Here is a 1,108,795-nt window from a genome sequence, read left to right on the forward strand (position 1 = left end):
CTGGAGCTGTTTGCTCCGTTAGAAGCCGATTTCTCCCAGCGCCGCCTCCCCTGCGGAGACTCCGTGTTTTCCCAGCTCAGGCGCAGGCAAGTTCATTTCATCCTTAGCTCTGTCGTTTCCCCACCCCTCCTGCTCCTTGTCATCCCGTCTTTCCGTTTGACCCCCTGTAAATCATTGGAAATAGGAGTGGGCAAATCCATTCAGCCCCTCAAACCTTTCCCACCATTCACTGAGAATGGGGAGTTTATTATCATGGGAGCGATATCATCACTGAATTCCTACATGCAGAAAGAGGCCATTCAGCCCATCGAGTCTGCACTGACTCTTTGACAGAGCATCCCACCCAGGCCCCACGGATTTACCTCACTAATCCCCCTAACCCACACGTCCTGAGACACTGAGGGAAAATTTAGCATGGCCAATCCATCTAACATGCTTATCTTCGGACTGTGGGAGGAAACCGGAGCACCCCAGAGGAAACCCACGCAGACATGGGGAGAATGTGCAAACTCAGCACAGGCAGTGACCCAAGACCAGAATTGAACTCAGGTCCTTGGCGCTGTGAGGCAGCAGTGCTAACCACTGCGCCACCGTGTCGCCCACTGAACTATTAATCCAGAAACTTGGCTAATGTTCCAGACCCATACTCAAATCCCACCACGGCAGAATTCAATTAAAAAAATCTGGAATTAAGAATCTTCTGATAACCATGAAACCATTGTCGATTGTCAGAAAAACCTACCTGGTTCACTAATGTTCTTTAGGGAAGGAAATCTGCCGTCCTTACCCGGTCTGGCCTACATGTGACCCCAGAGCCACAGCAATGTGTTTGTCTCTCACCTGCCCCTCAGGCAACTCGGGATGGGCAATAAATGCTAAATCAGTTAAGATTGTATTCACTGGAGTTTGGAAGAGTGAGAGAGGGTCTCATAGAAACTTATAAAATTCTAACAGGATTAGACAGGGTAGATTCAGAAAGAATGTTCCCAATAAGAACATAAGAACATAAGAAATAGGAGCAGGAGTAGGCCATCTAGCCCTTCGAGCCTGCCCCGCCATTCAATAAGATCATGGCTGATCTGTTGTGGCTCAGTTCCACTTTCCCGCCCTCTCCCCATAACCCTTAATCCCCTCTCTTATCAAAAACCCATCAACCCGCTTCTTAAAAATATTTAGCGAGGCAGCCTCCACCACTTCAACGGGCAGAGAATTCCAGAGATTCACCACCCTTTGAGTGAAGAAGTTCCTCCTCAACTCCGTTCTAAACCGCCTCCCCTTTACCTTGAGGCTGTGCCCCCTAGTCCTACTGTCTTTTTTGAGCGGGAAGAGTCTCTCCACCTCTATCCTATCCATCCCGTTCATCATCTTATACGTCTCAATGAGATCTCCCCTCATTCTTCTAAACTCTAACGAGTACAAGCCTAGTTTATTCAGCCTCTCCTCATAGCTCAACCCCCTCAACTCCGGTATCAGCCTAATAAACCTCCTCTGCACTCCCTCCAGGGCCAAAATATCCTTGCGCAGGTGCGGCGCCCAAAACTGCACACAGTACTCCAGCTGCGGCCTCACCAATGCCCTATACAGCTGCAGCAAGACCTCCCTACTTTTATATTCAATCCCCCTCGCTATGAAGGCCAGCATCCCATTCGCCTTCCTGACCACCTGCTGCACCTACAAGCTGGGTTTTTGCGACTCATGCACAAGGACCCCGAGGTCCCTCTGCACCGTCGCCTGCTGCAGTTTTTCGCCACGTAAGTAATAGTCCTTCCTACCATTCTTCCTACCAAAGTGGACCACCTCACACTTGCCAACATTAAATTCCATTTGCCATTTCCTGGCCCATTCGCCCAGCCTATCTAGATCCTTCTGCAGACTCTCCACACCCTCCGCACAATTTGCCTTTCCCCCAATCTTGGTGTCATCAGCAAATTTCGACACCCTACACTCGGTTCCCTCCTCCAGATCATCTATATAAATGGTAAATAGCTGAGGCCCCAGCACCGACCCCTGGGGGGGGAGTCCAGAACTAGGGGTCACAGTTTGAAGATAAGGGGTAAAGCTTTTAGGACTGAGGTGAGGAGAAATTTCTTCACCCAGAGAGTGGTGAATGTGTGGAATTCACTCCCACAGAAAGTAGTTGAGGCCAAAATGTTGTGTGATTTCAAGAAGGAATTAGATATAGCTGTTGGGCTAAAGGGATCAACGGATTGCGGGGGGGGGAAGGAGGGGATCAGGATATTCAATGATCAGCCGTGATCAAGACGTATAGCAGAGTAGGCTCCAAGGGCCGAATGGCCTACTCCTGTTTCTAGTTTCTATGTTAACATTAGCCTTGGGATTTCTACTGGAGCAACATTGGCAGTGAGCCACCATCACCCCTCATTCCTCCTCTTCCCAGTCTTGAATAGCTGGGCCCATGTCCTGTCCCTGATTTCTGAAGATCCCAGTCAGGGGAGACAGTCTCCCAGCATTTAAAACAAAAAACCCCCACCGGCTTGTGTTCCGATAAGGTCGGAGAGACGTTGGGCGGGGTTTTGCGGCGTGGCTTGGGCGAGACTGGAAACTCCTGTCCGCGGTCACTGGAGATTTCCGCTGTGGGACCCGGGCCAGGTGGGAGAGTTCCAGCCTAAGAAATGGTGATTGGTGTTTCACAAAGCAGTAAATTGTAGAGGAGGAGGAGAGTGACAGAATCCCACTGTTTCTAAATGCTTCGGAAAACTGAGAGATGGAATGTGATGTGAGGACGTGATTGACTTTGACATGCAGTACACTCTTGGGGCTGTTGTAGCGTGGGAGTTGCACAGTGAAGACTTTGCATTACTCCAACAGAATGCCTCCCTTTTATACCCAATGTCAGGATTGAAAATTCCTCGGGATACAGAGTTAACCTCCCCCCTGTGCCGTCATCAACGTCAGAACAATAATGTACCTTTTTGCAAACCTGACCTCTCTCAGACTGAAATAGCTTCCTCCCCTGTGTCTCACTATAGAGACTTGAGCACATAATCCATTGCCGCACTCTCTCTGTAACTCCTTGAGATTTCTCACACTCGATTTGGATAGAGTAGCGAGAGAGAATTCATCGGATGCCAACCCTGACAGCTGTGTCTCAGTGGGTCGCTCTCCCATCTCGAAGCCGGGAGGATGAACATTCACAACTTTGTTCCTCCAAAGGTTTAAGCAGTGAATCTATCCGGATGCTTCCGGAACAGAGAGAGCGCTGCACCCTGGGCAATGTCACCTTCCCCAGATCTTCACCTGCCATCTCTGCTGCTTCTGCAGGGCAGCTGGAAAAGATCCTGCAGGCGGCAAATAGAAGCATCAAGATTCAGGCGAGAGAGAGAGAACCCTCACCCCCAACCCTCACCCCCAAACCTCACCCTCAACCCTCACCCCCAACCCTCACCTCAACCCTCACCCCCAAACCTCACCTCAACCCTCACCCCCAACCCTCACATCAACCCTCACCCCCAACCCTCACATCAACCCTCACCCCCAACCCTCACCTCAACCCTCACCCCCAACCCTCACCCCCAACCCTCACCCCCAACCCTCACCCCCAACCCTCACATCAACCCTCACCCTCAACCCTCACCCCGACCCTCGCCCCCAACCCTCACCCCCAACCCTCACATCAACCCTCACCCTCAACCCTCACCCCAACCCTCACCCCCAACCCTCACCCCCAACCCTCACCCCCAACCCTCACCTCAACCCTCACCTCAACCATCACCCCCAACCCTCACCCCCAACCCTCACCCCGACCCTCACCCCCAACCCTAACCCCCAACCCTCACATCAACCCTCACCTCAACCCTCACCCCCAACCCTCACCCCCAACCCTCACCTCAACCCTCACCCCCAACCCTCACCCCCAACCCTCACCTCAACCCTCACATCAACCCTCACCTCAACCCTCACCCCGACCCTCACATCAACCCTCACCCCCAACCCTCACCTCAACCCTCACCCCCAACCCTCACCTCAACCCTCACCTCAACCCTCACCCCCAACCCTCACCCCCAACCCTCACCCCCAACCCTCACCCCGACCCTCACCTCAACCCTCACCCCGAACCCTCACATCAACCCTCACCTCAACCCTCACCCCCAACCCTCACCCCCAACCCTCACCCCCAACCCTCACCCCCAACCCTCACCTCAACCCTCACCCGCAACCCTCACCCCCAACCCTCACATCAACCCTCACCACCAACCCTCACCCCCAACCCTCACATCAACCCTCACCCCCAACCCTCACATCAACCCTCACCTCAACCCTCACCCCCAACCCTCACCCCCAACCCTCACCCCCAACCCTCACCTCAACCCTCACCCCCAACCCTCACCTCAACCCTCACCCCGACCCTCACCTCAACCCTCACCTCAACCCTCACCCCCAACCCTCACCCCTAACCCTCACCCCCAACCCTCACCCCGACCCTCACCCCCAACCCTCACATCAACCCTCACCCCCAACCCTCACCCCGACCCTCACCCCCAACCCTCACATCAACCCTCACCCCCAACCCTCACCCCTAACCCTCACATCAACCCTCACCCCCAACCCTCACCTCAACCCTCACCCCCAACCCTCACCCCCAACCCTCACCCCCAACCCTCACCCCCAACCCTCACCTCAACCCTCACCCCCAACCCTCACCCCCAACCCTCACATCAACCCTCACCACCAACCCTCACCCCCAACCCTCACATCAACCCTCACCCCCAACCCTCACATCAACCCTCACCTCAACCCTCACCCCCAACCCTCACCCCCAACCCTCACCCCCAACCCTCACCTCAACCCTCACCTCAACCCTCACCCCCAACCCTCACCTCAACCCTCACCCCGACCCTCACCCCCGACCCTCACATCAACCCTCACCCCGACCCTCACCTCAACCCTCACCTCAACCCTCACCCCCAACCCTCACCCCTAACCCTCACCCCCAACCCTCACCCCGACCCTCACGCCCAACCCTCACATCAACCCTCACCCCCAACCCTCACCCCGACCCTCACCCCCAACCCTCACATCAACCCTCACCCCCAACCCTCACCCCTAACCCTCACATCAACCCTCACCCCCAACCCTCACCTCAACCCTCACCCCCAACCCTCACCCCCAACCCTCACATCAACCCTCACCCCCAACCCTCACCTCAACCCTCACCCCGACCCTCACATCAACCCTCACCTCAACCCTCACCTCAACCCTCACCCCCAACCCTCACATCAACCCTCACATCAACCCTCACCCCCAACCCTCACCTCAACCCTCACCCCGACCCTCACATCAACCCTCACATCAACCCTCACCTCAACCCTCACCTCAACCCTCACCCCCAACCCACACCTCAACCCTCACCTCAACCCTCACCCCCCGACCCTCACCTCAACCCTCACCCCCGACCCTCACCTCAACCCTCACCCCCAACCCTCACCTCAACCCTCACCCCCAACCCTCACCTCAACCCTCACCCCCGACCCTCACCTCAACCCTCACCCCCAACCCTCACCTCAACCCTCACCCCCGACCCTCACCTCAACCCTCACCCGCAACCCTCACCTCAACCCTCACCCCCAACCCTCACCTCAACCCTCACCCCTGACCCTCACCTCAATCCTCACCCCGACCCTCACCTCAACCCTCACCCCCAACCCTCACCCCTAACCCTCACCCCCAACCCTCACCCCGACCCTCACCCCCAACCCTCACATCAACCCTCACCCCCAACCCTCACCCCTAACCCTCACATCAACCCTCACCCCCAACCCTCACCTCAACCCTCACCCCCAACCCTCACCCCTAACCCTCACATCAACCCTCACCCCCAACCCTCACATCAACCCTCACCCCCAACCCTCACCTCAACCCTCACCCCCAACCCTCACCCCCAACCCTCACATCAACCCTCACCCCCAACCCTCACCTCAACCCTCACCCCGACCCTCACATCAACCCTCACCTCAACCCTCACCTCAACCCTCACCCCCAACCCTCACATCAACCCTCACATCAACCCTCACCCCCAACCCTCACCTCAACCCTCACCCCGACCCTCACATCAACCCTCACATCAACCCTCACCTCAACCCTCACCTCAACCCTCACCCCCAACCCACACCTCAACCCTCACCTCAACCCTCACCCCCGACCCTCACCTCAACCCTCACCCCCGACCCTCACCTCAACCCTCACCTACAACCCTCACCTCAACCCTCACCCCCAACCCTCACCTCAACCCTCACCCCCGACCCTCACCTCAACCCTCACCCCCAACCCTCACCTCAACCCTCACCCCCGACCCTCACCTCAACCCTCACCTGCAACCCTCACCTCAACCCTCACCCCCAACCCTCACCTCAACCCTCACCCCTGACCCTCACCTCAATCCTCACCCCTGACCCTCACCTCAACCCTCACCCCCGACCCTCACCTCAATCCTCACCCCCGACCCTCACCTCAACCCTCACCCCCAACACTCACCTCAACCCTCACCCCCAACCCTCACCCCCAACCCTCACCTCAACCCTCACCCCCAACCCTCACCTCAACCCTCACCCCGACCCTCACATCAACCCTCACCCCCAATCCTCACCTCAACCCTCACCCCCGACCCTCACCTCAACCCTCACCCCGACCCTCACCCCAACCCTCACCTCAACCCTCACCTCAACCCTCACCCCCAACCCACACCTCAACCCTCACCTCAACCCTCACCCCCGACCCTCACCTCAACCCTCACCCTCAACCCTCACCTCAACCCTCACCCCCAACCCTCACATCAACCCTCACATCAACCCTCACCCCCAACCCTCACCTCAACCCTCACCCCGACCCTCACATCAACCCTCACATCAACCCTCACCTCAACCCTCACCTCAACCCTCACCCCCAACCCACACCTCAACCCTCACCTCAACCCTCACCCCCGACCCTCACCTCAACCCTCACCCCCGACCCTCACCTCAACCCTCACCTACAACCCTCACCTCAACCCTCACCCCCAACCCTCACCTCAACCCTCACCCCCGACCCTCACCTCAACCCTCACCCCCAACCCTCACCTCAACCCTCACCCCCGACCCTCACCTCAACCCTCACCTGCAACCCTCACCTCAACCCTCACCCCCAACCCTCACCTCAACCCTCACCCCTGACCCTCACCTCAATCCTCACCCCTGACCCTCACCTCAACCCTCACCCCCGACCCTCACCTCAATCCTCACCCCCGACCCTCACCTCAACCCTCACCCCCAACACTCACCTCAACCCTCACCCCCAACCCTCACCCCCAACCCTCACCTCAACCCTCACCCCCGACCCTCACCTCAACCCTCACCCCGACCCTCACCCCAACCCTCACCTCAACCCTCACCTCAACCCTCACCCCCAACCCACACCTCAACCCTCACCTCAACCCTCACCCCCGACCCTCACCTCAACCCTCACCCTCAACCCTCACCTCAACCCTCACCCCCGACCCTCACCTCAACCCTCACCCCAACCCTCACCTCAACCCTCACCCCCAACCCTCACCTCAACCCTCACCCCCAACCCTCACCCCCAACCCTCACCTCAACCCTCACCCCCAACCCTCACCCCCGACCCTCACCTCAACCCTCACCCCCGACCCTCACCTCAACCCTCACCCCAACCCTCACCTCAACCCTCACCCCCAACCCTCACCTCAACCCTCACCCCCGACCCTCACCTCAACCCTCACCCTCAACCCTCACCTCAACCCTCACCCCCGACCCTCACCTCAACCCTCACCCCAACCCTCACCCCCAACCCTCACCCCCAACCCTCACCCCAAACCCTCACCTCAACCCACACCTCAACCCTCACCCCAAACCCTCACCTCAACCCACACCTCAACCCTCACACCAACCCATACCTCAACCCTCACCTCAACCCTCACCCTCAACCCTCACCTCAACCCTCACCCCCGACCCTCACCTCAACCCTCACCCCCAATCCTCACCTCAACCCTCACCCCCGACCCTCACCTCAACCCTCACCCCCGACCCTCACCTCAACCCTCACCCCCAACCCTCACCTCAACCCTCACCCCAAACCCTCACCTCAACCCTCACCCCCAACCCTCACCTCAACCCTCACCCCAAACCCTCACCTCAACCGACACCTCAACCCTCACCCCAAACCCTCACCTCAACCCTCACCCTCAACCCACACCTCAACCCTCACACCAACCCTCACCTCAACCCTCACCCCAACCCTCACCTCAACCCTCACCCCCAACCCTCACCTCAACCCTCACCCCAAACCCTCACCTCAACCGACACCTCAACCCTCACCCCAAACCCTCACCTCAACCCTCACCCTCAACCCTCACCTCAACCCTCACCCCAACCCACACCTCAACCCTCACCTCAACCCTCACCCTCAACCCACACCTCAACCCTCACCTCAACCCTCACCCCCAACCCACACCTCAACCCTCACCCCAACCCACACCTCAACCCTCACCTCAACCCTCACACCAACCCTCACCTCATTTCCTAGCCTAAACCCCAAGCCGCACCCCCCAACTCATACCCTATCTTCCAGCCCGCACCCCAATTACAGCCACTTAATATCGGGAGTGATACACTTATCCCATGAACAAATAAAAAACAAAACGCAACCCCTTCACTCGCAACCCCTTCACTCCCAACCCCTTCACTCGCAACCCCTTCACTCCCAACCCCTTCACGCGCAACCCCTTCACTCCCAACCCCTTCACTCCCAACCCCTTCACTCCCACCCCCTTTACTCGCAACCCCTTCACTCCCAACCCCTTCACTCCCAACCCCTTCACTCCCAACCCCTTCACTCGCAACCCCTTCACTCCCACCCCCTTCACTCCCACCCCCTTCACTCCCAACCCCTTCACTTGCAACCCCTTCACTCGCAACCCCTTCACTCCCACCCGCTTCACTCCCAACCCCTTCACTCGCAACCCCTTCACTTGCAACGCCTTCACTCCCACCCCCTTCACTCCCAACCCCTTCACTCCCAACCCCTTCACTCCCAACCCCTTCACTCCCACCCCCTTCACTCGCAACCCCTTCACTCCCACCCCCTTCACTCCCAACCCCTTCACTCCCAACCCCTTCACTCCCACCCCCTTCACTCCCAACCCCTTCACTCCCAACCCCTTCACTCCCAACCCCTTCACTCGCAACCTCTTCACTCCCAACCCCTTCACTCGCAACCCCTTCACTCGCAACCCCTTCACTCGCAACCCCTTCACTCCCAACCCCTTCACTCCCAACCCCTTCACTCCCAACCCCTTCACTCCCAATCCCTTCACTCCCAACCCCTTCACTCCCAACCCCTTCACTCCCAACCCCTTCACTCGCAACCTCTTCACTCGCAACCTCTTCACTCGCAACCCCTTCACTCGCAACCCCTTCACTCGCAACCCCTTCACTCACAACCTCTTCACTCGCAACCCCTTCACTCGCAACCCCTTCACTCGCAACCCCTTCACTCCCAATCCCTTCACTCCCAACCCCTTCACTCCCAACCCCTTCACTCCCACCCCCTTCACTTGCAACCTCTTCACTCGCAACCCCTTCACTCGCAACCCCTTCACTCCCAACCCCTTCACTCCCAACCCCTTCACTCGCAACCCCTTCACTCCCAATCCCTTCACTCCCAACCCCTTCACTCCCAATCCCTTCACTCCCAACCCCTTCACTCCCAACCCCTTCACTCCCACCCTCTTCACTCGCAACCCCTTCACTCGCAACCTCTTCACTCGCAACCCCTTCACTCGCAACCCCTTCACTCGCAACCCCTTCACTCGCAACCCCTTCACTCGCAACCCCTTCACTCCCAACCCCTTCACTCCCAACCCCTTCACTCGCAACCCCTTCACTCGCAACCCCTTCACTCGCAACCCCTTCACTCCCAACCCCTTCACTCCCAACCCCTTCACTCGCAACCCCTTCACTTGCAACCTCTTCACTCCCAACCCCTTCACTCGCAACCCCTTCACTCGCAACCCCTTCACTCGCAACCCCTTCACTCGCAACCCCTTCACTCGCAACCCCTTCACTCGCAACCCCTTCACTCCCAACCTCTTCACTCCCAACCCCTTCACTCGCAACCCCTTCACTCGCACCCCCTTCATTCGCAACCCCTTCACTCCCAACCCCTTCACTCCCAATCCCTTCACTCCCAACCCCTTCACTCGCAACCCCTTCACTTGGAACCTCTTCACTCCCAACCGCTTCACTCGCAACCTCTTCACTCCCAACCCCTTCACTCCCAACCCCTTCACTCGCAACCCCTTCACTTGCAACCCCTTCACTCGCAACCTCAACATTAATCCCAAACCCACTTCTTAAACTCTAAAATCAAATCAAAATCCATCCCCAGCTCAATCCCTTCGTCCCAACTTAACCTGAGGGCCTCACCCCAGTCCAAACATTAACCCCTAACCACCCTGAACACCCCCTCTTCCCCATAACCCTGAACCCGAACCCACCTGTTGCCCGCCTAGATTAAGACATTATCGATCTGGGAAATGTGTATGTTTTTAAAAACTGCTGCTTGAAATCTGAATTGGGATTTTTCTCTAAGGAACACATTCCCATTTCTGGTTAATAACTTTGTGTATTATCATTCTAGTGTTTGATATGACGGTTTGGTGACTGTGTGTGTGTCAGACAGGAGGGTTCACAGGTTTGTGTCTGGGAGTAGTGGGGGGGGTGGGTTTCTCTGACTCACTGGCTTGTGTAGCTGATTAGCATACATATTGCAAATGTTCCTGTGTGGGTGGAATATTCACTGATGAAGACGCTCCGTGACAAATGTGATGTGTCACACTCAGCGATGGCCTGTGTCAGCGTGGGCCTTTCACACTGAACTCTCTGACTAGTGAAAGTGCCAGGCTGCAACTGAAATGCACAAGATCTCCAAACAGAGTCATGATGTGGACTGGGGTAAGCACAGTGAGAAGTCTCTCCACACCAGGTTAGAGTCCAACAGGTTTATTTGGAATAAACCTGTGATTCCAAATAAAGCTTTGAGTTTAACCTGGGATTGTGAGACTTCTCACTGTTCCAAAGAGAGAACTTTCCTCTCACCTGCCCAGAGTCCGATACCCGGTCTTGTGTTGGTGTGCCTTTCCCGCGGGATTCTCCCTTGGGGCACTGCCAGGGTGGATCGGGAAGCCTGCTGGAGACCAGTGCATCCGTTAATGGGATGCAGGTGAAGGCCCAGCCAGAATGCACCCCCCTGCAGTACCAAAAGGGGGTCTAGAACATTCTGGAACAATTGTTCCAGAGTCTGAGGTTGCCCCTGGAGTTCAGGATGGCGTCTGACGATCCAGCCTGTAAACCTCTATCAGGTCGCCCTCAGCCTCCATCATTCCACTGAGAACAAACCGAGTTTACCAACTTCTCCTCATAACTAAAACCCTCAAGACCAGACCACATCCTGGTAAACCTTCTCTCCAAAGCATCAACATCCTTCTGGTAATATGGCGACCAGAACTGGAGGGGAGGCTGGAGATTTTGGCTGGGCTTCATCTGCAGGAGGGCACGGGGTCAAGGGGAGAGGTGGTAGGTTTAGGGTAGACCTGTGGGTAAAGTTTTTCACACAGAAGGCGGTGGCTGCCAGTGGAGGTGGTGGAAGCAGGCACATTAGCAACGTCCATGGTGTATCTTGATAAACACATGAGCGGGAGGTGAACAGGAACTCTGTATGGGCAGCGAGTAGTGGGTGTAAAGGATTAGGAATTAGCACAGGCTGGGTGGGCAGAAGGGCCCGTTCCTCTGCTGTATCGTTCTTTGTTCCAATCACTGACTCTTCTCATTAACCTCACCCAATCCCTGACTCCTAATGACTTCTTGGGATCTACATAAGAACTAGGAGCAGGAGTCGGCTATCCGGCCCCTCGAGCATTCTCCGACATTCAATAAGGAACTATGAGGAGAGGCTGAATAAACTGGGCTTGTACTCGTTAGAGTTTAGAAGAATGAGGGGAGATCTCATTGAGACGTATAAGATGATGAATGGGATGGATAGGATAGAGGTGGAGAGACTCTTCCCGCTCAAAAAAGACAGTAGGACTAGGGGGCACAGCCTCAAGATAAAAGGGGGGCGGTTTAGAACGGAGTTGAGGAGGAACTTCTTCACTCAAAGGGTGGTGAATCTCTGGAATTCTCTGCCCGTTGAAGTGGTGGAGGCTGCCTCGCTAAATATTTTTAAGAAGCGGGTTGATGGGTTTTTGATAAGAGAGGGGATTAAGGGTTATGGGGAGAGGGCGGGAATGTGGAACTGAGCCACGACAGATCAGCCATGATCTTATTGAATGGCGGGGCAGGCTCGAAGGGCTAGATGGCCTACTCCTGCTCCTATTTCTTATGTTCTTATTAAGGTCACGGCTGATCTTTTCATGGACTCAGCTCCACTTACCCACCCACTCACCATAACCCTTAATTCCTTTACTGTTCAAAAATCTATCTATCCTTGCCTTAAAAACATTCAGTGAGGTATCCTCAACTGTTTCACTGGGAATTCCACAGATTCACAGCCCTTTATGTAAAGACGGTCCTCCTCCGATCTAAGCCCCAACAAATCCTGCTCCCTCAAACCTGAAATGCTTACGGTCTCCCGGAATCGAAGCTTAGATTCCTGATCGTCTACAACTCAAGGCAGCCCTTCCTGGTGGTCTCCATTTTCCTGTGAGATTTCGTACAGGAGGATGTAGGAGATTACGTTATAACGAGTGGCCGTGGATAACGGAAGGATGGATAAACAGGATGATCGTAAACATCTCAGCCTCAGTAATACCCAGGAAGTGAAGCTACCGACAGGTTAGTGCAGCGTTTCACTGGGGTAGAAGCAGATCTCTTTGTTAATTACTCTGCTGTACTCTGGAGTGTTAAGAAATTAGTTTGAACCTCTCAATTCCCCAAGTTCCTGATCACAGTCAAATAATTACTGCACCAAAAAAGACTCATTTTGAATAAAGCTGGATTGGAAATTCTCTGCAATCCCTGCTGGATTTGTTACTTTCCCACCAACATGCTCCAGTGATTCCGCATGGACAGGAGCCTGAACCTCCGGAATGGGAGCCAGAATAGGCCATTCGGCCCCTCAAGCCTATCCTCCATTCATTAAGAGAATTCCAAACACTAAGGCCCCTCAGACAGAAGGAATTCCTCCACACCGCCATTTTAAAGGGGGAACCATTATTTTGAATTGGTTCCCCCTGATTTTAGACTCCTCCATGAGGGGGAACATCTTGTCAGTATCCACCCTGTCATATCCACCCTGTCATATCCACCCTCATATCCACCCTGTCATATCTACCCTCATATCCACCCTGTCATATCCACCCTCATATCCACCCTGTCATATCCACCCTCATATCCACCCTGTCATATCCACCCTGTCATATCCACCCTCATATCCACCCTGTCATATCTACCCTCATATCCACCCTGTCATATCCACCCTGTCATATCCACCCTCATATCCACCCTGTCATATCTACCCTCATATCCACCCTGTCATATCCACCCTGTCATATCCACCCTGTCATATCTACCCTCATATCCACCCTGTCATATCCACCCTGTCATATCCACCCTGTCATATCCACCCTGTCACATCCACCCTGTCATATCCACCCTGTCACATCCACCCTGTCATATCCACCCTGTCATATCCACCCTCATATCCACCCTGTCATATCTACCCTCATATCCACCCTGTCATATCCACCCTGTCACATCCACCCTGTCATATCCACCCTGTCATATCCACCCTGTCATATCCACCCTCATATCCACCCTGTCATATCCACCCTGTCATATCCACCCTCATATCCACCCTGTCATATCTACCCTCATATCCACCCTGTCATATCCACCCTGCCATATCCACCCTGTCACAACACCTGGCCTTTTGATGTCTTATGAGGAGAGGTTGGGCAGTTTAGGCCTACACTGGCTGGAGTTTAGAAGATGGACAGGAGGTCTTATTGAGGTGTGTTAGAGGAATGACAGGGTAGGTACAGAGCGGATGTTTCCTCTTGTTTGACATTCTAGAATGAGAGGCTGTAGGGAGAGGGGGTGGCAGATTTAAATCAGAAATAAGGAGAAATTGCTTCACTCAGAAGGTTGTGAATCAGTGGAATTCTCTACCTCAGAGTGCAGTGGACATTGGAACAGGAGACACATTGAAGGAGGGGATAGAATCCATACAGAGCAAAAGGAGGCCATTCGGCCCATTGAGTCTGCACTGACCATAATCCCAGCTGGCTCCTATCCCCATAACCCTATGTATTTACCCTAGCTAGTCCCCCTGACACTAGGATCAATTTAGCACGGCCAATCCACCTAACCTGCACATCTTCGGACTGTGGGAGGAAACCGGAGCACCCAGAGGAAACCCACACAGGTACAGAGAGAAGGTGCAAACTCCACACTGACAGTGACCCGAGCTGGGAATCGAACCCAGGTCCCTGGCGCTGTGAGGCAGCAGCGCTAACCACGGTGTCACCCATAGATAGGTTTTTAATTAGCAGTGGGGTGAAGGGTTATGGGGAGCAGGCAGGAAGGTGGAGAGGAGATCAGCCATGATCATATTGAATGGTAGAGTTGGTTCTAGGGCTGAATTGTCAGCTCCTGTTCCTCATTCTTATGTTATCGCCCGTCATTCTTCTAAACTCCAGTAAGTATAAGGCCAATCTGCACAATCTTTCCTCAGAAGACAAACCCCTTCATCTCAGGAATCAGCTGAGTTAAAGTTTATTTATTTGTCACAAGTAAGGCTTATATTAACACTGCAATGAAGTTACTGTGAAACTCCCCTAGTCACAAAACTCTGGTGCCTGTTCGGGTACGATGAAGTAGAATTTAGTACGGCCAATCCACCCAACCAGCACATCGTTCAGACTGTGGGAGGAAATCAGAGCACCCGGAGGAAACCCACGCAGACACGGGGAGAATGTGCAAACTCCACACTGACAGTGACCCGAGCTGGGAATTGAACCCAGGTCCCTGGCGCTGTGAGTTGCAGTCTAACCATTGTGCCACCATGCCACCCCTCTGAACCTTCTCTGAGTATATCCAATATGAGTATAACTGTACACGATACAGTGGGTGCGACCTCGCCAGTGCCCAGTCTGGACTCCACAGGAACCAGATTATGCTTCACTGCTTCTGAAAGGCATAGCTGGAGAATGAATGTTGGGATTTACTCACCGTCACCAGTTTCCCTCAAACCTGTGAAAGGTCCCGTTTGGAGGACAGTTACAAGCCAAGCCCAGGCTGACACGGAATCACGTGCTGTCCTTCTTGAGTAAGGAAGACAAGTTCTCCTTGGTTAAGGACGGTTGTCAGTTTCAGTGGGGTCACTGCCACTCCTGACTTTATTGTTTGATGTTTGGAAATGTTTAATATTGAATTCAGGATGACAGACTGCCATAGGAGGGACTTGAACTTGTATCCCAGGATTACTGTTAATTATCCACTGAAATCTCACAGCATGTCACTGCTGTACAAAACCGCTCCCAAAGGTCACGACAGACACACATGAGCAGTAAGTGGAGGCTTTACCACCGACGCCTACAATCCGAGAACAAATTAATACAAGACTACACAGCCGGTGATTTAAACTTTCAAAGTGTGGCCACTAGATCTCATAGAATCTCTACAGAGCAGAAGGAGGTCATTCAGCCCATTGAGTCTGCACTGACCCTTTGGCAGAGCATCCCATCCAGGCCCACCTTTCCCCATAACCCCAGGTATTTACCCCGCTAATCCCCCTAGCCTACACATCTTGGGTTTAGTAACTTAGTACGGCCAATCCAACCAACTCGCTCATCTTTGGACTGTGGGGAGAAACTGGAGCACCCGGAGGAAACCCACGCAGACATGGGGGGAATGTGCAAACTCCATACAGACAGTGACCCAAGCTGAGAATCGAACCCAGGTCCCTGGCACTGGGAGGCAGTAGTGCTAACCACCGTGCCACCCTATTGTGCGGGTAAACACAGCAGGAATACGGTGCACTGCTACATCCCATACACGGCAGTAAGGTAAGTGATTGGCAGGGTTGTTTTGGGGCTGGAAAGTTGCCCTGGGCACCGGGAAGACTCACTTACCCTGCAAAACTTTGAGATGAGTTGAAGTTTTCTGGTGAGAGTTTCCGAACCAGGGCAGGTAGGTGGAGTTGAGTTTAAAGATTTTTAAAGTTTATTTATTGGTGTCATAAGTAGACTTACATTAACACTGCAAGGAAGTTACTGTGAAGATTCCCTATGGCGCTTGTTCGGGTACACTGTGGGAGAATTTAGCATGGCCAATGCATCCTAACCGGCACATCTTTCAGCCTGTGGGAGGGAACCGGAGCACAGACCAGCTACGCTCTCACTGAATGACAGAAGAATGTACCATTCAGCCCCTCAAACTTGTTCTGTCATCCAGTGAGTTCCTGTCCCTGTGTCCCAGGTATTTGAGGAAGGGTCGGGAAATTCTGGAGAGGTTTTGTGCCACACTGGCGCCGTCTCTCAGCCAGGGGTCCTGGGTTCCAGTCCCGTTCTAGGCCGCGGAAGGTTAATTCAAAATGTGGCCAATAGAGTTGCCTATCAGCCTGTGAGTCCTTCCAGCGGCAGGCAGTGTGAGGGGTAAGAGATTGCTGATCCATATGATGGAGAGTCACAACTTCTATCATCCAGACCGCAACATGGATATAACGGTGCATGGTCCACAGCAACCTCCACACTCCCTGCTGGGACAGGCCCTTTGGCTGGAGGGCTGGTGTGTGGATTTGTGCCAACAGTGCCTCTTGTAGGGGGGGGTTTGGTAGCCTCGTCATGGTGATGAGACCCAAAGAAGAAGGGGACCAACCTCAACCTACAACCAGAATAACCGGCCACATAACCTGTTTGTGGGGTCTTAGAAACTAGAAGCAGGAGCAGGCCATTCAGCCCGTCAAACCTGCTCCTCCATTCATTATAATCATAGCTGATCATCGAATTCAATATCCTGATCCCACCTTCCTCACATATCCCCCGATCCCTTTACCTCCAAGAGCGATATCTAATTTCTCCTTGAAATCACACAATATTTTGGCCTGAAGTATTTTCTGTGTAGTGAATTCCACACATTCACCATTCTCTGGGTGAAGAAATGTCTTTGTGAATCTACCCTGCCAACCCTGTTCGAATTTTATTAGTTTCTATGAGATTCCCTCTCTTGCTGTGGAACTCTTTGCCGCAGAAGGCAGTGGGGGCCGGGTCATTGAGTGTCTTGAACACAGAGATCGATAGGTTCCTGATTAATAAGGGGATCAGGGGTTATGGGGAAAAGGCAGGAGAATGAGAGAAATATCATTGAATGGGGGAGCAAACTCGATGGGTTGAGTGGCCTCATTCTACTCCTTATAGTCTTATGGTGTTGTGTTCCCTACATTGCTTCATCACTCTCTGACTGTGAAGAGTATTGGGCTGCCCTGTACTTGAGAAAGGTGCTACACAAATGCACACTGTCTCCCGCACGGTGCGAGGCAACGATTGGAGCGCAGTAACTCTCGGAATGGCACTGGGATATACCCGGGTTTAAACATCCTGCCCACTGGATTGTTCAAGGTGAGGGTTGCTCCCGGACACCGAGCAGAAGCTTGTCCCACGCCAGCGATGAAGGCGGAGCATTGAGAATGGCGTGGGAGGGAGGGGAGGGGAGGGAGAGAGCTGTCTTTACACATCTCCATTACCATGACAACAGCAACGCTGCTAAGATACCAGCCTCAGCTTCAGAACATCGTAACATGTTTCCAGGATTCCTGCACAACTGCAGGAATGGAAATGCCCGGAACTGACTGGTTATCACCCCACCCCACCTCCCACCCAGTGTTATCCGTCTGCTCGGAGTAACATCACCCTCTCCCCATCGGAAAATGCTTTCCTTCCTCCTCGTTGGGATCAGAATCTCAAATAGCAAACCAATGTCTGGAAGATTTGGGTTGGGTGCAGGGGGTGGGGTGGGGGGACCCTCTTGTCCACCCAATGCCCACCGACCGTGCCAGCTAGTTGGGGTATTTGGTTTATTCTTTAAAGAGGGATCCTGTCGCCCAGCCCGGAACTTCGGAGCACTGAGCCGGACTTACGGGAAGATAGACCACTTTGGTTTAGATGGTCACACCAAACCAGGAGGTCCTGAAGGAATGCCGCACTGCTGGAGATACCACCAAACGCAACCTACTCTCTACTGGTATTTTTGGGGTGGCACGGTGGCACTGCGGTTAGTGCTGCTGCCTCACAGTGCCAGGGACCCAGGTTCAATTCCCAGCTTGGGTCACTGTCTGTGCGGAGTCTGCACATTCTCCCCATGTCTGCATGGGTTTCCTCCGGGTGCTCCGGTTTCCTCCCACAGTCTGAAAGATGTGTGGGTTAGGTTGATAGGCCGTGTTAAATTGCCCCTTAGTGTCAGGGGGATTAGCTTGGGTAGGTATTTGGAGTTACAAGGATAGGGCCTGGGTAGGGTTGTGGTCGGTGCAGACTCGATGGGCTGAATGGCCTCTCTCTGCCCTGTATGATCTTCCACAGAAGGCCCATTCTGATGGATGTGATTGAAGTGGATGAAACCTGATTGGAAGGAGAGCAGGGAGAGGTCCTTCTGCTCCGAGTTATGGGGTCTTGTGTTCAGACTGGCCGCTGCTCTGATCTACGAGACGGTGCGCACATTTCAGAAGCCGCTCAGGGGCGGGTGCTGGGGACGTTCGGAGGGAGTGAGGGGATGGTGTAAAGTAGAACAGTGGCCAACAGTGAATTGCCCCTCTGCTGCTTAACATTGCAGACAGCAGAACAGGGCGTGTTTGACATGGGAATTACGTGGCATTGGCAGCACAGGGTCCACAACCCTCCTCCATCTCACACCATCGATATATCCTCCTGATCCTGTCTTCACCCAGCCTCCCCTATTCACCCCCAGCGAGGGTCCACATTCCCACACTGTCCGGGCAGGGTCTCTCCTGTATACGTTTACTTGATACATTTTTGGTCCCAAACGTGGAAGTATCTTTTGCTTCGTTCTGTCTCTGGGAATTAGGCTGGATCTTTGCCACACTGGTTGTACATATGGCTTTACTCTCTCTGTGCCAGTCACATTGTCCATGACCCTGGGAGGCAGTGAGATTGGAGCTTTCCGTCCCAGTTGCCGGGAAGTGATTATAACTTGATCGGCGTCTCGCCGTGTTGTCGATCGGCGTCTCGCCGTGTTGTCGATCGGCGTCTCGCCGTGTTGTCGATCGGCGTCTCGCCGTGTTGTCGATCGGCGTCTCGCCGTGTTGTCGATCCGCGTCTCGCCGTGTTGTCGATCCGCGTCTCGCCGTGTTGTCGATCCGCGTCTCGCCGTCTTGTCGATCCGCGTCTCGCCGTGTTGTCGATCGGCGTCTCGCCGTGTTGTTGATCCGCGTCTCGCCGTCTTGTCGATCGGCGTCTCGCCGTGTTGTCGAACCGCGTCTCGCCGTGTTGTCGATCGGCGTCTCGCCGTGTTGTCGATCGGCGTCTCGCCGTGTTGTCGATCGGCGTCTCGCCGTGTTGTCGATCGGCGTCTCGCCGTGTTGTCGATCCGCGTCTCGCCGTGTTGTCGATCGGCGTCTCGCCGTGTTGTCGATCGGCGTCTCGCCGTGTTGTCGATCCGCGTCTCGCCGTGTTGTCGATCAGCGTCTCGCCGTGTTGTCGATCCGCGTCTCGCCGTGTTGTCGATCGGCGTCTCGCCGTGTTGTCGATCGGCGTCTCGCCGTGTTGTCGATCGGCGTCTCGCCGTGTTGTCGATCCGCGTCTCGCCGTGTTGTCGATCCGCGTCTCGCCGTGTTGTCGATCCGCGTCTCGCCGTGTTGTCGATCCGCGTCTCGCCGTGTTGTCGATCCGCGTCTCGCCGTGTTGTCGATCGGCGTCTCGCCGTCTTGTCGATCGGCGTCTCGCCGTGTTGTCGATCGGCGTCTCGCCGTGTTGTCGATCGGCGTCTCGCCGTGTTGTCGATCCGCGTCTCGCCGTGTTGTCGATCCGCGTCTCGCCGTGTTGTCGATCCGCGTCTCGCCGTGTTGTCGATCAGCGTCTCGCCGTGTTGTCGATCCGCGTCTCGCCGTGTTGTCGATCGGCGTCTCGCCGTGTTGTCGATCGGCGTCTCGCCGTGTTGTCGATCGGCGTCTCGCCGTGTTGTCGATCCGCGTCTCGCCGTGTTGTCGATCCGCGTCTCGCCGTGTTGTCGATCCGCGTCTCGCCGTGTTGTCGATCCGCGTCTCGCCGTGTTGTCGATCCGCGTCTCGCCGTGTTGTCGATCGGCGTCTCGCCGTCTTGTCGATCGGCGTCTCGCCGTGTTGTCGATCGGCGTCTCGCCGTGTTGTCGATCGGCGTCTCGCCGTGTTGTCGATCCGCGTCTCGCCGTGTTGTCGATCCGCGTCTCGCCGTGTTGTCGATCGGCGTCTCGCCGTGTTGTCGATCCGCGTCTCGCCGTGTTGTCGATCCGCGTCTCGCCGTGTTGTCGATCCGCGTCTCGCCGTGTTGTCGATCCGCGTCTCGCCGTGTTGTCGATCCGCGTCTCGCCGTGTTGTCGATCCGCGTCTCGCCGTGTTGTCGATCCGCGTCTCGCCGTGTTGTCGATCCGCGTCTCGCCGTCTTGTCGATCCGCGTCTCGCCGTGTTGTCGATCGGCGTCTCGCCGTGTTGTCGATCCGCGTCTCGCCGTGTTGTCGATCCGCGTCTCGCCGTCTTGTCGATCCGCGTCTCGCCGTCTTGTCGATCCGCGTCTCGCCGTCTTGTCGATCGGCGTCTCGCCGTGTTGTCGATCGGCGTCTCGCCGTGTTGTCGATCCGCGTCTCGCCGTGTTGTCGATCCGCGTCTCGCCGTGTTGTCGATCCGCGTCTCGCCGTGTTGTCGATCCGCGTCTCGCCGTGTTGTCGATCGGCGTCTCGCCGTCTTGTCGATCGGCGTCTCGCCGTGTTGTCGATCGGCGTCTCGCCGTGTTGTCGATCGGCGTCTCGCCGTGTTGTCGATCCGCGTCTCGCCGTGTTGTCGATCCGCGTCTCGCCGTGTTGTCGATCGGCGTCTCGCCGTGTTGTCGATCCGCGTCTCGCCGTGTTGTCGATCCGCGTCTCGCCGTGTTGTCGATCCGCGTCTCGCCGTGTTGTCGATCCGCGTCTCGCCGTGTTGTCGATCCGCGTCTCGCCGTGTTGTCGATCCGCGTCTCGCCGTGTTGTCGATCCGCGTCTCGCCGTGTTGTCGATCCGCGTCTCGCCGTCTTGTCGATCCGCGTCTCGCCGTGTTGTCGATCGGCGTCTCGCCGTGTTGTCGATCCGCGTCTCGCCGTGTTGTCGATCCGCGTCTCGCCGTCTTGTCGATCCGCGTCTCGCCGTCTTGTCGATCCGCGTCTCGCCGTCTTGTCGATCGGCGTCTCGCCGTGTTGTCGATCGGCGTCTCGCCGTGTTGTCGATCCGCGTCTCGCCGTGTTGTCGATCCGCGTCTCGCCGTCTTGTCGATCGGCGTCTCGCCGTGTTGTCGATCCGCGTCTCGCCGTCTTGTCGATCCGCGTCTCGCCGTGTTGTCGATCGGCGTCTCGCCGTGTTGTCGATCCGCGTCTCGCCGTGTTGTCGATCCGCGTCTCGCCGTGTTGTCGATCGGCGTCTCGCCGTGTTGTCGATCGGCGTCTCGCCGTGTTGTCGATCGGCGTCTCGCCGTGTTGTCGATCGGCGTCTCGCCGTGTTGTCGATCCGCGTCTCGCCGTGTTGTCGATCGGCGTCTCGCCGTGTTGTCGATCCGCGTCTCGCCGTGTTGTCGATCGGCGTCTCGCCGTGTTGTCGATCCGCGTCTCGCCGTGTTGTCGATCCGCGTCTCGCCGTGTTGTCGATCGGCGTCTCGCCGTGTTGTCGATCGGCGTCTCGCCGTGTTGTCGATCGGCGTCTCGCCGTGTTGTCGATCGGCGTCTCGCCGTGTTGTCGATCGGCGTCTCGCCGTGTTGTCGATCGGCGTCTCGCCGTGTTGTCGATCCGCGTCTCGCCGTCTTGTCGATCGGCGTCTCGCCGTGTTGTCGATCCGCGTCTCGCCGTCTTGTCGATCCGCGTCTCGCCGTGTTGTCGATCGGCGTCTCGCCGTGTTGTCGATCCGCGTCTCGCCGTGTTGTCGATCCGCGTCTCGCCGTGTTGTCGATCGGCGTCTCGCCGTGTTGTCGATCGGCGTCTCGCCGTGTTGTCGATCGGCGTCTCGCCGTGTTGTCGATCGGCGTCTCGCCGTGTTGTCGATCCGCGTCTCGCCGTGTTGTCGATCCGCGTCTCGCCGTGTTGTCGATCCGCGTCTCGCCGTGTTGTCGATCCGCGTCTCGCCGTGTTGTCGATCGGCGTCTCGCCGTCTTGTCGATCGGCGTCTCGCCGTGTTGTCGATCCGCGTCTCGCCGTGTTGTCGATCCGCGTCTCGCCGTGTTGTCGATCGGCGTCTCGCCGTGTTGTCGATCGGCGTCTCGCCGTGTTGTCGATCGGCGTCTCGCCGTGTTGTCGATCCGCGTCTCGCCGTGTTGTCGATCCGCGTCTCGCCATCTTGTCGATCCGCGTCTCGCCGTGTTGTCGATCGGCGTCTCGCCGTGTTGTCGATCGGCGTCTCGCCGTGTTGTCGATCGGCGTCTCGCCGTGTTGTCGATCCGCGTCTCACCGTGTTGTCGATCCGCGTCTCGCCGTCTTGTCGATCCGCGTCTCGCCGTCTTGTCGATCCGCGTCTCGCCGTCTTGTCGATCGGCGTCTCGCCGTGTTGTCGATCGTCCTTCCGTGTTGTCGATCCGCGTCTCACCGTGTTGTCGATCGGCGTCTCGCTGTATTATCAATCTCAGTTACGGTGCTTGTGATTAATCCTGAATCCAGCCCCAGAAACTCTCCACTGTTCCAGAAACTCAACAGAGCCCCAACATGTAAACCACACAGACTGATCTCTGTGAGCCTTAATATGAGAGCGGATCCCAGTCATGGGGAGATGTTGAGGAGAGAGAGAGAGAGAGTGAGAATGTGAGAGAGAGAGAGAGAGGGAGGGGGAGGGGGAGGGGGGAGAGAGAGGGAAAAGGAGGGAGAAAGAGGAGGGAGGGAGAGATAAAGGAGAGAGCGGGGGAGAGGGTGTGTGAGGGAGAAAGAGAGCAAGGGAGAGGAAGAGTGAGAGAGAGAGTGAGGGAGTGAGAGAGATGGCAAGTGAGGGGTGGGAGAGAGAAAGGGAGCGTCAGAGAGAGAGAGAGCGTGAGAGGGAGAGAGAGTGAGGGAGAGAGAGGGTGAGAGAAAGAGAGAGCAAGGGAGGGAGAGAAGGAGAGGGGGAGAGAGGAACAGAGAGAGAGAGAGCAAAGGGTGGGGAAAATGGGGAGGAGGGTGGTGTCCTGATGCCCCGTGGGGGGGGGGTGCAGGAAGCAGGGGGTCTCTGGCACTCTGAGATTGGGGCACCTTTTGACACGGTGCCCGTTCCCTTTGCAGCCAGGTTCACCCGCGTGCTCGGGCCCCATTCCTGCCAAACCAGCGCGTAACTCACCGCTCTCCCAAAATATCCCGTTTGGGGCGATTGTTGTCCGGACTGTGCTGGACAGAACGGCACGGATTATTCCGGTATTCTCACCGGCACTTTGTCATTTTTTGGGAAAATCACGGCCAGCGGGCCATCCGTTTCGGACAGGGAAGAGGGGAGAATATTCCTCTCACAGGGTTGTGGGTCTTTGGAATTCTCTTCCTGTAAAGGCAATGGAAGCGGGAATTCTCAGAGTAAGAGAGATACCTGATACACCGGGAGGTTATCCAGGCTGGGAACGTGACGTTCAGGTTAATGTTAGAACAGCCGGGATCGGATAGAATGGTGCAGCAGACCCAAGGGGCCGAGTGGCCTCATCTGTGAATTTTTTTTTGGAGTTTAGGCGGAATCAGGTTAAATATGGAGGCATTCGTATTAACCACCCCCCCATCGGAATAGGGGAGATGGGGGTTGAAGGGGGGAGTTGGGGATGAAAGAGAGTTGGGGGTAAAGGGGGGAGTTGGAGGGAGTTGGTGGATGAGGGGGGAGTTGGGGGGGGTGAAGGGGGAGTTGAGGGGGTGAAGGGGGAAATTGGGGTAAAGGGGGGAGTTGGAGGGAGTTGGTGAGAGGGGGCAGTCGGGGTGATTGAGGGGCTGAGGGGGATTTGGAGGCTTGAAAGGGATGTTGGGGTAAAGGGGCAGTTGGGAGGTGGGGGAGAGCTGTGGGGTAGTGAGGCATGAGGGGGGAGTTAGGAGGGGAGTTGGAGTGAGGGGGAGGAGTTGGGTGAAGGGGGGAGTTAGGGGTTATGGAGGTGAGGGGGAGTTTGGGGATGTGGTGGGGAGTTGGGGGGTGAGTTAGGGGGAGTTGGGGGAGACTTGGGGGTGAGTTGGGGGTGAGTTGGGGGGGTAGTTAGCGGTGAGTTGGGGGTGAGTTGGGGGGGAGTTGAGGGGTGAGTTGGGGGGGTAGTTAGGGGGGAGTTTGTGGGTGAGTTGGGGGTGAGTTGGGGGGGTAGTTAGCGGTGAGTTGGGGGTGAGTTGGGGGGGAGTTGAGGAGTGAGTTGGGGGGGTAGTTAGGGGGAGTTTGTGGGTGAGTTGGGGGTGAGTTGGGGGGGTAGTTGGGGGGATTTGGGGGGGAGTTTGTGGGTGAGTTGGGGTGATAGTTAGGGGTGAGTTGGGGGGAGAGTTTGTGGGTGAGTTGGGGGTGAGTTGGGGGAGAGTTGGGGGAGAGTTGGGGGTGAGTTGGGGGAGAGTTGGGGGGGTAGTTAGGGGTGAGTTGGGGGGGAGTTTGTGGGTGAGTTGGGGGTGAGTTGGGGGAGAGTTGGGGGGGTAGTTAGGGGGGAGTTTGTGGGTGAGTTGGGGGGGTAGTTGGGGGGATTTGGGGGGGAGTTTGTGGGTGAGTTGGGGTGATAGTTAGGGGTGAGTTGGGGGGAGAGTTTGTGGGTGAGTTGGGGGTGAGTTGGGGGAGAGTTGGGGGTGAGTTGGGGGAGAGTTGGGGGTGAGTTGGGGGAGAGTTGGGGGGGTAGTTAGGGGTGAGTTGGGGGGAGTTTGTGGGTGAGTTGGGGGTGAGTTGGGGGAGAGTTGGGGGGTAGTAGGGGTGAGTTGGGGGGGAGTTTGTGGGTGAGTTGGGGGGGAGTTTGTGGGTGAGTTGGGGGGGTAGTTAGGGGGGAGTTTGGGGGGTAGTTAGGGGAGTTTGGGGGGAGTTGGGGGGTGAGTTGGGGGTGAGTTGGGGGGGTAGTTAGGGGGGAGTTTGTGGGTGAGTTGGGGGGGTAGTTGGGGGATTTGGGGGGGAGTTTGTGGGTGAGTTGGGGGTGAGTTGGGGGGGTAGTTAGGGGTGAGTTGGGGGGAGTTTGTGGGTGAGTTGGGGGGGAGTTTGTGGGTGAGTTGGGGGGGAGTTTGTGGGTGAGTTGGGGGTAGTTAGGGGGGAGTTTGTGGGTGAGTTGGGGTAGTTAGGGGGGGAGTTTGTGGGTGAGTTGGGGGTGAGTTGGGGGGAGTTGGGGGTAGTTAGGGGGAGTTGTGGTGAGTTGGGGGGTAATTAGGGGAGTTTGTGGGTGAGTTGGGGGGAGTTGGGGGGGAGATGGGGGGGTAGTTAGGGGGGAGTTGCAGCCAGAGACCTAGTTCTAGCCTCTGGACTTGCCCTTTCTGGGAATCGCTGCTGGATCGGAATGAGTGATCCACAGATTGTTGGAATATTTGAAAGGTTGAGAGAAGTCGATGAAATCCACAGGAAGGGAGAATGTGGAGAATTTATTTGCTGAACTCCTGATCTTGGAACTGCTTGTTATTCCCATTCAGATCACAGAACCACCTCACTCCCCTCACTGGTTTTTGTTTGGATCCAAACTCCCCAACATCCGTCTGTGCTGCGGACAGGTTGAGATGAGGATGTAGAGAGAGGCTCAGTTCTGATTCTCTCTGTCTCAGCTGTTACATTGGCCCAGTTATCACTCTGTATCAGATTGCCGCTCGGAGCTATTGTAGACTCTCTGATACGGGAGACCGTGGTTAACCAGACTGAAAACCAAATGGGAAGAAAATAAACTGTTCGTTCACATAAACATCAGCCAGACCGACTCGCGAACATCTGCACAAAATCAACACAGACACTCCAGCGCTGAGGGAGTGCAGCACTGTTGGAGGTGCAGACATTAAACCGAGACCCCATTTGTCCTCTCGGATTAGATATGAAGGATTCTGGGTGGAATTTTACTGGCACGTCTGCCCAAGATTCGTACGATCCCACCCGAGCTAACGGAGAATGCCGTTCTCCGAACCTCGCTCGCTCCCGGGATTGGTGCAGGCGTGTTGGTAAAATTCCTGCCTCTGTGTCACTATTTTGAGAAGTGTAAAGTTCTCCCCGTCACCCTGGCCAATATTTAACCTTCCTCCAATGCAGATTATCTGATCATTATCACTTTGATTATTGTGGGAGCTTGCTGTGTCTAAACTGGTTGCCATGTTTCCTGTGTGTAAAAAAAGTACTTCATACTTGGTGATTTTCTGAGTTTGCGATAGATCTATATAAATGCAAGTCTAAAGGACCACCAGTGACCACAAATGAGAATTGTTCTTGGTTTTTACTGGGTTAAAGTAAAAAATTTATTTATTAGTGTCACAAGTAAGGTTTACATTAACACTGCAATGAAGTTACTGTGAAAATCCCAGAGTTGCCACATTCTGGTGCCTGTACGGGTCAATGTACCTAACCAGGAGAGTGGGAATAGGGAAAGACAGAGATTGAAAAACCCTCAAACTGATCCAACTGAATGTGGTGAACTTGAGAATTATCTTAGTTTCTGAGGAAGTTACACTGTTATAAGTCCATAAGACATAGGAGCAGAATTAGGCCATTCGGTCCATCGAGTCTGCTCCGCTATTCAACCATGGCTGATATTTTTCTCATCCCCATTCTCCTGCCTTTTCTCCATAACCCCTGATCCCCTTATTATTCAAGAACCTATCTATGTCTGTCTTAAAGACAGTCAATGACCCGGCCTCCACAGCCTTCTGCGGCAAAGAGTTCCACAGATTCCCCACTCTCTGGCTGAAGAAATCCCTCCTCTATCTCTGTTTTAAAGGATCGTCCCTTTAGCTTGAGGTTGTGCCCTCTGGTTCTAGATTTTCCTACTAGTGGAAACATCCTCTCCACGTCCACTCTATCCAGGCCTCGTAGTATCCTGTAAGTTATGGACTCAAACAACTGGCAGGAAAAAACTAGATGCCCAACATCTAATCTTGGCAGCACCACGATGAGATCCCACCCCCCCACTCCCACCCCGGCCCCACTCAGCCCAGGACTGACAAAGGGAAAATGCATCTTGCTCAATTCTCTCTGACTTCCCTCAGATAAATGAAACCAGCCCTGGAAGATCACCCTGAATCTGTGCGTGTGGACTTCCAAATCAAACACATCCACTTGCCTCTCGTAGGCTGCTTCTGTTAAGTTGTGTTTGTATTTTTACAGCAGGCGAACACACTAACCCTTTCCCTCGTCTGGACCTTCTCCAGATGCTGGTTGGCTCTGGATGTTTCCTCCTGGCAGCAGGCTGGCGACAGACGTTACCTCCCATCATCATCATCATCTTTCTGTCTTTTCTCTTCCAGTAACGCCCCTTTCTCATTGGCTGCGGCATTGGCGAGGGCGACAACAAATGAAATCCTTCAGAGTGACCTCTCCGTTCTCCACTACGTGCCGAAGCTCCTGGATGGGACTGACGGGATCACCCGTAAGTTTTTCCTATTTGTTCCTGGGATGTGAGTGTCATTGGCCAGGCCAGGATTTACTACCCATTCCCAACTGCCCTTGGGAAGGTGCTGGTGAGCTGCCTTCTTGAATCGCTGCAGTCCCTGGGGTGTAGGTACACCCATAGTGCTGTCAGGGAGGAAGTTCCAGGATTTTGACCTGGTGACGGTGAAGGAACGGCCGATATATTTCCAAGTCAGGATGGTGAGTGGCTTGGAGGGGAACTTGCAGTGGTGGTGTTCCCGTGTATCTGCTGCCTTTGTCCTTCAAGATGGTAGTCTAGATGGAGTCTAAAGCTAGAGGACATAGGTTTAAGGAGAGGGGAAAGATACAAAAGCGTCCAGAGGGACAATGTTTTCACTCAGAGGGTGGTGAGTGTCTGGAATGAGCTGCCAGAGGTAGTAGTAGAGGCAGGTACAATTTTGTCTTTTAAAAAGCATTCAGACAGTTATATGGATAAAATGTATAGAGGGATATGAGCCAAACTTGGGCAATTGGGACTATTTTAGGGGCTTAAAAAAAGGGAGGTATGGACAAATTGGGCTGAAGGGCCTGTTTCCAAGCTGTTAACCTCTGTGACTAGTGTCACAGGTTTGGAAGATGCTGCCTAAGGAACATTGGTGAGTTAACGCAGTGTATCTTGTGGATGGTACAGACTGTGTGTCAGTGATGGAGGGGTGAATGTTTGTGGATGAGGTGCCAATCAAACAGTTCCTGTGTCCTGGATTGTGTTGAGCTTCCTGAGTGTTATTGGAGCTGCACCCATCCAGGCAAGGATGTTAGAGATGGTGAAAATACAGCAGCTGTGGGGAGGAGATGTGAAGAATAGAATTGCATCACTAAACCTCTCCCCCTCTTCCTCTTTGAAGACACTGCCTGAAACTTACTCCTTTGGGCAGGTTTTCTGGTCCCTGACCTCATGTTTCTTTATGTAGCCCAGTGTTAAATTGTGCTGATGATGTTTCTTTGTAGACCCGTGGGACATCACAATTCATTGAGGGTGCCATATAAATTCAAGTTGTTGTTGAAAGCGTGGATTGGAAGAGAGGGGTCTCGAGGACAGCATCCATTTAGAGTGACTGGTTACTTGGAACAAGGCACAAAAGCAGGCCATTCGGCCCAAACCAGTCCATGCTGGTGCTTATGCTCCACTGGAACCTCCTCCCATTTCTCCTCATTGGAATTGCTACTTCCCTAATGTCCCCTTGATGTCCCGATACCATTCACCTCAACCACGCCTGGTAGCCCAGAGTTCCACCTTCTCATCAACCTCTGGGTAAAGAACGTTCTCCTGAATCTCCGATTACCTTATACTGATGGCTTTTGTACTTGGGAACATTTTCCGGAGATTAAGACCGACTGCATTTTGCTATCGTGTCACTGAGACTACTCAACAGTTAACACCACCCCCTTCAAAAGGAACCGGCAGCTCAGCAGCACCACCAGTGGCCAGTGTTACAGCTGCACCTGGAGGGTGTATCGATGGATGGGTGTATCAGGTAAGCAGGGTCTGGGTGCATTTATTGCCCATCCCGAAATGCCCTTGAACTGAGTGTCTCACTCAGCCTTTTCAAAGGCTGTTCATTGCTGTGATTCTGGAGTCACATGGAGGCCAGACTGGGTAAGAATGGCAGATTTCCTTTCCTAAAGGACATTAGTGAACCAGTTGGGTTTTCACAACAATTGATGGTTTCACGGTCACTGTTACTGAGACCAGTTTTCGATTCCACATTTAATTAATCGGCCTTCTGTCTCTGGTCTACTTTCAAGATGGCAGCGTCTGGGAATTGATTTGTCTTTTGATTTGATTTGATTTATCATTGTCACATGTATTAACATACAGTGAAAATTATTGTGTCTTGTGCACTATACAGACAAAACACACAAGAAGGAAATGAAAGAGTGCAGAATGTTACAGGCATAGCTAGGGTGTAGAGAAAGATTAATATTATGTGAGGTAAGTCCATTCAAAAATCTGACAGCAGCAGGGAAGAAGCTGTTCTTCAGTCGGTTGGTTCGTGACCTCAGACATCTTTTTCCCTGCAGAAGGAGGTGGAAAAGAGAATGTCCGGGGTGTGTGGGGTCCTTGATTATGCTGGCTGCTTTGCCGAGGCAGTGGGAAGTGTAGACAGAGTCAGTGGGAGGCTGGTTTGCCTGATGGATTGGGTAGTCCATTTGAGGCCAATTTGTGGTCACTCTTCACAAACGGTCCTGGTTTCCCAAGGCTCCACCCATATGCCTGCAATCTCTAATTTGATTGGTAATACCTCCTGGTTGGAAGCGGGGAGGGGGGTGCGGTGGCGGGGGTGGTGTCAGAGAAACATCCGCCAAAACAAGCTAGCCTGGATCCAGTGGGATAAGGGTCACGGCTAGAGTTAGAAACATAGGCCATTCAGCCCTTCGAGCTTGATCTGCCATTTGTTATGATCACAGCTGATCAAAGAACAAAGAAAATTCCAGCACAGGAACCGGTCTGTCGGCCTGCACCGACCATGCTGCCTGACTGAACTAAAACCCCAACCCTTCCGGGACCATATCCCTTTATTCCCATCCTATTCATGTACTTGTCAAGACGCCCATTAAAAGTCACTCATATCTGCTTCCACTACCTCCCCCGGCAGCGAGTTCCAGGCACCCACCACCCTCTGTGTAAAAAAACCTTGCCTCGTACATCTCCTTTAAACCTACACCCCCTCGTAATTAACTCTTCCAAACCCAATAGCCTAATCCTGCTTTCTCTCCATAATCTTTAATCCCATTCGCCCCCAAGTGTGCGATATCCAGCTGCTTCTTGAATACATTCATTATTTTGGTGTCAACTACTTCCTGTGGTAATGAATTCCACAGGCTCACTTGGTGATGAAATGTCTCCTCACCTCCGTCCTAAATGGTCTCCCCCGAATCCTCAGACTGTGACCCCCTGGTTCTGGACTCCCCCACCATCGGGAACATCCTCCCTGCATCTAACCCTGACTAATCCTGTTAGAATTTTATAAGTCTCTATGAGATCGCCCCCCCCCTTCATTGTCTGAACTCCAGTGAAAACAATCCTAACCGAGTCAATCTCTCCTCAAACCTGGGTCCCACCTCTGACACTCCCAGGTTCCCAGCCTGGAGATCAGCCTGGCATTGGGATCGGGAAGCCTGGATCAAACCCTTAATCCATGCTGATTATAAAATCTAATGAGGCAGTGTGTGACAGTAACTCTCCTCGGTCTCTCTGAGTTTAAGTGAGCTATAATTTACTATATGATTGGAATTGAGTGAGTGCCAAGCACACAGCTGGGGTGGCTTTCAATTAATTCAGCCGCATTTTCTTTGAAGAGTTTATTAAGCCGTGTGTATGGATTTCCCCTCAGAACCTCTCAATCAAAGTTTAAAAAAAGAATTTTATTGAGACAAGCGAGCTGCCTGGGTGGTTTAGTACGTGAGAGGCTGTCTAAGCTCGTCCCAACTTACAGCCTTAGCCAGTGTCCTCAGGCACTCAGGCCAAGTTTCCTCCCTCTCAACCCCCCTCCCTCTCCTTCACTCACTCATTTCCTCCTCCTCACTCACACCCTCCCTCCCTCCTTCACTCCCTCATTCACACTTCTCCCCTCCTCTGCCTCCCCCTCCTCTCCCTCCCTCTGACACACTCCCTCCCTCCCTCTGATTCTCTCCCTCCCCTCCTCTCCATCTCCCTCTCTCCCCTCCTCTCCTCCTCCCTCTCTCCCCTCCCTCCCTCCCCTCCTCTCCCTCTCTCCCCTCCTCTCCCTCACTCACTCCCTCCCTCACTCCCGACTCTCCCTCCCCCATCCCTTTCCCCCTCTCTCCCTCCCCCTCCCCCCCCACTGGCCTCTCTCTCCCTCCCTCACTCCACCATCTCTCTCTCCCTCCCTCGGCCTTGCCACACTCTGCCTGAGTGGCAGTAACCAGCTGAAGGGAGAGTTCATTCCCTTGTTATCGATTTCTCAGCAATCGGCCATTCCCATTTATTCAGTGAAGCATTGATCAGTTCCAACAGTAAATAGTTCATCGTGACCTGCACATTCTGAGTGACCCTTTCAAACAGCCCCAGAAACAGCCTCCTGTTCCTCTCCCCCCACCCCACCTCTTACAGATGGTATTGTGCAGGGGGGAGGTTTGGTGCAGGGGGTAGAATCATCTCAATTAGATAACTCTTTTAACTTCTAAACTGTGCTCAAGTACAAGCCCAGTCTGTACAGCCTTGCCTCAAACTCTAACTCTGGGGTAACGCAGCGGCACAGAGGTTAGCACTGCTGCCTCACAACGCCAGGGACCTGGGTTCGAATCCCGGCCCGGGTCACTGACTGTGCAAGTTCTCCCCGTGTCTGCGTGGGTTTCCTCCGGGTGCTCCGATTTCCTTCCACAGTCCGGTTAAGTGCATTGGCGGTGCTAAATTCTCCCTCAGTGTACCCGAACAGGTGCCGGAGTGTGGCGACTAGGGAATTTTCACAGTAACTTCATTGTGGTGTTAATGGAAGTCTTACTTGTGACGCTGATAAAATAAATGAATAACCCTGTCCAGCTCAGGTGGGTCTGCACTGCACTCCCATCAAGGCCAATGGAACTTTCCGGAAATGTCCAGAACTGTACACGACATTCTGAATGCGAAGTCTGACCAGGATGTATAGCTGTGTGCGCTCCTTCCCATATGGAACTCAGTGCCACACTAGGGGAAGCTCAGTAAATACACACAGGGAAAAGAATGGGAAGTTACACTGCCAGTCAGAGGGAACAACATGGAAGGAGGCTTGTGTGGAGCATGGGCAACACACGGATCGGAGGAGGAATGGTTGAGGACTCCGGGTCTGTACTTGTTGGAGTTTAGAAAGATGAAGGAGGATCTTATTGAAACTTACAGGATACTGCGAGGCCTGGACAGAGTGGACGTGGAGAGGATGTTTCCGCTAGTAGGAAAAACTAGAACCAGAGGGCACAACCTCAGGCTAAAGGGACGATCCTTTAAAACAGAGGTGAGGAATTTCTTCAGTCAGAGAGTGGGGAATCTGTGAAACTCTTTGCCACAGAAGGCTGTGGAGGCCAGGTCATTGAGTGTCTTTTAAGACAGATATAGATCGGCTCCTGATTAATAAGGGGATCAGGGGTTATGGGGAAAAGGCAGGAGAATGGGGATGAGAAAAATATCAGCCATGATTGAATGGCAGAGCAGACTCGATGGGCCGAGTGGCCTAATTCTGCTCCTATATCTTATGGTCTTATCAGATGGGCTGAATGGCCTGTGTCTGTGCTGTAACTTCAGCATCATTCTCTGCAGCAATACACAAAATGCAATCAATATTTCATAAGGACAAAATGCTGACAAGGTGATTTTAAAATGGGAATTCTCTGCCCGTTGAAGTGGTGGAGGCTGCCTCGCTAAATATTTTTAAGACGTGGGTTGATGGGTTTTTGATGAGAGAGGGGATTAAGGGTTATGGGGAGAGGGCGGGAAAGTGGAACTGAGCAGCAACAGATCAGCCTTGATCTTATTGAATGGCGGGGCAGGCTCAAAGGGCTGGATGGCCTACTCCTGCTCCTATTTCTTATGTTCTTAAGTGTTTAAGACAATGAAAGGTCAGGCAGAGGTAAGCGTTTCCTTTGATTAGGGAAGTGCACAGGAGGGAGCCTTAAGACTGAAGCCCGGCCACTCACGGCAGGTCAGGAACTTCCAACAAAGACAGCTAGAAATCTGGAACTCTCACCCCAGAAAAACTGCGGAGCGTGGAAGTGAGCAGAAAATTCCAAACTGAGCTTGGTAGTTGTCAAGCAAGGAGGATTATGGGTTTACAGAACCAAAGAGGGTAGACAACAGCCTGATAGAGATCAGCAGTGATCTCACTGAATGGCAGAATGGGCTCGAGGGGCCGAAAGGCCTCTTCCGTTCTGTATGTGGATCCATCTAATCTCACATGTTGGGGAGATTAGGGGATTCATGGTCTTAGCTTCCTCTGAACAAGACAAGGGGAGATTGATTGAAGTGAGTGAGGGGTGTGTGTGTGTGTGTGTGCGTGCGTGGGGGGGGTGTGTGAGTGTGAATGTATGTGCCATGTGTGTGTGTGTGTGTGTGTGTGAATGTGAATGTATGTGTGTGTGGGGGGGGTGTGTGTGAATGTATGTGCCGTGTGTGTGTGCGTGTGTGTGTGAGTGTGAATGTATGTGTGTGGGGGGGGGTGAGTGTGAATGTATGTGCCGTGTGTGTGTGCGTGTGTGTGTGTGTGCGCGTGTGTGTGTGTGTGTGAATGTGAATGTATGTGCCGTGTGTGTGTGTGTGTGTGAATGTGAATGTATGTGCCGTGTGTGTGTGTGTGTGAGTGTGAATGTATGTGTGTGTGGGGGCGGTGTGTGTGAATGTATGTGCCGTGTGTGTGTGCGTGTGTGTGTGAGTGTGAATGTATGTGTGTGGGGGGGGTGTGTGTGAATGTATGTGCCGCGTGTGTGTGTGTGTGTGTGAATGTGAATGTATGTGCCGTGTGTGTGTGTGTGTGAGTGTGAATGTATGTGTGTGGGGGGGGGTGAGTGTGAATGTATGTGCCGTGTGTGTGTGCGTGTGTGTGTGTGTGTGTGAATGTATGTGTGTGGGGGGGGTGTGTGTGAATGTATGTGCCGTGTGTGTGTGTCAGTGAGCGGTGAACGTGTGCATGCATGTGTGTGGTGTGTGAGTGCACGTGTATGTGAGTGTGCAGTGTGTTTGCACACTTGTGTACATGTTGTTAGTCAGATGCCACATTCTCTGATAGATGCAGCGCCATTTCCTGTACTGACCAGTATTTGGGTGGCATTTAATCACCAACAGTGTTAGTGTTTGGATCTAATCAACACTTTGGCAGCTCAGGTAGGAAGGTGAGACTGACCCTGTGACTGAGGTCAGGCGGGGGGGCGTTCACAGAGAACCGTGAGCTGTCTCAAGGACAAGTTCCCAGGTCAAACAGCCCGTGCCTTGTTGCCTGGTAACCGGTTGTCCGTTCACAATGCGGATTGTATGAGGTAAGATGAAAAACGCTCCTTGTAGCTCTGATGCCAATTGTATTTCCTTCTCAAGGGCAAAGCCGTGATTCAGGAGCCGGGAATGACTCAGTGCCTGCAATAAATGTGGTTAAAATGGAAAGGCAGATTTGAAAGGAGGCAAAATGACAACAAAACACTGCAGTCCAGATGATGTCCTTTATTACAGAGAGGATGAGTCTGGGGGGGCGACTGGGAAAGGAGACAGTGACAGATGACTGTATTCCTACTGAGGTCGATCTCGCAGTCTCCTGCAGAGCCAGAGTGTCCTCATTACAGCTACAGAAGCCCTTGAGCTTCTTTTTGTGCAGTTCCATTTAAAATTCGGAGTAGACATCCAGCATTAGCACATTCAACATGGGAGAAACCTGGGTGACTGGTCAGGAGAGAGGGTGGGGGTGATGAAGGAGGCCCACTTTATCCCCTGCTCAGTGGGGGTAAAGCATTGTCATAAAGTGGTAGAGGTTTGCAGTGTGGAAACAGGCCCCTCGGTCCAAATTGTCCATGCCGCTCTTTTATTTAAACCCCTGTATTAGTCCCAATTGTGCACATTTGGCCCACATCCCTCTATAGCCATCTTACCCATGTACATAAGAACATAAGAAATAGGAGCAGGAGTAGGCCATCTAGTCCTTCGAGCCTGCCCCGCCATTCAATAAGATCATGGCTGATCTGTCGTGACTCAGTGCCAAATTCCCGCCCTCTCCCCATAACCCTTAATCCCCTCTCTTATCAAAAACCCATCAACCCGCGTCTTAAAAATATTTAGCGAGGCAGCCTCCACCAATCAACGGGCAGAGAATTCCAGAGATTCACCACCCTTTGAGTGAAGAAGTTCCTCCTCAACTCCGTTCTAAACCGCCCCCCCCCCCTTTATCTTGAGGCTGTGCCCCCTAGTCCTACTATCCTTTCTGAGCGGGAAGAGTCTCTCCACCTCTATCCTATCCATCCCATTCATTGTCTTACACGTCTCCTCTAGATCTCCCCTCATTCTTCTAAACTCTAATGAGTACAAGCCTAATTTATTCAGCCTCTCCTCATAGCTCAACCTCCTCAACTCCGGCATCAGCCTAGTAAACCTCCTCTGCACTCCCTCCAAGGCCAAAATATCCTTGCGTAAGTACGGCGCCCAAAACTGCACACAGTACTCTAGCTGCGGCCTCACCAATGCCCTATACAGCCGCAGCAAGACCTCCCTACTTTTATATTCAATCCCCCTCGCGATGAAGGCCAGCATCCCATTTGCCTTCCTGACCACCTGCTGCACCTGCAAGCTGGGTTTTTGCGACTCATGCACAAGGACCCCGAGGTCCCTCTGCACCGTCGCCTGCTGCAGTTTTTCTCCACGTAAGTAATAATCCTTCCTACCATTATTCCTACCAAAGTGGACCACCTCGCACTTGCCAACATTAAATTCCATTTGCCATTTCCTGGCCTATTCGCCCAGCCTATCTAGATCCTTCTGTAGACTCTCCCCACCCTCCGCACAATTTGCCTTTCCACCAATTTTGGTGTCATCAGCAAATTTCGACACCCTGCACTCGGTTCCCTCCTCCAGATCATCTATATAAATGGTAAATAGCTGAGGCCCCAGCACCGACCCCTGGGGCACTCCACTAGTCACCATCCGCCAATCCGAATAGCACCCATTGACCCCCACTCTCTGCCTCCTATTTGACAACCAGTCCTCTATCCACGCTAACACCCTACCCCCAACTCCATGCCCCCTGACCTTCTGCAATAACCTCTTGTGAGGTACCTTGTCAAACGCCTTCTGAAAATCAAGAAAGACCACTAACTGTCTAAATGCTTTTTAAAAGACAAAATTGTATCCGCCTCTACTGCTGCCTCTGGCAACTTGTTCCAGACACTCACCACCCTCTGTGAAAAAACTGCCCCTCTGGACCCATTTGTATCTCTCCCCTCGCACCTTAAACCTCTGCCCTCTAGTTTTAGACTCCCCTACCTTTGGGAAAAGATATTGACTATCTAGCTGATCTGTGCCCCTCATTATTTTATAGACCTCTATATGATTACCCCTCAGCCTCCTACACTCCAGAGAAAAAAAGTCCCAGTCTATTCAGCCTCTCCTTATAACTTAAACCATCAAGTCCTGGTAGCATCCTAGTACATTTTTTCTGCACTCTTTCTAGTTTAACAGTATCCTTTCTATAGAAGGGTGGTCAGAACTGTACACAGTGTTCCAAGTGTGGCCTTACCAAAGTCTTCAACAAGACATCCCAACTCCTATATTTAATGTTCTAACCAATGAAACCAAGCATGCTGAATACCTTCTTCACCACTCTGTCCACCGGTGACTCCACTTTCAAGGAGCTATGAACCTGTACCCCTAGTTCACTTTGCTCTGTAATTCTCCCCAATGCCGTACCATTAACTGAGTAAGTCCTGCCCTAGTTTAATCTACCAAAATGCTCAGAAAAATGAAAGAAGTACATTTTTAGGATCTAGAAAAGGCCATTTGGCCCCTCAAGCCTGTACCAGCATTCAACAAGATCAAAGCTGATCAATTAGCTCAGCATGGTCCCCTATCTCTCAATCCCCACCGAGCACAAAATTGAGCTCATCCCAGCCTTGTAGATACTGAACTGAGCGTCCACACCTCACTGGAGAATTCACAACACTTCTCATTCCTGTACTAAAAGGCCAGCCCATTATTATGAAATTACATTAACACTGCAATGAAGTCACTGTGAAAATCCCCTAGTCACCACACACCAGCACTTGGTCGGGTACATCGAGGGAGAATTTATCATGGCCAATGCTCCTAACCAACACATCTTTCAGACTGTGGGAGGAAACCGGAGGAAACCCACACAGGCTTGAGGAGAATGTGCACATTTCGCACCAATAGTGATCCAAGCCGGGAATTGAATCCCTGTTACTATGAGGCAGCAGTGCTAGGCGCTATGAAGCAGCAATGCTAACCACTGTGCCAAAGAGGTGACTTGATCATATCTTAACCATCCTGAGGTGTATTGACCAGGTGGATATAGAGAGGATGTTTTGTCTTGTAGGAGAATCTAGAACTGGTGGAGGGTCACTCATTTAAGACAGGGATGAGGACAGTTTTGTTCTCAGAAGGGGGGTGAGTCTCTGGAACTCTCTTCCCCAAAAGGCAGGGGATGCAGAGTCGTTGAATATTTTAAATGCAGAGCGAGATAGTTTCTCAATTAACGAGGGGAGTGAAAGGTAATTGGGGGTCAGTGGGACTGTGGGGTTAAGGTTACAATCAGATCAGTTGTGATCTTATTGAATGGCAGAACAGGATTGAGGGGCCGAGTGGCCTCCTTCTGCTCCTAATGCGTATGTTGGTACGTAATCCTTGGAATTTGCTCACAGGGAATGAGAGCAGAGTTCAGAAGGAGCTATCCATTCAGCACCACAGGTGCTGATCTGATGAGTGGGTAACAGCCAGCCTAACTCTCTAATTCAGATAGCATTCAGCTTGTTTAGTTCAATCAACCTGGATGAGGTTCATTCACGGGATGTGGGCGTCACTGGCTAGACCAGCATTTGTTGCCCGTCCCTATTTGCTCTTGCTAAGATGGTGATGAGCTGCCTCCTTGAATGGTTGCAGTCTGTGTGGTGTGGCTACACCGACAGTGCCACTACAGTGACAGTGAAGGAATGTCATCATAGTTCCAAGTCAAGTCAGGACGGTGTGGGGCTTGCAGGCGGTGGCGTTCCTCATGTATCTGCTGCCCTTGTCCTTCTAGGTGGTGGAGGTTGTGGGTTTGGAAGGTGCTGTCGAAGGAGGCTTGGTGAGTTGCTGCAGTGCGTTTTGTGGATGGTGCACACGGCTGCTGTGGGGAGGGAGTAAAAGTTTAAGGTGCTGGATGGAGCACCAATCAAGTAGGCTGCTTTGTCGATCATCTTGGCAGACGAGTGGCAAGTAAGATTCACGCCACACAAATGCCAGGCAATGACCAATAAAAGACAATCTAACATCGCCTCTTGGCATTCAATGGTGTTACCATCACTGAGTCTCCCACTGTCAACATCCTTCGGGTTACCATTGACCAGAAACTCAGCTGGATTCGCCACATTAACACAGTGACTACAAGAGCAGGTCAGAAGCTAGGAATCCTGCGACAAGTAACTCACCTCCTGACTCCCCAGAGCCGATCCACCATCTACAAGGCACAAGTCAGGAGTGTGATGGAATACTCTCCACTTGCCCGGACGGGTGCAGCTCCAACAACACTCAAGAAACTCAACACCATCCAGGACAAAGCAGCCCACTTGATTGGCACCACACCCACAAACAACCTCTCCCTCCCCACTGACTCTCAGTAGCAGCAGTGTGTACTATCTACAAGATACACTGCAGAAACTCACCAAAGATCCTTAGACAGCACCTTCCAAACACACAACCACTTCCATCTAGAAGGACAAGGGCAGCAGATACATGGGAACACCACCTCCTGCAAGTTCCCCTCCAAGCCACTCTCCATCCTGGCTTGGAAATATATCACCGTTCCTTCACAGTCGCTGGGTCAAAATCCTGGAATTCCCGCCCTAACAGCATTGTGGGTCAACCCACAGCACGTGGACTGCAGCGATTCAAGGCAGCTCAGCACCACCTTCTCAAGGGCAACTAGGGATTGGCAGTAAATGCTGGCCAGCCAGCAATGCCCATGTCCCACAAATTAATAAATAAAAATCTTAAATGTTGTTGGAGTTGTATTTGTACAGGCAGATGGAGGCTTACCCTTCACACTGCTGACGTACCTTGTGTTCAACAGTCAGCTGAATAAATTCAAGTTTAAATGTAATGCCTGACACATATTTTATTGTCATTTAACCAATATTTGAAAGGGGGAGAAGCTCTACAAATAGTGATATCTTGCTGAATTGGAGAGAGGTGAAGTGCTGGATACTGCTATCCACTGAAGTATTGAACTGGGATAAAGAGGCTCTGAAGATGCTGTGATCGGAGAGAAACACGATACCTGTCGTTCTCAGTGACTGATATGACACAGCTGCTGACGAGAGAGCAGCTTAGGTTTCTGCACGATCGTTCCACGCTGCTTACTGACTCAGCTGTGTGTGCGCTCAGGGCCCCCTCCACTTTCCCGCTATGAATGATTGATGTATAATACAGCACTCTGCAGACTGGGTGAGACTGAGGGATCTTTTCCACTCCACCCTTCAGTAATTATTTATCCTGTGTGGAAATTGTATTGAGCAGTGAAGGGGGGGAGGAAACACTCCAGTTCAAATGTCCATTAACCCTTCCTGCGCTGCTGAGGAAAGCTCAGATAACCTTACCTCATAGTCGTGTGATGAATCAGGGCCAGCATTTATATAAAACTTTTGATGACCTCAGGACATTCCAAAGCACAATGAAATACCTTTTTGAAGCGTGCAGTTGTATTGCAGCAACAGTGGTGGTAAATTTGTGCACAGCAAGCTCCCACAACCAGCGATGTGTTAATGACTGGATAGTCCGCATTGTGTGAGGGATATTGACCAGGGAGAATGTGCCTGTTGTCCTGTGCAATAGGGGCCATGGATTCTCTTACACCCACATGTAGGGGCACAAAGGGCCTCAGTTTGATATCTTACCCCCCGCAACAGTGTGACATTCCCTCTGGGAACGTCAGCCTGGCTTTTGTGCTCCGGTCTCTGGAGCGGGATTTGAACCCACACCCCTTTGGGTCAGAGGTGAGAGTGCTGCTCACTGAGCCACAGCCGACCCCTGGATTGTGAGCTGCACGATTGACGTCTGCAGGTTCCTCGCTCAGTTTCTTTCCATCCAAGTACAGGTCAAACCTTGTTCAGGTCCCTCCTGCTTCTTGACTGATGTTAGACCAAAGAACAGGAACAAGGAACAGTATGGCACAGGAACAGGCCTTTTGGCCCTCCAAGCCCATGCCAATCATGATGCCCTAACTAAACGGTTAGTGGGGCTGCACAGTGGTTAGCTTCACAGCGCCAGGGACCCGGGTTCGATTCCTGGCTCGAGTCGCTGTCTGTGTGGAGTTTGCACGTTCTCCCCATGTCTGTGTGGGTTTCCTCCGGCGTTCCGGTTTCCTCCCACAGTCTGAAAGACATGCTGGTTAGCTGCATTGGAACTCTTTGCCGCAGAAGGCTGTGGAGGCCAGATCATTCAGTGTCTTTAAGACAGAGATAGATCGGTTCTTGATTGAAAAGGGGATCAGGGTTGTGGGGAAAAGGCAGAGGAATGGGGATGAGAAAAGTATCAGTCATGATTGAATGGCGAAGCAGACTCGATGGGCAGCGTGGCCTAATTCTGCTCCTATGTCTTATGGTCTTATGCATTGGTCATACAAAATTCTCCCTCAGTGTACCTGAACAGGCACCAGAATGTGGCAACTAAGGGATTTTCACAGTAACTTCATTGCAGTGTTAATGTGAGCCTACTTGTGGCTCTAATAAATAAAGTTTTAAAACTTTTTATACTAAAAAAACCTGCTGCCCTTACTCGATCCGCATCTCCCGATTCATGGACCCAGCCAGATTCCTCTTCAATATAATTTTCTGTTCCCTGACCTTTTCTCTCAACATTTCAGCTGGTTCAGGTCAAAGTGATGGAGACCATTGCCCAAACATTTCTCACATATGTTCCCCCTTGGGGGAACTCGTGTTGGATGGTAATGATGTGTGGATTATTTTCACTTTGTCTTTAAGAGAATCTTTAATATGATTAAACAGTTGTGTAAAGGTGTGTGCATGTTTAGCACAGTGACGCTCGTGTGAATGGTTAGGATGGGAGTCTGATCTTTGACTGTGTTTAGCTTAGACTGGATTGGGGGGAATTGGGAGGATCGAAGGGTTAGCAGGCAGAGCAAAGAAACGGGGCTCTGAAACCCTCGGCTGCTCCCCCGGCACCTGTTCAGAAGGTGACCCTGGGCAGCTCTCTGTCCCCAGTCCAAACGCTGGGTAGGGTAGGAAGGGGAGTGTGAGAGGAAGGTGGGACATGGAGAGGGTTAATACGAGAAGGGATCATGATCGCCTTATCCAATAACTGAACTATTTGTGTGTGAACACTTCAATGGTGACTGCGTATCTGCAGCTATTCAACTGTGACCGCCCTCACAGCTCGGCCCAATTTTGTCCTCATTTGCAATGCCATCTCTGGTTGGACGGATTCCAGCCAATGTGGTCACATGACCTCCTGTCTCCAGGCGCCCTGTCCCTATGCTCCACGCCATTGGTTGCCTAACACATCCATCCTTATGATGCCCCATCCCTTTTCACAGCCAATTAGAAAACACTTGAAACTTCATCACCTGATTGGATGATCCTTGACGGTCAAGCGAACGGTTTTTTCGCCCCTCCGGGCCTGTTTCGAATTCCTTGACAGTTTTACTCCTGGAGTTTGCTCATTTCAGCTGTTTTGGAAATGGATAAGAGTGTAAGAAATAGGAGCAGGAGAAGGCCATTCGACCCCTCAAGCCTGCCCTCCCATTCAATAACCATGGCTGATCTGATCTTGGCCTTACCCCCGTTTTGCTGCCTGTTACCCCCCCAGACTCACCAAAACTCTATCTCAGTTTGAATAAATTCAATGAAACAGTCTCCACTGCTGCCCTCAGGAGAGAATTCCAAACGCTAACAAGCCTCTGAGAGAATAAATTCCTCCTCGTCTCCGTCTTAAACCCTTTTATCTGAAACTGTGCTCCCTAGTTCTGGATTCTCCCACTTGATAAAATATCCACCCTGTTAAGACCTGCTCGGAATCTTACATGTTTCACCGAGGTCAGCCCTCCATTGAGCTAAACTCCACTGAGCACAATGGCAGCCTTCCTTCCAAAGACATCCTCTTCACCCCAGGAATCGGCCTAGTGCACCTTCCCTGAACTGCCTCCAATATAAATATCTCCCTCCTCAAGTAAGGTGACTGAACCTGTGCACATCCCACCCACCACAGGAATCGTAGCAGGCAGGGCCTTTCATCTCGGCTGGGATTTTCCGGTTTTGGGGCGAGCTGGAAAATTCCGCTGTAGATGTTCCTAAAATTCTTGCGCAGGATTCTTGGGCATCACTGACTGGGCCAACATTTATTACCCATCCCTAATTGTCCTCAGGAGGGTGGTGGTGAGCTGTCTCACTCATGCTGTGTACATCGGAGTAAGACTTCTAAACTCAATCCCTCTTGTCACAAAAGCCAACGTTCCATTTGCCTTCCTAATTACTGCTGTACCTGCACGCCAACCTTTTGCAATTCATGCGTGAGGACACCCGATCCCTCTGTACTGCTGCACCCTGCAAACTCGCTCCATCGGAATCCTTCATCCCTGGGGACTTGAGGATAATCTAAAATACTGGGAATGTGCCATCCCAACTAAATGTCTGTTCTACCTGGTGAAAGATAACTTTATTGATGGAAGCAGATTCAGTAATGACTTTCCAGAAAGGGAATTGGATTGAATCTTGAAGATGATTGCTGTGCAGAATGAGCAGGGAAATGGGTCCTAATTGGAGTGCTCTTTCAATGGGCCAGCATAAGCAGGATGGGGCTGAATGGCCTCTGGCTGTACTCTAGCAATCTAACATTCTATGATTAATAGCAGGGGATTGACTTTTGCAGAGAATGATCAGCATTCGGAATTGACTTTGAGAAGGCGGTGGGCATGGTGGCATGGTTAGCACTGTCTGCTGCCTTACAACACCAGGGACCCGGGTTCAATTCCGGGCTTGGGTCACTGTCTGTATGGAGATTGCATGTTCTCCCCATGTCTGTGTGGGTTTCCTCTGGATGCTCCAGTTTCTTTCCACAGTCTGAAAGATGTGCTGATTCGGTGGATTGACCATGGTAAATGGGTGGGGTAATGCGGACAGAACTCAGTGGTGGCCTAGAAAGAGCATTGGTGTAGACTTGATGGACTGAATGATTTCCTTCTGCACTGTGGGGATTCTATAAATAGTGGAATCTCATCATTTAAGCGCCTCTGGATGAATAAGTTAAAATGGGCCGAATGGCCCTCCCATCAATAGCGACCTTGTGATATCCTAAAGCAGGCAGCAATTCAGTCAACGTCTAACTGTTACCAGGGAAAGCACAGATTGCTATTGAGCATCAGAGCACACAAGTCTGTTTTTGATTGTGATGCTAACTTTCCCCACGTTGAGTGTGGAAGGGGTTTGAATGGATTGGCCTTTGTGTTCTTACAGAGTTTGACTCGACAAGATTGTCTCGAATGGTGTTCACCAAACTCCACGAGGTCTGCTGCAGCTGGGTGAAAGATCTGCCACTCACTCGAAGGACACACCCCTATTTCGAAACGTCCATCCACGCCATCAAAAACATGCGCAGGAAGATGGAGGACAAACATGTTTGTCTGCCAGATTTCAACACTCTCTTCAATCTGGAGGTAAGTGACAGCTACAGGTCTCAATGTACACTGTGGACTCCAAGCTGAGCATCCCGTAGGATCCCTACAGTGCAGAAGGGGCATCCCACCCTATCCCTGTAACCCCATCTATTTCCCCACTAATGATGGCACGGTGGCACAGTGGTTAGCACTGTTGTCTCACAGTGCCAGGGACCCAGATTCGAGTCCTGGCTTGGGTCACTGTCTGTGTGGAGTTTGCACACTCTTCCCATGTCTGTGTGGGTTTCCTCTGGGTGCTCCGGTTTCTCCCACAGTCTGAAAGATGAGCTGGTTAGGTGCATTGGTTGTGCTAAATTCTCCCTTAGTGCATCCAAACAAGCACTGGAGTGTGGCGACTAGGGGATTTTAACAGTAACTTCTTTGCAGTATTAATGTAAGCCTACTTGTGACACTTACAAATAAACCTAATCCCCCTCAATTACACATCTTGGGAGACTGAGGGGCAATTTAGCACAGCCTAGCCTGCACATCTTTCAGACTGTGGGAGGAAACTGGAGCACCTGGAAGAAACCCACGCAGACATGGGGAGAATGTGCAGACTCCACATAGACAGTGACCCAAGTCAGAAATCAAACCCGGGTCCCTGGCACTGTGAGGCAGCAGTGCTAACCCACTGTGCTATCGTACCACTCCAATGTAGTCCTCTACACAGCATCCATGACCCCAGTTGAGCATCTTCAGCTCTGTTGGAGTAGCCTAGGCCTCACCTGAACACCTTCAGCCTCAGTCAATCCTTATAGAATCCTTATTATTCTTTACTTCCCATTATTCTGGAAACTTAAGATAAATGGCAAAACAGAGATGCTTTATGTGGAACTCCGTTGCCCGTGTCTGCATGGGTTTCCTCCGGGTGCTCCGGATTCCTCCCATAGCCCAAAGATGTGTGGGTTAGGTGGATTGGCCGTGCAAAATTGCCCCTTAGTGTCAGGGGGACTAGCTAGGGTAAATACATGGGGTTATAGGGATAGGGTCTGGTGGGATTGTGGTTGGTACAGTATTGATGGGCCGAATGGCCTCCTGCACTGTAGGATTCTATGATTTTACGGAACTCACAGCCAGAGAGCTAACACTGATCCACTGCCCCTCTCAGTTACCCCTTTATTCAGACAGTAATTCAGAACAGAACGTGACCCAGATACGAGGCAGGGAACTCTGCTGACTCACACTTTGTGAAGATCTTACACTAACAGCTGTCACCAGCAGAATGTCTCATTGCAAAAACCCCCTCCTTCATCAATCTCTCCGTCTAAACCAAAGCTATTGCCAACTGCCAGGCTGAGTGGGGCCATGGGGAGTAGAGAGGTCACTCATTAGCCAATTATTTTAATTGTATGACTTAATTTGATTTATTATTGTCAAGTGTATTAGTTTACAATGAAATCTATTGTTCTTTGCTTACTACACAAAGAATACCGTTCATAGAGAAGGAAATGAGAGAGTGCAGAATGTAGTATTGCAGTCATAGCTAGAGTGTAGCGAAAGATCAACTAAATGCAAAATAAGTCCATTCAAAAGTCTGACAGCAGCAGGGAAGAAACTGTTCTTGAGTCAGTTGGTACGTGACCTCAGACTTTTGCATCTTTTTCTTGACAGAAGAACGTGGAAGAGAGAATTCCAGGGGTGCGTGGGGTCCTTAATTATGTTGGCTGTTTTCCCGAGGCAGCGGGGAGTGTAGACAGAGTCAACTGATAGGAAGCTGGTTTTTGATTTGATTTGATTTATTATCGTCACATGTATTAGTATACAATGAAAAATATTATTTCTTGCATGCTCTGCAGACAAAACATATTGTTCATAGAGATGGAGAGAGTACAGAATGTAGTGTTACAGTCATAGCTAGGATGTACAGAAATTGCATTAAAGCATTGCTGGAGAGTTTAAAAGAGTTAGAATGAAGTTTTAGAAGCACAGAACAAGAGTAAAAGGTAGAATTAGAAAGTATGCTGGGTGCAGCTTGCAAGAAGTTGCCTCGCTCCGGTGCCCTCTTGGGGTGAATGGTTTGTGTGATGGTCTGGGCTGATTGAATGTATTGCTGTTTGTGGGATCTTTCTCTGCACACTGAGATATCCCCTAAAGGGACCAGACTTGGGAAAAGATAAAGCACTCATTGGCTGTCAGTTGTTTTGTGAAATACAAGAAGCTTGTCTGCCTCTCTGGAACTTTCCTCTCTTTCTCTCGCCAGGATCAGGAGGAGCAGTCGTTTTTCGCTGTGTTTGATGGGCACGGAGGGGTAGACGCCGCGATCTACGCCTCCATCCACCTCCACGTGAACCTGGTGCGACAGGAAATCTTCCAACACGATCCGGCTGAGGCACTGTGCCGCGCTTTCCGCCTCACGGATGAACGATTTGTCCAGAAAGCCGCCAGAGAGGTTCGTCCCCGACTCCCGGCCAAGTGCCAACTTCCGAAACCGCCCCCACCTTCTCCTGGGAATACCCTCGGCCAACTCCCGGGAAAACCCTCTGCCAACAACCCCCCCCCACCCCAACTGTGTCCCGGGAAAACCCTCAGCTGACTCCCAGGAAACTCCCTGCCGAAACTCCCCCTTTTGAGCCCTGATTCCCAGGAAAGAACCTCCACCGACTCCCGGGTAAACCCTTGGCCGAGTCCCAAAAACTGAGCGCCAACTCCTGGGAAACCCCTACCTAATGGGAGGGGCTCAGCTCCGAGACTGAGGGGCCCCAGACATTCATTCCCTGACCCTGCCAACCCCCCCCAATACAAAATCCCCCACACATTTTCCTCCAACACCCCCCACATACCCTCTTCCCCCATGCAACCCCACCCCCCTGCTCTCACCCCCCCCTCCCCCACACATCCCTCACATACTCCCCCAACACACTCCTCCCAGCCCACCCACAGATTTCTCCACATACTCCTCCCCCAAACCCAACCCCCCCCTCCAAACACTGCCCCCCTCCCCCCCCCCCCCCACCTACCTCCCACTCTTCCTGTTGCTCCAGTTGGGATCAGTAATGTGCACACTGTGAGGGAACTGGGTCTGGACTTGAACTCTTGTACCTTGGGCAATGAGTCAATGCGACATTAGCTCAATCTGTCAACTGATGTAGCACCCAGGAAATTCTGGGCTACAGTGAAATGTAGCCGAGAGGGTGACCATTCATCCTGTCACGTCTGTTCTAGCTTTTTTGAATGTGCAGCACCACCTAGTCCCAGAGCCCCAGCTTCTCCCCATTACCCTGTAAGCCAATCCTTTTTATCCTACATTTTCCAATCCTGTTTCTGTGGAATCCCTGTCAGAGATGCGCTCCTGATCTTCACTCTCTTCAGTGAAGAGCTTCTGCGTTTCTTTCTTCTCCAATTCTTCTGCCAATTATTTGAAGTCTCTGGTTGGTGACCTGTAACTGAAATATTTCTCCCTACCTTCTTGATATCCCTGTTTCATTTTGAATCCCTCTCTGTCTTTCCCAGAACTGTCTCTGCTGTGAGGAGAGCAGTTCCTCCAATCTCTGGACATAACTGAGGTCCCTCCAGTTTTCTCTGTCCACTCATTCCAGTGAAAACTATTGTTGCAATTAGAAACTTGAGGGTTCTTTCTATCATAGAATCCTACAGTGCAGGAGGCCATTCAGCCCATTGAGTCTGCACCAACCATAATCCCACCCAGGCCCTATCTCCGTAACCCCATGCATTTACCCTGCAAATTTCCCTGACACTAAGGGGTAATTTAGCACGGCTGATGCACCTAACCAGCATGTCTTTCGTACTGTAGGAGAAAACCCACGCAGACACTGGGAGAATGTGCAAACTCCACACAGACTGTGATCCAAGCTGGGAATCTGGCACTGTGGGGCAACGGTGCTAACCACTGTGCCACCCTATCCACCAATTCGTAAAGGGGGAAATTTCGCCTCTCTCCCCTTGCTCCAACCTGATTTCCTCCCCCCACCTCCCTCAGTCTGTTTCATTCCGCTGGCATTATCCTATACAGAGCACCGTGAGACAATGGGAAGTTCAGAGATTTGGAGGGAGTGAAGGACAGTCTGAAATTACTGCATTTCTGTGGAGGTTAGGGAGAAATTTCTTCCCACGTGAAGTTTTAATAAAGCACAGACAGATATGTCTTCTTCTCATTGTTCTTAGAACCTGCGATGTGGAACAACGGGTGTTGTGACTTTCATGCGAGGGAACATGCTTCACGTGGCCTGGCTGGGCGACTCTCAGGTGATGTTGGTACGAAAAGGCCAGGCAGTGGAACTGATGAAACCTCACAAACCAGACAGAGAGGTGAGTGCTCAACACTGTCACAGTGTCAGTCATTTCACTTTTGTACAGGTGTGAATCCTAGAATCCCTGCTGCACAGAAAGAGGCCATTCAGCCCATCGAGTCTGCACTGACAACAATTCCACCCAGGCCCTATCCCTGTAACCCTCCATACTTACCCTTATAATCCCTCTGACACTAAGGGCAATTTAGCACGGCCAATTAACCTAAGCTACACATCTTTGGACTGTGGGAGGAAATTGGAGCACCCTGAGGAAACTTGCGTAGACCCGGGGAGAATGTGCACACTCCGGACAGACTGTGACCCCAAATCAGGAATTGAACCCGGGTCCTGATGCTGTGAGGCTAACCACTGTGCTTTGAGTTGAGAGGTGCTGGGTTTCCCCACTCAGAGAGACTTGAGTCCATAATCCTTGCCATCACGTCAGTGCAGTATGCACGGGGTGCCACATTGCTGGAGAAGCTGTTTTTCAGATGAGATTTTAAAGCAAGGCCCAGTCTGCTCTCCCAGGTGAATGGAACAGATCCTGTGGTCATTGCTTTGAAGAAGAGGTTTCATCCCCAGTGTCCTCACCAACAGAAACCACAAACCCTGTTATCCTGAATGGGGGCTGGACTCCATGGATGGATGGATGTTACTGCAGCTTACGATCCTATTGGGAGACTCTGACTCTTTCAGAAGAGGACAGCAGTAATAGGAATTCCTGCCATGTACAGTCATGGAGCAGGAGTAGGCCATTCAGTCCCTCGAGCCTCCTGCACTCCACCATTCAGAAAGATCTTGGCTGATCTGGCTGTGGCTTGAACAACACTTTCCTACCTGCCCCATGGCCATTGACTCATTTGTCAATCAAAAATCAAACTCAGTTCTGCATTTATGCAATGACCCAGCCCCCCACCACTCTCTGGAGAGAGAAGAAATTCCTCCTCATCTCTTTTTAAATGAGAAACTCATTTCAAAACCGTGCCCCCACACCACCCACCCCCCCGCCCCTCCATCGGAGTCCTCGGCATCCATCCTGTCAAGATCCCTTCAGAATCTTGTTTTAATAAGATCATCTCTTCTTCTTTAGGGGTGGCACACGGCACAGTGATTAGCACTGCTGCCTCACAGCGTTAGGGACGCGGGTTCAATTCTGGCCTCAGGTCTGTCTGTGTGGAGTTTGCATGTTCTTCCCATGTCAGTGTGGGTTTCCTCTGGGTGTTCTGGTTTTCTCCCGCACTCCAAAGATGTGAGGGTTAAGATGACTTTGATGCTAAATTGCTCTTTAGTGTCAGTGGGATTAGCAGGGTAAATATGTGGGTGTATGGGGGGTGGGACCTGGGTGGGATTGTATTTGGTGCTGGTTCGATGGCCTGAATAGTCTCCTTCTGCACTGTTGATTCTATGACTCTTCTAGACTCTAATGAGTAAAGGCCCAACCTGCTTCAGCTCTCCACGTAAGATAACCCTTTCGTCCCAAAAATTAGTCTGCACCCTCTTTGAATTGCTTCCAAAGGAAGTATATCCCTCCGGAAAGCAAGGAGACCAAGTCTAACCGATATGTTCCGTACATTTGCCTTGCTTGCCCCTCCCAACCATCTTCAAGCAGTTTAACATGTTTTTATTGAAGCTGGTTTATTCCAATTTGAGTTACCAAGGAGGTTTCAATTATATGGTCTAGTTTTTGGCTCTGGAAATTTCTAGAACATGGAGTCTTGAGGGTTAACATGCCGGGAATTGGATCAGGACACTAAGATATAATTTGCTTCTTATCCAAAGTTATATTTCTTGTCTTGACTTTAAAATCTGTTATAAATCCCTATTTGGTTATTTATAATGGTCATTCCCTATGTATACGTGTCACACTGTAATGATACCCTCCGACCAGTGGCGGAGCTGCTGGTAGGAGGGTGTAACAACAGCTCATCATACTTAGATGACAGATCTCGTTATAAGTGAAGAGATAGGCGTTATATCAGGAAGTGTGTGGTTCAACAGGATTTTAAAAAATACCTCAAGATGATTAAAAACAGGACACAGAAAAATCTTTTAAAAGTTGGCCTGTTTTCTCTTATTTCTTGTTCTGGCATTCTGGAATTTTCCAACACCCAGAAAGATATGATGGGGTGAATCCCTTAGCACATTCTCTAATTTTCACCCAGGTGTTAACGCAGTGATGGAACATCCAGATAGGAACAACTCCATTTGAAAGGCAAATGCCCATCAAAACTTCCCATCGTGACTGGATCAAAGAGCTTAACCACATCTCAACCCAGCTGCTCAGTTTTTGCTGACTTGTTCTTCCCTTTTCTCTCCCTCAGGATGAAAAGCAGCGGATTGAGGCACTTGGAGGCTGTGTGGTGTGGTTCGGGGCTTGGAGAGTCAATGGAAGCCTTTCTGTCTCCAGAGCCATCGGTGAGGTTTTTGCAGGAACCTGGCTCTCTGTCCACATGTCACAAAGACACAGCATCTGGACCCTCATTACATTCAATTCACAGCAAGAATTCAGCCATTCAGCCCATCTGGTCCATGTCAGTGTTTATACTCCACACATACCTTCTCTCACCCAACTTCATTTCCTCCCATCAACATTATCTTTCTGGTCCTTTCTCCCTCATGTATTTCTCTGGCTTCCCCTTGAGTGTATCTGTATTACAGGTCTCAGCCACTCCCTGTGGGAGCAAGTTTCACTCTCTCCCCACTCCCTGGGTAAAGAGGTTTCTTCTGAATTCCCCATTGGATTTATTGGATCTTATGTTGATGGCTCCTGATTCTGGTCTTGCCCACGTGGAAACATGCAGCATTCTGCCAAATTCCTTTATAATCTCAGAATCTTAAAGATCTCTATCAGATCTCTCTGCAGCTTTCCTGATCAGATCAACCACTTAGAAATTATATAATCCATGTAAATCTTTGCACCTGCTTCAACACAGTAACTTCATTGCAGTGTGAATATAAGCTTACTTGTGACAATAATAAACTTTAAATTTGTGCTTCATTGTCACATTCCTGTGTGTGGGAATTTGCAATGCACAACTTGGCTGCTGCTTTTCCCCTTATTACAAGTTCAAAAAAAGTACATAATTGCTGAGAATGTCAAAGGCAAAGAAATCTACAGTGTAGAGAAGGCCCTTCAGCCCATCACATCTGTGCTGGTTCAAAACAACCTGTGCTCAGTTCTGGTCACCTATTATAAGAATATAAGAACATAAGAAATAGGAGTAGGAGTAGGCCATCTAGCCCTTCGAGCCTGCCCCGTCATTCAATAAGATCATGGCTGATCTGAAATGGATCAGTTCCACTTTCCCGCTTTCTCCCCGTAACCCTTAATTCCCTTGTCTATCAGAAACCTATCTACCCGCGTCTTAAATATATTTAGCGAGGTAGCCTCCACCACTTCAACAGGCAGAGAATTCCAGAGATTCACCACCCTTTGAGTGAAGAAGTTCCTCCTCAACTCCATTCTAAACTGCCCCCACCCCCCCTTATCTTGAGGCTGTGCCCCCTAGTCCTGCTATCCTTTCTAAGCGGGAAAAATCTCTCTACCTCTACCCTATCCATCCCCTTCATTATCTTATACATCTCTATAAGATCCCCCCTCATCCTTCTAAACTCCAACGCGTACAGACCCAGTCTATATAGTCTCTCTTCATAATCCAACCCCCTCATCTCCGGTATCAGCCTAGTGAACCTCCTCTGCACTCCCTCCAAGGCCAATATATCCTTGCGCAAGTGCGGCGACCAAAACTGCACACAGTACTCCAGCTGCGGCCTCATCAGTGCCCTGTACAGTTGCAGCAAGACCTCCCTACTTTATATTCTATCCCCCTCGCTATAAAGGCCAGCATTCCATTCGCCTCCTTGATCACCTGCTACATCTGCAGACTGGGTTTTTGCAACTCATGCACAAGGACCCCCAGGTCCCTCTGCACCGTAGCATGCTGCAGCTTTTCACCCTTTAAATAATAATCCCTCCTACTATTATTTCTACCAAAGTGGATAACCTCACACTTGCTAATATTATACTCCATCTGCCAGGTCCTTGCCCGCTCGCTCAGCCTATCCAGATCTCTCTGCAGACTTTCCACACCCCCCACGCAATTTGCTTTACCACTCATCTTCGTGTCATCAGCAAATTTCGTCACCCTACACTCAGCCCCCTCCTCCAGATCATCTATATAAATGGTAAATAGCTGAGGCCCCAGCACCGATCCCTGCGGCACTCCACTAGTCACCAACCGCCAATCAGAGTAACACCCATTGATACCAACTCTCTGCTTCCTATTAGACAACCAATCCTCTATCCACGCTGACACCTTACCCTCAACTCCATGCACCCTAACCTTCTGTAGCAACTTTTATGAGGCACCTTATCAAACGCCTTTTGAAAATCTAAAAACACCACATCTACCGGTTCCCCTCTGTCTACCGCACTAGTCACATCCTCATAGAAATCCAATAAGTTCGTCAAACTTATGGAAAGGATCTTATTAATCTAGAAAGGGTGCAGAAAAGATTGACTAGGATACTACCGGGACTTGGTTTGATTTATAAGGAGGCTGGATAGACTAGGACTTTTTTCCCTGGGGGCTTAGGGGTGATCTTATAGAGGTCCATAAAATAACAAGGGGCACGGATCAGCTCAATAGTCAATATCTTTTCCCAAAGGAAGGGGAGTCTAAAACTAGAGGGCATAGGTTTACAGTGAGAAGGGAAAGATACAAAAGAGGAGCAAATTTTCACACACAGGGTGGTGAGTGAATGGAACAAGCTGCCAGAGGTAGTAGGAGAGGCGGGTACAATTTTGTTTTTTAAAAAGTATTTAGACAGTTACATGGGTAAGATGGGTGTAGAGGAATATGGGCCAAACAACTGTGACTAGCTTAGTGGTTAAATATAAAGGGCGGCATGGACAAGTTGGGCTGAATGGCCTGTTTCTATGCTGTAAACTCATGACTCTAATGACCCATTTCTCCTGTCATTGCAAGGGAAAGGGTCAGAAATGTAAGCTCTTTCTTCCTGGTTCCTGTACATTTAACCATGTCGTACTCTGATTATCCCAGGTGATGCCGAACACAAGCCGTATATCTGCGGTGAGGCTGACAGTGACTCCACGGTGCTGGATGGAACCGAGGACTACCTCATCCTGGCTTGCGATGGCTTCTATGACACCATGGAGCCTGAGGAGGCGATCAAGGTGGTAGCTGATCATCTGAAGGAGAACAATGGTGACAGCAGCATGGTGGCCCACAAGCTGGTGGCCTCTGCCCGTGACGCCGGCTCCAGTGACAACATCACGGTAATCGTGGTCTTCTTGCGTGACCTCAGTGCTGCTGCAGAAGACGAGGAAGAGGCCAACGGCGACTCTAAGTGGACGGGCAACTCATTCGACGGTGCCCAGGGAGATGGTGGGGACGATAAGGAGAATCGTGGGGACTACCATGGCCCCCGATCTCTGCCCCAATATGGAACCGCCTCAGAGCTGGCTCAAGATACGCGAGAAGACTCGCTCACTGACAGAACTAGCCTCACTTTGGGCCCCCAAGTTGTTGTCCTCCCGCCGGTGGCCAGTGCCAAGGAATTACCTCTGACACAGTGCAGACCAAAGAGGCCTGAGGTATCCCATGTGGGACCAGCACGTTCCACCCTGCGGGAACGCCGGGACTTTGCGCCAGACGAGGCCCGGCATCGGAATCCTCCCCCTGTGGGTCGGATAAGAAAGCAAGGCCGAGTGGAAAGACAGACCCCCCGCTATTTCGGAAGCCAGCAAGACCCCTGGGGTGCCAGCAAGGCCTCCTGCAAGGAGAGGCAGCAAGGACAGCGGTCAGCCAGGCAGCCAGAGCACCGCACACAACTCCTCACGCGAAGGGCTGGAGGCAAAACCACAAGGAATCGCAAAGGGTCGACACACCAGCCACTTTGGCAGAGAGAAGTTGGTGGTATATGCCACTTAGGGGGCATAGCTCCTAACAGTTGGCATGGGAGAATGCCAATGAGTTTACATGGCTTCTGTCTACTTCAACAGTAACACTTTCACATAGCGTTCCCCCCTGTTATTAGACTGGAGTTTTCAACACAAAGCTCCCCTCTTCCTAGACAATCCTCACCTCACTAGCTTACAAATAAATCAATTAAATAGTCTTTATGTCATCTTATATTGCGGCCTAGGCAAAGTAGCTGAAGCCTATAACAGTAAGCCATGCCGCCCAGGAAAGATGATATCTTAACTGGTTTCTGTAGACTGAGCTGTCTTCACTCTGGCATTTGCCTCCAAGGATACCGCTCAACTATACTGAATCCCCAAAGCTCTCCGGTAGGACTGACTGGATAGCCAGGTTGGGGAGGGGGTGGAGGTTGAGGGACACGGGGAAGGGAAGATTTGTGTAGTATCTTAATCTACCCGTCCAACCCAACCTAAACACATATTGGAGTATCTGACTGGCCCTCATGGCCAAGAGCTCCCTTTGACACCATCTCATTTTAAATCAAATTCACGTGCATCGCTGGCAACGCTGGTCCCTCATCACGACCAGTAGATGGAGGTGAGACCTCTTCAACTGCCGGTAATGCCTTTGAGGCAACAACCACTCATGAGCCATCCTCACTGGAATTGGACTGGAGTCACTTACAGGGTAAGGATGGCAGATTTGCATCCTCAATGGCCAGTTCAGCGGCTGCATGGGCAAGCTGGTTTTTTATTCCCTGAATTGAATTCATATTCCCGATGGCACAGTTTGAACTCACTATCTCAATTTAGAGTCTATAACTCTGGGTTACTGGTATCAACCATTACACCAGCATACTTTTGAGAGTGTGCTCCTCTGGTCTGATATATCAACCTCCCCCCACCCCACCCCGGGCCAGGCCTCCCAACCCTTGACTATCCTCTCCATGGTTGGGTCTCCTATTCTAGGTTGTCCCCAGCAGGTCTGGTGGACGACTCTTACATCCTCCTCATCTCAGTCCCATAACAATCGCCCTAATTTCCCCATCTCAGACCTGAGTTGTGGCCTTGGTATGACGGCCTCAGGAGATTCACCCATCCCACCTCCGCCCCCCCCCCCCCCCCCCCCAGTCGTCCCATGGCAAAGTGCCTGACCTGCGCTCAGATTTACCCTCTGTCAAAGAAGGTGGGGGAAGGGTTCAGAGCTGGGTTCGACCAAGGGAAGCAAGCCCCCAGGAGTGGGAAGACACAGTGTGTGAAAGTGACTATCTCAGTTTACAGAATTCATTAAACTGCAGTAACTGTGATTTCACTGATAATCAATAGGTTAAACGTATTTGTGACTTTGGCTGTAGAATTTATTCAAAGCAAATCAAATCCGTGTGGCTAAGGCTCTGAACCTAATTATTCCTATACCTGTAATAGGCTCTCCTTAAACTAAAAGCACTTGTAATAGTTACATATTGAATAGTAGTCCTGGCATTATAAACACCACATAAATTAGTACACTCATCAGGGACCCCCCCACTAAATACTGACAGTAGCAACCCATGGTAGCTAGATACAATTTATAAAATATCTCCTTGTCAAACTAAAGGTAGTTCTGTAAGACATGTATGATGCGTTAGTAGTTTTTTGGTCTGATTATATACCTGTACTGGTACCCATGCAAGTCTGATTATGAAACTGGGCTGGTCCACTATACAGCTGGAACCTGTGCCACTGCTGATAGGGGTCTGACTGTATCAGCTCACCTGTACTGGTCACCTGTAGCAATCCAGCCATTCACCTGGCTGATGCTGGTGTGTTTGTACATCTATTTGGGTTTCTGGTCTTACTGGAACCCAAGAGTGCTTCCAGCATCATGATGATATACCTGTACAGGTGCCTGTGATGGTATGACACTACCTGCCGGGATGTGTACCCTGTGCTGCTGCTGAGCAGTCTGATTGTATAAGTATCTGCACACATACCAATTGTACACCTTCAGCAGTTTGGCAATACTGTTCCAATTGTGCACCTGTACTGCTCCCTGTAGTTGTACAGATACTTCCTACTACTGTAGCAGTTTGATTGTACAGCTGTACTGGTGCCTGTAATTGTATGGATATTGACAACTGTAGCAGTTTGACTGTACAACTGAACTGGCGCTTGTAGTTGTATAGATACTAACTACTATTGTAGCAGTTTCACTGTAAACTTGAACTGGTACCTGTGGTTGTATAGATACTGCCTACAACTGTGGCAGTTTGACTGTACACCCGAACTGGTGCCTGTGGTTGTATAGATACTGACTACAACTGTGGCAGTTTCACTGTAAACTTGAACTGGTACCTGTGGTTGTATGGATACTGCCTACAACTGTGGCAGTTTGACTGTACACCCGAACTGGTGCCTGTAGTTGTATAGATACTGACTACGACTGTAGCAGTTTGACTGTGCTGGTTTCACACTTTAGAACAATTCTTGCTTTGTGACACGCGGTGTTTAGCTGGTTGCAGCTGGTGGTAGCAAGTAGTCCTTAACTTGATTTGAATTCTGTACCCTTATTTGCTTATTGTTCAAGTAATAATGAACTTCCCCTCCCCTAAACCAGTACTGGTATTTACATGTTCAGTATCTTGTAATTTTTAATCATGGTATTTCTGGTGATTATAATGTAAAAAAATTATATATATTATATATATAAAGGTCTTTAAGAAAACTTGAACACAAAAAGGTGACTACACTATTGTAATTATGACTTGTTTCAATGCTGTTTAGTCTGTGTACATTTTATGTTCTATGTAATATCTGTTGTGTATTGGAAGTGGTGGAGCCCTTTGTATTATTATAAGCAAAAGATGACAAGCCTTTAACTAATGATTAAAGGGACTGGACCAGTTTGGTGGGCTCTTATTTACTCGTTGGGCTTTCCGGTTGTAGGGCAGGGGAGACTGATTTCTGGTGATGTGCTGAAGTTATGATAACATACAGCAAGCGCACCTCTGGCAGCCGTTCCTTCATCACCGCTGGGTCCAAACCCTGCAACTCCCCATCTAAAAAGACCAGGAGAGCACCTTCATCATGCAGATAGCAACAGTTCAAGATAGTGGCTCACCCTCACTTTCCCAATGGACAATAAATACCAACCATGGCAGTGACACCCATAGCTAGGGAATCAACTTTAAGAATAACACCACTTTTTCCTCTTCAGCATCTTCCTTGTACCCAGTCCCCTCACTCATTTCTTGTAGGAGATTCTCATGAGACCAATCTGATATGGAAGCCATCATAGCTGGCTGGCTTAGGTACCACTGTGAGGTTTGCTTGTGGTGGGGGGTGAAATACACAAGTTCACCTGTCACAAGGTTGGCAGCACTAGCAATGCTCTCTCAGCATATAAAATAACCATCACTGGAGCCAAGTGGCAGCTAAACCCTGCTGGATGTTATAGAACCATTAGGATTGACTTGAAACATGTAATGATTTAAAATAAGTATGTGTGACATGCTGCATAATCCAGTTCGTTAACATACAACGTTGGGTTTGTAATCTTGACCGGAAGGTGCACAGATCCCAGGACTGGAAATAGAATCATAGAAGCCTGACAGTGCAGAAGGATCACAATCCCACCCCGGCCCTATCTCCATAATCCCCTAGCTAGTCTCCCTGACATGAACGAGGTAATTTAGCACAGCCAATCCACCTAACCTGCAGATCTTTGGTGGTGTTTCCTCTTTTGGGTGGATTCAAGAAATTACATCTACAAGGTGCTGGAAATTGCACTGATCGGATTAAATGTTCACTTACCTGCTAAAAACCATTTCCAAAATCACAGATTATACAAGCTGCCACAAAACAGCACTATTTAAAAAAAAACAATGTATTGGAGATTGAGATGATGCAGTTTTATTAACAGCTGAGAAAAAGCATCAAAGACTTCCAGACTTGCACCTGTGGGTAATCCAAAAATGACCCAAAATGAAACTGTATTTAATAGCTTCATTACTGTACTGTAATCAGTTTCTTACTAAATGTCATTTATTGAGGGAGGGAAGACTTTGATAATGTCACTGGACAAGTAATTTAGAGGCTCCGGGTAATGCTCTGGGGATATGGGTTCAAATCCTGTGAATTTAAATTCAATTAGTTTTTTTAAAAATCTGGAATTGAAAGCTGGTCTCAGTAATACGACTCGAAACTATCATTACTTGTTGCAAAAACCCATCTGGTTCAATAATGTTCTTTAGGAAAAGAAATCTGCTGTCCTCGCCTGGACTGGCCTACATGCAATGCAACATATTCTCAACCGTTCTCTGAAATAGCCAAGTTTTTCCGATCAAGGAAAATTTGGGAAGAGCAACATCCATAGCATCCTGATAGTGCAGGAGGCAGCCATTTGGCCCATTGAATCTGCACCGAGTCAGACCCTTGCCACCACCCTATCCCCGTACATTTATCAAGGTTCATTCACCTATCTTCCACATCTTTGGACACTAAGGAGCAATTTTGCATGGCCAATCTACCTAACCTGCATATCTTTGGAAACCCACACAGACACAGGGAGAACATGCAAACTCTGCACAGAAGGTCACCCCAGGCTGGAATTGGACCTGGGTTCCTGGCACTGTGAGGCAGGTAGTGCTAACCACCACACCATCCTTTGGTGCCAAAGCCCACAGTCACATGAAAAAAATCTCTTATTTGGGAAAAGACTTTCAAAAACATGCTGCTTGTGGGCTTAGAAAGTACAGCATTTTGAAGTGCCTTGTTGGTATTTAAATATAGCTGCCAGTACTCACTGTCCACCCTCTCTCACGAGAAAGCAAAGTCTGCTGGTGCCAGTGGAACTGTGCATGATTCACCCACCTCAATTAAAATAAAAATCGTCAGGAAGATGAGAGACTGAATCAGCTGGCCATCTGTTCCTGATGCAAACGCACATGAACCCACACTCAAAATTTAAAACGGGAAGCGAACAAAAGGGGAAAAAAAAGAATACAAGGTAATGATTAGGGATAACTTTCATTGGCTTTTAAATGGAACATATCTGTCCCATACATGGTTACTTTCAATCTTAACTGTCAGGTAGGAGACCGACGCTACATAATTTCACCCCATTAAATTATATATAATGACATTCAATAGCTCTTCTGCTTTGAATTCCTGTGAGTCATCATAGGAAGGTGACTCACACCAGGCTTTGGAGGCAGATTCCAGGCTGCAGCATTAGATTTTTTAGAAAAATATATAGCTGGTATCAATTTCTTGGAAATAATTATTTGAGCAGTTTGATAGTGTCAGCAGTTGGTACTCTGCAGAGGATAGTTACCCTTCATGGGGATGGGCAGAAAACAGGGAAAGCAAGCATCAAGGCACTGCCTAATTGAACTGCGATGGATTAACATCTATTAGCATGCAAAATGCTTTCATCTGCTGGCTTATTGAAGGCAAAGGTTTTATTTATGGTAAAAGTCACAAAGGAATTTCATACAAATAGATTCGACCCCTCCCCACCGTGCAAGCCCCATGTTTTAATGATTCGTTCACAATGGGACTTTTGAGTTAGAGGTATTTGAATCTCAAAAGTGTCATTCTTTATTATTTATTGAACAGGTTCGACAATTTGTGCTGTTGTGCACTGAAGCTCAGTGAGGGCAATAGGAACGATGCTGAGCGAGACAAAACGAGCAGATAGGGTAAAAAAAGAGAATGGTCAGGTTAGAGAAACAGCTAGATAGGCCAGCAGAAAGATGGAGACAGAAAGATAGACAAAGAAACCAACAAGATGGCAGCATGTTTTGTGGCCCAGTGGCTGACACTGCTGCCTCAGTGCCAGGGTCCCGGGTTCAATTCTAGCCTTGGGTGAGTGTGTGGAATTTGCACATTCTCTCCGTGTCTGTGTGAGTTTCCTCCCCCAAAGATGTGCAGATTGTGTTGATTAGGCATTAATGTCAGGGGAAATTAGAGGGTAAATACATGGGGTTACAGGATGGGCTGAATGGCCTCCTTCTGCACCGTAGGGATTCTATGATATAGGTACTTAATGTGGAAAGCAATTGAGACAAAGTAAGATCATAGAATCATAGAACCCTACAGTGCAGAAACAGGCTCTTCGGCCCATCGAGTCTGCACCGAACACAATCCCACCCAGGCCCTATCCCCATATCTTTTTCATACATCATACCCACTAATCCCTCTAACTTCCGCTACCCTGGACACTAAAGGGGCAATTTCTTAGCATGGCCAATCAACCTAACCCGCACATCTTTGGACTGTGGGAGGAAACTGGAGTACCCGGAGGAAACCCATGCAGACACGAGGAAAATGTGCAAACTCCACACCGACAGTGACCCGAGCCAAGAATCGAACCCAGGACCCTGGAGCTGTGAAGCAACAGTGCTAACCACTGTGCTACCGTGCCGCCCCACATGCTAAGAGATGGAGATAGACGTACAGATCAACAGATAGTGATACAGCCAGAGAAACAGGTGGGTAGACAGAGAGAAAGCTAATAAATATGACTCACTAAAAGTTAGTAAAAAGCTTGCTTGCGAGTATATTATCAAATAAATAGGTTGGACTAAAACCTGGTGTTGTCAGACTTTTTACTGTGTTTACGCCAGTCCAACGCCGGCATACCCACATCATGATCACTAAAAGTTATACAGAAACATATTTTAACAAAGAACTAGCCCCAGCAAACAGCCATGAATTGATACTTTAAATACTGCCAGTATTAAAGCAACAGAATAACATCAAGTGTGACAAAAAGGTACAATTAATGCAATATTTTAAAAACAGTAGTTGGTGCAACTCCCCCTTGAACTAGTTCTACTCTAGATATCCATCAAAATCCTGCAAACAGGAGCAGCTGAACTTACTTACTGGTGAAAACGGAGCACAGATTCCACTGACCCAAGCTCATGATGGAGCACCAGTATTCCTAATTTATGTATCCTGTTGCCAAAAGGTTTACTCTTGGAATGAGAAAGACCTCCCTGCCAGCGGGGTCGTGGTGGCAGTTACAACCTGCAAGTAGCAGACTGGACAGTCGCAATAAATCAGTCTCCGACTTAGAAGTTTTTCCACATTATTAGATACAAATCCTTACTTGAATATAGACAGCTGTTGTAATATTACAGAAACGGTCTTGCTGAAGTGTCATGGCCCAAGGCTGTAGTTAATATTAAAGAAAGAACTGGTCTTTAAACAGTATTGTTCATCAAGTTAGGATACCTCCAAAGTGCTTTTGAATGAAGTGCTTTGAAGCATATTGCTGTAATGTAGGGAGTCCAGCAAGCAATCGGAGCACAACAAGGCTGCACAAACAGCTGTGAGATAATGACCAGACAATACTTTTTCAAAATTGAGGGATAACTTGTGGCTCAGGACAAAAGGGAGAATTACTCTGCTCATCTTCAAAAAAGCACCTTTTCAATCCACTTGAGGGGGCAGTCAGAGTCTGTTCAAAATTTCATTCAAAAGACAGCACTACTGACAGTGCAGGTCTCCCTCAGTACTGACAAGGGAGTTTTAGAGCAGGTTTTATACTTCTGTCTCTGGAGGGGAACTTCAGCCTCCTGGCTCCTTAAGCCATGCTTGGCACACTGGACTTCTGTCAGCATGCCTGGGTGGCATAAACCAAATCATACAAACCCAGGGACAAAGTGAAAGAGGCAGTCCCTTAGTGGGATACATACCTAAGGCAGAAAATATTGGCTCGCTACTTCAGCTGTTAGCAAGCATCAGTTGAACTCTACCCTGTCCATAATTTCCAGGTTGCACTTGATACAGATAGCTCCTTCCGCTCAACCCAGAAGCACCATTTGTGACCACCCTACTGCTGCCATGAGAGCAGCTGAACAGGTCCTAGATTTGAATGGCTTTGTTACACATTGGGTAGTGCACTCCTTAGTGAGGAAAGTAGGAAAACAGAAACAGGAGGCTATTGAGTGAAATCGTGGCAGATCTGTGACCCAACTTCACTTACCTGACCTTGATAATTGGATTAACAAATCTATCAGAAAATTTCACCCATAGCAACATTACATATTATATATTGTACATTATAGCCTTAAAGAAGGACCAAGTATCTGACCTTATTTGGAGTTAAGGCATTGAGATGAAAAGTAAACTGTTCAAAGTTTAACCAACTTTAAAAAGAAATGCAGATGAGAATGCTCCATAGCACATCATTATAGAATCCCTACAATGCAAGAGGAGGCCATTTGGCCCTCCCCGTCTGCACCGACTCTGACAGAACATCTTACCCAGGCCCATCCTCCTGTCCTATTCTCGTAATTCCACATATTTATCCTGCTGATCCCCCTTACCTACACATCTTGGGACACTTAAACGTCAATTTAGCATGGCAATCCACCTAACTTGCACATCTTTGGGCTGTGGGAGGAAACTGGAGCATCCCAAAGAAACCCATGCAGACACAGTGAGAACGTGCAAACTCCACACAGACAGTCACCTGAGGCTGGAATCGAACCTGAATCATGCACTGAGAGGCAGCAAAGCTATCCACTGTGGCACCCATACTTTTCAACTCAATCTGCCAGGTACTGTGGTGGGATTTGAATCCCATCTTCAGGGCACTAGCCTGAGCTACCAAGTTATTAGTCCAGTGACATTAACCATCTTACGGAGATGATGGGTGGTAATGTGCAGCTGTATGCTGCAGCCTCCTTTTCATGCATCATCATTCTTAATAGACCACTGCCAAAAATCTTCCCTCAAATACTTTTATGTATCTAGTATTGTTTAATGACACACAGTTAGCAATAGCAAGCAGTAAGAAATCGTTCCAGTGTTGATAATTCTATCTTCTCCAGAATTTCAGATTGGTTCCTTCTCAAAGTACGTAACGGAACCTACAAGGGACCGAGTTATCTTCAATCTGGTACTGTGTAATGAGGCAGGTAGAATTAGGGATCTTCTTATGAGGGATCCTCTTGGGACAAGTGATCACAATATGGTTGAATTTCTGATGCAGATGGAGGGTGAGAAAGGAGGGTCCCAAACCAGTGTCCTCTGCTTGAGCAGAGGGGAGTATAATAAGATGAGGGTGGAATTGGCTAATGTAGATTAGGGGCGCAGATTGGTTGGTAGGACAGCTGAGGAACAGTGGAGGATTTTTAAGGAGATCTTTTTCAGTACTCAGCAGAAATATATTCCAATGGTGAAGGAGAACTGTAAGGAAAGGGATAACCAGCCATGGATATCGAAGGAAATAAAGGAGAGTATTAAATTAAAAACTGATATGTACAGAGCGGCTAAAAATAGTGGGGAAGAAGATTGGGAAAGATTTAAAAAACTAAGAATGACTAAGAAAGCAATAAAGAAAGGAAAGATAGAGTATGAAGCTAAACCAGTTCTAAATATAAAAAGTGATAGTAAAAGTTTTTACAAATATACAAAGAGGAGGAGACTGGCTACAGTGAATGTTGGACCTTTGGAGGACGAGGGGGGGATTTAACGGTGGGTAATGAGGAAATGGCTGAGACTTTAAATAAGTTTTTTGCGTCGGTCTTTACAGAGGAGGACACAAATAGCTTAGCAAATATTAAAGATAAAGGGTTGGTAGGAGATGAGGTCCTTAATACAATTACTGTTACTAGAGAGGTAGTGCTTGGTAGACTAACAGGACTGAAGGTAGACAAATCCCTGGGACCAGATGGAATGCATCCCAGGGTTCTGAAAGAAATGGCAGAAGTAATAGCAGATGCCTTAGTAATTTTTATCAAAATTCACTGGACTCTGGGGAAGTGCCGGCGGATTGGAAAACAGCTAACGTTACGCTGCTGTTTAAAAAAGGTAGCAGACAAAAGGCAGGGAACTACAGGCCGGTTAGCTTAATGTCCATAGTTGGAAAAATGCTAGAATCCATCAAAGAAATAGCAGGACACCTAGAAAAGAACAGTTTGATCAAACAGATGCAGCACAGATTCGTGAAGGGGAAGTCGTGTTTAACAAATTTACTGGATTTTTATGAAGATGTGACTAGTGCGGTAGACAGAGGGGAACCGGTGGATGCGGTGTTTTTAGATTTCCAGAAGGCGTTCGATAAGGTGCCTCACAAAAGGTTGCTGCAGAAGGTTAGGGTACATGGAGTTGGGGGTAAAGTGTCAGTGTGGACTGAGGATTGGTCATTTAACCGGAAGCAGAGAGTTGGAATCAATGGGTGCTTTTCTGGTTGGCAGTTGGTGACTAGTGGAGTGCCGCAGGGATCGGTGCTGGGGCTTCAACTGTTTACCACATACATAGACGATCTGGAGGAGGGGGCTGAGTGTAGGGTAACAAAATTTGCTGATGACACGAAGATGAGTGGAAAAGCGAATTGCGTGGAAGGCGCAGAAAGTCTGCAGAGAGATCCGGATAGGCTGAGTGTGTGGGTGAGGACCTGGCAGATGAAGTATAACATTAGCAAATGTGAGGTTATCCACTGTGGTAGAAATAATAGTAGGAAGGAATATTATTTAAAAGGGTGAAAAGCTGCAGCATGCTATTGTGCAGAGGGACCTGTGGGTACTTGTGAACGAATTGCAAAAACTCAGTCTGCAGGTGCAGCAGGTGATCAAGGAGGCAAATGAAATGTTGGCCTTTAAAGCGAGGGGGATAGAATATAAAAGTAGGGAGGTCTTGCTGCAACTGTACAGGGCACTGGTGAGGCCACAGCTGGAGTACTGTGTGCAGTTTTGGTCCCCTTATTTGAGTAAGGATATATTGATCCCCTTATTTGAGTAAGGGCAAAGAACATAGAACAACACAGCACAGGAAACAGGCCCTTCGGCCCAACGAGCCCGCGCCACCATCTTAACAATGTGATTTTCTTCCTCCACCCTTGACCCATGTCTATGTTTATAGTACCCCCATTGGAAACCAGATTAAGGGGAGAATATTTTAGGGACAATTTGTTACACCAATCAGCCTAAGAGCACATCTTTGGAGTGTGGGAGGAAACCGAAGCACCCGGAGGAAACCCACGCAAACTCCCACAGACACTGGCCCAAATCCATGTATCTGCACAGCAAACAGTGATAGTCACTGAGCTGTTGTGGTGCCCATCTGCTGGTCCAGTTTTAAGCATAGACAAATGATGCGAAGTACTAGGCTACTCTCAAACTTTCAAGAGCAGCCCACGCACAACCCACCGTGTGCATGCCCCTCGTTAGACAATAAAGGTGGACCGACGCACCTGCGGAGTAAAAGAAAAAAAAATCAACACATGTAATAGTTGATTTCCAGGAACGTCCCGAGGCTCTGATCCTTATTTTAAAACAGTCTCCTATAACCCTCCATCCCTATTTCGCTCATGTGTCTAAGTAAACCTTAAACAAGTCCAGCGTGCCTGCCTCCACCACCTTACTTGGCAGTGCATTCCATACCTCTACGACCCTCTGTGTGAAAAACCTCCTTCTAGCATCCAAATTATACCTCTCCCAGGCCGTGGCCCCTCGTGATACTTGTCTCCAATCTAGGAAAAAGCCTGCCACTGTTTATCTATACCCTTCATTATTTCATACACCTCTATTAGATCCCCCCTCAATCTCCGTCTTTCTAAGGAAAGCAGCCCCAATTTACCCAATCTTTCCTCATAACCCAGTCCTTCCATACCAGGCAGCATCCTGGTAAACCTCCTCTGCACTCTCTCCAGGGTCTCCACGTCCTTCCGGTAGTAAGCTAGCTGATAGAAGACAGAGGGTGGTGGTTGATGGGAAATATTCAACCTGGAGTGCAGTTACAAGTGGTGTACCTCAAGGATCTGTTTTGGGGCCACTGCTGTTTGTCATTTTTATAAATGACCTAGATGAGGGTGTAGAAGGATGGATTAGTAAATTTGCTGACAACACCAAAATTGGAGGAGTTGTGGACAGTGAGGATGGATGTTACAGTTTGCAGAGGGACATAGATAAGCTGCAGAGCTCGGCCGTGAGGTGGCAGATGGAGTTTAATACGGAAAAGTGTGAGGTGATTCACTTTGGTAAGAGTAACAGGGGTACAGAATATAGGGCTAATGGAAGGACTCTTAGTAGTGTTGACGAGCACAGAGATCTCAGGGTACATGTGCATAGCTCCCTGAAAGTTGGCACCCAAGTTGATAAGGTTGTTAAGAAGGCACACGATGAGTTAGCTTTTATTGGTAGAGGGATTGAATTTCAGAGCCATGAGGTCATGTTACAACTGTACAAAACTCTGGTGCGGCTGCACTTGGAGTATTGTGTACAGTTCTGGTCGCCGCATTATAAGAAAGATGTGGAGGCATTGGAAAGCGTTCAGAGGAGGTTTACCAGGATGTTGCCTGGAATGGTGGGAAGGTCTTATGAGGAAAGGCTGAGGGACTTGAGGTTATTTTCATTGGCGAGAAGAAGGTTACAAGGTGACCCGATTGATCATCTTGTATGCCTCAAAGGATTGGATAGGGTGGACAGTGAGAGCCTTTTACCTCGGATGGTGATGGCTAACACAAGGGGACACAGCTTTAAATTAAGGGGTGGTAATTGTAGGACAGATGTCAGAGGTAGGTTCTTTACTCAGAGGGTGGCAAGGTCGTGGAATGCCCTGCCTGCAGCAGTTGTGGACTTGCCAACTTTAAGGGCATTCAAATGGTCAGTGGATAGGCATATGGATAACATTGGAATAGTTTAGGTTAGAGGGTTATTAGGTTATTAGATTGGTTCCACTGGTCGGCACTGTGCTGTAATGTTCTATGTTCTAAGGTGACCAGAACTGGACGCAGTACTCCAAATGCGGTCTAACCAACGTTCTGTACAACTGTAGCATTAGACGCCAGCTCTTGTACTCTATACCCCTTCCTATAAAGGCTAGCATTCCATAAGCTTTCTTTGCAATCTTCTCCACCTGTGTTGCCACCTTCAAAGGCTTGTGCACTTGCACTCCCAGGTCCCTCTGCATTTCTATACTCTTAATAGGTTTACCCTTTATCATGTAACTCCCCTCTACATTATTAGTTCCAAAATGCATCACCTCACATTTATCAGGATTAAATTCCATCTGCCATTTATCTGCCCAATATACCAGCCTGTCTATATCCTGCTGTGTCGCCTGACAGTCCTCCTCGCTGTCTGCCAATCCTGCCATCTTTGTGTCATCTGCAAACTTGCTGATCACACCACGTATGCCCTCTACCAAGTCATTTATATATATTACGAATAGAAGAGGTCCCAGTTACTAAGCCCTGTGGCACACCACTGGTGACAGACCTCCAGCTAGAAAAAGACCCTTTCACTACTACTGTCTCCTGTTACCTAGCCAGTTTTCAATCCATTTGGATACTTGTCCCTGTATCCCATGAGCCTTAACCTTTTCAACCAACCTACCATGAGGGACTTTGTCAAACGCCTTACTGAAATCCAAATAGATGACATCAACGGCTCGTCCTTCATCAACTGTTTTTGTCACCTCAAAAAATTCTACCAGATTCGTAAGGCAAGACCTCCCTTTAACAAAGCTATGCTGCGATCTGATTAGGGATACACAACGCTCCAAATGCGTATACATCCTATCCCTAAGAATTTTTTCCAACAACTTTCCTATCACTGATGTCAAACTCACTGGCTTATACTTACCAGGGTTATCCCTACTGCCCTTTTTAAACAGTGGTACCACATTAGCTACCCTCCAGTCCTCTGGGGCCTCACCTGTGTCCAAAGAGACAAAGATTTGCATCAGAGGCCCAGCAATTTCATCTCACCTCCCTAAGCAGCCTAGGATAAATGCCATCAGGCCCCGGAGCTTTATCAGTTTTTATGCTGCCTAAAAACCCTAACACTTACTCCCTCGTAATGGATATTTCTTTCAACTGGTCTACAGCTCCCTCCAAGACAGTACAAGACGACACCAAGCCCCTCTCTTTCGTGAATACCGACGCAAAGTATTCATTCAGGATCTCCCCCATTCCCTCAGACTCTAAGCACAGTTCCCCTCCTCTGTCGCTAAGATGACCAATTTTCCCTCTAACCACCCTTTTGTTCCTAATAAGAGTAAAATGCCTTTGGATTTTCCTTAATCCTATCCACCAAAGCCATTTCATGCCCCCTTTTCGTCCTTCTAACTCCCCCCTACTCTCTCTATATTCCTCCAGTGCGCTCTCTGTTCCCAGTTGCTTAGACCCAACATATGCCTCTCTCTTCTTCCTGACCAAGTCCTCAATATCCCCTGTAATCCACGGCTCTCTAATCCTACCTTTCCCATCCTTCCTCTTAACCGGCACGTCTTTCCTGCAACCTTTTCAGTTTTCCCTTGAAAGCCTCCCACTTGCAGACTGTGGACTTACCCGCAAACAACCTCTCCCAATTATCCCAAAGGATATATTGGCCTTGGAGGGAGTACAGAGAAAGTTCACCAGGCTGATACCGGAGATGAGGGGGTTAGCTTTGAGGAGAGATTAAATAGACTGGGCTTGTACTCGGAGTTTAGAAGGCTGAGGGGGGGGGAATCTTATAGAGACTTACAAGATAATGAAGGGGCTAGATAGGGTAGAGCGATTCTTTCCGGAGTTGAGGAGGAACTTCTTCACTCAGAGGGTGGTGACTCTCTGGAATTCTCTGCCCATTGAAGTGGTGGAGGCTACCTCACTGAATATATTTAAGTCACAGGTAGATAGATTTCTGATAGACAAGGGAAGTAAAGGTATCCACTTCAGATCAGCCATGATCTTATTGAATGACGGGGCAGGCTCGAAGGGCTAGATGGCCTACTCCTGCTCCTATTTCTTATGTTCTTATGTTCTGTTCAAAGTGCTTCAAGTGGCACCATGCAGTGCTGCCATGCAAGGTTAATGATAATAACCTAGATGTTGCCAGAAAAGGGGATCTCATATTGTGCCAAAGTTGATGGATTGTTGTTTCTTTTAATTCCTTCACAGGATGTGGATATCACCAGCTAGACCAACATTTATTACTTACTCCCAACAGACCTTGAGATTCCTCCCCCTCCACCCTAGGCTTGTTCCTTCTCCACTACCCGCTACCAGATTTGTCCACCTCTTGCATCCTCAAACAGGCTTTCACATAAAACAAAACCTCTTTGGGTCAGGTTTCTGTTCAGGAATTGTGTTTAACAGCTCAGAGGAGATACTGCATTGTAAACAGAGCCACTTCAGCATTTCATTCAAGCCCTGTTTGTCTGTTGTCGTCTGCGGATGTTAAAAATTCTGTGGCAGTGTCTCAAAGCCTATGACCTTAGCCAACATTCCTTCCATGAGCAATGCTGCTTGCTTACTTCATTGCTGTTTGTGGGATCTCCCTGTGCAATGTGGCAGCTTCATTTACAAATATACTCAAGATGTAGAATGCATCATCAGACGGAGAAATTCTCAAGTTGCAAGGCAGTAAATGTAATTTGTCCTTTGCTAAGAACATCTATCCATTTTTTGCAGATTGTAAAATAATTTAAGCTATCGCACTCTAAAAACCCTACTCCATTAAAACCATCATCTGTCCTGAGGAAACAAACCCTGCACAATAAAGTTAACATCTTTCAGTTTTATTAACAAAAAAAGTGCAGAAATGTGATGATGTAAACAAGAGAGACAGTATTTAAAAAGCAAACACTGAATACACATTACAAATAAACCACAGCTTTCTAAACAGTGCTTCACAGTACAAGGTACATCACATTCAGATAGAACGTCACCATGCATCGCAGAGACAAGAGTTCAGGACTGTACAGTTTCTTACTACATGGATTAGACTGTCAGCAATGATTTACAAAAGGTAGTGTTGTTCAAGCTGTATGTGTTGTCAATGGGAGAAGCTCCCCCAAAGCACAGCACTGAAGATGATTTTGTCAGAAACTACAGTCTCAAAACATGTTTAAAAAACTGAACTTAAAAGATTAGACACAGTTAAAAGCACAATATAGGATTTTTTTTTGCTGGGGTGGGGGGAGCGGGGAGGAGGAGGTGTGCAGAATGACAGCAAGAGGCTGCATCCAGAGCAAATCGTCAGCCACAACGCATCAGTATTCAATGAGAAAACTTGTGAACACAGGAAATATTTTTCATAAAAAGTCAGCCAATACCCAAGCAGGTCAGGTGAAGAGAGATAAGTGGGGTCAAGGATCCCCACACAGATCTAAGTCTTTTGTTCTCGCATACTGCCTGACCCAGATAGAAAATGCTGGAAATACTTGCTTACTCCAGCAGCCATTAGTTCATTCTTAGTGATATGCAATACTTCACTTTGGTACAATTAAAAATAATGATACACAATGGGAAAATAAAATCCTTTAGGTTCCAAGCTCTTCAAGAACAAATTGATAACGCAATTCATTTGTAAGTGCGGCTATTAAGAAAGTATTGGGAGTAGGGGAGACATCTAAAACATGCAGATCTCAATTAATGTAACAATTTCTCCCAATAGAAAGGCGCCAGTTCTTTAACCAGCAGCTTTGAAAATTTAGCTACAAATCTCTGGAGAATTCCCAGAGGAAGACAGTGGTTTGCATTGCTGAGGTACATCTACGTAACAAAAAGGAACACCACAAAATGATTACTGACGTAAGGAAAGCATTCGACAGGAAAGTGTACATTCGTGGGTCGTACAAAGTAGCTGTTCCAAAGCAGGAGACAAATAAATAAACACAGTATTTAGGTGGAAAATAAATTAATGTGAAGTAATTTTGTTGGAATCTTAGCTCCATCCTTTAACCATAAATCTCTAAGTCAGCAAATGGGGAGGGGATGCAACGGTAAGGCATTCTCAACTTTGATACAGTATACTCCATTTTAGGTGCAAAAACACCTGGAGTTATTGCTCCTATATTACTCCTAACCGCCTGGCCAGGTGGTGTTGGGCAATCTGACCCCGGATACAATGGTGTCAGATTGCAGGAGAATTGCTCCTCGGAAATATTTTACACACAGTATCACCATGCATCAGAGCCACAATTTGATGATCATAACCATGTCAATGACAAGGAGAATAGTAACTGCTGCTTACTAAGATCAGAGTTACAGCATGACTTAGCAATGCAGGCAGTCAGTGGGAATGGCCTGTTCAAACACAGGCACCTAACAGTAATTAAGCACAATGGGATTACAGTGTTCAGGTAATTTTCCTCAAATACACATTAGGTCAAAAGACAAAGCCGAAAGCTTGGACATGCATAATTCAAATTTACTATGTTGAGCAAAGTACTATTTGTTTAGCCTATCATTCCATGTTCACTGCACAAGAGATAGGGAAACATAACCCTTCACTATGAATGTCCCTCATTATGAATCTAATGTGGTCACAGCATGCATGAATTAGAGTCGTCTTCTATTAACCAGTAATATCCACCTATTTCTTTATTAGTTAGGTTTATTAGTCACTTAGTCCATTCGCACAGGATATTTTACAACACTAAACCAACAGCAGACAGACATGTAGCGGTTGGAGGCCCATATAAAAGACATTCCCAAGAGGCACTGTTCAGTTAGGGCAATGCATCCATACTTCTCACATGGCAACATCCCAATTTCAGCCGTTTGTTGAGGGCTAGCATTAGGCTGCCTGCTTGCTACTGAGTCCAAACAATGGGAGTTAGAGGCAGAAAGGAATTGCTTTCCCAAGAACATTGACCCACACACATCTACCTGCAAAATACAACTTATCCTACCAAGAGTTGAACAAATAGACATTTTATGAAAGAAGTCAAGCAGATTGCTTGAGAAAGGTGTTGTGCCTTGCTTGAGATAGAATACTTGGAATGGACAGCTCTCCAATTAATCAGGTGAGAACACCAATAAGCCAATGTTCAGAATGTTAATGCCACGACTGGTCTATTGGCTGCACCAACACGAGTTTACAGTTTGTGGCATTTAACATGTAACCAGCCAGCTGCTGGTGTCGTGTGTGCTTGGAAAGTGGCCTCAAGTAGATGACTCACCCTCTCCCACTACGCTTTGGTGAACATACTCACGTGGATTGTTGCAATGCACACTCATTGTCTATTGCTAAACCGTTTGAGTGAGTGAATTTGTTCAGATGATGCAGCTCAAATCCTGAAAACACATTCTGGAAGGGCTGTTTTATGAAAGGTTTGTGGTCGGTTGTAGCCTTGGCCATCCTTGAAGGGAACGTCCAGCCACGGGTGGATTTAGACTGCACCAGAATAGCTGAGACCCACTCTGATCATTGACGATGGGAGAAAATAAAAATTCAGTGCTAAAGTTTACTGGGATCTTGCTGCATCTACATACAGCCAGCGTAGCGCATGAGTAACAGACAAGTGTGAATGTCACATGGGATGTTACAGGTTATTTCCTTTATCCTACTTATTAAAAGATGGACAAATTCCTTCAGCATTCTCTTTCATGCTTTCACTGAAATTTGGATAAAAAATATCTTCAAGTCCCACAGGATCTGTGGAGAAAAAAAAATCAATGGCAAATGATTAACTGTTCAAAATTTCCTTCCAGTCTGTTGAAGTGGCATCATTGCAGTCCTCCAACAAGATGCAACTGCAAAAATTCAACCTTAGATTTCCTCCTCTCTGCAAAGGAGCAACCCCGTACTCCCCCCAAACTGAGTGCTGCACCAAGAGTGGAGAGAGGATATCCAGCACAATGGACAACTCTTCCAGCAGACATCTTTGATCTTAGTAAAATGCATGCTGGGATCTATATATTCAATGTATTTTAGGGGAGTGTGTGTGTGTGTGTGAACGTATTTCCTTCACACATATTATATAAATAGATTTATAAATTAGATACATTTATAAACTAGATAAATAGATGTATTTTAGAAGGAAATACCATTTTGCCAGGTAAGTTTGTCTAAGTTTACACGCATAAAAAATACAGCAAAGACAATGGAGAAATTCAAAAACAAGGATGGAAAGAGATGCTGTTAGAGCAGGAGACAATGCAGGTCAGCAAGCACACAGGCAATGGATGAACAGAACTTGGTATGAGTTACGATACCTTGAATGAGCTCAAACGCGTGGAGCGTGGCAGATAGGAGGCTCCTAGAGAGCAATAAAAGCAGTATTTCAGCATCAGATGGAATAAGGCAGTGGGGATGATGGGTGTTAATATAGAGCAAGTCAAGGGCTGGTGATAGAGGGGATATTGGGTTGGAAGCTCAGCACATGGTCAAAAAGGGCAAAGATAGGGAACGGGCCAGTTCAATGCCATCAGGAACTTGCGAATGGAGTTCATAACAAGGGCAGAAATTTAGGTTAATCTTGAACTGAGTGAAAGATAAGCCAGACAGTGCATAGTGGCGGAGTTGATAGATATGATGAGGCTGGCTTGCATGCAGAGTGTTTTTTTTTGACTGGAGTCATCAAGGGGCAGCATGTAGATGAGAAATAGGCAGGGGTAAAGGATTGATCCTTGGGGGACTCTGGAGGTGAGAACACATTGTAGAACATTCACTGGGTGTGACTGACAAAGGGTGGAACTTGGCAGGAATTAAGATATTAGTAGTGGTATTTTGAATGTAAAAGATGGAGATCAGCAGGAGAGCCATGTCAAATCTGGAGGGAACAAATGCATTGTGTGAGCAGTCCCACTGAGCTGAACGTGGAGTGAGACATGTGGAGGTCAGTGTGATCCACTGTGCAAACGATTCCAGATAGAATGAGAACGAGGAGCTGGGATACTGCCTTATGGTAACTTTGATCACATACAAATTAGGAGCAGGGGTAGGCATTTTAGCCTTTCAAGCCTACAGTATCATTCTAGTCTCTCCCACAACTGGAAACATCCTTTCAGCATCCACCCTGTCAAGCGTAGGGTTGACAGGATTAAGGAAGTGAATGGGAAAGTTAAGGAGAGGGTACAGGTAAGGGAAGAGGCCGAGGATGTCCCAATAATAGAGGGAGTAGGGGGCGTGAGTATGGTTGGTGGCGTTATGGCAAATAGGGTCCAGGTGAAGGCTGGGATGAAAGCGCTTTATCTGAATGCACGAAGCATTCGGAATAAAGTGGATGAGCTGGTGGCGCAGATCGACACAAATGGATACGATCTGGTGGCCATTACAGAGACGTGGCTGCAGGGTGACAGGGACTGGGAGCTGAATGTACAGGGCTATCAAGTGTTTAGGAAGGATAGGCAGGAGGGAAAAGGGGGGGGCGTAGCTCTGCTGATTAAGGATAGCATCACGGTGGTAGCAAGGGATGATATTGGAGCCAAGGAGCAGAGGGTGGAATCGTTGTGGGAGGAGATTAGGAACAGCAAAGGGAGGAAGACGCTGGTGGGTGTCGTCTATAGGCCCCCGAATAATGATCTGGGAGGTGGGGCGGGCTGTTAACGCGCAAATAAGTGCGGCGTGCAGGATGGGACGGCCGTAGTTATGGGGGATTTCAATCTGCATATTGATTGGTCGACGCATGTTGGACGCAGGGGGCTCGAGGAAGAGTTCTTGGAATGCTGCCAGGATAGTTTCCTTGAACAGTGTGTGTTGGAGCCGACGAGGGAGCGAGCTATCTTGGATCTGGTGCTATGTAATGAGGCGGCTAGAATTAGGGACCTTGTGGTGAAGGATCCTCTTGGGGAGAGTGATCATTGTATGGTGGAGTTTCTGGTGCAGATGGAGGAGGAGAAAGTGGGTTCCCGGACACGTGTCCTTTGTTTGAATAGAGGGGAGTACGGTAGGATGAAAGAAGAATTGGCGAATGTGGACTGGGGGAGCGCGTTGGAGGGAGGGTCTGTTGAGGAGCAGTGGAGGATCTTTAAGGAGATCTTTCTTGGTGCTCAGCGGAAATTTATTCCGATGGTCAAAAAGGATAGTAGGAGGAGAGGTAATAAGCCTTGGATAACGAAGGAGGTGAAGGAAAATGTTAAATTAAAAGCGGAGGAATTTAGAGTAGCTAAGAGTAGTGGGCGAGAAGAGGATTGGGAGAGGTTTAAATGTCAACAAAGATTGACAAAGAAGTTGATAAAGAAGGGTAGGAGAAACTATGAAGCTGGGCTAGCGCTTAATATAAAAAAGGATAGCAAGAGTTTTTATAAATATATAAAAAGGAAGAGGCTGGCTAGGGTGAACGTTGGTCCTTTAGAGGATGAGAAAGGGGACCTAGTAGTAGGGGATGGGGATATGGCTAAGGTATTGAATAACTTTTTTGTTTCTGTCTTCACGGAGGAGGACGTGAATAATTTGCCGGGTGTTAGCGATGGAAAGGTGGTAGGACTGGAGGGTCTTAATGACATTACTGTTACTAGAGAGGTGGTGCTCAACAGACTGGAGGGGCTGATTGTGGACAAGTCCCCAGGACCGGATGGAATGCATCCGAGGGTTCTGAAAGAAATGGCGGAAGTGATAGTGGATGCCTTGGTGGTTATTTTCCAGACGTCGCTGGATTCCGGGGAAGTGGCGGATGATTGGAAAACGGCTAATGTTACGCCGTTGTTTAAGAAGGGTGCTAGGCAAAAGGCGGGGAATTATAGGCTGGTTAGTTTAACGTCTGTGGTAGGTAAAATGTTAGAATCTGTCATTAAGGAGGAAATTGCGAGGCGTCTTGAAGGGAATTGCTTGATAGAGCAGACGCAGCACGGTTTCATTAAAGGGAAGTCGTGTCTGACAAATTTGCTGGAGTTCTATGAGGATGTGTCTAGGGCGGTGGATAGAGGAGAGCCGGTGGATGTGGTCTTTCTAGATTTTCAGAAGGCGTTTGACAAAGTACCTCACAAGAGGTTATTGCAGAAGGTCGAGGGACATGGAGTTGGGGGTGGGGTGTTAGCGTGGATAGAGGATTGGTTGTCAAATAGGAGGCAGAGAGTGGGGGGGGTCAACGGGTGCTATTCGGATTGGCGGATGGTGACTAGTGGAGTGCCCCAGGGGTCGGTGCTGGGGCCTCAGCTTTTTACCATTTATATAGATGATCTGGAGGAGGGAACCGAGTGTAGGGTGTCGAAATTTGCTGATGACACCAAGATTGGGGGAACGGCAAATTGTGCGGAGGGTGTGGAGAGTCTGCAGAAGGATCTAGATAGGCTGGGCAAATGGGCCAGGAAATGGCAAATGGAATTTAATGTTGGCAAGTGTGAGGTGGTCCACTTTGGTAGGAAGAATGGTAGGAAGGACTATTACTTACGGGGCGAAAAACTGCAGCAGGCGGCGGTGCAGAGGGACCTCGGGGTCCTTGTGCATGAGTCACAAAAACCCAGCTTGCAGGTGCAGCAGGTGGTCAGGAAGGCGACTGGGATGCTGGCCTTCATAGCGAGGGGGATTGAATATAAAAGTAGGGAGGTCTTGCTGCAGCTGTATAGGGCATTGGTGAGGCCGCAGCTGGAGTACTGTGTGCAGTTTTGGGCGCCGCACCTGCGCAAAGATATTTTGGCCTTGGAGGGAGTGCAGAGGAGGTTTACTAGGCTGATGCCGGAGTTGAGGGGGTTGAGCTATGAGGAGAGGCTGAATAAACTAGGCTTGTACTCGTTAGAGTTTAGAAGAATGAGGGGAGATCTCATTGAGACGTATAAGATGATGAATGGGATTGATAGGATAGAGGTGGAGAGACTCTTCCCGCTCAAAAAAGACAGTAGGACTAGGGGGCACAGCCTCAAGATAAAAGGGGGGCGGTTTAGAACGGAGTTGAGGAGGAACTTCTTCACTCAAAGGGTGGTGAATCTCTGGAATTCTCTGCCCGTTGAAGTGGTGGAGGCTGCCTCGCTAAATATTTTTAAGACGCGGGTTGATGGGTTTTTGATAAGAGAGGGGATTAAGGGTTATGGGGAGAGGGCAGGAAAGTGGAACTGAGCCACGACAGATCAGCCATGATCTTATTGAATGGCGGGGCAGGCTCGAAGGGCTGGATGGCCTACTCCTGCTCCTATTTCTTATGTTCTTAAGTCCCATCAGGATCTTGTATCTTTCAATGAGATCACTTCTCATTCTTCTAAACTTCAATGCAGACAGACCCAGCCTATCCAACTCTTCCCCATAAGATAACATCCCCATCCCAGGTATCAAGTAGGTGAATCTTCTCTGAACGGCTTCTGATGCATTTATATCCTTTCTTAAACAAAAAGACCAAAACTGTACACAGTACTCCAGACGTGGACTCACCAACACCTTGTACAGCTGTAGCAAAACATCCCTATAGGCAATCAACTTTACAACATTCAACAAATGGCACATAATATTTTTTTATAAGTTGATACTCTTTAAATTTATGATTTTCTAACTTCACACCAGCCATCTTTCATGTTTTTATGTAACACACAGTATCTTTATACCCTTAAATGCAGCCTCGTCTGAAACAGAGTCACTCTTCACTCACCAAGCCTTAACTGCAGACCAGAAAGTTGAATCAACGTGCAGTTACTGGCTGGTTGTGGGGTTCAGTCAGCTTTGAAGAACAGCTGCTGTGGCCCACTAGCACCATGCTGTCCGGCTGAGCTCAAAAGTGGAGAATGGTTTTTAGTGAATAATTTTGGTGTGACAAAACTTGGGGCTTTTCTGCACCAGAGGGTGCTAGCCAGGCTGGAGCCAAAACCAAAGTAGGCTACAACTTGAGGGGGCTTCAGGCAGAGGTCTGAATGCGTTGGGATAACTGTCTAAAAACCTCAGGTAATCAGATTGTAATTTTCCAGTAAAAATGCTGCCTTGCCTAATTGATAGAGCCAATTCCCCATTTTTACATGCATTTATCCTGCTAACCCCTGACAAGGGGGCAATTTAGCACGGACAATCTACCTAACCTGCACATCTTTGGATTGTGGGAGGGAGCTGGAACACCCAGAGGAAACCCACACGGGGAGGACTTGCAAACTCCACACAGTCGTCCAACTGGAATTGAAGCCAAGTCCTTAATGCCCTGGGGGTTACGATTGACCAGAAACTGAGCTGGACTAACCATATAATTACTGTGGTTACCATATAATTACTGTGGTTACAAGAGCAGTTCAGAGGCCTGTAATTTTGAGATGAATAACTTGTCCCTCAATTTCCCAAAGCTTGCTCATCACCCAAAAGGCACAAGTCAGGACTGTGATGGAATACTCTCCACTTGCTTGGATGGGTGCAGCTCCAACAATAAGTAGTTCACATCCATCCAGGACAAAGCAGCCTGCTTGAGGCAACCCCATCCACAAACATTCACTCCCTCCACTACCAACACACAGTGGCAGCAGCATGTACATCTACAAGATGCACTGCAGGAACTCAAGGCTCCTTAGACAGCACCTTCCAAACCCACCACTTCTACCATCTAGAAAGACAAGGACAGCAGATGCACGGGAACACCACTACCTACAAGTTCCCCTCCAAGTCACCCACCATCCCAATAAAACAACACCAGTAAGGCAAAGAGGAGAGCTCACCAATCAGCAAAGGCAGAGCTTCAAAGATAAGGCAGCAAGAGAAGGCCGGGAAAAGAAGCCCGAGAAAGGAATCTCGAATCCAAGGACTGAATACACCTCCTTGAAACACCTACCAAGTGTGTAAATCAAAGATGTGGCTCTGACACTTGGCTCATCAGCCACACAAGGACCCACAGAACCCATGACCAGTGACAGTTTCTTAGGGTGGACATTCATACTCTTCAGCGAGTGATCACTGAAAAAGAGGCCGATTATGAATTCTCCTGTTTCAGACTAAAGACCTCCATTTATCTGCACTATATATAGAAGTTTTTACAGCTGCTTTTTTATTACTCACATGTTTGCTCACATACTCTACTTTCCCCTCAATCAATCTTTGTCCTCCCTTGCAGAATTCTGAACTGAACCCAATCCTCAGGCTTGCTACTTTTTCTAGCAACTTTATACGACTCCCCTTTGCATCTAATACTATCCTTAATTTATTTTGTAAGCCACGGTTGGACTGCTTTTCTTGTATCTTTTCATTCCAGAAAGGGATGCAGAAGAATTAGAGGGGACACGAAGAAAAACTGTTTTACACAGAGGATGATGGGTGTCTGGAATTTGTTACCTGAGCTGGTGGTGGAGACAGAGATCCTAAATCCATTTAAAAAGTAGCTGGATCTGCACCTTCAATGCTGCAAGTTGCAGGGCTACGGGCCATGTGCAGGAAGATGGTATTAGAAATGGCACCTGGGTGTCTTTGAGTCACATGACAAGATGGGCTAAATAGCCCCCTCTGTGTGGTATAATTTCTCTAGCGTAACTGCTGCAATGCGTACATTTGTTTCTTAAATAATAGCAATTGTTTATCCACCATCCTGCCTTTTAATGAAGTTCCCCAATCTATCTTAGCAACTCATGTTTTTGTCGTTTCCTTTGTTTAGATTTAAAGCTCTGGTTTCAGATCGGATTCCTTCATTTTCCATCCCAATAAGAATTCTATCACGTCACTGCTTCCTAAGGACAGTGCACAATTATTAATTAACTGCTTCTCATTGAATAGTATGTTCCCTCGTTGGTCCTTTAACAGACTGGTCTAAAAAACCCATCTTGAATGCACTCTAGAAATGCATCTGCTAATTGTTGCTAAATTTGATTTACCCAATCTATTTGTAGTTTAAAGGCACCCTTGTTACACACATTGAATTTCCTGTTTAATACCATCCCCTACATTACCAGTAATGTTTGGAGGTCTATAGAATATTTTCCACCCCTTATTGCTTCTTAGCAATGGACTCTACATCTAGATTTTGAGCCAATATTTTCTCAGTACTGTAGCAATTTCGTCCTTAAACACAACCACCCCACCTTATTTCCCTTTTAGTCTGCCCTTTCTAAATATTGAATACACTTGGGTATTGTGACAGTGCTGTGCCTTTAGCAATGTATTTTAACCATGTTTCTCTACAGGATGTTTTAGCAGTCCCTGGGATTTTGCCGGCACCATGTTGTCTGCAGCCAGTGTCCTTTATTGTTACTAAAGCAGTTTAATTGACATGGTTTTAATCTGAACTAATGTAGTGTTGTTTCAGTGTTCCCCTGGGATGGTGGAGTAGAGTTTGAATGGGGGTGATTGACAGGGTATGTCACTTGACTGGGGACAGCAATGCTTCAAAGAGAAGCTCAGTTTTAGTTTTTTTTCCAGAAGCTGTGAAAGGCAGCAGTATTCTTTCCTTCTCTGGTGATGGCGATTTTGTTGTCTTGGTGGTTGATTTTGGAAGCTGCCAGAGACTGGATTTATCTTGAGGTTTTGCTGTTTGGAGAATATATCCTTTTCTGAAAACCGCTGCTGGGTTCATTGTCTAGAAGTGTTTTTGTCAACATACTTGTTTTTGTGCTAACTAATGCTGAAGGACGACGTCTGTGGGATGTTGTTTTAATTTGGAACAACAGGTAGTTAACTGTTGAGTTATACTGTGTCATGTCTTAAGTCTAGTAATTGGTAAAAGTTATGCTAATTCTTTTTGTTATATGCTAACTGCACGCTTGGAGTATGAAAAGCTGGGAATGGAATTAAAAAGTAGAACCGACAAGGTGGTTATCTCTGGATTACTACCTGAACCGAGTGCAGACGGGCGTAGGGTTGATAGGATTAAGGAAGTGAATGGGTGGCTCAGGGATTGGTGTGGGAGGAATGGGTTTGAATTTATGGGGCATTGGCATCAGTATTGGGGTAGGTGGGACCTGTTCGGGCGGGATGGGGTTGGTCTGAACCGTGCTGGGACCAGAGTCCTGGCGAATCGTGTAAAGAGGACTGTAGACAGGGCTTTAAACTAATTAGGGGGGGGGAGGGTGCAAGGGTAGGTGACATTACGAGGCCTAAAATTAAGGAGAGAGTACAGATAAGGGTAGAGGCCGAGGATGTCCCAATAATAAAGGGAGGAGGGGGCGTGAGTATGGTTGGTGGCGTTCCGGCAAATAGGGTCCAGGTGAAGGCTGGGATGAAGGCACTTTATCTGAATGCACGAAGCATTCGGAATAAAGTGCATGAGCTGGTGGCGCAGATCAGTACAAATGGATATGATCTGGTGGCCATTACAGAGACGTGGCTGCAAGGTGACAGGGACTGGGAGCTGAATGTCCAGGGGTATCAAGTGTTTAGGAAGGATAGGCAGGAGGAAAAAGGGGGGGGGGCGTAGCTCTGCTGATTAAGGATAGCATCAGGGTGGTAGCAAGGGATGATATTGGAGCCAAAGAGCAGAAAGTGGAATCGTTGTCGGTAGAGATTAGGAACAGCAAAGGGAGGAAGACGCTGGTGGGTGTCGTCTATAGGCCCCCGAATAATCATCTGGAGGTGGGGCGGGCTGTTAACGCGCAAATAAGTGCGGCGTGCAGGAATGGGACGGCCGTAATTATGGGGGATTTCAATCTACATATTGATTGGTCGACCCATGTTGGACGCGGTGGACTTGAGGAGTAGTTCTTGGAATGCTGCCGGGAAAGTTTCCTTGAACAGTGTGTGTTGGAGCTGACGAGGGAGCGAGCTATCTTGGATCTGGTGTTATGTAATGAGGCGGGTAGAATTAGGGACCTTGCGGTGAAGGATCCTCTTGGGGAGAGCGATCATTGTATGGTGGAGTTTCTGGTGCAGATGGAGGAGGAGAAAGTGGACTCCCGGACACGCGTCCTTTGTTTGAACAGAGGGGAGTATGGTAGGATAAGAGAAGAATTGGCGAATGTGGACTGGGGGAGCGCGTTGGAAGGTAGGTCTGCTGAGGAGCAGTGGAGGATCTTCAAGGAGATCTTTCTTGGTGCTCAGCAGAAATTTATTCCGATGGTCAAAGAGGACCGTAGGAGGAGAAGTAATAAGCCGTGGATAACGAAGGAGGTGAAGGAAAGTGTTAAATTAAAAGCGGAGGCGTTTAGAGTAGCTAAGAGTAGTGGGCGAGAAGAGGATTGGAAGAGGTTTAAATGTCAACAAAGATTGACAAAGAAGTTGATAAAGAAGGGTAGGAGAAACTATGAAGCTGGGCTAGCGCTTAATATAAAAAAGGATAGCAAGAGTTTTTATAAATATATAAAAAGGAAGAGGCTGGCTAGGGTGAACGTTGGACCCTTAGAGGATGAGAAGGGGGACTTAGTGGTAGGGGATGGGGAAATGGCTGAGGTCTTGAATAACATTTTTGTTTCGGTCTTCACGGAGGAGGACGTGAATAATTTCCGGGTGTTAGAGATGGAAAGGTGGTAGGACTGGAGGGTCTCAATGACATTATTGTTACTAGAGAGGCGGTGCTCGACAGACTGGAGGGGCTGATTGTGGACAAGTCCCCAGGACCGGACGGAATGCATCCGAGGGTTCTGAAAGAAATGGCAGAGGTGATATTGGATGCCTTGGTGGTTATTTTCCAAACGTCGCTGGATTCTGGGGAAGTGCCGGAAGATTGGAAAAAGGCTAATGTTACGCCGTTGTTTAAGAAGGGTGCCAGGCAAAAGGCAGGGAATTATAGGCCGGTTAGTTTAACGTCCATTGTAGGTAAAATGTTAGAATCCGTCATCAAGGAGGAAATAGCGAGGCATCTTGAGGGGAATTGCTTGATAGAGCAGATGCAGCACGGTTTCGTTAAGGGGAAGTCGTGTCTGACAAATTTATTGGAGTTCTATGAGGATGTGTCTAGGGCGGTGGATAGAGGAGAGCCAGTGGATGTGGTCTTTCTTGATTTTCAGAAGGCGTTTGACAAGGTACCTCACAAGAGGTTATTGCAGAAGGTCAGGGGACATGGAGTTGGGGGTAGGGTGTTAGCGTGGATAGAGGATTGGTTGTCAAATAGGAGGCAGAGAGTGGGGGTCAATGGGTGCTATTCGGATTGGCGGTTGGTGACTAGTGGAGTGCCCCAGGGGTTGGTGCTGGGGCCTCAGCTATTTACCATTTATATAGATGATCTGGAGGAGGGAACCGAGTGTAAGGTGTCGAAATTTGCTGATGACACCAAGATTGGTGGAACGGCAAATTGCGCGGAGGGTGTGGAGAGTCTACAGAAGGATCTAGATAGGCTGGGCGAATGGGCCAGGAACTGGCAAATGGAATTTAATGTTGGCAAGTGTGAGGTGGTCCACTTTGGTAGGAATAATGGTAGGAAGGATTACTACTTACGTGGCGAAAAACTGCAGCAGGCGACGGTGCAGAGGGACCTCGGGGTCCTTGTGCATGAGTTGCAAAAACCCAGCTTGCAGGTGCAGCAGGTGGTCAGGAAGGCTAATGGAATGCTGGCGTTCATAGCGAGGGGGATTGAATATAAAAGTAGGGAGGTCTTGCTGCGGCCATATAAGGCATCGGTGAGGCCGCAGCTGGAGTACTGTGTGCAGTTTTGGGCGCCGCACTTACGCAAGGATATTTTGGCCTTGGAGGGAGTGCAGAGGAGGTTTACTAGGCTGATGCCGGAGTTGAGGGGGTTGAGCTATGAGGAGAGGCTGAATAAACTAGGCTTGTACTCGTTAGAGTTTAGAAGAATGAGGGGAGATCTCATTGAGACATATATGATGAATGGGATGGATAGGATAGAGGTGGGGAGACTCTTCCCGCTCAAAAAAGACAGTAGGACTAGGGGGCACAGCCTCAAGATAAAGGGGGGGGGCAGTTTAGAACGGAGTTGAGGAGGAACTTCTTCACTCAAAGGGTGGTGAATCTCTGGAATTCTCTGCCCGTTGAAGTGGTGGAGGCTACCTCGCTAAATATTTTTAAGATGCGGGTTGATGGGTTTTTGATAAGAGAGGGGATTAAGGGTTATGGGGAGAGGGCAGGAATGTGGAACTGAGCCACGACAGATCAGCCATGATCTTATTGAATGGCGGGGCAGGCTCGAAGGGCTAGATGGCCTACTCCTGCTCCTATTTTTTATGTTCTTAAATAAACTGTTCGATAAAAGCTTTCTAGTGGGTCACTTGAATCATACGTGGAGTGAAACATCTTATCCTCCCCAATGCTAAAATCAAATGTAAAACTTAAGTTCTAGGCTAACTTCACAAAATATCTTGGAGTGAAAATATTCAGTTTCCAGCCATTGGTTATCCTGCTAGCATATCATTTGTGTATACCAATTTGCGCTTACCATTTTACACTTCTGTACTATGGTCCTATTTGCTGCTCGACTGTTTCCTCTGCCTTCCATTTTTGCTTTCTGCTTCATTTTTCACTTCTATCTTTGTTTTTCTCTCGTGTCCTCTTGCTCAGGTTCCCTCCCTAAGAATCTTTGAAGGCCTGTTTTTTAAAAGTTTACTTCCTACTTCCCTATATTCGGCTTTCAGGACCTCATCCCTTATTACCCATGTTTGTACCAATACGGACCACAACCTCTAGCTGTTCACCCTTCTCTTTCAGGATGTCTTCCAGCTGCTTTGAGGCACCAGGAAGACAACATGCCATTCAAGTGTGTTGTCCCACAGTCATAAGAACATAAGAAATAGGAGCAGGAGTAGGCCATCTAGCCCTTCGAGCCTGCCCTGCCATTCAATAAGATCATGGCTGATCTGTCGTGGCTCAGTTCCACATTCCCGCCCTCTCCCCATAACCCTTAATCCCCTCTCTTATCAAAACTCCATCAACCCGTGTCTTAAAAATATTTAGCGAGGCAGCCTCCACCACTTCAACGGGCAGAGAATTCCAGAGATTCACCACCCTTTGAGTGAACAAGTTCCTCCTCAACTCCGTTCTAAACCGCCCCCCCTTTATCTTGAGGCTGTGCCCCCTAGTCCTACTGTCCTTTCTGAGCGGGAAGAGTCTCCCCACCTCTATCCTATCCATCCCATTCATCATCTTATATGTCTCAATGAGATCTCCCCTCATTCTTCTAAACTCTAACGAGTACAAGCCTAGTTTATTCAGCCTCTCCTCATAGCTCAACCCCCTCGACTTCGGTATCAGCCTAGTAAATCTCCTCTGCACTCCCTCCAAGGCCAAAACATCCTTGCGTAAGTGTGGCGACCAAAACTGCACACAGTACTCCAGCTGCGGCCTCACCAATGCCCTATACAGCTCAGAGAAACTTGCATCTGTTTCCCCCTTATGATAGAACCCAACCCACCCCCCCCAATGCAGTCGAGCCACATGTGGCTCCTCCATTCCCCTGGTGCAGCTGTGCCACATGTAGTGCCATGGACCTGGCTCTTGCTGTATTCCCCCAACAAACCACCTCTCCCAGTAATCCAAAATGGAAAAACTGTTAGAGTGGGAGATGGACTCTGGATTCCTGCACTACCTGTCTAGTGCTTTTGCTATCTGAAATCATTCTTTTCTCCTGTGTGCTCTTTACTGTGTGCAGTGACCATGTCACTGCACGTGCTAACCACAAAAATCTCATCCTTGTCAGCACTAAAATTAAAGTCTATTTATTAGTCTTAAGTAAGGCTTACATTAATGCTGCAATAAAGTTAGTGAAATTCCCCTAGTCACCACACTCCGACGCCTGTTCGGGTCAATACATCTAACCAGCACGTCTTTCAGACTGTGGGAGCAAACCAGAGCACCTGGAGGAAACCCACATAAACACAGGAGTATATGCAAACACTACATAATGACCCAAGCCAGGAATTGAACCTGGGTCCCTGGCGCTGTGAGGCAGCAGTGCTAACCACTGTGCCACCGTGCTGCCCACGGTGTGACTCCAGTCATAACTCCAGCTCCGAAACACGAATTTCAAACAGCCATAGCTGGAGAAACCTCCTGCGCACATGGTCACCTTAGATACTAAAATGTCTTTGATTTCCCACATTGCACAGGAGAATTCCTAGTGGCCCAGCTGCCCTGTCATGACTAGCCCTTAAAACAATTCCCATTACTTCCTCTAGTTTAGAGTATGTTATGGACAGCAAATCCTACTTACCAAGGCTGCTGCAGCTTTTTGGGGCAAGTAGAAAAGGAAAGGATCACCTGGCTTCCTTCTCACCAAACTCCCCTGGTCGTCAAACTGTCATACTCCAGTGCAAACCAAGCTGCACTTTAAAAATGTCTACTTTTATATTCATCTAGTCTCTGGAAACCTGCTTAAGCCAGTTATCTGATTAACTAGCTGCAGCAGAGCCTGAAATCAGTGGGGATAGTGGGGAAAAGGGAGTAATTTTAAAGCTATAACTAACTCACCTTCATCCAACCCAAAGAGCAACTTTTAGTGAATTGCTAAATTATAGAAGGACTGACATTTGATAGAAATTAACTCTTAAATTACCTCATTCATCAAGCACTTAGTGCAGACAATGGCATGGAGAATCAGAAAGGCACTTCAAACATCATCTCACATGGTGGGGCAGGATGAAAAATGGAGTGGTCACCAATTTAGCAGATAAGGGAAAGAATGTAGCAGAACGGATGGTCTCAACACAGTGACAAAGAAGCACTCCTGCTGCTGGTGATGAAAATGCAGGGGAGAGAGCTTAAAGCTATTGATAGTGGGGAAAAGGGAGTAATTTTTAGATTCCAGAAAGATCTTGGGAGTAGCGAGCAGGAAGCAGCTTTGGTATTTGAGAATAGGATCCAATAGTGTTTGGAGACCCAGCCAACTGTGTGTTAAATGTTCAATTTTGTGTACCTTAAACTTGAACAATAGGATCTCAGCAAGTGGAACAACCAGAGTGAATTAGTAAGGGTTTTACAGGAGACAAGGGCACCAAAAAAGGTGTGGGTGTGACTGAGAAGTACTTTGCATAGTGAACAGTGTTCAAAGCCTTGGCAGTCATTATAAAATGTGCTGGATGGGGCGCAGGGTAGTGGTGGCTTCACTTTGAAATCTTTAAAACATGAAATATCAGTGCCGGTTTTTTCTTCAGTATATTGGATTCTATTGGGTATGACATATGGAGGTCAAAATGAACCCAGAAGGTTTCTGTTCACTTACCATTCTTTTGTTTCTTCATTGATAAAATTGGTGCTTCCAGAATTGCCCAAATCACCTGCTTAAAAATAAAACATACACTGCATAGATTTTGATCTTCCTCTTTTGTAGGCATCAAATTAATCATTTATGAGGCTAGCAATGAGGGAAATGGGTCATCGGTTCTCCTGTGGTTTGCACACGGCTGTTAAATTGACTGGTTGGAGGCACATCCCTTGGGCAGCGATCCAAGGTCACTACCAAAGACTCTAGTTACTCAATCAATAGCTGCAAAGATGTTAACCCTTACATTGCAACATTCACACAAAGTGCTGAAATTGCTAGGAATTAAGTGTCCTTTCTCTCTCCGTCCCAGGCCAGCTATACTCCCGCTCCCATCAGTACGCTATAGCTCTCAATAGCAGCTGCTCTCAATCATAGTGGAGCAAATTGACATGGAAGTTCCCTCTTTTCATACTACCCTGCCTGATAAACAGCATTGTAGACAGTAGTCCAAGGGACTGTTGCACACATTTAATATAATTCTCCTTTTGTTGCCTTAGCTTCACAATTTTTATTTTCTTCCCTTTCAGCCCATGAAGGTGTTAAATGTTCTACAGCTATCAAGTGTCATTTTAACTTTGTCCAAGTGGCTGTTAATCATTTGTGAAGCTTCATGGTGAATATCACCTAGCCATTTGAGTGCTAGGGGTGCTACAAAATAAGCCCAATCCTGTCCTCACCCACATTCATTCATACTTCTCAACAGGGGCAACTGAATCAATATCCTGGAGCATGAACCATGGTCTGGAATATAAAGAGCAACTGGTAGAACCCCTATTAACAACTCCTGCCCTCCCCAACTGAAATCATCTCACACAGCATGACCCAAGATCCAATGGTAGACCTCCAGGACTCTGCAGTGTCACTGGATAAAGCAGCCAGGCAATTCTATTGAAGGTGGATTTACTGAGTAGTGAATGTCACTGGCACTTGGATATTGCAAAAGCAGCTGTGACATCTATGAACATATTGAAATGTTTTCACAAATGCGATTAAAGTTTTCAGGAAAGGTGGCTAGGAAAGACAGCTGGGGTAAGGAAAGACCAAAGGAAAATGTCCAAAACAATCCAGTGGATCATTATCACTACAAAGCGTGGAGTGTTAGTACAAGTGTGAAACATTAATATGAGTGGTGAGAATTTGTGAAAGTCAATTCATTCAAGTCTAATGAAAGGATGTCCAAATATTTTAGGCTTTGCTGACTGCAAAGTCTGTCTGTAAACCTTTTTGTCATGGGAGACTTGGGAGTCATACAAGAATTTAATTTAATGTTCCAATAATTCATTTACATCAGATCTGCACAGTAATTTAGGATTCATCTGAGGCAAACACCAAAAAGAAAATACTTTCCAAACCTCCAACACAAAAAATTCAAACAGGAGAAAGTAACGAGCAAGAAAGATAGCTCAAATTGGACCACGCTATGGGGACATGATGGCTGAGTGGCAAGGTCACTGAACTAATAATCTTGAGGTCCAGGCTAGTGCTCTGGGGACGTGGGCTCAAATCCCACACCACAGCAGCTGCTGGGATTTATCTTCACAATTTTTATTTTCTCCCCTTTCTGCCCAAGTGTTAAGTGTTCTACAGGTATCAAGTGTCATTTTAACTTTGTCCAAGTCAGTTAATAAAATCTGGAGTATAAACCCAGTGTTAGTAACAGATACAGCATACTGATGTTGTGGGGCGCAACAACAACATGGAGATGTCATGTGAAGGTTGGAATAGAAATAGCAATCAGGTTTATTGTAGAGACATTCACTGTACAAGGTTATGATCTCTACGATCCACAAACCTTCGGAAAACCCAATGTCATGGAGTGACCGCATGATTATTGTCTTAAAGGGACCCTGCCACAACACACACTATCCTGAATATATAACACCCTTTTATTTCAATACCACAATGACAAATGATTAGTGTTTATACATGACTTCAAAAGTATTCTCTATGTTAGGCTATGCAACATTATAAACAATAAAAATCAATTGGAAAAGCAACCTGGAGGATGTTGATTCCTCGCTAGTTGTACATGCCATCCTGGTGGTGGAGAAGTCGATGGAATCAATCACTGAGGAGATGACTGAGAATTTGGAAAGACAAAGCTCAATCTACCATTGTCAGCATGGTTTTACGAAGGGCAAGTGTGCTTGACAAACTTGAGTTCTTTGAGGGCATAACCAGCAAGGTGGATAATGAGGAACCTGTGGATGTGGTATATCTAGACTTTCAAAGGCGTTTTACAAGGTGCCACATAAAAAACAGATCCAGAACATGAGATCATAGGGGATTGAGGGTAGCAAACTAGTTTGGATTGACAATTGGCTGACTGACAAAAAGCAAGGAGTCAGGATAAATGGGTTCCTTCTCTGGCTGGCAAAATATAACTAGTGGGGTGCCACAGGGGTCAGTCTTCAGGCCTCAACTGTTTACAATCTATATAAATGATCTGCAAGCAGGGAGAGAGTGTAACACAGCAAAATATATTGGAGGGTCAGTCACAAGGGGACATAGGTTCAAAGCGAGGGGCAAGAGGTTTGGCGGATTGAGGAAAAACATTTTTACTCAAAGGGTGGTGACAGTCTGAAACGCGCTGCACTGCCTGGGAGAGTGGTAGAGGCGGGTTGCCTCACATCCTTTAAAAAGCATCAGGATGAGCACTTGGTACATCATAACATTCAAGGCTATGGGCCAAGTGCCAGTAGATGGGATTAGATAGGAGTTCACGTGTTTCTAATGTATTGGCACAGACTTGATAGGCCAAAGGGCCTTTTCTGAGCGGTATGATTCAATGAACATTTGCAGATGATACTAAAATAGGTGAGAAAGCAGGCTGATATAAAGATTTTACAGACAGATATAGATAGGCTAGGAGAATGGGCCATAATATGGCAGAGAGTTTAATGTAGATAAGTGTGAGGTTATCCATTTTGGCAGAAAAAAATAGAAGGCAAATTACTACCTAAATGAAAAGCAGATTCAAAAATGTGTCTGGGCAGAGGGATCTGGGTGACTGTGTTCATGAATCACAGGAAGTCGGTATGCAGGTGCAGCATGTAATAAAGGCAAATCGGATATTGCAAAAAGATTGGAGTATAAAAGAGGAAGAGTGTTGTTGCAATTATATAGGGTGTTGGTGAGACCACATCTGCAGTAGTGTGTCTAGTTTCGGTCTCCTTATTTCAGGAAGGATGTGGCGTTATTGGAGGCAGTTCAGAGGAGACTGACTCCAGGGATGAAAGGGTTGACGAATGAGGAGAGATTAAACAGTGTGGGCTTATACTCGGAATTCAGAAGGATGAGAGGGGATCTGATTGAGGTATAAAAAAATTATAAAAAGGAGGGATGGATAGAGAAATGTAGACCAAATGTTTTCTCTTATGGGGCAATCTTGAACGAGAGATCACAGGTATAGGTTGAGAAGCAGTAGATTTAAAACTCAGAGTAACTACTCGCAGAGGATGGGGAATTTGCGGAACTTGCTGCCCCATTCTGCAGTGGAGTCTAAATTGTTGAATGATTTCAAAAAAAAAAAACATTTCTTTTTAAAAGGGATAAAGGGATTTGGGGAAACAGATGGGGAGGTGGACTGGAGACCAGGGAGAAAACAGCTGTGATTGGATTGAATGGCAGAGCAGGCTCGAAGAGTTGAATTTACCTACTTCTGTTCCTAATTCCTATGTTCCCGTGTAAGGAATTTAGCTGTGGCCCATCCTAGATGTGGTCAGGGGCTTCTGTAGATATCCCTCATCTTGGAGGGGTCTCAGTATCACTCACAATGGGGGAACCAACAACAGCAACAGGACCACCAGTTATTTTGGGCTCATCTGTGGTTACAGGTCCAAATCAGGGGCTAGAGATGGAGGTTCATCTTGAGGCAATTCTTTCAAACCACTACATGACTCTAGCTACTGATCGGCTTGGTACCTCCAAACCAGTTCATCTTTGGTTTGAACTGTTTGAGCTGGGACCAGTTCTTGTCAAGACAATTACCAGTATCCACTTTTTACTCATTCTCCTTGGTGAAACATGCATCGCTTAGCATCCACTTGTCTCCTGGCAATTCACTCCACTATCGCCAATGTTACTTGGGGCATTAAAAGACTAAAACACTGTTTCCAGCTTCCTCTTCTTGAATAAGAACGTGGGGAGCTTGGTGTTGTCGCATGGGGAGTATTTCTGTAGGATGCCAAAAGGCTATTAAGAATTTGGGTTAACAATCCTTGGTCTCAAGATGTTTTCATTGAGTGTTTCAGGGATTGTACAAATCTTTTAGCTAACCCATTAGAAGGTGAATAAGGGGGTGCTGATTTGATATGTTGAATACAACTCACTGAGGTAATCTTCAATTTCTTGTGAAGTAAACTGTGAATCATTGTCAGTGACAATTTGTTCTGGTTCATCAAACCTTGAAGATCAGAGATTCTCAATGGTTTGCTTAGTGATGCGTGGATTTTATCCTGACAACTTCTGGCCACTTGAGAACAAATGTTAATTATGACCAAGCACAAGTAACCCTCAAATGGACCAGTGAATTCAATATGTAAGCTTTCCCATGGTACTTTAAACTATTCCCACTGTGACAACAGTGGTGAATTCCTCACACGAGCACATAACTGGCACTGTCCAGCTTTTTTCCTCTGTCTGGGGATCAAGTCCTGGCCAAAAGTAACTTTGAGCAAGTTCCTTCATGCAGACTGTGCCAGGGTGCCCTTCATGCAGTTACTCCAACAATTTTTGCCACAAGGAGGAACAATTATTGATTCTCCACAAGCATCCACCCTGGACTGTCAACTCAAGCTTCCCTGACACACATGCTTTTAGATTAGGATGCGTTCCAGTTATCCTTCCCTTCATATCCATCACCACCCCCATGATAGGATCATTGCTGGTATACCTTTGGACTTGCGATGATATCACAGGTACATTACCTATTTGGGAAAATGTTGGGAACACCGCTTAGTGGTACATAACCAGCAAGCAAAGGCAAACATGACAATACATCTGTATTAGCGCAGCTCTCTGACTGTTGTTACTTTGTCATACAAATGTGCTGACAAGATCAGACCATCACTGCAATCTATTCACACTGAATGAAGGCATACCTTTATATGGCCCAAAAATGGTTAATGGTCTGTTAATAAGGCGAAACGTGACCATACAGGACTCTCCTGAAGGTTAAACGTGAAGAACGACTGCCCCTAGAGTGAAGTGTCAGAAGTTGTAATGGCAATTATGGATTAAAATGAACTTCTACAAAGCGTCCTTAACTGCCTTGTATGCTTCCTCGAATTCATGTGTCCAACGCCAAACTGTTTACATAAGAACATAAGAACTAGGAGCTGTGTGTTAGCATTGCTTCTAGATTCTTGCAATGTTCCTGTTTACTTGCACCGGCAATCAGAATATTGTCGAGCTAACATTGTAGCCCGGGTAAACCATTTGATCCATTGACAGTTGAAATAAAGCAGGTGCCAACGTTATAGCAAAAAGGTAATCTTTGGTAGCTGAAAAGGCCTGTAAGGTTGCAATTCAGCTGCAACCTTCATTTGTAAATAAGGCTGTGATAGGCATTCCAAGATTGACCTACAGTGCAGAAAGAGGCCCTTCGGCCCATCAAGCCTGTACCAACCATAATCCCAACCAGGCCCTACCCCTATGCATTTACCCGGCTGGTCCTACTGTCACTTGGGGGGCAATTTAGCACGGCCAATCAATCTAACCTGCACATCTTTGGAATCTTGCTAAACTTCTGCCCACCTGATAGCCCTGCAAACAAATCCTCAACCAAAGGATATGGCAACTGGTCTCCACATAACATCGGATTGATTATTTTAAAATCACCACAGATGCAAACTGTACCATGTTGTTTCATGACAGGCACTATGGGTGTGGCCCAGTCACTTGCAGTAACAGGTTCTAACACAAGTGTTAACAAGTTGCAGCAACTCAGGTTCAACCTTTGGACAAATTGCATATGGCACTGCCCTTGCCTCAAGATTGTTTGGTTGGCTATTTGGCTTGATGAGTTTTACTTGAACTTCTTCCCTTGAGCTGTGCGTGACTTTGAATACACATCTGTCCAGGGTGTGCTGTAGGGTACCGTAGGTCTGTCATTGTATCAACCAATCTATTTGCAGCGCTCCAATCAAGCTCAATCTTCTCCAGCCAAGGTTGACCAAAGAAAGCTGGGAAATTTCCTTGGGCCATATGGAGAGGCAACTCTACCATTGGTCCATTCAACTTACCAGGATGCTGCCTGGTTTGGAGGGTAGGTATTATGAGGAAAGGTTGAGGGAGCTGGGGCTTTTCTCTTTAGAGTGGAGGAGGATGAGAGGCAACTTAGAGGTTTATAAGATGAAAAGGGGGATAGATAGAGTGGACGCTTAGAGACTATTTCCTCGGGTGGATGTAGCTGTTACTAGGGGACATAACTATAAGGTTCATGGTGGGAGATATAGGAGGGATGTCCGAGGTAGATTCTTCACTCAGAGTGATCGGGGTGTGGAATACACTGCCTGCTGTGATAGTGGAGTCAGACACTTTAGGAAGCGGTTATTGGATAGGCACATGGAGCACACCAGAATGACAGGGAGTGAGATAGCTTGATCTTGGGTTTGGACATAGCTCGACACAACATTGAGGGCCAAAGGGCCTGTACTGCGCTATGTTTCTATGTTTTCTATGTAACTCTATTTTAACGATGATGTAACCTTTCAATGGCACAACTTCTTCTGTATATGTCTTCAAGATTACATTTGCTGGCTTTAAAAGGAAGATGCTTTAATTTCTGACGTGCTGTTTTGGAAATAAAGATAAGGCAGCGCCTTCCATTTTGACAGGTTGTCCATTCAGCATAGGGATTACCCAGATTCAGATTCACCTCGAATTGACAATAGTTTCAACCTTAGCTCGTCAGTGTCAATAAGGTGAAATGATCTAGCTGGTCTGAGGAATTGCACGATCTCCTGTGGGACTGCTTTGATGTCGAGATACTGGCGTTGAACTGGGGTAAAACACAGTAAGTAGTCTCACAACACCAGATTAAAGTCCAACAGGTTTATTTGATGGTAAATGCCACAAGCTTTCGGAACACACTGTTCCTTCGTCAGGTCAGTGGAGAGTTCTGTTCAGAAACAGGGCATATAAAAGGCACACACAGTTTACAGAATACTGATTAGAATGCGAGTCTTTACAGCTAATCTGCTATTCAAGTCTTAAAAGTGCAGATAATGTGAGTGGAGATAGCATTAAGCATAGGTTAAAGAGATGTGTATTGTCTCCAGACAGCACAGTAAATGAGATGTTGCAAGTCCAGGCAAGTCATGGGGGTTACAGATAGTGTGACATGAACCCAAGATCCCAGTTAAGGCCATCCTCATGTGTGTGGAACTTGGCTCTCAGTTTCTGCTCAGTATGTGACGTGTACCTGGTTCTCATGTGAGATGATCCGGCATGTCTTGCAGAGGTTGCTGTAGCAAGGTTGTGTGATGTTGGTAGTTTGCTGCAGACTACCCAGCCTTCAGGAGGACAGTGACCACAGTACCACACAATCCTGCCACAGCAACCTCTGCAAGACATGCCAGATCATCGACATGGATGCCATCATCTCACGCGAGAACACCATCCACCAGGTGCGCACACATACTCTTGCAACTTGGCCAACGTTGTCTAGTTAATACGCTGCAGGAAAGGATGTCCTGAAGCATGGTACATTGAGGAGACCGTGCAGATGCTACGACAACGGATGAATGAACACCGCTCGACAATCACCAGGCAAGACTGTTCCCTTCTTGTTGGCGAACACTTCAGCGGTCACGGGCATTCAGCCTCTGATCTTCGGGTAAACATTCTCCAAGGCAGCCTTCACGACATACGACAGCGCAGAGTCGCTGAGCAGAAACTGATAGCCAAGTTCCGCACACGAGGATGGCCTTAACCGGGATCTTGGGTTCATGTCACACTATCTGTAACCCCCATGACTTGCCTGAACTTGCAACATCTCATTTACTGTGCTGTCTGGAGACAATACACATCTCTTTAACCTATGCTTAATGCTATCGCCACTCACATTGTCTGCACCTTTAAGACTCGAACAGCAGATTAGCTGTAAAGACTCGCATTCTAATCCGTATTCTGTAAACTGTCTGTGCCTTTATATGCCGTTTCTGAACAGAACTCTCCACACACCTGATGAAGGAACAGCATGTTCCGAAAGCTTGCGGCGTTTACTATCAAATAAACCTGTTGGACTTTAATCTGGTGTTGGGACACTTCGGACTGCTTCGAGTCATGAACTGGTAAATATTTAAAAACTCTGCAACCAGCCTGAATGAGTACGCCACTACAATAACTGACTTCATTAGGAAATGTTTAGAAGACCGTGTGCCAAAGAAGCAAATCCATGTTTCCCCCAACCATGGATGGGTAGGGATATGCACTGCTTGCTAAGATCCAGGTCTGAAGCATTCAAGTCAGGTGCCGCTGATCTATATAAGACAGACAGATAAGATCTACGGAGATCCAAAGATACCAAAAGGCAATACCAGACCAAGTTAGAGTCCCAGGTTAGCCATATGGACTCTCACTATGGCAAGGTCTGCAAGGCTACAAGATAAAGGCATGTAGAATTGCCGGCACCAATGCATCCCTCCAAGGCTTGCCTACTGTTGCAACTGGTTCACAGCAGACCCATCTCCTGGCTCCACATTCAACCCCTGGAACACCTAGATAAAAAAGACACCTATGTCAGCCTCCTATTTATTAACTAACGCTCAGCCTTCAACACCATTATTCCTACTCACATGAAGAGGCAACATTCTGAAAACTGGTATTATTTCTACAAAACTCATTTCCAAATGCTGGGGTCCAGGGCTCGGCTCCTCCTTCTGCAACTGGATCCTAGACTTCCTAACTCTCAGACACCATCAGTAAGGACAGACAACACCACCTCCTCCGTGATCACCCTCAGCACTGGTGTCCCATAAGGCTACGCCCTCAGCCCTTACTGTACACCCTCAGCCCCTTATTGTACTCCTGACACACCTATGGCAATGAGTCCAAATTCCCCTCCAACTCTACTTTCAAGTATGCCGGTGACACCACTGTATGATGAGACGGAGTACAGAAAAGAGATAGAAAATCTGGTGAACTGGTGCAATGACAATAATCTCTCTCAATGGCAGCTAAGCCAAGGAGATAGTCATTGATTTCAGGAAGTGTAGCAGAGAACATGTTCCTGTCCACATCAACGGGGATGAAGTGGAAGTCATCAAGAGCTTCAAGTTTCTAGGTGTTCAACCTGTCCTGATCCCTCCATGCCAACACTATAGTTAAAGTCCACCAATGCGCCTCTACTTTCTCAGAAAATTGAGGAAATTTGGCATGTCCGCTACAACTCTCACCAATTTTTACAATTGCACCAGAGAAAGCATCCTTTCTGGTTGTATCACAGTTTGATATGGCTGCTGATCTGTCCGAAACCACAAGAAACTACAAAGGGTCGTGAATTAAGCCCAATCCATCACACAAACCAGCCTCCCATCCATCGACACTGCCTATACTTCGCACTGCCTCAGAAAAGCAGCCAGCGTAAAGGAGGGCCTAAGCATCCCGGACATACTCCCTTTCACCACCTTCAGTCTGAGGTCACGCACCAGCTGACTCAAGAACAGCTTCTTCCCTGCTGCTGTCAGATTTTTGAATGTACTTACTTCGTATTAAGTTGATCTTTCTCTATACCCTAGCTATGATTGTAACACTACATTCTGCATTCTCTCCTTTCCTTCTCTATGGATGGAATGCTTTGTCTGTAGAGTGCGCAAGAAACAATGCTTTCACTGTAGACTAATACACGTGACAATACTAAATTAAATCAAAAAGAGACTTCTGACTGTTGATCGTCGTTATCTTGTTAGCCACATTGTATTCTTTTCACTGAATTTGTCTTTTTTTTTAAAATGGGTCCAGGTTCTTTTTCTCAACACACTTTAGGGAAACCTGGTTTTCTGCAACAAGCTCTTGCAATGTGGCCCACCTTGTTACAATTCTTGCATTCATTCTTGCTCCAGCACTCAGCTGGTGAATGGCCCATTCTTGCACATCAATGATAAGCCTATTGCTAGACAGGCCCCCTCTGAGTGGCACATACCAGAGACTTTTGTGCCTGTTCCCAAATGTGAAGCTTCTCTAGCTGTGAGTTCCATTGAGCTTTCAATCTTCTGAGCTGTTTTTAAGCCTAAAATGTATTTAGTGAGCAAGGATCGCTGGGTTGCCTCATTTGAAAACCCACAGACCAATCAATCTTGAAGTGTGTCATCCAATGATGCAACAAACTCAATATTCTGCAACAATTTTAAGGTTGCTACAAACTGTTAAATATTCTTGTCCTGATTTCTTCACTGAAACCTGAACTACTCCGTGATCATCCGTGGCTTCTGTGAATGATGTTCTTTGAGGATTTTGGCACCAGGCTTCTCTAGTTGGACCAAACAATGCAGCAAGTTAAAGGCTTAACTTCCAATAGGACAGAGAAATTGGGTCCATGAGTTCCTCTGAAATTTAAATTGACTGTATACAATACTGCAACATCTCTGTATAGAATCTCCAACGTTCAATATCTTGGTCAAAAAGCTTACATCACCGAACTGATCCGCTATTTTTTCCCCATCAGTACTATGTAGTGCTCTTTTCAAGAGGCTTCCCTTCATTCAGTTAAAACGACTTGGAAAATTAACCCGATTACACATCAGACAAACTCTCGATTTAAATACAATGCAGAAATTACCGCGCAGACTTTTCCTTTTTTGGTGCATTGTGGCCTCTTTTACCCAATCACATGCACAGATACTGCCAACTGAAGTCTATCAATTACGTCTCTGGTAAGAATCTCAATGGTTTTTTTTTCTGGTACCTTACCAGCACTCTCGATGTTGCAATGTTTCAACCTGCTGATCCTACTCGACCTCCGAGTCAGAGGTCCAGCCCCAACTGAATTTTTTCCTCTTTTGGTGTTTTTCCAATTCTGACTTGTCGCCAGTTTATTTGTTATGGCGCACTGAAGCTGCGGTGTGTGATAATTAACGGAGGTGCCAGGTGGGGGGGGTGGAACAGAAAATGGGTTTATTGTAGAGATGTTCACTGTACAGGGTTAGGATCTAGACTGTCCACACGTCTCTGGAAGGCTCAAATGATGTAACAATTGTGATTGTTGTTTTAAAAAGGGACCATGCCACAACACTTGTAACCACCTTAAATCACAGAAATGCTCATCAATTCTGACGAGAACTAGAGATGGACAATAAATGCTGATCTAGCCAGTGACACCCACTTTCTGTAAATAAATTTTAAAAAGCCCATTTGGTTCACCAGTGCCCTGGGCAGGTCTACATGTGACTCTAGATCCACAGCAACATGATTGATTCTGAACAGTCCTCTGGAATGGCCCAGCAAGTCCCTCAGTTCAAGATCAGTTAGGGGTGGGCAACAATTGATTCCCTCCCTCCAACCCCGGTACTTTACTCCTCATCAAAAGCGCCAATTAATGAACTCCAAAGTTCCCACAAGGAACAAATCAGATCCAAGCTGACAAGAAAATACATCCCATCTTGGGTTCGATCAAACAAGATTCAAGCTGACAGGATGAGGCTTCCAGGCTTGATCCGAGCTTCATCTTAGCCAAAGGCTGACATAGCTTTGAAAAATTGCATCAGGTCAAGCCTCGGTTTAACCTCATTGTCTATCCTGATTGCTTATTCTACCCTAGCAGAGGCAAACCATGATCGCAAGCATCAGCGCACCCCAAGTGGGCAACAACTGACGGCCTTGCCAGCGACACCCATAATCCATGAACAAATGGAAGAAGTTACCTGGTCTTTGCAGTTCACCAGGGCTGAAATTATTTCTGGGTTTCTATCCTACATCAGATGCAGATCCAATGAACGGCACATGTCCATAGCCTGCCGTTGTTTCTTTTTACTAACTGATCTACTTTACACTTCCAACATTGTGTTTTCAGTTCAGCATTAATTCAGCTTACTTCTAAATTTGTATGCAAATCTTCCAATAATTCTTTCAATTACATCAATGTTTAAAAAAAGTTTACCAATGATAGACAAAATACTGACAGGACTTAGCCAGGAATGAAAATCTTGATTCATACCTTCTCCGGGGCTCTGAGTAGCAAAGTTGCGATTCACATGCTCTGTAGACACATTCCCTTCTTGTTCCTCAATCTCAGTTTCGCATTCGCTCTCACTGTCACTACTCATTCCAGGCAGCAAATGAAGGACCTTTTTCTGAAGGGATGCAACTGCAAAAAGAACCTCAGGTTAAGCTGCAAGTGTTGACAGACACTTTCCACCTGTACAAAAGCAAGTATTGTTTATATACAGGCTTAAGGCAAAACAAGCAGGAGTAGTTCGTATGGCGACTAGTAGAAATTACAAGGTTACTTATTAAAGCTCTCTTAAATATTACCATTTTATATAATTGTTACACTGATGCTCTTCCAACTGGGCTATCTGGGTTAAGGACAATGAGAAATTAAAGGGCATGCAGTCACGTTGTGGTATTGTTGCTAGACTAGTAATCCAGAGACCCATGATGATGCTCTGAGATAAAAGCTAATGCTGGAACCAAAAAAAACCAAAAATGCTGGAAAATCTCAGCAGGTCTGATGGCATCTTTGGAGTGAGAACAGAGCTAATGTTGAGTCTGGATGACCCTTCGTCAGTGCTCTGGAGACATGGGTTCAAATCCCACCATAACAGATGGTAAAATTGGAATTCAATAAAATTCTGGAATTAGAAGTCTAATGATAACCATGAAACCAGTGCTGACTGCTGTAATAACCCATCTGGGTTCACTAATGTTCTTTAGTGAAGGAAACCTTCCACCCTCATCTGATCTGGACTATGTGTAACTCCAGATCCATAGCAACGCGTTTGGCTCTTAAATGCCCTCTGATTGTCAATAAATGCTGGCCCAGTCAGCCATGCTCACATCCCATGAACAAATCAAAAAAAAAATTTTCTTTTTCATCCACAGATCTCTGGGTAGAGAATTTTCCAGATTCACTGCCCTCAGGGTGATGAGATTTCTCCATATCTCTGTCCTAAAAGATTGATTTATCCTGAGACTATGCCTGTGTGTTCCGGATTCCCTAGCCAGTGGGAGCAATCTCCCAGTGTCCACCTTGCCAAGCCTTCAGAATCTTACAATTGAGGAATGGAAAAGAAATAGAAATGGATTGTTTCCATTGATCAAATGGTGATGTAATGACAGGATTAAATGCTGTGAGAAAAGCCTTTATTTACCAAAAGGATTGCTAAACTGTGGAATGAATGACTGCAGTTAGTGATTCAAGCACAGACAATGTCAAATATTTAAAAGTAGGTGATTGAAGAAACAAGGATATGGAACAGGGACGACAAAAAATTAGGGCCACTGTTCACAAGGAGGATAAAAATAAGACATTTTCTGACTGAGTCAAATTACAGCCATGTTGTAACGTCCTTGCCCAATTACATTTTGGGTGTTTCTACACCGTATGGACTGCACCTCATCATCACCACCTTCTCAACGGCAATTAAGAATGGGCAATAAGTTCATGTCTCAGGGATCAGTGCTGGGTCCACTGTTATTTGCATTTATATTAATGATTTGGATGAGAATACAGGAGGCATGGTTAGTGAGTTTGCAGATGACACCAAGATTGGTGGCATAGTGGGCAGTGAAGAAAGTTATCTCTGATTGCAATGGGATCTTGATCAATTGGGCCAGATAAATGCAAAGTGATGCATTTTGGTAGAATGAACCAGGGCAGAACATAGTTAACGTTAACGTTGGAGAGTTACAGAACAGAGATCTAGGGGTACATGTTCATAGCTCCTTGAAAGTGGAGTCACAGATGGACAGAGTGACGAAGAAGACATTCAGCATGCTTCGTTTGATTGGTCAGAACATTGACTACAGGAGTTGGGATGTCTTGAAGTTGTACAAGACATTGGTAAGGCCATACTTGAATACTGTGTGCAGCTCTGGTCACCCTATTATAGAAAAGGATATTATTAACCTAGAAAGCATGCAGAAAAGATTTACTAGGATGCTACCAGGACTTGCTGGTTTGAGTTATAAGGACAGGATGGATAGACTGGGACTTTTTTCTCTGGAGCATAGGAGGCTGAGGGTGATCTTTTAGAAGTTTATAAAGTAATGAGGGGCACAAGTCAGCTAGATAGTCAATATATTTTCCCTAAGGTAGGGGAGTCTAAAATTAGAGGGCATAGTTTTAAATTAAGTTGAGAGGAGAGAAATACAAAAGTGTCCAGAGGGGCAATTTTTTCACAGAGGGTGGTGAGTGTCTGGAACAAGCTGCCAGAGGTAGAAGTAGAGGTGGGTACAATTTTGTCTTTTAAGAAGTATTTAGACAGTTATATGGGTAAGATGTATATAGAGGGATATGGGCCAAAATACAGGCAATTGGGATTAGCTTAGGGATTTTAAAAAAGGATGACAGACAAGTTGGGCCGCAAGGCCTATTTCCATGCTGTAAACCCCTATGACTTTAAGTGCTGGCCAAGTCAGCAACACCTACACCTCAAATGAACACATTTTTAAAAACTGATGTAGTTCTATGTATGATGCATCTACTGTTCACCAGCATGAAGGGTAGACTCATGTCACAGCATGAATGTAGGGCAACTTTCATGGCTGATGCCCTTCAGTGCTGGATATCCAATTGGAGCTGGTCTCGATGGAATAGGCATCGCTTTGAGTTGGTGCCCCTACAAATAGAACTATCTTTGCCACCGCACTTAGAGTACTGCACCAAAACAGAACAAAGTGTTTTTGAAACCAATTACCCTGGCACATACATGCTTACAATCTAGTGCAAGTAGCAGCTTTGAGTTTATACGGTAGCTAATATCCCAGAGTGGAACTTGCACTAGAAGTGAAACTATCCTAGCACATGCTTCCTACTGGGTTGTGTAGTGAATGAAACAGCAAGTTATATTACACAGTGGCTAGGCTGAACAACACACACTTCCGCAGCATTTAATATTAATAAGCTCACTGAGGCACAGTAATCAAGATGTAACTTTACCTTCTTCTGGCCTGCCTGATGTACCCTCAAGAGGCAAAGCACATGGTCCTGTAGTGCCTGCATTGTCGGAGTCGGAATGCTGCTGGTTATCAATGAAACAGCATGAGGCCACTGACCTGGAGCAAGTGCAGAGGTTAATAAAGATCCTCAAATTGAACACAAGCAATTTCACACAAATGCTATTCTTGTTAACTCAATTTGTTTAAAACCATTATTTTAATAGGTTGGCAGTCAGATAAAGAGATACTTATTCAGCTTGATGGTGCATATTTGGAATTAAGCAGCATTAACTTGAGAAACAATCAGCCTTTAATCTTTATTTGACTTCTGAAATCAAACTATTTCACCAAAACCCCCTTTTTACTGAATGGCAAAATGTCATTGTCACGTTGCAGACCCAACACCTATCAATAGGGACTGAAAATGGTAAGGAGCAGAAGGCATTAAATACAGAATGCGGTGTTAGCTTGTTTCAGTTAGTGGCACTATTGCTACTAGGTCAAAAGGTAGAGTTTAAACTCCAGTCTAGAGCTTAAGTAATCTAGGCCAACAGTGTTGATGAATTAACAAACCTTCATTCTTGGGATGTCACTGTTACTAGCTAGGCCAGCATTTGTTGCCCAACCCCAATTGTCCGAGAAGGTGCTACATTGTCAGAACGAAAGAAACAAAATGCAGTAGTTTGCATGGATGTTGTGGGCAGCATTTCCCCCATTATTACAGTTAAAAGCAAATTATCCAGTCAATTGTGTCACTTGCTGCTTTTGGGATCTTTGTGTATATACTGGCTCCAGTGTGTCTGCATTACAGCAGCAGCTACAATTCAAAAATAATGGAGTTATAACAAACAATAATAAATTTAAACTGTGCTTTCACAAAGAACAACTCTTCTCCCACTGGGTTGTGTGGGCAGAGTATGCCATACAGGAAAAGTTTAGATTCGGGGTATGGGTCAAAGCCAATTATTTCCTCTATTTTGGGTAGAATACTCAAACAAGTAACTCAACAACAGTGTTGGGAAGGACGCACACAAGATTGCTTGCAACTGTCATGTGTAGTGAGACACAAGATAAAGATTTAAATACACACTTACCCTAAAGTGGCAGCTTTCCGTGTCATTTCCAGTGACGACAATCCATTCAGAGCAGAGTTACTGAATTGGTCAGACGCAATGACAGCAAAAGCTCGGTCCTCGGCCTTACAGACTGATGGGGCCTCAGCGTCATTCGGCTTGGTTACAGCATGTGGTGATCCTTGTCTATTGCTGGGCTTTGATAATCCTATGTTAAAAATTGTAATTGGCAATGTTTTAAGAAAATCTTTTTGTGTGTTCGAGAATAGATTTTGTCAACGATATCCTATTAATTGCTTACTTGGGTTTTTTGACAAAAATAAGGTGAACTACATCAGATGTTGTGTACATATCTGCAGAGTTACTTTGTCAGACAGTAACAGAAGGATAACAGTGAGAGCCAGAAGTGGAATGCATCAGGGAATATGGAACATTAAGCTGGCTATCAATTTATACTGGTAGGCATCTGAACAAGCATGGGCATAAAGCCTAGTTCCAAGGTTAGGTAGAGGAAGCATAGAACACATTATGGGGAGAACAAGCTATTTGTTGTTGCTAATCATTTTTACCTACATTTAAAAGGATTTCTGGTGCAAATCCTGCATTCTTCAAACCACAAATCATGCTTCATGCTACATTTAGTAAGTGGGGAAATTAATGGAGTGTCACTATGCTAAATCAGCTGCTCTAATTATTTCAAGGTTAGGTTTCTGGATGTATTCAGCCTCCTTATGTGACTGCAAGCTAGATTATTATTTAATACTATATATGGTAAATAAACCAGAGGAATTAAACCAATTACCAGCAGTTACCTGCTGTGCTGGGTTGACAATTCTCCTGATAGTGCAGATCCTTATCCCCACATTCCAGTGCTCTGCGGAGAGAGAAACTGGTCCCTGATGAACCTGAACGACTGTGTTTTGGAGACCCACATTTCTTTGCGGATGCTGAAGGCAATAATCAGAGAGGGAAATTTTACAAGTTAACAGCTTGTAACATTTTGTTGAACCTCTCAAACTCAATTGCTATTAACTGACAGCCCCCACATGTGCTTTAAAAAGATGCCAGAAATATTCTAGGTGAAAAAGCAGGACTGTTACTTGACAGATGATCAATTTATTTATTTTTTTTTAAAATGCAGATGCTGGAAATGTAGAGTTGAAATAAATCTTTAAGAATTTGAAGACAGTAAAAAGACAGGTTTACATCTCTTTTCTCTTCACAGAAGCCATGGGGCCTGTTAATATAGATCAATTTTGCTTCTTGTCTAAGCTTGATATGGATTCCCATAAACAACACTGCTCACTCAAATATTTTTGTTCCCCCTTCCTCCAAATGTCCTCTTCAGAAAGGCTTTCCTTATGCTCACCAAATCAAATGCATGCTCACAGGACATTTACTGTTCTGACGTCAGAAAGAACAGACTAAGGGTGACCAGAATGTACTCTCAGGCAGATCAGTCCTGTTTCCAAGGCAACTCCAACCCGATTGCTCAGCATTAGTGAAATGTTCTAAAGTGCTGGAATCTAAGTGTTTAAAGCTTTATTTTCATTGAGATTCTTTGACTGCCTGCAGCAAATCAAAGCCGATTTCTTTTCCGGGATTGGGGGTGGGGGGGGGAAAGAGAGAAAAATCTCTCATCAGGCACTCAGCGCAAAGAGCTTTACTATCGTATTGCTCTACACACAGCTACATACAGACTGAACAGAATTCATTTTTAACTTTTAAAGACAAGTGTGGTCAATTCCTAATGGGTCAGGGGTTACACACAGGCTTGATTCCTGACCTGTGCCATCGGCTAAACTCCAGCATTTCTGGGTTAGGAAAGACTAGAAAGAGCAGCAAGCTAAAAATGCCACTGTTTTAGCTTTGGCTTATTATCCAGTGCCCTCTGCTGGAAATGTTCATGTGGCTGTTGTTTGAGAGCTGCACCAGACTTGACTGCGATGCCTCTACATGGCTCACACACATTTAGAAAAGTCATTTGGATTAAATATTAGAGGAGTCTCGACACACGGGTGACAGTGTAATGCGCTTATAGCCAGTTCCTCCACAACAGGAAAAGGGAGAAAAATGAAAAGTGCGATCTCTACCTGATCTTCTGCTCTTGCTATCTGTGTAAGGTGGTAATTGGAAATATGAGGAATCTACAGCATCAAGCGCTAGGCATCATTGGCAGTTTTTAAATCAGTTTTACTAGCTTTGCAATGGATCAGGCCATCCTGTGCCTAGGTGTTATATTTGGGTTGGGTTGCAGTGTAGATGGTGGCATGGTTGTCCTACATTCTGAGCACCACACAGCAAATCCCTACAAGCACTCATTTTCAGTCATGAGTTTTAAAGGCCCTTTGAATGGAATTACCTTTGAGGAAAAGGAACATCTGTTTAATGTCCACCACCAGCTGCTATAGATCAGGACCTGCCTACCAAATTTCATCTACACCTAATGATTCCAATAGTCACCATGAAGCTTGCTTAAGAGGAAGGGAGGGGAGAAAGAAAGGGAAGAATGTGACTGTTACACTTGACAGTATTCAATGATCTCATCCAGTTGGGCAGCATAGTGACACAGTGGTTAGTACTACTGACTCATAGCTCCAAAAATCAGTTTGATTCTGGTCTCTGGCGAATATTTGCACATTCTCCCTGTGTCTGCGTGGTTTTCCTCCCACAGTTCAATTACGTGCAGGTTAGGTGAATTGGCCATGTAAACGTTTGGGGTTCCGGGGAGAGGAGACAGCCTGGGTAAGGTACTCCGTCAGAGTTGATGTAGACTCGATGGGCACACTAGCCACTTTATGAACTGTAGGGATTTTAAGAAAGCTGGGACAGTCAATCATAAAAGGGTAAGTAAAAACTAAAGTACTGAAAAAACAAAGCATGCTTGTCAGCACCTACGAGAGAAGGGTTCTCATTTCAGGTGAAGACCTTTTGTCAGTATCTCGTACATAAAGCTGTCACCTGAACAGTTAACCTATCTTTTCTCTACACAAATAATACTGGATCTGTCAGTTTTAGGCAGCTTCTCTTTTTAGTGCCTTATGTTTACTTGGGTATTAGTTAGTCCAGAATTGGATTCCATGAAACACAAGCAGCTGTCAACCATTTAACAGTCTGCACCCCAGCAGCCTGATGAGACTGAAAGAAATACGAAAGGTAAGAAATGAGAAACAAAATGTGCTTGTAACACACAGCAGCTCAAACTGGAGTTTGTAAAGAAAATAGACAAACTGACACTTTGTCTTCTAGCCGATTATTTGGAGTGGTCCAGTCAAGAGATCCAGCAAGGGTTTTGTAGCTGCATCATTATTCTCTTTAAAATAAATATAAACTCCACATATTGAAGAAAACACAGTTCACACTGACAAACTAGCACTTGTAACAAAGCAAACCTGCAGGCTTGTTAGTGCATAATAAATATAATTTTCATCCAAATATTCAACAGACTTGCATTTTTAGCTGTTTTAACAGCATGCTTATATCTGTGTTACACCTGATGATGGCACCATGGAAATGATACTAAAACACATCGAATGCCATTTGAACAGGAAATAGAGATCTTGCTGAACGTGATAACTGAACTTTACATATCCGATTAAAGCTTCAAATCCCAGCTGCACTGCATGACATGTCTCACTCTCATTTGTGTCAATAGTATCAACTTGGCAAGGCAATCAAATTAATGGTTACAGCCTTCTTCAATGAGAGGAACAGTTGGAGAGGGGAAAAGGGAGGGGGAGGGAGAGGGAGAGGGGAAAAGGGAGGGGGAGGGAGAGGGAGAGGGGAAAAGGGAGGGGGAGGGAGAGGGAGAGGGGAAAAGGGAGGGGGAGGGAGAGGGAGAGGGGAAAAGGGAGGGGGAGGGAGAGGGAGAGGGGGAGGGGAAAAGGGAGGGGGAGGGAGAGGGAGAGGGGAAAAGGGAGAGGGGAAAAGGGAGAGGGAGAGGGGAAAAGGGAGAGGGGAAAAGGGAGGGGGAGAGGGGAAAAGGGAGAGGGGAAAAGGGAGGGGGAGGGAGAGGGGAAAAGGGAGGGGGAGGGAGAGGGAGAGGGGAAAAGGGAGGGGGAGGGAGAGGGAGAGGGGAAAAGGGAGGGAGAGGGAGAGGGGAAAAGGGAGGGGGAGGGAGAGGGAGAGGGGAAAAGGGAGAGGGGAAAAGGGAGGGGGAGAGGGGAAAAGGGAGAGGGGAAAAGGGAGAGGGGAGAGGGGAAAAGGGAGAGGGGAAAAGGGAGGGGGAGGGAGAGGGGAAAAGGGAGGGGGAGGGAGAGGGAGAGGGGAAAAGGGAGGGGGAGGGAGAGGGAGAGGGGAAAAGGGAGGGAGAGGGAGAGGGGAAAAGGGAGGGGGAGGGAGAGGGAGAGGGGAAAAGGGAGGGGGAGGGAGAGGGAGAGGGGAAAAGGGAGGGGGAGGGAGAGGGAGAGGGGAAAAGGGAGGGGGAGGGAGAGGGAGAGGGGAAAAGGGAGGGGGAGGGAGAGGGAGAGGGGAAAAGGGAGGGGGAGGGAGAGGGAGAGGGGAAAAGGGAGGGGGAGGGAGAGGGGAAAAGGGAGGGAGAGGGGAAAAGGGAGAGGGAGGGAGGAAGGGAAAAGGGAGGGAGAGGGAGAGGGGAAGGGGAAAAGGGAGGGAGAGGGAGAGGGGAAAAGGGAGGGAGAGGGAGAGGGAAAAGGGAGGGGGAGGGAGAGGGGAAAAAGGGAGGGAGATAAAAAGAGGAAAAGACAGGGAGAGGGGAAAAGAGGGAGAGAAAAAGAGGAAAAGAGAGGGAGAGTGGAAAAGAGGGAGAGAAAAAAAAGGAAAAAAGAGGGAGTGAGAGAGAGAGGAAAAGAGAAAGACAATGAGAGAATCAGCCACACCATGACTACGACCAAACTAAAGTTTCTTCTAATTCTGACAGGACTTTGTCTCGTTTACATTTTTGACTTTCATTCGTCAAGTTTGGCCAGCACAGAAATAAATGTTTTTTTTAAAAGAAGGATTTAATTTTAATCCTTGGTCTTGAACCTCTGCTGAACTGTTTCCCATATCAGACAGTAATATTTTTCATCCTCCACTTATACCTCACAATACATAATTACTGCATTGTGATTATACAACAGCTGTTTCAACACTGCTACCAAGCTTTGTCTTTACTTGGCGGCCAGTTAATAATGTTGGCTGGAACCCAAATTGTGTGGCTGGGCTGGCTGTTGGTTAGATCAGTTGGCCACACATTAGCAAAGTACACATTTTAAGTAGTGACCAGGCCAGGATGTACTTTTTAGCTTCCTATGCTCAGTATTAATATACTAGCAAAAGTTTGTCAAATAAACAGCGTTCTAAAAATTGTTCAGACAGCACTGACTGGAGATTTCTGTACTCAGCAGAAGAATTGGGAAATGTTGGCCATATGTGAGGAGACGGTGGCATCGTAGTAACTTCACTGAATTAGTAACCCATAGGCCCAGATGAATTCTCTGGGGACATGGGTTCAATTTCACCAGGGTAGCTGGTGGAATTTGAATTCTATTAATAAATCTAGAATACAAAATTACTTAAAGATGGCGACCACGACAGCCATCAATTGTTGCAAAAACCTACCTATTTCACCAACGTCTTTTAGGGAAGAAATCTGCCACCCTCACCTGGTCTGGCCTACCTGTGACTCCTTTCTGCATCTATCCTACCCAGCCCTGTAAGAACTGCATATCACAAAGGAGATCACCCCTCATTCTTCTGAACTCTAGAGAATACAGGCCCAGTCTCTTCAAGAGACAACTTCATCATCTCAGGGATTAGTCTGGTGAACCTCTGCTGCACTCCCCTAGTGACAAGTATACCCTTCCTTAGGTAAGTTATCCAGATCCGGTCTAACCAAGGTTTTATACAATTGCAGCAAGACATCTTTAGCGCAAGAGGATTTGAGTCCAGATGTAAAGACAAAGATACTATTTGCCTTCCTAATTACTTGCTACATGCACACGTTAGCTTTCAGTGACACAAGGACACCAGGTCCTTCTGGACATCAACACTTCCCAGTCTCTCACCATTCAGAAAATCTCTGATAGGAGGAATGGAGGTGCAAAGCTAATCTCACACTTACCTGCCTAATATTGCATCTGCAATGTTCTTGCTACTCACTAACCCTGTCCAAATCCCCTTGAAGTTTCTCTACATCCTCCTTGGGACTCATTCCCACCCAATTGTGTTACCCACAAACTTGGAAATATTACATTTGGTCCCCACCATCCAAATCATTAATATGAACAGTGAACAGCTGGGGTGCAAGTCCTGATCCTGGCAATATCTCAGTAACCACAGCCTTCCCGAGAACAATCCTTTCATTCTGACTGTTCTGTCCATTAACCAAACCATGCCAGTACCCATCAAATTTATCCCACGTGTTCATCATTCACTAACCTGTGTGGCACTTTATCAAAAGCCTTCTGAAAATCTCAATACATCTCACCCACTGATGCTTCCTCACAAACGTCCTCAAAAGACTCCAGTGCAAATTTCACAAATCCAGACTCTGCCCAGATTATTTTCCTAGTGTTCAGTTGAGATTTTAATATTTTCATTCCTGCTGAAGTCAGATTTTTTCTGAATTTAAGCATTTCCTCTCATTCAACTCAAAATCAACTTTAACATGTAATAACTGAGTTTACATTCTTCCAGTCACATGCAGTGTTAATCCTCTGTCCACTCACCAAATGTTATATAATTGGAAAGGAGGTCCAGTCCAGATTCATTTCTCCGGAAGCTGTCAATTCCACTGGGCCCCGATGGTCCCTGTTCTCCAGTGTGAGTGATACAATTTGCCCCCAGATCAGCACACAACACCGTGCCACTTCTTGCCTCAGACATCTGGCTTTTCACTTCAGACATTTTGCTCCTAACTTCAGCCATTTGGGCCTTCAACCTCTTCAGAACCCCAGAATTGGGAGGTGATCGCCGCACAGCTTGCTGCCTCCGCTGGTCACGATCTTTACGACATTGAGCTAATACGCCAAGAAGGAAAAATCATCTTAGAAACATTGGTCAAGTCCATTAAGAATGCTTCTTAAACTGAGATCCAGAGTGTTTCTAGGGGTTTCATGAAATAGTCAATTTTTATGCAAATGGTGAAGGTGGGCTAGGGTGCAAGGTGGGAGCAAAGTGCAGCTGTCACATATACAATGTAGACTAGCCTGACCATTTTACCTTGGAGGGAGTGCACTAGGGAACACAGAGCAACAGAATGATGGCTAAGTAGATCCATAGTTAGTAAGGCTGGTGGTAATTGCCAGGCGAATTCAGGCTTATTCAGAAGAGTATTTTTTTCCAGACATGCACGCAAAAGCTTCCAGAATATAAATTCATTAGCTTTTAGGAGCATTTCCACAAAATTTGAACAGGCAGTGCCTCTTTTCTCCAAGAGAAGGCTGAGGAATGATCTAATGAATTTAGATTATGAAAGGGTTTGATAGTAATAGATGGAGATGCTTTTGCCAAAAAGAGTCCAGAAGTAGGGATCATTAACAGGATTGTCAATAACAAATCCGATAGGGATTTCAAGATCTACTGAAATGTGGAGCGTGCTGCTACAATAATTGAAATGAACAATGGCTTTTTAAAGGGAAAAAAAATGGGCGAGTACATGAGGAAGAAATGTTAAATGCTGTGGAGTCGAGACGAGTACCTGGTAAATTTTCAGAATAGAGTTCAGGATGGAAAATCCAAGCGTTTTCAGGAGCACTTGTAAAATGTTTCTTTACTGGCTCAGTACACACAGCTGTGTGCTGCTGAAAGGAAGGTACAGACAACGTTCCCAGGCATGAAGGAACATTGTTCTATGGTGCAGTCTGCCACCCAATCTCTCCCCGCACAAAATGAAGGCCATAATAGAACAGTGAGAATTTTACTAATCAACGACAAATTTACAGCAAATTTAAATTGCACCAATGATGCATTTCCTACATCACAACTGCATGACTACACTTTCAAAATAAAAAAATTGCAGTTAATTGCTTTGGGAAATTTGGCTTAATGTCAAATATTACAGCTTCTGTTAACAAATCCAGGTGTAGAAATTAAAGCAATTTTTTTTTAAAACCCTTCCTAGGGGATTGAGGGAAAGTTCTCAATACAAACCGTAGGAAGCAAATTCTTCATTATCTGGACTCCCAGTGATACCAAGTTTTCGAATTATGTAGAATTACTCAAAGTTTACAGCACAGATAGAAACAATATTTTTCATTGTATAGTAATACACTTGACAATAATAAATCAAGTCAGATACAGCCCACTCGGCCCAACAAGTTCCTGATGGTGTTTACGCTCCATTCAAGCTTCCTACCACCCACCTGCATCTAATCCTGTCAGTGTAACCTTCCATTCCTTTCTCCCTCATGTAGTTATCTAGCTTCACCATTAGTATACCTTTGCTAGGGGATTTTCAGTAACTTCATTACAGTATGAATGTAAGACTACTTGTGACGAATAAATAAACTTTAAACTACTCTGCGTTGTTCTAATTTTAAACACCTTCTGGGCAAAGTAATTCCTGTTGAATTTCCCAATTGGATTGATTGCTGACCATCTTATATTAATATGTTTTGAAGTTTTAACCAAGAAGTATTTGAATGAATTGCACACAAGCATTTACATTAGAAATTATAGGCTGAGCAGGTTACCTGCAGAGTGCAGCAGAGAAGCTGGTGGCCGAGGCTGCAAGCCCCACAGGTTTTCCATGCTACTCCGGTCCTTCAGGTCCAATAACTGTATGAGAATGACTGGGTCGATGTCGAGCAGACTACTGCTGGCAGCGGATGTCAGACTGCCCGTTCCTCGCCTCGAAGACCGACTGCGGTTGCTTAGCCCTCCTGAGGGTGGAACATAAACGTGACAAAAATACACAAGGGGCAAAAAGAATAAACGTCTACTGGGAAAAACAGAAATCTGATTTTCTGAAAGGAAACAAACATGACTTGGTGCTTCAAACTGCCAAAGAGGACAAACTCAAGCTGTCAAAATTATTCCAAGCGACATGACAAGTTAACCACAACACCATGAATTCCTGACACATTGATAATGTTTCACTACCCAACAACTAATAACTACTTGTGTGGACAGGCAGATGATGCAGCCTCAACAGGAAAAGGAAGAGGAAAACCCATTTGGGCATTCCACCAATTATTGCTTCCTCCCTGCACCCACTTATCCAGCCATGTTCTTTTTGGGTTTATCTACCTTCCAGAGCCCAATTTTCTGAACGGATCTACACACCAAAACAGAGTGCAAACACTTCTTGCATTTCCACCATGTGCAGTTCCTTTTTTCTAAAAAATAATTTATGGGATGTAGGCCTCACCAGCAAGACCAGCATTCATTGTCCACCCCCAATTGCCCTTGTGATGGCAAGCTGTCTTCCTGAAGCACTACAATCCACATGTTAGAGGGAGAATTCTAAGATGTTGACCCAGTGTTGTGTTATCATTAGCAAATATCCCCACATGACCTCATGCCTGAGATGAAACAGCTGAAGATGGTTGGGCCAGAGTTAATGATGACTATGTAGTTACACCTTTGGTAGATTGACTAAACTCTACCAAAGCAAAGAGTATAATTCAGTCTCTTATCTGCCACCTTCCATTTTCTCTAGCGAGACACCCAAAGACTAACCTGCACCTCCTATGCCAAGTGGCAATGAACTGTATAAATCTTTCACTTGACTATTATCAAAAACCATTTGGTGACACTCATGCCCCAGTTCAAAATCATTACAACAGCTCCCAGTTACATAGCATGGGAAAGGTCAAAATGACAAACATGGACATGAACGAAAAGTAACTTGAGAAAGAGGATTTCCTTCCTTTTGACTCTCTCAGCCATCACAATTGAATTGAAGATAGATATGGATCAGGTCATATTGAGTGAAGTACATAAGTGAAATTGCATGTCAAAACTAATTTAAAAACAAATTGAAGAAATGCTTGTCCTTTATTTGGCCTCTAACCCAAACTGATTTGATTAGGAATTAGCGATCTAGAAGTGGGCTCTGATCCTTGTCAGCAAACAAAAGAAATGGCAGGCTTGTTAAATGAGTACCATGTCTTCACAATTGAGGAAGAGGATGAAATACTAGGGGCACAAGAGAAACTAAAACTGGGTCAAGGTGAGGAAAGCATTGGATTTAAATGCATTGCATTGGAACTTTGGCAAAACCAAATCCTTTAGGAGCTGATGGCTTCCACCCACGAGTTTTAAAATGAATGTGAGAAAATTGTAGATGATTTAGTCATAATTTTCTAAGCTCTCAATTTGAAAGCTATGCCATTGTATTGAAAAATTGCAAATATCAGTCTATTATTGAAAAAGAGAGGGGGAAAGCAGGTAGCAACAGATTTGCCAGTTAACTGGAGACATCTATTGTGGTAAATTTACAGGAATCAATCATCAGGGCCAGAGCGACTGAGCACTTGGACAAATTGATCAGAGCCAGTAAGGCAATTTGTAAAGGTTAATGCATGTTGACTTATATCAGTTGATTTGTTCTTTTTTTTTTGAGGTCACTAAAATAGTGTATAATGGAGTATCCTACAGATAATCTTTTTGGACTTCCAGAGAGGATTTAAGAGATTAAAAAATGAGAGTACATAGTTTGGAAAGGATATGGTGCAGTGATATTAATCACTGTAATCCAGAGACACAGGGCCTTGCTCTGGGGACCCAGGTTCAAATCCCACTATGACAGATGGTCAAATTTGAATGCAAAAAGATCTGGAATTAAAAATCTAATGACCAAAAAAAAACAAACATTCTCAATGGCCATAAATGTCCTACTGGGAAGGAAATCTGCCATCTGTATCTGTTCTAGCCTACGTGTGACTCCAGGTCGATCACTGCAGATACAAAAATCTTAGGTCATGTACAAACTGACTCAAGAGCAGCTTCTTCCCTGCTGCCATCAGATTTTTAATTGGACCTATTTCATATTAATAGGATTTTTCTCTACACCCTACTTATGACTGTAACACTACATTCTGCACTCTCTTCTTTCTTTTCTATGAATGGTATGCTTGTCTTATAGTGCTCAAGAAACAATACTTTTCACTGTATATTAAATCAAAACAGCCATGTGGTTGACACAAACTTCCTCTGAAATGGCTGAAGATGCACGGGAACACTTCCACCTGCAAGTTCTCCCCCAAGCCACTCACCATCCCGATATGGAAATATATTGTTGTTTGTTTAGTCGCTGGGTCAAAATCCTGGAATTCCTTCCCTAACAGCATTGTGGATCAATCCACAGCATGTGGACTGCAGCGCTTCAAGGCAGCAGCTCACCACCACCTTCTCAAGGACAACTAGGGATAGGCAAATGCTAGTCAGCCAGAGAAAGTTATGCCCCACAACTGAATAAAAAAGCCACTCAGTTCAAAAGCAATTAGGGATGTGTAATAAATGCTGGCCTTGCCAGCGACGTCCGCATCTGAAGAATAAAGAAAAAAATAAACCAGAATGAAAGTTGGAAGGTGGAGATACACAGTAGGGATAAAAAAAGATATACTGACTGGCAAGATGTGACAAATGTCATTCCCCAGGGATTTCTTCTGGGACCTCAGCATTTCACTAAATACATCAATGATGAAGGAACGCAGAGTGGTGTATCAAAGTTTGCAGAAGACACAAAGTTAGCAGAGCCAAGTTGCTCAAGATGGGCAAGGAGTTAAAAAGGTACACAGTTAGATTAAATGAACGGGTTAAACCAGGGCTGCTAAAGCTCCATGTGATCAAGTCCAAGGTCTTCCAGTTTGGATACAAACAGAATATTTCATTTGTGGAAGCCATGCAGGAGCAAAGATTGGATATACACACAGCACTGGAAGATAGCACATAGGTAACAAAAGGTGATCAAAAAGGCAATGGAATAATGGGCCTTTTAATTCAGGAGTACTGAAGGACAAGAGAGGAGGTTCCACAGGCTCTTGGTCAGATTCTTTCTGGAGTACTGTGTTTGGTTCTAGGCAAAACATAACAGGAACGAAAAATCTGCCTGAGGTGGTGGCTACAGTGCAAGTTCACAGATGGCACAATCATCAGCACTGCTGCCTAACAGCACCAGAACCTGGGTTCAATTCCGGCCTTGGGTCACCGTCTGTGTGGAGTTTGCATGTTCTCCGTGTCTGCGTAGATTTCCTCCAGGTGTTCTGGTTTCCTCCCGCAGTCCAAAGATGTTCGGCTTAGGTTGATTGGCCATGCTAAATTAACGTGGTTTTAAGGGATTAGCAAAGTGGGGTTACAGGAGTAGGACCTGAGTGGGATTGAGGTCAGTGCAGACTCCATGGGCCAAATGGCCTCCCTCTACGTTGTAGGGGTTCTGTGATTCACCAGTATAAAACATAAGAACATAAGAACATAAGAACATAAGAAATAGGAGCAGGAGTAGGCCATCTAGCCCTTCGAGCCTGCCCCGCCATTCAATAAGATCATGGCTGATCTGTTGTGGCTCAGTTCCACTTTCCCGCCCTCTCCCCATAACCCTTAATCCCCTCTCTTATCAAGAACCCATCAACCCGCTTCTTAAAAATATTTAGCGAGGCAGCCTCCACCACTTCAACGGGCAGAGAATTCCAGAGAAAACAGATGCTTAAAGGGCTAAATTAGGGGGAGAGATTGGATACACTTAAACTTGTATTCCCTGGAATCCAGAAGGTTGAGGGTTGATCTAAAACCAGTTTGCTTAAAATGATTTTGTAGGGTAAAGGTGGATAAGAGTTCTTCCCTAGCCTAGAATAAAGGGCCACAATCTTAAAATTAGAGGCAAGCATTTCAAAACTAAATCAAAGCACATTTTTCATTAAGCAGCTTTAATATTTTACTTTTAAAAAGATCAGCACTTAAAAGCTTTCTTCTGTTTCAGGCCCTGCCTCAGGTGATTAGAAGCTGCAGATACTAGTTTTATCCACTAATAACAAAGATGGAATCTGTACTTGATTTCTAGGAACCAGTCACGCAGACAATTTTCAGCAGGAACCCAGAGTCTGACAAGAGGAAGTCACTTATGAAATGCAAGAATCAACGAAGCATTGTTATTGTTCTCCTGTTGGTGAGAATAACTATTCACAAATGGATAGATGTAAAGAACCATAACACAAATCTCTCTTCTCTCATTGCTCCTGCATCTAGTCTGATGCAATGAGAAATGCAGGAAATGATACTAGGACTAAAAGCACCAAACTTGGACGCTTGCATTCCCAAGTTTAGATGATTAAAGGATGACCTAATTGAGGTGTTTAAAATGATTGGGGGTTAATATGGTCACTAGAGAAATTATCTCCTTTGTTGGAGAGTTCAGAACAGGGGAAAAATAGCCTTAAAATTAGAGTTAGCCAATTCAAGGGTGAAGTCAGGAAACATTTTTCACTTTAGTGCAGTGGAAATCTGGAACATACTGCAAAAATGCAGTATGTTCCGAGACTGAAGGTCAATAAAGGTTACGGAACTTGATGAATGTCAGCCATGATCTAAATGAATGGCTGAACAGGCTTGAGGAACTGAAAGGAATGGAATAGACCAGGTTTCTGTACATCTAACCTAGGACTTGGTGGTGACACTGAATGGAAAGGAAAAAGCTGATCTTTCATTCCTGATAAAGCTTGAACAGAAGTTGAAATATCGAAGCTGGGAATGGTACGGAGTGAAGCATAAGAACATAAGGAATAGGAGGAGTAGGCCATCTAGCCCCTCGAGCCTGCCCCGCCATTCAATAAGATCATGGCTGATCTGTCATGGCTCAGTTCCACATTCCCGCCCTCTCCCCATAACCCTTAATCCCCTCTCTCATCAAAAACCCATCAACCCGCGTCTTAAAAATATTTAGCGAGGCAGCCTCCACCACTTCAACGGGCAGAGAATTCCAGAGATTCACCACCCTTTGAGTGAACAAGTTCCTCAACTCCATTCTAAACCACCCCCCCTTTATCTTGAGGCTGTGCCCTCTAGTCCTACTGTCCTTTCTGAGCGGGAAGAGTCTCTCCACCTCTATCCTATCCATCCCATTCATCATCTTATATGTCTCAATGAGATCTCCCCTCATTCTTCTAAACTCTAACAAGTACAAGCCTAGTTTATTCAGCCTCTCCTCATAGCTCAACCCCCTCAACTCCGGCATCAGCCTAGTAAACCTCCTCTGCACTCCCTCCAAGGCCAAAATATCCTTGCGTAAGTGCGGCGACCAAAACTGCACACAGTACTCCAGCTGCGGCCTCACCAATGCCCTATACAGCTGCAGCAAGACCTCCCTACTTTTATATTCAATCCCCCTCGCTATGAAGGCCAGCATCCCACTCGCCTTCCTGACCACCTGCTGCACCTGCAGGCTGGGTTTTTGCGACTCATGCACAAGGACCCCGAGGTCCCTCTGCACTGTCACCTGCTGCAGTTTTTCGCCACATAAGTAATAGTCCTTCCTACCATTATTCCTACCAAAGTGGACTACCTCGCACTTGCCAACACTAAATTCCATTTGCCAGTTCCTGGCCCATTCACCCAGCCTATCTAGATCCTTCTGCAGACTCTCCACACCCTCCGCGCAATTTGCCGTTCCACCAATCCTGGTGTCATCAGCAAATTTTGACACCATACACTCGGTTCCCTCCTCCAGATCATCTATATAAATGGTAAATAGCTGAGGCCCCAGCACCAACCCCTGGGGCACTCCACTAGTCACCAACCGCCAATCCGAATAGCACCCGTTGACCCCCACTCTCTGCCTCCTATTAGACAGCCAATCCTCTATCCACGCTAATACTCTACCCCCAACTCCATGCCCCCTTACCTTCTGCAATAACCTCTTGTGAGGTACCTTGTCAAACGCCTTCTGAAAATCAAGAAAGACCACATCCACCGGCTCTCCTCTATCCACCGCCCTAGACTCATCCTTATAGAACTCCAATAAATTTGTCAGACATACTTCCCCTTAACAAAACTGTGCTGCGACTGCTCTATCAAGCAATTCCCCTCAAGATGCCTCGCTATTTCCTCCTTGATGACGGATTCTAACATTTTACCTACAACAGACATTAAACTAACCAGCCTATAATTCCCCACCTTTTGCCTGGCACCCTTCTTAAACAACGGCGTAACATTAGCCGTTTTCCAATCTTCCGGCACTTCCCCGGAATCCAGCGACATCTGGAAAATAACCACCAAGGCATCCACTATCACCTCCACCATTTCTTTCAGAACCCTCGGATGCATTCCATCCAGTCCTGGGGACTTGTCCACAATCAGTCCCTCCAGTCTGCCGAGCACCGCCTCTAGTAACAATAATGTCATTCAGGCCCTCCAGTCCTACCACCTTTCCATCGCTAACACCTGGCAAATTATTCACGTCCTCCTCCGTGAAGACCGAAACAAAAAAGTTATTCAAGACCTCAGCCATTTCCCCATCCCCTGCCACTAAGTCCCCCCTCTCATCCTCTAAGGGTCCAACGTTCACCCTAGCCAGCCTCTTCCTTTTTATATATTTATAAAAACTCTTGCTATCCTTTTTTATATTAAGCACTAGCCCAGCTTCATAGTTTCTCCTACCCTTCTTTATCAACTTCTTTGTCAATCTTTGTTGACATTTAAACCTCTCCCAATCCTCTTCTCGCCCACTACTCTTAGCTACTCTAAACACCTCCGCTTTTAATTTAACACTTTCCTTCACCCCCTTCGTTATCCACGGCTTATTACCTCTCCTCCTACGGTCCTTTTTAACCATCGGAATAAATTTCTGCTGAGCACCAAGAAAGATCTCCTTAAAGATCCTCCACTGCTCCTCAGCAGACCTACCTTCCAGCACGCTCCCCCAGTCAACATTCGCCAATTCTTCTCTCATCCTACCGTACTCCCCTCTGTTCAAACAAAGGACGCGTGTCCAGGAACCCACTTTCTCCTCCTCCATCTGCACCAGAAACTCCACCATACAATGATCACTCTCCCCAAGAGGATCCTTCACCGCAAGGTCCCTAATTCTTCCTGCCTCATTTACATAACACCAGATCCAAGATAGCTCGCTCCCTCGTCGGCTCCAACACACACTGTTCAAGGAAACTATCCCGGCAGCATTCCAAGAACTCCTCCTCGAGCCCACCGTGTCCAACATGGGTCGACCAATCAATATGTAGATTGAAATCCCCCATAATTATCGCTGTTCCATTCCTGCACGCCGCACTTATTTGCGCGTTAACAGCCCGCCCCACCTCCAGATCATTATTCTGGGGCCTATGGACGGCACCCACCAGCATCTTCCTCCCTTTGCTGTTCCTAATCTCCACCCACAACGATTCCACTTTCTGCTCTTTGGCTCCAATATCATCCCTTGCTACCACCCTGATGCTATCCTTAATCAGCAGAGCTACGCCCCCCCCTTTTCCCTCCTGCCTATCCTTCCTAAACACTTGATACCCCTGGACATTCAGCTCCCAGTCCCTGTCACCTTGCAGCCACGTCTCTGTAAAGGCCACCAGATCATATCCATTTGTACTGATCTGCGCCACCAGCTCATCCACTTTATTCCGAATGCTTCGTGCATTCAGATAAAGTGCCTTCATCCCAGCCTTCACCTGGACCCTATTTGCCAGAACGCCACCAACCATACTCACGTCCCCTCCTCCCTTTATTATTCGGACATCCTCGGCCTCTTCCCTTACCTGTACCCTCTCCTTAACTTTAGCCCCCGTAATGTCACCTACCCTCGTACCCTCCCCCCCAAATTAGTTTAAAGCCTATTTACACGATTCGCCAGGACTAAGAATATAAGAAATAGGAGCAGGAGTAGGCCGTCTAGCCCTTCGAGCCTGCCCCGCCATTCAATAAGATCATGGCTGATCTGTCGTGTCTCAGTTCCACATTCCCGCCCTCTCCCCATAACCCTTAATCCCCTCTCTTATCAAAAACCCACCAACCCGTGTCTTAAAAATATTTAGCGAGGTAGCCTCCACCACTTCAACGGGCAGAGAATTCCAGAGATTCACCACCCTTTGAGTGAAGAAGTTCCTCCTCAACTCCGTTGAGGACTCTGGTCCCAGTACGGTTCAGACCAACCCCATCCCACCCGAACAGGTCCCACCTACCCCAATACTGATGCCAATGCCCCATAAATTCAAACCCATTCCTCCCACACCAATCCCTGAGCCCCCATTCACTTCCTTAATCTTATCAACCTTACGCCCGTCTGCACTCGGTTCAGGCAGTAGCCCAGAGATAACCACCTTGTCGGTTCTACTTTTTAATTCCATTCCCAGCTTTTCATACTCATGCCACTCATTTGCGAAGACAACTGCTTCCCAACCCTGGCCAAAAGACAATTTTATTTCCAATATATCCCAACTCAGGTTTACCGGAAGCTCCTGCTGAATCATCCAACTCGCCTTCTTCCAGATCCATGTTGTTGCTGTATTCAACATCATTCTCACCAGACCTGGAAAGGTAAAGCTTGAAAAGTTACTTCAAAATAACAAGGAAATCAAAACTCAAGCCAGTTATTATTTGAGCTAATTCAATACATGGAAGTGGACCGATTCACATATGGGATTAATCTAATTCACAGAATCCCTACAGTGCAGAAAGAGGCCATTTGACCCATCAAACCTGCAACAACAATAATCCCATCCAAGTCCCTAGCTCCTTGACCCCTCATTTACTCTAATTCCCCTAACTCTCACATTTTGGGACTGTGGGAGAAAACAGAAATACCCAGAGGAAACGCACACAGACACAGGGAGAACACGCAAACTCCACACAGACAGTGGCCCAAGTCAGGAATTGAACCTGGGTCCCTGGCGCTGTGAGGCAGTGATGCTAATCACTGTATAGCCTCAATATATGGAAGCAGACTAAGACATATATGGGATCAATCCAGGTTTTTCAGGAATAATCTTTGCACAATCTCAAGTTCATGTCATAAAGAAATGCCTGGATAAGTGAGCACCAAGTGTTCCAATACTTAAGAGGTGCTGTAGTCATGAGCAAAACCCTCTTCCCCAATTCTTAAATAAAAAGCTTTTTTTTTTATAAATTAGAGTAATTCCTATTCTTACTAAAAGGAAAGATTGCTATCTGAACTCTTCTTGCTACGTTAAAGTTAGTTTCTAGGGCAATTCTCTTATTTATTTTCCTTTGAAACGTGCCCACCTCAAATTAGGAATGGAGTGGTGATTTACACAAATACATTCAAAGAAAATTCTCTCCTCATCCTCTCAAAGGGCTGCTTCAAGCTTGCTATGGATTCAAGAGCCCCGGCAGCCCTCAGGCATCTTATCCAAGTGGCAATTCTTTCCAAGAGCCAAGTTGGTGCATGCACTGGTAGGGAATTCGTAAAGGGGCAGAGGAGAGTCAAAACGTCTCCAGTCAAGCTACTGGATATTAAATTAGGAGCAAGACATCTGGCCAATATCTAGTTATGCTAAACTCAAAACACTAGTTCAACTTTAGTTGGAACACTTCTAAAAGGTATCGCACTCTGGGACAGACAAACAGAAAAGGATTATACTATCATAGAATCGCTACAGTGCGGAAGGCAGCCATTCGGCCCATCGGGTCTATACCGAACACTATCCCACCCAGGCTCTATTCCCATAATCCCTCATTTACCCTGCTAATCCCCCTAATATGAGGGAGATTTTAGCATGGCCAATCAACCTAACCCGAATTTGGACCTTAGTTACTAGAATAGTTCTGGGTATAAACGATCATCATAACTTAGATACGAAAGACACTGGGATCGTCTACCTTGCTCTACAGAGAGCAAAGAGGAGATCTGACAAAATCTTGATGGGTTTAGATAGTAAATGAATAACTGTTTCCAACAGCTGAAGGACTGATGACCAGAATAAACATACTTAAAGCGATTGTCAAAGGAACCAGAGGCAACATGAGAAAAGCCAATTCTCCCTGTCCCTCAACTACTTGGTGAGTGGTTAGGACTTGGATTGCATTAACAGGGTGGTGGAAATGAGTTCCACAGCAGGCTTCAAAAAGGGAATTGGATAAAAACTTGGGGAAAAAAGTACACGGATGTGCGAAGAGTGGAGAATGAAAACAATTCAACTGTTTTTCAAAACAGCCAGTGCAGATTTGATTAGTTGAATGATCTTTTTCAGTAGGGATGGCACAGTGGTTAGCACTGCTGCCTCAGTGCCAGGGACTCCAGCTCGATTCCCTGCTTGGATCACTGTGAGGTGTCTGCACTCTCCCCCTGTGCCTATGTGGGTTTCCTCCCAAAGTCCGAAAGATGTGCTGGTTAGGTGCATTGGCTTTGCTAAATTCTCTTTCAGTGTACCCTAACGGGCGGCAAAGTGTGGCAACTAGGGGATTTTCATTAGTGTTAATGTAAGCCTACATGTGACAATAACAAACGGATAAATTTTTTTTTGAAAGAATAGCAAACATAGCAATAGACATGAAACAGATTACATGGCAATACTAACATGGTCTCCTCATCAATGTCATTTTCCTCAGTATTACTGGTTGCTGTGGAACTAGCAGAGGAGCTGCTGCCATCAAGTTGGATCAATTCATCGTCCACGGTGAGGCATTCTATGTCCAGGTCACCATCAGACAGATCATGCTAAACCAATAAGAGAAATTTTTACATCAATTAAAAGCATCTTGATTTTTAAAAAATATTTTATCTACCTTAATGTTTAATAACTGAAAGGAAACTTCTAATTGAAATGTGCACACTAAGAAAAGGGTATTAATAATCAGTTAGATGTAGAATTTCAGAACAAATATTACACAAGAGTGAATTCCGTTCTCAGGTGGACTGTCAAAGCAAGACATTTCCCCTGACAAAAGGGTTCCTTTAGTAGCCATGAACAGTGTGCAGCTTGTGATAACAGAACAATGAACTTTTGCACTGGTTCAGTTAATCATTTGCAACATGTTGATACTCCTGTTGATATCTAATTCTTTTGATGCCTACTGCCCTGAATGCAAATCAACCAATGTGTTGTTGTAACTTTGATAACCATACATCTCAGCATATCCCAGAAGCATACAAGAAAATGGGCCTTTCACTAAACACCCGGAAAACCATGGTCCTCTTCCAACCTGGTCCTTTTTCTGACCCTAAGGGGCAATTTAACATGGCCAATCCACCTAACCTGCACATCTTTAGATTGTAGGAGGAATCCAGAGCCCCTGCAGGAAACCCAGGCACGTGGAGAACGCCCAAACTCCACACAGTCACCCAAAATCTGAATCTAACCTGGGTCCCTGGAGCTGTGAGACAGCAATGCTAACCACTGTGCCGTCATGACATCCCTAATCACCAAGATCATGGCTTAATCCTGGAAAAAGTGGACTATCTTCCCTATCTTGGGAGCCTCTGCTGGAGCAAGGTAGACAGGTGACAAAATTCATTACTATCTTTAGCCAAGTGTGTACCTGAGGACTAGGCTCTCAAACCCATGGCCAAATGGTTACCAGGCTGCAGTGATCCCCAAGCTCTTATATGGAGGTTTGGACAACTTACAGCAGGTATCTCAAAGCACTGAGGAAGTATCATCAGAATAGCCTTTATAAGGTCCTCCCAATGCAGTGGCAAGAAATGCAGTCCAATAGTGGTGTCTCTCCCAAGCAAACATGTCCAGAATGAAACAATAATCATGCAAAGCCAGCTCAGCTGGGTGGGACATGTTTGTGTAAGTTTTTAATTCTTTCATGGGATATGGGCGCTGCCATCGAGGCTAGCATTTATTGCTCATCCAAACTAGCTGCTCTACTTAGAGCTTGGTCATGGCAGGAGACTCCCACAAGGATTGTGGAAGCGCATTACGGATGCCCTTGAACATCCTGCTCACTCATGGGAATTTGTCATGCAACTGACCAAAATGGAGAAGGTTCTTTTAGGAAAGCACAAAATCCATCATTAAAACTTTATTGGGAGAATGCAGGAGTAAAGTCAAAACAGAGCAAACAAACCTTTATACACCTGCTCACCTACCCTCCAAGTACCACCTGTCCTGAATGAGACCAAGTTTAAGGATGGCACATTGGGCCCTCTACCATCTCAGAAACTACTGGCCTGGACAGGAAGTGATTCAGTCTCAATTCAGCAGGACTGCTAATGAAAAAAAGGAGATACCTCTTCTACATGTGTTCTGGCTTTTTCAGAGTGCATCCTCATTACAACATAAAAGGGGATGCAGAGAAATTCATGGCCATATGTCAAGGCCCTGAAACGTGGAATCATTTTTGCAGCACTGTTAACCAAGCCAGATCATACTGATTTTTCTGGAAACGAGGATTATAAAGAGGTCATGGGTCCATTTTTCTGAAATCCTGTTTGAAGTTTCACAAAAATTAGAATGGAAGGTCTTATACAAAAAGGGTTTTCAAAACTAAATCGAGTCTGTAGCTGTAACTAAGCTAATTACATTTGAGTCATCCTGCGCAGCCTTGTCCTCTTCGTCGTCCTCTTTGACCAGGCTGATGGTCAATACTGAGCATGCTCCCTCTGCTGGCACATCTTCATTATGAACTAGCTTTTTCATCCTCATGTCTGAGCAATCGCTGTTTTGTGGGCTCAAGTGTGTATCAGGTGGCGACAAGTTTTGAGATGCCCTGTTACGAGAAAGTTCAATGGCCAATCTCTGCAGAATTTGGGAAAGGGAGAAAGGTACAAACAGAAGAGATTTTTTTAAAAGGTATTTTACAAAGTACAGAATGAATTAACAGGTGCATTTCTTTAGCAACTAAATGCACAATTGTCATCTTGCTGCTTGTTTCTCCTCAAAATGTTAATACTATTTGTTTTACAGATAGCTGCACTATGTCTATAGAATACTACAAGGAGCATGTGGATTCATGTACTCGGTTAGCTTGGTTAGAAGTCATACTTTCTAATGAGGCCATGTCATTTCTCATTGATATCCTAGGAGGAAATAGGTCAACTATATCACCATAATAAAATAAAAGCCATTACTTTATGATAAACAAGAGGATTTGACATTCAAACGCACCTGGATTCTACTAATTCAAGTGTTTTATTGATTTTATTAAACAGATGAATAGGGTGTCCCTACTTCCAGATCTATAATCACCAATCAAATAGGATTATGTCACGAAGGAAGTCTCCCTCCAAAAGCTAAATGATATGAATTTGTATCGACAAGATTCTGTCCTCTGCTGCAGAGAAAAGCACAAGTAGTTGGAAATAATTCTTGTAGCACAGATTATTGCAGGCCCCAGTAGCATGGAAGGCCAAAATTACGAAGCTTTGGCATTTTAAAAAATTCTAAACATTCATCCAACATGCAATATTTTATAAAAGGGAGTTTTTTTTGTTTAACGAGGTTACTTGCAAAAGACCAAGTTTAAAGAAAACAGGAGAAAGAAGCACAATCTGGCTCAGTATAGTGCAGTGACAATAGCCCCCTTCAACCAGGACAATGACTAAACCAGAAAGGGCTTCCTGCAGAAAATGGCTGGAGTTTAATCATCATTTCAAGGCTACACGATAGATTAGAGTTATGTACGATGAGCAACTATATTTGGATAAAGAGGCACGGATATCCTTTATGATGATCCACGCTCCACATTTAGGGCCAAGGAAATGATAAGCATCATCTTTTAAGTATTCTCAAACACCATTCAGGTTTAGAACCAAAAAAGTACTTCCAAGTTAGATGGGTTACAAAGCCAAAAGTAGATTTGCAACAGTACTAATCTTGATGCATTTTTGATCTCAGGTTATTCAAACTAGGAGATATTGATAGGAAGGGAAAAAAATTAGTACAGTATGGACAAATCATCCCAAGTTACACTCAGCCATGGACAAGAGGGCACATAGTTGGAGGGGGAGAATGAACAATAGCGGCAGCTTGTGAAGCATACCAGTGTGCATGCATATTCAGGGCCATTTTTTCCTGAGCATTTCTAAGTCACTTTCAGCATTATCATCTGACGCAAGGACATTTTACCTCAGTTGCTATTAATTACCTTTTTCTTTTAAAAAGGTACATCTTGCCACAGCCAGTTCCATAAAATAGTTTTAAGTGATTTAAAGTGACAGCAACCACAATCCACACTGATCTAAGCTTATGTCAATTACTGGCAATATCCACAACAATGTGGCACCCTAGTCACACGCATCTCCAGTAGACAGCATTCTCCAGTCTTGCCCCGGCAGGACTAATTGCTAACGAGAACAGAAAATGTGATCAAGCTGAAACTCCATTCACTCAGTGCACTGGAAATCCCAGCTGTGAACGAGGATGGCCCTTGTCAGTGTGTTATCGGCCTATGTTTAAAATTATGGCAATGTTTCATCATCTAAAGTGACTCTCAAAGTCAAAGAAAACATCATTGTTACTGAATTATTCAAATGTGGGTATGGATTTACATTTTGCACTGGACGAATTGTCAGGGAATAAAGAAGAGACGTCATGAAAATGTTGGAAATCAGAAATATGAAACAGAAAATGCAGAGTGCTTGATGGAGAAAGGTTGGTTAATTGCTCAGGTGGATTCTAAGTATTCAAAGCATTCTTGCACTTTTCTTTTTCAGGGACCACTGATGTATTTTAACGTTTTAGTTTTATCTTCAGTTTTTAGAGGTACTCTGCTTAGAAAACTAAAAGTAAATTCTTTGGTCCAAACTTTCTTACTGAAGTTAAGGGAAGCTAAAGGTGCTTGCTGCTATTTATTTCTGAATGGCACTGCAACTTCAAATGGGAGGCAGACATATGATTAAACTCAAGGATCCAAAAGTTTCTGCTGGAGTTACTCTGGTCCACTTTTAGTTTTAGTAAAAACAGCATATTGATGTCTTTGATCACTGAATAGTTAGGTCCTCTCCATTCCAATAAAAGTATCTATTAATGATGCAATAAGTATTAATTACTTCCAAACTTCCTCCCTGGCATTGCAAACAATTTTACAATCATGGAGGAGATGTTAAAATTTCTTCATGGAAATGTTAAAATTTGTAATTTTTAAAAAAATTTAAATTACATTTTCCAAATATAATATCTTCAAGTTTGTACTTCATGGAAGTCTAATTTTCCTGGTATAACATGAACGTACACTTTTGCAATACAGGTATACCTCAGACTTAGGGCACAAATGGTTCCTGCAAACAGCTTTAAGCTGAAACGTTGCAAGTCAGAACCAATTTCACCATAGGTACAATATTAAAAATGAGTGAATGGTTCATGACCACGTTAACGTCCTGTCCTTCAGGATTGTGCGTCTCTTGTCGGTGGTGGTAAGCTATTGGTCTGAAGCCATTTGTCAGCCAACAAGTCACTGTAGGAGATTAAACCACATGGATACAGGAGGAGATGAACCCAGTAAAAAAATGCCAGCATTGAACTATGTTCTCATGCAGTGCAAGTGCCTGTCTAAACTAGACGCATAAAGCCAAGACAGATAGCATTGCCTCTCCCACTCCACTGCTCCCTAGCCATCTATTATCCTGTCTGTCCCCGTACCTCTGTACTGCAAGGCCACATTTTTACCAGAGGGAATTTTCTTCAGTTGCATGGATTCATCTGGAGTTATTGACCCAGAAATATGAAAGACGGATGGTGCAGAATGTCATAACGTCAAAACTGGTGTTTGTAGAGCCAAAACAGTGTGCAAATGTAAAATGCTGTTCGTTGTAACTTGAACATCAAAGAGCTGCCTGTACTGTGGTCAAATTGATCAGTTATTGACAAAAGTGCTAAGCAAACCTGACTAAGCTAAAAGGTCCATTCCCACCTTAGCTTGCAGAGCAGCTAGCTGCCACCTTTGTGCAAAATGTGAGACATTCAGATGAAATGCAGCTTTTGACACATACATTTCTCAGGACAGCAATAAATCATCTGGCACGTCCCTCAGGGCTTGTTGATAGATAAATTATTTGCACAGGCTAAGTCGGAGTCGTGAGATACATATGCAAGGAGATCATAAACCTCCCATTCATGTTGGCTTGAAATTGAAGTTGATCAGTTTCTTTCCAAGAACAGACATGGTAACCTGCAAAGCGTGGTGTCTATCAAACCAATTGGTCCAGCTCAGTTGCTCCCTAATTGGTTACTTTCATCACCAGAGCAATTCCCTGTAATGGGCCACCTTGTACAAGGTAAGGTTTTTCATACTAACTTTGGGAGTCAAAAATTTTAACCATTAACATGGCAGAGGAAGAGCACATTACATGGCAACCTTCAAAATGAATGTGACAGAAGTTGCTGAAAACCAAGGTAACAGAGCTGTAGCGAGGGGAGTGCCATGTCAGACTTAAGAACATAAGAACACAAGAAATAGGAGCAGGAGTAGGCCATCTAGCCCTTCGAGCCTGCCCCGCCATTCAATAAGATCATGGCTGATCTGTCTTGGCTCAGTTCCACATTCCCGCCCTCTCCCCATAACCCTTAATCCCCTCGCTTATCAAAAACCCATCAACCCGCGTCTTAAAAATATTTAGCGAGGCAGCCTCCACCACCTCAACGGGCAGAGAATTCCAGAGATTCACCACCCTTTGAGTGAAGAAGTTCCTCCTCAACTCCGTTCTAAACCGCAACCCCCCCCTTTATCTTGAGGCTGTGCCCCCTAGTCCTACTGTCCTTTCTGAGCGGGAAGAGTCTCTCCACCTCTATCTTATCCATCCCATTCATCATCTTACACGTCTCAATGAGATCTCCCCTCATTCTTCTAAACTCTAACGAGTAAAAGCCTAGTTTATTCAGCCTCTCCTCATAGCTCAAGCCCCTCAACTCCGGTATCAGCCTAGTAAACCTCCTCTGCACTCCCTCCAAGGCCAAAATATCCTTGCGTAAGTGCAGCGACCAAAATCCTCATAGAGATCCAATAAATTCATTAAACACAACTTCCCCTTAACTAATCCATGCTGCGTCTGCTTGATCAAACCGTTCTTTTCTAGGTACCTCGCTATTTCTTCTTTGATGACAGATTCTAGCATTTTTCCAACTACAGACGTTAAACTAACCGGCCTATAATTCCCTGCCTTTTGTCTGCTACCGTTTTTAAACAGTGGCGTAACATTAGCAGTTTTCCAATCTTCCGGCACTTCCCCGGAGTCTGCACTGAACGCGAAATAAATAAATACCCCAACTTTCAGATACACCAAGGGGCAAAATACATATTCTGAAAATTACAGTATTTCTCTTCTCACTCTTAATTCAAATCGGGCGGCACGGTGGCACAGTGGTTAGCACTGCTGCCTCACAGCACCAAGGATCCAGATTCAATTCCCTGCTTGGGTCACTGTATGTAGTTTGCACATTCTCCCAGTGTCTGTGTGGGTTTCCTCCAGATGCTCCAGTTTTCTCCCACAGTCCAAGGATGTGTGGGTTACGTGGATTGGCCATGCTAAGTTGCCCATTAGTGTCAGGAGGTCTCACTAGGATAAATGCATGGGGTTATCGGATAGGGCCTGGGTGGGATTGTGGTCTGTGCAGACTCGATGGGCCAAATGGCCTCCTCCTGCACTGTAGGATTCAATAATCTCTATTTATACCTAATCTGGCTTCACTTTCATCCAGTATAATTCAGTTTCTTCCCTGCTGCCAGACTTTTGAATGGACTTCTCATTAAGCTAATCTTTACATCCTAGTTATGACTGTAACTTTCATTCTGCACTGCTTTCCTTCTCAATGCATGGTATGTTTTGTCTGTATAGCACACAAGAAACAATACTCTTCACTATATTAATACATGCGACAATAATAAATCAAATCAAACATTTTCTTCCCACTGCTTTGACTGTTAATTTCATAATTTAAAAATCAGATTGGTCAGGGAGATGCACCACTGCTTGCCCTTATTCATTCCAGAGCTGGGCTATTCTTAATTTGCACTGCATGATCTGCTGTGCAAAATAATCTTAGAATCCAACTGACAGCAGATGCCATTAGATTCCTTCCTACAGTATAATATGGCCCATTCTTTTGTAAGAAAAATAATCGACCAACGGCACTTTTTCCTTCCAGGTTGGGAAAACACAGCTGGTGCAAAATGTCACACGAAATTGAAATACAAGTAAAACACATTAGAAACAACAAAAGGGTCGTTTAACATCCTCAAAACCACATTTGAACTCATTTTTCTTCAAACAGGCTATTACATTAAACCTTTTGTAACATTTTTGCAAACAATTGCCACAATTTCAAAAGAAACAAAGCACAGAAGAGGACACCTGATAGCAACACAAAGGCATTCTGTGCTGCAGCCAATGACTCAGGCAGTTGGCTATTATTTGAATTATTCGGAGGGCTGTGAAAGCAACTAAATCAGGAAGACCACAATATATTCAGAAAAAAAAGTCAGAGGTTTGGTATTATCAAAATGTCAATCTGCGCTGTTTAAATTCCTATTTGACAGCATGAAGACAGATTACAGGCACTGACCTCCTTGAGATTGTTAACTTGCTGAATGTAACCTGTCTGGGCCACCTCGAGTTGGCTGATGTACCAATTTTGGTCACGACACTTCTGGAAGAACGTAGGAGCACGTACCTGATACCTGTGGGCATTGAGATGGATAACAATGATGGACGTGGGGAGTCTAGCATTATTTTGAAAATAAAATATTGATCAATACAATTTTAGACAATCGAGAAATCTAAAAATAAAAACAATCCAAATGCTCAACATTAACATAATGCAAATTGACCTTCAGTGCTGGCAAAACTAATGAAACTGAGGCACAAACATTCATGGTTAGCTCAAAAATGAGCAATGGGAAATTGATGGAAATTTTGAACTACATCAAAGATTCAATGACACTTGTGGGCAATTTTACCAAAGTAGCTGATCAAATAAATTACATTTTACAATATTAAAAAGCATCCAAAAGAAAATAATTTTCAGTTATATGGCACTACTTACATTAAGGTGTTCCAACATGATCCACACAATCATCGGTGGCTGTGATTTGTGGTATGGGCAAATACAACAACCAATTTGCACAAAGTAATATTCCAGTAGCACAGTTTCAGTCAATGGGGAGGAAACAGATAGTTTTCAAATCAGGTCTGGAGTCAGACAGGGCTGCCCTCTCTCCTCCGTCCTTTTTGTGTGTTGCATTGAAGCCCTTGCCGAGGCCCTCAGAAGCGACCCAGGCATCAAAGGGGTGACAATCCCAGGCAGCGGAGGCACGCAGGTCAAAGCCTCCCTGTACATGGATGATGTGGCTGTCTTCTGCTCGGACCCCCCGTCTGTCCGCAGGCTCCTCCAGGCCTGTGAACAGTTCGAGTTGGCCTCGGGAGCCAAAGTCAACCAGGGTAAGAGCGAGGCCATGTTCTTTGGGAACTGGGCCGACAAATCCTTTGTCCCCTTCACCGTCAGGGCAGATTACCTGAAGGTGCTGGGGATATGGTTTGGAGCGGCAGGGGCTTGCGTCAAAAACTGGGAGGAGCGCATCGCGAAAGCCAGGCAGAAACTGGGCTTGTGGGAGCAACGCTCCCTCTCCATGACAGGAAAAAACCTGGTGATCCGGTGCGAGATGCTGTCCAGGTTATTGTACGTGGCGCAGGTGTGGCCTATCCCCAAATCCTGCGCTGCAGCAGTGACGCGGGCCATCTTCAAGTTTATCTGGAGATCAAAGATGGATCGCGTCCGGAGGGAAGCGATGTACAAATCTCCAGAGAACGGAGGGAAAAACGTTCCCAACGCCGCCCTCACCCTGATGGCTACCTTTGTGTGCGGCCGCATCAAGCTGTGCGTAGATCCTCGGCACACTAACAGCAAGTGCCACTTTGTTTTGAGGTTCTACCTGTCCCCAGTGTTGCGAAGGATGGGTCTGGCCACACTGCCGCGGAACGCTCTGAGTAGTTGGACCATACCACAGCACCTGTCCTTCGTGGAGGAATTTTTCCAGAAACACTCCTTTGACCACACGGCGATTAAGCAGTGGTCAGCGCGTGACGTCCTTGGGGCCCTGAGAGAAAAGGAGACGGCGGATCCTGTCGGAAGGTTCCCTGAGCGGACTGTCAGTGTCATCTGGCAGAATGCCTCATCACCAGAACTGACAAACAAGCACCAAGATCTGGCTTGGCTGGTGGTGAGAAGGGCACTCCCTGTCAGATCCTTTATGCACGCTCGAGGTCTCAACATCACTGCACGCTGCCCTCGAAGCGGCTGTGGGGTGGACGAGACGGTCGCACACCTCCTTATGGAATGTGCCTTTGCAAAGAAGGTCTGGGGTGAGATGCAGTGGTATTTGTCGAGGTTCGTCCCCAACAGCTCGGTGACGCAGGACTCCGTGCTCTACGGGCTGTTTCCGGGGACGCATACCGAGACAAATATCAACTGCTGCTGGAAGGTCATCAACTCGGTGAAGGACGCACTTTGGTCCGCCCGAATCTTGCTGACCTTCCAGCAGAAAGAACTGTCCTCGACCGAGTGTTGCACACTGGCACATTCCAAGGTCCAGGACTACGTGCTGAGGGACGGGCTGAAGCTTGGGGCAGCTGCCGCAAAGGCACAGTGGGGAAAGGCCACACTGTAAGGCCTTTTAACGGAGGCAGACCGAGGGCCCAGGAACTGCAGAATACCCTCGACCTGCGGAGCTGTGTGCCAATCTGAGCACTAACGGCACACAGTAATTTATTGAGGCATGTAGAAAGGTTTAGGTATTGAAATGTAATCATTGTAATCAGAACAAATCTGTAAATATTGAGGCATGGATATAGTTTTTTAAGTTTTGAAATGCAGTCATTGTAGTTTGTACAGATCCGTAAAAGTGTTTTAATTCCACGTTGTGTTTGCTGTTCAAAGCCCTGTATATTTGAAATAGATTAATCGAGTTTTTTTTTATGAATAAAGTATATTTTTGGTAAAAAAAATTCCACACAGATCTATCAGATTGTTTTGAGGTTCTACCTGTCCCCAGTGTTGTGGAGGATGGGTCTGGCCATACTGCCGCGGAACGCTCCGAGTAGTTGGACCGTACCGCAGTACCTGTCCTTCGTAGAGGAATTTTTCCGCAAACACACCTTTGACCACACGGCGATTAAGCAGTGGTCAGCGCATAACGTCCTTGAGGCCCTGAGAGAAAAGGAGACGGCAGATCCTGTCGGAAGGTTCCCTGAGCAGACTGTCAGTGTCATCTGGCAGAATGCCTCATCACCAGAACTGACAAACAAGCACCAAGATCTGGCTTGGCCGGTGGTGAGAAGGGCACTCCCCGTCAGATCCTTTATGCACACTCGAGGTCTCAGCAGCACTGCACGCTGCCCTCGAAGCGGTTGCGGGGCTGACGAGACGGTCGCACACCTCCTTCTGGAATGTGCCTTTGCAAAGAAGGTCTGGAGCGAGATGCCGTGGTATTTGTTGAGGTTCGTCCCGAGCAGCTCGGTGACGCAGGTCTCTGTGCTCTACGGGCTGTTTCCGGGGACGCACACCGAGACAAATATCAACTGCTGCTGGAAGGTCATCAACTCGGTGAAGGAGGCACTTTGGTCCGCCCGAAACTTGCTGATCTTCCAGCGGAAAGAACCGTCCTCGACCGAGTGTTGCAGACTGGCACATTCCAAGGTCCAGGACTACGTGCTGAGGGACAGGCTGAAGCTTGGGGCAGCCGCCGCAAAGACGCAATGGGGAAAGGCCACACTGTAAGGCCTTTTAACAGAGGCAGACCGAGGGCCCGGGAACTGCAGAATACCCTCGACCTGCGGAGCTGTGCGCCAATCTGAGCACTAACGGCACACAGTAATTTATTGAGGCACGTAGATAGTTTTAAGTATTGAAATGTAATCATTGTAATTCGCACAAATCTGTAAATATTGAGGCATGGATATAGTTTTTTAAGTTTTGAAATGTAGCCATTGTAATTTGTACAGATCAGTAAAAATGGCTTGATTCCACATTGTTTTGCTATTCAAAGCCCTGTACATTTGCAATAGATTAATTGAGATTTTTATAAATAAAGTATATTTTTAGAGAAAAAAAATCAGATTAACTGGTTAATCTGATTTTCTCAAATTCTTTCACTGGATGTGGGCATTTCTGGCTATGTCAGCATTTTTATTGGCAAAGAACAAAATCAGCCCGGGAAACAGGCCCTTCGGTCCGCGCCGCCATCTCAACACCACCAGTCCACCTCTCTACCCACGACCCCTAATTGCCCGAGTAGGTGGTGGTGAGCGGCCTTTGTGAACCACTGCAGTCCCTGTGGCGTAGGTGCACTCAGTGCTGTTAGGGAAAATTCCAGGAATTTGACCCAGTGATCGTGAAGGAACAGCATTATAATTCTAGCCACTGATGGTGTGGGGCTCAGGAGGGGAACTTGTAGCTGGGATGTGGTAGAGGCCTCTGATCTTCAGGTCAGCATCCTCCAAGGCAGCCTTCACGACACACGACAGCGCAGAGTCGCTGAGCAGAGACTGAGCCAAGTTCCGCACACGAGGACGGCCTCAACCAAGATCTTGGGTTCGCGTCATACTATCTGTAACCCCCATGACTTGTCTGGCTTTGCAAAATCTCTAACTGTGGAGACAATACACATCTCTTTAACCTATGTTCAATGCTCTCTCCACTCACATTGTCTGTACCTTTGAGACTTGATTAGCTGTAAAGACTCGCATTCCAATCATTATTCTGTAAATTGAGTCTGTGTCTTTATACGCCCTATTTGTGATTAAAACTCCCACTCGCCTGACAAAGGGGCAGCCAGCCCTCTGAAAGCTAGTGGCTTTTGCTACCAAATAAACCTGTTGGATTTTAACCTGGCATCGAGAGACTTTTTACTATGTTTACCCCAGTCCAACACCAGCATCTCCACATCATGACTTCCTCAAAAAAGTAGCCAGCATAATCAAGGACCCCATGCACCCCAGACATACTCGGTTCCACCTTCTTCCATTGGGAAAAAGATGCAAAAGTCTGAGATCACATACCAACCAACTCAAGAACAGCTTCTTCCCTGCTGCCACCAGTTTTGAATGAATCTACCTTATATTAAATTCATCTTTCTCGACACTCTAGCTATGACTGTTATGCTACATTCTGCAGCCTCTTTTTCCCTTCTCCCCTATGTACTCTACGAATGGTATGCTTTGTCCACACAGCACACTGGAAACAATATGACAATAAATCAAATCTATGCATTGGTGGAGGGAGTGGATTTTGAGACTGGTGCCAAATCATAGAATCCCTACAGTGCAGAAAGAGGCCATTTGGCCCATCAAGTCTGCACTGACCTCAATCCCACTGAGGCTCCCCCCCGCCCCACCATATTTACCCACTAATCCCTCTAACCTACATATCTCAGGACACTAAGGGGCAACTTTAGCATAGCCATCAACGAACCTGACCAGCCTATCTTTGGCCTGTGGGAGGAAACCAGAGCACCAGGAGGAAACCCACACAGACACGAGGAGAATGTGCAAACTCCACACAGTGACCCAAGCCAGGAATCAAACCCAGGTCCCTGGAGCTGTGGAGCAACTGTGCTAACCACTATGCTACCGTGCCACCCCAAGAGCTTCCTCTTGTTGGAGATGGTCATTACTCACCACCCGTGTGATACTTTAGCCTAAGCCTGAATGCTGTCCAGATCTTCCTGCATTCTGGTACTGACTGCTTCATTTATACATCGTTCTTTGATAGCGGCCATTAAGAAGTCAAAGAAAACAGCATAGGAACAAGCCCTTCAACTCTGAGCCTGTGCCGATCATTATACCCAAATAAAAAAAAAAATCTTTGGCCCTTAGTCAGTCTGTATCTCTCTATTCCTTCCCTATTCACGTACTCATCCAGATACCTCTTAAATGCTGCTAATGTGCCTGCTTCCACCACTTGGTGAGTGAATAACTTCCAACTGTACATCTCCCTTAAACTTCCCACCCCTCACCTTGATCTTATGCCCCTTGTAATTGACACTTCCATGCTTGGAAAAAGCCTTTGACTATCCACCTCGTCAATGTCTCAATTTTGTAGACCTCTAACAGGTCTCCCCTCAGCTTCCATCTTTCCAGTGAAAACAATCCTAGATTATTCAAACTCTCCTCATAGTCAACACCGAGACCAAGCAACATTCTGATGAACCTTTGTGCTCTCTCCAAAGTTTCCACGTCCTAAGAACATAAGAAATAGGAGCAGGAGTAGGCCATCTAGCCCTTCTAGCCTGCCCCGCCATTCAATAAGATCATGGCTGATCTGTCATGGCTCAGTTCCACTTTCCCGCCCTCTCCCCATAACCCTTAATCCCCTCTCTCATCAAAAACCCATCAACCCGCGTCTTAAAAATATTTAGCGAAGCAGCCTCCACCACTTCAACAGGCAGAGAATTCCAGAGATTCACCACCCTTTGGAGTGAAGAAGTTCCTCCTCAACTCCGTTCTAAACCGCACCCCCTTTATCTTGAGGCTGTGCCCCCTAGTCCTACTGTCTTTTTTGAGCGGGAAGAGTCTCTCCACCTCTATCCTATCCATCCCATTCATCATCTTATACGTCTCAATGAGATCTCCCCTCATTCTTCTAAACTCTAACGAGTACAAGCCCAGTTTATTCAGCCTCTCCTCATAGCTCAACCCCCTCAACTCCGGTATCAGCCTAGTAAACCTCCTCTGCACTCCCTCCAAGGCCAAAATATCTTTGCGCAGGTGCAGCGCCCAAAACTGCACACACTACTCCAGCTGCGGCCTCACCAATGCCCTATACAGCTGCAGCAAGACCTCCCTACTTTTATATTCAATCCCCCTTGCTATGAAGGCCAGCATCCCATTCGCCTTCCTGACCACCTGCTGCACCTGCAAGCTGGGTTTTTGCGACTCATGCACAAGGACCCCGAGGTCCCTCTGCACCGTCGCCTGCTGCAGTTTTTCGCCCCGTAAGTAATAGTCCTTCCTACCATTCTTCCTACCAAAGTGGACCACCTCACACTTGCCAACATTAAATTCCATTTGCCATTTCCTGGCCCATTCGCCCAGCCTATCTAGATCCTTCTGCAGACTCTCCACACCCTCCGCACAATTTGCCGTTCCCCCAATCTTGGTGTCATCAGCAAATTTCGACACCCTACACTCGGTTCCCTCCTCCAGATCATCTATATAAATGGTAAATAGCTGAGGCCCCAGCACCGACCCCTGGGGCACTCCACTAGTCACCATCCGCCAATCCGAATAGCACCCGTTGACCCCCACTCTCTGCCTCCTATTTGACAACCAATCCTCTATCCACACTAACACCCCACCCCCAACTCCATGTCCCTCGACCTTCTGCAATAACCTCTTGAGGTACTTTGTCAAACGCCTTCTGAAAATCCAGAAAGACCACTTCCACCGGCTCTCCTCTATCCACCGCCCTAGACACATCCTCATAGAACTCCAGTAAATTTGTCAGACACGACTTCCCTTTAATGAAACCGTGCTGCGTCTGCTCTATCAAGCAGTTCCCTTCAAGATGCCTCGCAATTTCCTCCTCAATGACGGATTCTAACATTTTACCTACCACAGACGTTAAACTAACCGGCCTATAATTCCCCGCCTTTTGCCTGGCACCCTTCTTAAACAACGGCGTAACATTAGCCATTTTCCAATCCTCCGGCACTTCCCCGGAATCCAGCAACGTCTGGAAAATAACCACCAAGGCATCCACTATCACCTCCGCCATTTCTTTCAGAACACTCGGATGCATTCCATCCGGTCCTGGGGACTTGTCCACAATCAGCCCCTCCAGTCTGTCCTTCTGGTAGTGTGGTGACTAGAACTGCATACAAATGCATCTGACCAAGGTTTTGTACAGCTGCAACTTGATTTGCCATTCCTGTACTCAATGCCCCAGCCGATGAAGGCAAGCATGCCATATGCTTTCTTCACCACCTTGGCCATCTGTGTTCTCAGCTAAAGTCACCATCATTTACATTTCATATGCCTTTTGGCTATGACATCTTTGTCAATCTCTCCTCTACCCTCCACCACCCCCCCGCTATAAATATCATCCTACTTATTGTCTTCATCTCTAATGAAATTTCATCCAGACTCAAAACATTGGCTCTATTCCCCCTTCACAGGTGCTGTCAGATATGCTGAGATTTTCCAGCATTTTCTGTTTTTGTTTCAGATTCCTGCATCTAGAATTTATTTTATTAGATTTCTCTTCTTGTTGGTTCCCTTGCTACCTAGCACAGGCTCCATCTTGCAGCTGCCATTTAGGACTTGGCTAGCTTGATCAGTAATGATCCTACCACGTGACTCTTGGTGATGGACATCAAGTCCCCCACACAGTATATCCTACAGCCTTAGTGCTTTCTTTATATGGTTAAACGTGGAATAGTAGTGATTCATCAGTTGTGTGTGACCATGTGAGGTGGTTACTTGACTAGTCTGTGGTACAGCTCTTCGAAATGTGGCACAAGTCCCTAGATGTTGAGGAGGACTTTGCAGGCTCGATATAGTTGGGTTTGCCATCATCATTTCCAGTGCCTAGGTCAATACCAGTTACTCAGTCTGGTTTCATTCCTTTATGTAGGCCGTGTAGCTGTTTGATACGCAACCAAGTGGCTTGCTAGACCATCAGAGAGGATTGAGAGCCAATCATATTGCCGTGGTCTGGAATCACCTGGTTATCGGACCAGGTAAGGACAGCAGATTTGTTTCCCTAAAGGAAGAAATGAGTGAACCATGTGGGTTTTTACAATAATTGATCATGGTTACTATTGACAAAACGAGCATTTTCATTCCAAAATTTATCAACAGAATTTAAATTCCAGCAGCTGTGGTGGGATTCAAATTTGGTGTCTTTAGGACATTAGCCAGAGCCTCTAGATTACTAGTCTGGTGACATTCGCACTATGTCACTATGAAGATAAACGGAGGCCTGAAGACAAGAAAATGCTCTGTTGTCAAAATAATTATAGGATATTTTAATGTCCATCTGAACAGACAGATAAGGACACTGCTCAATGTTTCATTCAGCAAAGCAGTACTCCCTTGTCAGGCTCTTTTCTCTCAATTCTTAAGTGGCCAAGCTTCCAGAGATGACAAAGAAAATACTTCAAAGACAAGCACCCAACACTCGCCTTGAAGTATGGCAGATCTGACCTTAATTAATCGGAGGAGCTTGTTACCAAGGCAATAACTTATCCATTAAGCTGCATCTTGCTTCTAGTTTCAATCCTTTAACGATGAGGCAGCATGACAACAGAAAAGAAAGAAAACCCAGCACTCCGGACCCCATGCCACAGCTGCCCTAAGGTATGCAGGTTGAAAAATTGGCCTGCTCAGACTCATGAAGACAGAAACTCTCAACTTAGAGCAGGTGTCATTCTTGAATCAAGGGCAGCCAATGACAAGTCCATCAGTAATGTACTGAAAGACTAGATTATTCACTTAAATCCAGGAATAGGGCACAATAGCTTTCTGATAACTGACTCAGAAGCCAGTTTGTTAGCACCAAGTATGATGAAGAATTTACCAGGGCATGCAGGGAACACAGCTTTGCAGACCAACATCTTTATAGAAATTCATACTAGCACAAACTCCTGAAAGTCACTTGTTCGATTGCACATCTTTGCAGCAATTCCATGACATTACAATGCTTCTGTTCGAAAACCAAACCTTACAAATGACTTGGAACATTTGAAAAGTAACATTTCAAAATCTGCTTTGATTTCAAACTTGGAGGTGTGGCTAACAGGAAGGATGATTTCTCCACCTCCTCCCCAAGGATCAAAACTATTCTGGCTGCTGAGCATACTTAATGCTGCTATATCACTGCATTCTTGAAGGTCAACCCGTGAAAAGCGACTGGCCTGGATAGGGCACCCAGATGAGCACTCAGGTTCTGTGCGGATCAGCTGGAATGCATCCCAGGATTCTGAAAGAAATGGCAGAGGTGATAGTTGATGCCTTAGTAATTATTTACCAAAGTTTGCTGGACTCCGGGGAAGTGCCGGAAGATTGGAAAACGGCTAATGCTACGCCGATGTTTAAAAAAGGTAACAGGCAAAAGGCAGGGAATTATAGGCCGGTTAGTTTTATAATACCCCTCCAATTCAATTTAAGTTTGCTGATGACATCACGATAGTGGATCAGATCTCAAGCAATGACAAGACAGAGTACAGGAATGAGATAGAGGATCTGGTGAACTGATGCAGCAACAATAATCTTTCCCTCAATGTCAACAAAATGAAAGAAATTGTTGTTGATTTCAGGAAGTGTAGTGGAGAACATACCCTTTTCTGGGACTGTAGAAGGGATAACCAGCCATGGTTATCGAAGGAAATACTGGAAAGTATTAAGTTAAAAGCTGATGCGTTCAGAATGGCTAAAAATAGTGGGCGATTAGAAGGTTGTTGATTTTTAAATCTTTCCCAAAGAATGACTAAGAAGGTGATTAAGAAAGGAAAGATAGAGTATGCAGCTAAACTAGCACTAAATATAAAAAATGACAGTAAAAGTTTTTACAAATATATAAAGAGGAGGCAGCTGGCTAGAGTGAATGTTGGACCCTTGGAGGACGAGAGGGGGGATTTAGCAGTGGACAACGAAGAAATGGCTGAGGCTTTAAATAAGTTTTTTGCCTCGGTCTTCACAGAGGAGGACATGAATAGTTTGCTGGATATTAAAGATAGAAGGATGGTAGGAGTTGATTAGTCACTAGAGAGGTCCTGCTTGATAGACTAATGGGACTGAAGGTGGACAAGTCCCCAGGACGGGATGGAATGCATCCCAGGATTCTGAAAGAAATGGCAGAGGTGATAGTTGATGCCTTAGTAATTATTTACCAAAATTTGCTGGACTCCGGGGAAGTGCCAGAAGATTGGAAAACGGCTAATGCTACACCGATGTTTAAAAAAGGTAACAGGCAAAAGGCAGGGAATTATAGGCCGGTTAGTTTAATGTCTGTAGTTGGAAAAATACTAGAATCTGTCAAAGAAGAAATAGCAAGGCACCTAGAAAAGAACAGTTTGATCGAACAGACGCAGCATGGATTCGTTAAGGGGAAGTCAGGTTTGATGAATTTATTGGATTTCTATGAGGATGTGACTAGTGCGGTAGACAGAGGGGAACCGGTGGATGTGGTGTTTTTAGATTTCCAGAAGGCGTTTGATAAGGTGCCCCACAAAACATTGCTGCAAGAAGTTAGGGTGCACGGAGTTGGGGGTAAGATATCAGCGTGGATAGAGGATTGGTTGTCTAATAGGAAGCAATGGGTGCTATTCTGGTTGGCAGTTGGTGACTAGTGGAGTGCCGCAGGGATCGGTGCTGGGGCCTCAACTGTTTACCATTTATATAGATGATCTGGAGGAGGGGGCTGAGTGTAGGGTGACGAAATTTGCTGATGACACAAAGATGAGTGGAAAAGCAAATTGCGTAGAGGGTGTGGAAAGTCTGCAGAGGGATCTGGATAGGCTGAGTGAGTGGGCGAGGACCTGGCAGATGGAGTATAATGTTAGCAAGTGTGAGGTTATTCACTTTGGCAGAAATAATAGTAGGAGGGAGTACTATTTAAAAGGCAAAAAGCTGCAGCATGCTACTGTGCAGAGGGACCTGGGGGTCCTTGTGTAGGAGTCGCAAAAACCCAGTCTGCAGATGCAGCAGGTGATCAAGGCGGCGAATGGAATGTTGGCCTTTATAGCGAGGGGGATAGAATATAAAAGTAGGAGGTCTTGCTGCAACTGTACAGGGTACTGGTGAGGCCTCAGCTGGAGTACTGTGTGCAGTTTTGGTCGCCGCACTTGAAGGATATATTGGCCTTGGAAGGAGTGCAGAGAAGGTTCACTAGACTGATACTGGAGATGAGGGGGTTGGACGATGAAGAGACAAAATAGACTGGGTCTGTACTCGTTGAAGTTTTGAAGGATGAGGGGGAAATCTTAGAGACGTAGAAGATAATGAAGGGGATGGATAGAGTAGAGGTAGAGAGATTCTTCCTGCTTAGAAAGGATAGCAGGACTAGAGGGTACAGCCTCAAGATAAGTGGGGGGCGGGGGGGGGGAGGCGCAGTTTAGATCAGAGTTGAGGAGTAACTTCTTTACTCAAAGGGTGGTGAATCTCTGGAATTCTCTGCCCGTTGAAGTGGTGGAGGCTACCTCACTGAATATATTTATGTCACGGGTAGATAGGTTTCTGATGGACAGAGGAATTAAGGGTTATGGGGAGAAAGCGGGAAAGTGGAACTGATCCACTTCAGATCAGCCATGATCTTATTGAATGGCAGGGCAGGCTCGAAGGGCTAGATGGCCTACTCCTGCTCCTATTTCTTATGTTTTCTACAACAACAGGGACGAAGTAGAAATGATCGAGAGCTTCAAAGTTTTAGTGTCCAGATCACTAACCACTGTCCTGGTCCCCCTATGCCAACACTATAGTTAGGAAAGCCCATCAACACTTCTATTTTCTCAGAAGACTAAGGAAATTTGGCATGCCAACTACAACCCTCACCAACTTTTAAAGATGCACCATAGAAAGCATTCTTTCTGGTTGTATCACAGCTTGGTATGGCTCCTGCTCTGCCCAAGACCCCAAGAAACTACATAAGATCATGAATGTAGCCCAATCCATCACGCAAACCAGCCTCCCATCCATTGACTACATTTCCCACTGCCCCAGCAAAGCAGCCAGCATAATTAAGGACCCCACGCCCCCAGACGTTCTTCCACCTTCTTCTGTCAGGAAAAAGATACAAAACTCCAAGATCACGCACCAACCAACTCAAGAGCAGCTTCTTCCCTGATGCCATCAGACTTTTTAATGGACCTACCTCACATTAAGTTGATCTTTCTCTACATCCTACCTATGACTGTAACACTACATTCTGCCCTCTCATTTCCTATGAATGGTATGCTTTGTTTGTACAGTGCACAAGAAACAATACTTTTCACTGCATATTAATACATGTGACAAAGTAAATCAAATCACTGGATGATCACAGTAGGAGGATGTTTTGTGAATTTAAGCACGATGATTCCATGCTACTAGGCTTCTACCAGACACCCGTTTCCAGTTTAGTCATATGGAAACTGGCAAAGTTTATCTAACTGAGCAGAGTAACCTAGAGGCTTTACCCTTGTCCCTAATGGTCTCAAAATTAAAGCCAGTTGGGGACCGACCATTAATTAGCCACCAAGAGTCTAGATTGGGGCTGAGGCAAGTGCAAGTGGGTCTCTCTAGGTGATGCCTGCCACTTTGGCAGAGCTTAAAATTGCAGACTGGTTAAGAGTTGGTGGTGGGGAAGGCCATCCAGGTAAATATACAGCAACTTCTGGTGGGGATCATTTCAATTTGGCCCATGTCTCCATGTGATACTTCCCCAATGGAGACATGATAGTTGGTTTGCAATCAGGGAAGGGAATAAAATAGCAGACACTTTGCCAGTGAATTTGAACAACAATTTCAAACTCCAGAATTCTCACGGCACAGTAGTTGGCACTGCAGCCAACACCAAGGACCTGGGTTCAATTCCAACATTGGGTCACTGTGCGCACATTCTTCATGTGTCTGCATGGGTTTCCTCCAGGTACTTCGTTTTCCTCCCACAGTCCAAAGCCGTACGAGTTAGGTGGATTGGCCATGATAAATTGTCCCTCAGTGTCCCAAGATGAAAGGTTAGGGAAATTAGCAGGGTAAATATATGGGGTTAAGGCCTGGGTAAGATGATCTGTTGAAGAGTCATTGCAGATTTAATGGGCCAAATAGCTTTTATGATCTTACAAATACTCGAGCAGCAGTTTAGAAGATTCTCCATCACCTTGTAAACCTAAATCGCCACAAGATAATTTACCATATTTATATCTTAGAGCAGAATTCAAGTACCTTTTGCAAATACATGATGAAATTTTAAGTAGACAATGTTGTTGCAATAAGCTTTACTAAGGAATTGTCCAGGCTTTCCTTATGCACTTATTACCAGCATACAATCTGGATTTTTAATCTTTGTTCAACTTGTAACACAAGTGGCAAAGTGAAGAACTGTTTTACACCCATCTCAATGGCAGAAGACTTTGAAAATTTCACAAATATATTTGAAAACGAAGTAGCAAAAGTGAAAGCAATCAGCATCACGAGGGAATAGGTACTGGGGAACTATAATGACCAATGCCCTGGACTTGATATCCTGCATCCTAAAGTCTTAAAAGTGGCTGCAGAGTAGAGGCATTGGTTAAAATCTTCTGAATTCCCTAGAATCTCAGAAGATTCCAGCAAATTGGAAAATTTAGAAATATAATATCTTTACTCAAGAAAAATGGGAGACAGTAAACAGGAAACAATTGGCCAGTTAGCCAAATGTCTGTCGTTGGGAAAATGCTTGAATCCATTATTAAGATGGTTACAGCATAATACTTAAGGTCATAATGGGATCAGGTAGAACCAACATGGTTTTCAGAAAAAGAAAGTGTTTAATTAATTAGACCTTCAAGAAAGTAACAAGCAAAATGGATGAAGGGGAAACCTGCAGATGTGGTGTACTTGGATTTCCAAAACGCATTTGATAAGGTCCCACAGCACATGCTGTGGGGGAATAACATATTAGCATGGACAAAGGATTGGTTAGCTAACAGGAAGTAGAAAAATACAAAAAAGGGGATAAATGGGCCATTTTCAAGTTGACAAGCTAACTAGTGAAGTGCCACAGGAATCAGTGTTGGGATCACAACAACTTTTATCAATGACTTGGGTCAGCATTCCCTAAACTGGGTTTGCAGTAGGTCCGGCCATTTTCAATTTGAAAAACGCTGTCCTTCCAGCTTCTCCGATCGAAGGCTGGTTTCACATTGTATTGGTTATTGACAGGGGCAATAGTCAGCCCATCAGCCAATGCAGTGAGAAGCCAGTCTCTGATTGGATGAGCTGGAAATAGCAGCAGAGTCAATAGTGAAAGTCAGCGGTGACTGGACAGCACTGAGGGGAAGAGCGCAGCACAGAATAGGCATGCATGGCTTTGGGTTTGTGTGTGCATACTATGTGTTCATTATGAGAATCCAACTCTCCAGCATCACTCCCAATACTAAACGGCAGAGGTGATAGTGGATGCCTTGATGATTATTTTCCAAACCTCGCTGGATTCCGGGGAAGTGCCGGAAGATTGGAAAATGGCTAATGTTACGCCGTTGTTTAAGAAGGGTAGCAGGCAAAAGGCAGGGAATTATAGGCGGTTAGTTTAACGTCTGTTGTAGGTAAATTGCTTGAATCTGTAATCAAGGAGAAAATAGCGAGGCATCTCGAGGAGAATTGTTTGATAGAGCAGATGCAGCATGGTTTCGTTAAGGGGGAGTCGTGTCTGACGAATTTATTGGAGTTCTACGAGGATGTGTCTAGTGCGATGGATAGAGGAGAACCGGTGGATGTGGTGTTTCTCGATTTTCAAAAAGCGTTTGATAAGGTGCCGCACAAGAGGTTGTTTCAGAAGGTTGGGGGCATGGAGTTGGGGGTAGGGTGTTAGCGTGGATAGGCTGTCAAATAGGAGGCAGAGAGTGGGGGTCAATGGGTGCCATTTGGATTGGCGGTTGGTGACTAGTGGAGTGCCCCAGGGATCGGTGCTGGGGCCTCAGCTATTCACCATTTATACAGATGATCTGGAGGAGGGAACCGAGTGTAAGGTGTCGAAATTTGCTGATGACACCAAGATTGGTGGAACGGCAAATTGTGCGGAGGGTGTGAAAAGTCTGCAGAGGGATCTAGATAGGCTGGGCGAATGGGCCAGGAACTGGCAAATGGAATTTAATGTTGGCAAGTGTGAAGTTGTCCACTTTGGTAAGAATAATGGTAGGAAGGACTACTACTTACAGGGCAAAAAACTGCAGCATGCTACGGTGCAGCGGGACCTCGGGGTCCTTGTGCAGGAGTCGCAAAAACCCAGCCTGCAGGTGCAGCAGGTGGTCAGGAAGGCTAATGGGATGCTGGCCTTCATAGCGAGGGGGATTGAACATAAAAAGTAGGGAGGTCTTGCTGCAACTGTACAGGGCACTGGTGAGGCCGCAGCTGGAGTACTGTGTGCAGTTTTGGTCGCCGCACTTACACAAGGATATTTTGGCCTTGGAGGGAGTGCAGAGGAGGTTTACTAGGCTGATACTGGAGTTGAGGGGGTTGAGCTATGAGGAGAGGCTGAATAAACTAGGCTTGTACTCGTTAAGAGTTTAGAAGAATGAGGGGAGATCTCATTGAGACGTATAAGATGAATGGGATGGATAGGATAGAGGTGGAGAGGCTCTTCCCACTCAAAGGACAGTAGGACTAGAGGGCACAGCCTCAAGATGGTGGTGGGGGGGGGGGGGGGGGGGAGCAGTTTAGAACGGAGTTGAGGAGGAACTTCTTCACTCAAAGGGTGGTGAATCTCTGGAATTCTCTGCCCGTTGAAGTGGTGGAAGCTGCCTCGCTAAATATATTTAAGACGTGGGTAGATAGGTTTTTGATAGGCAAGGGGATTAAGGGTTACGGGGAGAGGGCGGGAAAGTGGAACTGAGCAGCGACAGATCAGCCATGATCTTATTGAATGGCGGGGCAGGCTCGAAGGGCTGGATGGCCTACTCCTGCTCCTATTTCTTATGTTCTTATGCATACACAAACAGAAAATACTTCTATAATTTTTTGTATATTTGTACCTATTGTGCAAAAACAGTAATTTTGTGGTTTTAACTTCAATGTAAGAAGTTTTTTTTAATAAGGGGTTCAGTCAATGCTCTTGGAAGTCACAAGGGTTTTGTGGCTGGAAATGTTTGGGAAACCCTGATTCAGATGAACTGAACAGAACATACAGCAGCTAAATTTGCCAATGACAAAGATAAGTAGGAAATTAAGCTGTAAAGAGGAAGAGTCTACAGGCAGACTAAATCAGTGGACAAATGGAGCACAACATAGGAAATGTGAACTTGTCCATTTTGCCAATAGAAACAGTATACTATTTAAAAACGACTGCAGGTGATGTTACAGATGTTTGATTACTCCGATAAAGAATTTCAATAGTTAATATGCAGGTACAGCAATGATTAAGGCAAATGAAATTTTGGCACTCATTACAATGGGAACAGAATTTAAGAGTCAGGAAATTTTAATGCAGCTGTAGAGGGCCTTAGCAGCACCACATCTGGAGCACGGTGCATAGTTTTGCTCTCCATTTGAAATGGTATATAATTGCTTTGTAAACAGTTCAGAGAAGGTTCACTCTATTGTGAAGAAAGGTTGAACAGTTTGGGTTGATATCCATTGGAGTTTAGAAGAATGAGAGGTGATCTTACTAAACACAGGAGATTCTGATGACTTCAGACTGGGCAGACATTTCTTTTTGTGGCAGGGGAAGATCAGGAACAAAATTCTCCCGCGGCCATTGATCTGTAGAATTCTCTTCCATTGAGAGCAGGAGGGGCTTGGTCATTCCACTTGTTCGAGGTTGAGTTAGTTGGATAGATGTTTCATAGATGTGGGCAGGCAGCAGACAGGACAGGGAGTTCAGACCACAATCAACCAACCACAATCTTTAAGCGAATGGTGCGGTGGCCACAATGGGTCGATGGGCTTTTACTCCTGTCCCAAGCCCCATGTTCCTTGCACAATTAGTTTCTGCATCAACATTATGCTTGGACCTGGAATTTCAGCCAGTGTTCATGAAAAGCAAGATCTCCCTCTTGGCTCAAACCAGGCTATTACTGCAAAGAGAAACTGCTTTTAAAAAAAATCAATTTTAAGATAAAATTGAACTAGGTATATGCTGCCACCTTCTGCTGAAAACTGGCAACAGAACAGAAAACAGCTAAAAAACTAAAAAAAGAGAAATATTTAGATCCACATTTAGAAAGTGCTAGAAATTCTAGAAAAACATTAACCAATATTTTCTTTTCTATACTGCTGACAGACGTGTTGTGGTCATGCTGACATTTTCTGTTTGTTTTGTTCCAGTCAAAACCAGCTGGCTGGCTGACAACCTTTGCCTTGATCAGGGATAGCATGCAATCAAAAATGAATCCACACTGAAAGATTGGATTTACTAGAGAATACAATATTCCTCACCAGCTCAAATTTGTAATAAGGTGGAATGTAGTGGTTGAGTGAAGGAGGAACAACACACGTTGATTACCTGAGCACCAAGGTATCACTCTGCATATTCAGGTAACCCTCACTGGCAAGAAGATCCAGTCGGAAGAAACGATTGTAACCCCAGCATTCACCAACCTCAAAATCAGAGGCAAATTCCCGGATAATGTTTTTAGTTGGATCATTGGAGGCTTGATGAACCATCTCCACGCGGTATTCGTACCTAGAAACAGGGAGAACATGGAGCACTTAAACTCACATATCAACAAAGATTTTGCAGCCTGATGGGAAAATTCTGACAAGGTTGAGGATTTCAAAAAAAAAACCCGTAGAATCCCTACAATGTACATGTGTTGTGGTCGTGCTGACATCGATTCTGCACCAACTCTGAGCATCTTACCCAGGCCCTCCCACCCCCCATGCAATCCAACAACCTGCATATCCCTGGCTAACTTTTAAAATTAAAACTAGATAAAGATTCTCATCTTCAGAATTTTACAAGCATTTTCACAAAACAGAAAAACTGCTCAACTTTAATCATCTTGACTTTGAAATATATCACCATTCCTTCAGTGTCAGTGAGTCAAAACCCTGGAACTCACTCCCTAACTACTGCAGGTGCGTACCTAAACCACTGCACCTCGTGTGGTGTAAGGCAGGTTAAGGCAGCAGCGCACCACCACCTTTTCAAGAGCAATTAGGGACGGGCAATATATGCTGGCCCAGCCAGTGACACCCACATCCCATGGAGATAAACAAAAAACTTATTTCCTGTGCTCACCTAGAGGGGACAAATGTGTGGAATTCACTAGCACAGAAAGTAGCTGAGGCCAAAATATTGTGAGATTACACTAAATTAGATACAACTCTTGGGGCTAAAGAGATCAAGGGATGTGAGGTGGAGGGCGGGGGAGTGACGACAGGATCAGGATATTCAATATGATCAGCCATGATCACAATGAATGGTGGCGCAGGCTCAAAGGACTGAATGGCCTATTCCTGCTTATAACAGTTTCTATGTAGCACAAGAAAAAAAACTAATGCAAATATTTTAAGAAATTGTTTATATGGGGTTACATAAGGGAACATGAAATCTCAGTCACTGGTGGTTATGGTAAATGATATTGGCTTCAAAAAGCTGATTTTAAAAGCAAACCAAGTACTTTGCATTCTCCTTTCTCCAAATATTTTATTATCATGCTTTGTGTCCTCGCAATACAACCTGCATTTACACTGTACCTTTAATGTAATATAGAGTCCTAAGGCACTCAGTGACATTATAAAATAAAACATGCCATTGATATACTCCGGCAGATGATTAAGAGTGTGGTCAAAAGAGGCAGACCATAAGGAGTCTTAAAGGAAGAAACAATGTAGTAAGATGCAGGGAGCAGAGCTTAGGGCTCAGACATTCGAAGACACAGCTATCAACAGTGGAGCAATTAAAGCAGCATAGGTATTTCAGATGGTTGAAGGGCTGGAGGAGATTACAAAGATTAGGAAGGGGGCAAAGACATTGAAGAATGAGACAATGAAAATCAAGGCAATGTTAACTGGATTCCAGTGTACAGCAGCAGAGTGAAGAGTAGTTGGTGCAAGTTACGACGTGGGCAAGAGTTTTAGACGACCTCAGGTTTACGATGAGTAGAATGTGGGAGGCCAGCCAGGAGTGCTGTGGAATAATCAAGTCAGGAGGTCACCAAGACATAAAATGAGGATTTCACCAGAAAAGGGGAGGTGGGGCAAGACATTTGGTGTGATGGGGGTAGAAGAGTTTTTCTGAATGCCTTCTGCCACTCATCTGTGCAGCAACTGCCTTTCTGAATACCTAGTGCCACTCATCTGTGCAGCAATTGTGTGCAAAAGGTGATAGTTTGGCTGGTGTTTTTCACTCTTTCCAGCAACATTAATTTTCCAATGGAAATGGTGAACCATCACGTCGCAGGCATATCATCTTGCGTTACCAACATTAATGTTTAAAATCAATACTGCGATTCATTTATGGAGAAGAGTACATTTACTGTATAGCTAAAGCAGAACAGAATCCAATCCAGGCTTGTATTAGAATAAGGACCGGAACAAGTCCAGTTCATAACCAACAGCATTGCAGACATTGTATTCAAATTAGGTAGAGTTTTGCCTGCAGTCAGTTCGCATATGGAGTTATAACTGTCTGAATGCACATCAATAATTAAAACTATCCTGAAGTTGTTAATGTATTGCAGGAGAACCTCCAGGTTAGCAGTATACAAAGTCAAATCTCCTTTAATATTTGATTCTTTGGAAGAGGGCTAGAAGAACTGCAAAATCTAAAGCTGTAGTTATAATCTGCAAATGGATCGAAACAAGAGCTCAAAGAATATTGAGGCTCCTTCAACATTAACAGGTCACTTTTTGGAAAAATAACCTGAATAACTTTGAGATTCTGAGTAGGAATTTAGATATTTTTATTTAACGGATGGCTGACCGCAGACTTGTTGGGCTCCAACGGAAAGAATAACCCACACAAAATGCTGAAAATTTACAGCCAGCTAGTCAGTGTCCAAGATCTGCTTCACTTTCAAGATTTGCAGCATTTGGTCTTTTCTATTTATCTTAGACCGCAGTTATGTCCTGACAGCACTTGGAGTTAGCAGAGGGTAACATTCAATTTATAGCTAGCAGTATCTCACAAACATGCCCTGAGCATTCCATGCTTGGTAACATGACCTTGCCCCCTCAGTGAGTAGGGCAAAGGAAAGTTCATTTCTGGCTCTTGTAATCTCTTTCCTTGCACCTTGCAGGAGACAAGTCAAATTTCAAGTACATCAAACATGGGCAGAGACATTAACCTTGCTGCAAGTTTGAGAATGAGAAACGATTAGATCAGTAGACAACACTCTGAATCCTGCTTGCGATGGTAACTCCCCAGTGACTTGGGCAACGTGATGTGATACTCAAACGGAATATTCACGTTTGACGAGCACCATGACTAATTTACAACACAGGACGCCACCAAGTGGCACAATCGTGTTCATCAACTCGTTCCAGCAATAAAAACTCCACTTGACATCGTTGTTCCCAATGAACATTACTTGTTTTAAATTTTGATGTCATCATTCGTAAACAGACGCATCTGTCTCTCACTCAACCACTTACTGTAAAATATTCCAAAAACCCTCTAGGAAATATAGATCAGCTGAGGTTTAACTACAAGAGGAGGAAAAAAGAGAAAAATGGGCAGAACTGCAACCCACCCCCCCCTCCCCCGGCCCCAAGTTCACCTTGGGGGATATCACACATGGCAAGGCAGAAGTTGAACATTCGGCGGACACTCGCTAAGCAAACCTGGCAGGTTATGCGGCCGCTTTAGAAAGATCAGAGGCTTCAAACACCTGTGGAACTGGACCACAGCAGGGAGCTTGAGAGCCTGAGGCACAAGAGCGTGCGATGAGAACAAACTGGACAAAATACATATGGAAATCACAATGTGCTGCAAAATCCAACAGCTGAAGATGGAGTGGAAAGAAACAGGCCAACTCACTAAAATCAGGAGGAAGCAAATTGGACAGGGATTCGCTTATTGCACAAAATAACTTTAAATTCTGCGTACTTTGATGTTTCAGGGAGTCCTGCAGAGAGTTCCAGAAACACTGACAGGTAATTTCCTCGCACAACGCCATTCCCATCCTAGGATAGAACACACAACTTAATGTTTGCAAATTTTAATGCATAAACTGAGGTTTTTCACATCTACCCAAAAATAAATTCAAGAAAAACACACCATGATTAAAATTAATCCATCCTGTATTAGGACGAGAAACAAATAGATGGAGTTATTTCAAGTCTTCTTCCCTAGTTCCATATTAATCAAGTTTTAACAAATTTATTTTCAATAGAATTAATTGCAAAAGCCATTTTTACTCTAGCGTCAGGTTACAGTTTATCCAGGCTCCTAATCTGTACATTTTTTGGAAGCTAGTTTGCTTATGGACCAACTAATGGGACTATTGTTTACTTTGCAGCTCAACTTTTAATTCAGTGGGAGACTCAGCCATGTGGTACAAATCACATAGCCAGGGGGAATTAGGGGATTCAGCCAAAAGGCCTCAAAGTTTCAGTGCTGGAGGTGATAATTGTAGGTGTTGCTAATACTGCTGGAAGAGTACTTGCTTTTGCATGCCTGCTGGAGAACGGGAGCTGAATGAAAGTGCCTGTGAGAAAGAGATTAACATTGCCAGGTACATATGTGAAGAATGGCACTCAGTTAGGCACTGGAGCAGACTCTGATACTCCATGATGCTGTACTGCTGCAAGAACACAGTAAAAAGTCTGACAACACCAGGTTTTAGTCCAACCGATTTATTTGATAATACTCAAGCTTTCGAGGGGACTGCCCCTGACGAAGAGGCAGTCCCCTTGAAAGCTTGTGAGTATTATCAAATAAATCGGTTGGACTAAAACCTGGTGTTGTCAGACTTTTTACTGTGTTTACGCCAGTCCAATGCCGGCATTCCCACATCATGACTGCTGCAAGAAGTCAAGCCTTCAGAATAGGAATGCAAACAATGTAATGGAAAGCATGCATGCAGTGTTTCCAGTATCTATTGGAGATTCTTAGTACGTTGTATCATGGACCCAACTTTGATTCAGCTCCCAGTTTTGTCTGCAAGCATCATTTGAGCATCAACTTAAAGTTGCCAGTATTTGTGAGCTCTCCTTGTACACAATTTTCAAATCATTGCAGGTTAAACTCAAGTACTATTCTGCACTACTCATTCCTTTCCTTAACATTCATTTCAATGCATACATCTTGTGTAATGCAAAAAGATTCTGCATTGTCATTGCTCTACATTGTACTTAAAAAAAAATAATAAAACATGGCCTTAAATTCACGTGAACAAAGGCTCACGTTCCTGCGTTTTCTGATGACCACAAACCCAGGCTTTTGAACTCACCGGGTAAACTTTCAGTCTCCAGCAGAGTCCAGATACCTGCAAAGGGGGGCTGTATACAGGGTCAGCACGCTGACGCAAGGTGCTATTGAAAAAACAAACAAAAATAGGCGTTCACAAGATAATCATTCCGAGACCAAGTTAAGTTGCTACAGACCCAGATGACCAGCTGCTCTTCCTTTTGAGGAGGAGAACTGCCTGGCAATGATTTGGGACTATGGCAAGTTTACCTTTATTTAGTTACTAGCATGTAAAATGCTCAAGTTTCAGGAAACTTCAAAAAATACTTTGAAATAATGACCATCCTTAAATAGAAAATAAAGTTTTAACACTGATTCAGTATCATCACTTATACAGTACATTCCCTCATTTAGCATTGCAAATGTTTTCCTGAAAACAGCAATAATTAAAACTGGTCACAAAAATCATTTTCCCATAAGAATCTACATCATAAATGGGTGGATTACTTTTCCAAAGTACAATTTTTACATTACAACCTATTGACAACTTAACTGACCCACAAATCCTCTTAACACTCTCGCTCTTCTGCACTCCCCCTCAGCCCCTTCCCATTTGCCATTCCTGACCCACGTTGTGATGCGGATATTGTGATTCTGCAATGGGATATAGATTGGGTGACTGGGTGAAAATCTGGCTGAATTTAATGTGGTCATGCACTTTGGTAGGAGAAAACAAAAGGCAGATTATCTAAATGGAGAGAGACTGCAGGTGAGTGACAGAGGGATCTGGGTGTTCTAGAGCAAAAACTAATAAGCAGGTACAAGTAGTTATGAAGACTGATACCATTTTGGCCTTTATCGCAAAGGGGTTGGAGCTCAAAAATAAAGATTTTTGCAATTGTACGGGGTGGTCAGGCCTCACCTGGAATTGGCCTCTACCTAAAATAGGACATAGTAACAGTAGAGGTAGTCCAAAGGAGATTCACCAGGCTATTTCTTGGGATGAGAGGGTCATCCTCTCAAGAGAGCCTAAATATTCAGGATCTGTATTTGTTGGCATTTAGCAGAGTGAGGGGGGACCTTATTCAAGCATACAAGATCCTGAAAAGATAGGGTAGATGGTGAAATGTTTTCACTCATATGCAAGCTGTCTCAAAAAAGGGTGGCATTTAAAACTAAGAATGGTTTGACAGAGCAGACACGGCACGGATTCGTTAAGGGGAACTCGTGTTTGATAAATTTATTGGATTTCTATGAGGATGTGACTAGTTTGGTAGACAGAGGGGAACCGATGGATGTGGTGTTTTTAGATTTTCAAAAGGCGTTTGATAAGGTGCCTCTTAAAAGGTTGCTACAGAAGGTTAGGGTGCATGGAGTTGAGGGTAAGGTGTTAGCGTGGATAGAAGATTGGTTGTCTAATAGGAAGCAGAGAGTTGGTATCAATGGGTGTTACTCTGATTGGTGGTTGGTGACAAGTGGAGTGCCCCAGGGATCGGTGCTGGGGCCTCAGCTATTTACCATTTATATAGATGATCTGGAGGAGGGGGCTGAGTGTAGGGTGACGAAATTTGCTGATGACACAAAGATGAGTGGAAAAGCAAATTGCATGGATGGTGTGGAAAGTCTGCAGAGGGATCTGGATAGGCTGAGCAAGTGGGCGAGGACCTGGCAGATGGAGTATAATGTTAGCAAGTGTGAGATTATCCACTTTGGCAGAAATAATAGTAGGAGGGAGTACTATTTAAAAAGGGAGAAAAGCTGCAACATGCTACTGTGCAGAGGGACCTGGGGGTCCTTGTGCAGGAGTCGCAAAAACCCAGTCTGCAGATGTAGCAGGTGATCAAGAAGGCGAATGGAATGCTAGCCTTTATAGCGAGGGGGATAGAATATAAAAACAGGGAGGTGTTGCTGCAACTGTACAGGGTACTGGTGAGGCCACAGCTGGAGTACTGTGTGCAGTTTTGGTCGCCGCACTTGTGCAAGGATATTTTGGCCTTGGAGGGAGCGCAGAGGAGGTTCACTAGGCTGATACTGGAGATGAGGGGGTTGGACTATGAAGAGACACTATATAGACTGGGTCCGTACTCAGGAGTTTCGACGAAGACAAAGCAGTTTAGATCGGAGTTGAGGAGGAACTTCTTCACTCAAAGGGTGATGAATCTCTGCCCGTTGGAAGTGATGGAGGCTACCTCGCTAAATATATTTAAGTCACGGGCAGATAAGTTTTTGACAGACAAGGGAATCAAGGGTTAGGGGAGAAAGCGGGAAAGTGGAACTGATCCACTTCAGATCAGCCATGATCTTATTGAATGGCAGGGCAGGCTCGAAGGGCTAGATGGCCTACTCCTGCTCCTATTTCTTATGTTCTTATCAACTTAATATGAGGTAGGTCCGTTCAAAAGTCAGATGGCAGCAGGGAATAAGCCGTTCTTGAGTCAGTTGGTACGTATTCTCAGATTTTGTATCTTTTTCCCAACAGAAGGCAGCGGAAGAGAGAGTGTGCAGGATCCTTGATTATGCTGGCTATCTTTCCGAGGCAACTGCAAGCGTAGACAGAGTCAATGGATGAGAGACTGGTTTGCATGTTGGATTGGGCTACGTTCACGACCCTCTGTAGTTTCTTGAAGTCTTGGACATAGCAGAAAACATCAAGCTGTAACACAACCAGAAAGAATGCTTTCTATGGTGCATCTGTACAAGTTGGAGACAGTCATGGAGAACATGCCATTTTCTTAGCTTCCTGAGGGGCACTGGTGGGCCTTCTTAACCATAGCATCAGTGTGGAGGGACCAGGACAAGTTGGTGATCTGGACACCTAGAAATCTGAAGCTCTTGGCCATTTGCATTTTGTTCCTGTTGATGTAGACAGGGACATGTTCTTCCACCATGCTTCCTGAAGAGATAATTGTCATCCCATCAGTTCACCAGATTCTCTTTCCTGTACTCTGCCTCATCATACAGTGGTGTCATCAGCAAACTTGAAAATCAAGTTAGAGGGGAACGTGGCCACACAGTCATCAGGGGCTGAGGACACAAACTTGTGGGGCACTGGTGTTGAGAATGATCGTGGAGGAGGTGCTGTTGGAGATAGTGGATTGGCCACAGGGTTATGGGGATGGGCCGAGAGATTTGGCCCTGGTAGAGTGTTCTTTCCGGAGAGTTAGTGCAGAGTCTATGGGCCGAATGGCTCTTCTGCACTGTAGGGATTCTATGAACCTCCACCTCAAAAGAATTCTGGTAACTACAATTTCTTAACACTCGGGAACAGAGACAATGAATTCAAGAATCAGAGAGCAAAAATAGGATAGTGTGTGATAATGCTCACTCCCAAACGATAATATCATCCTCTGTTGCCTTTTCATCTCTACATTGCCTTCTTTTAAAAGGTGCATTCATAATGTGGCCAAACAGGTTAATCAGCAGCCTGTAAATCCTTCCAATATGCCTATGGCAGGATGCAAAAGCAGGAGAGTTTCTTGGTGAGGCACCTGCAGACAGCAATAGCCAATCACTGCCAACATAACATGGAACCAGCACAGACATCCATGGTGTCCAGAGTCGCAGAAGCCAATTCAATGATCATATGTCATGGGATGAGACACAGGCAGTGGGCTGGAAGTGTCACAATTAAAAGGAAGGGTGAACAAATTAAATGATCAACAGTAATTTGACATTTTTAAAAGGGAACAAGATGGCAGCACACAAAGATGGAGGGGGAGAAATGCTCTGGGAACATGGCTTCAAATCCGACCATAGCTCACACCTGGAATCTCAGTCTCAGTAATGGTGACCATAAAACTGCCGATTGTCATAAAAAGCCAATCCTCTTAGAATCCCATCTAGTTCACTCGTGCGCTTCGTACGCTGTCTGGCCTAATATTACTCCAGACCCCTAGCAATGTGGTTGACTCTTAACTGTCCTCTGAAATGGCCAAGTGAGACACTCAGTTCAAGGGCGATAAGGAATGGGTGACAAATGCCATGATTGCCAGTGACACATTTTTTTTTGAAAAGAAAGGAGTTTAATACCACAATGACTATCTTGCAACAAAATACTTTTTCCTCAAATTTGCTGCTGGTTCTAATCCGAATCAATGACATTGTAGTGTGGTGTCAAGGTCTATAAAACCGCTCTCTGCATTACCCTGCGCCTCTTCTCAGAACTGCAAAATGTCCACTTTGAAGTTAATTTTATAGATTAAAAGGAAATCAATTAGTGCTAGGATCAAGACAGGAGGGGGACTGGAATTACCAATTAAGTACATCAAAATATAATCCAACTACTGTCGGTTTTAAAAATAGTGCAAACACAAATGAACAAGTACAATAATCGAGTTACATCAGATCAGAGGCGCAGGCAGTAACATCTCTCAGTACTGTGGTTGAATGGAAAACCATCTAGGATTTATGTTTATATTCTCTCCTTTGTGGTTGAGAATTAGTCAGCTTCTGCACAAACTCTTCAAACTCCTGAAATATTAAGTTAAAATCTTCTGATGCTCAAAGTTCAGTTTATCACTTCCATTTCTGCTTTGTTGACAGAGCGAAGCTCAAGCCTGTACAGACAGAATTTCTTTAAAAAACAAAATCAGTTTTAAATCAGTAAACCAAAGGCTGATTTTTCAGCCATCATTCAAACGAGTGTGACTAGGCCTGCAACAGTATTTTCATCATAACCACTGCTCCATGGCAGTGCTAAATAAGTGATAATAAATGGAACTGGAGGCAGTTCATACTCTTTTCTCCATCACAATCACCAAAAAACATTTCAATCAAGTCATTATTTTGAAAAGTATAGTTAACAATAATGGTCCAAATTTTACACCAAGCCCATCAGACTCACTAAATCAGACAGCAATTTCCACCAATCACATGTTTAGTTCATTGCCGAAATCAGAAGTTGCTGTCCAAATTCCTCTACTCAAGCTTTGCTATAACAGCATCCCTCCAAAACTCTCAGCATTAGAACACACAAAAGGGCTCAAGTTGCAATACAAGTAACAGAAACTCAAGAAAAAGTGTCCAGGCCTGTTCATTCCAGTAAGTGTTTTAAACAGCGTGATGCATGTTAATTAATGCCATGCCTCTTCAGCGCCAAAGCTTTCACAAACATGGAGAATCCCACCTGATTCCTGCGAGGAGTGCCCAGCATGCACTGCGAGTTTCCACACTGACATGGATCAAAGAGTGGATGGTGCATGAGAAATCCAGGGACAAGCGCCTAAGGCGCCTGTGTGGGAAGGGAAGTGCAGACATACCAGTCAAAGGACCCAGAAGTAGGGCACCATAACAGAGCATCACAAGACAGGGGGCAGAGGGAGGTCCCCAAAAGGGAATCCAGGAGAAAGGAGCAACCAGATGACTAACGGCAAGAAGAGCAAAGGCTCCAAGCAGTGGAAGTATGAACAACCTAGCAAGGGCTTGCTGTAAGACCTGAAAAGACAGCAGAAAGTTGGTGACTCCATGCCGTGGGCTGTTGGGCAAAATTAACTGTTGGGAACATTCCAGCTTGGAATGGCTGAAGAGCTGAAGTTGTGCCTGCAAGTTAGTACTGGAATGCAGATTTGGGAATCGAGAAGTCGTCATCTCAGGACCTTGGAAAGTGATTGAGGCAGACCAAGTCACAGTGACTAAGGGAATTCGGAGGTCACAGCCTTGAAAGGTAGTGTGAAGATTTGCAATCTCTCATGAGGGAAGCAAGAGTTTTAAATGAGATTCGTTGACTCTCAATATCTACTGATATCTGGGTAGGCCACTGAGAAATTATGGGATTTGGTCACATCAGCCAATTGACCACTTTGGGGTGTTCAACCAGTTTGCTTGCTAATTTAAATTTACTGCATATTAATCTTGGAAGTTAAGAGTAAAAAGGCAGATATTGTAAGTTGTTTTATCTTTGACTTTGTAAAGTGAAGTTTGTTTAAAAAATGGGAATCTTGTGACATCTTTCTCTTAGCAATACCTTGGGTCTCAAATGTCTGCTTTAAACAAAAAGTTACAATTCCCAACTGGATCAGACCAAAAATCTGGGATAACAAGCTTTATTCCTTCAGATTTTAATATTGAACATTTTAAATGTACATTTTCACCTTTGCTGTGTCTCCTTACCCCTAATTAATCTTCCTTTCACACTTTGTTTCCTGCACGATTTCATATTAGATATTCTAATTTATCCATCTTGCTACAGACTGTGGGCCTCAGGAAGGATTCTTCACTGACTGGTTAAGGAGACATGCATTTGCATTCCCTGTTCACAGTGGTCTCTGATCCCCTGCAGAAGATGCTGTTTGCCAAATGGCTTCTAACCATGGCAGGTTCCAATGCAAATGTCCAGAGGGAGTCTCCGAGCAAGAATAAGTGTGTTCACTGGTTGCTGTCTGCAAAATGCTGCTCAGTTGAAAAATAAGCTAGTGGTGTCAAGCTGTTGCAAGCTATTCTTAAAAGGAAATAAATCATTACCTGAAATTTGACAGGACAAACGTACTGAAATCATAAGCAGGAACCAGCTCACTAGAAGGAAAGGAACAATGAAATTTAAAAATAGCATTACTGTTATTCAGTTTGCTGACTTGACAGCAAGTGTACACATTTCACCTGCACTTAGTTTGTATAGAGGCAGAACCCAAAAATAGTGTCCTCACATATTCCAACAGGCATTGATATATACTTCAGATAATTACTTCACTTGACCCTCAGATATTTTGGATTATTAAACAAAACTTTTGTGCGTCAGATCCTGACAAAAAAGTGTTGTTATTGCATGCTGAGACAAATTCTTGAGCCCTTGGGACTACCAAGTTGAGATGAAAACCAATACCAAAGGATCATACTTGAGACAACGTACATTTTAAATTAGGCTTAATCTATCAAGAATAGAATTCTTTTTAAAATCATTTACTCAGCAGCATTGCATTTGCACGTGTTTGAAACATCTGCTGTTGAACAAAAAGCTGGAAAAACATAACCCATTTTTCCAATACAAGCATGGTTTAGTCCCAAATGGTCGGAAGCTGTTGTACACAATCTCAAATTAAAACGTACTGTCTGCAGGCAGAATTGCCCCCTGCACCGAGATTAGTCACACTCCGAGTCCGCCCACCAAGATTAGTTTATGAGCATAACCCCAAGTGCAGATTTGGATTTAGGCTGGAAGTGGACCATGGGGCAAAAGCACTTCCAAGGCTGAAGGAGGCATGCAGGGCATCGCAGAGCTCAACTAAAGTTTCTAATAAATTATTTAATATTTAAATGCTGCTCCTGTGTATTTCAGTTAGATGTTTCATTCATTCATCAGCTGCAGAAAATTACAGCACAATGGAAAGGGAATACAGATCTCTCTGCCTGTTTTTTGAAATAGGATTATCTCATCTGCACGTGTAAATCAACAATCCTGATTGTAACTGTGTTTTTGTGCTTGTACCACTTGAAGTAGTCACTAGATGGGGCACTTGACCATCCCAGATTTGCACAGTCATGAAAGAATAGCAACCACTTCACATATGACAGCAGAGATCAAAGAGCTCACGCATGGTGCGTCACCCTGGTAAGCTGTGTATTGCATCTCCAACAGAATCCCACAGTTAGCATAGCAGAAAGCACAATACGAGCCAGAACAAATAGCTATTTCTCAAAGTTGTAGAACAACTTTATTAACAACACTATACTCCCAGCTATAAATGAGGAAACAATCTAACGCAACATGTTAATAGCGTTTCAGCAATGGCATTTTCTTTCTCCTCACAACTCCTCTATAATAGCCTCAAATACCAAACCCCAACCATGCTGCAGACCAAAATTATGAAACCGGTGAGAATTAAATACACAAAAAACTGCTGAAAATACACACTAGGATCCATGTTCCCAGTGTTAGAACTGAAGACAGACAGGAATTTGAGCAAGATCGAGAGGGAGAATCAAATTATACACCAATCGTGTTGAGGGAGCAGATTAAGTTGCCTGCAAACTGTGTAATAGAAAAAATATACCTGCTGTGTACTGTCAGCATTTCTGTTCACACCCAAAGTATCATCTGTCTTTTCTTGCTCGAGATGGCTATTGACCAGTTATGTATTGTCAGCATTTTGTTTGTTGTCAGCTTTTCAGCTTTCCTGTTTTTGTTTAATAATACCTGGTGAAGTCTGGTGGGACAGGTGTTGTGACAAACGAAGCCATGGGTTTACGATGTACTTGTTGGAACATTAGCAGGATTTCTTGACTTTTCAGAATTAACTCACTTTTACTACAGGATCGCAGCTGCAGGGGAAAAAAAAACATCTGCCAGACTTCATTTCAAAAATAGATTTACAAATACCAATTTAAACTGAAGGAATGTACTGTTTAGAATCTGTATTACTCAGTGAGCTTTGCCCTCTAAGATGTGGGAAATCATACCCATTTGGTACTAGCTGTCCTGGTGGTCAGGAAGGCGAATGGGATGCTGGCCTTCATAGTGAGGGGGATTGAATATAAAAGTAGGGAGGTCTTGCTGCGGCTGTATAGGGCACTGGTGAGGCCGCAGCTGGAGTACTGTGTGCCGTTTTGGTCGCCGCACTTACGCAAGGATATTTTGGCCTTGGAGGGAGTGCAGAGGAGGTTTACTAGGCTGATACCGGAGATGAGGGGGTTGAGCTATGAGAGGCTGAATAAACTAGGCTTGTACTCATTAGAGTTTAGAAGAATGAGGGGAGATCTCATTGAGACGTATAAGATGATGAATGGGATGGATAGGTTAGAGGTGGAGAGACTCTTCCTGCTCAGAAAGGACAGTAGGACTAGGGGGCACAGCCTCAAGATAAAGGGGGGGGGAGGGGGTTTAAGAACGGAGTTGAGGAGGAACTTCTTCACTCAAAGGGTGGTGAATCTCTGGAATTCTCTGCCCGTTGAAGTGGTGGAGGCTGCCTCGCTAAATATTTTTAAGACGCGGGTTGATGGGTTTTTGATAAGCGAGGGGATTAAGGGCTATGGGGAGAGGGCGGGAATGTGGAACTGAGCCACGACAGATCAGCCATGATCTTATTGAATGGCAGGGCAGGCTCGAAGGGCTAGATGGCCTACTCCTGCTCCTATTTCTTATGTTCCTCACTCAGGCGTCCATTTATTTTTTAAGGTGAGAATCAGCAGCTTAAGTCATCATAATGGCAGCTGCAGCTGAACACAATGCTGTCTTTAACCAATGTATTCTCCATTAAATTTAATAGCAATTTGGAGGGAGGACGAACTGGCTGATTTTTCATCTCCATTGCCAAAGCCAACTGTGGCATCATTAATACTACCCAAGACGGACCAAGATCAGGATCTCAAGCATTAATAATCTGCACAGTTCAGTACCAGGTTTCTCAATGCCTAGCTATCGCAGGAAGTTATAATTTCATTAGATCTGACTGAGAGGGTTCAATCTAGCATAGGTTATGAGGAAATAAAGCTGGCAACTTCACTAATTGTGAATCCAAACAGCTCGTTTTTCCATTTTGGTTACCTGATGTTCAACTTCCTGTAACAACGACTCGAGCAGTTCTGTTTCTTGAGTCAGTGATGTCTTCTGACCTAGAGAGACAAAATATTTTGAAGCACTATTACTGAATGCAATATAGTTATATAAAGCACCAAATTATGAGGAAATGTACATTCTCTCTCCCAGGGTATAGTTTTCAGTGTGCTCATACTGCAATTCACGTGCTTATTCTTTTACCAAACTTGGGTGTCACTGGCTAGCCACTATTTTAATGGCTCATCCTCAATTGAAACGCTGCAGTCCACGTGGTGTGGGTACACCCACAGCGCAGTAAGGAAGGTATGTCAGGGTTTTTAACCCAGAAATAGCAAAGAAATGGTAAAATTGCTCCAAGATAGGCTGGTGAGGGGTTTGGAAGAAATTTGCAGGTTGTGGTGCTCCTATGCATCTGCTCCCTTTGTCCTTCTTGGTGGTAGAGGTTGCAGTTTAGAAGGTACTGCTGTGAGTTTAGTACATTTTGTAGATGGTACACACAGCTGCTGCTGCGCATCAGCAGTGGTGGTGGTGGTGCGCGGGGGGGAAAGAGAGAGAGAGAGAGAATGTTGAAGTTAGTAAATTGAGTGCCAATCAAGTGGGCTGCTTTGTCCTGGGTGGTGTTGAGCTTCTTGAGTAACTGCACCCATTCAGGCAAGTGGAGTATTCTGGCACACACCGGACTTGTGCCTTTAAATAGTGAACAGGTTTTGGGGTACCACAAGGTGAATTACTTGCCACAGAATTCCTACTTTCTGACTCACTCTTGTAACCACAGTATTAATGTGGTTGGTCCAGTTCAGTTTCTGGTCAATTGTAACCACCATGACAATACCATTGTTTGGGGGAGTTCAATGACAGGGCATGGATTACCTCTATCCAATCAGTGGATAATATCAAGAAAATCTCAGTTGTCTCTAGCTGCAAGGGCTGCCTCATGTGGTGCAATAAGTGGGTCTGAAGTTGACTCACTGGAAGGTATTATATACCTTATGGTGTTCTGTCTGCTTCGTGTACACGTCTTATTTGTTCCTCAGAGTTGAAGTGGGTTGCACCAAATCAAGGGAATGTATTTCAAAAATATTAAATCTCAAATTCCAGGTATATCACAAAGATGTATACTGTACCCATTAAAGTTATAAGCTTGTTTTTCAGATGTGTGTCTAGTCTTGCGATCATCATTTCCACAGCATTCCTAATCTCTCTGACACGCTCATCCTTTGCACTACGTACTGCTTCCACGTTTCTTTCCTGGATACAAAAAAGATTTCTGTATGGTCATAAGCTAAATTTTTAAGAAACTTTGGAAAAACTGTGATAATCATCACTTACGGTGCAGAAGTGATCTGCAAAACTCCTGACCTCACATTTTTAAAAATGAGCTTGAATAATTAATTATATTCTTGTCACTGTACAATAACTAGAAAAGCTAGCAATTAATTATGTGCTTAACTTTAAATCAAATTTAAGTGAAAGCTAAATTTTACAAAGAATTTATGATATCCTGTACTAGATGTGTCTCTAACTGTGCATAGTATCTAGATATTTTGCTTGGTCTGCAAGACCTAGCCAAGACTGAATCCTTAATGAAAAATGCCAGAATAAAAATCAACACTATCCTTAGATTTTTTTCTTTAAAAATTAAAATCATCAGTTCTTTCAGACCATCAAGAGTCAAAAGATTTGAATATAGCCTGCACTGACAGCACAAGTTATCTGCAAAAACTTGGTGGTTGTCAGCCATTCTCTTAGTAGCAACACTCCTGTGATGCTTGTTTGTTCAATTTCCACTTGAGACTTAAGCACCAGTTGTCCAGGATCTGAAGTTAAATTGGAGCTGCCTGCCCCAACGATTCCACAACTCTATTCAAAAGTAGCAGAGATTTTCGGGTGCCATGATCAACATTTCTCCCCCAGTTGAGAACCAAATACAGCTTAACTGATGATTTATCAGAATGTGGTTTTGAAACCTTGTCTACAAATGTAGACAAGACTGCATTTGTCTACAATACAGTGAACACTTCAAGTACGTTTGATCGTGAAGTCCAAGGACATGAAAGACGCTGTGTAAATAAGTTATTTTGGTTTCTTTTAGCCTTTTGGAGCTATTGTGAGATTATATACAATCAAACTATATCCAAGTTTCATTGATAAACACGCTGAACCGTTTCGTCCTGCACTCAGAACATTCGCAAGTATACCAAATGTAAAGGACACAACTAAAATATACTTAATGAGGAGAGTACTGATTGATTGAAAGTAGTGTTGCCATGGAGAATGCACCAGTTAACACGACTACAGTTAAGTGCTAAGCAAAGTTTTGTACATCCTAGCATGTTGTACACAAAAGGTTGGCGGTCTCCAATCACAAAAAGAATGCCTCTGTCCCCTTGTACACAAAGAAAGAACCTATGTTGTTTGGAAGCTTTACTCAGCTACTGAAACCTCACCAACCCGGAGAACTATCAAATGCTGATTCCGTATGTTAAATAAATCTATAGCAGCCAGTTATGGACTTCATTATAGCCTGTAACAAGCCGATTTCACAGAAATTCAAAAGAGCACAATTTGATATATTGTCACATATATTAGTATGCAGTGAAAAGTATTGTTTCTTAAGAATGAAAATGAACTTGCGTTTATATAGCTTCTATAAGTCCCAAGGTACTTCAGAAGCAAGAAAGGAAAACAGGCACTAAGCCAAAAACAAAGAATGATTAAAAGGGACAAGCAAAACCACTTCAAAGACAGTAATAAAAAGGAAAAAAAACCAAAAGATACAGGGGTTTAAGAGAGGGAATTTCAGACTGGAACTTTGCAATTGTTGGACAAAAGGATTCAAGAGAGGCTGGGGGATTTGCTGTGTGGCAGGATGAGGTGGAGAGGAAACAGAGCTTCACAGGTCACAAAGATAGGGAGGGACTGAAGACAAGGATCGCAAGTTACGTTGCATCTCAGATTTGAGAAAGCCTAATAAAATAAACTTAATCCAATGATGTAACTTTAGAAATACATGCTTCTGAACGGTTCCAATAGGTTGCATCTTGCAATTTAAAAAGACTGAAATTACTCATCTAAAAATCAATTGGATAGAAATCTAGAAAGAAAGGGACCAAAAAGACCACTGTAGGTTATATGGTCAATCCCACCATCACCTTACCACTTCCTGCACCAAGCTGATCAGTTCCATCAGTCGGCGACGCAGCTTTGCCACCTCATCATTCACTTTGGTAACGTGTTGTTCGTAAATCTCAGCTAATGGTTTGAATGTGTGGCCCCCATGCTGCAACGTAAACAATACCTCAGTGTAAAACTCTCAAATCCTACCCGCCAGTGAACTAATGACTTCAGTTACGCAATGGCTGAAGCGACAACAAACAAAAAGGTGGAGGATAAAGTAGGAGACTCAATGGCACCAGTCTTGCAGGCTGAGCAAAAGTAAATTAAATGGTTAAATTGTTAGTTGCTGCCTTGCCATTGAGAACACAAAAAAACCCAGAAACTTGGGCATCTGCCCTCAAAAAGATACAATACATAAAGTTAAACTTTATTAGTCACAAGTAAGGCTTAAATTAACACTGCGATGAAGTTACTGTGAAACTCCCCTAGAATCGCATACATTTTCAAGCATATTGGTGAATACAGCCAAAGTGCAGAATCATTTTACAAAAATGGCATTCAAGGTTGATGCTCCAGTAGACATCCCACACCAAAAACTGTTCTACTGGAAGATATCAGTATGTATAATGTACAATTCACTGCAAGTTTTTAAATCAGATTTTTACAATTTAATGCTGCACACTAATGAAAACAACAATCCTACTTTCCCATGATGGTCGACATAATCCATTGGAATTTACGAAGAGGATTCCAAGGAATTATTTGTGGCAGGTTCCTGTGTATATTTATATAAAAAATGATTTGACAGCTCATGGCTCTTGATAATTTCACACCAGGTTACAGGTGCATTGCCTGTCCTTTAAAGACTTTTAAATCAAACAGATTCATCAATGGTCTTGGTTCTTACCATTCCCCCCCAAAGTGCACATTGGTGGCAGATACATTTTTTGCAGGTCCAACAGAATACACTCAGTTTCTCATGGTGACTGTCACACCTGAAATAAAATGTTAAATTATTGAAAACATTTTTAAACCTCTAGAATTAAATTTCAAAATAATCTTCTTGCTCTAATATTACAACTTGCAAACTGAATTACATTTTTTTCTTTAATTTGCTTCTACATTAACAAGAGAGCCTAGGGAAGAATGGAATGATGGGATTGAAAGTTCTCTCTCTCACTGCAGTGCTACAATTGCCCATTAGCACAAATTGGCAACTTCAGACTTCCCATAATTCAGTGTAATTGCTAATTCTCTTCGAGATGCTTCAAGAATGACTGTTGTGGGAAATTTGGAAAATAACTCAATAGCATGGAATTCACATTTTCAAACACAAAGAGCTTAAGAATGGATTCACAGTCTAATTATAGCTCTGCACAGACACTACGGATATAATGCTGCAGATCTGAAGTCAGGACCTGGTTGGCTCCAGATTTCAAAACGGTTTAGCATTCTAGTTAGTCTCTGTTTACTGCTCATCTGGGGTGAAGCCTCTCTTGGTAATCTTCAGCAGCATCAATAGGTCTTACTTTAGAGGCTGTTCAGCCATCAGAAGCTGAGTACGAGAACCTTTAGGTTCATAAAAATCACAAACAAGCATGTTTGATATCAGTGGATTTCCTGCCTATATCACCTTCTAATCAAACTGTCACAAGAATTAAGTTGCTGGAAATAAGGTAACTTGTGTTTGAATAATCCTAACTGACTGCATGGACACTGAATCATGAACTAGACTGAAACTGCAGTGAATGCATTTCTGCTTATTTCAAGAGAAGTTACTTTAGTACTCTTAATAAGACAGACCATGATACAGCAACATACTTACTTGTCTTTGTCATTCTCCTCATGCTTACTGAGATTACACAGCTGAAGTGTATCCAGTTGTTGTGTGACTTCCTCTGCCCAGCGACAGTTCACAAGCTCTCGCAGCTGAAGAGGTGCCCTACAAAAGTCAGTTGTTGGTGTCACCATTATGTGTATCAAACAGTCCAGATAATTAAGGAAGAGTATGATACATTTTCACTCAAACAATGTTTGTAACAAGGGACAGACTGTTTCAAGTCACGTTGGCACTAAGTACTCCCAGGGCAGATACCAAATAGCCAGACAGAACCCTCATTTACTCAGATTCAAAAGATCCAGAATCATTTAACGCATTACCTCAAAAACTAGGGAGTTGCCCAAGCTATATTCAAAGATCAGATTGGAGCAACCAGTTAATTAAAACTTTTTTTCTCCAAATCGACGAGATAGATGCTTGGGTGCCAATTGCAAGGACTCTGCCAATAGTGGAGAATTGCCTGCTGATTACCTTTCCTCCCGACAGTAAAACCCCTATGCTGCATATTTACCCTGAAAACCAAATTGAGAGACTCAAGAGCAGCAATTCACAGCACAAATCACCTTGTATCCTTGTAGAACAAGGCATCAATACCTCACATGCTGCATTAGTACACTATAGGTAACTTATGTGCATTGAATAACATAGAACAGGATGAAAAAGAAGCAAACAGGATAAAAATGTCAGGATTTTTGCTTCACCTCTAGCTCTTGCCCTGTTCTGTATCTGAATTCTTATTACATCAGATATTTTCAGCTCCTGTGCTTAGCTATCTCATAGATGAGCCTAAAAAAGATCTCTCTCAATATCTTTGAGAATGTTTTCATATGCCCATACAAATTTAGGTAGAATCTGCAGCATGCCTGGGTTAATGAACAAAGACCACATTTTTTAAAAAAAATATAGATTCCTTCAGTTACTGCTTATATCCTGTCTGCCTATGAAGGCTAGATCTTGTTACAGGCTATAATTGCCACCAATTTCAAACATTGACAGAACAAGTGAATAACAAAGAATGTTTCCAGTGACTGTTACACCACCTTGAATTGTAAAAGATAAAAATGACTCCCCCTAGTCACAAATAGTTTTTTTTAAAATTCCTTTCCTCATTAATTAAAGATGCTGTCCTGAGGTTTCTGCTAAACAATGTCTCTTTAAGGTTGCAGATCAAGTTCATTCACTTCAAAAATGCAGCCCAATAAAAATTGCCTCAAGATTATAATGAAGTCTCAAAGTAACTTAAGTAATTTCTAAAATTTAAAAATGTCCAGGACACTTCTCTGACCAAATGAGACAGCAGATGTACTCAATGACTTGTTTCTGCTCTGGAGCAAACTCCCAGGCAAACTGTAACTCTTAATATTGTGTCAAATTAATTTAGGACATAAAAAATTAGCTTATCTCCCACTTAGTTCACAACAAAAAAGATTAAGGAATACAAATGCACAGTTTTTCCATATATCAACTAAAGCTTCTGCATCTTAATACTGTTCAAAAATAGCTTATTTCAGCTCTAGATAAACAATGTAACTTAATTAGGTAGAATTTTGCTTTTTATACTTATTTTTAAATATAAAATAGAATTTGGAAATTAGGAGTATTACTATTACAATGCTTTGTGGTGAAAGCAAAAGCATTTATAATTCAAAGCTACACAGATAACTTTCAACATCAAGATTACTCAAGCATTGCTACTTATGTTCACAATTTTACTTTCCACATTAGTCAAACACTATTGATTCTTGATTGGTGCCAGACAGTTTCACATCATCAGGCAACTATTTCATAAAAGCTGCAAATTAGGAGAAAAGTTAAAATAATTTCCAGCTTTGTGTAAAGCCTGGCTCTAACTAGGAGTAGGTGTGCCCTTACCTGCAATGTGGGCACTGGGCTCTCTGCTCTGTTAACCAGCGCTGTGGAAACAAGAAGCATTTTTTTAAAAAGGCTAAGCTAATAGTTCTTGGGTTCTGATCCTTCCTTTGTTAATGAAAACTCAGCAAAATTCTGATTATTTCCAGGGCTCCACTTTACATTGAGAAATTTCCCAATAATGTGAAACCCAACAAGCAGCAACCCAATTACACAGGAATTCAATGCCTTGACAGATGGAAGTCCAAACATTGAATAGGTTGATGAGTTTAAAAGGAGAGGGGACAGGAGAAAAGATGACAAACAACCTCTTAGTAACTGGTGAACCCTGAGAAGAGATTACGCATCCTCACAGCTGGCAATGACCTATTTACTGACCTGGGCAATGACAGCATTAAGTCTGGAAAAAAAAGCAATGGGGCCCACCCTTGCCAAATCAAACAGGCTGAAGCAATTAAAACCTTAACGTCTTTAAAAATTGCACAGTTACATATGAAATGTCCAAAATATTCATGAAGAGCAAGCAAATACATCTTAATAACAAGGTAATGCTTGTGTGACTGTACAGTTAGACCAATCATGATGGGTTTGCTGAATGCGGATTACAGCACCACAGCTGAGCACAAACAGGATATTATTTTAAAAAATAAAATCAGCCAAAGCATTCACATCAGATATGAATGCTCTTGAATTTAATCATGTCAGACAGATTAGATCTTTCCTGCACATTCCCATACGCTCGGAATTAAAACAATTGTTCTAAAAACAGCACAGCTTTCATGGTATTGTAACACAGCTATAGAAAATGCACATAGAATATCAACAACCTTGTGACATTGGAAGATTTCCAGCACCATTCAGGACAGCAGCTGCCTTTCACTCAATAACTTTTATTCTAATCCTTCTTTTCCCAATAACAGTTCTCTAATCTTTCACTGCATAGGTCAAGACTTGAGAGAACTCCACTGCATGATAAAGCAGGTCCTATATCTGGCTGCACGTAGCATAGAAATGAAAGTGACTGTTTGAACTAAAGGTTGCAATGTAGCAAGCTCCAATTTGCACACAGCCATTGGGGCAAGGTAAAGTCACTTCACCTTATCTTCCTCTTTCACAACTCATGTTCTCTCCCTGACTGTTAGGGCTTTTGCCTTATTTGCAACTGAAAAGGTAGAGCAGGCAGGTGGTTTTCCCTAAAAACATGCAAGCTGGTCACTCAGGACTGTCAAATCATTTCACAGTTGCTAGCTCAATTCGGGACTAGATTTTCCCCTAGAAACCTGTATAACCCGAGGCTGGTTGGGAGAGGTGGGAGGGGAAATAGGTATGCTGAATGGTTATATTTACAGATTGTGGCCCATCCAGACACATTGCCTCAATCATTCACTTCCTTTCCTGCATACAAATATAATATACATATAAGAAAGATAACAGCAACTCCCAACTCACCCTTATGCAACTGAAGCAACAAAGCTTTGAGCAGTGTGGACAGAGCCGGGCATCGCGCAACTTCTCCATACAAATGAAACACCTGAACACCTCCGCAATGCTCTGGTGAAAAAAAATAGGAAAAAGATTATTTAAATGGCTTGCAGTAATTGCACCAGCTACTGCTCAAATCAAAAATCTTTGCTTGCGATAATTATTTCTAAACTTCCACATCATGCGCATCAAAGCAGCATTTTGGAGGGATGTCCTCAGCAACTGTACAATATGCTGGCAGCAATAAAAAGGAGCTGGGAAAAAGGAAAATAATGACTGTTAGCATGGAATTAAACAGGTTTGTAAGCTGAAAATTTCCACTGGATAAACCAAACACCAAAGCTTGCAAAATTACAATGATACATTGATGTTTTAGTCTCCAACATGATCAATGAATCTGCCTTTTACTTTTGAAGTGTCCCATTATTGAAACATTCAAAACGCCTGCCATTTTAGCCTGGAAAGGAACCAACACTAGGTCATTCTTTTAAATGACCAATGAATTTCTGCCAACACAGCAGAATTATTTAAATGCCTGAATGACGAGTAACTACTGCTTACCATGTCTAAACTGCTAGGCTCAGCAGCATCGCCTACGTTACACTATACTCTAAGTTGCATGTCTAATTCAGGCCTTTTAATGTCACTGCTCTTTCCAACACAGGACATTTCCCAGGATAAAGATCCAATGTAATCTGATGCACATTACTTTCACTACTTATTGACAGCATGGAGTATGAAAAGTTTGAAGTTAAAAAACACAATATTTGTGGTTTCTTCAAACTGCTTGAAATATCAATCTGCAGCACTCTGATGGGCAGACGGGTGATGTGTGATACAGAAAACCATGTTTGCGTTGTCTGTTTCCCATATCATTTTGTTAACAACCACTCCGTTTTAGATGCAGCAGAAATTGGGTGTTTCAGTGCCACTTCTCATTTCCCCACAAACATCTTTTAGTAAGTTTTCAGTCACCTGACAATATAAATTTCTCTTCAGCAGAATCCAGAAACGCAAGGAAAAATACATCTCAGTAGGGCTTGGCAATTCTACCAATGATTTGCCAATTTGAGATCAGAGACTAGTATAGGTAGGCTGGTGTACCTGATGGTATGTCAATCAAATGATGTGCATTTTTATTCATTTGTTAGTATTGCAGATTTTACATAGAACACTACAGCACAAACAGGCCCTTCAGCCCACAAGTTGCGCCAATCATATCCCTACCTACCAGGGATATCTATAACCCTCAATCCCGTTAAATTCCACATACTCATCCAGAAGTCTCTTAAAATACCGCAACGAGTTCGCCTCCACTATCGCCGATAGCAACCAATTCCACTCACTCACCCCCTCTGAGTGAAAAAACTTACCCCTGACATCTCCTCTGTACCTACTCCCCAGCACGTTAAACCTGTGTCCTCTTGTAGCGACCATTTCAGCCCTGGGAAATAGTCTCCAAGAATCCACCCTACCTATACCTCTCAACATCTTATAAACCTCTATCAGGTTGCCTCTCAACCTTCTCCAGGGAGAGAAGACCTAGCTCCCTCAACCTATCCTCAAGGCATGCCACCCAATCCAGGCAACATCCTTGTAAATCTCCTCTGCACCCTCTCAATAGCTTCCACATCCTTCTTGTAGTGGGGCGACCAGAACTGCACACAGTACTCCTAGTGGGGCCTGACAAGAGTCTTATAAAGTTACAGCATTATCTCCTCCCTCGATTAACGAAGGCTTGTACACCATACGCCTTCTTGACCACATCCTCCACCTGAGACACCGATTTTAGAGTCCTATGGACCCGGACCCCAAGGTCCTTCTGCTCCTCTACACTGCTAAGAGTCCTACTCTTGATATTATACTCCTTCATCCCATTGGACCTGCCAAAATGGACCACTACACATTTATCCATGTTGAAGTCCATCTGCCACTTCTCCACCCAGTCTTGCATCCTATGTCTCGCTGCAACCTCTGACATCCCTCCAGACTATCCACAACACCAACCTTCGTGTCCCCACTCCACTTCCTCAAGCAGATCATTTATGAAAATGAGAAACAGCAAGGGTCCCAGAACAGATCCCTGGGGCACTCCACTGGCAACCAACCTCCATGCAGAAAAAGACCCATCCACAACCACTCTGTCTTCCGCAGGCAAGCCAGTTCTGGATCCACAAAGCAGCAACGCCTTGGATCCCATGCCCTCTCACTTTTTCAAGAAGTCTTGCATGGGGGATCTTATCAAACGTCTAAGTCCATGTAAACCACATCCGCCGCTCTTCCTTCGTCAATGTGTTCAGTCACATTTTCAAAGAACTGAACTAGGCTCATAAGGCACGACCTGCCCTTGACAAAGCTGTGCTGACTACTTCTGATCATACTAAACTTCTCTAAATGTTCATAAATCCTGTCCCTCAGTATCTTCATCAACTTACCAACCACTGGAGGTCAGACTCACCGGTCAGTAGTTTCCTAGGCTATCCCTGTTCCCTTTCTTGAAAATAGGAACCACGAAGCACACAGAAGCATATTATTGTTCATGGAAATACAGGTTCACTTACACACACACGGCCAAGCTCAAACTTGTCCACACTTCATTTGTATTTATGCGACTTCTCACAGCACAAGGAATATTGATTATAAATTGACACACAAGACCAACTGCAGCATCTCAACAGTTGCCCTTGTTGAGCTTGGCTAACTTAGCATTGACTAGGATTTGAATCGGAAATATTCTGACCTATGTGACTTAAGACCACACTATGAGCTATGAAAAATGTTATCAATTAATATGGCATTACACTGTGTAAGGTACCACAGTAAGCACAGGCAACTGATATCTGACAGTTGCTAGGTCAGCTTTTCTCAGAACAAGTGCAGGCATCTAATCACACAGCAATGGAAATGTTCCACAGTGCAAAACCCACTGTGTTGGAGATGAACAGTAACAAAGTTGCTAAAGAAACAGGAGCCATTTACAACTACAGATATATAAATAGCACCTTTAATGCAATAAAATGTCCCAGCTGCTATGAAACCATTATAAAGCAGAATTATACACTGAAGGAGGAGATTGTGGCTGATAGCAAAGATCTTAGGACCTTGACAGCCAAAAGGTAGAGCAATTAAAATCAGGATGCTCAAGAGGCCAGAATCTGAAGGGCACAATTATCTTGGAGGGCTGTGGGGCTGGATTATACCAAGACAAAGGAGGGATCTGAAAACAAAGGCTGAGAATTTTAAAACTTGAGTTTGTTGCTTAATTGGGAGCCAGTGTAGCTTAGTGTGCACAAGGTTGAAGAGTGAACAGAACTCGGTGGGAGTAAGGCAGCTGAGTTTTGTATGTCCTCCAGCTTACACAAGGTAGACTAGGAGATGGTGCTCAGGAGGTCGTCAGAATAGTGAAACTGAAAAAGGTAACAAGAAGCATGGATGACGGGTCTCTGCAGCAATTGAGTGAAGGCTGGGGTCAAATGGAGCTGTGTCTCAGAGGTGGAAAAAGGCTGCGTGCTTTTAGGTAAAGACAGGAGCTTTAATGTCACAGTATCCAACGATTTTGAATCAAATAATCACAAATAGTTTCCTTACTTCGACGCTTTGCTCATCCATTTTTGTTCTGTGCAGTAGGCTGCAGGCCTTACAGGAATGTCCTGGGACTGAAGGAGGAATCCGTTATCCCTGCACAACTGAAAAATGACAATGTCAGTTCTCTAGAGATTTTACAAGACAAACATCATTCTAAACATCATGATTCCACTGCCTATTAGTCAAAAGTTTCTATATTTTAATATATACTTTATGAAATCAGTATTGGAGCTGCACAGTTGCTATGTGGCTAGAAAGACTGCTTTACATGCTGGGTTCAAGCTACAGGACTTCCCTACCTGCAGGTCAAACCCATTTTTCCAGACAGCATGGAAAAAACAAGGCCAAATAAATGAGAAAACAGATAATCTAATACTCCAAACTTGAGAATTTATTTCTTAAAAATGCTTTCACTTATGCAGTAGTACCTTCTGCACTTTTAACTAAAACTTGCATTTTAGGTTTTCAGCACTCAAAGTCAAAATAGCCAGGATGCTCTTTACAGCATCGTGACACGGATAGCTTGAGAAACGCATTCCTTTGCAATTTTGTAATAAACCCCCTCACAGCCGTTGCAAGTGTCCAGTATTGTAAAGTCCTGCATTTTAAGTAACTGCGTACAATACTCTCTTTGATCACACTACAGCTACTATTGGTCATTTATTAAATACTGTACAGTGTGAACTTATAACCTTCAGATATGGTAATGCACTGCCGACACAATCGTTGTTTCACACAACAGTCCAAAATACTAAAGATTATAGAAAAAACAACAATTGGCACAGAGAATAGAAAGATGCATCATGAATTTCAATGAAGGCTGCTTAGTTAAATGCAAACACTTACAATGGGTTTATCCATGAATCTTTTGCAGAGCGGATGAGGAGGCATCTGAGTCAAGTGGTACTGCATAGTTAGCAAGATACAAACTAAGAAGTGGCTTTTCCCAAAGAAATAACATAAGGATTCACCATTTATAATCAGAGGGCATCACAGCAATAGTTCAAAAGGTTACAATGCAATGGTGACAAAAGCAGTGAGTTTTGCCCTGAGACACGCACATGTTGGATTCCACTGCCTGACTGTAAAGACCTGAGGCAGCTCAAAAGGTGCTGTGTCTGTTAAGAGCAGTAAGAAGTCTCACAACACCAGGTTGAAGTTCAACAGGCTTATTTGGCAGCACTAGCTTTCAGAGTCTCAAGCTCCTTCATCAGGTGTTAAGAGCACACAGAGCTTTATTTGAGTGAAGAAATTTATTGCCTAACCCTAATTGCCCTTGAGAAGCCTGCCTTCTGGAACTGCTGCAATCCATGTGATGTAGGTACATACAATACTGTTAGGCTGGGAGTTCCAGGATTTTGATCCAGCAATAGTAAGGGCTGACAATATAGTTCCAATTCACGCTGATGTGTGGCTTAGAGGGGAACTCCCAGGTGGTGGTGCTCGTGTGTCTGTTACCTCTGCCCTTTTAGATGGGTTTGGAAGGTGCTGTCTAAGAAACCTTGACAAGTTCCTCCAGTGCATCTTGCAGATGGTACATTCTGATGCCAGTGTGTTGATGCAGGGAGTGAATGAGTTGCCAAGTGGATGAGCTGGATTGCTGCGTTCTGGATGGTGTTGAGTTTTGAGTGTTATTAGAGCTGCACTCATCCAGGCAAGTCAAGAGTATTCCATTGCACTCTTGACTTGTTTAGTAGATGGTTGCTAAGCAAATAGAGATCCAGTTTAATTGTTGGCAGCATTAGAGTAGGAGAGCATTGCTGATGTCTATGAAATCCAAACCAAACAATGAAATTAACTTGAGAAATAAAGAAAAAAAAAATAGTATTAGCCAGATAATTTCTCCAATTCCTGTTGGCACTAAATGGGAAAAGCACAGTATTGCTCCTGTAGTAACTTGGCCATAAAAAGACAGTCAAATGCATTGTGATATGCATGCTAAAGATATTGAAATACGATACAGCATGGACTCAGAACTGGAGGCAGCTAGTTATACAGGTCCCTCATGGCAAGACTAAACCTGCTAAGGCCCACGCTACCAATGATACCACATGCACATACCTATAAATACAATATATGCAATGAACTAGGAATATATGTTTACAATAACACTCCTCAGCCCTCAAGGACAGGAACCTAGATGATACTTATGTTTCAACCATACTAAAAGGTGTCACGAAAAAGCAATGGCCAGCAGGATGAGGAGAGGGTTGGTCCACTCAAGGACAAGGGAGGGAGTGTGTGTGTGTGGAGCCAGAGGAAGTGGGCGAAGCATTAAATGAGTACTTTGCATCAGTATTCACCAAAAAGAGGACTTGGTGGATGATGAATCTGAAAAAGGATGCATACTTGGTGGATGATGAATCTGAGAAAGGATGCATAGATCGAGTCATGTTGAGATTGAAAAGGTGGTGGTATTGGGGTTTTTGAGAAACATTAAGAACATAAGAAATAGGAGCAGGAGTAGGCCATCTAGCCCTTCGAGCCTGCCCCGCCATTCAATAAGATCATGGCTGATCTGTCGCTGCTCAGTTCCACTTTCCCGCTTTCTCCCCATAACCCTTAATCCCCTCTCTTATTAAGGTAGACAAGTCCCCAGGACCTGATGGGATATATCCCAAATACTGAGCGGGGCAAGAGAGGAAATTGCTAGGGTCTTGAGAAAGCTTTGTATCCTCACTGGCTACAGGGGAGGTCCCAGAGGATTGGTGAATAGCCATTGTTGTTCTTTTGTTTAAGGAGGATAGCAAGAATAATCCAGGTAAATTACAGACTGGTGAGCCTCAGTGGTAGGGAAATTATTAGAGAGGATTCTTCGAGACAGGATTTATTCCCACTTAGAAATAAGTGGATGTATTAATGAGAGACAACATGGTTTTGAGAAGGGGAGGTTGTGTCTCACTAACTTGATCGAATTTTTCAAGGAAGTGACAAAGAAGGTTGATGAGGGTAGGGCAGTAGATGTTGTCTACATGGGCTTCAGTAAGGCTTTTGACAAGGTCCCTCATGGCAGATTGGTGCAGAAGGTGAAGTCACATGGGATCAGAGGTGAGTTAGCAAAGTGGATACAAAACTGGCTCGGTCAAAGACAGGGTAACAATGGGAGAGTGCATTTCTAAATGGAGGGCTGTGACAAGTGGTATACCTCAGATCAGTGCTGGGACCTTTGCTGTTTGTAATATATAAATGATCTGGAGGAAAACGTAATGGTTTGATTGGTACGTTTGCAGATTATACAAAGGTTGGTGGATTTGTGGGTAGTGATGAGGATCATCAGAGGATAGAACAGGATACAGATCAGTTGGAGACTTGGGCAGAGAGATGGCAGATAGAGCTTAATCTGGACAAATGCGAAGTAATGCATTTTGGAAGGTCGAATACAGGTAGGAAATATACAGTAAATGTCAGAACCCTTAAGAATATTGATAGGCAAAGGGATTTGGGTGTACAGGTACACAGGTCACTGAAAGTGGCAATGCAGGTGGTGAAGGTAGTCAAGAAGGCATACAGCATGCTTGCCTTTATCGGCCAGGGCATTGAGTTTAAAAATTGGCAAGTCATGTTGCACCTTTATAGAACCTTAGTTTGACCACAATTGAATACTATATTCCAAGTGCGGCCTCCACACTACTTGATGGATGTGGAGGCTTTGAAGAGGGTACAGAAAAGATTTACCAGGATGTTGCCTGTTTTGGAGGGCATTAGCTATGAGGAAAGGTTGGAGAAACTTGGTTTGTTCTCACTGGAATGATGGAGTTGAGGGGAGACCTGATAGAAGTCTATAAGATTATGAGAGGCATGGACAGAGTGGATAGTCAGAAGCTTTTTCCAAGGGTTGAACAGTCAATTACTAGGAGGCACAGGTTTAAGGTGCGAGGGGCAAGGTTTAAAGGAGATGTATGAGGCAGTTTTTTTTGCAGTGGATGCCTGGAACCCGTTGCTAGGGGAGGTAGCGGAAGCAGATACGGTAGTGACTTTTAAGGGGCGTCTTGGCAAACACATTAATAGGACGGGAATACAGAGACATGAACCCCAGAAGGGTGGGGTTTTAGTAAGTTGGGCAGCATAGTCAGTGCAAGCTTGGAGGGCCGAAGGGCCTGTTGCTGTGCTGTAATTTTCTTTGTTCTCACACAGTCTTTCAGGAGCTTTGCATTACCGTTGACCAGAAACTCAACTGGACTCTCAGCATAAACACAGTAGCTACACGAGCAGATCAGAGGCTAGGAATACTGTGATGAGTAACTTACCTCCTGACTCCCTAGAGCCTATCCACCACGTACAAGGCACAAGTCAGGAGTGTGATGGAATACGCTCTCCTTGCTGGATGGATGCAGCTCCAACAAAACTCAAGAAGCTTGACACCATCCAGGATAAAGCAGCTGCTTGATTGCCACCACATCTACAAACATTCAATCCCTCCACCACCAACCCTCAGTAGCAGCAGTGTGTACTATCTACAAGATGCACTGCAGCAATTCACCAAAGATCCTTAGACAGTACCTTCCAAACCCACAACCACTTTCATCTAGAAAGACAATGTCAGCAGAAAATTAGGAACACCATCACCTGCAAGTTCCCCTCCATGCCACTCTCCATCCTGACTTGGAAATATATCACCATTCCTCCACAGTCGCTGGGTCAAAATCTTGGAATTCCCTCCTGAACAGCATTGTGGGTCAACCCACATGGACTGCAGCGATTCAAGGCAGCTCAGCACCACCTTCTCAAGGGCAACTAGGGATGGGCAATAAATGCTGGCCAGCTAGTGATGCCCATGTCCCTCGAATGAATTTTAAAAAACCAGCATAACCTGTGCAGTAGCACAGATGACTCTATAGGCACTGATGAGTTTTGTCACAGTTAAACTGGACTTGTTGGCCCCTCCTGGTGCAGAGTGCACTGGAATTCCTTATACAAAGGGAACCACTTCCTGGGGAACGTCCAAAGCAACATTTCCTTCTGCCGTGTTAGCTAGAACTTTTGCCGTCTGAGTCACGGCGCAGACAAGTGATCCCAGTGTCTGCAAATAACTCTTCCATTGGTCAGTTTCACTACTAAAGAATTTGGACCACTTTGGTTGAGGATAACTCCAGGCAGCCAATGTTGGTTACTTCCAGAATTCTTTTCATAAACACAACCCTTTGATTTCAAATGTCTCTCCTTGGCACAGACCTGTCTCCTTCCCACTCTTGCTTTGATAGTTGGATGCAGCAGATCCAGGTAAGACTTGGGCTCGCAATCCAACAGTAATTCAACTGGTGAGAATTCTGCTGTTGTTTGCGATGTGGTACTGTACCAGGACAAAATTGATGAAAGTTTGGTTCTTAAAATATCACCTGCCATTCTCCTCACTTCTTCCTTCAGTGCCCAAGTAGATTGCTGTGTTAAATCATTCAAAGCTAGATGAAAAGGCATAGTACACACATAGGGTATTCCATTCCTTTGCTTTAACTCAGAACAAATCATCTGTTACCAGAAAAACAGAGAATCTTGTAAAACAAAAGTTGCAAAAACTTGATGTAGGTTAAATGTTGCTTCTGGTGTACTTTTAACCCATCGTCCATCAAGTGAGGGAGTGCTGACCCAACAACATTGGGCGAGGCATGGTGGCAGTGGTTAGCACTACTGCTTCACAGGCAGGGACTCAGGCTTGATTTCCAGCATGTTCTCCCAATGTCTGAGGGGGTCTTCCTTCAGGTGTTCCAATTTCCTCCCAGTCTGAGAGACATGCTTATTAGGTGCGTTGGCCATGCTAAATTCTCCTTCAGTGTACTTAAACTGGTGTCAGTGTGGCGACTAGGGAATTTTCACAATAACTTCACTGCAGTGTTAATGCAATCTACTTGTGATACTAATAAATAAATTTAAGAAAGCACCCCCCCCCCCACCTCTACTTTCTCAGGAAAGTGAGGAAGTTCAGCATGTCTGCTACAACTCCCAATTTTTTACAGGTGCAGCATAGAAAACAGATGTATCACAGCTTGGTATAGCTGCTGCTCTAAGCAAGACTGTAAAACCTACAAAGGTAGTCCAGTCCATCACACAAATCAGCCTCCCATCCACTGACTCTTTACACTTTCCACTGGTGCAGAAAAGCAGCCAGCATAATCAAGGACCCCACGCACACTCCCTTCTGCCTTCCTCCATGAGAAAAAAAAGATACAAAAGACTGAGGTCACGTGCCAACTGACTTCTTCCCTGCTGCTAGACTTTTGAATGGACCCACTTTAAGGAGTCAGATCTTTCTCTACACCCTAGCTATGACTGTAACACCATATTCTGCACCTCTCCTTTCTTTCTCTCCCATGTACTCTATGAACTGTATGCTTTGTCTGTATAGTATGCAAGAAACAGTATTTTTCACTGTATACTAATATGTGCAATAAATCAAAACAATTTTCCACATATTTAGTCGAGTGCCTGTTCTCTTCCACAAACTCAATCCCGAACATCATCATGTGTTGCTAACCTGTTTTTCATCAGTAAACTCTCAAACCTGGTGATCGGAGTCCTTGACTGCCACTCACATTGCAAACTATCAATGCACTGTGCACATCTTCAGAGCACCACGCTGAACCCTGAATTTTTATTTTCTTTCCGTTTTGCTGTTTCCTCCTTGTTGTCAAAAAGAAAGATGGCCACAAAAAGGTAGTCAAACATGTTGTGATATTCACTTCTTTTTAATTAACATGTACTCAGAACTAGAGGCAGCTAGTTACACAGGTCCTTCATGGTAAGGCTAAACCTGCAAAAGCCTGTGCTACTAATAATGCCATCCGCTCATGCTGACATCCACTAAAGACATCAGTATATATATTTAAATAGGAAGATGTTTACTAACAGTCTATGGCAGGCACCAGAGGGAAGTAAAGTGGGAACAGAAACAAAAGGCAGCAAGTGAAAAAGTGGAAGGCAGAGAAACTAAAGACTTCACATAATGCTCAGAAGGCAATAAATGTCAATAAAACAAACCTGAAGGTTTTATATCTCAATGCAAGGAGAATTTGTAATAAGGTGGATGTCTGCACAGTTATTTCAGTCATTAAACGATAGTGTAATTGGGATCACGGAGACCTGACTTCAGGGTGACTGAGGATGGGAACTCAATATTCAGGAAAGATAGATGGAAAGGAAATGTGGGTGGGGTAGCGCTGCTGGTTAAAAAGGAGATTAACGCAATAGTAAGGAAGGACATTAGCCTGGACAATGTGGAATCTGTTTAGGTGGAGCTGCAGGACACAAAAGAACAAAAAAAACAACACTTAGTGGGAGTTGTGTGCAGGCCACCAAACATTAGTAATAAGATTGGGGATGGCATCAAGCAGGAAATTAGAGATTCATGCAGTAAGGATACAGCAGTTATTATGGGTGACTTCAATCTGCATATTAGTTGGGCTCACCAAACCTGCAGCAACACGATGGGAAAGAGGATTTCCTGTAATGTATAAGGGAAGGTTTTCTCACGCAATATGTTGAGGAACCAATTTGAGAGAAGGTGATCCAAGACTGGGTATTGTGTATGAGAGGATTAATTAGCAACCTTGTGGTGCAACATCTTTTGGGGAGAGTGATCATAATATGGTAGAGTTCTTCATTAAGATGGAGATTGACAGAGTTAAGTCCAAGACTAGGGTCCTGAACTTAAGAAAAGCTAACTTTGATGGTATGAGATATGCATTGGCTGACATAAGCTGACAAAGGATACCCAAAGGGTTGACAGTGGATAGGAATGGCAAACATTTAAAGATCACATGGATGAACTTCAACAACTGTACATCCGTCTAGTATAGAATCATATAATCCCTACAGTGTAGGAGGCGGCTATTCGGTCCATTGAGCCTCCACTGACCACAATTCCACCCAGGCCCTATTCCTGTAATCCCACATAATTACCCTGCTAATCTCCTTGACACTAAGGGTCAATTTAGAATGGCCAATCAACCTAACCCATACATCTTTGGAGTGTGGGAGGAAACCCACACATACATAGGAAGAATGTGCAAACTCCACACAGACAGTGACCCGAGACTGGAACTGAACCTGGTTATAAGTACTAACCACTGTGCCACGTAAGTGTAAGAGCAAAATTGGGAAGGTGGCTCAACTAATGGCAACAAGGGAAATCTGGGAATAGTGTGAAAACCAGAGAGGAAATACATAAACTGGCCAGAAAAAGCAGCAAACCAAGGGCTGGGAGAAATTTAAAATTCAGCAGAGGAAGACAAAGGGCTTAATTCAGAAGGGGAAAATAATATCAGTAAGCTTGTAGAAAACAAAAATTGACTGCAGAAGTTTCTATAGGTATGTGAAGGGAAAGAGACTAGTGAAAACAAACGTAGGTCCCTTATTGTTAGAATCAGGTGAATTCATAATGTGCAAAGAGATGGCAGACCAGCTAAGCAAATACTTTGGATTTGTGTTCATGAAGGAGGGTACAAATAATCTTCTAGAAATACTAGGGGATAGTTTCTAGTATGAAGGAGGAACTGAAGGAAATTGTATTGGGGAAATTGCTGGGATTAAAACCCAGTACCTTCCCAGAGTCTGATGCTCTGCACCCCAGGATACATAAGGAAATGGCCCTCGAAATAGTGAGCGCATTGGTGATCGTTTTCCAGCATTCTATGTATATTGGAAGAGTTCCAATTGATTGGACGGTAGCTAAAGTAATCCCACTTTTTGGAAAAAAAGGAGAAAACAGGGAATTATACACCAGTTGGCCTGATATCGGTGGTGGGGAAAATGCTGAAGTCAATTATTAGGGATGGAATAATCGAGCATTTGGACAGCAGTGACAGCATTGGTCCAAGTCAGCATGGATTCACTAAAGGGAAATCGTGCTTGACAAATCTTCCAGAATGCGACTGGAGTGGACAAGGGTGAACCAGTGGATGTTGTGTATTTGGACTTTTAAAAGGCCTTTCACAAGATCCCATACAAGAATTAGTGAGCAAAATTAAAGCTCATGGTATTGGGGGGTAATGTAGAATCATGGATAGAAAACTGGTTAGCAGCGAATGGAAATAAACGGGTCCTTTTCAGAGTGGCAGACAGTGACTAGTGGGGCATCGCAGGGTTCAGTGCTGGAACCCCAGCTATTCACAATATACATTAATAATTTGGAGGAAACAATTGAATGCCATCTCTCCAAATCTGTAGACAACACGAAGCTGGGTGGTAGTGTGTGCTGTGAGGAGGATGCTAAGAGGCTGCAGGGTAACAGTGTGCAAATACAATATAACGTAGACAAGTATGAGGTTATCCACTTTGATGGCAAGAACAGGAAGGAAGATCTGAATGGTAGCAGTTTAGGAAAAAGGGTAAGTGCAACGTGACCTGATGTCAATGAAACAGTAGTTCATGCAGCTACAGCACCTGTTTAGGAAAGCTAATGATATGCTCGCCTTCAAAGCAAGAGATTGAGTATAGGAGTAAGAATGTCTTGCTGCAATTACACAGGACCTTGAGTATTGTGTGCAGTTTTGGTCTCCTAGCCCGAGGAAGGACATTCTTGCTATTGAGGGAGTCCAGCAAATGCTCACCAGACTGATTCCCAGAATGGCAGGACTAATAAGAACGACGAACTGGATCGACTGGACTTGTACTCACTGGCATTTAGAAGAACGAGGGGGATTCTCATAGAAACAAAATCCTGATGGGACAGGACAGGCTGGATGCAGGAAGAATGTTTCTGATGTTGAGGAAGTCCAGAGCCCAGGGTCAAAGTCTAAGAATAAAGGGGTAAGCCATTCAGGACAGAGGAAGAACTTCTTCACTCAGTTGTGAACCTGTGGAATACTCAACCAGAGAAAGCTGCTGCGGCCAGTTAGTATGTTCGAAAGGGAGCTGGATGTGGCCTTTGTGGCTGAAGGGATTAAGGGGTATGGAGAGAAAGTGGGAGTGGGATACTGAAAGTGCATGATCATATTGAATGGTGGTGCAAACTTGAAGTGCTGAATGACCTACTCCTGCACCTATTTTCTATGCTTCTATAGCAGCTTTATCAGAAGAACACTGAAGTTATTTTGCCAGTAATCCTTGAAGAACTTCAGACTTTTTTTTTGAAAAAGCCAATCAAGCTTGTAGCGCAAGTTCAACTAATGCAACGTGTGGTGGCTGGCTGACATTGTTCTCTCAATAAATAAACCATGTGACTAGTAGCTTAGACTAAACTTCAATTTTGTAGTGAACAACAGAAACATGGCAAAAATTACAGTTCCGAACAAGGTCAACCAGCAAGGTCTTAAAATTAAGCAATTAGCCAGGTAATTCTGCACTGGTTTGCCTGAAATGGAAACAACGAACTTCAGGACTTGGGAAGATTGCAAAAGTTTAAGCATGTACTATAGCGCAGAGCCTGGGGTAGGAGCATTGGTCAAAATGACGTGAGAATGAATTGTACATTAACAGTCAAATCTCTTGCAGACTAGATAGCTAGAAACAAATTTTCTTTGATTGGTGACAGGCAGCAACATAATCCACACTCCTTGCACACAGAAGTAGGGCATAGGCTTTGGAACCTCTGCAACATGAGTTACTGACCTGACCACACATGCTGAGTAGAATCCAGGCACTACTCCACAAGAAACAGAGAATGCTCAAGTCCAGGCAACCCAGGCCACTATTGGCCACTTCATAGTTGCATTACAAGAAACATTTTGGTCCTGATGCAAGAAACAAGGCAACTACTACTGGAAAATGTCAAAGTTATAGAGTCACAGAAGTTTACAACATGGAAAAAGGCCCTTTGGCCCAACTTGTTCACACCACCCTGTTTTTAACCACTAAGCTAGTCCCAATTGCCCACATTTGGCCCATATCCCTCTATACCAATCTTACCCATGTAACTGTCTAGATAATTAAGTTACGGGAACAAAAAATAAAACTTTGTGCAGGGTAAAGTACAGAAGTGTTATATTACAATAAGAGATTCTGGCTGCCATGTATAAAATGTATTTGAATCGTGCTGCAAGTGACTGAAAAGCAGAAATTGTAAAAGTTATAGCACATTTAGCGCCTTCAGTTGAAACCAGCGAAGCTACATTCTCATGGTTATTTCTAGCTTTAAATGCTGTAGTATACTGCAAATCTCAATTTTAATTGAGTTTTGGCCAATAATTGTTCATGACAGATAGACAGCCTCTCTAAAGTTTGATACCAAGTCCTTGGAAGGAGATTTAATATAATAGCACAAAGAAAGTGGAATTTTTTCTTACAGAAAGAGACTAAAGAGGTTGGGTAAAGAATGCTCAAATAGAAGGGTTATTACAGATAAAAATCAGAGGACACTGATTTAAGATTATTGGCAAAAGAGCGAGAAGGAATTTCTCTGAAATACAGCACGTTTCATTTTATTCACTAATGGCTTCTGGACATTGCTCATTCCTGTCTATCCTAAAGTGGTGAGACATCTTTTTGAACCACTGCAGTCACTGCGGTGTAGGTACAGCCACAGTAATTAGACATACCTGAGCCTGTGGGCCATTAAGTCAACCACATTGCTGTGGGCCTGGAGTCACATGCAGAAGCATGGAAAAAAAAAATCTATAAAAGGAGGCTATTAAGTTCATTGTGTCTGTGATGTGCCAAGCCAGGTAACAACACAGATTTCCCTTAAAAACAAAACGGCAGATAATCTGATCATCATTATTCTAGGTTTATTAAATAATTAAATTCCCTGGCTGCCACGATGGCATTTGAACTTGTACCTCTGGATAATTAGTCCTGGTCTCAGCATTATTACTCCAATAACATAACTACATGCTGCTATAATAATGTCTCAAAGACTGATGGAAAGAGATACAAAAGCAACCTCAAATGAAATTGGTTATATACTTGAAAAGGAAAGGTTTAGCATTACAGCATGGGCATGCAATAACAGAGTATCTTCGTCTGGAATCCTTGGAGCCAACTGCATTTCACATTTCAGACAATTTTGGTTTTTGTAAACCAAATATTGGTCTACTTGCATTACAATGACTGAAACCTAGACTACCTATTGTCTAAAGTGAAGTAAATGGCTAGAAAAGGAAGATGTGCATTGGGTAATAAAGAATATGATCAGGTCACAGGCATTCTACACTAAAGGTGATGAGATTTTTGATTAAAAAAGCTGTTTTTGAAGTGCAGTTTTTTGGATTTGGAATACTCAAACTGTAATAAGATCTCTCTCAAATAAAGCTACATGGGCGTAATGGACTGAGTGGCCTCTTGTGTGGGGGTAATTCTATAATCACAGTCTTCATTTCCACGTGGATGTATGATGACACCCATATTGAAAGTTGCAATCAACCAACTACAATTCTGAGTAATAACCATCAATAAACAATATATTCATTTGGATTTTACAATTAACTACACAGAGGGTAGAGGATTCTTGAAAATTATGGCAAAGTAGATATCGTGAAGTATTTAATAAGTTGCAAATCCAAGACAAAATTTAGCAAAATATTAGCCAATATAGACAGAAGATGCTAAAAACACTAAGTCAGGCAACATCTATGAGTGTAACAAAGAGCAAATGTTTCAGGGCGATGACCTTTCCTGTCACCATCTGAAACCTGCAACTGGATTATAGACTTCTTGAGTCCACCAACTGCTCAAGAGACCAATGAATTTCCTGTTGTTGTATAAGATAGTCTTTTGATTCCTGAATCATATCAAGTTATCCAATCTTTATCGACATGGCAGGGTTAACTTCAGCATCACTTGGCTAAGCAGTGAGAAGTTCCTACTGACTGTCTAGTAACCACTGCAAGAGCGTGGCCATTAAACAAGGATAGATCAAGTTCAGCTCTGAAGTCTCAAGCCCTTGTCTACAGGCTGGCTGTGATGCTCCTTAGAGTGAAATGGTTTGTTAACAATAATCTGAACTCACATTGAGGATGACCACCTAACCTGCCAGCATCCATTAAATTGTCAGTCATGATTTGCAGTCTTCAGGACAGGAAAAGAAAAACTTAGTTTCAGATTTACTCAAAAGGTACTGCTGATTTCCAGAAAGTACACAGCATAATCGGACAATGCAGTGATTTAACTAACGTACAATAGTAAAGGCTGGGATAGGCAGATTTTCAGTCTGAGAATCATGGAATACAGGGGGCAAGTCGACCTTGCTGAGTGCTGGAGAAATTCAATGGTCTACTCCTATTCCTACTTCATGCGTTTTACAAAATGGTGAAATATTACCCAGTTCCTGCTCCCTGCCAAATTCCGATCTCAGCTGAACCTTTCAATGGATGGCGGAAGAGAAATCCTAACAGCAGAGGCAGAACATTGAAGAGAAAAGCCCGGACACAATTGAACTTGATCGGCCTGCCTACAGGGTATAGCAATGTGGAAATTTGGTAAGGTACCTAGTTAAAGGAAACTACACTACGTGTCAAGATTGCTTGCACCTTATCTAAGGTTGACAGCCAGTATAATCCAAGTTGTTGATATGCAGAACATTTGCAGTGAGGGACTAAAATATAGAAAAATAGCTTCATTAATCCAAAAATCATTAAGTCCAATATGAACGATGCAGCTGAGCTAAACTCACTCAGTAGAGCCTGGGGATTGAACATGCGATATTCCTGGGTTGTTTGGCTCAATGTCTTCACTAACTAAGCTATCTAGTGTTATTTTGAAACACTTATGGTCACACTCAAACCCTGGTAGCATCTGCCATATTGCAAAATTGTAGACAGGCCACTGATTAGCAAAATAGAAGCTGAAGGAATCAAGGGAGTGCAGTAGCAATAATACAAAGTTGATTTAAAGATACAGTAATGGCAGTTGTTTTTCAGATTGAACACAGTAAGAAGTCTCACAACATCAGGTTAAAGTCAAGCAGGTTTATTTGGAATCACAAGCTTTGAGTGCTGCTTCTTCATCAGACTCACCTGATGAAGGAGCAGCGTTCCAAAAGCTCATGATTCCAAATAAACCTGGTGTTGAGAGACTTCTTACTATGCCTCCCCAGTGCAATGCCGGCCATTAGTCCCGTAGTTCTTTTTGATAAATATAAATGGCATGGACTTGAGTTTTGGGGACAAAACTTTTGAAGTTTATAGATGACAAAAACTTGGAAATGTAGTAAATAATGAGGAAAATGCAGACTTCAGGAAGATGCAGACTCACTGGCAAAGTGGGCAGACAAAATTTAATACAGGGTAGTGTGAAGTGATGTATTTTGAAAGGATGAATGAGGTGATGCAATGTAAACAAAATTATACATTTTTATAAAGGGGTTCAAGAACAGAAATTTGGTTTGTTCACAGAGACTTCTGTAGAGATGCAGGACAAGTAGCTAACGCTGTTAAGTTCGTACAGAGTTCTTGGCTTTACAAAAAGGTACAGCATATAAAAATAAAAAAGGTTATGCTAATGTTTTATTAATCAGCAGTTAGGCCTCAGCTGAAGTATACTGCATCACCACAGGACGTAGGATGTCAAGTACTTGGGAGGATACAGGGGAGATTAGAATAGAGCCAACAATAATAGACTTCAATTATGCAGAGACACCAGAAAAGCTGGGTTGTTCTCATTACAGCAGAGGGGTTGAGGAGAGATTTGATAGAAATTTTCAAAATTGAGAACTTTTAACAGTTTCATCTCATTTACCCATCCAGCAAATTGGTTACTGAGGAGAGGACACATGGTTAAGATAATTGGCAAAAGAACCAAAGGAGAGGCAAGAAACATTAACCCAGCAGGTTATATAGATCTGGAATGTGATGCCAGGGGGCGTGCGCAGATTCAGCAACAGCTTTCAAAAATAAATGGTTTACATACTTAAAAAAATGAGAAAATTGCAGAGCTTCAAGGGGTGGATCAGAGTGGCACATTTTGACAATTCCATGCTTACCCAAGTATCTACAGACTAATCCATATCATAGAATCCTTACAATGCAGGAGGCTGCCATTTGGCCCATTGAGTCTGTACCAACCTCAATCCTACCCAGGCCCTATTCCCCTTACTCCACATATTTACCCTGCTAATCCCCCTGACACTAGGGTCAATTTAGCATGGTCAATTAACCTCTTTGTATATCCTTAGCACATCACACCATACTGGCTCCACCAGTGAGATTATTGACCCTTGAAACCTTACGCAGGCAGTCTGGATTGACTGGGTGGGCAAAGCAGAAAGTTTATTCGTTAATGTGACAAGTAGGCTCACATTAACACAGCAATGAACTTACCATGAAAATCCCCTAGTTGCCATACCCAGGTCCTATTCCCCTTACCCCACATATTTACCCTGTAAATCCCTCTGACACCAAGGGAGAATTCAGCACAGCCAATCCACCTAATATACACATCTTTAGACTATGGGAGGAAACTGGTGCACCTTAGGAAACCCACACAGTCACAGGGAGAATGTACAAACACCACACAGACAGTGACCCAAGCTGGGAAAGGGTGTCTGGCACTGAGATGCAGTAGTGCTAACCATTGTGCCACAAATGCACCTAACCAGCACATCTTTCCGACGATGAAAGGAAACGGGAGCAAACCCATGCAGTGATCCAAACTGGAATCAAATCCAAGTCCCTGGCACTGAGGCACAACAGTGCTAACCACTGTACCACCACTCATTTATTAATGTCACAGGAAGGCTTACACTAACACTGCAATGAAGTTACGGTGAAAATCCCCTAGGATTTGGATGAACCGACCGAGCAAAGCACAGCTGGAAAAATGCGTGGGTCCACCAGTGGAATAATTGATCGCTGAATTAAATGCAAATCCTGATGTAGAACTGGGTGAGCAAAGCACAATACACAACTTAACAGAATACCTATTGTTTTCTTGGCAGTACACAACCCTTCCTGAACATGAATGTAACATCCCAGCACAAACATTCAAAACTAAATGCAATGACCTTACATTAAAATCCAAAGCTTTAAGACATGGAAGTTCTCAAATCTCAGTCAGTTTATAAAAAAAGTGTATATAAAATAAATTACAGCAAGCAATGAGATAAAACATCCTGAACTCACAAGCTTGTCGCCCAGGCCAAGGTAAAGCTCAGTAATGATGCTGCTGCAGCACCATAAGCAGAGTCGCTTGCGGCTTATTGTTGTCCGTGGCCTCCTCAGCAGCAGCTCCCACCCCAGAGTCAGCTGTAAAGGGGAGGGACGCCTGCGGCCTACAGCGGCTGCAGAGGAAAACCCCCCCCCTCCCTCCCTCCCTCCCCCAGCCGGCGGATCCGACCGATCCCCGAAACCCACTTCACACAGGTAAGCGGCTTATTTTCCCGCTCCCCTCACATTATTCTCCAGGCCCAGGGATGGAGCTCACTCACCGAGTGGAGCCGCTGTCGGGGGCGGGGGGGGGGGGGTTGTAAAATGGGGCTTATTCACCGAGCGGAGCCGCTGGAGGGGGGAATGGGACTCAGTCACTCACCGACCGGAGCCGCTCTGGGGGGGAGGGGGAAATGAGGCTCAGTCACTCACCGAGCAGAGCCGCTCTGAGGGGGAAAGGGAAATGAGGCTCAGTCACTCACCGAGCAGAGCCTCCCTGAGCGGGTTTCTCGCTTCCTCGGGGGAAAAACTCCCCGGGCTTCAAATCGGCAGCGACCGTTTGTTACCCGGGGAGACAGCCAATCAGAAAGCCCCGCCCCTCCCGCCGACACCCACGTGGGGGCGGACAGCCAAGACCAATCAGGTACGGGCTGCGCTCTTCCGATTGACCAATAGTGATGAGAGTGCGCGCGCAGATTATCGTATTTCCCTTCCCTCCCGTCCTGACGCAGACGCTCTGGTAGAGGAGTTGTCGCGATAACTGGCGGCCAGCCTGCCCATCCGCCGGCCCTAGCAACCGTCTCCAGGTGGAGAGGTATCAGCTAACCTTGGACAACGTACCCATGGACAACGCGGCCAACCTTGGCCAACCTACTCATGGAAAACCCACTCATCCATGAGTAATCCAACCAGTCTTCGAAAATCCACCCATGGACAACCCAGCCAACTTGGATACCCCAGCCAGCAGCCAGGATGGCAGAACATACCAGTTAGCGTGGAAAAGAGCCAAACTGACTGGAAACATTGATTGATATGATTGATTATTATTGGCACATGTATTAGAATCATGGAAACAGGCCCTTCGGCCCAATCCATCAATGCCAGCCAGGCTTCCTAAATTGAGTTAGTCCCATTTGCCTGCGTTTGGCCAATATCCCTCTAAATCTTTCCCATCCATGTACTTGTTCAAATGTCTTTTAAATGTTGTAACTGAATCTGCTTCTACCACCCCCCCTGTGGCAGCTCATTCCATATACACACCATGCTCTGTGTGGAAAAGCTGCCCCTCAGGTCCCTTTTGAATCTTTCCCTTCTGACTGCATCGGGATCCAGTGAAAAGCATTGTTTCATGGGCTATACAGACAAAACATATCTTTCTTAGAGTACATAGGGGAGAAGGAAAGGAGAGGATGCAAAATGTAGTATTACCGTCATAGCTGGGGTGTACAGAAAGATCAACTTATAAAGTAGGTCCACTGAAAAATCTGATGGCAGCAGGGAAGAAGCTGTTCTTGAATCGGTTGGTATGTGTTTTCAGACTTTTGTACCTTTTTCCCAATGGAAGAAGGTGGAATAAAGAATGTATGGGTGTGTGGGGTCCTTGATTATGCTGGCAGTTCTTCTGAGGTGGGGGGAAATGTAGTTGGAGTCAATGGATGGGAGGCTGGTTTACATGATGGACTGGGCTACGTTCGAAACGTTTTGTAGTGGTCTAGGTCAGAGCAGGAGCCAAACCAAGCTACGATACATCCAGAAAGGGTACTTTCTATGGTGCATCTGTAAAGGTTGATGAGAGTTGTCATGCACATGCTGAATTTCCTTAGCCTTGTGAGAAAGTAGAAGTGTTGGTGGGCTTTCTTAACTATAGCATCTGCATGGAGGGACCAGTTGGTGATCTGAACACCTAGAAACTTGAAGTTCTTGACTATCTCCACTTTATCACCTTTGATGTAGACAAGGGCATGCCCTCCACTACACTTCCTGAAGTCGAGGACTCTCTTTCCTTCCCCCTGCAGATACTACCTGAGTGCTGAGCTTTTCCAGCATTCTCTGCTCTTGAAAAGAATTATCAGTCAGCCACTCAGCTCCTCAAGCCTGCGCCACCATTCAATAAGATCAGAGTCATAGAGGCAAAGAATTTAACAGCACATAAAGAGCCCCTTCAGTCCATCGTGTCTGTGCCAGCCATCAAATACCTATCTAATCTCATTTTCCAGCACTTGGTCCGTAGCCTTGTATGCTATGGTGTTTCAAGTGCTCATCTAAATACTTCCAAGCGCTCATCTAAATACTACCCAATTCTTCACTCACCTGATGAAGGAACAGCATTCCGAAAGCTCGTGATACCAAGTAAACCTATTGGACTTTAACCTGTTGTGAGACTTCTTACTGTGCCCACCCCAGTCTAACACCGACATCTCCACATCATTCTTAAATGTGAAGGTTCCCACTTCTACCACCTTTTCAGGCAGTGAGTTCCAGATTCTCACCACCCACTGGGTGAAATAGTTGTTTCTCTAATCTCTAAATCGCCTGCTCCTTACCTTAAATCTATGCCCCTTTTTTATTGAGCCTTCTACTAAGGGGAAAAGTTTCTTCCTATTTACCCTATCTATGTTCCTCATAATTTTGTATACCTCAATAAAGACCCCCCATCAGCCTTTTGCACTCTAAAGAAAACAATCCCAGTGTATCCAGCCTCTCTTCATAACTGAAACATAACAGCCCAGGCAACATCCTGATGAATCTCCTCTGCACCCTTTCTTGTGTAATCCCATATTTCCTATAGTGTGGCGACCAGAGCTGTACACAGTACTCTAGCTGTGACCTTATCTACCCGTCCTGCCCCATGGTCCCCCGGTCCTCTGTACTTCCTAGCATCATTGTGCATTCCCTTGCACAATTCCTAGCACATTCCCTTGCCATGTTAGTCTTCCCAAAATGCATCACCTTGCACACTTCAGGATTAAGTTCTATTTGCCACTGTTCTGCCTGTCAATAACATTCTGTAATCTAACGCTTTTCTCCTCGCTATTTACCACACCACCAATTTTTTTGTGTGACCTGATTGTAACCTTAACAACACATTTCTGTCTACCAAAGATAACTCTTCATCCCCCTTGTTAATCAAGAATCTATCTAGCTCTGCATTAAGAATATTCAAAGGCTTTGCTTCCACCGCCTCTTTAGTTTCTAAGACTCACAACCTCCGAGAGAAAAATACTCTTCTTAAATGGGTGATTCCTTATTTTTAAACAGGGATCTTAGCTCTAGATTCTCTCACAAGTTGAAACATCCTCTCCATATCCAGACCCCTCAGGGTCTTAAAGGTGTCAATCAAGTTGCTTCTTACTCTTAAAAACTGCAGTGGATTCAAGCCTAGCCTGTCTAACCTTAACTCAGGAGACAATCCTCTACCTCCTGAACTGCTTCAACACATTTACATCTTTCCCTAAAAAAGAAGACAATAGGCCAGATGTGGTCTCACCAGTGCCCTGTTCGGTTGAAGTTTAATCTCCCTACTTTTGTGATCAATTCGCCTCACAATAAACAATAACATTCTATCAGCTTTTCTAATTACTTGCTGCATCTGCATGTGAGCCCTCTATGATTCATGCAAGAGGACATACAGATCCCTCAATCTCAGAGCTCTGCTGTCTCTCGCTGTTTAGATAATGGGTGCAATTGCACCACCTCACTGCATTCAGCAATCAGCGTGGCAAACTGTGAAAATAGCATGTGATTTGCACCCAACATGAAACAATTTGTTATCTTCCTGGCCCCCATTTTACTGACATAAATGCTTTGTGCCCAGAAAGGGTGCAAAGCTCATTAGCGTCAGATGGACTGGATTTCAGTATCATTAAGGAGTTTGGCACGCAGGCTCCCCCCTCCCCTCCTGGATGATCCCATGTCTCCAGCGAGACATCACGCTAGCGCGAGTCACTACTGATCTGCATTAGCAGAGGCATGGCGAGCTGGTTACATCATGGTGCTCAAAGGCCGTTGAAGTCCCTGGGTGGTCAGGGGTATGGCCAGGCAGTGCCCACCTGCCAGTGCCTACCAGACACCCAGCAGCTGACGTCAGGCACCAAAGTATATGTTCAATTTTTCTGCCTTTTTTTGCTCCCCATTATAATTTCCCTGGTTTCTGACTAAGGAACCTACATTTGTCTTTATTAATGTTTTTCTCTTCATATATTTATAGAATTGTTTGTCAGTTTCTATGTTCTAGGTTCAATTCTGGCCTTGGCTGACTGTGTGGAGTTTGCACATTCTCCCTGTGTCTGCGTGGGTTTCCTCCGGATGCTCCGGTTTCCTCCCACAGTCTAAAGATGTGCAGGTTAGGTGGAGTTGCCATGCTAAATTGTTCCTTAGTGTTTCAGGATGTGTAGGTTAAGGGGGTTAGTGGGGTAAATTTGTGGGGTTATGGGATAGGGCCAGGGGTGTGGGGGCAAGATGCTCTTTCAGAGAATCTGTACTGTAGGGATTCTATAATACCATTGCTGATCTGGTTTGTCCAATCCATGTGTAAAGTCATCCATGATCTCAGTTGCATGTCAGTAAGCATCCCTGATTTCTTGTTTAATACCTTATATCTTCACTACTGTTTGGGGGCCTATATACAACGCTCAGCAATGTTTCCCGCCCCTTGGTGTTTCTTATCTCCACATTCTATATTATGATTTTCTGAGTCAATACCCTTTCTCATTATAGCATTGATTTCTTCTTTTATTAAGAATGCTACCCTGCCTCCTTTCCCTTTGTGCCTGTCCTTCTTAAATAATAAATACTCCTGGATATTCCATTGCCGTCCTTGGAAACCCTGTAGTTATATCTCTATAATTACAACTATATCATAACTGTTTATATTTATTTATGCTGGTAATTCATCTACCTTATTATGGTTCCTATCTGCTTCAAGTAAAATTTATTTATTAGTGTCACAAGTAAGCTTACATTCACACTGCAATGAAGTTACTGTGAAAATCCCCTAGTCCCCACACTCCAGTGCCTGTTCGGGTACACTGAAGGAGAAATTAGTATGGCCAGTGCACCTAACCAGCGTGCTTTTGGACTGTGGGAGGGAACCCACACAGACATGGGCAGAATATGCAAACTCCACACAGATAGTGACCCAAGCTGGGAACTGAACCCAGGTTCCTGGTGCTGTGAGGCAGCAATGCTAACCACTGTGCCACCCACAAAGAAGATGACCATCATCCCTGTACCAAAGGAAAGCCAAACAGCGTGCCTTAATGATTATCGTCTGGTCGCTCTGATATCCATCATTATGAAGTGTTTCAAAAGTCATGGCACAAATCAATTCCAGCCTCCAGAATGGCTGGATCTACTATAGTTCACCTTTTGCCGCAACAGGTCCACAGCGGATGCCATACTTCTGGCCCTACACTCAGCCTGGATGACAAGGATACTAATGTCACACTCCTATTTATTGACTACAGCTCAGTCTTCAACACCATTATTTCCACAAACTCATCTCCAAGCTCTGTGGCCTATGGGCTCAGCTCTTCCCTCTGCAACTGAATCCTAGACTTCCTATCCCACAGACTGCCATCAGTAAGGATAGTTAATGAAACCTCCTCCATGATTATCTTCAATACTGGTGCCCCACAAGGCTGTGTCCTCAGTGCCTTACTAAACACTTATTACTGTGTGGCCAAATTCCACTCCAACTTGATTTTCATGTTTGCTGATGATACCACCGTAATGGGTGGGATCTCAAACAATGACGAGGCAGAGTACAGGAAAGAGTGAGAGAATCTGGTGAACTGGTTTGACAACAACAATCTCTCCCTCAATGTCAGCAAAACGAAGGAGATAGTTGTCAACATCAGGAAACGTAATGGAGGGCACACCCCTTCATTATGTTCACACCCCTGTCTACATCAATGGTGATGAAGTGGACATGGTTGAGAGTTTCAAGTTTCTAGGTGTTTAGATCATCAATAACCTGTCCTGGTCTCTCTATGCTGATGCTATAGTTAAGAAAGCCCACCAATGGCACTACTTTCTCAGGAGATTAAGAAAATTCAGTATGTCTGCTATGACTCTCACCAATTTTTACAAATGTATCATAGAAAGCTTGGAATAGCTCCTACTCTGACCAAGACTGCAAGAAACTACAAATGGTTGTGAATGTAGCCCAGTCCATCATTCAAATCAGCCTCTCATCCACTGTCTACACCTCCCACTGCCTCAGAAAAGCAGCCAGCATAATCAAGGACCTCATACAGTCTGGTCATACTCTCCTCCAGCTTCTACCATCAGGAAAAAGATATAAAAGTCTGGGGTCACATACCAACTGAGTCAAGAACTTCTTCCCTGCTGCCATCAGACTTTTGAATGGACCTACTTATACCTTAATCTGAATTTTTTCTACACCCCAGCTATGACTGTAACACTACATTCCGCACCCTCTCCTTCCCTTCTCCCCTATGTACCCTCTGAATGGTATGCTTTGTCTGTATAGCACGTGAGAAACGATACTTTTCGCTGTAAGCATACGTAGAACCATAGAAACCCTACAGTGCAAAAAGAGGCCATTTGGCCCATTGAGTCTGCACTGACCACAATCCTATCCAGGTCCTACTCCCACATCCCTACATATTTACCCACTAATCCCTCTAACCTATGCATCTCAGGACACTAAGGGGCAATTTTAGCATGGCCAAGCAACCTAACCCACACATCGACATGGGACAATAATAAATCAAATCAAAAATGCTCCACATGATTAGCCTTGAATTTTTAACCTTGTTAAAAAGAAATGGAATATAAAGGTAAGGAAGTACTGTTGTAACTATACAAGGCTTTGGTGAGGCCACACCTGGAGTATTGTGCACAGTTTGGTCCCTTTACTTGAGGAAAGATGGAATAGCATTGGAAGCAGTTCACTAGATTGTTTCCAGAGATGAGGGGTTTATCGTATGAAGAGGGATTGAACAGTTTAGGCCTATGCATTCTGGAATTTAGAAGAATGAGAGAAGATCAAATTGAGATATTCAAGATAATAAAAGGTATGAATAGACATGGAGCGGATGATTCCGCTGGTGGGGCATTCTAGGACAAGAGGTCATAGTCTTACGATAAAGGGTTGCAAACTTAAAACAGAGTTGGAGTAGATTCACAAAGGGTTGTAAATCTGTGGAATTTGCTACCCTAAAGTGTGATGGATACTTGCACACTGAGCAAATTTAAGGAGAAGTTAGACAGATTTTTAACTGGTAATGCATTGAAGGGTTATGGGGAGAAGGTAGGAAAATGGGGATCAGGAGCATATCAACCATGATCGAATGGCGGAATGGATTTGATGGGCCAAACGGCCTAATTCTGCTCCTATATTTTATGAACTTATGTTAATCATCTTTGTCATATTTTGTGTTTTTTGCCCTTGTTTCTTCTGTCTTTTGTTTCTATCCTTGTTTATCCTTCCCCTGTCTATTTAGGACTGAGATGAAACATAGAAACATAGAACATTACAGCGCAGAACAGGCCCTTCGGCCCACGATGTTGCGCCGACCAGCTTTTAAAAAAAACACTAACCGACTAATCTAAACCAATCCCATTTCGTCCATAAACCTATCCACAGATCTCTTAAACGCCCCCAAACTAGGCGCATTTACAACTGCAGCTGGCTGAGGAGGAATTTCATGAGAGGAGGATGAATCTTTAGAATTTTTGACTTCAATGGGCTGTGCAAGCTCAGATATTGAATATATTTAAGACAGCGATTGATAGATTTCTAGGTATTCTAGGTATTAAAGATATCAATAGAGAGTGCAGATAAATGGTGTTGAGGTAGAAGATTAGCCTTGATCTACTCGAATGGTGGAATAATCTCAAAGGGCTGAATGGCCTACTGTTGCTCCTACTTCCTATGATCTATGTTCCCTGTTATGGAACCATACCATGCAAAACAGGAAGGTCACAAGTTCTACAGAGCTAAGTGATGTCAGCCGCAGCAGAAATGTCCTTTATATGGAGGCGCATGGTGTCAGGGGGAATTAACATCAATGTTCCCCAGCACTTACTTCAACTAAAGTAAAAGCAAAAACGCTGCACTCTTTTCCAGTTCTGACGAAAGGTCACAGCCCTGAAACGTTAACTTTGTTTCTCTCTCCATAGATGCTGCTTAGTATTTCCAGGATTTTATTATAATTATTTCAGATTTAATTGTTATTTTTTTCACAGCAACTTTGAATTACAGTTGTATGAGGCACAAGCACAGTTGGCAAATTACTGTGCATCTGCCTCATAGAAAGTCCAAAATATGTTGATGAATCCAGGCGACAGAGGTTTTTAGAGGTAAAGCTCCTTAGCAGGATTGATGCAGTGTATTTCTGAATCATAGAGACTAGGTCAGTCGATTCAAGGTCTGTGCAGCGTTAGCTGTTCTGTGCTATGGAAACAGGCCTTACAGTTGTCCTTGACAATTATTACACACAAAGGATGGCCTCTCGGGTGAGCTAGCAGAGATCTGCAGGTGCCTGTGTTTCTCAGCATGAGTCAGCACCTTCAGAAGAAAACTGCAGACGAGAAAAAATATGTTAAAAACTTAAAAAAGGCTTGCTTGGCTCAACCAACTGTTTCTTAAAATAGTCACAACCTTTTATGGAGGGCGAGATATTTGTAATAACAGCTTTTGCTCTACGATCCAGTTAATAATATGCAGATAATGGGGATAAATAACTCACATAACTTATTCACATTAACCTTTGACCTATAGCACAGCCTCAGCTTAGTGTTACTTGTAATTGAGGGAGACTTTTGCGAGTTCAAAGCCTCACTGCAGGCCATTGAGTGCATATCCCAGGCTGATACTCCAGTGCAAGACTGAAGGAGTGCTGCACTGTAAGAGGTGTGTTCTGTTGCCCAAGTTGTTAAACCAAGGCTCCATTTGCTCTGTCAGACTTAAAACGAGCAAGTGAGTTCTCTGACTAACATTTACTCTTCAACCAAAATTGCTAAAATCGGTTTATCTGGTCATTTGGTCTCACTGTTGTTTGTGAGATCTTGCTGTGCATGAATTAGCTGCAGCAATTTCATAGATTGTAACAGTGACCATATTTCAATTATGTCCTTGGCTGTGAAATGCAGTGGAATGTCCTGAATTCACGGACATTCTCCAGAGTGTTCACACACCTATCCCTGACCCCAACATCCATCATGTCCTTCTCCTTGGTGAATATCGATACAAAGTACTCATTAAGGATTTCACCCATCTCCTGTGGCTCTATGCATAACTTCCCTCCATTCTCCTTACGTGGGCCTACTCTTTCTCTTGCTAACCTCTTGCTCCTAATATATGCATAGAAAGCTTTGGGATTCTCCTTGTCCTTATTTGCTAAAGATATTTCATGTCTCCTTTTAGCTCTCCTCATTCCACTTTTAAGTTCCTTCCTCTTTTCACTAAACTCCTCAAGAGCTTTGTCAGTTTTTAGATGCCTGGGCCTATAGTGTGCTTCCTTTTTCCTTACAATTTCCCTTCAAATCCATGGTTCATGAATCCTGCCATTTCTACCCTTCATTTTTGCAGGGACATGCCTGTCCTGGACTTCAATCAACCTTTAAAAGCCTTCCACATTCCAGACATGGATTTGCCCTCAAATAGCCACTCTCAATCCACATTCGCCAGTGCCTGTCTAATTTGGATGTAATTGACTCTTGCCCAATTAAACACCCTCATTCGAGAGCCTCTCTTGCCCTTATCCATGACTACCCGAAGTCTTATGGAGTTATGGGTTGCTAAGCCCAAAATGCTTCCCCACTGAAACATCGATGACCTGGCCTGGCTCATTCCCCAATACCAAGTCTAGCTGGTCAGCACTGCTGCTTCACAGCGCCAAGGACCAGGTTTGATTCCCAGCTTGTGTCACTGTCTATGTGGAGCTTCCGTGTTCTCCTCGTGTGGGTTTCCTCTGGGTGCACCAGTTTCCTCCCACATTCTGAAATACGTGCTGGTTAGGTACATAAGAACATAAGAAATAGGAACAGGGGTAGGCCATCTAGCCCCTCAAATCCCCTCAATATAAATAATTTATACTGATGCCAGGAGCAGTATAAGCTTGAGGAGATCAGCCATGAGGAAGGGTTTATGTTTATGATATATGCTAGGTACAAAATTCATCAAATTCATTAATCCTTTGCCTTCTTCAATACGATCATGGCTAATCTCAGTTAAGAAGTTATTGGCGTATATTCATGTGAGTGGAATGTCCAATACGTCCAAATCCAATGTCAGTGGTTCTGTCTGTAGGACTTTGTTTTTTTGTTCTGAACAGGCTTTCCAATCTTGAAAGTGATGGTCGTTAGAAGTATCAGCGTGCGACTTATTGCAGCTATTACATCAGACCAACAATGGTTTATTTTGAAAAACAGAATTTAAATAAAAATATGTCCCTTTCATATTGTCTTAAGATGTTCTTGCTCCATCCTTTGTTGGCACGGCAATTTCAATAGCTTTTTGTCTACCCTTTTACTCTACAAAATCATCAATTACATCATCATGGGTAAAATCTCGTAAAGATGCCCTTACATTCGTTAATATTGCTGAACTTGTCAAATGTTCCTGCTCGTTGTACTTTGCAAATAATTTTTCATTCTTTTCAATATAAAGAAAGAAAATTCACTGGAAGCATTTGTTAAAAATATTTTCAGAATGGTTTCCACATTTGGAAAGGTTGCCTACAAATCATCACGTATAAGTCTGTACAAGTCAGCTTGTGTTCTCTAAGCACAGAGTTCACCCTTGACAATGAAGTGAATGAATTGTTTCACTTCATCTTCGAGAAGATTTGTACCTATGTTCTCCCAGTAGAATTCGCTTAATTACTTATTGCAGCAGTTTTTAGCACCCTCATCCGAACCTCTGTTGAAAAACACATAAATCAACGGTTTTCTTCAGGGATTCACTTCTACTCTGCAATTGAACCATTGCTGCATCACATATAACAGTGACAGTCTCAGTGATTATCTTCTCTTTCCCTTTCAAAGTGATTTAATTGTCTCTAGTTTCACCAAAAAATAACATCCTGCGTCTTATATCTTCTCACCATGACAGGGACCTGTATTTTTTGCTAATGTCAGTGCCTCTGCTTCCACCGAGCTATAGTCATTTCAAACTTATATGGCAAAAAAAATTTCAACTGAGACTAACAATTTTGCAGCATTCAATAAAGTTGTATCAACGTGATGCAGTGACTTATTGACAGCATTAATTTTTTGAAGTAAATGGTTCCACAAAACAATAAAAAACAGCAATTTCATTCTTCTCTACGAAATATTTTGCTTCAACTATCAGACTTGGTTTATCTGAATTTGATGCAGCCATGTCTGATAAGGTTTCCTTGATATCAGCAAAGTTCATTCTCAAAGCCAAAACAGCATCTGCATAAGTGGACCACCTGGTGTCACAATTCCTTTGACCATCAAATGTTTTCCATTTGTCTGCTCCAAATATAACTGCAGAATATTCCACTGATGCATGGAAACAAAAAAAGAGTGTACACATTTTGAACAAAGTAAAAATAATGCACAGCCCTTTCACAGGATTCAGCTGCAGCATTGCAGATTAAACTCAAGGAGTGACTGGAACATGGGATGAATAATGCACAGGAGCCTGCACTGTCTACAAGCCTTGCTTGTAGATCTGAATATTTTCCTGACATATTTGCAGCATTATTTCAGATCTGTCCATGACAATATTTGATGTCCAAACCTAAATTTGCATTGTCTTCCAAAACAGGTGTCTCCAGACACTCAGAAGGGTGACGTTGTAGGTGGACATAACAAATACATCACTCCACAACTTATGCAAGGTGATGCATTTTGGTAGATTGAACCAGAGCAGGACTTACTCAGTTAATGGTAGGGCATTGGAGAGAGTTACAGAATAAAGAGATCTTGGGATACATGTTCATAGCTCCTTGAAAATGGAGTCATAGGTGGACTGAGTGGTGAAGAAGGCATTCAGCATGCTTGGTTTCATTGGTCAGAACACTGAATACAGGAGTTGGGACGTTTTATTGAAGTTGTACAAGACATTGGTAAGGCCACACTTGGAGTAATGTGTACAATTCTGATCACCCTATTATAGAAAGCATATTATTAAATTAGAAAGAGTGTAGAAAAGATCTACTAGGATGTTACCGAGACTTGACGGATTGAGTTATAAGGAGAGGTTGGATAGACAGGGACTTTTTTCTCTGGAGCGTAGAAGGCTGAGGGGTGATCTTATAGACGTCTATAAAATAATGAAGGGCACGGATCAGCTAGATTGTCAATATCTTTTCCCAAAAGTACTCTCAATGAGTAATGGCAGACTTGATGGTTTGAATTATAAGGTGAGGCTGGCTAGACTGGGACCTTTTTCCCTGGAAGGTTGGAGGGTTAGGAATGATCTTATAGAGGGCAATAAAATAATGAGGGGCACAGATCAGCTAGATAGTCAATATCTTTTCCCAAAGGTAGGGGAGTCTAAAACTAGAGGGCATAGGTTTAAGGTTAGAGGAGAGAGATACAAAAGAGTCCAGAGGGGCAATTTTTTCACACATATGGTGGTGAATGTTTGGAACAAGCTGCCAGAGGTAGTAGTAGTGGTGGGTACAATCTTGTCTTTCAAAAAGCATTTAGACAGTTACGTGGATAAGATGGATATAGAGAGATGTGGGCCAAATGCAGGCAACTGGGATTAGCTTAGGGGTTTTAAAAAAAAGAGTGGCATGGACCTCTTGGGCCGAAGAGCCTGTTTCCATACTGTAAACCTCTATAACTTCACCATTGCTGGTTATGTATCTTAAAATGAATGTTAATTGGCCCACATGACTCACATCTGGAATAAATCAACTATTATGGAAAAGTATTTGGCATCTTTTACTTCATTACTGAATTGGTTTCTGAGCCACTCTGCCATTACAGTGATGACGTCATCGTAGGTTCTGTGCATTAAAAAGTTGGTCTTCCACGAACCACAATATTGATAACTTTTTAAATACTCTTTGAGAAGCTCGTCAAAGTTGCTGAGATTTCAAGACAGGCTAAAAAATTACCTTTTTGAGTTGACAATGAAGATTTATCAAGTCCTCTTAGAGGTAGTCCCAAGGAAAAAAGCATTTTGACGTCTAAGTAAGCACTTTCCTCCAATATGAACACTCCTTTTCAAACTGAGCCGATAATGCAGAATCAATTCTTCCAAATAATTTACACTTTTGAATGAACACACACATAGCTTTAATGTGAGCTTTGGAAGTTGTATGATCAGCAAGATCTTTTCCAATATTTCTTCAGTTAGACTACCCGTCATTGAATGCTTGTTTCCTTTTACTAGCATCAGGGAATAGTTTGCAAATGTAACCGTAGATTGCCTTAGAGGTTTCTGAAAAAAAACCAACCAATTTCTCATTTCCATTATCCCATTTCTCTTCACTGTCAGAAAATGGGATTTATGAAGACTTCTAACCTGCTTTCAGCCTCCAACCTCAAACTCCTTTCTTAAATTTTCCACATTATCTATGTTTTCTGGTTTATTTAGTATGAAATATTCTATCATACACAGTGGAACAGATTTTGGCTATAGGGCAATGTCTTCAGGTTAAGCTTCTTCAACAGAACAAGTACCTTGTACTTCCACTGCCATTTCAGGTATAACTTCTTGTTCAACTTTTTTAGGCAATGTGATTTCTCCAGAAATCAGCAAATCTATGTCTTCAGATGAGAGGAGAGGTGATGGCCTGATGGTATTATCGCTATCTCATGGCAGATGGTGGAGTTTGAATTCAATAAAAAAATCTGGAATTAAAAATCTACTGATGACCATGAAACCATTGTCGCTTGTTGGAAAAACCCATCTGGTTTATTAATGTCATTTAGGGAAGGAAATCTGCCACCCTTACCTGGTCTGGCCTACGTGTGATTCCAGAGTCACAGCAATGTGGCTTTCTCTCATCTGCCCTCAGGCAACTAGGAATGGGCAATAAATGCTGGCCAGCCAGTGACGCCCATGTCCCACGAATGAATAATAAAATCTCACCCGTATGTTTGGTGGAAGAGGATGAATGTGTAGTTGGTGCACTGTTCAATATTTCAAACTTTTCAAATAAAATGACAAACTGTCTTTTTGCCTTGCTTTCTTTTCTCACTTCACCTTCAATTTTCTGTGTTTTTGACTGCTAGATTCACTGTCACTTCATATTAACTGATCTTTCTTGATCTTAATGATGATGAATTTTCAGAAACAGCATGCTTTTTTTGCCTTTCTCAGCCCCTTTGGTCCAGTCACCCCTGCTTCCCTTGCTGCTTGATGATGGCTAACCTGAGTCCTGACTGGCTGGCTGTCTGACTCACTACTTCTTTCCCTTGTGGCTTTTTCAACAATTTGCCCAGCCTATGTAGCACTTGCACCTCACCTTAACAATCACGCCTCACCTCATTGCTGGCTGCCTGGTTATGGCCTGCTCAACCCTCCTCATCATGGTTTGCATGATGGATTGGGCTACATTCATGACCTTTTATAGTTCCTTGCGGTGCTGGCTGGAAGAGGGGGGATCGAGTCATCTCTGCTCCCTATGATGACAGCTTTCTTTCGAATCTTGACTAGCTGGCTGTTTCACTCACCAACTCCCTCCCTTGTGGCTTTTTTCACCAACTCACAAAAACAGTTAAGTGAACACAGGAGATCGTCAGCGTGACTGCTGCCTCCCTCCCTCCTCATCACCTCAACATTCACCAGTGTTTTCCCATTCTAGGGAAACTTGACCAACCAGAGTCTGACGTTGCTCAGCATTGCCTCTGATAGGCCCATTGATATTTGTTGAGCTTATCAGTAGGCAATGAAGGAGTTATCAGGCTGTAATTGGTCCCCACAGAAACCAGCCGGCAGGGAGTCCCTCCCATTGCTTTCTCCCCTGTGCCTCGACACAATGTGTTTCATTTGAAGTCCACCTCTGTTCAGGTTGATGACTTTACATTGGAATTCTTGGTCAGGACTTTATGGTCCTCCCAAACTCTCCCCTCCCCCCGCAAAGGCAGTGCAAGATAGGTCCATTCAAAAGTCTGACAGCAGCAGAGAAGAAGCTGTTCTTGAGTAGTTGGTATGTGACCTCAGACTGTTGTATCTTTTTCCTGATGGAAGAAAGCAGAAGAGAGAATGTCCAGCATGCGTGGGGTCCTTAATTATGCTGGCTGCTTTTCTGAGGCAGCGGGAAGTGTAGACAGAGTCAGTGGATGGGAGGCTAGTTTGCGTGATGGATTGGGCTACATTCATGACTTTTTATAGTTCCTTGCGGTCTTGGGCCGAGCAGAAGCCATACCAAGCTGTGATACAACCAGAAAGAATGCTTTCTATGGTGCATCTGTAAAAGTTGGTGAAAATTGTACCTGACATGCCAAATTTCCTTAGTCTTCCTTAGTTGCCATTTACGTTGGTGGGACTGTAATATCCCACTGTGCTGGACGGGCTGTAAATTCCTGGCCCCTGTTGCTCTCTCCACAGATGCTGCCAGACCTGCTGAGTAGTTCCAATATTTTCTGTCTTCATTTCAGATTTGCAGCATCCACAGCCATATTGTTTCAGAGTTTTGACAATGTGGCATCAGCTACATTTCTCAAATGAATGGGGACGTGCACTACACCAGCACATAAACTCTGATACATGATCTCTTGGTTAAAGGGTAATTGTAGATTCTTCAGCAAGACACTCAATCACACCACACATTTCAACTTGCAGAAGATCAACTCTGTCTCCAAAAATGGCCTTTCTGCTGTCTGGGAGAAACGCGTGACTGTTTATATTCCAATAAAACAACTGAAAGATAAAGAGACTGAACCTCAGTTCAAAAAAAGCACTGAGATTTCACTCCAAATAACTCAATGAGGACCCAGTTTTTTTCTTTAAGTCCTTAAGTTCTTCTGAATCTCAGCATGGCCCAGTCAGTAGGATTCCTACCCCAGAATGTGAAGTCGATTTATTCAGGTCAGAAACGTGTAACTGAGCCTGAGACTCCAGTCCAGAATGAAGTAAAAACATATATCACCTTTCACAACCTCAAATCGCTTTTTGAAGTGCAGCCACTGTTGTAATGTAAAAAATATGAAGCAAACAGCAATGTGTTAGTAACCAGAGAATCTGTTTTATTGATGTTGTTGAGAGATACACACAGGCTCAGCACTACACGGGTACCCCCCTTGCTCTTTTTTGGAATTACATTGTGGGATCTTTTACATCCAGGTGATGGCCTAGTGGTATTATCACTAGACCACTAATCTAGAAACTCAAATATACCTTGGACCCGGGTTCAAATCCTGCTATGGCAGCTGGTAGAATTTGATTTCAATTTAAAAAATCTGGAATTAAAGATCTACTGATGATCATGAAACTATTGTCGATTGTTGGAAAAACCCATTTGATTCACTAATATCGTTTAGGGAAGGAAATCTGCCGTCCCTTCCCTGGTCTGGCCTACATGTGACTCCAGAGCCACAGCAATGTGATTGACTCGCAATTGCCCTCTGAAATGGCCGAGCAAGCCACTCAGTTGTATCAGTGTTTTAACAAGCAGCTCACCAGCACCTTCTAAAGGGCAAATAGGGATGGGCAATAAATGCTGGCCAGCCAGCGATGCCCATGCCTATGAATGAATTTTAAAAAATTGAGAGTGACGAACAGTACCTCGGGTTAACATCTCATCTAAAGGGCAGCACCCTTGACAGTGCAGCATTCCCTCAGGACTGGAGTATCAGCCTTGTGACCAGCTCTCTGGATTGGAAAATTAACCTGGAACTTCCCGACTTGAAGATGATGGCGGTACTGACAGGGCCACTGTTGAAGCAGTGGGCAATCAGGATCCCATGGCACTGATTAAAGGATTGTTTTCTGGCACTTTCCCCTCTAAACTTTTCTCAGTAAATAGAACCAGAAACCATTTAACCAATCTTTCCTCTCACAGCTGTTTACATCAATCAAGCTGTACAACAATGGCTGCTACATTTGCTTACATCAGCACTTGCTGACAAACGTGATTAAGGATTCTACAAAATTACTTCTTTCCTGATTTGAGAACCAGTGCAAGTGCTGTTTTAATTCAAATTATCTTCGTTGCTGATGTTATCCAGGATAGATAGATAGAAGCCCCATTTCCAACTTTGCACAGAACTTGGTTTTTACACTGCTATATTGAGTATAAAAGATACGAAAGTGTTGCAGTTACACTGCAGACATCTCTCTTTATGACTCAAAAAAATCCCCAACAACTTATATCTATATAGTGCCTTTAAAATAGCAGCAAAGCATTTAACAAGGGTGCTATCAAACACAATTTGACGCAATCACTGAAGGAGATATGAGGGCAGATGGGCAAAAGTTTGACATGAAGTAGGTTTTATGGAACATTTTAAAGGAAGAAAGATATATAGAGAAGCGAAAAGATTTAGGGAGGATATTCCACAACATAAGGTCCAGGCAACAAAAGAAACAACAGTCAATGGTGGAGCAATTGGATGCAGAAGGGAACAGAATTGGAAGAGCGCAGGTATCTGTGAAAGTTGCGGAGTTGTGCGAGATAGAATTAGGGACAGGTGGGGCCATGGGAGGATTTGGAAATGAATATGATCATGTTAAAATTAAGGTGTTACTTAACTGGGAACCAATTCAATAGTGACTACAGAGATGAGGGGTGAATGGGACTTGATGTGATAAGGGCAGTGGATTTTTGGAAGACCTTATGTTTCTTGATGGTGGGAGATGGGAGGCCAGCCAGGATTGTGTTGGAAGAGTCAAGTCTGGAAGTAAAGGCACGGATGAAGATTTCTGCAGCTGAGTAGGGGAGGCAGGGTGGAAACGGATGATGTTATAGGAGTATAAACGGGCAGTCTTAACAATGGCATGGATAGCAGTTGCAAGATCATCTCAAAGTCAAATTAGACAACAAGTTTGTGAACAGTCTAGTTCAGTATGAGGCAGTTGCCAGGGAGAGGAATGGGTCTGGTGATTAGGGAGTGGATTTTGTTGCAGACATGGAAGAGTCTTTGATCTTTCTCATTTTTAAAACCTGTCCATGAGATGTGGGTATCGCTGGCTGGACTGGCATTTATTGCCCATCCCAAGCTTCACATGTAGGCCAGACCGAGTAAGGACAGCAGATTTCCTTCCCTAAATTACATTAGTGAAGCAGATGGGACTTTATGACATGATGACACAGTGGTTAGGACTGCTGCCTCACAGCACCAGGGATCAGGGTTCAATTCCGACCTTGGGTGACTGACTGATTGTGTGGAGTTTGCATGTCCTCCCCGTGTCTGTGTGGATTTCCTTCAGGTGCTGCAGTTTCTTCCCACATTCCAAAGATGTGCAGGTTAGGTGGCTTGGCCATGCTATAGTGTCAGGGGGATTAGCAGGGTAAATACATAGGAAATGACCTGGGTGGAAATGTTGTCAGTACAGGTTCAATGGGCCGAATGGCCTCCTGCACTATAGGGATTCTATGACAATGGTTTCATGGTCATCAGTAGACTTTTAATTTTACTGATGGGACTTTTAAGTCCCATTCACCCATCACCCCTGTGGTCACTATTGTATAAGGTTCCCAGTTAAGTTACACCCTGATTTTAACATTATCATCAGTAGACCAATAACTTATTGAATTTGAATTTCACCACCTGCCATGATGAGATTTGAACCCAGATCCCCAGAGTGTTACGCTGGGTATCTGGTTTACTAGTCCAGTGGCAATACCGCTGCGCTACTGCCTCCCCAAGGAAGAAATAGGAAAAAATTCTGCTCATCCAGTATTGGATGTTGGACAAGCTGTCAGACAATTTAGAAATGTGAGTATGGAAGGCAATTTCCATATTCAGGCTAATTAGCTTAATTTATTTCATATCATCTTTATTCGTATATATTACCATTTGTGTATTGAAACAGATCATTTGAATTATAGTTTTAGAGAAAGTCTATTTTTTAATTAACTTAACTGCAATGTTGAGGTTAATTAGTATAATATATTGCACATTATCACAGTGTAGTAGGGCCTATGGAATTATTAATGAAATGTAATAAAGTTATGATATAACTGCACATCTAAGACATCAATTCCATTTCTCTCCCTGCTCCCCAGCTGCTTGTTCAGACTGAATACAAAGGTTTACAACTATTACAAACTCCTTGACTGGCTTCAGATCTCAGATAAGAAAAAGACAGACTTAAATTCATATAGCGCCTTTTACAGGCTCATGACCATTCCAAAGCCCCTTTCAGCCAAGTAAATATTTTTAAAGTGTCCTTGCTCTTGTAACATAGGGAGCCGCAAAAGAAAGAAACTACAAAGAATCATGAATGAAGCCCAATCCATCACACAAATCAGCCTCCCATTCATTGACTCTGTCTACACTTCCCATTGCCTCGAAAAAGCAGCCAGCATAATTAAGGATCCCATGCACCCCAAACATTCTCTCTTTCACCTCCTTCTATCGGGAAAAAGATACAAAAGTCTGAGGTCACGTACCAACTGACTCAAGAACAGCTTCTTCCCTGCTGCCATCAGACTTTTGAATGAATCTACCTTGCACTAGGTTGATCTTTCTCTACACTCTAACTATAACTGTAACACTACATTCTGCATTCTCTCCTTCTATATGAATGGTATGCTTTGTCTGTATAGTGCATACGAAACAATACTTCTCAGTACATACTAATACATGTGACATAATAAATCAAGTCTAATCAAATCAGATTAAAAGATCCCACAAACAGCAATGAAATAAATGACCAAATAACTAAATTAAGTGTAACTGGTTGAGCGATAAATATTGATGTGGAGATGCCGGCATTGGACTGGGGTAAGTGGCCAGGATTCCAGGGATAACTCCCCTACTGTTCTCCAAATCTCATTCTTACAGGGGTCAACAGGCAGATGCAGAAAGGGATTTCCCCAGTTGACTGGTGTGTCTTGAACAAGGGAACACAGTCTCAGAATAAGGGGTGGGCCATTTTGGACTGAGTTAAGGAGCAATTTTTTTCACTTAGAGAGGTGAATTCTTGGAATTCTCTACCTCAGAGGCCTGTGGAGGCACAGTCATTGAATAAGTTCAAGATGAAGGTCAACAGATTTATCAGCATTTAAGGTATCAAGGGATATGAGGATAGTGGTGTTGAGGTAAATCAGCCATGATCTCGTTGAATGATAGAATAGGCCGAGGGGCCAAATGGCCTGCTCCAGCTCCCTTGTTCCTATGGAATGAATAACACTCACCTGCGAAGGCAGATGGGGTCTCGGTTTAATGTTTTATTGTAAAGCCAGCATCTTTGATAATGTAACACTCTCAGTATTAAACTGACACGAGCCCAGATTATCTGCTCAAGCGTCTGAAGTTGGACTAGAGTCCGCAACCTTCTGACTCCAGGGTGAAAGTGTTACCACTGACCCGACATCACCAACTATCACTTATTCAGTTGCTAACCTCATCCCTCTACCACTGAATAGTATATTAATGTCTTTGTCACACTTCACACACGCATGGCACAGTGGCACAATGGTTAGCACTTCTGCCTCACAGTGCTGGGGATCTGTGTTCGATTCCTGGCTTGGACCATAGTGTGCAGAATCTGCATATTCACCCCGTGCCTGCATGGGTTTTCTCCAGTGCACTGGTTTCCTGCCACAGTCCTGAAGACATGCTGGTTAGGTGCATTGGCCATGCTGAATTCTCTCTCAATTTACCCGAACATGTGCTGGAGGGTGGTGATTTGAGGATTTTCACAGTAACTTCATTGCAGTGTTAATGTAAACCTACTTGTAACACTTTGCTCTTCAGCTTTGAAATCCTGATCTTCAAATTCTTCCATGAAATGTTCCATCCTTTCCCTGCAATGTTCTTCAGACCTGCAGCCCAGAATCTATTCCCTGGACTGTTGTACTCTCAATGAGTAATGGCAGAATTGATGGTTTGAATTATAAGGAGAGGCTGGATAGACTGAGATATTTTTCCCTGGAAGGTAAGAGGCTTAGCAATGATCTTATAGGGGGCAATTAAATAATGAGGGGTATAGATCAGCTAGATAGTCAACATCTTTTCCCGAAGGAAGGGGAGTCTAAAACTAGAGGGTATAAGTTTAAGGTGAGAGGGGAGAGATGCAGAGAGGCAATTTTTTCACAGAGAAGGTAGTGAGTGTCTGGAATGAGCTGCCAGAGGTAGCAGTAGAGGTGGGTACAATTTTGCCTTTTAAAAAGCATTTAGACAGTTACATGGCTAAGATGTGTACAGAAGGATACGGGTCCAACATGGTCAATTGGGACTAACTTACTGGTAGTAAAAGGCCTGCATGGACAAGCTAGGCTGAAGGGCCTGTTTCCATGTTGTAAACCTCTATGATTCTATATCTGTATGATAGGTCACTCAACCACCCTGCTTCCCACCTCTCTTCCCGCCTTCAAAAATCTCCTCAAACTCATTTTTTCCAAGTAACTGGATGGTACTTATGGAAACCAACCTTCCTGTGACCAGGGTTCAAAAACACTTTAAATCGTTGGGATGGAAGTCTTATCCTTCTCCTGGTTGGTGGGGTCCTGTGTGAAATGGGTTTGTTTTTCCAGATTCCAGTTCCTATTGAGCATGAGCCTATGATACAAATCTAGCATCAGTTTTGTTTTATTCATTGATGGGACATGGATGTCGCTGGTTGGCCAGCATTTATTGTCCATCCCTAGTAGATGGTGCGCTGCCTTCTTGACTTTTAGTGATTGATACAAATGAGTGGCTTGTTAGGCCATTTCAGAGGGCAGTTGAGAGCCAACCACACTGCTGTACATCTGGAATCGCATATAGGCCAGACCAGGTAAGGACAGCAGATTTTCTTCTCTAAAGAACATTAGTGTACCAGGTTTTATGGTCATCAGTAGATTCTTAATTCCAGATTTTTAAAATTGAATTCAATTCCATCATCTGCCATGGCAGGATTCGAACCCAGGTCCCCTGAATATCAGCTGAGTTTCTGGATTAATAGTCTAGTGATAATATCACTAGGCCATCATTTTCTCTTGCAGAATCACTCAGACAGACTGAGGGTGGTTGATATCAGAAATGGAAATAATTGCTGCTTTGGTGCAGCAGTGCGTACCCTCTAAGGCTGGACCCAGTGTGCACTATCAGAATGGCAGTAACTATATTGTGTTCCCAACCTAATTTGGTTAATGGTGTATAATGTGGAAATTGGTTCCTTCCCCAGCACTCAATCCTTCACTCTATTGAGCAGTAACATAGAAGATAGGAACAGGAGGAGGCCATTTGGCACTTTGAGCCTGCTCTGCCATCCATTACAATCATGGCTGATCATCCAATTCAATAGCATAATCCTGCTTTCTCCCCATAATCTTTGATCCAATTTGCCCCAAGTTCTATATCCAGCCACCTCTTGAATACATTCAATATTTTGGCATCAGCTACTTCCTGTGGTAATGAATTCCACAGGCTCAATAATCTTTGGGTGAAGAAATGTCTCCTCATCTCTGTCCTAAATGGTCTACCCTGAATCCTCAGACTGTGACCCCTGGTTCTGGACACTCTCACCATCAGGAATATCCTCCTTGTATCTACTCAGTCTAATCCTGTCAGAATTTTATAAGTCTTTATGAGATCCCCCTTCATTCTTCTGAACTCCAATGAAAACAATCCTAACATGTCAATTTCTCCTCATTCATCAATCCCACCATCTCCAGAATCAGCCTGGTAAATCTTTGCTGCACTCCATCGAGAACAAGAACATCCTTCCTCAGAAAAGGAGACCAAATCTGCATTCAATATTCTAGGTGTGGCCTCACCAAGGCCCTGTATAATTGCAACAACACATCCCTGATCCTGTACTTGAAACCTCTCGCAATGAAGGCCATCTGCCTTCTTTAACACATGCTGCACCTACATACTTACCTTCAGTGACTGGTGCACAAGGACACCAAGGTCCCACTGCACATTCCCCTCTCCCAATTTACAAATTCTTCAGTGGAGGGAGAAGGGTAATCTGTGGGGATGGTGGAAGATGAAATAATTTTTCAAGCAGGACAGCAGAAGTTAATGAATTGACAGAAATAAGCTTCAATCGCCAGATCACTGATCTCACTAGGAAGGAAAGCAATCAGCGATATAAACAGTAAAGTAGCATCAACATCAACTTCCAAACCCACAACTACTTCCACCTAGAAGGATAAGGGCAGCAGATACATGTGAATATCACCACCTACAAATTTCCCTCCAGGCCACTCACCATCCTGACTTGGAAATATATCACCATTTCTTCGCAAGCCCTGGACCAAAATCCTGGAATTCCATCCCCAACGGCATTGTGGATCAACCACAGCACGCAGACTGTAGTGATTCAAGAAGGCAGTTCACTACCACCTTCTCAAGGGCAACTAAGGATGGGCAATAAATGCTGGCCAGCCAGTGATGCCCACGTCCCACAAGTGAATAAATTCACATGGGATACACTGTAACTTGGTAAGGTGGATTCAAAATTGGCTCAGTTGTTGGAGACAGAGGGTGATGACAGAAGTCTGCTTTGGTGACTGGAAGCCAGTGTCCAGGGCTACAGGCCAAATGCTGGCAGATGGGATTAGGTTGGAGTTCGGGTGTTTCTAATAAATCAATGCAGACTCCAATCGGCCAAAGAGTCTGTTCTGCACTGTATGATTCTTTAAAATAAAGCTGGCATTAATTTAGCACCTTTGACATAGTAAATTGTCTCAAGGCACTTTACACAACTATCAGACAGGATTTAACACACAGCCAGATAAGGAGATACAATTACAAAAATGGTAGGAGATTATAGGAGGGGTACAGAGATTTAGCTGTATTTCTAGAGTCTGCTGAAGGCACAAATGTTTGTGTGGGAGTGATGAAAGTCAGCAATACACAAGAGGTGAGTGTTGGATGTGCTCAGAGATTTCTGGAGGCTGATAAGTATGGAGGGGATTACCAAGATAAGGACGGAATAAGGCCATGGAGGGATTCGATCACGAGCATGGGGAGAATTTTAGAATTGAGGCATTGCTGGAACAGGAGCCAATGCAGGTTAGTGAACACAGCAGCTGATAGGTGAACTGGACTAGGTGTGAGTTAGGATATGGGCAGCAGAACTTGTGGATGAGTTGGAAAGATCTTAGAATTCTGCAAGTACTTTTTTTATTCATTTGTAGGACATGGGCGAGGCTGGCTGGCAAGCATTTATTGCCCATCCCTAGCTGCCTGAGGGCAGTTGAGAGTCAACCACATCGCTGTAGCTCTAGAGTCACACGTAGGCCAGACTGGGTAAGGACGGCAGATTTCCTTCCCTAAAGGACATTAGTGAATCAGATGAGTTTTTCCAACAATCAACAATGGTTTCATGGTCATCAGTAGATTCTTAATTCCAGATATTTTTTATTGAATTTAAATTCCACCATTTGCTGGGGTGGGATTCGAACCCAGGTCCCCAGAACAATAGCTGAGTTTCTGGATTAATAGTCTAGCAATACCACCAGGCCAACACCTTCCAAGACCATTTTATTCCTTTTAAAAGAGTGGAAACATATGAGGGCAAACCTCATCCCCACCATCCCACCTCTCTCCCCCCTTTTTTCCCCTGTCCCCTCACCGCCCCTTTCCCCAAACAGACGGCAAGTAAATTGTTCAGGCTTTGCTTTTATGACAGAAGTTCATTCAGCTGAACGGCTTTGAAGAGGTTGCCTGGCAACAGACAGTGTGTGTTGAGCGGAACAGGATGAAGTCCTGCTCCACTAGCACCAATGATAAGAGGCAGGCTGCACGCTGTCCTAATGTCATCCCTGAATGACACAATATCCCAGCTCTTGATCACGGGAGAGAACAGGCCACACAGAACATCTGTTACCTGGTCAGTAGGTGACTAATGAATGAAGTGTGAAACAGAGGACAAAAGAAACACCGGCCAGTGTACACATATCTCCTTTTATGCTCAAATAACTTGCCAGTACCCCAGCTCTTTTGTTGTGTTAAGAAGCGATTACATTTGCAAGTGTCATCAGTTACCAATACACAGCACCAAAACGCTAATTGGAGATTTTGGCAAAGTCAATATTTATTTATTTTTAGCAACCGAAAACAACAAGAGTAGCCACATTGTGATGAGATCTCTCAGATAATCAGTCACTCCACAGGACTTTCAGATCATTTGCCAGCTTTCTCGTTCTATTCCAGGTTAGTTGGGCTCAACAGCAGCTCACGGGGATACAGAACAAGAGGGGAGAACAATAAACCCTGAGGTGCTGCAGCAACGAATCACTTTTAGTATGGAATAAGAGTTAATCTGATAGCTCTGTGCAAGAAAAGCTTGCACTCAGATTAGATTGCGCTTTTCACAGCCTCGCAATGTCCCAACGCTGGTCAACTGAAATGTAATCATTGTTGTAAAGGCAGCAGGCAACTGTCGCACAGCAAGCTCACATAAACAGAAATGTGCTATCGACCAGACAATCTGTTTTCCATGACATGGGGGCACGGTGGCACAGTGGTTTGCATTGCTGCCTCACAGCACCAGCGACCCGGGTTCAATTCTGGCCTTGGGTCACTGTATGTGTGGAGTCTGCACATTCTCTCCATGTCTCGGTGGGTTTCCTCCGGATGCTCCAGTTTCCTCCCACATTCCAAAGGTGTGTGGGTAAGGTTGATTGGCCATGCTAAATTGCCCCTTAGTGTAAGGGGTTCAAACAGGGTAAATATGTGGGGTTACAGGGATACAACCTGGGTGGGATTGTTGTCGATGCAGACTCTATGGGCCGAATGGCCTCCTTCTGTACTATAGGAATTCTGACATTGATCAAAGCCGAAATATTGGTCAGAATTTCCCTTCTCTTCCTGTTTTTCATAGTGACACCAAGACTTCAATACCCACCTGAGAGGGAGCAGACAAGTCCTTCTTTTTAACATCTCATTTGAAAGATGGCACCTGCCTCAGTAGCGAAGAGTCTGCCGAGGTTTCCTCCAGAGTGAGACTCAAACCTACAACCTCCTGACTCAACTGGCTGAACAAGATGACTCAGGCGCTGTGTGACCAGAAGGAAAATCACAGATAAAACTGAGTCCAGGAAAAGTAAGGAATGCTGGAGTTTCAGGGAGGAAGGGTAAACAATTTTAAAACATCAACAGAGTGGGTTCAAACCCTGTTTCAGCTGAGGTTAGTCTTAGGGCCCATCTCCTTGCCCTAATGCAATCAGCATGATTAGCATTCCTTTGACAGCAAGGTGGAAGGGGAGAAGAGTCAGGATTTAGAATAGGGTGGCATGGTGGCACAGTGGTCAGCACTGCTGTCTCACAGTGCCAGCGACCTGAGTTTGATTCCCGGCTTGGGTCACTGTCTGTGTGGAGTTTCATAGAAATCATAGAAACCCTACTACAGAAAGAGGCCACTTGGCCCATCAAGTCTGCACCAACCACAATCCCACCCAGGCCCTACCCCCATATCCCTGCATATTTACCCACTAACCCACGCATCTCAGGACAGTAAGGGCAATTTTAGTATGGCCAATCAATCTAACCCACGCATCTTTGGACTTTGGATTTTGCACATTCTCCTTGTGTCTGAGTGGGTTTCCCCCAGATGCTCCAGTTTTCTCCCAAAGTCCAAAAATGTGTGGGTTAGATGGATTGGCCATGCCTAATTGTCAGAGGGATTAGCAGGGTAAATACATGGGGTTACAGGAATAGGGCCTGGGTGGGATTGTTGCCAGTGTAGGCTTGATGGGCTGAATGGCCTCCTTCTGCACTGTAGCAATGATATGATTCTAATATTTTGAAATAATTTAAAACTTGCTCGGCAATACATCTACCATTAATTCTTATTGCTTAATTAAAATGTTCTAATAAAAGTCTTCAAGCTGGGATGCCTCAGGTCAGCGCAGAAATGAACAATTGGGGTAATTTATTTTGATGTTATGTAAGCAACATGAACCATCCAGATTGGGGTAAGAGTGAATCCTGCATCAGTGCACCCAATTCTGCCATCCAAGCTCCGGTCGAGTGATACTTGCAAAATCTATCACAATTCCATCTGAGCAAAATATCCCCCAAACAGGCAAGACATGCTCATTCTGTGACAGGATTTAATTTAGAATGAATTACATCTCAAACCCAGCCAAAGTTAACAGCTCAGGTTCTGCATCAATTTACTTTACATCCGGATTCACAGGATGATTATTTTAACATTCAGCGATGAATGTTCAGCTGTTGATCTCACACAAAAAGCAACTGCTTGATAGCAATAAGCAGCAGATGACAGGTGCCAGTGGCGGATGAAGATGACTAACAGTAGGGGTAGTTTTTTTTATAGAAGTTGCCTTTTGCCTACAACTCCTGAGGATTTACCATGCTTTTCACAGCGCAGCATTGTTAAGAACATAGGAATTTTTAAGTTTGCTGATGACACCACCGTAGTGGATCAGATCTCAAACAATGACGAGACCAAGCACAAGAATGAGATCAACAATCTGGTGAACTGGTGCGACGACAATAATCTCTCCCTCAATGTCAGTAAAACGAAGGAGATAGTCATCAATTTCAGGAAACGTAGTGGAGGACAAGCCCCTGTCTACATTAACAGGGATAAAGTGGAAATGGTTGGGAGTTTCAGGTTTCTAGGTGTCCAGGTCACCAACAACCTGTCCTGGTCAAGAAATTTTACAAAAGTCTGAAATCACGTACCAAACGACTCAAGAACAGCTTCTTCCCTGCTGCCATTAGATTTTTGAATGGACCTACCTCACATTAAGTTGATTTTTCTCTACACCCTAGCTTTGATTGCAACACAATATTCTGCACCCTGTCCTTTCCTTCTCTATGAACTCATCCAAAAACTGAATCTCTGACTGTGCAGTTAGTATTGGCTTTGGAACAGGATGGTTCAAAACCCTGGGGTTCTGACTCAGAAGAGAGTGACAATTCTGATAAGAGGTTTGTACCGCACCAGGGTATGGAGCTGTCTTTGGTCTTGTAGCTCAGTGGGCAGCATACCTGCCTCTGAGCCAGAAGCTCCAAGTACAAATGCCCCCCCATGACTTGATGGCCAAGGCATAAATAATGCAGCCAAACAGGTTGAGTGTCAACTTGTAAAATTCTTGCAAACATGCCAATGCTTGACGTGCAGCGGTGCCCTTCAAGCTATAAGCCTCTGACAACAGACTAGCAACCTGTTCCAGGAACAACTAGCTATGGAAACAGATGAAAGTCTGCCTTAGTGTACCACTAGTGTGGGAAGAGAATTGAAATGAGGCTACAGTGCAGAAAGAGATGGGCAACAACCAACCAATCAAAAAACATCTGGAGTATCCAGCCTTGGCCAAGGTATCAGAGGCAGAGGCTGTGGAGTGGCTTGTCCATTTATAGTCTCGTATTATGGATTGTTTTGACAGGAGGGTGGAGAATGATGCGGAACATTTCCAAAGAGAATAAGTTACTGCAGTCAAACAGCAATCTAGCAACAAAGGACCATGAGTAGGCCATTCAGCCCATTGAGCTTGCTTCACCATTCAATACGATCATGGCTAATCATCCAATTCGATAGTTTTTTCTCCACGCTATTCCCATATCCCTTAATGTCATTGGTATATAGATATGTCAATCTTTGCTTGAAACATTCTCAGTGACTGAGCTTCCACAGCCCTCTAGGGTAGAAAATTCCAATGATTCACAACCCTTTGAGAAATTTCTCCTCATCTCAGCCACACTGGCTTCCCTCTTCTTGTGAAATTATCTCACCTGGTTCCCAACTCCCCAACAAGGGGAAATTTCTTGCATGCATCAATTCTGTCTATTGCTTAAAGTATTTTAATTCTTTTAATTCTTCAAAACTCTAGCAAATAAAGACCCAATTTCCCCAGTCTTTCTTGATAGAACAGTTCCACCAGCTCAGCAACAAGTCTGGTGAACCTTTGTTGCACTCTCTCTACAGCACCAATATTTTTCCTAAGAAAAGGGAACTAAAACTGCACACAGCACTCCAGGTGCAGTCTAACCAAACTTCATACATATCGAAGCAAAACGTTGCTACTTCTGTACTCAAATCCTCTTGTGATAAAGGCTTTCCTAATCACCTGTTGCACCTGCATGACAGCATTCAGTGACTTATTGACAAGGACACCCTGGTCCTTTTATAAGACCATAAGATATAGGAGCAGAATTAGGCCACTCAGCCCATCAAGTCTGCTCCGCCATTCAACCATGGCTGATCTATACAAGTACCTTTATACATCTACACTTTATAATTTCTTGCCATTTAAGAACTACTCTGCACATCCATTCCTCCTATCAAATTGCATGACCTTACATTTTTCCACATTACATTCCATCTGTCATGTTCTTGCCCATTTGCTAAGTCTGTCCAAATCCTATTAAAGCTACTTTGCATCTTCCTCACATCACACATTCCCACCTAGTTTTGTGTCATCTGCAATCTTGAAATATCAGTGATCCCCCACATCATTGATATGTTTTGTGAGCAGCTGGGGCCTGCCTGAGTACTGATCCTTGTGGTACTCCACTAACCGTGGCCTGCCAACCTGAGAATGACCTGTTTATTCCCACTTGTTGTTTTCTGCTTGTTAACTAAACCTTAATCCATGCCAGCGTATTGCCTCCAATCCCATGTGCATTAAGTTTGCTAATCAACCTCTTGTGGTCTCATGGTGCTTTGCTTGTGCAATAGGTATCGAGAGAATGAGAGGAAACAATGAATTAAGATTTATTCTCCCTTTTAGTAAATACTTCTCAAATCCCATTGCAGGACATACTACTGTCAAGAATTGTTGGCCAGACAGAAGCGTTTTGGCCCAGCGAATGTTCACCCTGTATGTTTTTAAATGATGTGAGAAAAGTCACCAGCCCCTAGTCACAGTTTCCCTCTCCCATTCCCTCATTTGAGTGTGGCTGAGTATAGGGGGATCTCCCAAAGCTGCAGAAACACAAAGCAGGCAGACAACTCTTCAAGCAGATCAAAAGCCTCAAAAGTCCAAGTCACTGCCATTTATTCCCTTGACTCCCCTCTTAGCTTTCCCTCTCTGTAACCTTGCAGCCTCCCATTTGGTCCTCTTTAGAAGCCTACTTCCTGAAAGAAGCTTTTGGTTAAATATCTCTTCCTTTCATGTGGTGCCTATTCTTGTCCGATGATGGCACTGTGAAGCATCCCAAGATGTTTTATTACATTAAAAGGTGCTTTATCAATGAAAGACCTGCATTTATATCGCCTCTTTCACAACTTCACGCTTTCATAGCCAATCAAGTGACAGACGTCCAAAATCAGACAGGGAGAAGAACAAACAAATACCAAAGCCTTCTCCCTCAACCTCCTACCCAAAATGGCACTCTTCCCAGGAAAAGAGAATATTAATGGATGGACCGATAGAGGGCTTTAAACTGGTGAATGGTTCTGAACGGTTAGACATAGAGAAGACGGCTGGGATTTTATGACTTTGCTCGAGTGAGGCTCGTAAAATCCTGCCTGAGGCCAAGGGAGAATTCCGTTCTGCGAGGCGGGTAAGGCACCAAATTTCCAGCTGATGTCTCCAATTGTGAGTGAGACCAGAACTAGGGACCATAAACATAAGACAGTAACAAAGAGAGAATTCAGAAGAAATGTCTTTAGACATTGAGTGGTTTGAATGTTCCTCATGTTTAGTTGAGGCGAGTATCACAAATGCATTTATGGGGAAATTGGGAAGGTAGATGTGGCACGGTGGTACAGTGGTTAGTACTGCTGCCTCATAGCACCAGGGACCTGGGTTCAATTCTGCTTTGGGTCACTGTTTGTGTGGAGTTTGCATGTTCTCCTTGTGTCTACATGGACTTCCCCCAGGTCCTAAGGTTTCCTCCCACAGTCCAAAGATGTGCAGGTTAGGTGGATTGGCCATGCTAAATTGCCCTTAGCATCAGGAAGACTAGCAAGATAGTTATATGAGGTTACAGGGATAGGCTCTGGGTGGGATTGTTGTTGGTGCAGTCTTGATGGGCTGAATGGCCTCCTTGTGCACTGGCACTGTAGGGATTCTGTGGTTTCTATCCTATGAAAGAGGGGAATAGAAGTTGTTGATGTATTTTTAATGAAACAGGGTGGAGGAGGCTTGTTTGAAGCACTAATTTAGGATGGACCTGTTGGGTTGACTGCTCTGTCGCTGCGAATATCTATGAACCAGAGGTTTGCCCTCAGCCTGGAAATAAGATCGCACTCGCCGATCTGTTCCTGTTCTTTGCTCAATTGGAACTCGAGCAAAAGCAAAGAATACAAAAGCCCAAAACCTCAAATGACCAGAAAAGTTTGTGTTTTACAAGCAGAGTTTCTGCTTCTGCCATGATTGATCATTTGACCTCGTTGAGTGGCTGCCGTTCTAATAGGAATCATTGAATTTTATATCAAATTATTGTTCAATACATCAAGCCATCTGCTGTGAGGCTGCTAGCAGGCTGCTCTCTGGGGGTCCCTGTTTATTTCCTGTCATCTTCCATTGCCAAATAAATCCATCACATTGGAGCCAAAGACGATCAAGATGATTTATAAGCTTGGAAGGTAGAGTCTATGCCTGCTATTGGGCTGCAGCGCAAGGGGCTGCCTGGATTATACATCCTGGCGTCCATTGTGAGGGCTGCTTGCGTGAGTGCTGACTGTTAATGGGGCAGGGTGCCCACATGAGCGAGACGGCTGCTGCAACCTGCCACCCCTGGTGAGATAATCCCATCGACCAACAGTTTATAGAAATAACATAGGCTGGGGGAACCTACTCCTGTTAGCTATCTCACCATTCAGTCAGATAATTTTAACTTATTTGTTCACCGCGCTTGGGCATCATTGGCCAGACCAGCATTTGTTTCCCATCCCTAATTGGGCTTGAGAAAGTGGTGTTGAGCTGCCTTCTTGAAATGTTGCCATCCGTGTACACATGGGTATAAGTGCACCACAGTGCTGGCAGGGAGCTCCAAGATTTCGATCCAGCAACAGCGTAGAGCTGGTGGCATATTTCCAAGTCAGGATGGTGTGTGGGTTGGAGGGGAACTTGCAGGTGGTAGTGTTTCCAGGTTTCTGTTACCCTTATTCTTCTAGGTGATAGAGGCTGCAAGTCTGGAAGGTGTTGGCTTTTTGATATCTGCACTGCATCTTGTAGATGGCACGCACTGCTGCCACTGTGTGGGGTGATGGAGGGAATGAATGTTTAAGGTGGTGGATGGGCTGCTTTGTCCCCTGGATGGTGTTGAGCTTCTTGAGTGTTGTTGAAGCCGCACCCATCCACGAGTAGAGAGTATTCCATCATACCCTGACTTGTGCCTCATAGATGGTGGACAGGCTTTGAGGAATTAGATAAATTATTCATTTCAGAATTCCCAGCCTCTGACCTACTCTTGTAGTCACAGTATTTAGGTGGTTGGGCCAGTTCAGTTTCTGGTCAATGGTAACCCTCCAAGATGTTGACAGTGGGAATTCAGTAATTATACTTCCATTGAATGTCAAGGGGAGATGGCTAGATTCCCTTTTGTTGGAGAGGGTCATTGCCTGGCACTTGTATACTGCAAACATTACTTGTCACTTGTCAGCCCAAATCTGGAATGTTGCCCAGGTCTTGTTGCATTTGAACATGGACTGCTTCAGCATCTGACAAGTCATGAACGCTGAACGTTCAAACATCCCCACTTCTGACCTTATGATTGAGGGAAGGTCATTGGTGACGCAGCTAAAGACGATTGGGCCTAGGACACTACCTGAGGGACTCCTGCAGTGATGTCTTGGAGTGACTTCCAATCACCACAATCCACTTCCATTGTGCCAGATATGACTCCAAACAACAGAGTTTTGCTTTCCCCATTGATTCCAGTTTTGCCAAGTTCCTTGATACCACAATCGGTCTAATGCTGCCTTATTGTCAAGGGCTGTCCCTCCCTCCTTACCTCCGAAGTTCAACAGTTTCGTCCACATTTGGACCAAGGCTGTAATGAGGTCAGGAGCTCAACGACCCTGATGGGAGCCAAACTTGGCAAAGAGTAACCTTATCTTTTGTACTGATGTGCTGGGCTTCTCCAACATTGAGGATGGGGATATTTGTGGAGTTTTCTCCTCCAATGGGTTGTTTAATTGTCCACCACCATTCACAGCTGGATGTGGCAGGACTGCAGAGCTTTGATTTGATCCGTTGGTTGTGGGGTTGCTTAGCTATCATTTGCTGCTTCTGCTGTTTGGCAACACAAATAGTCATGTTTGGTAGCTTCACTAGGTTGACACTTTCGGAATGTATGGTGCTGCTCCTGCACTTTTCACTGAAACAGAGTTGATTGCCGGCCACGTGGTAAGAGAAAGGGGTGGATATGCCGGGCCATGAGGTTGCAGATTGTGCTGGAGTACAATTCTGCTGCTGTTGATGGCCCACAGCGCCTCATGGATGCCTAGTCTCAAGCTGCTAGATCTGTTTGAAGTCTGTCCCATTTAGCACAATGATCCCGCCACACAACATGATAGAGGGTGTCCTCAATGTGAAGACAAAACTTTGTCTCCACAGGTGGTCACTCCTACTGATAGATTCTGCCATGGACACATGCATCTGCAGGTTGGTGAGTATGAGGTCAAGTATGTTCTTCCCTCTTGTTGGTTTCCTTATCACATGCCACAGACCCAGTCTAGCAGCTACATCCTTTAGGACTCAACCAGCTTGGTCTGTAATGGTGCTACTGAGCCACTCTTAGTAAAGTCCCCCATCCAAAGTGCTTCCTCCAAGTGGTGTTCAACATGGAGTATGGATTCTGCAGCTGAGGGTGGATGGGATGTGGTAATCAGCAATTTTCCTTGCCCACGCTTGACCTGGTGCCACGACTTCCTGGGGTCCAGAGTCTATTTTGAGGAATCCCAAGGCAGTTCCCTCCCGACAGTCTACCACTATGTTGCCACCTCTGCTGGGTCTGCCCTGCCAATGGGACTGGACATACCCAGGGATGGTGATGATGATGTCTGAAACGTTATCAGTAAGGTATAAATCCATAAGAATGAATGCATCAGGCTGTTGCTCGACTTTTCTCTGGCACACCTCTCCCAATTTTGGCACCAGCCCCCAGATGTTAGTAAGGAGGACTTGACATGGTTGAGAGAGCTGGGTTTGCCATTGTCGTTTCCAACAGCTAGAGAAATGCTGGATGGTCTGTCCAAACAGGTTTGATCCTTTTTATAGACTTGGTAATGTTTTGATAGGAATGAGTGGCTTGCTCACTTGAGAGGGTGATTAAGGGTCAGTTACATTGCTGTGCGTCTAGAATCACAGCCTGGGCAAATGGTCAATCTTTCTCAATGCCTTTCTCTGGCAGGGTCCAATCAGAATTTCAGGGACTGGTTTATGAATCCTCTGCACTCTCAGGACAGAGGGTAAGAGGAGACTTGTTAGAGGTGTTTAAAATCATGAGGGATTTTGATAGAGTAAATAAGGAGCTGTTTCCAGTTGGTTAAGTGGTAACCAGAGAACACTGGCATAAGCTGATTGGTAAAGGGGTTACAGGCAACATTGTGACACTACTGTGCCTTTAAGTAATGTATTTTAAGCATGTTCTCTGCAGTTATATGCAGTCACCGAGCAGTCTGTCTTTTATTGTTAGATCATATAATAGGCCCTTTGTTTACTTTTAATCTGGGCCTTATGTAATGTCCTGGAGTTTTAGACCCTTTTGAATTGTTGGGGATAAGAATGATTGACAGGTCAGGTGGGACAGTTTTTTTCTTACTTTCAATTTTGGCTGCTAGCTAGTTAGAAGGTGTTGGACTCTAGACCAAGAAGTAGTATTGTGTGGTTCTCCCTGGTATTAGAAATTCTGCTGGCTAGTTGGAAGCAGTCTTTCTTGCCTTCCTGGAGTGAAAGTTTTGCTGTTGGTGGTTTGCCAGCTAGAGGCCAGCAGTGGCTCTCTTTCTAGCTCAGAGGGATGCTGGGAGCTACAGGACAAAGAAGTCAGAGTTTCAATTCTCTATCCAAAGGATTAATTCACAGAAGGTGTTGCAGAAGAGGTACTGCAGCTTCAGCAAAAGAACGGCTTTCCAGCCTCCACACTCAGCTCCTGCTGCTGCCAACATCCTCCTGCTGAGTGGGTGAATGGGGAGGGGGGCCTGGCTGCTTGACAGCCAAGGGTGCCAGTCTCAGGGTTGCACTCAGCACCTCTGCCCCTCTTTCTGGGGGCACAGTCCTGCCAGACAACTGGAGTGGCTGGTCGACATTGGACATCAAAATGGAGGGAGACCTCAGTAAACACAGAGCACCGTGGAAACCCAGTTTTGGGGGTGAGGGGGCAGGGCGGGTGATATTAACTTTTGGCAGTGGTGGAAATGAATCAAACATCAACTTTAATGGAAATGAAAGAGTCAGGGTGTGAGACACAGCAGCTGATTCACTCATCAGTGGTTAAAAATCAGCCCCATTACACACGTCTGGGCACGTGGAGCACCAGGAGAATCTGCCCTCTTATTATACATTACAACTGAGACTACAATTCAAAACTACTTCACTGGCTGGAAAGCAGCTTGGGACATCCGTCCAGTGGTGAATGTCAGGATCGACAGCGAAATGCTGGGTTTGCCAGAAACACACACATCCCAGATAACCAAATAAGTGCAAGACAGTTTTTTTTCTGTAAAGATGCCATGGTTTATTTATACATGTGACACAAGTGCCGTGTTCTCTCAGTGCGATCTGTGCCTACAGCAAAGGGGACAGTGGAGTCACTCACGGTTTGCCCTGGACTAGGGAAAGGGAGATTCAGCCAGTGCTTCCAGATCCATGTCCGGTGGCTCTTTGGGAAAGCCTATAAGTGTTGGGCATAGACAGGATTAACCAATGATGAGTTGTGAGTGGGGGATTTGGTCTGGCATACAAGGCATCTCCTGGCGATACCAACAGGCAGTACTAAGTTGGATGTGTTTCCCTGCCCATCACTTCCATCCCAATGGAACAATTCTGGATTGTTTCTTTAATGTTAACACAAATCCATTCTATCTGGTCCAGATCTGGAATACACTGTCAGAGAGTGTGGTGGAGGTAGATTCATTCATGGCTTTCAAAACAGTATTGGATAATAATCTGGAGAGAAAACATTGACAGGGTCTAGGAAAAAAGCATGGAGCGAGTCAGACAAGCTGACTTGATCTTGTAGACAGCAAGCACGGTCATAATGGGCCAAATGGCCTCCTTTGCGTTATAACCATTCTCTCTCCAAGGAGTTCTAACAGAAACCTTTTAATGATACAACTTATTTGTGGCTTGAGTTATTTCTTCTGAAACCTTTCCAGGAACTCCAGGTAAACCGGCTTCTGAGGTGCAGAGACAGGAATAAAATGTCCTCCTGGGTGGGTAAGAATCACAGGATCCACAAAGGACATGGACAGCTCCTGGCTCATTTCTCCGGGAATGACCTGGTCAGTGTCACCAAATACATGCAGCGATGGAACAACGATGGGCTCCTGATAGAAATGCTCGTGCAGCTTGCACTTGCTTCGAAAGCCCGCAACAAGGATAGCAAAATCGAACTTGAATCTGGGATCTCCCTGCTGCTTGAGAGCACAAATCATAGACACAAAAGCTGCTCCTTGGCTGAAGCCCAAGATACCATCAAAGGGGCCCAATTCAATCATGGCTTTGGAGATGGTCTCCAACGATTCTTCCAGTCCTTTGGAAGTCTCCACGTGGTCCAGGGCATTGAAACTGTTCTCATCTGGGTTCGAGAACCACCAGCCTCGGACATCTTCCTCACTTCCCCCTGCCGGAGTCCCTGGATCAATGAAACATACCGGAATTATCTCCTTCTCAGTGAGAACTGTTGGGCCAGAATTACAAAACCTGTGTGTTCTTAGGATGTGGGTGGGTGATGCTGGAAAGGAAATTTGTACTGCCTAAATTTAAAAAAAAAATTTGTTTATGGGATGTGGGTGGCGCTGGCTGGGCCAGCATTTATTGCTCTTCCCTGAGAGTATTTAAGAGTCAGTCCTATTGCTGTGGCTCTGCAATCACATGTAGGCCAGACCAGCTAAGGATGGCAGATTTCTTCCCCTAAAGGACATTGGTGAACCAGATGGTTTTTTCCGACAATTAACAATGGTCATCAGAAGATTCTTAATTCCAGATATTTTTTATTGAATTCAAATTTTGCCATCTGCTGTGGCTGGATTCAAACCCGGGTCCCCAGGACATTACCCTGGTTCTCTGGATGACTTGTCCAGTGACGATACTACTATGCCATTGTCTGCCCAGTATCATCTGGAAAGATACACTGACATGAGGATGTTGGGGAGGGGAGGAGGGGGGGGGGGGGGGCATCCAAACTCTGCCCATGTCTTAACTTGTAGAAAATCCCACTCTCCTATCACTCCTGCGCTCAGTGACCTATATAGGCTGCTGGTTATACAACAACTTGATTTTAAAATTCTCATCCTCTCGCCCCTCCCAATCTCTGTAACCCCCTCCAACACCACAACCCTCTGACATATCTGCTCTTCTCTAAATTCTGGCCTCTTGCGAACCCCAGAGTTTGATCGTTCCATCAATGGTGCCTGTGCCTCAGCTACCTTGGTCTGCAATTCCCTTGTTATACCTCTCCACCTTGCTTTCTTCCTTGTAGGAGAAATCAAAAGGCAGAGTATTATCTAAATGGAGAGACTGGAGACAAGTGAGGTGCAGAGGGATCTCAGTGTTCTAGTGCATGAATTACAAAAAACTTGCAAGCAGGTCAAACAAGTGCCTAAGAAAGCAAATGGCACTTTGGCCTTTATTGCAAAAAAGGCTGGAGTTTAAAACTAGGGAGGTTTTGTTGCAGTTGTACAGGGTGTTCATGAGGCCTCACTTGGAATACTGCATACAGCTTTGGTCCCCTTACCTAAAAAAGGATATAGCAACAATGGTGGTAGTCCAAAGGAGATTCACCAGGCTAATTCCTGGAATGAGAGGGTTGTTCTCATTCAAGACAGACTAAATAGACTGGGTCTGTATGCCTTGGAGTTTAGAAGAGTGATCTTACTCAAACATACAAGATCCTGAGGGAGCTTGACAGGATAAAGGTGAGATGTTTGCACTAATGGAAGAATCTTGAACAAGGGGACATAGCTACAAGATAAAGATCCAATCATTTCAAACTGATGTGTGTAGAAATTTCTTCTTGCAGAGGGTGGTGAATCTCTGGACTCTGCCCCAAAGAGTGGTGGAAGCTGGATCATTAGAAATATTCAAAGTGGAGATGGATAAATACTTGACAAAATCGATGAACAGAGGCTTATGAGAAAATGGCACCAAAGTGGAGTTGAGGCCTGCATAGATCAGCCATGATGTTATTGACAGGCAGGGCAGGCTTGAACGACCTGATGGCCAACTCCAACTTCTAATTCTTTCTTGAAGGAGCTCTTTAAAACCCTCCTCTTTGACCAAACCTTTATTCCTCTGTCTGAATTACAGAATCCTTACAGTGCAGAAGGAAGCCATTCAGCCCATCGAGTGTGCACCAACCACAATCCCACCCAGACCCTATCCCCATGTATTCACCCTGTTAACCCCTCACTAAGGGGCAATTCAGCACGGCCAATCCCACATCTCCTCCTGAGACTCAGTTTCAGACTGGGTTTGGTTACCTCCGCCTGTGTTAAAGGCGCTATACAAATGCAGTGGTTGCTGGGCTCCCTCTCCACCTGCCCCTGAGTGAACCACCGGCTCTCTCTCCCCCCCCGAGACGGGGCTGCACCGGGCCTCTCTCTCCCGGGGACGGGGCCTCTCTCTCTGCCCCCCCCCGGGGCCGGGGCCGGGACCGGGACCGGGACCGGGCCTCTCCCCCCCCCGGGCTGCAGACTCACCATCCCCGGCGGGAGGCTGAGGCGGGGCCCCTGGGGGAGGGGGCACCCTGAGCGGCGACGACACGAACCGCAGCTCGGCGTGTTTCCGCAGCGCTTTCCGAAGGGCGCCGCTCCGCTCCCGGAAAATCCTCTCGTTCTGCCGGTAACCGTGAACGCAGAGAAGCCGCAACAACGACGGCGGCGGCGGCGCCATTACACCGACGGCAACTCTCACCGGCGGGCTGCCACCCGCAAAAGCGGTCCGGCTGGACAACCCGGAACCCGGTGCAGAGTTCCGCAGGGGAATGTGCCCCCCCCGCTCCCAGAGAACTGACAGTGTTGACACACTGATCCCAATATCAGTCTGTGTTTCAGATCCTCGCTGAACTAGGGCTGAAAGGGAAAAAAAATTCTGCGGCATAAACAGAAACGTTTAAAACAACACCTCAATGTATTATACAATAAAACAGCAAGATCTTCAGTGGGTCAGTGTAATGGAATTCCTAAAGGAGGCCATTCAGCCCATTGAGCCTGAATCAACTCTCTTTAAACTTAAAGTTTAAAGCATATTTATTAGTGTTACAAGTAGGCTTGCATCAACACTGCAATGAAGTTACTATGAACATCCCCTAGTAGTCACACTCCGGCGCCTTTTCAGGTACACTGAGGGAGAATTTAACACGGCCAACGCCCCTAACCAGCACATCTTCTGGACTGTGGGAGGAAACCAGAGCACCCGGAGGAAAGCCACACAGACAGTGACCCAAACCGGGAATCGAACCCAGGTCCCTGGCACCATGAGGCAGCAGTGCTAGCCAGTATGCCACCCTGTGTACTTTACTGAGCATCTTACCCAGGCCCTTTCCCCCCATCCTATTCCTGTAATCCCACACATTTACCATGGCTAATCCATATAACCTAGCCATCTTTGGACACATCCTGACACCAGTCCCTCCGCAATCGATGGCTCACATTGCGGGGGGACTTTTGCTGACTTTCCTAATGCCTCACCCGCACCTGTTGCATTGTGCCACTCATTCCAACCCCCCTCCCCCAACACCTCCTACTCACAGTTATCAACCGATTTGCCAGAATGTTGCCAAGGGTGAACGGGATTTGCAGAATCTCTCTCAGGCCCTCTGCGTCTTATTCCAAGCAAACTATTTCCGAATTGTTGACGAGTCTTGATTTTTCCACCGAGTTCGGTCATCAGAAAAATCAATCATTCTTCTCATGAGCCACATAATGAAAGGCAGAGGTCCAAGGATTGCTCCCTGTGGGACTCCATTAATCACAGCTCCCCACTCAAGTAATTCCCATTAATGGATACCTTCTGCTTCTTGTCGTCAGGCCAATTTTCAATTCAATTAGCAATTATACTCTTGATTCCATAAGGGCTGCGTTTATTTTTCTCCCTGCTTCAGGTTTTGCGAGAGATTGAAGTGAGATACTTCCTGAAGGTCACAGCTAATCTTCCTCGTTCACCGACACAGTTATACCATCAGAAAATTGAAATTGTTCTGTGACGGAGGCTGAGTGGCACTTATTGTCTTCTCAGCTGCTTTGTTGCTTCAATTGTGAAGTTGCTTTAAAATGAAATTGAGTCCTGGAGGCTCTCCCTCTCACAGTTCATTTGAGGATGTTCAGGCTAACTCAAGCACCACTTACATTGGCCAAGTATGACACAGCTCATGTACCCACTGAACCCGCAGAGAAGTTGTTGCGCAATACAATAACATGATGATATACCTACGTAATAATAAATAAATATTACGTTTATATTGCATAATTATTTGTAATAATATAAAAATGGCCAATGGGCTTATCCTGATTGGTTGGTCTAACTTTACTGGAAGGTTAGTGGCAATCTCATTCCGTGGGTTTATCCAGAAGTTTCACTGACTTTCAACAATGCTATGATGGCCAATCAGGAGAAATATTGAGGGAATTCCCGGCAGGAAAGCCCAGTGGGATTTCCTCTCTGTCACATTCAACCTCCAGCGACAACCTCTGCCTCCCTTTCACTCTCCACCTCGCCCTCCATCTCTCGCCTTGGCCTCTGACACCCCCTCACCTCCACCTCCTGCCTCATCCTCCACCTCTCGTCTCACCCTCTACCTCCTGCCCTGCCCTCTGACTCCCCACCTCACCCTCTGCCTCACCCTCCACCTCCTGCCTCACCCTCCGCCTCCCTCCTTGCCCTCTGCATCCCACCTCTGCCTCTGTCCTCACACTCCGCCTCCCTCCTCGCCCTCCACCTCCTGCTTTACCCTCCACCTCCCTCCTCGCCCTGAACCTGCCTCCTCGTCCTCCACCTCCTGGGGACGGGGCCTAAGCACGCCAACAAAGCCTGGCTGCACTGGGCTCAGGGTGCCATGTTTAAAGGGTGCCCTAATCAGACCAAAAAGTAACCCTGTGCCCCTATCCCACCACAGAGGTCTCAGAGGCCCCTGACATGGAAGCAATTTAGCATGGCCAATCAATCTAACCCACACATCTTTGGACTGTGGGAGGAAACTGGAGCACCCGGAGGAAGCTCATGCAGACATGGGGGAGAATATGCAAACTTCACACAGACAGTAACCCAAGGCTGGAATTGAACCCAGGACTCTGGCACTGAGGCAGCAGTGCTAACCACTGTGCCACCGTGTAGCTAGGAACCAAGTTAGTTACCCGTGAGTTCCTGTTCAGGAATCAAAACTAGCTGAGTCAGCGTAATGACAGAATGTCCATCCTGTCCTTATCTCTGATACTTCAAGGACAGTAAGAAGTCTCACAACACCAAGTTAAAGTCCAACAGGTTTATTTGGTGGCACAAGCCACAAGCTTTTGGTGCACTGCTCCTTCATCAGGTTGTGTTCACAAACAGGGTATATATTGACACAAACTTAATTTACAAGATAATGGTTGGAATGCAAATCTTTATTGATAATCAAGTCTTAAAGGTACAGACAATGTGAGTGGCAAGAGGATTAAGCACAGGTTAAAGAGATGTGCATTGTCTCCAGCCAGGACAGTTAGTGAGATTTTACAAGCCCAGGCAAATCGTGGGGATTACAGATAGTGTGACATGAATCCAAGACCCCGGTTGAGGCTGTCCTCATGTGTGCGGAACTTGGCTATCAGTCTCTGCTCAGCGACTCTGCGCTGTCGTGTGTCATGAAGGCCGCCTTGGAGAACACTTATCTGAAGATCAGAGGCCGAATGCCCGTGACCGCTGAAGTGTTTCCCGACTGGAAGAGAACAGTCTTGCCTGGTGATTGTTGAGCGGTGTTCATTCATCCGTTGTCGTAGCGTCTGCATGGCCCCTGCAATGTACCATACCTCGGGACATCCTTTCCTGCAGCAAGGACAGACAAAGCTGTGTTTCGAACCCAAATGGAAATCAATTGCTGAATAAGTTGACATGGTGCTTACATAAAACTGTAATTCAACTTTGTAGCCTTAAAGGGACACAACATCTTAGCAGTAACGCTAACTGTGTGTTAATGCAGCATAACACCAGTGTCCTCATTAAACAACGCATCCTCTAACTTACACTTAGCCACACAATGGGACTTCAGTGAGTGTGTTGCTATGGTGATATCTATATCACACACACAGCTCAAGTTAGATCCTGCCTTCTATCAGGTTCTTCCAGATCTCATTCTGATTCACTAAAACCACACACTGGATTTTCTTGATTAGGCCCTGGATTCTTTCCCGCACTATCTCCATCCTAACCATTAACTAACAGTAAGTATTATCAAAATACACATTTCCCATTCACTCACTCTTGATGCTTCTGCCTTTGTCTCTCATCCATTAGGGCTGACATCCTCCCCCTTCCCTGGTCCTGAACCCCTCCTCTCTCCAGTTTCTCTCCTCAGACCCTCTTTAAGGTCAACAGATCCCTAAATCACACTTCCTGCTCAACCTCATTCCCACCCAGCTTCCCCCTCTGCTAGTGGACCACATCAAAGTCACCTCTCCCCAGGAGCTGCCCCACTCGCTTTCGAAACAAATTCACTCATGTCCGTTAGGGAAGGAAATCTGCCGTCCTTACCCGGTCTGGCCTACGTGTGACTCCAGAGTCACAGCAATGTGGTTGACTCTCAACAACCCTCTGAAATGGCCTAGCAAGCCACTCAGTTTAAGGGCAACTAGGGATGGGCAACAAATGATGACCCAGCCAGTGATGTCCTTATCCTACAAATGAATAAAAAAAACTGTCATTCTTCTCTTCGAGGAACCCCCCCCCCAATCCCTCTGATCTGTTCCATCTCCTCTTGCTCTCCACATTGCCTCAATGTTTTGCATGTATCTCTCCTGCAAATCTATTTGATTCTCTCAGATTTCTGCCTCAGTGTTGACAAGATTCTCACCAACATTCAGTATGACTTTAACCCAATGCTCTATCCCTCCTCATCTCCTGGACTCCTTTAACATTGCCACCCACACCCCCCTGACCTCCAGCTCACCGTGATTATGGGGAAAGGGTGGCATGGTGGTAATGTCAGTGGACTAGTAATCCAGAAGCCCAGACTAAAGCTTTGGGAGCCACAGGTTCAAATCCCACCGTGGCAGCTGGTGGAATTTAAATTCAATTTATGAAATGAGCTGAAAGCTGATCTCAGTAATGACGGTCACTGATTGTTGTGAAAATCCATCTGGTTCACTAATGTTATTTAGGGAAGGAAATCTGCCATCCTTACCCGGTCTGGCCTACACGTGACTCCAGAGTCACAGCAATGTGGCTGACTCTTAACTGCCCTCTGAAATGGAGACACTCAGTTCAAGGGCAAATAGGGATGGGCAATAAATGCTGACCCAGCCAGCGATGCCCATGTCCCACGAATGAATTAAAAAACCTGCCATTCTCTGTGAACCATCCAAAATGATACAGCTGTCTGTTTGCTCTCTCGATCATCGTCACCGTTATCCACACCGGATCAAAGTCCCCTCCTCAAAACCCAAAGTGACAATTGAAAAGGCTTCACGACCTCACCCCTCATTAATTCTGAAACAGTCCACAACACCCACCACCCCCAACACTCACCCCCCACACACAGCATCCCCCCAATCCCACCCACTCACCCCCCACCCACAGCATCCCCCCAATCCCACCCACTCACCCCCCACCCACAGCATCCCCCCAATCCCACCCACTCACCCCCCACCCACAGCATCCCCCCAATCCCACCCACTCACCCCCCACCCACAGCATCCCCCCAATCCCACTCACTCACCCCCCACACACAGCATCCCCCCAATCCCACCCACTCACCCCTCACACACAGCATTCCCCCAATCCCACCCACTCACCCCCACACACAGCATCCCCCCAATCCCACCCACTCACCCCCCACCCACAGCATCCCCCCAATCCCACCCACTCACCCCCCACCCACAGCATCCCCCCAATCCCACCCACTCACCCCCCACCCACAGCATCCCCCCAATCCCACCCATTCACCCCCCACCCACAGCGTCCCCCCAATCCCACCCACTCACCCCCACACACAGCATCCCCCCAATCCCACCCACTCACCCCCCACCCACAGCATCCCCCCAATCCCACCCACTCACCCCCACACACAGCATCCCCCCAATCCCACCCACTCACCCCCCACCCACAGCATCCCCCCAATCCCACCCACTCACCCCTCACCCACAGCATCCCCCCAATCCCACCCACTCACCCCTCACCCACAGCATCCCCCCAATCCCACCCACTCACCCCCCACTCACAGCATCCCCCCAATCCCACCCACTCACCCCCCACCCACAGCATCCCCCCAATCCCACCCACTCACCCCCCACCCACAGCATCCCCCCAATCCCACCCACTCACCCCCCACACACAGCATCCCCCCAATCCCACCCACTCACCCCCCACCCACAGCATCCCCCCAATCCCACCCATTCACCCCCCACACACAGCATCCCCCCAATCCCACCCACTCACCCCCCACCCACAGCGTCCCCCCAATCCCACCCACTCACCCCCACACACAGCATCCCCCCAATCCCACCCACTCACCCCCCACCCACAGCATCCCCCCAATCCCACCCACTCACCCCCACACACAGCATCCCCCCAATCCCACCCACTCACCCCCCACCCACAGCATCCCCCCAATCCCACCCACTCACCCCCCACTCACAGCATCCCCCCAATCCCACCCACTCACCCCCCACCCACAGCATCCCCCCAATCCCACCCACTCACCCCCCACCCACAGCATCCCCCCAATCCCACCCACTCACCCCCCACACACAGCATCCCCCCAATCCCACCCACTCACCCCCCACCCACAGCATCCCCCCAATCCCACCCACTCACCCCCCACCCACAGCATCCCCCAATCCCACCCACTCACAGCACCCCCTCCCAACTGCCTCTCCTCCCCAGCCAGTTCCCCCCACCATGCCAAAAAACGGTGCTTCTGCTGTTCATCCTGTCTTTGTCCCATCATCGGTGACCATTCTTCCAGCTGTCCAGGCTCCACGCTCTGGAATCAGCCCGACCTATATCCCTCTTCCCCTCCCCACCCTCCACCCTCCGCTCCATCTCCTATACGGTCACGCAGTAGTTAGCACTGCTGCCTCACAGCGCCAGAGACCGGGTCCAATTCTGGTCTTGGGCCACTGTCTGTGTGGAGTTTGCACGTTCTCCTCTTGTCTGTGTGGGTTTCCTCCGAGTTCCTCCCACAGTCCAAAGATGTGCAGGTTAGGAAGGTTGGCCATGCAAAATTGCCCCATAGTGTGAGGGGAATTAGTGGGGTAAATACGTGGGGTCACAGGGATAGGGCCTGGGTGGGATTGTTGCCAGTGCAGGCTTGATGGGCCGAATGACCTCCTTCTGCACTGTAGGGATTCAGTGAGGATTCCATTCCCTCTGACTATTCGATCGTCTCTCCTCAGTGCTTTCTTTGTCCGGGGGTCCTCCTTTCATCGTCAGACCACGGAAACAGTGTTTTACATGGGAAAGGACGCTACAGAAATGTAGGTTGTTACTCCTAATAAAATACTTGCAAATTTAACAGATTCTTTGGGAAGTCTGTGTGAACCTGGCTTGTTGTGACTGTTTGTTGGAATGTGTGAATGGCTGATGAGGATCCTTTAATTATCCTGTGGTGATAGCTTCACTTACAGAATTAGGCTGAGTGTTGGTGCTTAGCACTAGAAAAATATTGCTTTCATAGTTTAAAAATAAAAATGATGTAACTTCCAGCACCCGGGGCCAAGTGTTGGTGACTATGGAGCTGATTTTAACCATCTTCATATCCCTCCTTAATCACATTCTCAATGCATTTATCTCCTTCAATATTGACCCGTCTCTAATGAATATTCTCTGGTTACACCCCCTTCACTAACTATCAGAGCTCCCAATTCAATATCCTCATTATTTTCACTAATTGATTGCTATTAGATACATGATTAAATATATATACTATTTAAATGGAGAAAAAATGCAGAACTCTGAGGTACAGAGGGATCTGGGTATCCTGATACATGAGTCACAAAGAATTAGTGTGCAGATAACAGCAAATGATCAGGAAAGTACATGAATTGTTAGTTTTTTTTATCACAAGAGGGATGGAGTATAGGATCCTGCAGTGCGGAACAGTCTGCACCAACTCTTTGATGTAGCTTCTGACCCAAGTCCTATCCCTACAACTCCATGTATTTACCCTGCTAATCTACACATCTTTAGACACCATGGGGCAATTTTAGCACGGTCAATCCACCTAACCTACACAATTTTGGATTGTGGGAGGAAACCGGAGCACCTGGAGGAAACCCACACAGACACGGGGGGAATGTGCAAACTCCACGCAGACAGTCACCTAAGGCTGGAATTGAAGCTGGGTCCCTGGCACTGTGAGGCAGCGGTGCTAGCCACTGTGCCACCATGCTGCCCCACATGTGGTGTTATGTACAGGCCCTTGGTGAGACCACATCTGGAATACCATGTACAGTTTTGGTGGCCTTATTTGAAGAAAGATATAATTATGTTGGAAGCAACTCAGAGAAGGTTCATCCTGGGATAAGGGGCTTATCCTATGAGGAAAGGTAGAACAGGTTGGGCCTGTGCCCATTGGAGTTTAGAAGAATAAGGGGCGGCACGGTGGCACAGTGGTTAGCACTGCTGCCTCACAGTGCCAGGGACCCGGGTTTGATTCCGGCCTTGAGTAACTGTTTGTGAAGATTCAGCACATTCTCCCCGTGTCTGCGTGGGTTTTCTTTGGCTGCTCCCGTTTTCTCCCACAGTCCAAAGATGTGTGGGTTAGGTTGATTAGCCATGCTAAATTGACTGTAGTGTCAGGGAGACTGGCGAGGTAATTATATGGGGTTATGGGAATAGGGCCTGGATGGAATTGTGGTCAGTGCACATTTGATGGGCTGAATGGCCTCTATCTGCACTATCAGGATTGTATGACCTTATTCAAACGTATTAGATACTGAATGTGTTAGGGTAGATACCACAAAGATGTTTCCTCTTTTTGGAGAGACTAGAACCAGGGGACACAGTTTAAAAGTAAAAGATCGACCTATTATGACTCCTCTTTCTCAGGGAGCAGTGGAGGCTGAGTCACTGAATTTATTTCAGGCAGAGTTTCGATAGACAAGAGGGGCAAGGGTTTTGGGGAGGGAGGAGAGAGTAAAATGGAGTAGAGTTCACAATCAGATTAGCCATGATTTTATTGAATGGTGTAGCAGGTTTGATGGGCTGAATGGCCTCCTGCATTCTATATTCCTAAATAAAACTTGTCCTTGTTTTAACCTAACAGACCTCCCGTGGTCCTGCTTATGGTACATTGTAGGTCACGACCTCTGTTTAATATACATTATAGATAGAAGCAGTAAGAGGTGGGAGCTAGCTGCTGTGCCAATGAGAGATGCGCTCACACATACACAGTGAGGTAAGCGTTAAAAGTGTTTTATTTAACCACTCAATGTGAAGCCAGATGGATTTTTTTTGTACAATGGACACATCTGAAATGTAACATGCTTTCAAGCAAGACTGTTTAATATTTAATAAGATAATAGATCATGAATTTCATCCACGCTCCCAGTACTCAGACTTCCCCCCACATTGAAAGGATTTTCTCAGGCTGAAGTGTGTTCCTTTCGATGCTGCAGGCAAGGAGAGGCTGGAATCCGCCAGCACCACAGCCCAGGTAGAATCCCCATAGTGCACAAGGAGGCCATTTGGCCCATCCAGCCTGCACCGACAACAATCCCACCCAGGCCCTATCCCCGTAACTCCATGTATCTACCCTGCTAAGCCCCCTGACACAGTAAGAAGGCTGACACCACCAGGTTTCAGTCCATCATGACCCCCTGACACTCAGGGAGAATTTAGCATGCCCAATCAACCTAACCCGCACATCTTTGTACTGTGGAAGGAAACTGGAGCACCCGGAGGAAACCCACGCAGACGTGGGGAGAACGTGCAGACTCCGTGCAGTCACTATACACTGTTGGGGTGTGTGCCTGCTGTGATAGTGGAGTCGGACACTTTAGGCACTTCCAAGTGGTTATTGGATAGGCACATACAGCACTTCAGAATTATAGGGAGTGGGATAGCTTGACCTTGGGATTGGACATAGCTCGGCACAACATTGAGGGCCGAAGGGCCTGTACTGTGCTATACTGTTCTATGTTCTGAGGCTGGAATTGAACCAGGGTCCCTTGCGCTGTGAGGCAGCAGTGCTAACCACTGTCCCACTGTCCCTTTTGATCACAGGGCAAAATATTTTGAATTCCAGTAGTGTTCCTCCTCCTCTTGATTGTCTTTGCCTTCTTACTGAGACAGCAGTTCCACAATTGTCTCCTCCATGGCTGATCTCGCTCCTGTTTCCCTGTGGATAATGGGCAGAATTCGCAGTTCTTGTCCAGCTGGGCCCAGGATCGAACTGCCAACTGCGGCGAAAGTTGTGGGTACAAATCCCGAGACTTAAATAGCAAATTCAGGGCAATACTCCAGTGTGGTATTGAGGGAGTGCTGCACTGCCAGAGGTGCCAGGCTTCTGGACGAGATGTTGAATTGATGTCAAATGTCTGTCCACTCAGGTGGATGTAAAGATACCCTGACATTTTTTCAAGCAAGAGTAGTGTGATCATCCTGAATGTCCTGGCCAACATTCATCCCTCACTAACATCATGACTCATCTGAATTTTGGGAGCTTGCTGTGCACATTGGAGCATTTGGAGTATCGTGAGCAGTTTTGGGTCCTATATCAAAGGAAGGATGTGCTGTCCTTGGAACGGGTCCAGAGGAGGTTCGCAAGAATGATCCCTGGAACGAAGAGCTTCTCATATGAGGAATGGTTGAGGGCTCTGGGTCTGTACTGGTTGGAGTTTAGAAGGATGAGGGGGCGATCTTATTGAAACTTACAGGATACTGTGAGACCTGGATAGAGTGAACATGGAGACGATGTTTCCATTTGTAGGAAAAACTAGAATCAGAGGGCACAACCTCAGGCCAAAGGGACAATCTTTTAAAACAGAGATGAGGAGGAATTTCTTCAGATTCATCAGTGAATCTGTGAAACTCTTTCCGCAGAAGGCTGTGGAGGTCGGGTCATTGAGTGTCTTTAAGAAAGAGATAGATAGGTTCTTGATTAAAAGGGGATCAGGGGTTATGGGGAAAAGGCAGGAGAATGGGGATGAGAAAAATATCAGCCCTGATTGAATGGCAGAGCAGTCATAGTGGGCCGAGTGGCCTAATTCTGCTCCTATGTCTTATGGTCTTACAACTGCCAGGTTTCCCTCATTATAACGGGGACCATATGAGGGGTCTGCACAATGTACAGAGGGAGGAATGGTGCTCATTGGCAGGAGGGTCAGGCACCAGAGGGCACAGGTTGAAGATGTATGGCAAAAGGACCCAAAGTGACTTGAGAAAAAAACATTTCCGCATTAACGAGTGGATAAAACCTAGAATGGACTGCCTGAGAGTGCGGTGGAGAAATAATCGACAGTGGCTCTCAAAAGGGAATTGAATAATTACCTGAAAAGTAAAAATAATTGCAGGGTAACAGAGGAAGGGGCGAGGCAATGGGACTGGCTGAGCTAGCACAGAGAGCTAGCATGAACAGAGTGGGTCCAATGGCCTCCTTCTCTGCTGTAACTATTCAATGTTTGTTTTGTTCTTTTAATGATTCGGGAGAATGTTAAATAAGAGGCAGACTGGAATTACAATCTCTCCTCTACTGTAATAGTTTATTGAAAAGAGTAAGTAATATGAAAGAAAAAGACGATAAATAAAAACAAGCAAATAATTCATTGGCTTTGATTTTTAATCTGTAAATTGTAGGAGCAGAAGTAGGCCATTCGGCCCACTGTGTGTACTCTGCCATTCAATGGGATAATCCTCAGCTCCACTTTCCCCATAACCCCATGATCTTACTGATTAAAAGTCTATTCCAGCTTTGAGACATTCTGAGCTTGTCAAAGTTGCCATAGAAACGCAGGCTCTTTCTTTCGTTTCTTCTTGTCGAGTATTTACTGGGGGGAGGGAGGGGTATCGCTACGACAGTGGCCCAGTGCTTAGCACTGCTGCCCCACATCGCCAGGGATCCGGGTTCAATCCTGGCTCGGGTCACTGTCTGTGTGGAGTTTGTATGTTCTCCCCGTGTCTTCATAGGTTTCCTCCGGGTGCTCCGGTTTCTTCCCATGCTCCAAATATATGAGGGTTAGGTGGATTGACCGTAATCCGAGGAAAACCACGCAGACATGGGGAGAACATGCAGACTTCGCACAATCACCCAAAGCCGGAATCAAACCTGGGTCCCTGGCGCTGAGAGGCAGCAGTGCTAACCGCTGTGCCACTCATCCTCCACAGGGAGGATGTCTCATATTTCTTGGCTAGCAGGGGTAGGGTGGGCTGAATGGCCTCTTTCTGCACCTTAAGTGCAGGATTTTCTGGCAGTGTTTGCCCCAAAGCCGGAAAATCCTGCCCGAGATCGGCGGACCTTCGCACGGTCCACCCCCTTCCTGCTACGGTTCCCGTGGTGAGTGGGATGGGAAAGCTTCCCGCTAAATCTTTCCAAATTTCTATCAATCCACCACCGAGCTTATTGAGATCCACTGATGTCCCACAGGCTGGGGAGTGGGCCCGAGGCCCTTCCTGACCCGGACTAGCTCACTGGGAGCTACCCTTACTCGCTGAGTTATAAAGGGAATTTGATCTCATTACTCCCGTGAACTCTATTTGAATCTGTGCAATCGCGCCTGTGGAAGTCTCTCTATTAATTAGTGCCTATTTCCAGTGACTTGACTTTTAGGCACTTGCAAATTTAACCAGGTGAGGAATGCATTTTATCGCGGCTGGCATGGGGCCCTTCTGGTAACCATGGGCAACGGGGGCACTACCTACCTCAGCTCCTTCCCAAATTGTCTCATTTAAAACACATTTATAGTTACGATGCCAATGAGTCACAGGGAGAGAGATACTTATTCAAACGCAGTGAGGGGAACTATTCCTGGGACAGCCTGGAGCTGTAAGAACATCAGAAAATTAATCAAAGTCCACATACCTGAATAAATTATGCAAATGAAAATTTAACTTGTCTTTTTACCCCCTACAGGCATAAATACAGGACACCATATGGGCCCTGGTGCGTACAATATTTATATGCATGTTCCTGACCATATAACAGATGTGTTAACAGCTGTTCAGGTCTGTGGTTGCATGGATTCCTTGTCGCTGTGGTGCTTTTCATGTGACATTTTACTTTTCACTAGGTGTAGATATCAGAAAAAACTGTGAGGGTCAGCTATCCCCGCCAGGGGACACTTGGATTTCAGAAAGCCTTGCATTTATGTAGAACCTTTCCCAGCTGGAACGTGGTGACTTCTTGCGAGCTGTGCCCAGCATATCCTCAAATTCTATCTCTTTCTCTTGGTCTATGCTTTTAAAACTCTATTCTAACCCTTTAAACTCTCTAACAATGCTCCACCTCAACCTCTACACCCTAGCTATGACTGTAACACTATATTTTGCACTCTCTCCTTTCCTCCTCTATGAATTTTGCTTTGTCTGTATAGTGCGCAAGAAACAATACTTTTCACTGTATATTCATACATGTGACAATAATAAATCAAATCAAATCAAACCTCAGACCTCCCCAGAGCTCTCGACAGTGAGGTTAGGGGAGACAGTGGTTGAAATAACTCCCACAAGGCTGGTGTCTTTTCACCAAATACAGATTCATTTACAATAGTCAGTGATACTCAAACAGGTACATCCCAGTACAGAGTATACACACTGAGTGCCAGCGACCCAGACACTCCACATTGTATATCTCTGCAGGGGTCCCGGACAGCATTAACTGTCTCAATCAGGGAGCTCATACTCTAACAGATCAACCTTGTTAAAGTCACTACAGAGGTAACACCACCAGAAAGATGTGGAAGCTTTGGAGAGAGTGCAAAGAAGGTTCACCCAGGCTGTTGCCTGGTCTCAAGGGTGTTGGCTATGAGGAGAGGTTGAATAAATTAGGATTGTTTTCTCTGGAAAGACTGAAGCAGAGGGGGAGACCTGATAATTATGAGAGGCACAGAGATGAGGGGGTTGGACTATGAAGAGAGACTAAATAGACTGGGTCTGTACTCGTTGGAGTTTAGAAGGATGAGGGGGGATCTTATAGACATGTATAAGATAATGAAGGGGATGGATAGGGTAGAGGTAGAGAGATTCATCCCGCTCAGAAAGGACAGCAGGACTAGAGGGTACAGCCTCAAGATAAGGGGGGGTGGGGGCAGTTTAGAACGGAGTTGAGGAGGAACTTCTTCACTCAAAGGGTGGTGAATCTCTGGAATTCTCTGCCCGTTGAAGTGGTGGAGGCTGCCTCGCCAAATATATTTAAGTCACGGGTAGATAGGTTTTTGATAGACAAGGGGATTAAGGGTTATGGGGAGAAAGCGGGAAAGTGGAACTGATCCACTTCAGATCAGCCATGATCTTGTGGAGTGGTGGGGCAGGCTTGAAGGGCTAGATGGCCTATTCCTGCTCCTATTTCTTATGTTTTTATGTTCACAGACAGGGTGGATAGTCAGAGGCTTTTTCCCAGGATGGAATTGTCAAATGCAAGAGGGCACAGGTTCAAGGTGAAAAGTTTAAGAGATGTGTGGGGCAAGTTTTTCACACAGACTGTGGAGGGTGCCTGGAACGTGCTGCCAAAGGAGGTGGTGGAAGCTGGTGCATTAGCAACAGTTAAGAGGCACCTGAATGGGTACATGAATAGGGAGGGAATAGAGGGATATGGACTAAGTAAGAGCAGGAGGTTTTTTTGAGATTAGTTAGAGCATTATGATTGGCACAGGCTTGGAAGGCCGAAGGGCCTGATCCTGTGCTGTACTTTTCTTTATTCTTTATCACTGGATTAGTAATCCTGAGACCCAGGCTAATACTCTGGGAACACAGGCTCAAACCCCATCACGACACCCGGTGCAATTTAACTTCGATTCTTTAAACAAAATTCAATGATGGCAATGAAACTTAATGATCAATTTTTGTTAAATACCCATCAGGGTCACTAACCTCGTTTAAGGAAGGAAATCTGCTGTCCTTACCTGGTCTGGCCTACATGTGGCTCCACAAAGAAGGTGGTTAACTCTCAGTTGCCCTCTGAAATGCACTTTGATAGATTGAACCAGGGCAGGACAGTTAATGGTAGGGTGTTGGGAAGACTTATAGGACAAAGAGATCCAGGAGTGCAGGTTCATAGCTCCTTGAAAGTGGAATCACAGGCGGACAGAGTGGCGAAGAAGGCTTTCGGCATACTTGGTTTCACTGGTTAGAACATTGAATACAGGATTGGGACATCTTGTTGAAGTTGAACAAGACGTTGGTAAGGCCACACTTGGAATACCATGTACAGTTCTGGTCACCCTATTATAGAAAGGATGTTATTAAACTAGAAAGAGTGTAGAAAAGATTTACTCGGATGCAACCAGAACTTGATGGTTTGAGTTATAAGGAGAGGCTGCCTAGACTGGGACTTTTTTCTCTGGAGAGTACGAGGCTTAGGGGTGGATCTTATAGAGGTCTACAAAATAATGAGGGGCACAGATCAGCTAGATAGTCAATATCTTTTCCCAAAGGTAGGGGAGTCTAAAACTAGAGGGCATAGGTTTAAGGCGAGAGGGGAGAGATACAAAAGGTTCCAGTGGGGCAATTTTTTCACACAGAGGGTGGTGAGTATCTGTAACAAGCTGCCAGAGGTAAAGGCAGGTACAATTTTGTCTTTTAAAAAGCGTTTAGACAGTTACGTGGATAAGATGGGTGTAGAAGGATTTAGGCCACACACGGGGCAATTGGGACTAGCTTAGTCGTTAAAATTTGGAGAGCATGGACAAGTTGAGGCGAAGGGCCTCTATGATTCTATGACTCAATGACTCCAACTGGTCCAGCAAAGCCACTCAGTTTAAGGCCAATTAGGGATGGGTAACAAATACTGCCCCAGCCAGCGATGCTCACATAGAATCATAGAAATCCTACAGTGCAGAAGGAGGCCATTTGGCCCATCGAGCCTGCACTGAGCACAATCCCATCCAGGCCCTACCCCCATATCCCTACATATCTACCCACTAATCCCTCTAACGTACACATCTTAGAACACCAAGGGGCAATTTTAGCACATCTCATAAAAGAATAATTTTCAGTGTAGCCACAGTTCTAATGCAAGAGAAAAGGAGTCAATTTGTGCACAGCAAGCTCCCACATTTCTATTGTGATGTTGGTTGAGGGAGAAATATTGACCAGGACCCTCGTTCCGGGAGATTTAACTTCCCTACTCTTCAAAATAATGTCGTGATCTTTCATACCCACCTGTGAGAGCAGATAGACATCCCTTCAACATTTAACCTGAGTAACAGCACCTCTGACAGTGCAGCACTCCCTCAGGACTGCACCAGTGTGCTGAAGTCTTGTTATCTTGGCTGCAACCCATTACCTTCAGATTCTGAGGTAGTGATACCATTACTGAGCCCTGGCTATCAACAAATGCAAATAAAAATGCATCAACAGGAACTTTAAAGTAGTTTCTCCGCTGCTTTTATTTTCTTTATTAAGTTTATGTGATTCACGCCTTCTTCTCCAGCCATATTAGTATCGCTCATAGATTTCCCATTTGGAATTTTCATACATAGAAATGTCCGTGAGACAGAAGGGAAAGATCGATTGGGTGGCGACTGTGATTATATTGTCTGCACACCTCTCTAATGTAAATGTGCTTAAAGACTGGTGAGTGGCACTCCCCGTGGTATGATGCATAGAGTCACATGGTAAGGGACTCTGAGAAAACAGTCATGGAGACAGCACCATTGCATGACAATGACACTGTAGTGGGTCAGATCTCAAACAATACTGAGAGTACAGGAATGAGATAGAGAACTGGTGTGATGACAATAATCTCTCCCTCAATGTCAACAAAATGAAGGAGATTGTCATTGGCTTCAGGAAGTAGAGAACATGCCTCTGTCTACATCATGGGGATGAAGTAGAAAGGGTCGCGAGCTTCAGGTTTTTAGGTGTCCAGATCACCAACAATCTGTCCCGGTCCTCCTCATGCTGACGCCATAGTTAAGAAAGCCCACCAATGCCTCTACTTTCTCAGAAGGCTAAGGAAATTTGCCATATCCTCTACGATTCTCACCAACTTTTACAGATGCACCATAGAAAGCATTCTTTCTGGTTATATCACAGCTTGGTATGGTTCCTGCTCTGCCCAAGACTGCAAGAAACTATAAACGGTCGTAAATGTAGCCCAATCCAGCACACAAACCAGCCTCCCACTGACTCTGTCTACACTTCCTGCTGCCTCAGAAGAGCAGCCAGCATAATTAGGGACCCCATGCGCCCCAGACATTCTCTCTTCCATCTTCTTCTGTCGGGAAAAAGATACAAAAGTCTGAGGTCACATATCAACCGACTCAAAACAGCTTCTTCCCTGCTGCTGTCACTTTTGACTGGATCTGCCTTGCATTAAGTTTATCTTTCTCTACACCCTAGCTATGACTGTAACACTACATTCTGCACTGTCCCCTTTCCTTCTCTATGATCAGTATGGCTCTGTCTGTATAGCGCGCAAGAAACAATATGTTTCACTGTATGTTAATACATGTGACAATAATAAATCAAATCAAATCAAAGCAATATCTGGGATCTATGGATCCTAAAGACTGAAGACACTCCATCAAACAAAAAACAAGTCACAAAGGAAGATTAAAACACTGAAACAAATTGTGATTAAGGGTCGATAAGGCAGCCCAGCCCCTGTTGTACCCACTCGACAAGGAAAGCATTGATTGGTGATGGTAGATTCCGCTTGCTCCTTCTCTAGGGACAACTGACCATGAACGTAGGCATGGTAAAGGGGCAGATGGTTGGGTCGGACAGCCCTCTTTGTTAAGGGGGGGCATTCTCCCTGATGTCCTGGCTATTATCTCTTATCCAACATCACTGGAACCGATTTATCTGTCATGACCTCGTTGCTGTTTGTGGGATCTTGCTGTGTGCAGACTGGCAGCTCCGTCCTCCTGCAATCCAACAGTGGCAAGACTTCAAGGGTGCCCTTCAGGACCTTGTGAAAGGTGCTATGTAAATGCAAGTTAAGGCAGCAGGGTGGCACAGTTGTGAGCACGGCTGCCTCACAGCGCCAGGGACCCAGGTTCAATTCTGGGCTTGGGCCACTGTCTGCACATTCTTCCTGTGTCTGCGTGGGTTTCCTCCGGGTGCTCCGGTTTCCTCCCACAGTCTGGAAGACGTGCTGATTAGGGTGCATTGGCCGTGCTAAATTCTCCCTCGGTGTTACCCGAACAGGCGCCAGAGTGTGGCAACTTCACTGCAGTGTTAATATAAGCCTACTTGCGACAATAATCAATAACATAAGAACATAAGAAATAGGAGCAGGAGTAGGCCAACTAGCCCTTCGAGCCTGCCCCGCCATTCAATAAGATCATGGCTGATCTGTCGCTGCTCAGTTCCACTTTCCCGCTTTCTCCCCATAACCCTTAATCCCCTCTCCTATCAAAAACCCATCAACCCGCGTCTTAAAAATATTTAGCGAGGCAGCCTCCACCACTTCAACGGGCAGAGAATTCCAGAGATTCACCACCCTTTGAGTGAAGAAGTTCCTCCTCAACTCCGTTCTAAACTGCCCCCCCTTTATCTTGAGGCTGTGCCCCCTAGTCCTACTGTCCTTTCTGAGCGGGAAGAGTCTCTCCACCTCTATCCTATCCATCCCATTCATCATCTTATACGTCTCAATGAGATCTCCCCTCATTCTTCTAAACTCTAATGAGTACAAGCCTAGTTTATTCAGCCTCTCCTCATAGCTCAACCCCCTCAACTCCGGCATCAGCCTAGTAAACCTCCTCTGCACTCCCTCCAAGGCCAAAAAAGCTTTAAAGTTCTTCCCTCTGTTTGCATTTGGTGAATCTTAGACTCAAATGAACTAACCGGGGGAATTGGTCAGCCACAAAGTTCCTAAGCTGTTAACATATTCCCAGGTTAAGTGGGGAGAAGGGTGTTTCCGAAGGTAGGTATTGTAATGATTGAGCCAAGTCTGAGCAGGGTCAGGGACCCCGAGTGTAATTAAAGCGTTTAGCTCTCAGTCCTGTGGTCCCATTAACCATGGGTCTACACTGCAGAGCAGAATCTTCATCACATCTTCAGCGATTACCGAACGTAAAAGCCAGACTGCGACATGGCTGCTTCAGCCAGTAAGTTGGCAGTACTTTTAAACCTGGTTAATAATGGGTGTGATTTGTCAGTGCTTCTGTTAACGTCACACTGAAATGCCGGCAGCTGCTGTGGCTGGTGTGCAATGTCAGTCGCAGTGGGCTGGTCTTGTGAATCTTCACCGGGCCTCTGGGATTACTCTGCCTGTACAGTCTGTTAATTGCTCTATTCTCGCTGTAGTGCTTCAGATAACGGCACACGCAACCACCACAGAGAGTCTAATAGAGTTCTCACCTTCTGTCCAATTTACAAGTGGCAGCACTTGCCAATACTCGCGGTTACAAGCAGTGATTTAGCTTCCTCTTCACTTTTCTCCAATCTTCTTTGGAATGGGCTTCCAGTACCCCTGGCCCAGTGGACTGTCCTCTGACACAGAAAGCTGTGGCTTCATTTCATAGAATCCCTGCAAGTATAGAAGGAGGCCATTTGGCCCATCGAGTCTGCATCAGCTCTTATCCAGGCCCTATCCCTGTGACCCCACACATTTTACCCCTCTAATTCCCCCTAACTTATATGTATCTTGGGACACTAAGGGGCAATCCATCTAACCTGCACATGTTTGGAGTGTGGGGGGAAACCGGAGCACCCAGAGGAGACCCACACAGACATGTGGAGAATGCACAAACTCCACACAGACAGTGACCCAAGTCGGAATTGAACCCGGGTCCCTGGCACGGTGAGGCAGCAGTGCTAATCACTGTGCTACCCCATGCTTCATGTTAAGCCTCTCAGTTGCAGTTGAGTAATAAAGATGATGCCAGTCCAGCTTCTTCACAAACTCACTTTATTCTCTTTTACAACTCCACAAACACACCCCCAACACCCAGTGCCGCCTGTAACCCCTTTATATATCCCAGTGAGTACTCTTGAACAATTAACATCTAAACAAAAAAAAATCAATCTCATTCTTGAATATATTCAGTGGCCTCCACCTCCTCCTGTGGTAGAGAATCACCATCCTTGGAAGAAATGTTTCCTTATTTCAGTCCTAAATGGTCTATCTTGTATCCTGAAGACTTTATCCTCTGGTTCTGGACTCCCCAGACAGGGAAAACATCCTCCCTGCATCCAGTCTGCCCAGCCCTGTCAGAATTTTATATCTTTCAATCAGACCACCTCTCATTTTCCAAATTCCAGTGAACACAGGCCCAGTAAACCCAATCTCTCCTCAGAGGACAGTACGGCCAACCCCGGTATCAGCCGAGTGAAACTCCACTGTACTCCTTCTGTGGCAAGTATCCTTTCTTAGGTAGGGAGGCCAAAACTGCACACAATACTCCCGGTGTGGTCTCACCAAGCTGTAAAACTTCATTAAGCTATCTCTACCTCCGAACTCAAAGTAAGTAGTCTCACAACACCAGGTTAAAGTTCAACAGGTTTAATTTGATAGCACAAGCTTTTGGAGCATTGCCCCTTCATCAGGTGGTTGTATCACAGCAGGGGGTCCAAGCTGTGATACAACCAGAAAGGATGCTTTCTATGGTGCATCTGTAAAAGTTGGTAAGAGTCGTAGCTGACATGTCAAATTTCCTTAGTCTTCTGAGAAAGTAGAGGTGTTGATGGGCTTACTTAACTATAGTGTCAGCATGGGAGGACCAGGACAGGTTATTATCTGCCATATGTGATGATATTGTACCTTTAAGAAATGTATTTATATCATGCTTCTTGTACAAGGGATGTTTAAAAGCCAGCTCTGTTTAATTGGTGCCAATCTGAATGCTCCGGGCAGCCCACATGCTGAGAATGCAGAAGAATAATTGATCCTAGCTAATGGAGTGTTGTTTCTTGAATGGAGCTAATGTGATTTTGTTTATTTTTTGGGTTGACCCTGGGGTTTCAGAATAGGGTTTGATTAGGTTGATTGACAGAGGCCAAGTCATGTGCTAATGGGAGGAGCTGTATTTACAGAGAAAAAGCAGGCAGTTTTCTGTTTGGGTCGGCAAGGAGCAGGAGCTTTATTCGCTCTCTCTCTCTGGAGACTGCAATTTGGGATCCACTAGAAAATATGTGTCCCTTTCCAGGGGGTTTTTGGGGTTTGAGGACTAGCTATCCATGTACCAGCATGTTAGCCTGTTGCTTGCTAACTGGTTTTGAAGAGGAGTTTATGTCAAGAGGGAATATTGCATAAATTGGAACTAATAGAGATAAACTAGCAGTTAAGAGTGATATCTTGTGATATTAATGCATCTTTAAGAGATTGTATTTTTTAAATCATGCTCTCTGCAGCTCTCAGTGTTGCTGAGTTGTCTATAGCTCCTGCTCCTTCAGTGGTTGAAATGGGTTTTGTTTATTTTTACTCTGGCATCTTTTATGACCCTGCATTGTTAGGAAGAAAGTCATGTGTTCTGGACAATCTCTTTTTTCTTCCTAGTGAATTTAAGGTTTCATTTTCTGTTTGGTTGCAGTTGGGGTTTAGAAGGAAGTGTACATCAGACTGAAAGTAGGGATTTCTTTCTCTCTCTTAGGTTTTGGAAATTCTGCTGGTTAGGTAAAAGCAAGGCTTCTTGCCTTCCTGCAGTAAAAAATCTGCTGTTGGTGGCTTGCCCAGTCTCTCCCTGGTGTTCTGGGAAACTGTTCTGGCCTCAAACTGTTCTGGGTATATCCAAAGGTTGCTAGAAATTACACGCTGAAACGTCAGAGTTTCAATTCTCCAACAAAGGACTCAGTTCCAGTATCATGTGAGCATTAGTCTTTTCTGTGTTAAACCTGTGGAAAGGGTTGTTTGATTCTGGGTAGTTTTGTTTGAATAGAACATCTTAGATATATTCGTTAAGGTTATACATTTTGTTTTTGTTTGTAATTGATAAAAGTTCTTGCTAATTTGCTTACTATGCATGTTAATTATATTCTCAAATAAATTTTGTTTGATAAAAGCTCCCCATTGGATCATTTGAATCATACCTGAAGTGAAACATATCATGCTTATTCTAGCCAAATTCAAGATGCAAAAAGCAGTATTTACTCTTGCTTGAACATCAGCAACAACTGAGCCTCCCCAGCTAGCTGCGCTGGAGAAATCTGAAGATTCACAACTCTGCCAGTGAAGAGATTTCTCCTCATCTCGAGGCCTAGCCAGCCAGGCCCTTATCCTGAGACTGTGTCCCCTCGGCCTGAATTTCCTGTCCATCGGGTACACGCACACAGGTGCAATTGACCCCAAAACGCCATTTCACACTGGCTGCTCAACTAGCCTGGGCGGCACGGTGGTGCAGTGGTTAGCGCTGCTGCCTCACAGCACCAGGGACCCAGGTTCAATTCCCAGCTTGGGTCACTGTCTGTGCAGAGTCTGCACATTCTCACCGTGTCTGTGTGGGTTTCTTTTGGGTGTTCCAATTTCTTCCCACAGTCCAAAGATGTGCGGGTTAGGTGGATTGGCCATGCTAAATTTCTGCTTAGTGTCCAAAGGTGTGTAGGTCAGATGGATAGGATGTGCTAAATGTGTGGGGGTTACAGGGATAGGGCCTGGGTAATTTACTCTGTCAGAGAGTTGGTACAGATTCGATGGGCTGAATGGCCTCTTCTTCATTGTCTGGATTCAGTGACTGCGATCTTACCCGCCGTTCATGCCACGTGACCAGCCAAATCTCCGTTCACTGTGGCAGGCTGGGAGAATCCTGCTGGTGTGAACGGTGGTAAGATTCCAGCCTATGATTCTAAGTTTAAAGTTTATTATTAGTGTCACAAGCAGGCTGACATTAACACTGCAATGAAGTCACTGTGAAAATCCCCTAGTTGCTACACTATGGCACCTGTTTGGGTACACTGAGGGAGGATTTAGCACGGCCAATGCACCTAACCAGCACGTCTTCCAGACTGTGGGAGAAACTGGAGCACCCGGTGGAAACCCACGCAGACACGGGGAGAATGTGCAGACTCCACTCAGACAGTGACCCAAGCTTGGAATCGAACCCAGGTCCCTGGCACTATGAGGCAGCCGTGCTAACCACTGTGCCACCCATTGTTAGGCTAGTCTAGAGTTTCCCCTTTTCTCTCTGTCTCATTCCTTGAATTGTGGGCTTTCATTTGCTACTTGCCCGATCCATGCAGTCTGTACCAGAGCCTGGGAAACGCACTATCTCTGTATCTACCTCCATCAAAATCTAGCTGAGCACTTCTGGAAGGGCTACCAAGCTCTGGTCGCTCAGTCTTTATCTGATGTCTGACTGCTGTAGTAACTCAGCGTCTACACACTTCCTGCCTCCCGTGTCAACCTGGTGGTTTCTTTAACTGCAGTAGGTCGGACATTCATAATTCATTTTCTTTCCTGTCTTAACTCTTTTCCTTAAACACGTGCCAAATCTGCCTGGTGGTGCAACACTGAGGCGCTGCAGACATAACAGCCTTAGACACTGCGGAGCTTTCATATAGGCAGAAAAAACAAGCACATTTCGCACTTGTCTCCTCTCTATATAGTGTAGATATGAGAAGCAGCAGCGTCTCTTATTCCCATATGATGCAGACAAGTACAAAAGGTCTAGTTAATTGTGCTGTATGAATGATGCAACGTCAAGATGCACGGGTACGAAGTACCCCTGGAGATGAGTATTATTGCCTTGAAAGAAACTGGTTTAAAGTCTCCACGATGCTCAAGTTCATAAAATGAAAGCATTGTTATAAATCAAACGTGAGTTTCTTTTTCTCAAATGCTGTGACAGCCTCACTAAAGCGTGACAGTAATGTCCCCACATATTCAACAGAAATAAAATGTCACAGCGGTTCACGTTTTTCAGTTGCCGCTGTCTGTTTACGATGCTCAGTCCAGCTTCTTAATTAAGTTAGTGTGGCCACAGAAGCGTGACAGACTATTCCCCACACGCCCACCTTCACAGGAATAAAGACTCCACTTAGCAGAAATTGCTGATTATATCTCGGTATCGAGGTGGAAGTCTAATTTGCTTCTCTTTGCTCCAGTTTTCTTGGCCCAGGTGTGGAAACTCCTTCCTCTCTAGGCTCCCCTCCCCGTCCCCAAAACCTGGCACCCGCTCTGTGCATAATTGAAAAATGCATCATTGGGCTATTCCCCCACGAGGGGAACCATCAAGCAGATGAAGCCAAAACATTGAATGTTTTCAACAAGGGCTTGGATATCGCTCTTGGGGCAAATCAAAGGATATGGATCATAGAATCATCCAGCGCACAAGAGGCCCTTCAGCCCATTAAGTCCACACTTACACATTAGAAATACCTGAACTCTCACCTTATCCCACCTGCCAGCACTTGGCCCTGAATGTTATGCCAAGTGCTCATCCAGGTACTTTTTAAAAGGATGTGAGGCAACCCACCTCCACCACCCTCCCAGGCAGCGCATTCCAGACCCTCACCACCCTCTGGGTAAAAAAGTTTTTTCAATCCACTTTATCAAATTAGCCTGTGTCCCATGTGAATTTACTTCCTTTACAAGTCTCCCGTGTGGAATCTTGTCAAAGGCTTTGCTGAAATCCATATAAACTACATCGACTGCACCACCTTTCTTTACACACCTGGTCACCCCCTCAAAAAATTCATTTAAATTTGTTAGGCATGAGCTCCCTCTGACAAAGCCATGCTGACTCTCCCTGATCAAGCTTTGCCTCTCCAAGTGGAGACAGACGCTCTCCTTCAGAAGTTTCTCCAACAGTTTGCCGACCACTGACGTGATACTCACTGGTCTGTAGTTCCCTGGTTTATCTCCACAGCCCTTCTTCAATAGTGGAATTACATTAGCTATTCTCCAGTCGTCTGGCAGCTCCCCCATGGCCAGACAGGAATTGAAAATCTGGATCAGAGCCCTTGCAATCTCCTCCCTTGCCCCCCACTTCAGCCTAGGCCACAATTTATCTGGACCTGGAAGATTTATCCATTTTTAAGGCTGCCAATGCCTCCAGTACCTTACCCCTCCCAATGTCAATTTGCTCAAGAACCTCACAGTCTCCCTCCCTGAATTCCATACCATCGTTCTCATTCTCTTGGTGGTGGGGGTGAGGGGAGTGTTGGGGGGGGGGGGGGTGGGGAAGGTGGGAACAGGTTATTGAGTTAAGTGATCAGCCATGCTCGTAATGACTAGTGGAGCAGGCTCGGAGGGCCAAATGGCCTCCTCCTACTCCCATCTTCGATGTTTCAGAGCTGTCCCTGACCACCTGATACCAAAGGGCCATATATCTTTCAAGAAGGGTCAATGGATCAGATGAAGAGCTTTTAACTGTTCATCTTGAGAACCATTCAGGCCATTATGATGTTAAACCTCTTATGGTCTGGTGTGAAGGAGATTAGATCAATCCTTATTCAGTTTTGATGTATTCAGACAGTGGAGAAATTGGTTTAGAAGAATGAGAGGTGACCTTATTGAAATGTATAAGGTCTGAGGGGTCTTGACAGGGTAGATGCAGAGAGGATGTTTGCACTCATGGGGGACACTTGAACCAGGGGACACAGTGTAAGAGTAAAAGGTCTACCTCGGAGATGAGGAGAAATCTTTTCCCTCGGGGGGTCAGTAATCATTTAAATAGGTGGATTGGTGGGGATAGGGTCTGGGGTGGGATTGTTGTCGGTGCAGATTCAGTGGGCCAAATGGCCTTTCTCTGCACTGTGAGGATTCTATGATTATTTGGTGGAATTCTCTGCCCCAGAAAGCAGTGGAGGCTTTGAATTTATTCAATGAATTTGTTCATTGAATTTAATTAAGCTAGAGTTATAGGGGGGTCAAGCATAGTGGCGGGGGGAGTGGGGGGGGGCGCGGTAGGGGGGGAGCGGTGGGTGGTGGTGGGGGAAGATGGGCAGGTGGCAAAGTGGACCCTAACCTGAGCAGTCAGAATTGAATCTTACTGAATGGCAGAGTGGGTATGAGGGGCCGAATGGCCTACTCCAAATTCTATATTGTTCCTCGCGTAGCTCCTAACTCTACAACCCACCAGTAGTGTCAATATTTGTGTCTTTATACCTCTTTCTGGCAAGTGTCTCCTTCCATTCCATCAGTGCTGAGCCCAGAGGCAGTTCCCAGACTCACTGCTTCATCCCGGGATGATGTTCTTGGCAGGTTTTTGTCAGTGGTGGTTTACTGTTGCCTTCCAGGCTCACCGTGGCGAGGCGAGAAGACAGGTCCGAAATCTGCCGCAGCCCGAACGGCAATCAAACCCGCGCTGTTGGCATCATTCTGAACCACACATTGGCCATCTAACCAAGCGGCCCCTGAAGTGTCTCTTTATACCCCTGTCAGTAAAGGAGAAACAAATGAACAAATGAACAGCCCTCAAAGGGGAAATGCCTCTTTATATTCTTTTCAGCAAACAAACAATTAAATTATCAAACTGACAGGCAAATTAAGGGAGCAACTCCTTAAAGGGACACTGTGACAAACAAAATCAAACCACAAAGGAAAGTTAAAACGTGAAATCAAAATGTGACAAAAGGAATTAATAAAACAGCCCATTCTCCTGCGGTGCCCATCGGGCATGGAAATGTCTCTTCGGAGGTGCACATCATAGGCAGCACGGTGGCACAGTGGTTAGCACTGCTGCCTCACAGTGCCAGGGATTTGGGTTCGATTCCTGGCTTGGGTCACTGTCTGTGCGGAGTCTGCAAGTTCTCCCTGTGTCTGCATGGGTTTCCTCCGGGTGCTCCGGTTTCCACGCACAGTCCGAAAGACGTGCTGGTCAGGTGCATTGACACGAGCAGGCACCAGAGTGTGGCGACGAGGTGATTTTCAGAGTAACTTCACTGCAGTGTTAATGTAAGCTTACTTGTGCATTAATAAATAAACTTTAAACGTCATTTCCCCGATGAGTGCCCCCACACGTACACACTTAACCTTAAATCTGTACAGTTAACATCCTAGAGAAGTTCTAATCTTGGTGGTCCTTATTTTGACTTGTCAGTGTTCCAGGAACGTCCTGGAGTCTCCAAGAATTAAAGATTAATTTCAAAAACAAATGCAGAAAATGCTGGAAAATCTCAGCAGGTAGGACAGCATCTGTGGGGAGAGAATAGAGCCAATGTTTTGAGTCTGGATAACCCTTCATCAGAGCTGAGGGCAAAGAGAATCAGAAAAGATTTATACTAGGAAGGTGGGGGGGGGGCTGCAATTAGACAAAGGGAATGTTAATGAGGATGATAAAGGCTGAGAAGGGTGCTAACAGCATCCACTAAGTGATCAGAATGTGCGAATGGCAGAATGGGGGTACAGATGGTTAAGGGACTGCCTGGGAAAAGTTAAGGGATTGTTTGGTGGCAGTTGCCCTGAAGGGATAGGGGTGGGGAGGAGGGGGGCAGCTAGAAGGGGACCGAGAATAGAGAAGTGGAAAAATGGAAGTAAGAATGAAAAGTGATAAAAAAGATAAAAGATTAATTTCTTGGCTGTGGCTGTGAGCAATGCAGAAGAAAAACCAGACAAGGATATAGACATAAATAAAGGCCTGTGTAGATGAGTTGGGAATTGTTTCATGACCTTCGGATGCTTCTATTCACCTATCCTTATTAATTCACGGGATGTGGGTATCGCTGGCCAGGCAAGCTTTTGTGGATGGTGGTGAGCTGCCTTCTTGAGCCACTGCAGTCCATGTGGGGTAGGTACACCCACAGTGCTGTTAGGGAGGGAGTTCCAAGATTTTGACCCCAGCGACAGTGAAGCAACAGAGATGGATTTCCAAGTCAGAACGGTGAGTGCCTTGGAGGGGAACCTCCAGGTAGTGGTGTTCCCATGTCATCCAGTTAAGGTTTGGAAGGTGCTTGAAGAAGGCTTGGTGAGTTGCTGCAGCGCTTCTTGCACACGGCTGCCACTGAATGCTGGTGATGGAAGGAGAGTTTAAGATGGTGGATTGGGTGCCAGTTGGGGGTTGCTTTGTCTTAGATGGTGTTGAACCCCTTGAGTGGTGTTGAAGCTGCTGCCAATTTGACCAAATTTAAGAGGTAGCATGGACATTATTATCGATGAAGACCTAACCACTGATCACTGAGGATAAGGTGATGTGGGGATGCCGGCGTTGGACTGGGGTGGGCACAGTAAGAAGCCTCACAACACCGGGTTAAAGTCCAACAGGTTTATTTGGAATCATGAGATTTTGGAGCGCTGCTCATTCATCAGGTCCACTCACCTTAAAGTTGGACTTTAACCTGATGTTGTGAGACTTCTTACTGAGGATAAGGTGACAGATAAATGATTCATAGTAAAATTGCAACAGAACGCCAGCGGCAAAGAAATAAATAAAACCAGACACTTTATAGTGAATTGAAGGAGACAGAATTAGAAGCAGTTCACAGGAGACACCAAGAAAGACATAAGTGAGCTGTACTACAGGAGATAGTGATAAGCAGCCATGCCTATAAATTATGTTGTCTTAATAAAGGAAGAACTTTTATTTATATGGCAACTTTCATGACTGTACGATGTTCTGAAGTACTTTACAGCCAATGAAGCACTTTACAAAGTGTAGTCATTACAGCAAAGGAGAAAATGCAGCAGGCAATATGCACACAGCAAGATCCCACATATAGCAGTGTGATCATTATCTTTGGTGATGATGGTCGAGCACTGAATGTTGGCCAGGACATAAGAACATAAGAAATAGGAGCAGGATTAGGCCATCTGGCCCTTCGAGCCTGCCCCACCATTCAATAAGATCATGGCTCATCTTTTCGTGGACTCAGCTCCACTTACCCGCCCGCTCACTGTAATCCTTAATTCCTTTACTGTTCAAAAATTTATCTACCCTTCCCTTAAATACATTCAATGAGGTGGCCTCAACTGCTTCACTGGGCAGGGAATTCCACAGATTCACAACCCTTTGTGTGAAAAAGTTCCTCCTCATCTCTGTCCTAAATCTGCTCCTCCTTATTTTGAGGCTATGCCCCCTAGTTCTAGTTTCATCTGCAATCTCCCTGCTTCCATCTTATCGATTCCTGTGCTGTAATTTTCTTTGTTCTTTTCCCTGGGAGGGTAGGGAGTTTTAGTTCGGTCGGGCAGCATGGTTGGTGCAGGCTTGGAGGGCCGAAGGGCCTGTGTCTGTGCTGTAATTTTCTTTGTTCTTTCTTTGTTCTTTTCCCCTTCATAATCTTACATGTTTCTATAAGATCTCCCCTCATTCTTCTGAATTCCACTGAGTATAGCCCCAGTCTATTCAGTGTCTCCTCATGAGCCAACCCTCTCAACTCCGGAATCAACCCAGTGAATCTCCTCTGCACGCCTTCCAGTGCCAGTATATCCTTTCTCACGTAAGGAGACCAAAACTGTACATAGTACTCCAGGTGTGGCCTCAGCAGTACCTTATACAGCTGAAACATAACCTCACTGTTCTTAAACCCAATCCCCCTCGCAATAAAGGATAAAATTCCATTTGCCTTCTTAATGACCTGCTGCACCTGCAAACCAACTCCTTGAGATTCCTGCACAAGGACACCCAGGTCCCTCTGCACAGCAGCATGCGGTAATTTTTTACCATTTAAATAATAGTCCATTTTGCTGTTATTCCCAAAATGGATGACCTCACATTTACCAACATTGTACTCCACCTGCCAGACCCTTGCTCATTCACTTAGACTATCTACATCCCTTTGTAGACATTCCGTATCCTCTGTACACTTTACTCTGCCACTCACCTTAGTGTCATTTGCAAATTTTGACACACTACACTTGGTCTCCAACTCCAAATCATCTATGTAAATTGTAAACAATTGCGGTCCTAACACTGATCCCTGAGGCACATCACTAGTCACTGATCACCAACCAGAAAAACACCAATTTATCCCCACTCTTTGCTTTCTATTTGTTAACCAATCCTCTATCCATGCTAATATATTACCTGTAACGCCGTGCACCTTTATCTTCAGTAGCAGTCTTTGGTGTGGCACCTTGTCAAATACCTTCTGGAAATCCAGATAAACCACATCCACAGGTTCCCCATTGTCCACGACGCTCATAATGTCCTCAAAGAATTCCAGTAAATTAGTTAAACATGATTTGCCTTTCATGAAACCATGCTGCGTCTTCCCAATAGGACAATTTCTATCCAGATGTCTCGCTGCTTCTTCCTTGATGATAGATTCAAGTATTTTCCCTACTACAGAAGTTAAGCTAACCAGCCTATAATTACCCACCTTTTGTCTATCTCCTATTTTAAACAGCGTCGTCACATTTGCTGTTTTCCCATCTGTAGGAATCACCCCAATCTTCCAGGACCCTGGGTACAACTCGCCTGCTCTGCTTTGAAATGGTCCTCTGGTAGCTTTTAAAGTAAAGTTTATTTATTAGTCACAAGAAAGGCTTACATTAACACTGCAATGAAGTTACTGTGAAATTCCCCTAGTTGCCACAGACTGGGACCTGTTCGGGTCAATGCAACTAACCAGCACATCTTTCAGAATGTGGGAGGAAACCGGAATACCTGAAGGAAACCCACACAGACACAGGGAGAACGTGCAGACTCTGCGCAATGACCCAAGCCGCGAATTGATCCCGGGACCCTGGTGCTGTGAAGAAGCAGTGCTAAGCACTGTGCTACTGTGGCACCATGATTTACAGACTGGGCTTCAATTTAAGTTCGTTCTGAGAGACAACACCTCCGACAATGTAGCCTGTGATGATGCTGTGCTGTTTTTCTATATTTTATGTTTAAGGTGGGGCTGCTTTAAAAGGCAGTATTTTGTTACAAGAGTCAGTTTGTCTGGGAAACCATGCACTCAAATACTGAGAGCAGGATAATAACTGGTTTTAGCTCAGAATATGTTATTTTTTAGAATTAATGGACCATTTGTTTAGTTATGTTCTCCTGGGATTTTAGACTGCGTATGCAGAGTCATGTGGTTAATGGGAAGAGCTATGCTGGCATGAAAGAACAGTTTCATTTTCATTTTAAATTGAAGAACAGTTGCTGCCTGGAGCTGGTAGAAGAAAGAAGTGTGTCTTTCTCTGTCTCTCTTGGAGCTTTCTGAAAGCTCCAAGACTGTTAACCTAAGTCAAAGCATGTCTGCCTGTGTTTTGCTAACTAATTTTAAAGAGGGGTTGAAGTCTATAAGAGGAATATTGCTTGATTAGAACCCCTGGTGAGAGGTTAGCAGTTAAGAATTGTATCTTGTCACATTTAAGTATTGCTCAATTGTTAAAGATTAAGCTAATTAATTTGTTATAATTAAACTATGCTGTTAAATAAAATTTGATTCAATAAGAACTTCCCAAAATCGGGCCTGGAGTGAAACACCTTATCCTCACACTAATGCCAGAATAGAAAATTGTTGGTGTTTAGTCCAGCTTCATAACATATCTTGGGGTTTCTGCTCTGACAGGCACTTCCTCAGTATTGTGCTGGGAATGTCAGCCTGAATAATGTGCTCAAGTCTCTGGAGTGGGGTTTGAACCCATGACCTTCTGACTCAGAGACAAGACTGAGTTCCAGTGACACAGGCAACGATTTAAATATTTACAAATGTCTTTTTTAGCCCCGTGATTCTCACTCTGGAACCATAAAGACCTGACCCTGCAAATGGAGGGTCCCCAGTACGACCCCCAGCAGAAACGACAGCCACAGATTGTCAGTCTGGGAGGATTTCAGAACCTTTGTGATGTTCGTGGCCAGAAAGGCTTCAGCAACTCTGGAATGTAACAGCTGTAAAATGCAGCAGATTTACAAAGACAGGAACTGGAGATGGAAAGCAATTGTTATTGGCTTCCTGCTGATGTGTTGACAGAAGCAGTCAGTGTCACTGTCAAACTGCTTGATGTTAAGTGGCAACTCATCTGAATAATTTTCACAGACAGAACATGCAAAGGGAGGCTGACAAGGCAACACTGGTCATCTGTACACTCACTGACCAGCTGCAGTTTCTCAAACTCCACGCTTGAGGTAATAAGTTAATTCATTTGTTATTACTTGCTGGCATGAAGGGATTTTACTGAGATCTTTCTCTATACAGGTGTGATTCCTGCCTCTGTACAGATCCACTGTGCTTCTTAAGGTGTGCACTTCCTCTTAATATCCATGTTCAACTCTAATCCCCTCTCCATACAGAACACTCCTGTGTGTACATCATTGTTGATTCATAAGACAAGCAGAATTAGGCCATTCAGTCCACTGAGTTCGATCATGGCTAATATGCTCCTCATCCCCATTTTCCTGCCTTCTCCCGATTACCAATTAAAAATCTGTCTAACTCCTCCTTAAAGTTACTCACTGTCCCAGCATCCACTGCACTTTGGGATAGTGAATTCCTTAATCCCCCTCTCCATACACCCGTGTGTACTTCCATACACCCCTCTCCATATACATTTGTGTACATCCTTAACCCCCTCTGCATACAGTAAAGTCCCTTATGTTTAACCCTAATCCCCTCTGCAAACAGTAAAGTCCCTTATGTTTAACCACAATCCCCTCTGCAAACAGTAAAGACCCTGATATTCAACCCTAACCCCTTCTGCATAATCCCTTGTGTTCAACTCTAATCCCCTCTGCATACAGTAAAGACCCTTGTGTACAACTCTATGTGGGGGGCACGATTGAAAAATTGGCAAATGACACCAAGATTGGCCAAATAGTGGATGATGTAGAGAGGATAGCTATAATCTACAAAACGATATTGATGGGTTGGTGGAGCGTGCGATAAAGTGTCAGATAGATTTTAACATAGAGAAATGTGAGGTAACGCATTTAGGGGAGTCAAACAGTTATAAGGAACTCACAATAAATTGGAATATACTCAGACGGGTAATAGATTTATTATTGCCACATGTGTATTGGGATACAGTGAAAAGTATTGTTTCTTGCGCGCTATACAGACAAAACAAATCATTCTGAGGAAAGGAAACAAAAGGGTACAGAATGTGGTATTACAGTTGTAGCTAGGGTGTGGACAAAGATCAACTTAATGCGAGGTAAGTCCATTCAAAAGTCTGATGGCAGCAGGGAAGAAGCTGTTCTTGAGTTGGTTGGTCTGTGTCCTCAGACTTTAGTGTCTTTTTATCCATCTTGGTGTACATAAGAACATATAAGAACATAAGAAATAGGAGCAGGAGTAGGCCAACTAGCCCTTCGAGCCTGCCCCGCCATTCAATAAGATCATGGCTGATCTGTCGTGGCTCAGTTCCACATTCCCGCCCTCTCCCCATAACCCTTAATCCCCTTTCTCATCAAAAACCCATCAACCCGCGTCTTAAAAATATTTAGCGAGGCAGCCTCCACCACTTCAACGGGCAGAGAATTCCAGAGATTCACCACCCTTTGAGTGAACAAGTTCCTCCTCAACTCTGTTCTAAACTGCCCCCCCTTTATCTTGAGGCTGTGCCCCCTAGTCCTACTATCCTTTCTGAGCGGGAAGAGTCTCTCCACCTCTATCCTATCCATCCCATTCATCATCTTATACGTCTCAATGAGATCTCCCCTCATTCTTCTAAACTCTAACGAGTACAAGCCTAATCTATTCAGCCTCTCCTCATAGCTCAACCCCCTCAACTCCGGCATCAGCCTAGTAAACCTCCTCTGCACTCCCTCCAAGGCCAAAATATCCTTGCGTAAGTACGGCGCCCAAAACTGCACACAGTACTCCAGCTGTGGCCTCACCAATGCCCTATACAGCCGCAGCAAGACCTCCCTACTTTTATATTCAATCCCCCTCGCGATGAAGGCCAGCATCCCATTCGCCTTCCTGACCACCTGCTGCACCTGCAAGCTGGGTTTTTGCGACTCATGCACAAGGACCCCGAGGTCCCTCTGCACTGTCGCCTGCTGCAGTTTTTCTCCACGTAAGTAACAATCCTTCCTACCATTATTCCTACCAAAGTGGACCACCTCACACTTGCCAACATTAAGTTCCATTTGCCATTTCCTGGCCCATTCGCCCAGCCTATCTAGATCCTTCTGCAGACTCTCCACACCCTCCGCACAATTTGCCTTTCCACCAATTTTGGTGTCATCAGCAAATTTTGACACCCTACACTCGGTTCCCTCCTCCAGATCATCTATATAAATGGTAAATAGCTGAGGCCCCAGCACCGACCCCTGGGGCACTCCACTAGTCACCATCCGCCAATCCGAATAGCACCCATTGACCCCCACTCTCTGCCTCCTATTTGACAACCAGTCCTCTATCCACGCTAACACCCTACCCCCAACTCCATGCCCCCTGACCTTCTGCAATAACCTCTTGTGAGGTACCCTGTCAAACGCCTTCTGAAAATCCAGAAAGACCACATCCACCGGCTCTCCTCTATCCACCGCCCTAGACACATCCTCATAGAACTCCAGTAAATTTGTCAGACACGACTTCCCTTTAACGAAACCGTGCTGCGTCTGCTCTATCAAGCAGTTCCCCTCAACATGCCTCGCTATTTCCTCCTTGATGACAGATTCTAACATTTTACCTACAACAGACGTTAAACTAACAGGCCTATAATTCCCCGCCTTTTGCCTGGCACCCTTCTTAAACAACGGCGTAACATTAGCCGTTTTCCAATCTTCCGGCACTTCCCCGGAATCCAGCGATGTCTGGAAAATAACCACCAAGGCATCCACTATCACCTCCGCCATTTCTTTCAGGACCCTCGGATGCATTCCATCCGGTCCTGGGGACTTGTCTACAATCAGCCCCTCCAGTCTGTCAAGTCTGTACAAGTACACCCGTCCCTAAAGGCAGCAGTTCAAGTACACAAGGTCATAAAGAAAGCATAAGGAATGCTCGCCTTCGTTGGCAGAGGTAGGTATGGAATCTAAAAGGAAGGATACAATGTTTGAATTGAATATAACATTGGTGAGGCCACAACTGGAATATTGGATGCTGTTCTAATCACCACATAGGGATGTTTTACTGCAATGGTATGGGGCATTGGTGAGGCCACACCTGGAGTAGTGCAGTTGTGGTGCCCTTATCTGAGGAAGGATGTCCTTGCTATAGCGGGAGTACAGAGAAGGTTTACCAGGCTGATTCCTGGGATGGCAGGTCTGTCATATGAGGAGAGACTAAGTCGGTTAGGATTATATTCATTGGAGTTTAGAATAGTGAGAGGTGATCTCATAGAAACTTATAAAATTCTAATTGGGTTAGACAGGGTAGATTCAGAAAGAATGTTCTCCATGGTGGGAGAGTCCAGAACTCGGCTTACAGCTTGGGGATAAGGGGTGAACCTTTTAGAACTGAGGTGAGGAGAAATTTCTTCACCCAGAGAGTGGTGAATGTGTGGAATTCACTGCCACAGAAAGTAGTTGAAGCCAAAACATTGTGTGATTTCAAGAAGAAATTAGATATAGCTCTTAGGGCTAAAGGGATCAGGGATGTGGGAGGAAAGGGAGATCAGGATATTGAATTTGATGATCAGTCATGGTCAAAATGGATGGTGAAGCAGGCATGAAGGGCTGAATGGCCTCCTCCTGCTTCTAGTTTCTATGTTATAGGAAGGACATAGCTGCTCTGGAGGGAGTGTACAGGAGGTTTACAAGAATGTTGCCAGGGCTAGAAAAGTGTAGCTATGAGGAGAGATTGGATAGCTTGGGGTTATTTTTCTTGGAATAAAGAAGCTGTGTATTCAAAATTGTGAGGGGAAGAGATAGAGCGGACAGAATAAAATTGTTTCCCTTGGCAGAGAATTCTAGAACCAGGGGACACAGATTCAAGATAAGTGCCAGCAGGTGTAGACGGGACATGTGGAAGAACTTTTTAATGCAGAGGGTGGTGAGTGCCTGGAATTCGCTGCTTGAGTTGGTGGTGGAGGCAGGGACCCTAAACTCTTTTAAAAAGACCTGGATCTGCACCCTATAGGGCTAGGTGTCCCTTATATATAAGTTCTATCCTGCAACAGGCAACTATGGCTCATTCAGTGGCTAATGGTAGGAAACTAACAATGTGCATTTCTACAGCACCTTAATGGGTATAAATGCAAGATAAATGTTCCAGCATGCTTCACGGAGGAATAGAGCGTGTCCAAAAGCCACTGGGTGAGTGTGAAAAGGATTTTAGCAAAGGGATTGAAGTAGGGGAAGGGAGATGGTGAATTATTTCCAAATAGTAGGATCACAAGAGCTGACAAGAAGCTATAAATATCGGACAGTCCCCAATAAACCCAATGGGGAATTCGAAAGAAGCCTCTTTACCCTGAGATTGGTAAGAATGTGGAATTCACAAGCACAGGGAGTGGTTAAAGCCAGTAACATACACCCGTCTAAGGGATAAGTGAGATAAAGAGATGAGGGAGAAAGTTATAGCAGGAAATGCTGGTAGGGTTAGAGGGAGTAGGCTCGGATTAAGCATAAATACTAGCAGCGAGCAGCTGGGCCGAATGGCCTGTTTCTGTGCTTTACAGGCTATGTATGATCAACAGGTTTTTTCCATTCATTTGTGGGACTTGGTGTCACTGGCTGGGCTATCATTTATTGCCCATCCCTTGTTGCCCTTGGAGGACAGTTGAGAGTCAACCACGTTGCTGTGGCTTTGGAGTCTCACGTAGGCCAGACCAGGTAAGGACAGCAGATTTCCTTCCCTAAAAGACATTAGTGAACCAGATTGGGTTTTCCGACAATTGACAATGGTTTCATGGTCATCAATAGATTCTTAATTCCAGATATTTTTATTGCATTCAAATTCCACCATCTGCCGTGATGGGATTCGAACCTAGATATCCAGAACATTAGCTGAGTTTAATAATCTTGCGATAATGCCACTAAGCCATCGCCTGCCCATGCCAGAGTTTGAAGGTTGGATATGAATTTGAACTGACAAAGTGGTTGATTGAGCGATGGCTACAGAACAATCTTGAGGCTCTGATGTCTAACAAACTAAACGGTAATAAATATCTAGACGTGTCTGATTTATTTCCATTTTATTGCAAGTTACAAACCCCCAAACCCCTCAAAAAATGCAGCTTTGGTTATATTCAGCTGTCACCTGACAGTGGGAGTGTGGAGAATCCTCAAATAGTGAGACAGGTTCTCTCACCCTGTGAGCTGTGCACCCATTGTTAAACAGGGCTGAACGATACATCCAGTCAAACTGAACAGTCCCAGGGCCTCTGAGTGACATAGGACGGATGCCTGGGTTTATCTCAACTCCGTTCTTCCTGTTGCATTCGCCTCCCTCGCTCTCTGGAACTCCCTCTGTTCTGAGCCACGTACCCTCCCTGCCGGTCTCACTGCTTTGGGGAAGGAAGCTGCTCCTTGGGTGGATTCCTGTCCTCTTTCTCTTGCTGACAGCCACAATCTGTGCATGTTTCACTCACAGCTGACGGCCGTGTCTCTGCTGGCTTGCTCTGTGTGCAAAAACAAACAAATCACATTTTGATTTTTGATTTCATTTATTGTTGTCACAAGTATTAACATACAGTGAAAAGTATTGCTCCTTGCGCACTATATAGACAAACATACTGTTCATAAGGAAGGAAGCGAGAGAGTGCAGAATGTAGTGTCACAATCATTGCTAAGGTGTAGAGAAAGATCAACTTAATGCAAGGTAGGTCCATTCAAAAGTCTGACAGCAGCAGGGAAGAAGCTGTTCTTGAATTGGTTGGTGTGTGATGTCAGACTTTTGTATCTTTTTCCCAAACAAAGAAGGTGGAAGAGAGAACGTTTGGGGTCCTTAATTATGCTGGCTGCTTTTCCGAGGCAGCTGGAAGTGTAGACAGAGTCAGTAAATGGGAGGCTGGTTTGCGAGATGGATTGGGCTACATTCATGATCTTGTGTAGTTTTTTGCAGTCTTGGGTAGAGCAGGAGCCATACCAAGCTGAAACCAGAAAGAATGCTTACTGGTGCATCTGTAAAGTTGGTGAGAATCATAGCTGAAATGCTAAATTTCTTCAGTCTTCTGAGAAAGTAGAGGCATTGGTAGGCTTTCTTATCTATTGTGTCAGCATGGGGGGCAGGACAGGGCAGGGTCCCAACAGGAGCACAGTACCAAATGTCAACCGAAACTCAACCACAGCTCAACAGTTGCCTCGGAGTCAGAAGACGGTGGATAGAAGGTCCTGAAGGATGTTGACAAGATGAATGTGGACAGAACGTTCCCTCTTGCGGGAGTTTCCAGAGGATTTTTCTCGAGGATTGAGAGTGTCTGCAGTGGGAGCAGGATCTCTGAATATTTTTAAGGCAGAGCTAGATAGATTCTCAATTAACAAAGGGTGAAAGGTTATTTGGAGCGCAGAAGGAGGCCATTCGGCCCATTGAGCTGTACCAGCCCTTTAAAGAGCAATCTTTCCAGCCCACACCACTGCCCCATGCCCGCAACCTCATTAATTTACCATGGCTAATCCCCCTAACCTAAACATCTTGACACACTAAGGCGCAATTTAGCACAGTTAATCAACCTAACCCGCACATCTTAGGACTGTGAGAGGAAACTGGAACACCCAGAGGAAACCCACGCAGACACGGGGAGAATGTACAAACTCCACACAGTGACTTGAGGCTGGAATCAAACCCGGTCCCTGGCGCTGCGAGGCAGTAGTGCGAACCACTGTGCCGCCCACCATGCCGAACAGAATCCAACATTTTTCATTTCATAAATGTATTTTTCTTGTTAAATCTAATCAGCTGTCCTGTGACTGTTTCTTCACGTTTTAGGGTTAGAGTTCTTTTCTGGGATTTCCTCGTCCGGTTCTAACATATAAAAACGGCATATTTTTGCAACAAAAAGAATTCTTTACTTCCTCTCTCCTTAATCCTTCCTCACTGACTTCACCTTCACCAGGGCAGCACAGTGGCACAGTTAACACTGCTGCCTCACAGCGCCGGTGACCCGGGTTCAATTCTGGCCTTGGGTAACTGTGTGGAGTTTATACATTCTCCCCCGTGTCTGCATGGGCTTCCTCCGAGTTCTCCAGTTTCCAACTGCACTCCAAAGATGTGCAGGTTAAGTTGATTGGCCATTATAAATTGACCCATAGTGTCAAGGGGACTAGCTAGGGCAAATATATAAGTAGTTTCACAATACCAGGTTAAAAGTGGTTAAAAGCTGTGCTACCAAATAATCCTGTTGGGCTTTAATCTGTTGTTGTGAGACTACTTACTGTGCCCACCCCTGTCCAATGCTGGCAACGCCACATCGTAAATATCTGCAGTTAGGGGAATAGGATCTGGGTGGATTGTGGTCGGTTGCAGACTTGAAGGGTCGAATGGCCTCCTTATGCACTGTAGGGAATATATGATCTCTCTCCCAAATCCTCTCACACTCTGTCCATCTCTATCCTAGTCCCTCTCTCACCATCCCTCCTAGTCCCTCTCACACTTCCACCATCTCACCCAGTCAGAGGTTTAAATGTCAACAAAGATTGACAAAGAAGTTGATAAAGAAGGGTAGGAGAAACTATGAAGCTGGGCTAGCGCTTAATATAAAAAAGGATAGCAAGAGTTTTTATAAATATATAAAAGGGAAGAGGCTGGCTAGGGTGAACGTTGGTCCTTTAGAGGATGAGAAAGGGGACCTAGTGGTAGGGGATGGGGATATGGCTAAGGTTTTTTGTTTCTGTCTTCACAGAGGAGGACGTGAATAATTTGCCGGGTGTTAGCAATGGAAAGGTGGTAGGACTGGAGGGTCTTAATGACATTACTGTTACTAGAGAGGCGGTGCTCGACAGACTGGAGGGGCTGATTGTGGACAAGTCCCCAGGACTGGATGGAATGCATCCGAGGGTTCTGAAAGAAATGGTGGAGGTGATAGTGGATGCCTTGGTGGTTATTTTCCAGACGTCGCTGGATTCTGGGGAAGTGCCGGAAGATTGGAAAACGGCTAATGTTACGCCGTTGTTTAAGAAGGGTGCCAGGCAAAAGGCGGGGAATTATAGGCCAGTTAGTTTAACGTCTGTGGTAGGTAAAATGTTAGAATCTGTCATTAAGGAGGAAATTGCGAGGCATCTTGAAGGGAATTGCTTGATAGAGCAGACGCAGCACAGTTTCATTAAAGGGAAGTCGTGTCTGACAAATTTACTGGAGTTCTATGAGGATGTGTCTAGGGCGGTGGATAGAGGAGAGCCGGTGGATGTGGTCTTTCTTGATTTTCAGAAGGCGTTTGACAAAGTACCTCACAAGAGGTTATTGCAGAAGGTCGGGGGACATGGAGTTGGGGGTAGGGTGTTAGCGTGGATAGAGGATTGGTTGTCAAATAGGAGGCAGAGAGTGGGGGTCAACGGGTGCTATTCGGATTGGCGGTTGGTGACTAGTGGAGTGCCCCAGGGGTCGGTGCTGGGGCCTCAGCTTTTTACCATTTATATAGATGATCTGGAGGAGGGAACCGAGTGTAGGGTGTCAAAATTTGCTGATGACACCAAGATTGGGGGAACGGCAAATTGTGCGGAGGGTGTGGAGAGTCTGCAGAAGGATCTAGATAGGCTGGGCGAATGGGCCAGGAAATGGCAAATGGAATTTAATGTTGGCAAGTGTGAGGTGGTCCACTTTGGTAGGAAGAATGGTAGGAAGGACTATTACTTACGGGGCGAAAAACTGCAGCAGGCGACGGTGCAGAGGGACCTCGGGGTCCTTGTGCATGAGTCGCAAAAACCCAGCTTGCAGGTGCAGCAGGTGGTCAGGAAGGTGAATGGGATGCTGGCCTTCATCGCGAGGGGGATTGAATATAAAAGTAGGGAGGTCTTGCTGCAGCTGTATAGGGCATTGGTGAGGCCGCAGCTGGAGTACTGTGTGCAGTTTTGGGCGCCGCACTTACGCAAGGATATTTTGGCCTTGGAGGGAGTGCAGAGGAGGTTTACTAGGCTGATACCGGAGTTGAGGGGGTTGAGCTATGAGGAGAGGCTGAATAAACTAGGCTTGTACTTGTTAGAGTTTAGAAGAATGAGGGGAGATCTCATTGAGACGTATAAGATGATGAATGGGATGGATAGGATAGAGGTGGAGACACTCTTCCCGCTCAGAAAGGACAGTAGGACTAGGGGGCACAGCCTCAAGATAAAGGGGAGGACGGTTTAGAATGGAGTTGAGGAGGAACTTCTTCACTCAAAGGGTGGTGAATCTCTGGAATTCTCTGCCCGTTGAAGTGGTGGAGGCTGCCTCGCTAAATATTTTTAAGACGCGGGTTGATGGGTTTTTGATAAGAGAGGGGATTAAGGGTTATGGGGAGAGGGCGGGAAAGTGGAACTGAGCCACGACAGATCAGCCATGATCTTATTGAATGGCGGGGCAGGCTCGAAGGGCTATATGGCCTACTCCTGCTCCTATTTCTTATGTTCTTATGTTCTCTCACACTCCCACCATCTCTCCCAGTCCCTCTCCCACTCCCACCATCTCTCCCAGTCCCTCTCCCACTCCCACCATCTCTTCTAGTCCCTCTCCCACTCCCACCATCTCTCCCAGTCCCTCTCCCACTCCCACCATCTCTCCCAGTCCCTCTCACACTCCCACCATCTCTCCCAGTCCCTCTCCCACTCCCACCATCTCTCTCCTAGCCACCCCCCTCTCTCAGAGTGAAATATCTGGGTTATTTGATGATGTTATTGATGTTCTATTGAAGCAAGTTATTGTATTATTTTGTTGTGGCCGATGATTGTGAGAGGCTGGGGAGAACTGGGAGTCCCACAGCGTCAAGAGCTGAACTGGCCGCTGGACGCAACTCATCGGAATATTTACAGGAACTGATCTTCTTGCAAGCGAGAGTCCGGAAGGAGCTTTGTTCTATCTGAGTGGGTCAGGTAATTCCACAGGATGGGAGTGAACGGGAAAGGGATCAGACACAATGAAATACTCCTCGGTTGGCTCTGCAATTTACCAGGAGTTGACAGTGTACGCTCACACTGAAATGATTTGCTTGACATGAGTGAATCTCAGTGCGACGTGCCAGTGATAAGCACATCGCAGGAATTAAACCTCCTTCCAACAGTGCCGTCGACAGATAATCGAGAATATGACACACTGTGAGATTACACAGAGAGCTGGCTTCAGAGACGCTCGTTTCAAAATATTATCAGTTACAGTATTGCATGAAGAATTTAGATCGGGGATTCCATCATGGAGCAGAGTACAAAGAACCTCCAGCCAAAAAAGGAAGGGATCCTATTGCCAGAACATCAATATGTTTCGACGTTACTTCAATTTCTAACAAAGGCAAGGCAGTGATGTAGGCAGAATTGGTATAGATCTCGTTATTTTCCTTTCAGTGATGCTGATAGTACAATGTAAGCTTTTAAAACACAAAATTTTCATCTCAGCCTTGAGTGTTGTAAGAAGGTGGATGGTCAACTTGCAATGAAAGAGTGGCACAGGGAAAAAGCAACGAAAGGACATATACATCCCTCTCATCTCCTTTTGTCAATGGTTCAAACAACTGTGTGATTGTAAAACTATGGACTGATTAGAATGAAGGAGTTTGCATATTCCCCCTGTGGGTTTCCTCCGGGTGCTCCCACACGCCAAAGATGTGCAGGTTAGGGAGATTGGCCATGCTAAATTGCCCTGTAGTGTCCCAAGATTATTAGGTTAGGTGGACTGGCCATGTTAAATTGCCCCTTAGTGTCCAAAGATATGTAGGTTAGGTGGATTGGTCATGCTAAATTGCCCTGTGGTGTCCCAAGATGTGTAGGTTAGGTGGATTGACCATGCTGAATTACCCCTTAGTGTCCTAAGATATGTAGGTTAGATGGATTGGCCATGCTAAATTGTCCCTTATTGTCCCAAAATGTGTAGGTTAAGAGGATTGGCCATGGTAAATTGCCCCTTAGTATCCCAAGATGTACAGGTTAGGTGGATTGGCTATGCTAAATTGTCCTGTAGTGTCCCAAGATATGTAAGTTACATGGATTGGCCGTGTTAAATTGCCTCTCATTGTCCCAAGGTGTGTAGGTTAGGAGAATTAACCATGGTAAATTGCTCCTCAGTGTCCCAAGATGTGTAGGTTAGGGGGATTAGCAGGGTAAATATGTGGGGCTTTGGGGATAAGGCCTGGATGAGATGATCTGTTGGAGACTGGGTGCAGACTCAATGGGCTGAATAGCCTCTTTCTGAACTGTAAGGATTCTATGATTCTAAGATCTTATTCCAGGAGAAATTCTTGCTTAACCCAGCGCCTGGTAGGTTGGCTGACAAAGAGAAACATCTTCAGGGTCTTCATTAAAATCTACCGGCCATGAGTTTGGAAGATTTACCTCATTGAAACATTATAAGATTCTGAGGGAACTTGACAGCACAGACACTGAAAGGGTGTTTCCCTTTGTGAGCGAGACCAGAACCAGAGGACACAGATTAAAAATTAGGCCTCTCCCATTTAAGACGGAAATGAGGAGAAATTATTTCTCTCAGAATGTCGTGAGCCTGCGGAACTCTCCTTCTCAGGAAGTGTTAGAGACGGGGTGACTGAAAATTTTTAAAGGTTGAGGTAGATTCTTGACTAACGAGAGAGTTAAAGGTCATCGAGGGTCGGTGGGAAGGTGCCATTTAGACCACAATCAGGTTAGCCACGATCTTACTGAATGGCAGAGCAGGCTTGAGGGGCCAAATGGCCTACTCCTGCTCTTAATTTGTACATCTGTATGTGAGGCTAATACTCATTAGAAATGCTTAGGATTTTACAATTAATCTTCCATCAATAATAAATTAAATGAATTATCCAACCTATTACTGTCTCCAGCTTTATGAACTTGCTTAATGGATAAAGGACTCATCCGAACATCCGCAACCCATTTAAAATAGAAGAATTGAGAGGGGATAGAGAGTTGGACAGAAGGATATTGGGCGGGGGGGGGGGGGGGGGGGGGGGGGCAGTGGGGTGGGTTTGGGTGGGGGTTTCAGGTGGGGGTTTGGGTGGGGGTGAAGGTATGGGTTTCAGGACTGGTTTGGGTGGGGGGGATTTGCAGCCACCCGTGAGAGCACACAGCATCTCGTTGCAGCGTCTCATGTGAAAGGCAGCACCTCTGACAGTGTGGCACTCCCTCTGTACTGGCACTGTGCCAGCCTGTATATGTACTGGTGACTCTGAACCCACAACTTTCAGGGAATCAGTCTGGCAATCCTTCTCTGCACTCCCTCCAGAGCGAGGACATTCCTCCTCAGACTAGGAGACCACAACTGCACACATAACTCCAGGCGTGGCCTCACCACGGCCCTGTACAATTGCAGCAATTCACTCCTGCTCCTGTAATCGAAACCTCTCACTACGAAGCCCAACACTCCATCTGCCTGAACAGAGAATGCTGGAAAATCTCAGCAGGTCTGACTACATTTGTGGAGAGAGAATAGAGCCAGCGTTTCAAGTCAGACTCTCTTCTCTCTCCACAGATGCTGTCAGACCTGCTGAGATTTTCTAGCATTTTCTGTTTGTGTTTCAGATTCCAGCATCTGCAGTATTTTGTTTTTATTATACCATTTGCCTTCTTTACCGCCTGCTGCACCTGCATGCTTACCTTCAGCGACTGGTGCACAAGGACACCCAGATCCCTCTGCACATTCCCCTCTCCTAATTTATGGCCATTCCGATAGGAGACAGTCGCTGATGAACCTGTTTACCCAGAGAGTTTTTTTTTAAAGTTTATTTATCAGTGTCACAATGAAACTACTGAGAAATTCCTCTAGATGCCACCCTCCAGCGTCTGTTCGAGTCAATGCACCTAACAACACATCTTTTGGACTGTGGGAGGAAACCGGAGCACCCAGAGGGAACCTACGCAGTCACGGGGAGAACGTGCAAACGCCACACAGACAGTGACCCAAGCCGGGAATCGAACCCGGGTCCCTGGCGCTATGAGGCAGCAGTGCTAACCGCTGTACCACCCACAGAGTGGTGAGAATGTGGCATTCACTGCCACGGGGAGCAGCTGAGGCGAGTCGTGTTGATGCACTGGAAGGGTTAGAAGGGGAAAAGGGATAGAAGGACAGGCAGGTAGGGCGAGGTGGAGTAAGGTGTGAGGGAGCTGAATAGCCAGTTTACGAGAGGTACAGTCACTGTGGTTGAAATACTCAGTGCTGCCTGCAGATGGCACTGCTTGCCTTATAGTCAGCAGCTCCCAGGCAGGGCAGGACGGGAGAGAGTTATGGCAGCAATATAGAGAGAGGGGAGCCAATTTGGGATTTATTTCGTAGCAATTAACAATAAAGCAAACAGTACTCAAGACCCGAATAAATCATGAAATGCCAGCAAATCTCCCACTCAACAGCTGCGAAATAGGAAATATAAATAAAATCTCTCAAAGTATAGAGAGAGAGAGGGAGGAAGGTCTGAGGTAACAATACTGGGGCTTTACTGTCTCCTTCCTCCCGCCTGCTCAGGTATGTTGAGTGTATGTGTTATGACGTGCTGTTCTCCCCTCCCCCAGCCCCAGCCTGATCCCATTGTCCTCGCACCATTCAGCTCAATGTCAAGCCCACTTTGCAGTTTTCAAAAATACACTTGTGTCTGTGCGGCTAGGGCTCGGGAAAATGAAACAAAGCCAGCGTTAACAAAGGAGAAACTCCGTCTCCCCGCGTTCCCCCTATCCGTCCCAATTCCTGCATTTTCCAGTGGGAAGTAATCCCCCGCGCAGGACGGACAGAGAAATAACGAAACGCTTCTGGGAAAGGGTGAATGAAGCAGGAGTGAGGGGGGCAGAGAGAGAGAGAGAGAGAGAGAGCCTCGGTGGGATGAAGCAAAGGGGCAGAGAGGGGAGATTGAGGATGGAATGGGGGGGGGGTAGGGGGAAGGAATAATAAAGGGAGGAAGGTGTAGCCAGAGAGAGAGAGAAAGAGGGAGAAGGAAAGAGAGAAGAGCAGCAATGGGGAAATGAGTGGGACGAGGAAAGAGTGAGGCAGAGAAGACAGAAGGGGAGAGTGGAGGAAGAATAAGACGGGAGGATAGTGAAGACAGCAAATAGGATAGAGAATGATTGCGGGGAAATAGAGAGAGTGTGAGAGTGCGAAAGAGAAAGTGGTATCTGAGTGAGAGAGTGCGGTTGGTGAGAGAGAATGAGAGAGTGGGAGAGATGAGAAGTTCTTTTGTTTTCATTTAAAGAATGTGAATGTCATTGGCCAGGCCAGCATTTATTGCCCATCCCTAATTGCCCTTGAGCTGCCACCTTGAACTGCGGTAAAAAGTCTGACAACACCAGGTTTTAGTCCAACCGATTTATTTGATAATAGACTCACAAGCTTTCGGGTTAGTCCCTTCGTCAGGTGACTAACCCGAAAGCTTGTGAGTCTATTATCAAATAAATCGGTTGGACTAAAACCTGGTGTTGTCAGACCTTTTACTGTGTTTACACCAGTCCAACGCCGGCATTCCCACATCATGCCTTGAACTGCTGCAGAGGTGTAGGTACACTAACAATGCTGTTGGGAGTTCCGGGATTTTGAGCCAGCCACAGTGAAGGAACGGTGATATATTTCAAAGTCAAGACGATGTGTGTTGTCATCTTAAGAGAAGCTAATCCACCAGTCCCAAAACAAATCCAATCTTCCACCATTACTATCATGTGGAGTTGCCGGCATTGGACTGGGGTGGGCACAGTAAGTAGTCTCACAACACCAGGTTAAAACCCAACAGGTTTATTTGGTAGCACGAGCTTTTGGAGCACTGCCCCTTCATCAGGTGAGTGACTTAGCGCTCCGAAAGCTCGTGCTACCAAATAAACCTGTTGGACTTCAACCTGGTGTTGTGAGAATACTTATCATTGCTATCTTAACAGAACTATCCCATAATCCAGCATTTTATTGAGAGAGGTTGACTGAGCACATGACAGGTCATTCCTGCAACATCTAATATATTATTACAATGTTACTCCCTCAAACAGCTTCTGTTTTAGACGATTGGCCATTACATAGTCCAACCAATGCACCCTGATCTGTCATCTTTGAGATATTAGCTTGGAGGGGGACCTCCAGGTGCTGGTGTTCCCTGGTATCTGCTGCTCTTGTCCTTCTAGATGGATGGGTTTGGAAGGTGCTGTCTAAGGAACCTTAGTGAGTTGCTGCAGTGCATCTTGTAGATGGTACATGTTGCTGCTACTGTGCCTCAGTGGTGGAGGGAGTGAATGTTTGTGGAAGGGGTGCCAATCAAGCGGGCTGCTATGTCCTAATGGTGCCAAGCATCTGGAGTGTTGGTGGAGCTGCTCCCATCCAGACAAGTGGAGAGTATTCCATCGCACTCCTGACTTGTAGGATTCTATGGATTTCACGGAGATAGAGTGTGAGGGAAAAAGTGCAGGTTCAACTGTGATGCTCCCAAGGTCAAATAGCCTTGACTCAAACGTGAAGAATGTTCAGTTTGAGAGCTGATGCCCGGGATGGCACAGTAACAGGTTGCCCTGTAGATTGTCAGCCGTGGCTCCGATGGTGGCATTCTGACCTCCCAATCTGAAGGTCATAGGTGACCTGGGACCTGAGCACAAAAGCTAGACCAGCACTCCCAGGGGCTGAGGGTATGCTGCAGTGTCAGTGGAACGGTTGTTTGGATGAGGTGTTACCTTGAGTTAATTTATTAGTGTCAAAAGTAGGCTTACATTAACACTGCAATGAAGTTACTGTGAAAATCCCCTCGTCACCGCACTCCAGCGCCTGTTCACGTACACTGAGAGAGAATTTAGCACGGCCAATGCACCCTAACCAGCACGTCTTTCAGACTGTGGGAGGAAAACAGAGGAAACGCACGCAGACATGGGGGCAACGTGCAGACATTGCACAGACAGTGACCCAAGCCAGGAATTGAGCCCGGGGCCCCTGGCGCTGTGAGGCAGCAGTGCTAACCACTGTGCCACCGCGCCGCCTCTTGGCACTCTTGAGGGCTCCCGTCTGCCCTCTTGGTGGGTGCATAAGATCCCGCAGCCACCAGAGAGGAAGAGCAGGGGGTGTCCTTCTCAGTGAGCTGGCCAATCCGGGTCCCTCAGTGCACATTACAGATGACAGGTGATTTGGCCATTGTCCCATTGCTGTTTTGTGGGATCTTGCTGTGCGCTGATCGGCGGCAGAATTTCCTGCACCACAAAGTGACTAGACTTCAGTAAGCCCTTCACTGGCTGCGGGGCACTGTGGGACGTTGTGTGATTGGGAAAGGTTATAGGAATGTGAGTTCTTCTTTTCTTGCAGCGTACAAAGCACACTTTGATCAGGGTTCCTGCGGGAGAGGAAGCATTCATTAACAATTTTGCTGAGATCTTGCATCGTGACAGAGGAGCTGCGTTAGGAACCGTGTTTTTCTTGTTTTGAAACTGCAGCCCTCTCTGGGGATCCCGATACCTGTAAGGTTAACTGTCTCTGCGTTGGTAAAATTAGAGGCAGTATCAGGGTTCGAGTCCGGGACAGACACTGTCAGTAACCCACTCATATCTTCCTTTTCCATGTAAGCTACTCTCTCACAACACAAACATAAGAAATAGAACTGGTAGGCCATTCAGCCCTTCAAACCCTCTCTGCCATTCAACTGGACAATTACTGATTTTATCCCTCGACTCCACCTACCCGGGGCAGAACGGTGACACAGTGGTTAGCACTGCTGCCTCACAGTGCCAGGGACCAGGGTTCAATTCGGGTCTTGGGTCACTGTCTGCGCGGAGACTGCACATTCTCCCCATGTCTGCATGGGTTTCCTCCAGCTGCTCCGGTTTCCTCCCACATTCCAAAGATGTGCGGGTTAGGTGGATTAGCAGGTTAAATAGGTGGGGTGACGGGAGTAGAGCCTGGGTAAGATACTCTATCGGAGAGTCAGTGTACACTTGATGGGCCAAATGGCCTCCTTCTGCATTGTAGAGATATCCACAATATCCCCATATCCCTTCGTACACAGCAATCTATTCACCCCTTGTGTGGACATACTCAACGATTGAGACCCTACAGCTCTCTGGAGTTAGAAAATTCCAAAGATTCACAATCCTCTGAGTGAAGAAATTTCTTACCTCAGTCCTTATTTTGGGATTATTCCGCTTGCATCCCAGATTCTTTGACTGGGGAAGACATTTTCTCAGCATTTAACCCGTCGAGCCCCTTACTCATTCTCTACATTTCAATGAGATCACCTCCAATTGTCCCGAACCCCAAAGGAACACATGCCTAATTTACTCAATCCTTCCTCAAAGGACAATTCCATCCTCACAGGAATCAGCCTCGCAAATCTTCACTTCCTTTCATCCAAAGCAGACATATCCTTCCTTAGGTAAGGTGACCTTCAGGTGTGACCTCAGCGACTATAACTGTGGTAAGACTTTTGAAGTTCTGTATCGAGGGCCAAAGGGCCTGTACTGCGCTGTAATATTGTAATTTGATATTGTTACACCACGTGCCCCCATTTTGGTCAAACCCATTGCAGAAAGCATTAGAGAAGGAGCAGAGGAGATTTACAGGAATGTTGCCAGGACTGGAAAATTGCAGCAATGAGAAAAGATTGGGATTGTTCTCCCTGGAACAGAGGAGGTCGAGGGGAGATTTGATTGAGAGGGGTGAGGGGCCTGGATACAGTCGGTGGGAAGGACCTGTTAACTTCAACAGAGAGGTCAGTAACTAGGGAGGGTACAGATTCCAAGTGATCGGCAGAAAGATTACAGGCAAGATGAGAATCACTTTGAAATGGAATCTTTTATTTCCACCTGAGAGTGCAGATGAGGCCTCTCTTTAACACCTCATGTGACAGTGCAGCACCCCCTCAGTGCTGTCCTAGGAATGTCACACAATCACTGAATTGGTGCAGGAGGAGGCTGCTTGGCCCATCGAACCTGCACTGGCTGCAAACGAGCAACTCATCTCGTGCCATTCCCCCCGCCTTCTCCCCGTAACCCTGCACATTCTTCCCATTCAGATAGCAGTCTAATTCCCTTTCAGATGCTTCCATTGAACCTGCCTCCACCACACTCTCGGGCAATACATTCCAGGCCCTAACCACTGGCTGTGTGGAAAATCTTCTCCTCCTATCATTTTGACTAATTACTAAGTACCCTCATATTCTCAATCTTTTCATGAACAGCTCCAGTTTCTCTTCACCTGCTCTGGAATTTTAGGCTCAACTCTCTGGAACCATAGAATCCTTTAGATTTAAAAAAAAGTTGATTTATTATTGTCACATGTATTGGGATACAGTGAAAAGTATTGTTTCTTGCTCACTACACAAACAAAGCATACCGTTCGTAGAGAAGGAAAGAAGAGAATGCAGAATGTAGTGTGAAAGAGGTCATTCGGCCCATCAAGCCTGTACTGACTCTCTGAAAGAGCACTCTACCCAGACTCATTCCCCCGCCTATCCCTGTGACCTGTCAAATTTCCTACGGTCAATCCACCCAACCTGCACATGTTTGGAGTGTGGGAGGAAACCCAGGCAGAGATGGGGAGGATGTGCAAACTCTACAGAGACAGTGACCCATGCCGGGAATTGAACCTGCGTCCCTGGCGCTGCGAGGCAGCAGTGTTAATCACTGTGCCATCCAAGTGGGATTATGGGAATAGAAAGCTGACAATCTTCCCACTCCTTCTTGCCCTCATGGTGCCAGTTCTTCCGCCAGCCCTGCACCATTTTTCACAGGGTTGCTGCCTTTAATTGACGAATAAAGCCGACCGGTACTGAGCAGGCAAGGTGGCAGGAATGCTGCCTGTGATTGGAGGGTATTGGACCAGGGGGGACGTGAATGTCCGAAGAGCTACATGATGTTTGCTTGCGGTTGCGTTTAAAAGGCACAAGCGTTCATGGCAGAGCAATGGAGAATCTTTAATCGCTGAAGGATATTGATTGTTTTGAATATATGCCACTCGTTACATCAGCTGCTGTAAAAACTAAGAGATGCAGTTAAGAGGCACTCAATTCTGGCTAATCGGGAATGCGAAGCCCCAACAAAGACTTTATTGATGAGTGTGTTTTGAAACAATTCAGGAGCCGACGTTCCTCAATCCGTCAATCACTGGGAAAATCGAGCACGCTTCACAGCAAATTAACACGACATCCATTACCGCCCCCCCCACAAGTGTCTGCCTAGGTTTCAGTCAATACACCAGCGTTTGCACGTCAGTTCACAGCTTGTTGGGGTGCGCTCAATACCAGAACAATCAACAAGAATAGAATCACAGAATCGTTAGAGTGCACAAGGAGGCCATTCGGCCCATTGTGGCTTCCCTGGCTCTCTGAATGAACAATTCACTTGGTGCCATTCTCTCACCTTCTCCCCCGTAACTTTGCACATCCTTACATTTTCCCCAATCCCCACTGAAAGCTGCGGTTCATTGAACCGGCCTCCGCTCCACTCTCAGGCAGATATTCCAGACCCAAACCACTCGCTGCATGAAAAAACTTTTTCCTCATGTTATTATTAGACTAAGGAACTATTAGACCCAGTAAATTTGGAATGTTTGCTATGACTCTCACCAGCTTTTACAGATGCACCATAGAAAACATTCCTTCTGGTTGTATCACAGCTTGGTATGGCTCCTGCTCTGCCCAAGACCGCAAGAAACTACAGAGGGCCGTGAATGTAGCCCAGTCCATCACACAAACCAGCCTCCCATCCATTGACTCTGTCTACACTTCCTGCTGCCTCGGCAAAGCAGCCAGCATAATTAAGGACCCCATGCACCCCGGACATTCTCTCTTCCACCTTCTTCTGTCAGGAAAATGATACAAAAGTCTGAGATCATGTACCAACCGACTCAAAAACAGCTTCTTCCCTGCTGCTGTCAGACTTTTGAATGGACCTACCTCGCATTAAATTGATCTTCCTTTACACCCTAGCTATGACTGTAACACTACATTCTCCACTCTCTCGTTTCCTTCTCTATGAACGGTATACCCTGTATACTGCACAGAAAACAATACTTTTCACTATAAACTGATACATGCGACAATAATAAATCAAATCAAATTAAATCAGAAACTATTGCTGCCATTATGAATTACTGTAAATCTGTGCTTCTCGGTCTCGAGCCTTTCATGAGTGGAACAGTTTCTCTCTGTCCAGACCCCTCATGGTTTGAATGTCTCTATCAGATCTCCCCTCAGCCTTCAAGAAAAACAGTCTCAACTTCTCCAATGTTTCTTCACAGCTGAAATTTCCCATCCTGGAACTATCCTTGTCAATCTTTACCACACTCTTTCCAATGCCTTCACATCTTTCCAATAGTGTGGTGCCCAGAATGATACAAAATACTCCAACTGAGGCCACACTGATGATAGAAGTCTACAATATTCTGAGAGGCATTAGATAGAGGCATTGGATAGTCAGAGGCCTTTTCCCAGAGTGAAAAGGTCAACTACAAGAAAGCACAGGTTCAATGTGAGAGGGGTTAAGTTCAGGGTAGATATGCAGGGAAAGTTTTTCACACAGAGGGTGGTGAACACACTGTCAGTGGAGGTGGTGGAAGCAGACATGGTAGCAACGTTCAAGACTTTTCTTCATAGACACACAAACGCCGAGTTGAACAGAGAGTTAGAAACCATGTATGGGCAATAAATAGTGGGTCTAAGTAAGGATTAGGAATCAAAGTTTAAGTTCACTTATTACTGTCACAAGTAGGCTTATGTTAACACTACAATGAGGTTACTGTGAAAATCCCCCCGTCGCCATACTCTGGCGCCTGTTCAGGTACATTGACAGAGAATTTAGCATGGCCAATCCACCTAGCCAGCACGTCTTTTGGACTGTGGGAGGAAATCCAAGCAGACTCAGGGAGAATGTGCAACCCACACAGACAGTGACCCAAGCTGGGAATCGAACCAGGATTCCTGGTGCTGTGAGGCAGCAGTGCTAACCACTGTGCCGCCCATCAGCACAGGCTTGGTGTGCTGAAGAGCCTGTTCCTGTGCTGGATTGTTCTTTGCTCTCTTGTATAAGTTTAACATAATATTGTTGTTCCTGTACTGTAAGTCTTATTAATAAAGCCCAGAATACTGTGTGCTTTATTAACTGCTCTCTCCTGCCACCTTCAATGATTTATGAACATGTACACCCAGGTCTCTCTGCTCCTGCACCCCTTCAGAGTTTTACACTTTGCTCGTATTATTTCTGCAAGATTTTCCTACCAAAATGAATCACTTTCACCTTCTTCCCATATTGAACTTCATCTGCAATCTGTCAGCTCACTCTACCAAATTATTTCTGTCCTTTTAAAGTTCTACAATACCCTCACAGTTTACAATACTTGCAAGTTTCATATCATCTGCAAACTTTGAAATTGACCCCAGCACACCAAGATCCAGATCATTAATACACATCAGGAAAAGCAAGGGTCCCAACACTGACTCCGGGGAACAACACCACAAACCTTCCTCCAGCCCGGAAAATATCCATGGACCATTGTTCCGCGTTTCCTGTCACTTAGTCAATTATTCAATCTAATATCACCATGCTAAATTCAATTACCCGCAGATAGTCACCAATAAATCAATAACAACCTCATTATCGAGAGAGTGGTGAGAACGTGGAACTCGTTGCAACAGAGCTGAGGTGAATAGAGATCATAGAATCATGGAATCTACAGGGCAGAAGGAGGCCATTTGGCCCATCGAACCTGCACCAACAACAATCCCACCCAGGCCCTGACCTATCCCCGTAATCCCACATACCCACTCTCCTAATCCTCCTGACATTAAGGGGCAACTTAGCATGGCTAATCAACCTAACCAGCATATATTTGGACTGTGGGACAAAACCCATGCAGACATGGGGAGAATGTGCAAACTCCGCACAGACAGTGACCCAAGCCAGGAATTGAACCTGGGTCCCTGGTGCTGTGAGGCAGCAGTGTTAAGCACTGTGCCACCAGGCCACCCTCAAAGTTACATTGAGTTGTGGTAGAATAAAAAAGGAGAAACTATTTATCTTGACAGGAATCAGTAATTATGACTCAGTGGGCAGCACCTTTGCCCCGAATCAGAATGTTCATGGAATCCAAGGACAGTACAGCACAGAAGGAGGCCATTCAGCCCATCATGTTTGCATCAGCTCTTTCAAGGAACAATCCAGTCAGTCCCACTCCCCCCTCTCTTTCCTGAGTCCCCTGCAACCCTCTCTACTTCAAGTATTCATCCAATTCCCTTTTGAAGGTGACTTTTTTAGGCAGTGCATCTCAAATTCTAACCACTCATTGCGTTACACAATTCCTCCTCATATTCCTCTGGTTCCTCTGCCAAGATTGCAGGTTCAGACCTAACTCTGGAGACCTGGGCACATGATCTAGACTGACACAGTGGTGCAATACCAAGGAGGTGCTGCACTGTTGGAGGTGCTGTCTTTCAGATAAAACATAACAGTTCAAGCTCAAATAAGGGGTAAAATTCTTACAGGGGTATAGGAGCAAAGTGAACTGGGTGTATATGTGCACAGATCATTAAAGGTGGCAGCGTAGATGGGGAGAGCAGTTAATAATATTCTTGGCTTTATTAATAGGGGCGTAGAGTACAAGAGCAAGAAGGTTATGATGAACTTATACAAGATACTAGTTAGACCTCAACTGGAGTACTGTGTACAGTTCTGGGTGACACACTATAGGAAAGATGTGAACCTATAGCAGGGAATGCAAAATGGGTTTACAAGAGTGATTCCAGGGACGAGAAACTTCAGCAATGAGGAGGGATTGGAGAGGCTGGAACCGTTCTCCCTGCAGAGAAGAGGGCTGAGAGGAGATTTGATGGAGATGTTCAAAATCATGAGGGGGCTGGACAGAGTAGACAGGGAGATACCGTTCCCACTCGTAAAAGGATCGAGAACGAGAGGGCACAGACTGAAAGTGATTTGCAAAAGAAGCAAATGCGATGTGAGAAAAATCTTTTTCACCCAGCGAGTGGTTGGGGTCTGGAATGCACTGCCTGGGAGGCAGGTTCAACTGGGGCATTCAGGAGGGCAGTAGATGATTACTTGAATAGAAACAATGTGCAGGGGTTATGGGGAAAAGGGGCAGGGGAGTGGCTCCAAGTCAGTGATGCTCGTTTGGAGAGCTGGTGTAGACACGATGGGCCAAATGGCCTCATCCTGTGATTCTGACAGGGCTATTTGTGGAAGAGCAGGCAGATGCCCCCGGTGAGTGGGACAATATTTACCCTTCAACCAACATCCCTGAATTAGCTGGTCATTATCGAGTTATTTGTGGGACCTTGCTGTGGATAAACTGGCTGCAGCATTTCCTAATTTACAACAGATTGTACATTTCAAAAAATACTTCATTGGATGTGAAGCACTTTGGGATGTCCTGATGTTTGAAAGGCGCTGTATAAATGCAAGTCCTTTCCTTCAAACAGCCCACAGATGAATCACGGGGACAGTTTGGAACTTTTCCATGGCTTATTGAACTAGTTACGCAATGGAAATAGCTCACTGATACTCGGGCTCTGACAGACTGAGGGAGCTCTGTGTTTCTGGGCCTGTTTTACGTCAACAGCTTTCAAGCCTGAGTCTGCGTCACGGACACCTGTCCCACCCCCACAGCAGATGGAGTGATGACAGCCGTCCCAGTCAGAGTCAGGCTCTTTCACATGTGATGACATGGACGGAACGTGTGAGTGAAATCTAGAAAGGCAGAGCCCACTGGAGGAGCCGGATGGCGGGGGCTGGTTATGAGTCATGGCAGGCCAGGGAGGCCTACACTTCAGGCTGCGGTCTGTACCTAAAGAGCAGCAGGCCAGGGAGGCCTACACTTCAGGCTGCGGTCTGTACCTAAAGAGCGGATCTCAGTGAGCTCCGAGAGCTACAATTCGCTTCTGTACCACTGGGCGTTGCCAGGAGTGATGGAGTCAGCTGGAGACTGCAATCCTGATAATTTGAAGCTTGGTGGAACTGCTATCATTGAACTGTTGTGGAATGGATTTGATTTGATTTGATTTATTATTGTCACATGTATTAACATACAGTTGTTTCTTGTGTGCTATACAGACAAAGCATACCGTTCATAAAGAAGGAAAGAAGAGAGTGCAGAATGTAGTGTTACAGTCATAGCTAGGATGTAGAGAAAGATCAACTTAGTATGAGGTAGGTCTGTTCAAAAGTCTGACAGCAGCAGGAAAGAAACTGCTCTTGAGTCGGTTGGTACGTGACCTCAGACTTTTGTATCTTTTTCCCAATGGAAGAAGGTGGAGAGAGGAGGCTTGAGGTGTGTGGGGTCCTTAATGAGGCTGGATGCTTTTCCAAGGCAGCGGGAAGTGTAGACAGAGTCAATGGATGGGAGGCTGGTTTGTGTGATGGATTGGGCTACATTCACGACCTTTTGTAGTTTCTTGCGGTCTTGAGCAGAGCAGGAGCCCATACCAAGCCGTGATACAACCAGAAAGAATGCTTTCTATGGTGCATCTGTAAAAGTTGGTGAGGGTCGTAGCTGATATGCCAAATTTCGTTAGTGTTCTGAGAAAGTAGAGGTGTTGGTGGGGCTTTCTTAACTATAGTGTTGGCACGGGGGGAGCAGGACAGGTTGTTGGAGAGGAGAGCCTGATGATTAAATAGTCTCGAACACACTGTGTACATGTGACTGCGCTCCTGAACATGGGAGCTTTTGCCAGCATCATGGAATCACAGAAATCCCTCAGTGCAAAAAGATGCCATTTGTCCCAAGTGCCACGGCTTCTCTGGAACACTGCAGTGATCAAGGAGGCGTTATAGAGTTATAGAGGTTTACAGCATGGAAACAGGCCCTTTGGCCCAACTTGTCCATGCTGCCCTTCTTTTTGAAACATTAAGCTAGTCCCAATTGCCCACATTTAGCCCATATCCCTCGATACCCATGTAACTGTCCAAATGCTTTTTAAAAGACAAAATTGTACCCGTCTCTACTACTTACCTCTGGCAGCTTGTTCCAGACACTCACCACCCTCTGTGTGAAAGAAATGCCCCTCTGGACACTTTTGTATCTCTCCCCCCTCACCTTAAACCTATGCTCCCTAGTTTTAGATCCCTTAACTTTGGGAAAAGTTATTGACTATCTAGCTGATCGATGCCCCCCATTATTTTATAAACCTCTATAAGATGACCCCTAAGCCTCCTACCGTCCAAGGAAAAAAGTCCCAGTCTATCCAGCCTCTCCTTATAATTCAAACCATCAAGTCCAGGTAGCATCCTAGTAAATCCTAGGTTTTATCCCTCGCTGAGATTCGGTGCGGAATTGCATAGCAAGTTTCCCTGTCCAGTTTCTGCTCTGGGTTACACTGGTGGATCTCTGCCAGAACAGGAGGCGAGGTCTGACATTTGGCCCTGGGTCCCCAAGTTCAAACACTGTCTCGTGAACCACAAGTGCAGATGTCGAGTGGACTTTGGCTGGGGTGCTGGCTCCAAACACAGTAACCCCATAACTAACCAGCAGGTGACTGTTTAGCCTTCACATGACAATTCCACAGGCGGGAAGGGAATGGGTGACCATCAGACAGAGAGAGCTAGGCAGCAAGTGCAGGAATCTCCTGTGGCTATTCCCCTGCAAAATAGATATATTGTATATATAAATCTCCAGGTCCTGATAATCTTCATCCCAGAGTACTTAAGGAAGTGGGCCTGGAAATAGTAGATCCGTTGGTGGTTATTTTCTAAAATTCTTTGGACTCTGGGCTGCTTCCTACAGATTGGAGGGTAGTTAATGTAAGTCCACTATTCAAAAGAGGAGGGAGGGAGAAAACAAGGAACTAGGGACCAGTGAGTCTAATGCCAGTACTGGGGAAGTTGCTGGAGCCCATTCGCAAGGATTTTATAACTGGGTACTTGGAAGGCAGTGGTATAATCAGACAAAATCAACACGGATTTACAAAAGAGATACCATACTTGACGAATCTAATGGAATTCTTTGAGGATGTAGATGACCGAGGAGAACCAGTGGATGTGGTTTATTTAGACTTTCAGAAGGCTTTCGACATAACAGACTACTATGTAAAGTTTAAACACATGGGGTTGCAGAGAATGTCTTGGTATCTGCTAGCAGATAGGAAGCTGAGTTGGCATAAATGGGTCTTTTTCTGATTGGAAGTCAGTGACTTGTGAGGTTCCGCAGGGATCTGTGCTAGGACCCCTACTGTTCATGTTATAAATTAATATAAATTTGGACACGGAATTGCAGGTATTATCTCCAAATTTGCAGATGATACAAAATTGGGTGGGAGGGTGAGCTGTGAGGAGGATGCAGAGATGCTTCAGTGTGATTTAGACAGGCTGATATGTGGGCATCTGCGTGGCAGATGCAGTACAATGTGGATAAATATGAGGTTATCCACTTTTGTAGCAATAATAGGAAGACATTATTATGTGAATGGCTGTAAATTGAGAGAGGCGGATACTCAACGAGACCTTGGTGTCCTCGTGCATCAGTCGCTGAAAGTAAGCGTGCAGGTACAGCAGGCAAATGGTATGTTGGCCTTCATAGTGAGAGGATTTGAGTATTGGGATAGGGATGTTTTACTGCAATTGTATAGAGCGTTGGTGAGGCCACACCTGGAGTACTGTGTGCAGTTTTGGTCTCCTTATCTGAGGGAGTACAGCGAAGGTTTACCAGGCTGATTCCTGGGATGGCAGGTCTGTCATATGAGGAGAGACTAAATCAGTTAGGATTATATTCACTGGAGTTTAGAAGCATGAGAAGGAATCTCATAGCAACTTCTAAAATTCTAATAGGGTTAGATTCAGAAAGGATGTTTCCGATGGCAGGGGAGTCCAGGGTCATAGTTTGAGGATAAGGGGTAAACCTTTTTGAACTGAGGTGATAAGAAATTTCTTCACTCAGAGAGTGGTAAATGTGTGGAATTCACTACCACAGAAAGTAATTGAGGCCAAAATGTTGTCTGATTTCAAGAAGAAATTAGATAAAGCTCATAGGACTAAAGGGATATGGGGGGAAGGGGATCAGGATGCTGAATTTGATATCAGCCACGATGAATGGTGAAGCAGGCTCAATGGGCCAAATGTCCAACTTCTGTTTCTATGTAACTAACCATTGGGTGGGGCACTGCAGGGTGTCTCTCTCCTGCTGGCCATATACCCCAGAGGCCAGGAAGTGTTTTGGATGTTCTGAGGCTGCAGAAGGCGCCACACAAATACAGAGGTCTTTCCTTTTTGTGAGGCACTGTGCTTCAAGAGGCACTCAGAAGAAAGGAGGCAACATGATGGTATCAACAAGAAAAGTCGAAGATTTTAACCTTAAAATTGGAGCTCGGTCACTTCTGAGTAAAATCAGTCAGTCCTTTCTCACACAAAGGGCGGCGGGAATCATTTCCTCCCCCAGTGGTTGCTGGATGTCAAGTTAAAATTTATAAGATTGGAACTGTTAAGTCATTGTTGGGTGTAGGGACTAAGGTTCTGATCCAACAGGATGGCAGAACAAGTGTGAGGGGCTGAATGGCCTGTTCCGCAGAGGAAACATGTTAAAGATGTTGAGACGCTGAGGAATCTGGACCGGGCAGGCACGGACAAACTGTTCCCAGTCAGGACAGAATCAAGATTTAAACTAATTGGCAAAAGAACCAAAAGCAACATGAGGATAAACCTTTTCACACAGCCAGTGGTTTAGATCTGGAAAGCACAGCCTGAAAATGTGGCTAAACCAAAGCAATCGAGAGGGAATCAGATTGTTAAAGGTGCATAGAAACTAGAAGCAGGAGTAGGCCATTCAGCCCTTCAAACCTGCTCCACCATTCATTCTAATCATGGCTGATCACTGAATTCAATATCCTGATCCCACCTTCCTCCCATATCCCTTGATCCCTTTAGGCCCAAGAGCTAAATCGAATTCCTTCTTGAAATCACACAACCTTTTGGCACCAACTACTTCATGAGTTTGTGAATTCCACCACTCTCTGGGTGAAGAAATTTCTCCTCACCTCAGTTCGAAAAGGTTTAACCTTTATCCCCAAACTATGACCCCCTAGATTCTTTCTGAATCTACCCTGTCTAACCCTGTTAGAACTTTATAAGTTTCCAAAAAGAAAGAATGTTTGGAGTGGCAGAGTCAAGGCGGGAGGGGGGCGCCAGGTGAAATGCTCATTTAGAGAGTTAGTGTATACATGATGGGCTGAATGGCCACCTTCCGCAATGTAACAATTCTGTGGTAAAGTCCCACGTGAATACAAACATCAGCCTAATCCTCCCTTTCTCTGGTTCCATCTGAAAATCAGCCTAAACCCTGATCTCACCAGATCATTAATAAACGGTACCAAGCACCAGAAATGTAATCAGAAAGCATCTGTGTCGCTTCATCGGTTTAAGCTTCCTACTGAAACCAAATAAAATATTTGAAAATGATCTTTGTTTTGTTCATTTAATTCTGAAGGGCTTTCTGTGACAATGAATAATGTGGCAGTGCAGTTGCTAAAGAATACCGCGACAGTGCAACGGATACCAAGCAAAACTCTGATGTACTTTCCGCCCATACCTGAATCTAATGGATGATAATTGCTTATTTATGGAAGTCCTCCTGATTGCAGACCTATTATCTGAGCTTGCTTTATGTGTTTCAATGTACAATTTCCCATAACGATGATTAAACAGCCCGATCAGTTGTAAATGTCACCACACATCATCCTTTCTGTTTACTAATTCTTCCCCCTACACTGCGGCATTCCGAGCAAATGGACAGCGATGTGTTGAGCACAGGGTTCAAAGGTCACAGAGTCATGGAGGTTTACAGCATGGAAATGGCCTTTCGGTCCAACTTGTCCATGCTGCCTAATTTTTAACCATTATATGCGTTATATGTCCAAAGATATGCTTGGAGTGGCACAGTGGTTAGCACTGCTGCCTCACAGCACCAGGGACCCGGATTCGATTCCCAGTTTGTGTCACTGTCTGTGCAGAGTCTGCACGTTCTCCCCATGTCTGCGTGGGTTTCCTCTGGATGCTCTGGGTTCCTCCCTCAGTCCAAAAGACCTGGTTAGGTGCATTGGCCACGCTAAATTCTCCCTCAGTGTACCCAAAAGGTGCTGGGATGTGGCAACTAGGGGATTTTCACAGTAACTTCATTGCAGTGTGAATGTAAACCTATTTGTGACTCATAAATAAACCTTTTCTTTGGAGGTCCAAAAGGTCGGTTCCTGTGCTGTGCTTTTCATTGTTCTTTGTCTTTCTTCTAATTGCCCCAGAGAAGGTGGTGGTCAGTTGCCTTCTTGAACCGCTGCAGTCCCTGTGATATAGGCACACCCACAGTGCTGTTTAAGGGGGAATTTCAGGATTTTGCCCCAGCAACAGTGAAGGAGCGATGATATATTTGTAAGTCAGGATGGTGAGTGGCTTGGAGGGGATCCTCCAGCTGTTGGTGTTCCCATGTATCTGCTGCCCTTGTCCTTCTGTTCCGGGTTTGGAAGGTGCTGCTTAAGGAGCCTTGGTGAATTGTTGCAGTGCAGCTAATGGTACACACTACTGCCACTGTTCAGCAATGCTGGAGGGAATGAATGTTCGTGGAAGGGTTAGCAATCAAGTGGGCTGCTTTGTTCTGGATGGTGTTGAGCTTCTTGAGTGTTGCTGGAGTTGCACTCATCCAGGCAAGTAGGGAGTATTCCATCACACTCCTGACTTGTGCCTCGAGGATGTTGGACAGGATTCGGGGAGTCAGCAGGTGAATTACTCGCTGCATTATTCCCAGCTTTTGACCTACTCTTGTAGCCACAGTATTTATATGGCCATCCTGAGGGGTCAGTGGCAATCCCCCTCAGTATGTTGATAGTGGGGGATTCAGCGATGGTAATGCCATTGAATGTCAAGAGAGTATGGTTAGATCCTCCCCTGTTGGAGATGGACATTGCCTGACACTTGTGTGGTGTGAATGTTACTTGCCACTTGTCAGCCCAAGCCTTGATATGGTTCAGGTCTTTCTGCCATTTACCATTTTCAGGTCTCCTCATGTTCCCTGTTGTAGCTTGATGTTAAATTTTCATAGAATCATAGAATCTCTACAGTGCAGAAGGAGGCCATTCAGCCCATTGAGTCTGCACCGATCCCAATCTCACCCAGGCCTTATCCCCGTAACCTCACATATTTACCCTGCTAATCCCCCCTGACACTAGGGGACAATTTAGCACGGCCAATCTACCTAACCTACACATCTTTGGACTGTGGGAGGAAACCGGAGCAGCCAGAGGAAATCCAGACATGGGGAGAGTGTGTGGAGTCCGCACAGACAGTAAACCAAGGCTGGAATTGAACCCGGGTCCCTGGCGCTGTGAGGCAGCAGTGCTAACCACTGTACCGTGTGTGATGATGCTCCTCTGGTGCTCCTTTGGCCCAATCACTACGTTAAAGGTGTTACATAAATCCAAGTTGTTGTTGTAGCTCTTTTGTAACGAAAGGATGCCTGTGATCTGAGCTGAAGGGACTGAGGGATGCCCGACGACTGGTGCCACCTTTTAACACAAGCCCTCAATCGATGTGCGTTTACACATCAGCCTCCTCCACCCAGCCAAAGAGAAAAAAATAACAAACACTTTCAACCAGTTATAGACCTCCCCAGTGGTTTCAAATGTGGAAGTAAGAGCAGTCCAGAGACCCAGGAATTCTCACTCGGAGGGTGACGGAATCATGGAGGCAATCCAAAGGGAATAAAATTGTTTAAAGTGGAAAAGAAGGCAGGGGTAATATTTCAGGGCCGAAATGTTTCTCACTCCCCGGAGGCTGCAGGACCTGCTGAGTAATTCCAGCACTTTCTGTTGGAATTTCAGATTTCCAGCATCCGCAGTATTTTGCTTTTGTTAAAAGGGAATCATATACTGGAATTCTACTGCCCCTTCTGACACGGGAATTGGAGCAGCAAGGGACAGACAATGGAAATGTTCGTTGTACTCAGGCAGGATTTTCCGCTCTCAGGTCGAGCGAGACTGTAAAATCCCGCCCATAGAATCTCTACAATGCAGAAGGAGGCCATTCAGCCCATCGAATCTGCACTGACAATAATCCCACCCACGCACTATCCCTGTGATCCTACTAATTCTCCTGACACTAGAGTCAATTTAACATGGCCAATCCATCTAACCTGCACATCTTTGGAATGTGGGAGGAAACCGGAGAACCTGGAGGAAACCCACTCAGACACGGGGAGAATGTATAGACACCACACAGACAGTGACCTGAGGCTGGAATCGAACCCGGATCCCTGACACTCTGAGGCAGCAGTGCAAACCACTGTGCCACCATGCTGCCCGTGGGAAGAAATAGCTCATTTCCTAAAACAAACTCCTTGGCTCGAAGGCTAGGGGAGGGTGAGTCACTTTGATAGTTCATAGAGTCATAGAATCCCTACAGTATAGAAGGAGGCCATTCGGACCATCAAGTCTGTTCTGAGTCATTTAGGTAGTACCGGACATTGCTGTCTATTCTCAGGCACTGAGCTCGTGTGCTAAAAGGTGCGGTCGCCCCAATCAGTCCTTGCGTTTTTGCTGCCTCTTCGATATATTCAGCAAAATGCAATATTTGGGCAGCATCTTCTCTGGGACCTGATTAAACAGGCAGGGTAGAGTGTGTGATAGGGTTCAATGTACCTGGTGGAATGGATCCAAGAGATTGAATGGCCTTTTAGAATCATAGAATCTCTACAGCGCAGAAGGAGGCCATTCGGCCCATCGAGTCTTCACCAACCACAAACCCACTCAGACCCTATTCCCCACATATTTACTCTGCTAATCTCTCTGACACTAAGGGTCAATTTAGCATGGCCAATCCACCTAACCCACACATCTGGGAGGAAACCGGAGCAGCCAGAGGAAACCCATGCAGACAGAGGAAGGATGTGTAGATTCCAGTTTCCCTCCATCCCCTCCCCCAAGAATCAGGAAACTTTCCATTTCCTTTTTGAATGTTTGAATGGGATCAGGATTCCTGGCACCAGCCAGTGACTGAATGAACAATGTCCTAGGGGAGAGTGAGGTTGGCGCAGTGAAGCTGGAATATCTGATTTCTTACAATAGGACAACTCCCAAACTCTACCTGCTCTCATTATCATGAAGTCTTCGCTATTTGCTGGAACCATCTTTATGTTTTTCAGGAAGGCACACAAACCTTTCTTGTTCACTCACCTCTGCAGCCTGACCCATGGTGATAGTCTGGTTACATGTGAGAAGGCCCAAGGCTGATTTAGAGAGGGAAAGTTGAACCTAACATCCACAGGAAAGGCCATTTTTGTCTGGACATGAACCCAGAGCACCTTCAAGGCTCACTTCTCCTTCAGCGTCAGAGACAATGCAAATTTGGTTTACAAATTGTATATTTTTGATTCCCCAGTCCTCATTTTCAGTCAGTTTGGGAAGAGATGTCATTTAGGGTCACAGAGTCATAGAGGTTTACAGCGTGGAAACAGGCCCTTCGGCCCAATGCGTCCATGCCGCCCTTTTTCGTTAAACCCTTAAGCTAGTCCCACGTTTGGCCCATATCTCTCTACACCCATCTTATCCATGTAACTGTCTAAATGCTTTTTAAAAGACAAAATTGTACCCGCCTCTAATACTACCTCTGGCAGCTTGTTCCAGACACTCACCAGCCTCTGTGTGAAAAAATTGTCCCTCTGAATGCTTTTGTACCCAACCAAAGAGCATTAACCAATAAAACAAGGCCGCTCAGTGTAAGTGTCTGCCATACTCAATACCATGCCACTGATATAGGAGGGCTGACAGACAGTTACACATCTATACCTGCTCTCATGCCAAGTGATTCTGGGGACAGTCTAATCCACACCGACCATCATCAGCATCAAGAGATAATTATGACTCACTTTGAGTCTTGACTCACCTCTATGGTCCTCCTTGTCCTCCTTGGAGGTCGGTGGGTTACATGGTTGATGGTCCAGGGGCCGAGCGACAGGTTGGCGTAAAAGTCCATTGGGTATCGATGCTGCCACTCGATCTCCTTCAGAGCGACAGCTGCCTAAACACAGAGGGAGGAGACCAGAATATATTGAGATCATGGGATACCCTTGGTCCTAACTCTGTCACAGAAATAAAACATACAAGCTTAACACTCACTTTACCTTAGCTAACTGAGCTAGCTCAATACTTACTGCCTTTCCCTCGGATGTTTCATCATTTTACCCCCTATTGTTCTCAGGCGAGAGGTTGATGGGGCAGATTACCTGTTGCCAAACTAACAATGACTACCTCCTCCCAGTACAATGGCTACATTCTCTCAGTACAATGACTACCTCCTGCCAGTACAATGACTATCTCCTCCCAGGATAACAATGGCTACCTTGTCCCAGGCCAAAGGTTACCCTTTTCTTAATCTTTCATGGGATATGAGTGTTGTTGGGTAATTAATTGCTCGTCCCTAACTGCCTTCGAGAAAGTGATGGCACTGATCCACTGGCATTCGACAAGGTCCCTCATGGCAGGCTGGTGTGAAAGATTAAATCTCACAGGATCAGGGGTGATCTAGCTGGATGGATTCAGAATTGGCTTGGCCATTGAAGACAGAGGATAGCGGTGGGATGGTGTTTTTCTGAATGGGGATCTGTAACTAGTTGTGTTCCACAGAGATCAGTGCTGGGACCTCTGCTGTTTGTAATATATATGAATGATTTGGTCTGATTAACAAGTTTGCGGATGATACTAAAATTGGCGGAGTTGCGGATAGTGATGAAGATTGTCAGAGAATACAGCAGGATATCGATAGACTGGAAAATTGGGCGGAGAAATGGCAGATGGAATTTAATCCGGACAAATGCAAGGTGATCCATTTTGGTAGATCCAATTCAGGTGGGAGCTACAAAATAAATGGCAGAACCATCAGGAGCACAGACACAGAGAGAGATCTGAGAGTACAGGTCCACAGATCCTTAAGGTGATGAAGAAAGCACATGGCATGCTCACCTTTGTGGATGGGGCATCAAGTATAAAAGTTGGCAAATTATGTTACAGTGATATAAACACTTGGTTAGGCCACCAATTCGGGTCACCACACTACCAGAAGGATGTGGAAGCTTTGGAGAGAGTGCAGAAAAGGTTGACCAGTATGTTGCCTGGTGTGAGGAGAGATTGAATAAACTGGGATTGTTCTTTCTGGAAAGACGGCCCCCAGGTGGGGGCCTGGAATGCACTGCCAGGTGAGGTGGTTGGGGCAGTTACATTAGCCACATTTAAGACTTGTCTGGATAGACACATGAACAAACGGGGAATAGAGGGATATTAGTGGTTGGTCTCAATAGGACAATGTGATTGGCACAGGCTTGAAGAGCCTGTTCCTGTGCTGTACTGTTCTTTGTTCAAGTGCCTGTGGTGTACCCAGGAGGTAAAACCAGTCAAATGGACAAATGAGAATACTGATCCGAACTGTTTTTCCAACTTGGAACTTGGGAGTTCTGGGGACTCAATTGTTGCTGTTCCCCACTTAACAGCGAGGAATCACGAGGGTTTCCCAGGAGAGGGAAATACAGAAACTGAAAACTCTGACCTCACTGTGACCAGGAGCAGGTTCCTCACGGCCCTGTCTCGAGCTGGTTACACCCAGCGGGCAGCTGGACCGCCCTGGGGATGGGGCGGGGGGAGGGGGCATCTATTTTTGGGGCCTGCTGATTTCTCGTACCAATTACCAGTTGAAGAATGGCTGCCTCTTTGTGCTGGAGACTGTGAGTCATGGGAGACGGTGAAAGTTTGGTGTCACAGTGGAGGATTTATCCAGCTTATCCGAGTAATCAGGACTCCCCGTGTGACCTTTATTCTTCAGCAGTGCAGGCAGTGCACATAATGAATGAACCTGGACTCCTGGATACTTTCTTTCTCTCACAGATAGCCTTATCCTGAATAATTGATATAATTAATCTTTTTATTTCATTTCCTCTCCGTGTGCGGTTAAAGCTTAATTATCAATTGTTTGCTGCAAATTACAATTGTGTTATTTCCCCCCATATCATTTGGCAATCGATGCTCTGTTTGCTGATTGATGTCCTGAGCTTGCGTTGCACTCAATCTTCCTTTTGCTTTTCTCTTGTTTCCGAGCGATTGCTCAAAAAATATATTTTTTTAATTTAATCGTGGGACATGGGCATCGCTGGCTGGCCAGCATTTATTGCTCATACCTGAGGACAGTTGAGAATCAGCTACATTGCTGTGGCTCTGGAGTCACATGTAGGCCAGACCAGGTAAGGGCGGCAGATTTCCTTCCCCAAAGGACATTAGTGAACCAGATGGGTTTTTCCGACAATGGTTTCATGGTCATCAGTAGATTCTTAATTCCACACACATGATTTTATTGAATTCAAATTCCACCATCTGCCGTGGCAGGATTTGCACTCGGGTCCCCAGAATGTTAATTGAGTTTCTGGATTAATAGTCTAGCAATAATACCACATTGCCTCCCTCTCTCTCCTTCTCTTGGTGCCCCCATCGAATCCGTCACCACCCCGTTCACAGTGCAGACATTTGACAGCACTGACAGTGCGGGAGGTCACACAGAGGTTGGAGAATCCCAGCCCCGGGGCGAGGTCGGAGAATCCCAGCCCTGGGGCGTGGTTGGAAAATCCCAGCCGGGTGAGATCGGAGAAAATTCCTTTGTTTGCTAGTTCTAAAACTGTCAAGTATATTGGGGGAGAGGGAGGGCGGAGAAGGTTTTTAGATTGACTATCAAAAATTATTAATTCAGGTACTGGAGAATATTGGTTCTCCAACTGGAGAAGAAAGGCTGGGCAACATGAGAATGGGCGACCAGTGGCGGGAGTTTGGGGGCAGGGCATTGGGAGATCACCTCCAGGAAGATGTCCCACAGAGTTAGCAACCACAACTCAAATAGGCACCTCAGGTAACAGCGAGCTCTCACCGTGATAGGCAGTCTCTAGTGCAAGAAGAATCTGGATCTTGCCTGCTGGCTCGGTCTAATTGGCGTTGGGGGAAGGTGATGGGTAATGACAAGCAGCAGCTGCAGGTGGGCCATACGTTCCTTTTCATTGTGTTTGGGGCCATCAGCATAGACACAATGGGATCAAAGGCCTTCCTCTGTGGTGTATGATCACAATTCATTGATCTGTGACACCCGTGAGATACCTCAGAATGCTGATCCTGACAGGCGCTGAGATCCTAGTAAACTGCGTCCCCGCCCCCCATTCCTCCCTATCCTCTCCAGAACTTTCACAGCATCGTATCCCATGGCCACTTACCTCATACGGTGTGAGCAAGGGTTTGGAAAAAGCCTTTCCCCAGTCGATGGAAAGTCTTGGACAGGCAACCTGCACCCACCTAGAGAGAAAACAAAGCAGCATGCTGAGTAAGGGTCTCATCAGCAGAGCAATGGGCGATATCACACATAGACAACAAGAACAGCACAGGAACAGGCCATTCAGCCCCTCGAGCATGCTCCACCATTCAATACGACCATGACTGATCAGACATTTCAATACCTTTCACAACCATAACCCTTTACATTATTGATAATCAGAGATCTGTCAATTTCTACTTTAAACATTGAGAATTCCAAGGATTCACACCAGGCTGTGTAAAGAAATTTCTCCCCATCTTGGCCCTACATGGCTTCCCTCTTATTTTGAATTTGTGCCACTGGTTCTAAAGCCCCCAGCCAAGGAAAACACCTTACCTGCATCTACCTTGTCTATCCCTTTAAATATTTTGTAGATTTGCAGAAAAAAATTGCCCCTCTGGACCCTTTTGTATCTCTCCCCTCTCACCTTAAACCTGTGCCCTCTAGTTTTAGACTCCCCTACCTTTGGGAAAATATATTGACTATCTAGCTAATCTGTGCCCCTCGTTATTTTATAGACCTCTATAAAGTCACTCCTAAGTCTCCTACTCACCAGGGAAAAAAAAGTCCCAGTCTATCCAGCCTCTCCTTATAACTCAAACCATCAAGTCCTGGTCACATGTATACAGCACCCTCCCTCCATGTAGGACTGTGACTCTACCCTAGGCCCCCAGCATTCCGGTCCCCGCTCTCTCCGAAACAGAGCAGTGTCCCATCACACTGCATCCGTTCCCCGGCCCTCTGTCCTAAACCCATCTGGCACTTTCACTGTGAGGTTTGTTGGTGACTGAAGCTGCCCCCAACTTATTCTCCAGCACGGGGGGTTTCGGAGGGATGGTGGGGGGAGACAGGAAAAGGTTCTGAGGAGGAACTTGGCCACGTAAAGTGGAATCAACCAGCTCCCTGCAGACACCAAATATTTCAGAGGCCAACTTGATGGTGCCAACTGTGATCAGGCAGTAAATCGTTTTTAGTGCTACAACCTTGTGAGCAGGCAGCTCCTGAATATTTTATACAGACTGTCTGCAAAGTTACTGGACATGGAACAAACACACAACATCTTACCGGTCCCCTCCAGGGGCCTTGGTTTGTTTGATCCTTGATTTCCCAGTATTGTATGTCTTGGTCATCAGGACACTGGTACTATTTATAGGAGTTGTTATGAGGTATATGTGTCTGAGTTACAGTCCTAACCAGTCACTGGAGCTCCATTGGAGCGGCCAAATCTAATTCAATGTATTCTTAAGAGGTTTGAACATATGCTCTCCAAGCCCCAGACATTAATCGACCAATGCCTCCACCCTTGTGATGTACGGCCTTCCCATGCTATGTGGAAAGCGAAAAGACTCACTACCCCATAGGGTAATGCCTGACTGTTAGCCAGTCTTGTTCCCCCATTCTCAACATTTTTCTATCTGGTGGAGAAATGAAATTGACAATGAATCCCGATTTCTGATGAGTTTTCCTCGGGATTGTACACAGCAGTGTTCTGGAGAATGCTCTTCAAATCCCAGAGATTTCCATAACAATACATTGAATCAGAGTTGGCCACTCCAACGAAGCTTGGGCAAAGTGCTCCTGGAACCTTACCCCAGCCAGGAAGCAGGAGGGAATTTTCAAAAGTAAAACATTAAAAGGGGGAATGGATAATTCCACTAACTGGCTGTGTCCGAGATGGATGGCCCCTCTGCAAGATTACTGGATTAGGACGGTAACTCAGCCACATATAATCATCGCTTAACAGCTCCCATAAATAGTACCAGGGTCCTGATAACCAGGACACACAATACTGGGAAATCAAGAATCAAACAAGCCAAGGCCCCAGTAACTTGGAGGGTAGGTGATCCTAGACTGAATGAACCTGTTCATTCGCTTGGGGCTACTCAGAGAGGGGATCTGCTCTCATGGGAGGCCACACTTGTCAACTCTGTGCCATCCTCACACAGATCCACTGTTGCTGGTCAATGACTGCTCTGTGACTCCCATCATCTCACTACTCCTGAGGGCCACCCCTCCTTCTGCTGCCCTAAACTTTGCCCTCGAAATGAGTTCTCTGATCAAATGGCCAAAATGATTTCCTTATCTGAATGTCACTTTTTATACTCTTGCTGTTGCAATTTCAAGTATTTCTCTTACGGTCTTTGGATGGACTTTTAAGCAAATGTCTTAACATCCACATTTCAAAGGCCTGTTTTCTTCTACAGATTTTCACTTACACACTAAGGGGCAAATTCTTATGGCCAATCCACCTAACCTACACATCTCAGGAACTAAGGGGCAATTTAGCATGGCCAATCCACCTACCTACACATCTTAGGAACTAAGCGGCAATTTAGCATGGCCAATCCACCTAACTTGCACATCTGTCTATTCTGCACAACCTGTCCTGGTCCCTCATGCCAACACTGTAATTAAGAAAGCCCACCAACACCTCTACTTTCTCAGGAAGCTAAAAAAATTTTCATGTCCGCCACGACTGTCATCAATTTCTAAACATACACCATAGAAAGCATTCTTACTGGTTGTATCACAGCTTGGTATGGCTCCTGCTCTGCCCTAGACCACAATAAACTACAAAAGGTCGTGAACGAAGCCCAGTCCATCACCCAAATCAGCCTCCCATCCATTGACTCTGTCTACACTTCCCACTGCCTCAGAAAAATAGCCAGCATAATTAAGGACCCCACACATCCTGAACACACTCTCTTTCACTTTCTTCCATTGGGAAAATATACAAATGTCTGAGATCACTTACTAACCGACTCAAAAACAGCTTCTTCCCTGCTGCAATCAGACTTTTGAATGATCCTACCTCGTATTAAGTTGATCTTTCTCTACACCCGAGCTATGACTGTAACACTACTTTCTGCGCTCTTTCCTTTCCTTCTCTACGAACGGTATGCTTTGTATAGTGCACGAGAAATAGTACTTTTCACTGTATACTAATACATGGGCCAATAATAAATCAAATCAAATCAAATCTTGGGACATTAAGGGGCGATTTATCAGGGCCAATCCACTTAACCTGCACAGCTTTGGAATGTGGGAGGAAATTGGAGCACCCGGAGAAAACCTACACACACACAAGGAGAATGTGTAAACTCCACACAGACAGTGACCCGAGGCCGGAGTCAGACTCTGGTCCCTGGCACTGTGAGGCAGCAGTGCTAACCATTGTGCCACCCTTGACTTGATTCTGACTGGCTGTTTAACTGCAGAGGCATCACGCCACAGCACATGCTTTTCAGTATGAATGGTTGGGATCGCAATCAGATGATTTTCCGCTTCCCCCACCCACCCCATCCTTCTCTCTGGAACATAACGGGCAGAAACCTCAGTCCAGGCCCAGTAGTGCAAGCTCTGGTCAATCTGGCTTACTGTGGTGACCTTATCACCCGGGAGGTCGATATCTGTAATCTCTTCTTTAAACATAACTGAGTGAGGATGGTCCACGTGACGGCTCTTGATGGATCAGTGGCTCGTGTACCACACAGCGCTGCCACACAACAGTGACTTATATTTATATCACACCTTTAACGCAATGAAACGACCCTATGCGCATCACAGGAGCATTATAAAACAGTGTGACACAGGGCCACAAAAAAGATATTTAGGTCAGTTGACCAAAAACTTGGTCAAAGAGGCAGGTTATAAGGAGTGTCTTGAAGGAGCAGAGAGAGGTGGAGAGGTGTACGGAGACAATTCCACTGCGTATCTATGAGGCTAATGGCAGAGGGAGTAAAACTGGGGACACTTCAGAGGCCAGTACTGGAGGAATGCAGATTTCTCCAAGGGTTGTGGAGCATGTGGAGCATGAGGAGATGAAAGAGATAGAGAGGGGGTGAGGCTATGGAAGGATTCAAACACAAGCCTGGAAATTTTAGGATCATACTGCCTTCCTACCTCTACAAATACCCCCAGCCCTATAACTCTGCAGTATTTCACCCTTTTCTCCAAATCTGGCCTCTCGCACAGCTCATTTCCAACACCAGCTGACGTGCCTTTAGCTGCCCAGGCCCTAAGCTCTGCAATTCTTATTCTAAATCTGATTCTCTCTCTCTTCTCCTTCAACACACTCCTTAAACTCTCCTCTTTGTCCAAGCTTTTGGTCATCTGTAATCATAGAGTCCCTACAGTGCAGAAGGAGGCCATTCAGTCCATTGAGTCTACACCGAAAACAATCTCACCCAGGACCTATTCTTGTTGCTCCACATATTAACCCTGCCAGTCCCCTGACACTAAGGGGTGATTTAGCATGGCTAATGCACCTAATGCGCACATCTTTGGAGTGTGGGAGGAAACTGGAGCACCAGGAGGAAACCCACACAGGGAGAAACGTGCAAACTCCAACCAGACAGTCACCTAAGCTGGAATCGAACCTGGGTCCCTGGCGCTGTGAAGCAGCAGTGCTAACCAGTGTGCCACCGTGCCGTCCCTGTCCTAGTTACACCATTATGTGAGTGGGTATCAGATTCTCCGAAATCACATTCTGTGGTGAAGTACCTTGGGTCATTTTACAATGCTAAAGGCGTTAAATCAATGCAAGTAGTTGTTGTATTCAGCAAGTTCCTTCGCTGACCTCCAGTTGACCCTTCCCTGCCTTCTTGTTAAAGGAATTGCCTGCCTTCCCTTTAATCATTCGATGAGGGAGCCTGGAAGCGGACAATCCCCGGCCTCTTTCCCCCTTTAACAAACTGAACAACCTGTTGCATTGTTTCCAGGATGTTCTATTTTTATCTCCACGCTATTTCCATGCCTGGCACATCAGATTGTATCTATGCAGTGTCACGCACACCAGGCTGGTATAGCTTCTGTGACAAGGGTCATCCAGAATAAATAAGTCAGCAGAGACGCCACATTTCAGAAAGTATCCTCTGTGAAATTAGAAGGGCTTAACCTGGCATTAATCTGCACTCTAGAAACGCCAAATTTGCTGGGATCATATTCCTCCCTGGGATTGTGTAAATAGGACAATTCCCTTTTTGGACACAAGCGTGAAAAGGCAAAGCTCTGGACCGTATGATGCGGTGTCACCTTGAAGGTTGCCCTTGGCAACCAAGCCTTTAAGTGGCAGAATGCTACTATTAATTTCTGCGTCCCTGAGCTGGACAGCGGGTGACCAGGGAAACTGTCACGGTTCCTGCTCTGAATCCGTGCCCAGCCACAGCTGCTGCGAATGGGTGATGTGTGTCCAGCGGCAGAGAGATGGCAAACCAGAGTGGGGAACCCAAGTTCCAGCGGAGAGTCAAATTGGACTCAGAATGTTAACTCTGTTTCTCTTTCCCAATCGATGCTGCCAAACCCACAGAGCTTTTCCATCATTTTCAATTTTTACTGCAAACTGGAGGAGTATTTCAATACAAAAAGTTTGATTTGATTTGATTTGATTTATTATTGTCACATGTATTAGCATACAGTGAAAAGTATTGTTTCTTGTGCACTATACAGACAAAACATACCATTCATAGAGAAGGAAAGTAGAGTGTGCAGAATGTAGTGTTACAGTCATAGATCAACTTCATGCGAGGTAGGTCCATTCAAAAATCTGACAGCTGCAGGGAAGAAGCAGTTCTTGAGTTGGTTGGTGCATGACCTCAGACTTTTGTATCTTTTTCCTGACGGAAGAAGGTGAAAGAGAGAATGTGGAAGAGAGAGAGTGGCTCATGCTGTGCTTGCAGGAGGTACAAAGTCAAGTGTTAATGTGCATTTTGGGATTGCTGTTGTCCTCGGGAGGGGGCCAGCATTTGAGGAGTTTGAACATTTTCTACATATTGATGAAAAGAGCGTGCAATTTGCCGAAGCGCTGAAATATTTTTCCTTGCATTGTAAATTGTTGTGAGCCTTTGAAATTTGGCATTCTTGTGTTTGTCCTGCTGAGTGCAGGATGAAAAACTTCAACGACATGTATCTCTTTGCAGCAACATGCAGGTTCTGTGCCATCAAATGGCTATTTGAACATCAATAAGCTTAATGCCAAGCACAGAAAGTGAGTCCTTCCTTCGAGCTTCTCTGAGAGACTACATGTGGATGTTAAGATTATTGCAAACTGTCTATGAATTAGCGCAGATCACCCAGCCACCAGGTTACAGAGCAAAAGCAAAAATGCTGCAAATCTCAAACAAAAACAGAGAATGTTCAATGGGTCTTGCAGCTTCTGACCCACGTTGTTACATCAGAACCAGGCAAAACTAGAAACATTACTGGTGGAGGGTGAGTGAAAGGTACAAGGGGGAAATGAAAGGGAAGAGGCTGTAATAGATGGAGAGAAGGAGAGATTAAACGGCAAAAGGTTTCACGGTGCGAGGGCAAAGAGAGTGTTAATGTGACAAGTAAAAGAAGAAAAGATGGATCTAGAGAAGGTATGAATGACAGGGTCATTGAATCCATAGAATCATAAAATCCCTACAGCGCAGAGGAGGCCATTCAGCCCATCAAGTCTGCACTAACCACAATCCCACCCTGGCCCTATTCCTGTAACTCCACATGTTTACCCTGCTAATCTCCCTGACACTAAGTGGCAACTTACTTTGGCCAATCAACCTAACCTGGGCATCTTGGGACAGTGGGAAGGATAACTTCTCAGGATACCTGCAAAATAGGTGAAAGGAGGAAAACGACATTGAGCGAAATAGGGCCAAGATTTATGATCTGAATTGTTGAGCTTAACGCTGATTCCAGAAGGCGGTAAAGTGTCCAGTCAAATGATGAAGGACAGTTCTTTCATCTTGGGGTTAGCTTCATTGGTACACTGCAGCAGAGCGAGGGCGGAAAGACCAGAATGGGAGCAAGGTGAAGAACTGGGATGACAGGCGACTGGGAGATCAGCAAACACAGTGTGGAATCAATCCCAATCCAGATTCCCAATAGCAAAGGAAAGGACAGGAGCAAGTACCTGACCAGACAGTGGATTATACTACTGACTGGACACTGGATTATGATACTGACCGGACACTGGATTATAACAGACACTGACTGGACACTGGATTATAACACTGTCCGGACACTGGATTATAACAGAGACTGACTGGACACTGGATTATAATACTGGCCGGACACTGGATTATAATACTGGCCGGACACTGGATTATAACACTGGCCGGACACTGGATTATAACAGAGACTGACTGGACACTGGATTATAATACTGGCCGGACACTGGATTATAACACTGGCCGGACACTGGATTATAACACTGACCGGACACTGGATTATAACAGGCACTGACTAGACACTGGATTATAACACTGTCCGGACACTGGATTATAACAGACACCGACCGGACACTGGATTATAACACTGACCGGACACTGGATTATAACACTGACCGGACACTGGATTATAACAGACACTGACTGGACACTGGATTATAACACTGACCGGACACTGGATTATAACAGACACTGACTGGACACTGGATTATAGCAGAGACTGACTGGACACTGGATTATAACAGACACTGACTGGACACTGGATTATAACACTGACCGGGCACTGGATTATAACAGACACTGACCGGACACTGGATTATTACAGACACTGACTGGACACTGGATTATAACACTGACTGGACACTGGATTATAACAGACACTGACTGGGCACTGGATTATAACAGACACTGACTGGGCACTGGATTATAACAGACACTGACTGGACACTGGATTATAACACTGACCGGACACTGGATTATAACAGACACTGACTGGACACTGGATTATAACACTGACTGGACACTGGATTATAACAGACACTGACTGGGCACTGGATTATAACAGACACTGACTGGGCACTGGATTATAGCAGACACTGACTGGGCACTGGATTACAGCAGACACTGACTGGGCACTGGATTATAGCAGACATTGACTGGGCACTGGACTATAACAGACACTGACCAGACACTGGATTATAACAGACACTGACCAGACACTGGATTAAAGCAGACACTGACAGACACTGGATTATAACAGACACTGACTGGACACTGGAATATAACACTGACCGGACACTGGATTATTACAGACACTGACCGGACACTGGATTATAACACTGACTGGACACTGGATTATAACAGACACTGACTGGGCACTGGATTATATCAGACACTGACTGGGCACTGGATTATAACAGACACCGACTGGACACTGGATTATAACAGACACTGACTGGGCACTGGATTATAGCAGACACTGACCAGACACTGGGTTATAGCAGACACTGACCAGACACTGGGTTATAGCAGACACTGACCAGACACTGGGTTATAGCAGACACCGACCAGACACTGGATTATAGCAGACACTGACCAGACACTGGATTATAGCAGACACTGATCAGACACTGACCAGACACTAGATTATAGCAGACACTGACCAGACACTGGATTATAGCAGACACTGACCAGACACTGGATTATAACAGACACTGACCAGACACTGGATTATAGCAGACACTGACCAGACACTGGGTTATAGCAGACACTGACCAGACACTGGGTTATAACAGACACCGACCAGACACTGGATTATAGCAGACACTGACCAGACACTGGATTATAGCAGACACTGACCAGACACTAGATTATAGCAGACTCTGACCAGACACTGACCAGACACTGGATTATAGCAGACACTGACCGGGCACTGGACTATAACAGTCACTGACTGGGCACTGGATTATAGCAGACACTGACTGGGCACTGGATTATAGCAGACACTGACCGGGCACTGGATTATAACAGTCACTGACTGGGCACTGGATTATAACAGTCACTGACTGGGTACTGGATTATAGCAGACACTGACTGGACACTGGATTATAGCAGACACTGACTGGGCACTAGATTATAGCAGACACTGACTGGGCACTAGATTATAACAGACACGGACCAGACACTGGATTATAACAGACACTGACCAGACACTGGATTATAACAGACACTGACCAGACACTGGATTATAACAGACACTGACCAGACACTGGATCATAGCAGACACTGACCAGACACTGGATTATAGCAGACACTGACCAGACACTGGATTATAACAGACACTGACCAGACACTGGATTATAGCAGACACTGCCAGACACTGGATTATAACAGACACTGACCAGACACTGGATTATAGCAGACACTGACCAGACACTGGACTATAACAGACACTGACTGGACACTGGATTATAACAGACACTGACTGGACACTGGATTATAACAGACACTGACTGGACACTGGATTATAACAGACACTGACTGGACACTGGATTATAAGAGAGACTGAAAAGCTATTTTAAGCAACAAGGGAAGAATAAAGTGCTGAGATTTGCAGAGATCAATAAACGTCAGAGAGATCTGGTTCATGTTCAGTTTAACTCGGCACTGTTGGGCGTCTGTACTTTCCGTGTCTCCTGAACAGGAAACAAACTGACAAGAGACAAATGGATCAGAAGCGTTTGAACCGTTTGCTGGTCAGAGTGGGCGGGTGTTGCTCAGTGGGTTGACAGACTATTGATTGACATTGGGCTGTTAATTAACAGGAAACATGAGTTTCCTCTTCAGGTAACACTAAACAATTGACCAAAGGAAAAAATGATAAGTGCCATGTCTGCTGTGTGATTTACCCACTGTCCCCATTTACAGGCTGCAGCTTTGTTCCAGCTGCACCCTGCGATTTTAAACAGCCTGTCAGCTTGGCCATGTTACTGTTATCACAACAGATTTTGAGTTCAATGCACCTCTCCACCCCCCACTCTACATTCAAGCAGCTAATCATGGCAGGGCAACACTGATGCAGACCCAGCATTGTTGGTACAAAAGCAATCTGCATTGATATCATTTTCTATTTATTATTGGCACAAGCAGGCTGACATTAACACTGCAATAAAGTTACTGTGAAAACCCCCGAGTCACCACACTCCATTGCCTGTTCCGGTACACTGAGGGAGAATTTAGCATGGGCAATGCACCTAACCAGCACGTCTTTCAGACAGTGGAAGGAAACCAGAGCACCCGGAGGAATCCCACGCACACATGGGGAGAATGTGCAAACTCCACACAGACAGTGACCAGAGCCGGGAATCGAACCCGTGAGGCAGCAGTGCCAACCACTGTGCTGCTCTAGCACTTTTCACAAGCTTCAAACATCCCCCAGTGCTTTGCAGCCAGTGAAGTACTTACTGTTTGAAGTGTTGTCACTGTTGTCGTGTGGGAAACACAGCAACCAATTTGCGCCCGGTAAGTTCCTGGAAACAATGCAATAATGACTCGCTTTCTCTTCTTGATGTTGGCTTAGGGATGGACTTTGCTGCATTCTCTCAGTGCTGGCCTATCTGCTCAGGCTTATGCATTGTGGGTTCAGGTCTTGCTCCAAGACACTTGAGCACATAACCCAGGCTAAGCCTCCAGTGCAGTACCGAGGGAGTGCCGCACTGTTGCAAGCGCTGTCTTTCAGATGAGATGATAAACCACCCTCTCTCAGGTAGGTGTAAAAGATCCCCTGGCCAGGGGGAGTTATCCTTGTGTTGTGATGAACATCTATCCCTCAGCCAACATCATTTCAGGACAAAGGATTATCTGGTCAATATCATATTTTATCAGAATACTATTTATGGGAGCTTGCTGTGCACAAATTGGTTGCCACACTTCCAACATTCCAGTGGTAAGTGTGCTCCCAAAAGTATTTCGCTGGATGTAAGATTGGGATATCCTGACACTAAGCAAAGTGCTTTATAAATTCAATTCCTTCTTTATTTGTACAAAAGTACCTTCCAACCCATGAGAAGCTGTGTCCACTTAAACACACAGTGCCTGGGGAACCATGTCCTCCGCTCACTGGCTTCGAGGGTTCACTAGTTGTTTAACACTCTGACATGATGGAAATATCCAGAATCATGTCAGTGTTTTGACCAGAAAAAAAATGCAAGCATTGAAAATAGCCCGGGGATATTTCCTGACATGTTTGCAAGCTGCAACGAGCGAGTGGGCCGAACGATAATTAAATTGCCTTTGAGTAAGGCAGAATCGCAAGAAAATATCACGTCCAACTTTCCTTTTTAATAAAACGTCTGCTGAAGCAGTGAAGATGTTGGAGGCAGAGTGAGTCACTTTATTGGGAAACCATGGAGGGGTATAGCATAGGACCAGGAGGGACTCAACGGGCTGAATGGCTTCTTCCTGTGCCATACCACAGTGACTTGATGATTCTGTAAGGGGGGAGGTTCTTCGGCCCAGTGGATCATTGCCAGAACAGTCCAAAACTGTCCCTGTTCTTGGCTGGTTACAATGTTCTCTCCCACAACTCCAGGTCTCTGTCTCCACTACTCCTGTGGCAAAGGATCCCATCTTCCTCCAACAACTTCCCACCTTCACCCCATATCGCTAATTCTGCCAGGGACCAAAGATCTGTCCATCCCTGCCTGACAGTGGAGCATCTCCAACCCCCCGAAGCTGATGAAATCACTTACAGTGTGGAGATACTCGAATAACAAGGAATCCACCATCAGCGAATGCTAGATAAACACTCGATGCTAGATAAAGGGGGATAGATTAGAAGAATATGCTGATGGTGTGGGATCAAGGTAGGTTGGGAGGAGGCTTGTGTGGACCTGAAGCAGAAACATGGGCCAGCTGGGCCGAATGGCCTGTTTCTGTGCTGTAAAGTTCTATATTATTCCACTTCAAGTACAGACATTCGAATATTGGCAATGAGTGTGGAGGGTGAGTATGTGGGAATGTGTATGTGTGCACGTGTGTGTGTGTGTGCGTGTGCAAATGGATCTGTGTATGTGTGCATGTTGAGTGTGTGTGCGTGCGAGAGAACGTGCGTGTATGCGAATGGGAGTGCGTGTCTGTGTGAGAGAGAATTTGTGTGTGTGATGAGTGTGTGTGTGTGTGTGAGAGAATGTGTGCAGGTGTGTGTGTGTGTGTGAATTTGAGTGTGGATGTGTGTGTGTGTGTGAATATGTGTGTATATGTGTGCGTGTGTATGTGTGTGAATTTGTGTGTGTATATATGTGTGTGTGAATTTGAGGGTGTGTGTGTAAGTGTGTGTGTAGGTGTATATATATGTGTGTGTGTGTGTGTGTGTGTGTGTGTGTGTGTGTGTGTGTGTGTGTGTGTGTGTGTGTGTGTGTGTGTGTGTGTGTGAGAGAGTGAGGCTGAGGGCTCTATTTTACCATTTTGATTCTAAGTGTTGGGCAGACATGAAACTGGGAGTGTTTCAGATCTGACATTTAGACCTGTTCTCAGGCGCCCCCCAAACGCACTCTGTCTGCAAAAATATCAGTGATTCCGAACCGCGCTGCAGAAGCCTGCAGGCGGGGTTTATTGTGCCCAAAATGCGGCAACTCCAATCAGCGCCTTCAACTATGCATGTGAGGATGAAAAAGATAGAATGCTGTTCCCCTGCCATATCCCTCCCAGGCCGGATAACACTTCCCCCTGATCCCCGCCCTCACAACATTACTAACTCCCTTACCCCCCACCCCCTCCACCATCCAGACCAATCGTGCCCCCCCACCTCCCCACTGATCTCAGGCAGAGTGGCAGTGGACCCACCTTCCCCCCCCACCACCACCAATCTCAAGCAGAGAGCCACTGGACACTCAGCACCTACCTCCTCACTAACACCCAAATAGGACTTCTATGAAACATGTCTGTTTTGCGCAATTCTGGATGGGCGAATGTGGTGGTAAAGGGGGGAAGTGCCGGTAAAGTGCAGCCCATTAAGTCAATTTAAATACATGCGTCCTGATCGTGGCCATTTTCGGGCCTTGGTACAGGGGGAACCGGTGCTGAGGTTGGCGGGGATCGCGCTACTTACCTCACACCCGACTTTACCAAGTTTTCATGCATGGGTGAAATCGGGCTCTGAGTGTGTGAACGTTTGTGTGTGTATGCATGTGAACGTTTGTGTGTGTGTGTGAACATCTGTGTATGTGTGTGAACATTTGTGTGTGTGCGCGTGAACGTTTGTGTGTGTGCGCGTGAACGTTTGTGTGTGTGTGTGAACATTTGTGTGCGTGTGTGTGAACGTTTGTGTGTGTGTGAACGTTTGTGTGTGAGTGTGAACGTTTGTGTGTGCGCGTGTGTGAACGTTTGTGTGTGTGTGTGAACATTTGTGTGTGCGCGTGTGTGAACGTTTGTGTGTGTGTGTGAACATTTGTGTGCGTGTGTGTGAACGTTTGTGCGTGTGTGTGAACATTTGTGTGCGTGTGTGTGAACGTTTGTGTGTGTGTGAACGTTTGTGTGTGAGTGTGAACGTTTGTGTGTGCGCGTGTGAACGTTTGTGTGTGTGTGTGAACATTTGTGTGTGCGCGTGTGTGAACGTTTGTGCGTGTGTGTGAACATTTGTGTGCGTGTGTGTGAACGTTTGTGTGTGTGCACGTGAACGTTTGTGTGTGTGTGTGAACATTTGTGTGTGTGCGTGTGTGAACGTTTGTGTGTGTGTGCATGTGAAAGTTTGTGTGTGTGTGAACATTTGTGTGTGTGCGCGTGAACGTTTGTGTGTGTGCATGTGAACGTTTGTGTGTGCGTGTGAACGTTTGTGTGTGTGTGCATGTGAAAGTTTGTGTGTGTGTGTGAACGTTTGTGTGTGAGTGTGAACATTTGTGCGTGTGTGTGAACGTTTGTGTGTGTGTGCATGTGAACGTTTGTGTGTGCGTGTGAACGTTTGTGTGTGTGTGCATGTGAAAGTTTGTGTGTGTGTGTGAACGTTTGTGTGTGAGTGTGAACATTTGTGCGTGTGTGTGAACGTTTGTGTGTGTGCGTGTGAATGTTTGTGTGTGTGCATGTGAATGTTTGTGTGCGTGTGTGAATGTTTGTGTGTGCATGTGAAAGTTTGTGTGTGTGTGAACACTTGTGCGTGTGTGTGAACGTTTGTGTGCGTGTGTGTGAATGTTTGTGTGTGTGTGTGTGTGAACGTTTGTGTGTGTGTGTGTGTGAGAACGTTTGTGTGTGTGTGTGTGAGAACGTTTGTGTGTGGGAATGTGTGTGTGTGTAAGTGGGTGTGTGTGTGTACGGGAACGTGTGTGTGCATGTGTGTGTGAGAGTGTGTTAGGGAATGTGTGTGGCTGTTTGTGTGGGTGTTGGCGATGGCAGCAGTCATGGTGCTGGTGAGATGATCACAGCAAGCGGACTGTTCCTTTAAGACTGATGTGAAACACTTGTACTGGAATAGGTCAAAGTTTATCGATCTGTAAGACAGCAAGGAAAGGTTACTGATGAGGACTGTAGAGCAGCGATCACTGGAGGGCTGGGAGTGTCTCTGGGGGTGAGTGGGAGAGGGAGTTCCCTCATTGGCACGAAGGTCAGGATGTGGAGTGCTGACCTTTGTGTGAAAGAGCAGCAAGTGGCTTTGACTCGTGATTGATAGTGTGTTACACAACCTGATAGCTTCATGTACATGAGTGTAAATTCACTCAGCCACAAATTTCCCCAAAGCAATTTTATTCATTACAAATACCTCTCAATGTATTGAATAAATATTGTTAAGTCTTCAAGTGCTGAACTAATCTTGACAACATTCATGATTTGATAATAACTGCCTGTATATTCTCGTTAAGTGGATCATTTTTTAAAGGGTCAAGCTGCTCCCATTATTCATTCATACAATTCCAAGTACATAAAGGAGATTTATCCCTATTTTCACTCAGATAATGTTAATTGTTCCACTACATTCGCAACAAATGCAAATAATACACCGTCAAACCTTTCAAGGCCCATTGATAATGATGCCAGTGGCAAATCTACAATATTCCTGACACCAAGAACTATCAAAAGCACTAAAAAAACTTCCTGCTGCCAATCCTGACTCTTCAAATGTTACTGTGTCAGGAAAGGGGTGGCACAGTGGTTAGCACTGCTGCCTCACAGCACCAGGGACCCGGGTTCAATCCCGGCCTCGGGTCACTATCCGTGTGGAGTCTGCACGTTCTCCCCGACTCTGCTCCAATTTCCTCCCACACTCCAAACATGTGCTGGTTAGCTTGATTGGCCATGCTAAATTGCCCCTTAGTGTCCCAAGATGTGTAGGTTAGAGAGATTAGCCATGGTAAATGTGTGGGGTAACGGGATAGGGTGGGGGAGAGGACGTGGATAAGTAATCCTATCGGAGAGTCCCACAGTCCAAAGATATGCAGGTTAGGTTGATTGGCTGTGCTTAAATTGTCCCATAGTGTCAGGGAGACTAGCAGGGTAAATACATGGGGTTATGGGGATAGGGCAAGGGTAAGATACTCTGTCAGGGAGTTGGTGCAGGCTCGATGGGCCGAATGGCCTTCTTATGCACTATAGGGATTCTATGAATCTATGAAATGAGTTGGGCTTTTTCCATTATTTCTAATGGAAATATAACCCCATTTTGTCTGAAGGCAGAGTCTTGACTCTGGGCCAGGTTCCGCCTTTGAGCAACAGTGCACGATGTTTTCCAACTGGCCCAACTGTATTAACATCACAGAACCACACAGTGCAGCAGGAAGCCATTCAGCCCATAGTATCTTGTGCTGGCTCTTTGAAAGGAGCCATCGAATTAGCCCCGTGCTCCTGCTCTTTCCTCATCGCCCTGCCAATATTTTAAGGCATTGTCCAGTTCCATTTTGAACAGAACGTTATGACTGAATCTGCTTCCACTAGCCTTAAAGGTAATGCGCTCCTGATCTGTGTCTCCTCACCACACCCAGTGTTTTCCTTCGGACCACCTTAGGTTTTTGTCCTTTTGGTTACCGACTCCTCTGCCACTGGAAACAAAGTGTGCCTCCTCTTTGAGTTGATTCAGTTTGATTTATTATTGTCACATGTATTAGTGTCCAATGATAAGTATTGTTTCTTGCACGCTATACAGACAAGGCATACCTTTCATTGAGAAAGAAAGGAGAGAGAGTGCAGAGCGTAGTGTTACAGTCACGGCTAGGGCATAGAGAAAGATCAATGTTACGAGTTAAGTCCATCCAAAAGCCTGGTCTCACTGACCATCGAAACATCCATCATAATTTTAAACTAAATTCCCTCTTAACCTTCTTTGCTCTCAGCTGAAATAATTACACCTCCTCCGGTCTCCCTACATAAATAAAGCCCCACGTCCCTGGAAACATTCCAGTCAATCTCTCCAAGGTCTCGACATCCTTCCCAAAATGTGCTGACCAGAACTGAATTCATTTCAGTTGAGGTTTGGCAATAAGAAGGTACAAATCAGGAGCAGGGGTAGGCCACTCGGTCCCTCGAGCCTGCTCCCTCATTCTATCAGATCATGGCTGATCTGACTCTAACCTTGTCCCCACGTTCCCGCCGACCGCCCAATAACCTCTCACCCTACCTCGATAATCGAGAATCTATCTCGCTCTGCCTTAAAAATATTCAAAGACTCCGCATCCCCCACGCTCTGAGGAAGAGAATTCCAAAGATTCACTAGCGCCTGAGAGAAATAAATTCTCTGATTATCTGTCTTTAAAGGGCGACCCTTTAGTTTTAAACAGTGACTCCCAATTCTGGATTCTTCCACCAGAACAAACATCCTTTCCACTCTGCCAATACCCCTCAGGATCTTAAAGCTTTCAATCAAATCGCTTCCTACTCATCTAAACTCCAGCAGATACCAGCCTACTCTGTTCAATCTTTCCTCACAAGACAACCCTCCCATTCCTGATATTCCATGCCATGATGCGGAGATGCCAGCGTTGGACTGGGGTGTAAGAAGTCTCACAAGAAGTCTTAAAGTCCAACAGGTTTATTTGGCATCGCGAGCTCCTTCCTCGGGTGAGTCTCAGAAGATGTCAGGCGGGTTAGCAGGGTAAATGTGTGGGATTACGGGAATTGGGCCTGGGTGGGATGCGGTCAATACAGACTTGATGGGCCGAATGGCCTCCTTCTGCACTGTAGAGATTCTGTGTGGGTCTCACCCATGCCCTGTATAATTGAAGCATAACCTCCCCACTTTTGTAATGAAATCCCATCACAATAAATGATAACATTCTGTTAGCTTTCCTAATTACTCGCTGTAGCTGTATACCACTCTTTTGTGATTCATGAACTAGGACACTCAGATCCCTCTGCATTTCTGATCCCTGCGATCGATAATTTTTTTTATTCTTCCTGCCAAAATGGACAATTTCACATTTTCTCACATTGTACTCCATTTGCCAGGTCTTTGCCCACACATTTAACCTATCCATATCCCTTTGTAACCTCCTTACATCCTCTTCACAATTTATTTTCCACAGAAACCCTACAGTGCAGAAAGAGGCCAATTGGCCCATCAAGTCTGCACTGACCACAATCCCAAGCCCTACCTCCATATCTCTAATCTACGCATCTCAGGACACCAAGGGGCAATTTCAGCATGGCCAGTCAACCTAACCTACACATCTTTAGACTATGGGAGGAAACCGGAACACCTGGAGGAAAGCCACGCAGACACGAGGAGAATGTGCAAACTCCACACAGATAATGACCCATACCGGGAATCGAACCCAGGTCCCTGGAGCTGTAAAGCAGCAGTGCTAACCACTGTGCTACCTACCTTTGTGAAATCAGCAAATTTAACGACCATACCTTCAGTCCCTTCATTCATGTCATTTATATAAGTTGCAAACTTATATAAGTTGCAAACAATTGATCTGTGCACTGATCCCTGTGCAATACCACTTGTTACATCTTAACAACCAGAAAATGACCCATTTATGCCTACTGTCTGTTTACTGTTAGCTAGCCAACCGTTTATCCATGCCAATCTGTTACCCTCTATATCTTCTGGAAATCTAAGTATAGTACATCCACTGGTTCCCCTTTATCTACAGTACATGTGACTCCTTCAAAAAGCTCCAATAACTTGGTTAAACATGATTTCCCTTTCACAAAACCATGTTGACTTTGCCTGATTACCTTGATTTTTTTCAAATGCGTGGTGATATTTAAAGGCAATTAGAATCATAGAATCTGTGCAACGCCTCACACATACTGTAAAACCTCATACTCACTGTGTAACACCTCACAGTCACTGTGCCACAGCTCACTCACTGTGTAACACCTCGCACTCACTGTGTAACACCTCACACTCACTGCGCCACATCTCACTCACTGTGTAACACCTCACATTCACTGTGCAACATTTCACACACACTGTGCACAACACTTAACACTCACTGTGCAACACCTCACACTCACTGTGCAACACCTCACACTCACTGTGCACAACACTTAACACTCACTGTGCAACACCTCACACTCACTGTGCACAACGCCTCACATTCTGTGCAACACTCACACTCACTGTGCAACACCTCACACTCACTGTGCACAACACTTAACACTCACTGTGCAACACCTCACACTCACTGTGCACAACACTTAACACTCTGTGTAACACCTCACACTCACTGTGCACAACACTTAACACTCTGTGTAACACCTCACACTCACTGTGCACAACACTTAACACTCACTGTGCAACACCTCACACTCACTGTGCACAACACTTAACACTCTGTGTAACACCTCACACTCACTGTGCACAACACTTAACACTCACTGTGCAACACCTCACACTCACTGTGCACAACACTTAACACTCACTGTGCAACACCTCACACTCACTGTGCAACACCTCACACTCACTGTGCACAACACTTAACACTCACAGTGCAACACTTCACACTCACTGTGCACAACACCTCACACTCTGTGCAACACTCACACTTGCTGTGTATCACCTCACACTCACTGTGCAACACCTCACATTCACTGTGCATAACACCTCACACTCACTGTGCACAACACTTCACACTCACTGTGTAACACCTCACACTCACTGTGCATAACACCTCACATTCATTCTGCACACCTCACACGCATCGTGTAACACTCACACTCACTGTACACAACACCTCGCACTCACTGTGCAACACCTCACACTCACTGTACTTAACACCTGACACTCACTTAACACCTTACACTCGCTGTGTAACATCTCACACTCACTGTGCAACACCTCACACTCAGTGTGCAACACCTCACACTCAGTGTGCAAGGCAACCTTACACTTATAGCTCTGAATCAAAGCACAGCATCTCACACCCTAACCCTTGAGTACACTAAGCACAGGACACAGCATGCTCAATGTTCGCAATAGGAAACCATCGTTTTTTAAAATTTTCCTAAAGAGTTTCTCTTGTGATTTAGAGAACAGCAACTTTCCAAATCAGGCAAAGGATTCCAGTGAGGGGCCCGCACGTTAAGTCTATTAATTTAAGGCTCTGGGGTAATAGGGCACTCCTTATCACAGGTACAGTCTGCTTGGGAAAAGATGTGGAATTGGAATGGGATTATCTGTGCCTGCTGCGTGTCACTTGCATTGGGATGGGGCTAATTTCAGCAGCTGTTAATTTGTTCCGTCCTTTGAGAAATGAGCCAGGTTTATAATTTCACTCGCAGCTTACCCTCCCCCCGCTGGCACCCCATCACCTCCCAAAGCACCTTCTCAACTCCGGGCTAATTCCAAACCATCCGCTGGACATTAATGAGGAAGGAACAAGATGGCCATCTTGGCTGTATTGTAATAAATCTACAACCCAAATGGCCAGACCCTAAACCCAATGGCACTGACTTTAATATGATTGCCTCAAAGTTATTAAAACAAAATCTGCAGTACGCTCTCTTGATATAGCTTGCAATTAAACAACTGTGTTATAAATCATTTTAAAATTAACTTAATTATTGTCAGTACAAAATTTCATGTACTTAAGACACAGCTTGGACATTACACAGCCACTTGGAATACCATAAAGCTCTTAATTAGATCAAGTAAATATTTTTTAAAAGCCTCTAAGACACCACAGTTTCTAAATGCACGTAATTTGATTTTGTGCTGCTCTTAGCACCTCCCATCTTCCCTTTGTCAGTATGGATGCCATACGATGCCCTGTGCCCTGTACATGGCAAGTCAGGACTTGGTGAACAAGGGTCGAGACCAGGGGTTAAGTAGACCAGGTGCACAGATACCACTCAACCCATTTCAATTCATACTTTTGTCCATATTTCAAATGATAGTGGGTGGCACTTTAGCTGTCAAAAGAGGTTGGAGAAACTTGGTTTGTTCTCACTGGAATGACGGAGGTTGAGGGGCAACCTGATAGAAGTCTACAACATTTTGTGGGGCATGGACAGCGTGGATAGTCAGGAGCTTTTTCCCAGGGTGGAAGAGTCAATTTCTAGGGGACACAGGTTTAAGGTGCGAGGGGCAAGGTTTAAAAGAGATGTACGAGGCAAGCTTTTACACAGAGGGTTGGTGCCTGGAGCTCGCTGCTAGGGGAGGTAATGGAAGCAGATACATTGGTGACTTTTAAGAGGTGTCTGGACAAGGACATGAATAGGATGGGAATAGAGGGATTTGGCCCCTGGAAAGGTTTCAGTTCAGACAGGCAGCACAGTCAGTGCAGGTTGGAGGGCCGAAGGGCCTGATCCTGTGCTGTAATTTTCTTTGTTCTTTGTTCACTGCTGCCTCACAGCACCAGGGTTCCAGGTTGAATTCCTGGCTTGTTTCACTGTCTGTGCAGAATCTGTGCGTTCTTCCTGTCTCTGCTTGGGTTTCCTCTGGGTGCTTCAGTTTCCTCCCACAGTCCAAAAGACATGGGGATTAGGTGCATTGGCCATGCTAAATTCTCCTTCAGCATATCTGAGCAGGTGCTGGAGTGTGGTGACTGGAGGATTTTCACAGTAACTTCATTGCAGTGTAATGTAAGCCTACTTGTGACTCTGATAAATAAACTTCTAAAAAAATGATATTTTGAGAAACTAGTTCTGGAAGTTGGGGAGTAGAGATGATTGGAAGAAATGGGGAAATCCAAAAGTTGTGGTGTTACATCGCCATCACTGGTGGGAAGTTATAAACACGCCGTGACATGTTTACATAGGTAGTTTCTATTATAAATGTGGGCACAGAGATTTATGACTAGAAATCTGGTCATAAGTAAGACTGGTGCCATTGTCAGCTGCTAAAAAAATCTATGGGGGTGATCTTACCAAATAAATTCTAAGTACCGGCTGAGCGTGAAAATGAGAAAGTTTCAGACCCGTTTTCTTGGCGAGAGAAAAATTAAAATCTTGTGCCACTTAGAGAAACAAATGAGGCAAAGTGTGATTCTCACCAGAAGGAGGAGTGGACAGATTAGGAAGCCGGCTGCTGACAGCTAGAGGGTGCCATTGTGCACGCGTCTGATCAACCAATGCAATAACTGTTTAAGTGTTAGTGCAGTGAGAGAGATTTCACTCCCCATCCCTTGGACATCTCACCCCCAACCACCTAATAACCCCTCAAATCATCACCCCACGGACCTCACATCGATTACTTTCCACCCCGTTCAATCCTTGGCAAATGCCTCTCCCCCACCCACCACGATCATCCCCTCATTCCCCCCACCTTCGTTCAACACGCCCCCACCGCCCCCCTCCACTGCCGCCTCACCCCCCCAATTGGTTGCCCTGCCCTAGTTGATTGCTTCTGTTCAACATACCCCATCGGTCATTGCCCCGGCAATCCCCCATTACAGAGTGCACAGCTCCCCATACGCAGCCTCCCCTCGGCCCTGTTCCCTCCTATTAGGCTCTTACCCCTTGGCACTGCCCACTGGACAGTGTCAGGGTGTCAGGCTGGCAGTACCAGAGTGCCCGGTAGGCAGTGCCAGCATGCCAGGCTGGCAGTGCCAGAGTCCCAGGCTGGCACTGTCCAAGGGGCAATGACGCTCTCCCCATCTCTAACCACCTAGAGGGACCTCAAAGGCCTCTGGTGCTGGCGTCCAGATTTGATTCTCACCGGTGAGGGCCTCCACCAGAGAGGCCTTTAAGGCATGTAAGCCCGGACAATAGTGTCCTAGGCATGAGGCTGATTACGCTGACAGATTGGGTCCAGTAAGATCGTGAGAGGCAAGAAATCGGGCACGAACCCAGTTTTTTGCATTTCTCACAATCTTACCAGCTTGCCACGCCAATCTCCCCCATGGGTTTAATTTCCTTTACCTGCTACGTTCGGCTTGTAGTTTAAAAACCAACTGTCAGGCATTATCAGGAAAGATAATCAGAATATCAAAACAAACACGACAAAGGTAAGAAATAGCTTTCTGTATATTATACAGAGCGTGTTCCAAATCACCAGAATGGCCCAGGGTTAAGGAGAATGATAAATCATTTAGGATTGAGAATATATCATTCCAATGTGTGTGAGACTTGCACAGCTGCTGCAGTGAGGGTCACACAGAATGGTGGCAACATTGAATGTCTGCACACTGCCTCTGTTCTGTGTCAAACCCTGTCCCCTACATTACACCCTGTCCCGTATCTCACACTCTGCCATTGTGTACCTCACCCATACTGACCTGTATCTCACACACTGTCCCATATCTCACACTCTGTCCCATTTCTTACATACCGCCAAGTATCACACTCACTGTCCCATAAATTACTCACTGTCTCATATCTCACACCCTGTCCCCCATCTCACACACTATCCCGTATCACGCACACTGACCGATACCTCACACACTGTCCCATCTCACACAGTGTCCCATATCACACTCACTGTCCCATATATCACACTGTCCTGTATCTCACACACTGTCCTGTATATCACTCACTGTCCCATATCTCTCACAATGCCACTGTCGTGTGCCTCACACCCTGTTCCGTATTTTACATATTGTCTGGTCGCTTTCACTCTGCCATTGTCCTGTACTTCACACACACACACTGACCCATATCTCACACACTGTCCCATACCTCAAACCCTATCCCGTATCTCACACACTGGTCCATATTGTACTCATTGTCCTGTATCTCACACTGTCTTGTATATCACTTACTGTCCTGTCTCTCACACACTGTTCTGTATCTCACACACTATCCCATATATCACTTACTGTCCCATATCTCACACACTGTTCTGCATCTCACACACAATCCCATGTATCACTTACTGTCCTGTATCTCACACACTGTTCTGTATCTCACACACTATCCCGTATATCACTTACAGTCCTGTATCTCACACACTGTTCTGTATCTCACACACTGTTCTGTATCTCACACATTGTTCTGTATCTCACACACTATCCCATGTATCACTTACTGTCCCGTATCTCACATTCTGCCACTGTTGTCTGCCTCACACCCTGTCCGGTACATTATACCCCATCCCGTTTCTCTCAGTCTGCCATTGTCATGTACCTCACACCCTGTTCATATCTCACACACTGTCCTGTATCATACTCACTGTCTCGTATATCTATCACTCACTATCCCGTATCTTACACTCTGCCACTGTCGTGTGCCTCACACACTATTCCATATCTCACACACTGTCTCGTATCACACACAGTTCTCACTCATTGTCCCGTATCTCACACACTATCCCGTATATTACCTCCTGTCCCGTATCTCACACACTGTTCCGTACCTCACACACTATCCTGTATATCATTCACTGTCCTGTATCTCACACTCTGCCACTGCCGTGTGCCCCACACTGTGTCCCGTACATTACATCCTGTCCTGTTTTTCACATACTGCCCCATTAACTCTCAGTCTGCTATTGTTGTGTACCTCACACCCTGTCCCATATCTCACACCCTGTCCCAAATCTCACACACTGTTCTGTATCTCACACACTATCCCGTATGTCATTCACTGTCTCCTATCTCACACTCTGCCACTGTCGTGTGCCTCACATTGTGTCCTGTACATTACACCCTGTCCCGTTTCTCACACACTGTCCCATAACTCTTACTCTGTTATTGTCGTGTACCTCACACCCTGTCCCATAGCTCACATCCTATCCCATATCTCACACACTGTCCTGTATCATACTCACTGTCCCGTACCTCACACACTGTCCTGTATCTCACACACTATCCCGTATATCACTCACTGTCCCGTATCTTACACTCTGTCACTGTCGTGTACCTTACACACTGTTCCATATCTCACACACTGTCCTGTATCTCACTCATAGTCCTGTATCTGACACATTGTCCTTGATCTCATTCACTGGCCCGTACCCTGACCCATCTTTATGTATTTAAGATTTCTGATCCCTCTCTGAGGTTTGGGATCTCACGGACGACAGGAGCTCAGTGTTGGGAAAATTCAGAGCTTTAATGCCACATGAATCTCCCAGATATTAGTCCTTTAATGATACAGCTTTCACCTGATGGTGGCTCTTGCCTAATGGAGAGCTGCTTCTCTTTGTTTTAAAGATGTCAGGCATTTCAGGTTATGCCTACAAAGCGTCTCTTGCAAGTACTGAGATCTCAAACAATCAGTAACATGTTCTCCATTACTGGGGAACAGCGGGAGGTTCCTCACTCTATTGGTTTGTTTCTAAATATAGTCTCAGTGCAGAGTGTAACCTGAGCAAGCAGAGCCCAGGACCCCGACTGTTCGCTGATATTGAAGGCCTTACAGGTGATTGCTTCATATTCCACTTTACAGCTGATGGACTGATGTCTCTTCATAAAACGCACAATCTCTTCGTAGTTCACTCGATGCCTATAAAACTTTAACTATCTGCTTGAATCTCCCACAGCGCAGTAAATCCTTCAGATGTAGTCTGGTACATTGCCTCGTAATATCTCCAGATCATCATTTATTGTAACTCTTTCTGTTTTTGTGTTTTTTCACTCAATGGATGTTAGGAAGACAGAAGGTTATTGTGAACGTTTGGCTGCAAATAATCTCTCACTGCAACTCCCCAAGCCGAGCATAGCACCTCCTACTCATATCACCAGCCCTCCTGTGTCCTCCATGCAGGTCCCATCATGCAGATCCTAAAATGCAGGTCCCACCATGCAGGTCCTACCATGTGGGTCCCGCCATGCAGGTCCCATTGTATGGGTCCCACTGTGTGGGTCCTAACATTCAGGTCCCACTGTGCAGATCTCACCATGCAGGTCCCAGTGTGCAGGTCCCACTATGTGGGTCCCATTGTGCGGGTCCCACCATGCAGGTCCCACTGTGCGGGTTCCATAATGCAGGTCTCACCATGCGGGTCCCATCCCAGTGTGTAGTGTGGAAGCTGGATGATTGAATGTACTCATGAGTTTTGATTGACAAGGGTGTCAAAGGTAATGGGGGATGGGAACCAGAAAAGTTGAGTTGAGGCCAAAATCAGATCAGCTATGATTTCATTGAAAGGCAGAGCAAGCTCAAGGGGCCAAATGGCCTACTCCTGCTCCGATTCCAAACGATTTTAGGAAAGTGTTATCCACTCAGCCACACTAAGGCAGACATGCCTGTCTTTGTGGAGCTGTTACAAATTATTTACCACAAAGTGCAAGTTCTGCTCTTTTCAAGTATTTACATCTTTCTTCTCTACTCTCGCAGAATTCTACAGTGCAGAAGGAGGCCATTTGGCCCGTAAAGTCTGCGCCGACTCTTCGACAGAGCGTCCCACCCAGGCTGTATCCCTGAAACTCCATCTATTTACCTTGCTAATTCCATCTAAGGGTCAATTTAGCATGACCAATCCACCTAATCTGTACATCTTTGGACTGTGGGAGGAAACCGGAGTACCTGGAGAAAACCCATGCAGAGACGGGGAGAACGTGCAGACTCTGCACAGACAGTGACCCAAGCTGAGGATTGAACCCAGCTCGCCGGCACTGTGAGGCAGCAGTGCTAACCATCACTGGGATTCTCACTATGACCTGTTCCTTATTGATTAACAATGACATGCTGCAGGAGTGGCATTTCGCTGGCAGGGAGAACGTATTGGGAGACTATCCACACACTTCCTCTAGTCTTCCATTTCACTCACTCACGGGATCTTGCTGGGCGTGAAACATTTGCTGAGTCTGCACTTCCATTTGACTTGGAAGTGGTCTGAGAAGTGAACACAAAAGGCTCGACCGTTCCCTCTCTTACAGGGGCCCTGGACACAACTCTGTGAGAACCATGGCTGGACATCTGCCTTCTCACAGTGGGAACTGGGCTGGGCTAATTGCTAACCTCTCCCACCCCTTACTCCTCCTCAGGAGCCTCCAAATGCCGGCACTGAACCCCCTCCCAGGACCTGCCGTGCATGTTGTGAAGCGACAGCCTTGCTTTACACATGACTAACAAGGAGCTTCTAAGCCAGAACTGAGTCACTTCCTTCTTCAGTTACAAGGAGGTTCCCAAACAGAGATGATGCATCATCAACATAAAACCACCTCCTCACCCAGATACAAAATTCTTCTGTCAGTTTAATTTATAAGAACATCTTCTAGTTTTACATAGAATCGTACAACAGAGAAGCGGGCTCGAATACAAGCGCAGGCATCTACCTCTGAGGCTGTATAAGGCTCTGGTCAGACCCCATTTGGAGTATTGTGAGCAGTTTTGGGCCCCGTATCTAAGGAAGGATGTGCTGGTCTTGGAAAGGGTCCAGAGGAGGTTCACAAAAACGATCCCTGGAATAAAGAGCTTGTCGTATGAGGAACTGTTAAGGACTCCGGGTCTGTACTTGTTGGAGTTTAGAAGGATGAGGGCGGAATCTTATTGAAACTTACAGGATACTGCGAGGCCTGGATAGAGTGGATGTGGAGAGGATGTTTCCACTAGTAGGAAAAACTAGAACCAGAGGGCACAACCTCAGGCTAAAGGGACGATCCTTTAAAACAGAGATGAGGAGGAATTCCTTCAGCCAGAGAATGGTGAATCTGTGGAACTCTTTGCTGCAGAAGGCTGTGGAGGCCAGGTCATTGAATGTCTTTAAGACAGAGATAGATAGGTTCTTGATTAATAAGGGGATCAGGGGTTATGGGGAAAAAGCAGGAAAATGGGGATGAGAAAAATATCAGCCATGATTGAATGGCAGAGCAGACTCGATGGGCCGAGTGGCCTAATTCTGCTCCTACGGTCTTATGGTCTTAAGTTTGGGCCTTTGTGTCTGTGCTGACTCTTTAATAGAGATGGTTAACATCAGAATCCTTAGCTCAGGATACTCCAGGGCAGGAGTTGTCCACTGCAGCCGTTCTCATTGTCACCTCCAACGCCACTTTATAACCAGTTGTCTCTGTCAAACAGATTGACAGTAATAGACACAAACTATCACCTTCTGTCACTGCTTGTCAGAACTATTTTCAACTTCAATATGGTTTTAAATATCCCCACAGCAAGACTCATCCTCCCAAACCCCTGCTCATGCTGCCTTCTGCCTATTTTAAGTCTGTGCTTTCGGAGCGTTTTCACATTTGCATCAAACTAGACTTGTAACTTGTTCTCAGATCATAAAAACAAAATACCGCAGATGCTGGAAACCCGAAACAACAGCAGACAATGCTGGAGAGACTCAGCGGGTCTGGCAGCATCTGTACTGAGAGAAACAGAGTTGGATTCTCCGACCTCCCTTGTGGCTGGGATTCCCCAGTCCCGCTGCAGTAAAGGGAAATCTGGCTGAGTGTTAAGTTCTTCCTTCTTGTTGGCAGTGGGGCAAGAACGGCTGGAGAACTCCGGCCAATGTTTCGAGTCTGTTTGACTCTTCTTCAGAGCCAAAGAAAGGAAGATCGTTTTTATGCTTTGAAAAGGGAAAGGGTAATTTGAAGTACTGTGAGCAGTTTTGGGCCCCGTATCCAAGGAAGGATGTGCTGGCCTTGGAAAGGGTCCAGAGGAGGTTCACAAGAATGATCCCTGGAATGAAAAGCTTGTCGTACGAGGAATGGTTGAGCACTCTGGGTCTGTACTGGTTGGAGTTGAGAAGGATGAGGGGGCGATCTTATTGAAACTTACAGGATACTGTGAGACCTGGACAGAGTGGACGTGGAGAGGATGTTTCCACTAGTAGGAAAAAGTAGAACTAGAGGGTACAACCTCAGGCTAAAGGGACAATCCTTTAAAACAGAGAAGAGGAGGAATTTCTTCAGCCAGAGAGTGGGGAATCTGTGGAACTCTTTGCCACAGAAGGCTGTGGAGGCCGGGTCATTGAGTGTCTTCAAGACAGATATAGGTCGGTTCCTGATTAATAAGGGGATCAGGGGTTATGGGGAAAAGGCAGGAGAATGGGAATGAGAAAAAAATCAGCCATGATTGAATGGTGGAGCAGACTCGATGGGCCGAGTGGCCTAATTCTGCTCTTATGTCTTATGATCTTAACTCCATCTTGATTCTGTAGTCCAAAGTAACTTTTCCCAACATATCTCAGTCTGCAACTTTTCAAATGTCATTTATTCACTATTTCCAACCATGTACAGGGATAGGTACTCACGGGAATCCTTCCAGAAAGATCTCTCTCAGTTCCAGTGACATGTGACCTGACGTGACCCATAATGTAAATTAACTATTAGCATAATGACTATTAACCTTTATACTACATCTTCCCCAAAGTATTTCATTCTGCTTATTAAATATTCACACATCTTATGTCCCACTGCACCGACCTGCACCCTCACCAGAGATGTCAATCTCCAATTGTGTTCCCAGCTCTGTGAAGGGATGTGTAGGGTGTATGCTCTCCAGATTCTTCCTGGACATAGGGTTGTGTTGCTGAGGAACTGTATAAAGACAATGAACAGAATTCTCTTTTTTGTATCCCTGGTTATAGGTCGTGCTGCTCTTTCTCAAAGGAATGAGAGTTGCCCGGCCTCTGTTAAGGTTTCGATAGCAGCGGTGGGTTTGCAGTCCTCTCATACAGCTATTTCTCTGCCAGACAAAGGCATCTGTTGCTTATCAGAGAATCACAGAATCCCCACAGTGCAAAGGAGGCCATTCGGCCCATTGAGACTGCACACTGACAAAAATCCCACCCAGGGCAGTACAGTGGCATAATGGTTAGCGCTGCTGCCTCACAGCGCCAGGGACCCGGGTTCAATTCCGGTCTTGGGTCACTATCTGTATGGAGTTTGCACATTCTCCTTGTGTCTGCATGGGTTTTCTCAGGGTGCTCCAGTTTCCACCCACACTCCAAAGATATGCAGGTTAGGTGGATTGGCTGTGCTAAATTCACCCTCAGTGTACCCACACAGGTGCTGTAGTGTGGCGATTAGGGGATTTTCACAGTAACTTCATTGCAATATAAGCCTACTGATAAATAAACTTTAATCCCACATATTTACCCCGCTAATCCCTCTAACCTACGCATCCCGGGACACTCCATGATGTTGGTTTGATAGATTAGCCGTGCAAAATGAGTGGGGTTACGGGGATAGGGTGGGGGAGGGGGCCTGGGTAAGTAGCTCTGTCAGAGAGTTGGTGCAGACCTGATGGGCCGAATGGCCTATTCTGCACTGTGGGGATTCTATGAGACGGTAATGACAGGATGAAGTGTCTATTCTTAGCGAAGGCGATAAATCCTGGTCAGGACACTGGAGGCAAACACTCCGTCTCCTGCCCAGGTGGGTCCTTGAAATGCTGTTTGTCTGAGAGAGCAGACCGGGCGCTGGGTTTAAAGTCAGTGGTCCGCTCTTCATTGCCACCCCCCCCTGCACACAATGCAACACCCCTCAGGCACTGAGATCGCCAGCAACAGACAGAGGTACAGAACAGAGCAGGGAGCTAGGGGCACGTTATTAAAACAAATCTGTACTCAGTACAGACGGATTGAAGTTGTCATTTGTTTTTTTTATATATCAGTCCTTTCCAAAGGCTTCAAGAGATAGATTATATATTTGACTCAGTCTGAATGGCTGGTTAGTGGCAACCAATCATTACGAGTCACACATTGTGAGAATGTGTTTAGAATCGGGATTTGCCGTTCTGTATGATACATCTCACTAATGTCTGCACAGCTGACTTTGACATGCTCCAGTCTGCAAGAGCAGTCCTTGAACACACTGAACAGCGAGGCAGTTGGCTTGTTCCCTAATCAGCGCTATAGCTGTTGGAGGCTGTTCCAGAACCTTCCTAAAGGAAAGGTCATGGCTCAAGGATAGTCTCTTAGAAACACAGTAAGGAGTTCACGCTTTAGCCAGCAAGAGGTTAGAATGGGGATCTCGCCGTCACGGGGAGAGGGTGGGGTGATTGACAGTGATGCAGTTAAGGGGAACTGGATAAACACGTGAGGGAGAAAGGAGTAGCAGGCCATGTTCTGGTTTATTTGTTAGTGTCGCAAGTAGGCTTATATTAACGCTGCAATGAAGTTACTGTGAAAATCCCCTTGTTGCCGCACTCCGGCGCCTGTTCGGGTTCGCTGAGGGAGAATTTAAGCGCGGCCAATGCATCCTAACCAGCACATCTTTCGGACTGTGGGAGGTTTAAGGTGCGAGGGGCAAGGTTTAAAGGAGATGTACGAGGCAAATCTTTTTAAACAGAGGGTGGTGGGTGCCAGGAACTCGCTGCCGGGGGAGGTAGTGGAAGCAGATACGATAGTGAGTTTTAAGGGGCGTCTTGACAAATGCATGAATAGAATGGAATAAAGGGATATAGTCCTGGAAGGGTGGAAGGTTTTAGTTCCAACAGGCAGCATGGTCGGTGCAGGCTTGGAGGGCCGAAGGACCTGTTCCTCTGCTGTAATTTTCTCTGTTCTTTAATCCCCCGATACTAAGGGCAATTTAGTCAGGAATAGCTTGCTGGTTAAAGTGCCAGGTTGAGTCAGTGAACTGACCAGCTGTTGGTATCCATCTCCTCCCCCCACCACCCCCCCCACTTCAAGGTTATCACGGGTCAGCAGCCCCTTTCCCCATCACTAATGGACCAATGTCACCTTTGAATGGACTTCACCCAACTCTACTGTTATATCCTTCAACTCCTTTCTCTCTCACGCTCATCTCGCTTCCCCCTCAACACCCCAGCATGTTCATTTCAGAAGACATGGCCCTGGTGAGTGGAGAGGCAACAAAGATCTCTCCCTTTGCAGCGAAGCCTCTGATTTACTGCAGATAGTTACAGTGAATTAGCTGTCTGTATTGTTCTTGTTCAACTTCATTCTACTGTGTGATACATCCATTTGCTTAATCACAGCATTAATTTAATTAAGTAAATGGATACATTACACACTAGATCGCACTCAAAAGGAAGAGGAGAGGAAAGTTCGATAACTGACATTTATCTAACTGAGCTCTGTCACGTGGTAAAGTTGTTCAAAATATGAAAGAACAATCATTGCACTGTCTCCAAGTAAATCTCTCAGGTTACCCCAGTTAAAGGCATTTTTATCAGTTGCTTGGTAACAAAGGGCATGGCGACACAGTGGTTAGCACTGCTGCCTCTCAGTGTCAGGGACCCGGGCTCAGTAAAGTTCAAAGTTAAAGTGTAATTATTAGTCACAAGTAAGGCTGACATTAGCACTGCAATGAAGTTACTGTGAAATTCCCCTAGTCACTACACTCCAGCACCTGTTCGGGTCAAAGCACCTAACCAGCACATCTTTCAGACATTCAATTCTGGCCTCAGGTAAGTCGGCATTTTCTCCCCGTGTCTGCGAGGGTTTCCTCCGGGTGCTCCAGTTTCTTTCCACAGTCCAAAGATATGCGGGTGGACTGGCCATGCTAAATTGCCCCTTAGCGTCAGGAGCATTAGCAGGGTAAATATGTAAGGTTACAGGGAAAGGGCCTGGGTGGGATTGTTGTCGGTGCAGGCTCGATGGGCCAAATGGCCTCCTTCTGCACTTGTAGGGATTCTATGATCTGCTATGATTTCCCCACGTACTTAAGGGCATGATGGGGAAACCCCTCGGACTGTGTGTATAGCCCTCGCTGTGTGTAATCTTACTCAAGCATCGCAGAGTGCAACGTGACCGATGTGTATAGTTTGGAAAGAATTTTGGACTTTGTAATGAAAAGATTGGAATCTATGCAATGTCCTTAAACTGAAATCAGTGCGAATTTTGTTCTCGGGAGAAAATGTAAATATCTGTGAACTTTCCTGCTGTAATAATTGGAAATGTTTTGTAATGTGTTTATTCAGGTTTTCTATGAATAAAATATACTTTTGCAACAAAAAGACATGATGGGGGGAGCAGCACCAGTGATTGGCAAACAGCGATGTGGGGGAAGAGGGAAAATGGTCCATGCAGAGAATATGGAAGAACTGAGGGAAAGGAGGGATGAGTGAAGTAAGCGGAGTGAAAGAAGATCTATTAGGAAAACAGAGACAGAGAGAGAGAGAGAGAAGTCACAGGGAGGAGTTCTCCTGTCCTGACCTCGGGGAGGATTTGCCGCTTTTGGGGTGAGTGTGGCCGGAAAATCCCGCCCATAGAGTAATTCAGCACGGAACAGGCCCTTCGGCCCACTGGTCCATGCTGACCATAGTGTCTTCCCAGCTAGTCCCAATTGCCCAAGTTTGGCCCATATCCCTCTAATCCCTTCCCATCTATGTACTTATCCAAATGCTTTTTAAATGTTGCTATTGAACCTGCCTCAACCACTTTCTCTGGCAGCTCATTCCACGTACACACCACCCTCTGTGTGACGAAGTTGCCCCTCAGGTCCCTCTTAAATCTTTCACTGTAAACCCTCTAGTTTTCAATTCCCCTCCCCTGGAAAAAGACACGTCCCAAAACAGGAAAACTGCACCTGAGGTCAACAGACCTTTCCATGGTCTGTCCCTCGCCCGCTCCGATTCCCGTGATGAACGGGACAGTAAAATTCCAGCCTGTGTGTGTTCATCCTATCTCTGCCCCACATGATTTTATACACCTCAATAAGCTCACCCCTCATTCTCCGACGTTCCAAGGAATAAATCCCTGGCCTGGCCAACCTCTCCCTGTATCTCAGGCCCACTAATCCTGGCAACATCCTCATAAATCTCCTTTGCACTCTTTCCAGTTTATCAATGTCATTCCTATAACAGGGTGACCAAAACTGTACACAATGTCTGTACAGAACTGTACACAAGAGAGGGACGAAAAGAGGAGAAATGTAAAGTGAAAATAGAGAACAAAAACAGAAAAGTGGAAGAGGGAGAGACAGAAAACACAGTTCAGACAGAGAGGGGGAAAGAATGAAGTGAAGGATATGAGTGGAAGAATAGACAGTGACAGCCTATGGCTCGGATTTGGCACTGAGGCTCTCAGTATTCTCCACTATTATGGCCTCAACTCAGCTGGACTCCACACATGTGCAGGTAGATGGATATCTGGAACCTGGTGTCTGAGTTACCTGCTATCCCACAAGCTTTGCTACACGGCCAGCTTGCTGATAGGCTTACGATTGAGCCATGCCACTGTAAGGATTCTCCAATTGGATTGGCTGCTGTCCTGCTCACAGAGGGCCTCACTACTGCACAGGATCTCAAAATACTTCTATTTTCCCAAATTTTTATCCAGTCAAAATCTCAACTGAATTGAATCCGTGGTACCCGCAAGAGAGACAAACAAGATCCAAGCTGACAAGATAAGACACTGCACCCCATCCTGGAATCATAGAATTCCTACAGTGCAGAAGGAGGCCACTCAGCCCATTGAGTCTGCACTGACTCTCTGACAGAGTATCGCACCCAGGGCCTATCCCCATCACTCCACACATTTACCCTGTTAATCTTTCTAACCTATACATCTCTGGACATTCAGCATGGGCAATCAACCTAACCAGGAGGTCATTCGGACTGCAGGAGGAAACCAGAGCAGAGGAAACCCACACAGATACAGGGGAGAATGTGCAAACTCCACACTTTCAATGACCCAAGCCGGGAATCGAACCTGGGTCCCTGGCGCTGTGAGGCAGCAGTGCTAACCACTGTGCCACTGTGCTGCCCTGGGCTTGATCTGATGCTTCATTTTAGCCAAAAGGCCGAGACGTCTTTGAAAAATTGCATCAGGTGATACCTCGATCTAACCTCATTGGTTACTCTGACTATTGATTCCACCCTAGTCTGCGAGACCATAAAATATAATCCCTACAGTACAGAAGGAGGCTATTTGGCCCATTGAGCCTGCACCGACAACGATCCCACCCTATCCCCGTAACCCCACATATTTACCCTGCTAATCCCCCTGACACTAAGGGGAGATTTAGCAAGGCCAAATCAACCTAACCCACTCATTTTTGGACTCTGGGGGTGAAACTGGAGCTTCTGGAGGAAACCCACACAGACACAGGGAGAATGTGCAAACTCCACAATAGTGACTTTTAAAGGGTGTCTGTAAAAATACATGAATAGGATGGGAATCAAGGGATATGGTCCCCAGAAGGGTAGGTTTTAGTTCAGTGGGCAGTGTGGTCGGTACAGGCTTCGAGGGCCGAAGGGCCTGTTACTGTGCTGTAATGTTCTTTGTCACACAGACAGTGACCCAAGCCTGGAATCGAACCCAGGTCCCTGGTGCTGTGAGGCAGAGGTGCTAATCACTGTGCCACCGTACCATCATAATCCCGGCAGCAGGAGTAATAGAGAAAAGAATGGAACCAATTCCTCAGGACGGGTCACCGCCAATCGATCAAATCTCAGGGCCTGTTTCACTTAACCCTGCCCTACACACACACTATTCTGCTAGCCAGTGAAAATCATTAAACACAGTTAATCAAAGGCACATTACAGTGATTAAAACCCACAGAGATTGGAGAGGAGGACGTCTCGCCCTTGGCCTGCATCACAGAAAAGCTGGTTTCAGAACATAAGTCACTGTCACACAAAATCAATATGAATAGCAGATCAAATGAGGCTGCCTGGATATTGATACACAGTGCGTGTGTAAATGATCATTGGATCATCTCTCTTGCAGGATAGAATAACAGCTCCTGCATCAATCCTCGGGTCAGTTTCCTCTGCCTATTCTCAGAGCTGTGATTCACCTGTGGGCCCAGCCCCTGGGGCAGTGGGTACCTGCCTCCTCACACCCAACCCCCCTCCCCAAACACACACACACACACACACACACACACACACACACACACACACACACACACACACACACACACACACACACACACACACACAGTTCCAGGGCAATCCCAGTCTGAGCTTTCAGCATTTCACTTCCTCTGCTGTGCACACAACATGGAGGCAAGGCAGTATCAGCATGGCACTGTACCCAATTCCACACAGCTGAGGGGCAGGATGCAGGCTCCTGTTTATGGAGTTTCTGATTGTAGTTATACTTCTGTGTATGGGAACAGGGAGGGGAACACTGGCTAAACTTGCCAACATCTTTTGAGGGAATGTAGCATTCCTCCTGTACTGCATTCACTACTTCGTACTGCACTGAGACATTGTAACACTCCCTCTGTATTCACTGAGACAGTGTAGCACTCTGTATGCACTGAGATGGTGTAGCACTCTCTCTGTATTCACTGAGACAGTGTAACACTCTCTCTGTATTCACTGAGACGGTGTAACACTCTCTCTGTATTCACTGAGACGGTGTAACACTCTCTCTGTATTCACTGAGACGGTGTAGCACTCTCTCTGTATTCACTGAGACGGTGTAACACTCTCTCTGTATTCACTGAGACAGTGTAACACTCTCTCTGTATTCACTGAGACAGTGTAGCACTCCCTCTGTATTCACTGAGACAGTGTAGCACTCTCTCTGTATTCACTGAGACAGTGTAACACTCTCTCTGTATTCACTGAGACAGTGTAACACTCTCTCTGTATTCACTGAGACAGTGTAACACTCTCTCTGTATTCACTGAGACAGTGTAGCACTCCCTCTGTATTCACTGAGACAGTGTAGCACTCTCTCTGTATTCACTGAGACAGTGTAACACTCTCTCTGTATTCACTGAGACAGTGTAGCACTCTCTCTGTATTCACTGAGACAGCATAACGCTCTCTCTGTATTCACTGAGACAGTGTAACGCTCTCTCTGTATTCACTGAGACAGTGTAGCACTCTCTCTGTATTCACTGAGACAGCATAACGCTCTCTCTGTATTCACTGAGACAGTGTAACACTCTCTCTGTATTCACTGAGACAGTGTAGCACTCTCTCTGTATTCACTGAGACAGCATAACGCTCTCTCTGTATTCACTGAGACAGTGTAGCACTCTCTCTGTATTCACTGAGACAGTGTAGCACTCTCTCTGTATTCACTGAGACAGTGTAGCACTCTCTCTGTATTCACTGAGACAGTGTAACACTCTCTCTGTATTCACTGAGACAGTGTAGCACTCTCTCTGTACTACACTGAGACAGTGTAACACTCCCTCTGTATTCACTGAGACAGTGTAGCACTCTCTCTGTATTCACTGAGACAGTGTAACACTCTCTGTATTCACTGAGACAGTGTAACACTCTCTTTGTATTCACTGAGACAGTGTAACACTCTCTGTATTCACTGAGACAGTGTAACACTCTCTTTGTATTCACTGAGACAGCGTAGCACTCTCTCTGTACTACACTGAGACAGTGTAGCACTCTGTCTGTACTGCACTCACTGAGACAGTGTAACATTCTCTATTGCACTGAGACAATATAACACTGTGTCTGTACTGCACTGAAACAGTATATCAAGATCACTATCAGGACTGGCTCCCTGTGAGCCGGCTTTCTGGAATAGAACAAAGACATCCTTTAAAATCTGCATTTCCATTTGTCTTAAAATCTCCTTCTGAAGTGCAACGTTAGATATTTCTGTCTTTGTATTCCCCCATTCCTGTTTGCTTCACTGCATTAAAGTTGTTACATAAATGCAATCTGTTGTTGTCCTCGACAACATTAACCCTTCTTGCAAGATTGCCAAATACTTGGTTGCTTGGAAGTACGTAACGTGAGTAATGCTGAAGAAAGAGACATATTTTCATCCTGCACTCATCAGGACAGATACAAGATTAACAAATTTCAAAGCAAACAACAATTTACACTGCAGGAGAAGAGAGTGCTGAATAATTGGCAAGACAACTCTGATTGGTCAAAGCGTTGCCATGCAGAATGCACCAGGGCATTACTGTCCCCAAAGCTTTTGTTTTATTCAGAGAAGGTGGAAATGCCTGGACATGTTGCTTTTGCCTGCAGACGGCAGGACCTTGCATGGCAATACCTGTAGAAAGTGTTAATGAACCAATTTACTAACCCGACTGATGGAATTAGTTTAGCCTTTTATTCATGTTTGTGATCTTCCAGCTCAAAACACTGCCATGTGTGACCTAAGCAACAGCCACTGAGTTTCAAAAGCAAATCATCAGGTAAGCTGCTCAGAATCGCAGTAAATACAGGTTTTATTTTGAATCACGAGAACCCTTCATCCTCCCAGTACACCAGGTCCCTCTGCGCGTGTACCTCACACCTGTCAACATCTGACATCTCCCAGAACCCCCCACCACAACCCTTCACTGACTGACTTCATTTTACAATGGATCTATCAATGGACTAAAGACCAGCATTTAACAAGGGTGCAGCAACACGACAAGCTGCTAAGATGGCACTGGGCTGTGTGTATATGTGTTTGTGTGTGAGTGTGTTTGTGTGTGTTTGAATCTGTGTTGGTGTATGTGTGTCTATCTGTGTGAGTGTGTGTGTGTGTGTGAGTGCGTGTCTGTGTGAGTATATGGGTCTGCGTCTGTGTATGTGTGTGGGTATCTGTGGGAGTGTGCGTGTGTATATGAGTGTGTGTGTGTATGTGGGTGTGTGTCTGTGTGTGTCAGTGTATGGATATGTCGGTATGTGTGTGTATGTGTGTCTGAGTGTGCATGTGGGTGTGTGTGAGAGAGTGTGTGTGTGGGGGTGCATGTGTGTGTCAGTGTGAGTGTGGGGGGGGTGCGTGTGTCTGTGTCAGTGTGTGCGTGTGGGGATGTATGTGTGTGGGTGTCAGCGTGTGTGTATGTCAATGTGTGTGTTTATGTGTGTGTGGGTGTGTGTGTGGGTGTGTGTGTGGGTGTGTGTCAGCGTGTGTGTGGGGGGATATGTGTGTGTGTGTATATGTGTGTGTGTGTGTATTGGGGTGTGTGTGTGTGTATTGGGGTGTGTGTATGTGTGAGTGAGTATGTGTGTATGTGGGTGTGTGTGTGTGTGTGTGTGTGGGGGTGTGTACGGGTGTCAGAGTGTGTGTGTGTGTGTGTGTGTGTGTGTGTCCCATTCTACAGAGCAGGAATATCAGTCACTCTGGGTGAATCTTACAGATTCAGTTCCAGTCGGAGAATCCAGTGTAGTCGGCATTTTCCTGATTCAAGACAAATTCAGAAAGATGCTGTTGTTTGTGTAAGCTCTGTGCTTGGAATACGTTCCCCCTCCATTTTCCAGCATTCCCTCTCCCTTCACACATTTTAAATTCACAAAGAAATACTCAAACTGTCAGACTTGTTTGCTGTCAAACAAGAGGCAGCAGCAGCAGCTCTGTCTCCAGTTTATTCTTTTCCATAGATTTTTGGTTTCCCATTCATTCACGTGAACTTTGTAAAGGTTCTTGTCCAAAGCAACATTGCCCTCAGCACTGATCCTCTGACAGTGCGGCACTCCCTCAGCACTGACCCTCTGACAGTGCGGCACTCCCTCAGTACTGACCCTCTGACAGTGCAGCACTCCCTCAGTACTGACCCTCTGACAATGCAGCACTCCCTCAGCACTGACCCTCTGACACTGTGGCACTCCCTCAGTACCGACCCTCTGACAGTGCAGCACTCCCTCAGCACTGACCCTCTGACACTGTGGCACTCCCTCAGCACTGACCCTCTGACAGTACGGCACTCCCTCAGTTCTGACTCTCTCACAGTGCAGCACTCCCTCACTACTGACCCTCTGACAGTGCGGCACTCCCTCAGTACTGACCCGCTGACAGTGCAGCACTCCATCAGTACTGACCCTCTGACAGTGCAGCACTCCCTCACTACTGACCCTCTGACAGTGTGGCACTCCCTCAGCACTGACCCTCTGACAGTGTGGCACTCCCTCAGCACTGACCCTCTGACAGTGTGGCACTCCCTCAGCACTGACCCTCTGACACTGTAGCACTCCCTCAGTACTGACCCACTGACAGTACAGCACTCCATCAGTACTGACCCTCTGAGAGTGCAGCACTCCCTCAGTACTGACCCTCTGACAGTGCGGCACTCCCTCAGCACTGACCCTCTGACAGTGCAGCACTCCCTCAGTACTGACCCTCTGACAGTGCGGCACTCCCTCAGTACTGACCCTCTGACAGTGCGGCACTCCCTCAGTACTGACCCTCTGACAGTGCGGCACTCCCTCAGTACTGACCCTCTGACAGTGCAGCACTCCCTCAGCACTAACCCTCTGACAGTGCAGCACTCCCTCACTACTGACCCTCTGACAGTGCAGCACTCCCTCAGTACTGACCCTCTGACAGTGCGGCACTCCCTCAGCACTGACCCTCTGACAGTGCAGCACTCCCTCAGTACTGACCCTCTGACAGTGCGGCACTCCCTCAGTACTGACCCTCTGACAGTGCGGCACTCCCTCAGTACTGACCCTCTGACAGTGCGGCACTCCCTCAGTACTGACCCTCTGACAGTGCAGCACTCCCTCAGCACTAACCCTCTGACAGTGCAGCACTCCCTCAGTACTAACCCTCTGACAGTGCAGCACTCCCTCAGTACTGACCCTCTGACAGTGCAGCACTCCCTCAGTACTGACCCTCTGACAGTGCGGCACTCCCTCAGTACTAACCCTCTGACAGTGCGGCACTCCCTCAGCACTGACCCTCTGACAGTGCGGCACTCCCTTAGTACTAACCCTCTGATAGTGCGGCACTCCCTTAGTACTAACCCTCTGACAGTGCAGCACTGTCTCAACAATACCATCAGCAATGGGTTTGATTCCCCATTCTGGGTGGGATGGATTTATCTCCTTGCCTGACTCATGGTGGAGGTTATTTTACAGACCTGCCTTCAGGCAGAGAACTGAAAATTATTACATTATTGTTTGTGGGAGCTTTCTGTGCACCAATTGGCTGTGCTGTGTCTCCTCCACTGACTGACTATCCTTTAGGGTAGTACTTCAGTGGCTGTAAAGAAGTTTGGAATCGCCCGAGGATGTGAATGGGGCTATAGAAATGCAAAATAGAAATGTTCTTCCCCACAGACCAGAATCTCAGATGGAAAATGGCCTCTTGGCTCAGACTGTTCCCCAGCAACAGCCAATATCTGCAGGAATCACGTCAGGCTCACGGCGCTTTTCAAGCAAACCAGCCTCCCATCCATTGACTCTGTCTACACTTCCTGCTGCTTCGGAAAAGCAGCCAGCATAATTAAGGACCCCACACACCCTGGACATTCTCTTTGCCACCTTCTTCCTTCAGGAAAAAGATACAAAAGTCTGAGGTCACGTACCAACCGACTCAAGAACAGCTTCTTTCTTGCCATCAGACTTTTGAATGGATCTGCCTTGCATTAAATTGATCTTTCGCTACACCCTAGCTATGACTGTAACACTACATTCTTCATTCTCTCCTTTCCTTGTCTGTAAACGGAATGTTTTGACTGTATAGTGAGCAAGAAACAATACTTTTCACTGTATGTTAATACATGTAACAATAATAAATCAAATCAAATGACTCCTTAAATAGTTATCTCCTGTTACCAACCCTCCACGATTGCCCTGGAGACTCCAGGACTTAAAGATTAATCGCCAGAACACTGCGGAGAAATCACACAGGAATTAAGGGATTGTGCGAGATTTTTCTTCTCCATTTTCTCTGGAAGCTTTTCTTTCGTTAACTCTAAAAATAAAGTGGAGAAACTGACTGATCAACAAAGTGAGGTGGTCAGAGGCTATGTGGTACAGCGGCATGGTGGCACGGTGGCACAGTGGTTAGCATGGCTGCCTCATAGCGCCAGGGACCTGAGTTCGATTCCCAGCTTGGGTTACTTCCTGTGTGGAGTTTGCATATTCTCCCCATGTCTGCGTGGGTTTCCTCCGGGTACTCCAGTTTCCTCGCACCCAAAGATGTGCGGGTTAGGTTGATTGGCCATGCTAAGAAATTGCCCCTTAGTGTCCAGGGATGCATATAGGTTAGAGGGATTAGTGGGTATAATGTGTAGGGACATGGGGGGATTGTGTTCGGTGCAGACTCGATGGGCCGAGAGGCCTCTTTCTGCACTGTAGATTTTATGATTCTAATCTATGATTCTGTGGAGAGTGTGATTTTTGATTCAGACCCAAGACAGGGCAGTCTGAGATGATGGATTTGACTGCATAAATTATCTTTTTAAATTAATAATTTAGTCCAGTCCCCAGAGAGCAGATGGTAAAGTTCTGGATGTTGTGTGTAACAAATTGTTCTCATTAATTACCAGTGGCTGTGTGACTGGGACTCCTGCCTGGGTAACACTGTTGTCCACTGGGTATTGTCCTCCTGTATTGCTGTGTTCCACCTGAAGCAGTTCAGAACAGCACAGAAACAGGCCATTCAGCTCCGCGCCAGGGTTTATGCTCCCATTTCCTTCCCCTACTCCTCATCCCACTCCATCAGCATACTCCTCAATTTCTTTCTTGCTCAGGTGACTCTCACCAACTTTTACAGATGCACCACAGAAAGCATTCTTTCTGGTTGTATCACAGCTTGGTCTGGCTCCTGCTCTGACCAAGACTGCAAGAAACTACAAAGCGTCGTGAACGTAGCCCAGTTCATCACTCAAACTGGCCTCCCACCCACTGACTCTGTCTACACTTCCAGCTGCCTTGGCAAAGCAGCCAGCAAAATTAAGGGCCCCACGCAGCCCGGACATTCTCTCTTCCACCTTCTTCCATCGGGAAAAAGGTTCAAAACTCTGAGGTCACATACCAACTGATTCAGCAACAGCTTCCTCCCTCCTGCTGTCAGACTTCTGAATGGACCGATCTCACGTTAAGTTGATCTTTCTCTGCACCCTAGCTATGACTGTGACACTACATTCTGCACTCTCTCCTTTCCTTCTCTATGAACGGTATGCTTTGTCTGTATAGCGCGCAAGAAACAATACTTTTCACTATATACTAACACGTGACAATAATAAATCAAATCAAATCTAAAATCTGGTTTCCACTAAATGTATCCATGCTGTTTGTCTTAACAACTCTCTGTAGTAGAGTTCCACGATCTCAACACTCTGAATAAAGACGTTTCCTCGATTCCTCACTGGATTTATTTGTGACTCTCTTGTATTTGTGGCACAAGCTTTGACCGCCCCCCTACAAGAGGAAAGTCTGCTTGATCTACCCTTAAATGAGGTCTGCCCTCTCTCTCTTCTATTTCTAGTGAAAAGGGTTCCGATCTGTTCAATCTTTCTGGATAGGTATCATCTTGGAGTTTTGGGATCATCCCTGTAAGTCCTTTTTGCACCTACTCCAGTGTCTCTGTACACTTTCTAAATTGTTTGTGGCACTCCAAATGTGGTCTAGCCAGGTTTCTATCAAAGTTGAAGATGACATCTTTCCTTTTCAATGCCATCGCTCTAGAATTGCAGTCCTTATCTTTATGGCCTCGTTAACCTGCATCAATATTTTTCATGATTTGTGAACTGTCCCTAGTTCCCGCTGCTCATGATCTCGTCTAGCATCAGGGAGCAGGCGGCACAGTGGTTAGCACTGCTGCCTCACACGTCAGGGACCCGGGTTCAATTCTGGCCTACGGTCACTGTCTGTTTGCACATTTTCCCCGTGTCTGCGTGGTTTTCCTTCGGATGCTCCAGTTTCATCCCATAGTCTAAAGATGTTTAGCTTAGGTGGAATTGGCCATGCTAAATTACCTCTTAGGGCCCGATTTTATCATTGTGTCGGGCCTGTTTTCGGTCACAAAAACGTGGTAAAGTCAGGCATCAGGCTGTTAACGCAATCCGCGCCCGCGCAGATGGCCACTTTACCGAGGCCCAGGAATGGCTGAGGTCCAATTTGCACCCGAAACAGACACAACAGCGATTCCCATACACACCATTGGCTGGTGGTAAGAGTGGGAGAGACTCCTGCTTGGCCATGTTATGGAAAGAATGTTGGAGCCCTGACCATCACTGTCGATAGCTTCAGACTACAACGTGCACGCTGCAGAAACTCACCAAGGCTCCTAAAACACCATCTTCCAAACCCACAACCACTACATCTAGAAGGACAAGGGCAGCAGACACATAGGAACACCACCACCTGTAAATTCCCCTCCAAGTTACTCACCATCCTAACTTGGAAATATATCGCTGCCCCTTCACTGTCGCTGGCTCAAAATCCTGGAACTTCCTCTCTAACAGCACTGTGGGTGTACCTACATCTCAGGCGCTGCAGCGGCTCACTACCATCTTCTGAAGGGTGATCAGTGATGGGTAATAAATGCTGGCCTGGCCAGCGATGCCCACATCCCATGAATGAATAAAAATATAAAGGCGCATGTTGCCATAGCAACTCAGATTGCAATTCCACCACAGATTAACAGGATTTTTTTGCATCTAAATCTGCAGCTGTTCTATAGGTTAATTGCTAATTCTATGTATTGTCACAGTCCTCCTTTTAATTGACTACATCCACCTCCCAGCCCCCAATTTGGTACCATTCACAAATTCCATTTCCAATTCCAGGATTAAATCATTTATGCAACAGTGCCAATTCTTGTGGAGACTACTTCTCACCTTTCCGCAGACTGATAATTGTCCTTTAACCTTCACTCTCTTTTTTGTTTTGCTTGTTATCTATTCTGCTACTTGCCTCTTCCTGTTTCAGTCACAACCCTGCTATTCAGTAAGGGATACGATGGCCTAGTGGTATTATCGCTCGGTTAGTAATCCAGAAACTTAGCTAGTATCTGGGGACCCGGGTTCGAATTCCACCACGGCAGACGGAGAAATTTGAATTCAGTTAAAAGTATCTGGAATTAAGAATCTATTGATGACCATGAAACCATTGTCAATTGTCAGAAAAGCCCATCTGTTTCACTAATGTCCTTTAGGGAAGGAAATCTGCCATCCTTACCTGGTCTGGCCTACACGTGACTCCAGAGCCACAGCAATGTGGTTGACTCTCAACTGCTCTCCAAGAGCAACTAGGGCTGGGCAATAAATGCTGGCCAGCCAGCGACGCCCATGTCCCCATGAATGAATTTTGAAAACCTTATCGAAGGCCTTTGGAAAGTCCAAATGTAACATGTCTAGATGCAGATGCAGGGAGGATGGTGGGTGTGTCCAGAACCAGGGGGTCACAGTCTGAGGATTCGGGGTAGGCCATTTTAGGACGAAGATGAGGAGACATTTCTTCACCCAAAGAGTGGTGAGCCTGTGGAATTTATTACCACAGGAAGTAGTTGATGCCAAAACATTGAATGTATTCAAGAAGCGGCTGGATATAGCACTTGGGGTGAATGGGATTAAATGTTATGGTCAGAAAGCAGGATTAGGCTATTGGGTTGGACTATCGTGATGAATGGCGGAGCAGGCTCAAAGGGCGGAATGGTCTCCTCCTACTCCTATCATCTATGTTTCTATGTCTATGTTTCTATGTCTACTGTTACCTTTTCAGAAAATTCATTTCAAATTTGACAATCCATTCTCACTACTCATTATATATTCCTTATCTAGATACTTTTCTATTAAAATTGTAAGTAAAGATTCCATTATTCTTCCTACCAAAGGTCTTTAGCTGACTGTCTATACCTTTATTGTTCTAGTTCCCTTTTTAAAATAGAGCTATCGTATCAGCTGTCCTCCCATTCTCTGGCACTATTCCCTTTTCTAATGAATTTAGATATATACGTGATTGAGCTTTTTGCTATCTTTTCCCTGACTCATTTGAATGTAACACAGTGTTGAAGGATGAGCGAACTGCACGGAAACTGGACAAGGGAGAGGGAAGGGAGAAGGGGTCGGATAGGCAGTGAGAGGGGACGGTGAGGAAATAGGAGGGGTGGGGGGGAGAGGGCGGGGTGGGGAGGCAGGTGGGGGACTGAGGAGAAAAAGGGAGAACAGAGAAGGGAGGGAAGGGGGAGAACGGAGGATGTGGGGAGAGGACAGGGAGGGAAGGTAGTGATGTGTGGGAGGCAATAGCGTAGTGGTGTTGTTACTGGGCTACTAGTCCAGAGAGCCAGAGCATGATAAGAACATAAGAAATAGGAGCAGGAGTAGGCCATCTAGCCCTTCGAGCCTGCCCCGCCATTCAATAAGATCATGGCTGATCTGTCGTGGCTCAGTTCCACATTCCCGCCCTCTCCCCTTAACCCTTAATCCCCTCTCTTGTCAAAAACCCATCAAACCGCGTCTTAAACATATTTAGCGAGGTAGCCTCCACCACTTCAACGGGCAGAGAATTCCAGAGATTCACCACCCTTTGAGTGAAGAAGTTCCTCCTCAACTCCGTTCTAAACCGCCCCCCCCCCCCCTTTATCTTGAGGCTGTGCCCCCTAGTCCTACTGTGCTTTCTGAGCGGGAAGAGTCTCTCCACCTCTATCCTATCCATCCCATTCATCATCTTCATGATCTGGAGGTCCAGGTTCAAATCCTGCCCAGACAGATGGTGAAATGTGAATTCAATATAAGTCTGGAATAAAAGTCTACTGATGGCCATGAAACCATTGTCAATTATTGAAAAAACCCATCCAGTTCATGAACATCCTTTAGGGAAGGAAATCTGCCACCCTTACCTGGTCTGGCCTACATTTGACTCCAGAGCCACAGCAATGTGGTTGACTCTCAAGTGCCCTCTGAAGTCGAGGGCAGTTAGGGATGGGCAATAAATTCTGGTCCAGCCAGCGACACTCTCATTCCATAAATTAGTTTTAAAAATGAGAGTGGAGAGGAGGGTGAGGCAGAAGAGAAAGGGGAAAGGTCATTAGGGGCAAGATAGAAGATAGGAAGGCAGTGAGGTGACATGAGAATCCTCCTCGGCCCAGAGAGGCCAAGTCTTTAGTTTTGAAGGGAGGAGAATGAGAGGGTGCCTTACAGACAAGTGTAAGGCAAGAAGTAGATAACTCTGAATGAGTAACCCTGTGCACTATTTGAAGTTAGACCAAGGTTCTAAGTCAAGGAGACATGGACTTGAACGGGTAAAAAGCAGTGAAAGCAGAAGGCCTAAATCATTCAAGAAAACTTTAGATGCTGCATGGAGCAGACAGGCCTGTATAGAAGGAAGCTAGATGGGTTCAATGGCCTTCATCTTTGGTCTTTATTGCTACATAAACCAATCATTGAGAGTTAACCTGTTTCACATGGGTTATTCCTAGCTCCCTTACACACTTCCTACACCAATAAGTTACAAACCCTCTGAGGCAGACACAGTGGCTGGAATTTTACCGGTCCACCCACAACGGGAATTGGAGCGGTGAGGAGCAGAGCATGGTGTGTCCGCTAACCTCCGGCGGGATTTTTACGGGACAAACAAGGCGGTAAAATCCCGCCCAGCGTCCAGTGTGACATGGAATCAGACAGAGCCGGGAAGCTGTGACACTCCATCACTTTGGGGAATTGCTATTTCAGGGCATGGAGCTTTGTCAATGTAAATAGATCACACAAAATCCAGAGGAGGAGCTGGATAAATCACCTTGCAATGGAATGTGCTGTCACTGAAGTTGCCAGGGTAACTCCTCTGGAACTCTTGTGCTAAGCTTTGTCAACGGATGCAGTTAGCAATTTACGTTTGATTTATTGTTGTCACATGTATTAGCATACAGTGAAAAGTATTGTTTCTTGAGTGCTGTACAGACAAAGCATACCATTCATAGAGAAGGAAAGGAGAGGGTGCAGAATGTAGTGTTACAGTCATAGCTAGGAATTAGAGAAAGATCAACTTAATGCGAGGTAGGTCCATTCAAAAGTCTGACAGCAGCAGTGAAGAAGCTGTTCTTGAGTTGGCTGGTACGTGGACTCAGACTTTTGCATTTTTCACCTGACGGAAGAAGGTGGAAGAGAGAATGTCCGGGGTGAGTGGGGTCCTGAGTTATAGAATCATAGAAACTGACTGTGCAGAAGGAGGCCATTCAGTCCATCGAGTCTGCATGACCACAATCCCACCCCATGCCCTATCCCCACAACCCTAGCTAGTTACCCTAGGTAGACCCTCTGACATTAAGGGGCAATTTAGCCTCTCCAATCCACTTAATCTGCACATCTTTGGAATGCGGGAGGAAACCAGAGCACCCGGAGGAAAACCACGCAGACACGGGGAAAATATGCAGACTCCACACAGACAGTGACCTGATCCGGGAATCGAACCTAGGTCCCTGGGGCTGTGAGGCAGCAGTGCTAACCACTGTCCACCGTGTTGCCCCATGTGCCACCGTGCCCTTTTTGCGTGCTGGCAGATTTTCCCGAGGCAGCAGGAAGTGTAGACGGAGTCAATGGATGGGAGGCTGGTTTGCGTGATGGACTGAGCTTCGCTCATGACCCTTTGTAGCTTTGTGCTTTGGGGAAAGCTCTATATAGTCCAGCATTAGGAGGCCACGGTGACCTACTCTGGACCTCAGAGCGAGCCTGAGATTCCTGTGTTCATGTACATCCAGCCAGTCGCTGGTGAACCTGAGCTGGGCACAAATCGCCCCCTGATTTGTCATCACTCCCTTTCAGGCAGTATTAGACAGCACTGAATACATTCTGTTGATCTTTCATCATGTATAATGCAAAATCCGAGCTCTTAAGCTGCAAGTCAACAATTAATGTCAAGCCACAAGTAACAGAGAGAAGTAGATGTTTAAAAATATAACAAGGTCTCCCTTTACTAGAACTCTCATTTATTAGTGGCTGTCCTGTAATCTTAGATGACAATGTGTATAGTAACTGGTGTTGGTTCCACTCTCACTTCTGAGTCAGAAGTAGTGTCGCCAGTCCTGCAGGATTGGCCTGAAGTCTCTGGGTAATGAAGATTAATCTCCAGGATGTTGCTGTGCGCCACCCTGGAGAAAAATCATCAGGACATTAAAAAGGATTGGGCTTTGTTAATGTCATTTTCTTTGGACATTTCTCTTTGACAGACAGAAAAATATCGAGAATGGGGGAAAAGTGCCACTTGGCTGACAGTCAGGCATTATCCAATGGGATAATGAGTCTTTTTGCTTTTCAAATGGTGTAGGAAGGCTATACCAAGGGTGGATGTGTTGACCAAGTAATGGCTGGAGGGTGGGGGCAAGTTCTGTGATACAAGTCCAGCCTGCCATCCATTGATTCTGTCTACACTTCCCGCTGCCTCGGAAAAGCAGCCAGCATAATTAAGGACCCCACACATTCCGGACATTCTCTCTTCCACTGTCTTTGTTTGGGAAAAATGTACAAAAGTCTGAGGACACATACCAACCAACGCAAGAACAGCTTCTTCCCTGCTGCTGTCAGACTTTTGAATGCATTAAGTTGATCTTTCTCCACAGTCTAGCTATAACTCTAACACTACATTCTGCATCCTCTCTTTCCTTCCCTGTGAACGGTATGCTTTGTCTGTTTAGTGTGCAAGGAACAATACTTTTCACTGTATGCTAATACATGTGACAATAATAAATCAAATCAAATCAATTGAAATCTCCAGGAATACATTTAATCACATTTGGCAACCCTAGTCAGCAAGCTGTGAATTCAAGTCCACTCCAGAGACCTGAACACATCGCCTAGATGTCACCCAGTGCTGTCCTGAAGGAGTTCTGCACTGTCACAAGTGATATCTTTTGGATGAGGTATTAAACTAAGACCTCGTTTTCCCTCCCAAGTGGGTGTAAAAGATCTCCATGGTAGTATTTCAAGAAGGGGAGTTCTTCAAATGCCTTGACCAATATTAACCCCGAATCAAAATCAACTTAGTGCAAGGTAGGTCCATTCAAAAGTCTGATGGTAGCAGGGAAGAAGCTGTTCTTGAGCCAGTTAATATGTGTCCTCAGACTTTTGTATCTTTTTCCCAACAGAAGAAGGTGGAAGAGAGAATGTCCGGGGTGTGTGGGGTCCTTAATTATGCTGGCTGCTTTGCGAGGCAGCGGGAAGTGTAGACAGAGTCAATGGATGGGAGGCCGGTTTGCGTGATGGATTGGGCTACATTCATGACCTTTTATAGATCTTGGGCAGAGTAGGAGCCACACCAAGCTGTGATACAACCAGAAAGAATGCTTTCTATGGTGCATCTGTAAAAGTTGGTGAGAGTTGCAGCTGACATGCCAAATTTCTTTAATCTTCTGAGAAATTAGAGACATGGGTGGGCTTTTGTAGCTATCGTGTCAGCAATGGGGCACCAGGACATTTTGTTGGTGATCTGGACACCTAAAAACTTGACTTGGTGCTTGTAATGACTTCAATCAGGCCATTGAGGTTGGCCTATTGGAATAAGGACTCCCTGATTGAGGAGTCCATTGAAGAGCCAATGAGGAAGTCTGGAGTGTCAGTTCCTCTGGCACTCCTGAAGGTACCCTGCTGACTGTGAGCACTCTGTGTACTGTTGTTGGAATTGTAAATGAAGGGATTTTGGGGAAGGGAGCTCTGCCTACGAAGACTTATTATAGGGCTGTGAGTCCACCATCTTTCAAAAATGGAAAGGTGCCAACAGAGACGCCATGCTAGTCAACAACTAATCATTGTACCACGTGACCACTGTCATCGTATCATGTGATCACTGTCATTGTATCACGTGACCACTGTACCACTTGACTCCCAGCATGCTCAAAGTTAAATTTGAAACAACAGAAACAATAGGGAAGGATTGCAATTTTGCAAATCCCTCACAACATCCCAAAACACTTTACAACCACTGTGTTAGCTTCAACAGTTGTCATGAAGCCAATTTATGCAGTGCAACCTCCCACAAACAACACTGAGATAAACGGCAAGGTAATCCATGACTTTGAGGTAGCAGAATCTGTTAACCACTTCCAGCGGGATGTTATTTACTGGGATCAGGGGCAGAGACACAGCATCTTGCCCCATGACCACAATTTCCTTGACGTTTCTCTGGGAAGAACAAATTAGAGTCACGAAAGCAACAGTCCATGTGTTTCCATGTGGGTGACACATGCAGCATCATCAGTGTAGAGGAACCTCCTCATTGGGTCTTTCTGTATAGAATAGTATCACTGCAGGGCAGGAGGCCATTCGGCCCATCTAGATTGCATTGACAGCATCCCACTCTAACCCTGTAACCCACGTATTTACCCTGCTAATCTCCCTAGTACTAAGGGAAAATTTAACATGGCCAATCAATCTAACCTGCACGTCTTTGGAGTGTGGAAGGAAACTGGAGTACTCGGAGGAAACCCACCCAGACATGGGGAGAAAGTGAAAACTCCACACTGACAGTGATCTGAGGCCGGAATAGAACCCGGGTCCCCGAGCTGTGAGGCAGCAGTGCCAACCACTGTGCCGCGCTACCATGTCTTCACTTGCAGTCTTGATGGATTGTAGAACTCATCGTCGGTGAGGAAGAAGGCTCCTTCCCTATGTGTGGGAAAGAAATAGTCAGGCGCACAGGGAAGAGGATGCCAGGTGACAGCAAGGACTCAGCCCTGTTTCACTCCATTCTTCACTCAGAAACTGTCAGGAGTGGAGTAGCTAAACCACACAGTGCAGCGAATGTCATCATGGGAGAACAAGCTGCCAGAGGTAATGGCAGAGACTGGTACAATTTTGTCTTTTAAAAAGCGCTTTGGATAGTTACATAGGTAAGACGGGTATATGGGCCAAACGTGAGCAATTAAGACTAGCTAAATGGTAAAAACTGGGCGGCATGGACAGGTTGAAGGGCCTGTTTCCATGCTGTAAACCTCGATGACTCTATGGCTGGAATTTTACAGCCACGTCCGCCCCGATTCCCAGGGCGGGCGAGGTTTGGAGAACGGCATTCTCGGGCTGGATAGTATGAACTTCAGGTGGATGTGCCTGTAAACTTCCACCCTCTGAAACTGGATAACTCTCTCAAAGGCCAGACAGGTCGAGTAGCCTCTTCCTATGCTGTCTGAATTTCTTATGCAGCTGGGGACAAGAAGCTCAGCTGAAAGGTTCTGCTGCTCGAGGGAAGATTTACAGTGTTTTCATTGCTGTGTTATCATTGGAATTCAGACAGTCTGCAATCAATACCGCAACTTTACAACAGCATCAGGAAGATGAGACGCAGGATATGTCTGAGATTTTAATAATGATGAACAGTGTGTGACCTGCAGAACAGCAACATTGTTTAACAGCCCTGTCTGTGTCCCTTCTGTACATTACTGTGGGCCATTTACTGCAATGATAGTGAACCATCTAACTTTGGTTACACGTGGAGACGGTGGGATTGTTCTCTGTATGGCAGGAAAAGTTACGGTGAGATTTAATAGAAGCTTTCAAAATTATGAGGCAATTTAATAGAGTAAACGAGGAGAAGGTATTTCCAATGGTTGAAGGGTCGATAATCAGCAAACACAGATCTAAAGCAATGAAAACAGAAGCATCGAGAACAGGAGGAGTTGGCCACTCAGGCTTTGACCCTGTTCCGTCATTCACTATAATCATGGCTCATCCTCTATCTCAACATCATACTCCCACTCTCTCCATTCCCCTTGACACCTTTAGACTCTAGAAATCTATCTATTTCCTTCTTAAACATATTCAGTGATTTAACTTCACAGCCTTCTGTGGCAGAGAATTCCACAGGTTCATCACATTCTGTGTGAAGAAATCTCTCAGTCCCAAGTGGGACTGGGGTGGCACAGTGGTCAGCACTTCTGCCTCACAGCGCCAGGGACCTGGATTCAATTCCAGCCTCGGGTCACTGTCTGTGCAGAATTTGCACATTCTCCCTGTAACTGTGTGGGTTTCCTCCAGGTGCTCCGGTTTCCTCCCACAGTCCAAATGACATGCTGGTTAGGTGCACTGGCCATGCTAAATTCTCCTTTAGTGTACCCAGACAGGCGCTGGAGTATGGTGACTCGGGAAGTTTCACAGTAACTTCATTGCAGTGTTAATGTAAGCCTACTTGTGACAATAAACAACATTTTTTGTTTAAGTTTGCCATTCAGATTACCAACGATTCCTGGCTCGGGTCACTGTCTTTGTGGAGTTTGCACGTTCTCCTCATGTCTGCGTGGGTTTCCTCCGGGTGCTCCAGTTTCCTCCCACAGTCCAAAGATGTGCAGGTTAGTTTGATTGGCCATGCTAAGAAATTGCCCCTTAGTGTCCAAGGATGAGTGGGTTAGAGGGATTAGTGGGTATAGTATGTAGGGATATGGGAAAAGGGCCTGGGTGGGATTGTGTTCGGTGCAGACTTGATGGGCCGAAGGGCCTCTCTCTGTACTATAGGATTCTATGAGATAACTGCGTTACTGGAGATTTAACCAAACGAATTGCCCCCAATGGTTGGCCAACACATCCATCCTTGTGACATACGGCCTTCCTATGCCAATTGGAAAGCAGACACATTACCCAACTGGATGTTGCCTGATTGACTATCAGCTGAACAACCCACCATTATCAGTGCCTTTCTATCTGGTAAAAAGAAATGTTTAAAAATGAAAAAAAGAAACAATCTTTTTTAATGTCCCGATGATATTTCTCCAGGGTTGCACACAGCAATGTCGTAGAATCCCTACAGTGCAAAAGGAGGCCACTCAGCCCATCAAGTCAGTATCAATCACAATCCCTGCCAGATCCTATTCCTTCAATCCCACGCATTTACCCTGCTAATTCCCTGACACTAAGGGGCAATCTAGCATGGCAATCAAGCTAACCTGCATGGCTTTGGAGTGTGGGAGGAAACTGGAGCACCTGGAGGAAACCCATGCAGACACAGGGGGAACATGCAAACACAGCCAGTGACCGGAGGCTGAAATTGAGCCCAGGGCCCTGGTGCTGTGAAGCAGTAGTGCTAATTACTGTGCCACCGTGCCGCCTTAGAAATACTGGGCTTGTCCGGGATTTGAACCCTCTCACATTTTAATGCCGTTGCCCGAAGCGAGAATCATACCCCTAGACCAAAGAGCCAACAATGTTGAAAATTGATCTTTGATTTCCAGAGGCTCCAGGCCAACTCTGGATGGTTGGTACATAAGGAAGACACTTCCATCAAATTCACACCCTTCTTTTGAAAGGCTCACAAAATCTCTCTCATTGACCACAATTTAGGCATGTAAGTTTGTTTCTGGCTGTCTCTTACAAACCAATCTCTGGCAGGAGAGACTTTAGAAAGGTTTGGAAATGTAAGTCGTGTTTGAAAATCACTTTCTGTCGCAGAAACTGGGCACTGCTGCACTTCAACATGACAAGGCCAGCCCCTGCTCCAGAATAGCTTGCCTGCTGAGTTTAATGTTGGTAACTGTGGCTGTACTTACGCATCCACTTCCTGGAAAAGCCGGAGTTTGTCTGGGAAGATCTCGGATAACAGGACAATGATGTACGGCACTTGGAGAGCCTGGAGCTGGGATTCCAGATGCTGACAAATAGGAATGGAGAAACAGTCAACAAAGGGGCAGCAGTTAATACAACGCTCACACAGTGTCTTTAACAACAACCTGCACTTATATAGAATCCCTACAGGGCAGAAGCAAGCCACTCGGCCCATCAAATCTGCACTGACTCTCCAACAGGGCACCTTATCCCAGGCCCCATCTCTATAACCCCATGTATTTACCTCGCTAATCCCCCTAACCACAGATCTTGGGACACTAAATGGCCAATGCACCTAACCAGCGCATCTTTCAGACTGTGGAAGGCAACTGGAGTACCCGTAAGAAACCCACACAGACATGGGGAAAATGTGCAGACTCCGCACAGACAGTGACCCAAGCCGGGAATTGAACCCGGGTTCCTGGCGCTGTGAGGCAGCAGAGCTAACCACTGGGCCACCGTGACATACAATGTCAGAAAATACCCAAAAGGGCTGGACAGGAGTGCAGTCAAAGCCAAACCAAAGGGAAGATGTTAGGAGATGTGCAGGTAATCCTGACAAGGTCACAGTCACACGGCTGAAATCCACATGCGGTCTTTCCGGGGATAAGCTGGGGACTGACTGAAGTGATGAAATCAGGAATGGGGCCTCTCTTCGAGACTGAGTGTAATCACTATCTGTGAACCAGCGGCACTGTTCAGGGATCAAATCCATGGGGGTTAGCTACACTGTACAGGTCAAAGTCACACTGTTATATTGATAGCAGGGCAGTATAATTGTTCTGGCAAGAAAATACTAGAAATAGAGCAGGAGTAGGCCATTCAGCCCATCAAACCTGCTTCACTATTCAGTACGATCGTTTCTGATCTTGGGCTTCAACTCCACTTTCCCACCCACTCCCCATTTTCCTTAATTCCCTGAGAGGCCAAATATCTGTCTGAGATTGAGGAGACTGGCCATATTGCCTAGTGTTTAGGTGGTTTCATTCCATAGAACCATAGAATCCCTACAGTGCAGAAGGAGGGTATTTGGCATATTGAGTCTGTACCGACTGCCCACCAGGCTCACCCTCCCTGCCACTCTGTAACCCCATGCATTACTGATGAGTGTTTCCTGGATTGTGTGTCTGTCATCCCCCACAGACAGTCAGGATTGGACGAGGGTGGCTATTGGGAAGAATAGGAAGAGACGTGGTTGATGGTTACCTGGGAAGTGTTGCCAACGAGGCAAACAACAGATGTACCGAGATGGCAGGAAAAGTCAGTATGGAAAGAGAAGGAACATAACAAAGAAACAATGTGGCACGGTGGCACAGTGGTTAGCACTGCTGCCTCACAGCGCCAGGGACACAGGTTCAATTCTGGCCTCGGGTCACTGTCTGTGTGGAACTTGCACATTCTCCCCATGTCTGCATGGGTTTCCTCCGGTTGCTCCGGTTTCCTCCCACAGTCCAAAGGTGTGCTGGTTAGGTTGATTGGTTATGCTAAATTGACCCTTAGTGTCAGAGGGCTTAGCAGGGTAAATATGTGGAGTTATGGGAATAGGGTTTGGGTGGGATTGTCGTTGGTTCAGACTTGTTGGGCCTATTGGTCTCCTTCTGCACTGCAGAGATTCTATGATAAGCTGTTTGGTCAAATGAGGCAAAATAGATTAAGGACCAAATGGGAACAAGAGTCAGGAAGCTAACTCTCTTCTATTGGAACTGACAGTTAATCGTCATTCACTTATTTGCACCAAGCAATTTCAATTAAGCATCGTCAACAGTACCGTATGTAGGTCAGTGAACGAGACCTAGCAGTCTATTTTTATTATTAATTTTATTTTACTTTTAATTAGGGAGGGGGCATAAAGAGACATCTTCATAAAGGAGAGATGAGATTTCTCTGACATGATATGAGGCCAGCTGGGCTATTTTACACATCATTTATATTTTTTTAAGAAATCCAGTTCCAATTTCCATTTCTCAACTTCTTAGAAATTACACAGCAGAAACAGGCTCTTCAGCCCAAGATGTGCATGCTAGCCCAACAGGTTCAGAGGGCATTTATACTCTTGTGCTCAGCTCCCTCCACCTCATTTAATCTCACTCCATCAGAATATCCTTCCATTTCTTCCTCCTTGAGTTGATAGTTTCCTAGGAAACGCATGTTCAGATGCTCACCATTACTCAGTGAAAGGAGCTGCAGGAAGCCAGTGAGGCGATTTTGCAGGTTCTGTGTAGCTGCTACAAGGACTGAGTGAAGGGTCCACAGTTACCTTCCTGAGGGCAAACCAATTTATAAGATACCCTGATTTGATTTGATTTGATTTATTATTGTCACATGTGTTGGGATACAGTGAAAAGTATTGTTTCTTCCGCGCTATACAGAGAAAGCACACTGTACACAGAGAAGGAAAGGAGCGAGTGCAGAATGTAATGTTACAGTCATAGCTAGGGTGTAGAAAAAGATCAACTCAACGCAAGGTAGATTCATTCAAAACTCTGACAGCAGCAGGGAAGAAGCTGTTCTTGAGTCGGTTGGTACTTGACCTCAGACTTTTGTATCTTTTTCTCGACGGAAGAAGGTGGAAGAGAGAATGTCCGGGGGGGGTTCCTTAATTATGCTGGCTGCTTTGCTGAGACAACAGAAAGTGTAGACAGAATCAATGGGTGGGAGGCTGGTTTGCGAGATGGATTGGGCTACATTCACAATCTTTTGTAGTTTCTTGGGGTCTTGGGCAGAGCAGGAGCCATACCAAGCTGTGATACAACCAGAAAGAATGCTTTCTATTATGCATCTGTAAAAGTTGGTGAGAGTCATAGCTGACATGCCAACTTTCCTTAGTCTTCTGAGAAAGTAGAGGCATTGGTGGGGCTTTCTTACCTATAATGTCAGCGTGGGGGGACCAGGGGGATTGTGTTTAAAGCTGTGAGAGGAAGGGACAAAGGGAGAGTTTAAAGAAAGTGAACAGGAGAGCATAACCAGTGGAGGTGGGAGACTGAAAACTCCCAATAAATGATTGGAAAGGTCTATCCGGCAAGGACCACAGATGTTTGAAGTCAGCAGTCAGGGAACACGATAAGTGCAACAGGAGCTGTGTTTGAGACCAAGTGTGGCTCACCTCCTTCCTGCCAGAGGGCTTGGAGAGATGACAAGCACCAAGTAGATTAGGGTGAGGTAATCAACAAGATTAAAACAGTTGGAAATAAATCAGAATTAAGTGGATGAAAGACAGAATGGAAATTGAGATGCAAATATGTGAGGCTGCACTGTGGGATTGCACGCTGCCCTTTCATCACCGCTGGCCTGTATTCAAAGACAGCCCTGATCAAGGACTTCCTCGCGCTATAGAGGCGTGACACAGCGATTCCGGAGGTGGGGCTGACTCCAGTTTCCAGAGGGCGAAGGGGACTCACAGCAGAGATTAGCCTGCAATCCAGCACGTTCCCTCATGGAGAGAGAGAGGAGTCATGAGGATGAGCAACCCTGGAAACAGAAAGGTTGCACTGACCTATACGCTGTGTCTAACTGGGAGGAAGCTGGCCCAGGACAATGAGATGGATGCCAGTGATATCCTAAGTGACACCTCCTGATACCAGCCACACCCCTGGCCAAGCTGTTCCAGCGCAGTTACAACACCAGCACCTTCCCCACAATGTGGAAAACTGCCCACAGAAAGAACAAGTCCAACTCAGCCAATCACTGCCCCATTACAATCACAGTCTACACACAAACATCAACAGCACTATCTAGTGGCACTTACTCAGCAATAATGCTCAGTTTGGGCTGTGCCAGGGTCACTCAGCAACTGACCTCATTACAGCCTTGGATTAAACATAGATGAAGGAGCTGAGCTCCAGAGGTAAAGTGACAGTGACTGTCCTTGACATTGAGGCAGCATTTGAGACAGTGGCATCAAGGAGCCCGAGCAGATCTGGACTCAGTGGAAATTGGGGGAAAAACTCTCCACTGGTTGGAGTCATTCCTGGCACAAGGAAGATGGTTGTGGTTGTTGGAGGTTGACCATCACAGTCCCAGGGTATCTCTACAGGAATTCCTCAGAATGGTGTCCTAAGCCCAGCCATCTTCAGCTGCTTCATCAATGACCTTCCCTCCGTCACAAGGTCAGAAGTGGGGATGTTTGCTGATGTTCAGTAACATTCATGACTCCTCAGATACTGAAGCCGTCCGTGTCCAAATGCAGCAAGATCAGGACAATATCCAGACTTGAACTGACAAATGGCAAGTAACATTCACGCCACACAAAATGCCAAGCAATGACCATCTCCAACAAGAAAGGATCTAATCATTGGCCCCTTGACATTCAATGGCCTGACCATCATTGAATACCCTATTATCAACAACCTGGGGAGTTAAATAATAGTCCATTCTGCTGTTATTCCTACCAAAATGGATGATACAATGACTGAGATTCCTTCCAAGCACGTCAGACTCGCAGTCTTTCGCGATAACACAGGTTGAGCTAGTAGAGACTTGGGAACAAAGAGCAGACAGCACAATGTGAGTTTAACTATCTTCAATAATCCCCGCCCTCCACTAATAAACAGCAATGTTAACTCTCACTGTCAGCTGAGCAGTGGCGGATGGTGAATCAGTCACTGGTTTTATACCTGGTCAGATTTGGGAAGGGCAATTGAGGCTGGGTGTAAACAGGGCCAGCTAATTCCCGATCACTAATGGCTTGTGAGGGATAAACATTACGCTGACCCCTCCAGCAGTGTGTTTCTGAAGCAGCGCACAGAGAAACAAGAAGAGAGCAGTGAAGGACAAGGCTGAATGTCAAATCCATTAATCTCCCAGTTCATCCTCAGTAAGGTGACACAGTGCACACTAAGCCCCTTCCTGTTGTTCAGTCGCATTGCACAGCAACGGGAATCCTGCACTCCCTCCATCTCCCCTCACCCTCTTCACTCAGCTAGGGCAGTGTTTGGGGGGGGCGGGGGGGGGGGGGGGGGGGGGGCGTGAGGGAGGGGAGTGAGGAAGGAGAGAAGACAATGAGAGATGGGCAACAAATGCTGGCATAGCCGGCAATGCCCCCCCGCCTCCTGAACCAGAATAAAAAAGACTCAGCTAGTCCCACTTCCTTCCCATCGCCTTGAAAATATTTTCTCTTTAGGTGGGCGGCACGATGGCACAATGTTCAGCACTGCTGCTTCACAGCGCCAGGGACGCAGGTTCGATTCCCAGCTTGGGTCACCGTCTGTGTGGAATTTGCATATTCTCCCCGTGTCTGCATGGGTTTCCTCTGGGTTTGCCAGTTTCCTCTCATATTCTGAAAGATATATGGTTAGGTGCATTGACCCGAACTGGCGTTGGAGTGCGGTGACTAGGGGGATTTCACAGTAACTTCATTGCAGTGTTAATGTAAGCCTTACTTACGACTAATAAATAAACTTTAATTTTAACAAAGCAATTCCTTTTTGGGGATAGGGCAGGAAGCAGCTCTGATTATGATGTCAGACAGTCGGTGCAGGCTCGATGGGCCAAATGGCCTCCTTTAGCACTGTAGGGATTTTATTCTATTAGATGAAATCTGGAACTCTCTACCAGAAAAAGGTTGCAGGTACTGGTGGAGGCAGGGGTGGGGTCAGGGTGGGGATTTGAAATTGAGAGCTGTCAAGCTCTAAGATACATAGCTTTTTTGGTGGGTAGAAGGATAAAGGATACAGAGCAAGGGTAGGAAAATGGAGTTGATGTGCATACCAGCCCTGAACTAATGGAATAGGAAAGAAACTTGAGGGCTGAATTCCTCACGTAGGACAAGGTGCATTATATTCACTGGAGTTTAGAAGAGAGAGGACCTCATAGAAACTTATAAAATTCTAACAGGGTTAGACAGGGTAGATTCAGAAAGGATGTTCCTGATGGTGGGAGAGTCCAGAACTAGGGATCATAGTTTGAGGATAAGAACTCTTTTAGAACTGAGTGAAGGAGAGATTTCTTCACCCAGAGGGTAGTGAATGTGTGGAATTCACTACCACAGAAAGTAGTTGAGGCCAAAACGTTGTGTGATTTCAAGAAGAAATCAGATATAGCTCTTGAAAGTAAAGGGATCGAGGGATCTGGGTGTACAGGTATACAGGCACTGAAAGTGGCAATGCAGGTGGAGAAGGTAGTCAAGAAGGCATACTGCATGCTTGCCTGAGGGCTGAAAGGCCTGTTCCTGTGCTGTAATGTTCTTTCTTGAGGGGAAGCGGGATCAGGATATTGAATCTGATGATCAGCCATGATCAAAATGAATGGCGGAGCAGAGCAGGCTCAGAGGGCCGAATGACCTACTCCTGTTTCTAGTTTCTGTTACAGGATCAATGCTTAGTCCGAACAGAGGCCCAGCCAGTGGCAGGGGGCAGGGAGGATGAGTTTGATGGGTACAAGGCTCCGTCCCCTTCCCCAGCTAAGAAAGCCAGGTGTTGATGTTTCAGACTCCTGACTTCATACAGATGTTTGAAACGTTAACCTGTGTTGATATTTCACATCTGATGGAATGACACAGGCCGAACGGTTTCTGTGGCAGGCGCAGAATTAAAAAGGAACAGCACAATTCAGCAGAATTGTAAACTCCTGGAAGCTAATCCCAGGAGGCGATGCTGTTTAAACTCTAATGACTAACGCTGCAAATGAAACGCGTCACGAATATACAAGCAACAAATAAGTCGCGTTTTCACCTTTTCATTTTAAGCAACATCTTTCCAGGGGATTTTTCCAGCGCTTGGCTGTTAATTGATTTCTGGCAAGTGTAAAGCAGAGAAAATACAGCAGACGCTCGGAGCGACTGAGATCCTGAAGGTGACGGATGATCCAACTACCTCCTGTGCAATGTGCTTCGCCGCTTCCCAGCTGGAACTCTGGTTGTGGTCCCGGCCACTCAGACTCACAACATACAGCCTCGTGTTCTCCCACTCCTTGTGTTTATCCTGTTTTAGTGGCTCACCCACTCCCCACCGCCCTCCAAATGTCTGAGGGAGACAAGGTGAAGAACGACACAGAAAGAGAGGAATAGAGAGAGAGGGACGAAGTAAGGGGTGGCACGGTGACACAGTGATTAGCACTGCTGCCTCACACTGCCAGGGATGCGGGTTCGATTCCCGGCTTGGGTCACTGTCTGCGTGGCGTCTGCACATTCTCCCGGTGTCTGCGTGGGTTCCCTCCGGGTGCTCCAGTTTCCTCCCACACTCCAAAAGACATACTGGTTAGGTGGATTGGCCGTGCTAAATTCTCCCTCAGTGTACCCGAACAGGCGCTGAATGTGGTAACTGGGGGATTTTCATAGTAACTTCATTGCAGTGTTAATGTAGGCCTACATGTGATTAATAAATAAACTTTAAAAACTTTATCTTTTAAGGATGGAAAGAGAGAAAAGAGATAATGGAGGAGAAGGGCATAGGTAGGAAGAGGAGACAGAAAGAGAAAAGAGTAGGGCCATGAGATTCATAGAATTCCTACAGTGCAGAAGAGGTCATTCGGCCCATTGAGTTGGCACTAACGCTCTGACAGAATATCTCATCCAGTCCACTCCCTTGCCCTACCTCTGCAACCTCACACATTTCCCATGGCCAAACCATCTAACCTACACATCTTTTGGACACTAAGGGGCAGTTTCCCTTGGCCAATTCATCAAACTACACATCTTTTGGACACTAAGGGGCAATTTCCCTTGGCCAATTCATCAAACTACACATCTTTTGGATACTAAGGGACAATTTAACATGGCCAGTCCACCTAACCTGCACCTCATTACGGCACACAAGGAGGCCATTCTGTGCTGGCTCTCTATTAAGAAATTCAGGTAGTGAAAGGAAAAAAGGGCTGAAGGAGAGAAACAGTTGGCAGGGGAAAAAGTGGAGGCAGAGTTAAAGGAGGGGAAGGAATGTGGGATCTCAGTAAGTAAGAAAATGTAGGGAAGAGATGGTGGAGAAGAAGGCGAGAGAGCAGAGAAAAGAAAGTGAGAGAGATTGAGGGGGGAAGAGGACTGGGCAACTATAGAGGGGGAGAAGAGGGAGAGAGCAGGGATGAGGAAGAAAATGGGGCAACGAGAAAGGGGGAGAAGGGGGAGAGAATAGGGATGAGGGAGAGAAGGAGCAGAGGGGAGCATGGAGAAACAGACTGGGATGAGGGAAAGGAAGTAGGGACAAGAGCAGAAAAAAGCCAGGAACAAGTGGGTGAAGGAATTAGTAATAAAGAATAAAAGACAGAGAAAGGAGAGAAAAAGAAAGAGAAAGGAGAGAAAAAGAAAGAGAGGGAGTAACAAGGCAAGAAGGAGGCTTGGAACAGGAATCAGAGAGTGAGAAAACAGAGAACAAGAGCCTGAAAGGTCGTTATGCAATCCCTCAAGTGGTTCATTTTAAATTCAAAGTATGCAAAGCAAAAGAGACCCAGCTGAAAATAATATTAAAACATATTCTGTACTAAGGCATGAAATTAAACGCTTCGAGGGAACTAAATACCTTTAGCTCCGAAAGAAAAGCTAATTTCTGAAGCCAAATAAGGCATCTGCTCAAATCAAAACTGAAAATAAATCTTCAACCTAAATGACTAATCTAAATTCTTAATCAAATTATGCTAATAGATTAACAATTCTGAACATACATCCACAAACAGTCAGTGTAATGTTCCTCCATTATAAATTCCAATGTCCACACAGGAAATGGAGATTGCCAATAAGAACCTGTCATTACACACTGCCACCTGTGGCGGCGCTGCTGGGAGGTTGTTAATTACACCGTGACGTTTACATTGTTAGTTTCAATACAATGGTAAGAGGTTGCTAATTAATCTGTGACATTTATACTGTTTCAATATAAGTACAAAAATAACAATTTATATTTGAAAAACAGGAATGAGTACAGTATGCGTGACTTTACAAACTTTGTGTTGTTTTATAAAACTAAAGGCACTATATAAATGTTACAAGTTGATGCTGGTGTTGTTTATTTGGCCACATCCTCAGTGTGTTCCCCAGGATGTTGCCTAGAGGTTATTAGATATGAGGAGAGGTTGGATAAACTTGGTTGGTTCTCATTGGAACGACGGGGGTTGAGGGACGACCTGATAGAGGTTTACAAGATTCTGAGTGGCATGGACAGAGTGGATAGTCAGATGCTCTTTCCTAGGGTCAAGAAGTCAAGTACTAGGGCACATAGGTTTAAGGTGCATGGGGAAAAGTTTAGAGGAGATGTGCAAGATAAGTTTTTTTACACAGAGGTTGGTGAATGTCTTGAACGTGTTGTCATGATGTAAAGATGCTGGCGTTGGACTGGGGTAAACACAGAAAGAAGTCTCACAACACCAGGTTTAAGTCCAACCAATTTATTTGATAGTAATCTCACAAGCTTTCAGAAACAATGTTCCTTCATCAGGTGCGTGGAAGGTTCTGATCAGAGAAGGGCCTTCTCAAATCAGAACCTTCCACCCACCTGACGAAGGAACATTGTTTCTGAAAGCTTGTGAGATTACTATCAAATAAATTGGTTGGACTTAAACCTGGTGTTGTGAGACTTCTTTCCGTGTTGAACGTGTTGCCCAGGGAGATGGAGGGAGCAGGTACAATAACAGCATTTAAGGGACATCTAGACGAATACATGAATAGGATGGAAATGAAAGGACATGAACTCTGCAAGTGCAAACGGTTTCAGTTTAGGCAGGCATCATGATCGGCGCAGGCTTGGAGGGCCGAAGGGCCTGTTCCTGTGCTGTACTGTTGTTTGTTTTTTACTCTTGTGACTCTTTCACTAGATGCTGAAGAGGGATTATGAGTTGCTCAATTTGGGACATCATCAATAGGAAAGCCCATTTTTAGGTTTAAACCCATTCTCTGTGATCTCACCCCCCCCTTTACTCAAGTTCCACATCTGCCCTCAAATCCCTTTGTTCGATGCTCAGGGAGATTAATCAATCATAAATTTTCATTCTTTTTCTCTCTATCTCCATCCCTCCCATTCTGGGATTTTGACCCAGTGGCAGTGAAAGAACGGCTGATATATTTCCAATACAGGATGGTACGTGACTTCAAAAGGGGCATGATCATCTATTTTAATCAGGTTGGTGGTTGGGAGATAAATATTGGTTAGGATTCTGGGAAAGAGTGGCCATGGGATCTTTTGCGTCAACCTGAGAGAGCAGACGGGGGCTCAGTTTAAAATCTCAGCTGTAAGGCGACACTTCCGACAGTGCGGCACCCCCTCAGTACTGCACTGGGACGGGGGTGGGGGGGTGGTGGTGAATGGCACTTGAATGCACAACATTCTGGTTCATTCTGACAGAGTACAGGAAGGAGATGGAGAAGCTGATGAAATGGTGCGATGATAATAATCTTTCCCTCAATGTCAGTAAAATGAAGGAGCTAGTCATCAACTTCAGGGAACATAGTGGAGGACATGCCCCTGTCTACATCAATGGTGATGAAGTGGAAATGATCAAGAGCTTCGAGTTTTTAGATGTTCAGATCACCAGCAATCTGTCCTGGTCCCTCCATGTGGACACTATAGTTAAGAAAGCCCACCAATGCCTACTTTCTCAGAAGGCTAATGAAATTTAGCATGTCCACTACGACACTCACCAATTTTCACAGATGCACCACAGAAAGCATTCTTTCTGGTTGTATCACAGCTTGGTATGGCTCCTGTTCTGCCCAAGACCACAAGAGATTACAAAAAGTTGTGAACGTAGCCCAATCTATCACGTAAACCAGCCTTCCATCCATTGACTGTGTCTACACTTACCGCTGCCTCGGCAAAGCAGCCAGTATAATTAAGGACCCCACGCATCCCGGACGTGCTCTCTTCCACCTTCTTCCGTCAGAAAAAGCTACAAAAATCTGACATCACGTACCAATGAACTCAAGAACAGCTTCTTCCCTGCTGCCATCAGACTTCTGAATGAACCTACTTCACAGTGAGTGATCTTTCTCTGCATCCTTGCTATGGTTGTAACACTACATTCTGCACTTTCTTGTTTCCTTCTCCCCTATGTACTCTATGAATGGTATGTTTTGACTGTATAGTGCGCAATACTTTTCACTGTACCCCAATACATGTGACAATAATAAATCAAATCAATTCAATTCGGCAATGCGAGGGTTACCCACTGAGACAGGACTGACATTGAGCAGTTCACTCAGTTGGGAAACTCTTGAAGAAACGGCAGGATGTTATAGATCCATAGAAAAAATAATCAACCTGACGGTACACTTAATCGGGACTGCCTCAAAATTCAATCTGAAGAGAAAATAGTCAAACACCCTCTAATTATGCAGTGTTATGCATGATAATCACACTGCCTGACAGCCTCATACCTGTTAAATACGTACTTTGCAAGCGAACAGAAAGTGATTAATTACAGATCCACGCCAAGGTTTTACAATAATGTAGTGGTTTACATTAACTGAAACAAGCATGATGAACTGGTTTTGTCTCACACATCCTCTTGTCTACCTATCCCCCCCTCTCCCCTCCACCTCACTTCCCCGAGAGAATTAAGTTTATCAGAAATTATAATGGAACATTCTGCTACAGGGAAACTATATTCAGGGATTTATAGCCCAGAAACCAGTCATTCAGCTCAACTGGTTGGTGTTAATGCTTCACACAAACTTGCTCTCCCCTCCCCCCTCCTCTATATCTCATTCTATCATCATATCCTTCTATTTCTTTCTCCCTCGCCTGCCTATCTGTCTTCCTCTTAAATGTATCTGTGCTAATTGCCTTCTGATAGTGAGTTCAGCATCATATTCTACCCATTCTCAAGGTAAAGAAACTGCCCTTGAATTCCCGATTGGAATTATCAGTGACTGTCTTATATTTATGGTCCCTGGTTTTGGACCCCCTCCACGCGTGGAATTGTCTTTCATACATCTACCCTATCAAACCTATTCAATATCTAAAAGACCCCTTCCTTTATTTGATTTTTTTTATTACTATTAGTGTCACAAGTGGGCTTCCATTAACACTGCAATGAGGTTACTGTGAAAATCCCCTAGTCGACACATTCCGGTGCCTGTTCAGATACGCTGAGGGAGAATTTAGCACGGCCAATGCACCTAACCAGCACTTCTTTTGGAGTGTGGGAGGAAACCGGAGCGCCCAGAGGAAACCCACACAGAGACATGGGAGAACATGCAGACTCTGCACAGACAGTGGAGTCCTTCTTGTTTGTGAGCTTTATACCTGCCACAGCAGAGATATTTTCCAATGGTGGCTGCCACGCCATTACCCAATTTTTGGGTTTAGGCTTTCCCTACAAACTGAATAGTTTCACTCAATCGTCATAAGAGCTGGGCTTCCTCTCGAACAAACACCTGATTCTGTATCCTCAGCTCCATTTAACTCACAATTTCCAAACAAAACTCCATTGTGTCTGTTAGAAATCTGATAACGTGTCATCTCAGACCCTGCTGTTTTTGTCAAAAGTCAGCTCGCCTTGTAATGTTTTATAAACTCAGTTCCCTGCCAGCTGAGAGAGATGTTGATGGACAAATCTTTGCTTTGCCTGGTCTTTGTCATCTTCTATTAAGATTAATTTAACCCTTTCGATTATTAAATTCTAACGGATGCTGAAATAAGAGTTGAAACTTTGCAGGAATTCTTCATAAGTTTGTAAGGTGTCATCAACCCCTATCTTGCTATCATGTAATCAGTGATACATCCCACTGCATGAGGAGAGTGCTGACCTGGTCTCTTTCATCTTTTTATGTGATCTTGAGGCAGCTCTGTATCTTGTGAACCTTTTTCAACAACACACACACCCCGAATATCCAGACCCAACATGTTCATGCACTCAACATACCCACTCAACACACACACCCAACACACACACACACACCCGACACACACATCCCTCCCCAACACACACCCCAACACAGCCCCCCCAACACATACCCCCAACACACACCCCAACACAGAGCCACCCAACACACAGCCCGACACAGAGCCACCCAACACACATCACCAACATACACCCCCCCAATATACATCCCAAACATACACCCCAACACAGAGCCCCCCAACACATTCCCTCCAAGTCACACACCCCAACACAGAGCCTCCCCAACACACAGACCCCCAACACAGTGCCCCCAACTCACACCCCCCCAACACACAGCCCCAACACATACCCTCCCAACATACATAACCCCAACACATACTCCCCAACACACAACTCCCCAACCACACCCCAACACATACTCCCCAACAACACTCCAACACATACTCCCCAAGACACACCCCACAACACATGCCTGACACACACCCCCGACACACACACATGTCCAACATACCCAACACATATGGAAACACATACATCCAAGCAACATACACACAGGTTACACACACACACACTTGATCCAACACGCTCACACACCCAATGCACACACACTCATCTATCAAATACAAAGCATACATACCACACACATATGTATGCACTCACATGCATAGCATTCTGACCCAACACACACCCAATGCACACACACATATACTCATCCAACAAATATTCAACAAATGCAAATACACTCACACAAGCTCAATACACACATGCACTCAAACATACACCTGACACGCGCACAGATCCACATTCATCCAATACACACACATCCAACACATGCATAAACTCACACACAAATACATACTCACACAAATGTACGCATTCACACACATCCACACACACACATCAACTCACACCACACACAACAATCATCTCAGCTCCAGGACATCTCTGCAGGAGTTCCTCAGGGTAGTGTCCTAGGCCGAACCATCTTCACCAATGACCTTCCCTCTGTCATAAGATCAGAAGTGGGGATGTTCGCCGATGTTTGCGCAATGTTCAGCACCATTCGCAACTCCTCAGACGCTGAAGCAGTCCGTTTTCAAATGTAACAAGATCTGGACAATATCCAGGCTTGGGCTGACAAGTGGTAAGTAACATTTGTGCCACACAAATGCTGAGCAATGGCCATGCCCAATAAGAGACACTTTAACCACCACTCCTTGATATTCAATGGTGTTACCATCACCGAATCCCCAAGTGTCAACATTATTGGGGGTTACTGTAGACCAGAAACTCAACTGAACTCACCACATTAACACAGTGGTTACAAGAGCAGGTCAGAGGCTAGGAATACTGCGGCGAGTATCTCACCTCCCCACTTGCCTGGATGGGTGCAGCTCCAACAACACGCAAGAAGCTTGACACCATCATGGACAAAGCAGCCTGCTTGATAGGCACCACATCCACAAATATTCAATCCCTCCACCACCATAAGACCATAAGACAGAGGAGCAGAATAAGGCCACTCGAGTCTGCTCTGCCAGTCAATCATGGCTGATATTTCTCTCATCCCCATTCTCCTGCTTTTTCCCCATGACGCCTGACCCCCTTATTAATCAAGAACACATCTGTCTCTGTCTTAAATGCTCAGTAGCAGCAGTGTGTGCTACCCGCAGGATGCACTGCAACAATTCACCAAAGATCCTTAGACAGCACCTTCCAAACCCACAACCACTTCCATCTAGAAGGACAAGGGCAGCAGATACATGGGAACACCACCACCTGCAAGTTCCCCTCCAAGCCACTCACCAACCTGACTTGGAAATATATCACCGTTCCTTCACGGTTGCTGGTCCAAAATCCTGGAATTCCCTCCCCAATGGCATTGTGGGTCAACCCGTAGCACATAGACTGCAGCGATTCAAGAAGGCAGCTCACCACCACCTTCTCAAGGGGCAACTAGGGATGGGCACTAAATGCTGGCAATAAAACCCACAAATGAATAAAAAAGAACACACACCCAGCACACTCTCACATACATGAACTTACACACACATCCACACACACTCACTCACATGCATTCATAAAACTCACAATCTTATGTACATTTGCTATTTTTCTTCTTTCGATTAATGTTCTAACCATACACATATGAGCTGGTAGCTGGTTAACAAAAGCTTTCAGCACATTCTGCTGCAGACTGCAAACTTCATTATATTTCATTAATTGAAGAAAATGGAAAAAATAGAAAAAAGGTTAAACATTAGCATTTTGCACTTGAGAAGGAAATGGAACAAGGAACTGAGGAAATTGATTTCTGGCTCCAGAGGAGAAGCTTAACCCTTGGTGAACCAGGGAGGAAGATGTCTGCGATAGTGAGAAGTGCTGGCGAGTAAATCCCAGTTTCCAGTGTGTCATCACCGTGGAGCACTGGGCAGCTTCTTAATCCAACCAATGCCGGCTTGCTGCTGGTGTCAAATTTCATTTTCCTCTTCTCTTCATTCTTTCTTAGATGTCTAAATGATAATGAGTATGCTTTAAATAATGTAAAGCGATATAATGTGTGTGCATTCTCCAGCCCAATACTCACACTTACTCAGCCCAGGCTTTCTCTCTCACTCTGGGACTGCAAGTCTCTGTTAGCAGTGATGCTTCACGGTTCAAACAAAAGGCTTCAACCCAAAATGCTAACTTGCCCTTGCTCTTCCAGATGCTGACAGGCCAGTGAGACAATGTTCCCTCTTCATACTGCCTGTTTATTACACCATCTGGTTCACTGTATGTTGCTCTGTGACCATGTACCTGTCTGTTTCACTGTGTGATACACTGTACATTGCGCTGTGACCGTGTATCTGTGTCACTGTGTGTTACACTGTACACTGCTGTTTGGCCATGTACCTGTCTGTCCCACTGTGCGGTACACTATACATTGCTCTGTGACCGTGTACTTGTCTCACTGTATGATACACTGTACTTTGCTCTGTGACTGTGTACCTATCTGTCTCACTGTGTGATACACTGTACATTGCTCTGTGACCATGTACCTGTCTCACTGTGTCTTACACTGTACATTGCTGTGTGACTGTGTACCTGTCTGTCTCACTGTGCGGTACACTGTACATTGTTGTGTGAGTGTGTACCTGCCTTACTATGTGGTACATTGTACATTGCTGTGTGGCCGTGTACCCGTCTGTTTCACTGTGTGGTACACTGTACATTGCTCTGTGACCATGTACCTGTCTCACTGTGTGTTACACTGTACATTGCTCTGTGACCGTGTACCTGTCTCACTGTGTGGTACACTGTACATTGCTGTGTGGCCGTGTACCTGTCTGTTTCACTGTGTGGTACACTGTACATTGCTCTGTGACCGTGTACCTGTCTCACTGTGTGGTACACTGTACCTTGCTGTGTGGCCATGTACCTTATTACTTATAGAGTTATTGAGTTGTTGGACAGAGTCACGAGTACACGGAAGGAGCTATTCGACCCATTGTACCCATACGGCTGCTGTACAGCAATCCAGTCAGTCCCATTCTCCTCTATATCCTCCATTACCATTCTGGGAAATCTCCCTCGCTAGGATTCTCACATCTTAAAGAATTATCGATGCAATACATGAGTTGTGGCCTGAGCAATGCTTCATAAATAGCCAGCTCCCTCCTTTCGTACTCAACACCCCGATTTATGAAGCTCGCGGTCTCACATGCTCCGCTAACCGCGCCCTCAATTTGTCCTGCCAATTTCAAGGATCGATGCGTGTGAACCTCCAGCTCCCTCAGTGCCTGTGCACTTTTAAAAGTTTATTTATTGGTCCCAAGTAAGGCTTATATTAACACTGCAATGAAGTTACTGTGAAATTTCCCTAGTCGCCACAGTCCAGCTCCAATTTGGGTCAATACACCTAACCAGCACGTCTTTCAAACTTGAGGGGAAACCGGAGCACCCGGAGGAAACCCACACAGACACAGGGAGAATGTGCAGACTCCAAACAGGCAGTAACCCAAACTGGGAAACAAACCCGGGTCCTGGCGCTGTGAGGCAGCAGTGCTAACCACAGTGCCACCATTAAAAACATGCCATTGACTCTTGATTGCCTCTCCCTGTATCTGGTTTGATTTGATTTATTATTTTCACATGTATTAACATACAGTGAAAAGTATTGCTTCTTGAGTGCTATACAGACAAAACATACTATTCATAGAGAAGGAAAGGAGAGGGTGCAGAATATAGTGTTACAGTCACAGTTAGGGTGTAGGGAAAGATCAACTTAATGCAAGGTAAGTCCATTCAAAAGTCCGACAGCAGCAGGGAAGAAGCTGTTCTTGAGTTGGTTGGTACGTGACCTCAGACTTTTGCATCTTTTTCCCGTAGGAAGAAGGTGGAAGAGAGAATGTCTGGTTTGTGTGGGGTCCTTAATTACGCTGGCTGCTTTGCCGAGGCAGCGGGAAGCGTAGACAGAGTCAGTGGATGGGAGGCTGGTTTGCGTGACGGACTGGGCTACATTCATGACCTTTTGTAGTTCCTTTTGTAGTCTGCTGCATCAGCTCACACTTCCCTGCATTAAATTCCATCTGCCACTTGTCTGCCCGTTCTGCCAGCCTGTCAATGCCCTCTTACTGCTGACTGGCAGCAGCATGGTGACTAATCCCTGCCTGGTTTGACTCAGTATCACTCTGGCCAGTGCTCAGTCAGCTGTGGTGTTGAGAGGATCCTATAATCTGCCTGCTTTAATGACGGTTTCTTGTTCTCGATCTGCTGGGATGTGATTCATGTGCCATTTCTACGCTGCCTGCTGCACCCTTTCCCAATACTTCGCATCAATCTCTTTCTGTCCATTGTTTTTCTTGTGATATATAAATGTTTACCGCAGAACATTAGCTCATAAAAAAATAATAAGAATCTCTCTTTAGTTTATGAGCCCAGGTCCTTTAGCGGGTCTGAGAACTCAGGTAACGGAGCTGAGTGTAACAATGAAGACATTCCTCCCCGAGTTCACCTCTAAAATCCATAATCAAATTAAATTTCTCCATTCCTGTAACCAACTCCCTGCACCCCCCTCCTCAAAACTGGAACTTCTCCCTCCTTCCCTCGATTATAAAGAAGCAAATTAAAATAGGCGGTAGAGCGGTGAAAAGTACCTGCTCTGGATATCAGGCAAGAGTGGTGTGATGCCTCTGCAGTTAAACAGCCAGTTAGAATCAAGTCGAGGGCGGCACCGTGGATAGCACTGCTGCCTCATAGCGCCAGGAACCCGGGTTCAATTCTGGCCTTGGGTCACTGTCTGTGTTTAGTTTGCATGTTCTCCCTGTGTCTGCGTGGGTTTCCTCCGGGTGCTCCAGTTTCCTCCTACAGTCCAAAGTTGTGCAGGTTAGGCGAACTGGTCGTGATAAATTGCCCCTTAGTATTGGGGGATTAGCAGAGTATATATGTAATGTTAGGGGGATAGGGCCTGGGTGGGATTGCTGTCAGTACAGGCTCGATGGGCTGAATGGCCTCTTTCTGCGCTGTAGGGATTCTATGAAGAATAAACTGGTACAGCAAAAGGCAGACTTCTGAAATGAGAGTTGAGCCACATCTTGGGACAGGGTCGAGGGAGCTCTTCACCGCACCCATCCTGTAGGGTTGTAGAAAATTTAACATTCTACTTCAGCAGTTGCAGCTGAAGCCGTGAGAAGCTTATAGGGCTGCACGGTGGCACAATGGTTAGCACTGCTGCCTCACAGTGCAGGGACCCAGGTTCAATTCCTGGCTTGGCTCATTGTCTGCTGAGTCTGCGCATTCTCCCCATGTCTGCGTGGGTTTCCTCTGGGTGCTCTGGTTTCCTCCCACAGTCCAAAGATGTGCGGGTTAGGTGGATTGACCATGCTAAATTACCCCTTAATGTCAGGGGACCAGCTAGGGTAAATACATGGGGTTATGAGGATAGGGTGTAGGTGTGATTGTAGTTGGTGCAGACTTGATGGGCCAAATGGCCTCCCTCTGCCCTGTAGGGATTTTATGATTCTAAGCTGTTCTCCTGAACAAGAGTGGCCCATTCAGCCTCTCAACCCATCTCGACTTCAATTAGTTCACTGTTGTTCAAATCCAGTTTGCAAGCAACTTAATTATTGATTTCAAGCGTAGAGTTTTCATTGATTATGTCGAGCTGTTTGTAATCAGAGTTACCGTGGTAATGGCTGAAGGATTTTTTTTCTAAATTGGCAATTTGGTACATCTGTTGTTGTTTATTTGGATGTCTCGCTCTTCACTACCCTTCAACTCTTAGTGTCAAATTTTCTCTGATAATATCCCGGCTTATAGAAAGGATAACAATGAAATTCTTCCAACTGGTTATGTTTCTGAATGAACATCAGCAAAGCTTTGGAGCCAGCACAGTCGGAGTGGGCTGAATGAAGTTCTGGTTAGGTGCATAGGCCGTGCTAAAATCTCCCTCAGTGTACCCAAACAGGCGCCGGAGTGTGGCACCTGGGGAATTTTCACAGTAACTTCACTACAGTGTTAATGTAAGCCTATGAGTGACACTAATAAATAAACCGAAAACTTAAACTTTGAACGGTGCAAATGTGTTTTCTGAAACCGCATCTTAAAGAGTACCAAGGTTTATAAAACTCCTTTAGCAAGGTAAATCATCCCAATGTGTCACAGGGAACATTGGCAAACAAAATCTGGAATCTGGCCACAAACCGTGATATTGGTGCACTGACCCAAAGATTTCCTTCAGAGTGTGTGTGTGTGTGTTTGTGTGTGTGTGGCCTAATAGCACATTCCCAGCCCTTTCTGGATAAAATTCTCCCTAATTCCCTTTTGGATTTGTCAGTGATTAGCTTACACTTACGCCTCTTGTTCTGGTCTTGCCTACAGGTGGAACCTTTTCTCAATGTCTATTCTATCAAACCTGTTCACAGTTTTAAGTGGCTTGACACACTGGACAGGATTTTACAGCCTCTCTCGTCCCGAAACCATAAAATCCCACCCAAGGCCAAAGGCCCGCTCCGATTCCCACAGCTGGCAGGATGGTAAAATTCTGGCAACGGTGTGGGAGGGGCAGTTAAGAGGCAACCACATTGCTGTGGCTCTGGAGTTAAATGTAGGCCAGGCCGGGAAAGGACGGCAGATTTCCTTCCCTAAAAGACATTAGTGAACCAAATGGGTTTTTACAATAATCGATGATGGTTGTCATGATCTAACACTTTGGCCCTTGACCTTGCGGCAAAGTACGTTCGAAACTGTTGCGAGGAAGAACTTCTTTACTCGAGGAGGAGTGAGAAATGCCTGCAATAATCGGCCTGACAAAATGGAAGAGACAAAAGCCACTGGGGACATTCCTGATGAAGCCCAATCACAAGCTGCCACTCTCATCTGTGTGGGAAATGGAACATGTGATACGTGTGTTAAGCAGAAGGAGAGGTTTGCTCTGCGGCTAATCCATGTCCTACCTATCGCGGGAAGTTGTGAGAAAATCCCCTTGGCACCAAGACTTCCCCAGAAACAAACAAAAAGGAAATTTCTGTTCCACTATCTACCAAGAAATATCTTCACTTGTTGGACAAGGCACAAGAGCATTGGTGAATATTTTGGGTAATACAGTGAGGGAGGCATGTTTCTCTGACCACCCTTCTCTAATACATCTGTTTACAACATCTGGCTCTGTTGGTTCAAATTCCAAATAGTCATGGCTGATAGTCCGGTGAGGGAGTGCTGCATTGTCAGAGGTGCAGGGGGCAAAAAGGATCGTACAACAACAGCTGCCTACTTCACATGGAATCACAGAATCCTACAGTGCAGAAGGAGGCCATTTGGCCCATCAGGTCTGGACTGACCACAAACCTACCCAGGCCCTCTCCCCATAACCCCATATATTTACCCTAGCTAGTCCCCCTGACACTAAGGGGCAATTTAGCACAGCCAATCCACCTAACCCGCACATCTTTGGACTGTGTTTAAATCTTTGGATCGTGTTTAAAGTTTATTTATTAGTGTCACAAGTAAAGCTTACATTAACACAGCAATGAAGTTGCTGTGAAAATCCCCTAGTTGCCACACTCTGGCACCTGTTCGGGTACACTGAGGGAGAATTTAGCATGGCCAATTCATCTAAGCAGCATGTTTTTCAGACTGTGGGAGGAAACTGGAGCATCCAGGGGAAACCCAGGCAGACATGGGGAGAACATGCAGACTCCACACAGAGACCCAAGCCGGGAATCAAACCTTGGTGCTATGAGGCAGCAGTGCTAATCATTGTGCTGCCGAGGGAGAATTTTGCTGCTTGTCCATCTCAAAGAAGAGCAACAAAGCTCCCCCTCAACCCGTATTTTTCAGCCTCAACCAACATCATTAAGAGGAAAGATGGCCTTTCACGTCGCTGTTTTTTGGGAGCTTGCTGTGAACCAATTGGCTGCTGTGTTGACTGCATTTCAGAAGAACTTCAGTGCCTTCCAAAGGGCTTCAGGGCATCCTGCGGTCAGTGAGGGTGCGGAATCCCCGCTGGACTTTCTTTCTGAAATAAGACACGCCGCCCTTTAATAAAACTCATTGCCTGGGATTCCAATTTATCGAGTGTATCCCCGTGAACCTCCAGTTTGCTGTTGAGTGTTCAAAGCTGAACAGTAATCAGGGCAGAGGAAGCTTTCTAGCACGTGATGGGTGGAGGTTGGGGGCAGGGAAAGTGAGGGGAGGGGTAGTGGGCAGGGAAGCATGAAAGAGAAAATCCCAGGCAAGGCAAAAAAAAGGGTCATCGCCGGTTAGAGAACTCAATTGCCTGGGCACCACCGTCACACAAAGACAGAGAGAGAGAGAAAGAGAGAAGAGCCAGGAAGAGGTCAATTTGATGCACCCTCACTTCATAAATAAGAATAAAAAAATTAATTGCAGAATTATCAAAGCTGCGACGTGAAATGGAAGTCATCTCTCTGTTGAGCTGTTTTAATGAGAGTTGAGATGACTGATGTCACGCCGCTCCCCCCCCACCGCCTCCCCAACAACATCAGCCGTTCTCCTCCCCCCACCCCATAAAGAGTTCCTGAATAGAAGCGTTTAGGCTTTTGCTAATTGTTTGACTGCTCCTCGCTGCTGGGTGAGTGTCTAAATGAAGGCTGGAATGAATGGGTGTGCAGACTAGCAGAGCCTAGTCATTAAATCTAGTCAGGCAGAATGTAGACGGAATTAAAAAAAAGACATATCAATTCCATTAAAGATCCACGAGGCTATATCTAGACTAATGAATGGTTTAAAATGTTTCTCTTGGCTGCTGGTGGAGTGGGGGTGGGGGAGAAGAGAGAGAGGGAAGGGGGAGAAGAGAGAGAGGGAAGGGGGAGAAGAGAGAGAGGGAAGGGGGAGAAGAGAGAGAGGGAGGATGGGAGACAGAGAGGGAGAAGGGGAGAGAGAGAGGGAAGGGGGAGAGAGAGAGAGGGAAGGGGGAGAGAGTGAGTGAAAGGGGGAGAGAGAGAGGGAAAGGGGAGAGAGAAAGGGAAGGGGGAGAGAGAGGGAGGGAAGGGGAGAGAGAGAGAGGGAAGGAGAAGAGAGACAGAGGGAAGGGGGGAGAGAGAGGGAAAGGGGGGAGAGAGAGAGGGAAGGGGGGAGAGAAGGGGAAGGGGGAGAGAAAGGGAAGGGGGGAGAGAAGGGGAAGGGGGGAGAGAAGGGGAAGGGGGAGAGAGAGAGGGAAGGGGAGAGAGAAAGGGAAGAGGGGAGAGAAGGGGAAGGGGGAGAGAGAGAGGAAAGGGGGAGAGAGAGAGGAAAGGGGGAAAGGGAGAGGAAAGGGGAAAAGGGAGAGGAAAGGGGGAGAGAGAGAGGAAAGGGGGAAAGGGGGAAAGGGAGCGGGAAGTGGGGGAGAGAGAGAGAGGGAATGGGGGAGAGAGAGAGAGGGAAAGGGGCAGAGAGAGAGAGGGAAGGGGAGAGAGAGAGACAGAGAGAGAGGGAAGGGAGAGAGAGAAAGAGAGAGAGAGGGAAAGAGGCAGAGGGAGAGAGGGAAGGGTGGGAAAGAGAGAGGGGAGGGGGGAAAGAGAGAGGGAAGGGGGGAGAGTGAAAGGGAAGAGGGGAGAGAGAGAGGGAAAGGGACAGAGAGAGAGGAAAGGGGGAGAGGGGGAAACGGGAAGAGAGAGAGAGGGATGGGGGAGAGAGAGAGGGAAGGGGAGGGGGGGAGGGAAGGGGGGGAATACTGAAGGTGGGTGAGGCTCATGCATCGCAACAGAATTTGGACTGAAAGGGAAATGATTATTTTCAAACCAATAACTCCTGTACAGTGAAACTGAATTCTGTACTTTCCCTTTTTTTCATGTATATATATACATATATATATAGAAATTTTTAAAAAAGAATAGTGCAATCTTTCCTGGATGTGGTGTATAATTTCAGTTTTGCATTCCCTGAAAAGCCTTGGGCGAAGGTTTATCCAATTATCCAATATGAGTCTCCACACTGCCACTGATAGATCCTGTACCTTCCCTTGTTGGATTTTATAAATGGATAATACAGTGCAGAGATTGGCCGTTTGGCCCACCCTGCCTTTGCCAGCTCTTTGAAAGCACTGTCCAATTCATTCCCACAGAACCCTGCAAATGATATTGTTACCTGACAGAGGGGTCTTAGGAATCAGTCACCAGTTGGGTCAAATGGTCTGTTTCTGTGCTGTCCACTCAATGTAACTCATTGATGTAAACTGTGCACTGTTTTAAAGCAAACACCTGCCTTTCATCACCTCAGGATCTCCTAAAGTGCTTTGCAGCCAATAAGGGTGGCATGGTGGCAATGTGGTTAGCATTGCTGCCTCACAGCGTCAGGGACCCGGGTTCAATTCCAGACTTGGGTCACTGTGCGGAGTTTGCACATTCTCCCTGTGTCTGCATGGGTTTCCTCCCACACTCCAAATCTGTGCAGGGTAGGTGGATTGGCTGTGCTAAATTTCCCCCCAGTGTCCAAAGATCTGCAGGTTGAGTGGATTGGCCATGCTAAATTCATAGAATTACAGAATCCTTACAACAATCACACCCAGGCACTATCCCCGTAACCCCACATATTTACCCTGCTAATCCCTCCCACCTACGCATCCCAGAACACTAATGTCCAATGCACCTAATCTGTTCATCTTTGGACTTTCTGTCCCTCAGTGTCACAAGATGTGTAGGTTAATGGGATTTGAGGGGTAAGTAAGTGGAGTTACAGAGATGGGATCTGGATGGGATGCTCTGTCAGAGTCGGTATAGACTCAATGGGCTGAATGGCTTCCATCTGCACTGTACAAATTCTATGACACATGTACGACCAGGCTAGATAGATGAGGTGTTCTCATCCTGAAACAACGCGCTGCATCAGATGGAAGGGTCACCTGATCACAGGGCTCCTCCAACACCATTCCTGAGCCTCTGGTTAATGAGGGAGTTTTGACGACTGTCCCTCATAATTTCCCATCTTCCTGTGGGCACAAAATCCCTTCCTGTCAGTCACACAGCACCCACTCTCTGGTTCCTGACTACAAGGGTCCTAATTAAAACAGTGTGATTCAGCTCCTCGGGAAGAGGGTGAGGGGTATTAGGAGGCCACAAATCTGCAATGTATTTTTCGATGTTGTTGCATTGGAGGGGGTGCAGAAGAGATTCACCAGGATGCTGCCTGGGATGGAACACCTAGATAACAAAGACATCTATGTCAGACTCCTGTTCATAGGCTACCATTGTGCTACCAAATAAACCTGTTAGACTTTAACCTGGTGCTGTGAGACTTCTTACTGTCCAGTATTTCCCTGGAGCTGAGAAGCTACGACATCTTCTCCTTCAACATGTCATTGGTGAAGATGAACATCTCACCAAAGCCTTGTCTTCGAACAACTGCACAACCTCAAACAGATCATTGTCCGCAGCAAACTACCCAGCCTTCAGGAAAACAGTGTCCACGATACCACACAACCCTGTCACAGCAACCTCTGCAAGATGTGCCGGATCATCGACACGGATGCCATCATCTCACGTGAGAACACCATCCACCAGGTACACAATATATATTCTTGCGACTCGCCAACATTGTCTACCTGATACGCTGCAGGGAAGGATGTCCTGAGGCATGATTCATTGGGGAGACCATGCAGACGCTACGACAATGGATGAATGAACACCGCTCAACAATCACCAGGCAAGAGTGTTCTCTTCCTGTTGGGGGACACTTCAGCGGTCACGGGCATTCGGCCTCTGATCTTTAGGTTAGCGGTCTCCAAGACAGCCTTCACAACACATGACAACGCAGAGTTGCTGAGCAGAGACTGATAGCCAAGTTCTGCACACAATCAGGATGGCCTCAACCGGGATCTTGAGCTCATGTCACACTATCTGTAACCCCCACAACTTGACTGGTCTTGCAAAATCTCACTAACTGTCCTGGCTAGAGACAATACACATCTCTTTAACCTGTGCTTAACCCTCTCTCCACTCACACTGTCTGTACCTTTAAGACTTGATTACCTGTAAAGACTCGCATTCCAACCATTGTTTTGTGAATTGAGTTTGTGCCTTCATATGCCCTGTTTGTGAATAGAATTCCCACTTACCTGATGAAGGGACAGTGCTCCGAAAGCTAGTGGCTTGTGTTACCAAATAAACCTGTTGGACTTCAACCTGGTGTTGTGAGACTTCTTACTGTGCATAGGCTACAGCCCAACCTTTAACCCATTATTCCTGCAAGACTCATCTCCAAACTTTGTGGCCTGGGGCTCAGGACCTCCTCTGCAACTGGATCCTGGACTTCCTAATTCACAGTTCGCAATCAGTAAGGATAGGCAACAACGCCTCCTCCACGATCATCCTCAATACTGGTGCCCCACAATGCTGTGCCCTCAGCTCCTTACTCTACTCCTTATACACCCATGACTGTGTGGCCAAATTCCCTTCCAACTCGACTTTCAAGTTTGCTGATTATTTGATATTGATTTGATTTATTATTGTCACATGTATTAACATGTAGTGAAAAGTACTGTTTCTTGCGTGCTCTACAGACAAAACATACTGTTCATAGACAAGGAAAGGAGATAGTGCAGAATGTAGTGTTCCAGTCATAGCTAGGATGTAGAGAAAGAGCAACTTAATGTGAGGTAGGTCCATTCAAAACTCTGACAGCAGCAGGGACGAAGCTGTTCTTGAGTCGGTTGGTACGTGACTTCAGACTTTTGTATCTTTTTCCCGATGGAAGAAGGTGGAAGAGAGAATGTCCAGGGTGCGTGAGGTCCTTAATTATGCTGGCTGCTTTGCTGAGGCAGCAGGAAATGTAGAGAGTCATTTGGGAGGCTGGTTTGCGTGATGGATTGGGCTACATTCACGACCTTTTGTAGTTTCATGCGGTCTTGGGCAGAGCAGGAGCCCATACCAAGCTGTGATATCACCAGAAAGAATGCTTTCTATGGTATATCTGTAAAAGATGGTGAGAATCGAAGCTGACGTGCCAAATTTCCTTAGTCTGCTGAGAAAGTAGAGGCGTTGGTGGGCTTTCTTAACTATAATGTTGGCATGGGGGGACCAGGACAGGTTGTTGGTGATGACACCACCATAGTGGGTTGGATTTCAAACAGTGATGAGACACAGTACAAGATGGAGATAGAGAATCTGGTGAAACGGTGTGATGACAATAATCACTGTCAACAAAACAAAGGAGATAATTATCGACCTCAGGAAGCATAGTGGAGAACATCTCTTCGTCTACATCAACGGGGACAAAGTAGAAAGGGTCGACAGCTTCAAGTTTTTTAGGTGTCCAGATCACCAGAGAAAAAAGACATTCTGCCCATCACACAATTGAGCAACGCCACGTACAAATTTCAGTATGTCCCAATAACTGGCTGATCGAATCAAACAACACACTTCTACAGTGCTGAAAAAGAGTCATTCAGAATCAAAACGTTAACTGTTTCTCTCTCCACAGATGCTGAGTTTTTCCAGCATTTTCTGTTTTTATGTTCCTTCAGCTGTTGTTCACAGGCAGAGTCCTGACTGTGCTCAAGCAGGCTGTGCTTAACAGTTAATGCATCTCCCATTAACTGTGATTCCGCGATTGGGCAGCACTTGCTGAACAATGCTGAGTGCGCCAATAGCGGCACTAACAACCAATGTTAGATAATCAGTTGAGCTGGTAACATGACTTAGTTACACTTGCTAGAAGTGACAAACGCAAATGCTCTGCAAACAAAAGTAACATGTTCAAGCCTGGTGACTTTTTAAATTACCATGATATTCCCTGTTGCTTTCTTCATAGCAATAATTCCGCCAATTAGAATTGACTTATCAACCAATCAGCACATTTTTCTCCTGTAGTATAAATTGTTCCAATCGGATGAAATTTTGTATTCCAGTGTTTGTCCTGATGAGTGCAAGGCTAGAAGCTTCAGCAACATTTCTCTCTATACTGCAACATTCAAATTCTATATTACTGAATGGCAATTATCTGACTGTTCAATTCATTGGCTTTGTGTCAATTTTTGTTGATGCCATTCCAATGAAACATTTGGGACATTACACAACATTAAAATATATAACTTGTCCTTATTGCTGTTTGGGGTGGCATGGTGGCACAGTGGATAGTGTTGCTGCGTCGCAGCACCAGGGACTTGGGTTCCATTCCTGACTCCGGTCACTGTCTGTGCGGAGTCTGCATGTTCTCCCCGTGTCTGTGTGGGTTTCCTTCGGGTGCTCCAGTTTCCTCCCACAATCCAAAGATGCGCGGATTAGGTGCACTGGCCATGCTAAATTCCCCCTCAGTGTACCCAAATAGGCGCCGGAGTGTGGCAACTAGAGGATTTTCACAGTAACTTCATTGCAGTGTTAATGTAAGCCGACATGTGACACTAATAAATAAACTTTGAAACTTTTATTGTACACAGTATGATTGTCACATTTGTCCCCATTGCATGTGTTACATTCCAATGCCTGCAAGCATTTCCTGGGTCTCAATTAGGCTGCATGGAAAGTTCACCAACAAGGAGACCAAAGGGATAGTGCGTACTGTTTACTGGCAGGGAGGGAGTGCAAAAAAAATTCTGAGTTATAAGGAGAGCCTGGATAGACTGGCACTTTTTTCCCTAGAGCATATGAGGTTTAGGGATGATCTTATAGAGGTCTATAAAATAGAGGGGCACAGATCAATTAGTGACATGAAAGTGACATGAAGGTGCTGGACTGGTATTGAAGCATCATTCAACTGAGCAATGGGTCTTTGTGCCTTCCAATTGATGTAGGAAGGCCGTATGTCACAAGGGTGGATGTGTTGGCCGACTAATGGCTGGAGTGTGAGGGCAAGTCATGTGATGAAACCTCCAGGAATACATTCAATCATGATTGGCAAGCCTATTCCAACCCCATGGGGATCAAAACTAGTCCAGGAGATCACATTGGCCTTGATAGTTCCACAGAGTGCTTTCCAAAATCAGGAGGTGATCTCTGTTACCAACAACCATTTGTCTTTATGTATCTCCTCTAACCTAGTTTATTGCCTGTTGGAGTGAAGTGGGCCATACGTGCTCGCCTAGCCAATGGCACCCACGTCTCGTAATGTAAAAATCAAACTAGATTTGACACAGAGATAAGAAGATACGAAGAAAGAGGCAGGTTTTAAGGAGAGTCTTAAAGAAGGTAAGAGAGGTGGGGAGGTTTGGAGCAGGGATTGCAGAGCTTGGGACCTTGGCAGCTGAAGACACAGCCATTAATGATGGCGAGATTCAAACGTGGGCTGTGCAAGAAACAAGGACTGAAGGAACGCAAGTATTTCAGAGGGTTATGGAGGTGGAGGAGGTTAGAGAGATGGTGGTATGTGAGGAAACGAGATGGGGATTTGAGAACAAGGAGAAGAATTTTAAAACTCAGAGGTTGCTCAACCAAGGGACCAATAGGCCAGCGAGTTTAAGGGGTGATGGATGAGGGGGACAGTGAGTTAGGACAGGGGAGGCAGAATTTTGGCTGCATTGAGGATGTATGAAGGATAAAAGGTAGAAGGACATCCAGGGGAGCAGTGGAACAGTAAAATCTGGAGGCAAGAAAAACACAGGCGGAGAGAAAGAGAAACAGGACCTTTATAAGGCTACATTTCAGAAACTAATGTGCAGATACAACAGATGCTGCAGATGGTTTAGTGCGTCTCCTGGTGTTTAACCCTGAAGGCAAAACCTGCAGGACTTTCTGTGTTGGCGGCTGTACAAAGACAAAGAGGGAAAGGAGACATCTCTTTAACGTTGACTGACCTTTTCCCGAGATCAGCCCTAGTGTGGTACAGACTGCAAATGTGCGATAAGAATGAAAAATCATCCACAGGAAAAACAAGGCACATTAACGGCCCAAACTATTACAGGACAATGAACAAAATTCATGCCTTCCCTTTCCTCCCCGTTTCTTTTTCCAAAAGCTCTTGTGCAAAAAAGAAAGATCCAGAGATGTCTTGTTTTTTTGGCAGGTGGACAAGCAGTTGGCTTCCTCTGCCAGGACTCAGGCTGACAGCCAGGGAGATGGGAAGCGAGTCAAAGATCCCGGCGAGTCAAAGATTCTGCCATTGAGAAACTCCAAAAATAAAACTGCATGTTCCCACAGGAGATTCCTTGAAGGATCGCTGGGCGGCATGGTGGCACAGTGCTTAGCACTGCTGCCTCACAGTGCCATGGACGCGGGTTTAATTCCCGGCCTGGATCACAGTCTGTGTGGAGTTTGCATGTTCTCCCTGTGTCTGCATGGGTTTCCTCCGGGTGCTCCGGTTTCCTCTCACACTCCAAAGATGCGCAGGTTAGGTGGTTTGACCGTACTAAATTGCCCCTTAGTGTCCCAAGATATAAAGATTAGTTGGATTAGCCATGATAAATTTGTGGGATTGCGGGGACAGAATGGAGAGAAAGATACTCTGTTGGGGAGTCAGTGCAGACCTGGCTTCCTTCTGCACTGTAGGAATTCTATTCAATGGATGGCACATGGTGTTCATTCAAAGAGCCAGGAGCAGACATCACAGGCTGGATCACAGAATCCCTGCAGTAAAGAAGGAGGCCATTTGTCCCATTGAGTCTGTACTGACCACAATCCCACCCAGGCCCTATTCCCATAACCCCATTCACTTATCCTAACTAGTCCCCCTGACCCTAAGGGACAATTTAACAGGGCCAATCTACCTAACCCACACATCTTTGGAGTGGCTTCCTTGTGTGCTGTAATAACTGTAGGCATCCATGAACCCTGACTGTTTGGACTTCCGAAAGCATTTATACAATCAGTTCAGAGATCCGTTCAATTGATGTTGAGCGAATGGCCTCCTTTTCAGCTTTTTAATCACTTCTCTGTGATACGTGAACAATGATTTTCAATTTTACCGTTTCCAGTCTGTCATTGAATTTGAATGAAAGGTTCTTTGAAAGCTGGACTGTGTCTCATGGGCTATGACTCATGATTAACCTGATGCTGTTTAAGGCACGGGTGTTGTGGCTTCCAAGGGATCTGGATTCAGAATGTCCCGACTCCAAACCACCCTTCGTGAATGCTACCTATAGATTGGATCTCAAACGCTGGCAGGAATGCAGTTTCAGGCATCCAGCAGTGATCACAGAGGCACACTGCCGGCCAAAATGGATCAAAATGTTGTTCTTCGGGTTGTCCTGTCACTATTTTAGGAAAGTTGCAACAGGAGGAGGCCATTCAGCCCCTCGAGGTTATTCCACCATGCAATGAGATCATGGTTGTTCCACACCTTGACTCCATATCCTGTGTACCCAGCAGTTATCTATCAATATCAGATTTGACATCATTAATTGAGTGAGAATCTGTGGGAGATCTACATTCCTATCACATTTCCATGAAGAAATGCCACTGAACTGATCCTCTGGAAGACCTGGCATGGATTTTAAGGTAGTAAAAAGTCTGACAACACCAGGTTTTAGTCCAACCGATTTATTTGATAATACTCACAAGCTTTCGAGGGGACTGCCTCTTTGTCAGGTGAATGGAGAGTTCTGGCCTCAGACAGAGCATATAAAGCACAGACAGTTTAGAGATTACTGATTAGAATGCGAATCCTTACACCTAACCTGCTGTTCAAGACCTGAAGTGGCTGACAATGTGAGTGGAAGGAGCACTGATCACAGGTTAAAGAGATGTGTATTGTCTCCAGACAGTACAGTGAGTGAGGTTTTGCAAACCCAGGCAAGCCACGGGGGTTACAGATGTCGCACTATCTGTAACCCCCGTGACTTGCCTGGGTTTGCAAAACCTCACTTACTGTACTGTCTGGAGACAATACACATCTCTTTAACCTGTGATCAGTGCTCCTTCCACTCACATTATCAGCCACTTCAGGTCTTGAACAGCAGGTTAGGTGTAAGGATTCGCATTCTAATCAGTAATCTCTAAACTGTCTGTGCTTTATATGCTCTGTCTGAGGCCAGAACTCTCCATTCACCTGACAAAGAGGCAGTCCCCTCGAAAGCTTGTGAGTATTATCAAATAAATCGGTTGGACTAAAACCTGGTGTTGTCAGACTTTTTACTGTGTTTACGCCAGTCCAACGCCGGCATTCCAACATCATGGATTTTAAGGTGCCATCACCTTTTCTGAACTCCCCAACTAAAATGGTGGCATGGTGGCACAGTGGTTAGCACTGCTGCCTCACGGCGCCAGGGATCCAGGTTTGATTCCGGCCTTAGGTCTCTGTCTGTGCAGAGTCTGCACATTCTCCCCATGTCTGAGTGGGCTTCCTCCAGGTGCTCTGGTTTCCTCCCACAGTCCAAAAATGTGCGCATTAGACTGAGCGGCCTCCTTCTGCACTGTAGGTTTCTATAATTCTATGATCTTCTCCATCTCCCTTATCAATCCACTTCAAAATCCTGAAAAAGGCAACTAAATCACCCCTGTGCTTTGCATATCAGATATTTATATACAGTTTACATCACTGCTTATAATCTGATCCTCAGAACTTGGTGCCCAACTGGATACTCAATGGACAAACTCAACACACATTGCACATCTGAGTAGATATGGATAAACCTGATGATCAAAGGATGGTTCAGGGAGCGCTTTGATCTCAACACTACCGGGTGAATGGTTTCTATTAGATATTTCAAAGCACAGATTTTGCATCACTTCACTTACCTCCAGGATCTTGGGGGATCCTTGTCGCCCAAGTGTTCCCAGAATCAGGCCCCACATCTTTGCCTTTGCAGCTGTAGCTATTGCGTCCTTCCTGATTGCCTGCATTGCCTGGTGATCATAGAACTCACGGGAGAGGACTTTGCTGTAAGGGTCATACCTGGAAGATCAGACAACATACGGCAATGAGAAAGTGGACGAGGGAAAGAGAGTTCATTTCAATGCTTCACAGGACTAATTATCAAGCACGCTGAACCATATTAAGGAGATGGGGGACCAGAAACTTGGCCAAAGGGGTAGGTTTCAAGGAGGGTATTAAAGGACAGGGAGAGCAGGTTTGGAGGGAATTTAGAGTTTAGAACAGTGGTGGACAATCTGCCAACCTGGGGGGCTACATGCGGCCCCACGAGACATTTTGCTGACAGTTACCCACTTTCAGGGTTTCCACATTCCACTGAGTCCCGTCCGTGTTGTTTCTCCTAACACCTGGTCTGACTGAAGTGATTCGTACGTAAAACAAGGGCGAGTGAAGTGCCGTGTGCCGATTGCTCACAACATTGGCTGTGAGAGCAGTGTGCTCCCTCTGTGCCCAATCAAAAATATTTCCTTCCTTTGAACTATTTGAAGTTGTTGACAGCTCTATTAGTGTAGAAATGATTAAGCATTTTCTATCAGTGGTTAGCACTGCTGCCTCACAGCGCCAGGGATCCGGGTTCGATTCCTGGCTTGGGTCACTGCCTGTGTGGAGTTTGTACATTCTCCCCGTGTCTGAGTGGGTTTCCTTCGGGTGTTCCGGTTTCCTCCCACGGTCTGAAAGACATACTGGTTAGGTGAATTGGCCGTGCTAAATTCTCCCTGAGTGTACCCTGAACAGGAGTGTGGCAGCTCGGGGATTTTCACAGCAACTTCATTGCAGTGTTAATGTAAGCCTTACTTGTGACTAATAAATAAACTTTAAAACTTTAAGTCGTTATGAAATATTCTGCGTGTATTAAATGTATTTAATCTTATTCACGGTTAGTGAACAAGCCCAGTTTCAAGCTTGTGCTCACTGAGATGAAGGCAGGGCCTCTCCTGCAGCCCCCACTCACCAGCCTGGGCTGCCCAACGCTGGTTGCTGGTGTAGCTCAGGGGGCAGCTGCCAATCAGGGATCGATGCAAACCGGGATGTAAAAGAAGCCAAACGTGGAAAAGCAGAGATATCCTGCAGGAGGCGGGAAGTTTCGAGATAGACAGAGAAGAGTGAGGACGTGGAGGGATTTGCAAACAATGATAACAATATAAAATCGATGAGTGGCTGGATTGAGAGCTGATGTGGGCCAGTGAGCACAAGGGTGATGGGTGAACAGGGACTGGTGAGTCTGAAAATGGGTAGCAGAGGTTTAGATGCTTATTTTGGATGCAAGGCAGGATACTGGCTAGCGGGATTGGCGGGGGGGTGGGAAATGTTGCGAACTGCTGAGTTAAAAGGTCAAGGGGTTTGTAACATTAGCTGCTTCGTCATGGGGAGAACCATTGTAGTTAAGTGTAATTTTCACAAGTTTCCAGCTTGCTTCTGCTAGCCAGCTGTAGTGAGACCCAGCAGATGTTGCTGGTTGATGCCTCTGAGACCCATCAACACACATACATACATACACACACACACATATACTCGCACACACACACTTGCACACGCACCCACACACACACACACATATCCACACATACATACACACACACCAACACACACATACATATACTCGCACACACATATCCACACATACACACACACACACACACTCGCACACACACCCACACACACATATCCACACATACATACACACACACCAACACACACACACATACATACACACACACTCCAACACACACACACATACATACACACACCAACACACACACACATACATACACACACACACTCACACACACACATAAACACATCCACACACACACATACATACACACACATAAACACATCCACACACACATGCATACATACACACACGCGCGCGCATACATTCACACAAACATGCACACACACACACACACACAGAAAGATTAACAAATCTAACCTGATCACTACAGATTTATATCCACTTACAATTTACATCAGATTACCTACAAATGATCTACCTGGTGCCTGTGGGAATGTGACAACATACACAGGAGTGTTTATTTCCATGGTGCACAGTTTTGCTGCTAGCCAGACACAGTTCGGTGGTACTGAGGGGGTGCTGCACTATCAGAGGTGCCACTTTGCAGCTGAAGTATCAGACTGAGGCTCCAGCTGTGGCCCTGAAGGATCAACATGGCACTATCTGAAAGAAGAGGTGGGAAGAGCCCGCCCCCTCTCCGCTTCACCCGTCTCCAACTGATGTTTATCCCCCAACCAACACCTAAAAACAGAAGATCTGGTCATTGACTTTGTTGCTGTTTCTGGGATCTTGCTGTGCAGAAATTGGCCACCATCTTTCCTACAACAGAGATCACTTTTCAATGGCACTTAAAGAAAGATTAATGTCCTGGACCCAGCAGTGAGCAACTGGGGAAGACGCAGCACATCGATGTAAAAAAACTGATGCTTCTTTTCCTCATGCCATGTGAATGATTTTATTAGTTGTAAAAATATCGGAGATGGGGGGACTAGGCAGTCTGGAGGTGGAAGGTTATGTGACAACACCTCGAGTAACGTGTCCAAGTTGGCCACACACACACTCACACACACACACTCACACAAACACACACACACAAACACACACACTCGCAAACAGACACACACACTGACACATATACACTGACGGGTGACACAGTGGCACAGTGGTTAGCGCTGCTGCCTCACAGCGTGAGGGATCCAGGTTCAATTCTGACCCCGAGTCACTGTGTGGAGTTTGCACATTCTCCCCGTGTCTGCGTGGGTTTCCTCCGCGTGCTCCGGTTTCCTCCCAGAATCCAAAGATGTGCAGGTTAGGTTGATTGACCATGCTGAATTGCCCCTTAGTGTCAGGGGGATTAGCAGGGTAAATATGGGTGGTTACGTGAATAGGAACTAGAACCAGAGGGTAAAACCTCAGGCTAAAGGGATGATCCTTTGAAACAGAAACGAGGAGGAATTTCTTCAGCCAGAGAGTGGGGAATCTGTGGAACTCTTTGCCGCAGAAGGCTGTGGAGGCCAGGTCATTGAGTGTCTTTAAGCTAGAGATCGATAGGTTCTTGATTAATAAGGGGATCAGGGGTTATGGGGAAAAGGCAAGAGAATGGGATGAAAAAAGTATCAGCCATCATTGAATGGCAAAACAGACTCGATGGGCCAAGTGGCCTAATTCTGCTCCTGTGTCTTATGGTCTTATGGGTCTGGGTGGGACTGTGGTCAATGCAGACCCGATAGGCCGAATGGCCTCCTTCTGCACTGTAGGATTCCATGATACAGATACACACACACACACACACACACACACAGCATATAGAGAAGGTGCTGTAACATTAATTCCCAGCTGAGCACTGAGCCCTCACACTGACAATAACAGTGTTGATAATATCTAGCAGCCAATTCACCCCCACCCCCATTATCTCATCCAGCCTTTTACACAGATTACAGGAAGCTCAGATCCATAATTTTTCACTATTCGAAATCCAGCAGGAACTTTCTTATCGTTCACCTGCCATCCACAAACAGTCTCAGTTTGACTGAATAAGCTCCCAGCTTATCTCTCTGCACATCAGCCACTTTCTAGTGTGGATACGATGCAAGGCTGTATTCGGGATATGCGATTGTTCTCGAGTCAGGAGCCTTTCTGCGCCCGATCTGCCTACCAAACTAAACCCAGCCAGGAAATTCTAAAAGACGCAAAAGAAACCCCAGCTCCCTGGGCCTCAGTACCCAACACTCCCAGTCCCTGCTCCCAAGGAGAGAGGGTGTGTGCTGGGAGCCTGGTTCTGAGGAACACGCCCTTGCATTTCTGCGTGGCTAGTGGAGTGAGAGACAGCCTGCCTCCCACTGCATGCTGTGGACAAGCCCAGCTTCCTCATCCCAATGCTATTTCAGATAACGATCATGGGGGAGAGACAATCGCCAAACTCCTTGTGGAATGTGCCTTTGCAAAGAAGGTTTGGGGAGAGATGAGGGGAGGTTCATCCTGAGCAGGACTCTGTGCTGTACGGACTATTCCCAGGATGCAGAAGGGCAGCAGATACATGGGGAATACCACCACCTGCAAGTTCCCCAAGTCATCATCCTGACTTGGAAATATATCACTGTTCCTTCACAGTCACTGGGTCAAAATCCTGGAATTCCTTCCATAACGGCATTGTGGGTCAATCCACAGCACAAAGACTGCAGCGATTCAAGAAGGCAGCTCACCACCACCTTCTCAAGGGCAACTAGGGATGGGCAATAAATGCTGGCCAGCCAGCGATGCCCATGGCCCACAAATGAATAAAAAAATCGCACACTCTGAGACAAACATCAGCTGCTGTTGGAGGGTCACTGACTCGGTGAAAGGCGCTCTTCCAAAGATTATTCGATTTGAATCGATAATGCTTTTTCTCTCGCTCCACAGATGCTGCTGGAGCTGATGCGTTTTTTCAGCACTTTCTGATTTTATTTCTGATTTCCTGTATCTGTGATATATTATTCTGCCCTGTGGCCTGCCTGAAACTCTCCAGTAAGAAGTCTCACAGCACCAGGTTAAAGTCCAACAGGTTTATTTGGAATCACGGGGCTTTTGGAGCGCCGCTCCTTCATCGGGTCAATAGCTCCTGCTTGCTGGAAATAAGGGTGTGCGGAGATCACTCCTCTAACCATTCAGCCTTCTGAATCATCAGACATCAGAGTGAACCCTCTGTCCCACCATGCTCACACGCACTTTTCCAACTTATCCCTCTGTGTCACCATCTTCACTCCCACTATCCTGACCTTTCCTTCTGTCACACTAACCTCACTCCCACCATCCTAACTGTCCTCAAGAACAGCTTCTTCCCTGCTGCCATCAGACTTTTGAATGAACCTACCTTATATGAAATAGATTTTTCTCTACAGCCTAGCTATGACTGTAACCCTACATCTCTCCTTTCCCTCTCCCCTATGTACTCTATGAACAGTATGCTTTATCTGGATGGCATGCAAGAAACAATACTTTTTACTGTTTATCAATACACATGACAATAATAAATCAAATCAATCATTCTCACTGTTAACTTCCATGCAAAATGTGGCTAAAGACATCATTCAGAAGCAGTCAGGAGGAAGAATGTTTAAAATCAATGTTATTTTTAAAAAACATTTTGCTAAATCACCAAAGAAACACAATGTTTACATCTGGTAAGACTGCCTTATCTCATTAAACAGAAAGTAGCACTTCTAGTAATCGTCCAATGTTTTAAAATTAGTGGTGCACTGAGAGCTGGACAGTTCCCTCGAGAGGATGTATATCCTATCTTTCCATTTCATGCTTGCAATTTTGATATTGCTAAGAGCTATTAATGGGTTGTTAATAGGTCTTCAGGACACAGTCGCTTACTCAGGCTCTCTCTCCCTCCCACTCTATTTTCTTGCTATCTCAATCTAACCCTCTTTCTCATTTTCTCATTTTGTCTCACTCACCATCTCTCAGTCTCCCCTCCTCTCTGTTTTTCCTTAGCCTACATTATCTCTCCTTATTTCAATCTCTTCTGCTCTCCTGGTCTCTCTTTGTTACTCAGTCTCTCTCTCTCTTAACTGCTTGCTTTGCAAAATAAGACTCTCTTCCTCGATTTCAATCTTCTCCTCTTTAATATTCTTACTCTGAGGATGGGATTTTCCGGCTGCGCTTGTCCCATGGCCGGAAAATCCCTCCCAAAGTCAATGAACCTTTGCATGGTCCGGAAAATCCTGCCCGCTACGATTCCCGTGGTGGGGGGTGTTGGGGAAGTTCCGCCCTCTATCTCTGTGTTTTTCTCCCTCTCTTAATTTCTCTCTGTGTCTCAGTCTCTTTGCTCTTCCGGTCTCTGTCTGCTCCGTGCACTCCAAGGCTGCGATTTTAACAGTTCATCCCGTCAATCGATGGGTGGAGCGAGCCGGTAAAATTGCACGAGAGTCGGGAAATCGGGGTCGCGCCCAATTTCTCGGCTCTCGCGATCTCACTGTCACTGGATTTCCACCGTGACCAGCCTCAGGCCCTTTCCCAGCGAGAGGCTGAATCATTTATTTAAATAATGATTTGCATGGCATTAGTGAACCCGGGACGCAATCGTCCATGCTCACTTGCCTTTCTGGCTTTGCCAGGAGAGGATCTCCCCAGCGAGGAAAACATTTGCTCATCCGTGAACAGGAATTGTCGTGTTGGATGCACTGGCAGAACCAGAGGCCATTGAGACCCCTAGGAAGGTCGAGGGCAAAGTGGGGGGGGGGGGGGTTGCCCCTTAGGCAGTGCCAGCCTGGCACCTAGGCACTGTCCGCTGGGCACCATGGCAGTGCTGGGGCCAGGGCCTAAAGAAGGCAGGGCCAAGTCAGGCTGGCCCAATCAGGGATGGGGGGGGTGGGGGGCTGCTCCCACTCTGCCTGCAATCGGTGGGTGAGGGAGGATGGACCCACTGCTGTTCTGCCTGCGATTGATGGGAGGACTTGCTGCTGCTCTGCATGTAATCAGTGTGGAGAGAGGGGCGTGATTGGTCTGGACAGTGGGCAGGCAGTGCAGGGGTGATATTTTTGGGCGGTGGGCTCCTGATTGGCTGCGGGCCTCTGCAATTGTGGGGGATGGGCGGCTGGGTTGAGGCTGGCTGCAACAGTAGAGGTCTGACAGGTCTCTCGCTCTCTCTCTGTCAGGCCTCTCTGTAGCAAGATCGCACGTGGAGTCACAGAAGTCTGCACATGCGCAATTGCTCCTTCTGCTGCTAGTGCAAGCTGGCTGGCAAGTTAAGCCCTGCCCACTGCCTCTAGTAGCTAGAAACAGTCTAGCCCATTTTTTTCGTGCACTAAGTGCATAATGATTGGGAATAAAAACTTGCCCAAAAACGGATCTGCAAATCTCCTATTTTTACACTAGCTGGACACTTGGAATTTTTCTTGCTGCTCCTGCCCCAAGTCTTTCCCTTCCGTCTCTCTCTCTCTCTCTCTATGTTACTCTCTTTATTTTTTATAATTTCTCCCCTGTCTCTGTCTCTCTGTTTTTTTTGTCTGTCTGTCTCTTTCTCTCTGTCTCCCTCATTGTCTATTTCTCTCTCTCTCTGTCTCCCTCTCTTTGTCTATTTCTCTCACTCTTTACCCCTAGTTCTATCTCTCTTTCTCCCTCAAGATGAAATGACGAATATTTATCTGTCACGCAATATTTGTTGCAATCTGCCTTTAAGAGATATCAGCATGACATCACTTAAAGGGAAGTGTGTCAGGTGAATCAATTGTGAGTTTGCTCTTGCTTTGATCAGAGCACATACTCACTGTATTCCACAGTTTGCTGGTTTAATTTAGTTGGTTAACAAAAAGAAGCACATGGCTCAGATGTCTTTAAGCTTTATACCCGACTTATAACTGTTCCCATGTGCCTAGTCTTAATAAACGACCCCGCAATGTTGTGAGCGATTGATGCCTTGTGTATTGTACAGTAAATGAGTCCAAGACATCATATCGTTATAATAACACGGCAGAGTGATCAGCAACGGCAAGACACATTTCAGCAAGTACAGGGATGAAATGGTAAACAGCCATGTAATGAGAAGACCCTCAATGTTCTGGTTAGATCACAATTAAGTCAGAGAGTGTTGAGGTTATTTATCTTTCAAGTTTATTTATTAGTGTCACAAGTAGGCTTTGCTTCATCAGAAGGAACCTTTCAAAAAGGCAGATACGAAAATACACCAAAACTTACTCCAACTTACAAATCAAAGAAAGGGTTTAATAAAGAAACATCATTGCTCCAAACTTGGAGCCTCACTCTGGGCCAATCCAAGCTTGCCACAATTCCACACAGGTTCTTATTTATAGTGAGTCAGCTGACTATTACATCACTCTGTAATTGGTTCCATGTTTTATTGGGTCAGCTGACTCTTCCATCTTGTTCCCAATGGTCACATTACATCCAATACAAAGTTGTCACCAGTTACATCCTAACAGCCTTACATTAACACTGCAATGAAGTTACTGTGAAACTTCCCTAGTTGCCACACTCTAGCGCCTGTTCGGGTACACCGAGGGAGAATCTAGCACGATCAATTCACCTAACTAGCATGGCTTTTCAACTGTGGGAGGAAACTGGAGCACCTGGAGGAAACCCACGCAGACACCGGGAGGACATGCAGACTCCACACAGACAGTGACCCATGCCGGGAATCGAACCTGGCTCCCTGGTGCTATGAGGCAGTAGTGCTAACCCCTGTGCCACCGTGCTGCCCAAAAGCACAGGCTTGTGATGGCGAAGAAAAGGTTTGGAATCGCAGGAATATTTTTGAAGAGGGTCAGAGTGAATTGGTTACAGAATTCACATTTGCCCAGTATGAGAGTCTGAGGCTGAGAACTGCCTATCACCACGGTGATTACTCCCTCTCTCTCTATGCCGGTCACCCAATTCCAATACTTAATCCTTTCACCAATTCCCATCTTGTCCTCGTGAACAGAAGGTTTGGTATGGTTCAGCAATCAGACCTGGTGCTTACTGCTGTGTGGCTCAACTACGTGGAACAGTACAGCATAAAAGGAGGCTATTCTGCCCACGGAGCCTATGTCCACCCAGGACAGTGCCACTCTGTGACATCTCTCCCCTTCTCCTTCAAGTATTTTGCCTATAAAAGGATGTCATTGAATCTGTCTCCAGTCACTGTAGCAGAGAAGCTTGTTCTGAATCCCAGGCATTCCTTGTGCAGACAGTTTTCCCCATGTCGTGTCCGATTCATTTGCCAATGACCTTCAGTTTGTTCCCTCTGGTTATCGACACTTCAACCACTTTATTTATTCTATCTAAATCCTTCACGGTTCTTTACCACCAACATCACTTTAACATTCGGAAGGCTTGTTGAGATGGGTTATGGGAGTGTGGGCAGTATTCACAATGACACTGGACTAAATCTCCCTTCAAAGTATTTGCTCCTAAGCTGTAGCAGGACCACAACAGAACACGTCTATGTTGGCTCTTTGTGATCAATGGGTGGCACAGTGGACAGTGGTTAGCACTGCTGCCTCACAGCGCCAGGGACCCAGGTTCAATTCTGGCTTTGTGATCACTGTCCGCGTGGAGTTTGCACATTCTTCCCATGTCTGTGTGGGTTTCCTCTGGGTGCTCCGGTTTCCTCCCACAGTCCAAAGATGTGTGGGTTAGGGTGATTGGTCATGCTAAATTGACCCTTAGTGTCAGGGGGACTAGCTAGGATAAATATGTGGAGTTTTTGGGAATAGGGCCGAATGGCCTCCTTCTGCACTGTTGATTCTATGTTGTCTACTGCACTGCGATGGCCTTTAATGCACTGTGATGTACGTTGACTTGTGCCATGACTAAACTTTTGAAGCACTTCATTATGATGGATGTGCGCGGCACCGGCCGATAGTCATTGAGGCACGCTGTCTGGCTTTTCTTTAGTACTGGCATAACGGTTGTCTTCTTGAAGCAGGTAGGGACCTCAGATTAGTGTAAAGAGAGGTTGAACGTATCTGCGAATACCCTCACCAACTGGTCCGCACAGGACTTGAGTGCTTGTCCGAGTACCCCATCCAGGCCAGTCGCTTTCTATGGGTTGACCTTCGACAAAGCTGCTCTGGCATCTGCAATGGTGACCCCAGATACAGGTTCATCCAGGGCTTCCAGGGTGGAGGGCATGTACTCGCTGGCCTCTTGCCACAAACTGGCATAGAATACATTGAGCTCATCAGGGAGGGGTGCCAGCGATTTTACATGCCTTCATTCTGTAGCCTGTTATGCCTTGCAGACCTTGCCATAGTTGTTGGGAGTCCGTGTGGCTAACCTGGGACTCTAGCTTGGTCCAACGCTGTCTTTTGGTATCTTTGATGGATCTCCTTAGACCGTATCTGGCTTGTATAGGTCAGTAAAGCCCGACCTGAATGCCTCAGACCTGAACTTCAGGAAACAGTGAATATCCCTGTTCGCTGCTGGGAACACATGGATTTGCTTCTATGGCACACAGTCTTCTACGCACTTACTAATGAAGCCAGTTACTATGCTCATTCAGGCCGGTCGCAGACTTTTTAAATATTTACCAGTCACTGACTCTAAGCAGTCCCGTAGGAGATCATCCGATTCCTCACACCAACACTGCATGACTTTCTTTGACAGATTCTCAACTTATTTTTGCTTGTAAGCCGGGAGCAGGAGCACAGCCTTGTGATCTGATTTACCAAAGTGTGGGCAGGCGATAGAGCAGTAGGCATTTTTGATATTTGTCAGATCACCCCCTTCACTCTTCTCAGTTCCTGTGAATATAATTCTAACAGACGCAACCTCTCCTCAGTCCTGCCATCCCTGGAATCAGTCTGAAAAACCTTTGCTGCACTCCCTCGAGAGCAAGAACATCCTTCCTCAGATAAGGACACCAAAATTGCACACAATACTCCAGGTGTGGCCTCACCAAGACCCTGTATATTTGCAGCAACACACTATTCCTCCTATACTCAAATCCTCTTGCTATGAAGGCCAACATACCACTTGCCTTCTTTACCACCTGCTGTACCTGCATGCTTACCTTCAGCAACTGGTATATGAGGACACCCAGGTCTCACTGCACATTCCTCTCTCCTAACTTATAGCCACTCAGATAATTATCTGCCTTCCTGTTTTTGCTGCCATAGTGAATAATCTCACATTTATCCACAATATACTGCACATGCCTTGCAATTTCCCAGTCACTCAGCCTGTCCAAATCACTCTGTAGCATCTCTGTATCCTCCTCACAGCTCACCCTTCCACCCAGCTTTGTGTCATCTGCAAATTTGGAGATTTAATTCCTTCATCTAAATCAGTAACATATATATAGTGAACAGCTGGAGTGCTGACACTGATCCCTGCGGTACCCCGTTAGTTGCTACCTGCCGTTTGGAAAAATACTTGTTTATTCCGACCCTTTTTTTCCTGTCTGCCATCCAGTTTTCCATCCCAATACACTACCCCAATCCCAGGCACTTTAATTTTGCAGCTAATCTCTTAGGCAAGGCTTTGTTGCAAGCCTTTTCATGTGTTCTCATAAATGACCTGTGCAGTTGTAGCAAAACCTTCCTACTTTTCTACTCTCCTTGCAATAAGGGCCTAAATTCCATTTGCCCATATAATTATATGTATCTGTCTGCTAGTGTTTTGTAATTCATGTACAAGGATACTTGTGGATCTGTGCTGTGCCGCAGCAATCTCTCTCCATTTCAACAATACTCTGCTTTTCTATTCTTGCCACCAAAGTGGACAACCTCATATTTTGCCAGAATATACACCGTCAGCCAAATAATTTTTGCCCACTCACTTAACCTATCTATATCCCTGTGTGTCCTCCTCATACCTTGCTTTCCTACCCATCTTTGTATAATCAACAAACTTGGCTACAATACACTCGGTGTCTTCATCCAAGTCATTAATATAGATTGTAAACAGAACTGAACCCTGTGGCACACCACCAGTTACAACTGCCAACCTGAAAATGATCCACTTGTCCCGATCCTCTGTTTGCTATTCCTTAGCCAATCTTTTAGTCATGTTCATATATCATGCCCAACAAATAGGCTCTTGTCTCGCGCAGTAACCATTTATGTGGTGCCTTATCAAACATCTTTTGGAAATCCAAACATTACATCTACTGATTCCCCTTTATTCACCCTGCTTGTTACATCCTCAACAAACTCTAATAGATTTGCCAAATATTACTTCCCTTTCACAAAACCATCTGGCCTCCACCTGATTATGTCATGGTTTTCTAAGTGTTCTGCTACCTCACAGCCTTAAGAACTGGTTCTATTACCCAAACAGATGTTAAGCTGGCCGATAATTTCCTGCTTGTTATCACCCTCCTATCTTGAACAGAGGTGCTACCTTGTGGATTTCCAGAGTCTAGGGAATTTTGGAAGATGAGAACTATCCACTATTGATGCAGCCACTTCTTTTTGTAGGTGCAGGTCATTAGGTCTGGACACAAAGTCATAGAGGTTTACAGCATGGAAACAGGCCCTTCGGCCCAACTTGTCCATGCTGCCCTTTTTTTTAAACAACTAAGCTAGTCCCAATTGCCCACATTTGGCCCATATCCCTCTATTTATCCCCACATCCATTTCCTTATTCCCATTATTAATTCCCAGTCTAATCCTCTAAGGCAGCAAGGCTCAGTTTAATTATTTTTCATTTTATATACTTGTGGAAGTTCTTACTGTCCGTTTTTACATTTCATGCCAGCTATCTCTCATACTCTAATTTCTCACCCTTTGTTTTTTTTTGGTTATTCTTTGCTGCTTTTTATAATTTTCCCACTCAGCATCCTACACCATTTCTTCCAATTTGGTGCCACTCTGACCTTCTTTAATTAAAGTAAAAAGTCTCACAACACCACGTTAAAGTCCAACAGATTGATTTGATATCACAAGCTTTCAGAGCCCTGCTCCTTCATCAGGTTTGACTGATTAATTTATTATTGTTACTTGTATTAACAGTGAAAAGTATTGTTTCTTGTGCGCTTTACAGACCATTCATAGAGAAGGAAATGAGACAGTGAAGAATGTAGTGTTATAGTCACAGCTAGGGTGTAGAGAAAGATCAACTTAATGCAAGGTAAGTCCCTTCAAAAGTCTGACGGCAGCAGGGAAGAAGCTGTTGTTGAGTTGGTGCAGTTGTATGTGACCTAGCGTACAAGTCTTGCAACATCTTGCGTGTGTGTACTCACGGAGCAAGAAACTAAAATCCTAAACAGTTCTGAATATAGCAGCCAGGCACATTAACTTCTCCCTTTGATGGAATCAGTGCATTTAAAAAACTTCCACGACAATAAAATATTAATACTGAGGGGAGTCATTAAAACACAAATAAAATGATAAAGAGCTAATGTTCTCCTTTTCCCAATTAACTCTCAACAAATGGCTTTACAGAGGCAAAACTAATTTGCTTTGAAATATAAAAACGTCCTTTTGTTCTAATTTGTGCAATATGCCAAAATAAAACAGGGCAGAGTCACTACGCGAGGCAGGTTTGGGGGGGAGGCGGGGATCCAACCTTTTCCTAGTCACCACTGAGCATGCTCCATGACCTTTACTCTCACCTCACTGGTTCAGGAAGGTTCAGCCATCCAGGGGTCACATTGGAAGGTGGGAGTAAGAGGGGTTTCTGCTAAGTTTAGCGTGACGGGTTATTAATTGCAAAGGTTTTGGGGGCAGCTTGAGTAAATTACCTTGGTGTGAACAGACTAACAAGATGGATTACAGCACCAACCAGAGGTTTTACTTACTCCTGGCTGATCTCCTGTGGCATTGCTCACAATGATTGGGCTTTTCTGAAAGACAGAGATACTGTACTGAATTCTTGTCTAATGTATGCATGATTTGGTGCATGATTCGGGGAAGGCAATGTCCCAGTGGTATTATCGCTAGACTATTAATCCAGAAACTCAGCTAATGTTCTGGGGAGCCAGGTTCGAATCCCACCACAGCAGATGGTGGAATTTGAATTGAATAAATTAAACTAAAAATCTACTGACAATCATAAAACCATTGTTAATTGTCAGAAAAACCTATCTGATTTGATTTGATTTATTATTGTCACATGTATTGGTGTACAGTGAAAATATTGTTTCTTGCTCGCTATACAGACAAAACATACCATTCATAGAGAAGGATGTAGATAAAGATCAACTCAATGCGAGGTAGGTCCATTCAAAAGTCTGACAGCAGCAGGGAAGAAGCTGTTCTTGAGTTGGTTGGGACGTGATCTCAGATTTTTGTACCTTTTACCCGATGGAAGAAGGTGGAAGAGGGAATGTCCGGGGTGCATGGGGTCCTTAATTACGCTATCTGCTTTGCCAGGAAGTGTAGACAGAGCCAATGGATGGGCAGATGGTTTGGGTGTTGGGTTGGACTACATTCATGACCTTTTATAGTTTCTTGTGATCTTTGGCAGAGCAGGAGCCATACCAAGACGTGTTTCAACCAGCAAAAATACTTTCTATGGTGCATCTGTAAAAGTTGGTGAGAGTCATAGCCGACATGCCAAATTGCCTTAGTCTTCTGGTTCACTAATGTCCTTTAGAAAAGAAATCTGTCATCCTTACCTGGCCTGGCCTACACGTGGCTCCAGAGTCACAGCAATGTGGTTGACTCTCAACTGCCCTCGGGCAACAAGGGGTGGGCGATAAATGCTGGCCAGCCAGCGAAACCCACGTCCCACGAATGAGTAAAAAAAATTCTAATTGTCAAGTAGACAGTAATGTGGTGGCAATGTTACTAGACTATTAACCTAGAAGCCTCCAGAGACATGAGTTCAGAACCCATCATGGCATCTGGGGGCGGAATTTAAATCTTATTCATTAATAAGTCCAAATAAAAAGTTAGTGTCAGTAATGATGATCATGGATCTGTGAAGTAGAAACTATTTGGTTCACAAAAACTGTCAGGGAGGAAATCTGCCACCCTTATCTGGTCCAGCCTAAATGTCACACCACCACAGCAATGCTGTTGACCCTAAAATGGCCCAAAAAAGTCACTCAGCTGCAGTAAATTGCACAGAAAAGTCATGAGTACATCTACACCGCACGTTTCAAGGTGGCAGCTCACTGCCATCTTCTCAAGGACAATTAGGGATGGACATCCAGATCAGAGTTCAATCGCTACACCGTCAGGAACTTTTTTAGGTGGGTTACTCAAGTCAAGGAGCAGTTTTCTTTGAAGGTCGCTCTGAAGCTATGATGAAGTGTGATGTCTGGAGTGTGATGGATGGATGTATTTCCTTTGCATATACAGCAGAAGATCTTTAATGTTAGAAAATATGCAGTTTTATCAGACGTGTTGCTGAATGAAGTGTGACAGGTAACGTGAAGAGACGGCAGAATCTTCAGGAAGCTTGTATGCGTATTCCTACATTACAACAGTGATTACTTTTCAGAAGTACCTCACAGGCTGTGAAGTGCAAAGAGAATCCTGAGGCTGTAAATACGAGTGTCTCTTTTTTATCGTTTCTGGGTAAAAATCCTAAAGTTCAGTATTCAACATCCTGGGAGTTACCATTGACCAGAAACTCAACTGGACCCCCAAATTAACACAGCGGCTTCAAGAGCAGTTCAAAGGCAAGGGGGTTTTAGTTCAACCCAACAGCATAATTGGTGCGGACGTGGAGGGCCGAAGGGCTTGTTCCTGTGCTGAAATTTTCTTTGTTTTTTGAATACTGCAGCAAGTAACCCATCTCCTGGCTCCCCAGAGCCTGTCTTCCATCTCCAAGGCACAAGTCAGGAGTGTGATGGAATACTCCCTACTTGCCTGGTTGAGTGCAGCTCCAATAAGAAGTTTGACACCATCCAGGACATAGCAGACCCGGGGCTGCTTTGTCCTGGATGGTGTCAAGCTTCTTACTGGAGCTGCACATCCACTCCCTCCACCACCGAGGCTCAGTAGCAGCAGTGTGTATTATCTACAAGATGCACTGCAGCAAGTCAACAAAGATCCTAGATTGCACCTTCCAAATCCATGACCACTTCCACCTAGAAGGACATGGGCACCAGATACATGGGAATACCACCACCTGCAAGTTCCCCTCCAAGCCACTCACCATCCTGATTTAGAAATATATCACTGTTCCCTCACAGTCGCTGGGTCAAAATCTGGGAGTTTCCTCCCTAATGGCATTGTGGGTCAACCCACAGCACGTGGACTGCAGTGATTCAAGAAGGCAGCTCACCACCACCTTCTCAAGGGCAACTAGAGATGGGCAATAAATGCTGGCCTCGCCAGTGATGCCCATGGCCCATGAATGAATAAAAAAAATGCTATCACCACACAGGATGCAGCTTCACATCCTTTTAGGAAAACTAGAAAGGGACATTGTTGTGAGGGCCACGGGGGGATGGCATTAGGTATTTCCACAGCCTCATGGAGTATGAGCTCCCCTACTAGGTGGGTGGGGGCTTGCCCAATAGGGAAGGAGCAGTGGGTAAGGAAGGGGTTAAACCTCAGCTGGCTCTACTCAGATTGGCAGTCGAAGGATTCTGTGGCTGACCTGTACACTGTAACACATTGTAAATAAAGGGTGATGGGGCGGGAGGACTGGCCTTGATGAGACTATTATAGACATTAATAAAGCTTTAACTGTTCAAATAAAAGCAAAATACAGCAGAAGCTGGAACCTGAAACAGGTGGCACAGTGGTTAGCACTGCTGCTTCACAGTGCCAGGGACCCGGGTTCAATTCCAGCCTCGGGTCACTGTTTGTGTGGAGTCTGCACATTCTCCCTGTGTTTGCGTGAGTTTCTCCGGGTGCTCTGGTTTCCTCCCACAGTCCAAAGATGTGCGGGTTAGATGCATTGGCTGTGCTAAATTCTCCCTCAGTGTACCCGAACAGATGCCAGAGTGTGGTGACTGTGTATTTTCACAGGAATTTCATTGCAGTGTTAATGTAAGCCAATTTGTGACTAATAAATAAACTTTTTAAAAAAAGCTTCTAAGACAGCACCTTCCAAACCCAGGACCTCTATCTAACCCCTTGGACCAGTGCATGTGAACACGTCCTCATCATCAAATAAAAAGACTGTCAGAATGGAGGACAGGGAAACCTGGGAAAGCTGCTCACCGAATTGGATATACAAGGAGCAGATGCAATGGGGAGTGGAGGGCATTGCGGAAAGTCACATTAACCAGTCTGTGCCCTGGTCACTGGACTATCCCATCATTTTGACTGCGGAACACAATATTGCCAAACAAAGAGAGAGAGAAACAATTTATCCAGGGTAGAATTAGTCTGGGGTGAACCAGAACTACACATCCGACAAAACAAGGGGGCTGTGCCACTATAATTACCGCCGAGAAATAAATTGCAATCAATTCCACGCACACTGTGGTAAACAGGGAAATGAATCATCTGTGCAGCAGGTTTCATTAAGAGTGTGCCGTGATTGATTGGGGGATTGGTGTACAGTCTATTTACTGCAAAGCTTCTCACCAACCACCCCAACCAGCAACCACCCCTCCCTACTTCCCCGAGCATTGCTGCATCTCCCTCCCTGTTGCAAGTGAGTGAACTTCCTTTTATTATAGTTGCAGAATAGCTCAAGAGTCATGAGGTGGGCCTGGGTTGAGTGCACAGAGCTCCTGCCTCGGAGCGGGAAGACTGTGAGCAAAGAATGAAGAAAATCACAGCGCAGGAAACGGGCCCTCCAAGCCTGCACTGACCATGCTGCCCGTCTGAACTAAAACCCCCTAACCTTCTGGGCACCATATCTCTCTATTCATGTATTTGTCAAGATGCTCCTTAAAAATCACTGTCGTATCCGCTTCCGGCAATGGTTTTATGTTCAATTCCAGAGCAATGAAATCTAGGCCGGTTCCCCCAGTATCAGGACCTGGGGAGGGCTGCACTGTTGGGGGTGCTGTCTCTGATGGAGCGTTAAACTGAGGCCCCACCTTTCCACTTTCTGGCACTATTTTAAAGAGTAGGGGAGTGTCCTGCCTCGTGTCCTGGTCACTACTGATCCCACAATCAGCAGCACTATACGGGTGTTATCACACTGCTATTTACGGGAGCTTGCCATGTACAAACTGGCTGCCGTGCAAGCTACATTAGAATAGAGTCTACACTTTAAAAAAAGTACTTCATAACGCAATTCAGGTTGTCTTGAGGTTGTGAAAGGCACTATGTAAATACAAGATCTTTAGTATTGCTGAAAAAAGAGACATGCTGTCGAAGCTTTTCATCCTGCACTCATCAGGACAGATGCAAGGCTACCAACTTTCAAAGGGAGCAACAATTTACACGGCATGAGAAGAGGGTGCTAGCTGGTTGGCACACCAACTCTGATTGGTTGAGGCACTGCCATGGAGAATGCATCAGGGAACAATTTAACCCATTCTTTTGCTTAATTCAAAAGAAGCACGATGCCAGGATATGTTCCTCTTGCCTTAATAGGTCAGATCCTTGAGTTTGAATATATGTAGTGTAAGTGAGCCAGACTGTGAGCCTAACTGATAATCTTAAATTGTGTTTCAGTGTAATTCTTAGCACACTCAGGACTGTTCAGCAAGTGCTGTCCAATTGCAGAATCACATCTAACATTTGACTCTGGGTCTGTACTTGTTGGAGTTTAGAAGGATGAGGGGGGATCTCATTGAAACTTACAGGATACTGTGAGGCCTGGATAGAGTGGAGGTGGAGAGGATGTTTCCACTAGTAGGAAAAACTAGAACCAGAGGGCACAACCTCAGACTAAAGGGACGATCCTTTAAAACAGAGATGAGGAGGAATTTCTTCAACCAGAGAGTAGTGAATCTGTGGAACTCTTTGCTGCAGAAGACTATGGAGGCCGGGTCATTGAATGTCTTTAAAACAGAGATAGATAGGTTCTTGAATAATAAGGGCATCAAGGGTTATGGGGAAAAGGCAGGAGAATGGGGATGAGAAAAATATCAGCCATGATTGAATGGCAGAGCAGACTCAATGGCTGAGTGGCCTAACTCTGCTTCTATGTCTAATGATGTTCTGACTGTTGTATACATGGGCTGGTTGAGTATGGTTAGCACTATGCCTATTGCTAACAGTCAAAGAGACTTGCTGTATAAACTGTTGCTCCATTGGAAATTTGGTATTCTTGCATTTGTCCTGATGAGTGCAAGATGAAAAGCTTTGACAGATGTTTCTTTTTTCTGTGACACTGGAGTTCTATCCTACCCAACAATTACAGGACCTTTCCTTTCACTGGGGTGGCATGGAGGCTCAGTGGTTAGCACTGCTGCCTCACAGCATCAGGGACCTGGGTTCAATTCCCAACTTGGATCACTATCTGTGTGGAGTCTGCACGTTCTCCCCGTGGTCTGCTTGGGTTTCCTCCGGGTGCTCCAGTTTCCTCCCACAGTATGAAAGACGTGCTGGTTAGGTGCATTGGCCAAATTCTCCCTCAGGCGCTGGAGTGTGGTGGCTCAGGGATTTTCACAGTAACTTCATTGCAGTGTGAATGTAAGCCCACTTGTAACTAATAAATAAACTTTAACTTTACTTTATATGATCTAACTAGCATCATAAAGGGCCGACTGCTCAAGAGAATGCAGCACTACACAAGACACATTTCTATGAGTACTGGAAGTCCCCGATCATCACCAGTTAGTGCCAGACCATCTCTGGGCTATGGGCTAACTACGGGCGAACTGGCTGCGGTGTATTTTCACCAATTTACTTTGGCAAATTTAAGGGATTAGCTCCTGAACGATCTTGAGTTTTGGATAACATGTCTCTGATTAATGGAACTTGGTCTGCTTTTCGCTCCATTTCTCAAACAGGATGGTTTCTGGATGACCTGCTGCACAATTTATCGGATCCGTAGTTGCTGGGACAGAAGCCATTAGGAACGAACCCTGCGCGGAAAGCAATTTTAAACACTTCATCAAGGGAAGCCTGACATGAAAGGCCAATCTTGCTATTAATGTATCAGTAAAAAGGTCCCAGCTCTGATTCCGAGTAATATTTATTACAAGGATGGGGCTGTGCCAGGCATTAACTGGATCCACAGGGCGAATCACAACCTTTGTCGTGGAAGAGGAAGAGAAACTCCCTGTGGAATAAAGATGGTGCCTGAGTGGCCGGCACCATGGAAATGGCACAGTAAAGGGAGTGCCCAGCGAAGATGACTAGGGTGGCCATTGACAGAGTTGAAGAATATGGACAGCATGGTGGCACAGTGGCGAGCACTGTGGCTACCTTCACAGCTCTAGAGACCTGGGTTCGATTCCCAGCTTGGGTGACTGTTGATGCGGAGTTTGCACATTCTCTCCCATGTCTGCATGGGTTTCCTCCCATAGTCCAAAGATGTGCAGGTTAGGTGCATTGGCCATGCCCCTTAGTGTCCCAGGATGCATAAACTAGAGGGATGAGCGGGTAAATATGTGGGGTTATGGGGATAGGGCCTGGTGAGATAGTTGGCCGTGCAGATTCAATGATCTGAATGGCCTCCTTCTGCACTGTAGGGTTTCTATGATTCTATAGTTTCTATGAATACTGAACTTAAAACATTCCACCAGTGCTGTAAGGTGGAATGATGTCAACATGCACAGAGATAATGTCATCACAGGTCTCCCACAAGTATGCAGTATCTAACTATCTAAGTATTTAGCTAACATCCATGAAAATAAATACAAGGGATGGAATCAGTACAGGCCTTGTGGCACGGTGGCACAGTGCCAAGAACCCGATTTCCTTTTTTTTAATTTGTGGGACATGGGCATCGCTGGCTGGCCAGCATTTATTACCCATCCTTAGTTGCCCTTGGAGGGCAGTTGAGAATCAACCACATTGCTCTGGCTCTGGAGTCACATGTAGGCCAGATCAACTGAAAACAGTAGATTTCCTTCCCCAAAGGATTTTAACCAGATGGCTTTTTCTGACAATCGACAATGCTTTCATGGTCATGAGTAGATTCTTAATTTCAGATATTTTTCTTATTGAATTCAAAAGCAGTGTCCGTGTACATAAAAAGTTGCCCGAGATACACAAAGGTAATGTCCCTTTACTCACTGTTTTATCAATGGCTGGTTCTGCACAGTGTGAATTGGCCAGGTGATTGAGTGCATTGCCACAACCAGTTCTGAGAAATGTTTCCTTCACACGGTGAAGGATTCCTTCACCATTGGGAAGACCATACAGGACTTGCTTATCAATAGGAATGATTCATCATTGCCAGCCTATTCACCCACCAGTGTAGCCCTCAAAGAGGCCACCATGTCACTATAACATGACGATCTAGATTAATGAGTTTATAAAAATCTCATAAGCCCCACCCTCCCTTGATAGCATCGTTAGTGGACAGATACTTGGCTATCCCCGCTATTCCAAAACTCTCACCCTAAAATTAAGAACTATTTAATTTGATTTGATTTATTATTGTCACATGTATTAGTATACAGTGAAAAGTATTGTTTCTTGCGTACTATACAACACACACCATTCATAGAGAAGGAAACGAGAGAGTGCAAAATGTAGCGTTACAGTCATAGCTAGGATGTAGAGAAAGATCAACTTAGCGCACGGTAAGTCCATTCAAAAGTTTGAACGCACATGGAAGAAGCTGTTCTTCACTACGTGACCTCAGACTTTTGTATCTTTTTCCTCAATGGAAGAAGGTGGAAGAGATAACGTCTGGGATGCGTGGGATCCTTAATTATGGTGGCAGTTTTGCCAAGGCAGCGGGAAGTGTAGACAGAGTCAATGGACGGGAGGCTGGTTTGTGTGATGGATTGGGCTACATTCATAAGCTTTTGTAGTTCCTTACGGACTTGTGCAGAGCAGGAACCATACCAAGCTGTGATACAACCAGAAAGAACGCTTTCTAAAGTGCATCTGTAAAAGTTGGTGAGAGTCGTGACTGACATGCCAAATTTTCTTAGTCTTCTGAGAATGTAGAGGTGTTGGTGGGCTTTCTTAATTATAGTGTCAGCATGGGGGGACCAGGATAGGTTGTTGGTAATCTGGACACCTAAAAACTTGAAGCTCTTGACCTTTACTACTTCATCCCCGTTGATGTAGACAGGGACAGGTTCTTCTTTACGCCTCCTGAAGTCAATGACAATCTTTGTTTTGTTGACATTGAGAAAGAGATTATTGTTGCTGCACCGGTTCACCAGATTCTCTATCTCATTCCTATACTGTGTCTCGTCATTGTTTGAGATCTGACCCACTACAGTCGTGTCAGCAGCAAACTTGAAAATCTAAACTTCAAAAACTAGGAGCAGGAGTGGGCCATTCAGCTCCTTGAACCTGCTGTGTCATTTAATACGATCATGGCTGACCTCATCTCAACTCCATTTCCTTGCCCATTCACCATTGCCCTTCAAATCCTTACTAATTAAAAATCTATCTGTCCTTAAATTTACTCAAAGTCCTGGCATCCACCGTACTCTGGGGTAGTGAATTCCACAGACTCAAGACCTTTGAGAGAAATAATATCTCCTCATCTCTGTTTTAAATCTGCCACCCCTTATTCTAAAACTATGACTAGATTGCCCCACAACAGGAAACATCCTCTCCACATCTACTTTGTCAATCCCCCTTATTATCTTGTGCATCTCAATAAACTCTCAATCTTCTAAACTCCAGGGAGTATGGGTCTAAACTGCCCAATCTCTCTCTGTAAGACAGACCCCTCATCCCTGGAATCAATCCAGTGAACCTCCTCTGAACTGCCTCCAACGCCACTACAACCAACGGGATGAACGAGTACACTATCAAGGGCAGGAGTCTTGGTAGTGTTGAGGAGCAGAAGGATCTTGGTGTCCGGGTCCACAGGACTCTTAAATCGGCCTCGCAGGTGGAAGAGGTGGTCAAGAAGGCGTATGGTGTACCGGCCTTCATAAATCGAGGGATTGAGTTTAGGAGTCGGGAGGTAATGCTGCAACTTTATAAGACCCTTGTCAGGCCTCATTTGGAGTACTGTGCGCAGTTCTGGTCGCCTCACTATAGGAAAGACGTAGAAGCTATTGAAAGGGTACAGAGGAGATTTACAAGGATGTTGCCTGGACTGGGAGGCATGCCTTATGAAGTTAGGTTGAGGGAACTGGGTCTCTTTTCCCTGGAGAGACGTAGGTTGAGAGGCGACCTGATAGAGGTTTATAAAATGTTGAGAGGAATAGATAGGGTGGATTCTCAGAGGCTATTTCCCCGGGTTGAAATGGTCGCTATGAGGGGACACAGGTTTAAGGTGCGGGGAGGAAAGTACAGAAGTGATGTTAGGGGTAAGTTTTTCACTCAGAGGGTGGTGAGTGAATGGAATCGGCTGCCGTCCGTGGTGGTGGAGGCGAACTCGCTGGGGTCTTTTAAAAGACTTCTGGATGAGTATATGGGGTTTTATGGGATTGGGGGTTATAGATAGGTGTTGATGTGATCGGCGCAACTCGTGGGCCAAAGGGCCTGTTTGTGCTGTAGTGTTCTATGTTCTATGTACATCCCTCCTGATGTAAGGGGACATAAACTGCACACAATATTCTAGTGAAGTTTCACGAATGCTTTGTACAGTATCAGCAATACTTCATTACTTTTATACTCTATTCTATTAGCAATAAATGCTAAGATTACATTTGCCTTCCTTATTACCTGCTGTACCTGCACATAGTTTTCTGTGAGTCATACACAAGGACACTCAGATCCCTCTGCACCAAAGTACTCTGAAGTTTCTCTGCATTTAGTTAATAATTTGCTTTGTATTTTTCCTACCAAAATGGATAATATCCATGTTAAACTTCATCTGCCAAATTTTGTCCAATTACTTAACCTAGCCATATCTATTTGTTAATTTCTTATTTTCTTATTGCAACTTACTATCTCACCTATTTTAATGTCAACTGTGAATTTGGCTATGACACCTAAAGCCCTTTATCTCTTTCTCTCTCCTCCTCAAAACCACCTCTGAACACAGGACTTCAGTTGAACACAGTCCCAAAGATGTTTCATCAGCTGATCTCTCTCCTCCATCATTGCTCCACCTCATGACACATGACCTTGCTGCAGCCAATAAGCAGGCAGACAAACTCTGCATCACCTGACTGGGGGAGAGGGTGGAGATCAGGATGTTGAATTCATTGATCAGCCACGATCAAAACGAATGGTGCAGCAGGCTTGAAGGTCTGAATGGCCTCCCCCATCGAGTTTCTATGTAAAAGTAACCAATAAGCAAAAGTGTCCAAAGAAAATATGCAAGGAAATTCCCAATGAGTTTGTACCAGGTTGGTTTGAGGCAGCACTGTAGATGTTAATTCTCAATTCCTGGAGATTCCAGGGATAACCTTGGATAACCCAGCTTGTCTGACCATCCTGTCCCAGTGTCGCCTTCATTGGCTCGCTGTGCATTTACTGCTTGATGTGTCTCTGCCAATCGCCCTGGGATATTTTTTTCTCCATTAAAGACACAACATAAACAGTGAGTTGCTGTTACAGTTATTTCCTTCTGCAACACCAACTACCCCGAGGAAATGCAGTTTATTATTAACACATTTTTTTTTGCCGTGGTCTCAACCAAGAGGTTAAAAGCGTTAAGGAAAGTAAAGATTTCAATTTCCTTCTTATATTGAAAGCCCCTCTGCAGGTGGCTGATGTAATTTGTGGAGTCGTATTGGTGCAAATTATTATTTCTTTTGACAGCATGTGTGATATTTGCATAAAATGAAGAGAGACAAACGAACCCATCGTGCTGTCACACTCCAGTCCTGAATTACATCCAAAATGAGAGGAGGGGAAATTCAATTTGGCAACATGATCAGCATTTCATTATTGCTCTGGGTGCATGGACCTACATACCTCAGCACCGTCTCTTCCTCCCAGTGTCCTACACCCAGCTGTCACATTACTGTGGCATAGTGGAACGGTGGCACACTGGTTAGCATTGCCGCCTCACAGCAGCAGTGTCCTGGCTTGGCTCACTGTCTGTGTGGAGTCTGCACATTCTCCCTGTGTCTGTGTGGGTTTCCTCCGTGTGCTCCAGTTTCCTCCCACAGCTTGAAAGATGTGCTGGTGAGGTGCATTGGCCAAGCTAAATTCTCCCTCAGTGTTCCCAAATTTCCCGAAGGAAATTTGGCATGTCAGCTGTGTCTCTCACCAATGTTTATAGATGCACCATAGAAAGCATTCTTTCTGGTTGTATCACAGCTTGGTATGACTCCTGCTCTGCCCAAAACCACAAGGAACTACAAAAGGTCGTGAATGTAGCCCAATGCATCACGCAAACCAGTCTCCCATCCATTGACTCTGTCTACACTTCCTGCTGCCTCAGCAAAACAGCCAGCATAATTAAGGACCCCACGCACCCCGGACATTCTCTTTTCCACCTTCTTTCGTCGAGAAAAAGATCCAAAAGTCTGAGGTCACGTACCTACTGACTCAAGAACAACTTTTTCCCTGCTGCTGTCAGACTTTTGAATGGACTTACCTTGTATTAAGTTGATATTTCTCTACACCCTAGCTATGACTGCAATACCACATTCTGCACTCTCTCCTTTCCTTCTCTATGAACGGTATGCTTTGTCTGTATAGTGTGCAAGAAACAATACTTTTCACTGTATACTAATACATGTGACAATAATAAATCAAATCAAATCAAAATCAAAATCAAACAGGTGCTGGAGTGTGGTGACGAGGAGAATTTCACAGTAACTTCATTGCAGTGTTAATGTAAGCCATACTTGTAACTAATAAATAAACTTTAAAACTACTGGGACACAAAGAGATTTCCTTCAGCACGGAGCCAGGCTTGTCAACTTCTCTCTGCTAGAACTCTGCAGGGCTACATTACAAATGTCAGGCAATGGCCATCACCAATAAGAGGCATCACCCCTCGGCATTCAATGGTGTTACCGTCATTGATTACCCCACTATCAACATTCTTGCGGTCACCATTGACCAGAAACTCAGCTGGATTCGCCACATTAACACAGTGGCTACAAGAGCAGGTCAGAAGCTAGGAATCTTGCAACGAGTAACTCACCTCCTGACTCCCCAGAGCCGATCCACCATCTACAAGGCACAAGTCAGGAGTGCGATGGAATACTCTCCACTTGCCTGGATGGGTGCAGCTCCAACAACACTCAAGAACTCGACACCATCCAGGACAAAGCAGCCCGCTTGATTGGCACCACACCCACAAACAACCTCTCCCTCCACCACTGACTCTCAGTAGCAGCAGTGTGTACTATCTACAAGATACACTGCAGAAACTCACCAAAGATCTTTAGACAGCACCTTCCAAACCCACGACACTTCCATCTTCAACGACAAGGGCAGCAGATACATGGGAACACCACCTCCTGCAAATTCCCCTCCAAGCCATTCACCATCCTGACTTGGAAATATATCACTGTTCCTTTGCAGTCACTGGAAATCCTGGAATTCCCGCCCTAACGGCATTGTGGGTTAACCCACAGGATGTGGACTGCAGTGATTCAATAAGGCAGCTCACCACCACCGTCTCAAGGGCAACGAGGGATGGGCAATAAATGCTGGCCAGCCAGCGACGCCCAATGGTGGCCCATGTCCCACAAATGAATTTTTAAAAATTCAGCTGCTACAGACGGTGCCTGACTCAACTCTCGCCCTATCTTCGTAACCATTTGCCATGGCTAATCCACCTGCTTGCACACCTTTGGATACTGAAGGCCAATTTAGCATGGCCAATCCACCTAACCTGAGTGGGAGGAAACCAGAGCACCCAGAGGAAACCCACGCAGACGCCATGTTCCCCACACCACAAAAGCAACAACCTTTCAATAAAATGTCATTAGCTTTAAAGTGCCTTGGGTCATTCTGAGGTTGTGGAAGGCACTACATAAATACAAGTTCGCCCTTTCTCTCCATCCATCCACCCTCCGATCACACAGACAGATGCCTGGCTGTTTCACAGCGTGTGTGCGGTCAGTGGATGACGGACTGGAGCAGGAACCTCATTGTCTCTCCTCCTCCCTGACCCAGGGACAATGGGATCGTACTCTGTTGTAACCTTCACTTACTGCGGATGAGGAAAAGCCAACAACGATCTCTGGCTGTGCAGTGATTCCTTTGACAAAAGTATCATTTTCCAATTTGCGGAAAAAACAAACTTGCTTTTAACCTGAGCTGCTGTTGGCAGGAGTAATCTCCCAATAATTGCAGCTCCCTTAGAAATGAAAGCCATAGTAACTGCAGTTTATTTCTTAATGGCACATTTTTAAGTGGGAAGACTTATAAAACAGCACAAATAGTGTAATTAGGCAGCTGATAGATTATGGCATTAGGAGAAGCTGAAACTCTAGTCATCTATAGCAAGTTGCTCTCATTTCATGGGCGGTTAATCTATTATTGGGTGTTCGCTTTCTGTTCAGACCTGACTGCAAGTTGCTGCCCCATGAAGTTGGAATTTTATGATGTGTTTTAAGCCCCAGGTGAGATCCGGAATAGGGGGTCGGGTGTGATCGCCCCCTGCTGCCCCCTCTCCACACTCACACCCACTGAGCTGGTGAGGTACGGAGGGTGCTGAGAAGGCAGGAAGACGCTGGGTTCAATGGAGGAAGTCAACACTCTCTGATCCTGGTACCATGAATGGGGGTAGGGAGGCTGAAAGCTGCCACTGTAGCACAGTGGTTAGCATTGCTGCCTCACAGTTCCAGGAACCTGTATTTGATTCCGGCCTCGGGTCACTGCCCGTGCGGAGTTTGCACTTTCTCCTCGTGTTTGTGTGGGTTTCCTCCAGGTGCTGCGGTTTTCTCCCATAGTCCAAAGATGTGCGGGTTAGGTGCATTGGCCATGGGAAATGTGTGAGGTTTCAGGGATAAGGCAGGCAGGGGATAGCCTGGGTAAGATAATCTTTCAGAGGGTTGGTACAGACTCGATGGGCCAAATGGTCTCCTTCTGCACTGAAGAGATTCTCAGGTTCAATGGCAGTCAATTCATATACAGTAAGTGTCCGGAAACAACAACTAGAGAATGATCAGTGAAACTGGTTTTGGTTGAGGGTTGAATGTTAGCCAGGACATCGGGGAAAAACTCTGTTCTTCTGGGTGTCTGTCACATCCGCCTGACATGACTCCCTCAGTACTGACCCTCTGACAGTGAGACACTCCCTCAGCACTGACCCTCTAACAGTGCGGCACTCCCTCAGTACTGACCCTCTGACAGTGAGACACTCCCTCAGCACTGACCCTCTGACAGTGCGGCACTCCCTCAGTACTGACCCTCTGACAGTGCGGCACTCCCTCAGCGCTGATCCTCTGACAGTGCAGCGCTCCCTCAGTACTGACCCTCTGACAGTGCGGCACTCCCTCAGTACTGACCCTCTGACAGTGTGGCACTCCCTCAGTACTGACCCTCTGACAGTGTGGCACTCCCTCAGTACTGACCCTCTGACAGTGCAGCACTCCCTCAGCACTGACCCTCTGATAGTGCGACACTCCCTCAGTACTGACCCTCTGACAGTGCGACACTCCCTCAGTACTGACCCTCTGACAGTGCGGCACTCCCTCAGCGCTGACCCTCTGACAGTGCAGCACTCCCTCAGCACTGACCCTCTGACATGATGCTCATGCCTCCAGACTGGGACTTGAACCCATGACCTTTGCCGGAGTGATGTTAGCCACTGCGTCATCTCGAGGAGGACAGTGAGCCAGGCTGTGGTCATACAGACTGGGGTGAACAGTGACAGTCAGGCAATCCTTTCACCACTGAGTAAATACAAAAAAAAACCCAAGATAAAAATATGAGGGAAGTGAAAATTAAACACTCAGAGCAGCTGAGGGTCAAATCATTTAACCAGATTATCATCTGAAGCTCATTCTTCCTGCCATTGCTCACACAATGTACTGGCTTCAGTCAGATCTCAGCTTATTATTTTACAACTCGGCTTTTGCATCTCATTTATCAGGATTATCTGAGTTTCTTTGTATCACTTGATGATACGGTGAAGGTGTCACGATGGTGGGATTTACATACTGTGAAATGTCAAGTGCAGCGTCCAGACCAGTTAATATCTCCAAACCCATTGCTTGCCCAGACACAATTTCCTCCTGCCACGGAGAGAAGCAAAAGGCATGAAGAGCGAGAACGCTTTGTACTAAAGGCTGTTCTTCTATTGGATCGATTGAATGTCAAATCCAAATCTGACCTATTACAGGATTAGCCGATGTAATTACTTTACAACAGGAGTAATCGCTGCTGCTCTGCAACCAGCCACGTTTAACTTGGGGCCACTGAAAGCAGTCTCCCCCTTTCCTTTCCAGGAATTCTTCCTGGGAGAGGGGGAGGGGGAGAAGAAATGAAGAGGAGCGAGGGAAAAGGCGTGAGAGAGAGGTAGAGGAAAAGAGGGAACAGGTGGTGTTGCGGGGTGGGGGGGGGGGTGGGGTGGGGGAGAAAGATGGCGAGTCAGGAAGCTGCAGAGGTTCAGAGAGAATGGGGAGGGGGGAATGGGGAAAGATGTGGGATGGGAAACCTGAGGGAAGGGGGGAGGGGAATGGGGGGGGGATGGAGCGAGGGAGGATGAAAAGGGGGTTGGGGGGGAATGAGGAGAGGGGAAATGATGAGAGGGGAAATGGGGAGGGGGGAATGGGGAGGGGGGAATGGGGAGGGGGGAAATGGGGAGGGGGAAATGGGGAGGGGGGAATGGGGAGGGGGAAGATGGGGAGAAGGGGGATGGGGAGTGGGCAGATGGGGAGGGGGAATGGATAGAGGGGTTGGGGAGAGGGGAATGGGGAGAGGGGAGAATGGGGAGGGGGGAATGGGGAGAGCAGAATGGGGAGGGGTGAAGGGAGACAGGGTTGGGAACTGGGGGACACAGTCTCAGAATAAGGGGCAAGCTATTTAGAACTGAGCTGCAGAGGATTTTCTTCATTTGGGGGGTTGCGAATCTTTAGAATTCTCTCACTCAGTCTCAGAGTATATTCAAGACACAGATCGATAAGATTTCCCGATACCAATACGACAGTCAGGGATATGTGGATAGTGCAGGAAAATGGTGTCAAAGTAGAAGATCGGTCATGAATTAGACGAACAGTGGAGGAGGTGAGAGGGGCTGAATGGCCTACTCCTGCTCCTATGTTCCTATGGGATTTGCCGTGCCATAACTGTGCTGGCCGCCGTATTAGCTCAGGAAACATTTAGTGATCCAGGATACTCAAAGGGTTACATTGTCACTGAAACAGGCCAAGCAATCCATGCTGCTTGAGCTTTCTTCCCTCTTTCCTCATTTAAATCTACTGTCTTAACCCCTATTCCCTTCTCCCTCATTGGCTGGTCTAGTTTCATAAGAACATAAGAAATAGGAGCAGGAGTAGGCCATCCAGCCCTTCGAGCCTGCCCCGCCATTCAATAAGATCATGGCTGATCTGTCGCTGCTCAGTTCCACATTCCCGCCCTCTCCCCATAACCCTTAATCCCCTCTCTTATCAAAAACCCATCAACCCGCGTCTTAAAAATATTTAGCGAGGCAGCCTCCACCACTTCAACGGGCAGAGAATTCCAGAGATTCACCACCCTTTGAGTGAAGAAGTTCCTCCTCAACTCCGTTCTAAACCGCCCCCCTTTTATCTTGAGGCTGTGCCCCCTAGTCCTATTGTCTTTTTTGAGCGGGAAGAGTCTTTCCACCTCTATCCTATCCATCCCATTCATCATCTTATACGTTTCAATGAGATCTCCTCTCATTCTTCTAAACTCTAACGAGTACAAGCCCAGTTTATTCAGCCTCTCCTCATAGCTCAACCCTTTCAACTCCGGTATCAGCCTAGTAAACCTCCTCTGCACTCCCTCCAAGGCCAAAATATCTTTGCGCAGGTGCAGCGCCCAAAAATGCACACAGTACTCCAGTTGCGGCCTCACCAATACCCTATACAGCTGCAGCAAGACCTCCCTACTTTTATATTCAATCCCCCTCGCTATGAAGGCCAGCATCCCATTCGCCTTCCTGACCACCTGCTGCACCTGCAAGCTGGGTTTTTGCGACTCATGCACAAGGACCCCGAGGTCCCTCTGCACCGTCGCCTGCTGCAGTTTTTCGCCTCGTAAGTAATAGTCCTTCCTACCATTTTTCCTACCAAAGTGGACCACCTCACACTTGCCAACATTAAATTCCATTTGCCATTTCCTGGCCCATTCGCCCAGCCTATCTAGATCCTTCTGCAGACTCTCCACACCCTCCGCACAATTTGCCGTTCCCCCAATCTTGGTGTCATCAGCAAATTTCGACACTCTACACTCGGTTCCCTCCTCCAGATCATCTATATAAATGGTAAAAAGCTGAGGCCCCAGCACCGACCCCTGGGGCACTCCACTAGTCACCATCCGCCAATCCGAATAGCACCCGTTGACTCCCACTCTCTGCCTCCTATTTGACAACCAATCCTCTATCCACGCTAACACCCTACCCCCAACTCCATGTCCCTCGACCTTCTGCAATAACCTCTTGTGAGGCACTTTGTCAAACGCTTTCTGAAAATCTAGAAAGACCACATCTACCGGCTCTCCTCTATCCACCGCCCTAGACACATCCTCATAGAACTCCAGTAAATTTGTCAGACACGACTTCCCTTTAATGAAACCGTGTTGCGTCTGCTCTATCAAGCAATTCCCTTCAAGATGCCTCGCAATTTCCTCCTTAATGACAGATTCTAACATTTTACCTACCACAGATGTTAAACTAACCAGCCTATAATTCCCCGCCTTTTGTCTGGCACCCTTCTTAAACAACGGCGTAACATTAGCCGTTTTCCAATCATCCGGCACTTCCCCGGAATCCAGCGACGTTTGGAAAATAACCACCAAGGCATCCACTATCACCTCCGCCATTTCTTTCAGAACCCTCGGATGCATTCCATCTGGTCCTGGGGACTTGTCCACAATCAGCCCCTCCAGTCTGTCGAGCACCGCCTTTCTAGTAACAGTAATGTCATTAAGACCCTCCAGTCCTACCACCTTTCTATCGCTAACACCCGGCAAATTATTCACGTCCTCCTCCGTGAAGACAGAAACAAAAAAGTTATTCAATACCTTAGCCATATCCCCATCCCCTACCACTAGGTCCCCTTTCTCATCCTCTAAAGGACCAACATTTACCCTAGCCAGCCTCTTCCTTTTTATATATTTATAAAAACTCTTGCTATCCTTTTTTATATTAAGCGCTAGCCCTTTAAATACGTGTATACTATTCATCTCAACCATTCCCTGTGGTACCAAGTTCCACATTCTCACCTCTCTCTGGGTAAAGAAGTTTCTCCTGAATTCTCCACTGGATTTCTTGGTGACTATCTTATATTTGATGGTTCCTAGTTACGCTCTTCCCCACAAGGGGTTTGATTTGATTTAATTTATTACTGTCACATGTATTAACATACAGTGAAAAGTATTGTTTCTTGCGCGCTACACAGACAGAGCATACCGTACATAGAGAAGGAAATGAGAGAATGCAGAATGTAGAGTTACAGTCATAGCTAGGATATAGAGAAAGATCAACTTAATATGGAGTAGGTCCATTCAAAAGTCTGATGGCAGCAGGGAAGAAGCTGTTCTTGAGTCGGTTGGTACGTGACCTCAGACTTTTGTATGTTTTACCCGGTGGAAGAAAGTAGAACAGAGAATGACTGGGGTGCGTGGGGTCCTTAATTATGCTGGATGCTTTTCCGAGGCAGCAGGAAGTGTAGGCAGAGTCAATGGATGGGGGGCTGGTTTGCGTGACGGATTAGGCTACATTCACGACCTTTTGTAGTTCCTTGCGATCTTGGGCAGAGCAGGAGCCATACCAAGCTGTGATACAATCAGAAAGAATGCTTTCTACGGTGCACCTGCAAAAGTTGGTGAGGGTCGTAGCTGACATGCCAAATTTCCTTAATCTTCTGAGAAAGTAGAAGTGTTGCTGGGCTTTCTGAACTATAGTGTCAGCATGGGGGGACCAGGACAGGTTGTTGGTGATCTGGCCACCTAAAAACTTGAATTTCTCAACCCTTTCTACTTCATCCCCATTGATGTAGACAGGGGCATGTTCTCCTTTACGCTTCCTCAAGTTGATAACAATCTCCCTCGTTTTGTTGACATTGAGAGAGAGTATTGTTGTTGCACCAGTTCATCAGATTCTCTATCTCATTCCTGTACTCTGCCTTGTCATTGTTTGAGATCTGACCCACTACGATGGTGTTGTCAGCAAACTTGAAAATTGAGTTTGAGGGATCTAAGATGTGTAGATTAAGGGGATTTGCGTGGTAAATATATGGGGTCACGGAGATAGGGCTGGAGAGTGGGCCTAGGCCTAGGTAGACCCAAATAAATATACAAAAACAATTATTTTTCCGACTGTGACACGGAAACCATCAGATTTGTAAACTCTGAAAGCATTTAGACGGTTACAGGGTAAGATGAGTTTCGAGGGATATGGGCCAAAAGCGGGCAATTGGGAATAGTTTAGTGGCTAAAAAAATGGGCGGCATGGACAAGTTGGGCCTACGGGCCTGTTTCCATACTGCAAAGCTCTCTGACTCTTTGAGGAAACACCCTATCAGCTTCCACTCTTTCAAGGCTTTAGCCTCTTAAAATATGAAAATCTGGAGTGTTCTACATTGGTTGTAGGAACCCCATTCCAAATGTTGGTAAAGGTGGATGAATCTTCTTCTGCCAAGTTGTACCAGGCGCTGGGTGACTGAACTATCAAGTTTTAGGTGAAGCACAGGAGGCCGGGCATTGAGAAAGAAAGGTCCTGCAAGTTTCCAGCTTCTATTTTTGTGAGTCTAGGAGAAGTCTCCATGCGGCCAGCAGTAAGCTCCAGTCTGCTGTTGGCGGCTCTCTCCAGCATCACCATGGATGTGACCACCAGCTCCCTCAGGAGAGAAGCTTGTTGGAGACTGGAGGAAATACAGGTTACTGAAAAAGTTACTGATTTGAAATATCAACTCTCCCAGGATAACAAGTACTTCACGGAGTTTTTTTTGGGCAACTTTGCAGCATTTGCGACATTTTGATTTTCTTTTAAGGTGATGTAGCATCTAGTCCTTTCATCCCAAAATAGTGGCACTGCTGCCTCACGGTGCCAGGGACCCAGGTTCGATTCCTGGCTTGGGTCACTGTCTGTGTGGAGTTTCCACATTCTCCCTATGTCCATGTAGGTTTCCTCTGGGTGCTCTGGTTTCCTCCCACACTCCAAAGATGTGCAACTTGGGTGGATTGGCCATGCTAAATTGCCCTTTAGTGTCAGGTGGACTAGCTAGTGTAAATGCGCAGGGTTATGGGGATAAAGCCTGGGTGGGAATGTGGTCTGTGCAGGCTTGATGGGCTGAATGGTCTCCTTCTGCATTGTAGGGATTCTGTGAAGGCAGTTTTATGAAGCGATAGAGAGAGAGAGAGAGAGAGCGAAAGAGAGAGCGAGAAAGAGAGAGGGAAGTGGAGGAAGCAAGTGATATGTACAGAAGGGATAAGTACAGAAGGGAAAGGGAGAGAGAGTGAAAGAAAGAGAGAAAGAGAGAGAGAGAAGTGGAGGAAGCAAGCAATATGTATAGAAGGGAAACAGAGGAGAGAAAGCAACAATGATTGAGCGGGAGAGATAAAAAGAGAAAGAAGAAAGGAATTAAAAGAGAAAGAAAGAGAGAAGGGGAAAGAGCAGGAGAAGGGGCAGAGAAAGAGAAGGTAAGATTGGGTTAATGAAGCACATTTCATTTCTGAGAAAAGACTTAATGCAAATAAAGAGTTCAACAGGAATTATTCAGGCAAGGTATAGATAGCAAATCATTAAAGCTGAGTGAGTTTAATTGTGGTTCATTAATGACTCCTTTGCAGTGCACAGAAGGGTAGCACAGCCTCTGCTGATGACTGAACACTGAGATAGCATCACTTGGAGAAGTTACTGATCATCTTTGCTGAAAACTGATTAAAGATTTTTACGTTGTCAGGGTTACAGAGTCATGCTGTCACGCAGACATGCTCCGACATGGGGTTCTCGAGCCCGAAGATCAGCAGAGAATGAGATGGGAAAATTATCTACCCATTTGGAAAATGTCCCAAAATTCAGAGCAGACGAGGAGGGACACAGGCAGCATCTGGAACGTCCTCGGTTCCAATGAACCTGCAGGGGCGACGCTACCTGGTGTCTCAGTGACACTGTGCTGTGGCATTGACCAGCTCAGTGTCTCACCCATCTTTCAGCAAGGAAAGAGTAGCAAGAGGAATCAGGTCACTTCACTCTCAAAGCACACCATGGCTGCAAACTGTCCCCGCCTCTGTCCATCCTCATGGCAGAGGGATCTGGGCATACAGGTACAGAGGTCACTCAAAGTGGCAACGCAGGTGGAGAAGGTGGTCAAGAAGACACATGACAGGCTCGCCTCCATTGGCTGGGGCACAGAGTTTAAAAATTGGCAAGTCATGTCGCAGCTTTATAGAACCTTAGTTAGGCCAGACTTAGAATAGTGTTCAATTCTGGTTGCCACATTACCAGAAAGATGTGGAGGCTTTGGAGAGAGTACAGAAAAGATTTACCAGGTTGCTGCCTGGTATGGAGGGTATTAGCTATGAGGAGAGATTGGAGAAACTTGGTTTGTTCTCATGGGAATGACGGAAGTCGAAGGCGACCTGATAAAAGTCTACAAGATTATGAAGGGCATGGACAGAGTGGATAGTCAGAAGCTTTTTCCCAGGGTGGAAGAATCAATTACCGGGGGCACAGGTTTAAGGTGCGAGAGGCAAGATTTAAAGGAGATGTATGAGGCAGATTTTTACACAAGGGGTGGTGGGTGCCTGGAATCGCTGTGGGTGGAGGTAGTGGAAGCAGATATGATAGTGACTTTATGCATGAATAGGATGGAAATAGAGGGATATGGTCCCTGGAAGGGTAGAGGGTTTTAGTTCAAACAGGCAGCATGGTCAGTGCAGGCTTGGAGGGCCAAAGGGCCTGTTCCTGTGCTGTAATTTACTTTGCTCTTTGTTCTATTTCTCCTTGTGGATCAGCGTCAAATGTTGTCCGGTAAATTGGATGAGTGCTTCAAGGAAATAAACTTGCAGGGCTGTGGGGATGGAGTCGAGGAATGGGACTGACTGGATTCTTCCACAGGGAGCTGACATCAACTCCATGGGCCAAATAGCCTCTCTCCGTACCAGAAATGACTCTCTGACACCTGTTGCCCATTTCATCCACTGACAGCCATTCCTGTAGCTGTTAAGAGCCAATACTCTGGACTTTCCTTCCTGAACCTCTCCACTTCACATCCATACTTTAGGATGATTCCTTTGAACCTTCTCTTGACCAAGCTTTAGGCCGTTCGCTCTGATATTACCTTATGTGTCAAACTTTGCTTCTTAACTCTTCAATGAGGCACACTGATCACAAAAGATCAACCATTCATTCCCTGTCTGTCGGTATCACCTAATCATTAGTCGCACGAGGTTCTGTCGGAGGAAGGAGGGATTTTTTTATGGAGCTGGAAATTCATGATCCCAGGGTTTTGTCGTGAGGGGCGGGGGGATGGTAGCAGGAGGGCCCGATGGTGCATTGCTGTGATAGAAATAGGCCGGGACAAGAAGGCACACATTCACTGGGGTTGGTGAATGTACCTCACCATTATCTTTTAAACCAAGGCAAGCCCTGGTTCCATTGCCAGGAAGAACGGAGAATTTGGCACTCAGCCAAATCTCCATTCACAGCAGCAGGACTGGAGAATCCCAGCCACGGGTGAGGTTGGAGAGTTAGGCCTCAAACCACTGGCTACATGCCTACATCAGATGCACTGCAGAAGGTCACCAAAGATCCTTAGACAGCACCTTCCAAACCCACAACCACTTCCATCTAGAAGGACAAGGGCAGCAGATACATGGGAACACCAACACCTGGAGGTTCCCCTTCAAGTCACTCGCTGTCCTGACTTGGAAAAATGTCGCCATTCCTTCACTGGGTCAAAATCCTGAAATTCCCTCCCTAACAACATTGTGGGTCAATCCATACCGCGCACAGACTGCAGTGATTCAAGAAGGAAGCTCATCACCATCTTCTCAAGGGCAACGAGGGATGTGCAATAAATGCTGGCCAGCCAGCGATGCCCATGTCCCACAAATGAATATAAAAAAAAACCCTGAAATCAGAGATATCTACAGAGCACAGTGCTCTGTCCTCGGACGTGAGGAATAGGTGTGACTCTTTGAACAGTGAGTGTTAATAAAATCCAATGCGAGGACTGTGGCAGGAGAACAGGCCCCCCTCTGATCACCCAGAATCTGCTGGATCTGAAATACTTTCCAATGAGTTGGAGATGATGTCAGAAGGGAACCAGGCCCCACGCTGTCAGCGCGCTGTGTTTAATTCTCTCACCCCTCTGCCCCATTCCCAGATGCGGTGGAGCTAAGCTGTATATGTCAAGCATGCAGTTACCATATCTGATCACACACATCTTTCATTAATGACTGCCAAGAAAATACATCTTACTGACAACTGGAGCACTGCTGGATTGTGATGTGACTGCCTGAGATTTACATTTTCCCATTTCTGTTGTTTAACTCTTTGGAGGAGATAATTTCACGGATGAGTGGACATTCGGCGAAGATTCTGTGTGTGTGTGAGTGTAAAGTTGCTGAACCCATCTTCAAGAAGAAGATAGCAGAGAACTCGACGGGAAAGGGAGAATAGATGAGCTTTTGCTCAATTAGGATAATAACAGCTTGCATTTAGGTAGCGCCTTTAACATTTTCAAAAGTCCTAAAGGCATTTGATAACGAAGAAACATCATAAAACCCCCACTGTGCAGAAGGAGGCTATTTGGGCTATCGAATCTGGACCGACAACAATCCCACCCTACCCCCGTAACCCCATATATTTACCCTGCTAGACCCCCTGACATTAACGTAGCATGGCCAATCCACCCAACCCGCACATCTTTTGACTGTGGGAGGAAACTGGAGCACCTAATCCACAGGCATGGGGAGAATGTACAAATGTCACACAGTCATCCAAGTTGGAATTGAACCTGGGTCCCTGGCGCTGTGAGGCAGCTGCGCTAATCACTGTGCCACCTTGCTGCCAGATCTACCCAGATCAACAGTGAAATCCATTTTCCACTTGCTGAATTCCCCCAACTCCCACTGAATACTGGCACCCTCTCTCTCTTCCTTTCACACCATTATTTAGCCTGGTATCACCAGCAAATCTGATGTAATGGGCAGCATGGTGGCACAGTGGTTTGCAGTGCTGCCTCACAGCTCCAGGGACCCAGGTTCAATTCCGGTTTTGGTTGACTGTCTGTGAGGAGTTTGCACATTCTCCCCATGTCTGCGTGGGTTTCCTCCGGGTGCTTCGGTTTCCACCCACACTCCAAAAATGTGTGGGTTGGGCGGATTGGCCATGCTAAATTGCCCCAAGATTTGCAGGTTAGGGGAATTAGCCATGGTAAATGTGTGGGGTTGCCGGAATAGGGCGGGTGAGAAGGCCTGGGTAAGATACTCTGTCAGAGAATTGGTGCAGACTTGATGGGCCAAATGGCCTCTTCTTCACCGTAGGGATTGTATCATTTTTATGAAATCCGATGAAGAGTTTCCCCAATTCTTCCTCCCTGCCAATAGCTGGATTTTGGAAAAGCTTTTCCCAGAAGCTCTGTTGCTGCTTCAACCACCGCTCCCCCCAACCCCTCCCCCGCTCCGCCACCCACCCACCTTTCTCCCCAAATGAAGCCCTTTGCATTCATTATCACCTTCCATTTCAATTGCCAAATCAGTTTTCAATCCAGTTAGCTAATTTCTCATTAATTCCGCATTCTTTAATCTCCTTTGAAAGCGTTCAAATGCTGACCTTTATCAAATGGCTTCTGAAAATCTAAGTAAATTACTTTCATTGGACAGCTCTCATGCACTAATTGAATTACCTCCTCAAAGAACTCCGGGAGATGCATAAGGCATGACCTTATTTCCAATGAAACTACAATGACGATTGCCTCTGTTATCTTTCAATGAATGCCGGCACTGTAAAGTATTTCATTCCCTTCCGATGCTGCACTGTGTAACCACTAATTCTCTGGTTTGATCCCAATAAATGTTACATTAGGGATAAGAAACAGGAGCAGGGGTAGGCCACACACGCCGTCAATAAAGTCCTGGCTGATATTCTTCCTCAACTCCACATTTCCACCTGATCAACTAGAGATGGGCAATAAATGCCAACCTTAATTCTTTTAGCATCCAAAAATCTACTGATCTCTGACTTCAATACACTCAGCGACTGAACATTCACAGCTCCCTGGGGGAGACAATTGCCAACTTCCACTAGTCTTTGCGTGAAGACATTTCTCCATCTCTCAGTCCCAAAGAGCTAAGTCCTCGCTTGGCTATGATAGCAGAGTAATAATGGCACTGGGAAGGCGATGGCTCAACTATTAATCCGCTAATGCTCTGGGGACCCGGATTCGAATCCCGCCATGGGAGATGGTGGGAGTTGAATTGAATTTTAAAAATCTGGAATTAAGGATCTACTGATGTCCATCAAACCACTGTCGATTGTCGGAAAAACCCATCTGGTTCACTAATGTCCTTTAGGGAAGGAAATCTGCCTTCCTTACCTGGCCTGGCCTACATGTGACCCCAGGGCCATAGCAATATGGTTGGCTCTCAACTTCCCTTGGACAAATAGAGATGGGCAATAAATGTCAGCCAGAGACATCCATGTCCCCCAAATGAATAATAAAAAACTAATCCAGCAGCGTGGAGTAATGCTCTACAGTCTGGACAGTTGATTCCAAAACCCACCTTGGCTGCTGGGAAAATCTCAATTGAGTTAACTTTAACACATCTCAGATGAAAAGATGGTGTCAGTAATAGTGATGGTGAATCTGCCATCCCTTACCCTGTGGAACAGGAGGAGGCCATTCGGCCCCTTGAGTCTGCTCCGCCATTCATGGCTGATTCGACTTTCCTCATATCCACTTTCCTGCTCTTTCCCTGTCACCCTTGATTCCATTACTGATCAAAAACTTGGCACGGTGGCACAGTGGTTAGCACTGCTGCCTCACTGCACCCAGGACCTGGGTTCGATTCCCAGCTTGGGTCACTGTCTGTGTGGAGTTTACACAGTCTCTCAGTGTCTGCGTGGGTTTCCTCTGGGTGCTCCGGTTTCCTCCCACAGTCCAAAAGACGTGCCGGTTAGGTGCATTGGCCCGAACAGGCACCAGAATGTGGCAACTAGGGGAATTTCACAGTAACTTCATTGCAATGTTAATGTAAGCCTTACTTGTGACTAAATAAACTTTTTTTAGATATAACACTCGGGGCGAAGGGAATCAAAAGATACGTGGTGGGGGGGGATCTGTGGGATCAGGCCATTGAGTTGGATGATCAGTCATGATCATAATGAGTGGGGAGCAGGCTCGAAGGGTCAAATGGCCTCCTCCAGCTCCTACTTTCTGTGTTACATGGCAAAAGGGGGAGGCCATTCAGCCTCTCGGGTCCATTCCGCCATTCATTGAGACATTACTGCTGACCTGCACCTTGCCTCTATCAGCTCATCCCGACTCTGTATTCTTTCAGCCAAAAGGATAAAGAGTTTAGCAAAAATATATCGACCTCAAGCTTACAATGATTAATCAAGCTGAGGTCAACTGCTTTTGTGAGAGACTTTCATACTTAGAATCATAGAAAAACTACAGCACAAACAGGCCCTTCGGCCCACAAGTTGCGCTGATCATATCCCTACCTACTAGGCTTACCTATAACCCTCAATCCTATTAAGTCCCATGTACTCATCCAGAAGTCTCTTAAAAGACCCTAACGAATTTGCCTCCACCACCACTGATTCCACTCACCCACCACCCTCTGAGTGAGAAACTTACCCCTAACATCTCTGTGACTTGCCAGGAAGTGGTTCCTAAATTCTGTGTGACTGACTGGCTCCGATTTTAAGGTTATGTCTCATGCCCTCATCTCCCCACCAGTGGAAATAATTTCTCCCAACCCTGCCAATTCCTTTCAAAACCCGAAAACCCACAATCAAATCACCCTGAATTGCCTGCAAGGGATAGAAAGCTCTAACCCACAGAGCCCTGACCTTGTGTCAGATCTGTGCTGAACTCCCCCAAGGACAATCTATTGCCAGGAACAGTACATGTTACTCTGGATGTGGCCTAAACAAGTATAGGGTGGCTAGAGTCATAGTGATATACAGCATGGAAACAGGCCCTTCGGCCCAACTCACCCATGCTGACCAGGTTTCCTAAACTGAACGAGTACCATTTTAAAAAGTTTATTTATTAGTGTCACAAGTAGGCTTATATTAACACTGCAATGAAGTTATTGTGAAAATCCCCAAATTGCCACACTCTGGCGCCTGTTCAGGTACTTTATCGCAGGGGGATAGAATATAAAAGCAGGGAGGTCTTCCTGCAACTGTACAGGGCACTGGTAAGGCTGCAGCTGGAGTACTGCGTGCAGTTTTGGTCCCCTTATTTGCGAAAGGATATACTGGCCTTGGAGGGAGTACAGAGAAGGTTCACCAGGCTGATACCGGAGATGAGGGGGTTAGCTTACGAGGAGAGAATGAGTAGATTGGGCCTGTACTCCTTGGAGTTTAGAAGGCTGAGGGGGGATTTTATAGAGACTTACAAGATAATGAAGGGGCTAGATAGGGTAGAGGTAGAGAGATTCTTTCCACTTAGAAAGGAAAACAGAACTAGAGGGCACAGCCTCAAAATAAGTGGGGGGGGAGTAGTTTTGATCAGAGTTGAGGAGGAACTTGTTCTCTCAGAGGGTGGTGAATCTCTGGAATTCTCTGCCCATTGAAGTGGTGGAGGCTACCTTGTTGAATATATTTAAGTCATGGGTAGATAGATTTCTGATCGATAAGGGAATTAAGGGTTATGGGGAGCAGGCGGGTAAGTGGAACTGATCCAATTCAGATCAGCCATGATCTTATTGAACGGTGGGGCAGGCTCGAAGGGCTAGATGGCCTACTCCTGCTCCTATTTCTTATGTTCTTATGTACACTGAGGGAGAATTTAGCGCTGCCAATCCACCTAACTAGCACGTCTTTCGGAGTGTGGGAGGAAATCTCAGCACCTGGAAGATATCCACGCAGACACGGGGAGAATGTGCAAACTCCACACAGACAGTGATCCACGCCAAGAATCGAACTCAGGTCCCTAGTGCTGTGAGGCAGCAGTGCTAACCACTATGCCACTAAGTGCTTCTTGAAAACAAGCCATCCAGGAGGGGCCTTGGTGGATAATCGAATGATTGTGCTGCCTCACCCGATTCCCACCCTTTCGGATAAATGTAATGTCCACCGCACAGCATACCCTGCGGCTTCTTATTCTCGCTACAAACTGTCAACAATCTAATCAATGTCCCCTTGGGCTTTTACAAATTGACAGTGCTGAGTGTTTTTTTTCCCACAAGTTACTTAGCAGAAAGTGGTAGAACAGCGGTCGCCTCCTTGCTAACGGTTCTGAGGTCAATTAGCACCAGCGGGAGAAACCAACTTCTGATTGGAACCGTCAGTCACGGTAATGATTCATTGGGAAAGTTCATTTGTTCTTCCGAGGAGCCAGGTTAGGGACATCTACACAAACACAACGTTCAATGTTAACCCCCAGGCTCTCAGCTCCTCCAGCCTGAAACACATCGGGCGGGATTTTCCGGCTGTTCCTGCAGGTGGGATTATCCAGTCCCGCCGGGGTGGAGAGGGCAGGCAATGGGAAACCCTGTTGATGATGGTGGGACAGGAAGATGTTGCTGCCAGCCAATGGCGGGTTACCTCTGTCGCTGCAATGGTGGGGAGTGGGGGAAGGGATGGGGGTCACAGTTAGGGGGTGGGGGGGGGGGGGGGGAGGGATCCCATTAATCGGAACGTGCCGGGGAAGATGGACGACTGGTCTAACTCAGGGATGATGCCATGGGACAGTGAGCCAGGATGGAATCAAGGGCACAAGATAAGGCCACTTCACACGCTTTAGTGACTTTACTTAAACTAAGAATGATGATACCCTGTACCAACAGAGAATTCAGGAGAAACTTCTTTATCCAGAGAGTGATGAGAACGTACTACAAACAGTACTCAAGGTAAATAACATAAATCCACTTAAGGGGAAGCTGGTTAAACACATGAGGGGCAAAAGAATGAAAGGCTAAAGCATAAAGTTTATTTATTAGTCACAAGTAAGGCTTGCATTAACACTGCAACGAAGTTACTATGAAATTCCCCTAGTTGCCACAGTTTGGCGCCTGTTCAGGTCAATGCATCTAACCAGCACATCTTTCAGACAGTGGGAGGATACTGGACCACCCGGAGGAAACTCACACAGACACGGGGAGAACATGCAGACTCCGCACAGACAGTGACCCAAGCCAGGAATCGAACTCGGATCCCTGGCGCTGTGAGGCAGCAGTGCTAACCACTGTACCCGCCCCATTGATGGGGTGAGATTTAGGAGGGTAAGAGGGAACCTGTAATGGATCATAAAATACAGCATGGGTCAAATGGGCTGAATGGCCTGCTGACCTGTTTCTGTGATGTAAATACCTGGCATTTTCTCATTTGTTCTTTGTTGCTCAGTTCACAATTTCTCAAATAGAAACAAGACATTCTTGCTGCGACCAAAGGGGAGTTCTCCCCAACATCCTGACCTTAATTTATCCCTCAAACGACCCCTACGTCAAATTAGCACATTGTTGTTTGGGGCGGGGGAGCTTGCTGCGTGTAAATTGGCTAATGCATTTCCTACAGTGCAAGAGGACGGGAGGCACTTCTAAAAATTCTAGGGCACCCTGAGGTCATGAAAGACACTGGATAAAATGCAAATATTTCCTCTTCCTTGCTAGATGTCTCGGGTCGAACAGGATGTGCCAATTATGACATGGTTGTGTGGGCGAGGGAAAGAAGGAAAGGAAAACAGTGGAGAAGAAAACACTGAGGCACAGAGAGCAGAGAGAATATGCAAAACAGAGAGGCAGAGAGGGAGAGAGGGGGAAGGGGAGAGAGAGAGAGAGAAGGAGAGGGAGAGAAAGGGGGGGTGCAGAGAGTGAAAAAGAGGAGAGAGGGAGGGAGAGGGAGAGACAGAGAGAGAGAGAAGAGAGGGGGAGGGAGAGAGAGAGGAGAGGGGGAGGGCGAGAGAGAGAGAGGAGAGCGAGAGGGAGCGGGAGAGAAAGAGAGAAGGAGTGCGTCTTGGAGACAGAAACAGTCAGCCATTAAGAGCACAAAATATTCCCTAAACATGTTGGTTTAAACGGCATCGTAACAGGTTATAGATACATGTTTAAATAGCCCATTAACAGGTTATAGGTTCATGTTTAAATAGCCCATTAACAGGTTATAGGTTCATGTTTAAATAGCCCATTAACAGGTTATAGGTACATGTTTAAATAGCCCATTAAAAGGTTATAGGTTTGTGCTTAAATAGCCCATTAACAGGTTATTGGTACGTTTAAATAGCCCATTAACAGGTTATGTCCCTGTACTAAAATTCACATTAGCAGGTTAATAAGATGGACCCAAGTATGAGTTAATGAGTATATGAATAGTATTCAGCGATCAATATCCTGTCAATGGTGTAGTTAAACACACGGCTACAACTTGTTAACAGGCTATTTATACACCTGCTGAGTATGAGCTCATCATAAAGTTGATGTAATTGTAACAGTCGGATTTTTGGCTGTGTGACTGATAACAGTTTCACTCCAGCTCACTGACTCACTGCAACCTTTTTCAAACAAGTTGAAGGTTGGTTCCTCTGGGTAAAGATTGTGTTGTTGCTGTGTTTGCCTGGGTGATTCCTTTCCACTGTACAATCCTCGTGAATTAAATACCACCCAGCAAAGCTGGGAAAAATCTTCCATTCTTCCTGACTGGATGAAGCTGCTTTTCATTGGTGTTGGTGCTCAGGTAAATAATCTACGGGTGCTGCTGGCTGAGGGAACAACACAGTTTACCCCAGTCCAACGCCGGCATCTCCACATCATGAGGGAATAACATCAGTCACAGCATTTTGCTCTTTGTGGCACGGGTGGCACAGTGGTTAGCACTACTGCCTCACAACACCAGGGACCCGGGTTCAATTCCCAGCTAGGGTCACTGTCTGAGTGGAGTCTGCACATTCTCCCTGTGTCTGTGTGGGTTTCCTCCAGGTGTCTGGTTTCCTCCCACAGACCAAAGGTGTGTGGGGTAGGTGCTAAATTGCACTGCGGCATATGTGGGGTTAATATGCCAGATTAATATGTGGAGTTATGGGGATAACCCTGGGTGAAATTGTTGTTGGTGCAGTCTCAATGGGCTGAATGGCCTCTTACTGTACTGCAGGAATTCTACAATTCTATGAAGAATGTTGGCAACTTGAGATGTGTGCAGATTTAAAATGCATTTGTGCCCTTCTGTGCCTTGGGTACCATCATATACCCCCATGAAGATTAACATTGGGATAGCCTTCATTTAGACTGAATGGAGTACTGGGAGAGTGCTACATTGTGGGAGGCCCGGTCTGTCTGTACAAGTGATTGATGTTAGCTCAGTTGGAGGAACAAGAATTCTTTCTTGGGCCTTGAATAGCAGTCCTCTCTCGTTCGAGCTACCAAAAGAAGATGAGGTGGTTGTCCGTCTCAAGGGTACTTCATGGCAGCAGTTCCCAGGCTGTGGGCTGTGACTCCTGTTGGCGCTGCACGTCAACCAGTTGGGGTTGTGAGATAGCAATGGCACTTGTCAAGAATCTGTCCGGGTGTGAGTTCCAATCCCCAGCTCCCCTCAACATGTTTGTCAATGGGATGTCTACTCACAACCCTGATTGGTTAATTCTTTCAGTTCCTTGTTCAGCTCAGCGCGCTGATTGGCTGATCAGGGACTTCCTTGGCACTGCTCATTATGAAGATGTTCTGAATGCAGTCCGCAATGAACAACGGGCAGGCGGGCAGTCCAGGGTTCAGCCAGGGTCCACCAGCCTTCAAAACAATTGTGAACAAAACCCAATCGCCATTGTTCAACGACTCTCCCACTGCATCCTCCCCGTGATCTCACTCTGGGGTCACATCAATTTTAATTTGATTTGATTTATTATTGTCACGTGTATTAGTATATAGTGAAAAATATTGTTTCTTGCGCACCTGATCGACTTCAGGAAGCATAAAGGAGAACATGCCCCTGTCTACATCAACAGGTCGAAGCAGAAATGGTTGAGAGCTTCAAGTTTTTACGTGTCCAGATCACTAACAACATGTCCTGGCTCCCCCCTATGCCAACACTATAGTTAAGAAAGCCCATCAATGCCTCTATTTTCTCAGAAGACTAAGGAAAGTTGGCATGTCAGCTATGACTCTCACCAACAATGTACCATCGAAAGCATTCTTTCTAGTTGTATCACAACTTGATATGGTTCCTGCTCTGCCCAAGACCGCAAGGAACTACAACAGGTCGTGAATGTAGCCCAATCCATCACGCAAACCAGCCTCCCATCCATTGACTCTGTCTACACTTCCCGCTGCCTCGGCAAAGCAGCCAGCATAATTAAGGACCTGACACATCCTGGACATTCTCTTCCACCCTCTTCCTTTGGGAAAAGATGCAAAAGTCTGAGGTCACGTACCAACTGACTCAAGAACAGCTTCTTCCTTGCTGCTGCCAGGCTTTTGAATGGACCTACCTTGCAAGAAGTTCTCTACACCCTGGTTATAACTGTAACACTACATTCTGTACTCTCTCGTTTCCTTCTCTATGGACGGTATGCTTTGTCTGTATAGTGTGCAAGAAACAATATTTTTCACTGTATGTTAATATATATGACAATAATAAATTAAATCAAAATCAAAGCATACCGTTCATACAGAAGCAAAGGAGAGAGTGCAGAATGAGGTGTTACAGTCATAACTAGGTATTTATTAACATTTGCGCTAAGACGACAATCACCACACTTCAGCCACAATATTGTCACAGGCAACGTCTTACATTGATGGAAAATACAAAAAGGGACAGTTAACAATCTCTTGCTGGTTAAAGTGTCAGCTGAGGCTCAGTGGGCAGCACCTTCCTTTCTGGATCCAAGCACTAAATGCAAGCTGACACTCCCAACATGGTATTGAGGGAGTGCTGCGCTGTCAGGGGTGCTGTCTGCTGGATGACATATTACAAACTGAGCAGCAGCCTGCTCTCTCTTAGATTGAAAAAAATCCCATTGGCATCACTCCCATATCTCATCTCCAGTTCCTTTGAGTAACTCCCAGTGCACCTCCTTCCCGTTCCCATAGAATTATAGAATCCCGGGTGCAGAAGAGGCCATTCGGTCCATTGAGCCTGCATCAACTCTCTGATAGAGTTACTTACCCAGGCCCGCTATCCCATAACCCCACACATTTACCATGGCTTATCCTTCTAACCTACACATCTCGGGACACTAAAGGGCAATTTAGCACGGCCAATCCATCTAACCTACACATCTTTGGAGTGGGAGGAAACCGGAGCACCCGGAGGACATAGCGAGGGGGATTGAATATAAAAGTAGGGAGGTCTTGCTGCAGCTGTATAGGGCATTGGTGAGGCCGCAGCTGGAGTACTGTGTGCAGTTTTGGGCGCCGCACCTGCGCAAGGATATTTTGGCCCTGGAGGGAGTGCAGAGGAGGTTTACTAGGCTGATACCGGAGTTGAGGGGATTGAGCTATGAGGAGAGGCTGAATAAACTAGGCTTGTACTCGTTAGAGTTTAGAAGAATGAGGGGAGATCTCATTGAGACGTATAAGATGATGAATGGGATGGATAGGATAGAGGTGGAGAGACTCTTCCCGCTCAAAAAAGACAGTAGGACTAGGGGGCACAGCCTCAAGATAAAGGGGAGGCGGTTTAGAACGGAGTTGAGGAGGAACTTCTTCACTCAAAGGGTGGTGAATCTCTGGAATTCTCTGCCCGTTGAAGTGGTGGAGGCTGCCTCGCTAAATATTTTTAAGAAGCGGGTTGATGGGTTCTTGATAAGAGAGGGGATTAAGGGTTATGGGGAGAGGGCGGGAAAGTGGAACTGAGCCACAACAGATCAGCCATGATCTTATTGAATGGCGGGGCAGGCTCGAAGGGCTAGATGGCCTACTCCTGCTCCTATTTCTTATGTTCTTATGTTCTTATGACATGCAGACTAAGCACAGACAATCCCGGGTCCCTGGTACTCTGAAGCAGCAGTGCTAACCGCTGTGCTGCTATACCGCCCGTGTTTGTGCTGCTCAATCTTTCCCCTCCAGTTTGCGTGCACATCTTCCTCGGACCCACTCCGGATTCCTGCCTCGGGATTCGGCTGGTATATTTCCTTGGCTCCAGCATTCCCGGAACCAAGGTGGCGTGTTTCTTAATGTGTTACTTTGTGGTACCACAGCTCATTGCCAGCTTAAGATACAGTAGGTCCGTTCAAAAGTCTGATGGCAGCAGGGAAGAAGGTGTTCTCGAGTCGTTAACGTGGGGTCACAATGTGAAAAAGTTTGGGAAGCATTGATTTATGGGATCCTGCTGTGTTGCCCTTGCTAACACAGTGACCCCACTTGAAGGTGCTTTACAGCATATGGGATGCTTTTATCAAACTTCTTAAGGCGCTACATAAATGCAAGTTTTTTTAATTCCATCATTGCTGCAGTTCGGGTAAGTCATGGTCGAGAGAGGACAGAAATCGGGGCTGTTTCACTGCAAATTTAAAACTAAAGCATGCGGAATGGAAGAAGTTTAAGTTTATTTATTAGCGTCACAAGTAGGCTTGCATTGCACTGGAATGAGAATACTGTGAAAATCCCCTGGCAAAATGAGAGGTGTGAAAAGCGCATCCTCTTTACTCTCTCCAGCAGTCGGAGGGTGAGGGGGGGGGACACAACTGTCACAGCACTGCTCCTTCATACGTGACATCTCCTGACTGAGGAGAAGATAATGAGTGAAGATGGGGTTTCTGAGGATCCTAACCACGAGGACAGCGGGATTCAAACTGCAAATATCATTCCGTTCTAGTGGAAATCCACCCACGCACTGCAGGCTCTGCCTGTCTGCTCATACACGAAGCTTGATGCTATTGTTGGCTTTGTTAGTTTAACAGCAGGTTAATAACTAACACACACATCGTTAGCCTGGTAAGAAAGGGACAGCTTTATTAGACTAGTGGTTCTGGAGGCTGCGTGCCCTCAGCTTGTGAATTGTTAACCTTTTCCGCTATTCAAGAGGCTGCAGTGATGGCAAAAACAGATACTGGATCTCAGGAGAGTAACCGAGCACTGGGTTCCTGTCCTGGAGACTGGCTACTGTTTTGAGCTAGCTGTCCATAGATTTCTTCACATACATTTCTTAGATATTGAAGCACATGCAGGAGACAGAGGGTAGCAGTGGAAGGGTGCCTTTCTGAAAGGAGGGCTGTGGCAAGTGGCATCCCTCCGGGATGAGTGCCGGGACCTTTGCTGTTTGTAATAAGAACATAAGAACATAAGAAATAGGAGCAGGAATAGGCCATCTAGCCCTTCGAGCCTGCCCCGCCGTTCAATAAGATCATGGCTGATCTGTCGTGGCTCAGTTCCACTTTCCCGCCCTCTCCCCATAACCCTTAATCCCTTCTCTTATCAAAAACCCATCAACCCGCTTCTTAAAAATATTTAGCGAGGCAGCCTCCACCACTTCAACGGGTAGAGAATTCCAGAGATTCACCACCCTTTGAGTGAAGAAGTTCCTCCTCAACTCCGTTCTAAACCGCCTCCCCTTTATCTTGAGGCTGTGCCCCCTAGTCCTACTGTCTTTTTTGAGCGGGAAGAGTCTCTCCACCTCTATCCTATCCATCCCATTCATCATCTTATACGTCTCAATGAGATATATATATACATAAATGATTTGGAGGAAAATGTAATTGATTAGTCAGTTTGCGGACGACACAAAGGTTGCAGACAGCGATGAGGGCCATCAGAAGATACAGCAAGATATAGATCAGTTGGAGGCTTGGGTGGAGGGATGACAAATGGAGATACAGTAAATGGCAGAACCTTTAAGAGTACTGATTGGCAGAGGGATCTGGGTGTACAGGTACAGGGTCACTGAACATGGCAATGCAGGTAGAGAAGTTGGTCAAGAAGGCATACAGCTTGCTTGCCTTCATCGGCTGGGGCACTGAGTTTAAAAATTGGCAAGTCATGTTGCAGCTTTATAGAACCTTAGTTAGGCCACGCTTGGAATATAGTGTACAATTCTGGTCACCACACTACCAGGGAAATGTGGAGATTTTGGAGAGGGTACAGAAAAGATTTATCAGGATGTTGCCTCGTATGGAGGGCATTAGCTATGAGGAGAGGCTGGAAAAACTTGGTTTGTTCTCACTGGAATGATGGAGGTTGGGGGTGGTGGTGGGCAACTGATAGAAATCTACAAGATTATGAGGGGTATGGACAGAGTGGATAGTCAGAAGCTTTTTCCCAGGGTGGAAGAGTCAATTACTAGGGGTCATAAGTTTAAGATACGAGGGACAAGGTTTAAAGGAGGTGTACAGGGCAAGTTTTTTACCCAAAGGGTGGTGGGTGCCTGGATCTTGCTGCCAGGGGAGTTCATGGAAGCAGATATAATAGTGAGTTTTAAGGGGCGCCTGGACAAATAAATGAATAGGATGGGAATAGAGGGATACGGTCCCCGGGAGAATTAAGTTGGTTTTAGTTAAGCTGGGCAGCTTGGTCGGTGCAGGCTTGGAGGGCCGAAGAGCCTGTTCCTGTGCTGTAATTTTCTTTATTCTTTATATAGCATCTTTCACAAGCTCAGGATGTCCCAAAAGTGCCTTTGCAATGTTGAGATTGTTACATTACAAGCGCTGTGATGGGCAACAAATATAATCTCAACAGGACTGCTCACCTTCCATAAACAAACACAGTATACCTTAGTACCAAATCTACAGCCACCACACTTCAGCCACGATATTGTCACAAGGCGATGTTTTACATTGGTGTAAAATACAAAAAGGGAGAGTTAATTTCTTGCTGGTTTAAGTGTCAGCCGAGGCTCAGTGGGCAGCACCTTCCTTTCAGGATCCAAGCACTAAATGCAAGCTGAGATTCCCAGCGTGGTACTGAGGGAGTGCAGCACTGTCAGAGGCGCCGTCTGCTGGATGACATATTAAAAACTGAGGGGGGCATAGATTTAAAGGGTTTGTGAGAAGGATTGGAGGGAAGATTAGGAAAAGCTTTTTCAGCCAGAGTGTTGTGAGGGTCTGGAACTCTTGTCGGTAGGTTTAAGTTTAAGTTTCTTTATTAGTGTCACAAATAGGCTTACATTAACACTGCAATGAAGTTACTGGGAAAATCCCCTAATTGCCAGCGTCAATTCAGGTACACTGAGGGAGAATTTAGCACGGCCAATGCACCAAACTGTCATGTCCTTCGAACTGTGGGAAGGAACTGGAGCACCCGGAGGAAACCCACAGACACAGGGAGAATGTGCAGACTCCGCACAGACAGTGACCCAAGCCTGGAACCGTACCTTGGGCCCTGGCACTGTGAGGGAGCAGTGCTAACCACTGTGCCACCTTTGGTGGTAGAAGCAGAAAACCTCAACACATTTGCACCTCAAAGTGGAGTAACCGGCAGGGTTATGGACCAAATGGGCTGGAAAGCGGATTTGGAGGAGGGGCTCATTTTCTAGTGGGCCGAGTGGCCTCTTTCTGTGTTTATGATTCCATTTCTAAGGTTAGATTCGGATGAAGGGCAGAGGGCGAGCTGTCCAATTGGCAATCCATTAGCCATGCCTGACCAGTCTGTGCGCTCTCACCCTCTGTGCTGGCACCAGGCAGCTCGACACTGAACAGGGAGATAACTCCTTCTCAACAGCAGTGATGTCTACACGGAGAAGCAAGTTGGCTCAACAAAGGGGCTCATCTCCAGTGCTGAGGTGGACAGCCAGTTAACCCAAGGCAGTGGTGACCTTGTGTCCTGGCCAACATTCATCCTTGTGAAGGAATAGGAGCTAACTGTTATGAGAATGTACACCCATGGTGTCACATGTTACTGTCACACTGTGGTCATGAGTTGAGTAAATTACATGTTAGTCCAGTGGCCACGTGGGGAGTGGTAAGAAATACACTGAGTCTAAAAGTACAATTACTTTCAATTTGTGGGAATCAGGAGATAAAACAATCCAGCAACTGACATCACCCAAGAGAAGAAGGGTGCACCAGGCTTTTCCAACACTGCAGCTGATGGGATCTTTCCATGCACAAAAATGGTTACCACGTTTGTCTACAATAAGCACAGCCATCAAGGTTATTCTTTGTAAAGCACTGAGAGAAGTGGGGGTGAGTTTTCCCATTCCGCCTGTGGCGGGAATCGGAGTGGGTGGGGGACGGACTGTGGAAAGGTCTGTTGACCTTGGGTGGGATTTTCCGGTTTCAGAGCGACTGCAGCCGGAAAATCCCTGCCCGTGATTTCTGAGAGGAGCAGAAATGTAAACGCCCGCCTTTCCTTCTCCCTAAGTCTGCCCAAAGACCGACTATGAGACAATGTGAGGGGAACTTGTAGCAAAAACTCTCAACAAGAGGAGAAAGCTCTTCCAGACCCAACCGTAACGACTGGAGAGATTCAAGCATTGGCTGTACTTATTGCAGACAAACGTGGTAACCATTTTTGTGCATGGAAAGATCCCATCAGCTGTAGTGTTGGAAAAGGGTTAACGGTGGAAATCAAGGGGAGTTAACGGGTTTCTTTCCAAAGGGCGTTTTTCGCAAGGCACTTTTATTCCCTCTCCCACAACCACCTTTAGTGCAGGTGTGTTTGTCACTCACCTGTAGGCCGGGACACCGGGGTTCGCAATCATGATGGATTCCAGGTGGAAACGCCCGTCGCCAAGGTAACTGGAAGGAGAAGAGAGAAGGCACACACGTGCTGAATTAGTGCTGGAGTGTGCCTCAGATCGCTGCACAGACACGCACATTAATCATTGCTGCTGCTTCATGGCAAAGTGTGTCGAGGAAAGCAGAGCAGGCTGCAAAAAAACACAACACGACTGGCGTCTGACAGACACCCCACTCTGAGGCTGGGGGAGGGGGAAGAGGGGGAGGATGGGATGGGGGAAGAGGGGATGGGGGGGGGGCAAAGAAGGAGGGGGGGCAGAGGAGAAGGAGGATGGAGGGAGAGGGAAAAGGGGACAGAGGAGGGGAGACAGAGAAGGGGGCAGAGGGGAAGAGGAAGAGGGGAGGAGGAAGAGGAGGAGGGGAGAGAGGAGAAGGAGGATGGAGGGGGAGGGGAAGGGGAAGGAGGAGAGGGCAGGAGTGGGTACAGAAGAGAAGAGGGAAGAGGAGGGGGGGAAAGAGGAGGAGAGAAGGGGACAGAGGAGGAAGAGGGGGACAGAGGAGAAGGGGACAGAGATGGAGAGGGGACAGAGGAGGACGAGAAGGGGCAGAGGAGGAGGGGGACGGATAGGAAGGGCAGAATGGAAGGGAAGTGGGGAAGGAGGAGTGGGAAATGCTGGTGTGTGGAAGCAGTAACCCGTGCTGGTGTAGGCCATCAGAACACCATCGTCATCCGAACAAGCAGCCTTTGTTTACATCTGACCCCAGGTAGTGAGTGCTAGGATTCCACTCTGGGACATAATCACCCAGTAGAAGCAATCACTTTTACACATAAAACCTCAATTACAATGCAGGCACAGCTTAAAGTGAAACCAAAACCCACAGACCGATCTTATCAAAATAATCCTAAAACCCGGACAGGCGTGAGAACAGGAGAGTTTAAATCTGCAATCTTATCCACTCAGTGCTTGAAAATACCACAGAAACGGTTCTTGTCTGTAGGGGGAAGGGGTGGGGTTTAAGTCACCCAAATGCTGGCTGAGACAGAAGCAGGCGTCATCGTACACGCGCAGTCTCTAACAGCAGAGACTTGTCACTCAGCCTCTGCTACTCTGAGCTCATCTCCATAAGGCACCCCCCCCAACTCCAGGCCCACGGCCTATCGCGACCCCTCAGCCGCCTGGACTGATTCCACCCTCCACCCGCAATCACCGGCCCGAATTTCTCTATGGCCAGCCCTTCCCTCCCCCCACTGATCCCAACGCAGAGGGGCAGCGAGAACCCCTCCCTCCCCCAGCCACTGATCCCAATGTAGAGTGGCAACAGGAACCTTGCCCAGCGAGGTCACACAGGCAGGTGAACCCAGACGATTCTATCCCGGGCTCATTAACTCTTTGCAAATCCAGATTTGAATGTAATTTAAATAAATTATTCAGCCTCATGCTGGCAAGGGGCATGAGGCTGATCGTGCTGGATATCCAGTGCCAGTAAGATCGCAAGAGGCGAGAAATCGAACGTGAACCTGATTTCTCGGCTCTCTCACGAGCTTACCTGCTTGCCCCACCCATCGGGGGAGGGGGCGTGATGGTAACATTGCACATCCCCCCACACCGTCCCCATCTTTTCTCACAATGCTGCATATTTTCCCTATGTTAATTCAATTCCTTTTTGTAAGCCTGGGTTGAATCTATCTCCACCGGACTCACTGGCATTCCAGATCCTAACCCCTTGCTTTTCCTCACATTGCCTTGGGTGATTTTACTTTTCACCTCAAACTGTTGTCTTCTGGTTTTCTTCTTCTGCCAATGGGAACAGTTTCTCTCTATCGTTCACTCCCCTCATGATTCCAAATACCTCGATTAAATCTCCTCTCAACCTTCTTGCCTCTAAGGAGAACAACCCCAGGTTCTCCAATCCATCCGCGTAACTCCAGTCCCTCATCCTGGAACCATTCTCGTGAATCATTTTTTTAATACTCTCTCTAATGCCTTCCTCTCTTCCCTAAAACGTGGTGCGCAGAATTAGACATAATACTCTAGTAGAGGCCAAATTAGTGTTTTATCAAGGGTCATCATAATTCCCTTGGTTTTGTACTCTGCTTCGAGATATTAAACCCAGGATTTTCGCCACTTTCTCAATCTCCCCATTCCACAGTCCTCCTGAATAAAAACTGACCAAAGACATAAGAACATAAGATAAGAGACAGCAGCTGTAGTACGCAATTTGTCCCTTTGAACCTTGCTCTGCCATCAGACAATATCATTCTTAGTGATAATCTCCCACAACTCCATCTACTTGGGTTGTTCCCATATCCTTTCATTCCCTTAATACCTGAAAATCTATCTGCTTCTGTCTTGAATATATTGAGTAATATATATTGAACACAGGAATGAGATAGAGAATTTGGTGAACTGGTGCGACAACAATAATCTCTCAATGTCAATAAAACGAAGGAGATTGTCATCGACTTCAGGAAGCGTAAAGGAGAACATGCCCCTGTCTACTTCAACGGGGACAAAGTAGAAAGGGTCGAGAGCTTCAAGTTTTTAGATGTTCAGATTATCAGTTCTGGTCCACCCATGCCGACAGTATAGTTAAGAAAGCCCACCAATGCCTCTACTTTCTCAGAAGACAAAGAAAATTTGGCATGTCAGCTACGACTCTCACCAACTTTTACAGGTGCACCATAGAAAGCATTCTTTCTGGTTGTATCACAGTTTGATATGGCTCCTGCTCTGCCCAAGACCGCAAGGAACTTCAAAAAGTCATGAACGCAGCCCAATCCATCACGCAAACCAGCCTCCCATCCATTGACTCTGTCTACATCTCCCACTGCCTCGGCAAAGTAGCCAGCATAATTAAGGATCCCACACATCCCAGACGTTCTCGCTTCCACCTCCTTCTGTCAGGAAAAAGATTCAAAAGTCTGAGGTCACATACCAACCAACTCAAGGACAGCTTCTTCCCTGCTGCTGTCAGACTTTTGAATGGACTAACCTTGCATTAAGTTGATCTTTCTCTACACCCTAGCTATGACTGTAACACTCCATTCTGTACTCTCTCGTTTCCTTCTCTATGAATGGTATGCTTTGTCTGTATAGCATGCAAGAAACAATACTTTTCACTGTATGTTAATACATGTGACAATAATAAATCAAATCAAAGACTAACATCCAAATCTCTTTGGAGTAGACGATCTCTCCTCCGAGTGAGGCAATTCATCTCAATCCTAAAAGGTTGACCTGTTATTATGAATGTCCTCATGTTCGAGATTCTCCAGTCTCTCAGCGTCAAACCTGTCCAGCCCCTAAGGAGTTCTCGATGATACAATCAGATCACCTCCCATTCCTCTAAACAGCAGGGCTGGAATTCTCTGGCTGTTCACACGGGCGAGGTCCGCTGATCCGGCTGCAATGAATGAAGATTTGGTTGAGCTCCAAATTCTCCGTCCTTGCTTGCAGCAGCTGTGAGGTGTGAACGGCCGTAGAATTCTGGCCCAGGAAATGTAGGCCTGGTCAACTCCATCTCTCCTCACACTCGTCCCTGGAACTGGTCTCTTGACTTTGGTTGCACCCATTTTTGGGTAAGCAGGTCAAGGCAGCCAGACCAGGGGGAGTTGAAGTGATGGGCTGCTCTTGAAAACTCATAACGTAGAGCTTGACTGTACCAGGACAATGAGGGTGTCCGGGGTTCTGGGTTTGGTTTTTTGTTCAGGCTGGGGTTTGGGTTAAGATGACCCTCTCCACCCCAACCAGTCACTCTCCTTCACTTCACACATTAATAATACGGTTTTGTGAGAGATTTTTGGGCTTGAACAGAGAGAGCACATGTCCCCTTTTCTTTGTGCTCTGCCATTTTTCTTTGTGCTCACATTCAACCCTTGTTGCCCCCTGTGATGCCTTGCCCTTATATTTTGTCTTGTTGCCTTCTTGTCTCTGTATTTTGGGGGGGCGGGGGGGGTGGGGGAGAGAGGGAAGAGAGCGACACACACAATTCAATTCACCACCAGACAGCAAAACACATGATGGCTGCTCTGCACTTTAGTACGTTTCCATTAAGACTCCTGTAAGCTGTTCACTCTCTGTGCGGTATGCGTGTAATTCTGGGAACTTAAATATTACATTTTAAACCTCCTTTCCAATTAAAGATTCCAAGTGATAGCTCAATGCCGAAGAATTGTATCTTCCACTTGCCGGGATCGTGCATTTTATTATTGGTACCGTTGTGACAATTCCGCAGAATCGTTAAAGACTAAAATGACCCTGAGCTAGAGGTGATGATTCTGCCGTTGTTGAGTACAGTTCAACCAGGGCTCTGCTTGTTATCACAATACCACATGGCAACACCATAAGACCTCCAGCGACCACTCAACTGTTTACAGCTGACAGCTTTCTGCTTGGTCAATCATCCGCTAATAGCGACTCTTCAATCTATCCTCGGAACTTGACAGCTCTTTATTTTAAAGTAATTGCAGAGCAGCCCAAAGCTTTGTATCATTACACAGTGCTTTGTTTTCATAAAATTCACTCACAGGTTGTGGATGTCACTGGCAAGGCCATTTATTGCCCGTGGCTAATTGCCCTTGAGAAGGCGGCATAAGTTTAGCTTTAAAGTTTATTTATTCGTGTCACAAGTAAGGCTTATGTAACACTGCAATGAAGTTACTGTGAAATTCTCCCAGTTGCCACACTCTGGCGCCTGTTCAGGTCAATGCACCTAACCAGCATGTCTTTCAGGATGTGGGAGGAAACCGGAGCACCCGGAGGAAACCCACGCAGGCACGGGGAGAATGTACAAACTCCACACAGACAGTGACCCAAGCCGGGAATCGAACCCGGGTCCCTGGCGCTGTGAGGGAGCAGTGCTAACCACGGTGCCACAGTGCCGACCCTAACTTCTTGAATGATTTGCTCAGCAGTTGAGAGTCGACCACATTGCTGTGGGTCTGGACCTGATGGGTTTTTACACCAAAACAGTCATGACATGGCTACTGTTACTGATATTATTTATTTCCAGCTTTATTTAAATAACTAAATTTAAATTCCCTACTTGCTGTGGTGAGATTTGAACTTATGTTCATGGACGATGAATTCAGGCCTCTGGTTTACCACTGCAGTCGCTGGGAGGTGTTGGTGTGGTGGCACTGTCACTGGATTAGTAATCCAGAGACCCAGGGTAATCCTCTGGGGACCTGGGTTTGAGTCCCACCACGGCAGATCTGAATTCAACAAACCTAATACTGACCATGAAACCATTGTCAATTGTCATAAAATCTGGTTCACTAATGTCCTTTAGGGAAGGAAATCTGTAGTCCTTACCCAGAATGGCCTACATGTGACTCCAGACTTGTGGTTGACTCTTCAAACGCCCTCTGAAATGGTTGAACCAAGACATTCAGTTCAAGGGGCAATTAGGGATGGGCAATAAATGCTGGCCCAGCCAGCGATGCCCACATCCCGTGAACGAATAAAAAGTAACAAATCCACCCAGATTGCTGCAGCTCCGTTCCAACTGCAGCCAACACAGCCTAATCCCAAGCATCATTACACAGTCCCCTGTGCTGCTTCTGCCCTTGTACAGTTAGAACTGCTGAATGCAGCACCGTGACTTCACAGAGGCCACCGATACAACAAGGAGCCGCTTGGTTAGACACAGTCCAAGGCTTCTAAGCAAAATGCTTACAGATCCTAAGGCCGACTGGTCACTCACTGCCTCAATCACACTTCCATCCAACAATATTTCATTCAGCTCACAACCACTGATTTGACGGGGGAATTCTGAAGTAAGTGGTCAGGGAGTTTAGTGGAGGGCTTGCTGACGCACCAATGTGTCAGAGAAAAGTTCTGGTTTGATAGGCAATGTAAAAACAGTTCATTTGCTTCATCCCAGCAAACTGCTACAACTAAGATATTGAAAGGAACTGGTCCAGAGTCTCAGTTTAATGCCTTTTGAACCATAGCTTCGCAGAATCCCTACAAGTGCAGAAGGAGGCCATCTGGCCCATCGAGTCTGTACCCACCACAATCCCACCCTGGCTCCATTCCTGTAACCCTCATTTACACTGCTAATCCTCTGACACCAGGGTCAATTTAGCATGGCCAGTCAACCTAACCCACACATCTTCGGAGTGTGGGAGGAAACAGGCGCACCCGGAGGAAACCCACGCAGACATGGGGAGAACATGCAAACTGCACATAGGCAGCGACCTGAGCTGTAAATTGTGAGTGAAAATATTCCATTTGAGAAACGGGAGTGAGAGTTAACCACACGGTCCCTCCAGCCATCTCTGCCATTCAACAAAACCATGGCTGATCTTTTGCCAATTCTCCATTTCCTCGCCTGATCCCTTGATTCCCAAAATTTACATCAGTCTTAAATATATTCAACGGAGGAAAATCCACAGCCTCTGGAAGAGAGAAGTCCAAACGTTCCCAATACTCAGAGACAATTGGCAGAATTGCCCATCTGGGACTCAGTCCTGTGGCAGGGCCAGGAACGTGGGATATTTCCCACTGCGCAGGATGGCAAGCAAACATTCCACATCTTCCAGCCCCAACCTCATTAGTTACACAAGCAGATGTTTTGCGCTGTATTCCCGAGGGAATGTAGTCTGCCATCATAACCAGCCGCCATCTTGATTGAAGAAAGAAGTTGGGCCTTCTTCAGGTGAAGGTGGATCTTCCAGAATGCTCTGAGGCTGGAAAACAGACTTCTTAGTGACACTGAATCTGGAAGGTCCACGAGTGAATGCCCTCCTCCCACCCATTGGTGTGGTGTTCTAGGGTCCAGGGTTGCTCTTGGCTTCCATTCTGAACTCCAGGGGCAGTCCCAGGCATTGTTCAGGTGAATCCAGATCTTGGCACACCACGCTTTTCCGGACGTATTCCAGACTGGTATGTTTTCCCATTGGCATGGGATGGAAGATGCTGGTCAGGCCTTCATCCATATCCCAATAGTGGGATGCAAATCAGCCTCAAATGGGCCTCCAGCAAGTTTCCCAATCCTGCGGGAGAATTACGCTGGTGTGAAACCAACTTTTGGGACACCTGCTTGCCTGCCACCACCACTGAATCCACCAACGGGGCCATGGGAGAATTCCACCTGAAATTTCTCCTCATTCTAGATGGTCCGCCGCCCCGCCTGCTAAGATTCCCGTGGTGGATAGGACAGTAAAATTCCTCCCTAAGGGTCAATTTAGCATGGCCAATCCACCCAACTCTGCACATCTTTGGACTGTGGGAGGAAACTGGAGCACTCGGACAGCTCTGACACTCTGTCAGTACCTTGCTGGATCTGTCAACCTGGAATTTGTGCTCATGGCCCCGGATTGGGGTCCAATCCCAAAGCCCTGTGACCTAGAGGTAAGGGAATATTACCCACCCAGCCACGGGATGATATTCCGATTAAACAGCACAGCAAAGATCAAAGGTGTGCAGATTGGATAGCCTAGGTCAATGTAGCACGGCCAGTTCTAGGTGATCGGGCCCTGATCCTGGGACTGTGTTCTCATTTTCCTGATTCCCCGAGCCAGGGGAAACAACATCTCAGTGTCCACCCTGTCAGGCTCCTTTAGGACCCTGGTCTATTTGAACGAGATTGCTTCTCATTGTTCTAAACTCCAGGTCCCCTGTGAGGATCTTTATAATATTAGGCCTCATTACTCACCAATCGCCCTGGGATGGGGGAAAGGCTCAGTGCAGGCAGCTAGTTATTACTCAGTGTCTGGATCACAGATTCCATCAAATTATAGAAAAAGCCAGCACAGTAATAATGGATTTCTTTGCTGGTAACGATGATTTATATGATTATAATATTTATTAAGTGCGTGACTGGATGCTGGTGATCAATTCTGCTAAACATGCCAGTTACATTACCTGATCTATAGCACTCAATCAATACCATACTAACCTTCCCTTTATTATTCTATTGACAGGCTGTCCAATCTGCACGCCTTTGATCTTTGCTGTGCTGTCTCATTGGAATGTCATCCTGCTGGGTGGGAACACTCCCTTACCTCTGGATCACAGGGTTTTGGGATTGGACCCCCATCCGGGGACCTGAGCACAAAATCCAGGCTGACAGATCCAGCGCGGAACTAACAGTGTCAGAGCTATCTGAGTGCTCCAGTTTCCTCCCACTGTCCAAAGATGTGCAGGGTTAGGTGGGTTGGCCATGCTAAATTAACCCTTAAGGTCAATTAAGACTCTTGACTACAGTCCTCAGGAAGCTTTTACTAATGCCATCACTGATCTAATCAGTAAACTGTCATTGCTGGAGGAACACTTCCAAGTTCCAATACTCGGAACTTGGAACCTCGCCCGTCCTAACAGCAGTTTGTGTGTGTGTGTGTGTGTGTGTGTGTGTGTGTGTGTGTGTGTGTGTGTGTGTGTGTGTGTGTGTGTGTGTGTGTGTGTGTGTGTGTGTGTGAGATGCCATGCAAAGGTCCGTTGACCTCAGGTGGTGAGTACGACCGGAAAATCCTATCCTTAGTGTCGGGGGATTAGCAGGGTATATATAAAGGTTTAAAGTTTATTTATTAGTGTCACAAGTAGACTTATATTAACACTGCAATGATGTTACTGTGAAATTCCCCTAGTTGCCACACTCTGGCGCCTGTTTGGGTACACTGAGGGAAAATTTAGCACGGCCAATCCACCTAACCAGCATGTCTTTTGGACTGTGGGAAGAAACCGGAGCACCCGCAGGAAACCCATGCAGACATGCAGAGAACATGCAGATTGTGCCTGACCCAAGCTGGGAATCAAACCCAGGTCTCTGGCGCTGTGAGGCAGCATGTGGGGCTATGAGCATAGGACAAGGATGGGATTGTTGTTGGTGCAGGCCCAATGGGCCAAATAGCCTTCTTCTTCACTGTAGGGATTGTATGTTTTGGAGATGCTGTCAAACTGATCATCTCTTCACACAATAGATCCCAGGACACTATTCTCTTTCTACTCCACTCTATAGCTGTGGCTAACCCAATGAGTTAACAATAGCATGAATTCAGCAAGCAACAGTTTTATTCTCATTGTCTCATAAACAATAGCAACGCAGTCACACACAAAGGAATTTTCGGCTAATGGATGATGCTCTAAGCCCCCCATTGAATTAAGCCCTCACCTGTTTAAAACAGTTATTCTGGGAATGTGAGATGATTCATTTACAGGTCTTACAGGTACGTCTACAGGCACTCAGGAAAAGAGAATAAGCGAAGTGTGCATTGTTCCTCTAGAGAGCGAATTAATAATGGAAAATAAGGAAATGGCGGATGAACTGAACAGATGTCTTGCACCTGTCTTCACTGCAGAAGATAGAAATAATTACGCATCAAGAGGTGAATGGGAGGAACTTAAAACAATTACAATCACCAGCTACTGAAAAAATTATTAGAACTAAAAGCTAACAAGTGCCCAAGTCCTGATGGACTTCACCCTCGGGTCTTTAATGAAGTGGCTGTGGAGAGAGTGGATGCTTTGGTTTTAATTTTCCAGAATTCCCTAAATTCTGGAAAGGTCCCATCAGATTGGAAAATAGCGAATGTGGCTCCTCTATTCCGGAAAGAAGTGAGACAGAAAGCAGGAAGCTATAGGCCAGTTAGCTTGACATCTGTCATAGGGAAAAGGCTGGAATCTATTATTAAGGAGGTTATAGCAGAGCACTTAGAAAATCTCAATGCCATCAAACAGGATCAACGTGGATTTGTGAAAGGGAAATCATGTTTGACTAATTTATTGGAGTTCCTTGAGGAAAAGTAAAGTTTAAAGTTTATTTGTGTCACAAGTAGGCTTACATTAACTGTGAAAATCCTGTAACTTACAACAGAGTGCAATATGAAGCAACTTGCAATATGGTTAAAAGGGAACCTGTGGATGTGGTATACTTAGATTACCAGAAGGCATCTGATAAGGTGCCAAATCAAAGGTTATTTTGCAAAAAAGGAGATCATGGTGTAGGCATAACACATTAGTATGGATAAAAGATGAAAAGGAACCCAAGAGTTGGGCTGTGTGGGTCATTTTCGGGTTGGCAAGGTGAGAAGAGTGGACTGCCACAGGGATCAGGCATGGCCAACCAGACTGCTCTTCGAAACAGCCAGCAAAGGCTGATGGGCTGAATAGTCTCCTTCTTCTACGATTGGAGTGGACAAAAGAATATAAAACGGGCAAACATTGACACAAAAGTGTAACAACAAGAAGTCTAACTGTGCAGGCAGGAAATGTATGTAGATGTCAGGCAGTATTTGGACAGTAAGAAATATCTATCAATAAATATCAATATTTATTATTGTCACATGTATTGGTATACAGTAAAAAGTATTGTTCCTTGCGCACTATACAGATAGAGCAGATCATTCACAGAGATGAACGGAGACAATGCAGAATGTAGTGTCACAGTCGTACTAGGGTGCAGAGAAAGATCAACTTAATGCAAGGTAGGTCCATTCAAAAGTCTGATGACAGCAGGGAAGAAGCTGTTCTTCAGTTGATTGGTATGTGTCCTCAGACTTTTGTACCTTTTTCCTGATGGAAGAAAGTGGAAGAGAGAATGTCCGGGATGCGTGGGATCCTTAATTATGCTGGCTTCTTCCCGAGGTAGCAGGAAGTGTAGACAGAGTCAATGGTTGGGAGGCTGGTCTGCATGATGGACTGGGCTTCTTTCATGAATCTTTGTAGTTTGTTGCAGTCTTGGACACCACCAAGGCAGTGCCAGGGGGCCAGTGCCCACGGAGCAGTGCCAGAAAGCAGGGCTTGACTCCCTCTCCCTGAGTTTTGCAGTTATCAGAGCTCCCCTGCGAGGTCTGCTCACCAGGTGCATGACGGGTTTCACTCCGTCAATCTGGGTGGATTTTTAGATTGGGGGTGGGAGGGATGATTCAGGTGTACGGGAATGACAATGAGATATTAATATATTTAATGATGTTCCGAACATTGAATGTCAGAAAATACACCGTGTCACTGGTGGGAGGGTGGAGATAATCATGCCGTGCAATTACACCGACATAAAATGTGATTATGGCCTTCTCTCTCCCCAGGACTTCTCCTGAGCCTTAACTGCAATGAATGACTTTCAGAGCACCTCTGTGAGCTGCAAGTCACATGAGGTCCAAACTGCACCCAACTCCTTCTCCCAGTAAAGACACAGATAAATTCAAACCAGAGAATCTTCTTAAGCATAGTCTTTCAGGGTTCACTGAATACTTTTAACAAATTCAACTCTAATTCCCTAAAGAAAAATCTCATCGGATTGTGTTTTATAAGCAGTCACATCTCAAGCTAAATAAACTAACCTGCTGTATTAGGCTAAATAAAAGCAAATTACTGCGGATGCTGGAATCTGAAACCAAAAGAGAAAATGCTAGAAAATCTCAGCAAGTCTGACAGCATCTGTAAGGAGAGAAAAGGGCTGACATTTCGAGTCCAGATGACCCTTCTCTCCTTTGGTTGCTGTATTATGGCTCCTGCCTTTCCAGCTACTAAACCCATTAGTCAACACGGTTCCAACCTTTAAGTGTAATAGACACCAAGCTGCTTTAGCTGCATTCAACCCATTTTTGTACAGTTAAACTTTAATCTTCTCAGGACTAAGCAGCACTTCTAAAATACTAACATGAACTATGAACCGGATATTTGTCACAGAATGCAGGTCTTTCTTGCTCAGTGGAGGTGGTAAAGCTAGAAACAGATTTAATAAAAAAATTGGATATTAATCGGAGCCAAGTTGGTGAAACAGACACAGAGCGTTTCAATATTGAGAGAGTTTATTCATGTGTTCTGTCTCACAGCTACCAAACCACTCAACCCAGAGTCCCAGCCATTCCCTATTTATATGTGCTCTAAGACAATTAATATTCATCACCCGTTTCTTTTAATGTAAGTGACAGTAACAGACCATATCAATATAATGACAAGACATTAAACATCAGATCATAGAGTCATTTATTCCCTACAGTGCATAAGGAGGCCATTTGGCCCATTGAATCTGCACCAACCATAATCCCACCCAGGCCCTATCCCCGTAACTCCATATATTTACCCTTCTAATCCCTTGATACTTGGGTCAATTTAGCATGGCCAATCAACCTAACCCGCACCTCTTTAGACTGTGGGAGGAAACCAGAGCACCCAGAGGAAACTCATGCAGACATGGGGAGAATGTGCAAACTCTGCACAGACAGTGACCTGAGGCCAGGATTGTACCTGGGTCCCTGTGAGGCAGCAGTGCTAACCACTGTGCCACCATGCTGATTGATGGGAGATGCTATGATGGAAGAGCTTTGGGGTAAGGGTGGACCAACGTCATTCTCGATGGACCAAAGTAGCTTCCTCACCCTGATGTATTTAGAGTGGGAGGGCAAATCGAGACTCCTGAGCTTGACCTCCAATACCACCCACCCTCACCTCCCCCCCCTCTCCCATCCCCAGCCACCCCAAGACAGGAAATGTGACAAAAGAACTGCACTGACACAGAGGCCAGTCAGAAGAGACTGATAGTGTGCTTGGGACTGTATTTCTCCAATGCAGACAGGTCAGGGTTAGTGAAAGGATATCCTCTACGCCGTTGTTTAATTCCCTGGGACTGGCCTCTCTTACTCCTGCACCAGCACTGTAACATTTCAATTTCTCACCTCGACAATTCAGAGCCAATTGACACATCCACAGCAACTGTGCTGTAGACTCCACTCCACTGGGAGTTGGAATCTGATGGCCTCAGAGTGTTAAAACACAATTGGAGTTCCTAACCATGACGGAAGAGGCAGCAGAATTCTTTCTCATGTAATTTATTTGATATGTAGAATACTGTGTTTCCCCCTTCTCCTGTTCTGTCTCACGGCCAATGCTTTACACTGTTTCCAGCACCCTACACATGGAACAAAGATTTCATTTGACTTTCAATAGATTTTTCATGTGAAAAGTTGAAGGTTTATTTATTAGTGTCACAAAAAGGCTTGCACTAACACTGCAATGAAGTTCCGTGAAAATCCCCTAGTCGCCACGCCTGTTCGGGTACACTGAGGGAGAATTTAGCATGGCCAAAGCACTAATCAGCACGTCTTTCGGACTGTGGGAGGAAACCGGAGCACCCGGAGGAAACCCACGCAGATATGGTGAGAATGTGCAGACTCCACAGGGACAGTGACCCAAGGCTGGAATTGAACCCGGGTCCCTGGCACTGTGAGGCAGCAGTGCTAACCACTGTCCCACCGTGCCGCCCCAAAGTATCTGAAGCACAGAAGAAGGCCTGTTGACCCTGCAGGTACATTCTAGTGTTAATGCTCCCAATGAGTCTTCTTCCACCATCTTATTTCAAAGCCTTCAATATTTCCTGCACTTCTCCCTCTTTCATGTGTTTATCTAGCTTCCCTAAATAGGCCCCGAGGTAGTGACATCTACACTTTCAGGGTAAAAGTACCCTTTACCCCGCAAGAGTAAAGACATTTCTCCTGAATTCCCCATTGGATTTATTAGTAACTATCTTATATTTATGATCCCTAGTTCTGGTCATCCCCACAATTGGAAAGTTGCCTCTATTATCTACCTGATCAAATCCTTTTGTAATCTCGAAGAGCAGCTCAGCCTTCAACCTTCTCTTTTCTAGACAACCCCAGTCCTAAATGTGATTTTTGACAAACACTCAAACACGTATCAATGTCCCATAGAAATATAGGAAACAAGAACAGGAAGAGGCCATTCGGCCCCTTCAGCCTGCTCTCCCATTCATTATGATTATAGCTGGTCATCCAACTCAGTAGCCTCATCCCCCAAATCCTTTGATCCCCTTCACCCCAAGTGTTATATCTAACTACATCTTGAAAACATACAATGTTTTGGCCTCAATTACTTTCTGTGGCAGTGAATTCCACAGGCTGATCACTCTCTGGGAGAAGGAAGAAATTTCTCCTCATCTCTGTCCTAAACTCTCACTGAAGGCGAGAGGGGGAAAAGTTCAAAGTGAATGTGAGGGGCAGGTTTATTACACAGAGCGCGGTAGGTGTTTGGAACGCACTGCCAGAGGTGGTGGTGGAGGCAGATACGATGGGCGTGTTTAAGGGCTTTTAGATAGGCAGACGAATGTGCAATGAACAGAGGGATGTGGGTGGCACAGTGGTTAGCACTGCTGCCTCACAGCAGCGACCCGGGTTCAATTCCGGTCTCAAGTCACTGTCTGAATTTGTATGTTCTCCCCATGTCTGTGCGGGTTTCCTCCCACAGTCCAAAGCTGTGGGGGTCAGGTGGATTGGCCGTGCTAATTTGACCCCAGAGTCAGGGAGATTAGTAGAGTAAATATGTGGGCTTGTAGGAATACGGCCTGGGTGGGATTGTGGTCGGTACAGACCTGATGGGCCAAATGGCTCCCTTCTGCACTATAGGGATTTTATGATTCTGTGACCAAGAGCAGGCAGGAGGGATTGGTTTAATTTGGAGTAATGTTTGGCACAGCATCGCAGGCCAAAGGGCCTGTTCCTGTACTGTACTGTTTTATATTCAATGTTCTAAATGGTCTACCCTGTATCCTCAGACTGAGAGCCCTAGTTCTGGACGCCCCCACCATTGGGAATATCCTTCTTGCTCCCCGGAACACTCAATAACTTGCTTCCCCATTTTATATCTGTGGCCTGCTCAGAGGTAATGAGATGCAAGTTAAAAACCCTGTCTCGTTTCTGAACGACTGAAGAACGACAGGCGCCAGAGTGTGGCAACTAAGGAATTTTCACAGTAACTTCACTGCTATGTTAATGTAAGCCCAAGTGTGACACTAATAAATAAACAACTTAAACTTAAAGCTTTTAAAAATCTTCCTCTGGCAGGAGCCACGCCCATAATAAATTTTCCCACCTACAATTAACCAGGAAGAAAGTTTCCTGTTAATTCCGAAAACCCTTTTATTAAAACAAATGTTTTGTGAGACGTGGTCCCCGATGTTCCAACAACCAATTAGCCGGCCTCTTTCCAGCACTGTGTAAACCTCCCTGATATATGTGGCAATTATTAGCTTCAGTAACACTGGACTGGTCCCAAATCAACACCTTCAGGATTCTTAATGTGACACCAAAGCCACTTAGAAACATAAAGCCATTAATGTGATGGATGGCAAGCCGGAGAAACTGCAGCTGGAAAGGTTCTGGTAATATCATAACCTTCACAAGCCGGCTGGGGATTGAGCTGAAAGTTACGCTTACCAAAGTTCTGGCTATTGCCAGGTTTGCCTCTGACACCAGCCAGCAGCTTTTGTTTCTGCCCAATATGAAAGAAAGGGAAGGAGGGGGGAAGGTTTCATTGAAATATTGCCCTCCATAAATTCAGGGCTGTGTAGCTAATGAAGTACTTGTATGAAGTCTCGTCGCTGTTCTAATGTCGGAAATGTCAGCTTGTACACAACAAGCTTCCACCGACAATAAGATAATGTAGTAATAATTCAGTTTCTTTTTTAGGATGTTGGTTGAGGGATAAACGTTAACTGGGGCACCAGGGAGAACACCTGTGGACTTCTTTGGAGAGGGCAAGACAGGGCCTCGGTTTCATCCAAAGACAGCAGTGTTGACAGTGCAGCACCCCCACAGTACTGCACTGGGGCATATCAGTCTAGATTACATATTCAAGTCTCTGGTGTAGGACCGAACCTCCCACCTCAGAGCAGAATGTTAGCCACTAAGCCACAGGTAGCAGCACAGTTAATACCGTCAGTAGCAGTTTGTTTTTAATTCAGTTGTGGGATACGGGCCTCACTGGCGAGGCCAGCATTTATTGCCCATCCCTAGTTGCTCTGGAGAAGGTGGTGGTGAGCTGCCTTCTTGAATCGCTGCAGTTCACGAGCTGTGGGTTGACCCACAATGCTGTTAGGGAGGGAATTCCAGGATTTTGACCCAGCAACTGCGAAGGAACAGCGATATACTTACAAGTCAGAATGGTGAGTGGCTTGGAGGGGAACTTGCAGGTGCTGGTGTTCCCATGTATCTGCTGCCCTTGTCCTTCTAGATGGAAGTGGTCGTGGGTTTGGAAGGTCTAAGGAACTTCTGTGAATTGCTGCAGTGCATCTTGTAGATAGTAGACACTGCTGCTACTGAGCGTCAGTGGTGGAGGGAGTGGATGTTTGTAGATGTGCTGCCAATCAAGTAGGCTGCTCTGTTGGAGCTGTACCCACCCAGGCAAGGGAGAGTATTCCATCACACTCCTGGCCATGGAGACTCCACTCCAATTGTGCTAATCCAGTTTCTTGCCATCAGACTAAAGGTATTCGAGCCATTTTTTAAAAACTTGCCCTAACTCACAAGGGGAGTCTTATTTTTCAATTCCAATGTGAAGCTATTGTCTATCTCAACCCTGGTTTGACGATACAAAAATGACAGCACGAGTGTTGATAGGACTGACTGAAGTTTCTATTCCTTTGACACGTTGACGAGGTGTCTATCCCATGGTTACAGGGTTGCACAAGAAGAGGTCACAGAGGAAACAAATCCACAAATTGCCAGATTTTGGATGAGGTGTGGAGGCAAAATAAAAACCCCTTTAAACAAATTAAACAGGAGTTGTTTGAGAGGGTGAAATGGAGGGAAGCAGAAAGAGGGGTTGACTGAGTGGTTGCAGACGAGTGACAGTGGATGTGTGAGGATGGTGCAAGTCAGGTGAGCATGACATCCTGTGACAGCAGATCTCCCCTGGCAGGAACAGCCACAAGCAGGACAAAAACTAACTAACTCAGGGCAAACGATTGACAACACAGTCTCTCACACTTTGCAATGGAATGAGCTGAACTGAGAAAGCAACTTTTGTGCAGTTTGTTTCTATAACAAGCCTTGACAGGCTGAGAGACAAAAACAAATGGCGTCAAGGAAAGCAACAGAGATTCTGACAAGCCAGCCAGAGACACTGGTCTTTTAGTTACAAAGACTCAGGGCTTGACTCACGCCAGGCTCCCGCTGCAGTGAGGTCGGAGAATTAGGCGGCCAGCTAAATCTCTGTTCACTACAGCGGGCACAGGGAGGTGGGGGGGGGGCAATGAAAATCCCATTCCAGACGCCTTGAATCGAGTTTAAGGAAACCAAAACTTCCAACAAAATATAAACACCTTTTCCTGGAAATGTGACTATAAAGGGCTTCATAATGGGTAGAAAGTGACGGGACAAAACAAAGGAAAGATGATCAGCGTTCTGGGTGGATATGAATCATGGTTAAAACAAAGGCCAGGGAACATGATAGGGTAACGTGTTCCGTAAAGAAGCTGCATAGGACGGTCTAGGTCCCTTATAGAAGATAGAAACTTCTACACGTGCAAGGAGAGACATGGGAGAGCACGGTCAACAGATATCAAGCTAACTTCATCTCTTGAAAAAGGGTATGAAAGATACAATACATCAGACATCTGTACGACAGTCAAAGGAGGAAGACCCTGGAAATTGTCAGAAGGTGTTCTGAGAGAGAGAGAGAGGCTGACTAATCATTGGAAGCAGAATCTACAATCACTGGAGCCAGCCACTTCAGGTGTTTAATAACCACAGTTAGCTGCATATTGGAGCTGGATATTGTAAAGTGTCTGCTTGCTGGAAAAGTAAGATATCAGCGAAGATATTTTCTTTTTTAAAGTTTATTTATTAGTGTCACAAGTAGGCTTACATTAACACTGCAATGAAGTTACTGTGAAAATCCCCTAGTTGCCACACTCCAGCGCCTGCTCAGGGACACTGAGAGAGAATTTAGCATGGCCAACGCACCTAACCAGCACATCTTTCGCACTGTGGGAGGAAACTGGCGCACCTGGAGGAAACCCACACAGATACAGGGAGAATGTGCGGACTGCCCATAGATAGTGACCTAAGCCGGGAATTGAACCTGGATCCTGGTGCTAGTGCTAACCACTGTACCACCGTGTAAGGAATAAAGTAACTAAGTAGCTGCTGATTTTTTAATTTTTATTTTATCTTTGTTTCTCAACTCGTGAAACCTGTATTCATGTTCCTGCAACTATTTTTATTTTCCTGTCATTATTTCGAATCTGTGCCCATCCTAATTCTGTACATGTAAGCAAACTCCGTGAAACATAGAAGCCTTCCGAGTGACTCAGTTTGCTCTCTTGACACTCATGGGTCAAACCATCTATAAATATGGTCCCTTATAGAAGATAGAAACTTCTACATGTGCAAGCAGAGACGTGGGTATCATGGTGTGAGGTACAGTCAGACGTCACATACAGACCAGATTATGAGTAAGGACAGCAGATTCGCTTTTCTGATTCTGAATGAGCCTTTGCTGGTGGCTGCTAACTGGATTGGAGACAGATGGAATTCAACACCATTCATAAGAATTTTGCCTGTTTACTGTAAAATCTACAAGTTAACATACTTGAAATAAATCACAAGCCAGCCTTACTGACATTAATTAAACCATTACAGACTTTACAGTAAAATGAAGGAGATAGTCACCATCATAAGATATAGGAGCAGAATTAGGCCATTCGGTCCATCAAGTCCGTTCCGCCATTCGATCATGGCTGATATGCTCCTCACCCCCATTTTCCTGCCTTCAACCCCATTACCAATTAAAAATCTGTGTAACTCCTCCTTAAATTTACTCACTGTCCCAGCATCCACTGCTTTTTGGGGTAGCGAATTCCACAGGTTCACAACCCTTTGGGAAAAGTATTTCTCCTCAACTCTGTTTTAAATTTGCTACCTCTTATCCTAAGACTACGACCTCTCTTAGAATGCCCCACAAGATGAAGCATCCGCTCCACACCTACTTTATCCATAAACTGTAGCCCTGTCTGCCCTCTCAGGCGGATGTGGAAGACCTCACTGCACTGCTTTGAAGGGAAGCAGGGGAGTTGTCGTTGGTGTGCAACAATTATCCCACAAATCAAAATTTGAAACTTATCTGTTCGTGATCACATTGCTGCTTGTTGGAGCTTGCTGTGCATTAGTTGGCTGCCAAGTTTCCTACCTTACAATGGTGACTATATTTCAAACATACTTCGGGACATCTTGAGACACAAGTCTTTTCTGAGTGAAAATGTCTGATGTTATTAGAGTTGATCTTCTCTCCATGCTAAACATCCTACTGCCTACTGTTGGTTCACTTTCCCATTCTTTTCCCAAAATTAGGGAAGTGTAAAACTAGAGGGCATAGGTTTAAGGTGAGAGGCAAGAGATACAAAAGGATCCAGAGGGGCAATTTTTTCACACAGAGAGTGATGAGTGTCTGGAACGAGCTGCCAGAGATGGTTGTAGAGTTAGGTACAGTTTGTCTTTTAAAAAGCATTTAGACAGTTACATGGGTAAGATGGGTATCGAGGGATATGGGCCAAGTGCGGGCCATTGAAACTAGTTTAGTCAATAAAATAAAAAGGGTGGCATGGACAGGTTGGGCTGAAGGGCTGCTGTAAACCTCTATGATTTACACAGAATCAGTCAGCACAGTAACAGGTTATTTAGACTAACTGGTCTATGCCACTGTTTATTCACCACATGAGCCTCCTCCCACTTTACCTTCCTCTAACCTCACCTTATCAGCATATCCTTCTATTCCTTCCTCTCCAATGCAAATAACTGGCCTCCCCTAAAATGCTTCTCTGCTATTCACCTCAACTGAACTGTGGCAGCACAACGTTTAGCACTGTTGCCTCACAGCGGGGTCAATTCCGGCCTTGGGTCACTGTCTTTGTGGAGTGTGCACATTCTCCCCATGTCTGTGTGGGTTTCCTCCAGTTTCCTCCCACAGCCCAAAGATGCGCAGGTTAGGTGGACTGGCCATTCTAAATTGCCTCTTGGTGTCCAAGGATGCACATGTTAGGGGAATTGGCCATGCTAAATTGCCCCTTCATGTCCAAAGATGTGCATGTTAGGGAAATTGGCCATGCTAAATTTCCCCTTGGTGTGCCAAGATGTGCAGGTTAGGTGGATTGGCCATGGGAAATGTGTGAGATCACAGGGGTAGGGCAGAGGAGAGGGCCTGGGTAAGTTCTCCGTCAGAGAGTTGGTGCAGACCCAGTGGACCAGATAGTCTCTTCTGCACTGTAAGGATTCTATGGTTCAATGTGATCATCAAGGTGCTCATTGGTTGAACTCCTCTACGTTGAAAGTTTTACATCCACCTAAGAAAGGAAGCGAAAGACAGCACCGCTGACAGTGCAGCACGCCCTCGGTACTCCATCCCGGATGCAAATCCCCGGAAGTGTGGTGCATGAACCCACAGCCTTTTGGGTCAGAGCTGAGAGGGCTGCCAACTGAGTTTGGCTGTCTGTTGAGGGAGCTCACATCATCAAAGGGTGGCAATTCCACTGGTACAGAACCAAAGCAAATTCTTCCCCACTGTGGAAAGACATCAGCGTTGCACTGTGGCTGTCTCAACTGTTATAAACGGGGATTCATTTGTTATCCTGTTTTGTTACACCTACTTTGGAATATTAAAATGCTTACAGTGTGGCTGGGGCAAAGTGTCTGGAAACGGACTGCGAGCCTGGTTATCGGGATAATTAAATGGCATGGGCCACATTCAATGAATTGAGGGCAAGAGATCAGCCATTGAAAAATGAGGGCGAGAGAGAAACTGTGAACAAGGGAGAAACACTTGGCATTCTCTAAAATTAAAAATCACCATGCCAGAAACGGCATCTGTCAAAGGGAGCAGAGGTCAATAACTCCGGGTAACAGAAATAAGAACGACTTGCATTTATATAGTGCCTTTCACAAACTCAGGATAGCGCCTGGCAGCTTATAACCTGTGTTGTATGTTGAAAGTGTGGTCACTTTGGAATGTAAGGTTTGCTTTCCAAAGGCCACAGGAAGGTGGGGCAACCCAAGGATTGGCCGACCAAAGACAGCCACAGAGGTTGGAGGCAGCAAGTTATAGAATCATCAAATCCCGACAGTGTAGAAGAGGCCATTTGGCCCATCGAGTCTGCACTGACTCTGACACAGTATCTTACCCAGTCCCACTCCCTTGCCCAATCCCCATAACTCCATACCTTTCCCATGGTTAATCCACTTAACCAACACATTTTGGGACACTACAGACAATTTAGCATGGCCAATCCACCTAATCTGCACACCTCTGGAGTGTGGGAGGAAACCGGAGCACCTGGAGGAAACCCACACAGACATGGGGAGAATGTGCAAACTCCACACAGACAGTCACTCGAGGCTGGAATTGAACCTGGGTCCCTGGCACCATGAGGCAGCAGTACTAACCACTGTGACATCGTGCTTCTCATCCATAGAATCATAGAAACTCTACAGTTTAGAAAGAGGCCATTTGGCCCATTGAATCCACATTGACAACAATCCCACCCAGGCCCTATCCCCGTAACCTCACATATTTACCCCTTTAATTCCTCTATCTTACGCATCCCAGGCCACTAAGGGGCAATTTAGCATGACCAATCAACCTAACCAGCATGTCTTTGGACTGTGGAAAGAAACCGGAGCACCTGGAGGAAACCCATGGAGACATGGGGAGAACATGCAGACTTCACACAGATAGTGACCCAAGCCGGGAATTGAACCCAGGTCCCTGGCGCTGTGAGGCTGCAGTGCTAACCTCTGTGCCACCGTGCCGCCCCATGTGATGACACCTCCAAGAACATGTCCAACTAGAGTTGGCAAAAGCAGCAGGCACAGCCTCCTGGGTGCCAGAGTGCAGCGTCAGCTTAGATCATTCACTCAATCCGCAGTTAGCTTCACACAGCAAGCTCTTGACTCTGAGGTGTGATTGCTGTCACAGACTGAGCTGGTTCCTCAGCAGGACGTAAATCTAAACTGGCGTTCCTTACAGAGAGCACCTGCTCCATACCCAGGCTGGTGGCAATGTCTGGGAGCAGGTGGGATTGTCACCTTACTGATCAGGGACTGATCGCAGAGCGGAAGCTGCCATAAAGAAACACAGCAGCCTCTGGAATGTAACCGTTATAAATTTAAAAGATATCGAAGTCCCAGATAACTACAGACTGCTTTCCTCTTTGAGGGGTCATTAAGTAGTCTCACAACACCAGTCCAACAGGTTTATTTGATAACACGAGCTTTCGCAGCGTTGCTCCTTTATCAGCCCCTTTGAGGGGGAAAGCTGACTGGTGGTCATTTAACCTGAGGATCACCACAGCTCAGCTGACAGTGCGGTGTAGTGGTTAGCACAGCTGCCTCACAGCGCCAGGGACCCGGGTTCAATTCCAGCTTCGGGTCACTGTCTGTGTAATTTTCACATTCTCCCCGTGTCTGTGGGGGTTTCCTCCGGGCGCTCCAGTTTCCTCCCACACTTCGAAAATGTGCGGGTTAGGTGGATTGGCCAGGCTAAATTGCTCTTTAGTGTCTCAAGATGTTGAGGTTAGATGGATTAGCCTTGGTAAATGTGTGGGGGTACGGCCTGAGGAAGATACTCTGTCAGAGAGTCAGCATAGACTCAATGGGCAAAGTGGCCTCCTTGTGCACTGTAGGGATTCTCTGAAAAGGGTACGTGGAATCAGACGGGAAAGTGGGGTTAAGGCCACAATGATATTAGCCATGATCATATTGAATGGTGGAGCAGGCCTGATGGGCTGAATGGCCTCCTATTGCTGCTTATTTTTTATGTAAACTGTTGAATTGTTGTTAAAAACCCACCTAGTTCACGTGAACTTTAGGGAAAGAAACCTGCATCGGTTACGTGTACCGGAATTTTCCAGTCCTGCCTGCCATGGGAATGGTAGCGGGTGGGGATGGTGGTGGTGGTGGCTGGGGGGGGGGTGGACCAACCGAAGGTCTGTTGATTTTGGGTGGGGTTTTCCAGTTTTGGGGTGAGTGGGGCTGGAAAATCTCACCCATGGTCTGGATGTGATTCCAGACCCAGGCCACTCTCATTGACTCTGATCTGCCTTTTGGGGTGGCAGGTTATACTGAAATTCGGAATGGACAGTAAATGCCGGAATTGCCATCCCAGGCAGGAGTTTGAAGTGTAGAGAATGGTAGATCCGGGTAGGGGTGGATGGGATGGTGCTGTGTTAAAGATTAATCTGCCATTGGAAATAAGTAGCACAACTAATCCACTCCACTTAAAAGTAAAAAGACACTGAAGCTGTTGGATTAGTTCTGGTTTATCATTTTTAATTATCATGCACTTATTCTTGGCTCATTTCCCACTGGCTCACAAAGAACCATCTTAGTTTGACGAGTATCAGCTTCCCTGTGCACCGTTTTAATTGTGCTCAGGAGTAGTTTGTGTCAAATGAGGGGCAGTCACCCCCAGATCAGTGTGAGCGCCGGCACGCTGGGTCTGAGGAAGGACTCGGCACTCCATCACACCACAGCGGGCTGGGACAGGCCAGGACAGCGCGGTGGCTGGCACTCTGAACGCCACAGCTCCGAGCCTCATGTCAGGGGTACAATCGACACTGACAGTCAAGAACGCAGGTCTGGCCATGTGTCATGCCATCCTTTGGGTCAGAGCAACACTGCGTTCAAGCGGGCACTTTACAGCCTTCCTGAGTTCAGTAAATTCAGATCCTAAGCACTGCTCACATGTTGTCAGACAGCAGATGCCAGTAATTACTCTACATTCATCATTTTCAGCTCCTTCAGGCCCATCTTTAGTTGTCTATTTATCATCCCCCTTTTGTCATTCAATCACTCTTACCTTCCAACCCGACACAGTCCTTCCCTCCAGCTATTTCCTTCCCTCCGTTTGCTTAGAGCCTGTTTACAACTCAAATGTTTACCAGTCCCAAAGAAACGTTGACTCTGCCTGACATTTTCCAGCCCTTTCCGCTGGTGGACCTTCTGGTCCTGCAATGGTGAACCCCGCCCCCCACCCCCTCGCATTAAGTTGATCTTTCTCTACACCCTAGCTATGACTGTAACACTATGTTCTGCACTCTCTCCTTTCCTTCTCTATGAACGGTATGCTTTGTCTGTATAACGCGCAAGAAACAATACTTTTCACTGTATGTTAATACATATGACAATAATAAATCAAATCAAATCAAAATCAGCTCACTGTTGTCCATATCCAGGAGGAGAGATGATAGCAGAGTGATAATGTTGCTGCATTATTAATGCAGTGGCCAAGCCTGTGGGGACACAGGTTCAAACCCTACCACGACAGCTGGTGGAATTTACATTCCAATAATAAATCTAATATAAAGCTAGTCTCAGTAACAGTGACCATAAAACTATCATCGATTGTTGTAAAAACCCATCTGGTTTACTGATGTTCTTTCATGAAGGAAATCTGTTGTCCTTACCTGGTCTGGCCTACTTGTTACTCCAGATCCATGGAAATGTGGTTGACTCTGAAAAGGCCTAGCAAGCCACACAGTTCAAGGGCAATTAAGATGGGCAAGATCTGGACAATATCCAGGCTTGGGCTGACACGTGGCAAATAATATTTGCATCATCGAGGTGCCAGGCAAAGAATGACCATCACCAATAAGAGACAACCTAACCACCACCTGAAATAACACCTCAGAGGCTGGTAGCCCTTCACCAGATTCCCTTTGTTTCCAAACTCTATTCCACTCCTAGAGTGTTTCAGGTGCACAGTCAGAATCAGGAGTGTCAGAAGACCTGACACTCCCATTTTTATATACAGTTGAGGCTGTCTGTTTGGACAGGTAATTGTGACCTCAATCAGGGAGCTCATACTCCAAGAGACACAACTCATGGACCTCGTTGAAGTTATTACACCGTCCCTTGACATTCAATGGTGTTACCACCACTGAATTCCCCACTGTTAAAATCTGTGGGATTATCATTGACCAGAAACTCAACTGGACTCACCATATAAACACAGTGATTACAAAAGCAGGTCAGAGGCTAGGAATACTGTGGCGAGTAACTCACCTCCTGAACTCCTCAAAGCCTGTCCACCATCTCCAAGGCACAAGTTAAGAGTGTGATGGGGTGCTCCCCTCTTGCCTGGATGGGTGCAGCTCCAACAACACTCAAGAACTCAACACCATCCAGCGCAAAGCAGCCTACTTGATTGGCACCACCTATAAACATCCTCTCCCTCCACCATCGATGCTCAGTAGCAGCAGTGTGTACTAGCTACAAGATACACTGCAGCAACTCACCAAGGATCTTGAGACAGCACCTTCCAAACACATGACTACTTCCACCCAGAAGGACAAGGACAGCAGATACATGGGAACACCACCACCTGCAAGTTCCCCTCCAAGCCGCTCACCATCCTGACTTGGACATATATTGTGATGCCTTTGTAGTCGCTGGGTCAAAATAGAAACATAGAAGATAGGAGCAGGAGGAGGCCATTTGGCCCTTTGAGCCTGCTCTGCCATTCATTACAATCATGGCTCATTGTCCAACTCAATAACCTAGTTCTGCTCTCTCCCCATAACCTTTGATCCCGTTTGCCCTGAGTGCTATATCCAGGTGCCTCTTGAATACATTCAATTTTTGGGATCAGTTACTTCCTATGGTAATGAATTCCACAGACTCACCACACTTTGGGTGAAGAAATGTCTCCTCACTTGCGTCCTAGATGGTCTACCCTGAATCCTCAGACTGCGACCCCTTAGTTCTGGACTCCCCCACTATTGGGAACATCCTTCCTGCATCTCCCCTGTTTAGTCCTGTTAGAATTTTATATAAATCTCTATGATATCCCCCCTCATTCATCTGAACTCCAGTGAAGGCAACCCTAACCTAGTCAATCTCTTCTCATACACCAGCCCCACCATCCCCGGAATCAACCAGGTGAACCTGGAATTCCCTCCCTAACGGCATTGTGGGTTAACCCACAGCACATGGACTGCAGTGGTTCAAGAAGGCAGCTCACCACCATCTTCTCAGTCAGTGACGCCCGTGTCCCACGAATGAATTAAAAAACAGTGCTGGCTTGGCGAGCGGTGCTCCCAACTGTACCCAGAATAACAAAAGCACCTTGTTGGTACACCATGGCTGTCAGGTTGAGCTATAAAACTACCACTGCAGGTCAGAAAAGCAATTAAAAAATGCTAACAAAGCTCTGGGATTTATTCCCAGGAGCTGAGCTCAAAAGTAATGATGTGAACATTAAACTTGTAAGAGTTGGTCAGGCTGCACGGTTCTGGTCGCCAGGATTGAAAACACTGGGAAAAAAATATGAAAAAAAAGATTGACGTAGACAGTAAGAGTGCTGAGAGATCTCAGCTGTCGGGTAAGACGGAGCAAGCTGGGACTTCTTCTGTTCAGAGGTAACCTGATGGAGCATTTTACAATTCTTTACGGTTTGGACAAGGAGGATGTGGTGAGACTGTTTCAGGGGAATCTAAATCAAGATAAAGTCAATGGGGAAAATAAGGAGGAACGTCTTTGCTCAGGCAGCCGTCAGAGTGTGAAACTAGGGAGGTGAACATACTGGATGCTTTCGAAAGGAAACTTAGATGAGTTCATGAATGCAAAGGGGATAGAAAGATACTGAATGGCTGAGATGGAGGAGAATAGGAGGAGACCCTTGTTGGGTATAAAGAGAATTTATATTTGGGCTGAATGACCTGTTTCTGTGCAGGATCACACAGCCTGGGGAGCAGTACAAATCCTGCAATTTGCTGCAGTGGCGCTGGGCTAGAGTATGGATTAATCGACAAGGGTTTTCGGTGATCTGTTCTGCGGTGATCCTTGCTGTAATGCCACCCACCCCTTCATGGAGAGAATAAGCAGGTTGTTTAGGCTCAAGCACAAAGCAGAACATTATTGTTATTTATTTACTAGTGTCACAAGTAGGCTTACATTAACACTGCAATGAAGTTACTGTGAAAATCCCCTAGCTGCCACACTCCGGTGCCTGTTTGGGTACACTGAGGGAGAATTTAGCACAGCCAATGCACCATAACCAGCACGTGTTTTGGATAGTGGGAGGTAACCGGAACACCCAGAGGAAACCCATGCAGACTCCACACAGACAGTGACCCAAGCCAGGAATTAAACCTGGGTCCCTGGAGCTGTGAGGCAGCAGTGTTAACCACTGTGCTGCCCTTGAGAGAGCGAGAGATATGAGAGAGTTCGGAGAGAATAGCTTGGATCCCAGTGGGATCAGAGCTTACAGAAGCAGGAGGATGAAATGAGGAGAGGGGAAAATGGGGAAAGAGAGAGAAGGGAGGATGAAAATAGTAGGAAGGAGGGGAGGTGGGGGAAAAGGTGGGGGAAAAGCCAGCAGAAAGAGAAAGGAAAATGAGTGAAACCTCTTCCCGTTTGCATCGCTGCGATCGATTTCTCATTTTGCTTCCAAATCAGCCCCACTACAGAGATGACTGATTCTGAATTTGTGAAATTGACCTGAAACTCACAAGTAAATCACTGGAAAGTGGCTTTAGCAGTTTGGTCACATCCCAGTACAGCGCCCTAAGGAATTCTGCTCGCTATCAGTAGCAAGTGTAACACCAGGACACTGTATAAATATGTCAAATCCACTCATCTGCAATGCAAATAAACGCAGGATGTGTTCACAATGCAAATAAACGCAGGATGCGTTCACAATGCAAGCTGATCACAGTCAGCGACATTCTTACTCCAGTGAATAAACAGGGTGCCCAATAACATCATCAGCTGTGGTTCTGTGGGTACCACTCTCCCTGTTGATGGCACAGTGGGTTAGCACTGCTGCCTCACAGCACCAGGGATTTGGGTTTGATTCCCTGCTTGGGTCACTGTCTTTGCAGAGTCTGCACGTTCTCCCCATATCTGCATGGGTTTCCTCTGGGTGCTCCGGTTTCCTCGCACATCCAAAGATGTGCAGGTTAGGTGGATTGGCCGTGCTGTATTGTCCTTAGTGTCAGGGGGATTAGCTAAGGTAAATGCATAAGGTTATGGAGATTGGGTGGTTGGTGCAGACTCGATAGGCTGAATGGCCTCCTTTTGCACTGCAGAATTCTGTGACCTATGACCTCTGCATTAGAAGGTTAGGGTTCAAGTCCCACTGCAGGACTTCAGCACAGAAATTTAGATTAGATTGAAATGCCAACACAGTACTGATGGAGTGTTACATTGTCAGAGGTGCTGTTCATTTGGGTGAGGTGTTAAGGCAAGACCTCCCCTTTATCCATTTAGATGGATGTATTTCGAAGGGCAGGGCATCCTCCTTGCTCCCTCTGCACAATTAATATCCTTCAAACAACATCGCTAAAATAAATGTCTATCATTTGGTCACTTTGTGAGAGCTTGCTGTGAGTAAATTGGCTGCTGTGTTTCCTACACGAGAATACAGTGAGACTTAATGTCCGGAATTTTCCAGTTCCATACCCTGTGGCGTTCCTCATGGCAGCTCCAATGTGCTGCTGAAATCTACAATCACTTCAGCAGGACTGGAAGATCTGCCAGCAAGAAGGGCTGGAAAATTCTGGCCAGAAATCTGCTGGCTGTCCAAGATGCTGAAATGCTAACCTAACCTCAGTATGTGAATTGTCTCCTATCAGCAATGTCCACTTCACTCATTGGCTCATTTTCCACATCACTGCCTATTGTCAGCATCCTCAAGAACACAAATTCAACATTTGGGATCAGACAGCTAGCTTAGTGACACCCTGTACAAAGAAGCCATTGTGTGCGTGAGTGTGTGTGCACATGTGTGTATACACAAGAATCTGTGTGTGAGCATACATGCGCATTAGAAAGTGTGTGTGAGCATATGAGTGCGTGTGCGCGCATACATACGTGTGTATAGGTATGCATATAAGTAAAAGTGTCGCAAGTGGACTTGCATTAACACAGCAATGAAGTTACTGTGAAAATCCCCTATTTGCCACAATCCGGCGCCTGTTCAGGTAAACTGAGGGAGAATTTAACACAGCCAATACACCTAACCAGCACATCTTTCAGAGTGTGGGAGGAAATTGGAGCACCTGGAGGAAACCCACACAGACACTAGGAGAACGTGCAGACTCCACACAGACAATGACCCAAGCTGGGAATTAAACCTGGGTCCCTGGCGCTATGAGGTAGCAGTGCTAACCACTGTGCCACCGTGCCACCCTTATGTGTGTACACTAGTGTGTGTGTGTTTGTGTGAGCATGTGCCTGTGTGTGCAAGCCTATGTGTATCAGCTTGTGTGCCTGTGGGCATGTGTGTGAACATATTTGTGCATGTGAGCATGTGTGTTCATGCACACATTTGAATGCACATGAGCATGTGCATGCGAGCATGTGTGTGTGCATGTGAGTGAATATGTGAGTACATGTGAATGTGCGTGTGAGTGTGCATGTGTGTGTGCACGTGAGCATGCATGTGAGCTTGCATGTGAGTGAGCATGTGAGTGTGCTTGCATAGCACATGTGAGCATGTGAATATGCATGTGAGTGTACATGCATGTCTAATGGTTATAATCTGACAAAGTAAGATTAGGAATTAAACAAGAAAGTTGTAAAACATCATGGTATTCCCATGGTATTCCCGATGGAGCTCTCAAAAGCAGGATTTCTGAGCTGAAAAAAGGGCTGGTGAAATCTAACCATTACTATCCTAGGGTTCAGTTTCATTGATCTTCCTGCCTTGCCCTCTCCCACAGCTCTCCCCCCTCCAGCAGGGGGACAGGTGATCTCTGCCCAGTGTCACACAGTGAGCATTCAAATTGGCAAGAACCAACAACTCCCTTCATCAAAGACAACATCAAGAACCCTCCACTCATTGAACACAGCTTGCCTCCTCAGAGACCCACTAATCTCCTACTGAAGTCTCTCAGCCAGACCCTCTTTACAAAGCAGGAGACTGCAAAGCAACAGGAGGCGGCCATTCGGCCCCTTCAGCCTATTCCACCATTTAATTGGATCACAGATAATCTGTATTTTATTCACTTACTGCCTTAGATAACTAACGTGAAACCTCATTCAACAAAAATCAATCTGGTGAACTGGTGCAGCCACAACAATCTCTCCCTCAATGTCAGTAAAACAAAGCAGATTGTCATCGACTTCAGGAAGCGTGATGGAGGACATGCCCCTGTCTACATCAACGGAGGTGAAGTGGAAATGGTTGGGATCTTCAAGTTTTTAGGTGTCAAGATCACTAACAATCTGCCCTTGCTCCCCCCCCATGACGACACTACAGTTAAGAAAGCCCACCAATGCCTTCACTTTCTCAGGAGGCTAAGGAAATTTGGCATGTCCACTGCGACTCTCACCAACTTTTACAGATGCACCATAGAAAGCGTTCTTTCTGGTTGTATCACAGCTTGGTGTGGCTCCTGCTCTGCCCAAGACCGCAAGGAACTACAAAGGGTCGTGAATGTAGCCCAATCCATCACGCAAACCAGCCTCCCATCACTGACTCTGTCTACACTTCCCGCTGCCTCGGCAAAGCAGCCAGCATAATTAAGGGCCCCACACAACCTGGACATTCTCTCTTCCACCTTCTTCCACCAGAAAAAGATACAAAAGTCACATAACAACTGACTCAAAAACAGCTTCTTCTCTGCTGCCATCAGACTTTTGAATGGATCCACCTCAAATTAAGTTGATCTTTCTCTACACCTTAACAAATACTACATTCTGCATTTTCTCCTTTCCTTCTCGATGAATGCTGTGCTTTGTATAGTGCGCAAGAAACAATACTTTTCACTGTATCCCAATACAAAGTAAAGTTTATTTATTAGTCACAAGTAAGGCTTACATTAACACTGCAACGAAGCTACTGTGCAATTCCCCTAGTCGCCACATTCCGGCGCCTGTTCGGGTCAATGTACCCAACCAGCACATCTGTCAGACTGTGGAAGGAATCTGGGGCAGCCAGGGGAAACCCACACAGACACGGGGAGAATGTGCACACAGACAGTGACCCAAGCTGGGAATCGAACCCAGGTCCCTGGTGCTGTGAGGCAGCAGTGCTAACCACTGTGCCACTGGGCCGATAATAAATCAAATCCAATCAAGTCAAATTTTGAACTGATTCCCTGCCCCAGGTTTTGCTTTAGACAGAGGGGAGCAGAGGTTCCCAGACATCCACCCTCCTTTGCGGAAGGAAATGCATCCTGGCTTCACCCCTAAACTGAAGGTTAAGTTTGCTAATATCTTGCTACGCATCTCAGTGTCTCCCATGAGGAATATAAAGGACTAGTACAGACTACTTGGGCTGAATGGCCTGTTTCTGTGCTGTATGTTCTGAGTAATTCTGAGTAATTCTCTGTCACAGTAAAAAGTCTGACAACACCAGGTTTTAGTCCAACCTATTTATTTGATAATATACTCGCAAGCTTGCGAGTATATTATCAAATAAATAGGTTGGACTAAAACCTGGTGTTGTCAGACTTTTTACTGTGTTTACGCCAGTCCAACGCCGGCATACCCACATCATAATTCTCTGTCGACATTGCTGAACCTGGCACACAAACATATGATGAGCTGCAGACGGAGTAAGGCCAGGACATGGGCAACAGTCCCATCAGAACTCTCAGAAAAACACCAAGTAACGTGCACTCTGAATGAATAATTAAAAAATAAATCTCAAGTGATGAGGTGCGGGGATAGTGACGTGATTTTCGTCCAGCGTTGACTGACCTCCAATTGAAGCCCTTAGCTGCAGGCAGTCAGACACTTTGTTAAAAGCTCTCTTCATACTTAGACAAATACAGCAGATAGCTTTTCCTTTTCTTCGCTATTAATGACCCTGTCCCTGCCTTGAACTGTGACCTTACTCAATAACAGTGTAACAGTCATCATGGCCCAATCACACAAGAATCGCAGGATTGTTACAGCACAGGAGGTGGCCATTTGGTCCATCATGTCTACACTGGCCTGTGGAATGAGCATTCCACCTTGTGCCATTCTCCTGCCTATTCTCCATACCCCTGCGCATTGTTTATTTTCTGAATAATTATCTGATGCCCTCTTGAAACTCTTGATTGAAGCTGCCTCCACCAAATGCGCAGGCAGTGTACTCACTGTGTGAAGATGGTTTTTCCCATATTACTTTTTCTTCTTTTACCAATTTATTTGATTTGGTTTGATTTATTATTGTCACATGCATTAACATACAGTGAAAAGTATTGTTTCTTGCACTCTAGACAGACAAAGCATACCATTCATAGAGAAGGAAAGGAGAGGCTGCAGAATGTAGTGTTACAGTTATAGCTCGGGTGCAGAGAACTTAATGCGAGGTAGGTCCATCCAAAAGTCTGACAGCAGCAGGGAAGAAGCTGTTCTTGAGTCAGTTGGTACGTGACCTCAGGCTTTTGTATCTTTTTCCTGATGGAAGAAAGTGGAAAAGAGAATGTCTGGGGTGCATGGGATCCTTAATCATGCTGGCTGCTTTGCCGAGACAGCGGGAAGTATAGTCAGAGTCAATGGATGGGAGGCTGGTTGGCGTGATAGATTGGGCTACATTCACGACCTTTCCAGGTTCCTTTTATTTTATCCAATTATCTTAAATCTTGCTCCCTGGATCTCTATCCTTCTGCCAATGGGAACAGTTTCCTCCATCTATGTTGTTGAGGCCCCTCATGAGTTTGAATGCTTCTATCAAATCTCCTCTCCTTTCTCCAAGGAAAAGAATCCCAACTTCTCCAATCAATCTTCATAACAAGTTTCTATTCCCTGCACTCAAATCTTTCTCAAAAACCTCTTCTGCATTTTCTCCAATGCATTCATATTCTTCCTATAGTGTGGTCCCCAGATATGTACGCAATACTCCAGCTGAGATCTAACTAGTGACGTAAGTTCATCGTAACCTCCTGCACTGTCAGTTCCTATTAATAAAGCCTAGGAAACTGTATGCTTTATTCACAGTTCTCTCCACTTGTCCTGCCACCTTTAATGATCTGGAATCACATAGTGAAGAGGAGCCATTCAGCTCATTGAGTGCGCACCAATCACAATCCCAGCCAGGCCCTACCCCCATAACCTCATGCTAATCCCCCGACACTAAGGGGCAATTCAGCAAAGCCAATCAATTTAACCCACACTTTGGACTGTGGGAAGAAACCAGAGCACCCGGAGGAAACCCATGCAGATATGGGGAGAACATGCAAACTCCAAACAGACAGTGACCCAAGATGGGAATTGAACCCAGGTCCCTGGCGCTGTGAGGCAGCAAGTGCTAATCACTGTGTCGCCCCTGAACTATGAACATATACACCCAGATCCCTCTGCTCCTGCATCCCCTTTGGAGTCATACCCTTTGCTTCATACTGTCTCTCCATGTTCTTCCTTCCAAAATGTATCATCTCGCATTTCTTTGCATCGAATTTCAGTAAGTATTCATCTAATATTTCCACCTGCCCTCTGCCTCCATGTGTCAATTCCACCAACTAGTCTATGTCCTTTGGAAGTTCTACAGCTTCCTCACTAGTTGATGGTCTATAGACTCCACCAAACAGTGTACTTGCACCCTTTTTGTTCCTTAGCTCTGGCCAAATCGATCCTATCCTTGAATGCTCTGGAAGGCCCTCTTTCTCCAACACTGCAATGCTCTCCTCAATCCACCTCTCCCCGTAACTTAACTTTTCCGTAACTTAACTTTCCTGAGCATCTCATACCCAGGAATATTTAACAACCAGTCTTGCCCTTCCTGGAGCCACAACATTATAATTCCACTCGGCAATCTACGCTCTAACTCATTAATCTTCTTAATGACACTCCGTGTATCCACATGCATGTACATTAACCCTGATTTAGACTCTATTGCTTTCTTCCCTACTCTGACCCTACCTATTAATTTATTATTCTCTATTCAAGTGCTATCTGCCTGTCCCAGTCTCTTGTGCACTTTGCTATTTCTCTGCTGTTTCCCACACTCCTGCCGAGTTGTCCAGGACACAGGAAGCATACTGGAATTCCCACATTGCACAGTACTTGGAGACATGGCACTTTAGGTAAAAATCAATGGAATTTGATTTGAGGTGTGTGATTTTTTTTAAGTTTATGTTTATTTATTAGGGTCACAAGTCGGCTTACGTTCACACTGTGATGAAGTTACTGCGAAAGTCCCTCAGTCACCACAGTCTGGTGCCTGTTCGGGTACAATGAGGGAGAATTTAGCACGGCCAATGCACATAACCAGCACATCTTTCGGGTTGTGGGAGAAACCGGAACACCCGGAGGAAACCCATGCAGACATAGGGAGAACGTGCAGACTCCGCACAGACAGTGACCTGAGCCGGGAATCGAACCCAGTTCCTTGGTGCTGTGAGGCAGCCGTGCTAACCACTGTGCCACCGTGGTGCCACCCCACCTCTACCATGGCTGATGTTTCTCTCTCTGTTTCCTGCTCTACACCTTGTGACATCCCTCCCATTTGCATATATTACAACATTACTACAGTGCTCCATAGTTAGCCAAAAGGAACAAACACAAATACATCACATTTCCTTCCCCTTTAATCCAAATGTCCCAAAACAATTAAACATGAACAACAGTCTATGAGTCAATCAGTCACTATTAATAAGTCTCTCACTCCCGCAAACAATTGACGGCAAACTTCTGACAACTTCATCTACCCACTCACATCTTTGGTGGTTGGTTTAACTGGCACTGGCGTGGGAACTAGAGGTTGACTGCGTCTGAACAGAGGGCGAAGTATTGACATCCTCAGCAATGTCTGGTGGTGTGGGGCTTGTAGGAAAGTGCTAATCATAGAATCTCTACAGTGCAGGAGGTCATTCAGCCTATTGAGTCTGCACCGACCACAATCCCACTCAGACCTTATCCCCATAATTCTATGCATTTACCCTGCTAGTCTCCCTGACACTAAGGGGCAATTTAAAATGGCCATCCCACCTAATCTGCACATCTTTGCACTGTGACAGGAAACTGGGGCACCCGGAGGAAACTCACGCAGACATGGATAGAACATGTCAAACTCCACACAGACAGTCACCCGAGGGCAGAATTGAACCTGGGTCCCTGGCACTGTGAGGCAGCAGTGCTGCCTGTTCCGGCAATCAGGTAAGTCTGAACCTGAATTTTCACCAGTCTTGGTGGAGCTTGTCTTCCAGGCAATAACTGGTTGGCATGTGTCCTCCAGACAATGTTATCTCTGTCCGGACAGTGTAAGACACAGGCCCAGTATGTGCAAGCACTGCAGCAGGAATCCAGTTCTCCCCTCCAGAATAGTTATGAGCGAAAACTCTTTGTCCTTGATGGAAAACTCTGTGCTTCACCTTGCTTTCTCACAGTTCCACTTGTGCTTGTTGTTGCTGTCACACAACATCCTTCTGTTTTGGAGGTTTGAAAAGATAAAATGAGGAACGCAGCTGCCTTTTAATCGTGAGTAAGGCAGGAAAGGGAAGGTCTTTGTCGTGTTATTTTGGGAGACTATCAAGAATTTGTCAAGGCTTTTGTTAAGCGAACCTTATTCTTTGGTTGCTTTCAAAGCATGTTTCATGGTGTTCTGCTAATCCAAGAGTAACAGGGTGATACAGAGTGGAAATAATATGTTGAATGTAGTCTTCTTATAAGAAGTTTTCAAACTCCTGCAAGACAAATTGAGTTCCGTTGTTGCTTCACTGTTCAGGAAATGCTCCCTAAATCTCCCTCTTGTCTCGATGTTACCTCTTTGAGCCAGTTTTTGGGTCAGGTGTGCCAATATCCCCTCTTCAGCTCAGTGCCAATTTTCATCTCTTAATGCTCCCATGTGTGGGACATTAACAGGCGCTACATAAATGCGAGTTGTTGTTGAATTTCCATAACGCCCTTTTATCTCATTTGAAAACATCTCGGTCCTTCACAATTAATTAAGCGCAACAATTGGTACGTCGCTACACACTGAGGCCATTGTGTACACAGCAAGATCCCACAATGCGCAGCATGGTGGCACAATGGTTAGCACTGCTGCCTCACAGTGCCAGGGAGCCGGGTTCGATTCCTACTTTGGGTGACTGTGTGGAATGGAGTTTAAAAACAGCAAGGTTATGTTGCAGCTGTCCAAGGTGCTGATGAGACCACACCTGGAGTATGTTGTACAGTTTTGATCTCCATATTTGAGAAAGGATATACTGACACTGGAGGGGGTACAGAGGAGATTCACTAGGTTGATTCTAGAGTTGAGAGGTTTGCCTTATGAGGAGACACTGAGTAGACTGGGACTACACACATTGGAATTCAGAAGAATGAGGGGAGATCTTATAGAAACATATAAGATTATGAAGCGAATAGACAAGATAGAAGCAGTGAAGTTGATTCCACTGGCAGGTGAAACTAGAACTAGGGGGCATGGCCTCAAAATAAGGTGGTGGGGGGGGACAGAGAGCAGGTTTAGGACTGGGATGAGGAGGAACTTCTTCACCTAAAGGTGGTGAATCTGTGGTATTTGTTGTCTAGTGAAGCAGTTGAGGCTACCTCATTGAATGTTTTTAAGGCAAGGATAGATACATTTTTGAACAGTAAAGGCATTATGGGTTATGGTGAACAGATGGGTAAGTGGAGCTGAGTCCACGAAAAGATCTGCCATGACCTTATTGAGTGGCGGAGCAGGCTCAAGGGGCCAGATGGCCTACTCCTGCGCCTAGTTCTTATGTTCTTGTGTCTGTGTTGGTTTCCTCCGGGTGCTCTGGTTTCCTCCCACAGTCGGAAAGACGTGCTGGTTAGGTGCATCGGCCATGCTAAATTCTCCCTCAGTGTACCCGAACAGGTGCCAGAGTGTGGCAATGAGGAGAATTTTCATGGTAACTTCACTGCAGTGTTAATGTAAGCCTACTTGTGACAGTAATAAATAATCTTTAAACTTCAAATGCACGGACAGTGATTGGATCCCTCGTGCTGTCTCTTGGTGAGGAAATCCTCCCAGTCTCTTTCCACTACGATGATCTCATTAGCATTCAAACACTAAAAACACAACACTAGCTAGACAAGAGAAGGGATAAAAAAAACAATAAACCAAAAAAAACCCGACAAGGAACTTACATTCTTACACAGCTTGTTGATAGCGAGCCTTGCTCTTTTACAGATGCTGCACATGAGGTAATTATACTTCATAATATTATTGGAGCCCATTATTATTCCAGCGACACAGAGGCAGTATAAATGTTGAGTGCTGAGCTCCCTGTGAAAATGTTACACAGCTACCAATTATTAAACCACCTTCCGCTGTCATTAGCATATGATTTATCATGGAGCCACCAATGCTCCTGGCAGCCTCCTGGATTTACCACTTGCGATTCTTTCCCGGGCTCACATTGACCTTGACTGAGACAATCGTCAGCGACGGTGAGGGACACGGAGCGGGTTCAGCAAACAACAATAACTTATATTCAGACACCACCTTTGATGCAGTACAGCAAGGGGAGGTCGTATTTGGAAGGATGCATGGAATAAACTGATGCATTGTGCAAGGTTCATTGCATTAATATTTGGAGATCTGGCTGAGGAAACCAAAACTTTTTGATTTTTATTTGATTTAACATATTATTGCCACGTGTATTAGTATACAGTGAAAAGTAGTGTTTCTTGCACGCTATATAGACAAAGCATATCATTCATAGAGAAGGAAATAAGAGAGTACAGAATGGAGTGTTACAGTCATAGTTAGGGTGCAGAGAAAGATCAACTTAATGCAAGGTAACTCCATTCAAAAGTCTGAAAGCAGCAGGGAAGAAGCTGTTCTTAAGTCGGTTGGTACGTGACCTTAGACTTCTGTATCTTTCTCCCGAAGGAAGAAGATGGAAGAGAAAATATCCAGGGTCCTTAATTATGCTGGCTGCTTTGCCAAGGCAGCGGGAAGTGTAGATACAGTCAATGGATGGAAGGCTGGTTTGCGTGATGGATTGGGCTACATTCATGACCTTGCAGTCTTGGTCAGAGCAGGAGCCATACCAAGCTGTGATACAACCAGAAAGAATGCTTTCTATGGCGCATCTGTAAAAGTTGGTGAGAGCCATAGCTGACATGCCAAATTTCCTTAGTCTTCTGAGAAAATAGAGGCGTGGGTGAGCTTTCTTAACTATGGTGTCAGCAGGGGGCGGGTCTAGGAACATATTGTTGGTGATCTGGACACATAAAAACTTAAAGCTCTCAACCCCTTCTACTTTGTCCTTTTCACAAAATTTTTCACAAACAACTGAGAAATTTTCTTGTGTTTTTAATGTGTCAAATGTTTTAGGGGTCAATCTTCCTTTAATAAGCACACAAAACCAGCTGCAACACTATGACAAGGTCAGTGCTATTAACTAACCCAAAATGCCTGCTACAAACTCTTGATAACTTACTAACTCTTGACTGACTAACTCCTTCAATTTACCTCTTCTTGCAGCCTCACCGTCTCCTTCTTGCCCCCTCCCTCTGCTCGTCACCTCCCTCATGTCTGCCCCCTTCCCCCACCACACTCACTGCCTCCGCCCACACTCACCGCCACTCCTACTCGTGGCATCCTTTCCTGGCCTCCCCACAGACACGGCAAGTAATTAGAAAGGCAAATGAAATGTTGACCTTTATTGCAAGGGAGGGAATGGAGTAGGGCATTGGCGAGATCACAGCTAGAGCACTATGCACACTTTTAATCACCTTATTTACGAAGGGACAGGCTTACACTGGGGACAGTTCAGGGAAGGTTCACTAGACCAATTCTTGGGATGAGGAGTTATGAGGGAAGGTTGAGCTTGTTGGGCCTCATTAGAATTTAGAAGAGTGAGGGGTGATATTATTGAGAGATATCAGATTCTGAGGGGGCTTGGCAGGGTGGATGCTGAGATGTTTACCCTCGTGTCAGAATCTAGATCCAGGGGCACAGTTTAAAAATAAGGAATTTCCCATTTAAGAGAGAGATGAGGAGGACTTTATTTTCTGACGGTCTTTTTCCACTCCAGGGAGCAATGGAGACCGATCATTGAATATATTCAAGGCTGAGTAGGACAGATTTTGATTAACCAGGGGATCGAAGGTTATGGGGGATAGAGGGAGGAAAGTGGAGTTGGAATGACAGTCAGATCAACCGTGATCATAATGAATGGTGGGGTAGGCTCGAGCGGCTGAATAGCCTAGTCTCTCCTACTTCTTATGTTATATTCTCACTATCTCTGCTGCTCACTATTGCACCCCCCCCTCCCTAATTCTTCCACCCGCTGCCTCCCTCCCTGACTTTTGCCAACTGGACATCAGTAGTGGGGAAAATTCTGGAGTCCATTATCAAGGATTTTATAGCAGAGTACTTGGTAAACACTGGCAGGATCAGAAAAAGTCAGCATGGATTTACAGAAGGAAACACATTTGATAGATCCACTGGAATTCTTTGAGGATGTAACTAGTAAATTGATGAGGGGGAGCCAGTGGATGTGGTTTATTTAGACTTTCAGAAGGCTCTTCACAAGGTCCCACATAAGAGATGAGTGTGTAAAACTAAAGCGCGTGGGATGGGGGGTAGTTTATCGAGATAGATAGAAAACTGGTTAGCAAACAAGGAGCAAAGAATTGGAATTAACAGATACCAAAAGAAAAAATGTTGGAAAATCTCAGTAGGTCTAGCAGCATCTGTAAGGAGAGAAAAGGTTTGATTTGATTTGATTTATACATAGTGAAAAGTATTGTTTCTTGCATGCTATAAAGACAAAGCATACTGTTCATAGAGAAGGAAATGAGAGAATGCGAATGTAGTGTTACAGTCATAGCTAGAGCGGAGAGAAAGATCAACTTTATGCAAGGTAAGTCCATTCAAAAGTCTGACAGCAGCAGGGAAGAAGCTGTTCTTGAGTTGGGCGGTATGCGACCTCAGACTTTAGTATTTTTTTCCCGATGGAAGAAGGTGGAAAACAGAATATCCGGGGTGCATGGAGACCTTAATTACGCTGGCTGCTTTGCCGAGGCGGCAAGAAGTGCAGACAGAGTCAATGGATGGGAGGCTGGTTTGTGTGATGGATTGGGCTACATTCACAACCTTTTGTTGTTCTTGTGGTCTTGGGCGGAGCAGGGGCCATACCAACCTGTGATACAACCAGAAAGAATGCTTTCTATGGCGCATCTGTAAAAGTTGGTGAGAGTTGTAGCTGATATGCCAAATTTCCTTAGTCTCCTGAGAAAGTAGAGGCGTTGGTGGGGCTTTCTTAACTATAGTGTCGGCATGGGGGGACCATGCAAACAGATTGTTGGTGATCTGGATACCTAAAAACTTGAAGCTCTCGACCGTTTCTATTTTGTCCCCGTTGATGTAGACAGGGGCATGTTCTGCTTTACGTTTCCTGATGTCGATGACAATCTCCTTTATTTTGTTGACATTGAGGGAGAGGTTATTGTTGGCGCACCAGTTCACCAGAATCTCCATCTTATTCCTGTACTTTGTCTAGTCATTGTTTGAGATCTGACCCACTACGGTGGTGCCGTTAGCAAACTTGAAAATTGAATTGATTTCAAAAGAGCTAACATTTTGAGTTCAGCTGACCCTTTGTCAAAACTTTGACATTTTCCAGCATTTTCTTGTTTGGTTTCAGATTCCAGCATCCGCAGTAATTTGCTTTGATCCAGGGAATAAACAGATCTTTTTCCGATTAGCAGGCAGCAACTAGTGGGGTACTGCAGGGATCAGTGCTGGGTTCCCATCCCCCCCAGCTATTCACAATGTATATTAATGAGTTAGATGAAGAAAATAAATGTAATATCTTCAAATCTGCAGATGACACAAAGCTGGGTGGGACGGTGAGCTGTGAGGAGAATGCAGAGATGTTTCAGTGTGATTTGGGAGAAATATCATGATGGGTGGATGAAGCTCTGGGTAGATGTTGTGCCCTGCCTCTCCTGAGGAACAGCAGATCAGATGGTGCAAGATAGTTGGGTCAGTTCACTGCACCATCTCAACCAGGTCATCACACTAGATGGTCAGCAATAGGGAGAAAGAAACCTTTTTTTCTATTTTTGGGATGTGGGCATTGCTGGCTGAGCATGTACTGCCCATCTCTAACTGCCCCTTGAGAAGGTGCTGGTAGGCTGCCTTCTTGAACCGCTTCAGTCTCCTGTTATGTAGGTACACCCACAGTGCTGTCAGGGAGGAAATTCCAGGATTTTGACCCAGTGACAGTGAAGGAAGGACGCTATATTTCCAAGTCAGGGTGGTGAGTGGCTTGGAGGAAACTTGCATTTACATAGCACCTCTCACAACCTTAGGACTTGGGGGAGGTGATGGCTTGGTGGTATTATCGCTCGACTATTAATCCAGAAACTCAGCTAATGTTCTGGGGACCCGGGTTCAAATCCCGCCACCGCAGATGGTGCAATTTGAATTCAATAAGAAAGATCTAGAATTAAGAATCTACTGAAACGATTGTCGGAAAAACCCATTTGGTTCACGAATGTCCTTTAGGGAAGGAAATCTGCCATCCTTACCTGGTCTGGCCTTCACGTGACTCCACGAATGAATAAAAAAAGGATGATTCACAGCGACTAAAAGCTTTATGAAGCATAATGATGTTTGTTGAGTAAAAGGCAGGGCAGCCAATTTTCACACAGCAAGATCCCACAAACAGCAGCGCAATAACAAGCAGCTATTGTGTCCAAAGATGTGTGGGTCAGGTGGATTGGCCATACCGAATTGCCCCTTAGTGTCAGAGGAATGAGGGTAAATGCAAGGGGTTATGGGGATAGGATGGGATGGTGGTGGGTGCAGACTCGATGGGCCGAACAGCCTCCCTTCTACACGGTAGGATTCTGACTGTGTCGAGTGAAGTCAGTTGAGAGACAAGCACTGCTCAAGACACCAGAGAGAATCTCCTGCTCTCTTTCCAAGTTATGCCCCTGATCTGAAAGAGGCAGGCGTGGTCTCAACATCTCAGCCGAACGGTGCAGTGTTCCCTCCAACCTGACAATGGGCCTGTCCACCTGGATCACGGGATCAGGGAGTGGGACTTAAATCCACAACCTTCTGACTGAGTCACAGCTCATAACTTCAAAGGAAATGGGAAAATGGTGGAAAATGATGCAAATTGGGATGGCATGGTGGCACAGTGGTTAGCACTGTTGCCTTGCAGTTCCAGGGACCCGTGTTCGATTCCCGGTTTGGGTCACTGTCTGTGTGGAGTTTGCACGTTCTCCCCGTGTCTGCGTGGGTTTCCCCTGGGTGCTCCGGTTTCCTCCCACAGTTCAAAGATGTGCGGGTTAGGTTGATTGGCCACGCTACATTGCCCCTTCGTGTCCCAATATGTGTTGGTTAGGGGGATTAGCAGGGTAAATACGTGGGGTTACAGGGATGGGGTCTGGGTGGGATTGTTGTTAGTGCAGGCTTGATGGGTCAAATGGCCTCCATCTGCACTGTAGGGATTTAATGAATCTATGATTCTTTTCTATGAAAATAAGAGAGGGAGAGAGGAGGAGAGAGAGGGAGAGACTCAGAGAGAGAGAGGGAGGAGGAAGGGGAGAGAGAGGGAGGAAGAGAGAGAAGGAGAGACGGAGAGAGAGAAAGGGAGGCAGGGAGAGAGAGAGAGAAAGGGAGAGAGGGAGGGAGGGAGGGGGGGGAGAGAGACGGAGAGAGGGGGGGAGACAGAGAGAGACGGAGAGAGGGGGGAGAGAGAGACAGAGAGAGAGGGAGGGGGGCAGAAGGAGAAAGGGACGGAGGGGGGAGAGAGAGAGGGAGAGAGGGTGAGGGGGGGGAGAGAGAGAAAGGAAGAGAGGGAGGGAGGGAGAGAGAGAGAGGGAGAGAGAGAGCGAGCGAGCGAGAGATAAAGGGCTAAAGATAAAGGGAGAAGATGAAAGAGCGCTAAACCTGAATGAGAAAGCTGGAATGAACTTACAACGGATTATTTTTCCTTCAAATGTCACCTATCTAGTGCTTGGTGTGCTTAGACTATCTCCTGACTCAGGTTTATATTACAGCACCTTGTATAGGTGTCAGGACCACAAGCCTTCAAAACATCATGCCAGACTTGATCTCGGCGTGAGCAGAACATAAGAGGGGTTAAAAAGAAAGAAAGCAGTTGGCAATGCTGTCATGTGCCATATCTTCCATCCCCCACTCTCCTCAGGAGCCTTTTTTGTTGCCTTTTATGCTCCAGTAGAATACAATACTCTCATCTAAATTGGATCATATTATAAAATATTCAATATGTAATTTGTTTTATCGCTGTTGCTGGTGGCTCGAAGATTTATTGCTCTGGAACAACATTGCTATTTCTTGCTGTAGATATGAATTAATGTATTATTGACCAACGCAGTGGGTTGTAACCGAGGGCGGTGGTGAGGCCCTGTGAACCGGCGGTTGTTGTCTGACAATGGGCACAAGGTCACCCATCACCGCTCGGGAGGTGGCCCTGCGGGATTGCACATTAGGGTCTCGTACCTGCCGCAAATAAAATAAAACCGGCTATCTGAAAGAACGGCATTACAAATTAATACCTGCCATCAGAAACCATTAGCCACTCAGTGTCTCAGCTAAATTGGACAGTCCACTTTGTTTAAAAACAGCACACACACCACAAGGCATCACAAGCACAAGGCAATCAAGCTCACCATGTTTCTTAATGGCTCTCACCCATTCCATGAATTGTTGAGGGGTGAATGAATATGTCCCCAATTGTTTTATTTCCTCACAGCCACCAAAGATGCTTTTAGAAACATAGAAACTTGAGGCAGGATTAGATCCATTACGACACTCACCAACCTTCACAGACACACCATAGAAAACATTCTTTCTGGTGATATCACAGCTTGGTATGGCTCCTGCTCTGCCCAACACCGCAAGGAACTACAAAAGGTTGTGAATTTAGCCCAATCCATCACGCGAACCAGTTTCTCATCCATTGACACTGTTCACACTTCCTGCTGCCTCGGAAAAGCAGCCAGCATAATTAAGGACCACACGCACCCCGGACATTCTCTCTTCCACCTTCTTCTGTCGGTCCAAAAGTCTGAGGTCATGTACGAACTGACTCCAGGGAAGCAGCTTCTTCCCTGCTGCCGTCAGGCTTTTGAATGGACCTACCTTATGTTAAGTTGATCTTTCTCTACACCCTAGCTACGACTGTAACATTACATTCTACACTCTCTCCTTTCTTTCTCTATGAACAGTATGTTTTTTCTTTATAGCACGCAAGAAACAATATTTTTCACTGTATCACAATACACATGATAATAATAAATCAAATCAAAAGGGGTAGCCCATTGGATCCTTTGAGCCTGCTCTGCTATTTATTTTGATAATAGCTGATCGTCAAATTCAATAGCCTGATCCCCCCCCCTCCTCCCCACCACCCCATATCTTTTGATCCCTTTAGCTCTAACAGCTATATCTAATTTCTTCTTTTGTGACTTCCCTGCTTGCCCCAGTGGTTGAATTTGTGGCTCAGAACCCTGCCCAGGCAATGTTAGTTCTGAACTGCTTTCCTCCGCTAGCCACGTGAGGGGATATCTAATGAAGAAAAGAAGCATAGCCCTGCAGAAGGATCTAGATAGGCTGGGCGAATGGGCCAGGAAATGGCAAATGGAATTTAATGTTGGCAAGTGTGAGATGGTCCACTTTGGTAGGAAGAATGGTAGGAAGGACGATTACTTACGTGGCGAAAAACTGCAGCAGGCGACGGTGCAGAGGGACCTCGGGGTCCTTGTGCATGAGTCGCAAAAACCCAGCCTGCAGGTGCAGCAGGTGGTCAGGAAGGCAAATGGGATGCTGGCCTTCATAGCGAGGGGGATTGAATATAAAAGTAGGGAGGTCTTGCTGCAGCTGTATAGGGCATTGGTGAGGCCGCAGCTGGAGTACTGTGTGCAGTTTTGGGCGCCACACCTGCGCAAGGATATTTTGGCCTTGGAGGGAGTGCAGAGGAGGTTTACTAGGCTGATACCGGAGTTGAGGGGGTTGAGCTATGAGGAGAGGCTGAATAAACTAGGCTTGTACTCGTTAGAGTTTAGAAGAATGAGGGGAGATCTCATTGAGACGTATAAGATGATGAATGGAATGGATAGGATAGAGGTGGAGAGACTCTTCCCGCTCAAAAAAGACAGTAGGACTAGGGGGCACAGCCTCAAGATAAAGGGGGGGCGGTTTAGAACGGAGTTGAGGAGGAACTTCTTCACTCAAAGGGTGGTGAATCTCTGGAATTCTCTGCCCGTTGAAGTGGTGGAGGCTGCCTCGCTAAATATTTTTAAGAAGCGGGTTGATGGGTTTTTGATAAGAGAGGGGATTAAGGGTTATGGGGAGAGGGCGGGAAAGTGGAACTGAGCCACGACAGATCAGCCATGATCTTATTGAATGGCGGGGCAGGCTCGAAGGGCCAGATGGCCTACTCCTGCTCCTATTTCTTATGTTCTTATGTCTTAACAGTGAATCCTGAAGCAAGGGCCTAATGTTGCTGCCCAGGTCCATAAGCACACCAAGCCCTCTTACCCAGCCTCAACCCCACAGACCTACATCGGCTCTCAGTCAGGAAATGCCTCTATTTTCAAAGTCTCACCCTCATTGACAAATCCCCACATTTTGATTTGATTTATTACTGTCACATGTATTAGCATACAGTGAAAAGTATTCTTTCTTGCACGTTATACAGACAAAACATTCTGTTCAGAGAGAAGGAAACAAGAGGGTGCAGGATATAGTGTTATAGTCATAGTCAGGGTGTAGAGAACTTAACGCAAGGTAGGTCCATTCAAAAGTCTGACAGCAGCAGGGAAGAAGCTGTTCTTGAGTCAGTTGGTAAGTGACCTCAGACTTTTGTATTTTTTTCCAGATGGAAGTAGGTGGAAGAGAGAATGTCCGGAGTGTGTGGGATCCTTAATTATGCTGGATGCTTTGCCAAGGCAGCAGGAAGTGTAGACAGAGTCAATGGATGGGAGGCTGGTTAGCGTGATGGATTGGACTACATTCGCGACCTTTTGTAGTTCCTTGTGGTCTTGGGTAGAGCAGGAGCCATACCAAGCTGTGATACAACCAGAAAGAATGCTTTCTATGGTGCATTTTTTTAAAAAATTGGTGAGAGTCATAGCTGAATTTCCTTCAACTTCTTACCCTTGGGCTGATTTTGCAAACTCTGTGATCTTCGCCATCCCAACAGCCCTTCGAGATCTCTGCGCTCATCTAATTGTGGACTCTTTTGGGCATCTCTTGACTTGAACAGCTCTGTTATTGGTGGCTGTGCCTTCAGTTGCCAGGACCCTAAGCTCCAGGATTCACTCCCTACACCTCCGACCCTCACTTCCCACCTTTAAGAGGCTCCTTTAAACCTACCCCTTTGACCAGGATCTCGGCCCCTTGCCCCCTTGGTGACCGTGTCAAATTTTGTTTTATAATGCTCCACTCTGGGATGTTTTAATACATTAAAGGTACAAAATAAATAAAGCTACACTGGTTCTTTTTATGTATAGAATCCCTACAGTGCAAAAGGAGGCCATTTGGCCCATTGAGTCTGCACCAACCACAATCCTACCCAGGCTCTATTCCTGCAATGCCACCCCGCTAATCCCTATGACACTAAGGGGCAATTCAGCCTGGCCAATCAAACTAACTTGCACATCTTTGAACTGTGGGAGGAAACCAGAGGAAACCCATGGAGATATGGGGAGAACGTGCACACTTCACACAGTCAGTGACCTAAGGCCAGAATTGAACCTGGGTCCCTGTAACTGTGAGGCAGCAACCCTAACCACCGTGTTTTGTTCTAATCTGTTGGAGGCGGTGGGAAGGTTGACAATGGGATGGGTGGCAGGGATGGGGGGCAGAAAGAGAGAGAGAAAGGGATGGTCTTCATGCATGGAGAGAGAATAGTTTTAAAGGGGATAAAAGCAAATTACTGTGGATACTGGAATCTAAAACCAAAAGGGAAACGTTGGCAAATCTCAGCAGGTCTGGCAACATCTGTAAGGAGAGAAAAGAGCTGATGTTTCGAGTCCAGATGACCCTTTGTCAAAGCCAAAGGACTCAAAACATCAGCTCTTTTCTCTCCTTACATATGCTGCCAGATTTTCCAGCGTTTTCTCTTTTGGTAATAGTTTTGCAGAATTATGGCAAGGATGAAACCTCCTGCAGTAGTGATGTGTGGCAGTGATGACACTGATGTAAAGTGGGTTCTTCATTGGTTTTGGTGCTGAGCTAGATAGATTGTAAAAGGCCATATAAATGCATATTGTTTTTGAACAAACAGATGAATTGAACCCTGATAATATACTTGACCCAAAATCACAAACTGCTCAAGGAACTCAGGCTCAGAAAAGATTGGGTGAACAAACTGTCTGCATTTAATAGCTTTGTACAGGTGACAATGAATGTGCAAGACAGATTGCTTCTGAATGAGGGTGTCAATAAATTTGAAGGGACAGTTCTACGGGGACAAAGGAACTCTCTGAGGGCTATGGGAGTGTTTCAAACTTCTTGGCATCCAGGTGGGCTGTAATGAGCACTGCCAAATTCTCCTTCCCCATTCAGTACCCTTTCCCTGGAAAAGATCAGGGAGATGGGCAACTTTGGCAAACACTGAGTATGTTGCTGAGCGCAGGCTGACTTAGGGGAGAGAAACTGCTCAAAAACCTTAAATATGGACAGCACGGTGGCACAGTGATTAGCACTGCTGCGTCACAGTGCCAGGGACCCGAGTTTGATTCTGGCCTCAGGTGACTGTCTGCGTGGAGTCTGCATGTTCTCCTATGTCTGCATGGATTTCCTCCGGGTGTTCCAGTTTCCCCCAAACTCCAAAGATTTGATTTGATTTGATTTATTATTGTCACATGTGAAAAGTATTGTTTTCTTGCACGCTATACAGACAAGGCATACTGTTCATAGAGAAGGAAAGGAAAGTGCAGAATATAGTGTTACAGTCATCAATAGGGTGTAGAGAGAGATCAACTTCATGCAAGATAGGTCCATTCAAAAGTCTGATGGCAGCAGGGAAGAAGCTGTTCTTGAGTTGGTCGGTACATGACCTCAGACTTTCGATTCTTTTTCCCGACGGAGGAAGGTGGAAGATAGAATGTCCGGGGTGTGTTGGGTCCTTGATTATGCCGGCTGCTTTTCCGAGGCAGCAGGAAATGTAGTTTAGAGTCAATGGATAGGAGGCTGGTTTGCGTGATGGATTGGGCTTCATTCACAATCTTTTGTAGTTCCTTGTTGTTTTAGGTAGATTGGCCATGCTAAATTACCCCTTAGTGACCAAAGATGCGTAGGTTAGTGGAATTAGCAGGATAAACATATGGGGTTACGGGGATAAGGACCTGGGTAAGATGCTCTGTCAGAGAGCTGGTGCAGACTCTGACATAGATCTAATGGGCCGAATGGCTTCCTTCTGCACTGCAAGGATTCTACGATTAAGTATTAAGTTGGGGGTACGCCGGACAGAATGTTAATGAAGGAATGCGCAAGGAGAATGTCCCCAAGTATCTGATTAGGGAAGACTAACTTTGCCCATGTAATCAGTTCCAACTATAGAGGAAAACACACCTCCTATGTGACTGCTTGTTCCCCCACTCGAATTTATTAACAGGTATTTATTCAAGTCCTTCACTGTGTTAGTTGAGTTAATCAACAGCAACTGGTATTCATATCATGTCTTTAACGTCATAAACACCCAGTGCTGATAAAACCTGACACAAAGCTACAGACGGAGATCTGAGGGGCTCTGACCAACAGTTAGGTCATCAAGAGGTAGGTTTAAGGAGCGTCTTAAAGGGGGAAAGTGAGGCAACCAGACTATTCTCACAAGCAACCAATTCCACACATCCACCATTCCCTAATCGTTAACATCTAAACTTAAATCTGAAATATAAATGCCGCTGAGATATTTCCCTGGTTGGGGGGAATCTGGAAGCAGGGAGACAATTTCACAATAAAGACTGAGATCAGGAGAATCTTTTCTCACTCACAGGGTTGGGAATCTTTGGAATTTTTTACCCCAGAGGACTGTGGAAGCTGAGTCATTGGGCGGGATTTTCCGGTCATGCTTGTCCCAAGGCTGGAAAATCTCGCCCTAAGTCAACAGATTTTTGCACGGTTTGTGCCTGTGGTGGGCAGGACAGGAAAATCTGCCCATTGAGTATGTTTAAAGCAGAGATTGACTGATTTCTGATTGCCAATGACGTAATGGGATCTGGGGATAGAGTGGGAAGAATGCAATGAAGTGGTTGATCTGCCATGATCATGTTGAATGGCAGAGCAGGAAGAATGGCCTAGTTTATTTTATTTATTAGTCACAAGTAGGCTTATATTAACACTACAGTGGAGTTACTGTGAAATACCCTAGTTGCCACACTCTGGCGCCTGTTTGGGTACACTAAGGGTCAATTTAGCATGGCCAAAGCACCTAACCTGCACACCTTTGGATTGTGAGAGAAAACCGGAGAACCCGGAGGAAACCCACGCAGACACAGGGAGAATGTGCAAACTCCACACAGACACTGACCCGATGCTGGGAATTGAATCCGGGCGCTGTGAGGCAGCAGTGCTAACCACTGTGCCACCGTGCCACCCTTCTCCCTATTCCTAACCCTACTCCCTATGCCTGTTCCTGCTCTCTATGTTTCTCGGTAGTGTTTTCATCCTACCCACTACTGAATTTGAGGCAATGGTTTCTTATGGAATCTCTCACTGTGTTTAACACATTGACGCTTAGTTTGTCGATGTCCTTTCGGTTGTTGAATGAATCAATCCATCCATCATCGAGTTGGGGGAGCTGAAAGCAAAACCACCAGATTTGATTCGTTGCCTGAGGCATAAACAGGCGAAAGGAATCAAACTGGGGCACTCACGGCTAATTTGGGTTGCCAACTCCGTCTGGGTGTATTGCTGTTGGGGGGTGGGGGGGGGTGTACCTCATGTCACATGATGACCCCCCCCCCCCCCAAGCAATACACCGCCCCATTATTGGTCCATGCCTGAGGCACACAGTCTTCACCCAACCAATTGGAAAGAGAACAAACTCTTTCCTGTCCAATTGGATCACTCTTGACTTGTGAGTCAAGCTGCCTCTTTCAAACATTCTTACAACTGATAACTGGGTCTTCAAAGAAAATGGAAAAAAACCATGATTTTAGTTTACAGCCCCTGCTATGTTTCTCCTGGGTTTTGCTTGTAGCAGTGTCCTGGAGATTAGTCTTCAGATCCCTGAATATTCAGAACAATGCTGGAAAGGGTGCAATCTGCAGCCAATTCTCCTTCACATACAGAAATCAAAGATGTAGCAGTGACCTCTACACGTTAGACACTCCTGACTTTCTGACTCTTATAAGATAAATCCTTGATTCCCCATGAGTCTGGACAGATAGATTTTGGTGCATGTTCCTGACTGAGTGGCAGGTTTCAGATGAGGCACAAGTCGACCATAGCCAAGTGCCTCCAGGCACAAGCTCATTTATTAGTGTCACAAGTAGGCTTACATTATTACACCTTTGCACATCCCAATGACAGCTCTACACCCTAGGTATGACTGTAACATTCTGTACTCTCTCATTTCCTTCTCTATGAACAGCATGCTTTGTCTGTATAGCACGCAAGAAACAATACTTTTCACTGTATGCTAATACATGTGACAATATTAAATCAAATCAAATCAAATCAAAAATTAACATTGCAATGAAGTTACTGTGATAGTCTCCTAGTTGCGCTACGCTCCGGCGCCTGATCACGTACACTGAGGGAGAATTTAGCTTGGCCAGTGCACGTCTTTCAGATTGTAGAAGGAAACCAGAACATCTGGAGTAAACCCACACAGACACAGGGAGAGTGTGCAGACTCCGCATAGACAGTGACCCAAGCCAGGAATCAAACCGGAATCCCTGGCGTTGTGAGGCAGCAGTGCTAAACACTGTGCCACCATGCCGGCAATAAAGCAGTATAACTACAGTCTCAGTCTTTCTCTGCTGTAAAATTCTGCAATACATAGCAGTTTCTTGCTAACTTTCGTCTCCTCCTCTCCTGAAGTGGCTAACCGTTGATGGACTATCAGTTCCATTGGTACCAATTGCACATTGCCCAATGTGGCTGAGGGAGGGATGGGGGGATGACAGAGAGGAAAGAGGAAAGGCAAGGAGGGAAGAGGAGAGGGAGGGAAGGAGGAAAGAGGAGAGGAAGCAAGGGGGGGGGTAGGGAAGAGGGTTACCCGAACCCAAATGCTTCTATTTGCATTAAGTGAAAATTCTAGTTAGGGATTGGTCGATAGTGGTCTTTGGTTTGACTCTCCTCTGAAATACAGAAGAAACATTTGCATTTATATAGCGTTTTCTCCACTATTAGGCATCTCAAATTGCTTTCCAGCCAGTGAAGTACGTTTTGAATTGTGGTCAGTGTTCTAATGTAAGAAACGAGATAGTCAATTTCTGCACAGCAAGATCCTACAAGCATTCCAAAGATAAATATTGGCCTGTTCACCCTCTCTGCTCTCTCCTCTCTCTCAAAGGAGTCCCAGGGGATCATTAACATCCACCTGAGCAGGCAGATGGGGCATTGTTTCAATGCCTCTGCTGAGAGACGGCGCCTGTGGGAGTGCAGCACTCCCTCGGTGCTGCACTGGAAGATCTGCGGAGTTGAAGGGAGAGACCTTACTGCTTTGCGGAGCTGGGCCATCGTGGGAGCTGGCTCCAGCCGTCTGCAATCTATTAGCTGCAACTTCAGTCACTGCTTTCATCCGACGATTGTACACTTCTTCAATTATTTAAGGCTGATTTTTATCACTCTCTGCGCATCGCCGTGGGTCACAAGTTCACCAAACACTAGCGGCTAGATCAAAGCACCGTAGATCACAGGAGGAACACTCAACCATCTGTGTTCAGTTGCGGCCCCGTCCAGCTATCTGCGACTGTGCATCTGCCTCTGTGTTGATTTGCACCCTCGATGCTAATGCGACCTCATTAAAGAGTAATGCATGCAAATTCAAAGCTGCTCAATAGCCCATCCCACTAACCTCTGACCCCCCCACCAGGTAATAACTGTTCAGTTAATGATAATGAAATGTATCTGGAGTAGAACAGGGTTTGTGTTTCCCTTCCAGCTTGCAACAAGCAGACTGATTACTGCTGTCAGGGAGGGAGTTCTCAAACTGGTTCCCATCAAACCCAAAACATTTCAACTTACATTCATGTCAAGTAGGTTGGAAGTCTTTTTGATGAGGACAACAGGATCACTGGGAAACTCTCTGAACACCACTGAATTCAGGAGTGAATTTCTGCTCAAGATGCTGCTCCAATTATATTTTAGTACAGCCACTTAAACCCTTTATGTAGCTGCACTCTATACGTGTGTGTGAGTGTGAGAGTGTGTCTGTGTGTGTGAGAGTGTGTGTTAGTGTGTGGTGTCCGAGTGTATGAATGTGTCTCTGTGTGAGTGTGTCTGTCTGCTTGTGCGTGTGATTGTGTTTGAGTGTGTGTGTGTGTGAATGTCTGTATGTGCATGTGTGTCTGTGTGAGTGTGTGTCTGAGTAGGTGAGCCTGTGTGTGTGTTTGTGAATGAGTGTGTGTGTGTGTGTGATGTGTGTCAATGAGTGAGTGTGTGTGTGTGTGAGAGTATGTGTCTGTGTGAGTGTGCGCCTGTGAGTGTGTGTGCGTGTGTATGTGTGTGTGAGTGAGTGACAGTATGTGTGTGTGTCTGTGTCTGTGTGATGTGTGTCAATGAGTGAGTGAGTGGTGCGTGTGTGTACATGTGTGTGAGTGTTTTGCATGCTAAGAGGTGTGAGACTGTTGCCTTTTCCTTGCGGAGCAGGTGTGAACACCACCACCTGCAAATTCCCAGATCCAGGGCCAGGCTTGCCCCAAAGCCGGAAAATCTCGCCCGAAGTCAATGGACCTTTACATGGTCTGTCCCCACTGCCTGCCACGATTCCCCTGGAGGATGGGATGGGAAAACTCCCCCCACCAAGAGCTTTACAGCACAAAAAGATATCCTTCGGCCCATTATATCTGAACGTATCCATTCTAATCTCCTTTTTCCTGCACTTGGCCCATGGCCTTGTAAGCTATGATGTTTCATAGAATCCCTACAGTGCACAAGAGGCCATCTGGCCCATCAACAACAAAATGGACTATTATTTAAATGGTAAAAAATTGCAGCATGCTGCTGTGCAGAGGGATCTGGGTGTCCTTGTGCAGGAATCTCAAGGAGTTGGTTTGCAGGTGCAGCAGGTCATTAAGAAGGCAAATGGAATTTTGTTCTTCATTGCTTGAGGGATGAAGTTTGAAAACAGGGAGGTTATGTTACAACTGTATAAGGTGCTGGTGAGGCCACGTCTGGAGTACTGTGTACAGTTTTGGTCTCCTTACTTGAGAAAGGATCTACTGGCACTGGAAGGCGTGCAGAGGAGATTCATTAGGTTGATTCCCGAGTTGAGAGGGTTGGCTTATGAGCAGAGATTGAGTAGACTAGGACTATAGTCATTGGAATTCATAAGAATGAGAGGAGATCTTATAGAAACATATAAGATTATGAAGGGAATAGGTAAGATAGAAGTAGGGAAGTTGATTCCAGTGGTGGGTGAAACTAGAACTGGGGGCATAGCTTCAAAATAAGGGGAAGCCGATTTAGGACTGGGTTGAGGAGGAACTTCTTCACACAAAGGGTTGTGAATTTGTGGAATTCCCTGCCCAGTGAAGTAGTTGAAGCTACCTCACTGAATGCTTTTAAGGCAAGGATAGATAGATTTTTGAACAGTAAAGGAATTAAGGGTTATGGCGAGTGGGCGGGTAAGTGGAGCTGATTCCATGAAAAGATCAGCCATGATCTTTTTGAATGGTGGAACAGGCTCGAGGAGCAAGATGCCCTAGTTCTTATGTTCTTATGTCTGCATCAATGCTCAGAACAGCATCTCTTTCAGTCCCAACCCCTGCCCTTTCCCTGCAATGCAGCACATCCATCACAGCTGATCTAGCTAATCTACACACTACAGCCAATTCAGCATGGCTAATCCCCCTAACCTACACACTACGGCCAATTCAGCATGACTAATCCCCCTAATCTACACACCAGAACAAATCAGCATGGCTAATCCCCCTAATCTACACACCAGAACAAATCAGCATGGCTAATCCCCCTAACCTACACACCAGAACAAATCAGCATGGCTAATCTCCCTAACCGACACACCAGAACAATTCAGCATGGCTAATCCCCCTAACCGACACACCAGAACAATTCAGCATGGCTAATCCCCCTAACCTACACACCAGAACAAATCAGCATGGCTAATTCCCCTAACCTACACATCAGAACAAATCAGCATGGCTAATCCCCCTAACCTACACACCAGAACAATTCAGCATGGCTAATCCCCCTAACCTACACACCAGAACAATTCAGCATGGCTAATCCCCCTAACCGACACACCAGAACAAATCAGCATGGCTAATCCCCCTAACCTACATACCAGAACAATTCAGCATGGCTAATCCCCCTAATCTACACATTGGGCCAATTCAGTACGGCTAATCCCCCTAACCTATACACCAGGGCAATTCAGCATGGCTAATCCCCCTAACCTACACACTACGGCCAATTCAGCATGGTTAATCTCCCTTACGTATACACCAGGGGCAATTCAGCATGGCTAATCCCCCTAACCTACACACTAGGAGCAATTCAACATGGCTAATCCAGCTAACCTATAAACTAGGGGCAATTCAGCATCGCCAATTCCCCTAACCTACACACCAGGGGCAATTCAGCACGGCCAATCCAGCTAACCTGCACACTAGGGGTAACTCAGCATGGCTAATCCACCAAACCAGTATGTCCTCTGGCCTGTAGGTGGAAACCAGAGCACCTGGAGGAAACCCATGCAGACATGGGGAGAACACGCAAACTCCACACAGTCACCGAAGGTCAGATTCTAACCTGGGTCGCAGTTGTTTCAAGTGCTGGTCTGATCTACATGTGACTCCAGACCCATAGCAATGGGGTTGACTCCGAATTGTTCTCTGAAATGGCCCTAACAAACCACTCACTGTTACAGCAAAAAAACACTCGAAAACAAATCCAGCCACAGAATTTCCTTTCAGCCGCAACCCCTCCTGTATCCTTTATAACCCATCAGCTGGATGTCTGGCCCATCATTCATGATCCAGACCTTGCTCTACCACCCACTTTCAGATTACGGGTTAAAGGAGATAAAGATCGCCATGAAATATATTACATTCATCAATCATAAAAGAAATCTTCCCCACGAAAACAATAAGTGAGAAAGATGCTGGATAGAGACAGAACACAGAGGCTCCAATCTATTGCAATCACAGGTTAATGCCATCCCAAAGGCACTTTACTCAAATCAATCCATAACACATCTGATGCAAGTTACACCCCACACTCTATGGCTAACAAGGGGATAACTAATTCTGTGCATTTTGGGTGTAGGACTGCATTCCACAGTGAGCCTTAGGAAGGACTGCTGCCTCACAGCACCAGGGACCTGGGTTCGATTACCAGCTTGGGTCATTGTCTGTGGGGAGTCTGCACGTTCGCCCCGTGTCTGTGTGGGTTTCCTCCGGGTGCTCCGGTTTCCTCCCACAGTCTGAAAGATGCGCTGGTTAGGGTGGATTGGCCATGCTTAAATTCTCCCTCAGTGTACCCGGACAGGCGCCGGAGTGCGGCGACGAGGGGATTTTCACAGTAATTTCATTGCGGTGTTAATGTAAACCTACTTGTGACTAATAAATAAAAAGAAAGAAGGCACGAGAGTTTGGTTTCATTTTCAGTCTGCAGACCTTAACCAAGGCAGAGAGTTGAGTTGGGGATAGGATGTGGTGGTTGTGGTGGGGGTGGGGGGAGGGGTGTGGGGTGCGGGGATGCGGGGGAGAGGTGTGGGGATGAGGGGGGAGAGGTGTGAGGATGGGGGAATCGGGGGTGGTGGTGGTGGTGGAGAGGGTGGTTGCCACCACCAACAATCCCTCAAAAGCTGCAATGCATTTGCAGCAATCAGCAACGCACTGTACAGCGAGAGACAAACCAGTAATGCAAGTACCACTGACTGGGCTGGACACACAACAGCAAAATGAAGGAAGTATTGCTGAGTGCGGGGAGGGAGCGCTGGGTCAGACTGAGTGCTGGGGAGTGAGCGCTCAGTCAGAGTGAGTACTGGGGAGTGAGCGCTCGGTCAGAGTGAGTACTGGGGAGTGAGCGCTCGGTCAGACTGAGTGCTGGGGAGTGAGCGCTCAGTCAGAGTGAGTGCTGGGGAGTGAGCGCTCGGTCAGAGTGAGTACTGGGGAGTGAGCGCTCGGTCAGAGTGAGTACTGGGGAGTGAGCGCTCGGTCAGACTGAGTGCTGGGGAGTGAGCGCTCAGTCAGAGTGAGTGCTGGGGAGTGAGCGCTCAGTCAGAGTGAGTACTGGGGAGTGAGCGCTCGGTCAGAGTGAGTACTGGGGAGTGAGCGCTCGGTCAGACTGAGTGCTGGGGAGTGAGCGCTCAGTCAGAGTGAGTGCTGGGGAGTGAGCGCTCAGTCAGAGTGAGTGCTGGGGAGTGAGCGCTCAGTCAGAGTGAGTACTGGGGAGTGAGCGCTCGGTCAGAGTGAGTACTGGGGAGTGAGCGCTCGGTCAGAGTGAGAACTGGGGAGTGAGCGCTCGGTCAGAGTGAGTGCTGGGGAGTGAGCGCTCAGTCAGAGTGAGTACTGGGGAGTGAGCGCTCGGTCAGAGTGAGTGCTGGGGAGTGAGCGCTCGGTCAGAGTGAGTACTGGGGAGTGAGCGCTCGGTCAGAGTGAGTACTGGGGAGTGAGCGCTCAGTCAGAGTGAGTGCTGGGGAGTGAGCGCTCAGTCAGAGTGAGTACTGGGGAGTGAGCGCTCGGTCAGAGTGAGTGCTGGGGAGTGAGCGCTCAGTCAGAGTGAGTACTGGGGAGTGAGCGCTCAGTCAGAGTGAGTGCTGGGGAGTGAGCACTCGGTCAGAGTGAGCGTGGGGGAGTGAGCGCTCAGTCAGAGTGAGTACTGGGGAGTGAGCGCTCAGTCAGAGTGAGTGCTGGGGAGTGAGCGCTCAGTCAGAGTGAGTGCTGGGGAGTGAGCACTCGGTCAGAGTGAGCGTGGGGGAGTGAGCGCTCAGTCAGAGTGAGTACTGGGGAGTGAGCGCTCAGTCAGAGTGAGTACTGGGGAGTGAGCGCTCAGTCAGAGTGAGTGCTGGGGAGTGAGCACTCGGTCAGAGTGAGTACTGGGGAGTGAGCGCTCAGTCAGAGTGAGTGCTGGGGAGTGAGCACTCGGTCAGAGTGAGTACTGGGGAGTGAGCGCTCGGTCAGAGTGAGTGCTGGGGAGTGAGCGCTCGGTCAGAGTGAGTGCTGGGGAGTGAGCGCTCGGTCAGAGTGAGTACTGGGGAGTGAGCACTCAGTCAGAGTGAGTGCTGGGGAGTGAGCACTCGGTCAGAGTGAGTACTGGGGAGTGAGCGCTCAGTCAGAGTGAGTGCTGGGGAGTGAGCACTCGGTCAGAGTGAGTACTGGGGAGTGAGCACTCAGTCAGAGTGAGTACTGGGGAGTGAGCGCTCGGTCAGAGTGAGTGTTGGGGAGTGAGCGCTCGGTCAGAGTGAGTGCTGGGGAGTGAGCACTCGGTCAGAGTGAGTACTGGGGAGTGAGCGCTCGGTCAGAGTGAGTACTGGGGAGTGAGCGCTCGGTCAGAGTGAGTGCTGGGGAGTGAGCGCTCGGTCAGAGTGAGTACTGGGGAGTGAGCACTCAGTCAGAGTGAGTGCTGGGGAGTGAGCACTCGGTCAGAGTGAGCGTGGGGGAGTGAGCGCTCAGTCAGAGTGAGTGCTGGGGAGTGAGCGCTCAGTCAGAGTGAGTACTGGGGAGTGAGCACTCAGTCAGAGTGAGTACTGGGGAGTGAGCGCTCAGTCAGAGTGAGTACTGGGGAGTGAGCACTCGGTCAGAGTGAGCGTGGGGGAGTGAGCGCTCAGTCAGAGTGAGTACTGGGGAGTGAGCACTCAGTCAGAGTGAGTGCTGGGGAGTGAGCGCTCGGTCAGAGTGAGCGTGGGGGAGTGAGCGCTCAGTCAGAGTGAGTGCTGGGGAGTGAGCGCTCAGTCAGAGTGAGTACTGGGGAGTGAGCGCTCAGTCAGAGTGAGTACTGGGGAGTGAGCGCTCAGTCAGAGTGAGTGCTGGGGAGTGAGCACTCGGTCAGAGTGAGCGTGGGGGAGTGAGCGCTCAGTCAGAGTGAGTACTGGGGAGTGAGCGCTCAGTCAGAGTGAGTGCTGGGGAGTGAGCGCTCAGTCAGAGTGAGTGCTGGGGAGTGAGCACTCGGTCAGAGTGAGCGTGGGGGAGTGAGCGCTCAGTCAGAGTGAGTACTGGGGAGTGAGCGCTCAGTCAGAGTGAGTACTGGGGAGTGAGCGCTCAGTCAGAGTGAGTGCTGGGGAGTGAGCACTCGGTCAGAGTGAGTACTGGGGAGTGAGCGCTCAGTCAGAGTGAGTGCTGGGGAGTGAGCACTCGGTCAGAGTGAGTACTGGGGAGTGAGCGCTCGGTCAGAGTGAGTGCTGGGGAGTGAGCGCTCGGTCAGAGTGAGTGCTGGGGAGTGAGCGCTCGGTCAGAGTGAGTACTGGGGAGTGAGCACTCAGTCAGAGTGAGTGCTGGGGAGTGAGCACTCGGTCAGAGTGAGTACTGGGGAGTGAGCGCTCAGTCAGAGTGAGTGCTGGGGAGTGAGCACTCGGTCAGAGTGAGTACTGGGGAGTGAGCACTCAGTCAGAGTGAGTACTGGGGAGTGAGCGCTCGGTCAGAGTGAGTGTTGGGGAGTGAGCGCTCGGTCAGAGTGAGTGCTGGGGAGTGAGCACTCGGTCAGAGTGAGTACTGGGGAGTGAGCGCTCGGTCAGAGTGAGTACTGGGGAGTGAGCGCTCGGTCAGAGTGAGTGCTGGGGAGTGAGCGCTCGGTCAGAGTGAGTACTGGGGAGTGAGCACTCAGTCAGAGTGAGTGCTGGGGAGTGAGCGCTCGGTCAGAGTGAGCGTGGGGGAGTGAGCGCTCAGTCAGAGTGAGTGCTGGGGAGTGAGCGCTCAGTCAGAGTGAGTACTGGGGAGTGAGCACTCAGTCAGAGTGAGTACTGGGGAGTGAGCGCTCAGTCAGAGTGAGTACTGGGGAGTGAGCACTCGGTCAGAGTGAGCGTGGGGGAGTGAGCGCTCAGTCAGAGTGAGTACTGGGGAGTGAGCACTCAGTCAGAGTGAGTGCTGGGGAGTGAGCGCTCGGTCAGAGTGAGCGTGGGGGAGTGAGCGCTCAGTCAGAGTGAGTGCTGGGGAGTGAGCGCTCAGTCAGAGTGAGTACTGGGGAGTGAGCGCTCAGTCAGAGTGAGTACTGGGGAGTGAGCGCTCGGTCAGAGTGAGTACTGGGGAGTGAGCGCTCAGTCAGAGTGAGTACTGGGGAGTGAGCACTCAGTCAGAGTGAGTGCTGGGGAGTGAGCACTCGGTCAGAGTGAGCGTGGGGGAGTGAGCGCTCAGTCAGAGTGAGTGCTGGGGAGTGAGCGCTCAGTCAGAGTGAGTACTGGGGAGTGAGCGCTCAGTCAGAGTGAGTGCTGGGGAGTGAGCACTCAGTCAGAGTGAGTACTGGGGAGTGAGCGCTCAGTCAGAGTGAGTACTGGGGAGTGAGCACTCGGTCAGAGTGAGCGTGGGGGAGTGAGCGCTCAGTCAGAGTGAGTGCTGGGGAGTGAGCGCTCAGTCAGAGTGAGTGCTGGGGAGTGAGCGCTCAGTCAGAGTGAGTACTGGGGAGTGAGCGCTCAGCCAGAGTGAGTACTGGGGAGTGAGCGCTCAGTCAGAGTGAGTACTGGGGAGTGAGCACTCGGTCAGAGTGAGTACTGGGGAGTGAGCGCTCAGTCAGAGTGAGTACTGGGGAGTGAGCGCTCAGTCAGAGTGAGTGCTGGGGAGTGAGCGCTCAGTCAGAGTGAGTGCTGGGGAGTGAGCGCTCAGTCAGAGTGAGTGCTGGGGAGTGAGCGCTCAGTCAGAGTGAGTGCTGGGGAGTGAGCGCTCAGTCAGAGTGAGTACTGGGGAGTGAGCGCTCGGTCAGAGTGAGTGCGGGGGAGGGAGCGCTCGGTCAGAGTGAGTACTGGGGAGTGAGCGCTCAGTCAGAGTGAGTACTGGGGAGTGAGCACTCGGTCAGAGTGAGTGCTGGGAAGTGAGCGCTCGGTCAGAGTGAGTGCTGGGGAGTGAGCGCTCGGTCAGAGTGAGTGCTGGGGAGTTAGCGCTCAGTCAGAGTGAGTACTGGGGAGTGAGCGCTCAGTCAGAGTGAGTACTGGGGAGTGAGCGCTCAGTCAGAGTGAGTGCTGGGGAGTGAGCGCTCAGTCAGAGTGAGTGCTGGGGAGTTAGCGCTCAGTCAGAGTGAGTACTGGGGAGTGAGCGCTCAGTCAGAGTGAGTGCTGGGGAGTGAGCGCTCAGTCAGAGTGAGTAGTGGGGAGTGAGCGCTCGGTCAGAGTGAGTGCTGGGGAGTGAGCGCTCAGTCAGAGTGAGTGCTGGGGAGTGAGCGCTCAGTCAGAGTGAGTAGTGGGGAGTGAGCGCTCGGTCAGAGTGAGTGCTGGGGAGTGAGCGCTCGGTCAGACTGAGTGCTGGGGAGTGAGCGCTCGGTCAGAGTGAGTGCTGGGGAGTGAGCGCTCGGTCAGAGTGAGTGCTGGGGAGTGAGCGCTCGGTCAGAGTGAGTGCTGGGGAGTGAGCGCTCGGTCAGAGTGAGTGCTGGGGAGTGAGCGCTCGGTCAGAGTGAGTGCTGGGGAGTGAGCGCTCGGTCAGAGTGAGTACTGGGGAGTGAGCGCTCAGTCAGAGTGAGTGCTGGGGAGTGAGCACTCGGTCAGAGTGAGTAGTGGGGAGTGAGCGCTCAGTCAGAGTGAGTGCTGGGGAGTGAGCACTCGGTCAGAGTGAGTGCTGGGGAGTGAGCGCTCAGTCAGAGTGAGCGTGGGGGAGTGAGCGCTCAGTCAGAGTGAGTGCTGGGGAGTGAGCGCTCAGTCAGAGTGAGTGCTGGGGAGTGAGCGCTCGGTCAGAGTGAGTAGTGGGGAGTGAGCGCTCGGTCAGAGTGAGTAGTAGGGAGTGAGCGCTCAGTCAGAGTGAGTAGTGGGGAGTGAGCGCTCGGTCAGAGTGAGTAGTGGGGAGTGAGCGCTCGGTCAGAGTGAGTAGTAGGGAGTGAGCGCTCAGTCAGAGTGAGTAGTGGGGAGTGAGCGCTCAGTCAGAGTGAGTAGTGGGGAGTGAGCGCTCAGTCAGAGTGAGTGCTGGGGAGTGAGCACTCGGTCAGAGTGAGTACTGGGGAGTGAGCGCTCGGTCAGAGTGAGTACTGGGGAGTGAGCGCTCAGTCAGAGTGAGTGCTGGGGAGTGAGCGCTCAGTCAGAGTGAGTACTGGGGAGTGAGTGCTCAGTCAGAGTGAGTGCTGGGGAGTGAGCGCTCAGTCAGAGTGAGTACTGGGGAGTGAGCGCTCGGTCAGAGTGAGTACTGGGGAGTGAGCGCTCAGTCAGAGTGAGTACTGGGGAGTGAGGGCTCGGTCAGAGTGAGTGCTGGGGAGGGAGCGCTCGGTCAGAGTGAGTACTGGGGAGTGAGCACTCGGTCAGAGTGAGTACTGGGGAGTGAGCGCTCAGTCAGAGTGAGTACTGGGGAGTGAGGGCTCGGTCAGAGTGAGTACTGGGGAGTGAGGGCTCGGTCAGAGTGAGTACTGGGGAGTGAGCGCTCAGTCAGAGTGAGTGCGGGGGAGTGAGCGCTCAGTCAGAGTGAGTGCTGGGGAGTGAGCGCTCGGTCAGAGTGAGTACTGGGGAGTGAGGGCTCGGTCAGAGTGAGTACTGGGGAGTGAGCGCTCAGTCAGAGTGAGTGCGGGGGAGTGAGCGCTTGGTCAGAGTGAGTGCGGGGGAGTGAGCTCTCGGTCAGGCTGGGTTTGGTAATTACTCTTATGAAGCTCAATAGGATGTTTCTCTACACCAACGGCACTATATAAACGCAAGTTGTTATAAATATAGATTATTATAATTGTGCACAGAGGAAATGGTCTGGCACAGAATCACCAAGTGGCAACTAGAATAATGAAGAGCACAGCACAGGAGCAGGCCCTTCGGCCCACCAAGACTGTGGCGACACCTTTCCAAACTAAAGACCTTTTGCCTTTATGTTGTCCGTATTCCTCAATTTGCTGCCTGTTCAGGTATCTAGTAAATCAAACAGCAGACAGGAAGTGCCAAAGTTTTAATTCACAGAAAGAAAAGGAATGGTGTTGGATACAGGATTCAGGGCATGGTTTACAAATCACTGCCTGCTGAGTCCTGACCGCAGTCCAGTGCCCTGCGGAGACGGGGAACATTGTCCAGACATTCCCTCACACAGGCCTCCCACTCATCCATTAATGTAAGCGTTTGTTTAGAATCATGGTTATTGCATAGAGGAAGCCATTCACTTCATCAAACTCATGTTGGTGCTGCAGCTCAGCCTGTTCTCCGTAGTGCTGCGCTTGTTTTTGTTCAGGGAATTATCCAACTGCCTTTTGAAAGTCCCACTGGAATCTTGCTGCAGAACACTCTGGGGCAGTGCGTTCCAGAGCCTAACCACTCGCTGCGTTAAACAGCTTTCTGTTCTTTCACCCTTGGCTCTTTACCGATCATCTTAAATCAACGAACTCTGGTTCTCAGTCCTCCCAACAATGGGAGCAGTTTCTCCCGGTCTACTGTGCTGAGGGTCCTCGTGATTTTGAATACCTCCTCTCAACCTTCTCGTTTCTGAGATGAACAACCTCTCCGATCTATCCAACTGACTGAAGCCCCTCATCCCTGGAACATGCTCACAAACTTTCCTGCCTCCTATGTGGAAGGTGGAAGGTTCATCCAGCAACTTCGTACGCAGGGAACTCTCAATCTTTGTTGGATAGTTGAAGTGGAAGTTTATTTATTAGTGTCAAAAGTAAGGTTCACCTTAACACTGCAGTGAAGTTACTGTGAAATTCCCCTCGTTGCCATACTCTGGCGCCTGTTCTGGTCAATGCACCTAACTGGGACGTTTTTCAGAATGTGGGAGGAAAACAGGGCACCCGGAGGAAACCCACGCAGACATGGGGAGAATGTGCAGACTACACAGGCAGTAAGCCAAGCTGGGAATGGAACCTGGGTCCCTGGCGCTGTGAAGCAGCAGTGCTGATCGCTGTGCTATCGCGCTGCCCCATCAGGCAGAGGTTCAGAGAACGGACTCAACACTGTTCTCCAAGAGAGTCCTGTCCCCTTCTCACCAACACTGCGCCACCGTGCTACCCTAGCACTGCTGCCTCACAGTGCCAGGGACCCCGGATCAATCCCAGCCTCAGATGACTGTATGGAATTTGCATGTTCTCTCCATGTCAGCGTCGGTTTCCTCTGGGTGCTCTGGTTTCCTCCCAAGTGCCAAACATGTGTGGGTTAGGTTGATGGTCCCTAGTGTCAGGGGGATTAGCAGGGTAAATATATGGGGTTATGGGGATAGGGCCTGGGTGGGATTATTGTCACTGCAGGCTTGATGGGCCGAGTGGCCTCCTTCTGCACTGTATGAAATCTATGATTCAACCAGGGCAGTTTACACACACATCCCCAGGCAAGATTCTCGAGAGACATTCAGGGGAAGTTTCACCGTGGAAGGTGAAGATGCAGAACCTCCCCCCTCATGCTCACAAATACAGAGTTTAAAGTTTATTTATTGTGTCACACGTAGGCTTACATTAACAATGCAGTGAAGTTACTGTGAAAATCCCTTAGTCGCCACACTCTGGCACCTGTAGGGGTACACTGAGGGATAATTTAGCACGGCCAATGCACCTAACCAGCACATCTTTCAGACTATGGGAGGAAACCGGAGCACCCGGAGGAAACCCACGCAGACACGGGGAGAACATGCAGACTCCTCACAGACAGTGACCCAAGCCAGGAATCGAACCCGGGTCCCTGGCGCTGTGAGGCAGCTGTGCTAACCACTGTGCCGCCCAAATTGTTCAAATTAAAAGGAAAAGTAAGGGACCAAACCTGCAGCCTGATCGGAATAACCATCAGGTTATGAGAAATATGAAAATGTACAGTGTGTATAAGCTAGGGTAGAGGTCCCCACAGGGTACAAGTACTTTATTTTCAGTCTCCAGATGTATCCATCAGCTGGAAAAGTGAAGCTACATATCCCTGGGAGGGAACCATGCCAGTGATTTACACTAACCCTTTCCACAGAGACCACATAAAGCAGGCCCTTCTCTGACCTCTGATAGAACTCACTTTTTATTGCTGCCTTAGTAATGGAGAAACTAAATCTCAGACACCCTTCTCCCTTAAGGTGCTTCATTCAATAAATCCTGTTGTCCACTTGCAGCCCTCAGAACCTCGCATTGTGAATTTCTGTTGTGGCTGACCTAACACAGGCTGTCGCTCTGCCAAAACTTACATTTCAAAATCCTTATCCTTGCATTCACATTGCTCTGCGGCCTCTCCACCCCTCCCTACATCTTAGAGTCATAGAGGTTTACAGCATGGAAACAGGCCCTTTGGCCCAACTTGTCTATGCCGCTCTTTTTTTTAATCCCTAGGCTCGTCCAATTCCAACTCCACAACTCTCTGCGTTCCTGTCATTTGCATCCCCGGTTCACAGCACTCCGCCTGAAATAACTCCTCCGAAGCCGGTGTCCCTTCACCCAATTTAGATTTATTTACATCGTCAGCAACACTCAGACAGGAACAGTGAATAAACCCCAGGCGCCAATAACCCCGACACAGGCAGGGTTCCCTGACAGGACAACCATTGCTGCCTTAATCAGAGAGCTCGTATTCTAACAGCAACCTCGCTAAAGTCATTACACCACCACTGATGGCAGTGCCGTCAGCTGCCAAGGCCCCAAGCTCTACAATTCCCTCCCCAAACCTCTCTACCCACCCAACTATTTTAAAACACTCCTTGAAACCTAGCTCTCAGATCTCCGTTCTTGGCCTCCTTCTCCACGTGCGACTCATGAGCAAATTCTGTTTGAAACCATTCGCGTCTAGTCCCCTGCAGCCTACGCAACATAAATGCAAGTTGTTGTTGTTGTTGTGTTATCATACTCTTGTAAGGGGGAATAACCTGGCCAAATGGGCTTTGCCGGAATGAAAGGAAGCTCCTGGTTGAGTCCATTCAGCCAAGCACCCATCATGATCCTTCCATTGAGTTCACCCAATGCACCTCCTGAGGGGAATTGCTGTGAGAATATTTCTTGGTTTCTAAATATTCACACATCCTCATGCTGCCATTAATCATCTCTCGCCTGTTGTATTCTGAACAATGCTCTGCTTACCCGCCAAGGTAAGAAGTCTCACAACACCAGATTAAAGTCCAGCAGTTTTATTTGGTAGCTTTCGGAGCGCTGCTCCTTTGTCAGGTGCTGTTATGAGTTCACAGAACTCCCACTTACCTGACGAAGGAGCAGCGCTCTGAAAACTAGTGGCTTTTGCTGCCAAATAAATCTGTTGGACTTTACCCTGGTGTTGTGAGAATTCTTACTGTTTACCCCAGTCCAATGCTGGCATCTCCTCATCATGACTACCCCCCAAGGCCCAGGAACCATTGGTCCTGTGGAGTAAAAGCAAATTATTGCGGATGCTGGAATCTGAAACCAAAAGAGAAAATACTGGAAAATCTCAGCAGGTCTGGCAGCATCTGTAAGGAGAGAAAAGAGCTGACATTTCGAGTCCAGATGACCCTTGATCAAAGCTAAAAGGCATAGAAAGTGGGAGATATTTATACTATAAGCTGAGGGAATTAAAGATGAGTCATAGCCACAAAAAATTAGAAACTAGAACTAGGGACATAACCTCAAAATAAGGGGGAGCAGATTCAGGACTGAGTTGAGGAGGAATTTCTTCACACAAAGGGTTGAGAATCTGTGGAATTCCCTGCCCAGTGAAGCAGTTGAGGCTACCTCATTGAATGTTTTTAGGGCAAGGATAGATAAATTTTTGAACAGTTAAGGAATTAAGAGTTATGGTGAGTAGGCGGGTAAGTGGAGCTCAGTCCACAAAAAGATCAGCCATGATCTTATTGAATGGCAGAGCAGGTTTGAGGGGCTAGAGTGCCTACTCCTGCTCTTAGTTCTTAAAACAAAGAGAAAGGCTGCTAATGGCAGTCCACAGAGAGAATGAAAGGTATGAATGGGGGAACAGGTGGGAGAGAAGCAAAATTGAGAAAAACGGGGAAAGGGGGAGCAAAGGGAGAGAAAAGGTAAGGAAAGGGGGGATAAAGTAGGGGGAAAAAATTAGGGGAAAATAAAGAAAGGCAATAAAGAAATAAAAAATAGAGAACAGTAAAAAAATAAATAAAATGAAAAGAAAGGGATCGAATGCGGTAGAGTTAATCGTCTGAAGTTGTTGAATTTGACATTGAGACCAGAAGGCTATAAAGTGCCTAGCCGGAAAATGAGATGCTGTTCCTCCAGTTTGTGTTGAGCTTCACTGGAACATTGCAGCAGGCCAAGGACAGACATGTGGGCATGGGAGCAGGATCATGTGTTAAAATGGCAAGCAACCCAAAAGTCAGGGTCCCGATTGCGCACAGACCAAAGGCGCTCAGCAAAATGATCACCCGGTCTATGCCTGGTCTCACCGATATAGAGGAGACCACATTGGGAACAGCAAAAGCAATACACCAAACTGCAAGAAGTGCGAGTGAAACGCTGCTTAACCTGGAATGAGTCTTTTGGGCTTGGATGGGAAGCATGGAAGAGGTAAAGGGGCAAGTGTTACACTTTCTGTGATTGCATGGGAAGCTGCCATGAGTGACGGGAGAGGTGTTGAGTATAGCGGAAGAGTGGAGTAGGTTATCCAGGAGGGAACGGTCTCTGTGGAATGCTGACAGAGAGAGTGAAGGGAAGATGTGTTTGGCGGTGGCATCACGCTGGAGTTGGTGAAAATGGCGGACGATTATGCTTTGCATGTGGAGGCTGGTGGGGTGAAGTACGAGAAAAGGGGGGGCTCTATCCTTGTTCTGGGTGGGGGAGGGGAGGAGGTGAGGGTCCTGGCGCGGGAGATGGACTGCACACTGCTGAAGGCTCTGTTGACAACTGTAGATGGGAAACCACGGTTGAGGAAGAAGGAACACACATTAGAAACACCACTTTGGAAACTGGCATCATCGGAACAAATGTGACGGAGACAAAGGAGCTGAGAGAAAGCGATGGAGTCCTCACAGGATGTGTGGTGTGACGAACTGTAATCCAGATAGCTGTGAGAGTCAGTGGGCTTGTAATGGATATTGGTAGATAGTCTATTGCCAGAAATTGAGACAGAAAGGTTAAGGAAGGGAAGTATCTGAGATGGACTAGGTAAAGGCGATGGGGGGATGGAAACTGGAAGCAAAGTTGATTAATTTTTGCAGGTCTGGATGAGAGTATGAAGTGGCACCTACATAATCATCGATGTATCAGGAAACGAGTTGTAGGAGGGGACCTGGGTAGGCCTGGAACAAGGAATGTTCCACGTATCCGATTAAAAGACAAGCGTATCGAGGACCCATGCGGTACCTATTGCAACTCCTACGATTTGGAGAAAGTGGGATGAGTTAAAGAAGTTATTGAGAGAGAGAATGGGTTCAGCCATTGAGGAGTGGTGGTGGATGGGAATTGTTCAGGTCTCTTCAAGAAAGAAGCAAAGAGCTCTCAGGCTGTCCACACTTCATCGAGTGATGATTCACTCACTGTGAAAACTGCAGTCGATGCCATAGCTTAATGGCTTAACCATAAGATAGGCCAATCCTTGGATTCTATCCACCCAAGGACACATTACAACAGTTTCCTTCACTCAGGATTTTATCTGCCTGATTCCGCGAGTCTCCTCAGGGATTTTGCTCTAGTTTCATTCCTCGTTATCTCCTCCTTTTGTAAAGGCCTCCAAGCACCATGCCCAGAGGACCATTTTCCAAGTCTGGGAACACCTAATGTGAACCTAATCCTCTTTTCTCCTGATGCCACTGCAAAGATTCACTTCTGAGCCACTTCCATTCCTATCTGGATATCACTGATTCAGCATTCAGGAATGGGAAACTCCAGTTGATTCTTCCTCTCCCTAACCGAGGGGTACAGATATGCTCACGTTGACACCCCATCCCAATGCTGCTCCAGCTGAGGTCCGCCAGCTCAACACAGCAACAGTTTGCATTTATATAGTGTCTTTACTACAGTAAAACATCACAATGTGCTTTACAGCAGCGGCATAAACCAAAATTTGACATTCAGCCACATAAACAGACCTTGGCCGGAATGCTCCGGCCATTTACATCTTGCCGCTATTGTAAGCACTCAGGCAAATCTCTGTTCACTGCAGCAAGACCAGAGAATCCCGCCCCTTGGGTTGGTCAAATAGGTGGGATTTAAAGAATATCTTAAAGGAGCAGAGAGAGAGGGGTAGCAACATGAATAGGATGGGAATAGAGGGATATGGTCCCCAGAACGGTAGGCGGTTTAAGTTCGAATGGGCAGCCTGGTCAGTGCAGGCTTGGAGGGCCGAAGGGCCTGTTCCTGTGCTGTAATTTTCTTTGACGGGGAGATTTCGGAAGGGGATTGCAGACTTTAGGGTTTTGGGGGTTGATGGCACAGCCACCAACGACAGAACAATTAATATTAGGCTTGCACAAGAAGTCAGCATTGGAAAAGCACAGAGATCTGAAGGCTGGAGAAATTGAGAGATAGGGAAGGGGTGAGACCCTGAAGGAATTGGAAAACACGGGCGAGAATCTTAAAATGGAGGTGTTGCAAAACATGGAACTAATTTGGGTCAGTGAGCACAGAGAGGATGGGTGAATGGCACTTGGCGTGAGTTTGGACACAGGTGCCGGTGTTTGGAAACTTTCGAGGGTACAGAGACCGGGAGACCAGCCAGGAATATGCTGGAAAAGTCAAGAGATAAGAAAGGTGTAAATGAATGTGGAATCTTTCCTGATTGCGTTGTTAGGAACTTAAGACTTCCATCCAAAGCCTTACAATAAATTAGACATGTGAACCAGGTAAAATCTGAGACTTCCTTCCTCGTTCACCTGGGGCAACTCTTCACAAATTCCGCATCAGTTTGCGTGCATCTGACTTAAAAAACACCCCTCCCCACACCGATAAAGTAACAGGATGGCTATCTACCTCCTGTTTGCCTGTGCAAATGTTTTTACACACAAGAGGTAACACAGTGAGTAAAAGATTAACGATGTTTGAAAGCAAAAGTTGTGAACTTGCAGAGTCATTAATCTGCCCTCTGCGCACCGTGGTAGGGTGGGCAAGTGATATAGAGACTCGAGGGAGCAGAGAAGCAGCCAGCACATGCCTCATCACGGTCCAGTGCAGTGACAAGGGCTGATCTTCACTGAACTCTCGCACAGAGGCAGAAACAAACTGTTCTAATTTTAGACAAGTCCAATGGTTCATGACAAATACCAGACAGGGGGATGCAGGATCCAGTGCAAACACTCTGCCCCTCTGAAGTAAATATAAAAGCAAGCCGTCCACACACTCTTCATCTAAACTGACAGCAGTAAACGTCGGGCATGCGAGAACTCGTTTCAGAATTGCTCCCAGGGTTGCATTTTATCTTTGGCCATCGTACTAAGAAAACTTTTGTGTGGACAACACCGACCTTGGGCAATATGGGACCCAGATCACCAAGGACAACTGTAACATGACCTTAGCGGTGATCAGACTAGACGACAGGCTGGGAAACCATCTTGGAGCTGGTCGCAGGAGGAGTTTGGAGCAAGCTAACTTGTACAATCCAGCAGAATCCTTAAAATGATACATCAAATGTTCCTTCTAACCAGGCTAGAGATTTAGTGCAGGTGAGTGACTTGCGAATATTATTAACTAGCTTTAGGAATGGTGGGTGTTTTGGGGGAGGAGTATAGGATGCATTTTGGATGGCATGGGGTGGGGGGGGGGTGCAGTTCCTTTATTGACTGAACAGTTTGGTTACAGAGTTTATGGCAGCAGTTGGAGTATTTTTATGATGATCTGCTGCTTCCAAGCCATAAATATATTGTTCTTAGAAGTGAAGTTAAAGTTGAAAGTTTTGTTATTAATGTCACAAGTAGGCCCGCACTAACACTGCAATGAAATTACCATGAAAATCCCCTAGTCGCCACACTCCAGCGCCTGTTTGGGTACACTGAGGGAGAATTTAGCATGGCCAATGCACCTAAACAGCTGGTCTTTCAAACTGTGAGAGGAAACCAGAACACCCAGAGGAAACCCGTGCAGGTACAGGGAGAATGTGCAAACTCCAGAGACAGTGACCCAAGCCAGGAATTGAATTCAGGTCCCTGGTGCTGTGAGACAGCAGTGCTAACCTGGTCTGGCCTACATGTGACTCCAGAACCACAGCAATGTGGTTGACTCTCAACTGCCCTCCAACAATTAGGGATGGGCAATAAATGCTGGCCCAGCCAGCGACGCCCATGTCCCCCAAATGATTAAAACAAAATTTACATTCCAGAAAGTAGAAATTAAAATTGAGTGAGCTCTTCTCAAAATCTAACCCTTGAAGCCATGAAAACATTTTGGTGAATTTGCATTGAAATTCTTCCAAGACCAATATAACTTTTCTAAGGTGCAATGCCCAGAGCTGTACGTTAGTACCCCAAATGTAATCTGACCAGAGCTTTCTGTATGCCTGTAAGAATCTGGAGGAGAAATGTCCTCTGCTATATTAATATGGCCAGCCTGAAAGCCAGCCATATCTCATACTTCACCAGTCCCCCTATAAAGTGAGAGGTTAAATGTGCAGACAATGGATTTTCCTTTAAAATTGAAATCTGTAGGCTACAAAAAAGAAAACAAATATTGCATTTATAGAGGGCTTTTCACAACCATCAGATGTCCAGGGTGGCATACTGGTTAGCGCTACTGCCTCACGGCACCAGGAGCCCGGGTTCGATTCCCAGCTTGGGTCACTTCTGTGTGGAGTCTGCAGGGTCTCTCTGTGTCTGCCTGGGCTCCCTCCGGGTGCTCCGGTTTTCTCTCACGTCCAAGGATGGGAGGGTTAGACGGATTGGCCATGCTAAATTGACCCGAGTGTCAGGTGGACTAGCTAGGATGAATGCGTGGGGATAGGGCCTGGGTGGAATCGTGGTAGGAGAAGACTCAATGGGCCGAATGGGCTCCTTCTGCATGGTAGGACTCTATGAGTCCCAAAGTACCTCACAACCAACTGTAGTTTTTGTTATAACGTAGGAAATTTTGCAGCTAATTTGCGCAGAGCAAGCTCCCACAAACAACAATGTGATAACGAGCAGACTATCTGATCTTTTTGTGTGTGATGCTGATATGAAGAATGTCCCTGCTGCTGTTTTAAAATAGAGCCATGGGATCTTTTACAACTACCCACGAAGGGCCTTGGTTTCATCTGAAAGGTGACACCTCCAACAGTGTGGCACTCCCTCAGCACCGCACAGGAATGTCAGCTGAGCGCTCAAACCCTGACATGGGACTTCTGAATCCAGAAGCTTGTGACTCAGAGGCAGTGGGGATATACACTGAGCCATGGTTGACACTTACACAGGATGCAGAATAGAAAAATAGCATGAAAACAGCACCAGACAGCACATGAGTCCATTTGGCCCGTTCTGTTCCTGCTGGCCCTTTGAAAAAGAAATCCAGTTATCCCACTCCTGCCAAAATTAGTTGGCTTTCTCGCGAAATCTGCTTATTTCTTCCCCCTAGTACTGCACAGACTCGACACCCACCAACAGTAACACTGAACCCTAAACACAGAGCCCCAACCTAGCATCCCAACACAGCGCAGAACTAAACTGCACCCCCGTCCCTGCACCTACCTACCCTGCACCCCAACACGCTACCCACTCACCCCAACACTGTATCCACCCCACTGCACCTTTGACACTGCACCCATCCACCCTGTACCCCAACATTTTACCCACCCACACTGCACCCACCCACATTGCACTCCTAACACTGTACCCACCCACATTGCACCTCAACGTTTTACTCACTCACACTGCACCCCAACACCGTACTCACCCACACTGCACCCACACACACTGCACCCCAACACTGTACCCACCCACACTGCACCCCAACACTGTACCCACCCACACTGCACCCCAACGTTTTACTCACCCACACTGCACCCCAACACTGTACCCACCCACACTGCACCTCAACACTGCACCCCAACACTGTACCCACCCACACTGCACCCCAACACTGTACCCACCCACATTGCACCTCAACACTGCACCCCAACACTGTACCCACCCACACTGCACCCCAACACTGTACCCACCCATACTACATATAAGACCGGCCAGGCCGGTGTATCTGTGAAGTAAAATAAAGCTTTTAATCACAGTTTGTGATTGCTAGCTCAATTCCGTCATGATTGGAGATTAATTGCTGTGAGGTTTTTGTGATTGGTGACAAAGCCCATCACAGTTACACTCTGGAAGCAACTGAGTCTTCACCTGGACTAGCCGAGCACAAACTCACAGTGATGTCCCACACCTGTAATCAGTATTTATTAAAGCGCGGGTAGGGAGTGCCAGGAAGGTGACCCGATGACAATGGGAGAATGATGATGTATCTCCAAGTTGGGATGGTGTGTCATTGAGAGGACGGCCGTTCACATGTAGCTACTGCCCAATTACAAACTAAAATCACAACCAAAACCAACTGGCAACTGCAAACTGGACAATATTTTCACACAGCTTCCTTTCTCCTTTGTAAATTGTACTGGGCGGCATGTTTTGGGTGCCTGTCAGGCGAATGTGGCCTCTGTCCCTGAGGAGGGTGAGTTGACTAAAATAAAATTAGTTAATTAAAATGTGAAACCTATGGCTTCGCCCCATACAACCCTCAAAGAACACTCTCCCTCTCTGAAATCCCTGGCACCATGAGTTTACTGAATCCTATATATAAGGGACTCAACTTTTCCAGAAGAAGACTAAGTTCCCAACAGGCCGGAGGATTACAGCGCTGTGTAAACACAAAACCAAATTCAGCAAATTACTGAGGGGAAAGAAATCTTTAAAGGCTTGCAAGTTAATGAGGGAATTTTGAATCATTGTTTGTGACAAAAAATTGACTTTATTATTGATCCATTTAGAAAAGGTGAACACATAGGCACATGTGTAAAATACTTGCAGTATCTAAATTTCAGGTGAATTTGGACTAAAATCTTTCACACAGACAATTGGGAACTGCAGTAATTTGTTCTGTGATCTTCTCCACCACACACACACACACACACACACACACACACACACACACACACACACACACACACACACACACACACACACACACACACACACACACACATCCAATAACTACTGACCATTTACAGCCTCTTCACACCTTGCCTTTTTTTGTTCTATTCATTGTGGGACATGGGCATCGTTGGCTGGCCATCATTTATTGCCCATCCCCAGTTGCCCTTGGAGGGCAGTTGAGAGTTGACCACATTGCTGTGGCTCTGGAGTCACATGCAGGCCAGACCAGATAAGGACAGCAGTTTTTCTTCCCTAAAGGACATTAAGAACATAAGAACCAGGAGCAGGAGTAGGCCATCTGGCCCCTTGAGCCTGCTCCACCATTCAATAAGATCATGGCTGATCTTTTCGTGGACTCAGCTTCACTTACCTGCCCGCTCACCATAGCCCTTAATTAACTTACTGTTCAAAAATTTATCTATCCTTGCCTTAAAAACATTCAATGAGGTAGGTTCAATTGCTCCACTGGACAGGGAATTCCACAGATTCACAACTCTTAGTGAACCAGGTGGATTTTTCCAACAATGGTTTCATGGTCATCAGTAGATTCCTAATTCCAGATAATCACTTGTCAAAATGGTAGCATTAGAAAGACTATATTTGCTGTAGAGGGACGGCAGCAAAGGTTCACTGGACTGATTCCTGGGATGACAGGATTGTCGGATGAAGGAGGATTGGGTCAACTGCGTCTGTATTGTAAACTGGAGCTTAGAAGAATGAGAGGGAAATATCATTGAGACATATAAAGTTCTCTCAGAACTGGACAGACTGGATGCAGCAATATTGTTTCCTTTGACTGGAGGGTCTAGGATAAGGGGGTCACTCAAGGGGGTGGTGAACCTGTGGAATTCTCTGCTACAGGAGGCTGTGGAGGCCAAGTCACTGAATGTATTTAAGAAGGAAATAGATTTCTAAACCCCTAAGGGTGTCGAGGGTTATGGGGAGAATGGGAGCATGGTGTTGAGATAGAGGATCAGCCATGATTATAATGAACAGGCTCGAAGGGTCGAATATCCCACTCCTGCTCCTATTTTGATTTGATTTGATTTATTATTGTCACATGTACTAACATACAGTGAAAAGTATTGTTTCTTCGCACGATACAGACAAAGCATACCATTTATAGAGAAGGAAACAACAGAGTGCAGAATGTATTGTTACAGGCATAGTTAGGATGTACAGAAAGATCAACTTAATGTGAGGTAGGTCCATTACAAAGTCTGACAGCAGCAGGGAAGAAGCTGTTCTTGAGTCAGTTTGTACGTGACCTCAGACTTTTGTATCTTTTTCCTGACAGAAGAAGGAGGAAGAGAGAATATCTGGGGTGCGTGGTGTCCTTAATTATGCTGGCTGCTTTGCCAAGACAGCGGGAAGTGTAGACAGGGTCAATGGATGGGAGGCTGGTTTGCGTGATGGATTGGGCTACATTCACGACCTTTTGTAGTTTCTATGTTTTAAACCACACAGAAGTAAAGCTGACAGTTACTATATTAAGAATAAGGTTCTTTAAAATCATGAGACAAGTCAACATACTCAGCTGCTGCAGAGAGCTGCCAATCACTGGTTCCCATAACAGAGGAGGCCATTCAGCCCATCTAGCACAGGGTTTTGGAGAGGTGGAGGAGGGGCGGGGTACATCATATCACTGCCATCAGAATGGGATTATCTTTCCATTTTCCCAGCGCAGGGGTCCAAGGCCACTTTTGTTCACGGAGATGCTGTGTCAGCTAAACTCGCCACATCCCAGCCGTTCTTTGCTAATTGTATATTAATTGTGCGTTTAATTGCATTCAGGTGCTAGGCATTAACCAGGATTCACCTGGGCTCACACGGGAACAAACTCAAGCTCTGCTCATTGGAGTTGAAGCTGCGTGTTGTCAAAAATGTGGATTGACCCTGTTCCAGGCCAAGACAGGGGGCTCCATTTCCCACAGGCCCAAGTGCATGTGCAGAGCGGGGCAGAGTGACAGGCCACACATGCTCCGTCTGGGTTTGGTTTTTTTTCAGTTAAAGGGTTGAGCCATCCAGGACATCAGGGGTGTGCCCATTACTGAGCCAATGGTAACGATGCAAAGATAAAGAGAGTTGCGAAGAGAGAATATACATTTCAGAAAGTGGTCACAGAATCTTACATAAAAGAAGGCTGCCATTTGGCCCATCACCCACCTCTGTGTTAGCTCTTTAAGAGCTAAGAGAAAGAAAGCCTTGCATTTCTACAGCGCCTTTCGTGACCACCAGTTGTTTCAAAGTGTTTTACAGCCAATTCAGTGCTTTTTGCAGGTGTAATCACTGTTGCACACAAAGAGGCCCCATGGTGCAGTGGGTAGTGTCGCTACTGCTGGGCTAAAAGCTCTAGGTTCAAGTCCCACTTGATGGCCACAGAAGGTGGGCAAACAGGCTGATTATCTGCCTGTAAATCTTTCCCACACCCGCTAATGCTAGGTGGTTAAGACTGGGAGAGTTCCCTGGTTAGCCATTCTGCAGAAGGCAAGGGCAATCCACTGTGGTACTATGCCAGCTGTAGATATGTCCAATGAAAGTCCATGGTCAGCAATGCCCTCTGAGGACTCAGTGCCTGAAGGAGGAGAGGTAGCCACTGTTATACTAGGGCAACCAATTTGTACACAGTAAACTCTCACAAAACAGCAATGTGATAATGACTGGATAACCTCTTTGTTGTGATGTTGACGGAGGGGTAAATATTGGTTGGGACACCAGGGGGATCTCTGCTACTCATCAAATGCAGTTTTTCATTAATCTCCAGCTAAGCAGGTGGATGGAATCGGTTAAGTGACTCATCCGAAAGACAGTATCTCCGGCATTGCAGCACCTCTTCAGTACTACACCGGAGGGTCGATAGATTTTTGTGCTTGTGTTCCCTGGAGTGGGACTTGAGTATAGGAATTAGGAGCAGAAGTCGGCAAATTCAGCCCTTCGAGCCTGCTCTGCCATTCAATCAGATCTTGGTTGATTGCTCCCTGCTCTCAAACCCACCTTCCCACCTGTTCCCCATATCCCTTTATCCCATTTTTTAAAATCTTAAATATATCTATGCCCTTCTTGAAACTGATTATCGATTTAGACTCCACCGCGCTATGGGGGCAATGAATTCGACAAATTCACCACCCTCTGCGAGAGGTAGTTCCCCCTCAGCTCAGTGTTAAATCTACCGCCTCGCAACCTATAACCTGTGACCAGGAACCAGCAACTTTGTAATCCAGCGGCAAGAGGGAGCCACTCAGTTGACACTCAAATTAGCCCTATCACCATTTCCCCATTGCTCCAGTAAACTTTCCTTCCCAAGGTTTATAGAATAATGAGGGCGTACATCAGCTAGATAATCAACATCTTTTCCCAAAGATAGGAGAATCTAACACTAAATGGTATAGGTTTAAGGCGAGAGGGGAGAGATACAAAAGAGGGGTAATTTTTTTCAGTAAGAAGTCTCACAAGACCAGGTTAAAGTCCAACAGGTTTATTTGGTAGCACAAGCTTTCGGAGTGTCACTCCTTCTTCAGGTGAGTGAAGAGTTGTGTCACCCGAGGAAGGAGCAGCGCTCCGAAAGCTTGTGCTCGCAAGTAAACCTGTTGGACTTTAACCTGGTGTTGAGAGACTTCTTACTGTGCTTATCCCAGTCCAACGCTGGCATCTCTACATCATAATTTTTTCAGAGAGTGATGAGTGTCTGGAATGAGCTGCCAGAGGTAAAAGTACTGGTGGGTACAATTGTGTTTTTAAAAAGCATTCAGACAGTTACATGGGTAAGATGGGTATAGAGGGATATGGGCCAAATGTGGGCAACTGGGATTAGCTTAGGGGTTTACAAGAAAAGGGCGGCATGGACAAGTTGGGCCAAAGGGCCTGTTTCTATGCTGTAAGCCTCTATGACTCTACGACTATTTCTCCTCTTCACTTCCAGAAGTTTCTACTGAGTCAGCCTCTGTTGCTGTTTGAATGCAGTGCATTCCAGACCACAACAACTCGAGCGTTAAAAAGAAGCGTCCTGACCTCACCTCTGGTGCCAATTATCTGAAATCTGTATCTTAAATCTGGTGACTGACCTCCCTGCTAGTGGAAACAGTTTTTCCTTATTTACAAAACCCTTTGTGTCTCCATATGCCACATGGCAATGCCTTTAGGTTAAATTCACCATCAATGCAACAAAGAAAACCACTCAAACCGCCACTTCAACTCCTCAACAGTTATCAGATTTTCAATTTCTTTCATATACAATACAGGATAAATCTGCTGCTCCTACTGCGTGGTTTAATTAAGACTCATTGTCAAGATTTGTAAGGTCCTCACATCAAGCTCTGAAAGGAGACACTGAATTAAAAGTCGTGCACAGAACTGGGGGCTCTTTTTTGGTCCTGTTGTTCTCCCCTCGGTAATAGTTTATTTTATGCTGCACAGCGTTTAACTCATCTCCCCCTCCTATCACTGAGACCTGACCAGGAGCGATGACCGACCATCCCACCCCCCACAACACGCACATCCCCCTCTGCCCCCAACACCCACTCAGTCATCCCTACTGTCATCCACCCCCCCCCCCCCCCCCCCCCCCCCCCCCACACACACATACTAGTCTCTAAACTGCCAAGATCAAGATGAAATAGAGAAGCTGCATCAATAAATTGGATTGCACAGGAATGAACATCTCTGTGCAGTTGCTAAGCAACTGCGGGCTATTTGATTTGATTTGATTTATTATTGTCACATGTATGAACATACACTGAAAAGTATTGTTCCTTGTGCGCTATACAGTCAAAACATACCGTTCATAGAGAAGGAAATGAGAGAGTGCAAAATGTAGCGTTACAGTCATAGCTAGGGTGTAGAGAAAGATCAGCTTAATGCAAGTCTGTTCAAAAGTCAGGGAAGAAGCTGTTCTTGAGTGGGTTGGTACGTGACTTCAGACTTTTGTATCTTTTTCCCGAAGGAAGAAGGTGGAAAAGAGAATGTCCGGAGTGCGTGAGGTCCTTAATTATGCTGGCTGCTTTGCCAAGGCAGTCTGAAATATAGACAGAGTCAATGGATGGGAGGCTGGTTTGCGTGATGGATTGGGCTACATTCACGACCTTTTGTAGTTTCTTGCGGTCTTGGCCAGAACAGGAGTCATACCAAGCTGTGACACAACCAGAAATAATGCTTTCTGGTGGCACGGTAGCGCAGTGGTTAGCACTTCTGCTTCACAGCTCCAGGGACCTGGGTTTGATTCCCGGCTTGGGTCACTGTCTGTGTGGAGTTTGCACATTCTCCCTGTGTCTGCATGGGTTTCCTCCGGATGCTCCGGTTTCCTCCCACAGTCCGAAGATGTGCAGGTTAGGTTGATTGGCCATGCTTAAAATTGCCCTTAGTGTCCTGAGATGTGTACGTTAGAGGGATTAGTGCGTAAATATGTAGGGATATGGGGGTGGGGCCTGGGTGGGATTGTGGTTGGTGGGGACTCGATCGGCAAATGACCTCTTTCTGTACTGTAGGTTTCTATGATTTCTATGGTGCATTTGCAAATGTTGGTGAGAGTCGTAGCTGACATGTCAAATTTCCTTAGTCCTCTGAGAAAGTTGAGTCGTTGGTGGGCTTTCTTAACTATAGTATCGGCACTGGGGGACCAGGACAGGTTGTTGCTGATCTGGACACCTAAAAACTTGAATCTCTTGACCATTTCTACTTCGTCCCCATTGATGTAGACAGGGGCATGTTCTCCTTTACGCTTCCTGAAGTCGATGACAGTCTGTGCAGTGTCCATTGGGTTTTGGGTAGAAATATCATGCTGTATTTTCAAAGTTGTGACAGTTAATATTAACTTCTAGTGTGTGTTGGAGGAACAATGCAGCAGCTTGCCTTTTACCCTTAGCAAGTTTATTCTGCTTCCAACTCAGCAGAGTCACACACCGGGATCCTATGGCCACACTCGTCCCAAAACCGTAAAATCCCGCCTGAAGTCAATGGACCTTCCCATTGTCGGCCTTCACCCGCTGTGGTGGGAGGAGCGGTGGTATTCCGGTGCCAGACTCCATATAATTACCTACTGTAACTGTTCCAGCTGCGTCCATTTATACTCTTTTGGAGGTTCAGCACCTTTCCTTAATAAGGCAATGAACCTAATACTGCAATTGCCAAAGCATGTGCTAACTGATACACTGACAGCAACCTTGGGAAATAAGAATACAGGAAATTGGAACAGGAGTAGCCTTTTGGCCCCTGAAGCACAGTGGCACAGTGGTTAGCACTGCTGCCTCACTGCACCAGGGACCTGGTTCGATTCCCGGTTTGAGTCACTGTCTGTGTGGAGTTTGCAGGTTCTCCCAATATCTGCGTGGGTTTCCTCCGGGTGATCCGGTTTCCTCCCAAAGACGTGCTGGTTAGACGCACTGGCCATGCTAAATTCTCCCTCAGTGTACCCAAACAGGCACTGAGGTGTGGCGACTAGGGGATTTTCACAGTAACCTTCATTGCAGTGCGAATGTAAGCCTACTTGTGACACTAGTAAATACACTTTAAACTTTACTAGCTTGCTCCGCCTTTCAATAAGATCATGGCCGATCTGACTGTGGTCTTAACTCCACTTTCTATCTGCTCCCACCACCCCATAACCCTCAAATCCCCGGGAGATCAAGAATCTGTCCAACTCTGTCTTGAACATATTCAATGATCCAGCCTCCGCTGCTCTCTGGGATGGAGAATTCCACAGACTAAAGACCTCTGAAAGAAGAAATTCCTTCTCATCTCTGCTTTAAATGGGAAGTCCTCTATTTCCAAACTGTATCCCCTCCTACACTCCCCCACCAGGGGAAACATCATCTCAGCATTTACCCTGAGAATCTTATAATGTTCAATAAGATTGCCTCTCATTCTCCTAAACTCCAATGATTACCGGCCCAACCTGCCCAACCTCCCTCATAAGACAATCCTTTGATTCCAGGGGTGAATCTAGTGAATCTTCTCTGAACTAGCTCCCACACAAGTATATCCCTCCTTTAGTGAGGAGACTAAAACTGCATGCAGTACTCTAGGTGTGGTTTCACCGGTGCCCTGTAGCTCAAGTCCATGTACTCATTACTCAATTCAATTTACATCTGGATAGCAATGTAGCTGAGATACTCACAGCACAATATCCACAGAACCCAGTGCACATGCCAGAAATTTTAGCATGGCCAATCCACTTAACCCACACATCTTTGGAATGTGGGAGGAAAGTGGAGCACTCAGAGGAAACCCACGCAGACACGGGGAGAACGTGCAAACTGCACACAGACAGTGACCTGAGCTGGGATTCGAACCCGGGGCCAAGGCACTGTGAGTCAGCAGTGCTAACCATTGTGTTAATGTGCTGCCCGTATGTTCATATGAGAATACTCATTTAAACATCCAACAATGGCAGGCTGGGAAAGGCCAGCTGGTCTGTCAGATCCTCACTAAATGCTCATCGCACGCAGGGACACAATTCTTTGCAAACATGCTTATTTGCTGCTCTTACCTTTTTTGTGAGCTGACAAACTTAATTAGCAGATAACAGTGAGCCAGAGGTACAAAACTAGTGTTTGAATGTCACTTGATCACATCGAATTCCTCCTAAATAAACGAGACATGAATCCATTTCGGATAAACAGCTTAACACAGTAACTGGACCTGCTGGCTGGACATTGAGGGTTCAATCTTTTCTCCAGTCATTTTTGCACATCTTCATTTCCAGAGTAGCCAACATTATGATGGTAATGCAACTGTCAGAGAATGGTTACAGCACAGAAGGAGGCCATTTGACCCATTGTGTCTGTGCTAGCTCTCTGTGAGAGCTACTGATCTGGTCCAATTCCTCTGCTTTTTTTTTCTGTAGCCCTCCTCAGATAACTATCCAATTCCCTTTTGAAAGCCCCATGCCTCCAGCACACTCTGGGGCAGTGCATTCCAGATCCTAATCACTCCTGTTTTCCACATGTTACGAGTCTTCTTTTGCCAATAACCTTACATCAATATTCTCTGCATTAGGGTTAGGGTTTGTTAACCCCCTTGCCAATGGGAATGATTCCTCACTAACCAACTATTAATCCAGAAACTCAACTAATCTTCTGGGGACCTGGGTTCGAATCCCGCCACGGCAGATGGTGGTATTTGAATTCAATAAAAAATATCTGGAAGTAAGAATCTACTGATGACCATGAAACCATTGTTGACTGTTGGAAAAACCCATCTGGTTCATTAAAGTCCTTTAGGGAAGGAAATCTGCCGTCCTCGCCCGGTCCGGCCTACATTGACTCCAGAGCCACAGCAATGGGGCTGATTCTTAGCCCTCTAATATGGCCTAGCAAGCCACTCAATCCAAGGGCAATTAAAGATGGACAATAAATGCTGGCCCAGCCTGCGGTACCCATGTCCCATGAATGACTAAAAAATAATGAATGTGGCAACTGTGCACAGCAAGATCCCTCAAACAGCAACAGAACAGATGATCAGAATCTGACGTTAATGGTGTTGATTGAAGGATAAATATTACCTGGGACGCTTGGAGAATTCTCCGAAATTATTTTGAAATAATGCCCTGTGATTTTCTAGGTGCACCTGGAGAGACAAATGGAAGCTTTGGGTTGAATGTCTCACTTGAAAGATGGCCCCCTCCGGCAATGTGGCATTCCCTCAGTACCGCACTTTAAGTGTCAGCTCATGTGATCAGGCTCTAGGAGGTAGTTTTCAAGCCCAAAACTTTCCAGCTCAGGAGTGTAGACTCTTCAAAAGCCAGAATTAAAAGCAGTCAAACAATACCTCACGAGTAGGGACAAAGAGGGCAGCTGATAATAGATAAATGTGGCTGTAAGTAAAAAACAAATATCATATCATCCACTCAAAGCAGTTTCCAGTGAGCTATTTTGCAGTTGGGGTATCCACTGTGAATTGCGAAATGCTCATTTGGGCCTCATATCGATGGAATTTGCCACTATTCAAAACAACTGTTCCTTGCGATGCAAGATGATAAATATTCACTAAGAGCTCAGATTCTAAATTAGAAACCTTGTAAATTTTTCATGTCAGTTAATTAAAATGAAAAATACACAGCTTTGCACCCCACGCATCCCCAACGCCCGCCTCCCGACACACACCACGGATATTCTGTCTCCCCGTACCATCATTACCTGGTGTCTGCTCCGAGCACATCTCAACGCTGATGAACCCATAAGCACCTCAGCGAGAAACTTCATGCCTCGTTCAGGATTTTCTGCAAACTGTTGGGCAGGATGGAATCAAGTGACCCATTTTGTACCATTTGCACCTCACTCGAGCGGCAGCGAAATCTAAATTAAAAGCACTTCATTGCGCACCATCAGAGGGTTTTAAAACAAGTTGATGGGGTCTAATAAAAGACTGCTGTGGTGAATCAAATATCTGCAATATGCTGAACAACAGGAACCGGAATAAATAATTTGATCGCATTTCGTGCCTTTTGGTATTTTTACTCAGAACCAGATCTCTACTTAACAGTGGGGATGTATTATTGTATTCCATGCTGATGCTACAATTAAGCTCTCTACTAAACACCTCTACTTTCTCAGACGAAGGAAATTTAGCATGTCAGCTATGTCTCTCACCAACTTTTACAGATGCACCATAGAAAGCATGCTTTCTGTATCACAGCTCCTGCTCTGTTCAAAACTGCAAGAAATTACAAAGGGTCGTGCACAAAGCCCAGTCCATCCCGCAAACCAGCCTCCCATCCATTGACTCTGTCTACATTTCCCGCTGCCTCGGAAACGCAGCCAGCATAATCAAGGACCCCACTCACCCCGGACATTCTCTCTCCCACTTTCTTCCATCAGGAAAAAGATACAAAAACCTGAGGACTTACCAACTGACTCAAAAGCAGCTTCTTCCCTGCTGCTGTCAGACTTCTGAATGGACTTCCCTTGCATTAAGTTGATCTTTCTCTACACCCTAGCTATGACTGTAACACTACATTCTGCACCCTCTCTATGAATGGTATGCTTTGTCTGTATAGCATGCAAGAAACAATGCTTTTCACTATATGCTAATACCTGTGACAATAATAAATCAAATCAGACCAGAAAGGGAGCTCTGTACAGAGGAACAGGACTGGTCAGTTGAAATGTGATACAAATTGCAAAATCTGTATCATGAAAAAGAATACACTTTGATAGATGTCTCAAAGATAATGAGCTAGATAAGACCGAGAAGATGTTCTCCACTTGCTGGAGGAAAGCACAGCCCAGGAGTCATCAATTCAAGGCAGTTTTCAATAAATCCAACTGTGAAGGCAAGTGAAAGCTCTTTTCTCAGAAAGCGGTTACAATGTGGAACTCACCACCAGCTGGAATGGTTCAGGCGATGGCACAGATATATGAAAGGGGAACTTAGATAGCGACATGAGGGAGAAAGGATTAGAAGGACTTAATTGGGTTAGATTAAATAAACATCTGCTGTTTAATTCTATGTGAGTGGGAAAAAGATACAAAAGTCTGAGGTCACGTACCAACCGACTCAAGAACAGCTTCTTCCCTGCTGCTGACAGATTTTTGAACAGACCTATCTCGCATTAAATTGATCTTTTTCTATACCCTAGATCTGACTGTAACACGACATTCTGCACTCTTTCCTTTCCTTCTCTATGAATGGTATGTTTTGTCTGTATAGCGCACAAAAAACAAAACTTTTCACTGTATTTTAGTACATGTGACAGTAATGTATTAAATCAAATCAAATCAAAAGATTTTGTCCATTGGATATTTCTGCACTGGATGCAAGTGGGAGTGATTAGAGTCCATTGAAATTCCATACCTCGAGTGAATGGGAACAGATCAGATCCATTGGGATTCTATACAGTGTGTGAATTGGGAATGAGTTCTGGATCATTGGGATTCTATACAGACTGTGAATTGGGAATGAATTCTGGATCATTGGGATTCAAACAGTCTGTGAATTGGGAACAAGTTCTGGATCATTGGGATTCTATACAGACTGTGAATTGGGAATGAATTCTGGATCATTGGGAAGAAGTTCTGGATCATTAGGATTTTATATAGAGTGAATCGGGAAGGTATTTTGGATCATTGAGATTCAATATAGAGAATGAATTGGGAGTAAGTGGAGGGGGGGCTTTGGTTCATTGCTGAGTTTATAACAGTAATGGTGTGGTTTCGGAATGCAGGGTTCCAGCCCGGTGTCGCTCACAGGGTGCTGTGACCAGTCTCAACAATAACAGCAGCCTCAGCCTTTACAGGAGCCTGTTACACGCTCCGATGAAAGAGTGCTCCATGCTCCGACTAGCCTACCAGCCAATCACCAGCAAACATCGAAGCTTCATCTGAAACCCAGGAGGAGCTGGCTGGTTTTTGTAACATATCCTTTACCCCATCCCAAATTTAACTAGAAAATCCGATTCATGGGCATGGGAATATAAGAATCAAACTAGAGCAAAGATTCCAATGTGAACCTCTCTGCTGACTGTCACTGCAATAAAATCATAGAATCGTAGAATCCCTACAGTGCAGAAGGAGGCCATTCGGTCCATCCAGTCTGCACTGACCACAATCCCACCCAGGCTCTATCCCCATAATCCTATGCATTTACCCTACTAATTCCCCTGACACTAAGGGTCAATTTAGCATGACCAATCAACCTAACCTGCACACCTTTCGGACTGTGGGAGGAAACCAGAGCACCCAGAGGAAACCGACACAGACACGGGGAGAACGTACAAACTCCACTCAGACAGTGACCTATTTTAACCAAAGTTTTGGATGAGGGTTTCAATAGTTGAGCAACAAGATTGATGGGCCCAATGGCCTCCTTCTGAGCTGAAATTTCCATGATAGAATGGCTTTTTCCTTCACTTGGAAATTCCTTCCATCTTTGATGACCCCAAGAGTGTGGAGAAGGTCACAGGGTAAATCTGTAATTAGAATCTGGCCAGTTTAAAGCCAGGCCCACAGTTCTTTTTGAAGAACGGTATCATTTATTAATTTATACACCTCTACAAGATCATCTTTTAGCTGTTTCCTCTCAAAGCACTCACCTGACGATGGAGCAGCGCTCTGAAAGCTAGTAGTGTTTGCTACCAACTAAACCTGTTGGACTTTAACCTGGTGTTGTGAGACTTCTTACAGTGTTTACCCCAGTCCAACACTGGCATCTCCACATCCTCCCAAGGCTGACAGGCCCAAGGTTTCACAGGCCCTGATTTTACCAGCACCGAAATCAGGGTGGGCGAGGTTCAGAGAACGGCATTCTCCGTTGGCCTTGGGTGCAATCTTACAAGCCTCTGGCGGATATGCCAGTAAAATTCCTGCCACAGTATCTGTCGTTATAACTGGGGCGTATTGACAATAAGCACTGGTGTCTCGGTTACTCCTTGAACTGTGCTTAGGGCTTGAATATCTCAGTGAGCAGATGCAACATTCAAAGTGGAGTCAAAACAGAATGCAATTTCCTGTTTACACTCAACCGAACAGGCTGGAGTTCAACAATGTGAGGGTGAATCGTGCAAACAATGAAAATTTCCCTTTTAATTCCCTCTGAAGAATACGTTCTGTGACAATTTCTGAATTAAAATTAGGTGGTGTTTTAAAAAGGCACTTTATCAATGTCACAAAATCTAGCCAATTATCGCAACTCAGCAAGAAAGGCTCCACCACATCCTCACCAGCCACCTATAGCAGCTTACCAGCTTCCCCATCACACTCTCAAATGATTCCCGTGACCTACATTCATTGGGAGGCTGAAGAATCCAGAGCTACCCACCAGCTACCTGCCTGGCTAGCAGCGTAGGCCGCCTGGTGGACTGCTGGAAATTTCTCAGCTCGAAACTGCACAGAATCGCCCGAGACCAGCCAGTCATGGAGAGTTGCTGGCGTTTGGGCGAGCGTTTACTGAGAAACGGGCTGTGGTATCAAGCTCGGAGCAACTTGCCTTTTAGAGTGGACACCACTCTTGACTGATCAGCATTTGTATCTTACAACATGCGAGGTTCAGTCCCCAAAGGTTAATCTTGGAAGAAAGTCTCAGGAATCTTGGAAGACTAAGGAAATTTGGCATATCAGCTACAACTCTCACCAACTTTTACAGATGCACCATAGAAAGCATTCTTTCTGGTTGTATCACAGCTTGGTATGACTCCTGGTCTGCCCAAGACCACAAGGAACTACAAAAGGTCATGAATGTAACCCAAACCATCACGCAAACCAATCTCCCGTCCATTAACTCTGTCTACACTTCCCGCTGCCTCGGCAAAGCAGCCAGCATAATTAAGGACCCCACGCACCCCGGACATTCTCTCTTCTACGTTCTTCTGTCGGGAAAAAGATACAAAAGCCTGAGGTCATGTACCAACTGATTCAGGAACAGCTTCTTCCCTGCTGTCATCAGACTTTTGAATGGACTCACCTTGCATTGAGTTGATCTTTCTCTACACCCTAGCTATGACTGTAAGACTACATTCTGCACTCTCTCGTTTCCTTCTCCATGAACGGTATGCTCTGTCTGTGTAGCGCACAAGAAACAATACTTTTCACTGTATGTTAATACATGCGACAATAATAAATCAGATGAAATGAAATCAAATCAAATCAAAACATGAGCGGTTCAGTCCTAAAGGTTAATCTTGGTGTTGGATCAGCAAAAAAAACAGAAAAATAATATCTCAGTGTTCTAACTGAAATGTATAAAACTCTTAAGGAGTTAGTCAGGGTGAAGCTGTCTGTACTTGGCTGGTTTGCCCAGTGGCTATTTACCTTCTGTCCCCATCGGAGAGGAAGTCCCACCTCTGATAGTTGCTGGCCAATCAAATGGACAGCAAATCTTTTGTCTCAGCAGTGCCCCTGCAAGTGGTGGCCATTGCTGAGATTACAAGCAGTCCCCTGGAGAAGAGGAACCAGGAGCCCAGACGACAGTGAGCCCAGGGTCACATTGGTTGACGGACTCTGGGAAAGGGGTGAGAAGCTGGGATCAATCGCAAGGCGGTGCGGGTGAGTAGAATTGCAGGGGGTAAGGGATATCTGGGATGGCGATGTGGGGCGTGGGCAGAGGGTCGCAAAAATAAGAGACGCCATTAATTACATAGATTTGGAATAAACATCTAATGTCAGTAATGGTGACTAGATTGAGGGCGACACGATGGCACAGTGGTTAGCACTGCTGCCTCACAGCACCAGGGACCCGCGGCTGATTCCCGGCTTGGATCACTGCCTGTGTGGAGTTTGCACATTCTCCTTGTGCCTGCGTGGGTTTCCTCTCGGTGCTCCCGTTTCCTCCCATGGTCCAAAGATGTGCTAGTTAGGTGGACTGGCCACGCTAAATTGCTTTTTAGTCTCAGGGGGATTAGCTAGGGTAAATGCATGGGGTTATGGGGATAGGGGCTAGTCGGTGCAGACCCGATGGGCCAAATGGCCTTCACCCGCACTGTCGGATTCTATGAAGATTGTCCTAAAAACCCATCTGGCTCACTAAATTCCTTAAGAGAAGGCAATTTCCATCCTTACCCAGCCTGGGCCTACACGTGACTGCAAGACCACAGCAATGTGGCTGGTTCTTAGCTGCTCTCTGAGATGGCCTAGTAAGCCACTCAGGCATCAAGAAGGTGGATCACGGCCACCTTCTCAAAGGGCATCCGGGACGTGCAGAAAACGCTGGCCTTGCCAGCGATGCCCACACCCCTCAGGGCATAAAATCAAGAGATTGCCAAGCAAGTGTGAGCCCCAATCTGGTGGGTGAAGGGGATGCTGTAAATAAGGAAGGGTTAGGTGCTTTAGGAATCATAGAATCATACAGTGCAGAACAGGCCCTTCAGCCCATCAAGTCTGCACCAAAACATTAGAAACACCTGAACTCCCACCTAATCCCATCTGCCAGCACTTGGCCCTGAATGTTATGATGTGCCAAGTGTTCATCCAGATATTTTGTAAAGGATGTGAGGCATCCGCCCTCCACCACAGTCCCAGGCAGCGCATTCCAGACCATCACCACCTGCTGGGTAAAAAGATTTTTCCTCACGCCCCCCCCCCCAAACTTCCTGCCCCTCATCTTGAACCTACGTCCCCTCATGACTGACCCTTCAATTCAGGGGAACAGCTGCTCCTTATCCACTCTGTCCATGTCCCTCATAATCTTGTACAGCTCGATCAGATTGTCCCCTCAGTCATCTCTGCTTCAGAGAAAACTACCCAAGCCTGCCCAACCTCTCTTCGTAACTTAAATGTTCCATTTCAGGCAGCATCCTGGTGAATCTCCTCTGCACCCCCTCCAGTGCAATCACATATCTCCGATAATGCGGTGACCAGAACTACACACAGTACTCACCAAAGTGAGAAAAGGGAGGAATCTAAAAGATAATGCGCAATATCCTACTAATGAATAGATACGGAATACGGCTAGACCAGAAACTGGCTGTGCTGATGACAATGTCCAATTAATATCTGCACATCTTACCACTGGCATCTGATATTAATCCTAGGAGACCAACAGCAGAAATAAGTCAAACTCATCGAGTATCAGACAATTAATCAAATGAAATAGCAAACCTTGCAACGTTCAGATTCTGTAATGTGGTACAAGAGCCTCTGCAGGTTATAATTGAAGAGCCAAACACCGTGTAATATTATGCTAACTGACAGCAAGATTAATTATTGTATATTGTATCATTTAATGACCCTCATTCTACTGAGCAGAGGTACAACAGGACACGCACTGCCCGTCTAGATGCACACATGGGCCAGTTTAACCCTCTCCCAAAAGAAACCCAGCAGACCAGCCCTCAGAATTGCTTAGTATATCTTTTGCGCGCAGGAACAGGCCATTCGGCCCAACCAGTCAATACTCGTATTAATAGAGTCATAGGGCGGGATTTTCCGGCCATGCTGGCCCCAAGACGGGAAAATCCTGCCCGAGGTCGACACACCTTTGCATGACCCATATCTTGCCCGCTCTGATTCTCATGGCAGGCAGGATGGGAAGATTCTGCCCATAGAGTCTTACGGCACAAGAAAAGGCCCTTCGACCCATCAAGTCTGCATTAACAAGGCTTGCATGGCTGAATTTGCCTACTTTTGCTCCCAATTCCTATGTTCCTATGAGAATAAGTACCACTCAAGACAATGCTAATCCCATTTTCCTGCACTTGTCCCATATCCTTTAATGTTACATTTCAAATGTCCATCGTGGACCCTCCTCCCATCCCACTTCATCTGATCTCATTAACACCTTCCAATCCTTTCCCCATCATGTGTTTATCTGGCTTCTCCTTAAATCTCCTCCGTATCTCTCCCACTGCCTGTGGGGAGTGAGGTCCACAGTCTCATTAATCTCTGGGTCACGTCATTTCTCCTGAATTCCCCATTGGACTTATTAGTGACATTCCTGTATTTATTGTCCTTCGCCTTGGCCTTCCCCCGCAGTTGGAAATAGCTTCACTATGACTGTATCAAACCTCTTCACCATCTGGAATGTGCAATGCCCCCAGAATGTACCCTGAAACAAAGCATTCATTTGCCATGTACGAAACACATGGCACTGACTCCACCCCAGGGAGTGGCACATCACTCCAGCCCCTCTCTCAACTCGTCATTCATCCGTGAGGCTGGAGAAATGACAGGCGAACGAGATCAGAGATTGGGAGTGGGGATGCCATTCTCTCTTCCTTGTGCCGGGTTCTAAGGCTAACTACAGCCACCCTGCTGCTGTCTCGGCTAAACGTCAGTCTCTGAGACACTGGCCATCCTGTACCCAACCCACCACTTGCGGGAATGAAAGTGAGAAGGAAATGGGGAGGAAAATATGTGAATCAAACAGCACAAAAACAGGCCATTCGGCCCGCTGTGCCTGTGTGAGATTTTTGAAAGAGCAATTCAGGTAGTCCCACTAGCCAGCTCTTCATGTATATATCCAACTCTTTTCTGAAATTTAAGATGTCTTCACTCACCTGATGAAGGAGCAGCACTCCAAAAGCCCGTGATTCCAAATAAACCTGTTCTGCTTTAACCTGGGTGTAGTGAGACTTCTTACTGTCTCTGAAAGTTACTATGGAATCTGTTTCTTGACAATCTAGATCATGACATCATCCTCAGCAAAGAAGTTTTCCCTCATCTCCTCCACTGTTTGCCCTTCCTGACTTGGAAATATATCACCTTTCCTTCACTGTTGCTGGGTTAAAATCCCAGAACTCCCTCCCTAACAGCACATTGGGTTTACCTACAGCACTTGACCTGCAGCGGTACAAGAAGGCGACCCACCACCACCTTCTCAAGGGACAATTAGGAATGGACAGTAAATGCTGGCCTAGCCGATGACACTCATTTTCCATGAACGGATACTAAAAACTTGTTTCAAATCTGCGTCACTGACTCTCCGAGCAGCCAAGAGAAAGAATTTCTCCTGATTCACTCACGCCAAACCCCTCGTGATACTGAACATCTTGATGGAACCTCCCATTAACCTCCTCTCCTCAGAGAACGATCCCAGCCTCTCTGTGCGAGCCTAGGTACAAAACTAAAAGCTGAAAATAGTTGAGCTTTTAAATGCTTGTGTGAAAAGTTTGCAATTGGGATTTGCCACGTTCCAGTGGCTGAAGGGGCCCGGGCTGTACTCACATGATGGCATCCACCGGTCTTTCGATGTGTGGAGAGGTACAACCCAGAATTTCACCCGGTGACAGCGGCTTACACTGCGGGACGCAAATGTCATATTCCGATCGCAGCTCCTGGCTCGTGGACTGGAGAATGAAAGAATGGAGGGAAAGAGAGAGAGAGAGAGAATGAGTCAGGCGGACATTCAGAGACAGTGGATGGGGGAATAGTGCTATTGAACGACTGAAAGATTAGCCATGGAAAGAGACACAAGTTACAGTCAAACCTCATTAGTCCTCCTTTCCCGCTGGGAGGAGCTGTAAATGGGTCATCAATGCCAATTCCCATAACACCCAGAGACTGCTTCTAGCATTACACTCGCTATTCCCGAAATTTTACAGCTAATTAGGAAGCAATTTTTTATTTTTTCGTCACCCTTCAGTAACGCCTTGCTTAATGATTATTAAAGTGGGAGAGGATTCTTCTTTCACTAGGCTGCTGTTGACAGCGACACAGGGAACCCGCACGTACTTAAGGAGCTATAAGCGGGTGGAATTAAAACAGCCGAGTGGTCAGCAGCAGAATGGGGACAAGTCTCCACCGTCTCCCTCTGCCTGCCCTTACAGAACACTGTTTGAGGCTGGGCTCTGTACCTCCCCAGTGTGGCACGGTTGAATCCAATGCTGACTGGCTGGACAGTCCCTGGTGGGGTTTCCTCACCTTGCCAAGGTGCCCTTGGGGGTCTGAGCGAGCTGTACCACCGTGTCAGCCCGAAACCTGAGCTAGCTGCTGCTCAGCGTAAAAGATGATTCAATGACCACATTTTAGACTCTGTGACCTTCGCCAGCCCCTGCAATCCCTCCACAGCTTTGCATCCCTCCAATTCTGGCCTCTTGATTTTAACACTCTGCCATTGGCAGCCATGTCTTCAGCTGCCTGGCGCCCCAAGCTCTGGATTACCCACCAACCTCACCCCCTCCTTCCCACTACCCTACCCCAACTTTCTCCAAAAACCTGGCAATCTCTTCCTCCTTTAAGACGTTGGATGAGATTCTCTGCACCCAAAGCAACTGCGCACGGTGCTGATCTCAGGCCTACCCAGAAGGCAAATGGTATGTTGGCCTTCATAGTGAGAGGGTTACAGTACAGGAATTGGGATGTTTTACTGCAATTGCAAAGGGCATCATTGAGGCCACATCTGCAGTATTGGGTGCAGTTTTGGTGTCTTTATCTGAGGAAGGATGTTCTTGCTATAGAGGGAGCGCAGCTAAGGTTTACCAGGCTGATTCCTGGGATGGCAGGAATGTCACATGAGGAGAGGCTAAGTCGATAAAGATTATACTCACTGGAGTTTAGAAGAGTGAGAGGGGATCTCATAGAAACTTACAAAATTCTAACAGGATTAGACAGGGTAGATTCAGAAAGAATGCTCCTGATGGTTGGGGAATCCAGAACTTGGGGGTCATAGTTTGAGGATAAGGGGGTAAACCTTTCAGAACTGAGATGAGGAAAAATTTCTTCACCCACAGGGTGTGTGGAATTCACTATCACAGAATGTGGTTGAGACCAAAATGCTGTGTGATTTCAAGAAGGAATTAGATATAGCTCTTGGAGCTAAAGGGACCCAGGGGTTATGAGGGAAGGGAGGATAAGGATATTGAAGTTGATGATCAGCCATGATCAAAATGAATGGCGGAGCAGGCTGGAAAGGCCAAATGACCTACTCCTACTTCTAGTTTCTACGTTATCCTCATCCGAGATTAACTTCCAAATGATCACCTGTCAAGCGAGGCTCCAAAATAATGGACTTTGTCAAGTCAGGAGGCAGACAGCTGATGTGTGCCCCAAATTACCAGAAGGGTTTGAGAGAAGCATTCAATCAGCTCTCCCACTTTCTGCTCAATAAGGTCAGTCGAAACCAGTCGAGGCAATTCATCAGGATGTCACTCTGTGAAGTGCTCAATGGTCAGGGCCACAGTGCTAAAATAAAAAAGAGTTGCTTCGAATAGCAAAGCCCCAGACTCCCGCTGATACTTCCACAGCAAGTTTACACAAAGTGCAGAAGCTAATGGAAGGAAAATTGATCACCATTATTACCCAGGCTGCTGCAACACCATTGCTGCATTATGACAAATATTCCGTACTGGTTAACACTTCCGGAAACAAAATCGGAGCCTGGGTTTACCGACCGGCCTCCAAAGCGTTCTCGACACTGCAGTCGATCAGCCTGGTCAAAAGTAAGCAGCAAATAAACGGGAGGCCCGGCACAAAGAGGGAGGAAAAGACAGCAACCGTCAGGGAGGTCGGCACGGTGGCACAGTGGTTAACACTGCTGCCTCACAGCGCCAAGGGTCTGGGTTCGATTCCCAGCTTGGCCACGAATTGTGTGGAGTTTGCACATTCTCCCTGTGTCTGTGTGGGTTTCCTCCAGGTGCTCCACTTTCCTCCCACAGTCCCAAAGACATGCTGGTTAAGTGCACTGGCCGTGCTAAATTCTCCCTCAGTGTACCCGAACAGGTGCCGGAGTGTGGCGACTTATTTGTGAGTGGTGAATAAAATTTTAAAAAGTTTAAGTTTGTTTATTAGTATCCCAAGTAGGCTTACATTAATACTGCAATGAAGTTACAATGAAGCAATGAAAATCCCCTAGTCGCCACACTCTAGCGACTGTTCGGGGACACTGAGGGAGAATTTAACATGGCCAATGCACCCTAACCAGCACGTCTTTTGATTAAGGTGAACAGGGCGAGCCTCTCTTCCCTACAATAGGGAAGGAGTAACAAAACGGAACTGAGGTGGACTTGGCCTGTAATTCTTCACTATTTACATTAATGACCCGGAGGAAGGAACAGAATGTAAGGCTTTCAAATCTGCCAATGGTACGAAGCCAGGCGGAAGCGTGGGTAGCCCAGTGGTTGGCACTGCTGCCTCTCAGTGCCTGGGACCCAGGTTCGATTCCCGGCTTGGGCCACTGCCTGTGCAGAGTCTGCAAGTTCTCCCCATGTCAGCGTGGGTTTCCTCCAGGTGCTCCGGTTTCCTCCCACAGTCTGAAAGACGTGCTGGTTCGGTACATGGACCCGAACAGGAGCTGGAGCGTGGCAACCAGGGGAATTTCACAGCAACTTCATTGCAGTGTTAATGTAAGCTTTACTTGTGACTAATAATTAAACTTTAAACTTTAAAAAAGGTTGTGATGAGGATATTATGATTTTGCAACAGGATATAGATTGGGTGACTGGACAAAAACCTGGCAAATGGAAATAATGATCGAAGTGCAAGGTCATGCACTTAGAATCGTAGAATTGCTACAGTGCAAAATGAGGCCATTTCGCCCATCAACAATCCCACAACAATCCCACCCAAGCTGTATCCCCGTGACCCATGTATTTACCCTGCTGATTCCCCTGATAATAAATGGCAATTTTGCATGGCCAATCCACCTAACCCGCACACCTTTGGAGTAGGAGGAATTAAATATATTGATGTTCCTTCACTGTCACTGGGTCATCCTGGAACTCTCTCTGTAACGGCATTATGGGTGCACCTATACCTCATGAGTAGCAGCAGTTCAGGGAAGGAGCTCACCACCACCTTCTCAAGGGGTGATTAGGGATGGACAATAAATGCTGGAGAGGCTGGATAGACTGGGACTTTTTCCCCTGGAGCATAGGAGGCTGAGGGGTGATCTCATAGAGGTCTATAAAATAATGAGTGGCATAGATCAGCTAGATAGTCAATGTCTTTTCCCAAAGGTAGGGGAGTCTAAAACTAGAGGGTATAGGTTTAAGGCGAGAGGAGAGAGATACAAAAGGGTCCAAAGGGGCAATTTTTTCACACAGAGGGTGGTGGGTGTCTGGAACTAGCTGCCAGAGGTAGTAGTAGAGAGGGGTACCATTTTATCTTTTAAAAAGCATTTAGACAATTACATGGGTAAGACAGCTATGGAAGGATATGAGCCATTTGTGGGCAACTGGGACTAGCATAGTGATAAAACAAAGGGCAGCATGGACAAGTTGGGCCAAAGGGCCTGTCTCCATGCTAGTGTCCACATTTCAAAGAACGATCCTTCTTCAGACAAGGCATCCCTTAAATCTTCACTACTCAGGGGAATGCAAACCTGGCCTACACAATCTGTTAAGCCCTCTTGCTGTTAACTGTTGTTGCCTTGTGTGAGTGGGGGTATGTTGTGCGGACGAGATTTATCTCACAAATAAATGCTCTCAGTCAGTGTGGGATCAGTCTGCGGGACTGCCCGCAGAAACCAGGGGAAGTCACGTGAACGGAAGTGCGCAGGAGACTCTGGAGACTGAACGCAGCTTTACGTAAAGGGTGTAGAGCAGACAGGGGCAGGGGTAGGGGTGGAACCTTCAGAACTGCTCAAAATAATTGTGTACTCTGTCAATTATTGAAACAATTATTGATCAGGCACGGTAAACTTTCTAAAATGGATTAAACAGCACAACCTACGAAGCAACCCCAGATACCATGCTTTCAATAATCTCCAACTCAGCTGCACTCTGCAATGTGATGTAAAGGTGTAACAATCTGAGCTAATAAACAAAATAAATGGATGTTTGTTTCATTGGTGTAGAGACTTGATTTCTCTGTCACAGACGATACTTTCTGTTTGAACTAAGGACAGGGGGTGACAGAGCTGGAGGATTCCTACAGCCTGTGCTCTTTCTCTGCTGCATCAATCTGATTGCGGGTTAGAGGTTTACAGCATGGAAACAGGCCCTTCGGCCCAAATTGTCCATGCTGCCCTTTTTTTTTAACCACTAAGCTAGTCCCAATTGCCCACATTTGGCCCATATCCCTCTACACCCATCTTATCCATGTAACTGTCTAAATGCTTTTTAAAAGACAAAATTGTACCTGCCTCTACTACTACCTCTGGCAGCTTGTTCCAGACACTCACCATCCTCTGTGAAAAAACTGCCCCTCTGGACACTTCTGTATCTCTCCCCTCTCACTTTAAACCCATGCCCTCAAGTTTTAGACTCCCCTACCTTTGGGAAAAGATATTGACTACCTACATTATCTATGTCCCTCATTATTTTATAGACTGCTATAAGATCACCTCTAAGCCTCCTACACTCCGGGGAAAAAGTCCCAGTCTATCCAGCCTCTCCTTATAACTCGAACCACCAAATCCCAGTAGCATCCTGGTAAATCTTTTCTGCACTCTTTCAAGTTTAATAATAGAACGACCAGAACTGTACACAGCATTCTAAGTGTGGCCTTACCAATGTCTTGTACAACTTCAACAAGACGTCCCAACTCCTATATTCAATGTTCTGACCAATGACACCAAGTATACCGAATGCCTTCTTCACCACCCTGTCCACATGTGACTTCACTTTCAAGGAGGTATGAATCTCTTTGTTCTATAACTCTCCCCAACACTCTATCATTAACTGAGTAAGTCCTGCGCTGGTTTGATCTACCAAAATGCATCTCCTCGCATTTATCTAAATTAAACTCCATCTGCCATTCGTCAGCCCACTGGCCTAATGGATCAAGATCCTGTTGCAATTCAAGATAACTTTCTTCACGGTCCACTATGTCAATCTTGGTATCGTCTGCAAACTTACTAACCATGCCTCCTATATTCTCATCTAAATCATTAATATAAATGACAGTGGAAAGAATTGTAGAGAATAGAAAGTCTTTATCTCTTTTTCTCTTAACTGTTAATGCTCAGAACAGGGCTCACAGAGGGGATTTGGGGCTTTGCTGGGGTTCCAGTGGCTAACTTTGGCTTACTCAGGGGTCACTGTTGAGCAATGGAAGTTATGATGATGTTAGTGTGGGACGGAGGTGGCATTAGGGTGGGAGAGAGGTCACGTTAGGGTGGAAGAGAGGTGACGTTAGGGTGGAATGGGGTGATGTTAGGGTGAAACGGGATGACGTAAGGGTGGGACGGTGGGACAGGATGACATAAGGGTGGGACAGGATGACATTAAGTCAGGATGGAGGTGAAATTAGTGTGGGAGAGAGGTGATATTAGTGTGGGAGAGAGGTGATATTAGGGTGGGAGAGAGGTGGCATTAGGGTGGGAAAGAGGTGGCATTAGGGTGGGAGAGAGGTGGCATTAGGGTGGGAGAGAGGTGGCATTAGGGTGGGAGAGAGGTGGCATTAGGGTGGGAGAGAGGTGGCATTAGGGTGGGACGGGGTGACGTTAGGGTGGAATGGAGTGAAGTTGGGGCAGGGTGGTGTCACCGTTACGGTGGGGGTTACAGGGCTTGTTCATTACCTGTAGCGCAGCCACAAACTGGATGGTGCTGACCAGAGCGAGTGTTGAGCCTTTGGGGAAGTTGAATCGAACCGTGTCGATGAAATGCACGCCATCGATTTTGATATCGACAAACACATAAAGCATTTTGATTCCAGCTGTGGCATCAATCGGAACTGAAAGCAAGAAGGATAACAAGTGGTGAGCCGATTGGTGAAAGTCTGAATACAGCAATGGTGCCAACCATGCCACTGCAGAGGCCATGCCCAGGGAGGCGCTTCATATGCACCCTCCATGCCCCAAGATACAACCCACCCTCACAGCTCTGCTTCCAAAAGCAGAATCACAGGGAGCCTGCTGCTATCAGGTGGGGAGAAGGGTCTGTCTCCCTCTCCCCCAACATAACTCTGACATCCGGCCACCCCTCACCTCCATCACCAACAGGTGCCACAGTCATCAGAGCTCTGGCCTTCCATCTACAGCCCCTCCCAGGCAGCTGCTGTTCTTGTGGCCTTTGTTCCTTTAACAACTGATCGGCGGAGATAAAGAGAAGCTAGATGCTGCTGAGTGATGCCCAGAACTTCAAAACAAAAGCTCGGTCGCACAGATGGCAATGGAGAGCTGGGATTCTCTTTGATTTGATTTATTATTGTCACATGTATTAACATGCAGTGAAAAGTATTGTTTCTTCTACGCTATGCAGTCAAAGCATATCGTTCATAGAGAAGGAGAGAGTGCAGAATGTAGTGTTACAGTCATAGTTAGGGTATAGGGAAAGATTAACTTAGTGTGATGGCAGCAGGGAAGAAGATGTTCTCCAGCATGACACAATCAGTGCCAGCTGAACTGAGGCTCAATCTGTCCCCATGGTATGATGTATAAGATCACCATATTGACAAGGAGTAGGGGAGTTCCACTCAGTGTTCTGGACAATACTGATGCCGCAACCTAAGACCAGATTATATGGCCCTTAATTTTCATTACTCTTTGTGGAATCGACCTGTGTGCAAACTGGCTGCCACGTTTCCCATCTCGCAACAGCGGATATAACCACAGGGGTTCCTGGCTGTGATCACTGTCCACACAAACACTGTTTGATGATGGGATCAGACTCCCCAGCCTGACACAAACATCTCCGAGTGGGAATGGTGACTCTTGTTAAATACGGCTACTGGGATGAGAAGTTATCAATTTGTTTGATGTGGCCATCACTGGCCAGGCCAGTATTTATAGCCCATCCCTAAACTGCCCTTGAGAAGATGGCAATGAGCTGCTGTCTTGAATCGCTGCAGTCCCTGAGGTGTACGTACACCCACAGTGCTGTTAGAGAGGGAGTTCCAAGACTTTGACCCAGTGACAGTGAGGAAGCGACTGATAAATTTCCAAGTCAGGATAGTAAATGGCTTGGAAGGCAACTTGCAGGTGGTGGTGTTCCCACGTATTTGCTGCCCTTGTCCTTCTAGAAGGTAGTGGTCATGGGTTTGGAAGGTGTTGTCAAAAGAGTCTTGGTGAGTTGCTGCAGTGCATCTTGTAGATGGTACACATTGCTGCCACTGTGAATCGGTGGTGGACGGAGTGAATGTTGAAGATGGTGGATATGGTGACAATCAAGTGGAGCTGCTTTGTCCTGGATGGTGTCGAGCTTCTTGAGTGTTGTTGGAGCTGCACCCATCCAGGCATATGAGAGGTATTCCATCACACTCCTAACTTGTGTCTTGGGGGACAGGCTTTGGGACGGTCATGGGGTGAGTGAGTGACTGCAGATTTCCCTGTCTCTGGCTTGCTCTGTAGAACTCTAGCAGGAGTTAGTAACTACAGGAGAGGGTGGGGGTAGTGGAGGGTGGCATAAATGATGGGTCAGGGAGAGACTAAATTCTATAAATCGAGCCATGCAGGAAGTAAGAAGGGTCTCTAAGATATTGTAGATCTTGCAGATCTAGCAACACACTGGAGCTCAGGAGTCAGCACTGTTCAATTCTCTGACTATATAAATGTGGGTCGACCTGACCTTTGCAATTCAATAAGTTTCACACTAATGGAGTGTGAACAAAAAAACACTCCGACAAATCATTTCCGATTCACCTTAAAAAATGACAACTTCAGCCAAGTGCATCCATCGGTTGAAAGGAGTCAGGACGAATAGCGTAATTCACAAAGGATTAAATTCACACACCTGCGCCCACGCACGCACAATGGTACCTTTATCACAAGAAGAGGGGATAATGGATCTCTGTCACCACCTCTAGTGCTACAACGTACCTGAGGTCTCTCTGCTCCTCCCCGTCCTGATGTCTTACACATCTTCAATTTTATTCACTCGGTTACTGGGGGCTGTGTCTTTAGCTGCCCGGGGCCCTAAATTCTGCAAACTGCCAAACAAACCTCTCCGCCTCCCTGTCAGAGATTGTGTCTTTGACCCATTGGTCATCTGTCCTGCTACCTCGTCGCATGCCTCCGAACCAAACGTTGCTTTGCAATGCACTTGGAATAGTGCGCTACATTAAGGGCACTATGAAAATGCAGGGCTGCAATCCAATCAAAGAGTTTGGATGTTTTAATATGCAAACTAACTAAATCTTGGGACTGACTTCCAATCTTGGGGCCGAATGATTTCTTGTACAGAGGACGGATTTATGGGACTAGCAATGGTGTCTGATCTAATCAACAGTTTCAGGTCACATCCGACACTATGGTTAAGAAAACCCACCAACGCCTCTACTTTCTCAGGAAATTCGGCCTGTTCACTCTGAGTCTCACCAACTTTTACAGGTGCACTATAGAAAGCATCCTTTCCGGATGTATCACGGCTTGGTATAGCTCTGCCCAAGACCGCAAGAAACTACAAAGGGTCGTGGACGTAGCACAGTCCATCACGCAAACCAGCCTCCCATCCATTGGCTCTGTCTACACTTCCCGCTGCCTCGGCAAAGCAGCCAGCATAATCAAGGAATCCACGTACCCCAGATATTCTCTCTTTCACCTTATTCTGTCGGGAAAAAGATATAAAAGTCTGAGATCACGTACCAACCGACTCAAAGAACAGCTTCTTCCCTGCTGCTGTCAGAGTTTTGAATGGACCTACTTTGCATTAAGTTGATCTTTCTCTATACCCTGGCTATGACTGTAACACTACATTCCTTCTCTATGGATGGTATGTTTTGTCCGTATAGCGTGCAAGAAACAATTTTTCACTGTATCCCCATACATGTGACAATAATAAATCAAATCAAATCACCCTGGTTACAAATAGCTAATAAAATTCAGGGTTGCCCTGCTTTATAATCACCAGAAATGACTGCTTTCTTACTTTAGCCTGCCGAGTTTGAAAAGTTTGCTCCATTTTACTGTCGCTTCTTATAATCTGAGATCACGATTTGGTCAAATTGGTCAGTGCGAGAGTCAGCGCAGTCTTTGGTTCTAATTCATTCCAGACTGTGTCTGTCACTGACTGGAACCAGGTACAATGAAAACTGGAGCTGACTCATTTTATTATTGAAGATGTCTTTCGCCGGAGGGTTCAGGCTCTGTTGGCTGATACTTGTACTTGCTAAACTGTCAATTCTCTTTCACTGCTAATTTGTATTTTATTGTTTTTAGTGTTTCAGTGAATTGTATTGTTGTGTAATTTCTGTTGCTGCGACATTAGCCTCTTGGCCAGGTCATTATTGTAAATGAGAATTGGTTCTCAATTGACTAACCTAGCTCAATAAAAATTAAATAAATGAATAAAATCTAAAGTGTTGTTTTCATTAAGAGTAAGTTCTTTCTCCTGGCCTCTGTGAATGCTAATAATGTCAGTGTGTGTGTGTGTGTGTGACCTGTCAGCACGTGTGTGGACCTTTCAGTACGCGTGTGACCTGTCAGCACGTGTGGGACCTGTCAGTGTGTGTGACCTGTCAGTGGGCGTGACTTGTCCGTGCATGTGTTTTCTGTCAGCACACATGATCTGTCCGTACATGTGTGACCTGTCAGCTTGTATGTGATCTGTCAGTGTGTGTAAGCTGTCTATGCGTGTGACCTGTCAGCGTGTGTGTGACCTGTCAGCGCGTGTGTGGCCTGTCAGCGCGTGTGTGATCTGTCAGTGCATGTGTACCTGACCATGCATGTGTGACTTGTCAGTGCATGTGTGATCTGTCAGCACGCATGTGACCTGTCAGCGTGCATGTGACCTGTCACAGCATGTGTGAGTTGTCAGTGCATGTGTGACCTGTCAGACCCAGCTATGACTGTAACACTCCATTCTGCACTCTCTCATTTCCTTCTCTATGAATGGTATGCTTTGTCACTGAATGTTAATACATGTGACAATAATAAATCAAATCAAAATCCACAGGGACAATGATCCTGGCTGATGCCAGCTCAATCACCAACGGCAACAATTCCATCCCTCCGTCCCCGCCAGGGACAAGAGATGCGGAAACCCAGCAGCCCACCTCCTGAAAAAACCTCGGGTGTTTAATCAGGGTCGGCCACCAGTTCACGCCTGATAATTGATCAACTTTCTTCATGGCTAGGGGGCAAGTTTAGCAGAACTGCCTGCAGCAGGAGGGGTGAATAAAGTTTGCTCCAGTGCTGTCGGTTTAATATTACAGAAGGTATGCTTCTGGAAAGCAGCTCGGACCTCATGTAAGGGACTTAATGGCTCTGCTAATCAATATTGCAAAACGTCATGGGCCCCATTAACTCCTCATTACTACATTAGTAAACCAACATAATACAGCCAGCACACAAATCAATGCAGAGCCCAGCACTGATGGCAGACAAGTTCAGAGCTGAAAAAAAAAAGAGCCGGAAGAAACAGCATAGAAAAACTACAGCACAGTACAGGCCCTTCGGCCCACAAAGTTATGCCGAACATCTCCCTACCTTAGAGATTTTACTTGAGTTTTTACATTTTTTTTATGGGCTGTAGATGTGGCCAGCATTTATTGCCCATCCCCCAACTGCCCTGGAGAAAATAGTGATGAACCACTGCAGTCCGTGTGAAAGCACTTCTCATGGGAGGTGGGTATAGAATCCTACAGTGCAGAAGGAGGCCATTCAGCCCATTCGAATCTGCACCGACCACCATCCCACCTAGGCTCTAGCTGCATGGCCTCATGTATTTACCCTAGCTAGTCCCCCTGACACTAAGGGACAACTTAACATGTTCCATGCCAGGCAGCATCTCCTGTCCCAGGTGACATCTCTTTTTCTCAATTATTTAACGGGATTTGAGCATCATGAGCAAAACCAGCATTTATTGCCCCTTGAGGAGGTGGTGAGGAGTTGCTGCGTTGACCCGCTGCGGTCTCTGAGGTGTAGGTACACCCACAGTGCAGTTAGGGAGAGAGTTCCAGGATTTTGACCCAGCGACAGTGAAGGAACGGCTAATACATTTCCAAATCAGGATGGTGTGTGGTTTAGGTGGAACTTGCAGGAGGTGGCGTTCGCATGTGTCTGCTGCCCTTGTCCTTCTAGATGATTTGATTTATTGTCATGTTCTTGAGCTGGTTGGTACGTGACCTTGGTAGACTTTTGTGTTTTCTTCACAATGGGAGAAGGTGGAAGAGAGAGTGTCCGGGGTGTGTGGGATCCTTGATTATGCTGGCATAATTGACGGTAGTGGTCACAAGTTTGGAAGATGCTATTGAAGAAACCTTGCTGAATTCCTGCAGTGCGTCATGTAGATGGTACACACGGCTACTACTGTTCATTGGTAGTGAGGGATTGAATGTTTATGCTGGTGGATGGGATGTCAATTAAGCAAGTGCTTTGTCCTTGATGGTGTCGAGCTTCTTGAATGTTGTTGGAGATGCAAATGGGGAGTATTCCATCACACTCCTGACTTGTAGATGGTGGACAGGCTTTGGGGAATCAGGAGGTGAGTTATTCACTGCTGGATTCCCAGCCTCTGATCTGCTCTTGTAGCCACTGTGTTATATGGCTAATCCTGTATAAATGCAAGTTGTATCTTTGCATGACAGTGGGCCATGTTCCAAATGTTCTAGGCAGGCTGCTCCTTGCCTCCCCTGGCCTCTCCACTCTGTCCCCACCCCATCCCACATGAGTGCCAGGGTGACATTTTCACATTTTTGTTCAGGCCTCGTTGTACCAGTGGGCGAGACCTGTAAAAATGAGTGTCAGATTGGAGGGTAATCTCTGCACTGTGACCCCGGGCCCACAGGGAAATACAGAGTGTCTGCCTTAACACATTTCACTTAGGCTGCTTAGAAAGCTGTCAAGAGACATGAATCCAGAATCCCCCTCGGCCTGTACTGGCTTGGACGTTAAGACGACAGAGGTGACGGAAAGGTATTTTCGCATTCCCAGCTAGCTCATATATATATATTTATACTTACAAGAGAAAAGTCTTCAAATTGTTCACACTTGGGCAAAGGCGATGCAGTTCAGGAACACAGACTGGATGAGGTCAGTCACATTCAAACAGGAGCAGCTGGTCACCTCTCACTACTTGCCTCATCCATTTAATCAAAGCTCACTGAAACTGTCAGAGCTCCGGGGTATGGGGGAGGTGGGCACTGAAGGACAGCGGACACACAGCCAGTGGATTGCAGTGCCCCAGCTGGTTCCTCCCCGTGTCCCCACCCTGTCCCAGCCAGTTCCTCCCCGTGTCCCCACCCTGTCCCAGCCGGTTCCTCCCCGTGTCCCCATCCTGTCCCAGCCGGTTCCTCCCCGTGTCCCCACCCTGTCCCAGCCGGTTCCTCCCCGTGTCCCCACCCTGTCCCAGCCGGTTCCTCCCCGTGTCCCCACTGCACCCTAGTCAGTGCTGCAGACCCAGGGACAGCATGGTGGAACAGTGGTTAGCACTGCTGCCTTACAGCACCGGGGACCCGGGTTCAATGCCGGCCCCGGGTGATAGTCTGTGCGGAGCCTGCACCTCCTTCCCGTGTCCGGGTGCTCCGGTTTCCTCCCACATTCAAAAGATGTGCAGGTTTGGTGAATTTGCCATACTAAATTGCCTCTTAGTGTCAGGCGGATTAGCAGGGTAAATATGTGGGGTTACGGAGATAGGGCCTGGGTGGGATTGTTGGGCCGAATGGCCTCCTCCTGCGCTGTAGGAATTCTATGAACTCCCTGTGTTCCCACCACATCCATTACATTTTCTGCCAATTTACAACGGGAATTAAAATGAACGTGTGGAGTGACAAGAATATTGCAAGAAAACACTCCTCTCAAGGTTCTGAGCCTCCACCAAGGAATCTTGGAAATTACAATCGGGGCAGTTTCTGAACCGCAGCTGTCCAATCGAATTCCATTCCCCCGCACCCTCAAATATTCTTCCTTCTCAGATACTTATTCTTCTGATTGCTTGTTTAATCTCTGGGGTAAATAATTACAAGAACAACAACTCATTCTGGTATAGCACCTTAAACACAACTATCCGCCTCTAGGTTTTTTCACAGGAGCGAAGTCAAAGAAAATGTGACACTGGAGTCACAGGAGGTTTTCAGGAGGGTCTTCAAGGGACAGCAAGAGGTGGACAGGTTTTGAAGGAGGGGATTCCAGAGCTTTGGGCCTCGGCAGCTGAAGGCACGGCCGCCAATGGTGCAGCAACTAAAATCGGGGATTCTCAAGAGGCCGGAATCGGAGGATTGCAGAGTTCCGGGTGGGATGTGGCGTTGTTGGCTGGACCAGCATTTAATGCCCACCTCTGTGGGCATTTAAGAGTCAACAATGTTACTGTGTAGCTGACTCATTGCACATGTAGGCCAGACAAGATAAGGACAGCAGATTTCCTTATCTAAAGGACATTAATGAACCAGATGGGTTTTTACGACAATCGACAATGGTTTCATGGTCATCAGTAGATTCTTAATTCCAGATTATTATTTATTTCAAACCTCACCATTTGCTGTGGTGGGATTCGAACCCAGGGTCCCCATGCATTACCCTGGGTCTCTGGATTATCAGTTCAGTGACAATACCGTGGTGTCACCGCCTCCCTGGAAGGGGTTAGACAGGGAGGGAGGGGCAAGGACAGGGAGGGATTTGGAAACAGGACAGGAACTTTACATTTCCTACTCTGCTAAGTAAAAGAATCTCTAACCTGCTCTAATTCTGGGGAGTGAGAATTGCCAGTCTGTGTAGAAACTCAATGTCAGTTTGCCAATGAGCGGAAACAAGATGTCACAGTCTCTGATTTAACCAGCCTCTGTTACATTTCTCCCTTAACCCTCTCTTCAATCAGTGAGAAGGTAGAGATTTAAAGAAAAAAAGACACAATTTTTCCAGCCTGTGACTGTAACTATAAATGTCAGCTCAAGTGTGTCACCTACATGTGAAGCAACTGCGCATTGTACTAGCACCTGGTGCTCCCTCTTCCCCAAGTGTAGGCATGGAAACAAGACACTCAGTGTGTTTACATAACAGCATGTGGTGACATCACTTTTTTCATTCATTCATGGGTCATGGGCGTCACTGGCTGGCCAGCATTTATTGCCCATCCCTAATTGCTCTTGGAGGGCAGTTGAGAGTCAACCCCATTTCTGTGGCTCTGGAATCACATGTAGGCCAGACCAGGTAAGGACGGCAGATTTCCTTCCCTAAAGAACATGAGTGAACCAGGTGGGTTTTTCTGACAATCGACAATGGTTTTATGGTCATCAGCAGATTCTTAACTCCAGATATTTTTTACTGAATTCAAATTCCACCATCTGCCGTAGAGGGATTTGAACCTGGGTCCCCAGAACATTAGCTGAGTTTCTGGAATAATAATCTAGCGATAATAACACAAGGTAAATCACTGCACTGAAGCGGCCTGTGTTTCGCTGCTTTTATTTAACCAGATGTGGGAATATTAAAATTCCAATTGGTCTGTGACCACTTCCAAAGCGGAAACTGATTGTAAGGGAAGGGGAGAGAGGGGGATCAGGAAACGGCAACAGCTGCAGTTTGCATTTATTACTATGAATATATTGAAATGTCTTTAAGGTGCTCCATGGGAATGTGATCAGGAGGAGCTGACACCAAACCACATGAGGAGATATTAAGACAAACAGCCAAGGTCAGAGCAGTAGGTTTGCAGGAGGCTTAATGGAGGATAGACAGATAGAAAAGTAGAGGGGCTCAGGAAGAGAATTCCAAAGCTTAAGATCTAGGCAGTTGAAGAAACAGGCAACAACGATGGATTATTTGGAGACAAATACAGAAAATGCTGGAAAATCTCAGCAGGTCTGACAGCATCTGTGGAGAGAGGTTTGGCGGATGGTGACTAGTGGAGTGCCCCAGGGGTCGGTGCTGGGGCCTCAGCTATTTACCATTTATATAGATGATCTGGAGGAGGGAACCGAGTGTAGGGTGTCGAAATTTGCTGATGACACCAAAATTGGTGGAAAGGCGAATTGTGCGGAGGGTGGGGAGAGTCTACAGAAGGATCTAGATAGGCTGGGCGAATGGGCCAGGAAATGGCAAATGGAATTTAATGTTGGCAAGTGCGAGGTGGTCCACTTTGGTAGGAATAATGGTAGGAAGGATTATTACTTACGTGGAGAAAAACTGCAGCAGGCGACGGTGCAGAGGGACCTCGGGGTCCTTGTGCATGAGTCGCAAAAACCCAGCTTGCAGGTGCAGCAGGTGGTCAGGAAGGCGAATGGGATGCTGGCCTTCATCGCGAGGGGGATTGAATATAAAAGTAAGGAGGTCTTGCTGCGGCTGTATAGGGCATTGGTGAGGCCGCAGCTGGAGTACTGTGTGCAGTTTTGGGCGCCGTACTTACGCAAGGATATTTTGGCCTTGGAGGGAGTGCAGAGGAGGTTTACTAGGCTGATGCCGGAGTTGAGGGGGTTGAGCTATGAGGAGAGGCTGAATAAACTAGGCTTGTACTCGTTAGAGTTCAGAAGAATGAGGGGAGATCTCATTGAGACGTATAAGATGATGAATGGGATGGATAGGATAGAGGTGGAGAGACTCTTCCCGCTCAGAAAGGATAGTAGGACTAGGGGGCATAGCCTCAAGATAAAGGGGGGGCGGTTTAGAACAGAGTTGAGGAGGAACTTCTTCACTCAAAGGGTGGTGAATCTCTGGAATTCTCTGCCCGTTGAAGTGGTGGAGGCTGCCTCGCTAAATATTTTTAAGATGCGGGTTGATGGGTTTTTGATGAGAGAGGGGATTAAGGGTTATGGGGAGAGGGCGGGAATGTGGAACTGAGCCACGACAGATCAGCCATGATCTTATTGAATGGCGGGGCAGGCTCGAAGGGCTAGTTGGCCTACTCCTGCTCTTATTTCTTATGTTCTTATGAGAGAATAGAGCTAACGTTCCGAGTCTGGATGACCCTTCGTCAGAGCGCAGAATATCTGGAGATGTGCTAGAGGCTGGAATTGGAGCAGAGCAGAGATCAGGATGTGTAGCTACTGCCCCTGAAATTCCTCCATAGCTTTGAGCGTCTTGCTCACTTGCTCATGAACCCTTTGAGGCTGATAATCCCAGGAGAAGGAACAAAGGATTGTGTAAAAATGTAGAACTTGCTGTTGCCATTGCAAATTTGCCCAGTGACCAGCTGAACCACAAAGTCTCCAGTCACTGAACACAGAACAGTACAGCACATGGACTGGCCCTTCGGCCCACGATACTGTGCCAAACATGACACCAAATTAAACTGATCCCTTTTGCCTGCCCTTGGTCCATATCCCTTTCCCGTCCATTGATGGAGTGAGAATGGGGGAGTGGTAAGTGGAAGAAAAGGGGAGAGTGGTAAGTGGGAGAGTTGGGGGGGGGGGGGATGGTTGGTGGTTTTGATCTTGTCGGAGTGCAGGGTGGGGGGGAATAGTGGTGTAGACCATGTCAGAGTGCTGGGTGGGGGGGAGGGGTGTTGGCTGCCAGTGTGGGGAGATGGAATGGTGGTCTAGACTATGTCGGAGTGTGGTGTGGGGGAGAGGTGCGTGAGCTAGCGGTGTGGCGGGGTGGCAGAGAATGGTGGCCTAGGCATGTTGGAGTGGGAGAAAGTGGAGAGGGTAGAGGCAACATTGCAATTGGCCGCAGCACCACTGAGTCACCGAGCAGAAAAGTTGTAGCCGCAGTCAGATTGCCAGTGTGACCCTGCTGAATGAAGAAAGGTTTGGATTTGACCTTAGCCCCCTCAGAGTAAAGAAGAAGCCCTTTGGCCCATCAAGTCTGCACCAATCCATTGAATGAGTCGTCCACACTCACCATCAATGCTCATACTCCAATCACGGCCCGATGAGGCACTGAAGGCATTGACGAGAAGACTAATGGTTGGAGGCCATTCACCAGAATGTCAGCTGGGTCCCAAGGGTTGGGTTATGGGAAGATATTGCATAGGTAAGGTTGCATTTTCAGGACTATAGAAGGTTTAGGGGTGATTTATGATGCTTTTAGGATCTTGGACAGAATTGATCTGCGGATAGAGGAACCTTGTCCACTCGTGGACTTGGTAAAATCAGCACCAACCCATTCAGGATAGAAGTTACAAAACATTTCTCCACGCAAAGGGTGATAGAAGTGTGGAAGTCCCTCCCACATAAAACAGTAGATGCAGGTGCAATTAACATTTTTCAGTCTGAGATTGATATATCTTGAGTAGAGCATCACCGGATATGGAACAAAGACTGGTGGATGGAGTTAAGATACAGATCAACCACAGAATGTCCAAACAGGCTGAAGGGCTGAATGGCCTCTTCCAGTTCCTATCTGAATTCCAGCCATCAATAAGCTGGGGTTTTAACTTCAAAATTTACTTTATTACTCTCCAATGAAGTTACTGTGAAAATCCCCTGTTCTCCACACTCTGGTGCCTGTTCGGGTACACTAAGGGTCAATTTAGCGTGGCCAATGCACCTAACCAGCACATCTTTCGGACTGTGAGGGGAAACTGGAGCACCTGGAGGAAACCCAGGCAGGCACGGGGAGAACATGCAAACTCCACACAGACAGTAACCCAAGCTGGGAACCGAACCCAGGTCCTTAGTGTTGTGAGATAGCAGTACTAACCACTGTGCCACCGTGCCGCTCCATTGTGGGAACAGATTGTGGTGTGGGGAATGAAGGGAAGGGAAGAAAATTGTTACAAAAAATGTAAATTATTGGGCCAGAAATGAAACACAAATGTTTGTCATGATGCCAAACCCCTGTACTGCACAGGCTGGAGACTGCGAGGGAGGGTCAGCAACGGACCTTATTTTAGAGAATGTTCTTTAGGGCCAAGGACTATTTCTCTGAATTGGAATCTGCAGTCAGGGACTGCTCCTCTCTGCACATATTCAAGACTTTTTTAAAACAAAATTATTGCTGCTGTAATTCTCAAAGCATGAATACTTGAAAACCATCCCAGATCCCACAGATATTCAAAGATTTGATACAAAACATTTGTTCCCTATTAAAAATACATTTGCAGTGATTGAATTTTCACACTTCTCTCTCACTACGTTGCCACATTACTAATGCAACCTGCCCACCTCAATATGGCATCTGCAGGCTCCAGCAATTGACAGAGAAAAGCTGCCGGCACTAGTTGGAGAAGTATTAAGGCAGAAACAGCAATGCTGAGTGCTCGTAAGCACCTATTCCTCCATCCACCTAAGGAAAAGAGATTCAGAGAATCCCTACAGTGCAGAAGGAGGCCACTCAGCCCACACTGACCACAATCCCACCCTGGCTCTATCTCCATAACCCCGCGTATTTACCCTGTTAATCCCCCTGACACTAAGGGGCAATTTATCATGGCTGATCAACTAACTTGCACATCTTCTGGACTGTGGAAGGAAACCAGAGCACCTGGAGGAAACCCACGCAGACACAGGGAGAATGTGCAGACTCCGCACAGACAGTCACCCAAGCTGGGAATCGAAGCCACTCAGCCCTTCGAGTCTGCTCAGCCATTCAAGAAGAACACACAAACCAACCTCCCATCCATTGACTCTGTCTATACTTTCCACTACCTCGGCATTGACTGTCTATACTTCCCACTACCTGGAGTGCATGGGGTCCTTAATCAAGGACCCCATGCACTCCAGGCATTCTCTCTTCCACCTTCTTCCATCAGGAAAAAGATACACAGGTCTGAAGTCACGTCCCAGCCAACTCAAGAACAGCTTCTTCCCTACTGCCATCAGACTTTTGAATGAACCCACCTTATGTTAACTTGATCTTTCTCTACACCCCAGCTATGACCGTAACACTACATCCTGCACATTCTTCTTTCCTTCTCCCCTATGTACTCGATGAACAGTGTGCTTTGTTTATACGGTGTGCAAAAAACAATACTTTTCATTGTATCCCAATACATGTGACAATAATAAATCAAATCAGATCAGACCAAGGTTGACAATCCTTCCTCAACTCCACTTCCCCACCCGCCTTCCACATCCCTTGATTCCCCCAACGGCTCAAATATTTAGTCATCTCTTTCTTGAGCATGCTCAGTGACCAAACCTCCACAGTGCTCTGTGCTACAGTGGGGTCACCAAGAGGAAAACTGGCATCACAGCTTCTGGTCACCACCCAGCGTGACTCTGCTGGATGAGGAATGGACTCCACCTTTAATGGCCTCATCCCCTCATATTAAATGAGTCGCCAATACTCATCATCAAAGCTCACACTCAATCATGGCCCCATGAGGGGCTAAAGATAATGAAGAGGAGCCGGATGATTGGTGGCAGTTCACTAGAACGTTAGCTGGGTCCTAAGGGTTAGATTATGGGAAGAGGTTACATCACAAAGCTTGCAGGTTTGGGAAGATAGAAGGTTCAGGAAGATAGAGACAATGGTACAGTGGTTAACATTGCTGCCCACAGCGTCGGGTTCGATTCCTGACTTGGGCCACTGTCCGTGTGGAGTTTGCATGTTCTCCCCATGTCTACATGGGTTTCCTCTGGGTGTTCCGGTTTCCTCCCACACTCCAAAAGATGTGCAGGTTAGGTGGATTGGCCATGCTGAATTGACCCTTAGTATCCCAAGATGTGTAGGTTAGGGGGAATCGTGGGGTCGATATATAGATTTACGGGGACAGGCGGGGGTGGGCCTGGGCGAGATGCTGAGCCACTACAGTCTTGATGGGCCGAATGGTCTCCTTCTGCTCTGTTGGGATTTCTAGGTTACTGAGTAATTGATATTTATAGGATCCAGGACCGGGGTAGAGAATTCCAAAGCTTCACAAAACGCTTGCTGCGGGTTCAGCACAGTGGGGATTATCCAGAGCTCGGAATCGAGACAAGTAAAGACACAGCCAGCAAAGCTGAGATAACTAACTGGCAGAAATCCCCGGGGAAAATGAGAAGGCTTTTTTCTTTAAAACGTACAGTGAATTGTTGTGATCTGGAATGCACTGCCTGATTGGGAAGGGGATAAATCGGGGGTGGGCGAATGACTAATTGGATAGCTCTTACAGAAACAGCACAATGGCATAGTGGTTAGCATAGCTGCCTCACAGTGCCAAAGACCCGAGTCCAATTTCAGCCTTGGGTAACTGTGCAGAGTTTGCTTGCTTTTCCCGTGTCTGTGCGGGTTTCCTCCGGGTATTCTGGTTTCCTTCCACAGTCCGAAAGATGTGCAAGTTAGGGGCATTGGCGATATTAAACTGCCCCTTAAGTGGCCAAGGATGTGCAAGTTAGATGAATTGGCCATGTTAAATTGTCCCTTAGTGTCAGGGAAATTAGCAGGGTAAATATGTAGGGTGACAGGGATGGGTCCTAGGTGGGACTGCAGTGGGAGCAGACTTGATGGGCCGAATGTCCTCCTTCGGCACTGTCAGGATTCTATGGCACAAAGAGCTAGCATGGGCCTGAAGGGCTGAGTGGCCTCATTCTGCACAATCTTGGACACTTGCAGTCCCGCAGGAGTAGCCCTGCAGTAATCAAGTGTGGAAGAGGCTGGGAAGGTGAAGGCCTCCCGGAGCATACATGACACTTCCCTGAAAAGCAGCAACAAACCATCTGCGCCATCCGGGGCTAAAGCCAGTCAGCAAATATTAAAATAAAAACCACCTCCAGAGAGGAAGTGCTTTGTCACTGGCATCTGATAAATAATTAAAGGAGATGAGTTCTGGCTGCGGATTGGTGATTTCGGAGCATCCACTCTTCCTTCTACTTTCACCTCCCAGCCGACAGGCTGCAAGAGCTGAGCCCTGCACTGAAAGGGCAGCAATATCTCAACTATCAAACAAGCCTTGTCATTTCGGAGGACTTTGCAGAAATTACCAGCAACATCAAACTGCATCAGTAATTTCATTTTAGAGCTTCAAAGTCACGGGAAAATAATGAAGTGCTGAGGCACAGTGTCTGAGGAATGCAAACTCCTGTCAATGGGATTATCTATGGAGATTTCTTTTTACTCATCCCCGTTAGGAGTGTTTAATATTCAGCCACTTTTCTTTTTGATAAAAACACACACATACACACACCATTCAGTATTTAACCGTCCACTGTACGGGTTGCCAACCGTCCAGGACTGGCCTGGAGCCTCCAGGGTTTCGAAGGGAATCTCTGATACATTACGTTGGTCCCAAGCCAGTTGAAGTGTGAACCCAGACACTTCCAATTTTCTTCATAACAGATGTATTTACAAAACGCAGCATTAGGTGCTGGTTCCATCTGGTTCATTAACATCCCTTTTGGGAAGGAAATCTGCCATCCTTATCCGGTCTGGCCTACATGTGACTCCACAGTCACTGCAATGTTGTTGACTCTTAACTGCCCTCCAAGGGTGACTAGGGATGGGCAGTAAATGCTGGCCAGCCAGCGATGCCCATTTCCTATGCATGAATAAAAAAAATCTCTGCTTGCTTCTTACTCTGCCCAGTGCCCCAGCAGTCTCCCTTTGTTTTAAAGTTTATTTATTTTTTATTTGATTTTTTATTGTCACATGTATTAACATACAGTGAAAAGTATTGTTTCTTGCGTGCTATACAGACAGAGCATACCATTCATAAGGAAGAAAAGGAGAGAGTGCAGAATGTAGTGTTACAGTCATAGCTAGGGTGTACAGAAAGATCAACTTAACGTGAGATAGGTCCATTCAAAAGTCTAATGGCAGCAGGGAGGTAGCTGTTCTTGAGTCTGCTCAAACACGACCTCAGACTTTTGTATCTTTTTCCTGATGGAAGAAGGTGGAAGAGAGAATGCCTGGGGTGCGAGGGGCCCTTAATTATGCTGGCTGCCTTTCCGAAGTGTAGACAGATCAGTGGATGGGAGGCTGGTTTGTGTGGTTTTTGGACTGGGCGTCATTCATGATGCTTTCTAGTTTCTTGTGTTCTTGGGCAGAGCACAAGCCATACCAAGCTGTGATACAACTAGAAAGAATGCTTTCTATACTGCATCTGCAAAAGTTGGTGAGAGTTGTAGCTGAAATGCCAAATTTCCTTAGTCTCCTGAGAAAGTAGAGGCATTGCTGGGCTTTCTTAACAATAGCTTCAGTGAGGAAGGGACCGTTTGACCAGACTTTCTGTCTTTCTTGCATGGCTGTATTCATGGCCGGTTGTTCCTGAGAAGGAGGATGCAGTGTCCACCAGCAGGTTTGAGGTCTTCCATGACCAGTGGACACCTCAGGGGCTGGAGTGCATCATCAACCCCAGGAACATTACCTTACTTTGATCAATTTCCTCTTTACATTTTGTCGTGCTGATGCAGTATCTCTCTAGGAGCTGTTAGTGTTAATTGTCAATTAGTTTATTTGGTTATTTGGCACCCAAGAGACCACAAAGTGGCACAGTAGTTAGCACTGCTGTCTCGCAGCACTAGTATCCTGGGTTCTATTCTAGCCTTGGGTGACTATCTCTGCAGAGTCTGCATGTTCTTCCCGTGTCGGCATGCGGCAAGCATACGGCATGCATGCCTTCATCAGCCGGGGTACTGAGTTTAAAAATTGGCAAGTCATGTTGACACTTTATAGAACCTTAGTGGGGCCGCAGCCGCACTTGGAATATAGTGTTCAATTCTGGTCACCACACTACCAGAAGGATTTGAAGGCTTTGGAGAGGGAACAGAAAAGATTTACCAGGATGTTGCCTGGTATGGAGGGTATTAGCTCTGAGGAGAGGTTGGAGAAACTTGATTTGTTCTCACTGGAATGACGGAGGTTGAGGGGAGACCTGATAGAAATCTACAAGATTGAGAGGCATGGACAGAGTGGATAGTCAGAAGCTTTTTCCCAGGGTGGGAGAGTAAGCTACTAGAGGGCATAGGTTTAAGGTGCAAGGGGCAAGTTTTAAAAGAGATGTACAAGGCAGATTTTTTACAAAGAGAGTGGTAGGTGCCTGGAGAGGTACTGGAAGTGGATACAGTAGTGACTTTTAAGGGACGTCTTGACAAGTAATGAATGAGATGAGAATAGAGGGATATGGTCCCCGGAAGCATAGGGGGTTTTACTTAAGTCAGGCAGCATGGTCGGTGCAGGCTTGGAGGGCCGAAGGGCTTGTTCCTGTGCTGTAATTTTCTTTGTTCTTTGTCTGCATGGATTCCCGGTGCTTGCTCCCACAGCCCGAATGACATGCTGGTTAGGTGCATTGGCTATGCTAAATTCTCCCTGAGTGCTGCTTGATATACAGGAGGCATTCAGTCCTTCATGTCTGCACCTTCCTTTCCAATTAACCAATCTCTTAATGTCCTTCTCCTGATAACCCTGCACATTCTTCCCTTTCAGGTAAGCCTCTTGGGCAAGATTTAAAGAATGTATAGAATTTTTTTGCCACCGGCAAGGTGAGCACTTGTTGTCCAGCCTTAATTGTCTTTGAATTGAGTGGCTTGCTCAGCCACTTCAGTGGGAGTAGGCCAGACTGGGAAAGGCTGGCAGATTTCCTTTCCTGAAGCGCATTAGTGAATGAAATAGGTTTTTACAACAATTGATACTAGTTGCCATGGTCGCCATCACTGAGCTTGGCTTTATATTCCAGATTTTATTTATAGAATCATAAAATCCTTACAGTGCAGAAGAGGCCATTCAGCCCATAGAGTCTGCACTGACTCTCTATATAGATATACTCGGGGTATCTTACCCTGGCCCTTTCCCCCACCTATCCTCTTATCTCTGCACATTCGCCATGGTTAATTCATCTAACCTATACATCTTGGGGTATGAAAGGGCAATTTAGCATGGCCGATGCGCCTAACCTGCGCATCTTTGGACTGTGAGAGTAAACCAGGGAACCTGGAGGAAACCCATGCAGACATGGGGAGAACGTGCAAACTCCACACAGGCAGTGACCCAAGGCCGGAATTGAATCCGGGTCCCTGGCGCTGTGAGGCAGCAGTGCTAACCGCTGTGCTACCTCTTCACTGAGTTTAAATACCACCAGCTATTGTGGTTGGATTTGAATCCACGTCCCCAGACATTTGGCCTGGCCCTCTGGATTACAATCCCAGTGATATTACCCCACCCTGTCTCCCCCTAATATATTGTTTCCCATCGCATCTCTCATGTCCTCCAAACATCATAGAATTACTGTGCAGAATAGTCATTGTGGGCCACTGCAGCAGCCAATTTTCACACAGAAAGCCCCATAAACAGTTATGAGATCAATGACTCATTAATCTGTGCTGATTGAGGGATGGATGTTGGCCAAGACACTAGTGCAGGGCTAAACTTTCTCTTCTTTAATAAAGTGTCATGCGATCTTATAACCCCTGCCTCCTGTGACTTGTGTAACAATGCAATATTCCCCTGAGTATTGCAGCTTCACACTGGACCCCCAACTGAACACACCCCTCACCCATGAGCTCCTGATCCCTGATCAAGGGCATGAGTGCGATCACAGACACTGGCCAAGGAGTGCCAATATCATCTACAGAAATGTCAATGCTACAGAGTGAGACAGAGAGAGAGAGATAACAGATGCATGCACGGCAACATATAACACACAGTCAGTCCTATCAGCCTCACTAAAAATAGGGACAAAGCGAGCCAAACCCAATGAATTACTGAGGCCATAATGAAATAATAATTGTGATTAAGTGCAGTGTCCGAGCCAGGATAACGGGATCATCTGTTTCTGTCATTAGATTGGTAATCATGAAGTATGAGGTACTAAGGCCACACAAAGTGGATGGTATCTGAGGCTTCATGTTAAGAAACTCTAATTTAATCCATCTACACAAATTCTGTTGCAGGAAGAGAGGAAAAAGGGCAAAATCCCAAGGACCAGGTCCAACCTGTTGTCTATTTTCCTTTCCTGGAAATCAGTGTAGTGTAGGCAGGTGGAGAGGAGTTGACCCAATCACACCAGTGTGGTAACTCCCCTGCCAGCCAGGGATGTAGACCTTTCTGGGCAGGGGTTTTATATCCAATTTAAAAATAGTGTCCTTCCTGCTCCAGTGCAGCGCTGAAGGAGAACTGCACTGTCAGAAGTGCCGTTCCTCAGACAGTGATGGGAACCTAAGCTAATGAATGGGCCGCATGAGGGCCCCCACCCACACATCTCAGTGGGTCGCAAGATTGAAATCGGACTTGTTCACTAAGTGTGACCCCCATGAATAAGTTTAAACACGATTAATACACGCCAAATATTTCATAATGAATTATAGGGAATGCTGAATCATTTATATATTAATATGTTCAAATAGTGTGAGAAATAATAGATTCACGCTTGATTGAACACAGAGGGAGCGCACGGCTCTCACAGTCAATGTTGTGAGCAATCATTCCCCTGCTTTACGTGTGAATCACTTCATTTAGACGGGGAATAAACTTTACGGATGGAAGTCAGTGGAATGCGGCAACCCTGCAGGACAGCAGCGGTCAATAAAGTGTCTGCTGGGCTGTGCTCAGAACCCCGGTGGCCATAAAAATGGTTCCAGGACACATTCCCGAAGGAGAGTAAGGGAGATGTTCCCCCCCTCCCTTACTCCTTATCAAAATGTATCCAACAAACCGTGTTGCTTAAATATTGATTGTCAGGTCATTCAATCACATTGCTGTTTGTGGGAACTTGCTGTGTGGAAATTGGTTGCTGAGTCTCCAAGATGACAAAAGAAAGAACTTGCGTTTCTATCATGTTATTTAAAATATTTTTATTCTGCATTTCGCAACCTCAGGATGCCTGCAGGATGTTCAGAAAGAAGCGCATTTTGAAGTGTTGGAATGTACACTGGTATTCATTGGCTGGAAGGTGCTTTGGGATGCCCTGAGCTGCTGACAGGCGCTACATAAATATAATTATTTATTTTCTTTTCCTGGAAATCAGCGTAGTGTAGGCAGGCGGAGAAGAGTTGGCCTAATCACACCAGTGTGGCAATTCTCCTGCCAGCCAAGATATAGAGGGAAGCAGCAGGCGAAGAAGCTATTCAACCTTCTTGCTTTTTGCTCTCCTCTGTCCAGAAGTGACCAACCTTCACACGCCATCTGTACACAAAAGGAAATGGTCAAGGCTTGCACTTGTTTTCAATTACCCAGAAGCCTGGGGAACCAATTGCTCCTCACTGCTTTTGCTTTGGCCAATCACAGTCAACTTGCCAACCAATCAGTACCCATCCTGCAATATAAACTGTTACAATAGTTTGAAATTTGGTATTCTTGCATTTGTACAAAATGAAAAACTTCAGTAGCACATCTCTCTCCTCTACAAATTCCCCTCCAACTCCATTTTCAAGTTTTCTGATGACATCATTGTAGTGGGCCGAATCTCAAACAAAAAGACAAGGTGGAGTACAGGAATGAGATAGAGGATCTGGTGAACTGGGGCAGTGACAATAATCTCTCCCTCAATGTCAGTAAAACAAAGGAGATGGTCATTCACTTCAGGAAGCGTAGTGGAGGACATGTCCCTGTCTATATCAATGGGGATGAAGTGGAAATGGTCAACAGCTTCAGGTTTCTGGGTGTCCAGATCATCAACAATCTGTCCTGGTCCCTCCACACTGATGCTACAGTTATGAAAGCGCACCAACATCTCTACTTTCTCAGAAGAGTAAGGAAATTTGGCATGTCCGCTATGATTCTCACCAACTTCTACAGATGCACCATAGAAAGCATTTTTTCTGGATGTATCACAGCTTGGCATGGCTCCTGCTCTTCCCAAGACCACAATAAACTACCAAGAGTTGTAAATGTAGCCCAATCCATCATGCAAACGAGCCTCCCATCCACTGATTCTGTCTACACTTCCTACTGCCTCAGAAAAGCAGCCAGCATAATTAAGGATCTCACACACCCCAGACATTCTCTCTTCCATCAGAAAACAGATACAAAAGTCAAAGGTCACGGACCAACCGACTTAAGAACAGCTTCTTCTCCACTGCCATCAGAATTCTGAATGGACCTACGTTATATCAAGTTAATCATTCTTTACACCCTAACTATGATTGCAACAGGGAGAAAACCGGAGCACCCAGAGGAAACCCATGGGGAGAATGGTGCAAACTCCACACAGACAATGTCCCAAGACCAGAATCGAACCCGGGTCCCTGGCACTGTGAGGCAGCTGCGCTAACCACTGTGCCACTGTCTTCCTTTTTTATACTATTTCACTGACCTAAAATATGTAGTGAAGGGCGGGTCCTCACTAAAACTTCAGGAAGAGTAAGTGGCGCACTGGGAGTGGAGTAGATGGGATATTAACTGGGGTGTGCACTCGCTGATCTGTCACTGTTGCTGTGGTCCCAACTCACTGATCTGTCTTTCGGACTGTGGGAGGAAATACATGCAAACACAGGGAGAACGTGCAGACTCCGCATAGACAGTGACCCAAACCGGGAATCAAACCTAAATCCTTGGAGCTGTCAGGCAGCCGTGCTAACCACTGTGCCAGACCTTCTGAGTTTTCTCAATGTTCACATGTAAATGGAGACAGTGGTGTAGTGATAATGTCACTGAACTAGGAATCAAGAGGGCCCAGGTTAAAGCTCTGGGGATGTGGGTTCAAATCCCACCGTGGCAGCTGGTGGAATTTAAATTCAATTCATAAATCTGGAGTAACAAAGCAAGTTTCAGTAATGGCGATGCTGAAACCATCATCAATTGTCATAAAAAAACCCCATCTGGTTCATCAATGTCCTTTAGAGAAGGAAATCTGCCGTCCTTACCTGGTCTGGCCTACATGTGACCCTTGACCCACTTCTAAGTGACCTCTGAAATGGCCGAGCAAACCAGTCACCTAAAATCCGATGATTTTGATTTGATTTATTATTGTCACATGTATTGGTATACAGTGAAAAGTATTATTTCTTGCGCGCTGTACAGACAAAGCATACCATTCATAGAGAAGGAGAGGAGAGAGTGCAGAATGTAGTGTTACAGTCATAGCTAGGGTGTAGAGAAAGATCAACTTAGTTCAAAAGTCTGATGGCAGCAGGGAAAAAGCTGTTCTTGAGTCAGCTGGTACGTGACCTCAGACTTTTGTTATCTTGTTCCTGACCGAGGAAGGTGGAAGAGAGAATGTCCGGGGTGTGTGGAGTCCTTAGTTATGCTGGCTGCTTTCCTGAGGCAGCGGGAAGTGTAGACAGAGTCAATGGATGGGCGGCTGATGTTGGGATGGTCGATGAGAGCATTTGAAGCCCTAGACCCCCACCCCACTCCCCCAGGCGTCTGCACGAAATTGCCAGTGGCAGAGGGAGGGAGACAAATGCAGAATACTCCACACCCCGAAACCCCTCATCTTGCCGAGGGCGAAATGCTGGTTAAATTGTGCCACGCGCGAGGTTTCACAAACTCTGCTTTAGACACAACTCAGTACCCATCATCCATCATCTTGACAAAACAAACACAAACTAATTATAAAACTGATGAACAGAGATTTCTGTTTTCTGCTTTCGTTGAAGGAAATCCAGATAAAACATGTTAATTCTGCTTTCTGTGCACTCACTGCTCCATCTAAGCTGGACTGGATCAATTCTTGGGATCTGTTGGGATTTAATGAAAGGTGAGGGTCCCCACGGACTGTGACCTGTGGATCTGGATGCTGTGGAAATGCTTGTATAAACCCGCCATACACGTCTCCAGTCGAGATCTTAACATCGATCCTCAAAGCTGATTCTAAACCGGCCATGCTCTCCACCCTTAGGGTGGCTCTCTGCATACTGAAGCTGCTCTCACAGAATTGGGAAGGTGCTGAATGTCCTCAGGGAAACAGTAATCTACCAATGGCTCGTGACGCTGAGGGTGCACAGGGCGACAATCAGGACGTTGCTGACCCAGGGGCCAGCCCTGGAAATTTCAGTGCATGCTGCTCCATTTTGTGCCTGATTCTGTGGTTTGGACCAAAGCAAGTTCTCCTCTAAGCCACTCACCACCCTGACTTGAAAATGTATTGCAGTTTTTTCACAGTCGGTGGGTCAAAATCCTGGAATTCCCTCCCTTATGGCATTGTGGGTCAACCCACAGCACGATTTGATTTGACTTATTATTGTCACATGTATTAGAATAGAATGAAAAGTATTGTTTCTTGCGTGCTATACAGACAAAGCATACCATTCATAGAGAAGGAAAGGAGACGGTGCAGGATGTAGTGTTACAGTTATAGCTAGGGTGTGGAGAAAGATCAACTTAGTGCAAGGTAGATCCATTCAGAAGTCTGATGGCAGCAGATCTTTGAATGGGCCCACCTCGCACTAAGTCGCACGAGGACTGCAGCATTTCAAGAGGGCAACTCACCACTGTTAGAACGTAACCAGTGACAACTTTGATTGGATGTAATGTGACAAATGGGAACACGATGCAAGGGTCAGCTGACCCAGTAAACCATGGAACCAGTTACAGAGTGATGTACAGAGTGATGACCAGCTGTTTCACTATAAATAGGAACCTGTGTAGAAGTGTGGGGAGCTTGGAGTGGCTCAGGGCGAGATCCCAAGTTTGGAGTAATGATATTTCTTTATTAAACCCTTTCTTTGGTTTATAAGCTGGAGTAAGTTTTGTTGTATTTTTATTAGCTGCATTTTGAAGAGTTCCTTCTGATGAAACAACCACCACACTCTCAAGGGCAACTTGGTTTGGGCAATAAATGCTGGCCTAACGAGCACCGTGACTGAGTGCCAGAATCCTGCCTTTTCTCCGTATCCCTGCACATTGATTCCATTCAAATAATCATCTCCTGAATGCCCTAATTGAACCTGCCTCCACCACACTCCCAGGCAGTGCATTCCAGACCCCAACCACTCGCTGTGTGAAAATATTTTTTTCTTACGTCACATTTGCTTCTTTTGCAAACTACTTTCAATTTGTGCTCTCTCATTCTCGATCCTGTTACAAGCCACAACAGCTTCTCCCTATCTGTCCAGACCCCTCAAGATTTTGAACATCTCTAGCAAATTTCCTCCTAGTCTTCTCTCCAAGGAGAACAGTCCCAACCTCTCCAATCTATCATCCCTGTTTCTCATCCCTGGAATCACTCTTGTAAACCATTCTGCCCTCTTTTCAACGCATTTACATCCTTCCTATAGTGTGGCGCCCAGAACTATACACAATATGTAGACTGAGGTCTAATGAATGTCTTGTATAAGTTCAGCATAACTTCCTTGTTCTTGTATTCTCTGCCCCTATTAATAAAGTCCAGGATATTATATGCTCTATTCTTTCCTACCACCTTGGATGATCTATGACCATATACACCCAGGTCCCTTTGCTCCTGCGCCCCTGAAAGAATATTTTCCTTCATTTTATATTAACTCTCCATGTTCTTCTTACCAAAATGCATCACTTCACACTTTGCCTGCCATCTATCTGCCCAGTCCACAAGTTGTCAATGTCCTTTTGAAGTCCTACACTGCCCTCTTCACAGTTACAATGCTTCCAAGTTTTGTATCATCTGCAAACTTTGAAATTGTCCCCTGCACACCAAGATCCAGATCATTATTATACAGCAGGAAAAGCAACGGTCCCAACACTGACTTCTGAGGAGCTCCACCACAAGCCTTCCTCCAGCCTGAAAAATATCCACAGACCATTACTCTCTGCTTTCTATTATTCAGCCAATTTTGTATTCACATTGCTACTGCCTCTTTTATTCCATCAGCTATAACTTTCTCACAAGTCTGTTGTGTGGCACTGTATCGAATGCTTTCTGAAAGTCCATGTACACCACATCTACACCATTACCCTAAGTCACCCTGTTACCTCCTCAAAAATCTCCAGCAAGTTAGTTAAATACAGAAATCCATGTTAGCTCTTCTGAACAAACATTTTTCCTTGTGACTAGTAATTCTACATTGAATAATTGTTTCTGGAGGCTTGCCCACCACAGATGTTAATCTGATTGGTGTGTATTTGCTGGGGTTATCCTTATAAACTTTTGTGAATGAGAGTATAATATTTGCAATTCTCCAGCCCTCTGGCACCTCCCCTGAGTCTAGGGAAGAGTGGAAGATTATAGCCAGCGCCCCTACAATTTCCATTCTCATGTCCTTCAATATCCTTGGATGCATTCCATCTGGTCCCGCTGCCTTGTCAACTTTCAGCACCAACAGCTTATTCAGTACTCCCCCCTAATTAAGTTTAAACCCTTTTAGGGACAGAGTTTCCTCCTCTGTCACCATGCTCTGGATAGCATCTACCTCCTTGATAAAGATGGAATGCAAAGGCCATGGAGGGATTTAAAAACAAGGATAAAAATTTTAATATCAAGACACTCCTTGACTTGGGGGGGGGGGGGGGGCAGCGGAGGTCAGCGAGCACAGGGATGATGGGTGAATGGACAATGGACTGGTGTGATGAGTTCAGGCAATTTTCAGCATTTTTGGAGAGAGTGGAAGAGGGGACAGCAGCACTGGGAATAAGTCAAGTCTTGAGGTAAGAAAGGCCTGACTGAGGGCTTGGACTCAGATGCACCAAGACAGCAGTCAGACAATGTTAAGAAGGTAGAAATAGGCATTCTGAGAGATGGCACAAATGTGATGATGGAATGACAGGTTTGTCACTTCAGGTGCGTCGGGAGGGGGTTTGGGGGCAGGGACCCTCTGGAAGTAACGTCTTTGACAGTCAGCTAAAGGTGATTCCCCGGGCAGATGGTGCCATGGCCCCCGGCTCCGAGTTTCAGACAGTGCCGCTGAAGCAGGTCGTCCGTGCAGCAAGCAGACAAATGTCCCTGGAGGGAAATCAATTTTCCACTGCTCTGACCTGATTTCACACTTTGGCTCCCTTCGATTTGTTTCCTCTTCCTGCATTCAATCCTTTTGTCCGCCGAGGGATCAGGGAAAGCAGAATCAGACCACCGCAGCTCGGAAAGACACAGCGGGGTGGGCAGAATCTGAAAGGGGCAACACGGAAACATGAAGCGGGTCTTTCAGACGCTCGGTGGTCCTACGATGCACATCTGGCTTCCTGCGTTCCTGGCGCATGCCTGTTTCCCTGACTGACCGTTCTGTTATTCTATTCACAGCCCAGTAAAGATACACGGATAAAGGAACACAGGAATAAAAAAGGGCTTGCACTTATATCATTCTTTTCACAACCACCAGACGCCTCAAAGCACTTTACTGTGAATGAAATACTTTCTGAAGTGTTTTTTAAAAATTCCTTTGTGGGATTTGGGTGTCGCTGGCTGGCCAGCATTTACTGTCCATCCCTAGTTTTCCCAAGGGCAGTCAACTTGACATTATTCACTGACTCACAAACCGACCTGTGGGAGTAGTTCTGTCCCTTGAATGTATGATCAATACAACTGCCTAAGGAAAGAAATTATTCTTCATTCTTTTCTTTATTCATTCATGGGACACGAGTGTCACTGGCACGGTCAGCATTTATTGCCCATCCCTAGTTCCCTGAGGGCAATTGAGAGTCAACCATATTGCTGTGGAGTCACATGTGGGCCAGGCCAGGTAAGAACAGCAGATTTCCTTCCCTAAAGGATACTACTGAACCAGATGGGCTTTTCCGACAATGGTTTCATGGTCATCAGTAGATTCTTAATTCCAGATTTTTTTTATTGAATTCAAATTCCACCATCTGCCGTGACAGGGTTCGAACCCGGGTCCCCAGAACATTAGCTGGATTAATAGTCCAGTGATAATACCACTAGGCCATCGCCTCCTTTCACTGTCGGTGTTGTAATGTAGAAACACAGCAGCTAATTGGTGCACAGCAAGCTCCCATAAACAGCAATGAGAAAGGAATTTGATGACCAAAAGCTCTTAACTTTTTATCTGTTCCAGCCTGAACTCTGTAGCTCAGTGCACTGACAGAGCATCTTCACCACAAGGATCTCACTGGGCCAAGGAAGACAGAAAGGCTTGTTTTTACACTGCACCTTTCCGCACCTCAGGGCCTCCCAAAGCACCTTTGAAATGTGCTCACTGTGGAAATGTAGGAAACATGGCAGCCAGTTTGCGCACAGCAACCTCCCACAAACTGCAATGTAATCACAACCAAATAACTTGCTTCTTGATTTGAGGATGAAATCCCAGGCGGGATACTGCGGAGATCACTCTCTTGCTTCTCTTTGGAAATCACAGGATCATTCTGTATTTGGGGCTGTCCATTAAAGTCTGATGTTCCAAACTCTGAACTTTTGTTTTACTGTGCTCGGTTTCCTGAGAGATGTTTCTAAGTCGTGTGCTTTTTAAAATGTATTCCTTCAAGGGATATGGGTGTAGCCAGCAAGGCCAGCCTTTGTTACCCATTCTAATTGTCCTCGAGTAGCTGGTTAGACCATTTCAGAAGACATATGGGAGTCACCCACATTACAGTGGTTCTAGAGTCACGTGTAGGCCAGACTGGGTAAGGACAGCAGATTTCCCTTCCCTAAAGGACATCAATGAACCAGATGGGTTTTTACAACAACCCAGTAATCACCATTACTAAGACTCTCATTTAATTCTAGATTTATTAACTAATTGAATTTAACATACCAAGGTAGGACTTGAACAGCAGTCCAAGGCTCTCAATTATCAGCCCAGTAATATTACCACCGTGCCATCATTCCCGTGGGGAAGTCCTTCTTTATACATGCTTAAATTACTTAATGATAGCCATTACTGAAACTTGCTCCATATTGCAGATTTATGAATTGAATTAAGTTCCACCCAAGCTGCTGTGGTGGGATTTGAACCCATGTCTCCAGACCATCAGGCTGGGCCTCTGGGTTTCTAGTCCTATGACATTACCACTATTCCATCAACCCCTCGGTCTGATCAAGCATCAAGCAGCCTGTCAAGTAGAAAGGAAAGCAGATCATTTTTTGACGTGCTACATAATGTGCTAAGGGCGCAGAAGGGGACATGGTTCAGGCTGAAAGATATCGTCTCTGACAGGGCAGCATTCGCTCAGCATGGCACTGGAAGGTAACCCACCAATAAATCTAGCCTTTCCTCCTGGCACAATCCTTTGATACCCAAGGACCATCCAGGTAGAATCTTTACTATAAACCAAGCGGAGCGTGGTATAGGAGCACATTGCCTACCTGCTTTCAAGGACCATTTTAGATACAGCCTTTTTTTAATTCATTCATAGATGTGGGCATTGCTGGCTGGGCCAATATTTATTGTCCATCACTAACTGCACTTGAACTGAGTGGCTTGCTAGGCCGTTTCAGAGGGCAGTTAAGAATCAACCATAGAAAATTACAGCTCAGAAACAGGCCTTTTGGCCCTTCTTGTCTGTGCTGAACCATTTTTTGCCTAGTCCCATTGTCCTGCTCTTGAACCATATCCCTTCACACCCCGTCCAAGTTTTTCTTAAATGTTAAAAGTGACCCCGCATTTACCACTTTATCCAGCAGCTCACTCCACACTCCCACCACTCTCTGTGTGAAGAAGCCCCCCCCAACATTCCCTTTAAACTTTTCTCCTTTCACCCTTAACCCGTGCCCTCTGGTTTTTTTCTCCACTAGCCTCAGTGGAAAAAGCCTGCTTGCATTCACTCTATCTATACCCATCAAAATCTTATACACCTCTATCAAATCTCCCCTCATTCTTCTATGCAACCACATTGTTATGGGCCTGGAGTCAGATCTAGGCTAGACCAGGTAAAAAAGGCAGATTTCCTTCCTTTAGAAACATAGAAACTAGAAGCAGGAAGTTAATCCCAGAAGAGGGTAACATAGAAACTAGAATTAGAGACAGGCCATTCGGCCCTTCAAGCCTATTCCACCGTTCACTTTGATCATGGCTGATCATCAAATTCAATACACTGATCACTAAAGTGATTCTAAATTCTATTCCCCTGCCTCATCCTGGCCTGCACGTTCTTCGCCTTCCCTCACATCCCTTGATCTCTTTTGCCTCAAGATCTGTGTCTAATTTCTTGAAATCACAATAGTGAACCAGATTTTTTTTATGACGATGGTTTCAAGGCCATCATTACGTTTCAATTTCCATATCTGTACTGAATTCAAATTCCTAAATCTGCTGTGGCAGGATTCGAATTCGGGTCTCCAGAGTATTACCCGGGATCTGTGGATTACTAATCCAGTGATAATACCACTAAGCTACTTCCTCCCATGAAATATACTACTTATGTACTCAAATTTTACCCCTGACATTTGAAAATATTGATAAATATTGGTGATGGCAGAGTTTTACCAGGGGGAGGAGGGTGGGAGAAAGCACTTGGAACTGAAGCTTTGCAGTGGACAATGCCAACAAACCTGGACAATGGAGCACCTGTCGTAGCATCAAACAGCCCGGCAGTGAGTGAAAGCAGTCCTTTCAATTTAAATTCTTTAAAATTAGAATTTTACATTTGAATTTCTCATCCTTGGTTTCAATCCTTGGGACGGCACAGTGGTTAGCATTGCTGCCTCACAGCGCCAGGGGCCTGGGTTCGATTCCAGTCTTGGGTCACCTTGTGTGTGGAATCTGCATGTTCTCCCCGTGTCTGCGTGGGATTCCTCCAGGTGCTCCGGTCTCCTCCCACATGGATTGGCCATGCTGAACTACCTCTTGGTGTCAAAATATGTATAGGGTTGGGGGGATTTGTGGGGTAAATATGAGGGGTTACAGGGGTAAAGCCAGGGGAAGATGCTCTGTCAGAGAGTCAGCGCAGACTTTTTGGGCTGAAAGGCCTCTTTTTGCATTGCATGGATCTTATGAATTCCTCCACAACCTTTCTCCTCCTCACCTCTGTAACTTCCTCTAACCCTCCATCCCTCTGAGATCTCCGTACTCCTCCAGTTATGGTCCCTTGAGCATCCCTCATTTTAATCGCTGCCTTCAGTCACCTAGGTTCCAAGCTCTAGAATTCCCTCCTAACCTGTACTTTCCTCCTTTAAGACATCTCAAATGTTACCTCCTTGTTCAAGCTTTGACCACCTGCTTTCAGGACACTGTTTTGTGTAATTATAGAATTGTTACAGCAGGGAAGAAGGCCATTTGGCCCATCATGTCTGCACCTGCTCACCGAATGACCAGTTCACCTGGTGCTATCACCCCACCTCCTCCTTGAAGCCCTGCACATTCTTCCTTCTTGGATAATAATCCAATACTGTCTCGAATTCCTTGATTGGGTGGCATGGTGGCACAGTGGTTAGCACTGCTGCCTCACAGCACCAGGGACCGGGTTCGATTCCCGGTTTGGATCACTGTCTGTGCAGAGTCTGCACATTCTCCCCGTGTCTGCATGAGTTTCCTCCACATGCTCCAGTTTCCTCTCACAATCTAAAGATGTGCAAGTTAGGTGGATTGGCCGAGCTAAATTGTCCCTTGGTGTCGGGGGACTAGTTAGGGTAAATGTATGGGGTTACGAGGATAGCGCCTGGGTGGGATTGTGGTCAGTGCAGACTCGATGGCCACATGGCCTCCTTCCGCACTGTAGGATTCTATGATTGAACCAGCCTCTACCACACTTTCAGGCAGCCCATTCCAGATCCTAATCACTCACTGTGTCAAAAAGTTTCTTCTCGTGTCACCATCATTTCTTCTGCCAATCACCTTCAATCTGTGCCCTCTCCTGCCTGACCCTTTCATCAGCGGGAACAGTTTCTCTCCATCCAGACCCGACCCCTTCGAATACGTCTATCAAATCTCAACCCTCTCCTCTCCAACAAAAGCAATCCCAACTTCTCCAAGCTATTGACACAACTGAGGCAAGACTCCTGTGAACAGCCTGAGGTATTTAGTAATGTTACAGACCCCTCATTGCCACGTCAGCAACCAGCACTGAATGCTGTATTGCAAGAGTTATCAGGAGGAGGGCACTGGTTTCTGGACTCCTCCAATGACTTGGTCCAGCTGGTTCCATTTCTCTTGGACAGGAACAGTGACCAGGATCATAAACAACCTCTTGTGGTTAGAATCAGACTTGCCATCCCTTCAGTGCTTCTAATGAATGCATTAGCGCCACGCAAACCCCCTCATCGTAGATATAACTAGCAGCTACAATGAGCAACCAGCTTGAAAAAGGGGGGCATTTAGAAATAATGGGCTGGCAGCCAAACATTTGGCAAGGTGCCAACTATTGGAGGTGCAGTGCATTGACACTCGCTGCTCTTGATGGATTCCCCACAGGTTTGAGTTAGATTTTCAGGGAGAGAGTGGCACTGCCTCAGTAAAGCATGTACGGAGTTGTGAGCTTCACCTTCCACAAGAATTTATCACTCTTGTGGAATTTGTTTTGCTTATTTTGTTTGTTTTTTAGTCACAAGTAGGTTTACGTTAACACCGCAATGAAGTTACTGTGAAAATCCCCTAGTCGCCACAATCCGGCGCCTGTTTGGGTACACTGAGGGAGAATTTAGCACGGCCAATGCATCTAACCAGCGCGTCTTTCGGACTGTGGGAGGAAACCAGAGCACTTGGAGGAAACCCACTCAGACATGGGGAGAACGTGCACTCTCCACACAGACAGTGACCCAAGCCGGAAACCGAACCCAGGTCCCTGGCGCTGAGGCAGTAGTGCTAACCACTGTGCCACTGTGCCATCTACCTGCCTCATTAAGCAGCACTTCCTCACCCTATTCCTGAGTAAGACAGGTGGGGGGGTTGGGCTTTGTGTGGGAAAGGTCATAATTCTTTACTTCCCTCTCTGGATTATCTTGCCAGCATGGCAGCTGAGCAGAATGAAGTGTTCTGGTTAATTGCAGGAATGCAGCCAACCCTTGTGAGTGGCTGGGCAGGAGTGAGTACAAATCCACTTCCCACAGGGAGGATTTGAACCTAATATTAAATGCAGAGCCACTTCCCTCTTCTCCAGTCTGCAGCCTGTCCTTATGGATAGTGTGACCAGGTCGCTTTCACTTATGATGATCAGGATGAGAAGTAAGAAACCAACCCATGCCTTGACTGGGAGAGCACTGAACTAATTGGACAGCTCCTGGCACAAGCAAACACAGACTCGATGGGTGAGTGTGTGCCTACACCTCAGGGACTGCGGCAATTCAAGAATCACAGAATCTACAGTGCATAAGGAGGACAGTCTGCCCATCGAGTCTGTACTGGCAACAATCCCACCCAGGGCTTATCCCCTTCACTCCACACATTTACCCTCCTAATCCCCCTGGCTCTAAGGGGCAATTTACTATGGCCAATCAACCTAACCGCAAACCTTTGGACTGAAGGGAGGCACAGTAGCACAGTGGTTAGCACTGCTGCCTTACAGCGCCAGGGACCCAGGTTCGATTCCAGCCTTGGGTCACTGTCTGTGCGGAGTCTGCACGTTCTCCCTGTGTCTGTGTGGGTTTTCTCCGGGTGCTCCAGCTTCCTCCCACAGTCCAAAGTTGTGCAGATTAGGTTGCCTGGCTAAATTGCCCCTTAATATCAGGGGGACTAGTGGGGTAATATGTTGGGTTACAAGAATAGGATTTAGGTAGGATTGTTGTCAGTGCAGGACTGATGGGCCGAATGTCCTCCTTCTGCAATGTAGAGTTTCTATAATTCCAAGGCAACTCACCGCCATCTTCACAGGGGCAATTAGTGATGGGAAATAAATGCTGACGCAACCAGCAATGCTCATATCCCAGGAACAGAGAGGCGAAAGCCCAGTGGTATTATTGCTAAACAATTAATCCAGAAACTCAACTAATGTTCTGGGGATCCGGGTTCGAATCCCATCACGGCAGCTGGTGGAATTTGAATTCAATAAAAAATATCTGGAATTAAGAATCTACTAATGACCATTGTTGATTGTCGGAAAAACCCATCTGGTTCACTAATGTCCTTTAGGGAAGGAAATCTGCCGTCCTCACCCGGTCTGGCCTACATGTGACTCCAGAACCAGAGCAATGTGGTTGACTCTCAACTGCCCTCGGGGAACCGGGGATGGGCAATAAATGCTGGCCCAGCCAGCGATACCCGTGTCCCATGAATGAATAAAGAAAAAAGAATGAAGAAGTAATTTCTTTCCTTAGGCAGTTGTATTGATCATACAGTCGAGGGACAGAACTACTCCCACAGGTCAGTCCGTGAGTCAGTGAACGAGGTCAAGTGGTTTTTACAATCTCTGTGTCTCTGTCCCCTTCCCTTCGCTGATACTGAAGTGTTTGGAAGGAGACGCAAACAACATGGGCTTGTGATTGCGAGATGGTGAAGATGTGTTGCGTGTGCAGCGAGAGCAGCATTTTTGATCACATTAGGATAATTTAGTTCTGGCAGTGAGTCTAACACTGACCTACTGGCCCTGACGAGGAGATGTAAATACACTTCAGCGACTGGCTGAGTGGAGGGGCAGTTAAAACGCAGCGGGTTCTGTACCAGCAGCATGGGCCCCGTCAGCTGACTGCGAGCGCCGCACTCTGATTGAGCGAGACTCCCTCTGTGCAGTGTAATGAACAGCATTAGCATATTGTGCCAATTACACAGACCTCCATCAATAATGCATCAGCATTGGCCTAATTATTAACATAACACAGCACAATGGCACTTGCTGTTTCGCAATTAGAATCTGCCTGGTGGCTGGATGAGATTTCCTGACTGCTGTGCCCGCCTTGTGTGTTTGAAGTATTGTTTGGACAGTTTGGGATCAGCCTTTCCAAAAGCAACGTCCCTTTCAGCAGGGGAGGGGTGGGGGAGGTCAGATGGTGATGGTCAATGGGAGAGATGACGGTTTATTACCGGAATGGGAGAGGTGGCTGATGGGGAGAGTCAGTGAGGGGACCATCTTGGCAAACAATGTTTTGGATCATTATGATAATTTTATTAAAATATTCCGAGAGGGTGATGCAGCAGCCGGAGCTGTAGGAAAACCTGAATCCCAATCCCAGATTCATCTGAAATTCAGACTGGAGCATTGCTTGGGGAGGAGGGGGGGGGGGGGGGTGCGGTAAAGGTCGCCAACCTCCAGGGCTGTCACCAGGGCAGGAGTTCCTTGTCTACTGTCCGTTCAGGCTGCTGAGTGAACCTAGGACGATATCTGTGCTATTTACTCTAAACGGCACGGTGGCACAGTGGTTAGCGCTGCTGCCTTACAGCGCCAGAGACCCGGGTTCGATTCCCGGCTCGGGTCACTATCTGTGTGGAGTCTGCACATTCTCCCCGTGTCTGTGTGGGTTTCCCTCCCACAGTGCAAAGATGTTCGGGTTAGGAGGATTGTCCATGATAAATTGCCCCTTGGTGTCGGGGGAACTAGCTGGAGTAAATGGATGGGGTTACGGGCAACAGACCAGCTATACTGTCCTCCATATCATTTAAATATACTACGAACAACAAAGGTCCCAGGACCGATCCCTGTGGAACACCGCTAGTCACAGCCTTCCATTCACCTCTCTACCCTCTGTCTCCTATGGCCAAGCCAGTTCTGTATCTGTCTTACCAGCTCTCCTCTGATCATGTATAACTTCAACTTTTGTACCAGTCGACCATGAGGTATCTCATCAAAGGCTTTACAACCACACTGCCTTTCCCTCATCTATCATCTTCATCACTTCCTCGAAAAACTCGATCAAGTTAGCGAGGCACAAGCTCCCCTTCGCAAACCACGCTGCCTATTACTAATAAATCCATTTGTTTCCAAAACTGGAAAATCCCGCCCAAAGTCAATGGACCTTCCCACGGTCCGCCCCTCGCCAGCTCCGATTCCCGGGGTCGGGCGGGACGGCAAAATTCTGCCCAGTGTCTCAAATCTAGCCACGTCCGAAAACTGGACATTCTGTTTAGCCGCCATCACCTGACTTTCCCACCCCGCCGCCATCTTTGATCTAATCACAAGGCGGGGAAATCCCAACGTCAACACTTCAACAACTCTGCTCACTCTCACACACTGGAACCCTGCTCTCACACACAGGAACTAATCCCAATTGCCTGCATTTGGCCCATATCCCTCTACACCCATCGCACCCATGTAATTGTCTAAACGTTTTTTAAAAGACAAAATTGTACCTGCCTCTACTACTACCTCTGGCAGCTTGTTCCAGTCACTCACCATCCTCTGTGTGAAAAAAATTGCCCCTCTGGACACTTTTGTATCTCTCTTCTCTCACCTTAAACCTATGCCCTCTAGTTTTAGACTCCCTTCCTTTTGGGAAAAGATATTGACTATCTATCTTGCCAATGCCCCTCATTATTTTATAGACCTCTATAAGGCCACCTCTCAGCCTCCTATGCTTCAGAGAAAAAAGTCCCAGTCAATCCAGCCTCTCCTTATAACTCAATCCATCAAGTCCCGGTAGCATCCTAGTAAATCTTTTCTGTACTCTTTCTAGTTTATTTATATCCTTTCTATAATAGGGTGACCAGAATTGCACACAGTATTCCAAGTGTGGCCTTACCAATGTCTTGTACAACTTTAACAAGATGTCCCAACTCCTGTATTCAATGTTCTGACTGATGCATGTCGAATGCCTTCTTCACCACTCTGTCCACCTGTGATTCCACTTTCAAGGAGCTATGAACATGTATCCCTCGATCTTTGTTCTGTAACTCTCCCCAATGTCCTACCATTAACTGAGTAAGTCCTTCCCTGGTTCAATCGACCAATCTGCAACACCTTGCATTTGTCTAAATTAAACTCCATTAGCCATTCGTTAGCTCATTGGCCCAACTGATCAAGATCCTGCTGCAATTGGAGATAACCTTTCTCACTGTCCACCATGCCACCAATCTTGGTGTCATCTGCAAACTTACGAACGATGTCCCCTATATTCTCATCCAAATCATTAATATAAATGACAAGTAACAGTGGGCCCAGCACTGATCCCTGAGGCACACCATTGGTCAAAGGCCTTCAGTTTGAGAAACAACTCTCTACAACCACCCTCTGGCTTCTATCAAGAAGCCAATTTTATATCCAATTAGCTACATAACCCTGGATCCTGTGAGATTTAACCTTATGCAATAACCTATCATGCGGTACCTTGTCAAAACTCTGGTCACACACACAGGAACTCCCTCACACACACAGGAACTCTGCTCACACACACAGGAACGGAGTTTCTGCCAGAACTTCCAGCCAAGTGACAGTCCAAAGTCTTCCCTTCGCGCATGTCTCCCATCATCCCTCATATTGTCTCTGCTAACCCCCTGAAACTAGGTTAATTTAGCATGGCCAATTGACTAAACTGCCCATCTTTCGGACTGTGGGAGGAAACTGGAGCACCTGGAGGAAATCCTTGCAGACACGGGGAGAATGGCACCGTCTCTGTTTCTTTCAAAACTGCCCTTGGCAACCCTCCCTGGAAAAACATCCCCTCAACACTCTACATGCCTGGGCTCTGACCCAGCCTAAACCCAAACACCTGACCCTGAAAACCAGCCAGAATCCAAAATCCGGCATGCACTCAGGCCCAAGGGCACTGGTTTTGAGACGCCACCTGTCCTCAGGATGAGGAAAGAAAGGACTTTCATCTCTGGAGTGTTTCACATAGATTCTCAGAGTTTTCCAAAGAGCTTTAAGGCCAATTTGTGAGATATAGTCAATACTGTAGCAACCTCTGCAGCTAGAGAACAGCACTGTTGACCATCGCTGGGGTGAGAGTCTGGATGATACGCTCATCTCCCTGGGTCAACTGTGACCTCCTGACACTCAAGCACGAGAGAGAGATTGTGAGTGCTGCTTACGGTACAGCAGATACCCCAGAAACAGAGGAGTGCTGGGGAGGTGCAGAGGGTGAGACTGCAGCAGGCACCCTGACAGAAAGCGCCTGGCTAACATCTGGGTTTAAGTTTATTTATCAGTAGGCTTACATTAACACTGCAATGAAGTTACTGTGAAAATTCCCCAGTCGCCACACTCTGTTCAGGTACACTGAGAGAATTTAGCATGGCCAATGCACCTAACCAGCACGTCTTTCGGACTGTGGGAGGAAACCACAGCACCCGGAGGAAACCCACCCAGACATGGTGAGAATGTGCAGACTCCACACAGACAGTGACCCAAGGCAGGAATCGAACCCGGGTCCCTGGTGCTGTGAGACAGAAGTGCTGACCACTGTGCCACCGGGTATGGGTTGTATTGCAAACTGTGTCCCAATCATCAGCATTGCCGCCTTGCCTTTGACTGTCTTGCTGAAGGTTTTCCACCCATTATCCGCTTTGATCCAACAAGCATTTGTGGCTTTGTTTTAAAAGTTTATAGTTCATTTATTTATTAGTCACAAGTAAGGCTTCCATTAACACTGCAATGAAGTTACTGTGAAATTCCCCTAGTCGCCACAATCCGGCTCCTGTTTGGATTAATGCATCTAACCTTCGTGGCAATGGCACCAAACCCCTGTGGGTAGGGTGCGGGTATCAAGGCCAATGCCAGCCTCTCCACCACCAGGAGTTGGCGTTTGTGTTTCCTGCTCCTGGAACCATTCAGATGAAGAATCTTTCCGGGGGTCCAGTGGGACCTCTCGACAATATGAGGGGCTCGAGTTAAATTGACAGAAGTGATGCCAGCGTTCCACCCAAATTTTAATCCCCTCCCCCCACCCTCCAAGTCTTTGGGCTCGTTGTGAGTGTCAAAAGACTTCAAAAGTTCCTGACAGCGGGGGATGGGAGGTCTAGTTGCCATGGTTACTGAAACACTCAAACACACTGTCTAGGGAAGAGTACCGTCTCCATCTCTTTCAAAACAGTGTCATCGGCAAATCTCACTCACAAAAAATGAGTAACATTTCAGAATGGATTTCTTCACCCAGAGAGTGGAGGGAAAATGGAACTTGCTGTCACCAGGGGTAGGTCAGTAGCACAGTGGTTTGCACTACTGCCTCACAGCGCCAGGAACCCAGGGTGCATTCCTGGCTTGGTGCCTCCACACTGTGTGGAGTTTGCACGTTCTCTTTGTGTCTACATGGGTTTCCTCAGGGTGCTCCAGTTTCCTCCCACAGTCTGAAAGACATGTTGGTTAGATGCATTGACCCAAACCAGAGCCGGAGTGTGACAACTAGGGGAATTTCACCTTCATTGCAGTGTTAATGTAAGCCTTACTTGTGACTAATAAATAAACTTCTAATTTTTGGGTGAGGTGAACAGCGTAAATACATAAGCACAGGACAGAGAAAGAGATAGGAGGATTTAGAAGGGTGGAAGGAGGCTCGTGCGGGTCATGGACAGTGGCATAGAAAACATAAGAACATAAGAACATAAGAAATAGGAGCAGGAGTAGGCCATCTAGCCCTTCGAGCCTGCCCCGCCATTCAATAAGATCATGGCTGATCTGTCGCTGCTTAGTTCCACTTTCCCGCCCTCTCCCCATAACCCTTAATCCCCTCTCTTATCAAAAACCCATCAACCCGCGTCTTAAAAATATTTAGCGAGGTAGCCTCCACCACTTCAACGGGCAGAGAATTCCAGAGATTCACCACCCTTTGAGTGAAGAAGTTCCTCCTCAACTCCGTTCTAAACCACCCCCCTTTTATCTTGAGGCTGTGCCCCCTAGTCCTACTGTCTTTTTTGAGCGGGAGGAGTCTTTCCACCTCTATCCTATCCATCCCATTCATCATCTTATACGTCTCCTCTAGATCTCCCCTCATTCTTCTAAACTCTAACGAGTACAAGCCCAGTTTATTCAGCCTCTCCTCATAGCTCAACCCCCTCAACTCCGGTATCAGCCTAGTAAACCTCCTCTGCACTCCCTCCAAGGCCAAAATATCTTTGCGCAGGTGCGGCGCCCAAAACTGCACACAGTACTCCAGCTGCGGCCTCACCAATGCCCTATACAGCTGCAGCAAGACCTCCCTACTTTTATATTCAATCCCCCTCGCTATGAAGGCCAGCATCCCATTCGCCTTCCTGACCACCTGCCGCACCTGCAAGCTGGGTTTTTGCGACTCATGCACAAGGACCCCGAGGTCCCTCTGCACCGTCGCCTGCTGCAGTTTTTCGCCCCGTAAGTAATAGTCCTTCCTACCATTCTTCCTACCAAAGTGGACCACCTCACACTTGCCAACATTAAATTCCATTTGCCATTTCCTGGCCCATTCGCCCAGCCTATCTAGATCCTTCTGTAGACTCTCCACACCCTCCGCACAATTTGCCGTTCCCCCAATCTTGGTGTCATCAGCAAATTTCGACACCCTACACTCGGTTCCCTCCTTATCACAGCTTGGTGTGGCTCCTGCTCTGTCCAAAACAGCAAGAGATTACAAAGAGTTGTGAATGTAGCCCAATCCATCACGCAAACCAGCCTCCCACCCATTAACTCTGTCCACACTTCCTGCTGATACGGAAAAGCAGCCAGCATAACTAAGGACCTCACGCACCCCAGACACTCTCTCTTCCACCTTCTTTCGTTGGTAAAAAGATGCAAAAGTTTGAGATCATGTACCAACCGACTCAAGAACAGCTTCTTCCCTGCTGCCATCAGACTTTTGAATGAACTTACTTTGCATTGTTGATCTTTCTCTACACCCTCGCTGTGACTGTAACACTGCATTCTGCACCCTCTCCTTTTCTTCTCCCGTATGTACTCTATGAACAGTATGTTTTGTCTGTATTGCGTGCAAGAAAAAATAGCTTTCATTGTATCCCAATACATGTGACAATAATAAATTAAATCAAAAGGCAGGTAACTGATGGGCTGAAGGGCCTGTTTCTGTGCCACAAATGCTCTGTGGCTTTCAGTGATGAGATAGAAAGTTGGACCACCAGAGTCGCAAGTGAGGGTGGTGAATGTGTGGAATTCACGACCGCAGAATGTAGTTGAGGCCAAAACGTTGCCTGATTGCAAGGAGGGATTAGATATAGTTCTTGGGGATCAAGGGATATGAGGGGAGAGGAGATCAGGATATTGAATTCGATGATCAGCCATGATCAAAACGAATGGCGGAGCGGAGCAGGCTCGAAGGGCCGAATGGCCTCCGCTTGCTTCTAGTTTCTATGGGTCACCCCCTCCTCACTGACTCGGCAGCAACATTGCTTGGAAGGACGGTGAAGGAGAGAGGAAAGAGCTGCCTGACCCGAGTCAGTCACACCTAACACCCCTGAATAAAGAGGAAAAGAATCACAAATACCAGCTTGAACTGAATAATACATGAACTTGGAGTCACCTGCTCCCGTCAGCTCCGCGTGGCTGCCTCGCAATGGGAGTACCATCAGACGCAGCAGTGAGTGTATGAAAGATTCATGGGCTCAGACTGTGTGTTAATCTGCAGCCAGAGGGAACAGGCAAGTACACTTTCCCCAAAAGAAGCTTCAGGAGAGTTTGATTAAGAGGAGGAGAGAGGGGTGATGGAGGCAAAATAAAGAGGTGGCCTAATCTTTATTAGCTTGGTAGCAGATTGGTGATAAAACACAATGAACTGATAACAGCTCAATTCAGTAAATGACACACAGCTGACAAACTGGGTGCCAATGTTAATGTGAAGAGTATTATATTAATAATTATACTACATTGGTACACTGTTGATGGTATCCAAATGATTGGTTCAATTCATTTATCGGGGTCATAGAGGTTTACATCATGGAAACTTGGCCCTTCGGCCTAACCTGTCCATGCAGCCAGTTTTTACCACTAAACTAATCCCAGTTGCCTGCATTTGGCCCACATGCCTCTACACCCATCGTACCCATGTAATTGTCTAAACGTTTTTTTAAAAGACAAAATTGTACCCGCCTCTACGATCACCTCTGGCAGCTTGTTCCAGACACTCACCATTCTCTTGCGAAATAATTGCCCCTCTGGACACTTTTGTATCTCTCCCCTCTCACCTTAAACCTATGCCCTTTAGTCTTACACGCCTCCAATTTATAATACAAATCAAAGTAAAAAGTAAAGTCGGTGTAGTCTCAGATGACCAGAGGCTGGTGGTGATTTAACCTGAAGGTGGCCACACCTCAAGCAAGGATGACAGGGTGGGCCTTCATGAATAACCTCAGCCAGTTCGTGAATTGAACCCGTGCTGGGAGTGTGTGTGTGAGGGGGCTGGGAGTGAGCTCAGGTGTGTGAGTGAGGGGGCTGGGGGTGAGCTCAGGTGTGTGAGTGAGGGGGATCGGAGTGAGCTCAGGTGTGTGAGTGAGGGGGATCGGAGTGAGCTCAGGTGTGTGAGTGAGGGGGATCAGAGTGAGCTCAGGTGAGTGAGTGAGGGGGCTGGGAGTGAGCTCAGGTGTGTGAGTGAGGGGGCTGGGAGTGAGCTCAGGTGTGTGAGTGAGGGGGCTGGGAGTGAGCTCAGGTGTGTGAGTGAGGGGGATCGGAGTGAGCTCAGGTGTGTGAGTGAGGGGGATCGGAGTGAGCTCAGGTGTGTGAGTGAGGGGGATCGGAGTGAGCTCAGGTGTGTGAGTGAGGGGGATCAGAGTGAGCTCAGGTGAGTGAGTGAGGGGGCTGGGAGTGAGCTCAGGTGTGTGAGTGAGGGGGCTGGGAGTGAGCTCAGGTGTGTGAGTGAGGGGGCTGGGAGTGAGCTCAGGTGTGTGAGTGAGGGGGATCGGAGTGAGCTCAGGTGTGTGAGTGAGGGGGCCGAGAGTGAGCTCAGGTGTGTGAGTGACAGGAATCGGAGTGAGCTCAGGTGTGTGAGTGAGGGGGATCGGAGTGACCTCAGGTGTGTGAGTGAGGGGGCTGGGAGTGAGCTCAGGTGTGAGTGTGAGGGATATCGGAGTGAGCTCAGGTGTGTGAGTGAGGGGGATTGGAGTGAGCTCAGGTGTGTGAGTGAGGGGGATTGGAGTGAGCTCAGGTGTGTGAGTGAGGGAGATCGGAGTGAGCTCAGGTGTGTGAGTGAGGGGGATCGGAGTGAGCTCAGGTGTGTGAGTGAGGGGGATTGGAGTGAGCTCAGGTGTGTGAGTGAGGGGGATTGGAGTGAGCTCAGGTGTGTGAGTGAGGGGGATCGGAGTGAGCTCAGGTGTGTGTGAGGGGGATCAGAGTGAGCTCAGGTGTGTGAGTGAGGGGGATCGGAGTGAGCTCAGGTGTGTGAGTGAGGGGGATCGGAGTGAGCTCAGGTGTGTGAGTGAGGGGGATCGGAGTGAGCTCAGGTGTGTGAGTGAGGGGGATCGGAGTGAGCTCAGGTGTGTGAGTGAGGGGTATCGGAGTGAGCTCAGGTGAGTGAGTGAGGGGGATTGGAGTGAGCTCAGGTGTGTGAGTGAGGGGGATCGGAGTGAGCTCAGGTGTGTGAGTGAGGGGGATTGGAGTGAGCTCAGGTGTGTGAGTGAGGGGTATCGGAGTGAGCTCAGGTGAGTGAGTGAGGGGGATTGGAGTGAGCTCAGGTGTGTGAGTGAGGGGGATCGGAGTGAGCTCAGGTGTGTGAGTGACGGGGATTGGAGTGAGCTCAGGTGAGTGAGTAAGGGGGATTGGAGTGAGCTCAGGTGTGTGAGTGAGGGGGATTGGAGTGAGCTCAGGTGTGTGAGTGAGGAGGTTCAGAGTGAGCTCAGGTGTGTGAGTGAGGGGGATCAGAGTGAGCTCAGGTGTGTGAGGGAGATTGGAGTGAGCTCAGGTGTGTGTGAGGGGGATCGGAGTGAGCTCAGGTGTGTGTGAGGGGGATCGGAGTGAGCTCAGGTGTGTGAGTGAGGGGTATCGGAGTGAGCTCAGGTGTGTGAGTGAGGGAGATTGGAGTGAGCTCAGGTGTGTAAGTGAGGGGGATCGGAGTGAGCTCAGGTGTGTGAGTGAGGGGGATTGGAGTGAGCTCAGGTGTGTGAGTGAGGGAAATTGGAGTGAGCTCAGGTGTGTAAGTGAGGGGGATCGGAGTGAGCTCAGGTGTGTGAGTGAGGGGGATCGGAGTGAGCTCAGGTGTGTGAGTGAGGGGGTTCGGAGTGAGCTCAGGTGTGTGTGACGGGGTTCGGAGTGAGCTCAGGTGAGTGAGTGAGGGGGTTCGGCGTGAGCTCAGGTGTGTAAGTGAGGGGGATTGGAGTGAGCTCAGGTGTGTGAGTGAGGGGGTTCGGAGTGAGCTCAGGTGTGTGAGTGAGGGGGTTCGGAGTGAGCTCAGGTGTGTGTGACGGGGTTCGGAGTGAGCTCAGGTGAGTGAGTGAGGGGGTTCGGCGTGAGCTCAGGTGTGTAAGTGAGGGGGATTGGAGTGAGCTCAGGTGTGTGAGTGAGGGGGTTCAGAGTGAGCTCAGGTGTGTGAGTGACGGGGTTCGGAGTGAGCTCAGGTGAGTGAGTGAGGGGGTTCGGAGTGAGCTCAGGTGTGTAAGTGAGGGGGATTGGAGTGAGCTCAGGTGTGTGAGTGAGGGGGTTCGGAGTGAGCTCAGGTATGTGAGTGAGGGGGTTCGGAGTGAGCTCAGGTGAGTGAGTGAGGGGGTTCGGAGTGAGCTCAGGTATGTGAGTGAGGGGGTTCGGAGTGAGCTCAGGTGTGTGAGTGAGGGGGTTCAGAGTGAGCTCAGGTGTGTGAGTGAGGGGGTTCGGAGTGAGCTCAGGTATGTGAGTGAGGGGGTTCGGAGTGAGCTCAGGTGAGTGAGTGAGGGGGTTCGGAGTGAGCTCAGGTATGTGAGTGAGGGGGTTCGGAGTGAGCTCAGGTGTGTGAGTGAGGGGGTTCAGAGTGAGCTCAGGTGTGTGTGAGGGGGTTCGGAGTGAGCTCAGGTGTGTGAGTGAGGGGGTTCGGAGTGAGCTCAGGTGTGTGAGTGAGGGGGTTCAGAGTGAGCTCAGGTGTGTGTGAGGGGGTTCGGAGTGAGCTCAGGTGTGTGAGTGAGGGGGTTCAGAGTGAGCTCAGGTATGTGAGTGAGGGGGTTCGGAGTGAGCTCAGGTGTGTGAGTGAGGGGGATCGGAGTGTGCTCAGGTGTGTGAGTGAGGGGGTTCGGAGTGAGCTCAGGTGTGAGTGAGGGGGTTCGGAGTGAGCTCAGGTGTGTGAGTGAGGGGGTTCGGAGTGAGCTCAGGTGTGAGAGTGAGGGGTATTGGAGTAAGCCTAGGTTTGTTCGCGGGCATTGTGAATGGTAAAGTCGCTGAAAGCGTTCGCTGGCCTTCTCCCGCTGTTCAAAGCGATTTGTTTGTATTCAGAGCAATCCATAACCATCAACTCATCTACAAAAGACTGAGACCTGAGCTGACAAGCCCTCATGCTGAAGAAGTTTGTAATCGAATGGTCCCCTTCCTCTCTCAGACATATCCCTGGAAACATACCAGTCACAAATTTAACACCCATGTTAAATTGGCCAAGAACAGAGTTTCACGTACACACATTTTGTGTTTTTGGGTTAAAATCAGATGAAACCTCAAATGGCTCTCAGAGAATCACTCATCTTTATCACCTCTCTCTCCCTCTCTCTGTCACACACTCACAGCTAATCTCAGCCCCCATCTTCACCCACTCTCTGCTCGCCCAAACCTCGTTCAGCAAGCAGTGCTGCTTATCCAGGGAGCCAAGTTTTGATGAGAGTCTCAGTAACACAGCATCGCTAAGAAGTCTGGCTGTGAAGGTAAGTCAGTAATTGCAGTCATAAAGACCTGCATTTAAATAGCGCCTTCCGTTAAATATCCCACTCTGCTTCGCAGCCAATGAAGAAATCTTGAACGCAGCTACTTGTGTGATCTATAAAATACAGCAGCCAATCTGCTCACATCCAGTTGCCACAAGCAGCAATGTGATAATGACCAGGTAATCGATGTTGGTTGAAGAATAATATTAACCGGGACAACAGGGATGTCCCTTGTGCTTGGATCTTCCACATCCACCTGCAGGGACAGACCATGCTTAACATCTCGTCTGAAACATGGCACCTCAGACAAAGCACTGTTCCCTCGGTACTTCTCCAGAGTGTTGAGATAGAGAATCTGGTGAACTGGTGCGGCAAAAATAATCTCTCCCTCAATGTCAACAAAACGAAGGAGATTGTCATCGACTTCAGAATGTGTAAAGGAGAACATGCTCCTGTGGGGATGAAGTAAAAAGGGTTGAGGGCTTCAAGATTTTAGGTGTCCAGACACCAACAACCTGTCCTGGTTCCCCCCATGCTGACACTATAGTTAAGAAAGCCCACCAACACCTCTAATTTCTCAGAAGACTAAGGAAATTTGGCATGCCAGCTACGACTCTCACCAATTTTTAAAGATGCACCATTGAAAGCATTCTTTCTGGCTGTATCACAGCTTGGTATGGGCTCCTGCTCTGCCAAGACTGCAAGGAACTACAAAAGGTTGTGAATGTAGCCCAATCCATCACGCAAACCAGCCTCCTATCTGTTGGCTCTGTCTACACTTCCCGCTGCCTCGGCAAAGCAGCCAGCATAATTAAGGACCCCACACAAACCAGACATTGTCTCTTCCACCTTCTTCCATCAGGAAAAAGATACAAAAGTCTGAGGTCACTGACTCAAGAACAGCTTCTTCCCTGCTGCCATCAGACTTTTGAATGGACCTACCTCGCTTTAAGTTAATCTTTCTCTACACCCTAGCTATGACTGTAACACTACATTCTGCACTCTCTCGTTTCCTTCTCTATGAACAGTATAGTCTGTCTGTATAACGCATAAGAAACAATACTTCTCATTGTATGTTAATACATGTAGCAATAATGAATCAAATCAAATCACAGGCGAGGTGTTACCCAGTGAGTAAAAGACACACATGTACCAGAAATCGAGCCCTCTAATTGCAGGCCACTACCTAGTTCGGAGCTAATGCGAATGCACCGTCAGAACATTGTAACCTTGTTTAGTCTTTGGCCCACACAAGGTGCTGGACTAAAAGCAGCGCTCTGTGCAGCTATCTCACAATAGCACTGCACTGTTTATAAAGGAAAAGCATTAAATAATTCAAAGGGAATTCCAACTGTGCCCTTGAGAGATACACTGATTCCATTATATTAGATTTGCCAAGTAAGAATAATATGCAAATAAGCCAGTTGGATACAAAATTCGCTATGAGATAGAAGGTACAGAATGGTGGTGAATTACTGGTCTTTAGTTTGGAGGGATATGTACAGTCGTAACCCCTGGGGTCAGTATTGGGATCACTTCTTCTTTCGATGTATATTTATGATGCAGACCTGTGAATTTGGGGGCACCGTTCAAAGTTGGCAAAAGGTACTGAACTGGGAAAGAGTTTTGTTCAAGTTTGTTTATTACTGTCACAAGTAGACTTACATTAACAATACAATGAAGTTGCTGTAAAAATCCCCTAGTCATCACAGTCCGGCGCCTGTTCGGGTACACTGAGAGAGAATTTAGCATGGCCAATGCACCTAACCAGCACGTCTTTCAGATTAATGGAGGAGAGTGGAGCACCCGGAGGAAACCCATGCAGACATGGGGAGAATGTGCAAACTCCACACAGACAGTGACCCATGCCGGAATTGAACCGGGGTCCCTGGTGCTGTGAGGCAGCAGTGTTAACCGCAGTGCCACAGTCTTGCCCATTAATGTTCCCTCGATGTTATTCATTTTTGGGATGTGAGTATCACTGGCAGGACTGGCATTAATTGCCCATTCCTTTTTGCCCTTGAGAATGTGGGGGCGAGACATTCTTCTTGAAGCAGTGCAGTCTGTGTGGTAACGGGCACTCCCACAGTACAGTTGGGTAGAACTGAGGCATAAATCACCGAAAACCCGCTCTGTTGAGTGGGGCATGTCCACCGTGTGCCCGACACCGGGCTGCCGAGACACCGGCTTTGTTGGGAACCCGACCAGGGTTGGAGACGACCAGGGAAACAGCAGAAATGCCTTAGGAATATCCTGGAAGCACATGCAAAGAGGTTAAACACACACCTGTCAACCCATGGGGCGACAAGGTGGCACAGTGGTTAGCACTACAACCTCACAGTGCCAGGGACCTGGGTTCGATTCACCGTCTGTGTGGAGTCTGCACATTCTCCCCGTGTCTGCCTGGGTTTCCTCTGGGTGCTCCAGTTTCCCCCGACAGTCCGAAAGACGTGCTAGTTAGCTACATTGACTGTGCTAAATTCTCCCTCAGTGTACCCGAACAGGCGCCTAGGGGAATGCGGCGTCTAGGGGATTTCACAGTAACTTCACTGCGGTGTTAATGTAAGCCTCACTTGTGACTAATAAAAATAAACTTTAATTTAAACTTTATTTTACCTGATGGGAGGCTCTGGCTCCTGATTGAATAAATGGAGGAGCGTCATTCGCGAAGACAGCGAACACATGGAGAGACTTTGTCAGGAACTCGCAGAGGCAAAGTCAAGGTGCTGGAGGAGCTCAAACATCTCCAAACAACCCAACCCTGCACGCATCACCTGAGCCACATGTGGCGGTCTCCGTCGATCGTGCACTGGACCTGTCAGCCCCAGAGTCCAGCGACGCAGAGTACAAGCGAGCCACCCTCGATCTGGAGCGACTGCCTGAGGCGAAGAGTAGGAAGTCCTAGATTTTGACCCTGGCAACGTTGAAGTCAGCCTCTCCGGCAGAGGAAGGGACAAAGACAGCAGTAAGTCTACAGGAACAGAAAGCCGAATGTACTTTGAAAGTAAAACCCACTCATTTGACCGTCAGTCACAGCGGGTGGGTTGTAAAGGCCGAACATAAATCATAAACATAACCTTTGCACTGGAGCTAAGCTGTCACCACAGGTACTACAGGAGAAGGCTACACAGAGATTTAGCAATGCAGTAACTCGATTAAATTATATTAAATCAGAAGGGTTTTATACAAAATACAATTTGCACAGGGATGAAAGCCTGTCCTTACCACACAGGACTTACAGCCTCGCTGTGTGTGCTTCCCTGAAGCTAGCTATGAAAGTGGCACTCATCTGATAGAACGAGACTTCAGTGACACAGGGAGTGGGGGAGGCAGGGAACCAGCCCAGGGATTTCAACGCAGAGATTATAGCACCGATTACAAGGGAATTGGATATGTATTTCAAAGGGTTACAGGGCAAAGATGGGTAAATTCAATTAGAGCTGCAGGGTGCAGGGTGTAATGCACACACACACACAATCACAAGCATATAACACAAACACACAGTCACAGAGCATGTTACACACACACAATCACAGAGGTGTAACACACCGTCACAGAGCGTGTAACATACACACACAATCACAGATCATGCTTCACACAGTCATAGAGCATATAACACACACATGCACACACAGTCACAGAGTGTGTAACACACACATGTGCACAATTACAGAGTGTGTAATGCACACACAGAGTCACAGAGCGTGTAACACACCATCACAAAGCGTGTAACGCACACACAGTTACAGAGCATATAACTAACACAGAAACACACACACACAAACACACACGCACACAATCACAATAATGCAGTTAGATATTAGATTAATTGTGGCAAAAGGTCATCAAGCTGAAATATTAACTATTTCTTTCTCCACAGATATTGCCTTATCTACTTCAGCATTTCTGATATTTTCTGTATTCATTGCAGAATCTGCAGTATTTTTCTTTAATATTTTTAATCCAGCCAGCTTCAGCTAAAGGGAGAGCAAAAGCTCAAGTCTGTTCTCTGATGGTTCTCTGCGTGGCGGCACGGTGGTTAGCCCTGCTGCCTCTTAGTGCCAGGGACCTGGGTTCAATTCTGGCCTCAGGTGGCCGTCTATGCGGAGTCTGCATGTTCTCCCTGTGTCTGCGTGGGTTTCCTCTGGGTGCTCTGGTTTCTACCGACAGTCCAAAGACGTTAGGTGAATTGGCAGTGCTATATCGCCCTTGGTGTCCCAAGAAGTGTGGGTTAGGAGATTAGAGGGGTAAATACATGGGGTTACGGGAAAGGGTCTGAGTAGGATGCTCTGTCGGAGAGTCACTACAGACCCAAATGGCCTCCTTTTGCACTGTAAGGATTCTATTATTCTTCTGAATGCCTGAATAAGAAGGGCAAATATAAAACTCAACAGTTTTTCTCCAGAAGATGCTGATTCCAGAGAGGAATATTTCCAACACTGTTACCCCAGCACCATCTCTCCCAGTCTCATACTAAAGTTATTCCCAAAGACAATTCTGTTCCCTTGTCTCCTGAATTTTAAACATTCCTCAGTCAAAGCAAATGGAATTGTCAGAAGAGAGATTTGATATCCGATGAGAGAGACAGGTCGAAGCAGTATTGGAATATGATAGAATGCAATGCAGATTAACCCAGCTGGAACAGGCTACTGCCCATGACGTGGTCCGCCAGAATATCACACATGTGACACACTCAGGTACCACACATTGCAGGTTAGCTGGATACCCCTGTTCATGTCGCTCATGTCATTTAGAGCTAGCTACTTAACATCTCATCATAGCTGAATAAGTACAGAGTTCTGTCAATCATACTAATCTGCACACTTTGCTTGTGTAGTTGTAACCAGGCACATAATGAAACGTTGATGGACCTATCACTGCAGACGTGTGATTTGCCCACTCTGCAGTTTGCTGCCAACCTTTCACTGTCATGTGACTGACAGGAAACTAACAAAGGCTGACAACTTGAAGGGATTCCAACTGGAGTGAGAAACCTGTTCCCACGTACCGAGATACCCATTCATGTGTGCAGAAAAATCCGTTCCTACGTACCAAGATACCTGCTCCTGTATACAGAGAAAAACGTTCCCATGTTCGGAGAAACCCGTTCTCATGTACAGAGAAACCCATTCCCACGTACAGAGAAACCTGTTCCGTATACAGAGAAACCTGTTCCCATGTACAGAGAAACCCGTTCCGTATACAGAGAAACCTGTTCCCATGTACAGAGAAACCTATTCCCGTGTACAGAGAAACCCGTTCCGTATACAGAGAAACCTGTTCCCATGTACAGAGAAACCTATTCCCGTGTACAGAGAAACCCGTTCTCGTGTACAGAGAAACCCGTTCCCGTGTACAGAGAAACCCGTTCCGTATACAGAGAAACCCGTTCCCGTGTACAGAGAAACCTATTCCCGTGTACAGAGAAACCCGTTCCCGTGTACAGAGAAACCTGTTCCGTATACAGAGAAACCCGTTCCTATGTTCAGAGAAACCCGTTCCGTATACAGAGAAACCCGTTCCCATGTTCAGAGAAACCCGTTCCGTATACAGAGAAACCCGTTCCCGTGTACAGAGAAACCTATTCCCGTGTACAGAGAAACCCGTTCCCGTGTACAGAGAAACCCGTTCTGTATACAGAGAAACCCGTTCCCGTGTACACAGAAACCCGTTCCGTATACAGAGAAACCTGTTCCGTATACAGAGAAACCTGTTCCCGTGTACAGAGAAACCCGTTCCCATGTTCAGAGAAACCCGTTCCGTATACAGAGAAACCTGTTCCCGTGTACAGAGAAACCCGTTCCGTATACAGAGAAACCCGTTCCCGTGTATAGAGAAACCTGTTCCCGTATACAGAGAAACCCGTTCCGTCTACAGAGAAACCCGTTCCCGTATACAGAGAAACCCGTTCCGTCTACAGAGAAACCCGTTCCGTCTACAGAGAAACCCGTTCCGTATACAGAGAAACCCGTTCCGTCTACAGAGAAACCCGTTCCCGTGTACAGAGAAACCCGTTCCGTATACAGAGAAACCCGTTCCCGTGTACAGAGAAACCCGTTCCCGTGTTCAGAGAAACCCGTTCCGTATACAGAGAAACCCGTTCCCGTGTTCAGAGAGACCCGTTCCGTATACAGAGAAACCCGTTCCGTATACAGAGAAACCCGTTCCCGTGTACAGAGAAACCCGTTCCGTATACAGAGAAACCCGTTCCGTATACAGAGAAACCCGTTCCCGTGTATAGAGAAACCCGTTCCCGTATACAGAGAAACCTGTTCCCGTGTACAGAGAAACCCGTTCCGTATACAGAGAAACCCGTTCCCGTGTATAGAGAAACCCGTTCCCGTATACAGAGAAGCCCGTTCCCGTGTACAGAGAAACCCGTTCCGTATACAGAGAAACCCGTTCTGTATACAGAGAAACCCGTTCTCGTGTACAGAGAAACCCGTTCCGTATACAGAGAAACCCGTTCCGTATACAGAGAAACCCGTTCCCGTGTACAGAGAAACCCGTTCCGTATACAGGGAAACCCGTTCCCGTGTACAGAGAAACCCGTTCTGTATACAGAGAAACCCGTTCTGTATACAGAGAAACCCGTTCCGTATACAGAGAAACCCGTTCCGTATACAGGGAAACCCGTTCCCGTGTACAGAGAAACCCGTTCTGTATACAGAGAAACCCGTTCCGTATACAGAGAAACCCGTTCCGTGTACAGAGAAACTCGTTCCATATATAGAGAAACCCGTTCCGTATACAGAGAAACCCGTTCCCGTGTACAGAGAAACCCGTTCCTGCGTACAGAGAAATCCATTCCCGTGTACCGAGACACCCGTTGCCATGCTGGCAATCTCATGGATGGCAAAAGTGGGTTCAAGATGCCACCCTCTGTTTTTGTGATGTTGGATGAATATTGTCCAGGACCCCAGGGGATTTCCCCTGATCTTCTCTGAATGAGTGGCTGTGGGATCGTTAACACAGAGGGCAGGCAGCATCTCATTTAACAGCCTCTCTTGAAAAGTAGATATCGGAGACACAGTTATCAAGCGTATTAATTATATATGCATATATATTTCAGAGAGAGAGAGAGACAGACATTCAAACAGCTGAGGTCTTTCACTCAGTGTGAGTTAGTGTAAATTTAGAACTTGCTGCCCTGGTTGTGGGATGCTGGGATCAATTAACGGAAATCAATGTTTTTTTGTTCAGGGAGTATATCAAGGGATTGGGAAAACGAGCAAGTAAGTGGAGTCGAGATACAGATCAAACATGATCTAATTGAATGGTGGAACAGTCTCAAGGGGCTGAATGACCTCCTTGTGTTCCTCTCCTGCTCGTAGCCTCCAACACCACCTACACGCAATCAAAACCATCCCTCTCCCTACACCCTCACACCCAGCTGGGTGGCGACCCAATCTTCCAAACGTCCTGGCTATTTAAGCATCGTTCAGACTCTCCATCTGGGAGATGTGCAGCGAGCAGTACTGTTTTATTTCCATGTATAATACTGAAGGAACGCACCTGGCCTGATATTCCCTGTCAGAAACATCAAACATCTGAGCAGCAAAGGTTAATTATGATTGACCAGAAAAAAAAAATCCCAGCCTATTTATGAGCATTGTAAACTCTTGTGCTTCCCTGGAAAGGTACATGATGGATCCAGTCAGGAGTGTGTTTTATTGCATGAACCTGTGAGTTGAAATATTTATTTGCCTCCCCTGCACATTCTTTAAGGCCACCTCTCTCTCTCCCTCCCTCCCCCCGATTCCTAGGCTGCAGCAGAGAGGCAGTGAAAGCCGAGAGATGATGCTGGAATGTAGCAGACGAGTGCTTAATTCATTTATGTGAGATTTCTCTGCCCGCTGTCTTAAGACAAGTGCTCTCCTGTGTATTTGTTCACCCGTGAGTAATTGCATTAAGTGGTGCTCACTAATATCACCCGCAATCTATTCAAAGCTTGCTTGTTTGACGAGGAAATAAACATAAGTGACACAGGAAAGCTAGCTTTCCAACAATCTATCCTTCCTCCCTTCAGACAGCAGCCTCTACACAAGCTCCTTTTCTCCCAGCTATCGTTTTTTTAACCGTGTATGAGTCTGTGTTTAGGGTGGTTAATCATTAATGGCCAAAGGCTCACCAGGACTTTGGGCAGGGCAACAAACATTGTCTCCCACAATGATGCCCACATCCCATAATGAATAGGAGTAATTCAAAACCCAGGGTTGTATATGCATACAGGTATATGTGTGCACACGTGTGTCTGTGTACTTGTGGATGTATGTGTGCGTGTGTACAGGTATGTGTGTGTATGCAAACAGGTATATGTATGTGTATGTCTGTACCTGCGGACGTATATGTGCATGTGTACAGGTATATGGGTGTATATGTGCACATGTGTGTGTGCATGCCTGTGTACCTGTGGGTGTATGTGTGCATATGTACAGGTATATGTGTGCACCTGTGGGTGTACGTGAGCGCGTGTACGAAATGTGCATGCTTGTGCGCAAGTGGGTGTGCGCCTGCGGATGTATGTGCAACATGCGCAGGTATGTGTATGTGTGCATGTGTGTGAGTGTGTGTGTGCGTGCACATGTGGGTATGCACGTGATGGTGTGTGTGTGTGCATGCAGAGGTGTGTGCAGGTGCACGCAAGTGTGCATTGCATGGGTGTTTGTATGTGTATGAGTGTGTGCAGAGATGTGATCCCTCTGTCGAAACGACTTGAACACTATGACGTTAGGGCCAGCTATGCGTGGGAAAGGATGTCACAAGTCACAATTCCTCAGAGACTTGCGTATCATTTGCTATTCCCTCGTGAAATCTTGTTCCATTGCTCCGAGGTGTGGGGTTCCATTGACTACACCCCCCACCGCACGAATAAAAATAAAAAATAAACATTTCACAGGTGAACCTGATGGACAGTGGAAGACCAAAATGTTTGGATAATTGCGGATGAATATTTTCACAGATCTGTATGGAACATGGTGGCTGGAATAAGTGTCAGCAGAAACTGGCCCATGGATATGAGTTAATGCTGGATCTACATACAAATATATGTTAGTCTTTTCATTTGCCACGTCAGTGCTGCCCGCACATTTCCCCACAGCTCCTCCAGCTCTCCACTCCATAGCAACTGCTCTGCGGTTCACAGGAGAGCAGGGTCACTATTTATTAACTTTAAAATATTTCCCGTGATGTTTGATAAAAGGCTGCAAGTGAAAGCTCTGACTGCTCTGAAATGGTTCCAGAAGCAGGAACAGGCTCGTGATTCTCCAATCCTGTTCAAAGGGACAGAAAGCCTCTTCATTCATACTGTCAAAATGCTGCCATCAATTTTAAATCACAGCTTTTAAACTAACACTGCCAAATATAACCCAGGAAAATTGTCTTGACTAACTACAAGATGACAAAAGCGTTCCAGCCAAAGCAAACCACTCTTTTTGAAGCAGATTATAATTTCAAAAGAAACGCATGAAGAGAAGTGGCACATTTCTCTTTTGTTTGATTTACGCTGCTTTCCATCTTTTTACTCACTGTCAAGAAAGTCCCTAGCCGAGAGGAAGAGAGGGACTGATTGTGAGAGAGGGATAAAGAGGGGGAACAGAGAGAATGACAGGGAGTGCAGACACCGTGTGTGAAAGAGAGAGCCAGTCTATACACAGGGCAGATTCACAGAGAGAGAGAGAGAGAGAAAGTACATGAGAACAGACACACATCATCTTTGAGAGAACAGCACATAGACACACAGACAGAAAGGATGATGGATATAGACAGTCAACAGCGTAACACATATGCAGATGAAATGACAGGCACAAAGTGAAAGAAACAGGGTCTACCTGACCGAGAAAAGCGAGAACAAAGCAAGGCCGAACAAACAGGTAGGAGCAAGAAATATAATGCCTGCAATAAATGGAGGCGAAAGAGACCCAGCCACCACCAGAAATGCAATACAAAGTCGTACAATAGCAAGTACTGATGCTCAGAGACATAAAGAGATAAAGTTTATTTATTAGTCATATGTAGACTTACATTAACACTGCAATGAGATTACTATGAAAATCCCCTAGTCGCAGCACCCCAGCACCTGTTCAGGAGAATGTAACACGGGCATTGCATCTAATCAGTACTTCTTTCCAACTGTGGGAGGAAACTCACGCAGACATGGGGAGAACGTCCAGAGTCCGCACAGACAGTGACCTGAAGCCGGAATTGAACCCCAGGTCCCTGGCGCTGTGAGGCAGCAGTGCTAAACACTGTGCCACACCTAGGTCAGTGTGCATGTTCTCCCCGTGTCTGCATGGGTTTCCTCTGGTGCTCCAGTTTCCTCCCACACTCCCACATGGATTGGCCATGCTCCCTTAGTGTCAGGGCGACTAGCAGGGTAAACATGTGGGCCTGCAGGGACAGGGTGGGATTGTTGTCAGAGCAGGCTCGATGGGCCAAATGGCCTCGTTCTGCAATGTAGGGATTCTATAAGGAAAGAAATGAAAACTGGGGAAAGTTTAAAGAGAGCAGCTCCCACATTCAAATCAAACCTGTCAGTTTAACCAGAGAAATACAAGCGGAGAGCTAAGCATGACAGGACAACCAGAAGGCTACTCCAAGAGGAACAAAATGCAGGGGCTGCACTGGACGGTACAGGATCTAAGTGAAGCTTACAAACAGGGAAAGGCCAAAACGTCTGGAGAATTGAAGATGAAGAGTTTCAAAAACCTGTACCAGACATGGTGATGGGAGGAGTTCCTGCAGAAACTGCCCCGTTCCACATGGAGAGGAGTTAATGCTGGATTTCAACACAAATATACACGCATCTGAACATGTAAATGAGGAGGAGTAGACCATTCAGCCCCTTTGAGCCTGCTGCACCATTTGATAAGAACATGGCTGATCTGATTGTGGTCTCTTGTCCACTTTCTTGTATACTCTCTGAATCTCGTTAGCCAAGAATCTATCCAACTCCTGCCTTAAAAATATTCAACAACCCCGTGTCGACTGCTCTCTGGCGAAGGGAATTTCCCAGGCTAACCATCCTCCGAGAGGGAAGCATTTCCCCACATCTCTGGGAGATTCCTTATTTTTAATCTGTCTTCCCACCCCCCCAGCTCTATTCGTTCCCAAAAGGGGGAACATCCTTTCAATATCCACCCTGTCAAGTCCCCTCAACATCTTATGTCTCAATGAGATCACCTCTCATTCTTCTAAACTCCAACAGATACTGCCCCAACCTGTCCCTACAAAATAACTGGGATTTATCCTGGGAATCAGTCATTTCTTGAAAGACAAGATGCAGGTTTCTATTGCTAGCTTGAAAAAAGGACATGGCTTCTGGTTTGGACTGTGTAACTGCTGAGTTGTTGCAACAGGGTGAGGAATATATCGTGAAGATGATGCAAGGGTCTCTCACAAAATGAATGAAGAGGACCAAGTATCTGAAGACTACAGAAAAGCAACAATAATACCAAGCTTTGTGAAAAACAAAATAACAGGTGGTGGCATAGCGGTGTTGTCACAAGACCAGAATCCTGAGACCCAGAGTAATGCTCTGGGGACCCGGGATCGAATCCCACCACAGCAGATGCTGACATTTGAATTCAATAGTCTAATGGTGACCATGAACCATCATTGATTGTTACAAAAAAAGCTCCTTTAGGGGAGAATATGCAAACTCCACACAGTCATCCGAGGCTGGAATTGAACCCGGGTCCCTGGTGCTTGAGGCAGCAGTGCTAACCACTGTGCCACCGTGCCACCTGGAATTAAGAGTCTAATGGTAACCATAAAACCATTGTCGATTGTGGGAAAAACACATCTAGTTAGCACTTCACAGCGCCAGGGACCAGGGTTCAATTCCCTGTCTGTGTGGAGTTTGCACGTTCTCTCTGTGTCTGTGTGGGTTTCCGCTGGTGCTCCAGTTTCCTCCCACAGTCTGAAAGATGTGCTGGTTAGGTGGATTGGCCGTGCTAAATTCTCCCTCAGTGTACCCAAACAGGCACCGGAGAGTGGCAACTAGGGGAATTTCACTGTAACTTCATTGCAGTGTTAATGCAAGCCTACTTGCGATTTAATAAATAAACTTTACTTTAGTGCCCTTTAAGGAAGGAAATCTGCCCTCTTTACACGGTCCGGCCCACATGTGATTCACAGCGCCAGGGACCAGGGTTCGATTTGCTGTCTGTGTGGAGTTTGCACGTTCTCCATGTGTCTGCGAGGGTTTCCTCTGGTGCTCCAGTTTCCTCCCACAGTCCGAAAGATGCGCTGGTTAAGTGGATTGGCCATGCTAAATTCTCCGTCAGTATACCCAAACAGGCGCCGGGGGCTGGCAACTAAGGGAATTTCACTGTAACTTCATTGCAGTGTTAATGCAAGCCTACTTGTGAACTAATAAATAAACTTTACTTTAATGCCCTTTAAGGAAGGAAATCTGCCCTCTTTACCTGGTCTGGCCTACATGTGATTCCAGACCCACAGCAATGCAGTTGGTTGACTCTCAAATGCCCTCTGAAATGCAGGGCAAATAGGGATGGGCAATAAGTGCTGGGCCCAGCCAGCAACACCCATATAACATAAAATAAATAAAAGAAAAATGATAAACAAATCCATTTGGCAAATATCAGTATTTACAAAGACACGGGGAAGAGAACGCTTGAAGAACAAACTGGATTTAAACAAGTACATTGTACTATAGGTCAACAGCTTATGATAATACAGACTTTGGGGAAATTGATAGAACATAATGTTCATTGTTACAACTCCAGAAGACTTGAAGAATGTCTTTGATAGTGCACAGTGAGACAAGACATGGCATATCTCGAGGATGAATGGTATTCCTGACATACTCGTCAGACTGTTCGCAATCATCAATAACAAACTGTTACTAGAGAGGATAAGAAGCTAACACGTTAGCTTGGATCGACAGTTGTGGCTGACGCATGCCGGCACCAGATTCATTTAATCTGGTCCAGAATGTTACATTCCAGAAAGCCAGTGGGTGAAGGATAGTCTGAGAGCCAATCTGCTCAGTCTAACTCAAGAACAGCTTCTTCCCTGCTGCTGTCAGACTTTTGAATGGATCTACCTCGCATTAAGTTGATTTTTCTCTCCACCCTAGCTATGACTGTAACACTACATTCTGCACTCTCTCCTTTCCTTCTCTATGAACGGTATGCTTTGTCTGTATAGCACGCAAGAAACAATACTTTTCACTGTATGTTAATACATGTGACAATAATAAATCAAATCAAATCAAAACATTTATTTACAGAGTGAAATATTACAGGCACGCACCTCCTAGCTCACTTTCCACATCTCCTTGAGTGTCTCTTGATACCTGCTCATGTGAAACCCAAATTAATGTCTTCTCCAATTGCATTCAGTTAAAAGCAATTGAAAGACAATTAACACAGGATATGGTAATGAACCTCGCACTAAAAGGTTAAACTGGACAAGTACAGAGGAAGAAAGTCATCAAAGACAATATTGATTGGGATAAGATGAAATAAACAGAATGTGGAGCATAAACACTACTGCACACATGCTGTGTCTGCACTGTAAAGTCAAGGTACTTCTACGATAAAGGTTTTTAAAGTTTAAAGTTTATTTATTAGAGTCAAAAGTAGGTTTACACTAACACTGCAATGAAGTTAATGTGAAAATCCCTAAGTCACCACACTCCGGCGCCTGTTCGGGTACATTGAGGGAGAATTTAGCACAGTCAATGCACCTGACCAGTACGCGACTGGTTATTTGGAGTGTGGGAGGAAACTGGAGCATCCAGAGGAAACCCATGAAGACATGGGGAGAACATGCAGACTCCACACAGGCAGTGATCCAAGCCAGGAATCGAACCCAGTCCCTGGCGCAGTGAGGCAGCAGCACTAACCACTGGAGGGCTCTTGGTGTGTGGCATGAATCCCAGATTGACTTTATAGCAATACCTAAATCAGATTAGCGGAGATTAGCTGACAAACTCTAAGTGGAAAGCAGAGAATGTGTATTACACATTAACATAAAGATAAAGGTCATGTCATTTGGGAAGAATCAAGCAGATGTGTGGATTATAGGAACAGGAAGAGGCCAATTGGCCCCACGAGCCTGTTCCACCATACAATGTGATCAAAGATAAACAGCAACCTCTTTGCTTCCTATTCCTTAATACATTTGATTAATCTTAGATTTACAATTACCAAATGACCTAGCATCAACTGCTAGTTGCAGGAGAGAATTTTGAACTCCAACCACCTTTTGTGGGTACAAAGTTTCTTAACTTCACTTCTCAAAGGTCGAATTCTGATTGTCGGTCTATCTCCCCTGCTCCTCGACTCTCCAATTATGCTGAGAGGGTGGTACACAGTCAGGTGGAGACACTGCATGAAACTGAATGGAGAACAGGCTCGAGGGGCTGAATGGCCTCCTCCAGTTCCTATGCACCTCAGTGCATTCTTGGCAGATGATGGCAATTGTCAAGAAGACATCAACAAAGGGGTTGGCCTTGTGCTTTTTTGGGAGATATGGAAGACTAAAGATACTTTTGTGAAGTATAGGGTGGAATTTTCCTGTTCTGCACACCACGGGAATCGTGATGGGTGTGGGGGGAGGACCATGCAAAGATCTGTTGATTTCGAGTGGGATTTTCCGGTTTTGGGGCGAGCACAGTTGAAAAGTCCCGCCCATGGAGTTTATGAAGTGATGTCCTGGCTTCCCAACCTAGAATGACAAGCCAACAGCCCCCCGAGTCATACTGGCTTACAGAACCTGCTAACTACCGGCTCCACTGAAGAACCAACTGTCAGTCCCAACAACATCAACGATAATGTGCATTTAGATAACTGACTTAGCATAGCAAAATGCACACATACGCTACCTAAGAGATCTATCAAACAACGTTTCCTCATAGCAGCATCTAAATCAGATTAGCTGACATGTTGGAAAGAGGAACATCTGTACTACACATGGTCATTTCCTCCCCCATATTGTTACTTAGCTCAGAGAGTTGGAACATGAGAAAAGTGGAAGCATGAAGCTTCCCAATGGTTCAGATAAGTTGGTTGAGAGAAATACTAAGGAATCTGCAGGAGGTATTGAGCCAAGAGTCATAGAAGAGCGTAGCTCAGGCAAGAAGCAGTGCTAACACAGAAAATTTGCGAAAAGTGATTGGACAGATTAGGCTTGTACCCCCTGGAGTTTAGAAGAATGAGAGGAGATCAAATTGGGGTGAGCAAGATGATAAAGGGGATTGACAAAGTAGATGTGGAGAGGATGTTTCCTGTTGTGGGGCAATCTAGAACAAGAGGTTAGAGTTTTAGAATAAGGGACGGCAGATTTAAAAAGAGATGAGGAGATATTACTGCTCTCAGAGGCTGTGAGTCTGTGGAATTCACTATCCCAGAGAATGGTGGATGCCGGGACATTGAGTAAATTTAAGGAAGCGGTGGATAGAGTTTGAAGGGCTATGTTGTGCAGGCAGGAGAGTGGAGTTAAGGCCAAGACGAGATCAGCTACGACTGCAATAAATGGCAAGAGGGTTCAAGGGGTTAAATCGTCTATTCCTCCTCCTAGTTCTTATGTTCAATAAAGACAGCTGCGATGGTTTGAGTGAATTGCAAATTGGAAATGGCTAGAATACTCATTATGCCCTGGCACACAGAGGTACAACAGCAACAATCTAATCGTGTCTTTAACATGGCAAAAACTTCCCAGGTGATTCGCAAGATCATCATGAAGCACAATTGACACCAAGCCCCTGAAAAAGATGTCAGGACAGATCAGTAAAAGTTTGCTCGGTTGAGCTAGGTTTTAAAGGGCATCTTTGGAGGAGAGAGAGAGAGACAGAAAGGATTACAGAGGGAATTCCAGAGCTTAGGATCTGGGTAATTGAAGGCATGGCAGACAATGAGGAGCAATTACAACCATCGATGTTCAAGAGGCCAGAATTGGAGTAGGACGCATATCTGGTAGGGCTGGAGGAGATTACAGAGATAGGAAGGGGCAAGGCCATGGAGGGATTGCACAGTAAGAATGAAAACTTTAAAACTGAGACATTGCTTAACTGGAAGCCAATGTACGCTTGTGAGCACAGAGATATTGGGTGAATGGAATTTGGTTCAAATAAGGGTGTAAGCAACAAGAGTTTGGGCTGAGTTTAGATTTATGGAGGGTGCCATGAATGAATTGTCAATTATATTGTTACAGTTTGTTAATTTTATATCATTATTTTGTTCGGAGAAACTGGTGGTCAGAATTGTCTTTCAGTAAGAAGCCTTCTTACTGTGCCCACCCCAGTACAATGCCAGCATCTCCACCTCATATTGTCTTCAGTGCATATTAATAGGGGATAACTGGGACACTGGGTTCAGTGAGAGTGAACAAGATAATAAACCCCCTCAATAAAGTTTCATGTCTTAGTTCCAGCTACAACTATTGTTGATCATACGAACAAGTTCAAGGGCGGGCACCCAATAGAGCTCTGGAATAATCTAGTTTAGAGGTACAAAGGTATAGGTGAGGATTTCTGCAGCGGATGGACTGTGATGGGCAGGAAATGTGGAAACAGGCGGCCTTGCTGATGGCTGACTAGCTTGTTTTAGAGTTAAATACGCCACCAAAGTTATGATCAGTGTGGCTCAGCGTCAGAGGGCTGCAGAAGAGAGGGATGGAGTCGGTGGCTAGGGAACAGAGTTTGTAGAAATGATAAGACTCAGAGGAAGATCATGAAGCCTCTGAATACACAAGGAAGAGAGAAAGGAATCCGGGTGAGTGAAGCAGCCCTGCCCATTGAGAATTAATGGTAATGGAATGAATTCACTCAGCCCCTTCGTCAATACTGAGGCGAAGGTTCAGTTGTGCAGATAATATGTCCAATGCAGAGATAGAGAGAGAGAAAGAGGGAAAACACTGCAAAAAAGAAAGAGGTCATACAGTTATAGTTGTTTACAGCATGGAAACAGGCCCTTTGGCCCACCTTGTCCATGCTGCCCCTTTTTTTAACCACGAAGCTAGTCCCAATTGCCTGCGCTTGGCCCATATCCCTCGACACTCATCTTACCCATATAACTGTCTTAATGCTTTATATACAAGGTTATGTACAAACATGGTGAAAAGCAAGAAAGAGAGGAACAGAACAAAGAAAAACACATTCGGGGCGGTGTCGATGAAGAGACAAGTTGGACTCGGAACGTTAACTTTGTTTCTCTCTCCACAGATGCTTCCGGAACTGCTGAGCTTTTCCAGCGCTTTCTGTTTTTATTTCATATTTCCAGCATCCACAGTATTTTGTTTTTACTTAAGATGGCACAGTGGCACAATGGTTAGCACTGCTGTCACACAGCGCCAGGGACATGGGTTCGATTCCCGGCTTGGGTCACTATCTGCATGGAGTTTGCACATTCTCCCACGTGGGTTTCCTCCAGGTGCTCTGGTTTCCACCCACAGTCCAAAGACGTGCGGGTTATGTGGATTGGCCACGCTAAATTGCCACTTAGCGTCAGGGGGATTAGCAGGGTAAATGTGTGGGGTTACAGGGATAGGATCTGGGTGGGACTTAGTCGGTGCAGACTTGATGGGCCAAATGGCCTCCTTCTGCACTGTGGGGATTCTAGGGAAGGTGGGCCTGACTTATAATGAGATGCAATTCTCACATCTGCTTTCCTTCCATCTGATTCACATTTTGCTTCAAAATTCCAATCATTTTCCTTTTAACTTTCATACAATATTGGCTTTTCAGTCTTTTATGAACCACTTGCTGTTCATTCACTTCCTCTGTGTAGCTCTTAAAGTTGGATTAGTGAATGGATGAGAGCTGGGGTGGGAGTCAGCTGGGACAGGATCAGCAGCAGAGTTTAATGAGAATGAGTGGCAGAAAGTTGAATTGCTGCTGGGCTTAAGATAAAGGATTCTTTAATATATATATATACATATATGTTGTATATTTCATGAATGGTTCTCTTTTACTGTGTGGGCTAGCTGAAAGTTTTGCTACCATACTGGCTCCAACATCCAAGGGCGTGAAGCATAAGGCTTGATTTTCAAAGCGAGGAGGCAAACTTCCCCTTCGCGGGAATCGGAGCCAGCGGGGGAGGCGGACCACGGAAAGGTCTACTGACCTCGGATGGGATTTTCCGGGGCAAGTGAGGCCGGAAAATCCTGACCGTTGTTTTTGAACCTGACGACGGGGGCATTCTGGGTGCCGACTCCGGACCTGAGCTGTGTCCCCCTGACGATGCTATTTTTAAGTGATGTCTGAGTTGGGCAGCTACGCTGAGGCTCCAAGCTGCCTTGGCAAGGGGCGCAGGCAGCTTTCTGGACAGCCAGCAGAATAGATGATTAATATTGAACAGATATGTCGTGGAGATGCCGGTGTTGGACTGGGGACTCGGTAACAACACCAGGTTAAAGTCTAACAGGTTTATTTGGAATCACGAGCTTTTGGCGCACTGCCCCTTCATCAAATGAGTGGAGAGGTAGGATTCACAAACACGGCATATATAGACATATGTAGATTAATAATGAAGGTGACCGGGCCAAACTAAGGCCACGCACCTGCTCCGGCACCAGTTACCCGAGGGCCCCAAAAACCTCCACTGCTGCAAGAGGGCCTCCTCGGTGGCACCGCGGCAAATTCAACAGCGGTGCACCAGATCATTCATAGTCAGATTTAATAACCACCTTTCTGAATGTGCAGACCCATTAACAAACTCCAAAAGGAACATGGAGGGCCAGTAATTTATTAAAATTCATTTGTGGGACATTGTCTGGCCAGCATTTATTGCCCAACCCTACTTGCACTTGGAAGGCAGTTGAGGCTCAACCACATTGCCGTGGCTCTGGAGTCACACGTAGGCCAGACCGGGTAAGGACGGCAGATTTCCTTCCCTAATGACCAGATGGGTTTTTACAACAATTGACAGTGGTTCCATGTTCGTCATTCGACTCTTACTTCCAGATTCCGCTGTGCTGCCATTCTGCCCACCTCCTCATAAGGGAGCAGAGATCAGTCCTCTGCTGCAAGAGAAAATGACAGAATGTCCTGGAACGGCACAATGGATCTATCAGCGCCTGAAGAGAACAAGAAGAAAGAACCTGGATCTCTTCAAGACCTACACAAAAAGTCACATACTTTATGAAGTGTGGTCATTGTTGTAATGCAGGGAGAAACACCACAGCTGATTCCTGCACAGCAGGATCCCACAGGCAAAAAACAAGACAGCAGATCATTTATCTGAAACATGTTGGTTAAGAGCTAAATGCAGGGACAGTGGGGTTGTCTCCTCCTTGAAATGAAATGGTGCCATGGGATTTATTTTGTTCGCAAGCCTGGCAAAGGACTAACAAAGGCAGCACAGAGGCACAGCAGTTAGCACTGCTGCAGCACAGCTCCAGGGATCTGGGTTCGATTCCCGACTTGGATCACTGTCTGCGTGGAGTCTGCACATTCTCCCCATGTCTGCATGGGTTTCCTCCGGGTGCTCCGATTTCCTCCCATACTCCAAAGATGTGCAGGTTAGATTGATTGGCCAGGCTAAATTGCCCCTTAGTGTCCCAGGGTGCGTAGGTTAGAGGGATTAGTCAGGTAAATATGAAGAGTTGCGGGGATAGGGCCTGCGTGCAGTTATTGCAGGTGCAGACTCGATGGGCTGAATGGCCTCCTTCTGCACTATAAGGATTTTATTTCTATCAAGAATGGTTAAATGTTCCTCATTCATTTCGGATGTGCATGGACCTTCCCTGAGATTTCCAGAATGTTCCGTTTTTATTGCAGATACGGAGTGAGGTTTTTCTTTCCGTTATTAGTCTGTCGACTGTCTGATCCCTACTTTAATTCCCCTTCATTTTTGATTTGTTTCTGGTGTAACCATCAAAGTAACAGCTACTTGTCAGTGAAGTAGATGTAAATTCATGAGCAGTGGGGAGTACGAGGGAAATCTGAAGATACAGGCACATAAAAAAATTCACTGGGTTGTCAAGGCTCGCACAACTTCCCCGATACAAAGATTACATTTCCCTAACAGTTCTCATGCTGTGGTTAATTAAGCTAGTGAAAAGCTAATTTGTTTCGTAGGTTAACTCGCCCATATGTCTAAAACTCTCAGAGCCAGCCATCTAATACAGTACAGTACTGCCAAAGCCATTGTAGCATGGCTCACCCAATCATTCCTGCAATTGTAACCACATGGAATTTATTTTTGAGACATCATCTTGCACTCAACACTGCAGATAGCTGCCTGAATAATTGAGGCTTATCTGACTCCTTATTGAGAGCAAATGCACACATATATTCATGCGCGCGCACACACACTGGCATTCACACACATACACACAAGGTGGCACAGTGGTTAGCACTGCTGCCTCACAACACTCGGGACCCGGCTTGGGTCACTGTCGATGCGGAGTTTGCATGTTCCCCCCATGTCTGCATGGGTCTTCTCTGGGTGCTCTGGTTTCCTCCCGTACTTCAAAGATGTGCAGATTAGGTTGACTAGCCATCGTAAATTGCCCCTGAGTGTCAGGAGTATCAGCAGGGTAAATACATGGGGTTATGGGGGGAGGGCCTGTGTGGGATTGTGCAAACTTGATGGGCTGAATGGCCTCCTCTTGCACTACGGGGATTCACAGATATTCTATGATGACATGCTCGTGCACATACACACAGACATGCGTATACACACACAGACATGCGCATACACACACAGGAATGTGTGCACACACACATGAAAATACAGAATATCCTCACATACACGAGCACACAGGCACACAAATATACACACACAGGCACACAAACATACACACGCACACACACATACACACACGCACACATACACACACACACACGCACACACACATACACATATATATATTTGAGAATAGACAATTCAATCCAATTCTTTGCTGCCCTGGCATAGTTCTGTTGACGGATATGTGGTCAGTCAGCACAGGGGTTCCATCATATTGAGGGATTGAGTTTAGGAGTCGGGAGGTAATGCTGCAACTTTATCAGACCCTTGTCAGACCCCACTTGGAGTACTGTGCGCAGTTCTGGTCGCCTCACTATAGGAAGGATGTGGAAGCTATTGAAAGGGTGCAGAGGAGATTTACAAGGGTGTTGCCTGGATTGGGAGGCGTGCCTTATGAAGATAGGTTGAGGGAGCTGGGACTCTTCTCCCTGGAGAGACGAAGGTTGAGAGGCGACCTGATAGAGGTTTATAAGATGTTGAGAGGAATAGATAGGGTGGATTCTCAGAAGCTATTTCCCAGGGCTGAAATGGTCGCTACGAGAGAACACAGACTTAAGGTGCAGGGAAGCAGGTACAGGGGAGATGTTAGGGGTAAGTTTTTCACTCAGAGGGTGGTGAATGAATGGAATCGGCTGCCGTCGGTGGTGGTGGAGGCAAACTCGCTGGGGTCTTTTAAAAGACTTCTGGTTGAGTATATGGGATCTAATGGGATTGGGGGTTATAGATAGGTCTATGGCTTAGTAGGTATAGAAGTGATCGGCGCAACTTGTGGGCCGAAGGGCCTGTTTGTGCTGTAGTGTTCTATGTTCTATTTCTCAGAGGCTTCTCTGAAAGAGATATCCGTTTAGTCTCCAGCCACCCTTTCCCCATAGCCTTTTAATCTTTTTTGTCTTGAAAGCTTTTGCAGACTCCAGCACTGTCTGGCCGTTCATTCTACGCTGTGTCAATCCTCTGGGTAAAACTGCTTCCCCTAACAGTTTAGAGTTCAGTCCTGGGAGCTGAGCAACACTGGCAACAACACAATCTCATCGCCACATCGGGCTGTCCTGAAAAGGTGGTGTCCCATCCAGGCTTGACCCAGGTAAGGACAGTGTCGTTCCTTTCCTAAAGGACTTGAGGGAAGCTGTGAGGTCTCTATGACAATCCTATTGCTTTATGGTCATTCACACTTTTTATTCATTCATGGAGCACGGGCAACGCTGGCTGGCCAGCATTTATTGCCCATCCCTAGTTGCCCTTGGAGGGCACTTGAAAGTCAACCACATTGCTGTGTCTCTGGAGTCACACGTAGGCCAGACCAGATAAGGACTTCTTTCCCTAAAGGACATTGGTGAACCAGATGGGTTTTTCCAACAATTGACAATGGTTTCATAGTCATCAGTAGATTCTTAATTCCAGATACTGTTTATTGAATTCAAATTCCACCACCTGCTGAGGTGGGATTTGAACCCGGGTCCCCAGAACATTACTGAGTTTCTGGATTAATAGTCTAGCGATTATAGCAGTCGGCCGTCGCCTCCACTAAACTTGTTCGACTTTACTATTTCCAGAATGAGAAACAAACTGAATTCACAAATTGCAGCAGTGGGATTTGAACACACATTCTCTGGAGTACATGACTGATGACATAACCATCATATTGCAGCCTCCACCCCTTCAGTCATTTGCTGCTTATCTTTCAGTTCATATTCCAAGAATGCTTTTGCTGAAAGAATTCATTCACGTCCCCTATTTTTTGTCCTTTTAAATTCTTAGAGCCAGGAAAAGGCCATTTGGCCCATCAGGTCTCACTGAGACTATCCAATCAATTCTATCTCCCTGCTTGTTTCCCGCTGTCCTTCATTTTTCTCTTCCCTTTGCAATTTCTCTTTTGAAAGACCTCGATTGAACCTGCATTCCCCGCCACTCTCTCAAACACCACAGTCACGATCTCAAAGACCCATTGTGTGGAAAAAATTGTTCTGGTCTCTGCTCTGGTGAATAGATCCTCAGTCTGGAGGCCACTGCGATGAGTTTAGTAAACAATCCATTCCTCTTTTTCACTGATTAGATTCTCACCTTAACCTGCTAGGAGGTGGGGGGCTGGTCATACAATCATAGAATTCTTACAGTGCAGAAGGAGGCCATTTGGCCCATCAAGGCTGCACCAACAACAATCCCAGCCAGTCCCTATCCCGGTAAACCCATGTATTTACCTTGTTAATTCCCCCCCACCACCACCCCCCACAACACTAGAGTCAATTTAGCAAGGCCAATCCACCTAGCCAGCACACCTTTCAAGTGTGGGAGGAAACTGGAACACCCGGGGGAAACCCACGTAGGCATGGGGAGAATGTGCAAACTCCACACAGGCAATGAGCTGTGGCCGGAATTGAACCCGGGCGCTGTGAGGCAGCAGTCCTAACCACTGTGCCACCGTGCTGTCAATAGATATCCCCGTGGCCTCATAGGATACGTGAAGGAGCACTGAGGTGGGGTGGTGGTGGGGGGAGTGGTGTTTCTGAGTGCACCACTCAGGCCGTCAGTTGAAAGGTTTCAGGGCTGACCTGCACACTGTAGCCACTGAGTGGCACTTTGAACACCTTGTAAATAAAGAATGATGGTGACGGAAGACTGGCCTCGGTAGGGTTATTACAAGCACTCAGTTTATAAAAGTATAATTGAAGAATTAATTTATTGGCCATCACATTTCCTTTTGTCCATTTCTTGACCGCAGCCCAATAATTAATCTGCAATTCACTGGTGTAGCTCCCTCAGTGGCTTTATCCCAGCATCCAATCACAAAAGAGAGACGGAAAGGTTGGTCAGTGCCATTTCCGATGGGAAAGAACATTCTCCCAGGGAACACTGTCTGTTCACTGCTGTTACCTGCACAAGGTTAAAACATGTAAATTTTCCCATTAGTTACGGGATGTGGGCATCGCTGGCAAGGTCAGCATTTATTGCCCATCCCTGGATGCCTATCAAAAGATGGTGGTGAGCTACTTTCTTGAACCTTTGCAATCCATATGATGTAGGTACACCCACAGTGCTGTTAGGGAGCAAGTTCCAGGATTTTGACCCACTGACAGTGAAGGAACAATGATATATTTCCAAGTCAGGATGATGAGTGGCTTGAAGGGGAACTTGCAGGTGGTGGTGTTCTCATGTAGCTGCTGCCCTTGCCCTTCTATAGAATCCCTACAGTGCAGTAGGGGGCCATTCGGCCCATTGAGTCTGCACCGACTCACTGAAAGAGCATCTTACCCAGATTCATCCACCCACCCTCTCCCCGTAACCCCGTGCATTTACCATCACTAATCCACCAAACCAACACAGCCTGGGACACTAAGGGGAAATTTAGCACAGTCCATAGCCTCCAAACCAGGCAACATCCTGGTAAATCTCCTCTGCACCTTTTCCAATGCATCAACATCTTTCCAGTGGTGTGGCAACTAGAATTGTACACATCACTCCAAATGCGGCCGAACCAATGTCTTATACGGCTGGAACATGATTTTCCAATTCCTACACTCAACACCCCAACCAATGAAGGTCAGCATGCCATACGCCTTCTTAACCTTCAGGGAACGCCTAGATCCCTCTGAATGCTAATATTTCTAAGAGTTCTACCATTTACTGTATATTTTTCCTTCTGCAGTAGATCTTCCAAATCGCATCACCTCACATTTGCCCGGGTTAAATTCCATCTGCCATCTTTTGGCCCAGATCGCCAGCCAATTCATATCCTGCTGTATCCTCTGACAATCCTCCTCACCATCCCCAATCCCTCAATTTTAGTATCATCTGCAAACTTAATAATCAGACCACCTACATTTTCCTCTAAATCATTTATATATTAAAAAGTTTTTTAAAGAAAGTTTATTTCTGAGTCACAAGTAAGGCTTACATTAACATTCCAATGAAATTACTGTGAAATTCCCCTCGTCACCAAACTACGGCGCCTGCTTGGGTCAATGCACCTAACCAGTACGTCTTTCAGGCTGTGGGAGGAAACCGGAGTACCCGGAGGAAATCCACACAGACATGGGGAGAATGTGCAAACTCCATACAGGCAGTGACCTAAGCCGGGAATCGAACTAGGGTCCCCGGTGTTGTGAGGCAGCAATGCTAACCACTGTGCCATCGTGTCGAGTTATATTGTAAACAGCAGTACTGATCCTTGTGGAACATCTCTTGTCGCAGACCTTTGCACCCAGTCAAATCACCCTTCACTGTAGCAGGAGCACAAAGTCCCACCAGCATGGACAGCCATAAGATTCCAGCCATAGACTTTAGGGAGCGTCATAAAGGGAGAGATTCAGAGAGGGAATTCCAGAGTTTAGAGTTTAGACTTTAGACGTCTGAAGACATAGCCATTGATGGTGGAGCTGGAGATATTCTGCTGCCCAGAATGACACTATAGTTCAGAAAGCCCCATCAATGCCTCTACTTTCTCAGAAGACTAAGGAAATTTGGTCTGTCAGCTACAACTCTCACCAACTTTTACAGATGCATCATAGAAAGCATTTTTTCTGGTTGTATCACAGTTTGATATGGCTCCTGCTCTGTCCAAGGCCGCAAGGAGCTTTAAAAGGTCATGAATGTAGCCCAATCCATCATGCAAACCAGCCTCCCATCCATTGACTCTGTCTACACTTCGTGCTGCCTTGGAAAAGCAGCCAGCATTATTAAGGACCCCACGCACCCCGGACATTCTCTCTTCCACCTTCTTCCGTCGGGAAAAAGATACAAAAGTCTGAGGTCATGTACCGACCGATTCAAGAACAGCTTCTTCCCTGCTGCTGCCAGATTTTTGAATGGACCTACCATGCATTAAGTTGATCTTTCTCTATACCTTAACTATGACTGTAACACTACATTCTGCACTCTCTCATTTCCTTCTCTATGAACGGTATGCTTTGACTGTATAGCGCGCAAGACACAATACTTTTCACTGCATGCTAATACATGTTACAATAATAAATCAAATCAAGAAAAGAATTAGAGGAGCATTGATGTCGTGGAGAGTTGGTGGGATAGAGGAGGTCACAGAGGCCATCTCAACATGTGGATAAGAACTTTAACATTGAGGTGCTCATGAATCGGGAGCGAATGTAGGTCAGTGAGCGCAGGGCTGATGGGTGAATGAGGCTTAGTGCAGATTAGAAAATGGATAGCAGAGTTTTGACAAGCTAAGATTTCTGGAGGGTGGAACATGGGGAGGCCAGCCAGGAGTTTTAGAGTAGTGAATTCAGGTAACCAAAGCACTGGATAAAAGCGAATTACTGCAGATGCTGGAATCTGAAAACAAAAGAGAAAATGCTGGAAAACCTCAGCAGGTCTGGCAGCACCTGTAAGGAGAGAAAAGAGCTGACGTTTCGAGTCCAGACAATCTTTTGTCAAAACACTGCTGATGGTTTTAAGAGTTGCGGCAGGGGCAGAGAGAGGGCTGGCATGATGGGGATGGAAGTGTCAATGGTGATGGAGAGGAGATATGAATAAACTAATTTTTGGTCAAGCAAGCGACGCACACATTCCGTAAAATCTATTTAAGAACGGGATAAGAGCGAAATACATGCTTTCTCAGTCACCTGTGCAAGTTCTCTGATCCCAGATTGAGGAGTGTGAGCTGAAAATATTCCACGCCAGTAAGAACACCAAGGGGCAGCACGGTGGCACAGTGGTTAGCACTGCTGCCTCAAACGCCAGGGACCCGGGTTCGATTCCAGCCTCGGGTCACTGTCTGTGCGGAGTTTGCACATTCTCCCCGTGTCTGCGTGGGTTTCCTCCGGGTGCTCTGGTTTCCTCCCACAGTCAAAAAAGACATGCTGGTTAGGTTGATTGGCCATGTTAAACTGTCCCTTAGTGTCAGGGGCACTAGCTAGGGTAAATGAATGGGATTATGGGGATAGGGCCTGGGTGTGATTGTGGTCGGTGCAGACTTGATGGGCCAAACAGACTCCTTCTGCACTGTAGGGATTCTATGATTCAGTACCAGCTCTGCATGTGTTAGTGCAAGTGACTGCAGTTCCACCAGAGGCTCAGACCAATCGGATCTCATTCCGTCAGGGAAAGACGGCACACTCGTGCAACATGTGTTGTGCTTAATTTGCTAAATAAATTATTAAATGGGCTTGGAGGCAAAACTCTGTAAATTGGCTGTTTCGGTCGAGGTGATTGAATTCTTGACCAAATTGAACATTTCCCAGCAAGAATCGTTGTGTGTCAACTGTGATTCACACTCTGCGAATCCCGAGGCAGTTCTGAGCAGCACGTAGTTCCCCACTGAGATACCAATTGGAACCAAGGCAGTAACATGCCTCCCGGGAAATTAAACAGCTTGCATATTTGATATATATTATATGTTTATATATCACCTTTCTCATTCGCTGGATATCCCAAGGCCATTTCTGCAAGTGCAGTCGTGTAGGCACACACAGCAACCAAATGGTGCATAGTAAGATCCCACAGACATCGATGAGATAAATGACCAGGACCTTTGCTTCTTGCAGCATCCACTGAGGAAGAAAGATCGGATGAGGCACTGGAAGAACTTCCTTTCTATTCTTCTAAAAGAATACCATGGGCGTCATGTCCGTCTATCTGACCAGCCTCCCGAACTACCTGGATCCACTACAGTTCGCCTACCACCGCAACAGGTCCACAGCAGACACCACTTCCCTGGCCCTACACTCAACCCTGGAACACCTAGATAACAAGGACATCTATGTCAGACTCCTATTTATTGACTACAGCTCAGCCTTTAACACCATTATTCCCACGAAACTCATCACCAAACTCCATGGCCTGGGCCTCAGCACCTCCCTCTGTGACTGGATCCTGAATTTCCTCACTCACAGACCACAATCAGTAACAACAGACAACAACACTTCCTCCACGATCATCCTCAACACCGGTGCCCCACAAGGCTGTGTTCTCAGCCCCCTACTATACTCCTTATACACTGACAACTGTGCGGCCAAATTCCCCTCCAATTCAATTTTCAAGTTTGTTGACGACATCTCTGTAGTGGGTCGGATCTCAAACAATGAGTTCAGGAATGTGATAGAGAATCTGGTGAACCAGTGCAGCAACAATAATCTCTCTCTCAATGTCAACAAAACGGCAAAGATTGTTATCGACTTCAGAAAGCATAAAGGAGAACATGTCCCTGTCGACATCAACAGGGATGAAGTAGAAAGGGTTGAGAGCTTCAAGTTTTTAGCTGTCCAGATCACCAACAACCTATCCTGGTCCCTCCATGCTGACAATATAGTTAAAAAGCTCACCAATGCCTCTACTTTCTCAGAAGACTAAGGAAATTTGGCATGTCAGCTACAACTCTCACCAATTTTTACATATGCACCACAGAAAGCATTCTTTCTGGTTGTATCACAGCTTGGTATGGGCTCCTGCTCTGCCCAAGACTGCAAGGAACTATAAAAGGTTGTGAATGTAGCCCAATCCATCATGCAAACCAGCCTCCCATCCATTGACTCTGTCTACACTTCCCACTGCCTTGTCAAAACAGCCAGCATAACTAAGGGGAGAATGTGCAGACTCCGCCTCAGCAAAGCAGCCAGTACAATTAAGGAGCCCACGCACTCCGGACATTCTTTCTTGCACCTTCTTCCTTCGGGAAAAAGATACAGAAATCTGATGTCAAGTACCAACCAAGTCAAGACAAAAAAAAAGCTTCTTCCCTGCTGCTGTCAGACTTTTGAATGGACTTACCTCGCATTAATTTGATCTTTCTCTACACCCTAGCTGTGACACTACATTCTCCACTCTCTCACTTCCTTCTCTATGAATGATATGCTCTGTCTTACAGCATGCAAGAAAACAATACTTTTCACTGTATGTTAATACATGTGACAATAATAAATCAAATCAAATCAAATCAAAAAATCTGGCACAGCCTCATCTGAAAGATTCTCCCTCTGACAAGGCAGCACCCCCCTCAGCACTGCCTGGGTTCAATTCTGTTTCCTCCCACAGCCCAAATATGTGTGGGTTAGGTTGATTGGCTATAATAAATTGATCCTACTGCCACGGGGAGGTTAGGTGGAAAAATATGTGGGATTACAGGGATAGGACAGGACCTGGGTGGGATTGTTGTTAGTGCAAGCTCGATGGGCTAAATAGCCTCCTTCTACACTGCATATTTTATGACTCAGAAGGATTAATGCTGCCAACTGATGGCTCAATAAAAGATGCCAAATACAAACCCCTACAACTACCTACTGTTCGAGGCATCACTGTTGTAGGAAAGTAGCATATAAAGTTAATACCACAGAGAGTGAGTGATCATTCATCCCAATAGGTCCATGCCAGTGTTTATACGGCCTGCTATATTCTCTGACCCTATCAATCCATTCTTCTCTTCCTTTGTCCCACATGTATTTATCCAGTTTCAACTTAAAATCCATTGATGTTTGTGATGATACTGCGTCCTTAAGAAATATATGCATATCATGTTTCTTTAAGGAGTATATTTACAATTTAGCTCCGTTTTGCAGTGTGCCAATTTGTCCAGCAAAACCTTTAAATTGAAAGCCGGGAGCACAGCATAAGTACTAATTTTAGACCTGGAGTTTTTTTATTTTAGCTGGGCTAATACATTTGCATTTACTTGGGTCTCTCCTGGGAGGCTTCAATGTGGAGTTTTGATCAGCTTGATTGACAGGGACAGAGTCATGTGCTTAATGGGAGGAACTAAGCTTGCAGGGAAGAAATACTGTTTCAGTTTCATTTTAAAGATACAATCAGTTGCTGTTTGGACTGAGAGAAGGAAACAGATGTTTCTCTGTCTTTCTCTCTCCAGAGGTATTCTGAAAGCTCCAGGACTGTTAATCTTAGAAAAGTAAGTATACTTGTGCTTTGCTAACTAATTTGAAAGAGGAGGTTAAATCTGTAAGAGGAAAATTGCTTGAATTGCAACTCATGGGGATAGATTAGCAATTAAGACTTGTATCTTGTCATGTTTCAATATTGCTCAATTGTTAAAGAGTAAGCTAATTTAAAATTAAAGTGTCTTGTTAAATAAAATTTGTTTTGAAAGAAGCTTCCCAGTTTGTCAGTAGAATCATCATATTCTCACATTAATGCCAAAATAGAAAATTGTTGGGATCTAATCTGGTTTCATACTACACCTTAGGATTCTGATCAGGTTTCCTGACAGCTTATTTGCCTCAGCTACTCCCTATGCGAGAAATCACCACATTCTCACTCAGTAAAGACAACACTCCTCGATTCCCTGTTGGATTTATTTGTGACTATCTTATATTTACGGCGTCTCAGCTTTGGAATCCCCCACAACTTGTCCCAAAATACTTCATATGCGGAATGAATACTGAAACAGATCAGGGAGACAGTGGGGGGTGGGGGGGCGGATTTTCTGGCCGTTCTCTGGAATTTTTATTCTCCAGAAAATACAAGACTTGTACAAAACATTGGTAAGGCCACACTTGGAGTACTGTGTACAGTTCTGGTCACCATATTATAGAAAGGATATTATTAAACCAGAAAGAGTGGAGAAAAGATTTACTAGGATGCTACTGGGACTTGATGGATTGAATTATAAGGAGAGGCTGGATTGACTGGGACTTTTTTCTCTGGGATGTAGGAGGCTGAGGGGTGACCTTATAGAGGTCTATAAAATAATGAGGGGCATAGATAAGGTAGATAGTCAATATCTTTTCCCAAAGGTCGGGGAGTCTAAAACTAGACGGCATAGGTTTAAGCTGTGAGGGGAGAAATACAAAAGGGTCCAGAGGGGCAATTTTTTTCACACAGAGGGAGGTAAGTGTCTGGAACAAGCTGCCAGAGGTAGTAGCAGAGTTGGGTACAATTTTGTTTTTTAAAAAGCGTTTAGACAGTTACATGGGTAAGATGGGTATAGAGGGATATGGGCCAAATGTGGGCAATTGGGACTAGCTTCAGGCTTTAAAAAAAAGGACAGCATGGACAAGTTGGGCCAAAGGGGCCTATTTCCATGCTGTAAACCCCTATGATTCTATGATTCCAGTCCCGCTGGCAGGGCACCCCCTCCTGTGGGGTGATACCAATGGGAAATCCCACTGACAGTGGTGGGACCAGAGAATGAACAATGCATCAGCTCCCGCCACTGAGAAACATGCGCTGGGAGGCTGGACAATTTCACCCCAAGGTTCCCAAAGAGGTAGAGAAAGAAAGGGGGAACGGTACTCATAATAAACCTGCCATTGAAGGAAAAAAAAAGGAGGGTTTGCATTTATAGAGAGCTTTTCACAAGCAGAAAATGCCTCAAAGCGCCTTAATGCAGAACTTTCTGGAGTGGAGTCACTGCTGTTTTACAGGAAACTCAGCAATTAATTTGTGCACAGCAAGCTCCCACTTTCTCACATTGATTGTGGGATAATTAATGACCAGGAGCCTGGGGGAGAATCCCTCTCTGCTCTTCTACAAAATGGTGTCACAGGATCCTGTACATCCAAGCAGGAAGATGGGGCCTCATCTGAAAAGCGTCACCTCTGACAGTGCCGCACTCCCCCGGTGCCACACTGGAATGTCAGTCTCAACCTTTCTGGAATGGGACGTGAAGTCAGAACGGTGTGACTCAAACGCAAGGGTGCTACCCACCGGTGACACATGAACGGGCAAGGTCTGCTCCAGTCAAACTTAAAAGGCAAAATAAGCATCAAACTTCCACATAAATCACAATGTTCTCAGTGTCTATAAGACAACTAACATCCTGCAGTACTCAACTATATCTAGGACTAGAATCCTTGTTGGAAAATGAACTGGGGCTATGTGTGCAGGAAGTGGGTATACTGACCGAGACAGCTGTGTCCATAATGCACCATGAAGTCAGCTCCAAGAGCCCTGGCAGTGAAGTCATCCACGCAACATGCTCCATAGGTGACATCGCCCATTATCAGCGTATCTGCTCCCGTGAACCTGCAAAACAAACCGCTAAGAGTTACACAGCATGCTTACACTCCCTGAAACTTCCACACTGAGTTTCAACAATTCTTATTAAGCAGAGAGCATGAGGAGGCCATTCAGCCCTTCGAGTCAGCACCGCCATTCATTATGATCATGGCTGATCATCCAACTCATTAGTCTGATCCTGCCTTCCCCCCAGATATCATAGAAACTTAGACGATGGGAACAGGAGGAGGCCATTTGGCCCTGCGAGCCTGCTCCGCTATTCATTTTGGTCATAGCTGATCATCAAATTCAATCCTTGGACCTCTTCCACCATTCAGTTAGATCATGGCTGATCTGTATCCTAACTTCTTCTATCCGTCTTGATTCTTTCAGTTTTGTTTAAGTTTATTCATTAGTGTCACAAGTAGATTTACATTAACACTGCAATGAAGTTACTGTGAAAATCCCCTAGTCACCACACTCTGGTACCTGTTTGGTTACACTGAGGGAGAATTTAGTATGTTCAATGCACGTAACCTGCACATCTTTTGGACTGTAAAAGGAAACCGGAGCACCCAGAGGAAACCCACGCAGACACGGGGAGAACATGCAGACTCCGCACAGACAGTGACTCCAGCCAGAATTGAAACTGGGTCCCTGGCACTGTGTGGCAGCAGTGCTAACCACTGTGTTGCCGTGCCATCTAAAGTGCTTCATATGGGGAATGGACGCTGAAACAGATGAAGAGATTAAAAAGGGAGATGTGGTGGGGGAATATCTCCGGACGTTTCCGCCGGTAGGGTTCTCCAGTCCTGCTGGCAGTGCATCCCCTTTCTCAGGATTGCCGCAACATGGGGTGACATCAATGGGGGATTCCATTGACAGCAGCGGGACCAGGGAATCCCACCGCAAAAAAACATGGGATCGGAGAGTGTGTAGAGTTGGGGGAGCGAGGAGTCGTGAGGCTATGGGTTGGTTCACACACACAGGTGAGAATTTGGAAACCAACTGTGACTGTATGAGGGAGAGTGCAGTGGAGGTCAGCAAAGAGATGGGCTGTATTATGCGATGGGTTCATTATGAGATGGTTTTATTATGGGATGGGTTGTGCTATGGGATGTTCTATTATGGGGTGGATTTATTATGGGATGGTTATATTATGGGATGTTTTACTATGGGGTGGATAGTTATAATGTATAATGGGATGGGATATGGACAGGATGCATTGATGAAATAATAAACACCCAAGCACGATTTACAGACGAGAAGCTGATTGAAAAGTCCACGCGACATCTACGATTCCCAACTTCAGCCTCAAAGTCACATCATGCCAACTCTTAAAGACATCTTCCAACATCTTCTCCACCTCTCTGGAACAAAACTGGGATGCCTGTCCACAATTGCTGATAGCCTCCTCGCAGAGACCGTTCCATACACTGGACACCAACAATATCCCAGAGGGTCAGTGAGGGGACGTCAGGATGACTGGGCCAGTCTCTCTCAGGACTTCCTCTTGAACAGTTAGGGAGAGGACAGAGGCAGCAGGACAGGGTCACCCTGTGCCAATTCACATCCTGATGAGAATAAAGGGAGAGGGAATATAGTGTCTACATTTACACTGTCTGGAGGATACAATCTTCATTATGCTAATAAGGTCACACTAAATATGCTGAGTGTGATTTACATATGGAAATGAAGCTCATTAGCAGCTGGACTTTGCCCTGAATTAAAAACAAAAGTTAGACTTGTCTTCCTGGAACTTGCATCGATTCCCTCACATATTTCAAAGGCAAATGTTGCTGAGGGATGCTAACGTCGGGGAAAGAAACACAATGCATTGCTTGAGGATGACTATCTGGCATTGAGCATTGCCTAGTGATGGGACGAATGGCCTCTTGCACTGTGCAAGGCAGGCAAACTCAGAGTGAAAATCCCTTCAACATGCTTCAGGCATATCCTCAAGAAGCAACTCACGGAAGCTCTTTCGACAGCACCTTCCAAACCCATGACCACTTCCATCTGGAAGGACAACATCAGCAGACATATCGGAACACCACCACCCGCAAGTTCGCCTCCAAGCCATTCACCATCCAGACTTGGAAATATATCAGCCACTCCTTCACTGCCACTGGGTCAAAACCCTGGAAATCCCTCCCTATCAGCACTGTGGGAGTACTTACACTATATGGACTGCAGTGATTCAAGAAGGCAGCTCGCCGCCACCTTCTCAAGGGGCAATTAGGGATGGGGCAATAAATGCTGGCCTGGCCAGCAGCGCCCACATCTTGTGAAGGAATAAATAAAAAAGCACCATTACTGAACCACGATGACAGGTGCATCAAATTTCCACAGAGAGAGAATTTAGAAAATGCTCGGGCAAAAAAAAATTCAGATGTCGCTACTGATCTAGAACTTTAAAATTCTCATCCTCGTTTTCAAATCTCTCCAGAGTCTCACTCTCCCAACCTCTGTAACCTCCTCCAGCCTCACAACCTTGTCACCTCTCTGTAACCTCCTCCAGCCTCACAACCTTGTCACGGCTCTGTAACCTCCTCCAGCCTCACAACCTTGTCGCCTCTCTGAAACCTCCTCCAGCCTCACAACCTTGTCACCTCTCTGTAACCTCCTCCAGCCTCACAACCTTGTCACCTCTCTGTAACCTCCTCCAGCCTCACAACCTTGTCGCCTCTCTGTAACCTCCTCCAGCCTCACAACCTTGTCACCTCTCTGTGCTCCTCCAAATGGTGGCCTTGTGCACATCATTTTCATGACTGGTTCCAAAGCTCTGGAGTTCCTTCCTAAAGTTCTTACCACCTTCTTTACAACACTGTTTAGAGTCTAATTTAAAGCCAAGGCAGGTCTGATTAAATTGAATTGCCATTCCCTCCCTAACCCTCGTACCTCTCTGCGTCTTTCCTCCTGCAGACATTCCTTGAATTCTACCCTCTTTGACCAAACATTTGGTCACCTGCCTAAATGACTCCTCGAATGGTTCTGTCTCAGCGTTTGTCTGATTACGCTCTTGTTTGGACCTTTTGTCTTTGGATATTTTACTAGACCAAAAGCAATTTGCTGCGGCTTTGACATTCTGCACCAACTGGGCCCAAAACCAGTGGCTCACAGAATCCCCACAGTGCAGAAGGAGGCCATTTGGCCCATCGAGTCTGCACCAACTCTCCGACAGATCATCTTACCCAGGCCCTAACCACGGGGCAACACGGTGGCACAGAGGTTAGCACTGTTGCCTCAGTGTACCCAAACAGGTGCCGCAGTGTGGCGACTAGGGGATTTTCACAATAACTTCATTGCTATGTTAATGTAAGCCTACTTGTGACACGAATAAATGAACCTGAACTAAACTTAAAAATCAAGATGGAGTTAGGATACAGATCAGCCATGGTGGAAGAGGTCCAAGGCTTGAATCCGATGGTCAGCCATGATCAAAATGAATGGTGGAGCAGGCTCGAAGGGCTGAATGGCCTACTCCTGCTTCTAATTTCTATGTTTCAATGAGCTGAATGGCCTCCCTTTGTTCCTATGAGTTGCGCAAAGTTGGTACTCAACCAATCCTCTACCCTAGGAGAGGTTGCGATCCTAGCTCATTGTGGGCCCCTGTTGCAGTCACTCAACACTGAGGCATGAGGCAAAATCTCCAAAACTAGCAGCCCTTCACTCAATGGGAATCTCCCACTTTTGTGCCCTGGCTCATTGTCCCACCACCTGCTGACAGATTGGAGATCTCCATCAGGTCCCGGGTGCTGCATTTCAACATCATCTCTGTGTGTTTAATTGGGCAGCAGCTTTGTTCACTCTGGCTAAGCACTGATTACTGAGCTCTGTCATCATTCCGAAAACAAACTACTTTGAGCAGGAGTTCAATGTATTTACCAAAACTCTGCATTCTCCCAGCTAAATATGCACAGTGCAAACAAGGCAGGATTTGCCAGGTTGTGCGTGTGAGTGTCTGTAATAGCTGTCCGACTGCAATTATTCAACAGCCCGAAGGGGTTTTCCACTCCATTAATGTCGAACTGAGGCAGACGCACTAAGTGACAACATTTCTGTTTCACAACTGCCTCAAAGCGATGCGAGATTGGAGGGAGAGAAAAGCATCGACAGGAGCAGAGAGACAGAGATGGCAAGACAGGGATACAAGCAGAGAAAGAAGGGAAAGCAATGAGAAAAAGGGAGTATGTATGTATTTACATGTATTTATTTATTAGTCACAAGTAGGTTTACATTAATGCTGCAATGAACTTACTGTGAAAATCCCCTAGTCGCCACACTTTGGCGCCTGTTTGGGTACACTGAGGGAGAATTTAGCACGGCCAATGCAACCTAATCAGCACATCTTTCGGACTGTGGGAAGAAACCGGAGTGCCAGGAGGAAACCCACACAGACACAGGGAGAACGTGCAGACTCCGCATAGGGACCCAAGCTGGGAATTGAACCCGGGTCCCTGGCGCTGTGAGGCAGCAGTGCTAACCATTGTGCCACCATGCTGTCCTCCCATTGACTCCTGCGAATAAAGCTTGCACATTGACAATGGCAGTGCCGAAGGATTTCAGCAAGAGGTTCCAACTCAGTTCACCCACAGATACAAAATGCTGGGTGCAGGCTTTCGCTGATGTGAACAGGTATCACAATCTTACATCACAGCCGGGCAGTAAAAAGGAAAGATGATCTTAATGAGCTGTCAGTGGTGTAATGGCCGGCAATGCGGGGAACAGCTGGCTGGGTAACAAATGGAGCAGGGGTATTTAAGAAACTAACAGGCTTCAGAAAAATTCACACAGAATCAATACATCCTTAACGCTTTCTCATTTATCTTCTTCAACACACCCCCATCACAGGCCTGCACATCGCACCAGTACCACACACACCTCAGAGATACTCTCAAACTGTAAATGTGGGGAGTGGGGAAACAGAAATTACCAAAAACACACAGCAGGTCAGTCAGAGAGGGGACTGCGGCAAGGAGTGCTGAATCCACTCTCAGTCAATCTCCTTCCTCCACATGTTTGCAAACACACGCTTGGAATGAACTCAATAATCCTTGGACAGATAAGAGACATGACAGTGCAAGCGGCCCATTGAGTCCACCCCAGCTGCTGTACAGCAATCCAGTCAGTCCTAACCCCCTGCTCCAACCTCACAGCCCTGCAAGTTTACTTCCCTCCGATGTCCATCCAACTCCCTTTTGAAACCATTCACTCTCTCCTCTTCCAGCATTCCGGTGGGCAATGAGTTCCAGGTCATCACCACTTGCTGTCTTCCTCACATCTCACCCACCTTGTATCTCTTGCTTTGTGTCCCCGTGTCCTTATACTGTCAGCTCATGGGTACAACATTTCTGTGTCGACCTGATTTAAACCTGTCCTAATCTTTAACACCTCTACAGAATCTCCCTGAATCTCTCCTGCTCCAAGGAGAACTTCTTCAATATTGAATTGATTTGATTTGATTTATTATTGTCACACGTATTGGGATTCAGTGAAAAGCATTGTTTCTTGTGCGCTATACAGACCAAGCATATCATTCATAAAGGAAAGGAGAGGGTGCAGAATATCGTGTTACCGTCATAGATAGAGAAAGATCAACTTAATATGTGATAGGACCATTCAAAAAATGTAACCTTGTGGCTAAAATTTCTCATCCCTACAACCATTCTGGTAAATCTCCTCGACACCCTCGATTTTGACAGTCGATGTATAGGTAAGTTAGTTTATTTATTAGTCACATGTTGGCTTACATTAACACTGCAGAGACGTTATTGTGAAAGTTCCCTAGCAGCCACACTCCAGTGCTTGTTCAGGTACACTGAGGGAGAATTTAGCATGGCCAATGCACCTAACCAGCACATCAGAGCATCGGGAGGAAACCTATGCGGACATGGGGAGAACGTGCAGACTCTGCACAGAAGTGACCCCAGCCGGGAATCTAACCCGAGGTCCCTGGCGCCGTGAGCCTGTAGAGCTAACTAACCACTTTGCTACCGTGCCGCCCCATGTGTGACTCCAGTCCCATATTAATGTGGTTCACTCTTAGTCACAGTGCAAAGTGGCCTCATTAAGCAATCGGTTGTATCAAGGTGGCAGTGCACCCTCACCTCCTCAGCTGGATAATGAATATCAACCTCACCATCAATGCCCATAGCCCGAGAATGAAAGCAGAATTGCATGGAGGCCCAAACCCATTCCACAAGAGCAACTGAGACCATGAATTGTGTTTAGTATTCTGCACCATCGTTCTCCATCCAAATCCAGCCTCCCTCCCTCCCTCCCAAGAAACAGTTTCCTGCACAGTCTCGCTATCAGTTGGATCAGCATTGTGTATAAATTTTGCTATAATCTGTGCAATCTGAAACTATTTAACATTCACACTGTGTATTACAGAATAACTAAATCACTGTGATTTTAATCAGGTTATTTGGACTAAACCATAATACATAAAGATGGGATTTAAAAAATAAACCTCCAGATAATGAAAACCTGACAATAGCACACACAGAAACAGGCGGAAGAGTTGAACACACACACACACACAGAACACAAACACACACACATACAGTAACACAAACACACACACTAACACACATAGACAAAAGGGAACATACATGTTTACACACACACACAAATGGGAACATACACATAGAAACAGACAGAAGAGTCTAACACACACACACACACACAGTCACACACACACAAAAGGGAACATACACACGGTAACATACAGAGTAACACACACACACACTCTCACGGGCATGGTTAACACACACACTCTCAGAGACATGGTATCACACACACACTCTCACAGACACAGCATCACACACATGGTAATACACACACATAACGGTTACATACACACACAAGAATACACACAAATGGTAAAACACAATAGTACATGGTAATAAATAGAGTAACAGATACATATGGTTATAGGAACATACACACAGTAAAAGATACACACACATGGTAACAGATATGCAAACAGATGTTAACACACACATACCTTAACAGATACACATACACAGTTAACAGATCCACACAAACACATACACACGTATTGTTAACCAATATATTTGCACACATGGTAACACACATATACAGAAACAAACACACACACAGATGTCAACAGATACACACATACACACACATAAGATGTAGGAGCAGACGTAGGCCATTTGGCCCATCAAGTCTGCTCTGCCATTCAATGAGGGTCGAGGAGCAGCGGGCAATGGAAATGTCCGTTGACCTCGGGCAGGAATTTCTGGTCTTGCTTGAGCAAGGCTGTAAAATACTGCCCCATATGTTTTTGCTTTCTGTTTAATATTATCCTTACTTCCTTTGTTAACCATCATCGATCTATCCCCTTCCTAAAATCCTTCTTCCTCATTGGGGTATATCTTTGTCGTGAGTCTTGGAGCTATTTTCATAAACATCTGCCATTGCTAATCAACCTACTTTTCTGCTAAAATCCTTTCCCAGTTTACCCCAGCCAACTCTCATTCCTTTGTTATCAGCCTAATTTAAATGTAGCGCTCTTGATTTTGACCCAAGTCACAGTAGCACACATGTATGCACGTACACGCACGCACACACACACACACACACACACACACACGCACACACACACAGAGAAACTCGGATATACTGACACACAGACAGACACATTCAGGCGTACTGATACAACTGACTAACTTGGACATGCAGACACTGATATACGCACACATAACAGAGCAGCACTGACATACATATATAGAGAAGCAGACACACCCATAGTCAGACAGAAGGACATGCAAATAGATGTAAAGACATTCATGTGCAGAAACAGAGACGTTCACACACACAGAGACACTTACAGAGACAGACAGGCACACACAATGACAGACAGGTACACACGCACACACAGAAACACTTACAGAGACAGACAGGCACATACACAGAAGAGACACTGACAGAGACAGACAGGCACACACACAGACAGAGACACTTACAGAGACAGACAGGCAGACACGCATAGACAGAGACACAGAGACAGACATTTGGGAATGCAGATATTGGTGTTATGGACTAATTTGCTCCTTTGGTTGTAGGGTACAGACACATTATCCCGGGGATTCAGACTGCGATTTACACTGATGCAAAGTAATCAACACCGGTCTATCCGTTGGCGAATGTTGGTGCTGTGTTACAGAACTCTCTGACAGTCCTGCCAATCTCTATACCAGTGTGTGAACTGCTACCTACAACACAAACTGGTCAGCTGAGGCGAGGTGAAAGCAGAAGCTTCTGGCCTGCTTCTGTGCGGATGTTGGAAAAGGGTTAGAAAGGACACAAGGTACCCAGCGGCAGAACAGAACGCCACAAGGTGGCTCCATCCCACACAGCAAGATACCAAGTGGCATCCTTACTGGCTGTGAGAGGGGCTGAGACGCCTTCCCTCTGACAGTCAGGCAGGCGGTTACCCAGGCTGGCCACAAACGCAGATGGGAGGAGGAGATTCACACACCAACGCCTGGGGTCAACTTTAAATTGAATTAAGGTCACCTGAGGACAGGTGAGAGTGAGGTACACCTGAGGACGGTGAGAGTGAGGTACACCTAAATACAGGTGAGAGTGAGGCACACCTGGGACAGGTGAGAATGAGGTAGACTTGAGGGCAGGTGAGAGTGAGGCACACCTGGGGACAGGTGAGTGTGAGGCACACCTGGGGACAGGTGAGTGTGAGGCACACCTGGGGACAGGTGAGTGTGATGCACACCTGGGGACAGGTGAGCGTGAGATACACCTGGGGACAGGTGAGAGTGAGGTACTCCTGAGGGCAGGCCAGAATGAGGTACTCCTGGGGACAGGTGAGAGTGAGGTACACCTGGGGACAGGTGAAGATAAGTTACACCTGGGGAAAGGTGAGAATGAGGTACACCTGAGGACAGGTGAGAGTGAGGTACACCTGAGGACAGGTGACAGTGAGGTACACCTGAGGACAGGTGAGAGAGGTACACCTGAGGACAGGTGAGAGTGAGGTACACCTGGGGACAGGTGAGAGTGAGGTACACCTGAGGACAGGTGAGAGTGAGGTACACCTGAGGACAGGTGAGAGTGAGGTACACCTGAGGACAGGTGAGAGTGAGGTACACCTGGGGACAGGTGAGAGTGAGGTACACCTGAGGACAGGTGAGAGTGAGGTACACCTGAGGACAGGTGACAGTGAGGTACACCTGAGGACAGGTGAGAGTGAGGTACACCTGAGGACAGGCGACAGTGAGGTACACCTGAGGACAGGTGAGAGTGAGGTACACCTGGGGAAAGGTGAGAATGAGGTACAAGTGAGGACAGGTGAGAGTAAGGTACACCTGGGGACAGGTGACAGTGAGGTACACCTGAGGACAGGCGGCAGTGAGGTACACCTAAGGACAGGTGAGAGTGAGGCACAGCTGAATCCATATTTTCCAAGACTATAAAAAAACCATGAACATCAAATCTAGGTCAAAACATTTTGCAGGAGCAGAACAGAAATTAAAACATTAGCTGTGCTGAGGCCCCTTGGAAAGAACAATCTTCCCGTCACAACTGATCTCTCAGTCTGATCACTGGTACAAGAAGCATTCAGCGTAATCCCAGTGATCTGGACCTGCTTAAGATTCAAACCGTGTTACACTAACGAACAACATCACTGCCATCTTAATCCGCTGGGAGTTCTGCTCGACTGTATAGAACCCCAAAAAGATAAGTGAGCAGGAGTGTGTAGGAATTTATAATCCTTGATTGACATAACACTTCTAATAACAGACAGAAATCCTCACTGACAAGAGGGCAACAAACCGCTCCAGTTTTAAGGGGGTTTTTAGTTTGCAGTAGATAACGCAGTGTGAAGTTGCTCTGTGCACTAATTGGATTTAATCACACATAATACTAGGATTGAAAGACATTTATTGCACCAGATGCTGTTTGTTATGATAGAGAAAACACAACAAAGTATAAGAGCTGAAAATAACTAACCAGGGTTCCTAAATCCACACCCACCCCCCCACTCCACTCGAAAGCGCTAATCCCCACTCTCGGTTATTCCCCACAGTGCTGATTACGTGTTTGCTTTCTAATCAGACTGACCCTGACACAAAACACACGTCAGTCGTGGAGCCGCAGCCTGAGTGGCTGCTGGAAGCAGATCCTGTGGAACAGCCTCCAAAAAAGATACATCTGCATGCACCCTGGGAATGGAAAACTTTGCAGGGCCACGGGGGATCAACCGGGATAGCTCGTTCAAAATGCTAGCACCGGCACAACGGGCCAAATGGCCTCCCCCTCTGCTGCTCTCTGGGGAGATCGCGCACAAGGCAAACTGGCTCCAGGAATGGATTTTTTTTTGGAACTGATTAGATTTTCCAATGGGCCAGTACAGACACAATGGACCGAGTGGTTTCTTCCTACTGTTCCAGTGAAAATGGCTTTTCAGAGGGCAAACGTGAGGTGAGGAATAATGTCTTCACACATCGAGCGGTCTGGAATGTTCTACCTGGAAGTGCGGTGGAGGCAGGTTCAATCGAGGTATTCAAGAGGTGGGCATTTGAATAGAAACAATGCGCAGAGGTACAGGGTGGTGGGGCGGGAGGGGGGGAGGCAGGGGAATGGCATTAAGTCATGGTGCTCATTTGGAGAGTCAGTGCAGACACGATGGGCCCAATGGCCTTCTCTACCTGGCTCAAAAAAAGGCAGGCAGTGAGGGAGACATAGGGGTTGACAGAGAGAGCAAGGGATGGAGAGAGTGAGGAATGCAGAGAGTGAGGAATGGAGAGAGTGAGGGACACAGAGTGAGGGAGGAACGCAGAGAGTAAGGGAGAGAGAGATTTTTGGGGTCGGACAGAGAGAAGATGTGTCCCCTTTTCTTCATGCTTGGCCACTTCTCGTTCAGCTCACGTCCAACGCTTGTTACTCCCGTGATGCCTTGTCTTAATCCTGTGGTTTGTTGTCTTCTTGCCTCATGGGTCTTTCTCTTCTTATTTTTATGTATTATTATCCGTGTTAGCTTTTTCTTGTGTGGGGGAGAGAAGCCTGATGATCTGCTTCTGTCGTGTTTGAGGTGGTTGGGCAGAAGTGGTGTTGAGGTGGTGTGTGTCAGGAGGAGGGGGCTGCTTGGATGGGGGTTTCTGGGTGCTGGGGTGGATGTCTAAGTGGTGTGTGTGTTGGAGAGTTTTTTTTGGGGGGGGGTGTAAGGGAGAGAGAGTTAATGATGCAGAGAGCAAGCAAGGGACAGAGAGTGTAAGGGAGAAGAGCCCACGAGGTACAGGGACTGTTAAGGACAGAGGGGGGAAGGACAGAGTGAGGGATGGACAGAATGAGGGATGCAGAGAGCGAGGGACACAGAAAGCGAGGAACAGAGAGTGCGAGGGACACAGAGTGAGGGACATAGCGAGCAAGGAACACAGATAGTGAGGACAAGAGCGAGGGATACCATGTACAAGAATAAGTGCAATTGGGAATATGTTGAGAGAAAATGTGGGAGAATAAAGGTAGTGAGTTTGAGGGTGAATGAGGAAGAAATTGAGTGGCAGCATGTGAGTGAGAAGGACAGGGGGATCTGGACATTAGGAGTAAGGTGACTGGGACAGAGCGTGAGTGTGTGAGTGATTGAGGGGCAATGAATGCGAGGGGAATCTTTGAGAGAGAAAGTGTGGGGAGGGGGTGATGAGGAGAGGATTGAGTGAGGAATAAAGAATGTGTGAAAGTGAAAAAGAGAGTGCGCATGAAGCCTGTGTGTGTATGAGAGTGCATCTCTATACAACTCTAATTAAAATGTCTCTCTTTTCTCCTCGCAGTGGATATTATTTTGTGTGCTGCTGAAGCTAATCTTTCAACAGACGGCTGAATCTAGCGATGGTTTAATCGCCTCAACCCCGCTGCTGATGACAGCGAGTTGACAAGATTTATTACTGAGGCAACAGAGGTGGAAAGGCTTCTGAACTCTGCTCAAACTGCTGTGTGGCGCAGGCTGTAAGAGGGAGGATCCCCGGACAAGCGGAGGGGTTCAGGGAGAGTTTGTAACCTGCCCGATTGGAAAGAGGGCAGCCCAGAGTGGGGATCACAAAGAACCTACTCGTGAACCCTCGGCTGAGGGCCATAAAAGTCTTTAAATGTCAGCACGTGAGGGAGACATCCAGCAGATGTTCTAGTGACATGGCTTTTCAGGGCATAGACAATTATTTTCACCTCCCTATCGCCCCATGCCCTGCGCCCTCCCTCCCCCAAGCACATTCGCAGTGGGATGATGCCATTAGAGGGTAAATACTTTCAGGTGTAGTTCAGTGAGTGGCACATTCGCCTCTATGCCAATAGATTGTTGTTCAGGTCCCACTCCAGGTCTCATTCTCACCCCAGTCCTTCATCACCTTGGCATGAATGTCCCACTGTATCTTCCAGTGATGCCCGCCACGGGACGCCGAAGTGGAACCGAGCAGGAAGGTCCAACTGGAACCTTGCCCCCCCACTGGATTCTCCATGATGCCAGCGGGAAAACACGCCAGACCAAAGTATGTCAGGAACATGATGGCGTTCAGATGTCAGCTCCTAACTGCACAATGCCTGGGACTGCCTCCAGAGATCGGGATGGAGGCCCACCTGCACCCTGGAATGTCACCGCAGTGGATGGAGAGAGCACCGATCAGATTCAGGGTCGTTGAGAATGTCCATCTTCCAGGCTCAGAATGGAAATCCATCTTCTTTCTCAGGAGGTCTATCTTCATTCTTCAATGGTGGGACAGTGATATTGGGTGCATTTTCAATATGCGCCATCAGGCCTGCACAGCCACTGAGTATGCGCGGGAAACACTCCACATTCCAGCCCCCAGGATGGGAGAACTCCAGCCCAGGGCCTGAGCAAAAAAATCTAGGCTGAGAGCGGTACTGAGGGAGTTCTGCACCCACAGAGATGGCAGCTGGAATTTTACCAGCACGCCTGCCCCGGGAGAACGGCATTCTCCGTTGGCCTCTGGCGGGATCATATGAATCTTGGGCAGACGTGCTGGTAAAATTCTGCCCGGTGTCTTTCAGATGAGGCGTTAAACCAGGGCCCTGTCTGCCTTCTCAGGGGAAGGCAACAAACCTCTCTCTTGAAACAGAGCAGTGGAGTTCTCCCTGATATCCTAGCCAATATGTATCCCTCAGTCTCCAGCACTCAGACTTTGTCATTATCCCATTGCTGTTTGTGGGAGTTTGCTGAGTGTAAATTGGGTGCCACGCTTCTTACATCACAATAATAAGATACAACACTTCAGGAAGTACTTCACTGGCCAGGCAGCACATTGAAGTGTTCCTAAATGTGGAGACCAAGGCTGTGCACAGAGGTTGAAAATTCCGGCTGCTCCTGCCAGCGGGATCTTCCACTGGAGGGTGCGAGCAAGGGCAAACCTGTTGACAGTGGCGGGACCAAACGATCCTGCCAACGGGCAGGTTACCGCTATCATATACCGGGGGTGGTGGAGTCTCACATCCCACACCCCATATCCCACACCCCAAATCCCACCCAACATTCCCGATGTGATCTCACCAAAACCCTGTACAGGCTGTGGTAAGAATTTATTCTGTACTCCAATCCCCTTGCAATAAAGGCCTACATGACATTACCTCCTGAATAGCTTGCTGTAGCTGCATGGTAACCTTTTGCAACTTTTCTTTGAATACCTTGTTCCTCCAGCCCCCTCCCCATGAGGGCCATTTGCCACATTCCTCAGGTTGTCCTTTGACTCTCTGCACCTTTGTCCTGCCCTTTACACGTTCCAATCTCTTAATGGACATGGTTAGCACCATTCTTAGCCTTTACTACCACCATGTACATTCCCTTAGTCTTTCTTCTGTCCATGACATCTCAGTCAATTGCACTCCGCTTACCCTTACAGGATAAATCTCGTCCTAATTTCTTTGTCTGATGAAGGGGTGTCCAGAAACATTGGCTCTCTTCTCTCTCCACAGATGCTGTCGGACCTGCTGAGGTTTTCCAGCATTTTCTGTTTTGGTTTCTTTGAATATCTGTTGGCCGAACTGAAAAATCGAGATCCACTTTCCTAACTGCAAACTCACCTTTCCCTGGCAGCAATGCAGCAGTGAACAGTTGATCACCATGGCTCAGTGAGAAGAACTGGTTGTCTCTGAGTGGCTTCAACTCTCACAACAGAGACTTGAACACTAAATGTCGGCTGATGCAGCCAGTGCAGTGCTGAGGGAGTGCTGCATTGCCTTCCGTCTGGGGCAGATGCACAAGATCCCACAGTCATTGTACGAAGGAATTCTGCCCCACTGCTGCCGGCCATTTGATGATCCTTTATTCTACAGCATCCTCGGGGCTGAGCTCCACCCCAATTAGTGAGTGACCGTCTGAGACATTTGAGGCTGGACAAGCGGCCAGAGGTTTGATGTGAAATGACAAGCTTTCCACAACATCTTGAAGACTTGCAATTATTGCAGTCTTCACACTCTGAGGCAAAAGTCATAGGTGAACGAGGTTGCCGGGCATGGCACAGAACAGCAATTAAAAAAAAAAACAGACACCCAAAACAAGTGTTTGGCCACAGAAGTGAACATTGCAGATGGCAGAATCTGGTGAACTGGTGCATCGACAATAATCTCTCCCTCAACGTCAGCCAAATGAAGGAGATAGTCAGCGACCTCAGGAAGCGCAGTGGAGTACATGTGGAAATGTTTTCTGTTTGGCAATTCGAAACACACTGAGAATTCATATAAGGAGGAAACAAGCAAAGTTGTCTCCAAATGGAACAGTTTTTTGTTTGGCAGTCTTGGGACAGATCTTGGTGCTGAGAATGGAGCAAAGACTATGTTACTGCATATGTCAAACAGTCAGAAACAGCAGAGAGCTGGAGACAGAAAGGGCAATGGACTGTGGTTTAGGCAATATCTATGGCTCTGTTTCAGTGTTGCCAGAACCCAACAGGCCATTTAAAGGGGCTGGAGAATGGTGTCTCCAGGGATTCTGTGCCATTAGGACTGTCATGTTCAGAGTGAGAGAGGGTTCACCGAGGTGCACCTTGTTGGTGATAATTGTGTCTGGTGTCTGGGGACTTCAGATCCAATACAGCCACTGATGGATACAACTCATGGGCTGAAATGATTGGATGGGAAGTGAGAAATCCTGCATTGTGAAACACAGTTGGAAATACGGAGAATTTGCACATGGCCCCACATTTGTGCGTAAGTAATGTGAGTGTTCCTAACTACATGAGGCATATCTCTATTGTTTTTTCTTATTCAGTTGTGGAAAATGGGTGTCACTGGCTGGCCAACATTTATTACCCATCCCTAGTTCCCAAGGGCAATTGAGAGTCAACCACATTGCTGTGCCTCTGGAGTCACATGTAAGCCAGACCAGGTGAGGTTAGCAGATTCCCTCCCCTAAAGAACTCTAATGAACCAGATGGGTCTTTCCGACAATCGACAATGGTTTCATGCTCATCAGTAGATCCTTAATTCCAGATATTTATTACTGAATTCAAATTCCACAACTGCCGTGACAGGATTCGAACCTGGGTCCCCAGAACATTAGCTAAGCTTCTGGATTAACAATCTAGTGACAGTACCACTAGGCCATTGAATCCACTATTTAAAATGCAAAGAAAAGTAAGAACAAAGCAAAGTCCAGCACAGGAACAGACTCTTTGGTTCTCCAAGCTTACACCAATTATGATGCCTGCCTAAACTTAGCAATTAACATTTCCTCTTTGAAATATTCTTCACTTGTTAATTAATGTTTGAGTTACGGTGAGTTTAGTTTGTTACAGTGGAAGCCATCGATTTTCTTTCTGTTGCCATCATGAGGATTCCCTCCTTTTAGAAGTTAGCAGAATCGACAGGGATGGTTACAGTCACTGAGTGTCAAAGGCCAGATTATAAGGTTGTTCTCACAGGTGAGTGTGTTCACCGGTCAGGAAGCACGCCAACTCTGCACAGTGATTCAGCAGAAATACAATCTAGGAACAACCTCCAAGTGAGATGCAGGCAACTTTTTGATTTGATTTATTACTGTCACGTGTATTGGGATACAGTGAAAAATATTGTTTCTTGTACACTATACAGACAAAGCATACCATTCATAGAGTACACAGGGGAGAAGGAAAGGAGAGGGTGCAGAATGCAATGTTACAGTCATAGAAAGATCAACTTAATATAAGGTAGATCCATTCAATAGTCTGATGGCAGCAGGGAAGAAGTTGTTCTTGAGTCGATTACACTGCTTGGGTCAGGTCAGCAATAAAATTGGTTCTTCAATCGATATCAGAGGAAGATTTTCCAAATTAAGTTTGGCTTTTAAATTAAATTGCAGCAGCACAGAGGCACGGTGGTTAGCACTGTTGTCTCACAGCACCACGACCCTGGGTTCAATTCTGGCCTCGGGTCACTGTCTGCATGGGGTTTCCTCTGGGTGCTCCGATTTCCTCCCACACTCCAAAGACGTGCGGGTTAGGTTGATTGGTCAGACTAAATTGCCCCTTAATGACAGGGGGATTAGCAAGGTAAACATGTAGGGTTACGGGAATAGGGCCTGGGGGGGATAGTGGTCAGTGCAGAGTCGATGGGCCGAATGGTCTCCTTCTGCACTGTAGCGTTTCTATGATTCTAAATTGAATTGAAGTGAAACTATAAAATATGAGTAATTGGGAACTCTCCGCATACACCTACACAGAAGCATGTGTCACAATCTTTGTACTAATTTCTATGTCAATCTTTCAAATTGTTTGATATGGATGTGGAAACTGTTGAACAACACAAATTATCAGAGCCGCAATATCTGCAGCTTCTTCATCAACCTGTTTGAAGGTGCATCCAGTTGTAACTTAATGCAAATCAGGTTTTGTGGCCGTAAAGCCGCACTCGCTGGCACGTAATCAGCAAAAGAATATTACATAGGACACGCTGTACTCCTGCATGTTCATATAAACCACCTCGTTACATCCACAGAATCCCGACAGTGCAGAAGGAGGCCATTCAGTCCACTCTCCGACACAGCATCTTACCCAGCCCCCTGGCCTATCCCCATAACCCCACACTTTAACCTTGCTAATTCCCCTAACCTAAACATCTTTGGACACTCCAAGGCAATTTAGCATGGCCAATCCACCTAACCTGTGCACCTATGGACTGTGGGAGGAAACTGAAGCACCTGAAGGAAACCCACACGGACATGGGGAGAATGTGCAGATTCTGCCTGAGCAAAGCAGCCAGCATAATTAAGGACCCCACGCACCCCGGACATTCTCTCTTCCACCTTCTTCCGTTGGGGAAAAGGTTCAAAAGTCAGGTCACGCACCGACCAACTCAAGAATAGCTTCTTCCCTGCTGCCATCAGACCTTTGAATGGACCTACCTCGCATTAAGTTGACCTTTCAAAACACCCTAGCTATGACTGCAACGCTACATTCTGCACTGTCTCCTTTCCTTCTCTATGAACGGTATGCTTTGTCTGTATAGCGAGCAAGAAACAATACTTTTCACTGTATGTTAATACATGTGACAATAATACATCAAATATAAAAAAAAGCATAGACTGAGGCCATTAGAGCTTCCTGTCTGTGCCAATGGCAGAGGGAATATTGGGAAGTTTGAAAGAGCCGTCCAATATATCCCACACCGTCAACTCCCTGCTCTTCTCCCACAGCCTTACTATTTACTTTTCCCTTCAGCTATTCACTTTTGATAGTTGCCACTGAATCTGCTTCCACCATCTTTTCAGGTAGCACCTTCCAGCTCATAACAACTCACTGGGGGAAAAAGACAAGGACCACATGGTAGACTGGTCAGGGAGGTGAGATCACGTGGGATCCAGGGAGAACTAGCCAATTGGATAGAAAATTGGCTCGTCGGGAGGAGACAGAGGATGGTGGTAGAGGGTTGTTTTTCAGACTGGAGACCTGTGACCAGCCATGTGCCGCAGGGATAGGTGCTGGGTCCACTGTTGTTTATCATTTATATAAGCAATTTGGATGAGAATATAGGAGGCGTGATTGTTAAGTTTGTGGATGACACCAAGATTGGTGGCGTAGTGGACAGTGAAGAAGGTTATTTAAGATTGCAATAGGATTCTGATCAACTGGGCTAGAGGAATGGCAGATAGAGTTTAATTCAGATAAATGAGAGGTGCTGCGTTTTGGTAAGACAAACTAAGCCAGGACTTGCACAGTTAATGGTAGCACCCTGGGGAGTGTTGTCGAACAGAGAGACCTAGGGGTGCAGGTACGTTGAAAGTGGCATCACAGGTGGACAGGGTGGTGAGGAAGATGTTTAGCGCACTTACTTCCATCAGTCAGAGCACTGAGTACAGGCGCTGGGATACTATGTTACATCTGTACAAGACATTGGTAGGGCCACATTTGGAGAACTGCGTACACTTCTGGTTGCCCTGATATAGGAAGGATGTTATTAAACTGGAAAGGTTGCAAAAAAGATTTACAAGGATGTTACCAGGACTGGAAGGCTTGAATTGTAAGGAGAGGCTAGATAGGATGAGCGCTGGAGGATGAGCGGTGACCTTGTAGAAGTTTATAAAATCATGAGGGGCATAGATAAGGTGAACAGCCAAGGTCCTTTCCCCAGGGCAAGGGAGTTCAAAAACTAGAGAGAATTGGTTTAAGGTGAGAGGGGAAGGATTTAAAAGGGACTGGAGGGGCAATGTTTTCTCTTAGAGGGTGCTGCATGTATAGAATAAGCTGCCACTGGGGGTGGGTACAGGCGACTACAGTTACAACATCTAAAGGACATTTGCGCAGGTACATGGATGGGAAAGGTTTAGAGGGATACGGGAAAAACGCAGGAGAAATGGGACTAGTCCAGTTTAGGAAACCTGTTCAGCATGGACGAGTTGGGCCAAAGGGCCTGTTTCCGTGCTGCATATCTTTGTGATTCTAATTCTCAACCCACCCCCTGGCTTCCCCTGTTCACAATTATTTAAAATCTGTGTCCTCTCGTGGCTGACCCTCCTGCCTGTGTAAACACTTCCTCCCTCTCTGCACTGATCAGACCCCCTCCTGGTTTTGAATTCCTGCTCGCCCCTTAACCTTCTCCGCTCCAAGGAGAACCACCCCCCACCCCCCCCACTCCAAAGACACAAAGCCCCTCATCCCTGGTACCATTCCACAAAATCTCCTCTGCACTCTTCAGGAGATCTTGATGCCGTCCCCTGAGCTCAGGAGACTGGCCTATTGTATACAAAATAAATATGCTCAGGGCAATGGGACGTGCAAGAAATGCTGGCCTAGTCAGCGACACCCAGATCCCATGAATAAATAAATTTTTAAAAAGGATAACACTGATGTGAAGTTACTTTCACGGAGCGATTGCAGAGAAAACGTAATGCAGCCACATTCACCTGGTTGATAAAATACTGCAGGCTACAGGAAAATTGTAATTAAGTTTCCTCACAACATTCTTAATTCATTCACCCCCAAGTAAAAGGTAAAGTTGCCTCAGTTCCAGATGACGCTTTCCCCTTGGAGGGGGAAGAGCTGACTGATGATGATTTAACCTGAGGATCGCCACACCTCAGGCAAGGGGCAAGGTTGAGAAGATAGGACCTTCATAAATAACCTTAGCCGGTACGGGAATTGAACCCACGCTGCTGGCATCGCTCTGCATCAGGAACCAGGCGTCCAGCCGACTGAGCTAAACCAAAATCCCCCTGCTCCTGAATACTCCCTCTGCAAGTAACCGAGCTGTGGCTGATGGTCACATACTCTGGAGTGCACACAGTTCAGAATGCCCACTTCAGACATAGCCTGTTTTGGAAAGACAACCTCTATACATGTTACTGCTGGGCATTTTTCACAATTCTAAGGGTGGCACAGTGGTTGGCACTGCTATCTCACAGCGCCAGGGACCCAGGTTCAATTCCAGCCCTGGGTCACTGTGTGTGGAGTTTGTATGTTCTCCCTGTGTCTACGTGGGTTTCCTCCTAGTGCTCTGGTTTCCTCCCACAGTCCAAAGTTGTGTAGGTTAGGTTGATTGGCCATGGTAAACTGACTTTTAGTGTCAGTGGGGTTAGCAGGGTTAATACGTGGGGTTACCGGGATAGGGCCTGGGTGGGATTGTTGTCAGTGCTGGCTCAACAGGCTGAATGGCCTCTTTCTGCACTGTAGGGATTCTATGATAAGTGGACATAGTTTTAAACATGCAGGATTTGCGCTTCATTGAAATCCCAACGACAACACTTGAGTTCTAATTAAGGAGGTAATTAAGGAGGCTTCCTCATTTCACACAGTGAGGGGGAGCTGCACACTCGGCAAGCTTTGAGCTCAGATGAAAGGAAGACACTTCTCCGAGTGCGATGCTCAGATGCAGTCACCACAGTGATTGTGGCGAGGAGGGAAACGAGATCAGGGCTGCGGCGGAGTTGGGGGTGTACAGGATCAGTAACGACACTGCACTGGGAGACACAGTCTGATCCATAATCAGCAGGGAATGAGCTGTAAACCGGGAAGAAAAGCATCAAAGTGTTCTGGAGCCTCACACAGATCAGCTCTCATTACTGCAACAGCTGGGGTCTCTCCTGGCTTCCCAAGACATTGCTGTAAACTCGAAAACTGATCACATTGCTGACTGATGGATATAACAACACCTGAAATTGATGGAAGCGCTGATTCTCAATCTACATCGCCTACTCTCCACATCCCACTCACCCAAAACAATCTCTGCTCTTCCTCAGTGTGGACTTAAGCAATAAAAGGCCCAGTGACCCCACTAAAGCCTCTCTCATCGTCCTTGATGCCAATTTGTAATTGACGTCAGGTTCCCAGCCTGGCTCAGTTGGAGTCTCTCTGACTCAAAGTCAACAACTGTAGTGTCAAGTCCAGCTCAAGGACTTTAACACAGGTCAACACACTCCAATATCGTGGGAATACAATACCGTCCAGAGGGAACAGGGGCCTGTGGGATTGTTATCCCGAGGGAGCGTAATCCTGAGGGAGCATAATCCTGAGGGAGTGAGATCCTGGGGGAGTGTAATCCAGAGGGAGTGGGACCCTGAGGGACTGTAATCCTGAGGGTGTGTGATCCTGAGGGAGTGTAATCCAGAGGGACCAAATTCCTGACGGAACGTGATCCTGAGGGAGTATGATCCTGAGGGACTATAATCCTGACGGAGTGTAATCCTGAGAGAGTATGGTTCTAAGGAAGTGGAATCCTGAGGGACTGGAATCCTGAGGGAGTATGATCCCGAGGGAGTGTGATCCTGAGGAAGTGTAATCCTGAGGATGCATAATCCTGAGGGAGTGTAATCCTGAGGGAGTGAGATCCCAAGGGAGTGTGATCCTGATTGAGTGGAATCTTGAGGGAGTGTAATCCTGAGGGAGTATAATCCTGAGGGAGTGTGATCCTGAAGGAGTGCGATCCTGAGGAAGTGCAGTCCTGAGGAAGTGGAGTCCTGAGGGAACACAGTCTGAGGGAATGTGGTCTAAGGAAGTGCAGTCCTGAGGGAGTGTAGTCTGAGGGAGTGCAGGCCTGAGGGAATGCGGTCCTGAGGGAGCGCATCTGAGAGAACACAGTCTGAAGGAGCACAGTCCTGAGGGAGAGCAGCCAGAGGGAGCGCAGTCTGAGGGAATGCAATCCTGAGGGAGCGCAGTCTGAGGGAGTGCAGTCTGAGGGAGTGCAGTCTGAGGGAGCACAGTCTGAGGGAGCACAGTCTGAGGGAGTGCAGTCTGAGGGATCGCAACTTTGGGAGATGTCTTTCAACTAAGGTATCAAACCAAGATGCTATCTGTTTAGTGTTCACTTCTCAAACAATGCCCCCAGAACAGATTAATGGACCATCCATGGGTCCAGTGCCTCCATCCCGAACTCACTCTTGCTAAATCCTTGATCCACCTCCCAAATTCCCAAGCTAAACCTCTGCTGTCATATCATGTCTTGCTTAGCAAGGGGTCCATTCATGACAGTAATTTCTACACCAGCTCCCCAGATCCCTCAACATAGATTCTTAAATCCCAGAACATTGCTTCTTAAATCTCAGAACGTAGATTCTTAAATCCCAGAATGTACATTCTTAAATACCAGAACATAGGTTCTTAAGTCCCAGAACGTAGATTCTTAAATCCCGGAACATAGATTCTTAAATCCTCGTCTTCAATCCCTCACTGATTTCCCCTCAGTCTGAGAACATCCTCCAACCTCACAGCTTTCACTCCTCCAACTCCCTATTTCCCCAACAGGGGGCAGAATCACTCCTGTCACTGCTGGTCTCTGCGTTCTCCAGCCCACTTTGACTACTTCAAGCCGTGGACCACCCATGTGCTATCCGCTGGCGCCTGCAATCTGCTGAGCTTCTTGTTGTTTCAGGCAGGGAAGTTTAACAAGGATCACAACCCAATTCTCACGATCTTCCAGGAAATTCATTACTCGTGCTGCAGAAGTCAGAGAAGAAGATGCAAACTAAACACCAATGAATGACACTCTCTGCCCTTCCATCATTAGGCATTCTGTGCACCCCCGTGACCTGAATCAGTCTGATTTGTTTTTTCAAATGGAACATGTCTATTTTTAAGTTTGGCTTTCTGCAGCAGCTCTGTCTCATCTGTAACAGTACAACTCACAGACAAACAATCGGACCAAATTTGCATTTATATATCACCTTTCACATCCTCAGGACAATCCCAGAGCTCTTCTGCAGATGAATAAACACTTCCTGAGGCGCGGTCGCCGCTGTGACTCAGGAAAGGCGGCCGCCAGTTTGTGCACATCAGCTCCCGCCAACAGCAATGAGATAACCAAGGGGGCTGATATGCACAAAGGGTGGCACAGTGGTACAATGGTTAGCACTGCTGCCTCACAGCGCCAGGGACCCGGGTTCAATCCCGGCTTGGGTCACTGTCTGTGTGGAGTCTGCACATTCTCCCCATGTCTGCATGCGTTTCCTCCAGGTGCTCCGGTTTCCTCCCATGCTCCAAAGATGTGCGAGTTAGGTGGATTGGCCATGCTGAATTGCACCTTAGTTTCAGGATGATCAGTAAGGTAAAGATATGGCCAAGGTGGGATTGTTGTCGGTGCAGATTTGGAGGGCTGAATGGCCTCTTTTTGCTCTGTAGGTATTCTATGAACGGCCAAATAATCTGGTTCTTTGTGGCATTGGGCGAGGGGTGAATGTTGCCCAGGGCTTCAGGGAATTCTCCGTGGCTCGTCTTTGTAAAGAGTGCCGTGGAACTTTTAACGTCCACCCGAGAGGGAGGATGTTTCAATACCCTATCCATAAGGCAGCTGACCATCTGGACAGTGCTGATGGTGAAGTCTGACGAACTGAACCAAGCTCACCATCATTGGAGCCCAGAGGACCCCGCACTCAGCAGTGCTAACCACCGTGCATGGGAGCGGCACGGTGGCACAGTGGTTAACACTGCTGCCTCACAGCGCCAGGGACCCGGGTTCAATTCCCGGCTTGGGTCGCTGTCTGTGTGGAGTTTGCACATTCTCCCCCTGTCTGCGTAGATTTCCTCCGGGTGCTCCAGTTTCCTCCTACAGTCCCAAAGACGTGCTGGTTAGGTGCATTGGCCATGCTAAATTCTCCTTCAGTGTACCCGAACAGACGCCAGAATGTGGCAACTAGAGGATTTTCAATGACTTCATTGCAGTGTTAACGTAAGCCTACTTGTGACACTAATAAACACACTTTAATTTTATTCCTGGCAACCGAACAGTTGGGGATTGGGAAAAAACCGGGGAAAAATAGCAATAAGTAAGTGAGCTGATTCACAGCTCCCATCAGCCTATCAGCAGGTAACACATTCACATTTACCATTCAGCCACACGGGAGGGACAAAGCAAAAAGGAGGGACATTTTAGGGTATCTGACCCTCAGGTGGGTGCTGCAAGGAGCCAACGCATGGTCAAAGGCCAACGCCAATCTGCCTTTTCGAAGCTGGGCCTTGGAGAGACGTCTGCTGCTCTGATGCCCCACAGACTCACCTAAACTTCTCACTGGGAAGGTTTGTCAATGAGGACTGTGATCCGAGAGAGAGAATGCCACACTCACAGGTCAGGCATGTTTCACATTGTTTGTCGGGGAGTCTGCCACATTCTAAAGTTTATTTATTAGTGTCACGAATAGACTTATAGTAACACTGCGGTGAAGTTACTGTGAAAATTCCCCAGTCGCCACACTGTTTGGGTACACTGAGGGAGAATTTAGCACGGCCAATGCGCCTAACCAGCACGTCTTTCAGACTGTGGGAGAAAACTGGGAGTGCCCAGACAAAACCCACGCAGACACAGGGAGAACATGCAGACTGCACCTAGACAGTGACCCAAACTGCGAATTGAACCTGGGTCTCTGGCGCTGTGAGGCAACAGCGCTGACCACTGTGCTACCCATACCTTGAATTTCTGTTTCAATTTTCTCCTAGCTAATCCAGCGCCTAAGCAAAATGGATTGATTCAAAATTTGGCTCTTTGTGTCTTAACTTAGCATCAAGTCTGTTTCTCTGTCACTCCGTATTGCTGACCTGTATCAGCTTCCCTCTTTGCTAAGCTTGATTTCAAAGTTCTCGTTCCTTCTCATCAAGACCCCCATCCCCAGGGCCTCATCTTTCATAAGAACATAAGAAATAGGAGCATGAGTAGGCCATCCAGCCCCTAGGGCCTGCCCCGCCATTCAGTAAGATCATGGCTGATCTGAAGTGAATCAGTTCCACTTACCTGCCTGCTCCCCATTAACCCTTAATTCCCTTATCAACCAGGAATCTATCTACCCGTGACTTAAATATAGTCAACGAGGTAGCCTCCACCACTTCAATGGGCAGAGAACTCCAGAGATGCACTACTCGCTGAGAGAAGTTCTTCCTCAACTCTGTTTCCACATCTCTGTCATTTCCTCCGGCCTCTGTGAAATCTCCAATTTTGAGTGTCTTCAGCTGCCTGGCTCCTAAATTCTGTAAATACTTCCATAAACCCCTCTGTCTCTCCACCTTTAAAACACTCTGACAAACTACCGCTTTGACCCAATTCTGGCTCAGTAACACTTCTTGTTTGATTACATTCCATGTCACCACATAAAGGGGAGCGTCCCTGTTGTCCCGCTAATACTCATCCCACAATCTGACCAACCTTATTTGATGTTGCGATTTCGACAAGAGATACAGGGGGACTTGACGAAGAATCTTTCTCAATAGTGAATGGTGATAACCTGGAACTCACTGTCTCTGAGACTGGTCACAGTCATTCAGTGCAGAAAAGGCCCTTTGGCCCATCCAGTCTGCACTGACAATAACCACCACTAAAGTCATACTAATCCCATTTTCCTGCACTTGTCCCATATCTTTGAATGTTGTGATATCTCAAGTGCTTTTCCAAATATTTTTTAAAGGATGTAAGATTTCTAGCCTCAACTACCTTCCCAGGCAGTGCATTCCCCAGCTATAACTGTAACATTACATCCTGCACTCTCATTTCCTTCTCTATGAATGGGATGCTTTGTCCGTATAGCCTGCAAGAAACAATACTTTTCACTGTGTACTAGTACATGTGACAATAATAAATCAAATCCAGAGTTACACCAGTCTCTGAGTGAAAAAGGTTTTTCTTAAATCCCCTTTGAATCTCCTGCCCCCTTGTGATTGGCCCCCCAAACAAGAGGAATAGGTGCTCCCTGCTCACCCTGTCCAAACCCCTCAAAGACAATCAATAATTTCAAAAAGTTGTGTATTTGAGGGAATTACCTTGCAGGACTAGGGGAATGGACTGACTGTGTGCGAACATGGAATCAACTGGGCCAAATGGCTCCTTCTGTGCTGCAATGATTTGATTACCATGAAGTTTTTTTATTAGTGTCACAGGTAGGTTTACATTAACACTGATTGAAGTTACTAAGAAAATCCCTTAGTTGCCACATTCTGGCGCCTGTTCGGGTAACACTGAGGGAGAATTTAGCATGGTCAGCGCACCTAACCAGCACATCTTTTGGACTGTGAGAGGAAACTGGAGCACCCAGAGGAAACCCACGCAGAAATGGGGAGAACATACAGGCTCCGCACAAACAATGACCCAAGCCAGGAATCGAACCCAGGTTCCTGGTGCTGTGGAGTGGCACTGTGCCACCCATAACGCTGTTCGTGGGAGCTTGCTGAACGCAGGCCATTGGCTATGTCTCATATGTTACATTTCAAAAGGAGCTAATGGGCTGTGAAGCACTCTGGGACATGCAGAGGTTGTGCTGGATAAAGGCAAGTCCTTCAGCTCTCTTCAATCAATGATATAAATGAGGAGTTATTGTGTATTTATTGAATTTGGAATAATTACCCTGGCTGGAATTTAATCAGTGTCAGTTTCAGTAACAATGCTTCTCTGCTCCAGCGCCTCAGACAGAAAAGGGAACAGAGAAAGGCAAACTCTGGTTTAGTGGGAGATGAAATCGAGTGGGTCCTCTATCGTTCCGTCAGGCTCATTACGGGGTGAGTGTCGGTGGGGGGGGTGTCCGCCAAGCAGCTCAGCTCATAACCACTGTCAGTGTAAAGTAGGTCAGCAGACAAATCCACAGGACAGACTTCACACTGAGCCTGTGTTTGCAGATCCTTCTTCCACGCAGCCAGCGATGGAAGCCTTGTAATCAATTCCGTGATCGGGCCAGTGGCTGGGACCAGTCTCGGGGCGCGTTGCAGAGAGCCGTCAAGTTGTTAGTTCATCTTCCGCTGAAATTGACAGGAAACTGGATAAAGTCTGGCCAAATCAAATCCCGGCGCTTCGTCTTCATTGGCAAGATGTGAGCGAGGGGATGGTTCACTCATCAGGTTCAGCCTGGGCAGAGCTGTGTTTCAGAGCTGCTCTCTCTACTTCAAGTAGTGATGCAGTGTGTTTGATGAAGCCATTGTGCTGCACAATGAAACCTCCCGTTATGTGGGGAGAACAGAGTCATTGAGGTTTCTCTTCAAGAGCGGGCAAGGTCAAGTCGAGATTTAATCAAAATCATGAAAGTAAATAAGGAGAAACTATTTTCATGCGCAGGAGACTTGGTAACCACTGGAAACAAGAGTTAAAGCAAATTGCATAGAAGGATTGAGGAGAATGTTTTTCTGTTTTTTTCCTGGGTATCACTGGCCAGGCCAGCACTTATTGCCCATCCCTATTTGTCCTTGAGGAGGTCGTGGCGAGCTGCCTTCTTGAACCGTTGCAGTCCCTATGGTCTGACTACACCTGGAGTGCTGTTAGACAGCCAGTTCCAGGGTTTAGGTCCAGCAACAGTGAAGGAACAGCCAATATATTTCCAAGTCAAGATGGTGAGTGGCTGGGAAGGGGAACTTGCGAGTCGTTCTCCCTTGCGTCTGCTACCCCTGACCTTTGAGATGGCAGAGGTCACAAGTTTGGAAGGTGTTGCTCAGGAGGCTTGATGGGCTGCAGCAGTGCATCTTGTAGACGGTGCACACTGCTGCCACTGTGCATTGAAGGAGCCTTGGTGATTTGCGTTCACTAGACCGAATTGTGAGGATCTGGAATGCGCTGTCTGAAAGGGCAGTGGACGCAGATTCAATAGAATCGCAGAGGAATCCCTACAGTGCAGAAGGCTATTTAGCCCATTGAGTCTGCACTGACTCTCCAACAGAACATCTTACCCAGGCCCTATCCCCGTAATCCCACATATTTACCATGGTTAATCCCTCTAACCTACACATCTTGGGACACTAAGGGGCAATTTAGCATGGCCAATCCACCTAACTGGCACATCTTTGGAGTGTGGAGGAAACCGGAGCACCCGAGGAATCCGTGCAGACACGGGGAGAATGTGCAGACTCCACACAGACAATGACTCCAATAGGGACTTCCAAAAGGGAATTGGCTAAATGAGTGGATGAGCTTGTCAGGAACATTTTGGAGAAATTTGCACAGCAGCCTCCCACAAGCAGCAGTCTGATAACCGGCAGATAATCTGCCATTGGGGATGTTGGTTCAGGGATAAATATTGGCCTGGATACTGGGCGAAGAACGCCCCTGCTCTTCCTCCCCAATCCTCTCTGTCTTTTGCTGTTGCTCTCCTCCTGCAAGACGCTTCACTTTCAGCAAGTTTTCGATCACCGTTCCTGATGATCTGCTTCCGTGACTCAGTGTCAGTTCCCAACTAATAAACACTCTTGTGAAGTGACTTGGAAAGCTTTGCCACCTCAGAGGTGCTATATGAATGCAAGCTGCAGTTCCTGTTGAAATAGTGGCCTTGGGATCATTTCCACCACCTGAGAGGGCAGACACATCTCATTGGGTGGCACAGCGGTTAGCACTGCTGGCTCACAGCGCCAGAGACCCGGGTTCGATTCCCGGCCTCGGGTCACTGTCTGTGCGGAGTCTGCACATTCTCCCTGTGTCGGCGTGGGTTTCCTCCGGGTGCTCCAGTTTCCTCCCACACACTGAAGGATGTGCTGATTAGGTGGAGTGGCCATGCTAAATTGCCCCTTAGAGTCAGGAGGATTAGTAGGGTACAGAAGTGGGGTTACGGGGATAGAGCCTGGGTGGGATTGTTGTCAGTGCAGGTGCAATGGGCCACACGGCCTCCTTTCTGCACTTATAGATTCTATGATTCTAAAAGACAGGAGCTGGAATTCTCCGGCCGTTCATGCCCCGCACCTCTATTGGCGAGGACAGAGGATTTGGCGTTTTGCTAAATCTCCGTTCGCTGCAGCAGGACTGGAAAATCCCGCTGGCGTGAACGGCTGGAGAATTCCAACCAGCGTGCCCGTCAGTGCAGCCCTCCCTCACTGCAGGGGCTCGGGCGAGGGGGGTTGGTCAGTTTAGATTAGGTGCTCTGAAGCAGGACTTGAACCCACAGCCTCTGCAAGAGCAATGGCTGAGACCTTGAGGCAATTGAGAGGAGGTTTAAACCTCTGCAGACGGAACAGAAAAAAATCTCCAGGTCGCACTGGTTCACCATCAGTTCAGAGCGTCATCCATGCACAAGCGGCTAACAGAAGACGAGGAATTCTATCTGACTCATCTCTATGATCAAATCCTCTCCCAAAACATTTAGAAACCAGATATAAAAATAATCCACTGGGGCAAAAAGCGATGACATTCCAGGTTAAATCATCAAACTCATATCATTTTCCGACAGTGAGAAATGACCTAATGCGCAGGTAACTCAATAGGATTTTAAACCAATCCTTCAATAGCGCACTAAATGTCACTCAAGTGTCTCCCTTGTTTTAACCACTGCTGAGGAAGAGTCACACAGACTCGAATCATTAACTCTGTTTCTCTCTCTCTCCACAGACGCTGCCAGACCTGCTGCGTCCAGTGTTTTCTCTTTTTATATCAAAGGCGACACTACCTGGATTCAGGCCAATCCTTTCCAGAGGACAGGCGATTTGACATCAGAAAACTCCAAGTACAACCTGGCCAGATTGCTTCTTAATAATGACTTCTGCGCGATGCCAGCATGTGCCGAGGGATTGGGCAGGCTTAGTCTTTAAGACGCTAATTCCTCGCTGGGGCTACGGCTCATTCAGACAATCTCTTCCCCAACCCCCATTCACTTGAGAGTGCACTGAATAAAACTAAATTACTGCAGATACTGGAATCTGAAACCAAAAGAGAAAACGTTGGAAAATCTCAGCCAGTCTGGCAGTAAGGAGAGTGAAGAGCTGACATTTCGAGTCCAGATGACCCTTTGTCAAAACTCAGATGCTGAGATTTTCCAGCGTTTTCTCTCTTTGGGCTCTTGAGTACACTGTCCAAGTGCCTATTCTCATGCTTGTGAACTCAGATGGTTGAGTGCCATGGACCCATCAACACCTCTACTTTCTCAGGAGGCGAAGGAAATTTGGCATGTCCGCTACAACTCTCACTAATTTTTAAAAATGCGCCATAGAAAGCATCCTTTCTTGTGTATCACAGCTTGGTATGGCTCCTGCTCTGACCAAGACCGGATTGTGAATGCAGCCCAATCCATCACACAAACCAACTTCTTGTCCATTGACTCTGTCCACACTTCCTGCTGCATGATACAAAGGTCTGAGATCATGTACCAACAAAGTGAAGAACAGCTTCTTCCCTGCTGTCATCAGAATTTTGAATGGACCTACCGTATATTAAACTGATCTTTCTCTACACCCTACCTATTACTGTAATACTACAGTCTGCACCGTCTCCTTTCCTGCTCTCCTATGTACTTATGTATGGTAAGTTTTTTATAGAACCATAGATTCACAGAATCCCTACAATGCTGAAAGAGGCCATTTGGCCCATCAAGTCTGCACTGACCTCAAGCCCACCCAGGCCCTAATCCCATAACCCCCATGATTTACCCTGGCTCATCACCCTGAGTTTAAGGGGCAATTTAGCATGGCCAAGCTACCTAACCCACACATCTTTGGACTGTGGGAGGAAACCGGAGCACCCAGAAGAAACCCACACAGACACAGGGTGAATGTGTAAACTTCACCCAGACAGTGATCTGAGGCCGGAATTGAACCCGGGTCCCTGGCATTGTGAGGCAACAGTGCTAACCACTGTGCCACCCCTGTATAGCATGCAAGATAATACTTTTCATTGTATATTAATACATGTGGCAATAATAATCAAACTAAAACCACTCGCTCAATGCGGGTTGGCACAGTTTAGTCCAATACTGTCCTTAGCCATTGTCTGTACTGCACATGTACAGCGTGTATAGCAATCAGGAACACGAGAGCTGTCCAACTCCTTCTCACCTCCTTTACAGCCTCCAGCCTAAAGAGACACAGATTCTTACTGCAAGAAGCATCAGTCATAGGTTTAAAATTTTTGACACATCATTTGGAGGGGAGATTGAATCAAAGCATGGTTACAGCACGGGATTGGGGGGGGGGGGGTCATCTTTCAGCCCACTGTGTCGGTGCCAGCTCTCTAAGAGGACAACTCAAGTCAGTCCCACTCTCCTGCCTTTTTTCTGTGGCACAGTGGTTAGCACTGCTGCCTCACAGCGCCAGAGACCCGGATTCAATTCCCATCTCCAGTCGCTGTCTGTGTGGAGTCTGCATGTTCTCCCCATGTCTGCGTGGGTTTCCTCCAGGTGCTCTGGTTTCCTCCCACAGTCCAAAGTTGTGTGGGTTAGGTGGATTGGGCGTGCTAAATTGCCCCTGAGTGTTAAGGGGATTAGCAGCGCAAATAAATGGGGCTAAGGGGATTGGATCTGGTGGGATTGTGGTTGGTGCAGGCTCGAAGGGCTGATTGGCCTCCTCTTGCACTGTAGGGATTCTATGATTCTAATCACCCAATTCTGTTTTGAAAGCTGTGATTAAGTCTGCCCCAGGCAGTGCTTTCCCGGTCCTACCCACCTGCTATAATTCAGTAAGCTGTCCTTAGTTTATAATAGCAATCCAGGGGCCCAGAGTAATGTGCTCTGGAAACATGGGTTCAAATCCCACCAAGACAGCTAGTGGGTTTTAAATGCACTGAATAAATTCGGAATATAATGTTGGTGTCAGTAACGGCGACCATGAAACTATCATTGATTGGTGCATTGACGTCCTTTAGAGAAGGAAATCCGCCTTCTCTACCTGGTCTGGCCTACATTGTGACTCCAAGCTCACTGTCCTCTGAAATGGGCGAACAAGCCAATCATTTCAAGGGCAATTAGGAATCAGTAACAAATGCTGGCCTTGCCATTGACAAATAAAAAAGGCTGGTAGGGGGCACTTTTTAAAATTTGATTTGATTTATTATTGTCACCTGTATTAACATACAGTGAAAAGTATTATTTCTCGCGCTATACAGACAAAGCATACTGTTCATACAGAAGGAAAGGAGAGAGTGCAGAATGTAGTGTTACAGTCATAGCTAGGATGTAGGGAAAGATCAGCTTAATGCGAGGTAGGTCCATTCAAAAACCTGATGGCAGCAGGGAAGAAGCTGTTCTTGAGTTGGTACGTGACCTCAGACTTTTATATCTTTTTCCCAACGGAAGAAGGTGGAAGAGAAAATGTCCGAGGTATGTAGGATCCTTAGCTGCTTTTCTAAGGCAGCAGGAAGTGTAGACAGAGTCAATGGATGGGACGCCAGTTTGCATGATGGATTGGGCTACATTCACAACCTTTTATAGTTTCTTGTGATCTTGGGCAGAGCAGGAGCCCATACCAAGCTGTGATACAACCAGAAAGAATGCTTCCTATGGTGCATCTGTAAACGTTGGTGAGAGTCGTAGCAAATTTCCTTAATATTCTGAGAAAGCAGAGGCATCGGTGGGCTTTCTTAACCAAAGTGTCGGCATGGAGGGGCCAGGACAGGTTGTTGGTGATCCGGACACCTAAAAACTTGAAGCTCTTGACCTTTTCTACTTCCTCCCCATTGAAGAATTCTAGGCTGGGCTGTGGCAAATCAAGCCCTCCTTTTCCCCCTCCTCACTCGTGCACATTCTGATGACAAGAGCTGGAGCAGGACTGAACCCACGCCACAGGTCAACCATCTCTCAGGGTTCATCATACCCCGGACTCCCTGCTCTGTGGAGGTTCATTCAGTCCCACACAAAACAATTGGGAACAATTCTAACCATTGCAGGAGCCAAGATAGCACTGGCAAAGCAGCGAATTGTTTAGAATTTTCAATTTACAATGACAGAACAAGCAAGGGAAGAAAGCACTGCAGTAACAGACTCATGTTATTAAGGAACGACAGACAATCACAAGCCCCCCCAAGCAAGTATTTTTTTTAATGCATTTAGAATTTATGCAAATTCTCTGACTCTCCTCTGTCAAACCAAACTGCCTCCGATACCCAGGAGACAGGAGAAATTTATATCAAATGAAATGAGCTTTGAGTTAATACCAGCTGGCAGCAGTCAGGCTGCAAGTGAGCACAATCATATCAGGGTAGTCACCAGCAGGTCCACAACAACCTATCCCCATCCCACTGATAATTAGCCACAATCTAAGTGGCAGTTTCTGACCTCCTCTTGCCAAATTACCAAACTTAACAAATCTCAAGCATCCTTAAATCACTGATGCAGAAAGAAAGCTCGCTAAGTGCACCATGTACTTCAAACCCGCCTCATTGAAAGCCAAGACAGGCCTGATTAAATTCAAGTGGAATTCGCTCCCTAAACCTCTCTGTCTCTCCACTTCTCTTTCCTCCTTTAAGACATTCCTCTTTGACTAAGCTTTTTTGGTCCCTGGATATCCTCTGTGAGCGCACGGCAGCACAGTGGTTAGTACTACTGCTGCCTCACAGCACCAGGGACCCAGGTTCGATTCCCGACTTGGGTCACTGTCTGTGCAGAGTCTACACGTTCTCCCCGTGTCTGCGTGGGTTTCCTCCGGGTGCTCTGGTTTCCTCCCACAGTCGGAAAGACGCGCTGGTTAGGCGCATTGGCTGTGCTAAATTCTCTCTCAGTGTACCCGAACAGGTGCCAGAGTGCAGCAACTAGCGGATTTCCATGGTAACTTCATTGCAGTGTTAATGTAAGCCTACTTGTGACTAATAAATAAAATAAATAAACTTGTGCGGCTCTGTATCATAGTTAGATTCACTGTGCTCCTTGTCGTGGGTGTCACTGACAAGTCCAGTGTTTGTTGCCCATCCCTAATTGCCCCTGAATTGACTGGCTTGCCAGGACATTTTAGAGAGTAGTTAAGAATTAACCATATTGCTGTAGGTCTGGAATCACATGCAGGCCAGACTGGGTAAGGATGGCAGAATTCCTTCCCCGGTCGCCACACCACCAGAAGGATGTGGAGGCTTTGAAAAGGGTGCAGGAAAGGTTTACCAGGATGCTACCTGGTTTGGAGGGTATTAGCTGTGAGGAGAGATTGGACAAACTTAGTTTGTTCTCACTTGAACGTCAGAGGCAGAGGGGCGACTGGAATGCACTGCCAGAGGGGGTGGTAGAAGCAGATACAATAGCAATGTTTAAGAGGCATCTTGACAGGTACATGAATGGGTAGGGAATAGAACGATATGAGGCAAAAGGTCTTTAGTTTATAAAGGCATCGTGGGTCAGCGCAGGCGTGAAGGGCCGAAGGGCCTGTTCTTGTGCTATTCTGCTCTTTATAAAGGAAATTATTTTGATTTGATTTTGATTTAATTTATTATTGTCACGTGTATTAACACAGAGTGAAAAGTATTGTTTCTTGCATGCTATATCGACAAAACATACCACTCAGAGAGAAGGAAACGAGAGAGTGCAGAGTGTAATGTTACAGTCATAGCTAGGGTGTAGCGAAAGATCAACTTAATGCGGGGTAAGTCCATTCAAAAGTCTGGCAGCAGCAGGGAAGAAGCTGTTCTTGAGTCGGTTGGTACGTGACCTCAGACTTCTGTATCTTTTTCCTGACGGAAGAAGGTGGAAGAGCGAATGTCCGGGGTGCGTGGAGTCCTTAATTATGCTGGCTGCTTTGCCAAGGCAGCGGGAAGTGTAGACAGAGTCAATGGATGGGAGGCTGGTTAGCGTGATGGATTGGGCTACATTCACGACCTTTTGTAGTTTCTTGCGGTCTTGGGCAGAGCAGGAACCCATACCAAGCTGTGATACAACCAGAAAGAATGCTTTCTATGGTGCATCTGTAAAAGTTGGTGAGAATCGTAGCTGACATGCCAAATTTCCTTAGTCTTCTGAGAAAGTAGGCATTGGTGGGGCTTTCTTAACTATAGTGTCGGCACGGGGTGACCAGGACAGGTTGTTAGTGATCTGGACACCTAAAAACTTGAAGCTCTCGACCCTTTCTACTTCGTCCCTGTTGATGTAGACAGTATTAGACATCAACAGAGCCTAAATGCTGCCAGCTGGTATTAACTCAAATAGTATACATTAGTTATCTTTATATAGATATATAGACATTAGTGAACTGGATAGATTTTGTGAACAGTGGATGATAGTCTCACGGCCACCATTACAGAAATTTTATCAACTGAATTCAAGCACCTCTAGCTGCTGTGGTGGGATCTGAACCCATGACCCCAGAGCCTGTGTATCTGGATTACTAGTCCTGCGACATTATCATTGTGTCATTGCCTCCCCCTATGCACCACCTTGGCATGTTTCATTATGTTAAAGGTGCTATGTAAATATCAGTTGTTGTTGTTACGGGGGGATTTGGGGAAAAGAGGGTCATTCCTCCTGAACCACCCCACGTGATTTCTTGGTGGGAAAGTGAAAGTGAAAATCTCTCACCCACCATCACGCTTCACATTCACCCTGCTGTCAACAGAGTCATACACCATTACTCAGAACTTGCAAGGTGGTAGGAGGAAATGTTTGTTATTGTTAGCTTTAAAGTTTATTTATTATTGTCACAAGTAGGCTGACATTAATACTGCATTGAAGCTACAGTGAAAATCCCCAAGTCGCCACACTCTGGTGCCTGTTCGGGTACACTGAGGGAGAATTTAGCATGGCCAATGCACCTAACCAGCACATCTTTCGGACTGTGGGAGGACACCAGAGCACCCGGAGGAAACCCACGCAGACACTGGGAGAATGTGCAGACTCCGCACAGACAGTGGCCCAAGCCGGGAGTTGAACCGGAGTCTCTGGCACTGTGAGTCAGCAGTGCTAACCACTGTGTCACCTCCTCCTGGAAGCAGAGCCAAGTGTGGCTTTCAAAATGAAATTGGATAACCATCTGTGGAGAGAAGATCAGCAAGGTGACAGGGAGAAGGTGGAGGAAAGGAACGAGCTGAGTTGCTCTTGTAGACCGCCAACATACTCCAAATAGCCTCCTTCTGCACTGTAACCATTTTGCAATTCTTCACCCAGTTTCCCACTGAACCACAGAATCCACCATGGAATTCCTACAATGCAGAAGGAGGCCATGATGGACTGTGGGAGGAAACTGGAGCATCTGGAAGAAACCCACGCAGGCATAGGGAGAATGTGCAAACTCCACGGTGACCGTGATCCAAGCTGGGAATTGAACCCAGAGTCCCTGGCACGGTGAGGCAGCAGTGCTAATCACTGTGCCACCGTGCCCCCACTGCACTGAATCTGCATACACTCCTCTTTCAGGCAATTCAGTTCTAACCTGTTGAGCAAAAAAAAAGAAACTCTCCCCATCTCCTACCCCCTAGCCAGATTTTCTGTGAAACGGAGGAAGTACATCCTCCACATTTACTTTTGAAAGGGATTCAATGGAGGAGACTGTTGTCAAAGGTTTTTGTCCACTTGTTTGTTGCTGCAGGAACTGTGCTTATACACACAACAATCTATAAATACTCATTCTTCTTCACCAGTGTTGCCTTGAAAAGGAAGGAACAGCTAATACTCCATATGGTACATCTTAACCGAGTAACACAATGGCAAAATACCTCACTCTCTTCGCTGCCTGTACATCTACATTTAAGCACATCAATTTAAATTCGCTCCTTTTACATTTCCTTCTCTCTGTTCACCTTGTCCAAGCCTCGTGAAAACAACAAAAACTGGCATTTCTGTAGCACCTTCAACAGAGCAAAACATCCCAAAGGTGCCTCTCTGGGGCATCAACAAAATTCAACACCAAAACCACTTAAGGAGATATTAGGACAGGGGACCAGAAGCAGGAGTTTAAGTTTTAAGCTTATTTATTAGTGTCACAAGTAGGCTTGCATTAATATTGCAATGAAGTTACTGTGAAAATCCCCTAGTTGCCACACTCCGGCGCCTGTTCGGGTACACTGAGGGAGAATTTAGCATGGCCAATGCACCTAACCAGCACTTCTTTCGGACTGTGGGAGGAAACCAGAGCACCCGGAGGAAACCCATGCAGACATGAGGAGAACGTGCAGACCCAAGCTGGGAATTGAGCCAAGGGCCTGGCACTGTAAAGAAGCAGTGCTAACTACTGTGCTACCATGCTGCCCAAGAGATAGGGCACAGAGTCATTGAGGTTTACAGCATGGAAACAGGCCCGTTGGCCCAACTTGTCCATGCTGCCCTCTTTTTTAAAACCCCTAAGCTAATCCCAATTGCCCACATTTGACCCGTATCCCTCTACACCCATCGTACCCATGTAACTATCGAAATGCTTTTTAAAAGATAAAATTGTACCTGCCTCTACTACGACCTCTGGCAGCTTGTTCCAGAAACTCACCATCCTCTGTGTGAAAAAATTGCCCCTCTGGCCACTTTTGTGTTTCTCCCCTTTCACCTTAAACCTATGTCCTCGAGTTTTAGACTCCCCTACTTTTGGGAAAAGATATTGACTATCTATGTTGTCTGTGCCCCTCATTATTTTATAGATCTCTATAAGGTCACCTCTCAGCCTCCTATGCTCCAGAAAGAAAAGTCCCAGTCTATTCAGCTTCTCCTTATAACTCAATCCATCAAATCTTGGTCGTATCTTAGTAAATCTTTTCTGTGCTCTTTCTATAATAGGGTGACTAGAATTGCACACAGTATTCCAAATGTGGTCTTACCAATGTCTTGTACAACTTCAACAAGACGTCCCAACTCCTGTATTCAACGTTCTGACCAATCAAACCAAGCATGCCGAATGCTTTCTTCGCCACTCTATCCACCTGTGACTCCACTTTCAAGGAGCTATGAACATGTACCCTGAGATCTTTGTTCTGTAACTCTCCCCAACGCCCTATCATTAACTGAGTAAGTTCTGTCCTGGTTCAATCTACCAAAATGCATTACCTCGCATTTATCTAAATTAAACTCCATCTGTCATTTGTTAGCCCACTGGCCCAATTGATCAAGATCCTGTTGCAATTGGAGATAACTTTCTTCACTGTCCACCATGCCACCAATCTTAGTGTCATCTGCAAACTTAGTAACCATGCCCCCTATATTCTCATCCAAATCATTAATATAAATGATAAATAACAGTGGGCCCAGCGCTGATCCCTGAGACACCCCACTGGTCTCAGGTCTCCAGTTTGAAAAACAACTCTCTACAACTACCCTCTGGCTTCTGTCAAGAAGCCAATTTTGTACCCAATTAGATACCTCACCCTGGACCCCGTCAGATTTAACTTTATGCAACAACCTACCATGCGGTACCTTGTCAAAAGCCTTGCTATAGTCCATGTAGACAACACCAACTGCACTGCCCTTATCTACCTTCTTGGTTACCCCTTCAAAAAACTCAATTAAATTTGTGAGACATAATTTTCCACTCACAAAGCCTTGCTAACTGTCCCTAATCAGTCCTTGCGTCTCTAAATGTCCATAGATCCTGTCTCTCAAAATACCTTCCAACAATTTACCCACCACAGATGTGAGGCTCACTGGCCTGTAGTTCCCAAGCTTTTCCCCGCAGCTCTTTTTAAACAAAGGCACAACATTTGCCACCCTCCAACCTTCAGACACTCGCCCGTGACTATCGATGATTCAAATATCTCGGCTAGTGGACCCGCAATTTCCTCCCTAGCCTCCCACAACGTCCTGGGATACACTTCATCAGGTCCAGGGGATTTATCTATCTTGATGCGCTTTAAGACTTCCAGCAACTCCTTCTCTGTAATATGTACATTCCTCAAGACATCACTATTTATTTCCCCAAGTTCCCTAACATCCATGCTTTTCTCAATGGTAAATACTGATGAGAAATATTCATTTAGGATCTCACCCATCTCTTGTGGATCCGCACGTAGATGACCTTGTTGATTCTTAAGAGGCCCTTCTCTCTCCCTTGTTACTCTTTTGCTCTTTATGTATTTGTCGAAACTCTTTGGATTCTCCTTTGCCTTATCTGCCAAAACAATTTTGTGTCCCCTTTTTGCCCTCCTGATTTCTCTCTTAACTCTACTCCTACACCATAAGAAATGTCCTAAAGTTAAAAGTTAATTTATTAGTCACAAGTAAGGCTTACATTAGCACTGCAATGAAGTTACTATGAAAATCCCCTAGTCACCACATTCCGGCATTTGTTCAGGTCAATGCACCTAACCAGCACGTCTTTCAGAATATGGGAGGAAACTGGAGAACCCAGAGAAAACCCACGCAGACAAGGCGAGAATGTGCAAACTCTGCACAGACAGTGACCCAAGCCGGGAATCAAACCCGGGTCCCTGGTGCTGTAAGGCAGCAGTGCTAATCACTGTGCCACCGTGCCACCCTGGGGCTCGGGCATTAACATTAAGAATAAACAGGTGGGAGCATTGATTGATTATGTGCCATGAGCCCGTGTGGAAAAGGACTGAGGGTGGAATTTTCTGGCTGTGCTTACCCCAGAATTGGAAAATCCTACCGGAGAACAGCGGACCTTTGCATGGTCCTGTCCTGCCGGCTACAATTCCCATGGCGGGCAGGGTGAGAACGTAGCACCCTGAGTGTCCCTTTAAGGGGCTATTAATTTCGTCATTTGTTTAGTTGTTCAACTCAGAAGAGTAAGGGATCAGTGGGGCGTTGGTTGATAGGTACAACTATGTTCTATGAATAAATATACCACCAAGAGAAGGGGAGTGAGTGGGGCTACCCCAGTGTGTCCTGTGGTGGAATTGAGTTGAGGTGGAATCTCAGCCTTAAAATTTACATCGCCTGCACTTGCTCTTAATATATCCTGTAGTATCGAGATGGGTGGGTATGGCGGTCTATCCACACTGCTTTCAGCACTGTCACTGGTTTGGTATCCTTAAAGAGTTTAAGAAGTTATCTTGTAGGATGAAAATATATCCTCGCCGAATGATCCAGCGGCTTGGGGTCTCTTTTGTTACATCGAGGAGCATGCTGGGTAGGCTGCATCGTGCAATATTTATCCCTCTATTTGATAATCCTTGCATTCACACGGTGGAATATATAGGGCGGCATGGAACAGTGATTAGCCTCACAGCGCCAGGGACCAAGGTTCGATTTCTGCCTTGGGTCACTGCCTGTGTGGAGTTTGTTTGTTCTCCCCGTGTCTGCATGGGTTTCCTCTGGGTGCTCCGGCTTCCTCCCAGAGTCCTGAAAGACATGTTGGTTAGGGTGCATTGACCTGAACAGGCGCCGGAGTGTGGCAACTAGGGGATTTTCACAGTAACATCACTGCACTGTTAATGTAAGCCTACATATGACTAATAAATAAGTGGAGAGATGATGGTGCTGTACCAAATTTTAAGGGTTTGTTGCATTACTTGTTAAATGAAACATCTTCAGTAAAAATATATTTACAAAAAAAGGGAAGGCCCTGTGTCTAGCTTCACACTTTCCCATCTGCTTTGGATCCAGTTAACGTTGAGGCCCAGGCAGCTGTAGACATTGATGCCAATGGTGCCGAACAGTCATCGTGGATACACAAGAAGCTGGAATTGGAGAGTAGAGCGTAGTATGGCTGAAGGAATCATAGTATTATACCGTGGAGAAGAGGCCCTTCTGCCCACTGAACAGCCTCTCACCTAATCCCATTTACCAGCACTTGGCCCATAGCCATGAATGTTACGATGTGCCAAGTGCTCATCCAGGTACTTATTAAAGGATGTGAGGCATCCCACCTCCAGCACCCTCCCAGGCAGCGGTTTCTAGGAGGTTACAGAGAAAGAGGGGAAGGAATGAGGCAATGGGGCAAATTGAAAACAGGATGAGAATTTTAAAATCTAGAATGTGCAAGGCCATCCACCATTTATATTCCGTTAACCTCCAACCCACTGACCCCCCCCCACTCCCCCTTCCTTGCCTGCCTGCTGCCTGACATTATAAATGGCTTTGCGATGTCTCAGAGACAGCATTCCCCTTGTAATTAACACTCTGACCAACATCAGTCCACGCAAGCTGTCACCCCTTTTCCAACACCCCCTTTCACCTCTTGCTCCCATTCTGCCCACAACTTCACATTTATATCTCCCCAATCAGATCCCTGCACTGTCACAGTACGAAAATGGCAAGGAGTCACACCAAACATCCACCTCAGCTTCTGAAACCTCCAGTTTAACATTCTCATCCTCACGATTAATTAAATCCCTCACTCCTCCTTCCCCCTCCCTATCATTGTAAGGTGAGGCCGCAGCTGGAGTATTGTGTGCAGTTTTGGTCGCCGCACTTACGCAAGGATATTTTGGCCTTGGAGGGAGTGCAGAGGAGGTTTACTAGGCTGATACCGGAGTTGAGGGGGTTGAACTGTGAGGAGAGGCTGAATAAACTAGGCTTGTACTTGTTAGAGTTTAGAAGAATGAGGGGAGATCTCATTGAGACATATAAGATGATGAATGGGATGGATAGGATAGAGGTGGAGAGACTCTTCCCGCTCAGAAAGGACAGTAGGACTAGGGGGCACAGCCTCAAGATAAAGGGGGGGGTGGTTTAGAACAGAGTTGAGGAGGAACTTCTTCACTCAAAGGGTGGTGAATCTCTGGAATTCTCTGCCTGTTGAAGTGGTGGAGGCTGCCTCGCTAAATATTTTTAAGACGCGGGTTGATAGGTTTTTGATAGGCAAGGGGATTAAGGGTTATGGGGAGAGGGCGGGAAGGTGGAACCAAGCCACGACAGATCAGCCATGATCTTACTGAATGGCAGGGCAGGCTCAAAGGGCTAGATGACCTACTCCTGCTCCTATTTCTTATGTTCTCCAGACCTACAAAACCCATCCTCCTTCACCGTCAAACTCTCACTTATTGTTGCCAATGGAATCTTGCTGTGCACAAACTGCCTGCTGCATTTCATAGAATCCCTACAATGCAGAAGAAGGCCATTCGACTCATCACGTCTGCACCAACTCTCTGATACAGCATCTTATCCAGGCCCTATCTCCATAACCCCATGTATTTATGCCATTAATCCTGCTAACCTACACATCTTGGGACAGAAAGGGGCAATTCAATCTGGTCAATCACCTTATCTACATATCTTGGGACAGTAAGGGGCAGTTTATATGGCCAACCCACCGAACCCACACATCTTGGGGTAATTTAGTATGGCCAATCCACTAACCTACACATCTTGGGACAGTAAGGGGCAGGTTATATGGCCAACCCACCTAACCCACACATCTTGGGGCAATTTAGTATGGCCAATCCACGTAACCTGCACATCTTGGGACAGTAAGGGGCAATTTAGTATGGCCAACCCACCTAACCTGCACATTTTGGGATAGCAAGGGGCAATTCAGTTTGGCCAATCCACCTAACCCGCACATATTTGGACATCTTTGGATTTCTCAACATTAAAGAGTGATTATATTTCAAAAGTAATTGACTGCTTTGGGACATTTCGAGGTCACGACAAATGCGATATAAATGCACTCCTTCATTCGCTGTGTCATTTGGAAAGCTGGCATAATAATTGAAGAATAAACTCAGTCTTTCAGCTGAAGTGAAGCCCAACAAAACGACAGTCTCGCTCTCCTCTGTATCTACAAACACATCTCCCAACATCTCCAAAATGCATGAATATTAATAATATTTGAGACAATAAATTATTCAAGGCCTGCAACTCATAATTTAGAAAAACAGTTTCTAGATTAAAATTTCAAAACTTGCTCAATTCATTATTCGGCTGAGTTTGACAGATATTATTCCGAAATAAACTGCGGCATGGAGTTAGCTGTGGCCCTCCCCAGTGAATGCCACCTCGTCATTAAGCAGCACCTCATTCTGCCGCGTGTAGTTAATTTGGGAGATGTTAGCAGTCGTGGGCCAGACATTTCAGAGCTGCAGCCAAGAATAAGGGGAAGGAATCGATTCTCCTGTTGCCGCTGCCAACACTTCAGTCTTAGGAACACCAAGAAAAACCTAGCTCTTGCTTCGATTGAAGTGGGGGGAGGGGGGAGAAATTGGGGACCGGTGGAGGGTTACAGCCTAAGGGTTAAGGGGAAGCTCTTAGCCCCCAGCAGCCTCCATCATGCCCAACCTAAATTTCTGATCCACCATGTTTTTTTTATTTTGATTTATTATTGTCACATGTATTGGGATACACTTGCCATAAGTCTTTGGAGGCAGAAGTCCCTTCACCCAAATCCCTTAACTTACAACTCTAATGGCAGTACACAGAGTGTTCACAGTCAGTAGTCTACCTCTGGGTGTGTCAGAGGAACTGACACACCCAGTTAAGTACAAGGCAAAGACTCCTTGATTGGCCCAGCAATTGGATTCTTCATGGGATCCAATCAATGGCCTGATTGAAGTCATGACAACAGTGAAAGGAATTATTTCTTGTGCGCCATGTAGACAGAGCATACCGTTCATTGTACATAGAGGAGAAGGAAAGGAGAGGGAGCAGAGTATAGACAGGGAGTAGAGAAAGATCAGCTTCATATAAGGTAGGTCCATTCAAAAGTCAGCAGGGACAAAGATGTTCTTGAGTCAGTTGGTACATGATCTCAGAGTTTCGTATCTTTTTCCTGATGGAAGGAGGCGGAAGAAAGTATGACTGGAGTGCATGGGGCCTTGGTCATGCTGGCTGCTTTGCCGAGGCAGCAGGAAGTATAGACAGAGTCAATGGATGGGAGGCTCCCAGCTTCTATCTTCCCTCTCTCTGTGTAAACTTCCCCAGAGTCCTCATCTTGCATCGTCCTACAGGTCAGGCCTTACATCTTCAGGAATTGAAGGTTAATCATTACTGTGGGCAAATGATAGAATATGGAACAGGATATTAACAGCACAGGAGGAGGTCCTTCGGCCCTTCCTGTCTGTGGTTGCTGAAGATGAGCCATTGAGCCATCCAGCCTAATTGCACTTTTAGTCTGTAACCCTGCAGATCTTGGCACCTTGAGTGTAATTTCTTGAGGCTGGGTTGGGGGGGGGGGGGCGTGGTGGTGGTGGTGGGGAGGGTGTTGGTTGGTTGGTTGGTTCTGCCTCAACCCCACCCTTTCAAGCAGAAGATCTAAATTATCCCATTGGTAAGATGCAGCATGAGTTCATGAAGGGAAGGTCTTGTTGAGCTAATTTGGTGAAATTCTTTGGGAATGTTACATGTGTAGTGGACAATGGGGAACCTGTGGATGTGGTGTATCTGGATTTCCAGAAGGCATTTGACAAGGTGCCGCACCAAAAACTGCTACATAAGGTAAAGGTGCACAGTGTTGTGGTAATGTATTAGCATGGATAGAGGATTGGTAACTAACAGAAAGCAAAGAGTGGGGGTAAATGGGTGTTTTTCTAGTTGGCGATCTGTGACTAGTGGTGTGCCTCAGATATCAGTGTTGGAACCGCAATTGTTTACGATTTAAATAGATGATTTGGAGTTGGGGACCAAGTGCAGTGTGTCAAAATTTGCAGATGACACTAAGATGAGCGGCAGAGGAAAATGTGCAGAGGATGCTGAAAGTCTGCAAAGAGATATCGATAGTCTAAGTGAGTGGACAAGTGTCTGGCAGATGGAGTACGATGTTGGTAAATGTGAGATCAGCCATTTTGGTAGGAATAACAGCAAAATGGACTATTATTTAAATAGTAAAAAATTACCGCATGCTGCTGTGCAGAGGGACCTGGGTGTCCTTGTGCAGGAATCTCAAGGAGTTGATTTGCAGGTACAGCAGGTAATTAAGAAGGCAAATGGAATTTTGTCCTTCATTGATAGAGGGATGGAGTTTTAAAACAGCGAGATTATGTTGCAGGTGTATAAGGTGAGGCCACATCTGGAGTACTGTATACAGTTTTGGTCTCCTTACTTGAGAAAGGATCTACTGGCACTGGAGGGGGTGCAGGGGAGATTCACTAGGTTGATTCCAAAGTTGAGAAGGTTGGCTAGTGAGGAGAGACTGAATAGACTCATTAGAATTCAGAAAAATGAGGGGAGATCATATAGAAACATATAAGATTATGAAGGGAATAGATAAGATAGAAGCAAGGAAGTTGTTTCCACTGTCGAGTGAAATTAGAACTAGGGGCATGGCCTCAAAGTAAGGGGGAGTAGATCTAGGACTGAATTGAGGAGGAACTTCTTCACACAAAGGGTTGTGAATCTGTGGAATTCCCTGCCCAGTGAAGCAGTTGAGGCTACCTCATTGAATGTTTTTAAGGTAAGGATAGGTAAATTTTTGAACAGTAAAGGAATTAAGGGAAGCGGGTGGGTAAGTGGAGCTGAGTCCATGAAAAGATCAGCCACGACCTTATTGAATGGTGGAGCAGGCTCGAGGGGCCAGATGACCGACTTCTGCTCCTAGTTCTTAAGTTCTTATCTGAGACCTACAATACCACATGGGTGAATCTAATTTAAACTTCCCTCTAATCCTCTACTAATTACTTTCAATCTGTGTTCCCTGGTTATCTCTGGTGAAATAGGTGAAATAGTTCAAGAATCCTACAGTCAGAAGAGGTCCTTCGGCCCATCAACTATGCACCGACGCATGAAATGCCCTGACCTGCCCACCTAATCCCACTTGCCAGCACTCAGGCCAAAGCTTTGAATGTTATGGTGTGCTAAGTACTCATCCAGGTACTTTTTAAAGGAATGTGAGGCATCTCGCGTCCACCACCCTCCCAGGCAGCACATTCATAAGAACATAAGAACATAAGAAATAGGAGCAGGAGTAGGCCATCTAGCCCTTCGAGCCTGCCCCACCATTCAATAAGATCATGGCTGATCTGTCATGGCTCAGTTCCACATTCCCGCCCTCTCCCCATAACCCTTAATCCCCTCGCTTATCAAAAACCCATCAACCCGCGTCTTAAAAATATTTAGCGAGGCAGCCTCCACCACTTCAACAGGCAGAGAATTCCAGAGATTCACAACCCTTTGAGTGAAGAAGTTCCTCCTCAACTCTGTTCTAAACCACCCCCCCCTTTATCTTGAGGCTGTGCCCCCTAGTCCTACTGTCCTTTCTGAGTGGGAAGAGTATCTCCACCTCTATCCTATCCATCCCATTCAACATCTTATATGTCTCAATGAGATCTCCCCTCACTCTTCTAAACTCTAACAAGTACAAACCTAGTTTATTCAGCCTCTCCTCATAGCTCAACCCCCTCAACTCTGGTATCAGCCTAGTAAACCTCCTCTGCACTCCCTCCAAGGCCAAAATATCCTTGCGTAAGTGCGGCGACCAAAACTGCACACAGTACTCAAGCTGCGGCCTCACCAATGCCCTATACAGCTGTAGCAAGACCTCCCTACTTTTATATTCAATCCCCCTCGCTATGAAGGCCAGCATCCCATTAGCCTTCCTGACCACCTGCTGCACCTGCAAGCTGGGTTTTTGCGACTCATGCACAAGGACCCCGAGGTCCCTCTGCACCGTCGCCTGCTGCAGTTTTTCGCCACGTAAGTAATAGTCCTTCCTACCATTATTCCTACCAAAGTGGACCACCTCGCACTTGCCAACATTAAATTCCATTTGCCAGTTCCTGGCCCATTCGCCCAGCCTATCTAGATCCTTCTGCAGACTCTCCGCACCCTCCGCGCAATTTGCCGTTCCACCAATCTTGGTGTCATCAGCAAATTTCGACACCGTACACTCGGTTCCCTCCTCCAGATCATCTATATAAATGGTAAATAGCTGAGGCCCCAGCACCGACCCCTGGGGCACTCTACTAGTCACCAATCGCCAATCCGAATAGCACCCATTAACCCCCACTCTCTGCCTCAGGCCCTCACCACCCTCTGAGTGAAAAGGTTTTTCTTCAAATCCTCCCTAAACCTTCCATCCCTCACTTTTAACCTGTGTTCCCTCGTGACTGACCCTTCAGCTAAGGGGAACAACTGCTCCTTATCCACCCAGTCCATACCCCTCATAATCTTGTACACCTCGATCAGATGGCCCTCAGTCTTCTCTGCTCCAATGAAAACAACCCATGCCTATTCAACCTCCCTTCATAACTTAGATGTTCCATGCCAGGCAGCATCCTGGTGAGTCTCCTCTGCACCCCCTCCAGTGCGTTCACATCCTTCCTATAATGTGGCGACCAGAACTACACACAATATTCCAGCTGTGGCCTTACCAAAGTTCAAGAGAACTGCTTCATGACCTCTCTGCTTTTGTAATCTATACCCTGATTGATGAAGGCGAGTGTGCTGTATACTTTTTTCACCATCCCATTAACCTGCCTTTCTACCTTCAGAGATCTATGGACAAACACGCCAAGATCCCTTTGTTCTTCGGAACTTCCCAGTGTCAGATCTTTTATGGTATAGTTCCTGTTTACTCTGTCCAAAACCTTTCATCATTTTATCCAGCTGAGTTAAATCTTCCCTGTTCCAAAGACAGCAAGTACAGCCGATTGACTTTTTCCCCAAATTCTCCCTTCCTGACAATTTCCTTGGAAGTCTCTGCACTGTCTCCAGTGCGATCACATCCTCCCCGCAATGCCAGTGCAACGCAGTATGTTAGCTGCGACCCAACTAGCGTTTCCACTCAGTTCTTAGCGTCACCTCTTGTCGATGAATGACTAACCAGAGTGTGGCAATGACCTCAATGACAGAACTGCCAGTAAAACCTGTAACAGTGGCTGTGCTATGAATAGAAACTGCTCCTCGTAGGCCAGCGGCTTTGACATAGAAGCTTATGAGAAATCAGCTTGAACCTAAAGACCAGTGTGGTGATTCTTCCATCACAACCACGTATTGATCATAGATCATAGAACCCTACAGTAAAGAAAGAGGCCCTTCGGCCCATCGAGTCTGCACCGAACACAATCCCACCCAGGCCCTACCCCCATATCCCTACATATTATACCCACTAAACCCTCTAACCTACGCATCCCTGGGGGCTAAGGGGCAATTTCTTAGCACGGCCAATCGACCTAACACGCACAACTTTGGACTGTGGGAGGAAACTGAAACACCCGGAGGAAACCCATGCAGACACGAGGAGAATGTGCAGACTCCACACAGAGAGTGACCTGTGCCGGGAATCGAACCCAGGACCCTGGAGCTGTGAAGCAGCAGTGCTAACCACTGTGCACCCGTGCTGCCCACTGTGGGTATTGTGAGTGACACCTCTTCTTGTTCCTTCTATTCTCCTCCGCCTTGGCTAAGGAAGGCAAAATGTTGACAAATCGTCAATGGACACCTTGACTACCTCATCTATCTCCCAGGGAACTTCCCCACCCAGCTTTTATTCATGCCCAATAAATAATTATTTGCTCCTGAAACCTTAATTCCATCTCCCTCTGCCCAGAGCTGCCTGATCTGCTGAGTGATTCCTGCACTGTCTTGTCTGGAATGAAGTGGACTCAAGCCCACTTGACCTCAATGAGGCCTCTTAGAGTATGAGCTCGCTGGTTGAGGTAATGCTAGTCTGCTCCAAAAAGCCTCACCTGTGTGTATAATGAGGATTGTCAGGGTTACTGACATTCTGGATTCCGACTGTGTACCTGAAGCACTCTTAGGAGTGGAATTGAGTTTGTAAATAAAGGAAATCTGGTGAAGGGATGCTGGGCTCTGAGCAATTATCTCACCAGGCATCCATTTTTACAAATTATTGCTTCTGCAATTAGTTCTCTAAAAGAGGGGTGACTGAATGTTAAGAACGATCCACTGAGAATGCACTGGCGTTCCAACTGGTGACAGAAGGTTGTGCAGCATGGAGGTAGGTGCCAACCCACCATGTGGGGATGTGGTGACTGGAGGTGGACATCATGTGCTGTCGTCTCCAGGGATATGTCCAGCATGGGTTGGTGGAGACGAGGAGATTGGGAGGGGGTGGCTGAGGTCAAGGGAGGAGAGAAGGCAAGGGAAGATGGCACAAAAAATTATTCTCAGAGTGCAAAAAAATCAAACCAAAAAACAAGATGGCGGCCAAGCTTTCAGCGACACCACAGTTTAGCCCTCAGTGTGATTTAATAGCCTAACTGTAATTACAGCACTGCATGTTTAAATGGGCTCTCATGGACACCCTCTCCCATCCCTCCCACCATCTTCCCCTCTCCGTGAACTTGAGTTCATCCAAAACCTGTGCCAAATCTTATTCACACATCCGCTAACCTGTGCCCATTGAAAGACATGCTGGTTAAGTGCTTTGGCCATGCTAAATTCTCCCTTGGTGTACCCGAACAGGCACCAGAGTGTGGCAACGCAGGGATTTTCACTGTAACTTCATTGTAATATTAATGTAAGCCTACTTGTGTCACTAATAAATGAAAACAAAACTACACTGGCTTCCAGTCTGGCAATGCCTTGATTTGAAAATTCTGATACTTGTTTTCAATTCTCTCCTCCAGTCCTACAACTGTCTGAGCTCCCTGCGCTCCTCTAACTTTGGCCTCTTGAACACCCCCGATGTTTCTCAATCCACCATTGGAGGCTGTGCCAAGACCCCAATCTCTAAAATTCCCTTTCCAATTTGCCTCTCTATGTGTGTCTCTCTCTTCTCCTTTAAGACACTCCTTAAAACCTGTCGCCTTGACCAAGTTTTTGGTCATCTTTGGTGTGGTTCATTGTCAAATTTATAGAACCATAGGATAGTGAAGGAGCAGATCCTTTGATAACGCACCTATGAACATAACACCATCCGAGGGCCAGGCAATGACCATCTCCAAGGACAGAGGATCTAACCATCTCCCCTTGGCATTCAATGGTATTACCATCACTGAACTCCCCCACTAACAACACCCTGGGGGGATTACCACTGACCAGAAACTGAACTGGAACTGCCACATAAATACTGTGGCGACAAAAGCAAGTCAGAGGCTAGAGATTCTGCAGAGAGTGACTTACTCCTGACTTCCCAAAGCCTGTCCACCATCCACAAGACACAAGTCAGGAGTGTGATGAATATCCTCCACTTGACTGGATGTGTGTAGATCCAACTCAAGAAGCTCAACATCGTCCAGGACAAAGCAGCCCCCTTGATTGCTATCCCTTCCACAAACATTCAATCCCTCCACCACTGGTGCAAAGTGACAGCAGTGTGTACCATCTATAAGATGCACTGCTGCAATTCACCAAGGCTCCTCAAGCAGCACCTTCCAAACCCATGACTGATACCATCTAGAAGGACAAGGGCAGCAGATAACTGGGAACATCATCATAAGAACATAAAAACATAAGAACTTAAGGAATAGGAGCAGGAGTAAGCCATCTAGCCCCTCGAGCCTGCCCCGCCATTCAATAAGATCATGGCTGATCTGTCGTGTCTCAGTTCCACATTCCTGCCCTCTCCCCATAACCCTTAATCTCCTTGCCTATCAAAAACCTATCAACCCGCGTCTTAAAAATATTTAGCGAGGCAGCCTCCACCACTTCAACGGGCAGAGAATTCCAGAGATTCACCACCCTTTGAGTGAAGAAGTTCCTCCTCAACTCCATTCTAAACCGCACCCCCCCCGCCCTTTATCTTGAGGCTGTGCCCCCTAGTCCTACTGTCCTTTCTGAGCGGGAAGAGCCTCTCCACCTCCATCCTATCCATCCCATTCATCATCTTATACGTCTCAATGAGATCTCCCCTCATTCTTCTAAACTCTAACGAGTACAAGCCTAGTTTATTCAGTCTCTCCTCATAGTTCAACCCCCTCAACTCCGGTATCAGCCTAGTAAACCTCCTCTGCACTCCCTCCAAGGCCAAAACATCCTTGCGTAAGTGCAGCGACCAAAACTGCACACAGTACTCCAACTGCGGCCTCACCAGTGCCCTGTACAGTTGCAGCAAGACCTCCCTACTTTTATATTCAATCCCCCTCGCTATGAAGGCCAGCATCCCATTTGCCTTCCTGAACACCTGCTGCACCTGCAGGCTGGGTTTTTGCGACTCATGCACAAGGACCCCGAGGTCCCTCTGCACCGTCGCCTGCTGCAGTTTTTCGCCATGTAAGTAATTGTTGTTCCTACCATTATTCCTACCAAAGTGGACCACCTCACATTTGCCAACATTAAATTCCATTTGCCAGTTCCTGGCCCATTCGCCCAGCCTATCTAGATCCTACTGCAGACTCTCCACACCCTCCGCACAATTTGCCGTTCTACCAATCTTGGTGTCATCAGCAAATTTTGACACCATACACTCGGTTCCCTCCTCCAGATCATCTATATAAATGGTAAATAGCTGAGCCCCAGCACCGACCCCTGGGGCACTCCACTAATCACAAACCACCAATCTGAATAGCACCCACTGACCCCCACTCTCTGCCTCCTATTTGACAGCCAATCCTCTATCCACGCTAACACCCTACCCCCAACTCCATGCCCCCTGACCTGGAGGTTCCCCTCCCAGTCACTCATCATCCTGACTTGGGAAATGTATCAGCTGTTCCTTTACTCTCACTGGGTCAAAATCCTGGAACTCGCTCTCTAACAGTGCCATGGCTGTACCTACACTACATGGACTGCACGATTCAAGATGGCAGCTCACTGTCACCTTCACAAAAGGCAGCTAGGGATGGGCAATAAATGCTGGTCTCGCCAGCGAGGCTCACATCCCTTAAATGAATTTTTAAAAATGAAGCACCTCAGGATATGTTTACGATGTTAAAAATTAATACACATTGCTATAGCTTAACATCAGAAGTGTGCACCAAAGGAAATGTGCGACATAACATCATGACAAGATGTTAATAACAACAGCCTCCTTCTGCATTGCATCGACTCTATGGTTCTGTGAACAGGAAGTCAAATGGCAGACAGGAAGAGCCAGATTTTTAATTCACAGAAAGGAAAGGAATGGTGTTGGATACAGGATTCAGGGCATGGTTCACAAGTCACTGCTTGCTGAGGTCCTGATCTCAGTCCGGTGTCCCGCTGAGACAGGGAACATTGTTCAGCCGTTTGCTCACAGGGGAAGATGTGACATGTGAACCTCCCACTCAAGCATCAGTAGCTGAGCAGACAGGTATAACCTCGGTTTTGCGGTGACACGGTGGCACAGTGGTTAGCACTGCTGCCTCACAGCACCAGGGACCCGGGTTCAATCCCAGCCTTGGGTCACTGTCTGTGTGGAGTCTGCACGTTCTCCCCATGTCTGTGTGTGTTTCCTCCAAGTGCTCCGATTTCCTCCCACTGCCCAAAAGATGTGCTGGTTAGGTGCATTGGCCGTGCTAAATTCTCCCTCTGTACCCGAACAGGCATCGGACTGTGGCGACTAGGGGATTTTCACACTAAATTCATTGCAGTGTTAATGTAAACCTGCTTATGACACTAATAAGTAAACTTCAACTTTAAGCTGCCCCTTGGGGCAAAATACGCAGAGAATTAAGCAGCCAAAAGAATTGTCCCTTATAGAAAAGAGACATGTTGTTACATTGCAGAAGTGTTGCGGCCAAATGCAAAAAATGGAGAAATCCGGTGAAACCATCTCAAAACTCCCCTCCAAGGAAAGAAGATGCAGTTTTCCAAATCCTGCCAACAAAGAGAATTTTCAGAGCTATTTTTAAGCCTCTGCCGACTGCAAATCAATCTTTTTTCTCTGCTCCGACACGGAGAGATGGCGTATGTTGTTTTTATCCTCTGCTTCACTCTCCTCTTCCCCCAAGGCCTAACTAGATTGGACAGATAGAGGCCGAGAGCAACACACACGGCGCAGAATCTTGAATGTTCTTCCCTCAGCACGGATAGCGACACTTTCAGATCTCCTTCCCCCCCTCCACTGCTCCACCTCAGCCTCTCCTCCACCTCCCCCCGCCACCGCAAGGAGAGCTGCAAAGCATTCAAACAGCTCACCAGCACCCCCAGACAACTCGTGTGCCACTAGTTCTTATGTCTCTCCTGTACAGCATGTTGCCTTTAGCCACAGCACACAAAATAAACATAACGCAAAGCACGCAATCTCGAGTCACAGAGAGGGAATGTGCTGAATAGAAAGGTTAGGACTAGAAGGGCAGGAAATGTTCACATTAGAATCCCTACAGCGCAGAATGAGGCCATTCAGCCCATCGAGTCTGCACCGGCCACAATCCCACCCAGGTCCTATTCCCGTAACCCCACGTATTTACCCTGCTAATCCACTAACACTGGGGTCAACTTCCCTCAGCCAATCCACCTAACTCGCACATCTTTGGACTGTGGGAGGAAACCGGAGTACCTGGAGGAAACCCACGCAGACAACTAAAATAAAACCTTCTGCCCTAACTCAGTCCGTATCCCTCAGTTCCCCCCCTATTCATGTACCCATTCAAATGCCTCTTAAATGTTTCCCAATGTGCCTGCTTCCGCCACCTCCTCTGGCAGCGCACCCACCACTCTCTGCGTGAAAAACATCCCCTGCACATCTCCCTTAGACCTCCACCCACTCCACCTCACCTTGAACCTGTGTGCGTTTGTAATTGACACTTCCATCCTGGGTATAAAGCCTTTGACTATCCACCCTGTCTCTGCTTCTCATAATTTTGTAGAGCTCGAAAGGTGGGAGGTGGAGGGGGGTTCCCTCAGCCTCCGTCTGAAGGGGGAATCATTTTGAAGGGGAGTTGGGAAGTCCTCCCCCACGAGTTGGCCAATATTTACCCTTCAATGAACACGGACAGACCACGGTGCTTTCCTTTAACAGTTAGATTATTTCACTAGCTATAAAGTTCCCAGTCTCTGCAGGTAAACGTGCGTTTTATCTTCCCTTTCTCTCTGCAAGTTCAGCCGAGCTCACTAGTTTCTCCAGTCGCCTTTGGCAGGGTCGCCACCCACCCACCCCCCCCCCCCCCCCCACCCTCCCCCCAATCTGCCCTCCCCTCACCCCCCGATCAGTTTGCCCAGTGGGGCTGAAGTGATCGGTAATGAACAGCCACACAGATCCCCTTTGATGCTTAAACCTTCCTCACCTTGCTTTGCTTTGCAGAGGTCACTCTCCTTAATGAGATATAGTTTGAAGTGTAATCAGTTCCTGGATTGCAGACTTTCAAATCAATATTATTAATGGGAATATAAACTCCTGATGCCAACAATTCCCGACAACATCAAGGGGTATTTTTTTTCCCCCCCTCTCTCTGGTCGGAATATCAGACTTGCCCCGAAGCCGTGTTGCACGCTCCCTCTTCAGAGAGGGGGTGACACCAAAAAAAAGCAGAGTTGCCAACCCTCCAGGACTGCCCTGGAGTCTCCAGGACCGAAACATTTTTCTACCTCAATTTATCCTTTTCATGGGATGTGGGCGTCGCTGGCCAGGCCAGCATTTATTGCCCATCCCTAAAAACATTCATCTCTTCCAGCAGCAATTCGGAAGGAATATTGTTCAAAATAGAGTTGTGCGTTTCAATTTCATTGAATACTTTCTTTGGCCAACCTGAAGAGGTGGGAGATCTGGAGGTGGGGGAAAGGCAGGAGTGTTGTCGGGGGGGGGGGAGCGTGACGAGACCTCCAGGAATGCATTGGATAGAGTTGGCAACATCACACCTGGAACAGTGTGCTGACTCCATTCACCTTCCCATGAGCAGAGTCCCCCCTTCAGGGTGGGGGCTCACTGATGGGGGGGGGGCGGGGGGGGAGGTAAATGCGACTCCCCCAAACTGGGGGAGCAATGGGACTGACTGGCTCCCGCTATACAGAGCAGGCATGGACTGAGTGGGCCGAATGGCCTCCTCGTGTGCTATAAATGTCCCTAATAGTCAGGCTAGGAAGGACGAAGGAAGGCACTGCTTTGAGGAGGTACAACAAAGATCAGCTGGGCTGAATCCTGACCTGAAGCGGTTCTCCTGAGGAGGGACTGAATTGAGTGGGCCTATGTTCCCTGGAGTTTAGAGGAATGAAAGTTCGTCACAATGAAGCCTCAAGTTCTTTGGGGTTTGGCAGGGTGAGATGCTGAGATGCAGGGTGAGATGCTGAGTGGGCTGAAGTGCCTAGGCGAGGAGATTTAGTCTCAGGTCAAGGAAATAAGGAGAAATGTCTTCACTGAAAGGCCTGTTCCCACAGGGTAGTGGATGCTTAGTCTTTGAACATGTTCAAGATGGAAACTGTGAAGTTTTTGGAAGCTCAGGGAATCGAAGGATTTGGGCGGGAGGGTGGAGTTGAGGGAGAAGATCAGGCCTGATCTTATCACAGAATCATAGAATTCCCACAGTGTAGAAGGAGGCCATTCGGCCCATTGACTCTGCGCCAACAACAATCCTGCCCAAGGTCTATCCCCGTAACCCCACACATTTATCACGGTAACCCATCTAACCTGCACATCTTTGCACACTAAGGGGCAATTTAGCATGGTCAATCCACCTAACCTGTATATCTTTTGGAGTGTGGGAGAAAACCAGAGCAGCCGGAGGAAACCTATGCAGACACGGGGAGAGTGTGCAGACTCCACCCAGACAGTGACCCGAGGCCAGAATCGAACCTGGGTCCCTGCTGCTGTGAGGCAGCAGTGCAGTCTGAATGGTGGCGTAGGCTCGAGGGGCCAAACGGCCTAATCCTGTTTCTTATGGGACACAATTCACCAAAGAAGCATTTCTTTGAACACGGAAGATGGACTAAAGGCTGGAGATGACAAACGGGCAGGAATGGGAGGGTGGTGGGGAATTAAAGGGGAGGATGGGGGATTAAATGGGAGGGTGGGGGGATTAAAGGAGAGAGCGTGGGGAATAAAAGGAGGAGTGGGGGAAATTAAAGGGGAGGATGGTGGGGCATTAAAGGGGAGAGTGCGGGGGATTAAAGGGGACAGTGGGGGGGGGGAATTAAAGGGAAGGATGGTAGGAAATTAAAGGAGAGGCCAGTGGGGAATTAAAGGGGAGAGTGCAGGGGATTAAAGGGGAGGGTGGGGGGGGAATTAAAGGGGAGGGTGGGGGGATTAAAGGGGAGGGAGGGGGGAATTCTTAGATGGAACCGATGAGGACAGCAGAAAAAGCTTTGCCTTTTCTTCCCCGGTTGCTGAGGCAGAAGTGATATCTCAGGGGTATAATTCCCCCTGCAGATCATGGGGAGTTAGAGAGCAAGCTTCATGTTAGCATGCTCTTTGCTCCTCTCAGTGACGATCTCCAGGGTAGCTGCCTATGGATAGATGACAAGAGCTAAGTGTCCAACTCCCAGCAACCATGACAACGATAATATCACAGCTCCCAGGGCACCGAGGCAGCACTTGTTTTCCAGAAAAAGCAAACCAAGTCTACAATGCTGTCAGGCCTGTTTAAAGATGTCCAAAGGGCATTAGAAAAGTGGTTTACAGGGATTGCTGTCGGCAAGGAGACAGCATGCTAATCCTGCTTATCTAAGGTATCAAGGGAATGAGAAAAAGAACCCTTGGTCTTTATCCGTGGCTCAGTGGATCGCACCCTCACCTTTGAAACAGCAGGTTGTGCGTTCACATCTCATTCCAGAGATTTAAGTACAGAACTTGAGGGCGGCACAGTTGTTAGTGCTGTTGCCTCACAGCGCCAGGGACCCAGTTCAATTCCGGCCTCGAGTGACTGTGTGGAGTTTGCACATTCTCCCCTTGTCTGCGTGGGTTTCCTCCGAGTGCTCCGGTTTCCTCCCACACTCTAAAGGTGTGCAAGTTAGGCAGATTGGCCATGCTAAATTGCCTCTTAGCGACCCAAGGTATCCAGGTTAGATGGACTAACCATGGTAAATTTGCAGGGTAATGGGGATAAGGCATAGGAGAGGGCCTGAAAAAGATATTCTGTTGGACAGTTGGTACAGACTCGATGGGTCAAATGGCTTCTTCTGCATTGTATGGATTAGTGGGAGTGCCAATTTTTAGAGAGTATGTTCAAAATCAAGATCCTGGCAGCCCTCTGCGGCAGACACAAATGATCCAGTGGCCACTATTTTGATGAAGAGAACAGAGTTCTTCTCCCCAATGTGGACCTGTTGCAATACTTATCTCTCAACTAGCATTGCCATAACGGATTATTTTTGCTACCTTTGTAAGTAGAAGCGTTTTCTCATAGTTCTGGCTCCAGTTTTAGGCTGTGTCACTTGCCCTCATCTCCCTGGGCAGCAGAAATAATTCCACTCTGTTCACCCCATCAGTTACCCTTCACACCGCAAAAATTTAAGGAACGAAAACGCACTGAAGAGGCGATGGGAAAGATTTATGAGAATGGTTCAGGGATGAGAGGCCACAGACACAACTTGGGATGGATTAGTACTTCAAAAACGTTTCTTTTTTTTATTCATTCATGGGACATGGGCGTCACTGGCTGGCCAGCATTTATTGCCCATCCCTACTTGTCCTTGGAGGGCAGTTGAGAGTCAACCACACTGCTGTGGCTCTGGAGTCACATGTGGGCCAGACCAGGTCAGGTTGGCAGATTTCCCTCCCTAAAGGAGATAAGTGAACCAGATGGGTTTTTCCGACAATCGACAATGGTTTCATGGTCATCAGTAGATTCTTAATTCCAGATTTTTTTTATTGGATTCTAACTCCACCATCTGCCGATTTGAACCCGGGTCCCCAGAACATTAGTTGAGTTTCTGGATTAATAGTCTGACGATAATACCATGAGGCCATTGCTTTCGCTCTGCTGTGGCGGGATTCGACACCGGGACCCCAGGACATTAGCTGAGTTTCGTTGGCTGTAAGGCACCATTGGGTGAACCTTGACCCTTTCTGTCCCCGGCGCACGGCATGAAGCACTCTGCACTCTGTGCAGTGCTCCTGCCCCCTCCCTAACTCTCTCTGTTCAGTCTGTCAGCAGAACCGATAAAGGAAGGGCTTAAACCCAGAGGCTGAAACTGGTAGAGAGTCTTTCATCATGGGCAGCCAGTCACTGGAGATCTTCTGATTCAGTGAAGAGCCTTCCTGGACAGGCCTGGAGTGAACCCCGGCCTGAAGCTGCAAACCGTGACAGGAATGTGAACATTTCAAGAGGCCAGCCTCGACATACACCAACCGCACCCAAACAGCCACAAAAGCCTGTTTCTGTGCTGGAAGATTCTACCCAATGCAAAATATTATTCACTACTCATTTGGGATTTATTTTTAGCTGATTTATTTCACCTCAGTCAGAAAAAAATAGCAAAAATAGATGAAACTAGAAAAACAATTTTAACTTTTCTATAAAACCACAAGAGGTGGCAACTGGGCAGCTTGGGTGACCTCATAGTGCCAAGGATCCGGGTTCAATTCCTAGCTTGGGTCCCTGTCTGTGTGGAGTCTGCATGTTCTCCCCGTGACTGCGTGGGTTTCCCCTGGGTGCTCTGGTTTCCTCCTACAGCCCGAAAGGCGTGCTAGTTGGGTGCACTGGCCGTGCTAAATTCTCCCTCAATGTACCCAAACAGGTGCCAGAGTGTGGCGACTAGGGGATTTCTCAGAAACCTCAGTAATGTGAATGTAAGCTGCTTTGTGACACTAATAAATAAACTTTAAACTTTTTTGGCCCATTGTGGCAGTGTCTGCCCATTGTTAGAACAATCCACAGCAAGTGCCACAATTCTGGTTTCTTCCCTGACCCCTGATTCATCATCTGCCTCACCTTTTATCCACGTTCCCTGCAGAAAAGTTCAATACTCCCTAAATATACAGTGACTCTTATCTTGCTGACAAAATGGCAAGAAACATTCACTCCACACCTTCCAAACCCATCACCACTACCATCTAGAAGAACAAGGGTGGCAGATACCTGAGAACACCTGGAGGTTCCTCTCCAAGTAACTCACCTCACTTGGAAATATATTGCCATTACTTCACTGTCACTGGATCAAAATCCAGGAACTCCCTCCCTAACAGCACTGTGGCTGTACCTACGCCACATGGACTGTAGCAGTTCAAGAAGGCAGCTCATCACCACTTTCCACATCCCAATTAGGGATGAGCAATGAATGCTGGCCTAGCCAGTGACACCCACATCCCTTGAATGAATAAACAAAAATACAATTCCCTCAGAATACAGTGGGGGGGGGCGGGGGGGCGACAGTGGCATTGGAGTATTGCCATTGGACTAGCAATACAGGTACCCAAGCTAGTGCTCCAGGAACATGGGTTCAAATCCCACCATGGCAGCTAATGGAATTTGAATTCAATTAACCAAACCTGGAATATAAAGCAATCACCGATTGTCACGAACATCCTTTAGGGATGGAAATCTGCCATCCTTACCCGGTCTGGCCTACATGAGTCTCCACACCCATAGCAATGTTTTCGACTCTTAACCAAACAGTCCGAAAAGAGTGTCAGTTCAAGGGCAATTAGGAATGGGCAACAAATGCTGGCCTTGCTAGCGATGCCCAGCGATGAAAGATCTTATTATTGTATCTGTAAATATGTAAAATATGGGCACACCTTTAAAATTGTATCATAAAATGTGTGAACGTGTGCCTATATCCATAATAGCAACTGCAAATTTATATTCAAGAATCTAATTCATTTTCACATAATGTAATGGTAGTGTGTCTCAATTGCTCCCTGTGGGTAATACATTGCATGCTCTAACAATTCTGCATAAAGACACTTCTACTAACCTCTCAATGACAATTTTAAATTGAAGACCCCAGTCACTGACTCCATTAGATTAAATAATCTTCCCAACCTTCCTGCGCATTCATTTTCCTATTGATTCCTTTCACTCTTAATTCAACTTTCAGAACTCAAGCACCATGTAGCATGGACCTCTCCCTTCGGAGCCCACTCCTCCAGTCCAGGACTCTCCCTCACTGGCCCACTTCCTCCCCCACAACCCCTGCAAATCTTTCCTTAAGATTCTGGAATATGGGACCCTCTCTCACTGGTCCATTTGCTCCCTCTGAGAATCTCTCCTCAAGAGACCAACTCTTGAATACCAGACCCTCCCTCACTAACCCCCTTCCCCCCACAAATCTCTCCTTAAATAGCTCACCTCTTGAATAGTGGATCCTTCCCCACCAACCCATATTCCCCCTGTGAAGCTCTTCTTAAAAGCCCATCCCGTAAATGTGGGATCCTCCCTTACTAACCCACTTTCCCTTCAAATCTCTCCTTAAGTAGCTTACCTCTTGAATATTGGACCCTCCCCCACTAAATCACTCCCTCCCTCAAATCTCTGCTTAAATAGCCACCTCTTGAATGCGGAACCCTTTCCCACTAACCAACTTTCCCTCTCAAATCTCTTCTTAAATAGCCCACCTCTTGAATGTGGAACTCTTTCCCACTAACCCACTTCTCCTCTCAAATCTCTCCTTAAATAGCCCACCTCTTGAATACAGGATCTTTCCCCACTAACGCACATTCCCCCTATGAATTTCTCCTTCAGAGCCCGCCCCTTCAGTACAGGACTCTCTCGCTGGCCCGTTCTTTCATCACCAACCACAGTTCTGACTTCGAAACCCATTCCACTTGAACCCAAGCCATTCTACCCTTGCACACCCTTGAGCTCCGGTGACAGGCAAATGGTTCCAGTTTTGTCTCAGTCCTCAAGTGAAATTCTCCCTCATTCTGATTCCGAATGTACTTTTCATCAGTAGGAACACTGGTCCTCTGGGCCTAGCTTCCTGGGCTTAATCCAAAGCTCCTTTTGGGTTTAGCTCTTGATCCTCCCTAGGCAAGAGCTTGAGCTCCTCTGATCTTTTATCTTTGCTCACGGAATTGAAAATGGCAACAAGAGAAAAAACAAATGTCAAAGGAAGGGAGAAAAAGAGACAAAGCAAAAATAGAGTGTGTGGGGAAAAAGATCAGAGCATCGATCAAAGAGGGTGTTAAACGAGAGGAGAGTAAAGAAGAGCAAAAAGAGAGGAGATACTCATTGAGAAATTGAAGAAGAGAACATATTGCAAATGGAGAAATAATGGAGGATGGGTGGCACAGTGATTAGCACTGCTGCCTCACAGCACCAGAGAGCCAGGTTTGATTCCTGGCTTGGATCACTGTCTGTGCAGAGTTTGCACATTCTTCACATGTCTGTGTGGGTTTCCTCTGTGTGCTCCGGTTTCCTCCCACAGTCCGAAAGACTTGCTGGTTAGGTGCATTGGTCAGAACAGGCGCATGGAGTGTGGCGACTAGAGGATTTTCACAGTAACATCATTGTAGTGTTAATGTAAGCCTACTTATGACACTAATCAAAACAAACTTCAAAATTTAGACAGCATTTGAAAGCGCAATGTCAATCAAAATTTAGACAGCATTTGAAAGCGCAATGTCAATACTCTCCAATAACATTTACTATGGGTGGGACAGTGGCACAGTGATTAGCACCGCCAGGGACTTGGGTTCAATTCCAGCCTTGGATCTGTGTGGACTCTGCACATTCTCCCCATGTCTGCATAGGTTTCTCCAGGTGCTCCAGTTTCCTCCCACAGTCCAAGCTAGGTGGATTGTAAATGGGCGAGTTTATGGAGGGGTCCTTGGGGGAGGCACTCTTTTTGAGAGTCAGTGCAGACTCAATGGGCTGAATGGCCTTCTTCTTCATTGATGGGATTCCATACATTGGAATTGTATAAGTTTTATTATTAAATCGGAGCCTCCCTTTCAGCCCTCATGTAGCGGGGGGAATGAGATTCCACTGTAGACACATGTAGAGCTCAGAGGCACGTCGAAACACGGAAACACTGTGTGCGCGCACAGAGTAAATAAGGCAGTGTGTATGTACATGTGGTGGGTACACACATGTGCTCATACTCCACAATGCCCGAGCCATGCGTGTATACATGAATGTACAGATTTAGTGTTGGTCTCAGTCTATGCTCTGGACTCCCCACCAAAGGTGCCACCCCCACCCCACCCATATGGAAGGAAGCATGCCTCAGAGAACTATCCGGGAGCTGGAAATGAACTGGGAATGTGAGGCACAGGAAGAGAAGGGAACAGAACACTGACAATGACACCAGGTGGAAAGCTCATGTCACACAATGTACACACGCCTGGAAGATGGGGGAGTGAAGGAGCACATGTTGGAAGCAGGGGGAGGAGATGATGGAGGGATAGACACAGGAGGTGGAGAGGGGAGAGGGGAGAGGAGGAATGGAGAGGAGAGAGGGGAGAGGAGGGATGGAGAGAGAAATGAGGGAGGAATGGAGAGGGGAGATGAGGGAGGAATGGAGAGGGGAGATGAGGGAGGAATGGAGAGGGGAGATGAGGGAGGAATGGAGAGGGGAGATGGGGGAAGGATAGAGAGAAGAGATGAGGGAGGGTTGGAGAGCTGAGAGGGGAGCAGAGGGAGAGATGGAGAGGGGAGATGAGAGAGGCGTGGAGAGGAGAGATGAAAGGGGGATGGAGTGGGGAGAGGGATGGAGAGGGGAGAAGAGGGAGGGATGGAGAGGGGAGGAGAGTGGGATGGAGAGGTGAAAAGAGGGAGGGGTGGAGAGGTGAAAAGAGGGAGGGATGGAGAGAAGAGATGAGAGAGGGATGGGGAGGGGAGATGAGATAGAGATGGAGAGGGACAATGAGGGAGGGATGGAGAGCAGAGATGAGGGAGAGGAGGGAGAGGGGAGATGAGGGATGGATGAAGAGAGGTGATGAGGGAGAGGAGGGATGGAGGGAGGGAGATGGGAGATTGGAATAAGGGGACCTACCCTTGGAGGGAGTGGACTGGATCTGTTGTTGTACTCAACACTCTGTTCACGTATGTGGAGTGAATTCTATAATTCTTTAGTCGTTTTCTGACAAGTCATTCTGTGCCTGAATGAAGTATCTGCAATGGCACATCCACCTGTCAGTTTATATAAATAATTGGTAGCATAACACGGAGCTACTGAAGGTTTGCTTTGGGTTCCTGGGCCCGTTATTTATCTAAACTGACAGGCTCACCCAGTAAGTAACTGTGCTGCATCGAGTGGCAGTAAAAAGCGCTGTTTTAATAAGCGCTCAGCATTGCCAAGGTATGATAGTTTGCCGAGATCAAAAGGGAGAAAGAGCCAGAGAGGCAGCAATCGAATATTTTATTGCAACTCTTGTGTTTTTGTTCAGCTGAGAAAGCTGGGGTAAGCCCTTAATAAAAGATTTATTTCTGAATACTGTGTGAGTGTGATGAGATGAGTTAATGTCTGTCCTGGTCAGCCATCTTCCTGTCAGTCCTCTCTGTGGATTCCCGTGGAAAGGCCTTGCTGTTGAGATGCTCCCTCCAGGAATGGAGGGATAAGTATTTGGGCTGGTTGGCCGTGGGGCAAATGGGGAGTGTCTGGGTCCGAGTGCTTTACATTTCGTTTCTGTTGATGACTTCAGCGTACGCATGCCCTCTGTTTGAACTCTGGCAGATCAAGGCCCCACTCACTCCAGCATTGATCCACCAGGAAACACAGCAGAGAGTCACACATATCCCGGAGAAATCAGAATGAACAACTCTCTCCGCGGCTGCTGGGACTGTTAGTCTTGGCGAAGGGGGACAGGGAAGAAAACTCCATGAAAATCCCTCATGATTGATTCCAAATGGAAGGAATGCGTGTCCGTATGTGAAATTATGTTTACATATATTGATGTGTTTACCTGCATGTGTGTATGAGTGGAGGATGTGTCGATGCATGTAAGAGTATGTTTCTATGTTACTGAGATAGTTCATGTCTGTGTCAGTGGGAGTGTATGTGTTTGCATGAGTGCATTCGTGTGAATCTATGTGTACATGTATGTACACATGTGAGTTTGTGAGTGCGTGTGTGTGAGAATGCATGTGTGAGTGAGAGTCTGTGTGAGATTGAGTGTGCAAGTGAGAGAATGTGCACGTGCGAGTGCAACTGCGTGCGAGAATGAGTGTGAATGTGAGAGTGTGAGTGTGAATGTAAGAGTATGAGTGTGAGTGGGTGTGAGAGTGTGGGTGGGTGTGAGAGTGTGGGTGGGTGTGAGAGTGTGAATGTGAATGTGTGAGTGTGAATGTGAGTGTGAGAATGTGCATGCGAGAGTGTAAATGTGTGAGCATGTGAGTATGAAAATGAGCGTGTGAATGTGAGTGCGTGTGTGAGTGTGAGGGTGTAAATGTAAGAGTATGAATGTGACTGCGAATGTGTGAGTGCGAATGTGAGTGCGAGCATGAGAGTGCGAGCGTGTGAGTGCGTGTGAGTACAAGCGTGAGAGTGAGAATGTGAGTGCGAATGTGTGAGTGCGAGCATGAGAGTGCGAGCGTGTGAGTGCGAGCGTGAGTGCGAGTACGAGCGTGAGAGTGCGAATGTGTGAGTGCGAGCGTGAGCGTGTGAGCGTGAGAGTGCGAGCGGGTGTGAGTGCGAGTGTGAGAGTGCAAGTGTGAGAGTGCGAGCGGGTGTGAGTGCGAGCGTGAGCGTGAGAGTGTGAGCATGTGAGTGAATGCGTGAGTGTGAATGTGAGTGTATGTATGTGTGAGTTTGAGTGTGTGAGTGAGTGAATGTGACTGTGTGAGTCTGAGTTTCTGAGTGTGTGGATATGTGCATGTGCGTGTCTGTCAGTTACTGCTCTCCTTTCAGATGCTCCATAAATCGCTCTCTGTGACCAGGCTTTTGCTCCTCTGACTAATATCATCTTAAGTAGCTTGGTGTTAAATTTTACTCGGTAACAATCCAATGAAATGCCTTGGGACGTTTTAGTGCGCTGACTTGCTATATAAATAGGTTGCTGTGTGCGCACACACGCAGATGAACGTCAGGGAAGAGCTTATCTACGATGTTCTCTCCACCCACCTCCCCACCCCAGATGAAGCAACCAGGAAAACATTCTCACTAATCAGAGGCTGCTCGATATGTCGTTAGAACAAGCCTGCCACAAAGCTTTTTCTGAAAGCATCACTGGTGATGCCTCAATGGGTCCAAGCTAACACTCTCCTCCCTGCCTCAGAGACAGGCTGCAGTCAGTCACCTCCTCAGCTGCCTGTCCATAACCCCCACACTGCCCTGTCACAACTTTCAGGGATCTTCTCTGCTGCATTCCTGTTCCATTCCAGCCGCTCAGCAATGAAATCTGGATGGTACGACAGAGTCCAGAGGCCCCCCTCACCTGGTACATTAAATCAGACACAGAGGAACATTAAAGGCTGGAATTTAATCTTGTGCTCATTGGCCCCTTGAACTGCAGCTTGCAGCTTTCAGACATCAGTCCTCAATTGAATCACACAGTGGCACAGTGATTAGCACTGCTGCCTCACAGCCCCAGGGACCCAGGTTTGATTCCCGGCTTGGGTCACTATCTGTGTGAAGTTTGCACGTTCTCTCTGTGTCTGCGTGGGTTTCCTCCGGGTGCTCCAGTTCCCTCCCACACTCCAAAGATGTGCGGGTAATCACAGAGTGAGGCCATTTGTCCCGTCGAGTCTGCACCGACCCTCCGAAAGAAAACCCAGAAAGTGTGAGGGACGAACACAGAGGGTGGGATTTTACGGCCTTGCTCAGGCAAGACTGGAAATTCCTGCCCAAGGTCAACTGAAATTTCCGTTGTCGGACATTCGCCCGCTCTGATTCTGGGCGGGCAAGGTGGCAAAGTTCTGGCCAGAGAGTGAGAAACACCGAGAGAGAAAGAAGGAAGCAAAGAGGTAAACAGTCACAGTCAGAAAGAGAGACATTAACGTTAAAGTTTATTTATTAGTCACAAGCAAGGCTTACATTATCACTGCAATGAAGTTACTGTGAAATTCCCCGAGTAGCCACATTCCGGCACCTGTTCGGGTCAATGTACCTAGACATACATAATCCAGAGAAATCTACAATATTTCTCTGAGTGTTTCAAACAAAGCTCAGCAGCTACGATACACTGTGTAAGCCAGTAATAGATTTCCTAATCTCCCATTTCATTAATGTCTCTCCTGCCTAAGCAGTTTGCCAGATCTTGCTGTGTGCAAATCGGCCTTGTTACAATGGTGGCAACACATCAAAAATACTCAATTGTCTGTCAGACACTTGTGGACATCCTGGTGTTGTGAAAGGCACCATATAAACGCATGTTGCTTTTCTTCCTTTCCGAACTGAGTCACGGAGCCAACCGAGAGCGGATGCTGTACTGAGTTTGACCACAAAGCAACACAGAGCTTCATTGCAAAGTAAGTGAGGTGCCCTCACTCGTTAGGAACTAGAAGTCGCCACGAGGAAGAGGCACAATTTCATACACTGAGACTGTGAGATAATTGCGGATATTGTAGCAGAGATCAGCTGTTTGCCAAAGAGTTGAGGATATCAGACTCTGGGGCATCCAACAACAACAGACAGTCATCAAATCCTGGGCTTGTTTTAGCTTAGACCGCACTCCTGACATGGTTTATAACCCGCTGCTGTGATGCTCCATAACATAATGACATTCCATTTCCCATGCCAGCTGTACCTAAGGTCCCTCTAACTGTGATAGCCAATTTAGTGTCAATTAGTGCCGAGTTATGGACAATTTTGTGCTCTGTACTCATGCCGAATAGAAGTTGGACTGGAGGAACACAAACTCTTTCATGTAGTTGGCTTGCAGCTGCGGGAGAGACAAGGTCTGCATCACTTTCTGTATTGACTAAATTCAAATCCTAGCCCAGGGGTAACATTTTATGTTTTATTATGTGTTCATTTAAAGTAACCCTGCCATGGGACCAGGCCCAGTGCGTGCCTAATGTTCACCTGAACAGTACCCACAGGAAACAGCTTCTCAGCATCCACCCTCCCGAGCACCCTCAAAATCCTCTATGTTTCAATAAGATCAGCCCTCGTTCTTCTAAACTCCAGTGAGTATGGGTCCAAACTGTTTTTAACCTTTTTCCCACAAAGGCAATCAGGCTGGATTCATGGGCTTGGTCAATTACGGCACAATGGCATAGTGGTTAGCCAGGGACTCGGGTTTAATTCCCAGCCTCGGGTCCCTGTCTGTGCAGAGTCTGCACGTTCTCCCCATGTCTGCGTGGGTTTCCTCCAGGTGCTCCAGTTTCCTCCTACAGCCCAAAAGACGTGCTGGTTAGGGTGCATTGGCCATGCTAAATTCTCCCTCAGAGTACCCGAACTGCTGCTGGAGTGTGGTGACTAGGGGATTTTTGCAGTAACTTCATTGCGATGTTAATGTAAGCCTACTAGTGACGCCAATAAATAAACTTTAAACTTAAACTTTAAGAGTTTGATTAAAACAGCAAAAGTCCCCATTTCGATCGTTTGAGGTTAATGAGGTTAATGACCCCCGTGTCAGTTCTGAGCTACTGCCAATTGAAGAGCAGGAAGCTGGTTTGGGGTCAGCTGAGGGGTTTCGGAGCTGTGTGCAGTTCTTTCTCAGGAGAGTGGGGAAGCTGATTCTCAGCAGCTGGAACGGAGGGAATGTAAACTGCAGCACTCTGGAACCGATCCATGGGCAGAAGGAATAAACGGTCCATCCTGAATCAATGCTTTCATGTGTTAATTAGAAGCCGAGTACCTGTCATTATTTATCGGGGTCTTGTCAGATTAGAAACCAATGTTATTAATTCATCCTCTATCTTAGGTTTGCCCCTGGTGATCCCACTGAAAACCACCTGACTGATCTACTCTTCCACATGTTATGCTTTAAAGCAAAAGTCAATTTTAATTCATCTCCTCACAAAAAAGCTCACCAATTCTCAGCACAGAGAGATACGCGGTTTACACCTACACAAATTAATTACATCACAGTGTTCAATATTCCCATCAATCTCTCAGTGGATTGGCACAAAGAACCACACCTGCTATTAACTTCCAATAAAAATAAATTAAAGAAATCCGTCTGAGAAAATGGTCCTATTAACAACTCCCCCCCCCACCCGCCACCCTTTTTTTGTTTCAAATGGACCCGATGAGGAATATAAAGACATGATTAGGTGGCACAGTGGCTAGCACTGCTGCCTCACAGCGGCAGGGACCCGGGTTCAATTCAGGCCTCCTCGGGTTACTGTCTGTGTGGAATCCGCACATTCTCCCCATGTCTGCATGGGTTTCCTCCGGGTGCTCCAATTTCCTCCCACAGTCCAAAGATGTACGAGTTAGGTGGATTGGCCATGGTAAATTGCCCTTTAGTGTCCCAAGGTGTGCAGATTAGGGTATTAGTTGGTTAAATACATAGAGTTATGGGAAAAGGCCTAATAGGGTTCTCTATCAGGGAGTCAGTGAAGACTTAATTGGCAGAACGGCCTCCTTCTGCACTGAGGAATCCCATCCAGAAAGTGGCAGTGAGCCAGCTTCTTGAACCACTGCAGTTCATGAGGTGCAAGAACACTCACAGTGTTGTTAGAGAGGGAGTTCCAGAATGTTGACCCAGCCCCAGTGAAGGAACGGACAATATATTTGCAAGTCAGGGTGGCGAATGGTTTGGAGGGAAACTTCCAATTCCCACGTGTCTGTTGCTCTTGTCCTTCTAGATGGTAGTGTTCATGGGTTTGGGGCTGCTGTCTAAGGAAGCTTGATCCATTCCTGCAGTGCATCTTGTAGATGGTACACACTGCTGTCACTGTGCATTGATGGTGCAGGGAGTGAATGTTTGTGGAAGGGGTGCCAACGAAGTGGGCTACTTTGTCCTGGATGGTTTCAAGCTTCTTGAGTGCTGTTAGAACATATCAGCAATGAGAATCCTCCACTCAGACATAACAAGCCAACTTAGCAAGGCATCCCCTAGTTCTCTAGTGCAATATTGGAATCTCTCATTCTGGCTCCCGTAAGAAACTACAGGAAAAAAAGACTAGCATTGATATATTATCTTTAATGACTGTCAGATGTCTCAAAACATCTTACAGACAATTAAATACTTTTAAAGTGTAGTCACTGTTGTAACGTAGTAAAGCTGGCAGCCAATTTGAGCACAGCAAGCTCTGTTTGGAAAACAAAGGTCATTTTAAGGTATTTGTATTGGTAAACATTAGAAATAAGACATAGTTTTAAGTGGGTTTAATTTAAGGTTTCTGTGGCAGGAAGGGTAAAACCCACATTTAGATTCATTCTGGACAAAGGTGTTTGTGTGTGTGGGCATTGGTTCAGTTCCAACTGTGTTTCTATTGTGCTTAGACAAATGCACAGCATGAAGAGTGAATAAGCCAGCAGAGGTATGTGAGTGCTGCTTAGCAAATGAAGGCTCTTTTAAGGGAAAGAAAGCCTTTTGTTCTTAGTTTAGCTGAATATGTTGACAGTTGAAAAAGGATACCAGGGAATGAACATCTCTCAACTCTGCCAGAAGAAAGAGTGGACAAGATGAGAGCTGGCAGGCTTCCTAAAGTGCCACTTACAGTACAGATAACCAGGGAACTGGGACAGAAAGAATGTCTTAAGATAACAGAAGTTAGGAGAACAGAGTGTTGTTGAGACCACCAAGCTTAAGATGTACTTTGTAATGTGTGTTAATTTTAAGATCTATGTGTAGTTGTTAAGCTAAGGAGGAAGTAAAGGAAAATTGTATTATAATACAATTATTTTATATTTAATAAATTTTTTTTCTTGATGTTAAAACTATTTAGTGTTCCTGCACATTTTTGTAACAAATGGTAACGGTGTGGTTTTTTGAGCCAGGGTTCTATTCTGGGATCTTCCTGTCTAGGCCTAACACCCCACAAACAGCAGAGTAAGGCTGACTGGACAATCTGTTGTTATCGGAGAGAAAAATACTGGTTAAGGACTCCCAGGATAAGACCCCTGCTTGAGTCTGAAATAGTGCTTTTGGAATCAGAGATTTCCACCCGAGTGGGCAAATGGGGTCCCAGTTTATTGTCTCGTCTGAAAGACAATACAGCACTCCCTCATTACTACACCAGAGGCTCAGGCCAGATTTGGTGCGCGAGTCCTGACTCAATTCAATTCACTGGTTGGGGAAGTCTGCAAACTTGCAATGGCTTGAACTTTTTCCTTCTGTGGGATTATATTCCGGATTTTCTCCTCTGAAATCCACAAAGCAAGGATGAGAAAACGCCAGGTCTGTGGATAGAAATGATCAGACTCTCCTTTAATCTCATCCGGACAGAAAGAGTGGGCACATCAGCAGCGTATGGAGAGGCCAGGGAGGGAAGGTGTTATTAAGCGTGAGTGGAGGGTGAGAGGCAGCTTCAGCACACAATGCGAGATGGACAGCCTAAGTGCCCCGAAAGTTCACCTGGGAATATCAGTAACTGTAGCTGACTGTGAGCTCTTTTCTAATTAAACCTGTAATTATTACAGGTCAGTGCTGGGAATAGACATGGGGGGATTTTATATTTCATAAGCAAATACGGCCAGCTGCTGGGAAGAATGCCATTACTGAAAAAGTCTACTTGTTCTTAAACATTAATTTGAATTGAATTAGGAATAAGAGTTTTGGGGCGTAATGCATGATGAGTAAATGCCATGGAACAATTCAAACTTAATTCAGATCTTAACTACTCGACCATATGATGGTGGGGTTGCCACCCCTCCAGGATTGGCCTGGAGACCCTGGGAACTGCAGGTCCATCTTCAGGACATGGCTGAGTGCTGCCTTACAGTGCCAGGGGCCCGGGTTCAATTCCAGCCTTGGGTCACTGTCTATGTAGAGTTTGCACATTTTTCCCGTGTCTTACACCAAGTTGATCTTTCTCCACACCCTAGCTATGACTGTAATACTACATTCTGCAGCCTCGCCTTCCTTTCTGTGTGAACGGTATGCTTTGTCTGTATAGCGTGCAAGAAATAATACTTTTCACTGTATGTATAATAATAAATCAAGTCAAATCAAAAAAGTGTCTGTGTGGGTTCCCTCCAGGTGCTCTAGTTTCCTCCCACAGTCCAAGGATGTGCGGGTTAGGTGTATTGGCCACGCTAAATTGACCTTCAGTGTCAGGGGGATTAGCAGGGTAAATACGTGGGGTTATGGGTCCGGGTGGGATTGTTGTCGGTGCAGGCCCGATGGGCTAAATGGCCTCCTTGTGCACTGGAGGGATCTATGATTTTAAAAAAGGGTTTTTTTTGTCATTTCTGTTGAACATTTCTCTTTACCAGATATGAAAACATTGAAAATGAGGGAGGAATGGGGCTGGCAGTCAAGCATCATCCAACTGGATAATGAGTGCTTTTTGCTTTCCAATTGGCACAGGAAGGTGTTACGTCACAAGGATGGATGCGTTGGCCGACTAATGGCTGGAACGTGGGAGCAAGTCATGTGATGAGACCTCCAGGGATACACTTACTCGCAGTTGGCAACCCTTCAAGGTGGCTTTGTCAAAAAGAAAGTAAAGGAAGTCCTGGATTTATATAGCAGCTTAATTGATCTCTGGATATCCTCTGAATGTAGAAAACTAAGCAGCTTCTTTGCACACAGTATGTTCCCACAAACAATAACCAAATACTGGATTTTAGAGATGCCAGTCTTGTGATAAATATTAGCCAAGACACTCAGATCAACAACCTATCATAGGATCCCCACAGTACAGAAGGAGGCCATTTGGCCCACTGACCACAATCCTGCCCAAGCCCTATTCCCGCAACCCCACGCGTTTACCCTGCTAATCCCCCTGACACTAAGGGGCAATTTAGCATGGCCAATCAACCTAACCCGCACATCTTTGGACTGTGGGAGGAAACAGGAGCACCTGGAGGAAACCCACGCAGACACAGGTAGAACATGCAGTTTCCAGACAGACAGTCGTCCGAGGCCGGGACTCTGGTGCTGTGAGGCAGCAGTGCTGACCACTGTGCCACCTTGCTGCCCTATCAATTACTTTCTCTGCCAGGTTATTCCCTCCAGAGCTCCAGATTGTTCCTTAATACGTCCCCAGCACAATCAGATCACGAAGGGCTCAAGTAATAAGGAGCAGATGTTTTTTTATTTACACAGCAAAGGTTGGTTGGATTACGGTTCCAGGCAGATGAACAGGAGACAAATACAATAGAGACATTCAAAATAACGTGAGTTAGGGTCAGGGGGGCTGGAACTCAATGGGAAAGTTAGAGGACCAGAGGGATGGTCTTTGAGGGAAGAGTCAGGGCAGTAGAGAGATAGGCTTCAACACAAATAAATTAGGATCAGAAGGAGGCCACTCAGCCTCTCGAGCCTGCTCTACCATTCCACAAGATCATTGCTGACCTGACTGTGGTCTCAATGTCACTTTCCCTCCTAGCCCCTCTACTCTTTGACTTCCTTGTTAGTCGACAATCAATCTATCTCAATTTAAATCTGGCATGTCCGCTGCAACTCTCACCAACTTTTACAGATGCACCATAGAAAGCATTCTTTCTGGTTATATCACAGCTACTCTGCCCAAAACCGTAAGAAACTACAAAAGGTAGCCAATCCATCACACAAACCAGCCTCCCATCCATTGACTCTGTCTACACTTCCCACTGCCTCGGAAAAGCTGCCAGCATAATTAAGGACCCCACGCAGGCCAGACATTCTCTCTTCCACCTTCTTCCTTCAGGGAAAAGATACAAAAGTCTGAGGTCACGTACCAACAGACTCAAGAACAGCTTCTTCCCTGCTGCTGACTGTTGAATGGACCTACCTCGCATTAAGTTGATCTTCCTCTATACCCTAGCTATCACTGTAATACTACATTCTGCACTCTTGGGGCGGCACGGTAGCACAGAGGTTAGCACTGCTGCTCCCTGGGTCTGATTCCCGGCTCGGGTCACTGTCTGTGTGGAGTATGCACATTCTCCTCGTGTCTGCGTGGGTTTCCTCCGGGGACTCCGGTTTCCTCCCACAGTCCAAGAATGTGCGGGTTAGGTTGATTGGCCTTGCTAAGAAATTGCCCCTTAGTGTCCAGGGATGCGTAGGTTAGAGAGGTATAATATGTAGGGATATGGGGATAGGACCTAGATGGGATTGTGTTCGGTGCAGACTCGATGGGCCGAAAGGCCTTTTTCTGCACTATAGGGTTCTATGATGATTCTTATTTCCTTCTCTATGAATGGTATGTTTTGTCTGTACAGTGCACAAGAAACAATACTTTTCAATCTATACTAATACCTGTGACAATAATCAAATCAAGTCAAATCATATCAAATCAAATCAAAAATATTCAACAATACAGTCTCTACCACTCTCTGGGGAAGAGAATTCCACAGACTTATAACCTTCTGAAGGAAAAATTTCCTCTCATCTGTCTTAAATTATGGTTTTTATTTATTTTCCCTAATTTGGGTTTCTGCTATAAAGAGAAGCATCCTCTCAGCGTCCACCTTGTCAAGTCCCCTTAAGATCTGGAATTTTTCAATAAGATCACCTCTCCTTCTTCTAAACTCCAATAAACACAGGTTCAAATTGTTCAATCTTCCCCTGCAAGATTAAACCACACGCCATCCCCCACCCCCTCACCATTCCAGGTATCAGTCGCGTGCACATATAAATCAGGAATGGAGTAGGCCATTTGGTCCATCGAGTGACCTTCTATAACTGCTTCTACTGCAATGATGTCCTTTCTTAAACAAGGGGACCAAAACTGTACACAGTACTCCAAATGTCCGATACAACTGTAGCAAAATATTCCTAGTTTTTTATATTGCCCTACCCGGACCGCAGTTGATATAGTTTATAAAAGGTGGCATGATGGCACAGTGGTTAGCACAGTTGCCTCATGGCACCAGAGACCCAGGTTCAATTCTAGCCTCAGATGACTGTATGTGTGGAGTTTGCACATTCTCCCTGTGTCTACATGGGTTTCCTCCGGGTGCTCCAGTTTCCTCTCACGCTCCAAAGATGTGTGGGTTAGGTGGATTGGCCATGCCAAATTGCCCCTTAGGGTCTGGGGTATTAGCAGGATAAATATGTGGGGTTATGGGGATAAGGTCTAGATGGGCCTGTGGTCAGTGCAGGCTTGATGGGCCGAATGGCCTCCTTCTGCACTGGCGGGGTTCAATGATTCTATGAGTCTACGGAACTGCAGCCAGCAGCAGGGTGTGAGGAAGCTACAGTACAGAAATACACTCTCACTAACTCATCTCAGAATGAGTGGCTTTATCTCAACCAACAGTTACTTCCCATTGAGCTTAACAAATCCAGTTTGCAAAATCAACACTCATGTAAAACACAGGTTTATAATTTGATAATAAAGCAATATAATAAAACCAACTCCGTGCTCAGAATTATTGTAATTATTGATTAGAAGGTAATACAGTTGAGGGAGACGGTACAACCTCTCCTAGATCATCCAATCGGCAAGGTTATTTACAGCACCCCGCGGCTTGTCACACTCCCACACAATCATCCTTTTGCCTTTCAGTCTCCTATTGCCACGTGTGCAGGGGATAGGTCTCCCGGTGTTCACCAATTTCAAACCTCACTGCGTCTGCTTTAACACCAACTAGAAATAAAGGATGAGACTGAGGAAGCCACTCTCTCAGCCTCAAACCCAACCCACTTTACAGGCAGCAAAGGACTTTTCCGAACGCAATCACAGCTGCAGTGGGAAACATGACAGCCAACTGATGCACAGCAAGATCCCACAAGCAGCAACAAACGAACTGACCAGCTGAGTTCTGTCTCCATGCGATGGGCTGAGGGCTAAATATTGGGCAGCGCCACCAGGGAGAACACCACCCCCCCCCCCCCGAAATGGTGCCTGGTGATTTATTATTCGCCTGCTACAACAGGATAGGCCTTGGTTTAATGTCTCAATTGGGACAGCACCACCGGCACAGTAGCACCCCCTCGTCCCCGCATTGTGGCTTGTCTGCCGAGATTCTGGGCTGTAGCAGATGTTGAAGTCACAGCCTGAGGGGCAGGGGAGTGTTATAACTGAACCACAGCCGAAGCTCACCCTTTCTAGCATCACCTGATAACTTATCCCAACGAGGTCCCTTTAGTCGCCTCTGTCTGAGGACAAAGAGGTGAAACTTCACTTCAGAATGATGCCCTTTGGCAACAATCACGAGTCTTGCTCTATACGTGCGCAGCGCACCTATTAAGTGCTTTTATGTTCCCCAGGCCAATATCTCGCATTATTTATTATTCTGCTTTGCTTCTCTCTTGTATAATTATCCAGGTAATTTCCCATCACTGTGCAATGTTACTGCTCACAACCTACATCCTTGCACAGTATCATCAATCTCAGAACTGCTCATTGGCTGCATTAGTCCGTGTGAAAATCGCACTCTGAAGCTCTGCATCAACGCTGAACAATTACATACTCTCAATGTGTTACACACTCATTTCTAACTAACACACCTTACCTTTTTGATTTGATTTATTATTGTCCCATATATTAACATACAGTGAAAAGTATTGCTTCTGGCACGCGATGCAAACAAAGCATACCATTCAAAGAGGAGGAAAGGAGAGAGTGCAGAGTGTAGTGCTACAGTCATAGCTAGGGTACACAAAAAGATCAATGCAAGATAGGTCCATTCAAAAGTCTGACAGCAGCAGGGATGAAGCTGTTCCAGAAGATACGTGACCTCAGGCTTTTGCATCTTTTTCCCAACAGAAGAAGGTGAAAAAGAGCATGCCAGGGATGGTGGGGTCCTTAATTATGCTGGCTGCTTTTCCGAGGCAGCGGGAAGTGTAGACAGAGTCAATGAATGGGAGGCTAGTTTGCGTGATGGATTGGGCGACATTCACGACCTTTTGTAGTTCCTTGCAGTCTTGGGCAAAGCAGGGGCCATACCAAGTTGTGATACAACCAGAAAAAATACTTTCTATGGTGCATCTGTTAAAGTTGGTGGGAGTTGTAGCTGACATGTCAAATTTCCTTAGTCTTTCGAGAAAATAGAGGGCTTTTTCAGGTGGGCTTTCTTAACTATAGTGTTGGCATGGGGGGATCAGGACAGGTTGTTGGTGACCTGGATACTTAAAAACTTGAAGCTCTCGACCCTTTCTATTTCATCCCCGTCGATGTAGACAGGGGCATGTTCTCCTTTACGCTTCCTGAAGTTGATGACAATCTCCTCTGTTTTGCTAAATTGAGGGAGAGATTACTGTCATCGCACCAGTTCATCAGATTCTCTATTTCATTCCTGTACTCTGTCTTGTCATTGTTTGAGATCTGACCCACTACAGTGATGTCATCAGCAAACCTGAAAATCGAATTGGAGGGGAATTTGGCTGCACAATCATAGGTGTGTAAGGAGTATAGTACTCTCATATTTATCAGCCCTAGTTTTGGTCTCCCTGCCTCTTCTCCACCTCACCCCTGCCAAGAGGGGGTAAAGTTTTCTCAAGGAAGCCTGGGGATGAATTTTGACTCCATTTTTTAAGGATATCCGACGATCGGTGGAGCTGGGAACATTCCACAATATCTTTCCTATTTTGGATAACGCGCCTAAATCCAGCATCTGTTTACTGCAGAAGCTCACTCTTAATCTCGTCTGAACGGCAGAAAGGTTGGAGACTCCACCTTGGGAAAAGTGGAGTACAGAGAAGCTGCCTGTGATTTTCAGTCAGGCGATCATTTTATTTACAAATCTATATATTCCGGATTCATTTGCTTTAAAAGGTGCTGGCCGCTCGGGCTGCACCTTTTAAAGACGGTTTCTCGACAGGTCCATCCAGGGTGTTTCCAATAATCAGAGGCAACAGTTTCAGTGTACGGCAAATGAGGAGTCACTTTCTCAACCATGTGACACACACGGGATACATGGCCACACAGGACAGGCAGTTCACCAAATTCACAGCATCACTGCTCTATTCAAGAGGTGGCTGGATATAGCACTTGGGACGAATGGGATCAAAGGTTATGGGGAGAAAGCAGGATAAGGCTGCTGAGTTGGATGATCAGCCATGATCATAATGAATGGGGGAGGAGGCTCGAAAGGGCCCAATGGCCTCCACCTGCTCCTATCTTCTATGTTTCTATTGAATTCTCTCTTCCGCCACACTCTTGTCATCTTGTTCGTTTGGTGTCAGTTTTCCAACCTCAAAATATGTTGCGGAGCTTATTGCACATCCTCCCATCCATTGACTCTGTCTATACCTCCCGCTGCCTCGGAAAAGCAGCCAGCATAATCAAGGACGCCACACACCTGGACATTCTCTCTTCCACCTTCTTCCGCCAGGAAAAAGATACAAAAGTCTGAGATCGCATACCAATTGACTCAAGAGCAGCTTCTTTCCTGTTGCTGTCAGATGTTTGAATGGATCTACCCTATATTAAGTTGATCTTTCTCTATACCCTAGCAATGACTGTAACACTGCATTCTGTACTTTCTCCTTCCCTTCTCCCCTTTGTACACTATGAACGGTATGTTTTGTCTGTATAGCGTGCAAGAAACAATACTTTACATTGTGTACCATTATGTGTGACAGTAATAAATCAAATCAAATCAAATCAGTCCATTATTCTGCTGCTAAGCTGGAACAATGTTTTGTCTGTTCTGTCCCTGTAAGGCCTATAAAGACTAATTGCTATATCCAGTCATATCAAAAGATTTTCTTTTCCTATCCAAGGGTACGAAGCCAAAGCAATGGTTGGAGTTAGAAGACAGATCAGCCAATATGGTGGAACAGACTCAAAGGGCTGAATGGCCTCCGCTGCCCTTATTCTGAAGTCAAATCCAAGTTAATTATATTTGTTGAGGAGAGTTCACAGAATTCCAGGTGATAAGAAACCAACAAAAAAAAGAGAGGTTTTTTTCTATCTCTTCACACTTCAAGGGGGTGATGGCCTAGTGATATTATTGCTAGACTCTGGATTACCTATATATGTACATGCACACATATTCCAAGGTGGCCTTCATGACACACGACAGCGCAGAGTTGCTGAGCTGAGACTGATAGCCAAGTTCCACACACGTGAGGACGGCCTCAAATGGGACCTTGGGTTCATGATACACTCTCTGTAACCGCCACGACTTGCCTGGGCTTGCAAAATCTCACTAACTGTCCTGGCTGGAAACAATACATACCTCTTTAACCTGTGCTTAACCCTCTCTCCACTCACATTGTCTGTACCTTTAAAACTTGATTACCTGTAAAGACTCGCATTCCAACCATAAATTGAGTTTGTGTCCGTATATGCCCTGTTTGTGAACACAACTCCTCACCCATCTGAAAAAGGAGCGAGATTCCTAAAGATTCTGCTACCAAATAAATCTGTTAGACTTTAACCCAGTGTTGTGAGACTTCTTACTGCACATACATATACACACGCATACATATATAGCGAGGGGGATTGAATATAAAAGTAGGGAGGTCTTGCTGCAGCTGTATAGGGCATTGGTGAGGCCGCAGCTGGAGTACTGTGTGCAGTTTTGGGCGCCGCACCTGCGCAAGGATATTTTAGCCCTGGAGGGAGTGCAGAGGAGGTTTACTAGGCTGATACCGGAGTTGAGGGGATTGAGCTATGAGGAGAGGCTGAATAAACTGGGCTTGTACTCGTTAGAGTTTAGAAGAATGAGGAGAGATCTCATTGAGACGTATAAGATGATGAATGGGATGGATAGGATAGAGGTGGAGAGACTCTTCCCGCTCAAAAAAGACAGTAGGACTAGGGGGCACAGCCTCAAGATAAAGGGGAGGCGGTTTAGAACGGAGTTGAGGAGGAACTTCTTCACTCAAAGGGTGGTGAATCTCTGGAATTCTCTGCCCGTTGAAGTGGTGGAGGCTGCCTCACTAAATATTTTTAAGAAGCGGGTTGATGGGTTCTTGATAAGAGAGGGGATTAAGGGTTATGGGGAGAGGGCGGGAAAGTGGAACTAAGCCACGAAAGATCAGCCATGATCTTATTGAATGGCGGGGCAGGCTCGAAGGGCTAGATGGCCTACTCCTGCTCCTATTTCTTATGTTCTTATGTTCTTATATATATACTCACACATGCATCCAGGTGTGTGCATACATATATTTAAACATGCATGTAAATATACACATGCACATGCACACATATACATGTGACGCATGCATATATATGTCCATGTGCGTGCATGCGTTTATACACATGTGCATATGCACATTTATACATGTGCACACACATGCACATATACATCCATGTGCATGCACACACACACACACACACACACACTTGTCGTCAGGTAAATCTGTTTGGCCCCAACTCTTTTTGGTGAGTAGCTAAATGAAACCTCCAGCTGTTTCCTGGCATAAGGCACAGTTACTGAAACAATCCTTCTGATGCTACCCTAGATTTCCGCTGTTTACAATGCTCTGTGCACGATTACTCCCTTCCGAAAAGCACTGCCTCCCTCGGCGACACAGCTTGTCCCACGTGTGCAATATTCACAGGAGAAACCGGACCTGGACAGCATCAAGACAGAGTTCGATCCTGTCCTTTCCCATTGGCTGCATGCACAGCCATCTGCGATCAGTGACAGGATCCTCCCTTGAATTACCTGGCCTGGAGAGGCTGTTCGATGAGGAGAATATTGAGCAGGATAAGACCGTAAGACATAGGAGCAGAATTAGACCATTTGGCCCATTGGGCCTGCTCTGCCTTTCAATCATGGCTGATAAATTTCTCAACCCTATTCTCCCACCCTTTCACCTTACCAATCAAAAACCTGTCTATCTCTGTCTTAAAGACACTCAATGACCTGGTCTCCACAGCCTCCTGTGGCAAAGAGTTCCACAGATTCACCACTCTCTGGCTGCAACAATTCCTCCTCATTTCGGTTCTATTGGATCATCCCGTTACTCTGAGACTCTGCCTTTGGATCCCATCCTATTGGATCAGTCTATATATCTAGAGTTTTGAAGACTGAAGGTTGATTTCATGGAAATGTATAAAATCCCTTGAAGGTTTGACAAGGTAGATGTTGAGAGTCTGCTTGCCTCAAGAATCTAGAACCAGAGGTCATAGACATTAGGACTGAGATGAGGACTTATTGGGTTGTCAATCTTTGGCTTCTCTCGGCCACTGGGCTGAGATTTGATCTGTTGTTGTATCATCCAGAGAGTTTTGGTAACAAAGAAATTGAGGGATATGGAGATAGGGCAGGAAGTTGGAGGGAAGTGGTTGATCAGTCATGACCTTATCGAATGGTGGAGCAAGCTTGAGAGGTCATGAAGAGGATTGCTGGTCTTATTTCTTGTGTGATAGGAAAAGTTGAGATGGCCATGATCAACCAGACAGGTTTCTTAGCTTTAAAAATAGAGGCACAGAATACAAAAACGAAGTAAGTTACATTAAACCGTTATAACCTACCCATGGATGGTACAATGGTTAGCACAGCTGCTTCAGAGCGCTGGGGACTCAGGTTCAATTCCGACTTCAGTCACTGTCTGTGTGGAGTCGACACATTCTCCGTGTGTCTGCATGGGTTTCCCCTGGGGGTTCCAGTTACCTCCCATAGTCCAAAGGTGTGTAGGTTAATGGGATTGGCCATGCTAAATTACCTCTTAGTGTCCAAAGATGGGTAGGTTAGGGGGATTAGCCATGTGGATTTATGGGGATAGAGCGGGGGTAATATACTCTGTCAGAGAATCAGTGCAGACTTGAGGGGCCAAATGATGTCCTCCTGCACTGTAGGAAATCTATGATTAGATCTCAGCTGCAATATCGCTTCTAATTCTGGCCCTCACTCTTCATGAAAAATGTCAAAACCTTGCGGGAGGAAGTGCAAGAGAATTCAGAGAATGGTACCAGGAATCAGGCATTTCAGTGCTGTGGGGAGACAGGAGAGGCTGAGATTGCTCGAGTTAGGGTAGGGAAGGTGAAGGGGAGATTTAATAGAAGGGTTCAAAATTGTGAGGGCTATTGACGGGACAGAGAGAGAGAAATGGTATACAATGGTGGGAGGGTCAGACACAGATTTAACATCACTGCTGAAAAGCCAGAGAAGAGGAGCAGGAGGACAGGTCTTTAACACGGCGAGTTTTTATGATCTGGAAGGCACTTCCTGGAAGGTCGATAGAAACTGAGGTTAACTTTCAAAACCGAATAAATACGTAAAATGGCACAATCTGCAGAGAGAGAAGAGGGGCAGTGGGACTAATGGAAAAGCCAGGACAGGTAGCCTGGCCTCCTCCTGCTCTGTGAGATTCCACGAAATGACATTATCATCCCAAAGGCAGCTCCTCAGCTCCTTCATATTACAAACATGTCAACCGCCCAGCTAATAAACGAAAAAAAATCACTTGCTATTCAATAATTTCACTGCTATTGATTGTGTGTGGAGATTGCAATGCTCAGTCAAGTCAATGCTTCATATCAAGACAGGATCAGGTAGCAGGCTCTCTGCTACAACTGGCCAACCAAAGTCAGCCTTATGCTCGGCCTTTTAAAACCTCAATCAATATTGTTGATTGCTGCAAATATGAAGCAGGTAGCCCGGCACATTACAGTTAACTATTTAGCAGCAGTGTTACAGAAGATATTCGCTTAAGATCCTTAATCGGTTCCTGCAAAATGTGATATTGTGTGGAATAGTCTGACTGGGGGGCCGGGGGGAATCCCTCCCGTCAGCATCACTGGCTTTGTATCTTTCCCGAGGCTCAGGTCTCGCAGGGTCAGCAGTGGAATCTTCTTATAAAATTTCAACTTAAAGGTACAATGCTCAGAGTGGATTGACCAAACCCAAATCCATTCCTTGCTTGCTCCAAAAACCAAACTCAAACTGAATCCAATTCATGGTCCCCACAAGGGACACAAACAAGACAAGGCATCGTTCTCGGGCTTGCTCTGACCCTTGATTTTAGCCAAAAGGTCAAGAAGAAAGTTGCTGCTGGAACATTCAGATGACATGACTTAATGCAAGACATGATGTGGAGATGTTGGCGTTGAACTGGGGTAGGCACAGTAAGAAGTCTCACAACACCAGGTTAAAGTCCAACAGATTTATTTGCAATCACGAGCTCGCGGAGCACTGCTCTTTCATCAGGTGAGTGAGTAAATAAGTGAGTGAAGGAGCAGTGCTCCAAAAACTCGTGGTTCCAAGCTAACACAAGACAACGGCAATGCGCATTCAGGATTCTGATTGGAGACCCACGTTAAGGTGAAACAAGGTTTGCTGCCTCTCCTGCCAACGCAAGGTGACCGTGCAAGATGATTGCCAATACCAGTCCGTGCAGACGCGGAAGCCAATGACGCAGGAGACACAATGCCAACTGGACCTTATTCGGATCCTGAAGCCAGTTTCCAACTGGTGGTGTTGGGCGTTGTGGGGGGCTTTCAGGACACAACCTCCCTGTTCTTTCTGGGAATCAGGTTGAGTGATTCCATGTATCTGCTGCCATTGTCCTTCTAGATGGAAGTGGTCATGCGTTTGGAAGGTGCTGTTTAAGGATCTTTGTTGAGTTGCTGCAGTGCATCTTGGAGATAGTACACATTGCTGCTACTGAGCGTCGGTGGTGAAGGAATTGGATGTTTGTAGGTGTGGTGCCAATCAAGCAGACTGCGTTGTCCTGCATGGTGTCAAGCTTCTTGACTGCTGTTCGAGTTGCACCCATCCAGGCAAATGGGGAGTGTTCCATCACACTCCTGACTTATGCCTTGTAGATAGTGGATAGGCTTTAGGGAGTCAGGAGGTTTGTTACTCGCTGCAGTATTCCCAGCTTCTGACCTGCTCCTGTAGCCACAGTGTTTATGAGGAGAGTCCAGTTGAGTTTCTGGTCAATGGTAACCCCAGTTGACAGTGGTTGCAGTAAAAATAATTGCATTGTTGGCACTCAGATCAAATTCCAGAAAGACCTGCATTCAGGCAGCACATCCCCAGCTCTCCCAGCCAGGTCTCAAAGTACTTCACACACACAATGGGTGATTCTGAAGCAGGGGGACAGGGCGTACATGGCAGCTACACCACAGGTGGCACTGCCAATAGCAACGTGCTGGAGGTTTGTATTCTGGAACCAGATGAGGGAAGAACATTGGCCAGAACACCAGATGCTTCTTTTAATCCCAAAGCAACAAACTGTCCATGGAGCTTCCCCACACTTTGGTACCAAGGGAGAGATAACACTGAATCATGGTGTGTGTGTGTGTGTGTGTGTTTATGGGGGGGGGGGGGGGGGGTGCATTTGGCCCATCATGCCTGTCCAAAAAAATGATAGCTAAACAAGGCATGTTTGAACACCAACAACATAAAGGCTATTCATATCTTAAGTCTGGTTTTATCCTGAAACAAATACAGCATCTCAGACTGATCTACAAAAACACACATGAATACTAGCTAGCCCATGATTGTGGGAGCCAAGTTGCACATCATAATGACACAATGGAGTAGCGCAGTCTCTCACTTTACAATATATTCAGGCTGACTGCCTGAACGAGTTATCAATTAGTCCCACCCTACCCCGCCCCACCCTGCTCTTTTCCACTTAGCCCTTCAATCCTTTTTCCTATTTAGGTATATGAAATTGTAACCCACGTCAATGCTGACAGTATTTGGAAGGTAATCTGGGAATTACTTGTCAAGGGAGGGTAATTTGAATATATAATGTAGAAAAGGAACCCTAGAATGGAATAAGTCTGCTATCAGCTGTCCCGCTGCTCATGGAACTATAATACAATCATTCCTGGGATGATACGCATCGCAGAGCACCCATTATATAAAGCTGATCTTGCTTTTAAACAACTCTTGTCACAATCTTTAAGACAGAGATAGATAGGTCCTTGATTAACAAGGGGATCAGGGTTATGGGGAAAAGGCAGGAGGATGGGGATGAGAAAAATATCAGCCAAGATTGAATGGCGGAGCAGTCTCGATGGGCTGAGTGGCCTAATTCTGCTCCTATGTCTTATCGTCTTATCCCAGGATGTACCAGTGCACTTTACAGGTAACAGACTTTGCTGCGCTGTTTGGAATTCTGATGGCCAACTTGATACGTCAAACTCCCACAAACAACAATGTGTTACCAAACAGATAATCTCCTCATTTTTAAGTGATGCCAGTTTTGGAATAAAAATAAGCAACGGCACTGAGCATACCTCCCTTCTGCTCTTCTTTGAATAGTACTAGGTGGTTCTACACTGTTGAGAGGTTGCTTCCTCTCATGGGAGAGACTAGAACTAGGGAACACAGTTTAAAAATAAGGTGTCTCACAGTTAAGATGGATTGAGGCAGGATTTCTCTGAGCATAAGAACACAAGAATTAGGAGCAGGAATAGGACATTCAGGCCCTTGAACCTGTTCCACTAGTTGATAAAATCATGGCTCATGTAGATTAAAGTTTATTTATTAGTGTCACAAGTTGGCTCACATTAACACTGCAATGAAGTTACTCTGAAAATCCCCTAGTCGCCACACTCCGGCACCTGTCTGGATACACTGAGGGAGAATTTAGTCTGGACAATGCTAAACCAGCATGTCTTTAGACTGTGGGAGAAAACCCATGCAGACACGAGGAGAACATGCAGATGTCACACAGACAGTGACCCAAACCGGGAATTGAACCCGGGTCCCTGGCGTTGGGAGGCAGCAGTGTTAACCACTGTACCATTATGCCACCCCAACTTCCCTGTTTACCCCCTTATATCCTTTGACCCCCCACCTTGCCAATCAAGAATTTACCATACGCTTTGTAGTAACTTAGCTCCACCAGTTAAGAACAATCTATAGACATTTTGGCAGCAGGTGGCAGAGTGATTAGCACTGCTGCCTCACAATGCTAGGGACCCAGGTTCAATTCTGGCCTTAGGTGACTGTCTGAGTAGGGTTTGCATGTTCTCCCTGTGTCTGTGTGGGTTTCCTCCGGGTGTTCTGGTTTCCTCCCACACTCCAAAGATATGCACGTCAGGTGGATGCAAAAGTCTGAGGTCATGTACCAACCGACTCAAGAACAACTTCTTCTCTCCTGCCTTTTGAATGGACTTACCTTGCGTTAAGTTGATCTTTTCTACACCCTAGCTATGACTGTAACACTACATTCTACACTCTCTCGTTTCCTTCTCTATGAACGGTATGTTTTGTCTCTATAGTGTGCAAGAAACAATACTTTTCACTTATCCCAATACATGTGACAATAGCGTGTCTTATATCACCTGGGAAACCTGAGGTATTAGGCTACGCAGATACCCTTACTGAAACGCAGGTTTTGTTTTGAGAGGGGGAGTGGGGGACAAGGAATTGAGGAATACAGTGGCATTGTGGTAATGTCACTGGACTAGTCATCCAAGACCCCAATGTTTTGGGGACATGGGTTCAAATCTCACCAGGGCACCTGGTGGAATCTAAATTCAATTAATAAATTATTTGGAATTGAAAATTCATCTAATTTAAGGGTGACTATTAAACAGTCATCCATTGTCATTGAAAATCCCATCTGGTTCAGTGATGTCCTGTAGGAAAGGAAATCTGCCACCCTTACCTGATCTGGCCTACATGTGACTCCAGTGCTACAGCAATGTAGTTGACTCTTAAATGCCCTCTGAAATGGCCTGGCAAGCTGCTCCAATTCAAGGACAATTACGGATGGGCAACAAATGCTGGCCAGCCACAGATGCCCACATCCCATCAAAGTATAAAGCAACTATGCTTTGCCACAGGACACTGCGTGTGTATGTGCATCTGTTAGGTCCAAGGGAAGAAAATTCACCCTCTTTTGACTCCTACCTCTCAATTCCTGTTCACGTGTGGGGGAACGGCAGGATACAAGCCTGCCAACTCTGACTGACTGCATTCCTGGAGGTTTCATCACATGATCTCGAACCAGTCTATCCCCAGCTCTCCTATCGTTGGTCCATCCTCCCGTAGCCAATCAAAAAGGGCAGCAGACTGCTTGTTTGCCAATCAGATTAATCTTGGTTTATCAGGACAGACGCAAGGATGCCAAAGTTCAATGGGAGCAACGATTAATACTGCATGTGAAAAGGGTGGAAAGTTGACTCTGATTGATCAAGGTGCTTCCGTGGAGAGTGCACTAGGGGACTATTATCTCCACAGTTCTGTTTAATCATAAAAGGCTCAATGTCTGGACATGTTCACTTTGCCTGATGCCGACCTGACATCCAATCAGCATCCTCTTAATGTGCAGTATAAATCGTTGCTCCCTTTGAAATTTGGCATTCTTGCATCTGTCCTGATGAGTACAATACGAAAAGTTTCAAAAGTGGGCATATTTTCCAGCAGCAGAGGCAGCTTACTGTTGGCCACCAATGGGACTACCAGTCTCGCCGACTCTACAGCGTTCTGTGCGGCTCACCTGTCCACACCAGGAAATCCGCTGCGGGGGAGGGGGGCTCCCCCTTGGTAGGGCAGGGAAGATCCCACTGGCGGGAAGAGCAGGAAAATCCCACCCAACGTCCCCCCTTTCAGCAATACTTAAGTTCTGTCCAATCATGTGACTATTTATGATCTTGGTTTGTGTGTGGAAGAGCCTTCTCCCACCATCTCTAATAATTTTATCACTCATAAATGACAGTGGCTGAAGAAAGAAGAAAACAAATTTTTGTTTAATGGTTCGGGAATTCTATGGTTGGGACGGCACAGAGGTTCAGTGATGAGCACTGATGCCTCACAGCACCAGGGAGCCAGATGTACAATTCCAGACTTGGACTTTGCACGTTCTCCTCGTGTATGCATGGGTTTCCTCTGGCTGCTCCGGTTTCTTCCCACATTCCAAAGATGCGCAGGTTAGGTGGATTGGCCATGCTAAATTGCCCCTCAGTCTCCAACAATGTGTAGATTAGATGGATTAGCCATTGGAAATGTGTGGGGTTATGGGGTCAGGGCAGAGTAGAGGACCTGGGTAAGATACTCTGTCAGAGAGAGTCGGTGCAGACTCGATGGGCTGAATGGCCTCCTGCTGCACTGTAGGCATTCGATGACTCTTCTCCCCATTTACAGTCCAAGTGCTGGAAAATTTGAGAATTAGATAGATGCTTGATGGCCGGCGCAGACACGATGGGCTGAAGGGCCTCTTTACGTGTTCTAAAACTCTGTGAAGCTAAGGACAGGGATAGAGGGAGAGATCTGAAAACAATGACGAGGATTTTAAAATTGAGATGCATTTAACCATCAGTCAACGTAGGTGAGGGAGCACGGGAAGGGGGGGCAGGGAGAAACACAGGTAAACAGCTGAAGCAGCAGCCAGGGGGAGAGCTGAAATAGTCCAGTCCAGAGGCAGCGACAACGCTTCCAGCAGCAGACGAGGGAAGGTTCTGCGCTTGAAGAAGAGGAGGAGGAGGAGACAGAAATGAAGATGACTGCAGTCCGCACCTTCAAACCCTTATTTTGTAATAGAACAAAACATCCCCATGTTTAACCGACAAGTCCTCTAAACAGCGCTAATGGTGATAACTGTATTAGACCAAATTAAACACATTAATGTGGACAAGCTTTGTAAGCCACAGAGATCCCACTTTCAGACAGTGATGGTAACTGGAATTAATTAAACTTAAAACAACTCAGCCTTTAAATTGCCTGTTGCTTCGGAGAATAGGATGAGCATCTTTCTGATTTCCGTAATGTGAAGAAATTAATTGTTAATTCATTACAGCTCTCAGCTCATTTTATTCATTTGGTTCCTAAAATAAAATTAATTTTGGTTATATACCAGTTGCGCTAATGGAAATCTCGGCAGTATAGCAGCTCCAGGTCCCTGAGACCTCTCCCACTGAACCAGCCGTCACGTAAACCACCTACGGTAGCAGTGGAGGGTGGGGGAAAATAAACAGGGCAAGAGAGGAAGATGAACAAAGGGAAAGGGGCAGAGAGAGAAAGACACACACGCAGGAGAAGGCAGGAGAGAGGAAGAAAGAGGTAGGAGATAAAAAAAGGAGAAATGGGGAGAGATAAAGAGAAGAGAGATGCCATGGGGAGAGATGAGCAACCTCGGAGGTTCCAATCCCACCAGAGTACATGGGGTAATCTCCAAATATGCACCAAAAAAAACTCCACGAACACTATCATCTTGCTTTAGAATCTGAACTTCAACATTTTTACAAAGGGTAAATGAACAGAATTTAGGCGGTATGATTAATCTTCTTGTTAACAGTACCATGTGAATATACCACGCTTTTCCATATCAGTGGGTCACCTTACTCGATTTAAACAAGGTGTTTCCCAACTCTCCCTCCAGCACTTCTCACTGACTAAAGAGTTTCATAGCTGTCAGAAACCCGAACTGGTCCCTGGCTGTCTTGTTTTGGCAGCTGATGCGAGATCATTCGCTTTCTTTAAATCCAAGTTAGATAAATTTTTATTCATCATAGAATCCATACAGCGCAGAAGGAGGCCATTCGGCCCATCGAGTCAGCAACAACCACAATCCCACCCAGGACCTATTCCCTTCTAATCCCCCTGACACAAGGGTCAATTTAGCATGGCCAATCAACCTAACCTGTACATCTTTGGACTATGGTAGGAAACAGAAGCACCCAGAGAAAACCCATACAGACACAGGGAATATGTGCAAACTCCACACAGACAGTGACCCAAGGCCGGAACTGAGCCTGAGTCCCTGGTGCTGTGAGGCAGCAGTGCTAACCACTTTGCCACCCCAAATGTTTTAAGGGACATAGGTCAAAGACAGGTATATGGAGTTAGGGCACAGATCTGCCATGATCTCATTGAATGGTGGAACAGGTTCGATGGGCTGAATGACCTACTCCTGTTCCTATGTTCGTTCCTGTTTCGAACGCCCAGCCCTGCATCAATCTGGATGGCATGGTGTTTAGCAGTGCTACCTCTGGCCTTCGGTGACTGTGTAGAGTCTGCGTGTTCTGCCCATGTCTATGTGGGTTTCCTCCGGGTGCTCCAGTTTTCTCCCACACTCCAAAGCTGCGTGAGTTAGGTTGATTGGCCATTTGAAATTGACCCTTAGTGTCAGGGGGATTAGCAGAGTAAATGTGTGGGATTATGCCAATAGGATCTTGGTGGGATTGCTTTCAGTACAGGCTCAACGGGCTGGGTGGCCTCCTTCTGCATAGAGTCATAGAGATTTACAGCATGGAAACAAACTCTTTGGCCCAATTTGTCCATGCCGCCCCTTTTTAAAGCCCCTAACCCAGTCCCAATTGCTTGCGTTTGGTCCATATCCCTCTATACTCATTTTACTTGTGTAACTGTCTAAATGCCCTTTAAAAGACAAAATCGTACCCGCTGTAGGAATTCTATGATTTTAATCTATCGATTCTCTCTCCATTCACTAGGGCAGGAATTGCAAGACTTCCCAACACAAAGGGTGTGAAATGTTTTATTTTTGAAGACTCAGACAAGCTACCAGAAGGTAAAAGAGAGAATGTCCGAGGTGCATAGAGTCTTAATTATTCTGGCTGTTTTTCTGAGGCAGGGGGAAGTGTAGACAGAGTCAATGGATGGGAGGCTGGTTTTCAATAAATAAAAAGAAAGTATTTTGGGAATTGGAAGTTGATGGCTCCTCTCTCCCATCACAGGAACTTTCAGTCTAATGAGCGATCTCCTCACCACAGCTTAGTAAAGACATTCCCTTCACTACTCTCCCTCCTCCTCCTCCTCCCCTCCTCACCCTACCCTAGCCCACCACTTGGGATTCATTTCCTCATTAATCGCAATGACATTGCTTGAGTGAACAATCTAGTGTTCCTGTGTGTTCCCTCCATTGGCAGCCACTTTAATCTTCCAACTTTCCCCCTGGGGACAGGCAATGTAAAATGAACCACGTTTAACAGATGGAAAATATCACAACCTCTGGCTTATGCCGTGCAAATATTTCGTGGCAAAGGCAAAGAAAAGGAGGAAGATGGTCTCCATGGACCATGAACTGATAGTATATCCTGTATATCACGCACATATATAAATATAGACAAGACATCAGATGCCGTTGGAATGCAATATACATTAACTTACAGAAAGGGAGTTTCTTTTTTGAATTGAGAACACAGTGTGAAAAATAAATGTTCAGAATCTGAGAGGCCAAAGATTTTTTAACAATTCAGTCTCAGGATGTGGGTATCGCTGGCAAGACCACCAATTATTGTTCCTTTTCAGCTGCCTGAGTCACAGAGGTTTACAGCATGAAAACTGGCCCTTCGGCCCAACTTGTCCATGCCAGCGATGGAGAAATCTCCTTGACCTGCCGCAGTTCACAGTAACACCTTAGACAGCCCAATCCCCAGCCCAGATTTGGTGCTGGAGTCCTGGGGTGGGATTTGAACCCACCACTCCTGATTGGATGGGTGTGGGAGAGTGCTGCCCGCTCAGTCACACTTGACAACTGAACTGAGTTTCCCGTTGATTTCTGTTCATTGTACATATCTGAAAAAAGGACAAGCTCTTGGTCTTCGCTGTGGGGAGAGCAGCCAAGCGAAGAGTCACAGAATGATATGAGCACATGATGAGAGCTTGTCGTATGAGGAATGGTTGACGACTCTGGGTCTGTACTCGTTGGAGTTTAGAAGGATGAGGGGGGGATCTTATTGAGACTTACAGGATACTGTGAGGCCTGGATAGAGTGGACGTGGAGAGGTGTTTCCACTAGTAGGAAAAACTAGAAACTGTGGGCACAACTCCAGACTAAACGGACAATCCTTTAAATCAGAGATGAGGAGGAATTTCTTCAGCCAGAGAGTGGTGAATCTGTGGAACTCTTTGCCGCAAAAGGCTGTGCAGCCGGGTCATTGAGTGTCTTTAAGACAGAGATAGATAGGTTCTTGACTAAAAAGGGAATCAGGGGTTATGGGGAAAAGGCAGGAGAATGGGGATGAGAAAAATATTAGCCATGATTGAATGGCGGAGGAGACCCGATGGGCCGAGTGGCCTAATTCTGCTCCTATGTCTTATGATCTTATAAAAGGAGGCCATTCAGCCCATTATACGTGTCAGCTCTTTGGCAGAGTTATCCAATTAGCCCCTCTCCTTTGTCTCATAGCCCCACAAGCCTTTACTCTTCAAGCATTTATCCAACTTCCTTCTGAAAGTTCCTCCAGGATCTCCTCTATTGGGGTGGTTCGGGTCTTGTGTTCATAGTGACCATGGACTTCTATTGATTCGGTCCGGCTTTATGCTTGGAAAGGTGTTGCTGTGTTTTGCTATTGCCTTCTGCAGTATAGCTGACCAGGAATCTCTCCCGCTTCTACCGCCTGCCATCAGGGTCTATTGGAAGGATTTACAGGCTGATAATCGACCACATGTGAATGCAACTTCTGTGGCCACCAAGTCCTGAAGTTGGTCTTGAACTCGGGATCTTCTGGCCCAGAGATAGCAATTCTATCCACTGTACCACAATGGAGGTGGTGGGGGTGGGTGTAGACATATCCGTAGGGTGGTGTGGTTCCTTTTTAAATTATTTTTCAGAAGGGCGTCTTGATCTGTCAGGGGTCAAGGTTGCCGGCACAATAAGCTCATTCAAAACCCGTCCCGTCAGCGTGCCATCATGGGACCCACTCCTTCCATCTTCTTTCTTTGAATGTTCAAAACTGCAAGGGAAAACCCAGCAAGTCCACTGGCATCCTGTCCTCCGCTTATCCCACTTGGGATATTTGAAGACAAACTGGAAAATTTCACCCTTTATTTCAGATTTCCAGTGTGCGCAGTATTTTGCTTTTGTTGAACTTTATAGAATCACAGAATCCCTACAGTGCGGAGGAGGCTATTTGGCCCATCGACAACATTCCCATCCAGGTCCCATTCCCATAACCTCACATATTTAGCCTGCTAATCCCCCTGACACAAGAGTCAATTTAGCATGGCCAACCAACCTAATCTCTACATCTGGAGTGTGGGAGGAAACTGGAGGACCCAGAGGAAACACACGCAAACACAGGGAGAACTCCACACAGACAGTGACCCAAGGCCGGAATTGAACCCGGGGCTCTGGTGCTGTGAGGCATCAGTGCTAACCACTGTGCCACTGCGGTGGGACTGAAACCAGTGTCCGCAGTGCAGTCAGCTGAGCCACTGGGTAATGAGTTCAGTAACTTGGACTTAACACAACCACCTCGTGAAATCGCAGCAGGGACACAGATGAAAAAGACAACAGTGATCTGTGCGATGCTTGTGGGCAACTTCTGAATGATGTGCATTTGGGGCAAAAGTTACACCAATTATAAAATCAGGTGACAGAAATATTGTGGCAACTGCACATGTAGCCAGCTGCTGCCCTCTCATTCTTTAACATGACTTCATCTGCAGTTCAGTGGAGGCAATCTTTGCTTTCTCAGGTCATGTCCATCCCCATCACCTTCAGTAGTGCACTCAAAGCATCATGCTGCGTTTCAAAGAGATTAACAGTGTCTTTACAACTCCCTGCTTATCTCCTATGGCTGAAGGAGAATATTCTCAATTGGTAATGTCCACCCTTTTGAGTTGGAGGGCAGGAGTGAGTGAAGAGGGAGGCAGAGGTGGGCCATGGAGGAGACAATTCTGTGGAGCTTCTTTGGGGATTGTAGAAGAACTCAGGTGCTGTACCTGCAGAATTTATTTGCGATTAAATAGGAGCAGGAGGAGGCCATTTAGCCCCAGAAGTCTGTGAGGTGAAGAGTGAGGGGGAAAGAGTAGAGGGTGGATATATGGGAGGGATGAGGGGGATGGGTGGGAGAGAAGGGGGAGAGGGTATATGTGGGAGAGGAGGATTGGTAGGTTGCAGCAGAGAGTCAGGAAGAGATATGGGATGAGGAGTGGGAGGGAAGAGGGGAATGGGTAGGAGAGACGGGGGAGAGAGGTATATGTGGGAGGGGAGGATTAATAGGTTACAGTGGAGAGTTGGGAAGAGAGACGGGATGAGGAGTGGAAGGGAAGAGGGGAATGGGTGGGAGGAGAGGTGGAGAGTGGTATATCTGGGAGGGGAGGATGGATAAGTTGCAGTGGAGAGTTGGCAAGAGAGATGGGATGAGGAGTAGGAGGGAAGAGAAGGATATGTGGGAGGGAAGAGGGGGACGGGTAGAGGTTGGAGGGAAGAGTTGAGAAGAGAGATGGTTTGAGGGGCTGGGGGAGAGGGGGATATGTGGGGGAATGAGAGAGATGGGCAGAAGAGGGTGAGAGGGGGATGGGAAAAGATGAATAGGGATCTAGAATTATTATCTCCAGAAAACATGCTTGAGGAACAGAATTACCTCTGTGCAGAATCTGACCAGGATGACAGGAAGTTAGCAGACTGTCCCAGCAGAGGAGGAGAGGATTACAACCCCCTATCCTTCTGCACTCTAGCCATGCTGGTGACAGGAGGCAAGGGAGGGGGTAAGAATGCTCACAAGGCTTCGCCAGTGCAAAGTTTGGATTTTGACAGATTCTACTCCCAAACAGGGAGCTGTCAAAGTGACATTCCCCTCACTGTCACTGTGCAGTCACATAGCGGGAGGCTGCTCCAGAAGCTTCAGTGCCCGAGGCCATCAATTCCACACAGCCTTCCTGGTCAAATAGGCCACTCACTAACTTGGCCAACCAACACACTGGCATTGCCCCGAGCCGGTGCCATCTGCTGCTGACTGAACAGTTGAGCCAATGCATATGTCACGTGCCCAGTTAATAGAGAGAGATATCTGTATTTGTTTCATTAGTGAGGCAGTGACAACTGTCTTTCGCAGAGACTGTGTGTGTATAATCATGACCGTTCAGTACCCCCACCAGCTGGCTGTTTGACACCATGATTACTCGGGTTATTCAATTTCAGCTGATTAAAAAATTGCTTAACCCTCCTAATCAACTCCACGCAGAACAAACATGCACTTAGGGAGCGAGTGGAATGGCTGCGATTCGAGCGAGGGCTCGGAACGCCTCAGCTCGAATGCGGCAAGTGCATGGATATTACCAGTTGCCGAGTAGGAATTGTCCCTCGCTTCTCATCCCCTCTCCCAGTGGGTGCTTGTGTTCACGGACAGGGTGCAGCACCCATGGGGGCACTCATCCTCCTACCTCACCTTACTGTCTGCTCTTAGCACGGGACGGAATGCAAGGAAGAGTTGCACTAATCTTACACTTTTCAAACCTCATCTTGCCTTCAATGGAGGTCGGAGACAATTAAAAAGCAGGATGTGGGGGTGGGGAAGCTGCGAGGATCGGTATTTGTAATGTCACTGGTCTGGGGTGGGGGGGAGAGGGGTGTAGGTGGGGGGCGAGATGGATAAGTGGAGGGGAGAGTCGAGAAGGGGGATGGGATGAGGGGTGGGAGGGAAGAGGTAGCATGGATAAGAGGGAAGAGGGGGATATGTCCAAGTCCCACTGTGGCAGTTGGTGGAATTTAGATTCAGTTAACAAATTGAACATAAAGCTCGTTTTGGTTTTGGGGGCTGTGACAACTATCGTCGCTTGTTGTAAAAAAAAACCACCTGGTTCACTATCTTTTCTACTGGATCTGGCCTACATGCGACTCCAGACCCACATCAATGTGGTTGACTCTTAACCGCCCTCTGAAATGGCTTAGCAAGACACTCAGTTCAAGGGCGATTAGAGATGGACAACAAATGCTGACCAGCCAGCGATGCTCACATCCAACGGGAAATAAAACAAAAAAAAAACACTTGTGGAAAATCAGTCACTGTTGTAATGCTGGGAGCTTTGCCAAAGGGAATCACAGTACTGACCTTCATCTCACCCCAAATCAAACTCAGCACTTCCCATGCATGTGCCACTCAGCGTTGTGTCATTTATATAAAAGTGCTCAAATCACACAGCATTTTACAACTGGGACAGATCTTACTAAACGGAGGGACAGGTTCAAGGGGCCGAAGGGCCTACTCATGCTACCCTTGCTTGTGAGGCCTCACCCCAAAGATACCCCCCAAAATGGCCGCCTGCTCATGGCGCGGACAATTGGAGCCTCTAAGAACCACACTGGAGATTGAAGTGAGCTGAACAAATGGCGGTCTCCATGGTTACGGCTGCTCACACACACATCAAGCCCCAAATAACAACATCGCAGTCACCTCACTGCTGAAGTAATTCAGTCTGTCAAGTGTTTTGATAAGTTTTTGTGATGTGCCGAGGTGCTACATAAATACAAAGTGTTTTAAATCACCAAAATAGGAAAATCAATTGTAGAGGGAGTCCTTGAGTACAGAAGACTGAGTGCGGTGCTGGTCAGGGTGGTTAAAATGTCTAAAGGATTTGACAGAGAAGATAGAGAGAAACTATCTCCCCTGATGGGGGAGTCCAGGGAGAGGGGCAGAAATATTAAAATTACAGACAGGCAACTTGGTACTCTAATCAGCATTCTTCCACAAAGAATACTGTTAAAAGTTTCTCTCCCAAAAGGCTCTAAATGCTGGCACAGTTTGGGGCTTCCAAGGATGAGATCAATATTGTCACAGAGACATTATGGTGCAGGAAGAGGCCATTCGGCCCACCAAGTTCATGCTAGCTCTCCCAGGAGCAATAAGTTCATATGTTCATAAGGTACAGGAGCAGAATTAGGCCATTCAGCCTGCTGAGTCCACTCTGCCATTCGATATGCTTCTCATCCCCATTTTCCCGCCTTCTCCCCACTCTACTTCAACCCATTATCGATTAAAAATCTGTCTAACTCCTTAAATTTGCTCACTGTCCCAGCATCCACTGCTCTTTGGGGTAGCAAATTCCACAACCCTTTGGGAGAAGTAGTTCCTCCTCAATTCTGTTTTAAACTTGCTACCTCTTATCCTAAGACTATGATATCTCTCATATAGTCTTAGCATAAAGGGTAGCAATTCCGTCAGTCCCATTCTATTCTCCACACCTAGTCAACTCTATAGCTCTCTGCAATCACTGATCATCCGTGCTTACACCCCCCTCTGAAGCAGCGAGTTCCAAGACAAATGGGCTAGTGTTAAGTAAGAGAGATGGAATCACGATAGTGAAGTAGGTAAAGATATCGGTCTAATTGAATGGCTGAACAGGGTTTGAGAGCAAAATATCCGATCCCTACTCCCATGGGGTGACACGGTGGCACAACCTCACGGTGCTGGTGACCTGGGTTCAATTCCATCCTTGGATGACTGTGCAGAGTTTGAACGTTCTCCCTGGGTCTGAGTGGGCTTCCTCCGGGGGCTCCGATTTCCTCCCACACTCCAAAGATGTGCATGTTAGGCGGATTGGCCATGCTAAATTGTCCCTCGGTGTATCGACTAGAGGGGTAAAATACCTGCGGTTACAGGGATAGGGCACAGGGTGGGCTTGGTTAAGATGTCGGTGCAGACTTGATGGGTCCAATGGCCTCCTTCTACTCTTAGGCATTCTATGTATTCTGAGATGTGTCCCTCTGTATTAGATTTTCCAGTCATGCTCGCCCCATGACTGGAAAATCCTGCCCAAGGTCAACGGATCTTTGCATGGTCTGCCCCTACCTGCTACGATTCCTGTGACGGGCGGAATGGGAGAATTTGCCCCTACGTGTGGGATTTGATTCTTCAACTAACTCCAGACATACTCTTGATATCTGCTTAACATTTGTATATTAATACTTCATCTAAAACAGATTAAAGACTGGGAAGCTGCTCCTAGGTATGATACTAACCTTTCCCTGGAGAGAGAACGAGAGAGAGAGACTAACACACAACTGACTGACATCAGTGGTACATTATCATCTCAGATACACATTAGCACATCCCATCTGTTAATGTTTTGTACTACACTATATTCCTTTACAGCTCAAGGAAGCTATTTTATTACAAGGTATTGTAAACATACTCTTGCGACTTGCCAACATTGTTTACCTGATACGCTGCAGGAAAGGATGTCCTGAGGCATGGTACACTGGGGAGACCATGCAGACGCTACAACAACGGATGAATGGGCACCTCTCAACAATCGCCAGGCAGGAGTGTTCTTGTCGGGGAGCACTTCAGCAGTCATGGGCATTCAGCCTCTGATCTTCGGGTAAGCGTTCTCCAAGGCTCCTCAGGACACACGACAATGCAGAATCACCAAGCAGAAACTGATGGTCAAGTTCTGCACACATGAGGCCGACCTCAGCTGGGATCTTGGGTTCATGTCACACTATCTGTAACCTCCACGACTTGACTGGGCTTGCAAAATCTCACTAACTGTCCTGGCAAGAGACAATTCACACCTCTTTAACCTGTGCTTAACCCTCACTTCGCTCACATTGTCTGTACCTGTAAAGACTTGATTACCTGTTAAGACTTGCATTCCAACCATTATCTTGTAATTGAGTTTATATCTATATATGCCTTGTTTGTGAACCCAACTCTTCACTCACCTGATGAAGGAGCTGCGTTCTGAAAGCTCGTGCTACCAAACAAATCTGTTGGACTTTAACCTGGTCTTTAAGACTTATTGTGCCCACCCCAGTCCAACATCTGCATCTCCACATCATTGTAAATAGGAACCCTCCTTGTAAAGAAACCAGCAAGGAACAGGTACAAGGATAACACAAATTTAGTTTGAGGGGAAGATTTCATGAGCATTTCAAGACTTTTTCCATGTGGTTTCCTTCTCTTCTTCTTCCATTTTCCAGGCCTCTGGGTTTCAGACAAACACAAGTTAGGCTTTGGTAGAGTGAGTATTGTGTCTGGATGAGTCATCTAGACACGCAGAGTAATACTCTGGGGACCTGGGTTTAAATCACCCCCCGCCCAGGGCAAATGTTGAAATTTGAATTCAATAGTCTAATGATGACCATGACACCATTGTCGTTAGTTTTAAGAAAACACCTTTATACCCCTTTAGGGGAAAAAATCTGACATCACCATCTGGTCTGACTGACATGTCTACAGCAAAATGGTTGGTTCTTAAATGTTCTCTAAAATGGCCTAGCAACCCACTCAGTTCACAGGCAATTCGGGATGGGCAATAAGTGCTGGCCCAGCCAGTGATTCCATACCCCATGAAAGGATTAAAAAAACCTAGTCCATATATGTGTAGGTTAGGTTGATTGACCATGTTCAATTGTCCCTTGGTGTCCCAAGAGGTAAGTTGCAGGGAATTGGGAGGTGGATGCACGGGGTTACTTTTCTTTATTCTTCTCTTTATTATTCATTGTCACAAGTAGGCTTATATTAACATTGCAATGAAGTTGCTGTGAAAATCTCCACACTCTGCTGCCTGTTTGGGTACACTGGCCAATGCATGGCCAATGCACTTAACCAGCACGTCTTTCAGAGTGTGGGAGGAAAGCGGAGCACTTGGAGGTAACCCGCACAGACACGGGGAGAGCGTGCAAACTCTGCACAGACAGTGACCCAAGCTGAGAATCGAATCCGGGTCTCTGGTGCAGTGAGGCAGCAGTGCTAACCACCGTGCCGCCCTGGGGCTAGGGTCCGGGGGAGATGCCCTTTTGGAGAGTTGGTGCAGACGCAATGGGCTGAGTGGCTGGCTTCTGCACTGTAGGAATTCTATGATTCAACCCTCAATCTTCCTGTTCATGCTCTCATGGACAAATGGGGCAAACAGCCTGCTGAAACCTGGCGCATTCTGCCTCCGCCTTGGGCCGAGCTTGGCCTCTGCTCAGCAGCATCCACCACCCTACCTCCCCTTCCCCCTGCGCCCCACAAGCTATCCGAAAGTGGTCAAAATGGCGGATCCCAAGGACAATCACAAGGCTAGTTACTGTGATCAGGGCCAATCGTAAGTTTACTCTTTCAGGATCCTTCAGGTCTATCGAAAGGATTAACATTTATTTCTCTCACTGCACTGGCTCAGCACGTCCTAAAGTGGTTCACAGCCAAAGAAGCTCTTCTTGAAATGTTGTCACTGTTACGATGTAGGTAAACATCTTTGCACAGCAAGGTCCCACTAACAGCAAAATAATAATGACTATTAAATCTGGTGTGAGATAAATATTCATCAGCTGCAGGGTTCAGATTCTGGCAGAGAGGTACGGAGAAGGGGGGCTGGTGAGGAAGAACTACGTTCTGTAAATGCAGCATCTGGTAATGACCAGGAACCCGCTGCCCAAGCGGCGGGTTCGACAGGAGAACTCCAATATTCTAAAAAAGAAATTGGCTAGGTACTAGAGGAATATTAATTGGGGTGGCATGGTGGCACAGTGGTTAGCATTGCTGCCTCACAGCATCAAGAACCTGGGTTCGATTCCTGGGTTGGATCACTGTCTGTGTAGAATTTGCATGTTCTCCGCATGTCAGGATGGGTTTCCTCCAGATGCTCTGGTTTCCTCCCACAATCTGAACAATGTGCTGGTTAGGGTGCATTGGCCGTGCTAAATTCTCCCTCAGTGTACCCGAACAGGCACTGGAGTGTGGCGACTCGGAGATTTTCACAGTAGCTTCATTGCAGTGTTAATGTAAGCTTCACTTGTGACTAATAAATAAACTTTAACTTTTTTAACTTACCAGGTTCTGAGATTAGACCATGGGAATGGGACTGGCTGGATTTCTGTACAGGGAGCTGGCGTGGACGTGATGGGCTGAATGGCCTCCCTCTGTGGTTTTCCCCCGCACCCGATACCTCTGGCAGTCGGGACAGGAAATCTCCGGTTCCTGACTAGGTGCCAACGCCCCTCAATCTGATTAGGACTAATGTTACAGGATCCACCTGGGAGGGTGGTCAGAGCCTTTGTTTGACATCTCAGCTGAAAGATTTATCAAGAGATCAGAAGCATAAGGGAGGTTTCTCTCTCACAGCAAGCTGTGAGATGCTCCCACCAGCTCATTGCTTGCATCTGCCTTGCTGATAGGTTTGATTCTGCAATGGAGATGAGAGTTAAGCCCTGCAGCCACTTTCTTATTCACATGTGAAAACTGCAACTGCAGGTTGTTTGCTGGGTATCTTTTCCAATTGGTTGTCTTGGCCCTGCATCCCCGGGTTGGATGGTACATCCCAGCATTCTCTGCTCCATCTCTCGAAGGATTTTCTCCTTCACCAGCACAGACCTATATTTAGTCTGGAGAAAAAAAAGCCTCTGGACAGCATTAACCTACATTTCAGCTCATGTTGCTGTGTTTCATCTCCCCGCCAGAGTGTTCGCTTAAGCTGGCAGCTGCAAGCAGCTCTCAGTCCAAGAAAGCCACCAAGATAGTGACTGGCGATAAATCCAGGCTTGGACAACTCGAGGACCAACCCAAGAACGCAGAGTGAAGCAAGGGAGAGCTGTTCAGCCCAACAAGACCCCAAACATTACGTACAAGGGGGCTCTGTTTCATCCATCTAATCTCCCAATGGGAATGTCTTCCATAAATACTCCCGTATCCGCAAAGGTAACAAAGCAAGGTCCTTAAAAGAAAGTGCTTGCATTTAAACAGTGACCATGCGATGCCCCAAAGCCCTTTATGGCCTTTGGAGTATTTATTAGAGTGTTGTCTCTGCTGCAATGCAACTGATGCAGCAGTCAATTTGTGCAGAGCAAGCTCCCACAAACAGCAATGTGGCAAGGGCCATTTTTGCAATGTTGATGAAAGGATCAATGTTACCAGCTAAAATTAAGTTCAAAACCTGGAAGGTCAGGATTCGCACAGACAACTCCAAAAGCGACGGACTGGAACAGCGTGCTGCTGTCATTGCCCGGGATGTTTCAACATTGACATCGTTGCCCTAAGCAAGACCCAGTGGGCAGGGGAAGATCAGCCCAAGGAGCAAGATGGCTGTTACACCTTCTTCTGGAAAGGTAAACCAGAAGAAGATTGCTGTCTCCACGGGGTTGGCTTCACCATTTTGATCAAACTAGCTGCCTGAGTCAGAGACTCATGTCGCAGGATAAAGGAATAACTCATGTTCCTTTAGCTTACCCTAGCCTGGAACCAGTGCGCTGCTATCCTCAGTGCGTTCACCCTAACACTAGAAGCTACAGATGTGTCCAAAGATGAATTTTACTCCAGCCTTGAACAGTCCTTGATCTGAGTCCCAAAGGGCAACAAGCTGATCCTCCTTGGTGACCAGCACCAGAATTGGAAAGGATACAGATCTCTGGGGAGATGTAATAGAAAATTGATCATCAATGGTACCCTGCCCCTGACAAAATGCCTGGAACAATAAGGCATCAAATGCTGATGGAGTTCTCACCAAAGTATTAACACAAGACAGAGAAGCACTATTGTGTGAATACATGACCTAATTTCCCATATCTCAGAGGAGAAGATGCCAGGAGATCTCAGAGGTGTAATCGTCACCATCTGTAAGAAAGATGACAGGTCTGACTGCAGCAACCACAGAGGAATTTCCCTGCTGTTGGGAAGGTCATCACAAGAATCTTCCTTAATCACCTTCACCCTGCGGCTGAAGAGCTCCTCCCAGAGTCTTAGTGTGGATTCCGCCTACTAAGGGTCACAATGGACATGATCTTCACCGTATGGCATCTACAAGAGAAATGCAGGGAACAGCACCAACCCTTGTACATGGCCTTCATTGACCTCACAAAGGCCTTCAACACAGTCAACCACAAGAGATTATGGAGCGTCCTTCTCCATTTTTAGCTTCCCCCAAAGGTTTGTCACCATCCCCTGATCCATGATGACATGCAAGCTGAGATCCTGACCAATGCATGCTCACACCCAATCGGACTGGGATCAAGCAAGACTGTGTAGTTGCACTGACACTCTTCTCAAGCTTCCTTATTGCAATGCGCCACCTCATCCTCAGCAAGCTCTTTGCTGGAATGAAGCTAAACTACAGAACAAACAGGAGTCCATTCTGCCTCACCTGTGACAGAGACTGTGCGTCATACGTTAGACTCCTCACTCACCTGAGGACCTTTGGAAGCAAGTCATCCTTGACTCTGAGGGACTGCCTCAGAAGATGAAGACTGATGGATAAATATTGACCAGGGTTTTGCGGATAATTCCCCAGCTTTTCTTCAAAATAGTGCCACGGGATCTGCGTACAGCTGAGAGGGCAGATGGGCCCTCGGTTTAACACCTCATCGAAAGATAGCACCTCTGACAGTGCAGCACTCCCTCAGTGCAACACTGCAGTGCCAGCCCTAATTTTGTTTGGATCGTCAGTGAAGCATCACATTAGTTCTAATGTACCGCCGAGTGAAATAATGAAAGGAAATACAGAGACGTTTGGTTCTCTTTCTTTTTTGGACATTTGAGCAGCACAGTGGTTAGCACTGCTGCCTCATAGTGCCAGGGACCAGGGTTCAATTCCCGATTTGGATGTATGCCTGTGTGGAGTTTGCATGTTCTCCCCATGTCTGCTTGGGTTTCTTCCAGTAGAGAAGGGGGGTTCCTCTCAAGGCTATGTATTAAGCTAAATACAAAGATTCAAAATGCATTGATGTTGAAGACGAGACTTTATTTAATCAAACGATCGAATGGGAGAATGCCTGCCCTCAAGCTCTTGAATGCAGGCAGCCGGTTATCAGTCTGAAGAACAATGCCACTGTGAAGGCAATTATACATTTCCAAAATCATACTGCCCACCCTTCCAGTGGGCATTATACAGTAAACAATACAAATCAGTCAATAATCATCCTGTCATAAACTCCAGCCAACAACAAACCCATCCTGACCTAATGGGATTTCATTAGTTATTAAAATTACGGACGTTACCTCCCTTCTGTTACCCAGCAATATGCGACACTGGACGGTGAAATGATTCCCACCGAATTGAACCCACGTGACTCTCGTCCAACCCTGAGAAATTCTTCATGTCTGCCCGCCCCCTGCGTTATCTCTCGGAGTTGTAATGACCCTATTCAAAAGGCTAGCATTAGTAGCCATCTTGCTCCCGGCCACTGCTGACAACATTACTGCTTTCAGTGAATCTATTGTTCCTTCCTTCTCTCTGAATTTTGTCACTGAAAATGGAGCCAAAAGTAAAATACATCCATCTTGTAAATTCAAAATACATGTTTTATATGAGAAATATTTGTTAATCATACAGAGCTGCCTTATGTGGCAACAGCCCTGGCTTGCTTACGTTCCCATAATCCAAAATCGTTCTTTGTAAAGTTAGTGTCATGTTTGTTTCTAAATCAATGCTTATATATTTATTAGCCTAACTCGTCCCCTCACTACATCATCTGAGTGCTCCAGTTTCCTCCCACAGTCCAAAGACGTGCTGGTTGGGTGCACTGGCCGTGCTAAATTCTCCCTCAGTGTGCTCAAACAGGTGCCGGAGCGTGGCAACTAGGGGATTTTCACTGTAACTTCATTGCAGTGTTAATGTAAGCCTACTTGTGGCACTAATAAATCAACTTTAAAAAATCAATTCCAGCTTGGGTCATTGTCTGTGTGGAGTTTGCGCATCCTACCTTTGTCTGCAGAGTAAGTAGTCTCACAACACCAGGTTAAAGTCCAACAGGTTTATTTGGTAGCACAAGCTTTCGGAGTGCTGCTCCTTCATCAGGTGAATAGCACTCCAAAAGCTCGTGCTACCAAATAAACCTGTTGGACTTTAACCTGGTGTGAGACTACTTACTGTGCCTACCCCAGTCCATCTCCACATCCTGTCTGCGTGGTTTTCCTCCGGATGCTCCGGTTTCCTCCCACTGTCCAAAGATGTACAGGTTAAGTGGATTGGCCATGCCAAAGTGACCCTTAGTGTCCCAAGATGTGTAAATTAGTGGATTAGCCATGGTAAATGCGCAGGGTTAGGGGCGTTGGGCAGAGGAGAGGCCCTGGATAAGATACTCTGTCAGAGAGTCAGTGCAGACTCAATGGGCTGAAAGGCCTCTTCTGCACTAAAGGGATCCTATGATTCAGAGGCAGATGATGTCTTGGTACTTGTGAGTTACCAGCCTACTGATTGGTTATATGTTTCAGCCCTCCTCCCCCAGCCTGCTCAGGCCTACTTACCGAATTCAATCATATTACAATGGGCGTGCACCTTGTGCAATCAGAAATGGAAACAACAAGGGGGTTGCCCAGTAAAAAAACGAGCTGGGAAGTGGTGGCTGACAGATGGAGAGAGAGGGACCTTTTAGAAAGCTTCTGCTACAGCAGAATACAAATGGAAAGCAGATTAGTCAATCCTGGTGCTGAGCTGAATAAAACAAAGAGTTACACAGGCAGATGATAATTAAATGTGTCCCAAGTGGTGGGGGGGGAAGCTTTCTTGTATTGACATGAAATAACAAAATGAGACGCATTGCATTATTTTAGCTTTATTATCAGGTGCTTTATAACCTAACACAAATCTAACAGCAGCACCAATGGGAATGCCTTTTATAATATTTCCACCTTGAAGGAAATTAAAAGCAGCATCGCAAGTTGAAAATTGAACAAACTCCGCAGTGCTGTGAAGTGCGAAGGGTCTGTGCTGCAGAACGATGAGCCTCAGGTACAACGATTAACCCAGCTGTCAGTCAGCCCAGGTTCCGGGAGGAAGGGGTTAACAAGCAGAGGGGCAACGCCAGCTGGTTGGGAAGGACGTGGTAGGGTGTTTGGGTATCGCTGGCAAGCCCAGTGTCTGTTGCTCATCCCCAATTTCCCTTGAACAAGGTGGCTTGCCATGCCGTTTCACAGGTAGTCAAGAGCTCATTCCATTCTTCTGTACCTTTTCTTGCCCATCCCTAATTGCCCCTTGAACTGAGTGTCTCGCTCAGCAATTTCAGAGGGCAATTAAAGAGTCAACCACATTGCTGTGGGTCTGGAGTCACATGTAGGCCAGACCGGTTAAGGTCGTCAGATTTCCTTCTCTAAAATTTATTTATTTATTTTATTCATGTTACAAGGAGGCTTACATTAACACTGCAATGGAGTTACTGTGAAAATCCCCCAGTCGCCACACTCTGACATCTGTTCAGATACACTGAGGGAGAATTTAGCATGGTCAATGCACCTAACCAGCACATCTTTCAAACCGTGGGAGGAAACCAGAGCACCTGGAGGAAACCCACGCAGATATGGGGGGAACGTGCAAACTCCACACAGGCAATGACCCAAGCTGGGAATTGAACCCGGGTCCCTGGCGCTGTGAGGCAGCAGTGCTAACCACTGTGTTACCTAAAGGACATAAGTGAACCAGATGCAATTTTACAACAATCGACGATAGCTGTCATGGTCATTGTTACTCAGATTAGTTTACATTCCAGATTTGATTAATTTACTTTAAATTCCACCAGGTGTCTTGAAGGGATTTGAACCTGTGTCTCTGGAGCATTCGCTTGGGTCTCTCCATCACGAGTACAATGACATTACCACTAAGTTACCATCTCCCTCTGCAAGCAAGCCAAAGGGGCGGGAGTGCAGCCATTCTGGGTATTGCTACGATTCAGTGGGTAGCACTCATGGTTCTGAGTCAGGAAGTTTTTGGTTCACATCACTCCAGAGACTGGAACACAGAAACCTAGGCAAACATTCCAGTGCAGTATGAAGGGAATGCTGCACTGTCAGAGGTGCCATCTGTTAAACCGAAACTCTCATAAGTACAGTAGAGAAGCCTTTCTGCACATCGAGATTGCATTCACAAAAACTACACTAATTCTACACTAATTCAACGTCCCAGCACTTGGCCCTTAGCCTTGAATCTCAGAATCCCTACGGTGCAGAAGCAGGCCATTTGCCAACTGAGTCTGCACTGATTTTCCAACACAGCAGACCCCATCACCGCATACTTGTCTGCTAATCCCCCTTAACCTACACATCTTTGGACACTAAGGGGCAATTTAGCATGGCCAATCCACTAACCAGCACGTCTTTCAGACTGTGGAAGGAAACCAGAGCACCCGGAGGAAACCCACGCAGACACATGGGGAGAATGTGCAAATCCTACACAGTCATCCAAGGCCGGAATTGAACCCAGGTCCCTGTTGCTGTCAGGCAGCCGTGCTAACCATTGTGTCATCCTTAAATGTTATGACATTTCAAATTAGAAAGGCTGTGAGGTTCCCCACCTCTACCACCCTCCCAGGCAGTGCATTCCAGACTCCCCACCATCCTCTGGATGAACCTTTCCTCAAATCTCCTTTAAACCTCCTGCCCCTCAACTTAAAATTATGCCCCCTTGTTTTTGACCCTTCAACTAAGGGGAACAGCTGCTGCCTATCCAGCCTGTCCACGACCCTCATAATTTTATACGGCTCTGGTTCTTTGTTTAGATGTACAAGGCAAGTTTTTTTACACAGAGGATGGTGGGTAGCTGGAACTCGCTGCTGGGAGAGGTACTGGAAGCAAATACAATGGTGACTTTTAAAGGGCATCTTGACAAAAACATGAATAGGATGGGAATAGAGGGATATAGTCCCTGGTTTTAGTTCAGTCTGGCAGCATGGTCGGTGCAGACTTGGAGGGCCAAAGGGTCTATTCTTGTGCTGAAATTCTTTTTTTCTCTTTCTCAGAGCTCCAAGCAGATGTAAAAGATCCCACAGGTGGATTCAAAGAAAGGTGGAGACACTTCTCCTTAGAGCTTCTCCTGTTCGACCCTGAGATCACAAAAGGCACTTTGGAAATGCAGATTTGCTTTTCCTTTTAAGGTTTTCACAGCTGAACTCCCAAGGCCAGCCACAAAGTGGATTATATAAAACTGTTCTTCGCCGCTGACCAAAATAAATTAACTGTTGAAAGGTGCCGGAAGATCAGTAAAAACCCAAATGAATCACTAAAGCCCTTCAGGGAAGGGTCTGGCTAGCACACAGCTCGAGTGTGAAAATATTTCAGTTCACTCTCCCCAAACACAGCCCTGGCTCACCCTCACCTCCTCTGCTCTCTCTAAGCTGTCAGACTGCTTGTCTAATATCTGATCCTGGATGAACAAAAATTTAAATACTGAGACTCAAGTCTTTGATCCTGGCTAAAAACTCAGTTCACTCGTCACCGACTCTTTTCTCCCCGGCAACTGTCTGAGAGTGGCCTGGCCTGTGCGCCACCTCAGTGTTGAGATGAGCTTCCAACCATCTTGAAGACCGTCTCGTTCTGTTTTTGGAACATTTCCTGACAAATCTGCTGTTCATTTCCTCATGTCATCTCTGGTGATTCTTTTGCAAACCTGTGTCCTTCTGCTGCTTCTATAACCAGTTTCCCTCTATCCAATCTGTCAAAACCCTTCAGGACTTTGGGCACCTCTAATAAATCTCCCCTTAACCTTCTCTGCTCTAAGGAGAACAATGACTGCCTCTCCAATCGCCCCAGCTATTGAAGGGTGGATAGCACCTGATAGCATTCTAGTCAATCTCTTCTGCACCTGGGTGGTATTCCAGCGGAGGGAAAACCAGTATTTGATCTTGACATTCTGAGGCAGGGATATCGTTATACAATTGGCATGGAATAAGAGGGGCAGTATGGCGCCTTTTGCTTCTCAACCCAGCATTGAGAGTTGGAGCTTTGCGAAAAACAAGTAGATCTTGCCGTGCTTGCATCTTTGTCATTAGTTTATTGTCAAGTGGTTATGAAATTTGTTTCAGCACTTATATCTGCAGAGCTGGATCCTTTGTCTGATGAATCTCACTAGAAATGTCCTGAACCTCCTAACCAGCTGCTACTGGCGTGCGTTTACCCATGAGATGGATCAGCTTATTTACTGTCTCGAGATGGATAAATTGTAGCACGGTGTATTAAGGACAGCCTCTCAGCATCCACTCCTCCCCTGGCATTGTGCAAACGTCCTGTTCCCGATGTGCTGTGTTTTGTTATTGGCTCCTATTCCCCACATCCCTTTTATCCCGCACCCCTCCCACTCCACATCCTCCCACCCCTCCCACTGCCCATCCCTCCCATCCAACCCAACACCCCTCCCACTACACTATTCTCGCATCACACAACCTTTGCATCATGCGCTCCCGATCTGATGGTGAGCTGCCGGTGACGCTGGCAGGGTCACATTTTTTCCCAGCCCCTCACTGCCCAGTTGGTAATTATATATACAGCTAACTGCTGAGCACAGCCACTTCAATAAAACAGGTAACCTGATTTCAGTGGCATGGGAAGGTGGGAGGAAAATGTTGACATCTGCTTGTTTTCAAGTTACACCATAGAAACCTTGTACATCCACCATAACAAATAGAAAGAGGCCTTGTGAAGGAGCTCTTAACTCTTAAGCAGAGTGTAACATTGACATGCCTTTCTAGAGAATGACTTTGGTGCCTGGAGTCAAGCTCAAATTCATAAATCTTGCGATCTTCAAAGCAAGAATGATGATAAATGAGCCAAGCTAACAATTGATAGAAAAGGCAATGAAGGCAAGTCTGATAAAGAGTCACACAGTGTTCAGGTTGTGAGGAGTGTAGAGGAGATGTTTCCTCTTCTGGGTATGCGGAGAAGATTGAAGAATTCAGAAGAAATGTCTTTACCTAAAGACCGGTTAGAATATGATGCTCACATCAAGTTATCATAGTCTTAAGGAGTTAATGTGCACAGGTTAATCTGTTACACAGGTTGTTTAATTAAGTAACTAGAACACTTATGAAGACAGACTGCTGGGTTGGGACAGGGGATGCAGACATATGTAATGCTCCATTCTGTGAATAAACCTATTATCAAGAAAAGTATTAGGGTTGGGTTTTCCAGCCATGCTCGCCCCATCTCTGGAAATTCCCGCTCGAGGTCAACGGATCTTTGCAAGTCCGCCGAATGTTCTGTCCTGCCCGCTACGATTTCTGTAGTGGGAGGGACGGGAACATTCTGCGCTTAACATTCCGCTCATCAACTGGCTAGGGAATGAGATAACGTGGAATGAGCTACCACAATGACCAGTGTAACTGAATAACAGATGCATTCAAAGGGAAGCTGGTGAACACATTGGAGAGAAAGGAACAGCAGGATATCTTAAAGGGGTTAGATGAAGGAGGAGGCACGCGTGCAGCAAAAACTCCAACACAGACTTGGTGGGCCGAATGGCCTGTTTACCAGTACAAACAACATTGCCTGCTGCTCTCTTTGTTAGGCCTGCGTCTGGCTAGTTTGCTTTAACTGCTTTATTTCATGCTAATATTATGCAAGGCTTTCCAGATCTCATAAAGCTGTATGATTTGTATACGTTAGGCAAATATGAATGTGCCTTGTTTTATGTAAGATAGCTCAAGAAATGGCAATAAAAATTGAAATTTCAAAAAGGAAAAAAAAATGTAATGCCCGGATCAGGATGGATGAGGAGCTGAACAAAAGCACATCAACTGAACCCACGACTTTACATAAATTAATTGCATCAAGCTTCAACTCATTTCGATAAGTCAGTGAAACAGCATTTCCATCTAAATCCACCCATTCTTCTACCTCCAGCAAGACTTCCAGTTGTGCGAAAAAGACTTGAATCTCGATAGCACGGTGACACAGTGGTTAGCACTGTTGCTTCACAGCGCCAAGGACCTGGGTTCAATTGTCTGGGTCACTGTCTGTGTGGAGCCTGCATGCTCTCCCCATGTCTGCGTGGGTTTCCTCCGGGTGCTCTGATTTCCTCCCACAGTTCGAAAGATGTGCTGGTCAAGTGCATTGGCTGTGCTAAGTTTTCCTTCAGTGTAGCCAAACAGGCGCCGGAATGTGGAAGTTAGGGGATTTTCACAGTAGCTTCACTGCAGTGTTAATGTCAGCCTACCTGTGACACTAATAAACATTAAAATAAATAAACTTTAAAGCAACCACCTGCACACAGCAAGATCCCGCAATCAGAGAATGTCCAGAACAATCCGTTTCTCCTGATTTTCTTCAACATTGTGTCGTGGGAGCCAGTTGAGAGGACAGGTTTCTCACTCCATTAAATGGTGTCTCTGACGATGCAGCACTCCCTCAGCACTGCAGTGGGAGCAGCAATCTTGAATCTTTTACACAAATTAAACCCCGAAGCAAAGCTTCTACGCACGGAGACACAACTGACTGTCGGAGCCGGAGGGTGAACCGAGATACACGGATGCACTTCCTGACCCCTCACCAAACCTCCCACTATATAATCTGCCTGTTTTCCTTGTACAATCTCAGCCCTGCAGAATAGTGTTCTGCTCAAAATCATTTATTTCCAATAAATAGTTTACTTTTAAAAGTTATTTGTTGAGGAAGGTAGTAATCACACAAGACAAAGGTTTCCACACTTTCATTCGTAAAAGTGATCTTCATCTTGGCATCTCCACACCTACGGTGACGCTGTGAACCAGGCCCCGCACAAGTCAGCCCCGACTGCATTACACCAGCAACTGTCATTCCATTTAACTCCTCAAAATGTTAACTAGGGTCTTCCTGGTTAAGCATTGCACAGATTATGCATCAGAATCAATGAATCATCAGAATAAAGGAAATAATTAAGTGATGAGTGATGACGGAACATGCAAAAACACAGCCACTCCCGTGCACACATCATGTGGCAGCCCATCTCTACATTACTGAAAGGATTTATTTGCATTGGAGGTGGTACTGCAAAGGTTCACTCACTTGATCCCTGGCACGAGAGGTTGTCCAGTGATGAGAGGCCGAGTAAATTGGGTCAAAAGCCCCACCAGCGCCTCAACTTTCTCAGGAGGCTATGGAAATTTGGTATGTCCATACGACACTTTTACAGATGCAGCAAAGAAAGCTTCCTTTATGGATGTATCACAGCTTGGTATGGCTCCTCTCTGACCAAGACCGCAAGAAACTACAAAAAGTTGTGAATGTAGCCCAATCCATCACGCAAACCAACCCCCCATCCACTGACTCTGTCTACACTTCCCGCTGCCTTGGGAAAACCGCCAGTGTAATTAAGGACCCCACGCAACCCGGACATACTCTCTTCCATCTTTTTCTGTTGGGAAAAAGATACAAAAGTTTGAAGACATAGACCAACTGACTCAAGAACAGCTGCTGCTGTCAGATTTTTGAATGATCCTGACTATATTAAGCTGATCTCTCTCTTCACCCTACCTGTAACTGCAACACTATATTCTGCGCCCTTTCCTTCTTCCCTAAGGACTTTATGAATGGTATGCTGTGTCTGTATAGCATGCAAGAAACAATACTTTTCACTGTATGCTAATACATGTGACAATAATCAAATAAATCAAAGCAAGCATTTAGAGTATGAATAAACTGGTTTTAAGAACAGATTGAGACAACTTGGAGGTGTCAAGGAGGAATTGGAAAGGAGACCCGAGCAAACTTTAAATTGCTGGACTGATTTACTTACCCAAAGTAATTTGTTTCATTCATTTAATTAGTAATATTTATTCCTTTGACATGGAAATTTTGGTTGGCTTCATTGTATGGATTCATGTATGCTTGGCAGAGCCTTACTAAGTGTTCCAGAATTACACTCTGTGACTTCTGGCACATCTGTCTCTTCCTTTGTTAATTGCCTATAAGGATAGAGCACTCCTAAACTTGAAAGCGAGAATCTAATAGAGCTGTGAACCAGGGCAACTGAATTTCACACTGTGCTCGAGATATGTCCCAGGACAAACTCATTGCAGAAAATCTGAGAGCGGGGAACACAAAGGCAAGCTGCCCAACACAAATCAATCTTTATTTGCCTTTTATCACCGACTCTGTCACTCAACGTTAAGTCTTCTTGCTAATTACGTATTTTGTTTAACTGGAATGCTTTCCTAACTACTTTGTGCAATACACTCGGTGGACAGATTTTGTGCTCTACAATTTACAAGCATGTTTCGAAAATGAACAGTCTGTTCTGCGTATGAGTGCATGACACAAAGGTTATTAACTTCCTTTCTTACAATAATTAGGTGGTGGAATTAAATCAAGATAGAAAATGCTGGAAATACTCAGCAGGTGAGGCAGCTTCTGTGCAGAGAGACAGAGTTGCTGCTTCAGATAGATGACCTATCACCAGCATTAAACATTTCCAGGGTTTTCTGTTTTCATTTCAGATTTCCAGCACCTGTATTATTTTGCTCTTGTGTTACTGAGTTATTCTGAGAAACTCATTTTGAAATAGAAGAAGGAGGCCACGCTGACCACAATCCCACCCTGGTTCTATCCCCGTAACCCCACATATTTACCCTGTTAATCACCCTGATACTAAGGAGCAATTTAGCACAGCCGATACACCTAACCAGTGCATCTTTGGAGTGTGGGAGGAAACCGGAGTACTGGGAGGAAACCCACGCAGACACAGGGAGAAAGTGCAGAGTCTGCATTGTCACCGAGGCCGGAATTGAGCCTGGCTTCCTGGCGCTTTGAGGCGACAGTGCTAACCACCAGGCTTAATGTCTAATACTAAATTCAGATTGCAATAAATATTTATTCTCATTTGGATTGAAATATGAAATATTCAACATTCAGCAAAGACAGAATACAAATTTAAACTTAAACACGACCGGTAAAGCCTGAAGTGGATTAATTATCCTTGTGACACACACCTTAAATAAGCAAGTTAACTGGGCAGATAAGTGGCAGATGGAATTTAACCCTGAAAAGTGCAAAGTGATCCACTTTGGAAGGAGTAATTTGACAAGGAAGTATTCAATGAATGGCAGAATACTAGGAAGTTCTGAGGAACAAAGGGACCTTGGTGTGTTTGTCCATCTCTGATGGCAGAACGGCATGTTAGTACGGTGATGAAAAAGGCATATGGAACCTTTATCAATTGAGGCACAGATTACAAAAGCAGAGAAGTCATGTTGGAGCTGTACACAGGCCATAGCTGGAGTACTGTGTGCAGTTCTGGTCACCACATTTTAGGAAGGATGTGATTGCACTGGAGGGGATGCAGCAGAGATTCACCAGGATGCTGCCTGGGATGAAACGTTTAAGTTACGAAGAGAGGTTGGGTAGGCTTGGGTTGTTTATGTTGGAGCTGAGAAGACTGAGGGGTGACCTGATTTCTCATTGTAGGAATTCCAGGACAACTGATACGTACTCCTGTTTACAACCTCTTGTGTATCAAACCTGCCAGTTTTGTGAAATTCTCAGTTGCTTCCTTTTCAGGTTACAGCATAGAAGAGGAAGCTGAGTGAAGGAGACCAATAATGAGCGTAGGTTCATCTGAGTTCTTCATAAATCAGCAAGCAATGAGGATTCTGAAAATGACCGTCACCACATAGAAAATGCTAGGCAAGATTCCAGATCCTGTCCCAATGGAATGATCAGGTTCCTTACAGGCCCAAGCTGATCTATTACAGCTTCCATTTATATAGAGAATTATATTGAATTTACAGGGCCAACTGGTCTATGCTAATATTTATACTCCACATGAGCCTACTTCCAGCCAACTTTAGCTCATCCTATCAGCATATCTGCTGCTCCTTTCTCCCTCTTGTGTTTATCTGGCTTTCCTGAAATGCACAGTAAGAAGTCCCAAAACACCAGGTTAAAGTCCAACAGGTTCATTTGGCAACACAAGCTTCCGGAGTCTCAGGCTCCGTCTTCAGGAGAGTGAGGAGTTGTGTTCACAGACAGGACATATACAAACGCAAACTCAATTTACAAGACAATGGTTGGAATGCGAGTCTTTACAGGTAATCAAGTTTTAAAGGTACAGACAATGTGAGTGGAGGGAGGGCCAAGCACAGGTTAAAGAGATGTGTATTGTCTCCAGACAGGACAGTTAGTGAGATTTTGCCAGCTGAAGCAAGTCATGGGGGTTACAAATAATGTGACATGAACCCAAGATCCCGGTTGAGGCCATCCTCATGCGTGCGGAACTTGGCTATCAGTTTCTGCTCAGCGATTCTGCATTGCTGTGTGTTGTGAAGGCTGCCTTGGAGAACGCTTACCCAAAGATCAGATTACCCAAAATACACCAGGACAAGACAGGGTAGATGCCAAAAGGCTGTTCCTGATGGTGGGAACGTCCAGAACCAGGGGTGATAGTCTCAGGATATAGGATAGGGAGAGATGCAAAACAGGCCAAGGGTGCAGGGGTGCAATTTTTTCACACAGAGCAAGATGAGCATCTGGAACAAGCTGCCAGAGGCAGTAGTAGAGGTGGGTACAATTTGGTCTTTTAAAACGCATTTAGACAGTTACATGGTTAAGTTGGGTATAGAGGGACATGGGCCAAATGTGGGCAACTGAGACTAGCTTCGGGGTTTTAAAAAAAGGACGGCGTAGACGAGTTGGGCCGAAGGGCCTGCTTCCATGTTGTAAACTACTATGACTCAATGATAGACTGTTTAGGACAGAGATGAGGAGAAGTTTCTTCATCCACAGAGTGGTTAGCCTATGGAATTCGTGACAACAGTAAGCAGCTGAGGCCAAAATGATGTATGTTTTCAAGAAGCAGTTAGATATAACTCCTGAGGTGAAGGGGATCAAAGGATTTGGGGGATCAGGCTATTGAGTTGGAAGATCAGATGAATGGCAGAGCAGGCTCAAAGGGCAGAATGGCCTCCTGCTGCTCCTATTTTCTATGTTTCTATGCATCCTCAGCATTCCTCTCAACTACTCCCTGTGGTAGCAATTTGCCCAATTCCCCCCGCTCTCTGAGTGAAGAGATTTCTCCTGAATTCTCCACTGGATTTTTTAAAAAATTTGTTTTTATTTTATTTATTCATGGGATGTGGACATTGCTGGCTAGCATTTATTGCCCTTCCCTCATTGCCTTTGAACTGAGTGGCTTGCTGGGCCATTTAGAGGACGTTTTAACAGTCAACCACATTGCTGTGGGTCTGGAGTCACACGTAAACCAGACCAGTAAGGACAGCAGATTTCCTTCCTAGAGGACATTAGACCCAAAGCAATTCCCTCATATAGGTAACCTGCTTACATAACACCAAACCACCACAACTTTATCCCACCTAAAGTGATGATAAAATCTTGGGGAAAATATTAGTCTGTAAGGATTTGCAAGGGTTCTCTTTTAAGAGCTGGGTCTCTGGATCTGGTTCATCATAAGCTTAATCGTCTCTTCTATTAAAGGCTTCCATATATCGGTTCTCCAAAACGTTCTGCTGGGCCGCCTCTTCTTCTGATTTTTAATTTGATTTATTATTATTGTCATATATGTTAGTGTACAGGGAGAAGTGCTGTTTCTTGCACTATACGGACAAAGCATACCTCTCACAGAGAAGGAAAGGAAAGAGTGCAGAATGTAGTCTTAATAGTCATAGCTAGGGTGTAGAGAAAGATCAACTTAGTGCGAAGTCGGTCCATTCAAAAGTCTGACAGTAGCAGGGAAGAAGCTGTCCTTGAGTCAGTTGATACATGATTTCAGACTTCTATTGCATTTGGAAGTCCAACATTTCTGTAGTGGGTGGTAGGGTTACCAACCCTCCAAGATTGGTCTGGAGTCTCCTGGAATTGAATATCAATCTCTGGGACACTGTTGTGTGCAAACCCTGGAGAAAAATTACCAGGACATTAAAAAAGTTTTTTTTTTGTAATTTTCTTTGAACGCTTCTCTGAATCAAATAGATAATGGGTGGGAAGGAGGGAGAAAGGTTCTTTGGCTGACAGTCAAACATGATGCAATCGAATAATAAGTCTTTTTGCTTTCCAATTGACATAAGAAGACAGGACATCATCAAAACGGATGTGTTGGCCGACTAATGGCTGGAGCATGGAGCAAGTCATGTGATGCATTTAATTTCCAATCAGTGATTGACAGGGTCATATGATGATGTGGTTAAAGTGCAGAGCTGGGTCTGTAGCAGAGAGAATAAAGCTTTTGCAGAAAGCAGTGACTTGTTGCTAAAAGCTTGGTTGAAGTTCGAAGGATTTTGCAGACTCCTGAAACTCTATGGATGGGATTTTACAGCCTTGCTCATCCCAAAACCGTAAAATCCCGTCTGAGATGAACGTGATCTGCCGCTCGCCCATTCCGGTTCCCATGGCAGGCGGGTGGGATGGTAAGATTGCAGCTCATCCCTCTGAAAGCTGTTAACAAAGGTTATGCAAGTGTGCCTAGGCTTGTTTAACTGTATTTAACTAAGAGTGGGTTTGATCTATGCATGAATTGGCTTATTTGAAACTGGAATAGTCATAAGTAAGAAAGTAGTTTCCTTTCATTTTTTAATATTGTTCAACTGTTAATGGTTATGCTGACTGACTTATTAGAGTTATATTTAAACTGTGTTATTAAATAAAGTTTGCTTCACTACTAAAGCTCCCAAATTTGTCAGTAGAATCATTATGGGAAAGAAATATCCTATCCTTACATTTACACCAAAAGGAAAAATTGTTGGGACTGAGTCTGGCTTCTGAATGTGATTCTGGTCCACGACCCTAACAGTCTTGATGACCTATAGAGAGCCCTTCGGTTTGGCACAGGCACTTTATCCAGAACAAGTGACAGCTGATATCCAAAACAGCAGTTCAATAACTGCACAACAGCATGGCTCAAATTTACATCAAGTACAAAGAAGAAAGGCTAATTGTCACTAATTTGCTCTCACTCACTAAAGCAACATAATGGCTGGTTTGGGAAATGAGTAACATTAGGTAGCATTTTTTCCCTCAGGAAAAAGATACAAAAGTCTGAGATCACCTATCAACCGACCCAAGAACAGCTTCTTCCCTTTGTTCTCCTCTGTGGCTTGTAGCAATTGTCCTGGAGATTAATCTTAAAATCCTGGAGACTCCAGGGCAATCCTGGAGCGTTGGTAACCCCCTAAGCAAAGCAGCAATCTAACCATATTTGTTTCAACCACGAGTTAGCTGCCAGAAAAATACGGCATCAACTGGAGGTAAGGTATGTTCTCATCTCTGAACGATACAGGGGGTGACTCAGTCAGGAAGGTTGGCCAGCATTAAGGAGATCTCGACAACTGCACAACAGCACGGCTCAAATTTACATCAAGCACACACAAGAAAGGCTAATCGTCACTAATTTGCTCTCACACACGAAAGCAACATGATGGCTGGTTTGGGAAATGAGTAAAAATACAAGACCATTAGGTAGCATTTTTTTCTGTTGGGAAAAAGATACAAAAGTCTGAGATCACCTATCAACCGACTCAAGAACAGCTGCTTCCCTGCTGTCATCAGGTATCTGAACAGGCCTACCATATATTAAGTTGATCTTTCTCTACACCCTAGCTATGACTGTAACACTACATTCTGCACCCTCTCCTTTCCTTCTCCCCTACGTACTTTATGAACGGTGTGTTTTGTCTGCATAGTGTGCAAGAAACAATACTTTTCACTGTATGTTAATACATGACAATAATAAATCAAAATCAAATCAAGTCAGCAGTGGCGTACTGTTAGAACGATATTATTCAGCTGTTTTTGGCCTGAGAGACTTCTAGGCAGGCACCAGTTCCTTGAATAGAACCAATGTCCCTCAGCTTACTTGATTACAAATTCCGACAAAGAAAAATATTTCTAAATATTTTCACTCCAGCTTTTTGTTTCCCCCCCGCACGCTTCCCTCAACGCTGCTATCCTGCAGACCACTTGGCCTTGGATTGGCTACCTTCCCTGAAGTTTAATTTTCTGGGAAATCAAAGAAGTCAGCCTGTTCTCGAGATCTCCTTAATGCCGGCCAGCCTTTCTGACTGAGTCGCCCCTTGTATTGTTCAGAGATGAGAACATACTTTACCTCCAATTGATGCCATATTTTTCCGGCGGTTTCTAACTCACTCGCAGTTGATACAAATATGGTTAGATTGCTGCTTTACTTAGGGAGTTACCAACCCTTCATGGTTGTCCTGGAGTCTCCAGGATTTGAAGATTAATCTCCAGGACAATAGCTGCAAGCCACAGAGGAGAACAATTTGTGAGCGCGTTAAAGCAATTGTGCCATTTTTGTTTTCAAACTGAATATGGTTGAAGACCTTGTTGGACAGAGAATTGGTAATCATCCAATCAGAGTGATGAGGAGTCTCACTGCTTTGCAATTAACCATGAGCATCAATTGGATGAGCGATGACAGAAGTGTGAGGGATGGGATGAGGACTTCAGGACTATATTGCACCAGGGTTGGCAACCTTCGGTTTATTCTGTCTGCTCATTACATTGAGACAAACTGGGACTTACCAAGAACAATCCCAGTTAACCCTTGACAGGTCATTTTTATTCGCCCCAAAGCTGGCCCTCACTCATACTGAATTTTTGTGGTGTCTGCACCGTGTCACTGCTGCAGCCATTCAAGCACAGCGGACAAAACCCCAGGACATCCCCCGCTTTGAAATGTCGGTCGAACTCAATGGTTCTCTGAGCATGCATCAGCCAAGGCTCAAGGGTGTAAGCCCACTCTCACTCTCAAGACAGAAGGCTGTGGGTTCAAGTCCCACCCCAGACACCTGAGCACAACATTCTAGGCTGACACTCCAGTTTGGTACTGAGGGAATGCAGCAGTGTTTGGGAGGTTCGGGCATGCGGATGAGATGTCAAAACAACACCATGTCTGCTCTCTCAGATTTTTTTTACTCATTCATGGGACACGGGCATCACTGGCTGGCCAGCATTCATTGCCCATCCCTATTTGCCCTTGGACGACAGTTGAGAGTCAACCACATTGCTGTGGCTCTGGAGTCACACGTAGACCAGACCAGGTAAGGACAGCAGATTTCCTTCCCTAAAGGACATTAGTGAACCAGATGGGTTTTTCAACAATCAACATTGGTTTCATGGTCATCAATAGATTCTTAATTTCAGATATTTTTTATTGAATTCAAACTCCACTAGTTGCCATGGCAGGATTCGAACCCGGTTCGCCAGAACATTAGCTGAGTTTCGGGATTAATAGTTTAATGATAATACCACTAGGCCATCGCCTCTGCTGTGTTAGCATTACATCCATTGTAGTATGTGAAGGCCTTGGAAAACGTCCACAGGAGGTTCACAAGAATGATCCATGGAGTGAAGAGCTTGTTGTATGAGGAACAGTTGAGGACTCTGGGTCTGTACTCATTGGAGTTTAGAAGGATGAAGGGGGATCTCAGTAAAACTTACAGGATACTGCGAGGCCTGGATAGAGTGGATGTGGAGAGGATGTTTCCACTAGTAGGAGAAACTAGAACCAGAGGGCTCAATCTCAGGCTAAAGGGACAATCCTTTAAAATAGGGATGAAGAGGAACTTCTTCAGTCAGAGAGTAGTGAATCTGTGGAACTCTTTACCACAAAAGGCTGTGGAGGCCAGGTCACTGAGTGTCTTTAAGACAGAGATAAATAGGTTCCTGATTAATAAGGGGATCAGGGGTTATGGGGAAAAGGCAGGAGAATGGGGGATGAGAAAAATATCAGCCATGATTGAATGGTGGAGCAGAGTCAATGGGCCGAGTGGCCTACTTCTGCTCCTTTGTCTGATGGTCTTATAGTATTATTAAGCTTATGGATAAACAGGTGGAGGGTATCGATTGATGAAGTTTCTCAAGTATATGCAAGTTCCTGTTGAAGTGTTTCTTTTTAATTATTGTCTCCTCTTAATGTAATGCTTTGTAAAAGAGTACAAAAAGGGAGTGCTGGGACACTGGGTACTGGAGGAAGCAGCGATATGTAATGCTGTACTTAGTGAATAAACCTACTGTCAAGAAAAGGATCTGTGTCTGGGGTTATACGACTCCCTCCGGCTTGGATTCGGTCAACATCAGATTCCACGGCATTATTCAAAGATGGTCTGGGGACCTCTCCTCCTGGCTTACCCCCCTTAACCAATACCCAAAATCAGATCATCTGCCCCATCGATGGTCATGGGATCTTTCTGTGTGCAACCTGGCAGCTGCAGTTCCAACAATGTGACAGCATTTCAAAGTGTATTTCGTCGGGTCGGCCTGAGGTTGTGCCCGGCGCTATGTAAATCCAAGTCTTGACTCCCCAACCACAGACTTTTGCAACAGAATTCTGGTCACGCTCAGCTCGCTTCACCATCCTCTCGACTCAAGGCTCTCCTGATTGTGCTTGATGGGAGCTGCACTGAACCATGTATTGTAAGATTAATAAGACAGAATTTCTAGCTCACTGCAGGTATCAAGGACCAGTGCAATGAAGCCATTCTTTCTGCTATAAAGTCATAAGAAATATGGCATCTATGAATTGTAGACAGAGACAGGTGCATCAGAGACAATGTAAAAGTTGCAACGGTCCAACGACCCATCACTTGTCTCGAACGGGTATGAAGAAATGCAGCTAACATTCGCAGGAAATAATCCAGAAAGGAATGGGCCCCACGCTCCGGAACCAGGCCGGTGCCAATCCATTCGATACCACTCCACAATCCTGAGAGTCCAGCAAGGCCAGGGACTGGTATCGAGGCAGTTAGTGAAGTCCCAAATCCAGAAACAGCTCCAGGGCGACTCAGAACCAAACTAAGCAGGAAATGCCACCCTTCAGTCTCTGCTTGGCTTTCGGCTGAGCTGAGAAAAGCTAGCTATGAGGAAAGAGACGGATAAGCAAACAAAAATCAGCCCGATCTCCTGAGCGCTGTCCAGCTAGTTAGCCTGCCCGGCCTTCACTGGATACAGAAGATTTCAACGTTGCCTGTGGTGCCATCCCACATAATCTAAAATCACAGAATGATACAGCACAGAAGAAGGCCATTCAGCCCATTGTGCCTTTACAGGCTCACTGCTGGAGTTGCTGAATAGTTCTATTCCCTCGTCCACCCCCCCCATGACTCACTGTATTTCGTAAAATCCTACGGTACAAAATGGGGCTATTCAGCCCATCAAGTCTGCACCAAGTACAATCCCACCCAGGCCCTATCCCTATGGCCCCACACATTTACCTCCTTGATACTAAGAGGCAATTTTAGCATGCCCAATCCACCTAACCCGATCTCTGTTCAATGCACATCTTTGGACTGTGGGAGAAACCGGAGCACTTGGAAAAAATCCGCACAGACACGGGGTGAATGTGCAAACTCCACACAGACAATGACCCAAGCCAGGAATTGAACCCGGGTCCCTGACACTGTGAGACAGCGGTGCTAACCGCTGTGCCATCGTGCAGCCCTTCAAGCATTTACCGAAATCCCAGTTTGAATCTACTTTTGTTAAATGTATAGTAATTGTAGACAACTGGTGAGTATTAACTGGGGATTCACGCAAGCCCCTAGAAATAGACAACTGAAACTGTGGTTGTTGGATTAGGAGGTGTATGCTTGGAATGTGCATCTCTGCAAATAAATGCTGGTGGAAGCGTGTGAAGATTGGCTCGAGTTCTGTCCTTCCCCAACTGGCTTTCTGGAGAATAACAGCTTCCACCGTCCTGTCACACAATGCATAACAATTCACTGTTTTAAACAAATTCTCCTCATGTGACCTCTGGTTCTTCAGATAACCATTTTAAATCTGGTCATTGATCCCTTTGTCACCAGATATGGTTTCTCCTTATTTATTCTGTCAAAATCCTTCCCGATTTTGAACACATCCATCAAATCTACTCTCAGTGTTTTTCTGCTTTAAAGAGACCAAGCAGAGTCACCAGACTCTCCACTAGAGTAACTTCAGGAGTCAACTGTAAAGGAACAGTGCTCTTTTGCACAAAATAAAGCAAAACCACAAGCCTGTGGTGAACATAAACAGGTCCCCACCAGAGCAATATAATAACGGACCCACTCAGGGGCCTGCTTTATACAGGGCTCGGTATACGAGCTGCATCTAGTGAGTTAATTACTAATCCCCAGGGAGTTTGTTTTCAGCCAGTCCTACAGGGAGGTCAATCAGTGATTCCCCCCCACTCGAGTCCTGAGCATTATCACATCCACAGAACTGAAGTCTTTCATAGGTGTGAGGATCAGCTGCAGGCACCCTCTCCTTTCGGCCTTGTTAACCTTCCTGAAGTCTGGTGACCACAGTTTAATACAATACTCTAGCTGAGGCCTAACTTCCTGTTAAACTCCTGTGTCTACTTTAGCAACAGAATTCTGGTCACGCTCAGCTCACTTCACCATCCTCGCGACTCAAGGCTCTGCTGATTGTGCTTGATGGGAGCTGCAGTGAACCATGTATTGTAAGATTAATAAGACAGAATTTCTGGCAGATATCAAGGACCAGTGCAATGAAGCCATCCTTTCTGGTATATATTCATGAGAAATATGGCACCTATGAATTGTACAGTTGGCTGCGTCATTTGAGGCTCGGGAGGTGGTCGTTCCTGCCCTTTTGTGAGTCCCCCCAGGCCCAGGTAAGGATCCTACATTCAGGTCGTGACCCATGGCCAACGGCGGACAAATAAGTACTTGGTGGTGGTGGCAGAAGAGCTAGACCTTCAAGGCTGGTCACAAATGGAGAGAGGATCCTTCAGCAAGAGGACTTGTGTTTCCTTTAAGGGGAGGCAATGACCCAGCCATATTAACGCTGTACTGCTATTGTTCTGGGGACCCGGATTCAAATCCCGCCACGGCAGCTGGTGGAATTTGAATTCAATAAGAAATCTGGAATTAAGAATCTATTGATAATCATGAAACCATTGTTGATTGTTGTAAAAAAAATCCGGTTCACGAATGACCTTTAGGGAAGGGAAGTCTGCTGTCCTTACCTGGTCTGGCCTATATATAACTCCAGAGCCAAAGTAATGTGGTTGACTTTCAATTGCCCTCAGGCAACTCCAAATAGGCAATAAATGCTGGCCAGCCAGCAACACCCATGTCCATGAATGGATACAAATAAATTAGAGGAAGGACACAGAAAATCACCTCAAATTTCAGCGACCGAAGGGAGTAAAATGAAGTCATTCCATGTAGATGGGTGCATATTAGATCAAGTTTGGACGGGGAAAGATTAAGGCAAATAAACAAGGGAAAGAGTTTGCTACCTGCACCTTCAGACAATGCAACCAAAGCTAACGTCCACCTCTGAAAGCTGACCATTCGTCTGCTTCACAGAAGCAGCTATGTGGAGAGTTTCTGTTGGCCCTGTTCTTCTCAGTGGTGGGGGTCTGGTGTTTGGAAGGTCCTCTCGAAGGAACCTTCATTCGTGGCTGCAGTGCATCATTTGACTTTGCTGCCACTGCGCCTCCTGCTGGAAGGAGTTTAAGGTTCTGGATGGCGCTAACCACTGTGCTACCGTGCCGCCCCAGGCTATTATACTACATATTATATATATTTGTATGTATATTGTATTGTGTTATATGGCTAGTCCAGTGTTCAGTTCAGTTTCTGGTCAATGGTGACCCGCAGGATGTTGATACTGGGGACTTCCACAATGGTAAAGCCATTGAATGCCAAAGGGAGGTGGTTGGATTCGCTCTTGTTGGAGATGGTCATTGCCTGCCACTAGTATGCCAGCAATGTCATTTTCCACTTATCAGCACAGGCCCTAATGTCATCAGGATCTTGCTGTATATGGACGCAGACTGCCTCAGTATCTGAGGCATGGCCAATGGAATTGAATCATTTTGAATGCAAATTCTTCCAGCAGCACTGCTGCCTCACAGCACCAGGGACCCAGGTTTGATTCCCGGCTTGGGTCACTGTCTGTGTGGAGTCTGCATGCTCTCCTCATGTCTGTGTGGGTTTCCTCCGGGTGCTCTGATTTCCTCCCACCTAGTCTGAAAGACCTGCTGGTCTGGTGGATTGGCCATGCTAAGTTCTCCCTCACTATACCTGAACAGTCTCCAGAGTGTGGTGACTAGGGGATTTTCACATTAACTTTATTGAATAACTTCATTCCCTCCCTAACGGCATTGTGGGTCAACGATAGCACATAGACTGCAGTGATGCAAGAAGGCAGCTCACCACCACCTTCTCAAGGGCAACTAGGGATGGGCAATAAATGCTAGCCAGCCAGCGATGCTCATGTCCCATGAATTAATAAAAAATAAGTGTTAATGTAAGCTTCCTTGTGACTAATAAATAAAGGTTACTTTAACATACTGAGGTGGAATATGAACAGAACTTTAACCTGAGCTTCTGGATAACTTGTCCAGTGACATTTTGATCATGCTGCCTTTCGTAATACACAAGGTGTGGAGTTGCCAGCGTTGGACTGGGGGTAGGCACAGTAAGTATACAAGTAATATACAGGGGGGAGGGCGGTAGCGATCAGAGGTTTAGGGAAAGTAAGCATAAATCCCATCTGATATCCAGTGGGAATGGGTGTCCAGTTCGGATAGGACAGGGCCCAGCAATGACGGTGCCTCAAACAGCAGAATAATTTGTTGATACTCGACTGCAAGGCGACTCCAAGGAAAGAGCAGAATCTGGCTGATATTCTTGAGGTCATGATGTGGAGAAGCCAGCTTTGGACTGGGGTAAACACAGTAAGAAGTCTCACAACACCAGATTAACGTCCAACAAGTTTATTTGATAATAATCTCACAAGCTTTCGGAACACTGTTCCTTCGTCAGGTGAGTGGAAAGTTCTGATCAGAGCATATAAAGGCACACACAGTCTATGGAATACTGATTAGAATGCGAGTCTTTACAGCTAATCTGCTATTCAAGTCTTAAAGGTGCAGACAATGTGAGTGGAGATAGCATTAAGCATAGGTTAAAGAGATGTGTATTGTCTCCAGACAGGACAGTAAGTGAGATGTTACAAGTTCAGGTAAGTCATGGGGGTTACAGATAGTGTGACAGGAACCCAAGATCAGTACCACCGCAGGGAAGTCTATTGTCAACTTGTCGGACTACACGCTTTAACCAGATGAAGTCGAAGTTCTCAGCCGAAGGCTCAATTTCTGCCCCACCACCAAAATGGACCTCATCAGTCTCGCAGCGGACACAGAGGAATTCATCAGGCGAATGAAGCTGCGGGAGTTCTTCCACAAACCCCAAGAGGCCAGCAGCGAACACAGTGAGACAGCCAATGAACCGGAACAGCCGACAGAGAGATCCGCAGTGCAGCAGCCAAAGAGAAAATTGGACTCCTCTGGAAGGCCGCTGCCCTTGACTGGACATGTATGCCCAAGCCATCAGGCGGTGTGTCAACACCAGATTCATCAACCACACTCACAAGACAGCCCCGGACATCACCCAAGCACAACGCAACATTGTCATCAAACCAGCAGACAAAGGAGGGGCCATCGCATATTGAACAGAACGGATTATTGCAAAGAAGTGTACCGACAACTGAACAACGAGGAACACTACAGACAGTTACCTGCAGATCCGACCAAAGAATACGCCCATCAACTCAACACTCTGGTCAAGACCTTTGATCTGGGCCTTCAGAGCACTCTCCGTGCTCTCATCCCATGTACTCCCTGCGTTGGAGATCTCTACTGCCTCCCAAAGATACACAAGGCAAACACACCTGACCGACCCATCGTATCGGGCAATGGGACCTTGTGCAAGAACCTCTCCAGCTATGTCAAGGGCATCCTGAAACCCATTGTACAAAGAACCCCCAGCTTTTGTTGCGACATTATGGCCTTCCTTCAGAAACTCAGCACACATGGAGCAGATGAACCAGGGGCACTCTCCTCGTCAGAATGGATGTCTCGGTGCTCTACATCAGCATCCCCCACAATGATGGCATTCCTGCAACTGCCTCAGTACTCAATGCCGACAACTGCCAGTTTCCAGATGCAATTTTACAACTCATCCACTTCACCCTGGATCACAATGTCTTCACCTTCAACAACCAGTTCTTCATCCAGACACACAGAACAGCCATGGGGACCAAATTCGCACCTCAATATGCCAACATCTTCATGCACAGGCTCGAACAAGACTTCTTCACCACACAGGACCTTCAACCGATGCTATACACTAGATACATCGATCACTGAAACAACTATACAAGGATGTTGCCTGGACTGGGAGGCATGCCTTATGAAGTTAGGTTGAGGGAGCTGGGTCTCTTTTCCCTGGAGAGACGAAGGTTGAGAGGCGACCTGATAGAGGTTTATAAAATGTTGAGAGGAATGGATAGGGTGGATTCTCAGAGGCTATTTCCCCGGGTTGAAATGGTCGCTACGAGAGGACACAGATTTAAGGTGCGGGGAGGAAAGTACAGAAGTGATGTTAGGGGTAAGTTTTTCACTCAGAGGGTGGTGAGTGAGTGGAATCGGCTGCCATCAGTGGTGGTGGAGGCGAACTCGCTGGGGTCTTTTAAAAGACTTCTGGATGAGTATATGGGGTTTTATGGGATTGGGGGTTATAGATAGGTGTTGATGTGATCGGCGCAACTCGTGGGCCGAAGGGCCTGTTTGTGCTGTAGTGTTCTATGTTCTATATGATGACATCAACAAGTTCCACCTCACCATCAGACTCACCATGGACTATTCTCCAGAATCGGTTGCATTCTTGGACACATGCACCTCCACAAAGGACGGTCACCTCAGCACCTCACTGTCCCGCAAGCCCACAGATAATCTCACGATGCTCCACTTCTCCAGCTTCAGCCCTAAACATGTTAAAGAAGCCATCCCCTACAGACAAGCCCTCCGTACATACAGGATCTGCTCAGATGAGGAGGATCGCAACAGACACCTCCAGACGTTGAAAGATGCCCTCATAAGAACAGGATATGGCGCTAAACTCATCGATCAACAGTTCCGACATGCCACAGTGAAAAACCGCACCGACCTCCTCAGAAGACAAACACGGGACACAGTGGACAGAGTACCCTTCATTGTCCAGTGCTTCCCTGGAGCAAAGAAGCTACGACATCTTCTCTGGAGTCTTCAACATGTCATTGATGAAGACGAACATCTCTCCAGGGCTATCCCCACACCCCACTTCTTGCCTTCAAATAACCGCACAACCTCAAACAGACCATTGTTCGCAGCATACTATCCAGCCTTCAGGAGAACAGTGACCACAACACCACACAACCCTGCCACAGCAACCTCCGCAAGACATGCCGGATCATCGACATGAATGACATTATCTCACGTGAAAACACCATCCACCAGGTACACGGCACATACACTTGCAACTTGGCCAATGTTGTCTACCTAATGTGCTGCAGGGAAGGGTGTCCCAAAGCATAGTACATTGGGGAGACCATGCTGACGCTATGACAACGGATGAATGAACATCACTCAACAATCACCAGGCAAGACTGTTCCCTTCCTGTTGGTGAACACTTCAGCGGTCACCGGCATTCGGTCTCTGATCTTCGGGTAAGCGTTCTCCAAGGCAGCCATCACAACACACGACAGCGCAGAGTCGCTGAGCAGAGACTGATAGCCAAGTTCCGCACACATAAGGACAGCCTCAACCAGGATCTTGGATTCATGTCACACTATCTGTAACCCCCATGACTTATCTGGGCTTGCAACATCTCACTTACTGTCCTGTCTGGAGACAATACCTCCAGAGGGTGCTCCTCTTTAACCCATGCTTAATGCTATCTCCACTCACGTTGTCTGCACCTTTAAGACTTGAATAGCAGATTAGCTGTAAAGACTCGCATTCTAATCAGTATTCTGTAAACTGTGTGTGCCTTTATATGCCCTGATCAGAACTTTCCACTCACCTGACAAAGGAACAGCGTTCCAAAAGCTTGTGGGTTTACTGTCAAATAAGCTTGTTGGACTTTAACCTGGTGTTGTGAGACTTGTTACTATTCTTGAGGACAAACTGTTTTGGGACAGTATGGGGGCCAGGGATATAACATCAGATAGTGGGGCGGGGTGGGGGGTAGATTGGACATGTGAGGTTTGGAGAAAAGTGAAACACGAGCTTGGAGGAGCAAATATTCATGAACACAAATCTGCTCAATGGCATGTGGGGATTAAATATTCTAAGCTTGGAGCGGATTAGACATCTGATATACGTTCCGGTCTCCAGGTGAAATAGGAAGATGCACTCACAACATTATTCAATTACTTGCCAAGAGAGAGCTACACAGCAGCCCATTGGAACTTGGGCTTGGACGACTATCTGGAGCCAAACCTACACCGAGTTTCTCAAAGGGCAGCAGCAATTGAAATTGGAAAAAGTTAGTACAATATCAGAGTTCTCAGTAAGGTCACGCATTGTCGGTCTTAATTGCTGTTTTGGAAAGGATGGAGTGCTGGGTAGTAGGCAGGGACTGCAAACGCACGAATGTTTGAGTAATTTACTTCCCATTTTGTGAAATTACTCATTAAAATTTGCATCCAGGGAATACTGGCTTCTGAGTTTCTCTAATGAGCAAGGAAATAAGGAACAGGGGCTGCATGAAAAATGTATAAGTGCTGCTTTTAACCACTCTGGTTGGTGCACTGTGCGGTGGAGAGGCTGGCTGCAGCATCTCTGCTGCCTTTCCCACAGGAGGAATCGATGGGATGCATTCTTCTTTTATACGTCTGTACATCTGGGACTGGAAATATCTCGGAGACGGTTGTGGATTCAGTCTGCTCTTTATTGGGAAGAAGGCACCGGATTAAACAAAATAAAAATCCTCCTCTCGCTCTCAACGCCTTCCGACCCCTGGTCTGACTCAGCGATCCACCAGCCTCCCTCCACCTCCGTTCTCCCCAACCCGCCGTCTGGAGTATGTCAGGACCCCATTGGGAATCTTGCTAATTTTGTCTGTCCTTTCATTCAATCATTAACTCTGAGGTCCCTGACATGCCTAATACACACACTGACATGTCACACGCACACACACATACACTGACATGCCACACACACACTGACGTGCCACGCGTGCATGCATATATACACACACTGACATGCCATGGTACACGCTGGCTGCCACTGTGCACCAGGGGTGGAGGGAGTGAGTGCTGAAGCCAATGGATGGGATGCCAATCAAGCGGGCTGCTTTATCCTGGGCATTCATTGGAGCTGCCAGTTCCCACGCCTCACGGACAGCAGCGGTTCAAGATGGGGGCTCACCACCACCTTCTCAAGGGCAATTAGAGATGGGCAATGAATGCTGGCAACGATTAGATCCCATGAATGAATTAAAGAAAATATACAGCCTCACTGCAGCAGCACGCAGACAGCCAGAAATAAAATTTTACTGCAGAGTTAAAGACACACATGTATCTAATTGAAATCAGTGTTCCCAGGCGGCGGGGCTCATTTCTACATGGGGCGCTGTTTCCTTTTTCCTGAGGTTTTCTATCAGTTTCTTCCGCTGTCCTCAAAATTAAAGCTGCAGCCAAATAAATAAAAAGGCTAAACTAAAATTGATTAAATGTGTCTCCCAGTTATTTACTCAGCCCTTAAGACCAATCAAATGCATATGTTTTATGAGCGTAAGTCTAGAAACTATACAGAAAACACCAGCAGTCTATCGGCCCCTGATGATTCTGTTCACTCCCCTCCCTACAAAACACTGACAATCGCTCACACTGAATCATCAGCCCGTCGAGTCTGCACCGACACATGAGAAACACCGGATTCCATTTCCCTGCACTTGGCCCATAGCCCTGAATGTTATGACGTGCCAAGTGCTTATCTGGGTACCTTTTAAAGGATGCGAGGCAACCCATCTCCACCATCCTCCCAGACAGTGCACTCCAGACCGTCACCACCCTCTGGGTAAAAACATTTTTCCTCTCATCCCCCTGAACCTCCTGCCCCTCGCCTTGAATCCATGTCCCCTCGTGACTGACCCTTCAACTCCCTACCTACTCTGTCCATGCCCCTCGTAATAACTGGGTAACGTAGAAACAGAGGAGACCACTTAGCCCCACAGGTCTGTTCAACTGTGGCTGGTCTAACTCCATATTAGGTGAAGTCAGCTCAATCCCAGATGACCATAGGCTGTTCTCTCCTTCGAGGGGGAGAGCTGACTGGTGGTGATTTAACCCGGGGTCGCCACATCACAGGTAAGGGGCAAGGTTGAGAAGGCAAGCCTTCATGAATAACCTCAGCTGGTATGGGAATTGAACCTGCACTTTTAGCTCTGCTACACAAACCAGCCATCCAGCCAACCGAGCGAAACTAACCTCCCTCATAATTCTATATACCCACCTTTGTCCCATATCCCTTAGTAACTTTGGAGAACAAATATCTATCTATCACAGATTTAAAATTGATCTTGTGTCAATTGCCATTTGCGGAAGAGTGTTTCAATGTTCAGAGAAATGTTCCCTAATTTCACACTTCTGCGACTGGATCATGAACTTCCTAACCCACAGACTACAATCAGTAAGGATAGGCCAGTGCATCACGCAAACCAGCCTACCATCCATTGACTCTGCCTACGCTTCCCATTACCTCGGCAAACAGCCAGTATAACGCAAGAACCCCACACATTCCCAGACATTCTCTCTTTCACCTTCTTCGACAAGGAAAGAGATACAAAGGTCTGAGATTATGTACTAACCAACTCAAGAACAATTTCTTCCCTGCTGCCATAAAACTTTTGAACGGATCTACCTTATAATAAATCAATCTTTTTCTACACCCTAGCTGCGTATGTAACACTATATTCTACACCCTCTCCTTTCCTTCTGCCCTGTGAACTCTAAGTACGGTATGCTTTGTCTATATAGCGTGCAGGAAACAATACTTTTCACTGTAAGCCAATACATGTGACAATAATAAATCAAATCAAATCAAAAAAACCTAAGGTTTGGCTCTAATCTTTAGACAATGTCTTCAGGTCCTCAGCTAGCCAACTAGTGGAAATAGTTTGTCCAAATCTACCCAATCTGTTTCCCTTAATATCTTAAAAAATATTGGCCAAATAACCCCTAAACCTTCCAGATTCTAGTGAATCTGAGCCCAGTCTGTGTAATTTCTACCCCTAAGTTACATTTGTGTCACACAAATGCCAGGCAATGACCATCACCAATAACAGACACTCAAACCACTGCCCCTTGACATTCAATGGTGTTAACCATCACTGAATCCCCCACTATCAACCTCCCTGAGGTTACCATTGACCAGAAACTCAACTGGACTCGCTAAATAAACATAGTGGCTACAAGGTCTGGTCACAGATTAGGAACAATGCAGCAAGTATCTCACCTCCTGACTCCCCAAAGCCTAACCTCCATCTGCACGGCACAAATCAGGAATGCAATGGAATACTCCCCACTTACCTGGATGGGTGTAGCTCCAACAACACTCAAGAAGCTTGACACCATCCAGGACAAAGGAGCCCATTTGATTGGCACCACATCTACAAACATCCACAGACAGTAACTTCCAAACCCATGTTCCACCTCAGCAGCAGATGAATGGGAACATCACCACCTACAATTTTCCCTCCAAGCCACTCACCATCCTGACTTGGAAATCTAGCACCATTCCTTCACAGTCGCTGGGTCAGAATCCTGAATTACCTCCCTAATGGTATTGTGGGTCAACCCACAGCACATGGACTGCAGCGATTCAAGGAGGCTGCTCACCACCACCGTCTCAAGGGCAACTAGGGGTGGGCAATAAATTTTGGCCCATGTCCCACGAATGAATAAACAAGATTAACTCCAGGGAGTCCAGGTCTCATTCTGGTCATTTCTGCAAATTTGTGGGCCTGTGATCAAACCGGATTTCAGCAGACTTGCTGACATGTCTCTGTCATTTATATAACTTAAGTCCGGACTCTGTTTGCTCTGTCAGGTAGACACAAAGGATTCCATTACACAACTTCACAAACAGGGGAGTGCCCACCCTTCCCCATGTCCAGGCCAAAATGTACCCTTCAATCAACATTGTAATGTGTTGGCACAGTGGTTAGCACTTCTGCGTCACAGCGCCAGGGAGCTGGTTCAATTCCACAGCCTATGTGGAGTCTGCACGTTCTCCCCATATCTGCATGGGTTTCCTCCAGTTTCCTCCCACAGTCCGAAAGATGTGCTGTTTAGGTGGAATGGCCATGCTAAATTGCCCTTTAGTGTCAGGGAGACTACCTAGGGTAAATACATGGCGTTATGGGGATAGGGCCTGGGTGGGATTGCGGTCGATGCAGGCTCGATGGGCTGAATGGCCTCCTTCTGCACTATAGGGATTTTATCCTATTGTAAAAACAAATGGTCCTGATCACATTGCTGTTTGTGGCAGCTTGCTGTTCTCAACTGGCTACCACACCTTCTGCATTATAAACATCTACACACCAAAAAATGCTTCATTAGCTGTTAAGGTGCTTGAGATTTTATTTTATCCATTCGTAGGACATGGGCACACTAAATAGGCCAGCATCTATCGCCCATTTTTTGTTCCCCTTGAGAAGGTGACAATGAGCTGGTAGAATAGAGTGGCTTGCTAGATGCCCAGGGTGGGGGGGTGGGGGCTTTGAAATGCGCTGCACAAATGCACATTCCACTTTCCAATGCAAATGTCAGTAAAGTTTGGAAACGTAACTCCACTTTTCCGTTTGGAGCTTTGAGATTACGCCAACAAATAAATCAACAATTAGAATGGGGCTTTTACAGATTTAATAGGAAATCTCACCATCAGTACCATTCTGATAAAGGTTATACAGATACTGGACAGCTATTGGTGATTTACAAGGTAATAACCCAGTTGAGAATATTGAACTGTTAGGAGTTGTGGATATTACATCCACCTTTTGAAGCTGGAGATGAAATGACTGGCTGCTTGTTGCTGCTAAAGTATCCACCAGGCAAAGGCCAGTGTCTTAAGTGTTTATTCACAAACTTTACCCTCGAGTTAATCAAATGAAGAAAGGCCTAAGCAGTAACTGGCTACGTGAGGGCGCAGGTAAGGAAGAAGTAATTGGAAATGTCTCATGTTTTCCTGTGGGCCACTGTGTCTCTGAAATGGATTGACTGACAGCTCTCACTGCTCCTCCTCGCAGCCCTGATGGTGCTCCGCACCGAGGACCTCGCTTCCATCTTGAAGCTTCTCGAAATAAGAATTGTGATGGAACACGCCAGTGGGCAGCATGGTGGCACAGTGGTTAGCACTGCTGCCTTATAGTGCCAGGGGCCCAGGTTCAATTCCCTGCCTCAGTCACTGTCTGTGTAGACTCTGCACATTCTCCCTGTGTCTGCATGGATTTCCTCCGGGTGCTGCGGTTTCCTCCTGAAAGACGTGCTGGCTAGGTGCGTTCTCCATTATAAATTTCCCCTCGGTGTACCTGAATAGGTGCTGGAGTGTGGCGATTAGAGGATTTTCACAGTAACTTCATTTCAGTGTCAATGTAAGCCGGCTTATGATACGAATAAATAAACTTTTAATACTTTAACTTCTGTATATATGGCGCTTCCTAACCAGCTCAGGGCATCCCACTGTCCCTCGGAATCATTAAAGTTCTTTTGAAGAAGTGTAGCCACTGATACAACTATTGTTTTCAATTGCTCTGTCATTGATTATGTAAGTCTGGTGACTAATCTATGCACAATGTGCTTGTCTGGTTTAGCCTGGATGTGGACCCAGAGCTTGTGTAAGCACGGAAGCTGCAATGGGATGGGGGGGCGGAATTAGTGGGGTAAATGCATGGGGCTATGGAGATAGGGTGCAGGATGGGCCTGGTTAAGATTTTGGAGAGTTCAGCTGATGGGCCCAATGGCCTCCTTCTGCACTGTAGGGATTCTATGTTTTTTTATATTCATGTGTGGGACATGGTCATCATTGGCTGGCCATCATTTATTGCACATCCCTTGAAATTGAGTGGCCTGCTAGGCCATTTCAGAGGGCTGTTGAGAGTCAACCACATTGCTGTGGCTCTGAAGTCACATGTAGGTCAGACCAGGTAAGGATGGCAGATCTCCTTCCCTAAAGAACACTCGTGAACCAGATGGGTTTTTCCGACAACAATGGTTTCATCAGTAGATTCTTAATTCCAGACATTTTTTTATTGAATTCAAATTCCACCATCTGCCATGGCAGGATTCGAACCCGGATCCTCAAAACATGAGCTGAGTTTCTGGATTAATAGTCTAGCAATAATATCACACGGCCATCGCCTCCCCTTCTACCAATGGTGACAGCTAGCCTGCTATTTTAACCTCCATTCCTTTCCTTCTCTTTAGCCTTTTCTCATGTTACATGGGGCTGCCACAACGCTGGTTGATCCCCCTTACAATGAGCATCATTTTGATATTTTTATCTGGATTTGGTGGGTGGTCTTACAGCCGGATAGTTTTCCTTACGCCAGCCCTTCCCTGCTCATCCAGACTGCCAATGACACCAGTGGAAATTTCCCCTCCTTCTCCAACCCGCCACGACAAAAGCAGAGATAAGCACTGACTGCAATTCCTCCCATCGATTGGAGACTGAATCCAGGAGGCAGCAAGTGCGGTTGCAGGGAGACAGTGATTGCCTTTGGACTCTTCTCACCGGGGAGCATGTTTTTGTAGAGGGAGCTGTGGTTTTGTATGGTTCCTATTACACGACCTCACATCCGAACATTCAGATTTGTTGTTCTCATTTAGTCAAAAGTCATCAATTTCCGGCTGAAATCCTTCCTCGGAAAGGGATCATCCTGGTAATACTCTCCGAAAAGCATCAATGGATAATTAATAATTCAGTACTAGCTGGCAAAAAAAAAACACTGAAGACTCCAGGTTGTGAATCAACACCACTTTAGCGTAACTACATATTGAGATGCACCGGGAAGCTGACACATTTGCACTGGCTTATCCACCCCGCTGTTTTGCTCCTTTCACAGAATCCCTACAGCGCAGAAGGAGGCCACTCAGCCCATCGAGCCTGCACTGAGGACAGTCCCACCCAGGCCCTATCCCCATTCCCCCATGTATACACTCTGCTAATCCCCTGACACAAACATCAAACCTATATGTACATCTTTGGACAGTGGAAGGAAACCCTTGCAGACACGGAGAGAAACGTGCAAGTTCCAAGTAAAAGTTAATTTATTTATGAGTGTCATAAGTAGGCTTACATTAACACTGCAATGAAGTTGCTCTGAAAATCCCCTAGTCATCACATTCTGGGGCCTACTTGGGTATACTGGGAGAGAATTTAGCATGGCCAATTCACCTGACCCGCATATCTTTGGACTGTGAGGGGAAACTGGAGCACCCAGCGGAAACCCACGCAGACATGGGGAGAATATGCAGACTCCACACAGACAGTGACCCAAGCTACGAATCAAACCCAGGTCCCTGGCACTGTGAGGCAGCCATGCTAGTCACTGTGCCACCGTACTGCCTCATAGAGAGTCACCCAAGGCTGGAATCAAACCTGGGTCCCTGGCAGCCATGCTAACCACTGTGCCGGTGCCGAATAGCAGCAGAGATGGGCGGTCAGGGGTTCAAATGCCACTCCAGGGACTTGAGGGTGTAGTCTCGGCCTGGCACTTTGATGCAACACTGAAGGGGTGCACACTGTAGGAGATGCCATCTCAAGCATGAAAAGTTTAACCCTCCCAAGCACGTGAAGTAAATCCCATGACCCTGATTAGAAGGAAAACCAGGCAGGTCTGAGGCAGCAGTGCTAACCAGTGTGCCAACATGCTGCCCCTACAAGCTACAGTCTGCTTCTTTGATCAGAGTTTTGGGAGCACTGCAAGTCATCGATGAGTTGGCAGAGGTTGGCGATAGCCTCTGGCAGGACAATTAGAGAGAAAGAGATGGAAACATTCCTCCGACTTTAGTTAGCTGCCGACATTCTTTGCGGTCACTGCTGATGTAGGCGTGTGACAGAAATTTGAATAATTGATCATTTTTTGCCCGGGGTAACTGGAACTGTGCGAGTTGGTCACTTAGATCCTATTTCACTGACGAGTGCACAGACCATCACAGTTAACAAAAACAAACCCTCAAAGTTATTATTTGTTTCCTGATTTATTGGCTGGGCAGCTGAGAACACATACAGAAAATGTAATTGGATCATTTCAAATGGCATTTGAAGATAATACTCTGGTAATATGACGGGGAGATGGAGCATTCGCTGTTTTATCACCAAGGTGTGACAGGCACACAATAAATGAGAGACTCACAGGAACTTTGTGCCATTCTCGAGGCATTTTAGATATAAAACCATCGCTTCTGACAAATGTTCCTCTCGTCTCCAAGCATCACAGATTGCTGCTAGCCGCAAGGATGGTCTGACATTCTCACACAGCTCTCCCTCCAACTCCCCAAGCCTGCACATGCTCAGCTGCACCCAGCCCTGATTCTCTATCTCCACAACCAAGATCATGGACTAACCCCAGGCAAATGGAGAATTGTGCAGGGGTGGGGGGCCCACTGGACCCATGATTTCCAAAGCTCTCACCACCTCATGCTAGACACCTTTCCCCAACTCTGACATATGAAGCAGAACCCCCACCAGTGTGGCGCTCCCTCAAGCACAACCACTCAGATAGTGCAGCACTCCTTCAATATTGTCCCCTGACAGCCTTGTGCTCCTGCAGTACTACCTCTGACAACATTCACTTGAAACTGCCCCTCTGTCTGTGCAGCACTTCCTCAATATTCCCTTCTAGACAGTGCGGCACTCCCTCAGTACTGTCCCTCGGACAGTGCAGCACTCCCTCAGTACTGATCCTCTGACAGTGCAGCACTCCCTCAGTACTGACACTCAGATAGTGCAGCACTCCCTTGGTACCGACCCTCAGATAGTGCAGCACTCCCTCAGTACTGATCCTCTGACAGTGCAGTGCTCCCTCAGCACTGACCCTCCTAGTCAGTGTGGTACTCCCTCAGTACTGACCCTCTGACAGTGTTGCACTCCCTCAGTATTGATCGTCTGACAGTGCGGCACTCCCTCAGTACTGTCCCTCTGACAGTGCAGCACTCCCTCAGTACTGTCCCTCTGACAGTGCGGCACTCCCTCAGTATTGATCGTCTGACAGGCGGCACTCCCTCAGTACTGTCCCTCTGACAGTGCGGCACTCCCTCAGTACTGTCCCTCTGACAGTGCGGCACTCCCTCAGTACTGTCCCTCTGACAGTGCAGTGCTCCCTCAGCACTGACCCTCTGACAGTGCAGCACTCCCTCAGCACTGACCCTCTGACAGTGCAGCACTCCCTCAGTACTGACCCTCTGACAGTACGGCACTCCCTCAGTACTGGTCCTCTGACAGTGCAGTGCTCCCTCAGCACTGACCCTCTGACAGTGCAGTACTCCCTCAGCACTGACCCTCTGACAGTGTGGCACCCCCTCAGTACTGACCCTCTGACAGTGCAGCACTCCCTCAGTACTGACCCTCAGATAGTGCAGCACTCCCTCGGTACCGACCCTCAGATAGTGCAGCACTCCCTCGGTACTGACCCTCAGATAGTGCAGCACTCCCTCGGTACCGACCCTCAGATAGTGCAGCACTCCCTCAGTACTGACCCTCTGACAGTGCAGCAATCCCTCAGTACTGACCCTCTGACAGTGCAGCATTCCCTCAGTACTGACCCTCAGATAGTGCAGCACTCCCTCGGTACTGACCCTCAGATAGTGCAGTACTCCCTCGGTACCGACCCTCAGATAGTGCAGCACTCCCTCGGTACTGATCCTCTGACAGTGCAGCACTCCCTCAGTATTGACCCTCTGACAGTGCAGCACTCCCTCAGTACTGACCCTCAGGTAGTGCAGCACTCCCTCAGTACCAACCTTCAGATAGTGCAGCACTCCCTTGGTGCTGACCCTCAGACAGCACAGCGCTCCCTCAATATTCACTCCCTGACAGTGTGGCGCCATCTCAGTACTGACCCTCTGGAAGTGTGGCACTCCCTCAGTACTGAATCTCTGACAGTCCGGCACTCCCTCAGTACCGACCCTCTGACAGCGCAGCACTCCCTCTGCACTGACCCACTGACAGCGCAGCACTCCCTCTGCACTGACCCACTGACAGAGTAGCACTCCCTCTGCACTGACCCACTGACAGAGCAGCATACTCTCTGTACTGATCCTCTGACAGTGCAGCACTCCCTCAGCACTGATTCTTTCTGACAATGTGGCACTCCCTCAATATTCATCCTCTGACAGTGCGGCACTCCCTCAGCACTGACCCTCAGACAATGCGGCACTCCTTCAGTACTGACCCTCTGACAGTGCAGAACTCCCTCAGTAGTGACCCTCTGATAGTGCGACGCTCCCTCAATACTGTATCCATGGTGTCTGCGTAAAGCTTATGTGCTCAAACCTCTGCAATGTGTTCTGAACCTACAACCTTCTATCTCCAAGTGAAAATGCTACCCACGCCACAGAAACTTCAATCTCCATTTCCAATGGGCCAAAAAACAAAGAGAAGACTATTTCCTCAGGTGGATGTAGCTGTTCATAGGGGGCATGACTATAAGGGTTATGATGGGATATATAAGGGGGATATCCAAGGTGGGTTCTTAACTCACAGGGTGGTTCGGGTGCGGAATGCACTGCCTGCTGTGACACTGGAGTTGGACACTTTAGAACTTTCAAGCAGTTATTGAATAGGCACATGGAGCACACCAGAATGATAGGGAGTGGGATAGCTGGATTTTGGGTTCGGGCATAGCTCGGCACAACATCGAGGGCCGAAGGGCCTGTACTATGCTGAACTGTTCTATGTTCTATAAAAGGAGAGCTTTGAGGAACTGACCATGACTCCCACACTCTTATCAGGTGAATCAGGACTCTCACAGAACAAAAGTACCCATCCCCTGAATGACATTGAGTGGCTGGATGTGGAAGGGATACTTACTCTTATGGGACAATCTAGAACTAGGGGACATGGTTTAAAAAATAAGGAGCTGCCCATTTAAGACAGAGATGAGGGGAAAAAAATTCTTAGAGGGTGGTGAGTCTCTGGAACTCCATCAAAAGATGGTGGAAGCAGAGACTTTGGAGGCAAAGGTATCATAGAATCCTTCGTGCAGGAGGAGGCCATTCGGCCCATCTGCTTTGCACTGACCACAATCCCACCCAGACCCTATCCCCATGACCACATATATGCCAATCCCCTGACACTAAGGGGCAATTCAACATGGCCAATCCATCTAACCTGCACATCTTTGGACTGTGGGGGGAAACCGGAGCATCTGGAGGAAACCCACGCAGACACGGGGAGAATGTGCAAACTCCACACAGACAGTGACCCAAGACATGAATTGAACCCAGGTCCCTGGCGTTGTGAGGCAGCAGTGCTAACCACTGTCTTCCTGTGCTGCCCCTAGGTAGGTAGATTTGTGATTAACAAGGGGGTGAAAAGTTGTTGGGGCTAGGCGGGAGGTTGCAATAAGGGAGATTAAGGATGGCACTGGAGCGTGGTGACTTCTTGTGAGCTGCGCCCGGCACAACCCTCTAATTCTATCTTTTACTCTCATCCTACACTTTTAAAACTGTATTCTAACTCTTTTACCAACTGACCTATCACATATTAAGTTGATTTTATTTACTCATTATTCACAAGTAGGTTCACATTAGCACTGCAATGAAGTTACTGTGAAATTCCCCTAGTTGCCACACTCTGGCGCCTATTTGGGTACACTGAGGGAGAATTTAGCATGGCTAATGCACCTAACCAGCGCATCTTTCAGACTGTGGGAAGAAATCGGAACACCCATGCAGACATGGGGAGAACATGCAAACCTGACACAGACAGTGTGGAGTTTGCACATTCTTTCCTTACACCCTAGCTATGACTGTCACACTACATTCTCACCCCCTCCTTTCCTTCTCTAGGTACAGAATGCTTTGTCTGTGAAACGTGCAAGAAACAATACTTTCCGCTGTATACTAATACATGGTGACAATAATACATCAGATTAAACCAAATCAGATCTTACTGAATGGGGGAGCAGGATCGAGGTGCCGAGTGACCTAATCCTGCCCCTGATTTGTACGTTCATGTGTTTAACCAACTGTACTGTTATGGGTGAGACTTTTCCTGTAATGTACTGGCAATGTTACACAGCATAATCCCAATCACAATACTGTGCTTATGACACTGAACTCACAACTAACGAGGGAGCTGTGGTATTTTTGATGCTGTAACATATCTGAATATTATTCAGTTGTTAATAGACTCGGATAAAACAACACAATTTACAAAGTGGTGGATTGCTGCCATTCCAACAAGCCCTTGACATTTATTACCTATTCTACTCCAATACTAAAGGTTCCTGTTAACCTTTAGCTCTCAGCGGGCTCCTGACATCAAAGAGAATTTTTACATCGCTAAACTGACCAGCATTTGTACTCAGAATGTCATCGCTCGCTCACTTTACTTCGCTCTATACAGGCTATAGTGGTTCCGTAACTAGACGAGTAACCCAGAAACCTGGACAAGTGCTCTGGGGACACGAGTTCAAATCCCACCACAGCAGCCGCAGAACTTCACATTTAATGAAATATACTTGGAATTAAATAAAAAGGAATTGTCAACCATGGTGTACTTGACACTGCCAAATTGTAGCAAAAATGCACCTGCCTCCGCTCCTGTCTTCTAAGGGAGGAAATCTGCCATCCTTACCCTGGTCTGGCCTACGTGTGACTCCAGAGCCTCAGCAATGTGGTTGACTCTTAACTGCTTCCAAAATGGCCCAGCAAACCACTCCACGGTACTCACCAATACCTCCTCAAAGACAATAAATGCTGGCCTTGACAACAACTGGCATAACTCATGAATTCATAGAATCCCTACAGTGCAGAAGAGGCCATTCAGCCCATCAAGTCTGCACCTCCTCCCCGACAGAGTATCTTACCCAGGCCTTCTCCTGTGCCTATCCTTGTAACCCCACACATTTCCCATAGCTAATCCATCTAACCTACACATTTTGGGGCAATTTAAGGGTAATTTAGCATGGCCAATCCACCTAACCGGCACATTTTTGGACTGTGGGAGGAGCACCCCAAGGAAGCACACACAGACAGGGGAAGAACATGTTTGTGGGTATCCATGCGTTTGAGGGTGCGTTTGCACCCTCGTCTTTCCTTCTCTATGAATGACAGGCTTTGTGTGTATAGCACGCAAGAAACAATACTTTTCATTCTGTACTAATACATGTGACAATGATAAATCAAATCAAATACATCTCATTCTTTGTTTTCTCATAGTGCATCTGCCTGTTTCTCTTTCAGCCTCTCCTACACACAATTTGAATATTTTGTTTTCAGTGGATATATTCTTTGTGGTGATTATCCCTTTAAGATGCACTTACTCGGGCTACCTTTATAAGAGACTGTTGCACCTCCTCCAGTGCCCCAGGAAATGGTCATGATGTTGAATTTCTTAGACACGTTGCCAGTCCCAGTGAAACAGATCAAGTACTGGACCAGTCAGGATCCACTGCTGTCCAAAGTGAGGTACAGGATACTAATGGGTTGGGCTATTGAGCCAATTTCTGAAGAGATTTAACCATATTTTATACGAAAAGATGAGTTATGTTGCCAAGGTGGTATCATACTTTGGGGAAGAAGTGTAGTCATCCCTGTCCCAGGAATCAAGTTGCTCCGAGCTGATTAACACAGTGCCCATCCAGGTCTATCTAAGGTAAAACTGCTCACCGGGAATTATGTCTGGTGGCCTCACATTGAGAACCTTGGCAAGCACAATGAACAATGCCAACTGCAACATTAAGAAGGCATACGGTGTCTTGGCGTTTATTGGTAGGGGGATTGAATTTAGGAGTCGTAGCGTCATGTTGCAACTGTACACAACTCTGGTGCGGCTGCACTTGGAGTACTGTGTGCAGTTCTGGTCCCCACATTACAGGAAGGATGTGGAGGCTTTGGAGAGGGTGCAGAGGAGGTTTACCAGGATGTTGCCTGGTATGGAGGGGAGGTCCTATGAGGAGAGACTGAGGAATTTGGGGTTGTTTTCGCTAGAAAGAAGGCGGCTAAGAGGGTATCTTATTGAAACATATAAGATGATTAGAGGTTTAGATAGGGTGGATAGTGATAGCCTTTTTCCTCGGATGGAGAAAGGTAGCACGAGGGGGCATGGCTTTAAATTAAGGGGGGGTAGTTATAGGACGGATGTCAGGGGTAGGTTCTTTACCCAGAGGGTGGTGAGGGATTGGAATGCCCTGCCTGCTGCAGTTGTAAATGCGCCTACTTTGGGGGCGTTTAAGAGATCCGTGGATAGGTTTATGGACGAAAAGGGATTGGTTTAGATTAGTGGGTCATTGTTTTTTTTTAACTGGTCGGCGCAACATCGTGGGCCGAAGGGCCTGTTCTGCGCTGTAATGTTCTATGGTCTATGTGTTGACTGTTGCAGCCCTACTGCACTCTTGGGAGTGGTCTGGCCGGCCATTGGTACGAGACCATATTAATTATGTTGATCCAATCATGGGCACAATATTTTTACTCTTTATTGATGGACATTCAAAGTGAATGGAATGTTTGAGGTGAAGTCGCCAACATTGCACACTACAGTTGAGAAACTGTTTTTCCACCCACAGAATATCTGAAGTCATAGGGTGGGATTTTACAGTCTCACTCGTCCCAAAACCGTAATATCCTGCCCGAGGTCAATGCACCTTTCCATGATCTGCTCCTTGCCTGCTGTGATTCCTGTGGTAAAATTCCAGCCATAGTGTCTGATAATGGAACAGGCTTCACAGCTGAGTTTCATAACTTCACCACTCTCAATGGTATCGAACATTTCAGAACTGAGCCTTATCACTCAGCATCCAACGAATTAGCTAAACGAGCTGACCAAACCTTTAGGTTTGGCCTGAGGAAGTAGTCAGGAGGGAGCCTGGAAACCAGAATCTCACAATTCCTTCTGGTCTATAGGACAACCCCTATAACAACAACAGGAGTCCCGCCAGTTATGAGAGAATTGTCAATGAACCATCATCTCAGAACATGTTTCCAAATTTTCCAGGGAGGGTAAAGGCCAGCCAAAGCAGTCAGAAGACAAACCATGATTCATGGAAGCCAACATGCCCGTTTTGGATGAGGCTGCGTATGTGAGAAATTTTGGAAACAGATTGAGTTGCATCTCTGGAGTTGTATCCAAGACTGGACCCCTGTCTTGTCAAATGGATGTATAAGGAAGGATCATCCAGAAGCATGTAGACCATTTGAGAGAGTGAGAGTTGTCCCAGCAGCCAGTACTGCTTTCAAGAACTGTATTGCCATCTGGAAAAGTTGCCAACTCTCCAAGCGCTGAAGTATCTGGTCATCCTGTAGCAGACACAACCAACGTCTCCATGGAAACAGAAAGGATGGAACTGCCTGTGCCTGAGGGGGTACTTGTCATTGTGGTCTTGGCTGACTGCAGTCCAGTGGAAACGCCCCAGCCAGGAGAGTTAAGTCGCTCCACAAGGATTTGAAAACTCTCTGAATTTATAACCAACTAAATTCATGTACGAAATATTTAATTATCCTGGACTGTGTACACTGAGTATTGATATTTGCACAAGAAGACTTAGAGGGGGAGAGATGTGGTGATTGCCCTTTTAAGGATCAATCAGACTAAGGGTCACATGATCTGGAGAACCAATCAGGGAACAAGGTGGGAGATCACCTTGGTAAGCAGGGGTTTCTGTTCCAGAACATTCTTGGGAGCTGGCTGCAAGCCTTTTTACAGCTTATACCCATAAACAAACATGCTGCTGATTTTCCCTTAACTGGGGAACAGGAATTATTACATTCTTACCGCAACGAAGGCTGCCATTTGGCCCATCATATCCAGCTGGTTCCTGAAAGGAAGGATTTGCAAGGTAAAGGGGTAAGAGGAAGCAGGCACGACTAACTGGTAGCTCATGTCCTTGCTAAAGCTCTCCATTGTGATCCATCTGACTGAAGACGTGGGCAGAGCTTTTGGATGATCGCATCCACCTAGGGTGGAATGTGACAGGTTGATCTGGAGTACACTGGAATGATTCAGGGTTCCAGCAACGGATGGAGCAGAGGCCGGATTGGAGCCGGATGATGTTACAGAGTGGGAAAAGAGTTTTCATCATGGCATGGATGTGTGGTCAGAAGCTCATCTCTGTGACAAAGGTCGCGGATGGTCTAGTTCACCCTCAGTTCTTCAGGAAGGGGATAGAGTCTTACCTCTTCGTCCCAGCTTTCAGTTATCTGCCCCAATATCTTCTCATGCGATTTGGTATCTGACCACATATCTTGAGACACATAATCGTGGAAACTGCGCTTTGTCTAGATGCATGCTATTGTTGATAGCCTCTGCATGGGGTGGTCCTCATACCCAACTGGATGTGATGACTGACTGAAATCTGGACAGGTAATGCATTTGAGAAAGGAGGTTCAGGCACTCAATGTTTTTCTCTGAGGCTGTGGGACTTGCTAAATAAATTGGAATGCAGAGGTTATCCACTTCGGTAGCAATAATAGGAAGACTGATTATTACTTAAATGGGTGTAAATTGAGAGGTGGGTACTTAGCAAAACCTTGGTGTCCACGTGCGTCAGTCGCTGAAAGTAAGCGCGCAGGTACAGCAGGCAGTAAAGAAGGCAACTGGTATGTTGGCCTTCATACCGAGAGGTTTGAGTGTAGGAATAGGGATGTTTTGCCGCAAGTGTATAGGGCGTTGGTGAGCCCATATCTGGAGTATTGTGTGCAGTTTTTGTGTCCTTATAAGAACATAAGAACATAAGTAATAGGAGCAGGAGTAGGCCAACTAGCCCTTCGAGCCTGCCCCGCCATTCAATAAGATCATGGCTGATCTGTCGTGGCTCAGTTCCACATTCCTGCCCTCTCCCCATAACCCTTAATCCCCTCTCTTATCAAAAACCCATCAACCCGCGTCTTAAAAATATTTAGCGAGGCAGCCTCCACCACTTCAACGGGCAGAGAATTCCAGAGATTCACCACCCTTTGAGTGAAGAAGTTCCTCCTCAACTCTGTTCTAAACCACCCCCCCTTTATCTTGAGGCTGTGCCACCTAGTCCTGCTATCTTTTCTGAGCGGGAAGAGTCTCTCCACCTCTATCCTATCCATCCCATTCATCATCTTATACGTCTCAATGAGATCTCCCCTCATTCTTCTAAACTCTAACGAGTACAAGCCTAATTTATTCAGCCTCTCCTCATAGCTCAACCCCCTCAACTCCGGTATCAGCCTAGTAAACCTCCTCTGCACTCCCTCCAAGGCCAAAATATCCTTGCGTAAGTACGGCGCCCAAAACTGCACACAGTACTCCAGCTGCGGCCTCACCAATGCCCTATACAGCTGCAGCAAGACCTCCCTACTTTGATATTCAATCCCCCTCGCGATGAAGGCCAGCATCTCATTCGCCTTCCTGACCACCTGCTGCACCTGCAGGCTGGGTTTTTGCGACTCATGCACAAGGACCCCGAGGTCCCTCTGCACCGTCGCCTGCTGCAGTTTTTCTCCACGTAAGTAATAATCCTTCCTACCATTATTCCTACCAAAGTGGACCACCTCGCACTTGCCAACATTAAATTCCATTTGCCATTTCCTGGCCCATTCGCCCAGCCTATTTAGATCCTTCTGTAGACTCTCCCCACCCTCCGCACAATTTGCCTTTCCACCAATTTTGGTGTCATCAGCAAATTTCGACACCCTACACTCGGTTCCCTCCTCCAGATCATCTATATAAATGGTAAATAGCTGAGGCCCCAGCACCGACCCCTGGGGCACTCCACTAGTCACCATCCGCCAATCCGAATAGCACCCGTTGACCCCCACTCTCTGCCTCCTATTTGACAACCAGTCCTCTATCCAAGCTAACACCCTACCCCCAACTCCATGCCCCCTGACCTTCTGCAATATCTGAGGAAGGATGTCATCCCTTTAGAGTGGGTACAACGAAGGTTTACCAGGCTGATTCCTGGATGGCAGGTCTGTCATATGAAGACAGACTAAGTTGGTTCAGATTATATTCATTGGGGTTTACAAGAGTGAGAGGGAATCTCATAGAAACTTATAAAATTCTAGCAGGATTAGATAGGGTAGATTTAGAAAGAATGTTCCCAATGGTCGGGGAGTCCAGAACTAGGGGTCACAGTTTGAGGATAAAGGGTAAACCTTTTAGAACTGAGGTGAGGAGATATTTCAGAGAGTGGAGAATGTGTGGAATTCACTACCACAGAACGTAACTGAGGCCAAAATGTGTGATTACAAGAAGAAATTAGACATAGTTCCTGGGACTAAAGGGATCAATGGATATGGAGGGAAGCGGGGGAGGAATCAGGACATTACAGTCAGAGTCATTGAAGTTTACGGCACGTAAACAGGCCCTTCGGCTCAACTTGTCCAAGCTGCTTTTTTTTTGTAACCACTAAGCTAGTCCCAATTGCCTGCGTTTGGCCCATATCCCTCCATACCCATCTTATCCAGGTAACTGTCTAAATACTTTTTAAAAGACAAAATTGTACTTGCCTCTGCTATTACCTCCGGCATCTTGTTCCAACACCCACCACCCTGTGTGTGAAAAAACTGCCCCTCTCAACCCTTTTGTATCTCTCCCCTCTCACCTTAAACCTATGCCCTCTAGTTTTAGACTCCCTTACCTTTGAGAAAAGATATTGACTATCTACTTGATCTATGCCCCTCATTATTTTATAGACCTCTACAAGATCATCCCTAAGCTCCAGGGAAAAGAGTCCCAGTCTATCCAGCCTCATAATGAATGGTAGAGCAGGCTCGAAGGGACGAATGGCCTACTCCTGCTTCTGATTTCTATGTTTCTATGTAGTGCAGTACTGTCGTCCCACACCAGAGGGAGATCTGCTTGCAATCCTCACTCACTCATTGGTCCCGGCTTCAAAGAGCACCAGAGGTGCAAAGTGACATTTGGGTGGCTTTGCTATGCCGCGGGAGTGTTGCAGTACCTTCAGTGCATTTGCATTCAGCTCCGCACAGGACTGTGTTCCCTCCAGCACCAACCACACAAAAAAACTTATTTAAAATTATTCCAAATTTGCAGAATAATAACAGTAATAAACATATGCCAATGAAACAGGCAACCAGAGCATAAACTCATAAAACATACAGTTAGAATTAATAGCCTGAGTCATTTAGAAATAATTAAAATGAATTATAATTTGGAAAAGTGTTGATTTAGGCATCTGCCCACCTTTCAAAACCAAGGCCAACCTTTTGCATTTTCAACATCTTGGGCAATATTGAGTTGATGAAGTGAGATTTTAGAGTCATTAAATCCAAAGGGTGGTGGAGACTCGGGCTGAGGGACTGACCAAATAAAACAAAGGAGCAACAGAGCCGCTATAGCAGCAGCATGTTGGGAAAAATGTACCAGGAGCCTCGGACTCACAAAATCTGGTCAGGTCTGGATTTTAAAATTGTCATCCTTGCTTTGCAATCCCTCCATGTCCTTCTTCCCATCTCCAGAGCTTCACAGAAACATAGAATCCCTACAGTGCACAAGGAGGCCATTTGGCCCATCGAGTCTGCACCGATCACAATCACACTCAGGCCATATCCCCATGGATTTACTCTAGCGAGTTCCCCTGACACTAAGGGGCAATTTAGCATGGCTAATCCACCTGACCCGCACATTTTTAGACTGTGGGAGGAAACTGGAGCATCTGGAGGAAACCCATGCAGATGCGGGGAGAACATGCAGACTCCAACAGTGACCCAAACCAGGAACCCCCGAACCCAGGTCCCTGGCGCTGTGAGGTAGCAGCGCTAACCACTGTACCACAGTGCTGCCCTCCTCCAGCTTCACAACCCTCTGAGATATCTGCATTCTGACCATTCGTATTTCCTTCATTCTGATCGCTCCACAAGTGGCAACCGTGCATTCAGCTGCTGAGGCCCAGAGCTCTGGAATTCCCCTCCTAAACCTCTCTTCAACTTTCCCTCTCACCCCCTCCTTTAAGACGCTCCTTAAAATCAACCTCTTTGATCACCTGTCCTAATGTCTCCTTCTGTAACCTGGCATCAAATTTTGTTTGGTAATTTTCATTAAATGTCTACCATATTTGGGCTGCTTTATGGATGCAAACTGATACTGTAGTTTAGCGTTACAATGGACCATTTCTTCACCCACGTCCTGTAGCTGAGAGTCTAAAACCTGATCTAATTCCTGTCGCAGGCCAATGGAATTCTGAGCTGCATGGAGGTGGAATTATGCACCCCAGGGACAGGCAGGTTGACCGATCAAGACTGTGCCAGTGGTCCTCTACATCACAGCTGTCACCTACCCTCATCCCAAACTGATACTCCAGCTTCACAGCCCTTGGTAAGACAGTCCCAGTCCTGAGCCACTGGTGTAACTCTGCTTTCTTAACCTCTTCCTCTCGCAGCTGTGCTGGTGTGACTGCAATCTGTAACTCACAGTCAGCAGGCACAGGGACCTGCCATGCCTACCTCAGCAGCTTCATGGCTCACTGGGCCACCTTGCAATCACTGATAATTAAGGGCAGCACCGTGGCAAGCAGGTGTCTCATAGCGCCAGGAAGTCAGGTTCAATTTTAGCATTAGGTCACTGTGTAGAGTTTGCACAATCTCTGTGTGGGTTTCCTCCACGTGCTCCGGTTTCCTCCCACACTCCAAAGATTTGCAGGTTAGGTGGATTGACCATGCTAAATTGCCCCTTCACGTCCAAAGGTGTGTAGGTTAGATGGATTAGCCATGATAAATGCACGGCGAGGGCCTGGATGGGATGCTCTTTCAGAGAGTCTGTGTAGACTCGATGGGCCGGATGGTCTCTTTCTGCATTTTAGGGATTATAGAATTCCATATCCTATTAGCCACTTCACTATCATTCATTTGTATTACATTGAGGCTTTCTAACACAGTTGCTTCCACCCCAGGAACCAGGGCAAGTTTGTCCCATACCTCCAGACAATGAACAAAGAGGCAACTGACAATATATCATGGAATACTTTGGAAGTGTAGTTCCCATTGTGATGTAGAAATCGGTTAAGCACCAGTTAGTTATCTACATCATGTAGGATTATGAACACAAGTCTGTTAGACAGGAGAATAACCTCAGATATTAAAGTAAATGAAGCTGGAAGAATAGATACTTGGTTATGAAGTGAGTTTTGAGATAAGGGATCGCACGGGAAAGTGCAGTTGAGTAAAAAGATGAGCTCTGATCTTACTGAATGGTGGAGCCGGCTGGAGGGAGCAGATGGTCTACTCTTGCTCCTGTTTCATGTTTTTAATGTTGATTCACAGTCTGTGCTGCAATGCCAGGCTTTCCAAACGCTGATAGAGTTTTAAGATGAATTTCCCGGGCAATCCAACAAAAGGTATTATCCTGCCTTTGCAATAAAACCCAGGTGAGGCCACGTCTAGAATACAGTGTTGCAATGCTAGTCCCCAAGCCTGGTCTTGTGAAAGGAGCTTGGTTACCATGACAAAGAGTGCCAGGGCCACAAGAGCGGGCATTGTTGGACATGTTGGGGAACTGAGCTTGAACGACACTAACCATAATGAATGATAGTGTCCATGGCTGGGCGATTGTCCAGCAGACTGACTGGGAAACATGACCAGAAATGAAACATTGAACAAAGGGTTTTGTTCCAATCCAGATGTCTGTTCATTAACTGAAATGCAAGGGTGTGCTGGCTAGCACACACGTCATCTGTGAGTGATTAATGGAAAGCATTAGTGTAGGCCATTAAAGAATGGAAAGGAGACAAAGGAACAGATTCCTTGGCAAAATGACTCCCCAAAGCCTGTCCACCATTTACAAGGGACAAGTCAGGAGTGTGATGGAATACTCTCCCCTTGCCCGGATGGTAGCAGCTCCAACAACACTCAAAAAACTCAACACCATTCAGGACAAAGCAGCTGCTTAACTGATATCACATCCACCACTTTCAACATTCACTCCCTCCACCACCAACACACACAGCAGCAGCAGTGTGTGCCATCTACAAGGTGCACGACAGCAACTCACCAAGGCTTCTTCGACAGCCAGTTTCAAACCCACAACCTTTATCGCCTAGAAGGATAAGGGCAGCAGACACCTGCCATCACCACCATCATCGGGAGTGGGAAATATACCTTAACCGTCACTTGGTCAAAATCTTGGAAGTCCCTCCACCAGCTGGTTAGCAGCTTTTAAAGGCAGTGACAATGCATCATCTTTTCAAGGGTAATACCGATGGGTGATAAACATTGGCCTGCCCAGCGAGACCCATATTCCGTGGATCAATTTTTTAAAAAATTCTTAATCACGTTAATCAAACATGATTCACCTTTGAGTTATTTTATGAAGTAACATGGAGTGGTTAATGACTGATCGATGTTATGTATATTTGATTTGATTTATTATTGTCACATGTATTAGAATGCAGTGAAAAGTATTGTTTCTTGTGCGCTGTACAGACAAAACATACCGTTCATAGAGAAGGAAACAAGAAAATGCAGAATGTAGTGTTACTTAGTGTCAACTTAGTGTGAGGTAGGTCCATTCAAATGGCAGCAAGAAAGAAGCTGTTCTTGAGTTGATTGGTATATGTCCCCAGACTTTTGTATCTTTTTCCCGACGGAAAAAGATAGAAGAGAGGATGTCCGGGGTCCTTAATTATGCTGGCTGCTTTTCCAAGGAAGCGGGAAGTGTAGACAGAGTCAATGGATGGGAGGCTGGTTTGAGTGATGGGCTTTGTTCATGACACTTTGGACTTTGGAAAGGTGTTTGACAAATTACCACTGAATAGATCTTTTATCCATAGATTTCCTACAGTGCAGAAGCAAGTCATTTGGCCCATCGAATCTGCACTGACGCTCCGAAAGAGCAACTTCTCACACCTCAGCTGCCCTATCCCCGTAATTCTGCACATTCACCATGGCCAGTGCACCTAATCAGCACATCTTTCAAACTATGGGAGGAAACCGAAGCACCCGGAGGAAACCCATGCAGGCATGGGGAGAATGTGCAGACTCTACCCAGTCACCAGAGGCTGGATTTGAATGTGATGCAGCACTGCCCTGCACCCTTCCCCAAACACCAAAATGTTGACAAAATTAAACACCACGGACCTACCGGGATCTGTGACTATTTTCAAGAATGGTACAATTTGAAAGGAGGCTTAGAACAGATCAAAGGCTGGTTCCAGTTGAAAAGCCTATGAAGAAAACATGCAAGATTCTTGGCTTTATGAGCAGAGAAAAAGAGTTTAAAAGCAGTTATAAAACACTGGTTTGGCCCCCACTGGAGTGCAGTCTCCAAATCTGGGCACCACCCTTTAGGACTCAGCAATGTGAAAAATTGTCCAAGTATTTAAGAAACAGGACAAATCTAACCCGCTAATTACTGTCCCATCAGTGTACCCTCGATCATCAGTAAAATGACGGAAGGAGTCATCGACAGCGCTATCAAGCAGCACTTACTCAGCAATAATCTGCTCACTGACAGTTTGGGTTCTGCCAGGGTCACTCAGCTGCTGATCTCATTTCGGCCTTGGTTCAAATACGAATAAAACAGCTGAACTTAAGAGAAGAGATGAGAGTGAGAGCCCTTGACATCAAGGCCGCATTTGACCGAGAGTGGCACCAAGGAGCCCCAGCAAAACTGGACTGGGAATCAGGGCGAAAACTCTCTGCTGGTTGGAGTCTTTCCTGGCACAAAGGAAGATGGTTATGGTGGTTGGAGGACAATCATCTCAATTCCAGGACATTTCTACAGGAGTTCCTCAGGATAGTGTCCTAGGCCCAACCATATTCAGCTGCTTCATCAATGACATTCCCTCCATCACAAGGTCAGAAATGGGGATGTTCAGTAACATTCGCGACTCCTCAGACACTGAAGCAGTCCATGTTCAAATGCAGCAAGACCAGGCTTGGGTTGACAAGTGGCAAGTAACATTCATGCCACACAAGTGCCAGGCAATCTCCAACAGGACAGGATCTAACCATCGCCATTCAGCATTCAATGGCATTACCATCAGCGAATTCCCCCATTATCAACATCCTGGGGCTTACCATTGACCAGAAACTGAACTGGATTGGCCACATAAAAACTGTGGTTACCAGAACAAGTCAGAGGCTAGGAATACTGCATTGAGTAACTCACCTCCTGACTCCTCAAAGCCTGTCCACCATCCACAAGGCACAAGTCAGGAGTGTGATGGAATACTCTCCACTTGACTGGATGGGTGCAGCTCCAACAACACTCAAGAAGCTTGACCCATCCAGGACAAAGCTGCCTGCTTGATTGGTACCCCTTCCACCAACATTCACTCCCACCACCACCGATGAACAGTGGTAGCCATGCGTACCATCTACAAGATGCACTACTGATGCTCACCAAAGTTCCTCAGGCAGCAACTTCCAAACCTATGACACTACCATCTAGAAGGGCAAAGACAGCAGATACCTGGGAACGCCAACACCTGGAAGTTCCCCTTCAAGTCACACATCTTTCTGACTTGGAAATATATTGGCCATTGCTTCACCGTCGCTGGTTCAAAATCATGGAACTCTCCACTCTAACTGCACTATGAGTGTACCTACACCTTAGGGATTGCAGCACTTCCAGAAGCTGGCCCACCAGCTTCTGAAGGGCAACTGGGGATGGGCAAGAAATGCTGGCCAGCCAGCAACACCCATATTCCATAAATTAATTTTAAGAAAGGGACTGGGGAATGTGTGTCCCCCATCCTGATCACGTTCACTAAATAGGCCCAAGGGCTTTTTTTCAGTCAATCCCAGGCGATTGTGCGAGTGATTGGTGAGGAGGGGTGGAATCTGGGAGTCACCGTGTGCACTGGCCATCAAGGTAGGCTTGATGGACATCTTCCCTCCACATTCATGAATGTAAAGTTCAGTTTACCCAAAACACTCTCCTGTCCCAGTCCTAACCCACATCAAATCCTAAGAGACCGCAGAAAGTGTTGGGTAAATCCAACTGGTCTGGCAGCATCTCTTGGGAGAGAAGCAGAGTGAGCATTTCAAATCCAATATGACTGTTCTTCAGAACTGGAATGCTGGTCCCACACCGCAGCCTATTCACCCATCACCCCACTGACCTACACTGGTCGCTGGCATGCCAATGTCTCAATTTTGTACACTCATCCTTGTTCTCCAAAGCTCTACCTATCTGTGCAACCTCGCACAGCCCTACAACCCTCCGAGATATCCGTACCCCTCCAACTCTCACCCATTGAGCATACCTGAATACTTCACCATTGGCAGCTGTGTTCAGCTGTCCTGAATCTACTCTCTTGAATTCACTCCCTTCACTCTACAGGGAGAAACTGTTCCCACTTGTGAAAGGATCTAGAGGGCACACAATTTAAAGCAACTAGCAAAGGAAGCAACAGTGACACACGGAGAAACATTTTCCCCACAGTGAGTACATACTCTCTTCCAGACAATCTCTCTTCCACTTCCTTCTGTCAAGGAAAAGATACGAGGTCACGTACCAACCGACTCAAGACTAGCTTCTTCCCTGCTGCTGTCAGACTTTTGGTCTATTAAGGGGTGGCAGGATAGCTCACTGGTTAACACTGCTGCCTCACAGCGTCAGGCACTGGGGTTCGTTTCCTGGCTTGGGTCGCTGCCTGTGCAGAATCTGTACATTCTCCCCACGTCTGCGTGAGTTTCCTCCGGGTGCTCTGGTTTCCTCCCACATTCTGAAAGACATGCTGGTTAGGTGCACGGACCCGAACAGGCACCGATCTGTGGCGACTAAGTGAATTTCACAGTAACTTTATTGCAGTGTTAATGTAAGCCTTACTTGTGACTAAATAAATAAACTTTAAATTGATCTTTCTCTACAGCCTACCTATGATTGTAGCACTACACTCTGCACTCTCTCCTTTTCTTCTCTGTGAACGGTATGTGTAGCACGCAAGAAACAATACTTTTCACTGTATACCAATGCATGTGACAATAATAAATCAAATCAGAGTGATTAAGGTCTGGAGTGTGCTGCCTGAATATGGGTGGAGGCTGCTTCAAACAAGGCTTTCCAAAAGGAATTTGACTCTAATCTCGGAAGGAAGAGTGTGCAGGGTTACAGGGAAAAGGCAGGTCGATGGCAGTAAGTCACATTGCTCATTTGGAGAGATGAGCAGAAACAATGGGCCAAACAGTGGGCCTTCTGTGCTGTACCAATTCTGTGATTCTACTTTTAAGATGTTCCATGGAGCCTCAATTCTTGAACCAGCTTTGCTCACCTATCCTAGTAACTCCTCTATGGGTTCAGTCTCATAAGACCATAAGGCACAGGAGCAGACATAGACCATTCGGCCCATCCAGTCTGCTCTGCCATTCAATGAGATCATGACTGATCTGATATGATGTACCTCAACTCCACTTTCCTGCCTAATCCCCGTAACCCTTGATTCCTTTACTAATTAAAAATCTGTTTATCTCAGGCTTGAACTTACCTAATGACATAGCCTCTACAGCCCTCTGCCGTAAAGAATTCCACAGATTCTCTCCCTCTGTGTGAAGAAATTCCTCCTCATTTCAGTCTTAAATGGACGACCCCTTATTCTGAGATTATACCGAACCCTTACTTTGAGGTTAGATCAACCCCTTACTCTGAAATTACTGCGGTTCCTAACTCTGAGATTACGTGGAGCCTTTACTCTGAGATTAGATGGACCCCTTATTCTGAGATTACGCCGACCCCTCACTCTGAGATTAGACGCTCTGGTCCAGGACTCCCCACAAGGGGAAGCAGCATCTCCGATGTTGTCTAGCAGTGGCCATGTTAAGCGCTATAGGTTCTACAACGTTAAAGCCGCTATATAAATCCAAACTGGTGTTGTTATTGAGATGAAATAGCAGAGGGACCATGGGCCGAACTGTGCGCGGAAGCTTCCATGAATCTATAAGTTTCTTGTTTCTATGACAACTGCCACATCTATTGGGGATTAATTCTTCCCTAATGTGTATAAGTAACTGGTTTTTAAAAAGTCTCACCGCTTTAAACATCAAAGCGTTTTAAAGTGGAGGACTTTAAGACCATGAGGAAGTCAATACCCATGGTGAGTTTCATCGCCATGGGATTCTCAATTCAGCGCACAGACTCTAATAATAAGTTTCTCTGATACACATACCCCACTGCTTGCAATCAACTTCTTCAGAGGAGATTCACTAATAATGAAGGGGAAAAAAAACTATTTCAGAAAAAAAAATTTGGCAGTGATAAAATTTAATTTTCTTGTTCTATTTCTAGTTAGCTTTGAAGATACCGATTGGTGACAGTGAGTGCGTTCAGCACTCCGGAATAGATTTGCCCTCCGTTCAAAATGGTTGATTTTTATCGAGCTCTGCTGTTTGTTTGTTCCCATTTTTGAGCTGCTAATTGATGTTTTTTTTTCTCTCCCTCTCTTCCAACGTCAATAAGGAAATGGAAGAAAATGTCAAGTGTGAGGCAGCAGGGGAATTAAGAACGACTATCTCTCTCTCTGTGTCTCTGTATGGAGCACGCAAAGGCAGCACGATTGCACACTCGTGGCTTTCCTCTCAGAAGTGAATCTTCAGAACGTGCGGAATTACACAAGAAGGCTAAGCAGAAGAGTAGGCCGCTGAGCTGAGGGGTAGGTAGTAGAGCAGAGGGGTAGGCCGCGGAGCAGAGGGGTAGGCCGCGGAGCAGAAGGATAGCCCTGGAGCAGAGGGCTAGGCAGCAGAGCAGAGGGCTAGGCAGTAGAGCAGAGGAGTAGGCCATGGAGCAGAGGGATAGGCCCTGACCAGAGGGGTAGGCCTAAGGGGCCTGTAACTGTTAAGACTCCAATTCTATTCCATCACTTCCCTGCCCCACACTCTGTGTGGTAGGTATGAACAATCCCATGGCTTTATTTAAAGAGGACAGTATTTATTTCCTGGTAATCTGTCAACATTCCTCCTTCGACCAGCACCTGTAAGATCAGACCACCTGATTGTCCATTCATTCAGTTACTATTTATGGGATTTTGCTGTGCACAAATTGGTCACCAAGACGATACTTCCACCATAATTCATCAGCTGTAAATGCTTCAGGACTTCCTAAGGACGTGGTAACAGTGCCGAAGTGTTTATCAACACACAGTGGCGCAGTGGCTATGACTGCTGCCCAACAGCGCCAGGGACCCAAGTTCGATTCCTGGCGTGGGTCACTGTCTGTGCGCGGTTTGCACGTTCTCCCCGTGTCTGCGTGGGTTTCCTCCAGACGCTCCGATTTCCTGCCACACTCCAAAGATGTGCAGGTTAGATTGACTGGCCCCTTCTTGTCAGGGGGGGTTAGCAAGGAAGATTCATAGGGTTACGGGGATAGGGCCTGGGTGGGGTTGTTGTCAGTGCAGGCTTGATGAGTTGAATGGTCTCCTTCTGCAGTGTGGGGATTCTATGGTTCTATTTTATGATCTTCCAAAAGCTGAGGAAACAGGTACGTGTCCCCAAGCTCAATTCATGTTACATCCAAACAGCAAAGGTGAAACTCTCTGAATCAGGTACCTGTCATTTCAGTGTCCAATGATACTAAAACTATCAGAATGTCTCGTATACACCCAAAACACATGGAGCAGGAGGGTTTGCCAATTGTAATGAAAGTGTGCGGTGGGGGTGTAGCTAAATGGTCACAAAACAGATGGAAATCTTGCTTGAATCCTTCCTCTAAAATCCCTCCATGCACTTGCCTCTCTGTATCTCTTTAATTTCTTCTAATCTAAAAGACTCCAAAATCTCCACCCTATCTCAATTCACCCTATACCCCATATTGCTTCACCCCATCACTATTGACCTTGCCTTCCTGCTGTCCAGGTCCTAACCGCTCTCGGTTTTATACTTCTGCTCGCCACACTGTAATCTCACTCTTTATCCCCCCACTCCCTTCACTGAGTTCTATCTTTATCCCCCCCTCTCCTCACTGTAATCTTTCTCTTTATCCCCCCCTCCTCACTGTAATCTCCCTCTTTATCCCCCCTCTCCTCACTGTAATCTCCCTCTTTATCCCCTGCTCTCCTCACCGTAATCTCCCTCTTTATCCCCCGCTCACTGTAATCTCCCTCTTTATCCCCCGCTCCTCACTGTAATCTCACTCTTTATCCCCTGCTCTCCTCACTGTAATCTCCCTCTTTATCCCCTGCTCTCCTCACCGTAATCTCCCTCTTTATGCCCCACACTCCTCACTGTAATCTCCCTCTTTATCCCCCACACTCTTCACTGTAATCTCCCTCTTTATCCCCCACACTCCTCACTGTAATCTCACTCTTTATCCCCCGCTCTCCTCACTGTAATCTCACTCTTTATCCACCGCTCCCCTCACTGTAATCTCACTCTTTATCCCCTGCTCTCCTCACTGTAATCTCACTCTTTATCCCCCGCTCTCCTCACTGTAATCTCACTCTTTATCCCCCGCTCTCCTCACTGTAATCTCACTCTTTATCCCCTGCTCTCCTCACCGTAATCTCCCTCTTTATCCCCCACACTCTTCACCGTAATCTCCCTCTTTATCCCCCACACTCTTCACTGTAATCTCCCTCTTTATCCCCCACACTCCTCACTGTAATCTCACTCTTTATCCCCCACACTCCTCACTGTAATCTCACTCTTTATCCCCTGCTCTCCTCACTGTAATCTCACTCTTTATCCCCTGCTCTCCTCACTGTAATCTCACTCTTTATCCCCTGCTCTCCTCACTGTAATCTCCCTCTTTATCCCCCCCTCTCCTCACTGTAATCTCCCTCTTTATCCCCCCCTCTCCTCACTGTAATCTCCCTCTTTATCCCCCCCTCTCCTCACTGTAATCTCACTCTTTATCCCACCCGCTCCTCACTGTAATCTCCCTCTTTATCCCCCACGCTCCTCACTGTAATCTCACTCTTTATCCCCCACTCTCCTCACTGTAATCTCCCTCTTTATCCCCCCCTCTCCTTACTGTAATCTCGCTCTTTATCCCCTGCTCTCCTCACTGTAATCTCACTCTTTATCCCCCGCTCTCCTCACTGTAATCTCACTCTTTATCCCCCCCGCTCCTCTCTGTAATCTTTCTCTTTACCCCCACCTCTCCTCACCGTGATTCAGCTTTGACCATGCCGGGCGAAATGGCTGTTCCTGTGCTGTAAACAATTGAACAGCAGCAGGACATCAAAGAAACCTTGTAGCATGTTTCGTGATGTTTTCAACACATTGCTTCCAACCTTTCCTCACTGTTCATGATGATTATCTTGGAATATTTGTATGTGTTTGTGTCCATGTGCATATCTGCGTTTGTGCATCTGTACAGGTGTGCATACACCTGTGTACACCTTTTTTGTGTGTTCAGGTGTGTGCGTAAACCATAGTTTGTGGGTGCGTGTGTGTGTGTGTGTGTGTGTGTGTGTAAATGCTTGTGTGTGAATCTATTGTCTTCCTGTTTAATACACACAAAGAATGAATGACCTGAATGGCAGTGTGTCAGGCACCTTACTGACCATGCATTCCAAGAGTGTGTCAAAGAAGTCAAGGTGCCTTCCTCTCATCAAAACGAGACAATAAAGGCAAAGACTGAAGTCATTTTCTCTCTTCAAGAGAAGTTAATGAAATTGCCTCAGTCTGAGCACACATTGTTCGCTTCTGGTTAAAATAAAATGGACCGTGACTGCCTTATTTCTGCTGACGTCCTGCTTTTTGGGATTTTATGCTTGTATTACATTTCCTTGGGAGTGAATGAAAGCAAATTTAGTTACTGCCAAAAAGACAAGCACTTAGAATTAGCGTGAACAAAAAGCAGCTCGAAGGCTCAGACCCGGGCACTGGCCTGCAGGCATTTGATTCTCCGTGCTTTGATTTCATTTGCACCTATTTTGTTAAATAAACCAATTCATTAAAATAAAACCCTCAAATCTCTCACTAACATCCCCTTTCGAAGGTCACTCTCTCAGCACCCTTCTACGTGGGATTTCTGCTAGATCTTTATAGATCACTGGTTTCGGCCGCTGCTGGAAGTGCCGCATCTCATTGTGGGCACCGCAGTCTGGGAAGGACATTAACCCTCTCAACGTGGTGCCGAGCAGCTTCACCGGAATGGTAACCGCCGGAGGTGTAACCATTCACTGGAGGGACAAGAGAAGCGGAAATCAGAGCAGCAAAGGTTAAAGGGAGATTTAATCGAGGTGTGCAAAATTGCGATGGCTTGTTTTTTGATCGACTAAATAAGGAGAAACTATTCTCACTAACAGGAAGGTCAGGAGTAATCGCTGACAATAATAAGAGGGCGAATAAGGAGAACTTTTTATTCTCAAGTTCAGAAAGTTGTTCTGATCTAGAGGAGCCGTTAGTAAGTTGAACGGGAAAGATTTGGTGGGTTGGGTGGGGCAGTGGAAGATTCCGCCTCCTGGTCGCGGCCTAGCTGAAGTGTGCTTGGATGAGTAGAAATTTTCACCAATTGAAGTATTGGGATGGCTGAGTCCATCGTCTTTGGTTCCCAAAAATATAACACAACTCCTCAGAATCACAGAATCCCTACAGTACAGAAGGAGGCCATTCGGCACATCGAGTCTGTCCCGACCACAATCCCACCCAGGCCCTATTCCCGTATCCATGTATTTACCATGCTAATCCCCCTGACACTAGAGTCAATTTACCATGGCCAATCCACGTAACCCCCACATCTTTGGAGTGTGGGAGGAAACAGGATCACCCAGAGGAAACCCACGCAGACACAGGGAGAACATGCAGACTTCACACAGACAGTGACCCAAGCCAGGAATTGAACCCAGATCCCTGGCGCCCTGAGACAGCAGTGCTAACCCACTGTGCCACCGCTGTATCATTCTCCATGGTCACTGTCTGAGGCTGAACCAAACCATGATCATTCCCTGTTTGATCCTGAGCTGCATTTTCAAACCCGTCTCTCCCCGCTCACCAAGGCTGCCTATCTCCAGCTCCATAACATCACCTCCCTCTGGCCTCATCACCCCATGATTCTCAGCTCCTTTCGCCATTCAAGATCTCCACATCCAACTGATCTGCCCTCCTAAGCATCACTGATTTCCACTAATTGCTGGAATTCCTCCCTTACCACCCTCTCTTCTCCCCCTTCTCCTTTACATTGCTGTTTAAAACCTGCCTCTTTGACTACTTTGGCTACTCGCCCTAATACTCCTCAAAACGGCTCAGTGTCAATCTTTGTCTGATTGCTCTCCTCTGACGTACAGTGGAACATTCACCATGGTCTTGGCGCTATATAAAATTGTTGTGGTAGTTGGGTCTTTGATGCAGATCTCCATGTGGAAATATGAGACGTAGACCTCGGGGGTGGGGGGGGGGGGGCGCGTGGGGGTCATCAAATATCGACGTCCTCGAAACTCGATATATACCCGGTAGGACATGCAGGGAGGAAAGAATGTGAGATGGAACAATGCGGTAATTTTTCAAATATAGGTCTCTTCCCATTCCATATGTACAGATCCAGTATTTGCTGGAGGTCAAGTAAAGGTAGAGCCACTTATGGTCCCAGATGACCCCCTCAAAGGGGAGAGCAGCCTATGGTCATCAGAGACCATGATGGCTTTATCTTTACCTTACTTCCCCTCAAAGAGGTGGTGCTTCAACCTAAGAGTCACCACACCTCAAGCGAGGGGTAAGGTTAAGAATAGCTGGTACGGGAATTGAACCTGTGCTGCTGGCATTGCTCTGCATCACTAACCAGCCATCCAGCCAAGTGAGCTAAATTGTTGGAGCAGTGTGAGATGAACAGCAATGTCCAAGAACCACATGGGACTGCAGCGGCTCCAATGTATTCTCTACTGTGATGAAACGATCCCCTGGTGACTGCAATGAGTCAGTACTAGATTGGGCTGGAACCAACAAAAGTAACAGATTTTTCACCTCTCCCTACCACCCCCTTATTCACCCTAAGGTGAGGCTGAGAGGGTGTCTCACCAGGACGTGCCCCCAGCTAGTTCAAGGAAAAACGCAATTAGCTATCAGTACTGGGGTGACTGGCAGCCTTGGTACTTGACCAAGCAGGGAGATGGGTCATTTCCGTCTTGAACTCCAGAGTCAGTGAGGCTATGGAGGTGAGCGAACAGAAAACCCAAGGCTTCTCTCTGAAACCGGGAGTCAGCTGTCAGCCAGTTAACAATGACGTATCCCTGGCTGTAAACCATGCCAGCTCAGGAGAAGACTGGGAGAATGTTTCTGCTATAATTAGGGAGCAGCTGTTCCCTGGGATTTGCACCAGATCCATGAGCAACTCATCATAAATAAAAAAAACAGAATGCCCAGCTTCTTATCTCTCTAAACAACTGCCACCTTAAACCTCCCTTCTCACCAATAACAAGCGACAGAAACTCAGGCATTAGCTGGGAGGCAGTGGTACTGTTACTGGATTGGTAATCCAGAAACCCGGGGCAGGATCTGGGAACCGGGGTTCAAATCCCACCATGGCGGCTGGTGAATTCAGTAAGAATTTACTGATGACCATGAAACCATTGTTGATTGTTGTAAAAACCCATCTGGTTCATTAATGTCCTTTAGGGAAGGAAATCTGCCGTCCTCACCTGGTCTGGCCTACATGTGAGCCACAGCTCTCAAATGTTCTTTGAAATGGAGGCCAGTTAGGGATGGGCAATAAATGTTGGCCCAGTCAGCAACGCCCACATCCCAGAAATTAATTTTAAAAAAATACGAACTATCCAATCAGCTGCTTCTGCTAGTCTCCTTTTCTTAAAAGTTCATTTATTAGTATCACAAGTGGTAGGCTTACATTATCACTGCTATCAAGTTACTGTGAAAATCACCTAGTTGCCACACACTGGCGCCTGTTCAGATGCACCGAGGGAGAAGTTAGCATGGCCAATGCATCTAATCAGCATGTCTTTTGGATGCCCAAACTCACCTCAGATCCCCCAGACTCAGGGCCTGAAAACACTCTCATTTCTCTCCAAGCCAGTTCTGTGCTTGTGAACCTTCCTCATCATCACCCCATTTGGTTGCCTACTTACTATATCCCACCATCCCCAACCTCAAAACCATCCCTTTCTAATTTGTCACTGCCATTTACACTTTAAAACAAACTTCCCCCTTGAACCCTTTTATCCAGGTGAACTATTGGCCCATCTCCAAGATCTTTCCTCACCAATGACCTAGAACTTCTTGTTGCCTCCCAAGTCTTTGCAACTCCATGCTTGAATCTCTCCAATTATTATTTAATTCCTTGCCACAGCATCAAAATGACCCAACTCATCACGTGTTATCTTCTGTTACTATGGCCATGGTAGACCAATCCCCCCTCCTCATCACATAGTGCACCACATCTATGTGCACCTGCACCAAATGCAGGCAATTGGCACTAACTGGGAGTGCACCATGGTTGGCATGGACCAGTTGGGCGGAAGAGCCTGTTTCCATGCTATATTGCCCAAGATACCATCTCAACAAGTGGCTTTCTCCCATTGTCCTGTTCAAGCAGAGGGGGGGAAAGCATAGGTCCTTGCGGAACTCCCGAGGCAAAGGAGCCCCTGGGCTCCTCCGAGAAAAGACATTACTAGAGCTGCCATTTTTATTGTTGATTGGGTAAGACTGGAACTATGCAAAGCCAAGCCTACGGAATTAGAGAATTTGATGCTGCATTTTCCAAGGTGGTTTAGGTGCAGAGTGCTTGCTTTTGACTGGGGAGGGGTGCTGATGACAGGGTAACACCATCACTAGCTCACTATTCTCTATGGGAAATCTAAGGGTGATGCCATAGTGGTATGGCTTAAAGATAATTCTCCAACTGGCACCTCAACTCAAAACATCAACGTCTCTTCCTCGCTGCCTCTAATTTCAGCTCACGAGAGCCGAGCGAATTAAAAACCCAAACACACACTCAATTTCGTGTGAATAATTTGAATGATCAAATTCGACTTGCAACACTTAAAGACAGATTTTTGATTAAATAGCACCTTAATGCACCTCAAAATATCCCAGGAAATATTATGCCACATCAATTACAGGTGGAGTGACTATCATTATATTGGTAGAATGCCATGCACCGGTACACCGGTGCCCCACAAGGCTGCGATTTCAGCCCCCCTACTATACTCCTTATACACCTACGGCTGTGTGGCCAAATTCCCTTCCAACTCAATTTTCAAGTTTGCCGATGACACCACCGTAGTGGGTTGGATCTCAAACAATGACGACACAGAGTACAGGAATGAGATAAGAATCTGGTGAACTGGTGCGACAACAATAATCTCTCCCTCAATGTCAGTAAAATAAAGGAGATAGTCATTGACTCCAGGAAGCGTAAAGGTGAACATGCCCCTGTCTACATCAACAGGGATGAAGTCAAAATGGTCGCGAGCTTTAGGTTTCTAGATGTCCAAATCACCAACAACTTGTCCTGGTTCCCCCCATGTCAACACTATAGTTAACAAAGCCCACCAACATCTCTACTTTCTCGGGAGGCTAAGGAAATTTGGCATTTCCGCTACGACTTCCACCAACTTCTACAGATGCATCATAGAAAGCATTCTTTCTGGTTCTATCACAGCTTTGTATGTCTCCTGCTCTGACCTAGACCACAAGAGACTACAAAGAGTCGTGAACAAAGCCCAGTCCATCACACAAACCAGCCTCCCATCCACTCTGTCTACACTTCCTGCTGCCTCGGAAAAGCAGCCAGCATAATTAAGGAGCCCACGCACTCCGGACATTCTCTCTTCCACCTTCTTCTGTCAGGAAAAAGATACAAAAGTGTGAGATCACGTACCAATTGACTCAAGAACAGTTTCTTCCTTGCTGCCATCAGACTTTTGAATGGGTCTACCTTATATTAAGCTGATCTTTCTCTACACCCTAGCTTTGACTGTAACACTACATTCTGCACTCTCTCCTTTCCTTCACTATGAACGATATGCTTTGCATTGCGCGCAAGAAACAATACTTCTCACTGTAAACTATTACGTGTGACAATAATAAATCAAATCAAAAATCAGTGATAAAGGCTTATGGAAAGATGTTGGCCAGGACACCAGCAGGATTCCTTATTTTTCAAATTGTGCTGGAGGGTTTGTAAAAGTCTAGCTGGAGCGGTAGAACAGTCAGGTGGGACAACGAAAAGATTTACTAGGATGCTACTGGGACTTGATGGTTTGAGATACAAGGAGAGGCAGGATAGACTGGGACTTCTTTCCCTGCAGCATAGGAGACTTAGGGGTGATCTTATAAAGGTCTATAAAATAATCAGGGGCATAGATAACATAGAAGTCAACATCTTTTCCCAAAGGCAGGGGAGTCTAAAACTAGAGGACATTGGTTTAAGGTGTGAGGGAAGAGATGCAAAAGGGTCCAGAGGGGCAATTTTTTCACTCTGAGGGTGGTGGGTGTCTGCCAGAGGTAGTAGTAGAGGGGGATACAATTTTGTCTTTTTGAAAAGCATTTAGACAGTTACATGGGTAAGATGGATACAGAGGGATATGGGCCAAATGCAGGCAATGTGGACTAGCTATGTGATAAAAACTGGGCGGCATGAACAAGTTGGGTTGAAGGGCCTGTTTCCAAGATGTAAGACTCTATGACTTGTCCAAAACACACCTCAGGTGATGACACCAAATTTACAGAAACAGGCCATTTGGCCCAGGAGATTTGTGCTGCCCTCTATACTTCACACGAGCCTCCTCCAGGCCAGTTTCCACATCCTTCCATTCCTTTCTTCTTCATGTGCTTATCTGGCGTCTACCTCAAGGCATCAATGTTATTCACTTCAATTCTCAGCAGTGCACTGAGGTGTCATCCTGGATTATATGCCGAGGCCAGGGAGTGATGTTTGAACCCACAGCCTTCTGCCCAGCTGGCAACTTAACACCCATCCCCAACATACTAATCCTACAAAATGTGAGACTTGTACACTCAATATGAAAGGTTACATGTTTGGAATTCAGGAGCATTGACTGCTTAACCCATCACATGCACAGCGCTGTCAGGATGACTACTTAATATGGGCTTCACGCTGCATTTGGGAGAGAATCAGAAGTTACTAAAGCCAGCAGCGACCGAGGCACAGGATCATGTGAAGCAGGCTATTCCCACTGTACCCGCTACAAGGGGGCAGAGTGTAGCAGAGCAGGGGAACCTTCCCTTCAACACAGGAGGCAGCAAAACAGCACCAATTACCTGAAAAGCAAAAGCCTTTGCACATCAGAAGCGCAGTGTCAAGTGGGGAAAGGTATTTCAGCACTTAGTAAGGTAACAACATTCACGAGGACTAACTCAAACGTCAAGGTGGCTGGGTGTGCGGGTAATTGGGAGAAGCTGTAGCAGGCTGCACAGGGTTAAGTGCAGTCAGTAGCCACACTGACAAATACCAAACTTGTCACACTCGCTTGTTTCACATGTCAGCTTTATTCATCAATTCAGCTGTAAGGGTGCACTTAATTATCACTGGTTAAAAGTGGATGCTGACATGTCGAAGCCTTGTTTCCTCTGGCAAGCCTGGCAGGGTGGGTGAGGGAGAATCACGTGCGAGGAATAAAAAGACCCTCTCTCTGTCTCCAAGTAGTTTCTCCTCACAACATCAGGGATCAGGTTCGATTCCCAGCTTGGTTCACTGTCTGTGTGAGGGTTGCACATTCTCCCCGTATCTATACAGGTTTCCGCTGAGTGCTTATTATTGCCACATGTATTAGCATACAGTGAAAAATAGGTTTCCTCCAAGTTTTGCCATGGTAAAAGTGAAAAGTGGGTTTCTGCTGCGATTCGCCATGGTAAATGCGTGGAGATACAGGGATAGAATGGGGGAAGAGAGTCAGGGTAAGATACGCTGTTGGAGAGTCGCTGCAGACACGATGGGCCGAATGGCCTCTTCTGCACTGTCGGGATGCTATGATTTCTCATTGTTTCCCAATTGGCTCTTGCTCCTCTTAACATCCTCAGCCAAAGAGGGCAGATGTTCATAGTGTCAGCCCAGGTACGAAGGGCCAAATGGCCTTGTTTGGTGCTTTGAGATTTCATCTGCACCTCACCAATGTTGCTCTGCATTTCATTCAGAATCTGAAAGCCCTCGAGATGTCCCAAAGTACTTTCCAGCCAGTGAAGTGTAGTCAGTCTTGTAACTTGGAAAACATAACAAAAAGCTGAAGTTTTAAAATTTATTTATTAGTGATTCGTTTTGATAGGAGAAACTTGAATGCAGATTACAGGGTCAATGGCAGGGTTCTGACGAATGTGAAGGAACAGAGAGATCTTGGGGTTCATATCCACAGATCTCTGAAGGTTGCCACTCAAGTGGATAGAGCCGTAAAGAAGGCTTATAGTGTGTTAGCGTTTATTAACAGGGGGTTTGAGTTTAAGAGCCATGGGGTTATGCTGCAACTATACCAGACCTTGGTGAGACCACATTTGGAATATTGTTTGCAGTTCTAGTCACCTCATTATAAGAAGGATGTGGAAGCATTGGAGAAAGCGCAGAGGAGATTCACCAGGATGCTGCCTGGTTTGAAAGGTAGGTCTTATGAGGAAAGGTTGAGGGAGCTGAGGCTTTTCTCTTTAGTGCGGAGGAGGATGAGAGGCAACTTTATAGAGGTTTATAAGATGATGAGGGGGACAGATAGAGTGGAAGTGCAGAGACTATTTCCTCAGATGGATGTAGCTGTTACTAGGGGGCATAACTATAAGGTTCATGGTGGGAGATATAGGAGGGATGTCCGAAGTAGATTCTTCACTCAGAGAGTGGTTGGGGTGTGGAATACAGTACCTGCTGTGATAGTGGAATCAGACACTTTAGGAACTTTCAAGCGAATATTGGATATGCACATGGAGCACACTAAATTGATATGGAGTGGGAGAGCTTGATCTTGGGTTTGGACATATCTCAGCACAACACTAAGAGCCGAAGGGCCTGTACTGTGCTATACTGTTCTATGTTTCTATAAGTAGGCTTACATCAACACTGCAATGATGTTACTGTGAAAATCCCCTGATCGTCACACTCCAGCACCTGTTCAGGTACACTGAGGGAGAATTTAGCACGGCCAATGCACCTAACCAGCACGTCTTTCAGACTGTGGGAGAAGAAAACCAGAGCACCCGATAGGAAACCCATGCAGATACGGGGAGAACATGCAAAATCCCCAGAGACAGTGACCTAAAAATCATAGAATCCCTACAGTGCTGAAGGAAGCCATTCAACCCATTGAGTCTGCACTGACCACAATTCCACCCAGGCCCTCGCCCCACAATCCCACATATTTACCCTGCTAATCCTCTGACACTAAGGGGCAATTTAGCATGGCCAATCAACCTAACCTGCACATCTTTGGACTACAGGAGGAAACTGGAGCACCTGGAGGAAACCCACGTAGACACGGGGAGAATGCGCAAACTTCACACAGTGACCGAGGCTGGAATTGAAGCTGGGTCCCTGGTGCTGTGAGGCAGAAGAGCTAACCCGGAAGATGTATGCACAGCGAACCACAGTGTGAGGTAATGACCAGATGACCAATCTGTTTTTATTGTTGGCGTTGGTCGAAGGGTTGCATGTTGGCCAGAACACTGGAGAGATCACCACCACAGCTACTTCCAAATGGCGTTATGGGATGACTTAGGACCAGCCGGTAGAGCAGACAGTGCTTAGTATGCGTGGGAGCCCACCCTTGGATGACTTTCCCCTGGCCTCTGCTGACTGCTTGACTCCTGATAACAACAATGAACAGCTCGGGCACGGAGCCACGTTCAACCCACTCTCTGTGGCACAGCACACAAGAGGCTCCAAGCACACAGCCTACACACCAGAGCTGCTGAAATGGAACCCTCGCATCTTTCCCATCCTCCTGCCTCTGTAGAGACGTGCTGTTCAATACGGTGCTGAGCCTCACAGAATAGGAAGATCCCAGGCTCGGTGCGGAGTTACCCGATACACATGCACAACGGCAACTCTCAACTTGGCTCAGTGGTTAAGCAAAAAATGTGGAAATAGAAACTTTCCAGTGCTGGGGGAGGCCATTCAACCCATCATGCTCCTGCCATCTGAAATCCAGAACCTCAGCTCATGTTTTGGGGACCTGGGTTCAAATCCCGCCAGGGCAGATGATGGAATTTGAATTCAATTTAAAAAAATCTGGAATTAAGAATGTACTGATGACCATGAAACCATTGTCGATTGTTGGAACAATCTGGTTTATTAATGTCCTTTAGGGAAGGAAATCTGCAGTCCTTACCCGGTCTGGCCTACATATGACTCCAGAGCCACAACAATGTGGTCAACACTTAACTGCCCTCTGAAATGACCTAGGAAGCCACTCAGTTTAAGTGCAACTAGGGTTGGGCAATGAATGCTGGCCAGCCAGCGACACCCATGTTCCATGAATGAATAAAAAAAAACACCATCCAGCCTAATTCAACCTTTCAGATCTTGGTCTGTAGGTCTGCCAGTTATGTCAAGTGCAAAGATTCCGGATTCACATCCCACTCGAGGATTTAACTGACCAATACCTCCCCATGCAGTAATGAGGGAATGCCACACTGTTGGAGGTGCCATGTTTCAAATGGTAGAGACAGATATGAGGAGAGACAATGGACGTGATCTTCCTGGCCATTCACACCACAATCCAGCCCGCCAGGATGGGAAAATCCAGCCGACATGAATGATGGTAACATTCCAGCCTAAGTCAGTTAGGATTGTATTCACTGGAGTTTAGAAGAATAAGAAGGGATCTCATAGAAACTTACAAAATTCTAACAGGATTAGACAGAGTAGATTCAGAAAGAATGTTCTTGATTGGTGGGGGAGTCCAGAACTAAGGGTCATAGTTTGCGGGTAAGGGGTAAACCTTTTTAGAACTGAGGTGAGGAGTAATTTCTTCATCCAGAAGGTGGTGAATGTGTGGAATTCACTCCCACAGAAAGTAGTTGAGGTCAAAACGTTGTCTGATTTCAAGAAGAAATTAGATATAGCTCTTGGGGCTAAAGGGATCAAGGGATATGGGGGAAAGGGGGTGATCAGGATATTGAATTTGATTATCAACCATGATCAAAATGAATACCAGAGCAGGCTCAAAGGGCCGAATGGCCTACTCCTGCTTCTATTTCTCTGAGATGCTAAAAGTGAGGCCTCATCTGCCCCTTGAGGTGGGTGTCAAAGAAATATTAAAGAATAGTTCTTCCTGTGGCCCTGGTCCAAGATTTGTCTTTTGATCAATTTTGCAAAAGCAGAAAATGTGGAAGAAAAAAAAGAAATGAACTTGCATTTATATAGCGATTTTCATGATCACTGGGTGTCTCAAAGCACTTTACAGTAATGAAATATTTTGAAGTGTGGGTAGTGTTGTCGGTGACGCAGCAGCCAATTTACACACAGCAAGATCTCACAAACAGCAATGTGATAATGGCCAGATAATCTTTTTTTGGCTGATGTTGATTAAAACTTGAATATTGGCTGGGACTGTCCTCTTCTTCAATATGATGCCATGGGATCTTTTACATTCATCCAAGCAAGCATATGACATCTCATCCAAAAGGTGGCACCTTTGACAGTGCGGCACTCCCTCAGTACTGCACTGGAGTGTCTGCGGCTCTCGTCATTATCACATTGTTGGCGTTTTGTCAGCTAAGGAGAAAAATATCGCAATTATCTTGTCCTGGGGGTTCTCTCAAGTGCTTCATAAGCACCGGCTGCTACTTGATGCAGAGTTACCGTAATTTTATGGCCAAAGATGGAACTCCGTTCACATACAGTAAGATCCCACAGGGAGTCAACTATAGGAGTAGCTGGCTAACTTGTTTCTGGTGATGTTGGTTGAAAGATGAATGTTGGCCAGGATACAACAATATACAACCTTCTGACTCAACAAGAATGCCTCCCACTGAGCCACAGCTGACACACTCCATCTCTCAGCCTGGTCCCCATAATCAATGCACAAGGAGCTCCACACGTTTTTTTAAAATGTTAAATGATGGAAGCGCTGAGATGTCTTGACAGATGGGTTTGCTTTGTGACTAAACCTTTCAGACACACCCCACTTTGAAGAGGGCAGTGCCCCCTTCCCTGCATTCACTTGTGCAGCTTTCTCAACCCAGCATTGTGTTGAAAGATTGACCAGGCTGGATTAAGGCAATATTATCTCACTCACCCTTGTTCCTGACAAACCGAGCAACGGAACAATCGTTTTACACCACAGCTGTGGAAAGCTGAGCCTTAGACCCTTTTAAATTTATTTATTAGACACAAGTTGGCTTACGTTAACACTACAATGAAGTTACCGTGAAAATCCCCTAGTCGCCACACTCCACCACCTGTTCAGGTACATGGAGGGAGAATTTAGCCGATGCACCTAACCAGCATATCTTTCAGATCATGGGAGGAAACCAGAGCACCCAGGAGAAACCCACACAGACATGGGGAGAACATGCAGACTCTGCACAGTTACTCAAGCTGGGAATCGAACTTGGGTCTCTGGTGCTGTGAAGCAGCAGTGCTAACCACTGTGCCACCATTCATGCTGTTCTTTGGCAGAGTACTCAGGGATCAAACTTTTTTACTCCAGATTCTGGGATGTGTGTGGGGGGATGCACAGGGAATAAAACAGCCTGAACCTGGGTACAAACAGAAATCTGGAGGCTACTTTGAAGCAACCTTTTCAGCAGCTATTTGGCTGCTGCTTGTTCTACTGTGATCAGTAGATTGGATTAAAGAGATCAACATTCTCTAGCTCTGCAATCCAATTTAACGAAACGCAATGATACAGCGGCACTTAATAGTAGGCTTTTTCCCGAAATTGGCAACAGAATAGGTATGCAACCAGTGCAAACAGATCGAATCACCCCAGAATCTGGTGTGATAGAGTTTGATCCCTGCACACAGTAATCCCGGCGTGGTCTTATCAAAGCCCGATATAATCATGGCAATACTTCCTCTTATACTCCTAGCATTTTGCAACAATGGAAAGATCTGTCTTAGTGCTGTACAAACCCAAGTTATTCACTTACAAACCCTATTGATAGTGGCATGGTAGAAGGTCAGCAATTGCCTCACAATGGTTGATCTTTATCTTTGCTGTCGAGTGCATAGAGAGAATGTGAATCCCAGGAAGAGATGGTAATGAGTACAGGGTTCAGCACACAGAGACACAATCACATCGCCATCGTAGCCAATTTGCGCACAGCAAGCTCTCAGTAACCGATTAGCAGTTTTTAACAAGATCCCAGCTATATAATAATCACACATGAAAAATCATAGATCTTAATGCTGCTTTTCTCTCGCCACAGTTGCTGCCAACATTTTCTGTGTTTCATGGAATCATAGAATCCATAAGACATAGGAGCAGAATTAGGCCATTCAGCCCATCGCGTCTGCTCCGCTATTCAATCATGGCTGATATTTTCTCATCCCCATTCTCCTGCCTTTTCCCTATAACCCTGATCCCCTTATTAATCGAGAACCTATCTATCTCTGTCTTAAAGATACTCGATGACCTGCCCTCCACAGTCTTCTGCGGCAAAGAGTTCCACAGATACACCACTTTCTGGCTTAAGAAATTCCTCCTCTTCTCTGTTTTAAAGGATCGTCGCTTTGGCCTGAGATTGTGCCCTCTGGTTCTAGTGGAATCTCTAGTGTCTAGCCTGCACCAACAACAATCCCACCCAGGCCCTATCCCCGTAACCCCACATAGTTACCCTGACACGAAGAGAGAATTTAGCATGGCCATGTATCCAAACAGGCACTGGAGTGTGGTGATTAAGGGATTTTCACAGTAACTTCATTGCAGTGTTAATGTAAGCCTACATGTCACTCTAATAAAAAAAACTTTTAAACTTAAAGACTTGCTCTTATTGAAGGTTGGAGGTGAAGTATGGCCGACTCCTGATCCTTGTTCTTATGTTTATCCTGCTAATCCCCCAAACACTAAGATCAATTTAGAATGGCCAATCAACTTAACCAGCATGTATTTCGACTGTGGGAAGAAACTGGAGCACCTGCAGGAAACCCACGCGGACACGGAAGGAACACGCAGACTCCGTACAGACAGTGGCCCGAGCTGGGAATCAAACCCTGGTCCCTGGTGCTGTGAGACAGCTGTGCTCACCACTGTGCCACCATGCCACCCAGTTTATTCCAGCTACACTGTTCATTGAACTGTTATGGTCTGTCCAAATGGACACTTAAAAGTGCCTCAACTTTCCTGTTCCCTGATTTTGGACTTGCCCTGGTTCAGGGCAGGGCAGTTTGAATTTAGTCAAGGTGTGTGTCATTCACGGCTTGGTGAGTAGCACTCTCAGTTCTCAGTCACAGGGCTCCAGTACCCGAACACAAAAATCACAGCTGTGGGGGTGCAGCGCTGTCAGAGGTGCTTCCTTTTGGATGAGATGGTAAAGCAAGGCTCCGCCTTGGACATTACAGAACCCGTGACATTGATTCAAAGGTGGGCACTGAACTTTTAGCTGTTGTTCTGGCCAATACTCATCAAATACTCACAAAAACACAGAGTCACTATCATTTTATTTTTTGTGGGAGCTTGATGTGCACAAATTGGCTGCCACATTTCCCATATTACATCAGTGACCACACTTCAAAAATTACTTTGTTAGTTTTGTGAGACGGCCAAAAGTACTGTGTAAATTCCAATTTTTTTATCATTATTAAAGCACAAACCAAAGATATCCACTAGTGCCTCATAATGAGGAGTCTTTTTGGAGAGTTTCTGCTGCATTTTTCCAAGTACAGTAATCATATGAACTCAAACAGTATAGAATGGCTACAGTGCAGAAGGAGGCCATTTAGCCCATCAAGTCAGCACCGACCACAATCCCACCCAGACCCTATCCCTGTGACCCCACACATTTACCCTACTAATCCTCTGGCACTATGGTCAATTTACCGTGACAAATCCACCTAACTTGCACATCATTGGACTGTGGGAGGAAACCCGGAGCACCTGGAGGAAACCCACGCAGACACGGGGAGAACGTGCAGACTCAGCACAGGCAGTGACCCAAGCCAGGAATCGAAACCGGGTCCCTGGCGCTGTGAAAAGCAGTGCTAACCACTCTGCCACTGTGCCTTCCTTCCCCTCCTTGAGTCAGGGTAAGGTAACATATGTACCACAAATGGAACTGACAGCATTGTGGGTCAACCCACAGCACGTGGACTGCAGTGATTTAAGACAGCAGCTCACCACCATTTTCCCCAAGGGCAACTAGGTGTGGGCAATAAATACTGGCCAGCCACTGATGCTCATGTTCCATGATTGAATTAAAAAAAACTGCCCATTCAATTCACAGAGAGTAACAAATGGAATGAGCGCATTCAACATTCTATTCATTTGCTCATAGAATGTAGCAATAAAGCAGTCCATGTTCAAATGCAATAAGATCTGGGCAATATTCAGGCTTGTGCTAACAAGTGGCAAGTAAAATTCACGCCACACGAGTGCCAGGCAATGACAGTCTCCAACAAGACAGAATCCCACTATTCCACCCCCCAGCAACGATATTCCATGACATCACCACCAAGGAATGCCCCACCATCAATATCCTGGGGAGGGTAACATTGACCAATAGCTGAAATGGAGCATAAATATGGTGGCTGCAAGAGCAGGTCAGAAGTTTAGAATATTGCTTAGAATAGTAATTCACCTCCTGATTCCCCAAAACTTATCCACCATTTACAAGGCACAAGTCAGGAGCATGACGGAATACTCCCCACTTGCTTCGATGAGTGCAGCTCTAACAACACTCAAGAAGCTCCACACCATTCAGGACATAGTGCAATCATCCCCACTTCTGACCTTATGATGGAAGGAAGGTCGTTGATGAAGCAGCTGAAAATATTTGGGCCTTGGGCACTACCCTGAGGAACTCCTGCAGCGATGACTCCAACCAACAGAGAGTTTGCCTCCTGATGCCCATTGATTCCAGTTTTCCTAGGGTTCCTTGATACCACACTTGGTCAAATACTGCCTTGATGTCAAGGGTTGTCAGCCTCACTTCACCTCTGGAATTCAGTTCTTTTGTCTGTGTTTGAACCATGACTGTAACGAGGTCAGAAGCTGAGTCACCCTTGCAGAACCCAAACTGAGCATTAGTGAGCAGATTTATTGCTGAGTTTGCGCTGTTAGAGAGCATTGTTGATGACTCTTCCATCATGTTACTGATGATTGAGTGTAGACTGATGACGCGGTAATTGGCTGGGTTGGATTTGTCCTGCTTTTTGTGTACAGGGCATACTTAGGCAAATTTCCACATTGCCGGGTAGATGCCAGTGTTATTGCTGTACTGAAACAGCTCGGCTAGGGGTGCAGAAGTCCTGGAGTCCTGGAAGTCTTCAGGGCTATTGGCCTAGCCTGCGATGCCCACTTCCTGCAAATTAATTTTTTAAAAAGCTGACAGATCCCGATGAAAGGTCATTCTCTTTCCTCAGAAGCTGCCAGACCTGATGAATATTCCCAGCTTTTGGTTTTTCTGTAACAGCAGCAGAGTAAGATGTGAGCAGCTCATCAAACTGCATCTGCATCCAGCAGCATCGAGGAAAGAAATTACATATTCAAGAGTCAAGAGCTTGAGAGGCCAGGCTGCACGCAATGTTCACTGCATACGTGCAAGCATAAGCAGTAACTTGGAAGAGACGGTGCAAGCCACACACAAGGAGTCTTGTTTCTGATGCCAATCAGAAAACTTTAAAGGCACCGGCCATAGAACTGAACTGCCTATCAGTCAAAAGAAATTAGCGTGCACATTGAAGGAAGGGATCCAATCTGTTGGAAATGCAAAGTTGGTGGCACAATGGTGATGCATGCGGAGTTTTGTTCTGAATCCCCTAAGGTTTCCGCAGTGAGAACTCCAAAAACATAAAGAACACAGAACAGTACAGCAAGGCACTGGCCCTTTGGTCCTCCAAGCCTGTGCCGATCATGATGCCTGTCTAAACTAAAACCATATGCACTTACAGAGTCTGTATCCTTTCAATCCCACCCTACTCATGTATTCATCTAGATGCCCCTTAAATGCCGCTATCGTACCTGCTCCCATTCACCTCCCCAGGCAGTGTGTTCCAGACATTCACCACCCTCTATAAAAAAACGTGCCTCGCACATCTCCCCTGAACTTTTCCCCACACACCTTCAACCTATGTCCCCTAGTACTTGACATTTCTACCCTAGAAAAGAGCTTCTGACTATCCACGCTGTCCATGCCACTCATAATCTTGTAAACATTTATCAGGTCGCTGCTCAACCTCCGTCGTTGAAGTGAGAACAAACCGAGTTTACCCAACCTCTCCTCATAGCTCATACCCTCCAGACCAGGCAACATCCTGATAAACCTCTTCTGTACCCTCTCTAAAGCCTTCACATCCATTCTGGTAGTGTGGCGACCAGAATTGTACACAATATTCCAAATGAGGCCTAACTAAAGTTCTGCACAGCTGCAGCATGACCTGTGAATTTTTATATTCAATGTCCCAAATGATGAAGTAAAGTTTGCTTTATGCCTTCTTGAGAACCTTATCCAACTGTGTTGTCACTCTATCTCAGATCTCTCTACCTATTAATACTCCTAAGGGTTCTACCATTTACTGTACAACTCCAACATGCATCAGACCTTCCAAAATGCTTTACCTCAGGAATTGAGTCTGTAACAATCTCAAAATATATGATGCTTCAGCTTTGGACTCAGACTCCCCACTGCAGTCCACCCATGTAGCACAGGAACAAACTGTGGACTCAAAGCTCAGACTCTCTTTCCATTCACAACCATTTACATTTATATAGCACCTTTAAATGTAGCAAAAGACCCAAGGAGTTTCACTGCAGTGGCCAGATGCCTGGCATTTTACTGGTCCATGCAGTTATTGATGGATATGGTAACTGCTGGTACCAGATGGTTTCATATCCAGCATTTTGGCACTTAACCCACTTACCTGAGCACAGCACTGACAGGGAGGGGGGATCTGTACTCATCCCTGCTCTGTCTGCAACAGATTCAAAGTGACCGGGGACACAAATGTCAGCATTTCTTATTTATTTATTCTCTCATGGGATGTGGGTGTCACTGGCAAGGCCAGTATTTGTTGCCCATCCCTAACTGCCCCTGAATATCTCACCATTTCAGAGGGCACATAAGAGTTAACCACACATTGCTGTGGCTCTGCAGTCACACGTAGGCCAGACCGGGTAAGGACAACAGATTTCCTTCCTTAAAGGACATTAGATCAATTCTTCCAAATAGCTCCTTGGGCTACCTTTCAATTCCATAGCTTCTTTCTTAATTGAATTTCAATTTCACTAGCTCCCATGGTGGGATTTGAACTTGGGCCAGTGGATTACTCAATCAGTGACATTATTACTACGCTGCCATCTTTCTTTGATCTGATACTTTATCTCATCACCTCCCCTTCCCCACTCCCAATCCCACATTACTTGAACAGTACCAAGTCTCCAAAGGGGATGGAATCATTGCGTAGGTGATGATATTATCCTCACGCAATAGCTCTCTTAGTGAAGATCGCTCTTGGCGCCTGCCATTCTGGCCCTCCTAGGCTCCATGGGAGTGAATAGCAAACAAAGTCTGGCAGTGAGCCACCCAAAGAGATATCAAAAGAGGTGAACAAAATCTTGGACCAAAGATCTCAAATTTAAGTAGGCTCTTAAAGGAGGAAAGTTTATTCATTAGAGTCACAAGTAGGCTCACATTAACACTGCAGTGAAGTTACTATGAAAATCCCCTAATCGCCACACTACAGAGCCTGTTCAGGTACACTGAGGGAGAATTTACCACAGCCAATGTACCTAACCAGCACGTCTTTCATACTGTGAGAGGAAACTGGAGCACCTGGAGGGAACCCACGCAGACACAGGGAGAACAAGCAGACTCTGCACAGACAGTGACCCAAACTGGGAATTTAACGCTGGCGCTGTGAGGCAGCAATACTAACCACTGTGCCACCCATGAAGGCTGAAAGAGGGGTAAGGGAGGTCCCAATGATTTAGGGAGAGGATTCCAGAGCTTCCTGACCCAGGCAGCTGCAGTAACGGCTGCCAAATCTACAGCATTGAAAATCACAGATGGAGGCTAGAGGTCAGGACTGGGGGTGCACAGGGATCTCGGAAGGTGACAGGGCTGGAGGAAGTTACAGAGATCATGATGGGCTAATATCATGGAGGGATTTGAGCATGAGGATTTTAAACTGACGCAATGTTGAACTGGGGGTCAATGTGGGTAAGCAACAGGGCAGTGGGTGGAAGTTAGGATAGGGCACCAGAGGTTTGAATTCCGGATCTACTGATTATTCAATTTTAATTATAAATGACACAGTAAAACTCAACCGCCCACATCTTTGGCAATTATACAAGAAAAAATAGTATATTTGTATTGAGGCAGGTTTCACACCAGTTGAAAATTCAGCAGCAGCCACAGGGGATCTGGGGAACACACATTCAGAAACTAAAGGTTTAAACTCAGCCAAGCCTGTTGCCTGCAATAGTCCACACAATTGTGTTTAAAAGGCTCCAAGTTGGCCAGTGTGGTGAAAATGTTACATGGGGCTGCACTTCTGAGATTCAGGTTGCTTCAACCTTAATGACAGCTCACCACCTTGAAATGAACCCTCGGTCCCTGAACATAGTCCTCTCACGTAGCATCCCTAACCCTGGTCTATAAAGCTGTTTATCTGCGTATACATTTTGTAGCAGCCAAAAGCTTGCAAGCTTGCATTTTAAAAAAGCCTATCCAAATTCATTTTACACAGGGACCTTCACATGTGTGAAACCAGGTCCCAAACACTTCACCACCAAGCCCCTGAGTGCCTATAGTGATGGCAGGTTATAATGATACAATTCCTCATGCCTAGAATAGAGAGGACCAAGTCAGTCACCCGTCAAGGACACAGTACATTTGTGTTGACTGACATATAGGCTTGAAGGGCTGAATGGATTACTCCTGCTATTAGTTTCTATGGCGTAGTGGTGCCAATAGGTCAACTCTAGATCATGGCATTGGGTGGGCAACGGGAATGCAGGAAAGACTGAAATTGACTGTCTACACTGATCTCCAGCAATGCCCCCCACGACCCCCACCCCCCCAACTCCCTTAACCATCCTCTGAGTGGAGACAGTTTTCAGCCTGTTTCCTGTCCACTCCATGCAGAGATTGCTGCGTCTCCATATTCAGTTTCTCTCAGGGAATCACAATGGAATCATTAAATGACGCGGAACAGATGGAGAACATTTGACCCATTGCTCCAGTGCCGGTTCTTTCACAGAGACATCCAGTCAGCCAAGTCCCTGGCTCTTTCACAGAGATATCCAACTGTACCAATTCTCCATTTCTTTCACAGAGACATCCAGCCAGCCAAATCTCTGGCTCTTTCACACAGATATCCAACCAGTCCAACCCCGAGGCTTTTTCACAGAAATAGCCAACCAGTCCAAATCCCAGGCACTTTCCCTATAACCTTGCACATTACTTTCCCTTCAAGTATCTATCCAAATCCTTTTGAAAGTTTTGTGGAACCTACTTCCTTTGAGTGGTACTTTCCAGATAACAACCCGCCGCATAAAAGGGTGGATGTGGAGACGATGTTTCCTCTTGGTGGATAATCTACAGTAGGGATCCCTGTTTAAAAATAAGTGTTTGCCCATTTAAGACAGAGATGAGGAGAAATGTTATCTCTCAGAGGGCCATGTCTCTGGGGCACTCTTCCTCTAAAGGCAGTGGAAGCCATATTTTTAAGGCTGAGCTAAGTAGATTCTTGATGAACAAGGCAGGTGAAAGGTTATCAGGGGCAGGCAAGACTGTGGGTTTGAGGTTCCATGAACTTACTGAAACGGCAGAGCAGGCCCGAGGGGCTGAATGGCCTACTGCTGCTCCTAATTGGTATGTTCGTAGGTAAAAGAAAATTTCCTGATGTTATCTCCAGTGTTTCTGTCAATCCAGATAAACATGACCCTCTGGTTTGCTGACGTGTCTACCAGCGCAAATACTTTCTCCGGATTTATTCAATCAATTTCACTTGGATCTGAACAACTTTTTCAAATGACAGAAGTTCGAATCTCTTGGGTTTCTCAATTCCAAGAATAACAATTCCAACCTTTCCCAGGTAACTGGAGTCCTACATTCCAAGTCATCATTCCTGTTTCGAATTCCTACAGAAGGAGGCCATTTGGTCCATCGAGCCTGCACCAACAACATTCCTACCAAAGCTCATAGAAATCACAGAAACCCTACAGTACAGAAAGAGGCCATTCGGCCCATCGAGTCTGCACCGACCACAATCTCACCCAGGGCCCAACCCCATGTCTCTACATATTTAGAACATAGAACATTACAGTGCAGTACAGGCCCTACGGCCCTCGATGTTGCGCCGACCAGTGGAACCAATCTAATGACCCTCAAACCTAAACTATTCCAATGTTATCCATATGCCTATCCACTGACCATTTGAATGCCCTTAAAGTTGGCGAGTCCACAACTGCTGCAGGCAGGGCATTCCACGACCTTACTACCCTCTGAGTAAAGAACCTACTTCTGACATCTGTCCTATAATTACCACCCCTTAATTTAAAACTATGTCCCCTCGTGTTAGCCATCACCATCCAAGATAAATTTATCCACTAATTCCTCTAACCTCCGCATCTCAGGACACCAAGGAGCAATTTTAGCATGGCCAATCAACCTAACCTGTACATCTTTGGACAGTGGGAGGAAACCCACGCAACCATGAGAATGTGCAAACTCCACACAGACAGTGACCCAAGCCAGGAATTGAACCCAGATTCTTGGAGTTGTGAAGCAGCAGTGCTGACCACTGTGCTGCCCTATTCCATAACCCCACATATTTACCCTGCTAATCCCTGACACTGAGGAGCAATTTAGCATGGCCAATCAACCTAAACCACATATCTTTGGACTGTGGGAGGAAATCGGAGCACCTGAACAAAACCCACACAGACACTGGGAGAACGTGCAAATTCTACACAGACAGTGACCCAAGCCATGAATTGAACCTGGATCCCTGGCGCCGTGCGATAGCAGAGCTAATCACTCTGCCACCATGCCGCTCTCTTGTACCCCTCCCTCCAGCCACAGAGTGAATAAGAACAAGGGGATATAGGATGGCCAACGCAATTTGCCCTTTAAGTCTGCCCCCCCCCCCACCGTCTCTCTTGAGGGGAATCCAGAGGCTGGCACAAAACTACCACACTGACCTTCAACATCTTCACGGGATCGGAGAAGATGGTAACTCTCCTCAGTTCCTTCCCTACCAGAGCAGACCCACAGCATCAGACGCTATCTACGAGTATAACCCGGGGATGGAACAAGGCATTCCCCACCCACCAATCTCACACACAAATTGGACACTGTGTCGTTCGCACAGGCCTTCGAGCGTGAATCTTTAACCTCCCAAATGTGGAATTCACAAACATTGACAAAATGAGGCCAGACACAATTCATTAAATTGCTTTACTTTACACCCAGTGAGTGAATGTACACAGCACACACATGAATTGGGTTCATTTAATTCAATCAACTTGCCTTCAAGTAATACAAAATAATGAACACGCTTTGCTTCTGCAGATGAGTAGGTTGTCTTACTTGATTTAAACAAAATAACTCCTAACTACATTCTTGCATGTTAAACATCTGATCCCAGCCAATGCTTCCTGTTTGAAGATCTGACTGACGACATGAGGCTCTATGTCCACAGCCAAAAGACAAGTCCCTGCACCAAGAACACGATGAAGGAGAGAGGACCCCTCAGCTCCTCATAACCTCCACTCGGCCTCTCTAAACTGCTCCGCTGCCACTAGACCCCATGAGGCCAGTCCGCTGCCACCCGGCCCAACGAGGCCATTCTGACTCCAAAGCTGCTCCGTCATTCACCCCCTCAAAGCCATTCTACCATTTGGCCTCTCAAATTCACTCTGCCATTCAGTCCCTTGAAGTTACTTCACTGCCACTCGGCCCCGCGAGGCTGCTCTGCCATTCAGCCCTTGAAAGTGCTCTGCCATTCGGCCCCTCGAAACCGACCCGCCATTCGGCCCCTCGAAACTGACCCGCCATTCGGCCCCTCGAAACCGACCCGCCATTCGGCCCCTCGAAACCGACCCGCCATTCGGCCCCTCGAAACCGACCCGCCATTCGGCCCCTCGAAACCCCTCTGCCATTCGGCCCCTCGAAACCCCTCTGCCATTCGGCCCCTCGAAACCCCTCTGCCATTCGGCCCCTCGAAACCCCTCTGCCATTCGGCCCCTCGAAACCCCTCCGCCATTCGGCCCCTCGAAACCCCTCCGCCATTCGGCCCCTCGAAACTGCTCTGCCATTCGGCCCCTCGAAAACCCTCCGCCGTTCGTTCCCTCGAAACCAATCCTGCCATTTAGCCTCTCAAAGCCATGCCACCATTTGGCCTCCCTAGGCTGCCCCCCTGTTCAGACCCTCGAGCTTGCTCTGCCATTCAATCAGATCACAGTCAATCTGACCCCATTGACCTACTTTGGTCCACATCCTTGATATTCTTAACCAATAAAAACCTGGATTGGAGTCAGAAAATTTCCCTTGACCCACAACACTCAGTGCTGTGTGATGTGGGTGGGGGAAATGAGTTCTACAACTCCACCACCATTTTACATGTAAAAGGTCCTTCCAGACTTGGCTCTAATTTTATGATTGGGTCCCTTCTAGATTTCCCACCAGAGAAATCGTTTCTCATTATTCGCCCTTTCAAATATTTTGAACCCTTTTTCTTGCTCACCCCTTCAACTTCCCAAAAAACACAAGGGATCAAAAGCCGGGGGTTACATGGAATTCTTTGCCGCAGAAGGCTGTGGAGGCCGGGTCATTGAGTGTCTTTAAGACAAAGACAGATAGGTACTTGATTAATAAGGGGATCAGGGGTTATGGGGAAAATGCAGGAGAATAGGGATGAGAAAAAAAAATCAGCCATGATTGAATGTTGGAGCAGACTTGATGGGCCAAGTGGCCTAATTCTGCTTTAATGTCTTATTGTCTTTTGAACCTGCTCTCGTCATTTTATCTCCTTTTGGTTCTGTCATAATCCTGGTGAAAATTCCCAGTGCCAGATAAGCCTTCCAGGTTTTAAAATTAACAAACTCCCTTCTCTTCCATTCACCTGCTTCCCTTGGCCCTTACCCTTCTGCTCTGATCAGGGACTCAATTTACAACGCTACATGTGCCCTGTTGTGGACACTCTGCCAGAGGCTGGGTACACGTTGGCTGCAGAGACACGTCAGGCAGGAGGGGGTTCCCATGGGCACACTCGTCCTTTCAGATGATCAACACGCTGCGGCGAGGGGCACCTTCGCCATGTCGAAATCACAGCTGCAAGCTACATTATTCCAAGTGGCGGGCTGGGGGTGGGGGTTGTTTGTCTTGGTAAGCAATCTGATTGGTAATGAGCAGAGCAATCAGAAAAGATAGGTAAACAATGCAGACAGACATACAGCAGGTCCCAGATCCCTGCTTCCGATTAACTTTAAAAACTTAAAAGTATTAAAAGTTATTTATCAGTGTCACAAGTAGGCTTACATTAACATTGCAATGAAGTTACTGTGAAAACCCCTTAGTCGCCACACTCTGGCACCTGTTCAGGTACACTGGGAGAGAATTTAGCACGGTCAATGCACCTAACCAGCACGTTGTTCAGACTGTGGGAGGAAACCTATGCAGACATGGGGAGAACATGCAAACTCCGCACAGACAGTGACCCAAGCCGGGAGTTGAACCGGGGTCCCAGGCGCTGTGAGGCAGCAGCGCTAACCACTGTGCCACCGTGCCACCTGATAAATGCTTCAGAACATATACGGAATAGCTCACAGTAAGACGCCATCACGTTGGCTGAAGAAATGGCTGTTAGGACACAAAGTTGAAGCCAGAATTGGAGGAATTGAGAGATGTGGGAAGGTCGCAGGGGCTGATGGAGAAGTTGGGCAGTGGCAGGTTTGGAAACAAGGGGTGAGGATTTTAATGGAGGTTTTACTGGACCCGGAGAATCAATGTAGGGCAGCTCGCACAGGGGGTGTGTGTGTGTGTGTGTGTGTGTGTGTCTGTGTGTGTGTGTGTGTGTGTGTGTAAATGTTTGCTGATGCTCACATCGCATTCTCACAGCAAGCTCAGAGCTTGAAGAATCAGAGGCTTCTGCCGTACTGCTCAGCTGTGGCTTCGACTGAGTCACCACGAACATGGAAGCAAATGTGCAGCTTCATGGGTGATTAGGAGCACCTACATAAAGCCAAGAGAGACTGCCAAGTGAGGACTGGGTGATTACTCCACTCCCAAGACGCATTTTTCACCATTTTTAGCAAGTTCGATGAATGTATGTATCAGGAGAAGATGAACATGAAAACAGGTGACCTAATAGAAGTCTTTTAAACTGTGAACGTTGGATACAGTGGGCACCAAGGGAGCATTTGTACTCGTGAAGAACAAAATTACAGGCTGCAAATATATCAACAGAAAATCAAACCCGGAATCCTGAAGAAACTTCTTTAGCCAGAGTGTGGCTAGAATGTGGAAGTTATGGGCAGCACGGTGACACAGTGGTTAGCCTGCCGCCTCACAGCATCAGGGGCCCAGGTTTGATTCCTGGCTTGGGTCACTGTCTATGTGGAGTTTGCATGTTCTCCGCATGTCTGCGTAGGTTTCCTCCGGGTACTCCGGCTTCCTCCCACAGTCTGAAAGATGTGCTGATTAGGTGCATTGACCCAGACAGGCGCCGAAGTGCAGCGACTAGGAGAATTTCACTGTAACTTCATTGCAGTGTTAATGCAAGCCTTACTTGTGACTAATAAATAAACTTTTTACTCCCTCACTGGGTAATCCCAGCAAAGAATATGGATCCTTTTGATTTGATTTGATTTATTATTGTCACATGCATTGGCATACAGTGAAAAGTATTGCTTCTTGCATGCTATACAGACAAAAACATATCGTTCATAGAGTACACAGGGGAGAAGGAAAGGAGGGCGCAGAATACAGTGTTACAGTCACAGATAGGGTATAAAGAAAGATTAACTTTTTTTAAAGGGTTGGCTAAATAAGTGTGTGAAGGTGAAAGAATAGAGGGTTACGCTGACAGAGGGAGAAGAAAAAGGAAGAGACGAGGCTCGAATGGATCATTAAGATCAGCATGGACTCGTGGGGCCTAATGGCCTGTTTCGGTGCTGTAAATTCTGGGATTTAATGGAGCCGTGGAGCCGCTTTTAAGAGAACTGCATTATTTTGGGCTAACTACAACAACTTGCGTTGCGACTTTCTTCTGTAACTGGCCGACTGTCAATAAACTTGCCTGTGACAATCTGTTACGCAGTTTTAAAAAAAATATTGTTGGGATGTGGATGTGTAGGTTCGATGGATTGGCCACGATCAATGCTCAGGGATGCAGGTTTAGGGCAGGGAATTGGGGCTAGGTGGGCAGATGCTCTTTCGGGGCACTGTCGGTGCTAGGAATTATTGCCTGTCCCCAGTTGCTCTCAGAAGCGTGGTAGTGAGCTGAAAACTATAAGGTGGAGGTACACCCACAATGATATCAGACTGGCAGTCCCTGCTTTTAGACCCAGCAGTTCCGAAGCAAAGGTCAATACATGCCCAAGTTGTTAGACTCAGGATGGTAGTTCCACATACCTGCTGCCCCTGTCCATATGGGCGACAGAGGTCGTGAGCTTCAGAAATGTCAGCAAAGAAGCCTGGGCAAGTTGTTACAGTGCATCCAGCTGTTTGCCATTCACTGTCTTCTGAAGTCAGGTTAGTCTGTGTTGAAAGTACAACTGCAAGTCTAAGAGGTTATAAACAAGGCTAAGGAACTTCCAAGGGCACACCATGCCAGATTACTGTGGGCATTAGGTTTCACCAGCTCACCTGGCTTGTCTGTGCATGCTGGTTCCTGGACTAGGCATGAATTAGGAGGTATCTAGAGAAACCTGCATCGTAGAAGGTGCCAAGGAGAGAACAAGTGAGGAAGACTGGAAGGTCAGGGCAAACCATTTGGAGATTTGCCTCCAAGCAGCAGCAGCAGTTAAGGAGCTATGTGGAACATTGGAAAGAGAGGCCTTTCAGCCCCTCAAGCTTGTTCTGAAGCAGGACAACTTGTGTGGTGAAGAAAGCCAAAGAGTGGAGGGGAAAGAAAGGAGGATGGAAGAGCAGCCATTTTCTAAATCTTCGATACTGCACTGTAGCATTAGTGAAGTCATACGACCAGCGAAGCGGTGCTAGTAAACCTGGAGACCAGGAGAACTCTGCTGACCAAGTTCCAGATGAGACCATTGGGCACGTAATAATAATTTAGAGAGTCCGAAACTAATGGCAGATGAAGAATGACCTTTTCGAAGCACCTCACAAATTGGATGAACGCACCACGACCAGAGATGACCCCCATCTCCAGGACAGGATTAACATGGAGTTCCATGGTCTCCAATGCCTTCTAAGGGCATTTGGTACCTGAAGAGAGAGAACATTAGTGAAAAGGCAGGTGTGAAAGAGATATATTGTTACTTTTTTGGTTTGATTTATTATTGCCACATGTATTAACATACAGTGAAAAGTATTGTTTCTTGCGTGCTATAGAAAGCATACTGTTCATTGAGAAGAAAAGGAGAGAGAGCAGAATGTAGTGTTACAGTCATAGCTAGGGTGTAGGGAATGACCAACTTAATACAAGGTAGGTCCATTCAAAAGTCTGACAGCAGAGGGGAAGAAGCTGTCCTTGAATCGGTTGGTACGTGACCTCAGACTTCTGTATCTTTTTCCCAAAGGAAGAAGGTGGAAGAGAGAATGTCTGGGGTGCATGGGGTCCTTAATTATGCTGCCTGCTTTGCCGAGGCAGCGGAAAGTGTAGACAGGATCAATAAACGGGAGGCTGGTTTGCGTAATGGGACTGGGCTACATTCATAACCCTTCTTGCAGTCTTGGGCAGAGTAGGAGCCATGTCAAGCTGTGACTGACCTGGATTTGGTCAGAAAGATTAAAATATTTCACTGACACCCTGCGTTTTTCAAAGAAGTATCTTTTGGAGACAGAGGTCGGGCAGAAATTTTACAGCATTATCATTTTGTGATTTGTTCATCTGTAGTAATCACTTGCTTCAGGATCTGGACCAGTTTGCAGGATTCATCAATGCCCGCAAGAGGGGTCTGGAACGGAGGAAAGAAGGAAGCAGCCACAGCTGAGAGTACAATAAAAAACCCCATGGAAGTTTCCAGAAAAGCACAGGTCAGTCAACAAATAAAAATAAATGATGCTTGAAGTACAACCCTTTACTGACCATTCCTCTGAAATGTTGACTGACCTTCTACACACTTGCAGCACTTTCCAGTTCATTTACAGTATAAATCGTACACAAGGCCACTGGGACAACTGGACCCCAATGACCAACTGACCTTTCTTCATTCCACACTGAGCAATCCACCCTTTGACAGGGTTATCTGTCCTGATAACATTTCAAGGTTGGTAAGGGGAACGTTTGGGCCAGACACGTACAAATCCTCGGTGGCTGGAGAACAATAAACTAAAAAGTTCATCAATAATACCCTTCCAAGCCATGGGTTTCCAGATAGCAATTGCCGAACTATCTTGTTCGTCTGCAGTGGCTCTCTGACAAAGCCTGTTACCCAGGATCTATCCCTGTAACCTCACGTATTTACCCCATTAATCCCCCTTACCTACTGGCAAGTTAGCATGGCCAATTCACCTAATCGGCGCGTCTTTTGGGCCGTGGGAGGAAACCAGAGAAAATCCATGCAGACACAGGGAGAATGTGCAGATTCTGCACAGGCAGTGGGAAGAAACCAGAGCACCCAGAGGAAACCCACACAGACACTGGGAGAACGTGCGAACGCCACACAGACAGGGACCCGAAGCCAGAATTGAACCTGGGTCCCTGGTGCTGTGAGGTGGTGGACTGCTAACCACTGTGCCAACTTGTGGCTGGCTCATCTCAAGGGCAATAAGTAATGGGCAAAAAATACTAGTTTTGCCAGTGATACCCATGTCCTATGAAAGAACATAAAGAAAGATGGTGTGGGACTTGCATAAGTGGATGCTGTTCCATTGCAGCAGCAACCATTTTCCTTCCAGTTTGTATTGATATTGATATGATTTATTATTGTCACAAATATTAATATACAGTGAAAGGTATTGTTTCTTGCTTACTATACAGACAAGATACACCATTCATAGAGGAGAAAACGAGAGAGTGTAGAGTATAATGTTACAGTCTTGGCTAGGGTGCAGAGAAAGATCAACTTAATGCGAGGTAGGTCCATTCAAAAGTCTGACAGCAGCAGGGAAGAAGCTGTTCTTGAGTTGGTTGGTACGTGACCTCAGACTTTTGCATCTTTTTCCCAACAGAAGGAGGTGGAAGAGAGAATGTCCGGGGTGCATGGGGTTCTTAATTATGCTGGCTGCTTTGTCGAGGCAGCAGGAAGTGTAAATAGAGTCAATGGATGGGAGGCTGATTTGCGTGATGGATTGGGCTACATTCACAACCTTTTGTAGTTGTGGGTCTTGGGCAGAGCAGGAGCCATACCAAGCTGTGATACAACCAGAAAGAATGCTTTCTCTGGTGCTATCAAAACAGCTGAAGAGTGAGGGAAAAATATATTTATTTTTAAATGTTATTCTGTTGTAAGCAGCAAGCGAGCTGCTCATTTACTTTGAAGAAAAATAATTTCTTTGCGCTTTGAGAATTTCTCTCAGAGCAAGCCCGTGGCTCTACACGTGGAAGAATAAACAAGGAACACTGAATGGTAGCTGGGCTTGCGGCCCAGGCTGAGAGCTAAGAGCCTGGCAAACTCTTCAGCCAGAACAGCAGGGAGAATGGAGAGGCACGCACTTCAGCTCTTGAGGATTGGAAAAGTGGTTGTCCTTGACATTATCAGAATGTCACCAAGTCCCTTCAGCACGCAAAAAAATAAAAATTGCACTTAAGCCGTGTCACTGCATCATCACACTTCATGGCCTATATTACTCCCATCAGAACATGTCTACCAGTTAGTAACAGACTTTCATTAACACACAATCATTACAGTGCAGATAGAAGCTATTCGACCCATCGTGTCTGCACCAGCTCTCTGAATTAGCATTTCACCTTGTGCCATTCTCCTGTCTTCTTCCCATAACACCACACGTTCTTCCTTTTTGGATAACAGTCTTATCCCCTTCTGAATGCCTCGATTGAACCGGCCTCTGCCTCACTCTTGGGCAGATGCCAACTTCCCCTCTCGGGGTGAAAAAAGATTTTCCTTGTACTCTCTCGTTCTCGATGGTTTCACAACAGCTTCTCCCATCTACTCTATCCAGACCCATCGTGATTTTGAATATCTCCAGCAGATCTCTCAGCCTTACGTTTCTAAGGAAAATAATCCTAACTTCTCCAATTTGCCTTCAAAGTTTCTCATCCAAGGAATCACTCTTGTGAATCTTTTGGAAACTGGTGTATTGTTTGGGGGGGGGGGCTCTGAAAACCTTGACTTACACTTCACCATTTCACACATATAATTACATTATGTTTTATTATTTCATGGGATGTGGGCATCATTGGCAAAGCCAGCATTGATTACCCATCCCTACCTGCCCATGAACTGAGTGTCTTGCTTGACCATTTTGGAGGGCCGTTGAAAGTCACATTGCTGTGGGTCTGGAGTCACGTGTAGGCCAGACTGGGTAAGGACGGCAGATTTCCTTTCCAGTGAGCTAGATGGGTTTTTACAACAATTCACAATGGTTTCATGGTCATCATCATTGAGACTAGCTTTGAATTCCAGTTTTTTTAATTACTTGAACTTAAATTCTTCAACCTGCCACTGTTATTTTATAGAATCATAGAATCCCTGCAGTGCAGAGGAGGCCATCTGGCCCATCGAGCCTGCACTGCCAACAATCCTGCCCAGGCCTATCCCCGTAGCCCCACATAATTACCCTGCTGATCCCCCAAAACTAAGGGGCAATTTTGCATGGCCAAACTAACCCGCACATCTTTGGATTATGGGAGGAAACCCTTGCAGACATGGGGGGAATGTGCAAACTCCACACAGGAAGTGACCCAAGCCGAAATTGAACACGTATCCCTGGCTCTGTGAGGCAGCCGTGCTAACCACTGTGCCACCGTGCCACTCCTATTTAAATATGGTAAATAGGGTTTGGAATTTGATGACCATCCATAACAAAAATGAATGGGGAAGCAGGCTTAAAGGGGTGAATGGCCTACTCCTGCTTCTAGTTTCTATGAATTCACATCCTCAGGGCATTAGCCTGAGCCTCCAGGGTTACTAGTCCAGTTAAAAACCAATGCCAACATCTCCCTATTGTCCAGCTCAATAATTATTGGAGGGTTTGTGTAGGCAAGAGTTTTATTTTTTGAACAACCCAAGCAGACAGAAGTGTAGGTGAGAAAAGAAAAGTTACAGGGTTATGGAGACAGATCAGGGACAGTGGAAATCGTTGGATAGTGAGAGCCAACACAGACACAATGGGCCAAATGGCCTCAGCTGGCGCTTTATGATTTTTATGATAATTCCATTGCTCGTTTTCACCAAATGAGTGGCTTTTACGAGCCTGACTTCACTGGTAACATCTGCTGACATGCTGCAATTTTCCTAGTTAACATGGGGAAGTGTGACTTCACCTGTACGTGTGAACGAGTGATTGTGATTTAATTGGCACATGAGACAGAGGGAGGGAGGGAGGGATGGGGAGGAAACTGATTATTTCAACAGTGTCTCCATATGGAGTGGGAGTGTGCTATTACCAGCCAGAGCAACGCTGAAGTAAGGGGTGCGTTAGCACATTTGTCAACACTTTCCTGTTTACGGGGAGGAGGGAAGGGGTCGGGAAAGGGGAAAGAAATATAAATAATCCAGCATGGCAGTCACTTAATCACATTATGTCCCCTTGTCTGCTGTTAATTACTGTGCATACCTTTTTAATCTGTCTTTATTGCTCTGGTGAAAGTGTACGGCACTCACTAATTTAGGCCACTTTGGTTGCCATGGTATGATTTTCTGCAATTAACATGAGTTAAATGATGTAATCACGGCTTTGCAGCTTGTGCGTGAAGTCCCCTTCTCCCAACAATTACATCAGTTACCCTATTTAAATAACAATGATGTCATGGACAAACATGGCCGACAGTGCCTCGTGGCACTAATCAGCCAGGGCCACCTGTAGCCGTGACAACAGGACGATGGGGGAAGGGGCACAGGTTCAAAGTTCAGAAAGTTCTCTTTTTTTAAATTCTTATTCCATTCTTAAAGTTACAAAGCCAATGTTCAGAGTGGACCTGGCAAAACCCAAATCTATTCCTCACATGCTCCAAAATCCAAATTCAAATCCAATCAAGTCCAATTCATGATCCCCATGAGGGATTCAAACAAGATCCAAGCTGACAAGATAAGGCAATGCATCCCATCACGGGCTTTTTCTGATTCAGAGAGTTCAGAACTCTCCATTCGCCTGACGAAGGGGCAAACCCCGAAAGCTTGCGAGTTTACTATCAAATAAATCTGTTCGACTTAAACCTAGTTTTATCAGACTTCTTACGGGGGAAAGCTGGACAGCCTGTGGCAACAAGGAAAGAGTTCTTAGATGTGTTTTTAAGTTTGGAAGCTTTCTCTTCAATTCGGTAATACATGTGGGAGTTTAAATGTGAATTAATTCATGATCATGACCCAAGATCAACTTGATACAGCATGATGCCTTTTAACCCAGTAAAAAATATTGCGATTCATGGAGAAAGAATTATCAGAGCAATAAATGACACTGAGCCAGAGAAGGCAACATTAGGGCAGGTGATCGAAGGAAATATTTGGGCTGGTTGTTCAGGGAGATGGGTTTTCAGGAGCAATTTCTAAGGAAGAGAGGGAGACAGAGGAGGTCACCACTGAGAGTAGAGGCTAGAGGGAGGAATCAGGCCACATTCAAAATCTTGATGTGGAGTTGCCGGTGTTGGACTGGGGTAGGCACAGTAAGTAGTTTCACAACACCAGGTTAAAGTCCAACAAGTTTATTTGGTAGCATGAGCTTTTGGAGCGTTGCCCCTTCATCAGGTCATTCAATATCAGCCAACACGTGTTCCATTGTGTGCATGGCTGAGGTAAACATTACAATCAAGAACACATCAAACCGCTTCAGTTGGTTGGAATTGCCAAGGAGCCAGTTAGCTCCCAGAGTTAGAACACGATAGCAGATACAAACAACAATGTCCCAAGGAGCTTCACAAGAGTCTCAGCAAACAAATTCAACACCAAGCCACACAAGGAGAACACCAGGCAGGTGACCCAAAACTTAGTCAAAGTGGTAGATCTCAAGGATCATCTTAAAAGAGAAGAGACAGTTGGTAGCAGACACGGAGAGGTGTAGGTGGGGAATCCCAGAGCTCGGAACCTTGGCACCTGAAGGCACGAGTGCCAAAGGTGGTGGTATAGATATCAGTGATGAGAAAGATGATTAGGGTTGGAGAAGCCAAGTTCTCAGAGGCTTGTGGTCCGGAGGAGCTTTGAAAGATGGGGAGGGGCAAAGCCATAGCCATGTAAGGATCAACTGTCCAAGTGGCAGCACAGAGATAATAAACATTTGTTACTTTCTTTTCAAGGGCTGACTTGATCCACAAGTGGGATATTATGATCCGAAAATAAAACTCAGCCACAAACAAGAAGGCAAACCGGTCAAATTGCTCAAGATATTTTTGACGTTCTTTCAACTGCCATTCTGAATTCTCTGCTTTTTACTATTGGCAACCAGGCTCACAACATGGTAAAAAACAGAAAGCCCATGCAAGCCCATTCTCAGCTGGTATCAGCTCGTTGTGAGGAGCACACTGCAAAATCTACTGCAAATACAAATGCTCTGTATCACTTAGCTACTCACCTGCCCATCCATTGTTCAATAAATTTTACATTAAACTCAGAAACTAGGTCAGCTGTGATGATTTGGCACATTGCAGAAATGTGAGAACTATCCTGTGGAGGCACGCGATAAAAGCAGTGACCAAAGACAAGTTGAAAGCAAGGTTTTTCTGTTTGCTATCCTGGACACATCACCAAATTACAGCAAGATATCGAGAGCAATACTCTCGAGATGCTGCAATGAGCTAATGTGCAATAATCGCCGTGGAGGGTAGAACACTGAAGCCAAAGTATCTGAAGTAAGAACGATGAACAGTGCCCAAAAACAACACAACTTTGGCTTGCTTGTCCGTATCTAACTTGTGATTCAGGCTGAATGGGTGTCCTGCCGAGAGGAATAGGCAACAAATAAATTCAATGCTTGATTAATTGGAAGTAATACTTACGGAAAGAATGATTGTGGGTTTAAAAGGAACACTGTGATAATTCCTCCCCACAATGCCACCACCCAGTTCCCACACAAAGGAGCACTGAGTAAATGATGCACCCCATTTCCAATATGTGACTTCCATAGATCACAGAATCTCTACAGTGCAGGGTGAGGCCATTCAGCCAACTGAGTCTGCACTGACCACAATCCCACCCAAGCCCTATTCCTGTAACCCCACATATTTACCCTGTTAATCCCCTGACACTAGGGACAATTTAGCATGGCCAATCAACCTGACCTGCACATCTTTGGACTGTGGGAGGAAATCGGAGCACCCAGAGGAAACCCAAGCAGACACGGGGAGAACATGCAAACTCCACACAGACAGTGACCCAAGGCAGGAATTGAACCTGGGTTTGTGGCGCTGTGAGGCAGCATTGTTAACCACTGTAGCCCTTTATTCATGAGTAACACGTGCATCAACATCATACTATTCCAAGCTAAAAATGAAAAACAACAAAGGTAAATAAATCAAAATCATAGAATCGGTACAGTACAGAAGAGGTCATTTGGCCCATCAGGTCTGCAATGACCCTCCAAAAGAACACCTACCTACCTAGGCCCAATTCCCTGCCCTAAACCTGTAACCCTGCGCATTGATCATGGTCAATCCATCTAACCTACACATCTGGGGACACTAAGGGGAAATTTAGCATGACCAATCCACCTAACCTTCTGATCATTTTAAGTGTAAGTTTACTTACTAGTGTCGCAAGTAGACTTACATTAATACTGCAATTATGTTACTGTGAAATTCTCCTAATTGCCACACTCTGGCTCCTGTTCAGGGACACTGGGAGAACTTAGCATGGCCAATGCACCTAACTAGAACGTCTAACCCAGGTTGTGGGAGGAAACCGGAGCACCCAGATGAAACCCACGCAGACACGGGCAGAACTTGCAGACGCCACACAGGCAGTGACCCAAGCGGGAATTAAACCCGGGTCCCTGGCGCTATGAGGCAGCAGTGCTAACCACTGTGTGACCGTGTCTACATAATTTTCTCTTAAGTTGTTTTTTTGCTGGCTTCTCGGGTAAGCCAAGAGCTTATATTTGGAAATAAGGTTTATGACATAATAAAGTGGTGAGAAATTAAAGCATTTGCAAGGAATTCAGTGCCTGAGACCACTTGTGATTGACAGCAGGGTGACCATTCACAGGGGGTGCAAGGACTTGCAGCTTTGTAACCCCACCACTTCCTTCACAACTCTGAAGCCTCACTGTTGCCTGTACTCCTTCGTCTTGATAAAAAATCACTGCAAGCAAAAGCCTCTCAAAAACACATCACCAGAAACAATTTGACTATCAGAGAGAAACAGCTGATAACACTCTTGTCACTAAGTCACACGATGCTGGGTTCAGGTCCTACCCCAGGATTTCAGTATAAAAATCAAGGTTGACACTCCTAAGAAGTACTGCAATGTCAGAGGTAGCCTTTCAGATGTGACTTTAAACCAAGCTCCCATCTGCATGCCTGGGTGGACAGAAAGGAACCTCTGTCAATATTTTCGAAGAACAGCATGAGAGTTATACGCGGCCAACATGTAATCCCTCAATCTGCATGGTGGCACAGTGGTTAGCACTACTGCCTCACAGCACCAGGGATCCAGGTTCAATTCCCGTTTGGGTGACTGTCTGTGTGGAATTTGCACATTCTCCCCGTGTCTACGTGGACTTCCTCTAAGTGCTCTGATTTCCTCCCACAGCCTGGGTTAGACATGCTGGCTAGGTGCATTGACCATATTAAATTCTCCCTCAGTGTACCCGAACAGGCGCAGGAGTGTGGTGACTAGGGGATTTTCACAGTTAATTCATTGCAATGTTAATGTAAGCCTACTTGTGACATTAATAAATAAACTTTAAAACTTTAAATATCACACAAAAAATGCAGATTGTTTGGTGATTATCACATCGCTGTTTATGAGAGTTTACTGTGTGCAAATTGGCTGCCGCGATTCCTGCCTAACAACAGTGGCTATGATTCAGGAAGTATTTCAGTGACTACAAAGCACCCACATGACTGGTGGTCATGAGAAGGGCTCTGAAAACAATGATCTGTCTTTCCCTCCCCATCCTGCAATTCTCTGCCCCACCCCCAACTAAAGTAATGCAAGTTATCTATCTGGATAATCTGAAACAAATCAAAAGCATGATCATCAACTTTGAGAGATAACTTTGAAAATAGAAACAAGACTTTACAATACACCGAATGATTCCACAACAACTTGGTGGCCAGTAAGCCAATCAGAAAGGGAGTCCAGCTGCGGAGAAAATGAGCAAGTGAGGATGAAACAGGGTCTTTAACACAGCACAAAGTCTATAGGAGGGATATTACGGCCTTATTGTCCCGAAACTGTAAAATCCCGCCCAAGGTCCACTGCCCGCCCCTCGCCCGCTGCGATTCCCGTGGTGGGCGGGGCAGTAAAGTTCCGGTGACTATCCCAAACGCTTATCACAACAGCTCTTTTTGAAAGAGGGCGGATCTCATAGAGACTCATAAAATCCTAACAGGATTAGACAGAGTAGATGCAGGGAGGATGTTCCCGGTGAAGGGGGAGTCCAGAACCAGGGGTCACTGTCCGAAAATTCAGGTTAGGCCATTTAGAACGGAGGGGAGGAGACATTTCTTCACCCAAAGAATGGCGAGTCTGTGGAATTCATTATCACAGGAAATAGTTGATGCCAAAACATTGAACGTATTCAAGAAGTGGCTGGATATAGCACTTGGAACGAATGGGATCAAATGTTATGGGGAGAAAGCAGGATTAGGCTACTGAGTTTGATGATCAGCCATGATCAGAATGAATAGCGGAGCAGGCTTGAAGGGCCGAATGGCCTCCTCCTGCTCCTATCTTCTATGTTTCTGTGAATTCTCACAGAACGATGAGGTAGCCATTTGGCCCATTGCACCTGTGCTGGACACACATTCAACAAAGTTGCAATTCTTGAGAGGACTGTTCAGTACTATTCAATCTTGGAGGCAGGTTTGGAATAAAAAGCCTGATTTAAATGTATATGCATAACAAAATTATGTTTATTTGAATGGAATATTTTAATGATAGGAAGTGCTATTGCAGAGATACTTGTTAAAAGGAAAATGCAAATTAGATTAATTTTAACTTCAATTTATTTATTGATGCTTGCAATCAAAACCCACGTTCCAAACATATGGACAGTAAAGGCAATTCTTTCCTCCTACACAGGTTATGATTGATTTATTTACCTGCAGAGAATAAGGAAAGTATTCAATTCCTTGCTTAGTTTCTAGAAATTGATCTAAAAGCACGTCACCATCTCAGGAGCAATCTCTGACAAACATCTTTCCAAAGCGTTGCTTTGGAAATGTGCCAATCCCCACCTCACCCATTTTCCCATCTCAGCATTGTCCCTTACATTGATATAACCTCAAGTTCACCTGAGGAATATCACAGGGACAGGAACATAAGAACCAGCCTCCCATCCATTGACTGTCTACACTTCCTGCTGCCTCGACAAAGCAGCCAGCATAATTAAGAACCCCATGCACCCCGGACATTCTCTCTTCCACCTCCTTCTGTTGGGAAAAAGATGCAAAAGTCTGAGGTCACGTACCAACCGACTCAAGAACAGCTTCTTCCCTGCTGCTGTCAGACTTTTGAACGGACGTACCTTGCACAAATTTGATCTTTCTCTACACCCTAGCTATGACTGTAAAGCTACATTCTGCACTCTCTCCTTTCCTTCTCTATGAATGGTATGTTTTGTCTGTATAGCGCGCAAGAAACAATGCTTTTCACTGTATACTAATACATATGACAATAATAAATCGAATCAAAGAATAGGCCATTTGGCCCATCGAGCCTCCTCCGCCATTCAAACAGATCATAGTTGGCTATCTATCTCTCTGCTATTTTCCCCCATATCACTTGATGTCATTGGTGCATAGAAATCTATTGATTTCTCTCTTGAATGCGCTCAATGATTGATTCCACTGCCACTGGGGGAAGAGGATTTGAAAGGTTCACCACCCTTAAGGGGCGGCACGGTAGCACAGTGGTTAGCACTGCTGCTTCATAGCTCCAGGGACCTGGGTTCAATTCCTGGCTTGGGTCACTGTCTGTGTGGAGTTTGCACATTCTCCTCATGTCTGCGTGGGTTTCCTCCGGGTGTTCCAGTTTCCCCCCACAGTCCAAAGATGTACAGGTTAGGTTGATTGGCCATGCTAAAATTGCCTCTTGGTGTCCTGAGATGCGGAGGTTAGAGGAGTTAGTGGATAAATATGTATGGACATGGGGCTGGGCCCTGGGTGAGATTGTGGTTGGTGCAGACTCGATGGGCCAAATGGCCTCTTTCTGCACTGTTGGGTTTCTTTGGTTTCACCCTTACTGAAGAAATTCCTCCTCAGCTCTGTCTATCTCTTATTCTAAGTTTATGTAGCTTATTTATTAGTGTCACAAGTAGGCTTACATTAACACAGCAAAGAAAACACTCTGCCATACTACAGCTCCTAGTCGGATACATCGAGGGAGAACTTAGCATGGTCAATCAGCACGTCTTTCAACCGTGGGAGGAAACCCGAGCACCCGGAGGAAACCCACACAGACACAGGGGCGAAAGTGCAGACTCTGCACACGCAGTGACCTAAACCGGAAATCGAACCTGGGTTCCTGGAGCTGTGAGGCAGCAGTGCTAACCACTGTGCCACCATGCCGTCCAGACTGTCCTGGTTCTAGACTCAGCATGACGTGGAGATGTCAGCGTTGGACTCGGGTAAACACAGTAAGAAGTCTCACAACACCAAGTTAAAGTCCAATAGGTTTATTTGTAGCAAACGCCACTAGCTTTCGGAACTGGCTGTTCCTTCATCAGGTGGGTGGGAATTCTGATCACAAACAGGGCATATAAAGACACAAACTCAATTTACATAAATAATGATTGGAATGTGAGTCTTTACAGCTAGTCAAGTCTTAAAGGTACAGACAATATGAGTGGAGAGAGCATTAAGCACAGGTTAAAAAGATGTGTAGCACAGGTTAAGATTAAGATTAAGCACAGGTTAAAAAGACGGAACAGCCATGGGGACCGAATTCGTACCTCAATATGCCAACATCTTCATGCACAGGTTCGAACAAGACTTCTTCACTGCACAGAACTTTCAACCGACGCTATACACTAGATACTTTGATGACATTTCCTCCCTTTGGACTCATGGTGAACAATCACTGAAACAACTATATGATGACATCAACAAGTTCCATCCCACCATCAGACTCACCATGGACTACTCTCCAGAATCAGTTACATTCTTGGACGCATGCATTTCCATTAAGAACGGTCATCTCAGCACCTCACTGTACCGCAAGCCCACAGATAACCTCACGATGCTTCACTTCTCCAGCTTTCACCCTAAACATGTTAAAGAAGCCATCCCCTATGGACAAGCCCTCTGAATACACAGGATCTGCTCAGATGAGGAGGATCACAACAGACACTCCAGATGCTGAAAGATGCCCTCATAAGAACAAGATATGACCCTCGACTGGTTTTCCTTTATCTAGGCTACAAGTAACATTGTCAAAAAATTCCAACCAGTTTGTCAAATATGACCTCCCTTTCATAAATCCATGTTGCCTCTGGTCAATTAAATCATTATTTTTTAAGTAGCCAGTTATCACAACTGGGAGATAATACTTCCAAGATTACACAATTTGTCCATCACAGCTGCCTGAACGTAAACCCTCCTGGACAGACCAGGAGTCCCCAGGAAAGCCAGGACAGTGCTGCCAGCAAGCCAGAGAGAAAATTCACTACAGGTATAACATTTCATTCCATTTTCCTTCACGACTTTTGTTCAGCTTCTCTTTTTCTTTCATGGAATGTTGGTTTCGTTCAGTAGACTAGACCAGCATTTATTGCCCATCCCTTATTTGTTGTTGGTTTCAGGGTGGCACGATGGCACAGTGGTTAGCACTGTTGCCTCACAACTCCCAGGATCCAAGTTCAATTCTGGCCTTGTGTCATCGTCTATGCGGAGTTTGCACATTTTCCCCGTGTCTGCGTGGGTTTCCTCCGGGTGCTCCGGTTTCCTCCCACAGTCCAAAGATGTGCCTATTAGGTGGATTGGCCATGCTACATTGTCCTTTAGTGTCCCAAGATGTATAGGTTAGATGGGTTAGCCATGGTAAATGTATGAGATTAGACAGGCCGGTTGGACCTGGGTAAGAAGCACTGTCAGAGAGCCCATGCGGACCTGATGTGCCCAATGTCCTCTTCTGCACTGCAGGGATTCTGTGATAGCTGAGGTGAGCCACTTTCTTGAACCACAGCCTAACATCTGATGCACCCACAGTGCTACTAGGGAGGGATTTCCAGGATTTTCATCCATTTTTATTTCCAAGTAAAGATGCTGTGTGGCTTGGAGGGGAACTTGTGGGCAGGTGGTAGCATTCCCATGTGTCTGCTACCCTTGTCCTAGATGGCAAGGGCCATGGGTTTGGAAGATGCTTGTGCAGTAGGCTTGGAAAGTTTCGGCAGTGCATCTCGTATATGGATATGCCACTGCAGCTATGTGCTGCTGGCGGTGGAGGGAATGCATGTTTATGGTGTTGGATGGGATGCCAACCAGTCTGACTGCTTTGCCCTGAATAGTGTCAAGCTTCTTGAGTGTTGTTGGAGCACAATATGTGAAACTACTGGCCCTACTCCATAAGGGGAAGTGTAGCAAGCATGCAGTAATGGAAGCTTCTTGTTAAAATGAACTTCAGACTTCTGCAAAGCATCTTTGACATCCTTGAATGCTTTCTCACATACTATTGCCCAATCCCAGGACTGTTTCATTGTAATTAGAATATCTCCCAGGTAATATTGTACACCAGAGAGACCACTTCAAATCTGATTCATCAACTTTTGGAATAGGGCTGATGTGGGTATTATTGCAAAAGGCAATCTTTCAGAACGAAAATGATGGGAAGCAATGGTTGAGATTCGGTGGCTGCATTCATCAGTAAATATGCCTGTAAAAGTCAATCATGCTGAATTTCTACTCAGCTGATAACCCAGCAAATAAATCTACAATTAAAAGAAGAGGATACAGATCATCACCAACACTGGATTGATGATTGTTTTAAATCACCACAAATAGAAACTGAACGATCTGGTTTCATGATGGGTATGATGCGAGTAGCCCAATCACACATTGTAATTGGTTCTAACACATTAGTGTTAACAAGTCCTACTGATTCTTCTTTGAGCTTTTGACAAATTCCATACAGTCCCACTCTAGCTTCTAGATCTTTTCGTTGATTATCAGGTTTTATCTTGAGTTTCACTTTAACTTCCTTCACTGAACCAAGTGTCTCTTCGAATACATTATCGTACCTATCCAGAAGGCGCTATGGGTCTGTTTTAACATTGACCAATCTGTTGACAGCACTCCAGGTAAGCTTTATCTTCTCCAACCATGATCTCCCAAAAAGAACTGGAAATTTACCACGGACCACACAGAGAGGCAACTCCACTGTTTGTCCATTCAATTTTACATTGACCATGATATAATATTTTAACAGCACAATCTCTTCTGTGTATGTCATTATGATCACATCAGCTGGTTTTAAAGGCAGATGCTTTAACTTTTGTTGGTATTTAGTCTCAGGAATTCAGCAACAGCAATATCAACCTTCATCCTAATAGTCCACTTAACTTTGGAATCACCCAGAATCTACGTGACTCACACTGTATGGATAAGATGTTCAGTCGGAGATCATCATCGTATTTCTTGACATTCTCAGCTTCATGGTCCTAATTATTTTCTTTTCTACAAAATTATTTTTGTAGAATGCAACTTTTTCTTCTTCTTCTTGAAGATACCCAGATTCTTCTGCTGAATATTTTTCCCATGGGAAACTGGTCCAGCCCAACTTACCGTAGAACCACAGAAAATTACAACTCAGAAACATGCCTTTTGGCCCTTTCTGTCTATGCTGACCCATTTTTTGCCTAGTCCCACTGACCTGCACTTGGACCATATCCCTCCACATCCATGTACCCGTCCAAGTTTTTCTTAAATGTTAAAAGTGACCCTGCATTTACCACTTTATCCGGCAACTCATTTCACACTCCCACCACTCTCTGTGTGAAGAAGCCCCCCCCTAATATTCCCTTTAAACTTTTCTCCTTTCACCCTTAACCCGTGCTCTCTGGTTTTTTTCTCCACTAGCCTCAGTGGAAAACGCCTGCTTGCATTCACTCTATCTATACTCATCAAAATCTTATACACCTCTATCAAATCTCCCCTCATTCTTCTATGCTCCAAGGAACAAAGTCCTAACCCATTCAATCTCTCACTTTTGCAATGTGACCCCCATTTTGCCACAATTCTTGCATCGAAAATCCTTGCTCCAACATTCACCCGCTAAATGGCCCATTTTGGCACATTTGTGACATGTATCTACACCATTCATTCCTGCACCAAATTGTGGAGCCTCTTTCGCAGCCAGTTTCATTGACACTGCAATTTATTGCCATCTTTGAAGTTAAAGATGTCCGGTAAGCAATCTTCTTTGGATAGCCTCATTTAGGAAACCACAAGCTAGACAATCTCGAAGAGTATTTTCTAATGATTCACCTAATTCACAATTTTGTGCCAACCATGAACGGAGCAATGTTTCACCTTCCACTTGCTTCCTTTGGTGGAACCTGAACCATTCTGCAATGATCAATGGTTTTGGAGGGTAATGCTCTTCAAGTATCTTTGTCAAGTCATCATAAGTTTCAGTTCCTGGCTTTGGTGGATGAACCAAGCTCTGGAGCAAACTGAAGGTTTTACTTCCTATAGTATTGAGAAAAACTGGTACAAGCAACTCCTTTGCAATTTTATTTGCTTGTACAAAGCACTGAAAACACTTGGCATAGGAATGCCATGATTCATTTTCTTCATGGAAAGGACCCAGGGATCCTAATTGGCCCATCATTTCTCTTGCAGGCATTTGTGACTTGAAATTGCTCAGTATATAGTTTTTTTACTATCTTCCCTGTACTCCCCTTTTTACCTTGGAGATCATTGACTTGATGTATTCTTTTTTAAACAATCCCAGCCGTACAGTAAAACATCCCTTCTCTTATATGCCAGATACTGCCTGGAATCTCACCTTTCTCTGATTGGAAAAACCCTCTCTCTTAAAAACCACACAGAGAGCTTTTTTCTTACTTGTCTTCCTGCACTGGCACTTCAGTCTTTAATCCTGTTGTTGCTTCTCCTAGCTTTGTCATATTCAAAGTGTGAGGATCCACAAATCTTTTTTTCTACGTAAAATCTTTTCTCAATATTGTTGATGAAACAAAATCCCCACTTGTCACCAAATTTCTTTTTGCAATGTCCTAATTATGTTAGGGCTTGTGGGTTTTGAACAGAAGAAAAGATCTGGTTTGTACACGTAGATTTAAACTGATGCACAACAGATTTATTCTGCCTGTACACAGTACAAACTGAAGCAGGAGCCTCTGAAACACCCTAATGACATCACATTTAACCCATGTAATCTACTCTTAAAGCAATCATGCAACCACTTAAATATATAACATGGACTTAACGGGTTGAATGGCCTCCTTTGCTGCAATGATGGTATGATTATGACCCTAAATGCACCAAGATTGGACTTTCACCGTGGCTTTATTGCAGTGTTGATGTAGGCTTACTTGTAACACTAAATAATGTTACTTAGTCTTCCACCCTGGGAAGGGTGGAAGAGTCAATTACTAAGGGGCACAGGTTTAAGGTGCGAGGGGCAAGTTTTAAAGGAGATATACGAGGCAGATTTTTTACACAGAGAGTAGTGGGTGCCTGGAACTTGTTGCCAGGGGATATGGTAGTGACTTTTAAGGGACGTCTTGACAAATACATGAATAGGATGGGAATAGAGGGATATGGTCCCCGGAAGGGTAGGGGGTTTTAGTTCAGTCGGACAACATGGTTGGTGAAAGGCCTGTTTCTGTGCTGTAATTTTCTTTGTTCTTTGTTGTAATAAATAAATTGGCGGATGTGTGGCAGGCGGTGATGGAAGGTCATGTGGCAAAATCTCCAGGAAAATATCCAACCACTGGTTTCTCCAAAACTGGGTGGAGTTGTTGTTGGTGCAGACTCAATGGGCCGAATGGCCTCCTTCTGCATGGTACGGACTCTAGGATTCACATTTGAAAAACAACAAAACAGAATCCTACCCAACAGATAGAGAGCAGATGACAAATATTAACTAGAAGCAGGAATACTGGCTACATAAAATGCTTATTAAAAGCAATGTGGAAATAATTAACAATAAACATCGGCAAAGAAAACAGATGGGTGACCAATGGAACTGCTTCAAACATGTAAATGTTTTAAACCCTGTTGTGCGCTTTCAACTTTAGATTGCTGAGTTGTAGCTGGAAACAAGGTTTCTAACATCGTGATAGAGAGACAAATTACAACATTTACAAGATGATTAAGCTTGAAATGGTTCTCACTGGAAAGTTTCCTTATGGACACTGGACTGGATTTAGCTATGGTGCTGAACATGAAGAACAAGATAGAGTCATAGAAGTTTACAGCATGGAATCAGGCCCTTCGGCCCAACTTGTCCATGCCGCCCTTTTTTTAAACCCCTAAGCAGGTCCCAATTGCCTGCATTTGGCTCATATCTCTCTATACCCATCTTACTCATGTAACTGTCCAAATGCTTTTTAAAAGACAACATTGTAAATGTTAAGATTTGAACCTGGAACTCCCAGAGCGTTGATGTAGGTTTGTGGTTTCCCTGCTCAGTGGCCTAAACCCCAAATGTTGCCTAGTTAATTAATTTATGTTGAAGCTGGTTTGCGTTGATGGATTGGGCTTTGTTCACAATCCTTTGTAGTTTCTTGCAGTCTTGGACAGTGCAGGAGCCATACCAAACTGTGATACAACCAGAAAGGTTATAAAAATTGGTGAGAGTCATTGCAGACATGCCAAGCTTCTTTAGCCTCCAAGTTATGTCATGTGATCTAGATTTTGTTTCACTTTTGTTTTCCAGCAGAGCACACACATACAGCTCTGCTGGTGGTGTCTCTGAGCTTTTTGCCGGAGAGAGATGTTCCTTATATAAATGTTCCCACGTGCCTGATCTCAACAAATGAACCCACAACATGTTTGTACAATCCCTTATGAATGAATGGTGCTTTTTATATCATTAAAGAAACGCAACAATGACTTGTGCCCCAGCCAACATTGTTAAATTGGATTACCCAGCCATTATCTTTTCCAATAGCACCTTTAAGGGAACAAAACCTACTTTCTCAGGAGGCAAAGGAAATTCCACATGCCCACTACGATGCTCACCACTTTTTACAGATGCACCGTAGAAAGCATTCTACCTGGTTGTATCACAGCTTGCTACAGCTCCTGCTCTGTCCAAGGCCGCAAGAAACTACAAAAGGTTGTAAATGTAGCCCAGTTCATCACGCAAACCAGCCTCCCATCCATTGACTCCGTCTACACGTCCCGCTGCTCTGGCAAAGCGACCAACATAATCAAGGACCCCACGCACCCCAGATGTATTCTCTTCCACCTTCTTTCATCAAGAAAAAGATACAAAAGGTACTCAGACTTTTGTTGACATGTAACAATCAACTAAAGAACAGCTTCTTCCGTGCTGCTGTCAGACTTTTGAATGGACCTACCTCACATTAAATTGATCTTTCTCTACACCCTAGCTATGGCTGCAACACTACATTCTGCACTCTCTCCTTTCCTTCTCTATGAATAGTATGCATTGTCTGTACAGCGTGCAAGAAACAATACTTTTCCCTGTATCTCAATACGTGGGGCAATAATAAATTGAATCAAATCAAATCAAAAAAAGGTTCACTCTCCCCTTTCTAAAGCCACCTTGACTGCAGTTTGCTAAATGCTTTCAAGGACAGCACGATCCCTCTCCCCAGAATAGGTTGCCTTATCCCTTTTGCCTCTTTTGTCCCAGTACTCCATCCATGAGGTCCTGCTTTTGTACACTACAGGATACCTGTAGCAATCACCAAACCCAAGAGGGATTGAGTCAGGCAGAGAATAAAATTGGGATAAAACTATAATAATGGCTTATTCATCAGTGTAAACGTCATTGAGCATCAACGGCACAGAGCTCTGAGACAATCACTGCCAGTAGTGATTGATACTAAAGGCACAAAAACAGGCTTCCAAACTTGAATTATAGGTGGGGGAGGGGAGGGGGGAGGAAATACAGCCAACCCTAGAGGATTTCAAGGCAATAATCTAATCTCAGAGCGCGAAGGCTGTTGTAAAATACTCGAGCTTCAGTTGCGCAGCGTAGAATGTCGTCTGGACCCTCACGCAAGTGTGTGAGTTAACTCCCTACAATTCACTGAAGATTGAATTCCAGCAATCTTGTAGCGATTACATCACAAATTGAATCCTTCGGTCGTTGCACATCAATTGAATACAATGCCCTGTCGACACTCTGTACCCTCTGGCTGAGAGTTGGGGAGGTGAAATTGCCTTTCAGCCAGCACTCGGTAACAAGGAGTCAGCCTTAATTGTTATAAATGACACGGCTGTGGGAATATATCTATTATGGAAAAAAATAATGGGCAGGCGAGAAAGATCACAATGAAAATAATCTCATCCGAGTCTTCGCAGGACAATAAACTGCTTGAGCTTTGCTTTCAGTCTAGACAGGAGAAGGATTACTGGGCAAAGCACTTGACTTTCACCAAGTTCTGCTTGGAGGAGTGGGGGAGTTTTATTGCATTCACCATGGCAACCAAGCATCCAGGTTTGCTGCCATTGTGCCCCATGGGGAGGGGGTTGTGAGCACAATGTGTGAACAAAGGTGAGGCAGGGAACATGCAATCCTTTCTCCCCCATATCAGTTCACACTTAAACGCCCCTTCCAGGGCCGCCCTTCTCACTGAGATAAAAGCAAATTACTGCCGATGCTGGAATCTGGAAAAGAGGCACAGAAAATGCTGGAAAATCTCAGCAGGTCTGACAGCATCTATGGCAAGAGAAACAGAGCTTAAGTTTAAAGTTTATTTATTAGTCACGAGGCTTACATTAACACTGCAATGATGTTACTGTGAAATTCCCCTAGTCACCGCAGTCCAGCACCTATTCGGACCAATGCACCTAACCAGCTCGTCTTTCAGACTGTGGGAGGAAACTGGAGCAGCCGGAGGAAACCCACACAGACACGGGGAGAATGTGCAAACTCCAAACAGACAGTGACCCAAAGCCGGGAATTGAACCCAGGTCTCTGGCACTGTGACGCAGCAGTGCTAACCTCTTTGCCACTGTGCCACCCCCTTTCAAGTCTGAGTAACCCTCCACCAGGATTGAATTGAATCACGCAGGCTTGAAACATTGGTTGGAATTCGCCCCCAATGCTGCTGCCAGCAAGAATGGAGAATTTGCCACACAGCCAAATCCCCATTCACTGCAGCGGGACTGGAGATCACCAACCACAGCTGAAGCTGGAGAATTCTGGCCATTGGCTCTGTTCTCTCTCTACAGATGCTGTCAGACCTGCTGAGATTTTCCAACATTTTCTGTTTCTGCTGTAGAACTTCCTATTTGCATTTGCAGTGGTAAGCGCTGCAGCACCAGGAACCCGGGTTAGGTTCCCGGCTTGGGTTGCTGTCTTTATGGAATTTGCACGTTCTCCCCCCAAGTCTGCATGGGTTTCCTCCGGGTGCTCCGGTTTCCTTCCACACTCCAAGGATGTGCTGGTTAGATGCACATTGGCCATGATAAATTCTCCCTCAGTGTTCCCGAATGGGCGCCGGAATATGGCAACTAATTCGTGTCTGGAACAAGTTGCCAGAGGCAGTAGTAGAGGCGAGTACAATTTTGTCTTTTAAAAAGCGTTTAGACAGTTACATGGGTAAGATTGATATTAGAGGGATGTGGGCCAAATGTGGGCAATTGGGATTAGCTTAGTGGTTTAAAAAAAAGGGATGGCATGGACAAGTTCTGCCGAAGGGTCTGTTTCCATGCTATAAACCTCTGTGACTTTATGACTAGGGGGATTTTCACAATAACTTCATTGCAATGTTGATGTAAACCTACTTGTGACAGCAATAAATTAAACTTTAATTTAAGTGTTCTCTCTCTGTTTGAAAACTTGCCCTGTGCTTTTGAAAGCCTCAGCCTGTGTGCGAGGGTGTCCAACTACAAACCTGAAAGGAGAAAGGCCAAGAGGAGGCAGGCAGGCAGACGGCCAGAGAAAACGGAATGATTTTGGAATTGCTGAGAAAACGTGTTTGCTTCACCGCAGAATATGAGGCCCATATGACCTGATTGTTTGCACCAGAATTAATGCGGTCTCATGGTGAGGCAAAAGGGTCAGGCGGACCAGAGACACACTCCCAAAACCATCGGACAAGCACAGGCATGATGGGCCAAATGGCCCCCTTCTGTGACTGTAACCATTCTCTGACTGTAAGCAGACAGAAATAGTGACACCCTCAGACAGACAGTAAGTAGAATGAATGGTCCTACACTCACTGGATTTTACAGGAAGCAGAGGTTATCCAGGAGAAATGTTGGATGGGATTCTAAAGCTAGAGATCCACTCACTGCAAACTTCACAGCAAATTATCCAGCTTTAAACCAGGCACAAAGATCTAGGCTAACGCTTCCAGTGCGTTACTGGGGGAGTCCTGCACTGCCAGAGGTGCTGTTTTCCCAATGAGCCATCAAACTGACGTTGCGTCTGTCCTGTCAACTGCAAGTTATAAATTCCCATGGCACCGTGTCAAAGAGCAGCTTCTCTCCAATGACCTGCTCACTGCCACAGAGCTTCCAGCCCATGAATGGTCAGTGCCCAACAAGGTGCTCCTTGGGACCAGCCCCAATGCATTGACTCCAAAGAAATTGCCTGGGAAGTTTGAACTTCCAGTGGGGAATTCCATAACCTCCCCCCCCACCCCACCCCCCCGATTATCCCAAGCATGAATCAGAGTCGGAAGGTCGGAACATCAGAGTGTCAGAACAGTTCCACGGGGCACACTTCAAACATTAGAGAGAAACATCCTGGTCTCAACCTGGATAACTGTACAATTGGCAACACAGGCTTTCCCCTCAAATCCTCCCAACACCTGACCCAACCTGATTGTCACCATCACCCAACTCTCTCCCTAACCCCCAGACCCAACCTCGCTCTCAAACTGACTCCCCTTCCTGACCTGACTACACCAGGCCTACCTCCCTCACCCACTCTACCCCGCTCGCTCACCTGTCACCTCACCCACTCTACCCTGCTATTCCACCCTATTTGCCCACCCTAGACCGCTCGCCCACCTGCCACTTCATCCACCCTAGCCCACTCACCCACCCCAGCCAACCCAACTTGCCAACCCTAGCCCACCCTTTACCCCGCTTGCCCACCTATCCCACTTGCTCACTCTAGCCTCCTCATCCCCTTACCCTGTTCACCCACCCTAGCCCATCTGCCCACCCTACCCCACTCGCCCACACTCACCAACTTGCCACATTACCCACTTACCTCACCCACCCTACCCACTTGCACACTTCCACATTCACTCATTCACTAACAGGGGAAAAAGCCGTTGAAATGGTCCAAAGCCTTTTGTGTCAGCAAACACTTCTCCAAATACATCAGCTGGTGCCATAAATAGGGGGGCATGGCGAGTCTCCCGCCACCCCACTACTCACGCACCACGATGGAAGCAGCTCGAAGGAACAGCACATTTCTGAAGAAGCTGGGATCAGAAGACATGGCCAGAAACATGGATAAGAAGCAGAATGGCAGGAGTGGAGTGGAGTGACTTCCAACGTGTATTGGTTGCCGTTCCTCAGAAGATTCGAGACAACATGGGTAAGTAAGTTGGATGGGTAAGTAAGTTGGATGGGTAAGTAAGTTGGATGGGTAAGTAAGTTCGCTGATGACACGAAGGTCGGTGGTGTTGTGGATGGTCTGGAAGGATGTCAAAAGTTGCAGCAGGACATAAATAGGATGCAGGACTGGGCGGAGAAGTGGCAGATGGACTTCAACACGGATAAATGTGTAGTCGTCCATTTTGGCAGAACCAATGGGATGAATGAGTACACTATCAAGGGCAGGAGTCTTAGTAGTGTTGAAGAGCAGAAGGAACTTGGGGTCCGGGTCCACAGGACTCTTAAATCGGCCTCGCAGGTGGAGGATGTGGTCAAGAAGGCGTATGGTGTACTGGCCTTCATTAATCGAGGGATTGAGTTTAGGAATCGGGAGGTAATGCTGCAACTTTATAAGACCCTTGTCAGGCCTCATTTGGAGTACTGTGCGCAGTTCTGGTCGCCTCACTATAGGAAGGACGTAGAAGCTATTGAAAGGGTACAGAGGAGATTTACAAGGATGTTGCCTGGACTGGGAGGCATGCCTTATGAAGTTAGGTTGAGGGAGCTGGGACTCTTTTCCCTGGAGGGACGAAGGTTGAGGGGCGACCTGACAGAAGTTTATAAAATGTTGAGTGGAATAGATAGGGTGGATTCTCAGAGGCTATTTCCCCGGGTTGAAATGGTCGCTACGAGAGGACACAGATTGAAGGTGCGGGGAGGCAAGTACAGAAGTGATGTTAGGGGTAAGTTTTTCACTCAGAGGGTGGTGAATGAATGGAATCGGCTGCCTTCAGTGGTGGTGGAGGCGAACTCGCAGGGGTCTTTTAAAAGACTTCTGGATGAGTATATGGAATTTAATGGGATTGGGGGTTATAGATAGGTCTATAGATTGGTAGGTGTTGATGTGATCGGCGCAACTCGTGGGCCGAAGGGCCTGTTTGTGCTGTAGTGTTCTATGTTCTATGTTAACATTTACCCTCAGACAACACCAGCAAAGCTCAGATGATCTGGTAGTTACCGCACTGCTGCCTGTGGGAGCTTTCTGTGCATTAATTCCCTATAAATGTGACTGTACCTCCGATGGTGTTTCATTGATGGCCAAGTGCTTCGAGACTCCACACTCGGTAGGGCGCTATACAAATGCAAGTCCTCCTCTTTTAAGACAGTGACAGCTTTACATTGCTTCAGTGTTCTGAAATTTATTGGCATTGCAATGCAAAAGCAAAGGACATTACCATTATTGTTTTTCTGTCAGTGTCAGAGGAGCACAGATTAACCTAGACACAATGAAGCCACAAATCAAAGGTTAAAGGACCCAGAAATTAAGGGTGATCCCCTAGAAAAGGGGGCACATATTATTTTATTTCACCGTAACCTCCCCCAACACATCACCACTGCGGCCACCGCCACTGGTCTTCAGGTTCCTCTCTCAAGGCAGAGAGAGGGTGTGCCCACACCCGGAATGTTTCTACGGCTGCTGTAACTGCCTCTCGGCAGCTCCCAACAAGGGGGGGGCGTACAGTTTCACTGGAGCAAGATGTAGAGCAGCATTTCTTCCGAGTTAAATTTCATTTATTAGTCACAAGTAAGGCGTACATTAACACTGCAACGAAGTTACTGTGAAATTGCCCTAGTTGCCACAGCTTGATGCCTGTTCGGGTCAATACACCTAACCAGCATGTCTCTCAGAACGTGGGAGGAAACCGGAGCACCCGGAGGAAACCCACGCAGTCATGGGGAGAACGTGCAGACTCCACACAGACAGTGATCCAAGCCTGGAGTCGAACCTGGGTCCCTGGCACTGTGAAGCAGCAGTGCTGACCGCTGTGCCGCCCATATCATCAGTTAGGAATATCAGCCTTTCGTCATGGATGCTCCACTTGGAAGTGTCTAAAATCTATTGCTATTTCATGATGGAATCTCCCCCTTTCCCCTCCCCCTGTCCCATTTCCCATTCAAACATCAATGCACTCTGGCACTCAACTTGTCCTGTTTCCAAACCATTTATCTGAATGGCAGACAGATACACTTCCCAGGAATGATTAAATGAGCTAGTGGCAAATGGCACTCTCAAGGCTATTTATGCTTATGGCGATTAGTCGAGCTCTCCACCAAGAGGCCACGCAACAGTCTCAGGCGTCCACTCGAAATACATCTCGTTAAAAATAAACCACAAGCGGCTCCTCTGCGGGTCGATTGCCCTCTCCTGAAACAGAGGGCCACAATATCAGCGTTTCCAACAAACGAGGAAAGCAATAACCAAACGGGGGCCCCGGGCACTTTTAAAGCAAAGTGACCATTTTCCCCACGTCGTTAAACTTGGATCGAGCGATTAGATTCCTCACATACTGCTGTGCAGTGGCATTAACTCACTCCCTCAAAAACCCTTTGCTCGCTTATTTTAATGAAAGGCATTAACCAATTTGTTTTAAACAAGTTAAAAATGATGGACGTACCAATTGTTTGAGTTTTTGAATGTCATTAACCAGGCGTTATAATTTCCAAGCACTGATCTCAGTTGTCAGAATGTGACAGGCCTCACTGAGAACATTCACTTACTGCTTTTCCCAAACAAAATCATAGAACAGAATCCCTTCAGTGCAGGAGGAGGCCATTAAGCCCATCAAGTCTGCACCGACAACAGTCCCACCCAGGTCCTATCCCTGTAACGCCACATATTTACACTTACTAGTTCCCCTGACACTAAGGGACAGTTTAAAATGGTCAATCCACCTAGCCAAACATCTTTGGACAGGAGGAGGAAACCGAAGCAGGCAGGCGAAACCCATGCAGATACAGGGAGAACATGCAGACTCCACATAGACAGTGACCTAAGCTGGGAATTGAAACCGGATCCCTGGCGCTGAAAGGCAGCAGTGCTAACCACTGTGCCATCGTGCCGATTGAGGGATAAATATTGGCCATGTATAACTCTCCTGCTCTTCTTCAAAAATACCGACGGGGGATCCTTTACACCCAACCGGGTAGGCAGATGGGGACTGCCCTAAAAAATTCACTTTCATTTAAAAACATGCATAAGTATTCTTCCCAGAGTTTGACAAAACAAAAATGAAACTCCTCAAGATCACTGAACGTAGCAGCATGGGAGGCTACTTGGCCCATTGAGTCCATGCCGCCTCTTTCGAAGAGATATCTGGCCCGCCCATTCTCGCTTGCTCTTTCTCCTGTGTTCCTGCTACTTATTTCTTCTTCCCCAAGGATTTCTTCAATTCCATTCTGAGGGCCACAACTGAGTCTTCCACCAACCCATTAGGCACCTCATTCCCAATCCACACATTCCGTCATCCCGGAAAAAGACAAAGAAAATCACATGGTGGCACCAGATTTTCCGTCACACCTTCCATGGCTACACCTGCACAACTTTGTCCCCTTAACAACAAAGCACTGGCTCCCAAAGCTACATCCCAGCACAGAAGCATGTCTGTAAGGAATTAAGAGGTTTGCACACTGGCAATGATCCTTGTAAGGCAATAAAGTCTGTTTCTGGGATATTTCTAATTAACAGCTGTGTACAAGAATATTGCACTAATTATGTTTTCTGCACCGATTTACCTTCGGGCCCCAGGGGAGGCAGTAAATTAGCAGATGCAACTTGTTTGTTGCTACCTTTAATTTTCTCTTTTAAGCAAACTATTGTGTCTCACTTCCACTGTTGTGAGGGACGGGAGTGGGCGTCAAGGCTCGGGGGAGGTCAACTGAACATTTCCGATCCGAGACTGAAGAGGTTTTGTTGTTCGGCCAAGGTGTTGAGGTTTGCAAAATCCTGGATGTTTTTAACACAGAGATAAATAGGTTCTTGATTAATAAGAGGATCAGGGGTTATGGGAAAAGGCAGGAGAATGCGGATGAGAAAAGTATCAGCCATGATTGAATGGCGGAGCAGACTCGATGGGCTGAGCGGCCTAATTCTTCTCCTATGTCTTACGGCCTAACCCAAAGCAGGCAGCTGAAGTTAAAGTTTAAAGTTGCATTATTACTGTCACAAGTAGGCTTACATTAACACTGCAATGAAGTTACTGTGAAAATTCCCTCTTCGCCACACTCAGACACCAGTTCGGGTACACTGAGGGAGAATTTAGCATGGCCAATCCACCTAACCAGCGCGTCTTTCAGACTGTGGGAGGAAACAGGAGCACTCGGAGGAAACGCACGCCGACAAGGGGGAGAATGTGCAGACTCCACATAGACAGGAATTGCTAGGAATTGAATCCTGGCCCCTGGCACTGTGAGGCAGCAGTGCCAGTCACTGTGCCGCCCCAGGTCATGATCAAACTGAATAGAAGAAATAGGTTTGAGGGGCTGAAGGGCCTCCTCCTGTCTCAGGTCACACCCTTGACCATGGAGATAGTGTGAAGAAGGGGCACACGGTAGACCATGTTAGTACCAGAGAATTATGTTATGAGGAAAGGCGAGATTTAATTCACAGCCAATCGCCACGAAAAGCTGTAAGAGGAGAGGTCCAGAAAGCATCGATGGATTGGAAAATATTCATCCAGGCTACCAGTTTAAAGGATAGTGACCAAACTAAGAGGCAAACTGTTTGAAAGGATTTGTACACAAATATAAAAACTCATGAGGCCCCTTGAGCCTACTCCATTACTTAGAAACATAGAAAATAGGAACAGGAGGAGGCCGTTTGGCCCTTCAAGCCTGCTCCACCATTCATTAAGATGACTGATCATCCAACTCAATAGCCTGATCCCACTTTTCCCCCATATCCTCTAATCCCCTTTGCCTCAAGTGCAATGTCCAACTGCCTCTTGAAAACATTCAATGTCTTGGCACCAACTACTTTCTGTGTTAGCGAATTCCATAGGTTGACCACTCTCTGGGTGAAGATTCCATAGGCTGACCGCTCTCTGGGTGAAGATTCCATAGGCTGACCGCTCTCTGGGTGAAGATTCCATAGACTGACAGCTCTCTGGGTGAAGAATTCCATAGACTGACCGCTCTCTGGGTGAAGAATTGCATAGACTGATCGCTGTCTGGGTGAAGAATTCCATAGACTGATCGCTGTCTGGGTGAAGAATTGCATAGGCTGACCGCTCACTGGGTGAAGAATTCCATGGACTGACCGCTCACTGGGTGAAGAATTCCATGGACTGACCGTTCTCTGGGTGAAGAATTCCATAGACTGACCGCTCTCTGGGTGAAGAATTCCATAGGCTGAATGTTCTCTGGGTGAAAGTTCTATATGCTGACCGCTCTCTGAGTGAAAATTCCATAGGCTGACTGCTCTCTGGGTGAAGATAAGATCATTGCTGAACTCCCACTCAACTCCACTTTGCTGTCTTCTCCCTATGCCTCCTAGATTCTCTTAGATTCCAATAATAGAACATAGAACATAGAACATTACAGCGCAGAACAGGCCCTTCGGCCCACGATGTTGCGCCGACCAGTTAAAAAACAATGACCCACTAATCTAAACCAATCCCTTTTCGTCCATAAACCTATCCACGGATCTCTTAAACACCCCCAAACTAGGCGCATTTACAACTGCAGCAGGCAGGGCATTCCAATCCCTCACCACCCTCTGGGTAAAGAACCTACCCCTGACATCCGTCCTATAACTACCCCCCCTTAATTTAAAGCCATGCCCCCTCGTGCTAGCTTTCTCCATCCGAGGAAAAAGGCTATCACTATCCACCCTATCTAAACCTCTAATCATCTTATATGTTTCAATAAGATCCCCTCTTAGCCGCCTTCTTTCTAGCGAAAACAACCCCAAATCCCTCAGTCTCTCCTCATAGGACCTCCCCTCCATACCAGGCAACATCCTGGTAAACCTCCTCTGCACTCTCTCCAAAGCCTCCACATCCTTCCTGTAATGTGGGGACCAGAACTGCACACAGTACTCCAAGTGCGGCCGCACCAGAGTTGTGTACAGTTGCAACATGACGCTGCGACTCCTAAATTCAATCCCCCTACCAATAAACGCCAAGACACCGTATGCCTTCTTAACAACCTTATCTACTTGATTCCCAACTTTCAGGGATCTATGTACACATACACCTAGATCCCTCTGCTCATCCACACTATTCAAAGTCCTCCCGTTAGCCCTATACTCAACACATCTGTTATTCCTACCAAAGTGAATTACCTCACACTTCTCCGCATTAAACTCCATCCGCCACCTCTCGGCCCAGCTCTGCAACCTGTCTAAGTCTCCCTGCAAACTATGACACCCTTCCGCACAATCTGCCACACCTCCGACTTTGGTGTCCATCCTGAATGTATTCATCAATGGAGTATCCCACAGCTCTCTGGGTAGAGAAATCTAGAGATTCACAACCATTTGAGTGAAGAAACTTCTCACCTCAGTCCTAAATAGCCAACCCGTCATTCTGAGACAATGTTCCCTCAGTTATTGACATTCTAGCCAGAGAGAAACACCCGGTCAAGACCTCTGAGAATTCTACACCTTTCAATGAGGTCAGCTCTCATTCTACAGGGTACCGAGAAGGTTTACCAGGATGTTGTCTGGTCTGGAGGGTAATAGCTATGAGAAGAGGTTAGATAAACTTGGTTTGTTCTCACTGGAACCTCGGAGGTTGAGGTGTGACCTGATAAAGGTTCAAAAGATTATGAGTGGCACGGACAGAGTGGATAGTCAGACGCTCTTCCTTAGGGTAGAAAAGTCAAGTACTAGTGGACACAGGTTTAAGGTGCATGGAGAAAAGTTTAAAGATGTGTGAGGTAAGTTTTTTTACACAGAGTGGTGAATGTCTGGAATGCGCTGCCCACAGAGACGGTGGGAACAGGTACAATACATAAGAACATAAGAAATAGGAGCAGGAGTAGGCCACCTAGCCCTTTGAGCCTGCCCCAATAGCAGCATTTAAGGGACAACTAGACGAATACATGAACAGGATGGGAATGGGAGGATACAGACTCCATAAATGCACATGGTTTTAGTTTAGGCAGGTGTCATAATCGGTGCAGGCTTGGAGGGCAGAAGTTCCTGTGCTGTACTGTTCTTTGTTCTTGTTCTCCTAAATTCCAGAGAATATGAGTCCATTCTATTCAATCTCCCCTCATTGGATGACCCTGCCAATCTGTGGGAATCAACTTATATGTACCTCTAACAGTCCATGAGTGGGGCAGGCGAGAGAATGAAGGCTGGAATCATTAATGAGGGAGTAAAGGCATATGGATCATTTGCCTTTATCACTCGAGGCATAGAAATACGAAAGCAGGGCAGTCATGTCGGAGATGTGTAGAACTTTTCTGAGGCCTCAACTAGAGTACTGTGTGCGGTTATGGTTGCCACATTATTGGAAGGACTTAATTGCATTGGAGGGGGTGCAGGAGATTCCATCCCAGGATGGAACACTTAAGTTATGAAGACAGGTTGGGTAGGTTGTTTACGTTGGAGCAGAGAAGACTGAGGGAGCAACCTATTATGAGGGGCATGGACTGAGAGGATAAGGAGCAGTCGTGCCCCTTAGTTGAAGGGTAAATCATGAGGGGACATAGGTTCATGCTGAGATGTGGAAAGTTCAGGGGGGATGTGAGAAAAAATGTTTTTACCCAGAGGGTGGTGATGGTCTGGAACATGCTGCTGGGAGGGAGGTAGAGACAGGTTGCCTCACATGCTGTTGACACAGGGGAATGTTCAGAAACTGCGGCTGCAGAACTTCACCTGGTGAAAGACAAGTTGAAGTGTCCACAAAACCACCTTGCCCCCAGTCACTAGGGAGAACTCATGTACCTGTGACAGTCCCAAACCAGCTACACACACCGTCAGTGCCAATGGGGCATAGCTGAGGTGAATAGATAGATGTAATTAAGGGGAATCTAGACAAGTACATGTGGGAGAAAGGAATAGGGAAGTTTGGTGGAGTGAGAACTAAGGATGGGAGGAGTCTCTGGTCGAACTTAAACACCAGCGTGGGTCTGAGAGATTTATTTCTGTGCTGTAAATCTTTTGTAATTTAACTTGCATTTATAGGATTGTTATTAAGGCACTAATGGTGCCATTCGTTCTGAGGGTAGCAGGTCATCGGCGTGAAGGAACCACATCCAGGAACCACAGAATTGCAGAATCCTTACAGTGCAGGAGGCCACCTGACCCATCGAGTCTGCACCAACGCTCTGAAAGAGCATCCCACCCAGGCCTTCCTCTCCCCTCCACCCAATTCCCATAACCCCAAACATTTACCATGGCTAATCCACTTAACCTACACATCTTTGGAGTGTGGGAGGAAACCCACACAGGCATGGGGAGGATGTGCATAGACAGTTACCCAAGGCCAGAACCAAACCTGGGGTTCCTGGCGCTGTGAGGCAGCAGTGCTAACCACTGTGCCACCATGCCGCGCAACCCATCACATGTGCTTGGCTGCCTGACTGGACAATCCCTGGGGGACAGGGAGAGATTCCTACATCAGCTGTTAGTTTTTGGTCCACGTGAATAGGAATAACGATGTGCGGGTCACCTTGGGCGGATGGGTTCCCAGTTCGAAAGCGAACCGCCAGGTTTGACAACAAGGTTTCACTGAGCCTCCAAACAGGAAGGACATCAACACGGGCATTACAAAATGCTGCACGCCACAAACTGCCTTTGGAGTTCAGTCAATACAGTTAACAGCTATTTCCTGTACAATAAGGTCCCATAAAGAAACACGAGATGAGTCATGGAGTAATCTATTTTTTTTTGCGGTGATATCAAAGAGGCCATTAAAGGAAGGCTGCTTCTGAAAGCAAGGAGAGATCTTTTAATCCACCTGAATTGCTGTAAAAAGATAGACAGAGCCTTGCTTTAACCTCTTATCAGAAACAGCATGCAGTACTTACTCAATGTCACCTGAGATTGTGCGCCCCAAGTCCTGAGTGGGTCTTGAGCTGACAACCTCCTGACTGAGATACAACAATGCTACGAAGCAAGCAAAGCTGAATCATATCTCAAGTCGAGAGATCCATTCTTTGGGGAGAGAGAGGAAACAAAATAGCTTACAATAGAAACCAATAAAAATCGCTTAACTTCTTGTAACCTGTCAAATTACAAGATAGAAATGACATTGCAATCCCCACAGGAATAATTGGGAGAATCATCCGCCTACAGTATCAGGTGTCAGCACTTAAAAACCCTAGCAGTGCCAGATATTGTCAAATTATGACTTATATTCCATTAATGTCTTTGTTTTAGATACAATAAAACTACAATGCGACATGTGCGTGAATTCTGCACTGTTGGAGGTGCTGAATTTCAGATGAGGCATTAAGCCGGGGCCCTGTCTGCTCTCTCAGACGGACATTAATGGATCTCGTTTCGAGCAAGAGTAGAGAAATTGTCCCCCGTGACCTGGCTGACATTTATCCCGCTACAAATGCTACAAGAATCAGATTATCTGGCTGTTACCATATTGCTGCTTCTGGGGGCTTGTTGTGTGACAATTAGCTGCTGTATTTCCAACATCACAACAATTGCCCACTGGCAGACTTTACCAACATTCAGGGCAAAAGTTTGTTTCCTTTTTCTCGGAGGGTTTGTGAAATAAGCGGCAGTGATTCCAACTTGAGAAATTCCCAAGGCTTTTGTATGCCAGAGAAAACCTTAATTAGTTCCATCATAAACCTCCGATATCCAGAAGCCTTTTGATCCTTTAGTTGATTTTCTTCTGACCTGTTACTGGTCTCTTCCCCAAGATCACAAAAGCAATAGATTCGGAAGGATCCGGCTTCGAGATAGCGAACGTGCAGAGTGCAACACCAAGGTAAAAGCAAATTACTGCGGATGCTGGAATCTGAATCAAAAACAAAGTGTTGGAAAATCTCAGCAGGTCTGACAGCATCTGTGGAGAGAGAGAGAATAGAGCTAATGTTTCGAGTAATAGAGCTAATGCTTCGAGTCTGGGTGACATTTCGTCAGAGCGAAGGGTCATCCAAACTCGAAATTTTGGCTCTATTCCCTCTCCACAGATGCCATCGGACCTGCTGAGATCTTCCAGCACACTCTACATTTGTTTCTGGGAGCGACACTGTTCCTCTTTGATGACATCATGTCTCGCCCATCAACGACAAGCTTCTTTCTCTTTCCACGTCTGTGAAATCAATTTTCATTTGACTGAAACTACACATCTCAATCATCCTGCCTTGGTACAAAGGAGTACATCGGCATTGTGGCTATGTTACTGCATTAGTAATCTAGAGAAGGCCATTTCAAATCCCACCACAGCAGTTTGAGGGTTTAAATTCACTTTATCATAGGATATTTACAACATCCTAAATATTGAACTTTCTATTTTATTTTCCAGACACTGATGGACCCAGATTTTTCTGTCTTGCCTTTCAACTTCCGGCATTCACAGATTATTCTCCATCTCAGAGTGAAGAATAAGATTCTTTCCCTGAACCGATTAAAAACTAGATTGTCACAACATAAATCATTGTCCAGAACATTGTCCAGAACATTGTGCAGGGGGTGGCTATTTGGCCCATCATGACAGTGGCAGCTCCTTGACAAGAACCATCCAATTATTCCTACTGTCCTGTTCTTTCCTGGTAAGAAATCTCACAACACCAGGTTAAAGGTGTAATAACTCCACGGAGGCCAAAGTCCTGTCAGCCAAATACTTTATTTACACCATACCACTGTACACAGCCAGCTCTCCAGTTGCTCCCTGCTAAATGCAGTTGGGAGTCTGACACACTTGCTTTAAATAGGGAACATGAGGCTCCCTGATTTAACCATCAATTAGGACTCATCAGATACCTCTTTTACATACCTAACAAGCAAACAAACTCAAATTAACATATGGACAAATTAAAAGGGGCAGCCCCCCAAAAAGGAAGGGGGACGGCCCGACCCAGAAACAAAGTTGAAACTTAAAACATTAAATCAAAATGTGATTGTCGGGGTCTATAACACACCCCAACACCTGCGATGCCCAGCGGGCGAGGACTCATTAGGTAGTTCATACTCTAGCAAGCAAACCTCATTAGCCTGGCTCAAGTCATCACAAAACTCCAACAGGTTTATCTGGTATCACAAGCTTTCGGAGCACTGCTCCTTTAACTGGTGGGTCATCACTCACCTGATGAAGGCGCAGCACTCCAAAAGCTTGTGATACCAAATAAACCTGTTGGACTTTAACCTGGTGTTGTGAAACTTCTTACTGTGCCCACCTCAGTCCAACACCGGCATCTCCACATCATGGCCTGTTCTTCCCCAGCAGCCCTGCACTATTTTTTCCTTTTGAAATGTGTATCCAAAATTAAACCTTGGTTCATTAACTATCAAATATATTGATATATATTGTTTATATCTGATCAGACTAATGGAAATGTGTATTGAGAGACACAGATGTTGATGGAGAATGAAAGGTACAGTGGTGCTACTTTTGCTGGCTTGTTTTCCATTACGCGATACAACAGTTTGGCAAAAGGCCGCATCACATGTGCGTGGGTTCTGCAGAATTTTAAAAAGTCACCAAGATGTAGCTTGGCTGGTGGTGAGAAAGGTGCTCCCCGTCAGATCCTTCCTACACGCCCAAGTCACACCTCATCTGCACGTTGGCCTTGAAGTGACTGGTGGGAAACAGACTGTTGTCCACCCCCTTGTGGAATGTGCCTTTGCAAAGAAGGTCTGGAGAGAGATGAGGCGGTTTTTGCTATGGTTCATTCCGAGTAAGTCTGTGACGCAGGATTCTGTGCTCTACGGGCTGTTCCCAGAGGCGTACCCTGAGACAAACATCAGCTATTGCTGGAGGGTCATCAACTCAGTGGAAGACGCTCTCTTTGTCTGCCTAAAATTCATTGGTCTTTCATTGCAAGAAGTTGTCCCCGACTGAGTGTTGCAGACTGGCACGTTCCAAAGTGCAGGTCCTTGTACTGAGGGACGTACTAAAATTGGGACAGTTCTATAGAGGTGCAATAGGGAAAGATCACTGTCTAAGGCCTGGAGAGGCTGGGAACTGGGTAAAACCCCTGGGGCTATTACGTTTGACAAGTATTGAAGAGTAAATATTGAAAATTGAACTGTATTTGCACTTTATATAAAGTCAAATTTGAACTACGTAATTGGGAGACTTCACAAGCGTTTTGAACAAAATATAATTTTGTAACAAAAAAGATACAGCACGATATAGATGGTAACCACGAGAAATGGGAAGTAGCCTCCAATGTGAAATTGTACTCAAGTTGGTATTTGCCTCAGAGAAAAGGCTGTCTGAATGCCAATATTGATCTAAGCATAGGATCTAAGCTGACAGCTCAGTACAGGAGCCACAGGAGTGCCACACTGTTGGGACGACACATTGGACTGAGGTCCTGTCTGTTCATACAGGTGGACTCAAGGCACCACTCATGGACAAGCAGGAAGTTCTCCCAGTATCCTGGCCAACATTCCTCCCACAGCCAACAGCACCCAGAGCAGCTGGAACTGCTCAGTGAGTTTGTTGCTGCTTGTGGAATCGTGCTATGCTGTCACGTTTGCCTGCAGAACAGCAGCCACTCACTTCACAACAATTTGTGGTTTGAGAAAAGAATGTTAAACTATGCAACCAAAAGAGTAAAACATCTGGCAGGAGATTAGAATCAAAATATGCAATTCTCCATCCAATCACACCATACCTTGCAGAGGGGTTTCAGTCTGGTCATGGAGAAGGCATTGAAGCTTTCAAAGGAAGATCAGAGAAAGGCCACAAGATTGATTCCAAATTCTCAAGGGCTTGGTTATTTTCGGAGATTGGACAAACTTTGGCTTTCAGGCTAGTGTCAGCCATGGTGGGAGGGCACCATGATTGGCATGGACCACTTTGGCCGAAGGGCCCATCTCCGTGCTGTACTGATCTATGGCTCTATGGTTCAGTGAGTAGTACTACACCAGAGACTGAAACATACACCGACACTGCCAATGCAGTACCGAGGGAGTGCTGCAGTGTCACAGGCACCATTTTTCAGATGGCATGTTAAACTGAGGTAAAGGCAAAATACCGCGGATGCTGGAATCTGAAACAAGATCAGAAAATCGGAAAAACTCGGCAGCTGTGATAGAGGATCATCCAGACTCAAAACATAGGCTCTATTCTCTCTCCAAAGATGCTATTCAACTGAGGCTCCTCTTTGGTCTCTCGGGTGGACATAAAAGATCCTGTGGCACTATGCTAAAGAAGACGGAAAAGGTTCTCCATGGTGTCTTGGACAGTGCTTATTCCTCCATCAACAAGGCAAAAAACAGATTACCTCGTCATTATCACAAGTTGGTGGGAGCTTGCTGTGCACAAATTGGCCGCCACGTTCCCCAGACTACAACACCGACTGCACTTCCTAAAGTCTGTGGAACCAACCTCCTCCCGTATCCGAAGCTGCAGCGACTCACTGTTTTCTCAATTGCTTCTTACTTCAGCTGTTCCTCTTTGACAAAGGAGCACGCTTGGATGAACCGTAAGCAGCAGAGTCATCAATTACTGCCAGTTACAAGATACCTTACTTTGCTGCATCAAGTCGAATCAGGCAGAGGATCGCTACAAAAGCAAAATACCGCAGACACTAGCAATCTGAAACATGAAGGTAGGGAGGCTGGAGACGTTCAGCAGGTGGAGGGATAGACACCAATTCAGGTCGATGAGCTTCATGGCTGTGCCACATCGTCTGCAGTGAATCTGTACAGCCTGAGTCTCAGAACACTTGCTGCACCCACCACATACTTTATAATCCCGGAAACCAACCATCCATCTCTCATAACCTTTCTTTTCTGAAGTGATCACAACTGTAAGCGTGCTTGTCGGATTCTAACCAGCACTCACTACACCATCTCCGACTACAACTGCCTCCTTCCCAAAGTCTCAAACCATTGAGGGGCCGAATGGCCTGCTCCGCATTCGTACCTTTGTATCTACACATTTCTCACGTGCCTCTCACCTTCTCACAATTTGGAGGCTTTAAAAGTCCAATTTTGATGTCATCCAATAATGATTTTGATTTTATCTTTATGGAATTATAACAGCAGGTGGCTATTTGGCCCTTCTGGCCTTCTCCGCAATTTAAGTTGACCATTGCTGGCTCTATAACACTCAGGTCTACAATCCTCAATGTCCCCTTGCCAAACAAAAATCAGTTTGGAAATGTTTTATTGATCCCCAAGCCTCCAGCGTTTATTGGGGGACAGAGTTTCCACTGACTTGTGTGTGTGAAAAAGTACTTCTTGATCTACGGACAGCCAAGCTCTGACATTCAGCTTATGGCCTCTTGTTTTGGACTCCCCTCGAATGCTATCAAAGCTATCACATTAACACTGCAATGAAGTTACTGCGAATCATTGAATCACTTGCAATGAATTCGCATCCTGTTCCAACATCATTATCTCTGGTGTCTTCCAAAGATCTGTCCTCTGCTCCCTCTTATTTAAAGTTAAAGTTAAATTTTTGTTCTATCAAATATGTTAATCATCTTAAACTCTTCCATTAGATCACCTTTTCATCTTTACAAGGCGAGTCAATGTAAACTAATCCTCCTGCCCAAAAATGTCAGAAGAGAGACTGGTCAATGTCATTTCTCTGATTGATGATTACAGAACCAAGGAAGGTGGATGGAGTTAAGATGCAGATCAGGCGTGATTGAATTGAATAGTGGAACAGGCTCAAGGGACTGAAAGGCCTCCTGTGTCACATCCTACAACGTGGTAATGCCTTAGGTCACCTACAATAACCTATAATATCTGACTGTTCTCCCAGGTTGCTGCTCAAGATGACACAATCTTCCAGCTTTGCATCCACAGCTGAGAGGAAGCATTTTTCCTCCTCTTTATGTTCAGGGTTGAAATCAAGAATCATTTCACCATCCCCCTATTCCAGAACGAAGAAATGTTTGACATTTCTCAGTTGCCCCACCTAAAATCCACAGGCTTCCAAAAGGCAATCTTGTTGCCACCTTCTTGCTTTGTCTTCTCCTGCTCTTTTTCCACTAACTGGTTATCCTGCACCGTGAGTCTAACAAAGAACAGTACAGCACAAGAACAGGCCCTTCGGCCCTCCAAGCCTGTGCCGATCACATTGTCCTATCTCGACCAACCACCTATATCCCTCTATTCCCCGTCTTTTCACGTGCCTATCCAGATAAGTCTTAAATGTCGCTAACACAACTGCCTCAATCACCTCACTTGGCAGTGCATTCCAGGCCCCTACCACCCTCTGTGTAAAAAAACTTCCCCCACATATCTTGACTGAAACTTTCCCTCCTTACCTTGAACCTGTGCCCCCTTCTGATTGTCATTTGTGCCCTGGGAAAAAGCTTCCAACTGTTATCTATGCCCTCCATAATTTTATAAACTTCTGTCAGGTCGGCCCTCAACCTCTGTCTTTCCAGGGCTAGCAATCCCAGTTTATTCAATCTCCCCTCATAGCTAATACTCTTCATACCAGGCAACATCTTGGTAAACCTTTTCTGTGCTGTGTCCAAAGCCTTCTTCAAGATCTTGGGCCTTCTGTTAGTCTTCGAATGATAACAGCACAAATAGAGACTATTCAACACAGCACTCATGTCCCAGCTCCTTGGCAGAGTCATTCAATTAATCCCCATTCTTTGCCTCACAGCCCTTCATCCCAATTCCCTTTTGGAAGTTTCTCCTCAATCTCCTACCACCATCCTTTCAGGTAGCATGCTCCAGATCATAACAACTCGTTGCCGTTCCTGAAGTTGCCTGTGGGTCTTTTGCCCATTTCTTTGTCCTCTGGTTAACAAACGTTCCATCACTGGGAACAGAACATCACCACTTACTAATGTGTGTGCTATTAAAAAGGAAATCTGCTACATATAGGGGTGGCTGTCCTGTGATCCAATGCTGCCAATGGTTTGCAGGGAAGACATTAAATCCATTTTTTATTACATGGACTTCAGGACTTTTTCCCAATATTTTTACAGTATGACATTCCCAGCATTCTTGTTTTTCTCCTGTGAAAATGGAATATGATGCAATGGTTTTGCTGAGTATTCCACCAGTGGGAAGTTATTCTACACAAACACCACTTTTTATTCAGGTTTCAAGTTGAAAGTTTATTTATTGGTGTCACAAATAAGGCTTATATTAACACTGCAATGAAGTTATGGTGAAAATCCCCTAGTCACCACACTCCAGCGCCTATTCGGGCTTGAGGGAGAATTTAGCCCGGCCAATGCACCTAACCAGAACATCTATCAGACTGTGGGAGGAAACCGGAATATCCGGTGGAAATGCACACAGACACAGGAAGAACATGCAGACTCCGCACAGACAGCGACCTAAGTCAGGAATCAAACGCAGGTCCCTGGGCCTGCCAGGCAGCAGTGCTAACCACTGTGCCACCGTGCCGCTCCTTGTAATTGCAAGGTCAAATTTTGCTTTGTTGACTCAGGTTTTTCTCACCCGCTTCAGGGATAATATCCAGTAATTCTCGACATTGGATTTAAAGAGCCATTGTGCCCGTTCCCCAATCCCATACAGCCCAGTTCTCGCCTTCAAACAACATTGGAAAATTCCCACGTCGAGGAGAAGGACACGGCAGCAACAACAAAAGCAACATTAAATGGTGGTTCACCGTCTGCTACACGTTACAGTTAAGTGCCCAGTGAGTGAAGTGAAGGTAGCAGCTATGTCTCCAGGGTTCAGCTACGACAAATATAAACCACTCAAAGCTTCCCTCGCACAGTTTATGACACTGAACATGTAGCCCATTATCTTCTCTTTAATTCCTTCAGCTAATTAGGAACCAAATTGAGTCACTGACAAAGCTGTGAATTGTAACATCTTGACCCATTACTGCCCTGTAAATTTGATGGAAAAAATAACAACTCGACCAATCACATCGTCCTTAACACCAGACAAACCCAAGCAACTGATGTCCTACATTCTCCACAAGTGCTGTGTCTACTCAGATCTCCTTTAATTACTTACAAGCCCAAACTGGCCCTGCGGATTTGGTGCTCAAAGCTGTTAATTTAATGAGTTGTTGTCCTACCTTTCGATGATATCAGCGATCGCGCAGGCAAACATCAGGAGTCCTTCAGGCATCTGGAGGGCGACTAAGCAAGACATGGAAAATAGAATTTTTAAAAATCGATTGTTCTGTGTTTTCCAATTTCTGGTCTCGCTGGGTGCTCAGTGTCTGAGAGTGAAGGTACTGAAAATGATTGGTTCCTCCTCCCTACGTTCTCACCGCCTTCAAACCATCTCTCTCTCTCTCTCTCTGAGTGACTCCTTCCTCAGACTTCAGAACTGTCAACTCCTTGTGTGCCTCATGGCTGCAACTCCAAGACTTGGAGAAGCTTGACACCATCCAGGACGAAGCAGCCCATATGATTGTTACCCCATCTACTACTTTAAACATTCACACCCTACACCAGTGATGCACAGTGGCAGCAATGTGTGCCATCTCTATAGCTATATCAAGACTTCTTTGACAGCACCTTCCAAACCATCTCGGAGAAAAAGGGCAGCAGACACTTGGGAACACCACCACCTGGAGGTTTCTCTCCAAGCCGCTCGCCATCCTGACTTAGAAGTATATTGGCTGTTCCTTCACTGTCGCTGAGTCTCCTTCACTAACAGTGCAGTGGGTGTCCCTACACCACACGGACTTCAGCGTTTCAAGAAGGCAGCTCACCACCACCTTCGCAAGGGCAATTAGGGATGAGTAATAAATGCTGACCTACCCAGCGATGCCCACATCTCATGAAAAATAAAGCTCTCTCCTCCTTGGACCCCCTCACTGACATGAGTCCCTGACCTGTTCACAAAGATTGGCCACAATCAACCCATGTCTCATCTTACCTGGGATAATGTGCTGCCATCACTGATTACAAAGGGAGAAAATGTGTCATTCACACTGAAATTTCAACTCGCTGAGATGACACTTAGATTACAGGGGAGGCAAAGATTCACAACCTTCTGCGCAATATTTACAAAGCAATGACACAGATAACAGGTTACAACCATAAAATACCATCCCTCATTTGCTTGTCAATCACCAACTCATTTTACGGTGTAACTGCAATTCTGTCTTTCCAACTCCTCCAGCGACCTGCTTTAATGTTGCAAATTTAAAACAGCATTGCAGGGCCCCTGATCAGAAATGAATGTCCACTCATAGGAGGAGCTCTCAAATGGGGTGACTATAATATCACAGAATGCCTACAATGCAGGAGGCCATTCAGCCCATCGAGTCTACCATAACCACAATCATATTTACCTTGTTAATCCCCCTGACACTAGGGTTAATTCAGCATGGCCAATCCATCTAACCCACACATCTTTGGACAGGAGGAGAAAGTCGGAGCATCCAGAAGAAACCCAGACCGACACAGAGAGAATGTGCAAACTCCACACTGACAGTGACTTGAGGCCGGAATTGAACCCAGATCGTTGTTACTGTAAGGCAGCAGTGGTAACCATTGTGCCACCGAAGGGCAGTTTCAGAAGAGGGTCTAAAGGAGCAGAGGCAAAGGGGCTGGGGAGGGAATTCCAAATTGTGGGAAACAGGTTATAAGTGTTGGAAAGTTACATTTGAGAGCCATGTTTGTGTTAGATTGGTTAGTGACTGGCATGGAAATTATGATTAATTCTTCCTCCTATCCCCGTCCCTTTTGAGTCTGAAGCCATTCTTGCTAATCACAGTATACCAAGTCCATTTGGCTGCGTACCACACTGCAACAATCTCTGTGACTGACCAAGTTGAAACAAGAACTAAATCTGGACTCAAGATCAACTGAAATTCAAGATTTTACAAACAAGTGCAGCATAATAATAAGACCCTTGTCAGACCCCACTTGGAGTACTGTGCGCAATTCTGGTCACCTCACTACAGGAAGGATGTGGAAGCTATTGAGAGGGTGCAGAGGGGATTTACAAGGATGTTGCCTGGATTGGGAGGCATGCCTTATGAAGATAGGTTGAGGGAGCTAGGCCTCTTCTCCCTGGAGAGACGAAGGTTGAGAGGTGACCTGATAGAGGTTTATAAAATGTTGAGAGGAATAGATACGGTGGATTCTCGGAGACTATTTCCCAGGGCTGAAATGGTCACTATGAGAGGACACAGGTTTAAGGTGTTGGGAAGCAAGTACAGAGGAGATGTTAGGGGTAAGTTTTTCACTCAGAGGGTGGTGAGTGAGTGGAATCGGCTGCTGTCGGTGGTGGTAAAGGCGAACTCACTGGGGTCTTTTAAAAGACTTCTGGATGAGTATATGGGGTTTAATGGGATTGGGAGTTACAGATAGTTCTATGGCTTGGTAGGTATGGATGTGACCGGCGCAACTTGTGGGCCGAAGAGCCTATTTGTGCTGTAGTGTTCTATGTTCTATGAATCTTGGCATTTATTGCAAAAGGACTAGATTTTAAAAACAAAGAATCATAGAATCCCTACAGTGCAGAAGGAGGCCATTCGGCCCATTGAGTCTGCACTGACAACAATGTCACCTATCCCTGAAACCCTACATATTTATCGTGCTAATCCCTCTAACATTCACATCCCGAACACAAAGGGGTAATTTAGCATGGCCAATTCACCTAAACTGCACATCTTTGGACTGTGGGAAGAAACCGGAGCACCCAGAGGAAACTCACGCAGACACGGGGAAAATGTGCAAACTCCACACAGACAGCGACCCAAGCCAGGAATCAAGCCCAGGTTCCTGGAACTGTGTGGCAGCAGTGCTAAGCATTGTGCCACCCATAATGAAGTACTGTTACAATTGTATACGACATTGGTGAGACCATACCGGGAGTAGTGTGTCCAGTTTTGGTCTCCTTACTTGAGGAAGGATGTGGTGGCACTGGAGGCAGTTTAGAGCAGGTTCACAAGATTGATTCCAGGAATGAAAGGGCTGTCATAAGAGGAGTGGTTGGATGGCTTAGGACTTGTAATCGCAGGAGTTTAGAAGAATGAGGGGAGATCTTATTGAGGTGTATAACATACTAAAGGGGATTGATATGATGTTCCCCCTTGTGGAACAGTCTAGAACAAGAGATCACAGACACACAGTGAGAGAAGGAAGGTTCAAAACTGAGATGAGGAGAAACTACTTCACTCAGAGGGTTGTGAATCTGTGGAACTCACTGCCCCACAGTGCAGTGGAGGCAGAATCAATCAACAGATTCAAGAAAGAGATAGATACGTTTCTGATGAAAAGCTGGTAAAGGGCTTTGGGGAGCAGGCAGGAAAGTGGCATTGAGGCCAGGAAAAGATCAGCCATAATCATGTTAAGTGCTGGGGTGGGCTCAAGGGATCGAATTGTCAACTCCCGCTCCTAATTCCTACGTGCATGAAGGTTCGGGTAAAAAATTCCAGAGTACTGAAAGCCACCCAAAATTAATATTGCTTCATTCAAGATGTCCCAGGCCATTGACTGAGGGTGTTGGTTCTTGCCGAAGCTTGGAGCCATAGACCCCCCACTAAGATCTCAGCAAACAGTTCAACCTCCAACCCTCTGCTCTCCTCCTGGGCATCCCGCTTTTCATTGCTCTACCACTCAACAGTCGGGCCTTCAGCTGTCCGGGTTCTTTGCTCTGGAATCCCCTGCTGATAGGGAGGGAAGTTAGGGAGGATTAGTGAGATAAAAGCGTGGAGTCACAGGAAATAGGGCTAGGCAGTGGGCCTGTGTAAGATGCCCTCTTGGAGAGTTGGTGCAGAATCGACAGACCGAATGGCCTCCGTCTGCACTGCAGGGACACGAGGATTCTGTGAAACCTCTCCGATTCTCTCTCATACCAGGGGTGCAGCACAGGAGGAGGCCATTCAGCCAGTCATGTCCATGCTGGCTCCTTGCAAGAGCAACTCAACTAATTACACTCTCCTGCCCTTTTCTCCACAGCCCCTGCAACTTGCTTTCTCTTCACTGAAGGCATACTTTGAATCCTGCATCTCTGACCAGACACTGTAATGTCTCCTGGTGTGACATTTTGTCTGATAATCCCTCCAAGTGAAACATTTTGGGTCATATTATGTCACTTAATGCACCACAAGGGCTGCAGTGTTTCGAAAGGAGGCCCACCAACACCCTTTCAGAACTGTTTTGGCATGAGAAATAAGTGCTGTCTTTGTCCATGTGCATCCTGCAAACATACAAATTTAATTTTAAAAATTCAGAGCAGCACACGCTATCCTTGAAGCAACGTCAGATCAGTCAGATATCAGCTTCAGGGGTCATACTGTGGCCACACATCTCTTGGATAAATAGATCAAAACCGTGGTGTTGACTCCATTACTAACATACCCAGCTTGAGCAACATGTCCCTGGGGTACGGCAAACCTATATATAGGCTTCTCACTCTTACTTCTCAGCTCTATGCAATGAGTGAGACTTCGCACCCACACACCCGGACTGGAATTTAATTCTCTTCTCAGAGGTGCCAATTGTGAGCCAACGGTCACAGCTGTGACTGGCAAGTGTTACATCCTGGCAGAGAGGAGCTGGGAAATACTGTGCAGTCTCCGAGAAAGCCGCAAGCAACACTGGATTGAAGGCAGTGGGCGTCTATAAAACACTGCAATACGAGAACGCACACAATACTCTGCAATCCTACTTGGGAACACAAACCTGGTGGCACAGCAGTTGGCATCGCTGCCTCACAGTGCCAGGAACCTGGGTTCGATTCTGGGCTTGGGTCACTGCCTGAAAGGAGTTTGCATGTTCTCCCCATGTCTGCGCGGATTTTCTACAGTTTCTTCCCCTTAGTCCAAAGATGTGCAGGTTAGGTGGATTGGTCATGCTAAATTGACCCTAGTGTCAGGGGGATTAACAGGGTAAATATGATTGTGATCATAACAGGTGCCGGAATGTGACGACTAGGGGATTTTCACAGAAACTTCATTGCAGTGTTAATGCAAGCCTACTTGTGACTAGGCTTTTTTTTTAAGCATGTATATTTATACAAGCATACGGATTAGGAGCAGGAGGAGGTCCTCAAACCCACTCCAGCATTCTATATAAGATCACGGCTGGTCTGACTGTAACTTTAACCCCACAGATCTGCATACCCCCGATAACCTTTCACTCTCTTCTTCACCAAGAAACTATCTAGCTCTGCCTTAAAGGTATCCACCACCTTTTGAGGGAGAGAGCTCCTCCGAGAGAAAACATTTCTTCTCATCTCTGTCTTAAATGGACGACCTTTTTTTACAAACTGTGACCCCTAGTTCTAGACGCTCTCTCAAGAGGAAACATTCTCTCCACTTCCACCCTGTCAGCATCACTCAGGATTGATCAAGTCACCTCGAACTTCTCCAACTTTCCTCTGCAGACAACCTGCCTAGTCCGGATATTAATCTAGTAAACTTTCTCTGAACTGCTTCCAATGTACTGACATATTTCCTTGGATAAAGAGACCAATACTGTACACAACAAAAAAAAGTCTGAGGAATTAAATTTTTACTTTGCTTCAGTCCCCACAAAGGAAGAAATTAATAATGCGCCAGAAGTACTGAGAGAAACATGTTTTAGTGAGGGGCTGAAGGAAATCAGCATTAGTAGAGAAATGGTTTTGGGGAAGTTGATGGGATTGAAGGAGGATAAATCTCCAAGTCCTGATATTCTTCATCTCAGGATATTTAAGGAAGTGGCCCTGGAAATAGTAGATCCATTCATGATTATTTTACAAAACTATTCGGACTCTGGACTAGTTGCTACTGATTGGAGGGTAGCTAATGTAAATCCGCTATTCAAGAAGGAGGTAAAGAGAAAACAGGGGACTATAGACTAGTGAGCCTAACGTTAGTACTGGGGAAGTTGCTGGAGTCTATTATCAAGGATTTTCTAACTGGGCATTTGGAAGGCAGTGGTATAATCAGACCAAGTCAGCACAGATTTACAAAACAGAAATCATGCTTGACGAATCTATTGATATATATATTATATATTATATATATTATTTATAATATAATAATATAAATTATATAATTATTATATATATATATATATCCGTTGAAGTGGTGGAGGCTGCCTCGCTAAATATTTTTAAGACGCGGGTTGATGGGTTTTTTGATAGGAGAGGGGATTAAGGGTTATGGGGAGAGGGCGGGAAAATGGAACTGAGCAGCGACAGATCAGCCATGATCTTATTGAATGGCGGGGCAGGCTCGAAGGGCTGGATGGCCTACTCCTGCTCCTATTTCTTATGTTCTTATGTTCTTATTGGAATTTTTTGAGGATGTAACTAGTCGAGTTGACTGAGGAGAACCAGTGGATATGATTTATTTGGACTTTCAGGAGGCTATCGACAAGGCCTTGCATAACAAACCATGTAAAGTTAAAGTAAAGTTAAAGCACAAGGCGTTGCAGTAATGTCTTGAGATGGATAGAAAGCTGGTCAGCAGATAGAAAGGAAGCAAACAGTTGGCAAAAATGGGTCTTTTTCTGATCGGCAGTCAGCGACTAGTGAGGTTCCGCAGGGATCTGTGCTAGGACCCCAAATGTTCACACTATATATTAATGATTTGGAACAGGGAACGGAATGTATTATCTCCTAATTTGCAGATGATACAACGTTGGGTGGGAGGATGAACTATGAGGAGGATGCAGAGATGCTTCAGCATGATTTGGACAGGCTGAGTGTGTGGCCATCTGCATAGCAGATGTAGTATAATGTAGATAAATGTGAGGTTATCCACTTTGGCAGCAATAATAGAAAGAGATTATTACTTGAATGGATGTAAATTGAGAGAGGTGGACACTCAATGAGACCTTGGGGCCCTCGTACATCAGTCACTGAAAGTAAGCGCGCAGATACAGCAGGTAGCAAAGAAGGCAAATGGAATGTTGGCCTTCATAGTGAAAGATTTAAGTGTAGGGATGTTTTGCTGCAGTTGTATAGGGCGTTGGTGGGGCCACATCTGAAGTGTGCAGTTTTAGTGTCCTTATCTGAGGAAGGGTATCTTTGCTATAGAGGGAGTACAGCAGAGGTTTACTGGACTGGTTCCTGGAATCATATAAGGAGAGCCTAACTTGGTTAGGATTATATTCACAGGAGTTTAGAAGGGTGAGAGAGAATCTCATAGAAACTTATAAAATTCTATCAGGATTAGACAGGGCAGATTCAGAAAGAATGTTCCCAATGGTGAGGGAGTCCAGAACTAGGGGTCACTGTTTGAGGATAAGGGGTAAACCTTCTAGAACTGAGATGAGGAGAAATTTCTTCACCCATGGAGTGGTGAATGTGTAGAATTCACTACCATAGAATAAAGTTGAGGCCAAAACATTGTGTGATTTCTAGAAGAAATTAGATATAGCTCTTGGGGCTAAAGGAATCAAGAGATGTGGGAGGAAAAGAGGATATTGAATTCGACGATCAGCCAAGATCAAAATGAATGGTGGAGCAGGCTTGAAGGGCCAAATGGCCTACTTCTGCTTCTAGTTTCTAGAGAAGTGGTCTCACAAATGCCCTGTACGACTGAAGGATAGCCTCCCTACTTTTGTCATCAATTCCCCTGACAATAAATGATAACATCCTATTAGTTTTCCTAATTATTTGCTGTAAACCAGCCTTTTGTGATTCATCAACAAGGACACTCAGATCCCATCGCATCTCAGAGCTCTGCAAGCTCTCACTCTTTAGATAATAAGCTTCTTTTTTCATTAATTCTATCAAAATGGATAATTTCACATTTGCCTACATAGGGTAGGTTGCCAGTTTAACATGAAATTGTGGAGAGGGTATACAATACCATAATAATCAGAGTACAGTTACAGAGAGTGCATGTTATGAGAGTAGAGATACAGACGGTGTACATTATGGGAGTACAGATACGGAAGGTGTATGTTATGGGAGTACAGATGCGGAAGGTGTATACTATGGGGTTATAGATACAATGAGTGTATATTATGGAATTACAGGTACAGTGAGTACATGTTATGGCACTAAAGATACAATGAGTGTATGTTATGGGATTACAGATACAGTGAGTGCATATAATGGGATTACAGATACAGAGAGACAGTATATGATGGGATTACAGAAACAGTGCATATTATGGGAGTACAGATACACAAAGTGTACATTATAGCATTAGAGGTACAGAGAACACACAGTCAGAGTGTAAGTCTGCAATATGACGGTCTCCCTGGTCTGTCTGTTATTTTCTCATCTTTACAAAGATCGAGTCTAATCCTGGGCAGCAATGGAGCAGCAAGAATGATCCACCTGTCCCCAGGGCATGCGAGGTCCTGGGTGTTCAACTAGCATTTACTTTTACTATCACTGCCCAGAAATGGGTTCAGTGACATTCATGGTGTAGGCTCTCATATCATCTTGCATTTAGATAACACTCAGAGAAACCTCCCGAGGCCGTTCACAGGAGCGATTATCAGACTAGGTTTGGCACCAAGCCACACAAGGAAGTTATCAAAAGCTCGGTTTTAAGGGTTGTTTGAAAGGAGACAGAGAGAAAGAGAGAGATGGGGAGTTTTAGGGAGGAAATTCCAAAGTTCACCGGCCAGGCAACTGACGGTAAGGCCAGCAATGAAAATCTGCAATGGTTGCAGAAGACGTCAGAATTGAAAGAACACAAGATAAAGATTTGGGCAAGGTCCCAGAGAACCTGTGAGGTTAACTTCAGCAGCAGTCAGGACCTTAGGGGAGGAACAGCAAGAATTAGGGGCAACACGGTGGCACAGTGGTTAGCAGTGCTGCCTCACAGCGCAAGGTACCCGGGTTCAACTCCGGCTTCGAGTCACTGCCTGTGTGGAGTTTCCATGTTCTCCCCATGTCTGTGTGGGTTTCCTCCAGATGCTCCACTTTCCTCCTACACTCCAATTTAGCACGGCCAATCAACCTAACCAATACTCTTGGTGACTACAGTCCACGGTTAACACATTCTGCCTCATGGGGGCCTTTTGGCATTGCCGTGATGTCAATTACAAAGACGCCTCTTGCTCCCATTTAAAAATTCTGGTTATTTCAAATATAAGCAATCTTCAAACAGCTTTGAAAAACTCTTCGCACCTCATTAAGGTGCGATTACCTTAATTAATTAATCCCCTGCATTTACCGTTTTAAAAGCTTTTCAGGAAAGCCCAGCACCTGTTCCATCTGCTTTATGAACATCATAAAGATGTGATTATTTTAGCTACCTACTGGAGTGAGATACCCATCACCGTATGCCTGCTGACCTACACCGGCTCTGACACATTCTCATCGTCAAGTTTAAATCCTTCCCAACATCACTCTCCTTATCCCTGTAAATGCCTCCAGTTCCAAGTCCCTTCCACTGACTCCGTCTACATTTCCCATTGCCTCGGAAAAGCTGCCAGCATAATCAACGACTCCATACACCCCAGACATTCACTCTTCCACCTTCTTCCATCAGGAAAATGATACAAAAGTCTGAGATCACTTACCAACTGACTCAAGAATCGCTTCTCGATTTGATTTGATTTATTATTGTCACATGTATTAACATACAGTGAAAAGTATTGTTTCTTGTGCACTATACAGACAAAGCATACCGTTCATAGAGAAGGAAAGGAGTGCAGAATGTAGTGTTACAGTTATAGCTAGAGTGTAGAGAAAGATCAACCCAATGAAGTAGGTCCATTCAAAAGTCTGACAGCAGCAGGGAAGAACATAAGAAATAGGAGCAGGAGTAGGCCATCTAGCCCTTCGAGCCTGCCCCGCCATTCAATAAGATCATGGCTGATCTGTCGTGGCTCAGTTCCACATTCCCGCCCTCTCCCCATAACCCTTAATCCCCTCGCTTATCAAAAACCCATCAACCCGCGTCTTAAAAATATTTAGCGACGCAGCCTCCACCACCTCAACGGGCAGGGAATTCCAGAGATTCACCACCCTTTGAGTGAAGAAGTTCCTCCTCAACTCCGTTCTAAACCGCCCCCCCTTTATCTTGAGGCTGTGCCCCCTAGTCCTACTATCCTTTCTGAGCAGGAAGAGCCTCTCCACCACTATCCTATCCATCCCATTCATCATCTTATACGTCTCAAGAAGCTGTTCTTGAGTCAGTTGTTACATGTACTCAGACTTTTGTATCTTTTTCCCGAAGGAAGAAGGTTGAAGAGAGAATGTCTGGGGTGCGTGGGGTCCTTAATTATGCTGGCTGCTTTTCTGAGGCAGTGGGAAGTGTAGACAGAGTCAATGGATAGGGGGCTAGTTTGTGTGATGGATTGGGCTACATTCACGATCTTTTGTAGTTTCTTGCAGTCTTGGGCAGAGCAGGAGCCATACTAGGAGTCTTCCCTGTTTCCTTCAGACTTTGAATGGACTGACTATACATTAAGTTGATCTTTCTCCGCACCCTAGCTATGACAGTAACATTATATTCTGCACTCTCTCCCTTCCTTGTTCTCCATGTACTCTATGAATGGTATGTTTTGGCTGTATAACGCACAAGAAACAATACCTTCCACTGTATCCCACTACTTGTGACAACAACAAATCAAATCAAACTATCAGACATTTGTGGCCCTCCAACTCTGACATTTTCAGCACTTCCAGTTTTCATCCCTCCAACAATGATGGCCATTCCTTTACTGCCAGGGTCTGGAACTCCCTCCCGAACCTCTCCATGATGAATGACATTGTTGAAGCAGAGGGGAAGGAGTTTTGTTGTGCTCTGTTCACGTTACACCTGACCTACGAATACTGGAGAATGATATATGGTTGAGAATTATTCTTTTCCCTCTCCAGCATGGACAGTACTCTGCGACCCCCACCCACCCTCCCCAGGCAAACAAAACAACTACAAAGAAAACAGAAAATGCTGGAAATATTCAGCAAGTCTGCTAGCACCTGCAGAGAGAGAGAGAGACACCTTTTTCCATCGGAAAAAAGATTCAAAAGTCTGAGGTCACGTACCAACCGACTCGAGAACATTTCTCCCCTGCTGCCATCAGACTTTTGAGTGGACCTACCTTGCATTCTTCTCTGCACCTGCACTCGCTCCTTTCCTTCTCTATGAAAGGTGTGTTTTGTCAGTATAGCATGCAAGAAACAATACTTTTCACTGTGTACTAATACATGTCCAAAGATGTGCAGGTTAGGTTGATTGGCCTTGCCAGATTGACCCTAGTATCAGGGGATTAGCAGGGTAAAATATGTGAGGCTACGGAAATAGGGCCTGGGTGAGATTGTGGTTGGTGCAGATTCAATGGGCCGAATGGCTTCCTTCTGCACCGTAGGGATTCTTTTCCATTTTATGGGACAATAATAATCAAATCAAACAGAGAGAGAGAGAGTTAATGTTTCAGGTCAGTGACCTTCTGTCTCCTTAGCCGTAGTCTGCCATGGCTCCATTGTTCGTACTCTGGCCTTGAATCCAACTCCTCAGGTGGATGTGAAAGATCTCATGGCGACTATTTTGAAAAGGAGCAGGGAATTATCCCCGGTGTCTTCTTTTGTTGTTCATCTGAGAGGCGTGGGCATCACTGGCTGGCCAGCATTTATTGCCCATCCCCAGTTGTCTGAGGACAATTAAGAGTCAACCACATTGCTGTGGCTCTGGAGTCACATGTGGGCCACACTGGGTAAGGACAGTAGATTTCCTTCCCTAAAGGATTTTATGAAGCAGAAGGGTTTTTCCAACAATTGACAATGGCTTCATGGCCATCAGTAGATTCTTAATTCCAGATACTGTTTTTATTGAATTCAAATTCCACCATCTATCATGGCAGGATTGAAACCAGATCCCCAGAACATTAGCCGAGTTTCTGGATTAATCGCCTAGCGATAATACCACTGGGCCATCGCCTCCCCAGTTCAAGCCAATATTTATTCCTTAATCAACATTTACAAAAACAGATTATTTGATCATTATCACATTGCTGTTTGTGGGAGCTTGCTGTGTGTAAATTGGCTGTTGCTTTTTCTACATAACAACAGTGACTACCCTTCAAAAAGTGCTTCACTGGATGTGCAGTTTCTATTGTCGTAAAAGGAGCTAAATAGATGCAAACCTTCCATTCAAAAACTGAACAAAGCAACAAAAGGGTTAATAAAACCCCAGTAGACAAGTTACTCACTCAGAAAAAATCCAGTTAAACCAAGAGGAAGAATAAAGAGACTAATGGAATGCCAAAACATTGCAATCATTGATCTTTGTAAAAAAAAAATGCGATTATCTCCTCTCCCCCCTACCAATCTAATCAAATAGAGAAATAAAAACAACCGTCAAGCATCATCCCTGCAGCTTGCTGTTGTACAAAAAGCACTTCAGCAAACATAACCCACCTGTGAACCTCAAGCAATCAGATGGCTCTCGACAAATCCATTAAATTCGTCAGACAGCTGACACACAAGATGCAGATGGCAATCAAAACGTGTACGTGCATTAGGACAAACCAAAGAGACTGTGCTTAAAGACCAAAATTCGCGCCAAACATGGACACAAATGTACACACGTGTATACACGTACATATGGGTGCCACATGTACACTCGCACACACGTGCATTCACATGTGCGCACAAACACGAACATGTGCACACACGTGTGTATACACATGCATACGCACATTCACGTGTGCACAAACATGAGCGCATATGAGCATGCGTACATGTGTATGCACTTGTATACACACACGTGTGCATGTGCACACACATGGTGCACATACATTTATCTGCATGTGGCACCTATGTGTACATGTATAGGTGTGTGTGTGCGTGCGTGGAGGGAATTTTGGACCTTAAGTAGTCCCTTTGGTTTGTCCTAATGCACACGCACATACGCATATGCGCGCGCGCGCGCACACACACGCACACGCACGCGCACACACACACACACACACACACACGCCATAACCAAAAATATAATTAATTTGCTTCTGCAGTGATGTGGTGGTTCAGTGGGTTGTGCGCTCTGACTCAGAAGGTTGTGGGTTGAATCTAGCTCCAGAGGCTAGAGCACAAAAATCCAGGTTTACACTCCCGCTGCAGTACTGGGGGAGTACTGCGCTGTCAGCCGTTCCATCTTTCAGATCAACCATTAAACTAAGGCTTTGTCAGCCCTCTCAAGAGCCACTCAGTCCATGTCAACAACTATCCTCTAAGCAATCAAACAGTTCGACGACACAACAGGAGAAGGAGGAGAACACAGGTGGAAACCCCCAAGTTAAAGGATGATGACCAAATGAGGGCCAACTAGTAAAAAAGTCCTTTCTTCACACAGAATGATTTGAACATTAAAAACTTGAAAAACACAAGTAGGACCTAAGCCTGCTTCACCTTTCAATCTTCAAGCTTAGCTCCCATTTCCTCACTTAATCCCCATATCCTCACTTAATCCCCATATCCTGTGATTCCCTTCATGTCCGAAAATGTGTCAATCTCCTTCTTGAATATTCTCAATGACTAAGCCTCCACAGTCCTTTGGGGAACTGAATTCCAAAGAATCACAATCCTTTGAGTGAAGAAATTTCTCCCCATCTCAGTCATAAAATGGCCGATCCTTTTCTCTGAGTCTGTAGCTACGTGTTCTTGACACTTCAACCAGGGGCAAATGGCCTCTCAGCTATTAAGAGTTTTATATGATTCACCATGATCGCCTTTCGTTCTTCGTAATAGCAGAGAACATAAGCCCATTCCACTCAATTTCTCCTCGAAGGTCAACGTTCTCATCCCAGGAATCAATCTAATTACATTTACCCAGCCTGGTCGCATCTACCATCAATTCTTTTCCTTCATTCTACTATCCAATTTAATCTCTGAACACTGACATAGCCTCTACCTCAATCACTGATCCTGAAGGAGATCTCCTCAACTATCCTTGTGAGGAAATTTCTTCTTCACTCTGTTCTATATCCCTTGCATTTAACCTAGAATCAGTGATCCCTCGTTCGTGAGCCCGCAAGGACTGGAATTGTTGCTGCCTACCCTGTCCCATCCTTACATAACTTCAAATAGTTCAAAGAGAAATAGTCTTCAAATCCGTATTGCTGGAATGGGAGTGCACCCAGTTTTGTCCATGAATTTCCCTTGCAGTTGTATGAAGGTCCATTGCTTGAGTGGATCATGGAATGCTCCATTCCATTATAGGAACACTTTGGACTGGTGTTGGGAAAAGCATTACAGTTAAGCTATGATTTAATGGATAGAGCTCTTACCTATGAGTCACAAAGCTGCGTGCCATAAGTCCCAGGGATTAATGTGTTCAATTAACACCCCAGTACCTTTCCAAAGGTAATTAGAAATCATGGAAAAGTGACAGCACAGAAGGAGGCCACTCAGCCCCACCTTATCCATGTCAGCCCATGGTGCCCTTTCTGATCCCATCCTCCTGCACCCAGTCCATAGCCCTGTAGCTTACAGTATTTAAGGTGCAGATCCAGGTCTTTTTTTAAAAGAGTTTGGGGTCTCTGCCTCCACCACCAATTCAGGCAGTGAATTCCAGACACCCACCACACTCTGCGTAAGTCCCCTCTACACCTACTGTCACCTATCTTAAAGTAAAGTTTATTTATTAGTCACAAGTAAGGCTTACATTAACACTGCAATGAAGTTACTGTGAAATTTCCCTAGTCGCCACATTCTGGCACCTGTTCGGGGCAATGCACTCAACCAGCACATCTTTCAGTCTGTGGGAGGAAACCAGAGCTCCCGGAGGAAACCTCTGCAGACATGGTGAGAAGGTGCAAACTCCACGCAGACAGTGACCCAAGCCAGGAATTGAACCCAGGTCCCTGGTGCTGTGAGGCAGCAGTGCTAACCACTGTGTCACTATATCTTGAATCTTAATCCCATGTTCTAGAATTCTCTGCCAAGGGAAACAATTTTATCCTGCCCCCTCTACCTCTTCACCTCATAATTTTGTACACCTCTATCAAGTGACCCCTCAGCCTTCTTTGTTCTAAGGAAAATAACCCCAACCTATCTAATCTCTCCTCGTAGCTACACTTTTCTAACCCTGGCAACATTCTTGTAGCACTGTCAGAGGTGCCATCTTTCAAATAACACCTAACCTGCTCTCTTGGTGGGATGTACCACATCACCGTTCAAAGGAAAGCAGGAGTGTCTGGTCGACTTTCATCCCTCACTCCACTTCACCAAACAAAGTGTCTTGCTGCTTATTGCATTGCTGTTTGCGGAATCTCGCTCTCACCACATTGGCTGCTGAGCTTCCTCACATCACAACAGCGAGAGAACTTCAAAAGTAGGCTGCAGATACTCAGGACTGGCCTGAAGCCATCAAAGGTACTTTATTGCCATCAAAGGCAGTAAAGACAGAAAATGCTGGGAAAACTCAGCAAGATGTGGAGAGTGAAATGTGGACAAATAGCACGAACATTTCAAAACCGCACGACTCTTCTTCATAGCTTAGTTTCAAGATCTATGATTCGACTCAATGAATTTTCCTGTCCCACCACCATGGGAGTCATAGTGGGCGGGATAGGACTACGCAAAGGTCCACTGACCTCAGGCAGGATTTTCCAACCTCACTCGAGCAAGACTGTAGAATCCCACCTCATGATTCTTTTACATTCAAAAGGTATTTCGACAGGTACATGGATGGGAAAGGTTTAGAGGGATATGGGTCAAATGCAGGCAAATGGGTCAAGTTTACTTTAGAAAACCTGGTTGACATTGACGAGTTGCGCCAAAGGGCCTGTTTCCATGCTATATATCTCTAAGACAGGCGCTGGCAGACCTGCTGAGCTTTTTCAGGATTTCCCCTTTTACTAGATTTCCAGCATCCGCAGTAATTTGGTCCTACATAAATGCAAGTTGATTAAATATTGTAGTTGTTCATATGTACTAACATACATTCTAAGATATGAATTCAGAGGAGTAGGCCACTTGGCCCCTCGAGCCTGTTCCGCCATTCAATAAGCTCATGGCTGATCTGATTGTAACCTTATCCCCACAGTCCTGTCTACCCTCCATAACCTTTCACCCCCTCATCAATCAAGAATCTATCTGCCTCAAAAATATTCAAAGTCTCTGCTTCCACTGCTTTAGAGGAAGAGAGTTCCAAAGACTCATGATCCTCAGAGAAAAAAAACTCATGTCTTAAATGACCCCTTATTTTTAACCAATAACTCCTAGCGCTAGGTTCTTCCACAAGAGGAAACATCCTCTCCACAGTATTGTCCATAGGATGCTGGTGTCGCTGGCTAGGACAGCATTTACTGCCCATCCCAAATTGTGCTCGAGAAGGTGGTGGTGAGCTACCTTCTTGAACTGTTGCAGTCCATGTGATGTAGGTACATCTGGAGTGCTGTTAGGGAGGGAGTTCCAGGATTTTGACCCAGCGACAGTGAAGGAACAGCTGGCAGCACAGTGGTTAGCACTGCTGCTTCACAGTGCCAGGGGCTCCAGGTTTGATTCCAGGCTAGGGTCACTGTTGGTGCAGAATCTGCATGTTCTCCCTGTGTCTGCGTGGGTTTCCTCTCACAGTCTGAAAGATGTGCTGGCTAGGTGCTTTGGCCATGCTAAATTCTCCCTCAGTGTACCCGAACAAGTGCTGGAGCGTGGTGACTAAGGGATTTTCGCAGTAATTTCATTGCAGTGTTAATGTAAGCCTACTTGTGACACTAATAAATAAACTTAAACTTAAATAGTTCCAAGTCAGGATAGTGAGTGGCTTGGAGGAGAACTTGCAAATTATTCCATGCTTCTGCCTCCCTTGTCCATCTAAGTGTAAGTCACAGGTTTGGAAGGTGCTGTTCAAGCGGTTTGGCAAGGCACTCAATTGCCCCTTGTGAATGATACAAACTGCTGCCACTACGTGCCACTAATGGAGGGAATGAATATTTAATTTGATGAATGGGGTGCCAATCAGATCCTGGACGTGTCACGCTTCTCACTGTTGGAGCTGCACTCATCCAGGCAAGTGGGGAGTATTCCATCACACTCCTGGTTTGCACCTTGTAGATGGTGGATAGGTTTTGGGGTGTCAGGAGGTGAGTTACTCCCTGCAGAATTCCCAACATGTTCTTGTAACTACAACATTTATATGGCTGGAGCAGTTCAGTTTCCAGTCATTTGTAATTCCCAGGATGCTGACATTGCAGGATTCAGCAATGTGAGAGTTTTATAGTGCAAAAAGAGGCCTTTTGGCCCACCATATCTGCACTGGCCATCAAAAGAGATGGTTGAATATCTCCTGATGTGCTATTTCCCAATATTAAGGCACCATGGCTCTATTTGAACAAGAAGTAAAGACCACCATATACAGGTCTGCAATTCTATCTCTGCCATTAGCATGGCGACTGAGACCACTGACTCCACAGCTCACATTTCCAATCTACCACTGAGGTAGTGCAATATGGAGCAGCAGCAACAGGCTTTCCTGCAGAACCCCACCATTTAGTCACCTTTCTCACTAATCTTCTCCTCTTGGTGGTGTGACCCCTTACTGACCCCAGTTCCAGAGCTGCTTCGTCTAAAAGCCAACTGTTCACCTACCTGCCAGCCTTGCTGAACATCTGATGGGGAAGATCAGACAGAGGGGAACCCAAACCAGACTTCTGTCACAGGATTCTCCCAATTGAGTGTAAGGTCGGAAAGTCTGGGGCTCCTAATCCCGCTCTGGAGGCCAGGAATCCAATTTAACATCGATGTGATTTTTCTCATAGTTAAGGCCATAAGATATAGGAGCAGAATTAGGCCATTCAGCCCATTCAATCATGGCTAATATGTCTCTCAACCCCATTCCAATGCCTTTTCCCTGTAACCTGTGACCTGCTTACCAATCAAGAACCTATCTACCTCTGTCTTATACAGGAGCACACCTCCACACAAATCCTGTGCTTAATAGTGAGGGGGGGGGAAATACCCATACCTCTCTTAGCTTCTGCTTGCTTTATTTTCCAGATAGTCTTGGGGATCTCAAAGTTGTAGTTACTGGGCAGCACGCGGCCAGCCTCTTGTAGCTCTCTGTCATTTAGGATTTCTTCTGGAATCTGATTCGCCACTCGACGGCGAGGACCTAATCCCGAAGAGGGATCGGGGGGAAAAACAGATAGTTACAGCCATGTTTAATCAACCTTCCCTCATCAGCCCTCGTGAATCAGCTCCAAAATGTTTCGTGAACAGCTTTGCTGTATGATAATGAAAGCTGTCTTGCTCAGTTAACCCATGATCTGCAACACTCCCACAGCAAACCCACTGACTGATGCCATCAGCATTTAGTGAGTCCCCTTATTTAGCACACATCATGGGGACATCTCTGTCGACTCTCCTGTGAACACATTCAGATCTTCCGCTACTACTGACTGAGAGACAAGATTTGATTTGATTTTATTTATTGATTTTATTTATTAATTGGTACACAGTGAAAAGTGTTGTTTCTTGCGCGCTTTCCAGAAAAAGCATGCCGTACATAGAGGAGAGAGTGCAGAATGTTACAGTCATAGCTGCGGTGTAGAAAAAGATCAACTTAATATCAGGTAGATCCATTGAAGAGTCTGATGGCAGCAAGAAAGAAACTGTTCTTGAGTCGGTTGGTACGTGTTCTCAGACTTCTGAGGCCCTTCTGAGTATTTTTAAGCCATCTTTATGGATCAGCCTTGTAATATAGCATAGCCTTCTCCCCTGCTCCTGGCCTGTAATTCTATTGGAAGAGCCCCTCTGCCCCAATGTGTCTAACCTGCTAATTGGTGATACTTTACTGAAAGATTATCCAAGTGTACACATGGTGATGTGGATCTGTGGCCCGAGGTGCATCGCTGCAGGTCATGGAGCATTCTGATCACAAGGTAAACGGCAGTATCCCCGCCAACAGGTTACCCAGCCTCATCTTCTCTCACTTTCTATCAACACTCTGTGCTCAGCAAGCTCCACTCCACGTGAGCAAGCCATGTATCAGTGTGACTGATACACACACAATTCTGCCACATGCCATTCCCCCCAGAAATCTCCCACAGTGCTTCACCTAGGTGTCGGCTGTGGCTCAGTGGGTAGCACTCTCGCCTCTGACTCAGAAAGTTGCGGGTTCAAGTCCCGTTCAGAGACGCTCACAGCAGTATACTGAAGGAGTGCTACACTGCTGGAGATGCTGTGACATGACTGAGGCATACAAGATCATGAGGGATGTGGACAGGGTGAACAGGAAGCAGCTGTTCTCCTGGGTTGAGGGGTCAATCAGGAGGGGGCAGAGTTTTAGAGAAAGAGGCAGGAGATTCAGAGGGGATTTGAGAAAAGAGTTTTTCACTCAAAAGGGTTGTGGGAAGCTGGAATGCACTGCCTGGATGAAGGAAGGGGAGGGGGGCTAATAAGGCCAGGGATGGGGGAGTGTGAAGGTGAGGCTAAGGGGTGGAGGGGGACAGTTGTTGAGGCTGTCTCATCCCCCCTCTTGGTGCAGTAAGAAAGCATAATACAAATAGGCCTCAGATTATCAAGCAGGACAAGACTTGTAACCTAACCATGCCATAGGGAAAGTCTGCAGTCTGCTCTATAATTGCCCTGAAAACATATCTCAAACGATTGGATAATTAATTCTGGTTTAAGAAATGCAAGCTGCACAGCAAAAAACTGAAGAGAGCTTTGGAATATCAGATAATTTGAATTAAAAGCAACCGCTACAAGTTGACTGCTGTGTGCATAGCCTGAGTACACACAACTCTCACTTCCTTCACAGAGTATAGTTTTTGCACCTCATGCACACAACAGACTTTCAACCATCCGATTTTTATCCCCGTCTCAGTGTGCACATTCACCAATGCAAATCCTGCCATTGTTTATCACAACACATCAACTTAACACCTTAGCTGTCAAGAGACACCAAGATTCTGCAGAAAGTCCAATCCAAAGTATTATAAATAAAACAGTGTTCCTTTAAAATCATTTGTTTTACAAACTTTTTTATTTCTTTTCTTGAAAGTTAAAGGAAGTGCAGCATTTTATTTTATATGTGCCTCAGTGGATTACCCAGGTAGAGAGAAAGAGGGATTGTAACAGATACTCTGTTACAAGGCCGTTCAGAGAGGCATCACCACTGAGAGTACCTCAGTCTCCCTGAAGCTGCCACTGTATCTGGGAGTGAAAACTACCCTTTTTAAAACATCTCTTTCTCAACTCTATAATCACAGCGGGGATACACATTCAAAACTTCCCCCAAAGGACTTCACAGCCAATGAAACTCTGAGCGTTATGTAGGGATGCAAGACATTCAATTTTCAAGCAGCAATATTCCACAATGACTGTCTGTGTGGAATCTGCACGTTCTCCCTGTGTCTGCATGGGTTTCCTCCAGATGTTCCAGTTTCCTCCCACACACCAAAGGTGTTCAGGTTATGTGAATTGACCATGTTAAATTGTTCCTTAGTTTCAGGGGGATCAGTGTCAGGGTAAATATTATGATGTTATGGGGATAGGGCGTGGGTTGATTATTCTCAGTGCAGGCTTGATGGGCCAAATGGCCTTCTTCTGCGCTGTACGGATTCCATGAGTGAGAAAACTGAGAGAATGCCCCTGCAATTTTCTTCCACAAATCATAGAACCCTACAGTGCGGAAGAAGGCCATTCGGCCCATTGAGCCTGCACTGACAATCCCACCCAAGCCCTATCCACATAACACTACGTATTTACCCTACTAATCCCCCTGATAGCAAGGGATAATTTAGCACGGCCAATCCACCTAACCCAAACATCCTTGGAATGCGGGAGAAAATCAGAGCACCCGGAAGAAACCCACGCAGACACGGGGAGAAAATGCAAACTCTACACAGTCACCCGAGGCTGGAATCAAACCCGGGTCCCTGGCACTGTGAGGCAGCAGTGCTAACAACTGAGCCACCCTAAAACTGAATTTAAATTCCATCGCCTGTCATGGGGAGGGTTGGGGGTTTGAACCTGGGTCTCTGGATTACTGGTCCAGTGACAATGCCATTACATCACTACCTCCTCACCATGTCACATGATCTTTTCTACCCATCTGAACAGGCACAAGAACATAACGAGGACACAGGAGTAGGCCACTCAGCACGATCATGTCTGATGTTAGGCTTCAACGCCCTTTTACCACCGCCCCCACATGTCCCTTAATTCCCCGAGAGAGCAAAAATCTATCTCAGTCTTAAACGTATTCAACGATGGAGCATCCACAACCCTCTGCAGTAGAGAATTCCAAAGATTCATAACCCTTTGAGTGGAGGAACTTCTCTTCATCTCAGTCCATAAGTCATAGGAGCAAAATTAGGCCACTTGGCCCATTGGCCCATCGAGTCTGCTCCACCATTCAATCATGGCTGTTTTTTTAAAGCCTATTCACCTGCGTAAATGATCAGCCCCCTTACCCTGAGACTGTCCCTCCTCCCCATCCCCCCCGTCCCGACCTTCCAAGGGTTTAGGCTCCCCAACCTGAGGCAACAGTTTTTCAGTGACTAGCTTATGATAAAGACTATTGACCACCTGTATGCATTTGAGATGTGGACATATAGGAGGAAGAATGGACAGCTTTCTGACTCGTGTCAATAACTGAGCCTAACTGACCATTCATTGTGGAGGGAGGAAGTTGCAACAAAAGGTTAATAAATGCATAAAAAACAGCAACCCATGAACTGCAGCTCATTACCACAGGGATAGAATTGATCTGAAACAACACTGTGCACACTTCTGATCGCTATCCAAAATCACAGAATCCCTCCAATGCAGGAGGCCATTCAGCCCATCGAGTACGTACCAACAATAATCCCACTCTATCCCCATTACTCCACATATTTACCCTGCTAACTCACCCCCAAAACTAGGGTCAATTTAGCATGGTCAATCAACCTAACCCGCACATCTCTGGGAGGAAACTGGAGCACCCAGAGGAAACGCACGCAGACACGGGGTGAATGTGTAAACTCCACACAGATAGCGGCCCAAGCCAAGGACTGGACGTTGCAAGGTAGAGGTACTAACCAATGTGCCACCATGCCACCCAAATTCCATTACGCACTCTGGGAACTTTACAATGCAATAGAACACTGACCAAATGCAAATTCCATTTTGTAATGCAAAGGTGAGTGCTAAACTTTAGGGACACAGGAATAGGAGTAGGCCATTCAGCCCATCAAACCTCTCTGCCATTTGACACAATCATAGCTGATTATCCACTTCAACGCATTTTTTTTTACACCATTCCCATACTCCTTTATGCCATTAGTATTCAGGACTCTGTCAATCTCTGCTTTAAACATTCTCAATGACTGAGCTTCCAAAGCCCTCTGGGATAGAGAATTCCAAAGATTCACAACGCTGTGAGTAAAAGAAAAATTCTCCTCATCTCGGTCCTAAGTAGCTTCCCCCTTGTTGTGAAACTGTGCGCCCCCCCCCTTGTTGGAGACACCATTTCCAATTTTCTCTCACCAACTTTTCCAGAGGCACTATAAAAAGCACTCTTTCTGGTTGTATCACAGCTTGGTATGGCTCCTGCTCTGCCCAAGACCACAAGAAACTACAAAGGGGTCGTGAACATTTCCCAGTCCATTATGCAAACCAGTCTCCCATCCATTTACTCCACCTATACTTCTCACTACCTCGGAAAAGCAGCCAGCATAATTAAGGACCCCATGCACCCGGGACATTCTCTCTTCTGTTGGGGAAAAAGATACAAAGGGTTACGCACCAACCAACTCAAGAACAGCTTCTTCCCTGCTGCCATCAGACTTTTGACTATTACTTATATTAAGCAGATCTTTCTCTACACCCTAGCTGTGACTATAACACGATATTCTTTCCTTTTCCCCTGTGTACTCTATGAATGGTATGCTTTGTCTGTACAGTGCAAGAAATAATCCTTTTCACTGTATATTAATACATGTGATAATCATAAATCAAGTCAAATCAATGAGACATTAAACCAAACAGAACCTGCATGGCTTCTCAAGTATTAAAATTGAGCAGGTAAATTCTCCCCACTGTCTTGGCCAACATTTATCCCTCAAAGTTACACATTACATCAACAACTTGTATCTGCATAGCAGCTCTACATTACAATGCTTCAAAAGCGTTTTATTTGCTATAAAGTGCCTAGACAAGGCACATGGTCACGAAAAGCTACTGGTAAATGGAAAACATTACCAAAATCATGACATCAAACCAAACTAAGTGATATAGCAGCACGGGCTCGTTGGGCCTGTTTCCCAGGCTGTTTTTGTTCTTTGTTATATCAGGGCAGATGAACAAAGCACTTGGTGAAAGTGGTAAATTTAAATGTGTAAATTTAAATAAGGCAGAGAGGTAGAGAGAGAAAAAGGAAAAGAGTGCGGGAGACAGAAAGGATGAGAGAGAGGCAAAGAGAGAAGTCGAGAGACAGAAAGGAAGAGAAAGAGAGAGTGGTAGAGACAACGGAAGAGCGAGAAAGAGACAGAGAGACATAGGAAGAGAAAGAAAGAGAGGTAGAGAGGCAGATAGAAAGAAAGAGAGGTAGAGAGACAGATAGGAAGAGAGAGGGAGAGAGAACGATGGAAAGAGCGAAAGGGGGAGAAAAAGAGACAGATTGGAAGACAAAGGTTGAGAGACTGACAGGAAGACAGAAAAGTGGAAAGACAGCTAGGAAGAAAGAGAGAGAGGGGGTGGAGAGACAGATAGGAAGAGAGAGAGAGACAGAGACAGACTGGAAAAGAGAGAATGAGAGACTAATTGGAACAGAGAGATGTGGAGAGACAGATAGGAAGAGAGAGAGAGGTGGAGAGACAGAAATGTTTGTGGAGGGAACAACAGGGTTTATGGCCCAGGCAGCTGAAGGCACCAATGATGGGACAACTGAACTTAGGGAATGTGTAAGAAGCAGATTTGGAGAAGTATAACTAAGAGGGCCTGAGGGAGGTTACAGAAGGGATTTGAAAGCAAAGATGAGGATTTTAAAATTTAGCCAGGAATCAATGCAGCGAACACAAAGCTGATGGTGGGTGAATATACAGAGAAAGATAGAAAATAACAGGAGATCACTCGGCCCTTTGAGCCTGCTACACCATTAAACATGATAAGACTTGGAGCAAGTAATCACAGACAGCAATGTTTTGAATGGGTTTAAGTTCATGGAAGATGAGTGGCTGGTCAGGGATCCACGGAATAGCCATATTGAGAGATCACAGAGACGTGGTTTTAGCAGCTATAGAGCTAAGGCAGGGGTAGAATCAGACCGTGTTACCAAGCTGGAAATAAGTGGCTGTGGTAATGTAGAGGATATGCAGCAAGGAGCTAATCTCAGGAAAGATTATGACAGCAAGGTAGCAAACCGTCTGGTTCAGTTTCTGACAGCTGTCAGCGAGAGAGGAGATGATCAGGTCAGTGTTGTGTGTGGGGGCTTGCTGTGTGCAAACTCACAGCTGCTATTCCCACAACACTCACTACACCTCAAACAGGTAACATGCTTTGGGATATCCTGAGGATGTGAAAACTGCGATATAAATATAAAGCTTTCTTTTTTTATCCCTCTGTAGAAGTTTAAATGACCCTGAATATCTCCAAGATACCAGCAACTCTGCCTCTCTAAATACTTATATTGAGTCAGAGTTGGAATAATTCACAGATAGAAATACATCCCACCATCCTCTGTACCCACAATCAATCTGTGTGGGGGGGGGGGGGGGGGGGGCGGAGGAGACACACAACGTGATGTTACCCCGTCCTGTCAGGGGACACAGAGTGATATTACCCCATGTCTCTGTCTGTCTGTCAGGGGGTCACAGAATGATGTTACCCCCATCACTCTCTCTGTCAGGGGGCAGAGAGTAATATTACCCCCATCACTCACTCACTCTGTTAGGGGGACACAGGGTAATGTTACCCCCCCATCACTCTCTGTCAGGAATCACAGAGTGATGTTACCCTCTGTCACTCTCTGTCAGGGGGGACAGAGGGTGATGTTATCCCTCTGTCTCTCGCTCTCTCTCTCAGGGGGACAGAGGGTGATGTTATTTCCCCCCCCCCATCTCTCTCTGTCAGAGGGACAAATGGGGTGATGTTACCCCATGTCTCTCTCTCTGTCAAGGGGGACATAGGGTAATGTTACCCCCCCCCCATTGCTCTCTCTGAGCCGGGGTGGGGAGGGGGAACGGTCACAGGGTGATATTACCCCATGTCTCTATGTCTGCCAGAGGGTCACAGGACGATGTTACCCCCACTCTCTCTCTCCCTGTTAGGGGCTCACAGGGTGATGTTATCCCCTGCTTACCTCTCTCTCTCAGGGAGACACATGGTGATGTTACCCCCGTCTCTCTCTCTCTGTGGGGACCATGGTAATGTTACCCCCACAGGGGGACCATGGTAACGTTACCTCCCCACCGTCTCCTCAGGGAGACACATGGAGATGTTACCCCCTGTCTCTCTCTCTCTGTGTCACGGTAATGTCGCCCCCCCAACTTAGGGGGACACATGGTAATGTCACCCCCCACCCCAGGGGGACACAGGGTGATGTTACCCCCTGTCTCTCTCTCTCTCTCTCTGTCTCCCTCCCGGTCCCTCAGTCGCACCTGCCGCTCTCTCAGTGTTTTTGGCGCCAGTGGGGAGCAGCTCCCGGCGGGAAGCCGCGCTCTGGGCCGGGGCTCCGCTCGCGCTCTCTGCCCGGATCCGCTCCGCCATCCGCTAAACTCAACAGCGGGGCCGCAAAAAGACAACCGCAACAGAGCCGGAGAGATCGATTCAGACAGAGCAATCACACCCGAGCGAATGGATCGAGTGAACTGGGAGGGAGAGAGGGGGCGAGGGAGGGAGAGGGTGAAGGAGGGACATATTGAGGGCGGGAAATAATGAGATAGGGCCATATTGAGGGAGGGAAATATTTGAGGGATTGGGATAATGAGGGAGGGAAATATTGAAGAATGGGGATAATGAGGGAGATAGGGAGGGAGATTATGCGGGAGGGAGATAATGAGAGAAGGAAGTATTGAGTGGGGAAATATTGAGGGAGGGAGATAATGAGGGAGGGAAGTATTAAGGAAGGGAGATATTGGGGATGAGGCTAATGAAGGAGGGACATATTGAGGAAGGGAAATATTGAGGGATGAGGCTAATGAGGAGGGGAAATATTGAGAGAGAGGAATATTGAGAGAGGGAGAAAGGGAATAAGAGAGGGGTTTAATGAGAAAGGCTAATATTGAGGTATAATGAGAGAGTGAGAAAGAGAATGAGTGAGGGAAATATTAAGGGATGGGAATAATGAGGGAGGGAGATAATGAGGGAAGAGTTAAAAAAGGGTGGGAATAATGAGGGAGTAATTAAAAAGGGGGAATAATGAGGGAGGGTGCTAACAATGGGGAAATATTGAGGGGGAGAGAGATAATAAGTGGGGTGATATTGAGGGAATCTGGTAATGTGGGAGGGAAATAATGCGGGGTGGAAATATTGAGGGAATAAGATATGGAGGGATTAGGTTAATGAGGAAGGATTATGTTGGTAGTATCTCTCAACTGAGATGTAGATAATCAGGTCCAAGGGAGTTATCTACTTTAAGTCCCATTAGTTTCTCTAGTATTCTTTTTACTAATGTGAATATCTTGCAGTTCCTTGTTTACACTAGTCCCTTGATTCTCCATTATTTTGAGGAGCTTTTAAAGATATTTTTCTCCCTGAAGACAGACACGAAGTATTCCAGGTTATAAATTCTTCTGACTACGCTTGTAATGAATCTACATTTGTTTTGTTTTTGCTAAGCTTTCCCTTTTCACAGTACTACAGAGGTGTTTATAGTCCGTTTTCATGTTTCTCATTAATTAACTCTGATATCCTATTTTCTCTCTTTTTTGGTCCTCCTCTGCAGAATTCTAACATACTCCCAATCCTCAGACTTACCATTTTTTTGGTAACTTTTCATGTCTTTTCCTTTGATCTAATGCCATCCTTGATTTCTGCTATTAGCCACAGTAGATTTTTGTACATTAAAGGAAGATATATTTGTGGTGAACTATGTATTAGCTCTTTAAATGTTAGCCATTGCCTGTCTGCCTTCGTAACTTTAACATAATTTCCAAACTACTACAGCTAATTTACCCCTCATAACTTCATAGTTTTCTTTGTTTAGATTTATGATCCTAGTTTCTGATCGATATCACTTTCAAACAATGTAACATTCTGTCATATTATGGTCACTCTTTACTAAATGGTCCTTTACAACAAAATTCTTAATTAGTATAACACTAAATCTAAAATAACCTGATCTCAAGTTGGTTCCTCAATGGACTGCTCTAGAAAACCATCTTGCATAGATTCTAAGACCTTATCCTCCGCAACTTTAATACGAATTAGGTTTATCCAGTCTGTGTGTAGGTTGAAATCCCCCCATGATTAATATATTTTCCTTGTTATATGCACCTTTAATTTCCTGTTTAATACTGTGATTTACGTTATCACTTCTGTTTGGTGACCAATGAATGTGGGGTGGCACAGTGGTTAGCACTGCTGCCTCACAGCGCCAGGCACCTGCGTTCGATTCCTGGCTTGGGTCACTATCTGTGTGGAGTCTGTATGTTCTCCCCATGTCTGTGTGAGTTTCCTCTGGGTGCTCCGGTTTCCTCCCAAAGTCCAAAGTTATGCAGGTTGGGTGTATTGGCCATGCCAAATTCTCCTTCAGTGTACCTGAACAGGAGGCAGAGTGTGGCAACTGGGGGATTTTCACAGTAACTTCATTACTATGTGAGTGCAAGCCTACTCGTGACTAATAAGTAAACTTTACTTTTTAACTCTCACCAATGTTTTCTACCCTTTGCTGTTTCTTGGTTCTACCCAAACTGATTTTATGGGCAGAATTTCACAGACAATGTGCGTGCTTTGCGGGTGGAACTGGGAGTAGCTGTAATTCCCAACTCTGGCCTTGGTCAATTTAAACTTGCCATATTACACTGGCTTTTTTATTCATTCATGGGACCTAGGCATTGCTGGCTGGGCCAGCATTTATTGCCCATCTTTTGTTGCCTGAGGGTAGTTGAGAGTCAACCACATTGTTGAGGCTCTGGAGTCACATGCAGGCCAGATCGGGTAAGAATGGCAGATTTCCTTCCCTAAGAAACATTGGTGAACCAGGTGGGTTTTCCCGACAATCGACAATGGTTTCATGGTCATCAATAAATTCTTCATTCAAGTATTTTTTATTGAATTCAAATTCCACCATCTGCTGTGGCGGGATTTGAACCCGGGTCCCCAAAACTAAGTCTCTGGATTAATAATCTAGTGATAATACCATTAGGCCATCGCCTCCTCTATCTGCGTGAATTGCAGCTGCATTGTGTGAATGGGCTTGTGGGGGCGGACAGCATGTTCAATGTTGGCCTGTCCTGAGGTTTAAAGATGTTGCATTGAAGCCACTGCAGAAAGCAGAGCATGCAAACTGTCATCCGATGGAAGACCAAATGGGAGTGAGCCAGCAAGCCCCTCGTTTCTCTGACGACTATCTGCAAGCTTAGTTGGGGGCAGTGACAGCCAGGTGGGACATCTTCATTGCCTAAGGATAGAAGGAGGAAGCCATCCCATCTCACCAAGAACACTTGGGCAGAGGTGGCAGCTGAGGTCAGAAGGCATGACCTGGTCCGATGCACCTAGGCACAGTGTTGGGAAAGGTTCATTGACCTTCTGTGCTTAGCAGGGGTGAACTTTGGGTGCACATTAGTCCAGTGTCGAGGACAGAGGAAGGATGCCTGTCCATCATTGCAATCACGTGTGTGGGGTTCAGGGAGTTTCAGAGCACACATCTGCCCATGCATCTCAAGGCTGGAGAGAAGAATCTGCAGCATTGGGTCCATTCTAGGGTCAGCTGTCCAAAGGGGTGGGAACAGCATCTGGCTTCTCAGAAATGACTTGAATTGAGGAGCAGCATGGTATGGAAATGGAAGGTTGAGCACTCAATGGACATCTGCACTTAGATGCAGGAGAAACATAACCACAATGACTGGGTGAGCGCAGCCACTGGTGGTGAGATGCCACCTGCTGATCCTCATCAGCCATGAGCCTGAAGGCCTGGAACTCGAATCCGGCACAGAGGAAGGTCACCAGGTGAGGCTGGCATCTCGGAGGAAGGTAAGAGTCCAGCGGGCAGGATGAGCATGGAAATGATGTCTGGGCATCTCACCTCTCAGAACGGCCTCAGTGATTTGCCGGTCGCTGAGACACTTCATGTAACTAAGGCCGATCGCACTGGACAGCCGGTGTTGGAAGTTGACTCTGTGTGATGTGAGTGATGTCTCAGACCAATTGTCTTCATCCATCAGCGGAGCCATCCACCAGAGGCAGCCAGGAGGTCGACGACCTTCCACTGGCACTGGAGCAAGAAACCTCATAGAATACACCTGCGGCATACCCTCTCTTAGTACCAATCACCAGTGTAGATACTGGCACAGCAGAGGACTTATTACATTCGCTGGAGCAGGTGGTGGAGGCAGGGAGAGCCCAGGGCACCAACAGTCAGAGGGCTACTGGAGACCAAGACCATGCTGAATCAGAGGAAGATGACCCTCCAGAGTCATCAGTAGGGGAGATCCCTGCACTCCAAAAGTTCATGCTAACAAATAAATCTGTTGGACTTTAACCTGGTGTTGTGAGACTTCTTATTTTGCCAATTGAAATATTTAAATATGACAAGCTATAATTCTTAACTGCTAGCCTATCTCTATCAGTTCCAATTTAAACAATATTCCTCATAGACATAAATTTCTCCTCAGATTCAGCTAGCAAAGGCACACAGGCTTATGTGAGTCACTAGGACTCAAGCCTCTGAACACCTTTGGACAGAAATACAGAGAAATCCTGTCTTCTGACTCTCAGACAGCAGCCCCCAGAGTAAGACCTGTCTTCACACAGCAGAACTCCAGAAAGAGAGAGAGGGAAAAAAACATCTTTTGCAGACCTCTGGATAAAGCTATCTGTATCCTGGCATGGTGGCACAGTGGTTAGCACAGCTGCTTCACAGTGCCAGGGATTCGGGTTCAATTCCGGCCACGGGTCACTGTCTGTGTGGAGTTCGCTCTTTCTCACTGTGTTTGCATGGGTTTCCTCCCAAGACTGCAAGGAACTACAAAAGGTTGTGAATGTAGTCCAATCCATCACACAAACCAGCCTCCCGTCCATTGACTCTGTCTACACTTCCCGCTGCCTCAGCAAAGCAGCCAGCATAATTAAGGACTCCATGCACTCGCACTCCAGACATTCTCTCTTCCACCTTCTTCCTTTGGGAAAAGATACAAAAGTCTGAGTCACATACCAGTCAGCTCAAGAACAGCTTCTTCCCTGCTGCTTTCAGACTTTTGAATGGAGTTGCATTAAGTTGATCTTTCACCCTAGCTATGACTGTAACACTACATTCTTCACTTTCTTGTTTCCTTCTCTATGAACGGTACACTTTGGCTGGATAACGCACAAGAAACAACACTTTTCATTGTATGTTAATGCACGTGACAATAATAAATCAAATAACCCATTCATCTTTGGACTATTTGATTCCCATGCTAAATTAACCTTAGTGTCAGGGAGATTAGCAGGGTAAATGAGGGTTATGAGAATAGGGCCTATGCGGGATTGTGGTCAGTACAGATTTGATAGCCTGAATGGCCTCCTTCTGTACTGTAGGGATTCTATATTCTAGTAGGTCCGAGGTTCAATTTCTAGAGAGAGAGAGGAAGAAGGAACTGCTGCTCCTTCTAAATTCAAACAACAACTGCCTGTCTGTAAGCCTAGCTCCACCCATTCACGTGACTCCCTCTTGTCAATCAAACCAATTATACCCTACTCTGAAACCCCAGGACACAATCCTAAAAATAACAGAACTGCTTTAACTCAGGTTAAACCAAACACTCCAATAATTAGGAACAATTACTCTTCTCCGTGCTCAGCAGGTGGGCTGACAGTTGGAGACAATTGGCACCATAATCAGAGTGGAAGCACAAGACAGTCCCCTCACAAGAAACATGACACAAATACGCTTTTTAAAGGCACAGTTTTGTCACATGGGGCATAACCAAGGATGAATCAGATCCATTTGAGCAGCTCAATCATTGTGCAATTATATACTATAAATGATTATACCTCTTTTGAGGGTGGGTCTTTAAAAACAAAGGGCTATGTTGTGATGTACTTTTAAGGGATCGCTGTATGACATCACCAAAGAAAGCATTTGATTTGATTTATTATTGTCACATGTTTTGGAATATAATGAAAAGTATTGTTTCTTACGCACTATGCAGACAAAGCATTCCATTTGGAGAGTACATAGGGGTGAAGGAGATGGTGCAGAATGTAGTGTTACAGTCATAGCTAGGCTGTAGAGCAAGATCAACTTAATACGAGGTAGGTTCATTGAACAGTCTGATGGCAGCAGGGAGGAAGCCGTTCTTGAGACAGTTGGTACGTGATCTCAAACTTTTATATATTTTTCCCGATGGAAGCAGATGGCAGAGAGAATGTCCAGGGTACGTGGGGTTCTTGATTATGCTGGCTGCTTTTCCAAAGCAGCGGGAAGTGTAGACAGAGTCAGTGGATGGGAGGCTGGTTTGCATTGATGAACTTGGCTTTGTTCACAATCCTTTGTAGTTTCTTGCAGTCTTGGACAGTGCAGGAGCCAAACCAAACTGATACAAACAGAAAGATTGTAAAAATTGGTGAGAGTCATAGTGGACATGCCAAACTTCTTTAGCTTCCAAGTGTGTCATGTGATCTAGATTTTGTTTCACCTTTGTTTTCCAGCAGAGCACACACATACAGCTCTGCTGGTGGTGTCTCTGAGCTTTTTGCCTTAGAGAGATGTTCCTTATATAAATGTTCCCATGTGCCTGATCTCAACAAATGAACCCACAACATGTTTGCACAATTCCTTATGAATGAATGGTGCTTTTTATATCATTAAGGAAATGCAACAATTACTTGTGCCCCAACCAACATTGTTAAATTGGATTACCCAGCCATTATCACATTGCTGTTTCTGGGAACTTGCTGCAGACAAAATTTCCAACGTTGCAATAGTCAACACCACACTTCAACATAAGTTAATTAACTAGGCAACATTTGGGGTTTAGGTCACTGAGCAGGGAAACCACAAACCTACATCAACGTGCTGGGAGTTCCAGGTTCAAGTCTTAACATTTACAATGTTGTCTTTTAAAAAGCATTTAGACAGTTACATGAGTAAGATGGGTATAGAGAGATATGGGCCAAATGCGGGCAATTGGGGTTAACTTGGGGGTTTAAAAAAAAGGGTGGCATGGACAAGTTGGGCTGAAGGGCCTGTTTCCATGCTGTAAACTTCTATGCCTCTCACCACTGTAAATGGTTAAATTTGAATCTTGTGGTCATGAAAGGTGCTATATAAATGCTAGACCTTCTTTCTCAAATTGATATTTAACTGAGAATTTATTCTTGAAATTGAGTGATCGGGAAGTCCCAGCACTTCACTTTTAGAATTTAAGGAGCTCTCCTGCTCACGGAAAGGCTGGTGTTTGAAAAACCCCCAGGTAGGCAGGGGGAGCAGTTCTGAAATCTCAGAGAAGTGATGTGGTTGTTTGAAAATCTCAGAATAAATATATTGACATTCTTGATCAACAGGAGGGACACAGTGTGTATTCAAAAAGGCAACTTATCGAACGCCTTCTGAAAATCCATATACGCAGTATGTACAGCATTCTCTTTATCTGTCTCATCAGTAAATTATTCAAAACACTATTATGTTTGGCAAAAGCAACTTGCCTTTAACAAGATATTGTCAGTTATCTATGATGAACCCATACATTTCTGGTTGCTCACTTTTTTTTCTGAATTGTTTTACACAGAAGGTGGTGGGTACCTGGAACTCGCTGCCAGGGGGAAATGGTGGAAGCAGATACAATGGTGACTTTTAAGAGAGGTCTGCACAAATACTTGAATAGGATGGGAATAGAGGGATATGGTCCCTGTAAGGGTCAGGGGCTTTAGTTCAGATGGGCAGCGTGGTCGATGCAGGCCTGTAAGGGCCGAAGAGCCTGTTCCTTGTGCTGTTATTTTCCTTGTCCATTAAGGATCCTAAGACTTTGAGTGGAGGTGGTGTCAGGCCAACAATTCATTTGAATCCCTGAAACAGATGATCTGGCCATTCCCACATCACCATTTATGGGATCCTGCTGTGCACACACTGGCTGCTGTGTTTCCTGCATTAGGAAAACGGGATTTGGTTCAAAGCAAAAATACTTGCAGACACCGGAATCTGAAACGAATACAGAAAATGCTGGAAAATCTCAGCATCTGTGGCGAGAGAATGGAACCAATGGACAGAATTTTACCAGCATGTCCGCCCGATGTTCATACGATCCCGCCTGAGGCCAAAGGAGACTGCCGTTCTCCAAGTCTCGCCCGTCCCCGGATCAGGGCGGGAGTGCCGGTCAAATTCCGGCCAATGTTTCGAGTCTGGATGACCTTTCCTCAGAGGCCTCTTCTGTACTGAATGACTTGATGGCAACAGTGACGGCACTTCACTGGTTGTAGGGTGTTACGCAGTGACCTGAGGCTGTAAGTGACACTGCATAAATTCAAGTCTTTCTTTCTAAGATGGTGCCAGGAATAATGGACTACAGGTGAATTTAAACTGATAAGGCAGGGGGATCTACAGCAGTAAGTCAGAGAGTACAGAAACTGTGGAGAACTCAGTAAATCGGTCCAGTGAGGCTAAGAGAAATATAACGTAGGGAGAGTGTACAAAACATGACAGGGCAGATAGTCTGAAGTGTGTTTGCTTTAATGAAAGGAGTATGACAGGTAAGGTGGGTGAACTTAAAGCTTGGATTACTGCATGGAATTACGATGTTGTGGCAATTACAGAGGTTTGGATGAAAGAAGGGCAGGACTGGCAGCTCAACATTCCAGCATTTAGATGCTTCAGCCGAGATAGAGAGGGTGACAAAAGGGATGGGGGTGTTGCTTTACTGATTAGGGAGAATGCCAGAGCTACACAGAGGGAGAACACCTTGGTGGGATCGTGCAATGAGGCCTTATGGATAGAACTCAGTAACAGCAGCGGTGCAATCACTCTGTTGGGGTTGTTTTAAGGACGTCCCAACAGCCAGCGTGAAGTGGAGGAACTGACATGGCAGCAGATTATGGGAAGATGTAACAACAACGGGGTTGTTGTGATGGCGATTTTAACTTTCCCAACATAGACTGGATTTCTTTAGTGCCAGGAGCTTGGACAGGGCAGAGTTTGGTCAATGTGCCCAAGAATGCTTCTTGAGACAATTTGCAGATCGTCCATCTTGGGAAGGGGCTATCTTAGACCTGGTTCTGGGAAACAAGCCCGGACAGGTAATTGATGTCTCTGTGGGGGACCATTCTGTCAACAGTGATCACAATTTTATAAGTTTCAAGATACTTGTGGAAGAGGATAGATGTAGTCCTAGAGTGAAAGTACTAAACTGGGGAAGGCGAACTACTACAGTATTAGGCAGGAGCTAGGGAATGTATACTGGGGGCGGTTATTTGACGATAAATCCACATCCAATATGTGGGAGTCAGTTGTTAACAATTCAGGGCAAGTATGTCCCTGTAAAAATGAAGGATAAAAATGGCAATGTTCGGGAACCCTGGACGACAACAGAGATTGTGAGCTTAGTAATAAAGAAGAAGGAGGCGTAAATAAACTTATGGAAATTGAAAACAGGTAAGGCTCTTGAGAAATACAAAGAAAGCAAGAAAGAGCTTAAACAGGGACATAGGAGGTCTAAAAAGGGTCATGAACTGTCCTAGACAGGCAGGATTAACGAGAATCCCAAAGCTTTTTATACATATACAAGGAGGTAGCTAAGGAATGGGTGGGTCCACTCAAGGATAGTGGAGGGAATTTGTGTGGGTCCAGATGGGTGGGTGAGATCCTTAATGAGTACTTTGCATCAGTATTCACAAAGGACAAAGATGTGGTGGATGATGAGTGTAGAAAGGAGAATATTGATATTCTAGAACCTGTTGAGATAAAAAGGGAGGAAGTATTGGAGGTTTTGAAAAACGTTAAGGTGGACAAGTCCCCAGGGCCGGACAGGGTCTATCCCAGAATACTGAGAGAGGCAAGGGAAGAAATTGCTGAGGCCTTGGCCAAAATCTTTGTATCCTCTTTAGCCACAGGCAAGCAATAAGAGGATTGGAGAATAGATAACAATTTTCCTCTGTTTAAGAAGGATAGAAAACACAATCCTGGAAGTTACAGGCCTGTGAGCCTTACATCAGTGATGGGAAAATTATTGGAGAAGATTCTTAGATACTGGATGTACTCACATCTGGAAGAGAATAGGCTAATTAGCGATAGGCAGCATGGTTTTGTGAAGGGGAGGTCGAGTCTCACAAACTTGATTGAGTTCTTTGAGGAAGAGACAATAAAACTTGACCAATGCAGGGCAGTGGATGTTGTATACATGGACTTTAGTAAAGCCTTCAATAAGGTTCCTCATGGCAAGCTGATACAGACGGTGAAGTCTTCTGGGATCTGAGGTGAGCTGGTAAGGCGGATACAAAACTGGCTTGGGCATAAAAGTCATGATGTGGGTATGCCGGCGTTGGACTGGTGTAAACACAGTAAAAAGTCTGACAACACCAGGTTTTAGGTTGGACTAAAACCTGGTGTTGTCAGACTTTTTATTGGGCATAAAAGGCAGACAGTAACCATTGGAAGGGTACTTTTCTAACCGGGGTTCATGATGTGGAGATGCTGGCGTTGGACTGGGGGGGGGTGGGGGTTACAAGCAGGGTTCCACAAGGATCAGTGTTGGGACCTTTGGTGTTTGTAACATATATAAATGATTTGGAGGAAAATGTAGGTGGCCTGATTAGTAAATTTGCAGGTGATATAAAAATTGGAGGAGGAGCAGATAGTGAGGAGGATTGTCAGAGGGTTGTTTTTGAAGTTTGAGAATGTCCCCAGAAAGGGGGTGGTGCACTGTTCCCAGAGATACTGCAATACCAGGCCGATACATAGAGTGGACGGAGCAAGCCCCTATTCCATCTCCCTGCTCCAAAAATCAATTTAAAAATGGTCCCCAGATAAGGGACGTATCAGATATTAAACCAATAAGAAGAGATACTTGATCTTAGCCAAAAGGCCGAGAGGGTACAGCAGGATAAATCGGCTGGAGACCTGGGCTGAAAGCAGAAGGAATTTAACCTGGACAAACATGAGGTGATGCGATTTGGAAGGTCTACTGCAGAAGGAAAGTATACAGTAAATGATAGAGTACTTAGAAATATTAGCATACAGAAGGATCTAGGTGTACAAATTCACAGTTCCCTGAAGATGGCAATTCAGGTGGACAAGGTGGTCAAGAAGGCTTATGGCATGCTGGCCTTCATCGGTTGGGGCATTGAGTGTAGGAATTGGAAAAGACTGGATAAGACTTTGGTTAGGCTGCATTTGGAATATTGTGTACAATTCTGGTCGCCACACTACTAGAAGGATGTTGATGCATCAGAAAGAATGCAGAAGAGATCTACCAAGATGTTGCCTGGTTTGGAGGATACAGACTATGAAGAAAGGTTGAACATACTTGGATTGTTTTCATTGAAGTGTCGGAGGATAAGGGGGGACCTGATAAAGGTCTACAAGATTATGACAGGATTGGATAGAGTGGATAGTCAGAGTCTTTTTCCCAGGGTTGAAGGGTCAATTATTCAGGGGTGTAGATTGAAAGTGAAATGAGGAAAGTTTAGTAGAGATGTAAGGGGCAAGTTTTTCACACACAGGGTGGTGAATGCCTGGTATGCGCTGCTGGAGGAGGTGGTGGAAGCAGATTCTATAACAACGTTCAAGAGGCATCTGGATAGATTCATGAATAGTCAGGGAGTAAAGGGATTATGGACCATATGGAGGCAAGAAAATATTAGACTTGAGAGGCATTTGTGTCAGCACAGACTTGGTGGGCTGAGGGGCCTGTTTTTTCTGCTGTACTGTTCTTTGTTCATCGAAGTGGAGAGGCATCATTTCTCCTCACTGCACAGAAGTCCAAAGCAAGATTTTATAGAGATGTTCAAAATATTGAAGGGTTTTGACAGAGTAAATTGATAAACTGTTAATAAATAATAATAAATGAATTGTTTTCACTGCCTGGAGCGTCTGTAACCACGGAAAGCAGATTTAACACAATTGGCAAAAAAGTCAGATCAGAATTGAGGAGAATTTTTTTTAAGTCAGCAAGCTGTTATGATCTGGGGCGCAAATACTTTTCATTATTATTCATGGGACATGGGCGTCACTGGCTGGCCAGCATTTATTGCCTATCCCAGATCGCCCTTAAACTGAGTGGCTTGCTAGGCCATTTCAGAGGGGCAGTTGAGAGTGACCCACATTGCTTTGGCTCTGGAGTCACATGTAGGCTGGACTAGGGAAGGACAGCAGATTTCCCTTCCCTAAAGGACATTAGTGAACCAGGTCGGTTTTTTTCCGACAATGGACAATGATTTCATGATCATCAGTAGATTCTTAATTCCAGATTTTTTAAATTGAATTCAAGTTCAATCGTGAAAGGGAAAAAGACTCAGTGATTTCTTTCGAATGAGAATTAGATTGGTATTTAAGGAGGATAAATTTGCCAGGCAGTGTATAAATAAGGAAATGAGATGAACCAGCTCCCTCTTTTGAAGAGCTGAAATAAGTATGATGGGCTGAATGGCCTCCTTCTGTATTCTATGATTCTAATATTGGAAGTTTATTCTTCAGTCTCTCCTTGAATAAAGGTGGTGCATTGGCTGTTCTCCAATTCCACTGTACAATTTGCATTTTTTAGGCCAATTGAAATGTTGTGGCTGCTTTTATCTCCACTTTGATTTCTTTCAAAAGACTCAAGATCTTGTTATTTCTTTTTTAGAGCCAATATCTTCTTTTTGCAGTTCATCTCTAACAATCGTTCCAAATCCTCCTCCAGTACACCTACATTCTAATTTCACCATTATTTGTAAAGACGTATTGTAAGTGTTTATTTATTATCTCCACTGTGCCGTCATTTTCTGCAGTTAGTCTCATTGCCTTCAACCCACAAAGGTACAACAGTGCCCTTAACTATCCTTCCACCTTTCCAACAAGCCTATTTCATTGGGAATGGGACTGCAGCAGCTGTATGACTGGATTGATAATCCACAGGTTTGAACCAATTATCCAGAAGATTTGAGTTTGTAATCTCGCCATTGGCAATCGAAAATCTTAAATCAGTTAAAAGAGAAATCTGGAAAAGTTGGATTCAGTAAAAGTGATCGTGATTAGAGTGAAAACCCAATTGGGACTAAGTTCCTCTACAGATTGACACATTCCATACTATAATAACCCTTTCCCTCTATGGTCACTCATTGTTTGTCATAGAAACAATCTTTAACCAAGTAGGGCAGCACAGTGGCTCAGTGGTTAGCGCTACTGCTCCACTGCGCCAGGGACCCGGGTTCGATTCCCCGGCTTGGGTCACTGTCTGTGTGGGTTTGCACTTTCTCCCCTTGTCTGTGTGGGTTTCCTGCATGTGCTGTGGTTTCCTCCCACAGTCCGAAGGAAATTTGGCATGTCAGCTATGACTCTCACCAACTTTTACAGATGCACCATAGAAAGCATTCTCTCTGGTTGTATCACAGCTTGGTATGGCTCCTAATCTGCCCAAGACTGCAAGGAACTGTAAAAGGTCGTGAATGTAGCCCAATCCATCATGCAAACCAGCCTCCCATCCATTAATTCTGTCTACACTTCCCGCTGCTTCGGCAAAGCAGCCAGCATAATTAAGGACCCCACACACCCCAGACATTCTCTGTTCCACCTTCTTCCTTTGGGAAAAAGATACAAAAGTCTGAGGTCACACACCAAACATAAACATGATTTAAAGTAAAAACCGCTTTCTTCCTGTACTTCCGGTTCTCGGGGCTTGTTAGAGTGTAGTTTACTTCCGTACCGGAAGTTAGGCCAGGGGATAGTCGTTAAGGGGGAGCGGGGGGTATAAATCGGATACTCACCCGGGGACCCACCTCATTGTTCTCCGGGGCATTGAACCTGGTGGCTGTGGCTGTGGTGAGTGACTGATTTAAAGTAAAAACCGCTTTCTTCCTGTACTTCCGGTTCTCGGGGCTTGTTAGAGTGTAGTTTACTTCCGTACCAGAAGTTAGGCCAGGGGATTGTCGTTAAGGGGGAGCCGGGGGGTATAAAAAAGGGGTAGCAGCATAGAGCGGGCAGCGTCGGGAGCGGGTAGTGGAGTGAGTGGGAACAGAGTGAGAAGGGCTTTGGCTCGCTGGGCTTAGGAGAGAGCAGGCTTAGAGAAGGTGAGTGACAGATTTCTACCTTTGGGAGCTTAGAGGAGGTTGGGACATGGCAGGGAATATAGGGAGGAATGTAAGTTGTGTCAGGTGCCACATGTGGGAGTTCATGGTGGTGTCACGTGTCCCCAAGGTACACATCTGCAGTAAATGTTTGGAACTGCAGCGCTTGAGGGCCCGGGTCAGGCAACTCGAGGGGCGGCTGGAAGATGCATTTCTAGTTAGGGAGAACGAGGAGATAATGGCTGGGAACCATGAGAAGGAGGAGGTCTCGAGGGCTGAAGAAAAGGGAGGATGGACGACTGTGAGGAGGGGAAAGAGGAAGAAGAAGAGCAGTCAGGGTCCCCCAGCCTCCCCAGAGGCCCCCCAAGGTTCGTTGACAGGGGCACAGAAAGATAGGCAGGAGGGGGAGACTAACTTAGAGGGACAGAAGGGGGCCGGTAAGGTGATAGTGGTAGGGGACGGGAGGGTCAGAGGTATCGATAGGAGGTTCTGTGGACAGAGGCGTGACTCCAGGATGGTGGTCTGCCTCCCTGGAGCAGGGGTAAAGGACGTAACGGACAGGGTAGAAGGAATTTTGAAAGGGGAGGGGGCACAGGCTGAGGTCATAGTACACGTAGGGGAGGGGGACATAGGAAGGAGCAGTAGGGTAGAGGTACGTAGGCAATTTAGGGAGCTGGGGGCCAAACTAAAGAGTAGGACCTCCAGGGTGGCACTCTCTGGGTTGCTGCCCGGTACAAGCAGGGCAAAGAATGAAGAGATCATGCAGCTGAATGCATGGTTGAGGGATTGGTGTAGGGTAGAGGGCTTTACTTTTGTGGATCACTGGGAGGTGTTTAGGAGAGAAGGGCAATTGTACAGGAAGGGTGGGGAGAATTTGAATGGGAGGGGAACTAATGTCTTAGCAGGGAGGTTAGCTAGGGTGTTTACAAAGGGTTTAAACTAATATGGAGGGGGGGTGGGGAGGTGGCTGGGAGAGAGTCGGGTGAAAGGAAAAGTATCAGGGAGAAGGAGGTTCCGAGGGACACTTGTGGGTTGAACTGTGTCTGTTTCAATGCTAGGAGTGTGACAGGGAAAACGGATGAGCTTAGGGCCTTGATGTGTGTGAGGCAGTTAGATGTGGTGGCTGTAACAGAGACATAGTTAAGGGAAGGGCAGGACTGGCAGCTGAATGTTCCTGGGTACAAGTGTTTTAGGTGTGACAGAAGTGGGTTGAAGAGAGGTGGAGGGGTGGCACTGTTGGTAAAGGAAAACATCACAGTAGTGCAGAGGGAGGACAATATGGAAGAGATAGGGATTGAGTCGCTGTGGGTGGAGTTGAGGAATAAAAAGGGAGAGATTACGTTGCTAGGGGTGTACTATAGGCCACCCAACAGCCCGAGGTCGGTGGAGGAAGGTATTTGCAGGGGCATTTTGGATAGGTGCAGGAAGAATAGGGTGGTTGTAGTGGGTGACTTTAATCTTCCTGGAGTGAATTGGAGGGGGCCTAGAGCTGGGGGTACGGAGGGAGAGGAGTTTGTGAAATGTGTTTTGGAAGGGTCTCTAGAGCAGTATGTAACTAGTCCGACTAGGGGAGAGGCTATACTGGATTTAGTGTTGGGTAATGAGCCGGGGCAGGTGGGAGAGGTAGAGGTAGGCGAACATGTGGCTAATAGTGACCACAAGTCCGTCTACTTTAGGATAAAAATGGAAAGGGACGAGTGCCAGCCGAACGGGAGTGTGCTGAACTGGGGAAAGGCGAGCTATAGCAGGATTAGGAGGGAGCTGCAGGACACTGATTGGGAAGGACTGTTAGCTGGCAAGACCACGGTTGGCAAGTGGGAGGCTTTTAAAGGCAAAATGAAATGGTTGCAGGGGAGGTATGTTCCGGTTAAGAGGAAGGATGGGAAAGGTAGGATTAGAGAGCCGTGGATTACAGGGGGTATCAAAGACTTGGTCAGGAAGAAGAGGGAGGCGTATGTTAGGTCGAAACGACTGGGTATGGAGAGTGCGCTGGAGGAATATAGAGAGAGTAGGAGGGAGCTAAAAAGGGGAATTAGAAGGGAGAAGAGAGGGCATGAAATGGCTTTGGCTGGTAGGATTAAGGAGAATCCAAAGGCATTTTATTCCTATATTAGGAGCAAGAGAGTAGTTAGAGGGAAAATTGGTCCTCTTAGGGACAAAAGCGGGGAGTTATGTATTGAGTCGGAGGGAATGGGGGAGCTCCTGAATGAATACTTTGCGTCGGTATTCAGGAAGGAGAGGGGTTCGGAGTCGTGCGGTCTGTTAGAGGGAGCTGAGGATCAGCTGCAGGTAATATCTATTACGAGGGAGGAAGTGCTAGGGCTTTTAGGTAGCGTAAGGACGGATAAAGCTCCGGGGCCTGATGGTATTTATCCCAGGCTGCTTAGGGAGGTGAAAGATGAAATTGCTGGGCCTCTGGCGCAAATCTTTGTCTCTTCTTTGGACACAGGTGAGGTCCCAGAAGACTGGAGGGTGGCAAATGTGGTACCGCTGTTCAAAAAAGGTAGTAGGGATAACCCTGGGAATTATAGGCCGGTGAGTTTGACATCGGTGGTAGGGAAATTAATGGAAAAAGTACTTAGGGGTAGGATGTATGAGCATTTGGAGCGTTGCGGTCTGATTGGGGATACGCAACATGGCTTTGTTAGAGGGAGGTCTTGCGTTACGAATCTGGTGGAATTCTTTGAGGAGGTGACAAAAACGGTTGACGATGGGCAAGCCGTTGATGTCATCTATATGGATTTCAGTAAGGCGTTTGACAAAGTCCCTCATGGTAGGCTGGTAGAAAAGGTTAAGGCGCATGGGATACGGGGTCAGGTAGCTAGGTGGATTGAGAACTGGCTGGGCAATAGGAGACAGAGGGTAGTTGTGGAGGGGACTTTGTCCAGCTGGGGGCCAGTGACCAGTGGTGTGCCGCAGGGCTCGGTACTGGGACCTCTCCTCTTTGTAGTCTACATAAATGACTTGGAAGAGAGCGTAGGTGGTGTGATCAGCAAGTTTGCTGATGACACCAAGATGGCAGGGTTGGCGGGTACTGAAGTGGATTGTCAGGTGATACAACAGGATATAGATAGGTTGGTGCATTGGGCAGATAGGTGGCAGATGGAATTTAATCCTGACAAATGCGAGGTGATGCATTTTGGAAGGAATAATGTAGAGAGGAGCTATGTGATTAAAGGTAGACAAATTAGGAGTATAGAAACACAGAGGGACCTGGGAGTGCAGGTTCACAAATCCATGAAGGTTGTGACACAAGTGGAGAATGTTGTCAGGAAGGCTTATGGAATGCTAGCCTTTATAGGAAGAGGTATAGAGTTTAAAAGCTGCCGTCTAATGCTACAGTTGTATAGAACGTTGGTTAGACCGCATTTGGAGTACTGCGTCCAGTTCTGGTCACCTTACTACCGGAAGGACGTGGAGGCTCTGGAAAGGGTGCAGAGGAGGTTTACCAGGATGTTGCCTGGCATGGAGGGGTTGGGTTACGAGGAAAGGTTGGAGAAACTGGGACTTTTCTCTTTGGAAAGACGGAGATTGAGGGGTGACATGATAGAGGTATATAAGATACTGAAGGGAATAGACAGGGTCAATAGTGAGAGACTGCTCCCTAGATTGGTTACGAATACAAGAGGACATGATTTAAGGGTGAGGGGGGAGAGGTATAATTTGGATATGAGAGGAAGGTTCTTTACGCAAAGAGTAGTGGGGGTATGGAACGCGCTACCGAGTGGGGTGGTGGAGGCGGGAACGTTGGACTCGTTTAAGGTTCAGTTAGATAGGCACATGAGTGAAACGAGGATGGAGGGTTATGGTAGGGGTTATTGAATAAGGGTTAGAACCTCGGGAGACACCGGAAAGGCAGGCTTGTGATTAACGTTTTTGTCTTTTCACTGCGCAGGTGGAGGTCCACCTCGTTGTCAAACGAGGGGCATGCACACGGTGGGTTGTGCGTGGGCTGCTCCTGGAGGTTCCGGGAGTGGCCTAGTACTTCGTGTCGGTGTGTGTGCTTGATCCTGGACTGGTAGACGGGCGCCGCAACAGCTCGGTGACTAGCACTGCTAGCTGTGCAGATACATGGATTTGGGCCTGTGTCTGTGGGAGTTTGTGCATTCTCCCTGTGGTTGCGTGGGTTTCCTCCGGGCGCTCCGGTTTCCTCCCACACCCCAAAGATGTGCTCTTAGGCTGATTGGTTTTACCAAATTGACACTATTCTCCCCTGAATCTGGCTAAGTCAGGGGTTCTATTTGTAGATACGCAGGGTAGAATAGGTGTAGGGTGATGTGGCGGCGCGGGCTTGTTGGGCCGAAGGGCCTGTTTCCCGTGCTGGGTTGTTCTTTGTTCTTTATAAGAACATAAGAAATAGGAGCAGGAGTAGGCCATCTAGCCCTTCGATCCTGCCCTGCCATTCAATAAGATCATGGCTGATCTGAAGTGGCTCAGTTCCACCTTCCCGCTTTCTCCCCATAACCCTTAATCCCCTTGCCTACCAAAAACCTATCTACCCGCGTCTTAAATATATTTAGCGAGGTAGCCTTCACCACTTCAACGGGCAGAGAATTCCAGAGATTCACCACCCTTTGAGTGAAGAAGTTCCTCCCCAACTCTGTTCTAAACTGCCCCCCCCTTATCTTGAGGCTGTGCCCTCTAGTCCTGCTGTCCTTTCTGAAGACCTTTCAAATGACTCAAGAACAGCTTCTTTACTGCTGCTGTCAGACTTTTCAATAGACATACCTCGCATTAAGTTGATCTTTCTCTACACCTTAGCTATGACTGTAACAGTACGTTCTGTACTCTCTCGTTTCCTTCTCTATGAACAGTATGTTGTCTGCTTAGCGTGCAAGAAACAATAGTTTTCACCATATACCAATACGTGTGACAATAATAAATCAAATCAGCGGCCACTAAGGCACAATGGGGAAAGTCTACTGTTCAAGGGCTTTCAGTCAACGTAGACCGAGGGGCTAGTAACCAGAGAGCGGCACAGTGGTTAGCACTGCTGTCTCACAGCGCCAGGAACCCGGGTTCGATTCCCGATTGGGTCACTGCCTGTGTGGAGCTTGCACGTTCTCCCCGTGTCTGAATGGGTTTCCTCTGGGTGTTCCAGTTTCTTCCCACAGTCCAAGGATGTGCAGGGTAGGTTGATTGGCCATGATAAGTTGCTCCTTAGTGTCAGTGGACTAGCAGGGTAAGTACGTAGAGTTATGGGGATAGGGTCTGGGTGGGAGTGTAGTTGTTGCAGGCTTGATGGGCTGAATGGCCTCCTTTGGCACTGTAGGGATTCTATGTATAAAATCCCTCAGATTGTGTGTATAATTCTCATCGTATATAATTTTATTGAAGCACCACTGAGTGCAATTTGACCAATGTGTATAGTTTGCAATGAATTTTGGATTTTGTAACATAAATATTGAAACATATGTAATGTTCTCAAACTGAAAGCAGCAAGAGCTTTGATCTCAGGGAAGAATGTTCGAACTTCACTGTTGTAATGAGTAGAAATGTTTCTTTCAATATGTTTTTCAGAGTTAATATGAATAAAGTATATTTTTGGGGAAGAGAAATTAGGGATAGACACCACATGCTGGCTTGGCTAACGATGCCCACACCCCGTGAAAGGAGAGAATGGTATACGTCAAAAAGGAGTTTGTACCTTTTCCTACCTCGCTGTATAACGGGCGATCCCAGAGCATTGCGCCTTGTGGCGAGATGACAGAGTAGAAAGGCGGCCAGTTGACACTAGGTGTGTTTGGTTCATCGGTAATTGGGTCCGACTCAAATTCCCTCTCAGTTTAACTGCTGCTTCTGTAGGCATCACGTGACTCTGTCTGCATATCACCAACGTTCTGCAGCACTGCCAGTTTCAGTGCAAAAAAAATCACAAAAATCATTAAAAATTCATAAATTGTGGAAAAGTTATGAGATTTTATGGTTGCCAAGTAACAGATTCCATACCCTTTTCCCCAACTACCACATTCTTCCTAATTTTTAAGTGTTTCTCTCGGGACAGTTTTGATTTCCAGTGGAGGTTTTTTTTATAGAATCCTACAGTGCAGAAGGAGGTCATTTAGCCCACCAAGTCTGCGCCAACCACAATCCCACCCAGACCCTATTACTGTAACCCCACATAATTACCCTGTTAATCCCCCTGACATTAGGATCAATTTAGCATGGCCACTCAACCTAATCCGCGCATCTTTAGACTGTGGGAGAAAACCAGAGCACCTGGAGGAAACCCATGCAGACACGGGGAGAACGTGCAAACTCCACACGGACAGTCACCCAAGGCTGGAATTGAACCCGGGTCCCTGGCGCTGTGAGGCAGCAGTGCTAACCACTGTGCTACATGTACTGCTCATTTATTTTTCCAGCAAGAGTTCTGAAACAAGAGTTCTGGGAGACGAACATATTTTAATTCATTTGCAGGTGTGAACATCCTGTTCTTGGGAAGATGGTGCTGAGCCACATTCCTTAAAGACATCAGCAAGACTTGCTGAGATCCTTCCGGAGCCCACTTAAGACTTAACCATGCTACTGTGGATTTGGAGTCACATACATACCATGGGTAAGTACAACAACTTTCTTCTTTGAAGTATGTTACTTTGTTTTCATCTCTCTGGCAAGGCCAGCAGTTGTTGCCCATCCCTAGTTGCCCTTGAGAAGGTGGTGGTGAGCTGCCTTCTTAAACTGCATAGTAAGAAGTCTCACATCACCAGGTTATAGTCCAACAGGTTTGTTTGGAATCACGAACTTTCGGAGCACTGTCCCTTCCTCAGATGTGTAGCCACTGAATAGTGGATGGTGGACAGTTCCAGGGGTCAGGCAGTGAGTTACTTACCTTACAATTCTGGAATTAGCAGCCACTCACCTGAAGAAGGAGCAACTCGTGATTCCAAATAAATCTGTTGGACTTTGACTTGGTGTTATGAGAGTTCTTACTGTGCTCACCCAGCCCAACCTCCACATCATTCTTAAACTGCTGCAGTGCATGTGGTGTCCACGTCGCGTTTGGTAAAGATGTTGCAGGACTTTGACCCAGCAAGAGTACAGAAACAGCGATATATTTCTAAGTCAGGATGGTGTGTGACTTGAAGGGGAACTTCCAGGTCATGGGAAACCTTATCCTTCTACGTGGTAGAGATTATGGGTTTGGAAACTGCTGCCAGACGAGCCTTGGTGAGTTGCTGCAGTGCATCTTATAGTTGGTACACACTGCTACTGTGCACTATAGTGGAGGGAGTGTTAAATGATTTGTCCTAGATGGCGTTAAACTTCTTTAGTGTTGCTGGAGCTGCAGGCAAGTGGAGAGTATTCCATCAAACCTCTAACCTGTGCCCTATAGATGGTGGATGGTGAACAGTTCTGAGAATCAGGCACTGAGTTACCTTAGAATTCTGGAATTAATGAACCAGGTGGGTTTTTACAATAATCAGTAACTGCATGGTCATCGTTACTGAGAACTACTTTCTATTCAGCTTAATTAATCGGATTTAAATTCCCCAACTAGTGTGGTACATGGGATTTCATGGCTCATGCTGATTAGTCCAGGGTTTTGGATTACTAGACCAGTAACCTAACCACTATGCTACCATAAGGCTAGTAGTGGGATAGGGGATAAGGAGGTAAAGATAGAGAGAAACAGGGAGGAAAGCACAAGGCTGAGAGGAAATTGTACAGTAAATGTTGTAGATGTAAGTAGCAAAGTACAAAGGGACATTGGCACAGAGTTCAACGTGCAGAAACGCAAGGTCAGCCACTTTGAATCTGAGGAAGACAAATCAGAATATTTTCTTAATGGTGAGAGACTAGGAGCTGTGGAGGAGCAGAAGGAATTATGTGTCCAGGTACACAACTCACTAAAAGCTAGTGCACAGGTACAAAAAGTAATCACAAAGGCTAATGGAATGTTGGCCTTTATATCAAATTGATTGAAACACAGGAATGAGGAAGTGGTGCTTCAGTTGTACTGAGCTGTAGTCAGAGCCTATCTGGAATGCTGCACTGCACCACAGCAAAAATAAATTGGCCAAAGTGGGGGGGTACCTCATACTCTTTCCAGACCACCTTCAGAGCATCGCTCCCCTTTGCCCCGTCTTAACTTATTTGTGGCTCATCTGTGTCTCCATTGTACTTTTCCAATGTACTTTTTGCTGGTCTCCCACATTCTACCATCTGTGAACACCAGGTCATCCAAAACTCTGTTGCCTGTGTCTTAACTTGCACCCAGTCCTGTTCGCCATTCACCCCTGTGCTTGCTGACCCACACTGATGCTAAGTCAAGTAACATTTTGATTTGAAAGCTCACATCCTCTTCAAATCCCTTCATAGTCTTACCCCTCCCTATCTCGGTGATTTCCTCCAACCCCACAACCATCTGAGAAATCTAATTCTGGGCTCTCGGGCATTCCCAATGATAATTGCTTCACCACTGGGGGCACTGCCTTCAGCTACCCTAAGCTCTGGAATTGCTCCCTACACCTCACCACCTCACTGTAGAAGAATCATACAGACTCAAAATGTTACCTCCGTTTCTCCCTCCACAGTTGGTGCCAGACTGCTGAGTTTGTCCAGTATTTTCCATTTTTATTTCGATCTCTCCTTCACTTTCCTCCTTTAAGCCCTATCTCTTTGACCAAGCTTCTGGCTGTTTGACCTAATATCTCCTCATGTGGTCCAGTGAACATAGGAACATAGAAGCAGGAGTAAGTCATTCAGCCTTTCGAGCTTGCTCCACATTCGATAAGATCACGGCTGCTCTGGTTGTGGTTTCAATCCCACTTTCCCCAGCCCATAACCATTGACTCCTTGACCCACTTTGCACTACTTACTGCGGAAAAGAATTCCACTGACCTATGGCCCTTAGAGAGAAAGAAATTCTCCTCAACTCTTGTCTTATAAGGGAAACCTCTTATTTTTAAGAGACTTGGGGCCTTTCGTTACGCTAAACAAAACTAGCATAATGAAAGAGAGTCAACCACATTGCTGTGGCTCTGAAGTCACATGTAGACCAGACCAGGTAAGGACGGCGGATTTCCTTCCCTAAAGGACATTAGTGAATCAGGTGGGTTTTTCTGACAATTGGCAATGTTTTCCTGGTTCTGTGGATTCTTAAGTCCAGATATTTTTTATTGAATTCAAATTCTACCATCTGCTGTGGCAAGATTTGAACCCGAGTTTGAAGAACATTAGTTGAGTTTCTAGCTTAATAGTCGAGCAATAATACCACTAGACCATCACCTCCCCATTTTGAACATATAGATAGATTGGGTTGTTGATAGCATTGTACAGGTGTCCCAGAGTTACACTGATGTTTGAAGGCTATCGCAATTGAATCATAGAATCCTACAGTGCAGAAGGAGGCCATACAGCCCATCGAGCCTGCACTGACCACAATCCCACCCAAACCCTATTCCCGCAACCCCATACATTTACCATAGCTAGTCTCCCTGACACTAATTTAGCATGGCCAATCAACCAAACCAGCACATCTTTGGACTGTGGGAGGACACTGGATCACCTGGAGGAAACCCACACAGACATGGGGAGAATGTGTAAACTCCACACAGACAGTGACCCAAGTCAGGAATCCAGGTGCTGTGAGTCAGCAGTGCTAACCACTATGCTACTGTGTCGCCCATAAGGGTAAATTATGAGAACAGTTTGCATAAACTTGACCTTGCATTTCCATAGAGGTGACCAAATTCAGGTCTTCAAAATGAAAAGGGTGATTCCATTGGGTAGATGCAGAGAAATTATTTCTTCTGTAGGAAGGGGTATCTGGAGGCAGGAGATGGGAGATGGGGGATGGGGGCAGGGCCAAGTTTACGATCTTAAAGTGAAAGCCAGGGCATTTAGTATTGAAATAAAGAAGCATTCTTTCACCCAAGAAGTTGAAGAAATGTTTATCCTGATAAGGCTTTTGAGAGTTTTAATACTGAGGTCAATAGGTTATTAAGGAATATGGAATAATGGCTGATACTTATTTTTGAGGTTATCTAATAGCGTGGGATTGAGTTCTTGAGATGTACAAAGAACAAGGAAAATTAAGCGCAGGAACAGGCCCTTCGGCCTTATAAGCCTGCACCGACCAGGCTGCTCAAAATGAACTAAACCTCCCTACCCTTCTGGGAACCATTTTCCTCTAGATCCCCATCCTATTCATGTATTTATGCAGGCGCACCTTAAAAGTCATCATTGTATCTACTTCTACTATCTCCCTGGCAGTGAGTTCCAGGCACCCACCACCCTCTGTGTAAGGGTGGTGGATGCCTGGAACTCGCTGCCGGGGAAGGTAGTGGATATGTGGTGGATATCAATGCTGCCTCTGAGCCAAAGGCTCCAGTTTTGTGCCCCACTCCAAGACCTGGATGGCCAAGGAAGGAATTTTCATAACTAGGCCAAACGGGTTGATTATCAACTTGCAAAACGTTAACATTGTTTCTCTCACCACACATGCTGCCAGACCCAAGTATTTCCAACATTTTCTGTTTTAATTCAAGTATTATATCTGTTGATGGGGTGTGTGTCACGGCCAAGGACAGTGTTTGTTGTCCATCACTAACCGCCCTTGAGAAGGTGGTGATGAGCCACCTTCTTGAACCATACGAGCATAAGAATTAGGAGTGATAGGCCCTTAAGCCCATTCTGCCATTCAATAAGAAGTCTCACAACACCAGGTTAAAATCCAACAGGTTTATCTGGAATCAAGAGCTTTTAGACCGTCGCTCCTTCATCAGGTGAGTGATCAAGCAGCAGTGCTCTGAAAGCTTGTGATTCCAAATAAACCTGTTGGACTTTAACCTGGTGTTGTGAGACCTCTTACTATGTCCACCCCAGTCCAATGCTGGTATCTCCACATCATGGCTACCATTCAATAAGATCATGATGTGGAGTTGCTGCATTGGACTGGGATAGGCACAGTAAGTAGTCTCACAACACCAAGTTAATGTCCAACAGGTTTATTTTGTAGCGTGAGCTTTCAAAGCGTTGCCCCTTCATCAGATGAGCTGCACTCGCCTGATAAAGGAGCAGCGTTCCGAAAGCTCCTGCTACCAAATAAACCTGTTGGATTTTAACATGGTGTTGTGAGACTTCTTACAATAAGATCATGGCTGAGATGATTTTGGCCTTTCCTACATTTCTTTACTCGTCCTCTATAGCTCCCTTGTAGATCAAAAATATGCCTGAATATATTCAATTAACTGCTGGAGTCTGTGTCATGAAGTGCTGTTCAGGTGGGAATTCTGGGATTTTGACCCAGTGGCAATGAATGAACGACAATATACTTCCAGGTTATTATGATGCATTACTTGGTGGAAACTTGCAAGTGATGGTTTTCCTATAATCCAGATAGGGAGGGATGTAATCCGCAAGGATCTCTGTTTCTGAAGCTTGACACTTACTGAAAGGTGTACACTAGGATTGAGGGTAGAAGCTGGATCCTACCTCTGCAGGTAATGCCCTGCCTCATCAACATACACACAAAGAGTTCGCCAGCCATTAGTCAACCGACACAGCGAAGGTTCACCAGGTGATTCCCGGAATGGTAGGGCTGGATCGGCTGGGCTTGTACTCACTGGAATTTAGAAAAATGAAAGGGGACCTCATAGAAACACATAAAATCATTATGGGACTAGACTGGCTAAATGCAGGAAAAATGTTTGTAATGTTGGGGAAGTGCAGAACTAGGGGGTCACAATCTAGGAAAAAGGGGTAAGCCATTCAGGATTGAGATGAGGAAGAACTTCTTCACTCAGAGAATTGAAAGTTGTTGGGGCCAGTTCATTAGGCATGTTCAAGGGGGAGCTGGACATGGACCTTGCGACTAAAGGAATCGAGGGGTATGGAGGGAAAGTGGGAGTGGGATACAGAGAGTGCATGATCATATTGAATGATGGTGCAGGCTTGAAGGGCCGAATGGCCTATCCTGTGCATAGGAGTTGGGGGGTGGGGAGAGATTCCAGCCAGATCTTTATCTGTGGGATGCAAATCAGTTTAACTTCCCCCCACCCTCCCACTCCCACCCACCCACCTACCCATGCCACTGAATCCATCAGCAGGGGCAGAAGAGGATTCCATTCAAAGCTTCAACTGTTTTAAGGATCTTGTTCATTCAAGGTCCAGTTTTAAAATTTGGAAATAGCGACGGTGATATATATATATGTATATTTTATTACAATGCAAAGTGTGAGGAATTAGCCCATCACTGAGCAGCTTAAAGCAGGAACATGTGGGGGAGAGGCAGGGAGGTTTTGAAGAAAGTTCCAGAGCCTTGGGCTCAGACAGTTAAAGGCTAACTTCGTTTTGCCTCTCAACAGAGGAGGCAACGAAGGCCAGCAAGAGCCAAAGGGCAAGTGGAGAAAAATGCAGATTTTAAATGTTATTGTGATAAGATATGAACCAATGATCATTAGAGGGTTGGGAGTAGTGGGTGAGGAAAGTTACTCAGCCAAACGGTGTAGGAGTTAGCTGGTTTAAAGAAATAACTTATATTTATACAGGGTCTTTGATGCCACAAGGTGCTTTACGAATAACTTTTAAAATGTATTCACTGTTATATAAGCAAAAATTGCAGCCAATTGAAACGCGGCAAGGTCCCATGACTAACAAATGAAGGCATGATCAGTTAGTCTATTTTTGTTGCTGTTAGTTACGGGAGGGATATTGGCCCAGTTGTGCTTCCTTGAATGGGATTTTAACATATACCCGAGCGAGCAGGAACCCAAGCCCCCTTACCCCTGCAACCACCTGCCCCCCCTCCCTCCCCCCTCCCCAAATTGCCACGTCTCTGGCGAAAGGCAGCATCTTCTGTCAGTGCTTAATTGACATGTCGGCCGAGATGACATGCACAATTAGAGCAGAGATGCTTCTGACTCAGAGGAAAGACTGCCAACAACTGAACTAAGCTGGCACTGTTAAACATAGAGGCACTCTTAATATTAATTAAATAATGCAAGTTACAATTGAATATTGATGAGATGTTTGGGAGGTACGAACCCACAGAGTCACATTAACATGCATAAATACAATCTCCTTTTAATGTCTTAATTCCTTGAACTGTTCTACTGAGTAAGTTCCCCCAATCCAGTAACCTGAGCCAAGTCACCCTCACTCCCTGATTGAGCAGAATTATTTGAGAAATAGATTGAAACAGATGAAACAAAAGACAGCGATAATGAATCGGGATTTATCTATTTGATTTATGGAAAGAGCTTTCGATGAAGTGGCATTCTCTTCAAATTGAAAGGATTTAAAAATGAAAGTCAAAACATCTACAGAAACATGAAAGGAGTATTTTTAGAACACGGCTCCTTGTTTTAAACATAAAGATTAGATTAGTTTGGGTATAGAAGCCTGTCAACCATTTGATTTCATCCGCGCAGTTGTTGTTAGCGCATCTCACACCCACACTGTTTTTTTAACCCTTTGGGGTACAGTGGAGGCAGTATGATAATCAGCTTGGGTGGCACAGTGGTTAGCTTTGTTGCCTCACAGCGCCGGGGACTTGGGTTCGATTCCTGGCCTTGGGAAACTGAGCGGAGTTTGTATGTTCTCCTCGTGTCTGCGTGGGTTTCCTGCGGGTGCTCCGGTTTCCTCCCACAGGACGTGCTGGTTAGGTGGATTGGCCATGTGAAATTTTCCCTCAGAGTACCCGAACAGGTGCCGGAGTGTGGCTACTGGGGGATTTTCATGGTAACTTCATTGCAGTGTTAATGTAAGCCTTACTTGTGACTAATAAATAAGCTTTCGCATTGAATGCCCTTTCTGTGGCCAACAAGCTCTGATGTTGGACTCAAACCCACAGCTTCTGCTCCAGCAGTACGGGCACTACCACTGTGCCACAAGGCCTCCATCCATGCAGCATCTCAGCACTTTCCCACAGCTGCTCCTGAATGCGACCACAGAGTAGTTTGACCAGGACCTTTGCTTAACCTCTCAGCTGAAGGACAGGACTTTTGACCGAATGCCACAGCTCCCGGACTGGGATATTTGTGTTCTGAACACCAAAAACATCAGTCTATGGATTGCAATTCTGAAGCAGTCCAGGTTCCCGTGAAGCAAGGCTTGGACAACATTGGGTTGAAAAGTGACAAGTAACGTTTGTGCCACACAAGTGCCAGGCAATTTCCACCACCAACAAGAGAGAATCTAACCTTCTAACCTTCTGTCCTTGCCATTCATTGGCATTATCATTGTTGAATCCCCCATTATCAATATCCTGGGGGTTACCATTGACCAGAAGCTGAACTGGAGCAGCCACGTAAATGCCTTGGCTACAAGAGCCAGGTTAGAGGCTGGGAGTTCAACAGAGGGTAACTTATCTCCTGACTCCCCAAAGCCTGTCCATCATCAACTGTCCAAACGTTTAGATTGTTACATGGGTAAGATGAGTATAGAGGGATGTGGGCCAAGTGTGAGCAATTGGGACTAGCTTCGGGGTTTAAAAAAAAAGGGCGGCATGGACAAGTTGGGCTGAAGGGCCTGTTTCCATGCTGTAAACCTCTATGACTTTATGACTCTATCTACATGGCACAAGTCAGCAGCATATTGGAATAATCTCTACTTGCCTGAATGAATGCAACTCCAACGACACTCAAGAAACTCAACACCATCCAGGATAAAGCATCTTATCCATTATTTTAAGCATTCACTCCTACCATCACCGGCCCACAGTAACATCTCTGTTTACCTTTCGTAAATGGAACAGCAGCAATCTACCAAGACTCCTTCAACAGCACCTTCCAAACCCATGACCTCTATTGCCTAGAGAGACAAAGGCAGCAAAAACATGGGAACACCATCACTGGCAAGTTCCCTTTGAAGCCAAGCACCATCCTGACTTGGAAACAAAGGTAAAGTTACTATAATCCCAGATGACTCTTTGAGGGGGAGAGCTGACGGGAGGTGATTTAACCTGAGAATCATTACACCTCAGGCATGGTTGAAAAGGCAGAGCCTTCATGAATAACCTCAGCTGGCATGGGAATTGATCCCATGCTGTTGGCATCACTCTGCTTCATGAACCAACTGTCCAGCCAAATGAGCTAAACCGACCCTAGGCTATCAGCTCCAGGACATCACTGCAGGAATTCCTCAGGGTAGTGTCCTAGACCCAAACATCTTCACCAATGACCTTTCCTCCAATACAAGGTCAGAAAGGTAGATGTTCACTGATGATTGCACAATGTTCAGCACAGTACGCTGCTGCCTCACAGCGCCAGAGAACCTGCGTTCGATTCCCAGCTTGGGTCACTGTCTGTGAGGAGTTTGCATGTTCTCCCCGTGTTTGCATGGGTTTTCTCCGGGTGCTCCAGTTTCCTCCCACAGTCAGAAAGATGTCCTAGTTAGGACTCATCGGCCAGGCTAAATTCTTCCTCCGTGTACCCAAACAGGGGCTGGAGTGTGGTGACTAAGGGATTTTCACAGTAACTTCATCGCAGCGTTAATGTAAACATACTTGTGACAATAATAAATTAATAAACTTTGCAAATATATTCCTCCACTGTTGCTAGGTCAAAGCCCTAGAACTGAAATTCTCATGCCATGCCAATCGTAGTGGGTGAGACAGAAAATTCAGCAGATCATTTAAAGGTCCATTGAGGTCAGGCGGAACTTTCTAGTCTTGGGGCGCATGGAGAATCCAGCTCTGGAACTCCCTCCCTAACTGCTCTGTCGATGTATCTACATGTGATGTGGAGATGCTGGCGTTGGACTGGGGTAAATTCAGTAAGAAGTCTCACACCACCAGGTTAAAGTCCAACAGGTTTATTTGGTAGCAAAAGCTACTAGCTTTCGGATCACTGATCCTTCGTCAGGTGAGTCACTGTTGGTACAATGTTCAGCACCATTTGCGAATTCTTCAGATACTGAAGCAGTCCATGTCCAAATGCAGCAAGATCTGGACAATATCCAGGCTTAGGCCTGGTAACATTCGCGCCATGCACGTGCCAGGCAATGACCATCACCAACAAGAAAGAATCCACCATTGGCCCTTGACATTCAATGGCATTACCATCACTGAATCCCCCGCTATCAACATTTTGGAGGGTTACCATTGACCAGAAACTGAACTGCACTAGCCTTATAAATACTGTGATGACAAGAGCAGGTCGGAGGCTAGGAATCCTGCGGCAGGTAACTCACTTTCTGATCCCCAAAACCTGTCCACCATCTACAAGACACGTCAGGATTATAATGGAATGCTTTCCCCTTGCCTTAGTGTGTGCAGCTCCAGCAACACACAAGAAGCTTCACACCATCCAGAACAAAGCAAGCAGTTTGATTGCTACGCTTTCCACAAACATTCATTCCCTCCACCACTGGCGAACAATGGCAGCCGTGTGTACCATTTACAAGGCATACTGCAGACACTCAACAACATTCCTTAGACAGCACTTTCCAAACCCAAGACCACTACCATCTAGAAGGACAAGAGCAGCAGATACCTGGAGGTATCCATCACCTGGAGATTCCCCTCCGAGCCACATACCTACCTGACTTGGAAATATATCACCATCCCTTCACAGTTGCTAGGTCAAAATCCTGGAACACCCTCCCTAACAGCATGGTGGGTGTACCTACACTTTATGGACTGTGGTGATTCAAGAAGGCAGCTCACCACCACCTTCTCAAAGGCAATTAGGGATGGGCAATAAATGCTGACCTAGCCAGTGACATCCACATTCTGTAAATGAATTTTTTAAAAAATTAATAGGGTATGGAGACTTCATGAACATGTCCATCCTCACTCATAGTTAATGTCAGCATGTGGGCACGAGAGACAAGGCTTGTAAGTTTGTGCAGAGTCTTTAACTTTAAGAACACTGTGTACAATCTTGCTGAACGTTCTCCCCAGGTCACTGCCACCATACAAGCCAACATTCGGACATGGCTGACTGCACTGGACAGGTAATAAAAGTCAGTGGGTGGGATGTTCTGGCTGTGCTCATTCCAAAACTGGAAAATCCCACCCGAGGTCAATGGACTGTTGTACGGTCCGCCCTTCACCGCTACGATTCCCGTGGCGAACGAGATGGGAAAATTCCCACCAATAACTCCTGACAGCATTTCTAATTGTGCCAACAATCTTGAGCACCAGTGCAATCCCCCCTACCTCGCCACCCCACACGCACCCACACCCACACATACACACACACATACCACACCCACACACCCCCACCACACATACACACACACACACACACCCTCCACACACACACCCCTCCACCCACCCACACACATGCACACACACACACACACACACACACACACACAGGGCACCACCACACACACATGCACACGTGCGTGCACATACGCACGGCCCACCACAACACACGCACATACACACAGAGCCCCAGCCCTGGTCCAGTGCAGCTAGAATACTGAAATACATCCAATAATGTGGAAGATTGCTTCGCTATATCTTACCTACAAAAGCAGAATAAATCTAATATAGCCAATTTCCAGCCTATCAGCCTTCTCCCAAGTATCAGCAAAGTTACAGAAGGAGCCAACAATAGTGACAGCATAAGACTTAAAATATAGGAGCAGAATCAGGCCATTCAATCCATCGTGTCTACTCCGCCATTCAATCATGGCAGATAAGCTTCTCGACTCTGTTCTCCCACCTTTCCCTGTAACCTTTGATCCCTTTACCAATCAAGAATCTATCTGTCTCTGTCTTAAATACACTCAATGACCTGGCTCCACAGCCTTCTGTGGTAATGAAATCCATAGATTTACCATCCTCTGGCTGAAGAAATTTTTCCTCATCTTGGCTCTAAAGGGTTGTCCCTTCACTCTGAGGCTGTGCTCTCAGATCCCAGTCACTCGTACTAATGGAAACATTTTCTCCACGTCCAATCAATCCAGGCCTTTCAATATTCTGAACATTCATGTAGCATCAATGCACCAATAAGCTGCTTATCAATATTGGGTTACAGTTAGAAATAACTGGCTCCAGGCCTCCTAATACCCCTGGTCCAGTCATGGATGCAAGAGTGGTTTGTTAGAGTGGACATTTGAGGAACATCCCAATATCAAAGCAATTAACACCAAGAGAGATTACCAAAACTGTGGATATATTGGGAAAATCGGAATTGATGGTGCCATTATTGATACAAGGGATATTAGAATCATAGAATCTATGGCATGGAGACAGACCCTTCGGCCCAAACTGGACAATGCTGACCAAAAAGCCCATCTAAGCTAAACCCATTTGCTTATGGAAACTGCTGTGGTTTTTGGAGGTCAAGGACATCAGGACAGGCATCCTTCAGGGAATCCCTCGGTTTGGCTACCTTTAGCTACACCCTCAATGATTTTCCTTCTATCCCCTACATTTGCTCTGTCAATTCCACATTGTTCAACTCTTGTTCACACCTCTTCCAATAATGATGTGGGCCACGATAGCAAGGCTTGGATATTGTCCAGGCTTCAGCTAACAAAATAACAGATAACATTTACACCACATAGGTGTGAGTCAATGACCATTTATTGCGATAGAATCACAGAATGGTTACACAGCACTATTTAGCCCATTGTGTCCATGCCAACTCTCTGCAAAAGGAACTCAGCCAGTATCACTCCCTCTGCCTTTTCCCTGTAGCCATTAAACATTTTTCGTCAGCTGCATATCCAAGTCCCTTTTGAAAGCCACAATTGAACTGGCCTTCGCCACACTCTCAGGCAGCATGTTCTAAATTCCCAGCATCTCTGTGAAAAAAAGATTTCCCCTCATGTTGCCATTGGTTGTCTCGCCAGTCGCCTCAAATCAACGCCCTCTAGTTCTTGACCTTTTTTTTCACTCATTCGTGGGACGTGGGCATTGCTGGCTCGCCAGCATTTATTGCCCATCCCTAGTGCTGTTGGAGGGCAATTGAGAGTCAACCACATTGCTATGGCTCTGGAGTCACTTGTAGGCCAGGCCGGGTAAGGATGGCAGATTTCCTTCTCGAAAGAACATTAGTGAACCAGATGGGTTTTTCCAACAACTGACAATGGTTTCATGGTCATCAGTAGATTCTCAATTCCAGATTTTTTTAAAAATTGAATTCAAATTCCACCATCTGGTGTGGCAGAATTCAAACCCAGGTCCCCAGAACATTAGCTGAGTTTTCTGGATTATTAGTCTAACGTTGATACCACTAGGCCATCGCCTCCCCCAGTATCTGTAAATTAGAACTGATCCATAAATTGGAACAGTTTCTCTCTATCCCCATCCCCCACCATTTTGAATATCACTATTAAATCTCTCAATCTTCTCTAAGAACATTCCCAGTGTTTCCATGTAACTTCATCCCTGGAACCATTCTGGTAAATCTTTTCTGAACTCTGTGTAAAGTCTTCACATCCTTCCTGTTGTTGAGGCTGAAACAGTGTTGGCATTGGTCAATGTGTTGAGTTTGTTATGAACACTATGCAGGATCACCATCAACACCTATTCAGATAGAAGGGAGGCAGTGCTATAATAGTATTATCACTCAGCTGGCAATCCAGAAACCTAGGATAAAGCTCTGGGGACCTGGGTTCAAATCCCAAAATGGTCAATGATTCAATAAAAATCTGGAATTAAAAACCTAATGATGACCATGAAACCATTGTTGATTGTTGTTAAAAACCCATCTGGTTCACTAATGTCCTTCAGTGAAGGAAATCTCCCACTTTTATCTAGTCTGGCCTACGCAGATCCACAACATTGTGCTTGACTCTTAAATGCCACCTGCTGTTGCCAAGCACGTCATTCGATTCAAGGGCTATTAGCGACAGGCAATAAATGCAGGCCTAGCCAATGATGCCCACATCCAATGTGTGGCTCAGGAAAAAGACAAACCATAAGAGATGTGTGGGTTAGGTGGATTTTTTAAAAATTCTTTTGTGGGATATGGGTTTCGCTAGCTATGATGTGGGTATGCCGGCGTTGGACTGGCGTAAACACAGTAAAAAGTCTGACAACACCAGGTTTTAGTCCAACCTATTTATTTGATAATATACTCACTAGCTTTCGGGGTTACCCCCTTCGTCAGGTGAATGGAGAGTTCTGGCCTAGCTAGCTAGCCAGTATTTATTGCCCATCCCAATTTGCCCTTGTGTTGAATGGCTTGTTAGGCCTTTTCAGAGGGCAGTTGAGAGTCAACCACATTGCCGTGGATCTGGAGTCACATATAGGCCAGACCAAGTAGGAATCGCAGATTTTCTTCCCTAAAGGACATTAGTGAGCTGGATGTATAATTCCCACAATCAACAATGGTTTCATGGTTATCAGTAGATTCTTAATTCCAGATATTTTTTATTGAATTCAAATTCCACCATCTGCTGTGGTGGGATTCATACCTGAGTCCCTAGAACTTCAGTTGAGTTTCTGGATTAATACTCTAGCAATAATACCACTAGCCCATCACCTCCCCCTTGGCTATTGCCCCTTTATGTCGGGGGCTTAGTAGGGTAAATACATGGGGTTATGGGAATTGGGACTGGGTGGGATTGTTGTTGGTGCAGACTCGATGGCCTGAATGGCCTCTGTGTGCACTGTAGGATTCTAAGGGTGGATTTTCTCATCCCGCCCACCATGGGAATTGTAACAGGCGGAACACAGACCATGCAAAGGTGTGTTGACCCGGGGCAGAATTTTCCGTCTTTGGGGCGAGCGTGGCTGGAAATTCCCACTTATCATTCTATGATTCTGCCAGCATAATGCACAATCCAGCAACAAATAAAAGATACATAGATGTCAGAGGGGAAAGGGTTTACTTCTTTGATACATCCAATGTTTGAATAGCTGTAGGCTGCCCATAAGCACTGCACAGGGCCATTAGTTCAGTTCCAGTGCTCAAACACAGCAAGTGAGCCCCACAGACACCTTATCAGACATAATCCCTCACACAGAGAAACATGACCAAAAGAAGTTGGTTTTAATGAGTGTCTAAAGGAGGAGAGACGGATGGAAAAGTTTAGCGAGAGAATTCCAGAGCCTGGGGATGAGACAGTTGAAAGCAAATTCATGAAGCCGTGAAAATTGGGGATGCATTAAAGGTCAGGATTAGAAGAGTGCAGTGATCTCGGAGGAGGAATTGACAACGACGCGATGAGGTGCAAAGCCGTGGAGAGATTTTCACACAAGGAATGACCATGCCGACACTATAGTTAAGAAAGCCCACCAACGCCTCTGCTTTGTCAGAAGGCTAAGGAAATTTGGCATGTCAGCTACATCTCTCACCAACTTTTACAGATGCACTGTAGAAAGCATTCTTTCTGCTGTATCACAGTTTGGTATGGCTCCTGCGCTGCCCAAGACCGCAAGGAACTACAAAAGGTTGTGAATGTGCCCAATCTATCACGCAAACTAGCCTCCCATCCATTGACTCTGTCTACACTTCCTGCTGCTTCAACAAAGCAGCCAGCATAATTAAGGACCCCACGCACCCCGGACATTCTCTCTTCCACCTTCTTCCATCGGGAAGAAGATACAAAAGTCATGTACCAATCGACTTAAGAACAGCTTCTTCCCTGCTGCTGCCAGACTTTTGAATGGACTTACCTTGCATTAAGTTAATCTTTTTCTATGCCCTAGCTATGACTGTAACACTACATTCTGCACTCTCTTCTTTGTGAATGGTATGTATTGTCTGCATAGCGCACAAGAAACAATACTTCTCACTGTTCGTTAATACATGTGACAATAATAAATCAAATCAAATCAAAATTTTAAAATCAAGGCTGGGTGCTGATGTGAGGAATTTAGCAATGAGCGAATAGGACCTAGTGGTGTTGGGATGTAGGCACCAGCGTTTTAGGTGAATTCAAGTTTACGAAGGTTTGAAAAATGGGGAGCAGTGCAGGAGAACACTACAAGATCCACCCCTTCAGCGACAGTGTCATAAATAGTTTGATCATTTCATGCAGTTTGCTGTTTATGGGATCCTTAGTGTTATTTTAGCAAATTGGGTACAGTGCTGATAAAACAGGATGGTGGCACAGTGGTCAACACTGCTGCTCCACAGTGCTGGGAAACCGGGTTTGATTCCATCCTCTGGTCACTGTGTGGAGTTTGCACATTTTCCCTGCGTCTGCATGGATTTCCTCCGGGTGCTCCAGTTTCCTCCCACAGTCTGAACGACACGCGGGTTAGGTGGATTGGTCATGGGAAATGTGTAATGTTATGGGGATAGGGCTGGTGGGGAAGAGGGCCTGGGTAAGATGCTCTTTCGGAGAGTCGGTGCAGATGCGATGGGCTGAATGGTCTCTTCTGCACCATAGGAAATCTGATTCTATGAAAATACTCTTGCTTTAAAGTTTGAATTTAGCAACTTTGGTGCCATAACCTGAAAGTGCCTTGAAATATTAAAACAGACACCTGCGGGTTTACCATTCAAATGTTGATTAGAAGCAATTTTTGTGTAATTGCTGATGTGGATCCCTCACACCCACGTTCATGGGACACGGCTCAGAGACTTTGGGATAAAGTTTTCTGCTTTTGGAAGACACCCCTCCTCGTCACTCTTGTCCCTCTCTGTGGCAGTAGCTGGTGTTTCTTCTGCCTAACATCTTGGCCTCAAGCCCCTTCCTCATCCAGACCCCTAGCAAGGTGACCACAACAAGCACTCTCTTTTTCCTGCTGAGTCCTATTCGTCATTTAATGAAGTGGGTTCGCACATACTTTTTCCAGCTGAATTCCCCAGAGAATGTTTGGAACAAATGCTTTTAAATGAAACAGAGAAACATAGAAGATAGGAGCAGGAGGAGGCCATTCAGCCCTTCGAGCCAGCTCCGCCATTCATCACCATCATGGCTTAATGTCCAACTCAATAGCCTAATCCTGCTTTCTCTCCATAACCTTTAACCCCATTTGCCTCAGTGCTTATCCAGCCGCCTCTTGAATACATTCAATATTTTGGCATCAGCTACTTCCTGTGGTAATGAATTCCACAGGCTCACCCCTCTTTGGGTGAAGAAATGTCTCCTCATCTCCGGCCTAAATGGTCTACCCCAAATCCTCAGACTGTGACGCCCGGTTCTGGACTTCCCTGCCATTGGGAACATCCTCCCTGATCTACCCTGTCTAATCCTGTTGGAATTTTATAAGCCTCTATGAGATCCCCCCTCATTTGTCTGAACTCCAGCGAAAACAATCCTAACCTAGTCAATCTCTCCTCGTACATCAGTCCTGCCATCCTCGGAATCAGCCTGGCAAGCCTTTGCTGCACTCCCTCGAGAACAACAACATCCTTCAAGGATGTTCAAGGAAAAGAAGACCAAAACTGCACACAATATTCTTGGTGTGGCCTCACCAAGACCCTGTGAAGTCGTGAGAAAGTGCCCAAGTAAGCCATCCCATGTGTTTCAATTTCTGGCTCCAAGCTATGGCAGCAGTAGAACAGAAAAATATGATATACCTTTAAGAAGCTCTGAAAATCCTCACCAATGTCTACTTTACTCTTAATCAGTTAGTTCAATCATAGAATCCCAACGGTGCAGAAGGAGGCCATTCGGCCCTATAGTCTGCACGAACAATTTCACTCTGATCCTGTTCCCCTAACCCTACATATTTATACTGCTAATCCCCCTGACAATAAAGGGCAATGTGCAGGTTAGGTTGATTGGCCACACTAAATTGATCTTAGTGTCAGGGAGATTAGCAGCGTAAATACGTGGGGTAACGAGAATAGTGCCTGGGTGGGATTGTTGTCATAAGAACATAAGAAATAGGAGCAGGAGTAGGCCATCTAGCCCTTCGAGCCTGCCCTGCCATTCAATAAGATCATGGCTGATCTGTCGTGGCTCAGTTCCACATTCCCGCCCTCTCCCCATAACCCTTAATCCCCTTGCTTATCAAAAACCCATCAACCTGCGTCTTAAAAATATTTAGCGAGGCAGCCTCCACCACCTCAACGGGCAGAGAATTCCAGAGATTCACCACCCTTTGAGTGAAGAAGTTCCTCTTCAACTCCGTTCTAAACCACCCCCCCTTTATCTTGAGGCTGTGCCCCCTAGTCCTACTGTCCTTTCTGAGCTGGAAGAGTCTCTCCACCTCTATCCTATCCATCCCATTCATCATCTTATATGTCTCAATGAGATCTCCCCTCATTCTTCTAAACTCTAATGAGTACAAACCTAGTTTATTCAGCCTCTCCTCATAGCTCAACCCCCTCAACTCCGGTATCAGCCTAGTAAACCTCCTCTGCACTCCCTCCAAGGCCAAAATATCCTTGCGTAAGTACGGCGACCAAAACTGCACACAGTACTCCAGCTGCGGCCTCACCAATGCCCTATACAGCTGCAGCAAGACCTCCCTACTTTTATATTCAATCCCCCTCGCTATGAAGGCCAGCATCCCATTAGCCTTCCTGACCACCTGCTGCACCTGCAGGCTGGGTTTTTGCGACTCATGCACAAGGTCAGTGCAGACTCGATGGGCTGAATGGCCTCCTTCTGCACTGTTGGGATTCTGTGATCTTTGGAGTGTGGGAGGAAACCGGAGCACCTGGAGGAAACAAAAACAGACACGGGGAGAACGTGCAGACTCCGCACAGACAGTGACCCAAGTCGGGAATTGAACCCGGATCCCTGGCACTGTGGGGCAGCAGTGCTAACCACTGTGCCATTGTACCACCCTGTTTTTAAAAGGGGGCGTTAGGTCAAGTTGTTACCCAGCAAAGTGCTGTGCTGACTCATTCAGGAACACCAGTTAATAATTTAAGTGACAATTAACTTTAATGATCCACCAGGCTGCCACCCAGAGTGCATCCTGACTGATGCACAATCACCCTTTAAACCCAGGACTCCCCCCTCCCACCACTTGGCCTACTCGAAGGCTTTTCAGTTCCTGAAAGAGCTGTCAGAAATCCCTCCCTGTGTGTCTGGAAAGTGATGACTCACAAAGCCAGTAGTCGCTCCACAATCTCCCAGATATTTTCAGTCTGCCTCCCCAAGGCCATGATCAGTCCATGTGAAACCCAGCAGACTGCTGCTGAACTGATGATTTTTTTTGAGGCAGTTGCGTACGGCGCTTTCAGTCTAAAGAACTATTTACTCATGGGATAATGGACATTTGATGTGGAGGAAAAAAAATTGGCAGTGAGCTATGGAACAGATGATAGCAAACACTGCGTGAAATGTATGAGGTTTGAAAGGCATTGAAAAGTGAAGGACTTTCAAGGATGTCTCTAACCAACTTTAACAGAAAGGATTGCCTCATAATTTCGCACTCCGCCTCTTTATTTTGCCTCCATTTTCCTTTCTTATTTCTCTGTCTCTAAGTAGCCATATTGGGAATCTAATACCACATCAGACACAACCCCCCACTATACCAGGCCCTCAAGTGGCCATTCTTGGACAGCAAGTGTTAGTAGTAAATCCAATCTGTTCTTACCTGGCATCAGTGCTCTCAGCGTTAGGCAGTTCCGACCCTATCACTGAGGCCAGTAGTGCTCTCCCACCCCCCTCTCTCCCAAATTGCAACCTGGGCTGAGATCAGTTACCCTGGTAGAAGTTGAACCAAGAACCTCGGCACCTGGCACTGCCCTGCACTGTGACGTGCTGAGATCTTATGTGGGGGAGGGACAATTGTCTGTTTAATGAGGAAACTAATGAAATGAATGAAAAAGTAAATGGACCAGTTGGTAAAACAGACTCCTGATCCGGTATCGCCTGTTTCATTCTCGGGTTGAATACCAATTGCACCCTTTTAGTCTTTTGCTGAATGTTAAATTCCAGGTAAGGTTGTGGTCAATGCATGTTTAGATCAACATCCCCAAACGTATTGGTCTAAACATTTGTTGGCGCTGTGTGCTTTTTTCACCGGCATAAAACAGGTTCCTGGCATATAATATGGCATGGTGGCACAGTGGTCAGCATTGCTGCCTCAGAGTGCCAGGGACCAGATTCTATTTCTATTTCTGTGCAGTCTGCACATTCTCCCCATATCTGAATGGGTTCCTCCGGGCGCTCCGGTTTTCTCCCACTGTCCAAAAGATGTGCTGGTTAGATGCATTGGCCATGCTAAGTTCAGGCACCGAACAGGCACCAGAATGTGGCGACTAGGGGATTTTCATAGGAACTTCATTGCAATGTTAATGTAAGCCTACTTGTGATTAATAAATAAACTTTAACTTGAGTATGTGTACCCACACTACATACTGAGAGTATGCTGCTCATCATATTGGTAATGGCAGGAGCATTGGTGTTCAAACCCAGAAACAAGCTCCGCGTTCTTTGCGTATGTATCTAATGTAACCAGGAAGGCACCATGCATGTTTCAGGGCCTCTTCTCAAAATTGGGCTGCTGTACGCACAAAGGATCATTGGAAGCTGCCATCAAAACACTAGGTTTACCAAAATAAATTAAACTAAATGTGGAGCCAGTGCTTCCAGCAGTCTCTGTCCCTCTTGGAATCGAACCAAACAGCGATGCAGGGAGCTGAAGTTTAAATATTGGTGCACCATCAGGGATCATGGTGCAGGCATCTGCAGATTGGCGACTTCTCTTAAACAAAGGCCTTGGACCAATGCTGAGTGGGCCCCAGGGCCTACCTATTTGGAGACCAGGATTGTTCCTTGCATTCAGTTCACTCTCACAGGCCAGTGTAATCCAGTTTCTACTCTATTATGTATTGACGTAGGGAGGAGATTGTCAGTGTTTTTTTGTCAAACTCTCACCCTTAGCTCTACCATTGACAACTGTGCATTCATCTACCAAGGCTCTGAAATTCCCTTGCTAAACCTCTCCCCCACTACTGCCCTCATCCGCCTCATTGAAACCCATCTATCTGTTCAAGCATTCATTCATTCGTCCTAACATAGCCCAATGTGGCTCTGTGTCAAGCTTTGTCTAATTAGGCTGCTATGAAATCCCTTGGGACATCTAACTCCATTATAGGCTCAATCCAAATGCAATTGTTATTGTTGGCACGGGAGATTGTACTAGACTTAAATTGGGGCAGCATGATGGCACAGTGGTTAGCACTGCTGCCTCACAGCATGAGGGGCCTCGGTTTGATTCCTGGCTTGAGTCACTGTCTGTTCGGAGTCTGCACGTTCTCTGCGTGGGTTTCCCCCGCGCGCTCCGGTTTCCTCCCACAGTCCGAAAGATGTGCTGGTTATGTGCATTGATCTGAACAGTGTGGCAACCAGGGGATTTTCACAATAGCCTCATTGCAGTGTTAATGTGAGCCTACTTGTGACACTAATAAATAAAACTTTAAAAACTCAGTTTGAATCTCCAGATAAACTGGAAAAATGTGTCCAATTCTGGGCACCACACTTCAGAACCATAAGGTAGAATTTACCCTGAATTGCACCAAGTGTGGAGGTGGGCATGAGAAAAGATGTTTTTCCCTTCAGCTGCACAGGCAGATTTTTGAGCCATATTGTCTGTTTCCTGCCTTATTAATTATGCAGAGACAGGAAACACACCGTGTCACTGGCGGGCAGCCTCTCAGTCACCCCGCCACGCCGTTACCTGACTGTTCGCCAATTCCAGGTGCCATGTCTAAGCTGTAACCACGCACACAGTTTTCAATGCTCACAGCCCAGGATTCCTCCAGTGAAGACATGACCCAGGGAGCCACAAAGAGTCCAGTTAACCATCCCTGGAAGGCCTTTAGGAGGCCTGTCCTCAACCCCTGGTTCTTGCAATGGCAGGTCCAGCAACCTGACCACTCCAGCTTAGGAGGTGGAGGCACCAGTGCTCAGTGCCAGTGCTGCACAGAAGCGGTTAGCCACCCTGTGCAGGAAAAGGATGAATGATCTCACCAGTGAGAAAGTCAACCATTCCATCGCCACAAAGTCACACACTCACCAATCCAACACACAGAGAGAGATGGTGCCAGACAGTGGCGATGGAATGACTGATTTTCTCTTGCAAGTTGTGCCTATCTAATTCTAATCCTAATTCCAGCCCTTCTAAAGCATGCCTTCTAATTCTACCTTTCACTCTTGTTCTATGTTTCTAAAATTTCACTCTAATTCTTTTAAACTCTCTGACAATACTCTAATTAAATCTTCTCACTAAGTTGATCTTTCTCTACAGCTATGACTGTAACAATACATTCTGTACTCTCTCCTTTCCTGGAATGCAATGTGGAAAAGTGTGAGGTTATGCACTTTGGAAGGAGGAATGGAGGCATGGACTACTTTCTAAATGGGAAAACGCCTTGGAAATCAGCAACACAAAGAGACTTGGGAGTCACTGTTCAAGATTCTCTTAAGGTTAACCAGCAGATTCAGTCGGCAGTTAGGAAGGCGAATGCAATGTTAGCATTCAATATAAGAGGAGGGTGGACTTCTGAGGCTGTATAAGGCTCTGGTCAGACCCCATTTGGAGTATTGTGAGCAGTTTTGGGCCCCGTATCCAAGGAAGGATGTGCTGGCCTTGGAAAGGGTCCAGAGGAACTTCACAAGAATGATCCCTGGAATGAAGAGCTTGTCGTATGAGGAACATTTGAGGAAGCTGGGTCTATGTTCGTATTGCAATGTACGACATACTGAAGCCTGGATAGAGTGGACGTGGAGAAGATGTTTCCACTAGAAGGAAAAACTAGAACCAGAGGGCACAACCTCAGGCTAAAGAGACAATCCTTTAAAAGAGCTGAGGAAGAGTTTCTTCAGCCAGAGAGTGGTGAATCTGTGGAACTCTTTGCCGCAGTCGACTGTGGAGGCCAGGTCATTGAGTGTCTTTAAGACAGAGATAGATAGGTTCTTGAGTAATAAGGGGATCAGGAGCTATAGGGAAAAGGCAGGAGAATGGGGATGAGAAAAATATCAGCCATGATTGAATGGCGGAGCAGACTTAATGGCATGTGGGGAATGAGTCTAATGAACAGGATTTGCAATGAGATTCAAACGTATTGGAATTAGCTCCCCGGCTTGTGGCAGTGGGAAATATGGACCGCCATTAACAGGTGGAGTGGATGATCGCAAACTGGTTTTACGAATACACAAAACCGATTTTTGCAATCTCCTGGTATTTTCCTCTCCCGCCCGCTGTGACACCCACTGCAAATGGGAGCAGACATCCTGGCTACAGAATCCTTCGAATGCCCACAGCACAGAAAGAGGCCACTTGGCTCATCGTGTCCGCACTCAGCTCGGCTGAAAAGTGAACGACCCACTCACCCCCTCACCCCCATCGATCCCACTCTGCAACATTTTGCAGGTTACATCATTCAAAATGCAAATAAAGATACCGTTACAATGAGTTGAAGGTTTCTGTCTCTACTACCCTTTCAGACTGTGAGTTTCAGACAGGCCAGCAAAACCACAGAATCCCTACAGTGTAGAAAGAAGCCATTCAGCCCATGGAGTCTGCATCAACTCTCCAAGACCATCATCCCAGGACAATAAGTGGCAATCTTTGGAAACTAAGGGGCAATTTAGCACGGCCAGTCCACCTAACCGCCACATCTTTGCATTGTGGGAGGAAACCAGAACACCTAGAGGAAACATACACAGTCGCGGGGAGAATGAGCAAACACCACACAGACAGTGACCCGAGATCGGAATCGACCACGGGTCCCTGCCGTTGTGAGGCAGCAGTGCTAGCCAACACCCTCTGGATGAAAAGGCTTTTCCTCTAATCGTTCTACCCATCAGTTTTACTGACTTTCCCATCCACTCTATTCAGGATCTTTACCACTTTGTACTGCCTTTGGGAAGGGTGTGAAGGCACAGAGAGGGTGCAGAGAATATCCACAAGAATGGAAACAGAGAGGAGGGACTTTGGGATTTGAATAGATGTCAGAAACTGGGGCTGTTCTCCACAAAACAGAGAAGCTTGAGAGGAAATTTGATGGAGGCATTCAAAACTATCTGGAGTCTGGACAGAGTAGATAGAGAGAAATTGTTCTAACTGGGGATTGAATCAAGAACTAAGGGCATTGATTTAAGATCAGACAATCCTTACAATGAAGAAGAAGATCTTTCAGCCCCTCAAGTCTGCATTGACTCTCCAACAGAGTATCTTACTCTATCTCCATCCCACGTATTTACCCTGCTAATTCCCCTAACCCATGCATCTTGGGACAAGCTAAGGGGCAATTGAGCATGGCCAATTCCCCAAACCTGCATATTTTTGGAGTGTGGGAGGAAACCCACACAAACACGGGGAGAATGTGCAAACTCCACACAGACAATCACCTGAGATCAGAATTGAACTCAGGTCCCTGGCACAGTAAGCAAACAGTGCTAACCACTGTGCCATGAGAACATGAGGGGTAGCATATTTATTTCATAGAATCTCTACAGTACAGAAGGAGCCCCTTCTGCCCCTTAAGTCTGCACCGACAACAATCCCACCCAGGCCCCATCCTCGTAACTCCACATATTTACCCCGCTAATCTCTCTCACCTACGCATCCCGTGACACTAGGGGACAATTTAGCATGGCCAAAGCACCTATCCCCCACATCTTTGAACTGTGGGAAGAAACCGGAGCACCCGGAGGAAACCCACGCAGACATGGGGAGAATGTGCAGACTACACACAGATAGTGACCCAAACTGGGAATCGAACCCAGTGCTTTGTGCCACCGTGCCACCCAGCATGAAATATACAGTGAGTGGCTAGGATCTGGAGTGCGCTGCTTGGGATAGCGGTAGAGACAGATTCAGCTGCAGTTTTTAAAAAAGAACTGAATATAAAATTGGATATGAAAGTTGGATAATTAAATATTTGCAGGGCTGGAGGATGAGGACTCTCTGAGTCTGTTTCGCAGAGAGCCGGTTCGGGCAGTAACAGTTGAAGTGGCCTCCATCTGCGTTGCAACCATCCTGTGATCCTGTGAAAAGACCCACAGCAACAACTGAAAAATCCATCTCATCACTAAACACTAATTTTAAGAATCTGTAAAAAAAAGCTCCAGGGCATAGAACTGAGAAGCTCTTATTTAATTTCATTCATTCAGATCAAACCGATTTATTTTTGGATTGCTCTCTGACAGATCTTGTCGGAAAGTTTTGTAATATCACCAGCAGTAACAAGACCAGGGCCTTGGACTGTTTCCCCAGACACTGCAGATACAGTCTGACAGGAGCTGAATGGAGCTTCCCCTCGCTCTAATAGAAGCCTTTAATGCAAGCAGGAGTTCCGCAGAGTACTGTGTCAACTGCTGGATGGGTACATTTACACCAATGGAAAGTTTTCTCATAATCGTATTCCACAGAAGTTACTCCATTGACTCCCTACCTATTTTGTTCAGCTATCAGACTTCTGCCCGAAGTGATTTGGGGGTTGGTACCTCACCACCTCTTTACAATGAAACATCAACCACCTGACACAGTTTGGGGCTTTTTTTTTAAAATGCTTTTATCATAGAAACGCCACGAAAGTATTTAGTACCCTTGGTTTCATCACTCTCTAATGGAAACCTGCAACTGTCACTCTCTGTCCAATTAATTCTTGGCAGCCTGGGCTAGCAATTAACCACAGTCACTGTAATGACTTACCAGTGTATAGAATGCCCACTATAGTTGCTGTCAATCAGAGACACAGAGAGCCCAGGACATTAGGGCCACTTGTGAATGACTATTGAACAAATTATTCACGATTGAAAAAATTCAGAGAAGTGGAAATATGGATAAAACATTACATGGCACGCAGAACCCCTACAGTGCACCAGGAAGGGCTGCCTCTTATCGCCAAGGACGCAGGTTCGATTCCTGGCTTGGGTCACTTTCTCTTTGCAGTTTGCACGTTCTCTCCGTGTCTGCGTGTGTTTCCTCCGGGTGCTCCGATTTCCTCTCACAGTCCAAAGGTGTGTGGGTTAGGTGGATTGGCCACGCTAAATTGACCCGTAGTGTCCCAGCATGTGTCAATTAGTGAGGTAAATGTGTGAGGTTGTGGGGATAGGGCCTGGGGTGGGATTGTTGTCGGTGCAGACTCGATGGGCCGAATGGCCTCACTCTGCACTATGGGGTTTCTATGAGGCTATTTGGCCCATTGAGACTGCACCAACAACAAACCCCAGCTAGGCCCTATCCCCATAACCTCACTTATTTATTGTGTTAATCCCCCTGACACTGAGGGGCAATTTAGCATGGGTCCGATCAACCTAACCAGCACATTGTTGCAGCACAGCTGACACTTCACAATTTATCCAACCGTTTGGAGCTCACTGCTTTGCACTTTCTCCTGATTACCCCAATCTCCGGCTATAAAGCTTAAGCAACTCGCCAGGAAGGACTCAATGCTCTTCAATGTTTCAGAAACATAAAACAATGAAGATCCTGGGCGATATAGTGGCACAGTGGTTAGTACTGCTCACAGTGCCAGGGACCTAGGTTCGATTCCTGGTTTGGGTCACTGTCTGTGTGGAGCTTGCACGTTCTTCCCATGTCTGCATGGGTTTCCTCTGGGTGCTCCAGTTTCCTCCCACAGTTCGAAAGATGTGCTGGTTAGGTGAATTGGTCGTGCTAAATTCTTCCTCCGTGTACATGAAAAGGTGCCGGACAGTGGTGACTAGGAGATTTTCACAGTAACTTCATTGCAGTGTTAAAGTAAGCCTACTTGTGACTAATAAATAAACTTTTAAAGATAATTTATTTTAAGGGGTGATCTAATTGGGGTATTTAAGATGATTAAAAGATTTGGCAGATGGACAGAAACCATTTTCTCTGCTACGAGGAGTCCAGAAAAAGACAATGTCGCTTTAAGATGAGAGTGAAGCCACTGTGGGTGATGTCAGGAAGTTCTGATGTCAGGAAGTTGTGAAAATTTCTACAGAGCAGTTAATGAAGACAATGAAACCTCTGCAGCGATGAGCAGATGTGGGAAGATGGTGGTGTAATGGTAACTCCACTGGACCAGAGGCCCAGGCTAAGTGCTGTGGAGGTAAAGGGTTCAAAACCCATCAAAGCAGCTGCAAATCTGGGATATAAAGTGACTCATGATATTGATGGTCATTCAAGACCCAATTAGTTCCCCTTTAGGTAAGGAATTCTGCTATCATTGATCTGGCCTACATGTGACTCCAAACCCACAGCAATGTAGTTGACTCTTATCTGCCCTCTCCCTCCCTTAAGGTGGTACTGAGACTTGGGGTCCATTGATAATCCCAAACTAAGATTGTTAGATTTTTGTTGGTAGGAGTATTCAGGAATATGCAGCAGATATGCAGAACATTGAATACAGGAGTTGGAATGTCTTGTTGAAGTTGTACACCTCATTGGTAAGGCCACACTTGGAATACTGTGTGCAATTCTGGTCACCTTATTATAGAAAGGATATTATTAAACTAGAAAGAGTGCAGAAAAGATTTACTAGGATGCTACCAAGACTGGATGGATTGAGTTGTAAGAAGATGCGGGATAGACTGGGACTTTTTTCCCTGGACCGTAGGAGGCTGAGGGGTGATCTTGTAGAGGTCTATAAAATAATGAGGGGCACAGATCTGCTAAATAGTCAATATCTTTTCCCAAAGGTAGAGGAGTCTAAAACTAGAGGACATAGGTTTAAGATGAGAGGGGAGAGATGCAAAAGTGTCCAGCGGGGCAATTTTTTCACACAGAGGGTGGTGAGTGTCTGGAACAAGCTACCAGAGGTAGTAGTAGAGGCAGGTACAATTTTGTCTTTTAAGAAGCATTTAGATAGTTACATGGGTACGATGAGTATAGAGGGATATGGGCCAAATGCAAGCAATTGGGATTAGCTTAGGGGTTTAAAAAAAAGGGCGGCATAGACAAGTTGGGCCGAAGGGCCTGTTTCCATGCTGTAAACCTCATCTGATCAATGGAATTGAGGTACCGATCAGCAATGATCTGATTCAAGCGACAAGCTGGGAGTGCATAGAGAGTGAGTTCCACAGCGCAGGGCTGGGAAACATGTAGATCCCACCTCCAACAGAGGGGAGGGAGGATTTGTAACAGGTCAGAGGGCCACAGGTCAGGGGTCAGGGTCCAGGGCTGGAGGAGTTTGTGGAGAAAGTTCTGTGAAACAATCTGTCAGTAAGGGCAAGGTCTAAAACATGTTGAGGGACGGGAGACAAACCAGGACATTGAGATGGTGAGTGCCGGGGAAGTGGAAGTCAGAATTCTCCAGGATGGAGGTAGCACAGTCTTAGATGAATTATTATTTCTGTAGGGTGGAATACAGGAGACAATTGGGAAGCTCAAGTCTGGATGCAATGGAACATCTGCAGCAACGAGCAAGTGTGCAGACGTGGGAAGATGGTGGCGCAGTGGTAAATTCACTGAATTAGTGATCCAGCGGCCAGGCTAAATGGTAGTACAGTGGTTAGCACTGCTGTCTGACCGGTTTTAGCATGGTATCTACTGACTGACCTGTCCATACAATTCACTTGCAGACATCTTCCTGAATCACTGTACTGTAAGGGACTTGGACGCATGATGTGACAATTCTAATAATACTAGATCTCTTCCAATTTCACTGTTGCCTATTTTGACGCCCTTGATGTTAACAGGTAAAGAATGGCCACTTTTGTGTAAGAGAGAGTCTGGGAGGTGGCCAGCATCCACGGAATCATATTCCGGCAGTCAGGAAACTAATGAAGAAGAGGCGTTGTCGGGAGAAAAGGATTATATGCTCATTATTTTGTTGCAAAAAAAAAACACATTGCGTTTCCCCTGGGAAGTATTCTGCAACTCATTATATCTTCACAGGAAACCTGTGGATGGAATATTTAGTTTCTCTGGATTTGATCTTGGTGTAACTGAAAATAGTTTAATAATGAATTAACACAGGCATGGTGCCGCTTCATTGCAGCTTTGTGAATGTGTAAAAATGTCCTACTCACTTTCCCTCCTCACTGTTTCGGAATCCAAACTCAATGTCGTGACTCCTCCTCATGCTTTCCCAGGACCCTGAAACCATCAGGATCACCACACTCCACGTTCATTCCTCCGCCACCGCCACCCCCCCTCCCGCTCCTCTGTCACACTCCCACATAGCTGCCATGCATGTAGAGCACATGTAGAACAAAATGGTCAATATCTTGGACCTGCCTAGGTCTGCAGCCTATATCGGGGACCCAGCAAACATTTGAAACTAGTCTCTTTGTTGTAACAGTCCCTCTAAGTACTTCCAATTTTATATCCCTCCATGCTTCACATGGCACCCCTTCTCATGTTGTACTCATCCCATTCCTTATATCCTTCTCATAACATCTTTATCCCTTCCCACACTTTTGTTTCTATGTCATCCCCATCCCTCATTCCATCCCTCCCTTCATTTCTTAAAATGCCGTCAACAGGTAGGAAAAAAGAACAAGAAAGACTCAAGGAATGCTGGCTTTTATCTCTAGAAGAAGAGCACAAATGGTATACAACAACTATATGAATCCCTGGTTAGATCACACAGAATCCTGCAATGCAGAAGAGGCCTTTCGGCCCATCGAGTCTGCACTGACACATGAAAGGCCCTGACCTGCCCACCTAATCCCACTTGCCAACATTTGGCCATAGCCTTGAATGTTATGGCGTGCCAAGTATTCATCCAGGTATTTTTAAAAGGATGTGAGGCATCCCGCCTCCACCACCCTCCCAGGCAGCGCATTCCAGACAACCACCACCCTCTGAGTAAAAACATTTTTCCTCAAATCCCCCTTAAACTTCCCACCTCACTTTTACCCTGTGTCCCCTCGCAACTGACTCTTCAACTAAAGGGAACAGCTGCTCCCTATCCACTCTGTCCATGCCCCTCATAACCTTGAGCACCTCTATCAGGTCACCCCTCAGTCTTCTCTGCTCCAGAGAAAACAACCCAAGTCTAACCAACCTTTCTTTATAACTTAAGTGTTCTATCCCAGGCAGCATCCCCTGCACCCCCTCCAGTGCAATCACGTCCTTCCTCTAGTGCGGCAACCAGAACTGCACACAATATTCCAGCTGTGGCCTCACCAAAGTTCTATACAACTCCATCATGACCTTTTGGGCGTGCTGCGAGTTCTAGGCTCCAAACCCTTGGGGAGTAAGGCAAACATTTTATTTTTCTTCACTCCTTTATTTGGTGTGGGTGTCATTGACAAGGTCGGCATTTATTGCCCATCCCTAATTGCCCTGGAACTGAGTTTCTCACACAGCCACTTCAGAGGACAATTAAGAGTCAACCACACTGCTGTGGCTCTGGAGTCGCACGTAGGCTGGACTGGGTAAGGACAGCAGATTTCCTTCCCTGAAGGATATGAGTGAACCAGATGGGTTTTTACGACAACTGATTATAGTCTCATGGTCACCTATACTGAGACGAGCTGTTCAGTTCCAGATTTATGAATTGAATTGAAATTTCCCCAGCTGCCGTGGTGGGATTTGAACTCAGACCATGAGCCTGGGCTTCTGGATTGCGACTCCAGTGGCATTACCACTGCACCACCATCTCTGCATTTACCAAAATAGCACGTGAGCTCCAAGGGGTTAAGTTACGAGGACGGAATACACAAACTAAGACTGGAATGTTTGCACTTCCTCCCCCAACCGCTGGAGAGCCATTGGAATCTCTGTTCACGTCGATGGGACTGGAAATTAGTAGCTTAATGTGCGATTTGATAGAAATTTCAAGATATAAAGGGAAAAAATATAAACATAGAAGATAGGAGCAGGAGGAGGCCATTCAGCCCTACGAGCCTGCTTCGCCATTCATCACAATCATGGCTGATCATCCAACTCAATAGCCTAATCCTGCTTTCTCCCATTAACCTCTGATCCTGATCGTCCCAGTTGGGGTGGATTGGGAGAAGTTTCTGCACGTTGAGATGCCCAGGACAGGTTGGGGTGGGGGGGTGGTATTTGAAAAAATAAAGTCAGACCTTTCTAGAGTGAAATTAGGAAACACTTCTTCACACGCAGGGTGGTAAGGCAGAGATGGTGAGGTTCCTGATTGGTAAGGGGATCAAAGGTCATGGGGAAAAGGACGGGAGAATGGGGTTGAGAAATATATCAGCCATATAATATGAAAACAAAACACTGCAGATACTGGAATCTGAAGCAAAAACTGAAAATGCTGGAAACTCTCAGCAAGTCTGACAGCGTCTCTGGAGAGAGAATAGAGCCAACATTTCAAGTCTGGGTGACCCTTTGTCAGAGCAGAGAGCAAAGAGAATCAGAAAAGATTTATACTGTGAGGGGGGCGGGGGGGGGTGCTGTAATAGGACAAAGGGAATGTTAATGAGGATGATAAAGGTTGAGAAAGGTGCTAACAGCGTCCATTAAGTGATCAGAATGTGTGAATGGCAGAATGGGGGTACAGATGGTTAAGGTAGTTAGGCTGAAGGGGGTGTGGGGGGAGGCAAGAAGGAGAGTGGGAATGGAGATGTGGAAAAATGGAAGTGAGAAAGAGGGATGATGAAACCTGATGAATGAGGCGAAAAGAAGAAACAGAATGAAGTAAAATAAACGGAAATGGGATGAAGGTGGTAGGGGAGAGTGCACGCTGTGAAGTTGTTGAACTCAATGTTCAGTCCGGAGGGCTGTAAAGTGTCCAATCGGGAGATGAGGTTCTGTTCCTCCAGTTTGTGTTGGGGTTCACTGGAGCATTGCAAATCGCCAAGGACAGACACGTGGACAGGAGGGCATGGGGGGGGTGGGGGGAATGGAGGGGGGTGGGTGGTGTGTTGAAGTGGCAAGAGACAGGAAGATCGGGTCCCGCTTGTGGATGGAGCAAAGACGTTCAGCAAAGCGGTCACTAGTCCATGTTTGGTCTCAGCCATGACTGAATGGCGGAGCAGACTCGATGGGCCAAATGGCCTAATACTGCTCCTATATCTTACGGGTAGAAGTTTGGAACTGTCTTCCGCAAATGGCAATTGATGCTAGATGAGTTGTAAATTTTAAATCTGAGATGATAGCTGCTGTTAGATGTGGATATGAGCAGCGACAGGTATATGGGACTAGGCTGCAGATCACTGAATGATGGAACAACCTCCCTAATGGAGGCTGGTAAGTAGAGTTTCTCAAATTGTTGCTGAATGATTTTCCAGAACGTTCTGCCACGCGGGCTTGTTAAGTGACCTGTTAGCTGATGCATTACTGGGTCATTATTATCTGTGCATTGTGATTGTTTCCATTTAACATCGCAACATCTCGGTCTCGGAAAACATATGGTACAGTGCCACAGATTATTAAATTAAGATGAAAGTGAGCTATGTTTCCATAGTAATGAAAGTGTAACCTTAAACTGGCAATCTCGCCCGGAGAGAACTGTGGAAAGGTTCACACCGATGCGTTAAGACGTTGTTCTTCAGGCTGGTCTACATTAAAGGGGAGGCGAGTCTGTGACCCCGTGCGGGTGCTGCTTAATTCTGACAACGGGCAAGGGAAGTAATAACTTCCATACACTAGCACTGACATCTGACACCTTGCCAACAACAACAAGCTGCCTCTATATAAACAAAACACTGCAAAGGCTGGAAATATGAACAGACACAGAAAATGCTGGAAACACTCAGCAGGTCTGGCAGCATCTGTGGAAAGAGAAAATCAGAGCGAATGTTCCAGCTCAGATGCAGGAAGGATGAATTTACATTTATATGACACCTTTCAAACTATCAGATATCGGGGAGGCAATGGCTTAATGGTATTATTGCTAGATTATCAATCCAGAATATCAACTAATGTTCTGGAGACCTGCATTCGAATGCTGCCAGGGCAGATGGTTTAAAGTTTATTCATTAGTCACAAGTAAGGCTTACATTAACACTGCAATGAAGTTACTGTGAACTTCCTGTAATTGCTGCACTCTGGAGCCCGTTGTGGTCTAGCATGTCTTTCAGACATTTGAATTCAATAAAAAAAATCTAGAATAAAAATCTACTGATTACCATGATTGCTGTAAAAACCCACCTGGTTCACCAATGTCCTTAAGGGAAGGAAATCTGCCGTCCTTACCTGATGTGGCCTACGTGCGACACCACAGCCACAGCAATGTGGTTGATTCTCAACTACCCCCTGAAATAGCCGTGTGAGACACCCAGTTGTCACCACCAACTTCTCAAGGGAAAGAAGGGGTGGGTATTAAATGCTGGCCAGCCAGTGATGCCCATGTCCCACGAATAAATAATGAAAACATCTCAAAGCCCATGAAGTACCTTTGAAGTGGAGTCACGGTGGTCAATTTGCACACAGGAAACTCTTAGGAACTGCAATGTGAAAGTGAGCAGATAATTTGCTTTTAGTGATGCTGATTGAGGGATAAATATTGACTGGGACACCAGGGAGATCTCCCCCACTCTTCTTGTGGCCGTGAGATCATTTCAATCCATCCTCAAAGCCAGATGGGGCCTTGGTTTAATGTCTAATCTGTAAGATGGCACCTCTGACAGAGCAGTGCTCCTTCAGCACTGCACTGGAACTTTGGCCTTGATTTCTGAGCTTGAACCCAGGTGTGGTTTGCGGAGGCAACCTTGGCTCAGGACACAGGAGACAGCAGTAAACAGACAGTAATACCGAGGGAGAGCATTTCCCAGCTTTACAAAAACGTTTTGCTTTCCGTGACAGAGGGGTCATTAACCATCTTGAGGAATTAGGAAGTCTAAAGGCAACTTGAGGAAGAATTTGACACAGTAGTAAAGGCAAATACAATTTTGTCTTTCATAAAGCATTTAGACAGTTACATGGGCAAGATGGATATAGAGGGATGGGCCAAATGCGGGCAATTGGGACTAGCTTAATGGTAAAAACTGGGCGGCATGGACAAGTTAGGCCGAAGGTCTGATTCTATGCTATAAACATCTGACTCTATCTTCAAAGATAGGTGACCACCAAGCATATTACCAAATGAACAGTCTATTAAAGTCAGTAACGATGTACAGAAGGTGATATAAAGGCAACCATACTTGCGATTAATCAAAGTCGCAACCCCTCAGCTCAGTTATAACTGAGGCAGAAATCACTCTTCTGACCCAGTTCCGCTTCAATTTCAAATGTTCCTTGTCGTGTGGATCAGTTTCCTTCATCAAAGCTATGGCAACTTCCTCCTTTTTGAGAAAAGACAGAGGACCCAGTCTTACCAGCTTATCGTACTGGTCAATCAGGCATACTGGCAAGCGAGGGAAGATATGGGTGGGAGGCTAAAAATCTGATTTGAACTTTGCCATTCTCCTGGACCTTTTTTACTGGTGAGAGTGGCTTTACAGCCAGCACTCAATCCAGGATTCACATGACCCTCTGAGAACTCACTTCTTAAAGGGGCAGGTATTATGGTCCAGCACCATCTGAAAGGTTGGTGGAAGCAGGTCCAACAATTTAACTGTAAAGGAAACTAAATAAAAGCTGGAAGAGTATATTTTGGCAGAGCATTTTAGCCTACGCACTCTGGATATTCTTCCACCTTCTTCTGTCGGGAAAAAGGTACAGAAGTCTGAAGCCATGTACCAACCGACTCAAGAACAGCTTCTTCCCTGCTGCTGTAGACTTTTGAATGAACCTACCTCGCACTAAGTTGATCTTGCTCTACATCCTAGCTTGGCAAATTATGTTACAGTTATATAAAACGTTGGTCAGGCCACATTTGGAATATTGTGTCCAATTCTGGTCACCACACTGCCAGAAGGATTTGAAGGTTTTGGAGAGAGTACAGAAAAGATTTACTAGGATGTTGCCTGATATGGAGGGTATTAGCTATGACTGAATAAACTGGGATTGTTCTCCATGGAAAGATGGAAGGTGAGGGGTGACCTGATAGATGTTTATAAAATTATAAGGGGCATAAATAAGGTGAACAGTTGGAAGCTTTTTCCCCAGGGCAGGAATGACAATTATAAGTGGGCACAAGTTCGAGATAAGGGGGGAAAGGTTCAGTGGAGATGTGCGGAGTAAGTTTTTTTACACAGCGGGCGGTGGGAGCCTAGAATGCACTGCCAGGTGAGGTATTTGAGGTAGTTATGTTAATGACATTTAAGACTTATCTGAATAGGCACACAAATAAACGGGGAATAAAGGGATTTAAATGGTTGGTCTCAATAGGACAATGTGATTGGCGCAGGCTTGGAGGACCAAAGGACCTGTTCCTGTGCTGTACTGTTCTTTGTTCTTTGCTTTGTTCTATGACTGTAACACTACATTCAGCGCCCTCTTCTTTCCTTCTCTATGAACAGTATGCTTTGTTTATATAGCACTCAAGAAACAATACTTTTCACTGTATCCCAACACATGTGACAATAACAAATCAAATCAGATCAAAAGCATTGGGAAGGCGAAGAGGAATGGAACTAACTAGATAGCTCCATCAAAGTGCCAGCACAGACACATTGGGTCGAATGTCCTGCTGGGCTGTGCTGTATTACTCTCGGGTTTTGGGTGGCTGAAGGTCTGACTGCAAAATAAGAAGGCCAGAATCGGAGGAGGGTGGCATTGCAGGGTTACAGAAGGTTACATAGAGATCATGGATATGCAAGCACAAAGTTCATCTAGAAAGGCATTCTAAAAATGTCAAATTTTTGAAGGGACTGTGAATACTCTGACCCTGGTGACTTCCCATACAATTTTTTGATTTGTTCTTGGGATGGCGGATGTTGCTGGAAAGGGCAGCATTTGTTGCCCGTCCCTAATTATCCCTTGACTGGTTTCCTAGGCTATTTCAGAAGGCGGTTAAGAGTCAACCAGATTGCTATGGGTCTGGAGTCGCAAGTAGGCCAGACTGGGTAAGGATGGCAGATTTCCTTCCCTAAAGGACACAAGTGAATCACAAGGAAGTTTTATTACTATGACAATCGACAATTGTTTCATGGTCATCGTTTAATTCTAGATGTCTTTTATTGAATTTAAATCTCATCATCTGCTGTGGTGGGATTCTGTCCCCAGAATGTTACCCTGGGTATTTGGATTACTAGCCTAGTGACAGTGCTGCTGCCACTCCTTACTCATGGGCCAAGGCTGACCACGTCATTCATACACATGTATAAAACCCCATCCAATAATGAACCCGAAGTGAATGCTCAAAATGTAAACATTCTAGACACAGGATTATTTACTGAGGCCTTGACTTCCCCTGAGGTCCACTGGAACCAGCACCACATAGGAATACAGAACCCTGGGAGTCTTGTTTTTACCTTTTTATCTAATTAACCTTACCCAATTCTTAACCTAATTAATTTTTAACGCATGGTACAGTAGAAACAGAATAGATAATGAGGGCCTGTTGGATATCACTTTGATTGCTACTTATGGCCAATGACCATGGCTTTGGCTATTGGATGAGTCCACGTATGGGAGATGAATCAAGCTGGCGAGAATTTTCTATTTATCCTCTTGTACAACCTACACCTCAGTTAGAGTTACTTTTCGTATGGCTTACCAGGCAAACACTTGGAAATTTACGCTGAGATCAACTGAATACAACTCTACTGCCTTATGACGTACAGAAGTGTCTACTGGGGACAATTAAGTATGAAACAAGAAACATTAAGAGAATTTGTGATACAAAACGAGAGGATTTGCATCTTTTAAGGAGCTCTCATGACCTCTGAATGTCCCAAAGTGTCGTTTAAGCCAATCAAGTATTTTTTAAAGGGCAGTTACTTCAACTGCAGAAGATGAGGTGGCCAATTTGTGCACAGCAAGCTCCCACAAGCGACATGCTGTAAAACAGCCAGATAATTTGCCTTTTTAAACTCGTGTTAATTGAGGGATAAATACTGGCCACAGCTCCCTGTTCTTCTCCAACATTATTTCTGAGGGATTTTCTTTGGAACCAGCTGGTTGTTGGGGTCTCGGGTCAGCACCTCACACAGTGCAGCACTCACTCAGTCCTGGGGCTGGGAGAGTGAGCCTGGATTATATGCTCAAGTCAAACAACCTCAGACTCAATGGGCCGAATGGCCTCCTTTTGCACTGTAGGGATTCTATGATTCTATTCTATGAAGAAGTGTGAGTTTACAGGGATAGAGTGGGGGGAAGGGCCTCGCTAAAATACTCCTATCAGAGACTTGATGGACTGAATGGCTGCTTCTGCACTGTAGGGATTCTATGATTCTTTGATCCTCCTGTGTTCCAGTGACTGGTGCTTCTACAATAAAGGGTGACTCGCTGCATAATGTGTGAAATTCATGAACTGCTGCTGAATCAAAATCTATTATTCCTTTCACAAACGTTGGGAGCTCCTTCTTGACTGATAACGCATTGCCTTCCAGAGACCTGATCCAGCTCCGGTATAAAGACTAAGGGTGGCATTTTCTGATCCCTCCCACCACTGGGATCGTCTGGCCCCGTCGTAATTCACTGGACATTTGACTGGGCCATTGAATTTCCCACAGCGGGTCTGGAATTCTCCAGCCTGTCCTATCAATGGGATTCTCTGATCCCTCTGCAATAACCGGTGATTTGGCTGAGTGCCAAATCCTTGCTTGCAGCAGTGGTGGAGCACGAGTGGCCGGATAATTCTGACCCGGGTCCTGGCATGGTGCCGTTGGAAAGTCTTAAACAGGCCAACCTTTTGAGCAGAGCAATTGGCTGATTTTTGTAAATTGTAGAGGGTTGTGTTAATATATTTTTCGTCATGGCAAAAGGTGGTGAACTGATCACTTACCTGGTGGTTTGTACCTTCCAGGCCCTTTGTAGTTTTAAATCAGCTGGTTGAATTTTGACTTCTTTAAGCCAATCTGTCCGATAAGACCAAAACTTCTTTGATTTGATTTTTGATATTGATTCAATTTATTATTGCCACATGTATTAACATATCGTGAAAAGTATTGGTTCTTGCGCACTATATAGACAAAGCATACCGTTCATAGAGAAGGAAATGAGAGAGTGCAGAATGTAGAGTTACAATCACAGTTAGGGTGTAGAGAAAGATCAACTTAATGCGAGATAGGTCCATTCAAAAGTCTGACAGCAGCAGGAAAGAAGCTGTTCTTGAGTCCGTTGGTATGTGACCTCAGACTTTTGTATCTTTTTCCTGACAGAAGAAGATGGAAGAGAGAATGTCCTGGGTGCGTGGGGTCCTTCATTATGCTGGTTGCTTTGCCGAGGGAGCAGGAAGTGTAGAAAGAGTCAATGGATGGGAGGCTGGTTTGCATGACGGATTAGGCTACATTCACAAACTTTTGTAGTTTCTTGTGGTGTTGGGCAGAGCAGGAGCCATACCAAGCTGTGATACAACCAGAAAGAATGCTTTCTATGGTGCAGCTGTAAAAGTTGGTGAGAGTTGTAGCTGACATCCCAAATTTCCTTAGTCTTCTGAGAAAGTAGAGGTGTTGGTAGGCTTTCTTAACTACAGTGTTGGCATGGGGGCACCAGGACAGGTTGTTGGTGATCTGGACCCTAAAACCTTGATTCTCTCGTTCCTTTCTACTTTGTCTCTGTTGATGTAAGCAGGGGCATGTTCTCCTTTATGCCTCCTGAAGTTGATGACAATCTCCTTCATTCTGTTGACATTGAAGGAGAGATTATTGTCATTGCACCCATTCACCAAATTCTCTATCTCATTCCTGTACTCTGTCTCATCATTGTTTGAGATCTGACCCATTGCGGTGATGTCGTCAGCAAACTTGAAAATTGAATTGGAGGGGAATTTGGCCTCACAGTCATCGGTGTATAAGGAGTATAGTGAGGGGACTGAGAACACAGCCTTGTGGGGCACCAGTGTTGAGGATGATCGTGGAGGAGGTGTTGTTGCCTATCCTTACTGATGGTGGTCGGTGAGTTAGAAAGTTCAGGATCCAGATCCAGCAGAGAGAGGAGCTGAGGCCCAGGCCTTGGAGTTTGAAGCTTTGGTGTTGAGTTGAAATTCCATTCTTTATCCTTAAACTCCCAATTACACTGACCCGAACTGTTTATCAGTGTCTTTGATCACTCCTAGGAAATCTTCAAATCGGGAAGTAATCCCTCCTTTTTCCTGACCGTAAACTGAGTGGGAAAAGGCTCTAATTTTCTTTCTTTGCATGTTGTTCTTGATTTTCAAGCTGTTTAAAAAGATCAGTCGTGCCACAGTGAAAGCATTCCGCTTCCCCTGAGAGGCTGTTTTCACAGCAATGTTGCCTATTAGCACAGATCTGGAGAATTCAAATGCAGTTCTTCCCATCCTCCTGAATGGTTTTGGCAGGATTTTCTGTGGACTTCTGGGAAGATGGAGCTCCCAAACCTGGGCCCATGGACTCTGCTGTGTTGCTCTTTAAAAGGAGCAATCACCACAAAGTCACTCTCAGAATGTGGGCATCACGGACAAGGGCAGAATTGAATGCCCATTCATAGTTGCCTCGAAATGGCTCTCTTAAGGTAGCCAAATGCCTCGTCATATAATTAGATGACCTCTTGGGTGGCACGATGGCACAGTGGTTAGCACTGCTGCCTCACAGCACCAGGACCCAGGTTCAATCCTGCCTCAGTTCATTGTGTGGAGTCTGCACATTCTCCCCGTGTCTGTGTGGGTTCCCTCCGGGTGCTCCAGCTTCCTCCCACAGTCTGAAAGGTGTGCTGGTTAGGTACATTGGCCGTGCTAAATTCTCCCTCAGTGTACCCGAATAGGCGCCAGAGTGTGGCAACTAGGGGATTCTCACAGCAACTTCATTGCAGTGTGAATGTCAGCCTTCTTGTGACTAATAAACTTTAAATAAACTTTACCTTGAGGTTGGGAAGGGTAGTCAAATTGCAGAAGACATGTTATAAAATACAGAAGGATATAAAAGCTCAGAATTGGGGTCGAAAGTTCCAGTTGAAGAGCTAGCACTGGCAAGTCAGGCTGAATGGCCTTCTGTATTGCAATTATTTCCAAATCACAGGATGATCTTGAGATGGGCAATATTCTCCCATCACATCACACCCACACCACGATTATCTATTGGAGAGAATGAAAGAACAAGTCACATTAAATAATATAATAGTATCAGTCATACTGAGCAATATTAGTATGCAGAACCTATTTCTTCAGAGGTTTCTTCAGTTGTAGGCATTTGTTATTATTGTCCTCGGACACATTGAGAAAGTTCAAACCTACTGGCCCACCCTTCCTTGTTATGAGGAGGTGATGGTGTCATTCATTATTGCTCGTGAGATCAGTTCTGAGAGTGGGGGGCAGGTAACTTTGAACTCCAAAAACATAGGTGGCTTGGATACCGAAGAAAAGTTCATTTTTCTAAAGAGTTCAAACCTGACCAGGCCCAAGTCTTAATGGAGGTGGGTGAGTCCGCTGGGATTGGGGATGGGGGTGGAAGGAGGGGGAAGTGGGTCAGGGGAAGAGGTTCAGCGGAGGGGTGAGAGGATTGGGGGAGTCGGGGGATGAGATCCCACTCCAGATCTTAATAGAGGTGTCTGAGTCTCCTGCTGGGGTGTGGGGAGACCAGCAACTGCTCTCTAAAATGGGGGTGGGTCAGTTTTTTTGGGGGGTGGGCGGTTTGGGGAGGGTGGCATCAGTCAGCGAGTGTACTCTTGCTACTTCACAGTGGGGTCTTAGCATTGCATCACTGATACTGCTCAGCTCCAGGCAGCTAACTCAGCAAATAGATTAGTTTCTCAGGGAACATCAGAACAGAAGGAGGCCATTCAGCCCCTTGATCAAGTTCTTGGAGGCTATTTCCCAGGGCTGAAATTGTCGCTACGAGAGGACACCGGTTTAAGGTGCTGGGAAGCAAGCACAGAGGAGATGTTAGGGGTAGGTTTTTCACTCAGAGGGTGGTGAGTGAGTGGAATCGGCTGCTGTCGGTGGTGGTAAAGGCGAACTCACTGGGGTCTTTTAAAAGACTTCTGGATGAGTATATGGGATTTAATGGGATTGGGAGTTACAGATAGTTCTATAGCCTGATAGGTATGGATGCGATCGGCGCAACTTGTGGGCCGAAGGGCCTGTTTGTGCCACAGTGTTCTATGTTCCATGTTCTATGAAACCATTGTCGATTGTCAGAAAAACCCATCTGGTTCACTAATGTCCTTTAGGGAAGGAAATCTTCCACCCTTACTGTTGCCTGAACATGAAGAATGTGCAGGTTCATGGGAGGGAAGGCGGGAGAATGGCAGTTAAGTGAATCGCTCATTTGCAGAGCTGTGCAGACGCAGTAGACCAAATGGCCTGCGCCGAAACAACTCTGTGACCCTGTGATTTTCCTCCTCCCCTATTGGAGTTGGGCAGCACGGTGGCACAGTGGTTAGCACTGCCGCTTCACAGCGCCATGGACCCACGTTCAACTCCAGCCTCGGGTCACTGTCTGTAGGGGGTTTGCACATTCTCCCCATCTCTGCGTGGGTTTCCTCCAGATGCTCCCTTTTCAGTCTGAAAGACATGCAGGTTAGGTGAATTGGCCATGGGAAATATGTCGGGTTATGGGGATAGGGCGGGGAGAGGGCCTGGGTAAGATACCCTGTCAGATAGTCAGTGGAGACTTGATGGGCTGAATGGCCACTTCTGCACTGTAGGGATTCTATGATTGTATGTTCAACTACAATTCCATGAGAACCACTCATACTCCATACCCCTCCACAAACTCAGATTGCCACTGATTTTCTTCCAGGCTGTTTGATCTTCCTTGGCTTTCTATACAGACAGTCAAGGCCAGGTATCACCTTCAGGTGACACAGAGGGTGTATAAATGTAATTGACTCATGGTTCCCACAGTTACCATATTTGAAAGTATTACCTTCTGTCCTTATTTTTACACAACACTTTGAATTGAATGTCACCATATACAATTAAATGGCAGAATAGGCAGTAACTTAGAAAGTGGAAGTCAAACTTTATTTATTAGTGTCACAAGTAGCCTTATACTAACACTGAAATGAAGTCACTGTGAAATCCCCTTAGTCGCCACACTCTGGCGCCTGGTCGGGTACACTGAGAGAGAATTTAGCACGGCCAATGTGCCAAACCAGCACAGTCTTTTGGACTGTGGGAGGAAACCGGAGCAGCCAGAGCGAACCCACACAGACAGGGGAGAACATGCAGACTCCACACAGACAGTGACCCGAGCCAGGAATCAAACCCCGGTCCCTGGCGCTGTGAGGCAGCAGTGCTAACCACTGTGCCACGGGCAGGGGCACGTAACTGCAGCAAGACAATTTTACTTAGGTGGTTTCTAGAACAAATGTAGACATAGGGATTTATAATGAAGATCTTGGATTATGTATAGACGCCTTGTGTAAAGTACATTGTGTCACAACGGAAGCATTGGTAGAACATTACAGCTGAGGGCACTCAAGGTTATAATTTAGAAATCAGATGTGAGGGCCAGAGTGAGCGTGAGGAGTAAAGTTGCAACAGTCCCAGATGACCATAGGCTGTGACCAGTGGTGATTTAACCTGAGGATCACCAGGCCTCAAGGGTTCAGAAGGAGGGGCCTTCATAAATAACCTCAACCAGAACAGGAATTAAACCTGCGCTGTTGGCGTTGCTAACCAGCTGTGCAACCAACTGAGCTAAACCCACCCCCATGGATGAGGATTAGAGTAATGGTATTTGCCATTAAAGCAGAATCTCCATATTTATTTATTAGTCACAAGTAGGCTTACATTAACACTGCAATGGAGTTACTGTGAAAATCTCTTAGTTGCCACACTCCGGCACCTGTTCGGGTACACTGAGGGAGAATTTATCATGGCCAATTCACCTAACCTGCACACCTACACATCGAGTCTGCACCGACAACAATCCCCCCGCCCCAGGCCCTATCCAGGTAACCTCACATATTTACCCTGCTAACCCCCCGACACTAAGGGGCAATTTAGCATGGCCAATCAACCTAACCCACACATCTTTGGACTGTGGGAGAAAACAGGAGCACCCGGAGGAAACCCACGCAGACACAGGGAGAACGTGCAGACTCCACACAGACGGTGACCCAAGCCGGGAATCGAACCTGGGTCCCTGGTGCTGTGAGGCAGCAGGACTAACCACTGTGCTGCCCTTTCGTTCTTGCAGTTTCAGATGAAGGCCATGAGTAATTTGTAGATTAGACATTTCTGGGACTCAGAAGACGGATTGACAAGTGGAATCCTGCCTGACTATCATGTATAGCACAGTTTGATGTACGGCACGTGCTCAGAACATGTACAGCACCTTTCTCAGCAAACTCAAAGATAGATGATGTTACATGAATGGATCCAAGGGCACTTTTAATTAGATTGTTTAAGTCTGTGGCTGAACAACCTGGGCCTTTCCAGCAATAGTGTAGGGTTAGAGAGTGACGGTGGGGGTGGGGGGAAACTTCAAAGACACACGTCTGCCCTGTGCTGTGTGACACAATGGAGCTCCGACTGTTGTGTGCCTCTGGGGGCCCAGAAACCAATTGATGGTTGTGAGTCCCCATAGACTCACTTTCCAATCTTATATTGTGAAGTGACAAAGTGTCGCAGGTGCCAAGGAACAAATCAGAGAATGAGATAATCCCTGGACGGCACAGATGCATAGTGGGTTAGCACTGCTGCCTCACAGCGCTAGGGACCTGGGTTTGATTACTGGCTTGGGTCACTGTCTGTGCCATTCTGGGACATTCTGAGGTCATGAAAGGTGCTACATAAATGCAAACCTTCCTTTTCAAAGGGGCCAATTTAAAGTTTTAAGTCTATTTATTAGTTTGCACATTCTCCCTGTGTCAGTATGGGTTTCCTCCGGGTGCTCCGGTTTCCTCCCACAGTCCAAAAGAAGAGCTGTTTAAGTGTATTAGCTGTGCTAAATTCTTCCTTCATGTACTCGAACAAGCGCCAGAGTGTGGCGCTTAGGGGATTTTACAGTAACTTCATTGCAGTGTGGGTGTAAGCCTATTTGTGACACTAATAAATAAACTTAAAACTTTAAGCTGGCCTTTCTAAAAAGGAAGGATTTGCATTTATATAGCACCTTTCATGACCTCAGCATGTCCCAGAATGCCTTACAGTCACTTCAGGAGTGTATCTGAAGTGTAGTCACTGTTGTGATTATTGGAAACACAATATGGAAACATATTGTGCATAGTGAGAATAAATGATAAAATCATTTATTTTTCAGTCAGGTTGATAAGGGGTAAATATAGGCCAGTACACAAGGGAGATTGCCCTGGCTGTTCACAATAGTGTCACGGAATCTCCTCCATCCTTCTGAGAAGCCGCACAGGGTCACAATTTAATGTCACATCCAAGATAACAGCACCTCAGAGGCTGGCAGCACTCCTCCCAGTACCAAGCTGGGGCGTTAGCCCACACACTTCAAGTGTCTGCGCTGGGATTTGAATCTACGACCTTCTAATTCAGGGCTGAGAGGGCAACCACTGAGACACCGCAGGCTCTGCCCACTTAATTCCTAGCTGACGGGATCGTGAAGCAGTGGGCTCGGAGGATGCCCTGTTCAACAGACCAAGGAACAGCAAGTGACTGACAGCAGAGAGCTGAATAAAAAGAGCAGATTACAGAAAATTGCCTTCCAAAAATAATAAAACTGTGGCGTTCAGATTTACACTTCTGAACTTTCAGCAGAAAACAGGAGGGAGGTCACAGAGACAAAATGAATTGTTTGCCTCTCAGGATGGACTCATAAACGCCCTGGCTACAGGAATTATTGCAATCTAATAAAACACTCTGACATATTATATCCTGGAGACTGGCCTGGGCCTTCTGGACATTGAATAGAGACTTGCAGTGATGTCCTGATTATCGGGAAGATTGAGAGTTGGCGAGCGAGGGAGCTTCGGGTGAGCCTGGGTTTACAAGTAACGCCTGACTTTTTAGAAATCAGATAACGTCGCAGACCGTTCATGTTCAATACGCTGTGTGATTGCGCTCTGGAGGGGCAGCGGCCATCATGTTGGTCCAGGCATCACAGCAAGGTGTCCAAGGGCCACACTTTTACTGATCTTTTCCCCATTCCCTCACTCTCTGAGCACTCCAACTCTCAGGGACCACCTATACTGCTAGGGATCTTTGTGACTGTAACTCTGACAAATATAAGTACACTCCTGGAATCCCCACTAAATACAGATGAAGGCACAGTAGTTACTTCGCTAGACTTAATGGTAGAATGGGCACTGCAGCTAGAATTATGGAATCCCTACAGTGCACAATGAGGCCATTTGGCCCATTGATACTGTACTGACGCTGATAGATTATCCGACACAAGCCCAATCCCCCCTGCCCTATCCCCATAACCCCACATATTTACCCTCTTAACACATCCTGGGACACTAAGGGGCAATTTAACGTGGCCAATCCACCTAATCTACACATCGTTGGATTGTGGGAGGAAACCGGAGCACCCAGCAGAAACCCACGCAGTCATGGGAAGAATGAACAAACTCCACACAGACAGTCACACAAGGCCAGAATCAAAACCGGGTCCCTGGTGCTAACCACTGTGCCACCCGCAACTGGTGGAATTTAAATCCCAATTAAATAATTTGGGAATATATCCAGGAACTAAGACCATAACAACTATCATTGAGTGCCAGTTAAAACCCATCTGATTCACTAATGCTCTTTAAGAAAAGAAATCTGCCAAGGGGGCATAGGTTCAAACTAAGAGGGGGAAAGTTTAAGGGAGATTCGCGGGGGAAGTTTTTCACGCAGAGAGTGGTGCGACCTGGAACGCACTGCTAGAAGAGGTGGTGGAAGCAGGCACATTGGCAGAACTTAAGAGACTGGGTACATGAATAGAGAGGGAGTAGAGAGATATGGACCAAGTAAGAGCTGGAGGATTTTTCTTTAGTCTAATTAGGGCATCATGATTGGCATGGGCTTGGAGGGCTGAAGGGCCTCTTCCTGTGCTGCAGTTTTCTTTGTTCTTTGTTCTATTAAAAGGCCTCAGGGAATACCACCCTCCGAATGTCTTAACAAATGTGGGGCTGCACAGTGGCGCAGTGGTTAGCACTGCTGCCTCACAGTACCAGGGACCCAGGTTCAATTCCAGGCCACGGGTCACTGTCTATGTGGAATCTGCATGTTCTCCCCGTGTCTGCGTGGGTCTCCTCCGGGTGCTCTGGTTTCCTCCCTCAGTCTGCAAGACATGCTGGTTAGATGCATTGGCCACGCTAAATTCTTCCTCAGTGTACCTGAACAGGTGCGGAGTGTGGCGACTGGGGAATTTTCACAGTAACTTCGTTGTGGTATTAATGTAAGCCTACTTGTGACTAATGAACAAACTTTAATAACAGACCCCTGGGAAGTAAATATCAGCATTCCCCTGGCATCACTGAGCATATCTTTGGGACCTCTTGTACAAAGACACCCCTGGGATCCCCGCTAGTGTGAGTTAACAGACTCTTGGGATCTTTTACGAATATCAATGCTCCTACAGACATTGACGCCCAGCCTGGGCGGTGATGGGAACTGAGAAAGCTGCAAACAAAATGGTTTAGTTAAACAAACGTCGCAAATTTCTGAAATCGGTTACGGAAGCTCTTTGCGGAGGTCAAATGACCTCGAATGGCCTCGGGGCATTGCTGCTGAGATAGCAATGAGAATCCAGCCCAAAATGTACCAGTGAGACAATTGGCCGGCAACAGGCAGGCCAATGCGCACAAAGTTTTTAATGTCTAAATTAAGCATGTGGAAAGTGATGAATAATATATCCACCTGAACCAGCTGCTACAACGAAACTATACGACAAGCACTGATTTAAGCATAATAAATATTTTATCTAAAAACGCCCAGTTCAGCAGTTTTCATTCCACGCAACTTCAATTCTGTCTCCTCTCATTTTAGTAAGGGGAGAATGTGCATTTACGTAGCACCTTCAGTACACCCCAATGCGCTTGACAACCAATGAAAATACTTTTCAAAGCGGACCAACTGTTGTAATGCAGGGAACATAGCCACCAATTTGCGCACAGCGGGATACCACAATATTCATGGAGCGTGGGCGTCGCTGACTGGCCAACATTTATTGCCCATCCCTAGTTGCCTGAGAGCAGTTGAGAGTCAACCGCATTGCTGTGGTTCTGGAGCCACATATAGGCCAGACTCGGTAGGAATGGCAGATTTCCTTCTCTAAAGAACATTAGTGAACCAGATTGGGTTTTTCAGACAATGGCTTCATTGTCATCAGTAGATTCTTAGTTCCAGATATTTTTTTTATATTGAATTCAAATTCCACCCTCTGCCATGGTGGGATTTGAACCCAGGTCCTCAGAACATTAGCTGAGTTTCTGGATTAATAGTCTAGCCTCCCCTTAATAAGCAATAATAACAATAAGCGACAATAATGAGCAGATGGCCCTTTTTTGTTCCAATGATGGTGTTTGAGTGATGAAGACTGGGCTAGGCTGGACATGTGTGATCTCTCTGTCTCTCTCTCTCTTGTGCTTTAAAAGTGGTTTTTGTTCAGTTAGCCGACTGACTCAAGAATCAGATTAAGCGCCCAGGGACAGCGAGGAGAAATTATTGATCAAATTAGTGTGAGATTAATTATTTTACATGCGTCTACCACTTCAGTGAAATTAAATGTTGGTGGCCTAATGGTTTTATTGTTGTTGAATTTAGAACACATCAGCTTAAACTCTTGATTTGAAGCTAGAAATGAAAGTAAGTGAGTGCAGTCTCAGTAGAATTAGCCGTAATATCTGTCGGGCGTGTATGAGGCAATAAGAAACTGATGACTTTTTTAAATTAATTCATGGGACATGGGCGTTGCTGGCTGGCCAGCATTTATTGCCCAGCCCTAGTTGCCCTTGGAGAGCAGTTGAGATTACTTCATGGGCTTTGAGATGTTTCTTTTTCATTATTCGTTTGTGGGACATGGACGTTGCTGGCTGGCCAGTGTTTATTACTAATCACTAGTTACCCTTGAGAAGGTCGTGGTGACAAGGTTGTGAATGTAGCCCAGTCCATCACGCAAACCAACCTCCCATCCGTTGACTTCCCACTGCCTTGGCAAAGCAGCTAACATAATTAAGGACCCCAAGCACCCCAGACATTCTCTTTTCCACCTTCTTCCATCGGGAAAATACAAAAGTCTGAGGTTACGTATCAACCGACTCAAGAACAACTTCTTCCCTGCTGCTGTCAGATGTTTGTGTGGACTTACCTCGCATTAAGTTGACCTTTCTCTACACCCTAGCTATGACTGTAACATTACATTTTGCACTCTCTCCTTTCCTTCTTATGAACAGTATGCTTTGTCTGTATAGCATGCAAGAAACAATACTTTTCACTGTATGCTAATACGTGTGACAATAATAAATCAAATCAAATCAAATGAGTGTCTCACTCAATCATTTCAGGGGGCAGTTGAGAGTCAATCACATTGCCGTGGCTCTGGAGTCACACGTAGGCCAGACCAGGTAAGGATGGCAGATTTCCTTCCCTAAAGAGCATTAGTGAACCAGATGGGTTTTTACGACAATCAACAATGGTTTCATGGTCATCTGTAGACTCTTAATTCCAGACTTTTTCCTTTATCGAATTCAAATTTCACCATCTGCCATGGTGAGATTTGAAACCAGGTCCCCAAAACATTAGCTGAGTTTCTGGATTAATAGCCTAGCGATAATACCACTAGACCATCTCCTCCCCTGAAACTGCTCGCTTGAGCCCAGAGCCAAGAGTGATATGCTACCAAGACAATCTACAGAGTCAATGCTGGTCCCTATTGGTGTCACAGAATCTCTCCTCCATATGCAGAATGAGTGACTGTGAATATTGTTAGGAGGAGAAAAATAAAGACTTGCATTTCTAGTGCCTTCAAACCTGGTGCCCGATTGCTCACCTGTCATCACTGGTCCAGTGAGAGGCGCTTAGGGCTCTGACTGATTCTAAAAGTTTAAAGTTAAATTATTCATCACAAGTAGGCTTATATTAACACTGCAATGAACATAGAACATAGAAAACTACAGCACAAACAAGCCCTTCGGTCCACAAGTTGCGCCGATCATTTCCCTACCTACTAGGCTTACCTATAACCCTCAATCCTATTAAGTCCCATGTACTCATCCAGAAGTCTTAAAAGACCCTATCAAATTTGCAATTTTGAAGTTACTGTGAAAATCCTCTGTTGCCGCACTCCAGCACCTATTCGGGTACACTGAAGGAAAATTTAGCACGGTCAATGCTCCTAACCAGCACATCTTTCAGACTATGGGAAGAAACCGGAGCACCCGGAGGGAACCCACATAGACAAGGGGAGAGCGTGCAGACTCTGCACAGATAGTGACCCAAGCTGGGAATCGAGCCCAGGTCCCTGGTGCTGCGAGGTAGCAGTGTTAACCACTGTGCCACCGTGTCACCCATGGTGGAAATAAGGCTTGTGTTTATACAAAGCCTTTCACAACCTTAGGAAGTTGCAAAGTTCTTTCTAGTCAGTGAAGTGTTTTGTGGAGTGATGTTCCTGTTGTAATGTAGGAAACATGGCAGCTTATCCGCACACAGTAAGATCCCACAGCAGCAATTTATTTTTATTGTTCGTGAGATGACGGCATTGCTGGCTAGGCCAGCATTTATTGCCCATCCCTAATTGCCCTTAAAAGGGTGGTGAGCTGCCTTCTTGAGCCGCTGCAGTCCATGTGGGGTAGGTACACTTACAGTACTATTAGGGAGGGAGTTCCAGGATCTTGACCCAGCGACAGTGAAACAAGGGCCGATATATTTCCAAGTCAGCTTGGTGAATGGCTTGAAGGGGAACTTCCAGGTGGTGGTGGTCCCATGTATCTGCTGCCCCTGCCCTTCAAAGTGGCAGAGATGGTGGGTTTGGAAGGTGCAGTCAAAGAACCCCTGGTGATTTGCTGTGGTGCATCTTGTAGATGGTACACACTTCTGCCACAGTACATCGGTGACAGTGGGAGTGAATATTTAAAGTGGTACAGGGGATGCCAATCAAGCAGGCTACTTTGTTCTGGATAATGTCAAGCTCTCCAGTGTTCTTTGAACTACACTACACAGCAAAATGGAGAATATTCAATCATACTCTAAACTTATGCCTTGTAAATGCTTGACAGGCTTTGGGGAATCAGGAGGTGAGATAATCACTACAGAATTCCCAGCCTCTGACCTGTTCTTGTAGCCATTGTGTTTATGTGGCTAGTCCAGTTCAGTTTCTGGTCAATTGTAACCCCTGGAATGTTGATAATGGGGGATTCAGTGATGGTAAAGCCATTGAATGTCAAAGGGCAATAGTTTGATCCTCTTTTGTTAGAGATGGTCATTGCCTGGCATATGTGTAGTGTGAATGTTAGTTCCCACTTGTCAGCCCAAGGTTGAATGCTGCCCAGGTCTTGCTGCATTTGGACGTGAACTGCTTCTGTATATGCAAAGTCACGAGTGGTGCTGAACATTGTGCAATCATCAGCGAAGATCCCCACTTCTGATGTTATGACAGAGAGAAGGTCATTGATAAATGACCTTGATTTTCCTGTACAAGCCTAGCTCCACCCAGCCATATGACCTTACCTATCAATCAACTTAATCAAACCCCACTCTGAAATATCCCAAGGGATAGCACTAAAATAACCACCGTGCATTAATCCAGATTAAAACAAACATTATAGCAATTAGGATGAGTTATACTGCTGCAGTAACAACAGAGTGCTGCCAAATCCAGACAAAACAGCTCCGAGTGCACAGAGCTGCTGCAATAGATCCTGCACAAGAAACATGACATAATACATTTCTTAAAGGCATCATCACATAATCACCACAACTATCTTCCTTTGTGCTAGGTATGGCTCCAATGGAGAGTTTTCTCCCTGATTCCCATTGACTGCAGTTTTGTGAGTGGTCTCAGATGCCATATTAGGCCAAATGCTGCCTTGATGTCAAGGACAGTCACTCTCACCTCACTTCTTGCATTCAACTCTTTTGTCCACGTTTGAACCAAAGCTGTAATGAGGTCATGCACTGAGTGACCCTGGTGGAACCCAAATTGAGCATCGGTGAGCAGGTTATTGTTAGGTTAGCGCCACTTGATTGCACTGTCGATGACCCCTTCCATTAGTTTACTGATGATCAAGAGTAGATGATGGGGTGGTAATTGGCCCTGTTGGATTTGTCCTCTTGTGTACTGCACACACCTGGGCAATATTCCAGATGCCAGGTAGATGCCAGTATTGTGCCAGCAGCTTGGCTAAGGGTGCAGCAAATTCTGGAGTACAAGTCTTTAGTACTATTGCTGGAATATTGTCAGGGTCCATAGCCTTTGTAGTATCCAGTGCCTTCAGCCATATCTTGCTGTCACATGGAGTGAATCGAGTTGGCTGAAGTCTGAGGTCTTGATGCTGAGGACCTGCGGAGGAGGCTGAGATGGATCGTCCAGTGGGCACTTCTGGCTGAAGATGGGTACAAATGTTTCAGCCTTGCCTTTTGCACTGATGTGCCAGGTTCCTCCATCATTAAGGATGGGGATATTTGTGGAGCACCCTCCTCCCGTGAGTGGCTTATTTGCGCACTACCATTGACAACTGGATGGGGCAGGACTGCAGATCCTAGATCTGATCCATGGAATGAATAAAAAGATGATGCCTCTGAAGTTGGACTTGAACCCATAACCTTAGAAGAGAGCTGACAGCTGACCCTAACAATACCTGGCCTGCATTGACGATTGATGAAAGCAACACTTCCACTGTCAGGCATTGGCCTGAATTTTTTGGATGATGGGATCTCGACCCCTGACATTTAGGGAGCTGGCAAGGAACACATCCCTGTCGACTCCCACAAAGCTGCTGCCATCTCACACTCAAATGTGAGATGATTGGCAGCAGGTGGGACCTCCGTCCTCACTTGGAAGGGCGTCCCATCTTGGAGAGGTGTTGGCCAATCTGATTGAGGCTGAGTGGAAAAGGCCCTGAAATGGCCATTCTGTGGCCACTTAAAGACCTTAATAGGGGCTGGAGGGGTTTCCCATTCGAGTCCTTGCCCATCTCACCCTAAAATGGCAACCAAGTTGGAGGTCCATGTAATTTCACAATCCTCCCATTGGGGAGGCAATGGCCTAGCGATATTATCGCTGAACCATTAATTCAGAAACTCAGCTATGTTCTGGCAATGGCGGATGGTGGAATTTGAATTCAATAAAAAACAATATCTGGAATTAAAATTCTATTGTTGACCGTGAAACTATTGTCGATTGTCTTTAAAACCCATCTGGTTAATGAACGTCCTCTAGGGAAGGAAATCTGCTGTCCTTAACCGGTCTGGACTACACGTGACTCCAGAGCCACTGCCCTCAAGGGCAACTAGGGATGCGCAATAAATGCTGGCCCAGCCAGTGATGCCCATGTCCCACGAATAAAAAAAATAGTATTGGGGGCTGTAAAATTCAGGATATGAATGCCACGGTGGTACAGTGGTTAGCACTGCTGCCTCACAGCATCAGAGACCTGGGTTCAATTCCCGGCTTGGGTCACTGTCTGTGCAGAGTCTGCACATTCTCCCTGTGTCTGGTGGATTTCCTTCAGGTGCCCTGGTTTCCTCCCACAGTCCACATGACATGCTGGTTTAGGTGCATTGGCCATGCTAAATTCTCCCTCAGTGTACCCGAACAGGTGCCAGAGAGTGGCGACTCGAGGATTTTCACAGTAACTTCATTTGCAGTGTTAATGTAAGCCTACTTGTGACACTAATAAATAAACTTAAAAAATATATTTTGTGCCATTACATTATGCTTTTCAATTTACACTTAGCCAAGCTGAGATGGACAAAATTCAACTTCCAGAGTAGTGCATACTGTTGTTGTAATTAATGAGTGTATATATGTATCACACACATTACGTAATGCATTGCCCTGAATAATACATTGTGTAATAGCCAGCGATGAGCCACCAATGCCTTCTAAATTATTATTTTTTCCAAATAAACCTTCTTAGTAAACCTTTGTTGAAGTGTCAAAGCTTGCTGCCTGCATAAGGGTGCACTTTCTTTTCTGTTTCTTGTTTGTTAAAATAACAAGCTCCTGGGGAAAGAAAAATAGAATAAAAGTCAAGTTGAATAATATCCTGAGCTGTGTCTGCATAGATTAGGAAGATTCCATCGCTGGCATCTACTGTTTACGGAATTGAGTTTGTGGGAGGGTGAGAGTGATGCATACACCCATGATGTCTATTTCCAGACTTGGCAGAGGAAAGAACTGGCCACGGTTTCAACAACAACTTGCATTTACATAGCACCTATAACCATCCACCACCCCAAGCCACTGGGAGAAAATTTTAACACCAAGTCGTGTAAGGTGGCGTTAGAATCTTACACTGTAGAAGGAGGCCACTTGGCCCATCGAGTCTACACTGACCACAACCCTATCCAGGTCCTACTCTTGTAACCCCATGTATTTACCCTGCTCATCTCTCTGACACTAAGGGGCAATTTTAGCATAGCCATCGCACCTAACCAGCACGTCTTTTGGACTGTGGGAGGAGACCAGAGCACCCAGAGGAAACCCACATAGACACGAGCAGGATGTGCAGACTCCGCACAGACAGTGACCCAATTGAGCCTGGGCCTCTGGTGCTGTGAGGCAGCAGTACCATTGTGCCACTGTGCCACCCATTTGCTATACATTGGCTATGAATAAGTAGCTTTTTTAAGATGTTAAAATTCTCTGTCTTGTTTCCAAATCCCTCCATGGCCTCTGCAGGTTTGACTAGCTCCACAACCCTCCAAGATATCTGTGCTTCTCCCATTCAGGGTCTCAGCTTTATCCATCCCAGATTGTAATCGTTCTAGTTGCAGTGGCCATGCCTACAGCAGACAGGAACCTCAGCTTGCAATTCCCTTCCTAAATCTCCCCTCCTCTCTACTCACTTTCCTTCTTTTAAGACAATTTTTAAGACGTGTAACTTCTGCTTCTTGTTCTGCCCTCCCCACCCACCCACACCCGCAATGCACACACATGACAAAAATGCCTTCTCTCAATATACCTAACCAACTGCTTTAACCCTTTTAAATATCTTAATTAGATCAGCCTTTAATCTATTCGGCTGTGAATACAATCCTAATTCCCACAGCCTATCCTCCTCTATTGGCAGTGAGGGTGAAGGAACCACTCTCCAAACACCACCAGTGACGATAGTGCATGCCATGCGATCCTGAATTGTGGTGCAGACTGGTTATCATAGAATCATAGAATCTCTACAGTGCAGAAGGAGGCTATTCGGCCCATCAAAGCTCAACTGTCCAAGGGAGCATCTTTCCCAGCCCCTTCCCATCCCTTAACCCTGCTAACCCCCTTAACTACACATATTTGGACACAAAGGAGCCATTTAGCGTGGCCAATCCACCTAAGCCGCACATTTTGGGATACTAAGGGCAATGTAGCATGGCCAATCTCCCTAATCTGTACATCTTTGGACACTAAAGGGCAATTTAGCATGGCCAATCCCCTTAACCTGTGCATTTTTGGACTGTGGAGGAAAACTGCAGCACTTGGAGGAAACCCACCCAGACATGAGAACATATAAGCTCCGCACAGTCAATCATCCAAAGCTGGAATTGAACCCAGGTCCCTGGCTTTGTGAGGCAGCAGTGCTAACCACTGTGCCACCGTACCATCCTTAATATCTGAATATTAGTTTCACTGTGCATTGAATCAAGCTGTAAGATACCTCTGAACCTGTTATCTCGTGAATAACATGAGGATGGACAAAAAAGCTGCCCTCTTCTCAGTTCGGGAAAGGTTTTGGGGTGGGGTGGGGTACAACACATTGGGCAACTCTTCCAAAGAGTTAGCAAGGGTGGGGTGGGCTGAATGGACTTCTACTGTGCTCTGTCATTTGACAATCCTAACTCTTGGCAGATTATTGAAGCAATGGGAGAGGAATGGCTTGGTCAACAGAATGAAATGTATAAAGCATTTATTCTTGCTGAACTCTGCTGAAGTTAACATCTGAGATAACACAGGTGTTATAGAAAATCAAGTGTTGGAGTCTAAAATTAGGTTGCGTTGTGTTGTGTCACGTAGCTCCCAAGGGAATTGGAATATTAATCTGCTCCCGCCCTGATTTCTTGCCCCGTCACCATTCAGGCCGTTGACATCATGTGTGGCACAGTGGCACAGTGGTTAGCAATGCTGCGTCACAGTGCTAGGGACCTGAGTTTGATTCTCAGCTTGGGTCATTGTCTGTGTGGAGTCTGTACGTTCTCCACATGTCTGCGTGGGTTTCCTCTGGGTGCTCTGGTTCCCTCCCACACTCCAAAGATGTGCAGGTTAGTTTGATTGGCCATGCTAAATTGACCCTTAGTGTCAGGGGGATTAGCAGGGTGAGGTTATGGAAATAGGGCCTGTGGTCAGTACAGACTCAATGGGCTGAATGGCCTCCTTATGTACAGTAGAGGTTCTATGATTCTATCTATGATTCTATCTCCCACACAAACAATGGCGACCAACACTGACAATCCATAAACACGTTCCCCAATTCCTGGATCTCCCTCATCCCAGGTGACGGACACGGGGGCACGGCTCCTGAGCAGCTCAGCAGCCAAGAGATGTGGCTCAAAAATGACAGGAGAGAGAATAAAACATCTCCAAGTCGGAATTAGGGAATTAAGATTAAAACACCGCATCAACCTTTGCCACGTGCAACGCAATAAGGGCGCCCATCAATAAAAGATGTGCTCACAGTTTGCTCCCCCCCACAGGCAGCACCTGACGGTGAGTACTCCTGCATTAAAATAAAAAATGCTGGGGTCATACAGCTGAAAGTTCAGACAGAATAAAATAAACTCAAAATCAGCATGTGTGCAATGTCCCTAAATGTCCTCTAATAATTGGTATTTGATGATAAATGAGTGCTGTACCTAAATGATATGAATGAAACCATTAGGGTGGTTAAGTCTTTATGCACAAATACAGCTAAACAGAGATGGATGAACCTAAATTAAGTTGTCAACTTGAGAAGAAGCATTTATTTAATTCTGTGTCTTTTTAAAAACACAAACAGGATTCTCTTTCCCCGTTCATGTTAGAATGTGTTGGCCACTGACAACAGGACAGAAAACGGCACCAAGCGCCATTCTGAGGACAACAGCTTGTCACGGACTAGAGGGGGTTCAATTTAGTCAGCCCTGATTTCTCCTCTTGCCCAAAAGAGAAAAGCACTTTTGATTTCTGGTTTCCCCCCACTCTCCCCACCCTGTCACCCTCCCCCTCTCTTTATAAGCAGTGGCGTGTTTCCCAACCTCTCGGTTATGGTGTGATTCAAACCTCTGTTTTGTGGGGCCTCACGTGGCACAGTGGTTAGCACTGCTGCCTCACAGCACTAGGGACCCGGGGTCAATTCCAGCCTCGAGGGTTTGCACATTCTCCCCAGTTAAGAGATCCTTCTCTCCCACCTTCTGTCAGGAAAAAGGTACAAAAGTCTAGGGTCACTTTTGAATAGACTGGGTCTGTACCCATTGGAGTTTAGAAGGCTGAGGGAGGATCTTATAGAGCCATATAAGATAATGAAGGTGATAGATAGGGTAGAGATTCTTCCTGCTTAGAAAGGAAAGCAGAACTAGAGGGCGCAGCCTCAAAATAAGGGGGGTGCAGTTTAGATCGGAGTTGAGGAGGAACTTCTTCACTCAAAGGGTGGTGAGTCTCTGGAATTCTCTGCCCATTGAAGTGGTGGAGGCTACTTCGCTCATATATTTAAGTCACAGGTAGATAGGTTTCTGATAGACAAGGGAATTAAGGGTTATGGGGAGAAAGAAGGAAAGTGAAACTGATCCACTTCAGATCAGCCATGATCTTGTGGAGTGGCGGGGCAGGCTCAAAGGGCAAGATGGCCTACTCCTGCTCCTATTTCTTATGTTCTTATGTCACGTATCAACCAAGTCAAGAACAGCTTCTTCCCTGCTGCTGTCTGACTTTTGAATGGACCTACCTCGTATTAGATGGATCTTTCTCTACATCTTAGCTATGACTGTAATGCTCCATTCTGCACTCGCTCCCTTCCTTCTGTATGAATGGTATACTTTGCCTGTATAGCGCACAAGAAACAATACTTTTCACTATATACTAATACATGTGACAATAATCAAATAATAATGTGTCCATGTAGGTTTCCTCTGGGCGCTCCGGTTTCCTCCCACAATCCAAAGACTTTGCCACTGCCTCAGCAAAACAGCCAGCATAATTAAGGACCCCACACACCCCGGACATTCTCTCTTCCATCTTCTTCCTTCGAGAAAAAGATGCAAAAGTCTGAGGTTACATACCAACCAATTCAAAAATAGTTTCCTCCCTGCTGCTGTCAGACTTTTGAATGGACTTACCACCATGCATTAAGTGAATCTTTCTCTACACCCTAGCTATGACTGTAACATTACATTCTGCACTGTCTCGTTTCCTTCTCTATGAACGAACGGTATGCTTTGTCTGTGTAGTGTGCAAGAAATAATACTTTTCACTGTATGTTAATGCATGTGATAATATAGCAAATCAAATCAAGATGTGCGGGTTAAGTTGATTGGCCACGCTAAATTAACTTTTGTGTGAAGGGGATTAGCAGGGTAAATATGAATGGTTACAGGAATAGGGCCTGGGTGTAATTGTGGTCAATGCAGACTTGATGGGCTGAATGGCCTCCTTCTGCACAGTTAGGGATTCTATGATTTTATTAATAACTGTACGGCAAACTCGGGTTAGGATGAACTCAGAGGGTTAGTTTATTTGCACTCTCTCATCATGAAGGAGGGTAGCAACCCGGCCTCCTTTATATCCATACGATATAGGTGGGAATAAGGAAAAGAAAGAGTAAAGGGCAACGGCCACAGACACATGAAGAATTATTGTTTCATGTGAGTCCAGAAAGAAACTCCAAAGGTGTATTCTTTCCCTGAGTTGGCAGGTTGAAGACCGATGCTGGATAATCCACTTTTCCAGCAGAGATGATGACTTCCATGACGGGATAAGCACATGGAGAGGAATTTGTCTTGTAGCCGCTGGCACAGAAGTTCAGAGGTTCCAATTGAGACATTGTAGATATGGAACCAAGTCTTCAAACCTACATCCGAGCACATTTTCCATGCCATATCTTGTTAATGGAAATGGTAATTTGAGCTTGCCAGCCCCACAAGGCAACATTACCTATTCCACCAACATGTTGGGGGTGGGTGGGTCATATGACACCCTCTCTCCACCTTGACTTGGACAAAGGAAATACATTCCTCAGTCTGGATTTGTGACATTGATATTGTTTCCAACATTAAGGATTTCAAGAGAGATTTCAGGGTCTGATACTTTGCAGACAGGTCATCGCTGTTGGCCAGAATTGGCCTAAGAACTGAAAATGGTTCCCTTGGAATTTGGTCCCTGCACTCATAGGAGCCATTAGTGCATCTTCAGAGATAACGAGAGGTGGGATTTTGTAATAAGTCTGAAACCTACAGAGGTTACAACAGGCAGGAGAGGGTTAACTATGGGGGAATGTGTTTGACTCTGACACAATGGGCAAAATTTTCCTGTCCCGCCCACCATGGGATTCGCAACAGGTGGGAGCGGGCCGTGCTGAGGTCATTGACATTGGGCGGGAAGTTCCAGTCTCGGACCGTGTGCGGCTGGAAAATCCCGCCCACCTTTAGTGAGAGATGAGATTGCGAAATAAATCCTCGGAAGCAGAAGTCCCTTCACCAAAATCCCTTTATTTACAAGTGTGATGACAGCGTACTGAGTGCTGTCAGTCAGCAGCCTACACACGGAGTGCCAGAGGAACTGACACACCTGGTTAAATACAAAGCAAGAGGCTCCCTGATTGCCCATCAATTTGGATCAAGGAGTTCATATTCTAACAGGCCCACTTCAATTGCCTGATTAAAGTTGTTACGGAATTCTCCTATGCTCCCTTAAGTGAAATGAATGGTAAGTGGTGAGTAGGGGGAGGGCAGGGGTTGTGGGGGAGGGGAAGAATTCAGTGGGAGGCATGAAATTACAAGAGAATTTTCCAATGATCTGGAAATCCTGTTGGAAGCTGAGGTGAAAAGAGTTTGCATTTTGGCTGAAAGGATGCAGCCGAAATCCGAACGGAACATTCCTCCTACATTGGCAGTAGATAAACACGCCAGTCCTCAACACATACGGCATGCAGAAGCTAGGGCTGAAGAAGGCCTGGGGCTGCCTCCAAACGTCTGGTATGGAGGCTGCCAGTGACCCTGAAACACCACATCAGTGGGCAGGGGGAAGCATCTATCAGGCAGATCTTCAACTGCAGTACTATGGAGGAGGTCCACCTTCCAGTCTCAGTGTGTTCCTGAGGGGGTCCATCTTCTTTCTTCAGGTGTCCTCCTTTTTCAGGAGGACCACCTACCTTCTCCAACAGTGGGTTGGTGATGTTAGGCATCTGGATGCGATGGCAGGTCGCACTGTATTAAGCCCACGGAAGACAATGCAAAACCCCCTTAATTAATTACACCAGGGATGGCAGGTATGGCATGGCTTCCAGTTGGCTTGTGCACTCCCTGACCCTGCTCCCTGCCAGGGTTAGGGTTAGGGTTAGGGTGCAGCTGTTCTGAATTGCAGGAAGTTCCTTTTGTTTGAGTCATGGCCATTTGTGGCTTCAGCCATTTTAAAACCTTTGTCCAGTTTTTATCAACTAATCACAATCAGAGAATCAATGAATCCCTACAGCGTGGAAGGAGGCCATTTGGTCCATCAAGCCTGCACTGACCACAATCCCACCCAGGCCCTATCTCCGTAATCCCCCTGACACTTTTACCCTTCTAATCCCCCTGACACTTTTCCTTGTGGGATACTTGACTGTAGCCACACTGGTCAATGTGTGCACACACATGAACCACTGCACAGGCACAGATGGGCATCAGCGGCTGTCTTGTGTGGCCATCTTGCGTTGGCAGCGGGCACTTTTTTTTTGCTAAACAGAGCAAGTTATTGTGACCGGGAATACAGAAGCAAAATCAATGTCACCTTTCAGAGGAAGAGAATTGGAAAAATAATTGAAGGGGAAAAGTTTGCAGCGTTACAGAGAACAAGTCAGGGAATGAGATTGTTGAAGAGCTCTTTCAAAGAGCCGGAACTGGCATGATGGGCCGAACAGCCTTCTGTTGTTTAAGATTCTATGATGGTGCCACAAATGTGTGTCCACTTTAGGGCAAGGGGACGGGGTGCGTCTTGGGCCCTCTGGAAATGTACCTGGCTGGTGTCTTCGGGAAAAGGGAGAAGGTTTGTGGACTTTCTGTTTAAATAGAAGGTGTTATTAGTCACAATACGCCTCCTGATCCAATTCAGAATCCACCATCATTCATCATCAAGAGCCGAAAGGATGGAGAACGGGAAACAGGAACCCTGATGAATTTCACCATCATTAATCAGAGAGGAAGATTTTAAGAAATCACGCAACGGCCACAAGGCTGAATTCTCATTGACTGTGGGTCAGATGGAGTCCACGCCACACTGTGACGGCCTCTGACCTGTGAAAGGCTTTGATGAGATGATTGCCTTGCAATCACCGCCCTGTGTCTATTATTTTCTATCAATTTTTCCCACGTTTCTGAGAGTTACATGTTCATTTTCTTTCAAATGATCTCAAGCATTGACAGGCAGACACGCCGAAAATGTGTAAACTCCGCACTGACAGTCACCCGAGGTCAGATTTGATCTCAGGTCCCTGGCGTCGTGAGGCAGCAGTGCTCACCACTGTGCCCCCGACACAGGGGCTTTGAAGGGAAGGGAAACCAAAATCTTTCCCTTGTAGGTTATTTTAGACCAGAAGGAGACCATTTGGCCCATCAAGCATGCGTTGACCTCAATCCCACCCAGTTCCTATCCTCGTAACCCCACATATTTACCCTCCCAATCCCCCTGACACGAGTGTCAATTTTAGCACGGCCAATCCACCTGACCCACACATCTTTGGACTGTGGGAGGAAACTGGAGCACCCGGAGGAAACCCACGCAGACACAGGGAGAATGTGCAAACTCCACATCAATGGCGATCCAAGCCAGGAACTAAACCCGAGTCCCTGGCACTGTGAGGCAGCAGTGCTAATCACTTTGTTATTCTCAGGACCAGTCTGTTAATGTCAGTGAATTGTCCATTTTTCGTTCTTTTGTATAATGAAATAGAGCTCTGAGGCTGGAATTCTCTGGCCAATCACATCTCGCTGCCGCTGCCAGCAAGAACAGAGTATTTGGCACTCAGCCACATCTTCGCCTGCTGCAGTGGGACCAGAGAACCCCAGCCACGGGCGAGGTCAGAGAATCCGGCCCAGTAAATCCTGAGTGCTCAGCTGTGGATGTCTTCTGCCTGTGAACTCCCAAACTAGTGATAGGGACGTGGTCAATCATGTAACAAATTGTAACCTTCCCAACTCCAAGGTAAAGTGAAAGTTTATTAGTCACAAATGAGGCTAACATTAACGTTGCAAAGAAGTCACCACATTCCGGCACCTATTCGGGTCACTGCATCTAATCAGCATGTCTTTCAGACTATGGGAGGAAACTGGAGCACCCGGAGGAAACCCACACAGCCACAGGGAGAATGTACAAACTCCACACAGGCAGTGACCCAAGCCAGGAATTGAACCTGGCTCCCTAGCGCTGTGAGGCAGCAGTGCTAACCACTATGCCACTGTGCCGCACACGCAGTACGGACTCCGCACAAATAGTCACCCAAGGCCGGAATCGAACCCAGGTCCCCGGCCCTGTGACACAGCAGTGCTAATCACTGTACCATCTAATGATTAACGTCTGGGCTCATCGTTCCAAATAGCTAATTGATGTATAGATATCGTATAGAATTCTCATTAGGGCAGGCACCTATCAATATGCTATGGGAACTGCTTGCTGGTATCTGTTTTTGTAGTACTTGCCAGTGCTGGGTAAAAGTTAATTAAAAGTAGTAAAATAGTACATATGGTGCATAGCCTCAGAGAAATTACAAAGACACCGCATACACCAGTCTATAAAAAGACATAAAATCAGTGCATAAAGATGATTGGTGTGCCAAAGTGGAGGTAGCGGGGCACACATATATATATATCACAATCAATTAACACATGTTCCCCTGCGATGAAAATCAGGAGCACAGTATATTTGCAAAAAAAAAACCCAATCGTTCCTAAGCTTCCAGGACTGAAGACGGTTACAGGTCGTGAAGGAAAATGACCACTTCTCTTTCTCACAATACTGAAAGTTGAAATGACTAAACTGCAGGGAGTCCTGACTTAAAGTGCTGGCTGTGTCACGGAAAATCGCCACTTTACGTGAAACCCATTTAAGTTTCCCATAGGAACCAAGCCAGAGTTTAGTTTCCAAGGACAATGTTTGCCTGGAAAAATCAATGTAAAAGTGGGAACTCTCCAGCACACTGTCTGAAACACTGTTCTGTGCGGTGCAGCAAGTGACATGAAAATTGCTGCCTCACCAGCAGGTCACTTCTTAGCAGAGACCTCTTCATAACAGCAAGTGTACAACAGGCCCCTCAAACACAGGTTTTGTACAATACCATACACAACAGTCCTCTTTGTATAGCAAAGAATTATCTTAAAAACAGAAATCACAGCAGTTTCTCAGGCCCATACCTTGTCAGCAGCAGATGAATTTGAAGAACAAAATTTACAGTATTTGTACTGTCTTCCTCGGGAAAAAGATGCAAAAGTCTGAGGTCACGTACCAATTGACTCAAGAACAGCTTCTTCCCTGCTGCCATCAGACACTTGAGCGGACCTACCTCGCATTAAGTTGCTCTTTCTCTACATCCTAGCTGTGACTGTAACACTACATTCTGCAGTCTCTCCTTTCCTTCTCTATGAATGGTATGCTTTGTCAGTATAGCACACAAGAAACAATACTTTTCACTCGGATCAAATCAAGACACCGTAAAGTTGGGGAATCCTTTCAAAAGATAAAATCCACAGAGCTCCTCAACGAATACAGGGCACAGTTAGAAAAACACACAGTATAAAAATGAGATTTAGTTGAGTACAGCGGCGAGAGGCTACCTGTAAATGCTGCAAGACACAGCATTCCTCAAATGGAGAATGGTGCTGATCATAGAATCCTACAGTGCAGAAAGGGGCCATTCGGCCCATTGAGTGTGCACTGATAACAATCCCACCCAGGCCCTATCCCCATAACCCCATATATTTGCCTTTGCTAATCCCCCGACATTAAGGAGCAGTTTAGCATGGCCAATCTACCTAACCCGCACATCTTTCGGACTGTGGGAGGAAACCGGAGCACCCGGAATAAACCCACGCAGACACGGGGAGAATGTGTAAGTTTCACATAGACAGTGACACAAGGCTGGGAATTGAACCTGGGTCCCTGGTGCTGTGAGGCAGAAGAGCTAACCACTGTGCCACAGTGCCGCCTCACAGACTGGACCCCATGCAGAATCTCTGTGCCTGGTCGCACTCTGACTCCATCACATCGGGACGTCATTATGTCATCCCACAGGGGATACTGCACTTTACATGAAACCCAGGTATACAAAATAAATCCTTTTACAATGAAACCACTTGAAGAGGGGCATATAACCTGGGGACTTATTGTATTTCTCAGTTGTTTTGATTCACACAACAGGCTTCTGTATCTTCAGGGGATACACATTGGTGTTAGTTCTGCTACATTCTGAATCCAATCAACCTTGAATGACTTCACAACACCTTACTGTAGGGCTGCACAGTAGCACAGTGGTTAGCACTGCTGCCTCACAGTGCCAGGGACCAGGGTTCAGTTCCTGCATCGAGTCACTGTCTATGCGGAGTCTGCACATTCCACCCCCCCCGTGTCTGCATGGGTTTCCTCCAGGTGCTCCAGTTTCCTTTCACAGTCAGAAAGACGTGGTGGTTAGGGGCACTGGCTGCGCTAAATTCTCCCTCAGTGTACCCGAACAGGCGCCAGAGTGTGGCGACTAGGGGATTTTCACAGTAACTTCATTGCAGTGTTAACGTAAGCCTACTTGTGACTAATGAATAAACTTTTTAACTTTTTAACACTTAGTCTGTAACTATACCCTGGATGGAATTCTCCGGTCTCACACGCCACAGTACCATGTGAAACTGAGAATTTGGCGCGCGGTCAAATCTCCGTTCATAGCAGCAGGAACGGAAAATCCCAGCCGTGGGGTGAGGTCGGAGAATTCTGTCCCATTGGAGTATTACTGGTTCCAGTCCCAGTGCAACATGGCTGTCTGTGTGGGTGCACTGGTCCCCGTAGAGGGCACTCTCCTGGGCACAGCGTGTCGGAAATACCTTTATCCTTCAGCCCCCCGCTGTGTTAGACAGTGCAGGGGAGTAACAAGGAGAGGGTAGACTGAGAGGCAGAGCTTGGGCTGTGAGGCACAGATGGTCAGACGAAGGATGAGATTATCCAGCCACCCCGTGCAGTGTTTCCAGTAGTGGAGGTAGCTCACCACTAGCAGCCTGTCCTGAAGAGGCCTATAGTGTTTGGCATGGCTCACCCACCCCACCCCCAGGGAACCCGCCATGGCGGTGTCAGGGTGGAGGTGTGGAATCACCCAGGGAACCCACTGTAGTTGTGCAACCAAACCTCTTTACAACCGTAGTGGGGGGGCATGCAGAGGTGGGGGGGGGATGGATGGTGGGATCATCTTCGGCTGGACTGGAAGGTCCTGCCAGCGAGGAAGGCCGTAAAACCCCAATGAGAGATTGCAAAACCTGGTTTCACTAATCGGGAGAGAGTAGGTGCAGCCTGAAATGACTTTAATCAGGCAATTGAGGTAGGATTATGAACTCCCTCATGAAGGACCAAATTAATGGGCCAATCAGGGAGCCTCTTGCTTTGTATTTAACCAGGCGTGTCAGTTCCTCTGGCACTCCGAGTATGGGCTGCTGACTGAAAGCACTCTGGATGCTGGTTTCGGACTTGTAAACAAAGGGAATTTGGTGAAGGGGCTTTTGCCTCCAAGGGTTTATTAAGCAGTCTCATCTCTACTAATATTGGGTTGGACTTTCCAGCCGCACATGCTCCAATGCCAGAACTTCCCGCCTGAGGTTAACGGACTTTTGGATGGTCCACCCCACCTGCAAATCCCGTGGCGGATGAGACAGGAAACTTCCACCCATTGTCTCAGAGTCAAACCCACTCCCCCATATTTAACCCTCTCCTGCCTGTTGTAACCACTGCAGGTTTCAGATAGAAATGTCTCCCTAAATGAATGGCTCGGTATTAGTGAGCACAGAGCTTGCAGTTATTTACATAGTAATTCAAGTGAAATGAAGTGGTGTGAGAGAGTGTTGCCTGCGGGCCCTGCTAGATGTACAATGGACAATATCTGTCTCTCTGAGATGAAATTTGTCTTCCTCTTTCACAAGGTGGAGAAACACCAGAACTGTGTGTGTTTGGTGTAGGCAGCAAAGGCAGCTTTACTGTATAACTTCACATGGCTTGGGGCCATGTGATGTTTCTCACTTATCAAGTAAGGATGCGACTGCAAGCACAGCATGATGTAGAATCATAGAACAGAATCCCTACAGTGCAGAAGGAGGCCATTTGGCCCATTCCACCCTGCCCCAACAATAATGCCACCCAAGCCATTTCCCTGTAACCCCACGTATTTGCCCTAGGTGCAGTGGCACAGTGGTTAGCACCATTGCCTCATAGCGCCAGGGACCTGGATTCAATTCTGGCCTCGGGTCACTCTATATATGTAGATTGCACGTTCTCCTTGTGTCTGCATGGGTTTCCTCCAGGTGCCCCAGTTTCCTCCCACAGTCCTAAGGTGTGCGGGTAATTTTGATTGACCATGCTAGTGTCAGGGGATTAGCACTGTAAATATGTGGGGTTACAGGAATAGGGCCTGGGTGGTATTGAGTTTGGTGCAGACTCAATGGGCTGAATGGCTTTTTACTGCACTGTAGGGATTCTATGATTCTTAATCCCCTTGACACTAAGGGGCAATTTAGCGTGGCCAATCATCCTAACCCGCACATCTTTGGTGCGTGGGAGGAAACTGGAGCACCCGGAGGAAACCCACGCAGACACAGGGAGAACATGCAGACTCTGCACAGACAGTCGCCCAAGGCTGGAATTGAACCTGAGTTCCTGGCACTGTGAGGCAGCAGTGCTAACCACTGTGCCACCATGCACCAGTCTCCTGCATTGAGTGCAGTTAAGCAGACTATCACAATGAGCTGATGGATTGATATACCTTGAGTACTTAATCATTACACAGAACAAATTACAAACCAATTGTGAATAATTATTAATTTGAAACTTTTCTACAGAGTAGGTTCCATAATAGGTGCCCAATGTCACTGTCAGTTTAACAGTCAATCAAGAATTTTCTTTTAGTATAGTATCGTTTAAAGAAAGATTTACGTTTATATAAAAGCAAATTACTGCAGATGCTGGAATCTGAAACCAAAAGAGAAAATGCTGGATAATCTCAGCAGGTTTGGCAGCATCTGTAAGGAGAGGAAAGAGCTGACGTTTTGAGTCCAGATGACCCTTTGTCAAAACTTTGAGATTACGGATGCTGCCAGACCTGCAGAGATTTTCTAGCATTTTCTCTTTTGACTTACATTTATATGGTGCCTTATGCAACCAAACCTCTTTACAACCAGTTTGGTGTTTATTTTAAAATATAGGTTGAGACTTTTTGGCACGTCCACCAAATGGGATCTTCTGGTCCCAGCGATAGTGACCCCTCCGCCACTACTGCTCATCATTTTCCCACTCTGGGCCATGCATTCTCTGGTTTAATTCGATTTGATTTGATTTATTATTGTCACATGTGTTAGCATACAGTGAAAAGTATTGATTCTTGTGCACTATACAGACAAAGCGTACTGTTCATAGAGAAGGAGAGGTTGCAGAATATAGTGTTACCGTCATAGCTAGGGTGTAGAGAAAGATCTACTTAATGTAAGGTAGGTCCATTCAAAAGTTTGACAGCAGCAGGGAAGAAGCGGTTCTTGAGTAGGTTTGTGCGTGACCTCAGACTTTTGTATCTTTTTCCTGATGGAAAAAGATGGAAGAAAGACTGTCCGGGGTGCATGGGATCCTTAATTATGCTGGCTGCTTTGCCAAGGCAGCTGGAAGTGTAGACAGAGTCAATGGATAGGAGGCTGGTTTTGGAGGAGGTGTGAACAACAGGAAAAATCATCGACAGTGGCGGGTCTGGAAGATCCCACTGCTGACCTGTGGCGGGTCACCTCTGCTGCCACAAAGCACATGGGGCGGGGCAAATCCCTGTTGTAATGGGGCGGTATGCTGGCACAATGGTTGGCACTGCTGCCTCATAGCACCAGGAACCCGGGTCGATTCCTGGCTTGGGTCACTGTCTGTGCACATCCTCCCCGTCTCTGCATGGGTTTCTTCCAGGTGCTCCAGTTTCCTCCCACAATCTGAAAGACACGCTGGTTAGGTGTATTGGCCACGCTAAATTCTCCCTCAGTGTACCCGAACAGGTGCCGGAGTGCAGTGACTAGGGGATTTTCAAAGTAACTTCATTGCTAATGTAAGCTTTCTTATGACAATAATAAATAAATTTTAATATAGGTACATGGCATCTAATCTGTGTACAGCAAGATCCTACAATGAGCAATGGGTTAATAACGGGATCATTTGTTTTAGTGATGATTGGGTGACGAATAAATATTGGAATGGACAATGGGGAGAATTCCCTGAGTTCTTCATCAGAATAGTACAGTGGGATTTAGCTGAGGGGCTAGGCGCAGGCTCAGTTTAACATTTCACAGAGAGTACAGCATCTCCGGCAGAGTGGCACTCTCTCAGCACTGCATCGGGATGTCATCCTAGGTTTTATGCTCAAATGTCAGGAGTGGGCCTCGAGCCCACAACCTTCTGAATCAGAGACAGAAGTGCTGCCCACAGAGTTGACACCTGAGGCTGCTTCACCTCACCTCCGGCTTGCCTTTCCGATACAATGTGCCGGAGTAAATTCCCTCTTCCGCCTTCTGGGAAGCCTGTGTGAAACAGAGTCACCAGCTGGAACTGAAGAGGGGAACATATACTTGGCTTCGGTAATGTCGTTGCGAATGCATTTTTGCAATAAGACTGAAAGACACCAAGGATCAATGAACAGTTCAATCCTCTTAATTGGCATCTCCAGTTGGATATTAACCTGCTTAATGTGTTTTTAATTAGCATTCCACTTTTTGTATCGGTTCCATTTCGGAGACAAGTCTTAAGGTGGACTAGAAAATGAGTAATTCTGCAGCAGTCCCTGGCCAAGGAAGGTGGGAAGCCAGGGGTGGTAGGTGCCTGTCTGAGTCCTGCCTTTTTTATGTTTGTTCATGGGATGTGGACATTGCTGGCTGGGCCAGCATTCATTCCCCATCCCCGAGGGCATTTTAAGAGTCGATCACACTGTTTTTCATAAAATCCCTACATTTGGCCCATCGAGCCTGCACTGACCACAATCCCACTATTTCCGTAACCCCACATATTTACCTGCCAAGCCCCTGACACCAGGGTCAATTTAGCATGGCCAATCAACCAAGGTTTATTTATTAGTGTCATAAGTAGGCATACATTAACACTGCAATGAAGTTACTGTGAAAACCCCCTAGTTACCACACTCCCGGCACCTGTTCGGGTACACTAATGGGCAATTTAATGTGGCCAATGCCAGACTGTGGGAGGAAATCGGAGCACCCGGAGGAAACCCAGGTACAGGGAGAACATGTGGACTCCATACAGTGACCCACCCGGGAATCAAACCCAGATCCCTGGTGTTGTGAGGCAGCAGTGCTGACCACTGTGCCCCCTTTGTGGACCTGGAGCCACAGGTAAGCCAGACCAGGTAAGGACGGCAGATTTCCATTCTTTATGGGCATTAGATGGGTTTTTGCAGCAATCGACAATGGTTTCATGGTCATCATTAGGCTTTTAATTCCAGATTTTTATTGAAATCAAATTTCACCAGCTGCCGTGCTGGGATTTGAACCTGGGTCCCCAGAGTATTACCCTGGGTGTTTGGAATATTAATCCAGCGACAATACCACTACGCCACTGCCATCTCTGAGGTCTGAACCCATGGCGGGTGAACATTGCAATGTTTCCCTGCAGACAAAATGGAATATGGTCAGATTGTGGACAGAAGGGTTTGGTGAGTGGGATAGAACATAGAACATTACAGCGCAGAACAGGCTCTTCGGCCCACGATGTTGAAATGTTGCAACTAATGTCTCCTGTGTCACCATGGTGCACGGTTACATAGGTCAAATGGTATTGGTAACCAGCCTTGGAGGGTATAGAAGAAGACTTATAGAATCCCTATAGTGCAGAATTGAGGCCATTTGGCCCATCATGCCTTCACTGACAACAATCCCACCAAGCTCCATCGCTGTAACCCTACATATTTACCCTGCTATACCCTGACATTAAGGGGCAATTTAGCATGGCCAATCCACATATCTTTGGAATATGGGAGGAAACAGAGCACCTAGAAGGATTATTGAACCATGCTGGGTAGATGGAGTTAAGATCAGCTGCACCTTAACTGAATGGTGAGCTCTCTTTAAAGAGGTGAAGTAGGGGGAGTGAAGAAATGAATACACACCCATTTCTTTCTCCTTGTTTTTCTTCAGTTACTCAATTAGAATTATATACAGTTACTGAGTTGAGTTGTAAGGAGAGGCTGGATAGACTGGGACTTTTTATTCCCTGGAGCATAGGAGGCTTAGAGGTGATCTTATGGAGACCTGTAAAATAATAAAGAGCACAGATCAGTTAGATAGTCAATATATTTTCCCAAAGGTGGGGGAGTCTAAAACTAGAGGGCATAGATTTAAGTTGAGAAGGGAGAGATGCAAAAGGGTCCGGAGGGACAATTTTTTCACACAGAGGGTGGTGAATGTCTGGAACAAGCTGCCAGAGGTAGTAGTAGAGGCTGGTACAATTTTGACTTTTAAAAATCATGGGTAAGTGGGGTATGGGCCAAATACGGGCAATTGAGACTGGCTTAGTGGTTAAAAAAGGGGCAGCATGGACAAGTTGGGCCGAAGGACCTGTTTCCATGCTGTAAACTTCTGTGACTATGACTAAGACTCCTTAATCAAGAGGAATGGAAGGTTTTTGATACCAAGGGGGTCCTTTTAACACCCCCACCTCCAAAGAAAATGCGTGGATTTAAGTCAGGTGAGCAATTAAAAATATTTTAAATCTTAAATCTGAATCCAATCTACCTTGAATCAGCCCACTTCCTTTTCAATGGAGAGGGGGAGCTGGGGTGCTGGAGTGACCAACCTGCTCTCAGGAGATGGGATGCTCCCTAAAATATTTAAATAAAGATGTGTGCCTCAGATTTCAAATGTTTCAGACTTCATTTCAGCAGCTAAGAGGATGTGAGGATCATCGCTTGGAAGAAATTGAAGATTTTCCAGCACTGCTTGTGGGCCAGGAGCAGGATTGGCTCCAACTCTCACCACACCCATTTCCCCCGCTAGCTAAAACGTAACTTTCCCCGTGATAGGAACCTCCATGATTAACTTCAACCCCACCATCGGATGTCTCCCCTTTGACCAGAAGCCAGGATAATCAAGGACCTCATGCACCCTGGACATTCTCTCTTCCACCTTCTTCCGTCGGGAAAAAGATACAAAAGTCTGAGGTACCAATCGAATCAAGAACAGCTTCTTCCCTGCTGCTGTGAGACTTTTGAATGAACATACCTCGGATTAAGTTGATCTTTTTCTGCACCCTAGCTATGACTGTAACACTACATTCTGCACTCTGTCCTTTCTTTGTCTATGTACGGTATGTTTTGTCTGTGTGGCGTGCAAGAAACAATATTTTTCATTGTATACCTGTACATGTGATAATAATAAATCAAATCAGATCAAATCAAACCTGTTGCAATATCATTGACCACCTTCTGTAATCTCAGCCTTGCCAAATTCCAAGCGACCCCTCTCTTAAAACCCACCTCGATACACTGAGCCTTGTTCGAACCACTCCCTCCATCCCTCCTGATCCCTGTTCCAGCAGAAGCACCTACTCTTCCACAGTATTCCCTTCCTGATAGGGAGCCAGGCTGTCAATTTAGCTTCCAGGCGTGGAACCCATTGAAAAGAAAAATAAACACACCATGACTCTCACACAATACATTATTCAGCGAAAAACAGAATTTCCTGAACTAAAATCTGTTCATGTCATGTTGATTGTATTAAGGTTATGGGGAGTAATAATTGATTAAATATCTTGACCATATATATATGTTTCCATTTAGTTTGTCTTCCTTTGACATTTTGATTTCTATCACAATGACCCACTAAGGGCTGTCACCCCTTCTCATTTTCATGTAATTTATTGACCATCTGTTCAATTTAAAAAGTGTGTAAGTTTCCACTGAAGTGGTTAGCGCTGCTGCCTCACAATGCCAAGGACCCGGGTTCGATTCCTGGTTCGGGTCACTGTCTGTGCGGAGTCTGCACGTTCTCCCCGTGTCTGCATGGATTTCCTCCAGGTGCTCCAGTTTCCTATCACAGTCTGAAAGATGTGCTGGTTAGGGTGCATTGGCCGTGCTAAATTCTCCCTCCCAGAGTATGGTGATTAGGGGGATTTTTACAGTATCTTCATTGCGGTGTTTATGTAAGCCTTACTTGTGACTAATAAATCAACTTAAAACTTACTTAACTTAGAATTTATTTATTATGTCACAAGCGGGCTTACATTAACGCTGCAATGAAGTTACTGTAAAAAGCTAGGAGTTGAACCTGGGTCCGTGGCGCTGTGAGGCAGCAGTGCTAACCTTTGAGGGACTGTCGATTTTGTTAATTTGCACAATTCTTGTACTCAAGCGAATATAAACTGGGAGTGCTGGGACACTGAGTTGGGGCACCATCAACGCCTTCCGTGCGTGTTGGGCACTGCAGGGACTGGGTTACTTTATTAACCTTCTTAATCACATTTTGGTTCAATGTTTTAAGTTTCATTTATGATTTGTTTTGTTTCGGGCAGTTCCCCTTTAAGGGGCTGTCCTTATGATATAATCCCTTCATTTATTTAATTTAGTCTACTTGGCTGAACTCAAAAGAGTGGGACATTAGGTTGGTTGGTATGTGAGGAGGGGGCAATAACATGTAACGCTGCATCCTGTGAATAAACCTACTATTGAGGAAAGGAATTATAACTGCGATTTTCCAGCCTCTGCGGTATGTTTTCCAGTGCTGGAGGTGGATTGGCTGTCATGGGGATTTTCCAGTCCTGTTGATGTCCACAGCGTTTTGCATGGCTCACTCACCCTGCCACCAAGGAACAGTAGGGGGGTTGCCTTCAGCGGATCTGGAATATCGTGCCAGTGGGAAGGGCTGGAAAATCCCACCGTGTGTCTAGTTTCATACTTTGCCGTCTGACTTGAATACAGTCAACTAGCTCCTCTCCCCCAGTTGGAAACCTACCCCAGTAAACATCAGGGCCCCAGGACTCTGCCAGTGACACTCTTGTGGCTGCTTCTTAGAAGTGCACCAACGCCCAGCTTGACCTCCAGCTTCCCTTCCCTTCATTCACAGGATGGAATAAGCTTCCTATCTCAGTCAGGTTGTTAAGGTTTGGGATTCACAGTGATAAATGAACTCATGCCCTGTTGACCTCCCCATTCACAGTTGCTTCCCTTGAGCTCTCTATCAGGTGGTAATCACAAAACATTCAGTGTGGCACATCATTGGCATGCCAATATGCCACCACAAAAGATCTACAAGAGAACTACAAAAGATCCTGGACGTAGCCCAATCCATCACGCAAACCAGTCTCCCATCCGTTGACTCTGTCTACACTTCCTGCTGCCTTGGCAAAGTAGCCAGCATAACTAAGGACCGCACCCCGTACATTCTCTCTTCCACCTTCTTTCTTCAGGAAAAAGATACAAAAGTCTGAGGTTATGTACCAACTGACTCAAGAACAGCTTCTTCCCTGCTGCTGTCAGACTTTTGAATGGACCTACCTTGCAGTAAGTTGATCTTTCTCTACACCCTAGCTATGACTGTAACACTACATTCTGCACCCTCTCCTTTCCTCCTCTATGAACGGTATGCTTTGTCTGTATAGCACGCAAGAAACAATACTTTTCACTGTACGTTAATACATGTGACAATAATAAATCAAATCTAAACATAGCTCTGTCATTTTGTTCTTTCACTGGCGAGCAAAGGGGTGTGGAGACATTCACAAGATTGTAGTCTGGACTTCTAGATGCTACAGTGTATTGGCACACATTCTGGGGGTGCCATTAAACATACTGTTAACCGTCCCGGGTGTCCACATCATTAACCATCACTAGGAACTGCAGCCACTACATGGTGGGTTACCTTGCCTATTGTTCTGAGAGCCATTTGGTGGCTGTAAACCATTCCTGGCACAAGGCAGACAGGTCAAAACATAGAAACCAGCCCAAATGTCAGTCCGCTGGGACATTGTGGATCAGGCTAACAATTCACCCATCTAACAGCACCTATAGAAAAGTTTAAAGCACATTTATTAGTGTCACAAGTAGACTTACATTAACACTGCAATTAAATTATGTGAAAATCCCCTAGTTTCCACACTTTGGCGCCTGTTTGGGTACACTAAGGGAGAATTTAGCATGGGTAACGCACCCTAATCGGCACATCTTCCGGATTGTGGGAGGAAACTGGGGCACCCGGAGGAAATTCATGCAGACACGGGGAGAACATGCAGACTCCACACAGACACTGATCCAAGCTGGGAATTGGATCTGGGTCCCTGGCGCTGTGAGGCAGCAGTGCTAAACACTGTGCCACCATGCCACACATACCGAGAGGTGAGATGGATTGTTACGGATTGGCCCAGACCCGGGTCCACTGAAGAGAACAGCTTGCATGTCAGGCAAGATAATATTCCAACTGGAAGCCAGAGTCTTGCCTTGGAGAGAAATGGGATGAGTCATCCCACCACTCAGTAACCTCATCATTAAGATCTCTTGTAGCTTCATGGAAGCCGAAGGGTCCAAGGTAGTCCTGAAGAGACTTCTCTCTCTGTAGCATTAAGCTGAACGTATCGGCCCTTTCACAGACTGACAGCCTCTACTGTGCGTTCTCAGACTCTCAATGTGTTTTCTTTCACTCTTTTAATCCTGTGCTGCGGTCCCTTTTCTGATAAGGGAATCAGCGTTAAGTAGCAAGTAGAACCGCACTTACTTTGATCGAGCATTTGATAGACATTCCTTAAACCCCAAGGTTCGATACTGCTTAACTGTCCCTATTGACAAGAATAAGTTCAATGTGATTCTCGCAGGCTGTCAGACACTCTGTGGTTACATTCTGAATGGATGGAGACAGAAACTCTTCCCTTTGGCGAGTGGATCAAGAACCGACTGGACAGAGATTCATGGCGATTGGTAAAAGAACCAAAGGCGACAGAAGTAAACATTTCTATACTCTTGCAAAGTGGTTTAGATCTGGAATTCAGCACCTTAGAGTGTAGTGGAGGCGGATTCAAATGAGGCTGTTAAAGGGAAGTTGGACAAACATCTGAGGATTTTAGTAAGCGCAAGTTTACGGGGAAAGGGCGGGGTTGTGAGTTGAACTGAATAGCTCTCACAGAGAGCTAGTATGGACTTGGTGGACAGAATGATCTCCTTCTGTGCTGTACCCACTCTGTGATTGTAGTGGACCATTGTCCTTTATGACTCTTACTCTTTGCTATTAAACAACCTGCAGTAACACAACTACAGACTATAGAATAGGGACCTGGCATATATAGGATTAATGTGGGTCTGAGTACAGCACCTCCCACACAGTAATGTAAGACAGCACATGACTCAGACGTAGGGTTTGATATGATGTTGAGCATGGGTGTGTGAAGATCCAGACCCAGTGACCCAGACCCCTTTTCAGGCAGCATGGTGGCCCAGTGGGTTAGCACTGCTGCCTCACAGCACCAGGGACCCGGGTTTGATTTCCGGCTTGGGTCATTGTCTGTGTGGCATTTGCATGTTCTCCCCATGTCTCCTCTGGATTTCCTCCGGGTGCTCCGGTTACCTCCCATATCCGAAGATGTGTGTATTGGCCATGTTAAATTGAGCCTACTATCAGAGCGACTATCTAGGGTAAATGCACGGAGTTATGGGGAGAGGGCATGAGTGGGATTGTGGTCGGTGCAGACTCAATGGGCCGAATGGCCTCCTTTAGCACTGTGTGATTCTCTATGACATGGAGATAGTTCTTTGCCTATACCCGTTACTGTCCATGTGTATACAGTCACAAAAAGTTAAAGATCTGCTGTTAACCTACTGAAGACTCCTTTATGATGATTGTAACCAACATCCTCCCAACATGGTGACAGCTTGGGATCAAAAGTCCACAATCTCACTAAAATGCTGAAAGACTGGTAACAAGCAAAAATGTTCAATGGAAATTCTGACTGGAGAGAAACTCCCAACAGAAGCTGAAGCCAGTGAGAAAATATGCCGTAAAATGCTCCAGAGAAAAGAGGCAGAGATTTTAGTGCAGCAGAATACCCCATTGAATCTCCCCTGGAACATCCATTTCAGAACTCAGAGTCCATAGAGTCTGTAAGGGTGGGCTAAATCTTTTAAAGTTTCAGGCTGCAGGTCATCTTGGGGCCCTTTCACTAATCTCAATATCAGAAGCACCATTCAAACAAACCCAGTATTTGAAACTGGGGTCCTTGGTTCAAATCCTCAACACAGGCCCCCAAATAAAAGTAAAACAAAATCCCTCTGGAATGTTGTGACTATCCAATGCAGAAAACAGCAAGCTTACATTTAGATTTGAACATCTCATTACTCGGAAAGAAAAACTGCTGAACAAAAGAATTTGGCAGACAGCCAATGCAGGCAGCCATTGTTAAAAATGCTGTTTCCAGAAACCAACCATTGGACCTGGGTTCGATTCCCAGCTTGGATCACTGTCTGTGCAGAATCTGCACATTCTCCCCATGTCTGTGTGGGGTTTCCTCTGGGTGCTTCAGTTTCCTCCCGAAAGACGTGCTGGGTCAGTGCATTGGCCATGCTAAATTTAAGGTAAGACATGAAGTAAACTAGTGTAACTCCAGATACGTTGAATAAAGGGGGAGGTATAATGTAATGGTCTAGCACATATATGGTTAATGTGGGACTGAGTACAGTGCTTCTTCCCCTTTATTCAACATGTTCGGAGTAACACTAGTTTACTTCATGCCTTACCTTGTTATTGGTCATCATGCATTTACATTGTAAGAGAGCACATGATCCAGACCTAGGGTCAATGAGATATTGACCAGAGATATGTGAAGACCCAGACATAGAGATAGCTCTTTGCCTTGTACCCTTTACTGTGTGTGTATATATGGTTATAAGTGGTCAGTAAAGGCTTGTTTTTCACCTACAGAAGACTGCAAAGATTTTTTTTTAAGAGATACCATTCTGTAACCAAATCCCTCCCAACAGGAGCAGCAGGAGATTGATGCAACTTCAGGTGAAACTGAAACATGCCGAGGTATTAAAAAGACTGAGCATTACAATTTGGGTGCAGCCACAATAACTGAAAAGGTGAAAATACAAAACATAAGTTCATTAGATATAGGAGCAGAATTAGGCCATTCAGTCTATTGAGTCTGCACCACCATTCGATCATGGTTGATATGCTCCTCATCCCCATTTTCCTGCCTTCTTCCCATAACCCTTCAACCCCGTTACCAATTAAAATACTGTTGAGTTCCTCCTTAAATTTACTCACTGTCCCAACATCGACCACACTTTGGGGTAGTAAGTATGGCCTCAACTCCACATTCCTGCTGACCCCAATAACCTTTGACTCCCTTGTTAGCCGAGAATGTGTCTATCTCTGCCTAAAAAAAAAACTTGGATAATCCAGCCTCCCCTGCTGTCTGAGGAAGTGAGTTCTGAAGATTCACGACTGAAAAAGTGTTCCTTCATCTCCGTCTTACATGGGAAACCTCCTTGAACTTTGCCCTCTTGCTCTCATCTCTCCCACAAGGGAAACATCCTCTCAGCATCCACCCTGTTAAATCCCCTCACAATCTTCCATATTTGAATAAGAATTTCTCTCATTCTCCTGAATGCCAATCGATATAGGCTCATCGATAGAAATCTTCAGAAAAGAGAGAGGTTTTGAGGAGTTTTTTACAAAGAACAAAGAACAGTACAGCACAGGAAACAGGCCCTTCAGCCCTCCAAGCCTGTGCCGCTCATTTGTCCAACTAGACCATTTGTTTGTATCCCTCCTTTCCCAGTCTGCTCATATGACTATCCAGGAAAGTTTGACAGGCGAGTTAGATTAAAGGGTTTAGAAAGAAAATTACAAAATCCAGGTTCAAAATAGGTGAAAGTTTTGCCTCTGATGGCAGGGTGAAGGAGAGAGAGGGAAGTAGGAAGGGTTGGTGAAGCTTGCAGAGATTGGGGAGACCAGGATTTGCCAACCTGAGGCAACACTTTGAAATCAAATCTCTGTACAATTTGTGTCAGTGGGCATGAACAGAAGCAATATCACAGTCTAGCTGAACATGTTGTTTCTTTTCATTCATTTGTGGGACATGGGCATCACTGGCAGGCCAGTATTTATTGCCGATCCTTAGTTGCCCCTTGAGAAGGTAGGGGTGAGCTGCCTTCTTGAATTGCTGCACCCCATGTGCTGTGGGTTGAGCCACAATGCCAGTAGGGAGGGAATTCCAGGGTTTTGACCCAGCGATTGCGAAGGAACAGTGATACATTTCCAAGTCAGGATGGTGAGTGGTCACTACCTGCATCACATAGTTAACAACTCATGCCATTAGTAACAATCAGATGTGGCCCTTTCTCAGAGTATAGACACTGAGCCTGATTGTAATGTCCACACTGGGGATGGGCACAGGTACCTCAGCACAATTCAGTTGAATACTCAATATTGAGTTCAACAACTTCAGATGATTAGTTCTACCTCACCTCGACCCTTTGTTTTCATTTCATTTCATTTTTAACTGTTCTCTACCTTTTTTTATTGTCTTTCTTTATTTTTCTTCCTCCCCCTCCACCCTTTCCCCTTATTTTATCCCTCCTTTCCATACCTGTTCTCCTCCTTTGCTTCCCCTTTCCTTCTTTTCTCCATTTTATCTGTCTTCCACCCTTCAGGTCAGCTGCAACCTTGTTGAATGTTGAAGCAGGCTCAAGGGGCTGAATGGCCTAACCCTCCAGCTCTTAATTCATATGTTTCTTAGAATCATAGATACAGTGCAGAAGAGGCCATTTGACCCATCGAGTCTGCACCGACTCTCTGACAGAGCATTCTACGCAGGCCCTCTCCCGCGCTCGATCTCTACAACTCCACAGGTGGCTACCATGGCTAATCCCCCCACACTACACACCTTGGGACATTAAGAGGCAATTTTACCATGGCCAATCCACCTTTTTTTCAGATCTTCTCCAAACTCCTCCTTTGGTACAGCAGGCAGGAAAAAAGGTAAATGGTATGTTGGACTTCTTGACGAGAGGATTTGAGTATTAGAATAGGGATGTTCTGCTGCAATTGTATAGGGCATTGGTGAGGCCACACTTGGAGTCTTGTGTGCAGTTCTGGTGTCCTTATCTGAGGAAGGATGTCCTTGTTATAGAGGAAGTACAGCAAAGGTTTACCAGGATGATTCCTGGAATGGCAGGTCTGTCATATGAAGAGAGGCTAAGTCAGTTAGGATTATATTCACTGGAATTTAGAAGAGTGAGGAGGGGATCTCATAGAAACTTATAAAATTTTAACAGGGTTAGACATGACAGATTCAGAAAGAATGCTCCCAGTGGCACGGGAGTCCAGAACAAGGGGTCATAGTTTGAGGATAAGGATAAACCTTTTAGAACTGAGGTGAGGAGAAATTTCTTCACCCAAAGGGTGGTGAATGTGTGGAATTCACTCCCACAGAAAGTAGTTGAGGCCAAAACGTTGTGTGATTTCAAGAAGAAATTAGATATAGCTCTTGGGCTAAAGGGACCAAGGGATATGGGGGAAGAGGGGATCAGGACATTGAATTCGATGATCAGCCATGATTGATGAGCAGGCTCAATGGGCTGAATGGCCTCCTCCTGCTTTTAGTTTCTACATCAGACTTTTCAGGAGTGAAATTAGGAAGTGCGAGTTTAGTCAGCATTAAGGAAGCAATCACTAGTCATCAAGGCTCTCCCTGGAGGTAGCAATGTCACTCAGTGAGGCCACCGGACGGTTAGTGTGGCACATCAGGAACAGGAGGAGGATATTTAATCTAGTTTCTATGTTTTTATGTTTGGTGTTGATTCTCTCTCCTCCCGCCCACAGCCCAGCTCCCAGAGGTTGCCACATTGAAAGAAGGATGCGAGTGCAAGATGTGAGTCCTCACACAAGATCATGGGAGGGACAGCAGGGAGCACAGAAAGAGAAGACCAGATAGTGCCCTATGTCTGCGCCATTAACTTCCTCCGTGAGTCACCTCTCCTGATCTCCCTCTCTTTGCCCTCCCTGTGCCCTTCAGTAGAGAAATAATTTGCTTCCCTCTCAGATGTAGCCTTGAGATGTTATAGTTTAAAGAGCCCATGGAGCATGGTGACTTTGCAAGCTAATGGAGAAATATTGATGGCCCACACAATCACACCTCAGCAACAGCCACTGCCCTCTCTGAGAGAAGGGAGTGTGCAGATTTAAGGAGTATATCAAGCGTGGGTTTTAAACTCACCATTAAAGAAAACACTTTTGCTTACACAAATCGTGTGAGTAAAGTCCCTTAATAAGGATTTTTTTCAGGTGTAAGAATTTATGACGCTGATTCCCTTTAAGGTCAAATCGTTACTGCAATAAAGAAAAGGCAAAAATTCTCTCGGTGTTGAACTCCCATTTGGTCGAGATGGGGATTTGCGATTAATCTTAATCAAACGCTTCTTGCAATCTGAAGGAGGTGCTTTCCCTCCCAGTTTATTTGACTCTTTTTCAAATGGCGTCTGGTTGTTCTGCAGCAGCCTGGAATTACCGGACGATTGAATATTAATTGGAATTTCATTCTCCCCCATAATGAAGAGAGGCTGAACTCTGAAGTTTGGGGCATCCCTTCAGGGATTGTCCCACATTCTTAAACTGACCGCTCCAATCACAATTCAATTAGATAGAATTAAATCTTTCAAAATGCCAGGCTACTGATTTTTATTGTAATCAATACGTCTTTATTCAGGTTTCTTGTGTTCACCCCCATTTTATCCCCTGGCCTCAACCCCGCTTAGAATGTTGCTCTGAGGTATGAATTACGAAACAGCCGTGATAGTGGGTTAGGGGAAAAGTTTAAAGTTTATTTATTAGAATTATCGAATCCCTACAGTGCAGAAGGAGGCCATTTGGCCCATTGACTCTGCACCGACCACATCCCACCCAAACCTTATCCCCATAACCTCACAGCCCATTGAATCTGCACTGACCACATCCCACCCAGACCCAATCCCCATAACCCCACGTATTTATCCCTAGCTAGATCCCCTGACACGAAATGGCAATTTAGCAAGGCCAATCCACATCTTTGGAGTATGGGAAGTAGCGGGAGTACCCGGAGGGAACCCACGAAGACACGGGGAGAATGTGCAGACTCCGCACAGACAGCGACCCATGTCAGGAATCAAACCCAGGTCCTTGCCACTATGAGGCAGCAGTGCTAACCACCGTGCTATCCTGAATTAGTGTCACAACTAGGCTTACATTAACACTGCAACGGAGTTACTGTGAAAATTCCCTAGTTGCCACACTCTGGCACCGGTTCGGGTACACTGTGCGAGGAAACCAGAGCACTTGGAGGAAACCCATGCAGACATGGGGAGAGCGTGCAGACTCCGCACAGATAGTGACCCAAGCCAGGAATCAAACCTGGGTCCTTGGCGCTGTGAGGTGGCAGTGCTAATCATTGTGCCACCGGACAGAAGCAGTATTTCCCTGCATTTGGCACTGGGGATCATAACTCACACTTTGACCTTGCTGACCCGCAAGATTTCATGCAGTCCAGAGTCACTAATGAGGACCGCAACCTCCATCCCACGTTCCAACTGCACTTCACCCCCACAACCCAAGGCATAACCAATGTGACTACATCCCACTCTGACAAGCCTATGTTGCCAGGACTAGCGGGCCTGAGTTATTGGGAGAGGTTGGCCAGACTAGGACCAGATTATTCCTTGGAATGTAGAAGAAGAGGGGTGACTTTATTGAGATGTATAAAATCATGAGGGGCTTAGATAGGATGAACGCACATAGTCTTTTTCTCAGAGAAGGGTGAATTGAAAACTCAGGGGCTTAGGTTTAAGGTGAGAGGGGAAAGATTTAAAAGGGACCTGAGTGGAAACTTCTTCACACAGAGGGTGGTGCGTGTGTGGAATGAGCTGCCTGAGAAAGTGGTTGAGGTGGATACAATAGCAACATTTAAGAAGCATTTGGGTAAGTGCATGGATGGGGAAGGATTAAAGGGACATGGATGGGCAATTGGGACTATCTGGGAGGACACCATGGTCAGCATGGACCAGTTGGGCTGAAAGGCCTGTTTCCGTGCTGCATTGCTCTGTGATTCTACAAGGGAGTAGTTGATGCCAAAATATTGAATGTGTTCAAGGGGTAGCTAGATATAGCACTTGGGGCAAATGGGTTCAAGGGTTACGGGGAGAAAGCAGGATTAGGTTATTGAGTTGGACAATCAGCCATGATTGTGATGAATGGCGGAGTGTGCTCGAAGGGCTGAACAGCCTCCTCCTGCTCCTATCTTCTATGTTATGCTTCTGTGTCATGTTTCTACTGCTCTATCCTGCCAGTCCTCAGAACTCCTACAAGAATTGATAAACTGCTAATGGCCACCTTTAAATATTGATAACACATCTACAGAGCCCCGGTAAGTAATGATACATTCCTCAGAACCACCTACAAGTAATGACGGGGCCGCGAGGGTGGCCTGTATATGTTTATACCTTCCTGAGAGACATATTCAAATACTGCAATACTCTGGCCTGAAGACAGCGAGGGCTTCTGTAAACATTGCCATGTTTCTCCGGAATCTCTGGAAATATTGTAACAATGCTGGGACATGTCCCTGGTAATATAGATATTCTGATGAATACATCTGTAAACACTGATAACTGCCAGACATCCTTGCCCCAATTTAAGACAGGCCAATTGCAGAAAACGTTTGTACTCGCATAGAGATTTATCTGCTTGTGAGTCGACAAATACAGAGTGTACACATTGCTTCTCTTAACTCAAAGTAACTTCATAGAATCCCTACAGTGCAGGAGAGGCCATTTGGCCCATCGAGTCTGCACTGACTCTCTGACAGAGTATTTTACCCAGGCCTTCGCCCTGCCCTTTCCCCACAACCCCACACATTTCCCATGGCTAACCCACCTAACCTGGACACCTGGTGACACTAAAGAGGCAATTTGTGAATGAGGCCCAGTCCATCACGCAAACCATCCATTGACTCTGTCTACACTTCCCTCTGCCTCGGCAAAGCAGCCAGCATAATTAAGGACCCCACACACCCCAGACATTCTCCCTTCCAGCTTCTTCCGTCGGGGAAAAGGTACAAAGTTCTGAGGCCATGTATCAACCGACTCAAGAACAGCTTCTTCCCTGCTGTCATCAGCCTTTTGAATGGACCTACCTCGCATTAAATTGATCTTTCCCCACGCCCCAGCTATGAGTGTAATGCTACATTCTGCACTCTCTCATTTCCTTCTCTACGAACGGTATCATTTGTCCGTATAGTGCACGAGAAACAATACTTTTCACTGAGACAATGTGACAATAATAAATACAACAAAATCAAAAACTCAAATGGGCATGGCCAATCAACCTAACCCGCACATCTTTGACTGTTGGAAGGAATTCACAGACACGAGAAGAACGTACAAACTGCACACAGTCACCCAAGGTCAGCATTGAATGTGGGTCCATGGCACTGTGAGGCAGCAGTGCTACCCACTTAGCCACCATGCCACCAGTGTTTGGTTACTCAAGCATTAGCAGGTATAGAGGATATGAATTACTCCTCTTAATGCAAAGTAACTTCAGTCAAATAATCAGAGTTTTTTTTAGTTCCAGGTTCCTACATCACTGCCGTCTTTTGCAAAGATCGGCGACCAGCAGATTACTAAATGAATGGTTCATTAAGCTCAGTAACTATAGTAAGAAGTCTCACAACACCAGGTTAAAGTCCAACAGGTTTATTTGACAGTACGAAATTTGAGTGCTGCTGTTTCGTCAGGTGAGTGACTTTAACCTGGTGTTGTGAGACTTCTTACTGTGCCTACCACAGTCCAACGCCGGCATCTCCACCTCAGTAACTATGTACAGAGAGTGATTTAAAGGCAACTGTACTCCACATGCAGGCCAGATCAGGTAAGGATGGCAGATTTCCCTTCCCTAAAGGACATTAGTGAACCAGATGGGGTTTTCCGACAATCGACAATGGTTTCATGGTCATCAATGGGGAGGGAAATCTGCCATTCTTACCTGGTCTGGCCTACATGTGACTCCAGACCCACAGCAATGTAGTTGACTCTCAAATGTCTTCTGAAATGGAGGGCAGTTAGAGATTGGCAATGAATGCTAGGCCCCAGCAGCAATGCATGCGTCCTGTAAAAGGAACTTTTAAAAAATTAAAGTGGAGCAAAGCATTTCTTGGGCTTGTGGAGTGATTGGCAGTTTCATCATTAGTTTTAATTCCAAATTTTTATTGAATTCTAATTTAATGGAACCATAGAGAATAGAAGCAGGAGTAGGCCAATTGTTTAGAGACAGGAATGAACAGAGTCACAGGATTAACTTTAACAAAAGAATAAAACATATATTAAACATGGAATGATTGACTATAAAACACTACTCCTTCATCCCACCTATATCATAACACATGTCCACAGATTGATAAGATTTATAACATCACCTACAGAATCTTTCTTATACTCTAGTATTCTCGGTAAGTACATAGCCAATGGACAAACTGTGCTCAAACTGACCACACAGGTGACAGGCGCCACACAATATATCTTCTGTGGATTTCTCATCAAGTCCTCCCAGATAGTTATCACACTGTGAACTGACTGTTCTCACTGTAACTCTAGCTTTCACATTAGTCCTTCTAAGCTCCACTTCCAAAAAACACGCATGGAATCTTCTCCAAAACAACAGTTCCTCTTGTTCTTCACCAAGCTTCCAGGATCATCAACTTCCAGGATTTCCAGTTCTCCTTTCAGTATTCCTCTGCTTTGGATTGCCACATGCATTCAAGCTTCCATACAATCTCTCAGATACCCAGCTACACCGATAGAACACACTGCTTCACAGGCTGCACTAAGATGTCACCACTGGGACAGCCTCACTTGTCCCAAAATCATAAAGTCCTGCCTGAGATCAATGCATGTTCCCATCGTCCTCATCCAATCCAATTCGTGTTGTGGGCCGGGTGCTAAAATTCTGGTTCATCCCGCTGTCTCTTTAACTCAGAGCACTATCTCTGCTTTTTACCTTAACTTCACCCAACACGTCCTTGTTCAACTTCTTGTTCTTTGTTCCTTCACCTAACTGTTTTCCTGAGACATTCTTTTTGTCCCAACTCTCTGGAATCCGGACTCCTTTTTGATATTTTGGAAAGTCTACTTTTCCCCAGCTCCCTCGTCCTGTCCAGCTCCTCCTGGGTCCAGCTTAAAACTAAACTCAACAGTTCTTTCTAACCTATGGTGGTTCCAGGTTGCTGAGCAACAGTCTAGTTTTCCTTGAAACCATGTTTGCTTCCCTGTGGTAAACTCTCAAGATCATCCAGGCACCAAATTGAAGTCATTAACCTTTTCAGAGACAGAACCACAAAATTAAATCTACTTAAAGCTATGTCTTATTTCTAATCTCCAAAATACAAATGTAGATTGTTTTTGTATTTATTCATAGGGCATTGGCATCACAGCCTAGCCAGCATTTATTGCCCATCCTTGGTTGCCCTTATTAAGCATCAACCACACATTGCTATGGCTCTGGAGTCACATGTGGGCCAAACCAAGTAAGGATGACAGATTTCCTCCTCCAAAGGACATTAGTGAACCAGATGGTTTTTCCAGCAATCGACAATGGTTTCATGGTCATCAGTAGGTTCTTAATTCCAGATATTTTTCTAATTGAATTCAAATTCCACCATCTGCTGTGGTGGGATTCGAACCCGGGTCTCCAGAAACATTAGCAGAGCTTCTGCAATAATAGTTCATTAATAGTGATAACACCACTTGGCCATTGCCTCCCCAACTATTTGTTTCCTGACACATATTACCTGCAGACTTGACTATCCCAATGTTCTGATGACTGCCCTCTTTTATTGCACACTTCCTAAACTCTGCTGCCCCATTCCCTAATTCATATCAAACTCCTTTCACCCATCACCCCTATGCACATGGATCTACATTAGGTCCCGATCTGCCTGATTTAAGATTGGTAATCTTGTTGTCAAATCTCTCCATGACCTCCCTATCTCTGCTACATCCTCCAATCTTAAACCCCAACCCAACAGGAGCTCCTCCAATTCTAACAGCTCGAGCAACTCATGATTTTCATTGCTCCACCAATGGCGGCCATACCTTCAGCTGCCTGGGTCACAAGCTCAACAATTGCACCCTAACCTCTCTGTCCTCCTTTAAGGCACCGCTTAAAACCTTGATTACCTCTCCTTACGTCTCATTGTGTGAGCCAGAGATAAATTTATTTTCTGGTACCCCTGTCTTAGGATTCTTTACTATACATGAGATGCAATATTACTGTTGCTATTGGATCCAGGCAGGTGCTATGAATCATTATTCATCCTTTGGCAGACAGTTTCAAGTGCATGCTTTTGCAATTAAGGGTAATGCATTCACTGTCTTCTTGAAATCAAGAAGTATCCAATTTGACATCCATTGGTTTTTGTATTGTAGGTGATGTTAAGACCCAGGCCAGAAACTCCAAGGTGTTAGCCTAGACCTTAAGTTTTACATTTGATTTTGGCATTCGGATGAGCATAAGTTGTTTCAGTCAAGTTAACCAATAGGGAGCTTTTCTCAAAACAGTTTTACTTAAGAACACAGTTAAAATATAATAAAAAGAATTAGCAGAACTTTTATCAATTACAAGATTTAAACATGACACAGTATACACTTTAACAGCTAGCTATCTCTGTTGTTCCAAAATGAACACAACCCCACAGACATACATCCTTCTGTAGACTTGGCACAAAAAGCAAGTATGCTCACATGATGCTGGATCTTCAGCTTTGTAACACCTACATGAATTTGTCCTTTGAATGTTGGATCAAATCTCTGAGACTTCCCAATCCTGGGACTTTCCAAATAAACCTCTGGAGAGAGAGAGAGAGAAAGAGATACTGTCTTTTCCCACCAACTTCTAGCAGCAACTGAGAAAATTTTGATTATGATTTGATTTATTATTGTCTCATGTATTAGTGTACAGTGAAAAGTATTGTTTCTTGTGCACTATACAAACAAAACATACCATTCATTGAGAAGGAAAAAAGAGAGTGCAGGATGTAATGTTATAGTCATAGCTAGGGTGTAGAGAAAGATCAGCTTAACGCGAAATGAAACTAAAACTTGGGCCTTTCAGTGGAAAGAAACTGTCCTCAGGCATATCATCTGACCAGCAATCCCCAAAGGACCATAAAACCCCAGAACACTGCATTGGTCCAGATTAAAATCAGCAGGAGATCAGTTAAACTGTCTCAGCAGCATTAAAGGATACCAGTCATAGACACCACAGCACCGATAAAATGCCACAAATAACATGATTAAAGGACATTGCTTAAAGGCACATTACTGTCACGGTGACCATCAATGAGCTGCATGCGCTGCTCATGTACAAGCTGAGATACCTCACTGCTACACTGCAAGGTAGACTTTTGCTGCCATGATGCAGTCCATCCAATGAGCTCCCAATATTATAGTGACCCATTGTGTCCTCTACAGCTTTGAACATCAGAGAACCTTAAAAATTGTGATTCCTGGAGAGGAGATAGAGTTGGAGCTGAACACCTCAGGACAGAAACAGGAGCATTAGGAAGGTACAGCAGAGAGTAACTGTGAGGGAGGTTTACAAGGCAAACATAGCACAGAGACTCCCAGTAACATCTGATCAGATTCTAACTGTAGAATGCCTGCAACAATAAGGATGATCCATGTAATTTATATTCATAACCCTTCAGAACACTCCACTCATCATTAAAAGAAGAAGTCCCATGTGAGACCCAAATTGACAGAAAAAAAATTCAATTTCTATTGCAACTTTGTGTATTCACCAGAAAACACAGAAACATCAGTGCCAACACTTCAGAAAATAAAAATAACTCAGTGGGGTAAAGTAACAAGGGCATCCCAGAATATCAATGAACAAGTCATTAAAAGCAGCATCGCAGGTCGGCAAAGCTATTAAAAATACTACAGAGTACTGGGATTTATTTCCAGGGCTATGGAAGTCAAAGCGGCTGTAGTTATTGTCCTGCCTGTGTTGGCCCCTGCTCCAACTGGGCTTAGAGTAACTGTTCACAGCTTCAGTCTCCAGTGGAGGTCTTGTGGTAGCCAGCAATAGTAATATCCTATCTTTTTATTCATCCGTGGGATATGGACGTCGCTAGCTGGTCAACATATATTGTCCATCCCTAGTTGCCCGAGGGCAGTTCAGAGTCAACCATATTGCTCTGGGTCTAGAGTCACATGTAGGCCAAACCAGATAAGGACTGCAGATTTCCTTCTCTAAAGGACATTAGTGAAGCAGATGTGTTTTTCCGACAATCGACAATGGTTTCACGGTCATCAGTAGATTTTTAATTCCAGATATTTTTTGTTGAATTCAAATTCCACCATCTGCCGGTGCAGGATCTGAACACAAACATTAGCTGAGTTTCTCGATTAATAGTCTAGTGATAATACCACTGGGCCATCGCCTCCCCCAAATCTGGCCCAGAAGCTCTGAGTTCATGTCTCACTTGAGGACTTGATGGATGTGGGAGGCGCGTTGATAATGTGGCCAAGCAGGTTGGTTGTCTGCCTGTAAATCCTTCCAGCATGCCTGACAGCAGGCAATAAGAGAGGCAGAGTTTCCTGATCAGTAATGCTGCAGAAGAAAATAGCGCGAACAATGGCAATACTTTGGACTGATCCAATAGAAGTAGATGATCACCAACACTCTCTGAGCACATGGTACCTGAAGGAGGAGAGGAACTGGGAAAAAAAAAGGTTAAACACAGAAACATAGTAACTAGGAGCAGGGATAGGCCATTTGGCCCTTCTAACTTTTTCTGCAATTCAATATGATCATGGCTGTTCCTCTATCTCAGTGCCATATTCTGGTTCTCCCCGATGCTATTAGAATAACATAATAATCACAGAATCCCTATAGTGCAGAAAGAGGCCATTCGGCCCATTGAGCCTGCACCAACTCAGCATCTTACCCAGGCCCTCCCCTTCACCGTCCGCCTAACCTACAGACCTTGGGACACTAAGGAGCAGTTTAGCATGGCCAATCCACCTAACCTGCAAGTCTTTAGATTATGGAAGGAAACTGATGCACGCGAAGGAAACCCCCGCAGACATAGGGAGAACCTACAAACTCCACACAGACAGTTAGCCAAGATCGGAATCAAACCTGGGTCCCTGGTGCTGTGAGGCAGCAGAGTTAACCACTAAATCTATCTTTTTCCTTGAATTCAGCCAGTGATGTGGCCTTTATTGCCTTCTGTGGTGGAGAATTCCACAGGTTTGCCACCCACTGAGTGAAGAAATGTTTCCTCATCTCAGTCCTCGATGGTCTGCCCTGTGTCCTGAGACTGTGACCCTTGGTTCTAGATTCCCCAGTCAGGCAAAACATCATCCCTGCATCCAGTCTGTCCCATCCTGTGCCAGACTGTGAACCTGCAGCCACTGGGAGAGATTGAACAGCTTGTGTTTTTATCTTTAGAAAGGAAAAGTCTAGGAGGAAGCTTGATAAAAGCCTCTGGAATTACAAATGGGTTGGCCAGGAGAGAATGCCTCTACTTGCGGGACAATCCAAAAGTAGGGACCATTAAAACAAGATAGCTACTCATATATCCAGCTGGGAAACAAAGTAGTTTGATTCACTGCCACAGGAAGTGGTTGAGACAAACAGCTAGACATGTTCTAAAAGAAACCGGACTCATGCACATGGATAGAGCTAAGTCACAGTTCAGCCATGATCTCACTCAATGGCAGAAGATACTCAAAGGGCTGAATGGCCATCTCCCGTTATGACATTCCTATTACCTCAAGGACAGCAGTGGTTCAAGAATGAAAGACTCCTACAGTGCAGAAGGAGGCTATTTGGCCCATCAAATCTGCACCAACCACAATCCCACCCAGCCCCTATCCTGATAACCCCATGCATTTACCCTATCTAGTCCCCCTGACACTAAGGGACAATTTAGCATGGCCAATCCACCTAACCCGCACATCTTTGGACTGTGGGAGGAAACCAGAGCACCCGGAGGAAACCCACACGGACATGGGGGAGAATGTGTAAACTCCACACAGACAGTGACCCAAGCCAGGAATCGAATTCAGGTCCCTGGTGGTATGAGTGCTAACCACTGTGCTGCTGTGCCGCCAAAGAAGATTGCTCGCCACCACCTTCTTAAGGGCAACTAGGGATGGGCAATAAATGTTGGCCTACCCAGCAAAGCCCACATCCCGTAAATAAACTTTTGAAAATGTCATGCCAACAGTGACCCATGTGGTTGCCAGTCCTTCCAAGCTCCTCTGTGTTCCTGAGGCGCCCTCTCTGACGCTACCACAAAAGGGGACAATGGACTCTGATGCCATCCTTGCCATCTGCTACACATTTTCAGAGAGGCTTTGCAGTATCTTCATATGAGTTTAATGCTCTGGCAGCATCCTTCCTTTCACAGCAGGACTGCTGAGATCATCATCTACATACGTCCAAAGCCAGGGGCTGACATTTCCTTATCCTCTGCTCAGGAACATCCTACTCCACTTGCGAGATCTCTTCCCTCTGTATTGTTCATCATTCAGTGTCCACGCCTGACCTCGACTCCCTTTATTGTCCAGTTGGCTTAGAGAGGAATATCCCAGATTTTCTTCCTGCAATTGGGCTTGAGTTGTTATCTCTTACCTGCGTGGTTTTGTGTTGGGTGGGGAATGCCTGTATTGTGGTACATGGGATTACATGGAATATGTGACACAGAAAAAGGCCATTTGGTCCAATCAGTTGTGTTTTTGTTCCCTCCCTACTTCCCTCGTCTAACCCTATCATTGCAATCCCCTATGGCATGGTGGTTAGCACTGCTGCCTCACAGCACCAGGGACCAGGGTTCAATTCCCAGCTTGGGTCACTATCTGTGTGGAGTCTGCACATTCCCCCCATGTCAGTGTGGGTTTCCTTCGGGTGCTCCGGTTTCCTCCCACCATCCAAAAGATGTGCTGGTTAGGTGTGTTGGCTGTGCTAAATTCTCCCTCAGTGTACCTGAACAGGCACCAGAGTGTAGTGACCAGGTGATTTTCACAGTAACTTCATTGCAGTGTTAATGTAAGTCTATTTGTGACACTAATAAATAAACTTAAAACTGATTTCCTATTTGCTTGACTTTCTCTTAGCTGCATCTGTTCTATTCATCTCAACTGTGCTAGTGAGTTCCACATTCTCGTCACTCCTTGGGTGAAGAATTTTCTTCTGAATTCTCTGTTGGATTTCTGTCTCATATTGACAGCCTCTTCCCCACAAGAGGAAACATTCACTTCCTGAAGCACACTTCCCCCACCCCCACTGTCACCTCCTCTGCCAAATGGAACATACCTTGGGATGCTTACTACAAAGGCCACAAATAAATTCAACTTATTGTTGCTTAATGTGGCTTGTGGCTGGCGCTATAGTTAAGAAAGACCACCAACTTCCTCAGGAGACCAAGAAAATTTGATATGTCTGCTACGACTCACCAACTTTTACAGGTGCACCATAGAAAGCATTCTTTCTGGTTGTATCACAGCTTGGTGTGGCTCCTGCTCTACCCAAGACCACAAGGAACTACAAAGGGTTGTGAATGTAGCCCAATCCATCACACAAACCAGCCTCCCATCCATTGACTCTGTCTATGCTTCCCACTGCCTCGGCAAAGCAGCCAGCATAATTAAGGACCCCACACACTTCGGACATTCTCTCTTCCACTTTCTTCCTTCAGCAAAACGATACAAAACTCTGAGATCGTGTACTGACCGACTCTTCCCTGTTGCCATCAGACTTTTGAATGAACCTACCTTATATTAAGCTAATCTTTCTCTACGCCTTAGCTATGACTGCATCACAATATTCTGCACCCGCTCCTTTCCTTCTCTCTTATGTACTGCATGGACGGTATGCTTTGTCTGGATAGCGCGCAAGAAACTGTACTTTTCGCTGTATCCCAATACGTGTGACAATAATAAATTAAATCAAATCAAATCAAAAGCCATTACCATTCCACCACTAGATGTCCCTAGCTAAAGCTTTACAACCACTGCCCTTGTGTTTTTACAAGGTCTGAACTTCTAACCTCATTAATATTTAGTGTCATTCCGGAATCTGCTTAATCTGCTATTAGTCATGTAGCAATTCAGAGACTCAAATTTGGAACTAGGAAAGATGCAAGCTCACAACCAGTCACCATCAATCGAATCACTGCTTCTCGGTAACAGTAATTCTATACTTAGAACAACAACTGTTAACCCTGAGAGCTGCGAATGCAGCAACAACAACAACTTATTTTTGTGTAGTGACTTTAACGTAAAGGATCATCACAAGGTGCTACATGGGAGCGCATTAAAATAAAATATAGCACAAATTTGGCACAGTGGCTCAGTGGTGAGCACTGCTGCTTCACAGCGCCAGGGTCCCAGGTTTGATTCCCAGCTTAGGTCACTGTCTACGCGGATTCGATTCCCGGCTTGGGTCACTGTCTATGCGGATTCGATTCCCGGCTTGGGTCACTGTCTATGCGGATTCGATTCCCGGCTTGGGTCACTGTCTATGCGGATTCGATTCCCAGCTTAGGTCACTGTCTGTGTGGTTTCGATTCCTGACTTGGGTCACTGTCTATGCGGATTCGATTCCCGGCTTGGGTCACTGTCTATGTGGATTTGATTCCCAGCTTAGGTCACTGTCTGTGTGGATTCGATTCCCTGCTTGGATCACTGTCTATGCGGATTCGATTCCCGGCTTGGGTCACTGTCTGCGCGCATTCGATTCCCAGTTTGGGTCACTGTCTGTGCGCACGTTCTCCCCATGTCGGTGGGATTTTCTCTGGTTTCCTCTTTCGGAAAGACATGCTGGTTAGGTACATTGGCTGTGCTAGGTTCTCCTTTAGGGTACCTGAACAGGTGCTGGAGTGTGGCCACCAGAGGATTTTCACAATGACTTCACTGCAGTGTTAACGCGTGCCTACTTGTGACACTAATGCTTAAATTTAAGTCTCAAAAGGGGATATTAGGTCAGATGACCAAATACTTGGTCAAAGAGCTAGGTTTTAAAGAGTAGCTTACAGGGGAAGAATGAGGCAGAGCGGTGGAGAGGTGTAGGGAGGGAATTCCAGTGCTTGGAGCTTAGGCAGCTGAAGGCATGGCCACCAATGATGGAACCATTAAACTCAGGGAGGGCAGTTCAGAAGCCAGAGTTAGATGAGCACAGATACCTTAGAGGGTTGAGGGGCTGGAGGAGGTTCCAGAGATAGAGATGGACAAGGGTGGGAGGTGGGGAGGGGGGAGGGGGAGGGAGAGGGGGGATGGATTTGGAAACAAGGATAAATCAGTGTTGTTGGCGAGTGATGGAGTGAATGGTGAACAGGATTGGGTGCAATTTAAGACATAGGTGGCAGAGTTTTGGATAACCTCAAGTTTACAGGGGCTAGAATGTGGGAGAGTAGCTGGGGGTGTTCTGGAATAATCGGGTTGAATTCACAAAGGAATGGATGAGCATTTGAGTAGCAGTTGAGCTGGAGTAAAACCACAGAAATCCATAGAATCCCACAGTGCAGAAGGAGGCCATTTGGCCCATCAGGCCTGCACCAACAACAACCCTACCTAGGCCCTATCACCATAACTCCATGTATTAACTCTGCTAATCCCCTGACACTAAGGGGCAATTTTAGCATGGCCAATCAACCTAACCCGCACATCTCTGGAGTGTGGGAGGAAACCGAAGCACCCAGAGGAAACACACGCAGACTGCGGGAAAAAGTGCAAACGCCACACAGACAATGACCCAAGGCCAGAATTGAATACAGGTCCCTGGCGCTGTGAAGTAGCAGTGCTAACCATTGTGCCACTGTGTCGCCCAGCAAATAGGGTCAATATTGATTGATGTTACAGAGGTATAAATGGGCGGTCTGAGTGATGGCATGAATATGTATCTGAAGCTCATCTTGGGGTCAAATAGAACACCAAGGTTGTGAACCAGACTGGTTTATTTGATTTGATTTATTATTGTCACATGTATTAGTATACGGTGAACAATATTGCTTCTTGCGCGCTACAAAGACAAAGCATACTGTTCATAGGGAAGGAAAGGAGAGAGTGGCGAATGTTGTGTTACAGTCATAGCTAGGGTGTAGTGAAAGATCACTCAGTGTGAGGTAGGTCCATTCAAAAGTTTGATGGCAGCAGGGAAGAAGCTGTTCTTGAGTCAGTTGGTGCGCTACCTCAGACTTTTGTATCTTTTTCCTGAAATAGGTAAGTCCATTCAAAAGTCTGATGGCAGCAAGGAAGAAGTTCAGACTGTTGCAGAGAGGGGATTCAATAGGCTAGGGAATGGAGTTTTAACAGAGCATTGGAAACAGTCTTCATCACATTTTGCTGAGCGAGGTTTCTGCTCACCCAGTATTGGGTTTTGGACACAGCAGTCTGATAATTTAGCAACAGTGGAGGAAGAATCAAGAGAGGCGATGGTGAGGTGGAGCTGGATGTTACTCACAAAAATAACGCCATGTTTTCAGATGACGTTGCCATGAGACAATATATAAATGAGGGGAAACGATGGCCTAGTTGTATTATTGCTAGACTATTAACCCAGAAACTCAGCTAATATTCTGTGGACCTGGGTTCAAATCCTGCCACTGCAGATGGGGGAATTTGAATTTGATAGAGGAAAAAGAAAATCTGGAATCAAGAATCTACTGATGACCATGAAACCATTGTTGATTGCCCAAAAAACTCAGCAGGTTCACTAATGTCCTTTAGGGAAGGAAATCTGCCTTCCTTACCCGGTCTGACCTACATATGACTCTAAAGCCACCGTAATGTGGTTGAGTCTCAACTCAACCACTGAACAAGGGCGCCTAGGGATGGGCAATAAATGCTGGCCCAACCAGCGATGCCCATATCCCATGAATTTAAAAAAAATAGAAGGCAACCCAAGAAAGATCCCTGGCGGAGATTAATAGTAACAGTATCAGGGTTGGAAGATAAACTGTTGTAAGTGATATTCTGGATTTGACTGGAACCAGGTAAATGTAGTCCCATCCATCTGGACAAGACATTGGAGGGGGACGATGTGACCAATGGTGCCAGAGGCTGCAGACATTTTGAAGAAAGTGTTCCTGCCACGTGGGATATCACTTGTGGCTTTGATGAAGAGCTGTTTTGTTATTAACTCAGGGTTGGAATCCTGATGGTTAGGGTGCTCACATGGGTTTCCAGGGAAGATGGGGTCAGATTTGGGAGAAGACAAGACGTTTGAGGGCACTGGGAGAGAAAGGAGGTTGGAGGTGGGATGTCACTTTGCAAGGAAGGGGACTTCAAGGGTTGGTTTTTGAGGAGAGGGGTGATGAAGGGTAATTAAAAGGAAGGGGGCAAACAAAGAAAGAGAATGGTTTACAATATTGGCTAACATAAGAAGCAGGAGGGGAAGGTGGGTAGTGAGCAGTTTAGTGGGAATAGGTTGAGGAAACAGGAAATAGGTCTTCTGGATAGGATGAGCTCAGAGAGGATATGAGGGGAGATAGATTGGAAACTAGAGAAAGTTCTGAGTTCAAGAGTAGAGCAGGGGAAAACTTGAGAGAAGCTTTGGCTAGATGGGATAACGGATGGGGGGAGGTGGCAGAGGCAGCTAATCAAATGGCCTTGACCTTAATAACAAAGAAATCCATACATTCCTGATTGTTATTGTAGGTGGTGCGGATGGAAAGCACAGGGGGGGAGGTAATTAAAGAGAAAAGATGCAGGGAGAAGGGGAGGTTGTTATCTTTGCATTCGAGGGTGATCCTGGGTGAACAGTCTTGCGGATGAGAATAGGACCTGGTAGTCCAGCCAGATCTGGTGGCTGGATGGCTAAACCATATCCACCATATTGCTCCCCCACCACTACCCACCAACCAACACCACCACCACTACAAGTGTGTGCTTGATCCTGGACCGGTAGACGGGCGCCGCAACAGCTCAGTGACTAGCACTGCTAGCTGTGCAGATACATGGATTTGGGCCTGTGTCTGTGGGAGTTTGCGCATTCTCCCTGTGGTTGCGTGGGTTTCCTCCAGGCGCTCCGGTTTCCTCCCACACCCCAAAGATGTGCTCTTAGGCTGATTGGTTTTACCAAATTGACACTATTCTCCCCTGAATCTGGCTAAGTTAGGGGTTCCATTCGTAGACATGCAGGGTAGAATAGGTGTAGGGTGATGCGGCGGCGCGGGCTCGTTGGGCCGAAGGGCCTGTTTCCCGTGCTGGGTTGTTCTTTGTTCTTTGTACCCCCCCCCCCCCCCCCACCCTCCCCACCAATGCAGGTGGGATTTTTCTACCATGCTTGTCCCAAAACCGGAAAATCCTGCCTGAGATCAACAGACCTTTGCATGGTCCACGCTCCCTTAGTCCATTCTGATTCCCACAGCGGGCAGGATGGGAAAATTCCTCCATCATCTCTTGCTCTTATGGAAGTGGAGTTGAGGGTCGTAGTGAGGGAATCCCAAGGGTGAAAGAGAGTCATGGCTTTTTGGGGGCTAGAGTATCAAAGGTAGGGGAGAGGGTGTAGCAGAATAAATCCATTAGTTAGAGTCATAGGGGTTTATGGCATGGAAACAAGCCCTATGTCCCAACTTGTCCATGCTGTCCCTTTTATTAACCACGGACCTAATCCCAATTGACCGTGTTTGGCCCATACCCCTCTACACCCACCTTATCCATGTAACTGCCTAAATGCTTTTTAAAAGACAAATTCGTACCTGCCTCTACTATTATCTCTGGCTGCTCATTCCAGACACTCACCATGCCCTGTGTGAAAAAATTGCCCCTCTGGACACTTTTGTATCTCTTCCCCCCTCACCTTAAACTTACGTCCTCTTGTTTTAGACTCCTCTACTTTTGGGAAAAGATAGTGGCTATCTATCTTATGCTCCTTATTATTTTATAGACCTCTATACAATCACCCCTAAGCCTCCTACGCTCCAGGGGAAAAAGTCCCAGTTTTTTCAGCCTCTCCTTATAACTCAAATCATCAAGTCCCAGTAGCATCCTAATAAATCTTTTCTGCACTCTTTCTAGTTCAATAGAATCCTTTCTATAATAGGCTGACCAGAATTGCACACAGTATTCCAAGTGTGGCCTTACCAATATCTTGTACAACTTCAACAAGATGTCCCAATTGCTGTATTCAATGTTGAAGAAATGTTGTAGATGAAGGGCCAACATTCTGGTCTGTTCCATGTGCCTATCCAATAACCGCTTGAAAGTTCCCAAAGTGTCCGACTCCACTATCACAGCAGGTGGTGTATTCCACACCCCAACCTCTCTCTGAGTGAAGAATCTATCTCGGACATCCCTCCTCTATCTCCCACCATGAACCTTATAGTTATGCCCCCTTGTAACAGCTACATCCACCCGAGGAAATAGTCTCTGCACGTCCACTCTATCTATCCCCCTCATCATCTTATAAACCTCTATTAAGTCGCCTCTCATCCTCCTCCTCTCTAAAGAGAAAAGCCCCAGCTCTCTCAACCTTTCCTCATAAGACCTACCTTCCAAACCAGGCAGCATCCTGGTTAATCTCTTCTGCACTCTCTCCAATGCTTCCACATCCTTCATATAGTGAGGTGACCAGAACAGAACACAATAGTCCAAATGTGGTCTCACCAAGGTCCGGTATTGTTGCAGCATAACCCCACGGCTCTTAAACTCAAACCCCCTGTTGTAGTGAGGAATGGGGATGTGGGTGGTGAGTGATTCAATGTAATTGATATGATGGGATTAAAGGCCGCAGGAGATGACACGATCATGGGGGTGGCTGTGAATATAGAGTTCACATAGAGGAGGAGGTGAGAGGCCAGTGAACTCAGTGGCGAGAGACCGGGGTGAGATGAGATAGAGGAAGTTGAAATCACAAAGGGTGAAATGTGGGCAGCACAGTGGCAGAGTGGTTAGCACTGCTGCCTCACAGTGCCAGTGATCCAGGGTCGATTCCTGGCTTGGGTCACTGTCAGTGTGGAGTTTGCATGTACACCCCTGTGTCTGCGTGGGTTTCCTCCGGGTGCTCTGGTTTCCTCCCACAGTCCAAAAGATGTGCTGGTTAGGCACATTGACCCGAACAGGCTCTGGAATATGGTGAGTAGGGGAATTTCACAGTAGCTTCATTGCAGCCTTACTTGTGACTAATAAATAAACTTTATATTGCTTGGTGCTGATGCTGAGGGAGAAAAACAGCATCTGTATCTCAGTCAAAATATCTTTATCATATTTGGAGAGGAGTGAATGATGATTTTGAATGAGAACAGCAACGTGGTTGAATCTCAAATGCCCTCCGAAATGAACAAAGAACAACGAACAAAGGAAATTACAGCACAGGAACAGGCCCTTCGGCCCTCCAAGCCTGCACTGACCATGCTGCCTGCCTGAACTAAAACCCCCTACCCTCCCAGGGACCGTATCCCTCTATTCCCATCCTATTCATGTATTTGTCAAAATGCAAAGCAATGTTGGGAAGTTAGGGATGGGCAATGACCACTGGGCCCAGCCAGTGATGCACACAGCCCATAACTGAATGACAAAAACAGGCTAGTGGTATAGGTGCAATACTCGGAGGAGAAGGAAATACCAGAGGTGTGGTGTGTGGGGGGAAGATAGTGTCAAACAAGTGTGTGTGACAATAGATATTGTAACTATCCTGATAGAGAAAATGCTGGAGGGTATAAAGAGTCCAGGAGTCTTCATTAAGGGGAAAGATATCCTCATCCCTTAGCTGGGTTCAGGTCAGGACATGATGTTGACGGATGGCAAGGGTCCTGTGCAGAGGTGAACAGCCTTCCTGGGTGGCGATGCATACAGTGAGGGCTGGTGAAAGCCGCTTTGCTGACAATGTCCACAAGGTGGAGATGGCAGTGTTGGACTGGAGTGGGCACAGTAAGAAATCTCACAACACCAGGTTAAAGTCCAACAGGTCTATTTGGAATCACGAGCTTTTGGAGCGCTGCCCCTTCATGCCGTGTTTGTGAACCCACCTCTCCACTCAGCTGATGAAGGAGCAGCCCTGTTGGACTTCAACCTGGCGTTGTGAGACTTGTTACTGTGTCGACAAGGTTAGCAGTGGGAGGAGTGAGTGGGACACTGGCAGTGGCCACAATGGGCAGGAAGGTCAACGAGAGGGTGGGAAGGGGCAATGAGTCAGTGCGCAATAACTTGATGGGCCTGTGGGAGGATGTCAAGAGAGGCACCAAGGGAGCTGTAAAACTGACCTAAGAGAAAGTGAAGCCAGGGACAGCAGCAAGAGATCAGGATAGCCCAGCAGCACTGAATTGTTGGGGTTGGGAATTGGGAGGACAGACTGCCTCGGGGGCCAGCACAATGGCGCAGTGGTTAGCAGGGACCCGGGTTTCGATTCCTGGCTTGGGTCACTGTCTGTGCGGAGTCTGCTTATTCTCCCCAAGTCTGCATGAGTTTCCTCCGGGTGCTCCGGTTTCCTCCCACAGTCTGAAAGACGTTCTGGTTAGGTACATTGACCATGCTAAATTCTCCTTCAGTGTACCCGAACAGGTGAGGGAGTGCGGCGATTAGGGGATTTTCACAGTAACTTAATTGCAGTGTGTGAGAGAGACAGCAAGAGGGGAGAGAGTGGGGGAGAGGAGAGTAATGAATGAACATAAACCTTTGTCAAAGTGGATTCTTTCTCCACAGACACTACCAGAACTGCAGAGATTTTACAGCATATTCTGTTTTTGTTTCAGATTCCCAGCATGGGCAATATTTTGCTTTTACAATAGAATGATGGGCTTGGGCAAAAAGCCACGTGGATTCAGGGAGAGCAGCGGGTGAGGCTGGAGACAGGGCTCGGATCACCATTTCGTTGAGTTCAGACAAGTTTCCCAACTTTCTTTTCGTTCCCACCCCCCGCTCCTCTTCTGTGTCCCCGAATCCACAATGACTGGATCACACAGAGTTATCTCTGACACAGACACAAGTCCTGTGGGCAGCTTTGTTTTTATCCGAGGGAATTCGCGAATATTTCTTAAAAAACAAAATCCAGCAGCGAGGCTGCTAATAAAGGGCAGATGGTGTGGAATGTGGAAAGTGCTGCATGTGGTGGGGTGGGGGGAACGGAACAAGACCTCTCTCTCTGTCACTCCTGTGATCTCTTTATGGATCTGTGGGGCAATTGGAACCAACCTGATTCTCTGTTTGATTCAGGGTGAGAAGAGGGTGTCACCAGGTAGCGGGGTGGGGTAGAAGGGAGGGCTGCCTCTCCAGTGACCAGGAGCTGGTGGGGGCGGGCGGGCGGGGGGGCTCGCATTGTGAATGAAGGGGAAAGCAGAGTGTCGGTGTGTTTTTATGTAAAGCGGACGTGTCCATTCCTTCTCTATAAGGAGGGACTAGATTTTCCCCTATAGCAGGCGCTGGGTGAACGTCAGCCCAATTCCCTCCTCCCTCCTTGGAGCACACTTTCCCAGTCTGAATTAAACATTTCAACACTGAACACAGGGTTTTACACTCCGGTACGGCGCCTGTTCCCAATCGCTTTGAACTACATTTAGAAATTTCTTTTTTTATTATTTTTGCCAAAAAAAAACACAAAAAAAGAATTTGGGCTGTTTTCCCCCCCTTCCCCCTGTAACAATCCCTCCCCCCCTCTCTCTTTCCTCCTCCTCTTCATCCTGACAATAACATCCCCCCACCCATCTACCTCCCCCCCCCCCGTCCCTCCCTCCCTCCATCCTTCCCTCCTCTCCGCCCCACGCCCGGTCGCAGCCCCACTGTAAGCCGGGCTTGGTGCGTCTCCTGTCGGCTGCAGCTACCAGTTCCAGTCGCCCTCCTCCTTCTCCTTCTCCCTCTCTCCTCTCCTTCTCTCTTGCTATCTCTCTTTCTCTCTCTCTCTTCCCTCTGTTAGTTTTTTTATATATTATTTAATACTCCCAGGATGCGGAAGAGCTCGTTCAGGATATCTGTGCAACAACCTAGACTTGGCTTTCCTCTCTCCCGGATCATTAGCTAGTTCGAGGTGATTTATTCTGTCCAAGCGTCAACTTTTTTTTTGCCGGGGTTGGACAGGGTCGAAAATGAGCAGAAAAGGTAAGTTTCAGTTTTCCCTGTGTGTGTGTTTGTTTGTTTGTTTGGGAATGGAATTATAATGGGGGGGTGAAATCCAGGAGGGGGGTTCGGTGGAATATTTGCAACTCCTGTGATGTTTTATTATTTGCAACCCCTTACACCCCCCTCTCCCATCTATATCCACACAATGCATAAAATATTCATATATATAATACGTAACATTTATTAAACATTGCGAGGATCCGCCGCAATGCGAGTTTTTTTTAGCAGATTTGCACGGAATTTATATTTGAATCTCGCTAAGGGACAAGATTGCGGAGTTTTAATACAAGTTTTCGGGTTGCTTCATTTGCTAGCTGTTAATAGGAAGGCGCCTGGAAACGGTGTATGTTCTGTCTGCAGTGTAGACGGGGTGTCGTTTTATTTAAATATAAAATAATCATCTCTCCTCCTTGCTCAGACACCTTCTGGTTACATTTTTGGGGAGTGGAGGAGGGGGGGGGAGTCAAATTTCTTTTAAAAAGGCAAATCAATTGTCTCCCTGACATTTTTCATTCTCTCTCTCACTTAACCTCTTCGCTGTAGAATAGATGGCGAGCTTCAAGCGGCAGATCGCAAGAATTGGCGTTGAAGCCATTATTTCAATATTTATGTGGGTGTTTATATATAGCTCGCCGTTATGTGACATCTACTTGACTTGTTTCAATGGAGAATAAAGGAGGGTTGAAACTATTCCATTCTTAACTTGCAAGTTTCCTCTCCCTCTGAATCGAGGCATTACCTACACACCAGCGAGTATCCCAGTGTGTCTTAATGTTACAATGTTACACCAATGTTGTAGCGCTTGTTGTCTGATCGCCCGGGACTCCTGTCCTTCCTCTAGCCTTTCCATGGATGCAGTGCTCCCAAGGAGAGGTGTTTTAGACGGATGAAAGTTGCTCTGTATGGGTGGGAGGGTGATGCTGTTTGTCAACACTGCTCCTGATTTCCCTCCCGTCCCTCTGCAAGCCAGCTCAGCTCCCCCCCCCCCCCAAAACCCAGGGATCCGGGGCCACATTGCGCGCAGACAGTAACCATAAATTATTAAATAAATAATGCGCCATTAACCCAAATAACAGCTGAGCTTAAAGCTGCCCCCTCTCCCCTCCCCAAACAAAAACCCCTTCAGGGGGTAGAGAAAAACACTTTGGTTTCATGTCGACTAACTATAACTAAAGTTAAAGGGGAGCTTGCGTGAATATTAGTGGCACTGATGCATATATAAGTTTGGTAACAGAAGGTAAATCCGCAGTCCCCCCTCCCGCCCCCACCACAGTATGTCTGAACCCAAAATGGAATGGGAATTCTGCTGGGGACAATTGACCAGTGTTACTTAGACTTTTGGATTATTTGTGTACGTGTAATATGTATATGGATATATGTGCAAATGGGTCATATTTCATTTAAAATGCAGTGTTAAATTTACCCCCCCCCCCACCCCACGTCGGAAAGACAGAGGTTCATTCGATGTGACTAATCGGTTATGGAAATGCTTTTTTTAAAAAAAAGTATCGATTAGCAATCGCCGGCGCCTCCCTTTTACTCAGAGAGCTCAGGTTCAAGGCGGAGACTGGCAATGGACTTGGGCTCAGCCAGACTGACAAGAAACTCAATGCATCCCGCCCCCCCAAAAAAAGAAATACCAGGTGCTGGCTGTATAGCATGCAAGAAACAATAGACTAATAATACATCAAATCAGGGTCCAAGTGTTTTAGTTTTGAGTCAGCCAAACCTTCAGGGTTTCTCCACCAAGAACCTGCAGCAATCTGACCTCAATCTGAGCGGATCAACAAGAAACTGCCCCTACCCCTACCCCTCTCTACCCTCCCCCCCTCCACCACCACGCCCTACCTCCCTCGACACCTCTCTAGCTTCCCCTCTCTACCCCCTCTACCTCCCTCTCTCCACCCCCTCTCTACCTTTCTCCTCTCTCTATCTCCCTTTTTTACCTCTTCTCTCTACCCCCTCCACTCTCTCTACTCTTTTCTCTACTCCCTCCCCTCTCTACTCCCTCCTTCCCGTCTCTCTACTCCTCCCCTCTCTCTACCCCCTTCCCCTCTCTCTGCCCCCTCTCTACACCCTCCCTCTCTCTCTACACCCTCCCTCTCTCTCTACACCCTCCCTCTCTACCCCTTCCCTCTACCCCCTCCTCCTCTACCCCCTCCTCCTCTCTACTCCCTCCTCCTCTCTACCCTCTCTCTCTACCCCCTCCTCCTCTCTACCCCCTCCCTCTCTCTCTACCCTCCTGTCTCTCTCTCAGCCTCTGTCCCTCTGTGACAGGTTCCAGCTGGAGCTCCACTCCCCCCCGCACCCCACAGGAAGTTTGTTTTTTAAAGAAAGCGGGGGGGGGGGGGTAGTGGATTGTATATGTCATTTGTCATTAAAACATTTTAAAAAGAAATACCCCTCCGCAAGGCGGTGGGAGCCTTTTAAACCTTTGATAAGGTCACATCGGAGGCAATCTGGTCATCTTGTCAAAAGTGAATCTTTTATCAGTGGCAGCGGTAAATACGGTGTGTGTGTGAATGTTAACACCGCGGACAGACCTTTCAGATGCTCACATAGATATGGGCGAGGCCCATTATTGCTCATCTTTATCAGAGCGACCCCCCCCCCCCCACCCCAACCCAACCTAACCCCAGCAGCATCTGAGCCTGAATTAAAACACAACTGTAGCTTTAGCACGAGTCGAATGTAAATGAACGCAGACACACACACACACACTGCGAATCAACAATGGGTGTAAGTTTCCAATGTGAGAGCCGGGGAGAAACCAGCAGTGGCGCGTCTTTCAGCACAGCCGCTGTTTGGTAAATATCAGCAATGTCCCGCAATTTCAAACATAACCAGGCGTCTGAAGCCTGGCCGGGAGAGGAGCTGTCTTGTCAGTGAGGCGGGCTCAGGGGCGCTGGTTGAAGGCAGTGGGGAGGAGGAGGAGGGGGGGGGGGGGTCCCTCCCTGGCAGGGAGCGAAGTTGAACCAGTTTCCAGTGTCCGTCAGGCGACTGAAGCTGAATCAAAGAACCTACCTGCATTTCATTACCAACCGTTTTGTTCGCGGGGTACACCTAATACTGGCCGGGCGATTTATTAAAGGCTGGTTCCCAGCTTTTCATAGCTAGGATTTTTTTTTAAAAAATTGGATATTGTTCCCACTGGGGATTGAAGGTCTTTGAGTGGGAGCTGGCCATTGTACACAGGAGTAAGAGAGACGGTGGAAAGTGTTCCGTGACTGTGACTAGAACAATAGAGAACGATAGCTCGGTTTTATATATAGGTTAAAGCAAAATACTGCGGATGCTGGAATCTGAAGCAAAAACAGGGAAAAAATGCTGGAAAATCTTTGCAGGTCTGCCAGCGTCTGTGGAGAGAGAGAGAGAATAGAGCCAACGCTTCGCGTCTGGATGACCCTTCCTCAGAACCGAGATTTTCCAACATTTTTCCGTTTTATATATAAATTAGGTGGATTGGCCATGCTAAATTGACCCTTGGTGTCAGGGGATTTGCAGGGTAAATGCGTGGGATTACAGGAATAGGGTCTGGGTGGGATTGTTGTCAGTGCAGGCTTGATGGGCCGAGTGGCCTCCTTTTTGATTTGATTTATTGTTGTCACATCTATTAGTATACAGGGAAAAGTATTGTTTCTTGTGCGCTATACAAAGCATACCATTCATAGAGAAGGAAATCAGAGAGTGCAGTATGTACAGTGTTACAGTCATAGTTAGGGTGTAGAAAAAGATCAACTTAATGCGAGGTATGTCCATTCAAAAGTCTGACAGCAGCAGGGAAGAAGCTGGCCTTGTGTTGGTTGGCATGTGTCCTCAGACTTTTGTACCTTTTTCCCGATGGAAGAAAGTATGTCCAGAGTATGTCATGAGGTCATTGATTTTGCTGGCTGCTTTTCCAAGACAGTGGGAAGTGTAGACAGAGTCAATGGATGGGAGGCTGGTTTGAGTGATGGACTGGGCTTCGTTTTCGACCCTTTATAGTTTCTTGCAGTCTTGGACAGAGCAGGAGCTATACCAAGCTGTGATACAACGGGAAAGAATGCTTTCTATGGTGCATCTGTAAAGGTTGGTGAGAGTTGTAGCAGACATGCCAAATTTCCTTAGTCTCCTGATAAAATAGAGGCATTGGTAGGCTTTCTGAACTATAGTGTCTGCATGGAGGGACCAGGACAGGTTATTGGTGATCTGGACACCTAAAAACTTGAAGCTCTGGACCATTTCTATTTTGTCCCCATTAATGTAATCATGATGTGGAGATGCCGGCGTTGGACTGGGGTAAACACAGTAAGAAGTCTCACAACACCAGGTTAAAGTCTAACAGGTAGTAAACTACCAAAGAAACCTGTTGGACTTTAACCTGGTGTTGTGAGACTTCTTACTGTGTTTACCCCATTGATGTAGGCAGGAACATGTTCTCCTTTACACTTCCTGAAGTTGATGACTATCTCCTTCATTTTGTTGACACTGAGGGAGAGATTATTGTTGTCGCACAATTCACCAGATTCTCTATCTCTTTCCTGTATTCCGCCTCATCATCATTTGAAATCCAGCCTACAGTGGTGGTTGAAAATTGAGTTGGAGGGGAATTTGGCCGCACAGTCATAGGTGTGTAAGAAGTATAGTCAGGTGCTGTGAATACAACCTTGTGGAGCACCGATGTTGAGAATGATTGTGGAGGAGGTGTTGTTACCTATCCTTACTCATAGTGGTCTGTGGGTTAGCAAGTCTAGGATCCAGTTGCAGAGGGAGGAACCGAGTCCCAGGTCACGAAGTTTGGCGATGAGCCTCGTAGGAATAATGGTGTTAAAGGCTGAGCTGTAATCTATGAATAGGAGTCTGACATCTAGGTATTCCAGGGTTGCGTGTAGGGCCAGGAAGATGGCGTCTGCTGTGGACCTGTTGCGGCAATAGGCGAACTGAAGTGAATCCAGGCAGTGGGAGGCAGGAATTGATTTGTGCCATGACTAACCTTTCAAAGCACTTCATAATGATGGATGTCAGATACTGTAGGAATTCTATGATTCTATGATGTATTGTAGCAATAGATAGGGCAATCTAATCCATTTTGCACTGTGTGATGTGATACCCTTGTTAGATGACAAAATAACAGTGGAATGTATTGGATGGTGTGGCAAAGAGTGAAGTGTGTTCACATAAAAAAAAGCAGCAGGCCATTCTGCCCCTCTACCCTACTGCACCATTTAATACCATCACGGCTAATTTACGTGTCTTGTCACATATCCTCCAATTCCCTGAGTATCAGAAACAACTGTCCATCCTAATCTCAAATTCACTCAGTGACTGAACACCAAAAACCTTCTAGGGTAGACAATTCCCAAAATCCACAACCCTCTTGCTCCTCATCTCAGACCTAAATGGCCAACCCCTTTCCCTGAATCACCGACAGCAAGAAATATCTTCCCAGCCATTCTGCTATCAAACCCCTGAAGAATTCTATTTGTTCCAATGAGATTACCTCTCATTCTTCCAAATTCCAGAGAATAGACCCCTACCTGCTCAATCTCTTGCCCCAAGAAAATCAATTTTGGAGGGTTTAAGTAATGGTGAGGTATGAGGGTAAAAGTGGGTGTGAGGGAGGATGCAGGTAATAATGAGGTGTGAGGGACAGTGAGTGTAAGGATAAGTGTGACGGAGGTTGTAGGTAATTGTGGAATATGAGGGACAGTGAGGGAGGTATGGTAGTAATGAGGTGTGAGGGAGGACATAGGTAATAATGAGGTTGGTGGAGGTAGTTTAAGGGAGGAATGATAATAGAATAATAGAACCCCTACAGTGCAGAAGGAGGCCATTTGGCCCATCAAGTCTGTACCGACCACAATCCCAACCAGGCCCTATTCCTGTAACCCCACACATGTACTCTACTAATTCCCCTGACACTAGGGTCAAATTTAGCACGGCCAATCAACTTAACCCGCACATCTTTGGACTGTGGGAGGAAACCGGAGTATTCGGAGGAAGGATACAGTTAATAATGAGTTGTGAGGGAGGGGTAGGTAATAATGAGGTGTGAGGTTTGGTGAAGATAATGGTAGGTGTGAGGGAGTGCATGGCTAATAGTGGGGTGTGGGAGACACTGTAGGCTGCTCATGTTGGTAATAGTGGGAGGTGAGAGGGATGAATGGGATGTGTTAAATTATGTAATAATAGTGGGTGCGCTGGATGACAGAGTGTATTGAAGACATAGTAACAGAGAAGAGTGTTCAGACCAGAGATGTATAATCAATTTGATAGAGTGCCATCATTTTGATTTTTCAAAACTATTAGATGTTGTATAATGCAATAGATTGTGTCGAATGGATTAAGTGGTGTGTGATGTTGCTTGTCTATGGTGTAATGAAGCCCAAACTGGCGCCATTGGGTTACTTTGGGTCCTTCTAGCATCCCAGTTTTACAAGCCTTTATCAGATGCAGACTACTCCACATGTCCTATTGGAATCTTGTAGGCCTGGTTCAGCTTGTTCATATGTTACTGGGGCTTCATCTTAAATCACAACATTTAGTACACAAACACCGATCTAACTCGCCAAGGCTTCATGCTCCCTACAATGTTTATTATTAATGGCAATCCGAGCACGTAGCCTGTTAGTTATTAAAACTAGTATTGAAGTTCCAGTTATGTAACAGTGTTCCTGCACCACCACTTGGAAATCTTCTGGAGAAGAATGCCTTATAAAAGCCAAAAGCATCTCCGAGGATGAGAGTTAGTCACTGAGTTTCTATAAGCTGCCCTATTTTTACTGGAACGGTCACTTACACATGGCAACTGGCCTTCCATTGAATGTGTTTGTAAAGGTTAAACTCCCAGCTGTCAGGGGCCACACTCAGTGAGTTGGAGAGTTTTGTGTGAGGCACTTGCCGTCAGCCTGGGCTACACAGTGAGGAGCCTGGAAGTGGAGAGTGAGAGCAATTTACATGGGGAATGAATTGAAAGGGCTGAGTGACTCAGCTGGACAGGTACTCCAGTGGTGGTAGCTGGGGGTTTCAGTGAGTTTGTGTGTGTGTATGTAGAGAGACAGGAGGGGTCTGTATCTTAAGAGAGCTGGGGAAGGTTTAGGCCAGCAATATAACTGGGGCAGATCATTCCTGTCTGACCAATCTGCTCTGGGGAGGGATTGGTTAAAATGCAGAACAAGAGACAATAACAATGAAAGCACACAGGAACATTGTTGCTCCCTTTGAAATTCGGTATTCTTGCGTCTGTCCTGATACATACAAGCATAAAAGCTTTGACAACATTTTTCTCTCTCCAGCAATAATGAAGATATTCACTGTATCTGAGAATAAAAGGCGTACAATAGTTGGTGTCGCTAACTCCCTGACTTAGAGTGATGGGCCTTTTGAGATCAGTGTCATTTTAACAATTGTTGTGCACAATGCAACAGTTCTCAGACTGGAGCCTCACTTATTGAGAATATAGATAGGGGGAGGAAACAATGTATAGAGAGAGAGAGAGAGAGAGAGAAAAAAACAGTATTGAGAAACAGAGGAAACAGTGTATGTGTATAGAGAGAGAGAGACAGGAAACGTTATACATAATATATTTATAGAGAGTACAGTATGGAGAAATGGGAAACAATATCTATTTTATATGTGGAAATAGTATCTATACATAGATACTGTTACTAGTATATATATATATATAAATATACACAGAGAGAGGAAACAGGATAGAGAAACAGGGGGAAACAGTAGAGAGAGAAACAATATATATCGAGGGCGAAGGGAAGCAAGTTTTCTCACAATAGCTGGTGCCTCTGCCTATTGTTGTAAGCTATAGAGGTTTGTGGCAGGGATAGCGTTAACTGGATGAGGCTAATTCCGCACAATGTATCCAGAATCCAGAACTGACCCCCCCCTACCCCCAGTCCCCTGAAACTCCAACCCGCTCCCCCCCTCCACCCCGCCCCACACACACATTAGCACCAATTTGTCAATTTCAGAAACTGACAGGGACGAGGGGGGTGAGAGGGAGACAGAGAAAGGGAGAGGGGCAGAGATGGAGAGAGCGAGAGGAGGGGAGAGAAAGGGAGAGGGAGAGGGGCAGGGATGGAAAGAATGGGGGGAGGGGGAGAGGGAGAGGGGCAGGGATGGAGAGAGTGAGAGGAGGGGGTGAGAGGGAGAGGGACAGGGATGTAGACAGAGAAGGGAGGAGGTAGGGGAGAGAGAGAGAGGGAGAGGCGCAGGGATGGAAAGGGAGGATGAGGCTAAGTGAGAGAGAGGGGGAGGGGGCAGGAATGGAGAGGAAGAGAGGAGGGGGTAAGACAGGGAGAGGGGCAGGGATGGATGGAGAGGGGGGGGGGAGTGAGAGAGGAAGAGGGGTTGGGATATAGAGAGAGGGGGAAGGGGAGGGAGGGGGAGAGAGGGAGAGGTGGTGAGAGAGAAAGCGAGAGAGGCAGGGAGGGGGAGAGATTGGGGGAAGAGAGAGAGAAGGGGAGGGAGGAGAGAGGCAGAGAGAGAGAGTGAGGGAAAGAGGGAAAAGGAGGGATGGAGAGCGAGGGAGAGGGGGGCTCAGAGAGTCCAGGTTCACGGAGAACAAGAACCAGGCATCTTCCCTGTGACACTCTGACTTATTTACCGTCCCCCCCCCCCCCCACCCCCGTCTCCCAGGGAAGAGCGCAGTTTGCTGTAAATGGGTCAAATGCTGGGGTCTGGACTTAACAGCGTTTCCACGGCTCACACAATCTGTTGTCTCCCAGTTTGCAGACACTCTCACCAGCTCTGATTGTCTGTGAAACTGGGGCACAAAGACAGAGAGAGAGAGAGGGTCCCAAGGGAAGTTGAAAAAAAAAGCTGTCTCCACCTCCCCCCCCCGCCCCCTCCTCCTCTTCTAATACAAGTTGTCTGAATATATTCCACAGCTCATTTCAGAGAGTAGATTGTATTCAAACTCAGGAGATAAAAGGGGAGAGAGAGAAAATAACTGTGTGGAATTACATGGTGAGTCTGACAGCTGGTGGACCTGGTGTGTGTATTATTAGGAAGCGGGGGGGGGGAGGGGTTGTTCCTGTATTTACCTATCAAACCACATTACCCACTCTATTAATACAGCAAGGTGGGACTAATGCTGGAGCCGGGGCTGGTTGTGAATCCTGAGCTGAATCAGAGGCAGCCAGAGTGCTGGAGATGGAATAATACATTATTTTTAACAAGGTCACTTTAGACAGGTGAAGAATGAAGAGGAAAGAAGGATGTTGAGAGGGACCAGGGGCAGTGTCCACAACCCTGGGAACAGTTTCCTTTTGTTTAAATAAAGAGATCTGAGGCAGGACTAATTATTTTACATGGGGAAGCATCAAACTGGATCTCTGTCCAAGGCCATTTTGTGAGGCCACTGTCCTTATTACCAACGGTTCCTGGTTCGCCAATCCCATTGCAATCGCCAGTAACTTCATTGCAGTGTTAATGTGAGCTTTACTCGTGACTAACATACCAATAATGAGAAGGTAATCTTTCAGCACTCAGCACCCACCTGCCTGGCGTTCAAACTTCTGACTGGGGAATTAGTCCGAGTTATGAAAAGAATGGACCACAGTGACAATCATCTGTTTCAGACCATATTTCTGAAACAACCTTATTCTTTTTTTCAAAAGAAAATTAGCCCATTCCTCCAATTCAGAAAGAAGCTATTCAAGTTAACCGATAATGTGATGCCAGTGATTCTAAATTCTCCCTTTTTTTTTGCTGTGTATTTTGTTTAATTCGCACTGTTGGATAATTCAATGTGTTTAATGCGGAAAGTGGCTTTGGGAGTAGCAAGTGAAAAAAAGGGTTTATTTTCTTCAATCCCTCGTGGGTTGGAAAGGGGAGGGGAACCTTGTCTGGGGATGGGATAAATCCCTCCGTCACAAGGAAGAAAATAGCCCAGTTTCTGATTCATTCTATTTGATCTTTTGGGTTTTTAGCTTCTTGCTAACTTAGATTTCACCGAGAGAGAAATTTACATAAGTTCCTCCATAATAGAATGATTCACATCACATGGAGCCCGCAGAAGTGATCTGATAGACACCAGCAGCATTAGTTGTCATTGTTCGTACAATGCTGTTACACACTATTCTCCGTGACTTGTTACTGAAGTGTGTCATCTCATTGTCATCAAGACCTGCCTGGGAAATGACTGGGTTGGGAGAGGATGAAGCAGTTTCTCAGGCAGGGAGGGAACTGCAGATGGAAGCAGCGTCCTGATTAGGTTTTTTTTAAAAAAAAAGTGCGAGTTTGGGGAAGGCAGTATCTAGGTCAGCCAAACAGGATCCAGTCTCTGAAGCGAACTTGCGGATTAACTGTGAATCTTTAAAACTGAAGCCCTTGCTATGCTATAACTCCGCTGTGCAGGGGTTTTTTTTCCATTGGATTTTTTTTCACAAACACATTGCCAGCAGCATCCGCAGCAGTTTGCAGAGGGCCACGTTCTGACTGTTAGGAGATGGATTCTACCTCTTCATTACCAAATCCCCCATTATCCAAAGATCATATTTTCTCTCTTCATCTGTTAGGTTAACACCAAAACCTGAAACTGCAGCAGAAAGAAGAAACTATATGATGGAACTCACAAGGTAGAGATAGAGGAGGGGCAGCATTTGACTCAATTTATCTAACCCACCCAAGAATAAGCCAACAATTCCTTTTACCCCCATCCTTCCTACATCACTCAACGCCCTATACAGTCGCTTCTTAAATGATTCCATCTTTTATTTATCCATGGGACATGGGTGTCCCTGGCTGGCCAGCATTTATTGCCTGCCCCTCGTTGCCCGAGGGCAGTTGAGAGTGGCAGCTGTGGCTCTGGAGTCACATGTAGGCCAGACTGGGTAAGGACGGCAGATTTCCTTCCCTAAAGGACATTATTTGATTTGTTTTGATTTATTATTGTCACATGTATTAACATACAGTGAAAAGTATTATTTCTCGTGCGCCATACAGACAAAGCATACCGTTCATAGAGAAGGAAAGGAGAGAGTGCAGGATGTAGTGTTAAGTCATAGCTAGGGTGCAGAGAAAGATCAACTTAATGCAAGGTAGGTCCATTCAAAAGCAGCAGGTAAGAAGCTGTTCTTGAGTCAGTTAGTACATGACCTCAGACTTTTGTATCTTTTTCCCAATGGAAGATGGTGGAAGAGAGAATGTTGGGGGTGCGTGAGGTCCTTAATTATACTGGCTGCTTTTCCGAGGCAGCGGGAAGTATAAACAGAGTCAATGGATGGGAGGCTGGTTTAGTAGACTAGATGGGTTTTTCCAGCAATTGACAATGGTTTCACAGTCATTAGTAGATTCTTAGAGTGGGATTTTCCAGCTGCAAGACTGGAAAATCATGCCTGAGATCAACGGGCACGGTCCATGTCTCGTCCACTCTGATCCTATGGCAGGCGGGACAGGAATATTCCGCTCTTAATTCCAGATACTTTGTATTGAATTCAGATTTCACCATCTGCCATGGTGGGATTCATACCCGGGTCATAAGAACATAAGAACATAAGAAATAGGAGCAGGAGTAGGCTATCTAGCCCTTCGAGCCTGCCCCGCCATTCAATAAGATCATGGCTGATCTGTCGCTGCTCAGTTCCACTTTCCCGCCCTCTCCCCATAACCCTTAATCCCCTCTCTTATCAAAAACCCATCAACCCGCATCTTAAAAATATTTAGCGAGGCAGCCTCCACCACTTCAACGGGCAGAGAATTCCAGAGATTCACCACCCTTTGAGTGAAGAAGTTCCTCCTCAACTCCGTTCTAAACCGCCCCCCTTTTATCTTGAGGCTGTGCCCCCTAGTCCTACTGTCTTTTTTGAGCGGGAAGAGTCTCTCCACCTCTATCCTATCCATCCCATTCATTATCTTATACGTCTCAATGAGATCTCCCCTCATTCTTCTAAACTCTAACGAGTACAAGCCCAGTTTATTCAGCCTCTCCTCATAGCTCTGGGTCCCCAGAGCCTTAGCGGAGTTTCTGGATTAATAGTCTAGCCATAGCACCACTAGGCCATCGCCTCCGTCTGTCCATCATCGGTTCTGCACCTGCAGGCATATGAGGCAGGCAGAGCACATACTCACGTCCATCCCCATTGCTAGAATCGCCTGGGACGGTTGCTAGCCTGTTGCCACTTTGGGCATCAAGTCCTTGGATTGGGATACAAATCCAGAACTTTTTGACTCAGAGGCAGTGTTGTCACCCACTGTGCCACTTCTCAAACGATTCAGTGGTTTTACCCACCCCCCTGGTGCCCATTTGCTGTCTCTGAATCTTCGAGTGAAGACGAACTTTCAATGAAAACAAAACCTGTTGTTAGTTGAGACTTGCCTTTGCTTGCTCCATCCATTGCCATGGTCTAATCTGAAGCGATGTTCTGGAATGACACCATTTATTAAGTTATATACCTCTGCACGATGCTCTCTCTGTTGACTATATAAACAGTCACTATGCAAGATAAAAGGTATATCATTTACGAAAACACCCCCCACCAATTTCTTCTAATTGACATGCTGATTTGCTTTTTAATTAACTGCAACCATGTAATTTAGCATTGTGCTGTGTGCTTTATTTTACCATCTGCCTGACTGTCTATCTTTATTTGCATTTTAGTTTAAAAACACATTTGTCATTATTAGTGGGAAAGGTCAAACATGTTTGTAATTTGATGTCCTGCGCTATATTTAAAAGTCCATCCCCACACCACCTTCCCAAGTGACGATACTCGCTTTGGAGACATGGGGCTAGAACTAAATGAATCACGCAGCTACCATGGGTGAGCATGGCAGCACTGTGGTCAGCACTGCTGCCTCACAGCGTCAGGGATCTGGATTTGATTCCCGGCTTGGGTCACTGTCTGTATGGAGTTTGCACGTTCTCCCTGTGTCTGCGCGGGTTTCCTCCGGGTGCTCCGGTTTCCTCCCACAGTCGGAAAGACGTGCCGGTAATGTACATTGGCCATGCTAAATTCTCCTTCAGTGTACCCAAACAGATGCTAGAATGTGGCGACTAGGGGATTTTCACAGTAACTTCATTACATTCTAGGCTTAGAATGTAAGCCTACTTGTGACTAATAAATAAACCTTACTGTTGTTGGTTTCTAGAAGTGCTCTAGAATGAGCTGTGGGTCCACGCAGTCACTACAGGTATAGATCTGCGCAGTTAAGCAGCTTCAGGAACGATGCCAGGTTTATTTAAACTGCTCACCAAACTCTGGAAGTGTTCCAAATTCACATTGAGAGCCTGCGTTAGCGAGCAGCATACAGTATGCGCAGCTAACCTGAAAATGGAACGTTCCAGATCATGTAAGCGAACCAAATCCTCTGACATATCTGGTATCTTGGAATGAAAGAACTGCTGCAAGCATTGTGGAAATGCTTCGAGTTAGCCAAATTCTAGAACCAATTGAGATCATTGCAGTTAATCCACCATTCTAGAGACATTTCTCACTGACCACCTCTCGGACGAGTCCAGACTGCTGCAGCTAACTGGTCTGTAGAATTGTTCCAGAACTTTCTGAACAGTTCGCCTCATTTGCGGACCCAGTTATTATGGAAAATTGCCCTTTCTGAATGCCAGTCTTAAAGACCTGCGTTAAAAATGGCAAACTCACTCGGCAACTTTCAAAGTCCTTTTTCAAATCACATGACTTTACTCAGAGAAAAGAACAGTTCAGACCAGTATTCTGATTTCCCCATTTACTGGTGTTCCATTTTAAAGTATACCAAGACCAGTTCGGGCCAGTGTTTCCATATCACTGCAACACAGTGGTTAGCACAGCTGCCTCATGGGGCCGGGGTCCGGGTTTGATTCCCACCTTGGGTCACTGTCTGTGTGGAGATTGCACATTCTCCCCATGTCTGTGTGGGTTTCCTCCGGGTGCCCCGGTTTCCTCCCACAGTCCGAAAGACCTGCTGCTTAGGTGCATTGGCTGTGCTAAATTCTCCCTTAGTGTACCCAAACAGGCGCCAGAGTGTTGATTTTCACGGTAATTTCATTGCAGTATTCCTATAAGTCTACTTGTGTCTAATAAATTAACTTTATTTCCCTGTTTTACTGGTATTCTATTTTAAAGTATACAAGACCAGTTCAAGGGGAAAGGTTCAGCGGAGATGTGCGGGGGAAGTATTTTTACACAGAGGGTGGTGGGGACCTGGAATGCGCTGCCAGATGAGGTGGTTGAGGCAGTTATGTTAGCAACATTTAAGACTTATCTGGATAGACACATGAACAGGCATGTCCTACGATGTGCGGGTTAGGTAAATTGCCCCTTAGTGTCAAGGGGATTAGCAGGGTAAATATGCGGGGTTATAGGAATAGGGCCTGGGTAGGATTGTGGTTGGTGCAACTCTGGGTTCGATTCCTGGCTTGGGTCACTGTCTGTGTGAAGTTTGCACATTCTCCTCGTGTCTGCGTGGGTTTCTTCTGGGTGCTCCGGTTTCCTCCCACACTCCAAAGATGTGCGGGTTAGGTTGATTGGCCATGCTAAAATTGCCCCTCAGTGTCCTAAGATGATTAGGTTAGAGAGATTAGTGGGTAAAATATGTAGGGATATGGGGGTAGGGCCTGGGTGGGATTGTGGTCGGTGCAGACTCGATGGGCCGAAGGGCCTCTTTCTGCACTATAGGGTTCTATGGTCTATGAATTTGATGGACTGAATGGCCTCCTTCTGTGCTGTAGGGATTCTATTATTCTATTATTCTAGAGGGTTGGTCTAGATAGGACAATGTGATTGGAGCAGGCTTGGTGGGCTGAAGGGCCTGCTCATGTTCTGTGCTCTACTGTTTGTTGTTCAGATCAGTATTCTCATTTCCCCCTTTTACTGTTTTCCCTTCTGGGTTGGAAATTGTCCCTCTTTTTCCTGCAATCTTTCCCTCTATTCTTGATCATCTCCCATGCTGTCTACAATAGTCACTGTGTCCCTTCTCCTGCCCGGAGCTTAATGTTTGGCAGCACTCACTGCTGACTGAAAACTAAATATTAGGGAAAAGATGCAGTTAGGTTTAAAGCAATGGGGGATAACCGAGACATTCTGAGAGATGGAGACAGAAAAGTTTCCAAAAATATCGGTGGGATCCCCATAATTGTTACAGTTATGGGGGTGGGGGGGACTAATTCACATCTCCATCCATACATGCTGCATGTTAACACTGGACAGATATGAATATATAGAATTAGTTGGAAGTAGGATTGGTGTTAAAACCAGTTCTTTTTGAATACAAGACGCTCGACGAGAAAATAATAAAATCTCATTAGCTTTTAAATAGCCTGATACATGAGCTGGCAACTCAACAGATTTAGACTTGGAGTTCGCAGACTGCGCTTGCAACTTCCAACCAGTCATAAGTTATATGCAGTGGGGCTGAACGCAGAGTGAACATTTCTCCATTCAGCCCATCCTGCTTTCGATCTAACACTTTCAAACAGCACGCACCGATATAACAGCCTAAGTAGCCTCTTCTGTGCTGTAAGATGCAGCATATAATAAAAAAGGCAAATGGAATGTTGGCATTTATTGCAAAAGGATTGGAGTATGAAAGTGGAGAATTATTGTTGCAATTATGTAGCGTGTTGGTGAGACCACATCTGGAGTCGTGTGTCCAGTTTTGGTCTCTTTATTTGAGGAAGGATGTGGTGGCCTTGGAGGCAGTTCAGAGGAGGTTCACCAGATTGACTCCGGGGATGAAAAGCTTGGTGTATGAAGAGAGATTAAGCAGTTTGGGCATGTACTCGCTGGAGTTTAGAAGGATGAAAGGGGATCTGATCGAGGTATATAGAATTTTAAAAGAGATTGATAAAGTAAATTATCAATGTTCTTGCTCTCGAGGGAGTGCAGCGAAGGTTTACCAGGCTGATTCCGGGGATGGCGGGACTGATGTACGAGGAGAGATTGGCTAGGTTAGGATTGTTTTCACTGGAGCTCAGACAAATCGGGGGCGGTGGGGGGTGGGGGGGGGGATCTCACAGACTTACAAAATTCTAACAGGATTAGACAGGGTTAGATGCAGGGAGGATGTTCCTGATTGGGGGGGGATCCAGAACCAGGGGTCACAGTCTGAGGATTCAGGGGAGACCATTTAGGACGGAGATGAGGAGACATTTCTTCACCCGGTGAGCCTGTGGAATTCATTACCACAGGAAGTAGTTGATGCCAAAACATTGAATGTATTTAAGAGGCAGCTGGATATATCACTTGGTTGTGGGAAAAAGCAAGATTAGGCTACTGAGTTGATGATCAACCATGATCATAATGAATAGCAGAACAGGCTCAAAGGGCCAAATGGCCTCCTCCTCCTGCTATGTTTCTATGTTAAATGTAAACCAAATGTTTCCTCTTATGGGGCAATCTAGAACAAAAGCTCACAGGGTATAGGTTGAGTGGCGGTGGATTTAAAACTGATGAGGAGGAGCTACTTCTCGCAGAGGGTGGTGAATTTGTGAAACTCACTGCCACATAGTGCGTTGGGGTCTGAATTATTGAATGGGTTCAAAAAGGAGATAGATACATTTCTAATAAGAAAAAATGGATAAGAAGATACGGGGAACAGGTGGGGAGGTGGATTTGAGACCAGGAAGAGATCAGCCATGATCTGATTGAATGGCGGAGCAGGCTCGAAGGGCTGAATTTACCGACTTCTCCTAATTCCTATTCTCTGAAAGTTCCCGATTCCAGTTTTCTGGAATGAGCAACTAAGTACCGCGTGGCACACTGGCAACTGTGGTGTTTCTTTTTTCCCGTCGTAATTTTGACAGTTTCAGCTCCCTGGGCTCACTCCTCCGTACCTTTCGCGAGTCAGGGTTCCTTTGATCCTTGGTTATCGCGAACACTTCTCACACACAGGCAGGAGGTCGCTAAAATCCGCGAGTCCGGGTTCCGGCGTCGCTTGTACATCTGGTTGTAATTTTCAGGTACAAACCGGCAGAATGTGTGCTTCACACACTCAACCTGCTCGTCCCAGCTGTTGAGTGTTTTTCTTTTTCTGTTTTGTCTTTGTGTTTTGGTGGTAATCAGACTCCTTCCTGCCTCTCGCTAGCACCAAAATACACCCAGTATAGGCCATGGCTGCCTTATTTCTTAATGCTCATCTTCAAGTTGCAGCATCAGCCCCTCTGATTCTACATGTGCCTTAACCCTGCTGCATAATTTGCCTAACAGGGGCTCTCCCTGCCCACTTTACAGTCATTCTGCCTGAACAGCAGCCGTCGAATGTATCTCTGTTTCAACAAAAATCAGTTTGCCCACTTACTGTGCCTCCTTATTATGCAGCACCGTTAATTATTAATTACTGTGACTCTTGAGGCTGCCAATGAATTTTCCACATCCACATCAAAGAATAAAACCAAGGCCGCATCCTTGGTTGTGGACTGGGTAAAGACTGGGAAGCTGATTGAAGACCCTTCAGCCTCTCAGGCCTGTTCCATCACCTCACTGGCTGATAGAATCACAGAATCTCTACAGTGCAGAAGGAGGCCATTCAGCCCACCGAGCCTGCACCAACCCAGGCCCTGTCCCCATAACCCCACACCTCTCTCGCGGCTGGGATTCTCCAGTCCCGCTGCTGCGAACATAGACTTGGCTGAGCATCAAAGTCAACGTTCTCGCTCTTTCTGCTCCTATCTTCTATGTTTCTATGAACACGATAGTAGGGGGGTAATGCTTCAGTTATACAGAGCGCTGGCGAGGTCACATTTAGAGTATTGTGTACAGTATTGGTCACCTTATTTAAGGAAGGATGTAAATGTCTTGGAAGTAGTTCAGAGAAGGTTCACTGGACTAATAGCTGGAATCAGAGGATTATCTCATCAGGAAAGATTGGACAGGCTAAGCTTGTAACTGCTGAAGTTTAGAAGAGTAAGAGGTGACTTGATTGAAACACACGAGCCGCGATTCTCCAACCTCGCCCGGGGTTGGGATTCTCCGACCTCCGCACCAGCTGGGATTCTCCGACCTCGCCCGGGGCTGGGATTCTCCGACCTCGCCCGGGGCTGGGATTCTCCGACCTCCGCACCAGCTGGGATTCTCCGACCTCGCCCGGGGCTGGGATTCTCCGACCTCCGCACCAGCTGGGATTCTCCGACCTCGCCCGGGGCTGGGATTCTCCGACCTCGCCCGGGGCTGGGATTCTCCGACCTCCGCACTGGCTGGGATTCTCCGACCTCACCCGGGGCTGGGATTCTCCGACCTCGCCCGGGGCTGGGATTCTCCGACCTCACCCGGGGCTGGGATTCTCCGACCTCGCCCGGGGCTGGGATTCTCCGACCTCACCCGGGGCTGGGATTCTCTGACCTCACCCGGGGCTGGGATTCTCTGACCTCGCCCGGGGCTGGGATTCTCCGACCTCCGCACTGGCTGGGATTCTCCGACCTCCGCACTGGCTGGGATTCTCCGACCTCCGCACTGGCTGGGATTCGCCAACCTCGCCCAAGACTGGGATTCTCTGGCCTCCCCCACAGCTGGGATTCTCCAACTTCCCTCGTGGCTGGGATTCTCCGACATCGCCTGTGTTTGGGATTCTCCAACCTTCCTCGTGGCTGGGATTCTCCAGTCCTGCTGCTGTGAACAGAGATTTGGCTGAGCTTCAAAGTCAACATCCTCGCTGGCAGCAGTCGCGGGGCGTGCCAGACCGGAGAATTATCATCAGAAGACCCTGAGGGGTCTTGATAGGGTGGATATGGACAAGATAGTTCCCCCTTGTAGGAGAACCTAGAACTAGGGGTCACTGTTTAAAAATAAGGGGTTGTTCATTTAAGGCAGAAGATGAGGAGGGTTTCTTCTGTGGTGTGTGAGTTTTTGGAATTCTCTTAGAATCATAAAATCCCTACAGTGCAGAAGGAGGCCATTCAGTCCATCGAGCCTGCACTGACAACAATTCCACCCAGTTCCTATCCCCGTAACCCCACATATTTACCTGAGCTAATCCCCCTGACACTAAAGGGACAATTTAGCATGGCCAATCCACCTAAACCTCACATCTTTGGACTGTGGGAGGAAACCAGAGCATCCAGAGGAAACCCATGCAGACATGGGGAGAACATGCAGACTCCACACAGACAGTGACCAAAGGCTGGAATTTCTTGATTAAAAGGGGATCAGGCGTTATGGGGAAAAGGCAGGAGAATGGGGATAAGAAAAATATCAGCCATGATTGAGTGGCAGAGCAAACTTGATGGGCCGAGTGGCCTAATTCTGCTCCTATGTCTAACCCGTGTCCCTGGCGCTGTGAGGCAGCAGCACTAACCATTGTGCCACCATGCTGTCCCAAAAGGTGATGGAAGCGGAGTCTTTGAATATTTTTAACGCAGAGGGAAATAGAATCTTGATTAACAAGAGGGGGGTAAGGTTATCGGGGAGGGGTGCGGGGGGGTAGGCAGGAATGTGGGGGTGAGGTTACAGTCAGATCAGCCATGATCTGATAGAATGGGGCAGCAAGCTGGAGGGGCCGAGTGGCCTACTCCTGCTCCTGACTCATTTTGTCGGAATGTTTCCCTTTCACCGGCGTAGGAGCCATAAAGATGGAGCAAAATAGTTATCCTGAAAATTGAATGACTGTGAGACAAAGGTACGGAGGTCGACTGAACGCCACTCATTCATTGCTGATATCTTTTTTTTAAAAGCCATCTGTAACATCGCTATGCTTGAATATTGTGATAAGAGAGAAAACAACCAAAGCATGAAATATCAGTTGACCTGGAGATGTGTGAAGGCCGTTGTTGGAGAGGCTGGCGGCAGTTAACACTCGTGTCTCATAAAGAGAAACCCAACAGAAGAGAGAAAAGCTTATTATTTGAGTAAAAGAAAAAGACTTTGGCTTTGAATTTCATTTCAATTGAAATCTGTGCCCAAGAAAAATCTAAAACAGTAAATGTTAACTGCGTCAATAAATAGGGGAATAGAACCTGATTGGATCTTGTCGTTGCTGCTATGTAACAAGAACAGTATAAATACTTACCAGGAGCAATTTAGGCAGGACAGGAACAGAATAGCTGCAGATTCAGAACTGTATGGACACATATGAGGAACAGTATAGACAGGGGCACACACTAGGACAAATAAGGGTTCGGCAGGGGTACATGTGGGTATATGCCAGATTTAGTGATAGGTGGTTAGCACTGCTGCCTCTCAGCGCCAGGCACCCGGGTTCAATTCCAGCCTCAGGCATGACTGTCTGTGCGTAGTCTGCATGTTCTCCCTGTGTCTGCGTGGGTTTCCTCTGGGTGCTCCGGTTTCCTCCTACAGTACGAAAGACGTGTCAGTTTGGTGCATTGGCCGTGCTAAATTCTCTCTCACTTCCTCGTTAGGCACAGTAGGTAGTCTCAGGTTAAAGTCCAACAAGTTTATTTGGTAGCACGAGCTTTCGGAGCACTGCCCCTTCATCAGGTAAGTGGGAGAACCTAGAACTAGGGGTTATGTCCAAAGAAAGGGGTTGTTCACTTAAGGCACAAGATGAGGAGAGTTGTTTTTCCTGAGGTGTGTGAGTCTTTGGAATTCTCTTAGAACCATAGAATTCATACAGTGCAGAAGGGGCAATGCTCCAAAACTCCCCAGTCCAACGCTGGCAACTCCACATCATGGCTTCCTCGTTAGCATAGTGACTAGTATCCCCGCCTGTCACGGGGGAGACCGGGGTTCAATTCCCTGATGGAGAGTTGCAAAGTTTTCTTGGGGTGAAAGGGGTCAAAGGTTATGGGGAGAAAGCAGGATTAGGCTGTTGAGTTGGATGACCAGCCATGTTGAATGACAGAGCAGGCTCGAAGGGCCAAATGGCCTCCTCCTGCTCCTATTTTCTATGTACCAGAATGGATGCCAGAGTGTGGCGACTAGGGGATCGTCACAGTAACTTCATTGCAGTGTTGATGTAAACGTACTTGTGATCAATAAATAAACTTTAATACTTTGAATACTCAGTGAAGGAAGCTGCTTCAGTGAAACTGATAGGTTAGGAAGGCTTTGACCAGTGAAACTGAAGAGCTCCAGTCATGGTCAGGTGGCTGTTTAAATCACTTCTCCCCTGAGAGAGAGCTCTCACTGCACGATGGGTGATCGTCAACTCCTTGGGAGATGTATCATTTGCTTGGCTCTTCATTCAGCCTCATCTGCACCTTCCCTGCTGCCAACCCTCAGTCTGGCAGGGGAGTGACTTATCCTCTCGCACTTTGCAGCTGTGATGAGGGAACGAGAGAGAAAGCCACATCCAAACTGCTGGCATCAACAGCGGCAGAGGGCAATTCCCCCGGCAGGGGGCCAATGCCACCAGTTGCCTCTTTCTCAGCTGAATGCCCCTCCACAAGGGTAGAGCAGCTGGATGCAGCAGTTCAGCTGGAACAAGGTAAGATCCCATCACGGGAGAGGCAGGCAGAGATGATCTGCTCTCCCCACCTTTCTGAGCATTGGTGCCTGAGGAGACCCGGGCACTCCTGGCAGCTCACTGCTGCCACCTTCAGCTTTCTGGACCAGGGGACCTCCTTCCCAGTGGAGCAGGTGGAGCCTGTCAGTCACCCCAGTCGCCATCAAGTTACCCAATAGTGCAAGGCTAACACCCTCATGTGTTTCTGCCTCTCCCAGACCCTTCCTGCCCTTGTGCTAATACCTGCCCAGTATCAGTGCCAGGTGCAGATCTGAGGCTGCTTCCTTCCAGGGTGTTTCTACCATCGAGGGAATGATCAGACCAGCACCTCTGGAATGTTCCTTGGAGGAGGCTTCACCTGCACAGGAGAGACAGATAAAACAGCATCTTTTCACAGTGGGAACTATTCACCGGGTGTGTGAGGTGACAGTGCTCAGCAACAATTAAACCACACGTAACACCATCACAAGCTCTCCACAAGGAAGCCTTCCTACTCTGTGGCACCGAGATGACAATTCTGACATTGGTGGAAGTGTGCCAGGGGTCAGTCTCCCTCCCATCTGATTCCCCAATCCCGCCTGTGCCAATGCATCTTCAGCTGCAGAGCGTCTCCTCGTACACCCGGATCTGCGATGCCACCTCCTGCCCTGGCCTTGTGGGCTTTTCCTGAGAGTAGGTGTAACATTGCAATGACTAACACTGTCATTGGTGTCCTCCCATGCCCAAAGGCGACGGACAGATGCACGATCAGTGCAATGCTTGGCAGTCAACGTGCCCTCTTCATGTGTCTCAGCTTTACCCTCACCACCTCTCGCGGGACCATCCCGACGGGTCCTCCGAGGCCTCGATGCGGGGAGCAGTGGACCTCTGAGCTCCTCGCAAGCCCCACCCTGCAGCTTCCTAACATGAGAATACACAGAGTGAGGATATACTCAGCCTGCCTGACCAGAGGAGCTCATTCAGCCCCTTCCAGAGTTACGCCCTGTCTGAGGCACCACGTCTACGCTGCTGACCGCTGCCAACTCCTCCCAGGCTCACAGCCTGAGGCTCATGCCTCTACATTTGCAGAACACTAAGGAAATTTGGCATGTCAGCAACGACTGTCACCAATTTTTACAGATGCAGCATAGAAAGCATTCTTTCTGGTTGTATCACAGCTTGGTTTGGGCTCCTGCTCTGCCCAAGACTGCAAGGAACTACTAAATGAATGTAGCCCAATCTATCACGCGAACCAGCCTCCCATCTATTGACTCTGTCTACACTTCAGGTTGCCTCAGAAAAGCAGCCAGCATAATTAAACCCACGCACCCCAGACATTCTCTCTTCCACCTTCTTCCATTGGGAAAAAGATACAAAAGTCTGAGGTCACGTACTAACCAATTCAAGAACAGCTTCTTCCCTGTTGCCATTAGGCTTTTGAATAGATCTACCTCGCATTAAGCTGATCTTTCTCTACACCCTAGCTATGACTGTAACACTACATTTTGCACTCTCTCATTTCCTTCTCTATGAACCATATTCTTTGTATAATGCGCAAGAAACAATACTTTTCACTGTATACTAATACATGTGACAATAATAAATCAAATCAAAAATCAGAGGGTGTTCTTTTCCCACCAGCAGGCATTGGCTATTCACGTCTGGTGGAAGGAAGGCACGGAGGAGGGTGCAGAGGGATTCCACCTTGAACCTTGGGGATGCCATTCTCCTTCTTCACTGCACCCCTCCCCGCCCCGTCTCAGCCACTCCATGCTAGAGTGTGCTCGAACGAACCCACCACCTTCTCAAGGGCAACTAAGGATGGGCAGTAAGTGCTGGCCAGCCAGTAACACCGTGTCCCAGGAATGAATAAAAAGAAAACTAGACAGTTCCTCTATGTTAAAACATTTTCGAATTGGATACCACCTGTGAGCAGTGTTGTTTCAGAAGGAACTCTTCCAGTCTAGACAATAAAAATATAACAAAACTTACTCCGACATATAAATCAAAGAGAGGGCACAGCCTCGAAATAAGAGGGGGGGGGTGCAGTTTAGATTGGAGTTGAGGAGGAACTTCTTCACTCAGAGGGTGGTGAGTCTCTGGAATTCTCTGCCCATTGAAGTGGTGGAGGCTACCTCACTGAATATATTTAAGTTATGGGTAGATAGGTTTTTGACAGACAAGGGAATTAAGGGTTATGGGGAGAAAGCGGGAAAGTGGAACTGATCCACTTCAGATCAGCCATGATCTTGTTGAATGACGGGGCAGGCTCGAAGGGCTAGATGGCCCACTCCTGCTCCTATTTCTTATGTTCTTATGTTTAATAAAGAAACCATTACTCCAAACTTGAGGCTTCATCCTGGGCCACTCCAATCTCCCCACAATTCTTAACATGTCCTAATTTATACTGAGTCAGCTGATCATCACATCAATCGATTATTGGTTACATGGTTTCCTGGGTCAACTGACCCTTACAGCTTCTTACCATTGGTCACATCACAACAGATCCAATGTTATCATCAGTTACATTCCAACAATCAGCAGCAAGAAACAACAGATTATGGACATTTCAGAGAATGATTTCAGAGAAATATTTGCGCTTACCTGAAACCAAACCTGATATCCTAACCCCAAAATAAATTTGCTGGATGTACGGAAAGGAGCATGTTTGCAGATCACCTGACTCTGTCACCTGACCTTCAAGGTCATGGCCAACGAGCTGAGACATCAAGCATCACGCCCTCCCACACCAATTGGGCAGGCTTCACACGGACTATCTCCCTCACAGGCTGAAGACCCCATCCCAGGCCCAAATTGTGGTTTTATACGGCATTGTTTGACTGCAGGGATTCACATCTGAAATCCACCCAGTTTTGGAGTGCAGGTCCCGACCAATGCAAGGGCACGGATTACTCAGCTCCTAGTTCCAGGTCAGGGCGGTGTGCGACTCGGAAGGGAACTTGCAGATAATGACGTTCCCCACACATCTGATAAACTTGTCCCTCAAGATGGTACAGGCCTTGGGTTTGGAAGGTGATGTTGAAGGAACCTTGGCTAACTGCTGTAGCTTGTGGATGGTACATCACTAAAGGTGATGGGAGAGCAAGTGTTTAAGGTAATGGGTGAAGTGCCAATTAAGAAGGTGGTTCTGCCATGGATGGTATCTAGCTTTTTGAGTTTTGTCGGGGCCTCACGCAGCCAGGCAAACAACAAACACTCTATTATTCTGACTTGTGCTGAGTAGATGGTGGATAGGTTTTGGGGAATCAGGAGGCAAGTTAGTTGCCGCAAGATTCCTAGTCTCTGACCTGATCTTAGAACCATACTATCCCTTAAGTGCAGAAAGAGTCATTTGGCCCATTGAGTATGCACCGATTCTCTGAAAGAGCATCTTAACCAGCCCCCACCAACCTCCCACCCTATCCTTGTAACTCCACCTTTACTAACCCACCTAACCTTCACATCTTTGGACATTAAGGGGCAGTTTACCATGGCCAATTTACCGTGGCTAATCCACCCAACCAGCACATCTTTGGACAAAAAGGAGCAATTCAGCATGGCCAATCCGCCTAACCTGCACATCATTGGACACTATGGGGCAATTTATCATGGCCAATCCGCCTAACCTGCACATCTTTGGACAAAAAGGAGCAATTCAGCATGGCTAATCCATCTAACCTGCACATCATTGGACACTATGGGGCAATTTATCATGGCCAATCCGCCTAACCTGCACATCTTTGGATACAAAGGGGCCATTTAACATGGGAAGCTCCATCCAGAGTTAGACCATTCAGCCCCTCTTTGTGTGCGAACTCTCTGAAGGAGTTAGTCAATTAATCTCACACCCCTATTCCTTCCTGGGTAAACCTGGATTTTCCCCTTTTAAGCATGTATCATGTTCTTCTTTGAAAGGAATCAGCCACATCACCCTTTCAAGCAGCACGTTCCAGATTATAACAACTCACCGGGTGCAGAAAATGTCTCCTTGTTCCTTCCTACTTGTATATTTTTTTTTGCCAATTATCTTAAATCTGTGCCCCCTGGTTATCGACCTTCCTGCCAGCGGAAACAATTTACAATTTCTTCTGTTTGACTCGATGAAAAGACCACACAATATGTTAAGAGTTGTCAATTTTTTTTGCGAAGGGCATGTGAAGGTGGGGTGGGGTGGTGGGGTGGGGGGGTTTGCTCATGGCTCGAGTTCTGATGTTTACTCTGCTACTAATTAAAATTCATTGAGAACCGTCAATAATTAATGCTCCCACATATAAGGCAGGGGAAGTAAGCAGAGAAAAAAAATAAGCATTCAGAGTCCCTGAGCTAGGGTGAAGGAATAAAATATCAGCCCAGGCTGCTATCCTGGTCAAAATCCATTTGCCTTGCACTTAAAGCCTGCCCAGCTGACTGTGAGACAAGGACAGAATCACCAGTGATTTTTGCCCCATGGTTGAACCTATTAAATGGATGGGATGATGAGTGACTGGTCCTGTTATACCGCAGGAAAATGTCAGGCAGAGTGAATAATAAGTGGTCCATCCAATATTGACAACTTTATACCATTTCTTGCGTGGCCCTTGACCAGGTCACCAGAGATTATGAGGGACAGAGTGGAGATGGCACGGTAGCACAGTGGTTCGCACTGCTGCTTCACAGCTCCAGGGTTCGATTCCCGGTTCAGGTCACTGTCTGTGTGGAGTTTGCACATTCTCCTCGTGTCTGTGTGGGTTTCCTCCTGCAGTCCAAAGATGTGCGGGTTAGGTTGATTAGCCATGCTAAGAAATTGTCCCTTAGTGTTCAGGAATGCGTAAGTTAGAGGGATTAGTGGGTATAATGTGTAGGGATATGGGGGTAGGGCCTGGGTGGGATTGTGTTTGGTGCGGACTTGAGGGGCCTCTTTCTGCACTGTAGGGTTCTACGATTCAGAAGGAGCAGCTGTTCCCATTGGTTGAAGGGTCAGTCATGAGGAGACGTAGGTTCAAGGTGAGGGGCAGGAGGTTTAGGTGGGATGTGCAGAGAAATTTTTCTTTTACCCAGAGGGTGGTGATGGTCTGGAATGCGCTGCCTGGGAGGGGTGTAAAGGTGGGTTGCCTGACATCGTTTAAAAAGTATCTGGGATGAGCACTTGGCACATCATAACATCAGGGCTATGGGCCAAGTGTTGGCAGGTGGGAGGTCAGAGGCGTTTTTTGCTTGTGGGTGCAGACTTGATGGGCCGAAGAACCTCCTGCACTCTATGATTCTTACACCATTTTGTACTCATCTAATCTGTGGGGAGTTTGCACATTCTCCCCGTCTCTGCGTGGGTTTCCTCCGAGTGCTCCAATTTCTACCCACCCTCTACAACTGTGTGGGTTAGATCGATAGATCTGAAATTCCCTCCTTAAACCTGCCCTCAACTCCCCACCTCTTGCTGTGCCTCTTTAACCAAGGTTTTAATCACCTCCAGTTAATGTCTTGGCATGGTGGTGCAGTGGTTAGCACTGCTGCCTCACAGCACCAGGGACCCAGGTTCGATTCTGGCCTTGGGTCACTGTCTGTGCGGAGTTCGCATGTTCTCTTCATGTCTGCGTGGGTTTCCTCCAGTTTACTGCTGCCAGCGAGAATGGAGAATTTGGCGCTTGGCCAAATCTCTGTCCACAGCCGTGGGCGAGGTCGGAGAATCCGACTAAAGCTCTGATTCTAGTGTCCTCTCGTTACCATGGGCGGCAGTGGTTAGCACTGCTTAGCTTCACAGCTCCAGGGACCTGGGTTCGATTCCCGGCTCGGGTCACTGTCTGTGTGGAGTTTGTACATTCTCATCATGTCTGCATGGGTTTCCTCCGGGTGCTCCGGTTTCCTCCCACAGTCCAAAGATGTGCGGGTTAGGCCATGCTAAAATTGCCCCTTAGTGTCCTGGGATGTATAGGTTAGAGGGATTAGCGGATAAATGTGTAGGGATTTGGGGGTAGGGCCTGGGTGGGACTGTGGTCGGTGCAGACTCGATGGGCCGAAGGGCCTGTTTCTGTACCGTAGGGTTCTGTGTTCTAACACATCCGGCAGTGGAAAGCAGAGAATGCCAACACTGAACAATCTCTTTTCCTTCCCTCTCTCTTTATCTTTCCTTCTCTTTCTATCTGGACCAAGAGCACAGAGACCAATTACAACTGGGCTTGCAATCATTCTAGCCAGCACAGACCAAAGAGGGAAAGAATCAGTGGTCTTGCTTCACCTTATGGCTCGCGAACACACAGCGTGGTTCGCTTAACCCACTGCACAGCGCTGTCACTGGGAGTAGCTTTCTTCAGCTTTGAAAAGACAGCCTCGTCTTAAAAAAAACAACAAATTAGTAGGATTCCTTCTGAAGCGGATTTTGTTGTTGGAATCATCCTGTCTTTGTACAGAGGTCGCGCAATGGCAGGTTCTGAATGTTTGAAACCGGCAGAACAAAGGTGGGGGGTGGGGTGGTGGGAATGTGCAGAAAGCAAAGCGGCTCCCCACCAACGCTCAGGCTGGGCTATGGTTTCTCTTTACCAGGCTCCATTATTTCCCCAACACGTTCCGATCGAGTTCCGTCCCCTGGTCGTTAAACAGGTGCGAACCTGCTTAATATAATCCGCTCCATTGCTATGGCAGATGGAGGAATTTGATAAGAACTCGTTAAGTGTTCTGTAGGATGACACCACAGGATTTACACAGGCAAGGCGCAAACATAGTGTAAGTCTGACAATTAGTGAGTCTCCTGGTGTGAGTTCACACACAAAGCAACACTGACTTAACACGGGGAAAAAAAAACTCACTTGAAACACCACAGCACCTGTTCTGTTAGTGGTGAGGTCTGCAGTTTGTGGAGAATGAGAGGTGATCTCATTGAATCACACAACATTCTTACAGGACCTTGACAGAGTAGCGCAGTGGAGTCTGAATCATTGGTTTCAAGAAGGAAATAGATGCATTTCTAACAGGAAAAGGGATTGGAAACAGATGGGGAGATGGATTTGAGACCAGCGAGAGATCATCCACCATCTGATTGAATGGCGGAGCAGGCTCTAAGAGCTGAATTTGTCTACTTCTGCTCCTGATTCCTATGTTCCTACGTAGGGTAGGCTCTGGGAGATTGCTTTCCTCCTGGCTGGACAGTCAAGTAGTAGGGATGAGCTCCGGGATAAAGAGTTGGCCATTTAGAATAATAGAATCATAGAACCCTACAGTGCAGAAGGAAGCAATTCGGCCCATCGAATCTGTACCAACCACAATCCCATCCAGGCCTTATTCCCTTAACCCCACGTATTTACCTTGCTAATCCCCCTCACATTAGGGTCAATTTAGCATGGCCAATCAACCTAACCCACACTTCTTTAAGTTGATCTTTCTCTACACCCTAGCTATGACTGTAACGCTACGTTCTGTACTCTCTCCTATCTTTCTGTATGAACTGTACACTTTGCACGCAAGAAACAATATTTTCCACTGTATGTTAATGTGTGACAATAATAAATCAAATCAAAATCTTTGGACTGTGGGAGAGGATTGAGATGAAGAGAAAATTCTTCATCCATGAGGTTGCAAGTCTCTGGACTTTTCTCTCTTTCTGTGCTTAGTAGAGGAATGTGCCCACAGCTGAGATCAGTAGGCTTCAGGGCATTGTTTTTTTATCCATTCACAGGATGTGGGTTTATAGAAGATCATACAATCCCTACAGTGCAGAAGGAGGCCATTTGGCCCATTGGGCCTGCACCAACAACAATTCCACCCAGCCCACAACTCCACGTATTTACCCTGCTAATCCCCCTGATACTAAGGGGAAATTTAGCATGGGCAATTCACCTAAACTGCACATCTTTGGAGTGTGGGAGAAAACTGGTACATCTGGAGAAAACCCATACTGACATGGGGAGAATGTACAGAGTCCACACAGACAGTGACCCAAGCAGGGAATTGAACCCGAGTCCCTGGCGCTGTGAGGCAGCAGTGCTAACCACTGTGCCACCGTGCTGCCCATAAGATCTCAATAAGATCTTGGCTGATCTGCTTCCTAACCATTGCCCCATTTCCCTAATACCAGCTCATCCTGACTTGAGACGTTGACTCTATTCTCCCTCCAAGATGCTGTCAGACCTGCTGAGATTTTCTGGCATTTTCTATGGCTTGTTTCAGATTCCAGCATTAGCAGTATTTTGCCTTTATCGGAAGAGAAGTGTTGTAGGCGTTAGAGTGTAACCGGTGACAATTTGTATTGGTTGTAATGTGACCAATGGGAATAAGATGTAAGGGTCAGCTGACCCAGTAAACCATGGAACCAATTACAGAGTGATGTAATAGTCAGCTGACCAGTTGATTTACAATAAATTGGAACCCTGTGTCAAATTGTGGAGAGCTTGGAGTGGCCCAGGGCGAGGCCCCAAGTTTGGAGTAATGATGTTTCTTTATTAAGCTACCTTTTAAGTGTTGCTAATGTGCCTGCTTCCACCACCTCCTGCGCTTTCCAGGCATCCACCACTCTCTGCATGAAAAACTTCACTCGTACATCTCCCTTAAACTTTGCCCCTCTCACCTTGAACCTGTGACCCCTTGTCCTTTGCACACACCCAGTATCTGGTAAGAGGTGAAGGGGCTAAACAGACAAGAGTTGCCCATGCAGTCTCCCTTGCCCCAGACAGAGCGCCTTCCTTTGATTTATCAGTTGGAGTAAGTTTTGTTGTATTGTCGTATCTGCATTCTTGAAGAGTTCCTTCTGAAGAAACAGTAGATGTGTGTCTAGGTGGGCAGGTTAAATTCACCGTGCAGTTCTGTAACAATTTCTTGAAACACTATCCAACATGTTGCCTTCAAAGCAGATTCAAGAAGTCACGTGTTTTACAGTAAATAGCTTTGTTCTGGAGGTGTCACCATGACCAAACTATTAAATGCTACACAATGCCCCTCATCAGAGGAATCAGGACTCATTCAATTAAGGGAAGGATCCATAACTTTACGGATTTAAATACTAAAATATACAAAGCAAATCAAAATTAATGAGGAACTCCATTCAATAGGGACATCCTGGCCGGGGAGAGGAATAAATAATGTCTGCTTGGAGGTGAGTGACACATACCTGAGTCTATTCCAAGGCAGGGTGATATATTGTAATGGCACAGACTCTGGGAACTGGAGATTAAAAACAAGCCTATCAACATCTGAAAGGAAAGACAGGTTAATGTTTCAGATATATCTCTCATCTATTCCCACCCAGAGCAAGCTGTCAGGGTCAAGCTGCCTCCGTCAGTTGACTTGAACTCATTGCCCGGAAAGTAAGTGCAGTTACAGGAGTGCTGAGGGTATCAGGAGGTCTCACCCTTTGGAGTGAAGTATTCAGCAGTGAGCCAGCAATGGTTTAGTGGCGCTCTGTCCAGGGCAAGGGAGACTGTATGGAAAGCATTTGTCCGTTTAGCCCGTTCACCTCTCACTAGATACTGACTGCGTGCAAAGGATAAGGGGGTACAGGTTCAAGGTGAGAGGGAGATGTGCAGGGAAAGTTTTTCATGCAAAGAATGGTGGGTGCCTGGAACGCGCTGCCAGAGGAAGTGGTGGAAGCAGGCACATTAACAATATTTAAGAGACATCTGGATGGGTACGTGAATAGCGAAGGTTTGAGGGATACGGACCGAGAAAGGGCAGAGATAAAAGCAAATGACTGCGGATGCAGGAATCTGAAACCAAAAGAGAAAATGCTGGAAAATGTCAGCAGGTCTGGCAGCATCTGTAAGGAGAGAAAAGAGCTGACGTTTCAAGTCCAGATAGTCCTTTATCAAAGGGTCACCTGGACTCGAAACATCAGCTCTTTTGTCTCCTTACAGACGCTGCCAGACCAGTGGAGATTTTCCAGCGTTTTCTCTTTTGGAGTAAGGGCAGAAGTTGTTTTTTTCAGTTTAGTTTGGGCATCATGAACAGCACGGTCTCGGAGGGCTGAAGGGCCTGTTCCTGTCCTGTACTTTTCTTTGCTCTTTGACTCACTTTTGCCTGATGACCTGTCGTGTGTGAAAATGCGTTGCTCTGAAGCAATGAAAATGTGCCCACGCGTGAGGCAAAATAAGACATTTACTGAAAAGGTTAACGTTTATTTATTAGTCACAAGTAGGCTTATATTAACACTGCAATGAAGTTACTGTGAAAATCGATGTGTAGGTTAGGGAGTAAATGGGGTAAATGTGTGGTGTTAGCCTAGGTAAGATACTCTGTCGAAGAGTCAGTACAGTCTCAATGGGCCAAATGGCCTCTTTCTACACTGTGGGGATTCTACGATTCAATTGAGAATAACATTTCGCCATTCTTATTTTTTATTTATTAGTGTCACAGGCAGGCTTACATTAAAGCTGCAGTGAAGTTACTGTGAAAATCCCCTAGTTGCCACACTCTGGTGCCTGTTCGGGTACACTGGGGGAGAATTTAGCATGGCCAATGCACCCAACCAGCACGTCTTTCATAAGGTAAAGTTTATTTATTAGTCACAAGTAAGGCTTACGTTAACACTGCAATGAAGTTTCTGTGAAATTCCCCTAGTCGCTACACTCCAGCACCTGTTCAGGTCAATCTACCTAACCAGCACATCTTTCAGAACATGGGAGGAAACCAGAGCACCTGGAGGAAACCCATGCAGACATGAGGAGAATGTGCAAACTCCATGCAGACAGTGACCCCAGCCAGGAATTGAACCGGGTCCCTGGTGCTGTGAGACAGCAATGCTAACCACTGTGCCACCCTCAAGGTCAGCCCTTCTATCATCTTCCTGTTTATTCCAAGGGCCTGCGGTGACATCTTAAACCACAACATTCCAGTCAATGGAACCTCCTTACGACCCAACATGCTGGAATCTGAAACAAAAACAGAAAATGCTGGAAAATCTCAGCGGGTCTGACAGCATCTGAGTGGAGGGAGAATAGAGCCAACCTTTCTGGATGACCCCTTTGCAGAATTGAAACATTGGCTCTATTCTCTCTCCAGAGACGCTGTCAGACCTGCTGAGATTTTCCAGCATTTTCTATTTTTGCTCCTTATGACATAGTTATTTTGTTATTTATTTTCCCTTTCTCTGCTGTTTATCCCTGTTCCTTATCTGAATGGGCAGCTAGCGTCCCTGTACATGGCTACACAGACAGTGTCAGCACTCAGGTACCTCACCCCAATAACCAGGCCTGATGTGTGAACCTTCATGTAATCTGATATCAAAGAACAAAGAATAGTACAGCACAGGAACAGGCCCTTCGGCCCACCACACCTGCGCCAACACATGACGCCTTTCTAAAGTAAAGACCATTTGCCTCTGCGCAGACAGTATCAGGGCGGCACAGTGGCACAGTGGTTAGTACTGCTGCGTCACAGTGTCAGGGACCCGGGTTCGATTCCCGGCTTGGATCACTGTCTGTGTGGAGTTTGCACATTCTCCCCGTGTCTGCATGGGTTTCCTCCAGTGTCTTCCCATGTTCTGAAAGACGTGCTGGTTAGGTGCATTGACCTGACCAGGTGCCGGAGTGTGGCGACTAGGGGAATTTCACAGTGACTTCATTGCGGTGTTAATGAAAGCCTTTCTTGTGACTAATAAATTAACTTTGACCACATCCCTCTATTTCTTGCCTATTCATGTATCTGTCAAGATGCCTCTTGTTATTGTAGCTGTGGTCCATATCAGAAGTCTATCTCTCGGAGGGTGTAATCAATATTTGAGCTTGCTCCGCCCATTCTTACTGCGATATTTCTGCCAAAGTGCTGCTAAATAACAACGACAGTTTACTGTGGTGGGCATTGAACACATAACCATGAATATCCATAGCTCTGGGCGGCATGGTAGCACAGTGGTTAGCACTGCTGCTTCATAGCTCCTGGGTTCGAATCTCGGCTCGGGTCAGTCTGTGTGGAGTTTGTACATTCTCCTCGTGTCTGCATGGGTTTCCTCCGGGTGCTCTGGTTTTCTCTCACAGTCCAAAGATGTGCAGGTTAGGTTGAGTGGCCGTGCTAGGAAATTGCCCCTTAGTGTCCAGGGTAGCGGAGGTTAGAGGGATTAGTGGGTATAATATGTAGGGATATGGGGGTAGGGCCTGGGTGGGATTGTTTTCGGTGCAGACTCGATGGGCCGGAGGGCCTGTTTCTGCACTGTAGGGTTCTATGATTTGCAGTGATGCATCTGCAGTGGAATAGCCACAGCTAATGTTCGCTAGTGAATAAATGGCATGAAGAAAATGAAGAAGCATTTTCGCAGCATCTTTTAATGATGTTGCTGGAGTCAGTGAAGTGTGGTAATCGCTGTAATATAGAAAGCATGGCTGCCAACTCGCACACAGCAAGATCCCACACTCACTGTGTGATAATGACTAGGTAACCTGCTGAGGGATGACAATTGGCCAGGACTACTCCCTCACCCTTCTTGCCCATGACATCAGGAGGAGGTGATGGTCTAGTGGTTTATCGCAAGACTATTAATCCAGAAACTCAGCTAATGTCCTGGGGACCCGGGTTTGAATCCCGCCACGGCGGATGGTTCAATTTTAGAAAAACCTGGAATTAAGAATCTACTGGTGACAATGAAACCATTGTCGGAAAAACCCATCTGGTTCGCTAATGTCCTTTAGGGAAGGAAATCTGCCATCCTTACCCCGGTCTGGCCTACATGTGACTTCAGGGCCCACAGCAATGTGGTTGGCCCTCAACTGCCTTCCAAGGGCAACTAGGGATGGGCAATAAATGTTGGCTGGCCAGCCCACGTCCCACGAATGAATAATGAGAAAACACAGTGCCATGGGTTCTGTTATGTCCATCTGAGAAAGTAGCTGGGGCCTCGGTTTATCATTTCATCAGAACAACAATAGCCTGGAGCTTTCCTGTTGAACTGCTGTGAGGAAAATGGGATTGTGCTAACGGCAATGGAAGGGAGACAGCTGTTAAGGGTCAGGGGTGAGGGGTCGGGGTGAAAGCATCTTGCCATTTGTTGCATGCCTGGAGATTTCACCGATAATGCGCACACTTCGATTTTGAAAATGTGCTAGGCTGTTTGACCAGCGGAGCTATCAGGATTTATCACAGTTCAATTTATAAGGAAATAACATATCCCTTATCTCCAGTGAGACACTAATCTGGACTTGGGTTCAGAAGGGGAATGGAAAGCGGTTAAAATTGTGCGGCTACCTTCATGCTTGCTGTCTGGTTTTTACAGATATTTATAGATACTGTTTATATCTTTATAACATTTTTTAATATCTCCAGGCACTCCTGGTTCACTGTTTTCCATTCTAAACCCCTCTGGTCACAATGAATGCCTCCTATGTAAACTTTGTCGATGCCCTCCCTTTGCAATAAAGGCACAGCAGTGCCGACTCTGGCTGAAGGGTGTAATTACAGTTGCAGAGGTCCTCCACCACCTCAAAGGGACACATGCAACAGCCTGTTTGACCGTGAGAGGAACAGACAGCCAACCTCTGCCCATGTATGTGTGCTTTATAGACCTTCATAGCCTCATGCCTAGCAACTAAACTACTTTTCGCCAAGCTTGTCATTTACCTCTTTCCTGGGATGTGTGAGGCATTGGAAAAACTGGCATTTCTTGCCCATCCTTCATTGCCCTTGAAGAGAGTCATCGTCATGATCAGCATGGAAAGAGGCCCTTTGGCCCATTGTGTCTGTGGGGGCTATCAGGCAGTGGTTTGTTCTAATTCCATTTTCCAGCATTTGGTCCACAGCCTTATATGTTTTGGTGTCTCAAGTGCTCATGGAAACTAGAAGCAGGAGTAGGCCATTCGGCCCTTCGAGCCTGCTCTGCCATTCATCTTGATCATGGCTGGTCATCGAATTCAATATCCTGATCCCCTCCTTGCTCCCCATATCCCTTAATCCCTTTAGCCCCAAGAGCTATATCTAATTTCTTCCTGAAATCAGACAAGGTTTTGGCCTCAACTGCTTTCTGTGGTAGTGAATTCTACACATTCACCACCCCCTGGGTGAAGCTACAGAATAGAATCCCTATAGTGCAGAAGGAGGCCATTCAGGGCATCGAGCCTTCCCTGACAACAACCCCACCCGGGCCCTATTCCCGTAACCCCACATATTTACCTTAGCAGGGTGGATAGGTGGGGTTACGGGAATAATTGTTGTCAGTGAAGGCTTTTAGGCCGAATGGCCACCTGGGGCATGTCTGGAAATTGGGACAGTGCTTGCCCATTTCATAGGGGAGCGTTGCCCTTGAACTTGGGTCAACTGATGCTGTGGTCAAAGATGTTCAAACTCTTGAATTATTGTGCAACAGATCTCCTTCATTGCATCGTACCAAGTTACCACAAAATTATACTAGGCCCTTTCCCCACACATTTACCCTAGCTAATTCTACCTGACACTAAGGGACAATTTAGCATGGCTAATCCACCTAACCCACACATCTTTGGACTTTGGGAAGAAACCGGAACACCCGGAGGAAACCCACGCAGACACAGGGAGAATGTGCAAACTCCATACAGACAGTGACCCAAGGCCGGAATTGAACCAGGATCTCTGGTGCTATGAGGCAGTAATGCTAACCACTGTCCCACTGTGCCACCTTGTACAGGCGGGAATGTGAGGAGAGAGAGCGTTACTCAGATGTGGGGTGGAGAAGTGGAATATGGAGGTTTTATAAGGTTGTCAAACTTTTAGGCATGTCCCAGAGTCTCTGGGAATCAATTTCAAGATCACTGCTGCTAGTGACCATGGAGAAAAATCCTTGGGGCAATTTTGAAAAAATGTGCATCTAATCAAAATTTCCTTTGAAGATTTTTGTTAGTATTATTTCTCCAAATGTCATACAAGGAAGAAAAACTTGGCAGTCAAGAATCATCCAGTTGAATAATTAAGAGCTTGCTCAATTTCTAATTGACATGGGAAGGTGGAGTCTTCTGATGATTGACATTTCAGTCAACCAATAGCATGTACGTGGGGTTGGGGAGGCAGTAGATCATGTGATGTCATCTCTAGGAATATGCCCAATCAGAGTTGGGGACTGTTGGGTGTTGGGGTTGGGAAACAAGAGGGAGGAGTGTCACAGTTATTGGGATGGGGACATGTCTGGAAATTGGGACAGTGCTTGCCCATTTCATAGGCGAGCGTTGCCCTCGAACTCGGGTCAACTGATGCTGTGGTCAAAGATATTCAAACTCTTGAATTATTGTGCAACAGACCTCCTTTATTGCAGTGTACCAAGTTACGACAAAATTATACTAGGTGTAATGATCTCAGCGAGACCCATACGGTCGGCCTCTTCGTGTATGAGCTCCCTGAGATAATGATAGCCTGCCCAATCAGGGAGTCCCGCCTCTGTATATATATTGAGGAGTGTCAGGGCTATTGGCACTCCGGATTGTGACTCTGTATCTTAAGCGCTCTTAGGAGTGGAATTGAGTTTGTAAATTAAGGGAATCTTGTGAAGGGACACTGAGCTCTGAGGAATTATTTCACTAGGTATCGAACTTTGTTATACACAAAGTATTTAATCTCTGATTTACTTCCTTGTACACAAAGTAACTAACCTTTGACCTACTCCGTTATACACACAAGTATTCAAGAGGCATCCAAACTCCCGAATTAGACTTAGAGATATTACCCGTGATGGGGTGAGCTGATCAGATGCGATGGTCATTCTCTCAGGAACAACACATGGAAAGGTCTGTGTCCAATCATTCTATGTTCAAGGCACAGCAACAGCCACTCTCCAATCAGTTCCCATGTCTGTTCCATAGCTGCGTATCCTGTTCTTTGCTGCTCCCACAGTCGTGGCACGATGGTTAGCACTGCTACTTCACAGCGCCAGAGACCTGGGTTCGTATTCCCAGCTTGGGTCACTGTCTGTGTGGAGTTTGCACGTTCTCCCCATGTCTGCGTGGGTTTCTGCCGGGTGCTCCAATTTCCTCCCACGTTCTGAAAGACGTGCTGGTTAGATGCCTTGACCCCCTCTGTAACTTCATTGCAGTGTTAATGTAAGCCTTACTTGTAACTAATAAATAAACTTTACTTTTACTTGATAACAGAGTTAGCCTGTATAACCATCGGGTTTTGCTGGCGTCTTTATGAAGACCCATCAGGCTACAAGAATGAATCCAACTCATTGCAAAGAAGCCTCCCCCTCGCTCCTCCCCGTACCGGGTCCTGAGAGGGGGAATGGGTGACCATGGGCTTCAGTTGGATTGCTCCATTGGTTCTGCTTGGTGAGATACTGTAGTGGCCTCTCAATTGCAGTGATAACAACACAAAATCCACCAGCACGTTCCAGAAGGAAAGAAAGCAGGAGAGATTTTAATTAACAGGCCAATTATACTGCGGTTTGCACGGATGTTCACCCTTTTGATCTCCAAGTCATGGCCAGTTGAGTTGAAGTTCAGAGAAGCACTGCCAGCGAGGGCCTCACACCCTCTGACTGCACATCTGCCGCCCAGATTAAAGGGAAATTTTAACACACCAACTGCTGGTTTGTAAGAGACTGTCACTCCAGGATGGCTAGTTCGAATCTTTACAGGGCAGGCGGAGGCCATTCAGCCCATTAAGCCTGCACCAACATCAATCCCATCCAGGCCCTATCCCTGTAATGCTATGTATTTACCCTGCTAATCCCCCTAATGAGAAGGGCCAGTTTAGCTTGGCCAATCTCTTTCATTAGGAGTAACTTTTCAAAGGCAGACAATAAAAAATAGAACAAAACCTCCTCCAACTCACAAATCAAAGAAAGCGTTTCATGAAGAAACATCATTACTCCAAACTTGGGGCCTCGCCCTAGGCCACTCCAAGCTTTTCCCAATTCCACACGGATTCTTAGTTATAGTGAGTCGGCTGGTCAGCTGACCATCACATCACTGTGTAATTGGTTCCATGGTTTACTGGGTCAGCTGACCCTTACGTCTTGTTACCATTGGTCACATTACATCCATTACAAAGTTGTCATCTGTTCCATTCTAACACAATCCGCACATCTTCAGACTGTGGGATAAACCAGAGCACCAGGAGAATGGGGAGGGTGCGTGGAATCTTATAGAGAATTATAAAATTCTGACGGGATTAGACAGGGTAAATGTTCCCGATGGTGGGGGAGTCCAGAACCGGGGATCACAGTCTGAGGATTTGGGGGAGACCATTTAGGACGGAGGTGAGGAGACATTTCTTCACCAAAAGAGGGGTGAGCCTGTGGAATTTATTACCACAGGAAGTAGCAGATGCCAAAACATTGAATGTATTCAAGAGGTGGCTGGATATAGCACTTGGGGTGAACGGGATCAAAGGTTATGGAGAGAAAGCAGTATTAGGCTACTGAGTTGGACAATCAGCCATGATTGCAATCCATGGCGGAGCAGGCTTGAAAGGCCTCCTCCTGCTCCTATCTCCTATGCTTGTACGTAAAGCCACACAGAGAATGTTCAGACTTCACACAGGCAGTGACCCAAGCTGGGAATTGAACCCGGTTCCCTGGCGCTGTGAGGCAGCAGTGCTAACCCACTGTGCTACCGTGCCACCCCTGAAAGTTTCAGTTGCCTGTTGAAATTCAGTCTCAGCCCCAGTTCAAGGCCGTTGACGTCTCCCTTCTGAAGGACAGTTAGGGACGGGCAGTAAGTGCTGGCCTAGCCAGTGGCACCCACATTCTGTGACAGAATACGCGTTACACCATTGCCTATTGCGGCCTTGCAGTCACTCACCATATTCCCATCTTTAAGACGAGTGCAGCAACTAAATAGTTAATCCTGAGATCACATTAGTGATTGCACCTTCACTCCATGTAATTCCAGCTCTGCGTTTAACTGTCATTAGCACTGTTTTGGTTTTGTCCAGATCATGTTATATATTGCAGAAAGAATAACGGATGATCAGGAAAGAGTAAGAGGCAGTAATTTAATCGAGGGGTTCAGATGTCATCCATAAATCTGTCATCCAAGAACTCAGATTAAATTACTGCTTTATTACTTGCTCCTAATCATCAATAATTCTATATATACACACTCACGCTAGCATGCACTCACACACACACCCTTACACACTCACCCCTACACACTCACACACACACACACTCCTACACCTACACACCCCTACACACTCACACACACACACTCCTACACCTACACACCCCTACACACTCACACACTCCTACACACTCACCCCTACACACTCACACACACACACTCCTACACCTACACACCCCTATACACACACCTCTACACACTCACACCTACACACATACACACCAGACACACTCAGACTCCAACACACACACACACACGCACACACACACACTCACACACCCCTACACACACACACTCACACACACACCCCTACACACAAACACACACACACTCACACACACACACCTACACACACACACACCAGACACACTCAGACTCCCACATACACACACACACGCACACACACACACTCACACACCCCTACACACACACACTCACACACACACCCCTACACACAAACACACACACACACACCCCTACACACTCACACACACACCCCTACACACACACATACACACACACCCCTTCACACTCACCCCTACACATTCACACACACGCACACACACACTCACACACAGACACCCCTATACACACACACACACCCCTACACCTACACACATACCAGACACACTCAGACTCCCACACACACACCTACACACACACCAGATGCACTCAGACTCCCACACACACACCTACACACTCACCACACACACACACACCTACCTACGCACACACACACCCCTACACACTCACCACACACACCCACACACCAGACACACAGACTCCCACACATACACACGCACACACATGCACACACACTCAGACACACACACAGACGCAGTCTCTCACACAGACACACTCTGACACACACACCTACACACACACACACACTTGCACAGGCTCACACTCAGTCTCACTCTGACATAAACGCACTCTGACACGCACATACACACACACACTCACAAACACATAAACGCATACTCTTCCCCACCCCATGTCCCTCTTCACTCCCCCCCACCTCTACCTCTCTCTGAGCCTCTGATCCCTTCTCTCTCATGTCACCCCCAATCTCTCCCCCATCTAGCTAAATTCCTTCCACACCCACACACAATAATAAAACCCAGCCCTGCATTTCAAAGTGATGTCATTGGCTGTAAAGTGCTTTGGAGCATCTTGAGGTTGTGAAGGGCGCTATATAAATGCAAGCTTTTCTTTTCCTTTCTGATGAGGCTCTGGGGACAAGAAGATGACTTTTAAAGTCTGGGAGGATATACTGTTGCATTAGTGGCAGCAGGAAGCTGCTATGTTTGACAGTAAAAGCCTGTAACATGCTCCCCATTTACTGCTCTTAAAGGCAGATAGCTAACAAGTGTTTAACAAATAATTGTTAAGAATTACTCACGCAGTTAATGGGAGAAGGTGTGCTTCTCTGTAACTGAGCTCCCCGTGGCCAGCTGCAGATGTAAACAGAGAGTGTGGGCTTCACGGCGACACAATTCTCTGTTAATTGGTCACTGTACGAAGCTGCGATAGAACTCCAGCATCTTAGCTGCTGCATTCTGCCCCTGCTGGTGAACAAACACCCACACTCGCCACAGTCACAATGTGTTGGCCTTGCACTATTTATAAAATCCCTGGCCAACACTCTTTCTGGGTACGCCGTGCATTTGGCTGAGTTGCCAGGGACCTTGCGCGAGTTGAATCATAGAATCCCTACAGCGCAGAAGGAAGCCATTTGGCCCATCGAGCCCGTACCGACCACTGTCCCACCCAGGCCCTATCCCCGTAACCCCACATATTTACCCCCTAATCCCACATAAAGGCATACTCATAAATGCATACTCTCTCCCATCCCATGTGTCTCTTCACTCCCCCCCACCTCTACCTCTCTCTGACCCTCTGATCCCTCCTCTCTCATGTCACCCCCAACCCCTCCCCCATCTAGCTAAAGGAGGTGATGGCCTAGTGGTATTATCGCTAGACTATTAATCCGGTGACTCAGCTAATGTTCCAGAAACCCAGGTTCAAATCCCACCACAGCAGGTGGTGGAATTTGAATTCAATTTTAAAAAAATCTGGAATTAAGAATCTACTGATGACCATGAAACCATTGTCGATTGTTGGAAAAACCCATCTAGTTCACTAATATCCCTTTAGGGGGGGAAATCTGCCTTCCTTACCTGGTCTGGTCTACATGTGACTCCAGAGCCACAGCAATGTGGTTGACTCTCAACTGTCCTCCAAGGGCAACTGGGGATGGGCAATAAATGCTGGCCAGCCAGTGATGCCCGTGTCCCATGAATGAATAAAAAAAAAATTGCATGACCAATCAACCTAACCCACCTAAAGAGGGGGGAGAGAGAATGTCCTTCTTCCAGCAGGCAAAAGGTACAAAAGTCTGAGGACACGTACCAAGAACAGCTTCTTCCCTGCTGCTGTCAGACTCTTGAATGGACCTACCTCACATTAAGTTGATCTTTCTCTACACCCTAGCTGTGACTGTAACACTACATTCTGCACCCTCTCCTTTCCTTCTCCCCTGTGCACCCTATGAATGGTATGCTTTGTCTGTATAGCGCACAGGAAACAATATTTTTCACTGTCTCCCAATACATGTGACAATAATAAATCAAATCAAACCTTTTGACTCAGAAGATCAGATATTGTACATCAGTCCAGTAACTAAAAAAACACAGAACAACACAAAGAAAAACAATTCTGTTTCACCTCTCCTGAGTCCAGGATGTCCCATCGTACTTTGCAGTCAATGAAGTTCTTTCAAATTGTAGTCATTATTGTAATGTAGGCATCATGGCAGAATATATATGCACAGCAAGCTCCCACAGACAGCAGCGCGATAATGCCAGATGATATCTTTTATTGGTGGGGGGTTAAAGGATAAAAACCGGTCCAGCATCCTCTGCTCTACTTCAAATTGGCACCGTGGGCTGTTTTGCAACTATTAAAGCAGGACTGATCTGTCGTTCAGAGTGGGTTCCTCTAACAATGCAGCACTCTCTCGGAGCACCCAGAGGAAACCCACGCAGACACGGGGAGAACATGCAGACACCACACAGTTGGTGACCCAAGCCGGGAATCAAACCCGAGTCCCTGGCGCTGGGAGGCAGCTGTGCTAACCACTGTACCACCATGTCACCCGGGCTTGACTCAAGAACAGTTTCTTCCCTGCTACGATCAGACTTTTGACTGGACTTACCATATCCTAAGTTGATCTTTCTCTACATCCTAGCTGTGATGGCAACACTACATTCTGCACTCTCTCGTTTCCTTCTCACCAATGTACTCTATGAACGGCATGCAAGAAACAATACTTTTCACTGTATAATACACGTGACAATAATAAATCAAATCAGTTCGATACTCTCCTGACTCAGAGAGAGGAAAGCTCTCACCTCTGCCCCAGCTGTATGTCTCAGCCTCCACAATAGCTCAGCAATGCTTCCTACTGCACAGGAATGACACACCATGTCACCCCGTGCCTTTCGTGAGCCTAGTGCCCAATTAGCTCTGAATTACTGTCTGCATTGTACTCATGACACATGCCTACTAAGAACTGGAAGGGGGGATGGGGAGACTGTGGTGTGGTAGTGGTATCTCTGGGCTAGTGGTCCAGTGGCCCAGGCTGTTGCTCTGCAGACACAAGATCAAATCCCACCACAGCCCAATTGTCATTAAAAACCCACCCGGTTCACTTATGATCTTTGGGGAACGGAATCTGCCATAAAAAAATTGGACTGGGTTCAGCCCCTTACCTGTGTAGGGGGTGGCACAGTGGTTAGCACTGCTGCCTCACAGCACCAGGCACCTGCATTCGATTCTGGCCTTGGGTCACTGTCTGTGTGGAGTTTGCATGTTCTCCCTGTGTCTGCGTGGGTTTCTCCGGGTGCTGCAGTTTCCTCCCACAGTCCAAAGATGTGCAGGTTAGGTTGACTGACCGTGCTAAATTGATCCAAGTGTCAGGGGGGTTAGCAGGGTAAATATGTGAGGTTATGGGAATAGGCCCTGGGTGGGATTGTTGTCAGAACAGACGCGATGGGCCAAATGGCCTCCTTCTGCACTGTTGGGATTCTAGGATTCTTTGTGGACCCAGTGAGGAAGGGATTGGGGTGGTGGTGGTGGTGGTTGGAGAGGAGAGAGTCCCCGGGGGCCCTGGCCTTACGCCTGGCCAATCTGCCATGAATAGATCCAGGCAGTGGCAGACTAGGGGGTCTTCCAACCTGACAGTCTGCCCATCTGCCCCTCCGGGTGGCCCCAGAGGGGGAGCACGTGGAGCCAGGGGGGCACAGGGAATGGTTATTGACCCCTTCAATCAGGTTCTGTTTGGATGTTTTTAGTTTGCTTTGACATCCTGTTTGATGCAGCATCTGCTTGAAGAGCTGCCTTTCAATCTATCCCTCAGTTTGAAGATTTAGCTTATCTCATTATCCAGCTTGGGTCACTGTCGTGTGGAGTTTGCATATTCTCCCTGTGTCTGTGTGGGTTTCCTCCGGGTCCTCCGGTTTCCTCCCATGATCTGAAAGATGTGCAGGTTAGGTTGAATGGCCAAGCTAAATTGCCCTGTATTGTCAGGGGGAGTAGGAGGGTAACTGTGGGGTAATGGAGGTAGGACAGGACCTGGCTGGGATTGTGTGGGTGCAGACATGATGAGCCAAGTGGCCTCCTCCTGCACTGCAGATTCTATTATCCTTGGGTGCGGAATTTGCACATTCTCCCCGTGCCTGTGTGGGTTTCCTCCAGGTGCCCTGGTTTCCTCCACAGTCCAAAGATGTGGGTTAGGTTGATCAGCTATGATAAATTGCCCCTTTCTGTCTGAAGATGTGTGGGTTAGGGGATAGGGAAGGGGAGAGGGTCTGGGTAAGATGACTCAGACAGTCGGTGCAGACTTGATGGGCCAAATGGCTTCCTTCTACACTGTCGGGATTCTATGATTCTTCCATCCAATCACCAACTGAGCCCCTTAAGTGGAAAACTGATGACCACTTGCAGGCCTCACTCTGCCACTGATAGTATTAACCCTTCCGCCGACAGGCCTGGCGCCACTCGGAGAGAATGACAAACAAACCTGGGCGGGCTTTTTGTGGTCTCCCAGGGGAGGGTCCCTCAATCAAAGACCCTCAGTCCCTTATCGAGGGCAGTGGTAGGGGGTCCAACTGTGAGCCAACTTCCCTGCCCACAAGTCCCTGCGCTGGGAAGCCCCGCCCGCTCTGGGTCGCTCCTTCATCCTCTGTTGGCTAAGGAATGTTTTTCGATTTGATTTGATTTATTATTGTCACATGTGTTAGTATACAGTGAAAAGTATTGTTTCTTGTTCGCTATACAGACAAAGCAAACCGTTCATTGAGAAGGAAAAGAGAGAGTGCAGAATGGAGTGTTACAGTCATAGCTAGGGTGTAGAGGAAAATCAACTTAATGCGAGGTAAGTCCATTCAAAAGTCCGACAGCAGCAGGGAAGAAGCTGCTCTTGAGTTGGTTGGTACGTGACCTCAGACTTTTGTATCTTATTCCCAATGGAAGAAGGTGGAAGAGAGACAGTCCGGGGTGCGTGGGGTCCTTAGTTATGCTGGCTGCTTTGCCGAGGCAGCGGGAAGTGTAAACAGAGTCAATGGATGGGAGGCTGGTTTGCATGATGGATTGGGCTACATTCACCACCTTTTATAGTTTTTTTGCGGTCTTGGGCAGAGCAGGAGCCATACCAAGCTGTGATAAACCAGGAAGAATACTTTCTATGGTGCATCTATAGATGTTTCCAGATATCTTCTCATTTTTCCCTCCCTTTCAGTTGCGCAACAGAGAAGGGGAGGGGGAGGGAGGGAGTGGAATAACTGATAAGGAATTCTCTCTAGTCAACCCTGTTAGTGAAATCCAGTTTTGTGTAGAACTGGGAGTTGTAACAGACAGATACATGAAAAGGGAGGGAACAGAGAGATACGGACAATGTAGAGGCAAAAAGTCTTTAGAAAGGCATCATGTGTTAGCACAGGCTTGGTGGGCCGAAGGGCCTGTTCCTGTCCTGCACTATTCTTTGTTCATTCTATAAGCATCATTGAACAGACTGGTGGGGGCTCTTTTCTCTGAATTATGGCTGAGGGGAGTGTCATCAAAGACTGACATGTAGGACGGTGTTCAATGTTGTGTGAAGGCTGAGTAGGAATAGAAAATACATTCCCTCTTGTGACATGAGCCCAAAGCTAGGGGCCATCGACGTAAGATAGTGACTGACAAACTGAAGGGGGAATACAGGAGCAATGTCGACCTCGAGAGTGGCTGGAATGTCAGGTTGCTCAGTGCTGCCCCACAGTGGATACCAGTCATAACCAGGAACTGCAGAGAGAACCAAATCAAAAGTTGCCACGTTTGTCCATGAAATGATAAAAGGACCTGTTGCGCCATGCCAGTGGATGGAGCCCTTCTCTCTGAGCCAGGAAGACATGGGTTCAAATCCCAGCCAGGGAAGCCGAACTCAGAATCTGGGCTGCTATTCGCAGTGAAGCGCTGAGGGAGTGCTGCACAGTCTAGTGTAACATTGAACTGAAGCCCCGATGGCCTGCTTAAAGTGGTTCAGGAGGTTGTTAAAATCTGTCCTGGAACTGTTTATTGATAGGGAAGGTTTATTGGCCCGGTGGTATTATCACTAGACTAATGAATCCAGAAACTCAATGTTCTGGGGACCTGGGTTCGAATCCCGCCACGGCAGATGGTGGAATTTGAATTCAATAAAAAAAATCTGGAATTAAGAATCTACTGATGACCATGAAACCATTGTCGGAAAAACCCATCTGGTTCAGTAATGTCCTTTAAGGAAGGAAATCTGCCGTCCTTACCCGGTCTGGCCTAAGTGTAACTTCAGAGTCACGGCATTGTGGTTGACTTTCAACTGTCCTCAGGCAACTAGGGATGGGCAATAAATGCTGACCCAGCCAGCAATGCTCATGTCTCATGAATGAGTAAAGAAATCTATTGAAGGAAGCACAGGCAGGTGGTGTGAACAGAATTCATCACCCTAAAAAATGTGGCACGGTGCCACGGTGGTTAGCGCTGCTGCCTCACTGTACCAGGGACCAAGGTTCGATTCCCGGCTTGGGTGACTGGAGGTTGCACAGTCTCCCCCATGTCTGCGTGGGTTTCCTCCGGGTGCTCCAGTTTCCTCCCACAGTCCGAAAGACGTGCGGATTAGGTTAGGATTGGCTGTGCTAAATTGCCCCTTGGTGTCAGGGGGACTGGCGAGGATAAAAGCATGGGGTTGTGGGGATAGGGCCTGGGTGAAATTGTGGCCGGTGCAGACTCGATGGGCCGAATGGCCTCCTTCTGCATCGTAGGGATTCTGTGATAAAACCCGGCTGCTAATTGCGAAATATGCGCTGTGTGAAAAAGAGCAGCTTTTAGCTGCTCTTTGGGGATTAAGATAGTGAAACAGTTACCGTTACGCGCAGAAGAATCTCTTAAATTAGCTTCCATTTTGTATTCACAGAAAAATCATCAAACGGAAGCTGGGAAAAAAGATCAACGGCGTGTCCAATATCTATTTGAGAGGGCAAGCTGATGTATGTTTACATTCAGATTTGCTTTTTCACTCAAAGTTGAGGATTCTGTGGTGCGGTGTGACCCCATTTTGTCACACGCTGACCTCAACACCAGTGTTTTTCTCTGTCGAACCCGATATCAAAAAGACTTGAGAGCAGATACTGAGAGCGTGTAAAGGGCTTATGGAATGCTGATGCCTCCAGTGTCGGTGCATCTACAAACTGCATAAATAGCGTAACATCTTAGCTGTAGGCAGGAAGATAAAGCTGGGATGTATCAGGGAGTTTGAGCAGCATTTCCTGTGGCAAAGTGTCCTTTGTAACCTCGGGTGTTGGGTTGTGAGTGTGTGCAGCATTTAATCATTCCTAGATCTTCAAGCTCTTGACTGTGTGATGAATCCATCATTGGCTTACAGGAAAAGGGCTGCCACCTCCCGTCTGTATTATTACAAGAACTCACATTTTCAACACTACAGAGCAACTGTCACTGAATTGGAGACAAACTGATCTGGGATGTTAGAGGGAGCTAACTAGACCCTCACTGTTAGCATTGCTGCCTCACAGCGCCAGGGAGCCAGGTTCGATTCCAGGCTTGGGTCACCTGCACGTTCTCCCCGTGTCTGCGTGGGTTTACTTCGGATGCTCCGGTTTCCTCCCACAATCCGAAAGACCTGCTGGTTAGATGCTTTGGCCGTGCTGAATTCTCCCTCAGTGTACCCGAACAGGCGCCAGAGTGTTACAACTGGGGGATTTTCACAGTAATTTCATTGCAGTGTTAATGTAAGCCTACTTGTGACACTAATAAATAAACCTTAAACTTCAATTCATGCCTTGGGTCACTGTCTATGTGGAGTTTGTACATTCTCCCCGTGTCTGCGTGGGTTTCCTCTGGTTTCCCCCCACAGTCCAAAGATCATAGAATCATACAATGCGGAAGGAGGCCATTTGACCCATCGAGTCTGCACAAATCACAATCCCACCCAGACTCTATCCCATAACCCCTTGTATTTACCCTGGCTAGTTCCCCAGACACTAAGGGGTAATTTAGCATGGCCAATCAACCTAACCCACCCATCTTTGGAGAGAGAGAAGAAACCCACGCAGACACAGAAAGAATGTGCAAACTCCACACAGACAGTGACCCGAGGCCGGAACTGAAGCCGGGTCCCTGGCACTGTGAGGCAGCAGTGCTAACCACTGTGCCACCGTGCTGGTTAGATGTGCAGGTCAGGTGGATTGGCCATGTTAAGTTGCCCTTTATTGTCATGGGAATTAGCAGGGTAAATGTATGGGGCTGTGGGGATAGGACCTGGGTGGGATTGTGTTTGGTGTGGGCTCGATGGGCTGAATGGCCTTCTTCTGCACTGTGGGGATTCTATGATTATAAACGTTATGTTCCTATTTATCCCCAAACCAGCAGTCCTGAAAACACAGCAGACTATCTGGCCATTATCATGTGGCTTCTTTGGGATCTTGCTGTGTACAGATTGGTTGCCACCTTTCCTACATTACAACAGTTCAATCTCCTTCATTTGCTGAAAAGCACTTTGAAACATAAGAACATAACATAAGAACATAAGAAATAGGAGCAGGAGTAGGCCATCTAGCCCTTCGAGCCTGCCCCGCCATTCAATAAGATCATGGCTGATCTGTCGCTGCTCAGTTCTACTTTCCCGCCCTCTCCCCATAACCCTTAATCCCCTCTCTTATCAAAAACCCATCAACCCACGTCTTAAAAATATTTAGTGAGGCAGCCTCCACCACTTCAACGGGCAGAGAATTCCAGAGATTCACCACCCTTTGAGTGAAGAAGTTCCTCCTCAACTCCGTTCTAAACCGCCCCCCTTTTATCTTGAGGCTGTGCCCCCTAGTCCTACTGTCTTTTTTGAGCAGGAAGAGTCTCTCCACCTCTATCCTATCCATCCCATTCATCACCTTATACGTCTCAATGAGATCTCCCCTCATTCTTCTAAACTCTAACGAGTACAAGCCCAGTTTATTCAGCCTCTCCTCATAGCTCAACCCCCTCAACTCCGGCATCAGCCTAGTAAACCTCCTCTGCACTCCCTCCAAGGCCAAAATATCTTTGTGCAGGTGCGGCGCCCAAAACTGCACACAGTACTCTTGCTGCGGCCTCACCAATGCCCTATACAGCTGCAGCAAGACCTCCCTACTTTTATATTCAATCCCCCTCGCTATGAAGGCCAGCATCCCATTCGCCTTCCTGACCACCTGCTGCACCTGCAAGCTGGGTTTTTGCGACTCATGCACAAGGACCCCGAGGTCCCTCTGCACTGTCGCCTGCTGCAGTTTTTCGCCCCGTAAGTAATAGTCCTTCCCACCATTCTTCCTACCAAAGTGGACCACCTCACACTTGCCAACATTAAATTCCATTTGCCATTTCCTGGCCCATTCGCCCAGCCTATCTAGATCCTTCTGCAGACTCTCCACACCCTCCGCACAATTTGCCGTTCCCCCAATTTTGGTGTCATCAGCAAATTTCGACACCCTACACTCGGTTCCCTCCTCCAGATCATCTATATAAATGGTAAAAAGCTGAGGCCCCAGCACCGACCCCTGGGGCACTCCACTAGTCACCAACCGCCAATCCGAATAGCACCCGTTGACCCCCACTCTCTGCCTTCTATTTGACAACCAATCCTCTATCCATTTACAACACAGGAGGAGGCCATTTGGCCCATTCTTTTCAGGCTATCCAGCACAATCCCACTCACCAGCTCTTGGTGCATCGCTCTGGGGATGCATCTTATGAAAGGCACTATGCAAATGCAATTCCTCCCCCCCACCACCACCCTTTCATTCATAGAATCAAGCTAACCTGCACATCTACATATCGGCCTACACCGACAACAATCCCCCCCAGGTCCTATCCTCGTAACCCCACACATTTACTGTGCTAATCCCCCTGACACTAAGGGGCAGTTGAACATGGCCAATCAACCTAACCTGTACATCTTTGGAGGAAACCAGAGCACCCAGAGGAAACCCACGCAGACATGGGGAGAATGTCCAAACTCCACACACACACACACACACACACACACACACACACACACACACACACACACACACACACACACACACACACACAGTCACCTGAGGCTGGAATTGAAGATTAAAGTTTATTTATTAGGGTCCGAAGTAAGCTTACGTTAACACTGCAGTGAAGTTACTGTGAAGATCCCCTAGTCGCCACACTCCGGTGCCTGATCAGGTACACTGAGGGAGAATTTAGCACTCCCAATGCATCTAATTAACCAGCACATCTTTCGGACTGCGGGAGGAAACCGGAACATCCAGAGGAAACCCACAATACAGAAGGAGGCCATTCGGCCCATCGAGCCTGCGCCAACGACAACAACCCCACTTGTGCCCTATCCCCATAACCTCATGTACTTACCCTGCCGAACCCCCCTGAAACAAAGGAGCAATTTAGCATGGCCAATCCACCTAGCCTGCACATCTTTGAACTGTGGGAGGAAACTGGAGGAAACCCATGCAGACATGGGGAGAACGTGCAGAATCCCCACGCAGACAGTCACCAGTGGGCGGGAATCGAACCCGGGTCCCTGGCGCTGTGAGGCAGCAGCGCTAACCCACTGTGCCAGCGTGCCGCCCACTTCATTCACATTTCTCTGCCGATGTGGTTTTTTTTTGGTTGGGGGCTCGGCTGTTAGTTTCTCTGCATGACTTAAATTGCGTATTATGGAATACTTTTTTATAAAAAGGATAGCAAGGGTTGTGAATTAGCAGGGGCGTAAATACAAGTGTGGAAATATACAGCAGGTCATTCAACATCAGTACAGAGAAAAACAAACGGGGTCTCAGCATCTTGTGTGCAACTGTTCAATCAATTCCGATGAAGGGCACAGGTTGGAAAGTCAAAACATGTCATTTTATGTACAGATGCTGACTAACCTGTTTTGTATTCCAAGAGGTATTTATTTTTACTGTAGGCCTTCAGAATTTTCTCTTTATATTCCACATACATATATACATGAAAAGAAATATCTATTCCCCAGTTAAAATGCTTAATTACTTTTTAAACAACTCGTATTGCTTGTACGTCTTGCAGGACTTGAGGTTTAAAATATGTAAGGGGGGGAAAGAATCCCAAGAATGACTCTTCAATAATTCAGGCCAATACTGATTGTTTCACAAGTTATGCAGAGCTGAAAGAAACATGGTGATAGTCAGCAATATCTTTTCACTCAGCATGCGCTTCACAAAGGGGCAGCACGGTGGCACAGCGGTTAGCACTGCCGCCTCACAGCGCCAAGGAGCCAGGTTCGATTCCCGGCTCAAGTCACTGTCTGTGCAGAGTCTGCATGTTCTACCCCGTGTCTGCGTGGGTTTCCTGCGGGTGCTCCGGTCTCCTCCCACAGTCCCAAAGATTTAAAGATTGGCCATGGTAAATTGCCCCTTGGTGTCCCAAGATGTGTAGGTTAGGTGAATTAGCCATGGTAAAATGGGTTACGGGGGATCGGGTGGGGAGATAGCTTGGGTAAGATGCTTTGTCGGAGAGTCGGTGCAGAATCGATGGGCTGTAGGGATTGTGTGAAAGCTGTCATATACCACGCCAGGAACCTGGGTTTGATTCCGGCTTGGGTGACTGTGTGGACTTTGCACATTCTCCCCGCATCTGCGTGGGTTTTCCTCCGGGTGCTCCGGTTTCCTCCCACACTCCGAGGATGTGCAGTTTTGGTGGATTGGCCATGCTGAATTGCCCTTTAGTATCCCAAGATGTGTAGGTTAGGGGGATTAGCAGGGTCATTGTGAGGGCTTATGAGGGTTAGGGTGAGGGGGTGGCCTGGTTAGATGCTCTGACAGAGAGTCGGTGCAGTCTCGATGGGCCAAATGGCCTCCATCTGCACAGTAGGGATTCGATGAAAACCCATTTGTCTCCTGTCCAGCCAATCCCAATTGTGCTGGGTCCCACACAACAATAACTTGTATTTACATGGCTTTAGCATGGTAAAATGTCCCAAGGTGCTATGCAGGAATATGCTCAAACTGGCAGTGCGTCACAGAAGGATCCTTTAGCACAGGTGGTGAGTAGTGTGGTTAAAAAAGTACAGTTCTTAAGGGTGGAGGTGGAGAGGCGTAGGGAGGGAATTCCAGGACTCAGGCCCTGAATCAAACACTCAGTACGCAGACTAAGCTTCAGGGTGCGTCTTTCTGGACAGATTTGAATCCAGTTATAAGGCCTGACCTAGAACCCATTCAATGTGGCCTTTCATTGTCTGTGCAAGAAGGAATCCTGTGGATTCTAACCTATTTTTATTTTGGTATATCACCCCAGCGTGTTTCCCTTGGTCAGCACGGTTCAGAGCAGGACAAAGGACTGGGGAGACGATGGTATTATCGCTAGATTATTAATCCAGACACTCAGCTAACGTTCTGGGGATCTGGGTTCGAATTCCGCCACGGCAGATGGTAGAATTTGAATTCAATAAAAAAAAATCTGGAATTAAGAATCTACTGAAGCCATTGCTGATTGTTGGAAAAACCCATCTGGTTCACTAATGTCCCTTCAGGAAAGGAAATCTGCCACCCTTACCCGGTCTGGCCTGCATGTGACTCCAGAGCCACAGCAATGTGGTTCACTCGTAACTGCCCTCCAAGGGCAACTAGGGATGGGTAATAAATGCTGGCCCAGCCAGCCATGCCCATGTCCCCTGCATGAATTTAAAAGCAGGACTGAATGTGATGGAACAAGACAAAGCAATGACTGTATCACTACATTCTGCACTCTCTCGTTTCCTTCTCTATGAACAGTATGCTTTGTCTGTTTAGCACGCAAGAAACAATACTTTTCACTGTATGTTAATACATGTGACAATAATAAATCAAATCAGATCAAACAAAGGGCCAAATTTAACTTGTTTCTGGTCCCTCTGAGGCCAGGGTGTTGGCACTCCGCTGTCTCATGTTATTCCTTCCTCTCCCTCACTCCTATCTTTGCTGCAGCTTTCCATTTCGCCTCACGATGCATTCTTTTAGCACTTAAAAATAAAACTCCCCTCCTTCCTGCGTCACCTGCTGCCTCTACAGCCTCCTCCTCATCTCCAGGAGCCCCACATCCAGGGAGCTTAGTGAAATCTGGTAACCATGTATGGGGGTGCTTTCAGACGGACTGTTTCTCTCCGCTCCCCCCGCCCCCGCTCTCTAACACCCAGCCCCCTTGCCCACCCTCTCTCTTCAGGCTGCTTTACGAGAGTCAACGTCATACCAATAATACACAGGAGCGACCCTGCCCTTCCAGCCCGTTGCTATGCCGACGCCGTATATTTTTAAGCATTTCCCTCGAGACAAGTGACTTGGGCAAATTCAGCCTTCAATGTTTGCTCATCCAGCTAGGTAAACCTGCAGTCTCCTGCTCTGACGCCCTGTGCAGTTTCCAACTTAAAGTAGTCTCAAAAAAAATTTACACGGGACTTTGCCAAGCACAGTGGCTGGTTTTCAGCAGTGAAGAATGAAACTCAGAGTGCACCAGCCAGACACAAGGGGTAGGATTTTCCAGCCACGCTGGCCCCAAGACTGGAAAATCCTCACCGAGGTCAATGGATCTCTGCATGGTCCCCGTGTCCCACCCATTACGATTCCCGTGACGGACGGGATGGGAAATCCTTCCCACTCTCTCACAGGAGCTGTTTGCTTCTCTACCCCTCTGCCATCATTGAATCTGTGGCTAAAGACATCAGCGAGGGGAAATATTGGTGCAGTGAATGGGGAGATGATGGCCTAGTGGTATCATCGCTAGACTATTAATCCAGAACCTCAGCTAATGTTCTGGGGAGCCGGGTTCGAATCCCACCCCAGCAGATGGTGGAATTTGGTTTCAATAAAAGTATCTGGAGTTAAAAATGTTACTGATGAACCATTGTGGATTGTGAGGGAAAACTCATCTGGTTCACTTGGGGAAGGAAATCTGCCACCCTTACCCAGTCTGGCCTACATGTGACTCCAGAGCCACAGCAATGCGGTTGACTCTCAACTGCCCTCCAAAGACAACTAGGGATGGGCAATAAATGCTGGCCAGCCAGCGACGCTGGTATGAGTAAGGAAAGAATCCAGACACTAATGCCTTGGGAACGTGAGTTCAAATCCCATCACGGCTCCCCGTGGAATTTAAACGCAATGAATAAAATCTAAAATTGAAAAGCTAGTCTCAGTAACCATGGCAACAATTAGTGATTACAGTAAAAAGCTGCCTGGTTCACTAATGTCGTTTAGAGAAGGAAATCTGCTGTCCTTACCCAGTCTGGCCTACGTGGATCAGCCATGCAAAATTGCCCCTTAGTGTCCAAAGGTGTGTAGGTTAGGTGGATTGGCCATGCTAAATTGTCCCTTATGTCCCAAAATCTGCAGGTTAAGGGGATTCGCGAGGTAAATACGTGAGGCTACGGGGATAGGGTGGAGGGCGGGATTGGGCCTGATGCAGACTCAAAGGGCCGAATGGCCTCCTTCTGCATTACAGGGATTCTATGAATCTGTGAAACAGTAATGCGACGCTGGCCAATGGACTGGTTTTTATTGATTGAAGGATAAATATTGGCCTGCGCTGCAGTCGGAGGCCTGTCTTCAGTGTCCAAAACTCTGGAGCGGTATTTGAACCCACAACCTTCTGAATCAGAAACAGAAGTGCCACGGACTGAGACACACACAGCTGGCACTGGTCAGTGCGGCATGTACAGCTCACCGGGGCAGTTTGGACGGACGAGCTGTCGGAAAACATTGCAAATGGCTGACCCCTGCCAGCTGCCTCGAGCGGGACCCGTTCCAGAACAAAGACCAAAAGCCAACAGGGAAGACCGACGAGGGAAATAATAATGGCTATTTTAACACTGCTGCCTCCTGATCCAGAATCCATTGATCCATCTCCCTGTCAGTGTGTAGCTGACCTTGAGAACCGAGAGGGCAATAAAAAAAACCACTTGCCCCTGATGTTCGAAATGTTGGAAAATATTGGCTGAGGTTTAAAAGTGCCGGAATGGAAGATGTTAAGAAATTACAGCGAGGTAACACAGGGATTCTGCTCAAGTTTCTGGCACCCTTGATATCCTGTGAAGGGGTGTGCCGGAGAAGAGAGTGGTGGGTGAGAGATTGATTGACCAACAAGGAAAGGTTGCCTCGGAGAGAGAGAGATTGGAGGCTGGAATTGAGGAAGTGTCAACAGTGTGTGATCTACGAGGCGCACTCGATGCAGCACCTTTCCGAAATAAGTATCAGTAATACCTCACAGGTCGCACAGCATCCACGGGGAGAGAAACCCAAGTTAACATGACAGGTTGATGACCTTTCGTCAAAACTTGGAAATGGAATGAGACAAGACTGGGAAAGAAGCAAAGGAATGTGAGAGGGTGGAAGACAGGAGAGATAAAGGAGTTAGTCACTCAAGGCCATCAAGAGTAGTCGTAGAATGATTACAGCAAAAATGGAGGCCATTTGGCCCATTGTGACTGTGCTAGCTCACTACAACAAAATTAAGTAATGTTTATTTCTTAGTCACAAGTAGGCTTATATTAACACTGCAATGAAGTTACTGTGAAAATCCCTTAGTCGCCACACTCCAGCGCCTGTTTGGGTACACTGAGGGAGAATTTAGCATGGCCAATGCACCTAACCAGCATGTCTTTTGAACTGTGGGAGGAAACCGGAGCACCCGGAGGAAACCCATGCAGACACAAGGAGAATGTGCAGTCTCCACACAGACAGTGACCCAAGCCGGGAATTGAACCCAGGTCCCTGGCTCTGTGAGGCAGCAGCGCTAACCACTGTGCCACCGTGCCTCCCTCTCGCTTTCGGATCATTCCCCACCCGTTTCTCCGTAATCCTGCAAACCTTTTCTCTCCAGATAATTATCCAACTCTCTTTCACAGGCATTGTGTGATCCTGCGTCCACCACACTTTCAGGTGGTGTTTTCCACTTGCTGCATGGAAAATGTCTTTCCATTTTCCAATCACCTTAAGTCGGTCTGCTCTGGTTCTGGAACCTTCTGTCAACGGAAATAGTTTATCTCTAATCTGTCCTGACACCTCATGATTTTGAATATCTCCAACAAATCTCTTCTTAAACCTTCCTTTCTCCAAGGGGAACTCTCCCAGCTTCTCTGATCTATCCGTGTAACTGAAGTTCCTCGTTCACGGAACATTCTGTCAAATCTTTCCTGCACACCACCTAATATTTTCCCATCTTTCTTAAAGTGAATGGAAAACAATGATACTCTAGTTGAGGCTAAACCAGTGTTCTGTACAGGTTTACTCAGTCCTTCTTGCTTTTATATTCTCTACCCCAATGTCTAAATGATGTGGAGATGCCGGCATTGGACTGGGGTAAACACAGTAAGAAGTCTCACAACACCAGGTTAAAGTCCAACAGGTTTATTTGGTATCCCACTCACCTGACAAAGGAAGGAGCATCGTTCCAAAAGCTAGTGGCTTTTGCTATCAAATAAATGTGTTGGACTTTAACCTCGCGTTGTGAGACTTCTTCCTATGTGTAAAGCCAGGATTCCATCAGCTCTGTCGAAGGGTCATCCAGATTCAAAACATTAGCTCTATTCTTTCTCCACAGATGCTGAGGGAGCTGCTGAGATTTTCCAGCATTTTCTGTTTTTGTCCCAAAGGCTTTATTGATCAATTCTTCAACCCACCCTGGCAGCTTCAACAATGTGGACTAAAGCACCCCCCTCATCCAGCACACCCTTTAGAATTGGACTCTTTATTTTACATTGCCTTTCCATCTTCTTCCTACCAAAATGACACTTCCCTCCATTGAATTCCATCTGGCAATTGTCCACCTGCGTGTCTGAAGTTTAACACTATCCTCTTCAGGTTTGCAATACTTCCAAGTTTTTCCATCATCTGCTGTGATGCCTTCAGCCAGGCTGATGAGGTTGGCTTGCTCGAAAATGAACTTAAGTTTCCTTCCGACTTTGTTTTTTGTTTGGGCTGCCCCCCCCCCCCCCCGCCTTTTTGGGGGGCTGCCCCTTTTAATTTGTCCCTAAGTTAATTTGAGTTTGTCTACTTGTTTGGTGCCTTAGAAGAGCCCCCTGATGAGTCCTAATTGATGGTTAAATCAGGGAGCCTTATGCTCCCTTATTTAAAGCTGGTGTGTCAGACTCCCAGCCTGCAATCAGCAGGGAGTAACTGGAGAGCTGGCTGTGTACAGATATAAATAAAGTAACTTGATGATGGGACTTTTCACCTCGGTGGAGTTATTACACCTGCAGAATTTGAAATTGTGCTCTGCTACACAGGAGTCCAGGCCATTAGTATGTATCAAGTAAAGCAGAGATATTATCACTGGGAAATCCCACCAAATACCTTCCTCCAGTCTGAGAAACATCTCTCTATCTCCTGTCATTCAGCCAAGTTTTTCAACCTTTTTTTGAAGTTTATTTGTTAGTGTCGCAAGTAGGTTTACATTAACACTGCAGTTAAGTTACTGTGAAAATCCCCTAGTTGCCGCACTGAGGGAGAACTTAGCATGGCCAAAACACCTAACCAGCATGTCTTTTGGTCTGTGGAAGGAAACCCACACAGACACAGGGACAACGTGCTGACTCCGCGCAGGCAGTGACCCAAGCCAGGAATCGAACCCGGGTTCCTGATACTGTGAAGCAGCAGTGCTAACCACTCTGCCACCGTGCTGCCCCCAATGTCTTATGTGCTGCTCCCATCACTTTTATTCCATGAATTCTAACTTTGTTGACAAGTCTGTTATGTGGCACTTTCTCAAATGTCTTTCAGCAGAACACAAAAATTGTATTACCCTCATCAACCCTCTGTGTTAACTCATCAAAAAACTGAAGGAGGTTACTTAAGCATGAGTAACCCTTAACCAATCCATACTGGCTTTCATTAATTAATCCGCATTTGCCTGTTAATTCTGTGAATTGCCTTTTCTATCAGTATTGAGGTTAAATTTCCTGGCCTGTAGTGTTGGGCTTAAACTTTTACATTTCTTTGCAGAACTGTGTTAGATTTCCAATTCTCCAGTCACTTGGCACCACCCCTGTATCTAAGGAGGAGTGAATAATTATGGCCTGTGCCTCACAGTTTCTATCCTCACTTCTGTCAATATCTTTGGATGCATCTCATCCGGTCCTGGTGACTTCATAGAATCAGAGAATGCTTTCGGTGCAGAAGGAGACCATTCGGCCCATCGAGTGACCTTTTTAAAATCTTACCCAGGCCCTATCCCCATAACCCCGTGTATTTACCCCGCTTAATCTCCCTAGCTTACACATCTTTGGACACTAAGGGGCAATTTATCATGGCCAATCCACCTAACCTGCACATCTTTAGACACTAAGGGGCAATTTAGCGTGGCCAAATCACCTAACCTACACATCTTTAGACATTAAGGGCCAACTTATCATGGCCAATCCACCTAACCAGTACATCTTTGGAATATGGGAGAAAACTGAAGCACCCAGAGGAAACCCACGCAGACACAGGGAGAATGTGCCAACTCCACATAGACTTTGATTTGATTTGATTTGATTTATTATGGTCACGTGTATTAGTATACGGTGAAAAGTATTGTTTCTTGCATGCTTTACAGACAGGGCATACCGTTCACAGAGAAGGAAATGAGAGAGTGCAGACAGTCACCCAAAGCTGGTATTGAACCCGGGTCCCTGGTGCTGTGAGGTGGCAGTACTAACTACTGTGCAACCGTGCCAGCCTATTTAATTTTAAATACAGCCATCCTATTTAATATGCAATTTTTGCCAGTCCAGTGCCTCGCCGGAGGTGCAGTGGGTTAGTGCCCCTGCTTCCAAGCCGCTCTGGAGTGTGAGTCCTACCTGATTGGGCAAGGATGACGTATGCATAACACCAGGATCTCCTGACGAAGATTCATCCAGACTCGAAATATTGGCTCTATTCTTTCTCCACAGATACTGTCAGATCTGCTGAAATTTTCCAGCATTCTCTGTTTTTGTTTCAGATTCAGATTTTGTTTCAGATTGGCATGTCAGCTACGACTCTCACCAACTTTTACAGATGCATCATAGAAAGCATTCTTTCTGGTTGTATCACAGTTTGGTATGGGCTCCTGCTCTGCCCAAGATCACAAGAAACTACAAAAGGTTGTGAACGTAGCCCAGTCCGTCACGCAAACCAGCCTCCCATCCATTGACTCTGTCTACACTTCCCGCTGCCTTGGCAAAGCAGCCAGCATAATTAAGGACACCACGCACCCCGGACATTCTCTCTTCCACTTTCTTCCGTCAGAAAAATGATACAAAAGTCTGAGGTCACGTACCAACGGACTCGAGAATAGTTTCTTCCCTGTTGCTGTCAGACTTTTGAATGGACCTACCTCACATTAAGTTGACCTTTTTCTACATCCTCGTTATTGGTAGCCTGACTAAACCTGTTGGACTTTTAGCTGGTGTTATGAGACTACTTACTGTAGCTGTGACTGTAACACTACATTCTGCACTCTCTCATTTCTTTCTCTATGAACGGTATGCTTGTCCAGCATCTGCTGTATTTTGCTTTTATCCAGAATTTTCTTCCTTGATTAAAAACAAATGCTAAGTCATGATTTAATACCTCAGCTGTGCTGTTTTAGATAATAGTCTTTTAGGTTCCTTATCCAGTCCCATTCCTCTTTATTAAATATTTTTAATGTTTGTATGCTGATAAATTATATTAGCTGCCAGTCTCTCCTCATACCCCCCCTTTGCTTCTTTTATTTGTTTTTCTTTTTCACTTCCCCTCTGAACCCTCAAAACTGAGCCTGGCTCACCCACCTGACGCAATGAGGTGACAAAAGGAACGAGATGCACAGAGGTTGTACCTAGAGCAGGTGCACCACTGCCTGAAAGCAAAGAAACGAGATAAAGATAACAAAAGCTGCAAAGGAATTGAAACCAGTTGGAGACAAGGATTACAATTTGAAGTCGTTAAACTCAGCGTGAACGGCTGTACATTTCTTGCAGAGTGTTTCCAGAACTCTTTGGGGAGGTGACCTTGCCTTCTCGTCCCACCGATCAGTTGGTGGGCCAAGCTGGTAAGATTACGAGAGAGCTGAAAAAATCGGGTTCGCACTTGATTTCTCACCTCTCGCAATCTTACCAGCTCCGGATATCCAGTGAGATCAGCTTTGCACCCGAACAGGCTCATTGTAATGTTTAAATTCTATAGTAAGTAAAATTTAAATATTTCAAGTGAGTCTGGGATGCAATCGTCCCGACTCACTTGCCATCAACAGGGAGCTGTCGTGATGTCCTCACTGGTGGGACCAGAGGCCATTGATGCCCCTCTGGGAGGGGGGCCCCCTTGAGCAGTGCCAGCTTAGCACTGCCTGTCGGGCACCCTGGCATTGCCCACCAGGCACACTGGCATTGCCAGCCTGGCATCCTGGCACTGCCCATCTGGAACACTAGCACTGCCAGCCTGGCACCCTGACACTGCCCACTGGACAGTATCCACTTACAACTTGGCACACTGGCAGTGTGCTTCGGGCAGTGCCAAGGGGTGGGACCTATTGGGAAAGGTCAGGGGCTGAAGGATTGGGGCTTAACAGGAGGCAGGCAAGGGGAACACCGTGCACTCTGCAAATAGGATCGGGGGGAGAGATGATTGACCAGGACGGTGGCAGTTGGGGGAGAAATTGACCATTCCGTGCATGGCGGGTGGGCCGGGGGTGGGGGGGGCGGTGGTGGTGGTGCGGTCACATCAAATAGCCCATCTGGGAGGGGGAGGGAGGGCTGATTGGCTGTGGGGGCCCACAGTGGTTGCGGAGAGGCAGTGACACATCTCTCTGTTCTGTAGTGTTACATATCAAAGTGAGGTCAGATTGGATTTTTAACTTGCCCAAAAAGAAAGTCAGCGCGATTGTCTCCCGTTCTCACACACGTTCAACACTGTTTTGGTGAGATCGCCCCCTCTCCCTGTCTTTATTTCAGATTTCCATCTTCCGTTGTACTTTGGTCTTGGAGAAGCTAATTACTAGCTTGGTTAATCATGCTATTATACTAGAATAATATAAATTACTTTCAAGTGTTTCTTCCTGACGGCTTAGAGTTTTGAAAACAAATGCAGGAGTGTGTATAAATATACTCACTGTGTGTTCTCTCTTATTTCAGGCTGTAACCTGGAACTGTTCCTGATCTTGCTTGGATTGGAGTTCCACATTTCGCTCTCTTGCCCCAGACACTGTGTTTGCTACCCGTCCCCCATGACTGTCACGTGCCAGTCGCACGGATTCACCTCCATCCCGGAAGGAATTCCCGCCAACAGCGAGAGAATATTCCTCCAGAATAACCGGATAACCCTGCTGCTGAGGAACACCTTCAGCCCCTCCACGGTCACCCTTTGGCTCTACTCCAACAATATCACGTTCATCGACCCCGAAGCCTTCCGCGGATTCAGCCTCCTCGAGGAACTTGACCTCGGGGACAACCGGCACCTGAGGTTCCTGGACGCGGAGACCTTCAACGGCTTGGAGAAGCTCCACGCTTTGCACCTCTATCGCTGCGGGCTGACCTTCCTGCCCAATGGAATCTTTGAAGGCCTTCACAACTTGCAGTACCTGTATCTGCAGGAGAACCACATAGAGTATCTACAGGATGACCTGTTCCTGGAGCTGGTGAACCTGACACAGCTCTTCCTGCATGGGAATAAGTTATTGAGTTTGTCCCAAAACACCTTCAGGGGCCTGGTCAACCTGGACCGCCTCTTGCTGCACCAGAATCGGCTTCATTGGGTCAACAAAAGGGTTTTCCACGACCTTCGCCGGTTGGCCACTTTGTATCTGTTCAATAACAGCCTGAGCTCGCTTCCTGGGGAATGTTTGGCGGAGCTCGGATCACTGCAGTATCTCAGGCTGAATGGCAACCCTTGGGAGTGTACCTGCAAAGCTCGCTCCCTGTGGGAATGGCTCCAGAGGTTCAGAGGGGCAAGCAGCAGCGTCATCTGCGAGTCCCCCCGGGAGCTGCAGGGGGTCGACCTCAAGGTGCTGTCCTCCCGCCTCTTCAAGAACTGCACGGGGTCGGAGTCGCTCAACCAGATCCGGACGCGGCACCACCCCCACCACGGCATCAACAACGGGCTGGAGGCCGGGCCCTCCTCGCGGGGCGGGGCGCCCGGACCGGAGCACCCGTCGCCCGGCAAGAACGGCACCAGCCAGCGGGACGACGCGGGCGAGGTGGCCCCAAAGATGGCGCCGGACGGGACGCTGGATGGCATGTGGGGCAGCGATTACCTGCCCGACGCCGGGCAGAAACCGCAGACCATCCGCCCGTTCTCGCCCCGGCGCAGGTCAAGGATTAAGTGCACCCGTCGCACGCACTTGGACCTCCCGCCCGGAATCCAACAGCCCGCCGGAGGGGGAGGGAGCCCCCGCCCCAGCGCTGGATGGCTCACCCTCCTGGTCACTCTGGTCCTCGTCATCCGTTGAGCCTGCTTCCCCCCACCCCCCAAGTAACGAAAAGGGCAAAGACATTCTAACACTGCCGTCAATCCAGTAGGGACCAAAAAAAAAAAATTAAAAAAAAACAACAAAAAAAAATCAATTTTTAAAGTTACAAGCGATTAATACTGTTACTATGTGCTGAGGCAGGCCATGGATTTGTTGCATCCCTTTTGGACCATTGGAATATAATTGGAAATTGTTGGAATACCCACGCCCAATGGAACTGAACCGGCAACACATGACGATGTGGTGAAGGAGTTCCCCCACTAGCAGCAGGAAGTATATCAGAGGGCGCACTCGGAAATAATATTTTAACAACACAAACCCCACGCCGCCCTCCACCCCCTCCCTCTTCTGGAGTCAATTTTGCCCCACCTGCTGCTGACTCGTGCCCCTTGGGAACAAGCCCAAAACTCTTGATCGCACCATTGTTTCTCAGAGGCATTCCCCAGTCTGATGGTTACCAAAGCAATGGTGGTTCCAGACGTTTTTCCGCAACCCCCCACCCCCCCACTCCCACCCCCCGACACGGGCTTGATCCTTCAAAAAAAACCCTCAAACAAAGTTGGCCTCGTCCGCCTTGTGGTGAAGGGGCTTCCTTCTTTGACCAGATCCCCAGCTGAATAATATGCACTGCATAATCGCGACGGAGGAACACGGTCTAAAACACAGAGCTTGATTCATCCAAGTACCAAAAAAAAACAAACTGGAGGCCAGATAATTGTGTGCAAAGATTCGTAATGGAATAATTCCTTTTTTTTTAAGCGTCTATACCTGTCCTTTGGACAATATGCACAGCCCTTATCTAATTGACCCCTGTTAATTTTCTGGAAATGTATGTTTACAGATTATATTGCTACCCTCGTACAGCTTACGCTAAGGTGTTTTTCTTTCTTCTTCTGTCTTGAGGAGATGGAAGATGCTTCTTCAAACACAAGCCACGGATCCAGATAGGATAGATGCGGGGGAGTCTGTGCTGTTCTGGTTTAATGCGTTGGCTTCTGCTTTGTCTGCCCCTAAACTTGGATGGTGGTTGCCCAGAGCTGAAGAGAAATAAAACGCTAACTTTTGGTGTTGACGATGTGGCTCCTTTCGACAGGGAGGCTGAAGCCTTTCCATTTTCTTCATTCTGTACCAAGTATTAATATTTGTTGTACCTGAATTTACAGAATTGCTTTAAATATATATATATATCTCTATAAAAAAAACACACACAAACGTTTTTTTCTGAAGAATTCGGGATAACAAGTGCTGTGTTCATCCATTCTAAACAACTGAAGGCCTAAAGCCACTTTGGTTTCTTTGTGCATTCTGGTGTTCCCTTTTGTCTGAAAAACTTGGGTGAAAGGGGTTGGGGAGAGGGAGATGAATTTTCAGGACTGAAGGGAACAGAACCACCCCCCCCTCCCCCACTTCCCTACCTTACTCCCCCGCTCTCTCCCCTCCTTTCCCTATCCAGCACCTCCCCTGTATTACACCATCGGCCGCCCTCATCCATTCAACACCATTTCCTTTTCATTTGCAAAGCCCACCCCCCACCCCCCCTTTCTAAGTGCAGACCGCAGCCAGAGGTGCTTATCCCGCGGGCAGGACCAGACTGAAGGTGATGAGTAATGTGGGCAGTGTGGTTGGGCAGCATAGAGCCGGATGGTACATTGGGTTAGACATTCCTCTTTTATCGCCCCTGGAGAATTGTGGCTCGAGTCCAGGGGATGGAAGTCTCAGGGATTGGGTTAGGGCGGTGAGATGGTGGGAGCGGAGGCGGGGTGCTTTCGCTCGATACTCCGGGGTTGGATGGGAAATGAGAGGGGAGGGGAGTTGAGCTAGGCTCCCTCCTTGGTCAGTCCCCACTGCTGAGGTCCGCCCCTAATTTGGTGCAAGCTGGTATCGCCGGCCGCAGATGGTGATGACCCATCGGTGTGAAGGTGGCACAGTTCACGTTGGCACAATTGGGGGAGAGGGAGGTTGGGAATTACGTGGCGTGGGGAAGAGCAGGGGGACATTTAGCCCACATCTCAACATGCTTTGCCCAACTGGCAGTGCTTGATGTTGTTGGGGGCGAGGGGAGGGCTGGCAGCGGGCAATCACTTGAATCACCTTGTGCACTGACACAAGTACGTGCAATTACTTGGAATGAACAGCGCAGAAGCAGGCCATTCAGCCCAACTAGTCTATGCTTTCCCCTCCCCCCAACACGAACAACCTCCCACGCCCCACTCCCTTTTGGTACATCCAATCAGTGTGCCCTTCTAGTCCTTTCTCCCTCATGCGTTTATTGATGTTGTAAATACGTTTCTTTTCCTTCTTTTGACGCACTTATGACGGCGCTACAAGTGGTAAAACTACACGCCCCCCCCCCGCCTCCCTGCTACCCCTCAGGTCACAAAATCAGGAACAAAAGCTTCCCTTCTCCAGCAGTGACTGTTCTGATCAATGAGAGATAAGAACAACGCAAGAGAAAGAAGTAAGAGATGATACCCAATGGTGGTGATGTTTGTTGATGTTTACTTGCCGGTTTGATGGAATCGAATGATCTGAAACGTTGCTGAGGAGTTTCTTCCCCACAGGTGGAGTGGGCCCAGGACTGTTAACACGTGGGCAGCACGCCCTTTCCCCCATTACACCCATCCAGTCAAAAGGTTTCATTTCCCACATAATGAATCGATAATTTGTACAGATCTCACCAAAATAAAACAGTAGCGCAAAGATGACAGCCTTAACTAGCTTTATTTTACTGCAGTTTGCGCAGCTCATCTTTTTTTACATCAACTGTAACCTGCCGCTGGGCAAAAGTAAATCATATTCACAGGAACTGGAGTAGGCCATTCAGCCCGAGGGATGGTTCTCTGATATCCCAAAGCTTTCTGACTCGGGACAGATTGAACCTCAGTTCAGGGGCTAGGTTAGAGAAGTTGGGACTGTTCTCCTTGGAGAGGAGAAAACTAAGAGGAGATTTTTGTTGACTTCATTTGTTTTTCGTTAGTGTCACAAGTAGGCTTACGTTAACACTGCAATGAAGTCACTGTCGCAGAAACCGTAGACACCAGTTGTCGGCGCAGGCTCAATGGGCCGAATGGCCTCCTTCTGCACTGTAGGGATTCTAGTGAAGTCACTGTGAAATTCCCCTACTCGCCACACTCCTGGCGCCTGTTCGGGTACACTGAGGGAGAACTTAGCACGGCCAATGCACCCTAACCAGCACACCTTTCGGACTGCGGCAGGAAATCGGAGCACCCGGAGGGAACCCACGCAGACACAGGGAGAATGTGCAAACTCCACACAGACAGTGACCCAAGGCTAGGAATCGAACCCTGGTGCCTAGCACTGTCAGACAGCAGTGCTAACCACTGTGCTACTGTGCCGATAGGGATGTTCCAAGATTGTGAGGGGGTTGGACAGAGTAGACAGGGAGAAACTGTTCCTGCTTGCAAAAGGATCGAGAGGAATGGGGACACAGATTTAAAATGATTTGGGAAGAAGCAAATGCGATGTGAGACGAAACCTTTTCACACAGTGAGTGGTTGGGGTCTGGAACGCACTGTCTGGGAGTGTGGTGGAGGCAGGTTCAACTGGGGCATTCAAGAGGGTAGTAGATGATTACCTGAATAGAAACAATGTGCAGGAGTTATGGGGAAATGGGGCAGGGGAGTGGCATTAAGTCATGGCACTTGTTTGGCGAGCTGGTGTAGACGTGATGGGCCAAATGGCCTCTTCCTGAGCCGTAACAATTCTATGATTATTTACAGCACAAGTTATTTCATGACAGTTAACTTCTATAGCAGTAACAGTTGCTTATGAGAGATTACCATCTGAGCGTAAGGTGAGGATAGACCTCTGAGATTGTTTAAAGTTATCTAAGTAAAGTTGGGGGCAGCACAGTGGCACAGTGGTTAGCACAGTGTCTCACAGCGCCAGGGACCCGGGTTCAATTCCCGGCCTTGGGTCACTGTCTGTGTGGAGTTTGCACGTTCTCCCCGTGTCTGCGTGGGTTTCCTCCGGGTGCTCCGGTTTCCTCCTGTATTCCAAAGATGTTAGGTAGATTGGCCGTGCTAAAATGACCCATAGCGTCAGGGGGATTAGCAGGATATATAGATGGGGTTATGGGGATAGGGCCTGGGTAGAATTGTGGTTAGTGCAGCCTCAATGGGCCGAATGGTTTCCTTCTGCAGTGTAGGGATTCTATGATTCTGTTCTGTGATACAGAGTTGGCAGGGGTCCTGGTTTAACCCCTGATCTCAGCTGGGGTACATTCTATAGATAACTTCCTAGGGTTAGTGAGGGGGAAAAAAATCAGGAGCCAGTGACGAGGATTAAACTCTGCTGGAGCGTGAGTGTTCATCTGTGTGGAGACATTGTTATGACAGGGACAGACTTGGCTTGATGCCAGGTGTAGCTGATGTACCCAGTTACATTCATGGAGAAGGATCAAGCAGGAAAATGTGAAGGAAATCCCTGGATCCTTGTATCCCTGGATGAGCCCAATCTTCAGGAGATGAGAGAAGAGAAGTTGAGGGTGTGAAGCAAGAGAGGATGGCACAAGGTTGGGAAGGGGCTGCACGGGATAGGCACTGAGCTGTTTGCTTTGGTTGGAGAGTCTAAAGCACAAGGGCACAGTCTTAAGAAAAGGGGGTTGATCATTTAACCCTGAGCTGAGAAGACATTTCTTCATTGACAATCTTGGGAATTCTCTATCCCAAAGGGTCATCCTTGTTCCACTGTTGAATATTAAAGTTGCAGTTTAAGTTTATTTATTAGTGTCACAAGTAAGGCTTACATTAACACTGCAATTAAGTTACTGTGAAGAGTCCCCTCGTCACCATACTCCGGCGCCTGTTCGGGTACACTGGAAGAGAATGTAGCACGGCCAATGCACCTAACCAGCACGTCTTTCAGACTGTGGGAGCAAACCCACACAGACACGGGGAGAATGTGCAGACTCCACACTGTCACCCACCCTGGGAATTGAACCCGGGTCCCTGGTACTGTGAGGCAGCAGTGCTAACCACAGTGCCACTGCGCCACCCTGACTGAGATAGATTTTTGGGGAGTCGAGGGATATGGAGTGAGGTTGAGAAAGTGGAGTCAGAACCAATGATCGGCCGTATTGAATGGCAGGGGAGGCTCAAGGGGCCATGTGACCTACTCCTGCTCCTACTTCCTATGTTCTTCTGGCGAGAGTAGCTTGTTCTTTAAGCCGATGATGTATTTTTGTGTCTGAATCATTAAATAAGTAAAAGGGATGCTGCAACATTAACTGTTTTATCGATAATCTTTGCTTCAGATTTATGCAGTGAGCATATTGCAACAGGTAGGCCTCCAGGCTAAACAGGGCCTGGAGGTGAGCTGAGTGCCCCCCTGGAGGTCACAGGGAATAATTTCCAGGGAAAGCAAGCCTAAACGACGAGGAAGGGAAAAGCCAAGATTGAAATATCATTAACAGTTAAAACATCTGAATGTAGTTTCTTATTGGAAACAAAGCAAAAAAAAATCAAGGTTTCTTACTCAATTTCTGCAGGAGTTTCCTTTGACCAACTAATGGTTCCAATTCCACCGCTCCTGTGGACAAGAGAGAGAGGTACATCTTCACAAAGATAGCACGTTCTCAGAGGAGTACAATTAATGTAGCTCACTATGCACCTCTCCATTACAGAGTCCTCTGGAACCCTGTAGGTTTAAGAAAGCAACTCCCTGCTAATGACCACCGCCCACTCCCACACCCCCAACATGTTCCCCCCACACCCCACCTCCTCCTCCTCCTCCACCCCCCCCCCCCCCCCCCCCCCGCCACTGAAGGTGCTGACCCACAAGCCTCTGCTCCGCCAGCTTCATCTCACTTTGTCAATACGGTTGGCATGTGGTCAACTGGAGAACGGTAAACTGGGCCTGAGAGGAGCTGGGGGGGAGGTGGGGGGGGGGGGGGGGGGGAGGTGGTGGGAATGGGAGGCTTATTCAATCCTCCCCTCATCCAGTGTTGGATCACCGGACATTAATCAGAAGCAGCCCCCCTCCCCCAGCCCTACACCTACCGCTGCTGCTGCTTTCCATCCTCTCTCACACAAAAAAAAAAGTGCCCCACCAAAACCTGGTTGAGATTGAACTTCTTTCTCTCTCGCGCTCGCCTCCACCACCTGGGACTGGGATCCGTTGGCCTGACCACCAATACCCAGCTCAAGTGGCCAAGAGTGGGAGGGATGCTCGGCCCAGGTAGGGGCGCAGAGTATATATTTTTATAGTTAGCCTGCTACCGACTGGGCGTAAACTCATCCGTCTGGGAGGTAGGGGAGTTCAGATGGAGAGCCCTGACCTGCCACCATCTGGTTTGTAAGTGCAGCATGTTTATATCGCTGGGGGACCTCATTGTGCTGTTACCTTTAACTGTTCTGTGTCTTTAACGGCACTGTTACACTCCCTTGTGAGCACCGAATAAAACATGTACCATAACAGTTCTGATCGGTATATTGTGCCAGTGGTCTATCATTTGCCGAGGTTTCATTCTTTCAGTAATTTCCATCGCATGGTCATTTTTCTCTTCCTTCTTGCCCAGAGAACGTTGAAGCAGACTGCAGGCAGCTACTGCACTGTGGGTGCACCTACACTATGTGGGCTGCAGTGAGGGGTTGTCCAGGGAACGTTGTAGCAGACTGCAGGCAGCTCCTGGTGTATTGGTGACCTTTGATCTTGGGATAAGACCAAAATGGAGACACTTATTCTGCCCAATCATTGCAACGCAGCACCCCCTTTGATCACCTCGAGATCTACTGTCGTTGGGGAGGCATTGGCCCTAGTAGACTCAGCTAATGTTCTGGGGGACCCAGGTTCGAATCCCACCACGGCAGATGGTGGAATCTGAATTCAATAAAAAATATCTGGAATTAAGAATCTACTGATGACCATGAAACCATTGTCGGAAAAGCCCATCTGGTTCACTAATGTCCTTTAGGGAAGGAAGTCTGCCGTCCTTACCCGGTCTGGCCTACATGTGACTCCAGACCCGCAGCAATGTGGTTGACTCTCAACTGCCCTCAGACAACAAGGGATGGGCAATAAATGCTGGCCAGGCAGCGACACCCATGTACCACGCATGAATAAAAAGAAAAGCCAAGGCCGTGACCATATAACACACAGCAAGACCCTACAATGAGATGAATTAATATTTTTATTTATTCACGGGAGGTGGGCGTCACCGGCCAGGCCAGCGTTAGTTACCCATCTCTAATTGCCCCTGAGAAGGTGGGGTTGAACCGCCTTCTTGAATCGCTGCAGCCCATGTGGTATAGGTACACCCACAGCGCTGTTAGGAATGTATCCGTGAATATGTTTTGGTGCCATTCTGGATGGGAGGAGGAATGTTGGTTAGGAATCTCCTTTCTCTTCTGTGAATAGCTGTTTTGGCATCTATGGTTAAACCCAGGGCGAGAGGGGAGGCCTCAATCTCATCTGTAACGTGGCCACCTCCAAGCACAAAGCTTCAAATTCAGCCCAGACTGGGGCGACTCGGGAACTTTCTGATGGGAAACATGGATGAAGCAGTGCACTAAAAACTGTTCCTTCCATCTCCGGGCTTGGGATCGAATAACAATGGAGAAATGGGTCACGTTTTCCTGATTGAGACTAGGGTGTGCTGTAAGTTGCTCCTCTCCTGAAAATTTGGTCTACCCTCTACTCTGTGGATTCATTCCCTATAATTTGCTGTCAGTTAACCCCAATTTCACACCCGCATCCAATGCTTCCCATTCAGGGAAATGTTTGACCATGCAATCTTAGTTGAGACATTTCTTTTGATTTGATTTGATTTGTTTTATTATTCTCACATGTATTAACACAGTGAAAAGTATTGTTTCTTGCGTGCTATACCGTTAAGCATAGAGAAGGAAAAGAGAGAGTGCAGAATGTAGTGTTACAGTCATAGCTAAGGTGTAGAGAAAGATCAACTTAATGCAAGGTAGGTCCATTCAAAAGTCTGACAGCAGCAGGGAAGAAGCTGTTCTTGAGTCAGTTGGTGTGTGACCTCAGACTTTTGTATCTTTTTCCTGATGGGAGAAGGTGGAAGAGAGAATGTCCGGGGTGCGTGGGGTCCTTAATTATGCTGGCTGCTTTGCCGAGGCAGAGGGAAGTGTAAATAGAGTCAATGGATGGGAGGCTGGTTTGAGTGATGGATTGGGCTACATTCATGACCTTTTGTAATTCCTTGCGATCTTGGGCAGATCAGGAGCCCATACCGAGCATGGACAGAGTGGATAGTCAGAAGCTTTTTCCTAGGGTGGAAGAGTCAATTCCAAGGGGGCACAGGTTTAAGATGCGAGGGGCAATGTTTAAAGGAGATGTACGAGGCAAGTTTTTTACACAAAGGATGGTGGGTGCCTGGAACCTGATGCCAGGGCTGGTAGTGGAAGCAGATTTGATAGTGACTTTCAAGAGGCGTCCGGACAAATACATGAATAGGATGGGAATAGAGTTATGGTCCCTGGAAGGGTAGGAGGTTTTAGTTCAGATGGGCAGCATAGTTGGTGCAGGATTGGAGGGCTGAAGGGCCTGTTCCTGTGTGGTAATGTTCTTTGTTCTAATGGGTCAATGTTTATTCTCTGCCTGGTTTGATGGGACAGAAATAGCCTCAGACCAAAGGGTCTGACATCTCAACACCTCCTTCCCAGTCACAGTGAACTAGAGAAGAGGTTTACAAGAATGGCTCCTGGGATGAGAAACTTCAGATATGAGGACATACTGAGAGAGGTTGGAACTGTTTTCCTTTGAGAGGAGAAAGCTAAGATGAGATTTGATAGAGATGTTCAAAATCAAGAGGGGACTGGACAGAATGGACAGAGAGAAACCGCTCCCCCTTGTAACGGAATCAAGAACAAGAGGGCACAGATTGAGAGTGATTTGCAGAAAAGGCAAACGCGATGTGAGAAAAAGCTTTTTCACCCGGTGAGTGGGTTGGAGGGTGGGACGCACTGCCTGGCAGTGTAGTGGAGGCAGATTCAATCGAGGTACTCAAGATTATTTCATTAGATGATTATTTGAGTTGAAACAATATGAAGAAGTTCTGGCTAAAGGCAGGGGAATGGCACCAAACACAATGGTGGGGGAGTCCAGAACTAGGCGTCATAGTTTGAGGATAAGGGGTAAACCTTTTAGAACCAAGATGAGGAGAAATTTCTTCACCCAGAGAGTGGTGACTGTGTGGAATTCATTCCCACTGAATGCAGTTGAGACTAAAACATTGTCTGAATTCGGGAAGAAATTAGATAAAACCCCTGAGGCTAATGGGATCAAGGGATATGGGAGGAAAGGGAGATCAGATATTGAATTCGACGATCAGCCATGATCAGAATGAATAGCTGAGCAAGCTTGAAGGGCCGAGTGGCCTACTCCTGATTCTAGTCTCTATGTTTCAGAGCCTGACAGACTAACAATTCCGTGAAGTGGCCAGCTCCATTTTGAAAGGACCTTCTGGGTGTCCAAATTTTTGCCCATTCGAGGCAATCTGCCCCTTTTTAACACATAAACAGAGATCTTACAATATTAGTAGGATCTCAAGTGCTATTTTAGGTTGGAGTTTACACCCTACACACTCTGGTAAATTCCACGGGTGACAGAAGCAAAGATACCCAGCTGCAGATAAGAGTTGAATTAGTTTTGCTAATCTTTCCACAATTATTGAGAAGACAAAGTATCCCACGTTTTAATGGCTTCATCTAAACCATTACAGCTGACAGTTATAACTCTGCACTACACAGTATTATACCAGTGTGGTCTTAAAACAGGCCATAAAATATAATGAAGAGTAAATTACTCCCAATTTAGACATTCTAAAAGCAGGGTTAATCTCTACTGCATTGAAGGGATTGCAGCATAGATCTACTAGAATTATTTGCTTTGATTTGATTTATCATTGTGACATGTATTAACATACAGTGAAAAGTATTGTTTCTTGTGCGCTATACAGACAAAACATACCGTTCATAGAGAAGGAAATGAGAGAGTGCAGAATGTAGATTTGCAGTCATAGCTAGGGTGTAGAGAAAGATCAACTTAATGCAAGGTAGGTCCATTCAACATTCTGACAGCAGCAGGGAAGAAGCTGTTCTTGAGTCGGTTGTTACGTGACCTCAGAATTATATATCTTTATCCCAGTGGAAGAAGGTGGAAGACAGACTGTCTGGGGCGCGTGGGTTTCTTAATTATGCTGGCTGCTTTGCTGGGGAAGTCTAGACAGAGTCAATGGATGGGAGGTCGGTTTGCACAATGGATTGGGCTACATTCACGACCTTTTGTAGTTCCTTGTGGTCTTGGGCAGAGCAGGAGCCCATACCAAGCTGTGATACAACCAGAAAGAATGCTTTCTATGGTGCATCTGTAAAAGGTGGTGAGAGTCATAATGGACATGTCGGACTGATAGGCTGACATGCCAAGGTTAAATATAAAGGTAAGGAAGTATTGTTGCAACTATACAAGGCATTGGTGAAACTGCACCTGGAGTATTGTGCACAGTTTTGGACCCTTTATTTGAGGAAAGATGTAGTGGCATTGGAGGCAGTTCAGAGGAGGTTCACTGGATTGATTCCAGAGATGAGGGGTTTGTCGTATAAAAAGAGATTGAACAGTTTAGCCGACATTCTCTGGAATTTAGAAGAATGAGAGGAGATCAAATTGCGGTGTACAAGATGATAAAAGACATGGATAAAGTAGACGTGGAGCGGATGCTTCCACTTGTGGGGTATTCTAGGACGAGAGGCCCCATAGTCTTGGGATAAGGGGTAGTAAATTTAAAACAGAGTTGGAGGAAAAACTACGTCTCCCAAAGGGTTGTGAATCTGTGGAATTTGCTACCCCAAAGTGCTGGAACAGTGAGTAAATTTAAGGAGGAGTTAGACAGATTTTTAATTGGTAATGGGTTTGAAGGGTTATGGGGAGAAGGCAGGAAAATGTGGATGGAGAGCATATCAGCCATGATGGAATGGCGGAGTGGACTTGATGGGCCGAGTGGCCTAATTCTGCTCCTGTATCTTATGAACTTAAGAAATCACAAGGAAAGGTTATGGAAACGAGGGTACATTCTCTGGAATTTAGGAGATTGGGGGGTGGTTTGATCAAAATTTAAGACATTAAGGGGAACGGATAGAGAGAAATTATTTCTGCTGGTTGGGCATCTGGAGTTAGAGGGCATCTGGAGTAAAATTAATCGAAAAATAAGATCCGGGAAGTTAGAAAACACTCCTACACACAAAGGTACGTAGACACTTGGAAATCTCATCCATAAATGGTAATTAATGTGAGCTCAGTTATTTGTTTTAAATCTAAGACTGATAGATTTTGATTTGATTTATTATTGTCACATGTATTTGTATACAGTGAAAAGTATTGTTTCTTGCGCACTATACAGACAGAGCATACTGTTCATAGAGAAGGAAACAACAGAGTGCAGAACGTAGTGTTACAGCCATAGCTACTGTGCAGAGAAAGATCAACTTAGTGTGAATAAGTTCATTCAAAAGTCTGATGGCAGCAGGGAAGAAACTGTTCTTGAGTCGGTTGGCACCTGACGTCAGACTTTTGTATCTTTTTCCTGATGGAAGATGGTGGATGAGAGAATGTCCGGGGTGCATGGGGTCCTTAATTATGCTGGCTGCTTTGCCGAGGCAGCGGGAAGTGTAGACAGAGTCAATGGATGGGAGGCTGGTTTGCGTGATGCATTGGGCTACATTCATGACTTTTTGAAGTTTCTTGCAGTCTTGGGCAGTGCAGGAGACATACCAAGCTGTGATACAACCAGAAAGGATGCTTTTATTGGTGCATCTGTAAAAGTTGATGAAAATCGTAGCAGACATGCCAAATTCCCTCAGTTTCCTGAGGAAGTAGAGGCGTTGGTGGGGCTTTCTTAATTATAGAGTTGGCATGGGGGGGGACTAGGACAGGTTGTTGGTGATTTGAACACTAAAAACTTGAAGCTCTCGACCATTTCAACTTCATTCCCATTGATGTAGACGGGGGTTGATTTGATAGATTTTGTCAACCAAAGGTATTAAGGATAAAGGCAAAATATTGTGGGTGCTGGAATCTGAATCAAAAACAGAAAATGCTGGAAAATCTCAGCAGGTCTGACAGCATCTGTGGAGAGAGAATAGAGTTGATGTTTCAAGTCTGGATGATTTCCCCTCTCATTATGTTGTTGTTCTATTTAGGTTTTGTTCCCTGCTGGTCACTGCTAATCCCTCTGGTTCTTTGTTCCTTTGTCCCAAGACCATTCAGGTTGTCCAAACCAAGGATGTTCCGATTGAATGGATTTCCTTATTAGTTTTGATTTGCTTTGTATATTTTAGTATTTAAATCTGTAAAGTTATGCATCCTTTCCTTAATTGAATGAGTCCCGATTCCTTTGACAAGGGGCATTGTGTAGCGTTTAGTAGTTTGGTCATGGTGACACCTCCAGAACAAAGCTGTTTACTGTAAAACACGTAACTTCTTGAATCCACTTTGAAGGCAACATGTTGGACAGTGTTTCAAGAAATCGTTACAGAACTGCATGGTGAATTTAACCTAGAGGCACATCTACAACGCTCCAAATCTCAGCAGGTCTGACAGCATCTGTGGGCACAGAATGGAGCCAACATGGACCCTTTATCAGAGGTGGTATTAGGGATAAGTGGTGAGTCTTGTTAGGCTGCAGGTCAGCCAAAATCTTACTGAATAGTGGAGCAGGTTTTTGGGGCTAAATATTCTCCTGTTCCTAACTGCTCCACACTAACTATCCAGTGGCCTCACTGAGTGACGTTGTTACCTCTATGGAGAGCCTTGGTGATGAGTGATTGCGTCCTTAAGCCTGACTAAACTCACGTTTCCTAATTTCACTCCTGAAAAGTGCTCATAGAAACTAGAAGCAGGAGGAGGCCATTCTGCCCTTCGAGCCTGCCCTGCCATTCACCTTGGTCATGGCTGATCATCGAATTCAAAATCCTGATCCCCTCCCAATCCCCATATCCCTCGGTCCCTTTAGCTCCAAGAGCTATATCTAATTTCTTCTTGAAATCACACAACGTTTTGGCCTCAACTACTTTCTGTGGGAGTGAATTCCACACATTCACCACCCTCTGGGTGAAGAAATTTCTCCTCCCCTCAGTTCTAAAAGGTTTACCCCTTACCCTCAAACTCTAACTCTTACTTCTGTTCCCCACCATGGAGAACATTCTTCCTGAATCTACCCTGTCTAACCCTGTTAGAATTTTATACGTTTCTATGAGATCCCCTCTCACTCTTCTAAACTCCAGTGAATATAATCCTAACCGAGTTAGTCTCTCCTCATATGACAGACCTGCCATCCCAGGAATCAGCCTGGTAAACCTTCGCTGTGCTCCCTCTATAGCAAGGACATCCTTCCTCAGATAAGGACACTAATTTTCTGACTATGCCCACCTCAACGCGCCGCCCACCATCCCCCCCCCCCCCCCCCCCACCGCCCCACCCCATCCCACTCACCCCTGGCTCTTCCTCAAACAAGACTGGGTGAGTAGGTGGTCATCTGTAGTTGGAGAGACCAAAAGGCTGCAAGATACAGGAGCAGAATTAGGCCACTCAGCCCATTGAGTCTGTTCCACCATTCAATCATGGCTGATATGATTCTCATCCCCATTCTCTGTAACCCTTGATCCCCTCCCCTTATTGATCTAACTCTGTGTTAAAGACACACAATGACCTGGCCTCCACAGCCCTCTGTGGCAATGAGTGCCCCGGATTCACCATCGTCTGGCTGAAGAAATTCCTCCTCAGCCCAGCTTTAAAGGAGCGTCCCTTCACCCTGAGGTCGTACCCTTGAGTTTCAGTCTCTCCTGCTAGTGGAAACATCCTCTTTACGTTCACTCTATCTAGGCCTCTCAGTATTCTGTAAGAGAAGGAACATTTCGGGTGCAGAATAAAAACATAGAAACATAGAAGATAGGAGCAGGAGGAGGCCATTCAGCCCTTTGAACCTGCTCTGCCATTCATCATGATCATTGCCGATCATCCAACTCAATAGCCTAATCCTGCTTTCTCCCCATCACCTTTTATTTCATTCGCCTTAAGCGCTATACCTAGCTGCCTCTTGAATACATTTAATGTTTTAACATCAACTACTTCCTGTGGTAATGAATTCCACAGACTCACCACTCTCTGTGTGAAGCAATGTCTCCTCACCTCCATCCTAAATGGTCTAACCTGAATCCTCAGATTGTGATCCCTGGCTCTGGCCTCCCCCATCATCGGGAACATCCTCCCTGCATCTACCCACTCCCTCAAGAACAAGAACATCCTTCCTCAGAAAAGGAGACAAAAACTGCACATAATACTCTAGGTGTGGCCTCACCAAGGCCCCTGTATAATTGCAGCAACACATCCCTGCTTCTGTACTCGAAACCTCTCACAATGAAGGCCAACATACCATTTGCCTTCTTTATCGCCTGCTACACTTGCAAGCTTAACTTCAGTGACTGGTGGGACACCCCAGGTGCCACTGCACCCTCCCCTCTCCCAATTTACATAGAACCCTACAGTGCAGAAAGAGGCTCTTCGGCCCATCGAGTCTGCACCAAACACAATCCCACCCAGACCCCAACCCCACATATTTTACTCACTAATCCCACGCATCTCAGGACACCGAGGGGCAATTTTTAGCATAGCCAATCAACCTAACCCGTGCATCTTTGGACTGTGGGAGGAAACCGGAGCACCCTGATGAAACCCATGCAGACATGAGGAGAATGTGCAAACTCCACACAGACAGTGACCCGAGCCGGGAATCGAACCCAGGCCCCTGGAGCTATGGAATAGCAGTGCTAACCACTGTGCTACCGTGCCGCCCAGGTACAGCCCGTTCCGCCGTTCAGGTAGTAATCTGCCTTCTTGAGTGTCTTTAAGACAGAGATAGATCAGTTCTTGATTAATAAGGGGATCAGGGGTTATGGGGAAAAGGCAGGAGAGTGGGGGAGGAGAAAAATATCAGCCATGATTGAATGGCGGAGCAGAGCCGATGGGCCGAGTGGCCTAATTCTGCTCCTGTGTCTTCTGGTCTTCTTGTTTTTGCTTCCCGAAGCGAATAACCTCACATCGTGGTGGGGGCTGGGGGAATGGGGGTGGGGGCGCAGGGAGGCGTGCTTGTTGCTGGCGTGGGAAGACTTTTCATCTTCCTATCATTAGTCTGGGGAGATTATTTGGTGTGTGAATTCCGGCAATCTGTGCAGTTTAGCAGAATTAACTACCATCAATCCCAGTGAGCAGAGAAATGAATACATCTCTATTCAGAAGAGGGAAAATCTGATTTGGAGTGAAACTTGTAGCTCCAGTTGTGGTGTTGCTACCAGATGTTGAGCAGTAATGTTAGCCCGAAAAACATCTGCTGTTGTTTTGCAATGTTTCTTTCGAGCTCGCTCTGTCTAATCAGATCAATCAACCCATTAATTCACGTCAATAAGTGTGGGATGTTGTGGGCTCCAACACATGCCTTCAATAAAAAGAAATACACCGTGAAATTAAGATACACAGCTTTCAAAAGATTTTCTCTGATGATTGTTAATGAATATTCACGTGTGAGCAGAACTAGTATTGGATGCCTTCATTTTTCTGTCTTTTTTCCAGGCGTACAGTGCAAAAGGAGGCCATTCGGCCCAATCCATCAGGCAAACCAGCCTCCCATCCATTGACTTGCTGCAGCTGTATAGGGCATTGGTGAGGCCGCAGCTGGAGTACTGTGTGCAGTTTTGGGCGCCGCACCTGCGCAAAGATATTTTGGCCTTGGAGGGAGTGCAGAGGAGGTTTACTAGGCTGATACTGGAGTTGAGGGGGTTGAGCTATGAGGAGAGGCTGAATAAACTAGGCTTGTACTCGTTAGAGTTTAGAAGAATGAGGGGAGATCTCATTGAGACGTATAAGATGATGAATGGGATGGATAGGATAGAGGTGGAAAGACTCTTCCCGCTCAGAAAGGACAGTAGGGCTAGGGGGCACAGCCTCAAGATAAAAGGGGGGCGGTTTAGAACGGAGTTGAGGAGGAACTTCTTCACTCAAAGGGTGGTGAATCTCTGGAATTCTCTGCCCGTTGAAGTGGTGGAGGCTGCCTCGCTAAATATTTTTAAGACGCGGGTTGATGGGTTTTTGATAAGCGAGGGGATTAAGGGTTATGGGCAGAGGGCGGGAAAGTGGAACTGAGCCACGACAGATCAGCCATGATCTTATTGAATGGCGGGGCAGGCTCGAAGGGCTGGATGGCCTACTCCTGCTCCTATTTCTTATGTTCTTATTTCTTATGACCCCGTCTACACTTCCCGCTGCCTCGGCAAAGCAGCCAACATAATTAAGGCTCCCCCACACCCCAGATATTCGCCCTTCCATCGGGAAAAAGATACAAAAGTCTGAGGTCACGTACAAACCAACTTAAGAACAGCTTCTTCCCTGCTGCCATCAGACTTTTGAATGGACCTACCTCTCATTAAGTTGATTTTTCTCTACACGCTAGCTATGACTGTAACATCCTGCACTCTCCTATCCTTCTCTATGTCTGTATAGCGCACAAGAAACAATACTTTCCACTGATACATGTGACAATAATAAATCAAATCAAATTATTCTGCTCATCAAGTCTACACCAACAATCCCACCTAATTCCTATCCCCATAACCACATGTATTTACCCTGCTAATTAATCCCAAGGGATGAACTGGCACAGTCAATCAATCTAACCAGCCCATTTTTGGAGTGTGGGAGGAAACCGGAGCACCCGCGGGAAACTCACGTAGACATGCCTTTCTGCACTCACAGTGGTTAGCATTGCTTCCTCACAGTGACATGGACCCGGGTTCGATTCACAGGGAGAAGCTCATTTGACGCTTATGAGATGCTTATTGAGTTGAGCAGTCTTCGTGTTGGGGTGACGGGGCACTTTCCATTCTAGGATTCCAGGAGAGGTGTCTGCTGTGTCCAGGTCAGATATAACATGTGGCTAAGTGAAGATGAATCTCCTTCAACAAAGCCTTAAAGATGTTTATTAGCACCTCCCTCTGGCATCACCAGGTACTGCACCAGCCTAATCTCATTCAGTTCCAGTTTCCCCCATCTTCGAATGACTCCAGAGTTGAATATGGGATACTGTTCACCATCATTGACATTGGTCCCACTCAGTTTACATGGAACCCTTCTTTGTAATTGTGAAGATGAAACACCATGTTGGCCCCCACACCTTGCATTCTTTGATTTGGTTTATTATTGTCACATGTTTTGGGATGGTGAAAAGTATTGTTTCTTGCGCGCTATATAGACAAAACATACTGTTCATAAAGTACATAGGGGAGAAGGAAAGGGAAGGGTGTAGGATGCAGTGTTAGAGTTACAGTTGGGTGAAGGGAGAGATTAGCTTAATTTATGATAGGACTGTTCAAAATCCAACTCCTAACATTCTTTGAACCACCATTTAAAAGTAAAAGTAAAAGTAAAGTTTATTTATTGGTGTCACAAGTAGGCTTACATTAACACTGCAATGAAGTTACTGTGAAAATCCCCTAGTCACCTGTTCAGGTAAACTGAGGGAGAATCTAGCATGGCCAACGCACTTAACCAGAGAATCATTTGGACTGTGGGAGGAAACCGGAGCACTCGGAGGAAACCCAGGCAGACACGGGGAGAACGTGTAAACTCCATATAGACAGCAACCCAAGCCTGGGTCCCTGGCACTGTAAGGCAGAAGTGCTAATCACTGTGCCACCTTAGGAGGAGTCTGGCATTACCCCAACTACCCAGGCAGTTTGTTTTCTGTTTAAGCTTCCACATTGCTGAGATCCCCCTTGTTAAAAGCAAGGGCCCATTTCTCCATGCCAACTTCTGGGTTTATACTGTGGAGTTCTCAGTAAGATTTTCAGCGAATTTTTGCTTATCTGAAACATTGGAAATCTGAGCCAAGGTCTCCATTGCATTGTTTAGTTTTCAATCGTTTGTGGGACATGGGCGTCGCTGGCTGGCCAGCATTTATTGCCCATCCCTAGTTGGCCAAGGGCAATGGAGAGTCAACCCCATTGCTGTGGTTCTGGACTCACATGTAGGCCAGACTGGGTAAGGACGGCAGAATTCCTTCCCTAAAGGGTATTAGTGAACCAGATGGGTTTTTCGGACAATCGGCAATGGTTTCATGGTCATCGATAGATTCCTAATTCCAGATTTTTTATTATTGAATTCAAATTCCACCAGCTGCGGTGGCAGGATTCGAACGCGGGTTTCCGGAGCGTTAGCTGAGTGGTCGGATTAATAGTCTAGCGATAATACCACTAGGCCATCGCCTCCCCTGGCTTTATGAGCGGTAACTAGAGGAGGATATCCAGCTTCCAACCTACGAGAATTACTAGAGTATTTAACCGTGACTGGAGGTGATGGGTGATAATATAAAATGGGTCTGCCCGTTACACATCTTTCTAGAGTGAGCTCTGGGTACCGTGCAGGGCAGGATTTTCCACCCCACCCCCTCCACCCCCCCCGGCGCGTTCTGCGACAGCGGAGGTGGCCTGCCATTGGCTGGTGGCGGGATCTTTAGGTCAACAGGGTTTCCCATTTTCCTGACTCGCTGCCACCAGGAAACCCGTAGCGGGGGAAAACCCCAGGCAGATAAATACCAGGGTCGGTACAGAGTGTGTGTTTCCAACCGGGAGGAAGAACAAGGACGAGAGGCCATCAGTGTAAGGTAATCCGTGTGAAATTAAATCAGGAATTCAGAAAGAGGGGCGGCACGGGCCAACCCGCACGTCTTTGGACTGCGGGAGGAAACTGGAGCACCCGGGGGAAACCCACACAGACACTGGGGGAACGTGCAAACTCCACACAGACAGTGACCCAAGCCGGGAATCGATCCCAGGTCCCTGGGGTTGGCGAGGCAGCAGTGCTATCCACTGTGTCACCGAGCCACCCCTGGATCTTGTAGGCCGCTACCAGCCTGAATCTAAAAGGGAAAATTCTCGCTCCTGTGCTGAGAGAGAAGTGAGTTAATGTTTCAGGCCCGCGACCACTTGGGTTCGGACGAGAGGCTGTTAATGTGAAACAGTAGCCCTGCAGTTTCCTCTCTCCACAGACACTGCCTGACCCACTGAGCGATCTCACCATTTTCTGTTTCCGTTTGAGATTTAACAACATCCCTTCCTGATCTCACAGTGTGCTGGAACCAGAGTCGCACGTCGCGCACTGCTCCTTCAGAGTTATAGATGTAAAGTGTCATCTGGACTCGAAACGTCAGCTCTTTTCTCTCCTCACGGATGCTGCCAGACCTGCTGAGATTTTCCAGCGTTTTCTGTTTTGGTTTCAGATTCCAGCGTCTGCGGTAATTCGCTTTTATAAATTGCAAATGTTAACCCCAATACTCAGGAAATTTGCTGCCTTAACTCCAGCTTATTGTGTGGAAGGCAGGAGATAACCAGCATTGGTTTGATTTAATTTGATTTGATTTGCTATTGTCACATGTATTAGTGAAAAGTATTGTTCCTTGCGCGCTATATAGATAAAACATACCGTTCATAGAGAAGGAAAGGAGAGGGTGCAGAATGTAGTGTTACAGTCATAGCTAGGGTGTGGAGAAAGATCAGCTTAATGCGAGGTAAGTCCATTCAAAAGTCTGACAGCAGCAGGGAAGAAGCTGTTCTTGAGTCGGTTGGTACGTGACCTCCGACTTTTGTATCTTTTTCCCGATGGAAGAAGGTGGAAGAGAGAATGTCCGGGGTGCGTGGGGTTCTTAATTATGCTGGCAGCTTTTCCGAGGCAGCGGGAAGTGTAGACAGAGTCAATGGATGGGAGGCTGGTTTGTGTGATGGATTGGGCTACATTCACAACCTTTTGTAGTTCCTTGCGGTCTTGGGCAGAGCAGGAGCCATACCAAGCTGTGATACAACCAGAAAGAATGCTTTCTATGGTGCATCTGTAAAAGTTGGTGAAAGTCTTAGCTGACATGCCAAATTTCCTTAGTCTCCTGAGAAAGTAGAGGCGTTGGTGGGCTTTCTTAACTATAGTTAAGAAAGGTATGGGGTTGGTATGGGGAGACCAGGACAGGTTGTTGGTGATCTGGAAACCTAAAAACTTGAAGATCTCAACCATTTTGTTGCTTAAACAAGCTATTCAATCACCACCACTGACGCTCAGTAGCAGCAGTGTGTACTATCTACAAGATGCACTGCAGCAACTCACCAAAGATCCTTAGACAGCATCTTCCAAACACACCACCGTTTCCATCTAGAAGGACAAGGGCAGCAGATACATGGGAACACCACCCCCTGCAAGTTCCCCTCCAGGCCACTCACCATCCCGACTTGGAAATATATCGCCGTTCCTTCACGGACACTGGGTCAAAACCCTGGAATTCCCCCTCTAACAGCATTGTGGGTCAACCCACTGTAATGGTTCAAGAAGAGAGCTCATCACCACCTTCTCAAGGGGCAACTAGCAATGGGCAATACATGCTGGTATAGCCAGCGATGCCCATGGCCCATGAATGAATATAAAAAATCCACATCGACTTTCTATGCTGTGTAATTTAAATCATCCCTCCTGGAGTTCTATGAGGATGTGTCTAGGGCGGTGGATAGAGGAGAGCCGGTGGATGTGGTCTTTCTGGATTTTCAGAAGGCGTTTGATAAAGTACCTCACAAGAGGTTACTGCAGAAGGTCAGAGGACATGGAGTTGGGGGTAGGGTGTTAGCGTGGATAGAGGATTGGTTGTCAAATAGGAGGCAGAGAGTGGGGGTCAATGGGTGCTATTCGGATTGGCGGATGGTGACTAGTGGGGTGCCCCAGGGGTCGGTGCTGGGGCCTCAGCTATTTACCATTTATATAGATGATCTGGAGGAGGGAACCGAGTGTAGGGTGTCGAAATTTGCTGATGACACCAAGATTGGGGGAAAGGCAAATTGTGCGGAGGGTGTGGAGAGTCTGCAGAAGGATCTAGATAGGCTGGGCGAATGGGCCAGGAAATGGCAAATGGAATTTAATGTTGGCAAGTGTGAGGTGGTCCACTTTGGTAGGAAGAATGGTAGGAAGGACTATTACTTACGTGGCGAAAAACTGCAGCAGGCGACGGTGCAGAGGGACCTCGGGGTCCTTGTGCATGAGTCGCAAAAACCCAGCCTGCAGGTGCAGCAGGTGGTCAGGAAGGCGAATGGGATGCTAGCCTTCATAGCGAGGGGGATTGAATATAAAAGTAGGGAGGTCTTGCTGCAGCTGTATAGGGCATTGGTGAGGCCGCAGCTGGAGTACTGTGTGCAGTTTTGGGCGCCGCACCTGTGCAAGGATATTTTGGCCTTGGAGGGAGTGCAGAGGAGGTTTACTAGGCTGATACCGGAGTTGAGGGGGTTGAGCTATGAGGAGAGGCTGAATAGACTGGGCTTGTACTCGTTGGAGTTTAGAAGAATGAGGGGAGATCTCATTGAGACGTATAAGATGATGAATGGGATGGATAGGATAGAGGTGGAGAGACTCTTCCCGCTCAAAAAAGACAGTAGGACTAGGGGGCACAGCCTCAAGATAAAGGGGGGGCGGTTTAGAACGGAGTTGAGGAGGAACTTCTTCACTCAAAGGGTGGTGAATATCTGGAATTCTCTGCCCGTTGAAGTGGTGGAGGCTACCTCGCTAAATATTTTTAAGAAGCGGGTTGATGGGTTTTTGATAAGCGAGGGGATTAAGGGTTATGGGGAGAGGGCGGGAAAGTGGAACTGAGCCACGACAGATCAGCCATGATCTTATTGAATGGCGGGGCAGGCTCGAAGGGCCAGATGGCCTACTCCTGCTCCTATTTCTTATGTTCTTATGTTCTTATGTTCTCTTCAATACTTGATCTTATTTCTGAGATGGTTACTCAGTACTTGAGGTTTATTCTGGAATTAACCAGATGTGTTACGGTGGCTGCTCCAGGTCTCTCACTTCTCTGAAAACCTCCTGCTCTCGAAAGCTCCTTCAGCCGGGACATTGTTTGCGCTATAAACTCCTTCCCAAATAACAGGAGAATGGATAGCTGCATGACCCATAAATCTGATATCAGGAAGGGAACAGGAAGAGACCAATTGGCCCAATATCAGTGTTTGTATTGCACACAGCCAGGCTGTCAGTGGGTAAGAGGACTGGATGAATAATCCAGCGATCCAGGTTAATGCTTTGGGGACGTGGGCTGGTGGAATATGAATTCAATCAATAATTTTGGAGTATATAAGGCTAATCTCAGCAAATCAACAATTGTTATTCCACTTATGGGCGGCATGGTGGCACAGTGGTTAGCATTACTGCCTCACAGCACCAGGGGCCCTGGTTCCATTCCCGGCTTGAGTCACTGTCTGTGTGGAGTCTGCACATTCTCCCCATGTCTGCATGGGTTTCCTGCAGGTGCTCCAGTTCCCTCCCACTGTCGGAAAGACGTGCTGGTTAGGGTGCATTGGCCGTGCTAAATTCTCCCTCAGTGTACCCGAACAGGTGCCGGAGTGTGGCAACTAGGGGATTTTCGCAGTAACTTCATTGCAGTGTTAATGTAAGCCTACTTGTGTCAATAATAAGATAAACTAATACCTTCCAGAGAAGGAAATTTTCTGTCCTTCTCTGGTCTGGCCGACCCGTGACTCCAGACCCGCAGCGATGTGATTGATTCTTAACTCCCCCTTTGAAATGATCTCGCAAGCCACTCAATTCAGGAGCATCTGGGACAGGTTCTGGACCTGTCAGCAATGCCTCCATCCCAGGAAAGGATAAAGAACAGCTTCATCCCAGGTTTTTGAATCCCAGTTAGCATCCTTCCATTCCATCCTCGCTTCCATGTTTATCCGGCTCCCGGTGCCACGTATCCGCAGTGTTCACCTCAGCCGCCAGTTTCACATTACACTAATCAGGGCTGACCCCGGTACCGCACCGAGGGAGTGCTGCCCTGTCATCTTCCAGGTGAAACACTAAACCGAGGCTCCGTCGGATAGATGTGAAAGATCCCATGGCTTTGACAAAGAGCTAGGGAGTTCTCCCTGGCATCGTAACAAACGTCCCTCAAACAGAATCAGGAAAAATGCGCATCTGGTCAGTATCACGTTGTTGTTTGTGAGAGCTTACCGTGCGCAGAATGGTCGCTGCGTTTTTTAAATTCATTCGTGGGACATGGACGTCACGGGCTGGACCAGTATTTATTACCCATCCCTCATCACCCTTGGAGGGCAGTTGAGAGTCAACCCCATTGCTGTGGCTCTGGAGTCACATGTAGGCCAGACCGGGTAAGGACGGCAGATTTCCTTCCCTAAAGTGAACCAGATGGGCTTTTCTGATAACCGATTCATTAGTGGATTCTCAATTCTGGATTATTTTTAATTGAATTCAAATTCCACCACCTGCTGTGACAGGATTCGAACCCAAGTCCTCAGCTGAGTTCCTGGATTAACAGCCTAGTGATAACACCACTAGGCCATCGCCTCCCCCATTTCCTACAGCGTGACAGCGGCTTCACTTCAAAATGTGCTTAACCATAGAACCCTACAGTACAGAGAGAGGCCCTTCGGCCCATCAAGTCTGCACCGAACCCAATCCCACCCAGGCCCTACCCCCATATATTATACCCACTAATCCCTCTAACCTACACACCCCTGGACACTAAGGGGCAATTTCTTAGCACGGCCAATCAACCTAACCCGCACATCTTTGGTCTGTGGGAGGGAACCAGGATACCCAGAGGAAACCCACACAGACACGAGGAGAATGTGCAAACTCCACACAGACAGTGACCCGAGCTGGGAATCGAACCCAGGACCCTGGAGCAGTGAAGCAGCAGTGCTAACCGCTGTGCTACCGTGCTGCCCACTTCTGGCTGTAGAACGCACTTGGACATTCTGCGTGGATGTGAAAGGCGCTACGTAGATGTACCTCTTCTTTCTTTTCTCAACACAATCTGGGTGAAGAAGTTCTTCTTGCCGAACTTGAGTTCCGAAACAGGCCAGGAGGAAAAATAAATAAAAGGTGATCCGCGCGACGATCGAAGGAACAAAAGGACTAACTGGGACTTCATTACAGCAAAAAAAACCACTGGTGTGTCTGTCATTAGCAAATCAAATTTCTTGTCCTGTTATTGTGTGCAGACTCAGACTAATGACATTTCCAATATGAATGAACAGAAAGAACACATGAAATTAATATTTATGAAACATCAATGTCTTTAAGGAAAAGGAAAGAGCAAATTAAATATTCTAATATATTTGGCAGTGAAGAGGTTTGAGGTATTGTCTCAAGGGCATTTGACTGGGAGTCGATAGAATATTCTAACCTTGTATAAATCATTGGAATAGCGCGAGCAGCTTCTGGTTCCCACCTTCAGAAGGACATTGATATATTGGAGAGAGAAGTGGGGGAGGGAGGGAGGCATTGCCACAACATCTCTCCTAACCCCAGGACGTCCCAGAGCACTTTTCACTTAATGATGTAGCATTTGGAGTCTAACTGGCTGTTGTAACGAGGTTGGCGGATCGGGTCATTTTCGCACGCCAAGCTGGTGCAATAATGGTCACATCATCTGTTTGATTGGTTTCCTTGGGACGGGCGGGGAGGGGGACACTGAGGAGGGGGTGCGAGAGAAGGGTCTGCAGGGATGGAGGGTGCCAAGGAGGGGTGTGTGGGGGAGGGCCCTATGGGAGAGCTGAGTGACCCTGGCCAAACTCAATCTGAGCAGGTTTTTGCTGAGTAAGTGCCGCTCGACTGTTGCTAACCCTCTCCGTCACTGATGATTCAAACTAGACTGATGGGGCAGTAACTGGCCAGATTTGATTTGTCCTGTTTCTTGTGTACAGGACACACATTGCCTTGTAGAATCAACAGTGCAGAAGGAGGCCATTTGGCCCATTGAATCTGCACCGACAACCATCCCACCCAGGTCCTATCCTCATAATCCCACATATTTACCCTCCTAGTCGCCCTGACACTATAAGCAATTTAGCACAGCCAATCCACCTAACCCACACATCTTTGGAGTGTGGAAGAAAACCAGAGCTCCTGGAGGGAACCCACACAGACATGGGGAGAATGTGCAGACTCCACACAGTGACCCAAGGCCGGAATCGAACTCTGGTCCCTGGCGCTGTGAGGCAGTAGCGCTGACCACTGTGGATGCCTGAGTTGTAGCTGGACCGGAACAAGTTGGCTAAGGCAATGGCAAGTTCTGGAACACAAGTCTTCAGCGCAATTGCTGGAATATTGTCAGGACCCGCAACCTTTGTAGTATTTGTGGAGTCTCCTCCTCCAGTGAGGAGTTAATTGTCCGTCCTGGATGAATGTTGCAAGACTGTAAGTGTGTCGACTTGTTCAGCTTCTGAGGGTGCTGGGAAGGCAGAACCAAGGGAAATGCTTTGTTAAGATGGCGGCGCGGGCTCGTTGGGCCGAAGGGCCTGTTTCCCGTGCTGTGTTGTTCTTTGTCCTTTGTGCACAGTGTCAATGGACAACCTGAGGGATGTGGCAGATGGGTCCTTGTGGGGCAGGTAGAGGGGAAGGGGGTGTGAGTTAGTGTTCAGCTTCTGTCTTTCTATCTGGACCTGAAGCAATCCAGTACCTGGAGAATTTTTATTTTAGTTCTGGGCCTTGGTTAAGTCCAAGTTAATCTGTAGTCGTGGATTTCTGATCCATGTTTAAAATCCTGAAATTGCAGGTTCAACTTTAACAGGTGGACACGGTTGAGAAATTTGCAGACGACACAGAAATTGGCCGTGTAGTGGCCAGTGTGGAGCTGTAAACTCCAAAATGATACTGGTGGGCTAGTGGAATGGGCAGAACAGCGGTAGATAGAGTTCAACTCTGATAAGTGACAGGAGGTCAAACAGGAAAAGGTAATACAGAATAAACAGGAATATACTGAGAGGATCAATGATGTGATTGATTTATTATTATCACATGTATTGTCATACAGTGAAAAGTGTTGCTTCTTGTGCACTATACAGACAAAGCATACCGTTCATAGAGAAGGAAAGGAGAGAGTGCAGAATGTAGTGTTACAGTCATAGCTAGGATGTAGAGAAAGATCAACTTAGTTAGAGGTAGGTCCATTCAAAAGTCTGACAGCAGCAGGGAAGAAGCTGTTCTTGAGTTGGTTGGTACATGGACTCAGACTTTTGTATCTTTTTCCCAACAGAAGAAGGTGGAAGAGAGAATGTCCGGGTTGCATGGGATCCTTGACAATGCCGGCTGCTTTTCCATGGCAGTGGGAAGTGTAGACAGAGTCAATGCATGGGAGGCTGGTTTGCGTGATGGACTGGGCCACTGTAATAACTCCACGGAGGTGTAAGTCCCATCACCAAGTTACTTTATTTACACCATACATCTGTACACAGCCAGCTCTCCAACTGCTCCCTGCTGAATGCAGGCTGAGAGTCTGACACACCGGCTTTAAATAAGGAACATGAGGCTCCCTGACTTAACCATCAATTAAGACTTATCAGATAGTTATTTTTGGGTACCAACAAATTAGACAAAATAAAATTAACTCAGGGACAACTTAAAAGGGGCAGCTCCCCTAAAGGAGGGGGAAAGACTCATCAGGTAGTTCACACTCTAGCAAGCCGACCTCATTAGCCTGGCTGAAGTCATCACAGCTACATTCGCAACCCTTTTGTAGTTTCTTGTGGTCTTGGATAGAGCAGGAGACATACCAAGCTGTGATACATCCAGAAAGAATGCTTTCTGTGGAAAGATGAAGTGACAGAGCTTGACATACAAGTTCACAGGTCCCTAAAGGTAGCGGTACAGCTAGATATGGTTGTAGATAAAGCATATGGAATACCTTCCTTCATTGGCAGAGGTATAGAATACAAAAGTAGGGGTATAATGATGAAATTGTACAAGGCATTGGTAAGTACACAACTGGAGTATTGAGTGCAGTTCTGGTCAGTACACTACAGAAAGGATGTAATTTCTCTGGAGAGAATGCGGACAAGATTCACAAGAATGTTGCTCAGGTTGGAAAATTGCAGCTATGAGGAGACATTGGAGAGATTGGAGTTATCTTTCTTAGAACAGAGATGGCTGCGTGGTGACTTGATTGAGGAATACAAAAATGTGAAGGGTGGAGAGAGAGTAGACAGGAGGAATGTGTGTCCCTTGGCAGAGAGCTCAAAAACCATAGATTCAAGATAAGTGGCAGAGAGAGGGAGCATGAAGAAAAACCTAGTGGGTGTCTGGAATTCACTGCCCGAGTGGGTGGTGGAGGCAACCACCAATTAGTATTTAAACTAATTTAAAAAGTAGGTGGACCTGCAGCTCAAGTGCTGTAAGCTACAGGGCTATGGGCTGGGTGCAGGAAGATGGGATTAGAAAGGGCACCTGCCTTTGGGTCAACAGGACAAGATGGGCCAAATAGCCTCCTTCAATGCTGTATCATTTCTATTGTTCTATTAACTCTTTATGTATGAGACCCTTATAAGAACATAAGAAATAGGAGCAGGAGTAGGCCAACTAGCAGATTGACAGATTTTTTATTAACTTAGAGTATCAAATGTGGAGTAAGTGTGTGAAAATGCCAAAAGGAGTGAAATGATCAAATAGTCCCCGTGCCATCATGGTCTCATGTTAACATTAAAGAGTTTAGAGAAAGTATGCAGCCTGTATCAAGGTTAAATAATTTGAGTGTGAGAATCCATGTGGATATTCAGGAACTTTGCCACTGTTCTGGATACCAGGGGACACTGAGTGGCATGATGGCACAGTGGTAAGCACTGTTGCCTCATAGCGCTAAAGACCTGGATTCAAATCCTGACTTGGGTCACTGTCTGTGTGGTGTCTGCACATTCTCGCAGTGCCTGTGTGGGTTTCCTCCGGGTGCTTCGGTTTCCTCCCACACTCTGAAAGAGGTGCTGGTTAGGTGGTTTGATTTGAACAGGCACCAGCGTGTGGCGACTAGGGGAATTTTACAACACTTCATTGCAGTGTTACTTTCAGTCTTTAACGTGAAACTTGTATTGAATACAACCTTCATGGGAGTATTACTTCCAGTTCTGGGTGCCACAGAATGATGTGAGGACCTTAGAGAGAGCACAGAAAAGATTCGCAAGAATGGACCTGGGGTGAGGAACTTCAAATAGTTGAACTGATTGGAGAGAGTGGGTTTGTTGTGCAACAGGTTGAGAGGAAATTTTGAGAGGTATCAATGAGCACCCTTTTCTCCTGCAGTCTGAATTGTTGTGATAGTCTGAGATTTGGCATTCTTGCATTTGTCCTGATGAGTGCAAAGTGAAAAACTTCAGCAACATGTCTCTTTTCTACAATATTGAAGTTCTGTATGACCAAACTCCACTATCGTTGTAACATGTGGCTACCAGGATGGTGGAAGGTGAACTTGATAGACCTGGATCTCTCTCTTGTCCAGCCTTGTTAATCTCAGCATGCGGATCAGATTGCAAGCACTCACCAAAATCCACAAGGTAAACACACCAAACGGGAAATGCTCAACTTACAAAAGAGATCAGCGCCTCTTATCTTTGTGTGCTTTTAATTAAAATAAGAATAATTTTATACGATGGCTCTGTGTAAATTTGGAAACTCACAGATGTTTTCTCCTGTTATCTGTTGTGTTTTTCGGATGCCGTTAACTTTGTCCAGAAACAAATAATCAGTTTTCCCCGGCCACAGTCAAATCTATATCGGTCGACAAACTAATGATGTGTCACTGGTCAATACTCTGAAGTTTATCAATAACCCCTGGGAGACAATTGCGGATCACAAATAGAACTAAAATCTATTAGATATCTGACATTGGACAGTAATAAATATAAAAGCATTTTTATATATAAAATATAAAAAGCATAATATAAAATATTATAAAAGCAGAATATAAAAGCAGAAAGGACAGTAGGACTAGGGGGCACAGCCTCAAGATAAAGGGGGGGGGGCAGTTTAGAATGGAGTTGAGGAGGAACTTCTTCACTCAAAGGGTGGTGAATCTCTGGAATTCTCTGCCCGTTGAAGTGGTGGAGGCTGCCTCGCTAAATATTTTTAAGACGCGGGTTGATGGGTTTTTGATAAGCGAGGGGGTTAAGGGTTATGGGGAGAGGGCAGGAAAGTGGAACTGAGCCACGACAGATCAGCCATGATCTTATTGAATGGCGGGGCAGGCTCGAAGGGCTAGATGGCCCACTCCTGCTCCTATTTCTTATGTTCTTATGACATTCTGCATGAGGGAGCTGCTAGCCCCTTTGTGTTGACTCCAGATTTTGTATCGAGACTGACATCCCACACAGCAATCCTTTGGAACGTTCAGAACGTCACTGAAACAGAATAATTCCCCTCAATTTTGCCCCACGCTGCCTCCCAGCCAGTTCACTGTGCTGCAGTGTGGGGCGTAGCAATCAGAAACACAGCAGCTAGAACACGGTGGCACGGTGGTTAGCACTGCTGTCTTGCAGCACCAGGGACCCGGGTTCGATTCCTGGCTTGAGTCACTCTCCGTACGTTCTTTTCCTATTCTTGCTGGCTGGTACTGTTTATTGTCCATCCCCAGTCACCCTTGGAGGGCAGTTGAGAGTCAACCACATTGCTGTGGCTCTGGAGTCACATGTAGGTCAGGCCAGGTAAGGACGGCAGATTTCCTTCCCTGAAGGGACATTAACAAACCAGATGGATTTTTCCGACAATCGACAATGGTTTCATAGTTATCAGGTGATCAAGAAGGCGAATGGAATGTTGGCCTTTATAGCGAGGGGGATAGAATATAAAAGCAGGGAGGCCTTGCTGCAACTGTACAGGGCACTGGTGAGGCCGCAGCTGGAGTACTGTGTGCAGTTTTGGTCGCCGCACTTGCGGAAGGATATACTGGCCTTGGAGGGAGTGCAGAGGAGGTTTACTCGGCTGATACCGGAGATGAGGGGGTTGGACTATGAAGAGAGACTAAATAGACTGGGTCTGCACTCGTTGGAGTTTAGAAGGATGAGGGGGGGGATCTTATAGAGATGTATAAGATAATGAAGGGGATGGATAGGGTAGAGGTAGAGAGATTCTTCCCACTTAGAAAGGACAGTAGGACTAGAGGGCACAGCCTCAAGATAAGGTGGGGGAGCAGTTTAGATCGGAGTTGAAGAGGAACTTCTCCACTCAAAGGGTGGTGAATCTCTGGAAATCTCTGCTCATTGAAGTGGTGGAGGCTACCTCGCTGAATATATTTAATTCATGGGTAGATAGGTTTCTGATAGACAGGGGAATTGAGGGTTATGGGGAGAAAGCGGGAAAGTGGAACTGATCCACTTCAGATCAGCCATGATCTTATTGAATGACGGGGCAGGCTCGAAGAGCTAGATGGCCTACTCCTGCTCCTATTTCTTATGTTCTTAGTAGATTCTTAATTCCAGATAATGTTATGGAATTCAAATTCCACCAACTGAACCCGGGTCCCCAGAAAGTTAGTTGAGTTTCTTGTTTAATAATTTAGCAATAATACCATTAGGCCATCGCTTCCCCGTGTCTGTGTGAGCTTCCTCCGGGTGCTCTGGTTTCCTCCCAGTCTGAAAGACGTGCTGATTAGGTGCATTGGCCGTGCTAAATTCTCCCTCAGTGTCCCCGAACAGGCGCCGGAGTGTGGAACTAAAGGATTTCCACAGTAACTTCATTGCAGTGTTAATGTGAGCCTACTTGTGACACCAATAAATAAACTTTTAATGAGTCTCTCCTGGGACAGCAGGGAGTTTCCAAGTGTCCCAAATATTCTGAGGAGAGGCTGGGTTGACAGGGATTGTACTCACTGGAGTTTAGAAGAATGAGAGGGGATCTCATTGAAATGTATTTTATTCTGACTGGACAGGTTGGATGTGGGGATGTTGTTTCCTCTGACATGGAGGGTCTAAAACAAAGTAAAGTTTATTTATTAGTGTCACAAGTAAAGCTTACATTAACACTGCGATGTGAAATTCCCCTAGTCGCCACAGTCCGGCGCCTGGTCGGGTCGATACACCGAACCAGCACGTCTTTCAGACTGTGGGAGGAAAACGGAGCACCCGGAGGAAACCCACGCAGATACGGGGAGAATGTACAAACTCCACACAGACAGTGACCCAAGCCGGGAATCAAACCCGGATCCTTGGTGCGGTGAGGCTGCGGTGCTAACCACAGTGTTACCGCGCTGCCCCCAGGGGTCACAGTTACAGGATGCAGGTTGGGACATTTAGGACTGAGATGAGGAGAAGTTTCTTCAGCCAGAGGACGCTGTACCTGTGGAATTCCTCACCACAGAAAGCTGTGGAGGCCGAGACACGGAATGTATTTAAGAAGGAAATAAATAGGTTTCGAGACTGTAAAGGTGTTAAAGGTAGGGGGAGAGAGATGGATAGGGTGTTGAGATAGAGGATTCGCTATGATCAAGTTGAATGGTGGACCAGGCTAGAAGGGCTGAATGGCCTACTCTTGCTCCTTGTATCTACGTTTCTCTGTTAAAATGATCAGCTTCGGAGTCTCTAGTTGCTGTTCAATGGTTCTTATTGGACGATGTTACTGCGTTGTGACTAGCTGGAATCTTCTATCCTTTAGAAAGTAATCTCCGGATGGAACCTTTTCCAGATCCCAATCCCACACCAGCCCAGAATGAACCCACGTTATGGAGGGCAGCTTCCTAAATGGCCGTCTCCCCCAAGCCATCTAATTCAGGATGGTGGGTGGGTTCCTGAGATTGGGTAGACTGGGCAGCTCCACCCTCAGAAATAGGCACTCCCTCGGTCAGAGGTAGAAGAGGTGGGGGAGGGGGGGAGGTGGGGTGAAGGTGGGGGGAAGGGGGGGTGGTCGGGAGCGCTTCCGCAGGAAATGCCTCCACAGAATGATGTGCGGCTGCACTGGGGCCAGTGGCTCTGGTTGGGGGAGTAACTAAGGGTGGCCTCGTGCCCCACACCCTTCATTTTCCACACCTACTAAAACACCACTCCCCCCACTCCCCTCCCCTCCCCCCCCCGGGCCTCCAGCCACCTGCCCGGCTTTGCCCAGATGGGGTATGGACATGGGCGATGGACCATACACTCAGCACGACACAGGGTCACTCTGGCCTGTCGACCCAAACACCTTTTTTGCAATGTTCCTCGTTGTCTCACCTCTAAGCCTGACCTGGAGGGACCCGTAAGTTTCCACCTTGAGTGAAGACGGGCTGTGTTGAACTGGACTGGACTGGTTTAGACTGATCCAGGATGAGCTTGACAGGCCTGGTCTAGCCTGTTTAGTGCTGAGCTGCGGTGGCCTAATCTAGATTGGTGGGGGCTGGGCAGACCTGGATGGTCTAGACTGGTGTGGACTAGAGTGGACAGGGCCAGTCTATACTGGTGTGGGCTTAGCTGGATTGAGCTAGTCTAAACTGGTGAGGGCTGGACTGGGCTAGTCTAGACTGATATGGGCTGGACAGGGCAAGTCTAGACTGATATGGGCTGAGCTGGACTGGGTGAGCCTAGACTGGTGTGGACTGTGCAGGCCTGAGTAGTCTAGACTGGAGTGAGCTAGGGAGGATTGGGCTAGCCTAGATTGGTTTTAGGCTTAGTTAGAGAGGGCTAGTCTAGACAAACGTGGGCTAGGCTGGAGTGGGCTAGTCTAGACTGGTGTGGGCTGGGGTGATCTGCACTACTCTAGACTGATGTGGGCTGGACTGGGTTTGTCTAGACTGGGGTGGGCTGGGCTGAACTGGGCTAATCTAGACTGGGCTAGTCTAAACTGGTGTGGGCTCATCTGGACTTGGCTGATCTGGACTTGTCTAGACTGGTGTGTGCGGGCTGGACTGGGCTGGTCTAGACTGGTGTGGACTGGGGTGAACTGGGCTGGTCTACACTGGTGTGGACTGGGGTGAACTGCGCTGGTCTAGACTGGTGTGGACTGGGGTGAACTGGGCTGGTCTAGACTGGTGTGGGCTGGGGTGAACTGGGCTGGTCTAGACTGGTGTGGGCTGGGGTGAACTGGGCTGGTCTAGACTGGTGTGGGCTGGGGTGAACTGGGCTGGTCTAGACTGGACTGGGGTGAACTGGGCTGGTCTACACTGGTGTGGGCTGGGGTGAACTGGGCTGGTCTAGACTGGTGTGGACTGGGGTGAACTGGGCTGGTCTAGACTGGTGTGGGCTGGGGTGAACTGGGCTGGTCTAGACTGGTGTGGGCTGGGGTGAACTGGGCTGGTCTAGACTGGACTGGGGTGAACTGGGCTGGTCTAGACTGGTGTGGGCTGGGGTGAACTGGGCTGGTCTAGACTGGACTGGGCTAGCGAGGGGATTGAAACTGGGATGACAGTTTTGATGTACAGCCTGGAGTCAACACAAAGGGCCAGCAGCCTCTAATGCAAAATGTCAAATAAATAATAGATTTTAGTTTTATTCATGATCCACAATTGGCTCCCAAGGGTTATTGATAAACTTCAAAGTGTTGACGGGTGATATTCGCTTCGCTTTGTGACTGATGTAGGTTTGGCTGAAGCTGGCAGAGTGATTGCCTCGCCACATAGTGCTGCCATTTGAAATACGCAACAGATAACATGAAAAAACATCTGTGAGTTTCTACATCTATGCAGAGGGCTCGTGTAAAACTCAATTTATAATTAAAAACATACAATGATAAAGCACATTGATCTCTCTCGCAACTAAAGTATTCCCAGTCTGTGAGTTTTACGCTGAGTGCACTGGAGAGTGTTTGAAAATGTTCTGCGTGCTGAGATTAACAAGGATGTTTGAACTGGAAACTCCGGCTCCGATTTCAGCCACTCTCTCACACACAGTCAGACACCCATAACCTTTCCTCACTCGGCCTTCTCACCCGCTGGTTACTACTCTCACTGCTGTCCAGGCCCCTTCGCCTGCCAACATTCGCGTTGAAATTTGACAGAGGGGGGGGGGGTGTTGGGTTTTGTGGGGTAAGGGTGGGGTGGGGGCGGGAGGAGTGTGGGGTGGGGGTGGGTGGGCATCGATCCCTGAATCCAACCGTGATGGAGCCTGTTGGCCATACACTGTTCAATTAACAGTCTGATGTGAGGAACCTGGTTGGCCTTTCCCCTTCCTAACCTGTTGGAGGCCAGGTTCAGCACAGCCCGCTCTGCTTGGATCCGATTTGATTTGATTTGATTTATTGTTGTCACATGTATTAACATACAGTGAAAAGTACTGTTTCTTGTGCGCTGTACAGACAAAGCACACCGTTCATAGAGAAGGAAAGAAGAGAGTGCAGAACGTAGGGTTACCGTCATAGCTGGGGTGCAGAGAAAGAGCAACTTAATGGTTCAAGTCCCACCATGCTAGATGGTGGGATTTGAATTCAATTTTAAAAATATCTGGAATTAAGAATCTTCTGATGAAACTATTGCCCATTGGCAGAAAAATCCATCTGCTTCACTAAAGTCCTTTTAGAGAAGGAAATCTGCCGTCCTTACCTGGTCTGGCCTACATGTGACTCCAGGCGCACAGCAACTTCCCTCCAAGGGGCAGCTAGGACTGGGCAATAAATGCTGGCCAGCCAGCGACACCCATATCCCACAAATGAATTTTAAAAAAACTTGGTGCGCTTTCACTATGTACGTCTGTGCATCGGGACTTCTGTATTGCCCTAACACGCGTGTGTGCGGCACACCAATCCCCGTGAGTCGGGATTCGGGAAGTTATGGGCCATTATCTTTTTCCAGATAAGGAAAACAAACAGCGCACTGATGTGGTCTCACCGAGTCCCTGTACAGCTGCAGGAAAATGTCCCCTTCCATTCCCCTTGCAATAAATGTCAACATTCCACTTGCCTTCCTCATCACTTTCTGTACCTGCATACTAATGTTTTTATGATTTATGTATCAAAGCACTCAGAGCGTTCTGTACCACAGAATTCTGTGATCTTTCTTTATTAAAAGGTACATTGCTTTTCTCATCTTCCTGCCAAAATGGACAAGTTCACATTTTCCCACATTATATCCCATCTGCCAATGTTTTGCCCACTCATTTAACCTGCCTATCTCCATTTGACAATCTATTTTCCTACCTACCTTGGTTTCCTTGGCCAAAGTATCTACCATGCATTCTGTTCCTTCATCCAAACCATTGGTGTAGATCCTAAATAGTTGAAGCTCGCTGGCACTGATCCCTGTTGGCACTCCATTAGTTACGGCTTGCCAATCCAAAAAAGGATCATTTTTTCCCACCCTGTTTTTGGTTAGTTAACGGTCTTTTATCGTTAATAATATGTTACCCCGCTACACCACGTAATCTTATCTTGTGCCACATCAAGTAACAAATACCTACTGGAAATCCAAGCCTGGTACATCTACAGGTTTCCCCTTTGGCGGCTTTGCTTGTTCCTGCCTCAAGAAACTTCAATAAGTTAGTTAAAAGTGATTTCCCTTTCACAAGCCCGTGTTGACTCTTCCTGATCAGATTATGATTTTCCATATTTCCTGCTCTAACCTTTTTAATAATGGATTCTAGAATTTCCCTATGACGGATGTTAGGTTGTGTAATTTTCTGTTTCCTTCCTTTCCTGAATATCAGTGTTTCGTTGGCTATTTTCCAACTTGCTGGGACCTTATCTAATGAGTTTTGGATGATTATAACCAGTGTGTCTACTATCTCACCCAGGCCCTATTCCCGTAACCCCATACATTTACCCTAGGTAGTCCCCCTGATACTAAGGGGCAATTTAGCACAGCCAATCCATCTAACCCGCACATCTTTGGACTGTTGGAGAAAACGTAGCACCCGGAGGAAACCCACACAGACACGAGGAGATTACATTTTATTGGTTTTTCTTTGCTGCCTGCTATTCCCATTGGGAAACCAACCCGCCCCCAAGCTGCTTACTTTCAAAGTGACTAACAGTCAGGGTGATGCCAGGGAACTGGCACTGAGGCAGGCAGTGCCTACTTACCTCAGATTGGGATGCCAACTCTTAGAACAAACAAAGAACAAAGAAAATTACAGCACAGGAACAGACCCTTCAGCCCTCCAAGCCTGCACTGACCATGCTGCCCGATTGAACTAAAGCCACCTTCCCTTTTGGAGACCATAATCCCCCTATTCCCATCCGATTCATGTATTTGTCAAGACACCCCTTAAAAGTCACTAATGTATCTGCTTCCACTACCTCCCCAAGCAGCGAGTTCCAGGCACCCACCACCCTCTGTGTAAAAAACTTGCCTTGTACATCTCGGCACGGTAGCACAGTGGGTTAGCAGTGCTGCCTCACGGTGCCAGGGACCCAGGTTCAATCCCGGCCTTAGGTCATTGTCTGTGTGGAGTTTGTACATTCTTCCTGTGTCTGTGTGGGTTTCCTGCGCGTGCTCTGATTTCCCCCACTTTCCAAAGATGTGTGGGTTAGGTTGATTGGCCATGCTAAATTGATGCTAGTATCAGGGGATTAGCAGGATAAATATGAGGAGTTAAGGGAATAGGGTCTGGGTGGGATAGCAGTCGGTGCAGACTTGATGGGCCAAATGGCCTCCTTCTGCACTGTAGGGATTCTGTGATCTTCTTTAAACCTTGCCCCTCGCACCTTTAACCTGTGCCCCCTATTAATTGACTGTTCCACCTTGGGAAAAAGCTTTTGACCATCCACTCTGCCCATGACCTTCATTATTCTGTACACCTCTACCAGGTTGCCCCCCCGTTCCCCGAACCTCTATTGTTCCAGTGAGAACATTTTTAAACATCTCGGAATGCATGTGAGTTCAGCGAGGAAACACCACATTCAAATTTCAGCCAGGTTGGGCGATGGTTGTTCTGACGGTCCCACTGCCTGTGGAATACTCACGAGCTATTGCGTTAGAAGTGAGACCCTGCGTCAGCAGCAGCACTCTCACCTCTGGGTCAGGAGATCATGGGTACAAACCTCCCTCAAGAGATCCGAATGCGTAAAATTGGCTGTCATTCTAGTGGAGTGCTGAGAAACTGTCAGAGGTGTTGTTTGTCTGACAAGATGTTAAACTGAAATAAAACATCCCGTGGTATTATTTGATGTAGAGGAGGTTAGAGATGCCCTATTTCCTTTAGAAACATACATTAGGATTTACTCCCACCTCATGTGATTAAGGATTTATTTTTTCCTCTCCCCTTTTCATCTACAGATACCTTGGGACTATCCACTGTATCTAGAAATAATAAAATGATCTATTTCCTCGTTCCCAGTTCACTTTGGCAAACGGTTGACAGCAAGAACAAACGTTGCCAGCGAGGAGAGGCTTTTCAGTTAGAAGCCAAATGATGAAGAAGGGGGGTCAAAGATTGTCTTGCTACGAGAGTAGCCCATACAAAGAAGTCAGTGAATAAACAATTACTTCGGGAATCGGTGCTGGAGTCGGATCCCCCACCCCCGCTCCACGTCCTTTGAATCTGCTTTGCCTTTCAGCAAGATGACACCTCAACTCCACCTTCACAAACTATTCCCAAATCCCTTCAGCACACTAAAACCTGTCAGCCTCAGTCTTAGGTGCACTCAATGATTGAACGATCAGAGCTCTGGAGTACAGAGTTTCAAGGCACTCTGTGTAAAGGAATTTCTTTCCGTCTCAGTCCGAAATGGCCAACCCCTTATCCTGGGAACATAACCCCAGCCAGGGGTGACAGTTTTTTGATTTTAGCGTCCATTCCATCAAGCCCCTTCCGAATTCTATGGGACGGTTTTTCCGGTCTCACTTGACCCGAGACTGGAAAAATCCTGCTCGAGTTCAATGGGTGTTGTTCATCCCTCACCCGCTCCGATTCCGTGGTGGGCGGGGTAGTAGAATTCCGGTGTGCATGTTTCAATGATGAGGGAGGGAATGAATGAACTGATTCTTCAAGGCCACGTAAAATTTCAACAAAAATGGGCTTTATTCAACATGCATGAGGGAGAGCAGAACTCAAGGCTGTAACTACAGCTTGTTTCTGAGCTACTCTAGTGAGTCTTGGTTCTTATAGATTCTTATACCCCTTTCTTTATATTATAAAGCATTGTATTTGCATTAGGCCATCATATTGTTATTTTGAATTGGTCACAGTTCTGTTTTGATTACGTTGTATGGTTCCATTGTCTTGGGTGCTTCAGCTTTAATCGCTTACTGGACATCTCCTGTCTACCTGTATACAATATCAAAGGGTTGTGTATATTAAACTGATTCTGATGGGGTGTTAATCGTCTCATCTCCTGGATATTTGATTAAGTTTTCAGAGACACAATGGTTCCTCTAAACCTTTTGGAGCCTTGATAAGTGATATCAATTCTGACGTAGTTGTTGTAACCTTGGAGCGATCCCACCTGGGGTGTGACTGTTTTAGTGCCGACTGAGCTGTGGTTATTTGTCCCGTCTGCCTGCAGTGTGGGTGGGTGCTGCAGTGCTGCCTGCTTAACCCTCTCCATACACTCTCTGCTGCTCCCTGGGTTTTCCCTATCACAAGTGATATCACCTCTCATGCTTCTAAAGTCCAAGGAACAAAGGCCGAGTGTCCTCAATGGGCGGAATGTTCCAGTCGCGCTCACCTTAAAACCAGAAAATCCCGCCAGAGGTCAACGACCCATCCCATGGTCCTACCCCTCGCCCACTGTGGTTCCCATGGCAGGCGCAATGGGCAAACTCACCCCAAACTCTCCTCATAGAACAATCCCCTTACCCAAGGCTGGTGAATGTTTTTTTGCCTCTGGAGTAAATATGTCCTTCCTTAGGTAATGAGACTAAAATGAATCATAATGAGCCACAATGAGTCACTAAGGTGGCAAGGGAGCGGAGGAATTAATTAGCTAACTGGTTTAATCTGCTTCAGTTTCGTATAAATTCAGAGTCCTTATTGCAATCTAAGCAAATTGAAGTTCAGTTTATTTGTTAGTGTCGCAGGTAGGCTGACATTAACACTGCAGTGAAGTTACAGTGAAAATCCCCTAGCCACTACACTCCGGCGCCTGTCCGGGTACACTGAGGGAGAATTTAGCGCGGCCGATGCACCCTACTCAGCACATCTTTCAGGCTGTGGGAGGAAACTGGAGCTCCCTGGAGGAAACCCACGCAGAGACGGGAAGAACATGCAAACTCCACACAGGCAGTGACCCATGTCAGGAACTGAGCCCGGGTCCCTGGCGCTGTGAGGCAGCTGTGCTAACCGCTGTCCCATCATGAGTGCAACAAGACATATCTTGCTCGGGTTTCCTCCGGGTGTTCCGATATCCTCCCAAAGGTTAGGTGCTGTCACATGTAGCCTAAATTGCCTCTTAGAATCAGGGGGATTAGCAGGGTAAATGCATGGGGTTACAGGGATAGGACCTGGGTGGGATTGTTATTGGTGCAGACTCAATGGGCCAAATGGCCTCCTTCTGCACTGTAGAATTCTATGATTCTAAGGGACTGAGTGCAAGCTTGGATTTTGGTGAGGGAATTTGGTGAAAGGGGGGAAGGAGTGCTAGCTTCCCTTCACTTTTTCCACCTATCTCACCCTTTAGGGTTGAGTCTTACTGTACTACATGGAAAGGCATTCCCTGTTCAGTGAGATCTGGTAGGTGGGTAAGTCCTGTCCATCCATCAGGTTTAAAACAGTACACACCTTGGTGGCATAGTTAATAAAATATATAACATCTATCATAAAGAAGTAAATAATTTAAATAATTAATTATTGTAAACACCTTAAAGACGGCAGGAAGGATGATGTGTCGAGGCTGCAGTATGTGGGTGTTCCCAGATGACATGGTCCGCAGTAAGTGTCTGCGTCTGGAAGAACTTTGGTACAAAGTAATCGAGCTGGAGGCTGAACTGCAGACACCGTGACACATCGAAGAGGGGGAATATTGGCCTGGATGCTTTGTACCAGGAAGTGATCATACCTTTCTTTTTATTCATTCGCGGGATATGGGTGTCACTGGCTGGCCAGCATTTATTGCCCATCCCGAGTTGCCCGAGGGCAGTTGAGAGTCAACCACATTGCTGTGGCTCTGGAGTCACGTGTAGTCATGATGTGGAGATGCCGGCGTTGGACTGGGGTAAGCACAGTAAGAAGTCTCACAATGTCAGGTTAAAGTCCAACAGGTTTATTTGGTAGCAAATGCCACTAGCTTTTGGAGTGCTGCTCCTTCGAAGGGTAAACTTACCTGATGAAGGGGCAGCGCTCCAAAAGCTAGTGGCGTTTGCTACCAAATAAACCTATTGGACGTTAACCTGATATTGTGAGACTTCTTACTGTCACGTGTAGCTACAGTAAGTTAGGATGGCAGATTTCCTTCCCAAAAGGACATCAGTGACAGATGGGTCTTTCCAACAATCGACAATGGTTTCATGGTCATCAGTAGATTCTTAATTCCAGATTTTTCTTTAAAATTGAATTCAAATTCCACCATCTGCCGTGGCGGGATTCGAACCTGGATCCCTGGAACATTAAGCTGAGTTCCTGATTAATAATCTAGCAATAATAACACAAGGACATCGTCTCCTCCTGGATGGGGCCTCCTGATTTGGTCAGTGGTCATGGGCAGGAGGCTGTGACTGTGAGTGAAGCAGGTAAGGGGGTCCGCAGGGCAGGAGTACAGGAGTGAGAGCCTCTGCAATCGTCCAATGGGTTTGAGGTTCTCTCAGTTGGACGAGATAAGAGTGAGGACTGCAGGGTGGATGAGCTGACTGACTGTGGCAATGAGGCACAGGAAACCATCCAAGTGGGGGGAGCACTTAGTGGAACGTAGTGGCAGCCGAGACAGTGAAGTGAGGGGGAGTGGCACTGTTCTCTACAGCAAAGAGTCAGAGTCCAGACGGCTATGTGACCCCTGCCCGGTGCCAGGGTTTGGGACATCTGCTCAGGCTGGGGAAAGTCAAAAAGTGCAAGGGGAAGGACCAAATGGTTTTGGTCCATGTTGGGGCGGCACGGTGGCAAAGTGGTTAACGCTGCTGCTTTACAGCACCAGGGAGCCAGGTTCGATTCCCGGACTTGGGTCACCGTCTGTTTGGAGTTTGCACCTTCTCCCCATGTCTGCGTGGGTTTCCTCCGGGTGCTCTAGTTTCCTCCCGCAATCCAAAGATGTGCAGATTAGGTAGATTGGCTATGCTAAATTATCCCTTAGTGTCAGGGTGACTAGTGAGGGAAAATGCATGGGGCTATGGGGATAGGGCCTGGGTGGGACTGCGGTTGGTGCAGATTCGATGGGCCGAATGGCCTCCTTCTGCACTGTAGGGATTCTCTGATTCTAGGTACCGATGACACAAGTAGAAATAGGTTCTGCATCGAGAATATGAAGAGTTAGGCACTAAATTAAAAAGTAGATGCTCAAAGATTATAAACCCTGGATTATTACCGGAGCTGCATGAAAACTGACGTAGGGTGCATAAAATTAGAGAGGTGAAAATGTGGCTCAGAGATTGGTGAATACCTGGCGCATTCATTTAGCTGCCTTCAGAAAACGTCTAATGCTGAGTTGAGGCTGCTGTGATACAGCTGGAATACAATGGGATGGATTGGGATGAGTATGATAGCATGGGATGGAATGAGATCCAATGGGATGAACACAATTGATTGGGATGCAATGAGATCCAATGGGATCAAAACGATGGATTAGGATGGAATCCACTTGCGTGGATTGTTAACAATGTTGCAGACTAGTTAAGCTGGATGGTCAGTTACTGTGTAATTTATACTACGGAAAAATTAGTAAAACAAACTGAGCCACAGGCCTCAAGGAGTGGTGCTGCTTGGCAAGGCATTGAAAGATGTATGGTCCACGGCAACACTCCACTACATCCACCCAGTGGGGGGCAGGATTTGTGGAAGGCAACTGGTGCAGAGAGTGTCTGCTTTCCATTCCCTTGGCAATGTGGGTGAGATTAAACAGCAGGGAGAAGATTATTAGTCATAGAGTCATAGAGATTTACAGCACGGAAACAGGTCCTTCAACCAGTGTTTGTTATAACCACTAAGCAAGTCCCATTTGCCTGCATTTGGCCCATATCCCTCTACACCCATCTTACCCATGTAACTGTCTAAATGCTTTTTAAAAGACAAAATTGTGCCCACCTCTACTACTATCTCTGGCAGCTTGTTACACCACCCTCTGTGTGAGAAAATTACCCCTCTGGACACTTTTTATCTCTCCCCTCTCACCTTAAACCTATGCCCTCTAGTTTTAGACTCCCCTACCTTTGGGAAAGGGTATTGACTATCTTGCTGATCTATGCACCTCACTATTTTATAGACCTCTATAAGATCCACCCCTCAGCCTCCTATGCTTGAGGGGAAGAAGTCCCAGTCCATCCAGCCTCTCCTTATAACTCAAACCATCAAGTCCAAGTAGCATCCTAGTAAATCTTTTCTGCACTCTTTCTAGTTTAATAATATCCTTTCCATGATAGGGTGACCAGAACTGCACACAGCATTCCAAGTGTGGCCTTACCAATGTCTTGTACAGCTTCAACAAGACGTCCCAACTCCTCTATTCAATGTTCTGACCAATGAAACCAAGCATGCCGAATGCCTTCTTCACCACTCTGTCCACCTGTGACTCCACTTTCAAGGAGCTATGAACCTGTGTGATGTTTTTGTTCTATAACTCTCCCCAAAACTCTACCATTAACTGAGTAAATCCTGGCTTGGTTTGATCTACTGAAATGCATCACTTCGCGTCTGTCTAAATTAAACTGCATCTGCCATTCATCAGCCCACTGGCCCAATTGATCAAGGTCCCATTGCAATCCTAAATAACCTTCTTCACTGTCCACCATGTCACAAATCTTGGTATAATCTGCAAACTTACTAACCAAACCTCCTAAATTCTCATCCTAATCATTAATATAAATGACAAATAACAGTGGACCCAGCACCGATCCCTGAGGCACACCGCTGGTCATAGGCCTCCATTTTGAAAAACAACCCTTTACAACCACCTTCTGTCTTCTGTCAAAAAGCCAATTTTGTATCCATTTGGCTACCTCACCCTGGATCCCGTGAGATTTGACCATATGCAACAACTTACCATGCGGTACCTTGTCAAAGGCCTTGCTAAAGTCCATGTAGACAACATCAACTGCACTGCCCACATCTACCTTCTTTATTGCCCCTTCAACAAACTCAGTCAAATTTGTGAGACATGATTTTCCACTCACAAAGCCATGCTGACTATCCCTAATTCAGTCCTTACCTCTCTAAATGCCTGTAGGTCCTGTCTCTCAGAATATTGCCTGGCAGATTGGATTGGCATTTTAGTGGGTTCAAAGGTTACAGGGAATGAAAGTGGGCAGATGGCATTGAGATTGAGGTGACCGTAATCTGATGGAGTAACGTAAGGGGTTCAATTGGCTGAAGATCCCACTGACATCCCTGTGTTCCTCAGGAAGACACTCAGAAGCCCAACTTAGTACATCAAGTATCCTGCACAAACGATTTGCAGTTATATCTTCCCGCTGAAAGTGTTGGATAAGGGCAGTGGCCTGAAAACAGGCCTCAAATCTGTTAACAGCTTTCCGTGCGGCAGTCAATCAATCCAAGTTGGATCCTCAGAAACGTGTAGCGAGTTTGTCAAGCGAGTGTTGCAAAGTGGATGGAAATGATGCTGGGGATCAGGGTCTCTGTATAAAGGGAGTGAATGGGAAGGTGCTTTTCAAATGTGAATCTTGGAACAGCATTACCAGTGGATTAGGTGTGTTATCATCAGCACTAAATACGCTCCTGTCTTCTTAACAGCTGTTGCAGCTGTGTGTAATTCTTTGGAAATCTGGTGTCTAATCAGGCGAACTGGTGCACTAATCCATGTCAGTAATCATGAGTGTTTGTGGATGTCAGTTGGTGGATTAATTAAAATGGTGGATTGCGTTTTGAAAGGGTATGAACTGATCTTTACTGCTCTTTTATTGCACCGTTCCTGCTCAAATTCTAAGAAGTAATTAATCACAGGCACGCATACAGAAACAGGATAAAGCTCAGAAAACAAGGTTTTGCCCTTCACTGCTTCCAGCTTCACCTGAATTTCGCATTTTGATTTTTTTTTGTTTTTTAGAATGGAAAAGAATCCCTACAGTGTAGGAAGAGGCCATTCGACCCATCGTGCCTGCACTGACTCTCCGAAAGGGCATCTTATCCAAACCCAATCCCTGTAACCCCACATATTTATCCCACTAATCCCCCTAACCTACACATCTTGAGACACTAAGGGATAACGTAACAAGGCCAATTCCAACTAATATGCACATCTTTGGACACTAAGGGGCAATTTAGCACAGCCTAATCCATCTAACCTGCACACCTTTGGACACTAAGGGGCAACTTAACATGGCCAATTCATCTAACCTACACATCTTTGGACACTAAGGGGCAACCTAACATGGCCAATCCACCTAAACTGCACGTCTTTGGACTGTAGAAGGAACCTAGAGCACCCGGAGGAAGTCCACACAGACATGGGGAGAACATGCAAACTCCACACTGACAGTCACTCAAGGCCCCAGGTTCCTGGCTTTGTGAAGCAGCAGTGCTAACCGCTGTGCCACCGTGCTGCTGCTATGGATTAGGATCATGTTGGAGTCAGATGGAGATAAGAGATATGTGGAGGTCAAGTGCAAGGAGGTAGTAATCTTTGCATGGTTAGTTTAAGTGCATGCCTGTCCACTCTTGCTGGGCAGGGTAGGTTAAAATTTCCTTTTCAGATTAGCACCAAGATGCCCAGGTTCGGTAAGGCAAGGCTACGATGCAAAATAAAAGTTCCCCTATTCTGTCTGAATTTAATAAGTCACCTTACTGTGCCAATTCCCACACCAGCCATTCTGCACCCCACTCTCTGAATGAGATTGTCATTCCAGGGCAAGTTAGGAGAAGTTTTGTGCTCTGTGCCTATAAACAGGACTGAGACCAAAACCCCATTGGACAGGAACCTAAGTCTCAGGAGCAAATGGCCAATTTCTGACCCACAGCACCCAGTACCTACTTAGATAGTTTTCACTGGGGAAAGAAATATATCAAATGAGAGCATATATATTAAGATATGGGAAATTCATAATAACTGTTACAGTTATAAGACCATAAGACATAGGAGCAGAATGAGGCCACTCGGCCCATCGAGTCTGCTCCACCATTCAATCACGGCTGACATTTTTCTCATCCCCATTCTCCTGCCTTTTCCCCATAACCCCTGATCCTCTTATCAATCAAGGATCGATCTACCTCTGTCTTAAAGACACTCAATGACCTGGCCTCCACAGCCTTCTGCAGCAAAGAGTTCCACAGATTCACCACTCCCTGTTGAAGGAATTCCTCCTCATCTCTGTTTTAAAGGATCGTCCCTTTAGCCTGAGGTTGTGCCCCCTGGTTCTAGTTTTTCCTACTAGTGGAAACATCCTCTCCACGTCCACTCTATCCAGGCCTCGCAGTATCCTGTAAGTTTCAATAAGATCCCCTCTCACCCTTCTAAACTCCAACAAGTACACACCCAGAGTCCTCAACCATTCCTCAAATGACAAGCTCTTCATTCCAGGGATCATTTTTGTGAACCTCCTCTGGACCCTTTCCAAGGCCAGCACATCCTTCCTTAGATACGGGGCCCAAAACTGCTCACAATACTCCAAATGGGGTCTGACCAGAGCGTTATACAGCCTCAGAATTACATCCCTGCTCTTGTATTCTAGCCCTCTCGACACGAATGCTAACATTGCATTTACCTTCCCAACTGCCGACTGAACCTGCACGTTAACTTTAAGAGGATCTTGAGTAATTAAGGGTGACGCAAAGATAAACCATGAGACCAGGTCCCTGGCACTGTGAGGCTGTGGTGCTATCGTGCCACCCCTTTATTGTTGTTTTTAATGTAGGGTGGGTTGGGGTGGTGGGGGGTGGTGGGGTGGTGTAGGGGGGCAGCGGTTGGGTGTTTGCTGGGGTTAGATAGCAATGAATATTTTGCGGTCATCATGTATTTGGAGAGATGTGGGGGTGTGGTGGATGGCACACACTTACAACCAAAAATTCCTGATGAGACATTCTGCAATTTTAATATTTTCTCCGCCCCAAAAACGTCTCGCAATTCCTTTAAAAAAGACTAAGGAGTCACTGGAAAAGATGCCAAATTTCCGGGAATGACCCTGAACTGAGAGGCTGTAACTACCAGGAAAGACTGAACAGGCTGGGATTATTTTCTCTATAAAAAAAAAACTGAGGGAGGTTTATAAAATTCTACAAGGGTTTAATAGGATAGGCAGAGAGAAGATGTCTTCCACTTGTGGGTTGATCACAATGAGGGACCACAAATATAAAATGGTCTTATGAAGACAAAAGGGAGAAAAGTTCTTTACTCAGAGAGTGACTTGAATGTGGAACTCGAGGTGCTGTGTTTGGAGCAGATAGCATTCAAGGGAAAGTTAGATGAGAGAGAAAGAAATAGAAGGTTTCACATAAATAAAAGCAAAGGGCAGCACCGTGACACAGTGGTTAGCACTGCTGTCCCCTAGCGCCAGGGACACAGGTTCGATTCCGGCCTCAGGCCACTGTCTGTGTGAGGTTTGCGCGGATTTCCTCCGGGTGCTCCAGTTTTCCTCCCAGAGTCGGAAAGATGTGCTGGTTAGGTGCATTGCTCATGCTAAATTGCCCCTTAGTGTCAGGTGGATTAGCAGGACAAGTAAGTGAGATTACAGGGATGGGGTTTGGGTGGGATTGTTGTCAGTGCAGGCTCGATGGGCCAAATGGCCTCCTTCTGCACTGTAAGGATTCTATGATTCTAAAGTCCAGCCCTGAAGAAGCGATATTCGACTCAAAATGTGAACTCTGTTCCTCTCTCCGCCGGCTGAGTTTTTTCCAGCACGTTTTTTGGTTTTTCTTGTTGAAAGTTTCACTTTCTTGGTTAGGGTTAAACAAAATGTTGGCAGGAGACTCACGTGAAGGATAAAGTCCAGTATTGGCCAGTTGGGCTGAACTTTGGTATCCCATATTCCTTGTGCACTTTATGTAATTCTCTGCAAACTCCAAACATCGGACTACTCCTCACTGTAACCCCAACAGCAGAAACCATTGTGGCCTCTCTGAATAAGACAACAGATTGCAACTTACGTACACTGTGGAATCAGTTTGAGTTACTCAGACTCACTCACACTCTTTATAATCAGCAGTGAGACTTTTATTCCCTTGGTCTATTTTGATTTGACTCAAGGTTCCAGACGTAATTGTCACTTGGTTTCTCCTTTGTTATTGTCATTTTAGTATTGTGCCTCATTGGAGACTTTCAGCCTTTTTGCCCTTTGGCGGCTTTCTCAAGTTATCATTGCGACCTTCACCACTGCCTACTGCATCCGGGGACTGACCTAACCCCTCAATAGACTCCCAGTGTCAAACATCGCTCAATCTCCTGGAACGTTCGTTCGTTCTAAACGGAAATAAACTGCAATTATATTAAACCTTTCAAAGTCTGAGGAATGTCTGAAAGCCCCACGCAGCTGATGAAGGAACCTCGAAGTGTACCCGCTATTGTAACGTAGGAAAATCATAGAAACCCTACAGTACAGAAAGAGGCCCTTCGAGTCTGCACCGGCCACAATCCCACCCAGGCCCTCGCCCCAATCCGTACATATTTTACCCGCTAATCCTCTCTAACCTATGCATCTACAGTCAATTTAGCATGGCCAATCAACCTAACCCACACATCTTTGGACTGTGGGAGGAAACCGGAGCACCCGGAGGAAACCCACGCAGACACGAGGAGAACGTGCAAACTCCACACAGACAGTGACCCGAGCCGGGAATCGAACTCAGGTTCCTGGAGCTGTGAAGTAGCAAAACCGTATCCCATCCACAGATTCCCACAGTATGGGTATTGCTAAGTTGGCTGGTGAATATATGAATCATAGAGTCCCTACAGTGCAGAAGGAGACCATTCGGCCCATCGAGTCTACACTGACAACAATCATATCCTGATCCTATCCTTGTAACCCAATTTAATCCCCCTGACACTAAGGGGCAATCCCACCCAGACCTGTTCCCCGTAACACCAAGTATTTACCCTGCTAATCCCCCGAACCTACACATCTTGGGACACTAAGGGCAATTCAGCATGGCCAATTCTCCTCATCCACACACCTTTGGAGTGTGGGGGGAGATCGGAACACCTGGAGGAAACCCATGCAGACATGGGGAGAATGTGCAGACTCCATACTGACAAGTCACCCAAGGCCACAATTGAACCTGGGTCCCTGGCGCTGTGAGGCAGCAGTGCTAACCACTGTGCCACCGTGCCACGCACTCTCTACTTTCCATGACGATTTCCGTTGTCAGACTCTCACCTGCTCTGATTCCATGATGGGCGAGGTGGTAAGGGTTCTGGTCCTTGACTCTAATCAGCGGTCCTGTTCCCCCAAGTCTTAGGAAAAGAGTAAAAGTTACGGTCTTTTGAGCCAGGGTTCCATTCCAGGATCTTCCCGTCCAGTTGTAACACCAAGTGGGATCGTAGAAGTGCCAATACTCTTGATATTTACAATGTACATTTCATGTCAGTGGTTCTACACCCCTCTGTGTGTACAGTAAGCAATCTCACAACACCAGGTTAAAGTCCAACAGGTTTATTTGGTAGCACGAGTGACGTTCCTTCATTAAGTGAGTGGCTACATCATGGGCTACCACCGACTCTGTGAGCACTGCGGCCTTTCCCCATTGTAACTCTGTGGCAACTTTCTCTCTGATGCAGTCAGGAGCAGGTGTTGAGTGAGCAGTTTACACCTCATTAAAGTGCTAGAATTTATTATACTTAATCACCTCTAAGTGGTGCTGGCTAATATTGAAGGTGTTTGACAAATGCGTGAACTGGGGCAGCGTTTTTTTTCGCCTATAGATAGACTATTTTTAATTAGTTGCTCGTAGAGCTTTTCACATCCTAGAGTGATACTTGAAAACTGCGTTCACTCCTGGCTCTTCCCAACTTGAAGAACTCGTATGTTGAGAAGTTTATTTGTTGGTGGCAATTTGCCTCCTTCATTGATTTGCGCAGAGAACAACATGTCAGGTTTGCCATGCAGCAAGTGATTATTGTGTCAGACTTCTATATTTAATGTTCAGTTTTATTCGGTTGCATGTGGAGCTGATTCATCTGTCGCACTGTACAGAGTTACAAACAATAGATTCATATAATCCATCCACCACATACAGCATGCAATTACCTTTAGCACCAACCCACTTACTATAAGCAGCGGGGGAACTACACCTTTTCCTTTCGGTTTACAATCGCAGTCTAGATTTACAAAGGGCCAGACTGTCTGAGCTGCGGCTCGCACTGATGCTCCAAGGCAGGGTGGCACAGTGGTTAGCCCTGCTGCCTCACAGCGCCAGGGATCCGGGTTTGATTCCCGGCCTTGGGTCACTGTCTGTGTGGAAATAGCACCTTCTCCCTGTGTCTGCGTGGGTTTCCTCCCACAGTCTGAAAGATGTGCCGATTATGTGCATTGGCCGTGCTAAATTCTCCCTCAGTGTACCCAAACAGGTGCTGGAGTGTGGTGATGAGGGGGTTTTCACTGCAACTTCATTGCAGTGTTAATGTAAGTCTACTTATAACAATAATAAATTAAACTTAAAGGGGTGATCATCCCAGTTTAACTTTCTAAGTTGTTCTTGAGTCGGTTGGTACGCGATCTCAGACTTTTGTATCTTTTTCCCGACAAAAGGTGGAAGAGAGAATGTCCTGGGTGCATTGGGTCCATAATTATGCTAGCTGCTTTTCTGAGGCAGCGGGAAGTGTAGACAGAGTCAGTGGATGTGAGGCTGGTTTGCACAATGGATTGGGCGACATTCACCACCCTTTGTAGTTTCTTATGGTCTTGGATAATACAGGAGCCATACCAAGATTTCCTTTTCTAAAGGACATTAGTGAACCAGGTGAGTTTTTCTGACAATGGTTTCATCAGTAGATTCTTAATTCAAGACTTTTTTAAAAATTGAATTCAAATCCCACCACCTGCTGTGGCTGGATGTGAACTCAGGTCCCTAGAACATTAGCTGAGTTTTATTGATTAATAGTCGAGTGAGAATACCACTAGGCTATCGCCTCCCCTTATTGGGCTCGATATGCACAATCCACAAGGTGTTACCGGGGTTTCTTCATCAGCACCTCACTCATTGACATCGTTCAGCTGTGGGAAAGAGGAAGAGCAGGAACTGCTGTGGGAACAGCATCACCTCCAAGTTCCTTTCCGAGACACCTGCCAAATTTCCTGGAATTCCCCACCTTACATCAAACATGACTCACCTGATGAAGGAGCAGCACCCCGAAAGCTTGTGCTACCAAATAAACCTGTTGGACTTTAACCTGGTGTTGTAAGACTTCTTACTGTGCTCACCCCAGTCCAACACCAGCATCTCTACTACATCAATCATTGGTGCACCAACAAGACAAGGACTACAGTGTACCACCATCTCAGGATAATTAGCCTTAACCACGGAGGCAGCCGCACCAACATTCCAAGAGCTAATAGGAAAAAACAGTAGGTAACTGTAGTTGTTAATCTTCACAGTAAAACCTCGCAAACAACTCATTAGATTATCAGTTTAAAGGGGGGCTATGTCAAGGGAGGAGTTTCAAACGTAAGACATTTTGTACATATTCCAAAGAAGGAGAGCAGGGGAGATTTTCCTGGCATCTTAGACATATATTTATCCCTCAATAACATTACTGAGACACGGCACGGTGGCACAGCGGTTAGCACTGCTGCCTCACAGTGCCAGGGATTTGGGTTCCTTCCCGGCTTGGGTCACTGTCTACGTGGAATCTGCATGTTCTCCCTGTGTCTGCCTGGGCTTCCGCCGGGTGTGCTCCGGTTTCCTCCCACAGTCCGAAACACGTGCTAGTTAGGTGCTAAATTCTCCCTCAGTGTACCCGAACAGGCGCCGGAGTGTGGCAACAAAGAACAAAGAACAACCCAGCACGGGAAACAGGCCCTTCGGCCCAACAAGCCCGCGCCGCCGCATCACCCTACACCTATTCCACCCTGCGTATCTACAAATAGAACCCCTGACTTAGCCAGATTCAGGGGAGAATAGTGTCAATTTGGTAGAAACCGATCAGCCTAAGAGCACATCTTTGGGGTGTGGGAGGAAACCGGAGCGCCCGGAGGAAACCCACGCATCCACAGGGAGAATGCGCAAACTCCCACAGACACAAGCCCAAATCCATGTATCTGCACAGCTAGCAGTGCTAGTCACCGAGCTGTTGCGGCGCCCGTCTACCGGTCCAGGATCAAGCACACACACCGACACGAAGTACTAGGCCACTCCCGGAACCTCCAGGAGCAGCCCACGCACAACCCACCGTGTGCATGCCCCTCGTTTGACAACGAGGTGGACCTCCACCTGCGGAATAAAAAGACAAAAACGTTAATCACAAGCCTGCCTTTCCGGTGTCTCCCGAGGTTCTAACCCTTATTTAATAACCCCTACCATAACCCTCCATCCTCGTTTCACTCATGTGCCTATCTAACTGAACCTTAAACGAGTCCAACGTTCCCGCCTCCACCACCCCACTCGGTAGCGCGTTCCATACCCCCACTACTCTCTGCGTAAAGAACCTTCCTCTCATATCCAAATTATACCTCTCCCCCCTCACCCTTAAATCATGTCCTCTTGTATTTGTAACCAATCTAGGGAGCAGTCTCTCACTATTGACCCTGTCTATTCCCTTCAGTATCTTATATACCTCTACCATGTCCCCCCTCAATCTCCGTCTTTCCAAGGAGAACAGTCCCAGTTTCTCCAACCTTTCCTCGTAACCCAGCCCCTCCATGCCAGGCAACATCCTGGTAAACCTCCTCTGCACCCTTTCGAGAGACTCCACGTCCTTCCGGTAGTAAGGTGACCAGAACTGGACTAGGGACTAGGGAACTTTCATGGTAACTTCATTGCATTGTTAATATAAGCCTCCACGTGACACTACTAAACTTTCCACTGGCTACCTGGTCATGATCAAACAGTTGCTTATGGGATCTTGCTGTGTCTACTTTTGCTGCCCCATTTCCTGCCTTACAGGTGTAGGAGATGCTTCTCCTGTGGCTGTGGCAGAGGGTGGAGGGAGATGGAGGGAGGGTGGAATGGAAGGGGAGAAGGAAGGATGGGATTGGCAGAGGAAGAGAGGAGGAGGAGAAATTGGGATTGAGGGACAGAGGGAAGATAGGGGGATGGAGGGAAGGTGAGAGGTGATTGAGAGAGAGGAAGGTGATGATGGGATGGGGGGGAGAGAGGATAAAATGAGAGGGAGGAAGGAAGGTGGGTGAGATAGGAAGCAAAGTAGCTGCTACACCACTGCACTGACTGTAAAGAATTTTGAGATGGTGGAAGGTGCTATATAAATGCAAGTTTTTTTTCTTTACAGGCCAACCTGAAGATGAAGGAAAATAAGAACCTAACGCAGTTTAGGGGAAGATTATTAGTTTAATCTGATTGGTTCATTTCTTGTGCGTGAGTGGTAGTAATTGGGCAAATCAGAATGTTTAATTGAGTAAGGTTGTTGTGTGACAGGTTAACAAGTGGCAAATTTAAAGTGATGCTCGTGGCCAATCGTTAAAGTGTGATGTGTGCTTTACGGGTGATTTTTAATTACATGGATGTCTGCGGTTCTGCACAGTGACAGTCACCTCATGAATGTGAAGCTCTGTCAGTTTAGGAATGTGGTGGCCTCGGGGTAAACTTGCTAAATTGCTCATTCTGCATTGGTTATTGGTTTTTCACTGTCACTTAGTGCCCGGGTGCTCAAGACATGGCCTGCAGCCGGGGTCCTTCCACCCAACCTGTGCTTTCCATCTTCTTAACATGCTGCGTACATCCCCCGGCTGGGAGCCTGCTAAAGAGGCCCCCCTGTTTCTTTAACCCTTTTGCACGAGAGAGTCTGGAATCTGCAGCTCGATTCTGAGCTGTGTGAGGGTGCCTGTTTTCTAGCTAAGGTGAATGAGTGTCGGTCAGGGTGGGAGTGGGTTCCCTTGGAGACTGGTTAGCAGAGGCAGGGGGGGTTGCGGGATTCAAGACTGTAAAACTCTTGAGAATCGTGAGAGGCAATGCATTTTACAAGGGGATCACCTGGCTAAGGAAAATGTTCATTCCTGTCAATTAAATGATGTATTTATTGGGAGGCAAGACTAGGCCTGTTCTTTAACCTCAGCTGATCTCAACAAGAGGCCTAGAAAACATTTCAAAGTCAGTACTACCCGATTTTGATTTGATTTGATTTATTTTTGTCACACGTATTAGTATGCGGTATTGTTTTCTTGCGCGCTATACAGACAAAGCATACCGTTCATAGTGAAGGGAAGGAGAGAGTGCAGACTGCAGTGTTACAGTCATAGCAAGGGTGTAGAGAAAGATCAACTTAATACAAAGTAGGTCCATTCAAAAGTCAGATGGCAGCAGGGAAGAAACTGTTCTTGAGTCAGTTAGTACGTGATGTCAGACTTTTGTATCTTTTTTCCAAAGGAAGAAGGTGGAACAGAGAATGTCTGGGGTGGGTGGGCTTCGTAATTATGCTGGCTGCTTTTCTGAGGCAGCAGGATGTGTAGACAGAGTCAATGGATGGGAGGCTGGTTTGCGTGATGGATTGGGCTACATTCATAACCTTTTGTAGTTTCTTGAGGTATTGGTCAAAGCTGTGATACAACCAGAAAGAATGCCTCCCATGGTGCATCTGTAAAAGTTGGTGCGAGTTGTAGCGGACGTGCCAAATTTCCTTAGTCTCCTGAGAAAGTAGAGGCATTGGTGGGGCTTTCTTAATTATAACACTGGCATGTGGGGACCAGGACAGATTATTGGTGATCGGGACACCTAAAAACTTGAAGCTCTCGACCCTTTCTACTTCATCCCCATTGATGTCGACAGGGTCATGTTCACCTTTATACTTCCTGAAGTCGATGACCTTCTCTTTCGTTTTGCTGACATTGAGGGAGAGATTATTGTTGCTGCACCAGTTCACCAGGTTCTCTATCTCATTCCTGTACTCTGTCTTGTCATTGTTAGAGATCTGACCCACTACGGTGCTGTCGTCAGCAAACTTGAAAATCGAGTTGGAGGGAAATCTGGCCGCACAGTCATAGGTGTATAAGGAGTATAGTAGGGGGATGAGAACACAGCCTCGTGGGGCACCGGTGTTGAGGCTGATTGTGGAGGAGGTATTGTTGCCTATCCTTACTGATTACTGACAATGACGAGAATTTAAATATTGAGGCATTTCAATTAGAAATCAACGTGGGTAAACCACACTGTGCAGGAGGCTATGGGAATGACATCCAAAATGTCAGTGAATATACATGTCCTCTAAATCTTCAGAGCAGAGTACCATTGGATTAGGATACTATTCATTGAGCAAGAAGACTTGGGAAAATCTGCGGGGCTTGAAAAAGTAAAAAGCCATTCCGCTAAATAGTTCTAACATCGCTGTTTGAGACACTCAGTAATGAGCCAGTGCCCCGTGTCCTGACTGTCTTTCTCACCATCTCTATGTGAGAGAACATCAAGTCTTACCTTGGAGAGGTATCTGTGTCAGCACAGACTTGATGGGCCGAAGGGCCTGCTCCTGTGCTGTTCTGTTCTTTGGTCTTTTGTTCTGGGTCACTATTGAGAATTAAATGCAGTGGAGGGGAATAAAGGAGCATGGGGTTTCTGTCTGGTGATTCTTGCAGATTGGCCTGAGGAGAGCAGATTAGCTGTGATGGATCCCACGGCCAAATAGCCTGTCAGTACGCACCATCTAGACACAGGTAAAAATTGACCAACGAAGGTGAACTATTGTATGCATTGATGCATAGAAGACTGTGTCTCAGTAACTATCAGGGCTGGAGGAGGAGCAAATAGAAACATAGAAAATAGCAACAGGAGGAGGAGGCCAGGATGACACGGTGGCGTAGTGGCTCGCACTGCTGCCTCAGAGCTCTAGGCACCTGGGTTCAATTCCCAGCTTGGGTTTCTGTCTGTGTGGAATCTGCACATTCTCCCCGTGTCTGCGCAAGTTTCCTCCGGGTGCTCCGGTTTCCTATTACTATCCAAAGATGTGTGGGTTAGGCGCGTTGGCCACACTAAATTGCCCCTTAGTGTCCCGGGATGCATAGGTTAGAGGGATTAGTGGGGTAAATATGCGGGGTTACGGGAATAGGGCCTAGGTGGGATTGTTGTTGGTGCAGACTCGAGGGGCCGAGTAGTCTCCTGCACTGTAGGGTTTCTACGATTGGGCCCTTTGAGCCTGCTCTGCCATTCATTTCGATCATGGCTGATTGTTCAACCCGTTGGCCTAATCCTGCTTTCTCCCCATAACGTTTGATCCAGGTTTCCCCAAAAAAAAAGTCAAAGCTTTAATAACAATTTCCGAAATGTGAAACACAAAATTCAAATATCAAAGCCTTTTTCCTGTGCACAGCTTTGAGCAGTTCCTTCAGGGTTTAGTTATGCACTGTAAGCCCTGCCTTGTTGCCGATTTCAGTCATAATTACTGACGAAGGTCACTACCATGTAACAGTGATTTTATTTGTCTTTAATTGCTCAATCCCTCGCTGGAAGAAACAGTTATTATTTGTGAGCACGAAGATATCCGGCAAGTTTGCCATTTGCAAATATTGTTTTATTTTTAATACGCATTTGACAGAATTTGCTTTGGCAGTCATCACAGCTTCTTATAAAGAAAACCAACTGTGCTTACAGCGTGAAGTCCTGATAAGAGACAGCTCCATTTTCATCAAAGTGTGTTGGTAATCTCAGTGGCATGGGACTTGATGTACAAACATGCAATCATAGGTCATCTTATTTTGTCTGCAATTCCCCATACACCGATCTTCGACTGCTCTGATTGAGGGGGAGTTTTAAAGCCAAAAAAACGTAAGTTTCCTGAATGCTTCTTCCAGCCTGTCACAGAATGTTTGTGGAAACCCAACCAGGGGTATCAGTGTGGTCTTGGGGTCACTATTTGGGACAACGAATTATTCAAGTTATTTTCCATCTATTGCTTAGTCCCAACTCTGTATTTCAGCTCATACACTTCCCTCATCTGGGCTATAAATTTATAGAATCCCTACAGTGCAGAAGGAAGCCATTCGGCCCATCAAGTCTGTACCGACCATAATCCCAGCCCAGCCCTATCCCCTGTAACCCCACGCATTTACCCTACTAATCCCCCTGACATTAATGTTAATTTAGCATGGCCAATCAACCTAATCCGCATATCAGCTTTGGAGTGTGGGAGGAAACGGGAGCACCCGGAGGAAACCCATGCAGACACAGGGAGAATGTGCAAACTCCACACAGACAGTGACCCCAAGGTCGGAATTGAACTCTGGCACTGTGAGGCAGCAGTGCTGACCACTGTGTCACCGTACTGCCTCAGTATTGTTGGCCTTCTGCTCTCATATTTTCACATTATCGCAACACTGTGGAAACTTGCTGCACACAAATTGGATGAAGAAGCAATGGTCCGAAAACTTGTGATTCCAAATAAACCTGGTGCTGTGAGACTTCTTACTGTGTCCCCCCTAGTCCAACGCCAGCATCCCCACATCACAAATTGTTTGTGTACATTTCCTACATTCCAAGAATGTTTCTTTACCTGTAAACCACTGAGGGGTCCAGTGGACCCGTAAAACATCCTACACATCTTTCTCTATGCCCGTTCTACTTTAGTTTTATATCTTCCCACATTCAGGGATCTCTTTAAGTTTATCTATTCTCTCGCCTTTCTTTTGGGTCATTTCCTTAATTCTCACAGACACCTGATTTCAGAAACAAACAGAAAATGCTGGAAAATCTCAGCAGGTCTGACAGAATAAAGCCAACATTTCGAGTTAGGATGAGCCTCAGGGTCATACGATCACTGGAAATGGTAACGCGGGTGGATAAGGTAGTCAAGAAGGTGTACGGCATGGTTACCTTCATCAGTCGGGGCATCGAGTATAAAAATTCACAGGTCACGCTGCAGCTGTGCAGAACTTTAGGCCTCATTTGGAATACTGTGTACAATTCTGGTCACCACACTACCAGAAGGATGTGGATGCTTTGGAGAGGGTACAGAAGAGGTTTACCAGGATGTTGCCTGGTCTGGAGGGTATTAGCTATGAGGAGATGTTAGGTAAACCGGAATGACGGGTTTTGAGTGGTGACCTGATAGAGGTTTGCAACATTATAAGTGGCATGGACAGAGTGGATAGTCAGATGCTCTTTCCTAGGGTAGAAAAGTCAAGTACTGGGGGACATATAGGTTTATGGACGAAAAGGGATTGGTTTAGATTAGTGGGTCAGTGTTTTTTTTTTAACTGGTCGGCGCAACATCGTGGGCCAAAGGGCCTGTTCTGCGCTGTAATGTTCTATGTTCTATAAGTTTAAGGTGCGTGAGGAAATGTTTAGAGGGGATGTGCGAGGCAAGTTTTTTTTTACACAGAGGGTGGTGAATGTCTGAACTTATTGCTCAGGGAGGTGGTGGGAGCAGGTACGATAGCATCATTTAAGGGGCAACTCGACAAATGCATGAATAGGATGGGAATGGAAGGATACAGACTCCGTAAATGCACACGGTTTTAGTCTGGGCAGGCATCATAATTGGCACAGGTTTGGAGGGCCGAAGGGCCTGTTCCTGTGCTGCAGTGTTCTTTGTTCATCTGCAGCATTTTGCCTTTTTCTGATTTGAGATGTTTTGCTATGGTAATGGTTGTATTATAAATTGTGTTGTATTATTAAATGTGTTGTTTCACTAGACTGTAAATCAATTGCAACAAAGCAGTTGCTGCCTGCTGTGGTGTCTGGGCAGATTCCATTGAGTTTGCTACAAAAAAGTAGAAACAAGTGGGCTGGCGATGACCTGGGTTTTTCCTATCCTCCTGTTGCAGAAAATGACCTGAGCTCCACAGGGAGATTTGAGTCACAGGCCCAAGTCCTACTGTCCCAAAGCTCTTTGCATTCAGAAGCCAACGAATCACATTGCTAAACCAACAGCAATTTTTAATTATCTGGCATCTTCAACATAGTAAAGCAACCTGTCGCACTTCACAAGAGTGTTATGTTGCAAAGCTGGTGATTGTGAAATTGTCTTTGAAAAGGTGGGTTGACTTTTTCCTGTATTAAAAAAAGAGATGCAAGTGCAAATGTAAGTACACAGAGAACACAGAGTGAAACATTTAATGGCAAGGTGACATTGCCAAGACAACAGGCTGTTTTTGAAGTTTACCCAATCAATTTAAACTAGACTTTTGAATAGCAGCAGCCTATCAGAGTTGAATTTGATGTTTTGGTAACCTGTAAACCACAAATCCTATCGTGGGGATTGTGGTATGTCGTCAGGGGTGTAAGAGCCAGCTCCCAGCCCCAGAAAGCCAGCCAGCAACTGCCATAGCTCACAGTTCCTAGCTTCAGAGAGACAGCCAGTAACTGCTGTTTGCCAGCATTACAGCCATATTTATGTCTTAAAAGAAAGCTTTATCTCTATAGCGAATTCAGAAGAAATAAGCAAAGAAGACAGAAGATTCCGAAAGATAAAACCTGGTTGTATTTTGAGGGTGTCTAAAAATTCTAATTTTTTGTTAATAAGTGGGAATTGGATTTACCTAAACAGCATTCCATTAGAATCATGATTTATTCAGTTTGTTAATAGTTTAGTTAATCTGTTCACTGTTAGTTAGATAAATAAACTGTTACTTGTTGATTTTACAGAGAGTGTCTCAGGTAGTTATTTTGATTAAACGACTAAAAGTTGCTAAAGGGCAGATATTACCCCTTCTCACACTCACTTTAACAGTTTATGAAGGTAGGTATTCTTCTTTGAGAGGTTAAGTGTTAGTTCTCAGAGAGGAGATCAACTCCCCCTTCATAAGTTATCGAATTAAATTTCGCAGTCATGTAAGGAGACATGAGGCCAGGTGACCAAAAGACTGGCCTAAGAGGTAGGTCCTAAAGAGACTCTTAAAGGAGGTAAAATGTAGAAAATATAGGGAGGGAATTCCTGAGCTCACATTTGAGTAAGCTGAGGGCTCATTATCAATGTTGCAGCTAATAAAATCCAGGATGCATGGGAGGCCAGAATTGGAGGAGCACTGAGATCTTGGAAGGTTGCAGGAGCTTAGAGTTAAATAAGGGGTGGCACGAGAAGGAATTTGAAAACAAGGATTTTAAGATTGATGCCCGAAGAATCTAACATTAAAGAGATAGGAAGAATTTGATTTTGATTTGATTTGATTTATTATTGTCACATATATTAGTATACAGTGAAAGGTATTGTTTCTTGCACGCTATACAGACAAGCATACCATTCATAGAGGAGGAAAGGAGACAGTGCAGAATGTAGTGTTACAGTCATAGCTAGAGTGTAGAGAAAGATCAACTTAATGCGAGGTAGGGCCATTCAAAAGTCTGACAGCAGCAGGGAAGAAGCTGTTCTTGAGTTGGTTGGTGTGTGACCTCAGACTTTGTATCTTTTTCCTGATGGAAAGAGGTGGAAAAGAGAATGTTCGGGGTGCTTTCCCGAGGCAGCGGGAAAGTGTAAACAGAGTCAATGGATGGAGTCTGGTTTGCATGATGGACTGGGCTTTGTTCACGGCTCTTTGTAGTTCCCTTTGAAGGACCTGAGGACCATTTTTCAATGATATCGCAAAGTGGGTGATATTAGATTGACTGCTCATTATATACCCCAAGGGTTTCCTTCTCCATTGACGCCACTTTGGCTTGAAAAAAACTCAACTTTTAATGCTATCCTTCAAACCACTATTCACAGCTCTGTACATATTTGTAGGGAATTGTACAGATTCCCTGATAAAGGGATTGTGGTGTGCAAGTTACTGGACTGGAAGAAGCAACTGGAAACAATGAATAGCTGTGGCTCATTTGGTCGTCCATTCATCTGAGTCAAAGGGTTATGAATTCATGTCTTCCTCCTGCAACATCAAACACAAACCCAGGCATTGCCAAAGGAATGCTTCATTGCCTTTTGGTGGAGACAAGGAACCATTTAACCTTTCAGGTGGATGGAAAGGACCCCATGATGCTATTACAAAGAAGCAGAGTTGAGTCCTCCCAGTCAATGTTTCAGTTTATTTATTAGTGTCACAAGTAGGCTTACATTAACACTGTGATGAAGTTTTTGTGAAAATCCCCTCTGGCGCCTGTTGGGGTACACTGAGGGAGAATTTAGCACGGCCAATGCACCTAACCAGCACATCTTTCGGACTGTAGGAGGAAACCGGAGGAAACCCACACAGACACGGGGAGAATGTGCAGACTCCGCACAGACAGTGACCCAAGCCGGGAATCAAACTGTGAGGCAGCAGTGCTAACCATTGTGCCATTGTGTTTGTTCCTCAGCATCACTCATAAAAATACTAATGTGCAGTATAAATCCAAGCCTTACTTAGTTTGAGGATAAGGGGTTAACCTTTTAGGCTTGAAGTGAGGAGAGAGTGGTGAATCTGTAGAATTCACTACCACAGAAAGTAGTTGAGGCCAAAACATTGGAATCGTAGAAACGCTACAATGCAGAAGGAGGCCATTCTGGCACATCGAGCTGAAAACAATTCCACCCAGGCCCTAATCCTGTAACCCCTGCTCATCTCCCTGACATAAGGGGCAATTTAGCATGGCCAATTCACCTAACCCACACATCTTTGGGCTGAGGGAGGAAACCAGAGCACCCGAGGGAAACCCATGCAGACACAAGGAGAATGTGCAAACTCCACACAGTGATCCAATTCCGAAATTGAACCCGGGGCCCCGGTGGTGTGAGACAGCAGTGCTAACCACCGTGCCACCCTTAAATCACACATTGTGTGATTTCAAGAAGAAATTACATATAGTTCAGGGGGGAGCGGCACGGTGACTAGCACTGCTGCCTCACGGCACCAGGGCCCCGGGTTCAATTTCAGGATTGGATTACTGTCTGTGTGGAGTTTGCACATTCTCCTTGTGTCTGCATGGGTTTCCTCTGGCTGCTTTGGTTTCCACCCACATTGCAAAGATGTACGAGTTAGGTTGATTGGCCATGTTAAGTTGTCCCTTAGTGTCAGGGGGACTAGCTAGGGTAAATACATGGCTTTATGAGGATAGGGTCTGGGTGGGATTGCGGTGAGCGTAGACTCGATTGGGCAAAAGGCCTCCTTTTTGCACTTTATAATTCTAAAGGGATCAAGGGATACAGGGAACTGTTGGCAGGATCAGGATATTGAAAATTGATGATCAGCCATGATCAAAAAGAATGGTGAAGCAGGTTTGAAGGGCTGAATGGCCTCCTCTTGCTCCTATTTTCTATGTTTTGCATCCCAAAACACATGCATCAATAGAATGATCTAATTAATTTGCTACACTGATAGCAGGAAAATGCTTCTTAGGCACCTCCAGTCCTGTTGGGAAATGCACTGTCCAGAACTGAGCCACTTTAGAAGGATCAGTGAGAAAAAGAGTTTAGACTCTAGGTCACATCCACAGACTTCCCGCCACAGATGCTGCCAGACCGGAGTTTTTCCAGCATCTTCGGTTTTTATTTCAGATTTCCAGCACCTGCAGTATTTTGCTTTTATAGCATTGGGAAGTTCAGGTCGTATGCCTTCACTTGGATTGTTACAACTGACCTCAGTACTTCTTGGCCAGGAAGTGCAAAACAAACGACCGGCTGTTAAGTGCTACAAAGCAACTCCTCAGGGAAAATCCAAATGCATCAACTTTTACTTTCCCTGGCTGTGCTAACCACATTGCAAAGCTGTGCTGACATTACATCCTGCATTTATACTGCAATTCTAAAGCATAAGACATCCCAAGGCACATCAAACACACCAAAGAAAACGAGATATGAGGACGAGTGATCTGAAGCTTTGTCAGGAAGGTAGTTTTTGAGCAGAGTGCCAAGGGAATAGAGAGGTAGAAGCCCAGGCGAGGTGAGGTGAGGAGGAATTGGGGTTGAACAACCTCCTTAACTTTGGCAGGAGAGCTACAATATCCTGGAAGGCACAGGGCAAGATCTATTCCAGACTGGAGGCTGTGGGACCATCATGGCCAACACTGGTTAGCCTGGGCGGCACGGTGGCCTCCCAGAGACAGAGACACAGGTTCAATTCCTGGCTTGGGTCACTGTCTGTGGGGAGTCTGCATGTTCTCTCCATGTCTGTGTGGGTTTCCTCTGGGTGCTCAGGTTTCTTCCCACGGTCCAAAAGACGTGTTGGTTTAGGTGCATTGGCCGTGCTAAATTCTACCTCAGTGTACCCGAACAAGCGCCGGAGTGTGGCAACTAGGGGATTTTCACAGTAACTTCATTGCAGGGTTAATGTAAGCTTGCTTGTAACACTAATAAATAAACTTTAAAATAGAATCATAGAACAGAATCCCTACTGCGCAGAAGTCGTCTTTTGGCCCATCAAGTCGACACTGATGCTCTGACAGAGTATCTTACCAGGCTTTCTTCCCCGCCCTATTCCCATGACCCTACATATTTCCCGTGTCTAATCCATCTAACCTACACATTTTGGGGCACTAAGGCGCAATTTATCACAGCCAATCCACCTGCACATCTTTGGACGGTGGAAGGAAACCCCCACAGACACGCTGAGAACATGCAAACTCCACACAGCCATCCAAGGCTGGAATCGAACCCAGGTCCCTGACGCTGCGAGGCAGCAGTGCTAACCACTGTGCCACTGTATTGACCATAGGAGGTGGTGTCCTCTTAAAAACAAGTTTCTTTATTAGTCACAAGCAGGCTTACTGCAATGAAGTTACTGTGAAATTTCCCTAGTCGCCACCTTCCGGCGCCTGTTTGGGTCAATGTGCCTAACCAGGACGTCTTTCAGAATATGGGAGGAAACTGGAGCACCTGGAGGAAACCTACGCAGCTGTTAAGTGCTACTTAACACATAACAGAGAATGTGTAGACTCCACACAATCAGTGACCCAAGGCCGGAATTGAACCCGGGTCCCTGGTGCTGTGAGGCAGCAGTGCCACATTGCTGCCCCCCAAAGCTGCAGCACCGCTGGCACGTACACAGCAATTTTTAAGTTCTAATTTACCAGGTACTGTCACATTGATGCCAGTTGTGGTGCCCTTGCCCCAGTAGTCAGATCAGCAGCCCAGGCTGGATTGAATCTGAGACCTTCAAGGCTGCCTTAGTTCCACATTGGGCAGGTCATTTACCAACAGGGCAACAGAGGGGACAGTGAGGTGCCTCAGAAGCCTTTTCTAATCAGACGGGGTTAAGAATGCAACATCCAATTAGATCCTGAGACTGCTTTCTCCACAGAGCCACACAGAATTGATTTTTGGGTGGCACGGTGACACAGTGGTTAGCTCTGCTGCTTCACAACCCCAGGGACCTGGGTTCGATTCCTGGCTTGGGTCACTGCCTGTGTAGAGTTTGCACATTCTCCTCGTGTCTGCATGGGTTTCTTCCGGTTGCTCCAGTTTCCTCCCACAGTCTGAAGATGTGCAGGTTAGGTTGATTGGCTATGCTAAAATTGCCCCTTAGTGTCCTGAGATGCGTAGGTTAGAAGGATCAGCCGGCAAATATGTAGGGATATGGGGGAAGGGCCTGGATGGGATTGTGGTCAGTGCAGCCTCGATGGGCCAAATGGCCTCTTTCTGCACTGTAGGGTTTCTATGATTCTATGAGAACTGTGTGTCATGGCATAACCTAAAGAGAATGGGAATCTGACACCAAATAATAATTCACTTGTTGGTCTTAAGAGTTGATTTTTTTTAAACTTAAATGCACCATTTTCACCCAGTCCAGAATCTTGCAGACTTAATCCCTGTATCGACCCTTGGCTTTCATGGAAATCTGTTACTGTGACACCAAGGCTTGAGCTACTGTGAATTTATGGTTGAAGTTCACTGTTGTTTGGCCTATGATTGATTTTTCTTTTCAATTATTTTCCTACATCTTTGTTGAGCTGCATCATTTTATTGCGTGTTGTGGCCTAAGAATATCACACAGATGAGATCATTTATTAGTCGCACATAAAAATAGTTGGAAGTCTGAACGCTGGCTGGTGATCTGAAATCATTTCATTGCATCCTATTTACTGTGAAGGATCAGTAAGAGCCTGAAAGGGTTTTTCATATTTCTCATTCCTTCACTCATTCATTTCGGTTTTAACTGTTAATGTGTGTCAGCATTATGGATTGTGCTTAGTTTAAGCCCACATACTATATTTCTTAGCTTTTAAAAAAGACCGTCCACAGGGACAGTGTTAGAGGACATCGCTGATGGATAGGAGATAAAACTGACACAGTCCATTGCATTAACATGATCCTCTCACTGCTGCTGACACCTTCATGCAACCTTTTTCTATTATACTAGATGTAGCAATAGCTACTGGCGCTGAAATGAGCCACTGCAGGCAATCATCAAGAGGTGGGGTAACTCCAGGACATTTCTACTTCTTAGGAGATAATTCATTCCACCCTCCCATTGCCAGTTTAGGGTGTAGAGTCATCAGGGCACTAACTGCAGATCAAGTGCCTCATGGGATCAGTAGCAAATATGCTACCCTACAGTGGAAATCTAGCACATTTTACTTTTACATTTCTTAAATTTTTTTATTGGTGTCACAAGTAGGCTTGCATTAACACTGCAATGAGTAACTGTGAAAATCCCCTTATTGCCACACTCTGGCGCCTAAGGGAGAATTTAGCACGGCCAATGCACCTAACCAGCACACGTTTTGGGAGGAAACCGGAGCACCGGTGGAAACCCACACAGACATGGGGTAAATGTGCAGACTGTACAGACAGTGACCCCAGCTGGAAATCGAACCTGGGTCCCTAGGGCTGTGAGGCAGCAGCGTTAATCACTGTGGCACCATACCACCTAACTTGCCTTTCTCACACCTGGCTTTTCATCTGTTAACAACTTTTGTCCTTATCCAACATTCATGTATACTTTCCAGTAGGTGTCATTAAACACGAGTCTAATACTACTTCTGCTGCTGCTTCTTCCTCCTCAACTGAGGACACTGAGTAACACTCTGAATACAGATGAGGGAATAGTGCAGCACAGGATAAATTTAGCGGTTCAGTGTAGTACACACTAAATTTAGCTATCGAACAATCAGGGAGAAGCTAGTCCTTTGAAAACACATTTTGAGTTTTTGCCTCCAGCAGTACCTGAAATTATTTTACTTTTTTGGAAGGTATTTTCTACGTATAAACTATCTCCTGTTAGGATAACACTCTGATGACAGGTCAGGCACTGCCAAACAGATTGTCAGGGGTAGACAAAGGGCTTTTCCATCTCTGCCACAGCAAGTGTTTACCATTTTTATCCACGGGATATGGGGAACATGGTCCATCCCTCATTGCCCTTGAACTGAGTAACTTGCTAGGCTAATTACAGGGTATTTAAGAGTCAATGGGTTGGAAGTCATAGTTTGCCAGACCAGGTAAAGACAGCAGATTTCCTTCCCCAAAGGGCATTAATGAATCAAATGGGTTTTTATGACAATCAACAACGCTGATGATTAGACTTTTAATTCCAGACTTCTACTAAAATCAAATTTCATCATCAGCCACGGTGGATTTGAATCCAGCTCCCCAGGATCTCTGGATTATTAATCCAGAGTCAGTACCACTACGAGACTGCTTCCCCATCTAGCGTTTTAAGTCTAGGCCTAAATCATGCCATGTATTCATGGTCACAATTTTAATCCACCATGCAAACCAGCCTCCCATCCACTGACTCTGTCTACACCTCCCAAAGATATCCAAAGATGTGTGGGTTTGGTTGATTGGCTATGGTAAATTGCCCTTTAGTGTCGGCGGTTGGGGGGGGGGGGGGGGGGCGGGGTGTGTGTGTGTGTGTGTGTGGTGGTTAGCAATGTAAATGGGACTACAGTGAAAAAGGGAAGGGTGGGATTCTGGTCATGCAAACTTGATGGGCTGAATGGCCTCCTGCACTGTAGGGATTTTATGATTCTATTACCACTGCCTGGGAAACGCAGCCAACATAATTAAGGACCCCATGCACCCTGGACATTCTTCCACCTTCTTCCGTCAGGAAAAAGATACAAAAGTCTGAGGTCACGTACCAAATTACTCAAGAATGGCTTCTTCCCTGCTGCCATCAGACTTTTGAATGGACCTACCTTGTGCTAAGTTGATCCTTCTCTATACCCTAGCTATGACTGTAACATCATCATATCCTGCACTCTCTCCTTTCCTTCTCTATGAACGGTATGCTTTGTCTGTATAGCGCGCAAGAAACAATACTTTTCACTGTAGCTAATACATGTGACAATAATAAATCAAATCAATTAGAAGATCACAAGCCCACTGTGCACACAATGTACATCATCAGCATACAAAAAATACAAGTTCAGGTGTAGCAAATTCTCCTTTAAAGCATTATTGATTTACAGACTGTCCAGATTTTGTTCTATTTATATATTCACTCTGAATCAGTTTAAAATAAATTTTTGAAGAAGGGTTCTGTGTATTACATTGGACTGAGCAAATCCTTTCAACCACTGGACCTCACTTTCAAATCCTGCAGGGAACTGGGTCAAAGCTGAAGCAGAGTAAAGGAAAATTTTACCTTCTCCTAGGGAATACTCTTAAATCAGTGTTAAAAAAAAAGAGAGGCAAAGTACTGCAGGTGCTGGGATCTGAAACACGAACAGAAAATCTCAGCAGGTCTGACAGCATCTGTGGAGAGAGAATAAAGCCAATGTTTCGAGTGAGGATGGCCCTTCGTCAACTCTGATGCTGAGATTTTTCCAGTATTTCTGATTGTGTGTTAAAAACTAGAGAATTCTTTCATTACCCAATCGCCACGTTCCTGATTTTAAAGGAGAACTTTCCAAAAGTTACACTTCTTTCACGTTCTACAATGCAGAGAAAGACGGGAATGAGATACACATATACACAAACCAATGTTCTCGGATTAGGTACTCAGTCATGAACTTGTCGAGCAGAAATGCTATATCGATGGTTCCTCTCAGGTGCATTGCAGTGACAGATCGTGCTCCAATATTATGATGGTCTGTTGGGCCTCCAGCCATTGAACGTATCTGTGACTTACTGTAAGGCACAACATATAACCTGGAAATAGGCTGTGTATTCAATTACCAATTGGCAGCACAGTGACATTGTAAGCAGGGGCACCAGCAGACTATGCTGCAGGCAGCATTATCCACATTCAACCACATCACTGCACTACCAATCTCAGGTTAATCACTGGAAAGTGTGGAGGAAAGAGGGAAATATTCCAGAAGCAGTCTTGTACTGTACATAGCCTCGTGACCCTGTCAAAACAGTGCAGGAATTCTTAGGCATGCAATCTGCAGGAAACAAAAGGTGGTGAAAGAAAATATATTCCTTCAATGCCCTATTTCTTTCTCTGGATTCAGTTGAATCAGAATAATTTATAAAAACCTGCATCTGTTAAAGAATACCAAGTTTTGCTGATACCCAAAATAAGTGAAATTGCTGTGTAATTCATGGAAAAGAGTCAAAATATGCCACTTTTAATATCAAAGGAAACTGGCAAAATGGCACTCAGAATCATAGAATCCCTACAGTGCAGAAGGAGTCCATTTGGCCCATTGAGTCTTCACTGACTACAATCTCACCCAGGCCGTATTCCTATCACCCCTCATATTTACCTACCAATCCCTCTGACGTGGCCAATCAACCTAACCCACACATCTTTGTAATGTGGGAGAAAACCAGTGCACCCAGAGGAAACCCACGCAGACATGGGGAGAATATGCAGAATCCATACAGGCAGTGAGCGAAACCAGGAATTGAACCCAGGTCCCTGGCGCTGTGAAGCAGCAGTGCGAACTACTGTGCTGCCCCCATGCACCATTCCTATTCCACTTGCTTCCATCACTCCAGAGGTATTCCATTTTCATTGTTACGATAAATAAATCTGATTCTGCGCTTCTGCTCTGTAAATTTGGAACTCAACAGCTCTAGGAAGAGCCACAACGAAAATGAGCTTTTGCAGCTAATCAGATTAGTGGAGGCAAATCCCTATAAACTGGCAAGTGCAAAGATCAGGAGACGCCCAAGTTCGCCAACAGCTAAACTCTGCAAACAGGCACCCAAGAGGACACTCAGTTGAGCACTCACTTCCACCACTCTATTAAAAAGTTTATTTATTAGTATCACAAGTCGGCTTACATCCATACTGTAATGAAGTTACTGTGAAAATCCCCTGGTCGCCACAGTCCGGCTCCTGTTCGGGTACACTGAGGGAGAATTTAGCAGGCCCCTGCTAGTTGATGCTCTCAAAAGATGAAGAAAATTTTTTTTTATATTAGGAGCCCCATCGCACCGAGACTTCAGTCTGTGCTGGGGACAGCGCAGTGGCACAGTGGTTAACACTGCTGCCTCATAGCACCAGAGACCCAAGTCCAATTCCGGCCTCCGGTCACTGTCTGTGCACGTTCTCCTCGTGTCTGTGTGGATTTCTTCCAGTTTTCTCCCATAATCCAAAAGGTATGCAAGTTAAGTTGATTGGCCATGGTAAATTGAGCCTGGCGTCAAGGGATTAGCAGGGCAAATGTGTGGGAAAAGTGAAATAGGAAAAGCTGAAAGCATTTTGTACCTGAAAGGAAAGGGTTAATGGATTTTGTACCTAGAATGTGTCACAAACATAACCCTTCATCATGACTGATCTCCTTTAGCTTATATTGTTCCTGGCATTAATATAAGTTATTTGTTCATGTCTTACATGCTTTAACTTTAATTTGTATAAAGACAGATAGTTAAATGTCACTGTTATTTTGTAGACTTTGCACATCTTACCTGTTTGTATTAGTGGGAATCGTCACACAGATGGTAGTTTACAATACGGGCTTTTAACAGGAAAAGTCCTGCTGGGACAGTCATGATCACATAAGTAACTTCAAAGAAGGGATGCTGGTACTGCTGCAGAAGAGCTTTCCTGTGTCCTGCCTGCAGGACTGCAATTCCTGATTAAGTCTGGGGCTGCATCACGCCCCAGGAACGAAGGACTGGAGGTCTGGTAGGAATTGGAACTTTGAATCGTGATTCTTGCTGGAGCTCAATGTATAAATGTCCACTTGTGATGGTGTTCTATGAGAAGTCTGGTAAGCCTTAATCAGAGCCAGTTTCTCCCCAAAGCTTTGAAATAAAAACCACTATATTTTGACTCACTAACAGTCTAAGGTATTATTTTACCTACAAGAAGTAATGTAAAGTTTATTTATTAGGCACAAGTAGGCTTACATTAAAAATGCAATAAAGTCACTGTGAAAACCCCCTAGTTTCCACACTCCGGCACCTGTTTGGGTACACAGAGAATTTAGCATGGCCAATGCACCTAACCAGCATGCCTTTCAACTATGGGAGGAAACCAGAGCACCCAGAGGAAACCCACACAGACATAAGGAGAATGTGCAAACTCCACATTGTCAGTGACCCCAAGCTGGGAATTGAAACCGGGTCTCTGGTGCTGTGAGGCTGCAGTGCTAACCATTGTGCCACCCCAAAGTTGGGCTTGTGGTCAGTGCAGACTCAATGGGCCAAACGGTCTCCTTCAGGGAATCTGTTCTGATTCAATCCACATATAATCATCTGCTCTCAAAACTCGGTTTGCCTTTTGACAGATGTGATAAATTCCACCTTACCAGCTGAGACCATCAACATATTAAATAGAAGAACCCAAAACATTCACCTTCAATTAGTTTATAAAATTCCAGGATCTATGGCCAAGTGCTGGCAAGTGGGATTAGGTGGGCAGGTCAGGGCATTTCATGTGTCAGTGCAAACCTGATGGGCCAAAAGGCCTCTTCTGTGCTGTAGTGTATTGTGATTCTGTGATTCGGACTTGCATCTTTGCCAAAAACTACATCAGTTCTTCCTCAGTCCTACTCTAACACCAAGTATTGTTGAAACCCATTGATTTTTGAGACATAGTGAGGAATGCTGTAGGAAGTCAACTAATTCTTACTGATAAAACCCAGTTTAATTCAGTCAAATATTTAATTACACCCACAAATTTAATTAGACGAGAGTAAGTAGTTGTTTCTGTATCCCCCACTAAATAAGCTCATTGATATTGTGGCTATACTTCAAGGGTGGCACTGATGCTCCCAACCCCTGCAGTTAGAATGAAAGCCAATATTAACAAGGTATTTAAAAACTTTCTTGCCTCATTAAAAATCAACAATGAGAAGACAACGGATAACCGTAATAGGAAAGTGAAAGAAAGGATAGCAAGCACAACAGAAGTAGACCATTCAGCCCCTTGAGCTCATTCAATTAGAACGTGGTTGATCTGGATCTCAATCCCTTTTAGCCTTTGATTACATATCCCTTAGTACTGTTGCCTAACACACAACTATCACTCAATATTAGTTTTTTTCCACACATTTTACAGACCTACACACCTGCTTCTTGAAGACAAACGCTGCACCTAGTTTAACTGAGAAAACACACTCACTGAAATGTAGTTCAAATTAATATAAAACTCAACATCCAGCTTTCAAAATGAGATTTTTGGTTGATTTATATGACTTTGGAGTTTATTTTTTTTTTAAAACTCATTCATGGGACATGGGTGTTGCTGGCTGGCTAGCATTTATTGCCCATCCTTAGTTGCCTTTGGAGGGCAGTTGAGAGAACCACATTGCTGTGGCTCTGGAATGACATGCAAGCCAGAACAGGTAAGAACAGATTTCCTTCCCTAAAAGGACCTTAGTAAACCAGATGGGTTTTCCCAACATTTGACAATGGTTTCATGGTCAGCTATAGATTCTTAATTCCAGATATCTTTTACTGAATTCAAATTCTACCAGCTGCCATGGCGGGATTCGAATCTGGGTTCCCAGAACATTAGCTGGGTTTCTGGATTAATCCAATTGCATCTCTGATTAGCATCTTAATATCTGTGTTATTACATCTGACTCAACCAAAAATGTCAATAATATTGAAATCAGTCTCTATACAGTTTTATCAGTACAGAATTTGAAGATACTCTACTGTCCTTTTAATAATAATAATGGGGCATTATGTTCCAATGATATTAGGCCTGATGGATTGAAAGGGTTAGAATCACCTTTTTACTGATGACTTTTAAAGTTCAAACTATTTGGGGTGGGGAGGATCTTACTGAAACTTACAATGAGGCCTGGATAGAGTGGATGTGGAGAGGATGTTTCTACTAGTAGGAAAAACTAGAACAGAAGGCACAATCTCAGACTAAAGGGATGATCCTTTAAAACAGATGAGGAGGAATTTCTTCAGCCAGAGTGATGAATCTGTGGAACTCTTTGCCACAGAAGGCTGTGGGGAGGCCAGGTCATTGACTATCTTTAAGACAGAGATAGATAGGTTCTTGATTAATAAGGGGATCAGGGTTATGGAGAAAAGATGCAAGAATAGGGAGAAGAGTATCAGCCATGATTGAAT

At 46.3% G+C, this 1,108,795-nt stretch overlaps 5 protein-coding genes and 1 non-coding gene across 12 annotated transcripts in view; 2 read left to right on the forward strand and 4 right to left on the reverse strand.

Moving 5' to 3' along the window:
* ppm1e (protein phosphatase, Mg2+/Mn2+ dependent, 1E) overlaps nt 1–57,186 on the forward strand; it is a 92,064-nt gene extending 34,878 nt beyond the window's left edge. The window contains exons 1-7 of one of the 2 annotated variants that reach the window (XM_080210341.1): nt 12,541–12,842; nt 27,603–27,724; nt 43,909–44,108; nt 46,312–46,500; nt 48,234–48,377; nt 50,680–50,773; nt 53,422–57,186. In XM_080210341.1, coding sequence (XP_080066467.1) covers nt 43,935–44,108; nt 46,312–46,500; nt 48,234–48,377; nt 50,680–50,773; nt 53,422–54,386 — 1,566 coding nt within the window. In that variant the 5' untranslated portion in view covers nt 12,541–12,842; nt 27,603–27,724; nt 43,909–43,934 and the 3' untranslated portion in view covers nt 54,387–57,186. Of the gene's footprint in view, nt 1–12,540; nt 12,843–27,602; nt 27,725–43,908; nt 44,109–46,311; nt 46,501–48,233; nt 48,378–50,679; nt 50,774–53,421 lie in introns of those variants that run through there. The other variant, XM_080210339.1, reaches the window with a different exon arrangement.
* A 12,605-nt stretch (nt 57,187–69,791) lies between these two features.
* trim37 (tripartite motif containing 37) lies at nt 69,792–190,916 on the reverse strand. Of its 6 annotated transcripts, none has more exons than XM_080210441.1 (26): nt 190,828–190,916; nt 174,339–174,436; nt 170,718–170,819; nt 169,272–169,312; nt 167,385–167,501; nt 166,467–166,554; nt 165,600–165,722; nt 163,567–163,690; nt 162,431–162,498; nt 161,084–161,208; nt 159,415–159,465; nt 152,999–153,080; nt 151,654–151,730; nt 148,105–148,284; nt 130,498–130,612; nt 124,522–124,737; nt 122,569–122,708; nt 120,481–120,560; nt 111,784–111,972; nt 109,819–110,109; nt 103,963–104,097; nt 103,172–103,358; nt 102,079–102,194; nt 99,133–99,282; nt 86,934–86,991; nt 69,792–72,664 (listed from the first exon to the last, which is right to left on the reverse strand). In XM_080210441.1, coding segments are annotated over exons 2-26 (2,877 nt in total). In that variant the 5' UTR covers nt 174,360–174,436; nt 190,828–190,916; the 3' UTR covers nt 69,792–72,663. The 6 variants fall into 6 exon arrangements, with proteins under 6 accessions (XP_080066567.1, XP_080066570.1, XP_080066566.1 ...); XM_080210444.1 differs by lacking the exon at nt 190,828–190,916 and adding an exon at nt 190,322–190,499 and having other exon boundaries at nt 86,934–86,988; XM_080210440.1 differs by lacking the exon at nt 190,828–190,916 and adding an exon at nt 190,322–190,499.
* A 34,931-nt stretch (nt 190,917–225,847) lies between these two features.
* On the reverse strand, nt 225,848–229,420 carry ovca2 (OVCA2 serine hydrolase domain containing). The gene is made up of 2 exons (XM_080210548.1): nt 229,194–229,420; nt 225,848–227,128 (listed from the first exon to the last, which is right to left on the reverse strand). The coding sequence occupies exons 1-2, from the start codon at nt 229,384–229,386 to the stop codon at nt 226,626–226,628; spliced, it is 696 nt and encodes a 231-aa protein (XP_080066674.1). The 5' UTR covers nt 229,387–229,420; the 3' UTR covers nt 225,848–226,625.
* A 34,048-nt stretch (nt 229,421–263,468) lies between these two features.
* dph1 (diphthamide biosynthesis 1) lies at nt 263,469–855,554 on the reverse strand. Its single transcript, XM_080210803.1, has 12 exons — nt 855,400–855,554; nt 847,779–847,925; nt 830,025–830,088; nt 606,696–606,817; nt 530,704–530,858; nt 524,472–524,593; nt 434,016–434,084; nt 381,720–381,876; nt 349,821–349,921; nt 296,737–296,815; nt 293,382–293,516; nt 263,469–266,101 (listed from the first exon to the last, which is right to left on the reverse strand). The coding sequence occupies exons 1-12, from the start codon at nt 855,506–855,508 to the stop codon at nt 265,982–265,984; spliced, it is 1,380 nt and encodes a 459-aa protein (XP_080066929.1). The 5' UTR covers nt 855,509–855,554; the 3' UTR covers nt 263,469–265,981.
* A 10,229-nt stretch (nt 855,555–865,783) lies between these two features.
* On the reverse strand, nt 865,784–865,968 carry LOC145357647 (U2 spliceosomal RNA). The gene has a single exon (XR_013889340.1). It is a non-coding gene; the product is annotated as a U2 spliceosomal RNA (small nuclear RNA).
* A 109,068-nt stretch (nt 865,969–975,036) lies between these two features.
* LOC145357258 (reticulon-4 receptor-like 1) lies at nt 975,037–1,038,120 on the forward strand. Its single transcript, XM_080210436.1, has 2 exons — nt 975,037–975,296; nt 1,036,266–1,038,120. Exons 1-2 carry the CDS (start codon nt 975,284–975,286, stop codon nt 1,037,576–1,037,578), a joined length of 1,326 nt encoding a protein of 441 aa, XP_080066562.1. The 5' UTR covers nt 975,037–975,283; the 3' UTR covers nt 1,037,579–1,038,120.
* Nucleotides 1,038,121–1,108,795: the final 70,675 nt, after the last annotated feature.

The sequence above is a fragment of the Carcharhinus amblyrhynchos genome, chromosome 23 (assembly GCF_965287045.1).
Source record: "Carcharhinus amblyrhynchos chromosome 23, sCarAmb.v2.hapA, whole genome shotgun sequence".
NCBI lineage: Eukaryota > Metazoa > Chordata > Chondrichthyes > Carcharhiniformes > Carcharhinidae > Carcharhinus > Carcharhinus amblyrhynchos.

Bases quoted from the DNA above. Each gene is read 5' to 3' on its own strand.
- dph1 (XM_080210803.1), bottom strand. From the start codon at position 855,508: ATGGCGGAGCGGATCCGGGCAGAGAGCGCGAGCGGAGCCCCGGCCCAG. The intron at 530,859-606,695 runs GTCAGTATACCC...TCTTGCTTTCAG, and splicing joins TTATGGACACAGCTGTCTCG to TTCCGATTGATGCCACAGCT. The intron at 349,922-381,719 runs GTAAGTGAAGTG...CCTATTTGTCAG, and splicing joins GATCCCCCAAGATCCTGGAG to CATCTGGAATCCCAGCTCCA.
- trim37 (XM_080210441.1), bottom strand. From the start codon at position 174,359: ATGGATGAGCAAAGCGTCGAA. The intron at 151,731-152,998 runs GTGAGTTCAAAA...GTTCTATCCTAG, and splicing joins GGAGACTGAAAGTTTACCCG to GATGGGAATGGCGTTGTGCG. The intron at 99,283-102,078 runs GTAAAGTTACAT...TTCTTTTTGCAG, and splicing joins ATCAGGCAGGCCAGAAGAAG to TTGCATCCCTTCAGAAAAAG.
- ovca2 (XM_080210548.1), bottom strand. From the start codon at position 229,386: ATGGCGCCGCCGCCGCCGTCGTTGTTGCGGCTTCTCTGCGTTCACGGT. The intron at 227,129-229,193 runs GTGAGTCTGCAG...TCATTGATCCAG, and splicing joins TCAGCCTCCCGCCGGGGATG to GGACTCCGGCAGGGGGAAGT.